Genomic DNA, 1,105,933 nt, shown 5'->3' on the forward strand with positions numbered 1-1,105,933 from the left:
CAGTGATGGGATGAAGAGCAGTGGCTGCAGAACTTTTGAATGCACTTTCCAGGAACTGTATGAAGCGCTTTCCGCAGGCGTGAAGTGCAGCAATACTAAAATTAGAACTGCTCTGACAGTGGAGAAGCAAGTAGCAATAGCTCCGTGGAAGCTTGCAATGCCAGACTGCTACCGGTCAGTGGGGCATCAGTTTGGAGTGAATAAATCTACCGTGTGATCTGTTGTGATCTAAGTTCACAGGGCCATCAACAGAGTTCTGCTAAGAAGAGAAGTGACTCTGGGCAACGTGTAGGACATAGTGGATGGTTTTGCCATGATGGGGATCCCTAACTGCAATAGGGCAATAGACGGAATGCATTTTCCTATCTTGGCACCAGACCACCTTGCCAAAGAGTACACAAACCAAAAGGGGTACTTCTCAATGATATTTCAAGTGCTGGAGGATCACAGGAGTTGTTTCACTGAAATCAACATGAGATGGTTGGGAAAGGTGCATGACGCACACATCTTTAGGAACACAGGTCTGTTCAGAAAGCTGCAAGCAGGGACTTTCTTTCCAGAGTGCAAAATAACCATTGGTGATGTTGAGATGCCAAGCTTTATCCTGGGAGACCCAGCCTACCCCTTGCTCCCATGGCTCATGATGCCGTACACAGGCAGCCTGGACAGCAGTAGGGACCGGTTCAACCATAGGCTGAGCAAGTGAAGAATGGTGGTGGAATGTGCCTTTGGGCATCTAAAAGGTCACTGGCATTGTTTGCTTACTAGGTAAAACCTCAGTGAAACCAATATCCCCATTATTATTGCTGCCTGCTGTGTGCTTCATAATATCTGTGAAACAAAGGAAGAAAAGTTTCCACTGAGGTGGGAGGTTGAGGCAGATCACCTGGCAGCCAATTTTGAGCAGCCAAACACCAGGGCAGTAAGAAGAACACATTGATGGCCTTTGCGCCTCCGTAAGTCTTTGAAAACCAGTTTCAGCAACGAGCTAGAGCAATATGACACTTATCTGTGTTGTTCCTTACCAAACTGTCCCCTCCAGTGCATTTTCTCCTTTGTAAACTCCACCCCACCAACCACCGTGTGTTAAATGAATAAAGAGCCATTTCTCCTCGATCCATTAAGTTTTATTATGCAAACAAACACACAGAGACAGCAAAGAAAAGTAAGAAAAACTGGGGCAAAAGGGCTGATAACACTAGGGGGAGAGAAACAAGGAAAGCTTGCTTACCGATGTGCTGCAATAACAATCAATGGTGTGGGAATGGGCGCCTTCTGGTCCTTTTACCCTCCCCTGGTGTTGAGTGCAAGGGATACCAATCTCCCCCCCACACACCTCATAGGACGTTTGCGGGAGGACAATGTAGAACTGGGCGATGATGGCAGCAGGTTCAGCATAGGCTGCAGAGGGACTCTAGCCTCCAGCTTCCTTTCTTAAACCTCAACCAGGTGCCTCAACATGTCTGATTGCTCCCTCATAATCCACAGCATCTCTTCCTGAGTGGCATGCTCTTGTTCCCTGCATGCTCTCCTGTCCATGTCCAGGTTCTGCGGAAAGCTCTTCACACAGTTCCTGGGAAGTGGTCTTATGCATTCAAAAATTCTGGAGCCACTGCTCTTCATCCCATCGCTGCATAATGATGCAGTTCCACCAGTCAGTGCTTGTTTCCTGGGCTCAGAAATGGCACTCAACTGTGTCAAGGTGATGTGTGACTTTCACCATCAGATGCAAATTGCTCTGATCTAGGTCCTCAGTGAAATCCTCCTTGTTTTGAGCTCCATATTGTCACTCTCGGGGACACACATTAACTCATTGAACATGTCCTCCTGAACATGTCATCTTGTCCTGCCTTCTAATCTGGGAAAGTCTCTGTCCCGGTGTGGAGGATGCACCGATGGACAATGTTTCAGCTGCAAGGAATGCAAAGCACAGAGGTAGCATTGACAGTGCATACATTGTTTCTGGTGCAAGGTTAATTTTTTTTTATTAAAAAAACATCCCTCAATGCACTCCCCTGCAAGCCACAACGTAATTACAACTGCTGGCTACTGCAAGAGTCGGTTTGCTGCTCCAGCCATGGTAAGTAAGGCCACAAGGCATGGGCAAGAGGTCTTGTGCTGCTGCTTTTGTGAAGACATCCTTGGGATCACAGGTTGGAACTTGAGAAAAGCCCCCTTTCCCCTAGCAATCTGGATGGTGCTTGAGGACAGGCACCAGCATAAAGACCCCCCTGCAATAGTTTGTTGTTTAACAAAAGTGGCACCTGGTTGGGGGTGGGGGAGGGAAACAAACAAACAGGAAGCCACCACTGCCCCCCTTTTTTTTTCAGTGCTGCTTACAATACATGGTGATCCCTTCCAACCACAACCACGACACGTTTGGGAAAGCGTGGTTGTGTGACCCAGATTTCACCAAACAGGGGGCAGATTACTTGTTGAATTGTTTGTGGTTTAAGGGCTAGCATTGAAAACTTCACCTGTTTCCCCTAGGTGACCATATGTGATATCACTCTCCTGAGGGTAACACAGGCAGCAAGGGAGCAGATGCTGCAAGTGTCTAGGTACAGACCCAGTCCTTATGCTGCAATGCTGTGTGCTGCAGTGATGCCAGCAGAGTTAATACTGGAGTGGTGCGGGGAAAGTGTCCTAACGTGGTAGATGAAATAAGGCCGCTCTTCCCAGAATCCTTCTGCAAAGGATTGCAGAGTACCTCCATGCAAGCTTCCTAGAGATCTCCGTGGAGGATTCCTGGACCATCCTCGGGCACATAAATAGTCTTTTTCAGAGAGCACCTTCTGCATAGCTGGAGTGGCCACCGATACCCACTACACCTACTTTTTTGTTCAGATTAAACATAAAAAATAATAGCATGTAACTGCTACAGTTCAATTGGAAATGTGTACTCACCAGAGATGTTTTCCCCAGCATCATGCTCCGCCACCAACTGGTCCTGTGAAGGGATGGGTTCCAGGGTTAAAAACAGTTTTCGGCTGTCAGGGAGAATGGATCCTCCGCTTGCCTGCCTCACATTCTTCTCCTCCTCCTCTTCCTCATCAACAATGTCGTCCTCATTGTTGCTCGAGGTCGCCCAGGGCTCCTGGGAAGTATCCACAGAGCATTTTGGGGTAGTGGTGGGGTCGCCGCTGAGAATCGTATGCAGCTCCTCATAAAGGCAACATAAAGTCTGTGGGGCAGAACCAGAATGACTGTTTGCCTCCCTTCTCTTCTGGTATGCTTGCCAAAGCTCCTTTATTTTCATGTGGCACTGCTGCGTGTCCCTGGTGTAGCCTTTCTCCCCCATACCCCGCCCAATCTTGGCATAGATGTCAGCATTCCTTCTCCTGGATCGGAGCTCTGCCTGCAGAGACTCTTCTCCCCACACAGCCATAAGATCCATCACCTCCTGTGTACTCCATGCTGGAGCACATTTGCGGCCTTGAGTCTCCATGATCAGCTGTACTGGCGAGCTCTCCATGATGATCAAACAAGAAATGAAAATTCAAAAGTTCCCGGAGCTTTAGCAGGGGAATGGCTGTTTCCTGTGTACCTGGTTGAAGTGCAGTGGAGTTGAAAGCGCACCCCAGAACGGTCACAGCGGAGCGCTGTGGGACACCTCCTGGAGGCCAATTCATTTGAATTACACAACACAGTGTCTACACTATCCCCATGTTGATCTGTGGCTGTCAAATCAAGCACTACGCCTCTTACGGAGGTGGCATATAGACATTGATTTTGCAGGCCACTTAAATCAGCAGAAAGGACGAGGTAGTGATTAGATCAACTTAACATGGCTTATGTCGACCTAAATTTGTAGTGTAGACCAGGCCTTATTGTGTGTATGGAGCTTGGATTTTTCTTAACTATCTCAGTTCAATAAAAGTCCTCATTAACTAATATTCCAGCCATTACAGAACATCTTACAGATAAATTTTATAACAGCTGCTTTCAGTTTAAGTAGTTCACTGTAGCTAAAAGCTCTGACAGTCCAGAGACATTTTGCTATGAAGGTTTATCTCAACTTGTTAAAGTCTAGATAAGAAGTTGCCAGCTTTCCTGCTTCAAAAGAGACAAGAGTAATTGTAACTACAAACTCCCTATTTGTCATTAAAATGCACAGTTTTATAGGACCAATAGAAAGCATCTGAATCTCAGCAAAGATAAGGCATGCTTTATGCAGTTTTAAACTGAGACTGCTCAATACAGCAGATCACTGGAAAGAAGTTTACAGATGTTAGTGTGTATTCACTCATATCAGAATAAGAGAAAATAGCACATGCCTAGTCAGAAGGTTATTTGAAAGAATGTAGTAAGGACCTCATCCTGTAGGGTGCTCAAGAATCCTTGACTCTCTAAGTACTTCATAGCAAGCATGCAACACATCACATGATCATGAAACTTTATCCAATATTGTTTTTCCCACTTGATCCTTGGCATGAAGAGAATTTAATACCAGGCCTGTGCACTCATGAGATAGTTTATGAACACTGGAACATTGGCCTAGTATTCATTTATTACAATATTTTTAAATGATTTTGAAAGAAAAGGGCTATGAGAGTTTGGGAAGACTGATTAGTTTAGGAGACTGTTATTCTCATCAGTGGCCAATTTATCATGTGCCTACAGTACATTAACAAAAAATGAAGTTTATCTAATGCCTAAGTAGGTAGGATTCATGCAAAATTACCATGAGGACTGACCTGCTGGAATCTGCCCTTTCCAAAGAAAAACACTTTTCAAATAGCCCTGTGAAATCTATCGAAGAGAGAAACAGCCCTACAGAGAATTGGGTTTGTTCTTTATCACCAGAATATAAGACTACTAAGTTCAAACGAAGGTGTTTGCCAGAGGCTGAGCCCCGAAGTAGCTTTCAACATCCATTCTCTTGTGTTTAAAAAAATCCTGACCAGCATAATTAGCCTCCTTTAGTTCCCATTGGAACATCCAGTGGAAGGTTACCTGATAAGATACCATTAGTTTCCCAAGTACAAGATGCTGCAGTAATTCTTTCAAATGTCACCTTTTGTAACCACAGAAGAGGATTTGTGTTGACATATCATTTACCAGATAAAGGCCTTGGGCCTTATGGAGCTTGAATTGGTTGAATTTCAGGGCACAGTAAGCTTATCTGTTTTTGTGGAAAGGGTGGATTGAAGGATGTGTGACTAGCTTGCAGTAAGGAGTGTAATGGACCATGCAAGACTGAGTGAGTTGAAAAAAAATATTGTTGATATTGGGCCAATTGCTATGTTGGGATATATTTTTGTATATTGTTATTACATGGAAATGGACGTAATATGAATTTAAAGAAATAGATGACAAGGCTCTGAGTCCATTCCTACAATATTGTAACTAATCATATAAATAAGGGCTTCAGGAATTTAATCAGGCTGAAGTGTGAAATACTCAACATTGGGTTAGTCAATGTTTTACCATTTAATGGGAACTCTTAACATTTGAGAATCCCAAATAAAACCAATAGTCTGATTTGGAAATTGAATAGGGTTCGAAAGACAGTACCCAACATTATATGGAATGGATACCATTATTCAATTCTAGAGGCTTTTAAAGCAGCCTAGAATGCAATCGAAAATTATAGCTCTGCAACAGAATTCTGTAAGTGACAGTTAAAATTCCACAGAAAGGTTACAGGTGAAATTCCAGTTTTCCAGAAGGATGAGGTCAACCAATTTTGCCTAACAGGTGATTGTATTGAGTCTCTTTTGTTTGGCTTTGTCACTAAATGCTCTATATGGTTTAAATTTCTTTGCTGCCAGATCGGTTGCTAATATCCAAATATATTAGTCCCATAAATAGGGAAGGATTGAGATCTGTAAATGGTGGCCTTTCTCATCTGAATCTGAGCTTTAAATGAGCTCGCTAAGATTCCAACATTGCAAGCTAATAACATGCAGACAGACCTTTGCATCTCCTTGGAGTTCCATTGACTTAAATGGAGTCCCATTGACTCTGCATAGATACATTTGTCTGTCCGTATATCATAGAATCATGGAAATAGAGGGCTGGAAGATAATTTGAAGATTCAACAAATCCACCCCCCTATGCTGTGGCAGGACCAAGTAAACCTAGACCATCCCTGATGTGGGTTGTCCAACCTGTTTTTAAAAACCTCCAATGATAGGGATGCCACAATCTCACTTGTAAGTCTATTCCAGGCCTTAACTATCCTTATCGTTAAAAAGTTTTCCCTAATTTGTAACCTAAATCCTCCTTGATGCAGTGTCCCTTCTGGACTCTCTGCAGTTTGTCCACATCTTTCCTAAAGTGTGGTGCCCAGAATTGGACACAGTACTCCAGCTGGGGCCTCAGCAGTGTGGCATGGAGCATAGCTGTCACCTCCTGTGTCTTACATATGACACACTGGTTAATACACCCCACAATTATATTAGCCTTTTTTGCAGCTGCATCCCATTGAGCAGGACTACCACCTTGATAGTTATTCCCCATTTTGTAGTTGTTTATTTGTTGTTTCCTTCCTAAATGAAGTCCGTTACACTTATCTTTATTGATTTTCATCTTGTTAATTCAGACCAATTCCTCAATTTGTCAAAGTCAATTTGAATTCTAATCCTGTCCTCTGAAATGCTTGCAATCCCTCCCAGCTCGGTGTCATCCATACATTTTATAAACATACCCTCCACTCCACTATCCAAGTCATGAATAAAAATATTAAATATCACCAACCCTGCAGAACCCCTCTAGATACACCCTCCCAGTTTAAGAACTACTCCTTAGGGATGGTCTTGCACTCACTTGAGCACTCACTTTATAATAATTTCATCTAGTCCACATTTCCCTAATTTGTTTATGAGAGTGTCATGGGGGGGGGGAGAGTCAAAAACCTTTACTAAAATCAGGGTATTTCACATCTACTGCTTACCTCCTACCACTAGGTCAGTAACCCATCGAAGAAAGAAATTAGGTTGGTTTGGTTTGATTTGTTCTTGACAAATCTCTGCTGGCTCTTCCTTATAACCCTATTATCCTCCAGGTGCTTACAAACTGATTGTTTAGTGATTTGTTCCGGTATCTTTTCAGGTATCACCATTAGGCTGACTGGTCTATAATTCCCCAGCTCCTCTTTGTTCCCCTTTTAAAGGAGAGGTACAATGTTTCCCCTACATCAGTGTTCTGGGGCTTCACCCGTCCTCCAGAAGTTCTCAAAGATAATTGCTAATGGTTCCGAGATTGCTTCAGCTAGTTCCTCAACTATCCTATGATGAATTTCATCAACCCCTGCTAACTTGAATACATCTAAATATTCTTTATCCTCTTCTTTCTCTATTTTGACTTTCAATTCTTTACCCCTCGGCTTTCTTGATGACATCAGTTATTAGCTCTCCTTCCCAGCTAAGTAGAGGACCTACATTTTCTTTCTGTCTCTTGTGCCTAATATATTTAAAGAACCTCTTCTTGTTCTCTTTTCTATCCCATGATAGGTGCAACTCATTTAAAATTCTACTTTGTATTAGGTAGCGTAGGGTTTTGAACCTTAGCCTACTACATACCAAGTCAGTACCACAACCACCAAGCTGTGGAGCATGACATTGATGTAGGAATGCGCTTACAGGATAGGGGGCCGAGTGTGAAAAGTGCCTGTCTAATGACACAGGAAAATATCTATGTTGTATTAGACCACCTCTAAAAGCTGTTGCACAGCAGGATTGAACCCACTGAAAAACTCCTTTTAAGAGCTGGTGACCTTAAACTGTATTGACATATAATTTTCCAGCAAGAAATATACATATAAAAATAGATAAATAAACCAAGATACAATAGTCTATTATTCAGGAAAGATGTGGATAATTTGGAGAAAAGCCCAAAGGGAAGCAACAAACATGATTAGGTCTAGAAAACATGACCTACAAGGAAAGATTGAAAAATTTTGGTTTGTTTAGTCTGGAGAAGAAAAGACTGAGGGAGACACAATAACAGTCTTCAAGTACATAAAAGGTTGTTTCAGACAGGAGGGTGATAAATTGTTCTCCTTAACCACCGAGGAGAGGATAAGAAGTAATGGGCTTAAATTGCAGCATTGAAGATTTAGGGTAGACGTTGGTAAAAGCTTTTTCACTGTAAGGGTACTTAAGCAGTGGAACAAATTACCTAAGGAGATGGTGGAGTCTATGTCAATGGAGGTTTTTAAGAATCGGATAGACAACACGTCTCAGGGGTTGTCTAAATAATACTTAGTCCTGCCTTAGTGCAAGGGACTGGACTAGATGACCTATCAAGGTCCCGTCCAGTCCTACATGTCTATGATTCTGTTTAGTAATTTGTCACAATTTTTAATTATTTGTCATTTTATATCAATGAAATGTCATTTATATGAAACTGTCACAATGCCATGAGAAAAGAGCTCCTTCCCAGTTGCTTGTGTTAGGCTGCACTTACAAAATGGTGTCTTGGAACAAATTCCAACTTCAATTCATCCTGCCTTCCAACATTTCTCCTTCCAAGGGTATGCTTCACTTCCTGTCCCAAGCGTTTGTGTATAGTTGCCATGCTGTATGAAACAATTGTTTAATTTCACCTCAGTGGTGGATTAAGTGATCCCTGTGTATAATCAATATGTCAATATATAAATCGCTATGAAAAGCACTCTAATAAAAATACTAAACCTGTCAATGAATCACAGTTAACTCACATGACTAACTCAAAAAAATTAATCACAATTAATCGCACTGTTAAACAATAGAACACCAACTGAAATTTAGTAATCATTTTGAATGTTTTTCTATATTTTCAGATATAGTGATTTCAATTGCCATACAGAATACAAAGCATACAGTGATCTCTCTATATTATTTGTATCACAAATATTTGCACTGTAAAAAGGATAAAAGAAATGGTATTTTTCAGCTCACCTCATACAAGTACTATAGTGCAATATCTTTATCATGACAGTGTATCTTACAAATGTAGATTTTTATTTTGTTACATAACTGCACTCAAAAACAAAACAATGTACAACTTTAGAGCCTACAAGTCCACTCAGTCCTACTCCTTGTTCAGCCAATTGCTAAGACAAACAAGTTTGTTTACATTTATGGGAGATACCGCAGCCTGCTTCTTATTTACAATGTCACCTGAAAGTGAGAACAACCTTTCAAATAGCACATTTGTAGCCAGCTTTGCAGGATATTTATGTTCCATATATGTTAAACATTCGTACGCCCCTTCATGCTTTGTCCACCATTCCAGAGGACATGCTTCCATGCTGATGATGCTCGTTAAAAAAAATAATGCATTAATTAAATTTGTGACTGAACTCCTTGGGGGAGAATTGTATGTCTCCAGTTCTGTTTTACCCACATTCTGGCATATATTTCATGTTACAGCAGTCTTGGATGATGACCCAGCACATGTTCGTTTTAAGAACACTTTCACAGCAGATTTGACAAAACGCAAAAAAGGTACCAATGTGAGATTTCTAAAAATAGCTACAGCACTCAACCCAAGGTTTAAGAATCTGAAGTGCCATCCAAAATCTGAGAGGGATGAGGGGTGGAGCATGCTTTCAGAAGTCTTAAAAGAGCAACACTCCGATGCGGAAAACTACAGACCCGAAAAATCAAAAAAGAAAAATCAACCTTCTGCTGGTAGCATCTGACTCAGATGATGAAAATGACCATGTGTCGGTCCACTCTGCTACGGATCATTATTGAGCAGAACTTATCATCACCATGGACATATGTCCTCTGGAATGGTGCTGAAGCATGAAGGGACATATGAATCTTTAGTGCATCTGGCTCATAAATATCTTGTGACGCCAGCTACAACCATGCCATGAGAACGCCTGTTCTCAGTTTCAGGTGACATTGTAAGCAAGAAACAGGCAGCATTATCTCCTGCAAATTGTAACCAAATTTGTTTGTCTGAGTGATTGACTGAAGTAGGACTGAGTGGACTTGTACGCTCTAAAGTTTTACATTGTTTTATTTTTGAATGCACTTATTATTTTATACATAATTCTATATTTTTACATTCAACTTTCATGATAAAGAGATTGCACTACTGTACTTGTTATGGGGGAATTGAAAAATACTATTTCTTTTGTTCTTTTACAGTGCAAATTTTTGTAATAAAATAAATATAATGTGAGCACTGTACACTTTGTATTCTGTGTTGTAATCAAAATCAATATATTTGAAAAGTTAGAAAACATCCAAAAATATTTAAATAAATTGTATTCTGTTATTGTTTAGCAGAACGATTAATCACACGATTTTTTGCAATTAATTTTTTTAGTCACTTGATGGCCCTAAAATATTATTGGTTTCATAAAAGGCATACAATTGAATGAACTGATTGGGTCCATTACCTTCTAGACTTAAGTAATGGAGTTGTGTTCACCTTCATGAAAGAAAGGTAAGGATAGCTACATTTCTTTTTCTGATGGAAGATGTCAACATACTTGACAACTGGTTAGCTGGATAAATAGCATGTGCTCCATTTGTTCTGAACAACATACTAACCCACAGAGACCTTCCTACCAAGACTACAAAAAGAAGGATTCTGGATGGACTCCTCCTGAAGGTCGAAACAACAGACTGGACTTCTACACAGAGTGCTTCCGCCGATGTGCACGGGCTGAAATTGTGGAAAAGCAGCATCACTTGCCCCATAACCTCAGCCGTGCAGAACACAATGCCATCCACACTGGAGACAGGCCAGTCCTTGCTTACAGACAGCCCCCCAACCTGAAGCAAATACTCACCAGCAACCACACACCACACAACAGAACCACTAACCCAGGGAACCTATCCTTGCAAAAAAGCCCATTGCCAACTGTGTCCACATATCTATTCAGGGTACACCGTCATAGGGCCTAATCACATCAGCCACACTATCAGAGACTCGTTCACCTGCACATCTACCAATGTGATATATGGCATCATGTTTAAGCAATGCCCCTCTGCCATGTACATTGGTCAAACTGGACAGTCTCTACATAAAAGAATAAATGGACACACAAATCAGACGTCAAGAATTATAACATTCAAAAACCAATTGTAGAACACTTCAATCTCTTTGGTCACTTGATTACAGACTTAAAAGTGTCAATTCATCAGCAAAAAAGCTTCAAAAACAGACTCCAATGAAAGACTGCTGAATGGAATTAATTTGCAAACTGGATACAATTAACTTAGGCTTGAATAGAGACTGGGAGTGGATGGGTCATTACACAGTGTAAAACTATTTCCCTCATGTTTATCCGCCCCACCCCCCACTGTTCCTCAGACGTTCTTGTCAACTGCTGGAAATGGCCCACCTTGAGTATCACTACAAAAGGTTTCCCCGCCCCCCACCGCTCTCCTGCTGGTAATAGCTCACCTTAAGTGATCACTCTGTGTATGGTAACACCCATTGTTTCATGTTCTCTGCGTATATAAATCTCCCCACTGTATTTGCCACTGAATGCATCCAATGAAGTGAGCAGTAACTCATGCTCAAATAAATCTGTTAGTCTCTAAGGTGCCACAAGTACTCCTTTTTGCGAATACAGACTAACACGGCTGCTACTCTGAAACCGTCCATTTGTTCTATGTATCTGGAGTAACAATTCAGCTCAGGCATAGGAATTTGGTGGTGCACTGAACAGAAGTAGGGAAGGCAACTTGTGATGGTTTCATAAATGTTGGTGGCATTGTATCCTGCAGAGTAAAGTTACCCTGGGAATTGTATAAAATTAATAGAAAGATGAGGTGTACTGTGATTTGAGTAGACAATGGGAAGCTATTGTCCTGAATTCGAATCCTGTCTCTGAGATTGACTCCCTATGAATTACTCAGTCAAAACTAGCTGAATTTTATCAAAGCATTCTAATTCACAGGGTAAAGCTGTAACTCCAAATAGCGCAGTCATAGCTGTAGTTTAAGTGACAGCTTTGTGAATATCTCTTAAACACTGCACCTCTAGACCATAACAGGTTTCAAAAAGGAACTAGATAAATTCATGGAGGTTAGGTTCATCAATGGCTATTAGCGAGGATGGGCAGGGATGGTGTCCCTAGCTTCTGTTTGCCAGAAGTTGGGAATGAGCGACAAGGGATGGCTCACTTCATGATTCTCTGTTCTGTTCATTGCCTCTGGGGCACCTGGCACTGACCACTGTCAGAAAACAGGATACTGGGCTAGATTATCCTTTGGTCTGACCCTATAGGGCCATGCTTATGTTCTTATGTTCTATTTTTCCCTCTGTAAACAAACGATAATACCTGCTATCCTACATCCCAATAGTGTTGTGAGGACGAACTAGTTAATATCTGTCAAGCACTTTGAAGGTATAAAGTGCTTTATAATTGGTATGTAGTATATGTACAACATATTGTTATGGATTTATGAATTGGGCATTCTGTTGATTTTTAAAGGAATAATTAATAATTCATATTGCATGGAATGAGACGCCTCAAAACAAAGAAGTAAAGTAACTCTTCCATGTAACTCTTACTCTTGTCTTCAGCACTTGTTTTGGATCTTAAAAGCTATTCCATACTAATCGCCAACTGACTGCTCTAATTGTAGAGTTGCGGTTCGTACAATGGATTAGAATAATTTCTTTGACAAAACTCAGCTGGCTTGATCAAATAATCAGATGGCTTAGATTCTTGCAATGCAACTTTCCCTCTGGACAGTTGTGAGATTTTTATAAAACAATTTTTACCTTTGTTCTCTGATCCATTATTAGATACATAGAAGAAAATTTTAAGAGCCAACATTTGGGATTGACTATATTTTTTAATAAAAGAATAAAAGGATTCTGTCCCACAGATTACTTGACCACAGGATGCCGTTCCAGGAAGGACTGCTAAGCAGAGATGGGGTCCACCTATCGAGGAAAGGGAAGAGCATATTTGGATACAGACTGGCTAACCTAGTGAGGAGGGCTTTAAACTAGGTTCAAAGGGGGCAAGTGACCAAAGCCCACAGGTAAATCAAGAACATGGAGACCTGGGAGAAGATTTGGAATTTTGGGGGGAGCATGGGCTGATATAGCAGGGATAAAGGAAAGACAAGACAGAACGAGGGGGGTGGAAATCAAATCAGTATCTTAGATGTCTGTATACTAATGCAAGAAGTATGGGGAATAAGCAGGAAGAACTCGAAATGCTAGTAAATAAACACAACTATGGCATAGTTGGCATCACAGAGATGGGATAATACGCATGACTGGAATATTGGTATAGAAGGGTACAGCTTGCTCATGCAGGACCAGCAGGGGAAAAAGGGAGGAGGTATTGCCTTATATATTAAAAAAGTATACACATGGACTGAGATTGAGATGGAAATAGGAAACAGATGTGCTGAAAGTCTCTGGATAAGGATAAAAGGGGTAAAAAACAAGGGTGATGTCATGGTAGGGGTCCACTACAGACCATGGTAGGGGTCCACGTAACCAGGAAGAAGGGGTGAATAAGGCTTTTTTTAAAAATAGCTAACAAAATCATCCAAAGCACAGGACTTGGTGGTGATGGGGGACTTCCACTTCCCAGACATCTGTTGGGGAAAATAACAGAGTAGGGCACAGATTATCCAATAAATCCTTGGAACGTATTGGAGACAATTTTTTATTTCAGAAGTTGGAGACAGCTTCCAGGGGAGAAGCTGTTCGAGATTTAATTTTGACAAATAGGGAGGAACTGGTTGAGAATTTGAAAGTGGAAAGCAGCTTGGGTAAAAGTGATCATGAAATAATAGCGTTCATGATTCTAAGGAATGGTAGGAGGGAGAATACCAAAATAAAGACAATGGATTTCAAGAAGACAGACTTTAGCAAACTCAGGGAGCTGGTAGGTAAGATCCCATGGCAAGCAAGTCTAAGGGGAAAAACAATAGAAGACAACTGGTAGTTTTTCAAAGAGACGTTATTAAGGGCACAAGAGGAAATTATCCTGCTGCATAGGAAAAATGGGAAGTATGCCAAGAGACCACCCTGGCTTAACCAGGAGATCGTCAATGATCTAAAAATCAAAAAAGTGTCCTACAAAAAGTGGAAACTAGGTCAAATTACAAACGCTGATTATAAACATATAATACAAGTATGTTGGGACAAAATTAGAAAGGCCAAGGCACAAACTAGCTAGAGACATAAAGGGTAACAAGAAAACATTATACCAATGTATTAGAAGCAAGAGGAAGACCAAGGACAGGGTAGGCCCATTACTCAATGAAGGGGGAGAAATAATAACAGAAAATGTGGAAATGGCAGAGGTGCTTAATGACTTCTTTGTTTCGGTTTTCACCAAGAAGGTTGGTGGTGATTGGATGTCTAACGTAGTGAATGACAGTGGAAATGAGGTAGGATCAGAAGAGGTTAAAATAGGGAAAGAAGAAGATAAATGTTACTAAGGCTATGTCTACACTACCTACCGGATCGGCAGGCAGCGATCAATCCAGCGGGGGTCGATTTATCATGTCTAGTCTAGATGCCATAAATGGACCCCCGAGCGCTCTCCTGTAGACTCCTGTACTCCACCGCCACGAGAGGGACAGGCAGAGTCGATGGGAGAGCGGCAGCAGTCAGCTCACCGCGGTGAAGACACCATGGTACGTTGATCTAATTACGTCGACTTCAGCTATGTTATTCATGTAGCTGAAGTTGCGTAACTTAGATTGATATCCCCCCCCCCCACTGTAGACCAGGGCTAAAACAAATTAGATGTTTTCAAGTCACCAGGGCCTGATTAAATGCATCCTAGAATACTCAAGGAGCTGACTGAGGAGATATCTGAGCCATTAGTGATTATCTTTGAGAAGTCATGGAAGACTAGAGAGATTCCAGAAGACTGGAAAAGGGCAAATATAGTGCCCCTCTATAAAAAGGAAAATAAGGACAACCCAAAGAATTACAGACTAGTCAGCTTAACTTCCGTATCTGGAAATAGAACAAATAATTAAGCAATCAATTTGCAAACATCTAGAAGGTAATAAGATGATAAGTAACAGTCAGCATGGATTTGTCAAAAACAAATTATGTCAAAACAACCTGATAGTTTTCTTTGACAGGGTAACAAGCCTTGTGGATGGGGGGAAGTGGTAGACGTGGTATATCTTGACATTAGTAAAGCTTTTAATACTGTCTCACATGACCTGCTCATAAACAAACTAGGGAAATGCAACATAGATGGAGCTACTATAGGGTGCATGCAAAACTGGTTGGAAAACCATTCCCAGAAAGTAGTTATCAGTGGTTCACAGTCATGCTGGAAGGGCATCACGAATAGGGTCCTGCAGGGATTGCGGTTCTTTTCAATATCTTCATCAATGATTTAGATAATGGCATACAGAGTACACTTATAAAGTTTGCAGACTATACCAAGCTGGGAGGGGTTGCAAATGCTTTGGAGGACAGGATTAAAATTAAAAATGATCTGGACAAACTGGAGAAATGGTCTGAAATAACTCGGATGAAATTCAATAAGGACAAATACAAAGTACTCCGCTCAGGAAGGAACAATCTGCCTAGGAAGGACTAGCTACAGAGCTTGCTTATACATGCACCAGATGTGCTCATCATAAGATCCTTTAATGCTCTACCGGGCTAGGGCTGAGGGTCCTTTAAATAAGATATTTTATTCACAGTGCCATCTTGTGGCTGAATGGAATAATACAGTTTAACATTCCATTACCCCCTGTAAGGACAGGAGTACTTGTGGCACCTTAGAGACTAACCAATTTATTTGAGCATGAGCTTTCGTGAGCTACAGCTCACTTCATCAGATGCATACCGTGGAAACTGCAGCAGACTTTATATATACACAGAGAATATGAAACAATACCTCCTCCCACCCCACTGTCCTGCTGATAATAGCTTATCTAAAGTAATCATCAGGTTAGGCCATTTCCAGCACAAATCCAGGTTTTCTCACCCTCCACCCCCCCACACAAATTCACTCTCCTGCTGGTGATAGCCCATCCAAAGTGACAACTCTTTACACAATGTGCATGATAATCAAGTTAGGCCATTTCCTGCACAAATCCAGGTTCTCTCACTCCCTCACCCCCCTCCAAAAACCCACCCCCATACACACACAAACTCACTCTCCTGCTGGCAATAGCTCATCCAAACTGACCACTCTCCAAGTTTAAATCCAAGTTAAACCAGAACACTCGGGGGGGGGGGTAGGTTCGGCACTTAAAAGAGTGATTCATAGAAGAGCCAGTACGCTAAGCAGATTGCTGCCTGAACTAGCCACTGGGAGATGCTGAGGAGAATGGGTGCAGCCTAAGCCCCACCCCTCAAGGGGACTTAGATGCCTAAGTCTGGGCCAGAGGGAAGTGCATCTCGCTGCTTGGGATTCACAGCTATGAATCCTCGCCTCACCTAATTCACGTCAGCCCTTTTTTAAAGAAAAACTGAGGCGTAGGTGCTCCCCCCCCCCATAACTGTCAGCACACTGGTTAAAGTCCTCACCTGGGCTATGGGGCACATGGGTCATTCTCTCTATTTCTCTCTCTAGCCCAATGAATATTTAAATATTAGTAGATAGCGGAACAGCTTCCACAGGAGAGAGTCCGAGAGCAACCCACCCATAGCCCAGGGGTTAGAGATGGGAGATGGGAAATCCGAGTGCAAATCCCTGCTCCACAATAGATTGCGGGTAGAACTGAAGCCACAGCTCGAGCATCATGGGTGAGCAGTCTAACCACCAGTGTGGGGGGTGGGGCTAAAAAGTTATAAAGAGGCACCACCATTTTGTGTTGTGTGGGTTCAGGCATGCTCAGAACATGTCTACCAGACCAGGCCCACAGGCGAGGAACTCCTAGTTTGTGAATCCCACTGCGACTGTTTAAAAGACTCTAATAAGTATCTGCCAAGAAGTAAGCATTAAAGTAAGACGCCTTGGGTTTGATTAATCTGTATGCTTTGGCTGTTCTCTGGCCGTGCAAAGCAGCCATAAACCCAACTAACAGCTAAACCAGCTGTAGGGCTGCTTAGTGTCACTAGAGCCACAGAAAGCAGCCAGATTGTACCAAGCGAATCTGACATTTGGATTTTAAAGATATTTTTCTCACTCCCCAATTCCATTTATTTTCATTGGCATGGTGTGACAGACCATCATTTTTCTACCAACAAGTCAGAGTTCCCACATTTCCTGAGCACAGGTGCTATGAAATATCGTGACGGCTGACCTTCTGCTCCCTGCTTCACCAGGTGTTAACTGAAGTCACGTCTCCATTTCTCATAGTGTCATTTAATCTCAATGAATGAGGAAAGAAACAAGTGTTTGGGAAACTCTGGCATAAGTGCTTAACTCTTCTTCTGTTGCTTGCTGAGTGGGCTGTCCGGGGATGGGGGAATATATCTTCTCTTTCTCACTCTTTGTGACAGAATATGCAATTCCTTCTTCTACATCATTTACATCACAGGTTTCAGAGTAGGAGCCGTGTTAGTCTGTATTCGCAAAAAGAAAAGGAATACTTGTGGCACCTTAGAGACTAACAAATTTATTTGAGCATAAGCTTTCGTGCTTATGCTGAAAATATGCATCCGATGAAGTGAGCTGTAGCACTGAGCATCTCCATTGCTTTGAAGAGGCTGCAGGCAATGGGAGAATTTGAAACTTGATATGACGTGTTGTATGTTTAAAAATATTTTGGGGTTAGCTCTCCTGCTACTAGATCTCCACTGAGTTAAATGATGACTTTCCATCACAGCCAATATTTTTGCTTGCTTTGAGCATAAGTTTAACTTAATAACCATAATTAGGACAAGACTTTTGGAGGAGCCCAATATGTAATTTACCAAATACCCAAGCCTGTACTGTTGGAAAAAAGGGATGGTTTAGTTTGCCTCCTCCCCCCCCACCCAGCAGTCAAACAAATGACTAAATAGATTGCCCCTGGAGTTCTGTTTCTGCACATTGGCGGTGCATTGTAAAGGAATCCAGTCAGCTTTGATTTCCTGTCAGGTTTGTTAATGCTAGTGCCTGACTACACAGACACAGACCCGTGCTGTTGTCTGGCTTTTGTTTTTGTGGCTCTTGCTGTGCATGAATATGGGGTGTCAAAGGGCTAAATCCTCATAAGGATTTAGGGGTGGCAATGCTCTGCATTTCTCCTAGCACCCTGCCACCTGTTGGAAACCTCAGCCTCTCATTAGGTGCATATAAAAGGGATCATCAGAAGCCAGCAAACTGAGTTGTGAGCCATTTGTCTAGCTAGGAGTGAAATGCAAAGGAAGTGGGAGAAGCGTGGGGATGCTGCCTATAATCCTTTGATCTGTACCATGGGGGGTGCCTAGCTCTCACTGATCTGGGCCTTATTTGCACTTACTTGCACTCAAGACTTAGGCGCCTAATCCTTTCTGGTGATAAACCAGAGAGGAGAGAGAACTCCCCCCTTATTTCCCCATTATAACCATTAGCCCAGTGAATAAGGTACTCACCTAAAATACAAATGACCTGTTTTCAAATTCCTAATTTGGACTAGAGTCCAGGTCTCCCAAATCGCAGGTAAATGCCCTAGACCCTGTGCTATTGGGTATTCTGGAGCATATGCTCACTCTCCCCCCAACACCTGCTCACCACTCTGCTGTCTTTTGCACTGGGTAGGCATGCTCCGATCAGGTTAGGAGGCCACCTTATTTGAGAATCCTGCTGGGGCTTAAGCACGAGCAGAAGCTCCGAGCAGCTCTTTAGCTGCAGGTGGCATTGGAATTGACAGCTTTGCAAATGCTGACCCTCAGAAGTGTAGGCACCTAGGGGACTTACAGGGCAGCTTAGTGGTCTTGGGTAGCTAAAGAGGCAGCTTGGTTTCTTACACACCTTTGTGGATTGAGCCCTTAGTGTATATTGCACATTTGGACTGAACTCCTGTATCATTTACATTACATTTGTTTGACTCTGCATCTTGTACTTTTCCATTTTAAATGACTGTAAACCATGGGAAGGCAATAGGGAAAGGGTGGAGTACTAGTGGTCTAGGCCAGAAGTGGGAGCCAGGCATTCTTGAATTCTCCTCTCCATTTTGTGCTGGCTCTCTCCACCTAAAACTTATTGACCTACCTCAGCACGAGGACACACAAATTAATTAGTTCAGACCAATTTCTAGCTTCATTCAATGAATGCAGTTCCCATTGACTTCAATGGGCAGATTTTTGACCTTATGAGCTTCTTATGAGCTTTCAGGGAAGATCCTGGAGGAAGCTGGAAATGCCATGGGCTAAATCCTGACCTTAGGGATGACTATGGCAAAGATCAGATTGACTACATTGTAGCCAGGGTTTCCCCATGAGCTGAATCTCCCCTCCTGGGGCAGGGCTTTGGAGAGGGCATAGAAAGTTATGGAGCCTGGGCCCTGCAGAGGTGGTCTCTGGAGGAGCATGTAGCAGAGCTGCTGCTCTGCTCTGTGCACATTTGGGCGCATTTATGTCAGATTTTGCTCAGCTCGCCCAGGAGTGGCAAGTGTCCATTGCTGGCTCTGTCTGTAGCAGAATTTAAGTGTCCTGCAGTGTAAATACTCAGCATTATTTTTATATTCAAGCTGGAAAAATTGAAGGGAAAATGGGAAGAGAGTCAGGCCAGCAAAGCAGAAAGGGGAGCGCCTGAGGTCGTTCAATATTTCCACCCTGAAGATACTGTGGAAAGCACTTTCCCATAGGAGAAAGCAAAGCGAAGTGTCTTCACACAGCCAAGTGGACTTCCATGAAAGGAGTGAAGGGATAAGCTTATCAAGAAGCTGTCCTTAGTGGACCATAAATCTTACCCTGAGAACAGTGTGAAAAGTTAAATTGCATAAATGTTGCTGTTTCCCTGTTGGTTTCCCTTGTCAGCATTCAATGGAATAAGGTGTGCCAGGATAAAACATGGAAGGGAAGAGCATGAGGATTACTTGTAAAAAGAAAAGGAGTACTTGTGGCACCTTAGAGACTAACCAATTTATTTGAGCATAAGCTTTCATGAGCTACAGCTCACTTGTGCTACAGTACTGCCTCGAGGCCCAGACTGAGACTGGGGCCACATGTGCAAGGTGCGATACAAATATATTGTGAGAAACAGCGTGTGCCCCAAAGAGCTTACAATCAAAATAGCCAACAAGAAAGACAAAGGAAAGGAGGGGAAAAAGAGAGACACAGAGAAGCAATGTCATTTGCCCAAAGTGAGATAGTAGGTCAGGGCAGAACCAGGATGAGACAGCAGCTTGCTTGGTTTAGTGGCTTATGACATATTCACTAGACAAGTTGATGGCTTGGACCCAGAGCCTCAAAGGTACTTGAATGCCTCTTCAGGCACCCAAGTGCCCATGACAATGACACTGCCAGTCTAAAAACTGCTCAGCTGCTGTCAAGCCCTATAAACACCTAAGTTCCCACAGAGCCACCAACTGCCTGATGTCACTGCACAGCTAACAAGCAGCTTGGAGCCTGAGCTCAAGCAAAAGCCCCACAGGTCCCCTCCCCGCCTCACCAAGTGCAATTCTCAAACTAGGCAGGTACATATTATCGTGCCAGTGAAGACTTGTTCCTGGGGGCATGCGCTGAGCCTGTCTAACCTCTGATCTCTGTCAGACTGCACAATAGGAGGCCCGGATGCAAGTCACCAATAAGTAGGGGAGTACAGCACCAACACAAAAGGCAGCTGGGGAGGGGGCACAGTGAAATGGGATGAGTGTGAGAAAGCACCCTGGGAGCAGGGTGCCAGGGAGTCAGAGAGCCAGCTGGACAGGCAGTTGTGAGCAGCTCACTGTCAGGGAAAGTGAGCAGGGCTGTGAACCTGGGGAACCCAGGGGCCATGGCAGGCTGATGGGCAGCACATTGAAGCAGGTGGCTAGGCTGGCAGGAAACTAGCCAAGTTTCTGTCAGATACCTGATAGGAAAAAACAAAATAAACAAAAAACTTCTGTCCAAAAAGTTCCAGCCAGCTTTAATGGGAAGCATGTTAGAGGAAAGGTTGGAATGACCCTGCCTCCCACCCTAGCAAGTGTACAAAACTGCCAGGAAGTTATGAGTAAAGGAAAAGGCTCAGCCGAAAGTAAAAGAAACTAATACACATGGATTAGTGCTGGCATGTTAACAACTGCAGAGTCATTAGCTTTAAATGGGAACAGACGGGATTAAAGCATTAGATGTTTACAACTAAAGCAGGCCTTCGCTGTTAGGATAAAAGGGAAGGGAAGTCTGGAAAACCCAGCCTGTGTTTGAGAAGGACCGTTCATAATGAAAGCAGGTGAGATGGGAGCCCAGAAAGAACTTTAATGGGGCGCTTATTTCCTGCAGTGGAAGAGCTGTGGCTTCCCCATGGACGTCTGGCTACCTGTGGCTGTAACAGGTGACGCACGCGAAGAGTCAGCAAGCCAGATTCCTGTACATCTGTGCATGGAGGCACTCTCACAGCCGGCCTCAGCAGAGACGGGCGCAAGCAACTGGTGAACATTGCAGTGAAATGACGTGGCACAAAAGTGGAAAACAAGCATCCAGTCTTACAAGTGGCAGCATCCTCAACTGTTTAAGTCAATTGTTATGGTCTTGTGTGGTGCCGCAGACACAGCCTATAGGAGAAACAGCCTTGGCATCCCCATTCTCCATAAGCTCATTGGCTCAAATGCCACCCACTTCACTCAAAAAGCAAACATTTGCTCCTAAGCTACTTGGCTACATAGAGGCAATCCAAATAAGGCCCCCCCAAAATTAAGGTTTTAAAAAAGGGGTTTATAATTAAAAGCCTCTTTTTTTATTTATTGAGGTAGACTTCTCGCAGCGGATTGCGTACACTGAGCTGAGCTGCAGCCTTTCCAAGTTTTCCTTTAGCTGAAAAAAAAAGTAGAAGTGAAAGCATTTTAGCTACTCCATGGAGTAACGCCGTTGTGAAACTCGTGACTGTGCAGCAGATGGCACATTTACGCACCAGGCCTGATGAGCCCATGCTGACACAGTCTACATTACCAAAGCTTTACATTAAACCCCGTCCACCCCCGTGGTTGTATTACATGACCTCAATCCTCCAGGAAACAAAAACAGATGGGGAAATTTCCAGCTAATATAATCTAAACCATATTAGCTATTTAAAGTAAACTCTTATCACCAGTGACAAAAACCTCATCCCCAAATCACTGAAAAAATCTGTAGCGTTATTTTTTCTTTTTACTAGCCCCCATACAGTCCCTAACACTTCAAAGTTCATGTTTCCTAGCTTAACCACCCGCATATACGGCTTTATAAAACTTTCCTCCAGAAATGCACTGTCCTAAGCCACCCAACCAAACGCACTATAGGCTAGAAGAAATGCCCCATGCTGAGAAATACTAGCACCTCTTGACAGGTGTCCTTCATTTAGGCTGAAATGAAGGACTGCTCAACACCTAATAATTGTTCTCTTAATAAATGCAATTACTGGGGGGAGGGGAGGTGTAATTCCATCCAGAACAACTAATTTATTTGTGTGTAAGAAATGGAATTCAACTACATATAACATGCATATATACGGAAAAAGTGGTTGAACAGACAACAAATGAACAAATCCTGTTCATTTTACGCATTAGGGCCAATTCAGCAAAGCACTTCAACGGGGCTGAAGCATGTGCTTTGATGAATCAGGACCTAGAGTAATTCTACTGTAGTCAGTGGAAATAAATGCTCAGATGAACAAGGGGAGCAGACTTTGGGGTCTAACCGCTAGACTCAAATGGAGTTTGCCATTGATTTCCATGGGAGGAAGAGCAGGCCCTTGCCCTCTAAAGTGCAGTGTGCATTACAGTCTCTGTGTGCATCTGGAGAAGTCATTGCACTTCAAGTGTTTTGAAACAGTATGGATCATTTTTAAGCAAACCAAGGCTATTAGATTATGCTAGGGGAGCTTTTCACACCATATATCCCACATTATAAAAAGTGAGACCACATAAAAGATTTTATTTATTCATTTTAGAGCTTATTTGGTATTAATCTTTTTATGGTTTGCCATATTTGTTTCCAGATGTTTCCTTTCTTATTTATTGCGAAAGGCTTTTATTATAATGTAGCTGTCCAGAGACTGGCGCTTTTGAAGGCAGGGGTGATATACATCAGGGCATTGCTTAATGGCCTGCTGTGTTTACATGAGGATTGCAGAAAACAAACACTAAGCATTTATCTGGGCTTTCCTCCGGCATGTTCAGAGTGCACTACTCTTTGAACTCCCATAGATAACAAAGCACTAACCAGTGAATTTAATATGATGGCAATAACGCTTAGCAGGGCTTTACCTCTCCAAACTGCTATGCAAACATTAGCTAATTCTCACACTTCTGTGAGGTTACCTAAGCATTATCACCATTTTCACTGAGACAATATGGTAACAGTTCATTTTTGTATCATATCACTTGTATTCCTAATTTTTTAAAAGAGGCAAACCTGGATTTCTGAAGTTAGTGACAAAATTCTCATTAACTTCAGTAATCATGGATAATACACACTAATTCAAAATGTCACTTAGAAAACTTTTTTTTTAAACAGTGGATTCAAGATGCAAAATTCAAATCCAGATTTCAAACACCCCAAAATGTGAGCATTTTTGAACCAATTTTTGTGTTTTACCATTAATGAAGATGGGGCCTTTGGCCAAATTCAGATCTGGATTTGGATGTCAAAAAAACTCGACTAAGGTTTTGGTTTGCACCCACTTTGATTTTTAAAAACCAAGGACTAGACTTTTAACCCCAAACTGAAAATCAGTAGCAGCAGTACACACTTCTGTACAAGACTGAAGTGACATAGAGGACAATTGTTCTATATCCTAAACTACAATGAAGTAAACAAGATGAATTCTGAGGAATCCGGGTCGCTGCTATTCATTATGTGAGGTGCTATACATCTCCTCGTAAGTGTGGAATGCCCTCATGTGGAATGCTCAGTGTTAATTGCATGTTTCCTGTTAGTTCCTTTTTTTTTTTTTTTAAATACTTCCATCTTTTGGAACCCATGCCCTCATTCTGAGTTCAAAATTCTGATTGGGACGTCTGAGGTGGGTTGGTGGGATCCAATCCTGAATTGGGGGTCAATTCTTCCTTTTATATGCAAACAGTGTTACTGGTAGCATTGAATATGCATTAAGGGAAGAATGTCTATGTGACCCCAATCCTACCTCCTTTGCACATCCAAAACTCGGCCCCTGAAGTCAGAATTGGGCTTCTTGTTTTTTTCAAGGGCATTAGTGCCTCTGCCCAACAATACAATTTCCAAACCCCAAATAAGAAATCTGATGCTGATTTGGGTGGGTTTTTTTATAAAATATTTTATTAAGAATAATAAGGATAAAGGTTACAAAAATACCAACTTTGTTAACTAACAATAATGCCATTAATTACAGAATTTTTGTAATAGAAGTTATAACCACAGTGTTCCCTTTTTGATAGGCATTCAGCTAGTCTTATTCAATAGGCAACATTAATATGTTCCTATTTAAATACAAGAAAAAGAATCAAACCATCCACAGCTTTTCACTGACTGCTCCCTGAAGTCAGATTCCAAATTAGGAAATTCCACAGTCATATGTCCATGAGCCTATTTATAAGGAGACACTGTAAAGGTAGGGTGAAAAGCAATGTTAGTTCTTGTCAGCAGCCCCAACACTTGCGATACAGTATTATACCAGTGCATGTGAAAGAAGAAAATAATTGCTAAGAAAACATTTAATGACCAGTCCAACAGACTATACGCTGCCAAAACTCCCATTGACTTACAATGGGATCAGTTAGTTCATATTTAGACTTCTAAGGCGATATGATTTTTCATGCCTTTTGATATTTGGGGATTATGTAAATGGATGTGTGGTCATCTTAGACAAGCAACCTTCAAGCTCGGTGCTGCAGTCTTTTGGCAAAAAAATATCCACTGATTTCAATGGGCATTTTTGCCTGAGTGGATTGTGTCCCTCACAGAAAACTTCAGGTATTATTCTAAAAACCCTCAATTGTATGAGTAGCCCCATGAAATTCCATGGCACTACGTGCAGGAGTAAGGGTTTTCAGGATTTCCCTTGAAAGCTCTCATCTTAAACCCGCGGAAAGGATTTCAGCAGCATCAAGACCACTCAGACTTCTAATTCCCCGGGGAGTCATGCATTTGTTTTCGGATTAGGGTCAAGGGAAAAAAGTCTGGAGAGGAGGTTTGCAGTAACAAATGCAGATCCAGTGCTCAAAGAAAATCAATAATAAAGCTCCATTAACTTTAATGGGGCAGAACCAGCCCCTAAGTTTTTCGAAGTCCCATGTCAATTATGTATTACACTTTTGTCTGTTATCCCAGCCCTGGGACTAGTTATCCTTCTTGCCGGGATCAAAAATTTGAAAAACAAAGGCTGAATTTGGGTTAAGACAATGTCAGTGACTGAGGTTTTTTCCTAATTACTTGTTTCATACCCTTTATACCACTACCACCCAATTTTTCTCTTAAATATGGCCCTGGCCAGAACTGCATCCACAGAGCCCAGGCAAATGCCCATTTAAGTCAGTAAGAGGCTTTCCTGTTACTTCAATGAGCACTGGATCAGGCCCCTAGTTGTTTTAAAAAATATTGTTAAAACAATGAAAAAAGTCCCTTAACAGTGTCCTTTTGAAGGAGAATGCTGTAGCTATAACATTTGCCTGGTACAGTACCATTGGTACCAACAAGAAATATTCACAGGAATAAATGAAGTACAAATTAATTATCACGTCATTATTCTTCTCTTTCCTTGCTTTTCAGAGTGTCAAATTCCCTCCATACTGAGAGAGAGCGTGTGTACCTTATAAGCAAGTGCTTACAAATACATTAAGTTCTAGAGCATTGACTCTGCACAACTCATTTTACTGAGATGCTGCCCAGAACAAACAGGTAAAAATCCTTACACATTGTCTAACAAAAAAACAGTATATTTATCATATATATATATATATAATCATATTGTCCTCTGCACAGCAGAAGATTATAACTAAAATACTTTAGGATCCAATTTATTTTATTTTGTTGGTAGACATAACAAAATGCCTGCAAATATAATACAGTGAGCACATAACAAGTCTTACAATAGGAAAAGTAAATATGTCATTGTATACTTTATCCACGCTCTTCTCAATGGCACAAAATAAAAACTCACTCGGAGTTCCTCATCTCTCCTTAAAAGTTAATCCTTTTTGTTAAGATATAGTCAGCACATATTTAATGAGAATATACACTTTACATAAATGGCAACAATTTCTTGTAAGTGCTACAAGCTAAATCCTGCCCTCGTCTGCGCTGGAAAACAAGAGGAGCCAGAGGGAGAGTATGAAGCCTAATCCCCTTCACTAGCAGACCAAGTGGGAGGTACACCCAGCTAACATCCAGGCATACAAGTGATGAACCAGAACCTAGAAGCCCTTGTGAGTAGTCCTACTCATGTGAGTAGTCCCACTCATGTGAGTAGTCCCATTTTGGTCAGTGGGACTACTCACACAAGGAAGGATTTTCAGAAACATGCCTATTTATCTGCTTGCTGCAAGACCTCTTGCTTTGTGCCAGTAGATTGTTTTGGGTACTATTCAGCGAAGTATTTAACTATATAGCTAAGTCCCATTAAAGTCGAAATGCTTTGCTGATGAGGGACAGTTTGGGGAATCAGCACCTTCACAGCCTCCCAAGGCAGCTCCCTGCATAGTTATTTTTACCAAGGCAGGATTCAGCCCTATGTCACTTACATGTAATTAAGGTGAAATGTTCTTTACTTTTACACAGTGATGTCTGTTTAGGGGCTATGTAGTTAGATATGGTACATATTTTACAGTCTGCTATCTGAAACATATGCATTTACATAGTTCATGAATAAAGTAACAATGAAGTTCCTTATGCAATTTAATGTACAGTAGTAAGTACAATGGGATTATATAGTGTATCATTTTTTTCCAGCAGGTACATGGTAATTAGTGCCATCTAACATAAAATATTGCCATTTGCTAATTGTTTAGTACTTTCAGCTACACAATACATGTTCTAAAGGAGCACAAGGAAGCCTCATAGATGTTGACTATTTGTTCTCTTGCTCCATCTTTAGTATGGAAAATTATGGCCCTAGGTGTGCAAGTAGACATGTAACACAAGCAATTGCACTATTAGTGACATGTTGCATACTTTACAACAGGCCAGATTCATCTCTGCAATAATTCTATTGGCTTCAAAGGAGTTATACGAGAGATGTATTGTTTAACCACATGTTTAGGTTTTTCTTAAAGATAATAAAACACCTATAAATAAAACATATTTAATGTTACTGAAATCAAAAGATGTGTTCCATTTGATTTGAAATATTTGTTGTTTCAGTGGTTCTGTTTGTTACATACGAAGGGCTGAAATTATGCCTTCAGACTGAGTATGCAATTTCCAATGCCCTCAGGCATACCTGAGGGCACAATTTGGTTTTAAATGCATTAATGACAACAGTATTCTTTTTTTTCCCTGTTGATTCTATCAGCTCATGATCAGATTCTACTCTTACTTACCCTGCTGTAAATCCAGAGTTATTCCCTTGAGTTACTGAGAAATCTGGCACTAAAGTCTCTATTTCAATGCAATTAATTTTAATAGTAAAAATGGTCTGTCATTAGCTAATCAGGATACATTCCTGGGATCCTATGAAATACACGTTTAGGGGTGATTTTTAAATATGAGGGTTCATCTACACTGCAGCTGGAGGTGCAGTTTCCAGATTTGATTGAGCTAGCACACTAAAAATAGCAGGGTAGCCACGGCAGCATGGGCAGCTGCATGGGCTAGCCGCCTGATTGCAATCCCACCAGTGACTCTAGATAAGTACTCAGGAAGTTAGCCCATGCCATTGCCAGAACCACCACAGCTACACTACTATTTTTAACATGCTAGCTCAATCAAATCTAGCATGTATAGATTTGTGTACATCTACCTGAGCAGTGAATTACACCTCCAGCTGCAGAGTAGATGTACCCTGGGACGATTAAAAAAAGATTGATAAGTTGCTCATCAACCCGTTTCTCTGTCTTGTCCCTTATCCATAGGGTATATTGTAATATCCCTTAGGACAGAAGTACAGAGCCAGATCCTATAAATCCTATGTAAAAGGAGCTCCCATTGACTTCAGTGAGAGCTCTGCTCATGGAGGGCTTGCAGAATTGGGCCCACAATGAAATGAGCAAATAAAGAGATTATTTTTAACATATTTAAATTCTGCATATGGGGGAAGAGAATTAGGTCCATATAGGCTGTTCCTCATCAATGCACACAGCTCTCCGTAGAACTTTTGCCACAAACAGAGAGTGTATATGGTACATAGCAAGAGTAAGGGGTGTTAAAGAAAACAAGCTTTCTTTGTATCTCATGGACAAGCTGATCTGAAGAAGGAGCCTAAAGAGGCCACATGAGCTATTTCCACAAAACACTTCTACATTCAGCAATAGTATCTTTGCAATTTTGTTTACCCATTCAAGTATCTTCAGGAGATATGTCACCATACTTGCAGATACTGTAGCTCACTTCAACATCTATAAAACAACACTGATAGACAAAATCTTCAGAAAACACCCATAAATGATCAGGAAACTTGACTATCAAGTAGTTTTTTAAAAAAAATCATGGATCTTTACATTACACATTAATTTCATGCTCTCTGAGATCTTCATGTGAATGGAATTGGTGGTTTTGTGTGAAATATTCAGCTATAACTCAGATTTGTACGTCAACAAGATTTTGCGTATCCACTTGGAGTAATATGCCACTCTGACAAAAATCCCAGGACGATTTGGAATGGCACATCCACGGCCAGGAACGATAACACCCACTATTATTTTCATCCTGTTTTGTTCACAGACCAAGGGGCCACCATAATCCCTCTAGGAAAAGAGAAATAAAGAACATTAATTTGTGAACAGCTAAAAGACACAGTTCCCCCTTGTTTTCTGTGAGCTATTGGGTAGCACCCTACTCTAGGAACCTTCAGTAAGACTATCTAAGGAGTAGTATGATATCTTCATTTATGCAGAGCATCACAAACAGGGCCTATATCAACAAACAGCAGGGTTGGCCCTAGGTTTTGTCAGGCCTCTATGCAAAGAGCCAGGCAAGAGAGACCCCATCCAGATACTGATTGTAATTCTTCCAAACTTCTACATACCAACAATATTGCTTCTTTCTCTCAGCTACCTGGCAAGTGCAAAATATGTACAGTAGTCATAAAAGCCATCCAGCAAACAGGACAGGTGGTTGGAAAATCTCTGGTGCAATGCCAGGCTATTCATAGAAGGGTTCTGAGAGAGCCAGCAGTGCTATCCCTCTGTCACATGTTGGGCAGCAAGGCCCCTGGGTGCGTAGAGCTGCATGCGTTTGCACAGATGGCAAAGGCCACCGCCAAGAATGATTCAGAAATGAATTAGCCACAGCTATAAAAAGGAGAGGACTTCTTCTCTCCTCAATGAACCCCATAACTCATTATTTTTAATGGGTGGTACACACATGCATCAATCCAAGCGCTACATGTATGATGGGAATTTTACATGTGTGGACTAGCATGTCACGCACTAACTGGCCTGGGTGGAACCTGCTGGCACATAAAAATTCCCTAGTGCATGCTAATGTAGAGCCATTGTAAACAGCATCACGTTAGCATGTACTAGAGAACTTTTAGTGTGCCTCTGCAGGGTCCATACAGTCCAGTGCGCAACACACTAGCATAACTAGAATTTATATCCATCTGTTGCTCACTAATGCACCGTGTAGACAAGCCCTTAGTTAGCGATGACATTCTTTAAGATTTGATTAGCTAATGAACGATAAAATCGTGCAGTCTTCATTCACTGACGCCAGCGAGTAAGGAATGCAGGACTGGGCACTAAGAAGTGTTTGCATCAGATCTTGAAATACTGCCTTAAAACATAAAAGATAACAATCCTTGTATCCTCTCCAGATCACTTCAGAATTAACAGTGATTGACCTCTTCCAAATACAGCTGGTTTTCTTAGTTCTTGCTGATTGCAGGCTAATTCACAGACTATGCCTGTACTATTATAGCATCACCAAACCTGCTAGTGAAATATTTATTGTCTGCTGGGCTTTCACCTGCCATTCTGACTTAATTTCCCTTAATCTGATAGCTCTGTTTTTCTGTTTGTTCCATACTGATAGATGTTGTTCCAAGGGGAACACAGGAAGAGTGAAACCATCCACTAGTTATAATCATAATTAATATTGATGTGCTTCATTTCTTCTTACATGAAAAAATGAAGAGCTGGATTTCCTGAGGACTTCTATGCAGGTGTGTCATTTATATCTTAGAACCCTGAGAACTAATTGATAATGAACCAAATGTTTAATTTTGAGGAAAATACTTTGTTATTACAAAATGATCCCACTGAGGAGTCATATTAACATGCCGCTACCTAAACAGGACCTGCCTCCCGCAAGTTTTGGTGCTGTCCTTGGGTAGGAAAAAGTCCATTGTTTTATTTATATTGAACTACTTAAAATTTCCTTGTACCCATCTAAACCAAATGTGTACTCATACTAGTGACTGTTGCCTTCTCCACCCATCATCTCGGCTGGCAGACTGTCAGTCTAAAAATGATACATCACTACAATAAGAGGATTTTGTACCTTTTCCTCTACATCCTAACCAATTCCCACTCAAAGGGACTGATTCAAACCCAAATGAAGTCAGTGAAAAGACACTCCCTGACTCAACTGAGCTTTGGCTCAGGATGCAATTGAAAGATACCAACTTCTCTCACAAAGCTCCACTTTTCTATCTAGAAACAGAGCTACCATCTGCTGTGTCTTTTTTCCCCAGTAAGATCCCCACCACAATCAAGGATGAATGCCAATATATCCCAGAAGTATATATAACAACTAAAACTGCCCCAAATTCTGAATCTAATCTATTTCATAAAGCTGCAAACATTCTAAATCCCAGTAGTGGTTGCACAGATTGTGAGACATCTACCCTGAGAAGCTTGGAACTCTAAGGGCTTCCACTCTGTTCATAGCTCTCTCTTTCAACATCACAATGAGGTGACCTATTTTGTTAATTTCTTGGTCAACCCCCGACTTGGCTCAGCAGCTAACCTGATTGCAACCCTACTGGCAATTCAGATAAACTGCTGCTGCTGCTCACAGGGGGCGTGATGTTGCCACCTTTTTCGGACTGCATATACTTACTCCACAAACAGATCCCAGTCCACCAAAGCATGTGATTTAATCATGCTGAGTAAACTTAGCATGTGCTCAAGAGCTTTGTTGGATCGGGGTCATAGTCCCATTGATTTCAGAGGAACTAAGAATAAGGAACTATCCAATGTGAGTCAGGGTGGCAGAAAAGAGTCTTCCAGAGAGAGACCTTTGTTTGCAATGTGCATGGAAAGGAAATAGTATCCATGGTTTCTTTCCACTTACCAATTAAATGCAGAGAGAATAATTAGGCAAACACCAGGAACGTATTACTGGTAAAGGAAAAAAACAACCCCGGAGCAGATGTTTGTAGATTCTTGCACTCTGTCATACTATTTTACCTCACACGGTCCAGTGCCAATGCCCTCAGCCCCAGCGCAGATTTCTGACTCGTTCACAGTCATCTTCCCTTTGAGATATTGGTTGCACTTCTCATTTCCCATAATAAATAGGTTTGCTACTCGGAGCAGGCCATCAAAGTGAATCACTAGCATTGAAAACAAGAGCAACAGTCAATTGTGCACAAATTATATTACATTTTAATGAAAATGAACACTAAGTACTAATACCGTTTATGCTGATATATGCCACTTTATCAGCTGCACATTCTCCCAAACTCTCCAGTAATACACATGCATGTTTTAGATTTCTTACATTGTTACAGCTAAAAGACAGGTAAGAAAGTGTGTCTGGAGTGTGTGTAATATTTTTAGATTATAATACCTGGAGATGCGTGTTGTACTTGTAAGAGCAAAAGACTGGAATATGGATTTCTCGCTTCTATTCCCTAATCAACCAATGATTTGCTGTATGACTTTGGAAAAAAATCACTGAGGGTAAGATTGAGACTGTGGGTGCAAGTCTGACTCCACAAAAATCAATGGGAGTTATGTCATTGACTGCAACAGAGCCAGGATTTCACCTTTTGTCTTGCCCTGAATAAAGGGCAATATGCAGTTGTGCCACCCTCAGATCAGCATAGGGAAGGAACTATGACTTAGGGTATGTCTACGCTGGCCCATGCCAGCTGACTTGGGCTTGTGGGGCTTGGCCTAATGGGCTGTTTAATTGCAATGTAGATGCTCAGGCTTTGGCTGGAGCCCAGGCTCTGGCACCCTGTAAGGTGGGAGGGTCCCAGAGCTTAGGCTGAAGCCTGAAATTGAATATCTATACCACTATTAAACAGCCCCGCAGCTCAAGCTCCATGAGCCCAAGTCAGCTGGTATGGGCCAGCCATGGGTGTCTAACTGCAGTATAGACATGCCCTTACAAGCACAAATTCCTCCTCTCCCTTCACTGTTCAGCTACTCTGGATAGCACAGTATGGGTTGAAGTGCAGAACCCAGGCTCTGCTCACATTCCACTCATCTGTTTGAGGAAGAGGAAGTAGCAACCCACAGAGCTCGCTCTCCCTCCTTGTCTAGCAAGTCCTAGTGCCCCCCATCTCTAGTCCCTATCCTAGATTTCCCACACTTACAGTCCAAGTCTCCTTGCCTAGCCATTCCTGGTTCCCAGCCCAACCCTCTAGGCTCTTGGCCCCCAGTTTCCTTGCCCAGCCCATTCCAGTTCCCTCCTGGCTCCTCATCTGATCTGCCTCTGTCACATGCATCCCAAGACTCCAGCCACCTTCCTGATGTTCCCCATCCCCACTGGCTTCCCATCCAGGTCTCTTTGCCCAGCCTTGAAGTCTTTAAACCACAATTTGAGGACTTCAATAGCTCAGACATAGGTGAGAGGTTTTTCACATACACAAAATAATGCATTTTTCCCTAGCCTCATTCTCAGACACAGCTGAATCATTTTCGCTTAATTTTCCAATAATATTCAGCTTCATGAAGACATCGAGCAGGGAAAATTTCATCTGAAACAGTTAAAGTTTGGCAATGTTATAAGCAATGGAAAACAAGATCTTATAATGGGACATTTTAGGGAACTTCAATATTAGCTAGCGCTACTAGTCTTGCCTATAATATGTTGGGAATGGGAACTAAGCAGACTGTCAACATATATTGTTTCATTCAGTTTTAAAAACTAATATCTTACATCCTGTGTGTCCCCATCCGTAAACACTGCAGGTGGTCCTCTCTGGAATGGTACATCCAGAAATGGGCAATCTGATTAGATCCACAAAATTATTGAATACTGCAGCTCTGCAAAGAGAAAACAAAGAGTAGACATGATGGATCTTATACAGCATTTTAAACTGCTTTTTAAAAAAACAATATGATCTATGATATATCACAGTAATAATTAAAAATTGTGCCAAATATTCTGCTTTATTTTTCTTCTCATGAAAATCTGGGAGTTCCTTTTAAATATTTTTTGAATTGCAGATGTTACTTCTCAAGCAGCTTTCCTGTAGTGCTGTTACAGCTTGTATTCTGTTTAATTTGGGTTTTCTGTACGAAGATAAACAATGAAGGCATAAAGGGAATACCCTTAATTTGAATAAACATTTATGATAATATGACGGTACATATGAAGGGTCATATGTACAAAAGGAGCTCACTTACAATCTAGTGTTTATTCTATCCTATAAATTAAAACCACACGCCATTCTATTTAACTAGGCCTGATTATCAGGAAGAAAGATCCATGTAGGGCATGATTTTTCCGAAATGGCATTGGTTTTTGTTGGTGCAGAAGGTGAATGTGCATTTTTAACACATGTCCAAGAGTCTGGGCTCCATTCTGACGGAATGCGCATTACCTTGAGAATCAAACTACATGCGCAACCCAGACTCTCTGGTTGCTGCTGTTCCACACCAGTTATTGGGGCCACTGGATAGCATAAAAATAGATCTGTGAGCCCACTCTTGGTTAGGGAAACTAGATGTCCCGATTTTATAGGGACAGTTCCGATATTCAGGACTTTGTCTTATATAGGCTCCTATTACCCCCACTCCCCTGTCCTGATTTTTTACACTTGCTATCTGGTCACCCTACTCTTAGTTATCCCAACTGTGGCCTTTTATGCCAGACTTCATGGGACCAGTGTAGAAGCTGCTTCTTGAGTACATAGTAAGTGCACAGATACCACTTTTCAGCTGTTCTGCTAGCAGACACCAGCATAACCCCTAAATAGAGACTTTGTACCAGACACAAGAATGACAGGTCAATTCCACCAGCAATGAATTGTTGGTACAAATATAATCTAACTACTATCCTTTGCACCAGCAAAAACTCAGGATGGCTGAAAAATCAGGCATATACTGTGAAGAATATTAAGCCAATCCCCAAAACAAGAAAACAATGATTAGCAACTAATCACAAAGTTATAAATTATATCACTGTGAGTAGAGTTGGTCAACATTTTTGTCAATGTTTTTTAATGAAAAATGGATTTTCAACCACCAAAAAGAAAAAAATCCACAGTTTTGTTTTCATCAACATTTTTCCTTTTTTGAAGGGGGAAATTTTTTCTTTCTTTTTTTTTTTTCATTTTATTTGGATGGGGAAAATCCTACTCTTTTGCTCTATTACTTTAACACACCCTATTCCAGTGGGGTGGGAGAACTTAAATATTGTAAAGGTTTTGTTATTTCTCCTCCCAAAAGGATTATTTTTGTTTAAAATATATGAAAACTTTCAAACAAACTGAAAACGGTTTTTTTGAATTTTTTCATGATCTAGGCTTACTTTACCTTTTTATGACTAGCTGTAAGTGTGAGTTTAATCTATATGGACATAATCCGTATTGCTACTATCTAGGTCTGAGCCTACAGTACTTTCTTAGGCAAAACACTCATCAACTGGAGATCCTGGAGTTAGCAATATTAAGAACTAACCTGGCAAGTTTCAATAATACCAGATCAGACCCTTCAGGTCCATACACCAACTGGGAGATATTCAGAACTTGTTTATGTTTCTCTTCTCTTCCTTTGATATTATGAACTCCAAGCCAAGCTTCATAGTCTTTCAAATCTTTGTACCTGAATAAGACAAATTTAGTATGAGACATTGGCATTTTACTTGGTCTAGTCTCAACACAAACATTCTTTTTTGGTATGGTAACATTCACATATATATTGAAAGAGATTAACTGCCACTCTTTGGTAGAGATGGACACACACTGCCATTTCCAAGTCAAATCAGAACTTTTCCAAAAATTTCATTGCATTCAGATATAGGGTTTTGGTTTGGAAATAAAGGCAAGCCATAAAGTTCACATCCAGTTCCAAAGTTTTTCAAAATCCAAAGGCATTTTGGTTAGCGTCCATCTCCACTATTCCCGTATTCTCTCTCTCTCTCTTTTTTTTTTTTTTGGGTTTTGTACATTTTATATCAATTCCACCAACTGTAAGATTGTATTGTTTCACTTTGCAAGTACTGCAGCTTGAACGAGAATCTGTTTACTGGTTTTTAAAATTGTGACATCTAAGACAAGAACTACTGAAGTTTTATTTTTAAAAGTGGGAGTGATCTTGTAGCAGGTTACCCATCTTTTCTCCACTTCTATATTAGGATAAAAATATGCAGTTCATTTCCACATATATTCATGGCAGGCCTCTTAGTCTATACACTGGAAGATGCTAGGTCAATAAATTAGAACATGTTAGTAATTCAGCAGTGTATAGAGAGGGGAAAACAATATGGATAAAATAAGAACCAATAGAAACTTGCATCCAAAACTCAAACTGATCCTTTTGGAAGACCCAACAGGTCACACTTTTAAAAATTATTTAGTTTTTATTTGCACAATGAAACTGGACTTCCTGATTTCAGCCAGGACCTAAAGAGGATGAACTGAAAGTTTGTTCTGTTTGTATTTCCAAGGCAGAATAAGAAAACTCCAGAAATTTCATGATCTCTCAGAATTCTTGTGAATATTCAGATCTTATGGAGCAATGATGGCTAAGTAGTAAGGCCTGGATGCACAAAAGAAGTTAGGTGTGTAATGCTGAGCATTACAGCACCTAACTTTTAGATGTCTAGAAAATCCCTGCAATTCACTAAGCCTGAGTTAGGCACTTTGGCTCCTATACAATGAATGGGGAGAGATAGGCTCCTTAGACTGATTCACGGAAACCAGTATGCTAGACAGGGAACTGCTTAACTAGCCAATGGGAGATGCTGACCAATGGTGACATAGGCACCACCTCATAGACATAGGCATTTAAGTCCAGACTGCAGGGAAGCACCTATGTCTACTAGCAATTCTCATCTGTGAATCCTCTCTTAGAGATAGGCTCCTTATGCCATTGTAATAAGCTGCTGAAAGAGAGGGAGGGAAAAGAGGAGAAACTTACTCATAACTTTAGCCAACTCATAAGGATACTGACCTGGGAGGCTCCCAGTTGAAGTCTCCCTCCATCTGAGGGGGAGAAAAGATTTGAACTGAGATCTATCACTTCTCCAGTTCTAACCACGGAGCTATGTGACATTTGGATACAGACCTCCTTCAGTCTCTCCTGGTGAAGCTGTTGCACTTTGTATCAATAATTAGTCACAGGGGGAAGGGGGAAACTTGATTCTGGGACACTCATATCCTAGGTAATGCTCTAACCATCAGCCTATAAATTATTCTCATGCATGTTCTCTCTCTCCCAATGACTCAATGGGTTCAAACTCTGCCACACGAGTCTTTCCTCTTAACGTCTTGTTTCCATTCTTTTAAGGGTTTGGACGGATGAAATGTGCTTCTAACTGTAGTTTTTGTTTCCTAATAATATCCAAACTTTCAGATTCTCAGTGAACTGAACCTTTGAACTTTCCGAGATTTGCCCAGGTTTGTATTATACTCTAGCCAATTCCCAGCAGTAGCATGAAATTAAATCTTATAAAGAGGCAATTGTCTAATTATCACACTTGAAAGAGACAGTCGTACTTCATACTTTCTGTAAAATGTCCAGTGCTCTTTTGGAGCTATGATAATGATAATAAATGAATAGCAAGTTTCCATAAAGACATTCATTATCGAGAGAGAAGGACTGAAGATAGAGCAAGAGAGAAGACTGCAGGGTTTAAAGGGAAGATGCATTGTGCCACAGGCTTAAAAGAAAGAAAATACATTTCAACAATGCAAATCTACAAACTACTGTACCGAGAAGGGAAACATTGTCTTGCTGTTAGAACCCAGTTTTCCTTTACCAAAGTACCTCCACAGATATGTTTATTCCTAGGGGGGAAAAAAAAAACATAGGAAAAAAAATTGTACTATTTGGTTTTTATCAAGCCAAAACTTCTAACAGCACTTCTAAGGCCACCACTCAGTTACACAATCATATTATTTAAATAAATTTAGTGCCATTAAAAGGTATATTGACAGCCCCAGAAAATGAAGATCTCCCTCTACAGTGCAGGTGAATCATGGATAATACTGGAGCAATGTAGGCTTCCCTCAGACTGCCCCACCAACCTATCTCTAAAGATGAGAGGGAAGTTCATTTCTCTGTTCATTCATTTTTTGGCCTCAATGCTGAGACTAAAATAAGGGAGCCAAATGTAAAACTGTGATGTGGCTATCTGTCTAGTAGGAACTGGATTGAAATTACCAGCTCATTTCAGACAGGCCCCTAAACTGCCACCAGATGGTAACAACATTTGGTCATTACTTAGCTAGCTCGTATTCCAAGTATTGACCTAAAGGTGGAAAGTTCCTATTTGATTACCAATCCCTTGGGTTATCCAGTCCCAACGTACTTCAGTTGGAAACAATCTGCAATATGTGATGACCTGTGTGAGATTATAGAAACTGCGGCATACTATATCATGTAAAATTAAAAGGATTAAATATGACAGATATTCCAGGAATAAAGAAGAGAATTTGGAATGCAGATTAATTAGTTTGCTTCTTTCTACTTCCAAAATCATTATATTTATTTACTGCCGCTCTTTGGAAGGAGATACATCAGTGCTCTGGGCAAAGTTTAACTTCTCACATTTTATAAATTCAAATCATACAGATGTTCAAAGCTTTAGCAAGAACTACTGGAATGAGCCCAAATTCACTTATGCTTATTCTGTGTTGCAGTTCAAAGATAGCAGACTAACACAGATGTTTGCCTTCTACTTCTTTTTGGACTGTATTTCGGCTGGGGAACAAGTTGGGTTCTTTTTAAAAGAAAGATTCCTTGTCACTGCATCACAAGTAAGAGTACATATAAACTTTTTGTCAGTGTCACTTGGCCAGATTGGCATCATCTCATTTAGAAGTTGTGACTGGTACATACACAGTGGCACACAGAGGTCAAAAGTCTGCTTTAACAGTGGCACAAATTCAGAGTAACTTCTCTGCAGATGAAGTTACTCCAGATTTACTTAAGTGTAATCAGTAGCAGAATCTGGCCTAGATCTCAGGATGCTCAGGGTAATTAATTTTCTTTACATTTTAGAGATGGGCCTTAGCTGCAAAGTATGGTCCCAGATCTGGGTTTCAAGCACCCCAAAGTTTAAAGAGCTTCAACTCTGAGTTTGGTTTTGCCCATTTTAACACTTTGTAATGTTTTCAAAACTTGGATTAGGAGACTGATTTGATTTTAAAATTTCCTCCCTCCACCCCCCCCCCCCCAAATGTTCCAGAGTGATCTGAAGTTTTGGTTCAGACCTCTATTATAATTAGTGGGTTTGTTTCTAACAATACAACAGTTGAATAATAAAACCATACTCTTATTCACCAACAAAGTATTTTTCAATCATAATTTTGTTCCTTGTGAATTTTACTCACCCTCCCTACTACCAAACAAAAGAAAAGCTTTTCGGAATTCATCTTTCAGTAAAAGACCCCATAATCTTTTAAGTGTCTCTGGTCATTCCCCCCGCCACTGGTCATTCTGTCTCTCTTGAGGATATATTGTGGTATGGCCTGAGACACAGTGTCCAAAGACACATTCCAATTGGCCAGTGGCTGGGCTTTTTCACTTATGTCACCTGTGCAGCAACACCTGACAATGCACAGATGAAGCGTCATCATCAAAAAACTTCACAGAACAAAGCTGCTATGTCCATTATGGGTATGGGAGAGAGAAAAGTTAACAGAGGAAGGGGAACAAAGACAGTTAGGGCCGGAAGAGAGGTACTAGTGGCAGGTGGACAGAGGGAAGCACTGAGGGCAAATATATCAGAGATTTAGACAGCCTACTCTTCCAAAATGCCTTTTCTGCAGCAGTTTGTGGCCTGCAAGCTACTTTTAACCCACTTGCCAGAGTAAAAGCTAAACTGGGAGTTGCTTTTGGTGACCAAATATTAAAGGGGAGAATCAAGACACCTGCTATGGTAGGCAGATAGAAGATAGTTTTGGAAAGGTCAGAAATGTGTGTATATAATAGGGTTTGGGCAGCTGTGGGGTGAGAGAAAAGCCATGCCCACTCCTTCCTTTTCCTTTCCTCGGTCATATAACAAACCTCCTTTTCCTTCTTTACTTGCATGTGCTGAACACACTTGTCTGGTTCAACATAGCACAGGTGCACCTGCCCTGCTTTGTCAGTAGTCCAGCTGAAGTCAATGCTTCACATGTTAAGCATGCACTTAAGTGTTTTGCTCGATCACACCAGCCTTGTAGGATCAATCCCTCAGCCAGCTGATCAGCAGCTTATTCAAGAGGACAAAAACATTGTTTTTTGTCAAACCAACTGGGACGTTGAGACAGACCCTGGAAATATTATAAATGATAATTATTTGTATTTTGGTAGTGCCGAGGAACCCCAGTCATGGACCGGGACCTTATTGTGCTAAGTGCTGTACAAACGCAGAACAAAAAGTTGATGCAACATTCCTGTTATTCAGGGAACATGGTCACCATAGAACAGTTTGATCATCCAAAATTAGCTTTTCTAATAGAAAGTGAGTTGGAGATGGATGGGGGATGGGAGTACAAAGGGCTTAAATAGTCCATAGAGCTTTAAAGAAAGGCTAATATAGCTATCAAAATAGTACAGAAATATACATCAATTGGAAAAGGCAAACAAATGGGTTAAGAACTGCATTTGTGGAGGAGCAGAATAATGAGTTTAAGGAACATGCATTTTTTTATGTTGGGAGTTCTTCATATGGTACCAAACGGAGAACAATATGAGATAAACTATTTCCATAACTTTATCGAATAAGATCTTTCATAATGTAATATACATTTCCATCTGTGGACATTAGGATCTTGTTTTACAGGGAGAAAAGGGATTTCCTTATTGCCCATATTTATTTCTCATACGTATTGCATTTCAATTGCATGTAACGAGATGAACAGATAACCTTAAAATTTGACACTGGTTTAAATCCTGCATGTCATCTTAAATCTTAATGTACTGCTGTTAAACTGCAGAAGGCAACATGCAACTCAATTTTCTAACAAGAGTTACTGAAACAAACATTTTAAGGCTAGATGTGATGCCAATGATATAAATGGATCTACAGTAGCTAATCTGGAAAGCAGAAGATTATGCATGTTTTATAAAGAACAGTTCTTATACATAGGACAGAAATAATGAGCTTATAACCAGTTCATGGACAAGAAGAATACAGACTTGGATTCAACAGTTGTTCCAGCATATTTATACTTTGCTTATGCAGTGTTTAACCACAATGTACGTGTGTCTTTACTGAGGTTTATGTTTTAGTGTAACCTCAAACCTATTTTTTTTTAAAGTAGGGTCATCTTGATAAATGATAGTTACCTGTATGCCAAACTAACCATCCATCCTTCGTTAGTTTGCGTTGGGATTCCATTTACAACTCTCAAATGTTTTGTTGAGGCACAAGAAATGACAGTATCTGAAAGCAGGTCCAGAGATCACATTTTACTAAAAACAGCGGGAGGAAACCTGTACAGTTGCACATAAGGACCACAGAAAGGTCAATTTTTAAGAAACAGATTTTTTTTCTCTCAGAGCTACTAAAAGCATTCAAAATTACATCAGTTGGAGTGGCAGTAGGCCATCTAATATTTAAATAGGCTGCTGGCATGAAAACATTTAAATAGCTTTATTGTTGAAATTCATATAATTATATAGCTAATACTGAAAGCTAGCACCATACCTCACCAGTTGGAAGAGTAAGTTTAAAAATGTATATCACAGAACACCATAAAGGTATCAGCTTGCCAAGGAATTTTAAGTGTTTCTTTTGTAAATCTCATTTTCTTAAGCCTAGAAGTAATTTGCTTTCTTTAGCTGATATTGTGGCATGCCAATCAGAAAGGATTGGCTAGTTTTAAGGAACTTATTCCTTTACCTCATACATATACACAGAACACTCAAAGAAAGTGGAACTATCATAATGGGACATACAGTATATATGTAACAATTACTTACGATCTAAATTGGTTGTGGTAGGAGTTGTATCACCTTCACCTAGCAGACACACAAGACGTCCATAACAGTGAAAAATAAAAGAAAGTCTAAAATTAAGAGGAGTCATAACAGAAAAATAAATGCTATGTTATTGATTTTAATAGTTCACAAAGATTAAGGCTTAAATGAGCTTTGGAAAAGGCCACAAAGGCATAGAGGCAAGGAAGGGGGTAGAATTTAATTTCAGAAAAAATTTAGCAACATTTAGAAATGTTTATTTCACATTTTTCCTCTTGGCTTAATTTTGGATACATCTGAACTACACGGACATTTACCAATGCATGCATCTGGTTTCACATAAGCATCGGCCAATACTAATAAATAAGGCTGGTGTTATGAAAAGGAGTTACTTGTCCAAATCCAACTGACTTTCCAAGGAAGTTGGGTTCCTAACCCTAACCCTCTGGAAAATCTAAATCTTATTTATATATTGATATTAGGGAAAATTTATCTGAAGCCAAATTTGTTATCTGAAGATCAACTCATATCCAGTTATATTTTTTTGAACTGCTTAAGCTTTGTTCAAGTTAGGAGAACTTTCATCTGTAACTCTGGGGTTTGAATCCAGAAATAGCACTGCCAGTGGTGACCAAAAATAATTACCATTGCCACATAGCCCACTAGGGCTTGCTGTAAACCAGGAGTGGCTAACCTGAGCCTGAGAAGGAGCCAGAATTTATCAATGTACATTGCCAAAGAGCCACAGTAATATGTCAGCAGCCCCCCATCAGCTCCTCCACCCCACTCCTAGCGCCTCCTGCCCACCAGCAGCCCCACGATCAGCGCCTCCCTCTCCCTCCCCGTACCTCCTGATCAACTGTTTCGTGGCGTGCAGGAGGCTCTGAGGAGAGGGGGAGGAGTGAGAGCATGGTAGGCTCAGGGGAGGGGGTGGGAAGGGGTGGAGTGGGAGCAGGGCCTGTGACAGAGCGAGGGGTTGAGCAGTGAGCACCCCCTGGCCCACTGGAAAGTTGTCGCCTGTAGCTCCAGCCCCAGAGTCGGTGCCTATACAAGGAGCCGCATATTAACTTCTGAAGAGCCGCATGTGGCTCCGGAGCCACAGGTTGGCCACCCCTGCTGTAAACAATCCAAAAGTACTAATAATAAAATCAAAAGCTGAATAGATTTGACATTTGTTCGACTATTTCTTTTCCTCTACACTGACAAAACAAAAACAAAACACCTTTTACACAGTTTCTTTACTTTCAACAGATATAACAACACCTGAATCAGAGGATCTCCTTCTAAGGGCTGGTCTACACCTAAAACTTAGGTTGACCAAGCTGTATCACTTGGGGTGTAAAAAATTCACACCCTTGAGAGACCCAGTTGAGTCAACCTAAGCCCCAGTAGACACCACGAGCTCAATGGAAGAATTCTTCCATCAACCTAGCTACTGCCTCTCAAGGGGATGGATCTACTACAGCAAAGGGGAAACCCCTTCCTTTGCTGTAGCAAGTATCTACGCTGCAGCTGTGTGGCTGCAGCAATGCAGGCATACTGCTGTAGCACTTGTATTGTAGACAGAGCCTGAACATGGCTGCAGGGTTAGGGGCTGAAAAAATGCTGCCAGTTGCTCCTAGGAATTAGTGTGATTTTCTTCCTAACTCCTAGAGTGCATAGGGACACATTTCTGCCTTAACCAACAGCCTATTTTACTCTTGAAATGTTCTCCCAGGTTATGAAGCATTTCCAGTTTTAAGACACAAAATGAAGATAAACATCTTTCAAACTTAAATGCGAATTCCATAATTCGCATCGTGAACTTTTCCCCCCACTAACTCTCAATTAATTTTTCCAATCCCTTTTCTTTATGTTTATTTACACCATTTAATTTTAACATATGATCTGTCTGAAAATGACTTCCACAATATTTGCCAAGAGGGGGAACATTACATCATTCTCTAAAAGTTTAAAGGGAGTACCCCATACACATATCTGTGGTTTTATTCCATATATAATGTATACTGTGTTTTGAGATGTAAAAATTCACACAGAGAAAAACACACATGCATACACACACACACACAAATAAAAGGCAATGAGTTTGTACTTTCTTGCTTCATATTTAAGACTATCAACTATAGCAAATGAGTATAATGGTGAATAAACTCTTTGTAGACTGAAGCAAAGATTTCTTTAATATTTGTCTCCTTTGATCACTTGAGTTATTTAAGTAGTACTGTAGAAATTTGGGCAAATTATGCTATCCAGGTACTTATATGAACCCCACTTTCCCCCAGAATCTGAGCACCTCATGCTCATTTATGTATTTATCCTCCCAACACCCCTATGAGGTAGGCAAGTGTTGTTATCCTTTTACAGATGAGGAACTGAAGCACCAAGAAGCTAAGTGATTTGCCCAAGGTCACATGGGAAGTCTGTGGCAGACGGAAAAGGGAATTGAACCTGGGTCTCAGGAGTTCCAGGGTAACACCCTAGCCCCTGAATCATCATTCTTCCTCTCCTTGCTTGACTATCACTGGTAATCTTGCAGTGGGCAGGATTCTTTCATCTGCTACAGCCCCTTTGTCCTGCTGTGGCAGCATAAATGAGCCTTGGAGCCAGTCAAGGGAGAATCTCCCTGGCACAGGCTTTGCACAAGGCATTTTCTCCCCATTGCCCCCAACTAATGCACAAATTATTCATAAGAGTTTAAGTTTTGTGGTGCCACATGTAACAGCCAGAACAAAGACAAATGTACTTTAAAAACAAGATAGCCGACATTATACAGCTGACGGTAATTCCCAAGTTGCAAGGCATCTTCAGTGCTTACATCGAGAAACTGGGCAGTAGTCCCAGGGAATGAAAGGATTGCTTGTGTAGCACCAGGGACCATGAGCATCATCATCTGGATTGCGGCAGTAGTTTTTCTTCAATTTGCTAATATCTGGTTCCCTGAATACTGGTATGTGCCTACAGAAGAAAACATGCTACCAATAAGTATGTTGCTATGAACATTCATTCCTAATTTTAAATGATTTCACATGGACTATATTCAAGCATAAGAACTGCAGGGAGGGTTGCAGAGTTGCTTTCTAGTTGCTTCAAGGAGTGGCAGGAAAATTAATTTCCTCAGCTCGATATGAAGAAACCCAGCACAAAGCTCCGTATTCAGGCAGTGTGCTCAATGGGAGGCTTTGGGCCACATTAAAGAGCAAATCATATTTCCTTTCAATTAGGTGGGAGTGGCTGGTGAATCAGGATTCCACGTTCCACACCAGAGATCAGAAAGAGGTCTAAAAATCCACCCACACGCCTTAAAGATTCCGCTCGTAGTGTTTTCAGAGTATGCATGCACACACGCATACATGTGCATAACAACAGGACTTCTCTTCCATCTAAAACTGTAGAGATTTTCTACTTATGCTGATGAGAATGGGATGAGCCAATCAAATCAAACAGTTTACAGGTCCCAATTAGAACAGACATATTTGTACATGCAGATCATGACAAATCCCTTCAATATAATCGGTTAATAACAGCAGTCAACACAAGTGTATAGCAATTCACGTATTGTACAGTGAGAAATAACCAGACAGTGACTACACAAACTAAACACACAGCACAAATCAGAGAGCAGCGAATTGCATTACTGAGGTAGAATAGTTTAATTAGGGGCCAGTAGCTGCGTGGCATCCCTGCATGCTGAATGGCTGAAACAGTTCAATTTGTGATTAATCTTGTGAGGAGGGTGTTGTACCTTTAAGGCATCTGCACTTTTTGCTGTGGGAGTTATTTAGAGCCCCTTTCTGAGCAAACTGAATTGATGCTTAGAATACAATTGAGCTATGGACAGCCCGGAGAGCTCTTATTCTTGCTTTGAACCTTTCTTGGGTTGTTTATCCATTTTCATCTTAAAACCAACTTGAAACTATGCCTGTTAAACTGAGTTGCCTTTTTCACCACCAGTCATCTTGGCTTCCCATTGCAGTCCCTGAGGATGCTCAGCAGGGAGCACTCAGCAACTAGCAGTACTCATCCTTAGGAAGCAACTATGCTACATTCCCTACCCTCCTCGCCCACAACTTTAAAGGGCAGAGACGGGAAAATCCCAGGCATTGAATGTACTAGCTATGAGATCCCAAAGTCTGTAATTAGTGGCAAGCCTGAACAAAGACACATTGTACAATATACTTAAATGTTGATGGAAATTATGCTGGGAACTCCAGGGGATATTTTGAAGTTTTTGCATAAGACAGTGAGGTGCAAATTGGAGGTGATGTTTGTAGAGGACGCATTTATGTCTTGTAGCTACACACCTCCTTAAATCATCAATATTCTTGTCCCACATAGAGCATGTTAATCCAGATCTTGTTTTAGATAAATTCCCCATGTAATTCTTGCCATTCCCACGATAGCAATCTGGAAAAAGAATATTGAGAAAAAGAAATGTTGAAGGAACTTGTGCAATAATGAAAAGAAAGTTGTTCTTTTACAGCAAGCATCCACATAATTAAAGATAATCAAGTGCTATATTTAGCAGACACTATACAAGATAAAGCAAATATAACCAAAACCAGAAAACAAATTAATGAGGGAAAGTCAACCTTTCTGAAATTAGATGATATATCCCCTTCTTAAGGCCTAGGGTCTTAACTATAGTATGCAATAACTTACTTTTACTGTGTCTCTCTTAGATAAATTGGAAGCTTTTCAGTTTAAATATAATTTGCTTACAGTTAACTTAACAGGGTCACTGCAAATTATTCTACTTCTAAAAGCTGCCAGAATATGTTGTGCTCTTTTTAAAAAGTCCAGATGTCCTCAATAGAACTGAGAACAAAACTTCTGAACTCATTAAGGAGAGGTTCTGGATTTTGGCAGCAATAGATAAATTGGAGTTTTTCTGTTCTCTGGCATGGCCAAAGAGTAGTGCACCTTCAACTTAAATACAATTTAAAAACATGCCTTGATAATGAAGCATAAATTATGTTTATCGTACGATGTGCTGTCACCAAACATGTATGTGTAAAAATAATTTGAAATGGTCAATAACATAAGACTTTATGTATAAAATGATTGATTTAAATGGTCAATATTTTAATTCCAAACAGACTCCCCCCAACACACTTTTGTTTTTTGTTTTTTTACAAACACAAAAAAAAAGGAGGCAAAATTTAATCCTTGTTAATACAAAAAAATCCAAGCCCCTTATCCCACCAAAAATCTTAATGGAATGCTAGGATAAATGGAATAAATCTGAAATATTTTCTTATGAATTATTCTAAAATAGGGTCAAAGCCTGAGCATGCTCTACAAGATGCTGAATGCGGTCAACTCCCATTGATAACAATGCATCTTGCAGGATCAAGTTGACATATAGCAGAGATCTAATGGGAGAATATCTGTAGAAAATGTATGTAATGTTAAAGCTTCAGATTAGAATGCTTCCTGATTTTGTTTAAAATTCACACCTATCTGGGGTAGGTTGCATGTTATTGTCTACATTCATTTCCCGGTGGTCAGGAGTCCACATTAAAACAACCAACCAACCATACATCAGATCTGGTAGCCTTGTTGGCAATTTCAGCAGAGAGATCAAGACATAGCTAGGCCTGGAGAATGATCTAGAGATGGTCCCTCCATCTCAAGCAGAAAACACAATGGTCCAGATCTTCAATTGGTGTAAAATGGCACAGTTCCTTACTTTCAATGGAGCTGTACTGATTTATATCAGCAGAGGATTTGATACAATAGGGCGTCAGATGGGGGAACACTTTCACTGTTGCTTCCTTTGCCTGACTAGAGGGACTAGGCCAGATTCAGAACTCATTTATATGACTGTAAAACCAATGAAATTCAAATGAAGCCAGTGGAGTTGCTCTGAATTGCATAGGTGTAACGGAGATCAGAATCAAGGAAGTCAGTCTGGCATCTTGAACTTAAAATATTTTATCTCCTTTGTATCAGTTACCTTGTTCATTTGACACATCACACTTAGGTATTTGGGAGCAATAACCGATCCGAATGTTTGGGTCAGTAGTAAAACACCAAGGTGACTCCGATCCATCTGGATTTCGGCAGTAGTTCTCTCTTAAATCCCTATAAAAATAAATATGCTATTTTATATTAGGCATAACCTAAAACTGCTGTGTTCTATTGCTTTTTCTATTACAAGGTAACAATAATAGAGGCTCCTTGAGGTCTGTATGTTATTGATCAGTATTTAGTGCTGAGAGATTTAAGTGAGACAATAAGAAAGCAGGTACTAATAAAGTAAAGCAATTGTAACTGGAGTATGGTTAAAGGGGAATCATCTCCAGTAGATCTATGTTTTGACTAGCTATAGGATTTCACTTTAAGTACAATAATATTTTAAATGTAGTATATTGCCATATGGGAACTTCCACCATTTTTTTCAAAGCTTTCTCTGATTACAAAATTCTTGCATGGCATCAGATACACCTGAAACCTATTAAAAGTATTTAAAAAAATACAAACCATGCCATAGCATTAAAAATTCTCAGTACTTTGAATGGCTCTGTAGAATGTTCAGAAATGGTGTCCTGTAGTTTCTCGTTGATTTAATTAGGAAACTGAATCTTAATATATGAAAAAATTGTGTTGAAATCTTATACAGGTGTTACCTTTTGAATAGGAATCTAATCACAAGGGAGTCGCTCTTTAAAAATCTCTCACAGCTTGAATTAAATAATCAAACTTCTCAAATGTAAGTTTTATTCTCTTTTCTCCTGAAAGCTGTTCTCACTTTCTTTGCAATTTCACATTCCACAGTATTTTCCCATCTGCACCAGTCATTGATAACTGACGTTATAATAAATAGGCCTGATCCTGTAACCCTTATTCACATGGGTTTTCCTCAGTCACACAAGCAGTTCCATTGACTTCATGAGGGCTACTAGCATGATTAATAACTACTCATATGAGTAAGGCCTGCATATCAGCCCCATTATTGTTTTCAAGGTGAACTGTCACACGGCTACTTTTTTACAGGAGATTGTGAGAACAGTACATTAAGCCTAATCTTACAATAGTAGTGACTCAGGCAAAATGTCAAAGACTCAATTGTATTTTGGCTGAGAAAACACTTCAGGAACAGCTTCACCGATTGTCTTTCAGGTGGGCGCAGGAAGGTCCTGCTCAAACATCTATGAGATTTATACAGGAGATTCAGGACCAGTTCCAATTCTATTCCCTCACTGAAGTCAAAAGGAACGCAAAAGGTTAACATGTGAGTGATTTAAACCCAATATTCTTGCCCAAGGAGAGAATGCTTTTAGCTTTACGCCTATATCCAAGTGACTCCAATTATTGTTCATTTTACTGATAACTCTCTAAAGGATATAACACACATTAAACAACCCTGACAATGCCCCAGGTCAATGAAGGGATTGACGCAGCAAATACAAGTGTTTTGCCCAAAACTACAGAGCAAGTGCTTCTCAGAGCCAAGGTTAGAACTTGGGCTGGAATCTCTTCCACTCAAGTCTTGTGCTCGGGCCAAGGGATCAGTGTCATTAAATCTAGACAAGGTAATGAAAATACACGCTAGAAATGTAATCATTAATGAGGGGGAAATAGAACTGACAAGACAACAAAATAAAAAAAGTTAACTCCATAAAATATTATAAATGTCAAGTATCCACAGTGAGATTGTTTAGCTTAAAAAAGGGGGGGGGGGACACCAAGATTAAGTTACTTCTGAATATTAAAACTACAGATAAACCTTCTCCTTCTAAGAAACAGTGATGGTTTATTAATGGGATTTAGGCCACAGTATTGTAAACACACATGTACTTAACTTTGAAATCAGTCTACTCATGTGGTCAAAATTAAGCTCATGGGTGTTTTCAGGATAAGGGTCTTCAGTGTGTAAAAACAAAGACAGCCTTGAACCAATTCATCTGTGACCCATAATAACCCATAATTTTTGTTTTCAAAGAGTAAGAATTATTTATAGCACAGTCTTGCAATATTCGTGTAGTTTCCAATGTCAGAGGCAACAATGAACATGTCAGCATGCAGAGTAATGATGATGAAGATGACAATATTAAAAAAGTAGTAACCTTTCTTTGAATACCCATTGGCGACATGAATGTCTAAATTGCAGGAACTGATCTCTGCCCTGTAATCTATGACACCTGCACACGCTACTCACTTGCACTTGAAGTTTTCTGGAGTGATGTTGTGCTGGTGAGGAAACTGGGAGACCCAGTGCTGACACTGGACTCCACTCCATATGGTGTTCATGGTACCTCGGTAGCCCTCACCTTGCCCCTTGATGCACTCTGTCATTTCTACGGCAGCATCAGTGATGTTCACAATGGTCTGAGCTGTAAATGGAAAGAAAAAGAGTGGTTTCCTTTTCCTAAGAGTGAGTCTGGTGTTAGTGTACTGCAGTTCAGACTCTATAGCTATTCAAATCCAGGGCCTCTGATGACATTGTCAGTGATGGTCAAGTCTGGCAACTCTAAAACAATTAATTTCCTCTTTAAACTTTTACAAGACCAACGAGATTCTCTGTGGCCTCATGGACTCATGTTAACACATTTGCTTTCAGGATTAGGGCATAAAATGTCTGAAATATACAAGGGTTCCTATGTAAATCTTGCTGCACAGAGAGATACTAGGTTGTTTCTACAGCAGTCAGTGTCAGAGTCATATTCTTAGTTATTATAATCCCAATCCTGAAAGTATTTACACACATTCTTAATTTTACCCAATTGAGTAGCCCCAATGGGACCTTCCACGTGTTAAAGTGAAGCCTATGCATAAATGTTTGCAGGATTTAGACCCTAATGTAGGGAGCTTTTTTCCAACGCACCCAAAATATCAGTGATGGATTAGTGAACAGTACTTACCTAAAAAGCAATAAATCTTATTATTAGCTAATGTCCTAAAGCTCCTTTAAGCTACTCATTTTATGCTTCATAAAGTTAAGAAAAAGAAGTGCCCTAACTTCTGGAAATTTGAGATCAGAATTCTCTAGAGAAAGATAAATATTTTCAAGACCAACAAATGCATCAGATTCAAGATCTTTCACAGATGTCAATATGATCTGCATTAATCCTAGTCTGGGCTGTTTTGAACTAAATTCAGACAAACAGTGGCTTTTCAAATGAGTCATTTCAAATGCTTGAAAGCCTCTTTATATTTCCTGTAATTGAAAAGTTGATGGAAAAGATGTTGTAGCACAAAAATTATTAATAAATGCAAAACTAAACACACTACGGTAATGTCAGTGTCTTCCAAATGCCCCCCAAAAAACATGTTTGAATAATTATTCAAGAGTCATTTTGTAATTGTTGCTAATTGGTATTTGTTCATAGTCTGATGAGTAATTTTACAAGTTAATTTACCAGGTATAGTTTTCAACTGTAAATATGTTAATAAACAGTCTCTAAATTAATTTTTCTATGTTCCAGGAATTAGAATAATATAGATGTGTTCTATTGATAATGTCATTCATTCTTAGTGCATCAGTAATTCCAGCCAGATCTCCTAATTTGCAAAGGGAATGGATCTCAGGAAAACGAAATGTTATAACATAGGTTTCTGTATGACTTATTTTCAAATCCCTCATTTTAAAGATCATATTAACATCAGTCAATAACATCAAGATGCACAGTGGTACTATATATATCTCTGTGCTAGAACTCTAAATTTCTCTTTTATTCATCGTAGGATGCTTTTACCTCTGCTTCATAGTCAGATTAATTGCCTGTCTCCCCTTCCCAAGGCAGTCCATCTGCAAAAGTTGCCCCTCTGCACTGAGGTTATGATTTCCAAGCTCATTCCAAAGCCAAAAGGCCATTGTGAAGTCCCTTCTATGCCTAGGTTTCTGCAAGCTGGTAAATGCACCCTCTAGGGTAGATTCACTAAAGGGATTTGAAGCAGTAGCTGTTCTTTAGTTTTACATTTTTAAAAACATTTTTATTGATTTTATAAATAAAACCAGGGCAAAGGGAGAAGAACTGGCTCTTAGAGAAGCACCTAAGATAGAGCAGTAATGGGCAGGGTCAGCAGAGGCTTGGAGAGCTCTAGGCTGATGACTGTCAGACTGGGGCCCTGACACAAAGGGGCAGAGAAGGTGCTGGGGCTACAGGGAAGGGGCCCAGGGAAGTAGGCAGTGGAGGAGAATTGGAGGAGGGCAGTCAGTGGCTGCCACTACAAGCTCCCTGGGTCGGGGCCCAAAGTAGCGGGTGGTCCTGGGCCTCCACTTCCCCCCACCCCCTGCAATTGCCAGTGATGAGTGGCTAAGCCAGACTGCAGTTTGCCCTTGGAGGAAGTGGCTAGACTGAGGATTGCAGTGACCCACTGAGGCGAGTAATAGAAACAAAAGCTGCCAGTCTAATAGCCCCATCTCTGTCACTCATAAAATGTGTGGCTTTGGACAAGTCACTTCACCTCTCTGCATCTCAGTTTCACCCTTTACAATGTTATATAATAATATCACATGACAGGGCTGTTGTGAGGATTAATTAGCAGAGCTGCGTGAATTATTCACAATGAACAATTTATCCTCTGAATGTATCCTTTCCCCCTCTTTTAGAATAATTGCAAATAGATTGCAATTTCCTCAGACTTATTCATTCTTTGAACTAATTTAATGATATTATTCCTCAACATTTATTCTGTGTATTGATCATAAACTGAGCTGACTGTATTTGGAACTTGATCTTCATAAATTGAGCCGTGTCCTTTAGTTCCAATTAGTCAGGTAAGTCACAAAGTATTATTTCTGTTCCCTGATTGAAGGAGAAGCACTTCTGGCACCAATACTTAAGCCTCCAAATTTAAAATTTGGCTTCTGGAAATTCTCAAGAATGCAACTTTAAAATTCATTTTCCACGAACATTTGCAAAAGGCAAAACACAAAAGGCATATGAATATGGCTAAAAAAATCTAAATGATTATTTCTTGTCTTACACTATCCCATCCACCCAACTCTATCAGGTCCCAATCCTGCAAAAAGTCATGCATGGATTGCTTTTCAGGATCAGGTCTTAGTCCCTGATCCAGCAAGCCATTTATGCACATTTAAATTTAAACGCATGACTAATCTCATTGAGTTCCATAGGAACAGTCATGTGCTTAAAGTTACACATGCTTAAGTGTTTGGCAGGATCAGGGCCTTAATTAGTAAAAAGGTAGAACTGACTTCAAAGGGAGTGTGATTCTGTGTTATGTTTTTACATTTTTATAAAAAGTGCTATGGGTTATATATTAACGCTGTCCTGTGAAGTTTTGTAATCGTTAGCAGAAATAATTTTGTCACTTATCTATTTTTTGGAACTTGAATGAAACGATTTCTTACAATTTGAGGACCAAAAGGAACCCCACTAATTTTATCACTTTGATTGATTCAGAAAGCTGTGACAGATTCTCCCACATCCCTTCTACGCCTCTACACTTTCACCATCACACTCCTAACACAAAAATAAAAAAGTTTCAAAAATGCAAAAGTACCAATTTTTGATAAAATTGTCTCTCTTTTGATATCTTTATATGAACTACTTATTAAAGGAAGCCCTTGTGCAGAAAAAACAAAAACCATATGGAATTTTGGGAGAAAGGACAAGCGCACAACCTGGAGCTTTGCATGGCAAACTGAGGATGATCTTCTCGATCCTATTCCTCACAACAATGGTAAGGTAGGAAAAGAGCAGTCAACACTACCATTTGTTCCTTCCCTAGAGAATTCCACAGTAAAGAAATGAGTATAGAAGAGACTACCATTCTTAGAAACCAAGGAGAAATCCTGGCCACGTGGAAGTCAATGGCAAAACTCCCATTGACTTCCATGGCGGCAGGATTTCACCCCATGCTGGCATTTGTGGAAATTTGATATTAATGAAGGTGGAATTTTCTTTTAATGGTAACAGTAGCTAGGTTTACTAGAGAAAAATTAGGTGGATAATTCGCAATGAACCCATAGAGCCAAATTCTGTTCTCAGTGATACCAGTGCAACTTGTTCGAGTCAATAGGTTTACCAGGGTGTAAATGAGGGAAGAATTTGTCCCTGTTTTTAAAGACAAGCAGGTTTGTACCTAATACAGTAGAGGAACTGTTCTAAAACAACTCAGTCATAATAAAATGTGACCTGTGTAATGCTGCAGAGATCAGTGAGAAGCTGGGGTGATCTGTTGAGCAGGTACTGCTCATGCACAGTAAAGTTGCCCCAAAGGAGCCTTAATTCATGTCCTGTATTATTATTGAATTTGAAATTCTAGGCTATACCACAGCTTGGGTAACTTTCCTACCCTATATTTTGAACATTGGCTCTTCAACCCCTTCTATGTGCTTGGTAGCTTTATTATGATATACAGCACAGCAGAGGAAAAAATACCTGCTTTATAGCATTGGTGTGGAAGAACCATGTAGCGCCAATTTTAATCTACATTGCCTGAGGGATAACTAAAGAATATATTAGAGCTGAATCCAAAACAAAACACAGAGGGTCATATCTTGGCACAGCTGCAGCCTGAATGTTAACACCGACAATTAGCTTGTTCTGGAATCCAGATACACATTTCAGAGTTGTTCTTACCTCTATAATGGGCTGAAAATCTCTGAATCCAAAACCCCTTTATATTTAATGTGTTCAAAATCCAGATCTGGATCCAAATTTTGACCCTGAATCTCACCTCTAGATTAAACAGAACTCCTACTCAATCTCATATTGAAAAGTATGCTAGAAGTAGAGAGATGGAGTCTTTATAAAGAGAGAGAAAGTAATACATAGTTACACAGAATGAACACTGTATCAAGCCTCTGTTAGGCCCAATTGTAAAATTAAGTGGGAGGTAACTATCAAATTTTAAACACCAGTCTCTTCCCACTGACTCACTTCTATAAACATCTTTATGTTAAGTAAATATGAAGCTTGAGTTGCACTTTCTTTATTTGTGTAGTTTGTTTCAGCAAGACACTCTAAGGGCTTGCCTACATGTGGTCACTCAGGAAAGTCAAGACAAATTAAGTGAAGGTGCAGAAATTCAAGTGCACTAAACACCTGTGTGGGTGCTCTCATTCAGAAGTAAAGTGTCCTTGGTGCATTGTTGCTTAGGAGGATTAAACTACAACAAACTTTACTTCTGAATGAGAGTACCCACACAGAGGTTTTAATTTATGCACATTAACTTCACAGCTTTAGTTAATTCATTTAAACTCCCTTAATAGACAAGCCCTAAGGCACAGCTCAACATTCAAATCAGCAAAGGAATCTCTGCTTCTAAAAAATGTAGTTGGCAAAAATAGAGGCGGTCCATTTCTTTATCCTCCCAATCAGTGTTGACAACAGCACCCTCGTCCCTCTGACCCACGCTAGCAACCTTGTTATTTCTGACTCCTCTTTCTCCTTCTCCTATCACGTCCAGGTGCTCACTGAGTCCTGTTACCTCTTCAATATCTCCAAACATCATCCTTCCTCTCTGTCCCTTCTACTCTGATGTAGGCTTTCAATACTTCTCACACTGACTGACATCTGGAGTCTCCTCCTCTCTGTGCTCCCAACAAATGTCTCCTCTCCCCTTCCCCTGTAGGCCAACTAACTGTATCCTCTTTCTCTGTCACTCTAACCATGTTATTGTGTTCACCCCCCACCTCTGATTATTATAACAGGCATCCACTCTCCTTTCCCATTAATCCCAAATTCCTTGTCCTTATCTCCTCTTCACAATCCCTGTCCCTGCTTCCATCTCTGCTCTCATTTCCTCCTACACCCATTCTGCCTATTTTAATGCTCCTTTGTATCTTCTCTCCTAACTAGAAATTGGCCCAAGCCAAAACCACATCCACATATGTGAACAACTTCAAACCAACTCATGTGCTCAAAACCTCAATCCAGATCCAGCTTCTGCAGTTTGAATCCATCTCTAATCCTAATTGTTGCCATCATCTCCTTCTCACACTCTTGGCTTTATGTCTTCATTTTCATACTGTCTTCTGTGCTTGGAAGAGACTTCAGTTTCTGGTACACCAAGTCCCCTGACTTCTGTCCATTCAAATCCTTCCATAAACATACATTTATTTTATGAAGCCATCCGTACATTGATTTCATCACTAAAAATGTTGCGTTCTTGCATGTGAACTGTCTCATATACCATATTTCTGAATTAAATTGCAAACTACTTGGATTTATTTGTGTTTTGCAAAGTGTCATATATACTAATGCATGCTATGTACCAAATCCTGGGCTGCTGCTGAGAGCTGTACTCTGCGAAGCTTGGGTGGAGTGCGAGGGAGGGAGCACAAGGGCGACTGTAAGCCAAGAATTCACCTGTGCTGAGGAATCACATGGTAGCTGGTAAACCAGGTTTAAGGTTGTTTGTTCAAAGCTTCTCTAACACACAGTAAGTTCTGGGCCAACAATTAATAGTAATGATAGCAGCAGAAGGCAATTTCAGATTAATTTAGAGAAGATAATAATTGATTATCAATTTAGGGGTTTTTTTATTATGAGGTTTCATCGTCTACCTTTAATACTTATATGGCCCCTGTAGTAGGAAGAGAGCCAGAGGCATAAGCCCTTGTATCAGAGGCCTGGTATGAAGCAGAACCAGCTCACAGAATCTGGCAAGAATAAGGCTAATATTGCAAAAATACACATTCCTCAGAAGTGCTAAGCACAGAGTACTTAAGCAAACACATCCCAATATCAAGTGGTACCAGAACATCCCGATATCAAGGATGGTGCAAAAACATTCCCCAAGGATAACAGGAACACACTGACCCCTCCTAAAAGATAAAGTCAGGATGACAGTACGTAATAAAGATGTTTTGATCAAACCAACGTGTACAAGATAATAACTAGCCAAGTCAGGGGGCACTAAATAACTATGTTGGAGGCAGTACTAACTTGTTTGTATCAGGGTATAAAAAGTGATCTCAAAGGGAGTATTTTTGTCCAGCCGAGGGAGGAATGGAAAGTCCCGCCTTTCACTGAGCTGCGTCTGTTGTCACAGGTATACATCTCTTAGGCCTGGTCTACACTAGGGTGAGGGGGATTGATCTAAGTTACGCAACTTCAGCTATGTGAATAACGTAGCTGAAGTCAGAGTACTTAGATCTACTCACCGCATTGTCTTCACTGCAGTGAGTCGACTGCTGACGCTCCCCCATCGACTCTGCCTGCACCTCTCGCTCCGGTGGAGTACAGCAGTTGACGGGAGAGTGCTTGGGGGTCAATTTATCATGTCTAGACTCGATGCAATAAATCGACCCCTGCTGGATTGATAGCTGCCCGCCAACCTGGCGGGTAGTATAGACATACCCTCAGTATCCTCATAGAGTGCCAGGTGCTATTACCGTGCTTTGTCAACAATAAACCTGGTCTGGCGCCTTCGTACCTTAATAGATTTTGTGGTCATTGAGTGGTTCGCTCAAGGTCTGCTGTGCCGGCTGTCTGCACAGAGCTGGGACAGCACACAGGGAGAACACACACACGCAGCCAAACATCTAACCACAGCCCCCATTATGCTAGTATCTGAGCACCTTGCAATTTTTAATTTATTTATCCTCACAACATCCTTGTGAGGTAGGGAAGTGCTGTTATCCCCATTTTACTGATGGGGAACTGAGGTACTGAGAGACTAAGTGACTTGCCCAAGGTCACACAGGAAGTCTGTGGTTGAGCAAGGAATTGAACCCAGGACTTCCAAATCCTCGGCTAGTGTCCTAACCACTAAAAGAGTGGTTTGCAAACTATTTAGGCTGTGTATCCCTTTCCAAATAACATAGCTTATCACATATCATATCCCTATCTGAGATAGGCAGAGGCAATGTGTGGGGGTGGGGGGCGCATGCGTGGTCACGTGCCCCTTTAGTCTTCTGCCTTCTATTTAGAAACAACTCAAACTGTCTATTCAGAAACAACTCACCCCGCCCCCCGCCCCCTCCCGGACGGTGATTTAAGAACCAAAAAGCCTGACCTGTCCGGGAAACTACGGATGTATGTTCACCCTACCTAAAGTTCTTTTTTAAAAAGATGGGCCTGAACTAAAAATGAGCTCTGTTTCACATGTGTGGGTCCCTGCCACTCCCTGGGGGTGTGCTAGGGTGACCAGATGTCCCGATTTTATAGGGACAGTCCCGATTTTGGGGTCTTTTTCTTATATAGGCTCCTATTCCCACCCACCCCCGTCCTAATTTTTCACACTTGCTGTCTGGTCACTCTAGGGTGTGCACATGTGTGCGTCCCAGCTGCTCCCTGCCCCCCTCATTGAAGCAGGTGTGCAGGGTTACTGCCCTGGGAACTGCAGGGCACCAGTGGATGTGGGGCTAGCGGCAGACAGGGGCGTGGGGCAGGGTTAGCTGGAGGCAGGGGATGCAGGGCTGGCTGCGGGGCAGGGGCTGACTGGAGGTAGGGGCTGGCTGCAGGCAGGGCAGGGGGGTGCAGGGCTGGCTGGAGACAGGGGCTGGCTGCGGGCAGGGCAGGGGGTGCATGCGGCAGGGGCTGGCTGCAGGCAGGGTGTGCAGGGGTGGCTGGAGACGGGCTGGCTGCAGGCAGGGCAGGGGGTGCAAGGCTGGCTGGAGATAGGGGCTGGCTGCGGGCAGGGCAGGGGGTGCATGCGGCAGGGGCTGGCTGCAGGCAGTGTGTGCAGGGGTGGCTGGAGACGGCTGGCTGCAGGCAGGGCAGGGGGTGCAGGGCTGGCTGGAGACAGGGGCTGGCTGCGGGCAGGGCAGGGCAGGGGGTGGCTGGAGACAGGGGCTGGTGCGGGCAGGGCAGGAGGTGCATGCGGCAGGGGCTGGCTGCAGACAGGGCAGGGGGTGTGTGCGGCAGGGGCTGGTTGCGGGCGGGGGTGCAGGGGTGGCTGGAGACAGGGGCTGGCTGCAGACAGGGCAGGGGGTGTGTGCGGCAGGGGCTGGTTGCGGGCAGGGGTGGCTGGAGACAGGGGCTGGCTGCGGGCAGGGGGTGCTGGAGGTGCGGCAAGGGCTGGCTGCAGGGAGCGGGTGCGGGGGTGCTGGAGACAGGGGCTGGCTGCGGGCAGGGTGGTGGGTACTCACAGGGAGAGCAGCAGGACGCAGCCCAGGCCCAGCAGAGCAGCTGGGGACTCACCAGGCAGCAGCGGGAGCCCCAGGGCCAGGGGAGCAGCAGCAGCAACAGGGCTCGTGCCCAGGGCCAGGCGGCTGCCCACATGGCTCCCGCAGCACAGCGCCCCTGGTGGCCGGAGGAGGAATTACATCCTTTCCCGGCCGGAGCCCATCAAAGTCTCAGCGCCCCCTGCAGGGAAGCGGGTTAACAACCGGTTTTAAAACTGCTTCAAAATTTAACAACTGATTCACGCGAACTGGTGTGAACCGGCTCCAGCTCACCACTGGGCACACCCCACAGTTTGAAACCCCCTGATTCTGAGGTACACCAACGCTGCTGCAGTTTTAATTGAAAGGAGATTCAACTTGATTAGATTGCCAAGTCTTACTAAATACATGTGTTGTCGGCCATGATAGGATTTTTCTCATATCCCCTCTGATGAGAGCTCACATACCCCTAGGGGTACGTGTATCCCAGTTTGAAAACCACTGCACTAAAACGTCCATCATCATTTAATGGAAAAAACCTCATTTACCTGAGTTTTATTCAGGTTTTGAAGATTTTTAAAAAGTGGAGGGTTTTTTTCTGCTGTAAAATTAGAACACTACTTGATAGTATCATCATCATCACTATTGTCTGATTACTAATGTGAAACAGAATCAGGCAATTTATTGAAAGAACTTTTGTATGGTGGATATATCTTTTGCATATTCACCCTTACACAGAACACTATCATTTACTATAAAGAAAATTTAGTTTCGAGTGTGGAATTTCCCCTGATGTCAAATGAAGATCAAAAAGAAGACTGTGTACCCAATGAAGAGAGCCCAACTTCATCACAATATCAAGAGCAAAGTGCTCAGGATCATCAATGTAGGCCACTTATTTTTAGAAGGGCTGTACTGGGATTGCATTTCTTCAAGACTCTAACATAATCTTGACTGCTGGGGGAGTAGGAGCCATTACTAGAGTTTGGAAAAGATCCCCTAGCATATGTCTTTTGAAAAATTGGATCAGACTATGAATGTTAAGAGTCACATTGGTTGTTAAGCTTATGTAACCACCAACGCCAGATGTGAATCTTCAGAGCACTGACACATCAACTTGGGAAATGCCAAAGGATAAACATTTATAAAAGTTGCATTTGTAAAAACTGTCAGAAATTATAACTTAAACAAATTTTTTAGTAATAAAATCTCCACTACCGGAAAAAAGTATATGGATATGTTACAACAGAGACTGATCATGTGTATTTTATTGAATATTGAAAGTAGTTGTGGACAGAGCTGGATTAGGGGTTTGTGGGGCCCTGAGCCAGAGCACATGGGGGCCCCTCCTCACCCCTTCTGCCTGCCATCCCCTTCAAGCCCCCCCAGCACTCCTGCCAGAGAGCAGGGTTGGGGAGCAAGAGCTTGCCCTGCTCCATCCGCCTAGTGCTCCTGCCACGGTGTGGGGTCGGGGCGCAGGGGCTTGCCCTTCCCCACCCACCTGGTGCTCCCCCAATCTCTGGCAGGAGCACCGGGCGGGCGGAACAGGTTGGGGGCGCCCATTTTTCCAGGGGCACCCATGGCTAATCAGCAATGGTTGTGGGAAGAATTACCCAATAAAAAATAAAGATTAAAGAAACGAATAAGTAAATTGCTCTTCACAATCTTTAAACTAGGTGTATAGACTCAACTGTTTTATATTTGAGACAAAAACTACGTCCAAACTAGATGATGTCTTTGGCTTAATAACTTCCCAGTTGTTCTTAGAGGCCAAAGTCGGACGCTCGAGTAGCAAAAAGTCCAGATACCAATATATAGAAGAAGCTGCTTGTAGTTCACAGGGGAAGTTCACAGGAAATCTTTTGGCACAAGGTCACACGTGAACTGATGTATAGATTTTTGAAGCCACTATTTTTGATCACATAAGGCAGCAGGGTCACTTCTAAGTAAGTTGCCACTGCTCTGTACACTCCCTTTATAGACATCATACAGCATGGCAAATTGTCCTCTCCTTTACACCACTTTTACAGTGATGTAACTCCTCTGACTTTAATGGAATTATTCTAGACTGGTGCTGATATATGTGAAAGCAGAATTAGGCTCAAAGTGAGGTTCTACATCAAGGAGTAAATCAGGAGTAACATCACGGAAGTCAACAGAATTACACCAGCATAAATACAGGGTAATGAGAAGTGAGTCATGCGTAAAAAGGTTACAGTAACATAAAACCAGTACAAGTGACTATGGACTGTTCAGAAGTATTGATGGGCAAAATTTGAAAACATTGAGAAGTTTAAATTGGATAAGAACCCAAAAGGTAAGGAGATAAATTCTGCTTTTACACTGTGTGCAGCCTCTTGGACACTACACAAGGGTGCAAAGCAGAATGTGGCCCCAGATGTTTTATCCACACTTTGACCAGTGAGGGGCTAGAAAACTGGAAGAATATATTTTTCATACAATTTCCAGTTATCTCTCATTTTGGGCTAGTTGAAAATACCACAAGAGCGCCCCCCCCCTTCTGTTTCTGGTCTCAGTCAAAACCAAAATTGCAGAGGACTACAACAATTAAAATAAACAATCATAAAGGTTCACTCAACTATTTTTCTTTTCTTTTCTTTTCTTTTTTTAAATCCACAAATAAATAAATTCAGCTTCCGCATGGATAAAAGTTCTAATGGTGTGGGTTTTTAACAGCATCAGTTAACCTTTAAAACTAACTGTGCCAAATTCTGATATCATTTATAACCATGAAACCTTACCAAATCCACAATCTCTCTGAAGAATAGTACTGCACATAAAGAGCTCTCAAGACATAAGTCCATATATCCTTACACAGAAAAAAACTATGTTAAAAACGATGGTAAGATAGCAAAGTCCAGCTAAATGCCAGGAAATGCCAAAATTGAAGTTCCCTGTGTGACTTTAATTTCGTCGCTTGTGCATGTGCATTATGGCACAGCCCTTAACTATGTGATTCCGTTCCATTTTTTCCAAAGGACTCGTGTCTCATTCAGTGCACAGGATGGACCTGCTGTGGGGATGCCTCAGGGTTGTGTAGTGAAAGAGTGCTGTCTGCAGGATCCCTGCTTCATTTGCTGCTGAAGTTGAAAGGTGTGTAATGAAGGAGGCAGGGTTGCAAGAAGAGAAAGGATTGTCTCATGGTTTAAGCAGTTGAATGCTGCCCTGGACAGGGGGATTCCATCTCTGCATCTGCCACAGATTTCCTATGTGATGCTAGGCAAGTCACTTATATACACTTTTCACAAGTGGCCACTGATTATGTGTTCCTTATTCTCTGGGTGCCCAACTTGAGACACCTGATTTGCAGAAGTGCTGAGCACTCACGACTGCAACACAAGTCAGTGGGAGCTGTATTTTGAAAATATAAAGTGCTATATAATACTAAGGACACTAAAAATCAGCTCAAACTGGCACTCAGAATTAGTAGACACTTCATTTAAATCTCTCTGTGCCTCAGATCCCCATCAGTAAAATGGAGAATAATAGCACCCCTTAATTCACAAGTACATTGTGAAAATAAATTTATTCATGTTTATGAAGCACTCAGATACTATAGTGATGAATACTATAGAAATCCCATAAGGAAATGAATAATTCTGTCTTCAGTGGAGGGTTTGAATAGTGTCCAGTAAGCAAGCCAGGAGATTACATATTGAACAAGGATAAAAATATTGAATAGCTGCTCATTCAGTGAGCACTATCCATCCTGAACACTGAATGTGGCAGGAGACCTGTTTAGAAATGTGTATGATTATGTAATTGAAGTCTGTATCATAATACATACACCCAAAGGGGTGGAATTAAGATTGCATAGACAACCTTAATTTTGGCATTTCCTAATTACTCTGTGCTCGATTTTGAAACCTTAGTGTTCTTTTAATTTTGGTTTTTTTGTGAGCACAACCCAACAGACTGCCCTTGGTGTGACAACCTGTCGGCAGAGACAGAATTATGGGGACAACCCTTACCCACCAAACTTGATTCTTGTGGGTGGAGAATGGATGGACCTTATAACAAGATCCAAGATAAACACCCTTAGGGCAAGGAGGGGCAGAGGCCTAGTAGTACCTCTAGAAAAGGAGGGAAAGTGAGGAAGAAGATGTATCTTTCCACTGGAAAAAGGGAAGAGACATGCGACAGAGTCATGAGGTCTAGCACTTGAGCCAGCACTCTAGGCACCATTATTATTATTAATTAGATTCACCTGGAGAATGCCTAATTGGACAAGGTGTACCTGATTACCAGGCCAGATTGGGGCTAGTGAGTGAATGAGCCAACTAGCCCATTAGCAGGGAAGCTATATAAACGGACATACGAATGCATGCTCAAGGGGAAAAAAGGAGAGGAACAGAAAGCTAGGTGAGCTTGACCAAGGGGTCCCTCTGATTAGAGTCACCTTATTCCCCCTCCTCTATTTGGGAGAAGGGGTTAGAAAGTTTAAGATACAGTGTCAAGAGGTATGGAGACACTGCTATGGATTGGTGGAAGGATTAAAACACTGTAAATAAACTGCACAGTGGTGTTTACAAGGAAGACATCTTAGTGCAGTCTGTGTTTGTGGAAGAGACGGGAGTGTGGCATGCTGACGTGTATAATACAATAACTATAAAAAGTGCTAAATAATGCATTGCTGATTATGTCTTATGAAAAGAGATTAAAGAGATTGTAAGGGCTGTTCTTTGCTTACTCTGTTTTAAAATTGAGCAAAGCACAATGAATGAACAATAACAGTTATATTCCCCACCCACTTAGAACAGACTATTTGAGTCCAGATTTGGGAAAGGAAAAGGAAGCAATAAATTTTTGCTTTAACTCACCACACGTTTTAATTGCACAGAACTCCCACGGGGTATCAGGGTCAAGAGTGTAGCACCACGGTCTCGGCTTGCCATCGGGATTGCGGCAGTAATTATCATCAAAGCCCTTGTCAGGATATCTGCAAACCACACCAACAAATGTGTTCAGCACGTCTGGCTGGCAACACTATACAGGCATGCACAAGACGTGTCAAGAACCAATTCCAGCTGAGACAAGTTTGATACAGTGCCTGCTGGCTTGGGACCTGATCATGGGGGTTGGGGAATTCCCTCTACTCCCATAGAGGAAAATGAGGGTGAAACCTCCTAGGAAGCACTGAGCAGAATCAGGCCCTTGGACAGGGAGACTCAGCTGTGGTAACATGCAGGACACCAGATGGGGTAACTCAGCTAATCGCTTCACTCCACTGTAGAGCATGACCATCCCTTGACAGACACACAAGCCTCATTTTTTTTTTCCAAACAGCCAAATTAAGTGTGGATTATATAAACACTGCCTGGCATGCCAGACTCATTAAGAAAACAGGTTCTCTAGTGCAACAACCCTGGGTTCAAACTGGAAGCTATTTTCAATTGCTTTGTTACTAATGATAGCTCCATTTTGGTAACACAGCTTGTTCTAGGTCATGCCCTCATTTCCGGCACTGCAAAAAATATTTAAAACTTCCCTCTCCCTTTATCTTGTTAAGGTTTGAAACTGTTGTGTTATTTTAATTGTTTCCATGTTTGTCTCGCCTCTGTTAAACAGACAAGAGGGGGGAGCATAATAAGGAGACTTACTTTATCTAAATGGTCATAAGTAACAGCCACAAACTTCCGAATGTGGGGATAAAAGTAAAATGTACTTATTGCCAATAAATGCAAAATGCTTTCGTTCTTTGGTTTTGCAGGTTTTTTGCAGCATGTTTGAAAGAGAACAAAAAGTAGGCTTGCCCAAGGGACTACTGTGAAAACTTCATAGAATCATAGAATATCAGGGTTGGAAGGGACCTCAGGAGGTCATCTAGTCCAACCTCCTGATCAAAGCAGGACCGATCCCCAATTAAATCATCCCAGCCAGGGCTTTGTCAAGCCTGACCTTAAAAACTTCTAAGGAAGGAGATTCTACCACCTCCCTAGGCAACGCATTCCAGTCTTTCACCACCCTCCTAGTGAAAAAGTTTTTCCTAATATCCAACCTAAATCTCTCCCACTGCAACTTGAGACCATTACTCCTTGACCTGTCATCCGCTACCACTGAATAGTCTAGATCCTTCCTCTTTGGAACCACCTTTCAGGTAGTTGAAAGGAGCTATCAAATCTCCCCTCATTCTTCTCTTCTGTAGACTAAACAATCCCAGTTCCCTCAGCCTCTCCTCATAAGTCATGTGTTCCAGTCCCCTAATCATTTTTGTTGCCCTCCGCTGGACTCTCTCCAATTTTTCCACATCCTTCTTGTAGTGTGGGGCCCAAAACTGGACACAGTACTCCAGATGAGGCCTCAGCAATTAAACTTGAACTTATTTAAGGGGACAAAAATGTTAACTACCTATGAACCTGAGACCTTCCCACAACTGCAAGCAGATGTGCTTCTCATGAGCACATGATTTACATGTGATTTACAAAGGTGTGCCGATGGGGTTCTCTACCCACCATACACTCATCCCAAAGTCTGTTTGTACAATCCTGCCTTCCTTGGGACAAATCACACTCCCTCTGCTACAGCAGAGTTTGAAAGATGGGGTTGGGAGACAATTTGAAAGAGGGTTCAATCATTACTTTCATTGAACCCTGCAGAATGGGGCGAGGAGACAGGGCTATGGCAACATGAGAGCCCTTTATCCGCAGTAGCAACTGTGCTTGACAATACTCATTAATGCTTCAAGACAATTACTAAGTTCTAAACTGGGAGAGGGGATGAAGTTTAAAAGTACCCTGATATCTCCCAGAACCTTCCTCTAACCCCTACAACTGATCAGTCCCTGGGATGGGGACAGGATAAGGGGGTCAGATCATCAGAACCATTTCCCCTAAAGGCCATCATGTAACTGTACACTAAAGGCTCAATCCTGCAAGATGCTGAGCACTCTGGTCCCAATCCAGCAAGACACTTAGGCACAGACTTAACTTCAGTTGAATCATTTGAGCTTAACAGTCATCACCAGAGTGCTCAGCATCTTGCAGGATCATGCCATATGGACAGATAAACAGGGACGTTTCCAGCACTATCCACTGACTATTCTCAACGTCTATTATAGATAAATAGATATATAGATTCTTAGGGATCTGCTCCGTGCAAGGACTACAGATGACCTTGGTTGCAGGAGGATATTAGGGTACAAAGCTAGTCTGAGTATCGTGAATGGGGTGGGGCAGCAGGGAAAGAAGCCCTTTTTGACTTCCTCTAACCTTGGGGAACAGAAGAGCTCCAGTTTACCTCCCTCATTTGCTCATATACAGAGAGAGTGGGTAGGGAAAAAATTGTCCTGCCCAGTTACTGATTTTGCCTAGTGTTCTCAAATCTGCTTGCTTCTTTCCACATCTCTGGGAGTCAGCTAGTAGCTACTTTAGTCCCTACAGCAGAAGACCATTTAGTGTCCCTTCCCCCACAGGTAGCCACAACTAGCAGGGATAAACTGGATGATGGGGTTGCAATCTGGCCCACCCAATCTCAAATTTATGTCACTGAGAATTATGTAATGGCCCTGTAAGAGTTAGTCCAGTCTCCAGGTCTCTTTCCCCCAAACATACCCAGAGCCATAGTCTGCTGCTTGGATCAGAGGAGGATCCTAAGGGTTCCTGAGATCTTTCAGATCCCTGTTACACCTCCTTAGTGATTTTTGTTAGGTTTATTATTTGTTTTACCCCATCCTACCCCTGAAGCAGCAGTAGAAACCTTGACTTCAATGGCTAAGAAAGCAACAAGACACTTCTCCAATGTCAGAGACACGTCCACTTCTAGGTTTGAAAAGAGTTAGCCACTGAAGTTCTGAATATTACATATTTTTTTTCAAATAGACCAAGATTGCTCTTTAACACCAATGGACGATCATTATTTATTTATTCATGTTGAAATTTACATCCCAAATGCATCCCTGGCATGAGTATACTGTTGTAAATTAAATTACACCAGTGATTAATTTGGCCTTCTGATTTGTCACACTTAAAAAAAAATTGAATGGTGTTTTGTGGGGGCTAAAGCTTTTACTGTTCATAAATACGTTCAACGCCAAGCCACATCAACCTCAATGGGATTCCATGAAGGTGCAACAGTGTGTCTGTGCAGAGCACAATGCAGGATTCAAGCACCAGAATGAAATCCTATGAAATCAATAGGATTTCCACTGAAATCAATGACAAAATTTCCATGGACATCAGTGATGCCAAGATGTCACCCTTAGGGCAAGTCTACACTACAAAATTAAGTTGACCTCAGTTACATTGACATACAGCCACTACATTAAATAAATTGGTTTTGCATGTCCATGCTATGCTCCTTGTGTCAGCGGTGCTTATCCTCAACAGGAGCACTTGCACTGATTTAATTGCCAGCATGGGACACTGTGGGATGGCTTCTGAAAGGCAGCAACACTCAGTGTAAGCAATAGTGTCCACACTGACACTGCGTCAGTCTAATTACATAGACCTAAGTGGTACACCTCTTGTAGAGGTGGAGTTATGAAGTCAGTAAAGTGGGTGAGTTACATCGGTGGGAGCTACATTTAGTGCCTTACATCGAACTGACTGTAATGCAGAGCAGGTCTCAGACTTTTTTCCCCCGGGGTAGCTTTCGTTTATTCACACCCCGAGCAACATAAATTATGCTGACATAAGCTGTAGTGCAGACATAGCCTAAAGCTACCCATACCTTATTTTAAAGCATAATAAATATATTTCATTATTAATACTTTGTAGTTTATATGGACACATTCAGAGGAAGATCTCAGATATGTATTTTCAGATATGAATTAATCCCAACAACATTTTTGTGAGGTAGGTTAGCATTATTTTACCTATTTTATAAATGAGCTTAATTAAAATCAATTTTTTTCAGAAAAGCTTGTTTCAGTATAAGCCCATGCAAGATTCCCCCTCCCTAATGCAGTAAGGGTTCAAAGGCCTTTATGTGTGGCCTAAACCCACCCACACAGCCTCTCCAGAAGGGAGTGTAAATGTTGCAGATGGTTGTCTGCACTTTGGTGAATTTCACCCACTAGAATAAAACCTTTCTTGTCTGCAGTTTTTTAATGCTATTTCTAACTCATTTTTTTGGCATTATATCTATAGTTCATCAAGTTATTGTCCAAAACATAAATCTATTATCATAAAATGCTGAATTCAGCCACTCACAGTTGCTTTTCCAGGGTGAAAATCAGTGTTGATTTTTTTAACACCTTATGCAACATAAACTGGATAATTTAACACCTTATGCAACATAAGACTGATAATTGCATAGGGTCTAGCTATTCATTATTGAAGTAAATGGATCTATTGTAAATTATTAATGTTGAAAGCTAATTTCATCAGTATTTTTAAAGGGCTTTGAGATCTTTGGTAGGTGTAAAGTATTATTGCTACTAGTAATTATTATTATTATTTATTTTGTTGTTATGATATTAGGGTTTTTTCTAGTGATGTCACTTGCTCTGTGTATACAGACATACATATCTCCTCAGACCATGTAAATTCACATAGCATATCTCCATAAAGTTCAATGCAGCTGATTTAAACCAGCTGAGGTTAGGCCTAATGAGTACCAGAATATGTGTAATTTAAAAAAAAAACAGCGAAGTAGTATTTTACCTCTCTGGTCTGAATTTGTGCCTGTGTGGTCTCTGAAGGTCCCAGCGCTGGCATTCCTTGCCTGATTCAGTGTGATCCATTGGCCCTCTGTAACTTTCTCCATTGCAGGTCATGCATTCAACTGAAAACAAAAAATAGTGTATTAGTAGCTCATAACACTAGTAGAAAGAAATTGCTATCATAAACTCAAGCTGTCCTGCACAGAGAATTATAACATTATAAAAATAATACTTCCTAGATCATCAATTTCATACAGGTGTAAGAAATGCCCTTCAGAAAAACGTCTCACTGTGGGTTCCTTTTAAGATCTTGTCAGATGTTTAGATTTGGTGCCAGATTAGTTCACCATCAAGTTACTTTGGATGCATCTGGATGGAAGTATTTAAGGCATTTACATACCCAGCTTCTTTCTTGGGCCTTTATAGAAATTAGTCTGAGTGTTAAACAAAGATCTAGATCTAAAGCACACACCAAGCAGAAAATGTTACTATTGATTAAATAAGTGATACTTGTTTGTGTGCCAATTATATAAATATATATTTATAAATATATGTACACATGCACATTAGTTGTGATGAAACCTGGTTATGGATAGAGTTAAAACCTCATTGAGATTAACAGGTGTGAATGCACCCATTAATTAGCATAACAATAAGGATACATTAATCACAATCACCCACTTAAGGCACAAGGGTTATGTGAACTCAATCAGAAGTTTTGGATTGTGTGGAAGGGTTTGTACTGAGTATGTTTTGGTAAGTCTATGGGTGAGCCGGTAGAGGCAGAACACAGAACCAGGGAGAAACAGAGACAGCCTGAAGAAAACAAAGCTGAAATCTGTAAACACAGGGTGACCCTAAGAGAAATGTGGGAATGATCTGGGTCAGGCATGCCTGCTTAAAAGATGCCTGGGCCAGTAAGCTAAGAAACCACTCCTCATAGATTCATAGACTTTAAGGCTAGAAGGGACCATCATGACCATCTAGTCTAACCTCCTGCACATTGCAGCCCACAGAACCTCACCCACCCATTCCTGTAATAAACCCCTAACCTCTGGCTGAGTTACTGAAGTCCTCAAATCATGATTTTAAGACTTGATGTTACAGAGAATCCGCTATTTACACTAGTTTAAACCTGGCAAGTGGCCTATTCCCCATGCTGCCAAGGAAGGCATAAAAAACTCCCGGGTCTCTGACAAGCTGACCCAGGGGAAAATTCCTTCCTGACCCCCAATATGGCGATCAGTTAGACTCTGAGCACGTGGTCCTATTGCAGTTGGTTCCTCCTGCATTCAGAGAAGCAGGATGATGTACATTCCTTATAAATAAACAAGACTTCATCAAAGAATGTATCAGACTCCATCATCAATTTCTGCTCCCAACTGAAATATCCCCAGCGCCCTGAACTTTGGGTCACAAAGGGATAACTAATTTATATATACATTACTTTTACATATAAATATACGTTTACATTTAAATGTGAAAATCACTTAGGGCGTGTCTACCTCTAAAAACATTACAGTGGCATAGCTGCGCTGCTGCAGCTGAGCTGCTGTACTGCTTCCGTGTAGACACTACCTACGCTGAAAGGAGGGATTCTCCCATTGGCAAAGGTAATCCACCTCTCCAAGACGCAGTAGCTAGGTTGATGGAAGAATTCTTCTGTTAGCCTAGCACTGTATACTCGGGGACTTGGGTCAGTTTAACTATGCCACTCACCCTGGAAAATCCACATCCCTGATCACTGTAGCTAAATAAACCTAATTTTCTAGCGTAGACCAAGCCTTAGAAAATGATAATTTAGGCAGTTAGAGAATGAATTCTTCAGTCAAATCATAGAATATCAGGGTTGGAAGGGACCTCAGGAGGTCATCTAGTCCAACCAGGACCAATCCCCAATTTTTGCCCCAGATCCCCCTCAAGGATTGAACTGACAACCCTTGGTTTAACAAGCCAATGCTCAAACCACTGAGCTATCCCTCCCTCCATTATCAACCAGGAAGCCCTTGATCCTGCATTCAGCTGCAGGTCTAATCCCGGCTGGAGCGTAATTTAGATTCAGGCTGTAAATTTTGGTTCTTGGTCCAACAGAGCCTGGATTTGTTTGCCTTCCTAGCATACCGTAAAGCTTACTCCAAATGCCAGCGGTAAAAGAAGGGAATGGGCTGATTAGCAGTATAGAGGGGCTTGGATTTGAGGTAAATAAGGCAGTCATATTAATATATTCCTGAACTGTGGAACTGCTGAGCCCAACACTTAGAATCGATACATTGAATATCATTGACTGCATTTTGTGAAGTGCCGAAGGGAAGGCATGAGATTTAATACTATAAAAATCAAAACAAATAAATCACTACAAGAGGAAAGGAACAGCTTCCATATGAGGAGAGAATAAAAAGATTGGGACTGTCCATCTTAGAAAAGAGACGACTAATGGGGGATATGATAAAGGACTATAAAATAATGAATAGTGTGGGGAAAATGAATAGGGAAGCGTTATTTACCCCTTCACATAACACAAGAACTAGGAGTGACAGAATGAAGTTAATAGGCAGCAGGTTTACTGGAAGTATTTCTTCACACAACACACAGTCAACCTGTGGAACTTGCTCCAAGGGGATGTTGTGAAGGCCAAAAGTGTAACTGGGTTCATAAGAGAATTAGATAAGCTAATGGAGGACAGGTCCATCAATGGCTACTAGCCAAAATGGTCAGAAATGCAACACCACACTCAGGGTGTCCCTTCACCTCCAACTGATGGAAGCTGGGACTGGACAACAGGGGATGGATCACTCAAAATTTCCTTGTTCTGTTCATTCAGTGGCACAGGCCACTGTCAGAAGACAGGATGAATCATCAGTCTTACCCAGCATAGCTATTCTTATGTTCTTATTTATAAATATCAGTTTAAATTGGAAGGCACCCAATTAGAATGTTCTACAGCAATTACACTGACCAATGTTCCTTACAGATTGTCACATGAGCATCATTTGAAAGGTGAAACAAAAATTTATTTTCAGAATTCATCCTCAAATCCATTATCTAGCTACATATAAAGTGCTAAAGTCAACTTGACATTAACTATGGACCTGCAACGGGTGCTTTCATAATGTACTGAACACAACAGAAATTGTTAGCTGATCTGTAGTGGACTAGAGAGCTATTCAAATTACCTAATTTGTGTGATAAGCATATCACTACTCAAACATCTCTTGCTAAATGATTCTTACTAAGAATTGAGCCGTTCTTTGTTCAAAGCCAATATATAAATACTCTCTAATAACAGTTACACACTTGCTTCCAGGGCAGAAGAGACTCTTCTATGGTATCAACTGTGTCATGTTACCTTCTGAACAGAGAGGAATGTCACAGACTTCATGGCGTATCTCTGGATTGCTTGTAAAACACCAAGGCCCTCCTTCTTCCCCTCGGGGATTCCGACAGTAGTTTTCCTGCAGGTCTTTACCCCGATAGCTCGAAGGCAAAAAGCTAGTTTTAAAATGACAATCATTACAGTATAAGAGCATGCAAACTTCATTGTGAATCTTATTGTATTCATGAACAGTTACAGCTTATCAAACTCTTGCTTGCTTTCCCCCCCACGCTACATATGCCTGCACACACATCCATATACCTCTACCTTAAACCATATACATTTTCTCATTTTAACAAATGACAAGACCAAAGCTAGATTCAGCCATCTTTATTCCTGTGGAGTAATACCTTACTCAGCAACTAACTCCACTGATTTCACCCCAGGGTCTCCTACATTTAAATGTGCTTGTCAAATAGTTGCAGAGTTAAAGTAATGTAATTCAGTTTATCACGTAAGTGAGGTCATTTAATAGTAATCTAATCCACTAAATTTCCATTGTGTTCAGTACATATAGACACAGATAGATCTATTTCTATGGGGTAACTTGTGTGATAAAGTGCTAAACAACCTGAATAAAGGTAGCAGAAACTGTCCCTTAGATTGTGTGTTCTCAGTCCAGGTGGATCACCTTTCTTTATGGATAGATGGGAGAGCTGTACTGAAACTTTCTTCTGTTGTAATATGGGTTTACAGTATGCAAACCTGTGTGTGACAACTACTGATCCAGACTCTTTACATATTATAAAAAAATCCTCCATTATATTTTACACTTGGGGTAACCATACCCAGGCATTGCATTCTGGAATGTGTTTCCATCCTGTTCCTATATAAACTTTGACATTCTGATGCTGCGTAAGGAGACCAAGTAGGAAATTAGCATCATGCTCCTGCACAGTTTTGGAACAACACCTCCAACCACCAAACTAAGTGAAGTATTTAAGACATTACTTTACCCACTTTGTCCCTCTCATATCCTGTAACCAACACGGCTACAACAACACAGCAAACAACAATGGAAGATATATTTTGCCATCTGACATGGAAACTCCACAACACGAAGAAGATGGAAGACAAACTTAACAGCAATGTCTACTTCCTGAGCAAATGCAAGAAACAAAACAACATCCCCAGAGAACTTCCATCTATAACCCTCTGACAACCACATTCAACTCTGAACAGCTCTGCAAAAGGATTTCAGAAAAACTGAGGTGCAATCTCCTGCACCTCACATGTTCTGGAAGGGACCACCTCAAACGAGAAATCATCACATGCTCCCATACAGTGGAAGGGAAAAGTCATGAAACCTACCTGGAGATCATTCAAGAAACCCAAAACAACTATCAAAAAAATCCTGGTGACGGCCATGCAACACCAAAACAAAAGTGGAACCATCTATAACAACAACAACGCCACAACCCACAGAACTTCACCTCTAGGATAAACCAGGGCACCAGGACCTACCACACAGATGCTACACAACACCCCAAAATCATCAACCTATCACAACTACCCTAACTGGAACTGAATTACCTGTATTCTCCAACAGATTGAACTTCTCTCCCACCACTGAAACTGATATCATACTGACATGTAGAGAACTGGAAGAATTCTTTCACTGACTCTGTCTCAAAGAATTACTTCACAACACAGTTGACATCAACCAGAAATACCATGTCCCCACCGACAGTCATAAGAAAAAAGTATTATCTGACTGGACACCCATCAGTGGAGGAAATGACACACTTGATCTTTACATCACAAAAGACTGTGGAATCCTGAAACATCATATCCACCACAATCTCTCCACGGCCAAGAGGTCCGCTATACAGCCCCTGAAATCCAGCCAACATACAGCGAGCAGAGCAGCAAACAAAGTGAATGCCCTCATAGTCCTCAGCCATGATGAGTAAATCAATGAGGCCAACTGACAAATCTCCAACACCACCCTCCTATAAGGAATTCAAAAAAGACCCCCATACCACAAAGGAATTTAAGGATATCATCAAATCTTTCCCCAGACAACTCCAAGAGAAACTCTACAACCTCCTCCCCCATGAATCTACCCCAGGGAACTTCTAAATGTTTCTCCAACATACACAAATTAGGGAAACCAGGCAGACCCATCATATCTGGCCACAGCATGCTTATGAATATGAGAACTCACAGAAATCATCCTCAAAACACTCACCACAAAAAGGGCAAGTTTTCTCCAAGACACAAGCAACTTCATCCAGAAACTTCACACATTAACAAACTCCCTCAGAACATCATACTTGCCACCATGGATGTCACCTCCCTATCTACCAACATCCCTCACCATGACGGCCTCTCTGCCTGCATCAGATATCTTCACAACAATGAACGACACTCAGATATCCACCCAAAACACATCGAAATCATCCATTTCATCCTCACCCTTAAGAACTTTACATTCAACAAGCACTTTTTTCCAAACCACGGGAACAGCCATGAATAGTAGGATGGTTCCCCAATATGCCAGCCTCTTCTAGGTCATGTCAAGGAAGAATTTCTGAAAACATGCACCACAAACCAAAGAAATACCTGATATACATCAATGATATTTTCATCATCTGGACAGATGACCTAAACTCCCTCAGAGATTTTCACCACAACTTCACCAACCACCACCCATCCTTCATTCTCTCTAGAACACTCCCATATAAGCATCAACTTCCAGGACACCATGATCAGCGTCTGCAATGGAAAGCTACAGAAAACTATACACAAGAAGCCCATAGATCACCAGACTTACCTCCAAAGATCCAGTAACCACCCCAGACACACCAAGAAATCTGTTATCTACAGCCAGGCAATCAGATACCACAGAATATGCTCCAAGTTGAAAGCCTGGGATACACACCTTAACACACTTAAAACAACCTTCACCAAACAAGGACACTCCACCAGAGAAGTAGATTGCCTCATGGAATAGGTTATATAAACACCTCAAGAGAACCTGCTTCAATACAGAAAAAAAACCTAAAACATTGACTGTATACTCTTAGCTGTCAATTACCACCCCACACTGGAACTCTCATGACGTATCATCAAATAATTACAACTCATACTTGATGGGGACCGTGTCCTGAAATAAATCTTTCCCGAACCCCCTCTTCTGGCCTTCAAACAACCACCAAAGCTCACCAAGCTCATAATCAGAAGGATGGTACCTATAGACCAGGACTTACCAACTCAGAGCAGCACCAGACCCTGCCAAAATAACAGATGCAAAACGTTCAGACATAGGTCCACTGCTGCAATGATCAACACGGCCCACAACACACCTTTCAAGATCCATAAGTCCTAAAATGTATACCACAACATGTCGTGTACCTCATCCAGTGCATCAAATATCCCATCCTTCAACTTGTCCCTGCTCAGATTTAAATCAAAACCTGTTCCAGTACAAGGATTTAAGGTAAAATGAAGCTCCAGAACCAATCTGTGAGCTTTGGGGCACTGGACAAATCCAACTAAGTTTGTAACACTGGGCCTGACGTAGCAGAGACAGTCATGTCCTGAGATAGATATCGGCAAAAACAGAGGGTTCGGTCAGAAATTAGGAAGAAGATGACATCCACCATGTCTGCAATGATTAAATTTAAGAAACTTAAGAAAAGGTTGGAGTTTGGGTTCTGGTTCTTTTTATGAACTGGAGTGATATTTCAATAATTTCTTAAGTTTCCAGAATCTGTTTGCCCATGTCTAATTCATGTTTTAGTCCCATTCTTGTTTTAGTTCCATTTGCAGTGAAAAAAGATGAGGCTTTGTGAAAAGTGAAAGAATAATTTTTGGAATCAAATCAGTGGAAAGTTTCTATCAATGTACCCTTACCCTGGGATTATCTGAATATAGTGAGGATATTTTGTAATATTATATATTTATAAATTTTAAAGGAAGACTATATAGCTCATAAGACTAGCAATGAGAATCAGAGCCATTCACCTCTTGGTCACTGATTTACAGCCGTCTCAGCCAAGCTGTTAATGAGCAATGCCAGGATATGTCTTTGGTAGTATACGGAATAGTTGGTGTTCTTAGTACAGTAGTTAATGGATGTGTCTCTATACTGCAAAAACAAAAACACCCTTTGGTTAGTACTAATTGTCACCCTTGTTGGCAGTCTTATCAGAGAGACCAGACTGAGCGGGCATGGAGTCTAAATGTTAGTCTACCCTCCAGATGAGAACACAGTTGAGGCACAATGAGTCAGCACATGAAGAAGCTTGATGTGTTCCTGCCAGATATCTACTCTATGAATAACCAAAAGACCATATCCATGGTTCTCAGTCTTGCACTTTTCACAGCATTATATTGACTCATTTCTTTAAAAAGCTAATACAACTGCTTTTCTACACACTCTTGTAGTAAAAAGGTTTATACAGAGAGAGAAACAAAGGCATAAGATGTGATTCCACAGGTCATTGCAGTCAGTAGAAAGATTCCCATTGATTTCAATGGATTTTGGATCATTCCCATAGGGAGGTAGGACTGCAGTAAAGTAAAAAATATATTTCCTGTGTTTAGTGATGAACCCTTTGGAGCGAGTACTTCAGTCTGTATCTTAGGACTTGTCTAGACTAGGGATTTGCTCTAATTACAGCCACTGATGTAGCAGGACTGGTGAAACTCCCAGTGTAGACAGGAAAAGACACTATTTGCACTAGTAGAGCTTACCCCTGCTTGAAACTGGGGTAAATTCTCCAGAGCTAATTAGCTACTCTGCTTGTCTCTGAAGGGGGTTACAGTAGTGCTATGACTGTCATCAGTGCAAATCCCCAATTTAGAAGAGACTACACTAGCATCTTACTCTTTAAACTGAATTAACCAGTTGTTGCACTCATACAGCAGAACTGATCCAACTGAGACAAGAAGTACAAGAACAGCTTACAGTTGCTGCCTTAATTGGATAACTGCATGGTATGAATGAATAACAAAAGGGGGAAAAAAGGAAAATCCCTGCCCATTCCCACACCACCAAAAATGTATTTTGTGTCTTTTTTTAACCTTTGGTTAATTAAGTCTTGGAACAGATTGAGGTGGAAAATACCCCTGTTACTCACATCCTGGTTGCAATCAGCACAATGTTGTAACATAATTTAATGGGAGTTTTTCCTTTTCTTGGTCCTTGGAGAGAATCATTTTCCTCATTTTACCATATTTAATTTATTATTTTACCATCAGAGAGTCTCTCAGCTCAAAAATAACCATTACAAAAGCCTGGCAACAGTCAATCCAAATTACCCTAGGATCAGGATCAAAACCATTTCTGAAATCATTCATACTGTACAGCATTACGTAAAGACCCAAGCTGGCAGAAGAAGATGCACAAGCAGCATCAGCAGGTACTACAGCACCATGGTGGGAAGAGAGAAAGATGAGAACTAGCCAGGGCTAGCCCTCTTCAGACACAGAACTGTTCACTAGGACCCATGTAGCACAACCTCTCCCCAAGTCATGCGAGCTCAGAAAAGAAAGAATCTTCAGGAAAACAAGCCAGAAACACAAGCCAGCAGGAGTAGCTAAAGAAGCAATTTCAGCCACTGATGAAGTCATTCTGGAATGAACAAGAAGCCTGCAAACCATCACTCCATTCATTTTGCTCCTGTATCTCTTTGAACCTGCCCGTGTCTGCCTTGTCTATTTAATTTGTAATCTCTTCAGAGCAAGAAATGTCATTGTTCTATATTTGTACAGTGCCTAGAACAATGGGGCCTAGGGTTGCCAACCCTCCAGGTTTTGCCGGGAGTCTCCCAGAATCAGGCCCTATCTGCCAGAGGCTACTGAAGCCAATACGGGAGATTTTAGGGTGCTAAAAGTTCGGCTGCACAATGGGATTAAGGTAGGCTCTCTACCTGCCCTGGCCCCGTGCCACTCCCAGAAGTGGGTGGCACATTCCTGCAGCCCCTGGGGGCGGGACAGACAGGGGGTCTCTGCACGCTGCCCCAAGCACCGACTCCGCAGCTCCCATTGGCCAGGAACTGTGACCAATGGGATCTGTGGGGGCAGCACCTGCAAGCAGGGGCAGCGCATGGAGCCCCTTGCCTACCCCAGGGGCCACAGGAGTGTGCAAGCCACTTCCGGGAGTGGTATGAGGCCAGAGCAAGCAGGGAGCCTGCCTTAGCCCCACTGTGCTGCTGACTGGGAGCCACCGCCCAGCCTGAGCCCGCACCTTCTCCTGCACCCCAATCCTCTGACCCAGCCCTGAGCCCCTTCCTGCACCCAAACTACCTCTCAGAGCCCACACCCCCTCCTGCACCATAACTCCCTGCCCCAGACCGGAGCCCCCTCCTGCACTCAAATTCCCTCCCAGAGCTTGCACTCCACACCCACTCCTGTACCCCAACCCCCTGCCCCAAGCTCAGCCCAGAACCCCTCCCTCACTCCAAACCCCTTGGCCCCAGCCCAGAGCCTGCACTCCGTCCTGCTACCCAGCCTCCTGTCTCAGCCGGGTGAAAGTGAGTGAGGGTGCGGGAGAGTGAGTGACGGAGGGAGGGGGGATGGAGTGAGCAGGCTGGGGCCTCAGAGAAGGGGTGAGGCAGGGGTGTTTGGGTTTCTGTGATTAGACAGCTGGCAACCCTAATGGGGCCCCAGGTTTGGTTGGGGCCTCTAGGCACAACTGGCATATAGAGTAATAACCATAACAATAGCATAATCATTTTACCATCAAAGCACAACCTTCCAGAGTCTGGAGTAAGTACAAGTTTTGAGGAAAAACTTATGCAAAATTAGTAAACCTATTTTTTTTCCATCACAAGTGCCACCTTGTGATAACCAGATGTTGTGACCTAATAACTCCCACCGTACATGTTAGTAAATTCCAAACACTCCACTCTTTGCTTCTGTCCCATCTCACTCAAGCCTCCAATGATGACATTTTTTGATGTTGAGAAACAAAATTAGCATGCGACCACCTTGTTTATCGTGACCTTTTCAAACAAAATCTATTGCGTAAGGCGGGAGGAAGTCAGCTTCACAGCATGCTTCTCAGATGAGTGGCCATCCAAATTCATTACTACAATGCAAAAGTAAAACTGCTAAAGATATTAACCAAATACATTTACAGTAAACCGAGTACCTGTATCCTGCTACCACTAACGTCAATGGGAGTTTTTCCACTGACGCCGAAGAAAGTAGTATCTGAGAATAATTCTGAAAGGTGCTGAGTGCTGAAGTCTCAGGTGCTGTGTGAGCTAAGGACTCTGAGTTCCTTTCAGGATCAGGCCCTAAGTTCAAGAATTAAGTCCCATAGCTACTGTACCATTCTCCAATTATTGCTGTGTTATTATTTAATTTTATATATTAGATATGTAATCCTAAATCTGAAAGGAAATATAAACCAAAACAATTCTGTGTGCATTTATTATGACTAGTTCTAAAAACGATAGCCAGTACCCTCAAATCCTCTACAAATTGCATGTAACTCTGCTTTAAGGCCAACTTCCTCTTGAGAACCTCTCTCATGAGTGAGGTTAGTTTCTAAACCATTCTTAAAAGGTCAGAGTGGTAATGCTCCTCTGGAAATGAATGGGAAGTTATTCATTGGTTTGTTTATTGATTTCAAATATGTATCCTAGGCTCATGGTGCTTTAACAACGCTTACAATCCACAAGATTTGCAACATGAACCAAACTATAAAAACAATTGTAAGCACCTAAAACTGATAAGCTAACATCTCCAAACCTGTCACTCTATATTTGTAAAACTATCCCTTTCCCAAAGGCCTGGGGGTGGGGAAGTCAAAAGATTGGCTTTGCAACATTTTACAGTGCCCTGCAAATTTAAGGGACAAATTCTGTCCTCAATTACTGTTCACTAATGTAAATCTGGAGTAACTTCACTTCTCAGTGTAAATGAGGACAGAACTTAGCTCTTGCATCTTTAACATCAGATTATAGATCTCTAATGTCTAGAAGGGATATCTAATGGATCATCTCATCCATAACATGTATAGATAGCTGTAAACATATGATACACTGACATTAAAATATATAGAGACTTTGATGGTTCCCAGGGTTGGTATTATGACTCCAGTGTGATTAACTCCCATTTAAAAAAGAAATAGCCTAATTGGTTAGATGTATTGGTTGGATTTGAATGCTAGGGCCATCAGCAGAAAGAAAGGAAAAGACTGCTCTATAATCCTCCTGAGCAGCCCTAATACAGCTCCTTGCTCCCACCCTCTGTTCACCTCTCATCATTTGTCCTCTCTTCACTGCCCTCAGCTGTAAGACTCAGCTGGCTGGACACACGTTTAATCAGCACCTTCCTTCAGAGCTAAGTGTGGTGCAGGTTAGAAATCCTACACTCATCACCCACCACGCTTCCACTCAGTGCATTCCAGAAGCAGCATCCTCCACTGAGTAATCTTCGTGCAGCAGCACTTACCTCCACCCAACCCCCAGTAGCAATTTCCTTCCAGAAATACACCCCAACTCTCTCCACCCAGCCCAGCATCTACCCAGCAGCAGCCAGAAGCACAAAAAAGCACTCTGTAGCCCCACCCCCGCCCACCCCCTGCATTTCTGAAATATACACCATCATGCTATCTTGGGGCATTTATGATTGTTAAAAGTAATCTCAATATTTAAAATTTGCATCTATAAAAGATAATTAACTTGGGGTCCTGGCAAAAGAGAATATGACTGTTTTGGATCACGGGCAGAGAAAGTTTGTAGATCCTCAGACTTCTTTAATTGTTTGATCTGGTATATGAATTAGGCCATAACTAGGTTACAGAATTCAATGGAGCAATTCAGCTACTCAATGGCATAACTGAATTCAGAATCTGGTCTACCATCTATCCCAAAAATCCTTCATTTTAAATATAGGTTGGTAACTGGAAAGGTCATTTCAGAGACTGAGGGGGTGAAATGCCTGAAGTTCTGGAAGAGGAGTAGGGTCAAAGACCCAATACTCATTTGTAAAATTAAAAATGAATCAGGAGCTACACCCCACCATACATGTTTGTATTCCATGTTCTTTAACTTTAATGTACAGAATACCAGCAGAGTTCCAAGAGAGTCTGCCCTTCTTATGTTCAGACTATGCTTACCTGTGCTCGTGGGGTATCATAGAATTCCATGCCTGACACTGGATGCCACTTTTGGTAAAAGATATTGTTCCCTTGTAGTTTGCGCCTTTACCAATGATACAGTTTCTAATGTAGTCTGTTGGAAGAAAACAGAGGAAAAAATAAGAACCTAGTGGAAAGTCTTGTTTACTTGTTGAAAATTAGAGCTGGTAAACATTTTTCAAACTAAAAAGATTTTTGTTGAAAAAGTAGCCTTTTTTTTCCAGAAAAGTTTTATGTTTTGTTTTTTTTTCTAGAAAGGCATGCAGCTTTTTGTGCAAAAGCAAAAAATCAATTATAATGTCATGTCATAATTTTTAGTGTTTCCACAAAGAAGTGCCTTTTTTTTCAAAATACTTAATCCTAAACACTATCAAAAATGCTACTGAAAAGGTAATTATGATTTTTCATTTACCAAAAGCACATTCTGAGCACTTTCAACGCACACTGACATCAGTGACCCAAACAGGAACAGCACCCAATCCTATGGCAATAACCCACTGGATTAGGCCCTTAAGTAGTAAAGTAAGCGGCAGTGCAATCCAGCACATAATATGATACATAAGTACCAAAGGTCACACAACTCAGGCTCTTAAATGTACAGTCCATCACTGTGCTGTGCATCTCAGCAAAGATAAAGGGCATCTTGTAAACAGAGAGTTTTAAGGTACAACACATCAACTCCTCGAATGCACAAACCATCCTTTCTTCAGGCAAGACACACAGTCTTAAAGGTCACTTGCTGACTCCCTTCTCTGTGCTTGGAGAATAAATCAGTTACCTTTCTTTTCATATAGATCAAATGCGTGGTCTTGCTTTTTCCTCACTCCATTCGTCATGCTATTGAAAGAGAACCAATGGCATCGTTTTGTAGCTCTGTCAAAAGCAAAGGCCCTGAAACGAAAATCTCGATAAGGAAAGGAATCCTACATGGTTTACAGCAATGATAGATGGCATATCAATGAATATACTATGACAATACATCTATTTTTACTGGGAAATGTACAGAAGCAGCCCAAATTGGTATTTAACCCACAATTGTGCTGACAAGCATTCAGAAACAAAGAAATTAAGTGGTTGTGGTTGTAGCACTAAATACCAGTTTTGCTGCTTGCACTAATCTCAGATTGCACTTGTCATTAAAAATCTCTATTTTAAAAGTAAGACTAATGTGGCTGAGGCAGTACATGAAGCCTCAGTTGTGCTCTTTTCTAAAAAAGACATTCCCTTCTGCTACAAGAGGTGTGGAAAGAAAGAGGGGGATATACTGCATTGAACCCCACAGGCCAAATTCATTCCTCATGTCATTAGATGCAACTTAGTTGACTTCAATTCTGTGGATTTACACTGGATATGAATGTGGCTGATTAACTTGAAAATAATGACAATACTGTGTACCTATACAAAATCTTCCACCCCAGGATCTCAAAACTTTAATTGAAACTTGCTTGCCTCACAGGGATGTAGTAAGTATTTCACTCATGTTGCTTAAAGATAAATGGAAGCTCAAAGTGGAGTCAGGAATATTATTGTTAATAATTTCAATTATGATAATCCCCTTTCCTCCCATCCTTGTCCTTTGCTGTTGTTTCGTTCCACTCCACTGCTGACTTCTTTGCCCCTTCTCTCCCACCACAAAGTATATCCCTCTAATCTCAGCCCTTTTCTTCTCCAATATCTGCTTTCTTCACTCTGCTCTGGTGCTACTCAGCCCTATTGTAGAATATCTCATGACCAACCAGACTTCCTTCGCTACAGGTTTGTCCACTCCTCCTTCAGTTCTGCTTTATTCCTTCCCAGAATAGCACCATTTCTCCAGCTCTACTGACTCCCACTATTTCTGCAGCCTTATTAATAGACTTTTTAAATCTTTGACTCCTTCCTAAAATACCCCATTTCGTAGTGCCCCAAACCACTGTCTCTTTGCAAGATTTCATTGCCTTTTTCAAAGAAAAAATATTACAAGATAAGATGCAATCTCCCTCCCCTTCATCTTCTCCCCTGTCACCACCAACAACATTTCTCATCCCTTCTCTAACTACCTGTTCTTTGGACTCCAACCCCTCCAAATTGCTAACCTTCATCCCTCTGCCCCTTCCTCAGCCTCTCTTCTGCCCAGTTCTCCTAAATATGTCATACCTGATCTCCTCTTTTCTCACAAAAATTCAACTATTGATCCCCATCTGCCTCTCCAAATATATTTTCATTTCCCTTCTTCTCTTCACTTCTAAACTCACTGAATGCATCATTTACAGCCATTTCCTTGAGTTCCTCCTCCAGCTCCATCTTGGATATCTTCTAGTCTAGCTTTTGCCCTCTCCACACAAAGGATTCTAACAATCTTTTCCTGATCACATTCTCCGGGCTGTTACACTCCCCAAAATTATTTTTATTATTAATTATTATTATTATTATTATTGGAACTGACATTGAACCAAAACGTAAATTAGTCTCACAGCTTGACCGGACAGTTTTATCTTATGTACACAGTCAGTTTCATTTTCTGACTGTCACACTCTAGCACAATGCTGAGGATTGGGCTCCCAACTCTAAAGGGGAAAGTTATAATTATATTTATTTCTAAATATTTATTTTTCACTGGCATTAAAGAAATCATGTCGCCCTCTGTGCACTTTATATCAATGCTTAGGGCCAAATGCTATATCAATTGACTTAGGGCCAAAACCAAGACATACCAATTGAGGGCCCTGGATACATAAAATCAGTCCAGTTAATGCTGGATGAGAGGGCTGGTTTCTGGGAGCCGAGGCAAGAACCGTGCATTTTCCGACAGTGCATAGAGCTGTGCATAATGGAAATCTCCGTCTGACACTGTGGAGGGGGAGTTTGGTGGCAGCCTAGGGAAGCAGTAGATGCAGGGCCTGTGGATCCATGATTAGGCAGATCTGCGATTCATTCTAGCTCATGAAGCAAGCAAACATCAGAAGCAGGACAGTGCTGCCACTCTGCCAGCTGGACGCAGGATTCCTCCCATCCCCCACTCCTCCCAAGCCCTTGTATATCTCCCCAGTATGCAGCCTTTTTACTCATGCTGTGCACAGAGCAAAGGATTTGCCTCTGAATGAACGCAACAGCCACAGTCGTGATGGAAAATCCTTCACAAATGAGAAAGTAATGAAAAAATATGAGCAGTTCTAGATTAATTTTCATAATGGATTAAAATAACACACATGTATTAACCTACTTTCAGGACACAACAGCCAGAGCAGCCACAACTCATGAATGCTTGAAGCAATTTTCCTGAGCAGATGTAGGAATTTAGCATTGTTCAAAGTCTGGCAGAGTTCAGAAATAATTTTTATATTATGAAACCTAAGTAATTTTATTGTGGGCCCCATATCTGCACTCCTTCAGCTCAGCTCAATGGGCAGGATCCCATGCTGTTTTGAATCTTATGTATGATCTGATCCAGTTCCCACTGAAGACAATGGGAGTTATGACTCTTACTTCAGTGGGAACAGAATTAAGCCCAAAGTCATTTACACCATGTGAAAAGTGAGTGTCAGTTGGGTGCAACATGCCACCTACCATTCTCATCAGGAAGCATTTTACACCCCCTGGCATTCATTTCTCACAGGTGTACACAAGGGGCAAGAACACATGACTTATGAGGAGAGGCTGAGGGAGCTGGGATTGTTTAGCCTGCAGAAGAGAAGAATGAGGGGGGATTTGATAGCTGCTTTCAACTACCTGAAAGGGGGTTCCAAAGAGGATGGCTCTAGACTGTTCTCAATGGTAGCAGATGACAGAACGAGGAGTAATGGTCTCAAGTTGCAGTGGGGGAGGTTTAGATTGGATATTAGGAAAAAACTTTTTCACTATGAGGGTGGTGAAACACTGGAATGCGTTACCTAGGGAGGTGGTAGAATCTCCTTCCTTAGAGGTTTTTAAGGTCAGGCTTGACAAAGCCCTGGCTGGGATGATTTAACTGGGAATTGGTCCTGCTTCGAGCAGGGGGTTGGACTAGATGACCTTCAGGGGTCCCTTCCAACCCTGATATTCTATGATTCTATGATTCTATGACAGTGGGGTGGGGGAAAGGATCAGACCTAATGAACTTAGGGGCCAGAACTTGCACCACTGTTGATGACTTTCGTGGGAGAAGGACCAGGCTCTATATGAGCTTCTGAAGAAGTGTGTTTTTTACCCATGAAAGTTTATGCCCAAATAAATCTGTTAGTCTTTAAGGTGCCACCAGACTCTTTGTTGTTTCTGCAAGGGAGTTCTCTAAATAAAGCATCTGATCCTGGTCCCATTTGTAGTCAATAGTAAAACTTCCACTGCCATCAGTGTTGGTGGATCCCATTTTCCAGCACAGGAGTTATCTGCATCTCTCCTCTGCAATCATTTTCTTTCATTTGTAGTCACAGCCATAGATTAACACAGGCCAGAGGGAAAATTCAGGTCCAGTGCATAGTGGGCAAAATAGTGTGTTTTATTCCAAAAGAGAGTATAGATCAAGCATTACAATAGGCAGGGAAGCAATCAGCAGCATGATGTGTTGAAAAAAAGACAGCAGGCACCTCAGGATATTTATCACTTAGAGTTTTCCATTGTAATTATTATGGAGCCCAAAATGTTTGATCCCATTGTACCAGAGATTCTATGTATATGCCAATGAACTTCAGCCATGCACTTAACTGTGTTCCATGTGTGGAATTACCATTGAAGTCAACATGAGTAACATGTAAAGAATGAAGGCAGAATATGGCTTAAAGTGGTGCTGCAGCTGTAATAACCATTTTATAAGCAATGGAGAAACTGAGAAAACTCAGACACTCATCTTTAACAAAAACAAATCTAAAACAAGCCATCCACATCTTAATTTGAGCACATTTCTTCAGATCTAGTGTGCAAAAAAAAAAAAAAATTACAGATTGCACTGGTAAAGAAATCAGAACAACTCTCCAATTTCACGTTAAGGGTTTGAGAAGACCAGAGAATCTCTGACCATGAAGAGCAAGATCACAGCTGTCAAAACACAAACTTCAGGATATACACTCTATCCAAGATGGCAGTCCCACTGATGTCAATGTAAGTGATGTGCATGGCTAGAGGTCACTTTAATAATGAAACAAAAATATCAAAGATGTAATAACTTACTTGCAAGGGAACGGAAAACCTTTATTCCTGCTGCATCTCTTGGCACATTGTTCTGTCGTGTTTAACAGCTTGGTTTTTCCCACTAGTGATAGGTCTGATTTAATTAGCATAGTCTCGCCTGTCTTTTTGAAGTCATGAAGAGCATTTCTCCTTTTCCCTTTGCCCTCTGTGGAAGAACCCAAGAAAAGAAAAGAAAAGAAAAGAAAAGAAAAGAAAAGAAAAGAAAAGAAAAGAAAAGAAAAGAAAAGACAGACCTTTAAGGAGATCAGCCAAGATAATGATTTTACTTGACAATATATAAAGTTTATTAAGAAACCAAACCCACATCAGCCCCCGTAGCATGGAGGGGGAAATATCACTTGCAGTCATTGATCTGCATTCGTTCAAACATAGAGATCTTTTAAAAATACAGCAGATAATTTCAGATAAACAATTGTATAAGATATTAGTCTACAAAACCAGAAAAGAGTTGGTGCCAGGAGTACATCACCTTATATTTCATGCTTTACTTTCTTATTTCTCCTTTTGTACTTTTTTTCTCTCCTCTCTACAAGTTGAAGCAATGCATGTTACAAAAGATGCTCAGCAGCAATTAGATTACAAAAGAGGTTCTCTAGAGCCTGTTAATTTTTGCAAATATAGGCCTGATTCATCATTACCTTGCACCATGTGTAGGTTATTTGTGCCAGTGCAAGGTGAGTTTAAAATACTACTGGGTCAGGATGGTAGCGTTTTACATTCATTGTGCAATGGTGTAAATGACTACACAAGAGGCAGGACAGCAGAGAATCAGGCCCCATGTCTCAGAACAGACTTCCACCAACTACAGGAGGGTTCCCAGGAGCCCCTGATTAAAAGTCCACCATCCCATTATATGGAAGGCTATGATGAGTTCACTCCTTCACTGGATGCTGCTCAGTCAACCATCCAAGAGACGAATTACCTCTTGGGCGCCTCAAAATAGTTTGAAAAGGGTTGGGTTGGTTTGTTTTTGCATTTAGATCAGATTTCACCAAGCTTCAGGTATTAAAAACAGAATTCTCAGAGAGAGGGCAACCCTCCTGCAACAAATCCCTCCAGAACCTTCACACTGCCATCTCCCTCTCATTTCAAACTGCACAAGTTGAACAATGGACTATAGCTACATATATAATATATTCATTTATTTTTCAGGGAGAAATTACAATCATTGCCAGGAATGGGCAGGTTAATATAGACTTCTTTTACCAATGGTGCTGATTACACTCCTGGGTTGTTGTTATTATGTGAAAAAGCTTTTGTTTAAAATGAAAATATTAATAGATTCCCTAGTTCCACACTTCTTTTTCTGTAGCTCCTGTATTCAAAGGGCACAGAATTAATCACATGCTAAGGGGTAAAATTTATGGAGAGCCCCTTGTTAAAATATCCACAGTGCATCACTGGTACCTATTTTCCCTTTATTGTGTAAAATCAGGCAGCTGAAATGAAGTTGCCTTTTCCACAATACTGATTCTAAAGTCAGTGCGCTGCAACACACATTTCAGTCTCATGAGCCAGAACTACCACAGGAAAGTGATCCTTTTAAACAAAAGGTGGTAAAATGTTGAAAACGCATATCTTATAAGATTTCTTTATTATTGCTGAATTAGTTAAATAGCGCCTGAGCCAACATCTCTATGACAAATGAAGGTGAGAATCCATTCAGTAATATCAAAGTATTTCTTTCTGGTTTCTGCTGATAACATTTCCCATCCACCGATAAGTGTCATAATCATAAATCCATATGATAATGGATTCTTAAACTGTCACTAGCTAGCATGAGAGAGCTAGATAAAAAAGTGAAGTAGCTTAGCTCAGCCTAAAAGTAATGGAACATTGTTTTGTTTTGTTTTCTAAATGAACAGTTGTCCAAAGAGGATTAAGAGTTTGATCCAGCAATTTCAAACAACCTGATTTACTTTAGATCTGAAACAACTACACTCTGTGGCCCTGATTGCAATCCAAGAGGAAAGGATCAAATAAATCCTTTGTGTAACTCCATTACAGCTAACAGAGCTATACCAGAGATGAATTTTAACCATGAATGCTTATAATTCTAGTAATAAAAAAAAACAGAAATAGTTAAATGAGAGCATGAACTTTTACTTTAAAAATAATAAAACAGAGTCATTGCATAATCTTAAACAATTCTCAAGAAATGTTCTCTACGAGATTAGGGCCTCTCAAATGTTGGGCTGTAATCAGTAAATGATGTACGGCATGTAGGATGGCCACTGTTGCATCTCCAGAAAACAGGACATCCCCTCAGTTGCCCCACCTGCCAGCATGATTTCGCACACACTGTGTGTGCAAGCCACACCAGAGAGGACAGAGTGTCATGCTCTATAAAATGGTATCTTCTGTGTGTGATAGCAGATAAAACCACTTCCAGTTTTATGTCAGTACTCGATGTGGACAAACCATACAAAAACAGGACTGTCCATCTTAAAACTGAATGAATGGCTTGCCTAGCCACATGTAATTACAATTCATCCCTACTCTCTAAACTCTGAGTAACCTAAACTCCTGGTTAACTGAGAACGGCTTATTTTCCTGTATTGCCTTTACTGAAGAATGTTTTTTATTGAGCAAGTCAAAAATTTATAACGTGAGTAGCACTGAAGATCCACAACTCTGAAGGTGAATTTTGTAGGAGCAGTGCTACGTAGCTCAGCAGAAATCTAACCATGCAGAGCTTAGATACCTCATAAGTAAGGCCCTACTTGAATTGAGGGATGATTGTTAAAAAATTGCAGCTGAGTTGCGGACAAGTCATGCAAAATTATGGAAAAGTAATAATTTATTATTTGCAGTAATAAAGTCCATTATTACTTTCCCGTGATTTTCTCGTCAACCACCCAGAGCTGAGAGCGGAGGCTTCTGCTGTCGGCCAGCAGGGGCTGAAAGCGAGGAGTTTCTGCTCTCAGCCCTGGGGTGGCCAGGGCTCCCACTGTCAGTCCCGTACATGGCGAGGCTCCTGTTGTCAAAATTGCAGTAGAAGCGTAATATTGCGGAATGCTCAAATTCCGCAATATCGTAAGTTAAGTAGGCAGCTTCAGTCTTCTACAGTTTACCTTCACTAGCAAACAAGATGTTGGGTTTTGGTCTGGTTTTGATTTTTTGTTTGTTTATTTAAACAAGATAACTATCTCCTGTCAGTCCTCTTCTTGTACAATCCAGGTGTAAACAAGGCAACCTCAACAAAATGGTAGTTTTACTTCAATGTAGCTTATGGAGGTAAACCCAGGGGGCAGAGAAGGACCTATGGATTACCTTGACCATCTACAGAAACACAAAGCTACCTTGTCTACATTAGGATTTTACAATAAAATATCTCTCTCTTTGTAAAAAAATTTTAAAAACATCTTTTTTTTCTACTGTAGACACAGCCATACAGTACACAGCCACAGAGTAACTTCAGACTGTAGAGCAGAACTGAAGCTCTCCAGCAACCTCCATTTAGTCAAATCTCCAGTTTTTACTGAGTTTTCATATATCCTCCAAGGTTTCTATAAAATGAGGGTTCATAATTTTACTTGGGAATGTTGCCAATGCTTACGACTTTATTTCTTCCAAGTTGTAATGAAGAGATACTGCAGAGGATAAAATCCTCCACACTGCTACATGTGCCAAGGCGATAGATACTGGAGATCTACAACACATTTCCACCAATAGCAAACTAGACCAAGTCATTCAAAAATGTCAAGAATATTTTGATCCACACAAGAATGTCACTTGGGAAAGGCACATTCTCACTACAAGACACCAGCTGCCGGGTGAGATCATTGATCATTATGTGAATGATAACGATCACAGACACAAGTAATCAAACTAAGTTACCTGACTTTGAACAGTTAACAGATGGACTAATTAGAGAGTAAATTATTTGTGGTATTACTGATAACCAGTTCAAAGTAGGATTAAGAAAAGAACTTACCTTTGCAAAGAACAGTAATTAAATGGCTAATGTAAACTATGCTTCCCAAATGAATTGAGAAGCAACCAATGAAAGGACAGAACTACATCTAATTAAAATGTTCACTGAGGCACAGAGGCAGAATAAACAAATGGCAAAGATTATATTTGTTTGGAATAAATGTGAAAACAACCAGAGTATATGATGCAAATTGTCCAACAAAAGAGCAACCATTCTGCAAGAGAATGCCACAAATTGCAAAAGAAATACAAAGGCAAAATACGTTAACAAATATACAGCTGAAGGAGAAAGCCGTATGGTGATGATGTAGAAACAGAGTTTCCTGATTAGGTCTCAATAACATATACAGTGCAAGTGTAATCCACACACCTCCTGGTGTGGTGTTCTGTCCCATCTAGTGGCACCAAGACCACTTAGAGAGAGAGATTAATGAGTTTGCTCGAGCCTCAGCTAACAGGCAGCTGGCTTTTAGCTCTTGTGGTAGAGGCTCATGAACTAAGCTCCAGAGGTTCCCAGTTTGATCCCGCCGACGCAAGATTTTGTATAATCTTGTTGGTGTTATGCAAAAGACCAGTTTCTGACAAAAGAAATAGATGACCAAACATAGATTTCAAAATAGGCACTGGAGCTGAGTGCAGTATATACAGTGATAGCACTCTGTTAAAATAAAAAGCATGTTTGATAATGCACACAAAATGAGCCAATGTGGCAGAGCCACACTGGCCTGTTTATATAAGAAGAGATAGCAGTCAGTAGAGTTTGAAACTATGCAACACAAATACCAGATTTGCGCTGAAGAACAGTCTGCAAATACAGATGATCAAATGAGTAGTCTACTAGTCTACAAAACAAGATGCAAAATATATTCTTAAAGAATTCAATGAGGTTTTTAAAGGGACTAGAATCTACTAGGATATACATCCTGAGTATATCATATATTGATACAGGCTCCAGCCTGCCACCACAAATACATATAGAAAGTAAAAGCTAAATTTGACCAGACAGCAAAATTAGACATTATTGAAAGAATTCTGACAACAACCGATTGGGTTAACAACATAGTCATAATAAAATCAAACATGTTAAAGATTTGTGCAGAGTCAAAAATTTTTAACAGTGTCATCAAACATGGTTTGAGAAGGTCATTCCTTGACTACTAAATTCAGGACTGTTCAGTTTTGGATGTAAGCCACAGTTTTTGGCAGACCCAGATCAATGGAGAAAGTATAATAATTAGCCTTTTCTACATCCCTTTTGGTAGATATGTTTAAGTGACTTCCCTTTAGAATTGCTTCAGCACTAGAGACGTCCCAGAGCTTTGAGTATATGGATGAAATGAATAATTGCCCATGAATGCTGGTTTGGGTCAAAAATGATCAGCACAAAGAGAAGTTGCATAATGTTCTGCAATGTGCCAAAGAAAAAAAATTTAAATCAAATATGAAAAAATGCCAGATTGGGTTCAGTGACATTAGTTATGTAAGACACCAGCTTGGTGAAAAAAGCATTTGCCCAGACCCAAGAAAATGGAGACAATTGTACAAGGAGGCCATACAGAGATTCATCCCTAGCTTGTCTTAATGTCTACACTACGAAATTAGGTCGATTTTATAGAAGTCGATTTTTAGAATTTGATTTTATACAGTCGATTGCGTATGTCCACACTAAGCGCATTAAGTCGGCAGAGTGCATCCTCACTACCATGGCTAGGATCAACTTACGGACTGGTGCACTGTAGGTAGCTATCCCACAGTTCCCAGAGTCTCCACCACCCATTGGAATTCTGGGTTAAGCTCCCAATGCCTGATGGGGCAAAAACATTGTCGCGGGTGGTTTTGGGTACATGTCGTCAGTCGTCCCTCCCTCTGTGAAAGCAACAGCAGACAATCGTTTCGTGCCTTTTTTCCTGGGTTACCGGTGCAGACGCCATACCACGGCAAGCATGGAGCCCGCTCAGCTCACTGTCACCGCTTCTGTTGTGGTCAAGTCTACTGTGGGGGCTGCTGTGATCCAAGAAGCCAATGCAATCATTGACGTTCTGTTATAAAGTGTAGTGGCTCTGGGAAATGTGCGGGCCTTTTTAGATTTTAGGTATATCATATTGCTGTCCTTTGTCACTCATGACGAAGTCTTGCAGCCGTACATTCCAGTCCGGTCAGTGCTGTAACACCCCATAGCACTTCTGTGCTTGACACATGTAACAGCTCCAGGGCTCTTGCTCTTTTCCCTTGGCTGAGGTACCTTGCCCTACCAGGACCTCCAAGCATTCGACAAAGAAGCATCTGCAGCAGCTGGCATTGCTACACAGCAGCAGCTCCTGGGTGCCTTCGCAGCAGACGGTGCAGTAGGACTGCTAGCCGTCCTCATCCATGGTGTATGGCTCCACCGCTTCCACTGCAACTCTGCTCTCCTGCGAGCTAGAAGCTTCTGCCTCAGGCTGCTCTCCCAGCCGGCAGCACCGCGTGGTTGCACCTACCCCAGCCTACCCTTGCTCCCATGGCTCATGAAACCTGGACAGTAGTAAGGAGCAGTTCAACCATAGGCTGCGCAAGAGTGCAGAATGGTGATAGCATGTGCCTCTTTGGATGTTTAAAAGCTCACTGGTGCTGTTGGTCAGACCTCAGCTCAACCAACATTCCCATTGTTATTGCTGCTTGCTGTGTGCTCCATAGTATCTGTGAGAGTAAGGGGGAGATGTTTATGGCGGGGTGGGAGGTTGAGGCAAATTGCCTGGCGTCCAGTTTTGAGCAGCCAGACACCAGGGCGATTAGAAAATCACAGCAAGGTGCTCTGCACATCAGAGAGGCTTTGAAAACTAGTTTCATGACTGGCCAGGCTTCAGTGTGACAGTTGTGTGTGTTTGTCCTTGATGCAAACCCACCCCCATTGTTGATTTGAATTCTCTGTAAGCCAAACACCCTCCCCACTTTGAAATAAAGTAACTGTTGTTTTGAAATCATGCATTCTTTCTTTATTAATTAAAAAAAATGAGATAACGGACAAGGTAGCCCGGGTGGGGTGGAGGAGGAGGGAAGGACAAGGCCACATTACTTATTGTAGCCACACTAAAAATCAAACTGTTTGAATGACAGCCTTCTGTTGCTTGGGCCGTCCTCTGGAGTGGAATGTCTGAGTACTGGAGCCTCCCCCACCCCACGTTCTTGGGCATCTGGATGAGGAAGCTATAGAACATGGGGAGGAGGATAGGCGGTTATACAGTGGATGCAGCGGAGGTCTGTGCTCTTGTTGGCTTTCCTGCAGCTCCAACAGATGCTTCGTTATGTCCGTTTGCTCCCCCAACAGATGCTTCATCGTGTCCGTTTGCTCCCCCGTTAGCCTCAGCATCGTGTCCTGCGTCCGCTCTTTGAGCTCACTTAATTCTTTACTGGCCTCTGCCACTGAATGCCTCCACGCATTAAGCTGTGCCCTATCAATGCGGGAGGACTCCATGAGCTCGGAAAACATGTAATCGCAAGTGTGTTTTTTTCACCTTCTAATCTGCGATAACCTCAGGGACGGAGATGATGGGGGAGTGTAGAAACATTCTACGTCTACAATTCTGGGGGGACTGCATGGTCACCTGTGCTGCTGAGTTCACCATGCTGATCAAACAGGAAATGAAATTCAAAAGTTCCTGGGGCTTTTCCTGTGTACCTGGCTAGTTCATTGGAGTTCAAAGCGCTGTCCAAAGTGGTCACAATGGAGCACTCTGGGATAGCTCCCAGAGGCCAATACCATTGATTTCGTCTGCACTATGCCAAATTCGACCCAGCAAGGTTGATTTTAGTGCTACTCCCCTCGTCGGGAACGAGTACAGAAGTCGATTTTAAGAGCCCTTTAGATCGACAGAACGGGGTCGTTTGTGTGGACAAACTCATTTTTAAATCGACCTAATGCGGCTAAATTCGACCTAACCCCATAGTGTAGACCAGGCCATAGTTAAGTGCTTCCCACAGAATGCTGCTTGAAGACAATACAGAATGGCACTGGAATAATTTTAATTTCCAAAGTTTTCTCTTGGCAAAAAAAGGTGCTGACAAAGCATAGGTGCTTCTGTAACAACAATCTGGAAAAAACAAACATATATGTTTTTTCCTTATTTTTGTGCTTTACAGTTGCTTTCGAGACGGAGGGAGAAAGGAGGGAGATTGTTTTTTGTTTATTGTTCATTACTATTTTTTTATTTTACCAGTGACTCCTTCCTACAACAGGTATCTCAATAGCAGGCACCAGGATTAACCTTTTATTAGAAACCTGACTTTCAAATTCATTAAGCCCCGTCTTCACAACTCATATGTACACAGTACCAAAGTCCATTAGACTGAAAATAATGGTAACAGCCAATAATGTGTTCTAAAGTCAGATGGTATATACATAGAAGGGCTGTCCTTAGCCTCGCACTGTAAAATGAGTCTTTTCTTTTGAGATCTGTCAAGGTTCCTCCCCCACTCTGAACTCTAGGGTACAGATGTGGGGACCTGTATGAAAAACCTCCTAAGCTTATCTTTACCAGCTTAGGTCAAAACTTCCCCAAGGTACAAAGTATTCCACCCGTGGTCCTTGGAATGGCCGCTACCACCACCAAACTAATACTGGTTACTGGGGAAGAGCTGTTTGGACGCGTCTTTCCCCCCAAAATACTTCCCAAAACCCTGCACCCCACTTCCTGGACAAGGTTTGGTAAAAAGCCTCACCAATTTGCCTAGGTGACTACAGACCCAGACCCTTGGATCTTAAGAACAATGAACAATCCTCCCAACACTTGCACCCCCCCTTTCCTGGGAAATGTTGGATAAAAAGCCTCACCAATTTGCATAGGTGACCACAGACCCAAACCCTTGGATCTGAGAACAATGAAAAAACATTCAGTTTTTTACAAGAAGACTTTTAATAGAAAATAGAAGTAAATAGAAATAAAGAAATCCCCCCTGTAAAATCAGGATGGTAGATATCTTACAGGGTAATTAGATTAAAAAACATAGAGAACCCCTCTAGGCAAAACCTTAAGTTACAAAAAAGATACACAGACAGAAATAGTTATTCTATTCAGCACAATTCTTTTCTCAGCCATTTAAAGAAATCATAATCTAACACATACCTAGCTAGATTACTTACTAAAAGTTCTAAGACTCCATTCCTGGTCTATCCCTGGCCAAGCACAGCATACAGCCAGACACAGACCCTTTGTTTCTCTCCCTCCTCCCAGCTTTTGAAAGTATCTTGTCCCCTCATTGGTCATTTTGGTCAGGTGCCAGCGAGGTTACCTTTAGCTTCTTAACCCTTTACAGGTGAGAGGAGCTTTCCCCTGGCCAGGAGGGATTTCAAAGGGGTTTACCCTTCCCTTTATATTTATGACACGCCCCCCAAATCTCAGCTAGGGTGAAACACTGGCTGGGATTTCTTCCTGGAGCTCTAGGAAAACAGAGTTAATAAGACACATGCATCTCTAAATATACTACCAAGTACATAAAGACTAACAATATTTTCCACATCTCAAGGACGATTTTAACCAGTTGACTCTGGGAAACTTTCACGGGAGAGTGCATCAGCCACTTTGTTAGAAGCTCCTGAGATGTGTTGGATGTCGAAATCAAAATCTTGGAGAGCTAAACTCCACCGAAGAAGTTTTTTGTTAGTTTCCTTGACGGTGTGAAGCCACTTCAGTGCAGCATGGTCGGTTTGCAGGTGGAAACGCCGTCCCCAAACATATGGGCGTAGCTTTTCCAGAGCGTAGACAATGGCATAACATTCTTTTTCAGTGACTGACCAGTTGCTTTCCCTCTCAGACAGTTTTTTGCTGAGAAACACTACAGGGTGGAATTCTTGATCAGATCCTTTCTGCATTAAAACTGCTCCCACACCACGCTCGGATGCATCTGTGGTTACTAGGAACGGTTTGTCAAAGTCTGGGGCCCTTAGTACAGGGTCAGACATGAGTGTCGCTTTAAGCTTGTTAAAGGCCTTCTGACACTTTCCGGTCCACTGAACAGCATTTGGCTGTTTCTTTTTGGTTAGGTCTGTCAGTGGGGCAGCGATTTGGCTGTAGTGCGGTACAAATCGTCTGTAATAACCGGCCAAGCCTAAGGATTGAACCTGTTTCTTTGACTTTGGGACAGGCCACTTTTGGATAGCATCCACTTTGGCCTGTAGGGGGCTGATAGTTCCTTGACCCACCTGGTGTCCAAGGTAAGTCACTCTGTTTAGGCCTATTTGACACTTCTTAGCCTTAACAGTTAGTCCTGCCTCCCTTATGCGCTCAAGGACTTTTTGTAGATGTTCCAGGTGGTCTGCCCAGGAATCCGAAAATATGGCCACATCGTCAAGGTAGGCGACTGCATATTCTCCTAATCCCGCTAGGAGACCATCTACAAGTCTTTGGAAAGTGGCGGGTGCATTTCGCAGCCCGAAAGGGAGTACATTAAATTCATACAGCCCGAGATGTGTGATGAAGGCTGACCTTTCCTTGGCAGATTCATCTAGCGGTACCTGCCAGTACCCCTTTGTTAAGTCCAAGGTAGAGATGAACTGGGCCCGTCCCAGTTTCTCTAACAGTTCATCTGTGCGTGGCATTGGATAGTTGTCTGGGCGAGTTACAGCATTTAGCTTACGGTAGTCCACGCAAAAACGTACTTCCCCATCTGGTTTGGGAACTAGAACCACTGGAGATGCCCATGCACTTTCAGAGGGGCGGATTACACCCATCTGTAACATATCCTGGATCTCCCGTTCTATAGCAGTTTTAGCTTGAGGAGACACCCGGTAAGGTTGGACCCTAATTGGGTGAGCATTACCTGTGTCAATGGAGTGGTATGCCCGTTCAGTCAGTCCTGGGGTGGCTGAGAACGTTGGCGCGTAGCTAGTGCACAGCTCCTGGATCTGCTGTCGCTGCATACGCCCAAGGGTCATGGAGAGGTTCACCTCTTCCACACCACCAGCACATTTCCCTTCGTAGTAGACACCTTCAGGCCACTCAGCATCATCTTCTCCCTGGGCTGTAAACTGACAAACCTTTAATTCTCTGGAATAAAAGGGCTTTAGAGAATTAATATGGTACACCTTAGGCTTTCGGTTGGAGGTGGGGAATGCTATGAGATAATTAACAGCTCCCAGGCACTCCTGGACCATGAATGGCCCTTCCCACGATGCTTCCATTTTATGGGCCTGGAGCGCCCTTAAGACCATGACCTGGTCTCCTACGTTGAAGGAACGCTCTCTGGCATGTTTATCATACCAGGCTTTTTGCTCTTTTTGAGCATCCTGTAAGTTTTCTTTAGCAAGGGCTAAAGAGGTTCGGAGGGTGTTTTGTAGGTTGGTTACAAAGTCCAGAATATTAGTTCCTGGAGAAGGTGTAAATCCCTCCCATTGCTGCTTCACCAACTGCAATGGCCCCTTAACCTCACGGCCATATACAAGTTCAAATGGGGAAAACCCTAAACTGGGATGTGGTACAGCTCTGTAGGCAAAGAGCAACTGCTGCAACACTAGGTCCCAATCATTGGAGTGCTCATTTACGAATTTACGTATCATGGCCCCCAAAGTTCCATTAAACTTCTCCACCATGCCATTTGTTTGATGGTGGTAAGGAGTGGCAACCAAGTGATTTACCCCATGAGCTTCCCAAAGGTTTTTCATAGTTCCTGCCAGGAAATTAGTCCCTGCATCTGTGAGGATGTCGGAGGGCCAACCTACCCTGGCAAAAATGTCTGCTAGTGCCTGGCATACACTTTTAGCCCTGGTGTTGCTTAGAGCTACTGCTTCCGGCCATCGGGTGGCAAAATCCATGAAAGTCAGTATGTACTGCTTTCCTCTGGCTGTCTTTTTCGGAAAAGGACCCAGAATATCCACAGCTATTCGCTGAAATGGAACTTCAATGATGGGGAGTGGCTGGAGAGGGGCTTTGACCTGGTCTTGGGGTTTTCCCACTCTTTGGCACACCTCACAAGACTGGACATAGGTAGAAACATCCTTGCCCATTCCCTCCCAGTGGAATGACCCCCCCAAACGGTCTTTGGTCCTGTTCACCCCAGCATGGCCACTAGGGTGATCATGGGCTAAGCTCAAGAGCTTGGCCCGGTATTTAGTTGGAACTACCAACTGTCTCTGAGGATGCCAGTCTTCCTGGTGTCCACCAGAAAGAGTTTCCTTGTATAAAAGTCCTCTTTCTACAACAAACCTGGATCGATTAGAAGAGCTGAGAGGCGGTGGGTTGCTCCGTGCCGCCGTCCAAGCTCTCTGGAGGCTTTCATCTGCTTCCTGTTCGGTCTGGAACTGTTCCCTTGATGCTGGGGACATCAGTTCCTCATTGGATTGTGGACCTAGGCTTGGTCCCTCTGGAAGCGATATAGGGGATGGAGCTGTTTCTGTTGACTGTGCACCGCTCTCCGCTGGTGCACTATGTTGGGACTCAGGCTCCGGCTGAGCCTCTTGTGTAGGGTTATCGGCTGCTGCCAGTTCAGGTTCAGTGGGGCCCTCTGGTGTTGAGGTTGCAAGTACTGGATTCAGTGCTGGCACGGGGTCTGGTGTTGGTTGTTCGGCTGGTTCCGGTTCTGGGACTGGTTCCGTCTGGGTCTCTGGGACTGGATCCACTACTGCTGTTGCAGACATTGGCCTGGGGTTCGGGTCCATCACCTCTGACTGGGTCCTGATAGAAGTTTCCGGAACAGAGCTAGGCCTCACGGCTTGTTTAGCCTGGCTGCGGGTGACCATTCCCACCCTCTTGGCCTGCTTCACATGATTGGCCAAGTCTTCCCCCAACAGCATGGGGATGGGATAATCATCATAGACTGCAAAAGTCCACATTCCTGACCAGCCCTTGTACTGGACAGGCAACTTGGCTGTAGGCAAATTGAAAGAGTTGGACTTGAAGGGTTGAATCGTCACTTGGATCTCTGGGTTGATTAAATTGGGGTCCACTAAGGAAGCATGGATAGCTGACACTTGTGCTCCGGTGTCCCTCCACGCGGTGACCTTCTTCCCGCCCACACTCACAGTTTCCCTCCGCTCCAAGGGTATCTGGGAGGTATCTGGGCCTGTGGACCTCTGGTGTGATTCCGGTGCAATGAACTGTAATCTGTTGGGGTTCTTGGGGCAGTTGGCCTTTACATGCCCCAGCTCGTTACATTTAAAACATCGTCCAGCTGACGGGTCACTGGGGCGAGGAGGGTTGCTGGAGAACGGGGTGGCAGGACGATAAGGGGTCTGGAGGGTTCTTTGGGAGGTAGGTGGGGCCTTGGGCGGCCCCCGGTAATAGGGTGTGGTCTGGGGTGGTCCCTTCTGGTCTCCGCTCCAACTGCGACCAGTTTTCTTCTTCTCTGCCACCTCCACCCATCTGGCTCCAATCTCTCCTGCCTCGATTACAGTTTTGGGTTTCCCATCTAGGATGTATCTTTCTATTTCCTCAGGAACACCCTCTAAGAATTGTTCCATTTGCATTAGGAAGGGCAAATTTACTGGAGATTCAACACTTGCTCCTGATATCCAGGCATCCCAATGTTTCACAATGTGGTAGGCATGTCGGGTAAATGACATGTCTGGTTTCCACCTTAGGGCTCTGAACCTCCGACGAGACTGCTCGGGTGTTATCCCCATTCTGACTCTCGCCTTGGATTTAAACAGTTCATACTTGTTCATGTGTTCTTTAGGCATTTCAGCTGCCACCTCAGCTAAGGGTCCACTGAGCTGCGGCCTCAGCTCTACCATGTATTGGTCAGTAGAGATGTTGTACCCAAGGCAGGCCCTTTCGAAGTTTTCTAGGAAGGCCTCAGTATCATCGCCTGCCTTGTAGGTGGGGAACTTTCTGGGATGGGAAGTGGTACTTGGAGAAGGATTACTAGGGTTTGTTGGGATATTCTGCTGAGCCTTTATCTTCTCCATCTCCTCCACATACTTCCTCTCTTTTTCCTTCTCCTCCAGTTCTTTGTCCCTCGCTTCCATAGCTCTCCTGTGAGCAGCCGCTTGGTGTTGTTCTGCTTCTCTCGCTGCCTCCCTTTCTTGTTCCTTCTTCAGCCGCATGAGTTCTATCTGTCTTTCATGTTCCCTTTGTCTTTCCTCAGCCTGAAATTTGGCTAATTCCAGCTGTAGTCGAGCCGCGGATTTTGCCATCCTAACCTCTCTGTTTTTAACTAACTTTACACCCGAGGTTTAGAAATAAACAAACAAAACTTGGCTGTAAAATTTTGCTGTGCTGGAATAGAATACCTATTCTCTGATAGTGATTGTCAGCCTACAGAAAAAGACAATTCCCTTGTCTCTGCTCTGGGCCCAAATTAAAGCAAAAAACCTCCAACTACTTGGAAACCTGCTTACCCAGCCCAAAGAAAAAAAAATTCCCTTTCAAACCTGTGCTCCTTGTAAAACAAAAAAAATCAAAATCCTAAAAAAAACACCCTGCCACTTTTGTCTCCAGGCAAATGGGTAGAGCACACCCCCCCTATTTACTTTTTGGAAGAAAAGAAAAAAAAAAAAAAAAAAAAAACTCTGGGTTGGAAGACTGTGAATTTCCCTGCAGGAGTTAAGTACCCTGCCTCCAGGCAAAGAAAACCTGCAATTCACAAAGATAATCCCCTTTTGTCTCTGCTTGGCCACAAAGCAGGGAAAACCCAAGCTGCTTTCAGTTTCAAAGCTGCTTCAAAGCCACAGGAAAAAAAAATTCCTTTTTAAAATCTGTATTTCTAGTTCAAAAAATCTCAACTGGATCTCAAAATGATTTCAGGTTAATCCCACCACTATGCCACCATGTCAAGGTTCCTCCCCCACTCTGAACTCTAGGGTACAGATGTGGGGACCTGCATGAAAAACCTCCTAAGCTTATCTTTACCAGCTTAGGTCAAAACTTCCCCAAGGTACAAAGTATTCCACCCGTGGTCCTTGGAATGGCCGCTACCACCACCAAACTAATACTGGTTACTGGGGAAGAGCTGTTTGGACGCGTCTTTCCCCCCAAAATACTTCCCAAAACCCTGCACCCCACTTCCTGGACAAGGTTTGGTAAAAAGCCTCACCAATTTGCCTAGGTGACTACAGACCCAGACCCTTGGATCTTAAGAACAATGAACAATCCTCCCAACACTTGCACCCCCCCTTTCCTGGGAAATGTTGGATAAAAAGCCTCACCAATTTGCATAGGTGACCACAGACCCAAACCCTTGGATCTGAGAACAATGAAAAAACATTCAGTTTTTTACAAGAAGACTTTTAATAGAAAATAGAAGTAAATAGAAATAAAGAAATCCCCCCTGTAAAATCAGGATGGTAGATATCTTACAGGGTAATTAGATTAAAAAACATAGAGAACCCCTCTAGGCAAAACCTTAAGTTACAAAAAAGATACACAGACAGAAATAGTTATTCTATTCAGCACAATTCTTTTCTCAGCCATTTAAAGAAATCATAATCTAACACATACCTAGCTAGATTACTTACTAAAAGTTCTAAGACTCCATTCCTGGTCTATCCCTGGCCAAGCACAGCATACAGCCAGACACAGACCCTTTGTTTCTCTCCCTCCTCCCAGCTTTTGAAAGTATCTTGTCCCCTCATTGGTCATTTTGGTCAGGTGCCAGCGAGGTTACCTTTAGCTTCTTAACCCTTTACAGGTGAGAGGAGCTTTCCCCTGGCCAGGAGGGATTTCAAAGGGGTTTACCCTTCCCTTTATATTTATGACAAGATCTGTAGCCCTTCAAAGCACTGTATTTACCACAGAAATAAATCCCCCCCATGTCACACTACCGTCCACAGTGAAAGCCACCATCTTTACAAGCATTTGGTGTCTCTTTCACCTCCAGCAATGTGTTGTGTACATCCTTCTGGAAGAGGAGCTTGGTGGTTGCTGGGTATGCAAGGCAATGGCAAAGGGTGCAAGGAAGCCCACCTCCCCCATTCTAGAATCCCTGCATACTGGGCAGCCACGGAGTGGTTGGGGAGCAGAGCCACTGTTCCATGCTAGCACTGGCCTCCCCAAGATGAGGTGGGGGTGAAAACAGGGAACGTGACCCACCCCTTTTCATGCTTTCTAGAAGACTTGCTCAGTGAGCGCAGACAGTGTGTGCTGCTTCCATTTAGAAGATGGCAAAGCTGTCGCTGTAATGTGTTCTTCCTGAGTGATCCAGGAGGAATTCCAGCTATGTCGGTCCTCTGGATGTTGCTACTGCAGGGTAGCCCCCAACGTGAATGCTGGGGGAGAAGTACAAGTCTCTAAACCCACCCTTACAAACAGAATTGTAAAACTCCTCTGCAGGGTCCAGGGAGAATGCCATTAAGTTGACTGCTCTCCAACTATGGTAGGACAGGCCCTTGCCTCCTGACTTCCAATCCTGTATCGTCCCTGCAAAGCCATCCTTCCTCTCCTTCACAAGGTTTAGAAGGATATAAATTGCATGTAATACTCAGAAAAAAAAAAGACTCGGAGGAAAGATGTCATCCTCTGGAGAGAGAATGCACATTTCCCTCCCAACTCTGGCCTCAGTTAAAGTATTATCTTAATAAGAGATAAGCTTCTCCACTAAGAGGCTTTTCTTTCTTTGACTTCAGAGCACATTTTTCCAGTTTGTATGCAACATCCTAATCTCAAGTCTTTTTATTCTATTTTTCTCTGGTTATGTTGCTCACAAAAATGGCATTAATGGAAACAAAAAATCTGTTAAGTAGGGTAAATGCATGAGAGCAAAACAAGAAGCCATTGGCATACTGTGCCAAATGGATTCCATTAACCAGAAGGAATACAGTCTTCAAACTGGCAGAGTTTTGCATTGCTGATGGCATATTATATAATGATTATTCACAAGTAGGGAGTGAAAAGAATAAATTACATTAGATTTGTAAAATACATGCAGTTATGCAAGCCACAGGAACACACAACACTCCTATGGCTACCAATATTTGTATAAAGCATTTTTAATTAAAAAAACAAAATGTTCTCCCACATCTTGCATTACACCTGCACCTCATATTCTTTTAATCTCATGTGACCTACAGAAAATGCTGTAAAATTTGGTGTTAAGAAAAATACTAGATTAAAGACCTCTTCATGGGAAAATCTGATGCATTTTTATAAATCTTTCATTCCCAATTTTACATGTACTAATTTGTGTTCCATAAAAATGGGGGTCATTTTAGTTCAACAGCTTTTATTGAGCTAAGCAGTCTGTTTTTTAACAGAGTAAAAGACGTACTGACTGGGAATACTGGGATGTTATTAAGAATATCTAAATAGGCTGAATATCAGAGAGGAAAAAGGTTCCTCAGGAAAGTTATTAGCTTATAGACTAGTCTCTCAGTGTAAATGATAGATACCTACAGAATACTGCCAACGGAGAACAGCTGGCTAGTAAGAACTTTACATATTTATCTCATTCATCTGTTCTTATCTTATTATTTATATATTTAAAAAAAATCAGACCTCTCATAATGGACATAGCTGGCTCACATCAACACATTCTCAGTATTGTATTCTTCACTCTCTCTCTCTTTCCCACTGACATATCCTGACTTCTGAGTCCTGCAAGTCAGAGACTCTTGTGTTCATACAGAACCTAGTATGTTGGACCGCCAAGGTTTAATTTGGGCTTATAGGTACCACCATAATACAAATAATACATAATACAAATAAACCTTATAGCTTGACACATTTCACATCAACAGAATAGGGACATTCATATATTAGCAGGGAGGTTGATCTGAAGATATAAGAAGTCTCCTCTATCTCTAAGTTCTAATACACAAATCAAAAAGAAACTCTTCAGAAATGAAGCTAACGCATTTAATATTTTTTTCAGAGTGTACAGGGCCTCTTAAAAATCTCCAGTAAAATAAAAACCTCAATGGAGAAATTATTCAAGGAGAAGTCTTAGTATATGAAAAAAACAATATATTTTAAAAAAATTAATGGCACAATTTTCCCTCATGTATCTTGTTCTCACAGGAATTTAAAGTTTGGCTTTTTTGATGGAACTCATGCTCTTCTTGAAAATAGGAATTAAAAAAGCAAAACAAACAGAATCAAGGCTCCGAGCTGTCCAATAGTGGTGAGTGGCAAGACTCATCTTCTTTGTCCAATAGGATGGATACAACATTAAAGTGAGGGCAGAGGGGGTTGGAAGGGGGGTGAAAACGGAGAGATGTTGCTGAGACATGGAAAGGTCACCATTTTTCAAAGAGGGTGCAACTCAATGGAATGGAAACTATGAGGCACATGCAGAAGGGAAATAGTACAAAGAAGTGTACTAACATGGGCCTATAACCAGAATACCTGCTGAGCAAGCCTCACAACACTGAAATCAATGGAAGTAGAGGGCACACAACACTTCTCGTGAAATGTTCAGCACCTTGCAGAATTAGGCTCTTATCTTAGAAGAATATGACAGGATCAATTGAAGGTGATACCAACAGCGTATTTGTGACTTGCACATTCAAAACACAAAATAATCAATTATTTGTGCAATTCATTATCACTTTTTCGTTTTTAAGAAGGCATTGGATCCCTCCTGGAGATATATCGGAGGATCACAGAATCGAGCCCCAGGTCTGGGCAGCCAGCGAGTTCTTGAGATTATCTATATTTAGAGGGGGTTCACTGTGTAAACTCTGCTTACCAACTACAAGCTTTTGGGAAAGTGCAGCTGCTTCCTCCAAGACACCACAGTGCAACTGCAATCTACAAAGCAGCTATCTGTTCATTATGCCTTCAGAACCTGTCCCACAACTCCACGCTCTCTATGTGTGTCTTTGCTGGACCTCTTCATTGTTTATCTGCCCTTCTGCTCTCTGCAGATATATTGCCCACTTTGCTGGCAGATCTTCTCCCTGAGTTGCATGTTAGCTTTTCTTTCTGTCTGTCTAGCAGAGTAGCAGTCTGTCTTTTACTGCTTTGGGGAAGGAAGGAAGGAAGGAAGGAAAGGTTTGTGGAAATCTTTGTAAAACATTATTCCTCAAGTGCCTCACCGAAGAGCCAATAGGAATGCAAAGCCAGTCCCTCCGCTATCAAAAGGAGCACTTCAGGAAATAAATTCAACTAGACAGCTTCCAAGAATTGATTGCTTATTATTGTTCACTTCTAGCACCTTCCACACCCCCAGTTTAATCAGGAACTGAATTGAGATACTAATGAAATTAGAATTAATTCACGCTTAGAAATATTCCTGAATGTGCAGGAAGACATGCCTGCTATTTGGACAAAAAGAAAAGGAGTACTTGTGGCACCTTAGAGACTAACCAATTTATTTGAGCATGAGCTTTCGTGAGCTACAGCTCAAGTGAGCTGTAGCTCACGAAAGCTCATGCTCAAATAAATTGGTTAGTCTCTAAGGTGCCACAAGTACTCCTTTTCTTTTTGCGAATACAGACTAACACGGCTGTTACTCTGAAACCTGCTATTTGGACAGTGACTCCAAACCACATACTATCATATGTTTTGGATGTTCGTTATCTCACAGTTATTTAATCTATTACTGTGCAATAAAGTACAGATGTTTCTTCTTGCCCTGATAACAGCTGAGAGTTCCAAGAAGCAATCATGAAATATTCTCTACCATTTTTAGTTCATCCAGCTCCCTGTCTGTCCTGAGACACCCCTAAATGTGGGGAAGAATGAGAAGGTAATGGTAGCTCAGAAGCCCAGAGCTAAACCGCACATACAGGCTGTTCCTGCAAAGAATATACACAGAAATACACAAACACAATGAAAAATCATTGGCACAGATAGTATAATATTTCATACACTACTGCCTTTCACACAAAAGATCCCTAGTGCTCAGAAACTATTCTCCAGGAGAAAGGATAAGATCCATCCGTCCTCCTTCAGTGCAATGTGCCTGCAGCTTTAAACTTGCCAAAGCAGAAGGCTTGTTCCACTAGAAGTGACACTTGGTTTACAACTCACCATTTCTGTTCTGCAGCCATCCGGGAAGGAGTAGGTAGGTGTGTTTGTTTTACTGAGGTAAGGATGGTGGGGGTGGAGATTTTTCGCCTTTCTCTGTATCATTTCCCAAAGGTTTGTAAATAGTGCACATTTCCACCCACCATAATAAATGGGAAAAGGAAAGAAAAGGACGCAGAAAAGAGAGATCGCTGGCAAAAAGTGAGACAAAAAACTAACCTGCCAAAGGGATGGTGATGGGAAGCAGCAGCAGCAGATAGAGCAGCAGGACCGGCAGGAGTTTGTTGGCCCACATGCTGCCGCTGGGCTGCCCCAGCAGCTCGCAGGGAGGAGGAGAGGAGATGGCTCGTGGAAGGACCCCTGTGCACAGTCGGTTACTAGAGGAGGCTGAGTGAGCCGCGCTGCTTTTTATTGCGATGATCTAAGTTTGTTGTGTGATTAACTGGAAAGATCTGAGTCCCAACTCCCTCTTACGGTAAGAGATTGTTTAACAACATCCCCTCTGCCTCCTCTCCCCCTCCCCTGCACCCAGCCGCAGCTGCCTCCTTCCCTCCCCCCAGGCAGCCAGCAGGCAGCTCCTGCGGCAGAGGGGTGCAGGGCGCCCAGGCGAGCTGCATCGCCCGGTGCAGGGGGGCTGGCAGGGCGCACACCCGGGGCGGGGAGCCCGAGGGCAGCGCCGCGCTCCAGGGTCCTGACCCGGCTCGACTCACTGGGAGCTTTGCCTGGTCTCCAGCGGCCCGGGTCCCAGGACCGGCCTGGAGCGCGCGGCAAAGGCCGGACTGGGGCCCGCGGAGTGTTACATGGGAACCTAGGTCTGCCCCAAAGCGGTGTGTGGGCAGCGTGGGCAGCAGCCGGCCTCCCCTGCCGCCACGCTTCACCCGGACCCTCCCCACATAACCCCTGCCTCACCTGCGACCAGACCCCCCCCTCACACCAACAGCCGGACCCCCCCCGCTTCCCATCTCACCTGCAGCCAGACCCCCCCCCGTATCCCCTGCCTCACCTGCGACCAGACCCCCCCTCGCACCAACAGCCGGACCCCCCCCGCTTCCCATCTCACCTGCAGCCAGACCCCCCACCCCGTATCCCCTGCCTCACCTGCGACCAGACCCCCCCCCCTCGCACCAACAGCCGGACCCCCCCCCGCTTCCCATCTCACCTGCAGCCAGACCCCCCCCCCGTATCCCCTGCCTCACCTGCGACCAGACCCCCCCTTCTCGCACCAACAGCCGGACCCCCCCCCGCTTCCCATCTCACCTGCAGCCAGACCCCCCACCCCGTATCCCCTGCCTCACCTGCGACCAGACCCCCCCTTCTCGCACCAACAGCCGGACCCCCCCCGCTTCCCATCTCACCTGCAGCCAGACCCCCCACCCCGTATCCTCTGCCTCACCTGCGACCAGACCCCCCCTTCTCGCACCAACAGCCGGACCCCCCCGCTTCCCATCTCACCTGCAGCCAGACCCCCCACCCCGTATCCCCTGCCTCACCTGCGACCAGACCCCCCCCTCGCACCAACAGCCGGACCCCCCCGCTTCCCATCTCACCTGCAGCCAGACCCCCCCCGTATCCCCTGCCTCACCTGCGACCAGACCCCCCCCTTCTCGCACCAACAGCCGGACCCCCCCCGCTTCCCATCTCACCTGCAGCCAGACCCCCCCCCCGTATCCCCTGCCTCACCTAGGACCAGACCACTCCCCCCTCCCTTCTCGCACCAACAGCCGACCCTCCCCCCATCCCATCTCACCTGCAGCCAGACCCTCCCCCCCCCATCCCCTGCCTCACCTGCGACCAGACCACTCCCCCCTCCCTTCTCGCACCAACAGCCGGAACCTCCCCATGTCCCATCTCACCTGCAGCCAGACCCCCCCAGACACATCCCCTGCCTCACCTGTGACCAGACCCCTCCCCCTTCCCCTGTCGCACCAACAGCCGGACCCACCCCTCCCCACCCCCACCCCCCACCCCCCGCTTCCCATCTCAGCTGCAGCCAGGCCCTCCACACACACATCCCCTGTCTCACCTGTGACCAGACCCCTTTCCCCGTCCCGTCGCTCCAACAGCCGTACCCCCTCCCCCCCGCTTTTCCCATCTCACCTAAAGCCAGACCCCTGCCGCACCTGTGGTCAGAACCCCCTGTCCCAGTCTCACCAACAGCCGGACCCAGACCCCTCCCTCCTGCCTCACCTGGGGCCAGACGCCTTCCCTCTCTCACCAACAGCTGGACCCCACCCCCACCCCCAGCCTCACCTGCGGCCAGACCCCTATCCCCGTCTCACCAGCAGCCGGACCCTCCCCCTGTCCCATCTCACCTGCAGCCAGACCACCACCACCACCCATCCCCTGCCTCACCTGCGGCCAGACTCCCGTCCCCTGTATCACCAACAGCCAGACCCTCTTCCCCCCATCTGTCCTCTGCCTCACCTGCAGCCAGACCCACCCAGTCCTGTGCCTAAGAAAAATCATGGAGCAGGTCCTCAAAGAATCAATCCTGAAGCACTTACATGAGAGGAAAGTGATCAGGAACAGTCAGCATGGATTCACCAAGGGAAGGTCATGCCTGACTAATCTAATCGCCTTCTATGGTGAGATTACTGGTTCTGTGGATGAAGGGAAAGCAATGGATGTATTGTATCTTGACTTTAGCAAAGCTTTTGACACTGTCTCCCACAGTATTCTTGTCAGCAAGTTAAAGAAGTACGGGCTGGATGAATGCACTATAAGGTGGATAGAAAGTTGGCTAGATTGTCGGGCTCAACGGGTAATGATCAATGGCTCCATGTCTAGTTGGCAGCCGGTGTCAAGTGGAGTGCCCCAGGGGTCGGTCCTGGGGCCGGTTTTGTTCAATATCTTCATAAATGATCTGGAGGATAGTGTGGATTGCACTCTCAGCAAATTTGCGGATGATACTAAACTGGGAGGAGTGGTAGATACGCTGGAGGGCAGGGATAGGATACAGAGGGACCTAGACAAATTGGAGGATTGGGCCAAAAGAAATCTGATGAGGTTCAATAAGGATAAGTGCAGGGTCCTGCACTTAGGACGGAAGAACCCAATGCACAGCTACAGACTAGGGACCAAATGGCTAGGCAGCAGTTCTGCGGAAAAGGACCTAGGGGTGACAGTGGACGAGAAGCTTGATATGAGTCAGCAGTGTGCCCTTGTTGCCAAGAAGGCCAATGGCATTTTGGGATGTATAAGTAGGGGCATAGCGAGCAGATCGAGGGACGTGATCGTCCCCCTCTTTTTGACATTGGTGAGGCCTCATCTGGAGTACTGTGTCCAGTTTTGGGTCCCACACTACCAAGAAGGATGTGGATAAATTGGAAAGAGTCCAGCGAAGGGCAACAAAAATTATTAGGGGTCTGGAACACATGACTTATGAGGAGAGGCTGAGGGAACTGGGATTGTTTAGTCTGCGGAAGAGAAGAATGAGGGAGGATTTGATAGCTGCTTTCAACTACCTGAGAGGTGGTTCCAGAGAGGATGGATCTAGACTGTTCTCAGTGGTGGAAGAGGACAGGACAAAGAGTAATGGTCTCAAGTTGCAGTGGGGGAGGTTTAGGTTGGATATTAGGAAAAACTTTTTCACTAGGAGGGTGGTGAAACACTGGAATGCGTTGCCTAGGGAGGTGGTGGAATCTCCTTCCTTAGAAGTTTTTAAGGTCAGGCTTGACAAAGCCCTGGCTGGGATGATTTAATTGGGGATGGGTCCTGCTTTTGAGCAGGGGGTTGGACTAGATGACCTCCTGAGGTCCCTTCCAACCCTGATATTCTATGATTCTATGATTCTAAGCTCCAGCCAGATGCTCTTATCCAGATCTCCCCCACCTCACCTATGGCCAGACCCCCCATCCCCTACCTCACCTGGGGCCAGACCTCCTCAGCCAGAAGCCTTCCTCCTGCCTCACCTACAGCCAGACCCCCTCACCTGTAGTTAGACCCTCCTTCCTCTCCTACAGCCAGCCCCCTCCCCCATTCTGCAGCCAGATCACCCCTGGTCTTTCCATCATCTTCAGCCAGACCTCTGACCTGAACCGTCCCCCTTCACCTGCAGATTGACCTTCCCCCCCCCTCCAGGCTGCAGCCAGACACCCCTGGGCTCCCTCCCTCATCTGCAGCCAGATCACCCCTCCTCCATTCTCTTTCCCTCACCTTCAGCTAAACTCCCAGTTCCCTTCCATGACAAGCAGTCATATCACTTATTTCAATCAAATTCTCCCACTGTCCCCAGCTCCTGTGACAGCAGCAAGGCAGATATAAACCCTTCCTCAACTCCCCCCGACCCAACAGTTACCCCAATTTCTTCTTCCACACCACACCCCCACTCTTCCCATGCCATGCAGCCTGACCTCACCATCACCACCCTCACTCCACCAGCCAAGTTCCAGTTCCCTAAAATTATAGGAACTCAAAAGGGCAAATAAAAAAAGGCAAACACAAGCTGGTTGGGTGCAATTAGAAGAAACAAACAGCAGAATCCAAAGGTGCATTTATCTTCACATCTTTCATAGGCAAATGTCAACTATGTTTTTTCTATCAAACTTTAGTGTTACTTATGCTTATGTTACTTATGCTTATGCTCAAATACATTTGTTAGTCTCTAAGGTGCCACAAATACTCCTTTTCTTTTTACACTGAAGCAGTGTCATTAATGCTCAATTTAGGTTGTATATCAATTTATCAAATAAAATTATAGAGTTCAGAATAAAGGGAATTCTCTGTTCAGACTCCTGGCTGACCTTAACTCTGCCGTCTTATCCCAGGAATCCACCCTCTGTCTCACAGGGCCATTTTGGCTAATATGTGTGGGGCACAGATAACACAAGCAGGCAGGAAACCATAATTCCCTTCATTTTCCACAAACCATCCAGAAACCTCCACATGTTGCCATGCCAACCTTAACAGCAGCCATATTCAGTCTCCTTGTATTATTCAGAGACACCCTCTCCCTCCCCTTTGCCCACTCCTACTATCTGCATTAATACTGCTCATCACTTTTTACCCTTATGTTTGCCACACTTACCAAATGCAAGCAAAAAGGGTGAGTTGAGGTCATATTAGCATGTAACAAAAAAAAACAAAACAGTCTAATGCATATTTTGGGGGTTTAGTGTGCAGGTGCTGGGTGGTGTTGGTGGCCTTTGATATACAGGAGGTGAGACTTGATGTGTCTTCTGGCCTTAAACCCTATGACTCTGTGACTCTGTTCAAAAAATGGCCTTTTTTCTTAAACAGAATATTTTTGGAGAAAAATAAATTTCCATTTTTGAATCCCCAAACATTCAGTGTTTTCTTCCTCCTTTCATTTTATTTTTTGCAATGGAAAAAGCAGTCGGCAGAGAGGAGATAAGTGAAGTGAAAGAAGAAAGGGGGCAAAGAGGTCTGTGCAGCTAAAAAAAATGTAAAATGAATATTTTTGCAAACAATTTAAAATAAAAAAAATGTCCTTTTCAAAACTTTCAAAATGAAAGTCATTTCTAAATTTTTCACAAAAACAACAGTTTTTCAACCAGGTTTAATCCCTACTCAAGCCTGGAAGCATCAGGAACCATCACCACACATTCTCCCCCTATGAGCCTGACACCCCTCTGACCACCACCAAACTTCCTACCATATCTTGATTTGGGTTAAAACCTCTGTAATCTCATCCACCCTCCCAACATGAGCTAGACACTCCACCTTTCCCACACGTACCATCTCAGTAAGAGCTACAAACCCCTATCTTTGTCCCACCTACCAAATGCAGGCAAGAAGGGTGAGTTAAGGTCATATTACCATGTAACAAAAAAGCATTCTAATGCATAATACATGTTGTCTTGGAACAGCTATACTATAATAAGTAATAATTGATTTCTGGTCCCCCTCTCCAATAAATAGGTGACAGTGGAAAAAACAAAACCTCAAACCACTCATCTGCTAAGAGTCACCACTTCGTTGCATTCTGTTCCCCATCCTTGATTGTCCATTTAGGGCCTGATTTTTAATACCCACTTTCTCTGTTTTGTGCCTTGCAGATGCAAATCATGGCATGTAAACATCTACTTACTGGATTAACCAATTAGGCAAGCTTCTTAGGGCATGAATCGTGTCTTAACATTCATTTGGAAAGAGCTTGGCATACTTCTGATGCTATATAAACAATTACTAATATATTTTTCTTCCTCCTGCAAACTGACAAAAACATCAATATAATCTTGATGGATAGTTAACATAGTGTGGTGGGCAGGCAGAGGTATGGGACAGAGTTGAGGATGGTGTTGGAACCTTGACTGAGAATTTACTCACTCTTCTTTAAATTCTATTGTTTTGTTTTATTCAGACTGGGATTTTCCAAAGGCCCTAAGGGTGCCAGCCACCAAACTCACCGTGACTTTCCGTGGGATTTGGATACTTAAACTCTCTTAGCATCTTTTGAAAATTCCTGCCTTCAGTATTTTTTCAGTCTACAACAAAAGTCTTGGTTTTGCTAAATAGTTTTCAAATATTGTTTAAAGAAAAAAAAATCAAGAAGCAAGACCAGATATTTATTTAACTTGGGTAAAATTTTGAAAATGGACATAGGAACCGAAGTCCCATTTTCAAGAATGACTTAGGCACCTGAGTACTGTTGAGGATCTGTGCCTAGGGAGCCTCATTCCCACTGATTTTAATGAGACTTAAGCTCTAAAGCTAAAATCCTCAAATATATTTAAGTGCCTATCTGACTCTTTGAGTACTTAGGTCCACCATTTAGGCACCACTGACATTTTCAAATTGACATTTTCACTCAGATGCCACCTAATCATCCTGCGGGTGACTAAGTCTCATAGATGTCTACATTTCCTGCAGTCAGCATTTTCATTTGCAAAGCACCTAAACCCTGACATCACGCCACAGCTAATGAGCAGCTCAGAGCCCTGGATTAAACTGAAGTCCCAGAGGCCCCAGAGCAGGATTCTTAAACTAGGTGGGGGAAATGCATGGCCCAATCTTGTAGGCATGCTTTGAGTACATGCAAGACCTGATACCTGTCAGACCCCACAATCCACAATAGGCAGGCCAGAGGAAAGTCACTAATAACTAGAGGGGGTGTATTATTATTAATAATTATTTGTATTGTGGTAGTGCTTGTGAGCCCAAGTCATGGACTAGGACCCCATTGTGCTAGGTGCTGTACATACACAGAACAAAAGATGGTCCTTGCCCCAAAGAGTTCACAATTTAAGCATATTTTCCTTCAAATTAATCAAATTTCATCTTAAAGTGCAGTTATTCCCTGAAAGGGAGTCTGTAAAAATGCTTATAATGCTTATATTGTCTCAGTGATTTCCAGAATAAATTTGATCTTACAGCTAGAAAGAGGAATAAAGATTTAAATATGCTGTAGCTTAACTAGAAGTTATGGGTTTGATGCAGGAATAGCTAGGTGAAAATCTATGGACTCTGCTATGCAAGAGATTAAACTAGATGACCATAATGCTCACTTTTGGCCTTCAAATCTAAAAGTCTCTCTCTCTCTCTCTTCCCTCCCTTCCCGCACCCCACAACTGCCAGTCTTTCAAATTCACCCTGATAACCCTGTTCCCATGACATTGCCAGGGTGAAAGATGGTGTATTTGGAAATTAGCATAACAATCTTGTACAGGATGTCCAAGGAGACGAGAATCTTGTTCATTTTACCCTAGATGTATTGACTCTGAGCTGTTAACAGGAGTAAATAGTTTCAAAAGTTTATTTTGCTTGGTAAAGTAAGCAGACATGAGCAAAGAGCTAGATGAGCAAATGTATAGAAGTTGCTATATTTACACAATCCCTTTTCTGACCATAACCACACTTTAATCTGTTTTTCAGATACAGCATCTTGTGCAGAAATCTCAAATATTCACAATTTTGGCCTTGACAAAAGATACTGAGTCCAAATTAAGTTTAAAGGGAAGCATTTTTAGTCACATGAATCACCTAATGAGTTCAAAGTAAATCTTTAAAAAAAAAATTCTTGGCTTACATATCGTATTAAGTATATGAATGGTTTGTGTATCACTGTGAGCCATGCATTGTATGCACTCCATGGGGAGAAGGTTGCAACAGCTCCTCCAGGAAGTGAAAACAGTAGGCGATGACTAAGGCAAATCACTCAGGTTATAACACTTCTAGAGAAGTCACATATTATGGTTCAAAATGATAAACTGGAGAAGATGGCGATTAATATGAGAATTGGAAAACAGATAAGGAACTGGTTAAAGGGGAGACTACAACAGGTCATACTGAAAAGTGACCTGTCAGGCTGGATCGAGGTTAGTAGTGGAGTTCCTCAGGGATCTGTCTTGGAACTAATCTTATTCAAATTTTTTATTAATTTCTTTGGCACAAAAAGTAAATAAAATAAAATTTGCAGATGACACAAAGTTGGGAAGTATTGCCAATAGAGAGGAGGACCTGAATATCATACAATAAGAATATCATACATGACCTTGAAAACTGGAATAATAGAAATGGGATGAAATTTTATAGTGCAAAGTGCAAAGTCATGCACTTAGGGATTAACAACAAGAATTTTTGCTATAAACTGGAGTCTTATTGGTTGGAAGCAATGGAAGAGGAGAAAGACCTGGGTATATTGGTTGATCACAGGATGACTATGAGCCGCCAATGAGATGCAGCTGTGAAAAAGGCTAATGCAATCCTAGGATACATCAGTCAAGGTATTTCCAGTAGAAATAGGGAATCATACAAGGCACTAGTACAAACTCATCTGGAATACTATGTGCAGTTCTGGTCTTCCACGTTTAAGAAAGTTGAATTCAAACTAGAACAGGTGCAGAGAAGAGCTTTTAGGATGATCAGAGGAACAGAGAACCTACTGTATGAGAGGAGACTCATAGAGATTGGCTTGCTTAGGCTAATCAAAAGAAGGCTGAGGGGAAATATGATTGCTGTCTATATTTACATCAGAGAGATAAATATCAGGGAGGGAGAGGAGTTATTTCAGTTAAGCATCAATGTTGACACAAGAACAAATGGATATAAACTGGCCATCAGCGAGTTGATTGACAGAAGCAGGGAGTGGATGACAGGAGATGGACCATTCAATAATTACCTGTTCTGTTTATTCCCTCTGGGGCACCTGGCATTGGCCACTGTCAGAAGACAGGATACTAGGCTAGATGAACCATTGGTCTGACACAGTGTGGACATTCTTATGTTCTAAGTTTAGGTTTGAAATTAGATGAAGGTTTCTGGAACAGCCTTCCAAGGGGAATAGTGGGGGCAAAAAAACTAACTAGCTTCAAAACTGAGCTTGGTAAGTTTATGGAGGGGATGAGACTGCCTATAATGGCATGTAGCCAATCTGCAACTGCCAGTAATGAATATCCCCAATGGCTGAGGATGCAAGATGGGTAGGGCTCTGAGTTACTACAAAGAATTCTTTCCCAGGTATCTGGCTGTTGGGTTTTGCCAAAATGCTCAGGGTCTATCTGATCACTATATTTGGGGTTGGGAAGGAATTTCTCCCCAGGTCAGATTGGCAGAGACCCTGGAGGGTTTTCGCCTTCATCTGCAGCATGGGACACAGGTCACTTTCAGGTTTAAACTAGAGTAAATGGTGTATTCTCTGTAACTTGAAGCCTTTAAATCATGGTTTAAGGACTTCAGTAACTCAGCCAGATTTATGGGTCTATTACAGGAGCAGGTTGGTGAGGTTCTGTGGCCTACAATGTACAGGAGGTCAGACAAGATGATTATGATGGTCCTTCTCACCTTAAAATCCATGAGTCTATTTTTACTGTCTTTTTAAAAACAGGACAACATATGACAGGGGAAAGAAAAGTCCAGCGCATAGATTGGGATAACTACATGCCACAAAATCTCATTTAGATATACTGGAGTCTACCAAGATCAAATACAACTCTAATTATTTACAAACTTTCTTACTTCTTCATCCCTATATTTTTGCAAGAAATTCCATATATTCTTTTTCAAGAAGACACTGGAGCATAGGCTCTGTTTTAATGGCTCAACTCTTTGGTAGATATAGGACCTGACACTGTTCCCACTGAAGTCAATTGTAAGGGAGGGGGGGTTAAGTGGGCTATGTATGCATACTTATGTATGTATCTATGTATGAATTTATTTAGATTATTTAAGTATCTGTCCTATATTCTATTTTGTAACAATTTAATTAAAAAACTTAAAACAGTCAATTAAGTTTGTCTTGTCATTGTGTTAACAAAATAAAAACCTACCCCCTCCCACATTTAATTACAGCACCCTCCACCCGTATACTGATTCCCCATCCCATTGACCCACTTCCACACCACATCCTGAAAAGAGAAAATGGGATGTATTTTCTTGTGATTGTTAATTTTTCTTTTCATTATTAATTTACAGTATTAATTATTTTTATTATTATTAATTATTATTAAGGCATAATGCAAATATGGTTACTTCCATAGAGGATTTCCAATAAAGTTAATGGGGCTCCATGCAGGAGTACTATATTTACAGGATTAAATGTTTACAGGATCAGGTCCTTAAAGTTCAGGCCTGCTCTGAAAAAAATGGTTATGTAAAAATTGCATCACTGATCTAATTCAGCAGATCTACTCCTTGCGCATATTCAGAATCTATATCTGCTGACTTAGGAGTTAAAAATAGTACTTTTGTTTTGTTTTGTTTCTATTTCATTCACTCCTTTTAGCCCTGCAGTGCCAACACAGCCAAGAGAGGGTAAACATCAGCAGCAGAATTGTGAACTAAATGCTAATCAATGACATCTGTGTTACCCGTCTCTAACTTGATCTACAGAACCTTTCTACTGATTCTGATGTGTAAGAATGAAAAGACCCCACTTGACTCTTAGATCCAAGGATCAATTTGTGAGGCTGGCAGTTAGAAAAACAAACATAATTTTAACTTCCAAAGTGAGTATCTATGATATTGATTAATCTGATATGAGGGAATAAGCATGGAACCCCATAACTCCATAGTTACTAAGGTCTTGTCTATAATTATAGTGCTCCAGCAGTATGGCTGCACCAATGCAGCTGCGCCGCTGTAGCGTGTAGTGAAGAGGCTACCTACGCCGATGAGAGAGCTTCTCCCGTCAGCATAGGTACTCCACTTCCCTGAGAGGCGGTAGCTCTGTCGATGGACGAAGCCCTCCCATCAACACAACACTGTCTACACCAGGAGTTCAGTCAGTATACCTGCACCACTAAGTGACACAGTTACACCAACATAAGTCTGTCATGTAGACCAAGCCGAAGTTAGTTTTTAGAGGATAGTCACATTGCACATTTTTAAACATTCCTATATTCAACCATTTATCAGTTAACCTTCATTTATTATTATGTATGTGTGTATGGTTAGGTGTTAGCAAAAATTATTTATCCAAAATCAATGTATTATTAAGGGCTTTACACTTATGCTACCTGAGTCACACGTCCAGCATACTTTGTGCTGGAAATATGTTTAAAACTGTGTGTAAGCTTTTATTCTTGGCCTATGGAGAAATCATCAAGGACAAGACAGTGTTTTGCAGAGCTTTGCTAAAGTAATAAACTCTTATAATTGTTGCAAGATTGTTAAAACTAACATTGTACAGATATCCAAAAGTCTTGGGTAGTAGATACAAAATGTACGGGAAAGGAAAATTAGGGTACATCGTGTCATAAAAAAATTTGTGGAGTTTCCTGTGTCTGGTAACAGACTAAGGTACACATATGGTTAATAGCAAGTTAATATTTTTTGGAGCAGACTACACTGTGACTGCAACCCCTGATTAGGTCACCTTAACCTTTGCCTGACTGTATGTATTGTTATATGTTTGATTAAGCAAAGTTATCTGATGACTTATAATAAATGAACCATAACATAGTCAACCTTAATATACTGGTCACTACTGCTCCTTCTTTAATACATGGGTTTTAGCACATAGCCCAGAGTTTTGTCACACCTACTGAATGTGTATTGTTTTTCTTTGAAATGTAGTCTAAAAGCAATAGTCTACCTGGCCTCTTCTCTCTGTGTTTATTGCCCACTGCCTCTGGAAACTTGTCTTTTTCCAGAGTGATTTAATTTTTTTAGTTAAAATAATTCAAGTGTAGTAATGTTTATGCATGAATTCTGAAGATTATTTATTACCAGAGAATCCCATCTTCCATTTTAAATAAAAAAAAAATTAGCCTCTATAGTTGTGGAGGAAAACTTGAAAATGTGAATCTTAAATGATCCAACACCAATAGTCAAATAAAAAGAATCTAAAATGTGGTCCTGACTCATGATTTTTGAACTCCTGAGGTTGACAATACTGCTACCCTTACTCTGAGGCTACATTAGGTGCAAATAGTATTGTCATTGGCATAAAGAAGAAAGGCATTAAAAGCCAGAGAAAAAATATTTAAAAATAACACACAGACTTGGCCCAGCAGCTATCAGAGAGCCAAGGGACCTCTTCTTCCCATCTGACTCCTTCATAAGAGAAACATCAGTCTGAAAATAATGAGAAAACCTCACCAAAAAAATGATGCTGGAAGAAAAGTTGCAGATGTTACACCATAGAGACATTCATAACAAAGGTTCATGCAATGGATACTAAACTAGAGGAATACATTGGCTGTGCTCAAAGAATGTCTCTTCCCTTTTACAAAGATTCTGCCAGTTTGAGACAGACTTCCTATACATAAAGACCAGGATTAAAAAGTCCATATATTTTTTTAATTGACTTCATTGGCCTTGGATCAGGTTCAAGATGCAAAATTCTGCCTTTACTGTTGATATCTCTCAGATAGAAACTTTTGAAGTGTGCTCACTTTTTGATAAGAGAATGAATTAAATGCACAGAGAAGAGTGAGGTTTAAAAGTTGATGGATTATGGGATGAGTGGAGTTACTTGAAAATCCAGAGACACATAAAAACATTAGACCTGGAAATTCCAAAGGATGAAGACTTCCAGGGTCAGCTTGTCAAGAGTAAAATATCTAGGCTTTGATATCAAAGAAGATCCTTTGTATCTAGAGTGCTGTCACACTGTTCAACAAAAAAACAAGATGGGGATGTAGTAGTTGTCATCCAATCCCTCAGACCTGAAGGAATATTAATAGCAGCACTGAAAAAAACAAAAACAAAAGAGGAACTCACAACTGAGGGCCCGAAAGTGCTGATATTTCCTGATTTATACCTGGCAATCCAAGGGCTACAAGCTCACAAAGACATCAGAAAAAGATGTTATCAGTGAAGGAGTCTCAGACTGAATTCTTTTCAAGAACAGGTCATCCGGTACTTCAGTTGAATCAAAGACTCCTGGTTTGCCACATGATCTTTGCAATGCAGCTACTGGAAATTAGTCAGGGAGGAAAAGAGACATTTGGCTGTGGAATCAGGACAGGAACTCTCAGAAGAAGACTAAAGAACACTTAAATTTCCTAACTATTTGTGCTCTCTATACTAAATAAGAAATATTTCCATACATTGTTTATCAGTTAAAATGCTTAACCACAATTACTGAACAATAATAAACATGGTGTAACCTTGGCTACACTTGTTATGCAACTATTGCTTTGCAACTATTGCAAAGTCTGTTGCTTTTCTGTTCCATTCAGTTTCTTATGCTGCACCCATCACCAGGGTATCCAAGTGCCTACTGTCACAGTGCCCATCCACATAGCTCACAGGGGCAGGCCCATGGCCTCCAAGACTGGGCTTTTGGCACCAGCATCCCCGTCTCTCGCCATGGCTTTCTACAGCAAATCCAGTCAACCCAGACTCCTGTAGGAGGCTTGTACTGTAGCCTTTCAGGGCGCAATGTTCTCAGTGAGTATTTACAGTGACACAGGAAGCCTTTTCAAAACAGGATAACCATTTATTAGTCACCTGGCACACAGAATCAGGAAGTCCTTAGGTTAGCACAGAGAAAAGAAGGTTAAAACATATTCTGGTTAGCCAGAGCCCCAGCCAAACTGTAATTAACCTCATTATTCAGGCTCTGTGTCTTTCTCTGACTGATCTCCTTCATCAGATCCCTGGACAGGCCTGACTCCTTCCAGCAGCCAACTTTTATCATAGAATCATAGAATATCAGGGTTGGAAGGGACCTCAGGAGGTCATCTAGTCCAACCCCCTACTCAAAGCAGGACCAATCCCCAATTAAATCATCCCAGCCAGGGCTTTGTCAAGCCTGATCTTAAAAACTTCAAAGGAAGGTGTCAAGGTTCCTCCCCCACTCTGAACTCTAGGGTACAGATGTGGGGATCTGCATGAAAAACCTCCTAAGCTTATCTTTACCAGCTTAGGTCAAAACTTCCCCAAGGTACAAAATATTCCACCCGTTGTCCTTGGACTGGCCGCTACCACCACCAAACTAATACTGGTTACTGGGGAAGAGCTGTTTGGACGCGTCCTTCCCCCCAAAATACTTCCCAAAACCTTGCACCCCACTTCCTGGACAAGGTTTGGTAAAAAGCCTCACCAATTTGCCTAGGTGACTACAGACCCAGACCCTTGGATCTTAAGAACAATGAACAATCCTCCCAACACTTGCACCCCCCCTTTCCTGGGAAATGTTGGATAAAAAGCCTCACCAATTTGCATAGGTGACCACAGACCCAAACCCTTGGATCTGAGAACAATGAAAAAGCATTCAGTTTCTTACAAGAAGACTTTTAATAAAAATAGAAGTAAATAGAAATGAAGAAATCCCCCCTGTAAAATCAGTATGGTAGATATCTTACAGAGTAATTAGATTCAAAAACATAGAGAACCCCTCTAGGCAAAACCTTAAGTTACAACAAAGATACACAGACAGAAATAGTTATTCTATTCAGCACAATTCTTTTCTCAGCCATTTAAAGAAATCATAATCTAACACATATCTAGCTAGATTACTTACTAAAAGTTCTAAGACTCCATTCCTGGTCTATCCCCGACAAAGACCAGCATATAGACAGACACAGACCCCTTGTTTCTCTCCCTCCTCCCAGCTTTTGAAAGTATCTTGTCTCCTCATTGGTCATTTTGGTCAGGTGCCAGCGAGGTTACCTTTAGCTTCTTAACCCTTTACAGGTGAGAGGAGCTTTCCCCTGGCCAGGAGGGATTTCAAAGGGGTTTACCCTTCCCTTTATTTTTATGACAGAAGGAGATTCCACCACCTCCCTAGGTAACGCATTCCAGTGCTTCACCACCCTCCTACTGAAAAAATTTTTCCTAATATCCAACCTAAACCTCCCCCACTGCAACTTGAGACCATTACTCCTCGTTTTGTCATCTGCTACCACTGAGAACAGTCTAGTCCATCCTCTTTGGAACCCCCTTTCAGGTAGTTGAAAGCAGCTATCAAATCCTCCCTCATTCTTCTCTTCTGCAGACTAAACAATCCCAGTTCCCTCAGCCTCTCCTCATAAGTCATGTGTTCTAGTCCCCTAATCATTTTTGTTGCCCTCCGCTGGACGCTTTCCAATTTTTCCACATCCTTCTTGTAGTGTGGGGCCCAAAACTGGACACAGTACTCCAGATGAGGCCTCACCAATGTTGAATAGAGGGGAACGATCACGTCCCTCGATCTGCTGGCAATGCCCCTATTTATACATCCCAAAATGCCATTGGCCTTCTTGGCAACAACGGCACAGTGTTGACTCATATCCAGCTTCTCATCCACTGTAACACCTAGGTCCTTTTCTGCTGAACTGCTGCCTAGCCATTCGGTCCCTAGTCTGTAGCGGTGCATGGGATTTTTCCATCCTAAGTGCAGGACTCTGCACTTGTCCTTGTTGAACTTCATCAGATTTCTTTTGGCCCAATCCTCTAATTTGTCTAGGGCCCTCTGTATCCTATCCCTACCCTCCAGCATATCTATCTCTCCTCCCAGTTTAGTGTCATCTGCAAACTTGTGAGGGTGCAATCCACGCCATCCTCCAGATCATTTATGAAGATATTGAACAAAACCGGCCCCAGGACCAACTTCTGGGACACTCCACTTGATACCGGCTGCCAACTAGACATGAAGCCATTGCTCACTACCTGTTGAGCCTGACAATCTAGCCAACTTTCTATCCACCTTATAGTGCATTCATCCAGCCCATACTTCTTTAACTTGCTGACAAGAATACTGTGGGAGACCGTGTCAAAAGCTTTACTAAAGTCAAGGAACAACACGTCCACTGCTTTCCCCTCATCCACAGAGCCAGTTATCTCATCATAGAAGGCAATTAGATTAGTCATGCATGACTTGCCCTTGGTGAATCCATGCTGACTGTTCCTGATCACCTTCCTCTCCTCTAAATGCTTCAGAATTGATTCCTTGAGGACCTGCTCCATGATTTTTCCAGGGACTGAGATGAGGCTGGCTGGCCTGTAGTTTCCCGGATCCGCCTTCTTCTCTTTTTTAAAGGTGGGCACTACATTAGCCTTTTTCCAGTCGTCCGGGACCTCCCCCGATTGCCATGAGTTTTCAAAGATAATGGCCAATGGCTCTGCAATCACATTAGCCAACCCCTTTAGCACTCTCGAATGCAGGGCATCCGGCCCCATGGACTTGTGCTCGTCCAGCTTTTCTAAATAGTTCTGAACCACTTCTTTCTCCACAGAGGGCTGGTCACCTCCTCCCCATGCTGTGCTGGCTGGTGCAGTTGTCTGGGAACTGACCTTGTTCGTGAAGACAGAGGCAAAAAAAGCATTGAGTACATTAGCTTTTTCCACATCCTCTGTCACTAGGTTGCCTCCCTCATTCAGTAAGGGACCCACACTTTCCTTGACTTTCTTCTTGTTGCCAACATACCTGAAGAAACCCTTCTTGTTACTCTTAACATCTCTTGCTAGCTGCAACTCCAAGTGTGATTTGGCCTTCCTGATTTCACTCCTGCATGCCTGAGCAATATTTTTATACTCCTCCCTGGTCATTTGTCCAATCTTCCACTTCTTGTAAGCTTCTTTTTTGTGTTTAAGATCAGCAAGGATTTCACTGTTAAGCCAATCTGGTCGCCTGCCATATTTACTATTCTTTCTACACATCGGGATGGTTTGTCTCTGTAACTTCAATAAGGATTCTTTAAAATACAGCCAGCTCTCCTGGACTCCTTTCCCCCTGCCCCTTCCCCCCACCCATGTTATTCTCCCAGGGGATCCTGCCCATCAGTTCCCTGAGGGAGTCAAAGGAAAAAGAATATGGGATTTAAGTTGAATTTATCCCCCTACCACACACCTTTCCAGCCCTTTTGTTCTTGAGCTGGGGGATGTTGCTCGGCTTCCCCGTTGAGAGATAGGGAAATCCATCTCCCTCTGGGCCATTGGTTACTGGGAGTCAATGTCCTAGTGACTGAATTTGCCATTGTCTTTTTGGATTCTCCACTGAGGTGGGGCAGATTATCTGATATTTTTGTTTAGTTTTCAAAGTTACTTGGAAGACTTTCTAGGAAACAGCATCTTCTGAACCAATATCCATCCTATATTTATCTTCCCCAAATAAACTATAAATTCTGTTACACAGGAGAATGGCAATTTTTGTAGTTTCTGTTGGTCTCAAATTAATCTATTTTGATGTCCACAAGATTGTTCATCGCTTCAACTCTCTCTTTTGCCATCTAAAGTGATTTCCACTCTAAACACAATTTAACAAAATGAATAATGGGCTAAATATTTGAAATAGAAGTGGGCAGTCCAATTCCAAATACTACAAGGCTTCTGTGGGTTGTTTTGGAGGGCAATACGTTTCATCTGTGCAAAATATGTTCTTGGTACAGTGAACTGACAAACTATTCGTTTTCACCAGTTTTGAGACAGCAAATGTGCAGTGGTTCAATTTAACTACATTTCATTAGTAAAGAAAACAATTTAAAACCCTGTTCTTTAGTTTATTCTTACCAATCAGGTTATACAACTTCATTTATGAATAAAATAATCACCTTCCCACAAACACTTGAATTTCCATGCACTGGTGTGATTAGCTACATCTTAATACAACATTCCAATGTACTTCTTCACTGCAAATCAAGCACAGAAATCCTTCTTCATTTGTTATGGATCAATAAAGTCTTCTCATGGTCCTGTAAGATTATTTTATGCACAGAGCCTTCAGTTATGGAACCATTACAAATAACCCAGTGATAAATGTGAATTAAAGCCCCTGTTAGAATTGGAAGACAAATAAGCTGGGTCCTCCAGCTTGTGAAAAACTACATCTAGACCTTTTTTTTCAATAGTGCCCTTTGGAGGATACATCTGGTATTTATTCTCCAGGACTAAAATAGCTAGTAGGCTACCTGCAATTAAGCTGTTCCATGTCCCAAGGATGTCTGATATGTGGTCCCATTGGAAGAATTGGTATGGAAAGCTGACTCTAAATCTGGAAATAAATTACAATGATTAACAGAAACATGCAATTAACTGATACAATGAATGTTGTATGTCACAATTTAAAAAAAATCTAAGCACTGATTACATAGGTAAACCACTTCTATGCAGGGTTTCTATAAGCTAAATGGTAAAGAATATGGGATTTAAGTTGAATTTTTTTAAATGAATTATATAGGAAAAATCAATATTACATGACAGTAACGTCTTCCAGTCTTTTAGTGATTTTTAAAAAACCTTTCTTTTGGATCATAATAGAGAATTTTTTTTAATTAGTTGTGACACTGGGAGCAAATCCTAGTCTGTACAAGCAAAACTAATAGGCATTTTAGGTGGAGTAAGGAGTTTTATTAGGTTATTAAGAGGGATATCACTATGCCAAAGCCTGTGTTAGCCCTGTGAGCATTCCCCGTGTAAGATAGCTAATTCAAAGAACTATGTAACTCCAGAATAATTTACAAAATCATCAAGTGAGGTACAGATTACTATGGGAATAGACATTTGTAGAACCAACTGAGTTAATTAATTGCAAATCTGGATTCTGGACAAACCAGTCTATAACGAGTAGCTAGTCTTTGTGACATTATCTTAAAAAGTGAAGGCAGGACAAAAAAAATAACATTCCAAATGGGAATGAAAGGTCATCTGACAGGCAAAAATTCCTGTGCACTAGATGTGGCTGAAAACATACAGCAAGAAACTGCCCAACATTTGCTCAAATATGCCGTAAATGCAGTAGCGCGGAAAAAACACTATTCAAAAAGTATGTCGTACAGTTAATGCCAAGAGTGACCACATGCTTAAAAAACAACAAAGCAATGACATAGCTTTCTGAGTACAGAGCAAACTGCTTCAGAATGGCAAATGCAGTGTTCGTGGCAGTGTTGTATTGTTTTAAACTGAATACAAGAGCACAAATGAACTGTTATTCTAAAGAAAATACATATTACTGTAGCTAAGGAAATGGTACAGTAATCTAAAGCCATATTCTGGATTTAAAAGTGTGAAAGGACCAGTAAGAGTTACAACTTGTTGTGAAAACCAGTATCACTTAACATGGCAAGGGTAAGTGCAGATGTACCTCCTGTGTTAGAAATGGAAATCTGTATTGCTGTGAAGTTAGTGAAAAGAGGATTTGTTGTAAATGCCACAGAATCACAAATACAAACAGGGAACACAGGAGAAGTCTTAGATGTCTTCCAGGATGTCTGGATGAATACTACAATAAGAACTACAAATCACTAACTACAGTGATCCAAGCACCCAGAAAAATTCCACTTGCCCGGATAGATGTATGAGAAAACTTGAACTCTATAATGTAGAAAATCTGTGAATTATTGGAAAACCTAATAAAGTCAGTGTACGCGTCAATTCACACAATTAAAAACAAAGTAATGAAATGTGAACGTTGTCTGATGAAAAGAAGTGGCAGAAAAGCTCCCAGAAGTAAAAACAGTTTTAGTTCTAGGTCCAAGACAAATGTTCTGGGAAATAAAGTTAGATAAGTCCAGTTCTAAGCTAGTGACTTTCCATATAAACATTATGGATGGGAACTTCAGCTGGTGTGAACTTTCGTGGCTCCATTGAAGCCAATGGAGTGATGATAATTTACACCCTCTGAGGAGCTGCCCCTGTAACTTTAAGCAAATAACATGTGGTATTAGTTCTGTTCCCAAGGCATCTCACAGTAATTGCACAGAACTTTGAGCAATTACAAGGTGTTGAAGTTATAACAGATGATGTTCAAATTTGGATTTGGGACCTTAAAAATACAATGCAAGATTTAGGCAAGTTTTACACAGAGCAAGAGAAAGCCATGTAACAATGAACTTGCAAAATTTAAAAGTGGGGGTGGGTGCTAGAAGAAGTTCTCTATCTTGGACATAAGTTGAGCAAAGATGACTTAATTGCTGATTCAGATAAAATAAAGGCAATGATTGAAATATACACTCCACAATGTAAAGCAGATCAACAGATATTTATGGAGATGATAAACTCTTTGATAGAATCCATTCTGATCTGTGATCAATAAACCATTTGGGGAACTGCAGAAATTGGGAAAACAGGAATAAATAGGCACCTGGGCAATTAAAAACACTGATTACCAGTCTGACAGTTTTAAAATCTAGTGATTTAACTATGCCAATTGCATTAATAAATGCATCTTCCAAAGGACTTAACACAAGCCTTATATAGAAAGGGCAGTCAGAGGTATTTGAACTGAGATCTCTAAACAAGGGAGAAAGAATTTTATCTTAGACTGAGAAGAAGATGCTGGCCATTGTGTTTGATGTCTTAAATTCCCACCACTACGTAAACGGGAGAGACAAGATACACAAAGAAACTGGTTGAGGTGTTTTGTAAAGTGAACTTAAGTAACCTTTAGCACCACTTAGAATTCACTGTGTGATGTCAAGTCTACCAATATAGGATCCCCATGTAGAATTGTGACGCAATGTACCTGACCTTCATGGCCCCTTTCTGGAGGCCCCACTGCTCTGCTACACCACAGCTCAGGAAAGAACTTTCTGAGAGGAAAAGAGCAGTACGTAGAGAAGCATACGAGAAACAGTTGTTTTTGGGAACCATTGAGATCCAACAACTAGAAGAGCTGGGGATCAACAACAGCCAATCAAGGCCACAATTGGTAACAGGTATTCAGGAGGAACCTTGCTGATATAAATCGGGAGAGGGAATTAAGTCCCAGAAGGGTAGGAACAAGGAACTACTTCTATTTGAGTTTGTTGTACGCCAGGAGAGGGTTGCAATGTGTGACCTGACTGGAGGGCTGAGTCACAGAAGACGCACAGAGGCAGTCTGGCAACCTGCAGAGGATACTGGAAGCTGAAGAGACGTTAGCCCTGATTTTCTGAGAAGCTGAGTACCTACATCTTCTATTAATTTTAACTAGAAATGTGTGTGCTCAGCACTTCTGAAAATCAGAGCTAGCGTGGCTACCCTTACTAAAGTAGTAAAAGTGAAAGTGATATTGATAAATATGACATTTGTATAGTAAGCAGTATCCACCTGCCCATTGAATTCCACAAGTTCTTATCAGAACTGATCAGGAACTTTCTAACAAATTTTTTTTTCACTGGAAAAATGTCAGTTAATGAACAACGAAATGATTTGTGGGAAAGGATTAGTTCCGACATCTCTCCGGATTCAAAACATTTTTGAGAAAAAAAGTTTTGAAATTGTTCAAAACATCCTGTTATGATGTTTTCAAAACAAAAAGTTGTGTTTTCTGTTTCAAGACTGTAGTTCATTTGTAGTTAAAAAGAAGTTTAAAATATTAAAAACATTAAATGAAATAGAAATTATCAAAATGTTTTGCTTGAACCAATCTGATTTTTTTTTCAGATTATCAGATCACAAACATATTTAAGATTTTGACATTTCACCCCAATTTGGGATGGGAAAAATTTCAAAATCTCAAAACTGTCACGGAATGGGAAAATCATTTCCCACCCAGCTCTAGTTATGATTAAACAATCCCAGTTCTTAGGAGTTCACTAAGAACAGTTCCCTATCCAAGAAGATAATACACCTACCCAGGGGAGCTGTATTACAGTTGCAGAGGAAACCATAATTTAGCCTTCCCTAACTTTTATGTATTTGAAATCTCATTGATCTAGTGTAGCTTGCATTACACACACATGTATGCGTATGTGAGCATGTGTACATGGGTCTAATGCATGGCTAGGGTAGGGCCCTATGAATGCAGACATCCTGATTATATTCTTAAAACAGCCATGACCAAGTTACTTAATCTCACTGTGTCTTTACCTTTATCTTAACGTTTGCAAAATAGTTATAATTATTTTTATCCACATCATTCATACGGTCTTACGAGGCTTCATTCATACATTAAATGTCTGAAAACTGTTTTGAGATCTTTGATGAAAGCTGGTGGAGGTGTATAATTATTAATTACATATATTTTAAATTATAAACCCTTCAGGGCACGGGATTGTCTCTTTATGTTTGTGCAGTGTGGGACCTTTGGGCACTACCAAAATATCAATTTTTAATAATAATTAGAAGTGGAACTCTTACTTTAATTGACATGGCATCCAACACATGTAAAACACGTGGCGAATACAGTGGGTGAAATCCTGGCTCTACTGTAGTCTTTGACATATTCTGTGCAAGTTGAACGATTTCTTCACTTTTTTTGTGGTCTATAGTTTTCTTCCAGGTATTTTTACAAGATTCTTTCTTGAGTCTTCCACAGATGAAGTAGATACTTCTTGAAGAAAATTCAAAAGAATACTGGATATGAAAATAAATATATCCCAAGGGAATAGTCCTCAGTAAACCAGCAAACTCCTTTCTTAAACAGTCAGATATATGACTGGAGTATTGGTCTCCACAGATTGTACATGAAAATCAGATGGGCATGGGGAAAATGATCCAATTTTGCCAGTTGTAAGTTTGACACATGTGGTACACAGCTGTTCTTTACATGAACAAATTCTTGAGAAGCTAATTTGCTGGAAGCAAAGTATGTTTCTTGAAACCTATGGTAACTATATCACAGTGCTTTAGCAGTTTTTATTTGCCCCTGTTACCGTTGATAATATACAACATTTCATGACATAAGATATTGGTTTGTCTCTTTTAAGATGGTACTGGAAAGCTCAGAGAAGTGATAATATGCAACATGTGTTTTGGGGGATTGCCTTTGCTGAACAGTGCAGCAAATGGGAATGTAACTACTAACAACCACAGAAAACTAGCACAGAATGCCTAAGAGATGTGTGATAATCCCTAATATATGGCCAAGAGACTGTTCTGGAGGAGTTTCTTCTTGTTTTAGGTTGGTATTTTCAAGAGCGCTCAGCACTGGCCTAATTCTGCTTCCACTGAAGTTCCTGGTTATAAACTCTATTGGTTATAAACTTAAGCAATGTTAGGTGATTGCTGAGTGCTTTTGAAAATCCCAGCCTTAATAATTTACTATACAAATATGAGATAGGAGCATTACTGTTTGAGTGACTCTGCCCATACTTTGTTTCTACCTGTCCAATCCCTTACTCTTAGAGTCCACAACCCACAATTCAGTAAAGCACTTAAGCATGTGAATTAGAGCCCACGTGGGCCAGGTCCCCAGGCTGGTATAGATTGGTATCACTCCATTGAAGTCTACAGAGAACGCTGATTTACACCAGCTGAGGATTTGATTCCTTCTTAATCTTATTCTCCATCCTTTCTCTCTGCTTTTGATGATATTAGTGTGTGGTCCAGCCTCTCTCCAAAACCCAAGAGCAGTTTCTGCCTTCAGCTCCATCAGGATACTGAGTTGACGTGGGGTTTTCATGTCAGGTGTGTATAATGCACTCTTGGAACATCTATAATGGGAAATCCCCAGACGGTGTGAGACCACCAAGCTATGGGGAGACAAGAAGGAAAAAGAGGAAGGGTGAGGCAAAAGCATTGCTGCAAGGCCACAGAGGGGGATTGCTTGTCTATCTTAGCGTGGGCTTAATAAAGGTTTGAAGAAATGTCAGCGGTCCTACTCTTCTCCAACCAGTTCAGTCATCACCAGTGGGCATGTTTTGAAGTTTATTTTCTTAGCTGGTGTATTTTTGCTATGAAGGCCAAGGTGCTAAATGTATTACTTATTTTAGTGTCCATGTTTGCCAAGGGCACGTCGGGCTCAGGATAGGCACCTTTTTAATAGTTTGTACTAATCTAAATTGATGAATGAATTAGCCACCCAAATATCTTGCTCTGTTTTCATTCTTCAGCCCCTTTGCAGCTCTTGACGAAAGATGCTGGGAGATTAATTTCAAATCTTACTTCAAATTGCAATTTTTTAGAGTCTTAAATTCAGAATGTTTTCTGACATTCTATTAGTGCATGTAAATTTTGTCCATCGTGAAAGGGTTTTCTTCCTCTTTTTTCCGCTTCTGTTTTCTTAATCATATTTTATTTCCCTGTGATATTTTACATTCTCAATCCCTTTCCTTTGCATTTGTAACTGCTCAGTGACATTCATAAATGATTAATGACTTGATGGCATGTGCTGCTTTATAGCAGGAAAGCCATTGATATACCTTTCCCTTGGGGTCAATTATCCTATGGCACAATATCCTTTACCTGCTGCATCAAGGTTCTGAAGCTTGGCTGTAAAAGCTGGAGTTGCAGTACTTGAAGAAATCCAGAATACCTGACTTTGAACTACGGGATTCTTTCTGCCTTAGTTTCTATTTCCTAGAAATAACTTCATTTCAGTTGCAGTTCTGCTTCAAAAGGTAAAAGGAAACAGTACCAATTATTGTTATATAAAGATTTGTTTGTTGTAGCATAGTTTACTGAAAACAATTGGGCGGGAGACGTGCCTCCATGATGTTTTATGTGTAATTTGGTTCAGTTATAGTCTATTTAATGCATATTATAAAAGCCCCATATGTTTTTAAAACTGTGTAATTAAGTGCTCAGAAGGAAAATGTAGAATTAAGCAGCATGTATATTATGAATTTCTTGTTGGACTATGACCATAAGATTGTAAAAGAGTGCAAGGGACAATAGGAGCTGTAAATAGTAATTAGACAGCAAATAAAATGTTAAACCCACAAGTCTTGAGTACTTTGGCTATATTTTGAGGATATTGTATACTTATATAGGATCTCAATCTGCTTTACAAACATTAGTTTAGCTTAAAACCCCCTGTGAGTTAGGTATTTTGGCTCCCATTTTATAGATAAGGAAACTGAGCACAGATGGCTTAAGAGCCTGACAGCTGAGGGCATTCATCTCAGCACCTCACAATACCCCAGTACCATGAGTTAGTCCAACTGACTTCAGTGGAATTACTCATAATTGTAAGGACTCCTCTCATGAGGATGTGGCCCAGGAGATTTGGCCAAGATCACACAATTCATTTGTTCCAGAGATGGGAACAGAATCCAGGTCAGCCTTCTGGGAGATTAATCACGTTCCTCTCAACCTTGAACTCTGCAAATGTGTGAAACAAGTTATCAAAAATTTACCACAATGTGGAACATTTGGGTTTTGTTGCATGACGATCCATAAACAAGAGATTATAGTATTTTTTTTAATAGAAAGTTCTCGGAGAAGTTCTCCTACTTTGTTGATCAATTAAATCAGTAATCTTTTGAAGATGGTAAAGGGTCACTACCCAGGCTCCTGGAGGACTGGGGAGAGGATGTGGGGTGGAGAGGATCCCTGTACTAGCTTTTTGGAGAGGAGGGGTTTGGGAGGAAGGGTTGACTCCAAGTTGACCCCAGTTCAGACAATGCATTCCCAAATGGTCCTCCAACATTAGCAGAAGGCACCGTTCCCCCAATTTGTGCAACACTCCCTCTATGCCCCCCCAGTGTAATTAGTGCAGGCTGTCCCTACTTGCAGGCTGCTATGTCTGCCTGGCCCAAGAAGGCCCACACCTGCCCCTTCTCTTCTGGCAGTTCTGAGCCCTTCATCTCCATGGTTCAAGGCTTGTGAATGAAGAATCAATCAGGAGCTGAATAGGCAGTGTTTGGATCAGAGACAACCTATGTCTGCTGATACTGGAGGGGCACAATGCAAAGGCTGAACCACGTGACTGCCCCATGTGTCTCCTCAGGGAGGAACCTTCCAGCCCCACCTCCCTGTGGGGACTGGGGCCACAGGAATGGGGAGCATGTGCCTCTGGGCCAGCCAGACAGCCCCGGCCCGGCCCCGGCCCCAGCCCCAGCCCAGGGAGACTCACAGCACAAGTGTCTCCCTCGAGCTCTGGCACCCTCACGGACACCTCAGCGTGGGGAGGGGTCGAGGGCAATGCCCCATCTGCAGCTGAGCAGGGGGACTCTGTTCCCAGAACCTTCCCCAGTGCCATCCCCACCAATCCTTCGCCTGGCCCAGGGCCACCATGCTGTCCCCACCAGACTTATTTGAGGGGGGCTCTGTCCTTCTCCTTCTGCACCTCCTTTCAGCACATTTCCAGCTCACTCAGTCGCACTACCTGGCATCTGGGCCTGGGCAGGGAGTGGAGGGGATGGAAAGAGCCACTTCTCAAACCACCTGAGGGTGGCCACTCTTCTGTGCAGCACGGTGGCTGCCTGAGAGAGATCCTAGCTGGGGAGGCAGCAACAGCCCCACTGCTTCCATTCCCTGCTCCGGCCAAACTGCCAGGGACAGAGGCCAAGCAAGCTAGAAATACGCAGAGGATGGGGAGGCTCCGGCTTGCTCGGCCCCTGCTGCCCTCCCGCCACGAGCCTGCTGCCCTGTCGCTGGAACCCTGCCATCCCCCCGTATGCTGGAACACTGCCACCCCCTCCCCAGCCCTGCATCCCCTCCTGCACATTCCTCTGCACCCCACTTTTTTGGCAAACGTGGGCATTTGAGTTGGCAAGAGCAAATGGGACAAATGCACACACACACACACACACAAAGCCAGGATGGCCGCAACAGGGTTTAAAAAAGGGACCGTCCTGACCAAAACAGGACATATGGTCACCCCAGATAGAACCCAGCTGCTCAGACCCAGTCCTGCTGCCTTTCTTTCCCACTTTCCTCTTGTAAAAATTATGTCAGCCCAACCTGATTGCAGAAACCTCTGATAAGACATCATTGCTCTGTCCCAAGAAGCAGCTGTCTTGGTCTCTGTTTCACACACATCCAGCCACTTACAGTCTCTGTTCCTTCACCTCCTCAGCTCCTCCCATTTAAACCTGGGAAACCCTAGCCCAAGGCTCTTCTCTGACCATATGGCCTGGAAAAGTGATCTGGCCATTAGCCCTTCTATTCTGCAGCTGTTCTGCACCACAAAGGAAGCATAGATCTAATGGCCCAAACAAGGAAGAGTTCTTTAACCCACACAATACCCCTATAATGACTCTCTAGGGGCATTTACTGCAGGGGATCTTTTAACTTGTTCTATGGAGACCGGGTGCTAATACATCAGTGGCCCCTAATATGCTTGTCATGAGCACCTTCTTCAAGAACAAAATTTTTATCTTCCATTCTCTCTGGCTTAGCGTTTAGCATAATTATTTATTTCTAATTAGATACATTGGGGAATTCTTTTAGCATACTTACCTTGAGCTTGTTATGAATTTATCCTTGTAGAAATGGTGCACTGCTTTATGGATCAAAGTAAAATTACGCTTACAAAATATAAGGAAAAGGCCAAATTTCTGCCGCAATAAATCAGTGCATCTTCATTAGCTTCAACTAGCAGTCATTCTTTTAGGTGCAATTACTGCCTACTCCTCTGCAGTCTGAGGGTTTCTGACTATAAAATTAGTATGGTTCAGTTGTGCAATGGGAGAAAAGGTCAGCATATGGGATGGCATGTTGCAAGGGAACACAAATTGCTCCTCCCCAACTCAAGTGCACTCAAGTGCACCTCCACTCCCACCTCTTCCAGTGTGCTCAACATACCCCTTAATGATAGCATGTTGAGAGACTCCTGCCACAACAAGGGCCTAGCTGACCTCTCGAGCCAACCCTATATTTCTATAATTCTGTATTTAGTACCAGACTTGAAATCAGGTGCTTTCTGTAGAGTAAAAGGGCCTGCTCCAGTTGCAATGTCAGTAAAGATGTTCTAAGCGGAGAAGAATCTTCTGGGATTCAACAGTTGCCAGAACCATAGGACACTTTAGCAGAGTGGTGAGAAGAGGAGCAGCGGTGGGCAGTATGCGAAGCATCATACTGAAAATGCCAGTGTGTTTAAATAAAACATTAAAAAATTAGAACAGAATTTACCTGTTCACTGGGGTGGGGGGCACACTGCATTCTGTCTGTATCCCCTCCCCACTTATGTCATCTGCATTCACCCTTGCCTTGCTCCTCCATGCCAGCTTCCTATATCGTGAGCAGTAGCATGGAGAAGAGCAGCTTCTGTGGTACCACTATAGTCCCTCTCCCCGACACTTGACAGTAGGACGAGACACCAAATAAGCAGTGGCTATGTCCCTGCCCTTCAATATGCCAGACTGCACAGCTGTGCCACTGTGCCATGGGCTATATTCTGTGACAGCTATAGGGTTGGTGCAGGATACTTCTCCAGACCAGGAGGACACCAGGAAACAGATTATGAGTCTCTAGGATACAGTTTGGTTCCCAATCTGTTCATGGCCCCAGACATGGGGCCTGTGGGGGAAGGCCACTGTCCAGCCCTGAGATAACATTAATTAATTTAGACCTTCATGCCACTCTAAATAATTGTCTGCCTTTATAGGGTTTTTACACACTTCAGACACTTGCAGATGCTTTTGTCCCCACTTCACTGATTGCTTAGTCAGGCTGCCGATATTTAGTTCTTTTCCTTTCCTAATTATTTAATAGTTTTTTTTTTATCATCTCTGAATTCCCTTCACCTTGTTAGCGTTCTTCTGCTACTGAGAGTGCCCAGACTGAATTCCCTATTATTCAGTTTCCAGTAATGCTTCATGTTAACATGGAACACAGATTAACAGAGCCATGAACTTGTCTTTTCCTAGGATTTATGGTGCTGAAATAAATGTTAAATTACCTTTCGATAGGCACTTCTACGGTTAGCGGGTGGGGAGGTTACCTCTCTCTGCTCCTTCTAAAAAATCCACTGTTCACTTTGGAATAGTTTATCTAAATGCAGAGGATTTTTTATATAAGGAATCCAACTAATGAATGATAATGAAAAGGATTCCTTTCTTCTCTCTGGAGAAGGAGAGGTCTGGATTAAGAGGCAGTGGAAGGATTTCCTTTATGTAATTAATTTGAAATGCCCAAGGGTTCACAAAATCTGAGAGAGCAAAAAAGGGACAGGTCTGGTAGGATTTAATGAACATCAGCCTCAGAGAGAGTTTGTGTTGTTGCAGCTCAGGCTCTGGTCATCTTTCAGCCAATTTATAGGAGAATGAGCCCAGAAAGGTAATGTTCACCACGGTTTGCAAACTGATTTATACCAGTCAAGTCAAAATGTGAGCGTTTCTGTTGACATTGTGTTTAATTGGGCACGGTAATGACTAAAGGCTTTTAAAGGTCACTCTGTCCAGATGTTCAGCTATTAGTCACCATCACCCAACCAACTTTCTACAGTAAATACAGATAAAATAAGGAAACATTGCAACCTTCAACAAGATTAGTCCTCGGGGCTGGAGGGATCATGCATTTCTGCTTTTTTGCCCTCCTAAATGTAACTTTTCCACAGCAGAGAATCTTATTGGAAGTTAAACTTATTTTACAAAGAAATAGGACGAGTTCTTGCTTTTCTCAAGCAACTAGTTCTCACTTCCATGAGTAGTTCCATTGTAGAATTTGGCTCATAGGTAGCATATCTATTTTATTCTTTCTAAAGCCTTTATTGGAGTGCTAGCTCAGCTACAAATTCTCCCAAAGCTGTGGCATGTCCAGATCATTTGGTCCCATCCCTCCTATAGACCTTTAGCATTAGTACATTGTACTAATTTTACACCAGTATGTAGTATTCATCTTTACTGTTGTTCCAATATGCTTTTAGTAACATTTTAAAGTAGGGCTGTCGATTAATTGCAGTTAATTCATGCTATTAACTCAAAAATTGATTGTGATTTAAAAAATTAATCACGATTAATCACACGGTTAAAGAATAGAATACCAACTGTCATTTATTAAATATTTTGGATGTTTTTCTACATTTTCAAATATACCAATTTCTATTGCAACACAGAATACAAAGTGTACAGTGCTAACTTTATATTATTTTTATTACAAATATTTGCACTGTATAAATGACAAACACAATAAATAGTATTTTTAAATTCACCTCATACAAGTACTGTAGTGCAATCTCTTTATCATGAAAGTGCAACTTACAAATGTAGTTTTTTTGGTTACATAACTGCACTCAAAACAAAACAATGTAAAACTTTAGAGCCTACAAGTCCAAACGGTCCTACTCCTTGTTCAGCCAATTACTAAGAGAAACAAGTTTGTTTACATTTACGGGAGATAATGCTGCCCGCTTTTTAATTACAATGTCACCTGAAAGTGAGAACAGGCATTCGCATAGCACTGTTGTAACTGGCATCACAAGAAATTTACATGCCAGATGCACTTAAGATTCATACGCCTCTTCATGTTTCGGCCATCGTTCCAGAGGACACACTTCCATGCTGATGATGCTCATTAAAAAAATCTGTTAATTAAATTTGTTACTGAATTCCTGGGGGGGAGCATTGTATGCTTCCCGCTCTGTTTTACCTGCATTCTGCCATATATTTCATGTTATAGCAGTCTCAGATGATGACCCAGCATATGTTGTTTATTTTAAGAACACTTTCACCGCAAATTTGACAAAATGCAAAGAAGATACCAGTGTGAAATTTCTAGAGATAGCTACAACACCTGACCCAAGATTTAAGAATCTGAAGTGCCTTCCAAAATCTGAGAGGAATGAGGTGTGGAGCATGCTTTCAGAAGTCTTAAAAGAGCAACACTCTGACGCGGAAACTATAGAACCCAAACCACCAGAAAAGAAAATCAACCTTGTGCTGGTGGCATCTGACTCAAAGGATGAAAATAAACATGCGTCGGTTCGCTCTGATTTGGATTGTTATTGAGCAGAACTCATCATCAGCATGGATGTATGTCCTCTTGAATGGTGTTGAAGCATGAAGGGACATACAAATCTTTAGCGCATCTGGCATGTAAATATCTTGTGACGCTGGCTACAACCGTGCCATGCGAATGCCTGTTCTCACATTGTAAACTAGAATTGGGTAGCATTATCTCCTGCAAATTGTAACCAAACTCGTTTGTCTGAGTGATTGGCTGAAGTAGGACTGGGTGGACTTGTAGGCTCTAAAGTTTTACATGGTTTTATTTTTGAATACAGTTATTATTTTGTACATAATTCTATATTTTTACGTTCAACTTTCATGATAAAGAAATTACACTACAGTACTTGTTATGGGGGAATTGAAAAATACTATTTCTTTTGTTTTTTTACAGTGCAAATTATAATAAAAAGTAAATATAAAGTGAGCACTGAACACTTTGTATTCTATGTTGTAATTGAAATCAAGATATTTGAAAATGTAGAAAACATCAAAAATATTTAAATAAATGGTATTCTATTATTGTTTAACAGTGTGATTAATCATGTGATTAATCCCAGTTAATTTTTTTAATCACTTGACATCCCTATTTTGAACATTTATATTACACATGCCACATCGTATAGTAAAAACTCAGTAATTTGCACTTTGGTAAACTACACAATTATAATTAGTGTACACACAAATATCCATCTCTCCCCTTGTCTCAAAGATTTAATAGTCAAGTCCTGCACTGAGCTACCATATTACTGACATTTCTTAGTCATTACAAAGCACGCTACAGTGCCTTTAAGGCACACGATAGAATATTATCGCAAATAATTCAAACTAAACTAGTTATCAAAAACAAATGCAACAAGTACATTTTAATGTAGTATTTTGCGGGTTTTCTTGCATATGTTCACATATGGCCCAATCCTGAGGGATCTAATTTAATTTAATGTAAACTGAGAGAGTTCAGCACCTCCTAGAAGGTGCTTAGCAGCTTGTAGGATTTAATCAAATATGTTATTTATGAAGTAGGTGAAATGGAGTGTACTGGAGGAGCAATCGAAATTTTAGTGATTGTGAGCCAGGTTTTGGGGTTTTTTTTTTAAAGCTCTAGTTATTTCATAGAACATACAGGTCTTATAGAAGTTTTCCATCGTGTCAAACTTTTTTACATTATTTTTTCCCTCTCCCACTTTCAGGCAAAACATGGATCTCAAAAAGCTCTGAAATTACATTAATTATGACATTGAGGATTCTTCTGCTTTATAGACTTGTTCATAATTCATCATAACTAAAAGCACATAGTCTATTGAGAACTGTTGTGATAGCCAGAGTGAATACATCTGATGGCATTGTACCAGGCATCATAGAGTCAAGTTCCCAGATCTGGCTCAATTTTGCAACTTCATAAACCTGTGAGGTAGCCCCACAGGTGATGGCAGGTAGGGTCAAGGTGTGCACCCCTTCCTGCATCGATGGAGTGTTTGAGAGCACAGTGTGCTGGGATGTTTGTGTCCATCCTGGTGAACTGGCCAAAGACTATGCAATGCTGCTTTTGAACAAAGTAAGTGATTGGAGGAAGGCCAGATCTCTGGGAGATTATAGCATTCCACACAAAGTCCAATCACTTTATGGTCAGGGTTTTGTGCTAACACAACATATGGAATGCCTCTAGCTCCTCCAAGTCTGTCTGTAAGAGATCCAGGTTTCTGACCTATATAACAGTACACAGGTTTGATATATGCTGAGCTTTGTCTCAGGGCAGAGATGTTATTGCATTTGTAGGCAAGAAATGGACTTCATGCAGGAGGTGGCAAGACAGAATCATTGCAATACACCCAGTTTAGAACTGGCATTCATAATCTTGCAGTTAAACAATTCAAGAGCCAACCTTGCTCCCACTAAAAGTCAATGGCAAAACTCCCATTGACTTTAATGGAATCAAAACTGAGCCCTTTAATTGCAACTTCTCATGCTATTCTCTGATTTAGTCTTTGAAAAACTACAAAGAAATTCTTACCACTTAACTGGCGGCTGCAGGCATTGGACCCAAATATCTTAGAAAACCAAAGACATTACTCTTAGGCTGTTTATAATTTATTTTTAGAGGGGGTCTGAATTAAATGAATCAACTATACCACTACAATTTGTACCTCAAACCCTCTTCTTTTAGACATAAATTAGTTACATTTAGTTGCTCAAAGTGAATGCTTTCCAGCAGAATTGTAATTAGTAACTTAAGATACAGCAGTGCAGTTGTTTGTCATTAAAATCTGTACAATTGCTTCTTTGCAAGTAATTAACATTACCATAGTATAGGGAATACTGGTAACACCACAGTCATGTTAATTAAGCAAAGTAATTGCACAGATATAGCTAACTACTCTACACTCACAAAAGTGGTAAGAGAAATCTATTATTTTCAGGAGGCTATCTACAGTATAACACTTTCTGTTCGCCAAAGGAAAATGATTCTACTGAATCTTCTTGTCTACCCATCTTTGTGATGGTTCAGTCATGCCCCTCATTATTCAGTGCTAAGGTTCCCAAATGAGATAAACAGCATTCTTTAAAAGATATATTGCCAATCTTTACAGTAGAATTCATTTGCTGGAGTATAAATCTAGAAGCGAGCTCCGTGATGCCTGAATACAGTCCCATTTAGTCTGGGAACATTGTCACAATTTACGTAATGTGCTGCTCTAAAGGTTAACAAGAAAACGTCCAACCTCTTTTTTCAAATGTCAGCCAAATACTTTATAGATTTCTCCGCATCCCCTTCTGTAGCCCATTTAGTCAAATTAGTGCAGCTGTCTGAAAGATCAGATTTAAGGCCTTTGAATGTTCCCTGGAGCTGAGAACAGATGCCTCAGGAGGCTTGCCAGACAAAAGGTAAGGTGGATTAGCGCAACGTGTTTTCCAAGCACATTGTTTAGACAGAAGTGACAGGTGGAAAGGTAAAGGTCCAGTCTGTCGATTGAGAGATCTCAAATGCCTGGAAACAAATTTACCAATTGCCAACAGGCTACAACACAAAGAGCAACACTCCCTTTATTTATAGGCACTGCAGGTAGTGGACCAGGTCGGGCTACATGTTGGTTTCCAAAGTGATATAAATGGAGTGTGGCAGCTTGACTCAGAATTACCAATGATACTGCACTGCAAGGAGCACGCTTTGCAAAAGAGCAGCGTGAGCCTCTAGCCAACTCATGCTGAAGATGACAACATGACTGCTAACCAGAGGGGCAATCGTTCCATGCCCTCTTGAGGTTTTAGGTTGCTAGCGAGTTCAGGGCAGCTTCCCTTGCACTCCCTTGAGATCCAAACTGGAATCCTGTCCTGTTCCTTGGGCACAGTGGTTGGAGGCTCCATTTCCCCTCCTCCACCACTAGCAGAGCCATTCAACATGGATGAGTCTTCCTCTAAACTGTCTATAAAGCAGTCAAGAAGCATTGCAGGAGAGATCATAGGATGTTTCTTCTGCCCCTTGCTTGCCCTCCACCATTGCTTATCTCATTAGTAGTCCCTGTGAGAAGAATTCCTCCCTCAGAGAGCAAATCACCTGAAAGGGGGCGGGCTCTCACACTAGCCCTCACAATGGGGTCAGTGCACCAGGGAGGAGTGATGTTCCTCTTCCCTCACTAACTGAAGTACCGATATGGCTTCCATCATCATGAGCACCTCACCGTGTATTTTCCCTCACAATGCCCCTGTGAGGTAGGGATGTAGTACTATCCACTTTTTACAGATGGGTAGCTCATGTACATAGACTAAGGGCCAGCTTTTTTTTTCCTTTTTAAGATATTTAGATGCCTAAAGATGCAGACAGGCAACTAGGAGCTTTTGAAAATCCAACTAGATGTCTATCTGTAGGCACATAGGGCCAGATTTTTAAAGGTATTAAGTGGTCACAGTCAGACAGAAAGGAGCTGGGAATTGAACCCTGCTCTCTTGAGCCCTCAACTCATGCCTTAATCAAAGGGCTCAAGAGAGCCCTCTTAGATACAACAAGCAGCTCTAGAGGTACAATCCTGAGAGACAACATGTGTGGTGCAAGCCCCTATGTGCAAATCACACACACCAGCTCATTGTAAATTCCTAAAGGTGCTTACTAACCACTGCAACTGAAGAAAATGGCAATGTGGTGAGGATGTTGAGAAAGATCTGAGTCCCACCAGTACACAAACCTTCGCGGTGTATCTGTAGGGTCCTGTAGGGATACAACTAACTGAGATCCAGCTTTCTTACAAATGCTGGTCCATTCTCTCATTGATGCTCATGCATGAAACCCATTAACATTATGGGAAATAGTGATGTGTCGAAGATAGAATATGCCCTATTATGAGGCCAATCCTGCAACCCTGGTGCTGGCTTGTCTCCACTGGCTATTATGGATGTATAAAAGACTGAAGATAAAATTTTCAAAAGTGCTTAAATGACCTAGGAGCCAAAGTCCCACTGAAAGCCGATGAGATTTAGACTCCTAAGAAAAATAGGCACTTTTGAAAATTTTACCCTGAATGATTTATATAATTATTAGTGTTTAATGAGCAACTGTTTATTACAATATGAAGATCAAGATACAGTAGCCACCATCAAAAAGTGAACAATTATGTCTAGTTACTGCACTATATCAGAGATACCATAGTTTCTAACTATAGCTAGAACACTGCATGGTAGTCCCTACCACAATGATTCATTATATATCATTAAAAAATGGCAAGACAGATCAGGTATATCTATATGACGAATTGCATTGATCACTCCTCACCTTCACTCTGCCCACCAATCTCTCTACCAAGTCTAATTCTAACACTCCAAACACTGGAAGAAGTGTGGATGCTTGGGGCAGGTGTGTGTGTGTGTATATATATGAATGCACATACACACCTTTCCGAATTCAGGGAATAGAAAAACTGCAGAAGTGTTACAGCCATAGATCTGAAACATATTTTAAACCTATGGTAGGTTTAAGTGGATTTAAAGTTTACTTAAAACACCTATAACAACTTTCTCTAGTTCATTTTCTGCTAACTAGTTTGCTTTAGGGACCAATATATAAGACAGATATTTTATTAAATTAAAACAGAAAGAGCCTATCTTTGTGTATATATTGGCAAGTTGGTTCTTGGCCTAAATCCTTCCTTGAATTCCCTATTTACATTCAGTAAAAATAATCTAAATTATGTTTAGAATGTGGTCAATTATAGGCATAAAGGTAGATTTATGTACATGCCAAAAAGACATTTATGAATAGAAAATGGTTATTTTTAAGCTACCACAAGAAGAATAGGATCATAATTTAGCACAGTTATATTTTGCAGACATAATCACCTTAAACTACTTTACAAGTTATCTTTTTAAAATATAAAGTTTTTCTTCAAATTCCAGATTAGCAAAATAAATCACAGCTATGGCTTACTATAGGTTCTGACCTACTATGGGCTCCCTTTTGCAAATTTCTAAATTCAGCTAACCTAATTTACTAGAATTTTTCATCAGTTTCTCATTTGTGCTGTAAAATTATCAACTACAGTATTATTGGGAGAAGGGGGGAAGCAAATTCAGTGGTTTTTAAGATTTACTGAACTTTACAAATGGGGCTTTCAAGCACTTGTGGTTTCATAAGCATTGTGAAATCTCCCACCACCCCATAATTAAACTAGTAATTGTTTTTATGGAATTTAAATTAAAAACATGTTTTTCCAACCTAAAGGAATGCCTGAGTCAAGCAAACAGAAATCTTAAAAGACAAAATTGTATGATGTTACTTCTCCTTTTAATACTTTAGGCCACAATGGGAGTTTTGCACTTGACTTCAGTGGGGTGAGGCTTTCTCTACAAGGAATTAGGCCAAACTTTCTAAAAGTAGCATTGATTTTGAGTGGCCTCTTGTCTTGGGGCACCCCACATGAGATACTTTGGGTCTGATTCTTCAGAGATACTGAGTTTTCAAAACCCTAGAAATCAAATAGAGTTACAGGTGCTCAGCACCTCTCTAAAACATGCCCGAGCTGTCTCACGCTGGATACCCACATTATTGCAATACCAAAAATCAACAGCCACTTTTGGAAATTTTGGCATCATTTCTTAAAATAGAGATTGAAAGAATTTGCTGTGTATATAGAAAGTGTCATTATTGTTGTTAAAATTAGCTGCGTGGAATACATTGAGAGCAGAAGTGAAATTTGGCAAGCAAGGGGATCATGAAAAATAGCAGTTCTTTGCATTGTCTAAACCTGGCTTCTGTAACTCGTGATCCCTAATGTATGGGCATTTGGAAAAGGGAAGCCAGGCAAGCGGGATACTTAGTTTCCATCAAAGAAATATTAAGAGTCTAAAACTCTAGACAACAGAAGTGACACATTTATAACAATTGTGGAGGAGAGGTAGGAAGAATGAATGTGTTTAAAGGGCACGGTTAAATTTAGATTGACAGTTTCATTCTGTTTAAACAATTTCCTCATCACAAACTGTAATTTTTTTCTGAGCTCAAGTACTTACCACATTGCCATCAATCATCAGCAAGAAAAGTCTATATGAAGATCTTCTGGAGATGTCAATAAAAAGCCAATCCTTATGCAATGAGTACTCGATCCAAGAAAGTGTTAATTGCAAGGTGCGGAATCACTGCTACTTCTGCTGACTGCAGTGGATGCTAAGTAATTTGCAGAATTGACCCTTGAGTTGCCATTTACATTCCTGGGGCCGATTTGCCAACCTTCTGTGGAGAAACTTGTAGGAAATTGGGGAGGGGAGGGATAGCTCAGTGGTTTGAGCATTGGCCTGCTAAACCCAGGGTTCTGAGTTCAATCCTTGAGGAGGCTGTTGAGGGATCTGGGGCAAAAATTGGGGACTGGCCCTGCTTTGAGCAGGGGGTTGGACTAGATGACCTCCTGAGGTCCCTTCCAACCCTGATATTCTATGATTCTAAGAAAGAGGCAAAGGAGAAGGAAAAGTCTGAGGTTGAATTCAAGGAGTTCGCTATAAACTGTCCCCTCAGGGGAGTGGAATGAAGTCTTCAGATCTCACAGAAACAGAGGGAAGAGCACCCCGGTATTCACTGGGAGCTGTCCATGCTGCTGCACTGTGGCTCTCTCCCATTGGGAGCATGGAATATAAAACATGGCAAGTAGCTAATCCAGCTCCTGGCCATATTGTCACCTTCCCAGAGTTCCACATGGAAATTTGAGTTGTCCAAACAGGTGCTGCAGCCTCCTGCCCTCTTTTGCTTCCAGCCTCATCTTCTCCCCACCAAATTCAGAGGAAGGCTGTATGCAGCAAGCAAGCAGGGGTGACTGGACGGTGAAGCAGAAATATAACTCCTGCCTCTGGGGGAGATTTGTGCATTGAATGCTCCCTCCCAATATGGTTCCTCAAGGGGTGATCTGGACCAGACAGACACTGATCTAACACGTAGGATAAAGAGGCAACAGTACATAGCAACTTTAGATAATACAAAGCCAGGCTAATGCAAAGGGATAGAATTATGGGTGCTTTGTCTCTTTTATTGTCCTGAATATATTTCTGCAGGAATTCTTTTATGAAAACCTTATTCCCAGCTGGTCATAACTTAGTGAAATTCTCGCTCAATTTTCCAAGCTTGGTCTCTGCTCAAAAGTAAGTTTTTCTGGATTGTTTGAGTAAAACTTGAGCAGTTCTTGGGTGAGAATGTAAAATAATAGTTTTGGGTTTTTGGGGGAGTTTTTTTGTTCATTATTCAAAGAAAAAAAATACCCTAAACTTGAGATTTTTTTAAAATAAAAGCCCAAGAGAATAGCTGAGGTTTCAATGTGGCATGGAAATAGCCTTCACTGTGGTGCAATGGACAGTTTTGTTCCAGACAAAACCAGTTATGCTCATTTGGAAAAATCACATGCGAAACCTTCATAGGAAAGGGGTGTTTTGTTTTTGGTTTTGCTTAACTTGTTAAAGGCCTGATTCAGCTTCAACTGTATTTTATACAACCTTCAATACACTTGTGGAGGATTTAGGAGAATGGTGTATTAGCTATTCTCTGTATATCAGCCCATGGAAAGTACCCATCAAGGCAAACGAATGCCTCATTTGCAACACGTAACAATGTCAAGTAATAATTTAGAATTAAATTACAACATTAACTCTTTAAATTACCATCTCGTTATGAGCAGTGCTTCAGTCACACATTTTACTGTAAATAAACTGTTTCTATTTAATACAGCTAGATATTTTGTACCTGAAAACACAAGGTTTTTATGCCATCTCACTGAAAAATTCAGTTTTAAACTTATTTATACTTGTCAGCTTTTGAGGTTTAGTGATAATTATGAAATCTAATGTGTGGAACTATAAATTTTGTCTCTGGAAAAAACATTTTTAAAACAGTTCTTGAAAAATATTTTAATATTCAATACTCAGAGAAAGTATAAGCTGAATTTTTAAAGTCACTTGAGAGCAGATCACAGGAAAAATACAAATCAGTTTGACTTATCTCTTCTATAGATATACTGTACATCAAGAAATATTTTGAAAAAGGCACTATTAAGAGTGTATTTATTTTACTTTGAGTGAAATACTACTATAATAAAAGTGCATATATCTTCAAAGGGAAAGAATCCTGTTAAATGTATAGTACATTGATCCTAAGAATATTAGAATCATAGAATATCAGGGTTGGAAAGGACCTCAGGAGGTCATCTAGTCCAATCCCCTGCTCAAAGCAGGACCAATCCCCAATTTTTTCCCCCATCCCTAAATGACCCCCTCAAGGACTGAACTCACAACCCTGCATTTAGCAGGCCAATGCTCAAACCACTGAGCTATCCCTCCCCCTAATAGGATACAGAGTAGAGAGATAGGAACTTATATGAAAAGAAAATCACTCAATATATATTAGACTGTGATGCAGATAAAATTAGCGTAAGCAGGCAACAATTAATACATATTACAAGGTGCTACACATGTTTATCTAAGATTCTAGTGGGAAAGCATGATATTATATTGTATCTGAGAATTATGTGGTCATCTGCTAGACTGTAATATTGTACAAATGGGCAGAGATAAGGTTGTGAGCACAACCCTAATTTTGGCAATTCCTATGTAATTATGCAAGATTTATGTTCTATTGTGCGTTACATATAAATAACTATAACTATGCATTTGTGTGTGCGTATGCCTTCAGGCTGGGTGTTTCAAAGATACCAAAGGAAGTTAGGTGGTGGCACACAACCCCCACTGAATTTCCCTTTGGCTCCTTCAAAAATCCGAGAGGAAAACTGAAAAAGACTGTCCCTCTAATAAGTCTTCTTGAAGACAGATAGGCATGTTGTCCCATAAGGCTATCGTAAGATGTCATACCTGTTACTATTGTCACACTATCAGAAATTGATCCTTTGACTCAGTTACCGCCCTGGCAACACAAACAATTAAAACATACCACCAATTCTGAGATACAAAAGACACAATGTCGTAGTTGGAATTATTTCAAGCAAAATAAAATGAAACCATACAGTGGACCAAAGGCTTGAGTGGTTGGACCTGATTCTGATCTCAGTTCTACTGCTGTAAATCAAGAGTAACTCCAGTGAAGCTAATGGAATAACTTCACTCCACAAGAGAGTCTCCAACAGATACCAAAAAAGAAGTACACACCTCTGTGACACAGCAGCCCATGGGTGGTTCAGCAGTTCCTATCAGGCCTGACAAACTCACTACACCATAGTCTTTATCTATAAAGAGTGTCTTGCAAGATATCAAATAAAAGCCAACAACACATTGATCATTAATATCATTGTGACATGTTTGAATTAACACTATGAGGAATTATGGATACTTACTGTTTTCTTCCAGACAGGAGGGAAGGTAGTTATTAATGTAAATTAGGCATTGTGAAATAAATACAAAGGAAGCCACATTTGCATGTAAGTCACATTTGCGGAAAAGTTGAGTGGGGGATATTAAATCAGCATGGGAAGACACTGGAATCTGAATGCCTTCCTGACCCTGGAAATAAAGACCACAAACTATGAGAAATATAAGGAAAACCAAAAGGACATTTCATTGTCCATCTTTGAGAGAGCAAAAAGGACAGTGCTTTTTGTATCCATGAAAGCTGGCTTCTAGCCAAGGGATCTGCAGATGCTGGGAGGCTGCTTGAGGTGAGAAACTTAAATATTTTAGCTTGCTAAAGTTGTCTAACTTATGTCTAGTGTCGCCTAGAAGCATGTTATGCTTTTATTTGTAACCATATCTGTTTCTACTGCCCTTACTCAGTGTAATTTGAATCTCTGTTGATAACATTCCCCTTTGTTTTATCATGTGTGAATTCTGAGTTGAATCACATAAACTGATGAGCACACTCTCTTTGGAAGCAGTGGACTTGGTAATTATTGTGAGCATCCAGTGACAGGGGCTGGATTCCACAGGAGAACACTCTTCAAAGGGGCTCAGAGTCCTGAGATGTTTGTCTGGGGTGGGCTTACAGACCGGGGTGACAGGGAGCTGTCACCCAGTTTAGCTCCAGCAAGTCTCTCTTTTGCTAAGGCAAAGGGATAAAAATGTCACCCAATAGTTCCAGGAAAGTGTCACAACTTCAGCTTCATCTAACTCATGCTCAACCTTAATGGTGATGTTAAGACGGACTAACTTTCCAAATGAACAGACGATGTGGCGGTAAGAATGTGGATACAAGAGAGCGGGGGGGGGGGGGGGGATCCACCATTAAGGTTTTGGATATTCAGCGAGTTGGATGAAGCTGGGATGTGTGTTGCTTTTCAGTATCTCTTGGCCATGGAAGTGAATGTCTTATGGAATGTCAGAGTATATTAGTGACAGTGTTTTAGGTGATGCAAAGGTGGGCAAGAATGCTGGCAGCTTTTCTCTTAACTTATTTCCTTGCTTTTAAGGGCTTGTTGAGGGTCGGTATGTCTTGTTGAAACCTTAACTGTCACAAAACAAGGCTTTTTTGTTAATAATAATAACATTTCATGCCAAGAATCATTGAATGAGGAGATTGCAATTTTACCTTGATTTGCGTCTTCACCATTACAAGTGAAAATCCGTCCCCAATGATCAATGTCAAAACCCCATTGACTTGAACGGGCCAGGATTTTAGCGTAAAAATATAGTTAAATTATTTGGAGTATTAAGACTGTAGATTTCTTTTTTTCTGATTTCAGAACTGTAACGGTGACATAGGATAACATTTGAGCCATATCTGGGATAGATGCCAATAACATAAGAGGACAAATCTTGCAGGCCTTTACTCATGTGAGCTGTCCTAATGAAATGATCTGTAAGGGAAGCAGGACTTGACCCAAGATTAAGAGGTCATTAAAAAACAGAAGTAGCCTTTAGCTCATAAACAAAATACTCCGTGCATGTTCAAGGAAAATATTGGAACCATTTCCAAAATTAGACTGGTCTGGGGACAGGTACTCAGCATATGCTCTGTTGTGTACACAGTCATGTTGTGCTTCAATAAAGTAGGTGCCTTTTCACTCTGAGATCTGAATAGCAATAGCAGTAATTCTGTTTAACTGTAGACAGACGAGTGCCAGCACAGTTACCCTGAACTCCACAGAAATATATATTTTGCTTGGAGAACGAACCAATCTAAGCAAAAAGTGCACACGCTGCTCCTCTTTCTATAGCAAGGTTTATACTATGGCTCCCAGACTAAAAATCCCTTCTCACGTTGGTCAGGGAAACACAGCTGGGCCATGTTAGCAACAAGTTTGTTTAAACACATTTGTTGTTTGCCCAGTTTTGTTTCCCATGACTAGGAGTGCAACCAACATATGAATCTGTATGCAGGATAGGCATTATCAGCTTTGCATTATTAATAATTGTAAAGTTGGCCCTTGCCACACTATAGCAGTGTGCTCCAGTGTTCTAGCAAGGGTATGGCTGTAATGTTCAGGTTGGAAACTGATGTTTTTAGTTTCTCTGTTCTTTTTTTCTTTTTTCCCATTTAGGTGATTATGGCATTCCTCTACTGTTAAAAAAAAAGACATGCTGAGTAAAAACAAATAGAGAGCTAATGAAAGAGATGAGTTTGAGGCCACGCATTTAAAAAATAATCATCAGAGTAATAAAAGTAATAGAATTTAGACTGGCACCTTCCCTTTTAATTTTCCCCATGACAGGGTACTTTATGAGTCATCTCTCAAAGGGTCAGTGCTGCTGGCAGGCCCGATTGATCAGCCACTTTACTTCTCCTGAGGGCCACAGAAAACAGGATCATGCTTTGTTTTTGTTTTTACTATTGGAGAGCAGAACATGTAGCAGATGCAAACAATAGGAGGAAAGGCGCAAAGCACACCATGACTCCAACTATGCCTTTTTTTATGGGAAAAAACACCAGTCTAGGAAAGTAGAGGATCAGAATTCTAATTTCCGTTTTTTCTCCTCTCTCTCCTTTTAATATATATTGCAAGATCTATGATTCATGCAAGTGAATTTTATTAACGAGGTTTCCTGCTTGGTGGGTTAGCACCACAAAAATGATTTTAATAAGGTCTTGATCCAGCATGGTCCGATCATATATGTCTAACTTTAAGCATGTGCGTAGTCCCAGCAAAGTCAGTGGGACTACTCCTGCTCAAACTTGGGCATGTGCTTAAGTACCTTACCGGAACTTAAACTTTACATGGAAGCCTCCTAGATAGCCAAAATGAACCTATATTGCCTTATAATGTGTCACATTATTAGCATTGAGTATCACCTTCAGGCATCAGCCAAAATCGGGATGCCATTGTGCTAGGCAGTGTACAAACACAGTGAAAGACAGTCCCTGTTCTAAAGAGCTACAGGAGCGGAAACAGAGTCATTGAGATTTGCTCAAAACTGCACAGTTGGTAGTGACAGAGCCTGGACTCTCACTACCTCTGAACCCCAGTGTAGTGTCCAATCCACTAGTCCACACCATCTCTCATACAAAGTAAAGTTACACTGTGTCTTGGCTGCACGTTTCTTTTTACATATTAAAGCAGCTGGACTCAAGGACTTTTCAATAACATGCTATAACTAATAATGTTTAACACTTACCTCATGTTTGACGTCTTCAGAGTCCTATATAAACACTGATGCAATAATTAATAATCCTCACATTGATAATAGCAATTACTACAAGTTCTTTATCACTAATCATCCGATTGCTCAGAACCATCAAGAAAAAGTACCGATGTCTATTGAAGATGAGTAGAGCTACTAAATTTGGATTGATTTATCGATTCTTGATTTTGTGTTTATTTTAAAATTCCGTTTCTTGTTCCTGTTTCTTAGTTTTTATTAGTCAGGGGAGGTAGTAGTTTTCTTGGAATTCAGGCTGTACTTCAAGAAATGTTTTGTTTCTAAAAGAAAGGAATGCGTTCAGCAATCCAAGTCTATGCTAAATCTATACCTTTAGGGTATGTCTACACAGCAAAGAATAACCCATGGATGGCCCATGACAGCTGACTCGGACTCGCGGGGCCTGGGCTGCAGGGCTGTTTCACTGCTATGTAGACTTCCGGGCTCAGGAGGGAGCCCAGATTCTATGACCCTGCAAGGAGGGAGGGTCCCAGAGCCGAGGCTCCAGCCCAGCTCAGCTTCCACAGTAATGAAACAGCCCAGCAGTACAAGCCCTTGCAGGCCCGAGTCACCTGGCATGGGCCAGCTGCAGGTTTTTCTTTGCTGTGTAGACATACCCTTTGAGGCCTGATCCAAAGCCCAGTGAAGTTAATGTTAAGACTCACATTGACTTAATATAATTTGGATCAGGCCATTGGTATATTGTGGACCTGATTTTTTATCCCTATATTAATATCAGACCTTCCTTTCTGAGCCTACAAGTCTGAGAGTCCAAAGAATTATGGACACCATTTTAGACCTGCAATCATCAAAGAGGTGCAGGTTAAGTCGTCTAGATATCTAAGCAGCTGATTTGCAGGTACAAATATGGGCAGAGACACCTGCAGATAGAGGCCAATGTTTTGTTTTGTTTTTTAAATTGATCCCTCTATGAGTAATTTATCACCCTACAAAAACTTAGCTCAGATTCAACATACAGTTTTCAGTTGGGTTCTCTTTGTTTTTAACCTAGTTTTACAATAGGGTTTTCAGGGCTTGGCATTTTAAAATATTATCTGGGGCATTGTGGCGTTCCCATATCTTTCCCCCTCAAGTATCTCTTTCTTTTACTCAGTTACATGAAACATATAAGCAGCAATTTGACAATTCTCATCTACAACACCATTCTAGTCTCACTGCGCTCATTAATTGAGTGAGAGGGAGTCTAAAAAACAAATGCTAAGAAATATAGAAAGGCAGATGTTCAGTGGGAATTGGGTGCATATCACTAATGCCCCTGGCTCGATGGTTCCTGAATGACACAGCTCTGTGGTAGGAGCCTGCAGCAGGGGCTCCCATTGCAGCAAGAGCCTCTTGGAAGAATTCTGGCTGACTCAGAACCCCTCCTGTGACTTTGGGTAGTCTGTGTTGCAATGAGACTCCTGCAACCATTGACAAGGTTATAGTATGTACTTCTCTGCTTTGCTCTGTATGGAAGGGGAGTGACAAGATTATGGCCAAGTCCCTTTGGTGGGGTTAGCACTGAAAGCAGTTCTAGCTTTTGCTTAGGGCCATCTCTCTCCAGCTACACTGTGGCCTGGGGATCAGGGGCTGGAGTCCTGTGCCAGTGCCTCATCTTTTGCACACATAGAAATTCAGCCAAAATCTGACCCTAGGGATAAAATCCTGGACCTGCTGAAGTAAATGGGAGTTTTGCCATTGACTTTCATGCGGGCCAAGATTTCACTCTGTGTGCACCAGGTCTGACTTTTTTCCTCCCTCACTTTTCCATCTTTTTGTCTTATTTTTTTTCCTATTTTAGCCTCAGAACCTACCCCATTTACACTGATGTTTGCTATGGTAGTTGTCCAATCACTGCTAACTTTTTGGTGAAAACGGAAACAAAAAATGCATTTAATGCTTCAACCATGTATTTTCTGTTATTGTCTTTCCTTCCTCGTTGGATATGGGCCTATCCTGTCCTTGGTCTTTCCTTTGCTTCTCATGTATTTGTAAAAGTCTTTCTTGTTACCTTTATTATCCTGAGGTACTTTTATCTTATTGTGGCCTTTCTAATTTTGTCCCTACATACTTGTGGGGTTTATATATATATTCATCCTTTGTAATTTGACCTAGTTTCTGCTTTTTTGTAGAACTCTTTTTTGAGTTTCAGGTCATTGAAGATCTCCTGGTTAAGCCAGAGTGTTCTCTTACCCTACTCCCTATCTTTCCTACTCCTTGGGATAGTTTGTTCTTGGGCCCTTACTAATGTCTCTTTAAAAAACTGCCAACTCTCCTGAACACTTTTTTCCCTAAGACTTGCTCCCATGGAATCTTACCTACCAGTTCTCTGACTTTGCTAATTGTCTTTATTCAGCTGCTTTCACTCCTACCATTCCTTAGTTATCAACTCTGTCATTTCATGATCACTTTCACCCAACCTGCCTTCCACCTTCAAATTCTAAATTAGTTCCTCCCTGTTTGTCAGAATCAAATCCAGAATAGCTTCTCCCTAGTCATTTTCTCCACCTCCTGTAATAAAAAGTGGTCTCCAATGCATTCCAAGAACTTCTTGGATAATCTGCTCCCTGTTGTATTATTTTCCCAACAGATGTCAGGGTAGTTGAAGTGCTCCATCACCACCAAGTCCTGTATTCTGGGTGGTTTCGTTAGCAGTTTTTAAAAACAACCTCATCCACCTCTTCTTCCTGATTAGGTGGTCTATACCAGACACCTACCATGACATCATCCTTGTTTTTATCCCTTTTATCCTTACCCAGAGACTTTCAACAGGTGTGCCTTTTACTACTATCTGAATCTCAGTGCAGATGTATACATCTTTGATGTACAAGGCAAAACCTCCTCTTTTTCCCCACCTGTCCTTCCTGAACAAGCTGTACCCTTCTATATTAATATTCCAGTGGTGTGAATTATCCCACCAAGTTTGTCATAATTATGTCATAATTGTGATTATTCACTAGTATTTCTAGTTCTCCTGTTTATTCCCCATATTTCTTGGATTAGTACACAGACATCTAAGATGTTTATTAGATTTCCCCCACTATATTCCCTCGTGTTTCTCCTTTGCTGAAAACCACAGAGTAGGACAGTAGAACAATGCAGGGTTAGAACTTTGGACTCTCCTACTTCTTCAGAAGTTTTCAGTTACCCAGCTTCCATATGGTCGCGCTTGAAAAAAATGTGATATATTGGCTTGACATTTGGATACAACCCATTGACTGTCATTCATCATCCAGCTCGCTCCAAGAAAAATGGAAAACCATAAAGCAAGATATGAGAAATGGTTATAGTTTATGCTCTCTCTGTATCCACTGGCTTGCTGTTGGCATCACTCAGTTTAAAAGATCAAGGTTCAAGAGTCTATTTTTAAATTGCAGTTAGTTATTCTTTATTTCATTCAGGAGCATTGGGCTTATCATTGCTTTTGAGATTTACAACTGTTCCTTTCATTGTCAGCTTGCTAATAGGCAGTAGTGAAACTCGTGGGACCCGGTGTAGGAAATTTGAGCAGTAAGTAATTGTTACAGCTGGATTCATGTTCCACTTCAGAAGCTTCTTAACAGCATTTTCAGATGTGGGACTAATCCATTAGCAACCCAAGGGAATTGCTCACTGGCCACAAATGTTACCTTCATGAGATGATGCTACCCAGCCCCCTGCCCATGCATATTGTGATAAGAAACCATGGACTAGAGAGTGGCTGTAGACCAAAGCAATGGTGCACAGGAAAGAAAAAGAAAACTATTAAGCAGATATTAAAGAAGTATGATCACAAATCTGTTACAATCTGATGAGTGTTTGCTGCTCTGTATGAAGTATGTTTGGTGGGTTCTGTCCTATCTTCCTTCCCCACTCCCCAGGTCACTGACTGGACTGTTTACAACTGCTGGATTAACTTCCTCACCGCAGCCTTGCTGCTGGATCAGCTGTGCCCCAGCTTCCAGACTTATCCCTAGAGGTTCCATCTTGTTTCTCTTGCTGCCTCTGATATCTCTTTTTTGGATGGTTCAACATCACTCCAAGCTTAACACAGCCAAGACTAAACCAATCATCAATCCTCCTTCAAACTCCCTCCACTATCTCCATTATCAGTTAGGACTAACAATGCCACCATCCTCCCTGGCAGCCAGGCCTGTAGCCTAGGAGATCTTTAACTCCTCTCCTTGTCCTTCCACATCCAGGCTGTAGCCAAATCTTGCTGTTTTTTCCTCCACAACATTTCCAAACTCTGTCCCCTTCCTTTTTGTCCCAAAGGACAAATCTCTCACCTCAGCTATCACAGTGGTCTTGTCAATATTAACCGAGCTCCTTTCCAGTTAAATGCCTCCAAAATACTGCTGCAAAAATCATACCTCATGCCTGGTGCTTTAGCCATGTCTCGCTAGCATGAAATTCCAACTTCTTGTTATTACAGTTTGTTGGGGGGCAGGTACACCTTGTCATCCTTTGGGGGCAAGGGAGAGGGGCATCACATCCCTGTGGCCCCGTAACCCCAGAGTCAACAGTTCGTCTCTTACTTTCAGGGCAGTGTGGCCTAGCGGCCAGGGTAAATAGTGCAGCCCCTGCGATCAGGGCAGTGCAGCCTAGCGGCCAGGGTCAATAGTTCAGCCCCTGCGATCAGGGCAGTGCAGCCTAGCGGCCAGGGTCAATAGTTCAGCCCCTGCGATCAGGGCAGTGTGGCCTAGCGCCCAGGGTCAATAGCACAGCTCCTGCGATCAGGGCAGTGTGCAGGGTCAATAGCTCAGCCCTTGCTATCAGGGCAGTGCAGCCTAGCGCCCAGGGTCAGTAGCACAGCCCTGCAATCAGGGCACTGTGGCCTAGCGCCCAGGGTAAATAGTGCAGCCCCTGCGATCAGGGCAGTGCAGCCTAGCGGCCAGGGTCAATAGTTCAGCCCCTGCGATCAGGGCAGTGTGGCCTAGCGCCCAGGGTCAATAGCACAGCTCCTGCGATCAGGGCAGTGTGCAGGGTTAATAGCTCAGCCCTTGCTATCAGGGCAGTGCAGCCTAGCGCCCAGGGTCAGTAGCACAGCCCTGCAATCAGGGCACTGTGGCCTAGCGCCCAGGGTAAATAGTGCAGCCCCTGCGATCAGGGCAGTGCAGCCTAGCAGCCAGAGTCAATAGTTCAGCCCTTGCTATTAGGGCAGTGAGGCCTAGTGGCCAGAGTCAGTAGTACTGGTGAGTTGGGCCACCATCCTGGAGAGGGTGGTGGCCGGGGTTGGGGGACCCAGGCCGTCCGTCTTCATTGGGTCCCAACCCAGGGCCCTGTCAGTGGCGGAGTAGCACACCACCACCTCAGCGGAGCTCCTACCAAAACACACCAAGCTGGTCTCTGGCTCCACAACCAATTCTCAGCAAAGTTTCCCTGGGTCACTTCCTACCCAATTCCCCAATTCTCTGCAGTTTGACATCTCTGGGTCCCCACAGTGCCTCCACTCTCTGTGGTGTCTTGAGCCTAGGGTTCGGGGTTCACCTCTGGCTGGCTGGTCTCTGCATCCTGGAGTACAGGAAGTCTTCCCACAGGAGCCAGCAGCACACCTCCTTCCTTGCCAGTGGTCAGCCCAGAGTGAGTAGCTCTGCTGCCTTTTATACCATCTCCAACTGGAGCATGCCCAGCAGAACCGAGGAGGTGTGGCTCTTCAGCCCAAAGAGAAGGATTAACCCCTGCTACACCAGTGCAGGACTGTTACACCCTGTCACATAGTCCTTATATGACACATCCCCTGCCAACATCTCTGACCTCGCCTCCTTTCCTGTTCCTTCCCTGTCATTCATATCAGCCTCCGTTTTCTTTTAATCTCCTACTTCCACCATTGTCTCTGCGCTTTCTTCTACCAGTATGTTGCCACCTCACCACATTCAAATATCTCCTAGAAACTTACTGCTACCATCTCACCTACAAAAAGTGAGTGAAGACTAAGGAGAGGTAACTTTAAAAAAATGAAAGAGAAAAGGCATGGGAGAAGTTATAGAATCATTCCAATATGCTGAGTAACTGTGTGATCTCATTGTCATGAGGTTTGTTGGCAATCTTTGCAGAGAGCATAGGAACTGAATAGGCAATGGAGAGTGAAGTACCCTCTCCTCCTTACAAGTGCATTGTGACACACTGTCAGAACAGCGTGAGTGAACCTACCTCCCCCATTGCTGGTCCAATAGATAAATGGAGGCATCCAATCTCCAGGGCTCTGCCCAACACCTTTCACCAATTCTTCAGTCAACTTTCAGTCACACTGAACAAAAATCAACTCATCATAAAAAAAATCACAGACACGGACAAGTAATTTCATGCCACTTGATCTTATCTGGTTGTTTATCTGAATGTCTGGAGTTCCTTAGATTGCATTTTCACTTCCTGCTCACTCCAGCAAGGACAGAATAGACTCTGCTGTTGATGAGTCAACACCACCTCCAGAAATGAAAACTATTGTTCTCTGAGACTTTCAGTTCCTGTTCTCTCTCTCTCTCTCTTACACTTACACACACACACACACACTTTACCCCTTTTCTGATTCCCAGATTTACATGTAATATTGCATTCCAAACAATAGCTAAAAAATAAAACAAGAAATCTCTGCAATCTGAAATGGAACCAAATACCACTGTCTAACCAAAATGACTGATTTTTTGGGGGGTGCACTTACTTTGCCATCTACTGATGAAAAACACTATATATATGTGAGATATTATTATTATTATTAGATACATTTTGATTGCTGTTTATCTTGTAATCAGCAATTGCATGCAAACATTTCAGAGAGCGCTTCATTTCTTTCAATTGGTTTTGATGTGATAAATCATTATTTTATTATTATTTGCTTTGTCCCAAAAGTGTGTGAGGTGCTTCATGAATAAATAAGAATACAAGGCTTTTGCCCTAAAAAACTTACAATTATTATTATGTATTATTGCTGTTGTGGGTTCCACTGTGCTAGGTGTTTCATAGACATATGTACAGAGGATGGTCCCTGCAACAAAGATGTTATAATCTAGGTAGACAAGATACAAGCAATGGAAGTGGCAACATTGCCCCAAAAAGCGAATGACTGAGCGATGAAGTGATTAATGCCAAAATCTGACCTAGGATCTCTTTCCTGAATTCTGCCCCAAATTCATAAAATGTCATAAATATAAAGGGAAGGGTAACCACTTTTCTGTATACAGAACTATAAAATCCCTCCTGGCCAGAGGCAAAACCCTTTCACTGAAAAGGGTTAAGAAGCTAAGATAACCTTGCTGGCACCTGACAAAAATGACCAATGAGGAGACAAGATACTTTCAAAGCTGGACAGGGGAGGGGGGGACGGACAAAGGGTTTGTCTGTCTGTGTGATGCTTTTGCCGGGAACAGGTCAGGGATGCTCTTCAGAACTTCTGCTAAGTTAGTAAGTAATCTAGCTAGAAATGCATTAGATTTCCTTTTGTTTAAATGGCTGGTAAATAAGCTATGCTGAATGGAATGTATATTCCTGTTTTTGTGTCTTTTTGTAACTTAATGTTTTACCGAGAGGGATTCTCTATGTTTTGAATGTGATTACCCTGTAAAGTATTTACCATCCGGATATTACAGAGATGATTCTTTTACTTTTTCTTTAATTAAAAGTCTTCTTTTAAGATCCTGATTGCTTTTTCATTGTCCTTAAGATCCAATGGTTTGGGTCTGTGTTCACCTATGCAAACTGGTGAGGATTTTTATGAAGCCCTCCCCAGGAAAGGGGGTGTAGGGCTTGGGGGGATATTTTCGGGGGAAGACGTCTCCAAGTGGGCTCTTTCCCTGTTCTTTGTTTAACATGCTTGGTGGTGGCAGCATAGGGTTCAAGGACAAGGCAAAGCTTGTACCTTGAGGCAGTTTTTAACCTAAGCTGGTAAGAATAAGCTTAGGGGGTCTTTCATGCAGGTCCCCACATCTGTACCCTAGAGTTCAGAGTGGGGAAGGAACCTTGACAAAGTGAATAATCAAAACTCCTGACAATTCTGTCAGAAGATGTAACCATGGTGACCTAAAGCCAATGTGATGTATTCAGCCCCAAACCACATATACACCTATGACTTAACAGCCAGATCACCATCCTTCAATCCTCTATCCATAGTCCCAATCAGATCCTGCATTAGTGGAGTGGGGCAGAGACTGGATTCCTTTACTGCCCTGCCATGATAGAAAGCTGCACTTTTCACCATCTGGTTTCTCAGCATATGTAGGGGGTCACACAGACCCCTGGAACATCACACCCAGGGTCACTGGGACCTGAGAAGCACCATGAGGCGTAAGGAAAGAGGAACACTTGTGTATGTTCAAAGCCAGGGTGGATCTAGCTAGGTATTTATTTCACACTCAGCACTGTGGTATCTGTCCATGTGAGGATGGAACCAAAGCTGGAGTGCCATGATTATGTTGCCATGTAGGAACATAGCTACAAGTAGGGAAGGAATTACATGGGCTCCAAGTTTTACACTGCATGCAGCTCTGCAGAAGTTAGAGCTAACTCTGAGACGCGAAACAAATAGCTTACACCAGGTGAAGACACTTGGTTTTCTTTGCAGAACCTGTAACACACTTTCTTGTGGTTGCTCTTATTAGAAAACTGTCATTGATGTTAGCTTGCCAAGATCTGGCTCTGGGCTACAGCAAACTTTCTTCATGTGATACTTTAAGACTTGTAGATGAAGAGGGTCACTCCCAAAGAAGCTTTATAACTAATCCTCACACTGTTTCTTGAAATGGCTTTTACAACTGATTTTTTTTAAATTACTTCTACTCTTAAACCCTGAAAGGTCTAGCATGTTATGTTTTAGCCTCCCGTGTACATGCTATGCCTTTCTGACACCCAGAAGTATTAGTAATTTTATGTAGACTTACTGTGAGTTAAAGATGCAGTACATCACACTGCTTTTCCTGGTACAGTATGTCTCTCTCTCTCTCTCTCTCTCTCTCTCTCTCTCTCACACACACACACACACACAGAATGTTAAATACATTTGAAAGGCCCTTTTTTTGGCCACATTTTGTTTCATTCAACCTAGTCAAAGCACTGGAACTAGAGATGGCTTCCTGCACCCAGATTGGGGCAGACTGCCCATACCGTGTGAACTGGCCAAAAGAGTGATGTTGGCTTCAGTTGCAAAAGGAAGCCTCTAAACTGCCCCTCCTGGCTGGAGGAAGACATTGAGCACTAGCCATGTGCGGGAAGAAGCGAGGTGAAGGGGGGGAGTGAATTTCTGATAAATAACACCACAAGGCAGCCCACCCTGTCTGATGTTTGTGCAAAAAAGTGTCTGGAGTTAATTGAGAAACAGCTTCCTGCTGAAGAGATCTTTTGTGCAGCTCCTCTTGATTGATTTCCTATTTTATTTCCTGAAAACATGAATTATAGGAAGCTGTATCTTTGACGTGCTCATTTTTGATACCAAAGCTTCATTTCCATAAGTACTTGCTTACACAAACCCCTACCCCTGCCACACACAAATTAAACTAATTTAAACAAGCATGTCAATGAAGAACAGATAGGCCATTTTCTTTGGCTGATGGTGAATCAGTTTAAAAAATGACTCGCTTGACACATGGCTAATAGGTATTGGATGTTACGCAGACAACCCCACTCAGTTCTATCCAGGCAATGGAAAAGGGACAAATAGTTCCTCTCTCTTATCTCAGACTGTCTTGTGAATGCCTAACACAATACAGATGTTTTATATTAATAAACATTCATCATTCTGCTTGCAATGCAAAACATTCAGTTATATTAAGAGACTCAAAGATGCAGGTACTTCTGAAAACCCTCTGAAAACAGATAGTTGGCTATTTGTCACCAGGGCAGACATTTATTAAAAGCTCATACCTAAAATTACAGCCTTAAATGAGTGGTCCACTACTGAAAACCTAGCCACTTCAGTGCCTAATTGTGACTCAAGATGTCTAACTCTAGCCATCTGGTTTTGGAAAAATTGGTCCAGAATTTTCTTCTTGATTGGTTGGTACCTAAATCAACTCATTGCCCTCTTTGAGCATATTGTACAGTTTTTGAAGTGTAACGCTTAGGTTTTCAAAACCGCCTAGGTAATTGGACAACTAATTCCCACTGAAATGAATGGGAGTTGGGTATCCAAATCTTTTAGGTAGGTTTGAAATTTCAGTCCAGATGCATGTGGCCAGGTCCTGCCCCAAGTCACATGGAGGGAGCCTCCTGATTATAGCTGGTCAGGATATTTTAAATTTTGAAATTTTGCCATGGAAAAAGGGAGACGTTGTAAAAGTTGTCATGAAAATGTATCCTATGTTTGGATTAGATGTATGACCAGCAGCAGCATCACTCTCAACTCCAGTAGGGCCTGGCTGACTGGCTAAAGGTCAGGATCTCACTCAACTAGCACGTAAACTGCTACTGAATGCCTGATGCTTCATATTGCATCTCCTATATTTGTAAGTGAAGAGAACAGTGAATCAGTAGACAGGAATATGACCATGGTTTCTAGTTCTATGTTCCTGGAGAAAATCTGAGACCTATTTTTTGAATAATTCATACGTTATGAGGGAAGGCTGCATTTAAAATTATAAGGGGATTTTCAATGAGTTATTCTGTGTTCAATTACTAAGCACTATGTCAAAGCCACTTTATCTAATTCTTGTGTATTGACTAAGAGAGAATTTTGTAGTACTTATGCAATTCAACAGTAATTGTGGTTATTTCCTAAGAACTGCAAACCTTCGGAATGTTTCAGATATGGGTTAAGCTAGAATGAAAGCCCTTCAACCTTCGTGTGTGCAAGATGCTTTCATAACTTCAAAAATTAAAGGTTTGCTATTCAGAATCTTTTTTATCCATGTGCAATTTACAGCACACATGCTTTCTGTGCAGTATCACCACTACAGATGTGTAGATTTTTCAGACAGAGAGTTTGTTCACCAGAGAATGCAGTTTTGGTCAACCTGAAAGCTTTTGCAAATTTGATACAAATTCTAATTTGTTCAACACAAAATGGACATTTTCAATTCATCCAAGTTTTTCAAAGTTTTTGGATTTGGTTCAGCCCAAATCAATTTTTCAGAACTGCCCGCAAAATGAAAAATCAATTATTTTTCCAGCTCTAATCACCATGATGCATGGTTGGTGGAGTTCAATGCTACCAATGGTAATGGGTTCTCAATTTGCAAATTCCAAAATCTGCGACTGCAGGTGCCGGAATCTTCTGTATGTTAGTGCATAGGAAGGTTGTGTGCAAGAGTGAAAGCTGGATGGCAGAATCATTGCAGATCAGGCCCTTGATGTTTCACTGTGGTGATTATGTATAAAAGACATTTTTGTTTTTAACCACATTTCTGCCACACAGTCTTTTTATACACCCCAGTTACAGGAGATGGGCATCTTATCCAGTCCCTAAATTACAGCAAGAAATGCGAGTGTGGGCATTCAGTATTCTGCAACTCACCACATTAGAATGAGGGAAAACTGTATGATGAACAGATGAAATCAGAAGTACATTAGAGAAATCAAAACAGAAACATGGGTAGTGCTGACCAACAGCGTCATAACTAAGCATTTTAGCGCCTGGGGCGAGCAATCGTATTTGTGCACCCTGGAGGTGACGTGGCTGCAGGGGTAGGCACGCAGGGTCTCGTTCTCCCCCTCCCCCTGCACACTTCTGCCTCCCATTTAGCACAGAGGATTTCAAACTGTGAGGCATGCCTCCCTAGGGGGATGGACCTGGCTGCCATGAGATGCTCCCCAAGGTGCTCCCTGCAGTACTCATCCCCTTGGGCACCTGCTTTTCAGCAGCCTGTTCACACTCTGCTCGCTGCCCAGGTATCTGACATTGCAGCCGGGTCACTTTTCCCCCCACACCTTGTGCACACAGTGGAACCACCCCTTGCTCTTCTGAGCTGCCCTACTCCAGCCCCATAGCTTCCAGGCTCACGGTCACACAGCCCGAGCTCTGAGCTCGGCCCAGTGAACCCGGTACTCGGGGCAGATAGCTGCTGGCAGGGTGGATTTGCTCCCACCAGCTCCAGAAACCAAGACTGAGAGAACGGAGCGACCCCTATGGTTACTATATTTCAAGTTCCCAAATAGAGGACGCTACCAGGGACAGGGGGAGGAGGAACTGGATAAGTATTTGGGAGGTTCTGAAGGGGGTATATGGAGGGCACTGGAAGAGGTACCTGCGACAGGGCTACCCACTAGAAGTGGGCTGCCAGTGCTGAGGCGGGATGGGCCAGCTTACGGGGGAGCCCCAGCTGCTGCTGCTGCTGAGGGGATGCGGCATGAGGGGCTCCTGCTTCCCCCTCCATTTCCCATCCCCTTCTCATCCTCCTCCCCCCCACTTCCACATTCCCCTCCCCTTGTCCTAGACCATCCCCCTTCCTGCCCCACTGCTTCTTCCCCCAACTTCCCCCCTTTTCCCCCATTTCCCCCCCCCCCATGGGCACTCACCCTTGTACAGAAAACAGGATGCATTCAGGCCATGCAGAGCGCCCAGCACAGATAGAAGGGGAAGCCGACCAGCACTAGGTGGCATGCAGCTGCAGAGGCACCATGGGCAGGAGAAGTAGCTCCATACTCCCCCTGCTCTGGGCCCAGGCCTCTGTTGGGAGGGGGGCAATGCCCCCTCCCCAGCCGCCCACCTAAGTATAGCCTGGCTGGTTCTACATTGCACTAGTACCAATATCTCCAAACACAGGTATGAATAGCCAGCCATGAGTAGATCTGGGGCTTTACTTCTGCCTCTGCCCTGTTGGAAACGTTTGGGGTGGGGGAGGTAATTGTGGAAGTAATAAACCAGCAACAAGGTGGCAGTATCCAACAGGGCAGAGGCAGAAGTAATGGCATACTGAGGTCATTCCTGGAAATTTGGTACCTCGTCTTTCAAGGACGGATTCTGCCACCTTTATTGATATTGAAATCAATGAGACTACTTTCTGAGTCAGATAATCAAGTGGCAGACACGGACTGTACTTTCAGAAGTGATATCAAGGGAGTGTAGACAATTATTCTGTAGCATTCTGTAATCAAAACAGCAGTTGCTTCTTTAGTGCTAGTCATCTTTATGATTCTTTGCAAAACAAACAATCTCCTTCATTTCAGATTCCATTTGACTAGGCAAGGTATTTTGAGAGTGGATACAAGAATTGTACTGGGTATTTCAGTCACAGGCCACCTCTGACACCTATAAATAACTTTAGGCATTAACACCAAACTAAGTGACATAATTTAACCCACCTTAATAAATATTTCACTGTGGTTCTGGACAGCTTTCAGCATCATGAAGGGATAAGAAGGAGTGAAAAATGCCAGTAAAGATGTATTTAAAAAATATGCAGTAGTCTTGCTAGAGAGGATGTGAAATAATATAACCACTACCTACCAGTACCTAAAAAGTCATAACGCTTACAGTTTCTATAAGGGAAGTTCAAGGAATTTAATACATTGGTAACTGGGTGAAATTCTATGGCTTGTGTTATAAAAAAGATCAGACGAGATGACTTAATGGTCTGTTCTGGCCTCAAAGTCTATGACTGTAGGATGATGATACATACTACTTTAGTGAGCTGTGCTAAGCAGTGATATCACTAACTAGGCAGAAGAAAGCAGCTGTCTCAAAGGTTTAAGTCAGTAAAATGGCTTCTCTAACTCAGCACTCCTTGCTCTGGAGACCACAGATGTGCCAATAAGGGCTTGTAGCCAATGGTGTCAACAGCAGCTGAGAAATGTAAGGGGCTCAACATAAACGTTTGATCTTCATCCATGATCATGTTCAAGTATATTAAAATAGGACTAGAGTTTTCCAGACTGTTGGACCTGTCTGTACTCTCTGCTTGACCGTATACTGAGATCAATGGTTCCCAAATTGTAATCCATGGAACACTTGATGGTGAGCTACAAAGACCTGCCTGGTTACATTGTGCAGGCTTTATTTTGTATTTCCAGCCGCTAAGTCACATTTAAAGAAGCTAAAAACACATTACATGTTTTCTTAATCTTAATTCTCCATGTTGCCCATTGCTGTAGCTTCTCTGGGCATGTTATGCAGTTATGAATTGAAGGGAGGCGGTCTGTATGTTAATCAAACAGAAGAATTAGCTGTTACAAGATGTTCACTTTCAAGATGTGCTTCACCCTATGAAAGAGACTGAGAACTCCTGATTTAGGTCAATGACAAACTCTTTTAGAAGGTGGGGTGAAAGTAAGGCGGTATGGGCCAGTACGGTGTACTGCTAAAAAGTAGCCACCAGTACCGGCCCGTACCGCTGCCTTTAAAGCACTTTTAACGTCGCTTCCCCTTTTGTCCCCCCGCCCCGGAGGTCCCTACCAGCAGAACCGCCGATGGGTGGGGGAGCAAAAGGGGCAGCAACGTTAAAACGCTGCTGCGGCAAAGGACCCTGCAGTGCTTTAATGTCGTTGCCCCTTTTCCCCCACCCCGGGCTACCAATGGGGTGGGGGAGGGGGCAAAAGAAGTAGCTTCCCCGGGCCCTTTAATCACCACTGGAGCCCCAGGTGGCGTGGGCCAGGCAGCGCAGATGGGCTGGCTGGGGGACGCTGACCCCAGCCCCGCCCTTTCCACCCAAGGCTCCGCCTCTTCCAGGGGGGCCAGAGCCAGCCCCATACCGGTAAGAGCTCAATTTTACTTTCACCCCTGTTGGAAGGGAATTCTATGGTCAGGGAAGTCAAATACCTACAGTTTGTCCTTCCAAAAATATAGACACATCTTTTTTCTTCCTCTAAATATTAGTTGCCATTTTCTCCTAATTTCCAGTGATACCCTCACACATTTAGGGCCCAATTTTCAAGAGAGTTCAGGGCCAGATTTCTAGCACTCAACATTCACAACCAGGGCCAGGTTGAGACTCCAGTTCCTAGTTAGACATTTAGGATTGTCAAAAGTGCTCAGTACTCAACACCCAGCCCAGCATTGCACTCATATCTGGATTTGCCAAAGAGATCACTCTCCAACATGCTGAATGTGCTTGAAAATCTGGCCACTTATTTGGGAGCTAAGCACTTCTGAAAATCTGTCCATTAGTGCCATTACCTAGAATGCAGAAAAAGCATAAAAAGCACAATATGCTGGGGTCAGTTATCACATAGATAAAAACTGTGAGGAAATGTACAGGAAACATTTTTTTGTTGTTTGTGGTTACATTGTTGACGTCAATTCAGTCATCCTGTAAGTATCCCGAGAACAGATGTCACTTTTCAAATGTTTTGTACTATAAATAAATTGGCTTCTGACCTGTGTAACAAGATAGCTGCATTATAACTCTAAACATAATCACTTGCGCCTAAATAGCAGCCGAGTTAAGACTTGTTTATAAATCTGAAAACTGTTAATTTACAAAAAGGCATTGATCACGCTGCATAAGATAAACATGGAGGGGAATACCCTTTTTTGGGCACAATGACTTTTATGCCATTTATCTTTAATGTGAAGTGGGTCTGACATATTGGGCAGTGTTTAAGAATATTAACTGGGATTGAATAAAGTCTTAGTCATTTTATATTTCATTAGTGAGCTCCTCTATGGATTTAGCACTAGGCTATACAACACAGAAATGATGAAATGCAATGGTCTAATCCAGAGAGACCGGGCTTTAAGCAAAGGAACACCACTCTGTCTTCTCTGCTAAAACCAGAGGAAGGGCTCCCCTCCTCTCATTGACTTGGGTTTGTTTCTCTTTCCTCCATGGACCTGAAAAGAAGCTTTCACCAGGCAGAGGAAACTGCAGCTGGAGCAGGAGGAGGAGCTGCTGGTGCCTGGCTGAAGAGTTTCCAAGACTTGCAGCATCTTTCACCAGTCGATGGAGCCTTTGAGATCACTGGAGATGAGGACTGATGTCCAAGGGAAATTAGGAGCCTAAATACCTGTGTAGATCTGGGCCTGAATGCTTGAATTTGACCTGGTATTCATTGGGGAGCCATGCAGAGGCAGAGACAAGAGTAGTGGAATGATGTACTCTCAATGCCTCTGCTGCTGAACCAACAGGCTACTTAAATACTACCCTCTCCTCTCAATATGTTAACTATAATTATTATCCAGCCACACTATTCCGAACCAGTTGTAGCTTTTGGAAAGTTGTTGGTTACAGACCTACAAACAGTACAGACAATTACTGAGATGGAAAAGGGCATTTGTCACAGCAGTATCTACTTGGTATCCAGAGACAATGAGGAGTCCAGGCAGACACTGAGGCTGCAGACTGACTCAGGGATCTGAGGCCTCCAGTGAAAGTTTATGTTAGAGATGATGAGTCCTTAGGAGTCAAGGCAAAATAATAATTACTAAGGGCCAGTCGGAGAGCACCTCACCAGATTGTATAGGACTTTGCCCTCAAGACTTATTTACTAGGGATGAACATTTTACATTTTTTCAACAATGCACTGCACAATAGAAATTACTTGGTAGTAGTTACTGGAGCTACTCAAAGACCTCGCATGGGGAAAAAATCCTACTGAAAATGATTATTTATATAGACGTTTCCATTGGCAATGTCCATTTTAATTAAATTTTCCAGGTTTCCCTCAAAAAAAAAACCCAAACAGAATCTTCAGAAAATAGCCACTGAAAATTGGAACATTTCAGCATATACTTCAATTTTCTCTTAAACCAAATCTTTTTTCCCAAGTGGGCAATTTTTGCTCAGACATTTTTGATTTTGCCCCAAAATTTTTTTTAGTGTTGACGAAACTGTTCATTTTCATCAGTCCTTTTCATTTAGAAAAAAATTACTTCCCCATACCAGCAGTAGTAGTTACTTCAAGATAGTGTTCCATTATGTATTTCACAGACCCCGACTTACAGTGGCTGCTACTAAGAAAAGTAGAAGGATGGCCCAGCAGCGAGGATGCTCATTTACAAGTTGGGAGACACAGCTTCAATTCCCTCCTCTGACCCAGGCCACTTGTGTGCTCTTGGGCAAGTCAATTAGTCTCCCTCTGCCTCAGTTCCCCATCTGTAAATCAGGAGTCTTAGTACTTCCCTACATCACAGGAGAGTTGTTAGGCTAAATCAGGGTCGACAACCTTCGACACGTGGGCTGCCGGAACATGGGCTGCCGCTTCCCACAGCTTCCGTTGGCCAGGAACGGCGAACCGCAGCCACTGGGAGTGCGGGGGGCCGTGCCTGCGGACAGTCAATGTAAACAAAATGTCTCACGGCCCACCAATGGATTACCCTCATGGGCCGTGTGCTGAAGGTTGCCGACCCCTAGGCTAAATACATAAAAAGAATGTGAGCTGCTACAGTAATGGGGGACATAAGTATGTAAAATCAATAGAAAAGCCTTTGCCAATGTCTACTAATTATTAGGTAACTGAGATACCACATATTTTCCCTTCACTTATGGTAACAGTTGTGGTAACTATGTGGTATTTACAGGGAGATGCATTAATGGTAATGGATACAACTGGATTGCATGAAAATGACACTCAGAAATTAGATTTATTTATTTTTTAGCTTGGTTGTTGCCAGGAAAGATGTAATCCCATCTCCACCGCCTCTGCCAAAAAGAATCAAGAACCTTAAAGAAAAATGTGTATTGGATAGTTATACATTTAGAATGCAAACAGGGCTAAATTTCTGTGGAAGTTATATCCATGTTAAATATAGAAAGACACACTTATAATAGTACAAAATGTATATTATCCCCTTTTCAAATCACTGCCTGCCCTATGCAGAACAGCCAGAATTCACTTCAATGTTTTATTAAAGGGGAGATCCCAAATATGTTCTGATCCTGTTCTAAGTTACCCAGGCACTGGCAAAAACTTACTTCAAACACACCAGAAATCATTAACAAACCAATCAACCTTGTCCCAAACTCAGTATGGTGTATTTGGAAGTAGAAGAAGAATAAAATAAATGTCTATCAGCAAAACTTTGTGGACAGTGATTTATCGCTGGCTAAGAAAAGAATTGCTGATCTCTAGAAAACAGAAAGTCTCCCTATTTCATCCTTATGTATTCAAACTCTCTAAGAAATGACCCCTCCCGGAAAAACATGTTACAACTCCAGAGGGCAGCACTCTGACTTTGATCTAATCTGGTCTTCCTGTGTGGATTATCTTCAAGGAATTTAATAACTCATATTGCACAAGTGTTTCTTCAGTTCCAGTGCTGAAAGATAGGGATCCTTAAGAGATCTGCCCCGAGATAGGGCTAAAACTATTTACCATATAATGACCAAGTCAGTGGAAAGTTGGGCTTTTTTATCAGGCATACGACCCTCTACACTGGCCTAAAATGGACTGGCATATGTTTATATCAGACTAGAAACTCCACTTTGTTTTGTGAATGCCATTTTGAGCGTAAACTTCATGGTACTTTCATTGCTGTCTATTAAACTTCATTGTGGTTTGGGATTAAGAACATAAGAATGGCCATACCAGGTCAGAACAAAGGTCCATCAAGCCCAGTATTCTCTCTTCTGACAGTGCCAATGCCAGGTGCCCCAGAGGGAATGAACAGAAAAGGTAATCAGCAAGTGATCCATTCCTTGTCACCCATTCCCAGCTTCGGGCAAACAGAGGTTAGGGACATCATTCCTGTCCATCCTGACTAATAGCCATTGATGGACCGATCCTTCATGAATTTATCTAGTTCTTTTTTGAACCCTATTATAGTCTTAGCCTTCACAACATCCTCCGGCAAGGAGTTCCACAGGTTGACCGTGTGTTGTGTGAAAAATTACTTCCTTTTGTTTGTTTTAAACCTGCTGCCGATTAATTTCATTTGGTGACTCCTAGTTCTTGTATTCTGAGAAGGAGTAAATAACACTTCCTTATTTACTTTCTCCACACCAGTCATTATTTTATAGACCTCAATCTTATCCCCCCCCTTAGTCATCTCTTTTCCAAGCTGAAAAGTCCCAGTCTTATTAATGAATCCTCATATGGCAGCCGTTCCATACCTGTAATCATTTTTGTTGCCCTTTTCTGAACCTTTTCCAATTCCAACATATCTTTTTTGAGACACGGTGACCATATCTGCACGTAGTATTCAAGATGTGGGTGTACCATGGATTTATATAGAGGCAATATGATATTTTCTGTCTTATTATCTCTCCCTTTCTTAATGATTCCCAACATTCTGTTCGCTTTTTTTGACTGCCGCTGCACAGTGAGTGGACGTTTTCAGAGAACTATCCACAATGACTCCAAGATCTCTTTCTTGAGTGGTAACAGCTAATTGAGACCCCATCATATTATATGTATAGTTGGGATTGTTTTCCAACATGCATTACTTTGCATTTATCACCATTGAATTTCATCTGCCATTTTGTTGCCCAGTCACCCAGTTTTGAGAGATCCTTTTGTAGCTCTTAGCAGTCTGCCTGGGACCTATCTTGAGTAGTTTTGTATCATCTGCAAATTTGGCAACCTGACTGTTTACCCCTTTTTCCAGATCATTTATGAATATGTTAAATAAGACTGGGCCCAAGACAGACCTCTGGGGCACACCACTATTTACCTCTCTCCATTCTGAAAATTGACCATTTATTCCTACCCTTTGTTTCCTATCTTTTAACCAGTTACCAATCCATGAGAGGACCTTGTCTCTTATTCCATGACAGCTTACTTTGCTTAAGAGTCTTTGGTGAGGGACCTTGTCAAAGGCTTTCTGAAAATCTAAATACACTATATCCACTCAATTCCCCTTGTCCACATGCTTGTTGACCCCCTCAAAGAATTCTAATAGATTGGTGTGACATGAGTTCCCTTCACAAAAACCGTGTTGATTCTTCCCCCAACAAATTACATTCATCTGTGTGTCTGACAGTTTTGTTCTTTACTATAGTTTCAACCAATTTGCCCGGTACTGAAGTCAGGCTTACCAGCCTATAATTGCCAGGGTCACCTCTGGATCCCTTTTAAAAATTGGCATCACATTAGCTATCCTCCAGTCATTTGATACTAAAGCTGATTTAAATGATAGGTTACAGACTACAGTTAGTAGTCCTGCAATTTCACATATGAGTTTCTTCAGAACTCTTGGGTGAATACCATCTAGTCCTGGTGACTTATTACTGTTTAGTTTATCAATTTGTCCTGGTTGCTGGAGGTGTTAGTAGACAGCTAACCATGGAAAGCAATCAGCTATCATTAACCTGAATGATCTTCCATTCAAATGGAAGCACCTTAGATCAATGAGCTAGCTACTGCCCAGAGGAATCAGTTCTCAAAGTGGGCTTGTAACCAAGCAATAGATCACCTGATGAGGGACTTGAGGCCACTCAGTAGAGTCACCTGACAGAGGGGACTGAATCTTTACAAAAAAGACTCTCTCCAACAAGGAGGAGAAGACCAGAGCTAGAAGGCATCAAGAACCCTGGGTTCCGTGGAACACTGACTAAAACCGAAAGGGTTCTCTGAATGATCAGGAATTTGTGTGCAAGTTTTGTTATTTTTTCATACATATGCATATTTCTTGTGCTTTGTCTAAGAGTAAAGGTTGATTGCTTTAGAAAGTCTGTGTGTTACTAGATTTAAGGGTCACGGAGTCTCAGAAGAGGAAAAACCATAAACCAGAGGGTCTGCAGCTTTGGTGAAACTCTGGTCAGTGTGTTATGGCTACTGGTGAGGCTTGGGAGACCTGGCATTGGTTACAGGGACTAGGTAGTTGGACTGCCCATCTCTTCAGACGGGGAGCTAGACACAGGATCTGTGCCCTGAGTCCATGTCTGCAGGCCCAGAGACACTGCTGAGACTGTGTCCAGACACAGAAGCTTAAGAGCATGTGGTTGGATCCAATGGTTAGAGCCAAAACCAGCAATAAGACTATAATCTGCCAGGGGGAGCTCACACAGGGTTGTGACAGCCTTATCTACAGCAGAGAGATTTACTGTGCTAATAAATGGATGCATGTTACACTATCCATACACCAAAATGCTTGCAGTGGTGTATCTACGGGTGTGGCACTGGGCTTAGATTTGCTTCCAGCAAAGCTAACTACCATGTACCCTGAGGACAGAGATCCCTAACGTAATTTCAATAGCACAAATATGCCACCCACAGCTATCGCACTGTGCACTGGTTGCTGTCTGATGCACTCCACTGCCCACCCATCATGCTGACCAGAAGTCGCTTGCTTGTGCTGTTACTGCAGTGGTGTAGAACAGTGAGAATCTGGACCTGGAACCTGCCCCAGTCTTTAACCTGTATCAGCAAGCTACTACCAGCATATACATGCACCTTTGGAGTTTAACCCCATGCAGTCCCAGTGGTTCAACTGGGAATGGTTAATTTCTTTAGTGCAGACCCAGCCTCTGGTTCACTTGCCCTTTCTTGCGTAAACAGGTCAGGTTAGCCTTGAAAAGTGGGTATTACATTTGGTAGTGGCATCACTATCTACATGTTCAGAATATTTTGTAGGCCATCAGAAATTGCTTGCATTAATGCTGTCCAGGGACATACCATTTCTGCTTTTTAATGCCAGTTCCAGGATCAAGAAGACACTGCATGTATACCTCCTCCCACCCCCCCGCTATCAGATATAATTATTTGCTCTCACAAAACTGCTATTGATTTGTTTTTGCCATCCACCATCTCTTTTTCTCTCATGTTCTGTCATCATATGGGGAGCTTAAAACAGAGTAGACATCTTTGGACCCCGGGCTGGCGGAGTTAGGGTTTGTAACCTAGTCATGGCACTCACTTTCTGCTGGAATGATATTGGCAGTGACATTCTGGAGCCCCCCTTAATAGCTGATTTCACAGAGCAGGAGTGTTATTACCTACAACAGCTTCACGTTTATATTCCCAATATGAGGGACTTAGTTATGATGATGGTTGGCAGCAAGAGAAAAGGAACTAAAACAAATCACATAAAAAAAACCAAAACCCTACCATATCATCAGTTCTCATTGCTGTGTGGAAATTATTCTGACATAGGTGCTGTTATTTTCCTGGAGAGAAGACCCAGCAGGTCAAACTCAGTGTCCTGTGTATGTAAATAATGAGGGCCAAATCCTGCCATCTGTACATTTAAGTAGCATTCCCATTTCACAGACTGTCCACTCATGGCAAGTTATTAATTGAGCATGAGGAAAGGTGAACCCGAGAGAGCAGTTTGTCTGCTTGGAGATGTCCTACTCCACCTTAGTCCTGAGAAAATGCCTCTTCTGAAGCATTTTGACAGTAGCTTCAGGAGACTGCAATATCATACTCAACCAGTTTTGCTTTTTCAGGTGGAGGCTCCTCAATGAGTCTAGGATTTGGGGTGCACATGTTTACGAGTGGATACCCTATTGGTTCTCTTTAGGGAGGGAAGAAACATGTAGCCATCACGCCAGGCCCACACTCCTTCTTTTGTTGCCAGAGTCTTCCACAACTTTTTTCCTTAAACAATCCTCTGTCCTTCGGCAATCCTGATTCTAGTTTGACAAATTCATTGAACTCATGCAGGACTCATGGATCTACATGGTGCATTTGTCTGCACTAGAGGGGAGTAAATTCTAGTCTACACTAGAGTGTAGTGCATTAACTGGCCCGTGTGGACCCTGCTGACATGCACTACAAGTTTCCTAGTGTGCATTAATGAAGTCCCCTTTCAAGCAACACTATATTAACACACCGTAGGGGACTTCTAGCGTGCACCAGCAGGGGCCACATGGGCCAGCTAGTTGGCAACATGCTAGAGCACACTAGAATTTACAGCACTCTGGTGCAGATTAATGCACCAGGTTGACAAACCACAAGTGTCAAGGTTCTCAGTGTTCTTGCTTTCCCTGCGCTTTACATTAAAGCAGCAAACCCTGCAGTCCTCCCTTAGGCAAAATTGATGTGAATAATGACTGCAGAGAACTGGCCTTCAAGCTGTGATCTGCAAACATATGTGCATGTGAGTAGTCCTACTGAAGTCAATAGGATTAATCATGGGCACAGAGTTAATCATGGCAGAACTGGGGGGTCCTTAGGTGGTCCTTGAATTAGGTAGTGAATGCGTTTATGTGAGAGAGAATAAGAATTAATATAAAAGCTCTCCACAACATTTATAAGATTTTTTTGTGGGGAGGGTTTAAAGTGAATTTTTAGCAGGAACTTGAACTGCAAATTTGCTGTCATGAAAGACAAACCAACCTTAAACCTCACTCAATGCAAAGCAAACCAAACCCACAGTTTGACTCTCAAAAATGTTTGGCTAACTTTTTCCTTTGTTTTTCTGCACATCTGCATTTCCTGGTTTGGGCCAGAGACAAAAATGCCAAAATACCTTGACAGAGATTATCCTTGTGAAATATCCAGGTCAGCAGAAAGCAAAAACCTTGGCTTTCTGCCACACACAGTTATGGCTAAACATCAGTCTACATGCCATACTCAGATTCATACCATGCAGCATAGAAGTGTTTTAAATTAGAAGCCACTATAAAAACCAGGCTGTGTGTATCTGAAAAGATCATTTAAGCACTGAATTATTGAATTTCAGTTTTAAGAGCCTATAGTGGGAAGCCTGTTAGATATTTATTTTTGTTCAAATTATGCAGTAGGGAAATTAATTTCTCCATGTAATTTTTTCCTTCATTCTAGTCATGGGCTAATACAGAAAGCCACACACAGGAAAATCAAAGACAAAGAACTAAAACAAAGAACATTTTTTGAAAACGGACTGAGCGTTACTAATGGTTTTATATGCAAGTGGTTTATTTATACATGATGCAACATAAAGAATATTCAGATATTTCTTCCACATCAAATATACACCTGCAAGCTCATTAACTAATATAAAACCACTTACATATAGGTCCATCCACTTCAATGGAGCTATGCTGATGATTTGGCCCTTCAAAATATATACTGTAAAACTTTTTTTTCCCTCAGAGAAGGACAGTGCCAAACAGGAGCATTTAAAACATAATCAAAGCCTCTTCTTTCCGTGCCCTCACATTTCTGTGTCTATGGCATGGCTATGTACTCCCAATTTTCCTTGCCTTCAGGGAAAGATTTTTTTACAAGGGGTTCTCTTGTCAGCAACTGAATCAGCAGCTCTTTGTACTGACACCAGCCAGTCAGTGTAGCCAGTTCCTGCAATTTTATCCTAAATCTCTTGATATTTAGGTTTTTTGTAAAGCCCCAACTCCTGCAGCTTAGAATTCCAGCTTTTTTTTAATTTTTAAGTAAGTTTTTTATGCATACTGGTGTGGAGAAAATAGAAACAAGTACACCCGAAAGGCCAGAAACCAAAAAGTCAAATCAAAGAACCCAGCCCCCGCCACACACACTTTCATTTTGTTTAAAAAATCTCATGATTTAAAACAATCTCCTGACCCGGGGAGGGACGAGGATGGGACCCTGACTTTGAAGCCTTGGGTTGGTGATGTTGTTTTTTAAAATCATGCGCCTATAGCTCAAAGCACTGAAAATGAAGTTGATCCTGAGGTACAATTGTGCATGGACATTTGCAATTGTGTATAGACAAATAAGGCCCTGACTGTGGGAACACTTGCTGCTGGGCATAGTGCTTGCTTCCTATAGTAATACCTCTGATGTCAATGCACTTCTGTGCCCCGTGCTGTGTGCGCATCCCTTTGGGCCTCTAAGGCTTGACACCATGAAATGTATTTCTTTGTTTATTATGTGTGTGTAGATCTTGTGTGCAGACATGATTACAGTCAGAGAGAGCTGAAAGCAGTGCCTCAATAGATGGCAGGATCAGGCCCAGAATATGAATACAAAACTCCATGGTTAACTAACATGAACTGTGCTGTAAATCCCGAAGATGTGGGGGTAAAGTGGGGTCAAGAATCATCGGTGGCAGACAGGGGAGGTTCCTGGAGCAACATGTTCTGTAGCTGTCCTTACTACTCCTCCTAAAAGGAACAGTATATGCCTCCTAGTGTCTCCTGCTCATACACACACAAGGAGGCTGAGAGGTGGGGATCTGGTCATTCCTGCAAAGTCAGTCAGCTGTGTCCCACTTTGGGTCCTGGTCAGACCTCTCAGCTGTCCTGGATTTCATGGTCCATTATGCATTTTGGAGCATTTGGGTTCCTTGTGTATGAGCCAGAGAAAACACTGCCCCACCAAATCTTCTTTGCTTTAGGGCTGGTGGTCAGAAAGCCACAGTTCACTTCTTCCACCATGACTGCTCCCATACTTCACCTCTTCCACCATGACTGCGGTTTAAATTTCTGTGCACCTCACAACCTTAACTCTCAAGCACTGTTGCATGAGATGAAATTTCTGTTTTGCCAGGGTTTTTTTTTTAAAATTAACTGGTTTATTTAATTCACACAGTGAGAAAATATCCTTAACAAACACACTTTCTAGTTAAACCATTAAGATCTGCCAATGAGGTTGCAATGTGCAACACAACCCAGGTGATTCCATGTTTCACTCATTTGTCACCCGGTTCAGTTGTTCGTGTCACACATCAGCAGGTTTGCAGGTGAAGGAGCATGGCCCTCACAGATGCATTACCCAAGCCCTGCTCTTAGTGCCAAAGAGAGCATTAAGAGTGGATCCTGCTTCGCTGCTGCTAGGATGCTCACAAGGGAAAGAAACTGGAATATCTTCTCCCCCACTTTGTGTAACCACACAAATTGGGATAGTGTTTTGCAATACCAGCGTTCTGCAATGTCTCTTTAATTTCAGAAATCATTCTTCAGCCTTCATCCAGGGACCAAGGCCAACATCTGTGCTTCCTACAAACTGAAATATATTACTCCTTAGTGGACATTCTAGATTGATGATTTGTTTTGGACGGTGTGGGAATTAACTAGAGGGGTTTTTTTGTGTTAATATGAATAGGGGTGTGGAACAGGTATAAAGAACCCCTTTGTAAAATGTTTGTAGGATTTTACCACACTTTAATATCTACTTCATTTGCATTTCTCTGTAAAGGTCTGATTTAACTAAAATGTATCAAGTGTCACGTCAGTTTTGGGATATCTTAACATTTTAAATAGCAGTTTACTCATGGATTTGCCACATGTTGAAACAACAAACCATACATTGTCAGAATTTTTTTTCCCATGGAAGAAAGCTGCTGTTTTCATTTCACTGCTTGAAATATTGACTCAAAATAATGGTGTATTTTTTTTTGTTTTAAAATCCCATGAGTGCATCTAACGTAAGTGCTAAATAAGCCAAATTAATTATGAATTTAAGAAGAATAGAGTAGTTTGAATAAAGCAAGGAGAGCTCTAAGTAATATAACCCACAATACAGACAATAGGATATTAACTAATAAAGCCCCGACTCAATTGAGCACTTAAGCAAATGCTTAAGTTCATCCCTATAAATACAGCAAAACCCTTAAGCAAATGCATAACCATGCGCTCAGCTTCTACAGTCTTTAGACTGTCAACCAAATGACTTCCTGCTAGATAAATACACTTGAACATGCCACATATTATAAACCTCAGAATGCTTTCCCATAAATAATGTTACAATTTTAAGGGCCAATTTCTCTGGACCATCTGAACTAGAACAAGCGGTGTCTTGAAAGATGGGACTCACCCCTTTGCCTTTGTATAAAGCTCCTGTTTCTAGCCCTAAAAAGGTAATGCTATAAACTATAGACTATAAACCTGTCACTGGTTGAAGACCTATTGCCCACTCTGCACCTCATCTCAATACAATTTTGGGGATAAGAAACAAAGAAGGCCAGGATGTTTTTCTTAATGGCAGCTGTTCAGAGTTGCTCTTTGGAATATCATAAGTCATTCTGCAGTGATAGGTTTGTGGGCAGGGTGCAAATGATGAGGCTAAAGGTCCATGATAAATGCAATTAACACACACAAATCTTCTCAGAGATATGTGTAAGTGTATAGATGTACAAATGAAATGGTATTGTGAGTAATAGAGTTCCTCTGAACTCATCCCATGGAAACCTAGATATTGCACCACACCATCACATATTATCTGTGTGTGCGGTTTCCGTTTAACGTTCTAGTGTGAAGTGCAGCCACCAAAATAGCTCATTAAATGTTTTAAAAAAAATCCCACCAACCTTAGGCAACGTATAGTAACTTCGGCCCAGATCCTCAAAGGTATTTAGGTACCTAACTCCCTTTCAAAAGGAGTTAGGCGCCAAAAAACCTTTGAGGATCTGGCCCTTAGCAAATGTGTCCGGAAGTACATAAATACAAGCAACAAAGTGTAATGCTCTTTTGAAAGGGACATTAGGCCAAATTCTGTGCACGTCTTGTGACCCCGGTTTTCTCTGCAGCACTACTGAGGGTGCCAGGTATAGCTTCAAGATATTTGCACAAAAGCCAAATAGTAAATAATAAGCACTGTTTGTGGGGAATTTAGCTTGTGTATCTGTTTTCATATTTACCCTTGGTTGTTAAATGAAATCTAGTGTCCAGAAGCAGAAACAGTTCAATGATTCAAGACTTTGGTAAAAAATGTGCACAAATAAGACACATTAGCCAGCAATGTGTGCTCTATTCCAGTCACTCACAATGTTTGAGACGATAGGGGAATCAATTATTATGTAACTGAATCAATAACAGGTTGACATAGCACAGCACAGCCCATGCAATGAAAAAAAGAACACTTCTCAACTTTGCTCTGCTGGGGATAGACCATCGGAAAAAAGAATGAGGAAATATCTCGCTTTTCCTCTCCAATATCTCGAGTTTTAATTTTTTATTAATTAAATATATAAATTCGTGTTGCAGCCAATTTTCCTGTCTTTTAAGGAGCTATCGTGTTTTCTTTAGTCGGGGTCACCAATAGGGGAACCAAAGATGAATCACCTTCAAAACATTAATCAGGCATCTTAAAACCAGGAGACATAACATCAGTGAAATCACTTTAAAGCTATTCAGAGCACTACAGCCTTTTCCCAGCAGCTGCATTTCCCTCAATTCCATAGCGACATAAGTTAGACGGCTATAACCTCTTTGCCTCTAAGGATTCTTTTCAAAGGTGGTCACGAAGTTTGACATTTTTAAATAATCTATTGAAGCAGCAAAATTAACCAAAAAAAAAAAGGTCAGGCCATCCTGTGTTTCCAAAAGGCCATCTGCCTACCTTGCCAAAGATTATATTACCCTCAGAATAACTATAACCAGACACCCTAGACATATACGATCATGTATTTCATTTGGGGGTCTTTGCTTTGGCCGATAGTGAAGAATACTGTCAGATACAGGGGATGAGGCTGATTCTGGCCCTTGCTTGCGTGTACAAGGGGATAGGTAAATGCAACCCTAATCTTGATCATCAAGCTCCAAGCAGATCCCATGACCCAGTGTTACTAACTGTCTCTTTCAATTGATTCACAATTGACTCAGCCACAGGTTTCTAATTTGGCTCCCTGATGTCAGGCACCCAAATCCATATTTATAAATAAAACTGGCCTCTTTTCCAGAAGCGTTGAACATCCCATGTTCCCATTCCAGCCTTGGGACCTGCTGGGAGCTACAGAGATGGACACATCTGACCATCAAGGCTGGATCCATGCATATACGAGCTTTGCTGGATTGGGTCCAGAATATTCAGCATCTCAAAGGATCAAGTCTCAGGTGCTTATAGATGGCTGTAGGGGCCTAACTTTAGGGACCACATTTAGAAAACTTTGGCAGAGTCAATTGATAGTCGCTTAGTAACTCTGTTTACTGGTGCCCACTCCAAGCTTAACAACAGAGAATAGTACTTCGGTTAACCACTAGGCCATATTATGCTGCTAGTCGTACTGTAAACACCACAAGCAATCACATTCAAACAACATTAATGGTCACAAAAGAAGAAAGCACTAAGCTTCAGGCGGAGACTTCATCTTTCACTAACCCCACTGCGGCTAGACACTGACTCAAGAACCTAGCTACACATGGGTGAAACACAAGGCCACCAAAATGTCACTGGCATGGTCCAATTTTGCTTTCGACTTTTGGGTTTATTCAAATTTGAAACTGAAAGTGTAATTCAGGAGCTATCAATCCCACTTTACCTGGAACCAAAATATAATTGCCAAATCACCTGCAAACTAAAACTGTAAATTCTTCACAGATCTAATAATAATAGGAAGTATAAGAGAATAGGCCATGTATGTGTATTCACCATAGTATTCATTCCATCTTATGAACTTGTGGAAAAATATAGTTAGCTAAGTATGTGACCTTTTTTTTTTTTAAATAGGGATTCATGGCACACATAAGCTTTGAGAACATTATGATAGGGATGTACATTAAAAATAGTATAGCCTTGCATCCACAGTAATTTTGAAGCACTTGGAGGAGAGGAACGTGATCAGGAACAGTCAACATGGATTCACCAAGGGCAAGTCATGGCTGACCAACCTGATTGCCTTCTGTGATGAGATAACTCGCTCTGTGGCTGTGGGGAAAGTGGTGAATGTGATATATTTTGAGCTTTTGATACGGTCTCCCACAGTATTCTTGCCGGCAAGTTAAAAAAGTATGGATTGGATTAACGGACTATAAAGTGGATAGAAGGCTGGCTAGATTGTTGGGCTCAACAGGTAATGATCAATGGCTCCACGTCTAGTTGGCAGCCGGTATCAAGTGGAGTGCCCCATGGGTTGGTCCCGGGGCCAGTTTTGTTCAACATTTTTATCAATGATCTGGATGATGGGATTAACTGCACCCTCAGCAAGTTCGCAGATGACACTAAGGTGGGGGGAGAGATAGATATGCTGGAGGGTAGGGATACAGTCCAGAGTGTCCTAGACAAATTGGAGGATTGGGCCAAAAGAAACCTGATGAGGTTCAACAAGGACAAGTGCAGAGTCCTGCACTTAGGAAGGAAGAATCCCATGCACTGCTACAGGCTGGGGACCGACTGGCTAAGCGGCAGTTCTGCAGAAGAGGACCTGGGGTTTACAGTGGACAAGAAGCTGGATATGAATCAGCAGTGTGCCCTCATTGCCAAGAAGGCCAACAGCATATTGGGCTGTATTAGTAGGAGCATTACCAGCAGATTGAGGGAAGTGATTATTCCCCTCTGTTCGGCACTGGTGAGGCCACACCTGGAGTATTGCGTCCAGTTCTGGTCCCCCCACTACGGAAGGGATGTGGACATATTGGAGAGAGTCCAATGGAGGGGAACAAAAATGATTAGGGGGCTGGGGCACATGACTTAAGAGGAGAGGCTGAGGGAACTGGGGTTATTTAGTTTGCACAAGAGAAGAATGAGGGGTGATTTGATAGCAGCCTTCAACTACCTAGAGGGGGGTTCCAAAGAGGATGAAGCTAGGCTGTTCTCAGTGGTGGCAGATGACAGTGTTAGGATATAGATATTCAGGCCTGTCTGTAAAGGCCTATACTCTAAGAATTTGGGTGTATCTTATCACTTGGCTAGTTATAGAGGTATAAAAGAAAGAATCAAAATCACTGTCTGCCCGTGTAAGAGCCTTCTCTTACTGTGACAGTCTGAGGCCCTGTTCTTAGGCTAAGGCCTTTGGCTAAGCAGCAGAGGCAGCCATAAGCTGGGAAGGGACTGGTCACATCCTCACATTCCAAACTAGTCACATTGAAATAAGGTGCTATTGGGCTGTTAGGAATATAGTCCTGTCCTGATAATGCCTATTGCCTCCAGAGAGAGGGAAGTGCCTAGAAGATGTAAAAGGAAACTTACTTTGATAGCATCCTGTCTGGCAAGAACTCACTTATCAATAGCTGGGATGTGAAATCCTCACTTCTGTATTGTCTTGTCATTATAGTTCTCACTTTGCTATTGTTTGTCTGTATAATCTCGGTCTGGTTCTGTGATTGTTCCTGTCTGCTGTATAATTAATTTTGCTGGGTGTAAACTAATTAAGGTGGTGGGATATAATTGGTTACATAATCATGTTACAATATTGTTAGGATTGGTTAGTTAAATTTCAGGAAAATGATTGATTAAGGTATAGCTAAGCAGAACTCAAGTTTTACCATATAATCTGTAGTCAATGAGGAAGTGAGTGGGTGTGGGTGGGAGGGGGTGGGTGTGGGTGGGGGAGATGGGAACAGGGAATGGGGGTGAGGAAAATGGAATCATGTTTTGCTAAGGGCAGGAATGGGAACAGGGACACAGGTGTAAGGCTCTGTGGTGTCAGAGCTGGGAAGGAGGACACTAAGGAAGGAAACTGGAATCATGCTTGCTGGAAGTTCACCCCAATAAACATCGAATTGTTTGCACCTTTGGACTTCGGGTATTGTTGCTCTCTGTTCATGCGAGAAGGACCAGGGAAGGAAGCGGGTGAAGGAATAAGCCCCCTAACAGACAGAACAAGGAGCAATGGTCTCAAGTTGCAGTGGGGAGGTCTAGGTTGGATATGAGGAAACACTCTTTCACTAGGAGGGTGGTGAAGCACTGGAATGGGTTACCTAGGGAGGTGGTGGAATCTCCCATCCTTAGAGATTCCTTTTTAAGGCCTGGCTTGACAAAGCCCTGGCTGAGATGATTTAGTTGGTGTTGGTCCTGCTTTGAGCAGGGCATTGGACTAGATGACCTCCTGAGGTCTCTTCCAACCCTAATATTCTATGATTCTAAAGCAAACTTCCCAATGAAAAGTTACTCTGTGTGTATTAGTTGCTTTTAAAAACTTAATTTCTCAATCTTATAATCTCAATCTGAAATAAAAGAAATCCTCAAACATTACTTTGCAAATGCAGTTTGAAGCCTGATTCTGATTTCCCTTTCACTGTGTAAATCAGCTATATTTTAAGTTGCAGGACCACTGAAAACCTCAAATGTGGTGAAAAGAGTCAGCGCTCTCAATTACAGAAATGTGAATCCAGATTAACTATAAAACTTGGTTTTCTATTCAACTCTGTAATGTCAACTTCTCCTGGAAATAATGAAAGTATCTATGTAACTCCCAAACTAGATTTTCATTCAGATCTGAGCCAATTACCATGTAAAACAGCTAGCTCAAATGTAGATTTAAAAAAATCACATTGTGTGGAATCAGTACAATGGAGTTCTTACATGCAATTATTCTTCTAATGCTGCATGCCACACTGAACAGCACAGTAGGAGTCCAAACTTGTGAGACCAAACGCTGCAATGATAACTTGATAGGGGCCCATGATCTGCATCTAATTAAGATAGAAATATATACACATTCTCAAATAAAAAATGAACACCTACTTGAATCTTCCCTGATAGTCGAGGTGGAGGTTAAACTTCCAATTTTAGATCCAGATCTACATTTCAGTAGACACACATAAACAAAAGTCTGGTCAAGCATTTTGGTTTGCCCCATTACAGAAATAAAACCCAGATACAAAATTCAGATTTCAAAAATGACTTAGGCACCTGAAAGTCACCGGGCTTTAGATCTCAACTTGGAGTTCTAGGTAGATGTCAAGACACATATTTTATGACAATGCAGGATGCATCTGGCCTTTGGGATGCACCTTCTACATACCCTGGCATTATGTACGGATACTGTAATCCTTCATCCTAACTGTAGGTGGGCAGGATGGAGTGAGGGTGGGCTCAATTTACAAATCTGTAAAAAATAACCTTCTGAGACTGAGCCTATCTGTGCAAAGCTTTAGCTGCCTGCATTTTCTTTTCATAGCTATGCTAAAAAACACATGATGAAATTATAAGAAATCATATTGGAAATTCTGACTATGGTGAGTGTAAGTTGTTTGAACTATTGCTCAAACTACTAAACAATTCAAATAACGTATGTTAACCACACATACCATACCGTAGTGCTAACTATTAGTCAGCACCCTACAACACAATGTTGCTTCCTTCCCCAGACAAAATATAGATATAAAATTATACTCAAGGGCATTTGATTTTCAACAGTTAAACCACAAAATGTGGGCTGAGACCACAAGAACAGTCGGACTTAAATCCATACAAATTAAGACTGGAACTCTGCCATTCTACTCCTAGCACTGTATATTGTGCATGAACTAACCAATCCAGTGTACGGAAACTGCTTGATTGTCATTAGGGAGAGGAGAAAACCAACTCTCAAGCCCTCTACTTCACATTTCCTCTGCAAAACAGCTGCCAGAGGCAGCCATGACCAGCACCAAGAAAATGTAAAAGAATAGGTCATGAAAGCAATGGCAAAAGCAGCAAATGCAGCAAATTCATGAGATGAAAGGTTTCAGAGTAACAGCCGTGTTAGTCTGTATTCGCAAAAAGAAAAGGAGTACTTGTGGCACCTTAGAGACTAACCAATTTATTTGAGCATGAGCTTTCGTGAGCTACAGCTCACTTCATCGGATGCATCTGATGAAGTGAGCTGTAGCTCACGAAAGCTCATGCTCAAATAAGTTGGTTAGTCTCTAAGGTGCCACAAGTACTCCTTTTCTTTTTTCATGAGATGAAAGACATCTCTGATTTACTGGACAGTATGCTGAAGCAGCAATCGCAGCATCACCCATCAAAATCCACTGCAGGTTGAAGTATCTGTGATTCTTCTCTCTCAAGAATAAAAGTGTTGGTCTACATTAAGACTTCTCAAGTTGCAGTCAAGGAAATGAAATCACTATCCGTCCACACACAGGCTTGACAAAGCCCTGGCTGGGATGAGTTGGGATTGGTCCTGCTCTGGGCAGGGGGTTGGACTAGATGGCCTCCAGAGGTCCCTTCCAACTCTGTTATTCTATGATTCTATGCATCACTATCCAGCATCAGAGAGCCAGAGCACACAATAAATACAACCAACCAGAAGACACAGTTAGGACCTGCCTGCAGTCTTTTGTGTAGAGGGGACCTAAACAATGTTCCTTAACACGTTTAAGGTTTCAGTCGTCTTACAGAATACAGCTAAGGACCTTCCAACCTTGCAAGTCGCTATCCTCTGACAATTAGGACTCAATCAGTTGTGTTAGTTGCGTAGATGGAAGGAGTAAGGAGGCTGTTGATGCACATTAAATTGACTGGTCTTATTTATCTGCTTATTTACTAAATGTTCATCAATAAAGGAAGCTTTTTTAGAATGAATTTAGAATTCATTATTCATGTTGAACTAATTTCAAATTCTCTCCTAATGAAGTACGATAAGAGAAGTCTTCTCCCAAAGTCACCAGCAGGACACAAAATCATCAGAGTCCCTCTGAACGATAGGAAAGGGGCAGTATGAATGATTCAGTCAGAACTGAATTAGAACTTAAACACACTAGTGCTTGTGCTTCTGTGGCTTTCCCCAAAGCCCAGTGGGGCCTAATGGAAAGACTCCAATTTACTTCAGTGGGTTTTGGGTCAGGCCCCTCATTGGTTAAACTGATCAGGCAGAGCAAGTGGATTACCAATTACAGGAGTGCTTCTTGCTCAGTCAAGCATAGCGAGGGACACTGAACAAATATGGCACTGTGGGATTTTTACAGCTACCACGTAATTCTGATTTTCTCAGATTTTAGTAGCAAAGTTATGAACACAATGGAGTAAAGTCATCTCTCAAAATTATATGGAAGAACAGATGTAGTGCACTATCCCAGATTTGCTGTGCACTGGTGACCAGTATAAAATGTCTCACTGTGGCAGAGCCATTATTATCACACTAGACTCCAGGAGACAGATTTGTGTGCAGAACCTGGACACGGAATATTCTGTAGTCAATGTTCGATAGATGTACAATACTTCAGAAAGACTGCAGGAGGTAACACTACAATTTAAACTAAAAACCTGTGTCAGGAGCTCTGTGAAATTTAGGAACAGAATTTTGTTTTTTATTTGTACCTCATCCTCATGGCATTCAGCACAGCATGCCAAAGTTATTCTAGCAATACGATGATAATAGTACAGTTACACTGAAACGTTTGGTATGGTTGATGCTTGTAACTACGGATGCTAATGTGCAGTATCATGTGCTGCCCAGCAATCTTACATGCAGGGGGCCTGATACTCTGTAGTGTTCTATGGACTAGAGGACCTGTGTTTGAGTTCTTCCCAGTTTCGCTCACTCATAGTTCAAATATACAACGGCACTCTGCGACTGCAATTCTCTGAGATCTCATCAATGTCAGCCTGGGCAGAGTTAGCAGACAATCACAATTCTCAGCATGAGTGTTTCAGGCTCTTTGCAGACTCAGGCACAGAGCCTATAATGTTACATTTGGTTTAACTTTCTAAAGGTTTTGCAGGCAGAGACTTTTATTTTCACGAAAGCATGAAGTTAAGAGGGTGATTTCTGAAGGCACAACTGACATTAGCTGAACATCTCCTATTGACTCTTCATAGGAGTTAGGCTCCTAACCCTCAAAACCCTGTGGTTTTGAAAATCTCCTCCTAAGTTTCTGCAGAACAATTATGCAGCAAATTCAAAAAGACAGATAATTATTCAGAAATTTCTGGGGGCTCTACTTACATGTCATTGTTCAAGATGACAACAAATCCAGACTTGTTCTTGATTTTAAATGATAAACTTTTATTCTGAATATACTGTTTTTCCACAAGAATTAACACAACATTTTCTAGGATTATAAACTTTTTTTATAACATTATTGTACAAATTTTTACAAAATTTTATTTTATTTTTTCCAGCTTGTCAAGTTCCACAAAAGTGTCAAGAGAACACAATAAAAGGGAGAAAAGGCTTGTTTACCCAATCAGAGCAGTCAGGGGCCTTTTTCTGCAGGAACGCACAGTAAGCATCTCAATAAAAATATTCCAGAAAGCATGATCCAGACATTCCATATAACACAAGAAGAAAAGACAGCTCTGTCAGATCACAATCGCAAATTCATGGCATCTGAACAAGACAGTATCCCTTTAGCCTCAGTGAAATTATTTCTTCAGGATAATCCTTTTTTAAAAACAACCAACAGAAATGCTGGCAAGAGGGCAAAACCAACTTTTTAAAACTCCGGAATTATTTTCAGACACTTTGTTGTAGTTTTTTTTTACAGTAGTGTACATTGAATATTAACAATATTAACACTATGGTATGGAAAAAGAAACAAAAAAAAATATGGCCTTTGCCAAAGGTGTGGATGTCAGATGAAGGTTTAGGGTAAAGTTTGTACTCCAAAAGGGTTTACTGACATTGAGTCTTCGGTAGACTTTCTAAAAAACTTCACAGAGCTTTTTGCAGTGGCTTGCCAGCATTACTGGAATTCTGAATTACCAGCAGGGTTAGCATCTGAATTTGCAGAACTGGTGGGATTAATGCAGTGTTTTGAAATTAAGACATAATAATAATTAAGCTTTCTGAGCTTCAGTGTAAAGGAGAACAAAGAGTCTCAATGTCCTTTAAAAGATATCGAAAACTGTAAAACACAGCAAGTAACACTTGGGTTGCGAAGGTCACTTAAAAGGGATACTGCCTATTTGAACCCAGTAAGGCCAGTATTTAAAGTTAGTAAAAGGAATATTATAGGAAAACTTACAAATGGCAGCAACACTGTTTTTGTCAAGTTAAGCGATAAAGCCTCAAGCATTAGAAACATGAAAAAGATTATACTAAAGTCTTAAAGGTACAGGACCTAAAAATCTCTTCACTCAAACTTGCTAACTATGTCATGTAAAAAAACCTGTTAGAAATATGGACCACAGTCAGTGTTTTGGCAGTAATGCTGGTTGTTCAAATGAAAAATAAGAAAGAAACCATTCATGTTACCTTTTTGTTTGTTAGAACAGTGCTATAATGACTTGAACTGTGGTTAACTGTCAGATATACAATAGGCTGTGTAACTACGTGTGAACTAAAACAGTTCAAGCAGCTTGTCTAGATCCCGTAGTGCTGTTTAAAGGCTTTAAAACAAATATCAACACAACTTATTATTTGGTAATTAAAAAAATGCAAACCATTTTTACAAGGTATTATAACTTTAACATCTCTCAATTGTAAAGGCTAGGATTGAGGGTTTTTTTTTTTTTTCTAACAAACAAGTCTATTATGTGAGAGTTAGAATTTATGATGTAGATAATGTTGACAATGTCATGTTTGCTCTTCTGACAAAAAATCTATCTATATAGTGAATTTTTGAACCTTAAATAATTGGATGTCATTTGTATACAATCAGTAGTTCTCTGCAAACAGCAGCAAAAAATTCAATTTTTTAACCTTAAAAACATTAAGCCTTATGGAAAACAATAGTTGGGCCAAATCCTGTTTTCAATCTGTTACCACACAGGCAGAACTTCTGTGGAAGAAAAACTACTTGTACAGAATTGGATTTTCTAAAGCATCTATAGGACTTAGGAGCACAAGTCCTATTGACTTTCAGTGGGACTTGTGCTGTTAAATCATTAGGTGTTTTTTGATAATCCCACCCATAGCCAACTGGAGTTCCCTTTGGAAAGGCCTCTATGCAGACCTGTATTTGGAAGGTGGAACAAGTAGCCTGGCCGTGTGAGGGCCAGGAAGAACTCTAGTCCCTTTGAGGTGCCAGTGCTACTCCCTGCCTATTTCCCAGGGTTGTACGGCAGCCCAAAGGCGACAGGAAGGAGGCAGGGGCTGGTGGTACGCCTTCTGGGAGCAATGTGGTTCTGCATCGTCTGTTTCCATGGGCTATGCTGACCAGGCACAATCAAGGCCTCAGTAAGTAACATGGGATTTGACCCATCTCTGTTAGTAAACCTAGTATAGACACATACACTCCACATTATTCTGGAAGTGTAAGCATCATACTTTTCCATGAAGGCTTTTCTTCTGGGAAACTAAGTGGAAATATTTAAACAAATATTCTGATAACCTTTCAAGTAATTAAAAAAAGAAAAATACAAACTAATAGGTAGTCTTAGTAAGCTTAGTTTTAGAGTCATAAATGTAATAAATATTGCTCCCATCCAACAAACCCCTTCCTTTCAAGAGCATTCTCATTGGCAGCATGTAGCGGATTGTAGAATGGGGCTTCTGTGATCAACAAACTACAGCTGACAGTTTTCATTTGGGAAGCATGGCATGGAGAGCGTGAAAGGAACTCCAGCAACTAAGGCTGTCGATTAATCACAGTAAACTCATGCGATTAACTCCAAAAAATTAATCACAATTAAAATATTAATCACAGTTTTAATCACCCTGTTAAACAATAGAATAGCAGTTGAAATTTATTAAATATTTTGGATGTGTTTCTACATTTTCATATATATATTGTATTGTGTTGTAATTGAAATCAAAGTGTATATTATTTTTGATTATAAATATTTGCACTGTGAAATTATAAACAAAAGAAATAGTATTTTTCAATTCACCTCATACAAGCACTGTAGTGCAATCTTTTTGTTGTGAAAGTGCAACTTACAAATGTAGAAATTTTTTTGTTACATAACTGCACTCAAAATCAAAACAATGTAAAACTTCAGAGCCTACAAGTCCACTCAGTCCTAACTCTTGTTCAGTCAATCACTAAGACAAACAAGTTTGTTTACATTTACAGGAGATAATGCTGCCCTCTTCTTATTTACGTCACCTGAAAGTGAGAACAGGCATTTGCATGGCACTTTTGTAGCTGGCATTGTAAGGTATTTATGTGCTAGATATGCTAAACATAGCATTCGTATGCCCCTTCATGTTTCGGCCACCATTCCAGGGGACATGATTCCATGCTGATAACGCTTGTTAAAAAAAAGTGTTAATTAATTTTGTGATTGATCTCCTTGGGGCAGAATTGTATGTCCCTGCTCTGTTTTACCCGCATTCTGCCATCTATTTCATGTTATGGCAGTCTCAGATCATGATCCAGCACATGTTAATTTTAAGAACACTTTCACAGCAGATCTGACAAAATGCAAAGAAGGTACCAATGTGAGATTTCTAAAAATAGCTACAGCACTCGAACCAAGATTTAAGAATCTGAAGTGCCTTCCAAAATCTGAGAGGCATGAGGTGTGGAGCATGCTCCCGAAGTCTTAAAAGAGCAGCACTCTGGTGTGCAAATGACAGAACCCAAACAACCAAAAAAGAAAGCTGCCTTGGATTCTTATTGAGCAGAACCCATCATCAGCATGGACGTGTGTTCACTGGAATGGTGGTTGAAGAATGAAGGGACATATGTATCTTTAGCGCATTTGGCACATAAATATCTTGCGATGCCGGCTACAACTGTGCCATGCGAATGCCTATTCTCACTTTCAGGTGACACTGTGAACAAGAAGCGTGCAGCATTATCTCCTTCAAACGTAAACAAACTTTGTTTGTCTGAGCGATTGGCTGAATAAGAAGCAGGATTGAGTGGATTTGTAGGCTCTAAAATTTTACATTGTTTTGTTTCTGAATGCAGTTATTTTTTGTACATAATTTTACATTTGTAATTTCAATTTTCATGATAAAGAGATTGTACTACATTACTTGTATTAGGTGAACTGAAAAATGCTATTTCTTTTGTTTTTTACCATGCGAATATTGGTAATGAAAAATAAAGTGAGCACTGTACACTTTGTATTCTGTGTTGTAATTGAAAATGTAGAAAACATCCAAAATATTTAAATAAATCATATTCTATTATTGTTTAATGGTGAGATTAATCGTGATTAATTTTTTTCATCATTTGACAGCCCTACCAGGAACATTACTGGCGGAGAAAATTCCCCACTTATCCTCACCCCATGCTGCTGAAATCAGCTCCTCTTCGCTAAGGAAGAACTGGAGCCACCAAACTCAGTCAATTGTACTTTTAATTAGATGACTTTCCTAGAGATATTAAACAGTTAATTGTGATAATTAAACAATATAGTGTTTTTTAAAATTTTCCCCAGCACTGTAATCCTAAACATGGGAACATACACAGCTGGAACCAAGGGTAACGTGAAAAAAACAAACAACTAATCATAGGCACAGCTACACGTAGTCATTTCATCTTGTAAGCCATGCCATAGGTTTGAGTGGCTTCTTCAATTTTCATGGCATATTAATGCATGCCTAATAATTTCTGTAAGCTTTTGACCGTTCAAGATTATAGTAGTCATTTGCCAGCATATACATACCAACGCTTTGCATTTTCATTTTTTTAAAGAACAAATGTTTTGTGCCATGTAAATATTTGCATATTACAGCTGTTAGCAGAATTGCACAATGTCAGCAGAGTTGCACATTCATTGGTTTAGCTGTCTTGCAATACTGTTTAGTTCTGAAAACTAGAAAAAAGCGCAAATCATATTTTGCATGTACACTATTCTACAGTGTAATATTATAATTTACTGCACCAATTTGTATCACGAACAAGTTTGTATAAAACAATTGTTTTTATTGTTATTCACAATCAAGTATCAATGTGCATACATATAGATTCAAGGCTCCCCATTTGTTCTGATTTCGTTCTAATTTCAGCAGCCAGGAAATCTTGCTCTATTAAGCTTGCTATATTCAATATAAAATAGCAATAGTAGGAGTTTAAACATTAAGGAGTGCTACCATGCCATGAAAACAAAAGGGGAACCTGGCATGAATCTCAGAACAACATATACTCTTCAAAAATAAATGTGTCAAATCTGATTTGTATATACTTAAAATATCTGTACATAGGTTTTCATGTGAGTGCACTAATCTGTATAAAATCCACCTCATCCCTTTTGTCCAGCCAACTAAATTTACGCTACTTTCTTCGCTTTTTCATTGCACAGTATATTCAGAGCTTTGTTTAACAATATAATTTAAGATTATTTAATTGCATCACATTGCAATGTTCAGTTTCTCACACAACAAAAGAATCACTCAGTTACCTTTTCAATGGACTATACTCTACCATTCAAGAAAACAAACTTAAAAACAATAAAGTAGCAGCATCATCATGCAAAATACCCTTGGAAACCAACGTTCAATAATCACAAAGAAGACATTTTGTATTCACAAGCTTTTTCGTTTGAGCATTTTGAAGGATTTGGCTAGCGTTACATAACTGCACTGTGAAGAGAGCACTGATCATTACATGGAAATTAACAGCTTTCTGAAAGGGACATGACACTAAGTTCAGGAGGAAAATCACTTGGTTAGATAAAATATCAAACTCTCAAACACCTTTATATTTCAAAATTCAGTAGCTTCTTTCTTGCTTTTTTTTTGTTTTATTTTATTTTTAAAACCAACAGTTTATGAACCTACCAAAACTTAGCTAGCCACATGTTTTGATTAATTTTGGCAGAATAAACCACTCATTGTAAGGCATTTCAGTCATGGTGAAGTTCTGGAGAAGACTAGCCAATATTTTCAATTCACTAAGCTGTTTTGTACAAACTGAAGTCTGCCAACTATTTTATATTCTGGACACAACTGATGTTCAAAGCAGCTGTAATGGTATTGATACAATAAAAGAGGAAGGTTAATGTAAAAGTATACAGGGTCTGCAACAAATTCAATGCTAAGATAAAAATAAATGGAAATCATATCATACATAAGCTATTTTAAGGGGAGCCCTTTTACATGAAGTCAGCAACGATACAACAATGAACACAAAAATCTTAGATTCCTCAATAAAGCATATATAGAATTCTGTTCTGATGGCATAGATGATGCAGCATTCACACATGTTTAAGGATCTGACACTCCAACATGCAGCCACTGTGGGTGCCTTTATGAATCTTTCACATAGACTGATACCAAGTTATGGGCATTGCTGTTCTTCTGCTGTCTGAATTGCTGACCCTTTGACAATGAAACTGAGGGCTAACGTTTTGACAGGGTCTTGATTAGTTTTGCAGATTTTGGTTTCACAGGGTCATAACTGGCAATGTCTGCAGCCAGATAACAGCCAAAGCAGGACAAACTGGATTCCTATCATAGACCAGAGTGATGGGCTCAGTCCAGAGACCCCACCACAGTCTGACGAATCTTCCTGTTGGCAAGAAAACGAGATAGTTCAGCATTAATTGACATTAAATCTCCAATGAAATAATCTACATTTTAGCCTGTCACTTGAAATACACTACAGGATGGATTTTGGTCTCAAATACATAGTTTTCCCTAAAGTGCCATTAAAAATATTCTTGGAGGCAACAGTCTGAATTTTTAAAGAAAGTGCGATAGAAGGTATACCTAGAATACTCTTGTAAAAACAAAGACAAATACTCACAGACTCACTGTGGTCACTCACCATAAAAAATGCAGGATGCATGCGCATTCAGATGAGAAATAACTTGTGAAACTACTAATGAGCCCTAAATCACTCTGTTTATCTGGCCTAAAATTCACGGGTTTAATTCTTTGCATTGACAACACTGGTTTTTGGTTTTTTTTCAAACACCACTTTACTGCAAAGAGAGATAGAAGAGCAGTGGAATCTTTGTGGTAAGAGAAAGGAGCCTATTTCAAAAAATAGCCATGCCCAGTACTCTCTGTGGGCACGCCTTCAGAAGGAGTGTACTCTGCCAGACCAAATATCGCTATATTCAAGTGCTGGAACCAAATCTTGCATTGACTTACTGAATACCCTGTGAAAGCGCCAAAGTCTTGCTATTCAGGTCCGGCCAAGCTAGACACCACCGTTACGTTCTCTACTTCTCCCCCACCCCCCCCAAACAAAAAAAAAACATCAGGACTACCTGAAGATTTCCTCTTCTGCCTGAGAGATTCTCAGGGAGCTGGGTAAGTCAGCTTTACAGCCCTCTGCACCACCTCAGCAGACAAAGCTTTTATATTTTGCAGTGCTTTTATTCTGTATCTGGGTGAGAAGGAGCCATGCTCTCTTTATACTTGGTCTCTATCTACCTTCTGAAATATCTCATCACAGATGGAATAAATTATATCTGGTTCCTGCAAAATGAAGTGCTCAAAGTATACTGATTGGAAAGCTTATTATTCAGTGTTGGAAATGCACTGAAAGCCTGATCTGTGCTGTAGAAGACAAAGAAAGACACAGCCCCTGCCTCTAGATCTTAGAACTATATTTGCTGGGCCAAACTCACAGCTGATGTAATCTGGTTTAGCTCCATTGAAACAACTTTGATTTATACCACATGAGGATCTGGCCCATTGTATTATGTCCAGACTTATGGGGTTTGGCAACTCCAATAACACATAGCTAAAATAAACTTCAACTGAAGCTTCTGTCCTAAACTTGGCTCCTCCTAAGGTTCCCTACAAAGATTTCTGTATCCTTGACCCCAATTTTCTCTGCCCAAAGAGCTAATCGCTTACATCAAGGTGGAGTTAATGAGTCACACCTGCCACAGTCAGTCAGCAGCTATCAGCAACCATTTCCCTGCAGGGTTCTAAATCCTCTAGCCAGTGTAGGTAAACATGAAACTAGCCACCTGTATTACAAGAACCATCAAAAGCCCCGGCTTTGAAAAATCCTTAATCTGTATATGGAGTGTTTTAGCCATTATCTACCTAAAAAGTTGATTTGCAACAACACTTGTCAGACAGATTTTAAAACCTCTCTCTGGAAAATCAAAGAGTTATTTCGGAGGGGAATATGGGAGGTCCTGTGGTTTTTTCACTGCTCCGAGAGGTTAAACTGCCAAGACAAGACAGGCTAAGTGGACGACCAGAGATATTTTTTTATAAGTATTCAAATGCTTCTAAAATCTTTAGATCATTCTCTTGCAAAGAAAAAGCCTCGCGTTTGCTTCTGTTCTTTACCAGTAGCAGCAGACTTCTTTCATTGTCAGCTTCAGTTCTAGTAGCTTGAGGTTTTGTTTGTTAATTGTACCCTAGAAATTCAAAATTCTAAAGGTTGCTGGTCAACTAATAAGTCACAAGTGTACTCTGTTGCACAAGTTTCTTCCTTAGAGTGAGCATCATTAGAAAGGCCATTACCAGTGATGGTTTCTTCTGACCGGAGTTCATCAACAAACAATAGCCTATATCACATTTCTGATACCTAGTCTCATCACTGAAACTCTGCAAAGGAAGTATCTCCCAAGAAATGGTTTAAGCTATTGGTAAGTTTGAAAGTTTGAGATCTTCAAGTAAGGAATGGGTGTCTGCAGCTGAATATTGAAAGGAAGGGGCACAGCTCACTTCTTAAATAAAGCACACAGGAAAGCCAGGGGCTTAAAGCGAAACTGGGTATAATATGAAGAGGAAACTGTCAGATTAGTGAAAATAGCATCTGGTTAGGATACTGGTGAACTAGGTGGATGTCCACCTACAGGAGTTACTCAGTATTCAGTTTTTTCTTCACCTTTGTGTTAGAACAGATGACTGGGAAGATCACACTGACCACTGAACCCTTTCATAGTTAGATATCTTTGAAGTGTTGTAGCTTTCCATTGTCTATATGAGAATCATGAATAATATGCACTATTCTGGTACATTACATTAACGGTGCTGCACCTGCCAGATTGAAAAATACGGTACAGTATTTTGACTGCATGTCACTTCTGCTTCAGAGAGTCTTACTATCTGAGACGAGTGGAAGATGGCTCAGAAACTGTGGGGTAGAAGTGGCTTAACAAAATCTCAGACAGGAGAGAGTATATAAGACACCCTCACAATGCTTGGTTGAGTTCAGCAGTACAAGTCTAAAAACATATAAGATATATCTATTTTTTTAATGATTAGTGAGATTTTACTCTTTTGGGTTTTGCAGGTTGTTTCTGACTTAAATCATTTGGAGTTTCTGAGGCCTATGAACCAACTCATAGTGAAGCACGTATCTTCACAGTTTTGCTCATGACAATTCCTGAAGACATCTTCTGTGGGACTCAGTTTTTTCTGTCCTAATCAAAGGTGGATTATCCATGATAAGGAAGAAATCAGTGATACTGATTTAAATTATTTGTTTTTTCCCCCAACAATGTGTATTGTAATTGGCAAAGTTCCTATGTGCTATAACTGTGTAGATATGGGAAACAATGAAGGCTGAAGAAAGAGAGGTGGGAGGAGGAATGAGCGAGAGGCTGATTCTATTCTGATTTACATGTAAGGGGTGTCACCACTGAAACTAATGGAATCACACCAGTAAAAAAATGGCGTGAGAGCAGAATCAGTGGCCACCTCTGTTGATAGAAAGATGCTTCCATACTCCTTTTCCTGCTCCAGAACATGGCTGGATATCCTTTTCAAATAATTTAACTTCATGGAAGGCTGCCCAGAACTTCTCTTTCTTTCACATCATTCTGTTATTTACATAAGTTTCACTTACTTCTTCCCCTTCTGCCAGCACTGTCAGACACTGGACCTGTTCTTTTCCAATTCATAACACTACTCAGTCCTGAATCAGGATATTTTAACTGGGGCAATTTTTCTCTGTTACCTTATTATTAATCATTTGTAGCATGGATTTTCCCCTCAACACCAAGAAGCCTTTTTTGCCACTTTCTTTTCCTGCTAGCAGTATGAGCTTTCCTATAGTCAAAAATCACTTGCCAGTTCTCCTCAACATCAAGGTTTGAGAGGAAGGAGTGGGAAGAGAGACAAATCCAAACACTATTTCCCCCGGTTAGGCAGTCCTACCGAAATGATACACGATAAGCTTATTTTCTGACTATACAGTACCATCTTAATTTAGTATCTTCATGTTAGCAGTCAACATTTTTACATAGCCACACATTTACATCAAAGTAAATGTATCAAAATCTCCGGGGGGACAGCATGAGCTGTCAAAGAAATGTGTAAATACTTGCTTCCCTTTCAGATGCACATTATAACTAAAGATAAACGTGTGTTATAAAATATTAGTATTATTAATTAGTTGTATTGCAGTAGCACTGAGGAGCCCCAGTCATGGACCAGGACCCCATTGTGTTAGGTACTATATAAACACACACACACACAAAAGTTCCCTGCTCCAATGAGCTTACAATCTTGGCCTTTTAACATATATAGAAGACATTTTGAAAGCTGCATGTTGTAAGGAAAGCTCCTTGATTCAGCAAAAGACAATTGAGTTTGAGGTCCATTTTTGGTCATACATAAACGTTGGGCTATTTTCTGCCATCAGATGGAGCCATAATCCCTACGTGTACTGTTTTCAGATTGTCTTGATCAATAATTCCTGTATTAAAATGGGTAGACTATATGCCTTTTTTTGGAAAAGAAGTTGTGTTACCTCACTCACCCTAGCTATCAAAAGATTTTTTTGGTGCAATATTAATGATCTTTCTTGTGATGCCTGATGTGTTGATCATTTCACTGGTAGTCCATTTCACAACTGAAACATTCAATTTAGTCCAATCCAACAACATGTTAAGCAGTCTCACAGCACCCACTGACTTCAGCGGGAGTCAAGGGAGCTCAGTATCTTATAGGAGGTCCTCCTGTAAGAAACAACTTGCATGTTGTTTTCCTTGTTTATTATTATTTTTACTTTTTAAAGCGACCAGGTACAAGTACATAAGGGATACAGGCACTTTTGCTGTGCCCTCCCGAAAAGAAGACAAAAAGAAAGCTATAATTCATTAACCAGATTGTCAGCTGGTGTAACTCAGTTTTGGTTTCAGTGACTTCAACAGAACTATATAGATTTATACAGGATGAGAGCCTGACTCAAAGTCACAGAATTATTAAGGGCTGAACTGACGAACAAAAAGTTAACTTTGAATCTTGCCTAGTTTCCATCTACTGCTGCTGAGAATCCATCTGTTGAAGTTGTGTTATGAGGTTTTGCTTCCATGGGTGTTTTGGAATGACTTGCCGGACACAGAATTGGGTCCTTAGCAATTTTATTTATGGGCAGATTCTGCTAACCTTATGTATGATTAGTACCTTACTTGATTTTAATACAGCTACTTATAGAGCAAAGCACTACTCAACATGAGTAAAGATGTCAGAATCTGGTCTTCACATTTTACATGGGGCTGATGTTGGAGAGGAATTTTAATTCTTCCTCCCAATCTTGAACTGCACCTATTCAACTTCCTATGTTTGCTAGTCATGAGACTGTTTAATATATTATGTGAAGCTCAGAAAACAACAGCTATCAAACTGAGCGTGACTTTTTTTTATTGACATCCAAGTGATTTAGCTTTCTCCAACACTAAAGGCAGTAAAGAAGATGAACTCTTACAACTGATTTGTTTTAATTTTTTTACCTAGTTATAAATATCACCCTATAACCATAACTATATGTACTTAACCTTTCAAAAATATCTAAAACATTGCTGAAAATATTTTAGAACATTTAGAAACAAATATAATTTATCTAATGTATTTTAACATTAAAACTTAATTCTCATCATAATATAATGATTCTATTTGTTCTTTTCATTGTTAGCTTTACAATAATAGTCATGATAGCATCTCCCTCTAGTGGTCTGCTGAGAAGTTATATCAATACTGCTATCTATATACTGACACTCTTCCATTGTACAAGGAACATGCTTTATGATGTTACTCAGATCATCGATTCTTCGGTATATTAGCAATGGTGGTAGCACAGAGTTTCCAAACTAATAAACATAACATGGAGACAAAGATTGAACTTTCTTTATGAACCCTGATGTCTCCATACACTAGTGTTCTAGATTCATAGTGCTGAATCTTGTGTTCTGAAACACATATCAATATTTTTATTAGAAGCAAAAGTTCTCTTGTATCTTTATTAGCCAATGACACTGTGTTTTGCTGGATATTAGGTTAAAAAAGTCAACATGATTTTTTTGAATTCCTAATAACAAGCAAAGAGTCTTATTATTTTGATCATCAACCTCTGTATGGACTTGGCGACACTGTGAACTTCTAATATTCTCCACAGCAATGATTTTGGCAAACCCTAAAGACAGCATTCAGTTATGCTGTGACTTGTATAGTTTTAGATTTGCAGGAACTGTAGTCTCTTCCAACTACTTTGGACCTCTGTTTATTTCTATGTAGAAAGTTTGTCCTGGATGTCTTCTTTTTCTTCTTCCTCATTTTCATCTTTACCAGGAGCATGGAAAGCAATAAACATTTGGAAGGTCTAGCATAGAAGGTAATGACAGCGATATGAATAGAAGCTCAAATATTGGAGCCCTACAAAGCTGGCAGGTTCCTAACTCTATGGGGGAGATCCCCACAGTTCTGTTAATTCTGATTTACAAGTCTCTGGGCAGGGCTTTTTTAATTTTCCCTTAAATTGCTACAGGAATTTGTTCCAGATTGCTGTTTTTGGGACCCATTTCTTTCCATTTTCTTTCGTGGGCTTAGTTAGTAAAAAAGATTGTTACTCTTTTATGCAAAGAACAAAAACCAAACAAAACAAAAATTAGAGAAAGTAACTGACCATCCACACCATATGAAAAGTTGCAGAAAAATGAAGATAGGAGCGGACATCATGGCAGAGGCACGACTCGTTGTGCATATAGGCTGATCCTATTAATAACGGGCAAAGTAGCAAGTAGAGGAAAGGAAAGAAAACACAGAAAAAAAAGACATACAAGATGAGATTTCATGCAGTTTGCTGGCAGTTAGCAGAGTTAATGTGAAAGCATCCACTTAAGAGCAAGAGAATCATAGTGAGTATTGCAAATAAACTTAACCAAAATATTCCACTGTTACAGAGAATACATGACTTACACACCAATTAGCACATTAAGCTAGTGAGCAAGAGTTGTACTTTCACACATAATAACACCTGGATTGACATCTGTTGGAAAAGTTTGTACATTTAGGACTGTTTTTCAGTCCCCGTGGAAGCCAATTGTTTTGCATTTGCTGATCAAAAAGATTTTTTTTTTAACATAATACTTTGTTTGTGAACACAAGTGGGTTTGAAAGAAAATGTATTCACTCCCAAGGCTTAGGCTTGTGTAAGCATCATTAACATCTGAGACATTACGTCTCCTTGGATTTAGCTATATCAAGACTCAGCACACTGTAACAGCAGGATCAAACAGTGGTACTGGCAATTGCTTTCACAAAACCATTTGTCTGGTCCTCTTGGTTGAAAGTAAGCCCTCTAGATATCTGGCTACTAAATAAGGGAAGGACAGGTTTAGGAATGGAGAAAGGTATTCAACATCAAACAATGAATACTTCCAAAAAAAGTAAAAATTTACCACTAAATTGCCTTCTGCAAATTCTGTAAACCCTTCACAGCTATTAACTCATTTGGTGTAAAAGCAGCTTCTAAAAAAATTAAATCTACAGTTTTGGGGTCAAATGCTTCAAAATGCCAAGTACCCTCAATACCCACTGTCTTCACTGAAAGCTGGAGAGCTCTCTTCACCTTGCATGACTGGGCCCTGAGAGAAGACAGCATTATGGATAAGAAGGAGTGACCACTGAGATTTTCATTTTTAGATAATACAAAGTTCAACAACCTATCAGTTAGGATTTGACATAACATTTTTGATTGCTTTTCTCTATTTCATACAGTATTTAAAAATGAAAGAGAAAAGGCTAACAAATTATCCCTCTATTTTTAATTCCCTGCAGAACGGATTTGTATTCCTAAGAGGCATGACATCCTGAAATAGAATGCTTTAAGGTCCAGATTTTTAAAGGCATTTAGGTGCCTAGCTGCCTTTAAAAATCTGCCCCAAATATCTTTTCAGTATTCAGAAATACCAATGAACAAAGCTTATAGACTAGAGAAATAACCAGGATAACCATCTGAGTGCTTCCCAGAGCCATGAGGGAATTATCTTTGGCACCATCATGCGCAGAGCACTAGGTTTCTTGACTTATTACTATTGCCAGGAATCATATGTGAAAGTGCAGTGTTTACAAGACAGGCAGATAAGAAAGCAGCTGTTAATTTTATGTTAATCATGGAACATTTGAAATAAAGAGACTATGGTTCAGAGCAAACAGTATGTTTAATGAGAGATAGGTTATGTCATAAGATGTCAGGTACACTAAAACACAGGTTTTATTGTTGTTCTGAAACATCTCCTATAACTGCTTTTACCTGGAAAGACACTATCTGAGTCTTAACACCTGAAGAGTTCAACCTTACCCGGTCATCTTTATCAAAGCAGACATCAGGCCCCTTTCTGTATCTGGGTTGCTTCACCATTTCACAAGGATTTGGCCCTTCAGCTGATCTTCGGCTAAGGAATGTAACATTCTTTTCCCATGTACAACACATTAGCAGCAGCACCAGCGGTTTGGTTTTATTTTTACGATGACAAGCAGTGTAAGTGATGTCAAATACTTATGGCCTCCTCCGGGACACATACTTCGCCAGCTACGGCTTTGTGATGATGTTGCTTGCATCACATTAACCGCCCATTGTTACTGTTCTCTATTAAAGAAAACGGCATTAATAGAAACCAAATGTGCTTTGTTTTGACTTTAGCAAGGCTTTTGATACTGCGTCCCATGATCTTCTCATAAACAAACTAGGGAAATGCAACCTAGATGGAGCTACTATAAGGTGGGTGCATAATTGGCTAGAAAACTGTTCCCTGAGAGTCGTTATCAGTGACTCACAGTCAAGCTAGAAGGGCATAGCGAGTGGGGTCCCACAGGGATCAGTTCTGCGTCCAGTTCTGTTCAATAGCTTCATCAATCATTTAGATAATGGCATAGAGAGTACACTTTTAAAGTTTGTGGATGATACCAAGTTGGGAGAGGTTCAAGGAGGATTAGATTAAAATTCAAAATGAGCTGGACAAACTGGAGAAATGGTCTGAAGTAACTAGGATGAAATTCAATAAGGATAGATTCAATAGAATCTCCTTCCTTAGAAGTTTTTAAGGTCAGGCTTGACAAAGCCCTGGCTGGGATGATTTAATTGGGGATTGGTCCTGCTTTGAGCAGGGGGTTGGACTAGATGACCTCCTGAGGTCCCTTCCAACCCTGATATTCTATGATTCTAAGGAAAAATGCAAAGTACTCCACTTAGGAAGGAGCAATCATTTGCATTCGAAATGGGAAATGACTGCCTAGGAAGGAGTACTGTGGAATGGGATCTGGGGGTCATAGTGGATCATAAGGTAAATATGAGTGAACAGTGTAACACTGTTGCAAAAGAAAGAAACATCTTTTGGGGATGTATTAGCAGGAGTGTTGTAAGCAAGACACAAGAAGGAATTATACACTCTACTCCATGCTGATTAGGCTTCAACTGGAGTATTGTGTCCAGCTCTGGCCATTACATTTCAGAAAAGATGTGGACAAACTGGAGAAAGTCCAGAGAAGAGCAACAAAAATGATTAAAGGTCTAGAAAACATGATCTGTGAGGGAAGATTGAAAAAATTGGGTTTGTTTAGTCTGGAAAAGAGAAGAATGTCAGAGGACATGATAACAGTTTTCCAGTATATAAAAGGTTGTTTTAAGGAGGAGGGAGAAAAATTATTCTCCTGAACCTCTGAAGACAGGACAAGAAGCAATGGGCTTAAATTGCAGCAAAAGAGGTTTAGGTTGGACATTAGGAAAAACTTCTTAACTGTTGGAGTGGTTAAGCACTAGAATAAATTGCCTCGGGAGGTTGTGGAATCTTCATCATTGGAGATTTTTAAGAGCAGGTTAGACAAACACCTGTCAGGGATGGTCTAGATAATACTTAGTCCTGACATGAGTGCACTGGACTGGATTAGATGACCTCTTGAGGTCTTTTCCAGTACTACGATTCTATGACTTATAGGATAACCTTCCAGTGCTCCTAACCAAGATAATAAAGATACACACGGCAAGACTGTATGGGAAAAACAGCCAATCTAAAACCAGAATGCTTTACTACAGCTATAGGAGGGCTTCTCCCATCACTATAGTTAATCCATCTCTCCAAAAGGTGGTAGCTAGATCAACAGAAGAATTCTTGTCTCCGCAGTGGCTTAGGTTGGCTTAACTATGTCTCTCAAAGGTGTGGATTTTCAGATCCCTGAGAGACATAGCTATGGCAATGTAAATTTTCAGTGTAGACCAGCCCACAGTAAGGGACAAAGATTTTCTTAGGGTTTCAGCTTTAGAGTGCAAGGGCAAACAGATGAAATGGCATACTCAAGGTCACTCGTCAGATCAATGGCAGAAACAGGAATAGGACCCAGGTCTCCTGAAACCTGGGTATGCCCCATCCACTGAGTCATTCTGCCTCAATTCTGGGACAATTCTATACCCTGATGCAAGCCCCCTGGACACACCATGGATGAACTGGATCTTGAGGTTAATATTTCACTTTTGCGACTGTAACACTTGTGCATTAAGTTTCTCATAACTTTCTACAGTCTCTATCTGAAATTTTCCATCTAATCTAGAGGTTTTTTTAAAACAACTAATGCTTTACAACATTTTAGGGCTTTTACAGATTTTGTCTGAGCTAACTTGCACTCAGGGTATTCCATTTCCACAATTAAAGCAAATGTTACTGTCATCACATTCAAGTCAATCGCGCTGTCCCAATGCAAGGCACAATCCAGTTTACTATATTCAAGATGCAAAATGGCATGGGATTTGGTCCTAAGCCTAAAATGTTAAAAAATAAATAAATGAAAAGACAACATACGGTCAATTTCTTCCCTAATTTACATCTTAGCAGTATCCACCCATCCACTGATGCCATGGTAGTTTATATGTGATGAGTTTTATGTCATGCGAGAAAGGAGAGTTAGAAACAGGGATGATAACTTAAAAGGCCATCAACATTAGCATATCCCTACCAGACAGCAGGAAGCGGAACCTAATAAACACCTAGATGAACAGCACTCAAAGGTCATCCTTCCCATCTGTGTGTTGTCATGCTACATCTGCACTTCACAATGGGCCCTGGTTATGAAAAAGAAAGCTTGACTTACTGCAGCTCAGGTGAAGAATACATATAGCAATTCATTTAGTGAAAAATTAGCCTAGCCAGCTGGTCAAGCTTTCATCTACTGCCCCGAGCCCTGTGAAGTAAAATGCTCCATGGGAAATTCTTATCTGTTTCTTATTAAACTTGCTTTATTTTGTGCAGCAGGCCCTGTACATAACCTGTAGACAGTACCCGTAGTTAATCAAACTGACATGGAGCCAAGCCGGTCAGAGTAGCAGTCTACATTTACAGTGCCAGAGATGCTGCTTCCACTGATGTAACCTCCCTTTCACCTGAAGTGCAGACAGAATTCCTGTGTCGTAATTAATGTGATACTTAATGTATCGCTTTTGCCGAGGGATTTCCATCATCTCCACCATAAGCAGCTCTATCATCAGGTACAGGAGCAGCAGTGCTTTTCTAGGGATTTGCAAATCTCTCCTCATAGGTCTCCATGCATGTCAGGAATATGTATTTCTGGCCACACTATTTTTCTACTGTCGGGGTTAATCGGTCAGATTCTGGCCCCCTGCCTCAACACCTTAACGCCACTTCATAAGGGCATAAGGGCCAAAAAGAGCGTAAGGAGAATTACCCTGGCACAGTATATGCTGCCCTATGGTGCTCCTGTCGCTATGGCATACGGGATATGTTTACCAGAGATGGAGATGAGAAGGAGTAGCTAGAGTCCTGAGCAGCCCACAGACAGCAGGGGGAGAGCTGCCCTCATTTAGAACAATGTGCTGGAGGGAACTTGTGCAAAGCGCTCTATATTAGAGCCCTGCGTGGGACAATTTTTTAAATCTCATTCCCATCCCATCCCGCAATACCCAGTCCCAGCTGCTACTGCATTGCTTCTTTCATTTTTATCCTGCTCCCACCTGGAAAAAGCTTTAGATCCTGAAAATCCCGCAAGATAGACAGATTCTCCCTTGCTACTAAAAAACCAAACCAAACCAACAAAAAGACAATTGGTTAATATAATATATATGTATAAACGGAATTCAGACACAACTTTTACCATTAAAAGAATAAAACAAATCTTACTTAAAAGATATAAAAATAATTTAACTCCTGTTATAAGAGACATCAAATTTCTTTTCTATCCTTTGCTCAAACTTAAGTATTAAAACCTTTACTTAAAAAAAAAAAAAAAAAGAAAAAGTTGCTTTACATTGCTGAAATTCTATTCATGACATACCAATGAGAGATTTGGTGTTTTTCACAAATTACCGCAGTCTAGTATTTTTGCCCACCCTATCCTGCCACGAAGTACATTTTACCTGCTATTATGGAAGCTAGTCCTGCGGGAGTTGTGGGATCCCAGTCCCATCGCAGGGCTCTGCTCTGTATTCTGCTTGTATTTCCTGCTCTGTGGCCTCCTGCAGTCTATGAAGAAGTCCCCTGGGTGGCAAACAGAGGTACTGCAGCCTCCATGGCCAGAACAGCTCCAGCCCCAGCAGAAAGACCTATTGGCAGCAGGTGCTCCTGCGCCCTGCAGTATGTCAGCCACACTAGACAGATGTTACATTTATTGGTGGGGCCTGGTCCTATTACCCCTGTCTTGGGCTGTGCCTTTTGGCTTGTGCATCTCAGCAGAGGCATTTCTCTTTACCCTGTCAGCTCTACTCAGAATGGCTGCAGACCCCAGAGCACCCAATACACTTGAACAGGGGCTTTTCACTTTTTACTCTCTCGCTGTGGTGAGGGGAGGGAAACTAGCATGTGATTCATACTTAATAGTCTTCAGCCATGAGGGATAGCTCAGTGGTTTGAGCATTGGCCTGCTAAACCCAGGGTTGTGAGTTCAATCCTTGAGGAGGACCATTTAGGGCTCTGGGGCAAAAATTGGGGATTGGTCCTGGTTGGGCTAGATGACTTCCTGAGGTCCCTTCCAATCCTGATATTCTATGACCGAAGACAGCATGTAATTGTTAAGCTCTGGCCTCTCCCCTTCTATTTCTTCAGGTCAGTCACCAAGTTGTGTGACAAACTGAGGGGCTTGGGATGCACCTTCTGGTCCTCTGCAGAAGGGCCTGGTTCCTGCAAGTTCACCAATAGCAGGATACTATGACAACAGGCCATTATATACTTCAGTGATAGCTGCCCTGACCTACTGATAAGTCATTCCAGTGCACGGGCTTCAGGAGATTTTGCCTGGTAACATAGTCTGGGAACAGGTATTATGAGCAGCATATCAAATACATCTACATAAAAAATGATAAAAGAAAAGGAGTACTTGTGGCACCTTAGAGACTAACCAATTTATTTGAGCATGAGCTTTCGTGAGCTACAGCTCACTTCATCGGATGCATACCGTGGAAACTGCAGTAGACATTATATACACACAGAGACCATGAAACAATACCCCCTCCCACCCCACTGTCCTGCTGGTAATAGCTTATCTAAAGTGATCATCAAGTTGGGCCATTTCCAGCACAAATCCAGGTTTTCTCACCCTCCGCCCCCCCCCCCCCCAACTCACTCTCCTGCTGGTAATAGCCCATCCAAAGTGACTACTCTCTTCACAATGTATATGATAATCAAGGTGGGTCATTTCCAGCACAAATCCAAGTTCTCTCACTCCCTCACCCCCCTCCAAAAAACCACACACACAAACTCACTCTCCTGCTGGTAATAGCTTATCAAAAGTGACCACTCTCCCTACAATGTGCATGATAATCAAGGTGGGCCATTTCCAGCACAAATCCAGGTTTTCTCACCCCCCCACCCCCATACACACACAAACTCACTCTCCTGCTGGTAATAGCTTATCTAAAGTGATCATTAAGTTGGGCCATTTCCAGCACAAATCCAGGTTTTCTCACCCTCCGCCCGCCACACCCCCCCCACAACTCACTCTCCTGCTGGTAATAGCCCATCCAAAGTGACCACTCTCTTCACAGTGTGTATGATAATCAAGGTGGGCCATTTCCTGCACAAATCCAGGTTCTTTCACCCCCCCACCCCCCTCCAGAAACCACACACACAAACTCACTCTCCTGCTGGTAATAGCTCATCCAAAGTGACCACTCTCCCTACAATGTGCATGGTAATCAAGGTGGGTCATTTCCAGCACAGATCCCACTTTGAAATGATTCCTATTTAGTCCATGCTATGTTTTGTTGTATACAAAATGTATTTGATAACCATCTGCTGACTCAGATACTACAGTGATGTGTGTCACGGAAATGTATATAAATAGGCCACATTTCTCCAAATCTTGTTCTAATATTTGGCCAACAAACATCAGTTTATACCACTAGAAGTTCTGACTTTAAAGGATACCCGGCTTTTCTGCTTGCATCAATGGCTTTGGGTCACAGGAGTGGCACATCTTTTGGCTGTCACTAATTATAAATACTAGATTGGTGTGTGAAACTTTTTCTGCATGATAAAGTCTGAAAAAGAAACACAACTCTGGTTAAACAAAGCAAACAGTATATCTTCTGGGGCTTTTCACGTTCACTAATGAGATCACAGGTAACACAACTTTATAGATTGAACTAGACTGGTATACAAGGGACAGCTGGTCTTTTTTAACAATAGCAAGGACCATTCAAGGGGAAATTTTGTAATCTTTATTGACAGGACTGTTGTTCTGCATTAGAGCAGATGCTGTGATTAAAAAATGGAAAAAAAGGGCACAGGGTGATGTTACACCACTAAGCACTTATAAATCCACAAAGAGCCTTTTCAGTTAGAAAATAATGTATTTGAATATATCACATCTCTAGTCGATACAGTGTATCTTAGACACTATAGTTAAGAGTATTTATGCACTTTCATGGCTTATTTTCAGGTGTTTATACTGTATATTTAGACAGCTAGATAGATGGATAGATAGATGTAAATAACCATCCAAGTGAGCTGAGAAATAATGTAAAACTCATAAACAAAAAGAATATTTTCTAATTGCTGAAGAAAAGCTTTTGTGTTGTTCTTAAAGTAGACAGCTATTTATTTGTAACTGGCTTCCTGACCCATTTTTGCGCACATCTAACAAAACCAGACAAAATCTATCCTTTGGTATAAGTGGACAAAACTTCATTGACTTCAGTGGAGTTTATGCCAATGGCTAAATTTGACCCAACAGCTCCTTCAGGTCATCTGTAACTTTACAAATGACTCATTCACACTAGTTGGCCATTTTAGGGGCCCAAACATCTCTTCTGATTAAATCAGTGAAAGATAATCTCTGAGGATGGCTCTGTTTCTGCCCATAGCAGCACCATTCTACCCTTTATGGAATTCCGTTTTTGACCCTGTGCTGTGATTGTGTCCAATTCCTTGTGTGTACTTTGCTGGACTGAAATCCCCTATGAAACATTTTCTAGGTGTTCTTCAAGGCTTGGCCGTTTATAACGGTTCTGTTGTCTCCAACACTTTCAGGAATGTGCTATAACACATCCTAAATGTCCTCTCTTTTACCCATTTGTAGCTTAATGTTTGTTTAAGGATTTTAAACTGAATTATCACAAATCTGGCTACACAGAGATCTTCAAATGGCTCCTAGTTTTTTAGAACATGTTAATTTTATGGTCATTTCTAAAGTCTTTCACTTTAGAAAATCTATCAATCTAATAACTTAGTATGGAAGAAACTTTCAAGTCTCACAAAACTATATTGAGATTGTAACATCTTTAATGAAAGCAGCAGCAGCACTATTGGACAACTCAAGGCAAAATATGAAGAAGCTGATCAACCCTTTAACATTATCTGCATTTAAATTGATAATGGGATGCACAAAAAACCCCTCAGTTCTGAATATCTGCGATAGAACTCAAGAATTTCAATTAATAAATTAGAAAAAAATATAGTGAAAAATATACGAATAAAATATATTAAACACCAATTATCCTATTAAAATATACATGGAGACAGTCCCATAAAACAGAACAACACAACTTGGAGTAAAATAATTCTGCGTACTGTTATTACTGTTTCAGTGTACAGTATCATAGAATCATAGAATCATAGAATATCAGGGTTGGAAGGGACCCCTGAAGGTCATCTAGTCCAACCCCCTGCTCGAAGCAGGACCAATTCCCAGTTAAATCATCCCAGCCAGGGCTTTGTCAAGCCTGACCTTAAAAACTTCCAAGGAAGGAGATTCCACCACCTCCCTAGGCAACGCATTCCAGTGTTTCACCACCCTCTTAGTGAAAAAGTTTTTCCTAATATCCAATCTAAACCTCCCCCACTGCAACTTGAGGCCATTACTCCTCGTTCTGTCATCTGCTACCATTGAGAACAGTCTATAGCCATCCTCTTTGGAACCCCCTTTCAGGTAGTTGAAAGCAGCTATCAAATCCCCCCTCATTCTTCTCTTCTGCAGGCTAAACAATCCCAGCTCCCTCAGCCTCTCCTCATAAGTCATGTGTTCTAGACCCCTAATCATTTTTGTTGCCCTTCGCTGGACTCTCTCCAATTTATCCACATCCTTCTTGTAGTGTGGGGCCCAAAACTGGACACAGTACTCCAGATGAGGCCTCACCAATGTTGAATAGAGGGGGACGATCACGTCCCTCGATCTGCTCGCTATGCCCCTACGTATACATCCCAAAATGCCATTGGCCTTCTTGGCAACAAGGGCACACTGCTGACTCATATCCAGCTTCTCATCCACTGTCACCCCTAGGTCCTTTTCCGCAGAACTGCTGCCTAGCCATTCGGTCCCTAGTCTGTAGCGGTGCATTGGATTCTTCCGTCCTAAGTGCAGGACCCTGCACTTATCCTTATTGAACCTCATCAGATTTCTTTTGGCCCAATCCTCCAATTTGTCTAGGTCCTTCTGTATCCTATCCCTCCCCTCCAGCGTATCTACCACTCCTCCCAGTTTAGTATCGTCCGCAAATTTGCTGAGAGTGCAATCCACACCATCCTCCAGATCATTTATGAAGATATTGAACAAAACCGGCCCCAGGACCGACCCTTGGGGCACTCCACTTGACACCGGCTGCCAACTAGACATGGAGCCATTGATCACTACCCGTTGAGCGCGACAATCTAGCCAGCTTTCTACCCACCCTATAGTGCATTCATCCAGCCCATACTTCTTTAACTTGCTGACAAGAATACTGTAATACACACATATACATTCTGTCATGTATGTACTACACTACACACATGTATATCTTTATCCTTCTTACATACATGTGATAAGGTTCTGACACAGTATAGTTTATCCTTCATACAGTAATGTAATTACCTACTTCTAAGATAAATATGCACCAAAAAGGCTCCTCTTTACATTTTCTATTCAAAGTTGAAAATTTACCTGGAACAGTTTATACAGTCTACAATCCCACTGAAGGATTTATCGTCATTTTCAAAGAAATACTGAGTTTGCTCAGTAATGCAGCTCTGTTTGGATAGGGCAGCAGTGTAGTCATCATCATCTGCTTCCGCTGAGAAGAAAGAAAAAACAGAAATATTTTCAACTCATATAGTGGAGTGAGCAGAATTCGGCTGGTACCTGGATTCTTATCTTCTAGTTCATTCAAAGTTCACCCTTTAACAAACCTGAGTAGTGACTTACCTGCCTCAAGGAAACGTGGAAAAGTCAGGCCCAAAAATAGCTGTTGCAAGATAGACCTGAGCACAGAAAAAATAATTTTGTTAATGAAATAGTTATTTCCCTCTCCTTTAAACATAGCTTTGCTAATATGGGAGCCCTGATTATTTACAGGAGACCCTAAATACCACTGGGATAAAAATAATTGTTAATAAAAACAGCAACAACATAACTTAATTGCACTTATACCAACTAATATGAATGTGTTTCTTTAATATCTTACATTTTGTCAGTCACCCTCTTCTTCCCCTTCAGCTACTGTCCCACATTATCTTTTTACTTGACAATCAATATTCAGTGCCCCTCTTACCCATAATTCAGCTAGCAGAGATGCTGAAGACCAGTTTAACTGTTATCCTTTAAGACTCCACAGAATGAGAAACAGGAATCCTGAGATTACTCTCATATTTAAACCAACTAGGATGCCTTAAATGACAATAGCCACACGTAGCTCTAAGGGGCTTCTGGCACTTTCCACTGATTAAGCCTCACAACCCTCCTGTGAGGCAGATAAACGCTGGAGTATTCTAACCATTTCATACAAAAGACATCTCTGTGCCAGCAACTTGTATTTCTATCTCCACTTCTGAACTTCAGCCTATGCCTGTCATTTCTTCCTCGATGCTGTGAAAAAATTAAGCTTAACACAGATAACGTTAAGCTCTTATTTTTCTGTGTTGATGCCCACATCACTCCTATTTCAATTATTGCAACCTCCTTCTCTCTGGTTCATCTGTCATCCACAATGCCCAACCCCTCCTACTGGAACCATGACAATTAGATTCCTTCTCTCATCATTCCCTCTCTTTGAATCCCTCCCCCAGCTCCTTCTTCATTAACTTTAAACTTCTTGTCCTCACCTTGCAAGCCCTATTTCTGTCATCAGATCTGTCCTGGTCTATTATTGTGGGACCGTACTCCCCCATACGTTCTACTACTCATAAATGCCAGTCTTGATGAACCTTTAATCTACTTCCTCCACAGCCTCATATATTTTTTAGAAAATATATATGCCAATTATTTTCGTGGCTAGGGCTCTGCAATACTGCATCAAATACTGGGTTTGTTTACATAACATCAGGATTGGGATTGTTGCATGGGCTGTGTGCTCATCTGCAGGGATGAAGAGAAACCTCATGTTATTCAACAGTGACTCCGCTGGCTGACCAGGAAGGGAAGTCCCCATCAAGCCCTTTTTTTAGCTTGAAAGAAAGTGATAATGGAATTCACTGAGGATGAGAAAGAGAGAAAGCCTGAAAAAATGGGAAAGAGCCTCAACGTTCCCAGAGTGCAGAGGACAGAAGATATTTATTTAACTGGTTCCTCATGCTCCCCACATAAGCTTTGAAAATTGTCACTCATTATCCTATTCCAAATTTTTGCCCGAAATGTAACAGTTATCCCTAACCCAGCTTCTTCTATTTCTTTGCATTTGCTTTTACTAGTTGCCTTGCTGAAATGCACTCTGATCGGCCCTTTCTATTCCACTTCCCTAATGGCCCCTCAGCCTGCTTGTGGTCTAGATTCCATTTCAAAAATTTCCAATGAAAGCACTTTCTTGTGGGTGCTTTCAACTGAAACTCTGTGGAAAACAAGACCCATGTCTAAATTGAGTACAGACCTCTGAGATTGATTTGAACACTGATAGCCCAAATTTTTCTGTTTGAGCAGAGCTTAGGTTTCGTCCCTGGATCATTTCCCATCTCTGGTTTTTGAGCTTCATTTTTGTTCCAGAAAACAAAGATCTTAACTGTTCCTGTTAACTAAATGTAACCAATAATAAAAACAAATATCCAAAGCCTTCATAGTGCCATCTGTGAGAGAACTACTTTCTATATATTTGTTCAGCTGTGATATATTGCAATGCTTACCTCCAAATAGTGTAAATTACCTACTATTGTGCTACAGAATATGCACCACAAAACTTTATCATGAAGGACAGATATTTTCAGAGGGTAAAATTCACAGCAGTGCAGAAGGCCTGTCTGACGCCCACCATACCACTTAAGTCCCAATTAAATCTTTGCCGCATGGTTTTGGTATCACAGGGGTGCTTAATCTGTATAGGGCTGAATTTCATTATATATGCATTATGAAACTACCAAAACAACTTTTGTGGCTATTGCTAATTACTGCATGGATTTAAATCCAAAATGAGATAACTCTGTGGTGTGGAGTTTTAGAACAGTTTTGAGATTTATTTCTTATTGTGTTTAGCTAAAGACAGTAACCATTAAAACAGTTAAAAGGTGAAATCCTGACTCCACTGAAGTCAATCCCAAAATTCTCACTGAGTTCAACAGAACCAGGATTTCACCCAATAGTTCTAAAAGTTAAAATTGACTGCCATTCCCTCTTCCCTGTTCTATGACAGTTTCTAAGGTATATGTTGCTGGAACATTACCCAAAGTTCTTTTTGTTCTTGCAGATGAAGTATGGTTTTGTGGTTTAAACTGAGCAAAGGAAAAAAAATGGAAACAAGCTGTTATACTATATTGTTTTATGTGGCTTCTTCCTTGAAACAGTATCACTAGTTTATAGTATCTTTGATAAAAAGACAATGAACAAAACCAATTGACTTTTTCAATGAGCAACTTTCAGTGAGTTACACTACCAAACAATGCATTTTAATGGCATCTGGTGTTCTGAAATAGGACTTGCTTATGTTTTCAAATAGAAGCCCTTATGTGCCTAACAAAATGGTTCACTGACACCTCAAAAACTGACTCTTTCTCAACCTTCTTGCTTAAACATGCACTTGAAAAAGAACAATATAGTGCACTGAATTATGAATCGAACAAGTCCATCTGAAAGCTGCACGCCAGCAACCTAGATTAAAGGTGATTCAACACAAACCAATGCCTGCGTCTACGCATGTTCAATGTAGACCGAGAACAGAGAATTACAGAGTCTGAGAAGTCTCATTTTCATTGAAGATCAATAAAATGAACTTTCCAAAGAGTCTGGGAAGATTACTAAAAATGTTCACTGTATGAGGCTGGAGAAGTAATACCAGCCCTTAAGATTTCAGAACAGCTCCTAGGAATTCAAGAGTCTGTTATTATCATACATAGACACTACAGAAAGAAGATACTAACTGTTACCAAATACATTTTCTTTTTATTGAATTGTTAATTATGACGTTGGTATAAACATTACCAGCATATCTGAACTTACCAGGCAGCTGCAGAGGCCCACCATCCGACATGCAAAATATCCGCTACTGTAGGCTACAAAATGAAGTATAAAGATTGTACCATTAGTACAAGAGTCAGCACATAGGTAAGGGGGATGGCGGTAACTTGGCAAGAGGATACTGACCACGTATGCGGAACGAAGACCAGCTCCTTGCTTTGGTTCTTCTTCAGGATCACAAACAGACTGATAGTCGTAAGACTTGTTAAAGGCATATAAGGACATGTTAATGAGGTTTCGCATCAGGTCAGGGTCAATCTCACCAAAGAATCGTCCAATCTGGTGCAGAAAATTGTAAAAAAAAATGAGTTTAAACACTTCTAAACTGATGTCACGTGATAAATAATATACATGTAATTTACATATACTGAACAATGCTGTTTAATTCAAAGAAGGTATAAATCCTATTGTTCTTACTGTGGGATATATGGTGATAACGTGTAAAAGTCTTTCTTTTTATATTCATTTTGCATTTACTTTACATTCTATAAAATAATAAATTGTTTTCAGACCTACTCAGGCAAAACTCTAAACGACTTCAGGGGAAGTTTGGCCTGATTTACAGCTGCATGATTTGGTTCATTGTTATTATAAAACCCATAAGAGACTCATTTTTCAAAGGGGCATCAACTATTTCCATATCTACTATTTCCATATCTACTTTGAGTGTTTAGGTTTTTTCCCTATGAACCAATGACTGCACATGCAATATTTTAGGTGCAAATTCCAAGGCCATTTTTGAATGTTTGACTCTTGATGTGATTAGATGGTAACTTGTGTTTCCCCCTAATGTTTGTACTCATTCCACCAACAGTTACCCAAATCTGTTCACATGCTATCTCAGTATCTCCTATATGGTGCTTACCTCTTTTTTCTAGGTGGAAAAAGGCAGAACCAACCAAAAGATGCTTCTGTGGCATATTTACGACTTTACCATGTAATTCCTGAATTCTGTCTCTGAGGAGAAGTAGGCTGCTACACCCCACCACACAGGAGCCACCATCTTCTCCAGAGATCAGAATTTCCCATGCTCAGGCTTTCCAGCTGACCTGGGATCTTACCTTTCATTACATAACTGACTATAGTTGTCTCTCATCAAACAACAGCTATTGCACTGCAATGTTGCACTGTGATGTCTTAACACCAAGACACAAAGATGGTGATGATAATATGTTGAATTCTCATGAAATAGATTCTTTATACAATAATTCTTCAGTGTAACAATTAGATTTGATAGAAAATTTTTCATAGGAACTTTTTTTTTAATTAAAAATGGCTTTTTGATTAAATGGACATTTTTAACAACTGAAAACCAAAATATTTTTGTTGTTTTACCGAAGCTCTAAAAGATACTGGAAAAAATTTAATTTTTTCATAGAAAAATATAACATCTTCATGTTCTCATACATTAACACAGAATAATTCTGTGCTCCAGGCACTTACACTACATTATCCTTATGCTTCAAGCAGTCTGTCTCAGGGAAACAGTGCAAACTCTTCATCCCATTTCTTATGCACTCCCTTAAATCACTATAAGTAGAGCCACCTTAGTGCAGGCCTAGACATGTCAAGTCACTAGTAAGACAGTGATAAAAGATAGCAAATTATATGAAATTTGAGATTTGCAAATTTTCTTTGTGGTTCGGACATGAGGCTGTGATTCACCACCTCAAACTCTGATAACTGTGATTTAAATAAATGAAATGAGGTCAATGAACAGCCGCACTCTGTGTTTATGTAGTGAACTTAGGTTTTAATGATAAAACTCGCTCTATCTTAATGGAGAAGTGAGTCAATCTCATCTTTAAATGCATGAATTTAAAAACACATATACCTGTTTGGTATATTCCTCCTGATTCGACATCAAAAGAAATCCACCATCATCAAGAACAACACAATCCAGGTGCTACCACAAGGAAAAAAAAGTATATTTTTCAGGAAAGATACAGAAAATGGTTCTCTTTCCAAGCAGCCAGACACAATCCCTGAGAAAAGGTTGACGTTCAGCATTTCAGATACATCTTAGAATCAATACGACCAGGACTGGAGTGTCCCTTTTCAAAAGAAATCAGCTTGGCAACAAAGAATCTGCACGTTTAACATAGTTTCCAACTCTCAAGACCTAGAGGTTTCATGTAAAACATTAGTTTCCGGAGAACTTCACACACTCATTATTCTTTTGCTCTAGTAACTTGACCCTATTGTTTCACCCATTAACACCTGAGGAAGGTGTTTTCTGACTTCATACCTGGTATTTAGAAAGTATAAGTAGGGGAGATTATGTTCAGGACTCTAGGACATGAGGCCAATGGCCCTGCATCCATAAGTGTTGTAGAATTTGGAGCAAGGAACCCTCTTGTGGCTTAATTTTATATAACTTGTTCTTGTAAATTATTTGATCAGGATACTTAACTAGCCCTAAGAGTGCTACGTCCTTACAAAACCACTTCATACATGGATCAGAGCTCAGATAAAGGGACTGAAACTTTTGATTTGGTCTTAGCTCACGCTTAGAGACGATTTGATTTGTAGCTTTTAGTGGTAGGAGTCTTTTAAAACAGCAAACCTGGGCTTGCTGCCTATAATTATTTTCACATTATTTACTTTATTTTGCTCTGTTTTTTTTCACCCCCTTCAGGTGATGAACCCCTTCTTCTCCATCTAAGGCACCTGTTCCACATAGAGCTAAGAGCCCACTTTCTCTAGTGCTGTCCCAGTGCCATGGGTGGATTCCTGCAGGTGCCAGGTGCTGGGGGCAGAAAGGCCATTGATTAACTATAGAGCAGCATTTCTCAAACTGGGGTTTGCAGACCCCTGGGTGTCCCCAAGGGTACTGCAGGGGTCCGCAGGCCCTGCTGATCAACTCCTCCCCCTCTCCCTCAACTTCTCCTCCTCCCTCCAAGTGCCTCCTGCATGCTGGGGAACAGCTGTTCAGCGGTGTGCAGGAGACACTGGGAGGAAGGGGGAGGAGCCAGAAAGAGGTGGGGAAGAGGAGGGGCAAGGGTGGAGTGGCGGTGGGCAGAGGTGAGGTGGGGTGGGGCCTTGGGGGAAAGGGGGTGGAGTGGGGGCGAGACCTGGGGCTGAGCGGGGCGTTTGGGGGTCCTCGGGTTGCTAAAGTTTGAGAACCACTGCTGTGTAGAGCATACACTGATCTTCCTGTGGCCTGAGGATGCGGTGCTGCTGCCTTGGCTTGACAATTAGCCATAGGTCCCACACCCAACAGTCATTCTCCCAACCCCACAAAAGAACTCACAGAGGCCCTGATTGAGGAAGGTGCTTAAGCACAAAAGAGAATTAGGAGTTCCTGACAACATTAGGGCTCCTGAAGCTGTAAAATCATCACCCATCAGTGTTTCTAGGGCCATGTGCCCCCAAATCCTGGCTCAGCAAGGGATGGAGGGAAGAAAGGCAGGGGAAAGCTTAGTATCCCCACATGCTGGAGGGTGCTGTGTGCATTATGGTGGATTTAAGGTTATCATCTGTCTCTTTCCCTCAAATTATTTGATAATACAGAATCCAAACTAGGCAGCAATATTAATATAATATGAATGTGTAACAGCAACAGATCCCGGTCGCCAGGATTGAACCTGAGACCTCTGAAGTTTAGTGCATGAGCCTCTACTGCAGTGGTGGGCCCGCAAGGCTTCTCGCAGCTCCCATTGGCTGGGAACGGTGAACCGTGGCCACTGGGAGCTGCGGGCGGCTGTTCCTGTGGACAGGCAATGTAAACAAACTGTCTTGCGGCCCACCAGTGGATTAACTGTAACGGGCTGCTTGTGGCTCACAGACTGAAGGTTGCCCACCACTGCTCTACTGCAAGAGCTAAAAGCCACATGGCTCTTAGCTAAGGCTGTAGCAGACTCATTAATCTCTAAGTGGTCTTGGTGCCACTAGAGGGGACAGAGCACCACACCCAGGAGGTGTGTTGGTTACACATGTGCAACATAGGCTTCCCTGCCTTCCCGGCCATTAAAACATACAGGAGGTCTGTGAAAGAAATACAATAAGAAAGAGGAGAAACTAATTATGATCTAATATTCACTAGGTGAAACATTGTGCATCTGTTCTTGCTTTCCACCTTTTCACAGTCTCTCTCCTCAATTTCTCTTATCCCCCCCCCCTCTTTTTTGCTCCTTCTCCTTTCTCTTCACCTGTTTCTTTGAAAAGCTTCACCATCTTTTCTCTCACCTTGTTTTTCACGACTGCCCCATTTTCTACTGCTCGCTCCCATATTATGTTCTTTCTTCTTCTTTGTTCCCCTTTAGTTCTTATAGTCTCATTTCAATGATTCCCTTGCCTATCACTTCATTTCATTCTCTCACACTAGCATCTCCCTCAGAATCCTCACCTCTCTCTTCCTAGACACAAAAGATTGTCAACTCTCTGCTAACACTGCTTCTGTTTTTAACCTTCAGAAAGTAATTGGGTAGAACAGCGGTCTCAAGTTTTGATGGACCCAAAGAACAAAGGGGACCCTTCCCTCTCTTCCAGGTCTTTATTATTAGGTTTATTCTTACCATACTCCCTCTTTCACAGCCACAAAGTTCACTGTTGCACTGGAAAACAGAAGGATAATGATCTTTAGGGAATGGTTTCTTAGAAAGTCTGTACTATTACGTGATATTCATTAACTCATAAGTATAAACAGTTGGATTCAAGACAAACCCAGGTGTTTTTTATGTCCGTCTTTGTCTGTGTGCCTGGCTGTCTACTAAAGGGTTTTATACTGCTACCCATTACCACGATATCTGAGTGCATTGCACTTGTCTCTGGGGGGTCAAAACTCTGCTCAGGGTAGATTTATTTATTTATAGATTTTATTAATTCCCTCTTTGTTTCTTTTGGTTGGTAATGGTTCTATATATATAAGGGCTGCTGATTAATCACAGTTAACTCACGTGATTAACTCAAAAAAAGTAATCACGATTAATCGCACTGTAAAAACAATAGAATACCAATTGAAATTTATTAAATATTTTTGGATGTTTTTCTACATTTTCAAACATTTTGATTTCTATTACAACACAGAATACAAAGTGTAAAGTGCTCACTTTATATTATTATTTATATTACAAATTTGTACTGTAAAAATGCTAAAAGAAACAGTATTTTTCAATTCACCTCATAAAAGTACTGTAGTGCAATCTCTTTATAGTGAAAGTGTACATACAAACGTAGATTTTTTTGTTACATGACTGTACTGAAAAACAAAACAATGTAAAACTTTAGAGCTACAAGTCCACTCTGTCCTTCCTCTTGTTCAGCCAGTTGCTAAGGCAAACAAGTTTGTTTACATTTAAAGGAGACACTGCTGACTGCTTCTTATTTACAATGTCACCTGAAAGTGAGAACAGGCATTGCAAGGTATTTATGTGCCAGATATGCTAAACATTCCTATGCCCCTTCATGCTTCAGACACCATTCCAGAGGACATGCTTCCATGCTGATGATGCTTGTTAAAAAAAGAATGCATTAATTAAATTTATGACTGAACTCCTTGGGTGAGAATTGTTTGTCTCCTGTTCTGTTTTACCTGCATTTGACCATATATTTCATGTTATAGCAGTCTCAGATGATGACCCAACGCATGTTTGTTTTAAGAACACTTTCACAGCAGATTTGACAAAATGCAAAGAAGGTACCAATGTGAGATTTCTAAAAATAGCTACAGCACTCAACCCAAGGTTTAAGGATCTGAAGTGCCTTCAAAATCTAAGAGGGATGAGGTGTGGAGCATGCTTTCCGAAGTCTTAAAAGAACAATACTCAGATGCGGAAACTACAGAACCCGAACTACAGAAAAAGAAAATCAACCTTCTGCTGGTGACATCTGACTCAGATGCTGAAAATGAACATGCATCGGTCCACTTTGCTTTGGATTCAGAGTAGCAGCTGTGTTAGTCTGTATCTGCAAAAAGAAAAGGAGGACTTGTGGCACCTTAGAGACTAACATATTTATTTGAGCATAAGCTTTTGTGAGCTACAGCTCACTTCAGCTGTAGCTCATGAAAACTTATGCTCAAATAAATTTGTTAGTCTCTAAGGTGCCACAAGTCCTCCTTTTCTTTTTGCTTTGGATTTTTATCGAGCAGAACCCATCGTCAGCATAGAAGCGTGTCCTCTGGAATGGTAGTTGAAGCATGGAGGAACATATGAATCTTTAGCGCATCTGGCATGTAAATATCTTGAGATGCCGGCTACAACAGTGCCATGCGACCGCCTGCTCTCACAGTCAGGTGACATTGTAGACAAGAAGCGGCAGCATTATCTCTTGCAAATGTAAATGAACTTGTTTGTCTGAGCAATTGGCTAAAGTAGGACTGAGTGGACTTGTAGGCTCTAAAGTTTTACATTGTTTTATTTTAGAATGCAGTTATTTTTTGTACATAATTCTACATTTGTAAATTCAACTTTCATGATAAAGAGATTGCACTACAGTACTTGTATTAGGTGAACTGAAAAGTACTATTTCTTTTGTTTTTTACGGTGCAAATATTTATAATAAAAATAAAGTGAGCACTGTACACTTTGTATTCTGTGTTGTAATTGAAATCAATATATTTGAACATTTAGAAAACATTAAAAAATATTAAAATTTGGTATTCTATTATTGTTTGGTTATTGTATTCTATTATTGTTTGGTATTCTACTATTGTTATTTATAATATGGTATTCTGTTATTGTTTAACAGCGCGATTAATCATGATTAATTTTTTAATCACTTGACAGCCCTTGTGTGTGTATATGCACACACACACAATACATAATAGAAGGAAAAAAGTGTGTGTGTGTGTCTGAGAGAGAAAGAGAGAGAGAGAGAGATGGTGGGCACAGAAGCTACCAAAACTGAAGATTGGTGAACCTCCTTCATCTCTGAACAGAGTTAAAGTGAAAAACTGGTATGTTCCTATGTATTTTTTCCCAGATATATACAAAATACATAGGAACATGCCAGTTTTGTTCTGAGCCCACCTTCTTTCTCTCTCACAAACACACACACCCTTTCTTCCTTCTATTGTGTGTCGGGCTACTCTGCTCCCAGACGGCAGTGCAGCCTCTTTTGCATTCACTGACACCCACAAATCCACTTTCTCTCTTTTTCAGGCAAGCAGCTTCCTTCAGCTCATGGTGATGGACATGCAGCTGTTTCTTCAGACTCAGCTTACCAGTAGAGCTGCAGTTCTGACAGGAGTAGCACGCCAGACATGAGTCTGGGTTTCCACCAGCTTTGGCTCATTGAGCCTGTTTCCTCCTCTACTACTTCTTGTCCCTCCACTTCCCTGGTGTGCCAGATCCTCTCTTTACTTTTCCTTCTAGCTGCCACTAATTCTCTCCCCTTCTCATTCAACTCCTTTAAAAAATCCCATTCAACTCCTGCCAGGTGGAAGGGTTCCAGAGCTCGGCCTGAATGTCTATGCCACAATTAAACAGCCCTGGAGCCAGAGCTCTGTGATTCTGAGTCAGCTGGCAAGGGCCAGCCACGGGCATCCCTGCTTTTCTGAGAGTTTTGACTCATTGTAAAAACACAATACTGTCTCTAGTGGCTGACATATGACATTGTTGTGCATTTTCTTTTCTTCATTGTTACTATTGAATCTTGAGACATTCTAACCTCCAATGCAAGACATGTACAAGTGCATAACTGAAAAAATACAGCTGCTTTTTAATAGATGCATATTGTGTTTTGAAATGCTTTAAACACCACCATCAGTCAACAACTGTGGACCTTTGTGAAGTTGCAATACAGAGCTGCCTGCACGGAAGGGGGAAGCACCGGTTTGTGCTCATAGCTTAGAGAAAAAGCAAATGAAGTTCAACAGAAGTCACTCAATTCCTTACCAGGCTCTTGATTGTGGTTTTGGTGAAATTTTCCATCCATTGGTTTGCATCAATTTTTATTCCAACAACTGAAACAAACCAACAAACAAACAAAAAACCCTGGAAATTCTATTTAGCAAAATGAAAGGAAACAACAGCAACAACGAAAGGCAAGATCCTAAAACAGATGAAAAATTCACCATACAAGTCTAACTTTTGAAGCTGATAAACTAAAAGAAATCATATTTCTGATCAGTCATCTGTCCTCCAAGGCCCTTCATCATTCTAATCAACCAAATATCTTTACTAACACACTGTCAGATCTTTGGCTAGACTTTCACCAGCAAAATTTTAAAAAGCCTTGTGAAGAAGAATTTTAGAAGACTGAGACTGCTTTGTGATTTCAGTTATATTTCTTATGGGTGTTCGTGACGAGCAACAACAAAAGAACTTGTGTATTTAGAGCACCAGCACCATTCCATCTTACCTGCGGGTTTAAGAAGTTTTCCACCAATGGTTATTTCCACAGCCTTGCTCACCATAATGCCCGTTTCATAGCTACTGGCATCACTTTCTGAGAGTAAGGGAAAAAACAAAAGGTTAAAAAGAGTGATGTGATCTTTTCCTATTCTTGGCCCTAAATAAAGAAGTCCTACCCCTCAATGCAAGTTCAATCAAGAAATTAACCATTATTTAACTGGTAACCATCATCCCCAAACCCAAATCTCTATATGAAAATGTTATACTTACTAACTGTACTTAATAGTTACCCCAGCTATGCCTAGGATCACGAACAATCAGAACAGTTAGAGGAAAATATATTTTGCTCTTCTTTATTTACTTTGTACAGTTGAGAGCTCTGTGTGTACAGTCAGTTTCACTGTTCTGTGTAGTTAGTGTGACCCTGATTCTGCAAACACAGCCGTAATTAATTTTACACATGTGAGCAGCCCCATGAAATGCAGGATAAGGGCCATAGATTGTATGGTCATTAGAACAGAGCCCATGCAGTCTTCTAGTCACTGGACAGTGTGCAGCCCACTAACAACACTCAGTAAATAATGACTGGTACTTTGACAGGCTAACCTGCTGGCAGCACTGTTCAATATGGAAAATGAAGTAAAAAAAAATTCCTGAGAGTTTTCAAAGGAACAGGATTCCTATAAAGGTTTTGAAGCAGGCCATTTTACTACCTGGCTAGTATTTTTTGAAAATTGCAATAATAAATTTGTATATAAAATAATTGCAATAAAATACCACCTCTAAGAGGGAAGAGTATCTAATTCACAGCAGCATCTGCTTTCAGAGGAGCATTACAAGGTTAATGTGCATCAGTGATGCACCTCTTCTCATCAACCAGTTTATTATTGTGGATATTTAGGTTTTAAGTATTACAAAAGGTCACAGAAACCATTTCAGTGGAATAATATTGATCTGTAAAATAATCCAAACTCAATGGTCTGAAGCGTTAAATAAATCAGTGACACTGTCTGGGCTCCATGCAGAAGAAAAGCTCTCAGGACGACACAGTTCTGTGACTGCACTTATCCGAGCTCATTTTGGAAAAAATAAATAGTGTGGTGCTAAAGCAGTCATGAAACTTCAAGCCTTCCTTGCCACCTTGCACCTCCCTTTGGGCCTGGTTACCCCATGGATGGCTAGCTCTGACACTGATGCGATCTAGGGAACTCAGCTATATAAGGTTGCTCTTGGATCCCCTCTCCGATGTCAATATATGGAACTGAGACTCTTGCAGACAGTATGATACACTGTCACTGTAGTTTCCTTCACACAAGAAACTCTGCCTTTGAGAAATCTACAGAAACCTTTCAAGCCCAATTAACTAACAAAATATAGAACCAACATGCATTTTAGCCTGCTAGTCACTGAGAGAAACAATGCAGAGAAACATAGCTTTACTGGGATGGATGACTGATTGTGATGACAGTTTCCAAACCAGAGTGACATTTTTTTAGAGCTGCTTCCCCCAATGAACTGGCAAACTCTGTTGGAATGTCTGTTCTGAACTATGCATTCGATGAAGTGAGCTGTAGCTCATGAAAGCTTATGCTCAAATAAATTTGTTAGTCTCTAAGGTGCCATAAATACTCCTTTGCATTTTGCAGCTACAGACTAACACGGTTGCTACTCTGAAACCTGTTCTGAACTATGAACTATGCCACTTTAAATAGCTAACTCAACTGGTAAGACGGAAAACATCCATGAATGTTTATGTTGTGCCAGTCACCTCTGAAATGTCAAACTAGTGATGACTTACTGTTGTAGTATGGAGCTGTGAAGATATAGTTGTCATTATCCAAGCTCCGTTTATAGAAACTGACTTCATAAGTTTCAGGATTTTCTGTCCAATCCTCTCCTGCCCTATACATGGGGGGGAAAAGGTCATAAAAAATAAAGTCTGTCAGATTTTAATTTTAAGCTGCAAGGCAGAGGTATTTTTTCTCCCTTAATATAAATGTCTTGTTTGGGAAACTCATGAGCTCCTTTTATTACAATGTATTTGTGCCTATCCTTCACAAAAGTCTGAGCTTTCAGCAAGTTAAATTGCAAACTGCTATGACAAAAACAAAACCAAACAGACCAGAGAATGAAGAAAGGGTTCCTGAGAACAACATGGACCAGGTTCAGAATTTTTATATGGACATTTTTCTGATTATAAATCTATCACTGGGTTTGTTTAAAACAGAAAACCATAGAGTCATTTTGCATGACATCCTTTATTCAAAAATCACAGAAGCAGCTTAACAGACTTAATTAATAAGAGAGGGAGAGAGAAACTGAGAACTACAGGCATGGGAGGCAAATCTATTGGGAAACATACTCCATGAAATTTTTAATGGGTAATATATACAAGATAATCCCAGAAAAAAGATAAATCTGCTATGTAAATTCATATTAATATAATCCTCCCACACACCCAAATCACTGAAGATAAGAATTGCATGATATGGTATGAAATTTGATCACTTTTATGTGTCCTCTATACTATCTGTTAATGTTGCATCATTCCCCTTTACATCCTGGGAGTACTTGTGATTAGTACTTTAGAGTATTCATGATTTTCAAGCTTGTCAGCCAAATGAATGTTGAGCAATTAGGGGTTAAGTGGTCAGATGGTTTTCAGAAGGACATCACTTTACTGCTATACTGTGCTAAGAAGAAGCTTGGATTACTATGACCTGCTCCTGCTTAACGCTCAGTAGGAATTCAGTACAGACATGTTTCAAATGCAACATAGCTAAAATCTGCAGCTCAAAGAAAATCAAAGAAAATCAAGGCATGCATATGAGTGCATATTATTTCAGCAAGAAAAGTTGCTCTCAGATCAGCTGTCCGTCAGTCAGTGCATTGACATACTGACTAAAAGAAAGATCAGCTGACTTTTTTTTTCTTTTATTCACCCAAATTTTGGGCCTCCATTGTGGGCCTAAGTATGTGTGCGAAAGCATTGTGCCCACGTTATTCTCCAGTTTCCACCTGTCTTCCATGGGAGCATATCTCCTTCAGGAACTTTGCTCCTAAACCCATTTGATTCTCGGGAAGCTGCAAACTCAAAACAGGATTCAATTCAATACGGACAGGGTCAGCAGTATCTTACTGCAAGACTGTGGGGGAGGGAAATGCTTCATAAAACAGCACTTCCCTAGCTGTGTCCCCTTCCCCACACGCATGAAACCCCTCCCCCTACACACACACAAATCAATGGGGACCCAAACACAGTGGGTGTGCCTTGATGGGCAAAATGATGTTTCAATTGTGCTAGCTCAGTTGAGTTAGCTTAACATGATTGAAAAGGCCCATTAAGATGCAGGTTAACACATACAAAGCACTGTTAGCAGGCCATGTTTTAGCCTAGCTGGGAGCCTAGGCTGTAACACAGCCAGATAGCATGGTCAGAGAGAGATAAGGGCTTCCACAGAGTTGCAAGTGTGGGCTGGAGGGAGAGGGAAGGTACGTTATGTCTGCCGACAAAATATGAGCTATTTCAGTGGGTCTTCAGTTGTTTTCATCCCCTTAGTGGAGGGGATGACCTAACCCTATAACTTCATGGCAGAAGACTGAAGATGAATGATAAATGTGAAGATCTCAATGCAGGCAACAACATTTACATGGATAGCAAGAAGAACACAGATTCATATTAACAAACTCTAGTAAATTACTTTTTCTTTGTTCTCTTTGTTATTCTATTATCTACTATGAAAATTATTGCTGGAATTCCATCACCTAATGGATACAGAAAGATTATTTCAACTAGGTGTTAACTGTGCTTATATATGAATACAGGCCCATCTTATGAGAAGAAGGTCTCAGTATTTACTTCTAACAACAGTGCCTGGAGAGTAATTTTTAAGCACGAACATTGCAAACAGTGAATTGTGTCATAATCAGTTTGTTGAAAAGAAACAGAGAGGGTTTTTTTTTAAAACTTTTCCTACCCTTTCATCTAATGAGGATAAATACAGTACATGCCACCCTCATCATCTTAACTGACTTATGGCCACTTGGGACTTCACAGTTGTTAGATTGTGCTCACCACAGAGTGAACAGTGCTGGGACTTGATCTTACAAGATCCCTGTGTTCAGGTGGGCTATTGCAATCATATGGGGCCCTAATGAATTGGGACTACATATAGGCAAAGAGATCCATTTGGATGGTCAGTTTGTCTGTGAGGAGGTTGGAGGGGGAATCAGAGATTTAGTGAGAAGGTAACTCCATCAGGATAACTTAAAGCAATGTCTCATTTACAATGTAGACAGTGTCTATTTGCTAAGATTACCTCACCTAAAATATACAGGAAGGTGCAACTGAAAGACAACCTACATAGTAGCATTTCTTATTATGTATCCAAAGGGTACAAAATGTATCAGGAGGACAGAACAGGTCATGCTTGTGGGGGAGTGGTAGTATATGTGAAAGAAAGTGTAGAATCAAATAAGTAAAAATCTTAAATTAACCAAACTCTACCACAGAATCTCTATGGATAATAATTCCATGCTCTAATAATAAGAATATAGTGATAGGGATATACTACTGACCACCTGACCAGGATGGTGATAGTGACTGTGAAATGCTCAGGGAGATTAGAGGGGATATTAAAATACAAAACTCAATTATAATGGGGGATTTCAGCTATCCCCAAACTGACTGGGTACATGTCACCTCAGGACAGGATGCAAAGATAGAGCTCTTGACACCTTAAATGACTGCTTCTTGGAGCAGCTAGTCCTGGAACCCACAAGAGGAGAGGCAATTTTTGATATAGCCCTAAATGGAGCACAGGATCTGGTCCAAGAGGTGAATATAGTTGTACCTCTTGGTAATAGTGACCGTAATATAATTAAATTTAATATCCCTGTGGTGGGGAAAATACCACAGCAGCCCAACACTGTAGCATTTAATTTCAGAAAGGGGAACTACACAAAAATGAGGAGAAAAATAACTTAAAAGGTACAGCACCAAAAGTGAAATCCCTGCAAGCTGCCTGGAAACTTTTTAAAGACACCATAATAAAGGCTCAACTTAAATGTATATCCCAAATTTAAAAACATAGTAAGAGAATCAAAAAGTGCCACTGTGGCTAAACAACAAAGTAATAGAAGCAGTGAGAGGCAAAAAGACATTCTTTAAAAAGTGGAAGTTAAATCCTAGTGAGGAACATAAAAAGGAGCATAAACTCTAGCAAATGAAGTGTAAAAATAGAATTTGAAGAACAGCTAGCCAAGTCTCAAAAAGTAACAGCAAAAAAGAAGTTTTATGTACATCAGAAGCAGGAAGCCTGCTAAAAAAACAGTGGGCCCACTGGACAAATGAGATGCTAAAGGAGCACTCAAGGACGATAAGGTCATTTTTGAGACAATAACTGAATTCTTTGTATCGGTCTTCATGGCTGAGGATGTGAGGGAGATTCCCAAACCTGAACCATTCTTTTTAGGTGACAAATCTGAGGAACTGTCCCAGACTGATGTGTCATTAGAGGAAGTTTTGGAACAAACTGATAAACTAAAGAGTAATAAGTCATCAGGACCAGATGGTATTCACCCCAGAGTTCTGAAGGAACTCAAATGTGAAATTGCAGAACTACTAACTGTAGTCTGTAACCTATCATTTAAATCAGCTTCTGTACCAAATGACTGGAGGATAGTTAATGTGACATCAATTTTTAAAAAGGTCTCCACAGTTGATCCCGGCAATTACAGGTCGGTAAGCCTGACTTCATTACCAGGCAAACTGGTTGAAACTATAGTAAAGAACAAAACTGTCAGACACATAGATGACCATAATTTGTTGGGGAAGAGTCAACATGGTTTCTGTAGCGGGAAATCATGCCTCACCAATCCACTAGAATTCTTTGAGGGGGATCCAGTGGATATAGCGTATTTAGATTTTCAGAAAGCCTTTGACAAGGTCCCTCACCAAAGGCTCTTAAGCAAAGTAAGCTGCCATGGGATAAAAGGGAAGGTCCTCTCATGGATTCACAACTGTTTAAAAGATAGGAAACAAAGGGTAGCAATAAATGGTCAATTTTCAGAATGGAGAGAGGTAAATAGTGGTGTCTCCCAGAGGTCTGTACTGGGCCCAGTCCTATTCAACATATTCATAAATGATCTGGAAAAAGAGGCAAGCAGTGAGGTGGCCAAATTTGCAGAAAATACAAAACTACTCAAGATAATTAAGTCTCTGCTGAAGAACTACAAAAGGATCTCTCAAAACTGAATGACTGGGCAACAAAATGGCAGATGAAATTCAGTGTTGATAAATGCAAAGTAATGCACACTGGAAAACATAATCCCAACTATACATATAAAATTATGGGGTCTAAATTAGCTGTTACCACTCAAAAAAGAGATCTTGGAGTCATTGTGGAGAGTTCTCTGAAAACATCCACTCAATGTGCAGCGGCAGTCCAAAAGTTGAACAGAATGTTGGGAATCATTAAGAAAGGGATTGATAATAAGAGAGAAAATATCATATTGCCTCTATATAAATCCATGGTACACTCACATCTTGAATACTGTGTGCAGATGCGGTCTCAAAAAAGATATACTGGAATTGGAAAAGGTTCAGAAAAGGGCAACAAAAATGATTAGGGATATAGAACTGCTTTCGTATGAGGAAAGATTAATAAGATTGGGACTTTTCAGCTTGAAAAGAGGTGACTAAGGGGGGATATGATTGAGGTCTATAAAATCATGACTGATGTGGAGAAAGTAAATAAGGAAGGTCTCATAACACAAGAACAAGGGGGCACCAAATGAAATTTATAGGCAGCAGGTTTAAAGCAAACAAAAGGAAGTATTTCTTCACACAATGCAGTTAACCAGTGGAACTCTTTGCCAGAGGATGTTGTGAAGGCCAAGACTACAGCAGGGTTCAAAAAAGAACTAGAGAAATTCATGGAGGATTATCCATCAATGGTTATTTGTCAGGATGGGCAAGGATGGAGTCCCTCGCCTCTGTTTGCCAGAAGCTGGGAATGAGTGACAGGGAATGGATCACTTGATGATTATCTGTTCTGCTCATAGCCTCTGGGGCTCCTGGCATTGGCCTGTGTCGGAAGACAGGATACTGGGCTAGATGGACCTTTGGCCTGACCCATTATGACCATTCATGTGTTCTTATATATCCTTGGGGTTACAAAAGGAATTTCAGCTGTATGCATAACATCCATTACTTGGATATTCCATTGATATGGCTTACAGGAATTATTTTCACATTCTGATATTATTTGAAAATAAAATGACGACCCTTACCTTTTAGGGTAAACCCTAGTGATTCCACCATCCGTGACCACAAATTGTGCAACAACTCCATTGCTATGACAAAAAGAAGAAATTTAAATGAAAGCTAATCAGAACTATTACCAACTCCTCCCTCACAATAGCCACCATTTACGCATAGAATTTTGAAAAAAATATACATATTTTCTAATCAACATTAAATACTGAAATATACATATCACACATCTAGTTTTATTTTTGACTTTGATATCTAACCACAAATTTGAATTTACCAGGCCTTGGGTCCTGACATTCATAAACAATTTACAAATACCCCAATGACTACATAGTTAATAAAAAGATATGAAAATGATATGAAAAGATATGAAAAAAGAACACTCACAGAGATTGCTTACTCCAATAGTTCTGGACTAGTTCATTTGTAAATCCTGCATCCAGCAAAACTCTAATGACCATATCAGCATTACCTAGCAAGAGACAACATGAGTCACCTGAAAACACATGACTTTGAGATCTGTAAATCTGTTAAAGATGAAAGTCTGAATTGCTTGATTCCTGCTACTTATTAATAAAAAAACTGTGATTTTTCAAAATGTTGATTGATGCTGAGAAGAAAATATGCTAATTTAATCAAAACCTTTAAGCTAAAATTTTCAAACTCAAGCGGCTAAAGTTAGGGTTGGTCTCCATTATGGGGAGATCCACACTGCTGCAATTGATGCAGCAGGGATCGATTTAGTGGGTCTAATGAAGACCTGATAAATCAATGGCAGAGTGTTCTCCGGTCAATCCTGGTACTCCAACTTTCCGAGAAGAGTAAGGGAAGTTGACTGGAGAGTATCTCCCATCAACTTAGTGCAGTGAAGACACCGGGGTAAGTCAACTTAACATACACCGACTCCAGCCACATTATTCACATACCTGGAGTAGCATAACTTAGGTCAACTTCCATAGTGAAGACAAGCCCTTACACTACCAAATCAGAATACAGAAGACAACTTTTTCAAACTTGTCTTTTTAAAATTGGGCACCTACATCTATTTTTAGGCAGCTTACTTGACATGGCCCAAATTTCAGAGGTATGAATGCTCACAGCTTCCATTGAACACCCAGAACTCCCACTGTGGGCAACACCACTGAAAATCAGGTGCTTAAATATTGTGGTGTTAAGTTTGAACGGTTAGAGCCACTATTCAGGGTGACCACTGGGGGAACTTAGTAAGGAGGTAAGACTCAATGTAAACAAGAAATAAAGACAATCCTGCATTCACTGTGACCAATGTCCTGGATCTCTGTAATCTCCACATCTATAGCTTTAGGTGGCTTGGGCTAACTTTAGCTTTGCCTACATTACATTCTATAAAGCCACCCAGTCATTTAATGGGGAAAGATTCCAATTTTGTATCAAAGATGGAAGTTAACATACTGTGAAGAGCACATTTTCATTCAAATAGCTGACACCTCATCCTTCTCAGGACATACAATTAAGCCATTTTTGTTTTGTTTTATATCTTCTGCGTAGGAAACTTCTGCAGTACCTCTCCCAGACCCAAAGAAGACCTCTCTGTAGCTTGAAAGCTTGACTCTCTTACCAACAAAACTTGGTTCAATAAAAGACCTACCTTGTCTTGCATTACAAAGAAGAAATACAGTTCAACTACAGTATGAATCTGACAATTAAGACCTTTCTTTATTTTTATTTTTAAAATGCAACAAGCATTTCTTCGTCCCTTCCTGTAAAAGCTACAGTGATAATCATGTTTTAAACAATTAGATTAGATGGGCCATGTCTAAGACTATACCTTTGAAAAGCTATTCAGAGGTCAGTGCTTCTCAAGCTTTTCTGTTTTGGAGACCACTTTGTAACAGGAAGTTCTTTACAATACCCTAGTGATTTAGGTAAATATTATAGTACCCAATTTTACAGCTTTGTGAAATAAAACAATGGCTGACCCAAAGCCCAATGAAGTAAACAGAAAGACTCTCAGGCCACTCAGTGAGGCAGCAGTTGAATTGGGATTAGAACTAGGGAGTTCTGACTCCCAATTTGAATTGCGGCGAACTCTGAGGTTTCACTGCAGAGGATATCGCAAACTTTTTCTATGATATTGTTTCTTATGCCTTAAGTTTCATTCTTACCTTTGGAGTCAAATGAACTCAGAATGACCTGTCATCAAAACCACCCAAGTTTTTCTGCATTTCACATTGAATCTATTAATTCTCTACTACTCTTATGCAAAATCAAAAATCAGTTTGTGAACCTTTGCAAAAAAGCTTTCAGTAAATCCACTTTAAAATTTGAATTTGTAATGATCCTTTCTACAAACATGTCACACAATCAACTCCTAGGCCAGGCTCTAACCAGTAGATAGCACTGCTTCAATCCAATTTTAACAAATTACTTTAATTCTAATTAGACCATATTTACATTATCCTGCTAAAGCCAGCCTGTTTCGTTGCAATCCTGCACAACCTTATTCACGTAAGGGCTCCAATTATTTGGGACTCACAGAATTAAATTTACTGAGGTGATTGTTTGCAGAATCAGGGATGATAAGATTTGAGTCCTTTGGACAGAGCCATACTAAGGTACATAACCAGGACAGGGTACTTGTTTAAAAGTAACCTGTCCAGCTAAAAATAATGAGAACAGATCAGGGACTGTACTGAATATGACCAGGGCTAGTTCCTGCAGCCCATACTTGGTCCAAATTTCTACTGAAGTCAAATGGGAGTTCTAAATATGACCGATCTGTCCCTAAATGTTCAGTTATAAAAAGTAATGAAAATTAAAGCTATATCCTACATATGAATTAGATAACCTTATAGATGGTATTAGTTATTCCCTTTTAAAGACAATTTTTTGTTAAGGATAATCTCCAAGAAGGATTATTACACATTACTTTAGTCAACACTATTATCTTAATCATTCAGGAGAGTACTTGTTCAAGTTACAGTTATGAAAAAAATAAAACAATTAGGAAAATAAATTCAAATATCATTGTGATTTCAAAACTGAGAGGTGGCAGTAATTTGACAACGTGCTGTATGGTTTAATTACTCTCTAAGCCCTCGTGTGTACCATGCTGATACTAATGTGTCCTCAATACTTGATTATAAACTAATGTAGGCTATTAGCTTAGAGTTTTCATTTATTAAAATTTCTTTCTGGGTTAAGTCATTTGAGATGAATAATCTCATTTCTAAGACTGACTCAGGGGACACACTCAAAGTTACAGTCATACATTATACAGCCATAATACAGCATCTGATAAGACAAATGTGTGGACAATTAAGAAAATAGATTAGCCTTAAAGACAGTTACATTGTGAGAGGATTTCATATCTTGTTTCAGATTATTTCAGCTAGGTGGTCTAACAAAGTAAAGACATTTTTACTGCAGTTCCCTTTGGATGAAAACGACCCCATGGTAATGCTTAGAATCTGACATCTCATCGGCTTTCATGATAATTGATCCCATATCGTGACAGATCGCAAGAGGTATATTTTTCTCTCCATGTCTCTTTAAAACCTCTAGCAGTGCTAACAGGAGGTAAGTACTCAAATAAATGAATGTAGCCATTAAAATCTTCTGTGAAATTTTCTTGAAAAGTAATGTTTCACTGATGTCTTTAATAACATAAATATACAGTGGACACATTTAATAAGTTAATTCCATTTTCAGAACTATTATCATTTCCAAGAATATTTCTATATTTACAATGGGGAATACCACTGGTAACGCATCCCAAACTGGAACGAACTACTTAAAGTGCACCTATTGTAAGATTAAGCTTCTTATACTAAAGTATTGTTCATTCCACTCTGAAAAATCAGAATGTAAAAATGACATGCTTTTACTATTCAGAGATCTGTTTCCTTTTTATATTCAGAGTAGCATCTGTGAAAAAGCAACTTTTGTGCATTTACTGACAAACAAATGTTTTTCCTGCTTTCCCAGTTGAACAAACAAAGTTAAGGCTGAGATCTGAATTCTATTCCATCTTGTGCATCTAGACATTATTATTTTTTGTATTAAATTCCAGTCAGTCAGCAAACCCACTGAAGGCAATGTTTTTGCATGGGTGAAACTTAGTGCATGCCTTGAAAACAAAAGGATTTCCCAGGTATAACCCTAATTTGGCATACAGGATCTTTATTATTGGTGGTTATGCATGAGCTGGAAAGAATTAAGTTTGACTTCAAAAGTCCAGCTGAATTTGCAGAGGTGACAAAAAGAAAAATGTCTTTTTTACTTGTGAACTGACATAGTTGATATTGACAGACAATAAACATGGGACCAGGCAATGCCACTTGTACTTTCCAAAGAAGAACTGCACTTAGGCCTAATCCAGAAATACACATAAGCATGACAGTAGTCTACCTTGACTATCAGAACTACACATCATTTAAGTTAAGCACATTCTTGTGGGGTTTGCTGGATCAGGGCCTTAAAGAAGAACACAGAGTAAAAAATATTCATTCTATGATTGAACCTTCCTCTGTGTTTTCCAGCATGTTTGGTCTATTAAGCATGTAAGCTTCTCTGTCCTTGTATAGTATCAAGCACACAGCTGGCGCTTAACAAATAGTAAATAATAAATTATAATGGTAGATTAGATTAACCCAAGGAAAATGCTTAACAGACATTGACTAAAGGAACCCCATTTTGTAGGCAGCTAAGTTTAAACAGAGGCACAATCCTGCACCACTGAAATCCATGGAACATTTGTTGCCGACTCCATTGACAACAGGATCAGGTCTGCAGTGATTTGCCCAGTGGAAGTGACAGCAAGCCAATGGAAGGGTCAATCACAGAACCTAGGAGCCCATGCCCTCTCCTCTAATCAGTAGCCAATTTAATGTCAACTATTTTGCCTCCATGTAGAAAGTAACTGAGCAACCTCAATCCTATACAGTTAGGACTAGACTTTGATTGGCTCTTTATGGGAGAACTAGAGTGGAGAAGAGAAATAGAAAGCCCCTTCCTCCGCCCCAGTGAATTTACAAAGGAGGCATCCAAAACTGGTGTTCATAGTGTTGGGGTTACATCAGAGTCAAGGCCAGCCAGTGCTGCCAGAAGTGATCAAAGCCCTGGAGGTGGATTATTCGTGTAGGAGTGTGGCTAAGACTCCATCATCTTCCTCCCAGCATACTGGAAGTCACGAGCACGGCTGCACCATGGGGAGTGTAGGCTGCATTTTTTTTTTAAAACAGATGCAGTATATGCCTCTGCTCAGTGTGTTCTCTCCAGGGATCGGGATCATATGGCTTAAATGTATGTTATGCCTCCACCCACAGCGCTCAAGTGCTGGAGGTGCTGTTCTCCACTTCCTGTGCTTGTGCTTCCCTGGTTCACAAAAATCAAAGATTTAACGTCTTTGTAGCCAAATGACAATATGCTGCACTGACACAAGGAGAGGTATCTGAGAGAATTTTGACCAATGACAAAGGACACTGCACTCAAATTTTGGTTCGTTTGTTTTGTTTTTCTCTAAGGGTGGCTATGTGTGATGATGCACCAGGCATTAGGGACAGTGGGTGAGGCTGGTATTGTAAAAACCCAGTACGAAGAGATTGCAAGGTAGAAGGATTAATGTTGAATGAGGGGATGTAGGTGGCAGAATATAACCAAGCAGAGCCCCTTATGAGAGGCCTCAGTGCAAATGAGCAATTGCTCAATGCTGCCTTCTAGGTTCTCTCTGAATGACCTCCACCACACATTGTCTGGCTTGCTGGAAAACCTGTGTTCCCCTTTAAGAGCCAGAGAGCCAGGAAGTGATTTCCGCTGCAGCTCCAGACCAGATCAGCATGGGAAACACTGACCTATTCCCCGTCAGGTGACAGGAAGAGAGTGGGGACTATATAGGTCCATGCCAGTGCAGGAAAAGCCTTTTGTTACCTGGATCTGGCAGAGCAGCACCGACCTCCTGCCCAGGGAAGTGGTAAAATTCTGGGTTTTATCAGGATCCACTGTAGGCATTGCGCTATTTGCTCCTTTCGCGTGGGACTGGGAAGGAATTTTCCCCTCACTGCCAGACTAGCCAAGGCGCAGTTGGTTTTTTCCACCTTCCCCACAATGAGTTCGAGGTGGGAGGGGAGAGGGGGGAGTTAGCTGGGACAAACATGAAACGAGAGTTTGGCCATGATGTCGCTACTCATGTAAACATGGGGCAGGTGTCCAGTGTAGGTAATCCGTAAGGAATGCATGCAGGGATCAGATAAAATGGATTGATAAAGGATTTAAAGGAAGTATTCTTTAAAGGAGAGGAAACTGGGGGGAGTAGTTTGGGGCTCCTATGACTGGTACAGCCAGGAGCCAGCCCCCATCCTTTATAGCCCCCTCTTAACCCTTGTTCAAGAGGGGATGGATGGTGAGGTCCCAGCAGAGGGTTGGCTGGGGATGGGCTGAGAGAAGCCCCCAGGCATATAGCGAAAGGATCTTGGAATTACCTGCACTGTATACTTATGTGCTGGGTACTCCCAAACATTTAAGAATAAAATTCCTAATTAGACCACACCCATTATCTCCTGTCCTTCTTCCAGCATAGCTGGACAAAGAAAGGATTGGAGCAACTCAAGAGAGACGCCATATGCTCTTGGATCCATCAGAAGGTTTGTCAATGGCACCAAAAACAGCGGATGGGTCTTAATGAATATCACAGACACCTGATATACGTTCATCCGCAGGCAGACAGCATTAAACAACATAATCAGTGTATTCTCGCCATTCTCTGATGAGGCAAGAAAAAAACATAGTGGAGGTGTCAAGTAAACCCGAGGACTCCAGCTGCTGCCAGACCCATTCTGCCCCATCTTTCTGAGCAACTTTCCCTAGCAGAAGAAGATTTGCATTAGGGTGAGAATTGGAGAGATCATCCATGTCATGGGATGGTTTCTTGAGCTAGGATTAACAACTTGCCATCCTATGTCTTATCTATTTTACAGAAATACTGCATGTTCCATTTGTAAGCACCCTTTTTATGAACAAGTGTTGGAAATTAATTTAGTAATCACAAAAAATGGCCCTCTTAAATGTACAGTGAAAAGTCCTTTGCAGAGAAGCAGATGCACTGGTTCCAGTACCCAGACTTTAAAATTCAATGGAATCCGTGCACACGAAGGGTAATTATAAAGCAACACTACAAAAGGAATACATCTTTGCAGTGAAGAGGAATTGTTAGTATCTCTTTAAATAGTCGGTGAGCCCTTTAGTGGACCTCCCTGTCTTCTGCTGTAGAAGCCACCAGACCCTAACAATAATTGTGTCTTTACTCTCTATACAACATTCAGGATAGGAAGAATACACACAGACAAAGCTGGGTTCCAAGTAACCATGTTTACTAACGATAGCAAGCATAGAATGCTTAGCGCTCGCTAGCACACCGGCTCTGTTAGTTTCTGGTGTCTTCTGCAATAGAAGGCCCACTAGAGGGCTCACAAACTATTTGAAGGGATATGCTACAATCTTCAGAACAGATCTATCTGAAAGGCCTTTATACCCTTAGACCGGGGTTGAAACGGACTGTGGAAGTCAGTAAATATTAGATAGATCCATGAGGGAAGTTTGTAAGTTATTGAATACATTTTGCTTTATATTATTTAGGGAGATTTCTCGATGGCCACAGCAATCTGCAAAACAATCTTACAAGCGCTCTCTTGGACATAAATAAAACCTCTGATAAGTTCAATGCTCTGGCCTGTATGTAATTCCATTAAGCAAATAAACACAGAAAAAATCTTAAAACACTGGCATAGTGAAAGCTACCGTCTTGCAGCAGTTTTCATATTTTTATATCTCCCTGTGAAAATAATTTTAGTGACTGGAATAGAATACTTACATGAAGGGCTGTTTGGGGTATTTCGATCAATAAACTCATTGAAATTTAAAAGAAATTCAGTGTTGTTGTCTGATACTTTTACATCATTACAGTATTCTCTGAAAAACAACAAAACATCAGCCTTGTTAGATTTGTTTCAGATAAGAAGTGGCTCGCATTTCCTGGAAGCCAGGCAGAGCTTTGCAGGCCCTCAGATCAGTGCTAGTGTATTATAACAGACAATGGAACAGGATTCTGCAAAATTCCGTTGACCCTCTTTGTAGAATTCAATAGGAAGAGGCGAGTTTCCTAGCCATCTTCTAAAGTGCTTTAAGTGACCCAGCCAAGGGAGCAACCTAAATTATTGGTTAAGTAGAGGCAATCTTTAGCCAAAATATACTGGAAATCTTATTGTTTATATGACCTCTTAAGATTGGAGGTCCTTGACTGGAGATTGTACACTGTTAAAACTGAATTAGAGACTAACTACTCCCTCCCCCCAACAAAATCCACATGGGTAAAGTGGGTTTATTTATACAAATTTGGTATGACCACATACCTTGTGATATTCTCTGAAGCAGAGCCATAAGTAATATGCTAAAAATCAGTGTGCACTTCAAGGGGAAATATTAGCTAGCAACTGGGATTAAATGCATTAATTTCAAATTAAAATATGCACTAAATTTTCTATAGTAGAGTAAATGATAAAGAGAAGATAGGTGTTGAACAATTACCAGTGGTATAGGGAAGTAGCTCATTTTCAAAATATATTTTTATGCTATGCAAAGGGAAAAGTTGGGTCAAACATTTCTTTAGAAAGAACCCACCTTCCTGCCATTCACTTATTACACCATGGACTAAGAATAACTCAGGCAGAATTTAGACCCCAGTCCTACAGTCAGCAATTCAACAGGGCTCTGTGCCTGGTTCTGTGCCCATATAGATCAGTTGCAGGATCAAGTATCCTTTATCAATGCTACAATCCATTATCAATGCCTCCAACCCTCCAAGAAAATTAAATGCTTCTGATCGGTTTTAGATTGCTTTGAGTTTGGGGGTGGGGGAGGGGCACCAACAAAAAACCCACAACTACTTGCTTTACATGTGATTTCTTTCAGAATACATATATAGTGGGCTAAAAAATCTTGAGCTTTTTGAGCTAGAATGAGTTTGAATCATTCTAGACTGATTGTGTATAGATAATTTCTCCATTGTTTATCACCACTGTCATTTTAAGATACTCTTGCTTTAGTCAGTCTTTATATGTAGCATTTATACTAATATGTTTCAGTTGCACAAATGCAATGGACTAGGAAAGCACAATTCCTTGGGAAAACCCAGGAAACTAATGCCCTTACTGGATCAGATTCATCCCTGTTGTAACTCCACTGAAGTCAATGGAGTTACACACAATAATTGTTATTGTAGCTCTTATGGAAATACTCTTCATCGTTAAACCTCAAAAGAGATAAGTATTATTATACCGATTTTACAGATGGGGAACCTGAGGTATGGATAGGTTAAACCAGCTTGTCAAATATCATCTGGACCCAGGAATAGAATTAAGAACTCCTGAGTCCCAACACTGTATTCACTAGACCACATTACCTTTCAATAAATAAATAAATGAGGCTTTGTCTGAGGTAGCTATTTTTTTTAATTTTATCCTTCCAAATATTATTACACTGCAGAGTATGGAGTGCTCTATGATAAACTGTTAGATGAAGTAGCCTGAGAAGGTGTTATCCATATTCTTCCAATAAAAATGTTATCTAAACTTGGAAATCTGAGTTCAACCATTGCTCTTATACTTAACAATTTCCCCCAGCACATTTCTTGTGCAAAATTAAGTTTTATTGGGCAAGTCAATGCTTTATAAATGTAACTAACCTGATCAAGACTTCTTATTTACTGCTGTGTTTAATGCTTAGAACTGGGAAATTGACCAACCTTGGTGCTATAAAGGTATAGCCAGCTTCATCAAAGTGATCAATCTTTAGAGTTTCTGAATCTACAAAGATGAAGGTTGAATATCAGATAAATAAACAGGATTTTGTAAAACTACTTGGATAATTTCTGCATGCATCTGTGGATTTTAAAAAATGCGATCTACAAAGAACATTTTTCTAACTAATGTACTATACTATCATCAGTAGTCCACATTGTAGGAAGAAATGATCCGATTATTATACAGCAATACACCAAGCAATAACAGAACAACTGAAGCAAGTTAAGTCTGAGTCATTGTTTCATTATCATGACAATATGATAATCCAAAGTATATGTGACATATCCATTAGCATTGCAATGTGATAATTCAAAATACCCAGGATGTTTAGGATTGAGAACATCAAGAAAAACATTTATCTCTAATATTTTCATCAATAAAGTTATAAAGCATCACTTTTAGAATAAACCCCTTTCAATGTTATTGAAAAGAGTGGTCTTAAAAAAAGTAATGATATATCTGAGCATCAGCATGAACCAACAGGTGATAGGATCAGACATACAGGGATTAGAGATTAGCAACAAATTGAAATGTGCATGAAAACACAAAAGCATTTTAGAGATTCCCTCCGCCCCGGCTTTTGCTATGGTACCCAGTGGTCATGGGAGAAGTCCAGAAATGAAGAATACAAAGGAGAACATCCAGTAGGAATAGAAATATAAGTGGAAAATATCAACTGCAGTAAACAGAAGGAAATTGAGCAACAAGAATATACTTGCCCTCTTTGACTGTGAAAATCCATCAGAAAGAGAAAGCAGGGAAACAGAAAAAAACAGGGTAAAGCAAAAGGGGTCACAAACCAATATTTTATTCAACCACCCCTTGAATAAAAATATTGTGAGTAGATCATAGGTTCAATTTATGTACAGCTGTAGTCTGGGAAAAAGACAAACATCTTTGAAGACTGGAGCGTATGTCCTTGTCTATTATTTCTGAGGTAACCTCTATATACTGTGGCTATTTCAAGGGTCTATTTTGGAGGGTATATTGATGCCGCTCCGACATCAGTAGATCTAGTCCATAAACAGAACCATTTTTTACACTCATTAAAACTTTAATCACTAGTCCCTATTTGATAAAGTTAAGAAATAAATCATACAAAATGACTGGTTGGTAAAAGCTTATCATGTTGTTGTCTCCTACCCAGCATATGGTGATAGATGACATGGTTGTCAATGAAACCACTTCTAACCACGTCTTCTCTGAGCTAACAGGAGCTATGACTGACAAGGAGACTTGTAACAAGAGTGGAAAATGTTTTGTCCTTGTAAGTAAGTTTTTGCATACATATATTTCTAAATGCAAAAATGGAATTCATTCAGGTTTGGATTAACACTTGGATAAAGTTAAAAGGATATGATGGCTCATGCTTCATTTACTGGCTCAACTATGGTCAAACAAAGTAAACAAAACTTTAATGCTGGAAATATATCATACATATTATTTCCAGTCAGTTTTCTAGAATCTGGAAGTGGCTTGAAATGAGTGCCATCCAAATAAGATTCTATAGACATCCACTGAAACTATTTACAAAGTGCAACATAAAAGCTTAACTATAAGCCAAAACTAAATAGCCCCTAATCTTACTTTATTTATAAGAGCAGCATGAGAAATTGCTATATACAGCACTGTAATTACTGCAAACTATGAAAAGACGCTTTAGCCTATATATTAATTTTTAACAGGTGGAATATTTAAATGTCAGCTAGCAGACCCTTAAAACAACACCAACAGAGGATACACAAAGCAATGATTCTATAGGTACATAGCAAAAGGGAAGGAGCTGTAAGTGAAGTTGGGGTACCTGCACATATTCTAGCTATGTAGAATATTTCTTGTACCTTGAATGTTTACAATGGGTTAGAATCATTGCTGTAGATTTTGGGTACATTATGATAACATTAGGGAACTCCACAAAGTTTATGAATTTCAAAATTAAATTTTTAAAACGCCTGTGTGTCAGAAGTAGGTCAGAACCCAGAGAACCTTCCAAGTACTTACATCTGGCCTGAGTTATTGGTTCTTCTATTTTGGCTTTAATGTAGTAAAAGCTGTAGGATGGTAATACCAAGGCCAAACTGCAACAGAAATAACAAAGGCATAAACAAAGAAATAAAGACACATTTAGCTCACTGGAGAAAACTTAGAAGTTTTAAAGCAGTTTTCTCAAGTCAGCTTTGATGTGTCTTTGAAAACAATTAACAAGTTGGGGATGAAAATTATTGTGAGAAGAGATGATTTGATTATTATATGCAGTCCCACACTGCCATAGTGCTAACTTTAGGCACCTCAGTGGGGTTGAAATTAACTACATGTAAAAGGAGCATGAAGTAAAGTGGGAGGTATTCCAGGATCTGTACCCATCATAAAATTCATAGGCCAGTCACAATTTTTATGGATATATCACTGAAAGTTCTGCTTAAAGAACAGCTGAAAAAAAATCACAAATAATTCTGAACTGCTATGAAAAGAGTATGATAATGACCGAGTTCGCTTTTAGAATAAAACAGCTACTGATATTTAATGCAAAAACGTGTAGTACTTGAATTTACATTATCTCTAAGAGACAGAATATCTTCTTAAAGTAATGCAGTCACTTTTGGACAAAATAATTCTTTGAACTGTACTTTATAAGAGTGCCCTAAGATGTACAATATATTTCATAATGCACCTCCTTTGATTTCAATATTCATTGTTGTTTAGAAATGATTCTGTCTTTTGGTTTTGCCACTAAAAATCAATACATGCACCTGAGAGCAGAATTTTTAAAAAAGAATGTTAAAGGCAACGGGTATAAATCCCCATCAGAGACGTATCTACTTCATCACACATCCCTAATGTTTGCACGCAATTTTCATTAACACAAAAGTGCATTTTACCACTGGTTTCTAATGGATGGCTGCAGAAATTAACATTAAAACAAGTTGTACAACTGGGCTATAAGCAAGATGACCTTTAATAATGCATTTGCCATTTAAACATCACAGAAGTGAGATTGCTGATTATTTAGTGATAGCCTTCTACCAATTCCCCTTGAGGGAAATCAGGAGAGGTTTACCTGTCATTAACAGTTATTGCTAACAGAAACTACTAATTAAAATCTATAATTTTATGTTTAATGGGACTGCTGCAATGTGAACCCAGGAGATTAACTGCTTTCTCTCAGCCTATGAAAAACAACTATGAGAGGAATTTGGTAAGAACTGAGAACTCATATAAATCAAATACACGTGTACTGCATACTAGATAGCATGATAGGATGAAAAATACCTTGCTTTCCTTCAGAAAATAAAAATGCGGGTAACAACAGAAAAACAAGGTTCTGAATTGCATAGATCAAGCCAGCTCTTTGTTTTAATTCACAACAACTAGGTTTAGGGGGTTGGTATTTTTTTTCTGTTTTGTAAAATATTTTGGTCACAGACTGTCATTCACTATATATTTGTACGGTGCCTACTACCCCAACTTGGTTGATGTCTCTAGACAGCATAGTAATGCAAATATTCTTATTTTGGGTAAAACTCCCAATATTACATATTTTTGTTAAAATAAAATAATCCTTTCAATGTTGTTTCAAGTTTCACACTATGCACTGACAGTGATTCTGCTTTGTGACAATTTGTTCAGTCCTGAAAGGTACGGAGTGCCCTAACTTGGATATTCAGAACTTCATAGAATTTGGGCCCAATGTTGGTAATCTTAAGAAATATTCAGCTTTTAAACTAAAGTATGATAACTTTCTTGGACCAACTGCAGCCCAAATACTTTAAGAAGTGGATGTCAAGATGTCGCATCCCTTCCAGTGTCACAGCGATGTGTAGCTATAGTGTCTCAAATCATGCATTTCAGGACAATTGTGAGAGTGAGATACACCTTTTTCAAAAAGTGTTATTTTTCTCTGCTGTTATCTATGGCCATATAATTTTATATAAAAATAATGTAATTGTTATTTAACATTTGTATATGGCATCTTAAATGCAACTGCTCACTAGAGTGATAATGCCATAGTACTTGCCTGCCAAAATCTGACACGGTAGTTTAGGTATGACACGACAAAACAAATAATGAATATAAGACTGAGAAGGAGGTTTACAAAAAAAAAGGTTGCGATATTGCTTGTTTTGTAAAGGCATGAAACATTAGCTCTTCCTTTTTTATTTTATTTTTTAAATTTTACTTGCAAAGGCCAGTGTGGGAATGGAAATTATTGTTGGAGAGACTGCAAGAAAAGGTGGGATTAGAGGAGGATCTGAGGGAGAGGACCACAATCAAAGACACAATTACAAATCAAACACTACAATGATTTTAAGAGTCCTGCAGAATTTATGAGATCCCTGAAAAGATAAGGTCCACTTAAAATTGATACCATGAATCACACAATCTTCTTAGTAAGTATGTGGAAACTTTGCTAGTAGGTAAGTTGTTTAGAAAGCTCCACAAAAGATTGAAGGCTTGACTCTGTACACTTCCTTTGACAAAACAGTCATGGGCACTGGGAGTTTGTTTTTTTTTTAAAAGGCCTGCAGGACTGGGCCTTATGCCATTAGGTGGTGAGCAGAGGGAAATCCTCAAGGAAGATGAACTGCACCAATGTTTGTCTCTCCATTCTTTTGGGCAGAGAGAGTCAGTTCCTAGTCTTTTTAGTGTTATATCTAATAAGAATAAAATTATTCATCAAAACAAACAAACCAACCAACACTTTCCATTAAAAAAACAGATTAATTACCTGTAATCTGTGCCATTCACAGCAGTCCATGTATACGTTCTGTTTCCTTTGTCAATATATCTCTGGAAAGCAATTTTGATAAACAAGTATATCACTGCCCCTGGAGGCTCAGTAAATACTAGGTTTGGCTTTATTATTGAGGTGAAAGGAATGTAAAACTCAATAACAAACAAGCTGTTGGAATTCTTTTGCTCCTTTCCTTAAAATGTGACCTGCTTTGCAATTGCATTTCTTCAACAATTTCCAGATTTAGAACAGATGTTACAGAGTCATCTGCATTCTTTAAATCTAATAAAGAATTTTAGAAGTGCTGTGTCAAGTATAGTGAGCCATAAATTTGGCCTGTCCATTTACCCTTTGTGTCTGCTTGTCAGATTACTTATTTTTCTTGTTTATTGTTTATTTTAAATACAGGAAAGAGTCTTCCCCCATAGGAATGGCCCAGTGATCTTGTATCTAAACAAAAAACTAGTGACAGCAGCAAAACACTTATAAGCAACCCTATAATAACAAACCACTATGCCTGTACATACTTACATATACTAATGTCTGTGTCCGTGGGACATTATTTATCCCTGTATATACACTCTATGGCTCTGGTCTTACACCCACTTATGTATTTGCCCTTTAAAGTGAATAGGACAACTCATCTGTGTAAAGTTAAGCATGAGCATGAGCGCTTTCCTGAAGTATGAGATTAGTTAGTTTTTCAATTCACTTGCTTCTGGAATGAAAGATGGTACAACAGACAAGTTTAAAAGGTCCCCTGACTTCCCGTAGAAGATTTAATCATCATTAATGCACCCCGCTGGAGCAGTTTTACTCATTTTTCCACATTAAAAATTATAAGTATATGCCAGCTGTAGCATATTGCTGCTTTATAGTCAGAGACAAAGATTTATGAGGATGTCTGCAATAAAATCTGTGCAGCTGCTACATCACAACATTACTAATACTGTTCAAATGTGCTACAGTAGATGTTATTTCTGTCCCTGTGCAAAAATAAAAACACAAAAATTAACATGATTATGAAAAAAATGTGGTTTTGGTTCTATTCTGACGTTTATAAATTGAATAACTCTCTTCTCTTGTTATTTTTCAGCACAGCAGGGCAGGTGTAAGAAATCTAAGAGCTATTTTGCCACAAAGAAGATGCTTGGAATAATGTGCAATGCTTTGAGATATTTTTGACTTAAGACTTATAGATGGGTGAACTTATTCAGCACAGATCTTACCCATGTTTATTGACCTAGTACTATTGATTGTCACACTGCCCACCCACTAAAAAAAAAGCAGTAAACGCACCTTATCTTTCTATTGCATTTGTGACTTCATGACAGATTAAGGACACAAGGAATTTTCCTATGCCAAGATGACTATGAGTATGTAAGATTCTCACCATGTCCCTTGGAGAATGGGTAATGGAAATCATTCATTACTGGGTCTCTAGCTGTTACCTGGCCAAGGTCAGTAGTACTTCCAAGTCACTGTCATATAAGGGCTGTTCAATGAACTGTGTAAAATGAATTGGTCGTTTCAGTCTATTTTCTAGTGGAAAGTTGTCCAGATCATAAAAGTCACTATTATATACATTTGGCATCATGTGGGCTCCTTTGTTCAGGATATCAGCAGATAGCCAAGGATTAATTGGGCATGGAAACTGAACAACTTTCAACTACTTGAAGGGGGGTTCCAAAGAGGATGAAGCTAGGCTATTCTCAGTGGTGGCAGATAATAGAACAAGGAGCCATGGTCTCAAGTTGCAGTGGGGGAGGTCTAGGTTGGATATTAGGAAAAACTATTTCACTAGGAGGGTGGTGAAGCACTGGAATGGGTTACCTAGGGAGGTGGTAGAATTTCCATCCTTAGAGGTTTTTAAGGCCTGGCTTGACAAAGCCCTGGCTGGAATGATTTAGTTGGGGTTGGTCCTGCTATTAGCAGGAGGTTGGACCAGATGACCTCCTGAAGTCTCTTCCAACTCTAATGTTCTATGATTCCCCCTAGAAGTGAGCCATACAGGCTAGTATTCTGGCATATTGACAGAACAGTGTAGGAGAGTTTGCATTGCAGCTATGCACACTGCATATGTTCTGAAAATAGAGGACTTCCATTTCCAGGGATATAAATCCAGTATATTATGAAATGTAGGGTGGGAAAGAACCTCATGAGGTTCTGCCGACTTGAATACATTTATCTTAAAATTCTTTAACTTGTTCTTTCCCTATTTTGGCTTGCATGCCTTCCCCCTTGTTGCTAATATTATTTGTCTTAAGTATCTGTTCACAATTTATCTTTTTAGTAAAGATTGAAACTAAACAGACATTGCAAAAAGAAAAGGAGTACTTGTGGCACCTTAGAGACTAACCAATTTATTTGAGCATGAGCTTTTGTGAGCTACAGCTCACTTCATTGGATGCATACCGTGGAATGTATCCGATGAAGTGAGCTGTAGCTCACGAAAGCTCATGCTCAAATAAATTGGTTAGTCTCTAAGGTGCCACAAGTACTCCTTTTCTTTTTGCAAAGACAGACTAACATGGCTGTTACTCTGAAACCTGTCATTAAACAGACATTAAACACCTCAGCCTTCTTGATGTCATCCACTATTAGCTCTCCTTCTCCACTAAGTAGAAGTCAGGCACTTTCCTTCACCTTTCTCTTGCTCCTTGTTTTTAAAGGATGTATATATATATTTAAAGAATGTCTTTGTATTGTCTTTTATGTCCCTTGCTAGGTGTAATTAATTTTGTGCCTAAGCCTTTCTGGGTACCTCTACACTGGAATAAAAGACCCATGACACAGCCGCAGCTGGGCCAGATCAGTGGGCTCGAGCTGCGGGGCTAAAAATTGCTGTAGAGACATTCAGGCTCAGACTGAAGCCTGGGTTGTGGGACCTTCCACACTAACGGGGTCCCAGAGTTCAGGATCCAGTCTGAATACAAACATCTACACAGTAATTTTACAGCCCCACAACACAAGTCAGCTGACCCAGACCACCGTGGGTGTTTAATTGTTGTGTAGATGTACCTTCCGATTTTGTCCCTACATGCTTGTGCTATTCTTTCATCCAGGTTTCCATTTTTTGTAGGGTTTCTTTTTGATTTTAAGTTCATTAAAGAGCTCCTGATGGATCAGATCAGATTAGAACAGAGTTCTGCACTCTGCCAGGACTCTCACATGTTGTGGGATAGACAATGGGTACCTCAGACATTAATGGAGGGGGGGATTTTATTATTATAGTTGCCATGGATATGTGTGCAGGTAAAAGAGAACTTGGAAATATAAGACACATATGCTTAATGTTAAAGAAAAGTCTGGATTGTGCATAACATTCGAGATATTGTTGAAGATTAATTCATCATGTGTAAACATGACTCTCTTATCATGCCAAAGTAATAGAAGGAGTAAGTGCTGGTCCTACAAGGGAGACTGATTTAAATACAGGTCCTCAGGTTTTTCAGGTTTTCAAGAATTTACGGAAGGAAAACAAACACAACATGCCCATTTGCATCATTTTCTGTCTTTCCCTCATTTTATAAAATGGTCATCCTCATGAAAAAGTCTTGCAGGTGCTCATATTGCATTATTATTGCAGATTCCCCTTCCTTAGAAGTTTTTAAGGTCAGGCTTGACAAAGCCCTGGCTGGGATGATTTAGTTAGGATTGGTCCTGCTCTGGGCAGGGGGGACCTCCAGAGGTCCCTTCCAACCCTGATATTCTATGATTCTATGATTCTTTTATTAAAAATAAAATAATCTAAATGCGATGAGAGTGAGAATGCTATGATTAACAACATAATTTTATAGTGACATACATACTTCACAGGCAAATGAAATAAATGGGACCTACCTCTGACCTCACACCAGTTTAATTAGTGTTGTGAGGTGCCCAGTTTTCGACCAGAACACCCAGTCGAAAAGGGACACTGGCCGCTCCGGTCAGCACTGCTTATTGGGCTGTTAAAAGTCTGGTCGGCATCGCAGTGGGGCTAAGCCTGGCAGGCTCCCTGCGTACCCTGGCTCCGTGTGGCTCCCAGAAGCGGCGGCATATCCCTGTGGTTCCTGAGCGCACGGGCAGCCCGGAAGGCTCCACACACTGCCCCCAGCCCGAGCCTTGGCTCCGCAGCTCCCATTGGCCAGGAACCGTGGGCAATGGGAGCTGCGAGTGGGGCCTGTGGGCTTGGGCAGCACATAGATCCGCCTGGCCCCGCCTCCACCTAGGGGCTGCAGGGCATGCCAGCTGCTTCCGGGAGTCACCTAAGGTAAGTGCTGCCTGGAACCTACACCCAAACACCCTTCTATGCCCCAACCCTCTGCCCCAGCCCTGAGCCCCCTCCCGCACACTAACTCTCTCCCAGAGCCCACACCCCGTCCTGTACGCCGAACCCCTCGGTCCCACCCTCCAGCCGTGAACATCCCTCTGCACCGCAAAACCCTCATCCCCGGCCCCATCCCAGAGCTCACACCCCCAGCTGGCGCCGTCACCCTTCCTGCACCCAAACCCCCTGCCCCATCCCAGAACCTGCTCCCACACTCTGAACCCCCCACTTCTGTCCCCACCCCAGAGCCTGCACCCCGAGCCAGTGCCCTCACCCCCTTCCACAACCCAACCCCTTGCCCCAGCCCGGTGAAAATGAGCGAGTGAGTGAGGGTGGGGGGAGAATGAGGGGGGATGCAGTGAGCAGGGGTGGGGCTTTAGAGAAGGGGCAGGGCAGAGGCAGGGAAAGGGTGTTTAGTTTTCTGCAATCAGAAAGCTGGGAAGCGTAAGTTTAACTCAATTGACTTCAGCGGGGTCACTCCGGCATTACACCAATGTAAGAGTAGGCTCAGGCCCAAATTCTCTTACCCATTTCAGTACAGACACAACGCAAGAGTTGGAGACAGTCAAAATGTAGGCTGTTGGTGGGGGAAGGGCAACAAGCGTTACAACACAAGGGATGCTGCAATCCGTGATGCATACATATGAACAATTCCATTTGCTACTTTATGGTTTGTTTATATTTATAAGTATAAATTATGATTTATGTCCTTTTTTGTTTTTTTTTAAAGATATATATTTCCTATGCAATTTTTACATCTCCCCTCACCTCTGAGGCCACAATAGATCGATTCAAGCCTCTTCAAGCTGCTCCTACTCTTTACAATACAACCCCAAAGAGCTGTTGTGGCAGGTCGGAATCAACAAAGTGCCGCCCAATCTGGTTGTCACTCCTCCCCTTGATGTACACCCTGCCCCGGTGCCTTAAGGGATGTGGCACAGACATATGGCAGACCTACACCATCTATGGATTCCCCTATTACTGAGGGTTGCCAGCTCCTTCAGCTTTAAAGCAGCTTTGTGTTACTGCAAAAGCTTGTTAGGGTTGAGGACCAAACTTTCTAGGTCTAACTTCTTCGGAAAATAAAATTTAACAACCAAGACAGGATGTTTAGAAACCCACTTTATCCCATAAGCACACTAAGATCCAAAGCAAAATTTAATCTATACTATCACTGTAACTGTTTGGAAGATTCCTTTGCTTACTGTAATGAATCCTAATCTAGGAACTGTAAATTGTATAATCATTCCCCCCCCCCCGCCACGTTCTTCATATCGAACCAGAATATAATGCCTTACAAAGCAACACATTCCTATACCATTTAAGACTTTTGTTAAGGGATTCATGTAAAGAATTATGACAATGCTCTGCTAAATCCTTGACAACAGAATTCAGGGTCTTATTAACACTTGTATGATTATGAAGCACCAAAGAAAGAGAGAAACAAAACACCCTTGTTCTTAAGAAATGTGTGCTTTCCCTTAGTACAAGCCAGGAAGGTTGGCAACTCTGGGGAGGGGGGGGAAGGAAAATATTTGTACAGGAATAATCCAGGAGGCTATTATAGAACACTGGAAAAGTAGAATGTTAGCTTTTAAATATAAAAGACAGGACAAAATAGAGTTTCTTGTCATCATTTTGCAGTGTTCTGTTCTGAAAGTAGGACAGCCTGTGTTCCAGTCTTACCTCATCTTGAGACTTGACCAATGTTTTAAATGTTCTTTCCCCACTTTCTCCATCTATCATTTTTTTCCGAATCTATATACAAGAAGGTGAAGAAAAAACAAAACCAGAAAAAAACAAACAAAAAAATAAAAAAGCAAGAAGGAGGTAGGGGGAAGAGACAAAAGGAAAATCAAAATCTAGGCGTGACATACAACATGATTAATGTTTTCCAAGATCTTTTGCATCTTATGAGCAATCCTATCATATTGACACATTTGAAAATAACAGCCCGTACACGCCTACTTATCGCACCCCTACGAAAGAGAGCCCAACCTTGTAATTGATACTTTTGTGGAGCAATCTTATTGACACTAGTAAGACTCCTCATGATGGTAAGGACTCTACTTGTATGAGTAATGGTTGCATGACTAAGCTCAGTGAGCCATGAGTATTAATTCCTGCACTCTTTGCAAACCCAGAACTCCCAGTGAAGTCAATGGGGATTTTCGGTGCAGAACTAATGCAGATTGCCTAATAACTGTAGTTATTCTCATGATAGCTAATTGAAAGTCAGCTGTAGTGTGTCTTAAAATGGATATGTACAAACTTTTTGTTTCAGTCTGTGTGGATTAACCCTCCCCAAGTTTTACTTTGAGTTTTGGGTTCAATGCAGTACTCAATTGGAACCACCAACTTTCAGCTGGCATTATACTGAAACCTGAATTGCACTGTTTTGAATGGTTCTACCATTCATGATGCCACTTCCCATTATATAGAGAGAATAATGGGGAATCTTAATCTTAAAACTATAATCTTTCAAATGACAGGGTTTTTTTAAATGTGCCAGGTGTATAAGAGAAGAAAATACATAGATTCAAAATAAATTTCAGAAACTGTTCACTAAACCTGCATTTCTCTTCAGACAAAAATCATACTTTGTCAGAGCGATGAAAATCTGAAGTCCTCTGTCATTTAGAAGAACAAGAGGTTAAGGAAATTGGATGAATCTGCACCAGTTATTATATTTCAGCTATTACCCAGAACAGTGAAAAATATATACATCAAAGCAGGCACTACATTACTGGTGCATCTTACCTCAACTTTAATATCGTTTTCTAGCTCAGCATCCAGAAAATCCAGTGTAACAGGCTCCTGAGATTTAGGGTTCTGAAGCAGAAGATATTAAACAAATCAAATAACAAAGATCTCTCACTTGATGTTATGAATAGGTTACTGAAATCATTCAAACCCTCCCTGAGATCAAAAAAGACTGTTTAAATAGGATTACTTACCATTCTATCTTTTAATCAGATATAGCAATGTGGATTGCTAGCAGTGCTAGTTCACTTAAAATGGATTTTAAAAAGAGAGAGGTAATCAGGTGAGTGATAACTGGATTAACTCTAAAAACTAGTGCTTGCCTATGGTCCAGTCACACACAGTGTTAATGGCTGAAGGCTGCTTCCTCTGCTGTTGGTTAGTCACAAATTGTAAGCATGAGAACGGGGTGACCTGTCAGGAAGGAGTCATTCCTTAACTTTCCTACCACCAAAAAGAAAGGGGAGACAGGCAGTGAGAAAATTTTCTGGGCGACTAGTAATATCAACACCTGCACTCTTCTACAGAAGACTAGTGGCAATGGCATGAATCAGTTGTGGGTGGAGATGAAAGGGACAGCAAGTACAAGACAAAGGAATAAGATCCAATGAAAAGAATCTCTTATGGAAACGTGTTCATGGAACATATAGTTGCCTCAAACAAAAAGTCTGATATTATTTGTAATAAATGAAGCTTTGATAAAGCAAGGCAGTTAGGACATGTAAAACTTTAATCACACGATCAGTCCTACTGACTTCAATGTACTTCAGTACCTTGCTGAATCAGGATCTAAACAAGCAAAAAACTAAAACGGAAATTGTTGTGACCTGCAGAAACATGTCTTCCATATCTCATGTTCTGTATACCAGTGTTTTTCAAAGTTTGGGTCGTGACCAGGTACTGGGTCAAAGCACTGGGTCACCTTGCTCGGCGACCCAGCGGCTCTGGTCAGCACCGGCGACTGGGACGTTAAAAGTCACACTGGCAGTGCTGCCTGGCCAATGGGACCTGTGTGTGTGTGTGTGTGTGTGTGTGTGTGTGTGTGTGTGTGAGCTGCTTATGCACTTCCGCCTAGGAGCTGGACCTGCTGCTGGCCGCTGCCAGGGCACAGCAGCATGGTCTGCGGTGCCAGGACAGACGGGAAGCCTGCCTCTGCACCCTGGCTGCGCCGCTGACTGGGAGCTGCTGGAGGTAAGTCCATGCCCCAACTCTGCACCCCAATCCCCTGCCCCGGCCCTGAGCCCCCCCAAAACACAAAGCCCCCTCCTGCACCCCAAACCCCTCATCCCTGGCCCCACCCCAGAGCCTGCACCCCCAACCCAGAGCCGTGACCCCCTCCCACACTCCAACCCCCAGACCCAACCCTGAGCCCCCCCAAACCCAGAGCCCCTCATTCCCAGCCCCACCCTCCAGCCCTCACCCCCGCACACCAACCCTCTGCCCCAGCCCTGAGCCCCCCCACACCCCAAACCCCTCATCCCCAGCTCCGTTGGGTCGCGGGCATCAAGAATTTTCTTCAACTGGGTCCCCAGAAAAAAAGTTTCAAAACCACTGCTGTATTCTACTTCAATAGTGGTGCATAAGTGTCCTTTAAACAGAAGGTCACTGTGTTGTACTGAAACCCTTTGCTTCAGCAGCACTTAGCGAATTTTCCACTGGATTTTTTTTTTTTTTTTTTACACAGAATTGACACAATAAAGGGAATTGCTAAAGGGAGTTGTGAGTGCAGAGTGGATTCTGACAGAAAATCAGTCACGCTGCAGCCAATGTGCTTCACATATGTGATTCACAGATCACAAAGGTGACTTCATTCTAACTGAGGTTCAAGATCTTCTTTTTCCACCTCAGAATCTTGAATGCATTTATCCTCAAGACACCCCTCTGAGGTAGGGAAGTACTATTATCCCCATTCCACAGATGGAAACTGAGGCATAGAGAGATCAAGTAACTTTCCAAAGAGGAAGTCTTTGGAAAAATAGAGAATTAAAACCAGGTTTCTCAAGTCCCAGGCTACTATCCTAGCCACTGGACCATCCTTGATGCACATGTGTGAAGTTAAGTGTGACTATATATGTTTGCTGGATTAAGGCTCTATGTAGGATTGTTACTGTACCAAGTGGTTCAGTGGGCACGGGGGGCATTGGCTGAACAAATCACAAGCCCTTAACAGCTATAATTTTACAACCATCTGTTCCTAACTATCCCTAGTCCTGGAGTAAAAGCTCCCAGCAAAATCCTGGTTACTCAAAAGTTATGTAAGGCACACATGTAGTTTAGGCTTTTAAGTAAAAGGATTATGGGGTATATTTTTTAAACCCTGCGAACATGATACTATGGATTGATTTAGTACAGAAGAGGAACCAGGTCACCAATGTATTTTGTATTTATTCGCTGGAAGAAAATGTGCTTTGTGTAAATGGGACATTACATATAAAATGGGACTTCAAGGCCCAGCTTAGCTCAGTGGTTTGAGCATTGGCCTGCTAAACCCAGAGTTGTGAGTTTAATTCTTGAGGGGGCCATTTAGGGATCTGGGGCAAAAATTGGGGATTGGTCCTGCTTTGAGCAGGGGGTTGGACTAGATGATCTCCTGAGGTCCCTTCCAACCCTGAGATTCGATGACATCATTCCTTGTGATGTAATTAGCTAAGCAAAATTTATTATTGCTTGGTATATGCTAAGCTCTAATTTATTAGGGAGATAAATCAAAGGGACAGAGGCATCTTCTTCCAGGTGCCACAGGATCAACCGTGCTAATTTATTTTTATAATAAGTCTAAAATGTCTTCTTTCAAAGCAGCAAAGAGTCCTGTGGCACCTTATAGACTAACAGACGTATTGGAGCATAAGCTTTTGTGGGTGAATACCTACTTCGTCGGATGCATGGAGTGGAAATTTCCAGAGGCAGGTATAAATATGCGAGCAAGAATCAGGCTAGGGATAACAAGGATAATCAGGGATAACAAGGTTAGTTCAATCAGGGAGGATGAGGCCCTCTTCTAGCAACTGAGGTGTGAACACCAAGGGAGGAGAAACTGCTTTTGAGAATGCTTGGTGAAGATCTTGTAGGTGTTGGACTCTCTCTGAGGGGTTGGAGCAAACGTGGTTGTACCTCAGCGCTTGGCTGTATACAATGGATTGTGTGGTGTGTCCAGGATGGAAGCTGGAGGCGTGAAGGTAGGCATAGTGGTCGATGCGTTTTCGGTATAGGGTGGTGTTAACATGACCGTCACTTATTTGCACTGTGGTGACTAGGAAGTGGACCTGCCATGTAGATTGGTCCACGCTGCGGTTGATAGTGGGGTGGAAGCTATTGAAATCATGGTGGAATTCTTCCAGGGTTTCCTTCCTATGGGTCCAGATGATGAAGACGTTATCAATGTAGCGTAGGTAGAGAAGGAGTGTGATTGGCGAGAGCTGAGGAAGCGTTGTTCCAGGTCAGCCATAAAAATGTTGGCATATTGTGGGGCCATGCGGGTGCCCATAGCGATGCCACTGGTCTGGAGGTCTATATTGTCACCAAATTTGAAATAATTGTGCATGAGGATAAAGTCACAGAGCTCAGCAACCAGCTGTGTTGTGGCATCATCAGGGATACTGTTCCTGACAGCTTGTATTCCATCTGTGTGTGGGATGTTTGTGTAGAGAGCCACTACATCCATGGTGGCTAGGATGGTGTTTTCTGGAAGACCACCAATGCACTGTAGTTTTCTCAGGAAATCAGTGGTGTCACAGAGATAGCTGGGAGTGCTGATGGCATAAGGTCTGAGTAGAGAGTCCACATATCTGGACAGTCCTTCAGTGAGAGTGCCAATGCCCGAGGTGATGGAGCGTCCAGGATTTCCAGGTTTGTGGATCTTGGATAGTAGATAGAATAACCCCGGTCAGGGCTCTAAGGGTATGTTGATTTGTTCCTGTGTTAGTGTAGGGAGTGTCCTGAGTAGATGGTGCAGTTTCTTAGTGTATTCCTCAGTGGGATCTGAGGAAAGTGGCCTGTAGAATACTTTCAAGATAACACTGAACAGCACACTGATACACAGTTACCCTCGCACCAACAGCACAAGAAGAACTCCACATGGACTCCCCCTGAGGGTCGAAATGACAGTCTGGACCTATACATGGGAGGCTTCCACCAATGTGCACAAGCAGAAATTGTGGAAAAACAACATCACTTGTTTCATAAACTAAGTTGTGCAGAATGCAATGCCATCCACAGCCTCAGAAACAACCCTGACATTATAATCAAAGAGACTGATAAAGCAGGTGCTGTTGTCATCATGAACAGGTCTGACTACCAAAAGGAGGCTGCCAGACAATTCTCCAATACCAAATACTACAGGCCACTTTCCTCAGATCCCACTGAGGAATACACTAAGACCGCTATGCCTACCTTCATGCCTCCAGCTTCCATCCCGGATACACCACACAATCCATTGTCTACAGCCAAGCGCTGAGTTACAACCGCATTTGCTCCAACCCCTCAAAGAGAGTCCAACACTTACAAGATTTTCACAAAGCATTCTCAAAATTACGATACCCACACGAGGAAATAAGAAAACAGATCAACAGAGCCAGACGTGTACCCAGAATCCTCCTGCTGCAAGACAAACCCAAGAAAGAAACCAACAGAACTCCACTGGCCATCACATACAGTCCTCAGCTAAAACCTCTCCAACGCATCATCAGTGATCTACAACCCATCCTGGACAACGGTCCCTCACTTTCACAGGCCTTGGGAGGCAGGCCAGTCCTCGCCCACAGACAACCCGCCAACCTGAAGCATATTCTCACCAGCAACTACACACCGCACCATAGTAACTCTAACTCAGGAACCAATTCATGCAACAAACCTCGATGCCAACTCTGCCCACATATCTACACCAGAGTCACCATCACAGGACCTAACCAGATCAGCCACACCATCACCGGTTCATTCACCTGCACGTCCACCAATTTAATATACGCCGTCATGTGCCAGCAATGCCCCTCTGCTGTGTATATTGGCCAAATTGGACAGTCCCTATGTAAAAGGATAAATGGACACAAATCAGATATCAGGAATGGCAATATACAAAATCCTGTAGGAGAACACTTCAACCGCCCTGGACACACAATAGCAGATTTAAAGGTAGCCATCCTGCAGCAAAAAAACTTCAGGACCAGACTTCAAAGAGAAACTGCTGAGCTCCAGTTCATTTGCAAATTTGACACCATCAGCTCAGGATTAAACAAAGACTGTGAATGGCTAGCCAACTGCAAAAGCAGTTTCTCCTCCCTTGGTGTTCACACCTAAACTGCTAGAAGAGGGCCTCATCCTCCCTGATTGAACTAACCTCATTATCCCTAGCCTGATTCTTGCTTACATATTTACACCTGCCTCTGGAAATTTCCACTCCATGCATCCGACGAAGTGGGTATTCACCCACAAAAGCTTATGCTCCAATACGTCTGTTAATTTATAAGGTGCCACAGGACTCTTTGCTGCTTTTTCAGATCCAGACTAACACAGCTAACCCTCTGATACTTTCTTTCGGAGCGATGGTCATATCCTTTTTTTATCCTAACAACCAAAAGTTCTCAAGATGTAGCCCTCACATTTTGGCAGCAGCTAATTTATAGTAGCGGGACAAAAATTAGACTTTCTGCACATTTACATGGCCATTATACAGCATATGAATATTTTACTAAATAGTGCAGGTATGAATCTCCTCCTCCTGATGCCAGTTTCTCTCAATTGATTTCAATGTAGCTAGTCCCAATTTACATTGGTATGAGTGGAGAATCATGTCCTATATGTCTTGTTAGGAAATGTATTCATCTAAATTATTTTGGAGTACTGGGGGCCAATAGCCCAGCTCTCTGTCATACGAGTGCTATAGTTCAATGTAATTCACATGGATATAAAAGATTGTAAGATCAGTCCCTAACATTCTTGAGAAACAAAGGTGCAAGTTATTGGATGGATGGTGTTTTCATTCTTTCAGTAAGTAAAAGTTACTCTCTTGTAAGAGAAGAAGAAGAAATTTTATATTTCAAATGAAAGTATACGTTGGACACTTTTGAACAAAGGACTCTACGCTAAATACAGGCAATTAACCACTAAATGTGTATTTATAATTGCACAGGAATTGCCTGCTCTTATTCATCTAGAACATATACAATTAATCAGCTTTAATGCAGCATCAATAAAATACATATCACAATTCATTACAAGTTTATCTTTTGCTATTCATCAACTTTTTTCCAACAAAATCACACCCAACAACAAATAGCAAAAGGCTAAAATGTAAAAGCAAATAAAAAATATTTCCTTACATGCAATGGATAATGAATAGCACGATCAAACCCAAACAGCATGCATGGAGGCATTGCCATGGCAGAAGTGGCATTGTGAAGTTTGTATCCCATTCCAATACACAAAAGGACAGAGAAGAAAAGAAAATGGTAAAAAATAAAAAAAGCCATCACATCAAATTAACATCAGCTTTTTCTTTCAAATGATAACCTGAGCTAGTCTTAGTTAAGGAGGCCCAGAGGTTAGATGACTGATTTAAAACACAAACAAATAGTGAAATTCATGCAACAAAAATATGCATTAAATGCATCTTGCTGTTTGGTTTAGGGTCTCAAAGTATTTGACTCATTTGTACTTTATCTATCCGAGCATCCTTATGAAGTACATACTATTGTCCACATCGTACAGATGAGGAAACTGAAGTGAGTGAACATAGATCCTGAGACTTGCCAAAGGTCACAAAGGAAATCTGTAGCAGAGACTGAAATAGCAATATTAACTCGTAGTCCAATAGCTTAACTGTGGGGTTTTTTTTTCTGAAGAATGTGTTTTATTTCTCAGGTATTTGGGCTCCATAACTTTTCCCTTCCTCTAGGTTGTCATTTGCTTGGTTATTTTTTTGCGTACGTACGTGCGTGCGTGCGTGTGTGTGTGTGTGTGTGTGTGTGTGTGAAGAAGAAACAAACTTTCCATAAAGTTTGTTCTTCTATTTACCCATTCGGACATGCACACAAACAGACTAAATAAGCACAACTATACTAATATGACCATACAAGAGCACGACTTAACAAAACGAAACAGAAGTACATCACCAGAAGTGAAGCATGCAAACAAGATTAGTGCAAATCTACTTTCAGCCTGGGCAAAGAAGAGCAAGGATATGTTATTTTTGTGGAAGAAAGAAAGAAAGAAAGAAAGAAAGAAAGAAAGAAAGAAAGAAAGAAAGAAAGAAAGAACTGGTGCAGCAACATAAAAGTAAGTTCATTAAACTGTCATCATTGTGTGCTTTGAAAGGATTTTGAGAGCAGACCTATATCTTACATATTCTTAGAATATGGCATCTCTCTTCCTTACTTTGAATTACAAGAGTCTAGATTTTACCCTGTCCCTGAAAAGGTAAAACCTGAAGATGTGGACTGTCAGATTCTTTTATATTTATTAAGCTAATCCATGATCAGGCTAAATTTGGAATCATGGGTAAAATCATGGCCCTAATGAAGTAAATGGGAGTTATGTCACTGACTTGAATGAAGTCAGGATTTCACACTGTTTCAGTGCTAGTTAATTAATCTTTGTCTTCTTTACATAAGATGCTAACTTCATATACTAAATTATGTACACCCTAAGATGGACTCCCATATGCATAGGATATTAACATTATATACTGTATTTAATTTTTTGGATTGCTATTTATATCGTTAAACCATTTTTTTTTATATTTCACTGTTTTCAGTATGTGTTTTGTACACAAGGACTTTTATCATAATTCAAATTGCATGACCTGTCACTTATTTTCTTTCTGTGCTTAGTGAGATGGCTTCTAGCCATAGATGTAGTTATGCTGGTTGAGTGACAGAAAACATATGCACCACTTTTTGACTTCCACATAGAAAGCTACACAAATCACCAAGATGCCATGAGGGTGTTATGATACAGCACACACTGTACGATAACACATGGCAATAATTTCACAAAGAATGATGCAGAATCTTCCCCTGGCTTTCAGGTTTATGAAAACAAATCTAGCATAAGCAGTCTCCTTTTTCAAACTGCAAATTCATTTCCAAGTCAGAAGAATAATGTTTACAGCACAGCTCTAATTAGCAGCTATTAGTAATGCATCATAATTTAAAGGAACATATTCAGGTACCATCGTCAATAATCGTTTAACAAAGAAGGATGCAAACCCCATGCTTTGGAAGCTGTTTGTCAAAGTAAACAGTTCCCTAGTTAGGTCCCTCCTAATAAGCAGAGCAGAAGCTTTCTAAATCTAATCTCCAGCTCTATGCATTTTAATACACTAATGATCACCTCCGTCCACAGTTACCTGGGCATTGGGTCTCCTTTTTCTCACATTAACTTTTGGTATGCCCACACCAATATGCTGAAGTAACAGAAAAGCAGTAATTTATACCTTCATGCCATTAACACACAGTTAATTATTTATGGTCTATACTCTACCCTCAAGATCTACTCTTCTCCAGTGTGCATTTTCCTGGAATCACAAGACTAAGCTCATTTTGACAAAGTAGTTTCAGAGTTCTGAGTTCTCTGTTAGCGTCACATGTCTCAAGCTGGGCAAACAAACAACAAACAGTGGTAAAGCAGGTGAATTAAATTAATTGAGAGCTTTACATCTACATAACCAGCACATTCTACCAGAGTTTTAATAGATCACAGAAAAGCACATTCCTTCTCACTCATCACAACATTTGCTCCTAAAAAAAACCACCTACCCTTTTGTTTTTCTTTTAAAAAGAAAACCAACATATATATAGTATGAAGTGCATGAAGTACATAGGACCTTATTCAAAGTCTACTGAAGTCAATGGGAGTCTTATTCATAGAAAGGCTAGGATCAGGACCTTAATGAACAGTGGGGTAAAGTACGTTGATATCAACAGTAGAGCCAGGGGTTCATCCATTTTCTATTTCAGAATTTGTATCCTATTAAGACTGAACATGTTGAGAGAAGTTTATTCCAGTGTAACTCCACTGACTTCCCTGATTAGATCTATCCATTGGGATAACTGATTCTGGCTCATGACAATTAATATATATATATAAAATTGACATTGAAGTGTAAATTAATATTTATAAATTGATCATCCCTCATTTAAAAGTTCATGTAAATGAGATTAGAATTGAACTCGTATTTTGTTAAAAATATGATTTTGTCGATTGTGTAACATAAATGATGGTGTTTTCTCAAGAACATCAGAATAAAAACCTTACAAGTTCCTAGTAAATGGTGGGGTTGTTGATTTGTGAGTTGTTACTGTAAGGCAATATTACAAAATGTTAATTATGTTGAACCAGTTTTGATTTCAGTTTACAGATTGTAGGAAGGAAAGCAAAAGGCATTCAGAAGAAGGAACTAATGACACTCCAGCACACCCTCACCTCTTCAAAAGTAAATGAGTAGGTATGTTTTGGTATACATCTATTGAACAATTTCTGGCAAAGAGGGTTAAGACGTTGTTCGTTAGTATATTAAGTGCAATCAGAAAATTCAACTAAAAATTAATATAGTGTGTTAAGAGAAGATCAGGAGTTTTATAGCTGTCTTTGTAGTGTACCTTAGTGTGAGACGGCAGTTCTTGTATCAGTCTGAATTGCATGCACCACCCCAAACAAACTGGCAGTAATAAAGTCTAGTCTGTATAACTGTTAATAATAATAATAATATGTAAATGAAAGCATGCTTAATACTCAGTTCTTACATTCTGCAGAGGACATAAAAACACAATATATCATTTATGAAATAATACATTTTTAAGAACATTCTGAAACAGCCATTGGAGAAGTACTCGGGGGACATCTCTACTCATCTTCACTGGACTTCAGAACCCCCTTTAATTAAAAAAAAACCCATACTACTACTACTATGTGGTACTGAAGTACATTTTGAAAATAAATCCACATGTGAAAATAAATGAGGGTTTCCAAGAAAACCAATCTTAAAGTCATGAGATTAAGTGAGTTTTGGTGAATATGATATTATTTAAAAAGGCAGTACAAGAAATTACTCTTAAAGTGGTGGAATGGTAATAAAAATCTTGGTTATATAATACATCATGGTTCTTTGCTTTTTATACTTTTTAATTCCCTTCTTAAGAACAGTTTCTGTCACCCTATCGTTTCATCAGGATGCATTCATACATTTATGAGCCTAAACTCATAGGGAAAACCTGGAAGCCTGCATCCTAGCAAACACATGGTCTAATCCTGCTGGGTGCTGGCAGACATCAATGGAATATGAAATGAGTACTCAGTACCAAGCAAGACTGGCCCCCAAATCACAGTAATGCATCATTTTGTTTGACTCTTTAAAAAGGGGCTCATATCAGTTGCATAAAAGGCGAGGAACAACAATAGACACTTGCCCCAACCATTTTGTTCTTAGGAGACCTCTAATAACCTTTAATGAAAACAAAATCACCCAGTAATGGAGCAATTAATATAAGTCATCAGTGTAATTACTATTTCTCTGACAACTATTCAACACGTTAATTCATCAAGTGAAAGCTGACTAAGGGAGTCCTTTATACTTCATCAAAAGCCTAATGCACTTATCCATTAAACTGAAGTGCATGCAATTTATTAAACCAATAATCCAACTTTTCCTTTTCTTTCCTCTTTAAAGAAGAACTTTTACACTATTTCCAGTTTGAAAATGAAGAAAACATAGACAAAAAAGCAATAGTTTTATAAATCTATTTTATTTTATCAGACAATATTTCTATATCTTCCCCTTGCTATCATTAGAGATTATTATGTTTAAATTATGATCTTTCCTTCCAAGATCAATTTCCCTTTCTGTTAGACTTCATAAGTACTTCAAAATTTTGTGTTTATTACATCACATGGAAATTTCTCAGATGACAAATTTAGAGTGATGACTATACTGCAGGATAAAATGAACCACTAAAAACCACAGATAAAGTCACCACCCATCCTTGGTCCTTCTTCCCCCGTCCCCGGGCTAAGTAAAATAGCTGGAAAAGTTTAAAGGGGCTCTAAAAGCCATGGCTCTATCTGCAGCAGGATTCCACTGGTGCAGGAACTGAGGAAGACAGCTATAAGGAGGACTTCCAAGGATGACCTTGCAAGCCCTGCCATAGATGATGTCACAGGGGAGAAGTATATGGAGGGAAAGACTGCAGAGATTACAGGCAGTCCTGTAGCCTGTGGGCAGCTGGGGATGGTTCCCCAGGGCTAAGTTATGCAGGGAGCTGAGGAGCAGTACAGGATGAGAAGGCTGTAAAGGTGGCATAGAATCACTTTAGCCCCCACTTCCTGCTGCACGGAGAGTTCTGCATTAGCAGAATCATAAGCAGTGCTAATAATGTTAATAGCAACTTTTAATATTAATAGCTGAAAAATCTAAAATCTAATATGCTTTTCACTATTTATCTTGGTTGATTTTACCCCCTTTCCTTTCACACATTTCTCTGGACTGGTCATTTTTACATTTATTTCTTTAGTTTCTATTTAATTTGACTTGCAATTTCTTGCGCACTAGTACAATGCTGCAGTATTTGTGTTGCAGACACCCTGGGAGGAATGTTTATTGAAAAATGTTTCTAGTGAAAATAATACAAAACCCATTGAAATATTTCTATTGGATTAGGCCACCTGACCGTGTCTCTTAAAACAGATGAGAAGATGGACTAAGATGGGGCAAAACCATGTTGAAACACAAATTAAAGCTCTGATCCAACAAATAATTATACACTATATAATTTTACTAATGTGAAAAGTCTGATTAAGTCTATGATGCTACTTACATGAGTAAACCTTTGTAGTACGTAAATATTTGCAAGATTGGGGTCATAATTAGCAGAGATGAGCACAAACCAAAACCTTTGATTTGAACATCTCCAAACTTTGAGAAAGTTTCATCGGGATTAGAGTTAGATCTAAATCTAAACTCCACATAGCTGACTATCTCTCTATAGTGGGCCAAAACAAACCCTAGCAGTCAATAACCTTTGGACAAATTCTCAACCAGATCTCAACTCTAGTAATTAGGAAATGTGCAAGGAAAATATGAAAAAGCAAGCATAATGGTATTGCTATTTGTCTTTGATTTGCATGTTTGAAAGTTTTCCTCAGTACGAAAGTTCTTCTTTAAACTAAATCTACGGCAGCTAGGAAGAATAAATAAAATAAAATAAATATTTTCAAAAATAAACTCTTAAGGGTTCTTCTATTCCTGAGGTCACCTTGTAACAATCTTTCCCCGCCCCCCAAAAGAAGATACACTTCAGAATCAGTTTTAGTTGCTGTTATAACAAGCAATTCATTATTATTAAAATTATTATATTATTAATGTAACAAATGATATGCTTGACAATAATGATGTAAGAGTGGAATGTTTGATTTTCATTTTTCATCAAGGTCCAAATCCCAATAAGATCAGTGGGTGTCTATTGACTAAAGTGGGTTTTGGATCAACCCCCAAATCGGGATATTTACCGTTGCTGTATAGCACCTTAATCAGCACTTACAGTGCGCTTCTCTTATGTCTGATAAGAATCCCAGAGCTACAGTGATATAAAATAGAAGATTTTTCATACCTTTGGTTGAAGATCTGGATGAAGTAACACATAACCATTAGGGTCAATTGCAAAATAGTAACCATTTGGGCACAGCTGAAAAAAAAAAGAAACGATATGCACTGTTATTAGACTTAGTCTAATGAAAAAGATTTCGTTATGGCCTTCTAATAATATTCAGAATGTGGAAAATACATAGCTTAAGGCAAAGCTAAAGTATCTGGGGGGGGGGGGGAGTGTGCTAACCAGATATCAGCCTCGCCTACCATATAAGAAAGTTTTAAAAAAATCTTGTATTTATATGGGGTTTGTTTTCAACTATGACAAAAATGTTATAGAAATTAACTCTAAAATATCTCGCCCTACACACTGGATATAAATTATACCTGCAACATACAAACTGAAGAAAAGGTCACTAACTTCATAATGAAGGTACACTGTGTACAGTGTAATGAAAAGACTACATAGGTCAAACATCTGGATGACAACACTCTCTGTGGTCTCCCCAGGGGATCTAAGGTCAGCTACTTTCAATGCTGGTAGAAGACAGGCGTATTGTGCTAGTAAGCTGCATCCTGATGACCATTTTGTGGAGCAGCACTGATACTAGCTACAGAGGAAGCAATCACCCTCTAAAGCGGTCAGAGGAAAAGAAAGCATAGGTTATAGGAGGTTGTGGTGATCTTCTGACTCCCATCTAGCACATGGTTAGATGGTCTGTGAAAGTGTGTAAAAAGAATTCATACATAAAGGGAAATAGCTAATACCAACAGAAGAGGGCAACTTACTGTAAACCGTGGTGTCAGTTTTTTTATGTCCTCCAAAGAGACATCAACTCCCATAACTCCAAGAATCAGCTGGTTCTGGGGTAAGATTATAAAAAGTTAGTGGCAGTTTTAACATGTTGACAATACACATGCAAACATGTAGCAGCTGAATCTTAATTTTGCTTTCATCTTTTTTTTTTTGGTGATAGGTACTAGTTAAAACTTATTTTGGGTGATACATGCCTACAGAGAGAGAGAGAGTCAGCTGGTCTTTTAATGCAGAGCAGCGTAGTTATGTGAAGGTGCAGATCAACTACTGCACCCATATGAGCTTGATTAACTGACAGGAAGAAGAGAGCAGCTGCATGTATTTTAAGGACCTTATGCTACACTAGCCAATAAATGGAATAATATTAACACCAGCCTCAGAGTAAAATATTTCAGAAGGCTAATAAAAAGGGGATGTGGAGCTTGAAGTGAAAACAATATAAAAAAATGTACTTTCATGGATAAATGGGTAACAATTTCAAGAAGCAACAGAATAGCAGTATAAAAGGTATGATATATCTCCATTAAAGTCATTAACATAAATATGGCCCACAAAATTATGATGACTTAAATGACATAGTAACAACATATAAAGTCTTTATGAACTTTCCCTCATGTTTTGAAAATTTACAATTTATACTATTTATTAAATCTTATTTCAAGTTTCCCTTCTTTTTTAAGGAGGGTACAAGTAGAACATGCTCTTTGGTGTGTATATCATGTCTTCCTATGTGTCTATACAGGATACAGCATAATGGGGTCCCAGTCCTGATGAGGGCTTCTAGGTATTTCAGCCGAGATTTTGAAATCCTGCTTGTGATTTTGGGTACCCTGAAATCCCCTAAAGAGATCTGATTTTCAAAAAACTCCAGGCACAAACTACTAGGAGTCTCAGGCTGGACACTCAAAAATTGAATCATGCAAAATCAGTACATACTTTTGACTATAAGGTAACGATCAGTCAAACAACACAAAAGCCACTGTATTTAGCATGACAGGTTTCAGAGTAGCAGCCGTGTTAGTCTGTATCCGTAGAAAGAAAAGGAGTACTTGTGGCACCTTAGAGACTAACAAATTTATCAGAGAATAAGCTTTCGTGAGCTACATCCGATGAAGTGAGCTGTAGCTCACAAAAGCTTATGCTCTAATAAATTTGTTAGTCTCTAAGGTGCCACAAGTACTCCTTTTGTATTTAGCATAGTAACATCAAAGCCTGAATATGCTGTGTACCATACAGCGAACACAAGAACTTCCCGTGCAGTTCTCCTCTCTGGAAAAAGGAGTCATGCATCTCCATAATATAATTTCCTCCCATTCCAATTCCCATGGAGGGCACTCCAGGGGTTTGGAGTACATGTTGAGGGAGGCGGCAGAGACTGGGTACCTTTACCTTTAGAATGCACATTGTCCTCAAAAACCCTAAGGAGAATACCTAGGAAATGTAATAGAGTTTTACTTTCCCCAAAGAGCCCCACTGAGTTCAGGAACCTTTACTGAGTGAGTAGCACCTTACTTTACAAGCAGACCCAGTGAATTCAATGGAATCAGTGTGAGGTACGGCACTATTCCATGACTAAGAGTATAAGAACTTGATCCTGAATAGGAAAGGTTAAAGAGTTTATGATAAACTAGTTTGAGAAACATTATGGATCTAATACTTAATTTTTTTTCTGGGCCTATGTGGTCTCTGATAAATTTAAATCAAAAAGACTATTTTGGCTAAAATAAGCTTTTGCATACTTCAATCCACGAATGCATAAATGTAAACTGAAAACATGTCTGTTTTCTCATTTCTAACTCTGAATAAAATGTACATGATGACAGTTTAAGTGGCCCAGATTAACACTGAGGCTATGTCAAATATATATAATTTTTACATTCAACTTCAAAATACACTCTAGGTCTGATTCAGAAAAAAACAAAGCAGAGTCATGATATAGCAAAAAATATACATGGTTTCAACACTATACAGGGCCAAAGAATAGAATTATACCTATCTAATAATTAGATTTCATTCACTCTATCTATAAAATGCGTGTAAATTAAAATCTAATCTCTCTTTCTGTATGTTAATGTTTAAATTAGTCTCCTACAGTTCTGCTACACACTTCACAAAAATACACATAAAACAGGTCTAAGCCCTGAGGAGTTCATAGTCTACATAACAGCAGGTGAAGATACTCAAAGGTGAAAGACGAATATATATATCTGTATACAGACAAGTTTGGATGCTTCATTTTGCAGTTTAAATAGGGTTGTTTTGTTCTGTATATAATTTATTACACACAACCTGATGTGTCATCTCTGAGAAAAGCAGGAAGCGCTCTGTAAAGATAGAATCATTTTTATTATCTAATGGAAGGGAAAAAACAGATAGTCCTCTTCCATTCTAGAAAACCCACCCAATTTTGCTGGCAATGCCCTAGAAAACTGGCTGTTCATCTGAAGTCCAAGCATCATTATAAGTATTGCCTATTATCGTGAAATTTCATAGCTTCGATGGGTTTTATAAATGTCTCTAGGCTTCTCTCTTGGAAAGACCTATGAATTATTATCACCTATTTCCCATGTAACTATTCATCCCCAAATGCATTCTCATTACCACCAGGTCACGCAGATAGATCAAGTAATATCGTATGTTGAAACTCAGAACAAGCAATGTGATTTGCATTTCCTTGTTCCCAGGTGGTTATCAGATAACTCGATATGACCATTTGTTTCTGGTTGTACAAAACAGTTATACTGTAGATAGTTCTTTATAGAAATATCTATTTCCATAAGGATTGCTACATCAAGTTTTATTAACGTAACTGAAACGTACTTTTCAGCTTTAAGTAATAGCTTACCTTGTTCCCTTGTTGGTCTTCTGTTAGATTAAAGACAGGCAGAGTCCCGGTAATGACAAGGCCCAGTTCCTAGAAAACAATCATAAGGGAAGAAAAAAAATCTGTAATTAATAACAAAAATTAAACAAAAATAAATTAAGACAAAATCAGTGAGTACCTTTTTTAAACCGATGTTATAAATCTGGGCTTTCATTTTGCTAAAAAAATCCTGGAAAGCTATTAACTGAATAATTAATTCCAACGGTATTAAAGATCAATTGTATTTAATACATTGTGGAATACTTCTTTGAATGAACAATTTGAGAATACTTTTCCAGCTTCTTTTGCAGGGTAAAAAAATGTGTAAATATATTTACTGGTGTGTGTATATGAAGGCTCCCCCCCAGGTGATAACTCAATGTTTAAGAAGAGTGGTGTTCTACAGTTAGAATATAATATCTCAACTCAAGAGAACTGTAGGCTGATGAGACTTAATTGACACCTATACATTAGTTCTCTCTCACACATTCTCTAATTAGCAGTAGTTATGAAAAAAAAATCCAACTTCTTAAATCAAGGGGGTAGGAAAAAGGAAAGTAACAATTAAGTCAAATCAATACAGAAACATCAAACAGCAGGTTAAGTTACTTATGGCATCTCCTTTGTTTCCTAATGTCATTCCCAAAAGCAATACTTTTAAAAAGTGAGTATGTCTGGAATGATGTACACTAATCGCATTGTGAAAAAGCTGTCACATATAACCTTCTGGAAGGTGATAGTGCCAAGAATTTAGCCAGAGCACTTGTTACGTGAACATATTTTGGTTGTATCATCCAGGCATGAGCAGACTGTGGGTATATCTGGATGGCCTGAATCTAATCACTGTAATGCAGGCAGATGACTGATACTAGAGAACTATCTTGGAGAAAAGTCTTATGATTTACATAAAGTGCAGAGAACCATTAACAGTCAAAATGCATGGTAATGAGACACACTAACTTCTATGAAGAGTTTATTATGTAAAAGCCAGTTTTCTAGGGCATAGAGAAGACAAACTATGACAAGATAAGACACAGAATAAGGGTTCAGAAGGGTATGGAGAGATTATCGGCGGGACAGGAAGGTAAGAGCGATCCCTGGAAGAAATGTGTTTTAAAGAGGCATTTCAAGGAGGTGGGAGTGGATATTTAGTGAAGCAGAAGATGGAGCAAAGCAGAGTAGTAAAAAATTAAGGGAGCAGAGGGGTAGGCACTGAGCAAAAGGAGGAAATGAGAGCTGAGATCAAGGTGGGTACCAGAATATGTAGTGTAACAAGGCTCAGGATAAGGAGCCTGAATAGGATGAGTGATGTGATAATGCTGTGTAGAGATTCAAGAACGAGAGATGATTTGGTCTGAGAGAAGTAACAGAAAATTATACCTTAAACTGTTCCCCAGCTGCGTTCAGCCAAAACTGCTCCTCCTCAGATGTGCTCACTCAAAACCCTTTATCAGTTGTCCTTCCCCCAGGTGCTCACCCTGATCCATTCTTTACCTGAGATTACTTTTGGACAGACTGGTGGGGATGGATAATGAGATGAGGGGATCAGAAAACATAATAATGGTCAAAGGGATAAATTACAAGTATTGTAGTAGTCTGGATACCTTGGCACTGTGAGACAGAGCTAAGCCATATTAAAAAAGGAGAAGTGACAGTGACAGTCTTAGCAGGAGGCTAGATATGGGGAAAGCAGGAACTGAAATCACACTGCAGGAGTGAACCCAGGTGAAGGGAAAGACAGTGGAACTGTCATGGAATATAGAGAAGGAAGGTGGTGGAGAAGGATCTGGTGGAAAGATAAGGGGTTCTATTTGGAGAGGCTCCATTTACACGTACACAAAACCAAGCAGAAGGAGAAAAGTCAGGGATTAGAGAGGTTGATTTGGGAATTACCTATATAAAGAAGGTGCAGTCCACCTTCAGAGTGGATGAATTCATAAACAGACAGCGAATATAAACTCTAGAGGGAGGAGAGGACGGAACTCAAAACAGCCCTTTGATGGATGCCAAATGATGGATGTTAAATGATAGGGGTAAGAGGAGACAGAGGGCCACTGCCAGAAGCCATATTATGATAAACATATATAACAAGTGCCTTATTATTAGAGATGGGCCTGAACTAGACCCCTAAATGTGAACATCCCTAAGCACTGGTAGTGGGGTTTCAAAATCTGATCCTGAACCGAGAACTAGCTTTCATGAATGGAAACCCTCTGCAATGGGCTGAACGAAGACCCTCCAATTGAACAGGCTCAAACTATTAGAAGGTTTGAAATCTGGATCCCTGTCCTCAACCCAGCACATCCATACTTTATTAAACTTTGTGGGGATTTTCAGCGAGGCGTTAAGGGCATTCCCTAACACATAGTTTTCTGCCATGTTAGATCATGATTCCTACAGAGGGCAGCTTGTTTACTTACCAGATCAGCGGGTCAGGGGTTACCAGTGTGGTTAGATGTTCAGCACTTTATTTTCTAAGCACTGAGCCGCAGACACTAGCCTTGATCTGAATTTTGCAACTTGGGTCCATCTTTACTTAAGTATATTTATACAGAGAATGTTTGGCTTGTTTACATATATACACAAAGACATTAAGTAAAGGCTCAGAATGAAAGCTTTTTGTAACCCACTGATCACATAAACCAATGTAATGGTTATTTGCAGCTATCCCTGTTCTTTTTGTTTAATTAACCAGATCTCCTCCGACACCCATGTTACAAATTTAGCTTTGACTTTAGAACAGGATATGTACAGAACATATGAACTTTCCTCATAACATCCTTTATATTTCCAGTAAGTACCTCGACAGCAACCAAGAGAATGTGGTGAATGAACTTCTGGCTATTAAAACTGCAATGACACAAAATTGTTTCCTCTATGTCACACACTGTTCCATGATGGACTGATAAAAAAAATAGATTTTTAAGGAAATGCGGGCAGGAAGAAGTGGATTTTGACATGACTTTAGATGACCATGTGAACTTGAATAAATATGTGATTTCAGCTGATCATTTTACAGTAATTTCTGCATGATTAGAAGTATGTACAGCAAGTTTATCTACTTCAGCTGTCCTGACTGCTGCTAATAATACTTAGTTTTTCATAGTTTCCTGCATATGTTTGTTTTAAAAGACCCAAATGATAAACTAGCAGCGTGGAAAGTGCTGGATTATGCCCTTTTGGTTGTTTCCTCCATCACATACAATAGTCAGCTAAACAAGCAGTTGGCTGAGACAGTGGGCAATTGCAATAACCATGTACCTCTGGAGTCCAAATCCTGTTCACAAATCATGTGAAAATGAGGTGGCTGGTTTTCAGATTATTTTCCCACAGAACAAGGTCTCCAGACAATTTAGCACAAGTGATGGTCTCTGCTGAGCAGAGGCCCACAATTGGAAAACAATTTTTTTTTCAGTTATTTGTTTTATGTCAGCAGTGAGCTGCATTTAGAGATCAGTGTGTGGGAGGTATTTCTGGGATGAATCACATTTCTATCCATGTCATTATACTAGAAGAAAATGATAAAGATAGCAAGAACAGAAAATGTCCAGCTAAGATAGCAAGGACAGAAAATGTCCAGTAGTATAATAGCAGTTCAGAAAGCTGCTTTATGACAACTCAGAAATGCTACATTTTGGGATGTAGGAGTTTGAGTCTTCTGTAGATGGTGGACAGAAATTGGAGAACTCTTCATTTTATAAATGTTTTTCCATATATACAAAATACTCTGCTTTATCCACAATACAGTTCATAAAGTGTTGACTTAAATTATGCATTTCATCTGAGTACTGTAAGGTTCTTTCCTTAAGATTTAAAAGCAATGGATATATTAAACTCATAAGCATGTATACTTCAAAATGCTCTATACTAAACAGATATTTTTCTTTTTACTACATAAATATAGCTCATACCAGTGCATCCAAATACACATTGGTCCACTGGACTTGTTTTGCTTTATCTCCAGCTAAAACCATCGGTCTCCCCAGAACGTCCAAATATTCCTGTCAAAAAGAGCAAGAAGCCCATCAGAGACAAGACATTATCAATCAACATTCAAAATAGTGCCAGGAAGAAAACAAAACATATGACAAAAAATAAAGTGAATTCAGTACAAGGGCATGATTTCATCACCAGTAATATAATAGAAAAATACTTATATTCATTGCTCTCTGAAGTTATACATCAAAGCAGATCACACTTGGGTTTGTTCTACATACCACATTAGATTCAACAAGGGGTATTCTGATTCAGCAGCTCCACCTGAACATAAATCTATAAAAATGAATTTTAGGTTTAATAGTAATATGATGACAACATTGAAGAACCCTCAAGTGCATGAGGGAACAATGGGGTATGTAATTTGTTATGCTCTGTATAATCAGAGAGCAATTACCAATAAGCACCTTCTCCAAAGTTACTTGTCGGAATAGATCTCCGCTACTGAAAAGATCCAGTGATGTCTCTAAAATAATCAAAAACAGTAACGACATTAGATTTCAAATGAGAAGAAAGTCAAATAATGTGAACAACACCAATACAGATGAAGATGACACTCCAGCAGTTTGTGAGGGAACAGGCAAAAGGATCTACTTTTGCCTTTTCTCCTGAGCCCTGGAAATTTGCTAACACAGGAAATGTAAGAAAGATATACATGAGATAGTGAAGGAAAGATATATGTCAGCTTCTCTCACTAATGGATGTAGTAGACAATTCAGTGCTTCCTACTGTATTGTGCAGAAAACCAGTTGTTTGTTGTTCTGAGATGCTTCAAACAGAACTCTTTGAGAGAAATCCAATCCACTCTGTCTACTCAGAAACCACGGGAGATGGTGTATTGGAACTACTTATGATAGATAAATTAGACAGATATACTATATGTAGATCCAGACCTGCTTCCCATGGGTTCACTATGGAACACTACCAATAATTTTCCTTCCCAGCCTAATAAGTGACCACTGGGAACATCTTGTAGGGCACTGTCTACAGATCAAGCCTACAGGGCTTCCTGACACAGGAGGCTTGGTCCTAGACTTTCTTTGTTAGTTGATGTAAAATGTGGCAGCCTGTTTGTTAATTTGAAATAGGACTATCTTTTGAGAGACCAGATCTCTGAAGGTCCTCAGTGTTTTCAGGGGTGTCTTTATATCCATATAACTTATGTGCAAATGATATTCTTGGACAGGCCAAGTGCTTTTAATGTAACCCCCTCCCCTCCTTCTGTGAGCTACCTAATCCTACCTATGTCTACTACAATTTGAAGGAAGGAATTTGCAAGTCCTTTCCTAATTACAGACATTCACTGAACTTCCCCAAGTGAGCATGGCTTGGAGTCCATCCATCATCCAGGTTCAATTTGAAAGTCTTTGTGTAGCTTGACACCACTGGGATTTCAGGGTCCACTGAAGTTGTGTGATATATCAATTATAAATACCGTGGGTGCTCTCAGACCCAATATCTACAGCATGGTCTTTACTGATTCCAGCTGGCTTCTGAAAATATTTCCCATCAATTCTACAATATCCAAAATACAATCCTGGGGTGGAACTTTTCAATTCTAGCAGGACAGCCATGTATTCCAATAGCTTCTGAAGAAAAATCTGGGACTCTGGATACTTTATTTTCAACCCTAGTGTCTCCAGTGACCTGATGGTTCCAGGGACTGGTGCTTGAATCGCTTCCAATTTTTTGTCTTTGATTAAATAATTGTCCACATAGAAGAAAACATGTACTCCCATTCTGTGTGGGTTTGGGACTATGATTTCTAAGTACTTTGTTAACAAATGTAGCATGGATGCAAGTCCAAAAGGCAAGATTCAGAATGGTCCCTTGCATTCTCTGTGTCCAAGCAGCACTCTTGAATGTCTTCATCCATACTTATTCTTATAAGCTAATGTCAGTACTGGGGAGGCAGGATTAAGGCCATCCAAAAATGACCTGATACCCTATGGGATGTGATGGCATTAGTACTGACAACTGCACCAAGTGTACTAGAGGAGTAGAATGTGGACCTCATCTCAAACACATTTGGTGGTCCGGTAGAGCCAAGGATTCAAGGACACGTACTGGTGTCTAGAGTCTGTATGGATAAAATGCAGGAAACATGAATGAATGGTCAGATTGGTTGATATTTTCCACTGCCTTCAGGGGTTGAAGATCTGGTCTGTTGTTGCACCTGGAGTCATCAGTAGTCTTGACTGGATGCTGCTAGAAAACCAGGGTGAAATCATCTGCAGATAGTTGAGTGTGCTACTCTTGATGCAGGCCTGATTAGGCTCCTAAGAATAGGTGACACTGAGTATTGTTTCAAGACGAGTGGAGCTGAGCACCGGACTAGTTTCTTGAAGCATCAAAAGCATCAAAACTTTGACACACTGCAGTGAAACTGACACCACAACCTCCAAAATCTTTAAGACTGTTGAGGTGCAGTTTTGTGGACCATCTTGAAAAGACTGGGAAATGCAGATGGTGCTGACAGTTTTGACATGTAGGTGGTGTTCTCAACCCCGAACTGCCTGAGACTGAAGTCTCTTAAGCCTCGGGGGGACTTAAGGGAAGAGGGCAAGACAGTATTGAGGCATTTTATTTAGGACCTGACTGCTCACAGTAGCATCTGTAAGTAAGTCTCCACAATGTTCTGTTAAGGCCCTAGCAGTCATGTGCCTAAGCACGCACAGACAGGTTAACGGCATTTGTGTCACTTTTTTGGTGTCAGTGAGCTGTCTTCTCTCCATAGCTACAACAGAAAAAAAGCATGGGGGAAGTGGAACAAGAAAAATCCAGCACATTTTTCCAGCACAAAGTTTGAGAATCAAAAGATCTAAAGCTCTTTAACACTAAAGAAACTGTGGATGTGAGTCAATTGATCAAGATGGTGCTAACAACAGACAGAGCCAGTTCATAAGGATTTATGGCTGAAACTGTAAATACTGGGGTTGTAAACACTGGGGTTGAAACATCAGGTTAGCAATGATGTATGTCTTTCTACCATTGCAGGGTCTTGCTCAGGACACCACCTATTGGAAACAATAGCTTTAGAACTTAGAGGTGGCCTTTGCCTACCTTGAGCTGAGATGGGGATCTGATGAGGGGTAAATGTTCTGTAATGGTTTATGAGTGGACACCTTCAAATTTGTTTCACTCTGCAACTATATTCTTCTGGACAACATAGGAATATTCTCTCTCTATGGTTACTTTCAGGGATAGTTTAACATAGTCAGGTAAAACAAGAGCCCTGCAATCAAAACTTACCTTAAACCTAAGTTTATATATTTTGTGCCTACTACATCACGGCTGACCAAGGAAGCTGAAGTGCCAAAATGGCTGCTATTTTGTTATTTCTTGACAAACCAGATGCAGGAATTACCAAAAATGCCACAAGAAAGACTGTTCAAGTGAGCTTTTCATCTGAATATCATGGGTTTTCATCCAGATATCAAAAAATGAAAAGGATTTCAGTCTAGGACCTTTGTAGATTAATTTCTCCAATGTGAAAGAATGTCTTAACATTGTGAGAAATCACATGTATTTATCTGATATCAAGCTTTCCTCTGTTTATCTTAAAAAGATGTATTTCATTTTACTTATAAAGCAAACCAAAAGTAATTGTTGTAAATACTTTACTATCACTACATTTCTTTGACTTATGACTGTACTTGCAGTTTTCAAGCACCATCGACTTACCTGTGTGTTTATTCTGATCGCTCCAATGGAAGGAATTTCATAATAGTAACCTAAAATACATAATGGAAACAATAACATGCTGCTACATTATAATGCCATGCTCTTCATCTGAAATCACTTGAAAGAAAAAATCTATTTCCACATCTCATTAACTTACAATAATTGTGGAAAGTATCTTAAAAGCATTTGCACAAAAGAGCCTCTAAGCCATTCTTGTTTAATAAGACTTCATAGCAATGAATGGACATGTTAAGTTGTGCCATCACCATATGTGCTCCATGCTAGCTATTCCTGAGCAATGACGAGCTACTTTGTAACCTTTGTTTTTTCCCAGAGGAAGAAATGGAATTTTCATACATTTTCCCTCTCCATCTGCAGCTATTTTGAAGAACAATCATATTAAATAGGTATATTAATAGGCAGTGACAACAATACAATTATATGCTGGATAAATGTTTAAATCCAATTAAAATCTAGTTTGCCTTCACAATGAAGTGAACTCATCCACAGCATAAAAACACTGCTTATTGTGTGATAAGAATGAAAACATCCCTTTGACTTATCCTCTCACAAAATGTAAGTGGCATCCATCCATTTATCATTTGCATTTTTGTTATCTATTTGCATTATAACATTGTCAAAGGCCCCAATCATGATTGAGGGCCCACTGTACAGCTATAAGAAGTCACGATCCCTGCAGACTACAGACTATCAATCACAAGTAATAGGAAGTGCGGGGGATGGGGGAGAAAGGTAACAGCAATAAAGTTAAACAGTTACATGGTATAACACTGTTCACCACTTGATTATTCCCAATGATCTGATTTAAAAATAAATGTATAAAATCTCTGCCTGCTTCTTTGCATGTGCAATTTGATAAACCACATTATAAACTGAATAGAGCTATAACATGGTCACTCAGCACCTTAAGCTGGTTGGTCAATACTAGATGAATATCAAAAGGAATTAGACTGTCATAATGTACAGATATACACACTATAATATGCAGAGAGGTTTACAAATACCCTTACCCCAAAAAGTAAACATACACCTAGATCTCCTATAAATATAATATATAATTATGTTATATTGATCTACTGATCATTCATTGTCATAAACAGGTAATTGAGTGGGAAACAACTTGGAAAACAAGCGGGAAAATTGATATTCTTTTGCTATTAACACTAAGTGCAGCCAATCGCTCTGAAAATCAACAGTGGAAAAAAAACCCTCCTAATCATCTTTTCCTTTTACCCTCTGCCATTGGCAATGCCCACTGCTCTTGAGAAGTTTTACCTGCACATGATAGGTCAAATTCTGAGGGGTGCAGAGTGAGCACACTATTCACTAAAGTCAAATATAATGGATTTCTCTGCACCATATCTCTCGGTAATCTCCGAAAACACAAGTTCAACTATCAGCTCTATCCGGCTGACTCCCAGATCTACCTATCTCTCTCTCTCTCCTCCAGAGTGATCTATTTCTATCCAAACTAAAATCTCCACCTGTCTGACAACTCCTAAGAGAGCTCCTAATCTTCCTGCACAAACCCTCCCAACTGCCTCCTTTCTCCATCACTATGGACCACAGAATCAGCCTGCATGTCACTCAAGCCTGTATCACGGGCATCATTTCCAATTCTGACCCCTCTTTAGATCCTAACACACAAGCTCTCTGTAAATCTTGCAGTTTCTTTCTGCATGATCTCTCTCAAATACGGCATGTCCTATCCATCCAGCCAACTAAATCTCTCATCTCATGTCTCAATTACTACAATATCCTTTTTTCAGGCCTTAATACATGTAATCTTGCCGTGCTCATTTTCACTCAGAATGCTGAGGTAAAGGTCCTTCTGCTACCCCATCACTTTGCCCGTGTCACCGCTCGTTTTGAATGTCTCCACTTTCTCTACCACATCAAATATTAGCTGCCTTGTTTTCACTTTCAAGGCCTAAGATGCAAGCCTCTATCACCCACTGTTTAAATTTTTAAACAAGCATTTTCATGTCTGCCCCTGCTCTGTCCCACCTGCTTGGGACAAATTCCCCTTAAACATCTGCAAAACTGACTCACCCTCCTCCAAATCCCTCCTTGGCCATGATACCTACAAAAAACTTGAAAATGGTTAGGCCACCAGTGTGCTGAGACCACAGCCTGTCACGCTGACCAATATTATTTTACTGTTTCATTGTACTGTCCCACCAGTTTCTCTATATCCATCTGTTATCTCATCTTGTACTTAGATTGTAAGCTCCTTGGGCAGAAACTTTTTGTTCTGTGTTTATAAAGCGCTTAGCACAATGTGGTCTTGGAGCATAATTAGAGCACTTGGACCTATGATATTAAAGATAATAACTGTGCTCATTACCTCTCAGTATTTGGACCTAAACTGGCAACAAGAGAAAAATTGGGTGAGACTTTTACTTAAGTGGGAGAGTAGGAGACAGTCGGATGATAAACAAATTGCCAGCAACATAAAAATAACAAAGTATTTGTGGGAGGCAAAGGATAAGGGAGTCTAAAAGTTCAAGCATGTAAAGATTAATAGCTCTCTCACTAGGCAGAAGGTAACCTTATTTTGGATTCCGAGATCAGTTTATCCCAGTAGTTGTTGACTGTGGAATGTACCACCTGCAGTCTACTGTAAGTTTGGAACTAGAAATTCTATTATATTATTATCAAAGTACTATTATATTATTTCCTTGTTATCTCATTATGTGATTTATAATGTATCAGCTTGGTATCTACAACATCTTTCTTTCAATTAGCACTCAGGATTGTCTATGGTGGTAAGATAATTAAAAAGAAATGTTTTTGGACAAAATGATGGGTTTTGACGACAACATTTTCAGAAAAAAATGGATTGTCATACAAAAATCATTGGCTGATAAAATTTCAATCAAATCTTTAAAAAAATGGATTTTTTTTTGTTCAAAATCGTGGATGGAAATCTTACTCTTCTTTCTCTCTCTCTTACTCTCTCTCCCTCTCTCTCAAAAAAAGCAACAAAACTTTTCCCCCACCATTTTTCTAGGCAAAAGGGTGAAAGAAAATACCCCCCAACTTTAAAAAAAAATTCTCACTCCTTTTTTCTGAGAGAAAAGGGACCCCCCCATCAACACATTTTTAGAAATGATTTTTTTTGTTTGTTTTATTTCTTAAATCATTTTGATTTATTTGTGTGGAAATAAAAGGAAACACTGTGAAATAACTTTCAGACTGAAACTTTTGTTCATTTCATTCGACAACAAATGTTGACAAGCTCTACTCTTAGAAACATCTTTGCTTAATTTTCTAATCTGTTCTCAATATCAGCTTCTCATCTTCCTCCAAAACAAGAACTTTCCAAAACATATACGATTTATGCTACACTATTAATAGAGAAAAGTAAAAATTGTTGATCATAACATTTTCCTGACAAAATATGGTGTTCTATAAAATTTTGTGATTTTTACAAAAATGTTTGAAATGAAACAATTTGTTTCAAATCAGCATTTGATATAATGAACAGAAATAATTAGAAATTTTGAAAATGTCAGTATATCAAAGCAAAACACTTCATTTCAAATAATAATTTTGAAACAAAATATTTTGTTCTATCAAAACTGTCAAATTGTTCTCGATGTTTTCAAATTAAAAAAAATATTTAATATTTTGACTTTTCTTCCTTCTTGGGGATAAAAACAAATGTCACAAATTTTAGCATGCTCTCAACCAATACTTTAACAGATTTCAAGAAAAGTTTAACGTTATTGTGCTTTAAATTTGGTTTAATTTTTCTAAATATCTTAGTATTTCACATTCCAATGGACTAGGAAATCTCTTTTATGGAAATACAGCTGGCTGCTCTGTACTGGTGTCACTTCTTTAAATGGTTTTACAGAGTGGATTGATCAGTTAAAATTTCTGACAATTACATCAATATAAATGTAGTTTCTGTCTCAATGAGATCTTTTAGGGCAAGTTTTAACCTTTAATACCACAGGCACGAATTTATGATTATCTGGAATTGAAACATCTCTACCAGATTTGATGACTCTGCTAACGACTAGCTGGACATTCTGCCACATTTTCAGTGTGTCTTTGTTTGTTTAGAGGCTCAACTTGAGAAAATATCCCAAGGCAATCAGAAGACTGAGATAACTGTGCAAGGATTTTACCTCCAACTCAGTTTACCACAGTAGGAGTCTGTATAAATTCATGCTACTAATTGCTATGATCGGTACCAAAAATATATTCTCATTTTGTTGTCTATTATTCAACTCAATTCTTTAAATCTGTTGAAGGAAGCTTGGACCTGCACACATTTGGTAACACTTTAATACCTATTGGTAATTAACACTTCTCAGACCTGGATAAATGAGGGTGAGACTTCTCCCAAGAAAACATTACCACAGAAATCTCAAATCATGGCGGACAGAGGTCTGTTTTATTCAGTACTCTTATTTTATTAATAATAAACACCAAGGCTATTAATAATAATCCTATAATATCCATACTAATATTAGAACTGAATGGTCTACTAAAAAAGAAAAAACCACACTATTTGGAGCCCTGATTCAAAACATCAAAATGAATTTGTAAATCCGGCTAAAGTTTTTAAATCTGTAGTCCTGTGTAAAACCTACAGAATGGTTTAGATATTTTTTGGGTTAATCAAAACTTTATATAGGTATAAGCTCAGAGATATACACACGGTACCTTTATTTTGGCAGGCCATCCATTGTATGGGTCCTTTGTCATAATTATGTTGACCAACAGAAAATGTGAATACACGTACCTAAGCAAATTGAAAAGAAGATACACATCATTTTTCTCCATGTCATCAATCAGATGCCAATTTCAGTGCTACTTGGATGTCTAATTCATTTAAACAGTGTGATAACATTCTAAAATTCTAGCATTGCATCCCAAACCTTACAATAGTTGCATTGAGGTATGTTATATCTACACCTTGATATATATATGATATTTAAATAGTATAAAGACTAGTGGGAAGAACACTCATCCATACTCTCAGTACTCTGAGTCCAATAGACAAGGTTACTATTTACAAGAGATCTAAATACACTTGTTTTGGGGTGTGAATTATCATTTTTGAGCATTTTATTAAATTACCTCATGTAATCATTTTGAGTACTGTGTTGTCCCCAGGGAGATGTAGCATGCATATTTTAGGCAGCAGAAATCAGTGCAATGCAAAACAAGATTTTCCAAGATATTACAGAATTTTGATGAGGACCTTTACTCTGAAAGTGAAACTTGCAAATAATACACAGAGTAAAGTCTAATTAGACCCAGACCTGCAAAACTCCCACTCACTTCAGTGGGAGTTCCATGTGTAAGGACCTGTTCAATTAAGCTCTTAAAAACTCCTCACTAAAACATACTCTTTTGAGGATACAATTTTGTCTCGTTTCATAGGTACCGCCCCACTGACTTTTATATCTGTGTACTTGAGAGCAAAATTCGCTACAGAGATGGTCAAAAATTTTCTATCTATTTCTTTCTAAACAGAAAAACCCTATCCTGTTCATAAGACTGAAACCCTGGATTAGCAGATAAATCTGTTGCGCAATTATCTGCAGACTTTGTGACTGGTAATTCAGGCCAAGGCAGTAGTGCGGTGTGATCTCTGTAGCAGTTCTATAAGGAATTTGGAATGAAACCCCTTGACAATGAACAGAAGAGAAATATATTTGATCTACTGCTCCTCAGGGCTTGTCTTCACTACTGAAGTCAGTCGACCTAAGTTATGCTACTCCAGCTACTTGAGTAAGGTAGCTGGAGTCGACGTAGCTTAGGTCGACTTACCGCAGTCTTCACTGTGCTGCGTTGACGGGAGATGCTCTCCAGTCAACTTACCTTACTCTTCTCGGAGAGGTGGAGTTCTGGGGTCGACCAGAGAGTGCTCTGCCATCGATTTAGCGGGTCTTCACTAGACTCACTAAATCAACACCCGCTGCATTGATTGCAGCAGCGTCGATCTCCCTGGTAGTGAAGACAAGCCCTCAGATACTTCCTGGGGATCAACAGTAGTAAAGAACAACAATTAAAGCAACTGGGCATTTGTTAATTACAGTTTGACTTGGCAAACTGCTGGGGCATTAGAAAAATCATTCTCAGAATTTTCCTTTATCTATTGATTCATCCAGAACCAAGGAAAATGGTCACCTGAAAAGACGAGTTAGCAAGTCAAAGTAGAGGAGTAAGAATCAAAAATCTATACAAGATCCTGCCACCCTTGCTCATGCTGACTTACAATGGGACTACTCACAGCTTAAGGTACTACTAAAAACCAAGACTGGCCCTTAAAGTAGAAAACTAGAGACACATACTATGTTCAGCTCTAAGAGACCAGTCGGGAGTACCCTCCAAATTTTATTAAATGGAACAATCCTATTTTCAGGCAACTGAGTATACAGGTGTGTTGTACAGAGTTGCATACCTTGTTTTATCATATTTGAATCAGCTGTTAGTAATAATCAGCTAATTCTCAGTTTCGCAAACTCTGATGACATTAATTAATTAATTATTTTATTTAGCTGTGCATAGTGCTTTACTTTCTAGCATGTGGGAAGACAGGTCCTTGCCTCAAAAAGTTTATAATCTACATTAGATGGAGGACACAAGATTAAAAAAAAAAAAAACAACAAAAAAAACCCTCCTAGTCATAGTGGGGATATCAAGGACAGAAGAAAGACAATGGAGAGAAAGAAGGACAATTGTTGCTATAGGGAGAATGTGGTTTTCCAAGAATCAAAGTAATTTATTTTGTTTTGGATTTCCCTCCAATTGGACAGGTGTATGCAGCTCAAGGTAAAATGAAGGGTTCTGGCTAATACAGATATTAGAGATTTCAGGCACTCTAGAAGCTGTTATAAAGGCAGAGGTTAAGAGCCATTATTAAATGCAATAAAAGCAATGCTTTGGTTACAGATGTTAGGTTTTATCTATGTTTTTTTTCTCCAGTGTGCTATTGGAGTAAAGTAAAGCAAGAAATAATTATGTGCTTCCTCTAGTACATCATGTACTGTAAGTATAATGCAAAAGAAATGGGTTGATGTGGGTTATTCGAAAAAGTAGTTATATAACAACTGGAACATATTCAAATGCACTTTTAGTATAATAAACAAACAGGGCAAATTCTTTATTCACAGTTGATTTCAATGTGGCTGAATGGTTTGATGAGATCAAACTTTTGCTCAGTAGGTTTGCTTGCCTTAGTGTAGGTAGAAAACATCTACTCATACTGGACACAGACCAAAGACCATGGAAGTCAGTAGGAGTCATTCCACAGACTTCAACAGACTTTGTATCAGGCCTGTGTCACTGAGGACAAAGAACCAAAGATGTAAGCCTATATAGTGTTATAGACCAAAAGATGGCAAATTAAAGGGGAAATCAAGATCAGCGGGGTAAAGCATGTCCCAGGAAATTATTTTTCACTATTTAATGCGAACAAACAGACAGTGAGCTGTAGCTCACGAAAGCTTATGCTCAAATAAATTTGTTAGTCTCTAAGGTGCCATAAGTATTCCTTTTCTTTTTGCGAATACAGACTAACACGGCTGCTACTCTGAAATGGACATCTTGTTCACTTTAATTTCTGTTTATGGTTGTAGTTCTTCTATTGAAAGAAGGGAACAAATACACTAATTAAAATGGCCCACCTTGATTATCACTACAAAAGGTTTGTTTGTTTTTTTCTCTCCTGCTGGTAATAACTCACCTTAAGTGATCACTCTCTTTACAGTGTGTATGGTAACACCCATTGTTTCATGTTCCCTGTGTTTATAAATCTCCCCAATGTATTTTCCATTGAATGCATCCGATGAAGTGAGTTGTAGCTCACGAAAGCTTATGATCAAATAAATGTTAGTCTCTAAGGTGCCACAAGTACTCCTTTCCTTTTTGCGTATACAGACTAATACGGCTGCTACTCTGAAACGACTAATTAAACCCACTTTTCTAAATATAAATCTTAAGGCTGCTTTTTTTTCCATGCCATGATGCACAAGCCAGAAATGCTATACCCTTTTTAGGCTGCCCCAGTTAAAATTCTGAACAAATCTTTCCTTATTATTGCTTTATTCTGTGGGTATGCTTCATAACACATAAAACAGTGGATTATTGTGAAAAGGAATATGAAGTATGTTTTGATTTTGTTATGAACCAGATTTTGTTATGTCTTTCATTAAATCTCTATTTAGGTCAGTTAGGCTGCCATAGGGTGTTTATTGATAATTTTCTTCCCAAGTACTGTCTTAATTCATCATTGGGGCCCGATTCAGCAAAGTACTTGAGCATACGCCTAAGTTTAAGTGTGCAGGTAGCCCCATTGAAGTCAATGGAAGTACACATGTGCTTAATGTAAGGCACATGTTTAAGTGCACTGACGATTTAAAGCTGCTCTTCTTCCAATTTCTTCAAAATGAGCTGTTCCTACTTGTCCTTCTCAGCCTTCCATATATTTTTGCAATCAATACCTATCTCTAACTCCTCACACTCACCCCAATTTAACTTCAAACTGCAACACTGGCTGACAAATTAATTTACAATCTCATCTAGAACAGAACAACGGTTTAGTTGGAGATATCTTTAAAACTCCGTTCACAACAAAGGACCAGATTCTCAGCTGATCTAAATTGCTGTCACTCCGAAGCATATATTTTACGTGTTGCGAGGCTCCAGCGGATCATTGCTGATTTACACCTGCTCAGGATTTAGCCCTAAATTATTCTGTTACCTGTTCAGAAAATTTCATTCCAAAGCACTGGAAACACTGATCTAAGAACAACTTATTTTCTACCTATATATTTCAGTTCCCACTGAAAACTCAGAACAAAATTAGAGCCATTAAAGACACTAACATCTGGATATTGAGGCAAACGATCTCTGTCGTGTAACTGGGGCCTGATACACTGCCAGTCTTTCCAGTGACTTCAATAGGTTTTGGATCAGACCCTTGAGAATACTTCATTTGTGCCTAGACTTTTGTTTTAAATAAGACATAACTGGGTAAATTGACTGTTTTTTCCCCAAGATAACAATGGGGAAATAAAATAAAATAAAAATTACTCCTGAACTTTCCTGCAAGTGAGGTAATTTTATATCAGTTTTACAGATGGGAAACCTGAAACACAGAGAGAATATCTGGCTTGCTTGGTATTGCACAGATAGTAAATGAAATCAGCATTAGTGTGGAGATAGCATCTGAAAACTGAGAAGAAAGATACCATGGAGATTTTTACACATACACACACACACACAAACATGATTCACTTTGATGAGTATACTGAATCAGAATTAGTTATACATATTAAAATATAGTATTAAAATGCTAGTCTTGAATAAATCTTATGTACAGAAAGTGGCTGGAAGGCTAACATACTAACTTCACTGAAGTGCACAATAAAGTGTAGACTTTATGGACAGGTAAATTAACATCAGATTCTGATACTCTTAATTTCAGTGAGACTATGGCGGAGTAAGGAGCTACTCAACATGTGTAAAGGTATCAAAATCAGGCTATTGATGTCTCACAGAGTGTGGTCTTAGTTGCACCAGTTAGCACTTCCTACTGTCAAATCCACAGAGCAGTATGGGCAGAACGACACTGTGTTTGATGATGATTATTAATTGTAATTTATATTACAGTAGCACTAAGAGGTTCTGATTGACATCAGGGCCTCATGGTCCTTGATACTCCACATACACTTGGCAAGAGACAGTCCCTGGCCTGAAAAGCTTTTAGCCTAAACAGGAAAAGGACATGAGAGAGATAATAATCATCCCCATTTCACAGGTGGGGAGCTGAGCGGAATAGAAATTAAGTAACTTGTTCAAGAGCACACAGTGAGTTTGTAACACAGCCAAGAATTGAAAAGACTTCCGAGTCCCAGCTCGGGTGACCAGATGTCCCAATTTTATAGGGACAGTCCTGATATTTGGGGCTTTGTCTTATATAGGCACCTATTCCCCTCCCCCCCGCACCCCGCCACACACACACACTCTGTCCCGATTTTTCACACTTGCTCTCTGGTCACCAGCCCAGTGCTTTGACCACAAGATTATTATAAAAGGATGCTGCTTGGGGCTCAGCTCAGAAAAATTCAAGACAGCTTTCCAATTATAAGTCCTGATCATTAATTTCCTCTGGCTTGTTTCAGAATCTCAAAGCTTCTAAACAGTCAAATTATATTAATTAAGGTTTTTATCAGTAAAGAACAAAAATATTTTAATACATCCCTATTCAGTGAAGAGAAAATTGGCACAGGACCACTCAAATGTTTCTGGTCAAGAGGCAATAAGAAAGAATGCTACTACAATATTCATTGAAATGTGAAGGGGTTAATATTTGAAGTCTTCCACGTTATGCTAATTCACACATATCCCTAAGCTATGTCTTCACTGACAAAATCCTTCAAGTGACTTCCACTTCTAACCTCTAGGTGAAAAACTGTTTTTGTCTGTCTTTATCCTTCTGGACATTTTTTAAAAAAATCTGCATTCAATAGGAGATATTTTATTCTGCAAAGGCAGAAAATACCATTAAATTGTGACCTGAGGAGCAATCTCTATATTAATAATCCTTTACAAGTTTCAATAATACAGTTCCATATCTGATTGCTGCCACCTTGTGGAACAACTGGGGAACTAACATGAGCATACAGCTACCCATTTTTGAACCTGTCAATGGAAAGTGCATGACGTCTCTCTCTGTTTTGAAGTTGGTAGTCGTTTCGTGCCACTTTTTATTAATTAATTATTAATTATGATTATTATTATTATTTCAGAAGGGTACATAAGGAGGACAGCTTTTCTTATCAACTGAATCTTTACTGTTATTAGCATGCCACTGGATTTCTAAACATAAAAAAGCCGTCCCACCAAAGCCTTAGATGCTCTGTTTTCAGTCCTTCCACTTGTTGGAATGTTTCACAATATTATTTATAAGCTCAGCCATGTCCAGATCAAATGAAACTGGAAAAACTGAACATAGAAAAATTTGATGATGGTACTAAAAAGTGATATTCTCATACTCTATTATTAATCAAAGTAGTTTGTAATAAAGGTGGCAGTGAGCAGTCTCAGTGGTTGGTCAGGGCATCAACCTACACATCTGATCTATTTGAAGACATCCACTAAAATATATCACATTAATATAATGGTTTATGATTTTATCTTGCCTTGTTTCCACAAATTCCCCTTGCCATTTTTATGTGTGCCTTAATAAAGCTGGGCAAAATTTTTCAACCCAAACTTTTTTCAGTGAAACAGAGAGATTTGGCAACACAAAGTTTTTGCACATTCGTGTTAATTTCACTGAATTTGTTCTGGTAAAAAAGATATTGATTCTTTGATTCAAAATGATTTCTCATTTGATATTTCCTTTAATTTTATTTTAAAAACATTTAAAAATGCTCAAAATCAAAATGAAATGTTTCATGTAACCCAAAATGAAGTTTGTTTAAAAAACAAATGTTTTGATTCACCGAAAAATTTCAAAATGACTTTTTTCTGAACTGAAAAATCCATTATTAGCCTTGGCTATATGTGTGACAATTATTATTAAAGGACAAAATTCCCAGTTGATATAAATCAATATACCTCCACTGACTTCAATGGCGTTACACTGATATGAACAAGCTGAGGATCTAGCCCTTGATATCCTCACTCAGTTTGGACTCCACCCCAGATAAGGCCGAACTGCTGCTGAAGATAAATTAACAAATCTAGATTTGGCTCATTGATAATAACAATGTAATAAAATAGTATTGATAATAAGCACACCATGTCCTCTGTACGCCAGTCTCTCCTTGTATTTGATCCTTCAATCAGCTGGATTTGTCACCTCAAACATTTCCAACTGCAGGTCTAAAAAGAGGCTTATTTGATCAGGATTCACTGGAGAATCAAACTGAACAACAACATGGGATAGCAGGGGTAGTCAATTATTTTTTGTCAAGGTCCAAATGTCTTGGTCAAGGTATAGTCAAAGTTCAATCTCCAGAGAAAATACCATAAAACCCCCAACAATAATGATAATAATAAGTTCTTAAAAAGATTTTGGGGTCCATTCAAAAGCATCAGTGGTACGCATTTGTCCTGCGATCTTGTCTACCCTGGGATAGGGGCAGGGTAAAAATTCTGTGTACAATAGTAGGAATGGGAATTCCCAATGATGTACTGGAGGGGATTCTTGAGGGCTCTTGAGACACTCACATTATAATTCTTCCACCAAAACTATAGGTTGGGATGCTTTCCCTTCCTCTGAGGGAATATGGTCTCAGCAGCACCATATTTAACCCATCCTACCGGCCAACCACACAGTGGCAGTGATGGAATGACACAGCATTAAACAAGCACTCTTGAGCTGCCCATATGTTTCCTAAAGTGGAGTCTGAGCACTCCTTAGGACAGGATGGTCTTGTGGATAAGAAGCTGAACTCAGAAGACCAATTCAATCCCTGGTTTTGCCATTACTCTCTAAATACAGCTAAACTGTCTCACTCAGAGATAACTTACATCTGGATCTCTCAATATTTTGGAAGCGTAAAGTATTGGCCTGTAGATGGGATCAGATTTCAGAAGCTGCTCGTATCTTCCCTACAAACCCACCCTTATGTTCCCATCCCCACTTCAAATTACAGAAGCAAAACACTATTCTGTATTATCAGTATGTTTATCCAGGAACAATGCACAGACATTTTAAAAGTTAACTAATCTAATTTTGTTTACCCAAGGCCTCTTTCCTTGGTTATAATTATGATAAAACATTTATTTGTTTAAAGTGGAAAACAAATTAATAGCGTCCCCATGTCCCTCTCCTCTATATGAGCGCATGCTCTTTGATACTCGGGTTTGATCACAAACTAAAGGGTTTTTTTTTTTTTGGGAGCTCCTTGTTCTAAAGTGGGTGGGAATTCATAAAATTACTGAAAAAGTAGATGAATTTTCACATCCTCTGTTTTACTTTCTTCTCAGTGCAGCTGCTTATAACCATACTCAAGTAAAGCTTTCTCTACATCTAGATGGAGATCTCCCCATAGACTAAGAAAAGGGGCCACCATCCATGGCAATTCTGGAATAAATTCTGGAATTCTGGGACGATCTTATGAAATGTTTTGATAGACTAGAATTTGATGACAATGATATTGGAAATTCGCCAGCTTAGTTAAGGTGATTTTCGCTGTTCATACTACAACAGTAAGACTTTCCCCATTTTTTGACCTCATCAACCCTAGGGAAGAAACATTACCTATAAGACTGTCATTTTACACGGCTGAGGACAGTAGGATAATTTTAATATCCCATTGAATATTATTATTTTCTTGCTTGCTTCCATTGTGGTCCTTCTCCAGCTATTGTGGATAGATTTATTTATGAATGCCAATAGACTGCTCTCTGGAAATACCATACTGTTCTCTTTTGTATCGTTATTCTTTCAGCTTTCCACTCCCATTACTCTGGTTCTCTCGGCATGAAATGTTTGATTGCAATTAAATGTTTAAAATGCCAAAGGGTTGCATTAGAATCAGAGGGGGAAAAGGCCATAGGAAATTCTCATTTCCCAGCAGAGCCTATTTACAGGAAATCTTTGCCTCTGCAATTATCAGTTACACAAAGTTCAAGTCTAATTTCACAATGATCAACTCTCCAAAGATTAATGAAAATGTGACTCTGAGGAAAGGAAAAGCAGTGAGGGAAATTTAAAAGTAAATGCTTTGGTGATGTGGGCAAATGATTAAGATCCCACTAAATAGGCAAAAATCACATTTAAAGCTTCTTTTCTTGCTGATACCATATTGCCCAGGGATTGCAAAGGTTTCAGAACAGCATCCCATAGGTGAGGGTTCAGAATGAAATTGCAGCCTGAAGTTTGAATGTCCTTCCTTTGTTAGTTTAAATGAAACCCTCTCCATTTTCTTTATAGTATGTGGGATTAATGACAAACCTCAATTGTTCCATTCACACACACACAACAGTATTTCTTGCAACACCCCTACTCTTTTTTCCTCCCATTATCTAACATCCAACTAAGCTAATATTACACCCCAACCCACCAACCTTCCCAATCTAGTTCCCAGCATACTTCATTCTTGTCACCTTTTATTGACCTCAATGTGCTTTTACTTTCATTCCCTTAAGATGTGGCCCCAGGTGGTTGGCACTCTCTTTAATGGGTTTTCTTTTACAGAGCCCTGATATGAATCCAAGTGCTCAATTAACATGGAAAATCCAGATTACCAGCACATCTGCAGTTTCTGGTAGAGTTTTGAAAATGGACACTTTGGGAGGGGGATTGGGCAGAGGGGTTTGTATTACATTACCTGAAGTGCTTTGCTTTTCCTTCCTATGTTCTATACGAAAAACTTATGAACTTTAATAGTATTTCAATGTCATCATTTTCTAGTTAGGATTTTTCATTAGTATAAAAAGAGAAAATGAAAGTAAGTACTGTATATCACAGAAGTCTCAAACATGTTTTTTGAGATTGTGCTGAGCACAAATTGACTCTGTCTTCACTTACAGTTAAAACATTTCCAGTCTTGATACAAGTACATCCACTGCTCCTACCCACTGTCCGCAGTTGGTATATTTCCTAGTGTATCTGAACGATCGAGTTATAAATTCACACATGTAGTATGGAATGCTCTTTGCAATTTAAAATAAAGATAATACTATGCAGGCTAGCTAAACTTGCTTGTAAAACTGAATTTAGCCGTATGAAGTGGAAATCCATCAACTTCATGAAAAAACTCATGAAGGCAATTCACATCTTTTCATGTATTTATACCTGCTCCTGTATTTTCCACTCCATGCATCTGACAAAGTGGGTTCTAGCCCACGAAAGCCTATGCCCAACTAAATTCGTTAGTCTCTAAGGTGCCATAAGGACTCCTCATTGTTTTTGCTGATACAGACAAACATGGCTACCACTCTGAAACCTGTATTTTATTTGTCTGGAATAGGTCAAAGGACAGGAAAACTGCATCCAGAATCTCAAGATTCCTTCTATACATCCACTACAAGAACAGTTAAAGTTGTGGTATCACCATTACAGATTCAGAAATTTAGACCTCATCTGTAGTAGGAATGGTTTAGGATAATAAAATGAATCTTGCCACGGAACTCATGGGGACCATGTAATTCTCACTGTGAAGTCCTTTCCATCCTAAATGATGAATATTTTCAATTACTTTAAGAAAAAAATCTATCTATCTATATATATAGATAGATATCTTTTCATTTTCTGATAAAGAAGAAATTATACCTGATCCTGCAATCAAAACTCCAATTAACTTAATTATAAGTATTTCCTGAGGCCCAAATCCTGCAAATACTTTTGGACATGCTCAACTTTACAAGCATGCAAGCTAAGGATCAGTGCCTGATTAATGACAGCAGGGTAGGGATCTATATTTAAATCACATCTTAGCTGACAAAACATAAATCTTGTTTCAACATGATATGATGTGAAGTAGCGGAGGTTTTTTCCATCCCCCCAGTGATTCAGGGTTTTCTAATGAAAAAGCTGAAAATCCTGTTCAATCTTAACTACCAATAGATTATAGCTGATAACATCTCATTTAGCTCAGCTTTGAACTTTAATGGAAGAATTGTGTCTGCTCCTTTTTCAAGCAGTAATTAATGAGGACATTTACGATGGTTCCATCTATTTTATTTAAAAAATTACAATAAATATTTTGCAGAGTCTTAGATTGCAACGCAAATAACTGTTTTTTTTTTTTAATTTTTGCAAATATGCTTTTCACAAAACAGGGAACATACTCTGGGAAAATTGTGTTTGTTAACAAAATGCAGCACTGGTATGAAGCCAGAAGCATCACCAGCAAAGATGCAATTGCCACAAACACAGCAGTTAGCAAGCACAATATTTTGTTGTTTGCTGACGCTTAAAGGAACCTATAAAAATAAAAAAAGTAATTTTTGATAAAAGGTGTTTTCAGCACATATTCCAGATTAATTCTTTGTTCTATGTGGGTAAAATTCATGCCTGTGCAGGGACCCAGTGCAAGGACCATGAGCCACACACATCTCACTTAAGCCCTTGAAATAGGCTTAAAAACATGGATATATAATATTATGTAAATTTAGATACAAGGCTAATGTGAATATGAATTAAAGTAAAATAATTAACTTCAAAATGCTGAACAGAGAATTAGACATAATGGAGATACAGTGGGCCAGATCCAGAAGTAGCCCTATTGGTTTCACAGAGCTCTCTGATGATATATACCAGCTGAGGATATGGACCAGAAACTCCACATACATGTCCGTCCTTTCCAATTAATGCCAGCATTCTGTAGCTGATGCTAACCTTCATGAACAACAGATTTTCAGTTCATTCTAGTGGATTATTATTTGTTATATGCAGTGTTGTTGAAGCCATGTCGGTCCCTATATATTAGAGACACAAGATGGGTGAGGTAATGTATTTTATTGGACACTTGTCTCCCTCACTAACAGAAGTTGGTCCAATAAACAGATATTCCTCACCCACCTTGTCTCTCTATTATTTGTTAAACATAGAATGAAATCCTGGCTCCACTGAATTCAATGGGAATTTTGCCACTGATTTCAATGGGGTCAGGATTTCACTCATACAGCACACACGGAGTTTATAACACTAAATTTGATATGCAACTTGACCTTTCCTGCCATGTCTCCATTTCTTCTACAGACTTCTTTAAAAAGAAGATTTCAGCAGTGCATAGCACCTCCTGATGACTCACTAACATTAGTCTGCAGTGCAGGCAGCATTTCATCTTGTGAATATTGATTATAATAAAATGTCCTCATGCATTCTACTCTCATGGATTGTGCTTTACTAACTGCTGGTGAAAGGTTGTCATGGGTCAAACCTTAAATTATTTTCCTGATCAGTGGTTTGTAGCATTACTGCCAATATATTCCCTATTACTGAGTGGTTTTCTAATTTACTTTTAATTAGGACTTTGCCTAAAAACCTTGCAAGTGTGTCATCTGAATTGCATGTCTCTTATCTTTCCTTGTTCTATTACCCAAAACTATTCACATAATTTAGGATGATAACCTGGCTCTACCAAAGTCAATGGCAAATACCATTTCAATGGAACCAGGATTTCATCCTTAGAATTTTTATCACTTTCTAAAGTATTACTTTGTTTTTTTAAAATCAGGTAGCCATCTATCTACGTTACCCATTCTACATGCAAATTGGGTAGTCATCCATACACATGCTACCATCTGTGCTTGTAATTAATTATGGATGCAAAAATGAACACCGAGTTGAGACCTTTTTAATCCTGTGTCTTTCTATGGCAATTGTTTCCATTCTTTTTTTTTTTTTTTTAATGTTGAGGTAAACAAGTTTTTGCTTTTCAATACATAATCATCAAAATGTTTTAGGAGCCTCTTTTATTTTAGCATTTTACTCTCTTGTATAAGTTTCTCATTCTTCCCTTTGCTTTTCTTAATGTTTTACATCATTTTAATATCATTCTACGGCTTTTCTTTATGCTCCCCATTCAATCACATTAATGAGTGAAGAATTTATTTGTCTTGTTTTCTGATTTTTTTTTATCATCCTTACTTTCTTTGACCTCATCTACTTACAATACCACAGTTTAGTTCAGGTATAAGTTTGCACTCTTCACATGTTTTGATTTAGGTTAGGTTCCCTCCATCGTGTTGCTTCCTGTGATCAAGCATTTTACAGTAAAAGCCTCCGGAATTATTTTTTATTAATGATAATGATCCTTATTCTCAACTATATTTCTTACAGGAGAAAATGTTCTTGAATCAACCACATGCTCTCCTTCTCCTCAAAAACAACTCTTCCTAAACCCTTCCAAACAATCTAGGTCAGTGGTTTACAACCTTTTTTCATTTGTGAACCCCTAAAAATTTTCAGATGGAGGTGCAGACCCCTTTGGAAAACTTGGACATAGTCTGCAGACCCCCAAAGATCTGCTAACCAGAGTCTGAAAACTATTAATCTAGGTTACTCAACTATTTAAGCCTTATTTTTTGCCTCCCCCAGACTAAATTTAAGCCCCTGATGCACCGACTCTTATTGAACCTCTTATTTCCTTCCTCATGCTTCCTGAATATATAAATACGAACTTCATATTATCTGAATGGAATTTAACTCTGTTTCCTGATATTTTCCATTTTTACTTTATATTTAAACCTTTTATTATGTCACCTGTTTATCATACTACATATACCCCTCTTGTTTCACTGCCTGTTTGTTCTAGCTGTTCTTTCCTTCTCATGCTTATCACAGAGCCTCCCATATTCTCTTATCCCCTTTGGCTCTACTATGAAGTCCCTCACATGTTTCTATCTGGTCTCTCACCAGAACATTGGCAGCCCTTCAATTCAAAGATATCCCATCCCACCTCCATTGATTCCATCTGTTCCAAAAAGTGACTTCATGCCCAACACCTGCATATCAGTTATTCTGACATGCATTTTTGTGCTTAAATTCCCTTCCCAAAGTCTTATTATTTCTGAACAATTGCACTTGCAGTCATGTACTTCAGCTTGCTTTTTCATACCAGATCCTGTTGTACCTGGTTTTATCCAGTGTCCTCCTCAGTGGACTGAAATGAAAAATTCTATAGCTATTACCAGAAGCATTTCTACCAATGGTATAAATTCTCTTTTTTTGACATCCAAGAGTTGGTCAGTAATAAAAAACTTAGGACCATGATTATATATATTATGAATATTTTAAAGAAAAACATCTCCTTATCAGCATTATTACCACTTAAGTATTTTTTTTCTTAAGCCCAGTTCTGCTTCCCTTTACATAGAGAATTGCTGCTTCACTTCTTTAAGTGCTTCCATTCTGCTTGCTTTCTCACTCTAGGCTTTTAAGTGAAATGGAGGACTCAGCGGTATTCAAAAATTTCTCTGAATTTTTAGCCTTTTCTCTTTTGGACAACCTCTCTTGGCCATAATGTCTGAGGACTTTTTAACCTTCCCTGTCCCCAGACTACACTGACTGGATCTGACCATGATGGCTTCTTCGTTACACACGCATGAAACATCTTTCTCTTCAATGTAAGTGGACAGTCTTTTAGATGTCGTTATTCAAGCAATATGACATTTTGCATCGCTAGCAAATCGTAGGTTCATATTATTTGAATGTAAATGAAGACCGTAGAAACACAAGAGAAATATAATGGGACTTAATGTGATGATAGGATAGACAATCAATACTCCAACACTGTCCCCATATGATGCCTTCACAAAACTTAGAGCTAGATGGAGGCTATAATTTTCAAAAGCATCCAAATCCTATTTTCAAAAAAAATGATGTAGGCCTTTAGGAAACTACATTTCACTGAAAGTCAGTAGGACTCAGGCTCCTAAAAGCCTAAGACACTTTTGAAAATGGGACTTAGACTACTAAAAATGTAAATGCTTTTGAAAATTTTACCCCAAATAACTCACTCAATTAAAATAAACTATTTTATTTTATTCACTAGATTGATTTGAAAATGAAAGCCTAGTTTTCTGCAGTTCCTAAAGTTTCATACACCAATGGCTGCAAAGGACACCTGGAACAAAAATAAAATGGAACCACAGATTAGGAGAGAACATAATCAAACACAGAGCTGACTCTAAACACAAATGTACAAGAACTTGCAGTTGCGAGAAAAATGACACAGAACCTACCTTAACACCACTAACCATAGTGGTTCTGTTCTAAGGAGCAGTATGTTTGTTTAAATAAATGAAATATAATCTGACTTTCTTAATTTCGTTCCAACACAGACACAATGTCATTAAATTGTTTCCTATCCTCACAGCCTTGATTAATAAATTTACACCATCTACAGCATCAGCCTGATTGCAATACCGTGACTTACTCAGTATTAATATTGTAATCTGGACTGCAACATTCACAAAAATAAAAGCATCAAATAGCCTTGTCTGTGCCAAATGGAAGAAAAAAAACTATGCCATTTGGGTTTTATGTAACAGATACACATGATCCAAAAATGACTGAAAATATTACTTTTCAACAAAATTATATTAAAACCTTTATTAGCCATCTGTGGTTCACAACATCACTATGCTGATTTTATCTAGCACAGCAGATAACACTGCACATGAGAAAAATGTCACATGATGTTCTAGATAAGTTTATATTGATAATGAAATAGCTGCCTAAAAAAAAAGACACTGGCAAATATTGTGCCCTGTAGCTCCATGCATGGATGGGACCCACTGTGAGCAGATCTTCCTTATTCTACACAGTCTGGGCGCTCAGCTGGGCATTATCTGCCTCCCACATAATCTGCATTGGTCTGTCCCAGCAATCTGGGATCCACATGGCAGAAAGTGGGGTAGATTGTGCAGGCCAAAGGGAGGCATGGACAAGGAAGAGCTGGGGGACATATCCTCCTTCTTCTAACCTCACAGAAATTAGTCAGAAGCATTGATAGAGTATGGCGTTCTTCTTTCACTAGAGCCCTATGTGATCTGTGGGGCAGTCACACTTTGGGAGTGGCCCTGTCAGAATGGTTCCAATAGCAACATGTTGCCAAGGAGCCAGGCAGGTGAGGTGCAAATGTAGAGCCCCCAGGCCTCTGAAGAGAGGATCCCGGCTTCCCAGGGTTCTGCAGGCACCAGTTTTGAGGACAGACCCCATGGCCTTTTCCATGAGAGGACTCTGCTACCTAATGGAATCTCTGTAATGGGAATCTCTGTAAAAAGATCCTCATTGAGATCCCCTACTTTTGATATGTTTGTGCCATGGGAGAGGATGATCTGGGCCAGTGCTAGGTAATTAGGGCCCAAAATTTAGCTCTGTAAGAAAAACGTGTCCAGAATTATTAACATAAATATTTTTTTTTTGTTTGGATTTACACACTCTGGGCCCTGAACATTTTAGCTTTGTGCTAGTGGATCACGGGCAGGTTATTTTTGATTAATGGAGCACTGCAGGGTGGAGGCCTATTTGTGTGGAATGTTTAATTCAATAACTGGCTGCATTTAATCTATGTCATGAACCCAGATGCTATGACACTGGGTACACAACAAATCATTAATTAAATAAATGGTGCTCGAGAATCAGGTAGAGAATAGATATTTTCTCTTACCACTATTGTATTACTGCAGTGACAAGCTGAGCCTCAAACTAGAGGAGTTTTTAACCGATGTTCCACTTAAAAAGGTACAAACAATTAAATTGCAGAATTTCTGAGTGGCATCCCAACTTTTCTCCAAGTCCTTGCTAGCTCTCCCAGCTGTGAATGTCCCTGCACTGATAATAATTAAAAATAAAATCTGGGAGAGAACAGAAACCTTGCTGAAGTAGAAGTCATTAGAGAAAGAAAAAAGTCTCAGTCTTAAATAAACTGAATCAATTTTATAGATAACATGCAAACGATAAGAAATTAACAGTGAGGGACAATTTTTGAACAGGCTTGTCCTAAGCATTAAGCAGGGCTGATGTTCATTTTCATCCATTTCAATAACATTTACATGGGCTTTATTCTCTCTCCCTGTCTCTTCAAAATAAAGGAAAAGCTGTAGTCATCTCAAAAATCTTGTTACCTTTTAAGCAGAGCTTCATGACCTTTGATACTTGGTCCTACATTTCTGAGCATTTCTCAGCTTCAGTGGTTTGAGAAGGGCACAAGGTTGAGAGGACAGCCTCTGGGTTTTGATGGAACTCAGTAGGGCACTTTTGATTAAAAGAATTCACAGTACCTAAAACAACCTTGAAAAAACTAAGACGGTAGGCAAGTCTTATTAGAAAATGTTGAAGAGTTAAAAACATTAGAAACTCTCTAAAACAAGTAATACTAGATTTGGTTTGTAAGTGCGCTGACCTTGTAAACGGAGTGCTTAACTCAAGAGGATTCTGAAAGAAACATCCAAAAAGGGGATATTATACTATGGTAAATCCCCAAGCAGAGGAAGCATGGGGGTGGGGTGGGGTGTCCATGGCTGGAGGGGCACTGGGGAAGCTCACCCAATGCTAGAGGTGGCCATGCCCAAGTGGGATTCCGCTGAGCTGGGCTGGGCGGGGGACAGGGAGTCTGTCTGTGCTGGTGCCCCTGAGGCTACTGCTGTACTGAACAAGGGTTCAGGCTCTTCAGTACTCGTCTTAAAGAGACAGTGCACTGACATACTCAGGGACACAGTCACACACACACTTCCACCAACACTTGCTCACTCTCTCTTGCTACTTCCTGTCGAAATGCACAATGCACATATATTCTCTGTAATTTTATTCTTTCAAAGTTCAGTAAGGATTACAGTACTTTTATATTGTTTTTTTGACTAGTCTGTGCATTTCATACTTCTATTTCCCTCTTATGCTTAAATTTAATTCTTTGAGTATTGAGTTCTAAAATGCCTAAGCTGTCCTGGCTGGATTAAGTATCATTATTACTTTTATCACCATATTGTGCTTTGTCATTAATTATTTAAAATGGTACAATCAAATAATAGTAATCTTCTAGAATGTAAATTTAGCTTGTACTCACTTTAGCAGTGCCAGATTAAAAAAAAAAAGCTAAACCCATAACTTTAGATACTGTGCAGATGAAGCTCGCTTAGTTTCAAATTGTATTATTAATTATATCTGTAAAATGACTTCAAATTTGTACAAAAATAAATGTGGTTCCAAGTCTGATACTAATAGTAACGATGGAGTCAAATGTTAGTGAGTCACATACATGACTGTGATCAATAAACATAATTGCCAAAATAATTAGAAAAATAAATTCCCATTATTAATAAAAGAGAAGAAACATCTTAACCACATATGTTAAAATGAAGTAAATATGTTTTTAGTGGCATGAAAAACAATTGACTAAGATAGAGTAGATCATGACAGTAACCCAGAATGTGTATGTTACAGAAAGTAAGCAGATTCTATTTATTTTTAACTCTACTAAAGATAGTGTAGAAAGTATCAAAGTTGTGTTTCTGAGATCTGCGTTAAAGCTCCAAAACTGATCTCTCACAATTTGGGATTGGGAATATCTTGCTGTATTATCTCCTGATTGTTCTACATTTACATATACATTTAAAATATGGTTTTACCTGGTGTGTCTGTGTGTATATATATATATATATACACACACATGTGTTTTCTTTCTTTACATAGGAAATAGATACAGTGCTTCCCTCAACTAATTTCTAAGTAATTAGCTGCAAAAAAAGTTGCCTCTTACTTAAAACCATCTGAAATCGCAGCCCAGCGTCCTCCCTGCCGAGGCCCCAGCCCCAGCGGGCAGCTCCCTGCCCTGTGCCTGCTGTGCAGACTTCGGTGTTCAAACTGGCTGGGGCTCAGGAGCCCCACAGCCCCAGCGGGCCTCCCCCTTTCCACCCACTGCCCCCTCCAGCTGCTGCTAAGGATGGAGGACAGAGCAGAAGGCGTCCAGGTAACACCGCCTACCGCACTTGTATTCAGTTAACCTGCTCCAGCACTGAGGCCCCCTGCTCCAGAACGACGGTGGTTTGAGTTGTTGTGCTCTGGCTCCGAGTCTCCAACTCTTCCAAGTAGCCTACTTTGCTGCTTGCAAATGGCTAATTTTAATACATAATCTTCGATTTAAAGTAATTAGCTACTAGTATTATTTAACAAGTAATTTTCCCCCAGAAGTTTGAATATTATTATTAGTAGTAGTATTAGTTTATTTACTTATTTATTGACTTAGGTTTTTTTTCCTATTCATTTTCTGTGAATAAATGCTGGACCAGTGAGCTGCCACACATGAAGTTTAAAACTGATTTGTCTGTATATATTTTTATTCTCCTTTTGAGGACAACATAGATAAAATACACGTTTAAGTGCATATTGTGCGTGCCCACAAGATGTATAGCGCAGCCCCTGCAATTTTCTATCTAGCCCATCTCTGCCCCACCATCAGAACAAGGCGGGAGCCGCCCCTGTCCCCAAGCGATCCCTTCAAATTGCTCCCTCGGTAGTAGCCTGTTTAAGGGATGGATCCTCTAAGCCAGTGCTTCTCAAGCTATCTGACGTAGGGGACAGGCAATGTTTTTCCCCAATGTGCGCACAGACCGGCAGCCAATGGCTTGCGGACCGGCAGCGGTCCACGGACCACTACTTTGAGTAGCACTGCTTTAAGCTGTTCCGTGATGGTAGGCTCCTGTGCGGAGCCCCACTAAAGCCAATGGGGACACCCCCATGCACAGTATCTTGGACAATCAGAGCTTTGGAAAGTATATTATATTTGTTGATCATAATCAATACGAATCAGAAGTTCGAAATTCTAGAAAATTGATAAGGGAAGCGAAGGGACACAAGAAGAAATCTATGGCAAGCAGTATTAAGGACAATAAGGAGTTGTAAAATATATTAGGAACAATGGTATTGATACATTACTAGATGGAAATGGTAGAATTATCAATAATAATGCAGAAAAGGCAGAAGCATTCAGTAAATATTTTTGTTCTCTATTGGGGGAAAAACAAATGATATAATCTCATCATACAGTAATGATAACTCTCTTTCCATTCCACAAGTATCTCAGGAGGATGCAAAACAGAAGATAAGAATGTTAGACATTTTTAAATCAGCATGCCTAGATAACTTGCATCCAAGAGATTTAAAAAAGCTGGCAGAGGAGCTCATTGGACATTAATGTTGATTTGCAATAAATCTTGAAGCACTGGAAAGTTCTAGAAGACTGGAAGAAAGCTCATGTTGTGCCAATTTTTTAAAAGGGTAACTGGGATGAGCCAGGTAATTATAGGCCTGTCAGCATGACATCAATCCCAGGCAAGATAATGGAGTGGCTGATACGGGATTCGATTAATAAAGAATTGAAGCAGGGTGTTGGGGCAGCTGCCACCACTGGCTGACAAAAGGTTAATAGCAGCCCTTGAAGTGGCTGTGCAGAATCCAGCCAATCAGAGGAAGCTTAGAAGCAGCCATTCAAGGCCAGGCTGGGCCTTATGAGAAGGGCGGCAGGGCAGAGAGTAGCTCAGTCTCTCCCGGGATCTTGAGGGAGAAGGTCTGGCTGCCTGTAGAGAGAAGAACCTAGGACACAGCAGTGCTGGACAGGGTCAGGGGAACAAGTGGAGCTTCAACCTAGCTGGCTCCCAGACTGTGGCCTTGATACAGGGGCTGAGTAGATCCTGGGCTATGGGGAAATGGCCCAGGGAAAGCAGGTAATGGCAGAGGGGGAGGCAGTGAGCAGCTGCCAGCTATAGGGTCTCTGGATTGGGGCCCAGAGTAGTGGGCGGGCCTGGGCCTCCCCCGCTCTGCCCCACTGGCAACCAAAGGAAGTGGCCAGCCAAAGGACTGGTGGAGAGTGAGACACCACAAGAGGAGGGTGCCCTGCTGACGGACAGAGCTAATTCCTGGAGCAACCAGCAGTAGGCGCCCTGGTGGTGAGCACAACCCATTACACACTGTAATGTAAGTAGTGCAAATCAACATGTGTTTATGGAAAATAGATCCTAACTTGATATCTATTTTTGATGAGTTTACATGTCTGACTGATAAAGAAATAGTGTTGATGTAATATACTTAGACTTCTGTAAGGCATTTGACTTGGCACCATGTGACATTTTGACTAAAAGACTAGAACAATATAAAATTAACATGGCACACATTACATGGGTTAAAAATTGGTTAAATGGCTAACAGATAGGTATTTGTAAACAGGGAATTATCATAGAGAGGTGGTGTTTCCAGTGTGGACCTATGGGGATCAGTTGTTGGCCCCACTCTATTTAACGTTTTTGTCAATGATCTGGAAGAAAACATAAAAATCAACCCTGAAACAGTTTGCAGATGACAAAAAAATTGGGGTAAGGGTAAATATTGAAGAGGACAAGTCACTAATTCAGAGCAATCTGGATTGCTTGGTAAACTGGGCACAAACAATGTGTGTTTTCATATGGTCAACTATATACATGTATAGACCTAGGAACAAAGAATGCTGGCCATACTTACAGAATGGGGGACTTTATCCTGGGACCCAGTGATTGATAAGAAGATATGGGGGAGGGGTGGTGAAGAATCAGCTAAACATGAGTTCCCAGTGTGATGTTGTGGCCAAAAGAGCTAATGTGATCCTCAGATGCGTAAAGAGGTGAATCTCCAATAGGAGTAGAGGGGCTCTTTCACCTCTGTATTTGGCACTAGTGCAACTGCTACTGGAATACGGTGTCCAGTTCTGGTGCCCACAATTTAAGAAGGATGTTGATAAATTGGAGATGATTCAGAGAAGAGCCACAAGAATGGTTAAAGGTTTGGAAAACATGCCTTAGAACGATAATCTTAAGGAGCTTAATCTATTTAACTTGACAAAGAGAAGGTTAAGGGGTGACTTTATTACAGTCTATAAGTATCTACATGGGGAACAGATATGTAATAATGGGCTCTTCCATCTAGCAGTGAATGGTATAACATGATCCAATGACTGGAAATTGAAGCTGTACAAATTCAGATTGGAAGTAAAGTGTCAATATTTAATAGTGAGTGTAATTAACTATTGGAACATCTTGCCAAAGGTTGCAGTGTTTTCTCCATCACTGACAATTTTTAAATCAATATTGGATGGTTTCTAAAAAATATGCTCTAGGAATAATTTGGGGACATTCTAGGGCAGCGTTTCCCAAACTTGGGATGCCGCTTGTTCAGGGAAAGCCCCTGGCGAGCTGGGCCAGTTTGTTTACCTGACGCTTCTGCAGGTTCAGCCGATCGCGGCTCCCACTGGCTGCGTTTCACTGTGCCCAGCCAATGGGGGCTGTGGGAAGCAGCGTGGGCTGAGGGGACGTACTGGCCGCTGCTTCCCTCAGCCACCGTGGCTGGGCACAGCGAACTGCCGCCAGTGGGAGCCGCGATCGGCCGAATCTGCAGATGTGGCACGTAAACAAACCAGCCCGGCCCGCCAGGGGCTTTCCCTGAACAAGCGGTGTCCCAAGTTTGGGAAACACCATTCTATGGCATGTATTACGCAGGAGATCAGGCTAGATCACAGTGGTCCCTTCTGGCCATGACTATGAAGGATGAGAACAATACTTTCACCACACTCTGGCTGGAAAAGACTTTACTGAGCTGATAATCAGTTGACATAAAGCAGCTTTCCTTACACCAACAGTATTTCTTTTCCTTCTTAGTAGTAGAAGGCTAAGAGGAATAAGGGGCAAGCCACGTCTTTGATGGTAAGACTGTTGTAGTGTCACAAGGAGTTAAAGGTCTTTGGCCAACGACAGCTGAAGATGAAGCTAGGAAGAGACTGAAGGATATTGTCATCTCAAAGGCCAATGCTTGAAGCTTTGGCATGAGAGAGAGAGACCTGATAAAACCTGGTTGTTTTGCATCATCAAAAGAGAAGCATTTCCCGTATCTGCTTTCATTTTAAACCTCTGTATCTTCTGGGAGACAGACCTAACTAAACTGAGAGGAAAAGACCACCTCAGGAAGTTCTGGATAAAAGAGTGAGAGAATTGTATGAGGACAAATAGAACTAGGGCAACTAATAGGAGCCAAAAGAAAACTTGGGTTACCACTCAAAAAATTTGAAATTTCATTAATCAGTTCTGTGTGCTCAAGTGTGACATAAGCAATATTCCATCTAGCTGAAAACTGACAAATGGCATAAATGGTGAATAGTAAATAATTCATACATAATCTACATAATCAAGGTGCAGCCTATTAATAATATTAACAAAGGGAAGGAAATTGGAGGGAAGGTTCAGTTTTTAAGTTGCATGTTCCATTAAACACAGAAATAAAATATCAAGGGAGGAAGAAAAGTTTTTAGAGTGAATGGAATTAGGAGATCTGGGTTCTATTCCCAGCATTGGCAAAGATTTGCTTTGTGACCTGAGGCAAGTCATTTAATCTCTCTCTGTGCTTAATCCTAAACTCTGCAATGGGCTCTGCCCAGGTGCAAGATTTGGCCAACATAGTGCTCATTCCAGGACTGTAACCTTAGTTTGTTCATATTTTTTTAAAGGGGGATAGTATAGTTACGTAAACAACAGGGCTGTTGTGAATCTGTACTGTGCAATTCATCCATGTTCTGAAATACTTTGAGATGCAGGGCACAGTAGAATCTCAGAATATCTATGCTCTATAATTAAAACATATAATTAAAACATACAAAAAATGTTTCTTCTGATGCAGTGTTTTTATTTATCAGTTTCTCCAAAAAACTGATTCATTTCAATTTTTTAAAGTGTCTGAATGTCATCACAATATTATTAACAGATAACACTGGGGCATGGCCTCATATCACAAGGGACTAATGGAATATATTTCAAATTAGCTGTGACCAGTACAGTGCCCTGAGAAGATGCCATTTCTTGTAAAGTGAGCTGTAGCTCACGAAAGCTCATGCTCAAATAAATTGGTTAGTCTCTAAGGTGCCACAAGTACTCCTTTTCTTTTTGCGAATACAGACTAACACAACTGTTACTCTGAAACCTGTATAGTTACTGTGTCACTAGAGGAAAGTGAAGTAGCTGCATGTGATTAGCTGGTTCGTGGAGATTAGAAATGAAAGTGACCTACTAGATCTTCTTCCCTGGCCATTATAGGATTGCTCCCTCTAGTACTTTTGTTTCTAAATGTCTCCAAAGAGAGGTCTTCTACCAATTCTCTCGGGAAACCATTCTACAGTTCAATTGATCTCATAGTTAGAAAGGTATTCTAGAAATTGGCCAAGCTAGGTTGCTGTAAAGATGCGGGAACTAGAATCAGACTCTGTAGAACCTAGGATGGCTGACTTTCCCACAGTGCCACTGAGACGCCATGAAGAGCCCCAGCCAGGGAGGACTGTGGAGAAGGTGCCACAGGAAGTACCCAAGGGACCCAGATTGACAGTACCCTGAGGCTCTCTGATTGACCCTGGAGAGTGCCCCAGGGAGTTGTCTGGTCAACAACAAAGACTTTGGCCTGCTACGACTCCAGATCTCATCTCCTGATCTCTGGTCTCTGATCCCAATTTGACCCTGCCCCTGGTTCCTGCCTGGTACCACCGCTGGTCTCTGACTCCAGCCTAACTCTGAGCTGGATTCCTGCCTTTCGAGTCTAGCCTGGTACTATCTCTGGTCTATGACTCCAGCATGAATTTGACCCTGACTGTAGTGATTCCTCTGACTCGTGTTCATCGACTACTGTCCCCGACATGTGGACCATAGCCCAGCTGTGACCTCTAGGCCAGGACACCTATGCTCTGGTCCCTTACAGTTGCACTGTGCTAGTACCCAGTACAAAGTGGTAGTAAAGCCAGGCTAGCTGGCCAGTGGAGGATTCCTCCTGCCCAGTACCTTCTACACCACCACCCCTATTATAGTTCCCAGAGTAGAGGGCATGGCCTAGGCCAAGACAAAGTGTCATGGTAATCCCTATTTTCTGGGTCACCTTAGGAGTAGGTAAAAATTGATGTATAGTAGAGTAGTCCAGACACTAGCTTAGCATGCAGGAAGCGTAAAGTTAGCTTAAAACCTTTGTCCCTCTTTAGACTATGCCAGGCTTAGTTCAGACATAGCCCAGGGTCTGACCCATTCAATCTAAATCTTCCTTAGTTTCATTCAGTTAACATTATATTACGCCCCTTTAGTCCCATCACATGCATGTAAAACACACACACAAGAATCTCCACCTACTACTGAAATGCAGCCATCTCTGGGGCAGAATTTGACAGCTGTTAAATTACACTAAGAAATCAAGTCTTAAAGTGGAAAAATGCCAAATCTAATTCCAACTACAGGGGTAATTACAGAAAACAGAATATGTACAGACTGGAATTTGGCCAACACACTGCGGCTAGCACCCTATCATGAATAGCCACAAGTAGTCAGGGCTGTGGTTTTCAGAATTCTCTTTAAAAGATGTATGCTGCTGTCTAAGCTTATGGAAAATAGCTCTTCCTTTAGTTATGATGGCTTGTAATTTGTGTGATAATTACTGCTAACTGGTTCTGAACAGTAATCCCCAAGGGTTCCCTCCTGCAGTAATGGTATCAGAGAAATGCAATCCAGTTAAGGGCTTTGCTTCGCTTGGCCATTGTATCTAAATATACTGCTGTCTCCAGGGAACTTATCTGTAGTCTGGCTGCACACTCAAAATGAACATTTGCCACTGCGCATGTGGTATTTCCCGTGTTTAATGCGAGCACTGTGAATGCCACAGTAAAGGTAAACATGTCAATTGTTAAATAGCACCCTGTGAAGTTGTATTCTGCTACACTACGTATAGCTTTATAGAAGTGTCAGGGCATGATAAAGCAAGACTCAATGAATAATTTAAATTTCAAAGGCATTACTATTACTTTTAGTGCAGTAACACCTTTGGCATAGCCCAGGACCCATCGTGCAAACACAGAACAAAAAAGTTAGAATGTGTCCCCTCAAAATATTAATGGTTAAGTTGGTTTTATAACAATCTCTGCATTCACACACTAAGTGATTTAAAGAGACAGAAAGTGACTTGAAATATAGCCATATGCCAGCATAAACAGATGAAAATCACAGTTGCCAACTTTCACACAAGTAAATAAGCACCCCAACTTTCACAATAAGCCAAAAATCAAGCGAATCCCATTTCAAAACAAGGCCAAAACAAGCCAATCCCTAAGAACCCCAACTATTTATGTGACTAGATCCTCCTGGCGTGCAGTCTGGGACTGTGGTTGGCCGCCCCCTGTGCACCCTTGACTCTCTCCCCCCCTTGCCTCTGCTTGCCCCTTGCCCCTGCTTGCTGGGAGTCTATCAAAAAAAATAATAATGAAGCAACAAGCTACAAGCCAAAAACTAGCCAACAAGCAACTCACAAGCCAATTAAGCCAAAAACAAGCCCAATTTCTGTGTGTTTTTCGTGAGTTTGGCATGTCTGATGAAAATCAGTAATTCAATGGGACATTTTTCCTACCTCTATTTTCAAGGGTTGCTATTTTTGTTTTATAAAACTGTTTATTGTTTTCTTTGACTTGTCAGCTTGAAGGCTGAGCTAAAGTCAAGCTCCAGTAACAACTAAACAATGCAAAGAAGTGTAAATAGGCCATGTTGTGTGATTGGCAAAAAGGTGCTTAGCTCCCTTACATGCCAAAGAATGAAAAAGCGATTGACACCAAGAAGGAAATACTCTGAGAACTAAAGTGAGTTCAGCTTGGAGCGGAAGCAACAATATGGAGTAACGAGATCTGATTTGAGTAAAGGGGAAGATGGCATTTTTTGTACAATACACAGGCAATAAGTCTTCCACCATAAGGTATATATGACATTATAACTAATTCTATTCTCTTCATATAGGCATTCTTATACTGCAGTCATTAATATAGTATCTGAGCATTTTCCAGTAGTGCATTAAGCAACGTGATTAAAATCTATTGTCTGTTGTTTGTTCTCTCTCCTCTCCCCAGGGACAGAATTGTGCATAGTGTAGTGTCTTGGGGTTTTTTGTTTTTTTTAAATGTATATTTATGTTAGAGAAGACAAGGTTGAAGAAATGTGCCTTGCATTTGGAGTAGAAAGAGGAGAGGTTTGTGATGGCCCCTACTTCCTCAGGGAGTTCATTCCACAATCTCAGACTGGCAGCCAAAAAAGTTACATCTCCAAGGTAACAGTGATTCACTGTACTATGCTACAATAGTGAACAACATAAAGATTTTTCTTTTACAACCCTTTTGCTAAGCATAGGGAGAAATGCTCAAACGTGAATGCACATCATTCAAGAAAATATACCACTACTTGGTTCTGTCTTGTGTGCATGACATGGCTCAGCTGCATTTTCTTATTCTGTAATGCTATTACTGAAAAATACATAGAAGCAGATTCTGATAACCTAACATCTTGAATAATGGTGGAGTCTGTTTCTGAAGTTTTTTTGTTGAAGAATTGCCACTTTTAGGTCAGTTATTGAGTGACCAGAGAGACTGAAGTGTTCTCCGACTGGATTTTGAATGTTATCAACATAAAACCTTCAAAAACATACTCCAATGTGAAGCTGCAGAACTGGAATTAATTTGCAAACTGGATACCATCAGCTTAGGCCTGAATAGAGATTGGGAGTGGTTGGGTCATTACAAAACCTAAACTTAATTTCCCCAACACTAATTTCTCCCAACTGTTACTCACACCTTCTTGTCAACTGTCTGTAATGGGCCACTCTCTTACCACTTCATAAGTTATTTTTCCTCCCTTGGTATCCTGCTGTTAATTGATTTATCTTGTTAGACTGACCTCACTTTTGGTAAAGCAACCCACATCCTTTCATGTATTTATACCAGCTCCCGTATTTTCACTCCATGCATCTGATGAAGTGGGTTCTAACCCACGAAAGCTTATGCCCAAATAAATTTGTTAGTCTCTAAGGTGCCACAAGGACGCCTCGTTATTTTTGCTGATACAGACTAACACGGCTGAAACCTGTCATCTTGAATAGAATCTCTGTCTGAAACTTAGTCCCTATTAAGTTCAATGACTACTTGTGGCATAAGTAGATTGGAGTAAAAGTACTAGAATCTGGACCATAATCATAACCAGTGAGGAGTTTTATCATTTCTTGCATGAACACAGCTTACTGTATAGTCTTTAAAAGACTACATTATTCTCCGTGGCGATTTCTTTGCAAGACAAAATATTAATTTTCTAATCTTGGAATGCATGTGCCAGTGGCTTTACTTTTATCTTCTGCCAGTCTAAACTTTAATTATAGATGCTGAGAAAGAGAGACACAGATACGTATACACATTTAGCATTCCAGAAATAATGCTTATCCTTGACATCAGATAGACCATGAGCCCTTGAATTACTACTAATAACTTTTGCATTAAGATATTACTTTGAGAAACACCAGAACCTTGCTACAATAACATGGTTATTTGTATTATGATTTCACATAGATGAATTTGCCAATACAAATCATTGATTACCCTCATTCTATCTTTTGCTGTAATATATTTTTAAATGTCTTTAATTATATTTTGCAACCACTAATTCACCTTCAAGAATGTGAAGATGTTTACTTGATTGAAGAAGCATTTTCTTTTTTCTTGAATGAACCTTGTGCTTTTTACAAGGCACATATCAAAAACTGTGCTCCTTGTACTTTCAAAATTACTTTGGAGTAAAGCAAGAATACAGACATTTTTGCTAGTACATTATTAGATAAGGAAAAGGAATGTTGGCATTTACTGAAACTTAAAACAGCAGATTTATAAAATTAATCAGATATGAGTCGCTTGTATTACAATTAATATCAGAAAATGTGCTTAATTGTGACATATGTTTCAACAAAGTGGCCATTATCATCCACAAATCTTATTTAGTATGCAGTAACAAATTGTGTGATGGACAATACCCACACATTTCATTTCCCATGCATGGCTGAGGAATTTGTTGTCTTTCTTAAAGTTGAGTAGTTGGACACAATGCAGGATAGTGTGTGATTCATTTCTTAGCATTATAAAACTGTACCTGTCTTAGGACTGGACATTTTACCCTATTTCCAATCCTAAAACACAATTGCAAATGGAAAACACTAAGAAATGAATCACGCTTATTCATGCTTTTCACACAATGTTATCTAGTAACTTTTCCTTTGGTTTCGTTGTGTTATAATAAATGCTATCAGACACAGAAAAGAGATAGGACAGCATGAAATTTCCATGAGAAGGCTGCATAGTCAGTATGCCTTAGAATTGAGTGACTACAACTCCAGCTGTAAGTGCAACGTAGCTTATTGTTAATTACCAGTTTTTAAAAATACTTCGTACTTATGGACTGTCTTTCATTCAAAAGTCTTAAAGTACTACACAAAGATTAACTAAAGCTCGTAACACCACTGTAAGGGAGGCTATATATTCATACTGCAGATCAGGAGCTAGGCCGAAAACAAGTGAAGGAACTTTTTCAGGGTCACACAGTGAGTCATGGTCAGAGACTGAAACGGAGCCCTGGGTTCCTGGGCCCCAGTTCAGCAAGGTACATGCCCAACTTTGAGCACATGAATAGCCAAAGGGACTGTACATGTGCTCATGTGCTAAAGATAGCAAGCACCTTGCTGAGCTGGGGCCCTGATTCCCAGCTACTTGCACTATACTGACTACAGACCCATCAGGGGACATTGGGAGAGTTAATTATCTTAATTATGAAGAAACTTATATTGAAATATATTGGGTGAGGAGTCAGCATGACCTGAATAACATGACTCATAGAATCTGAGACAGTGATTTCTGCATTGTGTCCATAAGTCCTGGTTGAACTATAGCACATCTTTTAGAAAGACGTGTAATCTTGATTTAAAGAGTTCAGGTAACAGAGAATCTACCACATCCCTAGGTAACCTGTTCCAGTTTTTTACTGTTAAAAATATTCACCTTTTTTCTAGTCTGAATGTATGTAACTTCAGTTTCTAGCTATCCTATCTACTTAGGTCTATGTCTGCTAGATTAAAAAATATTAATTGCTATTACAAAGAAAATATCAGCTGTGGAGGTGTACATATCAACAGAGATAAACAAAACAGAGAAGAGTGGTGAAATGGCATTATTAGGAACTATTAGCCAGAGCTACAGCCCTGCAAACCTGTGATCCAGAAAGCTTTAGGTAAATACATGTTCATGTACAAAACTCCCTTAACTTTTCGTCTGTTTTGTATGGGTATTACATACAGTCAGGAAAACAAATGGCTCACTGCTTAACACAGGAATGCCAGTGGGGAAAAAGGGGAAAGAGTGTGCAAGTGTGTCTCTCCCCACATGCACAGAGGTGACTTGTGCAGCCTTCAGCAAGTCACTAAATTTCCCTGTATCTCACGTTCTTCATTTGTAGTACAGGGATAATAGCTACAGCACTGTGGTTACAAGAAAGCTTAATGCATTATGGTTTACAAAAAGTACTCCTGGGAGAATTCTGTGCCACTGCGCATGCACAGAATTCATGTATCCTGCAGATCTTTTTTCTCAGCAGAAAATACATTTTGCTGGAGAGGCTCTGCAGTTGTGCCTTTTGTCCACCACGGCCTGCTGTGGCACCAGAGCAGATGCAGCAGGCTCACCACTCACTGGCCATAGCAGTCAGCAGTCGATAGGGAGAGAACAGAGGCTGCGCATCTCACAGTGCCCTGCCTCCGGGGCAAGGTAAGGAGGCACAGGATATGGAAGTGGGGGGGAAACAGACAGAGTGGGCACATGGGGCTGCCTGGGGGGTCGTACAGACTGGAATTCAGAAGGGCTAGTGGGAGGACAGTCTGGCACAGGCTCTGAATGGGAGTGGAGGTGGAGGGACACTGGGAGGTCTGGATGGCTGAGTGGGGGTGCAGGGACACACGGAGACAGGGGCAGATGTGTCTGACTGATTGGGAGAGACTAGGGATCAGCCAAGGTCTGCATGGGGGAGTCTCCCCAACAGTCGCCTTCCCCCCAAAAAAAACCCCTGTTCCAATCTTCTCCCACCCACACCCAACATCCTCCAGGTTCACTCCCAGGTTCCTTCCCAGCAATTACTTCCCTCTCCCACAGCTCCTCTGTTACCCTGGGTTTCCCTAAGCCTGTGCACGGCTTCTGAGGGGTATGGGAAATACGTTTTTTATTGTAGTTTAAATTAATTATTACTCAAAGTTCTGTATGAATATGCCTAGTAAGGGAACTATTTGTCAAAAAAAACATTTCCTGAATCTTTTTTGTCTGTATTGTCACAAACTTGTTGATAGATGTTTTGAAATAAATGACAAAAATAATTGAAACTGGTGTGCTTATAATGTGTTATTTTGACAAATAAAACATGCAGAATTTTGCAGAATTTTAAAATACTTTGTGGGAGTGAACGTGGAGGGTTTTTAATTTTTTTGGTGCAGAATTTTTAATGTGTTGGGGCAGAATTTCCCCCAGGAGTAAAAGCTTTGAGATCCATGGGTGGTAGGCAGTGTAGAAATGCAAAATATTATTTAATAATTCCATCATATTTTCACTGTAAAATTTCTGATGGTGTATTATTCAACTTGCATCTCAAAGATATCAGTTATTTTGAACACTTATAAAACACAAGCTTTTTCTTCCAGAAACCACCTAACTGTCCCCATTAGGCATCGTCATACCTTCATACAAAAGCCACTTACGTTTTTGTCTTTGTTGTATTTGTGGAAAATCTCTTGTGCTCTTTCTTCACCACCATCAGTAAACAACATAATGATCTTATTGCAGTTAGCTCTAGAGACACTGTGCTGTAAGAGATTCAAAGAGAAGTATCCTTTTAGTTCTGGCTCTCACAAAAAAATGCAGAAGTGTAATATAGTTCCCAGAAACATAGTTCAGCTCTGAAGGGCAAGGAATGCCTCTTTTTTTATGCCTTGTGCAGAAGAAAGCACATTACTTAAGTACTAATGCGTTAAAACCTGACCTCACTGGGTATGTTTACACTGCAATAAAATGGCCTCCCTGGCTGTCCCTGGTCAGCTGACTGGGGCTCGTGGGTCTTGGGCTGAGGAGCTATAAAACAGGAGTGTAGACCTTCAGGCTTGGGCCGGAGGCTGGGCTCTAGGACCCAGCAATGGAGAATGGCAAAGCTCCTGCTGACCTCAATGAAGCTAGGATTTCACTCAATAAGTCTGCCTCCAACTCTAGTATTTCTAAGTCTATATCCTGCTTTTTGTCACCAAGATATTAGTATTATTAGTGCATCACTACTGACAGAGCCTTCCTTCACTCTTTAAGAGCCAAATTATGGTACACCTCAGATCTGACCAAAAGCAACATTGTGGTAATCAGGTATGTTCCACCGAAAGAAGCATAAGGGAGCTGCATGAATGGGGTTGTTTGGGGTGGAAGTAAATTGTATATATGTTAAAACAAAACATGCAGATCAAACCATGATCCCAAATTCTCTTCGCTGGATGCCTGAATGTGACTCAGGCAGTGGATATCTTGCATACGCAGTTCAAAAAAAAGGGCATTTTCACTCTACCCTTCAGGTTTATTTGACGTGACTCCCTCCTTCCTTCCACGCTCTGGAAATTTGAAGTGGCCATTGATGCTTCAACTCATGGGAGTCCAATGAGTGTCTCAAGTGCTGAGCCAATCAAACTCTCTGGCCACTAAATTAGTCCTTAACAAACCAAAAACCTAAGGTAAATTACCACTCAGCTCCCAGTGAACTTACCCTTACATTTAAGTCTTACAAACTCAGGACCATGTTTTGTTTTATTTTTTGTTACATTTCTTCAGAATCAGCTCAGTTTTCCTCTTTTATATCTGCTGACTTTTTTTTTCTTTTTTTTTTTTTTACACCAGAGCACACGTTTTGCCGGCTTACACAAAGTGGAGTAGGTTTTCACCAAGGTTACCTGGGTACTTGGGGGAACAAGAAAACCCCTGCTCCTCTGAGTCTCCTGTTCAATTGCAACACCAGTGGAGGGGAGGTGCTGCGCACCCCAGATTCCTCTCTGTAAGCAAGCAGGCTGGGAGGCGATGGGATTGGGAGGAGCCCTGGTTCAGATCCCTAATTCACTAGTCAATGGAGCTGGCAGAGCAACAGGGAGAAGCAAGCTGCTCATGAAAAAAGGTGACATAACTTTTTCTACAATGAAAACAAAGGAGAAGTGAGGAGAAATTCTGACCCTCTGCATCACAAGTCATCCAGCGGTATGCTCCTGGGGTGCTGAAGCTGTGCAATGTCCCTAACAGAGGAGAGACCATAATGTAATGATCTGGTCCTCACTAGTGCAGCTACTTAATTATATAATTCTATAGTACTCTCAACAAATTCTGGCATTAACAAATCAAAATTCTTTATTTGCTATTACTGCATTTTTACTAAATCTAATTCTGTATGGACCTTTTGACATCAGAAGCTCAGTTTTCAAGAGGCGCCTCTGTCTAATGAAGGACAGAACTGAGCCTTATGAATTTTCTTACCAGTAATGATGAATAAAGAAATTTGAAATCATTGCATTAATATCACTCCTGTCACCACTGTAAGTTTGATTTGGAAATAGAAAATGGAGGATCAATTTTGCTTGTAAAATACAATATACAATACATTGCTTTGGGCTGCTGCTTTTTTATATTAAAAAAGTAATAAAACTAGAACAGGTACTTTATAAATATTGAAAAACACCTACCTGCTTAATGACTTAATACATTCCAAAATAAATTCATAAGGGCACCACACAAATAATTGACTGGAGGCCCAAATCCTGGTCACCTTACTCTCACAAGGTGTTCCATTGATTTAAAAGGACAACCTACACGAGTAAGGTAAAACAGATTTGGTCTTTGTTCTACTGGGCCGAACTTTGTACTGACTTACTTGGTGGTTTAAGTTAGACATCTAGTGTGCATCTATATAACATCATAAGAGTGCAAAGTACTTTACTGTTGCTACCCCAAAAGAGCTTACTGTGGGACTATTAGCACATGTATTATGGTGCTTAGATAGAATTGATAGATGTAATGGAAACTTACATTTTTATTAGCCAATCAGGACTGGAGACCCAACAATATACAAATGTAGATTAAAAAATGGTCCCCTGCCATTGTCACATGCAATCTCATTAACAGAAATCTTGCCCAGATCAGGCTGTAAGGAGTGGTTGAAACTAAGGGGAGAAGGAGCGGGAAGGGAGGATGGTGATTATATTGGAATTGGGTGGTTGCTGTAGTTTGTCACATATGCATCTTGATGTACAGCGTTGGGTCTTTCACTAGGGCAAAGGAGGTCTAACTTCACTCTCTTGCTGAAAGGATGAGGGAAAAGGGGGTTCTGCCAGTAAAAATAAGCGTGTCCCGCACAGTGACTGCAGGACAGCCTACTATCTCCTAAAGTAAAGAAGTGGTATGAAACTGGTGCCTGTGTGTATTATTTAAATACTATATATATATTGAAAATGTATGCTTCATACCATAGCCATACTAAAGCATGATATTTTATAACAGATTTGTGTTTATATAATTGATATATAATAATGGGTTCATGTGTGTTGGGACAGGATCTCTCTTCACACTGCGATAAATGGCGTTTACTCTGCATTAACACCATTGCTACTTAGAGAAGAATTTTCTCCAGAATATATAATTAATTGCACACTTTATCAAATCTATTGCTATAAATACAAGAATCATATTATCCGTACATCCTGTTTCGTTTAAATATAACTAAATGTTCTATTTTATATTTAATTATACATTTTGCAATATTGGTGATATATTTTTCATATCTATATCTAGATAGCCAATATTGCAAAATATAATATATATTTGCTATGTATTAACAGTAGTCTCCTGCATTGTGATGTAGCGTTATTCTGTACTACCATACTTTCCCTGTTTCCCTAGAGTCCCTTTGTGGGGTAGTCTAAGCAACTACAAGAGGAGCTTTTCCTCTCTTTCCTGTTCCTTCTGGGTTTATCTTCATGAACCCTGTGTTAGTGAGCAGGTTTATGCAACATTCCTTACCTGTCAATTACATCAATCTATATTACAGCACAGCTAGGGTCGCCAACTTTCTAATCACACAAAACCGAACACCCCTGCTTCTTCTCTGAGGCCCCACTCATGTCCTCCCCTTCTCTGAGGCCCCACCCCCGCTCACTCCATCCTCACTCCCTTCGTCGCTCACTCTTCCCTACCCTCACTCACTTTCACTGGGCTGGGGCAGGGGTTTGGGGTGCGGGAGGGGGTATGGGCTCTGGGCTAGGGCCAGGGATGAGTGGTTTGGGGTACAGGAGGGGGGGGCTGGGCTGGGTGTGTGAGGGGCTGGGGATGAGGGGTTTGGGGTGCAGGAGGGGTCTCTGGGCTGGGCCAGGGGGCTGGGGTGCGGGGTCCTGGCAGCACTTACTGCAGCTCCAAGGAAGCGGCTGCCGGGTCCCCATGGCCTCTAGGTGCATGGGCGGCCAGGCAGTTCTGCGCGCTGCCTTCGTGCCCAGAGGTGCCACCGCCTGCAAGTCCCATTGGTCGTGGTTCCCAGCCAATGGGAGCTGCAGAGCCGGTACTCTGTGTGGAGGCAGTTTGCGGAGCCTCCCAGTTCCTGGCTGCCCCAGCACCTAGGGGCCACAGAGACTGGCATCCATTTCCAGGAACAGCACGGAGCCAGGGCAGTTAGGGAGCCTGCCTCAGCCCTGGGCCCCCACTGCACCGCTGACCGCACTTAAAGAGCCGCCAGAGTTCCTTTTCGACTGGGCATTCCGGTTGAAAACCGGATGCCTGGCAACCCTAAGCACAGCCCACTTAACCTCCCAGCAGCATAGGGAAAAAGAAGACTCTCCTCTGCCCGTGTGCAGATGCGTACACCTTGTGTCTGACTGAATATGTGTAAGGGGTGCTATTTCATTTCTGCTGTCCCTCCCCCCAATCTCTGAGTGGGAGGCTCCACTCTCACAAATGTATGGGCCTGCACAAGGGGTGGGGGAATCTTTTATGGATTCCCTTCAAAACAGGCATATTTCCATTCCCTCTCCTACCTCAAGGAGCCAGCAGGGAAGGCACAGATTCCCTTACATGGCCTGGGCTGGTTGTAAAATTCACAGTCCAGCCCATTGTGATGGTTTGGCCACCCACCATGTTAGAGACTTATAACTAAGTTAAAACATCATTATCTTACACGTGAGTTTAATTTATACCTTTTCTGCATTTTCACTGTAGGATTTGATTCATCTTGTCAGAGATTCGTCTATTAAAGAATTCATACTACCCTCTGACAAGACGAAATATCGTGTCTCAGATGAAGATGAAAATGTGCTAAAATACATCAGAAACCTGAATGATTTTCTTGATGCTACATAATGACAGGATGTCTCTGTATTTTAAAAAAAACTTTCTGACCCCCCTCTTAGGATGCTAACTGGGTCTTCCATTCTTTATTTTATTTTATATTTTTAAACTTCAACTAAGCAAGCAAATAGGTAGCCATCTTTTTTTCTCTTTTTTTTTTTCTTTAATGAATGTGCTACTATGTTCATTTTGTGGATAAAATTGCTTTACTTTGAAATAATTATCACACCCTTAAAAATTGAGTTCCCTTACCTTTATTTCTGGAATATAGCTTGATGCATGAAACTCTATGAATGCATCTTGCACAATGAGTTTTCATGTAATTGGGGAAGAAAAAACTGAAGCAATGCAAAAACCTCCTACTTGGAATCACAATAGACCACAAAGTGATTTACAGAAAAATTCCTTCTATAGTATTCATTACAATAGGGTAAAAATTAATTGTACCACCAAATCTAAAGAACATTGAGTAAAGATTCCTTTGCAAATATAATGTAGAAGAACAGTAGATAACACCGACTCACAAATCAGCACATCAGTGTTACTAATGGCGTGCCTTAATTTATTTAAAAGATTATATTAAAATATTTATTTCCATCCAGCAATATTTCTAGAAAGGAATTTTCCTTTAGGCACAAAGAAGGCAACACTTGTTTAAGCGTGAAACTGAGTTCAAGTGGTTGTCATCCACAGCCTACGTAATTATAATAAGACCTTGACCTTTTAAAATATTTAGCATCCTTTGAACTTATTACTAAGTTGACCTGTTTGAAATCATGAACATAAAATAAAAATAACCATATTCATAATCATGTTATCTTTATAAATCTTCATTATCTGATCCCATGTAATTTTATATGCTTGTCTCTAGAGTCTATAGCCGACTCCATCAACAGCTCTTTATTTCTCCAGTCAGTTGTATCTGCCAGAATTTGGAGTGGACAACTGCAATTCGTTAACCTCACTAATCTCTTAAATTCCCCAAATATACATGTCCACCACATCCATCCATCATTCACATGCTTACAGAACATTCTGTGGGCCTCAAAATACCCATAATCTCAGCAACAACTAATACACGTTCTTCCAATAACAACCATCGACCCATCTTCTTCTAGTATTTTATTTCTCTTTACCTTTCCATTTAGCTTTAAGAACAAGTGCATCTTATGACTTTGCTGTATTCATTACTTTCAAATTAGAACTTCTATTACTACTTCCTAGTGATTATTTGTTAAGTGCTAAGAATATACTCTGTTCCCTATCAAACATAACCCACAGAGTGTCTCTGCTCTGAGGAACATACAGCTCTAAACAAAACTCTTTGTGTCCTCTTAGCTTTCTTCTGTTATTGCTCTAACATGCCCACAGTCAGAGAGGGACAGAAGTGATATCAGTCTCAAGTTCGACTAAACGATTTAAATAGCCATTTTAACCTTCCACTTAAAGTTTCATATAATCAGCAGCAGAGGGCATTGAATCCTTTATCCCGTCCACACTGAGTTGGTCTGAAAATATTCTTGCAAATATTATACTGATTTTTTCCATCAAAATTTAAGTTGGATGGAAATTTTCCAACCAGCTCTGTTCCCATGGCAAGATACAGAGTGACAGGAGAGGTGCCTAGGACCAGCAGGTAGCTGATGAGTGGAGAAAGAGACGGAGGCCTCTATTGAAGGAGATCATTAGAGTCAAAAATGTTTCATCAGGAATGAATTCAGCCCATTCTGTTTAGTAGGCCAGATAATAAGCTGGTGTTAACTGGCATAGCTCCATTTACATCATCTGAAGAGCTGACCCATAGTTGTTTTCTGAATATTCAGAACTATACAAGTATTTTGATTAAGTACATTAAATATTTTTAAAAGAAACAATAGTAAATAAACTGTTTATGGCAAGTTGGGAATATTATTTCACTACACTACTAATTAGACAGATACTGTGTGGGTGCAATATGGGAATAGGTAACAGAACCAAAAGATGGAGCCAATGCATTTCCCCCCAGGTGAGATTGATTCCTTTCTCCCTTCCATGTTTTAAATAGTTTGGAACAGTCTCTTTCCACTACCTAATATCCCTTTGCTAGCTAATACTTCTTTGCAACCAGACAAGCATGCACTAGGTATAAAATAAATTAAATCAGGAAAGGTGGATGCATTAAACATGACTGAGGGACACTCTAAACCAGGGTTTAATTGAAATATTAATCTGAGATGTAATAACATACTTTCTTCTTTGAAAACTGGCAGCAATGCAGCCAGTACTGAAGCCATGTGGCAAGTGGGAGAAAAGCCCATTTGAAAAAAGAAGCCCAAAGTGAAACAAAAACAGTACATCACAGTGACAAACCAGTTTCCCCTTCACAAATCTTAACAAATCAAGCTGAGTGGAGCTCTACTAAGGGAAAGCATGCTGATGGGATACATTTGCTTGCTAAGTAATTGCATCATAAAATATATCACACTGTTTACTACTTGTGGAGCATTCAAAGTGACCATCTGGACATTAAAGTTCTATTATCACAGATCAATAGTATAACAGCACAGAGGGAAAACTTTGTAATACTTACATTTAGCAACTGTTCAAAAGCATAGCTAAAGCCTTTCTTGTAGTCAGTGATTCCTTTAGCTGAGATTTTGTAGACTGCCTCTTTCAGCTTCTTCTTGTTCCTCACATTAGCTTGGACAAGATGATTAAAGCAACTGACGTTCTGAGCGTTATTGTTAAACTGAAAAAGAAGTAATAAAGAACATTAAAGCCAAGAATGTTGGCTTAATTTCCTTTTTTGCTCCATATTTCTAAGTGCTGAGGGCCAGATGCTGCCTTCAGTCCATACATGAGACTCCTAGAAATGGGTGACCCTGAAAAGATTCAGATGATGCAATAACTCACACAAACATTTGGATACTTATCACAACTTTATCCAGAACATCAAAGTCTCTTGAAACTTCAAATTTGGACAGCAAATGTTATGACTCTCCAATTTGTCCACTAAAGTGTAGTGCCCAGCTGAGGCCTGTACTGTTCTACTTGGCCCTGGTGAGGACTCAGCTGGAGTTACTGAGTCCAATTCTGGGCACTATGCTTAAGGAAAGATGTGGACAAACTGGAGAGAGTCCAGAGGAGAGAGACAAAAATGATAAAAAGTTTAGAAAACCAGACCTATGAGGAAAAGTTAAAAAAACTGAGGAAGTTTAGTCATCAGAAAAGATTACTGTGGGTGGAGGGGATCTGATAACAGTCTTCAAATATGTTAAGGCTGTTTTAAAGAGGATATTGATCAATTTTTCTTCTTTGGTACAGACCTTACCAGTCGAACAGAAGTAGGAAGTTCAGAGGCATAGAAAAAATGCAATAAAATTAAAAAAAAATGGGGAAAAAAGGTTGAAAGTTCCTTGAAACTTTTACTCCTTGGAAAAGGTGTGAGTCAAGTTTTAGGTTGCTTCTTATTTTATCCAAACCCAGCTGGCCCATCCCGAAACCTATCATCACACAACGGGTGCTGCAAATCAAGATCAATTGCTATATATGGCCCACAAAAAACAAAACACTCTTGGCAAAAATGAGCACATCACGGAATAGATATACATAACAAGGCAATTTTTAAACCAGGTTTCCATTTGTGTATTATGCACATGCTTTTATTTTTCAGTGCTATCACTCATGATAGATGGGAGATCCTAGCACTTGATAACTTCTAGCACTCATGTGACATTGCTCAAATATATACATGCAAATTGTTTGTATGGAAAAGTTTTGCCTGCTCGAGTGGAGGTCATTTTGTGACCTCTTTGAAATTTGGTCTTGTATGTGGTGATCTATCGTGTATTGCGGTAGCACCTATGAGCCACAGATATGCTCTTGGACACCACTGTGCTAGGTGTGGTACAAACGCTGTCCTATATTGCCTGAACATCTCTTTTACATTCAAAAACAAGTACAGTTGACAGACATTATCAAAAAAATGTTTTCCTGCCCAAAGAAATTTTAATTGGTTTGACTGAACATAAATACTAGGCACAACAGATACTTGCCATTTTATATGCTTCAAAATGCTCACTAAAGCTGTTTCCTACCACTCTATAAGTGTATGGGGCCTTAAAGAGAATGCCAATCATGTAAAGTCACCTTTGCATAACTCAGCATCAAGCCCCGGGAGTTTAATTCTGTCCTTACATCCTGAACACCTCTATTTAAGCCACTTGTGTTGCACTCAGGGTGAGTAAATAAGAGGAGATTTTGACCATTGATTTTACATATTTTGTTGGGATGCTGAAACCATTTCTATTTTCTTATGGTATGGTAAATTCAAAATTAAAAACACCAAAAACTGATTTTTCTGACACAACAGGTTTGATTTAAACCAAAGAAGTAAAGAAATTCAGAGTGCCAGTTTATAAACACACCTCATTTTATCCAGGTGCTAACAGAGCACATATATAATGGGTAAATACTAAAGATGTGCAAAAATGTAACACACACACACACACACACACACACTCAACTCCCAAACAGGACAAAACACCTGATGCTAGTACAAACCCAGAGTTTGAGTGGATGTTAGGATAAAGATATTCAGGCTTGTCTGCAAAGGCCTGTACTTTAAGAATTTAGGGGTATTCTTATCACTTGGCTAGTTCTAGAGGTATAAAAGAAAGAATCAGAATCACTGTCTGCTGGTGTAAGGGCCTTCTCTTACTGTGACAGTCTGAGGCCCTGTTCTTAGGCTAAGGCCTTTGGCTAAGCAGCAGAGGCAGCCATAAGCTGGGAAGCAAACGGTCACATCCTCACATTCCAAACTAGTCACATTGAAATAAGGTGCTATTGGGCTGTTAGGCACTATCAGGAAAGGATTGTATTCCTATCACCTCCAGGGAAAGGGAAGTGCCTAGAAAATGTAAAAGGAAACTTAGTTTGATAGCATCCTGTCTGGCAAGAACTCACTTATCAATAGCTGGGATGTGAAATCCTCACTTCTGTATTGTCTTGTCATTATAGTTCCCACTTTGCTATTGTTTGTCTGTATAATCTCTGTCTGGTTCTGTGATTGTTCCTGTCTGCTGTATAATTAATTTTGCTGGGTGTAAACTAATTAAGGTGGTGGGATATAATTGGGTTACATAATCATGTTAAAATATGTTAGGATTGGTTAGTTAAATTTCAGGAAAATGATTGGTTAAGGTATAGCTAAGCAGAACTCAAGTTTTACTATATAATCTGTAGTCAATGAGGAAGTGGGTGGGTGGGTGGAGGTGGGCGTGGGCATGGGCATGTGGGTAAAGGAAGATGGGAACAGGGAATGGGGGTAAGAAAATTGGAATCATGTTTTGCTAAAGGGGGAAATGGGAACAGGGAATGGGAGTAAGGAAATTGGAATCATGTTTGGCTAAGGGTAGGAATGGGAACAGGGACACAGGTGTAAGGCTCTGTGGTGTCAGAGCTGGGAAGGAGGATACTAAGGAAGGAAACTGGAATCATGCTTGCTGGAAGTTCACCCCAATAAACATCAAATTGTTTGCACCTTTGGACTTCGGGTATTGTTGCTCTCTGTTCATGCGAGAAGGACCAGGGAAGTAAGTGGGTGAAGGAATAAGCCCCCTAACAGTGGAATTCTGAGCAAACCTGCCAAGTTGTTATATTTGGTGTAAACATTATAAAACTCATTGGCTATAAAGTGTTTCAACCCCAGATCAGGAATTTCTAGTTTTAATGGTTCACTTGTACCTGAGATCAAAGCAAAATTCAGGGGTGCAAAATCCAAGCAGACCCAAACCAAAAAGAGATTCCTACAACCTCACAGGAATTTGGTGACACCCCACAAAAAAAGGTTTTTCTCTGCTGCTCCTTTATCCATGTATAATATACCAACCTAGAGTATAGAATTTTATGAGAGTCTCCTTCTAGTAGTGAGATGCAGTGACTACACCAGCTTCCTCTTTTTTCACAACTAAGAGTGCGCCTGTTGCTCACAGAAGCCTCTGGTTTTAGTGGTGGTGATCTGAAGATTGAGTCCCCATTGGCAGGTATGGTGTTTGCACATTACAATTAAGGATATAGCATTAACTTTAGTTACTCATCTTAACTTTGAGTTTTTTGTTTGTGTTGTCAGCTCCTTTCAGTATCGCAATCTTTTTATGACTGAAAGTCAGATTCTAAAGTTTATCCTTGAACTATCAAGTCCTTTTCTTATATCAGACAGTGGAGACTGATAAATAAAAGCATAAAACTAAAGAGAAAGAACCTCTGGAAGAAAAATACAAACATCACTCAGGACTGTACATGGATGGACAGCATATTTCACTTTGTGTGTATCAGTGACTGCAAACATTCACCTGTATTTGAAACAAGATAAATAGATACAGAGATAACCTAACAGCACAAACAGTTTGAATGCCACTCAGATGTTATTTCTGATGTGTTGGAGGAATATATCATAGCCAGTCAGCTATTTGTCTAATTGTTCAAATACATACAACACAATGTATTCATTTGACATTTGTGTCCTATTATTTTTGAATATATATGTATACACAATGCTAGCAGGAGATGCACATTATTAATTATAGTTCTAAGCATGGAAGAAATATTGGCACATAATCATTAGGATGCCAAGCTCTGTTATCATTCTCAAAAGTGACAATATTTTGTGTTTTATATATTTAGTATGTGGTATAAAAAACATCCTTTGTGCTCTGATCAGAGCAAATTTTTTTATCGTACATTTCAGGATTGACTTGCATGAAGAATCCCAACACCACACACGGAGGAGATAGCACTTTCTCTAATTATTTTATAGGTCTAATTACTTTAGCTGTCTGTAGTTACCATTTTCCTACCAACAATGAATTTAGGCAAATTTGAATTTATAATCAGGACAAAGCTACTGTAGACATCTGTTCAGGGAGTGAGTCAGGTTATTAATATTTGCAAATATCGAATTCTTGAAAAATCTGTTCACTCATTTGCATTACATGGAAGACAAAATATGTGCTTACATTGTGTGATCATACTGTACTATTCTTTCAACTACATTAAATATTGTAGAAACATGTTGATTCACAGTGTATATAGGTAGTGTGAGTGTGTGTGCAATGAAGAGGATGACATTTGCCTCCAACAGTCTATACTTTACAACTATGGAATCATTTTCTAATATTCTTGTTTTCCTTTATTTAATTTTATTATGCCTTTAATAGTTTAGCTCTGGATTTCATTTGCTGTGAAGCAATTGTTTATACTACGGGTGTATGTGTTAGCTACCATAGGCAGGGCTGGCGGCAGTGCCATCTGGTATTATTATCCGACTCTTCGCATTATAAAGCCCTGTTTTCAGTTACTTAGAACTTTGCCAGATTTTAACTGTTCAGGCTTAAATTTTATATGCTGGGTGTCAGCCTTAGGCTGCTTTTAAAATAAAGTTTCAGGCAAGACATTTCAGCCATTTTGAAAAACAAGACTAGTGAAAAATATATCCCTCACCAGGTCCCTCATGCAAGGCTCTTAAGCAAATTAAGCAATCCTGGGATTCGGGGGAACATCCTCTCATGGATCAATAACTGGTTAAAAAATAGAACACAAAAGGTAGGAATAAATGGTCAGTTTTCACAATGTAGAGATGTAAGTAGCGGGGTCCCTCAAGGATCTGTAATGGACCATTGCTGTTCAACACATTCATAAATGATCTGGAAAAAGGGTTGAATAGTGAGGTGGCAAAATTTGCAGATGATACAAAATTACACACGATAGTTAAGTCCAAAGCTGACTGAGAAGAGTTACAAAGGGATCTCACTGAAATGTGTGACTGGATGACAAAATGGCAGATAAAATTCAGTGTTGATCATTATAAAATAACCCCAACGATACATACCAAATGGATTGGTCTAAATTAGCTATTAGATTCTTGGAGTCATTGTGGAGAGTTCCTTGAAGACAACCACTCAATGTGTGGCAGCAGTCAAAAAATGTTAGGAACCACTAGGAAAGGGATAATGTCACTATATATAAATCCATGGCATGCCCAGACCCTGAATACTGTGTGCAGTTCTTGTCAACTCATGTCAAAAAAGATATATTAGAACTGGAAAAGGTGCAGAGAAAGGCAACAAAAATGATGAGGGATATGGAACAACTTCCATACAAGAAGAAATCAAATGACTGGGACTGTTCAGCTTCGAAAAGAAACAACTAAAGGGGAAATATGATAGAGGTCTATAAAATCATGAATGGGATGGAGAAAGTGAATAAGGAAGTGTTATTTATTCCTTCGCATAATACAAGAACTAGGGGTCATCCGATTAAATTAATAGGCAGCAGGTTTAAAACAAACAGAAGGAAGTACTTCTTCACACAATACACAGTAAATCCGTGGAACTTGTTGCCAAGGACATTGTGAAGGCCACAAGTATAATTGGGTTTACAAAAGAATTAGTTAAGTTCATGGTCCATCAATGGCTATTAGCCAAGATGATCAGGGACACAACCCCATGCTCTGGGTGTCCCTAAACTTCCAACTCCCAGAAGCTGGGAGTGGATGAATCACTCTATAATTTTCCTGTTCTCCTTCTTCCTGAAACATCTGGCACTGGGCAATGTCAGAGACAGGATACTGGGCTAAATGGACCATTAGTCTGACCTAGTATAACAATTCTTATGTTGTTGCGCCATATTAATTCTGGTGATCTCTTCTTTGAGGAGCTCTAGTGTCCCCAGACTTTGGAACAGGGACTTGACATTTGGCAGGAATGGCTTTTGTGTCAAGGATGTGTTTTTTACTGTCCCTGTGAAACTCTTCTCAAATTTGACCAAGTTATAAGCCTTTGAAAAATCAGTTCACAGTTGCTAAGTGGAGACTTCTTAGAGTTTAGCAGGTAAAAATCTCTAAACAGTCTGTCCTCAATGAGCATGCTCCAGCACCTCACAGTTCCTGCAGGTAACCGGACTACACATGCGCCCTCACCACAGAATGACTGTTCCAGGCCAGGGTTACAGGGGAGAACCTGAAACTGAGAGCTGGGTGCTACTCTCTCCTGAGCTGTCAATAACCCCTCTCTTGGTGCACAGGCAATGTGGAGGAGGAAGCTGCCGGACACAAAGAGCTGGACTGAGATAGAAAGGAGTAGATTGGGACAAGGAGCCTGGTGAGACTGGGACTGGAGGTTGCAGGGAGTCTGTGAGTTCGTGGTGGGTGTCCAGGAAAGGCTGGGCACAGAGAACGGAACTGAGGGCCAGAGGCATAGGGGAGGCTGGGAGTGGTTGTGCAGGGAGACTGAGTGCTGGGGAGGGAAATGGAGGAGGTGAGCTGAGATCAGACGAGAAGGCAAGATGCAGGGGGAGAACTGGGATTGGCTGGGCAAAGAGACTGGGACCAAGAGCCAGAGAGAGGGGATATTAGGACAAGGTACCAGGAAATGGTTGGGGTAGGGGACAGATTGGTTGAGGAAGCCAGGGAGGTAGACTAGGACTGGGAGCCAGTGGTGATGGTGAAACAGGAGTTTGTGTGGTGGGGGGCAACTGAAGGCAAGCAAGGTAAGATGAGGAGGGGGAACTGAAACTGGCTGGGCAAGGAGACAATCAATGGGTTGAAGAAAACTGGGACTCAGAGCAAGAGAGAGAGAGAGAGAGAGTCTGGAGGAGAGACAAGGAATGGCTGGGCAAAAACAAATGGAACTAGGATAAGAAGCTAGGGGAAGTGAAGAAATAGAACTGGGACAGTGATAGGATGGATAGGTCAGAGCAGAAGGGGTCCCCCTCAGGGGGAATGTGCAGAAGAGTCTCTGACTACTACAGCACATTCCTCCCAGAGCCTTGAATGGATCACAAGTTTCCTGTGGCTCACCATTCTTCCTTTGTCAGCAAACATCTGTGAAACCCACGGGCATCCCCCTCTCTGTACATGTAGCTACATGCCAAAGTGAAAAGGCAGGCTGCGTCCACACTGTGGTGTGTAGTTACACGAAACACTGAAAAGCTCTGGTGGGGAGAGGCAGAGGGGACTCCAGCAGCAAGGAGTTGGCAGAGTCTTTCCCTGCTGCCAGAGCCTAGCTACACACAGCTTGCTCCTCAGTGCAGGTGAAGCCTCTGGTGGGAAGGAGACAGCAGGGAAAGATACCAGCAGCCAGTTGCCATAGCCTTTCCCTTCTGCCTCCCCTGTGTCAGAGCCTTCACTACCACGTGTACTTATACACAGGATAGACACAGCCCACTCCCCACTGCAGGGAAAGACTCCACCAGGGGAGGCAGCAGGCAAAGGCTCCAGCAGTGAGGAGTAGCCAGAGCCTTTCCCCACCCCGCCTCTCCCCTGCCTGAGCTTTTCCCTGTTGCCAGAGCTTTCCCTTGTGGCAGGGAAAGGCCCCAGGAGCAGGTATGACAAACCCACGAAAACATGCAGATATTGGGCTTGTTTTTGGCTTAATTGGCTTGTAAGTTGCTTGTTGGCTAGTTTTTGGCTTGTAGCTTGTTGCAGCTTTTTTTTTGTTTGATCGGTTCCTGGAAAGCAGGGGCAAGGAGAGGCAAGGAAAGGAAAGGGGCAAGCAGGGGCAAAGTAGGGAGAGAGTCAGGGGTGGACAGCAGGCTCCCCACAGTCCCAGACTGCATGCTGGAGGGATCTAGTCATATAGAGTGTTAGGTTCCTAGGGATTGGCTTGTTTTGGCCTTGTTTTGAAATGGGATTAGCTTGATTTTTGGCTTATTGTGAATGTCGGGGTGCTTATTTACCGTGTGAAAGTTGGCAACTGTGCCCAGCAGCTGGACACTCCCTTGCTTAAAAATTGCAGTGTAGATGTTGGAAACATTCCTTGGGTATGTAGAGCGCCACGTAGCATCTATAACCTACGGTTCGGGTGTGTCTTTACTCACCTAGGCAGTGCCTCATCACCTACACTGGTATGTATACCAGTGCAAGGGTGGCATGCACCGCACACACTGCCATAAGTATAGACGTAGCGATAGAGAAAGACAACACATTACTGCTGTCAGTTACTTTGTTAGCTCTAATGGCCAAGGTCTGTGTGGTGGAGCTAAAGGTTCCCACCTAAGATCCCTCTAAACTGCGTGGCCTTGCAGCCACAGGGGCCTGGAGAGGAGAGAGGCAGGGCGTAGGTGGGGACTGAGAAGGAAGCAAGTTGGGGTGTGCAGGGCTGCTGCGGGCCCCTTCCCCGGAGCTCTGTGCTGCTGGCAGGGAGAAAGGGGAGGGGCCCCTTCCCCGGAGCTTGCTGCTGCTGCAGCCAGGGAGAGGGGTTGGGGGAGTCTTCTGGCCCCTGTCCGGGGGGAGTCTTCTGGCCCTGGGGCAGTCTGCACCCCAAACTCCTCATCCCTGGCCCCACCCCACAGCCCGCACCCCAGCCCTCGGCCCCAGCCCAGAGCTCCCTCCATCACCCTGAAGCCCTCATCCTTGGCCCCACCCCAGAGCCCGCACTCCTACCCCCAGCCCAGAGCCCACTCCTGCACCCCAAACCCCTCATCCCCAGCCCAACTGCAGAGCCTTCACCCCCAGACACAGCCCTCACCCCCCACACCCAGCCTGAGCCTCCTCCCACACCACAAACCCCTCATGCCCGGTCCCACCCCATGACCCCAGAGCCAACACCCCCAGCCAGAGCCTGCACCCCAACCCTCTGCCCCAGCCCTGAGCCCCCTCCCACACTCTGAAGCCCTCAGCCCCATCCCCACCATACATAACCTCCATATTGGTGCACATAACAAAATTCATTCCGCCCATGCACCTAAAAAATTAGAGGGAACACTGGATCCTGGCAGATGACCCATGTAGGTTTTAAAAGATGCCACATGATACAATTTCTAATGTCTAATTTGCTTTTTAAAAAAAAACCTAGGAAACTACACTCACAAAAACTATGTTGAAAGAATATTAGGATTGCCAAGTCAAGCACTCAATAGTTAGGAAATGTCTGAATTAAGGTTTCCTATACTATCTTACTTTGATTTCCTTGTGCATATGCATTATGATACTGTTTTTAAATACATGCTTACATACTAATTCTTACACAGCCCCCTGGCTCATTAAGTATACAGGCTAGATCTGCACAGGGGAAAAATCAGAACTGGCTGTTGTTTGTAGGACCTTCACCTTCTTAGCTGCAGACTTCGGAAGGTGTTGGAAAATAAGAAGGAATTGCAGGAAGAGAAAGGATGGTCTCATGGTTAAGGCAGTGAAATGCTGCCCTGGAGAACCAGATTCTATCCCTGACTCTGCCATTGGCTTCCTATGTGATACTTGAAATGTCACTTAAACCAAACTGTATACAGATGATCACTAATTGTGTGAGTTCCTCATTATCTGGTGCCATACCTGAGACCTTCAGGTCTGATTTACAGAAGTTCTGAACACTCACAGCTGCAACTGAAATCAATGGGAGCTGTACTTTGAATACACAAAGGAGTATATAATGCTAAGTATTCTAAATAATTAGATCCTAAACATCTCAAATTAGGTACTCAAAATTAATGGATGCTTTTGTCCTTCATCTCTCTGTGCCTCAGCTCCCCAATTATAAAATGGGGATAATAATTTCTTCATCTCATGTGAAGATAAATTAATCAATTGATTGTGAAGTACTGAAATACTATAATTATGAGCACCATAGAAAACCCCATGAGGAAATTAATAATTCTGTTTTCTGAACAATGAGGATAAATAGCTGCTCATAAAGTATGCTCATCCATTCTGTGCATAGACTGAGGCAGTGGTGCCCTGGAAAAAATAGCATGTGATCATGTAATTAAATACGGTATCACAACACATACAGACCTGGTTGATGAATTGTACAGGCAACCTTAAGTGTGGCATTTGCTAACTTTTTTTTTTTTTTTTTTTGTAATTCTTGGCTTTACAACCTTAACGTTCTTCTAACATAGTTTTTTTGGGTCCAACATGCACGCGCACACACAATTTTCCAGTAAATTAATTATTACCTCTGAATCTTAGATGTAGTTAAAATATATATGTTAATTATAGGGTTTGTCAAATTTACAATATATGTCAAAGCAATATGACAACAGATAATTACAGACGAGGACCAATTTCTTCACTAGTATTTAAGAAAAATGTGTAGCAACCTCCTGTGTTTAAAGCAAGCATCTCAGGCCTGTGATACCATAAGCAGTTATGGAATGATACCAAAGGAAACAATGCATAAGGTGGTTTCCAGGAGGCAGAGCGTAAGCGGATAAGGTGATCTCTATTTAAAGAATTCCTGACCATACACATACGTTCTATATTGTCACTCAATACATGCTCTTAGGTTACTTAGGAAGTACTTTAGTTTTCAATGTCCTGAAATCACGTATGTGTGGATGTGTACTGCAGAACTGGCAACTACCATATCAACACCAATTGTAGAAGACATATGAAATACTAGTAGGTATTAGCAATGCTCTGATCATGCACCATTTTAAATCAATGGGAGTTTTTCCATTGACTCAGTAGGAACAGGTCCAAGGCCATAAAGAAAGACATGATTTTGGATAATGAAAATAGATAAGTTGAAAGGAAAAACTCTTGAGGTATTACCACCACTTGCAACTGGTACTTCAGTTTTATTTTAGGTTTGGTATTAAAAAATACTGCTGATTGTATTTCTGTTGTTCTCATACACAGTCATGGCTCTGGGAACTTGAATGATGATCAGGCCTTAAAACTGATGAAAAGATCCTTCCCCCACCCTCCTGCTTTTTAGTACAGAATCGTTCCTCCAGACAAGGCCTGGAGCTGATATTTTAACAAAAGACTAAGTAAAGCCAGAGAAGGTTTTAGCTTGGTAGGGATTCTGAATGACATCACAGGCACTGATCACGATGATTCTGGTTATTAAATAATCTATAGTTTGGAATATTTTACAATGGAGATGAGAGAAAACATCTTAAAGTAAACAGTTGCTCATCAGACCCCAAAATATAATAAGCATCAAGTACTAAGTCATGCTATACCAGACTAGACTGCCAAGCACAAATTGAAGGGAAAGTTTTTTTTTTTTTTTTTTTTGGGGGGTGGGGGTTAGAATTGCTTCTTTTTTAATATTTGTTAAAGATACATTAAAATATGCATTTCAACTGGCAAAAATGGCAATTTCTGAGAATGGGAGTCTTCCTCTTTTATCTGAGTTTGGAGTTCATTTTTAGTCACACTTTGGGGCTTTTAGATGTTAATTATATCAGTGTTATAATAATGCTGTTCTGTAGTATCCTGTTCATTTCATGGTAACTTTATGTTAGAGAACAGTTATTTTTCATCCACAACTCAATGATATCCAGTATACTTATCAATAAACCAAACAATAAAATGAGTTGTCTAATATATACATATTGATTTTTTAGTGTTAATCAAAAGTGTTTGTTCAATAATTATTAATTGGTTAAAATTCAGTGGTTGATCTTTAGCAACAATGTGAGAATCAAGGAGACGGGGGGAGAAAGTACAAGTGAGAACAGGGAGAAAGGCAAAAACGAGGAGAAGTGGAAGTGACTGATAACAGGGATCAACAGTCCCACAAACAAGTAGCTGTCCTCTACATTTAATCTGCTCAACAGTGATATAGCCATAGGCGGCTTGGTTCTTCACAGCCATACACCTAGTGCCAAGTAATTGTAAAACGCTACCCGATCAGAATGGTAGCATATTAATACTTACTTTGCATAGGTGTAAATGATGCAAAGTGGCAGCAGAAAATCAGGCCCATAGTGGGAAGAATAGCACAGCTGGTAGACATCATTTACAGGATTTTCCCTGCCTGAGTTGTAGCTGGGGGAAAAGTATTTGCTTCATTGTCTGGGAACAGATTTTAATTATAGGAATAAAGAAGGCCTTGCTTTATTGTGAAGGGCATCTTATGTACGTCAGCAGCTAGCCACTGAGTGCAGTGCGGCTGAAAACTCTCACTAATAATGTTGAAGTTTCTGGGGCAGTAGCTCTGTGCTTGGGGAATATTTACTGAGCCTCGTAACATGTTTTAACTCTGGCCAGAAATCTAGGTGCAGGGTTAGGACCTAAGTAGAAAGAGACCTACGGTGAAATACTGGCTCTGTTGAAATAAATAGGAGTTTTTCCATTGACTTCAATGGGGCCAGGATTTCACCCCAAGACACCCACCTTCTCTCTTTCTATCACTCACTCAACACCTAAATATCATGGTGATTGGGTGCATTCAAAAGATAAACAGATAAATCCTTTAAGTGTAAAAGTTTTATGAATTTATTTTGTAGGGAAGGTGCTATCATTTACTGGCACTCCAAGGCCCACCAAAGCCCATGTAAACTAAGTCAGAATGAGAAAAAAAATCAAATCTGTTTCAAACCTGTCTTGCAAATGTGCATGCAGCTCCATCTTGCTCCTTGCTGTGTGTGAATAAATTCAGTTGACATTATGATGGTAGGGTTTGCTATACTATATATTCTTAGGCCTCCATGTACAATTGCACATGTAATTTTTTGTTGTTATAAAACACAAGTTTCAAAGTGCCACATTAACTAGAGAGTATAAGAAATGTATTTGTTGTTTTCCAACATCACTGTTGTTTCATAAGCCATCCTTGAATTAATGTAAAAACTAGGGCTGTCGAGTGATGAAAAAAACATTACATCGTGAAATGCAAAAAAAATTACATCACGCGATGAAAAAAATGGAAGTGAGAACATACGAATGTTTAGCATATCTGGCACGTAAATACCTTGCAATGCCGACTACGAAAGTGCCATTCAAATGCCTGTTTTCACTTTCAGGTGACATTGTCAATAAGAAGCTGGCAGCATTATCTCCTGTAAATGTAAACAAACTTGTTTGTCTTAGCGATTGTCTGAACAAGAAGTAGGACTGAGTGGACTTGTAGGCTCTAAAGTTTTACATTGTTTTGTTTTTGGGTGCAGTTATGTAACAAAAAAACCTAAATTGGTAGGTTGGACTTTCACGATAAAGAGATTGCATCACAGTACTTGTTTGAGGTGAACTTAAAAATACTTTTTTTTGTTTATCATGTTTACAGTGCAAATATTTGTAATCAAAATAATATACAGTTTGTATTATTTGCTGAAAGTGAAATATATATGAAAATGTAGAAAAACATCCAAAATATTTAATACTTTTCAATTGGTATTCTATTGTTTAACAGTGCAATCAAAACTGCAATTAATCACTATTAATGTTTTACATCACAATTAATTTTTGAGTTAATCGCATGAGTTAACTGCAATTAATCAATAGCCCTAGTAAAAACCAAACAAGTAAACAAAACTCCTCTATTTTTATTTTGAATATGGTATATTTTAGCACTAATCTAATACTTTCTCATCTGCACGTTGCATCAGCTTTGCCAGGCAGCTGATTTTGTTCATCCCTTGCCCCAGTTAGTGCTGCCCTTCAATGGTTTATCGATACGGTTTCCTAGTACATACTCTGTTTTCCCAAGGCATCTCTCCCCACCTACTTCCCTAAAATTGTTGATAACTGTTGGTATGAGGGTGTATGTGACGTGAGAAATAGCTAACAAAACCATCTATATGTTTTCTTCTGCATCAATAGGGGAACAGGAAACTATTATTCTGTCTTCTCATTTATATGGCCCTGATCTAAAGGCCATTAAAGTTAATGGGAATCTTTCCAGTGTTAAGGGAATTAGATCTGGTGTTATGTTTATCATCATTAGCCTCTGAGGAGCCTGGTCTGACTTTCCTGTTTTGTCAGTAGATAGCACCTTACGCTCCAGAAGCAACACACACTCTGCAACATATGAGAAGATTGATCGAACATAAGCAGTGCAGACCTTAAACATGAATGACCATGAGAGAATGCTCTATTTAATCAGATATTCTGCATTCTCTGGACCTGTTATGTCACCATTTGAGATGGGTAGAGTAGGCTGCATTTTGTTAAACTTGGTTGATTGGAGCTTTAGTTTTCAGAAAAGTACAAGTAGGCATGTTTTGGACCAAGGAGAAAATAAGGGTGGTGAGAAATATAATGATGCCCAATTCTCACCCATCTTTAGCCATAAAGCAAACTCTTTATGGTTATCTCCCTTGCCTGAAAAAAAAAAAAACATAGGTGAATTCAATTCAGAGTTTTGATGTTCACTATTCCTTTGAGTCATCTGCTATAGTATGCAGTGGAAGAATAATATCAAGCTAGAAGTGTAGATCTAGACCTCGTATTCGAACTGAGGATTCCTACCTAGAAAACATTCACACAATTAATAATTGTAAAGTTCGCTCCTTTTCTAAAGGTTTCTCCCCAGCCTCTGTGCAGATTATGTATAGTCTTTTTCCCCACAGAAATGCTTGTTTGTGGTGATTCTGATTTAGCAGCAGTACAATGTGCTTTGCCCACACAGCAAAACCACAAGTGTATACTGCACTGTTAAAATAGGCTTTGAAGTTATAAACTGACACACTCAAATGCGGTTTCTTATAATAGTAAATGATGACTCACCACATAATTATTAGGTGCACATAGGATGTGAGAGCACAAAACATTTTTGTGCTAAAAGAAGTCTTTCAATTTGCCTTGACCTAATTTTGAAACTGGGAAGGGCAGTATTACATGAGGCAAAGTAATTTTTTAAAGAAAATATTCTAATGGACAATCAAGTACTGAGAGGACATTACAGTACAAATGTTTGCACGTGGAGAGAGAAAAAAAAGGAACACTATCTGATATTCAGCTCTGCCCTTCAAAATCCATTTCTTTTTTGTAAGAGAAAAGTGGAAACATTAAATAGTCTCAGTCTGATTAATCAAGTTTCACAGAAATCTAAGAACCAAATTCTGTTGCAATACATTGAGCAACTATAGCCATACCATGGTGGAGACGAGGGAGCTGAGACCCAAAGAGAGCTATTCCTCCCACCTCAACACTCTGGACCCGGAATCATGCAGACCAGACCCGCTCTTTACTGACACCATGGCACATATGGCTTCAGCTCTACCCCCTTCCCCACCCCACCCCCTGCCATGTGACCTCAAAGAAGAACATCTGCAGGGAGAAGCTGGCCCAGAAACTCAGCCAGCAGCAGAAAGATGCAGCTATAGCAGGGACCTTTGGGGATTGTTCATATCATCAGTGGCAGACTGCTTTATTTCTGGTTTTTAGTATTCTTTCCACTCTGCAGACTAGCTGTTTGCTGCAATTCCTGTTGTCACAGTTTCTTCACTTAAGCCTCATTCCACCAGCCCTCCATGCTCACTTTCTTCCCCATCTCCCTTCAATGTACCTCTCTCCCTTCATCTGACCTCTTAGCCACTGCCCTCCCAAAAATCTACCTCACTACTCTCGCAAAAAAACCCAACCAAACAAAAAAACCCAAAACCACAGACACCATGGAACTAACCCAATGTTTACTTGGTTTGTATGTTTCATCCTCTTCCCACCAATCCAGAGGTGCCATGTTTTGTTCCACTCCATCTATGTTATCTTATGTAAATTTAATGAACTAATTTCCATAAACTTGAGCTTATGGTCAATATACCCTCACCCTGCTTTGGGCAGTGGTGGGGTAGATAGATGCATGCTCAAGGGAGTATGTAAGTGGGTGGCTGCTAGGAAGTAGACTGGTTGCTGAGACATTGAAGGACGAGGGGAGAGTTCCCGGGGTGGAGGACGCTGAGGCTACTGGGGGCAGAGGGCTCCATGGGGGTTCTAGGGAGTAGTAGATGCTGGGACTATTTGGATATCTAAGGAGAGACTGGCTGAGGAGCAGGGCAGGGAGTCTGGAGGTGGTATGAGTCCCCTGACTGTGCGGCTGCTGCCCCCGGTGCTTTCTCTAGCGACTGCTGTCACCGACTTCTGGCTGCACATTCCAGGCCTTGATCTAACAGCAAAACAGCGACCTCTAATGGATAAAAGGTGACACTACATGCAAAACACCTGCAGTGTTGCTGCCTCTCAGTTGGATATGTGCGAATCCAGCTAAGATATGGGAACGTGTGACAGGGCTGAGAGATGTGTGATATCTTGCCTACTTAGACTGTAAGCTCTTCTGTCTCTTACTTGTACAATATCTATCTCAATGGGGCCCTGAGTTTGGGGTCCACAGCTGCTATGCTAATATTAATATAATATTCATAATACATAAATACCCAAGAGTCAGGATATACACTTGCTGCAAAAGCAACATTAATGTTATCTATATTCTGGCCAGCAATAGCCACCTGCAGGATAATCCAGTACAAGAGGGTGTGAGGGGAACCATTTCTAGGAAAGGTGTACATGCACAAAAACATGTGAGAACAGAGTGTCTTTGGACCTACTTCTACATGGGAGGGACAAGGATTTGGGCAGATGACATCTATCCCATGTCTCCAAATTTGAAGGGTGTGTCTTTCATAAGAGATCTGATCATTCAGAAAGCAAACTTTCACCCTTAATTTGGGTTAATTCTAAATTAGCTCCATAACATCACTTTTATTAAATGCAGAGTCCAAAGGGTTCACTTGTTAATAGTGCTTCACAAGATATCAAATATAATTTTTAAATGGATGCAATGCACCTAGCATCTGGGATAGTTACTTATGCATTTAAAATGATAAATTACCTTAGAAATTTATGGCAGCTATGGATCTGACTCTGCATGTATCTTGCAGAAAAAAATTGCATTGAGCAACACTGGCACAAAATGTTAATTGAACAAAGAAAAAGACACAGGTCAAAATGTCTACTTTTACTGAGGGAAGAAAGTTATAACGAAGAGAGAAGTTGCACATTTGTAAGACAGAGTGTTAGACCAGGAAAACAAGAGTCTGCAAATGTAGACTATAATTAGAGGCCGGCAGGCTGAAGTAAGGAAACAAAGTAGACAAGACTAGTTTTCTATTAGATAAAACAATCAGTTTAGGTAAAATCCTCCACAGTGGACATCAACCTCTTCTTCAGGAGAGGAGACCAAGAGTCTGAAGGTCAAAGAATGATTGACAAAAACAGCTGTAGGGAGGGACAAAATTCAGGGTTATATTTAATTAATCTGAGCTACAATAAACTAAAGAACCGAACTAATTGAAGTACTTCATGTGTAAAAGCCTCCAGACTGCCCTTAGAACTGGTTAGTCCTTCCTTTTGCACAATACTAAAATAGTTCAATGCTCTAGCCAGCTGACAATGTGACAAATACCAGACTCATCCAGGACCATTTGGAACCTCAGACATGTTAAGAAATATCCTATCTGGCCAGTTTTCTGTTATGTTTGTCTCAAATATGCCAGCACTAATTCAATCATTTATCTTTCAATCATGTAGCTATTATAAGCAAAAATATCTGCATACCATATTTGACAACTGCCATCCATATCGCTTATCTAAGAATAGAAATCAAACAATTTGGTTCTCCTGTAGCATTTGGTGATATTATAAACAAGTAAAACAGTAATAGTGCAGGGAAGTACATTCCTTACACTACCTTTAGATGTTTGTGAGAATATATACTTCACACTTATACAGTGGCTTTTACATACCATGAAACTGAAAAACTGACCTGCTCAGCGTGACACTGGAAGTCTATGGCACAGCCTAGAATAGAGACCAGTTCACTTGACTCTGAGTCCTATTACTAATCCTTACACCAAGCTTCCTTTCACTCTTCAACAGAGGAAAATCACCTGACCTTGTACCATGGTCTTTGTGACTAACTGGACAAAATAACTTTCACCTAATTTGTTTCAAAAAGTATGTGCCATTTTTTTTAAAGTCCACATATATTAATCCTATGATAACAATTATGTCCTATTAATGATTTAAGATCTGAATGATTTAATCCATATTTTATTCAAGAATCATTTTCAACTCATCCATAATAAATGCATGTTGACTGGGCATTCGACACACTGATATTTCCCCCTCACTGATCACATTAAAAGTAATCATACTGAAATCAAGATATTATTGTGATGAAAATAAATTAAGATGGATTTTGGTACTGTGCTGTGGGCTGAAGGAGCCATCTTTGAAAGAATACAGTAACTGACATTTGCAAGTAACACTCAATTGTTACAACTAGAAGACATGTGTTTACTATGCAAGTCACTTTACAAACATGAATGAAGTTTCCCAGTTCCCAAGTGAAATAGTCATGTATTATTCTTGTTTAATTTGCATGTAAACTGTAGCAAAAGGGGTCTTGTCCAGGTCACATGTGAGTGAGCATCTAAGAGACTAGAAGCTAAGAAGCTTGACTCTCAGTTCCATTCATACCACACAGACTATGCTGACAGCTTGTGCCACACGCTCTCAAAGAAACTGAGGAACCACCTGATCAACATCCTCTACAGCAAACAGGGAAAGATTAAGAATGAGCTCTCAAAACTGGATACTCTCATCAAAAACCAACCTTCCACACAAACCTCCTTGTGGCTGGACTTTACAAAAACTGGACAAACCATTTACAGCACACACTTTGCTTCTCTACAAAAGAAAAAGGACACTAAACTATCTAAACTACTACATGCCACAAGGGGCTACAACAGTGGTTCCCTTAACCCACCCAGCAATATTGTTAATCTATCCAACTATACTCTTAGCCCAGCAGAAGAATTGGTCCTATCTCAGGGCCTCTCCTTCTGTCCCTCCACCCCCACGAACATGATACAGTTCTGTGGTGACCTAGAATCCTATTTTCGACTCCTCTGACTCAAGGAATATTTCCAACACACCTCTGAACAACATACTAACCCGCAAAGAGCTTTCTACCAACACTACAAAAAGAAGGATTCTGTGTGGACTCCTCCTGAAGGTTGAAACAACAGACAGGACTTCTACAAAGAATGCTTCCGCCGATGTGCATGGGCTGAAATTGTGGAAAAGCAGCATCACTTGCCTCACAACCTCAGCCGTGCAGAACACAATGCCATCCACAGCCTCAGAAACAACTCTGACATCATAATCAAAAAGGCTGACAAAGGAGGTGCTGTTGTCATCATGAATAGGTCGGAATATGAACAAGAGGCTGCTCGGCTGCTCTCCAAAACCACTTTCTACAAGCCATTTCCCTCTGATCCCACTGAGGGTTACCAAAAGAAACTACAGCATTTGCTCATGAAACTCCCTGAAAAAGCACAAGAACAAATCCACACAGACACACCCCTGGAACCCCGACTTGGGGTATTCTATCTGCTACCCAAGATCTATAAACCTGGAAATCCTGGACACCCCATCATCTCAGGCATTGGCACCCTGACAGCAGGACTGTCTGGCTATGTAGACTCCCTCCTCAGGCCCTACGCTACCAGCACTCCCAGCTATCTTCGAGATACCACTGACTTCCTGAGGAAACTACAATCCATCGGTGATCTTCCTGAAAACACCATCCTGGCCACTATGGATGTCGAAGCCCTTTACACCAACATTCCACACAAAGATAGACTACAAGCCGTCAGGAACAGTATCCCCGATAATGTCACGGCAAACCTGGTGCCTGAACTTTGTGACTTTGTCCTCACCTGTAACTATTTCACATTTGGGGACAATGTATACCTTCAAATCAGCGGCACTGCTATGGGTACCCGCATGACCCCACAGTATGTCAACATTTTTATGGCTGACTTAGAACAATGCTTCCTCAGCTCTCGTCCTCTAATGCCCCTACTCTACTTGCACTATACTGGTGAAATCTTCATCATCTGGACCCATGGAAAAGAAGTCCTTGAGGAATTCCACCATGATTTCAACAATTTCCATCCCACCATCAACCTCAGCCTGGACCAGTCCACACAAGAGATCCACTTCCTGGACACTACGGTGCTAATAAGCGTGGTCACATAAACACCACCCTATACCGGAAACCTACTGACTGCTATGCCTACCTATATGCCTCCAGCTTTCATCCAGACCACACCACACGATCCATTGTCTACACCCAAGCTCTACAATACAACCGCATTTGCTCCAACCCCTCAGTCAGAGACAAACACCTACAAGATCTCTATCAAGCATTCTTACAACTACAATACTCACCTGCTGAAGTGAAGAAACAGATCGACAGAGCCAGAAGAGTACCTAGAAGTCACCTACCACAGGACAGGCCCAACAAGGAAAATAACAGAACGCCACTAGCCATCACCTTCAACCCCCAACTAAAACCTCTCCAACGCATCATCAATGATCTACAACCTATCCTGAAGGATGACCCATCACTATCACAGATCTTGGGAGTCAGGGCAGTCCTTGCTTACAGACAGCCCCCCAACCTGAAGCAAATACTCACCAGCAACCACACACCACACAACAGAACCACTAACCCTGGAACCTAGCCTTGCAACAAAGCCCATTGCCAACGGTGTCCACATATCTATTCAGGGGACACCATCATAGGGCCTAATCACATCAGCACACTATCAGAGGCTCGTTCACCTGCACATCTACCAATGTGATATATGCCATCATGTGCCAGCAATGCCCCTCTGCCACATACATTGGTCAAACTGGACAGTCTCTACGTAAAAGAATAAATGGACACAAATCAGACATCAAGAATTATAACATTCAAAAACCAGTTGGAGAACACTTCAGTCTCTCTGGTCACTTGATTACAGTCATAAAAGTGGCAATACTTCAACAAAAAAACTTCAAAAACAAACTCCAATGAGAGACTGCTGAATTGGAATTAACTTGCAAACTGGAAACAATTAACTTAGGCTTGAATAGAGACTGGGAGTGGATGGGTCAGTACACAAAGTAAAACTATTTCCCCATGTTTATTCCCCCCCACACACACACACACACCGTTCCTCAGACATTCTTGTCAACTGCTGGAAATGGCCCAACTTGATTATCACTACAAAAGGTCCTCTTCCCTCCCCCGCTCTCCTGCTGGTAATAGCTCACCTTAAGTGATCACTCTGGTTACAGTGTGTATGGTAACACCCATTGTTTCGTGTTCTCTATGTATATAACTCTCCCCACTGTATTTTCCACTGAATGCATCCGATGAAGTGGTAGCTCACACAAGCTTATGCTCAAATAAATTTGTTAGTCTCTAAGGTGCCACAAGTACTCCTTTTCTTTTTGTGAATACAGACTAACACAGATGCTACTCTGAAACCAGTTCCATAGTGTCTCTCTCTCTGCCACATGCACCCAATTCCCCAGTCCTCAAATTTGTCCTTGAACTTGATCCTTGATATCCTAGTCTATCCTATTTTAACCACAAGGGCAAACAGGACACAATCCTTAAAGCATACATTCTTATGAGTCTCCTATAACCAAGTTTTATTCAGAAAGTATACACTGCTAATGAAATTCATTCTGAATAATACAGCACTGCCAGAGAAAAATCTTTGGTTTCACAGATGATGTATAAATTGATGTACATTTGAAATTCTCTCTTTATATATACAGATCCAGAGGGGTAACGAGGATTTCAATCTGCAGTTCAATGTTACTTTCTTTTGGGGAGCATGGCAGGCAATTTAAATACAAATGAAATATTTAAATTGACTTTCCTCCTTTTATTACATGGATATCCAAAGTGTCCCCTTCATCCCATTGCCTGGAGTGAATATTACTTGCATTGCGAGTAAAACACGCAGGCAGCATCCACGAGGGCATCAGAAATGGCAGCATTAAGACTAGAGCATGCAAAGAGCATCATCTTGGGACTTGGAGGTAATTCTACCATTCATTTATCATTAGTACAAATGACTTATTATATTAATCTGCGGATCTTTACGGGAAAGCACTGTATGTACGTTGTATCCAATATGTTCATATATATGCTTCTATATAGCCAAAATAGATGTTTCCCATTTATCACAAGGGACTCTCCCTTTTTATGTATTTGTTCAGACCCAACCTCTCAATCAGTATGTATCTATGCTGTTTCTGGTGTAGGTGGGAGCAGAATATACTCATGTTGAGCCATACTGAAAATCAGCCAATAGGAGAGTGATTAGCACGTATGAACACAAGTCTTCATAAACAAAGCCTTGGCCCAGTGGTGCTATTCAACTCATTTTCACAAAAGATAAAATATTTGGGAAATCATCTCAATGGTGAAAACACAACATTACATATGAGTCAGATCTAACACAAAGTAATGACAGGTTTCAGAGTAGCAACCGTGTTAGTCTGTATCCACAAAAAGAAAAGGAGGACTTGTGGCACCTTAGAGACTAACAAATTTAGCATCCGATAAAGTGAACTGTAGCTCACGAAAGCTTACGCGCAAATAAATTTGTTAGTCTCTAAGGTGCCACAAGTCCTGCTTTTCTTTTTACAAATTAATGAGACATCTTACAACATACTTTGCAGGCTTCAACCACTAGGTGGCAATATAGTAAAAAGCTTTGCCTGACCTGGACTTACAGAGACCAGCATTTTACTTTTACACAGAAGGTTTTACACTTTGTCCTCCCCCGCCCCCCAGTATAGCAATTAAAATCACAACTTTTTGTGAATGCTGTAAATTGCTTGTTAAACAGACTCATTATTACTTTCTGTTGTGCACCAGATGGGCTGAAGGAACAGGCCCATTAAAATATAAATATTACAGAAGCCTCCATGTCTTGAACACAGGAGTGTTCATTGTGATAGAGAGGACAGAAAACCTCGTCTATTCAGCTGCAAAGTGCACACACGTTATAAACACAAGTCGATTAATTTCAAATGAATACTTCGGAAGTGTTTGCAATACTTGCTGATTACAGCCATAGGCTGAAATTTTACACAGTTGACGTGCTGCCTAAATGTCTTCCTGACCTTCCAAGGACTGTATGATAGATGATATTCGCAGTGCTTGCCTATATCTAAGTCATACTTAAATCTTAGCTCAGATTACACTCTCAGACCTCCTTCCTTGTCGCTCCCTTAGTCACATCCCCTGTTGGTTTACTTACAGTTATTGTAGAATGCAGCCAGTCTAATCGGAATCCCTTTAAATGACAATTCACTGACTAAAAATGAATATTAAGCAAGAGTCAGATTTTTGATGTGTATGAAAGATTAAATGCGCTTGCACCAATAAGTAATTCTTATCTCTGGGCCTGCTACAGGGACAAATCCTATCTATTTAAAATACTGCAATGGGGATATCTGAATCAATCAAAATATTCCTCTGGGAATACTGAAAATTGAAAAAAATACAGTCAGCATGTTGCAGATCTAATATGATATTACTGCTGCTGATTTTTCAGTCTACTGAGGGTTGTTGCTATGCTACTCCTACCTCATGGCTAAAGCAGCTTGGTGACCCAGTTGTATCTATACATATTAAATGAGCAGGAGTGAAACAGATCTGATCCTATAAGGCTTTCCCCTTGTAACTAAATCCAGCTTTGCTGCTTTCTGTTTTGTGTGTGTTTACATGCTGTCGGCTCCGTAACAGGATTTTAGGTTAATCCAAAGAATACCTGAACCAGAATAAGGGCAATTTTCTGAACTACAACCTATATTTTAGAAGATATTACTAATATTTATCACAGGCCATTGCGAGAATAAGAAGACACCATAGAGCACTTGCAAGTGTTAATCATGAGTAGATTTCAGAGAACTGGAAAATCTGAGCGAATTCAGCAAACAGTGGAGGTTTGCCTTGCAGTCCTGACATCATAGAGAATAACAGAGAATAGAATAATAATTTCATGTTAAAGTTTAGGGTTCATATCATGTTATGGAAAAATAATGTTTTTCTGTTATGTTTGCATGCAATTCAGAATAAAATCTTCAAGAGATGCTTCACATGCACAATACACATGCTGTATCGTGACCTATAAAAACCTCATTCTTTCAGGAGCATCATATTTAAAATAATTCTGCACATTCAGCTACCTTAAACAGGAATATATGTTGAATGATGTAAACTTGTAATACTGTATCTCCTGATATTTGGCAATATAATGCTTAGTTCTTCCTTTTCATGCTAAACATGCTTTGAAACGTTTTTTATTTAGAGAAGGCACATACATTACAGAAACATTTAACACGGTCTGGCATAAACATTTATTACAGAAGATACAATGAGAGATACCTATTGTACAATATATCAGTTACCATAATGAACTCTCTCTCTGTTACATAGTTATTCAAGCAAAGACTACATGAAATATTTAGGATTAATTCTGGGCCAAACTCAGTATGAATTTACACTGGTCTACTGATAATTTCCAAAAGTACAAAATCTGGATTGCACAGAAATCAATGCAAAACTACCACCTGACAAAGGGACCAACAGTTGGAATAAAGGGTAAGATTCTGTGCAGTGCCTCTTGGAATTTTTGCACAGAACTTACATCCCAGGGGCACAAGGGGATAATGTGGCTTTAAGTCATTTTTGTGCCTTTTTGATCCTCCGCTGTTTGTGAAAGCTGGTGTAATTTAGACAGCCATGGGCACCTGTCTAAGTTATGGCAGACTCCCCAGCCTGCTTTCTACAACCTGTCCCTCCTTTCCTAGTCCCTCTAGATTTATACCAGCATACATGGCAGTACAACAATCTGGCCAACTGTTTCAAAAACATCAAGAAACTACCAAAGAAAGAACTTGTTCTTCTTTTAGAAAACTGTAACTAATAAGAGAACAATCAACTCCTTGCATCAAAGTAGTGGTCCTTTCTCTACTGGAAATAATTATTAACGTTAAGACTAAATGAAGTAGCAGTAATAAAATCTGGGAATTAAAAGTAGATGAACCTGGCAATGAACTTGAGAACTCCATACCAAATGCCCAGTCTCTTCTGACCTCCAAAACAAAGAATGCGTCAGTTGCGCCTGGAGCTTGCTTGTCAGTGCACCTACAGCAAATGTGATGACTGTCACTTTTTACACAGAGAACAAAAATCAGACAAGCCTGTACTCATAGACAAGTTAACTTTGAAATGTAGTTTAGTTCCAGTATCCTATTGAGGAAGAAGATGTCCAAAAAATGCATGAGATCGACACTAAGATAATATGGACAACAGCTAGGAGGCCTCTGACTGGCAAGACTTCTACATTTAAAGTAGTTATGGAACTGGAAACAACAAATGGATTCACTAGGCAGTGGAAGCAAAAGGTAGACATACAGTTCCATTTTTGCTGCCCTTTTCCTTCATTTTTTGTTAATAAAAAGAAAAAAATATTAAACAACATAAAACAACAGTAAACCTTAGCCAAGATATTCAAAACTAAGAGCCCACAGTTAAATTTCTAAACCTACACTTAGGCATCTGCCTCATTTTCAGCGCTCTGAGCTTCCATTGCAGTCCACTACACAGGCATTGAGGTCAGTGGAAGCTGTTGAATACTCAGCATTCTTGAAAAATCAGGCAGGTGCCTAAATGTGCCTCAAAGTTAAACTCTTGGTTCTTTAACAATGTGGACCCTATCACTGCTCGCAACTTGGAATTCCAGCTTTCAAGTGACATGGAAACTTCTGGCTAAATCTTCAGAAAAGAGCCTTCTCTTTTCGGGGACCATTTTGATTTGTGCTCAGAATTCGCTTTGTGGGCACAAAGTTAGGAGCAAATTTTAAAGTCACCAGTCATTCCTATGAAAAAAGGGGGAGCTAGTACTTATTCCAGACAAAAAAGTAGCCCGTAATATCTAGCTCTAGGGAATAGAGAGGAAGCTGCTAGAGTGTACAAGAAATAACAAAATGGGAAGCAGAGTTACATGATTTTAAGGCACCACTCACATGCTAAAGCTAAAACCAAATTGGTAGGCCTGTACTAATGCTTCAGGTCCAGTAAATATTTCCAACCACTGGTCCTGGACCACTGATCACTAAGGAAAGAAACTGCAAACTCTGCACTCATTTTCTGTGTGACTCATTTTCTGAGTTCTGAAAAAAAAAATACTGTACTGGGGCAATCAGAATGTTTAAACTTAGCAGGCTTTATTAGTTTTTTTAAACACAGCATGCAAGATGCAAAACCAGTAATAACTTAATCCCCAAATGCTTCATAATATAATTTCTAGTTATTCAGGGTTCAATTTAAATGGCATGCTAGGACCGAGCTTTTAAAACATACACTTATGTTCATTGAGGTTTTTTCTTGGCTTTATGCAGTAGCATCTTAGTGGTCTGAAATCAACGTCTACAATATTTTTTAAAGTACTTTCTTCTCTGTGCCGCACACAGCTCCCATTAACATAAATTGATATTATGTGCATATATCAACAGGGAAAGTGAGCCCAGGGCCTCATTCTTTCTTCCCAGATTGTATGTTCCAGGCAAGACAGTAACAATAAGAGTATTAAATAAGCTTTTCCAAGGTATTAATGTTTTGTGTACTGGGAGATTATTTTAAGTTAAATGTTGATTCTGTCTGTCCATGAAATGCCCGTCACTCTGACAGCACAGTGATAGTCAAAGTTCAGCTCTGTTTTGTGTTTCATTCAGTACACCTCCATGTCGATGGACTACTTTGTTGGTTTATGCTACAATACATGAACGCAGTACATTATAGGAGAGTATTGCTCAAAGGGCTAAGGAAAATGAGGAGTTTAAATAAATATATTCGGACAAAAAGAAATCCTACCAATGGTATAGATGGAAATGGTAAAATTGTTAAAAAATGCTGCAGCAAAGATAGAAGCGTTCCATAAATATTTCTGTTCTTTATTGGGAAAGAAGCAGGATGATGTACTCGTATCCTATGAGGATGATGAGGTACTTTCCAGTCCATGAATAACTAAAAGAGAACATTAAACAACATCTACTAGAGATAAGCATTGTTAGATTAGCAGGTCCAGATAACTTGCACCCAAAAGTCCTAAAAAAGCTGACTGAGGAGATCTGTGACTTGCTGATGTTAATTTTAAATTTAGAATAAAGAAGAACTGTGAGAAGACTGGATGAGTGCTAATGTTGTGCCTATTTTCAAAAAGGGCAAGCAGGATGAGCAGGGTAACTATAGTCTGGGTTAGCCTGACATCAGTCTCATGTGAAATAATGGAAAAGCTGATACAGGATTAAATTAATAAAGAAGTAAAGTGTAGGAATATATTTAATGCCAGTAAACATAGTTTTATGGAAAATAGGTCTCCAATAAATCTGCTGTCATTCATTGATGAGATTACAAATTTGCTTCATAAAGGTAATTGTGCAGATGCAAAATATGTAGACTTTTATAAGGCATTTGAACCAATACCGCACAATATTCTGATTACAAAATTAGCACAACACAATAACAATAAAGCACAAGTTAAATGGATTAAAATCTGGATAACTGACAGATATCAAAAAGTAGTCATCCACGGGAATCATCATTGAAGGGGGTGTTATTTGTGGAATTCTGCAGGGATCAGCACTAGGCGTTGACACTATTCAACATTTTAATCAATGATCAGGAAGTAAAGGTAAAATCACTGCTGATAAAATCTGTGCATTGCACAAAGATTTGTGAAGTGGTAAATTTTGATGAGAACAGGGCAATCATACAGATCAATCTGGAACACTTGGTAAGCAGTGTCCTTTAAAACAACACATTTTACTGCAGGCCAATACAAAGTTATACATCTAAGGAGGAGGAATACAGGCCATACCTACAGAATGAGAGATTATCCTGGAAAGCAGTGACTCTGAAAAAGATTCAGAGCCCATAAAGGATAAGCAACTCAACATGATTTCCCAGTATGGTGCTGTGGAAAAAAAGGGCCAGGGTGATCCTTGGATGTATAAAAAGGGAGTAGGAATAGGGAGGAGATTGTATTTCTGTATACTGGATCTGCAAACCTATTGAAATTATATTTAAAAGTTTAGATGTTTGTTTAAAACGTTTACAGCAATATTTTGAAAAAACATTTTTTTTCAAAGACAATCCCTCCCAATGCAAACAAAAATTGCTTATTTAATTAAGAGTGGTGTATATCTTGTCTTAAACATAAGGGCTCCAATCCAGCACCTATTAAAGTAAATGGAAGGGGTTTCACTGATTTCAGCAAATTGGAAAAGTCGTTTCCCACCGAGCAGTCTTAGGGTTAAATCCACACCTGGAATCAGAGGGCTACAGCTCAACTGATATCATTGGAGTACCATCCAGGTACTTATGGTCTGAATTTGACCAACTGACTTTCAAACTTCTTGCACAGATGAAGGCTCTTAGAATTGTCTTTCCATGGCCCAATTTAAACCTCTGTTTCAGGACCACCCTCATGCTCTCGCTTAAAAAAACAACAAAAACACCCCACCAATTTTTCCTCACTCTCTGCTTCTCTCCAGGACGTAATTCCTCTCTTCCCTTTTTACTCTGAGGACCATCTCTTTGCTTTTCCAAATCAGTGACTTCTAACTGCTTCCTACTTTCTCACCTGTCAGACCTCTCCCATTCAGCTGCCCAGTCTTATCCCCCTGCTGCCAAGCCTCCCTCTCTCAGTCCATTTCATTCTTACCACTCGACCACCTTCTGCTACTTCTTGACCTCAGTGATCCACCTCAATATCTTCAGTAACGCTCCACCTCCTCTCAGACAGCCTTGTTATTTAGAATGTTACAACATCATGGAAACTTGGGTGATTCTCTAGCAGCTCCATGGGACCACTACTGCCTAAGTAACTATGCTAAGATTTTCCAAGACGCCTCAGAGAATTAGGAGACAAACGCTTATTAAAATTCAATGGGAGGTAGATGTCTATCTCCTTTGAAGATTTCAGCCTACAATTTGATTGACTGTATGAGAGGGCTGGGAGGTGTATTGTTTTAAAACAATTCTGCCCCCAACCTCCCTCTCACACATTTCCAAACCACAGCATAATAGCTAGAGATGAGCTTTCAAAGCATGATTCTATTATCCCTAGCATGCTCATAATATTTCATTTCCAGTACCTAAACAGTAAATATTTGGTTGTATTTTTATAAAGGGTAAGTGATTCTAAGCAGCCCTACAGCTTCTGACCTTTAACATGTCTGTTGTTACAAGTTAGTGTTTTCCTTGGTGCATATTTTTACCCTCTGCAGGCTTGAAGTTGAAATACATTTCTCCAGAAATCACAGCCTACCCACAATCATAAACAAATTACACTCTCTGTGTCAACATTTGCAACCAAGTCTCTAAATCACAGCGTGCTGGGATTGAATTGCTACCCCTATCATCTGCCACTTACTGCTATCAAAGCATATAACCGGATTAGTGGGAAAACAGCTGTATTACTCATACATTTAAGCTCTTTCTAACAGCAGGTTTCCTTTCTGCAACAAAGCACAGCTCTTCAGATAGCAGAAATGCAAATCCCAGAGGAAATTATGACATATTAACCCTTGACAGTCTTTACATGACTTAAATAGTTCAGGCAGCCCTTTCTCCCTGGAAATAAATGCAAGGACTACATTAAATACGTAGAACTAAAGTGTTTAGCACATGCAGTTTTAAGCTTGTTGCTCTCCAGAATTTCTACATAAACCTAGAACGACTGATTAAATCACAATGTGCCACTTCCTAGAGCTGACTGACATGACCCTAAATCCCAGTCTCTCAGGTGTGGGCATGAAGAGCTACATGAGGGTTTTGTGGGGCAACATCTTGGCATAGTTTAGCTGCAGAACAGAGATCTGGATAATTTAACATCTCATTGCTAAATAATCACTGCTGTGATTATTAAATTTATCAAGCTGTAAAATATTGTTACTTTCTTGGCCAAAAGATATAGAAGGAAAAAAGTGTAACTGCCGATAAAGGGAAGTCACGCTTCGTAACTGTAATTCTTCAAGATCTACAGTCCCTACCTGTATTTCACCATGGTTACGCATGTAGTCCATGCACCTGAGACCAGAGATTAGTGGTGGTCCCCAAGGCATTGGGTACCTTTGATGCCAAATGCGGGGTGGTACCCCTTTGGATGGACAAGGCTGGAAGTAGGAGGTTCTCAAGTCTCTGTCTAGACAGAACTCTCTAGGTGAGGAAAAGATGGTTCCACCAAAATGTCCCAACTCTCCAGAAGATTTGATCCAGTTCTATTGGTAGTGCCATTGGTACCAGTATCAGAAAACAACAGTTAGCAGATGGAATGGGAGATGAGCTGGTGTTAGAATCTCCCTGGTGAGGGTTGGCCACTTGGGGGTGGAAGTGGGGAACGTTAGTCCAGGAGAAGCAACTATCCTCTGGTGTGGTGTCGTACATTGGAGCCTTAGAAAGGCTGAGTCTTGTTGCCCTGCACCACTGGAGACAGCGTGAAGGAACTCTCAGTAGTCAGTGGTTCCTCCTGAGGCGGTGGTGGTACTAGTGATGAAGACTCCAACTGCATGGTTAACATCAGTACTGATGGTTTGTGGGCCTGCAGCTCTCAGTACTTTGCTTTAGTCAGTACCAAGGTTTGTGTTGATGATGATGGGCGGGAGTGGTGCTGAAGTAGCCTTGCTCCTGTGCCCTTTTTGATCATGGCCTTGAGGCTTAAGAGGACCTACGTCCTTGTGTCCTGGGCAGAAAGACTTGCCCAACTTGGATGGAGAAGGATCCCTTCTCTTATAAGGTCCAGGAGGAGATCTATTTTTACGTTTATGAGAGTCACTCTTATTCTTGTGAGAAGGCCACTATGAAGGGTCCTTCACGCTAGTCGTTCCCACTCCTGAGTCAGACATCAAGCTATGATGAGCACACTTGATGTCTCAGGCCAATGTACAGGGACTGGATCTGACTGAGGGCTTGTGGCATGTTCCATTAGATGCTTCTGAAGCCAGAGCTCTTGCTCCTGCCACACTTGGTTGGGAAAGAAGAGGCAAATACTGTCCTTAGCAGAGATATGAGCTTCTCTGAGGCAGAAAAGGCAGCACTGGTGGCCATCGCTGACTGAAAAGGGGTGGAAGACAATTTTTAAAGCCTGGGCACCTGGGCATAATCTAAATCCTGTGCCTGGGGATTGGAGGATTCCCTGGGGTGGGGATTGTGATAGGGTTTCTACCCCACACAAGGCCTGAAGGGGTTAAGGTGGCCATCTGGGCCAATTAACTGCCCAGGATGCACCTGCAGGAGGATCCAGGGAGTAGGGGTTAATTGGATGAGGCTTATCTGGATGGGAACAAGAAGGGCCTGTATAAAGCCCGGAAGCATCCTGCTCGGCTGCTGCAGGGAAGTAGTCTGGGAAGTAGTCACACTCTGGGAGAAGGGAGATGTTTTTGGCGCTATAGAGGCAAGTAGCCTACAGTTACTCCCTGGGAGGAGGGAGTTTGCGGCTGGTGAGCCCAGAGAAGGAGGGAGAGCCAGAAGGTAAGGAAAGGCTCAGGGGAAAGTCAGCAAGATTCAAGATGGTGCAGAATTTGGCTGCTCATTAGAAGGTCCTGATGGAACCCTGTGCAGAAGGCAGGTTCCTCTACCAGCCACTGGGTGAAGTGGCTCCATGGGGCAGTGAACAGGAAGGCTGCCTAAGAGTGCTGGTGAGGAAAGACTGATACCCCAGAATGGGGAAGAACGGATAATGACCTAGCCAAAGGGCTGAGTCATGAAAAGGGAACACGCTGAGTGAGAGAGAGAGAGAGCGCGAGCGAGCGCGCGGCAGTAGGGCACACAGCGAGCAGCAAAAAGGGGCCTCAGGCCTGGAAAGAGCTGATTCACCAGAGTGGCTAGGTGGAGGTGCCAGCTGCCGTGAGTGGACCCCATGATAGGGAAACTATGAAAACTGCTAACAATAACTACCAATATAAGTTTTCAAATATCAAGAGAAAAGAATGTCAAAGAAGATCAATTCCAGGAACTGGAGGATTTCAACTTATGCCATGAGGCAATAAGAAAGAAGTGAAGACCTTTGGTTCCCATTGCTGCTTATACCTTCAGTATGGAGTATAAGGAGAGCAACTGTGCAGGCACAGACCATGGGACACCACTTGCTAGAAATTGCCAGTCTCAGAAACATGGAGCATATGTGTATCTACAGTAAAATACAGATAGGGACCAGCACATGAAGAAGAACCTACAATTCTTGCTAAGGTTAATATAAGCCAGCCAACTAATACTCGTACCAGTTACCACCCAGATTTTTATTCATTAGCTATAAACGTTGTTAACCAATAATATGGGCCCGCTGAATAAAGTTACAGTTTTTTCACGTGAATAAAGAGCTTTGTTTTGTTTCAGGGGGAATCAATTTGGAATCGTTAACATGATTATTCCTATTATTATGAACATGACCTTTCATGAAGGTAACACCATTCATCCAAATGATCCTCAGATCATTTTATGAAGTATAGATGGGAAGAATTAGATTACATTGGGCTTAGAAAAACAATCACTGACCCCACTACTCTTTAACTGCATAAACCATCAGATTTTTCTGTAAAAAGGAGAAGAAAAGCAAGCGAACAAAAAATGTTTAAAATGGAAGAATCCCATATTCAATTAAAAGTGAAGCTGAGGCAGCACATCCTGCTAAGAGTCTGCTGTGTGCTGAAGTTATATATGTAATTTAAAACAATCTAGTTTTATTTATCTCCATTTTTGTAGTTTGTTTATTTTTTGTGTTTCACTCTGGTAAGCTATTAGATAGTGGTAACCAGTTTAAGTGAAACAAAAAGTAAACAAACTATTACAATCAATAATCACCACAGCAATTAATGTCAAGTTTGTGTTGGGTGAATGCCACCTAAATTTAAGTTATATAAAAAAATCCTTAAAGTGAACTATTTTATTCTCATTGTCATCATTTATATATATTTAGTGCCATGCTGTCAGTGTTTGACTTGGCTTTGAGTTTTTGGCTGGGCTGTGGAAAAATTAAAGAAAGCAAAAATAATATAAAAAAATAAAAACATCATTAAAAACAAAATATGACTGAACCAAAGTTGTTCTATTTTTACTTCCCTTGCCTGAAGAAAACCTTGTGGCAGTAAAATCATTTCAAACTTGCTTTCCTATTTGTGGCATACACATCCCATTTTCTTGTCACAGAAAGCAAAATGTCATAGTTGAAATTCAATCTTGTTTTACAACTGCAATCCAAAATAGGGTTTTAGACACTTAAAAATATAGGTTATAAAAACTGAATTGTGATACTCAAAAGATATAGCCTATATTTAAATGGTATACATACACAACACCACCACCACTTTCCAAACTGCAGTGTAGAAAAATATTTAAAAGATGTCATATTCTGTTATGCACAGATCTGTGGGCCTTGACTTCCCATGAGTATAAATGCCCTAAAACAAAACTATCCTTGACTTCCACAATGAAGTCTCTAAACACTAGCACACACCACAAAAAGCATCACAAATGTTCACTGGATTAGAAAATATATTGATATTCTGCAGGGGTTATAATTCAACTGCTGAGGTTACTGCGAAAGCATTCAAATGGTATTTAACTCCTTTGATGTGATGAATCCTTATTTTCATACAGTACCGGATCTTGCTTGCCTAACTCACTTGAGTAAAGCGAGGAGGATTTCCCAAGTATTCAAAAGGATATATGAGCAACAGAAAAAAAAAACAACAGTTGCTCCACATTAAAAAAAAGGTCAAAAAAAAAAAAAAAGAGCATAAGTTCCCCTATGTACGTGACTGTGCATGTATGTTCATGTACACATATTTCAGCAGGCACTTTGGTCATGCTGGATATAGTTAAAGTTTGGTCATGCCTAGGGCTGGGAATGGTATTCATAGTGAACAATGTTCTTCATTCCAAATTATTCAACTAATACTTCACGCTAAGAACATTTCCATCTATGAACTCCTCATGAGTTTCCCATGTGTATTTGCTATTCATTATTAGTTGTGCATGGTTGGAGCATAGGCTACAGAGATCCTGGATCAAGGCAGGACCTGAAGTAGGTTCTCCGTTGTGGTCAGGCAGGAAGCCTGGGAAACAGGCCAGAGGGGCTGAGGGGGAAAGTCTGGAGAGGCCTTAAGCAGAGATTGGGAAGAGCGTGATTGTGGGGGTCACCACCACAGCCGACCCACTAAATGGCAGGTACTTATATCCCTTCTAGGTCCTTTCCCCTGGTAATGACATGATAGATTGTAAACGCATGAGATAATGCAACCATCTCAATTTGTCCATTCATTTCCACCTAAAACCACTCAGCCTAACACAAGCTGAATAATTAAGGAAACTCAAGCTTTGAAGTCTGCCAGACATAACCAACCGAGGATAACCTAAAGGTACAATAACTTAGTAATTTTGAACACTTAGGTTGGTAAGACTATAAAGTTCTTGTCTAAAGCAGCAGGAAAAAATGAACTTGGGACTAGATCCTCAGCTGCCAAAAACTGGAATAGCTCCATGGAACGCAATAAACCATGCTAATTTACACCAGCTGAGGATCTGGCCCTTTTCTCTTAAACCGGAGAAGATCCAGAAGGACCAAACAATGAGATTTCAATTCATTTTGGCAGCCATCACCATTTACATTAGTGAAAAGGTTTTTCTGCTTTAATAAACAACTGAGCATGAGGTATTTTCCACTGCAGTTCAAACCAAAGAAAACCTTCTAATTCACTATTAAGAACTTTAAGGCAGAAAATGTCACTTCCATAAAACTTCCTTCCATACTACTAGAAGAGAGGGCTAACTAGACTGAGAGATAAAAAATGAAGCAGTAAATCGTGTTCAAAGAGATTTTGAAAGTGTTATTTCAGGACTGGTTATAATTTATCAATAGAAGTTGAAAATTATCTCCAAAATCATTACATAGTTACTCACCACACATGCAGTCTCTTGGCTTTAAGGGTCTGTCAGTGCTTCCATTATAAATTCCTATATTCAGAGTTGTATAGTTCAGTCATAAAAAAATAAAAATAAAAAATGCTCCAGGCTAAGCCATGGTATTCTACGGTTCCCCACTTTTTAAAAACAAACTACACCAAAATAATCTATTTTCCCATCACACAGGTTTGATGTTCAGGACTTGGCATATTCAATCCCAGGCAAGAGCTTGAAAAGCAATGCTAGTCCAAGAGACTGTTTTAAATTACAATATTTCTTGAATCTACAGATTTAGGAAGAAAAGTTAAAGAAATCACAGTAACTGTAATTTTTTGAGTTTACTGCCTCTGCCCAGGCATACATTTTGGAGATATACCTCCTCTGCAAGCCTGAACTTTATTATCCTTCCAGAAAACTAGGTTCATGCCAGGCCTCCAGTTACAGATACACATGGATGCAAGGAAACCTGAAGAAAACAGGAATTACTACCAATCACATGGCAAATGATCCTGGTGCTGTACACAGGCTGAAGAGTGAGACTTTGTATGGGTAGCAACTGTTGCCTACATAGAAATAAAGGCCCTCTTGTGTGCCAGTTTGATTGCAATGTGAAAATAAGCAACTTTCAAGCCAGAAGTCCAGAACAAGTATTAAGAGGCAAGAGCAGGAATGATGGAATGTTGAACATTAACTTCCTGGTGTAATAGGTCAATTTCTGAAGATTCATAATGGAGCAAAAGCCATCTTTGGTTTTCAGCATGAAGAAATTCCTTGAATAGAAGTCTCTCCCTTCTGTAGCACTGAGGCAATTTCATAGATTCTAAGGCCAGAAGGGTCCACGGTGATCATCTGGTCTGACTTCCTGTCCTACACAGGCCATAGAACTTCTGTAGCCCCATTCTTAGGACAAAATCCACCTTTGCACTGAGATTCATCTGATGAGAGGGATACTTGCCAAGGAATTAGGAAGGAGAATTCAGATATAGCATGAGGTGGAATTTGATCAGGTAACTGAACTGAACAATCTATAGCAATCAATAATTCACAGCAATTCCACTCCCTTCTGCAATGAAACAGAGCAGATGGTCTGCAAAAGGAGGAAGGGAGAGTCAGGAAAGCCACATGCAAGCTGGTTCTAGGCTTTCAAGTAATACTTTAACACTCAAGGCTAGCAAGTGAAACAGATGTATGGGCAGCTGACATTGCAGCTGCCTCTGTCTGGCATGTTTCTCTTTACCTAGTCTTCTGTTGTCAAGAGTGGGGTTTCTGGACATAAAAACACAAACCATCAAGTGAAAGGTGTTGTGTCTGATAACCAAACGAAGACGACGTAATGCTTCCTTTGCTCAGGCTGTATGAATCCTCCCTCCACTGACCTTGCAATGGACCTGGTTTACTTTATGTCTTATTTGCTCAAGGGTCCTCTTCACTATACTAAAGAACCCCCCCCCCCACACACACACTCTCTAATGAGTAGATGTATAACTCAGCTCTTTGCCTCAATTAAGTGAGAGCGTGGAGAACTTAATCCAAAAGTAAAGACGACAGATGATGTCTGTCGTAACTGCCCTAACAGAAGTGTCAGAGCATAGGATTCTTGCTTGACTCTACATCTCCCTAAGACAGCCTCTACTTATGCTCCACTGGCAAATGATCTAAGCAGTGGAAGCATCTGATACCAAAGCTGAAAGAGCTATCCTGGCCTGGTAGCTGTCCATATAGATCTGCAATTCCAGAAGAACAAACCTTCCTTCCTTAAAAAGTTATTCTTCTTTGGCACTTTACCAGACAGGAAGGAACAACCTGGTTAGAAGCTGTCATAAATATAAAGGGAAGGGTAAACCCCTTTGAAATCCCTCCTGGCCAGGGGAAAGCTCCTCTCACCTGTAAAGGGTTAAGAAGCTAAAGGTAACCTCGCTGGCACCTGACCAAAATGACCAATGAGGAGACAAGATACTTTCAAAAGCTGGGAGGAGGGAGAGAAACAAAGGGTCTCCGTCTGTCTATATGCGGCTTCTGCTGGGGATAGACCAGGAATGGAGTCTTAGAACTTTTAGTAAGTAATCTAGCTAGGTATGTGTTAGATTATGATTTCTTTAAATGGCTGAGAAAAGAATTGTGCTGAATAGAATAACTATTTCTGTCTGTGTATCTTTTTTGTAACTTAAGGTTTTGCCTAGAGGGGTTCTCTATGTTTTGAATCTAATTACCCTGTAAGGTATCTACCATCCTGATTTTACAGAGGTGATTTCTTTCCTTCTATTTACTTCTATTTCTATTAAAAGTCTTCTTGTAAGAAAACTGAATGTTTTTTCATTGTTCTCAGATCCAAGGGTTTGGGTCTGTAGTCACCTATGCAAATTGGTGAGGCTTTTTATCTAACATTTCCCAGGAAAGTGGGGGTGCAAGTGTTGGGAGGATTGTTCATTGTTCTTAAGATCCAAGGGTCTGGGTCTGTAGTCACCTAGGCAAACTGGTGAGGCTTTTTACCAAACCTTGTCCAGGAAGTGGGGTGCAAGGTTTTGCTAAGTATTTTGGGGGGAAAGACGTTTCCAAACAGCTCTTCCCCAGTAACCAGTATTTGTTTGGTGGTGGTAGCGGCCAATCCAAGGACAAAGGGTGGAATATTTTGTACCTTGGGGAAGTTTTGACCTAAGCTGGTAAAGATAAGCTTAGGAGGTTTTTCATGCAGGTCCCCACATCTGTACCCTAGAGTTCAGAGTGGGGGAGGAACCTTGACAGAAGCCCTGCATCATCTTTCTGGCTGCTAAGACTACCAAGGTGTAAAAGTGGTTGAAGAAATTCTGGAGTCCTTGCCAAGCTATGGGAGATAGGCAATCAGCTTTCCTTGGTGCTGCAGGAGCTAATCCTAGTGTCAGCCATATGTCAACAGCATGTCCAGTTATTTAATCAGAAGAATATTTTCCCTTAAGTATTCCTGGGGGAATTCTGCGCCACTGTGCACGTGCAGAATTCATGTCCCCTTCAGATTTTTTCTCTCTGGAAAATACATTCTGCCAGAGAAGAGCTGCAGTTACACCTTTCTCCCACCCAGTGGTGCCAGAACAGAGAGCAGCCAGTTAACTGGTAATAGAAGTCAGCAGCCAGCTGTGGTACTCACAGTGCCCTGCCCATGGAGCCAGGTTAGGATGCATGGGATATGGGGAAGAGGGAACAGTCAAAGCAGGGGACATGGAGCTAATGGGGGGTTACAGACTAGGATTCAGAAGGGCTAGTGGGGGGGGGCAGACTAGGGTGGGGTGGAATGGGGGTGCAGGGCCACATAGGAATAGGGAACAAGGGATGCAGGGCTACATGGGGACAGTGGAGGGGTGGCTGAATGGGGATGCAGAGTCACATGGGGACAGAGGCACATGTGCCTGAATGAGAGACTAAGGGTCAGCCAGAATCTGCATGGGGGAGACTCCCCAACTCCTCAACAATCCCTCCCACTTCCCAGAAAAACCTTGTTCTATACTTCTCCCACCAACCCCCAACAACCCTCCAGGTTCACTCCCAGGTTCATTCCCAGAAATTACTTCCCTCTCCCTCAGCTCCTCCGTTACTCCTGACTCCCCCAGTCTGGGATTTCATGCGACCACCCCACCTAGGCCATTCATATGGAGATCGTTGCATATCGGCTTCCAGCTTTTCAGTCCTGTCAGCACTGTGTAGGAAACTCATTCCATGAGTCTTTTGGTGAAGGGTTGGTGAATGATGATGGTGAGATACTGGGGTGGTGAAAACTACTGATACCAGTAGACTGTCCACGCAAAATAGTTTAATGTTTAACCTGTGGCGCATAGTAGCAGGATGCACACTCTGGAATGTCACAACCTTTATCCAACAGAGAGCCGAGGCTCGATGGCCATGTCTGTGTCTGCCCTGCAGAGCCTGCTAACTCGGCTATGTGGTTCTTGCCATTGTCCAAAGAGGGTCCTCCACCAGGCATTTGAGGCTTGATAGTCATTGATCCATATTATGATTCTTTCAGCCATTTAAGCTCTGACCGTTCACCCAGACCATTAATTTCTATATTAAACAATACACTCTTAACCATTTGTCATGATGTTCCATGAACTGCACTAAATTACACCAGCTGAGAATTTAGTCTGTTATACACAGGTATAAATGAGTAAACAAGTTGAAAGTCAGTGGAGAATCAACTCCTTACCCTCATCTTATTATTCTATCTCAAATAAGCAGCTCTCATATTTTCCACTACTGAGGCTGGGAAGCATATGATGATCTCAGTAGAAATTGCACATGCAGAACAAATGAATAATGTTCAATAGAGAGCAACAATGTGGATTAAAAAAGAGAATTTTGCTCTAATAAACCAAAATTTTCTTAAAATTAAGCTTTCTTGCATCATGGTAAAAAGCAAACTTTGCCTTGAAGAGTCGTGGATCAGCCAATCACTTCTAATTTCAAATCCATATGTCTCAAAGTTTCAGTGCCTTTCATTATATTTAATAAAATGTTTGCATCACATATTTCAGCTTGGAAGCACTGTGTGTCCAGTTTAAGACACAACCAAGTACTCAACTCTGGCCCAGAAAAGAGCCTCCTTGTATCACTGCTGCCACTACCAGTTACTGAAAGAATTGATACTCACTGAAACTACATTCACAAAATCATCATCTGACAAGGTTTCTAGCATCTCAATGACGGAGGTTCGGATCAACTTCAGTGTCAGTCCACTAACGCTCCCACTCCTGCATAACAGAGAAAATTTAAAAAATGGATTGAAGGAGTTCAGTTGAAAACATACAGTGGAACTAGATTTTATAAACTGGCTCCCATATTTTCATACTCAAGATTGCTCCAGAAGTGCTTACTCAGCCCCAAGTCTCACCTTTAAGAGTTGCTCTGCAATGGCAATACTTGTTACAGAAAATAAAAAGTTCCAGAGTTAGTCTCCAAGCCATAACTTTGTGGTTCAGAAGAATAGTTTTGTCACCTGACCCATGACCCACAGTGACATATCTTTTCCTCATTTTCAATTCATGATTGACATGAGAATTTATCACATACAAATTGTGTGTTCCCTAAAAATTCTTCTTCTCTCTTCTATTCAGTCAAGGCGTTATATTTTCAGGGATCTAAATTACAGCATGTTTGTTTCAGGGCAAAGCTCAAACCTTGGGAGGGAGGAAGGGGTGGAATTGCAAATGCTGATAAAACACACCTCTGCAATACAGCAGTATTTGACTGCATTTAAAAACATCAAATGCAATCTCTCCCAGTGAGGCAAAGAACCAATGAATAGATTTTTTTTCAGTATAAAGCAATCTGGAGACACTTCAAGCCTGATGATTCCCCCAGACTCTTGACATTGGCTTAACAAAGGAAATCTTGACAAGGGGAAGAAAGGAGAGCAGCAGAATATGGACGCTGGACTTCAGAAAAGCAGACTTTGACCACCTCAGGGAACTGATGGGAAGGATCACCTGGGAGAATAACATGAGGGGGAAAGGAGTCCAGGAGAGCTGGCTGTATTTTAAAGAATCCTTATTGAGGTTACAGGCACAAACCATCCTGATCTGTAGAAAGAATAGTAAATATGGCAGGCGACCAGCTTGGCTTAACAGTGAAATCCTTGCTGATCTTAAACACAAAAAAGAAGCTTACAAGAAGTGGAAGCCTGGACAAATGACCAGGGAAGAGTATAAAAATATTGCTCGGGCATGCAGGAGTGAAATCAGGAAGGCCAAATCACACCTGGAGTTGCAGCTAGCAAGAGATGTTAAGAGTAACAAGAAGGATTTCTTCAGGTATATTAGCAACAAGAAGAAAGTCAAGGAAAGTGTGGGCCCCTTACTGAATGAGGGAGGCAACCTAGTGACAGAGGATGTGGAAAAAGCTAATGTACTCAATGCTTTTTTTGCCTCTGTCTTCACGAACAAGGTCAGCTCCCAGACTGCTGCACTGGGCAGCACAGCATGGGGAGGAGGTGACCAGCCCTCTGTGGAGAATGAAGTGGTTTGGGACCATTTAGAAAAGCTGGACGAGCACAAGTCCATGGGGCCAGATGCGCTACATCCGAGAGTGCTAAAGGAGTTGGCTGATGTGATTGCAGAGCCATTGGCCATTATCTTTGAAAACTCATGGCAATCGGGGGAGGTCCCGGACGACTGGAAAAAGGCTAATGTAGTGCCCATCTTTAAAAAAGGGAAGAAGGAGGATCCTGGGAACTATAGGCCAGTCAGCCTCATCTCAGTCCCTGGAAAAATCATGGAGCAGGTCCTCAAGGAATCAATTCTGAAGCACTTAGAGAAGAGGAAAGTGATCAGGAACAGTCAGCATGGATTCACCAAGGGCAAGTCATGCCTGACTAATCTAATTGCCTTCTATGACGAGATAACTGGCTCTGTGGATGAGGGGAAAGCAGTGGACATGTTGTTCCTTGATTTTAGCAAAGCTTTTGACACGGTTTCCAACAGTATTCTTGCCAGCAAGTTAAAGAAATATGGGCTGGATGAATGGACTATAAGATGGATAGAAAGCTGGCTAGATTGTCGGGCTCAATGGGTAGTGATCAATGGCTCCATGTCTAGTTGGCAGCCGTTATCAAGTGGAGTGTCCCAAGGGTCGGTCCTGGGGCCGATTTTGTTCAATATCTTCATAAATGATCTGGAGGATGGTGTGGATTGCACCTCAGCAAGTTTGCAGATGCTGGAGGGTAGGGATAGGATACAGAGGGACCTAGACAAATTAGAGGATTGGGCCAAAAGAAATCGGATGAGGTTCAATACGGACAAGTGCAGAGTCCTGCACTTCGGACGGAAGAATCCCATGCACCGCTACAGACTAGGGACCGAATGACTAGGCAGCAGTTCTGCAGAAAAGGACCTAGGGGTTACAGTGGACAAAAAGCTGCATATGAGTCAACAGTGTGCCCTTGTTGCGAAGAAGACCAATGACATTTTGGGATGTATAAGTAGGGGCATTACCAGCAGATTGAGGGACATAATCGTTCCCCTCTATTCAACATTGGTGAGGCCTCATCTGGAGTACTGTGTCCAGTATTGGGCCCCACACTACAAGAAAGATGTGGAAAAATTGGAAAGCGTCCAGCGGAGGGCAACAAAAATGATTAGAGGACTGGAATAAATGACTTAGGAGGAGAGGCTGAGGGAACTGGGCTTGTTTAGTCTGGAGAAGAGAAGAATGAGGGGGGATTTGAGAGCAGCCTCCAACTACCTGAAAGGGGGTTCCAAAGAGGATGGATCTAGACTGTTCTCAGTGGTAGCAGATGACAGAACGAGGAGTAATGGTCTCAAGTTGCAGTGGAGGAGGCTTAGGTTGGATATTAGGCAAAACTTTTTCACTAGGAGGGTGGTGAAACACTGGAATGCATTATCTAGGGAGGTGGAATCTCCTTCCTTAGAAGTTTTTAAGGTCAGGCTTGACAAAGCCCTGGCTGGGATGATTTAGTTGGGGATTGGTCATGCTTTGAGTAGGGTGTTGGACTAGATGACCTCCTGAGGTCTCTTCCAACCCTGATATTCTATGATTCTATGATTCTAGGGGTACAGAGAAATGTTTTTATGAATTTCTTCCCTTAGTCTTCACACAGCATGGAATGAATCTCTGAATATAAATACCAAACCAGAGGCAGATTTATTTATACAATGGGAAATGGCACTGTAAATTTGTCATAGAATTTTATAACATTATCTTCATTAATGTTATTGTAATGTAGAACAACCCCATTTGAATAATGGAGCAAATCAATGCAGCTAAAGTCCTTAAAATATGCCATTTTACCCTCTACGTTCATTCCCCTGTATTTAATTTTGGCTTTACATTCAAAACTGTCGTTTTTTTAAAAAATCAGAGTATTCTCACATTTACGTATTTATTTTTACTGTTTGGGGATTAATGTTTTGAGAGCTCTGAAGGGGTTGGACTTTAGGCTTTTGAACAGCTTAAGATAAACTGTGGAGAGCTAGAATACAATACATTAAGCATACATGAATTCTCATCCTTTTGGTCACCAAACCATGCAAATTAATTCTCAGACAAATCCAGCTCTTTGCTTCTAGTACTTTCTTTTGTGTTTCACAACAAGCTCTGGCATTCACCTGAGATATTTTCTATTGGTTATTTCAGTAATTGAGATGTTTATGTCCAACATCAGATGGACATAAAGCGGTGGTTCCCAAACTTGTTCCCCAGCTTGTGCAGGGAAAGCCCCTGCCAGGCCAGGCCACTTTGTTTACCTGCCGTGTCCGCAGGTTCGGCTGATTGTGGCTCCCAGTGGCCACGGTACGCTGCTCCAGGCCAATGGGAGCTGCTGGAAGTGGCGGTCAGTATGTCCCTTGGCCCGCGCCGCTTCCAGCAGCTCCCATTGGCCTGGAGCAGCGAACCGCGGCCACTGGGAGCCACAATAGGCTGAACCTGTGGTTGTGGCAGTTAAACAAACCAGCCTGGCCTGCCAGGGGCTTTCCCTGCACAAGCGGCGGAACAAGTTTGGGAACCACTGACATAAAGACATCCTAATATCAAGGCCGTTTTTTTCAACAATTCAAATGTCTTATTTTTAACCTCATCTCTTCTTCAACTTGCAATAGTTTGTTCAAAAGGTGCCAAATAGCTTTTCATCTCTCCAGTATTAATATCCAGTCTTTAAACACTTACGCATCAACTAAAATAAGCATGTCTTTTGGAGATGCAGCTCCTTGGATGTACCTGAAATAAACAAATGAAAAGATATGAAAGATAAAAACTTGAAAACACCACTCTACATTTGATCCAAAGACCCTCTGATCTCTAAAATCAAGTCTAGCTGAACCAAAGGAACTCCCCAGTTGCATTTCAGTAGGAAATTCATGCACTGTCACTTTTTCTCATTGCTTCTCCTTCTAGGTAAACCAAGGTTCAAGTAACAACAGTGAGACCTGGAGGTAGTACATAGGAATTCACTGTTCTTGTACGTTGACAACAGAGAGGGGTGAATAGGATTTGAGAGCTAAATATATCTCAATGACAAGTTAGCAGGTGAATTATTACAGCTGCCCAACTCAGGGAAAGATGTTTTTCTAATGAGAGTACAGTAAAATGTGGCAAGAGCGACCACTCATGGGAATTAGTAAATGTGGTTGCTTGTAATATGCCGTCTCTCTTCAAAGTAATGGCATTGACACCTTTACTTTTGAATTGCTGCTGGCAGGGGCACTGCCTTCAGAGCTGGGAGGCCAGATAGCAGTTTCTTCCCAGTGAAATTATAGGGGGAAAATGTTCTGTGGCCTCTGCAAGTAGTTGCTTGTGACAGATGGTCTCTCTTCAGAGGTGATCACTTAGGCAGGTTTGACTGTATACTTAACCAATACAAATAAAAATGAGCAAAATACAAATGAGAAAATACAGCGAGGAAAAAATGGAATGGTATTCTGATGGAAAAAATGCTAAAAGTCAGTACTGAAAAAGAGCATTTTCAGAGAATGTCTACTGCTCTGGTGACTGTAGTACTAGCCTAACCTCTAGGACCATGTTTGTAAATCATTCTGGAAATGGTTCATTTTGATCATCCTAATTTGGTTTGGTTTGCTGCCTTCAATCCAAGTGTTTAATGGTCTTATCGTCATGCCACCTGGGTATTTGTCTTTATCATGAAAATTCCTTCTGTATAGCAATATGGTATAGCATATATGTCACCTACCGAAAAAGCTGAACTGAGTTTACAAAGTGAAAATATTTTAAAATTTGAACTTTAAGTCCTCAAAAATTATCAGAAGAGGGTTTAGTGTAGTATTTAGCCCATATTTACTATTTATTTTGTCTTTTATCAGAATATGTACTATGTTGACAATTTCATGTGCTTCAGTCCTCCAAAGAAAGCTTACCATGGTCTTCTGCGAACATCATATAGATCTATCTTGTTTGGAGTTCGGCTTTTATCTACCCATGGGGAGGCTAAAAATGAAAGAAGATATACTGTATTCATTTCAGTATATTGCACATTATTTGAAGAAAATAACATAATGCTAAAGACTTTTAGAGAACATTAAAAATCCTTTAATATGTGGTATATCAATATTTCACACTATTAGCACTATATAAATAATAACATGTGGTAGGATGTTAGGATGTTCTTTATCTTCTTACACTTTACTAAAAATATTGTTTTTATTAAAACATTTCAAAGGGAAGTATTGCCATTGACTTCAATGGTCCCAAGATTTCACCCAAAGTATTTTTGGGATGGGAGATAACCTTTTAGGACACACAGATACTTTATAAAACAAACTTTTAAAAATATTCTGGTCTATGGAAATGCAAGCCTGATGCAAAGCTCATTGAAGTTTACAGGAGTCTTTCCACTGATTTAAATGGGCTTTGGCTGAAATCCTTATTTAGGAAACAGATATGGCATAAAAGTATCCTGAAAATGACATGCAACTAAAGTATCTATGTCTGTAAAACTCCAGAAGAGGGAAATCTGAAGAATTCAGGAAGATTCTTAATCTTTGTAATACACATCAGCTCCATTGTCCTCTACACAAAAAGATCAAAGCAAGCTATGTCCAGAGGATAGAGATATTAATAATTACTCGTTCTGCACTTTTGGAATCTAGAGAGCCTTCAAATTCTTAAGCAAAGCAATAAAGATACTTGGGACAAATGCTGATGTTGGGTACACCAGTGTAAATTCAGAATAACTAGTTACCAACAACCCATGACCAAATGTACCATCAACATTATCACTATTTATTATTGAATACCAATTATAGGACCAATCTCTGAGTCAAGCTGGGGATGATGATCTTCATGTGATGGACAAAGGAGTTCTGTCCCTCCTGATGACATTATATTTTATGCTTGTGACAATCTCCCTTTCCAGCATTTCAAATCTCTACCTTCTTTCACATCTCTCTAGTCATATCGACTTCCACTAAGTCTTTCTAAAATGACCACTATCGTTTCTAACATAGGCCATATATTATTTTTGTCTGAACTGAAATGTAACCTCCTTGGGGCACGGAACACATATTGTTGTTTGCGCAGCACCAATTGCATTGTTGGTGTTGAATAAATAATTATAAAGAACTTTAAAACTATGACCACACATACAAGATTAGGTGAATCTGATCCAAGAATTCAGTTTTAAACATTTTTTGAACTTTAGGTAAATTCATATCCAATTGAGTTTTGTAGGTTGGGCTCATCTCTACACAAAAGGTAAATATAAAGCAGTTATATACCAATGTATATAGAGAACCCGGATACGAGTTACTGTGCATTCAATTCATAAAGGAGTATAATGATTCTATATTGTTAATGACCATTGTCTGCATTGGCATTTGACTATTCAAATACAAACACTTGCACAAGGTGCAACCCACAAAACATAAAAACAAAAATATATACCACTTTGATTCATGGAGAAAACACATAGCACAGTCTTCTGCACCACAAGAGCTGCAAAGCACTTCATATTCTCTACGTGAAATTTCCAGGTCTGAGAGAATATCATTTTTAAGAATGACTGCATTTCAAATTTCTGAGCAAGTTTAGCAGCATTTACTGAGATATGCAAAGACTTAACACACAGGACAACAGCAATTCATTAATTTTGATGCCCTGGATGGAACAAGAATTTGTGTTTGATTAGGGTTGATTATATCTAGTTTTATTTTTGTGATCCACACGGACTAATTCATTTATTAAAATTGATCTGAAGATTCTTGCTTGAAATACTCCCTCTGGGAGTTGAGAGATTTGTATTTAATTTATTCATTTAGGTTTATTTAAATTGGGTAGTCTAGGCACACATACAAAATGTAATTCAAAATACAAACAAAATCAAACTGTACTGATGCCCACAATTACAGACCTTGACCACAGAATACAAAATTATTCCTCACCAAGCCCTCCCACCCAATCAATGTCTCCTTGCGAAAGACTGGGAGCAGACAGTTCAGTGAGGTCCATTAATATCAACCCAAAGCATCTTTTAAAATATTTTGGTTACATCATTAAAATTATAATAATCCTGAGCCATTTGTTGTGATAATTGAATTGTAAAAATGCTTGGATTTTCTTGAGTGGTCAGTTTTATTTCAGATAAAAAAATAGGTCTGACTCCTTAATTGCTATCTTCAATCTTATATTATGATTAATGGTAATTCAGATAGAAGATGAAAGATTGTCCTACACGGGAGTGTTTCTAACCTCAGTCTTTTGTGCTATGAATGTAGAGATTTGGGCTTTTATTTAAGATGGAATCAATCTTTTGAAGGGGTATAGATTAATAGATCAGATCCTAGCTCATCGACTCATAGACTTTAAGGCCAGAAGGAACCATAACGATAATCTAGTCTGATTTCCTGCACATTGCAGGCCACAGAACCTCACCCACCCCGTTCTGTAACAGACTCATAAGCTTTGGCTGAGTTACTGAAGTCCTCAAATCATGACTTCAAGTTACAAATAATCCATCATTTACTCTAGTTTAAACCTTCAAGTTACCCATGCCTCCAGGGTCTCTGCCAACCTGACCTGTGGAAAATTCCTTCCTGACCCCAAACATAGTGATCAGCAGAACCCTGAGCATGTTGGCAAGACCCAGCAGCCAGATACCTGGGAAAGATTTCTCTGTAGTAACACATAGCCCTCCCCATCTCATATCCCATAGCAGCCATTAAGGATTTTTGCTACTAGCAATCACAGATGGACGCCATGCCATTGTAGGCAGTCTCATTATACCATCCCCACCATAAACTTATCAAGCTCAGTTTTTAAGCTAGTTAGGTTTTTTGCCCCCACTGCTCCCCTTGGGAGGCTCTTACAGAATTTCACTCCTCTGATGGTTAGAAATCTTTGTCTAATTTCAAGCCTAAACTTGTTGATGGCCAGTTTATATCCATTTGTTCTTGTGTCAACATTGATGCTAAACTTAAATAACTCCTCTCCCTCCCTGGTATTTATCCCTCTGATGTATTTATTAAGAGCAATCGTATCTCCCCTCAGCCTTTGTTTTGTTAGGTTAAAAAAGCCAAGCTCCTTGAGTCTCCTCTCACAAGGTACATTTTCCTTTCCTCTGATCATCCCAGTAGCCCTTCTCTGCATCTGTTCCAGTTTGAATTAATCTTTCTTAAACATGGAAGACAATAATTGTACACAATATTCTGAAAGAAGTCTTGCCTTGTATAATGGCAATAACATTTCCCTATCTTGACTGGAAATACCTTGCTTGATGCTTCCTAGATTGCGTTAGCCTTTTTCACAGCAGCATCACATTGGTGACTCATAGTCATCCTGTGATCAACCGGTACACCCAGGTCTTTCTTCTTCTCTGTCGCTTCCAACTGATATGGCCCCAGTTTACAGCAAAAAAAAATTGTTGTTAGTCTCTAAGTGCATGACCTTGCACTCTGCACTATTAAATGTCATCCCATTTTTATTACTCAGTTTTCAAGGTCCTCCAGATCTTCTAGTATGATATTCCAGTCTTCCTCTGTACTGGTAAGGCCTCCCAACTTTGTGTCAACCGCAAATTTTATTAGCACACTCCCACTTTTTGTGCCAAGGTCATGAATAAAAATGTTAAATAAGATTGGTCCCAGGACAGATTCCTGCGGAACTCCACTAGTAACCTTCCTCCACCCTGACAGTTTACCTTTCAGTATGACCCAGTGTAGTCTCCCCTTTAACCAGCTGCTTATCTACCTTCAATTCTCGTATTAATCCCCATCTTCTCCAATTTAACAAAAAAATTCCCATGTGGAACTGTATCAAATGCCTTACTGAAATCCAAGTGTATTAGATCTACTGCATTTCCTTTGTCTAAAAAATCAGCTATCTTCTCAAAGAAAGAGATCAGGTTGGTCTAGCACAATCTACCTTTTGTAAAACCATGTTGTATTTTTTTTTCAGATGCTGTTTATCTCTATGTCTTTAACTACTTTCTCTTTCAGAATTTGTTCCAAGACTTTGAATACAGTTGAAGACAAACCAATGGTCCTGTAATTTCCCGGATCACATTTTCCCCCTTTCTTAAAAATAGGTACTATATTAGCAATTCTCCAGTCATAGGGTATGATCCCTGTTTTTACAGATTCAGCTGGTGCAAAATGGCATAACTCTACTGAAGCCCGTAACACTATGCTGATTTAAACTACCCGAGGATCTCGCCCAGATATAGCTAAATGTTTCATTTCATGAAAATGATCATATCATTTAAAGTGACAAATATTTCCTTTTTAAACCAAATATTCTGGATGCTCCAGAGGAATAGACAGTGAAATTTGTTGATGGCATTTCACCTGCATTGATCTGAATTTGATTGAGCTCGATCTATATTTTATCAATATTTAAAGCTTGTAAATGCTGTCTATGACAAGATAAGTAATTATAGATTAATATTATATAGAAACTTCATTAGAAGGGGTGTTCTTCTCTAAGGGCTGCATGCTGACTTGGATCTGCATGCAGAACACCCACTATTGCTAATAAGAAGAACTGCATTTTGGCTAGCCAAGTCTACACTGCAATGAAAGACCTGTGGAATGGCCATGGCCTGCCTGGGTCAGCTGACCGAGGCTTGTGGGGCTCAGGCTGCAGGGCTAAAAAATGTAGTGTGTATACCTTTGGGTTCAAGCATGAGTCCGGATGTCTACACTGTAGTTTTTAGCCCCACAGCCCAAGTGTGGCAAGCCTGAGTCAACTGACCAGGGCTCAGAGACTCAGTGGTGTGGGTTTTTTACTGCAGTGTAGATCATAGAATCATAGAATATCAGGGTTGGAAGGGACCTCAGGAGGTCATCTAGTCCAACCCCCTGCTCAAAGCAGGACCAATCCCCAATTAAATCATCCCAGCCAGGGCTTTGTCAAGCCTGACCTTAAAAACTTCTAAGGAAGGAGATTCTACCACCTCCCTAGGTAATGCATCCCAGTGTTTCACCACCCTCCTAGTGAAAAAGTTTTGCCAAATATCCAACCTAAACCTCCCCCACTGCAACTTGAGACCATTACTCTTTGTCCTGTCCTCTTCTACCACTGAGAATAGTCTAGATCCATCCTCTCTGGAACCACCTGTCAGGTAGTTGAAAGCAGCTATCAAATCCCCCCTCATTCTTCTCTTCTGCAGACTAAACAATCCCAGTTCCCTCAGCCTCTCCTCATAAGTCATGTGTTCCAGTCCCCTAATCATTTTTGTTGCCCTCCGCTGGACTCTTTCCAATTTTTCCACATCCTTCTTGTAGTGTGGGGCCCAAAATTGGACACAGTACTCCAGATGAGGCCTCACCAATGTCGAATAGAGGGGAACGATCACGACCCTCGATCTGCTCGCTATGCCCCTACTTATACATCCCAAAATGCCATTGGCCTTCTTGGCAACAAGGGCACACTGCTGGCTCATATCCAGCTTCTCGTCCACTGTCACCCCTAGGTGCTTTTCCGCAGAACTACTGCCTAGCCATTCAGTCCCTAGTCTGTAGCTGTGCATTGGGTTCTTCCGTCCTAAGTGCAGGACTCTGCACTTGTCCTTGTTGAACCTCATCAGATTTCTTTTGGCCCAATCCTCCAATTTGTCTAGGTCCCTCTGTATCCTATCCCTGCCCTCCAGTGTATCTACCACTCCTCCTAGTTTAGTATCATCCGCAAATTTGCTGAGAGTGCAATCCACACCATCCTCCAGATCATTTATGAAGATATTGAACAAAACCGGCCCCAGGACCGACCCCTGGGGCACTCCACTTGACACCGGCTGCCAACTAGACATGGAGCCATTGATCACTACCCGTTGAGCCCGACAATCTAGATGTACCCTATATGGCTCCAAGTCTGTTGAATATAAAAGTACATTATTTGACAAGGTATTAGATAATTCTTCTAAAAGCCCTATTAACATTCAAGATTTCATTTAGTTTCATTTCTAAAATCTATTGCTTTAAATTCCCATTTTAATCAGATACGCTAGAACCTGACTTGTAGAGTGCATCAGAGACCCACACCTTTATGTTTCATTGTAGTATACTGTTACCCTTGAACTATGTCAGCACTGCAGGGTTCTTTGTTGCATACAGTATATTTTAGTTATGCTCTTGTTTTATGCTGTTCTTCTCTGGCATATGGTTAGATTTCATATCATATTAATTTGATATCCCTTCTTTGTCTAATCTTTGCATTATGGAGATAAAGGTTTGGATAGATTTCAAGCAAGATTTGTTTATGTTGTTTTGTTGTTTTCTAAGCTATACTGTATTTTAATGTATTTATTAGATCCTTGATGGCACCAAGTCTATTTTGCCACAAGCTTCTTAATAATTGTTGCCCAAATTATCTTTAATTTATTCTTTAAATTGTCTTTTCCCCAAAATGGAAAATTTTAGAAGGGTTAATAATTAGTGAGAATGTTGGCATCAATCGATGTTTTATTGAACATGGATCAGACAGCTATTACTTTAACGGAAATTTTACATTCTCTTAAGGAAACGTTCACTTTGGGACTAACATCATCGAGGAAAATATGCCTAGGCGACCCCACTGCCAGGTTAGATAAAACTGGCTTAGCAAGACAGGACATTTGAGGTAGACCTAGTAGCTGCCTATGCATTGCCACTATTCCCATTTTAACAGGAATTCTTATATCAACTGAAGACACTCAAACGAATTCAAGTTTGGAATGTGAGACTGCCTACACTAATGGTGAACTGTATTCAACAGCTATCTCCTAAGCTAATTACATTAAAATGAGTACCAACTTGGAGACAGCTGGTGCAACAGTGACTCAGCAGTATTATCCAGCTAGGTTTCAGTAATACATGCAAAATCAGGGGCCTTATCCATAATTAAAATCATAGATGACTGTCATTTTATTAGCCATTGCCCTTGCATTAATCATCATGAACCTGTATAGGTTCTCTGTACGCTGATGTAGATTCTGCACAAGACCCCACATAACACTAGTGCAACTGTTGTGACCTTAGTACCTAGTTATATCATGAAAAATAAGCTCTTCCTACCCAGTTTTTCCATGCCCATCACAGCAGAGATCAGACAGCCCACACCCTCACAGCTGATTGCCCCTTCTCCCCAGCTCCCCAAATATCCATGTCATGCAAGCGGCGTTCAATCCTTTTGGCTACTGAAAAGTGGTCAAAGGGAGATAATCTGTTGCTGCTGAGCGAATGACCTACAACAACCAACTGTAGAGGAGGAAAACTCAAAATGAATGTTACAAGATGAGGTGAAATGGTCACCCAGCAGTGAGGAGTCCATCCCAGGCTGAACTGGGGGACAGAGTGGGAAAGGAGGTAATTTAAAAGACAGTCCTCTTGCTGACACAGATGGCACTGCTGCCAATTAGCAGGGTTACGGAGAAGAGACATGGGGATTGCCCTGACCAAGCAGATGGTGCCGCCAGTGGTGAAGAGTTGAATCTGTAGAGAAGAGATGGTAGAAGGGACTCCATCCAGTTCTCTGAGGGAAATATTTAAGATAACTATACAGTATTCACAACAAAATACCTTCTCACTCACACACAGCTGAAAAGTCTCTGTCTGTGAGTATCAGAGAGAACACTTCTCCACGGTTCTTTATTTTTAGCAAATGACATTGTCCAAACAATTGGACAAAGGAAAGAGATCACAGACTGCAGCAACACAAGCAATGTTTATGCTACAGTGGGCAATCCCACGGCTAAACTAGTTTACATGGGCAAAGGCTTTTTAATTTTTTTTTCCAAGTGAAAGTCTCCCTGGCAAAGACTGTCTCGTGCGAAGCCTTCCCTACCACTTAACCCTGAGCAGATGAAAGAGAGTGTAAGCAGTGTGACGACACATTCCTTAGCACCTCATGCCTGTCTGGGTGTGGACTGATAGGCTCAACTTCAGCCTCAAACGGCCTGGCAATTTGGCTTGCATTTGGGAAGGCTTCCATTAGGCCAGGGGTGACTGAATCCATGATTCCACAGGCCCAGTCTTCTTAACACCCCAAGGAGGGAGGGGGAGGGTCTGTGGTTGTGGGCCGTGTGCTGCAGCCCTGGATCTTGCCTTGGGCTGGGAATGTATTTAGCCACCACCTCCCGCCAGATCATGGGCATGGAACCCAATACTTCTGTCTTTATATGGTCAAAGTGAATTTCATCCCTCACATGCACCTGTAGCTGAGGTTATTTGTATCTGTGAACTAAATACAACGCTGAATGGGGTAAGAATACACATAGGTTTGGAGGTTGTAAAGTACTTCAACAATGAGCCTAACATTTCTGAATGTCACCAGTGAAGATGACATCTTTCTTGGCATTTGTTTTTTCTTAAATATTAACTGCAGAAGTTTCTATTTAAATGATAAATGCACTGCGGCAGTGTTACCTTCCACATAATATATGGGTACTGGCCATGGTGTGAACATTTTGTTACCAGAACTAAAATGCTTTCACATGATTGACTTGGCTTGCTTGCATAACTGCGGGCATTCAACATGATAGCTTTAGAAATATGAGACCCAATTAAGTGAATCGTTAAAGCGTCTGTATCATGAACATTGTAAGAGCAACAAACATTGTAGTCCTTGGCCTTTCTTTCCAGACATTAAAAAAATAGAAAGTGAATAATGATCAGATGGAGACTCATTCTGTATGTGATGAAGCCGTTCTGACTAGAACATTAATTGCACAGATAATTTACAAGCTGAAACACTTGGAACATTCATGTTCCTCTCTCTAAGTTCTCCTTTATATTTTCAGTTGTAAAAGGGGAAATGTCAGCTACACAAAGATGTATGAAAAAGTCCACAAAGTTCTCCCTTAAACTTTCTTTTTGCAAGGCTTCAGATTCATTTTGTATGGATTTTTCACACATTCTAGTCTCCTATTATCTGCTACAGTAATGACTTTCTTTGGAGAGTTCAATATCATGGCAAAACTATTACTCAGCATTAATGGTTAACATAAGAGCAGCTGTGCACAGCAAGTCCTTCATTTAGAGAGATACCATTTTATTTGATTAGAAATTGATTTTAAAGCTGTTCCATTATTAATTTGCCTTAGCAGGGAAAGTTTCAGCAGTTGAGAAAGACAGGCTTCCATTCACTTCCGGAGAGATTTTCAAAATAATTTTTTTCCTCAATGTTTTAAAAATTTAAGACTCCCTCTTATCTAGTTATGTTTAAGCAGAGAGTTTCAGAGCACTTTACACACATTAAGGGGAAACGTATCCTTCCAGATACTCATCTTCAGCTCTCTATTTTCCTTACTTATATGGTTCTCCCATTAAAATCTATGGACCATCTAGTTCCATAAGGAGAGCGCAGTATACCAAAGGAGTTACCGTAAGGACTTGAGAGAGAATTTTAATCTATTTAATAAAATTTCTCATTATCATTGGGAGATTGGTAAATATTTATATCTGTTTTAACATAAGTAAACTGAGGTAATGATGCTAAAAATCTGTGTGGTCAGTGTGAACCAGTGGTAGAGATCAGAAGGGACCCAGAAATCCTGATTCCCATTCCCCTACCCTAAGGCTGCACAGATCCTGCAAAGTCTTTTGCACATACTTATTTTTAAATATGTAATATGAATGGATAGAGCACTGGACTGAGATTCAAGAGACTTGGTTTCTATTCCTAGCTCAGTGACCTCAGGCAAGTCACTTTACTATGTGTAAAATATGCCTCAGTTTTACCATCTGTAAAATGGGGATAGTTATACTTCCCACCCTTGTAAAGCTCTTGGACATCTACTGATGAAAATGCCATATAAGAGCCTGGTATTATTACTGAATGGGGCTACACCAGAAAGTAAAATTAAGCAAAGATGTCAGCCTTGGCAAGATCGGGAGGGCAGGGGGACAGCTAAATTATAACTAGGCAGCTGGTCACCAAGGACTGGTGACATTTTTGTCTTAAAAAAAAACAACTTCTTCTCAGCAACGCTGTGCAGCCAACCTTTCTTAAACTGTATCCTGTAACATGAGCACAAACACCTGTATATCATATTTAACTACACAGAAATGCTTCCCTCTGGTTTATTTGACTGAAGTCCAAAACATAACAAATTCCATTATTGAAGGTCTTATCCTTTGAGCGACAACATAAACAAAAGGAAAGGTGAGGGAATGACTAATAAGGCATTCAGCAAAGGCCATATAAAGACAAACTAATTCTTCAGTTTAATTACTAATTAGTAAAGCAAAAATAATGTGCTTCCCATAGCATCATTATACTGATCCACTGATTAACAATTATAATCCCAATTACATCTATAATTAAGAAGGATTTCAAAGACATTACAAGGGAAATAGATGGTCTGCATCTATAGTTCCATTAAATCTACCAAGAATTCTATAGTTAATTGTTCTTTTGGGCATTTGCTTTTTACAGCCCAGAAGTGAAATTAGATAGCAGGATAGACGTCAAACAAAATGTGAACAACCTAGTATCTGTCATCTATTCTGTCAACGTGGACCTTTCTGTCTGCAAGAAATCCAACTAAGGTCAGTGAAGCTCTACGTGAGTTCAGCCCACATGGAACTAATTGCAGGATCAACTGAATAACTGAAACCCTCCCAAAGGTCAGTGGCAGACAATCCCTCTTTCCTCCCACCCAACATCGAATCCCTAGTTAGTAAAATCAAAGGAAAATCAGGATAAAGGCTCTCAATGAACTCCAAGACGTAATTTTCCCATTCTAGATGTGTTACTTTAGCAAAAAGAGGAAAAATAAGGGACATTGAACATTTTAAAGGCTTTCAGATGAAAGCATAAAGCTAATGAAAGGTAAATAGCGTGTTTTGCTTGTTGACCAGTGTCAATACTGAAAGATACTTATCATCCGCACATATACCATTCCTATGAAGACTGCACTAGGCACGAGCCTGAGAAACAAGCAGCCTTAAATCATATTAGGAAAGCCAACAGACTCTAGTGCTGGATAAATGGGGAAAGTGAATTTCAGCAAAAGGCCTTCCATTCAGAAAGCTCAGATGTTAAAATCTAGGGACTGGTAGAAAAATTATGTCAGCTGCCATCGTGGCACATGGGGAGAGAGTTGGCCTCTCAGCTTATCCAGGACTCTCATTATGTAGGCCTTTATATGTCAGAATAAAAATCATGAAATGGACCTGGAAGTAAATTGGAAACTTGTGCAGTCTTGGTGTAATATATTTCCTGTTGCTTAAACTGGTAAGGAAGTGGGTAATTTCCTTCTGGACTTTCTGTAGCTTTTGATTGGTGTTCAAGACATGTCTCAGAAAGAGTGTGTTGCAATAATCTAGTCTGGAGGCCACAAAGATATGGATAACTGTGAGAAAGCAGATAATGCAAAATGGGTAAAACCACTTATAAGCACTGAATTCTCCCCTACTTCTATCCCGAGCCGAAGAATTTAAAACCACACAAAAAAACACTCCTGAGGTCTGTGCTGTTTCAGCCCTGCAACAGCAGGGAAGAAAGGCAGTCAGGAGAGAGCCTCTTGTGGCCTTAGAGAAGGTAGCGGAGATGTCTCAAATGTATGAGTATCTGCCCTCTCTCAGCCCCCCATATAGCAAATGTGAAAAATCAGCAGGGAGTGGGGGTTGGGGGGGTAATAGATGCCTATATAAGGCAAAGCCCCAAATATCAGGACTGTCCATATAAAAATTGGGACATATGGTTGCAGTGCTCATTTGATGCACCTCCTAGCCAAAGACTTCAGTGTTCCAGAAATAAAGGCTAATGTTGTTGAAATTGAAAAATACTTCCATAACAACCACTTTGCAGCAGCTGCTCTGAAAAAAGTGGAAGGAACCAAGCTAACTCTTCAACAAGACGTGCAATTGAACTCAATAGTGGACTGTTTTGAGCACTATATCGAGAACTGGCCTAATGTGATGACAGTTTGTGAACAAAATCGTGAAAAAATGGATGGCACTGTCACAGCCCAAGTTCTCAACATTGGGTTTAAGAGAAATGTTGAACACATGCTGAGTACCCTGAAGCCTATTTCCGTAGCCTTGAACAAAATGCAGGGAAATTGCTCTTTTATTGCTGACACTGTTGAAATTTGGAAGGAACGGAGTGAGATCTTAAAAACACAAATATGCAATGACAGAGTTAAATTACAATAATGAAAAAAACGAATGGGACAAGCACTGTCTCTTGCTCATTTTCTTGCAAATATTCTCTATATGCGGTATGAGGATCAAACCTTAACTGATGAAGAAGAGGAATTGGTTGTGACATGGGCATCCAGCAACCATCCCTCCATAATGCCAACTATAATAAACTTCAGAGCTAAGGGTGAACCATTCAAGAAATATATGTTTGCTGATGATGTTTTAAAGAAAGTCACATCAGTGAACTGGTGGAAGTCACTTAAGCACTTGGATTCAGAGACTGTTGAAGTGATAATCTCACTTTTAACAGCAGTAGCTTCTTCTGCCAGTATAGAAAGAATATTTTTTCCTTTGGACTAATTTGTTCAAAACTGAGATATTGCTTGGGGACCTGACAAAGCAGGAAAGCTTGTTTTCCAGATTATGAACAAACAGGAAAATGAAGGTGAAGATGACTGAGTTAGCTGCAGAAGCCAATATTTTAAGTTTCTCATTTTGACCTGGCTGACATAGTCGATTTAATTTTTTTTTAATCATGTAACTATTTTAGTTAAAAACAATTTTAACAAAAAAAACCCTGATTTTAAAAAACTTGAATGTTTAACTAAATTCAAAAATGCATATGCTTGTTTTGTTAAAATATTATGTTTGCTGTTGAAGAAAAAAATTCAGAATTCATAACATTGTTGTTTTACTTAAATAAAACAATTTAAATGTCTGTCTGGTGATGTTCTCCTCCTAATATAGCATGGCAAAAAAATCCTCAGAATATTAATGATTAACCTGTTGAATTGGAGATAGTTCACTTTCCAATGACTTCATAAATATCTGCTTCAATTATCTTTGGTAATCTTCTGATATAGCTATAAAACTAATCTGAAAAGTTTTCAGAATAAATCACTTTGAAAATGTGTAGTGTGTACCTTCTAAAAATGAAACCTACATCTATCTCTGAGTTGTGAAGAATATGTATTAAGGTTATAACAACCAACAAGAATGCACTTTTATGTAGAAATCCATGATTAAATCGAGTCTTCCTGACTAGTGATTTAAATCATGATTTAAATCAATTTGATTTAAATCAAATCTACCCTGGAAGGAACCCACGATATGCCCCAAACAGGGTCAACAAAGAAACTGAGACATCTTGATTAACTCAGTGGCTCAAGTGGTCACCAACAAGTTCTGTCTGCAAGCATGTTTCCCTGGACCATGGGTGGTAAACTTTACACTAGTGAAGGAGGGTCCCATGACTTCATGGCCTATGACTGTAGGTTTTACAGTATTGTTCACAAAAGGGTCTAATAACTAAGAGAACTCTACGTATAGTCACTGAATTCCTTCCATCTCTCTGTTTAACTTTTCCTTTCTCCCTTGCAGTCTCATCTACTGCTTGATAATGCATGGCTTGTCTGAGTCTCTCTCAGATTTAGATTACATTCTGTCGGACAGATGTTTGTAAATAAGCACTTTCTTGTCCGCTTTTGTTACCAGATCCCAATACAGCCTGAGTTCAACTAGACCTGATTTCACACATATTATTACAGAACCATATGATCATATAAACATTAAGCTGGAAGGAACCTCGAGAAGTCATCAAGTCCACCAAGTCTTAACTGATGCCAGTTAAGTCATAATTTAGCTTATGTACTAATACTTCCACTGCTTTCATATTTATTCCCCATACACCTTACGTTTGTGTACAGACATCTAAGGTTTTATCTATACTAGAACTTTTATCAGCAAAACTTTTGTCGGTTAGGGGTGTGAAAGAACACCACCTGCCCAACCGACCAAAGCACTGGTGTGGACAGTGCTATGTCCGTGGGAGATGCTCTCCCCCAGACATAGATATCGCCGCTCATTGTAGGTGGTTTAATTATGCCAGCAGGAGAGCTCTCTCCCCCTGGCATACAGCGACTACACAGGAGATCTTACAGTGGCACAATTGTGTCACTGTAAGGTCCATAGTGTAGACATGGTCTAAGATACTGAGGAGACTCCCCCACTGATTTCCCTCTTGTTGTTCCTATGGTCCTATTATAATTTCTTAACATCTAACCCTCTGTTAAAGTTTCCTTTTTTATACTTACCTGTGAGCTTTTATTATCTACCCCATTTTAACATAGTTTATGCTGTGCCTTCTTTCTATAGAAATTAAAGGTTGCTAACAAAGATTTTTTTTTGTTTGTTTGGGGTTTTTATCTCTTTGAAAGATGCTTCTATTTAATAGTACTCTGTTCTCAAGGGATGTTGTATATATGAGGTTTGTGACACTAGGTCTACAAGCAAGAATGGCTTTGATAAGGATACGTTTGTAACTAGAAGGCTGAGGAATTAAAATTGCCAGTGAAACTTAAAATGTTTTAGCTGTCTTACTTCACTAGCTGGAAACTTTTTCTAGTCAAACTTGTTAACTTCATGTCTCAGCTGCTGTTACAATTATTCCCTCATGTCAGAAAATTTGGAAGAGACACTCTAGAAAAATATGAGAGTTAGTACATTTCATTTTAAACTGGTAACATTTTACATTTTCCGTACATTACAACTAGATAAATTTTGGATCACTAGTAAAATGGTCAGCCATGGCTTGCAGCATTCACTTCCAGTCATAAATAATCATAAGAGGATTTAGAGGTCTCTGGATTCTTTACATCGAGTCCCACCATATTGCAAAGAGCAGCCACTGCTGATACAAGACTGTAGGGAGAGCAGGGACAGGGACTGGGTGGAGCCTCATTGTTTTCCCCATCCTATGTGCGAGCAAACACTGTTTAGTCACCATGGAGGGGGAAATTATAAGCTACTGCTTATGATCAGTAGTAAATGACTTCCCCGTTGGTGTTGAGTTAGAAAGTGAATTGTACTCCTACCCTGGTTTGCTCTGTGGTTAGTGGAGAAAGTAGAATCACAATCTAGCTGGTAAATATGAACTACTGAATGTATCTGGGCTTAAAGTCATCAGCTCTGAGGAAACTCCAACTTCTTCAACCTTGCCTTTGGTAATATAAACCCAGCAGCATGTACATATTTAAAAACAACCCAACCCAACTATACCAAAACAAAAAACTTTATACCCCCCCCCCCCCAAATAACAGAAGATGAGAGAAAGAATTGTCCCTTCATTACATCAGATACTATAATGATGAGGGTAGCATAAGAATAGAACAGAACAGAATAGAATGGCTGAAAGGGACCTCGAGAGGTCATCAAGTCCAGCCCCCGGGATGAGAAAGGACCAAGTAAACCTAGACCATGCTGATGGCTGTTTGTTCAACCTGTTCTGAAAAACGTCCAGTGATGGAAATTCCACAACGTTCCTTGGAAACTATTCCAAAATTTAACTATCCTTAAAGGTTTTCCTAATTTCTAACCTAAATCTCCCCCCATTGCTTCTTGTCTTACCATCAGTGAGAACAATGGAGGACAATTGATCACTTTCGTCTTTATAGCAGGTCTCAACATATTTGTTATCTGTTCCCTCCTCAATCTTCTTTTCTCAAGACTAGATGTGCACTTTTTTAACCTTATATCATAGGTCAGGTTTTCAAAATTTTTCATCTTTTCTTTGCTCTCCTCTGTACTCTCTCCAATGTATCCACATCTTTCCTGAAGTACGGTACCCAGAACTGGACACAGTACTTCAGCTGAGACCTCAACAATGCAGAGTACACTGGGACACTGTTGACTCATATTCAGTTTGTGGTCCACTACAAGCCCCAGATAGTTTTCAGCAATATTACCACCTAGTCAGTTATTCCACCACTTTGTAGTTGTGCATTTGATTTTTCCTCTGAGTGTAGTACTTTGCATTTGTTTTTATTGAATTTCATCTCATTGAATTCAGACCAATTCTCCAATTTGTCAAGATTGTTTTGAATACTAATCCTGTCCTCCAAAGTGTTTGCAACTCCTTCCAGCTTAGTGTCATCTGCAAATTTTACAAGCATAGTCTGCACTTTATTATCCAAGTCATTAATGAAAATATTCAATAGTATCAGACTTAGAACTCACCCCTGTGAGACCTTGACTGCAAACTGTTGATAACTATACTTAGAGTATGGTCTTTCAACCACTTGTGCAACCACCGTATAGTAATTTCATCTAGACCACGTTTCCTTGGTTTGTTTGTGTCAGTGTCATGTGGGCCTGTGTCAAAACCCTTACTACAATCAAGATATATCATATCTATTACTTCTTCCCTATCGACTAGGCCAGTAACCTAGAATAGAACCGCCATCTCATCACTCACAGAAGGAGGACATCATCATCTGAAAGCATCAATTGAATACCTCATCATGCCCTGATATTCAAGATATTGCCTACTAGCCAGATCTTTTCAGGTCATTCCCTTCATTTCATCCTCTCCAGTTCAAATTGCTCAAAGATAGACTGGCTCTATGGGAGATATTTACAGCTAGGGTTGGGTAGGCAAGTTGCAGCTAATAATTTGTTTGACAAGTTTCACATTTTTCTCTTTTTACAATTACAATTAGCTTGGTACTTTTTCAAAGATATTAATTATGGGTTAAATTCAAGCCTTTGCACAAGTCCTGCCTATAGCAGTTTGGAAAAGGCTGAACACCCAAAGGATAAGAACTACTGCAGCAGTTCATTTTACCTGAAGACCTTAAAGTGCTTTACATAAATTAATCTTCATAACATCCATGGAAGGTAGATAGATATTATTATGCCCATTTTACAGACTGATAAACTGAGACACAGAATTTAGGGCACACATAAAAAGATGAGAAATTGCACAAAAAACACCTGGGCTCAAATTTCCAAATCCCAAAGTGCTCATCAACTTAAACTGAGGGTAAAGAATGCACACACAATGTTTACACTAGTGACAATCTACTAATGACATGTGCAGGACTGGGAGTCAGGGAATTGTCCAGTTACAGATATACCAATCAGTCATATTTCCAACTTGCATGCACAGGGCTAAGCACAAGAACACTCACCTATGGTTCATTAGAGTATAATAGCTAGATGTAACAGCTGGGAGGATGCTGACTGTCTAATACCAGTAGTGTTTCCAGTTGCTCTCTAGAAGAAATCCTAAGGCAGTAGTGACTTTGCTCACTACAACTATTGTGTGATTTAGCTGCGTCTGACTCTGCAGGTCCCATTTCAGCACCTCAATGAAATGATAGATTTTTGTTGTCAAACATATTTCTGGAACATTTGCTTCTCTGTCAGCTCCAGGATGCTGATGTGTTGCCTATAAACTTTATGGTCTGTGTACTTGGAACTCTTGTATATCTTCCCTCTCTCTCATTTTCCTGTATATTAAAAGACTGAGCGCTTTCCTCTTTGGTTGAGGGTATTGTATTCTCATTTCCAAATTGGTCTGTGTGTCTTGTCTTAGGGATGTCCCTTTTCTGTCTAAGGCAATAAACATTTTTTGGAAACATATGGGGTGAAATCCTGGCTGCACTGAAAGCAATGGCAAAACTTCAGTCGACTTCAATGGGGCCAGGATTTCACTCACAGACATTATTTTTTTCAATATGATATGGGGTTCCGAATAGTATAATACTGATACTTTTGTATGATGTAAAACTACAATATATAGGTTTTAATGAAAGTGCAGGATTAACATCAATATAGTCATATGTTTTGTCAGTTATACTGATAATATATTGTCCCTATATACACCTGATGAAAGCAATAAATAAGATATTTTGAATTGACTTGATTTTACTAAATGCATACACTATTATAGCTCTTCATGGCCTGAGTCCTGCTTCTATTGTAGTCAATGGATGTTTTATCATCATTTAGTGGAAGCAAGCTCAAGCCCAGCAAAAATACATTAATACACAAATTATATATTGACTGCATCTGCTTTACATAGGAATAAAAGATTATTGCTATATTTTATGATATATGTGGCTATGCATCTACAAAACACATACATTCAGAATCTCCAATATATTATTCATATGACTATTCAAAGGACAAGTAATTTTTATACTAGTTAAATTGTAAGGATGGTTTAATGGTGTGTGTAATAACTTAAGACTGGAGAGACCCAGGTTCAATTCCCTGCTCTGTTGACAGACTCCCTCTGTGACCTTTGCCAACTCACCTAGTCTTGCTATGTCTCAGTTCCCACCTGTATAACAGAATTAACAGCACTTCCCTACAACACAGGGTGTTGGGAACATAAATACCTTATTAAAGATGTTACATCTGGCACTCAGATGTTATGGATGTAAGCACCTAAAATAGATAGCTAAACTAGATTTAATTGGTGGAAATGTATTTTCAATACACCTTTAAGGATATATTACAAATATGATTGTCATTTAAGAGTGCCAGCTGTTTCCAACAGTTATACAACAGTGGAATGTGAGAATTCACAGATATTTCCCTCTACTTGGAATACACCACTGCACATAAACTATTGATTTATTATGATCTTTTAATAGTGACCCCAAGGCACAGCACTAATGTACCACATAAGTATACTGACAGAGAACCTTGTAACAAGGGAAACATGAAAGTAGCCTTTTCATTAGTATTTACTCATTACCTCTCACTGTAGTTATTTCATCAACCAGCATGGTGACATCCACGGACTGAGGTACTATATATCTTTTTTCGCAACTACCCCGAGGGAGTTTAACAGCCATTTGTGCTAATCATACAACAACAGTATTAATGTAAACCTCCGGACCCTCAGAAATGCCAGTAATCCACCCTGAACAGAAGAGGAACACCCTAACATTTTTTCTTAACCAGTTACAGGTAAAGGAGATACACGATAATGTACATAAACTTCATGCTGTTTCTGGTTATAGTGTAATTTTAAAAAGAATGGACAACTTCAACAATAAAAGCACCAGTGTAGAGAACATGCCTAATATAAAACAAATCTTTGTAATAGATGATCCTTTTGGAACATATTCAATCAACAGACTAAAAGCCATTAAAATATACATCTTCTTACATTAATTACTGTGATATAATAAAAAGAAAAGGAGTACTTGTGGCACCTTAGAGACTAACCAATTTATTTGAGCATAAGCTTTCGTGAGCTACAGCTCACTGCATCCGATGAAGTGAGCTGTAGCTCACGAAAGCTTATGCTCAAATAAATTGGTTAGTCTCTAAGGTGCCACAAGTACTCCTTTTCTTTTTGCGAATACAGACTAACATGGCTGTTACTCTGAAACCTGTGATACAATAAGCTGACTATTTGACAGGTGGAATATAAGCAGGTTAAAAGAACTTCAGTTGTATTAATTAGTTTTAGGGTTAGTGGCATGGCCATAATTGTTGGAGGTTCTGAATCTGGCGAATAAATACATCATCATACAATTGTGCCTAATCTACAAGACTGCCAAGCTACTGAGTCAAGCATTCGTGAAACATGTAAGGTGCAAACCTCACCAGCAAATGTTCCAGCATTATTCTGTAGTTTCCTCTGCTGTCATATAGGGCATATTTACATTCTGAGCTGGGGGTGTGATTCTCACCTGAAGGACACATACCTGAGCAAGTTCTGATCAAGGTAACATGCTAAAACTAGAGGGTAGCCATGGTGGTGTGAGTAGCGGGAGCCGGGGCTAGCTGCCCTGAATACTTGCTTATGATCTCGGATGGTTATGACTTATAGCAAGCGAGCCTGTCCCACCACTCACTCTGCCACCCCTACACTCTATTTTTGGTCCTCTAGCTGGATGAAAGCTAGCAGGAGTATGTCTCCTAGAGCTGGGAATCACACTCCCAGCTTGAACTGTGGACATACTTTTAGAGAACTACATACGGAAACAATGCAGATGCACAATATTCCAAGCAACATTATACTCCTGAAACCCATCCCTTAGTGCAGAGTTACAGCTGATGAAATGTTCTGAACCCATTTTCCCCTCTCACACCAGTTTTACACCAAGACAGTTTCACTGAGTTAATAGAGTTGCTTCTAATTTGCAGTGGGGTAACTAAGAAGAGAACCAGGCCATCTATAATTTTGTTCTGAGAAAATTAAGTTACCTTTAATTGTCATAGGATTGCTTGGATAAATAAAGGGAAATGCCTTACTGGGATTTCTGGGAGACATGCTATTTGTTTATAAGCTGGCAATTACCTGGATAATACCTGGCGAGGCCAGTCGCACTACCAAAAACCTGCCACAACAAAGTTGGGTCTTCATCTCTGTTCTTTTTGAATACTTCATCCAATGCTCCAGTCCAGTTGAGTTCATTTAACACTATTGTAGCTGTAAAAGAGGAAACATATTTGGTATTACAAAGCTAAGTATTTACATAATTAGCAGCTAATATTCTTTACAGGAATTTTAAAAATTGTGAAAGATTTAACATGACAAATATGGTGCAGGAACTGAGTAAACTATTCTAACAACTATTCTAGAGAGTACATAATTTAAGTAATCAACAGAGTAAATTTGAGGAAATACAGTCCTACTCCTTGAAAGGATTAATATTCTTTAATTTTCCTGTACTGCTTTTTTTCCCAGTGATTCATCTGTATGCAAAGATTATTCTTATTTTTTGGATACTGAATTTCTTCTGTGAAATATGTTGTTTCTGATGGGCCATTCTATTCTTGATTCCAGGCTAATGACAAGTAAATTAGAGGATGTAACCACATAACCTATTTGATCACAGGACATAGCCATGAGACAAAGCAAGGTGATACCAACAAAAGATGTATAAGTCATAGGAAAATGTAACAAAGGTCTCTCTTTCAAGCTAAATGCGATTATTTAAGATGGATTCCATGGAAAAGAGAAAACAATGAATTAAACAACATTAGGATTGCAAAACCGAGCTGGGACTAGCAACTAAGGCAGTGCTCATTATTGCAAGTTAACAGGATTTCATGTTTATGGATGTGAACACTTGCAGAAAGATCAGTTCTGTGGACATTAATATTCATGAGCAGGGTCAGTTCCACAGTGAACTTGAGCTACAAGGAAATTCATATGCTTAAGCATGATCAGCACTAAACACTAAGTGGCCAGTGACATGGAAATTCATATTCACAAAGCTGCCCTGGACTGATGCTTGTGTTACTTTTGCAAATATTTATATTAGCATGTTCTATGCCTTAGTGGGAAAAAGATAGTAGGGGCTTTATGAACAATGCTCCACTACAGTACTAATCAACCGAACAAATAATGAAGTTGAATTATGGTACCGTGCTTTAATCAGTGGTAAATCCTATTAATTTCCAAAGATATCTCAATCACATTAGGCACCAGCTTGGCATTCAGATTCTTAGAACAGAGCAAGGTTTTAGTTGGTGGATGGGTCACTAATGCTTTCCTTTGTCTTGTCTGATGACATTATAAATAATGCTTCAAGACTGAAATACATAGGTTATAAAGATGACAGAGACACTCTCATTACCAACAGTGAACTCAAAAGGGGCGGGGAAAGGGGAGAAATATATCTGAAGTGACAAAATACGTGTAGAATATTGCTTTTCATCAGAATTCTCTATTGTATTTCTACAGAATTGTCTATAGGAAATTCAAGCTGGACTAAGTAAAGTGAGTGCATCTTTCAGACAGAAAAAAATGGATCATTCTGCAAAGCTTTATAGGCGAGGTGGAGGGAAGACAAAGAATAAAACTTGGTACAATATTTGAAGTTAATATCAGCTTCTAAATTGAGGTTTTTATAATTAAAGTAATAAAATGCTAACATTAAATTTCATATATTTGGTTTTTAAGGCTAACGGGACATTTGGTACACTTTATGTTCTGTGAAAGATTTATTTTTTCAGAGAAGTTTTAAAAGTGCTTTCTGTTCTCCTGAGATGCTGACTTTTTGAGAAATATAAAATTAAACCTCCTATTCTCCAGATCCCTTGTAACCAATAAATCTATATACCCAGTCTCTTTGTCAAATATCTAATTAAATATATATTTACTTGAGAAAGAGGAGCAATTCCCACAGTACAGTAACTACTTAACTATCATTATAAAAATGTTTATTGTACAATTATGTTCTTTAGAGCAGGTTTGCTCTATTGTATAATTATGTAATGAAGCACTGAAGTCTTTGTACAGTCCTTGTAACACTCTTTTTAATTTGTGCAGTGATTCTCTCCTGGACCTTACTTACATGACTAAATACCTAAAGTGGAATCCTGGCCCCAGTGAAGTCAATGCAAGTTTTGGCATGAGGTGCCTCTAAACTAAGAACATGGGGAAGATAAAAGGAGGGTTTTTGCATTAAGACACTGGACAGAGACTCAGGAGATAGAGGTGCTATCCTCACCTCTGCACAAACTTCCGTTATAACTTTGGGCAAGTCACTTAGACCACTGACGTCAATGGGATTTAGCATATGCTTAAGTGCTTTGCTAAACAGCGATGAACTTGAGCACAAGTGTAAAGCTAGATATGTGCTTAAGTGCCTTGCTGAATTAGGAAGGACTTATTTCTCCATGATTCAGTTTCCCATGCTTAAAATGGGGATAACGATATGCCCCTATAAATCTACTGAAGTATATGAGGTGCTCAAATACTACAATGATGAATATCCCAGAAAAGCCTATGCATAAATAATAATAATGGTTAACAAGGGGGAAAAAAGAGTGATCACACATATTATTGAAATACCTAGATACTACAGTGACAAGGACCTTACTGATATAATAGAGTAATTCACCTACTAATAAGAAAAGGAGTACTTGTGGCACCTTAGAGACTAACCAATTTATTTGAGCATGAGCTTTCGTGAGCTACAGCTCACTTCAAATCCTCTGATTTTTCTCCATGTTTTTTTATGGCAAAATCCCCTCCCTTCTTCTGATATTTGTGGAAAAAAGGTGCTAGACAGTTAACTTTAAACCTTGTCTTTATTTATAGGTTAATTCCCTACCACCCTGCATCCTACCCCCAGAATTTTAGAATACATACTATATTTTGCCTTAAAGTAATATTTTTGCACACGTGAAAGAGACTTTTTTCCTTATTTATGCATTTTAAGAATGATTTGTTAAAAATGAGGAAAAAAAAATAAAGTCCAGGAAAAAAACTGTTTCCTCTCAAGTCGGAATGCCTAAAAACAGGAGTTTATGAGTGGAGTTTAACTGGACCAGAAAAAGTAGCTCACTCCAGCACCAGTTATAGTAGTAAAAAAAGCAGGGAGAAAGCTAGTATTTATATGAGTAGCATTTCTACTGTCACATTTTCAAAAGCAAACCTTCCAGCACTCCAGAAATTAATACAGTGAATGCTCCAGTTTTAAATTACAGAAATAGCTCACAATTGTATGCTTCAATTTGCATCAACTTCCTTTTAATTCACTCTCTCACTGTGGCCGCAGCAACATGTCATGTGCTTGGAAGCAAAAGTACAGTGCAGTGGGGGAAGGCTGTTATTCAGATACCACAACATAAGGTCATTAAAAATTCCTGGAGGAGGTTTGGTATTTGTGTGCGTGCTATAAAACAACAAGCTTCTATCACAAACAGAATATCCATCCAAAGGGACAGGGAGTGAAGAAATAATTGTAAGGAATTATAGCTTTCACCATCACTTTCACGGCTAATACTGCTTTACAGTTGCTGATGGATATATCCTCACTTTAAATAAGCAAGCATGCCAAAATTTGCTGATAATGAGATCTACCACTTCTATGGATGCTAACAGGCAATTTCAAACTGGCACCTCTGATGAATAGTTGATTCTGGTTAAACTTCTAACAGCAATGCTTCTGAAGCTTTTCACCTTAAGAAAAGCCATCTTAAATAAACAAACAAAACAAACAAAAAAGAGCTATTCCTCAAACCACTCCCTCCTAAAATTTCAACTCATTTTGTACATAACTAAATCAGTCCAGAGATATTGAATTAAGCTGACCATGATCTAAACTGTAAGATTTGGATTTCTATTGGCTTCCCAAAAGTGTTTCTTATAGTAGCTATAGTATATATATTTTCATTTATTTTTGTTGTTTTGAAAAACTGGACCTTCCTAAAATGGACTTTTGATGAGTTGTAGTGGCCAGGTCAACCGAGAAATGACATTTGCTAGGATCACTTACCTTATCTTTTGAAGCATACCATTGTAAGATGATGGAGCTTTTGATGATAACTGGCTTACTCCTAAATCCTCTTAAAAAACAGGCCTTGGTCTTTGGAGATTGATTCTTCAGTGTACTTCTATTGCTACCTCCCACTTGACATGGGCAGGAAAGAATACTAAATTCATCATCATATGATAGGCAACATCATTCTTTCCTGCTAATTCCGTTGAAATACATCTGTCTTTTCTCTTCCCCACCCCTCCTTTTTGTTTATGAGATGGGATTCAGGAGCCTTGACAAGCCCTGGATTCAATCTGCCTCTGCAAATGCAATCAATAAAACACAACACTATTGCTCTCTTTTAAACAGAACTGGAAGAACTTAGTTTTGATGATTTATTTAATGTATAGGGCCTGGCCTGAATAGAAGGCAATGTATGACTTTATTTGAAAAGCCTGAGAGCTATTTACTATCTCTGAAAAGATGTCAGCTACTGTTCCCTAATGATGCAGCTATGCATACACTGGAGGGAACAGAAAGCACCTCCTCAGCAATTCATTTATAACATAAAAGTGATTGTCTTTTAGAGTGTTGGTGGCGGGCACTGGGTATCCATCTCCTATTTTAATGAAGTTGACTCATTGATTTAAAAAAATGCACACAACTTAGGCAGAATTATTGTGGTAAATGTTATATATTATTCCAGTCAAATACTGGAATATTGGAGGGAGGATATATTTACATGTATGTATTTATTAAGTGTTCACACTTGCGCTCAGCGCCCCTCCCCCCCACAACCCCAGTCAACAATGTCCATACACTGCGGAAATTCCACTGAAAATGTATTTTATGTTTCTGCCTCATACGTTTTATTACAAAACCAGTACACTTCATCTACATTTTCAGAGCTTAGACACTTTCTGGTGCATGTTAAAGGAAATAGTGCTAAATACGGTCACCAATCACAGAAAGTTTTTACAGCTATCACATTTTATGTGGGGCTGAGAATGAAAGTGTAATTTCCAGTAAGTTTCTAAACAAACTAGGTACTGAGAGTATTGTTATTACGTGCTTGGGTGGCTCATACATATAAATCTTTGGATGTATCCACAAATACTAAAGTCCTGAAAAGGCCATTTAAAAAAAAATAGAGCTTGGTGATTTTCAGAGCTTCAAATGAAGATACTGGGGTAATTCACCTCACAAGGTATAATCTGGTGAGGTACAATTTTTCCCATGATATAAAGCTCAACAGAAGCAAAACGTCTACCATACATTTAAGTAAGTTTTTCCCTATGTGTGCTCTTTCTATTAAGGCTGTGGTTATGTAGGTAGGAAGTTCTCTGAAGAACCTGTGGTCTCTATAGCGACTTTTTCCTCTGCTTTGAGACCATCTGTCTTCATATCATTAAGTCAGTCTGCAGCTATAAGGTCCTCTTGTTTTTAGATGCACAAATAGCCATGCTAGCAAAAAACAAGAACAAAACCAAAACCAAACAAAAAACCCCCACAACTTCCATCTGTGACTAGCCAGAAGAATTAACCCTGCCATACTGGTCACAGACCTGGCCACAGTGATGACCTCCAGATAACTGAAACAAATTATGTCAAAAAAGAAACTAGACACCCTGGAAAAAGCTCCAACTGAAGCAAAAAGCAATCTTTCAGCTTAACCACACAGTAAACACCTCACCAAAGTGCAACACCTCACTCTCTGTGCTTGCTCATCCCTCAATACAAGTTCAATGTCTGCATCCTATTATTCAAAGTGTTCTATGGGAATGGCCCTAGCTACCTAAGAGATCTCCTCTCCCTCTGCAAACATGACCTTACACAACAGCTGCATTCCACCAGAAGGATGATGCTGTCAATCAAAAGGGAAAGCTCATGGGTGCAAAAGACAGAAATTATAGAAGATAAGGGTTATCATGGAACTAACCTTTTTCAGAACTTAATATAGAATTTGTTTTTTAAACATGGCTTCTCCCCCACTAATGTGTTCTCTCTCACGTACTGACAAAGAAAAACAAACACAAATATTTATAAAATAATTAAGATATTCTTCTACAAGTCGAGAAGTGAGTGAGAGAGAGAGACAGAGACAGACAGACAGAGAGAGAGAGAGAATGAGAACAAGCACTATTGCAATTTCTTTTTTAAATATATAGGAAGAATTACAATATTAGGGTGTTGGGGTCAAATAAGTACCTACACAGATACTGGAACCCTGAAACTAACCCTCAAATTCTGTCAAAATAAAAGGCAGATAAGCAATGATTATTAATGCCACATTGAATAATTCTAAAAAATATAAATATTTACTCTTCACTCCTTTGAGTTGTGTAGGTAAATGAATTCTAAGATATTGCAAAATTCTTTCTTCCTTAATTTTTATATTGTGTTGAGCCAAAACATATTTGTAGCTAAAAGAAAGATTATTTATACATACACAATGAAAGAGATAAGAAGAATAATTGCGCAGTTGAACTACAATATGCTAAATTTTTCAAGATTACTGCAAACATTAGTAATTAACTGCATTTTCAGTTATTTAGATTCAAATCATGATCCTATTGATTTAATTCTAAATCACTAAAATAATACCTAGAGCAGCTACCTCACTGAATATACATTTTTAAAAAACCCACATATAAATGTATTGTGAACAAATTGGAGTCCAGCGGAGGGCATTGAAAATGATTAGGGGGCTGGGAAACATGACTTATGAGGAGAGGCTGAGGGAACTCTGCTTATTTAGTCTGCAGAAGAGACGAGTGAGGGAGGATTTGATAGCAGCCTTCAACTACCTGAAAGGAGGTTCCAAAGAGGATGGAGGTAGGCTGTTCTCAGTGGTGGCAGATGACAGAACCAGGAGCAGTGGTCTCAAGTTGCAGTGGGGGAGGTCTAGGTTGGATATTTGGAAAAACTATTTCACTAGGAGGGTGGTGAAGCACTGGAATAGGTTACCTAGGGAGATGGTGGCATCTCCATCCTTAGAGGTTAAGTCCCGGTTTGACAAAGCCCTGGCTGGGATGATTTAGTTGGGGTTGGTCCTGCTTTGAGCAGGGGGTTGGACTAGATGACTTCCTGAGGTCTCTTCCAACCCTAATATTCTATGATTCCATTATTCAAATGTTCTTAATTCATACTCTTATTTTTTAAATTGGTGAATGCAAAGAAATATAAACATCTGCAATAGAAATTATCATCATCAGTATGCTATATTCAAGTTATATACATTTTGTTTGTCTGCTTTATCAAAAATTAAACAGGAATCTCTGAAGAAACACAAAGTAACACTATCCCATTTATCATTTTGTCCGAGTACCAACTTGGCATTTAAAGGACAGAACTAACCAAAAAAATGGTTCTAAAATTGTTCTCTCTAATAGTTTCAAAAATAGTTCAGTGAGCAGGGAAGAAATTTTCAATGGGATATTTTAGTGCATGGTCTTTTAACTACAAACAAAGTGCAAAACCTTGGTTTGGAATTATCCTTAATCAGTAGTTCATCCCATAGTAAGATTCAGTTTTGCAGGACAATCAGAATTTTACAGGCAATAAGCATAAAAAACAGCATAGGAAATACAGAAAAAGTTACAAAAAGAATTGCAAGTTTCTGAAAAAGCAATTATATTGAATAATTTCAACGTCAGAAATTGCTGAAGAATAATGTTATAATATACATGTGACACTCTTAATTAGACATCCAAATTGTAAAATACCCTGTACTTTTTTTTTTTAAATGTATGAGTTCTCTATTCCCCATTACATAGCTGACGTTATGGATTAGATACTTCTATTAATGAATCACAAGAGAAGACACTGAAACCTAACATTCAGTTGTTTCTTATGTCAAATCAAGAAAATTAATTGACAATGCCATATGATGTAAGCTGACAGGTTTAGCGGCCACATGCTGATAGCAAGAATGGCACACTAAAAGCTCATAAAAAAGAGACATGCCCAGGAGAAGGAAATGAGCATAAAAATGTCAAGAACAGAGGATGAAATTAGGCTTGTGTTACATCTCAACAAGAGCAATTAATAAAATGTAAAGTAGGCATCAAAAGCTTCACCAGTACGAACTCACAGGGTTTAAATGAGTTATTCACCACTCTATATAAAACAAGAGAGAAACATTTTAAAATGTACCCTGGCCTATTGTCAGTTGCAGTGTACATTTCTCTCCTAACTAGGGATGGATGAATCTTATGATTGTAGAGGTTTTACTACTTGTGAATTCTTTTTTTAATTCACAGTGGTCTCAGAACTAAGTCAGTTGGCAAATCTTTTTCCTTTATAATTTAAACACATTTATTTTTCAAAATGGCTTCAGCTTGAAAATAAAAGCATTTTTTGTTGTTGTTTTTTATTTTGTAATTTAATGCATATACCATCTATTAAGGATAAAAAATTCTAAAACAGGGATCGGCAATCTTTGGCATGTGGTCCATCAAGGGAATCCGCTGGCGGGCCGGAATGGTTTGTTTATCTGCAGCATCCGCAGGTTCGGCCAAACACAGCTCCCACTGGCCGCAGTTCGCCGTTCCAGGCCAATGGGGGCTGCGGCGTGGGCCGAGGCATGTGCTGGCTGCTGCTTCCCGCAGCCCCCATTGGCCTGGAACGGTGAACTGGGGCCAGTGGGAGCTGCCATTGGCTGAACCTGCGGACGCTGCAGGTAAACAAACCGTCCCGACCTGCCAGCGGATTTTCCTGATGGGACGCATGCCAAAGGTTGCCGATCCCTGTTCCAAAAGCTAGGATGGCACAAGTGATACCCCTAGACATGCTATTGTCAATCTATTTTTGGAGGGATTGGACACTATTTTTGCTATTCCTTTTTTTGCAATCTTTTTATTCTGCCCACTTGTTGTTCTAATTTGCACCCTTTCCCCACTGCTGCTCCGGTCTCTTCCATGTCAAACACAAACGCAATAATATTAGTTGGTTCTGAACTTCCAGTTTTACAATTATAACAATCAGGGTTTAGACACCCCAAGGAGATAACAGGGGGTGTGAACCCCAAAGAATAAGCAACTGAATCAACTGGTGATACACAATGTTGTTGTATATAAATATATGTCAAGTAAGGTTTTCATGAAACCTTGTAATACTTTGAACTTGATGGCCATTAGGAGACATGTATATAGGTTATAGTTATGAATGTATACACGTGTATATACGTAGAAAATTGTAATTGTAACTGCAACTACACCACCACCACCTCACAACAGGGGATGAAGTAATCAGGCAAGGGGAGGCTAGTTGTTTACACAAGACCAACTTCAAATACCCTCCATTGTCCAGCCAGGAAGACACAATGGTGGACCATTAAAGTTAATGGAGAGACATTGAACTTGAAAAGAAAATCCCAGGCTTGGAGAACTAAGGCCTGGTCTACACCAGGAATTTTCTTCACTAAACAACAACTCTCAGGGGTGTGAAAAATCCAACCCCCTGAGAGCGATTGCTATGCCGACCTAACCACCAGTGTAGACTGTGCTAGGTTGATGGAAGAATTCTTCCATTGACCTAACTATTGCCTCTTGGGGAGGTGGAGTACTGACACCGATGGGAGAACCTTTCCCATGGGCATAGGTAGCGTCTATGACAAAGAACTACAGTGGCGCAGCTGAGCCGCTGCAGTGTTTTAAGTGTAGACATACCCTGGGACACAAGAGAGTTTCCCCCACTCTGAATAACCATGAGTCATCATGCCAGGAGAAACAGGGAAAAAAGAGAAGAAGAAAAAAATTAAAAAAACAGGCTTGGATTTGAAGGGTTTTAGATGCTGTCCCTAAATTTCTGGCTAAGTGGGGTGCTGTCTGTGAAACACTGGATCCCCTCTAGGATAGAGGGCACACTGGAAAACTGTTCCTCAACAATAGGTAACTTGTGTTAGAAAAGGAAATGTAGCTAATACGAAGTGTAAAGCCTGAGATTGTGTCTTTATGTTTATTTTCTGTGTAACCTGCATGTGTTGACTTTTCCTTATTATTTCATCTGTGAATCTACAATTTCTCTATTAAATAAACATTTGGTTTATCTTTGCCATCCTGCACTTAAGCAGGGAGGAGTTTGGCTGGCTGGCCGGGGGAAGAAGGTGGCAATGCTTTCTGGCTTGGGAGAGGAGGGAAGACATAAAGCTGCTGGAAAGAGCAGTCAGCGTGGTAAATGACTCACCACATAGGCATGTGATGTTTAAAAAAGATCAGTTGGGCCTGGCCCCTCCCTCCTTTACTCAGAACAGGCTGGGCAGCACCCACCCAGCCTCCCTAATTATGTCACAAATATGCCAGGTATTTAGCTGTATCTGCTGTGGGCATTATGCTAGCCGTCCCACTAAGGGGGGCTGGGAAGGAATTTTTCTCTTACCAACATATTGGCCAGGTGCACTGGGGGCTTTTTCACCTTCCTCATAGCAGGTTCAGGTAGGCTTGATGCATAGCATAGCATGATGGGCGGTAGGCTGTGTGTCACAACTCTTTATTTAAGTGTAGAGCAGATGTTCAGTGCAGCTACTCCATAAATTAAGGTACAAAAGAATGAAAAAATGGCTTGGAAAAGGAATAAAGGAGAGGTGCTTGGTAACTGAGCAAGCCGGGGGCAGTTGGGGATTCCTATGACTGGTACAGCAGGGAGCTAATCCCCACATCATTATAGTCCACCTTAACCCCCTCCTACGAGGGGGCGTGGTCGGTAAGGTCCTGGCAAGAGAATTGCTGGAGGGACCTGGATAAATGGGGGGGAGAGCTGTGGAAGCCCTCCCCCTGCCCCAGAATTGGCTGGAATTGGAAAGGTCCTGGCAGTGAATCTGCTGGAGGGACATAAATTTTGCACCTCCACTGCACACAATTTATCTGCTGGGTTAGTCCCAGACATCTGTCAATAATAAAGCTGCGCCCTGATTAAACCCATAGCTGATGTCTCCTGTCATTCTTTTGGCATAGCCAGACAATTACCCTAAGCAGGTCTCTGTTGCACAAACTGTATGGAGTGTATGTACCAAAGTGAACTGATAACTGGGAGCAGGTTTCATTCCTTTGTGGGTGACAAACCAGAGGGGGAAAATTCCAAGTTTCTAGTAGGTAAGAACTACGGGATTTGGGGAACTGAGGAGAGGAAGAGGCTGTTGAGGTCAACCTGCAAGGAGTAGCTAGGCTGGTGGAAGCCACAGTGGCTACTGATGTCAGAGCTCTGAGTTATAACAGCACAGCACCCAGGCACCCAAAATTACAAGGCAGTGGATATAGATTCCCTTACTGGTCTGGGTGATCCCCAAAATGTCAGAACAATGCTCAGAATTATGCTAAAGAAGTTTGGCCAACTCAAATCATAATTAAATACAAACACAACTGCTTTGTTTTACCACTGAAAGGGGATCCAGTGGCTTGACACAGAACAAAGAAAGGGCTAGATTTCATGAAAATAGCATTGAGAATTATTGCCTTTCTAACCTTCTTTCCCCACCCCCTAGTATTGCATTCATTCTGAAGTCTCATTTTATTAAGGGTGTTTTTTTTTTTCCCATTTGCCAATAGGTGGTGATTCTGTAAACTGTAAGTACTGCCTACTGGCATATAAGCATCAGTGAACTAACATGAACCAGCTACCGACCTCACAGAGGTATTGTAGTGTCCGGCTATATAATTTATCAAACATTTTGCAAATGTATTATTAAGGGGACTGGCTGGTAAAGGCTGAAACAGAATTCAGGAGGCAGGGCTTCTAAACCTGTTATCACTTATTTAGGATCTTCTCCACCATTACAGTAATTCAGGCTTCAAAAGCTCTTTTAAAAACTAGCACACTTAAAATCTGCTTTTGGCTTTGTCCACATAGGAAATCTGCCCTGATTACACTTAGCCACTGATGTACCTACATCAACACAAACCTCTAGTGTAGACAACTTCACTGTTGGCACCACTGAAGGTTACTCTACAAAAAATTAAGGTAAGATACACGAGTACAAGCCAGTGGTATAAGATTATAATGGCTCATTCTATTTGATCTATGGGTTTGCACTGGTGCAGTTACATTACTGGCTAGCCACCGATGGCTGAAATTGGGGAAAATTCAGGTCTTTGAATTAGCAAAATAAAATGAACAGAAAACCCGGCTGCATATGCACCAATATTTAAAACACAACTTCAAAACTAATACATCAATTTATTTCAAACCTGGGGTGTTCTTTGGACATCAAAGTATTCCAGGCTAGATGAGTCCTAAACTTTTAGTGAGGGGGGTGGAGGTGGGGAAAGGGGAATTACAAGAGAGAAAATCCTTTTTTTTAAAAAAAAGTATTTTTGTGTGCCTTTTTATAGCATAAGGAAGCCAAAACAGCACAAGCTTTTTTCCCCCTTTGCAGTTTGCTATAAACTGTTATGCTCACTACCACTACAATTTATATTATTTGTAGTCTGAGAATTCCTTGAAAGCAGAGATGTTATTACAAATTAATTTCATACCATTCACAGAGTACCAAATTGTCAAGACTTTCCTTATGACAAGTATACTGTCTAACAGCCTTCATTCCTTTTATTCTTACGCCAGTGCCTGTAAAGCCAGAAATATGTTTGATGTTTGTTACAAATAAATGAAAGGCAACTTTAACAGGCCAAGTTTGATAACCACAAACATTGCAGATTTTTTACAGTGGCTCTAATCAACAGAGAGGTAAAGCAGTCACTAATACACTTGTTCATTCAATTAAATATATGGAAATCTACTTTAAGGGATGCGACATTTTCATAAATATTTAAAAGGTACAGACCATTTCTGTGGATTTGGCTACTGGAAACTAATTTAATCCCCATGTAAATGGAAGATTAATGAGCAATGGGGAGATGGGCATACTGGTTTATTCTATCTAATCGTATCTCAGGCTATAGAAATCCAAGATATACTGAGTATGACAGGAATACAATGAACAAGCATACGTGAGAAAACTGACAATGAGATAAAGCCTGTTCCTTCAGTTTATGTAGTACAGATATGAAAGACTCTTGGTCTTTGTTGATACGCTAATATTCTCATGGATGACTTTTCCAGCCTAAATAATAGCAGAGTTTTCCTAACCTCTGTAATTTTTGCTTGGCCAAAAGGTTGCATCAGGGTTCTCTCTCTTTGGAGAAATCTGCTGATAAAAGAAAGGATTGGAGCGTGGCTGCTCTGGAGAAATTCATTAACATGAGATCTCCTCCCTCAAAGGAAATCAGTTGGAGGGATACAGAAACAACAGCCCACCATGCAACTGCATATGCCTTCTAGTAAGCCAAATAGTCAAATAATACAAATGAGGCAGAAAATCCTGTATCCAAAGCATGTTTGTGTCCTGGATGCTTATTTGAAGAGTTAATAAAGCTGTTCCCTCTTCAGAGGGCTATGGGATTTTGGAGGGGTTAGAGTTGACACTAGCAGCCTGTGCAGACAGTGATGCTGCTTATTTCCCCAAGGACTCTTGCCAAGATTTTTTTGCTATAAATACTCTTCCTGCATTTATACAAAAGGAACAGCTTGTACTATTCCAAGTGGAATAGGACGCAGACACACTCCTGTGCCTTGTTCTCCATGGTACCAAATTATATTCTACTCTCAGGGTGAAATCCTGGCATGATTGAAGTGAATGGCAAAATACTCACTGACTTCCATAAGGCCAGGATTTTACTCCCCTTCCCCTATGGTTTCATCAAAGAGCTTTTCCTGCATCTTTCATCTGCTGTGTTTATAGTCAATAGATTGGTAGAAAGGTCTAGAGAACTGAACACAGGAATGGGAGTCGGGAAGTCCCAAGTCTTATAATTTCTTTAGATCTAAAAACAAACAAAACTTTAGAAAGCATGTTTCTTAAAGTTCATGATGTCTTTGACATCAAAGATGCAAAGCACTTAAATAATACAAGTGCAGTATATTTTTTTCAATCCCAGAAAATGGGGGGGAAAACCCTTCTGCTAAGCCCTGCCACACAATACACCCCAAGCACCTACATTTCAGATTTATCATCTGCATATCACCTATTCTTTGGTTGTTCTATAAACAACTATCCCAGCCCACCATCTTACCTGGCCCCCATCATCACAGTACCTGAGGACCACACAATTTTTAATGGCTTTATCCTCACAGTACACCCGCAAGATAGGGAAGTGCTATTATCTCCATTTTACAAATGGAGAACTGAGGCACAGAATGTCTAAGTGATTTCACCAAGGTCATCCAGGAAGTCATTAGCAGAGCAGGGACTTAAAGTTATCCCAAACTCTAGGCTACTGCCTTAACCACTGGACCATACTGCTCAGGTGTTATAGGAAGTGGTAATTGTTAAGTGTTTGTTGGAGGTCTCCTATCCATGTATTGACTTACACTGACCCCATTTAGCTTGTGAAAGTCTACAGAATCCCAGCACAGGAGACACAGCTGCAGGAAAAGCTTTAAGCAACTGCAACATTAGTAAGGAAGAGACCAAATCATTTTTAAAACAAAGAACTATCTATTTGTTTTAATTTTTACAAAAATGTAGTTGCAAAAGCTTCAGGTATTTTAATCGTAAAAGCCATAACCCCACTCCTAATTAGTAACAATTATATAAAGAGAACTTTGGAATCCTAGAGACTGCTGAGAATGGATTCTTTTGAAGCTTAGATTTAATTCATTCCATAAAACAGGAAGGGGCCAGTGGTTAATTGTCTTTAAGAAAATAAAAACCATGTGTAGCAATTGCTGAACAGCGAAGAGAAGCATCTGGAACCAAAATGGTCAGGACTGTTTTTTTCCCTAACACCTGTCAAATAACAGAATAATTTAACTAGCTTTTCCAACACATGTCTTGCAACAAAAACTTATAGTATTGCAAATTCATAAGATAGAGACTATATTAAAATGGGAATCTGAGTTTAATGTAAGACACTTAACTTGGGGCCATGCTTCATAGTAAAATATAACAAACAGCCCCCAATCCTGCAAATATTTATGCACATTAAATTGTTCATATGGCACATGAAACATATGAGGACCTGTAAGACTGGGGATCAGATCCTCAGCAGGTGCATATTGTTCATAGCATCTTTGATTTCAGCTGAGAATATGATCTTACGGCACTGTTGTCCAAACGTACAAGGCCCTCCTTGCAGGACTGGTTTTAAAAAGGAAAAGACAAGAACAGTTGTTCTTTAAATCAATTAAAAATGAGTTTATAACTAAGCAACACTGAGCTCATCATAGTGAGATACCACTGCCTCCATTTGTGATTTCATTCACTGCATACAGCGGTTAGACAGCTCAGATATAATTCTGGTCTGGTGAACTAAGAGTGAAGGGTCAAATAAATTAAAGCAGATTAATAAAACATAGCTGACTGGGCTTGCCAGTGATAGAAGATATGCTGTCAACAGGCAATACACTGGTCTGTACTTAAATAAATGTGTCAGTCCATCTGGAATAAAGTGTTGCTCAGTGATTTTCAGCAGCAGATTTGAAATGCTCCAGCTATGGCCATATTAATCTGTTATAATTGACAGCAGATGCCACACAGTTTCAGCTAGCGGAACAGAGCCATACAAAGATAAAAGTACAGGGCATGACAAAAGATATCATCTCACGTTCAAAACAGATCGTTGAATGTAGTATAAGAAATACTATTTGCATCTGGTTTCTTCAGGTTCTCCATCTCTTGTCTAGAAACCAATTACTACCTATTCACTCTATACTGAGAGGCACATTCTTGGTGCAAATTGTTCCATTGGCTTCAACAGAAGCTAAACCAGTGGAGCTATGGTAATTTGCACCAGGTGAGGATCTGCCCTAGAATCGATGCGCCTACCGAGAACATCTGTCCTTTTCCATTAAAATGAAAGACCCACTAAGAAAAGCTGAGCAACTATGCCACTTAAAGGACGTGACAACACTCTAAACCAGTGTATTCCCCTGTATGTCCTATACACATGACACTAGTCCAGTAGGAAAACCAGCACCAGATCCCCATTAATCTCCATTAATAGGGCCATACCAAACTCAGGATTCACTTTGGTCAATTTCATGGCCAGGGGATCTTGAAATTGGTTAATTTCACGATTTCAGAAGTGAAATTTCACGGTGTTGTAGCCCTCGGGGTCCCTATCCAAAAGAGGCTTGTGGTGGGAAGGGTCCCAAAGCTGTTGTAGGGAGGTTGCAGTATTGCCATACTCACTTCTGTGCTGCCTTCAGAGCCCAGCTCTGAAGGCAGCGGCTGAGGGGTTTCCTGCAGCTGGAGGAGGCTCCCAGAGGTGGAGGTAGGTCCAATCTCCTCAGTGCTGCTGGGAGCACCCCTGCCGGGAGCACCCCAGCCAGGGGCTCCTAGCTGCTAGTCAGAGCTAGTGGTGGATTAATGCATGAGCCCATGGGACCCGTGCCCAGGGGCCCCAGCCAATTTGAAAAATAGGTGCCCCAGCCCTGGCAGGAGCCATGGGGTGGAAGCTGTGGGGGCTGAAGCCCTGAGCCTGGGCAGCCCAGAGACCAGGAGCCATGGGGGGCAGGAGCCCTGAGCCCTGGCACCCTGTACCTGGGCAGGAGCCAGGGGAGTGGGGAACGGAAACCCTAAGTGCTCGCTGGAGCCGCAAGGAGTGCCCCAAGCCTGGGGCAGCTGCAGTGCAGAAGTGACGATGTATCATCCTCACTTCTGCGCTGCCTGTGGGGGTGGGTCTGATCTCTCCCATAACAACCATGAAAGGGAAGGACAAGTCCTGTCCCTCCCCAGCCTGGTTGATTTCGGGGAGACCATATTTCACAGGGATGGACTTATTTCACGGTCTGACACATGTTTTTCACGGCCATGAAATTGGTAGGGCCCGATCCATGTGGTCTGAAAGTTTGGATTTAACACAGACTTCCTGAGCAACTTGGCACATCTCAATTATACTAAGCCTCACATTCCCCATCTGCAGAATGGGGACAATTGTATTTACCTACTTCTCAGTGCTGTTGTCAGGTCTAACTAAATATTAAATTCTAAGAGAATGATCATCTATTTTAATGTTTGTAAAGACATTTTAAATTGTTTCTTGATGCTGCACAGTGAGTCAAGCACCTAGAAGGAGGAGAAATTTTATATATTAGTTATAATGTAATGTACTTCTGGTGCTCTGAGGACTTTTTTTAAAACATGAGACTTCTCCACATGGCTAGATGTTAACTGAAGGAGAAGGAGCAAAGCATTCAGGAGATATTGTATCCTGTTGAGCTGAACATTAAGAATACAAATGACTAATATATCACACTATAAAATTGCTATTTGTATTCTTATTGTTGTTCAGCTCCAGGATCCAAAATCTGCTGAGTGCTTTGCTCCTGCTACTTCAATTAACAACATCTAACAGTACGGTAAAGTCTCATGCATGAAAAAAAATCACCTGTTGAGTTTTTTTCCTCAGAGCCCAAAATGGACCCATGAAGCCCCCGCCTATGTTTTTAGGGCTTATTGATCAAAGATGTCTTTCTTTTTGTGCCATTGAAGAGGTGTGGTTTACATAGCATTCAACAAAATAAACCAAATCTCTCATTTTAGCTGCAGGTAACTGATCTCTGACAATACTTTGAATATATTCTATTGTTCATAGTTATGGCATTAAAACAAGTTTCAAAATGATCATTTTTTTTGTGAATCTATTATGTTTTGACAGATACTGACACAGAAAAGTCTATCTTATTCTTTTCTCGATCAGCGGTATGTAACCAAAAAGTCAAACGTACAAACATTATTGATGTTTACAATGTTGCTGAAGCCATGTTGGTCCAAGGATATTAGAGAGACAAGATGGGTGAGTTAATATCTTTTAATCAGACCACCTCTGTTGGTGAAAGAGACAAGCTTTCAAGCTACACAGAGCTGTTCTTCAGGTCTTTTTTTATTATTATTACGGTTTATTATTGATGACAGGCTCCTCTCTGGGACCCAGAACACTGCCTGAGGTAAAAAAGCATGGACATCATTTAAGGAGGCATTACAGCCCCAGCCAGGGCTATAATCTGGTTTTCACAAAATTGGATTTCAGCTGCTAGCAGTCAAAAATTCTGGTCAGTAATCCACAGGTGCCCCATATATACTAGTAGACTTGTAAACAGAGGAAAACTGATTTTGCTCCTTCTTCAAGGCACCATATGCCACAGAAAAGTACAAGCCTAGATATCTTGAGCACAGGAAAATAATCAATATTCTTATGGTCACATAATATTGAAAAGAAAAGAAAGATAATGCATCCAGTGCATACCATCCAACAGCATATGATAAAAAGAGGAAGCAGATGAACGACTGTATATTCAGAAGCCACTAACTACTGAGGCACAGGGGTGAAAAGAGGAAGTGCTGTTATAAATCATTTGTCATTATTACTCAATCTTATTATTAATGTATTCTTTGTAACAAGGTCCCATTTTGCTAAGTGCTGTAGAAACACATAAGAAAGTACTTTCCATGGCCTGAAGATCTTAAAATCAAGATCTTAAAAACAAGTGAGTGAAACAAATAATAGCAGAGAATTGGGAGAGGAACCATAATCATCACCTAGATAAGAACTGGTAGTTTCATATAGTAGGTATGTGCACAAGTGACCCATTTAACCCCCCCCCACCTTGCTTTAAATGAATACCAGCAATTCTCCATGCCAGCTGCCATCTACCTCACCATTATTTATAGACATACTTGCTATAGGCATTTTGGTAGAAGTGAGAAATGATTTGAAGGTGGACAGGGAAGTGGCTATGCAAATGAGATTAAAGGACATTCTATGCAAAACAATACAAGGATATGCTTATGGGGGAAATGGACATTCAAGGCTCACATTGTTGGCAGAGCAGAGGGAAAGAGACAGAGGTACCAGAATGCAATAAAATGAAATAGCAGAAAAGTAGGAACAGGCCAGACAGGATAAGATGGAATGGGCAATTACTTTCAGTAAAGGGGAGAATGCTGACAACCCTCTACCAAGAAAAGTAAGGCAAGATTAATTCTTGTGAGATGTACGGAGACAATGTGAGTGACAACAGCTCAACCAGACATACTAATTATTCATGGGGGGGGAAAAGGGTAAAAGTAAAATGTGACCCTACCTACCCAACCAAAGCACAACCTGCAAAACAGCACAATGAAAGATTGTTGACAAAGTGTGTCTTTTGTGTAATTTAATTAAATATCAAGTTTTTTGTAAGTAAGTATTATATGGAAAAAAACAAAAAGCAAAAAAAATCCTTCACGTGTGAGATTTGGTCTGTTAACAAATACGTTACTGATCTTTGGCTTTCTCTGGCTCAAAAAGAAGCAGCAGTATGTTAAAGCAAAAACACATTAAAATATTTAAATCCCACAGGATACTGTATAGATACACTGTTTACAAAAAACAACAACAACAACAACAAAAAACACTTCAGCAGTTGTCCATTAAGAGACTTCTATTCAAGCTTGCAGCTTACTGTCAAAGTAATGCCTCAGTTGGATCGGTAGTTAACGCTTCTTGCTCACGTCAGAATGTAAAGGGACTTGTCAAGTAGCTTATAAGTCTAGATAGACATATAATGTTATTGCAGCTGTGTTGATCCCAGTATATTAGATACAAGGTGGGGGAAGTAATATCTTTTATTAGACCAACTTTTGTTGGTGAGAGAGAGACAAGCTTTCTAGATTACACAGAGCTTTGACCCAAAGCTGTCTTTCTCATCAACAGAAGTTGGTCCAATAAAAGATATTGCCACACCTATCTTCTCTCTCTCTCTCTCTCTCTACACACACACACACACTCAAATACTTTTTAAACACCAGCAAGAATTTAAATCAAAACAAATAATATACACTAATTTTAATATGCAATCTGTGCAGCAATACTCTATGCCTTGTGCTCTTTCTTCCATATCTTCAGTAATAGCTAATTCTATTCCCCGGCAACTCAGTGCTGCTGTGACAAAATTATTAACAATCCATCTACTTTCCTGTTATTTCTGCCTAAATCAAGTGATGTGAGGGATAAGAACCCAAATGGTGACATGTAATGTAGCCATATGTTTCATGTCTTGTGGTGTAAAAGATGGAGGATGAAACAATATTCCTACGATGGGAATAGGCTCAAAGTCAATGATAGATGCAACAGCCAAACTTATGACAACAAATAATTTCCCACCACTACCAATGTGTCATATAAAGGTGATTTAATATTTATCCAAGATCTAACTCATCCAGGTGTTCCTGGTCACCAATGAACCTTGAAAGAAGTAACAATAACCACTAGGCTCAAATTTGATGATTCAAAGATCAGATTTATAACCTAGCTATAGAATATGAACCTGGAGATAGAATGGGGAAGATAAGGACTTAGAAAGGAACAGAATGCAAACTGAAAAACAACATTTTGTTTTCAAAAATTCATGCAGTCTATTTCTTATTATAGAATAGGCAGAAGCGAAGATGAATGGTTATTCTGTTTTCCCCTCAGGATGCACAGTATAGTAGCTCTACACTATGCTTCTACGAGCCATTCCAGTGATTTGTAGTTTGCTGATGATCTTGCTCCATCCCTATGCCTGAAGCTGTCCACACATATCCAGAAACGTGCTATTACATATATGTAAGAGCTCATTTCTCTGTAAAACTGGCCACTCAGGGTACTTCTACACTGCAACAAAAGGCCTGCAGGACAGCCATAGATGACCCAGGTCAGGTGACTCAGGCTTACAGGGCTCAGGCTGCGAGGCTGTAATGTTGCAGGGTAGATGTTTGGGCTTAGTGGGGAGTCTGGGCTCTGGGACTCCATAGGGTCTCAGAACCCAGGCTCCAGCGCAAGCCTGAACATCTACTCTGCAGTTTTATAGCCCCAAAGCCAGAGCCCTACAAACCTAAGTCAGCTGATCCAAGCTAGCCACAATCTTTTATTGCAGTCTAGACATGCCCTCAGTAGGAGAGGTTAATTGGTTGTGAAGCTCCTTTACATCAACCAGACTCTGTAGTGTAGACCAAGTCTGACATTTGGTCCCTCATTGAAATTTCAACAGTGCCTACTACAGCATCATAAGATGCCATAAACCAGAGGTCGGCAACCTTCGGCAAGCGGCCCATCAGGGTAATCTGCTGGCGGGCTGTGAGACATTTTGTTTTCGTTGACCATCTGCAGGCATGGCCCCCCGCAGCTCCCAGTGGCCGCGGTTCACCACTGGGAGCTGCAGTGGGGCCATGCCTGTGGCCGGTCAATGTAAACAAAATGTCTTGCAGCCCGCCAGCAGATTACCAGTGGCTTACCCTGATGGGCCATGTGCCGAAGGCTGCTGGCCCCTGCCATAAACATATAGAACCTCCTCTTTTCCATTTCTCTAATTTACAGATAGTGACATTTTTGGAACTACTTTCCCAGTAGTCAGCACAAGTATTAGGAAGTCAGTCTAATCTTGAGTGAAGTGAGTTTGAAACATCAGTGGTAAATAAATTACAAATCAGTGCAAGAAACAAAACTGATACATGCATCAAAAAAGCGGTATCTTTCTTTAACTTCTTTTTTTATAAACTCTTAAAAAACACGCAGACTTATTTAAAAAACAATATCAGATATTGATTGAAACAACATTGAGTGTTTTCATCTTATTTAACTCCACTGAAAGCAAGATGCTTAGCAGACTGTAGATGCTATTTCTTGTTCTGCTTTGAAGAGTACCAAAAGATTCTCTTGTAACAGAAGAGATTGAATTATTTATAGCTAAGATCTCTTGAAGAGTATGGAGAAGACTGTAAGAGATTTTAGACTTAAAGTAAAAGTGAAGGTTCTTTGTGTGTAGTTATCATTGCACTAGACAGTGTTTTGCATTGCCAGAACATGACACACATATCCGCCCTCAAGCACTGTATATATTTGCTTAAACCTCACCAAGATTCAAAATATTCTTTTTAAAAAATAAATAGGCATGAGGGAAAGGATGGTCTGGTATTAATGTGTTTGCCGGGGACTCCAGTAGGCTTGGCAAACTGGTCTATTGACCAGTTAAATTATATCAATTGACTCCCTATTATTTGACCACTACCAAATATTCCAGTAAGAATGCGCTGATGTAGGTAGCATCCTGCCTTTTTGATTGCATCATGGTGCCATCTGTTAGCAAGCCTACTTAAGTGTCTTGATCACTCATTTTACCATATGCTAATATCACCGGCTGTGGGGAAAGTGAACTACAGTTATTACGGCCATATAAATGCATAAGAGAAAGAGCAATACATCTTCCTGTCATCAGTTAGTCATTTGTAAAAATAAATAGTGTACTCGTGTAATTAACATATTGTTGAAAATGGATTAGAAGTAAATCTGAGCCAATAACAGATTTTTTTGGTTTGGAGCTGTGATAAAGTGCAAATTTTTTGTAATATTTTTATGACTCCTTTGTGTGCCTCCGTTTCCCCCTATACTTTGGACTGCTACCCAACGGGAGAAAAAAATATAATTTAGTTTGCTCTCAAGGCAGACTAAGAGGTGCATGTCAGCCTGCGGTCTAGGTGGAATGAACAGAGTCATTAAGAAAATGGTTGAAATCGACCTAAATCAACAAGGGGTCCAGAGAGACAATGCAAGCTCCAGTGACTCATAGATTGACATTCAACAGTGGGAAGCTCTGACGAGGCGGGTTGAGAACTCAGCATGGCCTGGCCTGGAGAACACAGGACGACAGACAAGTCCAGCAGGGAATAAAATGTGGGCTTCTGGATCTGCAGGGGCTAGCTCTCTTCTGGGACTGACAAAGGAAGCCAGAGAGAGGGACAGCTGAAAATGGAGTTCACTACAGCTTAGCTGTGAATTTTGGTTTGATCAAAGAGGACGAGGCCTTAACCTTTATTTCTCTATGCTACCCTAAAGACTTCCAGTGCTGTGTTCCACTTGACTAATAAATCCTCCTATGCTTTGAAAATGCACTTTGGGGTGGCACTGCAAATACTTGCCGATGTGCATTAGTCCCTGAAGAGTCCACGTCTCTCCCAGGAGTTTACCTCAGTTGGACTCGCTGAGCTGAGCTCATGGTGTGAAGCGGAAGTGCTGGAAGCCCAGTAGCCCAGCCTAGGAGGTGGTGAGGCTGAGTGACAGAAGAGTGGCACCCCTTGGGGACCTGGCACACTAAAGGGGCTCCTCTCAGAGACTGTTTAAAAGCTGGGGCATAGGACAGATCCTGTGGATCCGTGGCAGTGGGCAAACTGAAATGTAAAAAGTTTTGTTTCAGGTCAACCCAAATGTTTCAATCAATCCAGCATGAAATGATTAGCTTTGATTTTGAGAGCTTTTAATAAACATTTCATTTAGTTTTTAAATGAAATTTAGGGAAATGCCAAAATGAAAGGTCTTTCCAAAATGAAAAATCCTGCACCAACAATCACTTTTCTTAGCATTAAATAAAAAATATGGAGGAGGAAAAACAGACTGATGGCTTTCCTCTTTCAAGTCAGCCTGAATGGGGCGAGGTAGTTCTCCTTTCAAAGGAAATGAGCTGGAAGACAATGAGGGAAAAAAATTAATTATTTCCCTTTTTTCTTGCTTTGATATCTTCTGCGTGAGTCTTTTCTGAGTCTGTGTTGTGGAGTGCCTACTTCTGGAATGATTTAATTTGAAAAATGATTTTGTGAAGTCATCGACCTGGGCTCTTGGGGAATTAGAAATTGGGGGTTAACCATTTAAGAGTAGACAAGAGGAGCAACCATTTCCTGAGGAGTGTCCATCTGTGGTAGAGGAGACCTAAGGCAGAGGAAGTGCTAGAACATGCACCCACACTAAATGAACACAATAGCCACTTCATTACCTCCTGAGGAAATCCTGGTGGTGAAGGTGAAGTGCGGAGGGGAGCACCAGGTCAGACTGATGGGGCTTTACTTCACTCACCCCTGTGTCCAGTGGGGGATCCCAGGGATGCAATTGGGATCCCAGGACTCAGTCACGCACCTCTGCATGAACGCCAACCCTCCCTCCTAGCGGGGTCAGAGCTAACACCTGGAACAAGCACCACACCTAACAGCACGACACTTATCTAACCCAGGCAAAGCTAGGAGCAGATCCAGCTCAGGACTTCTAGCAGGGGTCACACACAGACTCTCTCACCATGCCACAGCAAAACAGCTCTACACCTCTCTCCCAGCTAGACATACACACAGACTCTCTCTCCCATGACACTGCAATCCCTTCCCTCCCCTTGGGTCAGCCCAACCTGTCCATGCACTCTGGTCTGGTGCTGGCATGTGATGTGAGCTCAGGATGGTGTGTTGGTTATGTAGGCACAGCTCCTGTTAGCTCCAGGCTATGGGTTTTTAAGAATGCCCTTTTACCAGCAGCTGGATCTCCTCCAAGCAGTTCTCTCTCTCTCTCTCTCTCTCTCTCTCTGCTTAAGGCTCCAGCCTCCTGCACCTGCTGCTTCCTATGTCTCCTTTTCCAATCTTCCCAGGCTTATTCCCCCCGTCTGCTCATTGGTTCAAACCCTCCCCGGGCTCAGGCTGAACAGTGTGTGTTTGAGTCGTATCTCCCCACACCCAGCCAATCAGATTTGTGCAGAGAATCAGAGAAGGTGGGGTGGGGGAGAGAAAGGAGAAAGAAAGCAAGCTCCACACTTGCTTATCAAAGGTGGCCTCATGTGCTAGACTGGATGCTGCAATGGGCAGACAACACTGAACCCACTTTGCATTGAAGTTCAGTCGGGTGAGATGGCACCTTTTGCTGTTGCTGCTCCTGCTGTTGCCAGATTCCCACTGGTGGATTGGAGGGCATCACTACAACCATATCACCACAAGACCTGCATGATGGTCGGGGCAGATCGTTCTTCTCCCTGGTTACTGTGGACCTTGTTTCACCCATACCTCAGGACAATCGTCTGCCGTTTCTTTGTACCCCAGTATGTCAGACACTACACTTTTATTGGCCTATTTGCAAGAGGGAAAAGCAGTACAGGTATTTTTCCCCTTTTGCTTCCTTTTTTGTGGTCTCTGTCTGCCATTATTCTGAGATGAAAGGCGGAAGAGAATGCGATGTCCCAAAAGTCAACCCTGGAAGTGTGGGAGGGCAAAGGGAAAAGGATGTACTCCAGCCAAATTGGAAACTGGAAGATTTAACTTTAGGAAGTCAAGTCCTGAAGAAAAAAATGAGGGGAAAAGCGAATAAAAATGTTACAGGAATGCTCTGCTTCAAATGGAGAATGGAGACAGAGAACTCTGGAAGTTCAGTTTGGGAGAAGATCTTAAACTGCTGCAGAGATCCACCCCCATGAGCTATAGAGAAGAGAATGCCCCAGCCACTTTAAAGACTGACAGATATAGAGGGTGAAGAGAATATGTATTCTTAAAATTGCTATATCAGATAAATATAACAAAATATAAATATTCAATTGAACTTTTCCCCTCATGTGCAACAATTTTCAAAAGCTTAATTAAAAAATAATAATTAGGGAAACACTATTGCCACAGGTGCAATTATTTCCAGAGTGACTAATTGAAAAGAAGCACATTAGTAAGAGTAGTATGCTATCAGAGTAAAACAATATCCATCTTCCCAATCTTTTCAGTATTGTATATATTTTCATATTAATCTTATTCTTGTAACAACCCTCCACTTACTTGTCAGTTTGCATTGCGTCTGTTTTTATATCGATCTCATGCAAGCAACGATCTTTCACTTCACTTGTCAGTTTATATTGCTTCCCATTTTTCATTCATCTTATTCAAGCAAAGAGCTTTCACTTCCCTTGTCAGCTTCTATTGAATCTCCTTTTATATTGATCTTATTCAAGTTTTCTACTTTCTTATCATTTTCATATATAGCACATTCGCTTTTATATTGCCATGTTTATATCATTACATTGCTTCATTGCCTTCCCCCAATTTCATCTTTTCTACAATTACAAGTATTTTTCTGACATTGTTTATTAATTATTAATATTATTATTATTTATTGTTCAGATGGACAATAATAATTAAGGTTGATTTTGTTCTAAAGTTCTAGATTTATATCACTATAGACCATATTCTGTTACCCTTACTTACACTGAGTAGTGTCTTACTCCTCAGGCTGGCCTCTTGATTTCAGTGGGACTGCTTGGGGAGTAAGGTGGTAACATTTGGCTTAAGAAAGAATGTCAGACTATGGCTCTAAACAAATTAAAATTCCACAGCTCAAGAATAAGTGCTTCTTTTCTTGAGTACATCAGAAGGATATAATTGACTGTTAAACTTGAAACACTACTCAAACTCTGCTACCAATAGTCTATCATTTCAGCCTACATTTATGGTCTGTTACTATGGTCTTTACCCAGGTAAGACTCCCATTGAGGTCGGGGTAGTTTTGTCTCATGTAAGAACTGAAAAATTAATCCTTTTAGGCCCTGCATCCTGCAAACATATATAAATGTGAGCAACTTTATACATGACCATTGCGCTCAACAGAACTTTCCCACCTCTTATCTGTCTGGAGGCTCACTGCTTCCCATCAGTTTCAGAGAACTGACCATCAAAACAGGCTCTTTGCCCAGTTGGTGTTGGTGGGCCCTGATGTAAGATCAAAATGTGGATTTACCAGAAGTGAGTGGAGCTTCTTCCAAACCACCTATCTGTGACCCAGACTTGTGCTGGGCAGAACTGACTAAGAAAAAGCTGCCAAGCTAGCCATGCTGCAGGTATCATGGCAGGAGGGGGTAGTAAACTGCTATTAAACCTGGCTAAATCCCAGAATTTTGGTGGAACTCTTCTTAGTACAACCCTTATGTACATATTAGTAAAAGAAAATATCAAGTAAAGAACAATAATTATGGAACAAAACCTATTCTAGTCCCAGGCTCAACACATTTTGTTGCCTTTAAAAACTCGAGAGTACGGAAAATAATACATGGCTTCTATAGACAAATGCTGTGTGGACGACTGAGCAGTCTGCACTCCATTTGTCACTTTTTAGACATTCCACATCTTTTTGTTGTAGCATCTGATTATACAAGCATGCATTTTAAAATAAGTCAAAGCCAGAACTTTTGAATTTGCTGTAAGGAAAGAGGTCAGCCTTCCACAAAAATTACCAAACAATTTCAGAGTAAGAGATTCTCTCATAAATTCACTTTTATCTTGCATATTGTAGCTACATGTATCAGTCATCAATAATGCTACCAGGCATTGGTAGCATTGAGTTAATTGGGTTTCTTTTATTTGTCCATGTATAAATTTACTGATCTTGTAGGTAACGCCTGTCTGAGCTCAGCTTAAGACATCACTTGATGATAATATTTGGAGGATTGAACTATGGGATGGAAAGACTTTGAGAATATTTGGAATATAAAAGGAACAGGCAGACAATGCTTTTACTTTTGTTGAATCCTAGAAACACAATACAAATATTAGGGCATGCTTCTGCTTTTCTTCATTACAAGAGGACAGTGAGGAGTAAAATTATATGAAACTCATTTGCAGACCAGTTCTAACCTACCCTGCAAACCAAACAGTGTCTTGCTGATGGCCAAGTAAGCCGTTGGGTAACCAGAAGGTCTCTATGCAAATTAAACAAAAAATAAAAACTTGCTAGTTGAATGTACCAAACTTTCCCCTAGTCAAAATTTACTTAAAAAGAAACCAGAATTTACTGTACAATGGCGTTGGGAGGATAAATTCAAACTGAAGACTAAGTTTTCACAAAGGTTTTCAAGAAAGTAACCCAAGAACGTCTTGCTTTCTGTAACTATGCTGTGTATGCACACACTCCAGAGGAAGTGACGCTCATTGCCTAAGTGGTCAATTAATAGCACAAAGATAAAATCCACGTGTCCAGTGAGTCCTAGGAGTCCTTAATATCAAGCCAGCTATCATCGTTGGTGATACATACCTAAGTATTTTTATCTTGATTCCTTATCTACTAATTATATTATAAAATGCATTCAGACAATCACACTGCTTTCAAAAGAGTGAAAAAATGAGTCTATATCCTCTCATTGAGTGACATTTTATCACCAGCTTTTCATGGAAAAAGACAGCAAAACCCAAACATCCGAAAGCAACATGGAATTATGCTCAAATAATCAGATATAGGCTCAAGGGTTACTCTTATCACTGCCAGCCCCCAGCAGACAAAAGAGGAGAGAAGGGATAACGTCAGTTGTGTCAATGATATTGCCAATACTGTCAAAAATAAATTTATACAGACTCCTGATAGTATATCATACATCAATGCAACTTCAGCACACAAATATGAGGATACATTATAATGATCTTATGATCAAAGCACAAGACCTGGACTCAGAAGAGCTAGATTCTGTTCTTGGATATGTAACTGACTTCTTCTGGAAGTGTGCAGTGTTGTTGTCGCTGTGTCAGGATATTGGAGGGAAAAGGTGGGTGAGATAATATCTTTTATTGGACCAACTTCTGTTGGTGAGAGAGACAAGCTTTCAAGCTTACAGAGAGCTCTTCCTCAGGCCTGGGAAATGTATTTGGAGTGTCACAGCTAAATACAAGGTGGAAAAGATTGTTTAGCATAATTAGTTAGCACATATTCTAAAAAGAAAAGGAGTACTTGTGGCACCTTAGAGATCAACAAATTTATTTGAGCATAAGTACTCCTTTTCTTTTTGTGGATACAGACTAACATGGCTGCTACTCTGAAACCACATATTCTAAGTTTCAGAGTAGCAGCCGTGTTAGTCTGTATCCGCAAAAAGAAAAGGAGTACTTGTGGCACCTTAGAGACTAACAAATTTATTTGAGCATAAGCTTTCGTGAGCTACAGTTCACTTCATCAGATGCATACAGTGGAAAATACAGTGGGGAGATTTTATATACACAGAGAACATGAAACAATGGGTGTTACCATACACACTGTAACCAGAGTGATCAGGTAAGGTGAGCTATTACCAGCAGGAGAGCTGGGGGAGCGGGGAATTCTTTTGTAGTGATAATCAAGGTTGGCCATTTCCAGCAGTTGACAAGAGCATGTGAGGAACAGTGGCGGGGGGGGGGGGGGGAAATAAACCTGGGGAAATAGTTTTACTTTGTGTAATGACACATCCACTCCCAGTCTTTATTCAAGCCTAAAGTTAATTGTATCCAATTTGCAAATTAATTCCAATTCAGCAGTCTTCAAGTTTTTGAAGTTTTTTTGTTGAAGAATTGACACTTTTAGGTCTGTAATCGAGTGACCAAAGAGATTGATGTGTTCTCCGACTGATTTTTGAATGTTATAATTCTTGACGTCTGATTTGTGTCCATTTATTCTTTTACGTAGAGACTGTCCAGTTTGGCTAATGTACATGGCAGAGGGGCATTGTTGGCACATAATGGCATATATCACATTGGTAGATGTGCAGGTGAACCCTATCAGAGGCTAACTATTTCCCCATGTTTATTCCCCCACACTGAAGGGACCATTCAAGGTGAAGTGGCCTGTTAACACCCCTGCAGTCACGGGTGTTGTTATTACAACAATCTATAACAATAACTATTTGGTTTGCAGGGTAGGTTAGAACTGGTCTATAAATGAGAGTTTCAGATAATTTTACTCCTCACTGTCCTCTTGTAATGAAGAGAAGCAGAAGCATGCCCTAATATTTGTATTGTGTTTCTAGGATTCAACAAAAGTGAAAGCATTGTCTGTCTGTTCCTTTTATATTCAAATATTCTCAAAAAGTCTTTCTATCCAATAGTTCAACCCTTGTATTTAGCGGTGAGACTCAGATGATGTTTCCCAGGCCTGAAGACAAGTTCTGTGTAGCTCAAAAGCTTCTTTCTCTCACCAACAGAAGTTGGTCCAATAACAGATATCACCTCACCCACCTTTCCTCTGGAAGCTCATTTACCTCTCTATGCCCTAGTTCCCTGTCCGCAAAGCAGGAGACAGTAATACTTCTCTACTGCACAGCGGCATTGGGAGGATAAATTAACCGATGTTTGCCAGGTCCTCAGACACTGCCGTGATGACCACCATAGAAAAGCCCCAAAGTAAAAGTAATAAGTAAACTGGGACATGACTGTGTCTCTCTGAATTCCACTGGATGACCAAGTCTTACTGACACCTAACAGAACAACCTCTCCCATGAAAAAGTTACCCTATAAATAAAATTCAGCTTCTTTTATTCAAACAGAGAACTCTATTAATCTTGTTTGCAGGTGTACTTCACAGATCTGACATATTAGTAAATGCTCTGTATGGTTCATCGGAGCCATCTGCAGTAGTAACTGAAAGTATTAATTTCTCCACTGAAGCCAGCACCAGGAGGCTATTTGGCTGATTTTTCTGCTTAGTCCCATAAAACAGAATGCACACAAATTGTGTTAGCTTTTATTACTATTTGGCTGCTATCGCCATTACATATGCAGTAAAGAATAGAGAGCCACTGCTCTGCTTCTTTGACTAGCAGTGGTTCCAAATCACCTTCTTCTCATGTTGTTTTATTAAATGGTATTTTACTTCCCTCTTCATAAACTATTAATGTACCTGGAGTGCAAATAACAGCATGGAACTAACACTTGAAACAGCTGCACACACTACACTGACTGGCAAACAGTTACAGAAAAAGAACACTGTAGAATCCAGTAAAAGAATTAAAAAGGCAATAAATCATATCTCTGGTCAAATTATTGCTGCATTTTTAAAATAAAAATATACTATATACCAACTTTAAGAACTTACCTTAAAAACCAAAGGAGGTAATTTGAAACCGAATACACACTAGGTCATACCAGTGTCACTATGGCTTCCTCTCTCATCTTACTATCACCTATACAAAGCTGTTTAATATCCCAAATTGTGCTTTGTTTTATTCATTGTTATGACTATCGTGTCAGATGACCATCCTTTTAGTAATGAAAAAGTCAGTAAATCCCAAAGATTGCATCAATTTTACCATGAATGTTTATTCATCTGACAATTCAATGCAGAAGTGTGTTATCCAATTCACAAACACCCCATTTTTTGAAATGTCGGAATTTCCTGCCAAACAGAAGTTCTGATTCCCAACCAGCTTTAATATATGAATCCATGAAAATAAGACATACACACAGATGCACGATGTACAAACAAGAACACTTCCATTGCTATTAGACACCTGCAATTTCCTGACAAAACATGTTCGCCATATGGAGAAAAAAATAAAAACGTATTTCCATTTTTGTTTCCACATGTTAATACTGTGTTTTCCTCCTGTTTGTGCTCTACTGATATTAACAGAAGCCATAAAAGCCTTTTGAACTTCTTCAATAGCCATTAAAAATAAAAGTAAAAATAAAAAATACTGAAAAGTAGATTAGCATAGGGGGTCCCGTGTATTTACTATTTCAGGCCCTGCCCATCTTCACACACCACTATGGCTGTACTGCATGTACATACCTGCTTCTATTTGTCTTCCTAGAGTGCCAACTGAAATCAAAAGGCATAGGTCTTCATTAACAGCTTGTTTTTTTTGTTCAGAAAAGACTGAGGCACTTTAGCAGAGTGACTTAAGTGATCAATATTATTGATTCAATCACAATGGAAAAATTAGATTGATTGTGATGTAGAAACAACTAATAGGAACAAATTTATCAATCCAAGTAGGTAGACATACACTGTTTAAACATTCATTTCAAATGAGACTGTTCTGCAATGTAGTTATCTGCTTTATGAACCAAACCAATGACAATTACTATAAATGGAGAGTGAATTATGCTTCCCTCAGGGAATTTCAAGTATTTTTGCTTTTGTTTTAATTGTAGAAAAGCTGCATTCACCCAAGTGGAACATGAGAAATATTAATACATTTCAACATAGAAACCTTTATAGCATATACCTTCATTTTAGAATACTGTTTTCCCTCAGCAAAAAGCCATATCTCAAAGCAAAAACTAGATGTTTACACAACACCACCAGATGTGCATACTAATGTAATTCATGAAAGACACTTCCACTCCCTGAGGGGAGAGAGAAATGTACACTGTCTCCTGAAGAGACTCAACAAGCGCAATCACAAGAAGTTGTCCACCTTGGAGCAGTAAACCTTTTGATTCAAATGCTCCAGTAAGTGGCTCACAGTTTGATCCCAGGTATTATTGTCTTGTAAAAAGCTTCATACCTGACAGCTGATCCTGCAGCAACATCCAAATGCCCAATCACATTTATAGAAATTTAATTTAAAAATCTGCAAAACAAGAATATCAGTGGTGGCTAAGGTACTGTGATTATGCTGTGGGCTAAGGTACAGAGAGCAACAAGAACAAAGCCACCTGCAGAACTGCTGGTGTTGTGAGTTTGCAGGAATTTAAAGTAATACTCCAGTTTTCATATACTGATATAAACCTAACCTTGTACTCTGCGGTTGGGCAAATGATTTTATGATTTAAGACAGTACTTAATTCACAAATACAAATCTAATTCTCTCATTTGCTGTCGCAGACCATATGTCTTAATACAGTTACTCAGGGTAGGCACTGGAGAGATGACTTTGGTTTATGTGCATTACCTCAGAAGCCACAAATTAAACTTATAGTCGATATATTACATCTAAGGCTTTTCCTCCTTCCAATAATTGTCTAGGTCTATCACAGACTGTTCTTTGTATATCCTGGAGGCACCATCACAGTTTCATTGACTTAAATGGAGCTACGACAATTTATACCAGCTGAGGATCTGATCACTGATGTTTACTGATCATGGTTTCTTTATTCCAGGCTCATTCACACTGTAACTAGAGGCATATTAGCTCCCTAGAGCTAGAGATTGCAACCATCTTTTTGATTACCATTATTACATTGCAAAGTCATAATTTTGGATCCACTACCACTCGTCAGTCTCTTTTTCATACTGCATTCTAGGTTAATAATTTACAAATATCTGAAGGGTTGAAACACCAAGGAAGGATAGGAATTATGAATTATTACTAATGGAATAAAAGAGTATTGCTAAAACAGATTAAATTATGAAAGGGAAAACAAAACGTCCTGACAGTGAGATCGGTTAAGCTACAAAATAAAGATGGAGTGATAATCAAATAGTTATTCTCCATCTCAGATCCATATAATGACAGGAAATGAAGAATGCTGTATCCAACAGGATTTTCTCATGGAGACAGGTAATTTATACAGGAAGAACATTCAATCACAAGATACTGGTACTTGGGCAGCATGCCAAGTTTGAACCACTACTCATCTGAATAGTGCAATCTTTTAATAATCACACATGACCATGACTTCAGCCCCCTCATACAATACTGGAGAACTGGAACAAGACTAACTCAGAGGGTAACAATCACCTTAGATTCTAAGGCCAGAAGGCACAAGTGTGATCATCTAATCCAAACTCATAAATAACGGGTCATAGAAATAATTCCTGTTTGAACAAGTGCACATCTTTTAGAAAAGCATCCAATCTTCATTTACAAATTATCCATGATGGAGAATCTAGCACATCCCCTCGTAAATTGTTCCAAATGTTTAATTAGCCTCATTGTTTAAAAAAAATACACCTTATTTCCAGTATGAATTTGTCTAGCTTCAACTTCCACCCACTGGATCTTGTTAAACTCTTGTCTGCTAAATGAAGAGCCTATTATTAAATATTTGTTCCCTAGAAGGGAATGTATGGACTGTGATCAAGTAACCCCTTAATCTTTTCTTTGTCAAGCTAAATAGACTGAGCTCCTCAAGTCCATCACTATGAGGCATGCTTTCCAATCTTTTAATCATCCTCATGGCTCTTCTCTAAACCCTCTCTAATTTAGCAACATCTTTCCTGAATTGTGGACACCAGAACTAGACACAGAATTCCAGCAGCAGCTACAGCAGTACCCAAGTACAGAGATAATATAACTTCCATACTCCTGCTTAAGATTCCCTTGTTTATGCATCTAAGGTATGCATTAGCCCTTTTGGCCAAAAAAATGCACCGGGAGCTCATGTTCAACTTATTAAACACATGACCTCCAAGTATTTTGGACAGTTACTGCCTTCCAGGATAGAGTCTGTAAAAATGGCATTTATTCTTTGTTCCTGGATGTATATATTTCTATTTGATTGTACTAAAATGAATATGATTTGCTTGTACCCAGTTTACCAAGTGTTCCAGATCCCTCAGTGACCTGTCCTCTTCATTATTTAGCCCTCCTCCAATCTTTGTGTCATCTGCATACTTTGTAAGTGATTATTTTATGTTTTCATCCAGGTCATGGAAAAAAATGTTAAATTGCATAGGACTAAGAATGGAGAAACGTACCTTCTCGATAACGATTCCTGTTTAGAATTACATTTTGAGACCTGCTAGTTAGCCAGTTTTAAAATAATTTCATGTGTGCCATGTTAATTGTACAGCGACAAGATGAGCGAGGTAATATCTTTTATTGGACGCACTTCTTCTGGTGAAAGAGACAAGCTTTGGACTGACACAGAGTTCTTCTTCAGTTCCTTGTGTAGCTCGAAAGCTTGTCTCGTTCACCAACAGAAGTTGTTCCAATAAGAGATATTACCCATCTTCTCTTTGTAATATCCTATGACCAACAACACTGCAAATAATGCTAATTTTATACCGTTTGATTTTTTTAATCAAAATGTCGTGCAGTAACAAGTCAAATGACTTACAGAATTCTAAGTGTACTGCATAAACACTTTTACCTTTATCAACCAAACTTGTAATCTCACCAAAACCAAAACAATTTAGTTTGAGAGGATCTGTTTTCCATAAAATTATGTTAATTGGCATTAGTAGGAGCATTGCCAGCAGATCGAGTGAAGTGATTATTCCCCTCTATTCAGCACTCATGAGGCCACATCTGGAGTATTACGTCCAGTTTTGGACCCCCCACTACAGAAAGGATGTGGACAAATTGGAGACAGTCCAGCAGAGGGCAACAAAAATGATCAGGGGGCTGGAGCACATGACTTACGAGGAGAGGCTGAGGGAACTGGGCTTGTTTAGTCTGCAGAACAGAAGAATGAGGGGGGATTTGAGAGCAGCCTCCAACCACCTGAAGGGGGGTTCCAAAGAGGATGGAGGTAGGCTGTTTTCCGTGGTGGTAGATGACAGAACTAGGAGCAATGGTCTCAAGATGCACTGGGGGAGGTCTAGGTTGGATATTAGGAAACACTATTTCACTAGTAGGGTGGTGAAGCACTGGAATGGGTTACCTAGGGAGGTGGTGGAATCTCCATCCTTACAGGTTTTTAAGGCAGGTCTGGCTTGACAAAGCCTTGTTTTAGTTGGTGTTGGTCCTGCTTTGAGGAGGGGGTTGGACTAGCTGACCTCCTGAGGTCTCTTCCAACCCTAATCATCTATAATTCTAATTATTTTACCTTGCTTTAATTCTTTATTAATTGAGTCATTATCAGTCGCTCTATACATCCTACAAAACGCTGTATCTTATTAGGACTCCTTTCAAACACTTGTTTCAGAGTAACAGCCGTGTTAGTCTGTATTCGCAAAAAGAAATGGAGTACTTGTGGCACCTTAGAGACTAACCAATTTATTTGAGCATGAGCTTTCGTGAGCTACAGCTCACTTCATCAGATGCATACTGTGGAAACTGCAGCAGACTTTATATATACACAGAGAATATGAAACAATACCTCCTCCCACCCCACTGTCCTGCTGGTAATAGCTTATCTAAAGTAATCGTCAGGTTAGGCCATTTCCAGCACAAATCCAGGTTTTCTCACCCTCCACCCCCCCACACAAATTCACTCTCCTGCTGGTGATAGCCCATCCAAAGTGACAACTCTTTACACAATGTGCATGATAATGAAGTTAGGCCATTTCCTGCACAAATCCAGGTTCTCTCACTCCCTCACCCCCCTCCAAAAACCCACCCCCATACACACACAGACTCACTCTCCTGCTGGTAATAGCTCGTCCAAACTGACCACTCTCCAAGTTTAAATCCAAGTTAAACCAGAACATCTGGGGGGGGGGTAGGAAAAAACAAGAGGAAATAGGCTACCTTGCATAATGACTTAGCCACTCCCAGTCTCTATTTAAGCCTAAATTAATAGTATCCAATTTGCAAATGAATTCCAATTCAGCAGTTTCTCGCTGGAGTCTGGATTTGAAGTTTTTTTGTTTTAAGATAGCGACCTTCATGTCTGTGATTGCGTGACCAGAGAGATTGAAGTGTTCTCCGACTGGTTTATGAATGTTATAATTCTTGACATCTGATTTGTGTCCATTTATTCTTTTACGTAGAGACTGTCCAGTTTGACCAATGTACATGGCAGAGGGGCATTGCTGGCACATGATGGCATAAATCACATTGGTGGATGTGCAGGTGAACGAGCCTCTGATAGTGTGGCTGATGTTATTAGGCCCTGTGATGGTGTCCCCTGAATAGATATGTGGGCACAATTGGCAACGGGCTTTGTTGCAAGGATAAGTTCCTGGGTTAGTGGTTCTGTTGTGTGGTATGTGGTTGTTGGTGAGTATTTGCTTTAGGTTGCGGGGCTGTCTGTAGGCAAGGACTGGCCTGTCTCCCAAGATTTGTGAGAGTGTTGGGTCATCCTTTAGGATAGGTTGTAGATCCTTAATAATGCGTTGGAGGGGTTTTAGTTGGGGGCTGAAGGTTATGGCTAGTGGCGTTCTGTTATTTTCTTTGTTAGGCCTGTCCTGTAGTAGGTAACTTCTGGGAACTCTTCTGGCTCTATCAATCTGTTTCTTTACTTCCGCAGGTGGGTACTGTAGTTGTAAGAAAGCTTGACAGAGATCTTGTAGGTGTTTGTCTCTGTCTGAGGGGTTGGAGCAAATGCGGTTGTATCGCAGAGCTTGGCTGTAGACGATGGATCGTGTGGTGTGGTCAGGGGGAAAGCTGGAGGCATGCAGGTAGGAATAGCGGTCAGTAGGTTTCCGGTATAGGGTGGTGTTTATGTGACCATTGTTTATTAGCACTGTAGTGTCCAGGAAGTGGATCTCTTGTGTGGACTGGACCAGGCTGAGGTTGATGGTGGGATGGAAATTGTTGAAATCATGGTGGAATTCCTCAAGGGCTTCTTTTCCATGGGTCCAGATGATGAAGATGTCATCAATATAGCGCAAGTAGAGTAGGGGCTTTAGGGGACGAGAGCTGAGAAAGCGTTGTTCTAAATCAGCCATAAAAATGTTGGCATACTGTGGGGCCATGCGGGTACCCATAGCAGTGCCGCTGATCTGAAGGTATACATTGTCCCCAAATGTGAAATAGTTATGGGTAAGGACAAAGTCACAAAGTTCAGCCACCAGGTTAGCCGTGACATTATCGGGGATAGTGTTCCTGACGGCTTGTAGTCCATCTTTGTGTGGAATGCTGGTGTAGAGGGCTTCTACATCCATAGTGGCCAGGATGGTGTTATCAGGAAGATCACCGATGGATTGAAGTTTCCTCAGGAAGTCAGTGGTGTCTCGAAGGTAGCTGGGAGTGCTGGTAGCGTAGGGCCTGAGGAGGGAGTCTACATAGCCAGACAATCCTGCTGTCAGGGTGCCAATGCCTGAAATGATGGGGCGCCCAGGAGTTCCAGGTTTATGGATCTTGGGTAGTAGATAGAATATCCCAGGTCGGGGTTCCAGGGGTGTGTCTGTGCGGATTTGATCTTGTGCTTTTTCAGGAAGTTTCCTGAGCATATGCTGTAGTTGCTTTTGGTAACCTTCAGTGGGATCATAGGGTAATGGCTTGTAGAAACTCGTGTTGGAGAGCTGCCGAGCAGCCTCTTGTTCATATTCCGACCTATTCATGATGACAATAGCATCTCCTTTGTCAGCCTTTTTGATTATGATGTCAGAGTTGTTTCTGAGGCTGTGGATGGCATTGCGTTCCGCATGGCTGAGGTTATGGGGCAAGTGATGCTGCTTTTCCACAATTTCAGCCCGTGCACGTCGGCGGAAGCACTCTATGTAGAAGTCCAGTCTGCTGTTTCGACCTTCAGGAGGAGTCCACCTAGAATCCTTCTTTCTGTAGTGTTGGTAGGGAGACCTCTGTGGATTAGTATGTTGTTCAGAGGTATTTTGGAAATATTCCTTGAGTCGGAGACGTCGAAAATAGGATTCTAGGTCACCACAGAACTGTATCATGTTCATGGGGGTGGAGGGGCAGAAGGAGAGGCCCCGAGATAGAACAGCTGCTTCTGCTGGGCTGAGAGTATAGTTGGATAGGTTAACAATATTGCTAGGTGGGTTGAGGGAACCATTGCTGTGGCCCCTTGTAGCATGTAGTAGTTTAGAAAGTTTAGTGTCCTTTTTCTTTTGTAGAGAAGCAAAGTGTGCGTTGTAAATGGCTTGTCTAGTTTTAGTAAAATCCAGCCACGAGGAAGTTTGTGTGGAAGGTTGGTTTTTTATGAGAGTATCCATTTTTGAGAGCTCATTCTTAATCTTTCCCTGTTTGCTGTAGAGGATGTTGATCAGGTGATTCCGCAGTTTCTTTGAGAGCGTGTGGCACAAGCTGTCAGCATAGTCTGTGTGGTATGTAGATTGTAATGGATTTTTTACCTTCAGTCCTTTTGGTACGATGTCCATCTGTTTGCATTTGGAAAGGAAGATGATGTCTGTCTGTATCTGTGCAAGTTTTTTCATGCAGTTGATAGATTTCCACTCCATACGGCTAAATGCAGTGCCTTGCATAATGACAGGTTTCAGAGTAACAGCCGTGTTAGTCTGTATTCGCAAAAAGAAATGGAGTACTTGTGGCACCTTAGAGACTAACCAATTTATTTGAGCATGAGCTTTCGTGAGCTACAGCTCACTTCATCAGATGCATACTGTGGAAACTGCAGCAGACTTTATATATACACAGAGAATATGAAACAATACCTCCTCCCACCCCACTGTCCTGCTGGTAATAGCTTATCTAAAGTAATCGTCAGGTTAGGCCATTTCCAGCACAAATCCAGGTTTTCTCACCCTCCACCCCCCCACACAAATTCACTCTCCTGCTGGTGATAGCCCATCCAAAGTGACAACTCTTTACACAATGTGCATGATAATGAAGTTAGGCCATTTCCTGCACAAATCCAGGTTCTCTCACTCCCTCACCCCCCTCCAAAAACCCACCCCCATACACACACAGACTCACTCTCCTGCTGGTAATAGCTCGTCCAAACTGACCACTCTCCAAGTTTAAATCCAAGTTAAACCAGAACATCTGGGGGGGGGGGGTAGGAAAAAACAAGAGGAAATAGGCTACACACTGCTTCTGCTTAGCTTGCAATATCTGATGGTACAGCACGGCAACATGGCAAGTCACTGTTAGTCACTTGACTGTGTACCCATCATATGCAGCCTTCTAGGATCTGCATGTTCAGAAGTCTATCTATATTTGCTTCTGCATAAATCTTTTAAATACTAGTCTGATCAAACAATTAAAATGCAAAATAATGAATGCATATTCAAAATGAAGAATCCTAATAAAAGAGGCTATTGCATCAGAACATTTTGCTGTATATAACCCCAGAATCTGCTGCTAGTCTAAACTAACACAGTTCATTTTTGCACAATATTGACTATTGCTTCTGCCAGTCAATAAGCTTTCTGCTCTCTTGATTTCCACATAATTACTGAGAATAAATCAGGCTGCTTCTTGTACTGCCAACTGGGTCTTTTTGCTATCTTACATTAAGATCTTGGACACCTATTTCCCTTGAAATACTTGTACCCACAATTTAAATAATTTCATTCATGTTTACCTATTAATTATAGTTTAACTGGACAATGTATTAAGCTACCCCTCAACAGATGATGTTGGTTTCTGCAATTTACCAGCTATGTTGACACTGCAGCCCCACCAGCTCAATATGCGAACAGTTCCTGTTTTTTTTTTCCCTCCAGTATCAATGGTAGGGGCCATTTCCTAATACAAAGGATAATATAATAAATCCTTGCTTATTGAAAGCAAAACCAACGAGGATACAGACTAACACGGCTACCATTCTGAAGCTTGTTGAAAGTGCATCCATATATATATTTCTGAAAAAATTATTCCATGGTGGCCAGAAGACTCACAAGAGACCCTATGGAAGCACCCACATTTTGAATCTCTTTCTCTAGACTTGACCAGAAAAAGGATAAACACATCCAGTTATCACAAGTGGACATAAATATATCTTACTTGAAACTGCACATCAACAAAACAAAAAATCCTTAAATCAGGAAAGACAGGGCCAATATATACATAACATTTCATTGTGAGACTAAAACATAGAAAAGATTATGTAATCTAAGTGGAATGTGGCTCCAATGGGGAAAAAAAGAAAGAGAGAGAGAGAGAGAGAGAAAGAACGAACATAAACACCACCACCTTACTGGGTCAGCTCTGCTTTTCACAGCTACAGTATTAGCACTGCATAGCCAAATCAGCTGAGAGAATGTGAGATGGATTCTATTCTTTCTTGTGTATTACCAATACATTTGATTTTTAAGGCCAAGATAAGGTAAAAACAACAATAACAAACAAACAAACAAGATGTTGGGATACATAAGGAACAGAATGGAGAATAATGTGACAAAAAATATCATTCTATTGTATCAGTCAATGGCGTGTCCTCATCTGAAATATTGTGCACACTATCAGTCACCCCATCTCCAAAAGAATATTGAAGAATTAGAAGGGGAAGAGCAATGAGAATGACTAGGGACATGGAAAAAAAAAACATATGAAAGAAACTGAAAAGATTTGGGATTGTTTACATTTAAAGGGGAAAATCAAGAGGTCATGATAAAAGTACATACAATAATGAAATGTATGAAAGAGGTAGATTGGGAGCATTCATTCATGTTATGTTCTAACACAGAATTGGGAAGCAAATCCAGATCTCCTGAGTTCCAGTCCAGTCCCCTAACCACAAGGTAAGCCTTCTGTTTCAGTAGCCTTAATAGGATATAAGACAAATGACACTGCTGCCTAGTTTCCAGCACAATTAATTACTCTTGCTTGCTTGTGCTAATGGTATAAGCTGCTTTTGTGGGGAGGAGAGTTGTCTCAACAACAAATAGCAAATTACTGGATAAACAAGTACTATAGGGCATTTACTAAATACACAACACAGCTTTGGTCTCCATGTTGTTAGAAACAGATTTTTTTTGTGGCTTGATCAATCTAAAAATCTTCTCAAACGGCCCAAGAATTAAGTCTTTAAGACCAATCTGGCTTTCACTGAAATTTTCATTCAGTTTCTAGCTGAAGAATTGGAAACATGATAGAAAACAACAACTAATTTTGATAATTAAGCTTTACTAATAAGCTGAAACTGCACCAATTAGGTCTAACATCTTACGTCACTTTACGAAACCACAGACCCAGTAGCACTTAATGTAAAACTTGCTTTTTCACTAACAGAATACACTGGCCAGTAATTGACAAGAGAATGAAACTGAACAAATATATATTCTGTAATCACCACCCACAAGGGGAACAAGTGGTACACATGATTAAATTCACACAGCCACCCACCGGACACATATGCACACAAAAAGAGCAAATCCACAAATCTCTATTAGACTGGGGGATGGGAAGAGGAAGTATGTGCATAAATTGGTCTGGTGAGACCTAAAGATGTTCAAAATGAACTATTTTGCATGAAGCAGTACTGCATATTCATTATAACTGTATGGGGCATAGTTTAGTTTGTTTAATTGGAAGTCAGGTCAAAGCAGATTTCCTGGAGTTTGGCCTCAGATGAAATGCTGCTTTCTATCACAGCATATTTTACATTTTATTTTAATATGTTTATTGCTTGGGGAAACTTACAGATCCTTCCCACAAGTTTGCTATCCTCTTAAATAGATTGTTCAGGTATTATTTCAATGTTTAATGACTGCTTAAGGTATTTCAAAAGAATGCCTAGAAACAGCCCATTTTTAGAAGTACAATCCTTTTATGAATCACATGAAAGGGCTATGAATAGTTAAATTAACAGTTAATCAAGCTTTCTGAGACAATTTGACTAATGCATTTAAAATTAACATGGAAAACATGTTCCCATAAATCAAGAGAATTTCTCCTTTTGTCTTTTAAAATAGGATTCTGGTGAATACTCAGTATTCATCAAAGCAAATGGTTGATAGAATGGTCTAGAGTCTATCATAACATGGGGAGAAACTTTGCATGCTTCCTTCCATAGTACTTGGAAGGCACAACAATCCTCTGCTTTTTCTGAGAAGAAACTCCCCATTTGCACCAATTTAATTAAGTGGATTTATGTTATTAACAAGTATATGCCAAGAATTACACGGAAATTTACCAATCAATTCAGTTACAACCTAAAAATGATTATTTTACAGGCGTACAGAAGTTATAGGCCAATGCATTATGCCTCACTAACCCAATCACTGAAAGATACTTTTACGGACAAAATGAAGTAAGCATTGTCTTTGTCTTCCCTCTTACTTGTTTTGCAAATTACTGGATCTCAGCTCTTGCCATGCCTTTCACAGGGATCTCTATGAAACACAAGCATCTCCTATACAGGTAAGTATCTGAGTTAAATCAAAGGAGTTTCGCCAGGCCTGGCCTCAAAAAATCATTAAGAATTAAATCCTTAAGAATCTGTCAAACACAGAAAATGAACAAGCTTCTAATACTTCAAATCACATTACTAATTTACAAAGTGCAGACAAATCCATACTCTATGAAGTTCGTTTGAAGAATGCTTTCTGATGCATTTCAAATTGACCGGGAGATCGATTTTGCAAGACACAATCACCACATTTGTTTTCATATACAGATATATAAATGCGCACACACAAACACACCCTTTCAACCTCTCTGATATCACAGTAGCCTTCAGCACTTCCTGTCTTCCTGAGAAGCACTTTGTTCAAAAGAAATGTGTGTGCTTTATGCTCTTAAAATAAGATCCCAACTTAAGTCATAGACAGAGCACTCAATATTTCCATTTTACTCATGAAAATGCAGCTCAAATAATTAAGAATCCCATGTAGATTAATTTAAATATATAATGTTGTAATGTAAAATATTCCAGAAATCTGCATAGTGTAAATAAATTAGCTATTTACCAAGGATACTACCTAGAATCACATACCACACCACCTATAATTTAAATAAGAATTGCATGATTATCATCATTTATAGAGCTCCTTGGAACTTCATGGAGCTTCAGAGAAGACAGGTTATTTGCCCGAACAAATTTATAATCCATGGTCCTGATCCTGCTACTGATTCTGCACTAGTAGATCCCTGTGTCTGCACGGAGTCCCAGTTAACTCAAGAGAGCTCTGTATGAGGATAGGGTCTGTTTGCATTGAGTCAATTGCAGAAATGGGGCCTAGAGTAAAGCCATAAGAGACAAGGAGAAATGAGTAAAGGGTTGGGCAAAAGTGAGATAATAAGATGATGTAGCCACATGAAAGGCTAATATGTTTGCATTTGTGGTGACAGCATTCATATTTTATTTCTTTCAAATATTAATTGAATTAACATTATTAGAGAGAGTGTATGGAAAAGTACAAAGATATGGGCTTTAATGAAAGACTTAAAGGATTTATGAGTCAATAGTATGCCCTTGTTGCCAAGAAGGCCAATGACATTTTGGGATGTATAAGTAGGGGCATTGCCAGCAGATCGAGGGACGTGATCGTTCCCCTCTATTCGACATTGGTGAGGCCTCATCTGGAGTACTGTGTCCAGTTTTGGGCCCCACACTACAAGAAGGATGTGGAAAAATTGGAAAACATCCAGTGGAGAGCAACAAAAATGATTAGGGGACTGGAACACATGACTTATGAGGAGAGGCTGAGGGAACTGGGATTGTTTAGTCTGCAGAAGAGAAGAATGAGGGGGGATTTGAAAGCTGCTTTCAACTACCTGAAAGGGGGTTCCAAAGAGGATGGATCTAGATTGTTCTCAGTGGTAGCAGATGACAGAACAAGGAGTAATGGTCTCAAGTTGCAGTGGGGGAGGTTTAGTTGGATATTAGGAAAAACTTTCACTAGGAGGGTGGTGAAGCACTGAAATGAGTTACCTAGGGAAGTGGTGGAATCTCCTTCCTTAGACGTTTTTAAGGTCAGGCTTGATAAAGCCCTGGCCTGGATGATTTAGTTGGGGATTGGCCCTGCTTGAGTGGGGGGTTGGACTAGATGACCTCCTGAGGTCCCTTCCAACCCTAATATTCTATGATTCTATGATTCCATTAATTCAACTTTAGAACAAAGTACAGTGCCTCCCACATATTAACTGAGGCATAATTAAATGTTAAAAATAATATGTTTTAAAGTGGAAGAAGTGTAGCTGATGAAAAAAGCAGAATATAAACCAATAACGGATGTGTATCATCAAATATCAAGAACAGAGCAAGATTCAAAGATGGACTGGATGTCTATATATATTACAAGAACATCCAGAGTTATAGTATAGTTAATGCGAAAAAGAGTATTGGAAGGGATCTAAAACCTCATTCCTCAGGGGTTAAACACATCTCTAATTAGTATTCATTAAGACAAGACTTTCATGGGGGAAATTACCATCTCACAGCTGCTTTATGCACGTTTTCTATGGAATCACGTGATGCCACTCAGTGTCAAAGACAGAATATTGGATTAGATAGACCATGAATCAGATCCAGTACAGCAAATAACTTGTCATGGAACTGGTCAAACCATTCATTAAGAGTATTTTTTGTCACAAGTTTAGTCTATTTCTGACTGGCCAATCATTAGGAAACCAATCCTGACTCTTTGGAATGTACTGGGAATTTGTTGGATAGTTTTGATATAATTTTCAGTCTTTTGGTTGTTTGCAAAAGGTTTGCTTAAAATAGTCACTATTATTATGTATTGCTATTGTTTCTACTTCCTGGTTGGGTGATAGGATATTAATCAATGACAAATAAAGAATAACTGATATTTGGCCGAATAATTATTTCTGCTAAAATTTGTGAAATTGTAGGGGTTTGTTGTGACCTGAATACTTGTGAATAATAAATATTGCACGACAAAGCATAGTGAACCAAACTCAGCATGTTTATTTGCAAAACTATATGTTAATTAGTTTACCACATGACAAAATTTGATATATAAAACAATTTTTTTGAAAAATCCACCGTATCATCCTCCCTCAACTATTTATGCTCAAATATGGAATATTAAAATAAAATGTTTACAAAGAAACAGAACAGTCACATTTTAAACTTAGATCAAAACATCCTTTTTAAATCAGTAGGAAGAGTTGCAGCAGGTTTTCAACATTAAGGAATGTGCTGCATGATAGGTGTACTCTGTGAAAGTTAACTGTGCCCAGCTACCAAACAGTCTCCTAGCTCATTCACTGTTAACCCGGGTAAATGGAAATGCAGCCTTCTTGAACAGAGTCTAATATTATTCTAAAATAGCCAGCTAAATATCACTGCCTGTTGATTTTGTTCATGTGTCTTTGAGGGATGCGGAGGAGGATCTCTCCAATAGGGACAAAAACGACAAGTTAATGAAAATGTATAATTTCCTGTCAAGAAACCACTTTCTTTGAAGAATACTATACATTTGTTTTATTACTCTTGCTATACAGAGTAACAGGTCTGCATTCACTAAGAGTCAAACCTGATACTGGATGTCTATCAGCATATAGAAGTTAGAGTTAAGATGTCATGCCACACACAACAGCTGCAATTTATTTCACTTCAGCGTGCTGTTGCCATCTCAGTCCCATTAGTGGATCTTTTGGGCTCATATTTCCTGACAGAGCTGATAATTTCAAATTCTTTGCTGTTCTGGACAAATCAAAATGCAGTAGGTATTCAAATAAGATACAAACAGTTTTACGACTCGATGCTGCTTCCACTGAAGTCATTAGGAAAACTCCCATTGACTTCTGTAGTGCAGGATCAGAGCCTAAGTGAAAGAAGGCCGGGAGCCACCTTAAAAAATGGAGAAAGGTGTCCTTTCATGTAACCTAAAAATAAACAGCACAGGTTAGCTACAAAACAAAATCATTACTGATACCAGACAGACATTCATTGCAAGCCAGAGTCAAGGTGTATTGGAAAAGATATAAAGAATGCTAACACACTGGCCCTTCCATCACTTCCTGGGCACTGCATTGACCCAACATCTTAAAGAAAAACCAACTTGGTTCTTGTTCACATAAAACACTCAACAAGTCTCTTGTCTGAATAAAAAAGACCGCAGCTATATGGAAATGCTACAGTATGTAACTGTCTTTCTAAAATGAACCAAAATCCTTTGGAGGGAAGGAGAATAACAACAGCTAGCTCAATCATTTGCAGGAACAGAATGCTGTTACCGATTCAGTGCCTCCAGTTTAGAAAGTAAACGTTTCCATTTCACCTTAGCATTTAAGCTAGTGGCAAGAGATTTTCTATAACAGTGACATTATCTCCAGCATCTATATACAGCAATACCTGCCTACAAGACTAAACATTGCCTGACAATCTTACCCTTTGAAAACCAGAGTTAAAGGATTTTGTGCAAGAGATGAAGGAATCCTCCCCACTATCCCAAACCTAGCAGCCTCGTAATGTATAAGTAATGCTATACCCAAAGCATTTTGAGGAAAGGAGTGATACTTTCTGCATAGTGCAAGTTTTAAAGGAAATAAAATGAATGTGTGAAATACCAAATCTGGTAATGAATGGTACTTAGTTCTTATCATGGCAAGGCAATTTCCTGCAATATCCTTTAAAATCTTTACTGAATTAAGTTAAATTTCTTTGGAGTCCATTGTTTTAAATGCAAAGTTTGTGTATTATTGTGGGATTGTGTGTAATTGTATTCACTGATCTCAAAGCACTTTAAAAATATCCTCAATTTAATAGAAATGGGGAAGTGGAAATGCAGAGACATGAGGTGACTTCACAAAATCAGTAACACAGCTGGGAATACAACCCAGGTCTTCTGACTCTCTTTCCTGTTCTCTTTCCACTGGATCACACAAAATCTCGGTTTGTTCAGATTTGGAATTCTCAAACACAGGTTGCTTCTATTGTTTCATGAGATCACAACTTTGAGCACTGTCCTACCAACAGAATTCGACATCAGGGAAAATCAGGATGTAAAGTATCCATTTTAAGAGGGAACAGTAGCGGTTTGCCTGCCAAATGGCTGACATCCTTCATTTTACAGCAATAGTCTGACAAAGAGGAAAAGCGATGGTGACCAAAGGCTAAGGCCCTCAGGTTGACTACTAGATAACAATGCTTTAAGGAATATTTTTTTCTTTGGCATCCCGTTGCAATCTAAAGGACAGATGGACGGTGCCAGAAGAAAGAGAATAGCTATAAACCAGTTTCAGTTGTTTTAAGAACTTGTTACATTAAGCCTCAAAAACGAAATCTCTTTATTTAGTAAAATGTTAACGATTCTGTCAATCAATCCTTGGAGAAAAGAGCTATTGTGTAATGACAGAGGCATTATTTTTGAATGTAAAACATCAAATTTATTTGATAGGAATGCACTGAAATCTATATGAAACTGGTGTAAATAAACCGGATCATGATTCCAGAGATAACACATGATGATTCCACATTGACCGCACTGCACTTTTAAGCAGGGGGAGAAGGGGTATTTGGCTGGCTGGCCAATGAAGGGAAGAGTGCTTTACAGCTAGGCCAGGGAAATGAAAACTGCTGCAAAAGGGGCAGCGTGGTTGCTGACTCATCCCCTAGGAATGTAGGGTTTAAAAGGGGAAACTCTGTGCCTGCAGCCTCCTTTTTACATGGAGCAGGCTGAGACAGGACTCGCTCTCCCTCCTCTTTTGTCAAGACCTGCTGTGGGCATTACGCTAGCTGTCCCTTTTTTAGGGGGTCTGGGAAGGAATTTTTCCCTTACCACCATATTGGCTTGGGTGCAGTTGGGGTTTTTTCGCCTTCCCCATAGTGGGTTCAGAAAGGGCTTTGTTTATCCATGAGATGAAGGGCAGTAGGTTATATGTTTCAACTCATTATTTAAGTGTAGCGTGGACATCCAGGGCAGGTACTCCATAGGAAAGGTATACAGTGACCTGATAAATGGCTTGGAAAATGTCTTTAAAAAAAGAGGTGTTCATTAAAGGAATGAATGGGGGGTGGTTGGGGACTCCTCTGATGGGTACGGCAGGCAGCCAACCCCCCATTCTTAATGCCCACCTTAACACTTCTATGAGGGGGGTGGATGGTAAGATCCTGGCAATGGATTTACTGGAGGGACCTCAATGGAAAAAGAGGGGGAGCTGGGGGAAGCCCCCCAGGTATAGTAAGGTCCCGGCAATGGATTTGCTGGAGGGACTTGGATGGAGCTGGTAAAAGCCCCCTGGGTAATTACAGAATAAACATGGGGTTAACCTGTGCTCTACACTTTTATCTGCCGGGTAGTCCCAGACATCTAATAATAAAGTTATGGCCTGATTAAACCCATGTCAAATGTCACCTGTGCTTCTTTTGGTATAGCCAGACAATGACTCTACACCTGTTATTACCTATCAGCATCTGATAAAAGGAAGAAATGGAAAGAAGAATTTCAAGGAAATTTGAGTAACCAAATTCTGTCTTTGTGCACAGTAGTTGCATTTCTACTGCCTCTTGTACCATGTTGAATTTGGCCAAGGTTATACCAGATGAATCAGAAGAGATTTTGGATAAACTTGATTAGGGTCATCTATTGAAGCAGCCTTGCGAAGTTCTATTTCCTTGAATGAGTATTTGGTTTTCAAGAAGTAGCATTGCAAACTCTTGTGATTTCATCTCAAGTCTCTTGATATTTGATGTTTTACTAAAGTCCGAGTTCATAGAATCATAGAATCATAGAATATCAGGGTTGGAAGGGACCTCAGGAGGTCATCTAGTCCAACCCCCTGCTCAAAATCAGGACCCATCCCCAATTAAATCATCCCAGCCAGGGCTTTGTCAAGCCTGACCTTAAAAACTTCTAAGGAAGGAGATTCCACCACCTCCCTAGGCAATGCATTCCAGTGTTTCACCACCCTCCTAGTGAAAAAGATTTTCCTAATATCCAACCTAAACCTCCCCCACTGCAACTTGAGACCATTACTCCTTGTCCTGTCCTCTTGCACCACTGAGAATAGTCTAGAACCATCCTCTCTGGAACTACCTCTCAGGTAGTTGAAAGCAGCTATCAAATCCCCCCTCATTCTTCTCTTCCGCAGACTAAACAATCCCAGTTCCCTCAGCCTCTCCTCATAACTCATGTGTTCCAGACCCCTAATCATTTTTGTTGCCCTTCACTGGACTCTCTCCAATTTATCCACATCCTTCTTGTAGTGTGGGGCCCAAAACTGGACACAGTACTCCAGATGAGGCCTCACCAATGTCGAATAGAGGGGGACGATCACGTCCCTCGATCTGCTCGCTATGCCCCTACTTATACATCCCAAAATGCCATTGGCCTTCTTGGCAACAAGGGCACACTGCTGACTCATATCCAGCTTCTCGTCCACTGTCACCCCTAGGTCCTTTTCCGCAGAACTGCTGCCTAGCCATTCGGTCCCTAGTCTGTAGCTGTGCATTGGGTTCTTCCGTCCTAAGTGCAGGACCCTGTACTTATCCTTATTGAACCTCATCAGATTTCTTTTGGCCCAATCCTCCAATTTGTCTAGGTCCCTCTGTATCCTATCCCTGCCCTCCAGCGTATCTACCACTCCTCCCAGTTTAGTATCATCCGCAAATTTGCGGAGAGTGCAATCCACACCATCCTCCAGATCATTAATAAAGATATTGAACAAAACCGGCCCCAGGACCGACCCCTGGGGCACTCCACTTGACACCGGCTGCCAACTAGACATGGAGCCATTGATCACTACCCGTTGAGCCCGACAATCTAGCCAACTTTCTACCCACCTTATAGTGCATTCATCCAGCCCACACTTCCTTAACTTGCTGACAAGAATACTGTGGGAGACCGTGTCAAAAGCTTTGCTAAAGTCAAGATACAATACATCCACTGTTTTCCCTTCATCCACAGAACCAGTAATCTCATCATAGAAGGCGATTAGATTAGTCAGGCATGACCTTCCCTCGGTGAATCCATGCTGACTGTTCCTGATCACTTTCCTCTCATGTAAGTGCTTCAGGATTGATTCTTTGAGGTCCTGCTCCATGATTTTTCCGGGGACTGAAGTGAGGCTCACTGGCCTGTAGTTCCCAGGATCCTCCTTCTTCCCTTTTTTAAAGATTGGCACTACATTAGCCTTTTTCCAGTCATCCGGGACTTCCCCCGTTCGCCACGAGTTTTCAAAGATAATGGCCAATGGCTCTGCAATCACAGCCGCCAGTTCCTTTAGCACTCTCGGATGCAACTCGTCCGGCCCCATGGACTTGTGCACGTCCAGCTTTTTTAAATAGTCCCTAACCACCTCTTTCTCCACAGAGGGCTGGCCATCTATTCCCCATGTTGTGATGCCCAGCACAGCAGTCTGGGAGCTGACCTTGTTCGTGAAGACAGAGGCAAAAAAAGCATTGAGTACATTAGCTTTTTCCACATCCTCTGTCACTAGGTTGCCTCCCTCATTCAGTAAGGGGCCCACACTTTCCTTGGCTTTCTTCTTGTTGCCAACATACCTGAAGAAACCCTTCTTGTTACTCTTAACATCTCTCGCTAGCTGCAGCTCCAGGTGCGATTTGGCCCTCCTAATTTCATTCCTACATGCCCAAGCTATATTTTTATACTCTTCCCTGGTCATATGTCCAACCTTCCACTTCTTGTAAGCTTCTTTTTTATGCTTAAGATCCGCTAGGATTTCACCGTTAAGCCAAGCTGGTCGCCTGCCATATTTACTATTCTTTCGACACATCGGGATGGTTTGTCCCTGTAATCTCAACAGGGATTCCTTGAAATACAGCCAGCTCTCCTGGACTCCTTTCCCCTTCAAGTTAGTCCCCCAGGGGATCCTACCCATCCATTCCCTGAGGGACTCGAAGTCTGCTTTCCTGAAGTCCAGGGTCCGTATCCTGCTGCTTACCTTTCTTCCCTGTGTCAGGATCCTGAACTCAACCAACTCATGGTAACTGCCTCTCAGATTCCTATCCACTTTTGCTTCCCCTACTAATTCTTCCCGGTTTGTGAGCAGCAGGTCAAGAAAAGCTCCCCCCCTAGTTGGCTCCTCTAGCACTTGCACCAGGAAATTGTCCCCTACGCTTTCCAAAAACTTCCTGGATTGTCTATGCACCGCTGTATTGCTCTCCCAGCAGATATCAGGAAAATTAAAGTCACCAATGAGAACCAGGGCATGCGATCTAGTAGCTTCCGCGAGCTGCCGGAAGAAAGCCTCATCCACCTCATCCCCCTGGTCCGGTGGTCTATAGCAGACTCCCACCACTACATCACTCCTGTTGCTCACACTTCTAAACTTAATCCAGAGACACTCAGGTTTTTCTGCAGTTTCGTACCGGAGCTCTGAGCAGTCGTACTGCTCCCTTACATACAGTGCTACTCCCCCACCTTTTCTGCCCTGCCTGTCCTTCCTGAACAGTTTATAACCATCCATGACAGTACTCCAGTCATGTGAGTTATCCCACCAAGTCTCTGTTATTCCAATCACGTCATAATTCCTTGACATCACCAGGACCTCCAGTTCTCCCTGCTTGTTTCCAAGGCTTTGTGCATTCGTATATAAGCACTTGAGATAACCTGCAGATTGCCCCTCATTCTCAGTATGAGGCAGGAGCCCTCCCCTCAGAGACATTCCTGCCTGTGCTTCCTCCCGGTATCCTGCTTTCCCACTTACCTCAGGGCTTTGGTCTCCTTCCCCCGATGAACCTAGTTTAAAGCCCTCCTCACTAGGTTAGCCAGCCTGCTCGCAAAGATGCTCTTCCCTCTCTTCGTAAGGTGGAGCCCGTCTCTGCCCAGCACTCCTCCTTCATGGAACACCATCCCATGGTCAAAGAATCCAAAGCCTTCTCTCCGACACCACCTGTGTAGCCATTCGTTGACTTCCACTATTCGACGGTCCCTACCCAGGCCTTTTCCTTCCACGGGGAGGATGGACGAGAACACCACTTGCGCCTCAAACTCCTTTATCCTTCTTCCCAGAGCCACGTAGTCCGCAGTGATCTGCTCAAGGTCATTCTTGGCAGTATCATTGGTGCCCATGTGGAGAAGCAGGAAGGTGTAGCGATCCGAGGGCTTGATGAGTCTCGGCAGTCTCTCCGTCACATCGCGAATCTTAGCCCCCGGCAAGCAGCAGACTTCTCGGTTTTCCCGGTCAGGGCGGCAGATAGATGACTCAGTCCCCCGGAGTTGATGGATTCTTGTGATTAAATGGGAATCTCAGCTTTCATTTAACAACAACAAAATCCAGAGAAAAAGTGTAAACACATGACAAGAGCACCAGAAAACCAATTAAATGTGCCCAATATGTATTAGTTTTTACATCTATCACAATATTTAGGACAATCTCATGAATCTGTAATGTCTGACTCATGCTTTTTGAATTTTGGGGGTTGGCAAGAGAGACGAGTTTTCAAATCATCATCACCATGGAAAAGTATCTTTTTGTCTATCCTGTTAAATTTTCAGGGCTCTAAATAGGATAATATGACCAGACTGTGTACAACCTAAAAACAGCTTTGTCTCATAAGTAATGAGCACCTTTTTTGTGTCCCCTTTTTCTAATTGAATTTCCTTTGTGGTTAAAGCAATAGAAAAATGAATTTTAGCTTGACACCATGTAGCATTGTGGAGTCCAGCTTCTTCGCAATCTTCGGGCAAAACATACAGTTCCCCATGCACTTTTAAAGGGAAATTTTAGTTTGCAGATATTGTGTGAATAGACATAGGGGTTTATAGAAGTCTTGATCAATAATCCAAACTAACATGTTTGACTGTACTGGGGGGAAAAAAAAGACAAATACAAACCAATCACCCGCACAATTAAATTTTACAAAACGTCACTGCTGAGTTACAGATAGGAAAACTAAAAATCTATGTTTAAAACCAGTACATTTTTTTAAAAGGTCAGGATAGCAAAAATGATATAATGATTGGGGGTGGGGGAGAATCATTAGAACCATGGATGTCAAATGGATGTCAAATCTGTGGATGTCAAATGTAAACATGGAACAAGTTTTATGGTTAAATGATAAAAAGGTATAAGTGGCTTGGGGAAAAAAGATTGAAATGTGACGGACAGAAACATTAGTACATTTTGACAATAGCAGGGTAAACTGTACCTCTAAAGTATTTTGGCATTAAAAATTGCTGTGCCAGTCTGGAGAGGCTACATAGAACTATCAGAATTTATTAACACTGCTCAGTCTATGATTGAGTATGTGCTGTCAGTCATCACTGTTAGTCCTTGCCAAAGGAATATTTAAAAGCAACTGTTTGATCTATTATGTACATATACAAAGAAATTTCAAATGCTTTCCCTCTGGTCCTTTTAGATATCTGCAGGAGATGGTGGGTCAGGGATTATAAAGCCTGCATGATGTCCCTATGACTGACACATTCTTACATTGGCAGGAAGATAGATTGATAAAAGTCACCACTCTATATCTCCACAGGGACTGAAGAAGGCAGGAGGCATAGCACAAGACATCATCTTTTTGTAAAACCTGAGAGTTAGGGGGTAGGAAAGCTTTACTTTTGTAAGGAACACTTTTCTCTATAATAGAGCCCGTCTATGCTTGTTCATAATTACGCCAGCTGCAATCAGTACCAGCCATACAAAACACCTTTCAATGTTCATATTATAGCAATCTTGGGTTTATCTTTTCATAATGAAACAGAAAACCTTACTTTAAACTAATTTAACCTAAAGTCTCCTTACTTTGCAATGACTTCATATTACATTATGATCCAGAGAATATTTGCATTTTGTTCACAAATCCCACATTGTTTTCTCTATAACTAACCAATATAATTATATTAAACTTGCTCAGGCTAGAGAAATATTTCCACTCAATTTCTCTGTGAGCTAAGACAAATAGTTAGTTAGCTCTGGCCCATATCATCCTCTACAGATCCACATGCAGAACAGACCTTTAAAAGAGCCAAATCCTAGTTTCTGTAGGCAATTATTCCTAGTGATGACAAGTTTTATAGAGGATCCTCAGTGGAAGGTTATAGTCAAACAGTTTGTTGTATGCTTAAAATGGAGCTCACCACAAGCACTTTATCCTCCAAACCTCTACACTCTGGTTTATTATAAACTGCCAACATCTAATCCACATGGGATCAGGACTCTTTCCTCCATTAGAAGACCCCCTGACAAAAATCCAGAAGTTATATAGCTCACTTCTTAGGCTCCGATACTCCAAATACTTGCCTGTGCTTAACTGACACACTGCAAGCAGTCTCATTAGAGTCAATGGAACTACTCAGTGCATAGTTAAGCATGTTCATAGAGTCACTGCAGGAGAAGGCCTTGGACTCCATATACAGGCCAGAGACAAAATTGTTGCCACAAACACCGTCCTCATTAGAGGCCAAGACGACACTGTGGATCTTCCTTTTCTGCTGTAGAAGGCAAAAAAACTACACAGCACCCCAGAACTCTTCCCAACACAGAGGAAATACCTTCCAGATCTAAGTGTGCACTATCTACTCTACACACAGATGTCTCATAATAGTTATTGCGTATAACAGAATTTATAACCATGCTCATAATGATATTCACGAAAAGGAAGATTTGCTTTCCTTTTTTCTTCACATGAAATGACTAACTGGTATAATTTGTGTACTGAACTGGGCAGATTAATTTCATGTGGTAAATAGTAATAATATTGGGGAACACATGGAACGTGGATTGGGAAACAACTGAGTTAAGTTTGGTAGAGCCACCTTAGTATACAATTTTCTTATATCTGACTGTTAATACATCTTTAACTGTTACAAATTTTAAAGATATTCTGGGGCTGTCTTTTTGTTGTGTGTGTATTGTACCTAGCACAATGAGACCTTGATCTATTGTTAGATGGACCACACAAATTATTAATTATTAAAAGTATTATGTATACAATTAAATTATTAGCTTTATTGTCTATTGACGAAGTATTTTGTCTGGATTCTTGGGAAATGATTTTTTTGTTGGTTAGCAATTATAGCATTATATTTGTTCTTTCAGAAGAAAAAAATCCACACCGGCGTAAATAAAACCATTTAAATAAACCAAACATACAATCTATAGTTGATGAGCCAGTGGAGCGAGTCTGCATGTCAAAACACAGTTTCTACTTTGCAAAGCAAGTGGGATTTTGATGGTTAGCAAATGTAAATTTCTCATGCTGGTGAGAGCTACAGGAAATGAAATTTAAAGATAATAAAGGAATAATTTAACAGCTACACTATATACCTCTCCACAGATCAACTCTAAATATAAAGCAGGTATCCTGTAATGAAGTTTCTTATTTATTCACTGTCCAAACTATTACACTCAAGTTGGAACTAATGGACTTTTCAGGACACAATTCCACCTCATTTGTAAGTTGTCAACAGGAAGTTATTTGGTTTCCCTATTACTTTGCTCGCATGCAAGAACCAATTGCAATATGGTGGTTTTAATATTACAGTAAGATTTTTCAATCCTTTCCAGTTATATTTCAGTATTTGAGCATCTCAGATATTTGACAGTCCTAAAGTGAGCTGTAGAAAGTATGTTCATAAGAAAAGTAGGAAACTTGTTTTAGGTTGAAAATGGCAATATCAATTTTTCTTGGAGTGAAATCCTGACCCCACTGAAGTCAATAGAAGTATTCAGTGCAGCCGAGATTTCACCTGGTGCTTTATTTAAAGGGTAATGAATAACTCACATACTCCCATTGACTGCAGTGAGAGTTCTGATGTGTGTAACTGAGGACAGAATTTAACTCACTGAATAATTCCATGCCTACTCCTGGGCACCTAACTCCATTAGGCTCTTTTGCAAATCCAAGCTTAGATTTATAACTATCAAATTGGAGGACACAAGACTGTCTACACTCTATAAAAACTCAGACCACTATTCATTCTGCCTGCAATTATTACTGGGCACAATACTGTAAACATTAATTGGAGGCCCTTGTCAAAAACCGGCCCATTTATTCCCAACCTGCACGTGAAGGACTGCTTCTGCAACCTGAAGCATCCAACACAATTCTGCGTCAGTTTCTGTAGTCAGTTGTTCCAATGTTAAAACTGAACTAGAGTGCTATATAATTAACCAAAAGAAATCTATTCAAATAATGCTGAAGAAAGTAACTTAAATTAAACAGGTTTCAGTGTATTTTCCACTGAATGCATCCGAAGAAGTGAGCTGCAGCTCATGAAAGCTTATGCTCAAATAAATTGGTTAGTCTCTAAGGTGCCACAAGTACTCCTTTTTTTAAATTAAACAAAGATTCAAGAATATTGCAGTGATGGAAGCAAGACTGTGCCATTACACTGATGGAGGCAATACCTAGATTGTGCCATATAGGCATTTCGAAAGGAAGGTGAGGGGACACGTGACCTGAACAGGAGCATTGGGAAGCATTCTACAGAAGCACAGTGCCTTCCAGAGCTCCCAATTAGCAGACAGGCTTGTCTCTCCCTTAAACTGAAAATACTTATATAATAATTACTGAGCAGGGTTAGCAGAACATTGACTATAGTTTTGAACAAGGGCATAGACTCTATTTCAGATAAAAATCTACCAATTTTTAAAACAATTAATCCATCCACATTTCCCCTACCCTGATTTCAGGTATATGTGAATTTTAAATCTGTATCTGAACTGTATGCTATTTGTGAACAGACTAACAGAAGTCACATAGCTAGTGATTTTTTTTTCAAATATGCAGATTCTTATCCAAAACCCAAATTCTTCAAAATCCAACCTTTTACTCATAATTTGGAAATTATAGTACTTAAAAATAAGTAATAATTATTTTCTACTTATGAAGGCATAAAGTAATATATTTATATGCTTTAATACGACTTGACCCACACCTTAATCATCACATCACATTTGCAGGTCAGCTGATTCGGGGTGCTATGTATTACTCCTGAAAGCCTAAAAAAGGAAAGATTCACAATGCCCTCTTATACTCAGCTCCTGTCTACAACACTTTAGCAGCAAAGACAATGATAATTATTTCTATTTCACTGCATTTCTATTAAATAATGAAAAAAACAGGAGTTAGAAATAAATCCCTCAAAAATCTTTGAATACAGAGTTGATACCAGGATTTTATACTATGGGATTTGCATTTTTACAACTATTTGCTCTTTCTCTAAGAAACAATCCATGGTGCAATTTAGGAAAGTTTGCTGGAATCTCATAGAGCACATTTCAATTTTGTTTTAAACTAGAAATAGTTCCAATTGAGTGAATCTCAATTTCATTATTGCGGCTGCTCTTTATAATGGACTGCACTGGAACTCCTAAATCCATCATCCTCAAACTTTAAGTGAGATTTTAAAAATTTAGACCCAGACCTGGATCTGAATTGTTCACCTCAAGTCCAAGTTTAGTTCAAATACTTCGTATAGCTTCAGTTTTGGAACAACTGCAGGGGTGAAAGTAAGCCGGGACGGCGTACTGATAAGAAGCCGGTACTGGCCCATAAGCAGTCGACGTACAGCGCTTTAACGTCCCTGCACCTTTTGCCTCCCCCATTGGCGGCTCTGCCAGTAGGAACCCTACCGGCAGGGCTGCCGACGGGAGTGTGTGGCAAAAGAGGCAGCTACCTCGGTGCCAGCAATTTAAAAGGGCTCGGGGCTCCTGGCCACTGCCGCCACTACTAGCAGCAGCCAGAGCCCCGGGTTCTTTCAAATCGCCACCGGAGCCCCGGGCAGCATGGGCCAGGCAACACGGATGGGCTGGCGGGAGGAGGCTGAGCCCAGCCCCGCCCCTTCCACCCAAGGCCCCGCCCCTTCCGGGGTCCCGGAGCCAGCCCCTGTACCAGAGACTAATATTACTTTCACCCCTGAACAACTGCATTAATCTACTCCAGTGGTAAGGTAGCATGAATGAATATTTCAGCATGAGACAGTTTTGGCTAAAACACAATCAGCGATTCATAGAATTCGACCTCAAACCAATCTACAATGAAGACTGCAATCAAATGGTTTTATTGTTCTAAATCTGGAGGGGGAAAAAAATCAGTCAATGGAATTATTCCAGAAAACTCCATCTACATCAGCAGAATTATTTTGGATAGCATCCGAACAACAGAGATCAGAATCCTTCATCAAACGCTACTGTATACTAGAAACAGTTTTCCATACTTTTTTTTGTTATTTACCAACTCACAACTTAATCATACATGAATTCCTTTCAGTACCTAATAACTCAATCACATATAATAATGTTGCTCGTCGGAGACAAAACAAGACCTTCACAACCAGATTTGCTGGGATCACATTGTACAATCAACAATGGGTAGACACTTGAAATCATGAGCAAGAGTTTCAAAAGCTTTAACAAGATGGACCGCTAAAGCCTATTTTCTCACTCAGTAGTGGAATTGCTATGTTGGATTTTGTTCAGTGGTTTACTGGTTATTCAGAGTTCTAATCTACCTTTACAGTAATGGTACTGAATCTGTTCACTCACTGAATCCTTACACCATGCCAAAACTCAGGTGAATACCTTGAGACTCTTCCATTCATATCAAAGTCATTAACCATCCACAGATAAAGACAGGATTTGGCCCACTTTTTTAAAAGCTTTTTGGGGTGCTTTAAATTGAAAGGCACTGTATACATGCAAAGTGCTAAACTCTATCAGCAGGACAATTGCTAGTTATTCTTCACTTAAAAAACAAAAGCCCATCAGTTTTCTAATAAAATACTAATTTATTGAAAAATCCTATATATTTTTTACCAAATCCAATCCAGTTAAAATTACATATTTTAGACCAAGAATCATGTGAGGGGGATAATATTTTTTTGTTGGTGTTTTTTAAGATAGCAGAAGTAATCCATTCTTTCAAGGCACAGAAGCAGCTGGCTCTCTGTGTAGGAGCGTTAGATGTTCTTGGCCCTCAAAAATAAGCCCAATTTGACCCTCAATAAATAAGGTATTACTCAACATAAACAAGGGAGGAAGAATCTGCCTTCATACAGTAGTCAGCTCTAAAGACCCTGAGGTTGAAATCTTGGCTCCCATTGACTTAAATAGAGCCAGGATTTCACCTTGAGCGTTTGACAAAGTTTAGGGGTTAAATTATGTTAACTAAGAAACAAAACAACTGAGTTCTGTGAACCAAAAATGGATTATCACATGCACGTTTTTGTTAGCAACTCAGTTAGCTGCATTCCTAGAGTGATCTTTCTGAGTGCAATTCCTGCCCCCACCTCCACGTGCACACTTTGCATGTACAAACATGAGTGTTCAATATTCAAACCCATGTGTGATGGACTCAAATTAAAAAGATAAAAGTACATGAAAGCAAAACAACAAGCCCTTGAAGTGTGCATGTGATCTCCAAAGGGAAAGGAGAGAAACTGCCACCACATTTAAACTAGATGAGATCTAGTCTGTCACATTCTACTTTTATTTTTCAATGAACACCTGAACAACTAAAAACGTTTCGACTTAGTTTTTAATTTTAACTAAATCAAAATTCAATAATTTAAAAATAATATATTCCCACTGCGACCACAAAAAAGTTCTTAAAAGACTGTAAAAATGCCACATCCACCTAGTACAGAAGCATTTTGTGGGCTTGTAATGGTAAAGGTTGACCCCTCCCCCCATCCCCCACCCCAAAAAAGTGTCTAAGTTTAGAACTAGGTGAAGTTTTTCAGATAGTTAATTTGCCAAAAAATAACCTTGTTGTTTTTGTGGATACAGACTAACATGGCTACCCCGTAGTATTTGCCAAAAAATGCAGATTTGTGTTGTCCAAAAGTATTCATGAATTTGTGTCAAGTCCGCCAAATAGTTTTGACTGAATCAAAAGTCAAAATATCATGGTAAAGTCAAAATAAAATGTTTTGATTCTACATGAAACACTTGGCTTTGATTTCAGGCATTTTGACAAAAGCACAGGAAAGGATTCACAGAGCAGGAGGAGATGGTGCCTCCTCCTTTATAAACTTTAATCCGGGGGCTAGGGCTCTCATCTGGGAAGTGGGAGGCCTAAATTCATGACTGTAAGAACGAAGGGATTGGAGCCTGGGCCATAGCAGTGCAAACAACAGGCTGTGCAAAGCTGCAGCCAGAGAGTACTGTGGAGAATAAGCACTACAGGAAGTACCACCCAAGGGAGCCAGAGTGACAGGCTAACCACCCTAGTTAACCCTGGAGTATCTCAGGGAGTTGTCTGTGCAACAAAACAGACCTGCTGCAACTCCAAACCTCACCTCACCTCCTGATCTCTGGCCTCTGATTCCGGATTGATTCTGACCTTGACTCCTGTCTCCCAATTCCAGCCTGGTACTACCTCTGATCTCCTGTCTCCGAACCTGGCTTGACTTTGACCCCATCTCTTGCTTATTGAACCCAGCTCTAGTGATTCCTCCAACACCTGCTCACTGACCACCATCCCTGACATATGGACTCCAGCCCAGCTGTGACCGCAAGATACTCATTGGGTTAGAGCAGTGGTTCCCAAACTTGTTCCGCCGCTTGTGCGGCGAAAGCCCCTGTCATAAATATAAAGGGAAGGGTAAACCCCTTTAAAATCCCTCCTGGCCAGAGAAAAAAAAAATCCTCTCACCTGTAAAGGGTTAAGAAGCTAAAGGTAACCTCACTGGCACCTGACCAAAATGACCAATGAGGAGACAAGATACTTTCAAAAGCTGGGAGGAGGGAGAGAAACAAAGGGTCTGTGTGTCTGTCTATATGCTTTTTCTGCCGGGGATAGACCAGGAATGGAGTCTTAGAACTTTTAGTAAATAATCTAGCTAGGTACGTGTTAGATTATGATTTCTTTAAATGACTGAGTAAAGAATTGTGCTGAATAGGATAACTATTTCTGTCTATCTTTTTTGTAACTTAAGTTTTTGCCTAGAGGGATTCTCTATGTTTTGAATCTAATTACCCTGTAAGGTATCTACCATCCTGATTTTACAGAGGTGATTTCTTTCCTTCTATTTCTATTAAAAGTCTTCTTGTAAGAAAACTGAATGCTTTTTCATTGTTCTCAGATCCAAGGGTTTGGGTCTGTGGTCATCTATGCAAATTGGTGAGGCTTTTTATCCAACATTTCCCAGGAAATGGGGGGTGCAAGTGTTGGGAGGATTGTTCATTGTTCTTAAGATCCAAGGGTCTGGGTCTGTAGTCACCTAGGCAAATTGGTGAGGCTTTTTACCAAACAGCCAAATATGAATTTCAGACTGAAACAGGTTGTCAGTGTTCTTATATCCGTCACCTCTGATGAATCAAGAAATTATGCTGTACTCACCTAGGCAAATTGGTGAGGCTTTTTACCAAACCTTGTCCAGGAAGTGGGGTGCAAGGTTTTGGGAAGTATTTTGGGGGGAAAGATGTTTCCAAACAGCTCTTCCCTGGTAACCAGTATTTGTTTGGTGGTGGTAGCGGCCAATCCAAGGACAAAGGGTGGAATATTTTGTACCTTGGGGAAGTTTTGACCTAAGCTGGTAAAGATAAGCTTAGGAGGTTTTTCATGCAGATCCCCACATCTGTACCTTAGCGTTCAGAGTGGGGAAGGAACCTTAACAGCCCCTGACGGGACGGGACAGTTTGTTTACCTGCCGTGTCGGCAGGTTCGACCGATTGTGGCTCCCAGTGGCTGCGGTTCGCTGCTCCAGGCCAACAGGAGCTGCTGGAAGCAGCCACTTCCAGCAGCCCCATTGGCCTGGAGCAGCAAACCACAGCCACTGGGAGCCGCAATCGGCCGAACCTGCGGACGCGGCAGGTAAACAACCCGGCCCAGCCTGGCAGGGGCTTTCCCTGCACAAGCAATGGAACAAGTTTGGGAACCACCGGGTTAGAGAAAGAGTGTGAGAATTGCTCTACAGCCATGTAATTAAGTTACTCACCTAGGATATGGGAGACTTAAGTCTGTGCTCCAATGACTAATTTTTTGTAAAAGTGGAACAGCTTCAGGAGGAGAGACTGCCATAGCTCAGCAGTTAGGGCACTCTCCTGCAATATGAGAGGGGCCCACATTCATAGAATCATAGACTAACAGAGTTGGAAGGGACCTCTGGAGGCCATCTAGTTCAACCCCCTGTAAAGAAGATTCAAATATCTTCTTTACACCAGGGAGAGGGGAGAACTGAGCCCCAGGTCTCCCACGTCCCAGGTGAGCTTGCAAACGGTAATAAGGGAGGCAGCAGCACCACCATCTCCTCCTCTTGCCATTCTGCAAATCCTTTGCTGTGTCAGAATATCTAAAATCTAAACAAAAATGTTTCATCATTACCAAAACGTTTGTGATCTGCTGAAAAATTCCAAAAAAGTGTCATTTTCCATTTGATACAACACATTTTGTTTGGTTTTTCAGAATTGACAGCGAACCAAAAAATCCATTATTCACTCAGCTCTACCTATGGTACAGTTTGGATAAGATCCAAATATTTGATGCTTATCCAAACTGCTCTATCTTTGAATGCATAAACCTATATTGGAAACCTAACTGTAGCAGGTTCAGTTATCAGATTTCAGGTATTTCCCACTTCCAATAAAGCCAGAAGAATAAACGGCCAAAGAAAGAAAGAAAGAAAGAAAGTTAATCAAACTTCTTTTCATCCCCATTCTCCCCCCTCAACCAAAAAAAAAAGTAATAAAACAAAAAAGGTTAAAGCTCTGACAAAATATTTCTGGTCACGTCTTGTTTTATTCAAACCCATTCACCCATTTCTAAACAGTCACTGGAGTATTATCCTCACATAAAGAATCAAAGGAAGATAAATAATTCCAAAACATCTGAGCCAAATGCATAATTCAGTTAAAAAATCTGTTTTATATTGCAAAAGAGAAGCTACCAAATGATACTTTAGTCCCTTTGGACCTTTCACATAAACAACAGGAATGCTGGTAACTCTTCTTCAAAACTCGCCTCCAACTCTCTGATAACACATTTGTGCAAGAATTTATCATGAAATAAATTTCCAGGCTTTAAAAATTCACTTGTCTTCTTACATTCCCAATCCTTATTCCCTCCCTCACAGCCCCCGATAGCCAACCACTGTATAACTTTTTTTAATTTGCTTTGAGCAGTTCTGTCAGCCTGTTTTGGAGGCTATTCTAATTTAAGATTTCATTATCTTTTTTCCTTGAGTCTCTGAATGGTCTGTCACTTGCTATAGCCATCACACTCAGCTACTCAAGCGCGCCTTTGATTTTCAACCACCAACTGAGAGGAACAAGGTCTCGGTTTTATAACTTCCTCCTCGCATGCTCTCTTCCTGTGGTCAGCCACTATTTATTATTTTCCCATTATAAAGGTGTACCAAAAAGTAAGGACCTGGCCCTATATGGTGCTGAGTGCCCTCAAATCCTACTGAATTAAACGGGCATTCAGAACTTCACATGTCTGGGTCTTAAAGCAGCACATTTGATTAACTTTATCAATAAATAAAAAAAGTCCTTTCAAATTTAATAGGAATAGAGCCAAGAAAGTTGTACCAAAAGATAACATTTTATAGACATTACTTTAAAATGCATAAAATAATACACTTTAAATGAATATTTTGAACCACTCTGTGTGTGTGTATGTATATCACAATTCTAAAAGCTGACTTTCAGTGACACGTAGATTTCTATGTGCTTAAGTCACTTTTGAATATGAGAATTAAACTCCTTTGAAAATTTTATCCTGGAACTTTGGCATAAGGGTATTGTCACCATTCTTTTTTACACTAGTGTCCTATTATTGACACCACAGTCACCCTTGTGCCAAACGGCAGCAGGATTCTGGGGCCTTGCAAGTCGGCTTCCTAGAATCACTGACACAGAGTCTAGATATAATCTAAGTATAAATGGCTATATTTATACATATATTTCAGGCCTGGAACCGAGGTTGGCACAAATAGGAAGCAGACAATATCCTCTTTCAGAAATCTAAACTCATACACCAATGTCTGATTCCCAGGAAGCTACTGTGTCCTGATAATTGGCTCTAATTAGAGAGATTAAGGCTGAGAGTGAAATCTGCTGCAGCTCACTCCAGCTTCTTTCAAAAGATCCTCCCACAACAAAAATCAATAAAGCCTTTTTTCAAAGACTAAAAAATTGCTTGCTCGCAAAGAAAAAAAATCTGTAAGATTATGTGTAACGGTATCATCCAGTTACTCCTGCCATAATTATTATTTATTTGTATTGCAGTCATTCCTAGGAACCCCAGTCATGACCTCATTGTGCTAGGTACTGTAAAATGTCGAACAAAAATATGGCTCCTGTCCGAGGAGCTTACTACAGAATTATAAAACAGGAGACAACAGATGAATATAGACACATACATGGGGAAGCATAAGGAGACAATGAGACAATACTGGTTGGTAGAATAGGCAGCAGTTACAGATTACCACTGGTTTAACCATTGTCAAATTTTCTTTAAGCTTAACTACAAAAGAACACTTTAAGGACAGATGAAAGGACAATAAGGATGCAGATGCTTTACAGATGTTTACAGGAAGCTCCTCCCAAGCATGAGGGGCAGCAAGGAATGGAGCACAAAGGCACTTGTTTGGTAATTTAAAAAGTGGGTGATGAAGGCTAGCATCATTGGCTGATCAGCGGCAGAGTCAAAATCTTTATAGTGTGGCAAATAGGATTAGGACAAGAAGATAACAGTATTATCCTTATATTACAGATAGGAAAACACGGGCAAAAAGATTAAGGGTGCAATTTTCAAAAGCATTCAATGCTGGTCTAACTCTGCTCCCATTAAGGTCAATGAGAGTTTTGCCATCAACTTCAGTAGGATCAAAATTAGATGAACAGACTATAAAGAGAGTTAGGCAGTGGATAGGTCACCTTGGGAGACTGTGGAAATCCTGTCATTGGAGGGGTTTATGGGCAGGTTAGACAAATGGCTTTCAGGGATGATTTAGGTATACTTGGTCCTGCCTCACAGTTGGCTCTTCCAGCCCTACATTTCTATGATTCTACCACTAGATATAGTAATTATTTTTTCATACATTTGCATAGATGTTGCAACCTTGCATGGGAACAAGAGTCATATGAGGTGAGGGACTTAAAAGAAGAAGAATAAATTTTGGCTTTTTGGGGGGTGGTTGTTTTTAGGAAATATGCTGAATGTCCTTAGCCATGTAAATGGTGGCATACATCATACAGTGAGAAGGTTTTTGGTACTCACATTCAGTACTCCTTTAAAAAAAAAAAGATCCTCTAGAACAGTGGTTCTCAAAATTTAACAACCCGCAGACCCCCATTTTGCTTTAAAATTTTTAGCAGACCCCCAAACTCCCTGCTCAGCCTCAGGCCCCACCCCCACTCCACCCCTTCCCACAAGACCCCACCTCTGCTCCACCCCTGCCCCTCCTCTTCCCTGCTTCTTTCCGCCCCCTATTTCAAGCATGCCCTGTCCCTGCTACTCTCCCTCCCTCCCAGCACCTCCTGCACGCCACTGAACAGCTGTTCCCCGGTGTGCAGGCAGCACTAGGAGGGAGGGAGAGAGAGAGAGAGAAGAGTTGTGGGAGGGAGGGGAAGGAGTTAGTCAGTAGGGCCTGCAGACCCCCTGGAGTACCCTCATGGGCCCCCAAGGGTCCGTGGATCCCAGTTTGAGAAATGCTGCTCTAGAATATTATAGAAAATGAAAACTTTCCCATTCCATCCTATAAAATGTGACAAAACTATATACCCATTAGATTATGTAAAATGGTTCAAAAATCTATAGAAGGATATCAATCTGTATTATAGTATATAGGGTTTTTTAAGAGTAATTTCTTTAAGAATCCTACTGGTTTTATCCCTACAAATTACATTCTATAAGACTTGTACAGGTAGGTTCATTTTGGAATTTTGTGTTCAGGTCTAAATCACTAATCGTTTTGGGTTCCTCAATTTATTGGGTACCTAACTTGCCACATTTTAAAGGAGATTAATTTTCAACAGGGAGGGTCTCAATGTTTTCTGAAAATGTTTTTGTCTCAGTAGACCCCCAAAACTGAGGCACCCATTAGTCACTTGTAGAAATTTAGTCCTTTATAATTGCAGTTCAATTCTTTGTTTTGGCAATATGCATTTGCAGACTGGCTGTTGTATATTGCATTGGGTACAATACGTAACAAATATACATATACACAAACACACACTATTCAAAATAGCCTAAATTTCATTAGGATGGGCACATAGTCCTCCATAAGTTGCTATTTGCCTGGCTTACTTGGATAAGTACCTGGAGAAACAAAAGTTCATCTGTTGACAACTATGTGAATGGCAATTAGTTCAATTATTCTCCCGCAGACAGTAAGTGTCACAAGTGCCCCCTCCCGCACTACACTATACATTTATCTACATATATCACACTGGCTCAATGCCATCTAAAATATAGATAGATAGATAGATAGATAGATAGATAGATAGATAGATAGATAGATATACACACACACACACAAAAGGCAGCAAATTAGATTGTAACTTGTGACACACACAAATGGTTTCAGAGTAACAGCCGTGTTAGTCTGTATTCGCAAAAAGAAAAGGAGGACTTGTGGCACCTTAGAGACTAACCAATTTATTTGAGCATGAGCTTTCGTGAGCTACAGCTCACTTCATCAATACTTTTGAGATGTATCTAGCTGCTTGGTGTTTGTCTACACTTTCAGTGCTGTAACACTTGGTGAAGACGCTAACTACACCAACAGAAGAGCTTCTCCCATCAACATAGCGCTGTCTACCCTGTCAGTTAGGTCAGTATAACTGCGTCTCTCAGGACTGTGGATTTTCCACACCCTGAGTGATGTAGTTATACCAACATAAGTTTGTAGTATAGACCAGGGCTTAGCATGGGAAAAATTCAGCTACCTTTGCTCATGCTGAATATTATCTTATACAGCAGCTTCTGTGGAACTACTCACAGAGTAAGTTATTACTCAGTGTGAGTAAGAATGGCAAAAGAAGGCTCACCATATAGCTGTTGAATTCAGGACTAATTAATGTATCTACAGGATATGCAAAAGACTACAATACATAACAGATGTAGTTTATGTGCATGAATATTTTTAATACTGTGGTCAATACAAAATAATGACTGAATAAAATGATTTTACAGCTTTTTGTTTAAAAAAATCAAACAATCAAAAAACTAAATTTCAAATTACTTTGTTCAGAGGGTCCCTATTTCACATAGTGTATTGAACAGCCAAAGACATTAGGCAGAAGGAATATGGGATTGATGGTTTGTCATGGCAGCACCCTGCTATTAAATTACAAATAAGTGCCTTCTAATAGTCAGAAAATGACCACATAGGACATGCAGAGTAAACTAGAGCCAGCTGATCAGTTAAACTGGTAATAATAAAGAATAATATTGATAAAATAGTCTACATGGGGTTAAGAGCTCCAGGAACTGTGAATCTGAGGGATACAGATAGTATTCACACAGAAAGAAATGTCATTCAACAAAGCACAAATTTACACACAAACACATACTGTTCTTCTTGTTGATCTCTCCCCTCTTCCATCTACTTTCTTCCCCCTCTGCATGTTACATCTTCAATATCATCACTTGCAAAGATGACTCAGCATTTAAGAACTGCTATACAAAAATTGTGTGCTGGATTCTACGATAAGATAGATGCTATCATTCTAGTAGATACTATTTATTTTAGCCAATTTTATACAGCCTTGATGATCCAGGCAGCTTCTTAGTAAACATCCCAAAAGCACAGACCAGATGACTATCTCAACAGGGAAATTTTAAACAGTTCCCATAGGTATGATGTTTCCTTTTTAATATTTCATCCTACATATGTTTAGTCTTTTTCAGCATTAAGCGCTCTGAATCTTAACTTTTATCTTCTGCACATCTGTAATTTAACAAAGTTTCATTCAGTTCACTCTGAAAGTCCAAATGAATGAAATGTCCTTAGAGGGCAGGATTATTAGGACATGTTGTAAATCTTTTAAATCCAATAACCCAAAGATATAATTTCTAGTTAAGTATTGCGGGGAGGAGAGGGGAGTCATAACTGACAGCCATGTTGGTATCATGCACTACAATTTCTTAGCTATGAGATCATAGCCTTGAAATAAGAGATTTTTGAAGCATGAGGACAAGTATTAATAATAGATTTTCCTGGTTTTAAGTACCTCCCCCGTTTGCCCCGGTATTTCAATAACTCGAAAGCAGCTTTCCCTTTCGAAAGAAAACCTTGCAGGCATTTTGTTCACAATTTATGTACTTATTCCTTTTGATATTAAAAATAAAGAAATAAACTACCTAGTCACTTCTGAAAACCCATCACTGTGCAGAGAGTAAATTTATAAGCGGTATTTCATATTCCTAGGATGTAAAAGTAACTAATTTGATATTATTGACCGTTTAAAGACAATGTCTGCTTTGCTTATAGTTTCTGTGTTCCAGGTAAGAGGCAGGAGCACATTTTTCCCCTCCTCGCCTCCCTATATCTTAGCAATATATGGCAGTTATAAATAACTACTACATATTGCCATGCTGCAAAAATCAAGGAAATGTCTTTTCCTCACCTTCTTAAAGGCCCTTCACAATTCTATACCTTGGCCTGCTCTGCATCTAGGATCTCATTTCTGAGTTGGTCCACATTTGCCTGGGGAAGGCAAATACTCCATACCCTCTTTGGTTTTTCACTCAATCCCATCTGTAGGCTAGGTTGGACTATGAGGGGGAAGGGACCAGTACAGCCATGTTAATTCTTCCACGACCATGGCTTTGGACAAGAGGAGGGGTGGGGTGTGGGAAGGCAGTGGCTCTTTAGTTCCTCCTGACTGTTAGAAGTGAGTTAACAGCACAGAGAGGGATGGTGCCAAGGCTCTGCCCTCTGTCTCAACACACTGGCCAACAGAGCTAGCTGGTGGAAGACAGAGATTATACTGCACCCTGAAAGGAGCCATAGCAAAGTACTTCATGCCTGAGAGTAAAAAGGGAGTGGGGAAGGAATAGTATCTCTCTAGGAGAAGTTTAATGGTACCATCAAGAAGTGCATATGGTGAACCTAATTAACCAAATAATATTATCTCACGTCTGAAGTTAGATAAGCTTTTTGCGACAGAACATGTCTTATTTCTTCTGTAAAGTGCTTTGTACAAATTTGTTCTTGTACAAAACAAACAATACACCATTTCCTCTCACTTGCACCATCATATTTGCTTTTGAAATAGAGAATAAAGTATGTGCAAACAGCTGGTCTAAGTTCCAACCTTGCAAAATGGACAAACATTCCCCCAGCCCACCCTAATATCCCTTCCCCAAACCTCTCTGGACATTGTTAAGACTGAGTGATTATAAAACCAGAGTTGCCCATTTATCCTATATACTGGATCCGATTTTGATCCCATTTACACTTGAGTAAATCTGGAGTAACTTCATTTAATTCAGTGGAGTTATGTTGGATTTTCACTGGTGCAACAGCAGATTTTGGACCACCACCATCTCATACTATGCCTACAGAAGCCCAGCTGACTTGAAGCATCCAAATGATGCTGTTGACTTAAAGGTATAATTGGTGATATTGCCCCTGTGCAGAGGGCCAGCCCAAGACTTATGAATCACCTAAATCCTACTTAAACTGATCTTAAAGGTTTAAGTGGTGAATAGTCTGCCTGCTGGCTTTTGCACAGGATTTTCACACAATAAGAGCAGACAATATAAACTTCAGACATCATTAGCTGCCTGGAATCTTATTAGAAATTGGTCACTTTCTCTTCAGGATTTTTGTTTAAACTGGTATGTCATTTCTCACAGCTCCTCCTGATTAAAGATGCATTAATGGTCATAGATACGTTTTGCTGGTTTAAAATATAAATAGCACTGTTAGATGATGTTATCAGAAGAGTCTGGCCTAACTGTCTTGCAGAACTAAATTTCATCCACTGACACATGAGGATTCAATACCCATTGATAGTTTAAAATCTATCAATATAAGAGAACCTGATAATATGGAAGTGTTAGGGATTAGCAAGGCCTTAAAACTAAAACAGAACCTCAAAATGCAAAAGACAAAATTACTGACAAGCAGCGGTGGATTAGCCACTGGGCCAATGGGACCTGTGCCCAGGGGCCAAGACCAATTGGGGAGCCCCAGAAAAATGGATGCTCCCGGGCCCCGACTCACTGTGCCTGCCCAGCTCTCCTGCCAGGGGGTGGGGGGATGACTGCAGGCAGAAGGGGTAGAGAGGGGCCCCCACTTGCTGTGGCCCAGGGCGCCATAAAACTGTAATCTGCCTCTGCCGACAAGGCTTTTTAATAATTTTCAAGCATGATGCTAGAATTTTGAGCAAAAGTCTCCTGAAAACTCATGTTTGGAGAAGATAAGAAACATTGACATTTAGGGTCATGGTGTTTCCCATAATTCTCCTGCTCAAGCAAAGGTGAATGAATAATTTAAGATGGTATACATGATAGACATGTACTGAATTATGATACTGAAATGTAAAGATGAAGAATTGTTAAAGAGTAGAAATAAGGATTTTGTTAGTTTAATACAATAGTTTATAATTAAGGATAATGAATGACTCTGGGCAGCGTAAATATTTAGCAAGGCTTTGGCCTAACTCTTCCCTGGCATGAGTGTTCTCTTGCCAATCTCTTTCTTTTACATAGACTTGTTTAGATAATGTTTACAGCTTATAGGACAAAGGTGATTTTGATTTTTTTTTTTTGTATTGGAGGATTGAGATAAGAGGATGAAAATTTGTATACTAAATACACAAAATGCCATGCTAAAAGTCCCTGTGTTGCAGACATGTCAACTCATTTGGTGTGAGACTCACTCATTAGCATGCTATCTCACTCTCACACACATTACTTAGGTTATCTCACTTATTTTGAGTAAATACTGTATATAAAGATGTAAAATATTTTTGCTCAGGCGCTGAAAGAGACAACAATACGTCCGGGGCCTCAGGCATGAAGCTTAGAGTTGGAATGCCACTTTCTAAGCCTGTGTCCTGTAGTACCCATAGAGACCACAGGCCCATATTCTATATGCATGCAAAAGGAGAGAGGAAGATACATGGGGCGTTGGGTGTGAATACTTGACAGTCAAAAAATAGGAGTTCACCCCAAAAATGAGCAGGACTTGACCAAAAGTTTGCAGGTTCTTCAAAATACAGTTTTCAGGTTCTTCAAAATTTAAACCATATTGGACAAATTCATGGCCCTTTGTTGTCCTGGTAGCAGGCAAGCCTTTTTTTTTAAATGTACTTCTTTTTTTATATGTGGTCTTCTCAAGTTCCCATTACTGTCCAGAGTTGCCAGGCTTGACTGAGTTTTACCCCACTCAAATGCAGGAGAAGAGACAGTATCCAGTCTTGTTTGAAAGAATAAGACACTATTCAGACCAAACCTTGGACTAGATGGGACACTGTCCTCTATTATCCAAGTGAAGCTAGCAAATCCTGAGCATGTTTCAAATTTGAGCCACCCAAAGAAGTTATGAAAAAAGCAAATGGGGCCACATGTCAATTTAACAAACCACATGAATAAAATATGAAACCAAATTAGATATTAAAAGGAATGCAAACTCTGAATCCTTTATTTACTGTTTATTAGCTTCAAATTAATTATATTAAATTTAATTATTTTATTTTACATTCATTTAATGTACTGTTTGGCTGTGTTTTATTTTAATTCTTTAATTTTACTTTATTTTGCATTTATTTTGGAATCTGATTACTTTATTTTAAATGTAAATGTAATATGAGCAATAAGATACAAACCAAATAATATTTGTACTGTAAAGTGTTTTTCAAATGGATGATCACTATGACAAGGTGACATGCAAAAATAAACATATTGTATTGTATTGTTATTGTATATACAATAAACATATTGTTATTGTTGATAACACAGTTTTCCTTTTTGTTAGGTTTATAGAAAACAGTTTGTTTTTGAGCATTTTTCTTGTTCTGTCCACTGCCTGCATGCCTAAATCAGAGGTTAACAATTCTGGTCCTCAGGGATCTCCAACCATGCAGGATTTTGTTCCTGCACATAATTTTCTTTTTTAAATCCACTGGTTTATACTGCATATAGAATTCTCACATACCCTAGACGTTAGTATGAAGTAGCACATATAAGTGTTTCATATGCAATATTAAAAGCAATGCACATTTTAAAAATGGATTAAAAACCTGGACTATTGGATGGTTTCAGAGTAACAGCCCTGTTAGTCTGTATTCGCAAAAAGAAAAGGAGTACTTGTGGCACCTTAGAGACTAACCAATTTATTTGAGCATGAGCTTTCGTGAGCTACAGCTCACTTCATCAGATGCATACCGTGGAAACTGCAGCAGACTTTATATATACACAGAGAATATGAAACAATACCTCCTCCCACCCCACTGTCCTGCTGGTAATAGCTTATCTATTGGATGTCGCCAAAGACCAGAGATGAGAGTCGCTGTTTTAAGCAATGACCTAATGCACCACATTGGAAAGTCTCACTTTTTGGCCTTCAATCTCACCTTGCAAATCTCACTCTTATGGACAGCCAACCCTTGGCATCTCTGGCGTGGGGAAACACGAGTAAAGAGACTTGAAGACATAACACCACATGCATATTGTATAGGTTACATAAAACACAAGGCTTAACTTTGATTGCTGGAAAGCTAATGAATATGTAACATTAAAAAGGTATAAGAAACAGACTGCACAAGGGCCCAAGTCAGAAAAAGTACCAGACCAGAAACTCAAGGAATAAGACTGAAGAATTAGATCAGAGGCCAGAGAATGAAATGAGGTGACCATCATGAAGTGCAGGTGAGCTTCCCAGTACCCTGGAACAAAGTGACTTGGGCCCTTACCTGTTCTGTCGTAACTGTTTATTGCTTGTCTGTCATAAATGTATGATCAGAAACCAAAAGTGACAATAATTCCATCTGAAAATGGATAAAGATGAAAATTGATTAAGCCTACTTTGGGTGGACTTGTGAATCAGTTTCCCAACCTGACAGAAGCAATGGGTAAGAGATGTCTGAGGAGGGACTGTGAAAATTTGGTCTCCAGATTGGTACTGTCTACAGATTAAACATTAATTACTCAATCAATTTGGATACAGTATAGTAGCAACCCTAGAATCTCCAGGCTTACTAAAATTTGTAAGAAAATTTGGGAGGCATGCCAGACCCAATGTATCAATATGTACTCAATACAAAGAGGTCTCACTGGATCAAAATCTGCATTTAATTCACCAGAAGATGATTTTTCACTTACATTTTACTGCATGCTTGGTATCCCAACCAGACATTCAAGCTACAGAAAAGGAGGTGGAATGTGCAAATACCCCATTCCTGTTCTGCCTAATCTATTGAGCTACCCAAAATGAGGAGCTTTGCAAAGAATTACCTTACTATTACGGACTTCTCTTTCCTTGCATAGAGAATTGTAATTTCTGTTCATTTATAGTGTGGTTCCCACCTGTCACTAGTATGTGTAAGTGATTTATTAAATAGCAGACCATATACTTGAATGATTAAGGGAAAATATGTCATATCAATAATCCATACATACTAATTCCTGGTTTTAAGAACAGGAGTGACAAAACGCAGAAAGCTCAGCAGCTTTCAGATAGTTTCCATAGAGTTCATTGCTACAACTGCATGCCAGTCACTCATGGGAAATTCGACCCTAATTACTCATGGTACAAGCATGTTGTTGTATTGAAGAAAAAAACCCACTAAAGGTTTCAATCTGCCTTTTTCACAGCAACCAAATGAAAATAAAATCCAACTGCTTCCTTGATTTAATGGAAAGAAAGTTTCTCTCTCAATACAATTTTAAAAAATCAGGGTGAACATATGTTAAACTTTATAATGACAAAATTATGAGAAATAAAGGTAGTTATTTATTAGAACTTTTATTTTAAATTTAAACCACAGATCAGTGAAAGCCCAAATCTGTGAATGAAATAAAAGACAAAAGATGATGGAAGCAATCTCACCATTAGATCAAACAAAACAGGGTATTTGTTGTACCAAGTACAGGGAAGATAGTACAGGCATACCATAAAGCAATGTAAAATATGGAGCATAAAACATTATATATGAAAAAAAAAACTATTCAACTGAAGATCTCTAAGTACTTTAAAAGAAGAGATGGGGAAAACTGCAGAGTTGAGTTAAAATGTCTCTGTTTAAGTCATGTCACTAAAGGTTTTCTGTTTTTTGGGTTTTTTTTTAAACTTTACACTGCTTTATGATATAGCTAGACTACAGCTAGCTAGCTAGCAAAAAAATCAAAATAAATGGGAAAAATTAAAATCTATAAGATTAAGAAATTCTCCCAGTTCCTCATTCTTCCTCCTTACAAAAACAAGGATGCCACTACATGAAGTTTAACAAAAGCTGAAGAGAGAAACATTTTTGCGACGCCTTTGTAAAAATACTGGCAACATATTGCTGATTAAAAGAGATAGAGAGATATATTTAAAGTAATTAGAGATTTTCAGATGATTTCATACTTGATTTTTTCATATTCATATACACACACACAGAGTGTATACACCCCCCATCCCACGCACACACTACATATGAAAAAAATCAAATATGTAACCTGAAAATCTCCAAATAATTTAATTATAGATATTTATCTCTTTAACCAGCAGTATGTTGCCAATATTTTCAGAAAGGGTTTGTTAAACCTAATGTACTGGCATCCATCATCTTTGTGAGGAAGACGAATGAGGAACTGGGGGACTCTGATAAACTCTTATAGATTTTAAATCCAATAGGGACTACTCTGATCATACAATCTGACCAATTGCTTGAAATAGGCCACAGAATTTAACTTAGTATTTTCTGCATTAAACCCAATAATTTATGGTAGACCTAACAGCATATCTTTTAGAGACTTCCCAACTTGATTTCAAGATTTCAAGTGACGGAGAATCCATATATCAAACAAGCATGCTGTCAATCATAACCAAGAGAGGAGACAAGAGCTCTGGGCACAACCACCATATAACAAATGGTTTTCAGAAAAAGCTGCAAGTTATATTGATTAGTATAGCACAGCGTTCAGTGGGTGTAAACTGAAGTGGGTGAGCCTGAAGGCAATCCAGGAGCTTCCTTAGGATTTTTCTTTTTAATACCTGCCATTTGATGCAGCCTATCCTTTCTATAAACTAAAATACATGTTTTTCCAAATAATTTTGGTGAATCAGAGAGGTTAGCCATTTTTGGCAGGGATGAAGTAGACATATCCATAGACTGGGGTGAACTTCAGAGGCAAATAAAACATCAGAGCCTCCCCTTTGATTTGGTGAGTTTTGACAAGTGAATCCTCTGAGCTCTCTTCAGTACAATCATGCTTTGGACTCTTTCTTTATGTTTTAAATAATACAAAGCTTAACCACTCGGATTCAATACTTACTTTTTAAAAATTCTGCATAGTGCAGAGTTAAGGCTTTCATATTAAAACATAAAAGTTCTATTGACTCTCAAAAATCTTGGTATCTCTTTTACTGCATAGCTTCCCCTACCCCCTTTACCTCCTTGCCTTATGATGGATATCTAGTACAAATACATACATACTATGGTTATAATACTAAGTAACCAGACTTTTGGGGAGGTTCTTCAAAGTAAAACATGCAGATTATTTCATCCCTTTATACACACAAATGTACAAACTCATTATGATGCTGCCTGGGCCATTCATTTCATTCCTGGTGCTTTACCCAGTGCTTAATTTGTGCTGGACTTGCTAGGGCTGAGCCTCGGCACCTCTTGGCTTGCTGCATCAATTATGAAAGTAAATCATTGCTTGAGCCCCTGCACTTCTTTATTACAAATTAAACACTGGCTTCACCCCAATACGATCAATAGCAGAAGATAGGGGTCAGGGAAGGAGAGAGGAGGAGAGAAAGAACCTGAGATACTCATTCCCAAAGTGCTTGTAGCCTGCCTTTCAAAAATTATTATTATTTTTATTATTATTATTATTATTGCGCCACATGAGTGGCAAACACCAGCTGGGAGAGTAACCAAGAGATAGGGAATTTTTTTTGTCCTATGAAAAGAAAGACAAAGCTAGGAAGGTACAAAATATTCCACCCTTTGTCCTTGGATTGGCCGCTACCACCACCAAACTAATACTGGTTACTGGGGAAGAGCTGTTTGGACGCATCTTTCCCCCCAAAATACTTCCCAAAACCTTGCACCCCACTTCCTGGACAAGGTTTGGTAAAAAGCCTCACCAATTTGCCTAGGTGACTACAGCATAATTTCTTGATTCATCAGAGGTGACGGATATAAGAACACTGACAACCTGTTTCAGTCTGAAATTCATATTTGGCTGTTTAAACCAACATTTAGAAGGAAGGAATGTCTGTGGACAATTGTTGTGCTAGTCTGTCTACTGCATTTCTGTAACCAGCTATTCCCATAATTTTTAAGGCTTCCCTCATTTTTAATGCCTGTCTGCTTTTGTGTATAACAGAAACTCAGTGACTATGGAACCATCCATTTAGTTTCTTGCAGATTTTCTATACTACTGTACCTCCACTGACTCATCTGTCTCCCCTACTTCGTCTGGTAGAATCATGATTCATTTCTTCTTCTAACTGTATGAAAAAAAATCAATAAAAGGCTTTGAATCACTCACACAGTAATTATTTTTGAAATGCCCTTACTTACTGAATTCAAATGATCAGATTACCATGAGGAAAAATACAACCAGATTATCTACACTACTTAATTAACAACTACATTTCAGAAACCATGTCAGCAGTTTCTTAAAGGATACATTTGTGCTGCAGAAGTACTTGCGGCCTGAGCTAATCAATATGGCGTAATATATGACAGAAAGGAAAAATGTATAATTTACTGCCTCCAACTTCAGGCAAATAACAAAAACTATTGGAAATAAAAGCTATCCAAGATGTTTCATGCACAAGCTAGTATTAAAAATCTTCTATCCTTCTCTGCATTACTGAACACGACCATTTTGTTTAAAGTAATGCAATAAAAACAATGACTATTTGATGTTCCTTGAAAAATACTGGTGAGCTGTGTTAAGAAATCTCAAAGGATTTTGCCTCACCAAAAAACCCTGCTTTCCCCAAAAATTATTAAAATTAGCAATGGGTGATTTTCAAAAGGTTTAGTCTGGGTTCATTTCAAGAAAGTACAATTCCGTTTTCTACTTTTTGTATTTTCTGGAGTCCAGCCTAAAACCTTATTGCTGTATTTACAGCTGCTGTTTCTACTTGCTTTGAATTAATATGGAAAGATTCCCAGACAAGGAGGCCGTACAGAGACTTGAGGGATTGCAAACAAGTAGCTGCTCTTTCAGCATACCAGAGGGAGTGCAGAAAGTTGTTAACCAGGCTAAGAAGCAGTTTTGCAGCCGGTGCAGAAAGTTTCACTGAAGGTAGACATTCCTGAATGTGCACATACACACTTTACTTTGAAGCTCTGACCAGTCAGAAGTGAATTCTGTCAGGGGTACAAATTGGCAGCGATTTGATCAGCAGTGAGATCCAGTCCAGCCCCAAAGGGAGAACATATCACTGCCAGAGGTAACCCAGACTGAATCTGTGGGGTGGACCTCAATGCAGTTTCTTGTAATTCTATAGGTTAGCTGGACTTTATTGGTCTGCAGCAGTTATATGTTAAGGCATCTATACAGTCCTTAGTCCCAAGAAGGAAAATAAGTATTTGTTTATATAGCAAATGGGTTGTAGTGAAGGTCACAGGGAAGTTTGCTACTTGCCTAAAGGGCTACTGCTGCCTTAATCTTGTTATTCTAAGAAGCAAGCTTAGAATTAAATAAGTAGGGAAGATGTATTTGAGACTATATATATTGTTGAGACACAAGGCATGGCCCTGTGCCCTGACTAGTAGAGCACTAGTCAGATCCAGCCCAGCTCTGCAGGGAGAAGATAGCGCTGCCATGGATAACCCAGTCTATGGGGTGGATCTCAATGCAGTTTCCTGTAATTTTACAGCACTCAGTGGGAATGAGACTGGGAAAACACCATAAAGGAGGAATCACAGATTGGAGGCCAAATATCTTTGTGAGCTGTATAACATCACTGAACCAGAGACCCCATGTGAGCCTAACAGCTCACATTTTTTTGAGTTTTACTTATTTGAAGTTGTGTTTATGCTCAATATTGTGGATGCTGAAACAACTGTTTTTGTGTTACAACTAAGTGTTTTATCAAGTTGTCAATATAATACCAAGGGTGACCTCCTCTGAAAGCAAAAGATCTCAGATTTTCAGAAGTCCCAATCCCTATATTTATTTTGCAATATAATTAATTTTAGGCCCAGTGTTATATTTTTTATTTTAAAGGAAAATAACAAATTTCTAGTTAGTGATATCTTTGGAGAGTTATTCAGTAAAAAGAAATTTGAAACTGCTAATGTGTGTGTGTGTGTGTGAGCGAGAGAAAGAGAGACGGAGAGTAAAAAACGGTCTTGTGGTAAAGACTGGTACTAGATTCGTAAGAAGATAAAAAGTGAATCCTATTATAATGTCCACTTGTCGTACTTAAAGGTTCCTACAGAAAATCCAGCTTTGTTTGGCTACGCAAGAAGGACAGGAGACACTGGATATGGTTTAATTACGCCACAGACTGCAACAACTATTGAGGGATATCTTTGCTCAGCGTGGTCAGCATGGTACTTGCAAGGGTCCTACTGAAAAGACTCAAAGTCGTCCAAGTGCTTGCTGAGAAAATCTACCCTAAGAGCCAGTGTGGGTTCAAATCTATATGCGTCATGACTGACAGGTCCTTCACATTGCGCTTGCAAGAAAAAAGCCATGAACAACAAGAACCTCTCTATGGAGCATTCATTGACCTACAAAAGGCCTTTGACATGGTAAGCAGGAATGGCATCTGTAAGATCCTGTTGAAAATTGGCTGTCCAGAAAAGGTGCTCTCCCTATTCAAGGAGTTCCATGAGGGAATTATGGCAACCATCCACTATGAAAATTAATCATCATTCAAGTTTAGTATGGAAACTGGTATGAAGAACCCACCAGCTTTGGCATCTTCTTCTCGATTCTTCTTTCTGGAAACGATCAGTCTGGTACACTAACTGAACCAAGGATGGATGGCTTGTTTACCATCAGACGATTCCAGAGCAGAATGCATGCCACCCAGCTTACTATTCGGTACTGCTTTTCACAGATGACACTGCATTCATCTCTAATTCATCTGATTCATTTCAGGTAATCATGAACAAGTTCTCTGGTACATGTACCAAGTTTATCATGGTAATCAGTATCAAGAAAACAGTTGTCATGTCACAAGGTACTACATTCCACCTAAAATCTATGTCAGTAATGAAGCTCTGGATAATGTAGATCACTTCTTCTATCAGTTCAATTCTTAGCAGCTCACTTAACCTTGACAGGGAACTTGATGATAGAATTGGCAAAGCTTCTGTCGCTTTTGGCAAACTTACATCACGTACTTGGAACAACAAGTTGCTAACCGGGAACAGAACAAAGTGTCCATCTCTCAGGCTTGTATCCTTAGTACCCTCTGTGATGGGTTCCCCCCAGGGTGCCACTTGGAATGAGTTACCACTGAGCCCTCTGAATCACCAACCTGGGCTCCCTCTCATACTGTGCTGCTGCGACAAACTCTGGACTGCTCCCAATCCTACACTCCCACCAGCATTTATACAGGCTAGAACACACCGCGCTGCAGTTATATGCAGGCTGGCCAGCCACTGCATGAATCAATAGAGAGGCTACAATCAGAATAACTCCCAGCTTTCAACCTAGGACCCCCAGAGCTGTATCATCCTGTCCTGGTTGAAATCCAACCAGTATTAATTTACTACCCGGTTTGCTCCTCCCTCAATGTGGAGAGGGATATGCACAATTTGCTTGTGTTAACCAAGCTGAGATTTTTTCCCAGACACTTCACTTAAAGGCACACTGGTTTAGATTAAAACATAAAACAAGTTCATTAACTACAAAAAGCTAGATTTTAAGTGATTATAAGTGATAGCAAACAGATCAAAGCAGATTACCCAGCAAATAAACAAAAGTGTAAACGAAGCCTAAACTACCAGATTGCTAATTCATATCCAGCCTCTCTCTCACCCTAGCTGATGATACAAGCAGTTCACCAGGTTTCCATACACAGGTTAGAAATCCTTTTAGCCTGGGACCAACACTTCCCCCAGTCCAGTCTTTGTTCCTCAGGTGTTTCCAGGAGTTCTCTTGTGTGGGGAGTGAGGCCCCTTGATGATGTCACACCCATCCTTATATAGCTTTAACATATGGTGGGAACCCTTTGTTCCAAAACCAGTTCCGAGCCCAGTTTGTGGAAAACTACAGGTACCCAAAATGGAGATCAGTGTCATGTGGTCTGGTCACATGCCCTGTTATGCGTCATAGCAGCCATTACTTACAGGCCATCAGGGGTGTTCTCAGGAAGGCTCATCCACTGGGGGATAAACTTCTCCTAAGGCCTGATGTTTTTCCTAATGCCTGATTACCCTGAATCGGCCCTTCCCAATCTATATTTAGACTGGAAGCATCTTGCCTAGTGGGTGTCGCCCAGGTGTAACTACATTTGAAATACAGATACATATTCATAACTTTAGATACAACAATAATACATGCATACAAATAGAATAATCATATTCAGCAAATCATGCTTTTCTAATGACACCTTACATGACCCATCTTGTATAAAATGCATCATAATTATGCCATAATCATATCATAATAATATTACTATGATATGATAGGATGATATGGGGTGTAGTGTCATACCCTCCTTTATGGTTACACACTCTAAACAAGAGCAAAGATTCAACAGTTCCCACCTCCGCAGTCTTAGAAAAAAAATAGAAGCCGCAATCTCACATAAAGTCTATGGGACATAGACTCCTAAGCACCTAAATCGTACTAAAATGGGATTTGGGCTCTTAAGTCATGTAGGATACTTCTCCAAACTATCTTTAACCTCTTGGGCCTGGAAAACATGGATGGGAATAACGCAAAAGTAAGTCTCCTTGTAAGATTTCCAGCATTTTTTTTTCAAAAGAAACTTCAATTCCATTTTTCAACATGCAACCAGTATTGTATGGACAGCCAATGGAAGGGAAAGCATATCCAATCCAAATCTTTGGATCCAGAACATACTATTTTAACATTCTCATTGCATCACTATTAGCACAGGTTAATAGTGATCACAAGCTGTTAGCATTTGATGGGTTTTTGGTATTTATACAACAAAAAATTGACAGTGTCAGTCCAATATTGCACTGAGAAGTGTCCACATCACACCAAAAAAAAGAAAAAAACACACATGTGATAGACACTGTCTTGGCCAACATAGGAGGGATCTCCACAGTTTAAAGCATGAGATGCTACAGCTTGAGCTGAGCAGCCAACGCTTTCTAGCTGGTACTGTAACAAATTTGAATTCTCTGAGGATTGGCAACAAGGGGGACATGTGTACCAGAAGGTTACACTTACACATACCCCCCCCCACACACACACCCCCCACAGGCCTTGATAGGCCAGGATCAAGTAGGAACAGTGAATCAATCCGTACAGGCTTTTGTTCTCTCCAGGTAAGAGTCAACACACGTTTTTATGGGCACACATGGGGAAGCTTGCATTGTCTGTATTTTAATATTTCTACAGATAGAGATAGTCTGTATTTGGTGCTGGTAACTGGAAGCTTTGCAGAAGTGCCAGAAAATACTGGAAAACTTAAAAAAATCAGAATTATACTACTAACAGACTCAGAGAAAATCTACATCAGAACGGCTAAGCAGAGATAACTTTCAACTTTCAGTGATCTCCTTTAATGGCATTCATGTTTCATGATAAAAAGAAACATTGGGTAGGAAGAAAGACTCAGGGAAACCTGTTTGATATTGCCATGGCAATATCACAGAGTTGTCTTATCATGTTGGAGGTATGCATATGTGTGTTTTACTTTAAAATAATCCATAACATTGAACTTTGATTATAGACAAGAATGAAAGTGGTGGTATAAAGTCTTTGCTATCCTATGCAATGATGAATCTATCTAGAACATGATGGGCAAATAATCTTCAACAATTAAAGTAATATAATAAATAATAAGAATGACAGAGTACTGGAATTACAATATAAGAACAGCCATACTGGGTCAGCCAAAGGTCATAGCCCATCTAGCCCAGTATCCTGCCTTCTGACAGTGGCCAATGCCAGGTGCCCCAGAGGGAAGGAACAGAACAGGTAAACATCAAGTGATCCATGCTCTGTAGCCCATTCCCAGCTTCTGGCAAACAGAGGCTAGAGACACCAGCCCTGCCCATCCTGGCTACTAGTCATTGAGGGACCTATCCTCCACTAATTTTTTAACTCTGTTATAGTCATATATTTTATTCATTACTTTGCTGTTTAATAGTCCTATGTCAGACTTATCAACTGTTCCTCAAAACAGTATAATATATACAGATAAATAAAGCTTGGTTACCAGGTCTTTCTTCACAGTATCTCATCCTTCATGTTTTCTTAAACCATGATAACTTAGGCAGAAGGCGAAGCAGAAGTGACATAAGGCAAATATGCTACACTAACCAATAAAATTAATGTGACCTAATGAGGAAACAAATAAAATTGTTTTGCTTTCTGAATTCTGACAGCAATAATATTTTTTCAGAAAAGAACATTTAGTTCCTAAAATAGTAGCTTTAAAATAGTAATAAGCATGGCGGCAGCTCACTCACTTGAGTTATTTCTCCTGCTTTTTATGACACTTAAAAGTCATCTGACTCTCACTCTGAGAATTTTAGTAAGCTACCCACACAAACATAATAATAAATCAAGATTTTCAGAACATTAAAAGCAATCATGACCCTGAACTTCTGTGCCGGGGTTCATGCTTCAATAACTTCCTTCTAGGTTTAATATTGGTTCCTGCCAGGCGGGCTGGGAGTGCATGAAGGCTTGGTGAAACTAACATTTGCTTTAATCTGACCTCAAGCCATAGGGTTTGGTATTTGGAATATGCTGACATAGTGAATTCATTTAAAGATCCACTTCACTGATTATATTTTTTTCCCAAATTGCTTGGTAATTAAATCATAGTAAACATGCAGAAAAATTAGAACAGTGTAATATGCTACATGGAACTAAATAATGATACACTGCTTTTACAGCTAAGGCAATGAGTCAATTCTCAATTTCAAAGACTTGGACATGAAGAAATATTCAGAGGTTTAAAATTTTCTTGTTTGTCAATTTCAGCTGTAGTAGAACAAGTAGCCCCTGTGTTTACTTTTCAGAATATAGGACGAGACCTCACTATTAATAAAGTATTGTAATTTTTAGGTCATTAAACTTATCTTTTACAGAAGCTTAGGGGATATTTATTTTTTGTTACATATGCATGCTTCTTGGGGGGAAAGAGTACCTCATTTGCATATATTTTTGTTTATTTAATAACAGGAGGCTTCTGCTCTTAGTCACCCTGGAAACAGGCAAATGTCAGGAAGACAAACATGGTTTTACGGCTAAGGAGGGGTTATCCCCTCTAAGAGTGTTTATGCCAATTCAGAAAAGCTACGTTGTGACATTTATCTTGCTTTACTCTCTATGCCAATTTCTTTTATATTATGTTTTGAAAATTGGATGTAAACTTGGTGATTGAGATTGGTGCTTTGGATAGAATGTTTGATAGGAGTTTTAATTGTAAAGACTGCACTGGCAAACACAATTTGGTGAAAAGGATTTCAAAGACAAGTAACACTGAAGATTCTTATCAAATCATAAAACATAGGGGTAAATGAACCCTGCCCTCCCCCTCTTGTATAAAATACCAGTTTGGTTCAAATATAAAACTTATCCTAAGAAAACAAGGCATGTAAAACATTCATGTTTTAGGAAAAGACCTATGAAAATGAATGTAGGGTTGTGTTATCAGAGCAATTCATCAAGGTGTAATGTGGGTTTTTTTACCCTTCCAAGGAAAACGTCTAAGTAAACACACACAAAGAATTATACTTTAACAATATTCTTGTTAAAGTAACTTTTATAAATACTCTAAAAACTTTATTGAGAAAGCCTTTAGGAAAAACATGTATAGTAAGAAATGTTTTAAACCTTTGATTGTTTCTTACATGTTGAAATGGAAAATTGTTTTGGATGGCTTATTTATAAGTATTTTATCAAAATGAGCATTTAATATAATTCCCTAATATCACCGCTATGTAAATGGAAAAAATGCTTTATTCACCAAACTCAAATGTAATGACCTTGCTAAACTGATTACTAATACAAGAAGCCATTTGAGTATAGAATAATTAATGGTGAATTAATTAGTTACTGACTGTGCTCGAGCAAATCCCTCACTCATCTCAGGAAGACAACAATATCCTCTTTCCAAAAAATTATCATGAAGAATTAACTTCTTTAATAACGATTAATGCTAAAATCTCTCTTTAAGAATTATTTAATTTTAAAAGACTGTTTTGAGAACTGAGAATTTATATAGAGAACTAAAGTGTTTGGACTTTTGAAGGCAGAATTTCATTCCCTGTTGAACTCCAATAAAAGTGAAGGAACATCTCAAAAAATGGACTGAATAGAAAAGAAAGAGTTAAAACCCTAAACCTAAAGATGTTCTGATAATCTCTTGCAATAAAGGAAGAAGAAAATATAATTTGTAAAGAATTACAACCCTAATGCATATATGCATTAAGAAACTACAAATTCATAAGATGAAGAGGCATGTATGGAAAACCCAGGAAGGTGCTGAGCCAATGAAAAGATAGCAACCAATTTTGCTCTAAACAAGCCTGAAATAGGCGTTTCCCTACAGTTTCATGCAAATGGGAAGCAGAATGCTATAAAACTCTGAACTGGGCAGACCATACTCTCACACCCTTTGCTCCTCTGCATAAACACCAAGCACTCCACAACTCATCGTGCCCATCTCTACAGTAAAGCTAGTACAGACTGTTAAGATGAACAGAGAAGACTCAAGAAAACCAACTCAAGGAAAAGTTCCTGAAGACTTCAACATGGATTAGTAAGAGAAAGTTAACAAGACACAACAAAGGGATTAGATTTAAAACTCTTGCAAGGCTTTTATTGGGATACTGGTGAGACACACAAACTGTCAAACTACGGAGTCCTTCAGATCTGGAAAGGTACTCACAGTGTCAAAGCTAAATAGTATATCCAACAGGTAGTTTAGCACAAGTAGTTAGAGCATATTTTAAGGGACCATTCAAGGTGAAGTGGCCAATTAACACCCCTGGAGTCATAGGACAAAAAGGGGGTTAGTGGGTTACAGATTGTTGCAATAAGCCATGAATCCAGTGCCTTTATTAAAGACCATGATTTTTATTGTCTAGCTAACTTACGAATTAAAGCTCCCAGGCTCATCTTTTGAAAGTGTTGTGCAGTTTCCTTTGAGGATGAGAACTGAAAGGTCAAATATAGAGTGATCATTTTGTGAAAAAATGTTCACCCACAAATGATATGGGGTTTTTATCATTTTTCTGTGTCAGTTCATTCAAGAGCATAGCTATTATCTGGTTTCACCCACATAGTTGTTATTGGGGCATTTAGTGCACTGGATGATGTATACCACATAATGTGATGGGCATGTGCAGGACCCATGGATCTTGAAAGGCATGTTGTAGGGGGCATTGATTATTGTAGCAGTGGAGATAAGGCTGCAGGTTTTGCATCTCTTGTTCTGGCAGCGTCTGGTGCTGCTTTGAGTTGGTGTTTCCTGGTCCGGGGGGGAGCTTGCATCTGAGGATGAGCTTAGAGAGATACCAACTTAACTCTCTTACCAACATAAGTTGATCCAATAAAAGATATTACCTCAGACACCTTGTATCTCGAATATCCTGGGACCCACATGGCTACAACAATGGTGCATATTTTGATTTTGGCTTTCCCTGATTTGGCAGTAAAAGAAACAAGTAGTAAGAGCTGGCCTACCATTTCTTGTTTCTATGGACAGTAATTTTTAAAATAAACAACAATTTTAAATTACCCTTTTCTACCCCACAAAAGGTGAACACTGGAATACTAATATCCCTATTAAGTTATCACCACAATTTGAGTTTGATAGCACAAATCTTTATCACTTTCATAGACACAACAAAATAATTCTAGAAAGAAAATTGTCTTGCCTCGAAGAAAAAACACCTTATATTGTATGCATTTATTACCTCTTTAAAATATTTACAATGAGGCACAGGAAAATTTTAATACTCACTTGATCTTCTCTAAAATCCTTAAGATGTAGCATTCCAACCTATTTATAAAACCCTTCCTTAACAGACCCTTCGTGAAATAAATCTTTCTTACTACCCATATATGGATATTATGAGAATAAAAACCAAAGTAGTTTTTCCAGTCTTTTGGTATTCTTGTTGACAGGGGAATCTATCCTACATATGGACTATGTTACATATACATTTAGGACCTTCCCTAATGGCCTTAAAGTTTCTTTCTAAGGAATAATTTTTCTAACAAACTTGTAACTTGGAATATTCCAGGCATCTAACCACGTAAGGAGCATGTACAAATTCTATTTTTTTAAGGATATGGATATCATAATTGCTTAGGCCTCAAAATGATAGTTTTCAGATTGTTCTTAAACACTTACTCTTTTCAAGGCCAAAAATGCAGTAAATCTTACCAATATATTACTTTATAAAGTCACATCAGTAGTTGACATTTCATGACAGCAACAAATACCACTGGAATTACTATCAGAAGATCTCCATCAGAAAATAATAAATATTTATTATTTATTAATTATTATTATAACAACATGCTTGAGCTCATTGGCATATTCCATTATAGGTAAGAATTGAAATGTAAAAAACCCAACAACCCCAGTTATATATATTTTCATTCTGCGGGGGAAATCTGTGGGTAAAGTTAATGGGAGTTTTTCCAATAACTTCAATGGGGCCAGGTCTTCACCTTCACTCTTTAAAAGAGACAGGAGAATTTAGATTGCCATACCAATAAAAAGAGTACACCTTAAAATACCAAATTCATTCAGGATAAAAAAAATACACAGAAAATATTTCACTGAACGAATTCAATCATCTGAAAACGCATAACTATTTATCATTGCTCTCAAACATTTGGGAGGAGATTCTCTACTAGGTTATCAGAAGCTGCCTAGACTTATTTAAAGTGATGTCAGTATCTTGAAAAGCACTTTGTTGCTTTTGTATGTAAGCAGTGTTGATTTGTAACTTTCATCAACTCTTTGGAACTAATTAGATAATGAAGTGATGGCAGTCCTGATTGCTGAAAATTTGTAAATCTTTAACTTAGAGTGAACATTTATAAAAACAAGAAAAGGAGTACTTGTGGCACCTTAGACACTAACCAATTTATTTGAGCATAAGCTTTCGTGAGCTACAGATCACTGCATCCGATGAAGTGAGCTGTAGCTCACGAAAGCTCATGCTCAAATAAATTGGTTAGTCTCTAAGGTGCCACAAGTACTCTTTTTCTTTTTGCGAATACAGACTAACACGGCTGTTACTCTGAAACCTGTCATTTATAACAACTGAAGCAGGAAAGACTACAAAAAGTATTGCAAAAAGAAAAGGAGGACTTGTGGCACCTTAGAGACTAACAAATTTATTTTTGAGCATAAGCTTTCGTGACCTACAGCTCACTTCATTGGATGCATTCAGTGGAAAATACAGTGGGGAAACTTATATACATAGAGAACATGAAACAATGGGTTTTACCATACACACTGTAAGGAGAGTGATCACTTAAGGTGAGATATTACCAGCAGGAGAGCGGGGGCGGGGGAGGGGGAAGGCGAACCTTTTGTAGTGATAATCAAGGTGGGCCATTTCCAACAGTTGACAAGAACGTCTGAGGAACAGTGGGGGTTGGGGGGTGAAATAAACATGGGGAAATAGTATTTTCCACTGAATGCGTCCAATGAAGTGAGCTGTAGCTCACGAAAGCTTATGCTCACATAAATTGGTTAGTCTCTAAGGTGCCACAAGTCCTCCTTTTCTTTTTGCGAATACAGACTAACACGGCTGCTACTCTGAACCCTATAAAAAGTATCTGCATTGGTACCTCATCGAGCACCTTTTCCAAAGTCTGTAGTGACACCAGTACAGATGTTTAACTGGAGCTACCATTGACTCACACAATTTGCCATTTGCTGCAAACTGTGAGAGCAACTGACCTTCCTTGCCTTATGCTGAAGTTTGTCTCTGTTTTGGCTTGCAGTTGCTTAGAGAGGAGAAGAGTAAAGTTCCAGTGCCTTGTATAAAGAATTAGACATGAAAAGTATGTAATTGTTAACAGGAGACGCATGTCAATTTCCCAAACCCTGTAACAGAAAATTGATTCCAGGGCCCTTTTCGTTTTGAACAGAATTTTGATTTTATCTTGAGACCTAAGATTATAGGCCTGGCTTGTGTCAGTTTTAGCCAGGCTGACCCAAGACCTCCCTTTTGGCAAGACTGCCAGTCCATACTCTGCCATGCAGGCAAGAAATGGAGATTAAGGCTCCCCTTATGTTCCTGCTTGACCCCATTCAGACTGTGATTCCCGGTGCAGGTACAAGAGCACAGACCACTTGCCTTTTATTCCCTTCTACAAGCATGTGTGCAGGGAAGGGATGTAGAATGGCAAGCAGTGACCAGGAGACCTGGATGTGCCCCACATCACATAGCAAGGAGTAAGCTTTTCCACAAAAAGAGATGGCATAAAACTTACTCCCTCTCCACACCAACAGGAGTGAATTGTAATTCTTGGCAGTCACAAATTTGTTCTCCAGTCTGCTCCTGGGGAGATGCAGTTATGTATCACCCCGATGCAGGGCTGATTGTAAAACGAGGAAGCCAATATAATATCAGTGGTGAGGAATCTGTGATTTTAAAGCCCACATTTTAGGCATCAAGAAAGGAACTGAAGATAGGTGAAGCTGTGGTCAAAAGACGTCAGTGAATATTCAGTCCCATAAGGAGAAATGTACCTGGCCCTCAATACCATTGTTTCTAGCTTGTGATGCCAAGTGCAGGGTATGTCAAGAGACGAGATCTGCACAGGCAAATCTCAATTGAGAGTAGAGCATTCAAGGGAGTTATCCTCAAGATTGTTCTGTGAGATCTAAAATTCCAATTCTATATCTCCCACCCCCACACCCCCCGGATATATAAGAAAAAATAAAACATTAAAAAAAACATAACCCTGTTTTCCAAGCTATAATTCATTTACAAAAAATATTTGATCTCAGACTCTAAAGCTTGTAAATTATGTCACACCCACTGTTTTTCAGAAGTATTCACTGAAATAGTGCCTTTAGACAGCCCACAGCAGTCTAGTGTGGTCAAGGAGCTGCCAATCAAACTGTTCTCAAACTGTACGACTATTCGTTATGTACTGGGGACCAAAAGCTGAGTCAGTATGTTGAAAAGCACTGTTCAGCAAGATGATGAATTAACATCAGTTTGAAAATACGTTATCACTCTCCGTTGGGTTATGGACAAAAAAGAAAATGTTCTTGTTGTTGAAGAAATTTGCTTTTGATAAAGAATTAGGTCCTAGTGTAAAAACAGTATTTGTTGATACATGACTATCCAAACTTGTTTGCTAGATTCCAGATGTTACTGTCTTTTGCCACAAAAAAATAAATCTGGTGCTGTTTTCCGTGCTCATTAATATGTAATCTGTAACTTGCAAGAGTTATAATTTTTTTACAAGTTGGGGCCCAAAGATAATTTGTAACTTTATAAGTCAAAGTTGAAAGTTATTACCCTGTAGCGAGTTATTACCCTGTAGCGAGTGTGTGTGTGGGCGGGGGGAGGGGCGGGAAGGGGGGGAGACGACAGAGAAATCTAACAGATTTGAAGACTTTCTCTTCTCTGAATCTAAATCAAAAGTCATATCACCAGGCAGTTTATTCTGGCACTTAATGTGATGGTCAACGTCAAAAAATAATGAATTTCTTATGAACCACATCTACCACAAGTTATGAAACAGTCCTCTCTTATAAAGTGTTTACATTTTAATCTTTTAGATCCATTTAATTAAGTACCTGAAAGAAAGTTGTACCTGTGCTATGGAAGTGACAAGTTTTTCACTTTAGATTAAACAGACAATTTGCTAGTAAAATTACTTTAGAAATATTTCTATGGGATATACTTGTCTTTTACAAATCCTGCCTAGAACCTTAACACAAATCCAGACCCTTTAAATATTCCTATGGCCTTGAATCACATCTCAATTCATAGACCATTAAAAAAATTAGCCTCCCAGTTATGGGAACCATATGATTTCTCATAAGATTTTAGCAGCTAAATGTAAGAAGCTCTGAAAATAAGGAAAGGAAATGGCTGTTGTTTTCACTTTAATCCTTCAATTAAAATGAACATCAGCCTTTATTAAAGTCAGAATCCCAGAATAATCCTCTAAATCTGTGTAGTTCCGACAACCATATGAGGAATACCAGTCACTATGATTCCCCCCTCCCCAATCCTGTTGACATTGTCATTTTCACTCCTTTGTCATTTAGAGATGCAGACACACAATGATGTCTTTGAATTTTAAAGAAATACAGGTCAGATTAGAGTCTCATCCCTGTTGATGACATTTTGGCAGACTAGAAAAGTCTGCAGAATAAAAATGAGTAGTGCTAACTACAGAACTAAAAGAGACATCCCTCCTCTCATAATTTTTCAGGCATTTCTATGTGCGTGTAGCATCTCTTGTCTGTCTTCCTACTTCATATTGTACCTTTTTATGAAGTTTCAGACAAGAAAATATTTCTATTTTGAGAGACAATTTAATACTGAATATTGGGTTGCTGTGATTACTTACTTGGAAACTTGAGCGCTATTGTTTCCTGTACTGGCTCAGTTTGAAGAGAACTCATTCAATGCTCTCTGCTAAAAGTCTGGTCCACCAAAAAGTGCTTCATATAAGCTACACGCAGTGTAAGTACTACCATCTTGAACAGCATGCAATTTCAGTGAACTGTATATGCTTTTGAAATACTTCAGATGTTTTCAGTGCTCATCTCTGCCTGAGGCTGAAACCATCTAAGGAAGAGCTGTCGAGAATAGTTTGGATTAAATGAGAAAACAGCACAAAGACTGAATGGATGAGAAAATTAGGACATTCACAAGAATTTACAGGTTTCAGAGTAGCAGCCATTTTAGTCTGTATCCGCAAAAAGAAAAGGAGGACTTGTGGCACCTTAGAGACTAACTAATTTATTTGAGCATAAGTTTCGTGAGCTACAGCTTATGCTCAAATAAATTTGTTAGTCTCCTTTTCTTTTTACAGAATTTACTTTCACAGTTCCTGCTCCCTGATCTGTTTCACAAATTCAGATCTTCTCTCAGCAGATCTTTACCTCTCGCTGATAGTTGATAGTCTAACTAAATAAGGCTTTTTCTAGCTTGTAATATGAATATCATGCCTAATGTACCATATATGAAGCTCTTTAAAAGAAAAGCATTCAGAGAGATATAAACACAAATGAAAAATAGGCACACTTATCTATTTGCTTTTATGAATGGGGTGCACATAAGACACTTATTATAATTATAAAACCATGTGTTCACATGCTACTTACAGCCTTCATAAATATCTGTTGGTATGTGGACTGCTGTATGCTGGTAAGATATTTGTCGCCCAAAAACAGCATCTTCTTCAAACACTGGTCTGATTCTCTGGCTTCCAGTTTCAGTCTCATTCTTTTCAGACTTTAAAGGAAAGACATTCAAAGGACAAAATATTAAAATGTATGTTAAGAACAATTTTATTCATATTTGCCTCTTGGCACAGAATAGACTCAAACTTTCTCTAATAGCTAGATGTGCGTATATGTCTCTCTCTCTCTCACACACACACACACACACACACACATTATCACACACGCATTATCCTCCCTTACACTGATTTTAACCAAGAGATCCCCCATTAAACTCAGTAGAATTAAAACTGACATAAGGAAAAGGTGAAACCAGCACTATACTCCCAGATGCATATTTAATATATACAAGTAAAACACATACACAAAAACAATGCAACGCAAGAGCATTTAATTTTATTGCATGGCACTTATTCATAATCAGAGCTACAAGCTCATTCTAAAGCTGTAGGTGGAAAAGTGTAAATACGATTTATTTCCATATTCCTATTATGAAATTATCTTGCAGATTGCAAATCCTAAATTGCTACAACAATGTACATTTCTTTCATAAGTAGACTTTACATAAATGGCTTGTTTGGCCTATAACAAGAGACAAAACGGAAAGGAAAATGATATAAATATTCACAGGATTTTTGTTTAACTTACCATAACAGTTAACTACTTGGAACAGCAATAATAAATATAAAAATAAACTGTCACTATATTATTATTTTGAGTATTATACACAAAGACACTGATTTTGCAATGTCTTTAAGAATAATAAAGATCTTAACCAGTCAAACATAACTGTCTAGATTATTAGTGATGCATTTCTGTCCACTCTATCACTAAACTGGGAAGAGAGGTAGATACGCTGAAGGGTAGGGATAGGATACGGAGGGACCTAGACAAATTGGAGGATGGGACCAAAAGAAATCTGATGAGGTTCAACAAGGACAAGTGCAGAGTCCTGCACTTAGGACGGAAGAATCCCATGCACCGCTACAGACTAGGGACCGAATGGCTAGGCAGCAGTTCTGTAGAAAAGGACCTAGGGGTTACAAGTGGACGAGAAGCTGGATATGAGTCAACAGTGTACCCTTGTTGCCAAGAAGACTAATGGCATTTTGGGATGTATAAGTAGGGGCATTGCCAGCAGATCGAGGGACGTGATCGTTCCCCTCTGTTTGACATTGGTGAGGCCTCATCTGGAGTACTGTGTCCAGTTTGGGGCCCCACACTACAAGGAGGATGTGGAAAAATTGGAAAGCATCCAGCGGAGGGCAACAAAAATGATTAGGGGACTGGAACACATGACTTACGAGGAGAGGCTGAGGGAACTGGGATTGTTTAGTCTGCAGAAGAGAAGAATGAGGGGAGATTTGACAGCTACTTTCAGCTACCTGAAAGGGGGTTCCAAAGAGGATGGTTCTAGACTATTCTCAGTGGTAGCAGATGACAGAACAAGGAATAATGGTCTCAAGTTGCAGTGGTGGAGGTTTTAGGTTGGATATTAGGAAAAACTTTTTCACTAGGAGGGTGTTGAAGCACTGGAATGTGTTACCTAGGGAGGTGGTGGAATCATACTCAACCAAATATCAAGGCAACCATAGTCTCAGTAAGAAGTTCTTGGTGTTATATCTTGATTTTAAATGATCATACTAGATTTAAAAAACAGTGATTTTTTTATAGATGTCTGTATTTGTGTATGATTCAAAATGATGGAACATTAACATTGCTCTAGACACAATGTAATTTGGCCCAATTAATGTTTTACCATAATTCTTGCTTTTCAATTCAATTACAGGGCAGTGTAAGTGTTTCCATGTCTGAAATGCCACCTAATATTCAGCAAATTTTGGTGTGGTGCTCATAAGTTATTTTCTGGCCTCATGCTGTCCAACTAATGAGCTAGACTAATGCTGTAAATGAGATCCCAACAACAGGTTGTGGATGTAAGAAAATTTCTCTCATGCCTGCAAACCATTCAATTAAACAAATCACCAAAAATACCTAGCACTGTCATTTATTTTGGAGATTAGCACTAACAGTCTCAAACTCTATGTTGACATGCTCAGAAAAGAATGCTGGGGGCCGTCAAGCCACATTACCACTACAAAATTCCAGAACCATGTAGTGTTTCCTCTCTATTTCTCAACAAAGATTATTTGTTTTGAGTTTGCGGGATTTATTTATTTCAAAGCTTCACTATAGTCTGTTTTCCATAAAAGTAGTGCTCCCAAGAGCGAGCTTTCATATTTGACTGGAAGGATTATGAAAACTCCGTATTCGTCTGAACATGAATCTCTGCAATCTCTTTTCTGCAAGGATTCAGTTCAGTTCTGGTAAGATATATTAGAATATTTGATTGCAAATACAGGCTCAGATGATTGCCTCTTGCCAAGAAGGGAAAGGCACATATCCCAGAGGGCTCTCTAGGCGAGGTAATCTCTCTTTGTTCCTCCTATTATTCTTTTGGGAAAGAGGGGGTGTTAGCTTGCCCACACCCCACCCGCCTGGCATGGAGAAGAGGTTGCAGGTCCATCCCCACGTTGAGCTATCACACAGAGGCCTTATGCTTTCACACAAACTCTAGCCCCAAAGACCCTCTGAAACTCTCCCAGCACTCCTTCCCCAGATGAGAATTCTTGCTGTAGAGATCATCAAGTCAGGGTGTCTGATTTTTTCTGTCTATGCTCCATGGACCCAAAGGGAGAACTATGTAGATCTGAGAGTTCATCCACTCACTTAGATTCCCTCCCCACATGCATGGCTGTGATCATGTCTCTGTGGCCCCCTGATGCAAGGGACTGGGCCCAAAGGTTTCATATAAAATGCACCAGCAGCCTGCCTTCAAGTGCCTACTTTTGACCTTTTCTGGGCTGGCATAGAGAGCCACTGTGATGACAATGGGTACAACCCATTCTCAACACATTTGCCTATATCCCCTCCACAATCTACAGGCACCAAGTGGTTTAAATGGTGCCTGGGTCCTTCCAAACTGGGTGAATTTCACTCCTTGCCACTAATTGACAAAATCCAGTTGTCATAACGGTTTCTCAGTAATTAATAGGAATTTACCAGTTCCCCCTGAAAAATATATCTGAATTAGAATAACCTAGACTCAGAGTAACACTGTCCAAGACTGAAAAAAACCCAGTGTATTCCCATTAACATATTAATCACACAATAACAATGAGAAAACTAAGAATTATGTTTCTATCAATAGACTAAAACGTATTGGGTACATTTTTAATATCCAGACCAACTTTGTTTTCACAAACATACCACAAAGCACATATATTGTGAAGGAAAGTAATCCAATGTAGCTTGTGAATACAATTAAAATCTAACTCCAACCAATTTCTCTCCTGAGGCAGGAGCCTGAAATGCAATCAATAATGGCACAGGAAAATCCCACAGGAGACAGAAGCTGAAGATTAATTTTCCATCTATTTGAACTCGGCCTACACTTATTGAATTACATTCTTACTACCACTGACATTCAGCAAAATCTCTCACTTATTTCTCGGAAATAAATCTCCAGACCAATTTCTCCCTGCCCTGTTTAGCAGATACCATCCATTTCTCCTTTCAATTCATATTTGTACCAGTTTAGGACATTAACTTTAAGAAATACATTTTTCCCCATGCACGCACAGTTCAGAAGCAGAATAGAGGACAGTGGATGTTGTGACTAACGCATTTAGTTAGGATTCAGGAAATGTGGATTCTGCCATAATCCTTCTTTGTGACCTTGGCCAAGTTGCTTACTGCTTGATCTGAAGTAAACTGGGGACTTCATCCCTACCTCCCCATTCCACCCCACCAAACAATCAGGCCCTTGAACTCTATGACCTGGAACCACAAAGACACATATATTGATTACAACACCTAACTTTTAGGCACTTTGAAAAATCACTGGAATCCACAAACCCTGGGTTAGGTGCCTACCTCCCCATGCAATGCATGGGGAGAGATAGGTGCTTAAGAATGGTATCCACAAAAAACAGCATGTTAGGCAGGGAGATACCTAAGCTAAGCAATGGGAAATGCCAATGAGAGGGGAGCAGCCTAAGCTAACCAATGGGAGATACCAATGAGAATGGTGTATCCTAAATCCCACTCTTCCCAAGAAGTTAGGTGTCTAAGACTGTGCTGTAGGTAGGTGTCTGTCTCTGCTTGTGATCCACACCTGGGAATCCCTCTCAGTATGAGGCACACTTGGGTGTCTCAGCTGTTCTTGCAAGAAATGCTGGAGGAAGAAACAGTGGTGTTTCCCTTATAACTTTCAGCCCAGTGGTTAAAACACTCTTGGAAGGTAGGAGACCTGGATTCATTTCCCCTCCTCTGCCTGATGAGAAGAAAGATTCCTATTCAAATCCTATCACCTCTGAGGCAAGTGCCCTAACCAGTGGGCTATGGGATATTCTGATATGGCTCTACCTCAGTCTCTCCTGTTGAAACTATTACACTTTGGAAACATAACTAAATGGTCATAGGAGTAAGAGGACTGGCCCCTTGTCTCTCACCACCCAGGTAAATGCCCTGACCACCTGGCAACAGAGTCATTCTCACTCATCTTGAACCTAATGACTGTTTAATTATTTTTCCACAGTGGAACAGCTTCAACAGAAGAGAATGTGGGAACCCTCATCAGAATCTCTCATAGCTCAGTGGTTAGGGTGCTTGCCAGAGAGGCAGGAGACTGTATTGAAATCCTTCTCTCCTTATCAGGTCAACGGGGACTAGAACCTGGTTTCCCACACCCTGAGTGAGTGCTCTAACCAGTGGTTAAAGATTATAAGAAAGACACCACAAACTTCTCCAGCTGAATTTTGAATGGACCACAATCTGCAGGTGAGATAGGTGGGAGAACACCTACCTTTCTCTGGTTTGAAAATTATGCTGGGTCTTAGGCTTCCAGATGCCTAGAGTGAGAGATTGCATGTATGCCCAGAGACAGAAATGTAAGCATATAAAGACTTTTACAGTGAAAATGTAGGGGCTTAGTGAGTTTAGGCAGGGTTAAGCAGCATTCAAATGGGGGTTTTGTGGATTGCAGTGGCACCTAAATCTGGGGTTTAGGCACCTAAGTCCCTGTGTGGATCTGGGCCTATGTGACTCAGTAACCCATATGTAAACTAGAGATACTATCTTCCCAGCTTCACCCAGGTTGTCGTGAATGCAAATTCATTCAGGCACAAAAGGTGCTCAGATATTATGGTAATGGGTGGCACTGAGAGACATATATAGAAAACAAACCTACAGACTACAGATATAGACAAACACCTTCAGAAAACTTTTTCCCACTCCTCTGTGGAGAGCGGGTTGAGGTTTTGATTACTTTTAAGTTTAATTTTTTTTGGATAGAGAAGTAAAATATAATTTGCTCTTTCATCATGATAGTAACAGGAAGGCGAGTAGATTTTTTCCCCCCTCTGCTATAAAATTTTCTTATAATGTTAAGATCTCTGTTCATGCTGTATTCCAGCAAAAATCCAGTAGACTGCCTTAAGAGGGTGATAAGCCAAGAATTCCTTCCATAAATACATTAAAATATTTTTGATTCCTGCTTCTTGTAGCTGTTAGCAACAGATGGCCTGAAAAATAGAACTGTAGTTTGAAAAATACCATATAACTGAAACAAACAAAAAAATTACTCTTGAATTGTTTTCTTTTGGCAGATTATTTAGAGCTGCACACCCAGAAAGTTACTCTTGAAGTATCATAAAAGATTTAACACAGGTGCCAAATGGCACAGGGTAGATGTATGCTATGAAAGCTAGAATTAGCTTTATTAGCTGCTAAACAGATGCAAATTCAAACCAAAGACAAATTATAGTTGCAGAAACCTGTTGTGCTTGTGTGGCATGGACAGGGATTGACATACCTAATACTGTCACATGTTTCTGCTGCCTAGAGAATATGTTTTGTATGGCTGCAAAACTTCCTTATTTATGAGTAACATCACAGACTGGATGTAGGAGAAAGAATTCAATCATAAGAATGGTGTTATGAATTTAGAGGAGTAAATGGTGCTATTCTGTGTCACTCTCTTCTTTGTCTCTTCCCATAGAAGTCTTCATGCCTTGCACAAATTTTCCATCTTCACTTTCAAGTTCCTGCCTCACTTAATTCTTACCAACATCTTTCTTTATTTCAGTGGCTTTCAACCTGTGGTCTACGGACACCCCAGGGGTCCACAGACTGTCTATGGGGTCCACGAAAGGTTGTCATTACCACAGAACAGTGGCGTTCAACCTGTGAGCCGTGGTCCTCTGGGGATCTGCAGACTATGCCTAAGATTCCCAAAGGGGTCCGCACCTACATGCAAAATTGTTTAGAGGTCCATAAATGACAAAAGGTTGAAAACCACTGCTTTATTTTGTCCTCATCTCACTGCTATGCTCCTTCCACCACAGCCTCCTATATGCTCATTTTGCATTTCTGATCCACTCATCTTGATGGCTTCTACCATGCTAACAGATACAGCTTGGAATTCCTTGCTTCCCCTTCTTCATCAGGCCATTCATTCATAACCACGTTTTCAAGGAAGTTTTTCCAGTGATAATCCAGTAGATACAGATACGCTCATACAGATGTCAGAGTAACAGCCGTGTTAGTCTGTCTTTGCAAAAAGAAAAGGAGTACTTGTGGCACCTTAGAGACTAACCAATTTATTTGAGCATGAGCTTTCGTGAGCTACAGCTCACTTCATCGGATATGGCCTGAATTATATGGTTTGTCTGAAATTGGGCCAGTTCTGCAAATCTTTTTCATGCATGTTTTGCTTACTCAGGAGAAATGTGCCATTGACTTCCTAGGCCCTGATCTTGCAATTTACCTTGCCCTGTTTGATTTCAATGGGGCCTGTGCAGGTATGTCTGCGTCCCGATCAATTGCAGGATTAAGGCCTATGACTGGAAATTATTTCAGGTCCTTTCTTCATAGGTGTTAGTACAAAGCTTAGTACAGTGGGACCAAAACCTGACTTGGCTTTCTTGGCACAGTCACAATACGAATAATATATTACAACAACAATAAATATCGGGAGCAAGAGTTTGCAAGATCCAGTCCTTACACCCTAATTCAGCAAGACACTTCAGCATGTCCCTGACTTTAAGCATATGAGTAAACCACAGTGACTTCTATGTAGTCTGACAAAAGCTAGCTACGTAGATATTTAATACATTCTGAGTGCTCACATACCACAGAGACAGGCAACCTTATACCAAGAGACAGGTAGAATCTGTATACTTTTACTACAAATCATGCAACATGCTGCATCAGAAAAGGAAATTCTAAAGGCTACCTTGTAATCGTTTAAAATACAGCTTAAACATATATATTTACAGTCTGTTCTGGAAATAAAATGATTTTTAGAGGCTATTGATAGGTACACCTCCAATTGTTTGGTAGTTTGAGTGATCCAAATCATGTGTGAAACAAAAAAGAAGTTTTCTGAACTTCTGTGGTCACAAGACAAAAACTGGAAATTTTGAAAGCAAAGAACTGAGAAATTTCCAGAGCCCTGGCTCCATTTGATGCCTCAAGAGTTGTTTTTATCCTCACATATCCATACGCTGCTAGAGCCAAGAAATACAAAGCTTATGAAATGAATAAACAAATAAACTTTTTTCAATACAATTTGAGTTCAGATTGAATGTAGAGTTTAGAATTCTCAGTGGTTCTCGTTTTAGCCAAAATGGCTTACCCCTCATTATTATAAGTCCACAAACATGGAGATAATAAATAGCACTACTTTAGAATTCCTAATGCACTTATTCATATAATATATTGATGTGTCTATTATTTAGTTTTTAAATCTGAAATATGTTTTATTAATTAAATAAAAAGAAACATAAGATCATATCCAAATCTTTTGCTTGGGAATGGCATGTGTGGTAATTTTCACAGTATCCTTTAATTGACACATTTATGCATTAACGAAAAATATTATTAGAATAAGCCATTATGTAATATCACCACCATTAAAGTGTCTTCTCCTTTTAAATGAAATAAGTATCAAGGCAAATTTTATGTGCCCAGAATTTTCAGAGTTACCTGCTGTTAAATCGCAGGGTTGGGTTTTTTTCGTTGCTGTTGTTGGGGGTTTTTTTGTTTGTTTGTTTTGGCTTTTTAAAATAGATTTGCCACACAAATGTTATTCTCAGATAGGGCTTCAAGTTTTATGATTATTACGTGCAATCCTCTACCCCTCAAATCCGCCCCTGAAAACAATTAACACCCAATTATATGAGCTGGGTTTAGAGTGAGAAACATTTTCAAAATTTATGGAAATTCAAATAAGATTTAGGTTTGACCATGTGTGATGGGGTGTACTAGGCCCAGAGGCACCATGCTGAGGTGAGTCCTCCAGGTGGCCTACAGAGGAGCTGTAGGGGAGCAGCAAATCAGGGACCAGCAGACTCATATAAAAGGGGCTGCAGGGCTAGAGAAGTTCAGTTACTGCCTGGAGCTGGAAGAGCAAGTATGGTGTTCCTGGCTGGCTGAAAGAGCCACAGTAGCAGGGACAGAGCAGTGCCTGGCAGGGACCGGGGGAGCAAGAAGGAGCTCCTGGCTAGCTGCTGGGACTCAAAAAAAGATTGCCCTTAGGTAAGGGTGAAGGTGAAGGGTCCACATGGGAAGCGGCCCAGGGAACAGTCGCAACAACAGCAGCAGACTTACAGAAAAGCAGCAGATGGCTGCTATTTATAGGGTCCCTGGGTTGGGGCATGGAGTAGTGGGTGGGCCTGGGTCCCCCCACCAGCCACAGGCTCCCTGAGGAGGAAGTTGAACTAGTTTCAGAGAAGGGACTGAATACCCTGAAGAGGGTCAACAATACTGAACTTTGATATACCCCGGAGGGAGATCTAATGAACTAATATTGGGTAGTGGCTCAGCTGGAGGGCTGGGATCAAAGGAGACGGCTCCATAAGAGAGAGGAGATATGGTTTTGAAAGGCAGTTCAGAAGGGGCTGAAATTAAAGGACTGACTGAGCACGGAGCCCAGAGATAGGGCTACATATAAGGACAGGACAGAGGCCATTGAGACAGGCCCTGTTACCCTGGACGGGGTCTAATATGTTTGGATACCCATGAACTGCGTGTGACTGGGCCAGAGGGCTGAGACACAGAAACCCACCTGAGAAACAGCCAACAGGGGTCACCATAAGCTGAGAGAATTGCAGACACACACACCCAGCCAGGGGGTGATTGCATGAGGTGAGTGCATCCAGTTACACCATGATTGTAATCTTTTTTGGTCTGAGTTCTCATGAACACTTCTACACGCAAAGTTTTGTTCTCATGTACATTCTAAGAAAAGTGAATTTCAAACCTGGAGCCACGATCCAGTCAATCAAAAAACTAAATTCATTTCATGGTACAATATTGCTAGATTCAGGTGGGTTCAAAAAATAAATAATGGATAGGCCAGCCAACCAAGGACCTGTAAGAATGCCACTTGACTTTAGATGAATAATGAATATCAAATAATGTGTGAATATCTAATAATCTGCAAACTATCTGTAGGGTGAAATTTGCTTGCATAGATAGTTCACTGTACAACTCAGTATAATGAACAAATTTATACAAATCGGGATCTCTTCAAGAGCAATACACAACAGAAATCAAGGACTAAAAGACACATAAGTAGTTTATAATAAATTATTTGACCAGCCCTAATAATTATTCAAATAAACATTATCCTATTAAGACTTTTTAAAAATTTGATAGCATGCTGCAGTTTTATATTAAATCGAGATACTACAAATCAAGAAAAAAAACCCTCTGCAAAACAATTACCTAAATGTAAAAGCTTGATTCACTGTTTTTAATAATCTACTCTCTTTTTGGCATGCAATAGTTAATTTAAACAAATATTTAAGATGAATAGAACAACATTAAAAGCACTGAAAATAATTCAATATATATTTTAAAATAATGAAGTGCTCATGGAATATGACAGATTGACCATTCTGCAGATGGAAAGACCATCTTCCCACCTCCTGAGGCAAGTGGTCCGCCAACCATATTCTTAGGTTTAACTTTTTGTCACATTCTAGGCTGCAATACAGACCGTACAGGGATGCTTAGGGTCAGACTTGTCTACATTGTCTAACAAATTGTTTTAATAAATATCAGTGATTAAATTCAGAGCAGAATGTGTTTTTTAGTTTATGTGATCATTCTTTTTGCCAGAGCTTTATCAAGAGGTCGCAGTAGACAGAAGCATGTGATTTTATTCAGAATTTTACTGTAGCTGAATAAAGGCATATAGTCCCACACTCACGTGAACACACACACACACACACACAGAGTAAAACCATTTACACGTTTGTAATGTATTTAGCAATTTTCTAGCAGCTGAAAAATTGCATTACATAAAATGTCAATGAAGAATTGTTAATATACAATACATATATTTAGCAGTCATAAAGCTATGCAAGTACTAGGGCTGTTTAAAAGTATATTGCAGCTGCTTACTTACAGCAGGTTAGATTATGGTTAGCCCTTAAATAGTCATAGGAGGGAGCAATGATCTATTTCTACTTTCACGGCTCAAATAAGGCCTAGGGTAACCTTTACAATAAGCACCTTAAGTCCCATTTCCAAAAAGGACTTAGGCACTCAGATTCTAAGCCTTGGATGCATTTAGGCACCTAAATCTGCTATTTAGGCACCTAAATCTGCTATTTAGGCACCAATGACAGTCTCAAAATTGCTGCTCAGCTGCTGCCAAAGCCTATAAAAGTGCCTAAGTTTCTGCCAGTCATTAATCACAAGGCCACCTCAGCCCTGACACTGCCCCAAAGTTAACAAGCACCTCGGCACCCTCGCTCAAGCCAAAGTCCCAGAGGTCTTGAAACTAGGCCTAACTTGACAGTGGGACCCAATCTTGAAGCACGGCTAAGGCCTGATTGATACCCTTCAGACTTTGCAGCAGGATGGCGGGAGGCAGGATGCCCATTATGTGTAGGGGCAGCACAGAACCTGCACAAAGCAGCTGGGGGCATATGTAAACAGAGTGAGCATGAGAGAGGTATTGCACATGAACGGGAGACAGAGTGAGATGCAGAGAGACACAATTTCAGCTGGTAGGATATGGGCTACCTAAGCGGCTGGCTTGACTTAGATAAGTTTGCAAGCAGACAACTCCCCACTGTGCTCCTCAGCATTTCACTCCTGGCTAGCTTAGGTGGCACGCCCTCAGCTAGCTGGCTTTGAGGATCACTTTCTTAGGCATCCTACTCTCTCTGTGAATATTACAGGGTGTCCGGGCACCTAATTTGGACCTGAAGATTCCACTAGGCTGCAAGGCTGAGTGGAGCAAGGCCTACATACCTTTATGGATCTGGGGCTCAAAAGCCTAAGTCTCATGAGATGTGTCGTTCCCATAACTAATGGGTTACATGGGAATTGGGCTCTGAAGTGTCTGCGTCACTTTTGGAAATAAGATGTGGGCTCCTAAGTCATTTAAGTGGTTTTTGAACATTTTGCTCTTGATCACAGTTGCAGACTTAGTGCTAAAGTGACATTCTAGCTCTTTTTTTATGTGTTGAAGAGTACCACAATAACAGAAAAGAGAGAACTCAATGTTAAATAGGCCTGGGCAAGAAACAGTTTTCCCCACCCATGAGATTTTGACATTTTTTCTCATCCCATATTGGGACAAAGTTGAAATCTAAAAAAAAAATTGGAAAACAACCACCAAAAAACCCCTGAACTATTTTATTTGGATAATTTCTGTTTTTATTTTGACCTCTTTCTTTTTTAAAAAGCCTTTTTTAGTATAAATTAATTTCTAAATTAAAGTCACTTCAAAATGAAAACCCACAATTTTTAGCTTAAAAAACGTTGACATGCGATGTTTCAACCATTTCAATTTTTTCCATATTTTCCAGTTGAGAAACTCAAGATGACCCTTTCAATTTTTACAAAAAGGGCATTTTCTGTCTGAATGTTTCCTGATGTAAAATCCCCAAACAGGTCCAATGAAAGCTCCTTATGAGCTAGGCATCATTACCAGTTGGCCAATAGGTAAACCTAAGGCAGAAAGGCATTTGGTGCAAGTACTTAAAAGTTGATTGTCTAAAGTTTAATTTTAATTTTGAGAACGTTGCCCTAAGTAGCTTGCTTAAGATCACAAAGTGAGTCACTGGCAAAACTCTGGCAGTCCTCTGAATAGAACCAAATATTCCAGTCTACACCTAAACCTAGGTGGCTCTTCATAACAACGGATGTATTACTTGTATCAAAAAATAGAATGTCATTCCCACGCCTAGTTTATTATTAGCCACAAATTATTTTATTTGGTAGTGATACTCAAGGAAATATTTTGAGGGCTAAGAAATCATTTAGTAATACACTATTGAAAAACTACATATTTTTTTCTTTTTTGTTAAAAATAGAAATTGATAGGGATACAGCAATTAGCAATAAATCAGAATAGCAACTGTTTTTTTCCTGGAACAATTTCAAATATGTCAGCATTTTATAATCTGTAGCTGTCAAGGAAAGTTTGATGCTAAACTCACGGACAAGTGGTTTATTTATTTATATACATTTCCATGGTATTCGTAAGTGCAATATGTGGCCCTGAAAAATATTAATGAAGTAAAACTCACAACACTATTTTACAGATGGAAAAATAGAGGCAGAGAAGTTTAAGGAAACAAGTTTCAAAAGAATGGAAAAAAAATCAATGGTCACTTTAGAAAGTTTGTATGTAATTTGATGAAGATTATGTAGGAAATCTGTGGCAAAACACAGTTTAGTGAAGTCCCAGTTTAAAAGATGAAACTATCCCTAGATCATTGATGTCCTGCTAGAAATGTCTGAAACCTGAGATTTTGTATGCACAGAGTCACTTTGCTCATGTGAATTGTCCCACTGAGTTCGGTGGGTCCACATGTCTGTTTAAAATTACTCACATACATATTTGTAGGAATGGGCCTGAAATAAGTCATACAATATGGTCATTGCTATCACTAATGCTTAGGAACAGACTGTATTCCAATAATGTATATAAAATAGGGCTGTCAAGCAATTAAAAAATTAATCATGATTAATCACACTGTTAAACAATAGAATACCATTTATTTAAATATTTTTGGATGTTTTCTACATTTTCAAATATACTGATTTCAGTTACAACACAGAATACAAAGTGTAAGGTGCTCACTTTGTATTTATTTTTGATAAGTATTTGCACTGTAAAAAAACAAAAGAAATAATACTTTTCTGTTCACCTAACACAAGTACTGTAGTGCAAACTCTTTATCATGAAAGTTGAACTTAGAAATGTAGAATTATGTACAAAAAAGTGCATTCAAAAATAAATACAAAGTAAAATTTTAGAGAGTTCAAGTCCACTCAGTCCTACTTCTTGTTCAGGCAATCGCTCAGACAAAACAAGTTTGTTTATATTTGCAGGAATTAATACTATCTGCTTCTTGTTTACAATGTTCCCTGAAAACTTGTTTTGTCTGAGCGATTGGCTGAACATTATTTTGCTTTTGAGTGCAGTTATGTAACAAAAAAAATCTACATTGGTAAATTGCACTTTCACAACAGAGATTGCACTACAGTACTTCTATAAGGTGAACTGAAAAATACTATTTCTATTTTTTTTATCATTTTTGCAGTGCAAATATATGTAATAAAAATAATATACACTTTGATTTTAATTACAACACAGAATACAATATATATGAAAATGTAGAAAACATCCAAAATAATTAATAAATTTCAATTGGTATTCTATTGTTTACAAGTGTGATTAAAACTGCGATTATTCGTGATTAATGTTTTTAATCTACGATTAGTTTTTTTTTTACTTAATTGCGTAAGTTAACTGCAGTTATTCAACAGCTCTAACATAAAAGCATTGAAAATTTAGGGCTTATCAGAAACAATTCTTTTCAAGGTTTAAAATTGGATATTGAAGTCATCCAGGTAGAAATTCAGGATTTAATCTATTTATTTTTCAAGAGACACATGCAATGTCCTTATCTTTCCCAACAATCAAAGTGGCACTTTAGCTAGCTGAATTTACTGTACATGTTGAAAACCTTGATTTTAAAAATAGAAACTAACTAAAACATGCCATCTTCCAAAGCAAACCACATAAAGAGTACAATAAAAATGTTGATCTATTAGGTTGTATTTTTCCTCTCCCAACAGTATAGTAAATAATATGTTTGCAAGCAAGAATCTTTTTGTTAATTTTAAATGGTGCATCAAAAGCTAGGAGTGTGCTTACTTAAATAACAAAAGATTAAGCACGGTTTTCCTAACAGCCAGTGGAAATGTAGTCTGAGTGCAGGAGACTAAAATTCATAGGCGTGATTTCCACAGCTGAAAAACAGGACAGCTGATGTTGAGCAATGACTTTGAGGAATGAGATCATTTTCAAGCAAATTAAAACTATATAGCAGCAATCAAAGGAGAGCTGATATGAAAGTACTAAATCGCAGCAGCAATTATACCTGACTAGACAGCAGCTTATCAGCAATTCAGACTACACTGGGAAAAGGTGCTAGAGCTAGACATTTACACAGTAACTGTAGGAGTTCTAAGACAGGCAAGTGCAGACGGAGCACAAACTGCCTCCTTTGTAAAGATGAATGTAGAGGAATGTACATAGAGGAATTTCAAGAGCAGGTAAACAAGGATGCTATGTTCCTTTGATGTGTAAGATTATCCTGGTGTTTGGACAAAATGGACTTGAGAGAGAGAGAAATGAGAACTTTTGAAAGGTGTTAATTATTGGTGAAACTACCCCAGGTGTGAAGACCAAGATGCATGGCCCTTATTCTCAGAAATGGTGAAGCAGAGGTGCAGTAGTTGGCACATCTAAACATTTACGCCACTGAGAGGGAGTTTTATGCTGATCCCATATAGGTCAATATGGAGGGGCTACCGGTCCAAAACTTATATGGATCCGGTAGAAACAACCCCATGCATAGTGGCGCACACTCACCACCTGCAGGCCGTTTTTCAATTTGTAGCCTGGAACAGCAGCTACAAAGGTCTCCGGTGAAGCTCAGCAGCCACCTGGATTGTTGGATCCCATTGTCCAAAACAAAAACAGCATTCCCTGCACAAAGCCTAATGATGTACACACTTGTGTGAGACAATTTCCCCTTTGAAGTCCATTGTTAAAAACTTTCTCAGGCAAAACTCAATAGCAAGTTTAGATCTTGATTCTATAGTGTCATTCAAAGGCTCAACATTTTACATTATGGAGAGACTACAGACCCACTCTAACCAGCCACACTCTGTCGTCCCTTTATTCTAGCTAACTGTAGAGCAGTTCACCTCAGGATAAATACACCATAGCCATAGAAGAATCACCATCTCATCTCTGAGAGTCACAGTTTACTCTCATACAGCTCAACTTAACCAACCATACTACGCAAATCACAACATGTTTTCCCAACCACACAGGACAGTATATCCACTAAAGTGCAAGATAATTCTCTGAAGATCTGAGTTGGGACAGTCATGACGTAACTAGGAAGATTGATGAAGATCTCTTCATGATACATTTTACATAATTAAAACCAATTCCTATGCACTGGAGATAAAAGCATTGCCTGCTTCACTGGCAATATCTTTTATGCTGGCACTGCCTGTCCTGGCAGCCAGCTATCTTCCTCCTGGCTCTCACTCACAGGTCTACTCATTCCCTTTCTCACCAAGTCCAGAGTGCTTTACATTTTCCAGGCCAGATTGTGTAAGCCAGTTGGGCACACTGACAACAGCATGGTGCACCATAAGGAGACAGAAAAGTAAAGGCTGTGGGTCACCATTCTGTACCCTTACTATATTCAGCTCAAGATGCCCTGACATCATTATTTATCATATACTTAATAGTAGCAAGCAAATTCCAGTCAGGATTTGCTGAGCTAACTGGTTTGTTGGTGAGGCAGAGTCAAAGCTCCAGCCATTCCCAGCCTCTGCACGCACACTCATGGAGTTTGCTCTCCTCACCACAATATAACCCAAAACACAGAGGGCCTGCTGAGGGAAGTAAGAGGTCACATGGGATGGGGGTACATCATCTTGTCCTGTATGGTTCTCACTCCAAGATTCTGGGCCAAATATGACCATAAAGTAGCACCATCAGTAATTTTTTCTGCCTACCCCTGAAATATGACTTTTTGAATGTGACTACCTGTTTCAGCACTAAATACATCTTGTGTTCATCAAATTTTAACTGTTTTTAATTCTATGAAATCTTTATGTGAAGAGTCCCATTGCTCAACTCCTTCAACAATTTGAAACGAGACTTCAACTGACTTTTCCAGAAAGTTTCTGTGTCTCTTTCTAACATTTGCATGAGCTTTGGAACATTTTGTGGTTGACCCTTCTGTCTTTCTTTTTCTGCCTCTCTGCTCATGCCTAATATTTTGCTAAAGTGTCTTTGGCTTTGGTAGTGGGGTGATTGATAGTCTATACCACGAGTGGATGACTTGGTCTGAATAAAATAAATTGTTACTTAATCTAAAACCAAATTTAAACTTTTTTGGAAATTCAGAAAAGATCCATTAGATTATTTTTATTATAAAACAAAACAAAAACACAATTCCCTGTCTTCCTTGGAACTGGTTGTACTGAGGTATTCAACCAGATGTAATGCAATCTGAAAAAAGTTTGCCCAGTTTTGCTGAACATCTACTGAGAATGTCTGATCTTGTGAGGTTTCCAGCCCAAAGCATTTCGGATAAATTAGGATATGCAACAGATACGTGTCAAACCAAAGCTCCAGTCTAGAGCCCAATCCTGCTTCTACTGAAAAAAAAGGCAGAACTCCCTTTTTTTTTCCCTATGATTCATGGACCAGATCCCTAGCAAATACAAACTGCTAAATTCTCAAAAAGCGGCAAAGAGTCCCGTGGCACCTTATAGACTAACAGACGTATTGGAGCATAAGCTTTCATGGGTGAATACCCACTTCGTCGGATGCATCGACGAAGTGTGTATTCACCCACAGATGCATCCAGTGAAGTGGGTATTCACCCACGAAAGCTTATGCTCCAATACGTCTGTTAGTCTATAAGGTACCACAAAACTCTTTGCCGCTTTTACAGATCCAGACTAACACGGCTACCCCTCCGATACTTAAATTCTCAAAGTACTTCACTGGTATTTAGCTATAAAAACAACATGAAAGCCAATTCAATTTGGATAGTTATGAATTTGAGTTCTTTAACTGATCCTCATGTCTTTGTCATGCACCATATACAGCCTTCACCTGAATTCTGATTCCATCTCATAATGCATTGCTGTCTTCAGCTGTTCCTAGTCCGATTCTAGTACTGTTTGCAGCATTCTCCTGGCTGTTGCCCTATCCCCTCCTCAATTTTACAGCCTTCAGTGTTGTTAATAGTAATATTTAGTACCCTAGATGTTTAACACTCTGTAGAAACTTTAACTCATCATTTCATGCTGATGTTAATTGTTGCTTTATACTCTGACTGTTTGCACTGAAATACACAGACAAACAGAAAACCAGTAGATATACCAAACCAAATACAAATCCCACAAGTTACACATGGAACACAGAATCATAGGACTGGAAGGGACCTTGAGAGGTCATCTAGTCCAGTCCCCTAAACTCATGGCAGGAATAAGTATTATCTAGAGCAGGGGTCGGCAACTGATGGCACGCGTGCCAAAGAAGGCACGCGAGCTGATTTTTAATGGCACGCTGCTGCCTGCCGGGTCCCAGCCGCAAGCCCCGCTCAGCCCGCTGCCAAACCCACGCTGGGACCCCGGCAGGCAGCAGCATGCCATTAAAAATCCTGCCCGTCCCGGCCCGCTCTTCTCCACCCCCCTCCCCTTCCCCTGGGCAGGGTGAAGAAGCTTGGTCCTGCCAGCAGCTGCTGCAGAGTAGGCAAGGGCCCCCTGCCTCTTCCCCCAGCGTGCTGGGTTCCTGCCCCTCCTCCTCTCCCTCCCTGCTGCTGATCAGCTGATGGCCCTTGCTAGTGAGAGGGAGAAGCAGAGCCGCAACGCACTTGCTGCTCTGGGGAGGAGGCGGAGAAGAGGTGGGGACAGGGCCGTGGGACGGAATCAGGGCATATCCCTTCCAGCCCCCTGCCTTGAGCTGCTCAGGGCAGGGGGCTGGGAGCACCCCCACGACCCCAGCCCACACCCACAGCCCTCTGGCCTGACCCCTGCACCTCCCCACACACTCTCCCAGCCCTCTGCCCTGACCCCTGCACACCCCAGCCCTCTGCCCTGACCCCTGCACCCTCACACACCCCAGCCCTCTGCCCTGACCCCTGTACCCCACACACACCCCAGCCTCCTGCCCTGACCCCTGCACCCCCCACGACCCGAGCTCTGACTCCAGCACCCCCACACACATACCCAGCTCCCCCACAGCTCTTGCCCTGACTCCTGCACCCCCTCACACCTCCCAACCCCCTGCCCTGACTACTGCATCCCCCACACACATACCCAGTCCCCCCACACCTCATGTCCTGACTCTTGCAACCCCCACATTCCCACCTCCACCCCTCACACCAAATGGGAGCTGCCCAGGTAAGCACTCTACTCCCAGACCTCCTGCCCGAACCCTCATTTTACCTCCTGGCCAGAACCTACACCCCAACCCCCAGCCCAGTGCTCAGTGCACTCCCACCTTCAGCTCAGTGCAGAGAGAGAGGAAGAGAATGGGCTAGAACCAGGGAGAAGGTAGGTAAACACTCTATGTGGGCAGGGCCAGGATCCCAGACTGGCAGCGGGCTGAGTGGGGCCGGCAGCCGGGACCCTGTCTGGAAGGAGCCTGCGGACTGAATCCCAGACCGGCAGCGGGCTGAGCCACTCAGCCCGCTGCCAGTCTGGTGTTCTGGCTGCCGACTCCTTGCCAGCCAGGGCCCCGCTCAGCCCGTTGCCAGTCTGGGATTCAGGCTGCCGGCCCCTTGCCAGCCAGGGCCCTGCTCAGCCTGCTGCCGGCCGAGGTGAATGGAACCCCAGGCTGGCAGCGGGCTGAGTGGGCCAGTGGCATAAGATCAGTATTTTAATTTAATTTTAAATGAAGCTTCTTAAACATTTTGAAAACCTTGTTTAGTTTACATACAACAACAGTTTAGTTAGATAATATATAGACTTATAGAGAGAGACCTTCTAAAAAATGTTAAAATGCATTACTGGCACACAAAACCTTAAATTAAAGTGAATAAATGAAGACCACTTCTGAAAGGCTGCCGACCCGTGATCTAGACCATTCCTGAGAGGTGTTTGTCTAACCTGCTCTTAAAAATCTCCAGTGATGGAGATTCCACAACCTCCCTAGGCGATTTATTCCAGTGCAAAACCACCCTAACAGTTAGGACGTTTTTCTTAATGTCCAACCTAAACCTCCCTTGCTGCAATTTAAGCCCATTGCATTTTGTCCAGTCCTCACAGGTTAAGAAAAACTATTTTCCTCCTTCCTCCTTGTAACAACCTTTTATGTACTTGAAAACTGTTATCATGGCCCCTCAGTCTTCTCTTCTCCAGACTAAACAAACCCAATTTTTTCAATCTTCCCTCACAGCTCAGGTTTTCTAGACCTTTAATAATTTTTGTCGCTCTTCTCTGGACTCTCTCTAATTTGTCCACATCTTTCCTGAAAAGTGGTGCCCAGAACTGGACACAATACTCCAGTTGAGGCCTAATCAGAGTAGAGCGGAAGAATTACTTCTCGCTTATGACACTCCTGCTAATACATCCCAGAACGATGTTCACTTTTTTTGCAACAGGCAAACTGCGGCCACTGGGAGCTGCAGGGGGCCGTGCCTGCAGATGGTCAATGCCAGCACAATATCTCACAGCCTGCAATCAAATTACCCTGATGGGCTTCATGCGGCCCACAGATTGCCCACCACTGCTCTATGCTGTTATCTAAATCAGAGGTGCGCAAACTACGGGCCGCGGGCCACATCCAGCCCACGGGACCCTCCTGCCTGGCCCCTGAGCTCCTGGCCCAGGAGGCTAGTCCCTGGCCCCTCGCCCGGAGCCTCAGCTCACTGCGCCGCCGGCGCAATGCTCTGGGTGGTGGGGTTGCGAGCTCCTAGGGCAGTGCAGCTGCAGAGCCCGGCCTGAACCGCTGGCGTGGCTGGCTTCAGCTGGGTGGTGCTCCAGGCAGTGCAGGTGTGGGGGTGGGGGTGTGAATAGGGTCGGGGTAGTCAGAGGATGGGGAATGGGGGGGGTTGAAGGGGGCAGGGTCCCGGTGGGGCAGTCAGGAAGGAGGGGGGCGTTGGATGGGGTGGCAGGAGGCAGTCAGGGGCAGGGGTACCGGGGGCAGTCAGGGGACAGGGAGTGGGGGGGGCAGGGGTCCAGGGGGGCCCATCAGGGAATGGGGGGGGGTTGAATGGGGCAGGAGTCCCGGTGGAGGGCTGTCAGAGGGCGAGAAGCAGGTGGGGGCGGAGATAGGAGGCAGGGGCCGGGCCACATCTGGCTGTTTGGGGAGGCACAGCCTAACCGGCCCTCCATACAATTTCCAAAACCCGGTGCGGCCCTCAGGCCAAAAAGTTTGCCCGCCCCGATCTAAATCAGTGATGAAGATATTGAACCAGACCCAGAACTGATCCCTACGGGACCCCACTCATTACGTCCTTCCGGCATGACTGTGAACCACTGATAATGACTCTCTGGGAATGGTTTTCCCAACAGTTTTGCACCCACCTTATAGTAGCTCCATCTAGGGTGCATTTTCCCAGTTTGTTTATGAGAAGGTCACGCGAGACAGTATGAAAAGCCTTACTTAAGTCAAGATCTACCATGTCTACTACTTTCCCACTATCCACAAAGCTTGTTACCCTGTCAAAGAAAGCTATTGGGTTTGTTTGACATGATTTGTTCCTGACAAATCCATGCTGACTGTTACTTATCAGCTTATTATCTTCTAGATGTTTGCAAATTCATTGCTGAATTATTTGCTCCATTATCTTTCTGGGTACAGAAGTTAAGCTGACTGGTCTGCAATTCCCTGGGTTGTCCTTATTTCCCTTTTTATAGATGGGCACTATATTTGCCCTCTTCCAGTCTTCTGGAATCTCTCCCGTCTTCCATTACTTTTCAAAGTATGTATAGATTTATTCCCCCCCCCACCACCACCACCCACAAGTAAAAATGTCCATATCGTAGATTCTGAATAATCGGATAGTTCACTATGTGAGCAACTGTAGAGTTAAAAAAAGTTTGGTATGAAGTAAGTCTAAGAAAGTAAAAGTTAGAAGAAAGAAGTTCACTAAAACACTTTAGCAAAATATTAGGCATGAGCAGAGAAGCACAAAAAAGACAGAAGGGTCAACCTCAATATGTTGCCAAAGCTCATGCAAATGTTTGAAAAAGATACAGGACATACTTAAGGAACTTTCTGGAAAAGTCATCTGAAGTCTAATTTGAAATTATTTAAGGAGTTGAGCATAACTCCTTAAATAATCAGCAATGGGTCTCTTCACACAAAAATTTCACAGAATTAAAAACAGCTAAAAGTAATGAACAGAGTAAAAGACAGAGCTGTAGGATTAGTTAAGAGACAGATACCTTTTCTTGGACCATCGTTAAGGGAGCTGAAAGGGTAGGAACCTGCTGAAAGAACACAGGAACAGTTGAAGAAGCAGAAATGTAGTTGACCTTTCACAGTCACACTGGGCAAGAATTATTTCTGCAGCTAAACCAGAGATTGCTTACTATTCAGCACATGTCTGGAAAGACATGACTTGGATGCAGGAGTACTGTCTGAAAGGCGTTACATAAAGGATTGTTTGAAGTCTGATGCCTTGTCTGTAGTTGACAGCTTTATTTATGGAAAGTATAGGAAACAGTAGATTATAGTATTAATGCTCGCAGAAATGGAGATGAGGACAGCACTGGAATGAATAAGATAGCAGACATAACCATCTGCAAATAGATACGGTCTGCATTGGACTCTATCTTCTTAAGACTAGTTCCACTTACCTTCTGTTCTTAACTGGATTAGAGAGAATAGGATCCTCTGTCAAACTACTATAGGGGGGCTACCTGGATGTTGCGGGGGGTGGGGGGGGGAGGCTTCCAAGGGAGAAGAAGAGCCAATAGCCTTCTTACACACACACACACAGGAAGTAGGGGAGGAACTGTTACTCTACTAATCCTGGAGCAGTGCAATTTACACATCCCTCCTCGCTCAAGACTGTACCCAAAGTCATAATGTAGACTTTAAAATATATCCAAGGTAACTTTAAGGTAGTGTGACATTCTGCCTTGAATAAAAGTAATACTTCAAAACTGCAGTGGAAAACAAAATTACTTATTAACCCAACACTTTGCTACAAGTTTTGGTACATTTTCCATGGCTAAGACATCATTTGGATTGTTGTTTCAGTTGTCTCATTTATAATTGGACTATTTTAACTGATTTTGTAACATTGTCATACATTAGTTACCAGTGTTAGTTTCTTATCAAATCCACAGTGCACTATGTAAGATTATATTTGGCAATTTCTTTCATTAGATACAATAAGTAATATGAGTTTGAACACACGTTTAGGGGGTAAAGTGATTTGTACTTTCTTGTGCCAAACTCACCAATATGGACACAGTTTATTTAGATACTAATCTATGTGAGGTCTTCATTTTTGAACCTATTAATAAAAGAATCTTTAAAAGACCTACGTGACAGGCTCCCCCTGAGGTGACACCTGGAACTGGGGTACCTCTGAGCCCTCTGACTCAGTTTGGGCTCCCTCTCAGCACTGTGCTGTTGTGACTATAGGCTATAGACAGGTCCCGGTCTGACACTCCCACCAGCATTCACACAGGCTGGGACAAACCCAGCTACAATTGCATGCAGGTTTTAGCGAACCATTGCATGAACCAACAAGAGAGAGGCTGCAGCCAAATTAATCCCCAGCTCAAGACCCCAGAGTTGTACCGTCCTGCCCTGGTCAAAACCCCGACCAGTATGAATTTATTACTCAGTTCACCTCTCCCTCAATGTGAGAGGAATATCCACAATACAAGCTGAGATAGATTTTCCCCAGACACTACAGTCAAGGGCCACTGGTTGAGATTAAAACATAAAACAAGTTTAACAACTACAAATGATAGATTATAAATGATAGCAAACAGATCAAAGCAGATTACTTAATAAATAAATAAAACCACAAACTAAATCTAAAATACTATAAAGTTTGAATATGAATTAATAATTTCTTTACCCTGACTGATGATACAAACAGGCTTGCAGATTCCCAAGGCACAAGCTGCACTTGCTTTGCAGCTTGGGCTCCCCACCCCCATTTCAAGTCCTTTTCTTTCGGAGCTTCTTTCAGGTGTTCAGTTGTGGGGGGGTGAAGAACAACTCTGCCTTATATAGCTTTTCCATAGGGCAGGAACCCTTTGTTTCAAACTTGGTTCCCAGACCAGTTTGTGAAAAAATACAGGTACCCAAAATGGAGATCAGTGTCATGTGGTCTGGTCATATGCCCTTGCATACCTTGTTGAGTCATAGCAGCCATTACTTACAAGTTATCTAGACTGGAAGCATCTAGCCTACAGATGATGTCATGCAGGTGTAACTACATTTGAAACACAGATACATAGGCAATATTCATAACTTACGTACAAAAATGATACATGTACACAAATAAGATAATCACATTCCGCAAATCATACATTTTCCAATGACACCTTACATGACTCATCTTGCACAAATTGCATCATATTTCATAATCATACAACCATGAAAAATATGGGTTGAAGTGCCACACCCTATTCAACCTTTCTTGGAAAAAACTGCAATTTTCAAATCTGGTTTCACCCTCAGATCAACCACCTAACAATTTATGTCAGATTTAGTTAATCATTTAGTTTTATGCCATGTAACAAAACTCAGTGTGACTGATGCAATTCAAAGTGACATATCACAACATTCCTTCCGCTAACATTTTCATCTAGAATCGGGGAACACATAACTGTCTGAAAATACTGTTTCAATGAGAGTCCTACCACTAAGTTCAATCAGGATTGACTATTTACCCCCCAAAAACACAAAAAACAATTATTACATTTATTTTTGTTATTATCACTCATGTTTCTGATAAAACTAAGATCTCAAAGAAAGTAACATTCCATTAAAATGATGAATCACTAGCTTTAGGGTTGAATTGTGATCTTTCATGTGGCATAAACTTTTGCCTCCTTTGGGAGACTTCCAGTGTTGTTCTGATGCACGTCTGCCTTGAAGATAGGATTCTTTGCATTATGAACACCCTCATCATCTTATGATATTGACTATAGCAGCACTCTTGTCATTATTATTTCATAACACTGTTTCCCAGGTAGGAGATAGCTCTGGGCATAGTCATATCTCATTATAATGTATTTTTCATGCAGCCTCAAATGTATATTCATACATTGGGTGCAAGGGAGAGGGGAGGGAAGAAAAAATACTTGCACCATTGGTAATGGGATATGAGCATGGTGTCTGATTTCTCCCGCAAATTCAAAGAGAGTGTAAGAAGAACTTCAGGCATTAAGATAATTTATGATTCCAATGACAGCATCAAAGGTAGCCCATTTCCCAAGCACTGTTTAGAATCGAACTGTCCTGTAATAAACTTGACATGGAAAGACTTGACATGTCTCCCAGCGACAACATTCGCTAGGTGTAGAAGGAGCTCATTTTCAGTGAGAAACTTGATAAAGCCTTGGTATCTAACTAGCCAACGTCAGTCATCTACTCACTGTCAGTTCAAATGTTTATCTTCCCAAGGAATGGCATTAATTTACACTGGCATTCAAAGCATACTGTTATTGATATTAGATTTCAGACATAAAGTGAAAGTGCACAGTAAAATCATGGAGTGTGCATTTTGCTAAAAGAGACGGAAGCAACATCACCAGGGAACTACTGGAGACTGGAAGGATGGTGGGTGAGTGTGCTCATATATGTAAAAAGGAGAAGGGCATACAGTGGGGCAAAAGAACCACGGAAAATTTGATTCATTTGTTAATTTGTCTTCTACAAGACACTGGCCACATCCTGTGCTGTTTTAGGGCAAGGCACATTTTCCTTATCTGCACTCAGATGAGAATTATTATTTATTATTTGTATTACCTAGGACTCCTAGTTATGGATCAGGACCCCACTGTGCTGCAGAAGGGATGGCCTTTTAGCTGTAGAACTCAACATCATACCTCTCAATCTATCTGCCAATAATCAAATTACAGTGTGTGACAAAGACTCAAAGTGAGGGACAAAAGGAAACTTCAAACGCTGTTGGAATCATTCCTTTAGGATACACAATGTTTCCTATAAGCTTGGTTTCATGAGTCTTTATTTATGAATCAAATAAGTTTCACTGTAAATGTGAGGAGATATCAAATAGGTGTAGAACATAAGTAACTTCGGGATTAAACTGAGTGACACTCTAAAAATTAGATACATTTGAGGTGTATGCTCACCACAGTTCTCTCTGCTTCCACTGAAGAACATGGGGCTACGTGCTCAACACGAGTTGGAAACATAAGTTAGGGCACAATGCAGTTGTCCCGTTATTGAGTAGCGCATCATACAAGGAACATGTTGCATTGTGCTCCACAGCATGAACTGTCTTTCCAATTAGAAAGGATAGAAAAGAACTCAATATGTGATTGTGATCTATAAAAGCATACGGGATTTGGAACCTGGCTGGCTGAGATACTGCTTTTATCACTGTGTGATCCCACCACAGTTGTGACTGGCAAGCTAACACCTCCTAGAGCATTCTACTACAGAGTGTCAAAGTGAAATTGGCATGATACCTGCAGCATTGTCTGAGTATCATTTTCATTTTGTTGCTCCTCACAAACATGAAGCAGAGTGTAGCAACTGAATGTAGAATAGCAGAGGAAATACAATAAAGAATACAAGATTTGGAAGGGAACCAAGAGTTAAAAATTATGGTATCCCAAAAATAGATTTGGGGAAAGAGGGAAGCAAGCAGGAGACAATCACGTGACATTCCATATCATTTTATTTCAAAAGCTTTTCTCCTCCTACCACCTAATAAAATTTTAAGTGTCAGAATCTAGCTATTTATTCAAGGTATTTCTAAAGTGCTTGCCACCTTGGTACCCAAAATAGAGGTTTATAAGCAAAATATCTTCTCAAGCAACATAGTAATGTTGCTAGCACATCAATGGAGTCCTGTTCTAGTGAAACCTGTCTTGGAAGGAAGTGGAGCGGATGTCCCGGATTGCTTGAGTACTCATAATTCAACTTTCATGGCGAAGGTTCAATCTATTTACAGAAAAGTATCACTGTGCCATCGGCTGCACTGATCCCCTTGGAATCCCAGCATCACAGGTAGATGGGAGATTTTCATTTGCCATTCTACTCTGTTTACCCTGAGGAGAATACTAAGCCGATCAGGTAGCAGAGGGGAGAGAAGTAGACAACATGTTTTTGGGATCCCCGGCTTCCTGTTCTGCTGCAGGCACCCCAAGTGGATGGTGAAGAGAAGCCTGGTCAATTTTAAAATAGCTGCTCCATACTGAAGCTCAGAAACAAATAATCACTTTCTAGAGGCTCCTCCCACAGCTATAGCAGCTCCCTTGGGGGAAATAGTGGGTAACAAAAATAATTTTCTGACTTTACTATTGAATGACAAGATTACACCCAAGATTATATGCAAGTCATATTGTATTGCTCGTCCTAACAAACAACCCTGCAAGTCCAAAATATTGGCCAAGCACTTACGCCAAAAGGGACAACAGTGAAAAAGATAGTGACTATTGTGAATTTATGAAGACTTAAAATGGAAAAAAAAATTAAAGAAATATGTAACTCTTAAAGGTGGAAGGAAATATACGTTTATGAATTGAAAGGTAAGTGCAAACTAACATATTGTCAGGATTCTGCAGTGGTGTTTAGCCAGCATTTTCCTGGTTTTTGTTTTTCTTTTCTGTTGATCTGCATTTTTCTACTTTTATCCCAGAAGGAGCCAAGCGCTGTAGAAGTTCAGTAAAGAAAAAAAAAAAGTTCAAACTTTCATATCCCCTAAAAAGGATTAAAATGTGGGCTGGTTCTGATTTTGTCTCCATTGATTTAATCATCTCCACACTTGAAGTAAAAGTAACTGAAGAAAGAATAACTGAAAACTATACTGAGCAGTCCACATTTAAAGCTGTGTGAAATTTCCATTACAAAAACACCAGAACAAATATAGCTAACATGGTTTCAGCACAAAACTGAAATGTATTCCAGGTCAGAAATCTTAGGATCAGCCAGGTAATGGAGATCAATTTGGAGTGAACCTGGACTCAGTTTCCAGTAAACCTGGGCTAATTGATTCTCATGGCTTATTTTTAATGAGTTAACCTGAAATGTAAATAAAACAAAATTCAGATGTATTAAATCTCACGAATTAACACCGAAGAAAAAACTGACACTAACCCCTGCAAACCAAAACCAGTGAGTTTCACACAGCGTTAACAATGTGTCTCTGAAAAACCGTGGTAACAGGTACCTAGGAAAAGAGGCATTAAAGTGTCTGCTTCCCAGATAATAATTCTGTTCTCAAAAGAGACACATTCCCATGGCTTAGACTCATTTTGAAAAAAAACACAAAGAAACTTCTGTCTTCTAACATAATGCACGTAAACAACAAACAAAGAAAAGTACAGTGAATAATAATTCACTATTTAAAAAGGAAGGGTTGGAGAATTTAAGAAACATGTGTTATGTGTCTTGTTTGGCAAATGCAATTACCTTGCTTCTCTGCTCTATATTTTAAGAGGAGAGGAGGGAGGCAGAGAGAGAAAGAAAGATGAATTGAGGACTTATTTTATATTATATATGCAAATATTTAAAACAATAAACAGGGATATGGGGTGCCCAACTTGGCACACCAAAGGTACACACTTGTCAGAGGGTGGGCTTCATCACTTCCTGAAAATCAGTCGATGAAGTGAGCTGTAGCTCATGAAAGCTTATGCTCAAATAAATTGGTTAGTCTCTAAGGTGCCACAAGTACTCCTTTTCTTTTTGCGAATACAGACAAACATGGCTGCTACTCTGAAACCAGTCCTTGTATGGCATCTCAAGTTCGGCACCCAAAAATTGTGGCATTCATAATCTACTAGTCAGTTTTGAAAGATCACACCCCTATACCCACACAAAAGCCCTCCCCTCCAACCCTGCCTCCTCCTTCTTGGTTTATCTAGTGATTTTAAGCTGAACATATGCTTCCCTGTTGCCTGCATTTGCAAAGAGGTATAGAGCTGCATTTATGCCACCGCTTTATATCTTTCACTGAGTCTGTATTTCAGGTATTATCCCCAGAGCAGTCACTAAATGCCATGTATCTCCTGCAGTAGAGCTCAAACAATTTAAAACAGATTATGCAAAACTTTATAAAAGTGGCAGTGTTTCATATTTAAAAAATAATTAGCTATAGGCATGACCTTGTTTGATACAAAACAGGGATGCTTCCCTGTAGCTAAAACTCACATTTTAGCCTTAGTCAAAGCATTAGTTCCTAGTTTGTTCAGTCTCTTGTGGAGTTTCCATTCTTAGACCTCCCGCTTTGAGTTTAGTAAGAAAATGAATAAAAAGTGCTGCTGCCGCTTTAACTATTAGTAAATGATTAGCATCTGCACAAGCGGTACTGCTCCATCAGTCATGGCTGCTTTCCAGTATGGGGCTGATGAAGGAAATCCTCTTCTCTCATAAATCACTTGTGTCAATTAGGGATGCATCCCTTGCCGGGAGATGCAATTGAATGTTCCCAATTAAGGCCTAATGAATAAGAGTAAGCTTCCAGCCAGGCATGACTGTTCTGGTTTGAGGTTAAACTAAATGTTAAATAAAAAGAGCAACATAGGTAAAAAGAACAAGACTCAGTCCTTTGAGTTAATTAGCTAAGTCACTGCAATGCTGTACTCTCTTTTCCCTTAGGGTATTACGTTCTTTTTGTGGAAAGGATTATAAAAAGTATGATTAGAATAAAAGGGGAAAAAGTAGATTTGTTCAAGACTCATGCTATTACCTGCATTATAAATTAAACAACATGGTATTGATAGCGCAGGTTATCACTGCCCTAACTTATCATTTCGCTGGCAGCACAGCAACTGATAACTAACTTATATTACCACTATCTAAAACAAGGGAGGGAGCAGTAGACTGTGAATAATGAAGACCTTAATGGCCAGTTCTGGAATGATTCCACACATCACTATGATTTTCCTAGTTTATTCTGAAATCTCCAATTACAAATTAGTAAGCAGATCTACCCTGTGGTATATTTATACCATTATAGTTTACAGTGGCAATTTGGTAGGTAAACCTGCTACATGTTTAGTGTTAAAAATGGAACATGAACAAAATAATTTCAAGAGCTATCACACAGAAGACACCAGAAAACACTGAATTTTAAACTCTGAAAATTAATGTGTGGTTTAGGTTCTGCTACTGCAGGAGCTGGTATAGTTATTTAAGATACAAAGAAGGCTACTGCATATACATTTGCCATTACATAATGGAAACACAAACCATGCACTGTCTGTACAGTATTAGAAGTGTCCTGGTTACTGCAATTTGCCACAGGGAAGAAGTGACCAATATTAAAAAAAAAAAGAAAAAAAAAAAAAGCAAATAGGAAAAGAACCCGAAGAATGAAAACAGGGAGATGGAGCAATTAAGGACTTCCTAGAGGGATGGATTATATGAGCAAATACAGAGAGAGAAATTAGATTTGGAAAAGATCTGTGAAGAAAAAGGTGATGATTTGAAATAAAGCCAGGCCAATGCAACACAAGAAGAGAGGACTGAAGGGTGAGTCAGAAGAGACTATAAATAGAGAAGAATGGAAAGAGCAAGGAGACAAAATGGAAAAAGCAGAGAAAGAGTAATTAAAATGTGTGGAAAAGGACAGACTAACAGTGCTGTTCAGCTGTCACATAAAAGCATTGTATCTTTCATACACCTGTACTCTACACCTTCAAATAAAAATCAATTGCATAGACTACAACCTGCCAAACAAGACGGCTAGGAAATATTTTCTGGTGAACGGAAACCTACTGGTTTAGTCGGTTATCTGCTGTGACCTTGGCAAGTCACTTAGAACATAAGAACACTTAATCTACCCTGTGCCTCATGTCCCTATGTGAAGATAAAATACATTAATGATTATGAGGTGCTCACATACCATTGCACCGAGGGGCATATAAATAATTAGATAAACTAGCAGCATCTGTTTGATGTTGCAGAACACCAGAGACTCGTTACTGATTGGAAGACCAAGGGTTACAATTTGATTGTTTTATTTGTTGTATTAGAGAAATCAAAGGTCAACGAATGACTAGTCTTCAAGTGGTTTAAAAAAAATCCAGGTGAAGAAAACAATTACCCCCCCCCTCAAATATTCTAGATGGTGGAAAGAGTGAGAGAGGTGTCTCTTCAGAGCATTGTATAAATAGGAAGGAGAAAGCAAACTGGACTGAAGAACAGAAAAAGACACCAGAAAAATAGAATGGAGTAAATTAACAGGAGGTATTTCAGGTTAAGAAGGAAAAGAGAGAAATCTTGAACTAGATTCCTAAATGGTTAGTTTAGCAGTAAATATTTCTGAGGATGGGAGCTACACATCTTCCAGGTATGGAAAAGGACATAAGCCCATATTCTTGACAAACTGAAGTCTCAGGAGTTGGGCCTTGGCACATATAAAGCATGAGCTTACCACAGAGGAAATGAAAGAAATTGAAGAAGAATGGCTGAGAGATTGTCGCAGGGGGCGATGTTTCAGAGATGAAGCTAGGCAAATTTATATAGATAGGAGATATGACCCCCAGGTCACTTACTCATTCATACACAACCTCATCCTAAGCTTTTTAGTACTAGAGTTGCTGTGAAATTTGAGTTGAGGAGAAACCTGGAGAAGGTGGAGTTTTGTTTCAAGGTGCACTGATTACAAATTAGTAGAAGCAGAAAATGAGGAAAGACTGAAACAGTAGGGGGGTGGAATCAGAGTTGGATATCAGCAGCATAAAATAGTTACACAAGAATAAAATCTGATAGGAAGTATGCCAAGGGGATGTGAGCAACAAAGAACTTTGTGACACGATGGCAGGGAGGTTCAGTGGTAAAGTGTTTTCCATTGCCAAGCACAGAGGAAGAGGAGTTGAATATGTAGAACCAAAACAACAGAAGCAAAGTGGCTGTAATTGAAAAGATCACTGTCCACACACAGAAGGGTAGTTTCAGTACTGTAGAAAGGGTAGCTGATAGAACACATATTTGTGAAGGTTGTTTCAGAAAGTGATATTAGCTGGGTGTGACATGTCCAACATCAGGACCCTGTTATACTGCCCATCGTACATACATGTTAAGAAAGTGTCCCCATCCTCAGGAGTTTACAACCTAAATAGGCAAGACAGGCAAAGGGTAAAAGAAAGCAATACATCGTATAAGCAGAACATTGGAATCAAAAGCACAGAGCTTATGCAACTTGCTCAAGCTCACACACAAAGTCTGTGGCAGAATCTGCAATTATTATTAGTTATTTGCATTACTGTATAGGCCTCAACTGAGATCAGGGCCCCATTATGCTAGGCATTGCAAACATATAATAAAAGACAGTCCTCTTCCCATAGCCCTTACAATGTAAACAGATGAGGGAGATGAAGGGTGGTGAGAAGGAAGTATTAGAATCCACATTTTATAGATGGAGAGTGAGGTATTGTGGATAAATAATTTTCCTAGGTAAAAAAAAGTCTGTAGCACACCAAGGACTTGATCTGTTTGAATCTCCTGTCAGTACCTTACCTACAAAGCCGTTCTTCCTTCCCGATCATATCTTCTTTTCAATAAGGCATCAGAGAAGAATTTGCTCCAGGAAACTTCTTAATATTTTTTAGGCTCGAGGAACATAGGCAGATAGATTGGCAGACGCATAACTACGTTATTTTCAGGAGCATGTAATGTAATGATCTATTAAGACTTACATATGGCTCTAATACAAATCCACTGAGCAAAAGGAGTACTGATTTTCAAAAAATTATATACAGCAGTATCTAAATGTAGTATTTTCCAGCAGTGTTTATGTATTGTCTCTACAACTATTGTGGTATAAACTAACACAGATGAAACAGCCAGAGAGCAGACACAACTGTCATTTATTGCATTTTTTCTTCTTTTCCTGGCTGGCCCTAAATAATGACTGCAATTTGCACTGAAAAGCAATTGCAACTAGACTTAACTTCAACTTCAGATTGTCTGTAAAGCATCTAGCATGCTGTCAATGCACACTATATATAATGCATTATATAAACAAACAATATAATATAAACAATTAATCATACTAAGTAAAGATGTTGGGATTTTTTGGATTCAGGTGTGTGTATGGGCAGATGGAATCTAATATGAACTAAAACGAAATATACTCCTAGATAGCAACCGTGAAAAAACAGAACAGGGATTGAGGGGGTAATAGGTACCTATATAAGAAAAAGTCCCCCAAAACGGGACTGTCCCTTTAAAAACGGGACATCTGGTAGTGGTCACCCTATCCTGGACTAGATTATTTTGCACTAATTTAAAGGACTTTGCAACAGTGTATACATTTCAGACTTGGAGCTTGCAAAGATTAGGATGAACTAATATTCAATCACCAGTAGCATAGAACAAGATGATCACAAGCAAACAAGTAAAGGACAGAAAAGGCAAACAGGCTGTGGGAGTAAAATAATCAGGAATATGTGCTGGAATACAGAGCTTTTCATGTCTAGGTCACTGGGTAAAGTCTGATCTAGGTTAGTAGCAAACAACTGATGGATATTAAGTGGCCTCTGTGAAATGAGTTGGTCTTATTCCAGTTCCTAGTATACATGTGTTCACATCACAAACTCAATACGTCTATAATTGACATCCTTACTGACATCAGCTGATAGGCCAAAAAACTACATTCACAGAGAAACTGAATAACCCTTAGTGGTCCCAGTTCAGTGTTAGGACACATTGGTAGGACCTTCTAGGAAGGCTTTCACTGCTGTCAGCTGAGCTGTGGCTGAACAACTGAGAATGACCGTTCAGTCTTGTTAATTCAGTAACTTTCACAGATGTGATGTTGTTGGGGAGGGTTAGGCAGGTAGAGGCAAGAATCAAATTAGGTTAAAAGGGCTTACAAGAAAAGGTGATAGTATTAAGACTCATTTATCGGAGATTGAAAAGTCAGGATATATAAACTTGAGTATCTGTAGAACAGTGATAGTTTAGTTGAGAGCAAAGAAAAAAACAACATTGAATCTTGCAGCACATTATGTGGAACAAAAACTGTCCTGAATTAATATAATTTATGGAGACCAGTATAAAATGATTTCTCTGGAAAAACCAACAGTTTTAAGTGAAGGGTCTGAGCAGGCTGACCAGAATATTCAAGACAGTCTGGTTGTACAAGATCAAGAGAATGCTCTACTGGAGGGTAAGGGTCAGTTGAATTGAAGACCAGAGTAAACAAGTTTCCCCTTGCTTCAAGAATAATAGATGGATCTAGGAATTAGGCAAATCAAGTGAACTAAAGACCACAGGAGTTACCAGAGTAAGCAAGGTTTCAGAGTAACAGCCGTGTTAGTCTGTATTCGCAAAAAGAAAATGAGTACTTGTGGCACCTTAGAGACTAACCAATTTATTTGAGCATAAGCTTTCGTGATCTACAGCTCACTTCATCATCTCTAAGGTGCCACAAATACTCCTTTTCTTTTTCAGAGTAAGCAGGTTTCAGACAGGCTTCAAGCAGGGACATGTGCTATAGATCTAAGAATTTAGTTCATCAAGGCTGGTAATGATGCACTTCTTCACTGTGACGCCTTTCTGCTTGCTCTGAGAAAAAGTTTCTAAGCTTCACAAAGTCCCAGTGCTTGATGAGATTTTTTTCTTTCTTTCAACAGATACACACATTCCTTTACTCTAGGAGCAGTGTCTTGCACTCCATTTTAATTCCAAACTACTGGAAGGCTAACTGAGTGCACTGCAATAGCGCCATCTTAATGTCAGGTACCCACAAAATGTGAAAAGGTAGGAAAAATGGAGCTGGGCAGGGGGTGATAGGGCAGGGTTACAATACATCCGTATTTTCCCGGACATGTCCGGCTTTTTGGTTCTTAAATTGCCATCCGGGAGGAATTTTTAAATATCTAAAAACGTCCGGTATTTTGCCATTATTATTTTTCGCCAAAGAAGAGTTGATCATTCAAGAAAGAGAGTGAATGTTGATCATTTGAGAAAGAAAGTGACTGTTTCGCGCAGCTGGAAAGGAGGGGAGAGAAGGGGGAACGCAGCGCACTCAGGGGAGGAGGCGGGACCGGGGCAGGGATCTGGGGAAGGGGTCCAGTGGGGCAGGGAGGGGGCGGAGTTGGGGCAGGGACTTTGGGGAAGGAGTTAGAATGGGGGTGGGGAAAGGGTGGAGTTGGGGCAGGACCGGGGGGCAGAGCAAATACCCCATGGAGTGTCCTCTTTTTTGAATGTTCAAATATGGTAACCCTAGGGTAGGGGGATACTATTCTACAGTAAGAGGTCTGGAGGAGAGGAGTCAGCTGAAGTAGGACCTCAACACAGTGAGTTTGCACATTAGAATTTAACTAGAAATCAGTGAGACAGAAATTGAAGAAAGGTCTCTTGAGCTTTTTTTGAGTGTACATATTTCAGATGAAGATGACAGCAAATCTGTTCAACTAGATATCTTGATAACCAGATTTCTGGTCAATCTTATGTTCATCATTTGTTCTTTTAAGGTAGTTAGGCAGTTTTTTTGAGAATTTGTAATAGTATTTTATATATATAAACTTTTCACATTCAAAGTACTCTGCAATAAATGATTCATCCATCCATATAACCCCGTGAGATAAATTTTATCCCCATTTTACAGATTAAAATGGTTATGCAACTAGTTCAAGGCCACACAGTCAGAGCCAGTGCTGGGATTAACAACTCAGAAGATCCCTGGTCCCTAAACCCTGCACTCATTCCAGTAGATCACACAACCCTAGATAAAGGAGAAGATCTAAATGTACTGCATTTAAAAAATTATATATTTAGGCCAAGATTTTCAAAAGTGACTAGTAATTGTGTGTGCCCAACTTGAGACTCCTTAAAGGGGCCAGATATGCAGAGGATGGGTGCTCAGCACTTTCTGAAAAATCAGGCCCTTTTAAGGTATCTCAAGTCGGGCACACAAAATCATTAGCTACTCTCAGAAACAGTGGCCTTTTCGGTATTACGTTTGCTGCCTATGTTTTCTTTTCACGTATATGCTAATGAAAATAAGTCTTCTACTGTTTGTTTATAACCAGTGAGTGCACTGCTGCTTTAAAGGTGATAAAGGTTAGTGTTAACATGAAAGCTTCACCTTTGATGAATGCTGCAGAAAGAAAGGCATTACAGGAATTTATCCAGGAAGAGCGTGTCCAGCACTTAGTAGATAGGCATCATGGCAATGAAATGTGAAGATGACCTAAATTGTCGGGGCCTAACCAGGACTCATGGGGGATGTCATTAATGGCACCTGCGGAGTCAGAACACTAGTTTCAGGCAGCCAAGCAGCTTCTGATCATGCCAGTTACAAAGACTGATCTAGCAGAGAAAAAGCACGTTTCTCAAAGCAACCAGAGACTTTAAAATCCAACGGCTTCTTGAAGTTTAATTCTTTGTTCATTCACACTGTTTTCTTAAATTTGAAAAAAAAAATACCTTAAAGAGAAAAAAAAAATCCCACAGATAAAATATCCCTGCTTTCTGTCACTTTGTATTTTCTTCGGTGTCAAAGGCTGTAGAGCTCCAGAAAGGAAAGGAGTATAAATCAATGCAAACAAGCTGGAAGGAGGAAGGATAAAATGATGTTTCTGGAAAAGCCTACAGGAGTTCCGAATGGAGAAAGACATAAATTGCTGAGTGGTGTTTGTGTTGCAGCTGTGCCTAACCTATTTTGACCGTTGCTATAAAAAAAAGATGCCTCAAAGAACCTCTCAATACTATTTTTATTTAGCCGAATTAAAGCATGAGCTTCTATTTTATGCCAAAACCGCTCACACTTGGATGCACACATTTTAGTATCCTAAATGCATAATTAGGCACTTTAAGAGAAGTGGCCCGTTTTCAGAAATGCAGAACACCTGAAAATTGCATTCAATTCAACAGGCTAGGTATTCAGCATCTTTCAAACTCACATCACTTTTACTTAGGTGCTTAAGTATAGATTTATCTTCAGGCACTCACGTCTGAAGATTTCATTCTGTAGGTTTTGGTTCCTTGTGCACAAACTTTCTGTGCCTGCATCCCAGCTGAGTACCCATATCTGACGTAAGCAACTCAAGTAGTTTTGTTTGACATGATCTATATATCTTATTTAATTACCTTATAGCAATAGCATCAAATTCTATAGTGACGCCATCAAACTTTTAGCAATACTTGATTACAGAGTGCGAATTAACCATGTTGATCCATCTGATTAATACATTCCAATACCTTTGCCCTTCCTTTATACATTAAATCTATAATAAAAAAGGCAGCTGTATTATCTCAAGTGAAGGAGACAATAATGTCCCTTCCTCCCAAGAGACAACAAGATGTTTAAGATTTAAAGTCGTGGTGGGAAAACTCATATAATTTACTCTTCTTGGGCCAGATTCTCCATTGCCCTGCACCTTTCAGTCATTTGCATCAATGCAAAATAGGTGCAAATTGTTACTGTTTGTAAATTATATCCGTTTTCATCCATTTTCCACTCACTTTCCACTGCTGTAAATGACTACACAGGGTGCAATGATGCAATGGAGAATCTGACCACTTAAATCTGCAAAATTGGGCTAGAGATCTCATAAGAACCAGCTTTTTCATGGTCTTTTCCTGCTGTAGTTTTGTTCCCAGCCAGAAAGAAATATTGGAAACAAAATAAGAAAACAGTTCTGGAGTTCTTGAATTTTGTGTTCTTGATTCTATAGTATTGTAATTCAGATTTTACAGTTTGATTCTATACATAGGCAATGCTGTGGTGAGAGGGTTATTTTCCCAAGCACACTTCCTCATTAATAACTCAGAAGGCCTAACGAGGGAAAATGTAACCCTAACAAACAAACACAAAAGGCAGCCTAGCAGTCTACTAAACTTGGTGTGTATGTCCAGAAATCCAAAATATTTCCCACAAGTAGCTGAAAATGTCAGTTTAACACCTTTAGAATCTTTAATACCCTTTCAATTTTCTGAGAATTTAAGCAGCCTACAGTTTACAGGTAAAACAAGAAGATAATATATTACTTACATCGTTCTGATCATCTTTTGCATTGTAATAGATGATATCATTATTCTGTGGGAAAAAAAGAAAAGAAAAATCATTCCATTAATTGAAAAGTGATGATGAATACAGAGGTCCATGGGCTAAAGTAAACCTGAATATATACACTTAAGGGTTGATCCTGAATTTTGTGAACACCCCTGTTAATTTCCCAGCCCTTAGTTAGTTCTGTCTTCTTTGAGAACCAACAGATATGACAGAGAAATGTCATTTATTTAGCACTTCTTTCCTGAAAATGTATAAAAGGTATATCAACAACAACTGGAAGAGCATAAGCTATGGTGGGGGGAAGCCTACTAATGGAAGACTTATGAGAGCTATTTGTTTTAAAGATATATGAAGATAATACATGCAACAAAACAACCTATCAGGCAACAGACATGATAACTCACTAACTTTACAAATGTAAGTGGGTTATTAAGTCTTTCTTGCACATATTTCATTCTTCATGTTGGGTAGTAAAAATAAGCCCTGGGACTATGCATCAGAAGGACAATCTAATTGTTGTGGCATACAACAGAATGTAATGCTCCAGTGGATGAATGGTAACATTCTAAACCTGACAGAGCCGTGAACGAGCAGAACATGAGCTACTGCTGGAATATCATTCTGCATCTTGATTTTCTGATTTCTCAAGAGGGTTAAAAATTGGGAAATTTTCCCATGAAAAATCAGTCACTTTTGTTGTATATCTATCAATCCTGCGGAATTCTGTAATGTGGACATTGCTCACCAATACACTGAGTCTGCTTTCCAATAAATATCACTTTTGTAACATATAACCCTTTGCACTTATTTACACCCTTCTGCTCAAGGATCGCAAGTGTGCTATGCTAAGGCCCTAAGCCAGTAAAGCACTTAAGTATGTGCTTAAACTTAAGCACATGCTTAAGTATTTTGCCTGTATAGGAGCCTAAATCACAAGGCAATCATTATTGCCTGAGGTCAACCTCCAAAATCATTGTCATTTGTACTTTTAATCCTGTTTATATTAAATAATCAATTTTACAAGGATATATTTGAACTCTTACTCTTTCTGTAGGTTTCTATCATGCAATAATTGATAACTAAATGAAACATTAGCCCAAAACTGGGCTCACAAAACTGGGTGACTGAGCAACAAAATGGCAGATAAAATTCAATGTTGCTAAATACAAAATAATGCACACTGGAAAACATAATCCCTACTATACATGTAAAATTATGGGGTCTAAATTAGCCTGTTACCACTTAAGAAAGTTCTGGGAGTCACTGTGGTTAGTTCTCTGATAACAGCCACTCAGTGTGCAGCGGCAGTCAAAAAAGCTTACAATGTTGGGAATCATTAGGAAAAGGATAGATAATAAGACAGAAAATATCATATTGCCTCTATATAAATACATGGTATGCCCACAACTTGAATACTGCATGCCGATGTGGTTGCCACATCTTAAAAAAGATATACTGAAACTGGAAAAGGTTCAGAAAAGGGCAACAAAATGATTAGGGTTGTGGAACAGCTTTCATATGAGGAGAGATTAATAAGAATGGGACTTTTCAGCTTAGAAAAGAGACAACTAAGGGGGGATATGATTGAGGTCTATAAAATCATGGTTGATGTGGAGAAAGTAAATAAGGAAGTGTTATTTACTCCCTCTCATAACACAAGAACTAGGGGTCACCAAATGAATTTAATAAGCAGCAGGTTTAAAACAAACACAAGGAAGTATTTCTTCACACAATGCACAGTGAACCTGTGGAACTCCTTGCCAGAGGATGTTGTGAAAGCAAAAACTATAACAGTGTTCCAAAAAGAACTAGGTAAGTTCACAGAGGATATGTCCATAAATTGCTGTTAGCCAAGATGGGCAGGGATTCAAAACCATGCTCTGAAGCAGCCCTCGCCTCTGATTGCCAGAATCTGGGAATGGGCGACATGGGATGGATCACTTGATGATTACCTCTTCTGTTCATTCCCTCTGAAGCATCTGGCATTAGCCACTGTTGGAGGACAGAATACAGGGCTAGATGGATCAATTGGTCTGACCCACTATGGCCGTTATGTTCTTATGTAAACCAAGTACATTTCTGCATCAATTTCTACATCTTTTACAGAAATGTATTCTATATATTAAAAGTTTATAAAAAGAACCAAAAATGCAAACCCTTATTCACATGCATACATCTCACTCATATGAGTAACCCAGGCTACTCACATGAGTGAAAATTTGTAGGACCTGGACTCTAAAAGGAAGAAAGACACACCTTTTCCCTCATATACATATAAACATGTGAGACTCATTTGAAGAGTACTAACTATGAGTACAGCAATTCTGAAGTTCCAGGCTAAACACAATTAATTTTTGATAATAATAAAGCCACCATGCTGCGTGATATTGGATGACATCATTTCACTTTGCTTTCCTCATCTCTCCAATAGAAATAATGATGCCAAACAAATTAGGGAAATGCAACATAGATGGAGCTATTATAAGGCGGGTACAAAACTCACAGCTCATCACATGCACAGACACATGAGGAAATTCCTTTTAGCACTAGAGATCAAAGCTAACTGTGAGTACATTGATCTTTTTCTGGCTATGCTACAACAAGGACAGGAGACACTGGATGTGGTTTAATTAGGCCGTAACGTTATTTCTAAATCTCTGGGAGTACCTGGCAGATAAAATTCTAGAGTGCAGGCTATTGCATAATCATCTATGTCATTGATACAAAGACCTTAATGGTTCATGAGCCAAATTAGTATCAACATTACCTCAAAGAGCCACAGTAGTGTGAATCCATTGTTTTATTTACTTCCACCCCCCCTCTAAAATTATTCTTACAGCAAAATGACTGACCAAGTATTATTATTTTATCAACTACAATTGTTTAACAACATAGTAAAAGCATCCTGATTGGTTAATAACCTAGACGGGTTAATAATTAAGTCAGACAGTGTTTTAATTATCATGTGCTGCAAAGAGCCACAGGAGAAACATTAAAGAGCCACTTGCAGCTCGCAAGCCTCAGTCTGAGTATCTCTGGTTTTTATATATCCCAGTTATAGGGTATAGACTGTCAGCCCTCCCTCAGCCACCTTTCCCTTGGCCAACCCACTGCTGGGACCTCACCACTTCCTCCCACCCTCAAATGCAGGAGGGTTAAGGGGGCGTATAAAGGAGCAGAAGGTTGACTTCTTGTACCAGCCATAGAAGCCCCAACCCCCCATTTCTGCTCCGTTAGAGAACACTTCCTTGAAATCCTTTACCAATCCATTCTGTCTGATCACTGTATCCCTTCCCAATGGAGTACCTGTGCCGGACATCCAACCCACACTTACATAATGAGTTGGGACATCATAGCCTAACCCGCATTTTACCATTCATCCCAACTAAGTCCCCAACCTGCTGCGGGGAAAGAGAACAATCTGGCAGTGAGGGAAGTAATTTCTTCCCAGCCCACTGCAAAAGGACTGATGACGTGTAATGCTCACACTCGATCATGACAAACTCCCATGGGCGGGATGTGGGTGCTGCTCAGCCTGCTCCAGGTAAAAGAGCGCTTTTCCTGCACCAGTGTGGACTTCAACAGTGTTCACTCTCTTCCGGTCACCTGGTGAGGGATGGATCAGCATCCCCACACTGACCTGGGCTGAAGCCACAACAAGTCGCTCTCTAGCCCTTAATGGGGAACAGGTTTTCCAACAAGCTAGACAACAGCCTCCACCACTTAATGTGCTGTGAGGTCAGTCTCATAACCTGATAGTTCCAAAGGAGGTACTTTAGCATGTGGTTTGTGAAGAGAGTTGAAAGAACCAAAAGTTTCAGTTTCCTTCCATCCTGTTATTTCATACACCGTTGTGTACAGACACACTTGGGAAAAATGAAACTGTCTGTTTAATTAACATTTGCTGAAGCTCTAAGCCTGCAAGATGCGGACTGCATCATATGTGAATTAGTCCATTGCTACTTCTGTTTGATCCAAATAAATAGGAGTATTAAAAATGACCTTTAAGCAAATGAAGCTCTCAGAAACATAAGGACAAGTTTAACCAAGATAAGCGCATAAGGAAGAAATTAAATCCTTGTTTTGTGATATATTACATTTTGTGCTCCTTGTAGATAGCACCTACACAAAACATAAACCAATAAGGACATTTTATCTGTTTCACTACACTTTATACAGAAAGCATGACCTACACTGTATTATGATACATTGAAGCCAACACAAGCTCACAGATTAGATTTCTGGATCAGTCAAAACTTGAGGCCTATTTTTCAAATTTAACCACCACTGGATGACAAGAACAAATTGTTTTGATTCTGATTTTCCACCAAATAGCTATTTATTAACTCCTGGGCACAGGGAATTTGAATCCACCCAATGATATATGCCAGTACACTGTCCTGTCATTAGGGAAGTTACAGATGGTTTCCAGCAGGTCTAAAATGGAGGGTTTCCCTCCTACCCCACACCACCATCACTACCACCTTCTTCCGGTAATAATTTGGAGATTAAAATTAAACAAAGGAGGAAGTCATCATTCCCATTTGTGAGCACAGGGTTCACTTGCAAACACAGGTCTTGTTGTATAGTCCTGAATCATGTTTATGGGAGAAATGACCTCAGGTTATTCTACATTTAAATGAGAAATTTGTACATGACCACAATGGTTTTACATATTAGTGAGACTTTCCCAGGGGTGAAACTATGATAATTCACAGCCATGAATTCCTGTTGTATAGCAAGCAATTTAAGTATCTGACAATATCAAAAACAAATGATGATTAGATTTAGGACCAATTTAGTAATGTCACTTTTCTGGCTGTACAGGTTATCCTTATCCTGCCATGCTTTCATTGACCCTATTGTCTTCTCAAGTCACATTGATTTTGTGTTATCATTTCTGCCATTTCGTTGCTAGTTTTGGATATGAAGTAATTCCTATGGGCATTAACGGTTGTATACATTACAAATTGAGTTATGTTAGTAACTCCCCAAGATACATCCATTCAACATACTGAAATCCAATGCCTCTGATTTCCAGGTCTGTACAGAGATTTGGGCAAACACACAGATAAATTAAACATGAATATAAGCATGAGAAAACATCCACTTTCAAAATATTTGCAAATGGAATCAGTACACACATCACAGTCACTAACTTAAAAGAGGCACACCATTTTGTCTCTTACAAAACAATTTGAGAGAGGCAATCCATTGACTCCACTGGTTGTAATCTCAGTTCACAACTAAGTGAATGTAAACTGAAGGCAAGCTTCAGGAAGCTTCCTCTCAGGAAGCACTTAACACTTTACAGGATCAAGATCTTTCAGTAAGGGGGTAAAGGGAGTAAATTTCAGAGAGAATCCTGTTTTACAGCACATTAATTATTATTTTGTGTTAAACAGTGCCAACTTACTTCTGTAAACCCACTAATACAGCATATTATGCATCCATCTTTAATAGACAGCCTGAAGAGAACAGCAGCCAGAGAGTAAAACATCTTACTGTTACTGCCAATTAATGAAGTTACTCCTTTGGATTACATGGTAGAGGTGTATGATCTAAAGATCCTTGGTTCAAATCCCAGCAATGACCCATGAAGAGTCCTTATTAGTCCTGATCGAAACTGTTTATTGGTGGAAAAACATTTTCTTGACAAAGAGCTTCCCTGCCACCACTGAAAAAAATATTGCTTTCCACAGAAAAATGTTGACTTTTTGAAAAAAATGTACACCCCAAACCCTAAAATTTTCAGCTTAAACAAATTTAAAATTTTGATTCAGATATTACCCAGGATGCTCAAGGGATTTGTAATTATGTGCTGTGTACATTCCTCCCTGACTCTTTTTCACTCTGGGTGGCTCCCAAGACAGACTAGGTAGTCCAGCAAGAGGGGAGACTGCAGTGTTTCACATAGGAGAATGGAGACATGAGGAACCCAAACTACAACAGCACCATGGCAGCATTTCCAAACAAAAAAAAATCAGGTTTAGGCCAAAAAATACATATTTTCTTTTCAGAACTTCATATAATATAGGAAAACAAAGTGTTATCAGTATGGTTTTTTTAAAAAAAAAAACAGTCACCAGGCACAACAGAAAGAGTACTAAAGTAGCAGTTCTCAAATCCATACAGAGCTAAACTTGTGCTGGCTCTCCTCATCACTGTATTTGCCAAAGAGATGTTATGAGATCATGAATGGGAAAGGAGACATCCATAGCAAAAATCACCATTAAGAAGTGTCCTATACTATGAAAATATTTGAGAATCCTTGCTTTATAGAAAAAACAACAAGGAGTTCTTGTGGCAGCAGAGGGGAAAAAGTAACATTCAAAAACCAGTAGGAGAACACTTCAATCTCCCTGGACACTCAATAACAGACTTAAAAGTGGCAACCCTTCAACAAAAAAACTTCAAAAACAGACTCCAACGAGACACTGCAGAACTGCAATTAATTTGCAAACTGGACACCATCAAATTAGGCCTGAAAAAAGACTGGGAGTGGATGGATCACTACAAAAAGTAATTTTCCCCTCTGCTGATACTCAGACCTTCTTGTCAACTGTTGGAAATGGACGATGTCCACATTGATTACACTGACCTTGTTAGCACTACAAAAGTAATTTCCCTCCTTTGATATTCATCCCTTCTTGTCAACTGTTGAGAATAGGCCACTTCCACCTTAATTGAATTAGCCTCGTTAGCACTGACCTCCCACTCGGTAAGACAACTCCCATCTTTTCATGTGCTGTAATATTTATACTGCTTTCTGCATTTTTCACTCCATGCATGTGATGAAGTGGTTTTTAGCCCACGAAAGTTTATGCCCAAATAAATTTGTTAGTCTCTAATGTGCCAAAAGGACTCCTTGTTGTTTTTGCTGACACAGACTAACACGGCTACCACTCTGAAACCTTGCTTTATAGAGTCACCCTATACAGCACTGGAATCAATTACTGCACAAGTTATACTGTAGTAGGATACTGTATGAATAAATTAACATAGAAAATAAATTAAGTGTTTTAAAATATTACATTAAATTCATATTTATCTGTTTATATATTCGACATCGCTGCCTTCACATCATCTTTTTCTACATCTTCTGTTCTATTTTACATAAAATGCTGCCAAAGCAACCTAGAAGAGGTGAAGTATAACATCATTGTTGACCGCAGTAATCCTGACAGTAATGAAAAACACCAGGAAATATGTGGATATGTAAGAAACGGGGGAAACACACACACACACACACACACACACACCCAAACAAATGTCTGGTTTCCTTCCTCTTGCTGCTATATATCACATCAACCTTGTTTTGAACACAAAGATTAGAGGTGGGCACAGTTTTTCAGACAATTTTTTTTTCAGTGAAAAATGGAGATTCATTTAATTAATTCATGCACATTTTGCCAAATTGCTTTGGTTGAAAAAAGCTACTTCTAAAAATGTTTCATTTTGACATTTTCAGAATAAATTGTTTCTGGTTTTCAGTTCAAAGGGATTTTTTTCTTTCAAAGTTTCCTTTAGTTTTAGAAACATTTTAAAATAATCAAAATCTAAATGTTTAGCTTTACCAAGGGTTCATAAATGCAGGTACAATTCGCAACTCTGATCCTACAATGTACAATGCAGGGTAACAGTCATTGTGCCTGCACTGGACCCCATGGACTTCTCTCAACAGGAAGCACGGAGACCACAACAGTTGCTTAATACCTTTAGTCAGGTTCCATGGTATTAGCTTGTCTCCTTCAAGCAAAGCGATGTACAGTCATCTTTTTTCTTGACTGCACAGTTTAATCATTTAACTGCTTTAAGACTATGTCCACCTCATTTTATGTCACAAATCAGTCCCAAATATTTAGCAAATAAACAGTACACGTATGCAAGTTTTGGGAACCATATACTTTAGTACCAAGTAAAAATGTTACTGAATTATACTGTTTTGGCTCTCTTCACATGGACATATCAAAATGGTTGAGCAAGAAAAGCTGAAATGGTCTGTTAAATGTTTAGGAAATGCCAGTCAATACTTCCCTTATTAAGTGTTGGAAAAACACATCTGGTTTATTTGCTGCCACCCTGTGCAGATAAAGAACTATTCTTTCTGTTTCCTTTAGGATCATTATGATTCAACACCAACCTAATGGGCCCTAAGAGAAATAAGCTATCTAGCCTCAGTTCAATACCTGTCTTTGTCTGACATATACTTGTCAGGCACAGTTACACTTGGCACAAAAGAAAGCTAGATGTGACCTACAATAAAGACCAAATTCCTCCATCTGTATCTCATGGTGTCTCTAAACAAAGTATTGCTGGGTAAAAAAGGTTCTCTATCTCATAAATAAAAAACAGAGCCAACCATTACAATTAATTAGTTTTCTAATAATGCTTTAAAAGTCTTGTTTAGGTTAAATTTCAGACAGGCAAAATAAATAAGAAAAAAAGAATATCAGCTAATAACATTTTCCCCTTAATCTTTGAGTTAAAACACTGATTTGCTTCCTGTTTCTATAGCCAACTTGCAAAAGCACAATAATTTAATAAAATAAAAATGGCTAAATATACAGGAAATAACTTAAAAATATTCAGTTTCTAAGAAACAGGAGAAAATCAGGTTGATCTTGTTTTAAAAAACAGGAACCTTAAGAAGAAAAAAACAGCTATTTTTAATGTGATTACTGGGCAAATAATAAAATCATAGAACCGGAAGGGACCTGGAGAGATCATCTAGTCCAGTCAAGGCAGGACTAAGTATTATCTAGACCATCCCTGACAGGTGTTTGTCCAACCTGCTCTTAAAGTCCCCAATGATGGAGATTCCACAACCTCCCTAGTCAATTTATTCCAGTGCCTAACCACTCTGACAGTTAGGAATTTTTTCCTAATGTCCAACCTAAACTGTCCTCACTGCAATTTAAGCCCATTGCTTCTTGTCCGGTCCTCAGAGGTTAAGAACAACAATTTCTCTCCCTCCTCCTTGTAACAACCTTTTATGTACTTGAAAACTGGTATCATATCCCCTCTCAGTCTTCTCTTCTCCAGACTAAACAAACCCATTTTTTTCAATATTCCCTCATAGGTCATGTTTTCTAGACCTTTAAACATTTGTTGCTCTTCTCTGGACTTTCTCCAATTTGTCCACATCTTTCCTGAAATGTGGAGCCCAGAACTGGACACAATACTCCAGTTGAAGCCTAATCAGCGGCTTAGTAGAGCATAAGTAGAGTAGAGCGGAAGAATTACTTCTCGTGTCTTGCTTACAACACTCCTGCTAATACAGCCGAGAATGATGTTTGCTTTTTTTGCAACAGTGTTACACTGTTGACTCATATTTAGCTTGTGATCATATTTAGCTTGTGTCAAAACAGTGCAATAAATTCCCTGTCAAGAGATGATCTCCAGGGGTTGTGTGGGATGTAGTCACTATTGGGTTTACCTAAGGGATATGACATACTACAGAGGAAGGATCAGTATTTCTAATGTTACATTTCGTACAATAATTTACGAAGTATTCAGTTGTTCTAGTTCTGATCCACAGCTTGTGTGAGGACCATTCTGACTATTTTGTGCACCAGGATTGTCTCTAGATCTTATTGAGACCAATACAGGGAATGGACAATGCTCCTGTTATAATGCAGACACTGGAAAATATAATGATGGAGGATTAAAGATGCTGCATATTTCTCATTACATCCATCTCAATAACCACTGCTTTTAAAATAGGAGAATTGGCCCTGTTTTTCCTGTAGGATGTATCTTTAAATTGTTTCTCTGCTCAGATTAATAATGAGGTTACCAAGTTGCAGCAAGTGCAGTGGTGTTTTTTTGTGATGTGAACACCTGCCTACTGTGAAACGAACTGAGATCATTGACTAATGGTACCAGACACAGGGTGACTGGTTCACTAGAAGGCTTTATGTCAGATTGTCATCATTCCCAAGACCCGTAGGCCTGATCTTTCATACACATCAAACTGTTTATGAGGTGATAGTGGTCATTGTGCCGCTCAGAAACCTTGGTAATGAGCACATATAAATACCTAGACAAGACAGATATGCACCCCACAAAAATCTTATTTTGAAGACTTTGAACCCAATGCTTATTATAAAGTAAGGAACCTGGGGAATGCATCCGATGAAGTGAGCTGTAGCTCACGAAAGCTTATGCTCAAATAGATTTGTTAGTCTTTAAGGTGCTACAAGTACTCCTTTTCTTTTTAATTAATTAATTTAATTAAAGGTTTCGGTTTCCAAATCAGACAATACTGGGAAGGCTGCTTCCTGTCAGATGATGGTGCATCCTCCATTTCAGTATATGATGATCAATGACAGGCTCAGAATTGTGTCTTATATACAGAGCATAAATATGCACTACCTAGTAAATCAGACATCAGGAAATTAACACCACTGTATTGATAAGTTTGTTGCTGACACCTCCTCTAGTGCATGCCATAAGAATGGTCATTGTTACAGGGTTCCTAGACTAAAATGTTTCCTACTTGAAAAGATCTTTCCAGAGCATACACATACACTTTAAAATGTGTACTTTATTTTAATTTGCATTGCACTGCTGCCAAAGTAGAGGTAATATTTAAAAAAAAAAACAGGCTGATTTTGTAAGCTGTTATATCACAAAAGTATCTTAGTTGCTAAAGTCAGAGGAAAACTGTTGATGATCTCAGATACCACAGTGTGGTAACTCTTGAAAAAATATGCTTTTTTTTACGCTGATCATAATAATATGCCAAGCTATTTATGTAGCCAGAAAATCAGAAATAGAAAAGAGTGACTATTTTCATCAGCCACACTGATTTAGGAACCTTAATAGGTTCCTGTACATTCTGATTTTGCATTAAACTGAGCAACAGTTACCTCATGTTAGTATCAGGTTTTGCTGTAATTTAAGTCACAAGCCAGGTAGATAAAAATACATTTTTAAAGAAAAATTTAAAAATCCAGATTTTTTAAAAAAAATACATTAATACAGATTTTAAAAAATAAACAGATATAAAATTAAATTTATAATCTATGTTAAGGCCTAAATTTACTATAATCTATTAAAATTATTTAAATTAAACACAAGAAATAATATTAAGAATCACACATTTGCTGCCAAGTTAAAGAAAGTCAAAGCACTGAACTGCTGGATATCCCTCTAAGCATCTGGAACCAGACTTGGTTGAACTGCTAAACCAGCATTTGACAGCAGTAGCAGATGCAGAGAGAATATTCTCTTCATGTCCATTGATTCAAACCGTTCAGTTCAATGTCTCATTCATTCAAAGTTCATAAAGCAATTGTGAGCTGAAAAAGTAAGAAAGCTTGTTTTTCTCTTCCAGTCTATGAATTAAAATTAGGTCAGAGGGTGCAATCTAGTAGTTCTAAAATCTTGCATGACACGGTGACCAGAAAAAAAAAAATCTGTTAAATTAATTAATTACATACAACACTTACTTTGTTTAATAAATCAGTTAGTTTTAAATGCAAAACATATTTTGATACACATTTTTTCTTATATATCCAGCACTTTTAAGGTAATTTTATGAAATAACAAAACCTGAAGATGCTGTTTGTACATTTTAACTTAATTTGAATTTCTATCCAAACAGAGTTTGACACAAATCACACACACACACAAAATATAATAAATATGAAATGTATCATTCTCCATTTTCTAATACAAAAAGGGTAAAACTTTAGAATATGAATAAATGTAAGTTAACCTAAGCTATTCTAGGTAAATCTTAAATGTGTATAGTGTATAAAGTGTATCTTCCAGGTTAGCAACAACAAGCACCAAATTTTGTGTAAAAGCTACATTTAATTGCAACATGTTTTCATGGCTACCAACCAATGAGAATCAACCTTTCTTTAGAAAGGTAACTTAAAAAGTACAAATGCAAAACAAAATTAAAGTCAATTATTTAAATCAATTTAAAATTGCTGAGTTAAATCATGAATAAAAACAGTGATTTAAATCACTTTGATTTATATCAATCCACCCTGGTCACAAACACAGCCCTGTAAAGAACTGTAAAATACACTAACATGATTGTTATTCTGTTCAAACTTTCTCTCTGGAAATGACAATGGAAAGTGGAAATGCATTAGAAAAGAGTCAGGAAAACCCTTCAGTGACACCAAACTATGGAGTTAAGTCTTCAGATAATTTCCCCCATTAGAACTGTTATAAGAACTAGTCTTTTGACAACCCTGTCAGGATGATTCTTAATTTCCTACTGTATAAGCTTCCACTGAAAAAATGAAGCATTTACTTTAGATATTACTTACAATTAGGCAATAGGATAAAACACAAAAGCAGATTAATGTGGTAAAATAAAAGTACTAACTACCGTCCCCAAGCCCACAAGGAACAGCTGCCACAACTGAACAAATATCTTCATAATGTTAAAACGTACACTTCAATCAGATTCTTCAGTGAAGCTTCTCTACATAATTGTTGTCTATTCTGACATATTATAATACTTTTTAATAGCCTGGGCATCTTCACACCAAGATTTCTTATTGTCCAATGTCTATGATCAAAAGCTAATCTCTGTTGAACATAAAAATAATTGTCATTACAATGAGGAAAGCTTGTTAACATTTTAGGATTTTTTTTCCTTATTGCAACTGAAAAATTACACCCAGAACTCATTGCTACCAAGCGAAGTAATTTTTATGTAAAATCCCAAAGTCCAAATATAACAATCATGTAGGGATGAAGACTCCACTACTTCAAAAACCTTACTGCCAATAACCTTTGCCACATCTGATTACGGCATCAAGATCGTCACTGTAGCAGTTATCTGAGGCGAAAATGTGTCTTCAGGTGTAAGACTCTGATTTGTGACAAGCCACAAGTGCTACAGTTAGCGCTCTGGGTCTGTCACAGAGGTTGCGGAAGTCACGGATTCTGTGACTTTCCGCGACCTCCGTGACTTCTGCAGGGGCCAGTGTGGTAAACTCTGGGACGGCCACACCAGCTGCTGCTCTGGTAGCCCCCAGGGCAGGCAGAGCCACCGTGGTCAATGGCCCCAAGAAGTGGTCCCCAGGCGGTCGCCCAGAGCCCCTGGCAACTGTGCCCAGGCAGCTGGCCGGAGCAGCTGCTGTCTGCTGGCCCCAGCAGCTGGTGCCTGTGGTCCCGAGCATCCCCCAACAATGCCCCCCCACACCCGTCACAGCAACCCTCCACAAGATTTAATTTTAGTCTAAAAAAGGTATTTTTAGTACAAGTCATGGACAGGTCACAGGCCGTGAATTTTTGTTTTTTGCCCGTGACCTATCCATGACTTTTACTAAAAATATCAGTGAATAAATCGTAGCCTTAGCTATAGTGTATAGCTGTATCTATACTTTAATTATATACTATGGTATGATTACAATACAATGCTCCTGCCAGGGTATATGAAGACAACTGCCAAAACCATAATTTTGCATCATAAACCTTTTAAAATTCTGCTGACACAACTAGAATACAATGTTTTGCTCTTGCTATATTCATAAATAAATTTAATATTGATACAACACCACCTGGTAAGTGGGGAACTCATGTGTTTCTGACTGCAAAATGAAAGGATATGTACTACCAAACTGACAATCATTATCTGTGCACACCTCTCGTCTACAGGTCTCACAGGGTTCATCCAAATGGCAGCTTTTCTTTCTTCCTGAAGATGAGATTAAACTGAGTGCATTAAGAGTGATGTCTGTTTTCAATTGTAAGCAGTAGTCCTGTTCACATGAGAAAATATATTACTCTATTGGCAAAACAAGATGGTGCAACAAGCTCCCACAGGAACAAAGGGCCATCACCCACCACACTAATTTCGGCGAGGTACTGTTATTTTATCTTGCCTTCTCTAACAAATATAAGCAACACGTGTGGCTGGCTGGATGAACAGATGTTGCTATATGTTTATATATTTTAAAAAATCCAATCCAAAACACTACTGCACACACCTCTAAAGAACAAACACGTGACAGATGTTAGTTCACATTGCTTAATACGCTTAAAGGTGCTCAGATACTACAGAGATGAGCATGTTGTAAGAATCGGCATATAGATTGTGGTATATAGAAGAGAATAATTGGTAAAATCCTATGTATTCAGCAACCATTTATATGTATATGGAATTAATACTTCAAGGACGCTGCAATATTTAAACAGCAAAGATTCTGATCTCAGCTACACAGGTGTAAATGCAGAATTCTCCCCAAAATGTTACTTGAGACTTAGTGATGTAATTAGCACCAGAACATGAATAATTTTAAAGAAACAACATCAACTTGATTTTAAAAATGATTCATATCGAATACCTACATTTTCTAAAGCTTCACCCTTTCAATAAGATAAACCAAGATTTAAAAATTCTATATTAAAATATTTTACACCAATTTTTCTACCTCCTCCCTCCCCCGCTTTTTTAAAACAAGGTCTTTTCAGCACAGAACCGTGAGCAAACTTCAGCATTACTACAATTAATGTGCTCAGCCCCTGACTCCTCTCATCTGTCCACACACTGCACTTCAGATCTCTTTTGTCTCAGTGGCTTCACCATATCATGTTTCAGAATAACAGCCGTGTTAGTCTGTATTCGCAAAAAGAAAAGGAGTACTTGTGGCACCTTAGAGACTAACCAATTTATTTGAGCATAAGCTTTCGTGAGCTACAGCTCACTTCATTGGATGCATCCGATGAAGTGAGCTGTAGCTCACGAAAGCTTATGCTCAAATAAATTGGTTAGTCTCTAAGGTGCCACAAGTACTCCTTTTCTTTTCACCATATCATGTAACTTTTAATGGGTCTGATAGCAAGCTCACTGAAGTTATTGGAATGGCTTCAAAGGGCTTTGGAACAGGCCCTGTGTGTACATACAATAAGTATTTGTTATGACCTGGAGGTCACAAGTTACAGTATAGTAATGTCCAATATTTTTAAGCTCCAACTTTCTACAGCCAGCCCCTCCCGGACTAGATAGGCAGCCAGGAAACCCTAGCACCTCTCTCTCCTGACGTTGCACCTAGGAAGGTATCACATCAGTGCATCCTCGCTGCCCCACTACACCTCCCAGCCAGGCCTCAGTGTTCTTGGCTCCACTGTAAAGAAACAGAAAAGCTTTTCATCTTACAAACTCTTATCTTAGTAAAAAATACCTTTAGAAGAAGACTCACAAATGCAAAATGACAGGCATAAAGTAGATTTTCTATGAGAAGCAGTGGTTTTAATAAAATGTTTCCAAGTAAAGTGAGTTACAGCTCACTCACTCTCTGGAGTCACTACTACAATCCCATAAACTAAGCACATGGCAAAATGTGAGGGGATGGACTCGGTGTGAGGGGATGTGAGGGGATGTGAGGGGAGACACATCTGAGGGGATGGACTCTCTTAATCTGTTTTATTCAGACACTGTAATTCCCCAAACTAGCTCCCCAAACTGCTAATATTTTGATCACAGTGACAGAGCATAACCAACCTGGTGTGAGTTTTCTGTTTCTTGTTTTTTAATATGACAAAATGCAATTGATTGCAAAGAAGATTTCCAGGTGGGAAAAAAATGAAACTAATGTATTAACAGCTAATTAACCTCTATCATACAATACTATCTGCTTAATTAAAGTACTAATGTATGTTTACCCTAATTTACAGTCTACTAAATCCATATTTAATTATAGATATCAATATACTAAACAGAGAGAAAAGCAAATTGCATGCTGATTTCATCTGCATTTTAAGTACAGGTGCCCCATACAGATCACAATTTTATTTCCATAGCTTGGATGTGAAGGCTAAACCAGGTTTGCCAGTCAAAAGTAGCTCAGCACTGCCACCCAGAACTCAGCCTCAGGAGTATGTCAATACACAATGAACTAGACTATTTCAATAACACTGCCCTATCATAACTGTATGTAGAAAATGGTATTCTGATTCTAATTGCCAAGCTCACAGATAGCTGTGACAAGCTCACATGGAGAAAGCTTTTAAGAAATAATGGACGATGCTCTAAAACCATTTATCTTTATGAAAATTAATGCATGTGTCTGCTACTGCTCTGCTAACAAGCAGCAAGCGCTGGAGCAAGACGGTGAAATCCTGCTGTATTAGTCAATCGATGAACAGATTTGAATTAGAAAATAAACAGATGACTGTATCCTCTCTTCTCTTACCTTCAATGGTGCTCCAGCCTATACAATAAGGGTGCATTCTTAAGTGGACTTCAGACTGTTCAATATAAAATGCCCTCACTGAATTAAATAGTAGGGTCCTTTGTCTGACTTGATGAAGGTGAGTTTCCCCCCTCTCCTCTTTAATAGCAAGGGAGCCTTTGAGGAGGCTTGTAGAAAGGGGGCCATTTCCCCTTTAAGACACTCACCCCAGGGTTATCTGCTCCATATAAGAAGCAGGAAACAGCCAGGGTCAGCTGGACCAGGTTATGGAGAAATACAGGTTTTGTCATAACCCAGTGTAGCTCCTTGATCAATCTGTCAGTGAGGGGAAAAGAAATTCCCTCCCAGCCCTTCAGGCAAGACAAGATGGGTTTTTTGCTTTACCCACAGTGGGTTTGGGACCTAGGAAAGTAGGAAGGCAGGAGTGAGGATAGGCGACCACAGTGGTCACCAACCGGCAGATCGCGATTACTGAGACTGAGATCGTCAGAGACTCCATGATCAACCAGGCGATCAACGGTCCGGAGGCACAGGCTCCCTGCCTGCCTTGGCCCTGCACTGCTCCCAAGCGGCTAGAATGTCCGGCAGCGGCTCCTTGGCAGGGGTGTCTCCGTGCCCTTCCCTCATCTGCAGGCCCCACCCCTGTAGCTCCCATTGGCCGGGAGCTGTGGGGGTGGTGCTTCCGGATAGGGGCAGCACGCGGAGCCACCTGCCCTTCCCTACCCAGGAGACGCTGCTGGACTTGCCAGCCATGTCCGGGAGCAGCATGGGGCCACGGCAGGCAGGGAGCCTGCCTAGCCCCACTGCACCGCCCCCTGGGAGCTGCCTGAGGTAAGCTGCACCCGGCCAGAGCCTGCACACCAAACCTCTCCTGTACCCCAACCCCATGCCCCAGCCCTGCATCCCCCTGCACCCAAACTCCTTCCCAGAGTCTGCACCCCACACACCCTCCTGCTCTCCAACCTCCAGCCCGAGCCCTGAGCCCCCTCCTGCACCCCGCACTCCCTCCTGCACTCCAACCCTCTCCCAGAGCCAACACCCCCAGCCCTCCTGCACCACAAACCCCTGCCCCAGGCTCAGCCCAGAGCCCCTCACAGACTCCGAACCCCTATCCCAGTCCAGTGAAAGTGAGTGAGGGTACGGGAGAGTGAGCGATGGAGGGAGGGGGGATGGAGTGAGCGGGGCAGGGCCTCAGGGAAGGGACGGGGCAAGACAAGGGTGTTTGGGTTTGTGTGATTACTGTTATTTCTACATTTTCTTTGAGGTAGACCCTGGGTTGCACCTAAGTTCAAAGAGTGATCAAGTTCTTAAAAAGTTTGGAGACCACTGGGCTGGCATGTCACAACTCATTATCTAAGCTGGTGGTGGATGTCCAGTACAAATACCACATGGGGAATGGATACAGTAATCAGATAAAATGGATTAGCAAAGGATTTAAAGGAAGCATTTTTTAAAGGAGCAGAGAAAAGGGGTTTGGGGCTCTTACAACTGATACAGCAGGGAGTCAACCCCCCAGTCTTTTATAGCCCTCCTTATCCCTCATATTGGGTTGGCAGGCCCCAGCAGTGGGTTGGCTGGGACCAGGATGGATAAGGGGAAGGGCTGAGGGCAGCCCCCCAAGTATTTGGAAAGGATTATGGAATTACCTGCACTGAACAATTTTATATGCTGGGTATTCCCAGATATTTAAAGAATAAAATTGCAGCTTAATTAAAATCACATCTAGTGCCTCCTGTCTTTCTTCAACATTGCCTGAAAGTAGCATTTACAGCTGGTTATTGATCATCGGGTTTATTCCTACCCTTCTGTTTCCCAAAATCAACAGCAACAGTGCACCAAATCTGCCAAATTTAGTGGCAACAATAAATGGTGATCTCAGTTGATTAGAAAGGGTTGCCAGGTATCTGGTTTTCGACCGGAACACCCGGCTGAAAAGGGACCCTGGCGGTTCCTGTCCATACCGCTGACTGGACCATTAAAAGTCCAGTTGGCAAAGAGTTGCCAGGCTCCCTACCTGGCTCTGCATGGCTCCAGCAGTCAGAGTCTTGCCTCTGCCCCAGGCACCGGCTCCAGAGCTCCCACTGGCCAGAAACCACAGCAAATGGGAGCTGCGGTGGCGGCACCTACGGGCAGAGGCAGCATGCAAAGCCACCTGGCGTCTCTGCCTCGGAGACAAGGGACATGTCGCCGCTTGTAGAGAGCCGCTGAGGTGAGCGATGCCCGGAGCCGGAACCCCTCACTTCCTCCTGCACCCCAACCCCCTGCCCCAGCCCGGAGCCCCCTCCCACATCCAAACTTCCTCCCAGGGCTTGCACTCTGCACCCCTTTCTGATGCCCCTCCCACATCCAAACTCCCTCCTGGAGCCCACACCCCATACCTCTCATTTCTAGCCCCACCCTGGAGCCCGCACCCTCAGCCAGAGCTCTCACCCCCTCCTGCACCCCAACCCCCTGCCCCAGCCCAGTTAAAACGAGCAAGGGAGTGATAGTGGCAGAGAGCGACAGAGGGAGGGGTGACGGAGTGAGCAGGGGTGGGGCCTCGGAGAAGGGGCAGGGATGGGGCATAGGGAAGAGGCGGGGCAAGGGTGTTCAGTTTTGTGAAGTTAGAAAGTTGGCAACCCTATTCAACTCCCATTGCAGTCAATGGAAGTCTCTTGGATCAGACCCAAAATGAGCGCAAGAAGGCCTCCCAGGCAGATCTCTGGCCTTGAACTTATTCAGCTTTCTGTCACATTTCATCTAAATGTTTCACAGGACTGTGTCAATTTCAGCAATATTTTTGATGATTAAAAGTTGAAAATAATAGTTTTGGCTGTCTCATTTCGATAATGTAAAACATTTTCTTTTGATAAGGTAAATGTTTCCCTTCAACTTCAACATTCCGATTCCTTTTGTTTCAATTGTTATATTCTAATAATTTATTAATATATATTGGCTGTCAATTAATCACAGTTAACTCAAGTAATTAACTAAAAACAAATTAACTTGATTAAACATTAATCATGATTAATCACAGTTTTAATCATACAGTTAAATGAATAGCATACCAATTTAAATTTATTATAAATATTTTGGATGTTTTTCTCCATTTTCAAATATATTGATTTCAATTACAACACAGAATATAAAGGGTAAAGTGCTCACTCTATTATTTTTATTACAAATATTTGCACTGTAAAAAAGATAAAAGAAATAGTATTTACCAATTCACCTCATACAAGTACAACTTACAAATGTGCACTTGTAGGCTCTAAAGTTTTACATTGTTGTATTTCTGAGTGCAGTTATGTAAAAAAATAATTCTGCATTTGTAAATTGCACTTTCTTTTTACAATGCAAAAATTTTTAATAAAAATAACATAAAGTGAGCACTGTACACTTTGTATTCTGTGTTGTAATTGAAATCAAAATATTTGAAAATGTAGAAAAAACATCCAAAATATTTAAATAAATGGTATTCTGTTATTAACAGTTTGATGAAAACAGTGATTATTCACATTTTTTGGTAATCTCGCGTTTAATAGTGATTTTTTTTAATTGTTTGATTGCCCTAATATAAAGCTAAATATGATACATATAAATATATTAACATAAATTGTTAATAGAATATCAAAATTAATCAACACACTAAAGTTAAAATGAAATGTTTTATCTTAACTAATGACATATTATCAAAATTAGATGTTTCAGCATCATTGAGAGATAGTTGAGAGTATGATAGTTCCAATTTTTCAGAATTTTTCTTTGACAGGAAATTTCAAAATTGTAGCTCTTTGTTCTGATTCACTTTTGTTTAAAAAAAGTCAGAATTTCCCACTGAACGCAGTTTCTGACCAGCTCTGCTAATCTTTCTTTGTAAATTGCTTTGGTATCTGAAGATGAAAAGCACTACAAAAGTCCTAGGAGAGAGAGAGAGAGAGTATATTATACTCAACAGTTTAAATGAAACATCTTGGAGACAATACCCTAATAAAAAACAAAGGATGGGAGAGATGAAAATAGAGTAATTTTTTTCTCAGTTATTTGCACCTCCACACTGTACAAAAGCCTATAGCAAGTAATCTGTTACACGATGACAATATAAGACCAAAAAAATTGCAAAAATTATACCATTCACTTTTACTAGTCTTCTTGTATTTCTTTCCATGTTAGTTCTCTTGCATGAACAAGTGGAGAATCTGTACGTGCGTGCGTGCGTGTGTGTGCACGGACATACACATGCACCCACTCTCACACGAGGAGAAAGAACACGCTGCATTTCTGCAGGTACATGAAACTCACAGGGCCCCACTCTCCTCCGAGTTATAATATTTCAACCGTGTGTAACAGAACAGAATTTGGCCTTCATATACCAATCACAGGCCTGAGGCAAAGGCCATTTAAATCAGTGGAAGGACTCCTTAGGCCTTCCATTGAGCTCTGGATGAGGCCCAACGTGCCTAACATTCATTCAGAAATCGTTCTCTTTTTTCTGGAAAGATTTAAAGTTGTATTCTGGTTTATACCTCCGCCTAAAGTCTATCCACTGAGTTATTTCCAGAGGTAAAAATGTTACACTGCAGCTGGAGCTGACGTACTGCTAGCACTGTAGCTCGCTAAATTTGAAGGAAGATTAGAGAGAAGCTATCAAATCTCTCCATTGCCTCTAAAGCATGCCAAAAAGGTAATGAAATTCAGGCCATTTCAGACCACATATGCTTTTCCAACTGTTTGTCTCACCCACATACAAATGTAACTGGCACCATCACTTAATTATTGTAATGGGGCTCTCACGAGATAAATCTTACCCTCTTCGTAGGGTTGATTTGAATGATTTCTCTAAATCTCTAAGATGTGGCACAATGACAACTAGTACAGGTGGGCAGATGCCAGGTTTAAGGAATATCCAAAACTCACCCAGTTAATAAGGAACAAAACCAATCATACTCTAATTATTCAGCTTTGACATCTATTATGTGTATACCCTGTCTACAATCACTGGAATAAAACAACATTTAATGGAATGTACAGTATTTCAGCACCACAAGGTAACTACTGAGTGCGTATAAGTACAACCGATTTTATTACTTGTTTAATACAAAAATGAAGTTAAAGATGACTCTTTTTGGTTAGTCTAATGAATTAAGCCAGGGAAACTGAGAGATGTTAAGTAACAAAGGTCTGTATCATTAAACATATATTAATGATAGTTATATTTTTTGTCCAGATTAACAATTTAATTGTACTGGTACAAAATTGGCACCAATCACTTATTACATTTGTAGGTCTGTTTTTAGGTTTCCAAAATAGTTATATTTTATATGTAAACTTAAATTTAAAATTTTTATTCTTATAACTTTCCTTTCTTTAGACCTAATAGAAGTTCTTCCCTGCAACTCAGTTTTGGAAAAAAAAAAAAAAAGAGTGGAAAGATACTAAAACCCACAGATTCTCCAATACTAAGATATAATAAAACTAATGACGGCAGAGATTTTCTTTTAATTTTTCCCGTTCTGCAACAAAACAAAACCCCACAAACAAAACTACTGAACACTTTATCTTTGGAAGTGGAAAAGAGTAAGGCCTGGTCTACACTATGAGTTTATGTCGGATTTAGTAGTGTTAAATCCGAATTAACCCTGCACCCATCCACACAATGAAGCCATTTTTTCAACATAAAGGGCTCTTAAAACCGATTTCTGTACTCCTCCCCAACGAGGGAATTAGCGCTGAAATCGACATCGGCATTTCGAATTAGGGTTAGTGTGGACACAATTCAAAGGTATTAGCCTCTGGGAGCTATCCCACAGTGCACCATTGTGACCGCTCTAGACAGCACTCTGAACTTGGATGCACTGGCCAGATGTACAGGAAAAGCCCTGGGAACTTTTGAATCTCATTTCCTGTTTGGCCAGGCGAGCTCATCAGCACAGGTGACCATGCAGTCCCAGAATCGAAAAAGAGCTCCAGCATGGACCGAATGGGAGATACTGGATCTGATCACTGTATGGGGAGAGGAATCCATGCTATCAGAACTACGTTCCAAAAGACGAAATACCAAAACATTTCAAAAAACCTCAGAGGCCATGACGGACAGAGGCTACATCAGGGATGCAACACAATGCCACGTGAAACTTAAGGAGCTCAGACAAGCGTACCAGAAAACCAAAGAATCAAACGGATGCTCTGGGACAGAGCCCCAGACATGAAGCTTCTACGCTGAGCTGCATGCAATTCTAAGGGGGGCTGCCACCACTACCCCACCCCTGTCCGTGGACTCCGAGGATGCGGTACTCTCCGCCATGGCTGAGGATTTTGCAGATGGGGAAGATGAGGAGGAGGAGAACGAGCTTGGGGAGAGCACACAGTACACCGTTCTCCCGGACAGCCAGGATCTTTTTATCACCCTGACTGAAATACCCTCCCAACCCAACGAAGCCGGACAAGGGACCTCTGGTGAGTGAACCTTTTTAAATATAATACATGTTATAAAAGCAAGCATTTTTTAAGATTAAGTAGCCCGGAGGAGTTGGGATGCATTCGTGGCCAGTACTGCTACTGGAAAAGTCTGTTAACGCGTCTGGGGATGGAATGGAAATCCTCCAGGGACATCTCCATGAAGCTCTCCTGGAGGTACTCTAAAAGCCTTTGCAGAAGGTTTCTGGAGAGAGCAGCCTTATTCCATCCTCCATGGTAGGACACTTTACCACGCCATGCTAGTAGCAAGTAATCTGGTATCATTGCATGACAAAGCGTGGCAGTATATGGTCCTGGAGTTTGCTGGCATTCAAGCAACATCCGTTCTTTATCTCTCTGTGTTATCCTCAGGAGAGTGATATCATTCATGGTAACCTGGTTGAAATAGAGGAATTTGATTAGGGGATATTCAGAGGTGCCCTGGGCTGTTTTCCTGTGGCTGAAAAGAAATCCTCCCCGCTGTTAGCTAGGGGGAGGATTTCTTTTCAGCCACAGGAAAACAGGGGGGCCCATTGGTGCTGAGCCATTCACATCTGGCTAGCAGGGATCTTCCCTGATACCAGACAGGCGGTGGGGGGAGGGGAAAAGCAATCATCCCAGAGAATTGGATGGGGGGAGGGGGTTAGTGTGGTTTCTGCTGCTGCACGTTAACAGGAAAAATGCAGCACTAAATGACCAACTCAACGGGCTTTGCTTGGTATGGGAAAGGAGGGGACTGCTGTTATGAAGGTTGCAAAAGCCAAAAAACTATGGCTTACCATGGCCACCTGCAAGCCAAATTCTGTTGCCCGGCACTGCGTGTGTGATCTCTAACACCAAAGCCACAGGCACTCAATATAAGATGCAAAATGCGACCTTGTACCAAAATCACATGTGCTATGTAATGTGAATAGCATTGTTCACCGTGAAAGAGTATAGCCATTGCTCTGTAAAATGTATCTTTTTAAATACTTCACTCCCTTTTTTTCCTCCAGCAGCTGCAAATGTTTCAAGCCTCCCTCCTCCATCCCAGAGGCTATCTCAGATAAGGCGACAAAAAAAAAACGCACGCGCAATGACATGTTCTCTGAGCTCATGCAGTCATCCAGCACTGACAGAGCTGTGTGGAGGGACACAATAGCGGAGTACAGGATGGTGGCCAATGAACATGAGGCGAGGTGGCAGCAGGAAGATCAGAGGAAGCATGAGGAAACACTGGGGCTACTGCGGGATCAAATGGACATGCTCCGGTGTCTGGTGGAGGTTCATGAACAGCAGCAGGATCACAGACTGCCGCTGCAGCCCCTGCTTAACCGCCCTCCTTCCTTCCCAAGTGTCATAGCCTCCCCACCCAGACGCCCAAGAACGCAGGGTGGGAGGCTCCAGGCACCCAACCACTCCACCCCAGTGGACAGCCCAAGCAACAGAAGGCCGGCATTCAACAAGTTTTAAAGTGGCCTTTTCCTTCCCTCCTCCCCTCCTCCCACACCCCACCTGGGCTACCTTGTGAGTTATCTCCCTATTTTTATAATCAGTTAATAAAGAATACATTTTTTTTAAATGATAGTGATTTTATTTCCTTTGCAAGCAAGCTGTGATAGAAGGGGGGAGGGCGGGTGGCTTACAGGAAATTTAGAGGCAACCAAGGGAGTGAGTTTTCATCAAGGAGAAACAAACAGAAGTGTCACACAGTACCCTGGCCAGTCATGAAACTGGTTTTCAAAGCTTCTCTGATGCGCAGTGCTTCCTGCTGTGCTCTTCTAACGGCCCTGGTGTCTTGCTGCGCCTATTCAGTGGCCAGGCAATTTGCATCAACCTCCTACCCCGCCATAAACATCTCCCCCTTACTCTCACAGAGATTGTGGAGCACACAGCAAGCAGCAATAACAATGGGAATATTGGTTTCGCTGAGGTCTGAGCGAGCTAGTAAACTGCGCCAGTGACCCTTTGAACGTCCAAATGCACACTCTACCACCATTCTGCACTTGCTCAGCCTATAGTTGAACAGCTCCTGACTACTGTCAGGGTGCCTGTGTATGGATTCATGAGGCATGGCATTAAGGGGTAGGCTGGGTCCCCAAGGATAACTATAGGCATTTCAACATCCCCAACAGTTATTTTCTGGTCTGGGAAGTAAATCCCTTCCTGCAGCCGTTTAAACAGACCAGAGTTCCTGAAGACATGAGCGTCATGAACCTTTCCCGGCCATCCCATGTTGATGTTGGTGAAATTTCCCTTGTGATCCACCAGTGCTTGCAGCACCATTGAAAAGTACCCCTTGCGGTTTATGTACTGGCTGCCCTGGTGGTCCAGTCCCAAGATAGGGCTATGCGTTCCGTCTATAGCCCCACCACAGTTAGGGAATCCCATTGCAGCAAAGCCATCTAGTATGACCTGCACATTTCCCAGAGTCACTACCTTTGATAGCAGCAGCTCAATGATTGCGTTGGCTACTTGGATCACAGCGACCCCCACAGTAGTTTTGCCCACTCCAAATTGATTCCCAACTGACCAGTAGCTGTCTGGCGTTGCAAGCTTCCACAGGGCTATTGCCACTCGCTTGTGAACTGTGAGGGCTGCTTTCATCTTGGTATTCTTGCGCTTCTGGGCAGGGGAAAGCAAGTCACAAAGTTCCATGAAAGTGCCCTTACGCATGTGAAAGTTTCGGAGCCACTGGGAATCATCCCAGACCTGCAACATTATGCGGTCCCACCACTCTGTGCTTGTTTCCCGGGCCCAGAATTGGTGTTCCATGGCATGAGCCTGCCCCATTAACACCATGATCTCCAAATTGCAGGGGAACGCGGTTTTAGAGAAAAGTGTTCATGTCCTCATCACCGCGCTGCCGTTGCCTCCTCACCTGGTTTTTCAGGTGCTGGTTCTGCATACACTGTACGATAATGCACAAGGTGTTTACAATGGTCATAACTGCTGCGGTGAGCTGAACGGGCTCCATGCTTGCTGTGCTATTGTGTCTGCTCCTGCTCGGGCAATCCAGGGAAAAGGGTGCGAAACGATTGTTTGCCACTGTTCTGACGGAGGGAGGGGCGACTGACAACATGGCTTACAGGGTTGGCTTACAGGGAATTAAAATCAACAAAGGGAGTGGCTTTGCGAGAAACAGAATGGCCCCCTCAAGGATAGAACTCAAAACCTCAAGGATAGAACTCAAAACTGGGTTTAGCAGGCCATAGATTTCACGGAGAGAGGGGGGAGAAAATGAATACAAAACAAATCTGGTCTATTTCTTGTTTTGATCCACTTCATCTATCTTTATACATCTTGCTAGCAGCCGACTGTGCAGTACGACTGCTAGCCATCGTCATCTCCTGGGTGCTCGGCAGAAGACGGTGCAGTATGACTGCTGGCCATCATCTTCTCCTGGCTGCTGATTAAAAGACAGTGCACTGCCGGTAGGACTGAATCGCCATGAGACGAAACTTAAAAGGGAAATGACCTGGCTGGGTCACTCCCAGGTTTCCCCAGGTGCCCTTGACCTCATCGAAGTTGGTTAAAAGAGCACCCTGGACTACGTCGATGACAGCTACCAGTCATACTGCACTGTCTGCTGCCAAAAGGCAATAAACTGCTGCTTTGTAGCAATGCAGTACCACGTCTGCCAGCTCCCAGGAGACATACGGTGACGATTAGCTGAGCGGGCTCCATACTTGCTGTGGTATGGTGTCTGCACGGGTAACTCAAGAAAAAAGGCGCAAAATGATTGTCTGCCCTTGCTTTCACAGAAGGAGGGAGGGAAGGGGGGCCAGAACCACCCGCGACAATGTTTTAGCCCCATCGGGCATTGGGATTTCTACCCAGAATTCAAATGGGTGGCGGAGACTGCAGGAATTGTGGCATAGCTCCCGACAGTGCAATGCTCCGGAAGTCGATGGTTGCCTCGGTACTGTGGATACACTCCGCCGACTACATGCACTTAGAACATTTGTGTGGGAACACACACAATCGACTGTATAAAAACGCTTTCTACAAAACCGACTTCTATAAATTCGATCTAATTTCGTAGTGTAGACAAGCCCTAAGAAAGAATCACACAGGGCAGTTGTGAGTAACATAATTCAGTGCACTCCTGGAAGGTGCTCAGATACTGAAGTGATGAGGACCAAATAACAAAGCTGAACAGAATAGAATAGAACCACTCATTTCCAACCAGATGAGATGAACTATATGTCTCGTCTCTCAGCCCCTCAACAGCTAGAAGTGTCTACTTTAACCCAATCTGTAATTTCAGTCAGTGGAGATATGACATAGTATTTTTTAATAAAAAATGATGCAAAAAAGTGAACTTGAAAATAAATAACCCATGCATTTTTACGTAAGCTTATTGCAAAAGGACAGGGGGAAAATATTTAGTAGATTAATGTTTTGATTAATGGAATTCAGTGCGGCTTGCTGCAGAACTAAAACAGAACTCAAAACACAATGCCTTTAAATGGATTTAAAAAAATCTTTCTAATTCCCAAATAAAACTTTTCATTTGAATAAACAACAGTTTACTATTTAGACTTAGAACTATTAGCCTATAAATATTGACTTTTAATAATTGGGCCTCACCATTTGCAGCGCATACACTCAACTTCATCCTTTTCTCCTTTTTTTTTTAAAACTTTTGAATACTTCCTTGTCTTCTGAAACATATTCTGATTCAGATTTTTGTTTTCTTCCCAGTTTAGTGTCAGATCTTTAAAGCATTATCTGTTAACAGCTTGAAATGTGTACCTGGTGGGCGTAAATTTCATCAGTTCATTCAGGTGTGCATGCACTTCAGAGCTTGCCTTGAATTTAGCCGTATGAAGTGGAAATTCCTACTGTATTTTCCACTACATGCATCAGATGAAGTGGGTTTTAGCCCACAAAAGGTTATGCCCAAATAAATTTGTTAGTCTCTAAGATGCCATAAGTACTCCTCGTTTTGTTCTGTTTGTTTTTTTTTTTGCTGATACAGACTAACACAGCTACCACTCTGAAATTTGTTTATTGTGTGTATCTTCTAGACTAATACATAGCCTTACTTCAACAGGCAGCTTTGCATATACACACAGACTAATGTTTCATCATAATACATATATCTCATGAAATGTATTGTATTTTTCTGATATAATGAGTTATTTTTTATATATTTGAATGATTCAAAAGTAGGGTGAAAAATCAGAAAAAAACCTATATAAGCACCCCGACTTTCACAATAAGCTAAAAATCAAGCTAATCCCATTTCAAAACCAGGCCAAAACAAGCCAATCCCTAAGAACCGCAACACTCTACGTGACCAGATCCCCCCGGGCTGCAGTCTGGGACTGTGGTGGGCCCGTTGTGCACCCCTGACTCCGTCCCCTGCTTGCCCCTTGCCCCTGCTTGCCCTCCCTTGTCCCACGATCAGAAAAAAGAAGCAAAAAACTAGCCAACAAGCAACTCATGAGCCAATTAAGCCACAAACAAGCACTATTTCTGTGTTCTGGGTTTGGCATGTCTGCTAATAATACTTTTTGTAAAACCCAGGATTTTTCTGGTAAAAATAGGTTTAAGCTGAAAACAAAGAGGCTTAGGTATATACCCTAAGATACTGGTGTAGCTGTACTCTGTTTGCTTCACCATCTACACTGCTATTTATACCCATGCTAGCTGAGCATGTAGTGTGTATAGTCTACACACCACACTAAGTGTCAATTTACCCTAACATTTGTTTGGGAAGCAGCTTGGTCTAACGGAAGACTGTGCATAGAAACAGAAGGCAGGAACTCCTACTTCTCAGTCTTGGCTTTGCCAATTTCTATGTGGCTTTGGACAAATCCCTTAACTTCTGTGTCTTGATTGCTCCTTCTGTAAAATTGGGGAGAGTCAATCCTATGATCTGCCTTATACGGAATCCACCATCCAAAGTCAACATTTGCTCACAGCTATTACACAGCAATGCCACTACATTTCCCTACATTTCAAATAGGAATCAACTACAACAGGTCATACAACTCTTTTTGGTAATTACTGTAATTTTTAGGTTTTAAATGTCCCTCTTTTTGTTCAGGTGACTCTCATTTCAAGAAATATCACTCATTTTTGTCCCAAAGCTGTCAGTGCTCCACACAAACGTAGCTTCGGCACACTTTTATCGCTGAAAATTATTTACATCAGAAATAAAGAACCACGACAACACGTTTATAGATAATTTTTCACCCACAATAAATTAATCTTACATTATTTTAAGTTTCCTGAAGGAACATCTGTGTGTACCTTGGGTCTGTCACACACTGTGTTGCATACTTAAGCTTTGTCATGTTGACCACTGCAGATGTGTTGCGAGCAGAAATTGGTGCATATTTATTTAGCAATATGTGCCAAATAATAATGGTAATGGTCATCAGAGGAAATCCTCATTCAGATTCATTAAATTTCATTTGGAGTCCACCAACTACCACTGACATCAATGAATGTTGAATCAGACTATAATCCCTATCTGGAATATGTTGTTTTTCAAGAAGTATAAATTAAATAAAAAAAGTCACGTCTCATTATAGAATAAGCATGTCTGCATGGGAAGATATAATAGTATAACTATGCTAGGAAGTTTCCCTGTGTAGACAAGCAATTCATTTTTTGTGTGTTTTTCCCTTGTCTTGTGGTTTCCTACTATTGTCAGTTTTCCTTCTGTTTCTTCTTTGACCACATAACGTGCACATTTCTATTATTTTTAAGCGAGTAATGTTATCACATACAAAATGTTGTTCTGTGCCCTCCTATCATTTTATCTGAAGGCCATCCTGCTCTAACACTATATTCCCTTGCATTGCCCTGCATGAATGTCAAGTACTATGGGCACTTCTCATACAGAAGAGAAGAAAGTCTTCCTAGAAGCAAAGCACTTGCCTTAAAATAGAACTTCCCCCCTTATAGAAACATTAGATTTCATAAGAGAAAAATGTGGCATCAAGCAGCTTGATACATCTTTTCTTTTCTCTTTATTTTTGTTCTTTATTACAGAATGGACTCCTTTATTTTGTTAGCTCAGGTCAGCTTTGATTGCTTTTAATCAGTACACTGTGTACATAGCAGTCTTGGGTCGACTCCAGCTGCTCCCCCCTTTTTCATTCGTATGACATTTTGTAATATTAGTGCCAATGCCATTTTCAGATTGAAGTAATCACTTAAAAGGAAGGTCACCTTCATTGTACAATCCCAGTAATAAAGGCACAGTCATTTTTGCAAAATATCACCTATTCATTACTATTAGTATTTACAGTTATTTAAATATTGGTTTAGTATATGTCTAATGGCCAAGTGTTCCCCAACTGTGGGAAAAAGAAGAAAAGGAGGAAAAAAATTCCAATAAAATCTCAAACAAAGTTCTTCTTTTGAGTTTCCTCTGCATCCTCCCCTCTAAGAGGAGGAGTCTGTAGCCTTGTGCAGTGGAAGATACCTGAAAAACAGGAAGCAAACATACAGATTCAGGTCCTTCTGTGACAATTTTAGGAGTATCATGCCTCTATGCACCTCCTAAAGACTGCAGAGGGATGAGCTCAATTTAGATTAATTATTTGGATTATTCGAGTTCTAAATGTGAGGAGGGTCCATTTTCGTTAACGTACGAAAGATTTTTTTAAAAAATAATTTCATATTTACCATTAAAAATTAAATATGATTTATGAACAAGTCATCAAATGGAAAATGCATAATAATTTGAATGTATAACACACACACACACACACCACAGCTAGAGCCAGTTCCTCAATTAGATGGCACAGCTTTATACTTGTGGATTTATACCCAAATGGATGGCACAGATTTATGCCTGTGTATCTAAATGCAAGATTGTATTTAGCTATGACATTCTGAGTACCTTTCCCAGACCTGAAGAAGAGCTCTGTGTAGCTCAAAAGTCTCTCTCTCCCTCTTACCATCAGAAATTGGTCCAATAAAAGATATTACCTCAACCACCTTGTCTCACAGAAAAGTGTGTCATTCCTTCAGTGGCACAATATCACTTTCACAAAAGTCACAGAAAAGAGCCACAATCTTACCTCACTTGTTTAACTTCCATGAAAGTCAGAGGCACAGCATAAAAGGCATAGAAGCATACGAACCAAACCTCCAATGTAAAATGTTTTTGTTAACAGTGGGTATCCAGTAGATCTTCTGTTTATAGTTTTAAGTGCATTTTAAAGTCATGCCTGAGTGGGAATACCATTTACTTTTGGATTGTGTATCTTACTTGAGATTACTGGAGAGATATGAAATACTTGCCATCTTTAGCGGTGATATGAGCCGATAGCCTTGGAACATCAGCTCTTGACATTCCTTATGTGTACATACTGTGGTAAAAAAGGCATTTTTCATTTCTTGGGTCATTAGATTTTCAGATTATTGCCATATTTTGCATTATAGTATCTCCATCAAGGGCTTCAAACTTTAAAATATTAAACCTCACAACTACCCTACTATACAGATTCCATCAATATTACAATCTTCTTTTCTCTCTCTACACAGAGGAAAGTGAGGCACAGACAGGTTAAATATTTGTCTTAGGCCACACAAAAAGTCTGTGACATATGGAGAAAAATGTGAGCCTCTACAATGTAGGGCTGGAATGGACCTCAAGAAGGCATCAAATCCAGCTCCCTGTGCTGAGGCAGGACCAAGTATGGGAACTTTTAAGTTGCAGCCAACATTAGGCCTGCACTGCCCTGCAATCTAGAGAGAGAAGATGAAAACAAACATTTGATTGGGAAAAAAACCTCATCAATTCTACTGCCCTCAAAATCTCAAAGCAAATCTATTTCCAGTTTCAAATAAATTTGGTTATTTCCCTCTTCTATCCTCCCCCTCCATCCCCAATTATTCCGCAGTTCTGGGCACTTCTGGGCAGATTCCAGGCTTCTTGAAACAGAATTGCCAAATTGAAAAAATGTTTATGGGGGAGGAGATTGTTGGGTTTTTCTTTTTTGGGCGGTGGTTGCTTGGTTGCTTGTTTTTAAAATATTGCATGAGTTGGGAAGGAGAAAATATTGAAATTCTCACAAAAAAATCATATCCTTTAAAGATTTTTCAACTCAGTTTGCAGATCCAGGAGGTAATTCATAGTTTGGATACTTCTCAAATATCCAAGCTATTCAAACTGAACTGAATCTCCAAACCTTTTAAAGTGTGCTTCCATTCTCAAAAGTATCTATGTCAAAATGTCAACTTGTTACTTAACTGACTGGTTCCTTGTGTATATTTAGAGATATATGTGTTTATTCTAGAGAAGACAAAAGTATGTTGTTACTGCTTTTCTCCTATTAGCAGTGCAAAAGCACTGCAGCTGAGTGAACTAATTTTCTCCCTTCTCACACAGCAACAGCTTTGTTAACTAAATTCCAAATGAAGATAATGGGGTTGAACGGATGTAACTGGTAGTCTCATTTGACCTGCAGGACCTTCTTTAGTAACGGTGATGCACAAAAATAAAAAGAAATCCATCTTGATGCTGGATCACACTAGCATGGCTTGCATTAATGGGAAAAAATATTTATTTTTAAAGTAACATTTGATTTGGAAATTGAGAAACAATACAAATGGAATCCCACAATGCCATTTTAGAGTTACTTTGGGTACTAAAACTGCACTTTAAGAATCACTTATCACGAACTTAAAGTAGCTACTAAATCTGTCATTGGAATGTCGTATGGACAAAAAAAATAATTAGTCATATAATGGTGTTACCAAGTCATTGAAGACTCTTGGAAAAATAGTACTAAGAAGGCAGCAACTGCCGGAAGCATCTCTTACCAGTACAGTAGGTTCTTTAAACTAAGCTAGAAAACCTGCAAGGTGCTAATAAATTGGGTACAACAGTACCTTTTGCTTTTAATTAGATGTTTGTTCAGAAACCACATTAAACAATCATATCCAAAGAAGGTGATAATGCACATGTGTTTTCTCCAGTGATGTCTAAAAGATGAGAAGATTTAAATTACACTGAGCCCAGCCATCTCCCACCCCTATCAGAAACAGCACAAATTTTAATTAGCTGCATGATCAATATGTATAGATGGTATGTGATGTCTGTCCACACTTTAATTTTTTCAGATAAAGTGAGGTGTTCGAAAGATAAAATGACTATCTCCTCACCCTAAAAGCTTTCCTGGCACCATCCTTACCAGAGAATTTTCTCTTTTGGATGGATATAATTTTTAAAGTGATTTATATTAAAATGTTAAACTTCCACAATGAAGTTAAGCATGTAAAGAGGCACCAAAATACAAAGACTCAAGAGGTATATTAGAAAATGGGATATGTCAGATTCACCACTTCTCAAAGGTATTTTTAGGGACCATAAACTCTTCTTTTCCCACCTGAAGCAATGCAGAGTTTGTTGAGGAGCCTCCTACAGTACTAGCAACTCTCAAAGAGTATACCTGAAGAGCACTGAGGTCAAAATTACAGGACTAAATCTTCATCTATCACAGTCCCATTGAGCCACTGAAATCAATGGAAATACCACAATTTGCACCAGCTGATAATCTTATACCAGGGGTCTCAAACACGTGGCCCACAGGCCGAGTTATTTCCTGCAGCTCGCCACAGCTCCCCTCACCCCCACCCCCTCGCCTCCGTGCCCCCCGAGCATGCCAAATCTCTGCTCCCCAACCTACCTCCCAGCACTTCCTTTGGCAGCAGTTAGGACTTTCCAGGAGGGAGGAGGGAGGAGTGGGGATGTGGCGTGCTCAGGGGAGAAGGCAGAGAAGAGGCGGGGTCAGGGCCGGGATTTGGGTAAGGGGTTGGAATAGGGGCGGGGGGGCAGAGACTTTGGGGAAGGGGTTGGAATGGGAACAGGAAGGGGTGGGAAGAGGCGGGACCTCACGGAAGGGGTGGAGTGGGGGCAGGAACGAGGGCAGGTGGGGCTTTTGTGTCTTTGTATGAAAAGGTGTCAGTGATGCGGCCCTCAGGCCAATGTACTAGTCCTCATGTGGCCCTCGTGGTGATTTGAGTTTGAGATCCCTGTCTTATGCTGTATTTTTCTACACTAAGAAAAATGCCATTTAACAAACATGCACAAGACATCAAGGAGACTTTGTTTTAGTGTGAATGGACAAATGGTAACAGAGTAAGAGCTCTAACATTGAATGGGGAGTTGCATTGATGCTAGGTTGTCTATTGTTTGGGTATAAGAGCTGAATTTCCAAGTTAGGGGGCTCATACATTATAGCACCTTGAAACCATAGTTTACCAGTGGTAATACTGATGAATGATCCAAAGCAGTCAATAGATTTTTGATTAGCTTTAGGATTTTATTATGTGTATTTGTGGTCTCAGTGTTCTAGTAGCCACATCAAAAATCCACCACTCAGACCCCATTGAGAGGTCCAGTACTTAAGTACATGTGCTTAAGTATCTTTATTCTGATCTTACACTAGTATTGATCAGGAGTACCCATTTTGAAGTGAACCACCTTGAATGGTAAAAGCAGTATAAATTAGATCAGATAGTGCAAGAACTTCTGAGAATACTGAACAAAGCACTGGAGGATAAACCATAAGGAGTAGTTGCCATTCTCAGGAAGATAGAAATTAAAGAGAAAAAAGACTGTAAGTGATCTAGCGTAGAATTCTAGTATTTACTTTTCCAGGGATATAAGCAGGCTTTATTCTCTTCTTTCTTACACCAGTCAAGAGCAATTCCACTAGAGTTCAGAGTTATTCTGGATTGACACCAATCTAACAGTTCAAAATCTGGCCAAACGGATTCACATATTTCTAAGTGAAAAAAATAGTGTAAGGAGAACCAAGCCCTTAGTATTTATCTCTCATGGCACATTTCTCTAGGCCAAATTTCAGTCTTGTCACATTCTCATAAAACATCTAAATTAAGAGCTCTATCTCCTTGCCAGTTGTTGCCATCCTACATAAAGGATGGTGAAACAGGTTCAAATACACTAGCAACTGAATTAAAACTGATTGTTTTTTTTTTTTTTAATTTGGAAGACATTTCAGTTAACTTAAGGGGAAAGAACAACAACTTAAGCTCAGTCCAGGTACTGACAGAAAGAGTGTAATTGAGATATTTTCTACCCAATTTAAAGCAAGCAGTACTGGAAACCTTCTTCCTGCAACACTTTGAGCCCATTTGCACAGACCCGAAAGGTTAGAACGATTCGGATAAGCATCAGAGAAACATCAGAACAATCTAAATGACTGCCTCATTTCAGCATGTTATGCTCCATTTTTATTTCTTCTCACCATCTCCATTATATGAGGCACAATTCCCGGAGTGGGAAGACCCCAAAGTGCACACACAGCTGACAGCAGAATTCCATTTTCCCATTATCGCAGTGAGATGTATGGCATGTCTCATTTAAATTATGCACAAATCAAAGATGTTTCACATAAGTGAAGGTAGCACAGGGCCCTTCAGAAGAAAACAAATTCTTTCTCCCTAAGACCATGACCATCTGTCTGTCAATTTAGATTAATCACACTGAGTTATCATCTCAATCACAAATATCTCAGAAGCACAGGGCCTGATCCAAAAACCACTGAAATCAACGGAAGTCTTCCCATTGATTTCAATAGGCTTTGGATCAGACCCTGGTGTGAAGACCTAGAAAAGACTGATACATAACAGCATGGGCCTGATTCTCCATTGCCTTGAACCATTTATGTTTTTAATCAGATTTCTCAACTCACCCCAGTGACAGAGTTTTCCACCTACTTTCCACCTGCAGTCACTGGGCTTAGTTCTCTATTCCCCTGCAGCTTGTGTAGCCATTTATACCAGTGAAAGTGGGCAGGAAATGGTACCAAATTGGAATCGTAGCATTTCCCACCTACTTTGCACTGGTGCAATCGACTATGCAAGATACTGAGCAACAGAGAAGCTGAACCACTTTGTATAAACACGAATGGCTACATGAGGTACAAATCAGCGAAGAACTGCACCCCATCTCTGTCTCTGATGTCTGATTTCTTTCCGCCATCTCAGAAGTTGAAAGATCAGGTTTGGCAACCTGCCTCTTTTAAGGCAGGCAATTAACAATACAATTGGTAGGATTTTCAGATGGGGTATTTTTAAGATACAACTTTTTTGGAGCTGACTCAGTGTTCATGAAAGATAACAGACAGCCCTGGAGACTGAAGTCTTCAATCCCTAGGAGAGGTCAAGCAAGGCAAGCTCTCGCTACTGCTCCCCTCTAATATGCATCTACCCTGACCTAAAAGGATCACCTCTCATGGTAGGAGAATAGATTAATCTCAATGATCATTTCCATCCTTTGCCTCTCTGCTGAGCAACTTTTCATTACAGTTTTATGCAGCCAACCTTCTCTCTTTAAGAAAACTAAAAAGGTATGAAAATATATGATCCACAATAACATTTTTCAGAGTAGCAGCCGTGTTAGTCTGTATTCGCAAAAAGAAAAGGAGTACTTGTGGCACCTTAGAGACTAACCAATTTATTTGAGCATGAGCTTTCGTGAGCTACAGCTCACTTCATCGGATGTAGCTCACGAAAGCTCATGCTCAAATAAATTGGTTAGTCTCTAAGGTGCCACAAGTACTACTTTTCTTTTTGCGAATAACATTTTTGTGACCTTTTCTCTGTGCTTCAAACATAAGCTCAACTGATACTCAAACTCTGACCTATTTTTAAATCATACCAAATATTATATCTGAAATATTAAGATACAGGGAATTAAGATGGTCCCTAAAGAGTCCAGAACAATACCATTGTTTAAAAGATAACACACACTGAAAGGAATTTTTAAGAGCCTCTTTTTACATGATAATTATTTCCTATAAGTCTTCATTGCAGTCTTGTGATATATAAGTGGATGCTAATAAGCAATGCAGAAAGACTCTGCTTGTTAAAATATAAAAGAGATATTCCTTATGTTTATACATGTGTAAATACAATTAATATTATGGGCCCGACTGGAAACAAAATTGCTTTAGCTAACAAACCATTGCAGTGCAATCAAATGTGATACCAAATGTAATTGTAAGAGATCCATTTGGGGAATCAAGCAATTATTTCAACACAGAACATGTCCACTCCACACACGCTTTTCCTTCTTTTTTAAAAAGCCTCTGAAATCCAGAAGAATAATTGGACTATTGTAAGTGACAAAAAATATCTTCTTTTCAGTCTTCAAAATCTCAAGAAATTCGGAGTAGCAACTGATGAGGTTTGGTCGATTTGATGGCTGCATTAATCTGAACTAATTTATAAGTACATTTTTTGTTTCTCCAACTCTATATTCAACTAGGGAATTGTATGCTGCCCGGAGTAAAGGAAATGGAGAAGGGCAGTGAATTAAGTGGGCTTTTTTTCTTTTTTCTCGTTATGTTCCTGCTGTTCAATATTTTGGATTCTTCTTTATAGTGTTCACATAGGTCTCAAGAGACCTAACCCTTTCATAAGAGGCACATTGTATTTTATGGCCTTAAAGGTAACTGCAAATCAGATATATTTTAATTGGCATTGTGTTTAATCAGAAAAATGATATTTTACAAACCAATATGTAATTAAAGCTGCCCTCCTTTACTCCAGAAAATATCCAGGATCTCTAATATTCCTTTGAAATGTTAAGGTACTTTTTCAGTAATTATTCCTACTGCCTCAATGTTAAATTATTGATGCAAGGCATTAAGAAGTTATTAGACTCTTTACAATAGTTAAAACTCTAAAGCATTCATGTTAAAATGGATTTTTAAAAGAAATTCTGTAAAAAATCATTTGGTTTCTATTATATTTATGATTTCTAAACATTCCTGTGTTATAAAGGTTTATTGGCAAAGCTCCTGCATCTTAATAAAATTCTACTTACATACAGAAAAATTCACTTCATAGAATCATAGAATCATAGAATATCAGGGTTGGAAGGGACCCCTGAAGGTCATCTAGTCCAACCCCCTGCTCGAAGCAGGACCAATTCCCAGTTAAATCATCCCAGCCAGGGCTTTGTCAAGCCTGACCTTAAAAACCTCTAAGGAAGGAGATTCTACCACCTCCCTAGGTAACGCATTCCAGTGTTTCACCACCCTCTTAGTGAAAAAGTTTTTCCTAATATCCAATCTAAACCTCCCCCACTGCAACTTAAGACCATTACTCCTCGTTCTGTCATCTGCTGCCATTGAGAACAGTCTAGAGCCATCCTCTTTGGAACCCCCTTTCAGGTAGTTGAAAGCAGCTATCAAATCCCCCCTCATTCTTCTCTTCTGCAGGCTAAACAATCCCAGCTCCCTCAGCCTCTCCTCATAAGTCATGTGTTCTAGACCCCTAATCATTTTTGTTGTCCTTCGCTGGACTCTCTCCAATTTATCCACATCCTTCTTGTAGTGTGGGGCCCAAAACTGGACACAGTACTCCAGATGAGGCCTCACCAATGTCGAATAGAGGGGAACGATCACGTCCCTCGATCTGCTCGCTATGCCCCTACTCATACATCCCAAAATGCCATTGGCCTTCTTGGCAACAAGGGCACACTGCTGACTTCACATAAACCCAGAGTGTTTCGGCTCTATAGTTCTGATCCATTGCCCACTGAAGCCAGTAGAAATATCCATTGGCTTCAGTTGGCTTTGGATCAGTCTCTATGAAGGCTGAATCCCAGATGGGGAGATCCACTTTCAGACACAAGATGCTGGGCTTGTCATGCAGCCCCTCCATCTGCTATTCCAGGCCATGGGCTGGAACAGTGACCACAGCCCCTCTGTGCTGGTAACTCAGAGCATCGGGGGCAACTGGATCTATGTAAGGGCCCAGTCCATATGCACATTCTTAACTTTAATCACATAAGAAGTCCACTGAATTCAGCATGCCAGCCCTCTGCCACGGATGTGAAGTTCATCCATAATACATATCCACAATTAATTTATATTCAGTGCATTATGTTTCATTCATCATTTTCTAAATTTTAACTCTTTTATTAGGCTGTGCTCACCTCACCAAGTCACTAGAAAATGTTGCAGATTTCAGTTTGTGTTTATGGTGCTATATAAAATACATTTATTAAATACTAAATAGCTACCCAGTGTATTTATTTAAGGAAAATTCCAAAGTGATGAGAATGTCACGAGAATACATTGTGTAGTGTTGACATAGACTCATTACAGCTTCCAGGAGATTACTGAACCTGAAATGCTTTGCAGTCTGTATGTATGGTCTCATCCTTGCACATCGTAACCCCACAATCAGTTCAGTGGAAGTGGGTCTTGCCCACATGCTCAAAGTCTAACTGATAGCCATATTTGAGGTCGGGAAGGAATTTTCCCTGGGGTCAGATTGGCAAAGATCCTGGGGTTGAGGGGGGGGGTTGCCTTCCTCTGGATCATGGGGCATGGGTCACTTGCAGGTTTAAACTAGTGTAAATGGTGGATTCTCTGTAACTTGAAGTCTTTAAATCATGATTTGAGGACTTCAATAACTCAGCCAGAGGCTAAGGGTCTATTACAGGAGTGGATGGGTGAGGTTCTGTGGCTAGAAATGTGCAGGAGACAGACTAGATGATCATGATGGTCCCTTCTGGCCTTGAACTCTATGAATCTATGAGTTAGATTAACACAGGATGCAGGTTTGGGCCTTTAGGGCCTGACTGAAAGACCACTGACATCAGTGAAAAGACCCGCCCTGAATTCAGTGGGCAATGGATTGGGTCTTAAGGTTGTGGCAGAATTGGGTTGTGGCAGAATTGGGTTCCCTCTAAAATACCAAACTTAACCCTCTGCTTCAAGTTGCTCTTTTCTAACTCTACCTTGCTAACTCGGGGTTGAAAACATAACCCTACCCCTTTGTTTACACAGTTCACTGAGAAAATGTTAGTTCTTTACCAGCTCTAGGCCACATCACCCTCTACTTGCTCCATAGTCTCCATTTTCTTAAACAGTGTGACAAATCCAGTGTATACCACCATGCAATCCCAGCAAAGTCTGTCTCTTCTGTCAGAAGCTTCCCTTTCTGAAGTAGGTTAGCTCTTATACTTGCCGTATCCCTAAATAGTCACTTTTGTGTAGTTTGTTTGAACACCAAACACTTGAATCATAACTTTCCAGATGCCAGGTAGGTTTGTTATTGATACATCCCCTGACTTTGGGGGTGAGGGATGGAAGGAGAGGACTATCTCTCAAAGCAGTTCAAGTAAAATAAATATTGATCTGATGCTCTACTAAAATGTCCCAAACTCTGAGCTTTTGAGCACTGAAAAAAGTGAAGTTCATTTACTTTTTGCTTGCAGTTCTTGTGTAATAGTTCTCAATTTCAGCTGGAAAATAAAGCTAGAAACTAGAAATATTACAAGAAAGTCTTCTCTCATGGAACTAGAGATCATTAAAAATGAGGACTTTTTCATAAAGAAGAGTCTCTTTGTTTTCATCCAAATTTGAATTTCATCTACATTCTTCCTAACTATCCCCACCCTCAAAAAGTCAGAGAATTTTTACTAGCTCTACATGAAACTATCAGCAGAATTAACCAGAAAGTTTTGGGTAAGTCTGGATAAACTTTGCATTTTTAGAGTCTTATCTGAACTGAACCTTTGGAAATTTACCCCACACCAATTATTTTAGCATCATCTAATTAGCCAAGGATACTAGATCTCTGTCCCAGTTCAACTCTAGCTTACAGACAAAATCTTTGAACCTTAGTATATTTTGAACACTTTTGTTATGTAATTGTGCACAAATATTTACATTCAGAACCAGCTGTTACAACAGATGCTCTGACACTTTTTCTACTGGCACACTTCTCATACCTCTACACAGACCTCAGAACTTATGTCATGTCTTTTACCCTCGCTCCCCTCGGTTTCTTCCACTGAAATCAGCCAATATAGTCACTCTGTAAGAGTGAGCCTCCCGTGTAAATATTGTGGGGTTTTTTTTGCTTGTTTTGTTTCTTCCCCCCTCCAAAACCCCGCAGGCTATCGTGCTACAATATGGCTGTCAAGATCATTGCGGATCATGAGCTAATTAAAATCAGCAATAGACTGTTTCCAAAAAAGCTTGTTTCTCTTGTGATTCATATGCATGGTGCTGAAGGGGCTTTAATAACCCAAAAGAAATAACTCCATCCAACAAGACACTATGAAACCACAAATACAATAAGAAGCAGAGTCCATTGAAAACCTTCTACAGTACAGCTTCTGCTTCCAAAACAGTCATTAGGAGAATGAATCTTGCAGTGAAACATAAGTTTATCAAAAAGATCTGTGTGCAAGCTAATTTGATCAGGCAGTTTCTAAAAAGTAGGCCAGAAGAGAAGAAAGATTACTTCTGGCTAAAATGGAACAAATTAAATTATAAGATGCTTAATACATTTATTCTCAATTTAATTGCATAACCTAATGTCAAGGTTATTATATTCTGCACAGTGTTCTCATCCTAACTCAAAACAGTAAAGCACAAGCTTGGTTTGCAGCTAATTTATTACAAATCCAACTGCAGACTCTTTTGGCCTATAAGATATGCACAGATTGTGATTGCTTTAACTCTATAACTCCAGCCACTGCCTGAACTGTGTACATTAATATAAAATTACACTTAAAAAATTACTTTGCGATCTCTCCCGGGTGATGAATTCTGATGAGACCTGAAGGGAGTATGACAATCTGCATCTCTCCCATTGAAGGTGAAGGGCAAAAGAAAAAAAGAAAAGCCTAGAGACAGTGCAAGCCAGGTGGCACAAGTGCATAGTGTAGCAGTAAAAGAGTGTATGATCAAACATAGTATCTAAAACTATCCACCCCCTTGTGCACTGAGACCACCAAAACTGCAGACTCTTGCCCATTAGTGATCCAGGCTCTTCTGAGCTAGTTACAGGATCTGAATTTGGCCAGAACCTAAGTCATATTTTTAACTGTGTGTGTATAAGTAGGGCCCTACCTAATTCATGGCCATGAAATCACGTCACAGACCATGAAATCTGGTTTCCCCCTGTGAAATTTGGTCTTTTGTGTGCCTGTACACTATACTATACAGATTTCACGGGGGAGACCAGTGTTCCTCAAACTGGGGGTCCTGACCCAAAAGCGGGTTGCAGGGAGATTGCAAGGTTATTTTAGGGGGGTTGCGGTATTGCCACCCTTACTTCTGAGCTGCCTTCAGAGCTGGGTGGCCAAAGAGCAGCAGCTGTCGGCCGGGTGCCCAGCTCTGAAGGCAGCGCCCCAGCAGCAGCAGCACAGAAGCAAGGGTGGCAACGTCATACCCTGCCACCCTTACTTCTGCGCTGCTGCCTTCAGAGCTGGGCATCCAGAGAGTGGCGGCTGCTGACTGAGGGCCCAGCTCTGAAGGCAGCAGCACAGAAGTAAGGGTGGCAATACCGCACCATGCCCATGTGATGTAAGTTTGTGTTTGGGACAAAGGCTGTTCAAGTCACATGGTAGAGGATATAAAAAGGCAACTGCATCATCTCCATTTGGTCTTCAGTCCTGCTTCTCACCCCTAAAGTAACTTCTCTACAAACAGAAGCTTAGAACAAAGGACTGATAGACTCATCCAAGCTTTGTATGTGTTCCAAAGGGACTTTAGAAGCTAGAAAAATCACCAGTGCTGCTAAACCCTGATACATAGAACTTCAGAGTCCATATATGTATCTGATTGTTTTGACCATTTAACAACTCTCTTCTTGTTCTTTTCTTTTATAATAAACCTTTAGATTTAAATTCCAAAGGATTGGCTGGCAGTGTGGCATTTTGGGTAAGATCCAAATTAATATTTATCTAGTAATGTGGCTGGTCCTTTGGGAATCAGAAGAACATTTAGTATAGTGAATAGAGTTTTAAGTAACTTCTCTCTTTACTGGACCTATTTGCTGATTGGGAGCCAGAGACTGGAATGCAATAAAGGGGGGCTCTGTGATTTCTTTTTTCTAGCTTCTTTAGAACCAGTTTAGGGGATCAAGAGCACAGTTTTGTGGCTGGTCGGTGAGTCTAACTACAATGTTAACCATCAGTTTTGGGAGAATCTGCTTTCCTTTTTGCAGCCTGCCCTGCCCTTGGAATTTTCAATATGGGCTACCCTAGGCACCTTCAGTCACACTACTGTCCTACAGAAACTGATTTAACTCAAATGTATTCATTGTTCACTGCAAAGCAAATTAGCAGATGTAAAGCATAGATTTTTTTCCATCAGGCCCCATCCATGTTTTCAAGGGAACAGATCCCTGCTGACACAGCTGTAGTGACAAGTTAAATTTGCAAGAATAGAGTGACAATTGTAAAGTGGGAAATTTTTGAAAAGGTAGATGAGGGGAAAAGTGAAAACTTACCCCAAACTCATCCCTCCACTGATGCGATTTTTGAAATGTCTCTGCTTTTGTTGCAAGGTTCTGAGGAAAAAGAAAAAGACATCAATTTGGTGTTTTCAATACTTGTCTTAATATAATGATGCTTGTAAACAATGGTCATTATAGGAATGCCTATTTTTCTAACCCACATAACAGCTAGCTGCATAACCATATTAATATGACACTGAGGTGTAACAGGTGGTAGGCCAGTTTCAGTTTATAGTTTCTCAAATTTCTTATTTATTTATTTTTTGTGGGGACACTAAACTTATGAACAAATATGAGAGATCACTGTGAAGACTTTTAAAGATGCCCGTCTACAAGTGGGATGTACTCAATATATTGGACCCTCTGCTGCACATCCAGTTGAATCCACAGGGTGAAGACCAGGACACCTGTATAAAGCCCAAGAAATAATGCTTTACTCAGGTTGTTCACCTGCAGTGGTGTGTGAGAAACAGATAATGTGCAGTTTCTCCAGCCTGCGGGAATGACACTGGGCTTCAGAAAAGAGGCATTGCCATACTGGATATTAATGATCTTCCACCTCATCTCTTCTAGGCTGCTAGCTCAGCCTGTAGACTTGAACAGCAACTGCTATTTCAGTGAGGTTTCCAAGTCATTTTCATCTGCCTAATACCAATTACTATTACAAGCATTTATTTGTAACCCATCACGGTGGTGACATAGATATCACAAGACAGTCTGAGCTATTAGAGATCATGACATGATTAAGTTGCCTCCTTCATAGGCCCCACTTTGTGTTTCATCTCCTTTCCTGCCTAGTCACTGTAAAGCTTGTCTGTCTCACCAACAGAAGTTGGTCCAATAAAAGATATTACCTCTCCCACCCTGTGTCTCTAATATCCTGGGACCAACACAGCCATCACAACCCTGCATATTCACTGTAAAGTAATTTGCATGTGAATTGCCCCTTTCTAAATCAAAGAATTCTTTCACCCAAAATTTCAGAAATCCAACACTGGTGGTAAAGCTCTCATCAACCCCATCTCTCTTTGGTGCTCAACTCACATATATTTACCTAACGGGTAAAGCTGAATTCCTAATCAAATCCATCAGGAAACACAACACGGGAGCCACAGTACTAGAGCAAGCCTCTGACCCTATCTCGTTTGTTGTCCTCCCTGTGGCCGTAACCAGTCCCTGATAAATCAGCAGGCTAGGACAATAAACTATTTATACAAACATAATGACCTTAGCCAATGTAATCAATGTATGACCACTGGGGCAGATCATTCTCTGTAGCATGAAGATTGACATCCCGTGTTACTTTTTAACCGAGACACTGTAGTTGTAACTGTTTTTTCCTCATACATGTAAATATATTATTTTTTTATCTCATTAAGTTATTTACTTCTTTCTTCTCCTTACTAAGTGATATTTCTATAGGTGGATATACACTCTCTTTATATATATTTAATGTATTTATTTAAATGTGTTGCCTTTCAATTTCATTATGCAGTAAGGGTCATGGTGAAGGAAGAATGTCTGTCCCTTCTGATTCTTCTTGTGTCAAAACATTATAATCCTTTTCATTTATTTTTCATTTTAAAAACCTCCTCATACATAATTCCCAAGCCTTTTCTGGTTCCCCTCTCTAGACATTTCCCTTTTTTCGGCTATACTCTGAGATGACAGGTTTCAGAGTAACAGCCGTGTTAGTCTGTATTCGCAAAAAGAAAAGGAGTACTTGTGGCACCTTAGAGACTAACGAATTTATTTGAGCATGAGCTTTCGTGAGCTACAGCTCACTTCATCAGATGCATACCGTGGAAACTGCAGCAGACTCTATATATACACAGAGAATATGAAACAATACCTCCTCCCACCCCACTGTCCTGCTGGTAATAGCTTATCTAAAAGCCATTTCCAGCACAAATCCAACCTGGTTGGATTTGTGCTGGAAATGGCTTTTAGATAAGCTATTACCAGCAGGACAGTGGGGTGGGAGGAGGTATTGTTTCATATTCTCTGTGTATATATAGAGTCTGCTGCAGTTTCCACGGTATGCATCTGATGAAGTGAGCTGTAGCTCACGAAAGCTCATGCTCAAATAAATTCGTTAGTCTCTAAGGTGCCACAAGTACTCCTTTTCTTTTCACTCTGAGATGAGTAACTACAAAATTAATACTCAATTGAATAAAAGCACGCCATATATTTTAAAAATGCCATTATATTTTCTGCTGTTCCTTTTGCTCACCCACACATGGTAATCACTAGATAGACTGCCCTGAGCACATGCTGACCATAACTACTACAACTTTTTCTTGAGAGGTTCTAGCTAATTCATAATCAGTGTTTCTGAAAAAGTTTCTTTCCCTAACATGCATTCCCTTGCACTTATCACCATCAATTTAATCTGCCATTATGTTACCCAATCACTAAGATTTATTAGATCCTGGAAATAATGTGTTGGCGAGCATATGTGTCTGCATAAATTTTACCACCTAAATACTTACCTCACATTATAGGTGGGGCTAATAGCACCACCTATTAATGTTGCCAGACACATCCCACTATAAGGCCACGGTTTCAGTTGTTTATCATCTAAACAGCCATTTAACAGCCAGATTTTAACTGTTTGGGCTAAAAGTTTCCATGCCCAGGTTCCTGTCTCAGGCAGATATTTTCTTTTAAAGAATATGTCACCCAAAATGCTAAAGCCATTTCCAAGAATAAGCATAACTAGTTTTGCCCATATTAAAAAATTCTAGTGACCTTTGCTTTGAAAAGCTCTAATGTTCCCACGCTCAGAAATCTGACAGAAGAGTGGCCTTTTCCCAACCCTATGAAAATCTGTCAATATATGGCCAAGTTACAAGCCTCTAGGAGGGAAGGGGGGGGGCAGTGTGGAGAAACAGTTCACACATGCTCAATAAAGACTGGCTAGAGCTGTGCGGCTAATACATTCTGATGATTCCATCTGCACCCAGCATGCTCCAGGCCAGGGCTAAGCAGGAAATTATCTGCAATTACAGCTCTAGGCTGCTACAAGCTGGGTGGGGACAGGCTGGCACCAGAACTAAAAGCAGCGAGATTTTCTTTCCGGTGCTCTCAATCTCCCCATGCTGGTGTCCAGGCAGCAGGGAGTAGTAAGCTTCCTGATTGGAATGCACAGGTACCTACTGACATTTCCTACGTTTTGAGGACTCGACTTTGCAGCCTTAATAGCGTTCTTTTAATGTAACTTTGGTTTGGGTTTTTTGTGTGTATTTGTTTGGGGTTGGGGTGAGGGTGAGACAGAGATATAGATATATATGTCTCATGAAATTCCTCGCACAATCTGTGGAGAACTCCCACTACGAACTGCTTTAGCACCCTCTCTTTAAATTCATCTTCAGACTTTGTAATGAAAGTCAGATGTCAGGGAAACAGCAAAGGAAGCACACAAGGATATCAACAAACACATTTCCGTATGTTTATTGCACAGAACACACCTTTCTAACAGGCCTTTGTTACAAGGAAAAGGTAATTCAAAGACCTATCCTTCATTTTAATATCCAACTCAGGCAAAACAGTGTAAAGGAGGTATGTTATTAGAGATATGTTGTTAGAGGGAAGAAATGGGGCTAGATGGCTCAGGGGATTGATAACAGGATTCTAAACCTCTCTGATTTTAGTAATCTATTTGAATCTAGTTAAAATCAATAGTGAATAAAATTAATTACCCTCTGATGACATCTTGGTCACTATGGGACAGATCCAAAGTCAGTTAAAGTCAATAGAAAGATCCCCATTGACTACAATAGGCTTTGGATCAAATCTTATGTGAAATGAATTGGTAGTGTCCATTTTATTGCCAGTTGACCGATAACAACAATAGTTTTATAATATGTAAATCGTCGCTTTTGTTTGCAGTCTCAGCCAAGAGGCTGAGACCTGAATGATCACCATCCTGCTGGTGGTGCCTTTAGAAACGAGTTTGGCCACAGCGGTTGGTGGGAGGCTAAGGGCTTGGCTGCACATATGAGTTAGAGCACATTAAAGGAGCCCCGGGCGCACTAGCTCACTACCTGTCCACACTGGCAAGGCACGCAGAGAGCTCTGACTCCGTGGCTAGAGCGCTCCTGGTACTCTACCTCGGCAAGTGGAATAACATTTGGTGTGCCCCTGCTGGGGCACCGTGATGCCAGTGTGGATGCCCAGTCTGTTAGTACACTCTAATCGGCCTCCAGAAGTGTCCCATAATGCCTGTTCTAGCCACTTTGGTCATCATTTTGAACTCTACTGCCCTGCCGTCAGGTGACCAACCGTCAGACCAGCCCTTTAAATTCTCTGGGAATTTTGACAATCCCCTTCCTGTTTGCTCAGCCAGGCGTGGAGTGCTCTCAGTGAATCTTTCCAGGTGACCATGCCTCCATGTACCAGGCGTTCCCCAGTATGGAGCAATGGCGAGGTGCTGGACGTCATCAGTATTTCGGGGAGGAAGCTGTCCAGTCCCAGCTGTGCTCCAGCCGTAGGAATTACAATACCTTTGTGCAGAAATCAAGGGACATGATGGAAAGGGACCATGACTGGGACACACTGCAGTACAGGATTAAAGTGAAGGAGCTGCAGAATGCCTACCACAAAGCCTGTGAGGCAAACTGCTGCTCCGGTGCTGCCTCTGAGACCTGCCATTTCTACAAAGAGCTGGACACAATACTTGGGGGCGACCCCACCTCCATTCCGAGGACCACCATGGACACTTCAGAGCCCAGTGTAACAAGGCAGGAGGCGGAGGAGCAAAGCGGGAGCGAGGGTGCTGAGGCGGAGGAAGACACCCCGGAATCCCTAGATGCATGCAGCCAGGAGCTGTTCTCAAGCCAGGAGTAAGGTAGCCAGTTGCGGCGGCCAGTGCTTGGGGAAGGACAAACACCAGAGGAGGTTCCCGGTAAGTGGCTTTTATTTTGGGAAGGAAGCTATACTGTGCAGGCTCTTGGGGCTAGGAAGGTTAGGGTTGCATGCATGCCTAGATGCAGAATAGGGCGTTGATGTGCTTTCTCACATCATGGTAATCGGCCTCAGTGATCTCTTCAAAGGTCTCATCCAGAATTTAGGCAATCCACTTGCACAGGTTTCTCGGGAGAGCACTGTGATCCTTGTCAAGGCTAACTTGTCTGCGACACTGTGCAGTGAGGGGTGGGGGGACCCTTGCTGCACACAGGCAAGCTGCATATGGGCTGGGGCGGAAGCCACATTGCAGTAGAAGACCCTCCCTTGTTTCCCAGGTCACCCTCAGCAGCGAGATATCTTCCAGAACAAACTCCTGTGGAAAATGTGGGGACAGTGTTCAGTATAGGAGTCCCCTGCTGCTGTTGGCTCTCCCCAAGGCACAGAAACTCAGAGGACAGTATAGCCGTGAAACAATCAGTCATGCTTGACCCTGTGCTTACTCACCATTTTGGGGCTCCCATGGGTTATGTGCGCTCGCTTTGGGTTGGGCAAATTACGCTCTTGTGTAGACTGTGCTTGCCTTTAAGAATGGGAGAATCATTGCTCTGTCTGGTGTGAACAATGCTGCCTCTGTTAAGTGTTTCATTTTGCCTTTACAGATGCAACCTTGAGATCTCAGCCGTCCGTGTTATCACTGGCTGAAAGACTCCAAAGAATCAGAAAGAGGCCACGTAGAAGCAAGGAAGACATGTTGCATGAAGTAATGCAGCATTCAAGTCATGAAAATCAAAAAGTGCAGGAGTGGCAGGACAGTGAAAGGAGGATCCACCAGCAGAACGAGGAGCGCCGGCACAAGAATGCAGTGCTCCGGCAGCAAAGCATGCATCAGCTGATAAACATAATGGAGCGTCAAGCGGACTCAATCCAGGAACTCGTAGCCATACAGGTGGAGCACTACCGTGCCCGACCACCCCTGCAGCCATTGTCCCAAAACTCTTTCCCTTGTGCCCCCATGTCACCTCCAACCCACTTTCCCCAACATTCAGGTTCTTACTGCCACCAGCTGCCTCCAAAATCTGTAGTGTCACCACCCAGCCCTGAAGACTACGACCCTTACCATCTGCACTCAACCCTCATCACCATGCAGTATAGCCATCCTGAAGTGCAGCACTCATTGCACAGCACTCCAGAGAGGAAGGTTGAGTATGATAACAGGACATATGCAAATCTGTGATTATACTGTTCCCCACCCCACCTCCTTGCCCTTTCTGTTTCCCAAGCAGTTGTGTTTCTTTTCAATAAATGAATGTTCTTTTCAATAAATGGATTTTTTGGCTTTGAAAACATTCTGTATTATTGCATAAAGTAAAAGATACCTTAGCCCAGGAAAGCAACAGGCACCGCAAGTCAGCGTAGCAAACACAGAATCCTACTAACATTGGAATCACTGCACTTCACTCCCGTGCAGGGCACCAGACATTACTGGTGGCTTTCAGCCTCAAATTGCTCCCTCAAGGCATCCCTAACCCATGCAGCCCTGAGCAGGGCCCCTCTAATAGCCCTTCTCTCTGGCTGTTCAAATTCAGCCTCCAGGTGTTGAACCTCCGAGTTCCATGCCTGAGTGAATCATTCATCCTTTGCTTCACACATGTTATGGAGGGTACAGCACGCAGATATAACTGTGGGGATGCTGTCATCAGCCAGGCCCAGCTTCCCATACAGAGAGCGCCAGCGGCCCTTGAAACAGCCAAAAACACACTCCACAGTCATTCTGCACCAGCTCAGCCTGTTGTTGAACCGCTCCTTGCTGCTGTCAATGGTCCCTGTGTAGGGTTTCATGAGACATGGCATTAAAAGATAAGCAGGGTCTCCAAGGATCACAATGGGCATTTTGACTTCCCCTAAGGTGATCTTCTGGTCTGGGAAAAAAGTCCCTGCTTGCAGCTTCCTGAACAGGAAAGTGTTCCAAAAGACGCATGCGTCTTGCACCTTTCCAGGACAGCCTGTGTTAATGTCAATGAAACGCTCACGGTGATCCACTGTAGAGAAATATCCCTTCCGATTAACATACTCCGAGGCTAGGTGGGCTGGTGCCAGAATTGGAATATGCATTCCATCTATCGCCCCTCTGCAGTTAGGGAAACCCATTTGTGTAAAGCCATCCACAATGTCATGGACATTATCCAGATTCATGGTTCTTCTGAGCAGGATGTGATTAATGGCCCTGCAAACTTGCATCAACACAATTCCAACGGTCGACTTTCCCACTCCAAACCGGTTAGCGACCGATTGTTAGCTGTCTGGAGTTGCCAGCTTCCAGATTGCAAGAGCCATCTGCTTCTCCACTGTCAGGGCAGCTCTCAATCTCGTGTCCTTGTGCCACAGGGTGCGGGCGAGCTCATCACACAGTCCCATGGAAGTGACTTTTCTCATCCGAAAGTTCTGCAGCCACTGCTCATCATCCCAGACTTGCATGACGATGTGATCCCACCACTCAGTGCTTGTTTCCCGAGCCCAAAAGCCGTGTTCCACGGTGGCGAGCATGCCCGTGAATGCCACAAGCAAATTCGTATCATATGCGTTACTCGAGTCAATATCGTCGGAGCCCTCACTGTCACTTTGGATCATAAGGAATAACTCGACTGCCAAACGTGACGTGCTGGTGAGACTCGTCAGCATACTCCTCAGCTGTTCGGGCTCCATTCCCGCAGACCGAGAGGGAAGACAGAGCGCGCAGTAGAAAAAAAGTTGAAAGATGGCGCCAAATGTGGACGGAAGCACAGGGATCGCTGGGATGCGAACTGATGCATCAAGGGGCGTTGGGACAGGACCCAGAATGCCCCGCACCTCCCGCCCCTTCCCACAAGCCACAGCGCCAGAATGGGAAGAGGTGCTCTGTGGGATAGCTGCCCATAATGCACCACTCCCAATGCTGCTGCAAGTGCCGCAAATGTGGCCACGCCAGTGCGCTTGCAGCTGTCACTGTGGACAGACTGCAGCGCTTTCCCTACTGCGCTCTACGAAGGCGGGTTTAACTCAAAGCGCTCTACATCCGCAAGTGTAACTATGTCCTAATAAGACGCTTCCATTGGTGCTGTCAGTGTTGGACTAGCACTGAGGAGAAAGGAAGTCAAACTCCAGGACTGGCAGGCTGGCACGCTTCACAAGCACTGCATTCATTTTATCTCATTATTATTATTTACTTGCAATCATCCTATAAACAATGTCAGAGCCTAGCCTGTTCCACTGCCAAAGAAGAGCTGTGCCCACTCTACTGTGTTAGGCAATTCAAACTATTCATAGCTAATAGGAAATTACTGATGTCTTATCAGCATTTCCACCCACAATTACCTTCCAACTGGCCAACTTCCATGTTTGCAAAACAAAAACAATTCCATTATAACATGATGCATTATGCTGGGACAAAGCATGGCCTGCCCCCATACAACTCATTAGATTAATTCATTACCTCAAATACCTCAGTGTGATAATGCACTGGCATAATGCAATGGGATGGGGATTTATAAATCCCCATTTCTTTACTTGATACAGCCAGTTCTGCAACAAATTGTAGAGGATGTGCTCTAATGAGCGATAGCTGGTTAAGCCATGTTTCATAATAATATTGCAAAGCGGGACATAGTGTGACATCACTGCACAAAACTATACAACACAGATATTTATTTGTATTGGGCTCCTTACACATGCCTCAATATATCCTTGAAGGACAGCTCTGATCTGCTTCTTGTTTATAGAGAGACAAGAGGAACCCAAACTGGTAAATGGGTTACAATGGAGGAACATCTGTTTGCATTGCCCCTGCTAAGGATTTCAGAGAAGGAAAGGAGCAACCAGACATGAACCTCTCTTTGAAATCTGTAGAGACTCTTATTTAACAAGTTGTTCATTTTTTGTGCTCAACTGTACTTCACAGTGGAACTGCCCAAAGCCAGTAAGAAAGTTAATTCTCACATCCAGTATTTCTATTGAGTGGACGAATTAATAACGCAAAATCATAAAAGCTCCTGTTCTCTTGAATTTCCAAGCCCAGCTTTGCAGCCATGAGTTTCAAGTAGTTTGGATAACCATCCATATTTGTGTGTGTATTCCAAATAAAAACAATCAACCCTAAATAATAAAGCTACTTAGCACTTCTGTAGCATTTTATAAATGTAGATCTCAAAACACCTTAAAAATGTCTACCCACCTTTACACCTACATTTTGAATTTTGAGAAACTGAGCCACAGAGAGGTAAAGCCCCACATTTACAAAAGTGGCATTTAATCCCAGCTGCCTAATATTAGACAGCTGGGGCCCAATTTTCTAAGATGTTCCCACATCTCCAATTGCAAATGTTCAACACCTCTGGAAATCAGGCCCTAGTTGTGCAAAGCTGGGCATGCAAACTCACGGCCCCTTTAGAAAACTTAGGTTGAAGCTACTTGCCAAAAGTCACATGGGAGACCTGAATGCCAAGGTCGGTAAGGACAACACAAACAATTACAGAGCAATGGGAAGACATGGGTGTGGCACCATGATTGAAAATGAAGGGAGCCTTGTTGATCTCTGCAATATGAACGACCTAGTCATTGGCTGAACCCTATTTCAACATCATGAAATTGACAAGCTGACATAATGTTCTCCAAATGGCAGAGATAAGAAGCAGATTGACCAAACAATGATCAATGGCAAACGGTGACACTCGCTGACAGATGTGAAAGTGAAAAGAGGAGCAGATGTTGGCAGCGACCATCACCTTGTGACAGCCTCCATCAATCTAAAACTGAGAAGTGGGGGTCCACCAAACAAGGAACATAGATATCACAACATTGACAAACTAAAGTCCCCTGAAATACAAAAAGCTTTTGTTCTGCAGTTAAAGAACAGTTTCCGACACTTGCAGACCTTGGTGAAAAGGAGGGGAATGCAGATGAGGAGATCAACAAGATGTGGGACAAAGTAACAGCAATCTATAAACTGAGCAGTGAAGCCTGTCTAGGCTAGAGGCAGAAGAGAAGGAAGGAGTGGATTACATCCAGCACTTGGAACGCCATAGAAACCAGATGAGCCCTGAAGAAAAAAGTTTTAGACACAAAATCCCATAAGCTAAAGGACAAATATCACAAGCACTAGAGCAAGGCACACCGGAAGGTCAAATGCCTTGTGAGAGCAGACAAACAACATTATACTGCTAATCTGGCAACATAAGTAAAGGACACAGCTGCTCGTGGTGAACAAGGAACTGTTTACAAAATGACGTGGCTTATCAGTGGTAAATGGCAGACAACAACAAACACTCATCAGGGACAAACAAAGCCACATACTGACAACAGAAAAAGAACATGAAATGCCCTGGACAGAGCATTTCAAAGAATTCCTGAACAGGAAACCACCTAAAGAGGAAGCAAACATCTAGGAGTCAGAAGAAGATCTTGATATCAACCACCCCAACTAAGCACACCCTTGACACCCCAACTAAGGAAGAGATCATTCAAGCCATCAAATCCTTAAAAAATGGGAAAAATCCTGGCAAGGATAACTTGAATGCAGAATTGTTCAAAGTAAATCCTGAGTTAGCAGCATTTATCCTGGCCCCTCTATTTGCATCAGTTTGGGAAAGGGAAAAATTGCCAGATGAGTGGACCAATGGGGTAATAGTGAAGATACCAAAGAAAGGAATTCTCAGTGATTGTAATAACTGGTGTGGTATCACACTTTTATCTGTGCCAAGCAAGGTATCGTGTAAGATCATAGTCCAGCACATATCTGAGGCAGTTGATAGCGTTCTTAGAAAAGAGCAAGCCGGTTTTCAGAAAGGGCATGGATCCACAGACCAGATCTTCACGCTATGAAACATAATAGAACAGTGCTTAGAATGGCAATGGAAACTCTATATAAACTTCATAGACTTTGAGAAGGCTTTTGATAGCATTCACAGGACCAGCCTATGGTGCATTCTGTGGGCATATGGAATCCCTCTCTGTGTAATCAACATCATCAAAAGCTTCTATTCCAACTTTACATGCAGTGTTGATCACAGTGAGCTCAGTTTTGAAGTCAAAACAGTAGTACATCAGGGGTGTGTCATATCTGCAACATTGCCACCAACTGGATAATGAGGCATTCAACAAAAGACATGTCAAGAGGCATTAAATGGACACCCTTCTCATCCCTTGAAGACCTGGAGTTCACAGATGATCTCACTCTCCTATCATATACTCAACACCATATAAAAGAAAACCAACTCCACTCAACACATTCAGCCAGCAAATAGGACAGAAAATCAATCTCAATAAGACAGCTATCATGACCTTTAATATTGCCTCACCATCACTAGTACAGATAGAGGATCATGTTCTCATCAATGTAGAAAAATTCATATACTTGGGCAGCACTATCAGCCATGATGGTGGAACAAGCCAGCACATCCAGAACAGAATCCATAAAGCCAGGAACAACGTCAGGAGCTTAAATACAGTCTGGAAATCATCAAAATACAACACCTAAACCAAACTCAAGATTTATCAGAGCCGCGTACATTCAACTCTACTTTATAGTGCAGAATGCTGGGGAATGAGAAAGTCTGATGTGGCCAAACTGTCTTCATTCCATACAACCTGCCTCAGAAAAGTCTGCCGTATCTTTTGGTCCAGAACAATCTCAAACCAAGACCTATTCACACAGTACTGCCAAAAAGATCTGAGCACCATCATTACCAGGAGACACTGGAGACGGATTGGCCATGTGCTTCGGGTAGAAACTGATTCCACCACCAGAATAGCACTAAGATGGACACCGGAAGGCGAGAAAAAATGAGGACACCCAAAAACAACATGTTGAAGAACTGTGGAAGCTGAGCTGAAAAACCTGGGGCACAGCTGGGGAACCACTGAAAATCTTGCCAGAAACAGACAGGAGTGGAGGTGCTTCACTTCTGCCCTAAACGCCAGAGGCATACTGGGAACATGATGACGATGGTTCTAGTCCCAACTATTGTCATACAAGGTGCCATTTTTAATGGTTAGTGTAGGGATAGTCAAGCAGAACTGCAAGGATCTAAGGTTTTGCAACTAACTTACAAGTGTGATCACGAACAAGTCACTTACCCTTCTTTGTAAAGTTGGATCTCTTTGGACAAAAAGCAACGGAAGAACGTCTAGAACAGTATTTTTTAAAAGCACAATTAATATTTGACTCCGTATTTTGTAAAGTTAAGATGTTCTCATGCACAGCTGCTGTGCCTATTGTTCCAAACAGGGAAGACACTCTACCGCTATTGTTGTAGGAGCATGTAGTCTAGAAAGGGAATGCTCTGTGAAAAGTATAATTAGAAGCCAGGGTCATACACAGATGGACTGTGCAGCAAATTAGGAGTTGTTTGTGCCCTTTCTCATTCCTTGGTGATGTACAAAGATAATCTCAACTTTTCTCACCCTCACCACCAAATAATTTCTGCTTTTTAATCACAGAAATCTCAGGTCTTGCCTTCATTCTTTCCTGGGAATATTCTCTGGAGACCATGAGTTGGACAGTGATGCAACAATAGGCTGAAACTTGAAAAAAGGCTCAACACTGCCACCCCTATCAGAGGAGGACTCAGTAAGCTAAAGTTTAGCTTTGAACCTACTATGATGCTATTAACCTACTGCAGATCCCCACAGGATTCTCCAGCAAAAACTGGGACACCAAGAGCTGATATTTTAAAGTTTAAAAAGAAGAGAGAAAGGTCCCTAAACAAACTTTTTTTTTGCAAATTCATTTTGATCGTTTACATCTCTATGTGCCTCAGTTTACCCATCTATAAAGGTGTTGTGAAGAAGAAAGTTTATAAAGTGTTTGGAGAACCATGACTGAATGGAGCTACAGAAACACTAAGTAGTATTGTTATTATCCTTTTGAGTACATATACCGTGATATAAAGAACATTATTAAGGCCAGCATTTAGACATTATTTTAGGTCCCCATAGATGATGGGGAAAAATCTACTGTTTTACAAGGAGAAATAATTGGGCTAATACTTGCCAGTGCTCTTACCTACAATTATTTTTATTTGTTATTTTTTAAAGAATCAGATCTGCTGTCCATTGTTTTCTTGATATGTGCTGTTCAACTATGCATTACCTTCAATAACCTTCAATTCAATGAGGCGACGATTATTAATATGAAAACAACTAGCCTTTGAAACACTGTCTCTGCTCACAAGCAGGTATTCTCATCCACACACTGAAAAATAATGTTGCTTATTGTTACATTTCTTTTAATCTTTCCAACAGAGCTGCTACCCTTAAAGTAAAATATCCATTGTGGAAGACTAAGAAAATGCAAACGGATCCAAGGTTTATGTTTATTTCAACTTTTCTGTAACTTTTAAAGGGGTTACAAAAACCCACATAAATCGTACTAACTGTCAATATAAGAACTGCCTGTTTTAAAGGTCTAGTCCCCATGTCCCAGAAAAGCCTTTGATGTACCATAGTCTGCAGGAACAAGACCAGAAGAAGCTTTATCTGATCCGTTGAAAGAGCAACTCCCTAAAAGGCCCATTCATCTTCCAACGTTCCCTTTTCTTGTCTGTCATATCTTTATCTCCCCCTAGCCAGCACAGACCTCTGTCAGTTCATGGCTCTATTACAATTATATTCAGTAGAATGAAATCAATCTTCTTATGCTTCCCACCTCCTCCCCTCAAGTATTTCATCTTGAAATAATATTTGACTACCCCTTGGTACATTAAGCCATTAAAAAATGTGTAATCCGAGAGCTATTAGACCTCAATAGTCTGACAAAAGCTTTCTAAAACGCTGAATTCCATGGAATATTTTTTTTAGGTCATTTAAAAAGAGATGTGCCCAGGGAGAATGCAGCAGCATCACAGCTGGCTTCGAACAATTTAGAAATATAGAATGAACTTCAAATGCTGCTTTGGAGATTTAATTCAAATACTCCATCCTGTTATGTATGAATAATACAGAAGACATCACTGTACAGTATGTGCAGCTTATATATATAAATAAAAGAACATATACTGTCACACAAATATTAGGTTTCAGAGTAACAGCCATGTTAGTCTGTATTCGCAAAAAGAAAAGGAGTACTTGTGGCACCTTAGAGACTAACCAATTTATTTGAGCATAAGCTTTTGTGAGCTACAGCTCACTTCACAAAAGCTTATGCGCAAATAAATTGGTTAATCTCTAAGGTGCCACAAGTACTCCTTTTCTTTTTACACAAATATTAGTTTCCTTTAATTATAAACACCACACCATACCACACAGGGAAAGAAATGGGTTGGGATAGGGGTGAGGTATGCAGTTCCTGGCAAAAAGAAGCAATAATGCAAGAATATTAAGAGAATGCTATTTTAAAAATGTTTTAATAAAATCTGATGATGCATTGCAAGCTAGAAGAATTATTTATTTGTTCATAATGCTGCTACTTTCTCTTTATTAAGCTGAACTTAATTAAACCACTCACATAGAACTAGATTCTGCTACCCTTACTCATGTATGGTACCTAACTCTGTAGTAATCAATTCTAGTAAACAGGACTATTTATAGAGCACTCATTGTAAGTAAATGTGGTTAAATGATCCTAAATCAGTGATACTCAGACTGAGGCTCTCGAGCGGCAAATGGCTCTTTAACGTATCTCCTGTGGCTTTTTGCAGCACACAATATTAAAACTCTGTGATTTAATTATTAACCCAATCAGGATGTTTTACTATGTTATTAACTAATTGTAGTTGATGAAATAATACTTGGTCAGTCATTCTGCTGTGAGAATAATTATATATATACACATATATATAAATATAAAACTACATATTTCCCCCATCATACTGTTTAAATATGAATATATAGTACTATAGTAAATGAAACAATGAATTCACACTACTGTGGCTCTTTTGGGTAATTTTGATCATTAATTTGGCTCCTGAACCACTGAGGTCTGAGTATCACTGCCCTAAGTGATCATTCTTCCCATATTCCAAATTTGTCATGAATTTTCTGTGGGTAACTGCTATGAAGATAATTCATAGATTCCAAGGCCAAGATCATTGTGATACAGGAGGTCAGACTAGATGATAACACAGATCACAGAATTTCCCCAAATACCTCCTACAGCAGATCTTTTAGAAAAACCTCCCATCTTGAATTAAAATTGTCAGTGATGGAGAATCCACAATGACCCTTAGTAAACTGTTCCCATGGTTAATTACTATCACAGTTAAAAATGTATGCCTTATTTCCAGTCTGAATTTTTCTAGCTTCAGCTTCCACCTTTGGATCCTGTTATACCTTTCTGTGTTAAATTTAGGAGCCAATTATTAAATATTTGTTCCCTGTGTAGTACTTATAGACTGTAATTAAGTCACTCCTTAACCTTCTCTTTGTTAAGCTAAAAAAAATGAACTCCTTGGTTCTATCACTATAAGGCATGTATTCTAATCCTTGAAACATTCACTTGGCTCTTTTCTGAACCATCTCTAATATATCAACATCCTTCTTGAACTATGGATACCAGAACTGGACATAATATTCTAGCGGTGGTCGCACCAGCACCAAATATAGAGGTAAATCAACCTCTCTACTCCTACTCGAGACTCCTCTATTTATGCATCCCAGGATCACATTAGCTCTTTTGGCCACAGCATCACGCTGGAAGCTCATGTTCAGCTTCATGTTCACCATGACCCTAAAATCTTTTTTCAGAGTCACTGCTTCCCAGGATACAGTTCCACATCCCTGTAAGTATGGCCTACATTTTTTGTTCCTAGAGACAAAGATTTACATTTAGCCATATTAAAACACATATTGTTTGCTTGCGCCCAATTTACCTGGTGATCCAGTTTACTCTGAACCAGGGACCTGTCCTCTTCATTATTTACCACTCCCTCAATTGGTGTGTCATCTGCAAACCTTTATCAGTGATGATTTTATGTGTTCTTCCAGGTCATTGATAAAAATGTTGAATAGTGTAGTAGGACAAAGAAGCAGAACCCCACTGGAAACACTGGAATATTTGTTATGTGGCCTTCCCATCTACTCAGAACTTTGGTCTGTGTAGCTATTCTGCACCACATCATAATTCAAAATTGATTTTAGCAAGTGGTGCCCCCATCTGAAAAGAGATCTTTGAGGGATGACCCTTACACCCACTTCGAATCGCACTGACTTCAGCTGGACTCCAGGAGGGCATAAGAGTCCTCTGTGCAGGATTCTGGACCTAGTTACTATATATTGTTTAGATTCCAACAAATTACATAATGTTTATGTACAGTGGTTGGCAACTAGGGTTGCCAGGCATCCGGTTTTTGACTGGAACGCCCGGTTGAGAAAGGATCCTGGTGGCTCCGTCAGCACCACTGATCAGGCCACTAAAAGTCTGGTCAGCGGTGCAGTGGGGCTAAGGCAGGCTCCCTGGTGCAAGGGTGGCCACGGGGGCTCCGTGCACTGCCCCCGCCCCAAGTGCTGTCTACGGAGCTCCGTTGGCCAGGAACTATGGCCTATGGGAGCTGTGGGAGTGGCACCTGTAGCTGTGGGCAGTGCGCACAGCCCCCTGGCCCTGCTGCCTAGGAGCTGGACATGCTAGCCGCTTCCAGGAGCCATGTGGAGCCGGGTAGGCAGGGAGCCTGCCTTAGCCCTGCTGCGCTGCAGACCAGGAGCCGCCTGAGGTAAGTGCCGTCCAGCTGGAGCCCACAACCCAACCCCCTGCCTAAGGTCAGAACCCCTTCTGCACCCAAACTGCCTCCCAGAGTGCACACCCCACATACCCCGTCCCAGCCCTGAGCCCCCTCTTACACCCCAAACTGCTCAGCCCCAGCCCGGAGCCCCCTCCTGCACCTCAAATCCCTCATCCCCAGCTCCACCCCAGAGCCTGCACCCCCAGCCGGAGCTCTCACCCCCTCCCGCACCCTAGCCCGGTGAAAGCAAGTGAGGGTAGGGAAGAGCAAGCGATGGAGGGCAGGGGGATGGAGTAAGCAGGGACGGGGCCTGGGAGAAGGGGCAGGGAAGAGGGCAAGGCAAGGGTGTTTGATTTTGTGTGATTAGAAAGTTGGCAATCCTACTGAAAACTAAAAGCCAAACATTATCAATACTTATCACATACAGGTGTCTGAGGCATCACATGCTTATTTGTACTTGGAATAAGAAACAGTTATAATGATAACTCATATGCCATTGTGCTATGAGTAAATGCTACTTTTATTCATGGTGATCACTGTAGCTTTAACTACTTGAATTGTAACGCATGCACTAATCATTAAACCATAAACCTCAACTCCCAGTTTAGGCATTTCCTTCTGGAATTATGGATATAAAGCAGGGATCAAAGGACGGATTGCAATCATGAAAAAAGTTCAGACATAGCTCAGACTAATGAAAGGGACTCATTTGATTATTTTCAAATGAATTCGTAACAGAAGTTACATTTTTCACCTATTCAGTTACATTTAACACCTAACAATTTTTGATTAATAGTGCCAGAGAAATTTTGATTAATAGTGCCAGTGTTAGGCCAAGAGCAGAAGCAGTAAGCTACTGATGAACATACATTACAGTGTACTCCTGATATCCACAGAGGATATCAAGGCTGTAACAGCCCCAGCTAGCCAGCCTACATTCTTTAGTTCAAGTTCAACTATCTCCAGCTTTTAGCTCTGCAGGACCTCAGTATCAACCAAGATGGCAACTGTCACACTGAGGAACACAGTGGCACTGGTTAAGAAACAATAGGAGACAAAGTACAATGGGAAGGCAATTGTGGTGACTACTTGAAATTTAGTATTGAGACCAAAGGTGAAAATTTCTGATCTGATGGCCTTCTCCTGTATAACAGTCTATGTGCATAGCCTTCCCTCTGTGTATGGAAAATTTAGTTTGATCATGAAAGATAACTGGCCATCTGATTATATTTTTCGTAGTATAGCCATAAAATTGCCACATGTTTTCTGCCTATGGTTCCTCGCCTAAACTATCATTAGGCATTTTATTTGTATTACAATAAAGCCTAGGAGCCCCAGGCATGGGCCAGCACCCCACTGTGCTCGGTCCTGTACAAACCAAGAATAAAAAGATGGCCCCTGTTCCCAAACAGCTTACAATCTAACAATAAGACAAAAAACAATGCACATAGACAGACAGATGGGTGAGCACAAGTAAACACCATTGATCAGCATGATAGAGCAGGAAGGTTGTGAAATAAATTCACCTGCACTCCATAGGTGCTCAGATGGCAAAAAATTCCATTGACTTCAATAGCATCCGGATTTCACCCACTACTAATGAGCACCGTGAATAATCCAAGCCTAAATAGCTGCCATCAAAATTCACAATTAAAGAAACTAATGAGTGTGTATGCTGCCAAGTCCTCAACTGATGTATGCTGATTTAACACTATTGAAAAATCACTGGAGCTATGCTAATTTACACAAGCTGATGATGTTATGGCCCACAGAATGACTGCATTACTCAATTACAGTGTTTTACAAAACATCCCGTCACTTCTCTGATCAGCTCTGAATAATAATAGTAACGTTGCTTCCTGATACTTTCTAGTGTTTTCCATCTGCCCCAAACTCTGTACAAATATTAACCAGCTAGTATTAAAATAGCTTAAGTATAATTCATTGTCTTAAATACATAGCGCATACATTTGATTATGTGCGCTATAGCTATATGCTGATCACCTTTGTACATAGAAAGAAGACTTTAAGGCCAGAGATGGGTGTAGGAGTAAAAATGGTATGGGAGAAGAGAACTATTACTTCTATAATTACATAGTAGACTCACTGGTTTGGTACAGTATAGAGTACAGACATACTGAGGACAGTTCATCTTAAGGGCTGAATCCTGCCCTCTGACATCCCGGCAAGCAGCAATGGGTATTATGAGGAAAAAAGTCATGATGCACTTGCCATGAAGAATGACTGATTTTTAAGGAGAAGCAGCTATGAAGGCATAATTAAAGGAGAGGACTGAACCCTTACGCACCAAGGTGTTTCATGCACAAAGTCTCTTGAAAGGAGATTCAAATTGTTTTGATAGCATGGAAACCTTAAATTGAAGAAAATAACATACTACAACATAAATGATGGTTGAGACCATGTTTTCTAGACTCTCATTTCATGGCGCATGGGGTTAAAATCATAAAATGTTTTCACTCTATACAGCACGTGACCCACCACATTAGGCCCGAAAGCCATTTGGCTAAAAAGATTTGCTAAAGTAATCTTGTTGCTAAAGTAATTGCTTGTTTGCCAAAGTAATCTTTTCTGATAGAGAAACTAGAATTGAACAGGACTCATGCTGTGTGTGTTACTAATCATTTTTTACATTAATTTGTGGAAGACCAAAAATACATATTTGGACCATGACCAATTTGCTCTTTTTTCTTCTTCTTTTTAAATATCCTACCATAACATAATTTTTAGTTTGATACACTTCCATTTATACAAGCAAAATGTACATAAATTACAGAGCTACAAATGTATATATGAATCTAATGTAATCTAATAATAAACTCTTAAAAATAATACAAGTCTGACATTAATATACTGTGGGCATCCAGTTCCTCCTGGCTTAACCACCGTATGAGGATTCCCCAGCACAGTTTAGTCTATGAGTAGCACAGAACCAGTATAGCCCTAGGCCAGTGGTTCTCAAACTAGGGCCACCGCTTGTTCAGGGAAAGCCCCTGGCAGGCCGGGCCAATTTGTTTACCTGCCGTGTCCGCAGGTTTGGCCAATCGCGGCTCCCACTGGCCCGGTTCGCCGCTCCAGGCCAATGGGGGCTGCCGGAAGGGCGGCCAGCAAATCCCTCGGGCTTTCCCTGAACAAGCAGTGGCCTTAGTTTGAGAACCACTGCTCTAGGCCACACCCTCCCAGGCACTTGGGTTTAGAGGGCATGCTTGGCAAGAGGGAGCGGTTGATGGTGAAGGGACCAAGTCTAGAGCCCCATGTGCTTTACAAACCCTTAGTTGTACAACAGCCCCTTTGGGGCTGGCAGAAGTTAGAGCAGATTTGAGGATGTTCTAACTTGCATCCCTATAACTGAGAAGAGAGGTATGAAGATAGCATAACATCGCCAGTGCTCATCCCCCCACATTGCCTTTCACTGATCACAGCTTGGCTGAGACAGATGATCAGGCCCCTTATATTCTCCTTTCCCCACCCTTCTTTTATTTGTTGTAAGTGAATAGATTTCCTGGGAAAGGTGTCAAACTATCACTGGAAACCCAGCATTGCTTAATCATCTCATGGATGGGTGCCACACGGGTAGCAGCAATTCCAGATTCCCCACATTGCCCTGCCAACATGTCTCAATACGCATCTAGATGGACCACCCTGAGTATTACAGTATAATTGACATCCATCAGTCCTTACCTTTTTTCATGAGACTGTCGAAAGTGAGTAATTGCCAGTAGTAACAGTGGCTTCTGAAGTGGGGACACCTGTATACTAGGAATGGGACTTCTATTATAAACTAATTTGAACTTGTAACTCAAACTCTATCCCCATTTACCAACCGTCTAAATTATCCAGATCCCCCTCATACTACATGCTGAAAAATGTGTTCCTTGCCAAAGCACTGGAGACTAGAAGAGTTCAAACTCAACCTTAGTGTACCAATTAACTAAATACTATTTTACACATTTTATATCTTTGCCTAATGCTTTCCAAGCTCATCTCCTTTTATCACATGAATAATAACTATATTTTCGGACTTTCTTAATCAGTTTTTCTAACAAGATGACCTCATTTCTAACATGAGACAATCACATTAGCTAATAAAATCTAATGGAGAAATCTGATTATCTTCCATAAATTTAGAAGACTAGATGAAAGGATTTCTGTTCAATGTCAGTTACACAAATGTAATGGGGATCTTCCTCCTTTATGATTCAAACCAAACTTTATTAGTATGGATTAAAATGGACAAAGTGAGAGTCAGACTGATTTCGAGTCAGACTGATTTCCACTGAAAACTCTTCTCCCCACTCCCAAGAGGATTTGCCATTCCAAACAAGTAGACCTGGAAACTTTTACTCTGTGTATGTCCCATTGATTTGATAAGGCTACTCATGGAGTTACAGGACATCCATGGTGACTTAAGAACATCTGAGTCTCACCTCTGGCCCTCAGTGCTTGAGTTAAAGATGTGTCTGAGCACGTTTAATGTTATACTCCATGTCACCAGTCAGAAATTAATGGCCCTCCATTAATTTCTCACACCCTAGTCCCAATGTGCTGCGCAGATTCAACTCCAAACATCTGACAAGCTAATGCACACACACTGCACAAGCGCACTACATTCAGAGAATTATGCACTGGCTTAGTAGCAAATCAGGGACGTTTTGATATGATGGAGGCTGTGGCCGACTTCCTCAGTTTGATGTTTCAAATATGGTTCAGGTATTCATTCATTTTACTGGGTATTTACCCAAACTAAACTAAACTCCCACATATTTTAAGGTTCAGCCATCCCTAGCAAAAGCTTCCCTGTTGCTAAACTCTAAACTGTTCAGGTGAAGAATGTGTTTAAGATCTGAGCAATTTCTTTACATGGTCAAGAGAGAGAATTTCCTCTGAAACCCCTACACAAGCACACATTGATCAAATGCTACCCAGACACTGGGCTTAAAGCATGTGAAATGTTCTCCCTTTTAAATCTGTAGGATTACTCACTGGACCCTAAGGCCACAGGAAATAAAAATCATCATGCTAGGGCATAGGTGAACCTACTTTAAAGTAGGGCCCTTAAGCATGCAATAGGAAATAGAACTGGTTGATGTTGTTACCCTTTCTCTTGATACATACATATTAGCATTTAACTGTAAATATCTGAGTTATTTCAGAGAAGGTATAAGCAAAAAATGACAAAAAGTCTATCATTCCTCATAAAAAAAAATGCTGAGTTAAAATTTTATATACTTCCTAGTAATATTTAACGTAATTCAGCACAACCCAGTTCTTTTTGACAGAATATCATAATAGCCTCACATTTGACTCCCTTCTCAGATGTATGGAATAGGCAATCTCTGAATACAAATAGTGCCTTTCATAATGGAAACTTTTATGATGAAGAGAAGTCTGCATCTCTAGTGCATAACAAGATGCTGAAATCACACTAAATATCACATTCTCCTCTTTACTGGATGCAAGACAAATAAGAAAAGCGAAGTAACATGGCTTCAGAATGGTGGTGATTGTACGTTTGGGTCTGGATGAGCTGTGCAATGTAACTGAAGGAGAGGCCTGTTGAAATCAATCCCAGAACATGAAAATAACTTCATCTCTAACTCCCCAAACAGATATAAATTGCCTTACCATTAAAACAGGCAAATCTAGGGACACAGTAGCCTGAATTCAATAAGGATTTTTTGACCTGGTCAAAAGAAAACAACAAAACAAAAACAGACCCAGACTATAACAGTGTCTCTACTTCTAACTCTTCAATGCTGCTCTGTTCCAAATGATTAACAATCAGAAGCCTAGTCAGAGGAACTGCTGCCGGACAAGAGGAAGGCTATTATTGATGAATTTTGAAAAGAAATTAAATTTAAAGCAGGGTTATTTTATTTACTCTTCTGGTCCAAGCTTCTTTCCAATGCAAGGTTATTGTTCTTCATGGCCTCTCCTAGAGCTCTTTTGACACAGAGTGCACAGAGCGTATTGCAAACATTAATGAAGCCTCACATGTCCCTGTGAAGTAGGTACTATCATACCCATTTAACTGATGGGTAACCCGATAAGCACAGGCTTGCAGAAGGTCACAAAAGCAATAAGTGGCAAAGCTGGGGAAAAAAACACCAAGAGTTTGGGGTCTTAGTCCCCTCTATTCCTGTGCAAGTTGGGCAATTTAAAAAAAGCCCATTAGGTGCCTATCTGCACATTTAGATGCCTAAATACCTTTAAAAATCTGACCCTCCGTCCACACTTCAGGGAAGACGGTGCCCAGCCCTTCACACATACCCACAGAAGGTGGAAGAGGGGAAAGAAGGGCAAAAGCAGATGCTGCATCCCCATGCAAGACCTGTACATGGGATCCTTTGAGGAAAGTGTGGGGCTAGCAACACTGTCAGTGCTAGCCTCTTCAGAGTGGGCAGGTGGAGCCATGGCTCTGCTAAGCACAGAGGTGAGTAGATGCCTTTAAAGACAGCAGAGCAGCTACATCTCTCCTGTGTCCTAGGAGCGCCTGATTTGGCACAACTGGAGTGAATCACGTCCAATGAGTCCCAAAGCTCACGTTGGGATGGCATGGCCCCAGCCCCATCCCAGCGCTGTGCCTTAAATTCTCAAACCAAGCCCCTTAATAGGACAAATATTAAGGACACAAGACTAATTACCTGCTTCTCAATAATTTTCTTGTTCAAATAGTGTTCTCCCTGAGTTTTCTGCAAACACATTTCTATTTAAACAACTAGAGAAACCCTATTGATTTTTCCTTCCTCCCATTTAAAGCATCAACCATTTCCCCTTCAATTCTCACAAATCCAACCCAGAGGCAACTGAAGGAACTCTGGATATCATCTCCCTGTTAAAAAGGCATTTATTTGTCTCAAGCAGCAGTCATTAGTAAAATGGCATGAGGGTAGTGGCAGTTTGACTCTCTCTGTGTGGGCAACTCAAGCTTGTTCAGATTTTAAACATAATTCACCTGAGTTTAATTGTAGTGTGGATGCAAGACAGTCATGTTTGAGATAGTTTTAGGAGTTAAATGGAATGTATGTATATAACTGAAAAGGTTTGCATCAAATATATCAAAGACAATTTAGCTAGATATCATGCTATTTATGCAGATCATTTTCAATCTGACATCATTTGTATTATATTATTTCATTTTCATTTACTTTTGAATTTTTGTTATTACAGTGAGTGGCATTCGATATATGTTAACAAAAATAATGAATAAAATGTGTGCTTGTCTGGCATGGGTCCATTTTAATTGGTCTATATTTGAAAATAATAAGAATGGGCCCTCTGTTTAGAGAAACATGATAAAGTAAGTCAAGTAAGTATTTTAAGTTAGGTCTCTTAATCACAAAGGAAATTGAGGGTACTTCAACAGCCAGGGAATTTTGTTATCCTCAACAAGGATAGTCGTGGGAGCTCCGAGGAAGAGCTTTAGGTCTGCATCACCTAACACCATGTAGATGCATGGTGTTATGTGACTTTCACATAATGGGTATACTGAAATATGGACTTGATGAGTTAGCCTTCTGACACATCCTCATCATGAATTGAAACCATGACATGTCATTAAGACAACTCTCCACTTGTCTGGACTATATTCTGTCTGCATTCATAGAATCATAGAAGATTAGGGTTGGAAGAGACCTCAGGAGATCATCTAGTCCAACCCCCTGCTCAAAGAAGGACCAACCATCCCAGCCAGGGCTTTGTCAAGCTGGGCCTTAAAAACCTCTAAGAATGGAGATCCCACCACCTCCTTAGGTAACCGCTTCCAGTGCTTCACTACCCTCCTAATGAAATAGTTTCTCCTAATATCCAACCTAGACCTCCCCCACTGCAACTTGAGACCGTTGCTTCTGCCACCACTGAGAACAGCCTAGCTCCATCCTCTTTGGAACCCCCCTTCAGGTAGTTGAAGGCTGCTATCAAATCCCCCCTCACTCTTCTCTTCTGCAGACTAAATAAGGCCAGTTCACTCACCCTCTCCTCATAAGTCATGTGCCCCAGCCCCCTAATCATTTCTGTTGCCCTCCGCTGGACTCTCTCCTATTTGTTCACATCCTTTCTGTATTGGAGGGCCATAGAGGAAGTTCAGATCTCTGGCTTTCATTTTAGAAGCACCTATGGTCATGAGCATTGTACAGGGAAACTGGCAAAAAGTAAGATGTTTCTAATGTTTTCATTTTAAAGCAGAAGTATTGAAATGCACAGTATTGAAATGAAGGTTATTCAGACAATCTTAATACCACCCTGAGAATAGCCACAAATTCTCAGATAACTTTATCCATCCTATTAGTGACCAGAAAAGAAAACATTAAGAGTGGGTCATTTATTTAAACTTCACGGAAAAAAATAGTAGTTTTTGTGCAAGCCATAAAATCGGCATTTAGGGATGCAGGCAAGGGAGCTAGTTCCTAATTTGAAACGTTGTAGGTTCCTAGTCAGTTTGGCATCTGGGTTTTACCTGTGTAAGAGCATCATATATGCAGATGGATGAATGAACTAAGAGAGTAATCTGAAGACCTGTAAGTGGATGAATGTCCTTTTGCCATCTGCAGGAATGGGAAAAGTTTGTAACAAGACTGCTGCTGTATGACCACTTCTTGCACGACAAGAATCAAAATTAGGGGGCAGTGGGTATCACTGGAGATTCAGTAGAAGGAGGCAGCTAAATTAAAGAAAAAAGTCACAAATGACACCTGTCTGATCATCAGGAAGAAGGACAAAACATACTCATCTGCATGGAAGATAGACCAGAAAAATGTCTTTTCCCAGTGACATCATGTATTAGTGCAATACACTATGGAGAAATATTAATAATAAACAAATATATAATAGCTCACAATATGATTCTGTGCATGTTTTTTCTGTAAAAAAAGTGTTAAATAGCAGCAACATGTTTATGACATTCACACACTGGCAGAGTAGTTAATTCTATAGTTTACACACCTACTAGGTTCTTCTTTTTGGGAGTGAGGCAGTGAAAATGGGGGGGGCTTTGAAAACCTGCGCAATGCACTAACAGCCTGATAGTGCCAGAATATGTCTCTGCCAAGGAGAGGATAAGATACAGAGAGCTATAGATAATGGCATGAAGAAAAATGAGCAGAAAGGGAAAATAAGAAATAGTCTGTCAAATCTGTCTTGACATCTAGCAGTGAAATCTTACTAGAATAGTTTATCCAATCAGTAAAAGGCCATTTCTTTTAACATACAATTTATCCTTCTCATTTCCAGTGTTTTCAAACCCTTAGAGTGTTTCTTATTAGATTTGAACTGTCATAATTCATATGCTTTAAAAGCAAGCCATATTATTGTTATATTTTTTACAAAAACATGCTTAAGGTGAGGGACAAATGCTGGAATCATTAGCCTGAACTTGCCAAATGATCTGACAAATCACAAATTGCAGAACACCAGCAGCTACTATTCACTGCCTACTTCAGTAACATCCCCTGCCCCCACCTCCAAAAAAACCCCAAAGCTCAGCAACTGAGCTAGTAACTTTGCAGCCATAACCAACAAGATGCACAGCAAAGTGACATGTACGCTAATTAAGTGTGCCTTGTTACCTTTCTTTTTCATTTACAGCATCTGTGCAGTGTTAAACGCCATAAGAAAAAAACAGGAGAACACAAAATTCTTCTAAAAATCCATCTAGTACCACTCCTTTACACAGGCTTTCTAAGATTCCAAGGGCCCGATTCACCTCTCTCTACACAGGTGTATCTTAATTGAGCTCATTCAAATTACTCATTATTATTAAGGCTCTGCTCCAGCAAAGCACTTAATCACATGTTTAGCTGTAAGTATCCACTGGAGTTCGTGGATCTGGATCCAAACACCCATTGAAGTCAATAGGAATCTTTCACTGCTCTCAGTGGGCACTGATCAGGCCAAATGGGACTACTCGTGGGCTTAATGTTAAGCACCTACTTAACTTCAGGACCTTACCCCAAGCCCCAAACCCTTGCCCCAGCCCTGAACCCCCCCAAACCTTGAGCTCCCTCCTCCACCCCAAACCCCCCATCCTCAGCCCCATCCCAGAGCCTGCACCCCCAGCCCAGAGCCCTCACCCTCCCACACACACCCCAACACCCTGCTCCAGCCCAGAGCCCCCTCCCACACACTGAACCCCACATCCCCAGCCCCACGCCAGAGCCAGCACCCCCAGCCCAGAGCCCTCATCCTCTCCCCCAGCCCAGAGAAAGTGAATGAGGGTGTGGGAGAGCGAGCCACTGAGGGAGGAAGGGGATGTAGTAAGTGGGGGTAGGGACTCAGCGAAGGGGGCGGGGCTAGGGTGTTTGTTTTTTTGCAATTCGAAAGTTGGCAACCCTAGTTCAGATTCAGCTCCTAATTGGCCTTAGCTGTTATCAAAATGCTATGCCATTACACAAACTGTGTGCTGACATCATATTTAAAGGATATCTCCCCCTCTCAGGTAACAGGTTTCAGTGACAGCCATGTTAGTCTGTATCAGCAAAAAAAACCGAGGAGTCCTTGTGGCACCTTAGAGACTAACAAATTTATCTGGACATGAGTTTTCGTGGGCAAGAACCCACTTCATCAGATGTATGAAGTAAAAGCTACAGGAGCTGGTATAAATACATGAAAGGATGTGGGTTGTTTTACTAAGTGTTAGGTCAGTCTAACGAGATAAATCAATTAACAGCAGGATACCAAGGAAGGAGAAATAACTTTTAAAGTGGTAAGAGAGTGGCCCATTACAGACAGTTGACAAGAAGGTGTGAGTAACAGTAGGGAGAAATTAGTACTGTGGAAATTAAGTTTATGTTTTGTAACAACCCAACCGCTCCCAGTTTTTATTCAGGCCTAAGCTGATGGTATCTAGTTTCCAAATTAATTCCAGTTCTGCAGCTTCATGTTGGAGTCTGTTTTTGAAGTTTTTTTGTTGAAGAATTGCAACTTTTAGGTCTGTAATCGAGTGACCAAAGAGATTGAAGTGTTCTCCAACTGGTTTTTGAATGGTATAATTCTTAACGTCTGATTTGCGTCCATTTATTCTTTTACATAGAGACTGTCCGGTTTGGCCAATGTACATGGCAGAGGGGCATTGCTGGCACATGATGGTATATATCACATTGGTAGATGAGCAGGTGAACGAGCCTCTGATAGTGTGGCTGATGTGATTAGGCCCTATGATGGTGTCCCTTGAATAGATATGTGGACAGAGATGGCACCAGAGTTTGTAGCAGGGTTTGGTCCCTGGGTTGGTGTTTTTGTTGTGTGGTGTGTAGTTGCTGGTGAGTATCTGCTTCAGGTTGGAGGGCTGTCTGTAAGCAAGGACTGGCCTGTCTCCCAAGGTCTGTGAGAGTGAGGGGCCGTCCTTCAGGATAGGTTGTAGATCTTTGATGATGCGCTGGAGAGGTTTTAGCTGGGGGCTGTAGGTGACGGCTAGTGGCGTTCTGTTACTTTCTTTGTTGGGCCTGTCTTGTAGTAGGTGACTTCTCGGCACCCATGGGGTATTCTGGAGCACATCTTTCTGTCTCTTCTGTTAGAGCTGTTTCACTGTGTATAAATATGCAATGGAGAACCTTGGTCTCCCATAGCCTAGGTGAGTGGCCTAACCACTTCACTATAGAGTCTGTTGCTTATTCTCTATCAGAATGACTATTTAAGTTATAAAACAGTTTAAACAGGAGAGATTGAGAGTGCCCTACCCTAGAATATACCACAGCCCAGTGGTAAGGGCCCTCTCTTGAGACACAGGGGACCAAAGGTCAAATCTTTTCTCTCCATCAGGCAGAGGTGGGGAATTGAAACTGAGTCTCCTACATCCTGGGTGACTGCCCTAACCACTTGGCTAAAAGTTACAAATGGGCGTGCTACCTCCTCCAGCTTTTCATGCAAATAATGATTTAGACATTTAACACCCTTTCACAGGCCACACCTCTCTCTTCATCATTTCCTTCTGGCTAGTTTAGGCAGTTCCCCACTCAGTGTGCTTGCTGGCTTTTGTGAATCCCACTCTTAGTTGCTTAATTCTGCCCATGCATTGCATAGGGAGTCTGGTCCCCCAACTTGGGGCTCTGGATTCCACGGGGTGGGAAGGTGCCTAAGAAAGTTATGCACTAAGTTCTTTTGTGGATCTTGTCTTATAGCTGTAAACCGTTAGACATAACTGCGTTGTGTAGCAGCAGCAGATTGATGCTCTGGTACATAGCTGCACACAGACTATGCAGCTATCTCGTATACCTACAGCTTCTTCCTTCCGTCATCCAAAAATAGCTTTAACTTATTTTACAATTATAAACATTTAAAAAAATAAAAACTAAATTCTGAAATTCCCCAAATGACAAAAATCAATAAAACGCAGGTGCAGTGCTCCAGCTAAAGGATACCAGTACGACCAATTGGTTTCAATAGCACAACAGAGTCCAAAATAATTAAATGTTTATAATCAAACTGAGATGACATCATGGTATACATTAAAGTTTCAACAACAGGCCTACAGAACATATGCCTTTTTCTTAATAAAATCCAAAGGTCAAAGGAAGGCACAGTAATATGAGCTTCAAAAAACATTAAACCATTCTGTTTCAGATGCTCAGCTGGTGCAAATTGCATAGCTCTGTTGACTTCAATGGATTAATGCTGAGTCACACTAGCAGAGGATCCTATGTTTAAAAGTGAATTAACTCCTCCATAGGAAAAAAAAAATTAAAAAATATAGCAGTAATCTCAGCCGCCTTCAGACAATGTGGATATTGACTTTAACCAGACAGAAAATTGACAGCATCAGTGATAACTGAGCCCATGCCCTCCATATAGCATATTAACAGCTTTGCATGTCAAGGAAGAAAGAGAGCAGGTGGTAGGAGGTAGCTGCTGAATAATCAATTTAACCTCTTCAATAGTGAGAAAGAGTCAAAGAAACATGTTTCCAATGGCAACAGCAAAAACAAAAAGTACACTGAAACTGAATGCTACTGTCAGACAGCACTGCTGTGATGGAAGAAGCTTTTAGTCACCAGAAAGACAAAGAAGTTTAAACTCATCATCATATAGCAATATGTTGGCGGGGGTGGGGCATGAAGGGAGTGCGTGTTCATCTTAAGAAGTAAATACATAATTTGTGAAGGGACAATGTGCCATAATAATCAAACTGGAAAAAAAAAAATCACAAACGGCCTGAATCTCCTCTCACGCTGGTTTTGCATTGATTTCAATGCAGTTACTCCTGGTTTACATTAGGGTACATGAGAGCAGAATCTGTGACTAAGGGAAGTTAGCCAGCCAAATCAAATAGTGCATTGACCATTCTGGTGTTGTCCAGCCATCCTTATCCCACAAAGGATAGGACCTGATTCAGAAAAGCATCCATATCCAGGAAAGCATTTAAACTCCTACATCATGGAGTACATGCTTCTATGGGACTTACTGATGTGCATAAAGTTAAAACACATCCTTGAGTACTTTCCTGAATCAGGGCTATGTTTTGTTAATGACCAAACTGACCTTCCTCATTTTCAGGAATGTGCCACTCCAAACAAATCAAAACTCCACCCCCTCCTTTGCTCCCTCCCCCATTTCTTGTCAATGACACACAACAGGCTGATCTTTACATTTTGACAGGATGCTGACTGGCAGGACCTGTCAGAGAAAGGTTTCTTTAACTCCAGCAAGGGCCCTTATTAACTTAAACAACTGTAACTATGTCAATCTGCTTGACTTTTAATATGATCTGACAATATTTGAACAATTCCAAAGCTCTTTTGCTTCACAGATGTGCCAACAGCTTTATTAGGAACTATATTGATCAGACATCACCTCAAGCACATTATGGGCACACACAGACAACTTGCCTCCTACCTAAGCGGAGGTACTCAAGCACTGTAAGTACCTGTCATTATGGTATATGGATGGTACAATTATCATGCTTTTTTTTTAATGGAGTGGCTACTTAACACACGCACAAATACATGGATGCATATTATCCATCCATCTGGTGCTGTCAATCATTTTGTATCAGCCAACTATTGCACAAACTCCTATGCTCAAAAAGATTCCACTCCTTATGGGACAAGGAGCTGCAAGATCTATTTTTGTCCACCAGATTTCACTCATCTTCCTAAACATTAAAGCCCATTTGAGGTTTAGTGTAATCAGAATATTTCATCTATTTAGTCTCAAAGACGATAAGGTCAGAAGGACTATCATGATCATCTAGTCTGACCTTCTGCACATTGCAGGCCACAGAACCTCACCCACCCACTCCTGTAACTTGTTGCTGAGATATGGAAGTCCTCAGATGATTCAAAGACTTCCAAGTTATGGAGAATTCACCATTTACATTAGTTTAAATCTGCAAGTAACTCATGCCCCAGGCTGCAGAGGAAGGCAAAAAAAACACCCCACGGTTTCTGCCAATCTGACCCAAGGGAAAATTTCTTCCCGACCCCAAATATGGCAATCAGTTAGACTCTGGGCAACCAGTTAGACTGTGGTCCCCATCACATCCTCCCCATCTAGTATCCCATCACCAGCCATTGGTGATATCTCCTGCTAGCAGTTGCAGATTGGCTATATGCATGGTAGGCAGTCGCATCATACCATAAACTTATCAAGCTCAGTCTTGAAGCCAGTTTGGCTTTTTGCCCCCACTGCTGCCCTTGGGAGGCCGTTCCAGAACTTCACTCCACTGATGGTTAGAAACCTTCGTCTAATTTCAAGCCGAAACATGTGGATACAAACTGGCCATCAACAGGTTTAGTTATGAGAGTGGTATTTATTTTTTCTGACGACTCTGGTGTCTGGATGACACAGGGGCACTGCAGGATGCACAGCTACACTAAAATTCTAAACCAGGAAAGAAATTATGCTAAATTCAGGCAGACTAGTCTTAATTGAGTTCTATCGCAGCACAGATTCATGGATTCATATGGCTGGATTTTACAGGTATTTAGGTGCCTACTGGGATTTGTAAAAGCATCTAGGCACACAGATGCTTTTAAAAATTCCATCAGATGCCTAAATATCTTTAACAATTTGACCCACAGGTTCTAAAGCCAGAAGTGCCTACTGTGATCATCTAGTCTGACCTCCAGCATAACATGGACCATAAAAGACTTCCCTGAATTAACTCCTGTTTGAACTAGAGCAGTTCTCTTAGAAAAACATGTAGCCTTGGATTTTAAAATGGCCAGTGATGGAAAATCGGCCACAACTTTTGGTAATTACTGTTAAAAATTTGCACCTTATTTCCAGTCTGAATTTGTCAAGCTTCCCATTGTTAAAGATGCTGAACTAATTACAGATGTAGTGCTACGAGGTGTCATGAACAATATTTGAACACAAAGGAAGTTGAAAGTTCCACAGCTGGCCAATTATAGTCCACTTTTCATATCCCGCTTAATTTACTTGATGAAAAGTAAACAATACCTTATGCCTCATCTCTGAAACAAGATTTTAATGCTATCACTACATACAAATAAAACATCCGTTTACCAATTAGTTCTCCTGAATGGGGACCAATGTTTCATTGCACACCCTATGAATACATTGTTTCAGTACAAAACAGCTAGTCTGTGGCACAAAGGAGATTAATTACTAAAAGATAATAGTAATTATTTGGCAATCAATCACATATGCAGTAAAGTGAGGCATTCTAATGAGGATAAAACTTCATTAAGGGCTTTCCCTAAATCTCATTTGAAATACTGCATAAAACAGCAGTGAGTAGTTTTAAAACTCTTCAGCACCCCCAAAGATAAATGGAATGAATGTAGAATAAATTTACAATATTTTTTACAGTTTTCCCCTGCCCATTTTTCCAAGTTCTTGTTATGCTGCAGCTACAGACACTGGAAACATTCAGCTAAAAGCCACCAGTTCAAAAGAAGAAAATTCTGGTGATGGGCTGTTTTCCATGAGGAATGTAGAATGTTCTACAAAGGGGCAGAGATTTGCTGACTTTTAGAGTGTATTGCACACCTCTAGCTTTTGTTACCAGTGTAGGTGGAGGGATTTGAGATGGTGACACATGGGAAGTTATTATTTACTGTGCAAGTCCTATTTTATTTGCCTGTGTTGGCTTGCATGGACAGTACATTGCCTATTTAAGGATTTTTATTTTTTTTTTTGTACATTTAAGGTTCTGTAAGAAGTGCCTATGGCTATTATGGCTAGATATTTAAGAGAGCTAAATAAATCACTTTGTACTCAAGTTAATTTTGGGCTGGATTTGCAAAAACCTCCACTTAAAATGCTGGAGACAGATTAATTAGATTCATGGTAACCACAAACAAGCCACATTTCCTGCATGCACAATTGATGTCATCCTCTCTTGCTTCTAACTTCCCTCAACCTCTCATTCTCACTAGGCATCTTTGCCTCTCACTACAAAAATGTTTTGGTCTCCCCTACCCTAAAAAACCACCTTCAGCCCTACAGTCCTCTTAAATCATCATCCAATCTCCGAACACATTGAACATGTCATCTGTAACCATGGTCTGGAGTGTCTTTCCTCCATTTCAGTTCTTTACTCTCTCTAATCTGGTTTCCACCCTCTTCCTCAAGTGAAACTACTCTCATTAAATTCTCTAATAACCTCTTCTTGACCAGGTTTCAAGCCCTGAACTTCAATCTTATTCTCTTTGACCTCTAAGCATCTTTTGACACTGATGACCATTCTCTATTATAATGTTTGCCCTCCGCTAGTTTTTGTGGTTCTGTCTTCCCATTATTCTCTCTGAACTACCTCTTTAATCATGCATCCGATGAAGTGAGCTGTAGCTCACGAAAGTTTATGCTCAAATAAATTGGTTAGTCTCTGGAATGCATCCGATGAAGTGAGCTGTAGCTCACGAAAGCTTATGCTCAAATAAATTGGTTAGTCTCTAAGGTGCCACAAGTACTCCTTTTCTTTTTACCTCTCTAAACTCTCTTTCAATATCTCATTCGGTGGGTTATCCTCCTTCCCTCTCCCTCATCTGTGAGTATCTGTCAAAGCTGATCTTTACGTCCATCTTTGACTCAGTCCTCTCTTTGGACCTACATATTCAGAAAGACAAGGTGGGGTGAAATAATATCTTTTACTGGACCAGCTTATGTTGGCGAAAGAAACAAACTTTTGAGCTACACAAGCTTTTCTTCAGAAACACTCCAAATCATGGTTGTAAATGATGTGTTCAATGTTCTTCTCTCTCACCAACAGAAGTTGGTCCAGTAAAAGATATTACCTCACCACCTTGTCTCTCAGCATGTCTACAACACTACTGCAAACTACATAGTCAGGTCATTTTTACAGTTTGCTACTTTTCTTACAAAACAGCTCTAAAATCTGGCCTCTCCTCCACCCACACAGCCAAAATACTTGTTCAGTCCCTCATCATATCACCTTGACTATTGCAAACTCCTCTTTTCTAGGCTTGAATATTGCTACCTTACTTCCCTCAAGTCTATTCAGAATGCTGCTACTAAAATCACTTCCTTGGCTTACTGACCTAAGCACATCAACCCTCCAGTAGCTTCCTGTTCACCTCCACATCAAACACAAGCTTCCTCTTTATCTTCATGACCCTTCAAAACAGAGTCCCAGTCTACTTAGTTCATCTAGTAACCTATTAACATGTTGACCCCACCCCACCTTTGTTCTGACAGATACCTGCCAATCTGTTAATCTCTTAAACATCCCTGTGCTTTCTCCCATGCTGCCTCTTAGCTATAGGGAACACTCCCTGATAAATTCCTAACTATCACTACCTTATCCTTCTCTGCCATGATGATGCTTACAGAACCCAACCTACTGGTCTTGGCTAAACAGATGACAATATGTGACTACTCCAGCTACCCCTTATTTCCTTTACCTACTCCCTACCACTATGTTAAATTAAAAGCAAAACAAAAAAAACCTACAATCCATGTAACAAACAAATCTGGGCCAAGCCTTCACCATTCTTATTTCCTTCTATGTTGTGGCCCCATTCCCTGCCCTTTGTCATTTTGTGTCTAGATTGTAAACCCTTTAGGGCAGGGATCATCTTTTTCTACATTTGTACAATGAGGCCCAAGTCTGATTGAGACCTTTGAGTGTTACCAAGTTCACTAACAACAATTAATCACAACTAAAGGTGTTTTCCTTTAGCTGATGTAGGAGAAGGGTGCTGTCCTGGGGTAAAATCCAGACCCTTTTGAAATCAATGGAAAATTTCTCACTGAATTCATCGAAGCAAGGATTTCACCCCTACAATCTAAGGTGTTGTGTCTGATCCATACTTACAATGTTGGCACCTGTATGTATGCATATATAGTTTTTTATGCATCATTTTCTTATGGTCAGATGTTTTCTAAAAAAGAGACAGTGCATGGACTGTGTAGCATATTTTAAAATGACCTAGAAAAACTCACTGGTTCCAGTATTTGTGTGTATTTATCTGAATATATCCTTCAGCATCGGAAGTCCTCCCCTCCCCCCAAGTTCAGTATCCTTGCTTTGCTTACGACCCAACACCCCAGTTCTCAGCAGCATCTCTTTGGGATCTACACATCCTTTCAGACCACATTCTACCTTTTTGCTCTGGGTTTTTATTCTGCTTTCTTTTGGGCAATGTTTAGACACCACAGTGATGGGTATGTTATAAGAAACTTAGCCTAGATCATTGTCATTTTTTTCCAGTCAGAAATCTAGCTGAGAGATACCATGCCTGTATACGTTAAGGAAGAGTCACAGTCTACCATTCTGTAGTACAAAACATACAAGTTGGCTTTATGTTAAAAAAAAAAAGAAAAAAAAGCTTAAAAGTGTAGGGCACAATGTAGTAATAATACGGAAACCCCTATATAAGAGTGCACATTTTCATAGACTATGCAAACATTAAACAATCCTTACAAGAACCTTGTGAGATAAATTTTATTAATCTTATTTTACAAATGGGAAAAATGAGTCAGAGAGGTTAAATGATTTGCCCAAAGTCACATAACAAATACATGGCAGAGCTGGGATTAGAACTCAGTTTCATCTGGCATCCAGCCTCAAGCTTAGTTCACTGCACACAGTACTGTTCAAGTGAACATGTGCTTGGCTGTACCTTAATATTCCTTCCAGGAACCATACAATTTTAGAAAATCAAAATCTACTATACACTGGCTCTAGTTTTGCTTAACACATAAATTATCTTTGTGAAAGATGGCACAAATTGTAACTTACACACTTGATTCAAAGCTCAAATTACAATTTCCCTCCAATATGGAAAAAAGTCTTCTGAAAAGCTATTTCTGAAAGGCTTGTGTAGCATTAGCCTCGTGGGTAAAAGAGCTACCACAAGCAATCTGGATTTATCAATGATGATTTCCAGCAAAAGGTGTTTAATTAGGATGTCTCACACATCTCTACATATGAAAATCTAATCACCACCTTGTACCTCAAAGAACACCATCAAGTAGCATTATCCCATCTCAAAAACACCTTTGCTCCCCCCTCATATTTCTTTCACATCTCGTATTACTTTGTTTTGTTAGTCTTTCATGCCTCTTATCTATAAAGGGAAAAAATGCATAAAACACACAAGCATAGCATGATCTATGAACTTTCATTTATTTTTATTCCAAATGAAGCTACTTAATATGAGTTATCTTCAGAATCTGGTTGTGAACAGAAAAAAGCAACACAAAAAACAAAAAAGAAAGGAAAGTGAGATTATGCTAAAAGAAAGAGCATACAGAAGACACATGAGTGTGTGATGAATGCCCTAGTACAAATATATTTTGCAGTTAACACACCAATCACTTTTCCACACCAGTTCAGTTCACTGGTCCATCTTGTCCAGTATCCTGTCCCTGACAGTGGCCAATGCAGGCTCTTCAGGGAAGGGTGCAAGAAACCTCTCCTGGAAGGACTTAGTTCATAACCTGCTGTGACAGTTCTCATGACTGAGAGTCACCTTGTTACCTTCTTGCTGGAGACAGGAGGTGTCTTCCTTGTGTTAGCTACCTGTCACTGCAGTCCTTCAGCTATTCAAGCACTCCCCTCTGGGCTCATGCCAGCCCTTCCTCAACCTTGCAGGTTAACAACAGGTGCACCCCAGTCCCCAAATGCCTTTGAAACATTCCTCTGTGATATCCAGCCTGACACTGCATACTCTCAGAAATTCCAGATCCCCTGCACCCAGTTTTACCTTAAACCACCGCTTCGTAACTATATAGCACTTGTGAGCACTTATAATAAAACAAAATTAGGTTTACTTATGAATGAGTAGAGATAACTAGAAATGAGAGAGTGCTGAAAACAAGTAGCTACAATTATAAACACACAAACCTGGGTCTACACTTCTCAATAGTTACAAGTAGATTTCCCGACAACATGCTATCAAAACTCGAGTGGGAGGGACTCAGGGCTCCAACTGCTGGTGTGGAGTGCTGGGTGGGGGGCAGGGAGCCTTGGGCATAGGCAGAGTTTTATGTCTATATTCGGGGGTGAGGGGACGGCAGGGCCCAGTGGTGCTCGGGCCAGCTCTGCATAGCGGGGCCTCGGGAGGGAGCAGCACCTCTGCCTCCCCACTCACCTCAACAGGCCTCCCAGCCTGTCTGGGTTGGGTGGGGGTACACAACCAAAAATTATAACTCAAAGGGCAGGGGCTCAGCTCAAAAAGTTTGAAAACTGTTCAGGGTGTAGGCAGGGGGTCGCTAAGGGCTGTGTGCGCTGATGGGTGTAGCTCAGGGTGTGAGGAGGAGGTAGCTAGGGGCTGTGCGCAGTGAGGGGTGCAGCTCAGGGTGCAGGGAGGGGGTAACTAAGGGTTGCAGGGAGTGCAATAGCTGGGGGCTGTGTGCCAGGAGCGGGAGAGCACACTACCCCGGGCACTGCTCCCTGAGGGCTCTACCGGCCCTGGAGCTGGGTCCACCTGTGGGGGCGGCTCTTACTGGCTGCACAAGCAGTCAAAGGGGGCAGGGAGCGGAGGACCATGATTTCTTCCTGTGTTAATTTATTTGTTTTTTAATACACAGAGTTTATCATTTGAGTATTAGCAGTGGTGCTGGAAAAATTTTTATAGTGGGGGTGCTGAAGGCAGAAACCATGTGTTTGGGTTATTATTACTACGTCAAGCCAGTGGGTGTGGCAGCACCCCCAGCACCCATAATTCTAGCACCTATGGTTATTAGACTGGGTGGATGTGACTGTATGAAGACAGAAGTCATTGACAGTTGCAAAGTTAAGCTCTGGGCTATGAGAAATGCTAAACAGAAAGAAAAAGGCAGATACTGGATCATGAAGAGGATGCTCTCTCCCGTTTTACCTTAACATAACATGACTTTATTTGGAGATCTGGGTTGGGTCTGATAAGGTCATCCCAGGATGACGAAACTGTGGACAAAATTTATGCCATGCAGGCATAGTTAATTATTTGAACCAAAAATAGAAAAATAAAAGTTATTTAAAGTTTTAAAAAGTCATTTTTTTAAAAACTGGCTTTCCAAGAGCTTCCCTTTTCCACTAGCTTGACTATCAGGGTTGTAAACTCTTGCAGTTTTGTCATCAGTCTCATGAAATACCGGTGGGCGTTTTTTTGAGACCCCCCAGCTTAGGTGGCCAAGTTGTTGTAAATCATGTGAGTATTTCAGCTTTCCTTTTTTAAAAAAAAATATACATATATTTTTAGCACTGAGAGTTGCAGAGAAAACCTAAGAAATGTGACCTGAGTGCATCGTAATGCCTCAGAAACCAGGAAGCAAAGAAAAAATTTAACATTTCTTCCTTAAAATCTCAAAATTTTTAAGACCATCTCCTAAGTTTTAGGATCCGACTCATGATTTTTTGGGGGTTGGCAATATTGCCAACTACAAACAAGTTGGAGAAGATCCCACGCCAAATAATCACTTAAGCCTGATCTACTCTACAGAGTGAGGTCAACGTTAAGCTGCCTTACATCGATCTAATGCTGTAAGCATCTACACTACAATGTTGCTCCCACCAATGTAAGTTGCCCACTACCCCGATCTAATAATTCCACCTTCACGAGAAGCATAGTGCTTAGGTCAATGTAGTTAGGGCGACACACTGTCCAGGTAGACACTGTGTTACTTACATGGCCTGATAGCTGTTAGCTCGGCCTGAGTCTCACAGCTGGAGCCCCCCTGGCCCAGGGCTCACAACTTCCACACTGCCCCACTTAAGTCAACACAAGCGCTCCTGGTGAGGATGTGCACCACCGGCAGAAGAAGGGTAGTGTGGACATGAAGAACCGCATTAATTAACGCGGTGGCTGTACGTCAACCTAACTTAGGTTGACTTAATTTTGTGGTGTAGACAAGGGCTAATACACTGTGGTGCCAAAGCACCATTTCAGACAAGAATCTAAAATTGCTTCAGATCTCCCCTCTTGGTTAGGTGATATAACCACGTTACAGACGGCATAGAGGAACAGAGAGTATGAGCTAGCCTTTGAATGCTAAATTACAGCCCCAAATAGAGGAGGGGCAGAAGGGCTTGGCAGTAGTTGGCTTCTGCAGGAGGAACTGTGACCATCTCAGAATTCTTTGGGATCACACACTGCTGAAATAGCCAATCTGCCATTCTTTAAGCGACAGCTTGTATTCCTTTATCGTGAGCTAGTTCAGCACCAGTCCTATGCAGGCCGTCCCCAGTTCTCTGCTCCTGTCCAGGTAACCCCCAGCACATGTAGACAGTCCCCAGTTCTCTGCCCTGGTCCTTGGAGGTTGTACCCAGCTCCCATACAGGAGGGCAACAAGATTCGTTTTAGCCACTCTCCCATCAGTTTTCCTTCAGTGCAATCAAGTGAACGAGCCAGTTAAATGCACCGCTAATTTGAGCCCCAATCCTTTAAGCATTTGTTCAACTTTATTCATGTGTGCAGTCCCATGGAAGTCAATGAGGCTAGTTGCATGAATACACTTAAATAAGTACTGAAGTGTTTGCAAGATCACACCCTTGGCTAGCCTACACATGGCCAGAGAATGTCACTTTTGCCCTGTGAAATATCTTAATACGCAGCCTGTTGTATAAGTGAGTGAAACCGACCATTCTTGACATAGTAAAATTCTCAAGGACTCGGTGTATGCTAGACCAAGTGTACTGCAGTCTGTAAGGTTGTAGAAAACAAAATGTGCAATATCATGTTGTATATTTAAATAGTTATATAATCAGTAAGACTATCACAGTACATGTGCCCAATTTATTTATGACATTTCAATTGTTATTTAAAGCATGCATCTGTTGCTCTGGCGCTTTCACAACAGTTAGGATATACAGAATCAGTAATAAAACCAGCATTTATTATATTATATTATATATTATTATTATTATATATAAAATAAACTGATGGGTCTTGCCTTTTGAGTGTAATCATTTAATCCCAGTGTTCTATGCAGGTAGCTATTTTGTATACAATGGCCAAAAGGATTTTTTGTTTGGTTTTAAGAAAAGAGATGGAAGGAGAAACAAAAATAAACAAAAGAGACTCACTTTCCTGTTTGGCACTAGTACAAGTAACTCTTCTGGATCTCAGACTGTCTGGCACTGATCATGTAATGGCCACCGTTTTCACTGACACAGAAGGGGGCCTCCCGAGCTAAAAGCATGAGCTAACATTCCCTAGCTGTGTCTAGAACAGAGACATCTTCTGTGCATCAGACACAAGTGCCCCTCTGTAACACACTCACCAGCGGGTTCCAGCTATGACAGTGACTCTCTCCACTAGGGTTGCCAACTTTATAATTGCATAAAACCGAACACCCTTGCCCCTACCCTGAGGACCCACCCCTCACTGACTCCATCCCCCCTCCCCCTCCCCAACCCTCACTCACTTTCACCAGGCTTGGGCAGGGGGTTGGGGTGCACGAGGGGGTGAGGCTCTGCTTGGGGATGCAGGCTCCGGGTTTGGGCCAGAAATGAGGAGTTCAGGACATGGAAGGGCACTCCGGCAGGGGTAGGGGTGCAGGACGGCATGAGGGCTCCGGCTGGGGGTGTGAGCTCTGGGATGGGGCCGGGGATGAGGGATTTGGGGTGCAAATAAGGAGGCTCCAGGCTTGGGCCGAGGGGTTCGGAACGCAGAAGGGGGCTCAGGGCTGGGGCAGGGGATTGGGAGGGGATGCGGTCTCTGGGCTGGGACTGGGGATGAAGGGTTTGGAGTACGGGAGGGGGCTCAGGGCTGGGGCAGGGGCTTGGGGTGAAGGTTCTGGGAGGGAGTTTGGGCACAGGATGGGGCTCAGGGCTGGGGCAGGGTGTTGGGTTGCGGTTCTCAATCTAGGAGGGTTAGCAACCCTACTCTCCACTATGCGCCTGTCATAAATATAAAGGGAAGGGTAAACACCTTTAAAATCCCTCCTGGCCAGAGGAAAAACCCTTTCACCTGTAAAGCGTTAAGAAGCTAGGATAACCTCGCTGGCACCTGACAAAAATGACCAATGAGGAGACAAGATACTTTCAAAAGCTGGGGGAGGGAGAAACAAAGCCTCTCTCTCTCTCTGTGTGATGCTTTTGCTGGGGACAGAACAGGAATGGAGTCTTAGAACTTAGTAAGTAATCTAGCTAGATATGCGTTAGATATGATTCCTTTAAATGGCTGAATGGAATGTAGATATCTGTTTTTGTGTCTTTTTGTAACTTAAGGTTTTGCCTAGAGGGATTCTCTATGTTTTGAATCTAATTACCCTGTAAGGTATTTACCATCCTGATTTTACAGAGGTGATTCTTTTTACTTTTTCTTCAATTAAAATTCTTCTTTTAAGAACCTGATTGCTTCTTCGTTGTTCTTAAGATCCAAGGGTTTGGGTCTGTGTTCAGCTATGCAAATTGGTGTGGATTTTTATCAAGTCTTCCCCAGGAAAGGGGGTGTAAGGGTTGGGAGGATTTTTGGGGGAAAGACGTTTCCAAACGGACTCTTTCCCAGTAATATACCGGTTAGACGTTTGGTGGTGGCAGCGATAAAGTCCAAGGGCAAAAGGTAAAATAGTTTGTACCTTGGGGAAGTTTTAACCTAAGCTGGTAAAAGTAAGCTTAGGAGGTTTTCATGCAGCTCCCTACATCTGTACCCTAGAGTTCAGAGTGGGGAAGGAACCTTGACAACTATTTTCAGCCTTATGTAATAATTATCTGTCTATTGCATGGGTATGAAATTGACTATGAAAGAAACTACAAGGGAAGAATGACTAATGATTCAGGAGATTAAAAGATACTGCTTTCTTAAGGGCCTTCTACAAATATGAAGGTCTCTGAAGACAGTAGGATCAGTTTGAGCAGCCTACAAAGTTCTTCACTTGGGAAAAAAGTTTTTGATGTAATTAGCACAATAGCTGCTATAATCAATCCCCTGAAATAGTGAGTATTTCCAGATATCCGTTTTGCTCCTAAAGTATTTAAATAGAACAAAAGCTCTGTTACACTGAATGAAGCCCCAGGTTGGTAGAACAATCACTTAGCAATTAAGATTATTTCAGTGGAGGCATCTCTAACTGAGTCATTTCTGCCTCTCATTTATTACATATGCAAAGAGAGCAGAATCAATGACTTTATTGACGTGTGTATGTTTTTAATGTAAGAGCCCATTTCGGCTTTCCTTAAGCATTAAAACGCACTGTTTTAATGGAGGAATTGGGCCATGAATGTGTATGTTCAATATTAAAATCCCTCATGTCTCAGACTAAGCCTAGTCAAACAGCTCAGTCATAAAATGACTTAAAACAGACTACCAAGTGTGGCAAGGCAGTTCCTTCCTCTCACCTGATCAAACATTTCCCCCCTCTGGCAATGGCATAAATGGGGTAAATCAGCCCAAGCCCATACTGGTTAGCATTTGTCCTCCCCCCTTCTGTGCTGCTTTGGTCGTATTTCCTGGGTAGGCCTATGGGGTGATCCTCCACCAAACAAAAGGGGAACAGTCCCATAAACACAAAAACAAAGGGTGATACCTTCCCCTGCCTCCTTGTTGGGGCTAGGTGTCACCCTGTAGCCTGCCTCGGAGTGTCCTTTCCCTAGAAGGCACTTAGGCTTGCCTGCTTTCCCTATGGGGAGGGGCAAAGCCTCCACTCCTGGAGAAGCTTACTTCCCTGCTGCCACTAGGCTGGTAACCATTTGTTTCTCTCTCCCTCCTGGTTTTAAAAGGTCTCAGGCAGCCCTTAACTGGATCCAGGTGTTCCTAACTGACCTGAGGTAACCCCTTCTTGGCTTACAGGGAAGAGGGCCTTTAACATTCTAGGGCTAACATATCTGCCTTTCTAGCAGAGCCCCAGTAGCTCACTGTGATCACATAGCGGTTAGTACTCTGCGTTCTGGCTGCAGCAACCTGGGCTCACGTCCGAGTCACGGCATTGCTTTGACAGCAATATCACACCCTCTTGCAGCCATCCAGCCTGACTTTGCTGCACAAGTACCTTTGGAACACTTTTTACTTTGCTTAACCGCATTAGACATACACACTAGACAGAAGGAGAATTGGTCTCTCCAGATGTAGTACGTTTGCTGGTGTCATTCTCACTCTTAATAATTGTCACTCTGAATGCAAGTTTCCATCCATAAACACTGGATCAAATTCTGCTGCCTGTTAGGTTGGCATAGATCCAGTGTAACTCTACTGACTTCACTAATCTATATCTGATCTACCCCAATAGAAGAGTACATTATGGCCCATTTTATTGCTTCCAAACATACCCCCTTCATAGATTTCGATTTCACTGGAAACTGAGATAACTACAAAAATGTGGATGCTCCAAGCCACAGAGAGAAGCACCAGTAATTCTACTAAGCCAGGAGGACTTTTATATGTAAGCTTATTCCTCAGCTGAAACCCAATAATTAAGACCCATTACACAAAAAAATGCTAGTTATTAAAACAGAAACTTGACAACCAGATTTTGAGGCTAAACTATGGCTCTGAGCACTGGTGAAGCCATGGGAGAAGGTATGGTAACAGGGAGAAAGCTGCTGACTACCCAGTTGCTGCTGGAGGGAGGCATTATGCCTACACAAGATATAACTTCTGCAAGAGTATGGGAAGGAGGAATGAGCTCAGCAGCAGCACCTTACCTTATACACAAGCACTGTTGTTTGCCTACCTAGGTACAGCTGGCATGCAGAGGGCAAGGCCTGGGTTCACTGACTGCAAGGCAGTTGCTCTGGATTTAAACCAACTTAACTGACATCAGAATCTGGCACCAATATTGCTTCAAAATGCTACATATCTATGGAACTCTTCAGTGAGATAGCAGTGTAATGCAACATCTCTCATAGGTACTGATATGGCCCCACTACTGCAGTATTGAAGCACCTCAAAGTCTTTAATGTATTTATCCTCCTATTACTTGTGTGAGGAAGGGAGGTGCTATTCTGATTGTAAGTCTGTCAGGACAGGAACTTGTCACTTTGTTCTATGCAGTGGAGCCCTTGACCATCATTAAGGGTCCCAGCGGTCTGGTAATACAAATATCCTAATTTTACAGATGGGCAAGTGAGGCAGATAGAGTTAAAGTACTTCTCAGGGTCAGACAGGAGGTCTGTGGCAGGGCAGTGAACTGAACCTACATTTGTAGAGTCCCAGAGCAGCACGTGAACCTCTAGACAACCCTCCCTCTTATTTACCTAACATCAAAATTATATTATGTGTTTATATTACTGTCCCTGAAATGATATTGGAACTCTAAGCATAGTGGAAATTTTGGCTGAGGCAAAACAAGGAAAATTTCAGCTATATAGATAGGTCAGCTGCTTAGCTGGTATACATGTCTATAATACACTAATTTCAATGGAAATATGCTGATTTTCACCACTTGAGGATGTGGCCTGATACACAGAAGCTTAACATGTAAAGACAAGAGGACAAGGAAGTCTCAGTGCAAACTCACCCATTGTATTTGCTTTGTCCTGGTTACCCCCTTTGTCAGCCTTATTCCAAATTCTACATTTACAGGCTTACCATCAGTAGTTATTTATGGACTTTCACAAAGGTAAGTAAATAAACCCTATGTCTGTGCCTATATAACAACATGTCTTTAATCAAGATGTGTCTGCTAAAGCATCAATTTATGACACTTAAGCCACATAGTATAATTTAAGATTTGGAATCTCACTCCTACCCAAATTGAAATATAATTTCCCTTTTCTTTGTCTAGTTTTATGGTTACACTGCAGGGATCTTTCCTTACCAATAAATAATTCATGCCATAAACATTCTCTGCTACTGTTACTATGCTTCTTGATACCGGCGTGGAATCCATTATTTGCTACTTCAGTAGATCTGCTTGCTCTCCACTCATATGAAACACAGGACCTGATCCTGTATATATTACATACACAGAACTTCTAAGAGATTTGTATGCACAGGGACTGCAGGACTACAAAACAAAATCTGTCTATACAAATGATGCCTCAAGCTAGCTAGAACGTAACTGCTGAAATCCCTATAGAATCAAAATGCTCAAATTCAATGATGTAGCATGTCTTGAATTGTAGTTTACATAATAGCACAAACTGAGCTGAATTGATTTTCTACAGCTATTTAAATCTAATTATATATGCCCTATTTAATTCTCTCTCCATTTAGATTGATATGAAACATTAAAAGTTCCTGTAAATAATTTAGTGTGAAAAAACACAAGCTAATTAAAAGCCACAGGTCCAAACCCAAACACATTATAAATGTACTTCTAAGAAAACAACTTTTCTATTAAGGTTTGAAGTACTGTTCTGTGTTAGGAAAGATGCTGTATCTTAATGGTATCTTTTAAAATAAATATGTGCTAGTGAAAGTGTTTAAGATTCAGTTCCTCTGATTTTGTTCTACCATGAGGGTGCATTTGTTTAATTACAGCTTGAATTACTATTAAGTGGCTAAGACCTAAATCTTGTATTCTCAACTGCACAATGCAATTTTTCACAATCAGGAATTAAAAGAAATGTTATCAGGGTTATTAATAACCCTAACTAATTCTAAAACTTAGCTCTTACGTAGCACCTTACATCTTCAAAGCACTGTACCACTTAATGTCCTGCTCCTGAAATCAGATTCTGTGCCCAATGATGAAGCTCTATGCAGGTCAAGAGTCCCCTCGTGTGAATCTAAATATTGGAATGGGGCCCATGAGCTTGATCAATACTGCTGTGCAGTATTAATGATGAGTTCCGTCTCCCCCCATTGTCTCAAAATTGTGACAGTACTACTGTGCCCTTTAGTTTCACACTTAACAAATCTCAGAATAGATACTTGTCTGCAGCAAGCCACACACAATCATCAGCATTAACTACTGCTAGGGCTGGCTGAAGTAAAATCAAACTTTCTGTTAAATAAACATTTTCATGGAAAGTGTGTGCTTTCCTTGACTTTTTTTTTTTTATTTCTCATTGGAAAACCAAAAACCTTCAGACAAAATTGTGTGTTTTTAGCCAAAATTTGTCTGGTATTTAGTAGCTTTCAGCAGGAAATTTCTCAGTTGTTGGTAGTTTTCAATTTTTCAACCTCATTTTTAACCAGCTCTACTGTTAGGTCTAGAAGGTACCAAACTAGAACGAGGGAAATGATTGTATATTTCTCACCTCATCCACCAAAGCATATCCTTTTCTTCTCCCCTCAAGTTAAATTTATATCACTATTTCTACCTGTCTTGAATACAGTTTTTCTACACCATCCTGATCACGAGTACACATTAAGACAAATGTCTCCTCTTGCACACAAATTCTATGAAATGCTCAGGAAATTATTTTTTTTCCTGTTCTTTAATTTTATACAGGTTTGCCCTCCCTCCGTCCCTTCCCATGTGTTAAAGAACAAAAGCAAGTCACAGTTTCTGGAGGAGAAAATAAAACTAAGATTATTACTGCAAAGTGTACCTAGGACCTGGTCTACACTATAAAGTTAAGTTGACATTGGTCACCTTGCGTCGACTTAGTTGTGCACGTGGTAGGGTTGCCAACTTTCTACTCGCACAAAACCAAACACCGTTTGACCCCTGCCCTGCCCCTCATCTGAGGCCCCGCCCATACCCCGCTCCTTCTCTGAGGTCCCGCCCCTGCTCTCTTCATCTTCCCCTGCGTCGCTTTCTCTCCCTACCCTCACTCACTTGCTCATTTTCATTGGCCTTGCTCAGGGGGCTGGGGTGCAGGAGGGGATGAGGGCTCCAGTTGTGGGTGCAGGCTCCAGGGTGGGGCCACAAATGAGGAGTTCAGAGTGTGGGAGGGGGATCAGGGCTGGGGCAGGGGGTTGTGGTGTGGGGGCCAGTGAGGGCTCTGGCTGAGGGTGCGGGCTCTAGGGTGTGGCTGAGAGATTTGGGGTACAGGAAGGTGCTCCTGGCTGGGATTGAGGGGTTCGGAGAGTGGGAGGGAGAGTGGGGCTGGAGCAAGGGGTTGGGGTGCAGGAGGGGGTCAGGAGGTGCAGGCTCCATGTGGTGCTTACCTCAAGCAGCTCCCAGAAGCAGTGGCATGTCCCCCCTCTGGCTCCATCTGCAGGTGCCGTTCCCGGCCAAGGGAGCTGTGGGAGTGGCACTTAGGGCAGGGGCAGTGTGTGGAGCCCCATGGCTGCTCCTGTGTGTAGGAACCAGAGGGGGGACATGCCATCTGCTCTCTGGGAGCCTGCTAGCCACACTGCACAGCGCCACCAACTGGACAGTCAATGGCCCACTCAACGGTGCTGACCGGAGCTGCCAGGATCCCTTTTCAACCGTTGAAAATGGGATGCCTGGTCACCCTAGCACATGACAAAGCTTAAAGTTGTCTCCCAACGATGTAAGACCCCCTTTACAGCCACACAGAAACACCAGCTCCCCGAGCAGCGTTGAGCCATGATCAATGTACTGAGGTTGATGCAGAGCGAATGTAGACAATGCATTACTTATGTTCACCCTGATACTGCTCCAGCAGCTCTCCCACTATGCCTGACACTGAATGCTCTGGTCATGACTGTACACTCCGCTGCCTAGGGGGTCACAGAAGGTGGAAGACCCCGCTCCCCTTTAAAGCCCCATGAATTTCTGAAATGCCTTTCCCTGATTGTCCAGCTTGGCGAGCACATCTAGTAGCTCTCCGCTGTCATGTGCAACTGCACAGCTGACCATACCAGCTAAACACTCCAGATGCGCTCCGGCCTGGAGTAGACAGGACATATTGGATCTCCTGGGCTTGTGGGGAGAAGAGACTGTCCAAACAAAGCCATAGACTAGCCACAGAATGTGGACATCTACACGCAGATTGCACAGGAGATGCAGGAGAAGGGGTATGACAGGAAGCAGTAGCAGTGCCACATGGAAGCGAAGGAATTGTGTCAGTCATACGACGAGGCCAACAGTCAATCCGGTGCCAAGCCATGGACCTCCTACTTTCACAAAGAGCTGCATGGCATATTTGGCAGAGATCCCACCACCACGCCCCACAGCACTGTGGATACTTCCAAGGAGACTGAGTCACAGGCCCCGGCATGAACAGCAAGGAAGAGGAGGAAGGTGGGGGACATGTGAACAGGGGGTCCAGCAATTCTTCAACAAAAAAACTTCAAAAACAGACTCCAACGAGAGACTGCTGAATTGGAATTAATTTGCAAACTGGATACAATTAACTTGGGCTTGAATAAAGACTGGGAGTGGATGTGTCATTACACAAAGTAAAATATTTCCCCATGTTTATTCCTCCCTCCCCCTCCGTTCTTCACACGTTCTTGTCAATTGCTGGAAATGGCCCACCTTGATTATCACTACAAAATGCCCCCCTCACCCCCCCACACTCCCGCTGGTAATAGCTCACTTTACCAGATCACTCTCCTTACAGTGTGTATGGTAACACCCATTGTTTCATGTTCTCTGTGTATATAAATCTCCCCACTGTATTTTTCACTGAATGCATCCGATGAAGTGAGCTGTCGCTCACGAAAGCTTATGCTCAAATAAATGTGCTAGTCTCTAAGGTGCCACAAGTCCTCCTTTTCTTTTTGCAGATCCAGGAATGTGATTTTGCGCATCTGAAAGTTCTGCAGCCATTGATTGATGTGATCTCACCCAGTCAGTGCTTGTCTCTTGGGCCCAGAAGCAGCATTCCATCCTCTACATCTGCTCTGTGAAACCAACAACAACCTTGAATTGGTTCTCCCTATGTCCCACAGCACTCAGTCCCTGCTGATTGAGTTCTTTTTATGGCTCTGCAAATACTGGAGGATCATGCATCCTGTGCTTGCAATGCTCATGGCAATAGTGCAGAGCCATGGAGGCTCTATGCTTCCATGTCCAAGCTCTAGAGATGGTGGAGAGTGAGGAGGGCCACGCAGGTTAGTGGGATTTTTTAAAAAGGTCTGAAGATTATGGGCTGTAGATGCCATTATGAGATGGGGACAGTTGCACACAGGGAAGTTAACCCCTTGCTACTAGTCACCCCTGCTCAACTCATTTCTGCCCCACCATGCATTGCCAAAACTTCCAGTGTACCAGACGATGGAAGTTTACACACTGGGATACTACCCATAGTGCACTGCACTGTGCATCAACACAGACACTCATGGTGAGTACACACAGTACTGGTGCAAAGAGCAAGTATGTACTTGCACAAGCGATACACTAATCGCAGTGGCTTTATGCCGACATAACTTGTGTTGACCAAAGTTTGTCATGTAGACATGGCCTAAGCATGATGCAGCTATTTAAACAGCAGTGCGACCAATGTAGCTATCCTTACTTAGCTTCCGAACAAGCAAGAGCACAACGGTGGAGACAAAGCTCTTTTTCCCCCCATTACCAATGCCAATTTATTATCCAGCCCACCTCCCCACACACATGAATATACCAACCTCAGAACACAACATCTTCTACAGCTGTCTAAGCTATAATGGCAAACAGTGTAGTGCTGGATGACATCTTGACTTTACATTGTCAACTTGAGCCTCAGATCTGAAATGTGAGAAGAGACACCTAGCACTTTTCATTTGGAGAAAAATTGCTTTGTAGCTTAATTAAGGTGGTGGCTGACAGTTCAGAAGAAAAGAACTTGCTTCTTCTGCAAGGTTTGACAGTATCCATGGTTTAAATGAGATAATGTAGCTTATGCAAGAAATACTGAAATGTGACATTAAACCCTAGGCTTTAACTTAACAGAATTCAGACTTGAACAGCCTGACAATTCTTTTTAAATCAGCCAATTTATTTAAAAGAAATATGTGCAAGTCTCGTTAATAAATGTATTTATCTAGAATCTGTTAATTGAAACTGTAATATCTCTTTCAAATGATGCCGGTAGTAAAGCTTTGAAACTGGTACTACACACCAAGAGACTGGCAATGATACCATAATATGTAGCACTTCAGACCTATTTTAGGGCTGCTGTGAATATTTGGCATCAAACCTGACCTTTGGTAAATGCCATCTCACTAATGGAGAATTAAAATGAATGTTTTGTTGCTGACTAGCTACCTGAGCTACTACCAAAAATAAATAAATAAAGCACAGAATATTGTGAGGCAAACTGATCAAATGACATGACTGATGCCTTACATAGGGCTAGTCGATTTTTTTTTTGTCAACACCATTTTAAATGGAAAATTAGGGGATTTTTAATACATTAATTCTTCCCTAAGAAGTGTCTGCTTTCCATGGAAAATTTCACTATAGCATCAATAATCCAAACCTCAAAATATTTAATCCAAAACCTAAAAAAAATTAATTCAAATTGAGATCTCAGTTCCTCATGGGAGTCTTGTGTTCCCATTCCCCTCTCTAGCTGAATTACTTCTCTTATGATGCACCACAGCCAGATACTCTTGTGATGTACTCCCTCACCTCACCAAGAGGGAAGAAAATGGCGTATCATGGGAGATATAGTTTAGCCAGAGAGCCCAGCCCTCACTGGAAGATGGGAGAACAAGGCACTCAAACTACAACTCCCATGAGGCATTGCAGTGACAGTTTGAATCTAGTTTTTTTGGCTGAAATTTTTCACTAAAAAAAAAAAATCTAGATTTTTGCATGTGGAAAATATCCCTTATTTTTCAACTAGGTCTAGCCTTAGGCCATTGACAAATTTCACACACTGAGGAAGTGTTGCCTTGGAGTAGTTGGCAATGTGCTTGGACATTTCTGAGACTTCAGCCTTTTTCAGATACATGGCTTGGTCCCACCTACACTGTTAGACAGAATTATGCAATGAACATAATGGGTAGCTGGAATGTAACAGGTCCCTCAATACAGATGAAGTAGTAGAATTGCAGGACCTAAAAGTTCCCTGGTACCTACAATAGAAGGGGAAAGGAAAGGCATGCTGGGAAATGTACTCCTAAACTGAAATCTACAGGAAAGAGGAAGGGGGAATTCAGACAGAAGGACTCAGTGGGAATATTAGGAAATAGACCATCTCTAAATGTGGCAGGTTCTTCCCAATCCGATTATCCTTTCCTGCCTGCTAAATGAAGCAGCTGTCTCCATGGTCAGAAGTGGTCCTATATGAATGTTGTATTTTCTTCTGTTAATTCTGAAGTAATGTATTTTTGTAATAAAAATTGACTTAATTTACCCACCTTAATTTACAGTCTTTCCCTATGAAGAATGAACCTGCAAAAAAATTCCTTAGGCCAGCACAAATATAGCTAAGGGGTCCTAATGCTCTGGGGTAGATTGGCATGTATCTACAACCTATCAAAAGTGGTGATGTGAAACCACACTACCCCTGAGGAAGCACAATTTGTGATCTCCTTAAATGGCTGCAGCAAACCCTTCTCACATGCTCCACTGCCTCTCTGGGCTGCAGTTGTGGGGTGAATAGGGGTTGAGCCATGTCTGAAACCAATCCATTTCCCTCCCCACTACCTTCAGGAAGTATCTTGGTGACAGATCCTGTGCTTCAATTCTGGCTAGCCTTTGACAGGCAACACAAGATTCCTCACTCCCTCCTGCCCTAGCCAGGCCTTGCTACATGAGGGCCACAGTCTAGCCTTATTGAAAGGGTTAAACACCTTGCTCACTCTCTCTCCCTCTCTCTCACACACAAACACACACACACATGATTTTATACTTTTACCTTATGTTTGACTAGTGACTGCCAGCTGTACTAAATACACACACAGCTTTCAATGGAATATGAATTAAAATGCGACTGAGTTTTCTTGCTATAAAGTTCTTTCTTCTCTAAAGACGGAGGAAGAATCTGGTGTGAGTCTAAACTACAAACAACAATTCTCTGTAACTGTTCTCCGAAACTTACATACTTTGTTTATAAAGCAAGAAACTGGGGATAAAATTATGACTTCCCCATCCCTGCTATAGATGACATCTCAGTGGAAGAGCATCCAGTGACAGTAAAATGGGAGATGGAAGCTGTCAAGGATGCTTAGGGCACTCCCTCTTGCTTCTTTTCTATCAGGTAACAGCTGTCAAAAATCCACATCCTCTGATCTACTTAGATTTAGCATAGGATCCTGTTGATTATTTATTCCAGAGAGTTCTGTCCGACTGGGATTAAGATGTCCTAAAATTCCCAAGAGGGCAATTCATCATAACACAACATAGAGTCTGAATAATGGACATCCACAATAGGCTCAGCTGACACAGTGGAAGTGAATGATAGGTGAATTGAGGTCATAGTCTTGATGTGAAGACATTGGACAATGTAGACCAGAGCTGTCAATCAAGCCATTACAAGGAGAAACTACATGAATATGAAACAGGGAACACTCAGATTGGTTTTTGTTTTCCTGTTTCTAACGGCTAAAAGAAAGTAGCTTCTAGAGCTAATGAACACTGCTTGCTGTGTGTGCCAATGTAATTCTAACTGTAGCTGTTAACTGCTTAGAGCCAAAGAAAAAATATCCAGTAAGAGCTTCAGTTATGCGCTAATGAAGCCTAGTGCATTTTCTACTATTGCTGAAGTGGCCTATTTCTCCTTTTTTCCCACTCCCCACACGCTTACTGGAAAACAATTTAAGATTTCAGTAACAATGAAAGACTTTAACAATATTGATTGTATTGCTTTTGGTCTTATTATCTAAAAATAACTTCAACTATATTTAGAAGGCATAGACACACCTTTAAACAGGATTAAAAAATAAAATTAGAGGTAGTCAAAAATGTCAGAGAATGCAGTTCGATCGAAGCCTAAGTCCTTTGTGAAATCGTGTAAATTTCACCTCTGAAAAAATGAGGGTGGGAAAAGATCTGAATGTCTGATTTTTTGTTTTGAAATTACTTTTGGGATTTAATAGAACGAAAAAATCAAGAAGGGTGACAATAAATTTCAATCAATCCAAAACTTTTTTTTCAGAATTTTCTTTCATAGAGAAATTAATAAATTTTGGGGTTTTCATTCCTAATCAGAACTACTCTTGCAGAACGCCTGTTGAAATCTCAAAATCCATTGCAAAACGGAATTTGTCCTCCGCACAGCTCTAATTAAAACCATACCCATATATAAAAACAAAACCAGTGCATTTAATACAATATTTACCAAAGGAATTTACAAATGGTTGCAAAGTTAGCACAGGATCAATCCTGAAAGGAGCTAAGCACTCTACCTTTTATATAGTTTAAACATTCGCCTAACTTTAAACACGAGAGTAGTCTCATCAAAAACAATGGACTATGTATGTACTTAAAGTTAAGCATGCCTTTCAGTGCTTTAGTGCATTGGGGCCAGAGCTCCATCAGCGTGCAGGATTGAGCCCCCAGGGAATAATTTCCTCAGCTACAATCACCTTTCAGAGTAACAGCCGTGTTAGTCTGTATTCGCAAAAAGAAAAGGAGTACTTGTGGCACCTTAGAGACTAACCAATTTATTTGAGCATAAGCTTTCGTGAGCTACAGCTCAAATAAATTGGTTAGTCTCTAAGGTGCCACAAGTACTCCTTTTCTTTTTGCAATCACCTTTCACTATTTCCTGAGCCAAAGGAAAGAAAGTCCCCCCTCCCCCCAGCATTCCCATTCAAATACATTTCCCCATCTCAGCACCCTCAAATCATCATGTCAGTGTCATCGTATACACATTTAGATATTAACGTTACCAGTCACTAGTATCTAAAATAGATTACTGTTAGAAGGGAGGAAGCTGAATGCTATGTATTTTCATGAGTGGGATCTAAGTCCAAACAAAGTCAATGAAAAGACACTGAGTTCAATGACCCCTTATTCAGTAACATCCCCACTCTCTAGATTAAATAACTGGGAAAACTTTTATATGAAATTTTAACAATTCAAAATTTATTTTAAAATAAAAATGTCACTAAACAGGGAGCCAGAATTTCAAAGGTATTTAGGCACCAAAATATGTAAATAGGAGCTTACGAATATTCCATTAGGGACCTAAGAAGGTCAGGCATCTAAGCTGCTTTGCAAATCCCATCTGCATCTTTAGGTGCCTAAACACCTGTGAAAATCTGGGTCATGATCTGGTATTAACACAGAGAGCAGATCTGCAGCTGTAAACTTTACCCTTGAGTTAGAGATGCTGTAAATATTTAGAACCAATCCAAACTTTAATGAGTGCAGCAATTGCACTAAGTGGAGAATTAACATTCATGTGCCAGGTACCTAGCTGCTATAAATAAGTGTCGCCCCACTGCAGTCTATTGACTGAGGCTGAGGGTCTGGCCCTATGGCTGCCTGCCTTGTGATTACAGAAATCTCAAATCACTGCACACAGGCTGCAGTCTTCTTGTGGTTCAAACAGCTCAGTTTACATCCTAGTTTGATGCCTGAGCTCCAATGACAAATGAGATTTCACAAGAATCATTTTAGGATCCTTAACACTCTGGATCCAGTTTTACTCTTACATGGTTGTCTTCATTAAATGTGTTCATCTATTCTTGTGGGAGCCTTGTCTAGGCTCTTCTTTAGCTTGTTGCTTCTTTTCCATAAGACACAAACAGGAGTTCAAAATCATAGTGAGTTCAGTACGTGGAGGGACTGCAGCACCAATCCACTGCTAGGCCCCAATCAATGTTTATCATCCTCTTTTTCTTTATAATGTTTTATAAGTATACTATGTATCTACTATCAAATCAAAATAACCTTGGATTACACTGCAGTGCAATCGGGTCGCCTCCATCGGGACTGGACTCTGACCCTGCCTCAGTTTCCCCACTCTCGTGTAAGCCAGTGGGACAACTCACCAGCCAGCTGCATCAATGAAGCCTCCTCCATTGTCAGCCTTGTCCCCCCTTTTCTCAGGGCTGTATTTATTGTTCAGACACAAACATAGCTTGACATCAATCAAAGAAGGTAAACCAGGTCCTGCTGTCTGACCCCTTCCTCTTGAGACCTGTGCCTTTGGGGGCTTATGCTGCTGCCCACAGAGCAACCCAGCCACGTAGCTGGTGGGGCAAGCTCCTGTCCTGTCCTGTCTCTTGACCCAGAGCCTCTAGAAGGAATCTCCCTATAGTGGCAGCTGAGTCCCCAATCGCCCTACCAGCTCACCCTGAACTAGGCATACGTACGCCCACTTCACTAAAGGACCACTGGATCAAACAGAAATAAAGGAAATCTTAAGGAAAAATGTCAAGTGTCTTCATAATCCTGAGTAGTGGGGTGACAACTACAGTGCTTAAAAGTTTACAGTTATGCATACTACACCCTTAACATCCTTCTCTCTCATGACTTCATTTCAGTTTTACATAGGGGGAAAGATTTTGTTTTCAGTCTTTCAGAGATCACAGAAATTTAAACAGAGGCTTTACATTATAAAAATGTCCACTGTGTCATTTTATGCTGAATTCCTGCTTCAATGGAGTTTTAAAACTAACAACTGTAGTGAACAGTGTGCTTCTGAATCACTTTCAGAGTTTAATCTCACCAGCAGCTCATAATGGGATTCTTGCTTGGAGTTATATCATTATTATTATTACATTAAAAACAAAATGCCGTACGTTACAAGAACATTGTTTAGATTGCAAAGTCAAGCATCCAAAAGTTAGGAAATGTCAGAATCAAGGCTGCCTATGAAACTTTAATTCTGTCCCCTTGTATGTCCATCCAATGCACTGGGTGAGATTCTTTGCTGCTGTGACTGCTGGTTTCATGGCAGCATTAGCTCGGCCCTAGAATGTTTATATTCGTTGTTATTGTCCTAGCTTTGCAGGAATAAAGACTAGATACAATGGATGCAGTTTAATTAGGCCACAACTGTACTCACTTAACAGATGTGGGAATACCCAGCAATAAATCATACATGTAGGTCATTATCTCCATAATTATTCCTTCCTATATGAGAAGGCTGCTGTCAGTGCTCCCTCTTCCCAACCTGGTACCAGCCCCTTCCTGCACCCCCCATATGAAGATCAAGGGGGGCTGAAAAAAAGGGGAATTGTCTCCCTGTAGCACCAGATGTTAGGAGTCCCAACTCTCTTTTTCCAGTTTCCATAGGGGTTGCTTCCCCCAAAATCCACTTTCAAATCCTGTTTATCAGGGAACCATATTTCTTCTGTAACGAGGACCCGCACTGGACACTAAGTTGAGACATCTTGACCTAACCTCCCACCCTGTCTTACTGGCTCCCTGACCTGCTGTAGGGAAGGCAAAAATAAAAAATAAAAATCCACTCCACCTCAGCCAATCTGGCAGAGAGGAGGAAATTCCTTCCCAGCCCTAAAAGAAAAAAAGGTGGTTAGTGCAATGCCCACAGCAGATCATGAAAAATCCTGGTCCTGCTTTGAGTCCACTAAACAGAATTGCATGGGATACCCAAGAAACACGGAATTCTAACAGAAGAATCGGAGCATATACATTTTGCGTCCATAATGAATATGGGGAATATAGTGCTACTGGGCTAACCAGAAATTCATAGAAATTCCTTGATGTGTACTGTGATGACCATGAAGGCGGCCATAGAGTGGCACAACCACTCTCAGCCCAATTCAACCCTTATGTTGAGTAGTACCTTACTCCACAAGGAATTATGCAGATTTTGATGGGACTACTTTCAGAGTAGGGCACTACTTTTAGAACTCCTGAAAATGTAAATCAATAACAACTGAAAACAATTCTTAAAAAAACTAACATTGATATCTGTCAAAATTATAAAAATCAATCTAATTCTGCCAAACCTAGGAGTAGTATCGTACTGTAAACCAAGAATAATTTTAAAGGATGCTGATATCTCCGTCCAATATTTATAATCGTTTTTATTATGTTACATTATTTGTCACTTAATGCATACAGACACTTTTATCCAGTTTTTTTTTAATAAAGATAACTTTTATTTCATCCATTCATGTAAGTAAGGTAAGTATTATTCACATTTCATAAGTTGGTACTGTATTCCAAAGGGTTCAAGTAACTCAATCAAGGTTGCACATTCAGCTCCTGATTCAGTGTGTGCCTAACTTAAAGCATAGGAGAAGTCCCCTTGGCTTCAGTGGAACTACTTACTTAAGCACATGCCTACCTACAAATACCTTGCGGAACAGTATCTAAGGCAGCAAGAGTCAGGAATAGAACTCATGACTGGAGCTGAACAAATACGTTATTTTTTGGTTTGGTGGCTGAAACAAAAAAAAAAAACATAAACAAATTGGAGAACATTTGGTTAGTTTTGAACAGAAACTGTATGTTTTTCATTTTTTCCTTGCCAAAACAAACAAAACAAAACAAAAACCCCAATAATTTTGTCCCGGTCAAACAAAAGGTTTGAAAATGTCTTTTCGAACAACATTTCATTTTTTAAAAGTTGATTTTGAAACACAATGTCAAAACTGTTATTTTTGGCAATCTTGAAATGAAACATATCAACATTCCAAAACTATTTTTCCCCAGCCAAAACTATTTACCAAATGCAGCCTGAATTTACGAACAGTTTCAGTGCCTCAAAAAAAATGCTTTCTTCAGCCAATTTATTATCTGCCAAACAAATTTCATCCAGCTCTATTTTTGACTCAGGTCTGTTTGGTTAATGCTCCTTAGTACGATGGACTGACTTTTCAAGAAGTGGTGACTCGTTCTCACTTTTGTGCATGTAACACAGAAAAGTGTAAGCACTCACAAATCATGTAATTATCCATGCTAATTTTCATATGCATCTGAATTCCCTAGATTTCTGCACATAGATGGAAGTAGTGAAATCAACCAGGTTTCAGAGTAACAGCCGTGTTAGTCTGTCTTTGCAAAAAGAAAAGGAGAAGATTATTCAGACACTATTGCAGACCCAGTGAAAACCCCGAAGCACTGGAATATGTATACAAAATCTGTTTGCACCAGATTCTCAGTCTCTTTTCCACCTCCCCAAGATCTTTGAATACATTTGGAAAAGCTTCAGAAAACTACCCAGATCAAACAATCTGCTAAATATTTTGAGAGAGAAAGAATGTTCTTGTTGTTAAGGCACGTCAGGGAACCAGAAAACATGAGTTCCATGCTTGTCTTTCTCAGGCTTTATAAGAGAGGTATAAGTGTTCAGGGAATAGAAAGAAATTTCCCCTATGGACATAACTGTCCACTATAGAGTTATCTTCCCCTGAATCACTTCATTAATTAACAATTTTAAAAATTCATATTACACACTCTAAAGATATGAACTCACAAAATATATATTTTATACACATAACAATAAAAGCACAGTTTCCATATTCATGACACACTGCTGAAAATATTCATAATATTAATCTTCAGAAAAATGTAAATTCTTCCTATAACATCACATAACATTTTCTAAAGTAGGAAATGTAAAGGCTTTCCCCTAAGTGACACTTTGCTCATCTACCCTGTCTCATCTAGGCAATCAGAGCCTCTTTTTTCCATTTGCTGTTTCAGGCTCTTTCACCACTTAAGTTTTGTTCTCACTCTTATGTATATAACTGTTGACTGGCAGTAGTAGCTTTTCAAGCAGATCCTCAGTAAAGTTATTTGAAACAGTTAATGACAGTAAACTGCTCAGAAGTGAGTGTTACCTAATAACTGACCTCATGTGTATGTTAAGCACTTTCTTCTTTGCCTTGGGACTCCAAACTGCCCAGCACATTCAATTATCTCATCAAAACGATGCTTAACTATTAATATGTTAAAGTTTCTGGCACTTTAAGAGGAAAGTGCTTAAACAAATTACTCCCTTTAATGTGCTAATTTTCACACTCACACAGGGCACCCACAAGCACATTCACTCTGAATTTATTCTCAGAGCTAGAAACCAATCTATAGAATTCAGCATAGCTTGAAGAGACCTGGATTCTACTCCTAACTCTGCCCTGACTTGCTGTGACCTTGTGCACACCGAAACATCAACTGTGTTTCAGTTACCCCATCTGTAAAACAGAAATCATGTGGCCTTCTCTTTCCTAAAGGTGCTCAGTTTCAATAGGAACTAGATTTGATAATGGGAACTGCAGGTGCAACCTGATTGAAAATCAGGCCAATGATGCTTACACACCTACATAAGGTGCTTTGGTGATTTACGGATTTAAAGTGCTGCTTATTATGAGACATCTGCCTTGCTATAAAGTAGCTTCCCAGGTTTATATGAAAGACGATACTTTGGGACAAATTCCATTTTCAGATGCACATGTCCAAATCCCACTGGCTTCAGCAACAGTTGTGGCAGGTACTTCGTGGCAGAATTTAGCCTTTGGCCGATCACAGTATAAGTTGGTACTGGCCACTGACATGGTTTCTGACAGTGGCCAGCTGGTACTGGCCACTGTCAGAAACATGGTAATGGCAACTTCTATATTCCTCTCCAAACTGATTTTCTTCCTGGCACATTTACAGTGCCCCACTTCCAGCTTTGAGGTCACAGAAAATGGCCCAATTTTATTTAACAGATATAAGCTAATTTCTAGATGAGGTACTAAATTCTATGTATGGCAGAAATAACATCCTTCTTCCCTGAGCCACTACATATATTATCTATTTTCTTATTACCATCAGCCTGTTTTTTAGTTGTTGTCGTTTGTTAAGTTCCTCTTTCATAGGCCAGCACGGCTGCTGTAGCTGCAAGTTAGAGGCTTAATTAATTATGTCTGTCTCTCTCTCTTGAGAGACAGCAATAACATGCAAAATGGAAATGTCAGTGCATCACCCAGAGCTCTTTAAACCCAATCACAGGCTTGTCAGACCTAGATGCAAGCTGCTCCTAATCACAGATCCCGAGTCCAGAAGGGACCATTGCAATCGCCTAGTCTGACCTCCTGTATAACACAGGCCAGAGAACTGCCCCAAAATAATTCCTAGAGAATATCTTTTAGAAAAACATCCAATCTTTATTCAGAAGTTGCCAGTGATTGAGAATCCACCACAAGTCTTGGAAATTGTTCCAATGGTTAATTACTCTCACGGTTTAAAAATGTATACCTTATTTCCAGCCTGAATTTGTCTGGCTTCAGTTTCCACCATTGGATCATGTTATACCTTTCTCTGCTAGACTAAAGAGCCCATTATTAAATATTTGTTCCCCACGTAGGTACTGACAGATTGTAATCAAGTCACCCCTTAAACTTCTTTGTAAAGCTAATTAGATTGAGCTCTTTGAGTCTATCATTATAAGGCATGTTTTCCTGTCCCTTAATTATTCTAATTTTTCTCTGAATCCTCTCCCATTTATCAGCATCCTTCTTAAAATTTGGACACCAAAACTGGACAAATTCCAGCAGTGGTTGCATCAGTGCCAACTACAGTGGTAATATAACCTTTCCTCTTACTCGATACCTCTTTATGTATCCAAGGATTACATTCACCCTTTTGGCCACAGCGTTGCACTGGGAGCTCATGTTCAGCTGATTATCTAACATAACCCCCAAATCTTTTTCAGAGTTACTGCTTCTCAGTTTCAACCTTTCCAATTCCAATGAGCCTCATCAGCACAAACAGATGTTACCCACACAAATTACAGCCTTTAAATACAAAAAGGTCTTGGTTCCAAGGAAGACCAAGAGATTGTGAACTCTTCTGCACGTTGTTGCATTCGTTAACCTTTTCAAGCTTGGCATTCATGAACGATAAAAATCAGCCAGTGCTGAGATGTACCTAGAAGCTGTGGTTCCTCCTTTCTAAATCATAGCAAATATTTTAAAAAGAGGAATTCCAGCCCAGGAATATTTGTGCCACCAATTTTGCCCACATTCCTAGGATATCCCAATATGTGGCTCCTTCCACCCAGAATGAATGGTACCAAGTGAGTCCATTAACACAAGTGTCTGAAACTTGTCTGAAACCCATCTCATTGTCAGCATCTGAAACCCATCTCATTACAATTCCTTCCCATTGGAAATCAAAAGAGAAGATGTGGGACAAAGATGAACAATGTCATTGAAAAACAAACCCTTGTTTCTACTCTACAGTACGTTGGGATCAGAAATTTCTCAAATGGTTGTTTCTAGCCACCTTGCACCTGATTTTGGAGAGGAGAAATTGCTTGTCTTTTTAAACAGAATCTATACCTAAGGCTAAAATTGTGTCAAAGAGGTCATGGAATCCATGACTTCCAGAGACCACTGTGATATTTTCTGCTTCAGCCCCAGGGCAGTGGGGGACCCTGCAGTTCCAAGCCATCATGGGCGAGGGAGGAACCCTGGAGCCACAGCAGGGGTAGGTGCTGTCCCCGCCCTACCCATTTTGTCATGGTTATTTTTAGTAAAAGTTTGGGATAGGTCACGGGCTTGTGTGAATTTTTGTTTATTGCCCATGACCTATCCGTGACTTTTACTAAAAATAATCATGACAAAATCTTTGCCTTGACTATAACTGAAAACGAGATGAGAAGGATATTGACATAGGTGGCAGGTCATGTACCAAAGCTTGGAACAAATGTTAAACAAGAGAGGGATGGTTTTCCCTTCATTTACAAAACAAAAGTGATTCATTTTCAGAACTATATATGCTCCAAATTTATCATTCCAAAGTCCAATACACAACATTCCTAGCATCATCCTTGATTACTCGCTTTCACACCACTTAAGAGTACCATTTTCAGACTTCATCTAGTATACCAAGGTGTGGGGTATATTAAACAATATTCAGAGAGAATTATGAAACAACATTGTCTTTGTATTTTCTTGCTAATCCTTTGTTTTAAGTCAAGTAGTCCAGCTCTCCATCTGGGTCTATTATTGTCAAATCAGACTATTGTAGTCATAAAGGTCTATTTTGGATGCCAATAAAATGTCAGACATTGCTTGAAAAATTAAGACAAAGTTAGCTAATTAAAAATATAAAAGTAAGTGGCAACAACATGAATATTTATTTCCATGTGAATGGTGCATAGTTATTTTATAGGATGAACAAGTGAGCTTTGCAAAGTGTCCTTATACAATATTGTGAGGGAATAAGAAATTATGGATGCTATACAGCTATCCAAGATGCTCATATGACCTCCCTTATCACAATCTTTAATGTATTTATCCTCAGATGAGGTAGAGAAGCACTATTATCCCTATTTTACAGATAGGAAACTAAGGCATAAATAGGTTAAATGACTTGCCCATGGTCATATGAGAAGTCTGTGACAGACCAGGGAACTGAACGTGGGTCTTCCAGATCCCAGGCTTGGGCCTCTAACCATTGGACCATCCTTCCCCATTCTGGCCTATTCTTCCTATGTGTTTATTGTATTACCTCCTCTAGGTTTCCCATCACATCTCACCTTCTATGTATTTGTCTTCCAGATTTCAATATCTCTTGTGCAGGAATTGTTATTTATTATTTGTATTACAGTGGCACCTTCAGAGGCCAAAATCATGATCAGGGCCCCTTTGTGCAAGACGCTGTACAAAGATATATGAAATAGTCCATGCCCTGAAAAACATACAGCTTAAATTAACCAAGGTCAACACAATGTGTTAGGAACAGGAATACAGCATACAAACCAAGTCATCAGGATGATGGCTGACAAGTATTATGTTACTTCCATGATTTTTAATGTTGTCTTGAATGGCATCAAACATTGTGTTTAAAATAAACGATATTTCCTGATCAAGAGAATCACAGTATGGAATGGTCAATGTAATACTTGGTAAACATTCCCCCCAACACACACAACAACATTAGTTCTTGATTCAGGGCCTGAACTTGCAACCTTGACCTATGCCAAATGCTCACCTGAGCCAACTAGAATCTTGCCTTGATGGCAGGACATAGCAGTGCTCACAATCCTCATAATACTGTACAGTGTAACATGCACAGAGATCACATCACTCCCACCAGTAGAACACAATCTCTAGAACTTTATGACCGTTCTGCACCAGCAACATGAAACACTTGAATTTTGAACCTGGACCATCCTTGCTTAAATGATGAGATTACAGACTGCAGTGTTTTCCAAAACATAGGGTATTAGACTTGGGGTCAGGAGAAATCCAAAAAAATGATTTTGTTCAATTTAAACCAAAACCGTTTTTTTCTTCAAATTTTGTTGTTGAATTAAAAAAAACATACCTCAACAATAACCACTTAGAGTCAACCCCAACATTTTAATTAGTTTGAATTCACCCCCACTTCCAAGTTTTTCATTTCCATTTGCCTGTTTTGGCATGTGTTTCATCCTTTGTCTGTGTGTGTGCGGGGGGAGGGGGGGTTAGCTTAGCCAAATTTGAATTTGAAACGCTGTTTTGAAACAGGAAACATCTCAAAGTATTCACAATGCAACATCGTGAAAGTTCTTCGTTTTGACTTTCAATTTTCCTTTGCTTGTTTTTTCTCAGCTGAAATTATTCACTGGATTTGACTTAAATTTGTGGATAGTTTTGTAGCAGGTGATAAATGCATTTTTTGGGGAGGTGGATGGGGGAAATCTATTCATTAATAAAAAAGTCAGGAGATCATGAATCAGGAGACCAAAGGTTGTATTCCTGGGTCTGCTCCTGACCTGCTGTGTGATCTTGAGGAAGTCACTTCACCTCTCTGTCTACCTTTCCCATCCCAACTTTCGTCTGTACTGTCTATTTCTATCATGACCTCTTCAGGCTATGCACTATATTACTACACTGCCTTGCACAATAGATCCTCAATCTCAGTTGGATCTTCAACTGTAATACAAACAATAATCATCTATTAAATAAACCATTTGAGCTGTACTAAGTTTCCAATATTTAAAAGTATCTTTTTTTAACTGAGTAGACTTCTAAATCGAGTTCTAACCTGTTTATTCTTTCAGAGCATATTGAATCTACAACTTTTGGCAATAACCTGGAAAATAGCCATTAAAATTTATGGCACTTTGGCTAGGCTAGATAATGAATCAGTGTCTTGACAAGGGCTTCGTATGTATATCACGGCAAAAAGCAGCTGCAGATTACTGAGAGAGACTGCCAACATGTCCAGCAGTTATTTTAGATCAGGCTGCTATGATAACTCATTGGATTGAAGTGGGCTTAATCTCTGCCAAGCCAATCTCAGGCTATTTCTCTTTGTGTTGAGAAAGCTTTGCTCAGCAGTGAGGAATGTCATTGAATTTAGTCACTCGTTGCTCTCTCTCTCTCTCTCTCTCTCTCTCTCTGAAAATAAAAGAGAACAAAACTGCACACCCCAACTGGTGAAATGTGTCTAAAAAGGAAGAAAACCAACCTAACTGTCTTTCCTTAGCCTTAGGGCTGGTTTACACTACAGACCTGTATTGATAATAACAACGTCGCTCAGGGGTGTGAAAAATCCACACCCTGAGTGACGCAGTTATACCGACCTAACCCACAGTGAAGACAGTGCTACAGTGGCAGGAGAGCTTCTCCAGTTGACATAGCCACCGCCTCTTGGGAGGTGGATTAACTATGCCAACAGGAGAACTTCGGCATAGAGGGTCTTCATTGAAGTGCTACGGGGTAATAGCTTTGCCGATGCAGCATTTTAAGTGTACACCTGCCCTTAGAATCCAACTAAATTCCAGTATAAAGCAAGATGACAGAGCACCCTCGGATCTCAATGGGCTTTCTGTGGGAATGTGATATAGTTAGCACCTTACAAGATTGTTCTCTCATTTTATATTTCAATCTAGGAAATCCTTTACTAAGAGCTTTTAAGCCTGTGTTTAAATCCATACTTATTCAGCAAAATATTTAAGCGTGTGCTGAGATATCATGCAATCAATGGGACTTAAGCACACAATAACAACCATGTGCTTGAATGCAATGGTAAATGGGGCCCTTTGCTGAAGTTAGAGCATATGTCAGTAGGGGATAATAGTTTATCAATGAAAGGGCTGTTTTTTTGTTCTGTGTTTGTACTGCATCAAGCACAATGGGGTCCTGGTATATGACTAGGACTTCTACGTGCTATGTTAATAATAATAATCCTCCTACATGTGTGTATTGAGCCTGGGATAGGTCTTTGTCCCATTGTATTCAATATAAATAACTCGTACAGATCCCCTTATGCCTGCCAGTGATCTAATCTATTATATCATTCACTTCTTATTTGGTCCTATTGGCATTATTGCTACTTTCTGTCCCTTTGGGGTAAGGAAATGGTTTTGTGGTTTAGCTGCAAATTCATGTCAGAGTAATGTATCACTTGCATTACACTTGCTGAATAATATAATCCTGGTAAGAGATTGCTGCATCTCACGGATCTCAGAACAAAACAAAACAAAACAAAAAAAAAGAGGTTAAAAACTACCACTGAAATAGGAAATTGTGATGTGATTTTTCCTATTACAAAATGGCAGGAAAATTAGCAAAGCTTCTTTTGTGAGTAAAGTATGGCCCGTCAATCCTTAGTAATCTTTTATTCACAGCAGGTACTGAGTATAAAGCATCCAATTTGAAGCATCTGTCTATACCTCAGGCTGCAAGAAAGCTGTTTCTATTTACTGGCTAGGCCTGGTTCTAAGAGTTCCCTAGGGAAACTCAAATATTACAGGCTGGTGTTTAAAAAAGAAACTGCTACTGGAACAAATAAATTTTTGCTTGGCTGCGATATTAAAAAGTGATGCCTGACCAACAATTAAATAAGCTGACAGATAATATAAAATGTGTTGGTTTAGCTAATGTATGAAGATGTCACTACAGAGAGTGATCTAGGAAACAAAATAGGAAACAAAGCACCAGCTCAACAAATTAACCTTTATGGGTGAAGCAGACTGTGAGCTATGAACACTAATTAGATTTTTAAAATTCAGTCACAGGAAGTTCTCACTTCTTGCAACATACAAATGGGCTGAACTTGGGCCTGGCAATGAGTTTTCTCATAGTTCCCTTGCCGCACAGACAATGATGGCCACCTTGCAGCCAGGTTGGCTGCCTCCCGTGTGCCCCCTTGTGGCCTAGGGTCATCCTACAGGCAGCCTGCCTCAAGTTTCAAATAAAACTTCACTTCAAGCCTTTTCTTGGTCAAAAAATACTCCGTCTAGGGGACTGGCTTTATCAATATAAAATAAATTGTAAATAAAACTCATTTCCCCACCCCCCCCAATAAAGTCCATTCAGAAGTCCACACAACCCTGTTTTCTCTCTCTCCTACGCCTTCCTGCCTGGGGCCTTTGCAGTCCCTCCTCTGCTTGGTCAGGGTCTCCGCCAGGCCTCCCTGCCTGGAGAACTTTCTTCACTCCCTGAATACTCCGCCACAGCTTCCTGAGCTTTCCCCGCTGCATTGCAGCTTCCTGCTCCTTTTATAATCGGAATCACCTGATTCCTCTCAGGTGGGGCTCATCTTGTAATCAGGGCTGGCTCACCCTAGGCTCTCCAGCCCACTGTCGGTGTAAATTCCAGCTCCAGAAGATATGCCCACACTAGCTCTGCTCAAGCTAGAGTGCTAAACTAGAAAAGTGTAGCTATGGTAGTACAAACAGTGGAAGGGGCAAGCCATCCTGAGTACGAACCCACTGAAATCATAAAACTCAGGGTAGCTAGCCCCTCCCAGCACTGTCGCGGCCACACTTCTATCAATCAGAACTAGCATGGGTATTTCTTCTCAAGCTGGAATTTACACCTTCCAGTACTAATGTAGACATACCCCAGTTTGACATCATTTTAACATAACTGGACATCCTTTTTTAAAACAGCATTTCCCAAATGTTTGAAAGCCGAGCTGTCTTTCAGGAAGATAAAACCAAATGTGTCTGCCTTTAACAACACATAGATGGCATTAATGGCTTACCCAAAATGAACAGTCACTCACAGTACACAGGGTAGAGCTTCATAATATGAGAATTAATCTTCTTTTTTACCCTGCATTGATGGGCAATGAAAGAGTTAATGTCATGTTTTTTTTTTTTTAAGTGTCATCACTGGCAAATGAGTTAGCACCCATAAAATGAACAGGGTAGTCCACACCTCAGAGCTATTGCTGAAGGCTCTGCAAATTCAGGCAGCCATTGCATTGCTTTCGGTCAGGTCATGTTTTCAAGGTTTCCTTTGCAAACGTAACAGCTAGAAACTTACTTCTGTTTTTGTTTTTTGTTTTTAATGAAAGCTGAGACAGTACAGACCAATAAAGGAGTCTACCCAAGTTCCCCTGGCTAATGGTTCATGCCTCAAACTTTGGGAAACACTACTCTAAAGATAAATGATGAAGGCTTTTAAGAAAGTTGGGGGTGAGTGAGAGAACAGCCGACACCCACCACGTGTGTCATCTATAGAGTGTCTTTGTAACAGATTTACAGTGCTCACTCTGGAGCCATGCCAATTTTGCCTCAGATATAGTTACTTTGCTATTTCCTACACTTCCATATACTTACTATTAGAGTAAAAATACTTCGCTTTCTGAGGTAGGAACGGCACCTACCCGTACGTTTGTACAGTGCTTAGTACAACAGAGCCCTGATCTTGATTAGATTACCACCACCATACACGGGGGATTGCCTTATCCACATAGATTAAAGGTCCATGTAGGCAATTAGTTTATCTCTAACAGTAGCTGGATGCTTTACAGCAGGGGTTCTCAAACTGGGGTCGGGACCCCTCAGGGTGTCACGAGGTTATTACATGTGGGGGTCGCGAGCTGTCTCCACCCCAAACCCCGCTTTGCCTCTGGCATTTATAACTGTATTAAATATATTTAAAAGTGTTTTTAATTTTTAAGGGGAGTCGCACTCCGAGGCTTGCTGTGTGAAAGGGGTCACCAGTACAAAAGTTTGAGAACCACTGAGAACCACTGAGAACCAGGAAACTACAGTATCTGCACCCATAGTGGACCTAGTAATTTTGCCGTAGGACACCATGGAATATTTTATCCAGATACCAGTTGATGATCTTACATGCTAACACATGTGGACTGATAGCCCTTATAATTTTATAGTGAAAGCTTAACCCTTTTGTCTGTGCAAATGTTCTAATTTTTTAGCATGTACATCTCACTAAGCTGTTTGCGTTAATATGATTCTGAAGCAGTGAATTCACGAGGTTAATTATACATTGCATGCATAACAATAGTTCATAAAAATAAGATACATAAAAAAGACTTAGGCACTTAAAAAAATTAGACAGGACTTTTGAACCAATATATCATTACAATCTGTCTTTCAACCATTCTTAGTTCATGCATTATCTACCTGAAAAACTGTAGTGACAGCAATGGAGAAATAATGGTCTGTTCTGTACCATCAGCTGCCATCCATGCAAACTAGGTTGCATGCTAAACAGATCATGAAACAACCATGATTTTTTCAGTTGAAGAAATCCACTTCACATGTGCAATACCTAATTTTTAAGCCTCAATATTTTGGTTATTTCCGGCAACGCCCTTCCACTCAACCCACCAGAGACTCAATGATAGAGCAGATGGTTTTCTCTGCTGTTTTGTCTTGACTGGGGTCTCATACTTCGTTGTGGATTTTCAGCATGAACCCAGGTGTGGTGGATGGCTGCTGATTTGCCCAAGAAGATGAAATTACTGCTGGTGTGTCCTGACTGACGAAGGGAAATGCTCTATGAATGAAAAATCCAGGAAGAAATATAGACTTCCCAGCTTACATGGGGAATAACACAATTTTAGTCCTGCCTTATCAGTCACCTCTTAAATGATACCAAGCCATCAGACTCCACCATCACTCAGCCTTATTATCCATCATTCCAATTTTCCCTCAACCACTTTCAGACTTTCTTCCATGCCACATGGTTCCTTGTGGAATTTATCACACCACACAACTTCAGCAGAATGGCACAACTTTGACATAGATCAGTAAGGTGAGATGTGTCACTATTCTAAATCTGCCAAACATGTTAAGGCATCAAAGGGATTGTTATTGCATATAGTCCACTCAGTCTGAGATCTAAAATTTGCCCCCAACTTAAAAAAAAAAAGCTTTATTGTTGGTTTTGTTTTTTCTAAATGAAAAACATCTGCTCATTGTGCAGTGGCAGTCAGAAAAGCTAACAGAATGTTAGGATCCACTATGGAAGGGATAGGTAATAAGACAGCAAATATCATAATGCCACTATATAAATACATGCTACACCCACATGTTGTACACTGTGTGAAGTTCTGGTTACCCCATCTCAAAAAAAAAAATCAGAAATGGAAAAGGTACAGAGAAAGGAAACAAAAATGAATAAGGATATGGAACAGCTTTCATATGAGAAGATATTCAAAAGACTGGGACTGTTCTGTTTGGAAAAAATATGACTAAGGGAGGGATATGATAAAGGTTTATAAATTCATGACCATGAGGTGGAGAAAGTGAATAAGGAAGTGTTATTTACCCTTTTGCAAAATGCAAGAACCGCTCACCCAATGAGATTAATATGCAAAAAGTTTAAAACAAACAAAAGGAAGTACTTTTTCTGCACAGTCTACCTGTGGAACTCATTGCCAGGAGATGTTGTGAAGGCCAAAACTATAACTAGGTTCAAAAAAGAACTAGGTAAGTTCATGGAGGATAGATCCATCTATGGCTATTAACACAGATGGTCAGGGACGCAACTCCATGATCTTGGAGACCCCTGAGCCTCTGACTCTCAGAAGCTAGGACTGAATGACAGGGTATAGATCACTTGATAATTGCCCTGTTCTGTTCATTCCCATTGAAGTATCTGGAATTAGCAACTATTAGAAGTCAGGATACTGGACTAGATGGACCATTGGTCTGACCCAGTATGGCCACTTTTATGTTCAAATGAATACAAAAATGTACATGCCATCTTTTACCTTGGTAGCCCTAATATCATTCTTACCTTAATAATCTTGACCATGATATATATAATTGTCTAAAGTAACTGCCTGTTTTCCCCCCTTGTACTGAAGTTGAATACAGATTAAATTTATACTTTATTATTTCTCATATGTTGGTCTCCTCATCAATAATATTGTGCACCTAAAATGTTGCTCCATGCTTGTATTGAGTCAGACTGTAAGAGTTTTGAGCAAACAGCATGCCTTAGTCTGGGTTTTGTAAAGTACTTCAGACATTTATGGTGCTGCAAGAATAAAAACAATTATTAGTCAATGTTTAACCCTATATGAAGAATGACCACAGATACCGGTTTTGTATAACTTACGGTAACAAAATCATATCTATCAGATGAACATAATTTCTAGGTGAGCTAGTCCAGTGCTCATACTATATTCAGCATTAAGAAAGGTCTCCTCATAACAGTGCCACAAACAGAAGAGGACCTTATTATTCCTATCTACCTGAATGTTAAAAGTGTCATACAGATCCTCTGAAAACCTGAGGCGGATTAAGCTCTCCTGGGGCCTGGGGCCTTGGGCCAGAGCTAGTAGGGGGGCCTCAGCACTGGAACCGTGACCCAACCCCACCCCTTCTGCCTGCAACCAGACATGCCAAACCCATGGAAAAAATGCAGAAATGGGGCTTGTTTTTGGCTTAATTGGTTTGTGAGTTGCTTGTTGGCTACTTTTTGGCTTGTATCTTGTTGCTTGTTGTACCTTGTTGCTTCTTTTTTCTGATGAGCTCCCTGCAAGCAGGAACAAGGGGGGAAGTAGGGGCGAGGGACTAGCAGGGGCAATGTGGGGAGAAAGTCAAGGGTGCACAGCAGGCCCACCACAGTGCCAGACTGCACACCGGGGAGATCTAGTCACATAGAGTGTTGGGGTACTTCAGGATTGGCTTGTTTTGGCCTTGTTTTGAAATGGGATTAGCTTGATTTTTGGCTTATTGTAAAAGTCGGGGTGCTTATTTACTGCAGGAAAGTTGGCAACTGTGCAGCTGTGACCACTCCACGGCCCCAGCCTGTTCCGCCTCTTCCCCCACAGCCCGGCTCCCGTTCCACCCACAGCCCCACCCCAATCCACCCCTACCCCTTCCTCCCTACCTACCTCCCCATTGCTCTTCCCCCTTCCCTCCCATGGCCCTGAGACTGGAGAAGCTCTGTGCCCCAGGGCCGCAGTGGAGGGAGATTTTTCCAGACACCCCAAATTGGCCAGCGTCCCAGAGCACGGACTCCGTTGTCCCACGCGGTAATCCACCACCGCTGAAAACATTCTGATTTCATTTTGTAAGGTCTGAGGCTTTTTTCTGCAGTAAGCAGCAGCAGCCACATTGAGACAGCAGCAGCCATGAGCTAAGAAGGAGAGAGGCACATCCTCACATTCCATCTAAATTGCATCAAAACAATGTAACATCGAGAGTTCCTGTCCTAATAGTACACACCATCATTAGCTAAAGAAACAGACCTTAAGATGTTAAAAGAAAACTTTGTTTGATAACATTCTGTCTGGCAAGGAACCACTTATCAATAGTTGTGATTGAGAAATCTATATGTCTATTGTTTTGCCTTTATGGTCCCTAATTCTCTATTGTTTATCTGTATGGCCTCTGTCTGGTTCTTTAATTGTTTCTGTCTGTTGCACAACTAATTTTGCAAGATTTAAATCATTTAAGGTGGCGGGGTCTGATTGGTTAAATAATGGTTTTGTAATAGGCTAGGATTGGTGAATGGGCTAGAATACTGTTTTGTAGGACTTTAGTTTAAAATGATTGGTTCAGGTACAACTAAACAGGACTATATAATCTGGGGTCCAAAAGGAAGTTCTTTGGAACTTAACTCCAGGACACAGCCCAAGATCAGAGTGCCAGACCTCAGCACCCTGCCAATCATACTGTGCAGAAGCTAGAGCCCTGAATGGCTCTAATTTTGACTGGCCACCAAGAAAAGTTCTTCTGCCTTATTGGGAGTGGGGAGCATTTCATGCTTAACAAGTCTATTCTGTTTTGGTAACTGTTAATAAATAGAGGTTAAGGATATTACTGTGTAAGGCTCTTCCACTGGTAAAAGGCCCCACAAACCCACAGAAGATTATAACCTGAGCCCTATGAACTGGGTAAGGATGGGTACTTAAATTAACCAGGTTATGTCCAAAGCCCCAGGAACTGGGTAAGGGTAGGTGTCCTTCATCCCACGCACCAGGAACTGCAAAACAGTGGGGAGGGGGTGCCTAAATTAACTGGGTTGCGCCTTGAACCCATGGAAGGGTAATGTCGGGGTGCCCTAGAGTGTGTGGGTAACAATTTGGCCCTAAACATCTCATTTAACCGTCAGACAGAATTTCCAAAGTTGCTTTCTCAGAAGTGCTATTATAATATACTCTTAAACGAGCTGTCATTGTCTAATAAGGCCAAACACATTATAAATGCAAGTGAATGCTCTCCTAGGGGAACGCCTTAGAAACTGAATTATCCTGAAATTCTCCAAGCCAAAGTCTTTGTTGGAAGGAATTCATTGATCAAGGTACAAGTGCAGATGCTCTAGATTGTACAAGCCTTAGTCACATTGATTAGCATCCCTTATTCTGAGAGAAGTCTCATTGGATTAGATGAAAACTTATGGTATGGCTCTCTACAAGGAGCAGCCTACAGTCATGTCACCACAAGAGGAACCCAAGGTAGGAATGGTGAATGATAGGCAGGATACCTTCCCTATTCCAGAATAAAGTAACTTACTGAAACCCGTTACCAGGAGCAGGTTCAGTTCTACAGGCTGTCATACAGGGAATGGGATGCTCCATCCACCTGATGGGTGGAATAACTGAACATGCAGCTCCTGCTGTCCCCATTATGTTCCAACCATGAGAAGGGGAACATTAATGGGGCTGTGCAGAGGGATGGAAAGGAGGTTTATTTTCCATTACTCCACTATGTGACCACATTAGAGTCAGTACCTATGTAGTCCATTTAAATTAGCGGGTCTACTGAGGGAATAAGATTCTACTCAAGAACAGTAAATGTATCAGTCAGGCAGAGAGGTTTTCTGAAATCCCCAATTTCCATTTTACAGAACTAATGAAATTCCACATACACCCCCCCCCCTTGGATAATGAAATTTAGGTCACTTGTGTAAAGTGGTGCATGATAGTGGCATTTTGTACAGAAAAAAAGAATTTGTTTTAGACACTGGGGATGATATAACTATTTGTGTACCAGCTGTTTGTTAAGCACCCAGCATCGGAGTATCCAGAGACCTATTATAACTAGGCTTAGCAGAATTCAAGGTTTGTAACCATTTCAATAGATATTAATGTTTATTTTCAAGCATTTTTTTTCATTTTTGTTGATTTAAAGTTTTTCACGGTTATGGGAAATTGGGGGAAGAGGTCAGACAAACATTTAATGGCGTAGATGCTGACATTCTAAAAGTTAAAGCTTTATAACTGTTGCGGCTTGAGAAGTTACTATTTTGCATATCCATGGATTGTGATTATTACCAATGGAAATATTTTTCCATCGGTGTGTAACTGATGTTTACCTACACCCACCAATAAAAATCTAATATTTCCAAGCCTAATTATAACACTGTGCTGTGCATGTAGCCCTATACATGTGTGTGACACTTCACAGAGCAAGTAAGGACAAGATCCCTGCCCTGAACAGCTCACCTGGTAAGTGGATCACAAGAAAACAGGACTCTGGATAAAATAGCAAGCTAGGGAAATGGGAAGGAGGCAGAAAACCATAGAATAAGGGTTGGGTGATACCGCACACTAAGCATTGGGGGGTGGGGTTGGTTGTTCTCTACATATCACGTAAAGAGACTAAGAGAATTGGTTTGGGGGAGAGTTGAGGGACCACAAGAAAAGTTGAGTTGAGGAGGGATATGAAGGATGAGAGAGAAGTTTAGTGTCATACAGAATCATTCCACGCACAGGAAGCATCTAGTGGGAGGGAGGTGGAGTGGGTGATCTAGTAAAAAGAGTGGTGTAAGAACAGTGATGAGATGTAGTGAGGGCAGAGTTGTGCAGGGCCTTGAATGTGAGGATGAGGAACTTGAAAGTAATGTGAACCAGAGATGAGACTCTAATGTTACAAAGGGTGATGAGGTCAGAGCTATGGATAAAGATGTCTGTCTTGTCATCTGCAGTATTGTTATAGCCACAATGGTCCCAAGATATGAGAGAGACAAAATGAGTGAGGTAATATTTTTTACTGGACCAACTTCTGTTGCCAGAAGAGACAAGCTTTAGCGCTTCACAGAGCTCTTCTTCAGGTCCGGGAAAGGTAACCAGAGTGTCACAGCTAAATGCAAGGTGGAACAGATTGGTAAACATAGGGGGTTAACACCTGTTGCAAGAAACCACTTGAAATGGGCAATTAAGACCTCTGCAATCAGGACAAAAGAGGGTTAAGTAGGTTAAAAATTGTTGAAATGAGCTATAAATTGGTCCGGCTTTGAGCAAGGGATTGGACTAGATGACCTCCTGAGGTCCCTTCCAACCTTGATATTCTATGATTCTATTCTATGATTCATAAAACCAGTGTCTTTGAGGCCATGATTTTTAGCATCAAGCAGTTATAAATTTAAGCCCCCAGACTCGTCTTTTCAAGGTGTAGTGCAGATTTCCTTTGAGGAAGAGGATCTTTAGGACCTTGCCTGTGGTGGTGAGCTTTTGGCCTTGTCTGAAGGCCAGAAGAGGGGGTTCAGGAGAGATTTCTTTCAGGTTGTGGTCCCTTGTAAGTATGGGATTGTAATAGTTTGAGGATACTCTGTATGAGTACCAGTGTGGCATGGCAGATATTAGCATTTTGGGCAGACTGCAGGGCATCCAAGTGGATGTTGGGAATAAAGTTCCATCAGTCCAAGCCAATGTTTTGAGAGAAGCCATGGAAAGGAAGAGACGGATTTTGAATAGGTTGCAAAGGAAGCAGCAGGATTTAACAACAGCCTGAATATGAGGGGAAAAGGGAAGGAGGAAAAATGCTATCCATATTGTTGGCCTAGGAAACAGGAATCACTGAGGAATTGGCAGATATGAAGGAGAAGAGAGGGACTAAGGAGAGATGGGGGTTTCAGTTTCTCCTATACTGAAGGGACTCAGCACCTGGACTCTGCCAGAGTGGAAATAATAAAGAGGTACAGCTGTGAGTAAAGGGTGGTTCAAATAGGACACCTTTCTGAGATTGTCCCTGTTGGTACAAGTGATGGGGCAGAGAAGGGGAGGGGACAGATGAAGATAAAAGTTGACAATGAAAGAAGCATGAACAGAGCCCCAGAGTTATCAGATTTTAAAAAAATTCACATCTTTAAAGAGAGAGAGAGAGAGAGAGAGAGAACCAAGATGAACAAAGTTACTATACTCTCACAGAGAACTGAAATTAATGGCAGATGATGGAAATATTTTTTCATTGGTGTGTAATTAACATTTACCTACATCTACCAATACATCTACCTACATCTACCAATAAAATAGAATCTTCCCAAGCCATTGTTTTATGCCAGTGTTATATTCCTTTATTTTAATATGTTTACACTTGAATTATCAAAATAAGAAAATGTATCATCCAAATTGTGGTGTTAATCAGTTCTTTATTGACTGGCTGAAACAAAATTAACTCCCAATTGTTTCACGTAATTGCTGTTGAAAATTATAGATTTTTATTAGTACAAAGCTGTAAAGAGGCTTATGTTTTCGGTGGATTCATTCATCAGCACATTGTAGCAGAGGACCTGCTTTTTATCTTCCAAAACTTATTCTCTGAATGTAGCTTTTTCACACTCTGATTTTTTTTCTTCAGACTGGGCCTTCTGTTGGAAATTATTTTCACAGATTTCAGAGTAGCAACCGTGTTAGTCTGTATCTGCAAAAAGAATAGGAGGACTTGTGGCACCTTAGAAACTAACAAATTTATTTGAGCATAAGCTTTCATGAGCTACAGTTCACTTCATCGGATGCATTCAGTGGAAAATACAGTGGGGAGATTTATATACACAGAGAACATGAAACAATGGGTGTTACCATACACACTGTAAGGAGAGTGATCAGGTAAGGTGAGCTATTACCAGCAGGAGAGCGGGGGGGACGGACCTTTTGTAGCAATAATCAAGGTGGGCCATTTCCAGCAGTTGACAGGAATGTCTGAGGATCTTGTCAACTGCTGGAAATGGACCACTTTGATTATCACTACGAAAGGTTCCCCCCACCCCCCGCTCTCCTGCTGGTAATAGCTCACCTTACCTGATCAGTCTCCTTACAGTGTGTATGGTAACACCCATTGTTTCATGTTCTCTGTGTATATGAATCTCCCCACTGTATTTTCCACTGCATGCATCTGATGAAGTGAGCTGTAGCTCACAAAAGCTTATGCTCAAATAAATTTGTTAGTCTCTAAGATGCCACAAGTACTCCTTTTCTATTTTCACAGAGTATCAAGTTTTTTTCATCTCAAGAAAAGGAAAAGGTATCATCAGAACTTTGATCTGAAGCACAATGTATTGGAAAGATGATTAAAGCACAGACAAAATGACAGCATGATAAACAGGGATCAATAGAACTGCAGCGTCACACAGAAAAAAAGGCCTGATAAGTGCTATAAGTCCCCTTTCTCTTTCTCTCTTTAGTCATCCCAATAAGAAATTCTCTCATCTTCCCTTTAAAGCCAGTTTATATTATAACACCTTTCCTTTGAAATGATGTTTGATGTAATGTCTGATATTACAGAAAGCTCAAAGGGTTATAATATATTTGACTTCTATTCTTCCTTTCCATCAAGAATCTCCAACCATGTTACACATAATGAGGACCCAGTTCTCATTTACATTAAGGTCCCATTACAAAATTCTGGTAGTATAAAGGAGCCTTAAGTGGGTATGAAGGTTTATATCCACATTAATACCCCTTTACATTGTCAGAGTGGTATAAGTGTGGCTTAGTGTGAGAATAGAGGCTGATTCACATTGAACCCATGGGAATTAGATATTTTTATATCAATTTCACATGAAATAAAAGGAGGCACTGAAAGGTGATGTGCACAAGATCACAAAAATAGGTCTGTGGCAGAGTGGGGAATAGAACCCACAACTCCCAAGCTCCTTACGTCATCCAGAACTCTGAAAGTCTTAGCCCTTAATTAAAAAGGTCAGTTATTACTGGCAAGAGTGCTTTTGCCACGCTCTGGTGAGAAGTGTACTGTACTGTTAACAGGCCCGATTTACGGGCAGGCAATCCAGGTGACCACCTGGGGTGCCGGGCTCGGGGTACTGATTTTGTTGTTAATATAAAAGGGAAAATAGAATGTTTGAAGTAACATTTTTCACGTATTGCATATATGGATTCATTTTTCACTAACCTCCTAGAATGTTCTGGACCATTGTAGAATCTCTGGGAACCTTCCAGAATGAGAACTACATTTTCCTCAAACCTCCTAGACTGCTGTCAGCCATGCCCTTGTGGGTATATAAAGGACAGAGCATCACCAGCCATTCAGTGAGATATAAAAACGAACTAAAGTGAAGTGAGAGCTCTTGTTTTATTGTGTAATTGTGAAAGTGTACTTTTGTTTTATGACTTGAAGAGCTTAAGTAGTGACTAATAAAGGACATATTTCATGAGACACCGAAGATACCTATTGAATCCCTATCTACTCAACAATATAAAGAAATACTGTTATGTCGTTTGCCATGCTTAACGCATAATATTTGAAAGTTGTGAGTGGTGAGCGCAGATTTTCAAAGCTCAGCCTCATTAAAAGATATCTTCGATTGACGGTGTCTGAAGAGAGACTGACATTGCTTGCTATTTTATCTCTTGAAAATGCCATTGGCCAGTCTTTGGATCTCTCTGATGCGGAGCTTTAGTTCGCAATGGCAAAGGTGAGAAAAGCGACTTTTTGAACGAAAGGACTAGGGTTAACATTCTAAGGCTGTCACCTACTGTAGCACTATTCAATACTGGTCCACCCAGTGTTGGTGCACACTTCAATTTCTTGATGTTAGTATATTTCAGTTAGTCTTAAAATAAAAGTTTCTATAAGTTTAAAGGAAACAATTTTTTTATTTGCTTATATATGGCATGAATACACACAGATTTACATATCCAAATGTGCAAGTTTACCTTCTTATATGATAGGGATAAATCATGCATAAGAATGATGCATCAAAGTCGTAAAATGAACTACAAATGCAGTAAAATATAAGGTATTCAAAAGTTTTACAAATGGAGGTGGAAAGGAGGAGAGAGAAGAAGCTCCTTGCCTTGGGAGCCATGTGGTCTAGGGCTGACTATTAAACTTCAGTGTCTCCAGTAACTTTAGTACCTGAGGTCTAGCCCTGACTATTAAACTTCAGTGTCTCCAGTAACTTTAGTACCTGAGAAGAGATCCAAGCATTTGTTGTCTGATTGATTCTGCAAGAAAGATTGAAAGTGAATAAATGAGAGAACTTCATTATTTTAGTTCTGATTCAAATCAATGGGAGAGTTGTAGGTATAAAGAGAAATTGACCGTCTGTAGCTCCTGTATTCAAATACCAATTAGCAGTGCATGTAAAAAAAATGAGCTGCCCATGCACTCCAGATCTTTTTTTGTGTTTTCTTTTAATTAATAAGCATCCTTGAACAAGACGAACAAGGCAGAGGTCTGACAGCAAACTCATAGAGCAGATTTACTAGTTCAGTGTTAAAGGACTGGAACACAATAAGCACATGTAAATTCACTGGGTCTGATCTTCAACTGGTGTAAATCAGCATGGCTCCACTGACTTCACTTGGGAGACAGGAGCCTTGCATTTATTGAACTCAAGGGAGCTGTACCAATTTGCATCAGCTGAGGATCTTATCCAATGTGTGTAATTACAAGGGCCTGATTCTGTTCTAACTCAGTGTTTACCCTACTATAACTTCAGTGACTTACACTGCTGTAGCTAAGAGCAAAATCAGACCCACATTGTTTCGAATACACGATGCATAAGCAAAAAATTTAGAGCTGAAGACAAGTATCAATGCCTGCTGCTCTTAATCCTCTTGCAGCTTCCCAAAGGCTACCCCTCCTCAAACTGATAATAAATATATCCCCTCAATTGCCCACCCCAAACCTCTTCTCCCACCTGCCTCTCTCCTCTGAAATCCTTAGGGTGTCTCCAAACAATCTATTTCCCTGTTCTTGATCATTCCCACCCATTCCTTCCAATAGAAGTGCCTTTATCAAAAAATTCAGCCTGAGGCAGACACCTGGCATGGAAAGTTTCAACCCAGTTGGTTACAGTTTGGCAAAGCTTCATCAAATTAAAATCAGGTTCTTATAATAGGAAGTGTCAAGCAATGTTAATAATAGACATCACTACCAGCCCGGCCTATAATATACAGATACAGTTTTTTAATGCAACTGTCACAAACGGTCACACTGACAGAACTGCGACTGTATTCCGGAAGGCAGTGACTGAAAAGGAAATTGTAGGTACCCAACTCAACATGCACTTCCAGTGCAATTATGATTATTAATTATTTGTATTATAGCACCCAGGAGTCCCAAAGAATTATAAAATAAGTAATGCTGGGGCAAAACAGGCTAACACAATACTTGACTATATGAACAGAGAAATATGGAACGGGAGTATAAAGCACTGGTGAGATCACTGGTGGAATACTGCATGCACCGTTTAAAAAGGATGCTGAAAAACTGGAGAAGGTCCAGAGAAAAGCTATAGGATGTGTCTCATCTACAGGAGCACAACCTTTTGGCTTATAGAAGAAAATATTGTCACATTTTAACCAGCCACCTACACATGCCATTTGAGCCCCGTAAAAAAAGGAGTGCCAATTAATCTAACATGTATTGTGATCACCTGTGTAAAATGCGGTGTTCCTTTGCATAGTACGTTTGCAAAAAGCAGTTTCATTCATTCTAACACGTGGGAGCAGTGGAGCAATGAAACAGAGCCTGCAGCTATACCAGGTCCACACTTAGTAGTTCACACAGGTCTGAATTTGTCCTCTCTATCCCAAGAGCAATCTGTGTGAACTGCTTATCCATCATGCTGTTGCTGTCTACTTATCTCAAGGCTATCTGCCTTGCTCCCCTACACCTTGTCCTCAGTGTGACAGAACAAGCTAAGATGCACAATGACAGATGAGGCCCAATTTTGAAGCTGGTGGGGAGATTCAAATGAAAATGTAGATTTCCCAACGGACACAGCAGGGATGAAGAGCTTTCTGATTATATCAATGTGGCATCCAATCACAAAGGTTAGCAAAATGCAGATGGATAGCAAGGGATTAGCTATGAGACACTTTTACTGCAAAGCAACCATCAGAGACTGTGCCCACTGCGGGCTCAATTCTGCAAGCTGCTGAGCACTCTGGCCCTGATCCAGAAAAGCATGGAAGCACATGTTAAAGCACAGAATTAATCCCATTGAAGTGAATGGGGCTGCTCATATGCTTAAAGTTAAGAATGGGCTTAAGAACTTTGCTTGATTAGGGCCAGGGTTCTCAGCACATTGCAAAATTGAGTACTAAGCAAGCTTCTCAAATAATACAGAAAGTCACCCACAATTATGTGCAGATTAAAGTGGCAAATATGGTTTGTGGTTACTTGTGGGGTCACATTTGTAGTTTTGGGAAGACCCATGGGTACCTGAAAAATTTAGGAATTTCCAAAATACAGCAAAATCATTTTTATTACCCTAGGGTGACCAGATGTTCCGATTTTATAGGGACAGTCCCGATTTTTGAGTCTTTTTCTTATATTAGGCTCCTATTAGCCCCACCCCGTCCCGATTTTTCATACTTGCTGTTTGGTCACCCTATATTACCCTGAAAGTACATTTTCATTTGCTATTCTTTATCCTCCTCCTTATCCTCCATTTAAAATCCAATCAGTTAGGAACCACAGACAATATCATGTGACCTAGGTGACCAATCACAACCACAATTAACGAACAGACGTAATCATTTTGTGAATAACCCAATCTGAAATTTGTTTGTCTGAAGTGTTTGGTGAGTACTTATAGTGAACACATTCACAGATATTGGAATTAGTCTGTGACAGATTTGTGAACAGAAATAAATGGTAAATGTAGAACAAACATCCTCAATGAAAAGTTCAACCAACCATATTCAATAACTAAAGCTTTTCTTCTATTAGCATTCTGTGAATCATAGTTACAAGCCACAGAGAGGACAAAGAATTACAAAGGATATGAAATTTTATTAATCATTTCTCTTAGGCAATTCTAAGACGTCTGTGAGATAAGGGGGACAGCTGGAGATTTTAATATGGAAACCTGATTAGTCTGATACTGTAAATGGTGGGGAAATGATGTGTTCACTAAATACTGTAGGATTTTTCACTTAACCATTACTATTGCACACAGTAGCAGGTCAATTACTGAGCAACACAAGTCCATACCTTGCAGAGGGCCACTCAAACATGCAACCAAGTTTTGTGTGTGTGTGTGTGTGTGTGTGTGTGTGTGTGTGTATGAGTGTGAGAGAGAGAGCGAGAGAGAGAGAGAATGTGACACGTGGCATACAGAAAACTGCATTAATAGATATTGAGATTGTAAAGTCGAGCACTCAAAAGTTAGGAAATTCCATTATTAAGGATTCCTGAACAATTTTAATTCAGCCCTCCCTTGTGCATAAGCATTAATGATCGTCTTTAATTATATGCTCCCATTTTTTTTCCATAAGACTCCCACTTTATTGAGTGCACAGGATGGACAGCTCTAACGGAATGATCAGCTATTCAGAATTTCATTTTATCCTTCAGCGTTCAACGTGTGACCCCATGCCTTGTCTACTACACAGCATGCAAATGCCGTACTGCATACAGAATCTGTCTATTCTAGTTATGTAACTCAGTACAAGTCTTTTAATCATTTCTCTGTTGGACATAGCACGGAAACCCTGACTAGCAGTTTGCAGACTCTATCTTTAGCTTAAAGTGCCAGGTCTTTATGGCTGACACATACAGGACCAATAAATACAATAATATGCCCAATCTTCCTGCATTCTCAAGAGCCCAGCCAAAAAAAAAAAAATCACTTGACACAAATGTATTTATATATGTAAGCAATTCTTATCCTGCTGTATTCTCTTTCTATTCTCTGTATTCTCTTTCTCGTCCTGAAACAGTTGTTGAAAATTGCAACTATTATGCAAAATTGATCTGCCACAGAAGACAAATTTACTGTAACTAGCCAGGTACAGAAAGGAGATTAGTGTAATCTGTTCATTGATTTCTACACCCATCAACCTCCAGGGAATTGTGCATATCCACAGAACATCTTTAATGGCATTTTTTGGTTGTTGTTTTTTTAACATCTGGGGCTTTTATAACGCTGAATGATGTGTAAAAAAATCAATTAGCCCAAAAGCTCACTATTGGCAGCACAATAGAAGAGACTTAAGAATAGACTCCAAGGAAGTTGTAAAATAAAAACTGGGTCTAATAAAATGATCCCTCCAGATTCACTTGTTTCAGAGAGTACCATGCACAGATTGTGTATATTCTGCTAAAACTTCCTATTTTGAAGCCATGCTACTTTCCTTCATAGCAATCTACTATCTGAAATCTGGCAGCAATTTCTCTCCTGTACTCAGCTATATACATACCCTGAATTCTTCCTCTACTTCATAAATATCTAACTGGATAAGACACAAGGGGGTAAGCATCCTGAGATGCTCTAGACAAAGTTCAGAAAAGGGCTCAGGTGTGTTGCTCATTTGATAGGTAGGTGAAGGGTGACCGAGGTGGCAATATGATAATGTCCAAGCATGTCTGTTTCACTCAAGCACTATCCAACACGTGAACCCTGTGGATTAAGCTTGGCGAGCAGCAAGGACCCATATAAATTTTAACCTCATTTTAAGCTGCTGCATTTATTATTTCAGTAGCTCTTATATTTATTTATAGACTGGCCGAAGTTTCAAGGAATGTAAAGAAAAGGAACTCTCACACGGGTGCACTACTAGAGTCTTCCATTTTAGCAAACCTACAGTTCTGAACAATGTCAACTGCAGGTCTTAAAGTTCCAATGCTTTCAGTCTGACTTCTTAATCATTGCCTAACATACCATGATGAAATGTTGGTGATCTAAAGAAAACAAAACTATTGCTAACGATGTAAACAGACCACTTATACACAAAGATGTACTGAATGATCAGTAATACAAACAATTTTAAATATGCATACGTGTGGGTTGAAAAGGATTAACTGATAAATTATAGAAGATAATAAAACAACCTCTTTCTTATTATATTAGCTTCCAAACATGTAGCTTCACAATGTTGCCCTTGGACTTAATTTTCTAATGCATTATTTAAGCAACGAGAGCTCTCTGGTAACTATAAAACTATTAATATATTTGCTGCAAATGATTTGCATTAATCATTGCTTATTACAAAATAAAATTATCCACCATATTCCTCATTATAACACAATCAGGAAAGCAACTCATAACAACCAAACAGTGGGAAAATATTTTGAGATCACAGTTATTATGGTCTTACTAAATTGCTACTAATTTTAAAACTATCTGTATAGTAATTTTCCAACCAAATGTACCACAGGGAATATTAAGTCAAAATGTTCATTCTCTTTTTAGAGGTTTATCCAAGATTTAAGAAAACCTGAAACTTATAAGGACAGAGTTGAGAGAAGCAATCATGCAAAGTACTTTGGCTGATTGTTGTAATTACATTTTTATTAGAATAATCCACGTTGATATGTTAATTCGATAATTATGGTGATAAAGTCTTCAAAAATAGGTAGAGATGAAAAGACAGATAGCTTGAGCTCTCCCTTTCAAACTACTTCCCCTTTTCAAAATCTCTCCTCAAAACCTTCACTTTCACCTTAGGCCTGGTCTACAGTACGTGGTTATTTCAGAATTGGCCGAGTTACCTCAAAATAAAACTGATTCCGTCCACACGACCAAACCAGTTTTTTTTATTTAAAGGGCTCTTTACTCCGATTTCTGTACTCCACCTCGGCAAGTGGAGTAGCGTTAAAATCGAGATCGCAGTTCTGGGTTACAGGTACTGAGGACGCAACTCATCGATATGGGCCTCCGGAAGTTATCCCAGAATGCCCCCTTGTGACTGCTCTGGACAACACTCTGAACTCCTATGCACTAGCCAGGTAGGCAGTAAAAGCCCCGGGAACTTTTGAATTTCCTGTTTGGTCACCATCAGCACAGGTGACCATCAGCACAGTCCACCATCACAGGCAACCATGTAGAGTCCACCATCTCAAGAGACCACGCAGTCCCGGATTCGCAGATGAGCTCCATGGTCCGAACGGGAGGTACTGGATCTCACTGCACATTGGGGAGACGAATCTGTTATGGCAGAACTATGTTCCAAAAAGAAACGCACATACGTACGCTAAAGTCTCCAGGGCCATGCCCAAAAGAGACTACTCCAGGGACACAGAACAGTGTCGTACAAAAATCAAGGAGCTCAGGCAAGCATACCAAAAAGCCAGGGAGTCGAACAGGAGCTCTGGGTCTCAGCCCCATACATGCCGCTTCTACTGTGAGCTGCATGAAATTATGGGGGGTGACGACACCACTATCCCACCACTGTCCGTGGACACCTGCAAGGGGGAAATAGCACGGAGCAAGGAGGATGAGTTTTTGGAGGACGAGGAGGAGGACAGTGCACAGGTGGCAAGTGGGGAATCTGTTTTTCCCCCTAGCCAGGAACTATTCTTAACGCTGGAGCCAATAGCCTCCCCTGACTCCCAAGGCATGCTCCCGGACCATGACCCTGGAGAAGGCACTTCTGGTGAGTGAGAGCTTGATCGGAGCCACATGGTGGGGGGGTGGGGGGAAACCCAGCCATGCTGGGCTGTTCACATTTAGTTTAAGGGCTCATCCCTGCTCAGAGACTCATCGGAGCCCCGCGGTGTGTGTGTGTGGGGTGGGGGGTGGTGTGTGAAGCGATCATCCCAGAAAGCCCGCAGGCTGCCTGCAAGCTGAATTCTGTTGCCTGACTGCTACCTGCAAGCTGAATTCTATTGCCTGACCGCATGTGATGGCTTACTCACACCAAAGTGGCAGGCATTTCAGTATAAGAGGCAAAATGAGACCTTGTACAGAAAGAATATGTGCTGTGTACTATGAATTTCCTGTTTTCACTGAGAAACAGTGTCCCCTTTGTTCTCTAAAATGTATATTTTAAAATACTACCCTCCCTTTTTCTCCTCCTGCAGCAGGTGCAAATGTTTCAACGCGGCCCCTGTCTACTCTGTCCCAGAGGCTAGTCCAGATTAGAAGGCGGAAAAAACGAACTCGGGAAGACACATTTGCTGAGCTCATGCAGTCCTCCCACACTGATAGGGGAATGCGGAATCGCGTAAAGCGGTACATGAATACGAAGAGAGGAGGGACGTGCGCGATGAGAGCAGGCAGGATGCTATGGTCAAGCTCATGGGGGAGCAAACTGACATACTCCGCTGTATGGTGGATCTAATGCAGGAAAGGCAGCAAGACCACAGACTGCAGCTGCAGCCCCTGAATAACCGCCCTCCCTCCTCCCCAAGTTCCATAGCCGCCTCACCCAGATGCCCAAGAACACGGGTGGAGGGGAGGCTACGGGGACCTACGCAGGCAACCCCAGAGGATTCCACAAGCAGCAGAAAGCTGGCATATCCTAAATTTTGATTTGGTTTCTGGACTTGTCCTTCCCTCCTCCTCCACCTGCCTAACCCAATACCCCCCTCCCCTGTCTAGCTTCTGATTTCTCTCAATGTTTTGTACAACAAATAATAAAGAACGTTTTTTAAACAATTGTGATTTTATTTCCTTTCTCATATATATATATATATAGGGCAGGTAACTTTGAGAGAAACAAACACACATCTCACACTGTACCCTGGCCAGTCATGAAACTGGCTTTCAACACTTCTCTGATGCGCAGCGCGCCCTGCTGCGCTCTTCTAATCGCCCTGTTGTCTGGCTGTGTGAAACTGGCTGCCAGGCGATTTGCCTCAACCTCCGACCCTGCCATAAATGTCTCCCCCTTACTCTCACAGATATTGTGGAGCACTCAACAAGCAGCAATTACAATTGGAATATTGGTTGTACTGAGATCTAAATGAGTCAGTAAACTATGCCAGCGCACTTTCAAACGTCCAAACGCACATTCTACCACCATTCTGCACTTGCTCAGCCTATAGTTGAACTGCTCCTTACTACTGTCCAGGGTGCCTGTGTACGGCTTCATGAGCCACGGCATTAAGGGGTAGGCTGGGTCCCCGAGGATAACTATAGGCATTTCACCCCGTCATAAATATAAAGGGAAGGGTAAACCCCTTTGAAATCCCTCCTGGCCAGGGGAAAGCTCCTCTGACCTGTAAAGGGTTAAGAAGCTAAAAGTAACCTCGCTGGCACCTGACCAAAAGGACCAATGAGGAGACAAGATACTTTCAAAAGCTGGGAGGAGGGAGAGAAACAAAGGGTCTGTGTGTCTGTCTATATGCTGGTTTCTGCTGGGGATAGACCAGGAATGGAGTCTTAGAACTTTTAGTAAGTAATCTAGCTAGGTATGTGTTAGATTATGATTTCTTTAAATGGCTGAGAAAAGAATTGTGCTGAATAGAATAACTATTTCTGTCTGTGTATCTTTTTTGTAACTTAAGGTTTTGCCTAGAGGGGTTCTCTATGTTTTTGAATCTAATTACCCTGTAAGATATCTACCATCCTGATTTTACAGGGGGGATTTCTTTATTTCTATTTACTTCTATTTTTATTAAAAGTCTTCTTGTAAGAAAACTGAATGCTTTTTCATTGTTCTCAGATCCAAGGGTTTGGGTCTGTGGTCACCTATGCAAATTGGTGAGGCTTTTTATTCAACATTTCCCAGAAAAGGGGGGGGGTGCAAATGTTGGGAGGATTGTTCATTGTTCTTAAGATCCAAGGGTCTGGGTCTGTAGTCACCTAGGCAAATTGTTGAGGCTTTTTACCAAACCTTGTCCAGGAAGTGGGGTGCAAGGTTTTGGGAAGTATTTTGGGGGGAAAGACGCGTCCAAACAGCTCTTCCCCAGTAACCAGTATTAGTTTGGTGGTGGTAGCGGCCAGTCCAAGGACAACGGGTGGAATATTTTGTACCTTGGGGAAGTTTTGACCTAAGCTGGTAAAGATAAGCTTAGGAGGTTTTTCATGCAGGTCCCCACATCTGTACCCTAGAGTTCAGAGTGGGGGAGGAACCTTGACAACCCCCAACAGTACTTTTCTGGTCTGGGAAGTAAGTTCCTTCCTGCAGCTGTTCTAACGGACCAGAGTTCCTGAAGATGCGAACGTCATATACCTTTCCCAGCCATCCCATGCTGATGTCGGTGAAACGTCCCTTGTGATCCACCAGTGCTTGCAGCACCATGGAAAAGTACCCCTTGTGGTCTATGTACTGGCTGCCCCGCTGTTCTGGGGCCAAGATAGGGATATGTGTTCCGTCTATTGCCCCCCCCCCCCCCCCCCCCCCCGCAGTTAGGGAACCCCAGCACATTAAAGCCATCCACAATGGTCTACACATTTCCCAAAGTCACTACCCTTGATAGCAGCTGGTCAATGATTGCGTTGGCTACTTGCAGCACAGCAGGCCCCACAGTAGATTTCCCCACTCCAAACTGATTCCTGACTGACTGGTAGCTGTCGGGCGTTGCAAGCGTCCACAGGACTATGGCCACTCACTTCTCAACTGTGAGCGCTGCTCTCATTTTGGTGTCTTTGCACTTCAGGGCAGGGGACAGCAAGTCACAAAGTTCCATGAAAGTGGCCCTATGCATATGAAAGTTTCTCAGCCACTGGGAATCATGCCATACCTGCAACACTATTTAGTCCCACAAGTCTGTGCTTGTTTCCCGGGCCCAGAATCGGCATTCAATGGCATGAGCCTGCTCCATTCACACCATGATCTCCCAATCGCCACATGCCGTGCTTCTCGGAACACCTGTGCCCATGTCCTCATCAGTATAGTAATCGCACTGTCATCGCTTCCTCGCCTGGTTTTGCAGGTACTGCACATTCTGCTGGATAATGCGCGAGGTATTTACAATGGTCAAAACTGCAGCGGAGATCTGATCAGACTCCATGGTTATGGCGCCTGCATGGGTAATCCTGGAAAAACGGCGCAAAACTTAGGAGAGCAGAGTGGCAGCAGAAGCTGTGTTGTTCAGTTCACAGTAGCCGAACAACGGCGGAAAATAATTGTCTTCTGTGGCTTTCCCGGAGGTGGGAGCCCAGAACAGACAACATGGAGAAGCTCGAAGGGTGGCAATAGTGGGAGAGCAGAGTTAGCGGTGGAAGCTGTGCCGCTCGGTTCACGATGGCCGAGCAGAGTTGGCAGCTGAAGCGTTTGATGAGGAAGAGAAAGAGTAGATAGTAGAGATTACATAGGAAGATGAGAGGAAACGAGAAGTGGATTCTTAGTAGCAGGAGAGCAGTGGTGCACCATCTGCTGAAAGTAGTATGGTGTCTGCACACCAAAAAGGCGCAAAATGATTGTCTGCCATAGTTTTCTGACGACACACACCCAGAAATACCCGCGAGAATGTTTTTGCCCCATCATGCACTGGGAGCTTAACCCAGAATTCCAATGGGTGGCGGGGACTGCGTGAACTGCGGGGTAGCTGCCCACAGTGCACTGCTCCCATATTCGATGCTAGCCTTGGTACTGTGGACGCAATCCGCCGAATTCACACGCTTTAGTGGGGACAGAGAATACCGAATGTATAAAACAGCTTCCGAAAATTCAAATAGAATAATTTCAAAATAATTTTGTACGGTAGACGTACCCTAAGTTTACAAGTAACTCTCAGTGCGAAGCATTCTGGCATACTTTGCATAACCTGCTGTAAGAATGAGGAAAGAAATTAGCCATGACACACACAAAACTGTTATGAACCCCATTGCCCCATTGCCAACTTTTACTCTGGGTCAAAAGGAACTATGCACAGAATATATATATTATAGGGGAAATATCACCAAAAAAAGTGAAGTGACTTTCAACTCTAAAGGTCTTTCATCTTTTGAATCCCTGTACTTCTTTTCCATCTTGGAACTCAAAGTCCTGCTACTCACGCTCACTTATGAGAGCTTACATAACCCCACTACTCCCACTTTCTGCTCTAAGCACTTCAAAAACACCAATGGGTTTATTATTCTTTGAAATCCTCTTTTTTGAGGCAGGAATGTTGAGCATTATCATCCCCAATTTACAGATGGGGAATGTGAATTACAAAAACCATACACTGAGTTACTGTCATATCTGGGATTAACAGGGCTCTCACTTCCCAGTCCTGTGTTCTTATCCTCCGACCAGACTCCCCTCCTCTAAATTAAGGCTAGAAGTACTTTGTTCTGCCATTTGAAACGTACCTTCAGTTCATCCATGTCTGGCAGCTGGTGTTGGAAGGCAGTTAACTGACATGAGCGACGACATGGGACAAACTAATGCCAAATGAAAGTAGTGCTGCCAAGCTTCACATTATGAGGACTGCCCAATGGCATAAGTGCCCACATATTTTCAGTTAACTATCCGAATTCATAAATTAAAAAGTGAACCACAGAAGAAAGTAAACACCCCTCCCCTCTATCAAAGAATGAGTACAAAATTAGGAAGAGTAGCTGCTGAGGAGTATGTGTAGATAAATGTCAGCAGGAAAACATCAAAAGAAAAAAAAGGCACAGACATTGCTGATGTGGTGGTGATAGATAGCCATGTGATAAATTGTGTCATACACTTTTGGCTGCCTCACTTGCATTATTAGAGAGACAAGGTGGTTGGCCCGAGCGGGCTACAACATCATTTGCACTATGTCCACTAAACTACTTCTAACATTCAAAGTCTTTGAGTAGCTTCAAACACTTGCCACTGGAAAATAAACATCTGCCAGACAATTTTCTCCTTTGCCTCATCAAATATTGAATTTCTACCCCTTGTGACAAAGTCAGACCGGACAGCTACCACAGAGTGGTGGAAAGCAAATATATCAGCTCTAGAATGGTAAAGGCTCTTTTCCCTATGAGCTGAAAGAGGTTACTTCAGGTCAACTAGGGACATCTGAGTCACACATTAAGGGCTCCCTGTGACTTTTAGAAACCCCTCTTCTGGTGACAGTGGGCAGGGAGAGGTATTCCCTTTCTGTGTTATGAACTTGTTACTTTTTGTGTGGCTGGAGAGTACTGCTTGGGCCTACCCTGAGGCCCACCATATAAATATTCAAAAATAAAACCTGAGTGAGGAATAAAAACTCTCCTGAATGGGACTTATTTACTCCAGGCCTCCACTGCCAGAGGGGGAAATGTGGAGCCTGGCAAGGCGAAAGAGATCCCTTGCCACATGGTGTGAGAATATTTAAATATTCATGGTAAATAGGCCCAATGGCCTGTGATGGGATATTAGATGGGGTGGGATCTGAGTTATCCAGGACAGAATTTTCTGTAGTATCTGGCTGGTGAATCTTGCCCATATGCTCAGGGTTTAGCTGATCACCATATTTGAGGTCGGGAAGGAATTTTCCTCCAGGGCAGATTGGAAGAGGCCCTGGAGGTTTTTCGTCTTCCTCTGTAGCATGGGGCACGGGTCACTTGCTGGAGGATTCTCTGCTCCTTGAAGTCTTTAAATCACGATTTGAGAACTTCAATAGCTCAGACATAGGTGAGAGGTTTTTCGCAGGAGTGGGTGGGTAAAATTCTGTGGCCTGCGTTGTGCAGGAGGTCAGACTAGATGATCATAATGGTCCCTTCTGACCTTAGTATCTATGAATCTATGAGACCTGTAATGAGCAATATTCCATCCTGCAAGTTTAAGGATTGATTTTCTTCTATATGCCAGGGCTAGAAATTGATGATTTATAACAGAGAGCTTGCAATCCTTCCACCTCCCACATTTCTAATAGCTAGGGGCTTTTATTTCTACTCTGGTACATCATGAAGTATCAAACTCTAAAACTGCAACATTATTATGGATGGAAAAGCTACTCCAGGTGATTTCTAGGTTTCTAATATTTCTGTCCTTGCAAGGCATGATACCAAGGTGGAGTAGCTTTACAAACAGAGGAAGAATAAAATGGTGAAAGAAAACTAGAACAATTAAACACATTTCTAAAGCGTATGTTTTAACCATAAGAATACATGATAGTTTGCAAAAAAGCATACTGGGAATGTAAATATATCTATAATATGGTCACCCTAAACTCATGTCATTCAAAACTTTATACAACGTAATACCTTTGATTTTAGCAACAGCTAATTCTATTTACCTGTGGGGATAAAAAAAGTTAATACAACCTTAAAATCCCACCTGTCCTCCACAGTAAATTCCATGCAGTGCCATTTATTTCTGGTAAAGAAGTCATGACTTTTCTGCAGGGTTCTAGATCAAATTCCACCCAAAGAAGCAGTATCCTCTCTTCCAGCCTGCCGCTAGTGAGTAATGCCAATCTCTCTATTAAACTGGGCTCTAACAACAAGTTCTATACTCAGTGCTGTGCATGAGCTCTTGCCAAGAACATAATGGCTGCTGTGTTTGCCTACATACACCCTATATTACCAGAATCTAACCTATTTCTAGATGTAGGGTGCTGTATGAAACCAAATTCTTTGCTTTTTCTTCTGTGTTCAGCACTCTTATTAGCATCTACAATTATTTTGCATTTCTCATATGGGAAGGAAATATGGGGATAGAAAACATACAGTGCGTTCATTATGAATGAATATGACTCTGACATACAAAATATTTTAATTAGTCAGCTAGTCAAATCCAGGTCTTGCCAATACAAGGGAGGATAATTATGGAAGTGAAATTAAATCAGGCAATATGCAAGTACCAATTGAACGTATGGTGTAGTTTATGATGTACAAAAAAACCCCAAATTGAGATACTAGGGGAGGACATAAGCCAAGATAATTGTTCCAAATCCCATGGAGCCTGGAGACAAAAATGGCTTTCAGCATAAACCATTTTTTATCCATTTTAAGGCTTTCGAATGCATTTCTTTCTACTTTATATATGGCTAGGTTTGGTGAAAACTCGCCCAATTTTAAAACAGTAAAATGGTTGGTTTAACAAAAAGTTTAGCAATAACATTAATCTTTTAGAAATTGTTTCCCAATGACTGTGGATGGGAGAGCAAATGGGGATATCATGTGAAATGAGCAGCAGGAAGAATTCTGTGGATGCCCTAGTCAGTTTTACAAGTGTCTAGATGGGACAAAATGTGAGGACTGTGTGAAAGAAGAAATAGTAGTATTGAGGCTAATATGTCAAACTTCCCTGCTTTACGTTCTTCCCTTCTTTTTAAGCTATAGTGTTCATGCTGGATTCCTTGGAGACAGAAGTCTCCCATACATCTACAGATACAGCGTTGTCAGAAGCAGTGCAGTTTTCCTGCCTCAAGTTCTTCCCTAGAGAAGACTATTCAGGACCCTTAAAGTAAACAGAATGAAGTAAATAGGATGAAATTCAATAAGGACAAATGCAAAGTACTCCACTTAGGAAGGAACAATCAGTTGCACACATAAAATGGAAAATGACTGCCAACAAAGGAGTACAGTAGAAAGGGATCAGAGGTGACAGTGGATCACAAGATAAATATGAGTCAACAGTGTAACACTGTTGCAAAAAAGCAAACATCATTCTATTAGTTGGAGTGTTATAAGCAAGACACAAGAAGTAATTCTTCCACTCTACTCTATTCTGATTAGGCCTCAACTGGAGTACTGTGTCCAGTTGTGGACGCCGCATTTCAGGAAAGATGTGGACAAACTAGAGAAAGTTCAGAGAAAAGCAGCAAAAAAATGATTAAAGGTCTAGAAAACATGACCTACAAGGGAAGATTGAAAAAAATTGGGGCTGTTTAGTCTGGAGAAGAGAAGACTAAGGGGGGGCCATAGCAGTTTTCAAGTGAATAAAAGATTGTTACAAGGAGGAGGGAGAAAAAAAATGTTTTCTTTAACCTCTAAGGATAGGACAAGAAGCAATGGGCTTAAATTGCAGCAAGGGCAGTTAAAGTTGGACATTACGAAAAAAATCCTAATTCTCAGGATGGTTAAGCACTTGGAATAAATTGCCTAGAGAGGTTGTGGAATCTCTGTCAATGAAGATTTTTAAGAGCAGGTTAGACAAACACATGTCAGGGATGCTCTAGATCAGGGATCAATAACTTTAGGCACGCTTCAGGGTAATCTGCTGGCAGGCCGCAAGACATTTTGTTTACATTGACTGTCCTCAGGGACAGCCCCCTGCAGCTCCCAGTGGCCGTGGTTCATTATTCCTGGCCAATGGGAGCTGCAGAAAGAGGAGGCCATCACGTCCTCTTGAGGTCCCTTCCAGTCCTGCAATTCAATTATTTGTCTCTTTCTCTCTGCTGAGACTGCCATCACAATTATGCCAATTAATAGCAACTGTGATAGAGAGTTTCTTTCGCTGTACTGGGTTTTTGTTTTGTGTGCAGTGTGGTTTCCTACCTACCCACAAGAAACTGGACTCAGAGCACCAACTTATTTCATGTGAAATAAGTAGTCATTAGGTTGATCATTAACATCCTGGGCTAAATTCAAACTGGGATTTATTGCCCTCACATTATCACCCCTCCCCAATCATCTAATCTCTTTTGTCTCCCCACACCCTAACAATTATCATCTAAGTCACTTTCCGAAGAGAGTTGAAATAAGTGAATCACTGAGAGAACTGTTTTGTGAGTGTTGGACAATGCAAGGAGGGAAAACTCTTTTCTTCTGTCCTACTAAGGAAGGATCTCTTCTACTAAACCCATCTTGGTCCCTTGGGATATGAGGGAGTAGGGGAAGAGGTCAAAGACTTCAAGTTTCATTTTTTTCCTTTGGGAGGAAGGACAGCCCTGAGGTCAGCACAATAGACTGGTTCTTAGGAGATCTGATTTCAATTCCCAACTCTGATAAACACTTCCCATATGACCCTAGGCAAGTCACTTATCCTTCCAGGACTATAAAATGAGAACAGCAGTACTTCCCCTACCTCACAGGGTGTTTTAATGACTACAAGGCACTCAGTTACTATGGTAATCAGGCTCATAAAAGTCCTTAGGTATTTTTAATAATACTGGGGACTACAAGAAAAGGAGTACTTGTGGCACCTTAGAGACTAACAAATTTATTTGAGCATAAGCTTTTTGGGGCTACAGCTTACTTCATCGGATGCATGCATGGGGCTACCAAAACATTCTACTAGTGCAACTCCTGACAACAAAAATAAACCACACAAACATGTATTAAATAGGGGGACAAAAACATCACATTCTTCTCTTGACTCTCTAACACTGAGCAAGTCAATTAAGCTCTCTGTGCCTCCATTTTCCCATCAGTAAAATAGTACAAAGCTAGGGCACTTTTTGATACATACAGATTAGTAAGAATAATAGTGGCAATCATCCATCTCGAAAGACAATGGTGTAAGCACCAAAGCAGTTCAGTTACTGTATGTTGTACAGCAGCATAACCACACACAGCTAAGTCCAATTCTCGAACAACCATCCTTCCTACAGATAATGCAGGTGGAACACGCAAGGTCACAGGATGAAGCTGGCACACTACTAATGCTTGAGGCCTGCTGCACTTTCCTCTTTGCTTCCCTCTCTTTCAACCACCCCTCTTCAACCTCCTCATGCAGCACAGCTCTCCAGTGTGGCCTGTTGCTAGATGCATCTTCCTAGCTTGCAGTGTCAAAGTTTGTATGTCCCTCTTGCAAACGTCTTTGAATCTGAGCTTAGGTTGCTCGGCCCAGTGGCCTTGGCACATCTGCAAGTTCTCCATACAGGAGATCCTTTGGAATGTGCCCGTTGTCCATCTAGTGATGATGACCAAGCCAGTGGAGACAGAGAGAGTGTGATGCTGTATGATTAGAGATTCATACCACTGTTACACAGTTTCCATAAGTCTTGTGCAATGTAGGCCATGTAAGGTATCAATGGAAAAGTTATGATTTTGTAAGTATGCTTATCCTGATTAAATCTATGTACCGTATTTGTATCTAAATTTATGAATACTGTCAATATACTGGTATGTAAAACACGTATTGTATTCCTGGGTGACACCCACTCCGAATTTCAGAAGGGCTAGACAGCTATGTGTTGATGGTCTATCAAGGATATTCCATTCTCACAATGGGCCATTGAAGAAACTCATCCCATCCAGACAGCTCTTCCTGAGGATGCTTCAGACAGCAAGAAGCCAATGGCCACCTACTGTGATTCAGCAAACCATGTAAGGACATGTGATATGCTCATAGGAGCCTGGACTTCATCTTGGAGCAGTAACTTTCTATTCACCGGGGACAGTAAATTTCCATGCACATGGCAGAGGATATATAAAGACACCTGAAACATCTCCATGTTGCCTCTTTTCTGCTCTAATTCTCTGGACTGTTGATTTATACCTAAAAGGAGTATCTTGAACTACGGACTGAGGAGATTCCAATCTTTTAGAAGTTACCAGAGAGAGACTTTACAAGCCCACAGTCTATTCCATCACGCTACAAACCTGATAAAGGACTTTGCAATCATTTATATGTATATGATCTATTAAATATTTATAACTGTCTTTTCTTTTATTATTAAATCTTTAGTTAGCTACTAAGGATTGGGTGACAGCATGATATTTGGTAAGATCTGATATTCATATTGACTTGGGGATGTGTGTCTGATCCTTTGGGATTAGAAAGAACCTTACATATGGTGAAATGGGTGTTCAATAACCTCTCACTATATTAGATTGGGTCACCTGGATGGGAGCCAAGGGCTGGAATACCTAAAGGGGATTGTGTTTGGCTTCTGGTTAACCAGTGTCGTACTACAGAAGTTATTTTGTTACTGCTTTGGTGATTCTAATTATAGAGTAAACTACCAGCTCTAGGGATTGTCTGCCCTATTTCTTGCAGTCTGCCCTGAATGTGGCATTGTCAGTGTGGTCTATCCCAGGCACTCAGTCACAGACACCCGGTCAACAGGGATGAGTATTTCAGGGGAAGGGCATTCCAAAGTCATGTTCTCTCAAGAGAACAAGCCCTGCTTATTGTCCTCCCAAAGTTATATTATAGGAGTACCAGAACTTCCAGTACTACCAACATCATTGCCACAAAGAGATAAGCTAATTATTTTCTGTGGAGTGGAGTTAATTTTTGTTAGCAGGAAATGGGCTAGTAACATATGACAGTTTGTCATAACATGAGCAAAGATCCTTTATGACAGCATACGTACTTTATTTGGTGAGGAGCTCATATCAACCTCTGAATCTTTATCTTGAGTTTATTTTTATGCCATGCTCAGGTGCCTCTGGGATAGTCTGCTTAAAAATTATTTTATCCACTCAACCTCACGTAGAGCAAGGAACCTCATGGTGAATGAGGACCATTGTGACAATACCCTCAATTCAGGGGCAGAAGTGATACTGCAGATGTGTTAGGCAACCAAATGAAAGCCTCATTCAACTTTATATACCCAGACACAAAACAATGTGGTGCTGTGACCTAGGAACTAATTATATCACCACAGGACTCATTTAGTCATCATGAAAACAGATATACAGTTTGCCCTTGGGAACTCCATATACAGAAAGGAAGATGTGTTGCTCCCTTTTTGAAAAAGTAACCTTCCCTGGTCCACATTTTGTCTTCAGGCTATTATATTCCCTTTATTGTCCTTTAAAAAAAATCCCATGTCCTTTCTAGTCTGCTAAGCACCTTCCTCAGGCCCTGGATGCTCTTCCATACACAGTCATCATATGATATATTGGTTATCAGCTTCCCTTCACAAATACAAAAGGAATCCTATTTTCCGTTGTTATACCTCCTTGATGAAGGTGGTGTATGGATATAGGAAATATATATACTGTAAGATATCACTGGCTCCTACAAGTTGAAAGAAAACCTGGCTTCATATTCCAAAAATGACATTTTTATTTAAAAGGGCATTAAGCTTGACTCTCTCCCCTTTGATCTTGTACAACTGCTCCTGTAGCAAGTCAGGAAGGCAGGTCAGTGTTCTGGAGCTGCAAGTCCTTCATTCACATTTAGTTCCTCTCAATGACCTCAGTCTTTTTTGGCACTGGTCAAATGCTAGTTCACTTGACCAATGCTCTTCAGAAACTCAACAACGCCAGCATCTAAATTAAGAATACTCATAGCAGAAAGCATTCACCCACTAAGTCTGAAAGTAAATGAGACATCTCTTGTGACTAATTTAATACTTATATTTTGACACTGAAACACAGCCTGAAAGGCAAGAAAATGACAAGTCATGGGACACTTCTTAAATGAACCTGAATACCCACTCAAGATATTTCTCCAAATAGTGACAGACTCCACATCTTCACACCTAACTTCCTTCCACTTCCAACAGATAAGAAAACACACTATATAGGACACATTTTAACCTCTCACCATATAATGTAGAACCTAAATTACAGCCTCATCAACAGCAACATTAGAGAGGCAGCCTGGTCTCACAGATGGGGGTTGGGATTTCTCAGTTCTATTCCCGGTTCTGACATCGGCCATGGCACTTCTCTGCTTCTATTTCTCCCTCTGCCCTGTTTCTGCCTTGTCTAGTTAGTTTTTAAACTGTTGGGGGCTAGCTCTTGCTGGTTGTTTGTATAGTGCTTAGTAAAATGAGGGCCCAGTCTCAGCTTGGGCTTCTCGATCGACCTTATAACTAAGACTGCGCATTTGTCACGAAGGTCACGGATTATGTGACTTTCCATGACGTCCATGACTTCTTCAGCAGCCGGTGCACCTGGCTCTGTGCGCTGCCTTCGCCTGCAAGCACCCCCTGAAGCTCCCATTGGTCACAGTTCCCAGCCAATGGAAGCTGCGAAGCCAGCACTCTGGGCTGAGGCAGCCCGCAGAGCTGCCTGGCCATGCCTCCGCCTAGCAGCTGAGTGAGGGGGATGTCTTATCTGCTTGCCCAGAGGATTTTGAATTTATCCATTATTTGCTGTGTTACTCAGACAAATGCAAGAACATCAAACTACTGCAAATGAAGAACGAAGAATCTTCAAATCCACTGCTAGTTAGCTGGTTATTAATATTATCCCTGTTTTACACATGAAAAAAATAAAGACATAAAATAGCAAAGGGACTTCCCAAGATCCCAAAGTAAGTCCATGGTAGAACCAGAAATAGTTCACTATAAGCTACTGACTTCAGTGGGCCCATGTAACCTGTATCTATGAACTTGCTGAACAAAAGGGCTTAATGAATCTATACCATCACTTCAGATAAAATTTATCTGTAAAATAATGCTACAAAATTATCTTTCCACAAAATAAATAAATCACGGATGCCCCACGATACTTCCAGAAGCATTACTTGGGCAACTGGAAAAGCCAGTCCTGACTTTTAGCAGGCAAACCACCACTGGGGTTTAAAGCTTTCTGACGACCAGGGGAGGCAGTTTTGGCTACAATCAGCATGTAGTTCTGTTGACATACCACAGATAAAAATATAAACAATTCCTTCCCAGCAGGAATCAACATATCTCTGTGGGCAATCAACCTGGACTAGTGCTATGAAAACAAGAAATAATTATATCAACTTCCAAATAAAATGTTTTTGTTTCCTTGCCACTGTTTTAAAGAAATAATGAATGTATAACTTTGCCATTCATAAATGATTGCTACATGCACGGTGACTTGTCTGAAGAGAAAAAAAAAGCTGAGTACATATATTCACAAAAATAAAAATCCTCCAGCTTAAATTATTTAATGGTTGTAATGCAGATCAACAAAAGAAGAGAAATTCAAGGCTGATGAAAAGGAACAATGGAATGTTCTCGGGATTGGAGGATTCAGTCTGAATGCTGCAGTTTATCGTTTGTCTCAGTTCATGTCCCAGCTTTCACTTTTTTGCCATCCTCAAACATAGTTTTTGTACTTCATTTCCTTGTTATTTTGGGGATTTTTAACAGCTGTTCCGAAAACAAAATAAATGATAAATAAAGCCAGACTCTATTGTACAACTGTATAAGTGCTGACATGATATACAGAGACGGTTATTTTGGGACCATCACAAGCCTCCATTTACATATCGCCTTTCTTCCAAATCCATCCCTAAGCATTTTACAGGCATAACTGCTCATTCTAACTGGAAGCACTTTGACCTCTACTAAAGTGCAGCCACCTCTGGGGTAAAACACAGCAATTGTTTATCCTAAATGACAGTTTAGGACAATGAAGTGAATTTAGGTGAATAAGAGAACAGAAGACTTGCTACCTTCTGCTTTGGGAGCAAATGATACCAAAGCTCAGGTCTCCAAACTGATGTTGCAGGGAGAGTAGTAGCTCTAGTGAATGCTTGTCTCTGGCCTCCCACATCCCACAGAACCCTTTCCACAGTGACTGGGCTCTCATGGGTCTCAGTGAAGGTGGTCAGTGTCTTAAATCAGAATGCTGGTGTTAACATCTCCACTCTTCTAAGAAATGCCATACAATTTTTAATGATTATAGTAGTCAAAGTTGACCATCCATATTGGAGCCATTATTGTAATTCAATAAATAGGTATTTCAATATTGTAATAACACCCCAGTGTCTTAGTGGCCACGGCATTTGGAAATTCATAAAGGGAAATAATCTGCATGACATAGCCCTGCACTCCACATGCTCAATGTTCTGCATTGTATACTAGGTGGTCTAAGAAACCTGAGGGCTGAAAAAAAATGCATTTGTTAAATTCTTTGCTTGGATTCTTGTATTTTGCTGTGGTTTATGGCTCCCTGCCAAGGGTTGGTGTGACCAAACATTATTACCCTCTAACAAAAGGGGCTGCTGTGATCTGTCAAATTCAGATGCTATACACTATCACTGACATTTTAACAGTCTTCCTAAATAAAGATTTGCCTCAAATGTCAACAACTCTCTGGTAATTACGAGGAATTTCATAAACTTCCATGGAAGGTTTCATAAGTTGTTGTTTTTATAAAGAGTGGGTTTATTTAAGGATGATGGATGTCCGTTATATCTTTCAATTTCCTGTCATTTCCCAATGTGCAGCCCTAAGTCATTTAATTAACCTGCTTCTTTGTGTGGTCTGGTCATTGATGCAGCACAGATTACTAGAGGTCTGATTCTCTACTGCCTTGTACTATATACCATCATTTACACTGGGGTTAAGTGGATGTGAAATGCTACCATATCAGAATGCCTTATATCCACAATGTCCAGGTGTAACTGGCTACACAAGGAGCTGGTAAACATTGAATCAGGCTCATAGTATTTTCCATACACTTGGCAGAGATGTCAATAACTAAGCAAGGTACAAGGCTGTCATAAATATAAAAGGAAGGGTACCCACCTTTCTGTATACAGAACTATAAAATCCCTCCTGGCCAGAGGCAAAACCCTTTCACCTGTAAAGGGTTAAGAAGCTAGGATAACCTTGCTGGCACCTGACCAAAATGACCAATGAGGAGACAAGATACTTTCAAAGGTGGAAGGGGTGGGGAAACAAAGGGTCTGTCTGTCTGTCTGATGCTTTTGCCGGGAACAGAACAGGAATGGAGTATTAGAACTTGTTTGTAAGCAATCTAGCTAGAAATGAGTTAGATTTCCTTTTGTTTAAATGGCTGGTAAATAAGCTGTGCTGAATGGAATGTATATTCCTGTTTTTGTGTCTTTTTGTAACGTAAGGTTTTGCTGAGAGAGATTCTCTATGTTTTGAATCTGATTACCCTGTAAGGTATTTACCATCCTGATTTTACAGAGTTGATTCTTTTACCTTTTCTTTAATTAAAATTCTTCTTTTAAGATCCTGATTGCTTTTTTATTGTTCTTAAGATCCAAAGGTTTGGGTCTGTGTTCACCTATGCAAATTGGTGAGGATTTTTATCAAGCCTTCCCCAGGAAAGGGGGTGTAGGGCTTGGGGGGATATTTTGGGGCGAAGACGTCTCAAAGTGGGCTCTTTCCCTGTTCTTTGTTTAACACGCTTGGTGGTGGCAGCATAGGGTTCAAGGACAAGGAAAAGTTTGTACCTTGAGGAAGTTTTTAACCTAAGCTGGTAAGAATAAGCTTAGGGGGTCTTTCATGCAGGTCCCCACATATACCATCATTTACACTGGGGTTAAGTGGATGTGAAACGCTACCATATCAGAATGCCTTACATCCACAATGTCCAGGTGTAACTGGCTACACAAGGAGCTGGTAAACATTGAATCAGGCCCATAGTATTTTCCATACACTTGGCAGAGATGTCAATAACTAAGCAAGGTACAAGGCAATAGAGGTTTTGGCCCTATGGCTCTCTTTACAAATTAATACAGGCATATCCAGTTCTCCCATCTCAACATTAGCAATATTAGGGGAGGAGCCGGTGTTCGTGGTAAATGTAGGTACCATTGACATAGGAAGGATAGGAGAGAGGTCCTGGAGGCCAAATTTAGGCTGCTAGGTAAGGATTGAAGTCCAGAACCTCCATGGTAGCCTTCTCTGAATTGCTTCTAGTTTAACACACAGGACCAGTTAGACAGGCAGAACTGCAGGGTCTCAATGCATGGATGAGATGATGGTGTAGGGAGTAGGGGTTTAGATTTATTAGGAACTGGGGAAACTTTTGGGAAAGGGGGAGCCTGTACAGGAAGGATGGGCTCCACCTAAACCAAAATGGAACCAGATTATTGGCACTTAAAATTAAAAAGGGCGTAGAGCAGTTTTTAAATTAAGGGCTGGGGGAAAGCTGACAGGTATGGAGGAGCACGTGGTTCAGACAGAGACATCCCTTACAGGAGGGTCTACTAATGGAGATTCTCTGTGTCCTGGTAAGGAGGAGAGTATGGAAGATGATAAAATACAGGTAGGATCTGATGAGAAACAGTCAAATGAAAAAAGTCTCATTCAATTACATCATGTAATGGGAGACAGCGAAAAAGTGACAAGTTTTTATAGTGCTTATATACCAATGCTAGAAGCCTAAATAATAAGATAGGTGAACTAGAGTGCCTCATATTAAATGAGGATTTTGATATAATAGGGATCACAGACACTTGGTGGAATGAGGATCATCAATGGGACACAGTAATACCAGGGTACAAAATGTATCAGAAGGACAAAACAGGTCGTGCTGGTGGGGGAGTGGCACTATATGTGAAAGGAAGCACAAAATCAAATAAAGTAAAAATCTTAAATGAACCAAACTCTACCACAGAATCTCTATGGGTAGTAATTCCATGTTTGAATAATAAGAATATAGCAGTAGGGATATATTACCAACCACCTGACCAGGATGGTGATAGTGACTGTGAAATGCTCAGGGAGATTAGAGAGGCTATTAAAATAAAAAACTCAATAATAATGGAGGATTTCATCTATCCCCATTACATATCACATGGGTATATATCACTTCAGGAAGGGATGCAGAAATAAGGTTTCTTGACTGCTTCTTGGGGCAGCTAGTCCTGGAACCCACAAGAGGAGAGGCAAATCTTGAGTTTGTCTTAAGTGCGGCATAGGATCAGGTCCAAGAGGTAATATAGCTGGACTGCTTCGTAATAGTGACCCTAATATAATTAAATTTAATGTCCCTGTGGTGGAAAACACCACAGCTGCCCAACACTGTAGCATTTAATTTCAGAAAGGGGAATGACACAGAAATGAGGAGGTTAGTTAAACAGAAATGAAAAGGTATAGCACTAAAAGTAAAATTCCTGCAAGCTGCATGGAAACTTTGTTAAGACACCATACTAGAGGCTCAACTTAAATATATATCTCAAATTAAAAAAACATAGTAAGAAAACCAAACAAGAGCCACCGTGGCTAAACAACAAAGTAAAAGAAGCAGTGAGAGGCAAAAAGGCATCCTTTAAAAAGTGGAAGTTAAATCCTAGTGAGGAAAATAGAAAGGAGCATAAACTCTGGCAAATTAAGTGTAAAATATAACTAGGAAGGCCAAAATAGAATTTGAAGAAAAGCTAGCCAAAGACTCAAAAATTAATAGCAATTTTTTAAGTGCATCAGAAGCAGGAAGGCTGCTAAACAACCAGTGGGGCCACTGGATGATCGAAATGCTAAAGGAGCACTCAAGGACGATAAGAACATAAGAATGGCCATACTGGGTCAGACCAAGGATCCATCCAGCCCAGTATCCTGTCTACCAACAGTGGCCAATGACAGGTTCACTCCCTCTCGGGCAGCTAACAGGTAACAGTCAAGTGATCTCTCTCCTGCCATCCATCTCCACCCTCTGACAAACAGAGGCTAGGAACACTGTTCCTTGCCCATCCTGGCTAATAGCCATTAATGGACTTAACCTCCATGAATTTATCCAGTTCTCTTTTAAACCCTGTTATAGTCCTAGCCTTCACAACCTCCTCAGGCAAGGAGTTCCACAGGTTGACTGTGCGCTGAGTGAAGAAGAACTTCCTTTTATTTGTTTTAAACCTGCTACCCATTAATTTCATTTGGTGGCCCCTAGTTCTTATATAATGGGAACAAGTAAATAACTTTTCCTCATTCACTTTCTCCCCATCACTCATGATTTTAAATACCTCTATCATATCCCCCCTTACTCTCCTCTTTTCCAAGCTGAAAAGTCCTAGCCTCTTTAATCTCTCCTCATATGGGACCCGTTCCAAACCCCTAATCATTTAAGTTGCCCTCTTCTGAACCCTTTCTAATGTCAGTATATCTTTTTTGAGATAAGGGGACCACATCTGTACGCAGTATTCAAGATGTAGGCCTACCATGGATTTATATAAGGGCAATAAAATATTCTCCATCTTATTCTCTATCCCATTTTTAATGATTCCTAACATCCCGTTTGCTTTTTTGACTGCCGCTGCACACTGCGTGGACGTCTTCAGAGAACTATCCACGATGACTCCAAGATCTTTCTCCTGATTAGTTGTAGCTAAATTAGACCCCATCATATTGTATGTACAGTTGGGGTTATTTTTTCCAATGTGCATTACTTTGCATTTATCAACACTGAATTTAATCTGCCATTTTGTTGCCCAGTCACCCAGTTTTGAGAGATCCTTTTGTAGCTCTTTGCAGTCTGCCTGTGACTTAACTAAGAGCTACAAAAGGATCTCTCAAAACTGGGTGACTGGGCAACAAAATGGCAGACGAAATTCAATGGTGATAAATGCAAAATAATGCACATTGGAAAACGTAATCCTAACTATACATATAAAATGGTGGAATCTAAATTAGCTGTTACCACTCAGGAAAGAGATTTTGGAGTCATTGTGGATAATTCTCTGAAAACATCCACTCAATGTGTAGCTGCAGTCAAAAAACCAAACAGAATGTTGGGAATCATCAAGAAAGGGATAGATAATAAGACAGAAAATATCATGTTGTCTCTATATAAATCCTTGGTACGCCCGCATCTTGAACACTGTGGACAGATATGGTTGCCCCATCTCAAAAAGAGATATCCTGAAACTGGAAAAAGATTCAGAAAAGGGCAAGAAAAATGATTAGGGGTACGGAACGGCTGCCGTATGAGGAGAGATTAGTAAGACCAGGATTTTTCAGGTTGGAAAAGAGACACTGGGGCTGTCAGCCCAAGGCAGCTGGAGCCAGCAGACCCTCTGCGCCACTTTCAGACCCTCCCTGGCTGGGAGGGGTCGTGCTGTTTTCACCTCAGTTCCTCCCTCCAGCCGGGAGGGGGACGCATTCTTTTCTCTCTCTCTCTCTCTCTCTCTCACACACACACACACACAGAGAGAGAGAAAGAGAGCTGGGAGGGGGACAAGCTTACACGCTTAGTCCAACGGAGGAAAAGATGCTGCCTGTAAGGAAGCTGTCAGTGCTGAGTAGGGAATTCAGCTGCTGCTGAAGCCTGGCCTGGAGTGTCAGCTGCTGGATCTACAGCCTGAACTCTGCTTTGTTCAGAGTTATAAACATTTCAAAGTTATGGACGACCTCCATTCCCAATGTGTCCGTAACTCTGAGGTTCTACTGTAGTTAGTTTGGAATGTGCCCAGCACATGGTCAGTGCCCCTGTGATAAGGCAAGTTTTCTTGCCAGACTGGGAAATTAGCAGTTATTCCTTAGCCCTTGGGTCTAGGCTCTATTCATTGTCCAAATGACCGCAAACTCACAAAAGAAAAGGAAAACAAAACTTCCAGCTGGAACTTTCTACCCAGACAACTCCCAGGGCTTCCCAACTGGAGTCGTCCTTCCTCAGGGTCCACTGCAGGAGCCTCTCCCTTCCTGCAGCTTCATTTACAGTTCCTCCCACTTAACTGAGACACTTGCTGGCTGTTATAACCACTTACTCCCATTCCAGCTGGGTGTTGAGGACCAGGATTTTGGAGGTCTGGCCTAGTGGTCAGAGCAGGTCTAGTGGGTGGAGCAGGTGTCCAAGTCAGGGAACGAAGTCAAGGTTCAGAACCAATCAAATGCCGATTACCAGAGCCAGGAGTTGAGTCAGAGTCAAAGCCAGGAATCAAAGCTGAGGGTTGGAGCTGTAGTGAGACACCAAATGCCAGGGCCAGAGCCCAGAGCCAGGACTGGCTGGAAGTGAGGCATAAGGGCAGGAACCGGAGAGAGGCAAGGATCAGTCATGGAGCAGGAACGTGGAACCAGGCAGGAGTGAGAAAGGAGTCAGGAGTGAGAATCAGGAACAAGGTTGAGTTCAGGGTGTAGAACGCAGGAAGCAAGCACAAGCAGGGTCCAATGCACCAGCAACAGAGAATCACCTAATTGCTCAGACAACTTTTTGTGCCTCCTTCTGGCTAAAACAGCATGGCTGGACCAATCAGTGGAGACAGCTGATCATCCAATCAGGGCTCCCATGGGTGGTGCCTTGGCTTAGGCTGTAGTCCTACTAGCTCATTGGCCCACCAGGTTTCAGACAACAGTGGGTGAAGGCCAGGTTGCAATGGCTGCCTGGGAACTCTAAGGCCTGGGTTTGAGATTGGGGTCTTCGCATCAGGTCTGATCATTGGCCAGACCTGGCATTAAAGTGGCAGGCCACCCTATTACAGCACCTTTTTAACAGACACTAGGATGCAAATGCATGGTACTGGCGCTACCTATACGAAGCTTCAAACAAATATAACAGCTTAATTAGCCTAGCTTATGTGTATGCAGTACAGTTACTGTATTGTATAGTTGAGTAGCATAATTAGGGATAGGATATTTGTGACTGATAACTGTTGAAATAAAATCAATTCAATATTAACAGTCAGGCCAGTGGTATTTCTGGCTTAATTTCTACATTGGTCTGAGCAAAAGGGAACAAGCTGTAGCATCCTGTTTGTCAAAAGGTTCCCTTGAACACATGTTCCAACTAGACTCCTGTTGTAGTCACAGAGGCCTCCTTCTCTCCCTTCCTCCCACCAATCCAATCACCACAAAAACAAAATATCCTACAATCTTGTTCGGAGTGTCAGTTTGCTGGTATTATGTGAGTCACATACTCAGAGACCTACCTTTATGAATAATGAGGGCCTTGTGCTACTTTGTGCATTTTCATTACATCTATTTACTGCTTGTTTCAAGGCATATACAGGGATCTTGAATTCTTAAGCAGCTGAATGAATTCTGAACCTTAAACCCTAAAATTCTGAACCTTAAAATATTTCAAACGCAAACACTGTATAATTTCAAAATTCATAGCTTCCCCTAACTCCTACTCCCTTCCATCAAATTAGTCTCTCCAGAACTACTTTGTGTGATGGGTCCAACCTGCAAAATGTATAGCTATACCTAGACTGAGGGAGGGACTGGGTCCTGTGGCAAAGATAGATAAGGCATAGCTGGACTGACAGCCTTTGTAAAGCTTGTCTCTCAGAAACAGGGAGGCATGGCCTCATGACAGGACTCGCTTCTAACCTGCCTGACTCCCAGCTCCACAAAGTCCTGGCAATAGACCAATCACCAGGATCAGCCCCCTAGAAAACAGCCAGTTTCCTGCATCCCCTCTAACTCAGTTTCAGCATTTATAATGGTGTTTCCTTTCAGCATCTTCCAGGGGCATTGGCTTTGAGAGGATCCATTAGTAAGTGACTATTAGTTGTGGTTGGAAGATAAAAAGCACCACAAACTGTAGGTGCTAAGTATGGTTGCTCCCTAAACATGGGTTGAATAGACCTTCCCCAAACCAGCTTCTGCCCCTTGAACTTTTCTGAGAACTGCTCTCACCAAGGTTTCTAATGACATGTTCCAAGCCAATGCTCAGAACCAGTTCTCCATGCTCATCTTCTTTGACCAAGATGTCATCTCCCACCGCCAAGCAGCCAATGGTGTCAGAATGCATCATTCATTATCCTCTTTAAAAAACCTCTTTTTTAAAGTTCTCCTTTGCCGTGATGCTTACAAAAAACATGACAGTTGCACTTTAGGTTCACTGACACCACTGTTTTTCATGCTGGCCAATATTGTCTCACTGTTTCCTTGTACAACCCCATCCATCTGTATCCACCTGTTAGATCATTGCAAGTTTTTGGGGGCAGGGACCATCTTTCTGTTGTGCTTGTACAGTGTCTAGTACAATGGAGTCCTGATACATAACTAGGGCTCCTAGGTGCTACAGCAATAATAAAATAAAATAAAATAAAATAAAATAAAATAAAATAAAATAATGGGGGGGCTCTCAAAACATTGGGGGGTTGGGGCTAGTTCATACAGTTTCCATGCACACCCGCACATACAACACACAATTGTTTGTGAATGAGTTTTCAGAGCTAAGGCACAACTAAACAGAGCTTCACCCTTCTAAAAAAATACTTAACTGTTATTTCTAAGCTTACATTCTGATGGCTGGTAGCAGCTATTTACATTAGGGATGGACAGTCAAGTCCACTTCAGAAACAATAAGAGATGGCCAGAAGCTGAGCATAAAGTTGGAAATTTTTTAGAGATTTAAAAAAAAATGCTGTTTTGAGTGCATTTAAGACAAGTTTTTGTAAAAAATAGATAGGAGACTTATCCTGTGCTGTAGATAACACTCTTTAGCATAACCTACTGTTCATGCACAAGAGCTCACGATTTCCTGGGGTACTTGTGTTACTCAGTACTTCAGTGGACCATGAGCAGGTTTGGCATACGTAGCCACATGACAAATGAAATTTCCAAAGCCTTTAGTTTGCTGACTTTGCAAAGTTTCACTGAGACAGAAAGGCCAAGTAAGAGTCAAAAATAGGAACTAATTTTAAAGAGTGAGAACATTCTGAACTGAAGGTTTCTGAACGTTCAACCACCACATCACCTAAACAATGGTCATTTGATGCACATAACAAAAATCCCACAATTCCTTTGTACAAAGTAGAGAAGCAATGAAGATTGTGGGTTCTACTGCTGCCTTTTGCTTCCATACTTTACAGAACCAGTTGCTCTCCCAAAGAAGCTGAAAACAATTTTATGTTCAGAAAGGCTTAAGGGAGTTCAGCACTACCTACAAGACCCATCCTCAAAGACTATCATTTCAATGCTGTGTAAAAGTTGGGCTGAAATTGTTCATGTTTAACCACTAGAGGGCCAAAAGTATCTTTTTTTAGATGTGGAGTAGAAAAAGCAGATGTGCACTTTACAACAAACAAGACTAGAAAAAAACAAAAAGATAAGAACAAGAAAAGTATTAATTCAATTTGCTTAAGTTAAACAATTATCTCCAAGAAGAAAGAGCTTGATAGCAATATCAATGAAGTATACTGAGTCATATTATGACCATTCATATCTGGACTGCTAGATAAAAAATGAAAAAGAAAATTACACATATTGCCATGCTATAATTTAAAAAGATGTTTATTAAAAACAGTTTAATTAGATTATATCAGTTAGAATCATTCCACCAGATATAATGATGTGGATGTAATGCATAGCACCTTCAAAAGAAAAATGTTACAATATTTAATTAATAAATTGAGGATATAATTATAATTAACAGTGGTAGAAAAGGTATCTTTATTCCATTAAATTTAAAATATAAAATCGTAAAATACGGAAACAGTGACGAGTGGGTAGAGAGGCAGACTAATACCTTATCTTTGTGTGTCTCCCCGCCCCCCGTGACCACTTTTACTATTTGGGAATGTTTATGTTCTTCAGGAGGCTACATTATTACCAGAGTCTCATTACAGATTGTATCTGAAGCTAAAGTACTCAAACATTTATACCGGATTTCTCTATAGTTGGTGGGGGAGGGGAGGAATCACTGCTCTCTGGAGTATGAATAAGCGGCACTATAAGTGTTCTGTGTTTATCTTCTTTAGTCACAATCATACATTGGTGACAGCTGAAACAGACTACAACTTAACTAGTCATCCCTTTCATTACCCTACAGTAATTGTGGCATTCATTTATAGCACTCACTTAAAACTCAACATCCACTACACCCACCAAAAATCAAGAAGTCCCAATGGGAGTTAACAGCCTACTAAGAACATTGAGCATCATTAATGCATTATCATTCAAACAGCAAGTCAGTGTCAGTGACTACATATACAGTGTTTTTAATCACTGCACCTAGTACAGAATAAAGTGCTAGTTTTAAGCAGCAGCACAAGGAACTTCAAAAGCTTAACATTATACTACTAGGTTCAAGGATTTATAGATTCTAAGGCCAGAAGCAGGGCCGGCTCTAGGTTTTTTGCAGCCTCAAACAAAAATTTACTGCCCCAAGCTCCGACAGCACAACTGCCCAAGCAAAAAAAAAAAAAAAAAAGGAGGGGGGGGGCGCTGGCCAGAATGCCACCCTGGAATTGTGCCGCCCCAAGCACATGCTTGCTTTCATAGAATCATAGAATCATAGAATATCAGGGTTGGAAGGGACCTCAGGAGGTCATCTAGTCCAACCCCCTGCTCAAAAGCAGGACCAATCCCCAATTAAATCATCCCAGCCAGAGCTTTGTCAAGCCTGACCTTAAAAACTTCCAAGGAAGGAGATTCTACCACCTCCCTAGGTAACGCATTCCAGTGTTTCACCACCCTCCTAGTGAAAAAGTTTTTCCTAATATCCAACCTAAACCTCCCCCACTGCAACTTGAGACCATTACTCCTTGTCCTGTCCTCTTCTACCACTGAGAATAGTCTAGAACCATCCTCTTTGGAACCACCTCTCAGGTAGTTGAAAGCAGCTATCAAATCCCCCCTCATTCTTCTCTTCTGCAGACTAAACAATCCCAGTCCCCTCAGCCTCTCCTCATAAGTCATGTGTTCCAGACCCCTAATCATTTTTGTTGCCCTCCGCTGGACTCTTTCCAATTTATCCACATCCTTCTTGTAGTGTGGGGCCCAAAACTGGACACAGTACTCCAGATGAGGCCTCACCAATGTCGAATAGAGGGGGACGATCACGTCCCTCGATCTGCTCGCTATGCCCCTACTTATACATCCCAAAATGCCATTGGCCTTCTTGGCAACAAGGGCACACTGTTGACTCATATCCAGCTTCTCGTCCACTGTCACCCCTAGGTCCTTTTCCGCAGAACTGCTGCCTAGCCATTCGGTCCCTAGTCTGTAGCTGTGCATTGGGTTCTTCCATCCTAAGTGCAGGACCCTGCACTTATCCTTATTGAACCTCATCAGATTTCTTTTGGCCCAATCCTCCAATTTGTCTAGGTCCCTCTGTATCCTATCCCTGCCCTCCAGTGTATCTACCACTCCTCCCAGTTTAGCTTTGCTGGTGCCCAGAGCCGGTCCTGGCCAGAAGGGACCATTGTGATCATCTAGTCTGACCTCCTGTATAACACAGGCCACAAAACTTTCCCCCAAATAATTCTTAGGGCACATCTTTCAGAAAAACTTCTAATCTTCATTTAAAAATTTATTCCTTACTTCCAATCAGAATTTGTCTAGCTTCAACTTCCAGACATCAGATTGGGTTATAACTTTCTTATTTAAACTGGAGAGCCATTTAGTAAATATTAGGGTTTCCAGGCATCCAGTTTTTTACTGGAATGCCCAGCTGAAAAGGGACCCTGGCACCTCTGATCAGCAGTGCTGACCAGGCCACTAAAAGTCCAGTCGGAGGCGCAGCAGGGCTAACCAGGCTCCCTGCCTGCCCTGGCTGCACACAGTTCCCAGAAGTGGTGACGTGTCTGGCTCCTAGGTGGAGGGACTGGGGGCGGGGAGGCCTGTGCACTGCACCTGCCCCAAGCACTGGCTCCACAGCTCCCACAGGCCACGAACCGTGGCCAATGGAAGCTGCGGGGGCGGTGCCTGCAGGCACAGGCAGCACACAGAACCCCCACTGGCCCCTCCGCCAGATATGTCACTGCTTCCAGGAACTGTGCGGAGCCAGGGCAGGCAGGGAGCCTACCTTAGCCCCGCTGCACCGCTGACCAGGAGTCGCCTGAGGTAAGTGCAGCCTGGCCAGAGTCCACACCCCAAACCCCCTCCCGTATCCCAACCCTCTGCCTCAGGTCGGAACCCCCTCCCGTTAACTCCCCAAAGAGCCCATAACCCTCACCTGCTCCTGCACCTCAGCCCCCTACCCCAGCCCTGAACCCCTCCCACACACAAACTCCCTCCCTGAGCCCACACCACACCCCCCCTCCCGCACCTCAACCCCCTGCCCCAGCCCTGAGCCCCCTCCTGCCTCCAAAACCCCTCATCCCCGGTCCCACTCCACAGCCCACACCCCTAGCCAGACTCCACACCCCCTCCCACACCCCAACCCCCTGCCCCAACTCTGAGCCCACTCCCATACTCTGAACCCCTCAGCCCCAGCCCAGAGCCCCCTCCCACACCCTTAACCCCTCATTTCTGGCCCCACCCCGGAGCCCACACCCCCAGCCAGAGTCCTCACCCCCTCCTGCATCCCAACCCTCTGTCCAAATCCGGTGAAAGTGAGTGAGGGTGGGGGAGAGTGAGCGATGGAGGGGGTGTGTGGAGTGAGTGGGGGCGGGGCCTTTGAGAAGGGGTGGGGGTGTTCGGTTTTGTGCAATTAGAAAGTTGGCAACCCTATTAAATATTTTTCCCCATGTAGATACTTATAGACTGTAATCAAATCACCCCTTAACCTTCTCTTTGTTCAGCTAAATAGCTGGAGTTCCTCGAGTCTATCATTATAAGGCATCTTTTCTAATCCTTTCGTCATTCTTGTGACTCTTCTCTGAACCCTCTCCAATTTATCAACATAGTACTCCAGCAGCAGTCACACCAGTACCAACTACAGTGGTAAAATAAACTTTCTACTCCTACTGAAGACTCCTCTGTTTATGCATCACAGAATCTGATGAGGTTCAATAAGGATAAGTGCAGGGTCCTGCACTTAGGATGGAAGAATCCAATGCACCGCTACAGACTAGGGACCGAATGGCTAGGCAGCAGTTCTGCGGAAAAGGACCTAGGGGTGACAGTGGACGAGAAGCTGGATATGAGTCAGCAGTGTGCCCTTGTTGCCAAGAAGGCCAATGGCATTTTGGGATGTATAAGTAGGGGCATAGCGAGCAGATCGAGGGACGTGATCGTTCCCCTCTATTCGACATTGGTGAGGCCTCATCTGGAGTATTGTGTCCAGTTTTGGGCCCCACACTACAAGAAGGATGTGGATAAATTGGAGAGAGTCCAGCGAAGGGCAACAAAAATGATTAGGGGTCTGGAACACATGACTTATGAGGAGAGGCTGAGGGAGCTGGGATTGTTTAGCCTGCAGAAGAGAAGAATGAGGGGGGATTTGATAGCTGCTTTCAACTACCTGAAAGGGGGTTCCAAAGAGGATGGCTCTAGACTTTTCTCAATGGTAGCAGATGACAGAACGAGGAGTAATGGTCTCAAGTTGCAGTGGGGGAGGTTTAGATTGGATATTAGGAAAAACTTTTTCACTAAGAGGGTGGTGAAACACTGGAATGCGTTACCTAGGGAGGTGGTAGAATCTCCTTCCTTAGAGGTTTTTAAGGTCAGGCTTGACAAAGCCCTGGCTGGGATGATTTAACTGGGAATTGGTCCTGCTTCGAGCAGGGGGTTGGACTAGATGACCTTCAGGGGTCCCTTCCAACCCTGATATTCTATGATTCTATGATTCTATGAATCACATTACCTCTTTTGGCCACTGAGTCACATGTTTAGCTCACTATCCACCACAATACACAGATCTTTTTCACAACCACTGTCTCTCAGGACACAGTCCCCCTTCCTTGTTCCTAGATGTATACATTATTTACATTTAGCTGTATTACAACACATACTGTTAGCTTATGCAATCACTTTGAATCAGTGACTTGTCTTCTTCATTATTTATCACTCCCCCAATTTGCATGTCAAATGCAAACTATATGAGTGATGATTCTGTGTATTCTTCCACATCATTGATAAAAATGTTAAATACCGCAGGGCCAAAAACTGATCAGCACCCTAATGGAAACACACGTACTCAATACTTCTCCATTTACACCATTTTTCTTTGGTATTTGGATCACAGAGTCACATGGAATAATAATGAAAATATTGTATTTATACAGGGCTTTCCATCCGAGTGTCTCAACATGCTTCTTAAACAAATTAATTTGGACCCTGAAGCCCTCTGCAAGGTAGGTATTATTATCAACATTATACATATGAGGAAATTGAGTTACAAATAGATTAAGTGACTTGCCCAAGATCACACAGGAATTCTGGCAAAAACAGAATTACATCTCCTGAGTCCTTTGTTTCAACCAAGAGGCAACATATCCTAAATGTCAGGAAGGTTCAGATGCTATTATTAATTATAACTATGTTTGTGGAAGCCCCCATAGGGTCCAATCATGTACCCCCTTCTATTTGGCATTGTACGAAGTAACAGTTCAACCCAAAATATCTATCATACAAAGAGCAAGAGGTGTGCTTAATTGAGACAGTGATTTATTAAATTTCCCATTTCCTCTCTGTCCCTCTCCATGGTGAGTTCCCAAGTTCGTCCTACCACATCTTGTACCACCTTTCCAGATTAATAAAGATGCAATATGACGCAACATTTAAAAAAATACAGAAGTTGTATGGATTTCAGCAGGAGGAAAACCCTTTGTCTTTTAAATCAATGTTCGTCTTGAAAGATAATTTTAGCAATAAATCTCAAATTGTTAGATGTTAAGCAATCTCTGTCATACACAAAGGGGCAAATTCAGCTTGCAGTCATACCAGAATAAATCTGAAAGCCTATGGAATTGCAACAGATTAAAAAGGATAAAGAACAGAATTTGGCCTAAAATATTCAGATGCCCAGCATTCTGCACCCCATCACATTTGAAACCACCTCTGTTATTGCTTTCATGGTGTGAAAAACCTGTCATATTGCTATTGTTCTTGTTTTATAATGAACTCCAGAAATGAATGTGGATATTGTACTTTAACTTAGAGCCTAAACTGCTGCCCATTTTTCCTCCCCTTCAGTTGCTTAGCTTTGGGTTCAGTCCCAAGCAAAAACTGTACCATATCTTTCATGCACAATATTTTATAGCACCTTTCATCCAAGAGGGATTCCTGAAGTGCATTACAAACTGTACAAATACAGGAACCCCTTTCACCTATCACTGAACATGACAGCTGTTTAACAGCTCATAGCAACACCACTCACCAATTTAGCACCTTGTCTCATCTGGAGGAAGGATAATTGTGTCCTTGGCATCTGGTACATTGACACAGGAGTCAATGTACCAGACATTGACAAGCAGTGTAGACATAAGAACATAAGAATTAAGAACAGCCATGGTGGGTCAGACCAATGGTCCATCTAGCCTAGTATCCCATCTTCTGACAGTGGCCAATGCCAGGTGCCCCAGAGGGAATAAACAGAATAGACTGAGTGTTCCATCCCCTGTCTTTCACTCCCAGCTTCTGGCAATCAGAGACTAAGGACATTCAGAGCCTAGGGTTGCATCGCTGACCATCTTGGCTAATAGCCATTGATGGACCTATCCTCCATAAACTTGTCTGGTTCTTTTTTGAACCCTGTTATACTTTTGGCCTTCACAGCATCCTTTGGTAATGAGTTCCACAGATTGACTGTGCATTGTGTGAAGAAATACTTCCTTTTCTTTGTTTTAAATCTGCTGCCTATTAATTTCATCAGGTGACCCCTTGTTCTTGTGTTACGTGAAGAAGTAAATAACACTTCCTTATTCACCTTCTCCACACCATTCACGATTTTATAGACCTCTATCATATCCCCTCTTAGACATTTCTTTTCCAAACTGAAAAGTCCCCATATTTTTAATCTTTCCTTATAGAGAAGCTGTTCCATAACTTAATCATTTTTGTTGCCCTTCTGTGTACCTTTTCCAATTCGAATATATCTTTTTAAAGAGGGGGCTACCAGAACTATGCATAGTATTCAAAGTGTGGGGGGGTTCATGGATTTAGATAGAAATGATATGATATTTTCTATCTTATTATCTATCCCTTTCCTAATGGTTCCCAACATTCTGTTAGCTTTTTTGACTATCGCTGAACATTAAGCAAATGTTTTCAGAGAACTATCAACAATGATTCCAAGATCTCTTGCTTGACTGGTATCAGCTAATTTAGTCCCCATTATTTCGTATGTATAGTTGGTACGTATTACTTTGCATTTATCAAGATGGAATTTCATCTACCATTTTGTTGCCCAGTCACCCAGTTTTGTGAGATCCCTTTGTAACTCTTTGCAGTCTGCTTTGGACTTAACTATCTTGCACATTTTGCCACTTCACGGTTTACCCCTTTTTCTAGATCATTTATGAACATGTAGTACAGCACTCGTCCCAGTCCAGATCCTGAGGGACATGACTATTTATTTCTATCCTCTCTGCAGTCTGAAAATTGATCATTTAATCCTACCCTTTGTTTTCTGTCTTTTAACTAGTTATTGATCCATCAGAGGACCTTCCCTTTTATCCCATGACTGTTTACTTTGCGTAAAAGCCTTTGGTGAGGGAATTTGTCAAAGGTTTTCTGAAAGTATGCTTTATCCACTGGATCACTCTTGTCCCATGTTTGTTGACCCCCTCAAAGAATTCTAATAGATTGGTGAGGTATGATTGCCCTTTACAAAAGCCATGTTGACTCTTCCCCAACAAATCGTTTTCATCTGTGTCTGATAATTCTGTTCTTTACTATAGTTTCAACCAATCTGCCTGGTACTGAAGTTAGGCTTACTGGCCTGTAATTGCCGGGATCACCTCTGGAGCCTTTAAAACAAATTGGCGTCACATTAGCTATCCTCCAATCATCTGATTTAAACGTTTTACATATCACAGTGGATCTGCAATTTTATATTGGAGTTCCTTCAGAACTCTTGGGTGAATTCCACTTGGTTCTGGTGACTTATTATTGTTTAATTTATCAATTTGTTCCAAAACCTCATCTATTGACACCTCAATCTGGGACAGTTCTTCAGATCTGTCACCTAAAAAGAATGGCTCAGGTGTGGAAACCTCCCTCACATCCTCTAGAGTGAAGACTGACAAAAAGAATTTGTTAGCTTATCCGCAATGGCCTTATCTTCCTTTAGCACCTTGATCGTCCAGTGGCCCTACTGATTTTTTGGCAAGCTTCTTGCTTCTGATGTACTTAATTTGTTTTGCTGTTAGTTTTTGAGTCTTTGGCTAGTTGCTCTTCAGATTCTTTTTTGGCCTGCCTAATTATACGTTTACATTTTACTTGCCAGAGTTTACGCTCCTTTTTATTTTTATCAATTTGATTTAACTTCTCATTTTTAAAGGAAGCCTCTAACCCCTTCTTTGCTTTGTTGGTTAGCTATGGTGGCACTTTTTTGGTCATCTTACAAAATGGGGTATATATTTAATTTAAGCCTCTATTATGGCGTTTTTAGAAAGTTTCCATGCAGCTTGCAGGCATTTCACTTTTGTGACTGTTCCTTTTCATTTCCGTTAAACTAGCTTCCTCATTTTTGTGTAGTTCCCCTTTGTGAAGTTAAATGCTACTGTGGAAGGCGTCTTTGGTTTTTCCCTCTCAGAAGGATATTAAATTTAATTATATCATGGTTGCTATTACCCAGTGATTCAGCTATATCACTGGGTAATAGTTTGTCCATTCAGCTTGGACCAGATCCTGTCTCCATTTAAAACAAATCAAGAATTGCCTCTCCTCTTGTAGGTTTCAGAAAGTAGCTGCTCCAAGAAACAGTTGTTTAGTGTGTCAAGAAACTTTATCTCTCCATCCTGTCCTGAGGTGATATGTACCTAGTCAACATAAGGATAGTTGAAATCCCCCATTATTAATTATTATTATTATTACTGAGTTTTCTATTTGTACAGCCTATCTCCTGAAGCATTTCACAGTCACCATCACTCTCCAGTAATATAACCCTACTGCTATATTCTTATTATTCAAGTATGAAATTTCTATCCATAGACAGTTTATGGTTCAGACAGGGGAGACAATGCTTGGGTGTGCAGAGAGCTTGTGTTGAGTATCTATTCTGTGAGTTCCAGTGTGCAGGGCACTCTATTTGCCTAAGCCATATCTCACCATCTACACTGCTATTTATACCTGTGTTAGCTAGGCCATAAGTAAGCGTAGACCTGTCTTAGACTGCCAGCCCTTGGGGGCAGGGACTATGACCTCCTGTATTCCAGTGCCTAGACAATGTGGTGCGAGCAGTACATAAGTGAGGTAGGAGGGTTGGAAGGATAGAAAGGAACACAGAGGGCAGGGAGAGTGAAGCCATTCGTGGAAGGGCAGTGAGTCAGAGGGCCCGAGGGAGGAGGGCAAACAAACAACCAGCAGGCTGAAAATAATGTCTGCAGTTCAGAGTGGCAACAGTAGACCTGTGTCCAACAGCTGTGAAGTGGGGGAGGCAGCCCCAGCTTGGCTACTCCCAGACCTGTTCCTAGATGTTGCTGTGAAGGTCGGTGTAGTTTTGGCTGCTCCTGGGGGCTGGCTACGCAAAGTGGGAGCTCCTGCTCTGCCTCCCTCACTCCATGTGGTTGGAAGAGGGGAGGCCAGGTCAGATTAGGGCCACTGGAGCCAGGGACCCCTAATGGAGAGGGTTCTCCTTGCCCCAGTTTCTAGCTGTTGCTGGGGAAGTCTCAGCTGTTCCCAGAAGCTCTCTCCAATCACAGGACTTGGGGGGGGGGAGGCGGATGGACAGGAATGGCACTGAGGCCTGTAGCCTGTAGAAGAATGTGCCCACATCGGAAAGGTGCTCCTAATTCTATAAAGGTGCAGCCAAGTGGTGTCAGGTGGGCATCTCAGTGGCCTGCTGCCAGTGAAGTAACAAATAATATCAACCCTAGCCCCATCTTAGCTATAATAGTTCATATCAAGAGCAGATTGCTAACTACTAACACATTTAGAGCCTTGGGTTAAAATACCTAAATATACTGGCACCGTGGGACTAAAAATATAATAATATGTGTGAGATGGATTACTATATTGATAAATGCCCTTAATTCAGCAGTATGAGGTTTAAATTATAGATTCCTGCTGTGCTTGTATGGCTATAATGTTCCTTTCTTATAGTTATACAAGTGATTGTTAGTGACAAAGATTAATCTGATGACTGGCTTCTTGAGTGTTAGGGTGGAGAAGCTATGGGAGATCTATGGAGTGTTTAATGATGCGTGTGTACGCTAGAGAAAATGTGTAATTTGCTGGGAGAGATGATAAAGGAAAGAAAGCCCTAATGATGTCTTTCTGTTCTTTTTTCAGGGACAGAAGGGGGAGTAAGATGCTCTTAATTCATTCCCCCTGCCCTTGTTCCTTTCCCTCCTTCCTACGAGCCATTTTCAAAATGCTTTCTTAAGTAGGAATGCTATTGTAGCTATATTTGCATTTACTGGAACTTGTGTTTCAATCATGGGAGCCGAACACTTAAAAATCTGGCTCTGAGCCTTTTTTTAATATCTGGGCCCACCAGTCTAAGACTCAGGCATGGTTTACTGTGATCAGTGCTAATGTATGGAACACTATTGGTAATAATGTTTGCAAGCAATGCATGAGAGTTCAACTGTACCTATTTCAGTATCATCATAATGCAATTAATACTATACATGTAAATATGTTTTACTTTCATTGGGGTGCAGTTAGAGATGGGCTTGGCACACTCCAAATTATTCATGTACTTCTAAACACTGTGGATGAAATTCACAAGAGGCACTTTGGCACCCTGCCACCCAGTGGAATCCACAATCCTGTTAAGCACCCAAGATCCCTATACAATGCCTGGGGACAGTGAGGTGCCTAAAAAAGCAATTCACAAAAGCCTGCAAGCTGTGTGGGGAGTTTTCTAAGCTAGCCAGTAGGAAGAGGAGTGTGACCTAAGCCCCACTTTTCAAAGGGAATTAAATGTAGGCTAGAAGGAGATGCCAATCTTCACTCAGGATTCACAGCTGTGAACCTTCCCCTGGAATTAGACATCTGAGCCAGGTCAGTCATTTTTCAAGAAAAGCTGAGGAGAAAAACTAACTTTTAGCTCAGTAGTCAGGGCACTCACCCAGGGCACAAGAAACCTGGGTTCAATTTCCCTCCCCCATCCAAGAGAATGGGCCACGTCCCTGGATAATGCTCTAACCACTCAGCTATGGGGTACTTCCACGCCAAGTCTCTCTCAATCTTTTCCTGATGAAGCTGTTCAACTTTATAAAAATAATTAAATATTCACTTGAGCAAAGGGACCAGAATCTGGGTCTCCCACATGAGTACCTTAACAACCACAGGAATATAGAGTCATTCTCACTTTCTCTTTGGCCCATTGACTATTTAATTATTTACATACAGTTCCTTAGGGGCTTCAGGCACATTTTGTATCTCCCCCATGCCCAAGATATTATATTTTTGAGAAATGTCAGGTGAATATACATTTAAGACAGGTTTCAGAGCAGCAGCTGTGTTAGTCTGTATTCGCAAAAAGAAAAGGAGTACTTGTGGCACCTTAGAGACTAACCAATTTATTTGAGCATAAGCTTTCGTGAGCATCCGATGAAGTGAGCTGTAGCTCACGAAAGCTTATGCTCAAATAAATTGGTTAGTCTCTAAGGTGCCACAAGTACTCCTTTTCTTTTTGCGAATATATTTAAGAGAGACTAAAGAGAAATATTTAAAAGGACTCACTTTAGAATGAAGACTGCTTCTGCCATTCCAGCAGTAGTAGGCGAAAAAGCTAATAAATTAATGATGTGGCATAGTTAATTATGTTATGATGTTCAATAGCTCTCTTTGTTTATAATATATTTTATTTCTCTCTTGATTCATAATTGATGCACAGACCTCCTTTTCTGATAGCCTTAATAAAGTTTTTGAATATTTTTCCTTCCATGTCCGTTCTCAACATTGCTATTGGTTCACCTCAGACATATGGAGTGACGGATGGACTATCTATTTTAAAGAGTTCACTGTTGTGTGATAGTAAACTTCACTATGAACCCAAAGCTTAGACTGTGCTAAAAGGCTTGTTATTACAGCTACCATAATAATAAAATGACTACTCATATGTATGAACAGTGAAACTTTTTGAACAAAGTAATAGTGCTAATAATAATCCATTCACTTCAATGGCATCTTTTATATATTCATAGAGTTTAAGGCCAGAAGAAGCCATTTCATCATCTAGTGTGACCTCTTATGCAACACAGGCCATTAAACTTCAGCCAGTTACCCCTCTAAAAATGAACTTGTATTTGATTAAAGCCTATTTTCCAGAATTGCATCCAGTCCTGATTTTAAGATATCATCATCAGAGAGAAAATCCACCACTTCCCTTGGTAGTTTGTTCAAATGGTTAATCACTCTCACTGTTAAAAATGATGCACACTGTTAAAAATGTGTGTTTTAATATCCAGTTTGAATCCGTCTGGCTTCAGCCTTTCTTTGCTATATATAAAAAAAGCCTTTTAGTACCCGTATTTTTCTCCATGCAGGTAATTCACTGTAATTAAGTCACTTCTCAGTGGTGACTTTCTGATAAGCCCCCACCTTCAAATCTTTTCTGTGACTCTTTTCTAGCCCCTCCCCAATTTTTCCAACATATTTTTTAAAATGTGGACACCATAACTATATACAGTCATTCAATATCAGTCTCACAAATGCTATATACCAAAGTAAAATCACCTACATACTTCCTTTCATCTACTACGTTCTGTCTGAGGATCTCAAAGGACTTGGCATATATTAATGAAATAAGCCTCATAACATCCCTGCACAGTAGGTAAGTAGTACTACCACACTGGAACACTGAGGTACAAAGGGGTTTAGTGAGTCACCCAAGGAGATACCTAAGATTGAAGCAATGTTGGGAAAATTACTCAGAATTTTGAGTGCCCAGGTCCCTGCACTGAAATGAACTTTTTGTGAATTTCCATTATGTTCCAGTTAAATTTTTTGGTATACCTCAGCACTTCCATATTTGGCAAGGCCCAAAATTGTTACTAACTTTTATTTATATGGTGCCATACATTCATAGAGTCCTAAGATCAGAAGGCATCATGAAGATCATCTGGTCTATCTCCTGCAAAACACAAACTATTAAATTCCAACCTGTGATTCCTCCATCTAGAAAACAACAACTTGGGGTTGAATGAGTATGTAGGTTTTAGATAGAGATGGAATCTTGATTTAAAGATTCCAAGTTATGCAAAATTTGCCACATTCTTTGCTAATCTAGTCCAGTGGTTAATAACCCTTATTGTTTAATTAAAAAAAGGTTGTTTTATGTACAGCAAGGTTTCCAATAAAAGGTTCAGGGCAAACAGACAAACCCTAATACTTTCCCCAATTATTTGCATTACAGCGTTGGCTAGAGTCCTCAACAGGATAGGGTCTATGACCCCAAGAGCATCCCTATACCAGACGACAGGGGCTTCCTGGTATCTAGGAGTGAGTTTCAGCTGGCCTGACCAGCTCAATATAACCCAACTCACTGTTGTCATAATCTATACCTAAAAGGAGTCATGCAAGGTAACAAATGTGAACTGGTAACATACTGGTCATTACTATTACTGTGTGGTCTATACATGGGGGATGCATGAAAAATTACAAATGTGTGCTGAAACTTATGTCCTTAAAACATGCAGCAGGCAGAGTTACCCTGCCCTAGACAAAGCAATGTGGTTCAGCCACTTGAGCATGTCTCCCATCAAGCCAATTGTGGCCAAAAAGACAACGGGCATCGGAGATTGCTTGAAGATCATTTGCCCTGCAAAAATCACCATGGGGGGGGGGAGGTTGCAGCAGAATCTACACTAGATAGCATAGCACCTATACCCAGCATGGGAAAGGAACTTTATCTTGGGATAAACTTCAGAAGAATCCATTTCTTTATAGTCTAGTAAACCTCTGAGAGGGGGAAAGTTATCCTTCACCTGAGAAGTCAAAGAAACCAAGCGCTTTGAGCTGTGTGTGTCCAGTCCTGGCTGAGAATTACTGTGGTGAGAAAAACGTCTTTGAAGAAAAGATTCTAGTTTGTTGAGTTTTAGTCTCAGAAGAATATTTTTACTTTTGTTTCTCTCTAACCATTTCTATCCTTATTCCTTATACTTGGGAACACTTAAGGCTATGTCCTTTTGTTAATAAACTTGTTTTGCTTTTACCATAAACCACCTCAGTGCTTTGATTGAAGTGGAGGGTTTGTCAACCCAAGTTAATAAGATACTAGGTTCTGAATCTTTAAAGGAGCAGCAGATTTAGTAAGGTTTTGTGGGAGTCTCAGTAGGAGGGACTGAGCACTGCAGAGAAAGATGTCTCTGAGGCACTCGGGCATTAGGGTTCACTGATTGTTACCTGCAAGGCAAGGTTTGGGCTGGCGAGGCAGGCAAGCTGGTGTGTCCTGGAGCTTAGCAGTGGCAAAATTCTCAGTTGCGGAGGCTAAGAAGTGTGACACAGCGGATCACAGTTCTGGAAAGCCCCAGCAAATTGTCACAGGATCCCACTGTGCTAACCATGTACAGTCCCATAGTAAGGCAACAGAGCCTCCCCTGACAAGCTTTTGATCTCAGTACAGGTGGGAGAAAGGAATTCTTAATCTCTCTATGGTTTGGTAAAATTGGGTTAAGTGAATTCTTCAAAGTCACACAGGAAGTCTGACAGAGCCAGCAACTGAACCCTAACTTCCTGAGATCTTCACCAGAAGACCATCCTTCTTTCATGAATCCTTATCCTTATCCATCCTTACCTACGAAGCAGGTCCATGTCATATTAACTACATAACTAGCATCTCACTCTGGTTGGCAGAGGGGCTAAGTATTAAGACAAGCACTGTGAATCAATCATATTGTATAAACTGAGATGATCCCGTCTATGGGTGTGACACATTATTGACTCTCACAGTCACTGACCTGTTCCGCAGACAAAGCTCTCGGCAGTTGTCATTCCCATACCTCTCACACACGCTAATTACAATGATTTTAAGTGCAATTGGGAAAGGTTCAAACAATTTTCCAGTCTTCTCAAGACTCTTATAATGAAAAAGAATAAATGTATTAAGTAACCTGGAGGATAATGAATAATAGCTGCTGCTTTGATCACTGCCAAGTTATTATCCAAGCTAACCAAAGGAGGAATTTTATCTTAGGCTGTCATTGCTCCTTCCCAGATACATTTGCAACTGAAAACTTAAAAGAAAAATTAATTAAACTGAAATCAGCAGACGAATTAGAAAGACTCAGTGAATGCACTGGATCAGTTGACAAGGCTAGTTCTCAATTAAGCATCCAACACAAGATGAAGAAATCTATTTCTCCCAAAGATCTTCACTTTAAGACTCCTGTGACACAGAAAAGAAACACAAATTGGTGTTTTCCTAAGCATTTATGCCTAATTTCAACAGGATATATAAAAAAATAGGTGCATCTTGCCAGAGAGTTCTATGAAGGAGCAGTTTCTCAAAATACAGAGCAAACCTGGATATGGCAAGAGCTTACCCCGGGCAAAGTGGTCCTTCAACATAGTCTGTGTTTTGTAAAGAGTTAATTCATTGAAAGAAAGCCAACAGTAAAGTCAACAGGACACCTATACAAGCACTGTATTAATGTTCAGCGGTTGAAACAAAACTTGTACCTTCTGTGCTGAAGTAACAAGTATGAGCAACCTTGACTTCTGCTCCCTCCCACCCCTTTTTCCCCCACACAACACACCTACTACCATCCCAAACACTGCTCCCTCCTTGTTTCCAGCTCAAGAAGTTTCCTCCTAGCTCTTCAACCCCTGCCCTGTATCCATAAAACCCACACTATGAGAAAGAAACACCAGTGGGCCAATTTCCTCCTGTTCCCTGCTTGCTTTCCATGGCTGCTGCCTGTTTACCCATTACTCTGCTATGTTCCTAGCTCCATTTGGGTTCCCACTCCAGTCTGCCTGTTTCCTGGCTGAAGAGAACCACTGCTGGGAAGGTGGGTTGGGCCAGAAGCACAGACCAACAGCAAGGAGGGAATTTCTGGCAACAGGGAAGAGGCTTATGGGGTTAGAATCCGAAGCAGATCTGAGCAGCCAGAAAACTTTGTAGAAAAATCAAATAGAATAAGGACCTAACCCAAGCAGGATACATTTTGGTCTAAATTGAAATATGAAAATGAAGAGAGAAAGAGTGGTTATGGTACTAGGCTGTGATTTCGGATACTCAAGTTTAATTCTCTGCTCTGCCACAAACTGTGTGACCTTGGTCAAGTCACTTAGCTTCTCTGTTCCCCGTCAGTAAAATAGGGATTTCCCTATCTTACAGGAGTGTTGGGAGGATAAATACATTAAAATTGTGAGGTACATCCTAATTTCATTCCTTTACAACTAATCCCCACCCCACACATGCACACACACCACCCTGCAAAATTTTACAACCTCCTTGCTGTTTACACCTTCAAAATCTGCATACTGCTATTGTTTCCTCCATCTTTACCCTTCCTTTAATTTATCATTTAATTCAGCTAATGTGTACATATTAACACTTAGTCTTTCCTATTAAATCAGTTCTTTCAATCCCTAATTCACTTTAATTGGTATTTCCTTGAATTCCTTCCAGTCTCTCAATGTTTGGGCAAGCAAGTGCCCAGAAGTGTACACAAGATGTATGTGTATAAGAGGGTATTAACTGGCCAACCATAACCAGCAGGCAGCAAGGCAAGAGGGCTTAGCCCCTCTCAAACCTCTCTCTGCACAGGGGTGTTGTGTTGTTGAAGTGGTCCAGAGAATTGCTCCAGCACTTGAAATGCAGGACAGAGCTATGCTCCAGCTCTTCAGAAATAGTCACAGCATTCTCCCCGCCTGCCAGCCCCACTCTGCTCCCAGCATTCCCATGCACACACACTCACCCACTGACACAGCTTAGGACATGTAGCCTCCGCCCAGCTGGCTCCAAGTGCTATGCACTGCAGCTCCCACAAGGCTAGGAGGAAGGCCAGGGCTACACACAGAGGAAGCAGCGGAGTGTGCAAGCTGGGTTGGCTTTGTCAGTGTCAGCAGCACCTGCCAGGGCAGATTCTAGGGGTTAGAGCACTCGCCTGAACCTGGATTCAGTTCTCTGTGCTACCATAGGCCCTTTTTTTCTCCTTTGGTGAACCTTGAGCAAGCCACTTAGTCTCTATGTTACCCATCTGTAAAATGGTAGTAATAGTACTTCCCTAACTCATGACTGCAGGGTGAATACATGAAAGACCATGAGGCACTCAAATACTTTGGCAAGGGGGCCACACACTTCTATCTACTTCTCTTACTTATCATAGGTAACTCAGTTCAAGTCAACAGGGTTGCTCCTGCTTGACATAGATTTGACTGAGATCAGGATCTAGCCCTATAGATTTTGGGTGGCCATTGTAGGGATGCTATGTGGGGTAGGGGAAACATAACCACGAACAATTAACAACCTGGATTTCTACAGAAAACAATCTTGCCAAACAAACTTGATTGCTTTTTTGGGGGTAGATTTACATAATGAGTAGGCAAAAGGGATGCAGTGGCTGTAATATATTTGCATCTTAATAAAGCATCTGATACTGTAGTTGAAAAATTAATTAAAATTGGCTTGGCTTGGAACACTGTCATGTCATTGTAAACTGGCTGAATGGCCACAAACAAAGGCTAAGGGCCAACCTGACTGCAAGTTTAGATGGGTACAACTCTGGCAAAGTCAATGGAATAAGTGCCCACCTACATCAGTGGTCCAGTGTGTTAAACTGTGGGGAAATGTCTAATGAGGTACCACAGAGTAGGTGTTAGGTTCTGTCCTGCTTAATATTTATTTATGATCTGGAAGAAGTGGGTAAGCAGTATGTTCATGAAATTTGTGTGTGATGCAATGTGGGATCCACACACTAGTGAGGACAGAAAAATACAAAGGGACAGAGAGATTAGCAACTTGAACAGACCAAAGTAGCTTCAACCTGGCAAAATGCAAACTGATGAATTTGGGAACCAATACTCTGAAGTACACAAATTTAGTGGGAGGGAGGGACCTGGAAAATAGTAATGTTGAAAGAGACATAGGGGGATCAGTGGAGAGCAGACTGGGCACACATTTACAACACATCATTGGAGTAAACAGGTCCTCCCCATACGGGGTCTAGAATAATCCATAGGTGGCTGATGAAAATATTATTTATTTTAATAAATAAAAAGATTCGGGGTCAGTTCAAAAGCATCTGGTGCAGTCCACCTCTTGACTTCCCTTGGTCTGGTCCATCACTAAGTATCTTAAGACTTATGATGTGCTTAGTATAAAGGAAAGGATGTTCTTCCAAAAAAAGTGGATTTCTCATCTTACGTCACAAAGGTCTATAGGTTTCCTGAATATATCACTAGAATTGCAGCTCTGTTTAAATAATCTCCTTGCCATCTCTCTAAAGCAGATATGGGCAAACTATGGCCTGCGGGCCACATACGGCCCGTGGGACCCTCCTGCCCGGCCCCTGAGCTCCTGGCCCAGGAGGCTAAACCCTGCTCTTCTCCCTCCCCCGCAGCTTCAGCTCACTGCTCCACCAGGGCAATGCTCTGGGCGGTGGTGCTGCGAGCTCTTGCTGGGCAGTGCAGCTGCAGAGCCGCGGCCTGACCTGGTGGTCTGGGCTGCGCGCTGGTGTGGCTGGCTCCAGCCAGCCACGCCGCCAGCCACCGGTGCTCCAGGCAGCGCGGTAAGGGGGCAGGGAGCAGTAGGGGGTGGAGAGAGGGCAGGGGAGTTCGGGTGGTAGTGGTGGTCAGGGGCCAGGGGTTTGGATAGGGGTCAGGGCCGCCAGAGGGCAGGGAACAGGGGAGTTTAATGGGGGCAGGGGTCCCGGGGGAGCAGTCAGGAAGGAGTGGGGGTTGGATGGGGCGGCAGAGAGCAGCCAGGGGCAGGGGTTCCAGGGGCGGTTAGGGAGAAGGGGTGGTTGGATGGGGCAGGGATTCCGGGGGGGGGGGGGGGGCAGTCAGGAATGAGAGGAGGGCTTGGGTGGGGTGGCGGGGGGCAGCCAGGGGTGGGGGGTCCAGGGGTGGTCAAGGAGGGGTGGATGGGGTAGGGGTTCTGGGGGGGGCATCAGGAAACATGGGGTCAGATGGGGCAGGAGTCCCGTGGGTGCTGTCAAGGTAGAGAAGTGGGGGCGTCGGACAGGGGGCAGAGGCACAGCCTCCCCAAACCGGCCCACCATACAATTTCAGAAACCCGATGTGGCCCTCAGACCAAAAAGTTTGCCTGCCGCTGCTCTAGAATCATAGAAGAGAATCATAGAATATCAGGGTCGGAAGGGACCTCAGGAGGTCATCTAGTCCAACCCCCTGCTCAAAGCAGGACCAATCTCCAACTAAATCATTCCAGCCAGGACTTTATCAAGCCTGACCTTAAACACCTCAACGGAAGGAGATTCCACCACCTCCCTAGGTAACCCATTCCAGTGCTTCACCACCCTCCTAGTGAAATAGTGTTTCCTAATATCCAACCTAGACGTCTCCCACTGCAACTTGAGACCACTGCTTGTTCTGTCATCTGCCACCACTGAGAACAGCCGAGCTCCATCCTCTTAGGAACCCCCCTGAAGGTAGTTGAAGGCTGCTATCAAATCCCCCCTCACTCTTCTCTTCTGCAGACTAAATAACCCCAGTTCCCTCAGCCTCTCCTCGTAAGTCATGTGCCCCAGCTCCCTAATCATTTTTGTTGCCCTCCACTGGACTCTCTCAAATATGTCCACATCCCTTCTGTAGTGGGGGGGGACCAAAACTGGACACAGTACTCCAGATGAGGCCTCACCAATGTCGAATAGAGGGAAACAATCACGTCCCTCAATCTGCTGGCAATGACCCTACATATACAGCCCAAAATGCCATTGGCCTTCTTGGCAACAATGGCACACTGTTGACTCATATCCAGCTTCTCATCCACTATAACCCCTAGGTCCTTTTCTGCAGAACTGCTTCCGAGCCATTTGGTCACTAGTCTGTAGAGGTGCATGAGATTCTTCCATCCTAAGTGCAGGACTCTGCACTTGTCCTTGTTGAACCTCAACAGATTTCTTTTGGCCCAATCCTCTAATTTGTCTAGGTCCCTCTGTATCCTATCCCTACCCTCCAGCATATCTACCTCTCCTCCCAGTTTAGAGTCATCTGCAACCTTGCTGAGGGTGCACTCCACACCATCCTCCAGATCATTAATGAAGATATTGAACAAAACCGGCCCCAGGACCAACCCTTGGGGCACTCCGCTTCATAGTGGCTGCCACTAGACATGGAGCCATTGATCACTACCCACTGAGCTCGACAATCTAGCCAGCTTTCTATCCACCTTAGTCCATTCATCCAGCCCATACTTCTTTAACTTGCTGGCAAGAATACTGTGGGAGACCGTGTCAAAAGCTTTGCTAAAGTCAAGGAACAACACGTCCATTGCTTTCCTCTCATCCACAGAGCCAGTTATCTCGTCACAGAAGGCAATTAGATTAGTCAGGCTTGACTTGCCCTTGGTGAATCCATGCTGACTGTTCCTGATCACTTTACTCTCCTCTAAGTGCTTCAGAATTGATTCCTTGAGGACCTGCTCCATGATTTTTCCAGGGACTGAGGTGAGACTGACTGGCCTGTAGTTCCCAGGATCCTCCTTCTTTCCTTTTTTAAAGATGGGCACTACATAGCCTTTTTCCAGTCATCCGGGACCTCCCCCGATCGCCATGAGTTTTCAAAGATAATGGCCAATGGCTCTGCAATCACATCCACCAACTCCTTTAGCACCCTCGGATGCAGCACATCTGGCCCCGTGGACTTGTGCCCGTCTAGCTTTTCTAAATAGTCCTGAACCACTTCTTTCTCCACAGAGGGCTGGTCACCTCCTCCCCATGCTGTGCTGCCCAGTGCAATAGTCTGGGAGCTGACCTTGTTCGTGAAGACAGAGGCAAAAAAAGCACTGAGTGCATTAGCTTTTTCCACATCCTCTGTCACTAGGTTGCCTCCATCATTCAGTAAGGGGTCCACACTTTTCTTGACTTTCTTCTTGTTGCTAACATACCTGAAGAAACCCTTCTTGTTGCTATTAACATCTCTTGCTAGCTGCAACTCCAAGTGTGATTTGGCCTTCCTGATTTCACTCCTGCATGCCTAAGATCAGCGACGATTTCACTGTTAAGCCAAGCTGGTCGCCTGCCATATTTACTATTCTTTTCTACACATTGGGATGGTTTGTTCCTGTAACCTCAATAAGGGTTCTTTAAAATACAGCCAACTCTCCTGGACTCCTTTCCCCCTCATGTTATTCTCCCAGGTGATCCTGCCCATCAGTTCCTTGAGGGAGTCAAAGTCTGCTTTTCTGAAGTCCAGGGTCCGTATTCTGCTGCTCTCCTTTCCTCCTTGTGTCAGGATCCTGAACGCGACCATCTCATGGTCACTGCCTCCCAGGTTCCCATCCGCTTTTGCTTCCCCTACTAATTCTTCCCAATTTGTGAGCAGCAGGTCAAGAAGAGCTCTGCCCCTAGTTGGTTCCTCCAGCATTCACACCAGAAAACTGTCCCCTACACTTTCCAATCACATCATAATTCCTTGACTGTGCCAAGACTTCCAGTTCTCCCTGCTTGTTTCCCAGGCTCCCCTCTTGTGCTCGCCTGCTTGTGCTTCCTCCCGGTATCCCACTTCCCCACTTACCTCAGGGGTTCGGTCGCCTTCCCCCAGTGAACCTACTTTAAAGCCCTCCTCACTAGGTTAGCCAGAAAGGTACCTAGTTTCAGTAATTTATTTTTGTGCAACCATTTAATGAAACAGTTTCACACATAGTGTAACCCACACATCTCCTTGGTGTATTCTGTCCCCTCTAGTGTGTGGGTTACAATAGTTTCACTGTTCCAAGCCTCTGATTTTGCGAAAAGGTTATTAGCTTGGCCTGCAGTACAAGATTCCCTATAATACCCTGACAGTGCCTCAACCCAGACTGAGAGCCACTATATATAAAGAGGTAGAATACAAACAGCAGGAGGCAGCCTCCTGTGGCTATACAGAGAGAATTTGTATTTAATGAATGCAGGTTTTGTCTCTAAAACCTTAGCCTGTGTTTTGAGGCATTCGGCTAAAGTACCAATTAGTGATAACTGGAACCAGTGTTGTTTTTGTGACATGGAGACCTATCCGCTACTAGAAACAAACTAGAATGCATGCATTTATTCTCATAGGCCACTCATAGCTATCAGGTTTTTTTTAAACTCCAAACATGTCCATATAAAGATTATTTGAAATCTAAATAGTTGGGGGGAAATTAAGGGTCAAAGATATATCTAAATCTATATCTATTCTAATTCGCTGTTTACCACTTAGACCCCAAACCTGCAGCTAAATCTGAAGAAACAAATCCTTGCACTCATTGATTTCCACATGTACATATGGGTCCAGTGATCTGGTTAAATCTAATTGCCAAATTGAGGGCTTATTTTTGTGCATCTACATTGGGCTTGGAGAAAAACTACACCAGCTTGTCTGTAGACAGTTTCACTTTCTGGTTCTCCTGCATGCTGCTGCAGCATTTGAGCTACAAACACTTCAGGGAAATATCAAAATCAAAAGAAGAGGGAGAAAAAGAGCCTTTTATTAATATTTTCATAAGGTCCATTACAAAGTTACTATTTGACATTAAAAAAGCTGAACACAAAACCTAAGTTTTAGGCCTTATAGCATTTACTGCACTTGCAAGTCATACAAGGAGTGGAGCAAGTAATGAGGCAGGCCTCCAAGACCTCATATAGGTTTAAATAAAGTATAGCCAGTCATCTTTTATCAAGGAATTTTAAAAGCTGTTTTAAAAAGAGGCACCTCTAGTTCAGTGGAGCTGGGGCTGTCAGTATGTTTTCAGATGTTTCTCTCCCAAGTTAAAGTGACACTTTCTATTTAAATTCTAAATCAGGAGGCCTTTAATATCCTGCTATAGTTTTCTTTTCTTTCAGAAAAGCATAGAAGTTTTAATAGGATGCCTGAGTTGAACCAGATTTTCAAACTTTACCACTGTTCTGATTCAAAGACAACATTTTTCTGCCTTTAACCGGAAGAACTATTAGCACAGGACATTAAATATTTGTGTAAAAATAAACATCCACAAAAGATATGAAGGAGTTTGGGCTGGTTTTCTCATCTCAAGTCTTTTGCAATACGACAAGCATATTCTGCTCCCAAAAACATATAACATACCATATGCAGCATCACTTTCAGAAAATGTTCTTCATCTTTTTTTAACTGCTACCACACAAACATATAAAGGTATTTGATAAATGTCAAGATATTATCATTATGAGATATAATTATAATTTGTTTGGAGGTGCATGTTTTACCATTTTTTTCCAAGTGGCTAATGGATATTTTTTTTCTGGTAGCTTGAAAGTTTGGACACTCAAGGTAGCATTTTCAAAACTGTAGGATGGTTGGACAAAAAAAAAAATGCATGTACAGGTATTTCCACATGCAAGTCCCACTCTTGCAGGTCAAAAGCAGTTCAGGGAGGCTCTGATTCAGCATGATACTCATGCTCATGCCTAACTGTAAACTTGTGGGTAGTCCTATTCAAGTCAATGGAGTCTACTTCCCTCCACAGGCAAATGGGCATGAGTGAGAAATGGGTGGAGCCTGGACTGCATCCCAAAATGCAGCAGCTTGCACAGTAGAGCTGGTGCTTGGTGCAAAGGGGGAAGTAAACTGGTGTTGGTATAGTCGAGTTGCAGATTACTCATTCCCTGGAGCAATGGGAGAGGTAGAAAGAGAGTTCTGGTACTAAAAGTCACAATTTTCTTCCTGCTCTGCTTCTGGGCAGCACAGTTATGTGCTGCCCCCTATTGAAGGCAGATTACAAAACGACACTTTAACCTGATTTGTATAGCTGGGCTAGGCAATTTACTGAAAGGTAATGAAGACAAGGCCCCTACCCTACAGAATTTATAAATTAAACAGATAAACATACACAATGCCATAAAAGCAATGTGTTTGCACGGCAATCCCATGATTTATGTTTGGATTTTATTTTAACTATCTAGTTTGTTCATCCTTCCCAGTGGAGTGAATTAAGGGATCAAGTTAAAATCAGGACTGACAAATTCTCATTAATGAAAGCTGTTTGAAATGTCCTTTCCCGGATGCAAAAAAGGCCTGATTCTCCTCACACCCTTAAAACTACTGAAGTCAATGAAGTTAAACCAGCGTAAAAGGTGAGGAGAATCGCATTCAGCATGTTTCATCTTTTGGTTTACATAGTTCTTGGTTTTCAGTCTTGTATTTCTTTTACCTTGTTAATCTTAAGTTTAAAATATATAAATTTTAGGTTATATGTTCAGGTTAAACTGTTTTTCCCTTTCCCTCCCCTTACCCTATGCCTACTGTTCATGATTCTAAGAAAAAGAAATTAAGTAGATTTATGTCCAGCTCACAAAATACACTACTTAACAGCCATGAGGCTTCAATCAGATAACCCTGAATGTTATAATCACAATAGTAAGTTTAGTTTGGTGAGAAGCAGAATCCATTTTCTTAATTTACGCTTCATGCATAAGGGTCTGAAAGAGACAGAAATGGCAGCACAATTTTTGCACAATGAACTATTTCTCATAGCAGAAAAATACGTAGGGGAAAATTATTTTTTTAGTAAAAGATAGTTTAAAAATTCTTATTTAAATGGAGAGAGACCTGATTCTTATAACAATAAAAAAAATATCTGGGGTATGCATTTTTGTCCATTAACAGATGCTGTACCTTTAATTGCTGAAGGCATTTATCCATGCACAATGCACCCAGATTGTACATCAATGGACCAATAACATATTTCCCAGAGAGTTCCAAAGCTATGTTTTCCAATGCAAACTCTTTAAATCTTCCCCTCTTCATTCATTCTGCAAGTCTCTCTTTAACGTGGCTATTTTATTTTAAACACTGTTTAACTAATACTGTGATAAATCCTCACCACGTCTAAAAATGTCAAAACAACCCCATTGTTTAGGAGAGGGACAATTAGAATTATAGTCATCTTCCCTTTTTTTTCATTCGTGCAGGTTATTTGCCATCTATCTTCAAATCCTATTTAAATATATATATTATACATGGTGAAGCGGGGAAGGAATCTTTGATCATAACTTCCTTTCACAGGCAGGAAAAGGCATAATAAAATATGAAACAGCAACAATTCAGAAGTGTTTTTTCACTGGATTATAAAGCAGTCACCAGCATTCGCATTGGAAGGGCAGTAGGATTAGGCACTGCTAGAACCAAATGCTATGAAGTAACATCACTAATCACGGCAGACTTCATATCACGTTCGTATCAGATGGTGACCATCTGCAACTTGAAAACTGACATTGCTTTGCTTATTTATTACCTTTGTTTACTGTATTATTGTCATCCGTTCTCACATATGCAATATTCACCTGCAGGTAAGGCAACATTTTTGCATTCCCCTTGGGCTTCCAGCTTGTTCAGTTCTGCACAGAAGCATAATTTCATTTCACCATGAAACAAAGTCCTTGATAATTCACTAGTCTTAAGAAGACCCTGCTGTACAACTGAAATTCACCAATAATATATTCCAGCAATAATAGTCCTCTACATTCTGTTCCTCCAGGGATGCACAGAGAACTCTAGTGCCTGAATAATAGAATGCAGCTCCCAGTAACAAAAAGTAAGTTAGAATGGACACTTTAATAAAGCACATAAAATATGTTTGCTCTGTCCATGAGGATAAATATTTTCTCCAAAGCTGCTAATATGTAGTATGAATTTGGGTTCACAAATGGCTCATCTTAATAGTTTTGGTTTGTTGCCCATATATAAGCCTTGGTTTCATTCAAATAGTTTATGACAGGAGCTGAGAATGGAAGACAGGGGATGGGTCACTTGAAATTGCCCTGTTCAGTTCATTCTCTCTGAAGCATTTGGCACTGGCCACTGTCAGAGACAGGATCCGGGGCTAGATGGACCATTGGTCTGACCTAGTATGGCCACTCTTATGTTCTTATATATGCTGCAGGGAATCTTGGAAAACCAGAATTGTTCATCTCCTAGGCAACAGCTCTATAAAGATGAAATGCTCAGTGAAAGGCAATAACATCTTACTTTTATATAGCAATCTTATCCTGAAGGATCATAAATGCTATATAAAATATCGAATGGGGGGAACAGATAATGCAACATTAAGGTTGCATAGTTAAGCACTCAAAAGTCATGAAATGTCAAAAGTTGTGTTAATGTGTTACTTTACTGCTGCTCCCTCTACTGCACATCTGATATTGTAAAATAAATTATTTTGCACACAACAAACACTGAGCCGGTGTATCACTGAGGCTAAGAGCTCCACAGGATTCATGAAAGGAATTGGACATTTATATTTATCTAGGTATTTATAAGCTTCCACCACATCAGCATAAGTGCTTCACAGTCTTTAGCAGATATCATTCTCAAAACAACCCTCTTATGTAGGGAAATAATAGCCCCATTTTATGCATAGAAAGTTGAGGCACAGAGAGATGAAGTGACTTGCCCAAAGTTACACAGGACATTTCAGGCAGAGCTGTGAATTAAAGCCAGATCTCCTGAGTTCCAGTCATGTGCCTTAAACACAAAATTATCCTTCTTCCATATGTTTATATGGATAATTAAAAAAAAATCCAGAGTAAAAAAAATACAAACATAATAGTAAATACTAAAACAAACAAACAAACCAAACAAGAGTTTTGGAAGGACTATAAACTCGCATTCTGCAGGGTTTGAGCCAAACGCTAACTAATGGGAGAAACTTCCCCTAACTGCCTACTGCCGGGTTTCTTGCACCAATATTTGAAGCAACTGGTATTGGCCAGACTGCCAGTGAAATGACAGTGGATTACTTAGAGCACTGGTCTGATCCAGTCTGGCAATTCCTATTAAACGGGCCCCAGACATACCAGTGTCTTATGTAGGTGCTGTCCATGTGAAACATATGAATGGTCCCTTGAGCCCCCAAGCAGCCACACTTACTTTACAGGGACTCTAGCTTGTGGCCTTAAATCCTGAACCCACAATGGGTGGACTCTTGTATCTGCAGAGATTTCACTATGAAATCAAGGAGGGGTTCTGCCACACTGAGCTCATTAGGGCCTTAATTTGCACTCCGGCAAATTATACAGATTTTCATGACTATTACAATATCTAATCAGAAATGCTTGCTACATCAACCTTACCATGCCATGGTCTTTATGTTACCTCTGAGCTACTGTTTAAAACAGATTGTTAAGCAGTGTATATTACTTTTTACTTTTATACGTCTAAGAAGAAAATTCTTGATTTACAAGATGAGAAGATATTTATCATGTCAGTGCTCATTAAACTTTTATTGTTATTCTCCAAATACAGATTTTAGTTGAGAGACGGGTAAAAAAAAAGATGATGGGTTGCTTTTTACATATTGATTTATTCAATAATTTATGTCACACTGGTCTTTACAATAACTGGGCATGTTTAAAAGTCTACTATCAACAACTGTCCACAGAGCAGACCAATCCTTGTCGAGACCTAACTGCCGGGGGGGACGGGGGACGACACTCTCATAGTTACTGATAAAGCAAAATCAATGAGCCAGAGCAAACAGATGTAATTCACATTACACCCTGACTGACATCAAACTTTGGCAGCAGTAAGTAAGATACTTGTACTCACTACTGGCACTTCTCTGGTGCAGGTAACAGTTTGGGAAGAGTTTAAGATGCCACTTTAAACAGATTAGAGGTAACTGAAGATATTAAAAAACGGAAATGAATGGCCCAGAATGATGCAAAGTTCAGGGTGCTCACAAATAAATGTGAATGCACCTGCAAGTCTTAGGACCTTGTTTGATAAAAGAAATAGGCAGTGGAACACTTTATGGGGCACTCTGGAGGACAGTAAATGGGCTTCACTAAAATAAAATGCTTTGGTTCATATTTGTGACTGTGGTTTCATCAGGCATGCATTTAAAATCATGTACTTTAGTCTACTAAGGCCATTATTTACACAGTGACAGTTAAATTGCATAGCATTTCCTGGTAATAAATGATTGAGGAGGAGGAGAGGTGTTGACTCCAGCTGATCATTAATACCCAGGAAATATCCTCTATGCTGTTGTCATTATTTTAAGGTGAAAATGGATTATGTGAGTGTATTCCATCTTAGAATACATAACAACCACAGTATAGAGGCTACATCCCTGGTATGACTATAGATGAATGGATTTTTTTTATCTGTGATCCGGTTTCTGTTGTTATACAGAGCACATTTATAGAGACTAAATGTCCCTGTCAGTTTGCTTGCCTTATCTTTCAAAATTCTGTTAATTTTATCATTTGCCATATTCCTGCTCAAATGTGGAGTTACTTCCTAGTCCAGATCTACTAAATACTGCCAACTTGCTACCATTTAGCAACAGCCTAGTAGAACAGAACAGTAGTATTACCTACACTTGATAACCCAATACTGTTCTCTATTTCCTCCCTCAGAGACTGCCCCCTTCCTATATCTCTCACAACAGTTGTTCTCCCATGGAATGTCTTGGTCTGTCTGTCTCCATGGTTCATCTTCTGGAAGTGGACTATAAGGACACTCATTCTCAGAAGTTCCCTGCAGCTGAACTTCTTGCCAGACAGGAGTCAGGTAGAAAGAAAAGAGCTGTTGCTGTCTACTCAGATTGCACCCAGAATGGCAGTCTTTTTCTGGTAAATGATCACTAGTGAAATGGTAGATTACAGAGCTGGTTGAAACCTAAAAACCTATTTTTCACAGAAATTTTGAAGTGGGTTGTGTGTCAAAGTTGAACTATTTTTCATTTTTAGAAAATGTCCCCTTTTCTGCACTCTTCTGCAGGGTCAGAGCAGGGGCAAACCTGAGGCTAGGAGTAGCAGAGGAGTACCTAGGTTCCAGGCCACTGTCGATACCAAGGGTCAAAATCAGCGTCAAGCAATAAGGAGCAGGAACGATCATGGCAGCTACAGAAGATCCACACATTGCCAGAACGCTTCCTGAACACCCCCTTTAGGTTTATATAGGGCAAGGAACCAATTAGGAGCCATGAGAATTACTGCCTGTCAGACCCCTTGAGAGGAGACAGCCCATGGTCTGTGCCCACAACAGCATATGGAGCATAAATTGCTGGCAGCATAGACCTGTCAGCTACCTAGCAACTCCAGTGATCTAAGTTCTAGACCCGTGGGGTCTTAGATGAGAGCTCTTGAAGTAGATGTCTGTATTACACATTGCCCTTACCAAATAATGGCTACACCATAAGAGGTGCTTGGCATCTGAAACGTCCATTAATTTTAATCCCCATTAACTTTCATGTGAGTTTCAGGAACAAAGTTTCTCTAAAGAATTTGCCAGACCATTTCAATTAGAAATGGAATCTTTATATTTTCCTTTTCATACATTTACATAAAGGAACCACAGGAGGTATACTCCAATCTGAATCCAAAGATCATTATGAAAATGGATTACTGCGTGTAAAGAAATGGGTGACCCTAGGTTTCTTTCTGTGTGTGCTGGCTCATAATGCCAAGCTCTAATGAGAAGAGTTGTTGAGAAATATCTAATAAAGACAGCAAACAACACCCATTCCAACCCACAATTTTTATTTTTATGTACTTTCTTGTTGCAGTCTATCATAATCTTCAGGTTCTGCAAAGCAAAAGTAGTGCTGTTGCAGAGATAGGAGCAGTTAAGGAGCTTCAAAATCCAGATTTGCTAGATCGTAAAACCTTTATAAACTAAACACCATAATCCAATACATAATATTGGATTTTTATGATTGGATTAATATTGGACTGCATATTATTCCAGTGAGCAGCTGCTCCTCGGCCCCCCATTCAAACACACAATGAGGGATTACAGAATCTGTGCTGTTGCTCACTGCTTATTTCTCTTCCCTTTCTGGTGGATTACATTGGATCATGGGGGGGGGGGGGGGGGGGATCCTTGGCTTCTAACTTTTCATCCCAGAGTCAAATCCTTGACTAAGTAAATCAGTCAAAAAACCCTATTGTTTTTAGATGAATGACAATTCTCACTCTAACATTTTTTTATTATTATTTTTTGCTTTTGTGGCCATAACCTTCTGCCATTCCTTACCACTGTATAGCAGCCTGCCATCTTACAGTATGGCTATCATATGTGAAAATGTAACAAAGCCCTTAGATATATGTAACCATACAAGTACTTTGGCATTCTTATAGTCTGTGTTCCATTAAGTTTATCATAGATACCCAGAGTGAGAAACTGAGTTCCTCATGTCACAGAACAAGGAAAAATAGACCTGGATAAGACCTGTTAGGCCAGAAAGTCCATTTCCTCTTAAAGTACTGTTAACAATATAGTCTCCATTGTTTTGTTAACTCCTGTTTTCAAAGACTAAAATGATGGGACTTCTGAAATTCCCCTTGGAAGACTATTTCATAGTGGAATAACTATTTTGCTGATAGCCTAATATTTTCCCTTCATCTCATCCCATTACTGCTATCTATAGCTCTTTGGAAAACTCATGCTCAAACCCAGTAGTACTTTAATACATTTGCTGCTGTACTAATTGCAATGGAAAACGCCATAGAGCATAAGTGAGAGTATCATAATCCCCTTTACCTAGTTATCCCTTCCTTTCCCCTTTGTTGTTGCTGCTGCTCTTTAACTTTTTATTTTTGAAGTACTTGTAAAGTAACTTTTCTTTTGTACTGAATGTATCTCTAGTCTTTTGTACAGTAGTGGCCTCAGCATTTTGGTGGGTGAAGAACTATACTTGAATATTGTTAGTACCAAATGGCAAAAGGCACTATGAGAGAAACAAGGTGGGTGAGGTCATATCTTGTATTGGACCACCTTCTCTTGGTGAGAGAAAAAACAGAAGTTGGTCCAATACAAGATATGACCTCACCCACCTTGTCTAATATTCTGGGATAGACATGGCTATGACAACACTGCGTACAAATAGCACTATTGAAAACACAAGAAAACACTATTGAAATAAGTTATTACGTATTGTGCTATTCTACACGTCAGGAGACCAAACACAAGGTTTTCTCTCTGCATCGTCTGTTTCACAGTCTATACATACTATTCCAATAGATCAGAAAGAGCTAGATCATAACTTTACAACCTGTCCTAAACCAGGGGTGGCACTGCCCCAGCACCAGTCCAGAGAATGAATTGTTACTCAGAGTCACAGTTCATCCTCTGCTTCCGCTTTCCTCGGGGAAGTAGTGAAGTACTTCACCACTTTTCGTGGAGCAACTTACTCCCCCTGTGTGTTGGGCCATCCACTCTCTGAAGCAAGCAGGGGAATGGAGCTAGGGTTGCTTCCCCTCTCCTCCTCTTCCCTGCATACTTGAGAAAGCAGTGTTAGACCCCATAGCCAGAGCCACGATCTGAGCAGGGACTAAGGGTATGTCCACCCAGGGATTAAAAAACCTGCCGCTGGCCTGAGCCAACTGCTTCAGGCTCCAGTCTCCAACTGAAGAATTGCTGTGTAGATGTTCGGGCCTGGGTTGGAGCCCGAACATCTACACAGCAACTTTTAGCCACACAGCCTGAGCCCTGCGAGCCCAAGACGGCCGTAGCTGTGCCATAGGGCTTTTATCCGGTGTAAAGATACCGTAAGAGAGACCTTACTCCCATAGCATGGCCAACTCAGGACTGTGGCCATCTAGTCCAAAGGGAAGATGAAAATACAATAGCATCTCACCTGGCCTAGGTCGAGATCGATTTTCATGTCAAATTGAAATACAGCTAACGTGTACAAAGGATATTTTGTGTCACCCCATTTGGTGTCTTATTGCTGTAGTTTCAACTGTGGAAATTTGCAGCTGAACTAAAGAACATATTAGGTTCCCAGCAAGGTTTGGCACTGCGCATAAGACAGCATGCTGGCACGGAGCCGGCAGCAGACTATGTTTTACAACTAATGATATATATTACCATAGCCTTGACACTAAAAACACAGACCCAGTGCCAGTCATTCTGTTGCAGTCTAAATGCATATATATCTCAAGATAGTTTCCATTTATGCTGGCAGCCAAAACGTAGTGAATAAGGATGCTCCACTCTGAAGATAAATAAAAGCAAAATGTAGGATATACCTAAAAGGATTTGACAGACTGTGGCATATATTTTAAAATATAAGAGTACAACATAGAAATGTTGGCATTATTCAAAATGAGGACAAGATATTTACCAATTATATGCTATTTGCTAGGCCAGACAAGCAGGAGATGGGGGGCACCAAAAACCTTCAATTCCCCTTAGTTTGCAAAAAATAAAGAATGTATAATCTCATACTTTGAATTCATTCTGTGCTTTTTCCTCTGAAGATCTAAAGCACTCTTTACAAATGGGGTATGACTTTATAGATGAATCACAGAGAGGTGAAGTGACTTGTCCTGAGTCATACAAAACAATAACAGAACTAGGAACAGACATTTGGGGCCACATCCTCAGCCGGTCTCCTGACTCCCAGTCTGATGACCCATCCACTGGAAGACACCACCTTCCCTGACATCCATCCATTTACTTAGATGTTGTCACCATGGTATCAGAGAACCTAGATGAACATGAAAAGGGGAAGGAAAACTACAAAACTCATTGTTTATTTATATATTTTTGTTTCTTTGTTGGGAACAATAGGGAAAGAAACAAACCCAAAAAGATTAGTTTGCCCAATGTATACCATTCCCACAGCTTAAAAACAGGTGTCAGCCCTCAGAACTACACCTGTAGATAGAAAACTACAGAGGATGATATATCAGCAATGGAGAAAATATTAACCTTGAAGTTAAAAGGGAAAACCATAGAAACGTCCCTCTGATATAGCGTCTGCATTTTTATGACATCATGAGAAAGTGCACAGGCAATCAGGCTGAACAATAATTGTCTTGTTGTTTGCTTGTGCTCCCGTTTGTATCCATCTGTTGACTTTTGTCTTATACCTAGATTATAAACTCTTTGTTTTAGGGGCCTTCTTTTTGTTTTTGAAAAAAGGCTAGCAAATGGGGTCCTCATCCATGAAGGTGCTAGGTGCTACTCCAGTACAAATAAATAAATAAATAAATAAATAGAAAACAAACTTGATAGCTACAATCTCAAAGTGTTGCATGAAGTTTATTACACAATAACTACAAAGCAAGAGACGCCTCTTTAAACGCTCATTTAAACAAAAAAGGGGCAAGGGGAAATTTATCAAGAAAGTAAAATAAAATGTTTCTCAGAACAAAGGATATAAAAATAGAAGGCAAAGCTCTAAAGAATCAATGAAAAATAACTAGCAATGGTTACCGCACTTTGAGCCAAACACCTTCTTCAGCTTTTTCACAAAACTCCCACTAACATGAAAGAAAGTCCTAGGCACAGACTGAGTACAATTCAGCTTTTTTTCTTTCATTAGAGTTTATTTATTTTCATTGGGTTCAGCTACGTTTTTCTTGAGAAAGTATCTTATAAGTCACTATAGAACCAAAGGCTTAGGGAAAAAATATATCTACAAAGATCAAAGACAAACACACTCCCTGCTTCCAGTGTGACAGAATAGGCATGGTAAAAGAAAGAGTATAATTGCTTTCACACTTAGCAATAATGGGATGTTGTTTAGGAGTATAATACTGTTGATAATGGCAGATAATTCTTAGCTAATATTCTAGAAAAGGAGGATCATTTTATGTTACTTAAATGTTATCTATCCACAGCAAGTGTCTGGGCGGCAGACACAGAACTGTCAGAACAAAACTAAGAATGTCCTAACCCAAAGGGGAATCTTTACCATCCTGATAAGAGAATGCTAAGTGACGGTCTCATGCTTGGAAACTGTTGTGATGGTTTGTGCTTTAAGAATGACGTATTAAAGGGCTGATCTCTGAAGATAATTGAAGGAGATTAAAAGCTTTACTTGGCTTTTCTCCACAACCCTATAAATCAGGGAGTAGGCTGAGGACCTAAGTACAGTGTCTAAAATCTTCAAGAGTGATCGGTCATTTTGAGTGCCTCAATTTTTGGGTGTCCAACTTGAGACACCTTAAAGAGCCCTGATTTTCAGGGAGTGGGTGCTCAGCACTTTCTGAAAATTAAGCCCATTTAAGGTGTTTCACACTGGGCAGCTTGAAATTGATGGTATCACCGTTGAAAATCCTGGTCAGTATGTGCATATACAGTATCACACAACAGCAGTGCAACTCTACATAATACACCTATGTAGAAATTGCTGGATGAAGCAAAGGGTGGCAGACTGTAACTAGCAAACTTAGGCTGGGGAACGCATAGAGAACCTGCCATGATCCTGACTTCAGCTGGGTTTGCTAATCACCTGTTTTCATAAACCACATAAACTCCAAATTCAGTAATGAGTTAATCATTTTAAAAAAAAGGAGGGGGCTTTAAGAATTCACTATGGCAATTACTCATTAATATTGAACAGAACTATAATTACCATGGGAACATCCAGCATAACTTGTGGATGTGTAAGTGAAGGCAGCTTCGAGCAGTTTCAGTTCTGCATACTAAGCTTCAGTTCCAGCCAATTCATATTAATTAATATGTCTGTATTCTTACTTTGCAAAATAATGCCAACTCTCATCAGACATGGGTTTTAAAGGTGCTATGTTTTTGCCTGGATGAATGAATGCTCATTCAGTTTAGCCACTCAGAGCAACAAAAGGTCTGTGTTAGAATCTCATTTGAATCAGGTAACAGAATAATATTCCATCTGTCATGAACAAAGGAGGAACAAACAAAAAAGAAATTTAATGATGGGGGGGGGAATTATGATGGGACTCTGCACCTTCCCCCAGCCTGCATGAGCACACATATACACATGAAGAAAAAGAAGAAATACTCTTGTCTTATTGTGTTATTCACACTAAAAGCAACGTCTACATTGTATGAACAATGCGTGCTGAAGAGATGATGTGCATGTTTCATTTTCAAATTGGCTCTTCGCATACGGCTTGTAGGCATGTTTACACTATAATTCTAATGTTATTCAAAAGGGACATGCTACACAGGATTACCAAACTGGATAATACTTCATGAAAGCTCCATCTCACAATTAAAGCAGTCTTTATGATGAGACCATCGCACACATACAGAAACACACCACAGTATTTATCATTAAATAGACCTTCGACAAGCCGCATTTGCATAATTTAATAAGCCACTATCAAATACACAAAAAGGTACTTTTTTCTGGGGGGGGGGAGGCAGAGGAATAGCCCCACACACACACACCCAACCAGAACCCTTACCACTGCACTCCCAATGCCACTAACAAGTTTACCGTTAAATCTAGGGACTGCTTGCTTCAGCAGTTCAGATGACCTGAAATGCCATGATAGGTTATGGTGAGAAAAGTGATCTTTCAGACAGTTAGGGTCTAGCCATGGAGGGACCAAAGTCAGGACCTTGAATTGCACTTGAAAGTGAATGGGAAGCCAGCAGAGCAGGCTGACTTTCACAGTACAATTACTGCCTATTTCTCATGTTGCCTTCCTATAAGAAAGTTTTGTCAAGGCAAAAGTAGGACTGCAGCTTAAAGGCTTCACTTGTCTTGGAGCTCATTTATTAGAGTCCCACTTATAAATGTGCCCTTATTACCAGAGAAATAGCATATAAATAAAGGCCTTTTTCTGTTATTTTTAGATAGGCTCCCTACCGTATTGGTAGAATACTATATACCTTAATGGTATTCAATGAGCTTCCGCTGTTCTCAGAAACTTCATTAAGCTCATAAACTCCTCAAGTGGATGGAGAAACTAGTGCCTTATGTCTCCTAATTTCCAAAGCTGTGCAATGAGTCATGCTCCATGCCCTTCCCTTTGTCCTCTCAATACCCCGCTTTGCCAGCAGATCTCCATCTGTAGTTCTGTCTCCCCTATAGATCTCATCACACAACATTCATCTTTTTTTTTTTAATCCAAACCTCAAAACACATTAGCTTGGTTTCCAGGCAGTCAGTTGAGACATCATTTACCGTGCGTGAGAGAGGCAGAGGAGAACGTAGCTTCATGTCACACTTCTGCTGTCTTTGACTAATCTGCAAGCCGCCCACTTTAATGTCTCTTCATAAATAATTCAATTTTTAATTATGCTACAAGTCCCCTGACCTGAACTGAAAGAGAGAGACAGGAGGGGGCCATAGAGGAAAAAGTGCATTAGTTGGCTCTAACAGTGCCTGCAGCAGATGAGTTGTTCTCACTAAGTGCCTTTCCCTATGCAAGATGCACCTGCTTCCTCAACTTGGAATTGTTTTTCTAATAAATTTGACAGGATTACCTGTGGGCTTAGAGATAGGGACATTAATTCTAGAGTCAATTTCTTTTCCATCTCTCCCTCTCCATACTAGAGGCCATGTGTGTCTATGAGACATGTTATTGTTGGGGGTATCACATTTATGCACCCCATCCCTACCTAAAGTGGTCACCCAATGTTCACTTTCTGCCTGACCACAATTAAAGCATAACCTAGTCATGGGAGATCCTGTGGGTATCACTTTCCTTCCCTCTTGGACTGCGGCTTTTCCACTTGGCACTTATCAAGAGAAGTTCAAAGTCTCCTTGAAGGTCATTGCCTGAAAGGGTGAGATATCCACAGGAAGGCAAGGAGTGGCAGTGGCTAACATTCATGCTGCTTCAGCAGCAAGCCGTTAGCCCCATGCTGAAACACCTGAGCTCTACCAGAGAAAAAGTTCTGAGCTTCCCTTTGAGCCTGGGTCTCATTTTCTGCTGCATGCAGTGCTGTTGCTAAGTCAGCCGCCAGCTATGGAGACCTTGGTGTTTTTTTTTTTAAATCTAACTGCATCTGTCACACAAAAAGCTGGTCAAGGTAGATCTGACAGTGCATACACAGTTGAGTGATTTTCTCCCACCTACAACTATTTTTTAATTGCAATGAGGTCTCTCAATACACAGCAGAGCAGCTGCTCATTAGCACTAACGCACAATCTCTGCAACTGCCGCTTCCCCCGCCATCTCCCATTCCAATCTCTTTACAATTACTCCTAAAGCGCTGAAAATTAGAAAACCTGCCCGGCCTTTGGGGTTAGATTTGTATTGTGAATACAGCCTTTAAAAAAAAAAAAAAAAAGGCAAACAAACCAGATTGATTATGGCTCTGATTCAGGAAACTGCAGAGACGCATTTTGAATGGCAGCTATTGGGTCTGTCTTGATTCCTTGCTGAAATGATATTATTACATATTGATTTTAGACACAAAGCTCATGTTTTCAATTTGCTTAACTTAGAATTGTCTTATGTAGCCTATATTGTTATATAGGCCAAAGCTCATACCATTGTCTGAGATCATCTACAGATTATGACAAAAATGGGACAAAGACATTTTATATACTATAATTAAAAAAATAAAATAATTCCAGCATATAATTAGTCATCAGAAAGGAGTAGGAGGATTTCTTTCTCTTCTTAAAGAAATAGTACTAGTTTTAAGCCAAACAACTGGATTTTGTTGAGTTGTTTTATTTCATTTTGCATTTTATCTAGATATTCCTCTGCAGTGTTGTGAACCAAAACAACACTATTTTAGTAAATAAGAACCAGAATCATAATTGACACATGTAATTCAATCTGTTGTATTAGGTGTTTATACACTCCCCAACACCACAGTATCTGAGCACCTTGCAATCTTGAATGTATTTATCCTCACAACACTCATGAAAGGTAGGAACTGTTTTTATACCCATTTTATAGATGGGAAACTGAGGCAGAGAGCAGCTAAGGCCAGGTCTACACTAGGAGCGCTTTCCTAGCTTAGCTATACACCACCATATTACACTGCCAAAATGCTTCTAGCGTGGATGTAGCTTTCGCTGGTATATTTTATTCCAGCCTCATTGCGTAAAATAAGATACACCAGCAAAAGTGCAATTTTGCTGTTATAACTGCATCTACATTAGGAGCTGTTGGCAGCACAGCTACGGCAATCAGGGATCACACCTCTGACCAACACAACTATGCCAGCAGAAATTTGTATGGCAGATCTGCTGTAAGTGACATGTCCAAGGTCATACAAAAAGTATGAGGCAGAACAGAGACTTGAACCCAGATCCTAGATTAGGATCCTAACTACTGACCATCTTTCCCTCTTTGAGTGGCCAATATCCCAGTCCTATAAATCACTTTGCACACGTGAGTTGCCTCATTGACTTCGCTGGAACTATTCACATACACAAAGGTAGACCCACACTGGCACAGCTGCATCTGGTGAAGACACTTTATGCCAAAGGGAGCACTCTCTCCCCTTGGCATACTTACTCCATCTCCACGACAAGCAGCAGCTACGTCAGCATGAGACCATCTGCCACCGACATAGCGCTGGTGTAGACAGCACTGAGGTTGCTATAACTTGCATCACTCAGCGGGTGTCTTTTTCACACCCCTGAGCAACGCAAGTTAGATGGACTTAGGCAGTAGCGTAGACCTACTCTCAGTAACTCTAGCATTACCAGCACTGTACAAATCAGAGGAAGAAATTGGGCCCTGTTATCCAATGAAGAATGCAAGTAAACTGCCTCTCAAGTTAAAGGGAATTATTGTGTCTTTGCTAGGGAAAGAACCAGGGCAACTGTTTCTGCACAACAAGGAGTTTGAAATTTAGTACTCTATATGCCGTTACTTTAATACAGAGTATGTACATTATTCCTGTGATGGCGCACCCCATAAGACTTTATGGAAGTGTGCTTATGAATATATACATGACATAACTGGAATATGTTTTATGCCAAATATGCCATGTAACATATCTCTGTAAAGGTTATGATCTACTGAATCTATTCATCCTATTTGTATGCATGTGTCATTGTTGTATTCGAAGTTATGAATATTGGCTGCATACTTGTTTGATTTTAAATAGCCTTGGTAAGGTATTTGGTTAGCTTCTTAGAAAGGAATTTGCAAGTGCTCCCAATCAAGAAGCACTTAACTCACAATGGATCTTGGAAGGCTCCAATCCACATAAGAAATCTACATGAGGACGTTCAAGGTAGCATGTGGACAATGGCTGCTGACTGTAGAAACTGAGTCATGCATGGACATGTGACTTGCCCATGTGACTCCAAAACTCCGTCTTGGAACTGGACTTTGCATAGGAGAGAGGAGAGGGTCTCCACCCATAAGAGAAAGTCTATTTAACTCCCTGGGAGACCCCTCCATTTTGTCTTCAGCTGGCTAAAGAGATAGCCTCTCCACCCCCAAGGATACCTGAAAGAAACTGGAACAAAGGACAGTAACTACAGGGGGTGTGAGTGATTGCTGGACCCAGACAAGAAGGAGACTAGTCTGTAAAAGGAAGCTTACTGGAATTCCTCTGAGGGTGAGGATTTTATCTGCATTCAGTTTTCTTACTGTATTAGACATAAACTTGCATGTTCTATTTTATTTTGCTTGGTAATTCACTTTGTTCTGTCTGCTATTACTTGGAACCACTTAAATCCTACTTTCTGTATTTAATAAAAGCACTTTTTACTTATTAACCCAGAGTATATATTAATACCTGGGGGGGCAAACAGCTGTGCATATCTCTCTGTCAGTTTTACAGAGGGTGAACAATGCATGAGTTTAACCTGTATAAACTTTATACAGGGTAAAATGGATTTAGTTGGGGTTTGGACCCCATTCGGAGATGGGCATCTAAGTGTTAAAGACAGGAACACTTCTTAAGCTGCTTTCAGTTTAAGCCTACAGCTGTTAGGGGTTGTAGTTCAGACCTGGGTCTGGGTTTGCAGCAGGCTAGCAGGTCTGGCTCAAACCAGGCAGGACACTGAAGTCCCAAGCTGGGAGGGCAGGGAAAGAAGGGGCAGAAGTAGTCTTGGCACATCAACTGGCAGCCCCAAGAGGGTTTCTGTGATCCAACCTGTCACAATACCAACATACAAAAAGTAACTAGGGTCAAATCCTGAAGTGTCTTCCCAGGCCAATTTCCCCAACGGAGTCAATGTGAGATTTGATAGATTAAGGACTTCTACACTGGGTGCAACAAGTAGGAAGGTGGTGTGAACGTACTCTTTGCTCTTCCCACACATAATATTACACATTTGAAACTTGGCCGTAGAATTCCAGTCTGAGTTAAAATCTGTGATAGGAAAGGAGTCTGGAATTTTACTCAGTGCCTTGTATTTTTACAGTGCTGCTCCAGTTAAGATTAAAACCAGCTTTCTCTTGAAAGCTCGACTCTTTTAAATGCTCTAAAAGCTATATTGTTGCTTGGATTTCTTTGAAATTTGAACTGGGGCGTGAGGTTCTGATAGTAATCCAGATTTGGTGTCATTTCAGCAGCTAGGAATATAGTAGCTAGGAAAAAACAAAAACAAAGCACAGCTTTTCTTAAAGTTGCCAGATTTTGGCAACCTATTTTTTGTGCACAGAGGTAAAACCAGGGCTCATATCATAACATCCCTGTCATGATCTGGGCCCGCCCCCAGCCCATCTACAGGAGTGTGATGCCCCCTTTCCCTACCCCAAGCCCATGTGAGCCAGGATCTGGGGAAGATTTACCCCTCTGGGTGGAAAGCTTAAAATTGGAATGCTCAGTACATGCACTAAGAACACACTGCTGAGACTGGGGTGAGGTGCTGAGAACAGGTATGTCTCACACATGGAAACTCTCCACCTGTCATGCAGTGATTCAGAATCTCAGAACTATTGTTCAGGCTCCATTGGGTATTCTCTTTCATGAAAACAGCTCATTGAGATGAAAGAGCCACTTCGCACCTCTGAACCTACAGCTTTGAAGTTTGAAACCCATCCTGTGCAGAAATCTGAATATGAACAGAGAATAAAACATTTGCGAAAAATCTGTCTCTGTCCAGGGTTGAGCTTTTGTTTTGTTTCGTTAATTTGCTTTGGGGAAATTTAATCTGAGTACAGCAGAATATTGCGGAGGCACTGAAACTAGTTTTGAAAAGAAGAATAAATTACACACGTGAATGCTCACGGGGAGGGGAGGACTGATTAGGGGATTAGGTAATAGGGGAAGAGGGGTTTGGGTCCGAAGTAAGGGGTGGGGGTATTATGGGAGGGGGATAAATGGGAATGGGTGATAGGGGAAGGAAGAGGAGTTGGGTGCTCAGGCAAGGGGAGGGAGCTGGAGAATATGAGGGGAGCAGAGGAAGTTGGAGGTTCAGGGGTGGGGTGGATTTATCAGCCCTACTTACTCCTATTCCATGTGTGGATCTAAGGGAGCTCTACCCTTCTCTCTCTACCCACTGTGGGTTCTGGGGGACTCTGCTCCTCTTGGGCTGTCTGAGTCCCTCTCCCTACCCCTCTATGTGAGCTGACATCTGTAGCTGGGAAATTGAAGCTAACACAAATTTAAATATCTGAAATCCCGCAAATAAATAGTTAAGATACACATCACCCCTATGGTGGGAGGAGTCCAAGTTTGAAGGACAGTCAGACTGGATGGACCTGGGGCATGGTTGGGGAAGCCTGGCTGAAACAGGGGTAGGAGTCCAAGCTGGAGGTTGGTGGTGAGAGTGAGAGGCCCATCTCAGCATGTAGCTCAGGCTACACAACAAAGGTAGTGTGAGGCCCTCCAGTAAGCTGCTGCCTGTGATATGCATATGCAGCAGCATAGGGCAGGACACAGCAAGAAGCAAATTACATATTTGTCAAGGTTCCTCCCCCACTCTGAACTCTAGGGTACAGATGTGGGGACCTGCATGAAAAACCTCCTAAGCTTATCTTTACCAGCTTAGGTCAAAAACTTCCCCAAGGTACAAAATATTCCCCCCGTTGTCCTTGGACTGGCCGCTATCACCACCAAACTAATACTGGTTACTGGGGAAGAGCTGTTTGGACGCGTCCTTCCCCCCAAAATACTTCCCAAAACCTTGCACCCCACTTCCTGGACAAGGTTTGGTAAAAAGCCTCAACAATTTGCCTAGGTGACTACAGACCCAGACCCTTGGATCTTAAGAACAATGAACAATCCTCCCAACACTTGCACCCCCCCTTTCCTGGGAAATGTTGGATAAAAAGCCTCACCAATTTGCATAGGTGACCACAGACCCAAACCCTTGGATCTGAGAACAATGAAAAAGCATTCAGTTTTTTTACAAGAAGACTTTTAATAAAAAATAGAAGTAAATAGAAATAAAGAAATCCCCCCTGTAAAATCAGGATGGTAGATATCTTACAGGGTAATTAGATTCAAAAACATAGAGAACCCCTCTAGGCAAAACCTTAAGTTACAAAAAAGATACACAGACAGAAATAGTTATTCTATTCAGCACAATTCTTTTCTCAGCCATTTAAAGAAATCATAATCTAACACATACCTAGCTAGATTACTTACTAAAAGTTCTAAGACTCCATTCCTGGTCTATCCCTGGCAAAGACCAGCATACAGACAGACACAGACCCTTTGTTTCTCTCCCTCCTCCCAGCTTTTGAAAGTATCTTGTCTCCTCATTGGTCATTTTGGTCAGGTACCAGCGAGGTTACCTTTAGCTTCTTAACCCTTTACAGGTGAGAGGAGCTTTCCCCTGGCCAGGAGGGATTTCAAAGGGGTTTACCCTTCCCTTTATATTTATGACAATATTAATGACTTTTACAGAGCTAACTAATAGTTTAACGGGGTAGGAAGGGGGGGGCTGGAAATGTTGGTGGATGGAGCTACATGTTGCAGGGAACGGTGAATCAGGGGCTGGAGAAGGAGAGAGACAAACCAGTCTTCCCTCACACACTTTAAGTTACTGTAACAACTATATAATAAAACTATCAAGGTTTGGGGACACCCACAGATCACAAATGAGATTTTTCTTACCGGCCCTCTGAGCAACTACACATTAGAAAGCATGACCATTATCCACTATATCAAAATATACAGGAGGGGGAGGAGGATTGACAAAATAACAGCAACCATGTGGAAAAGCCACTGGACAAGGACTATTTCTAGCTCCACCACTGGTCTGCTGGGTGACCTTGGGCAAGGTCTTCACCACTCTCTGCCTCAGTTTTTCATCTGTAAAATGCGGTTAATGTTGTAAAGTTATATGAGATCCACTGATGAAAAGCATTATATACAAGCTAGGTCCTTTGCTTATTACATAGCCATAGCAGGCAGTTGTAGTTCTCATCTGCTGAGTGACCATTAACTCCTACCAAAAAAAAGTTCTCTCTTTAAAAAACTAAGAAATTAAATAGCAAAAAGCTTCATCAACACAGAGTTAAGGTTGCCTGGTGATAGCTCTATCACCTACCAGAATGTCAAGTTCAGCAAAATTCAAACTTCTGAAAACCAGGAAATTCAGAGTTAAGGTAAACACCCACACAACCCTATCTCTGACCACTTTGAGTAATGCCCCAATATGCCCATAACACACACCATTCTTGCCTTTTCACTGCAATGGACAGACACAAACTGCACTTGCCCTACTCTCAAACGCTGAATGTACTCCCCGTCAGATCACCATACTTGTAAAATTTAACCACTTCATACCCATTTACAACCCCTTCACACAGGACACCACTGAAACCTATATTTCCTCTACATTAGTAAATCCAGACTGTTCTCATATCTTACCTTACTACTGACAATACCCATGGCAAGAAGACCTCAGTGCCCTGCCACTGTCATAACCTACACAATTCTGTATTGAAATCATACAGACTGGAATCTCAAGGTACATATGCAGTCTGGGTGGGTAAGGATTCAGACCCAGATCGCCTCATATCCCAATCACAGCTCTTCCAATATGCTCTAGCTTATTCCTCCACCATTCAATAAAGCTCCACCTAATAGCGAATGGACGTGGAGCATGTGCAGACAATTCCCAGCGGCTATTGCTATCTCAGGGGTGTGGAGGGGGCAGAGTTAAGGTGTTGTGGAAGTTTACCTCAACTCAGTATTTCCTGATTTTCAGAAGAGAGTTTTGCTGAACTCAATGTTCTGGAAGCACACAATATAATATAAAATAAGGGCCAGGTTATGGCCCAACATGGTTACCCATACAGGCGAGTAATAGGGCATGTAGTACCCTAGATTCACCTGTATCAGCTGGCTATACCTTTAGTAATAGCACAGAAGGAAACAGCCTGCAAGGGCTCACTATGTCTCCACCCGTTGCACCTGTGGCCAGAGAGTTGGTTGAGCCTTGGCTCTGCACCTCCCCTTGCACCAGGCAGTACAGCTGTGTGCTAAGTGTGCTAAGGGTAGCATGCTGCACCAGGTATAAGGCTGGCAGAATATGTTCCACCCCTTGTCCAGGGTGAGAGAAACCAGGAGGCAAATTGTAACTTTATTACAATCTGGTTCCTGGTCTGTTCCTGGAGTAACACAGCTATGTGCTGCCTCAAGCAAAGGGTTTAAGGCAAAGCCACAATTGACCCCTGAGCCATTTGCCTGAAGTTTATTTAGCCATCCTCAAAGGGACATTGAAATGGGAGCCCAATATTCAGGTTCTGTGCTTTTAGAATAAAATAACTAAGAAATCCAACTGTGGTTGTGTTATTGGTTACGAATTTAAACACTGTCCTGCAGTGTTTGCAATCCAAACATTGCAGCATGGTGCTTGCTAATAAATGCACGAGAAGCCAGTGAAATTGACCAGAAACAAAAGACAAATGTAAAATTGTATTTTTAATAAGCATATTTCCCTTATCTAAAATAAAGGAAGTGCCAAGTGTAAATAAACCAAACAAATGCAGAAAAGCCATGGATTTTGTTTGCTTGCTTTTAAATCAGCTTGAAAAATATAGGCGCAATAGGGTGGGAGGCTGATTTCTTACATGAATGATTTTTAACTTGAAAAGTGGCCTTTGAAGTTAATTTTTGAATGAAAAATTTTCTAATGAAATAGGTTTCTTTGCACTTTTATAATTAAGTAAAGGCTTTGATTGAATAAGTGAAGTTTGGCAAGAATTTAGCCCATTGGCCAAAAACACAACATAGTGGCACCAAAACGGAGACTGAAACTAAAGGATACAGTTCAAGTTAAATTTTTATCATAAGTTCATATTTTGTCTGTACTTGTAGAAGAGTGTTTGTATGGCAGATGGACTGACAGAGTAGCACCTGTGAAAGCCAACTGGATTAATAACCAACTGAATTAAAATGAACTTCTGTAACAGACCTTAATGGACCTGAGTATTAGCCACAAAAAGGCTCCCCATCCCATAGCCCTTACTCCAGCAAAACTCCCTCTGATGTCAAGAGGCTTTTGCCCGAGTAAAGATGGTAGGATCTGGCCCCCAACTTTTTAAAAAGTTTATCAGCTAGATTGACAGAATAAGCCATGTTGACTCAGAAGGATCTGATAAAGCATATAGGTAAATAACATATTTTCAAGGTAATATGCATACCAAAAAGTGTGTTTACCAAATCATGTGGACTCACTGAGAAGCTATTATAGTTCATTGGGAAAATATTAATTCACAAATGCATTCAGTGTGCCTAAGCCAGAAAATTCATTAGAGAGAGTAAACACCACACTTTCTCTAAAACAAACAAATGAAATAATACAGCTGAAATCTATGACTGCATGCCTGGCCTGGGTAAAACTCTACACCCATATACAACCTGCCTGTTGCAGGACTGCTGGAAGTCAAACTGTTGAAGAAAAATAGATTTCTAAAAGCACCTCTTGGCATGCTAATGCCCAGAATTCTTCTTCACCAGACAGTTACTCACAACTATGCCAGGGTCCAAGCAGTTCTGGGAACACAGCATATGGTTAGGTCAGGCTTGTAGGAACATTAAGTACATTACTGTATGAGCTAGGATAGTGAAAGGCCTTCCCCACTTTTTGGCCTACATACGTTTAAGCACCAATCTTGTAAGTAGACCCCTGTGCTCACACGAAGATCCCTTTTGACTTCAATTGCAGGGCCCTCGGTGTGTTTTGGAAAAGCGTGTATTTTTTTCATTTTAAACTTTTATATATCAATTCTTGAAGGTGAAAATATAAATCTGTGTTGAATAACGATGTGACAATGTGGAAAGGCAGGTTAATGGTGATTATCTTTAAAATAGTTAGAAATAAACTCAAACTTAAACATGACAGGAATCCAGCTTCCTCATTTAATCTAAACTTACCCTCAAAAAAGTTTCAGCTTGATTCTTATCCTGTTTGAGCTGTGTGTTTAATCCTGCAACCAGACAGCAATTGAGAAGAGGAACACGGTGCTGGTTACCTTTCTAAAAGATTCTTTCTAGCTCAACCAGAAGTCATGGGCTTGATTTGAAAATAACTGGGCGAAATTTCATATCCTCTGTTATACAGGGGTCAGACTAGATGGCTACAACAGTCCCTTCTGGTCCTAAAAAAACCCCGAAACTAAAAAAAGGCCCCAAACCTATGAACTTACGAGATTTGTCCATCAGTGAAACTGAATGCAAGATCTATTAACCTGTGCTCTTAATTGCAGCCTACAAGAGAACATAAATTCACCTCTGTAGCAGGAGAAAAAAAAGGAAGACTGGGCTGAGTTCACATATAAAGGTCTAGTAATTAAATACTGAATTATTTTCAGCACTATATAATGTGGCTTTCAAAAAAAAAAAACAGACTCGATAGCTCTTATGCTGCAACGACAGAAAGGCTCTCCAGTCAAGTGTGAGAGAACTGCTTGCTTGTTAACTGGATATCTAGCACAGCCATCCATTAACAATCTTAGCAAAGTACACTGTATCTTTCATTTTAGGCTACAGGCAGGCATTTTCACAATGACAGCCTGGGAATAGTATATGGGAGTGTCTTACCTCTGTAGCTCAAAACTGCTTTTGCATTCTCACGTTGAACAAAATGCTTTATCAATAATTCAAATAACAGAGCCTGCTGAGCATTCATTTACAACCTGAACACTGAACAAGGACTGGAGTTTGGCACAATGGATTTACACTACATTAGCAACAGGATCACGTTTTAGTGAATTACAGTCACTTTATTTTAATCATAAGATATCTTCATAGTCTCTGATCAGGTGAACTTAAGGACCTAGGTAGGCAGCTATTCTAAAATGTAGAGCTGAACTGATATGAGAAGGGCTGTGACAGCTGAGCAATATAGGGTGGTCCTGTAACAAGCAGAATGGTGACAATTTTCCCATCCATCCTTCCTTAGAGCAAAATAAAGTACAAAGAATTGTCATAAGTTGCTCTCCAGCATGAGCAGTCTTGCACAGCAGCAATTTTCCTGAATGCTTGAGAAACCTGGCACATTGAATGGCTTTAGTTTATTAACATAGCTAAAATGCATGACATATTCAACACGTCCCACAAATCAGAATCAAAAAGAGTGAAAGTTTTGGTGATAGCATAAGGACATAGAGGAAAAAATGAAGAGAAATGAGTCCATCTGTGGTAAGCAAAGAAAGAGAAATTCTGAAAGCTAAAGATCGGAACTAAGATAAAAAGTGAAAAATAATTCTGGTATGGGCATAAGAAGGTTGACACTATTCTAGCCACCTTTGGCCAAGTATACTCTAAGCCAGTGGCTATCAAACAGGGGCTCGAGGCCCCCTGGGGTACCGTGAGCAGGTTTCAGGGGGGGCGCCAAGCAGGACTAGTGTTAGACTTGCTGGGGCCCAGGGCAGAACGCTGAAGCTTCATCGCCTGGGATTGAATCCCAGGGCTCTGAGTCCCACCACCCAGGACTGAAGCCGAAGCCTGCACAGTGTAGCTGGGGCCTCTGTGGCATGGGGTCCTGGGCAATTGCCCTGCTTGCAACCCCATAATGCCGGCCCTGGCTTTTATATGCAGAAAAGCAATTATTGTGGCACAGGTGGGCCATGGAGTTTTTAATAGCATGTTGCTGGGAGCCTCAGAAAGAAAGGTTGAGAACCCCTGCTCTAAGTTGGACTCAATGTTCCCATCAGAGGTTGCAAATTGAGGAAACCAGTTAAAAGAAACTATAAAGATGGGGTTGTAAATATAGCAGTCTTAAAGATAAAAAAGGAACAACTTTCTTCATGAGCTGTCAGAACATCTCCATTCGGATCTGGGCTGTTTTGAGCCCTGGAATATTTTTTAATATTTTTCTGGCAAAAGATAGACAAAAGTGCAGCAAAACATCATTTTACCACTAATTGTGTGTGGTACAGAATTTCAAGCAGAAGTGAAAGTGAACTGGAGGCCATCTTTGAATTTTTTCTTTAATAAAAAATAGTAAGCCTGGATGCATACAGGGCACCTACAAAGAGTATATGCACTGGCTCTTCTCAAGACTAGTTTAAGAACTCTGATTCATCCCCAGAGCAGGTCCCTCATGCACCAAATGAGATGGCGGTCCTGTGGAAAAAATAGTATGTGATTGTATAAAGACAGTATCATACGTACATGGGGGCTGAATTAAGATTGTACAGACAACCTTAATTCTAGCATTTCCTAACTTTTGAGTGCTTGAATTTGCACCATTACTGTTCTTTTAAATGTAGTTTTATTTCTGTTACACACAGCCACACACACTTTTATTATATACGTTTGGGATTCTTTTATCCTCCCTGCTTTATTTTATGAGCACAGACAAAAACTTTGTTTGATTGGGCACTTAATGTTACATCAGTACACTCTCCACCCATATAAAATTCTGCATACAGGGCACCTACAAAGAGTATATGCACTGGCTCTTCTCAAGACTAGTTTAAGAACTCTGATTCATCCCCAAAGCAAAAAAAGCAAAAAAAGAGAGTTACCTTTTCCGTAACTGGTGTTCATCGAGATGTGTTGCTCTTGTCCACGCGGGCGCCACTCCGGGAGGGCGCCAGAGCCAGTCACCTATGGATACTGCTAAGGGAAAAACTTCCAGCGCCGGTGCATGTGACGAGCACACACACCTAATACGGAATGGACATGAGCAAGCACTCAAAGAAGAATATGAAGTTACTGGTAAAATCTCCAGCATTCCTTGCCATTGCCTTCTCTGACGTCCCTAACACACTCCACCACACCCATAAAGGATTCATTTCCACCTCCAAAAGATACTGAAAAGTAATATGCATTCCACCTTCATGGAACAACATTCTAATGCAAAACCTTAATAGCAATCCCATGTTCTCTTTTTTACCTGACACATCTGACTGTCTCACTGTCCATTTGTTTGCATCTGACTGTCTCACTGTCCATGATCGAACTAATCAGATTGCCTGTGATTCTGCTGCCATCTGACATATTCTCACAGAGGGGACTTCTTATCTGTTTCTATGGAAGTGGAAGTCCTTTTGCCAGCACTAACGCAAGTACTGTTATTCTGCCTTAACGGTACTGTGGTTGCCATTAAGGATTTATGACTGAAAAAGCCCCATAAATGCACATGGAGAATTTCCACTCTAAACTGCAGATATTAAAAAAGAATTGCTTTGCTTAAGTATCAGTTATATACATTTCCAAACCCTAATGTAGAATTAAACACTACTGTGGATTGCTAAATTACTGCTTTCTAAATTAATTGGTCAGACTCTTTGAGTAAATTTATCAGAAATATAGTTGATTTCTGTTATTAAAAGTGTTCTTTCAGGGAAGGCTGGAGGTCCAAACAGTTTTCCTATTGAGTGCTCTGCCAACATGATTGCCCCACTATTGATTCAAATCTCTAATAAAATTTCAGTGATAAGAATAGACACTCCAATCAATTGATTAGGCTGACATTGTTTCCTATTCAAGGGAAGACTGACTTCTAGACTAGTTTAGCAATTATACAGAAGTATCTTCAGTAAATGTAGATTTTAAAAGGTATGTCTACACTGGAGCTGGAGGTGTAATTTCTAGCTCGGGTAGGCATACACATCCTAGCTCTGAACAAGCAGCGTGCTAAAAATAGCAGTGTAGACACCGCAGAAGGAGGAGGGATGGATAGCTGCTTCCAATTACACACCTGGGGTTTCAGATGGGATTGTACTTGGGGCAGATAGGCCATCCCTTCACCCGTGCAGTCATGGCTAAACTACTATTTTTGAGCCAGTGCGGCTACTTCTACCCAGGCTGAAATTACGCCTTCAGTGTAGGCATACCCAGAATGTTGGATCTGAGATTAAGAGTAAAATATTCAAAAGTGCCTTAGTGATTTAGCATTGCAGCGTAAGTCCCATTTTTCAAAAGTGATTTAAGAGCCTATGTCTCATACAAAGTCAACGAGACTTAGGCTCTGAAGTCACTCGAAAAATAGGGCTTAAGCACTACTGAAAATTCTACTCTAGGGAAAAAATGTGTGTCTGCTCTTTTGAGTTATGTGGTGGTGATGTACCAGATTCTCAGGAGAGGTGCCAGCACTGGACATTGTCGTGCCGGATTTCTGCTTTGTTCCTCCCCCTTCCTCCCTCCCTTTGTTTCCCCCCCCCCCCGACCTTTTGTTAACCTCATCCACTGATCGGGCTACAATCTATAATGCAAGTTGGCATTTCCTCTTCTGTCATTCACCTTTGTGGTTTTATCCACAGACCACACTGTTTTTGGGAGAGCATCATACTACCCTCTGTGACCACAAGCTCTGGTAAGGTGGTGGGAAAATACCACAGTTTGCCCAAAAGGAAGATGTCAGAGCCAGCAAACGTTGAAGTGAAGATTTAATAAGGGATGGTCTGAAAATTTACAGATAATTCACATTTAGTTCTAATTGTTTTAAGTTTTTAAAAGGTTATTCAGTTATTCTAGCTGTTCCCTACTTATATGGTGCTGCCTCACTGCCAACAATCACTGCCAACACATATTTCATTCAATAAGTAGCTAACAATTGCAGCTATGCAAAGCCAGATCCACATTCAGTCTGGTGGTTCAAAACCAAATCAGGGCTAAGGCTTGGGTTCCAATTCAAGATCAATGAAATCCTGCTGCACTCTCACGATTTCAACCCAAAATGACAGAAATCACACACGATCAGCTGTTCTCACAAAATCTCTGCTAACTTGGGCACTCATCTTGCAAGAACAGCTGTTCTCATGAAATTTGGGCTGAGTCCAAATGGAAAAACAGGCCCATAAACCCCTTCAAGTTTTGGATCCAACTCAAAGCTTGAGCTACAGGGACAGGTTCTGAGATCCAGGAATTCAAATATGAATTCCATCAATATTCTAAGGTTTTTAGATTCTAGGTTCTGGTTTAGTCGCTATTTAGTATGGATTAAACTGGCATCTACTCACGTTTCGAATATGAAATTCCACTGCAGAAATAGTGCAGTTAGTATTGTCTGGCTCCAAGCACTGCCACTCTCCAGTTCTCCCTGGTTAAACACACACACACACCCTGAAGTAGTGTTAACAACCTGTCTGTGACAAACAAAAAGTCAACTCGCAAACATTCCAAGAGAGGTTGTAGACCCTTGCTAAGCAATATTGCAAAGGCTTATGTTGGGGCTTTTTGTTTCTTGGTATTTTTGTTTTGGTTTAGTTTTTTGTGCACTTCTGCATGGAAATATTTTAAGAGTATTTTCTCCAAAATCAAAAAGAACGTCCATGCATTTAATCAAAAAATAACCTTTAAAATAAAATTTAAAAAGCTATGTGCCTTCTTGTAAGATACAGTATGTAGCACAAAGGCCTTTGCACCTGTTGTTTGCACCTGTTGTTTGCACCTGTTGCCTATTTTCTTGGGCCCTCCAAAGTCTTGTACACAAGAACCAGAGGTGCTGTCAGCAGCAGCATATTATTATCTCATTTTGTGTTTGTTCCAGGGCAGGTTGGCATGTGACAGGGAACTTTTATTACCTCACTTAGGGACTATAAAGGGAACATCTGTCTTCCATGCACAAAAACCATCAATGTTCTCTGCCTGAACCAGAGAGCCTGTGAAAATTGACAACTTGTCGAACTAATCGGATTGCCTGTGATTCTGTTGCCATCTGATGTATTCTCACAGAGGGGACTTCTTATCTGTTTCTATGGAAGTGAAAGCCTTTTTGCCAGCACTAACACAAGTACCGTGCAACCCTCTCTTTGGAAGAATGGCTGTTCGATTCCGTTTCTTAGCATAGTCTCTCTCTCCCCCCTTTAAATTTCAAGTAAATATATTGTTAAAAAAAGGTTTCTGGATTGACAGACCTGAAGTCCTCTGTTTGTGCACACATATATTCTGATTATTAAGGTGGGTTTCCCAAATCGTAATTATGACCAAAGGAAAACTTTGCTCTGTTCATTTATGTTTTCTAAAAACAAGCAGTACCAGTAAGCGGTTAATGTATCTGTACAGCAGTCTTTGTCTGACACACAGCAGCCTTGATTTCAGTGGAATGTGAAGCAAGAAACCTGGGCACCTCCAAAATGAGGTAGCTTCTCGAATGCCCCAGATTGCTAGTTTCTTCAACAATAGCCTCTTAACACTACTACATGTCCCCCCGTGATGTACTTTACTAAATCCCCACAAATATATAACTAGCATATAAAACACAGCAGCCTGCTCATCTCAAAAAGGGAACATGTACACAGGTCTTTGACTCAATAACCTAATTCCTAACCCCATGGAAGGAGGCAGCACTGAACACAAAACCACATTTATGCTGCCAGCTGTTTTACAGACGTAAGTCAGCCACATATGACCTTTTATGCATACATTTTATAGGCCACATCATCAGCTGGTATAAATCAGCCTAGCTGCATTGATTTAATTGGAGCTACACTGATTTACGTTAGTTGAAGATCGGTCACAGTTATATACCCGTAGAGCCTGATTGCATGCAGACAACAATTCAAGCTTTACTTAAGACATATGGCTCAGAAACACAAGCTGTACTTGCTGCTTCAGCTACCAAGCAGCCATCTCTCATTGGTGCTGCCAATGAGACTGCAGCGTAAACCTTGTTACTTTAATTAAATACCAGAACTGACAGGACTTCCAGCAAGATAGCTGCTCTCACAGAGACAAGTTTTTGAAAAAGTACTGGAGAACACAATATCTTTGGAGACTTCCCAGAAGATCTGTATGTCAATAATTCCCCTTTTTACCAGAGTTATTTTGAATGCAAAGACTCTGCACTGAAGGAGGATTCAGCACAGTTTGTCTGTTGTTTTAACATTTCCTTCTTAATTTCGCTGCTTCTCTTGAATGGATATCACACAAGGTAAAGCAGCACTTCCCCCGTTAGGTTGCTACCCAATTCCCTCATTCCCGCAAGGAGCTGTATCATTATCTGAGGAAGGGGCCCTTCTGCAGAGAACCCATGCCTTGCCTAGGCTGTTTGTACTCTCCCCAGTGTGACAAGTGCCATCCAGCAGACTAACTCTGCCATTTTCATTGAGAACCTGTAATTACTTTCTACAAGCAACACTTGAACCTGTTTAACTGATTAAAGGCCAAATACTCTAGATTGCACAAATCACAGAGAGAGCTCAGGAAATACCTTGTCAGGGTCAACGCACACTGGGAGAGACACTAGGTTAAAGGCATTTGCATTGTCAGCACAGCGTAATGTGTTTCTGCAATTCATACTGGATGACTCTGAACAGTGATTTCAATCATTTAATCAGTGCTATTCTATTCTATCCTACAACGCACAGATTAATGTTCTCAGCTGATTTAGATGGTTTTTTTTTAAACTTCAGGTCCACAAACTGCCTTGGAACCATTATACAATTCTTACTAATATCAGCGAGGTGTGTGAGAGAAGTGAAGACAGTATAGGAACCGTGGAATTTACAAAGGCTGGCTTCATTATCCTGTACAATATCTGGCTATAACCGAGGCACTGCAGTACTAATCAATAACTATTGTATGTAGTTCCTTGTCTTATAATGGGGTGGGGATGAATCCAATATGTTTATGTGCCCTTTTCCTATGAAACCAAGCATACAAGGAATCAATTGACCAGCTACTGATATGCAGCTATTTCTGCAGTTGAACAAAGCAAAATTTCTGAACAGTGCATCACAATGCTGCAGAACTATTTAGGACAGGAAGATAAGAAAAAAATATGGTTATTCATTCAAAACTGCAAGAAGCATTAACAGTAGGTAAGCAGAATCCAATTTCCTAAATTGGAATTTGACCGTCTGAGTTGATTAATTCAGGTTACTAGAGTTAAAAAAAACTCGGACTTGCAACCCTGGGATCTTTAATCAGAAGGAAAGATGGCACCTCCAATACACCGCTCTCCCTCCCTCTCTACAATGGTGCCACAGAATTGGTTCAATAGTGATGCAGAAGGACAAACATCATACCCGTACACTGGGATTTCCTTGGATGACCCCCATTCAAATACAAGACCAAAAAACAGGCCCAGCCACATAAGCTTGAGGGATCTGACATGCTCACCTCCTATAGCGATGCACTTGCAGGCAACCAACCAGCACTAAATGTTTATCAGTGTTGTGCTGCCACAAAACGTTCAAGAGCCTTTCCTCCAGCTCTGCAGATATCAGAGAACTAAGGAGTTAGGATTGCCCCATAAACTGGGCTGACTCCAGAAATTACAGGAACAGCCAGCAATGGTTGATATCCCAAGCAAATCTTTTTAACCAGCAGTCAAGACAACTTTTCATAAGCCAAAGCAACCTCGAAGGCTGCATTTCAACCCAGTCCTCAAAGCCCAGGTAAAGTACGTGATCACTTTACACTCTCTCTGACTCACCACAAGCCATTCTGATAGCCTTCCCAGGGCAGAGAGAAGGGAAGCCAGAGTTAACTCCTTGCCTACTCGGGACATAGTATTGTGCTTCTATTCCATCACACCTCTCTAAAGTGGAATGTTTTCCTTCGCCACCTCTCCCTTCTCTTTGGCTTACAGAGTCAGTTCACAAGTCTAGTTATGAAAAGATTCAGTAGTATGGTGGTTCTCAAGCTTTGTACTTTATCAAGGCTAATGAGCTCAAGCTTCACATATGCTCGAGACACAAAGGTATCCACCAGGAATCAAGTATGAGATTCCTAATACGTACACTACTGTAACAGCCTTTACCTTAATATACTTCAGTGAGATGGATGGGAGCTTATTTCTGTTCCTAGAGCTTATCTAGTTGTGAAAATTATGGTCCCATTCTGAAAGTGGTGAGCGCCTCAAAGAAAAAGAGGTTCATGGAGGACCAGAGTCCAAATTGTTCCCTCAGTGCTGTTCCCCCTTGAGCTCCTGTGCCCTTCATCTGCTCCCTCAACTCCATTCAGGCAAGACCCTGAGGCACTCAGCTGCTATCTTCTCCTCCCTCAGTGGTTCCACACTGACTGGGCACCAGCAGCACTGAATGCAACAAATGAGAGACACAGTGTCTTACCATTGGTACTAGCACCACTGTGGCTTCCAGCAGCCAGAAGGAATCACTGCTAGTGAAACGCTGTTGAGTCCCTGCAGCCATACTGGGCTGCATTGGAAAGACTTTAGCAAAAGCTGGAACAAGCATAGAGGGAAACTAAGGCAAATGCCCAAAGCATCATTTTGTGTTTTCAGGGTTGTAAATAAGCAGGTAAGGCAGGAGTTTAAGGCCTCACGAAGATACTGCCCAAGTCCTGCAGTTTGGGAAACCAGTAGCCAGATCAGGCACTGGACTGATACACAAGATAGTAGGGATGGAGCTGCCTCCACAACACAGTATATGTCCCATGACCACTTGTGGGAGGAAGCAGTAGATAGATCCTCATTCTCAGTCATTCTTTGGCTTACTCCCACCCAACCCTTCATGCTGCCATGCGGAATCCCCAGAGGAGTCGTGTTCAAAACCTGTGAGCCATGTTGAAAATCTGTGTTCCAAGTTCTAACACAATTTTGCCACATCAGCATTTGCTGAAGGGGCCAGTACAGTAAGGACCATGGTCTGTTCTCCAGTCTCTGGTAGGCCTCTTATAAATAACTAAATGATGGATAGATGCTAATGGAAAATTCCAAAGATCATTAATAGCTCCTCCTTGTCTCCATGCATGTGAAGATGAGCTCCAGCTGTACAGAAGAGAAAAATGAAATGTGTGCTGCAGGCCCTCAACCCCAGTTAAAGAATGGGTCACCCAGCTAGCCAGCTGTAAAGAACTCACAATCTATGTCTCCAGTCCTGATGATGGAGTTGGTACTAGGTCAGACTCCAGTGAAAAAAGCTTTATTTAACCTTTAGAAAGAGTCTGAATGTTGTGAAAGCTGTCCTGTAAAACAAACATCTTCAATAAGCAAGCTAGTGTGGCATTTGAAGTGATTATTTCTTTCCTTGAACTTCAGAAAACCTGAAAGTAATTCATTATTTAAGCACTGAAAGTAAACCAGGCATCAGCTTCAAGTGGAGTTGTGATTCCCATATTAGTGAGATTTGTGTCTCCAGAACATTTCAAATATCTTTAAATTTTCACAAGTATCTTAACTTAAGCTCTGAACTGAGCAAGACCTTTTGTTTCCTGCATTCAGGAAAAAACACATTACAGGAAGCAAGCCCCTGTAATTATGTTTTGTCCACATTACAGTTTCCCTTGAGGATACCAATATACCTGACATTATGAAACATCAAGCCATAATAATATTTCACTGGAGGAACTGAAGGCTTACAATATCGATCTTTATTTGTCTGCGCCCCAGTACTCAATATATTATTGCCTTTTCTGATTACTGATTTTCAATTGCTTCTTTCCCAACCGTTGTGCTCCAATGAAAAACAAGATGGAAGGGGTTTTGAGAAGCGACTTCAGAATTTCAACCTCAGGTGGTATTGTCAACACATTGTTGGGTCTGGGGGAGCAATTAGTTGAAGACAAATCTTGAAATGTACAGTTCTAACCGAAAACATGGAAGAACAGATCAGACCCAATGGGCCCCCAAAGAAGGCAACATACAAGATAGGGAGTTCTGCTGTAATGCTTGACATTGCTTCGTGGACTCGTATGGGAACAAAATACAACATATTTAAAAGTATTGCAGGGGGCCTGCTGCAGTGCAGGATGGGAAGGACATATAACATTAACCTTTAACATGAGGACAAGGTGTGTGTTTCTGTAGTTCCTGGTGTAAAGCGGGATTTTTTTCAAAAGCTCCTCGGTGACTTCGGAGCACAGGCCAAAATATTCAAAATTGATTTTGAGTGCCTCCATTTTTGGTTGTCCAACATGAGATGCTTTAGAGGGACCTGATTTTCAGAAGCTGGGTGCTCAGCACTTTCTGAAAGCCATACATCTTTAGGTGTCAAGTTGGGTACCCAAAAATGGAGGCACACGAAACCACTAATCTCTTTTTGAAAATCTTGGCCATAAATCCCATTACAATAAGTCATCCAAGCACTTATGAAAATCCCACATTTAATGTTTAATTTAGTTTAAAAACTTTTTTTAAATTAAAATATCTACATGAAAAAATTCTCTCCATTTATAACTAGGCACTCTGACCACTAATGTAAAGAAATTCACATTCTTGATCAATGATAAAGTCAGTTATGCCAAAATCTACTGTAACCTCTCTCAATATCACAACAGAGGTTACCAAAGAACTGGAAACCCTTTATTTCCCCATGATATATGAACACAGATATTGTTTTCTTATCTCCTCATAAATAAAAGGACAAAGCAAATTTAGTGATTAGCTTTTTTAATTTGTATTTGACTAAGGGCATTATCCATCTCCTATAGGGAAGGCATAAATTCAGCTTTTCTCCCCACGCTCCAGGTGAACAGCACTAGGACAAAGGGCTTCTCTGCCAAACACAAAGCAAAGAATTTCATGGCACATGCATTCTCAGATTGGAGGATGTGCAAATGTAAAAAACAGTTACTAACCTTCCGTAACTGGTGTTCTTCGAGACATGCGGCTCATGTCCATTAAATGTTAGGTGTGTGCGTACCACATGCACTGTTGCTGGAGATTTTTCCCTTAATGGTATCCGTTGGGCCAGCTCCATTGCCCTCTGGAGCCACGCATGTAGGCACTGGTATAAGGAGCACTGCCAGCCCTGTGCACTTTCTCAGTTCCTTCTTGCCAATAACTCTGATGGAGGGGTAGGAGGGTGGGTCATGGAAGGGACAAGAGCAACACACCTCAAAGAACAACAGTTGGGGAAGGTTAATAACCATTTTTTCTTCTTCGAGTGTTTGCTCATGTCCATTCCATGCTCGGTGACTCAAAAGCAGTATCCCTTGAGATGGGCTCAGAGTTCATGAATGTGCTAACCGCAACACTGCTCTCTCGAAACTAGCATCGTCTTGGGTCTGCTAGCTCATGGTGTCGTGGTATGAACCAATAACCAGGTTGCAGCTCTGCAGATGTCCTGGATTGGTACCTGTGCAAGGAATGCTGCTGACAAAGCCTGGGCTCTCATAGAATGAGAGGTCATGATGGATGGAGCCTGTTTGTAACAAGCTAGAATACAGGCAGTTATCCAGGACAAGATGCTTTGCGTCAGCACAGGTAGCCCTCTCATCCGCTATTGCCACAAAGAGTTGTAAGGAATTGCAGAAAGGCTTAGTTCTCTCAATATAAAAAGTGAGGGCCCACCTAATGTCCAACATATGAAGCAGCAGTCCTCGGAGCTTCTATGAGGTTTTGGGAAGAAGATAGGTCAAAAAAATGTCCTGGTTGTTGTGGAATTCTGACATCACCTTTGGCCTCCAGACACTGGAGCAGGTAGGTGCCCCAGAGGAGCTGGAGGGACCAGAAAAGAGAGAAGGTCCCTAGCTGCCTGAAATACCTTCGAGGTCAATGGCACCATCTGTCCTCTGGTACCACGGTAGCACCCACACCGGACGCAACACCATTGTCAGAGTTGACAGTGCAGATGTGGGGCCAGCAGTAGAAGAGTGGCCTGGCCCAGGTCTCAATCCCTCTCCCCGCTTATCTCTCTTCTGTGCTGGCCAGCACCCTCTCTTGGTGTGCTGCTTTTTGTACTTCTTCCTTGGCACTGGGGATGGAGAATAGTGCTGATGGAGCACTTTGCACTGATGCCGAAGTACTCAGCAATGAATCGGAGCAGCTCGACTCTGCGACAGGTTCCCAGACCTTCTTAGTGCAGGGTCTGAAGTCCCGACAGATTTTGCACTTGTTCTTTAGGTAAGTTTCTCCCAAGCCCTTTAAGCAACTCGAGTGCAGGTCACTCACAAGCCCAGGGCTGCCACAAGAGGCACAAGGCTAGAAACATGGGACCAGGGCATGCCGGGCCCCTGAGGTGAACAGTCCTTCGATGATAAGAGCTATATACACTATCACAACTTGCAAAAACTTGATACACTAAACTATTAACGCGATGAATGAAGCAAGCATCTGAAACCACCGGGAAGAAACCTTGCCAGAGCAAGAAAGGGTCATTCCACCAGCTGTCACAGGCGGTAAGAAGGAACTGAGGGAATGTGGGGCCAGGAGGGCCAGCAGCGCCCCTTATAACAATGCATACGTGCACGGCTCCAGAGCGCGCTAGAGCCGGCCCAACAGATACCGCTAAGGGAAAAATCTCCAACAACAGTGCATGGGGCTAGCATGGAATGGACGGGAACAAGCACTTGAAGAAGAACCCACTGACGAAGGTGCATTGTGGTCCCCCTCTGAGTGCAGTCTTCCAAGGATCTGAGTCTGTTACAGTCCCAGTTAGAGTGCTGTCTCCTTAGCTCAAGCTGTAGAAGTTCACGTTTTTTTAGCTATTGAGGTCTCCAGTTCAATTCCCAGGGTATCAGACAAGGCTTCAGCTGTCACACAAGCCATCAGCCCCTATGCCAGTGCAGGGAAGAATTGTCCCGGAATGTCTCAGAGCCATCTTTACTCTTTTGGTTCAAGAATTCTCTAGTATTTATTTACTCAAGCCCTGAACCTGCTTTCACTGTAAAGCAAAAACTCCCAATTCAAGTCAGGAAAGTTTTATACTTGTAATGAAATGTTAAGGAGTCAGTTTACTGATCAAATATAAGACAGAACTGGACGGGGCAAGAGAGGACTCATCATCATCACAGCTCTAGTAAGATACTAGCAAGATACCAGGTATTTTGAAAAACAATTAGATTTCTTCATATATATCATTAATTAGCAGGCACTATCTTTAAGGTCTGGTCTAGAAATAGTGTCTTTCGGAGGAAACAGTTGTGAAGATAAACCTACCATCAAGTCATTTCATATCCTAAGCAGTGGAAGGAATGGTGCACCAAAATAATTATTTTCCTCTCTTTTCCGTCAGCTTTTTAGTTAGTCGATTTCCAATCCACTCCTGCATTCCTTGCCCACCCAAAGCTCCCATTGCTAATCACTAGCAGCCATGGGTGTACAGCGACGACAGAATCAGTCCCTCCAGCTTTTCCCCTCTTTTTTCCCCCCATTATCTTAAAACTGCATTTTTTTGGCACTCTCTTTCGCCCCTTCTCCATTTTACTGTGTCAGGTCCTGATGCAAATACCTACCATTGTAAGGAGAGTGGTCACTTTAGATAAGCTATTACCAGCAGGAGAGTGGGGTGGGAGGAGGTATTTTTTTCATGCTTTGTGTGTATATAATAAGATCTTCTAAACTTTCCACAGTATGCATCCGATGAAGTGAGCTGTAGCTCACAAAAGCTTATGCTCAAATAAATTGGTTAGTCTCTAAGGTGCCACAAGTACTCCTTTTCTTTTTGTGAATACAGACTAACACGGCTGTTACTCTGAAACCTACCTATGTCAGAAAGTCACATTTACGCACGTGGTTAAATCTCCATTGATTTCAATGGTAACTATCCTTTTCACTACAATTACTCCTGCACACAATTTTTTACAGGATTTGGGGCTGTGTCATTTTGCCAGAACTTCCTTTGCTTATAGAGTTGATATCACTTCAAGATATCCCTGAAAACTGTATATTAAATCCTTTCTCTCTCATTCACATATAAGCTCTTTGCACCAAAAAGTCATCTCTGGCATTACTCTGACTTCAATGGAGTCATTCCAAGGATGAAGTTCCCCTTTGCCTGTACACTGGAAGGACACAGTACAATGATTTTTTGTTCAGCTCCCTTAATCATTTATCTTACAGTAGTGTTAGCTGTCTGAACATATTTCATCATTTCTAATGACTATGCTGTTTACTGGATTCCAGTGGACTGAAGGCAAATGAAATTACATCAAGGTCCCTGGTATCATTACAGAGGCCTTCCCTTTCTCAGCGCTGGCGATATTTCTGCACTTTCCTCCCACATACAGCTTCAATAACGCAACAGCCAAAGTTCTACCTTCCATTCGAGACTGTTAAAAGTAAACAGGTTTTGTTGTAATGACTGGGGTTTAGGTTTTTAATCAGCTAGCAGCTTCCAGCCTTAGGAGCTTTCAGAAACCACAAAGAGCATCTGATGCCATTTTCATAGGCACTCAAGCGGCCTCTTCCCATGCACACTGTGGCATTTGATAGAGCGTACCAAACACACACGGAAAATACTACACATTCGCATTTAGGGAAACGTGGCATTTCTCCCCGCTGTACCCAACAATCAAGAAAATCATCCACATGATGATATTAACTTCCATCTCCTATGGACCCATTTGGTACTGAGAGCACCCCGTTTTGAATATTCAGAAAAATGCAAATTGTGGAGGATAGCAACACACGACTGGAAAACATGTTGCATGTGGATGGTAGAGGAAGAAAACATGACAGAAATAAAAGGAATAGGAAAAAATAGACTAGAAATATTTGCTTTTCATGTGCTTTATTTTGTCCCTTTTTCTACCTTGAGCTTAATTCACACCCATTCCCACCACAAAGTACCAAGATGAAATATCCGCCAGACAAGCCTGACCTACCTAGAGGGGACAGAGCACAGCAGGACCGGGTCACAAGAAAGGACAGACAGGTGGTGCATCCTCCCATGGCTAGGAGCAGACCGATGAAAAGATCATACTCACAGTTCATTTACTATACATTAGGTCTGGCTTTTGAACACTCCTTTTTATTATCACCTTCAAGCCAGGGCAGTGAAAATTCGCATGGCGATTTTTTGTTTGTTTGTTTCCGGAATATTGCCTCAAGAGCAAGTCCTGCCACACAAATCCATTAGTGTACTGTGGTTCAGACCCTTCCTTTCTGCTGTAACTATATAACCCTTAGCATATTGAGAGAGCTTGATTTCCTGTTAGCTAAATTCCTTCCATGCAGGCAGATTGAGAAACAACTTGCATTTCTTTGCCTAGATGTAGCTGCTGCTATGGTTCCGTTTAGGCTCAGGCCCCATGTGTTCTAATCTTTTTCTATTCCGATGACTCAACCCGGCAGATTCCCGTGCGTGTGTCTGTGTGTGCATTTTGTTGTCTGTTTCCTTTCTAAGTCCACAACATCTGTCTAATATGCTTCACTGCACTGACTTTACAGTGAAGGAAACAAATCTCAAAGATTGACTGAAAAAAAATCAAATTCAGATCCATCCTCAGGACCTGACCCAAATGCTAAAATAAAAACCAAAAAGTGCAGTATCTAGCACCAGCAGCTGAAAATGCATCCTGATGGCTCAGTAACCACTCAACTATATGCATTTTGCAAAGTGCCACAACATCATTAATACTTCTGATCTGGGAATGAATTTTGCCTGCTTTGGGGACAGTACTGCTCAGCAGCTAAGACCACATTTACAGAGGTATTTAGGTGTCTTATCATAATTCTGGTCCCTAGCCTCATTAACTTCAGTGGGGCTGACTGTGAAAGGGCTAGTCATGGAAGTAAACATTTGCAGTGGAAATGGAACCAAAATAAATATTGACTTCATAAAACACCCCCATTCCTGAACTTTGGTGCTTTGGAATCTCCATCCTTAGAGGTTTTTAAGGCCCAGCTTGACAAAGCTCTGGCTGGGATGATTTATTTGGTGTTGGTCCTGCTCTGAGTAGGGTATTGGACTAGATGACCTCCTGAGGTCTCTTCCAACCCTGATCTTCTATGATTCTCTGAGTCCAATAAAAGAGGAACAAGTCACAGCCACCTTCTATTTGCTTTTGCAAAAAACAAAAACTAGTGTCCTAACTCTACCTATAATTCTTAATTGTACATAGAACATTTTTAAAAAAGCATAAGAAAGTCAAGCAGGGGATGTGGGGACTGAAAAGCTGATCAATCAAAAGTCACTGGGCCAGATCCTTAGGTGATGTAAAATGGCAAAGCTCCATTGATTTCAAAGGAGCTGCATCAACTTCCCTTCTGAAAGCCTGGTCCAGCAGAGATTGCTGCATTACATTTTCAGTCCATGGGGCAGAGGGAAGGAAGGGAATGCAATGCTTTGTATTGCTTTCTAGTGACCATCTCTGGAGGATGAATGGAGAGAATATGGAAGGAGATTAGTCTAGCTTTCCTTTTTCAGAAAAGGGTTGTTAAGATATGGGCCCTTAGAAGAAAAAGGAGGACAAAGAAGAGGGAACTGGGGATGGTTAGGAGTCCAGGGAATAGAAATCTAAAACAACATTTAACCTTGGGTGAAATCTTGTCTGCACTGAATCAATGGCAAGACTCCCACTGACCTCCCATGGGACAAAGAGTTCAACTAGTGTCCTCGACTGATGTGGAAAAGTATAATTCTATAAAACATATTGAGCTTCATAGGGTTGCATGGGTATAAATGAAGACAGAATGTGTCCTATTGGATGTAAAGAGATCAATGAAATCATAGAATCATAGAATATCAGGGTTGGAAGGGACCTCAGGAGGTCATCTAGTCCAACCCCCTGCTCAAAAGCAGGACCCATCCCCAATTAAATCATCCCAGCCAGGGCTTTGTCAAGCCTGACCTTAAAAATCTACTACAGTACTTTATGGCATGGTCAGACTGAAGTCTATTCTCTCCTACTCCAGGTTAGAGTGGCTGTCAGTCTTCGAAAATATTTAAGCATGTAAGTAAACTAATGTTTTTACACTTCTGAACTGGATGGAATTTTGAAACAAAACTGAGGATTCTTGGTTAAAAAAAAAAAAGCACAAGGGAAAAAAAAAGTTCTGATCCACATGCCAAACCTCATACCACACTCTGGGGCTGAAAAAGTACAAGATAGCTTCTGGGAGAATCAGCCAAACAGGTGATGGAGGCAGTCATCACTGCCAGGAAGGAAGTGGGGGGCGAGAAATGATGCAAGAAGATAAATTTGCTTTTACATAAAGAAGGACTACATTGCGAAGGGCTTTAAAAAGGAAAGGATCAGAAGCTTCTGTTTGTTGTGGTGTACAAGACAGTGGAGGGACCAAACAGGTGTGATACATGACATAACAAAGAAGCTGATCTTAGCAGCAGTGTTTTGAGTAGACCTCTGAGAAACTAGGAAGGTGTCAGAAGGCTAAAGATGAGGAGATTGTAGTAGACAAAATGAGAAAGGAGGTGGTCCTGGAAGAGAGCTTTAGCACTGTCAGAGACAAAGGGACAGATTTTAAGATGTTATCGAAGAAGCAGCAGCAAGAATAACTTTGAGAATGAATATTCAGCTCTGTTTAGATTGTAACCTCCTTAGGGTAGAGACCACTTCTGTTTCTCAGTGTCATGCATATTGTCAACATTCAACAAACAACAACATGAAGTGTTTTACAGTACAGTTTGGATAAAGACATGTCACTTGGTTCAAGGAATGGAACTTTCTTGCCTGAAGCTGCAAAAGTCATTGTAGAGTCAATACGTGGGTCACACAGTCTCTTTGGGCTCCAGAACAAATAACCAAGTTTTGGCATGAGTCCTGAGCAAGAATGTTGTGATCCAGCCAGCACATCGTTCAGTTTTTAGATTTCTGAAAACTTGAAAATGATCCTTAATCACTTTCCCCTGCCTCACTCTCCTACCCTAATATGCTGTGGATTGCTGTGAAAATTATTTTCCTCAAAATTACTAGAGAGACTGAAAGAAATTGTTGCAGACACTTTTTAACTAGTAACCAAGCCACTACTTGTGTAGCTTATTTACTGTTTACAAAGTTTCCCCTTGGATTTTTGGTATAAAGTGTTGCTGTTTTATAACAGCCATTAAAATTGCTTGTAAAGATCTGTTTGCTTACAAAAATATCAGAACCTAGATACTTATTTCATGTTAATGTTTTAGAAGTTAGATTCTGCAGAAATGTACCTTGTGCTAGAAAAAGTCTAACTGAAATGGCTTTTTTTTTTTATTTTAACCTTTATGTTTCTCTGTGTGTTATAACTTAGAGAGCACCATTATTTATTTTCTGTATTATGGGACTTTGGAGGTGGGATGGATTACTGATAAATTCTAGGTTCATAATTTGGGAGGGTCCCTTGCATTTTCAGAAGCAGTACTAGTGCACACTGATGGAAACATCACTCGGATTTCTCTGGCAGAATGTTCCCATTTACAGGATCTAATGCAAAAATTGGCTCCACCAACACTCCCAGCCTTTCCCACTCATCAATTGTCTTCTTCCTTAAACACCTCTGGGCTTTCTCCCGAACTGTCCCATGTGCCTGGCAAAACTTCTCTCATTCAATTCATACAGATACTACCTTTTCATTTTTTCAAATCCCTCCTTAGGATTCTACCACAATGGCCAAAAAAGCCAGCCTACTGATTGTGGTTAGGTAACCAACAAGCTGTGATTAATCCCTTTTCCGAAGCCCTTCTTCCACCCCCAACACCACGACCAATTAAAAAAGTTATGCTAATTCTTCATCATACTCATTTCCGTGTATGTTACAGCCTCATCCCCTACTCTTTTTACTATGTGTGTCTTTAGGACTACTGTGCGCTACTGGGCCAATGCAGATCGCAAAGCCCAAGTTAAAATACAGCAGGGTTGGGGACAAAGCAGTCTCAGCTGAGAGGATTGGGCTATGGAACACATTTGCAGGATATTAGGTGAACCTGAGGTCTGATGGTCTTTAGGAAATGCGGCAAAAACTAACTCTTTGGAAAGGTCTTCTCATTGCAGGAATTCACAACACGGTCACCTCCTTCTACCCAATGAACCCCAGAGAACAACAAAAAACAAAACAAAAACAAAGACTCTGAATCAAATCAGCCTAAATAAAAAGTAAGTTCACAAAATCTAAAATCTCCTAACCAAGAACCCTGCCCCATGCAGAATGTTTACCCTGAAAATGGAGACCTGCCAAAGACTCAGTGAAGTCCACTGGGGACTTCGCTATTGCTATCAATTTTACATGGAAGGCTCTCAGATATTAGGGTGATTGGTGTAAATATAAAACACTAAAAGATGACTGTAAACCCTTTGGGGTAAACTCTCTTTTCTGTTTGCACAATGAGACCCCAAACCTAAGAGGTGTCTCTGAGCAACGCTACAATATAAATACTATTTTTAAAAGCTCTTTGCTTATTTTGAGACCACAGCCAGGGCATCATATCAAAATTCTGGACACCTCAGCACTGTAAAGTTAGTGATGAACAGGACAGAGTGCAGAGGAAACCAACTGAAATGATTACAAGCGGTGGGAGGGATCTCGCGTATGAGGAAATATATAAAGATCTGTATAGATATAGGGTGGCCAAGTGACAACTGGGGTGGTGCACAGAGGAATTATTTTGGGTGACACAAGGGAGCGTAAGTAGGAAATTTAAAACTGGTAAAAAGGAAGCTGAACATGATAAGGAAAATGTCTTGACGGGGCATTTACTACATAGTGGAAAGTCTCCAAAGGTAACTGTTGGAAGCCCAATCACTTAGAAAATTGAAAAACAGACTAGACAAAAGACTAGAGGGCAGTCTAGGAAAAAAAATCCTTCCTTAGCTGGGTGAAGAACTAGATCTCCCAGCAGCTGAAGATAACCCGTGTTGAAAAGCCCTTCTAGAGTGCTACAACGCTCATCATTCTCTTATTTGTATCTGTTTCCCTGAAACTGTGTTTTTAACCTGTTTTCTTGAAACCTAAAACAGAAATGAGTGTTTGTATCATTCCAAAAATCCTAACTGGCAAAAGAAATGGCTTTGTTTAGTGCAGACACAGGTAAGTCACACCCTGAATGGTATGACATGAGCATTTCAGAACACTGTGCTCCTTTCTCTTTGTTTTAAGTTATTAGATGCTGACTGTGTAAGGTACAGAAGACATCACACACCTTTAAAAAATGGACACAATCTGAAAAGATGGTAATTTACCCATTGGTGACACCATACCTATAGGAAAGCTGCTAATTAAGTATGCCTGTTACTGGTAGTAGTTTTAATTCAGTGCCAAAACTCTGAAGCAATCTAATTTCCCAGCTGACAAATGGTAGTCAGTGCAATAGCAGCCTCTGGTTGTATGCTTACTTGAATGTGCTGAGAATTAAAGAGGAAATAAACCTAGTAATAACTAGTTTTCTGTTGGCACTGATGAAGTTATGAGAATAAATTCTGCAGAAGGTGTGCAGAAAATGCAAGCAATCACGAATGATGTCCAAGCCACTGAATAATGGTAACTTGACATACACAGATCTCAATGGAACTGCAGGAAGAAAAGCTCCCCTGCTAAACTGAACACAGCACACAGCTAAATAATAAATCAGAGCCATGTAGCCAAGCATCTTGAAAAAGCAAAACCACATTTCATTCACTCACCTCTCCCACCACATGCTCCTAACACACACACACACGGAGCGAATATCTAACCCAGCTACTGCTGCATTCTGAGACCGAAACTAAGAGAAGTCTCAGTAAATCCATCTACCTGTTCATCTATATAGAATCTAGCAAAAATGATATTATTAATTCATGACAATATCCAGAGCACAATTTTCAGATTTGTACTGACCCACAAAAATGTCACTAGAAGGCAAAGAGATACACAAATATGGTGTCTTGTGGATATTGTTAAGGATAGGAGAAAAAGCAAAACATAACTGATGGGAAATGATACTAAACATAACATGCTTTAATAGACTGTATGGAGTACGTTGAGTGTGTGTTTTTGATTATGCAATGCAATTCTGATCCATCAGAAGAGTCAGCCTGAAGCTGCTGGCGTTTTTTAATGGCTGGAGGCACTCTTCTTGAATAACATTCATATATTTATATGGGGATTTTCACACAAAAGTTTTCAAAAGACCTTCTGCCTTCCCACCTGCTCCCAAGACACAGATCACTGGGTCTGGAAAACTGGAATATCAAGATCACACTGGAGTTTCCCATATGTGCTATGAGGAGCCAGTGGAATAGCTCAAATACAGTTTAATAATCATAGCGGAAAAAATGAGCTATTATATACACACACACACGCATGCATGCACAAGAGCACAACAATTGTACAGCAGAACATGCATTACAATATTAAATGATTTCACCTACTGCACATCCCCCTTTACCAGATTATTTCCCCCCTAACACTAGTAGCTGGGGATGTTTGGTGCTGTAGTTGATTGTATTGGGAGAGGGTAGTTTAGTAAGGGGATATTTGCAACAGAGGGGTTCAAGGGGGTGATGGAAGGTGGTAGAGCTGCAGTTGTGGTGTGAGGTCTACACAGAAACTACATAGAAAACTCAAAGGGTATACAAACTAGTCCACTGTGAAATGTTACACCAAGTGGACACTTACTTTTAGAGGGGGGAGACAGCCCAATTAAACCCATTTTGGGACACAACCCTAATTGTGGAGGCGCCAAGTGGTGACTCCATAATATCCACACGTAACATTTTGGGAGTCTGAATATATGTAAGAAAACTGGAATACACGTGGATATGATCTCCTCTTTGTGTATAAGGAGTTGAAGCTCATGCGTCATGTCATTTGATTGGGTAATTTTCCCTAGTTTTGTGACATGATCACCTTTGACCTCCATCTCATGACAACACAAACATTTTTACATTGCCCGTTGTTCCTCAGTTGGCTACTTCCACGAGCACATTTGCCTGTACAGTATGTTTAGGGTGGAATAGTGCATGATGGTGTGGGCTTCCCCCGCAGATGTATTAACCTAATAAAAATAATAGCTGGTAATAACAGTAATGCAACTGAAGGAGAGAGCTCTCTGGAGAAGCTGAATGACATTTTGTAAGGTGCACATGGTCTACAGAAGTCAGTACAGCACATATGTTTCTAATGACTGATCCTCTTTGAAAACTGCCTGCAAATAATTAGCCCCTGGGATTTCCACCTGAGCTGCCTTTATCACCTTCCAGACAGGTAAACATGCTACTCTAGCACTTTCAGTCCATTAACTTTTAAAAAAAAACAAACACAAACCACAACAGAAATAGATCCTGTCAAATAATGCAAATCCTTTAAAGAGCTAAAAGAAAACAAATGTCAAAGGGTAAAGCTCACTGTATGCTCAGCAACCAGAGCCCTAGGGCCACCCACTCCCGTGACATCATCCCCAATATATCCAGCAAGTGAAATCATTGCTCTACAGTGGTCTGACTCAGACAGTCTACTTGGGGAATAGCTACTGAATTTAGCAGCAGAGGCTGTCTGTTTAGTACTTTACGCTGGACTGAGCATTAATGAGTCACTGCCGCTGTGACACAGAACAACTCTGTGACAGCATGAAGAGCTAGGGAAAAGGAGCCTGTCTGTAGCTGGTGTGCAAGCAAAAATTGAAACGGAAGGGTTATGTAAGGTTTCTTTGCAGAGAAGGATAGGTCCTAAAGTACCATCGCTGCTATTCTTTAGATCTGAGGTAGTGTGCCCCCTGCTTGCTTCCTGAAAAATTCCTTTGGGAATGAAACTGTTTTCTGAAGAGAGCTGTAATGGGTCACACAGGCTCATCATAGAAGGGAAACAGGCAAGCATAAGGTTACAAAATGTTGCAATTAGGGCAAGTCTGAAATGTTCAGGCCTGTGTAATTACAATTAAAAGGAGAATTGCATGTGTTTGACTAGAAGCACTGTTTTTCTCCATTTCCCAATTTAATAGCATCTGGGGCTACAGCAATATCTCTGTGGCACTCTGAAGTTATTTTGTAGGATGTGGTTCAGTCATCAAATTGGAGGGGAAAATAAAACTTAAAAAAAATGAGAAAGAATGGGGGGGGGCAGTTTTCAAATTAATTACTTGTTCACTCACCTTTATACCCAACCTTATCACTGCATGAAAAATAGCAATACATGAACAATTAGGTTTGCCATAATTATGCCTGTCATATTTACATGGAACAAAATTTATTGCCTAGGGGTGGTTTTAATTACAATCAAGTGAGAAGTGACTGAAGTTTTAATAACATATCCTGAATTTAAAATACATTAAAACCAAAAAGCATAATGAAAAAAAACCCCTCACTAATGAGCAATGACTGCTCAGGGTATTCTGCACCTGAAGATCAGCAGCAACTTGTATTATTGTTATAAAATAGGAGAATTATGTCACCATGAACTAAAATATGGTAAAATATTGTTACCTGGCTCACACAGTGACTCACCAGCTTTAGAGAGATGTCTTAGCTTCCAGGGATGAAGGAATCAATGGGAGGTTGAGGTTCCAACAAATTTTTAAAAACTTTTCTCAGAAAACTTCTTGTGTGCTGCTAGAAAAACTATTCATAATAAACCAAAGCCATATTTTCCTAGACTTCACACCACCACCACCTCTTCCTCCCTGCTCAACCCTACAACCTCTAAAAAAAATCTGCTACTGGTGGTTATTTCTTATATGTCACGTACCTTGTTCATTGCACTGGAGAGGAAACTGAGTCTTCTTATGCCACAAGTACTCCTTTTCTTTTTATGTCAGAGAATGAGTATTAGCACAGAGTTTTATGAAGGAGGGGGGGCATATTGGTTGTATGATTTCAGAAACTTCACTGGAGCTATATTAGCTGATGATTTGGCCCATTATGGATAGACTGGAAGGACAGCCAACAGGACAAAGACAGGGATCACTGTATTCTATACCTGTGGTTCTCAACCGGGGGTCCACAGGCCCTTTCAGGGGGGCCGTGGGGCCAAAACCTCGAGTCCTGGTGCTCCACATGGGGCTGAAGCCAGGGGCGGCACGGGGCTGAAACCTCAAGCGCCCTTTTCCCCCACCTCCCTGAAGCTGGGAGCAGCGCAGGGCTGAAGCCAGGGGTGGCACGGCATGAGGCTGAAACCCAGAGCTCCCCCTCCCCCGCTGAAGGTGGGAGCAGCACGGGGTTGAAACCCTGAGCTCTCCCCCCCCCCGGCAAAAGTCAGAGCGCGGCAGTCCCGGGGGCAGCTCTACCCCCCCACCTCCTCCTCTCCCTCAGCCCCCTTCAGGGCCCACCATCTGACTAGGTCCTAGGTGGGAAGCCAGCTCCTCTGGCTGGTGGCGTGGAGTGGACAACTGTGGAATTCCCCCATCTGCTGCTGGTGCCCGGGGTTTCAGCTGCTCCTCAGCTCCCAGCCCCCTTTGACTGCTCACGCAGCTGGTCAGAGATACCCAGGCAGGGACTCGGCTCCAGGGCTGGCAGAGATCTCGGGCAACAGCCACCGGCACACAGTCCCAGACAGGTGGGTGGCCTGCTGAGGTGAGTCGGGGGTGGAGGTGGCGCTCCCTCCCTGGACCCTGCTGTGCGTAGCTGGCCCGAGCCCTACTAGCCCTTGCCCCCCAAAAATAGATGTCAAACTACACCTATGCCCAAGGGTCCCACCCTCCCCCCCACTGGGCCCTGGAGTTTTTATAGCATGGTGAGGAGGGCCTCAGAAAGAAAAAGGATGAGAACCCCTGGCCTATACAACTGATGTAGATTACTCTGAATTTAACCAATACACTATTCTGTTCTATAACGTTATTTTCTGCTGAAAAATATAACTTCACTTACTGATTATTTTTATGTCTCTTCATGCTTTTGGTGTGATGCCTTCTAAAACACAGAACTTGCTTTTCCTTTGACATCTGTCTCAATCATCACTTGTCTACATGGTCCCGCAATGCAATCTCTAGGGGTATGACTTGCAGCGTGCACTGAAGTGATGAGCTGTAACTCTCCCATGTAGACCCTGCTAGCCTGAACTAAAAGGAATCTAGTTCACATTAACTTAGTCCTACATGACCCATAGTCTGCACTGCGGAACCATGTAGACAAGCCAATAGTCCACACTTCACCATTTAAAAATAATTTCATCCCGTCTTTTAAAATTTCTTTGTATGACGACGTTTCCCCTTTTTTAATCCTTTCTACCTTCTGCCTTCGTAGTTTATTCCTACTCCAGCTATCAGGAGGCAGCATGGCCTAATAAACTGAGCAATGGACTGGGATTCAAGAGACATGGCTTCTATTCCCAGCTCTGCCAGTGGCCTGCTGAGTGATTTGGGCAACTCTCCACACTTCCCGTGCCTCAGTTTTCCCTCTATAAATGGGGATAATGCTATTGACCTCTTTGACATCTACTGATGAAGAGTGCTACATAAAGAGCTAGCTATTATTGCCAGCTTGATTTGGTTGAATTTTTAGAATGAGATTTTACTGTAGGGCTGGCATGTAGCTTTTAAATCAAACTTCTGAGTATGTGTCCTGCAGATCAGTACCACCCAAGAGGAGCACAAGTCAGATTGTGTTTGACTTTGAAACTCACAAAAGTTTCACACTTTCACACTTCACAAAAGTGTCACAAAGGATCACTGAGGTCAATGCACAATTCAGAAACTAATTAGACATTTATATGGCTCCTAAGAAAATCCAGAGTTATACTCGTAAATATTAAAAAAACAAGACTTTTGGAAAGCATATAAACCTTCATGATTCAGCGTTTAAGCCAAGCTCTAACGAATGGAGATTAGGAAGGAAGCTTTCCCTGGAGACATGTTCGCCTATAACTACTTATTGCAGGGTTTCTTGTACTTTCCTCTGTAGCAGCTGGTACTAGTCACTGTCAGTGACAGAAATCAGACCAGATGGACCACTGGTCAGATCCAGTGTGGCAATTCCTATCTCCGCGCTGTTGCTACATGTGTACATGGCATAGGATGGGAGAGGTTGAGCAATGTTTTCCATCCTCCTCCCCTATTTCCTTTTCAGAGTCACTGGTGGGGAGCAGAAGTGAACAGTTCCTGTACTCCCTAGAACACAAACTGCTGTTGGTGCAGCCCATAAGCAGTTGTGCAAGGGGGGGGGGGAGGAGCTTCTCATGTACCACTTCTTGCCTTGACCTCTGATACATCTAGAATGTTATCATGACAGTCGTACATCATCACTGACCCCTTGTGTGCAGATTTATCTGAAGCTACACCATCCATGAGAGACTCCGCTTCATTTTATAAAGGGGTTAACATTAAAGCAGTTGAAAGTGGATCACTCACTTCTGACTAATGTAGGCTTTTAGAGGTGAAGTTTCTATTTGTTTGTGGGCAAATTAACAGTTGGATCTGAGAGAGTCAGAATAAAATACAATCTGTACCTTCAGGAAATTGCACAAGGTAGTTTATTATGCTGCCTTCCTACCGACATATTCTGCCTTCTGAGCCTTTCTATAGACACTTCCGTATGGTGTGGAGAGAGGGCTGGGTTCCTAGGGAATTTTGCCTTCTGTACTAACAAGTACATCAAAGGTCACTGTTGCATAGAAAGCTGACAGAAGCTGCCCTTGAGGAATATTTTAACATGGAAATTCAACTAGAAAGCCCAAAAGGCACAATAAAGGTAGGAAGTAGGCACCTTAATACTGACAGGGAAGGGAAACCTATCAAAGAAAGATGCCAGATGAATCTGCTATTCAAATCTGCTTTGTCCTTTCCTGGAGAGAGAGATCTGGTGTTGCTTCTTAACTAGCTGTGCAGCAAACTGTTTCCTGGAGATTCAAACACTGATGATCCAATTTTCCTTCAAAGCTTACTCAGAAAAGCCCCAGATGTACCCACTTTTTTCCCCTAGGCTTACAATTAACAGCATGCCTGAAATACTGGCACAAATTGTGCCACCAAGATGCTGTAGAAAAATCTCAAACTGTTCCAAGAAATAATTTTCTACACCACTGAACCCCCATAGTATCATGCACTTCTAGAACACCTTTCATCTGCGGATACTAAGGCTCTCTATAAGGATTAGAGCCATTTTACAGCTGGCTAAAGTAACATTCAGGACAACAATTCCTGGACTAAATGACAAGAGAGGGACGGTTGAGTCAACGGAAAGACTATTCAGGAATATCCCATTTATTACTATAAATTATCATCTTGATTGCAGTGAGACTCTGAATGTTCTAGGATTTCTTCAAAAATATAAGAAAAGTCAGTCCCTGCTCCAAAGAGCTTACAATCTTGAGGTCAAATTCAGATACATTTACTCCAATTTTATAGCATCTTTTTGCAAGAGTAGTTACACCGAAGTTAAGACCTCTACTCGTGCAGTAAGGTACTATTTCATATTGAGAAAGGATATCCTAATTTGGCATTAAAATAATTAATTCATATGGGGGGATGAGAAAAAGTATACAACATACCAGTAAATGGCTTGATTCTGCCCCCCTCTGACAAAGAAATGTGAGTATCTTTCTCTGCGAATAGTCCCCATTGAATAAAAGGGGGTGTAACAGGGGCCACTAATCTCTTGAGAATGTCTTGCTGTTGCATGTGGTTTGCAGGCCTTTTCCTGCTTCTGGTGCCCCCTGTAGGCTGTCGACCTTACTTTGCAGGTCTTCAGAGGCTCAGCTCTCTGGCTGGGTCCAACAGTCAAAAATTTATCCCTTCCAGGGCAGCAGAGAGTCCAATAAAAACTGTCTGTCTGCCATCACCAGGGTCTTCAGCCCTGGCTCTGGGCCCTTTAAACTCAGCCCTTCGCTCAGGCTTCAGGCCACTTTGCAAGTGGGGGAACCCCCAGTTCCAACCCAGGGACCCTATAAACAGCAGCCATGTTCTGCTTCCCTCAGTTCATTGCTGCTGCATGCCTGGGCCTCTTCCTACCTGGCCCCTTTATCTTTACCCCATACCTCAGGGTTAAAGTTCTCAGTTCCTCTCTCCCCCAGTTCAAGCAAATGCCACCAGTTGCACTCCCACAGCCAAACAGAGCACCTTCCCTTGCCCCTCTGGTCCCATCCAGGCACTGACTTACTAAGCCTCTGCAGCTCCTTATAGCGGAGCCTGCTGGACTCTGATTGGCTGCTTCGATGGAGCTTCTCTCTAGGCAGGCCTGGAGGACCTCCTTTGCTGCTCCTTTCCTGGGGTTGGGTTTGATAGGACCACAGGACCTCCAGCCGGGGGTCACAAAGGCCTAGTACGCCCTTTCACTGGGGACTACTCAACCAGCAAGGTGCTAATTACTGTAAGGCAGGCAGGCAGATTAAAAATAAACAATCCCCAACTGTTCATAAATGTCACAAAACTCAAATCCCACTAATGTAATTTGAATGGCCTTGAGATCATAATACAGGCATTGGAGAGAAGGGATCTAGGTTCTGTTGCCACAGGCTTCTACTGAAACCTCAGAGAAGTCACTTAAAATCTTATTGTTACAGATAAGTCCCAAGAATGCCCATTTGAGGATCTGCAGCTATGCATACAATTATTGCCTTTGGGCATGGAGTGTAGAGACTTCTGAATGTACACTAATATGTGCAGCATTTCATTGATATGAACATGGAAACAATGAGGCACAGACACCATAAAATGTCTAAAAGCAGAGGCCACAACTTACTTTGTAAGTATCACCTAACAGGGGTAATAAGCCCAAACTACCCAGCAGCCATGTTGGAGTGTAGATTTCAGCTGGCACCAAGTCCCTGGTATCCTATAAACATGAGAGTGAGTGTGAGGGCAATGTCCTCTCAACATCCTCAAGCCTCCCAAAGGACCCTCACTGAAAGCCAGAGTCCAAACTTTCTCTCCTCCTCCACACTGGAGGTGGGAGAGATAACACAAAGGAAGCCACAAGCTGCATGTGAGCCAGAAGCATGCTCCTTCACCATGCGTTGCCATGCCCAGGACCAAAGCCCAGGCAGACCACCGAGTTACAGGGACTTCAAATAGACACCTTCCTACCTGCAACTGCATCCAAACCCAACATAGTTGCAGCAGTTGCAATCTAACCTCAGACCTCCTACATGCCGCATCCCAGTTATCAGGGTGAATATTTGCATGCAAATACAGGAACTGCACGCATCAACCGCAGGACCCAAAGACACAGAATTGTTCATACAGACATCAGGCCTCTACCTTTAACCTCTACTGCCTTTTGATTTCTCTGCAAGTCAGTTTATCTATCTGGACGCATGGTGCATGCATACAACCCTCAGTGGAATACAATAGGGACCATCACTCAAAGAAGACCTTTCCAAGGTTCTTGTGTAGAAAAGGCAGCCATTATTGTAACTAGTTTCCATACAGGGAACATTTTATTTGAAGATCTGCAATAAGTCTGCAAACTACAGTTCTTGTCATGTAGGCAGTCCATTCTATTTAAAAATGTGCTTAGTGTATTTACACTTTCTATCCATTATAATAAACATTTGACATTTTGGCCAGTGGCCTTGTCACAAAGTTGACCTTTAAGATTGTTGGTAGTATACAAAGAAAAATTCTCTAGGAGCTAGCAGTCTCTACCTAAGGAAATCTACAGAAAGACTGTGTGCCAGTGGGACTGCAGTATGAAAAATTCTTTGTAGTACCTCTTTGTATTTTATTCTTATTCTAGCTGTGGCCTACAATAACTCTAAAGTTACTACATTTGTACCTAAACAAAGGTAAACATTTACAGCTGTTCATGTCTAAATAATGTTTAATCTTTTACAAAAGGTGGCACATTAGCACAAGTTGACAAAACCACCTGTTCGCCACTTACCTGACTTAACAAATAAGTGACGCTTTCCAGAACAGATGTAAATAAGACATCACCTAGGAACCTAGTAGGTAACCAGGCTGGGTTACATTTCCCGAAGTGATTAGTGATTTTTGTGTGCTTTAGCTTTTGGATGCTCAATCCAAGACCTCTAACTGACAAATTATATTAAACACCCAGCCCCTTAAAATCAACCTGAAACAAATTATGCTTTCGTTGACACTAGTTTAAAATTCAGAGTATCTCCCATAAATCACTGTAAAACAAAATCAGAGTCTAGCCTGGAGCATCTATTTGTTTATTAGTTCAATGAGTACTAATATAGAGGGCTACTGATCTTATGGAAAGTAGTACCTATTTGTTACATTACAACTTTATAAAGAGAAAAAGAAGGCTAAGATCTTGCCTAGGAGTGCCAGAAACAGCAAATTATGTTTAGTGCTCCGAACAACCACTATCCCAAATTCACTCAGAAAGCTGAACTGAAAAGCTATGCTGCTGCCAAGCCAAAAATTCAAGGTTTTCGACATCACTTGGGAAGATGGACAGTCAAAGAAAATGTGAAGTGGTTCTTTAATCTGTTGGAGATAGCCGTGACAAGAACCAATGACTGGAAGACGAATCCAGACAAATTCAAACAGAAATCAGGCACAGATTTTTAAAATAAGGGTTGGTTAACCATAACACAAGAGAAGGGAAGTGGTGGATTCTCCATCTCTTGAGGTCCTCAAATCAAGACTGGACGCCTTTCTGGAAGGCGTGCTTTAGCCAAACTTAAGTTACTGGACTTAATGCAGGAGTAAGTGGGTGAAAGTTAATGGCCTGTGATGTACAGGAGGTCAGACTAGATCGGTAGTTCTCAACCTTTTTTCATTTGTGGACCTCTAAAAATTTCAAAACAGAGATGTGGACCCCTTTGGAAATCTTAGACATAGTCTACAGACCCCTAGGGAACCACAGATTGAAAACCACTGTTCTACGGAAACGACAACCTTTCACCGACCCTTTAGAGATAGTCTGCAGACCTGAGTACCACAGATTGAGAACCACTGGAATAGATGATGTAGTAGTCCCATCTGACTTTAAACACTACTGTCAAGGTTCTTCCCCCACTCTGAACTCTAGGGTACAGATGTGGGGACCTGCATGAAAAACCTCCTAAGCTTATCTTTACCAGCTTAGGTCAAAACTTCCCCAAGGTACAAAATATTCCACCCGTCGTCCTTGGATTGGCCGCTACCACCACCAAACTAATACTGGTTACTGGGGAAGAGCTGTTTGGACGCGTCTTTCCCCCCAAAATACTTCCCAAAACCTTGCACCCCACTTCCTGGACAAGGTTTGGTAAAAAGCCTCACCAATTTGCCTAGGTGACTACAGACCCAGACCCTTGGATCTTAAGAACAATGAACAATCCTCCCAACACTTGCACCCCCCCTTTAATGGGAAATGTTGGATAAAAAGCCTCACCAATTTGCATAGGTGACCACAGACCCAAACCCTTGGATCTGAGATCAATGAAAAAGCATTCAGTTTTCTTACAAGAAGACTTTTAATAAAAATAGAAGTAAATAGAAATAAAGAAATCCCCCCTGTAAAATCAGGATGGTACATATCTTACAGGGTAATTAGATTCAAAAACATAGAGAACCCCTCTAGGCAAAACCTTAAGTTACAAAAAAGATACACAGACAGAAATAGTTATTCTATTCAGCACAATTCTTTTCTCAGCCATTTAAAGAAATCATAATCTAACGCATACCTAGCTAGATTACTTACTAAAAGTTCTAAGACTCCATTCCTGGTCTATCCCCGACAAAGACAGACTATAGACAGACACACAGACCCTTTGTTTCTCTCCCTCCTCCCAGCCTTTGAAAGTATCTTGTCTCCTCATTGGTCATTTTGGTCAGGTGCCAGCGAGGTTACCTTTAGCTTCTTAACCCTTTACAGGTGAGAGGAGCTTTCCCCTGGCCAGGAGGGATTTCAAAGGGGTTTACCCTTCCCTTTATATTTATGACAACTACACATCTATAAAGCTTCCTGCCGTTACATCTACAGAGCATGCCACTTGCGCTGCCATGTAGGGTATATGTAGCTATGTGCTGCAGTGAAAAGCTGGCTGCATCTACACTGCAATGTATAGCTATGCATGTCAGTGAAAGGCTCTAGCAGCGGGAAACAGTAGGGAAAGGCTCAGCAGTGGGGAGCTGTTCGAACATTTCCCCACTGCCTCTCTAGTCAGAGCTTTTTCTCGCTGCTGGAGCCTTTCCTTGTCACAAGAAGTTGCCAGCTTCCCCTGTGGGGAAGGCTCTGGCAGCTACAGTAAACTACACTGCATCTTAATCACATCCTTTTCAGGGTCACAGCTGTCCAAAGTGAAAGTCCCAAATCTCTCTTTCACACAAACAAAAATCCTTCCCCTGCCCCACCCCCAGACTCCTCTTACGTCTGTCTTCCTCTCATCCTCTAGCAGGGCCGGCTCTTATTTTTTTGCCACCCCAAGCAAAACATTTTTTGGACACCCCCACTTTTTGGCCGGAATGCTGCCGCTGGAAATGTGCCGCCCCTGGAAATGTGCCCTTAGGCGCCGACTCCATGGGTGCTTCGGGGCTGGAGCACCCCCCGGGGAAAAATTAGTGGGTGCTCTGCTCCCACCGGCAGCTCCCCCCGCCCCGCCCCAGCACACCTCCACTCCGCCTCCACGTCCTCCTCTGAGCACGCCGCCGCTGCTCCGCTTCTCCCCCATTCCTCCCTCCCTCCCAGGCTTGCCGCGAAACACCTGTTTCGCGCAGCAAGTCTGGGAGGGAGGGGGAGAAGTGGATCGGCAGCACGCTCAGGGTGAAAGGCAGAAAAGAGGTGAGCTGGGGCGGGGAGCGGTTCCTCTGTCCCCCGCAAAGGGTTACTTTCTGAAGCCCTCCCTGTGCCCCCCCGCCCCAGCTCACCTCTGTTCCGCCTCTAGCCCTGAGCACCCCGCCACTCCACTTCTCCCCCCTCCCTCCCAGGCTTGGTGGCAAGCCTGGGAGGGAGGGGAGAGAAGTGGAGTGGCGGGGTGCTCAGGGGAGGAGGCGGGGCCGGGGATTTGGGAAAGGGGTTGGAATGGGGGCGGGGAAGGGGCAGGGTTAGGGCCGGGCCGGGAGGGCGCGAGCACCCACTGGCGCCTATGAATGTGCTGCCCTGGAAATGTGCCGCCCCGAGCACGTGCTTGCTTTGCTAGTGCCTAGAGCCGGTCCTGTCCTCTAGCCCCTTGGTGGGCTCAATAATCTTTGTGGTGGGCTTCTATGCCCCCTTTCTTGGGACCCGTAGGGGAACGCAGGGCCACCCACCACTCTGGGTTCTGGTCTAGGTCTACACTATCTGCTCCTTTCCTTAAGCTGCAGTATTCTCTGGGCAACTTCTTATCCAGGCTCTTAAGTTTGCCTGGATCCCTCTATCTCTTCCCTGCTTAATCAGGGTCTCTCACAGGTCCCCCTGCCTGAAGAGCTTTTCCCAGTCTCTTCTCTGATCTAGTCAGGGTCTTTCCCAGACTTCCCTGTCTGGAGAGCTTTCCTACCTCTCCCTAATTTATTTCAGCCACCTTCCGTTCTTTACAGGAATTGCCTGCTTTCTCTCAGGTAGGGCTCATTCTGTAATCAAGTTGGCTTAATCCCAGACTCTCCAGCCCGCGTGGCACGCCACCCTGTTACAGGAGCCTAAGTTTCATTTTCAGACGTGCCTTGGGAGCTTAGCTCAGCTATGTGTTGCAATGCTAAGCAGAGAAATCCAGGCATAAATTAATAAAGAAAAGCCCTGAGCAATGGGACCGGACCAGTGTGGATGTTTGGAGCAGTACTTCGCCTTCCCCAGCTGGTGGTTCAGCCCACTAATTTACAGTGAATATGCCAATAATGAGGATAGGGGAACATGCCCGTAGAAGAGAATCACAATCTTCCAACTGGGGGAAAAGAAGTAAAAAGTAATGCACAAACCCAGAATGTAGTGTTCTGAACCCAAGCCATGGAAATATCGGAAGGGAATTTGTTGCAAAGAAAACAAACATTCAAAAGGGGCATATCTGGATAGAAAATACTAACCTGGGGGACCTATGGCTCCTTTAGTCCCAGTGTTCCTACTTTCTTTTCATACTAAATGCTGCCAGAATGGTGCAATGGAAACAAAAAAAACATACTTGTTTCATAGTTGTAGCAGCAGTGGTCAATTTTGTGAGTGGAATGAAAGGGAAAGCTAAATGGTGATGCTGATCATTTAAAAATATTTCCCTCAAGCCAGTCTCAGCCTATGTCATCTCAGTCACATGTGTAAGCAGTCCATATATAGTACTGTTGCTGCAATACTCTGTGCCAGGAGGCCAGAGGTTCAGCAGAGGAACTAAATACCATCCCAGCACCTCTGTGGACTTACGCTACATACCATCAAGAGGATGAGTCATGATTGTCTGTGTAGATGAGAGGGAAATGGCCCCCTTTTCACCTGTCAGCGGGGATATAAAATCCACAGCAAACCATAGGAAAAACAACAGGGAAAGACTACAATCATGGATTTTCACTGCAAGCCCTTATGGTTTACTTTCCTGAACCTCTAATGCTTTGCAAGGTATGTGAATTTTTTGAGTCATCACTTTCAGGCATGCTGTGCTACTTTACACTATGCTGCACCCGTACAACCTGCATCCAACTTAATAAAATAAGACTCAAGACAAGGCAAGTGAAAACAAATTCAAACAACTGATATGTGAACAAGTTGACAAATGCTTGACTACATAAGTGTCACATCTCACTAGCTGTCATTCCAAAACACATCTGCTTCAGCCACGGCTAGTGACTTTCAAGAATAGGCTACATTTGCATCTGAAGATTTAAGTGAAGTTCATACATGCTAACTGACACAGTATTACAACTTAAAGAGCAAAACCGTGCTTGTCTCACCACCCAGAATCTTCTTCCTAGTTTTATAATCTGTCAGTGCAAGCCATTATTTTTAGAGAAGTGCAACATTGCTCTCTGACATATGGGCTATGCTTTATATAGTATCCGAGCCAGTTATTATTACTATTTATTATTTGTATTACCATAGTTCCTAGCAGCCCTAGTCAGGGACCACAAGCCCATTGTGCTAGATGCTGCACAGTTGGCAAGTCTCTTGTCAAGAATGACAACATTAAGCACCCAATGATAAAGTCTGCAAATTTTGCACCCCCCCAGTGAATTGCTCATTAAAGGATTTTACTGCACTGCTGGAGAAAGGCAATTAATACACAGAAATTAGAACACTAAGAGTCCCAATACTATAGCACATGATGGAAAAATTGGCTGAAGAATCAAGACACACATTGCTGCATAAAGATATACACTAGGCATGATCTTGCAATACTCACACAGATAAAATCACCCTTTAACTTTATGTTAGTAAAATACATTTTAAACATTTGTGTACTAAATTTGTCAAGCTCTAGGAATTTCCAGCTATCTTTTCATAACCCAAGAGTTAAGAGCAACATTTAAAACTTATTTTTTTATAAAAGTTCAGTCTAGTATAAAAATAAAAAGGAGTTTCCTAGCCCCCCTATTTCAGAAAGAAGTTTGATATGTTAAAGAGGTCGATATATAACAGATAATATTTGTAGATGTGTGTGTGCGCATATATAATACACACATGTATGTACAAATGCAACAAAACATATTTGCTTTGGGTACCAATAATTTATTCCATGTATCTTCCACTTCTTCCTCCATTTACAGCATTTTCCCCTCTTAACTGTGTCTCTGAACTGAGAAGCATGAAATTGCTGTTGTCTTACAATCCAGCAGATAAAGTCCACTGCTAGCTACCCTTACGATGGACAATCTACTTAAGTGACAATAAAACACTAGCAAAGTATGGGGAAGGTTCCCTTGTGAGCTGTTTTCTGAAAGGAAAAGTACATCCTGCCTTGACTGCTGTCAGCCCTTCAAGCTGTCCTCCCTACCAACGTTTCTCCAGTGTGAGCTCTTCCAGTGATGCTGGGTGATGTGTCAATTAAAAAAAAAGAAAAAAGTGGGAAACAGATGAAATTCTTAGAGCTAAACTTAAAACAGAGACTTCATCCAGACAATCATGCTGCTGCTGCTGCTTTACCTACTGATACAGCTTCTGAAACTGACAGGGCTGAATGGTGCGTAGTATCAGCAAAGGACAAGACGAAGAAAGACTACAATTCACTGAAAAGAAACCTGATCTTGATGAATGCCATGGAATCACAGCAATTCTTAACAAGCCCTACTTTAACTGGCTTAAAGGCCAGGCATGGGATCAATGAAATAACTGCCAAGCTGATAAATACCTCTGCTCCCTTCCATAAAACTGACTTGCTTGCATTCAGCAAAGATTACCCAAACTGGCACAGGTAGGTGCACCAGCTGACACAAACAAAGCCTCAACAAAGATTCAGCACAAGGGAATGGAGAAGATAGGATCGTTGCCTGCCCTTCTTTGTGAGATACTACTGAGTTTTAGGGCTTGTCTACACAGAAAGTTATTGTGCGGCAAGCCAGGGCATGAATCTTACTTGCCGTGCACTAGCTGGCCACGTGGACCCTGCTACTGTGCACTAAAAGTTCTGTAGTGCACTGTTGATGTACAACAGCAGCATGTCAAAATACACGATGGAATTTCAGTGCACAGTAGCAGGGTCCACATATTTGGTATACGGACTTGCAGCTTCTGTGCCTACTGCTGTTTCCCACAATTCCAGCTCAAGGTGGGAGGGAAGGATTGTAATTACCTTCTGTTCCTCTTCTCTCAGAAATCCCTTCATCTGCTCCTCTCTTCAAAGGAGTGAAACCACCAAACTCTGCCTCTTCTGCATCCGTCTCATCACCAGTTTTATTTTGGGAGTGAAAATTTTGGACAAGTCTACCTGGGTTGAAGTTTCTCTCTCTAGATCAAGTCTGAACTCAGGGTCTCCTGTATCACGACTAGCACCATTACACAATTGGGTTGGCGTCTATTTAATGACATTTTAAAAATAAAATAAAGAATACTTTTACTGGAACTGAAATAGGAAGTTTATCAATGAGATTACATAGTGCAGTCTATTAGAACTGCTGAAATTAAGTCTTATGTTAGTTTGAAATAGGCTAAGCAAAGCTTACACACACACACACACACACTCGCATACACACTCAAAGTGGAGGCTTACATGGCCCGTATTCTGTACCAGTACATAAGGACAGGCACTGTGAAACTTCTCCAAGCACATGCTAGGGTTAAGCAACCTAGCAGTGATAAAACTGGAAGCATTTCATTGGAGAGCTGAAATACCTGGGATGTTACAGCTCAGAACTAAGATGCATTGGTATAGCTGCTTGGGGCATGTGCCCAGTACTTGCCTACACCACTCCAGTGCTTGGCAAGTACAAGAGACAGAAAGAGAGATCATCAGTGTAAGCCAGACAAAAAACTATTTCCCAACACTACCTCTCCCTTTTTTCTTAACATTACAATGGACATTTGATCCTTTGACTGTATGTTCAAAGGCTGAAATTTGTTCAGTTTTGGATCAATCCATTCACCTTTCATAAACCGTGCTCCTCCTGTGATTACATCATCTATATATCATTTATGCCAGGGGTTAGCAACCTGCGAGCTGATTTTTAGTGGCACTCTGCTGCCAACTGGGATCCCGGCTGCTGGCCCCGCTCAGCCCGCTGCCGGCCTGGATGGACGAACCCCATCTGAGCGGGGCCAGCAGCCGGAACCCCACCTGGCAGGAGCTGGCGGACAAAACCCCAGACCGGCAGCAGGCTGAGCTGCTCAGTCCGCTGCCGGTCTGGGGTTCCATCTGCCACGCCGCTGCCAGTCTGGGGTTCCGTCCGCTGGCCCCTGTAAATGTAAAATGTATTACTGGCACGCAAACCCTTAAAATTACAGTAAATAAACGAAGACTTGGCACACCACTTCTCAAAGGTTGCTGACCCCTGAATTATGCCATTCCCGTGCCTGAGTTTAGTTAATCACATCACTACATTGCTGCTCACAAATATCATGTCATGAAACACCAGGTCCACAAGGACTCTCTCCCCCAGAAAGCCTCTTGTTTTTTCCTTAGGAGGTAGTTGAGAAATTATATGGCAACTGAATGCACAGATCAGAAAGTCAGTTCCCTGAACCCTCTCAGTTTTCATTCAAAACACTGAATGAGCCCAGAATTTCTGCTGAAAACAGTGGTTGGACCTAATGAGTTAATTAATCAGGGGGAGGGACCAGTTATGCCAACTGCAGTTATGCTGGTGATAGGGCTGTAAGACGCCCCTGCGGCAGGGGTAAAACGCCACCTGGCTTTCCTATCTAACTGGGTCTTGCTGAGCTGACATCAGCTACCATCAGCACGGGCACCCAGTGACAGTGCAGCATTTCAGCACTTTGCCAGTCACTGTGAGCATCACTGGCTGATCTGACAGACGTTCTGGCATCTGTGAGACAGGCTGATAATCTTTTCTTGTCTTTGGGAGGCATCTGTTAGCACCACCCAGCCTGTTATTGCTCTACCCGTTATTTTTGCACAGACTCCATTGAACGCTGGACTGGTAACAGCCTAGAGAGTAGCTGGTCATTTTTTTTGTTTTTGTTTTACTTAATACGGTAGGTTATGGCATGTTAAGGTGATATTCTGCAGTCCTTTCTCATGCAGAATTCTGATAGACTTCAATGCCCAAATAGCAGCCAACATCCCTTCCTTTTATCTATACCAGGCAAGATGACTGAGCCTGTTTATTTTGCATACCAACTGCCCCACAGTCCTTCTTGCCTTTGCCAGATCAGCACTAGACTACTGTAATATATGTTACCTGGTGCTAGATGATGAGACTATCTAGAAACTGAAGCTAGTGTAGAAACCATGTATTAAGCAGAGTGTTATACTAGGAATGCATTGCAATAGTGATTGGTTGATTGCAGGGTGGAGTTCAAGGTGCTGGCTTTAATCTATGAAGCCAAAACACCCTGGGACTTGGGTTATCTGATAAATCACCACCTTCCCCATTCAATCATACAGCCGTTGCAATCAGCAGAGGCATTAGAAATGGAATGTGATGGCCAGCTGGCCATGTTCCATGAAGAGACGCCGGAATTTGCTTGTATCCTTGGTTCACCAAAGCTTGCATTTGTTAATTTTCCAGACATATTGTAAAGCTCATGTTGTATTATTATTATGATTAGGCATGGAGGGTGAGAGAGTTTAGGATAGTAAGATGTCAGGACGAAAGATTAATCCAGTTGTCACATGTAACCAACAGTCTGCAGCAGCACTCCGATAACTGCATTGGTTGTTGGGGCACCATCACTGATGAGCAATCAATCAACTGTCTCCACCCCTTATGGTTGTGTGTCAGAGCTTGAGTCTCCGCGAAGTCCATTCCTGTCCACTCTTTTATGTTGTCCATCCACCTCTTCTTCTGTCTACCCCCTCTTCTCTTCCCCTGTACTGTCCCTTGGAGGATGATCTTGGATAGGCCAAATGATCTTGTTACATGGCGGTACCACTTCAGCTTGTGCTTCTTCACGGTTGTCAGGAGGTCTTCATATGACCCAGCATGTTGGGTGATGATGTTGTGAACCTCTTCATTAATAATGTGGTCGAAGTAGGAGATGCCCAGGATTTTACAAAAGTATCTAATCTCTACTACCTGTATTTTCCATTCAAGTTCTGCTGTAACGGTCCATGTCTCGTACGCATACAGAAAAATGGAGATGACCAGTACGTGCAGCAGTTTCAGTTTGGATTCCAGAGAGATGTTCTTGTTCCTCCAAATTGGCTTTCGCTTTGCCACTGTTGCTGTTGTTTGTGCAGTTCTTGCCAAAATTTCTGCCTTTGATCCTTCATCAGTGATGATTGCCACCAAATACTTGAACTGTTTCACTGTCTCCAGCTCTTGTGGGCATCCTAAAAAAGTTCATTCTGGTTTTAGAGATATACCAGGTTGCAGAAATATTCCATCCTGCGCTGAGAATGGGGAATATCACTAGAAGAGGTAGCAGCTCCAAAATCTAAGTGATCTTTTCAAGTACTCCAAGTATATATTGTATGAAGTTGTGGATAGTCCAGAATACATAACATTGTGGTTTATTTTATTTGTGATTCGTGTGCAGCAATAGCACCCAGAGCAATATCTTTCAGTATAAACCCACTTTCACACAATAGAATACGAGAGATGAAAGATGGCTGGACAATTAAGGCAGACGGCTAGAAATGGAGGTTATTTACCAGTAACTGGAAGTTCTTTGAGATGTGTGACCAGCTGTGTCCATTGGCTCACCCATGCTCAGTAGTTCTCCTCACGCTCCAGACTGATGGCATAACAAGACAGTGCGGGTTGATGCCTCTCCAGTTCCTCTTCTTACTATAAATCCAGTAGTAAGCGGAAGCAGAGTGATGGAGGATGGGTAGAGGCCTACAGATAGGGACCACATATCTCAAAGAACTTCTAGGTATAGATAAATAACCTCCCTTTTGTCTTCAAATGCTGGTCCCTGTGTGTATTCCACATGTGGGTGATTGAGAAGCAAGATTCAGACTGGAGACGGGAGTGAGGATTCCAGCAGGAAAGATGCTTGAAGTACTTCAGTTCCCACTGCTCCATCCAGGGCAGAGGCCTGAACTAGTGATTAATGTTTTGTGAATGTGTCAATGGAATTCCAGGTAGCCACTCTGCATGCATGCAGTATCGGTACTTCCTGCAGCGTGCCCTTACCCCATCAGGCGAAGGGATATGTCCAAACAGGTAACATGTGATGATGCACTGAGAAATCCATTTAGAGATTCTTTGAGAGGATATAGCCAGTCTTTGCGACCCTTCCGCTATGGCAAGAAATGGCCTAGGTGATTGTTCTGGTAGGTTTGGTCCTCTGCAGGTAGAATGCTAAGGCACATCTTACACCGAGGGAATGAACTCTCCTCTCCTTAGCAGAGGCGTGGGGTTTTGGGAAGAAAAACATGTAAGTGGATCGTTTAGTTGACATGGGATTCAGAAATAACCTCGAGTGGAATTTTGGATGTAGGCAAAGGGAGACTTTTTCTTTGTAAAAAAAAAATATTTGGGGGGTCTGCCATGATGGGTGGGTCTGCTCTCAACCAGAAGGAAAACACAACTCTTGAACCCTGAGACTCTAGGAACAGTCCCGGACAATATGGGGAAAAGAACTAGCTATACTATACTATAAAACTCTAACTATACTAATATAAAAACTGTAGAACTATTTACACAATTTATTTACAGACTATCAAGGAGAAATTCTGGAGAAATCTGTGGGCACAGGGATTCTGACTCAGGACATGTGGCAGCAACAAGGAACTGGAGAGGTGTCGGCCTGTACTGCCTCTTCTTCCCTCAGTCTGGAGCACAAAGAGAACCACTGCACATGTGCTGGCCAACAGACACTGCTTGTTAGAATTTCCAGATTCAGGCATATGGAATACACATAGGGACCAGCATTTGGAGGAGCAGTCAGGGTGTACGAGCTAGAAATGCCAGATACAGATTGGGGTACTATTCCTGGCTCTGTCACAAAGGCTATGACCATAAGCAAGTAACAACCTTATTCTGCCTCCATTTGTTATCTGTAAATGGAATTAATAACAATAATACTAACCTACTGCCCCCCCCCCCCGAAGCTATGTTAATTGCAAAGCACTTTGAGATCCTTAGCCTGAAGGAGATCTTGAAGGAGATACCATAGCCATTACAGGCCACCTTCTCCATAATTCAGCTATTAACAACCTAGAGAAAGGCAAACAGCTACAACATATTTTGTTTTTTAAACATGTTTTTGCTAAAATTCGTTCTGTAAGTAACAGCGATAAAACACTACTATCTACAGTGTAGGGCTCCAAGAATAAATTTAACAGTAGCCTCAGTCTCAGAGGATTCAGCTAGGTCAGGCATTGCTTTCATTTTAATTATGTTAACACTGAAAAACAGAAAATTGCCACAGCGGGGGCATGGCGTGCTGGGGGGCTTGTAGAGTATGTGTAGAGTCTCCAGTCATGGGACAGCTGGATTACAGTTCCAGAGCTACCAATCTATAAAGGAAGAGACTGTAGCTGTGGTCAGATGGGGTTTCCTCTGCATTGCCAGGAGATTGAAAATGTTTTGATAATATGAGGCCCAGACCTCAAGAAAGATACCACAGTATTTTACAGCAAACGCCGCAGTTATAGCCACGGTAAGGGATAGAGTTTAGAGCTACTACTGTAGAGTGGTGCAGTGCCTTTTTTAACAAAGTATAAACTTGCATTATCAATAGTTAAAATGTTCAAAAGCTCTTAAGTGGCATAGGAACCTTTTTTCACTAACTAATTATTTAATAAAGGCCTCATTGTGCTAGGTCCTGAACAGCTATAGTTCCTGACCTGAAGAGCTCACAAACTAAGATCATAAGAAAGACAAAGAGTGAGAGAACTGGAGGATTATCATCCCTATTTTACAACAGGGAACTAAAACAGAGATACTAAGCGTCACACAGAAAATCTCTGGCAGGGCCAGGAATTGAACCCATATCATCCGGCTGTCTATCCAGTGCCTTAATCTTCCTGTAACACCGGAAGTATTGTGTCTGGAGGTAGCAATAGCTCTTGCGGTGCTCATCAGCATGGCAACCATGTAGTGTGGGTTAGCAAACGGGAAAAGAGACCAGAAAAATACATGTTTAGGTACCAAAAATAATATTTTGGACACTTGAGCAGTTCTTTTAAAAAATAAACAGTCCTAGCTAACTGAGACACGGAATTATTTTTGATTGAAGCAAACCTGTTGTAGGCTGTATAGAATACAGAGGAGAAAATGGAGAGAAAAATAAAAGATATTCAGATAGCTGTACTTATATTTTTTTCTCTTCTTGATATGCATATTTAACTCTCACAGATGACAATGGAATAGTTCTTAGCAACTAAATTCAGATTTTCAACAGTACAGCTGGTTTATGCAAAGAGGAAATTAAAGGAGAAGCTGTGAAAGTACAAACATTCCCATTTTTGTCTTCACCCAAAACAGCAATAAATAAGTAAGCTGCCATACCAAATCTGCAGCCAAAGCAAATATTCCAGTAGCACTATACATTTGTGTAGTGTCTCTGACTCATGGATCTCAAAGTCCATGGATCTTACCACAATTTCTTACTTAAACTTCACAACATACTAGTGAGGTATTGTTAGAACCCATTTTACAAATGGGCAAAGAGAGGTTATACAATCTGCGCAAAGTTGCATTGTGGTCTAGTAACTAAGAACCCAGGTATTTTGGCTTCCATTGCAAGAGTGAATATTCCCTGAAATCATTCTAAGCCACCTGTGGGCAGGGCTTAAAAAAATTATAGAAAAAAGAGAAAAAGTAAGCAAAAATTGATAGTAACAAGTGAAAATGTAGCAGAAATATAAAGCCCTCTCAGTGTTTGATGTCTTGTACTTCTTAGTTGGAATTTCTGTGTATTTTTATCTGTGAACATAAATTATCAAGATGCGCCCATGGAGAGTGGGCAGCAAATGGGACAGGAGGTTAGTTATAAATGTACACCCTGCCACAGATGGTTTTTAAAGGGTCAGCTCCACTTTTTAGACTAGTACAGAAGGAAGTTTCATCACGTATGTAATCTGAGCTATTAAGCCAAAAGAAAGAAATACCCTAAGCATCCAGTCAAGTGGAGACACTTAACTTCCCTGCCAAGAGCAACCAGTTTGTGAAAGTGAGACTGTATTAAAAATACAGGTAAAGATAGAGATACTTGGTTATTACATGCCATTCTTTCAAAGAAGTATCAATCCAACCTCCATATAATTGTGTGAAATCTAGGGTTGCCAACCTTCTGACTGGAGAAATACAAACACCCTTGCCACGTCCCTGCCCGAGGCCCCATCCCCCGCTCACTCCACCCCCCCCTTCCCTGCCTCGCTCACTGTCCCCTTGCTCCTTTTCACTAGGCTGGGTCAGGCGGTTGGGGTGCAGGAGGGGAGTCTGGACTTGGGGATGGGGCTGAGGGTTTCAGAGTGTGGGAGGGGGCTCCCACACTGGGGCTGGGGCAAGGGATTGGGGTGTGGAAGAGGGTGATGGCTCCAGCTAGGGGGGTGTGCTCCAGGGTGGGGCCAGAAATTAGGGGTCCGGAGTTTTGGAGAGGACTCCGGGCTGGGACACGGGGTTGGGATGTGGAAGGGGGTGAGGGCTCTGGCTGGGGGGCGGACTCTGGTGTGAAGCCGAGGATGGGGGTTCGTAGTGCGGGAGGGGACTCAGGGCTGGGGCAGGCAGTTGGGGTGCGGGAGGGGATGCGGGATGCAGGCTCCAGGAGAAGTTTGGGTGCAAAAGGGGGTGAGGAATGCGGGCTCTGGGTGGCATTTATCTCAGGCGGCTCCCAGAAGCGGACGGCATGTCCATCTCCTAGGTGTAGGCATGGCCAGGCGGCTCTTCATGCTGCCCCCGTCCGCACACACCACCCCCGCAGCTCCCAGTGGCCGCGGTTCCCACTGGCCACGGTTCCTGGCCAATGGAAGCTGCGGAGCCAGTGCTCAGGGCGGCTCTGTGCCTAGGAGCTGAACATGGCAGCCGCTTCCAGGAGCTGCGCAGAGCCAGGGCAGACAAGGAGCCTTAGTTGTGCCACCAGACTTTTAACAGCCTGGTCAGCAGTGCTGACTGGAGCTGCCAGGGTCTCTTTTTGACCAGGCATTCTGGTCAAAAACCAGATACCTGGCAACCCTAGTGCAATCATTGATGTGTGCAGTCTTTGTATACTATCATGTGAGGCCATACACCTGCAGAACTCATTTTCGTTCGCGTTGATTAAATTTTCAGATGTAACTTCTCTCATGTACGCACATTATGCCAGATCCCACTTCTGTTGAAGTCACTTACATTGAGTGATGGGTTAGGCCAACAAGCAATATTACACAAAAATTATGTGCGCGGGAGCTCATATGCACAGAGGCTTTGTTTTGTTCAGCTGAACAATATAGATTGCATTTCAAAATTGTTGGGTAAAAGCCCATCACCTGCCTACATCACACTACTGCCTACACTAAATATACCCTTGTCCTTTGCAGCACATTTCTGAAAAATTCATCAGTGTTGTTGCCAACATGTCTTTTCTTTTAACTGTTAGTGTTACTGGCAATTTTTAAATCAGGATTGGATTATTTAATAAAAGATACACTCAACAGAAATTATTTGGGGTATGTTTTATGGCCTGTGTTACATAGAAGGTCAGATGAGATGATCATAATGGTCTCTTTCTGGCCTTGCAATTATTGGCAAAAGACAATATTGCTGCACTCAGAACTTAAAGGGAAGCCTTCAATCACGCAAATATTAAGGAGACTGTAATGCCCTTTTTCACACATTTTATTCTGCTACAACAAGGCTTTTAATCGGCTGCATGGTTGAGCAGGTATCCATTCAGAGGTAGTATTAATAAAACCATGCTTAATCTCAGAGGTCCTATCTTCACTGGCAAAAATGTGCATTTTTCAATTGAGCTAAGCTACCTCAATTGAACCACATACACACACACCCTTAACATCTGAGTAGACAGCTTAATACCAGAGCTGAGCAATGAACGGAATTTGTCCCATGGGAAATTCTGATACTTCAACATTCCCAAATCACAACAAAAACGTTGAAATATCAAAAATATTTTGTTGATTTGGAAATGTCAAAGCATTTCATTTTGAGTCAGTTCAACATTAAACTACAGCTGCCTACGATGTTCCTGTGCCTCACGGTTGTTGTTCAGGTAACTCAGGCCCTCATTCTCCCCTATGGCTCAGCTCCCTGGCTGGAAGACATCTCCCATGATGCACCCGCAGTCAGAGGGGAGACCACACTGCATCATAGGAGACGTCATCCGGCCAGGGAGCCCAGCCAATGGAAGAGAATGTGGGCATCAGGCATCCAAAATACTACTCCAAATCAGGTAACATAGAACTGTAGTTTAATGTTGTGTTGCCTTGAAACAAAGTGGAAAATCAAAAAATTTCTGCAAAATTGAAGTTTTCCTATCAAAAATTCCAATTTTGCAGAAACTGAATTTTTCATTCAAAATTGTTGTGACAGAAAATTCCAGACAAGCTCTATTTAATACCTTTAATATTAATTTGAGCTAGTCATGTTGTAGCTACCTATTTTAAATGTGTTAAACAGGACCTATATAGGCATTACAGGGAGTTTTGAACTGAGTTAGCTCATTCAAATTAGCTTAACTCATTTGAAGAACACAACTTTTTGCCTACACAGACTTGGCCAGATGGACTCATACATCTTAAATATCTCTCATTTTGAGGAAAATCATTCATTTCAGTTCCAAGAATACTTAAATTCTATACAAGGATGGTACCTATAACTTTTCTTGCAGAAAAATTATTTCCAAAGAAATAAAAAATCATGGTGCCATGGTTACAGACACAGTTATCTAATACTAGAAGAAAAAAACTCCGTGGCATTTCCTGCACAACTCTAATATTTGTATGCCTCTCATTTGGAATTTTGTGACACTTTGTGTCCCATATTTGAGCCTTGGCAGATTATAGGGGGGTGGACAGGCTTACTTTCTGGGAACAGTAAATATATGAACCTAACTAAGATTAACTAAACGTAATTTCTCTCCTTGCTAGAAAAGCACCTGCTATCTTCGTCCATTTTTTCATAATAATCTCTCCATATAAATGTCATACTATTTTCTTAATATATGCAGACCAGAAATAGAATAATAAATCCCCTCTGAGTTATCTCCAATGCTTGATGGAGTGACACTTTCATATATCACGTACAAAACCATCAGATAATGCTGTCCAAAAATCTTCATCATAGAGGTTTAGCACAGGGGTGTATTACACCACTGCAGATTTTGTTACAGAAGGGTGAATTTTCATTTATAGTCATGCTGGCAACCTGGGGGAAACCAGTATATTATTGGGAAAGTCAACACCAATATTGCTTATTATAACCTTGCCCCAACTTTGTTTCTGCTACATGCCTAGGGAACATCATTTACCCAGTGGAGCCCCTTAGCAATGCCAGTGTATGAACAATGAGAAGGCTGATGTCATTCACTGGTATCTCCCTTCGGGCATCGCTAAAAGATCTATTGTCCTCTTGCATCATACTCGCTCTCAATTTAACACTTTGATACACTTTAGTCCCATTGGTAAAAACCCACTGTGGTGATTAGTAACAGCTATGCCTGACTTCATTTCTGCTCTCAGTCAAAGTTGAAGCTGTAGGTATAAATGTACCTACATTTCAGATCAACTTTGTGCAGCACAGATGATCTGTTTACAAAATCAGTAAAGCGTATGGGGAAGCTACTGTATGGCACAGAAATGTGCATGGTAGATGAAGAAGAACTGCTAGTAGAAGGCAACAGGTTAAGATTCAGAAGATAACAAGGGAGTATCACAACTGTGTAAAAATGACCTGGAGGACGGCATAAACTCAGAAGTCACAGTGTGCACTGATGACAAAAACAGGAAGCTGTGAACAGAAAAATCAATGCAAAATATCTCAACCATTAACGTTTATGGCAAGATGAATGAAGCAGGTAATGTTTAACCTAAGGTAATGGAATGGAAGACTCTAAATCGCAGAGACTAATCTCAGACTGATAATTAATAGAGAACACAAGCCAGAAACAAAATTGAAGTTGGTAACAGTATTACCAAACCTCACGTTTCTATTGGGAGTCTTGCACTATTTTGGCATATTTCTGAAAGACTCAGCTCCTGGAGTCTTGTGAATACATGAGAATCTCAGCTTTCATTTTAAAAACATTTCTAGCCCAAGTGGCTGTGGAGAAAATGTGAATGTACCCAATGGATCAGACCTAGAAAGTTAAAAAAAAAACCCAACACCCCGATTTTTTTTCAATAATTTAAAAAAAATAATTTTTTATTTTTAAAATAATTTTTAAATTTTTTTAATCGTATTAAGCCAGTCGTATGATTTGGGAATACATTACTAATAATTATTGAATACTTGAGATTGGCAATAGTGCGGTAATATACGCTAAACTTGTATGCACAACATTTGTTAGTAGTTATAAAAAGAAAATGAAGTCTTTTGCAGACAAATTCCTCCCTAGACTATTCCCAGGTAACCCTTCTGAAGTTTCACAGCTGCACCAGAGGGGAAATTATGACTTTTGAAGGGTATGTAGGTATTTAATATAATGGCAGACAATATTCTGAAAGGAACTGATTAGGATTTAAATATACAGTTTTCCAGCATGCACAAAAGTGTATATGTACATATATGTATATACACACACACACTTTTATGCCTATATACATATAAAGGTATAAAAAAGTGTGTGTATATACACACATGGCATTAAAAAGCTAAACAAAGATTGGGAGAACGTTTCATAGGAATAGAGGTAAACACTTGAATACTGGGAGTCTGCAGAAGTCCAACGCAATGCGTTGCCAACTGGAGCAGATGAATATGCAATTGTGGTAGGCTGGATGAGGGTTATATATATCCAAAGTATGCTCACCCAAGGAGGGGCTGATGCATCTGTTGTATTTGTTTAATTAATGTTTGTAAATCATAGAAATCCTCAGATGATTAAAAACACCTCATGAAGGCCAGCTAAAAATGGTAATTTCTGAGCTGTTTCAGCCCCAAAGAGGGAGCATTAGGACGAGCAAAATTCACATCTGTGCAGAGGGTTTAAGTGATGCTTAGGAACTCGGAATATTGGTTGATCATAGGATGACTATGAGCCACCAATGAGATATGGCCGTGAAAAAAGCTAATGCGGTCTTGGGATGCATCAGGTGAGGTATTTCCAGTGGAGATAAGGAGTTTAGACTTGAAATTAGAGAAAAGTTTCTAACCATCAGAGGAGTGAAGTTCTGGAACAGCCTTCCAAGGGGAGCAATGGAGGAAAAAGACATATCTGGCTTCAAGACTAAGGGTATGTGTTCACTACCCGCCGGATCAGTGGGTAGTGATCGATCTATCGGGGATTGATTTATCATCTAGACGCGATAAATTGATCCCCGAATTGATGCCTATACTCCACCCCGGCAGGAGGAGTAAGCGGAGTTGACGGGGGAGCTGCCACGGTTGACTCGCTGCCGTGAGATGGCCAGGAAGTCAAAGTATCTTAGTTCGACTTACAGCTACATGAAGAGCGTAGCTGAAGTTGCGTATCTTAGTTCGAACCCCCCCGCCCAGTGTAGCCCAGGCCTAAGCTTGATAAGTTTATAGAGGGGATGGTATGATGGGATAGCCTAATTTTGGCAATTAATTGATCTTTGACTATTAGCGGTAAATATGCCCATTGGCCTGTGATGGGATGTTAGATGCGGTGGGATCTGAGTTACTACAGAGAATTCTTTCCTGGGTATCTGGCTGGCGAATCTTGTCCACATGCTCAGGGTTTAGCTGATCACCATATTTGGGATCAGGAAGGAATTTTCCTCCAGGGCAGACTGGAAGAAGCCCTGGGGGTTTTTCGCCTTCCTCTGCAGCATGTGGCACGGGTCACTTGCTGGAGGATTCTCTGCTCCTTGAAGTCTTTAAACCACAATTTGAGGACTTCAATAGCTCAGACATAGGTTAGGGGTTTGTTACAAGAGTTGGTGGGTGAGATTCTGTGGCCTGCGTTGTGCTGGAGGTCAGACTAGATGATCATAATGGTCCCTTCTGACCTTAAAGTCTATGATTCTATAATTCTGGCCCTCTACACAGGGTGAATTTCTTTTGATGGATAAAGTGGCAAGGTAAGTACAATGCCAGGAGTCTGAGTCTCCCATGTTTCAACAGGAGTTCTTCATATGCATCAGGAGACTACAGCCACACAGGTATAAATAACAAGCCCTGTAATAGGTGCCTATTGTTAGTGGCATTACCAACCCTAAGCATTGAAAAATCATCAATTAGGCCCCAAACGTTCATGAAAGTGGCTAAAAATGAAGAGGTTTTTAAAAGAATAATTTGGGAGTTCTTCTTATTTGCCTTCTTGGTTTTGAGCCTTTACTGTGCATTCACTTAATTTTTCAAGATTTTCTCAGCAACCATGGGGGCTAGAAACTTACTTTTTTCAGATGAAAACTGAGATTCTCACATATTCCTCTTGATTTCAGCAGCTGAGATTTTAAGAAAAACAATACAACTTGTGGGACTAACAATAAAATTGCAAAAACTGGCAACACTGCCTTATGTGTACATGTGTACTAAGATGAACACTAAACCAGCCTCAGAACACCCAGTGACACATTGTAGGTGAACAGCATGACATCCTTTTTATACTTGGGTAAGCTAAATCACAGAGAAGTTAAAAGATCATGTATTAAAGATATAGCCCTGCATTAAGAATGGGGAAAGCTAAGAGATCTGGAAGAGTAATCAGGAATTCCTCCTGGCGAAGCACGAAAAGCAATGGCAGATCCACAATCCTTTAAATGGGTACAGCATATGGTGACCCCCTGGTCCAGACTACTATACTGGCAGATGCAAGTGCATGTCTTTCCTCACCACCTGTAAGGAGGCTAGTACGGAAGGCTAATACAGAGCAGTGGTTTCACTCCCCAGCCAGCCACTGGCACTCAAATCAGGTACAACTGGAGTGGGATGAAGGCTGCTTGTGCTCTCTCCCCTCACTCCTAGATGGCCAATCACAATCTGGCTTTAACTGACTTGTCCCACGCTACACTAAGAGTCAGTGTGAAGATGAGAGAACCCAAGTGACCCATCTCCCAGTCCACTGTTCCATCCTTCAGACCCCACTTCAAGGTATGCCTGTTTCTAGATTTAACACTAGGAAAGGCAAGGGAGTCAACACACTTCGGGCTTGTCTTCACTACTGGGGTATGTCGACCTAAGTTACGCTACTCCAGCCACATGAACAACATAGCTGGATTCAAGATAGCCTAGGTTGACTTACCCCAGTGTCTTACCGCACTGCATTGATGGGAGATGCTCTCGGAGAACTGGAATACCGGGGTCAACTGGAGAGCAGCAGCATAAATCTCCCCGGTAGTGAAGACAAGCCCTTGGAGTGCTCCATGCAAATCTGGTCAGCATCTCTTAGGAAGGGCATTGTTGAGATTGAAAACGGCAACAGAAGGCTACTCTGAAATGAATCAGGGTTTTGTGGGTATGAGTTACAAGAAGCAATTAGCCAGACTTGGCCTATTTAGAACACAGAACAGGAAAGGAAAAGGAAAAGATCACTGCCAATGAGCAGTTTGAAATAGCAACTACTTGCAATTCAAAACATAAGGGATCATGGGATTAGAACAGAGGGCTGACTTCTTATAAGAAGTTCAAGGTGAATTTCATTTACACTGAAGGTGGTTGAAATATGGAATAAAATGGCCAGTCAGCAGTAGAATAAACACACTGTGAAGCTTCAGCAGACACATGAACACACTGTTGGCAGAGGAAAATCAGGGGCTACCATCACAGAAGACATGAGAGTTAAAAAGATGAGACGATAAAGGCTAAGTGATTTACTTAGAGATACATCTTTTATGACCCAACTTTCATGGGGTGTCTGTCTCAAAACACATCTTCCCAATGGATGATGTACAAATATTATAACAAAATAAGTTACCTTAGAGGATCCAGTATTCAGTCAGTGTTTCAAGATTACTAATGACTGTAGAGTACTATCATCTTCATGTCATGAACAGTCATGTGCACTTAGAGGAATATTTTCCAACCTATTTATCTTTTGATTTGCCATTTGGCCCAGGTCCCTAATGTGTCAATCAATACTATAAACATCTTCCCTATGCCAACTAACTAATGAGTTGATTTTCTATCATGAAGTCACCAGCCCTCATTCAGCATATGTCAAATCCTGTACATATCAGGCTGACACTGCCCCTACATTTATAAGCAGCAAAAACAACAACAGTAAAAACATGCATCAGTAAAACATGAAGACTCAAAAAGAATGATAAATAAGTAGAAGAGAGAGATCCAATTAGTACTCACCACCAGGGCTTTCGATCTATTACTCAGTAGTTTTTCAATATCTGTGGCCGCCATTTCCACCAATTTACGTGCATTGTTGGCTTCCACTGTATACAGATTGTTGTGTTTCGTATAAATCTGCATGAGAAAAGGAAATCATTCAGAACTGGCACATGGGCCTCTTTATTTACATTGTAATAACAGCACAGTAGCCTAGTGGATTGAATACAGGACTGTGAGACAGGAACTCTTCAGTTATTATCCATTTCTCAAAAAAACTACGTTAAGCTGGGCAAGCCACAGCCTCTCTGCTTGAAAATTGTGTCCCCATTGATTTGGGGATCTGAGGGCATAATGTAGGGCTGAATTTATTATCATTACTGTTAATATTAACACTCAGCACTCCTGGGGCTATTATGGTAATTATTACTAATTATTTGCATTGCAATAAAGCCTAAAGGATCAAAGATCAGAGCCACACTGTGCTAGTCACTGTGCACACATATAATGAACAGACGGTTCCTACCCCAGGGAGCTTTGGATTTCTAAGTTTCAGTTTCCCTGTCTCTAGAAAGGATATTGTAGTTACCTCACTACTAACCATCTCACAAGGATGGCTGAAGGATTAGTGGCTCTGTTAGTCTTTGGTGATCTAAAGTACTATGGGATCAATTCTGCAAGGAGATGAGCAGATCAAAATCAGCAGTATTTAACAGTCCTCCACATCTGCAAGCAATGCTCTGCTCCTTTCAGGATTGAGCCTGAAAAATGATGGCTCTCATTTTCAAAAATGGTTAAATGGTTCTGGGTGCCTCCAGTTTTTTGTTTTGTTTTGTTTGGGGGTGGGGGGGTAAGATACTTGACCTGAGATCTTAAAGGGCCCTGACTTTCACAAAGTGCTGAGCATCCCCTATCTGAAAATCAAATGCCTATAAAAGTACCTGAAGTTGAGCCCAGAAATCACTGATGTATTGTATTCTTCCTAAAAGATTAAGAGACAGATACTCAAGGTGAATCAGTGTACCACTACTGAAGTAAACATATTTATGCTGATTTCCACCTCCTGATAATCTAGACACTTATTTACCTTTATTTTAGTAAGGTATATCGTTCACCTAGGGGTTTGTTTGTTGTTTTAATATTGTCCTTACTTCCATGATTTAAAATTCACCGTGTTGAGGGAGTACCTAGTTCTATTATTCTGTGGTGTTTCTAAGGGGGATAACTACCAAAAAACAGAGAGGAGTGGGGTTTGCTTCTGTTTTTTAAAGGACACCCCCTTCTTCCTACACAACATCCTTAAAGGGGGAGAAAAACCCTAACAATAATCTGGAAAAAGAAAGAGTATGTACCTTATGGCTAGATAGTGAATGGGGAAAACTAATTTATGCAACCAACAGATGGTCTGAGGTCACACAAGTGCTTTGCCTCTCTGAAACATTGCCTGATAGGGGTTATAATGTCTTGTGGGAAGTAATTCTAGGCGCACACACACAGGAACAGGTCCAACACTAATTCACTGGCTGAGCTCCAGCAGAAAGAGCTCAGAAACTATCCAGCAGACAAATTCTACCAGCTGTGCCAGGGTTCTCAGGGTATAGTTGTATGGTGGCTTTAAAGGGACACACCAATATAGGGATCTGCCGCTTGCAGCTGGTGGATTTTGAATAGTGCCAGGTCTGACATCATTCTCATGAATGAAACCAGTCATGTCTGATAATTCATGTGAATGACAGAACTGACAAGACTTATCATTAGTTTCAATCAGTTCTGATTTCCAGAACACTGGATTATATACTTTTTTTTTTAATCATAAACATTTTCTCCCTCAAAACTGATTTAAAAAGAAAAGTGTTTTAATTCTTGCTTTTGGGAAGATATCCCCCAAACACCTATAGAAAATCCACCACTGAAGCCTAGGATTACATAAGATCTCACAAGCAAATATAAGTCCACTGTGCTGCAAAAAGCGGTGATTCAGTCATGGATGCTTCTTGCTCAAATGATAGGCAGCCAATGCTCCAGTGAGGGGCAAGAGGAGCACACTGAAGATCTCATGACTCATTTTGCAAATCTTAGTGTCTTGGTCGAATTCCAGCATGGCTAATTATCTCATGCCTTCCTAAAGTTCCTACTGCAAGTCCAAAACCAAATTAGACATCATGGACAAGATAGTCAGATGGCAAAGCATGTACAATTAGAGACAGATTTTATAAGTTGCTCAGGTCCTACTTAGTCATCTAAATAAAGGCTGGATTTTCAAAGCTACTCATCAACCAAAAGAGACATCATCCAGCCAATGTCTTCTGAAAATCTGGCCGTATTTTTGTAATGAGAAATGTATATTTAGTTACATTAGACAGAATTACAAAACCATAGAAGGGATATATGCTTCAGGGCATAAACCAACTATTAATTGATCGGGGTTAGATAGAACATGTTAAAAAATATAGAATTTAGATAAGTTAGATGCATTCAAGTTGGCAAGGACTGATGAAATTCACACTAGGGTACTTAAGGAACTAGCTGAAGCAATCTCAGAACCATCAGTAATTATCTTTGAGAACTCAAGGAAGGGAAGGGCAGGTCCCAGAGGACTGGAAAAGGGGCAAACATCGTACCTAGCCTTAAAAAGGGGAACAAAGAGGACCTGGGCAATTATAGACCAGTCAGCCTAACTTCAATAACTGGAGAGATACTGGAACGAATTATTAAACAATCAGTTTGCCAGCACTGAGAGGGTAAGAGGATTATATTATAAGCAATAGCCAACATGGATTTGTCAAGAAAAAATCATGCCAAACCAACCTAATTTCCTTCTTTGAAAGGAAAAGGAGTACTTGTGGCACCTTAGAGACTAACAAATTTATTTGAGCTTTCGAACAAACTTTCGTGAGTTACAGCTCACTTCATCGGATGCATTCAGTGGAAAATACAGTGCGGAGATTTATATACATAGAGAACATGAAACAATGGGTGTTACCATACACACTGTAACCAGAGTGATCACTTAAGGTGAGCTATTACGGGGGGGGAAGGACCTTTTGTAGTGATAATCAAGGTGGGCCATTTCCAGCAGTTGACAAGAACGTCTGAGGAACAGTGGTGGGGGGGGAATAAACATGGGGAAATAATTTTACTTTGTGTAATGACCCATCCACTCCCAGTCTCTATTCAAGCCTAAATTAATTGTATCCCGTTTGAAAATTAATTCCAATTCAGCAGTCTCTCGTGGGTTACTTGCCTAGTGGATAGGAGAAAGCAGATCTGATATGCCTCTATTTTTTTGGGAAGGCTTTTGACAGAGTCCTCCATAACATTTTCATAAGTATCAGAGAGGTAGCCGTGTTTGTCTGTATCCACAAACACATCTGATGCATCTGAAGAAGTGGGTTTTTTACCCATGAAAGCTTATGCCCAAATAAAAATGTTAGTCTTTAAGATACCACCGGAATCCTCGTTATTTTCACAAGCAAACTCGGGAAATGTGGCCTCAATGAAATTACTGTAAGGTGCACAACTAGTTGAAAGACCATACTCAAAGAGTAATTAACAATGCTTCACTGTCAAACTGTGTGTGGCGGGGGAGGGGGAAGGGAGATGTATCTAGCGGGGTCCTTCAGTGGTCTGTCCTGGAGTTTGGTTCTATTCAATATTTTCTTTAATGACTTGGATAATGGAGTAGAGAATATGTTTATAAAAATTGTGGATGATACCAAACTGGAAGGAGTTGCAAGCACTTTAGAGGACAGGATTAGAATTCAAAAGGACCATAATAAATTGGACAACTGGACAATCAACAAGATGGAACTCAGTAAAGACAAGTACAAAGTATTGCACGTAGGAAGGAAAAAATCAAATATAAAATGTGGAATAACTGGCGAGGCAGTCATACTGCAGAAAAACCTCTAAGGGTTATAGTGGATCACAAATTGAATGAGAGCCAATAATATGATGTAGTTGCAAAAAAAAAAACGCTAGTATCATTCTGGGGTGTATTAACAGGAGTGTCATATGTAAGACATGGAGGTAACTGTTCCACTCTATTCGGCACTAGTGAGACCTCAGCAGGCGTATAGTGTCCACTTTTAGGAGCCACACTTTAAGAAAGATGTGAACAAACAGGAAAGAGTCCAGAGGAGAGCAACAAAAATGATATAAGGTTTAGAAATTTGACCTATGGGAGAAGTTTAAAAAAACCTCTAGGCATGTTTATTTTTGAGAAAAGAAGACGGTCTTCAAATACGTTAAAGGCTGTTATAAAGAGGAGGGTGATCAATTGTTCTCCATGTCCACTGAATGTAAGTTAATAAGTAACAAGCTTAATCTGCAACAAAGGAGATTTAGCAAAAAGAAAAGGAGTACTGTGGCACCTTAGAGACTAACCAATTTATTTGAGCATAAGCTTTTGTGAGCTACAGCTCACTTCATCGGATGCATACTGTGGAAAACACAGAAGATGTTTGTTTTTATACACAGAAATCATGAAAAAATGGGTGTTTATTACTACAAAAGGTTTTCTTTCCCCCCACCCCCTCTCCTGCTGGTAATAGCTTATGTAAAGTGATCATTCTCCTTACAATGTGTATGATAATCAAGGCGGGCCATTTCCAGCACAAATCCAGGTTTTCTCCCCCCTCCCCCCCCCACCCACAACAAACCCACTCTCCTGTTGGTAATAGCTTATCTAAAGTGATCACTCTCCTTACAATGTGTATGATAATCAAGGTGGGCCATTTCCAGCACAAATCCAGGGTTTAACAAGAACGTCTGGGGTGGGGGGGGGTTAGGAAAACAAGGGGAAATAGGTTATCCTGCATAATGACTTAGCCACTCCCAGTCTCTATTCAAGCCTAAGTTAATTATATCCAATTTGCAAATTAATTCCAATTCAGCAGTCTCTCCCTGGAGTCTGGATTTGAAGTTTTTCTGTTGTAATATTGCAACTTTCATGTCTGTAATCACGTGACCAGAGAGATTGAAGTGGTCTCCGACTGGTTTATGAATGTTATAATTCTTGACATCTGATTTGTGTCCATTTATTTTTTTATGTAGAGATTTAGGTTATATATTAGGGAAAACTAAAAGGATAGTCAACCACTGGAATAGGTTACCAAGGAAGGTTGTGGTATCCCCATCATTGGAGGTTTTTAAGTACAGGTTGGACAAACACCTGTCAAGGATGGTCTAGGTTTATTTAATCCAGCCTCTCAGCAAGGGGTGGGTGGAGTAGATGAACTCTAGAGGTCCCTTCCAGCCCTATGTTTCTATGATTCCATGTGCGTTTTATCCCATAATTGACCACTACAGAGTTTCTTGTACCTTGCTCTGAGGCATCTAGTGCTGGCCATTGTCAGAGATAGGATACTAAATTAGATACTGGTCTGATCCAGTCTGGTAATACATATATCTACATTTCTAGCCAAGTCATCATCATGGCCAAGAGCCTGGTACATTGGGGAGAAGGGACATAAAAACTGTTTCACAGGACTGCCAAAAAGACCAAATCTGAGCTCAGTTTTGTAATCTCAAGAGGTCTGGATTTAAACAAACTGCACCAAACCTACCAGGATCTTCTATCAACAGTCAATACCCACCTTGACCACTTAAGAGACAACCATGGTAATCTTAGTGATCCTCATATATGCAAAGCCTCTGATTTTGAAGCCGAATGCAGTACCATAGACACTAAGATGGGCAGAGCCATTACTGATTATGGATTTTTACGGTTTGATAACTGTGCAACAAATATGATTAAAATGTTAATGAGATTTTACAAAGAAATTAAATCAATTGGAAATAATTTTTACTCTTCCAGGGTGTCAAAAGAACCATTTTTCATTTATTTGAAATTTTTCATTAAAATTTTGCTTTTGAAAATTTCCAGTTTTTTCATTTTACCCATGCCTTTCCCCCACTTTTGTTCTTTTTCTTTCCAGAGGGAGGCAAGAAAAAAATCCCAAACAAACAGAAAAAAAACTTTTTTTTTCATTTTTGGGTTTCACTGGCGGTCAGGGAGGGGGGGAATGTTTTGCAAAAATTTCCATTTGAAAGAAAAATAAAAATAAAAAAGGCTATTTTTGATTACAGGAAATATTTAATTCCAAACAATTGAATCAGCTCTGCTGTATTAAAATAAACCACCACCCAATAATACTGCAGACATATAAATATATGCAAACCATCTTTCTGCACATATGGGCTTGAGGGTGGTGTATGCAGGTCGTGAGCTTTTGATGTAATAAGTGCTAGGGGTGATAAGGGAAATTAATTTTTTTCCCCAACTCACCAGTTGTAAGTGTCCTAGCACTGAGTGTTCAATTGCAGAGTCCTAAGAGAGGGACAATGTATGATGCTATCACATGTGCCTGCAAAATGCAGGATGTTGCCCACAGAACAAAGCACAGCACTAGAACCTCACCAGGTCTTTTAGCCTTTCAATTCACTGCAATATTTAAATACCCTTTATTGGTGGGGATTTGTGGGAAGTTGCAGGTAACTGAATAGCACTTTAGCCAAAATGCTGGGTACCACTTTCAGGAACAAGGAAACATTTTCATCTCCCTTCCCCTGCTCCTACTCCAAGAATAATCCACATAATTATAGTGAAAAAAGAAAAGGAGTACTTGTGGCACCTTAGAGACTAACAAATTTATTTGAGCATCAGCTTTCGTGAGCTACAGCTCACTGAATTGCACTGAAGTGAGCTGTAGCTCACGAAAGCTGATGCTCAAATAAATTGGTTAGTCTCTAAGGTGCCACAAGTACTCCTTTTCTTTTCGCGGATACAGACTAACACGGCTGCTACTCTGAAACCTATAATTATAGTGGAGATCCAACAATGCCAAACTGGAATCCTTTACCCTGTTCAGTGAAAAGTCTTCACTGCAGACACTGTGGGTCCTGCAGATGAGAAGGGCTCACTCTACTGACGTTCACATTATTTCCAGAGACGCTGCCTCTTTGTCAGGAATTTAAAGTTGCCAGGTGACCTAACCTGGAAACTGGTCAGGCAGGGATAAACATTTGTAGGATGCTATAGTATTTCATAGAGCACACTGTGCTTCTTACCCGCCACTAACTCCAGCGAGAGATATACCCCACTATTTATTGAACACAAACCTGTTCCAGTTTTTCAGAGCTTTCGTGAGCTACAGCTCACTTCATCAGATGCAACTGCAGTGGAAAATACATGCATCCGATGAAGTGAGCTGTAGCTCACGAAAGCTTATGCTCAAATAAATTTGTTAGTCTCTAAGGTGCCACAAGTCCTCCTTTTCTAATTACTCAAGAGTTGCTTATATAATTTATTTGTTTGCTCCTCTTCTCCTTGAATTCAGCTTTGATGCTGCAGAAAATTAGCGCAGCAAGGGGAGGTTTCATTATCAGCCACGCAGCAACAAACTTTTCATTCTCAAAGCCTTCCACCTAGCCGTCAAACACAATTAGCAAAAGCTCATCTCTAATAGTCATAAAGGTCCTTATCAGCTAAGGTGTGTTTATTCACCTTTCAAAATGCAATTTGGCTATCTATGGGGCTTATTCTAAACAGCTGATTTGAATACATTTTATTATATTGCTTTCACCAAGTGAATGCAAGTTTTCATTAGATTTTACATCTAACTTCATTTTCAGTACTTTAATCACTAGTGTTTTACTAAAAGCTCTTCAAATTGACAGTAAAATATGCCATTTTTTTATGGAACAAAACCTCATTGCATGGATATGTGAAATCCGTCAGGTCACAGCAAGAAAAATACACTCATTTCTCTCTGAAGTCGTCATGTACTTTTCCCTTCAAGAGAGAATGTATTAAAATTGTTTTCTAAATACTGGATATTTATTCAAAGATAATGAACCATAGTTGTAAAAAAACAAAACAACACTGCAGCATGAAACCACACAAGAACAAGAACAATAGTCTAATATGCTGAAGATTAGAAGAACTGCCAAATACCCCTACAGAACAGTACCCCTCTCCACTCTGGCTTCAAGGGCATATTTACAAATCCCTTACAAAAAAGACATTCTCCCTGCTTGCTGCAGGGAGGCTAAGGAAAGCCAAACATTTTTATACAGATCGAGAGTGAATTAAAGATGCACACTCATTGAGGGCCCTTACTATATTGTGTCTTGCATATGGGGCATGCTATAACTGAAATTCCATTGAAATGACTTTAATATATTATAATCACTCAGAAAATTTGGTTCCTCCCACAAGTTTCCAAGAGCACTGAATGTGCTCCCCTTCCAATGGCCAGCATCCTCTGCATTGTTTGCACAGATTGCCCAGTAGCACATAATAATAAAGGCGCACTGAATCATTCCAAACTACAGTTGAATTTCTCTGAATGTTTTCATAGGAAGGCTGAATTGTTTATTCTGTTTTGCAACTACTTCTATTTGTCTCTGTGTACCTTGTGCAATGCAAATTTAAGAAACAAAGGGTCCTTTTCTTCGGAAGGATGGCAATGTGGTTAAGGCACTGGACAGCGATTTGGGAGATGTGAGTTCTCTTTGTAGATTTGCCACTGGACTTCCTGTATGAATTTGGGCAAGGCTAGATTTTCAAAAGAGCTCAAGTGTGAAGCACCCACAACTGATCTCTGTCTACCTCAGATACCTTTCTGTAAAATAGGGAGTATAGTACTTGTCTACATCAACACGATGTTGTGAGGATAAATCTATTGATGTTTGTGAGACACTCAAATAGTGCAGCAATGGAGGCCACACAAGTACCCAGATACTTGTCTCACTCCAGTCTTGCACTGGTGCGACAGTACTGGCAAAATTATTGGACTACTACTGATTTTTATCTGTGATGCATTATATTGTTCAAAATTACCATCCACAGCATATCATGCTGACCAAGAACATCTTGTTGTTTAGTTATACTGCCCTCTCTGTTGGTATCCATTTGTTCTTCCTGTCAGTGACTGTGAGTCTTGAACCCTAGTCTACAGGCTGCTTAAGAGCTAGGCAATCCCAACCTGCCACCCAGCAACACATGAAGAAGGCCTAGAACAGCAGCTGAACTCTAACAGAGGGCTCCAGTCCTGGAATCTGATTGGGGGGAACCTTGAAGGGGCCCCAGCCCCTATTTAATCCAAGCACAGGAACAGGAAATTGTCCTTGCAACAGGGTTCTCCGGGCTCAAGACTGCTTTCCCTGTAATACCTGCTCCTACAGCCTGCTGCTTCTCTCCTAGTAAACTAATGCTACCTCTTTCCTGACACTGGACCCCCAGTTTGTCTTCTGGCCTGTCTTGGACTCTGATCTCCTGGTAACCTGCTCCAACCTGACTCCTGCTCTGACCACTAGGTCAGATTGCCCAGTCATGACAGATACTTAGAGTGTAAGCTTCTTGCGGCAAGGAGTGTTTGTACAGCACCCAGCACTATGTGGTCCAGGGCAATGACTAGGGCTCCTTGGTGCTATAGTAATACAAATAATAAAGAATAAGAATCATAAGAGTACAACACAATTCCTGCGACTGACATGAAGAACAAAGAAAAGGATAATTCCTATCTTTAATGGTCACACAAATAAAATTCCTTATCTGGGTTCCTAGCACTACTTTAGAATGTTAAAATGAAAATTTATCTAATTGGCTAGTCACCACTTATGTGACCTCTTTAAATTATAAGTTTATTTCATCTTGTACCAAATTGTACACGATCTGTGTGATCTGTGTGGTTTAATGAAATGGTGCAGTGCTTATGTGAGGAAGGGGTATGGGAGACCTGAGTTGGAGTCCCTGCTCTACCACAAGCTTCCTGTATGACCTTGGGCAAATCATTTAGTCTCTCAGTGCCTCGGTTCCCCATCTGTAAAATGGGGACAAACAATACCTTCCTAATTTGCCAGGAGGATTAATGTATTAAGATTGTGAGTATCGCGGTCTACAGCAGAGCCGGTCTGCAGCAGAGCCAGTCTTCAGGCAACCTAATGAGCAGAGCTGCCCTGTAGTAGACTGTCTGAGTGGCTACCGTACCTGGCTGATGGCAGGAGTCAGCAGACCAGCTTTTCAGTCAGCAGCAGTTCAGTAATTGCTCACAGCACTCACCCACTGCAGTGACAGCACCTGCCCCTCCCTTGAACCCAGCCAGGCCCTGGCCTGCCTCATGCCCAATAATCTGGCTCTGATCCTCAGCTCCAATTTCTGACTTTGGCTTTAACTCTGGCTCTGGCCTCTTGACCCTGGCTCCTATTCCTGGCTATTGACTCCTGCTCCAACTATTAGGCACAACTGCCCACATCCCAGTCTCTGACAGTGAGGTACGACGAAACGGGGGGTGGGGGAGGGGTACAAGTTTCCAGGACTGCAGAATATTTTGTTTAATTCATAACATTGTTTCTGTACAGATTGGGTTTCTTACACCTCTCAAAATAAAAGGCTCCATCCTGCTGCCAATGAAGATAATAAAGAATTTTGTCATTGATTTCAGTAGAAACAGGAAAACTCCAAGAATAGACACATTCACCCTAACCTATTCTAGAGTGTCCCCTTATTATTATTTCTGATTTGCCATTATACTGCACACTTTCCTTGAATCTAGTTTGTAGGTAGCTCCAAGCACTAAAGTAAATAATTCCTGACCTCCTACTGCCCATAACAAATTCCTGAAGCAATACGAATACTTTCTCTATTTAAGTCCATGGCCTGAGGCTTTTACTTATGACTACCTAACTTGTTTGCAACTAACTGATTTATTATAGAGCATAAACTGCAAACTGTAGCCACAAATCTTCACCAAATTTTTAAAAATGTTCATGCCAAGAAAATCAGAGAGATCATGTTGAACATGGCTTCCTTTTTTTTTTGTCAGATACAAAGTCTAAATAAAATTACAGTAGTTTCCTAGCAACCCACAGATGTCTTTGTTCTTGAAATTCTTATCACCACCACAAAGGAAGAAAATGCCCCAATATTTTACATTATTCGTTGCTTTTTCACAATACTAGTCATAGAGTGCTGTGGTGATCCAAGCAGACATGACAGGGCAGACAATTTCTATATCCAGGATATCTCATTAGTCGTGATGGATGTACTAGGAAGTTCTAGAACTATGACAAGAGAGAGCCCACTCCTAACTGATACATTCACCAATTCTCAGGCAGACAGCAGGGGCTTGATCCTGCAAAGTACTGAGCAATCTGTCCTGATCCAGCAAAGCTCTTAAGCATCTGCTTCTCTCTAAGCACATGGGTAGTCCCAAAGTCACAAGACTACTCATCCGCTTATAGTTAAGAAGGGGCTCAAGGGCCACTTTGCAGGATTGAGACCTTGCACAGCTTTATACTTGTCTGCCCAGGTACTCAGCCTGGAAGTCTGTAAAGGCAAGAAATTATTTCCATGAGCTCGATTTCATATGTATCTAATATTTCAAAATAGACATTCAATTCTTCACCTACCACACAACAAAAATAAGGGGGAGGAAATGTTCCCTTCAATAAAAAAAAAGATTTTTCAGAATATCTCATTGGATGTCATACTGATAACAACAAACAATACTGTAATATTCAACATGTACATAGCACTTTTCAACTTCTAGTCAACTTCATACTTTTATGAATACCTTGCAAGCAAGGATTTTACAAAATTAAGCCGTATAGTCTCCCTGGGAGGTACATATTGTCCCTGTTTCACAAATGTAAAAACTGAAGACCAGAAAGATTTAGTGGCTTCTCCAGCATAAAACCATAAATTTGGTGGCAGAGTCAAGAAGAGAACCCAGGAGTCCGTACTCCTCAACCCATGCTGATAATAGATGCTCACAACTAAATGTGGGAGAATATCAGGATCAGGACAATAGAAAACTTGAGCACCCATAGCAAAGTACTTCAATAATCCTTCACTACTGACATATTTTGGCCAAAGAACATTTACTGATTTCATTTAAACACAGTGATACACAGGACAAAACCTATCACAGTGCAGGGGGCCAGCACAAGCTGAAGCCCCTTGCCAACCCTCTACATGGGGGGTGGGCGGAATTTCACTCACAGAAAACTAGATTCCCTTTCCAGCATCTGACTGACCAGTACAAGCTTTTGGAACAAGGAAATCCATCCCCTGCTGCTATGAGAGCAAGTAGAAAGCAAGCGTCATAGGAAGCTGGAATAGGATGGTTTGCCACTTATACTTGCAGGCATAATTACAAACAAAAACAAAAAACCCTCCATATGCCAGGAATAGTAACATGCTCAATAATTTCCCAGCTCATCATGTAGAAATAATTGAAAGTATGGTAATGCCAAGTCACCCCTTCCCCTTGAGTCTGAATGAACTTTGTTAATTCAGCCACCTATGCTTAGACTCTTATAACCGACTTCACAAGCTTGAAGAAGGAGCACTTCAAAATGCCAGTTTATTGCAAAGGGAGCTGAGGGAGAGTAGCATGTGCAAGTTATAAATGAGGCACCCAGTGTTTTGACAATCCCTTAATTTCCATTCGGATAATAAGGATAGCATGCAGATGTGTCTTCAAATTTCCCAGCCTGCATTTCTAAAAGTGATTTAATTTCACTGACATCTTGACATCAGTTAGCAACATGTAAGCTCGACAGAACTTAATTTGGAGGATGATCTTAATAATTCTCACTCCTTTGGTATTTGGTTTCACATAAAACTATATAGCAGTGGCAGGGATGTCTCTTTGGAGCACAATATTGTTAAAACACTGCTTTCATGTTTTGGAGACCACTAGTTACCCTATCCTATCTTGTCTGCCTCAAACGCTACCCATCAGGCTCTGTAATTCACCTCAGTGAATGCGTGAAATGCCTATTTTTGGTGCTTGTGTTCATTGCCCTACCACAAAAATCCCTTAATAATAATGCTCATCAATGATAAGGCTTTATATGTTTAAAAGAGCCATGCAATCCTCAACCACTTAACCTCCACAGCATCCTTAGGGTAGCTAAGTATTATCCCCTTGTTTACAGATGAATTAAGAAAGACACAGACTGTGAGTGGCATAAGGCCACAAAACAAGTTGGTGATACATCCAGGATTAGGACTCAAGAGATCTTGAGTGCCAGCTCTATATTATATCAACTCAACCACACTGACTCTCCAGTAATGAGTCCTGCTGTATTATTACTCCTGAGGGAATTCTATGCCACTGCCCTTGCACAGAATTCATGTCTCCCACAGATTTCTTTGCTTCCCTCACAGTGACTTCTGATGGGGAAGCAAAGGGAAGTGCGGGCACATTGTTTTGGGTACCCAGAGCAGCCGGCATAGAGGTAAATCACTGCAGGCGAAGGGCGGGGAGGGCTGGGGACTCCCTGGCTGGTGGCACCTACCTTGCGCCAGGTTCTCCTGCTAGTCCCAGCTGGGCTGGGGGGGGGGGGTGGGAGAGAACAGAACTTCCTCTTTCCCTGCAAGGAGCAGCTGGGTCTGGGTCAGAAACCTCCCCCGGCTGCAGAAAGCTCCGCGCTTCCTGCCCCCATCGCTCTTCAGCGATGGGGGGAGAGGTCACTGTACAGGGAGTTGCTCCTCCGTCCACTCAACCCCCATGCAGACAGATGCCTCCCCATATATGCATACCCACCTGCCAAGCCACATCGCCCGTACCCAGAACCCCGCCGCCAAGCCCTTCCAGACCCCCATCCCTGCAACCAGACAATCCCCGACACTTGAACCCCCAGCCTGACAAGCCCCACCCCTGAGCACCTGGACCACCTCGACTCCCTGTACCTGGCCCCCCACCCCACCGAGCCCCAACCAGCTGCACTCAGACCCCCACCCCAGCACCTCCACTCTCGCTGCTGAGTCCCCCTCACCCAGACCCCCTCACTGAGCCCCATTCCCTCCACACCCAGACCCCTGCCACTGAGCTGCAACCATCTTCACCTTGACCCCCCTGCAAAGTCCCATTCCCCCTGCATCCGGAACTCCACAATGAGCCCATGTGCATCCAGATCTCCTCGCATATCCCACTAAGCCACCCACACCCAGACTGCCCAACACTGAACCATGTTACCCCACACCTGGATGCCTCAACACTCATCCCCTCCACACTTGAATCCTGCTGGGCTGAGCCTGACTGCCGCACACCTGTATCGGGGGCCAGGGCTGGGAATACATGTGAGATTCTGCCCCTCTTTTGGTGCGCCTGGTGTGGAGGGGCAGGGGTGTGTTTCTGGGGCAGGCCTAGCCCTTATACTACGTCAGGGTCAGGTACAGTCTCACCATCGAATCTGTGTCCGGAGGGGAGGGGAGGCTGCAGGGTGATCTCCCACCTCCGTGAAGCCAGTGGCCTGTGCTCCCCGCTCCCATGCTGAAGCTTGACAAATAAAATATGCAAATAAAATATATCCTTCCCATAATTTCTCCAAATCAATCATTTCCATCCCTAATATTATTTTCCCCCATGAGCAAATGATTTTTACTTTAAAAATATCTGAACCAAAATAAAATTCAAAGGTAGAAAACATCAACTGGTAATGTTCACTATAATACACATGGGTAGGAATAAAGAACAGAACTGGTTGAAAATAAATGGAAATTTCAAATAATTTTTGAGGTTGAAATTTGGAAATTTGGAAATTTGGAAATTTGGTTGTTTTTTTTTTTTTTTAATTTTAAAGAAAAATTTCCTCCCATTTTTGAACAGCTCTAATAAAGAACAAGTTTAACAAGTTTCTCTGAGACTCCTGGGACTTTAATAACAGCATGCCTCATGAATATCATGCATGACTCACTATTGCTACTATACATCAAAAGGGAAACTTTCAGAAACTAGCTCTCCTTGGAACAGTATCTCTAAACTGCTGTTGTGTTCAATTAGCCTGTTGCTTGAAAAGGTTACACAGTGTAAAATGTTATGTATTGCCATTGCATTTTACGGTACAGCTCCTGTGTATTTGTCATGTCAAAACTTCTAACACACAACCACATTTTTACTTTGATATTTACGTAATATATGCTCCTTGTCAAACAGTTTGAAACGGACAAGCTAGTGCATTGCTACGGGTCAACTTGCCCACTCTGAGAATTCGATTTCTGAGTTTTGTAAGGGTCCCTCCTTTTCTTTCTATCCCCTTCTGCTAGAGGTATATTAGCAACTAATGTGGGGAATTAGAAGCACACTTGTCACCGTTTATTAAATTATAAAAAGTGTCAATTAGCTTAGTCATGGGTCTATGCTGTGAAAGGTCTATTTAAAATGGAAGCTATACACACATTTAAAAAACAATAATTATTTGTGTACTTAGCTCTACAATTCAAACCATTCTCCACTCACTCTTGAGCAATGTGGCCCTGGTTGTCCAGGACTAACACACATGGGTTTGCACCTTTTCTGAATAAACATTTTTTGTTCCCACTGAAGAAAACGACTGAAGACAATGGGATCACCTGGGTGCTCAGCACTTCTGAGAAACAGGCCCCTTATTTTGGTACTTCATTATGGATTTAGGAACCTATCTATAGGCACTCATTTTTTTAAAATATATATCTATATATTTCCCAGAAAACTTAAAAATACTACTTGCTCACTATGGCCTGCATATCATTTACACTAGGGTTGATTTACACTGACTTCTTAAAGTGAACAGCAATTACCCTTACATCATGTGAACACCACCTGTACGCTGCCAGAGCAGTTTAAAGAAGCCTTGGTGTAAATAAGAATCTGGCCCCTAATATTTTTCTTTTTTTAAGACCAACAACAAGGGTTACCAACTTTGAGACGCAAAAAACAAAAAAACCCGGCAGCACTCCCACAAGGCAAGACCGCCTTAACCCCAACCACAAGACAATTCCGCAACCCCGCCTTCCGTAGCCACTCTAACAAGAGAAGTAACACATACATATAATATTGATAACATCGCATCTCGCATGACTCAAACCCTCTCTCAGACATTTGTATGGCGCGCTTACATGTTGGTGGGAAGACAGCTGCTGTATTTTCAACAGTTTTGATCGATCACTTAAACTGCAAAATTGGGAACACTACAGCGTCTTTAGCTGGACACAGAAACTTTTAACATTAGATATCCCAGTGTATTGTCATAATAATGCAAATCTTTAGACACACATTTAAAAAAATCCAGCAGATTAAATTATTTTTCTGGCAACTGGCAAATCCATTAAAAATAAAAAGCCAGAGCAGTCAAATACCGGTCAAGGGTAACCCTACCTACAACAATTGCACTGTTTCATGTAACACAACAGTAGAGGACATGATGTTTCTAAAACTAGACTGGCCCTTTATTAAGAGAACTATTTACAGAGGCGCTGTAACTGAAGCAAGCATTCAAGCCATATGCACACAGACTGACTGCTGGTGCCTCCTCCAAACTCTCCCCTCCTGCAACCTGTGGTTCTCCCCTCCAAGTGCCAGGGAGGTTGCTACATGTGCAAAATCTTGTAACTCTAGATCATCCTGCATGTTGTGCTTCACTGTGAGTTCTTTCCCATTGTTATTTTAGTAAGAAACATGTACTGAATCAGAAACTGGACAGTATCAGGATGTGAGATTGGTAATGAAACCCACAGTGCTCTTTTCAAATGGGAAACTGAACGGGCAAAAAGTGATCGTGTTTGTGTCCTTTATTTCTCATGTATGATGTATAAAAGTGGCTCAATATTTTTTTTCCAAATAAGGTTTGCAGGATTGGTTTTTAAATTAGAGATATCAGACCAGAACCTCAGCTGGTATAAATCCATGTTACTCCATTTACTTCAGTGCAGCTACTCTGATTTACAGCAGTTGAGAATTTGGCCTATCAACCCAAGACTTCCCCTCCTTGCCGAGGTAACCTTTGGAGGACTGGAACTGAGATGAGGACACCACAGTTGGTAGAAAATCTGTGTTGTCACTTTCCCAGTTCTCAAGCTAAGCCCCCTAATTAATGTCTAGGAAAACTGCACTGAAAAATGCAGATTAAAAACTATTTTTGGAAAACCACTTTGAAGCCATTCCCAGACAGCATAAATAAGCAGCAAAGGGCACAAAGATGAACTACAAGAGGAAGCATAAATATTAAGCACAGTCCCTCTTAAGGGTAATAATAACTGTAGTGAATTAATAGTCGTGCTATTGCTTATTCCTACAGCTAATCAATAATTCATAAACTGTTTAGATGAAGGATGCTTTGTTGTTAAAGCACTGGACTGGGATTCAGGAGATCCAGGATCTATTCTTGGCTCTGTCACAGACTTCCTGTGTGACCTTGGGCAAGTCAATCTCTTTGTGCTCAAGCTCCCCATCCATAAAATAAAGGATAACAGTGGTTCCTCTCCCTGCACACACACATATTTTGGCTGTCTTGTCGATTTAGATTGTACTTTCTTCTGAGCAGGGGTTTCACTATCTATATGCACTGCACATACCATAACGGGGACTCAACCTTGTTTGCCAGCTATAGGTGCTATACTAATTAGCTACAGGTGCAATACTAATTAATAATAATATTCAATACATTTCTGCGGGCCAATTGTCCACAAGCAGCAACAATTTTCTCAAATGTATTCACTATTCAAAGTTATTCACCAAATCATTTCTATGCATTATTCTTGGTCTTTTATAAGTCTTAGAGTGTTCATAAGCAGTTTATTGCAAGTATTTAATATTAAGCTGCAGCACAAAGAATCATGGGATATGTCCTCAGAAGTCCTAGTGACACAAAATGGGTGAGTGTAGCACTGGGAAGGACGCAGTAAATCCCACTGAACTCAGCGGTTGTCCTTCCACTGACTTTAGTGGGAGGTGCATCAGGCCCTAAAATTATTAAAAATCTATTATATGCGCTAGCTGTGATTTTCAAACCCTTATCGCATGGCCAAATCAGAATGGATTTTTCTCTAGAACACAGACACTTATTCTTCCTAAAGCCTATTTCCTGGCCAATTTACAGCTATCTACTCCCCTATTCCCCCCGCCCCTCCCCACACACTCTGGCGCTACAGCTGCTCACAAAAGTGTATTATTTTTAAAATCTCATCATTCTCGCCTCCAAAAAAAGAAAAAAAAAAAGAAAAAAAAAGACAACTATTTTCGTCTCAAAGTTTCCCAAAAGTGTGGAGACTAGAGGGCTGATTTAAAGCCCTTTGAAGTCAACAGAAGTATTTTCATTCACTTAAGTGGGGTTTGGGTCAGACTCTAGCCCTGTAAATTTAGCCTAAAAGCTGCATGTTTCAAAAAGCTATGAGCAATGAAAAGTAGGTTCTTTGAATAAAAGTGATAGTGGACCCTACCTGCAGAATTCACAAGCGCTTTATCTTTAATATATGTTAATCTCTGATACAACAAGACTGGGGTTGTGATACATGAAGGGGGAAGGGGGAATAGCTCCCTTTGATGGACATCCAGCCAGCCAGCTAGTTGTAAATCCCTCTTGGTGTCTGTTCTCTGCTTGGGAGAAGGGTTAACAAAGCCCACAGGTAAAAGAAAAGGAGTGGGCACCTGACCAAAAGAGCCAATAGGCAGGTAAAAAGAACAGAACAGGAGTACCTGGGGCACCCTAGAGACTAACAAATTTATTAGAGCATGAGCTTTCGTGAGCTACAGCTCACTTCATCGGATGCATAGAATGGAACATATAGTAAGAAGATTATATATGTGTGTGTGTGTGTGTATATATATATATATTATATACATACAGAGAAGGTGGAAGTTGCCATAGAACTTTTTAAAATTGGGAAAGAAACTTTCTTTTTGTCTGTTGCTCTCTGGGCTGCAGCAATGCTATGTAAGGCTTGAACCAGATATGAAAATTCATTTTCCACACTAGAAGAAATTATTTGGACAGGGAATGTTTAGTTAGACACAATCAGGTTTATTTTTTATTTTGGCTTTGTGCTAACTCCGATGCTTTTGTTTGCTTGTAACCTTTAAGCTGACCCCCCAAAAAAAGCTAGTTGGGTGCTTAATTTTTGGAATTGTTTCTTTTAAGGTCAAGCAAAAAGCCTAACTTCCAGATGTAATTTTTTCCTCTTTGTTTTTAATACAATTTACCTTTCTTAAGAACAGGATTGGATTTTTGGTGTCCTAAGAGCTTTGTGCATGTTGTTTGATTAGCTGGTAGCCAAAGCTAATTTCCTTTGTTTTCTTTCTCAGCTCTTCCCTGGAGGGGGGTGAAAGGGTTTGAGGGTACCCCACGGGGAGGAATTCCCAAGTGCTCCTTCCTGGGCTCAAAGGAGTTTGTTTTTTTTGCATTTGGGTGGTGGCAGCACTTACCAAGCCAAGGTCAGAGAAAAGCTGTAACCTTGGGAGTGTAATAGAAGCCTGGAGCGGCAAGTATTAATTTTTAAAATCCTTGCAGGCCCCCACTTTTGCACTCGGAGTGACAGAGTGGGGATTCAGCTTTGACAGGGGTTCATTTCAGAAGAGATGTAATTAAGCACTAATGGAACCATAATAGTGAAATATGGAGTCTCATTTTAAAAATCAGAAAGTGGAAGTGTAAATAAGAGAAAAGAGAGTGATTCCATAGGTCACTCCTTACAGGGTCTTACATTCCCACTTACAAAGAAAGGCAATTAAAGTCTGTGGATACAGAAAAAAAAACATACTGCAGTATAGATCTTTCCTGAATGATATTAATATGAAGTGGTATTTTATATGGAAACATACTGCATTAATGCTTCTTATTCTGGAATCATACACATGCACACAAGCCAGTCGGCATACCCACTGAAACAGCACTTTGATTTGTATTAAGTGTGCTACACATTCTGGCTTTCAAAAGGGATTAGATACTATGTTCAGAGATTAACATTTTCTTCAGTTTTCATGTAATTGTGGTATACTCTAGGCAGGGCTGATAGCACTGTATATTATTAAGGTTGCCCAACATTTCCCATTATAAGAACCTGTTTTCAATTGGTTCAAGTATGGCCAAGTTATATGCATTTGGGCTGAAATTTTCCATTCCTGGTGTCTGCCTCAGGCTGATTTTTTTTCTTTTTTAAATTTTAACCAAAAGGGTTCAGCAATTTCCAAGAAAGAAATATGCATAAATATGTGGTTTGCCCATGTTAAAATATTCTAGACACTTTTTCTTTTAAAAGCTCTAACACCTCCATGCTTTGGAGTAGAGTCTTGAAATTTTGCAGCGGGCAACCTTTGTTTCACAGATGTGACTTTTGTTGTCCCTTGGAAACTCCATCCTAATTTGTCCAAATTCTAATCCTTGAAGAACTGCAGATCAAACATGCTCAGTAGAGGGTTCTTAGATTTTAGCTGTTTTCTCAAAGATTCTCTGTGCACTGGTCATGTTCCAAGCCACAGCTGAACAGGGTTTTGTCTGCAATTGCAGTTCAGGGCTGCTATGGGCTGTTCTTAGTCCAGGCATCTAAACAGAGAGACTTTCTTTCCTGTGCTTTCCATGACCCCCTATCTGCCACTAGGCCCAGGCTGCACGGAGGAGGAATCCATCTAACTCTCATGCAGAGGGAATGGAAAGGAACACATTGGGACAAGAAGCTTGGGGGTAGGGAACTAGGACTGTGAATTAAGGTGAAAGGGGAGACTGTGGAGGGTTTGGAAAAGACACTGGGAGAAGGGTGGGAAATGTGGGAGACTGAAATCAGATGAGGAGTCAGGCAGTAGACTCACACTGGCTGGCTATGATGACTAGGACCAATGCGTAGGGGGGAGGAGGTGATGAAGGAGAGGAGAGAGATCTGGCTGGAAGCCAGGATGAGGGGAGAGAACTGAGAGGGGACACTGAGATTGGACAAAAAGCCTGGAAGGAAGATTGGCACTGGGAACATGGGAGCTAAGAGGGGTGTGACTGGAGGCCAGGGTGAGGATGAGAGAGACTGGAAGAGACGCCAGGAGAGGACAACTTGGACTGGCTGGGTAAGGAGATGGGGGTTAGGAGGAGGGATGAACTAGGAATAGATACACAAGAAAACTGGGAGTTGGGGACAGACTAATAAGGGGATCAGAAGTCCACAGGGGTAAAACTAGCACTACCTGAGCAAGGAAACCAGGATTGGGATGAGCAGCCTGAGGAGTGGAGACTGGAACTGGGTAGTTGAGAAGTATGGAACTGGACAAGGAGGCCGGGATGGGTAAGAGACAGGACTGGGACAAGTCTGAGGGGATGGGGCAGAATGTGTCACACTTGGGGCACGTGCACAGAAGAGTCTGTACCTGCTAGAGCACACTCCCTCCAACAGAAAGGAACCTATAATTTCCGAGTCTCACCATCCTCTGCCGTGAATATCTCTGAAACCACTAGCAAAGGGTCTCCTCCCCCCTTGGAGTTGGTCCACACAGAGGATAACAATCCATTATTGCTATCAGTTATTCCATTAGCTCATGCGTCAGAGGTCTATGCAGTGGGTCTAAGGGTTCCTTTCCTGTTGATGAACCATGTGAGAGTGTCAATATGATCCCACACGATGGTATTTCAGGGTGTGTGGTTTTTTCCGTTTCCATTTTAAAAAACCTAGGAAATTACACACAAAAACAAGATTAAAAGAATATTATTAAGGCTGCAAAGTCAAGCACTAAAAAATTAGGAATTCCAAATTAAGGATGCCTGTGGAACCTTAATTCGGCTGCCGGGGGCATTACAATAAAGTCTCTAACTCTCACACACTATTTTTTCATAGGACCTTTGCCTCATTCAGTGCACAGAATGGACAGTGTTCACTTAATGAGGAGATTTTTTTTCACCTCATTGTTCAGTGTGTGCCCTCTTTACTGCAAAACAAAACAATCTAAACCCTCCTCTGAAACAGAATTATTAGTTTCCTCCTGAGTTTCAATGGCGAATATTAATTAAATAATTTTCACAATACACTTGTGAGATGAGTTGGGGGCATTATCCCTCTTTTACAGATGGAGTAATGAGGCCCGGGAAGATTAAGATCAAAAGTGTTCACTAACTTTAGGTTCCAAATTTCAGTGGCCTAAGACCTCCTTTTATAGGAGTTCTTACCATTATATCGTGTTAGGGGGCTTATTCCTTCACCCACTTACTTCCCTGGTCCTTCTCGCATGAACAGAGAACAACAATACCCGAAGTCCAATGGTGTAAACAATTCAATGTTTATTGGTGTGAACTTCCAGCAAGTGTGATTCCAGTTTCCTTCCTTAGTGTCCCCCTTCCCAGCTCTGACACCACAGAGCCTTACCTGTGGCCCTGTTCTCATTTCTGCCCTTAGCTAAACATGATTCCAATTTCCCCACCCCCATTCCCTGTTCCCATTTCCCCCCCACACACACACTTCCTGATTGACTGCAGACTATATAGTAAAACTTGAGTTCTGCTTAGCTATACCTTAACCAATCATTTTACTGAAATTTAACTAACCAATCCTAACATATTGTAACATGATTATTTAACCAATTATATCCCACCACCTTAATTAGTTTACACTCAGCAAAATTAATTACACAGCAGACAGGAACAATCACAGAACCAGACAGAGATTATACAGACAAACAATAGCAAAGTGGGAACTATAATGACAAAACAATACAGAAGTGAGGATTTCACATCCCAGCTATTGATAAGTGAGTTCTTGCCAGACAGGATGCTATCAAAGTTTCCTTTTACATCTTCTAGGCACTTCCCTCTCTCTGGAGGCAATAGGCATTATCATGACAGGACTATATTCCTAACAGCCCAATAGCACCTTATTTCAATGTGACTAGTTTGGAATGTGAGGATGTGACCAGTCGCTTCCCAGCTTATGGCTGCCTCTGCTGCTTAGCCAAAAGCCTTAGCCTAAGAACAGGGCCTCAGAGTGTCACAGTAAGAGAAGGCTCTTACACGGGCAGACAGTGATTTTGATTCTTTCTTTTATACCTCTATAACTAGCCAAGTGATAAGAATACACCCAAATTCTTGGAGTATAGGCCTTTACAGACAGGCCTGAATATCTATATCCTAACATATGGCATTTTATATGACCAAAGCACATGTCCCACTGACTTCATTTATAGCTGAGAGTATTCAGCACTCCTGCAAATTAAATCCCAGAGTCTCAACTCAGGCACCCAGAAAATATAGAACACACTAAATTTGGTATAAGTGACTTGCTCAGCATCACATAAGAACTTTATGGCAAAGACAGGGACAGAATTTAATTCCCAAGGATAGTATTCAACTGCTTTAACCATGAGACCATCCTTTCTCTTCCTGCGTTCTCCTGTCTCATGCACTATACACCTTCCAAATTCTGCTACAAATGATGTAGGTACCTTCAAACAACTGTCCCCTTCCCTGCATAACCTTGATTCATATTCAGAGCATGTCTATTCTGTGAACCGACTGGGGCAGAGGTCCTATGGAAAAAATAGTGTGTGACCACAAAATTAAAGACTATATCACAGTGCATACTCACCAGGGGGCTGAATTAAGGTTGCACAGGTAACCTTAATTCTGTCATTTCTTAACTTTTGAGTGCTTGACTTCTCAATCTTAATAATGTTCTTTTAATTTTTTTTTGTATGTTCGATAATAGTATGTGTTGTAACATCGATACCTCTTCTCCATAATAAAAAGTAATAATAATTTGTTCCTGTTGTAAAATATACTCTGGATTAAAGTAGTATAGCTAAGAATATTAGATAGTTATCATTCTCCTCCACAGAAATCTAGCCAACAGAGACTTCTTAAATTCAGAGAAATTGTATGTCAGAAAACTGGTCTTCTCTTTCAAAACAGAGTGCTTTCCATGAACTTTCCTTGAATAGTTGCTTCCTGGATACCATATTGGACAAATACACAATGTAAAAGGAGCTGTGCTATTGTGTATGGGAGTTGTAATAATCATAAACCTTATGCCTGGTACTGCAAAGCTGATTAAATATTAGCTTCAACATAAAGAGAGTGAATTAATGGATGTCTCCATTATTCATTTCCTTCTAAGTAAACAGTAGAGAAAAGGGATACTATCGGCTTTCATTCCAAAAGAAATCGTTGTGAGGATGGGATGATTACTTGTTTCCCCTACATCATGAGCACCATCCATTTTTGACTGTTCTAGTTGTCACAGACAGAGGGTCTACTCATTTAGACTCACCTTGGCAAGCTCGTCCACCCCACTTGCACTTCTTGCCAACGTTACAAGATCCTCTTGCATTTTCTCCACCCATGACTTTATTCTACAGAAATAAAAAGAGAGAAAGAGACGTCCCATCAGATCAATGGCAAATAGTTACGACTATCACAAACACAAATGCAGGCCGACAGGTTATCCTCCAGGAGGCAGATTGATGCCGAAGTTCCCTTGATATTGCCGTGAATCTGCTTTAGACATTCATTCCCTCTCTTTCTCTCATAGAAGCTGTCTGCCGTACAAAAGCCCAACACGGTGAGGAAGCTGTATACAATGACTGATCATCAAAAAAAGAGCAAAAAGTCAGGACACATGAAAATAGTAGTTTAGAGGGCACAAGAGCCTTTCCCCTTGATTGTTGAAAAAGTAACCTGCTTGCTTTTTTGGAATATGCCACCAATACTGAGACATAAGTTAATGTGAATCTCTTTTGTTAGCTCAAATCTAGCCTGGTCTTACACCAACCAATTTTGTTACCATCTGTAGACTGCATGGTGGTCCCCGCATATCCTAGACAAGAGTTCCTGTCACAAAACCCATCACCACAATTAACAGTAACTGACAGCTGCAGCAGATAGGTTAGAGACTAAATGGTATAGAGACTGACTAGCCTCCCAGTTGTATTTTGATTCTAAGCCTTCAAGTGCCAGGTGAACATTTCTGCAGTTGTACCTCTCATAGGGTTGTCTATAGTGGCCAGACCACCAGCTAGCTGAACAATCAAGCATACTGTCAGCACTTATTATTACTATCTATGGTACGGTACCCATGACCCTAGTATACGAGCACATTCTAATCTTTAATGTATTTATTCTCACAAGACTCCTGTGACTTCAGAAAAGCAGACTTTGACTCCCTCAGGGAACTGATGGGCAGGATCCCCTGGGAGGTTAATATGAGGGTGAAAGGAGTCCAGAAGAGCTGGCTGTATTTTAAAGAAGCCTTACTGAGAGCACAAGAACAAACCCTCCCAATGTGCAGAAAGAATAGCAAATATGGCAGATGACCAGCTTGGCTTAACAGAGAAATCTTTGGTGAGCTTAAACACAAAAGGGAAGCTTACAAGAAGTGGAAACTTGGACAGATGACTAGGGAGGAGTATAAAAATATTGCTTGAGCATGCAGGGGTGAAATCAGAAAGGCCAAAGCACAATTGGAGTTACAGCTAGCAAGGGATGTGAAGGGTAACAGGAAGGTTTCTACAGGTATGTTAGCAACAAGAAGGTGGTCAGGGAAAGTGTGGGGCCCTTACTGAATGCGGGAGGCAACCTAGTGATGCATGATGTGACGTACTCAGTGCTTTTTTTGCCTTGGTCTTCACAGATAAGGTCAGCTCCCAGACTGCTACACTGGGCAGCACAGTATGGGGAGGAGGTGAGCAGCCCTCTGTGGCGAAAGAACAGGTTAAGGACTACTTAGAAAAGATGGACAAACACAAGTCCAAGGGGCCAGATGCAATCCATCCGAGGGTGCTTAGGGAGTTAGCTGATGTGACTGCAGAGCCATTGGCCATTATCTTTGAAAACTCGTGGCAATCCAGGGTGGTCCATGATGATTGGAAAAAGACAAACATAGTGCCCATATTTTAAAAGGGAAGAAGGAGAATCCTGGGAACTACAGACCAGTCAGCCTCACCTCAGTCCCCAGAAAAATCATGGAGCAGATCCTCAAGGAATCCATTTTGAAGCACTTGGAAGAGAGGAAGGTGATCAGGACCAGTCAACATGGATTCACCAAGGGCAAGTCATGCCTGACTTACCTTCTATGACAACATAACTGGCTCTGTGGATATGGGGAAAGTGGTGGACATGATATACGTTGACTTTAGGAAAGCTTTTGATATGGTCTCCCACAGTATTCTTGCCAGCAAGTTAAATAAGTATGGATTAGATGAATGGACTATAAGGTGGATAGAAATCTGGATAGATTGTTGGATAGATCACTCAACAGGTAGTGATCCACAGCTCAATGTCTAGTGGGCAGCTGGTATCAAGTGGAGTGCCCCAGGGGTTGGTCCTGGGGTCGGTTTTGTTCAACATCTTCATTAAGTTAGCGGATGACACTAAGCTGAGGGGAGAGGTAGATATGCTGGAGGGTAGGGATAGGGTCCAGAGTGACCTAGACAAATTGGAGGATTGGGCCAAAAGAAATCTAATGAGGTTCAACAAGGACAACTGCAGAGTCCTGCACTCAGGATGGAAGAATCCCATGCACTGCTACAGGCTGGGGACCGACTGGCTAAGCAGCAATTCTGCAGAAAAGGACCTGGGATTACAGTGGACGAGAAGCTGGATATGAGTCAACAGTGTGCCCTTGTTGCCAAGAAGGTTAACAGCATATTGGGCTGCATTAGTAGGAGCATTGCCAGCAGATCGAGGAAAGTGATTATTCCCCTCTATTTGGCACTGGTGAGGCCATATGTGGAGTATTGTGTCCAGTTTTGGGCCCCCCACTACAGAAAGGATGTGGACAATGTGGAGAGAGTCCAGCAGAAGGCAACGAAAATTATTAGGGGGCTGGGGCACATGACTTATGAGGAGAGGCTGAGGGAACTGGCCTTATTTAGTCTGCAGAAGAGAAGAGTGATGGGGGATTTGATAGCAGCCTTCGACTACCTGAAGGGGGGTTCCAAAGAAGATGGAGCAGCCCTAGCTCCAGCAGCCTAGTTCTCAGTGGTAGCAGATGACAGAACAAGAAGCAATTGTCTCAAGTGTGTGGGTGGGGGGGTCGTGTAGGTTGGATATTAGGAAAAACTATTTCACTAGGAGGGTGCTGAAGCACTGGAATGGGTTACCTAGGCAGGTGGTGGCATCTCCATCCTTAGAGGTTTTTAAGGCCCGGCTTGACAAAGTCCTGGCTGGGATGATTTAGTTGGGATTGGTCCTGCTTTGAGCAGGGGGTTGGACTAGATGACCTCCTGAGCTCCCAACCTTAATCTTCTATGATTCAATGATTCAAAGGCTGAGTGTCACAGTGCCCCACTTTTAGGTGCCTAGAAAGTCACAGGAAAAACTCTATGATCCACAAAGCTGAGTTATGTGCCCTGGCGCCGTATACAATGAACGGGGAAAGAGAGTCGCCTTAGAATGTGATCCAGGATGGAGTAGCAGGGACCATGAAACAGCCCTTCACCCTCCTGCCAGGTTGCCAGAATGGATTTCACCTCCCCAGTTGCTATGCAGAACCCAAACACAGGCACAAGGCAGCTAGTGAGGATCTGACCCAGAGAGATTCTCTCAGCCTTGGTCACAACAGCAGATGCAGAGTAACAACACTGTTGGATGGCTTTGATTCAGCTGAAGCTTCAGCTCTGATCACTAAACAAGAGCTAAGCGAGAAGAGATGTAAATCACTCTGCATAGCAGCTGCACACAGAACACATGCTTTGGATTTCACTTCAATGCCATGTGAACAAGGTCAAGCTCCTAGGAATATAGATCACAGTCCTTTATCGAACTGGCACAAGGTCATTTTCCCTCCATGTAAGCCAGGGCATTTGTCCCTGTAAGTAGATGTTTTTGTTTCAAATAGGTAGCACTGACAGGCCGGAGAATGCAGCAGTTAAAGTTCCAGAATCGTTGGGGATTATTCTCATTGTACTATTATGTACATGAATATTAGGCACATGAATAGGCTGTCTCATTCATATTTTATTTTATCATAAACCTTCTCTGTACATGAGCCGTCACCCCACTTGTAACACTACTATCACATCCTGGGGTGCAATATGGGATGAGGAGTTGTATCACCTCTTACCCTGTAAACCTTATGTGCATTAAAAGCTTTGTTACTGTAACTCCCTGCCTGGGATGTTCACAGTCAGCGACTAGCATGCCCTGAGTGGCTGTGTACAACTGCAGCCTTAGTCCAGCAACTCTGAACCCAGCAGCCTGCCAGCAATACACCAGTCACATTCCCTGTTTTCTACCAGCTTTGGTTACCACTTGGAGGGTGACTCAACACAACCTCAGTTCTGAGGTATTACAGTTCATTTGCTTCTTTAAAGAACCAAAAGCACATTACAGCTTATTAAGGGCTTGTCTACACTTACTAGAGGATTGATGCCATGGTGATCGATGCATCAGGAGTAGATTTAATGGGTCTAGTGAAGACCCACTAAATTGACCGCTGATCACTCTCCCGTTGACTCCTGTACTCCACCTGATCAAGAAGAGTAAGGGGAGTCGACAGGAGAGCATCTCCGATCAACGTCACGTAGTGTAGACCCTGTGGTAAGCAGACCTAAGCTATGTTGATTTGAGTTATGGTATTCATGTAACTCAAATTGTGTAGTTTAGATCGACTTTTCCCTTTAATGTAGACAAGGCTAACTTAACTGGGGTAAATACACTCTTCCCTTGAAGCAGAGCACTGAGTTGGTTTATAGTAAAAATAAAACAAGTTTATTAACAAAAGGACAGAGTTAAGTGACACCAAGTAGGAGGTTAGAAAGGGCTACAAGCACACAAACAAGCAAAAATGCGCTTTCTAATGGCTAAGACTAGATCAGAATTCCCCTGGCATGGCCCATACACCACCATCCCACCTGGCATCAGTGCAGTGGGATGTGCAGAGGTGTCCAATGGGCACCAAGCATCCCCTCAGCCAGCAAATGTTCCCGTGGGGAACAATACCAGCTGGTGTAATTGCTGCAGCCCCCACGCAACTCTAATCTATGCTGTGGCCAGAGGCATGGCCAGCACAGATAATTAAGAAGTGGTAACAGCCTCCCTGATGGGTCTTCCTCTGCTGAATGAAGCAGAAACTCTGTGCAGCAAAGAATCTGGGCTGAGATCTTTAAATCAGGAACCCTCCCCACTGCAGTAGTGATGGGAAAGGCAATTTCCTACGGTCAGATGAGATCACAGGTCATCTTTAATTTCTATCGGGTCACCTAACCGATCTCCCTGACAGTGCAGGCTTGGCTCCTCTTTGTCCATTTTCTAGAGCTTTGGCTAGTCTACTTTTCAATGGATTTGCCAAAATTTTCCTTGGAAGACAATGCCACCATCTAATCCCACTGGAAATTCTCTTTCTGAATTTCATCCTGTTAATCCTATTTACCATCCTAAATAATTCTTCTCCCGCTTTTATTTCTAGTCTTCATCATTCATCTAGCTATATATGCATACCTATGTTTTTCCCTGCCATAGAAAAACCAACAGAAGGGGAAAAAAGTCATCTGAACACAAAAAGAACTTCAGTGTATAGCAAACTCATCCGATTCTTCCCTCTAGAGGATGAGGAGAGAGCATGGACTGCAAACTCTGCAGATTTTAGAGATCCACAGGGAAATCTGGTCCTTACTCCACTGATCTCAGAGCACTCGCAAGAAATGCCTGTCCCTAAGAGCATTCATCCCTTGATGACCACGTCTGCATATTCCTGCAATTAGGAGCCATGCTGCCTTTGGCTCGCCTTTTATGCCTTTGTGCTTTCATTCTGCTCTCTTTGGTACCTCTCAGGAGGGTAGAAATCCTGGAAGTTAATTGTGCTTTCAGCAGTTAAAGTCTGTTATTCTGGAAATATTAATGTTGTAAAATCGTTCAATATTAAAAAGAAATTGGCCATTTCTCATATTTGATACGGTCTCTTCCAGATTTGCAGTTATTTTAGATTCAGTTGCAAAGCAGATGTGCTGTATCTAATCCAAGAAAGAAATGCCTTTGTTAAAGGGGGAAAAAAATAACCCAAGAATGAGTTGCATCTCATTACAGTGCATCCCATAGTGTTCCATCAATTTGGAACATGACACTAATTATACAGCACAATGCGATGGGAATGTAACAAAGCTTACATTTACAATGCAACACAATCTAGTGCCTCCAAAATTTGAAGGGGACAGTGTCCACATTTGGATTGGATAGCTGCACTCTCTTTCAAAAACAAAGGTTTGCTTTGAATTTTTGGCAGTAACTATAATACTCAGAGGTTCCCAGTGGGTGCCAAAAGAGGCTTCACTGATAATTCCAGTCTACAGATAATACCAGCTTGTTAGGTCCCTCAGTAGTAACGGGTCATATTGTGGGGAAAGCTACAGGAGTGTATGCTAGGGGAGAAGGGATAGGAATGTGCATGAAAATCTTAATGAAATTTCTGGAGATTCCCCGACAGCATCTGTCCAGGGAGATGGAGTTTGCCTCCCCTTAGAGCCTGCCACCTACCCAGGTCCCCATGGACCCTGAGGGACTCATAGGAGGCTAGGCAATCCATGGAGAGGCCATGTACCCCTACAGTAGCTCTGGTTCCTAGTACCCTGCCCCAACTCCATTTGACTCATCTGATAGAGTTCTATAGCAGAGCTATAATGCTCCATTATATTCTGTAAGGTTATTCAAAAAAGAGCCTAGAGAAAGGCCCCCCATTTTCTATGAGAATACATAGGATGTTTTCGTAGCAGTTCAAAGCCTGCATTCACCCACTTAGACTCGGCAGCCCTCCCTACACTAGAATTTTTCTTTAACATTTCTCACCGTCATGCTAACACCAGTGGGAGTGCTAGCCAGGGCTTACGCAACCCAATGGTTGAACAGCCAGTGTACCAGTCTATCCCAGTACTCTCATGTTGCTAGCACTGGTGTAGCTGGACTGGCAGTAATGCAAGGGCGGGAAATTTTAAAACAAATGCTAGCACAGAGACAGCAGGTGAAATCTTGGCTCCACTAAAGTCAATGTTCTTGTTCTCTTTCCCCCACATCTCTCCCTTGTTTACACTGTAAATTCCTACTCCCCTCACTGGAACACTGCTTTTTCCACTTGCTGTCCCACTTGTGACAATTTGCTAACAGCCTCCCAGCCAACAAATAAGCAGCTCCCTTCAGGGGTAGTATTAATGCTCTGCCATAGATCAGATTATAAGGGATGGTTTGCTCCCCAGAGGTACAGTGTGTGCTTTGCTTTTCCTCTTCAGCATCATATCAACAACAGTTCACCCCCATCAGCTCCCTTCTTTGTTCATTCTCATCTTGAGACTCCCACATGGAAAAACAACATGCTGATGATGTGTCTCTGGGCTTATTGATTGATTACATTATCACTGACTACTGTAATTAATTCAAACATTATTCTGAAGCTTTTCCATATTATTTACCATGTTTCATTTTCAGAAGCATTACATATATATTATATTAAAGGTCCTAATTCAAATCTTCTCTGCATTTTACATCAAGTAAACATTTAATCTAATATTTTCTATTCTACAAAATTGCTTGTAACTGTGGATTCTTTATGGTGCATTTTGTGTGCCCTGCAGCTGTGATCTACTAAGCCTACCATCTGCTTTAGTGAAAGGGACACCAATTTGAAATCTAGTCACTTAAACAGAACAAGAGACAGAGAGAGAGAGAGAGTTAGTAGGTAGTAGTATCAGGAACTACAGCTGCCCCTGAGATAATCTGCCAATTTCTGTAGCATCACATTTTCCTATTTTTGCTTTTTTAAAAAGTCTCTGTTCCCCCTAGTTGTTGTGTGAAACACCCACACAAACGAAACACTGAAATAGTGACATCCATAATTCAAAAAGTGTTTTCCGGTGCACAAAATAAAGGAAACTGAAGAGAAAAAAAAACCCTGAGAATTTTTTTCTCTGATCTATTCTAGTTACAAAAAGATTTTAGGTCTTATTTGTAACAATAATTGATAAAATCAGACAGGATTGATTTTTAAGTTGACAGTTTCCATTTACCACAGTTGTGCTCTCTGCAGTTAATTTTTTAATGGTAATTGTCAGCTACTCAATTAGATCTGAGATGGTACAAAAACCTAGTTTTGTTAAAATTACTTAAACATTCTTAAACTTTTTGAGTTTTGAAGGAAATTACTCCTAAAAAATGAGCATCAATCTCTTTCACGGTGGGAAACTGCTGTAATGCAAACTGATGCCCTCCTTAATGTGGAAAAATATGCTCAGCTTTTCTATTAATATTAAATTGTATATTAAATAAAAAGATCCCAGGCCTGCTTCTGATCTCACTTAGGCTCAATCTTGCAACTGGCTCCACACATTTAGATGGGATAACAACAATGAAACTAATAAGCTAAAAATAACAAATGACTATCTCCCTCCCCACTCTAGCTTTGTTTAAAATAATTTTGTACCTTCAAATATTGATTTATAGTTTATATCCATGACAGAATATTATGAGGTTTCTGTGACATGGACTCTCTTGGTATTATTTGTTTCTATAGTGGCTAATACAATAGGGTACTGTATAATAAAGAATAATAATTCAGATCCTTCCCCCAATACTAATATTAAAAGTACCACATTGTAAATTACTGTTCTAAAATTCCTACAAAGATTAATGCTATTATCTTCCATTCCCATAAGCATCTAAGTAACGCCAGCAATATTTACTTAAATTGTCTAATGTTTATAATTGTGAATGGTAATCCTCCACCTCACTACCAGTTATAAGTGGCTTGGTTGCATACAGTTTAGACATTCCAAACTTCTATTAGATGTTGTTTCTGAACTGGACACATTATCAGTACTAAACTTGCAGGGGAAATTCTGCACAACACTTGTAGACTGTAATCCCAAACCAAAATGGCAATTTCTATTAAACACATCCAAATGTATCATATCATCTCATCGTCTTTTTTTTTTTTTTTGTAAAAAAGTAATGTGTCAAATTAAAAAAAGAAAAGAAAAGAAAAGAAATGAGAGCTTCAGGGCACTGAAATGCTTGTCTGTTGCTTCTTTACACTGAAGCCTACGGTGTAATATCTGTCTGACAGTTGCTCATGGTCAGAGTTTATTTAACAATTGGAAAGCTGTCACAGCAAACATGAGGCCTTGTGACTTGAAGAGGCAGCAATCTTTTTTCCTCATAAGGCCAGCAACAGACCCTTGATGCTGAAGATGCTTTCTGTTTAATAGAGCATTAAAGTTGCAATGAGGACTTTTAAACAGAAAATCAGAATATATTTAAGCTCAAAAGAGACAGTAATACAATTGCTCTGAACACTTGTTTTTGTCATCTCAGGCACTGAGAATTATTGCAGAGTAAAAAAGTTACTGAGGTTAGATTTCCTTTGAGATGGATTGCAATATGCTATATATTCCACATAGCGAAGATTCCCTCACTTGCATATATGTTGTTCTCAAAGGTAAAGACAATAACCAAGAAAAATGCAGTTTTGCCTAGTGGATTGGGACTCATGAGTCCTGGGTTCTGTTCTTTGCTCCATCACTGGTTTGCTGGCTGATCTTGGGCAAGTCATTTCCCCATGCCTCAGTTTCCTCACCTACAAAATGGGAATAATGAGACTTACCGCCTTTGTTAAAGGGCTTTGAGATCTATGGATGAAAAGCTCTACGTAAAAAAATTACATATATATGTTCCACACATGTGCAGCTCCTACTGACTTCAATGGGAACCTCATCTGAGTGTTCAAAAGCAGAATGTGGCCTGATATTTCAGACACAGGGCCACAGCATGCCATGTGTTTTTAAGCGGAACACCTCAGTAAGTTCAGTGGGATACTCTACTCAAGGGCTGACAGTCAGATGTGGTCTATAAAGATCAATTTGACAGTCAGTACAACAAACAGTCTTCCATGATACCAATTTACAATCCCCAGAGTCACAGGGTTTAGCCCTGGCCATCTAAACATAAAGCTGGTTGAAAATCAGCGTCAAAGATCTCTGCCTGTAAAAAAAGTAGAATGCTAGTGGATTTCAAAAATTAAAGAAACGAGGGCAGTTAATCCAGACAGTGTTACATCTGTTTTGTCAGACGCCAATGAGAACAGAATCAGGCTTTGAGGCAATGTGTACTGAGGTAAGGCCCAACCCTGCTGTGTTTGGCCCTGATGTTATGGGCAGACTGCTACGCACACCCTCATGGAGCCCCCGTGATTTCAGTGTAATTCTAGAAGGATGTTTACACAGCCAATGGCAATGAGACTCTGAGCCCAGGCTGACAGACACAGGCTTGCGGGGCTCATGCCAGCAGGTTAAAAACAGCTGTGTGGACAGCACTTTTAAGTTGCAGGTCAGGTTTCAGAGCCTGAGGTCCAATCCAAGCTGCAACAGCAACACAGCTATTTTTAGCTCAGTCGCACGATCTCCGTGAACCCAAGTCTGCCAACCGAAGCAGCAGGCTATGTAGACATACTCTAGCTGGCCACTGCAGTCAGTCAACGCAGATCACAGTGAGGTGCAGGACCTTAGCTGTAAATTCCTCAGGACCGGGGCACATCTTGTCTGTGATTCTGAATGGTGTCCAGCACACCTTTGAATACCTCACAAACAACCATTAAAATAATGAAAATTGTGGATGGCAAGAAAGTGAATTGTTTACAAACTGGTTCAATATTTCTCAGCATATCAACCCCCAAAAAATGCAGACCACATGCTCTTAATTCAATAGAAAAGCAATGTTTGAAAAATGAAGATAAAGGAGGTTTGACTCAGAAATAATGAAAGAGCAAGCACTGCTATATTTATCCAATCTACACTTACTCTTTGTTTTCCCTCTCAGAATAACCTTCACTTTCAGAATCAGATGCTTCTGGAAGAAGATTTACTATCCATGAAAGGAGGGGGAAAGGGAGCACAAAGAAAAAATCCTGCTACAAAATTATCATAAATACAGCATTGTCAGCCACGATTTTTCTTTCAGACAAAACTGAAGGGCAAGTAGAAACTGCTTGTTATTACAATTTCTAGATGACATGTGAAAGGAGAACACACATTACAATGGAATTACTAACTTTCTATACGGAAATCACCAGTTTTGCTAGTGTTTATGACTCCTAGAGAGAATTTTAATAATAATATATATTCTAATGACCTATCAAGCGGACAGTACTTGTATTTCACATGTGCAGGTGGATGGATGGATGGGCTTTGAAAAAAGCAACGAGAGGCAGATCCTGAGAGATACTGACCAAACTGCCTTGAAATGGGCTGATTGCCCTTAGCTCCCGTTTATTCCAAGTCAAAAGGCAGAGGAGGGTGCTCAGCATTTCAGAAGACTGAACACACAAGACCTGAACCAATGATCATTGAAGTGAATGCAAAGAGTCCCACAGACTTCAATAATGGGCATTAGATCAATCCCTTAGCGAAGTGGCATTACCCTGAATCACACCAATAGTATCTAAAGATGGATAAAACTGTCACCTCAATTGTAAAGCCCACGTGTATCATGGAAGCCACATAAAAGATAAGCAGTTAGTATCCCAGGAAGTGAATGTCACATCTCTAATTGAAGAAAAGGAGTACTTGTGGCACCTTAGAGACTAACAAATTTATTAGAGCATAAGCTTTTGTGAGCTACAGCTCACTTCATCAGATGCATACGGTGGAAAATATAGTGGGGAGATTTTATATACACAGAGAACATGAAACAATGGGTGTTACCATACAGACTGTAACAAGAGTGATCAGGAAAGGTGAGCTATTACCAGCAGGAGAGTGGAGGGTAGGCACAAAGGGCGGGGAACCTTTTATAGTGATAATCAATAATATCACTGAATAATCAATAATAGTGATAGTGATAATCAATAATATCAGTTAATATCAATAATATACCATCATGAGCCAGCAATGCCCTTCTGCCATATACATTGGTCAAACTGGACAGTCTCTACGTAAAAGAATAAATGGACACAAATCAGACATCAAGAATTATAACATTCAAAAACCAGTTGGAGAACACTTCAACCTCCCTGGTCACTCGATTACAGACCTATAGAATTCTTCAACAAAAAAACTTCAAAAACAAACTCCAACGAGAGACTGCTGAATTGGAATTAATTTGCAAACTGGATACAATTAACTTAGGCTTGAATAAAGACTGGGAGTGGATGGGTCATTACACAAAGTAAAACTATTTCCCCTTGTTTTTTCCCCCTCCTACTATTCTTGTAAAGTGCTGGAAATGGCCCACCTTGATTATCACTACAAAAGGTTCCCCCCCACCCCCGCTTTTCTTCTGGTAATAGTTCACCGTTCCTGATCACTCTTGTTACAGTCTGTATGGTAACACCCATTGTTTCATGTTCTCTGTGTATATAAAATCTCCCCATTATATTTTCCACCGTATGCATCTGATGAAGTGAGCTGTAGCTCACGAAAGCTTATGCTCTAATAAATTTGTTAGTCTCTAAGGTGCCACAAGTCCTCCTTTTCTTTTTATGGCTACAGACTAACACAGCTGCTACTCTGAATCTCTGATTGACTTATACGTTAGTACAGGACACTTAACGATTCATTCAGATGCCTCACCATGAAGGATCTTTACAACCACAATAACAGACATGCCCAAAGGTTATGCAATTAGTTCAGCATGTCTGAACCTGGACCCATGGTTTTTCAGATACTTTGGTATAATCTATTTGCTGCTGATGGATTGAAGGCATGTAAAATTCCATTAGTACTGAACAAGGGTGTATACAAAGGATTATGTCCTTCAGCTCAAGTGATAGGGGCTTGTGCTGTGAGTGCTGAAGATCCCAGTGCTATCCCCTGATGACAGTGGGGTCTGTGTGCATCTGCACTACCAGAGATTCATTGCAAAATTGTATATCACATAGGACTAATTCTTGGAGATGACTGGAACAAGGCTTTGTCTAAATAAGGGTTAGACTATGGCCTCTAGCTACTGCACTAGTGAGAAGTGGCTGGGAGCCATGCTGTCCATGAAGGAACTCTCTAGTGTGCGGATGGAGGGTACACATTGCAGCATCCATTATACTGCAAGAATGGGGATACTACTTTCTTTCTTCCCCACTCCTCTTTACCCATCTTGTCAATCTTCCTAAGGGTAAGACACTGCTGCCTATACAGCACGTGAGTGCCTTTCACATAAAATAGAGTACCAATAGTCAAGCCCCTAGGGTACTCCAGGGTGTCTCCAGGTCTTCTCTCTTTGCAGGGTATAAACACTTTGCTTGAAGTAGGGTTATTTATTTGGTTGGTTTATTTGTTTGTCAGTATGGTGGGAGGTGTGGGCCTCTGTACAGTGACAGTCATTCTTGTTCCAGTGGAAAGGTTTCCTTTAGTGTCTATTCAGGCTGCAAACTCATCATGGTAGGAATTATTTACTCTATGTTTGTCTAGTGTCTAGCTCAGTGATTAGTCGCAGCCTCTTGGCACTGATGAAATACCAATAAATACCACCTTATTTCCCCCCGCCCCTTTAAATTAATAAACTTCTACATCAAACTTTCATGCAGTCCTCATGAAACTTGCTGCCTGCAATACATTTTAATATTAATAAAATAATATTAAATAATATCATATGATAATAATAAATAATAATATAGTGCTTTTCATCCTCCCACCGTCACTGGTATAAGTCTGGAGTAACTGCATTCAAATGAATGGGTTCAATTTTGATCTCATTTACACAAGTGTAAATCCACTGAAGTCAGTGGAGTGACTCCTGATTTATATTGTTGTAACTGAGGTCAGAATTGGGCCCAATGGAATTATGCCCGATTGACACCCATGCAAATGAAATACTGTTAATTCTCTAATCTGTATATTTAGGTCCTCCTGAATCTGAAAGCACTGTACATGGGTTAGAATCACAATCCCACTGTTACAGAAGTAGAAACCGAGGCACAGAGTTTATGTGATTGCCACCGAAAAGTTACCAGATCGTAATGATTAGGAGCCACTCCCTATCTGCACCAGATTTGATCCAGTGAGCTAGATATATGAATCTCTATATTCTTGAATGCCATGTCACCTTAGAGATCCAGGTTTTCTGGTGAGGAGAGGAGGAGAGAGGTTAGCCCTCTCTCACATCTAACCCCCCTCTTCTCCTGGAGGAGGCTTTAACATTTCCATGCTAAGCAGAAAGGCTTTAGAAGGCAAATACTCAGAATTTACTCATCATGAGTGAAATCCACATCTAGGCTTCTTTAGGTGGGTTAGGGAGGCAAAATCCACCTCCAAAACCAGGTCCAAAGCTGAAGTAGCAGCTGCATCCCCTCCACATCCTTGACTAGGGCATCCTGGTAACTGGATCTCCAAAAATAGGTCTCTTTAGGTCCCTCCCCATTGCAGCATGTGCTACAGGCCTATGCAGGCTTGGTTCACAAACATCCATGACTGATCCACCAGCTGCTCCAGCAAACAGCCCCAAAGTGAGGCTTATGTGATGCAGAGAGCCTGTCATGGTCTCTCTGCACCTCAGCTAAACACCACAGTGTGAGCCCAACACAGTAATCTTTACACCAGTGAAAGTTAGCAGAAGGTTAGTGGTTAACACACTAGTCTAGGACTTCAGAGATCTGGGAGTAAGCCCCTGCTCAGGACTTATTGTGTGACCTTCAAGTCACATCGGTACTATGTGCCTCAGTTCTCGATCTGGAAGATAGGGACATAGGTGCAGGAACTAGGGGTGCAGGGGATGCTGCAGCACCCCCAGGTTTTATGCGAGGCTCTGCTCCTGGCCCCGCACCTGGAGTCCCAGCTGCCAGTCCCGCAATCCTGGGTGCTGGCCCTAGCCCCGCAGTCCCAGCCCCCGCACCCAGGCTCCTGGCTGCTGCCCCCTTGCCCAGGCTCTCAGCTGCCGGCCCCAAGGTCCTCCCACCCCCGGAGCCATGGCCCTGCTCACAGATCCAGCTCTAGCGGGGCATGGACAGGGGCAAGGGGGAGTGCAGCTCCCCCACTCTAAAAAGTATTCCAGTGCCACTGGACGGGGACAACATTCCTCCCTACCTCACAGGAGTGTTGTAAACATAAATAGATTTAAGACCAAGAGGTGCTGAGAATCTGCAGTAATGGTGGCCACATCTCCCTTGGATAGATTCCAGACTTCAACAGAAGTTCTGCTGCCTGCATTAAGACAGCAGGATCAGTCCTCAATTGTGTTGCTACTTTTTATAAGCAAACTCTGTATAAATCAAGTGACAGACAGGTGTTTAGCAGAGCAAGCCCATAATTACAGCTGCTGCTCCACAAATATTTCTCTTGTTTTTTGCCAAAAGAGTCTCCTTTTACAATCTGCAGCTTTCCAGTAAACAACATGAAAAATGTTCCCTAATGGAAATTACTATTACACAGAGAATCATTTATTATTTTAAACACAACACACTTCCTTTTTCTTAATGTTTAACCCAAGATACTGACGCCTGACACAAACTGATTCAGACCCAAAATTAACATATATCCTAAACAGAAGCCCTTTAAAAAATTATTAAAGTTTAACCACCTCCAGTTAAATGAGAGGAATCTCATATAAAGAGATAAGACTTAATGAAGTTACAGCTCATTGATTGCCATTGTTTCCTTGATGTGTTTCATTACAGGCTCTTACAATTGGATATCTATCAAGAAGGTTTATTGCTCATAAGAAGAAAATTAATCAAATACTCAAAATCTACTTAACACTGCTATAGCCCAAAAACTAGAATTGCATCATGCATAATAATGAGCTTGTTTTTAAATCTACAGCAGATGGAGCTTTATATATCTTTTTTAAATAATGAGGAAATCTAGTTCGGTTAATGTAGCACAGGAATAGAAGACCCAGGTTTCTTTCCTAACTCTTTATTTGGAATATTTCTGCATGTATTTAATTGTGTTTTAATCCATGTTGACACACAACTGCAACTTCTAGTGTAATTTAGAGAGTGTTTCTTGCTGTGTCATGCAAAAATCCATTGTGCCGTCTCTACATGAGAAGTTATATTCACGATTGTTAACACACAATACATGAAACTAAAAAGCCAGCTGCAGTACAGGAAGACACTGGCAATTCACATAGACTCAGACTCTGTTTCCACTTCTCTAAAATTGGGTTAATGATACTAACCTATGTAAAGTGCTTTGAAATTCAGGGTGTCCAGAGCGTAGGATGATCGGAACCTAATAAACAGATTAGATAATTAACAGTATTTTCCTTTGAACTGGTGTCAATCAGGAATAATTCCACTGGGCCCAATCCTGACCTCAGTTACGACAGTGAGAATTAGGAATAACTCCACTGACTTCTGTGGATTTACACTTGCGTAAATGAGATGAGAACTGAACCCATTCATCAGAATGCAGTTCCTCCAGATTTACACCAATGGAACTGGGATTAGAATCTGATCCCCATGGATGAAAAGCACTATGTAAGTGCTTCTGAGTATTATTTTATTATATAGTAGCTCTGTCCTTGGGCCTAGCACTGCTCACTAGAAGAAAAAAAATTGTCATCAAAACCCTGATTGAAAAATACATTTAATAGAATCATAGAATCTCAGGGTTGGAAGGGACCTCAGGAGGTCATCTAGCTCAACCCCCTGCTCAAAGCAGGGCCAATCCCCAACTAAATCATCCCTGTAATGGGATTTTATAAAGTGCTTAAAATGCACAGTTTTGCTAAGGAGTTTTATGCATTGAACAGTTTTATCAATTGCATTTAACATATCAGGTTCACAAGTCAGCTGTCATTTATACTGAAATGATTTTTTTTCTCCGAAACTAATAAGCATTACATTTTAATCTTAGTCAAAAGCATAAAGAAATTAAAATATGGCAGATTGAATACTAGTAAAGAAGTGATTAAAGGTTAACAAGGAAAGAGGCTTATACAAATGAGGATCAACATACGTAGTTCGACAAATATATACACTCCCTGGGCAATTCTGAGAATTCCATCTGGGTCACATACGTTGTGTCTTTACACGGTAGCACAGGCTTGTCTTCATGCAGCTAGAATGCAACAGTTAGGCACTGTACTTTTTGGCTGAATTAGCTACACAAGCCTTTGTACAATAATACATATAAAGTTGTCATAATTAGAGACAACAATTACCACACACCAGTATCTGAGGCACTGCAGTTAATTTCCTATTATAGAGTACACAGAAAAGTGGTGGTATCTCACATGTGTTTGTGTGGTAAAAAAGTGTGTAAATGTTGCCTGCCCAATGTAGCGGAAAGAAATCACTTGGCTGGTGCTAGAAAGTTGGTAAGATCACCCTGCCAGGTCAGGGTCCGCTCCTGCACTCAAAGCCCTGCAGTAGAGGTTTTGCCTGGGAAAGGACTATAGGATCAGATCACAAACCAAAAAAGCAACCAAAGAGATCATTTTAAAAGTATATTGTCACATTCATCGTTGTATTTATTGTTCTGTAGCTATTTCTAAGACCATTCGTCACTGAAGCTGCGTGTTTGCCAGCAGTGCATGTATACATCTGCTCAGAATATATCAGTCACACCCAAATTCTCTCTTGATTTAGGCCCCTCAGTTCTGCTCCCATTGAAGTCAATATCAAAGCTTCCATTGACTTCAGTGGTGCAGCAGCAAGCCCTTCCAACTGTGCAGCCTGACCGATGTTAGTGGCATTGCATGAGATGTAAATCAGGGCACCATGTAGCCTATGGTAAGCACAGTCCTCATTCTATTTGTGCTCCATGTATACAGAGAAAAATAAATTAAGATACACCAGTCTTATATTGGCTAGCTCATAGGGTGACCAGAGAGCCTAATTTTATAGGGACAGTCCTGATATTCGGGGCTGAGGAGGGGGGGACACGTATTCCAGTTCTTGCATCAATTAATATTTAATCTCCAAATGAAAAACACCAAATATTATTAAAATAGACTTGTTTTTATACCATGCATTTCATAGTCTAGGTAACTTCCATAATGATTTAAATACGGCTAATATAGCAAATGTGTAAGCAAACATGGTGGCTACTATGCAATCAAGAACAGTTCACTACCAAGACTTGATCCTTAGAGACTGCTTGGAAAGACAATGTTCTGTGCAGTTGATTCCTCTTGTTTAATCATTACAAGGAGTCATCAATAAAACATCTATTATCAGAAGGCAACATGTTGATATATGATAAAGCCACATAGTCAAAGAAACACAAATCTTTGACTCCAACTCACCTTACCTCATCATCCTACAGTTACCGCTGCTCTCATCTACAAAAGTAGTTTATCAAAGTGTTATACACAGTGCCATCTCTTTGTTGTAGAATATCCTCCAGACTAATAATCTATTTCATTTGCAAATATCTTCAAGCCTTCAAAGGCTGACTTCCAATGTGTAAAAGCTGTCACCTCTGTAACATACCACAACTGTCAAAGCATAACGAGACTTTGCGCTGCAGAGATGTAAATAGACTCCATCTTCTAAAGGTAGGATTTATCTGCATTCAATGCTGACATTTAAAAAAAAAAGAAAGGAAAGGAAATTGGAAAATAAAAGCAATTGTCAAGTCAAAAGGGTATTGAACTGATTGTTAAGCACCCACAACAGTAGCAATAGAGTGTATAAAATCCTGGTATCTTCAAATGCTCATGTCCTGTAAGGTCAATTCCACTGAAATTGCAATAAGTTCCTGTTTAAAAAAAAAAAGTGGGAGCCAGTGCAATGTTATAGTATAGTTCCTGGACTGCAAATGCATATTAATGGCGGTCATGATCCTTGTCGGGAAAACTTCTCTAAAGGAAATAATCAATATTCTGTACTCCTTAAGTAAAGGGTTAATCTAGTCCACAGTGCAGTTTGCTGTACTAAGAAACAATCTTAAACAGAGGGCTAAAAATTGTTTATGCAAAAGATCAGGCCCAGATCAGCAAACTCCAACTCATCTGAGTAGCCTCTTGACTTCAATGGGACTACTCACATGAGTGACCACCACTTGCTTGTGTAATAGCCATAGGATCATGGTCAGGGCCATGCCGGCCAGTGTGGATAGGCCACATCTGTGTTAAAGCCATGTGTGACTAACCTTCTCCAGCTTTTTATATCACAAATCTTTAACACACTTACCGCCAGGCCTCACAGGCCAACTCAGCCACGTGCAGCATTGCCAGCTCCTGCGATTTTATTACAAGTCTTTCAATACTGATATTTCTCATTTTTCTTAAAGCCTTGGCTCCTGGACTCATGTGATTACAGAAGAATCTCAGCTTTATTTAAAAAATAGGTAAGTTTCTAGCTCTCATGGTTGTAGGTGGAAAAAACAGCATGAAAATGTGACAATTAATACTCAAAAGCCAGCAGGCAAATAAAAACAACCCTTTAAAAAAAACTCATGATTTTAAACTAACGTTAGTAATTTTAGGAAGGGTCTGACATGATTTTTGAATGCCTGGGGTTGGCAACAAAGCCTGTGTTCTGAAACAGGATTTAAAGCCAAGGCTTAGGAATGTTTTCTGAGCATGTAGACGGGGCCAAAGGTCAGCAAGGGTCACTTCACAGTAAAGCTGGATAACGATGCCATTAAGTGTAATTCAGCTTTAGAACAACTCCTTCTCAAAGAGGCTTTGCCCTCCTTTCTCAGGCTAGGGTACATGCCCTATGGTCAGAAGGCTACAATGCCTGTCAGTGCATTCAATGCATCTTACAAAGACAGACTATTGAGGAAGTGTGTCTGACATTTACACAGGAGCCATCCCTCCCCCTTTCTTCTCCTCCCCTGCCCCATCTAGACACATTCCCTAATTAAGCATCAATACAAAGCAATGTAATTGAACAGATGTAGTAGTCATTAACAGGAATTACCCATTCTCCTATCAAATCAGAGTGTACAGAGAGGGCTCTGTTTGTAATGGGTGAACTTAATTGCCCGATGGTCCCCAAGAGTAATGTACAAACAGATCAAGACATCACACACGCATAAATGATCTCAGTTCTGACACAAGCTTTTTGTCACTCACTCATCCTTCGTTGTTTACCAGGGTTAATAGTGGCTGGAATCGGAACTGGGCGATTTAATAAATAAGAGTACTGGATGTGTTTCAAATGAAACATACCAGAACGCAGGTCTTAGTGACATGTTGATTAAAGGTCCATACATAGCACAGGCTTTTTTAATGAGGCAGCTGCTTAAAACACAATCTATTTGAGTAAAAAGAGAGCAGAGTAGCTGGTCTCCTTTGGCAATTTACTGTGAAACATTTGTTGGCTTCACAAGGACCTGATTCACAATCACTGCACTTGCATGGTTTTTTGATTAAATCAGTTTCTCTAGCAATCATTGGAGTGAGCAAAGGGAGGGGGAAGCCAATTGGTAAAGCAATTCTTCTCTCTGAGTTATGCAAAACAGATACATCACAACAGTAACCTGATAAAGCATTCCTCTTCCCTTCTAGGCACCTTCCCCTCTATTTCCATTGTCTCAGCATAAGACATTTCTGTATACGAGTTCGAGTAACAGAAGTGTTTCATCAGAAATTATGCTAAGCCTCGGCCAGTGAGGGCGGTCGCTCTGAGCAGACTGCGCTACCCAAAAGGTAACCTAAGTTTGGAAACCAGACACAGCTTTTCACTCACTCATGTTGGGCCAGGAAAGGATTGATTCCCCTGAAAAGAGTGCAAAAGCAAACCAAGGACTCTGAATTGAACCACAATGGTACCCTGAGTCCAAGCACAGACAGAATGCACATAGCACCAGCCACAGAAGAAGCAGCCCTCTCCCTTGAAAGGAAAGGTGCTGCAACACTTCCCTGCTGTGGCAACTGGAGGTAGGATCCTTGGTTCTGAGCCTGACTATCTGCAAGAGGCAGCCTCAGTCCTGGGGGGACTAACAAAAAGATCAAGGATTCCACAGCAGGGCACTGACAGGGTATGGATCTGAAGTGTCTGGAAATCCATGGAGAGGGGACTGAGAAAAAAAAAGCCCATTGGCAAGTTTGGCGAGGGAAGAGACTTTTTCTGGCCTGAGAGGCAGAGGGCCTTATTTAGCCTCGATCCACCCCTGAGCGAGTGGCAGTGAGTAAGAAAATAGCACTGGGCTACAGATGGCTGAAACTGTGCAAGTGTGGGAGGCACCTACATTGCAACAGGGAGGGAGACAAACTGAGTAAATAATGAATGGAGTTTTCTACTTTGTACCAGAGCCAATGGCTGACAGCTGGTTTTCTTTTTTAAAAGTATTTTTTAGACTGGCAGTCTCAGGCAGTCCTTGAGCAGCTCAGTAAAATGGCTACCATTCTCGCTAGAGAAATAAAGAGCGGTTCTGTAGACTGAATTTTACTTGATTGTCAAATCCATAATCAAACAGCTGGGCACCTTGCCGTGACAGCACACAGCGTTCAAAGGCTATGTTAATCACCGCAACATCTCTGAATGTCTAACGCTCTCCCCGTGGAAGGGAAGTCTAACTGTGAAACACCTTGGCACAGCTGGATTGTCTTTTTCACCGAAGGGACAGTACTGAAGCAGCAGGTCCATTCCCTTATCAGACATCCCACTCACTAAGGGCAATCATCTCTCCACTTATCTTCTGTGCAAGGAACATGATTTACTTCAGAGGTAAATATCTCTGTGCCCCGTCATGTTGCAACCTCTCAGAAAAGGCATAGTGCTAAGCCCATAAATGTGTCTGATATTTACACTTTGGATTCAACCCCCCCCCCGCCCCCACTGTTAGAGCACACTTTGCTCCTAGCCTCCTCGATGATAGAAACATCCAATACCCTGGCTTTCAGTGGTGCTGCTGGGTGCAGTAAGTCTGCTGATGACTCAGGGCATGTTGTCTACAACTACAGCTATACTGATGTAATGTAGTCCCTACAGTTGTAGAAAGTTTTTTTCCCCCTAAGTCACTGTAGTAAATCCACACCTTTGAGAGGCGGCTGAAGAATTTTTCCATCAACCTTGCTGCATCTACAGTGCGGGTTGGTCAACCTAACTACCTCATGCAGGGCATGCCGTTTTTCACAGCCCTGAGCAATGTGGTTAGGTTGACCTAAATTTTAGGCATGGACTAGGTCTGAGTGCGTGTAAAGATGACTTTCCAGGCTACACATCACCAAAAGCCAATGCTGCTTTAGACTCAAATGGCAAAAGAAGTGAGTTAGTAACGCACTTCTATGTTAAGATTTCTCCCCTTCCCCTGGCAGGCATGCTGAGATAATTGTATACACACAGCACTGTACAGAACATGCTGTTTGCTTGCTTCAAACTATCCTCTAATATTGGGGCATCTCTATTTAAGTACTATTGACTGAACCATCTTATGCAGCATGTTAAAGTCACATAGCATTAATTAATTTCGATCAGCACTGATCCATTATCCAAATTTTGTCGAATTGATTCTCAACGGATCATGCAGGACAAGTGCCAGATTCTACTCCTCATAAAAATTGATTCCCTACACGAGCGTCACACAGCCTGCTTTAAACCCCATGCCTGTCCCACTGCCAAGCTCTTGCATTCCCATTATTGATTAAAGTTTCAGAAGTGCTTTGGAAGGTACTAGATTTGCTTTTCTCTTTGGATTAGGAATGTTATATTACATCAGTACAGTGGATGGGATGCATATTGGGCCAGGTTCTCCATTGCAATATAAATGGCTGCACCTCTGCTGAAGTCAGCAGAGTCACTTCCATTTGCACCAGCTGAGAATAAGGCCCACTGGGGTCTATGTTGCGTGGAGGGAAAAAAAAGTTGTCTCCCCTGCCTTTGTCTCTCTACTAATTTCTCGTGGACAGGGGAGGTGCCCAACAACTCCATTAATGTCAATCCATTCAAAAAATCATAGGTCTCCCGAAGTCATGAGATTGGCTTAAATATCATGAGACTTTAAACAATTATTTGTGGGGCTTAACTTGCCATCTGCCTTTTGAGACATTAGGGCTCACATTTCCAAGCTTTCCTCGGCAAATCTGAGGGCTAAAAACTTACTTACAAAAATGAAATCTGATATTCTCATAGGATCACGTGACTCCAGGAGCTGGTGCTTTAAGACTGCCACCAAAAGTGGTGAAATCTGACAGCGCTGCAGCACCCACTTATTCGAACCCAGGCTTCAGGTTGTATTAAAAGTAGCAGGCTCATTCACAGACTGTGTTTGCATATAAGTCAAACAGCACTTGATTTAGGCAAGTGGCACTACACTGTGTGCACAGCCAGTCTATGTTTGTTGGGAAACATGTTTGTTGTCTTGTAAACTCACCCTTAGCACTACCAGCTTGATTCATCCATCACTTGCATCTCGTTATAAACCTACACTGTAAACTCTTTAGGCAGGGACTGTGTCTTTAGTATGTCTTTGTATGGCACTTAGCTCAATAGGACCCTAATCCCTGTGTGGGGCCTCTAGTTGCCTCTCTAATAATAATAAGGCTGATATTTTTAAAGGTGCCAAAAGTATTTGCATGCCCAATTCCCATTATATTAATGGCAACAGGCTGTTAAAATCCCCTAGGTGGTTTTTTTTGTTTAAAAAAAAAATCTTTGCTTGAAAATTTAGGGCACCTCTATTAACAAAACTTCTGTTTATGGGCAACTCTGTTACACAGACACACACACACACACAAACAGGCATTTGAGTGCAAGCCAATCAGGTTTTTTTAAACCTACACGACTGGGTAGGTTCATACAAGATTCTGTACAAGCAGACGGAGATGTTTAACCTCTCTTTACCCACCTGCAGAACGAATATGCTGCTTACCTGTCTCTGACAGGTGCTATGATTCTTAGTTACCATTTGCAAAGCATCCTGAGATCCTCTGATTAAAAAGGCCCTAACAGCTCAAAGTATTATTAAAACCTGATTTATCTATTTGTAGCCTCTTTCTAAGGCTGTCCTTGAAACGTAATCCCTTTTTCATCCACCGTATAAGCAGGCTCTGCTATGTGGGATCTGTGCATGCCCTGGAACAGATTACACTGTGATAAGAATAATGAAGATGAGATGGCTTTATGTCTTGTACAGGTAACAGACGGGATTAATTAATGAAGATCTAGAGTCTATGTCTAATATTTAATCAACTTTGACTTACCCAGGCTACTATATACCTTCAGAGAGAGAAATGGAGAGCACTTTCAAGGAAAGGTATTGGTGAAAAAGTGTATGTTGACGTTTCTACTCAAGTTAAACTCCCAGTTGTACACAAAGCTGATACACTTCTATTCTCCTGCGCAGATTACTTTCACTTTACAAAGACTAAAAGAGAGATTCCCAAACTGTGGTCTGTGATGAATGCTCTGGCCACACAGTGCTGGTTTCTATTCATCTCCAGCTACTAACATACATTAAAAGCCAACTAAAAGTATCAAATGCTTTCCTACTGTTACTTTTCTGCACAAGCAATTGTTACAGATGCCAAAGGGATCATCAATGGGAGGGGAACTGTTCCAAGACAATCCCTGTATTAAGACATGACCTGCACTATAAAAAGTTTGAAAATCTCTGGACTAAATAACCGATTCCTCTCTCAGGGTGAATTCTACCCTCGATGCAGATTGGAGGAAAATGCATGATTTTTATGGTTATTCTGAAGCAGACTGACCACTCTGATTCCATCAATACATGACCTGCTTTCCTCCAACACTGTGCAGAATTCACGTTACAAGGTGCTGCAAGATAGTCCAAAGGGGCAAAGCTTGGAGAGTGAAGAAAGCATTTATACCAAATTCATTACTTAAAGAAATGCGAACTTAAATGTAAACTGGTGACCATTTTTTGCTGCCCAAGTTATAGCTGACATTGCAAGGAGTAAGCTCACGATTTCTCCAGTAACATTGAGAGATGGTTGGTAGTCTATGAAAAGGAAGACAGGGCCACACATATCTTATACAAATAGCAAGAACAGGGATGCTTACTAGTTTCCTAAGGAGTTATGAATGGGTCTTCTGTCATGAGGTGTATAAGCATTACCTTGATCCTCACCTGACTGCCTCTGTCTTTATGCAAAACCTTAGGTTGCTGGATATTTAAAGAGGGGCTTGCAGCATTCAGTGTTATGTGGCATGCATGCTACTGAAACAAAAAGTGGCACAGGTTTGCTTATTGACTAGAGGGTGCTATTCCATAATACAGCACAATCTAGGAAGCATGTACAAACAAAAGGCAGATGTGGGACAAGGCTTTTACTAACAGGCATGTGACAACACATAGAAATTCACATTTTCTAAACTTATATAATCTTTCTGTGAGGTAGATAAGTACATCTCTCATTACGGTAGGAGAAACTGAGGCAAAACAGTGATATGCTATGCCAGAGGTGAGAGAGGTAGTTAGTGACAGAGCTGGGATGAGATCACAGAAATTCCTGATCGACAATCCTCAAATCTACTTTGTTTTGGCTTTGTTTACAAATACAGCCTATTTCTGTCAATATTTGTGATGCAAGAGAATATGAATTGCTTTGTTTTCCTGGACAAAAATGAATGACCTTCAGATTCAGATAGTCCCAATTAGACTATTCTGGACAACTATTGGTTTCAGAGAAATTAAGAAGCTTGTTTCAAGTTTGGTGACTAGAGAATAGTAACGTGAACTTATCAAGCATTGAACAATGTGCCTCTAGTAACTTTCCCACAATCCTTGCCCAGTGGCAGATGTGAATGGATGTTTCAGAAGAGGTATAATGTAGGAGGAGCTCATATCAGACAAAAAGAAAAGGAGTACTTGTGGCACCTTAGAGACTAACAAATTTATTAGAGCATGAGCTTTTGTGGGCTACAGCTCACTTCATCAGATGCATAGAATGGAACATATAGTAAGAAGATGTAAGAAGATAGATAGATCTATCTTCTTACTATATGCTCCATTCTATGCATCCGATGAAGTGGGCTGTAGCCCACGAAAGTTCATGCTCTAATAAATTTGTTAGCCTCAAAGGTGCCACAAGTACTCCTGTTCTCTATATATGTATACATACATATATATACACATACAGAGAACATGAAAAAAGTAGAGTAAGAGGCTAATTAATTAAGATGAGCGATTATCAGCAAGAGAAAAACAAACTTTTGTAGTGATAAGCAAGATGGCCCATTTAAACAGTTGACAAGAAGGTGTGAGGATACTTAACATGGGGAAACAGATTCAATATGTGTAATGACCCAGCCTCTCCCAGTCTCTATTCAAACCCAAAAAGAAAAGGAGTACTTGTGGCACCTTAGAGACTAACCAATTTATTTGAGCATAAGCTTTCGTGAGCTACAGCTCACTTCATCGGATGCATACTGTGGAAACTGTAGAAGACATTATATACACAGAGACCATGAAACAATACCTCCTCCCACCCCACTCTCCTGCTGGTAATAGCCCATCCAAAGTGACCACTCTTTTTACAATGTGTATGATAATCAAGGTGGGCCATTTCCAGCACAAATCCAGGTTTTCTCACCCCCCCCCTTGTTTTTGGAAAACACAGCTGTTACTCTGAAACCTATTCAAACCCAAGTTAATGGTATCTAGTTTGCATATTAATTCAAGCTCAGCAGTTTCTCATTGGAGTCTGTCTTTGAAGCTTTTCTGTTGCAAAATTGCCACCTTTAAATCTATTACTGAGTGGCCAGAGAGGCTGAAGTTTTCTCCTACCAGAGGACATATCACACAGTAATTTGACACTGAGAAATTTGCTCCTGTGCATCTTTCTTGCTGTAGAACTGATCCCGGGGGTAGTAGATTAAGCATATATGCTCCCTAATGGCTTTCTGGAGTTAAAACTCTTTCTCTTGGGGGGTGGCTGCTACTATATTTTTTCAACTTTTGGTTCTAACTCTAAAGAACCACAGAGTTGATGAGAATTCCTTCCTCTCCATGTGTGACCGGAAACTTCCAGATTGGCCCTGGCTCTCTCTAAAATGGTCTTTCCATCAGCAAATCTCCATCACATTTACTTCTGACCTTTACTGTTCCTTTTTAAGTGCTACATCTATTATGGATCAGGTACCCCTGTTAAACAGAAGCCATGCTGGCCCATTCACAGAATCCATTCATCCCAGTCTTGGGGAAGGGCAGTACGCAAAACATCAGTGCTCCTTGGACAAAGAGGCAAGTGTCCTACCTGATACAAATCTGACCTTTTTTTTGTGATCAGCCATCTAGACCAGTGTAAGGGACTACCTCCCTTTGCAATGCTCTTTGTGATACTGTCAGTGTTACATCCTCCAAAATGGTAAATAACTTGCCAGAAGACACAGAGGAAGCTAATGTCAGAGCCAGGAAAGGAACCCTCACTTCTGCCATTTACCCACAAGAACCTTACGACAGGGAAGGGCAAGCAAAATTCAGCTCATCTACAGCTGCAATTCTCAACAGGATTCCTCAAATTCACAAAGAACAGATGACTAAACAATTGTCATAATTTAAAGATGTTTACAACTCCCCACTTCCATCCAAACTCTCAGCAGACCACTTGCTGCAGTAAACGTAGGAACCTGAATATCCATGACTTTACATCAACTATATGCTATTGTAACTTCATTAGTTTTCATGGAGTCACACCCACGATGGAAAAAATCAAGCCCTAGAATGCTATATATTTTTGAGAAAAAGAGACATTTTCCAACACAATGTGTTAAAGACAGGCTGAGTTGCTCGGCATATACTGGTAATTAAACGAAAAAGGCTCTAGAAATTACACTGCAGGGAATAACTCCTTCTGATAAAGGGGTGACTAGTGAGATAATATGGCTTGTCTGACTAATTTCTATGTGCCAAATCCTGCAGTCCTTACTCAAGCAAAACACTCATTGTAGACAAGTTAATTGTTTAAGGACCATTGTATTCAGTGACTTCAATGGAGCCCATTTAAACAGGCAGAAGTAAATCACTCGTGGATCTTTGAAAAACTATCTAATTTCACTTCGCAAATTTTCACTTGTGAAAAACAATTTTCAGAAGCAAACTAATGCACATGTGCCAGGCAAAAATCGACAATTCACACACAATAAAAATCTCTCTTTTTAGGAAGTGGAAGGGGGAAAGAAATAAGAACAAATTTGGAAGGAAGAAAGAAGTCACAAATATTTTGCTGTTTGCAAATTCGAGGAAGGTGTGAAGTTTTGCACGCAGTGTGAAATTTTACCCTACAGGGCTCTGAAAATGAAGGGCCTGATCCTGAACTAAAAGTCAGATACGCTTCACTAAAGAGATAAAACAAGTAAAAAACATTCTATGCTGACAACAAGAGTACTTACGAATTTTAACAATACTATCTTGACTTCAGATTGATCTATTTGTTCCACTGCCTTCTGCTAAAAAGCTATTGAATGTATGTTTCAGGCTCGTGCTAGCATTTGTCTAGTCTTGAGTAGAAACAAGACACATTTTTGAAAGGGAGAATAATTAACCATTGGAACAATTTACTAAGGGTCATGGTGGATTCTCCATCAATGACAATTTTAAATTCAAGAATGGATTTTTTTCCCCCTAAAAGATCTGCTCTAGAAATTATTTATGAGGAAGTCCTCTGGCTTGAGTTGCACAGGAGGTCAGACTAGATCAGCAGTTCTCAAACTGTGGGTTGGGACCTCAAAGTGGGTTGCAACTCCGTTTTAATAGGGTTGCAGGGTTGGTGTTAGACTGCTGGGGCCTGGGGCCAAAGTCCAAGCCCAAGCCAGCCCTTGGCAGTGAGGCTCAGGTTACAGGCCCCCCACCCAGGGCTGAATTCCTTGGGCTTCTGCTTTGGCCCCCCACCTGGGGCAGTGGGGCTCGGGTGGGCTCAGGCTTCGGTTTCCCACCTCGGGGTCATGTAGTAATTTTTGTTGTTAGAAAGGAGTCGCGGGGCAATGAAGTTTGAGAACCACTGGACTAGACGATCACAATGGTCCCTTCTGGCCTTGGAATCTATGAATGATCATTAAGCCTCCAACTCAGCAAAGCAGTTAAGCACATGTTGAATAGGGATGGATTGCTAATCAAGTCCCCATTCAACAGTGCTTGTACCCCGATTCACTAAAGCATTTAACCATGTGTTTAAAGTTTAAATGCATGCTCAAATCCAAGCATTTAAGCATGTGCGCAACTTTAAGCTACATTCTTAAGTCTCATTGAAGTCCATAGGACTTAATCATGTTTTTACTTTTAAGCACATCCTTAAGTGCTTTGGTGAAATGGGGCCTCAAACTGGCTAAACAGTGAGTAGAAATCAACATGGTTAGCATTAGTGGATACAAAATAATTGTACTCACTTAGCTTTAGTGATCTTTCACAGTCTCCATAATCGAGATTATTTCTATGGCTTTCTGTGGTCAACTAATTCTTGATAAGAAAGCAACTTACATCATAATAAGAACCGATTAAAGTCATGCCACTTAAGAAAACAGGTGAGGAAAATCAATGAATACTTAAAAGGTTCAAAGTCTTCTTATGAATGGCAGCATTAAACAGTCACAGTTTCTAGAGACAGAATACAAACTATGCAACACAAGAGCAATGTCATATGAAAATAAGGAGCATGGCCATTTGGAAGGACGTGAACAGCAATAATTACAATTTCTGCTTGGGATTCATTGGGGCAAGAATTTGATTAGCTCTTATTTCACTCTGGTGATGAAAAATGGCTACTCAAAGAATGGACAGGGACAATAAAAATGCAATAGAAGAACAGATTAACGTTAAGGAAACAAATGATGGGGAGTTGCTTTGCTTAATATTTCTTTATTTGGCTTACAATGGATTTGATCCCAATAAGCACTGTGCGTCTCCTAGGAAATGCTGAGTGCGCTCACATCCCAGTGGCACTCTGCACCTTGCACAGTTGAATCAAGCTTATAAAACATAGGGGGTGAAATCCTGCCACCACTGACATCAATGACAAGACTTCTATTGTCTTAATTGTGGTTGGACAATCAACCAGCAAGCCATATCCAGCTCCTGAAGTTAATGGTAATCTTGTCAATTACTTCATTGGGAACAGACAAACTCCAGACTCACTTAACTTGTAAAATTATCACTATGTTCGCTTCCGCACTCCACGAGAGAATAGATTTTGGTAATGGCTGAGGAAGGAGAGTTTCATACACTAAATCTTATTACGGAAGAGAGGTTTACTTTGTCATCTTTCATCCATTTTATTAGTTTAAATGCAATACTTTTAACAACTGCAGTTACTGAGAGGTATGTAAAACGGTTCACAGCATAGAGAACCTATTCTTACAGGCATTTTATTCCTTTATCATTCATTCTTATAACTATGGCCTTCATCATAATTACTCCAACAAATCTTAACACTAACAAAATAAATCAAAATGTGTTCCTTTATTGTAAAGAAAGCGAGCATACTATAAAAGTCCTTTATCAAAAGCACCGGCAATTTCCATACAGAGTTGTGCTGTAGTTGTGGTCAGGGACTCCCTGTTGTTACAAAGTTTTGTTTCAGATGCTTCTAGTTTTGAAAATTAACCTCCAGCCTGAAATTTATCATGCTTCTTATCAGGACAAGGGGAGGGAGAGAGAGAGAGAGAGAGGGAGTGTGCGTGCGCATAAATCTAGGTCTAATTACATTCAGACATTTTTATTAGGATAATCATAGAGGGGAGGCTATTTTACAATCAGGTTGAGTTTTTTGGACTCTGGTAAGTGTTGCACATTAATCTGTAAACGTCAATCTTGTTACTATGGAATAACACCCTGGTACTGTAACATGGAGCATTCAGGTAGCCCACTGTGCCTCCATGAAGCCTGAGTCTTCACAGAAATCCAGCAGCAGTCCAGCTCTGTGCTACATATTACAGGATTAGGGCTGAAGTCCTCATTCTAGACATGTCCAAAGAAATTTCATTTGGAAATAAAGTTACAAATGTTTAAAAGTCATAGGCTGCACAATTCTTTGCAAGACCACCTAAAACAGAGAGATGCGTACAGCTCAGTACGATCAATCACTCAAAAATCATGAGACCATCCCAAAAATTATGAGGCGATCTTAAAAATCAAAAGGAGTACTTGTGGCACCTTAGAGACTAACCAATTTATTTGAGCATAAACTTTCGTGAGCTACAGCGAAGTGAGCTGTAGCTCACGAAAGCTTATGCTCAAATAAACTGGTTAGTCTCTAAGGTGCCACAAGTACTCCTTTTCTTTTTGCGAATACAGATTAAGACGGCTGTTACTCTGAAACCTTAAAAATCAAGAGTTTGTTTTTTTTAAATGAATCAATTTGGGGTTCTTTTTATTTCTCTTTTGGTTTTCAAGCCTTTAGAATCAATTTGGGGTTCTTTTTATTTCTCTTTTGGTTTTCAAGCCTTTAGGTTTCACATTTTCAAGCGCCACCTCACCCCCATAATCATGAGCTGGAAATTCACTTTTTTAAAAAAATGAAAGCTGCAATTCTCATGAAATCACTTGACTCCATTAGTTGGAAATTCAAGAACACTTCATGATAAAAATCACAAAAGTTAGCAATGGACAGCTGCAATCCGATGTATGCATAAACATGAATAAAGTCCTCCAGGTCTTCAGCGGGCATAAACTGGCATCATTCCATTTTATATCTGAGATGCACACTTTGGAGCACAGTGTAAACGGACTAGACTCTGTACCCATCTCAGACTGGCCAGCCATCCCCTCCTCTTAGTCCCCTATGTTATCAATGTCTGAACAACGAATCAGCCCTTTAATTCAGATTTCCATACTCTGAAATTATACAGCCACGGATGCAGTACTATAGCCTTGTGTCTGTACAAAGCACAAAAGTTGGAAATGGAGGCTGGGGATGGTCTGGGTAGGGTTCGTGGACGTGCATTACCCTCTGATGCCCCCTTTATGAAGCCAGGGACCAATCATTCTAGATCACAAATTCCTTCCAACATGCACTTAACTGTGCATACCACCACCTATTTTTGATTTGATACACTAAAATCACATCCATAGGGTGTTTTTCAGTACGTGATATTTTTTAAAAAAATTACATGCAGTAGGAAATTAAATGCAAAAAAAAAAAAAATACCCTACCTTCACAGAAAGTTTACATCCTCAATCATTAAAACAAAAAAATGAAGTTATGATTCCTACAGCAAGCATATCTAGGTCAACACTGCACGTAACTGTTTATATGAATAAAATTCATTATACATCCATATATTTATACAATATAAATTCCTTCAGTGAAGTTAGAGATCATCTTTAAAAAAAACAGAACAGGAGATTTACATTTGTTTTGATTTATGGTGCCCTTTTGTTTATGTATTTAAAATTATACATTTTTTATACACACACTCTCTCACACAAACACACACTATTATATATACACTGCAAAATCTTCCCAAGCAAATTAAAGCCTGCATTATTTTTAAAACTGTGGACATGATTTTACTCTCACAAAATGCCCCAGCAGAATGTGCAAGTGGGGAATTTCTCACAGATATATCTTTGTGTAATGCTGACAGGGACCCCGGTCGGCAGGATCAAACCTGGGGCCTCTGGAGCTTACTGCATGAACCTCTACTGCATGAGTTAAAAGCCACATGGCTATCTGCTGAGGCTGTAGTGGCCTCAAGTGGTCTTGGTGCCACTCCATGGGACAGAGCACCACACCCAGGAGTATTGTGCACAAATACAACCTTAAAAGATTTTATCAGAATTTGCAGAGTTTATTAAACCCAATTTTTTTTTTTTTTTTTTTTACAGTGATCAAATCCCATTCTGATATGTTGCCTGGTGGAACCTGCAAGCTGTTCTGCAAGGACCCACACTGATGGAAATAAATTCATTTACACACACCCATGTAGAGCGGATTGCAACATTGCTGATTTACTCTGCAACTCTACAAACAACAAAGCAACAAAGGCAGCATTAGACTTTCTGCGCACACCACCGACCATGGCCAAAATTCTTCCCTCGCACCTGCAATGCGTATCTCCCACCCACAGTTCAGTTCACTAATGAATATTCTTCACTCATCTCACACACACAGCTTCCACTCATGTTAACGGGATTCTAGCACATAGAAGGAAACATAGCATAGATTAGGGATACACAATGCATATTGGATAAAATAGTTTTGCCCTTGTTTTAGGCTGCATTTTCTTACACTAATTAGAATAATTTGAATTCAGGATAGTGTCATCTCAGAACATAGGCTGAGCTGTGATATACAAGCTTAGCAGGAAAAAAAGGAAAGATTTTATAGTACACATTAATGGACTAGATGTATAAAGGTGTTGAAACACACAGTGAATAGCTTGAGCTATAAAAAAGTGCTAATGCAGGCTTTCACACTGGCATCACATTTATACGTATGTAGGAAATTAGACTCGTGCCTCCAAATGGGGTTTAGCTGATTTGTGCTTTAATTTATAACTAATAATGGTATGCCAGATTAATGATGGCTTTAGCCACTGATAGTGAAGATCCCAAGGAACATTAAATAAATGAGTCCTCAAAGACAGATGCGTACTTTAGCTCACTGTAGAAACTTATGTCCTATCTGCACCTACTCTCCTTACAGGAATGTTACGGGGAAGGGAAAGACTGGGCAGATTTTCCTTCATGCTGAGAGACCAGAATAGCCAAAAGCCTAGTAGTAAGGGCACTCAGCTGGGATGGAGGACCCACACTCACAAACATGCTCAAAAGAACTTCATTTATATGAAGTGGAACAGCTCCAAAACAGGAGCAATTGAGAACAACCCATCCGAGAACAGTCGACAGCCTGGTGGCTAGGACACCCACGTGGATGTGGAAAGATGGCAGACCAAGGCCATGAACCAGAGCTGCCACGTCCCAGCATGAATGCCCTAATCACCAGGCTACCCTTCTTCCTCTATCATTGATGGCAAAAGACTTCCTCATTTTCATCTCCCAAGATAATGGAATGAAAAAATGAGATTTTTTTTAATCTCAAAAAGTTTCATCAGATGGGAAAAGTACTTCCTACCCAGTTCTATTGGACAGTGACCCACTTATAAATGGTAAATGGCGGTTCCTATGGGTTAGGAGCCTGTAGCCTGCCACAGGACTAGGAGCTGGATTTTGAAGTTCACACATTATTATTAATTACATGTATTGCACTGGAACCTAGAAGTCCAGTCATGTACCAGGAGCCCATTGTGCTAGGCACTGCACAAACACAGAACAAAAAAGACAGCCCTTGCCCCAAAGAGCCAGCAATCTGAGTAATACAGCTCTCTCCTGCTTGCACAAAAATCTCAGTCACCTTTGGAAACACAGGATTGCTATGTGCGCACATGCAACCCAATATTGATGGGTAGTCCTTTCAGAGGTGACATATATGCAGCTCTGTTGCTACATAATTGCCCGGCATAGCTTCTCCATGACAGCAGGAGAACAACAATACGACTCTTGCCTTCTAAAATGAAAGGAAAAATATGTCCAAACGCTCACAATTCTTATCTCTTCTGAAAATAAGGCAGATGTGAATACTTAGAATAAAAATGAATACCAGGGACTAAACTCTGATTAAAGTCAACAGGGTTGCATGGGGCAGAATCTGGCCTTCAGTTTTGAAGCTTTCAAGCACTATCAACGTTAAGAAATGATGGTTGGATTTGCTGAGGTTATATTAGCCAATGGTGTGCTCTTAGGACTAGGCAAAGACTCAGATTTTTCATTAGCATTAAGCCATAGCGCATATAGAAAAAAGTCTATGCATCATGCCAGAAACCTGTATCTTCAAGCAAGATAACAGTGCCATTAACAAATGACTCCATTGGAATCTTACCATATGTTGTTTGCTCTGTACTTGTCAATACAGGCAGCCACAGAGTTGACTTGCAGGATCCAAAACACTGCATAGAAGGTGCAAAGCTTTTTTACAAATATTATCTCAGACTCTGAACCTGCAAACAGATGAGCTAGCACATACTCCACATGCAAATGGGAGCCACTGACTTCTACTTGCATCACTGGGGCATAAGATTGCAATAGGAACAGGATATTAATTATAAAACTTATCAAACATAAATGAACTCTTCCTTCACTACAGTATAGTTCTTGGAAAACAAGCCCTGAGTCCTATGTTCAGTGTGTTACCTGCAACAGTAAGCACCAAAAACACCTCTCTACACTCCTGTAGTTCTGTCTGTATGAATTTAGCACTATGGAAGGTGGTGGATTGGCAGACCCAGAGAATGAAGGCCTCCATTAATTTATCGCTGAAGCCTCGCATGGAAAGCAATATTGCAAATCTCCCACACAATGAACCACTAATATGTCAGAAGAACCATTAGATAGCAGGACAATTTCTGCTGGAGAGAGGACATTTTAGTCATAAATGGGCATTATTTTTTGGCCTGTACTGAGAGAGCTGACAACTGGCACCAATTTCACTGGTGGCTACTCTAGTGCAGACTCTCTGATCTGGACAGAGTCCATTAATTTCACACAGAATAATGAATAACCAGCAGATGGCAATGCTTTTCAGTAACCACTGAGCTGGGTTAGAGTACTCTGCTCTCTATTGTACACATTGGAATGATCTACCCCAGTAGAGTTGAGAGTAGTAGGGATATGAGAGTTGCACAATGAGCAAACCTTTAAGGGGCTGTGGAAAACAAATGAGAGAGTAAAGCACAATCATTTACTGAGAGATTTAGATTTCTCCATGCATGACAATTCAATCTACTTCCAGAAAAATGACACCAAAATAGACTGCTGCCTCAGAGGAACCACACATAGTCTGGAAATTGCCTTGAATTTTAAGAAAATGGATTTCCTGAGTCATTGCAGCAAGAAAGTTCTGCCAATACTACTTAGGTTTGTACATCTTCGATGCTTTTTATAAACATATACTAATTAATCTTCAGTATACTACTGGGAGGTATACAAGTATGATCCCGTGTTAGAGATAGGAATTCTGAGGCTGGGAGATTAAATGGTTTGCTCCAGGCCACAGAGAGAAAATGCCAGAGCTCAGTTCAGAACTCGGGAGCATCGGCTATTTAGACATATGCTCAGACTTCTCTGTTTTATCAGCATTTCCTAATTTTCCAACATTACATGAACGTTGGTCCTTGTGGGAAAAGTTACTGGGTTTATGTCAAAAAAAAAAAAAGAGAAAAAACTCCTTCCCTGAAACCCTGTATTTGTGAAGCTAACAAAAATTCTCAAAAACGATAGCTAAGTTCCATGTGACACAAAAGAAACCGATTTTATGTGCCATACCTTTGAGCATCTTGATATAATCTTTCTGTATGTATTTTTACAGAATGATTACTTTTTATTTATAATTTGCACTGATATAGACTATCAGTGGTTCCCAAACTTGTTCTGCCGCTTGTGCAGGGAAAGCCCCTGCGGGCCGGTTTGTTTACCTGCCACATCTGCAGCCAGTACGTCCCTCGGCCCGAGCCGCTTCCAGCGGCTCCCATGGGCCTGGAGCAGTGAACCGCGGCCACTGGGAGCCGCGATCGGCCGAACATGCGGACGCAGCAGGCAAACAAACCGGCCCGGCCCGCCAGGGGCTTTCCCTGCACAAGCAGTGGAACAAGTTTGGGAACCACTGCTCTATATTATAAAATATTAGAATAAAATATCATAGTTATTAAATATGGTCAAAATTGTTCGTTTGGAAAGTATTTGATGAAAAATGGCGCTTTTTTTTTTGTACACAGCATTGTTCAGTTTTGTTACATAATGTTTCTTGGATCGTGGACCAGAGAGCACCCAGTGCTCTATAGAACTCATTATCATAAGGAAAAAACAGGAACAGTCTGTGGCCAGGGTGTTTCCAGGCTATAAGGCAGACACAGGAAGACATTCAGAATCCCTGGTCAAACCAGAGGAGGACAAACTCCCCTCCTCCCCCATCTCTTCTTAATGTGGGCTTTATCGAAGGAATTGTAGGAGGGCTCTAAATGAGGAGAGGGTGTGGATTTGGAAAATTGGGAAGGTATTTAATTACTAAAGAGCAGCATGGGCAATAGGAAAAGGAAATGAATGGGGTGATTAGGCCAGCCCCATGGACCCTTCCTGATAACCTGCAGAATGAAACTTTTTAAGAATCAAACAGTAGGTTTGGGCATGTACATGGATTCATGAGGTCTCTGGTAAAGTGGTTCAAAGAATGAAGTTTCACCAATGCAATGCAAATTGGAACTGACACACATGCTTAAGAAAAGCCAGGAGAGATATTGCAAGAACTGCAATTGGACTGCCTGGACATCGCTGACTGCATTTTACAAATATTTAGTGACATTTTAATGCTTTAAAGAACCTCCCCTCACCCCTCCAGTAAAGTGTAACATGCAGTATAACACACAAAGCCAGAAGGTTTGTTTGCCATGGGGACAAAACCTATTTATATACAGAGTGTCAGAGAGGACAGATGAGCACCATTGTGCGAATGGAGGACCAAATGATTTGAGTGCAAGGCATCACCACACTGCTTGGGAAAGAGTCAAAGAGAGCCAAAGAGAAAGTCAATTATATACTGTAATATAGCCTCTGGAGCAAACAATGGCTATTTGTGGCTATACTGAAGGAGCATGTGATATCTTTGGCAGGGGTCCTTAACCTGCTCAGGAGATGGCATTTCTGCTTTATGCACTTACAGAAGCAGAAAATTTTGCAAGGAGGCTTTCTCAGGTTCTAATAAACCCTGCAGAATATTTAAGATTACAGCAAATTCATAGCTAGTGTGTGATTTTTCTCTGCTCTTCAGTAACTTTCACCACCACCCTCTACTCTTCTCTTTTGCAAGACTAATGTCTTACCTATTTCTTGCACACGTGTAATGAGGGTCCTCTGGCATTTGGCAGTCTATTCCATTGGCTATTTGCTCTTGCTATTCAAAAGGGTTGGTTGTTTTTTTTTTCAAATACCTAGCTTAAACTTTTTCTCTCTTAGCCTCAAGCCATTGCTATTTGTCTACCTACTTCCAATACCGGGTAATTCCATTATTTCATTTATACCATTTCCTTGAAGGTATTTATAGACCATGACCATGTCCCCAGTCTTCTTTTCTGAGCCATTTAAGTTTAGCTACTTTAACCTCCTCAAATGACTTATCCTCCAATTTCTGTATCTTTTTTTAAACTCCCTGGTATTTTCTCTAGTTTTGCTCTCAATCACTCATTGTTTTCCCTAAACTGTCCCCTAATTTATTTCTATACTATTTAATCTCATCTTTCTTGTGATTTTTTTTAAATCCATCACAATGAATCTCAGCTCACAGTATTCAACTGTTCCAAAGTCTCCAGGTCACTTAGCAATTGGACTAGATATTTGTGTTTGCCACTCCTCTGAATGTTTGTGCCATCGATGTATTTGATCAGAATTAAAGTTACACCTCCCTATAGGTCATAAATGAAAACAGGTCATTGCTGGGAAATCAACTATTCACCTTTGCTCCTGTTCATCAACCAATTTTTAATCCATGCTATGATGCTTTATCATTAGTTTTTATCCATTTTCTTTATCAATTTATGACACACCATTATATAACACTCTATGACGTGCCTGTATTTCCTTTGTCTACTTGATCAGTAGTTATGATGATGAATATGTATTTTGTTAATGCTTTTTTTTGTCAGTTGGACGCTTCTATCCAAAATATTTTATGACGACTCCCAGCTATGTTTGAATACTTTGCCCAGAACAGAGACTAATTGGCTGATAGCTTCCTAAGTTATCTTTCTTCTTGCTAAATGCCTTTTCCTGTCCTCAAGTACCTCCCTTGACACACATGATTTATAGCAGATCATTTTCAGAAGTTCTGAGGCTCCTTTAGAGCTCTCAGAGGCATTTTGTTCAGTCCCGCCTGCACATTTACAAACAGTATCCTGGTTAACTGAAGCTTGGTTATGCGTCCCTGGGGGTGAGGGGTTTGATAGCTACATGGCCAGCACAGGGATCTTTAACATATCCTTGGCGTGTGTACAGGGCTCTTGGCCCATGAAAGCTGGCTATTCAGCTTTCCCATTCATCCTCCACCACACAGAGGAAACTTGAAACATTAAGATATATGATACTGTACTATGTATTTAATTTACTGAGAGAGTCTTTCACCATCTCTTTGTTCATCTCTTGTTTCGGGAATCAGACCATTGCTGCTAATATTGTCCTTGCTCTTTGATTCGTTTGTTTTTATCCTTCTTACTGAAAGATGAACAAAGATGGTTAAAAGTTTTGCCATTGTACAATCATGACTTACCAGTTCCCCTTGCTCCTTTATTAGCAGCCCTGTTTTACCCCTAACTTGAATTTTTCTGAGTGAACTTAGATAATCCTTTTATATACTCCTTTTTTATGATATCATTTTGCTGCCATATCTTCTTTAATTTAGATCAGGGAGTTGGGTGCAGGAGGGGGTCAGGGGTGCAGACTCTGGGCGGCGCTTACCTCAAGCAGCTCCCAAAAGCAGCAACATGTCCCCACTATGGCTTCTACATGGAGGCATAGCCAGGCGGCTCTGCGTGCCACCCTGTCTGCAAGTGCCACCCCTGTAGCTCCCATGGGCTATGGTTCCCGGACAATGGGAGCTGCGGGGGCAGCGTGCAGAGCCCTTTGGCTGCCCCTACATGTAGGAGCCAGAGGGGGGACATGCCACTGCTTCTGGGAGCTGTGCAGAGCAGGGCAAGCCCCGGACCCCACTCCCCAGCGGGAGCTTGAGGGCCAGGTTAAAACATCCAGAGGGCCAGATGTGGCCCCCAGGCCGTAGTTTTCCCACCCCTGATTTAGATCTACTTTCTTTCCAATCTCACTTCTTTTCCATTCTTTTGTACAATCTGTTCATCCACCCACCTTTCAGTCTTTCACATGGCTCTTTAATCTACGTATTTCAAAATATGACTTGCATTTTATCCCTTGGGATGCTTGTACTGTGTTCAAGCCGTCCTATCCACAAAGAAGTAAATTAAAAAAGCAGATCACATCACGGCTTGTTCAGCCAGAGAAAGATGTTTTGGAATGTATGGGGATAATACTTAGCACTATGCAGGGTTCCTTGTATTCTGGGTAGAGAAGTTTGCTGTAGAATTCACACTCTATTGTAGAACTATGCTCCAGAATCTAAGCCACAGCCTCTGAAAGAAGGAATCCTGCCTCCCACATTGGAATCTTCAAGCACCCTATTGAGGTATTCAGAGGATTTTAACCTGACAGGGGACACTATTATATTTCACATACTAGATTCTGTTTCTGAAGAGGAGTTTGATGATCCATAAAATAAACTATTATAGCCAGGCACAGAGTACCAACATAATCTGTTCCACAGTGTTGCCAGCACTCATAATTTTAATCACAAATCTCACAATATTTGGTAGATTTTGTTAAAGTCCAGCTCCTGGACTCTGATTTGGAGTTTGTTGACATGCATCTCCTATGAACCACCAGGAGTGGCCATGAATTCAGCAACTGCAGCACAGTCTGGAAAGAACCGCTTAGACCACCGCTCTCCCAGAGGCAGATGCTGAGATCTGAGTGAATGAAATCAGAGGCAGGTACCAGAACACGAGTTTTATAGACAACTGTCCTATGACCTCATTGGCCCAGAATGTTTTTCACTTTCTTATCTAGCTGACTAAATCAGGTGCTTAATCTTTCAGATGATCTCTATGAGAGGCCTTAAACTCTGTGAGGTGTCAAGAAATATGAATGGGTTCCAGAGTGAATGTGGCACCTTAGATATGAATTCCTTCACATTTTGCACCTGCAGAATTAGCTTGTTATTGGAAAAGCAATTAGCTTCCCCCTCTGAGTCTCCAGGCACAGACTGCTGCAGTCACATTACAGTACTTAGTGGAAAATCCTTTGCTTTTTTTGTTTAGATTATAACAGTTTTATTTTTTTAAAAAATGTTGTTTTGATGTTACAGCCTAGGGTACTTACATATCCTAAGCCCACAGTTTCTGAGCACCTCACAATCTTTAATGTACTTATCCTTCCTATGAGGGCTATGGAAGCTCTATTATTCCCCCATTTTACAGATGGTGAACTAAGGTGACCAGCATGAGTGACTTTTCCAAAAACTCACACAGGAAGCCTTTGGCAGAGCATGGTCTCACAAATCCCAGGTTTCTGCCCTTACCTCTGGACCATCCATCCTTACAGCCATGGAAGAGGATTTTGAATGGAAACTGCTAACACAATGCTAACACATTGTGATGGACTTGAACTTGCAATCCACTCTGAGTGAGGGATGGCTTGCTGTCAAATTGCCGCAGGAGCAGAGCAGGAAGTGAACTGTGACGCAGAAACACAATTTGATCTCTGCTTTTCTGTTTTTCCTTGGGGAACAGCACCCAGCCCCTTTCCTGGCATGGCCTACTTCCTCTTACGCATTGGCTCAATTGTGCTGGATACTGCATTGGGAGTAGAGCTAAGACTCTTCCCACTCCCCACCACTGCCCACCCACTCCCCATAGATCATTTGTGGCTGCTCCTTCCCCAAGCACACAATACTAGTAGCCTTTACAGGGTGAAATAATGCTCCTTTGCCTCCTTCCTCCTCTGTATGGGAACATAGGCAGGGTCACAGTCTGGTTCAATGTGGTTAGATCACATCATAGGAAGTTACAGAAGAAGTGGTCACTCCCCTCCTCCAGTGAGTATTCTGGAATGTCCCTGGATAGCATTCAAACACGCCCACGTGTGTTTAAACAAAAACTACAGCTCCAGGACCAAGGTCAAGTTGGGTTTCCTCTCAGACATCACTAAAAATGTGTATTCAAGACCCTGATGGTGGAAGAATCAGCAGAGATACCAAGGATTAAATGGGGCTAGAGACACAATGTCTCATCCCTACAGGTCGCATGTTGGTGGGATGCACTGAGGAAGTTTGCACAATTGTTGCCTATGCTCTTGTTCTTTGGTGTAAATTCCAATCATTATGGTGGTGAGGCTGGAAGTCAGACAAGCACTAAATTCATCCTGATGAAAAAACATTGGGTTATGGTTTGTAAAGTGCTAGATTTTGGCATTTAGCTCTGAACCACAGTGTGGATCTGCACTGCTCCAGGAGACATCTCCCTGGGGTTCCTTGTTAGTGCTGAGGGAAAAAAACCCCAATCTGTGACACCCCTTTAAGACATTGAACATACAGTGCCCTGGCCAGCATGCAGGAGGGTGATAGACTCATGACTCTCCCTACCCGCCGTTTTCAGCCATGTTGCTCTCAACAGGAAGAAGCCTCTTGCTAGCAGCCCCTGCACTGCTTGCAAATGCAGAGGCTGCAATTCTAGTTGGTCCCCATGCAGCCCACTAAAGCAGGGGGAAACACCTTCCTCTGTCCTGCTGCATCCTGTGGCCATGTAAGGGATGGCAACAATCTAGCCCAAATAAGATATGAAAAAATGAGCTGTATGCTCTAGGCCAGCGGTTCTCGAACTAGGGCCACCGCTTGTTCAGGGAAAGCCCCTGGCGGACCGGGCTGGTTTGTTTACCTGCTGCGTCCGCAGGTTTGGCCAATCGCGGCTCCCACTGGCTGCGGTTCGCCACTCCAGGCCAATGGGGGCTGCAGGAAGGGTGGCCAGCACATCCCTCGGCCCGCACCACTTCTCACAGCCCCCCATTGGCCTGGAGCAGCGAATCGCGGCCAGTGGGAGCTGTGATCAGCTGAATCTGTGGACATAGCAGGTAAACAAACCAGCCCAGCCTGCCAGGGGCTTTTCCAGATCAAGCAGTGGCCCTAGTTTGAGAACCACTGCATTAGGCAACTGTGTGATGATTATTATTAAAGGAAGAGCACAGCAAATATCATAGAAGATATATGCAAGTTATTTACATTTTTATCTTATTTAGAGTCCTGGCAAGTCTAAGATATGTAGATTCTGTTCCTTAATTAAACAGAAAGACCCATGATTAGTTTGAGCTAGACTGTTTGAAAAGAGCTTACAAAACTCTATTTGCAAGAACTAATTGCAAAATTAGAACCATTAAAATGTAAAACACTGCCAGGTGGCAACATTCCTCTTATCAGGAAATTTAATTCACCCCCACCCCAGTTCCTTAGGAAATGTAGTGCCCACTAAGAAGTATAAGACTGAGCCATATTTATTTGGACAAACTGCAGGAGGGCCCTACTGGCAATCTCTCAATAAGAGCCCCTCTAAGAATTTAGACTAGTGCCATAAATCTGACATATCGACTTTTCCCTTAAGAGGGGTGTGCTAGTTGAGGATTTACAATGCTTCTTATTCTGTAGCCACCAGAAGACTAATTGTTCAACCAGAATTTGATTGAGTGCAGTCAAGAAGGTTTACATGGCATTTACACAAATGGGGTGGTTTGAGATGCACAGAAAGTCGACGGCATCATTTACTATCTTGGGTCTCCTTTCCACTTGCAGAAACAGAGTCCATAAAATGGGTAGTATACACACACACACACACAGACCCCAATTTGTGCTGTGCTTCTATCCATATACTGCTGTTAACGTTAATTTACAACTGCTCTGGTTCATGTCCTGTCAGGCTTGTTATACCCTAGACAACGGAAATTGTAACACAAACTACATGCTAGATTCAACCAAGCAAAAACAGAGAAGCATCAATTACATCCTTAGGCTGGGATCTTTAACAAGCTTTTAACCCAGAGGATGGTAAGCAGAATGGCCTTTCCTGTAAGATTACCATTTGGGATTCCACAAGAGACATGGTAGTGGAAGCTGCTGACAGGATGCTGTGAATCAACACAATCCCCCAGCTATGTTGAGACGGTGCTGGCAATGCCAGCATAAATGCTTGGTTAGTTCTTGGCCCATGACCAGAAGTTCACATTGTCACACTGTCTGGAATGACTCTCAACTCTGAATGCTAACCTAAGGGCAGACTGATAAAAAGCAGGGCAGAAATGCCAAACTTATTGTATATTCTATAATTAGATTTCACCAATCCACTAACAAGAATAAACTCCTAAAGCACTATCCCAGTTTTACCATGAAGTCACAGACAGTCCCTTTGGGCATTCCAATCTGTCTTGCCAGCCAGGCAACCTGGACTATGTGATAGATGGTCACTTTACACCAAAAATTACCACAGCATTCAGGTTACTCTCAGTCCCAAAGAACCAGTCACTGCTGCAGCAAATTTGTCCTGACATCTCAAACCAAACCAGTTAGTGATAAACTAACTAAAGATTTATTAACTAAGAAAATAAATGAGAGTTATTTACACAGTTTAAACAGGAAACATACACACATACACACGAGTAACAGTCTTAGATTTAAAAAGGTAATAGAAGCATATTTAATAAGCAGTTCTATATGTTCTTTGGGGCTGGCCCATGACAAGCAGCATGGGAATCTCTTACTGATGTTTAGCAAATTTTGCCCTGCAGAGTCCAGACAGCATAAAGATCCAGTTTCTCATTGTCAGAGATTTTTATCCCCTTCACCCCAGAATCCAAGCTGATGGGATGAATTCATGGGTAGTTCTTCCCTTCCTGGAGAGAGTGAGGAATGCAATGAACAAGGTCTTTGTCCTTTGATGCTATAAATGCCTCGTTTGCCTTCAGTTGGCCACCTTGTGTGCAGCATGAGCACTTTACCTTAACTAATGTTTCTTTTCATGTTTGGTGAGTTACACAATTAGAGAGCTTTACAATTCAAACACTCAGTATAACGTTATACTGTGGGATTCAGATATTAAAAGGTAGGATTAATGCATGCAGCATCCTACAAGTGTTCCATAAAGTCTAAACACTAAACACAATCTTATAACACTAATATCTATTTTAACTATTCTAACCCACAGGTAAGCCAGAGTGGTTTCAAGTTGTGCATTTGTCAGTGGTCAGTGAGGCCCTGGGCCTTGGCAAGAGCTAGCACCTGATCTGACAGCGTCTCACATATGATGAAAGGTGCACCTGCAGACAGATATGTGAACACTTTGTGATCTGTGCTGGCTGTTAGTTTTCACCCATTTAGCACTATATGACTTGCTTACCTGAGAACCATCCTCTCTCTCTGTGCCATAGTCCCACAACTGTGCTTAGCAATGGCACCCATGTTTCAGCCTGGAACAGGCCCTATTTTTATGTAGTAGTATTCTATTTTGAAATAACAGAAAGAAAGAGAACTGCATTTTTAACTATAGGACAGGAATTAATGTTTTAAATCTAGAAATGCAACTCAAATCTAGAATGCAACTCAAATCTAGAAAACTAACTTTAGTTAGTTAGTTATTTCTAACTTTCAAACATCTAGAAACATTTTCAAGCTTATACCTTAAAAAATGTTTCAATTCTGTTGCAGGAAAGAAGAACAGAAGCCGTTGGGCTGACCCGCAGGTTCTGGAGCTTTTAAACCCTGCATCAGGAATGGCAGAAGAGATGTTACAGTGTAATTATCATAGCCTAAGGGTACATTCAAACAAGAAGATTGCAGTTTTTCCTTGCTTCTTGAAACTGACATCCAGCCCATCTGTTTTCTGAGCCTTTTACTTTGACAAAACGGAGTCTGGCGTCTTGTATGTGACTAACTGTGAGGAATCCTCTCATACAGGATATGGAACCAAAATGTCAATTCATTTTAAAACACAGGGTGAGAACTCCTCACACATAAAAGGATTCTGTTTACTGCTACTTCTAAAAGCCTTAGACAAGAACCCAACAGCAAGGACACACATTTCACTCTCCTTCTGAATGGTAAAATGCTCTAGCCAAGTGTTCTTTCATGAGGTCTCAAATCCAACAACATACAAAACCTAGGAATGGAAGCACCTTACATGGAGAGTAAGTTTTTGCAACTTATACAGTTACTTCAAAATCAGATCATCTATTTGATCAAGTGACTGCCAGTCCATCCCAAGTGAACTTCTTTGTAACATGTAACTACTAAAAGATGCTATCTGTTCTAGTGGTGGCAGGCCATGCCTTTGCGTTACACAGCATAGGCTACATTGTGGCATTTAGCCATAGGCCGGCACTGCCCTAGAGGAAAATGAGGAGGGACTGTGCCTTTAAAAGGTGAAATTCCTCTTCAAGATGCACAGTATGAAGGAGGATTGTGCAGGTTTAGGATGCTACCGCCTGCCTCTCTATTCATACCCAGCAAGCTCCATGACCCCACTCCCTTTCTGCCCCAGAGCAGATGATACCACAGGGAGGGAGCAGCCCTTGTGCAGCACAGGATACCTTGTACCTTCCCTTTCACACATGCCTGGAGGGTTATGAATAAGCTGGTCTTATAGTTGCCAGGATAAGAGATGGCAGAGTCCATGGCCTCAAGACCACTGATACCAGTGTCAGCAATTTTCACACTCAGACTGATGCAGAATCATATACGCAGCAAATCCCCAACATTTCTTTTAGGTCAACATCACCCAGATACATGCCAAACACATAATATCTCCAGGAGGTCTATTTTTATTAAGGCAATCTTTGGTCTTTATGCTCATGTACACAATTAGTGTGTATCCTCTTATTAACCTTCTAACATCCTTAATCTTACATCCTTATCCTTTAACCCTTTTATCTTTTTACATGGATGAATTGGGGAGGTTGTTTCCTGTTTAACACAATGTAATGCCAAAGTGTAGTCATTAATCCCACTACATTATTGCCCATATTCACTTTTTACTAGGATCTATTCTAGAACTCATTTTCCTACCTGAATGATATTTCTGCTTCATGCAATTTTATCCTGGGGTAAAACAAACTAACAGAATTACTTCCAAATAATGCAGACTAAGGGCCTGATCCAAAGCCCATTGAACTTTATGAAATGACTCCCATTCAGTAGACTTTGGGTCTGGCCTGGATGTTTATTCTAGTTAGCAAAATATATCTTCTACCTAGACAAATGGTGAGGATGGGGGAAGGATGGATAGATTCTGACCAGGAAGAGTTATATAGATGATGGTGAAACAGATGGGCTCTCTCCCCAGTGCACTCTGCAAAGGGGAGAGTGGGAAAAGAAAGAAATCCATCCAAAGCCCAGGCCAAGCAGACAGGAGGGTGTTGGAAGACCAGGAACCATCCACTGCAGGAGTGAGACTGGCAGAGATGGTGGTGGGAGGAAGGAATGAACCCAACGTTGTTACTCATTAGTACATGCATTTTTAAAAAAATGCTTTGATTTAAGTTCTTGGCTACGTAGAGACAGACGATAGCTTTAGGTGAAAGGTCAGTGTTCTCAGCTGTCATTACAGATTGAGCCCATCTGTTCACAAGCAGCTACAGCTGTGCAAAAAAGGCAGCAGTTTCAGGTCACACAAGTTCTATTTTGCTCCTTTAGAAATCAGGTTCAGCTCTCTTGAGTTTGTGCCCCTTGGAGTTTCAGATTCATTTGAGCCTAGACACTCAAAGGGACACTCAGCCAAAACTGCCACATTTCAGCAGACTTTGCCTCTGAACTGCAAAGAGCCAGTGAGTTTACACGGACGGTTTCACGGTCCACACCTGAGAACATGTTTCAGAGTAGCAGCCGTGTTAGTCTGTATTCGCAAAAAGAAAAGGAGTACTTGTGGCACCTTAGAGACTAACCAATTTATTTGAGCATAAGGTTTCGTGAGCTACAGCTCACTTCATCGGATGAATTCAGTGGAAACATAAATCCCAGCCTGGTACCCTGTTCAGCTGGCTGCAGCAGGGGGAGGGAGAATTATTTCAGCACCTCTCAATCACAAGGGAACAGGGACAGAAACCACTCCTGCTCCTCGAAGCATCTTCTCAAGCAAGAGTCGTGCTGCTCTTGGCACATTGCCCTTTTACTTCACTCCATGGCTAAAATCAATGGAATGAACAATGCTAGCAGATAATCCCAGACCTGGCAAGCAGCCAGTAGTGGAAGGAGGAGGAGGAGTGTCAAGGTTCCTCCCCCACTCTGAACGCTGGGGTACAGATGTGGGGACCTGCATGAAAACCTCCTAAGCTTATCTTTACCAGCTTAGGTCAAAAACTTCCCCAAGGTACAAAATATTCCACCCTTTGTCCTTGGATTGGCCACTACCACCACCAAACAAATACTGGTTACTGGGGAAGAGCTGTTTGGAAACGTCTTTCCCCCCAAAATACTTCCCAAAACCTTGCACCCCACTTCCTGGACAAGGTTTGGTAAAAAGCCTCACCAATTTGCCTAGGTGACTACAGACCCAGAACCTTCAATCTGAGAACAATGAAAAAGCATTCAGTTTTCTTACAAGAAGACTTTTAATAGAAATAGGAGTAAATAGAAGTAAAGAAATCCCCTCTGTAAAATCAGGATGGTAGATACCTTACAGGGTAATTAGATTCAAAACATAGAGAATCCCTCTAGGCAAAACCTTAAGTTACAAAAAAGATACACAGACAGAAATAGTTATTCTATTCAGCACAATTCTTTTCTCAGCCATTTAAAGAAATCATAATCTAACGCATACCTAGCTAGATTACTTACTAAAAGTTCTAAGACTCCATTCCTGGTCTATCCCCAAAAAAAGCAGCATACAGACAGACAGAGACCCTTTGTTTCTCTCCCTCCTCCCAGCTTTTGAAAGTATCTTGTCTCCTCATTGGTCATTTTGGTCAGGTGCCAGCGAGGTTATCTTTAGCTTCTTAACCCTTTACAGGTGAGAGGAGTTTTCCTCTGGCCAGGAGGGATTTTAAAGGGGTTTACCCTTCCCTTTATATTTATGACACGCCCCCCAAATCTCAGCTAGGGTGAAACACTGGCTGGGATTTCTTCCTGGAGCTCTAGGAAAAACAGAGTTAATAAGATACATGCATATCTAAATATACTACCAAGTACATAAAGACTAACAATATTTTCCACATCTCAAGGATGATTTTAACCAGTTGATTCTGGGAAACTTTCACGGCAGAGTGCATCAGCCACTTTGTTAGAAGCTCCTGAGATGTGTTGGATGTCGAAATCAAAATCTTGGAGAGCTAAACTCCACCGAAGAAGTTTTTTGTTAGTTTCTTTGACGGTGTGAAGCCACTTCAGTGCAGCATGGTCGGTTTGCAGGTGGAAATGCCGTCCCCAAACATAGGGGCGTAGCTTTTCCAAAGCGTAGACAATGGCGTAACATTCTTTCTCACCGACTGACCAGTTGCTTTCCCTCTCAGACAGTTTTTTGCTGAGAAACACTACAGCGTGGAATTCTTGATCAGGTCCTTTCTGCATTAAAACTGCTCCCACACCACGCTCGGATGCATCTATGGTTACTAGGAACAGTTTGTCAAAGTCTGGGGCCCTTAGTACAGGGTCAGACATGAGTGTCGCTTTAAGCTTGTTAAAGGCCTTCTGACACTTTTCGGTCCACTGAACAGCATTTGGCTGTTTCTTTTTGGTTAGGTCTGTCAGTGGGGCGGCGATTTGGCTGTATTGCGGTACAAATCGTCTGTAATAACCGACCAAGCCTAAGAAGGATTGAACCTGTTTCTTTGACTTTGGGACAGGCCACTTTTGGATAGCATCCACTTTGGCCTGTAGGGGGCTGATAGTTCCTTGACCCACCTGGTGTCCAAGGTAAGTCACTCTGTTTAGGCCTATTTGACACTTCTTAGCCTTAACAGTTAGTCCTGCCTCCCTTATGTGCTCAAGGACTTTTTGTAGATGTTCCAGGTGGTCTGCCCAGGAATCCGAAAATATGGCCACATCGACAAGGTAGGCGACTGCATATTCTCCTAATCACGCTAGGAGACCATCTACAAGTCTTTGGAAGGTGGCAGGTGCATTTCGCAGCCCGAAAGGGAGTACATTAAATTCATACAGCCCGAGATGTGTGGTGAAGGCTGACCTTTCCTTGGTAGATTCATCTAGCGGTACCTGCCAGTACCCCTTGGTTAAGTCCAAGGTAGAGATGAACTGGGCCCGTCCCAGTTTCTCTAATAGTTCATCTGTGCGTGGCATTGGATAGTTGTATGGGCGAGTTATAGCATTTAGCTTACGGTAATCCAAGCAAAAACATATTTCCCCATCTGGTTTGGGAACTAAAACCACTGGAGATGCCCATGCACTTCCAGAGGGGTGGATTACACTCATCTGTAACATATCCTGGATCTCCCGTTCTATAGCAGTTTTAGCTTGAGGAGACACCCGGTAAGGTTGGACTCTAATTGGGTGACCATTACCTGTGTCAATGGAGTGGTATGCCCGTTCAGTCAGTCCTGGGGTGGCTGAGAATGTTGGCGCGTACCTAGTGCACAGCTCCTGGATCTGCTGTCGCTGCATACGCCCAAGGGTCATGGAGAGGTTCACCTCTTCCACGCCACCAGCACTTTTCCCTTCGTAGTAGACACCTTCAGGCCACTCAGTGTCGTCTCCTCCCTGGGCTGTAAACTGACAAACCTTTAATTCTCTGGAATAAAAGGGCTTTAGAAAATTAATATGGTACACCTTAGACTTTCGGTTGGAGGTGGGGAATGCTATGAGATAATTAACAGCTCCCAGGCGCTCTTGGACCGTGAATGGCCCTTCCCACGATGCTTCCATTTTATGGGCCTGGAGCGCCTTTAAGACCATGACCTGGTCCCCTACTTTGAAGGAACACTCTCTGGCATGTTTATCATACCAGGCTTTTTGCTCTTTTTGAGCATCCTGTAAGTTTTCTCTAGCAAGGGCTAAAGAGGTTCGGAGGGTGTTTTGTAGGTTGGTTACAAAGTCCAGAATGTTAGTTCCTAGAGAAGGTGTAAATCCCTCCCATTGCTGCTTCACCAACTGTAATGGCCCCTTAACCTCACAGCCATATACAAGTTCAAATGGGGAAAACCCTAAACTGGGGTGTGGTACAGCTCTGTAGGCAAAGAGCAATTGCTGCAACACTAGGTCCCAATCATTGGAGTGCTCATTTATGAATTTACGTATCATGGCCCCCAAAGTTCCATTAAACTTCTCCACCATGCCATTTGTTTGATGGTGGTAAGGAGTGGCAACCAAGTGATTTACCCCATGAGCTTCCCAAAGGTTTTCCATAGTTCCTGCCAGGAAATTAGTCCCTGCATCTGTGAGGATGTCGGAGGGCCAACCTACCCGGGCAAAAATGTCTGCTAGTGCCTGGCACACACTTTTAGCCCTGGTGTTGCTTAGAGCTACTGCTTCCGGCCATCGGGTGGCAAAATCCATGAAAGTCAGTATGTACTGCTTTCCTCTGGGTGTATTTTTCGGAAAAAGACCCAGAATATCCACAGCTACTCGCTGAAATGGAACCTCAATGACGGGGAGTGGCTGAAGTGGGGCTTTGACCTGTTCTTGGGGTTTCCCCACTCTTTGGCATACCTCACAAGACTGGACATAGGTAGAAACATCCTTGCCCATTCCCTCCCAGTGGAATGACCCCCCCAAACGGTCTTTGGTCCTGTTCACCCCAGCATGGCCACTAGGGTGATCGTGGGCTAAGCTCAAGAGCTTGGCCCGGTATTTAGTTGGAACTACCAACTGTCTCTGAGGATGCCAGTCTTCCTGGTGTCCACCAGAAAGAGTTTCCTTGTATAAAAGTCCTCTTTCTACAACAAATCTGGATCGATTAGAAGAGCTGAGAGGCGGTGGGTTGCTCCGTGCCGCCGTCCAAGCTCTCTGGAGGCTTTCATCTGCTTCCTGTTCGGTCTGGAACTGTTTCCTTGATGCTGGAGACATCAGTTCCTCATTGGATTGTGGACCTATGCTTGGTCCCTCTGGAAGCGATGTAGGGGATGGGGCTGTTTCCGTTGACTGTGAACCGCTCTCCGCTGGTGCACTATGTTGGGATTCAGGCTCCGGCTGAGCCTCTTGTGTAGGGTTATCGGCTGCTGCCATTTCAGGTTCGGTGGGGCCCTCTGGTGCTGAGGTTGCAAGTACTGGATTCAGTGCTGGCAATGGGTCTGGTGTTGGTTGTTCGGCTGGTTCCGGTTCTGGGACTGGTTCCGTCTGGGTCTCTGGGACTGGATCCACTACTGCTGTTGCAGACATTGGCCTGGGGTCCGGGTCCATCACCTCTGACCAGGTCCTGATAGAAGTTTCCGGAACAGAGCTAGGCCTTACGGCTTGTTTAGCCTGGCTATGGGTGACTATTCTCACCCTCTTGGCCCGCTTCACATGATTGGCCAAGTCTTCCTCCAACAGCATGGGGATGGGATAATCATCATAGACTGCAAAAGTCCACGTTCCTGACCAGCCCTGGTACTGGACAGGCAACTTGGCTGTAGGCAAACTGAAAGAGTTGGACTTGAAGGGTTGAATCGTCACTTGGATCTCTGGGTTGATTAAATTGGGGTCCACTAAGGAAGCATGGATAGCTGACACTTGTGCTCCGGTATCCCTCCATGCGGTGACCTTCTTCCCGCCCACACTCACAGTTTCCCTCCGCTCCAAGGGTATCTGGGAGGTATCTGGGCCTGCGGACCTCTGGTGTGATCCCGGTGCAATGAACTGTAATCTGTTGGGGTTCTTGGGGCAGTTGGCCTTTACATGCCCCAGCTCGTTACATTTAAAACATCGTCCAGCTGACGGGTCACTGGGGCAAGGTGGGTTGCTGGAGAACGGGGTGGTGGGACGATAAGGGGTCTGGATGGTTCTTTGGGAGGTATGTGGGGCTTTGGGCAGCCCCCGGTGATAGGGTGCGGTCTGGGGTTGTCCCTTCTGGTCTCCGCTCCAACTGCGACCAGTTTTCTTCTTCTCGGCCACCTCCACCCATCTGGCTCTAATCTCTCCTGCCTCGATTACAGTTTTGGGCTTCCCATCTAGGATGTATCTTTCTATTTCCTCAGGAACACCCTCTAAGAATTGTTCCATTTGCATTAGGAAGGGCAAATTTACTGGAGATTCAGCACTTGCTCCTGAAGTCCAGGCATCCCAATGTTTCACAATGTGGTAGGCATGTCGGGTAAATGACACGTCTGGTTTCCACCTTAGGGCTCTGAACCTCCGACGAGATTGCTCGGGTGTTATCCCCATTCTGACTCTCGCCTTGGATTTAAACAGTTCATACTTGTTCATGTGTTCTTTAGGCATTTCAGCTGCCACCTCAGCTAAGGGTCCACTGAGCTGCGGCCTCAGCTCTACCATGTATTGGTCATTTTGTTCATTTTGTTGTACAAAAAGACAATTCCCTTGTCTCTGCTCTGGGCCCAAATCAAAGCAAAAAACCTCCAACTACTTGGAAAACTGCTTACCAGCAGCCTAAAGGAAAAAAAAAAATCCTTTTCAAACTTGTGCTCCTTGTAAAAAATCAAAATCCTAAAAAAAAAACAAAAAAACAAAAAAAAAAACCTGCCACTTTTGTCTCCAGGCAAATGGGTAGAACAACCCCCCCTGTTTACTTTTAGGGGGAAAAAAAACTCTGGGTTGGAAGACTGTGAATTTCCCTGCAGGAGTTAAGTACCCTGCCTCCAGGCAAAGAAAACCTGCAATTCACAAAGATAATCCCCTTTTGTCTCTGCTTGGCCACAAAGCAGAGAAAAAACAAGCTGCTTTCAGTTTCAGCTGCTTTCTGGACTTCCTTTCCAAAGGAAAAAAAAATCCTTTTTAAAATCTGTATTTCTAGTTCAAAAAATCTCAACTGGATCTCAAAATGATTTCAGGTTAATCCCACCACTCTGCTACCATGTCAAGGTTCCTCCCTCACTCTGAACGCTAGGGTACAGATGTTGGGACCTGCATGAAAACCTCCTAAGCTTATCCTTACCAGCTTAGGTCAAAAACTTCCCCAAGGTACAAAATATTCCACCCTTTGTCCTTGGATTGGCCGCTACCACCACCAAACAAATACTGGTTACTGCGGAAGAGCTGTTTGGAAATGTCTTTCCCTCCAAAATACTTCCCAAAACCTTGCACCCACTTCCTGGACAAGGTTTGGTAAAAAGCCTCACCAATTTGCATAGGTGACCACAGACCCAAACCGTTGGATCTGAGAACAATGAAAAAGCATTCAGTTTTCTATTAAAAGAAGACTTTTAATAGAAATAGGAGTAAATAGAAGTAAAGAAATCCCCTCTGTAAAATCAGGATGGTAGATACCTTACAGGGTAATTAGATTCAAAACATAGAGAATCCCTCTAGGCAAAACCTTAAGTTACAAAAAAGATACATAGACAGAAATAGTTATTCTATTCAGCACAATTCTTTTCTCAGCCATTTAAAGAAATTATAATCTAACGCATACCTAGCTAGATTACTTACTAAAAGTTCTAAGACTCCGTTCCTGGTCTATCCCCAACAAAAGTAGCATATAGACAGACAGAGACCCTTTGTTTCTCTCCCTCCTCCCAGCTTTTGAAAGCATCTTGTCTCCTCATTGGTCATTTTGGTCAGGTGCCAGCGAGGTTACCTTTAGCTTCTTAACCCTTTACAGGTGAGAGGAGTTTTCCTCTGGCCAGGAGGGAGTTTAAAGGGGTTTACCCTTCCCTTTATATTTATGACAAGGAGTATTTCCTGTTTCCCTGAAGAGGTTTCCAGATGAACTGGGATATTGGAGGACACAGCCCAGCTGGTTACCCCATGAAGACATCAGAAATAACGGTGGTGGTGGACTACTAACCTGTTCCACCCTAAAGTGATGACAGAAGGAGCGGGGAGAACTGAGGATGCAGGATAAGGGAGCTTTGCCATTGACAAAAGGCACTGAACCATGGCAAACAGGGAGGAAATTCTTGCAGCTAGACAGGCCACCTGTAACAGAGTTAATGAGGAAAATTATTACTGTGGACTTGATCCATTTAAAGAAGCTATCCTCAAGGTGGTCTGTGGTGTTACAGATTTGACATATACATTCCATAGACATGCGCAGTCATAGGGGCTGTAGAACATAAAGAATTACATCCTCCAGGCTAACAATTCAACACCACTCTCTATGTGCTGTGCGAAACTCCCACTGAAATTAATAGTGTACAGATATGTGAGAGACAGATGGGACCCCTTTAATTCCTGATGGCAATCTAAAAAGAAAAACTACCTGCTCCCTTAAATTTAAAATTGCATGTCTTTGGCAAATACCTTTATTGGAAACTGTTTCCAATAACAAATTAAGATTGGTCAATTAATGTTAAACATTGGTAATGCACTGACCTCAGCTAAGTCATTAATGACTGCAATTTATGAAATAAAGTTATCACACTTTATTTTATTTTTCTTTAAAATGTTTTCATGAAAATAACATAAAACATTCAGAGTCGAGAAAACTGCATTTCGCAACATGCACTGGAATTTCATTCTTGTTTCAGGATGCAACTGATTAACACCCCCACACACCCATTACACTGACTGTTACTCTATTTACCTTGGGAAATCCATGAAGAATATAAGTGCTAAAAATGCAGTCAACACCCAATACATGAAGAATATGCTTATTTATGTTTCCTGAATCTCTTCCTAATCAATGATCTAACATCTCGTTAAGTGGCTAAGATACAGGAACTGTTTAAAATGCATTTTCTGGCCCTTCCTGTTATACCGTTCCATCACTGCAGCTTAAGCAAACCATTCCTGACAACCTTCTATTGTTTCACGGACACGCCTACTTATGGCATAGCTCATACATACTACAACATATCCCGATTTTCGGATGGTCTTAAGAATACCTTGTAGTTTAATGTGTTTGTAGATTAAAAGAAACAACCCTATCATTTGGAACTTAGCAGGTTAAGAGAAATGCTAAATCAGTGCCTGCTGATTGCTGAAGCCAACTGATGGGTGGATTCTATATTTAGGATCCTCCTTACACCTGTCAAGAGACAGAGAGAGACAGCCAAAGAGCGAAAGAGAGAGAGAGTGCACAACAGAGCAAGCAATCCACAGCCCTGTCTCTTGTAGCAGAAAGCTAAAAATAAAAGCAACAAGAGCAATGAAGAAAACAGAGCAAATATCTTTATTAGTTATATTACCCTGTTGTTGTGTGACACGCTGTCAGTGAGTGCACTCCTAGCACAGTGCGGACTTCATCAGATATCAGCAATCCCAAAGGAAGGACAGACACTCAAGGCTGAATTCGGTCCAACTGTACCATACCTGGTCTCTTCAGGTGGAGCCAGTTCCCTGCTGCTCCTTAGCAGAACACACTATGTCCCTGCTGCAGGGTTTAAAATTCCAAACTGAACTTCAGTTACTAGTCAACCTTGCACTTAAAAACCACACTGCAGACTGGCATATTCCAATTTGATTGTCATCTGTCTGAATCCAAGCTGCTCTCAAAATGCAAATCAGACAGCACTTCTTTTTATACTGAAGACTCTGAGATACATATGCAAATGCCACAAGACAAAAATCACACAACCATCCTCTACAACAACATACAGTCAATTAATAAAACAACCCCACTATGGATTCCTTACTTCCTTTATCATCTTTAAATAAAACAAAATAATAAAGTTAAAATGTAACAATATCCAGCTATAGCAGCAGCTTTTGTTCAAATGGACATTTCTTTCTCACCATCCATTCTGTACCACTTCTTTAAGATTTCTGATTTCCTTCCAAGAGGCAGCAGAATCACATTATTTATCCCTAATACTGTATAATTCCAAAAATACTGAGATTGAGTTGGGAAACAGCAACAATATTTAGACTTGCATGCACATCCCTTCCTTTAGATAATCCCTGACAATTCCTAGATAAAGAACCCTGAAACTGACCACCCCTGTATCCCCTATTTCCACAACAACCAACAATAACCCAACACACATTCTTACATGTAAAAGATCTGCCACAAGAACTCTCCTACTCTCTTTCTGTGAGGGAAACCCAGTTGCCTTTCAGTGATCTCTAGAGGTCAATAAACTAGCTATTACAGACCAAAAGGTGGGAGTGATTCCAATGATGAGAGACCCTCACAAGAACATTCTGCCCTCTCTCTCATATATCTGGGGATCTCCAGCTTAGGTGCTAGCGATGACTACAACCATGACAGCATGTCATGAGGAGAGCAGTGGCCACTGATAAATCGTCCTTAGTCCATTTCTATAACTAGCCTACAACAAACAAAAGAGGAAATTTATTTTTCTATCCTAGGAGTAACGTATACCTACCTATGGTTTATTTGGTAAAGATACGTTCTCCCTGTCAGGATGCACAAGCGGGTCTGAGAGAGACTTTTTAATACTCGTGAAAGACAACTGCCATCCCTAGAAATGGGAGTGCTCGCCTTGTCCACAGAACAGGTACAGCAATAGCACAAGGGTCCCCATGCTGCCCACTCTACCCTGGACAAAAAGAAAAACCTTTTTTTTTTTGCTAGTCAGTGGCAGAGCTGGCAAAAAACAAAAGTGAATTAATGCTCTCTCAAGCAACATACACCTATCTAGATACAAACTTATTAACAGCTGCAACTGATAAAGATTTGAGAGGCAACTAGATGTAAAGACAGACACTAAGAAGAATATACGCTGCTTGGCACAAGAAGGCAGGGTAGGTGCAGGAAAATGTAGTTGTTCCATCTGCATCAGCATCACAGCAGCTATTTGAAAACCCTTAGGGCAAAATCCTGACCTCATGCAAGTTTTGCCAAAGACTTGAGTGGAGCCAGGATTTCATCCACAGTCTCATACGAGAAGCAAGCGGTTCAATACTTGCTGAAGATAAGACATGAAATGATCAGTCATTGAGCCTGGCCTGATGTAGAATGATGACATGCTCTTTGTAACCAATATTACAGACAGGGTAATTGAGGCAAAAAGTGACCAAATGACATGCCTAAGGTAACCTAGTTAAAAGCCAAAAACTCAATGCAGTAATGGAGCATATTTAATTATATTTTAATATCTACATTGATAAATTCTGATTCCCTACTCATGTGATAGTATGCAAATTTTTCATCTCATTAATATCTCTGCATTTAAAGAATCCATTAACAATAGTCACCATCTGCAGTTTAGCAAAGGATTAGTGTATTATTGTTCTGTAACACAAATAAAGGAGATAGCAGATAAATGGAAGTAAGGCAAAGGCACACCTTTCAACCTCTGATGCACACGTGCATACCCCACTGAAACCAATGGAGGCTGTATGTACAGGTGAAAAGGAAGTATTTGACTACCATGAAGATCAGTGATTCATATGAAGTGAGGCGGTGGTCTTAGGTCACTTCATAGTGGATAGATGTCATGGCACAAGACAGCCAAACACCACCATTGGTCATTATTATTATTATATATTATTTGTTATATTTATCGGCAATCGTAGGAAAGACACCAACATTTGAATGGGCATGAGGTGAACTCCTCTCTCCCTTCTAGGTGTCATGTCTCCAAAATGGCAATTTCCGTCTGTATTCACCTGTTGTCTCTTACCTTATACTTAGACTATCAGCAGCTCGGGGGGGAGGGGGGAGGCAGGGACCATCTTTTTGTTCTGTGTTTTTTGAGTGCTTAAGACAAGAGGGTCCTGATCTATTACTGAAGCTCCCAGGTGCAATGGCAATATAAATAACTGCAACAACAGAGGCGCTATGTAGGACGATGAGAGGACACGCCCACTGCTGCTGCCCCGCTCTGTGTGAGAGAGGAACTCATTCCCCAGGTCTGCCTATTTGGCACAATACACACTCACGACATTAAAACTGTAATGTCACTGACATCGAAGAATGCAACTGGCAGAGCAATGGCCTAAATGACCCAATTGATTCCCTTCTATCTGCAATTTCTATGACTCTGTGAACTTGCTTGTCACCAGAATATTCGGGGAGAAGGATTGCATAGCTATAGTATTTAACAATATCTTGCCACAAAGCGTGAATACTTGAATAAGCTACATTTTATTTCATTACAAGATAATGTGGACTGAGACCAGACAGAATATCAACGATTGTCGTGGCATTCCTCCAGCGAATGTTGGCAATAAAGAGGTTAGATACAGAGCCACACTGAATTGGGAAATCTCCTTAAAAGAATATCCCACAGATGTTTAATTCAGAGAAGCCTTAGAAAATCCACAGAGGAAAGCATGTTGAACCATGGATTTGTATAAACTCATTAATGCCAGGTTTCAGAGTCACAGCCGTGTCAGTCTGTATCCGCAAAAAGGACAGGAGGACTTGTGGCACCTAAGAGACGAACACATTTATTTGAGCGTAAGCTTTCGTGAGCTACAGCTCACTTCATCGGATGCATTTTCCACAGTATGCATCCGATGAAGTGAGCTGTAGCTCACGAAAGCTTACGCTCAAATAAATGTGTTTGTCTCTAAGGTGCCACAAGTCCTCCTTTTCTTTTTTCATTAATGCCAGTTCCTCTGGATGACTGGTAGTTGAAACAACACACAATTCAAAAATACATCTGATTGCATTACCAGACCCCGTATTGCATACCCCAAATCTTCCAGCTGGGTATGGAAAGTAAAATATATTTTCCTAGTGTACAAACAGGTTGCACAAGATAAGTGAGCAATAGAAACTAGTGAAGGATTGGGCTTTACATTATATTTCCACAACCTCTGCAGTAATATTTTAGAAGTCTCATAGACTGGAAACATCCACAAAACACTTTAAGGGACGATTCCACACTCCAAGGATTCTGTCTGTGGTTGCCAACCCTCCAGGATTGTCCTGGAGTCTCCAGGAATTAAAGATAATGTCCTGTGATGAAACCTCCAGGAATTCATCCAATCAAAGTTGGAAACGGTAGTCTGTCAGGACTTTTTTTCCTTGATACTTAGCCTAAATCTTCCTGATCTTAATTTGAGGCCCATAAATGAATGCCATGGCTGAAAACAGGAATACTGGTATACATTGTAGCTGTAACTGTATCGGTCCCAGGCTATTAAAGAGACTAGGCAAGTGAGGTAATATCTTGTCTCTCTCACCAACAGAAGTTGGACTTATAAAAGGTATTACCTCACCCACTTGTCTCTGTAACAGGAATACTTGTTAATCTCTGAAAATCATTCTAATAGGTTTTTGTACATAGTCTTTTCTTACCTTCTCAAATGTAACAGGCTTTAGCATTTTACGTTTTAAATTATCATCACTAGACCTCTGTGAGAGGCAAGTATTATTATCCCATTGTCACAGTGGAGAAAAATGAAGCAGAAACAATTAGCAACAATCTGATTCCAAAACTCCAAGCTCTGCTCTATAAGGCCTCCATATTAGAATGAGGCATCCTAGACACTAAGCACAATCCTCTTCCTGTGACTCACGTCAAGTGGACACATTCAGTCATATCTAGCTTTAGGCTGGAAGGTTTGAGGTGTTTTCTAAATCTACATTTTCCAACAACGGATGGGCTGTTTAACTTGCCTGGTGGTGTATGAATGCGAGCAAAGCATACCCAAAACCCTGGGGTGCTCTCCAGGGCTACGCCACAGCATTTGCCTCTTAAATGTCTCTCCTGGAAGTACTGTTCTCTGAGCCACCCCTACAATTCAGATTCTAACACAACGGAAGGTGACAACGGCTTTCAATTGAAAGCAAAATCAGATGGTCAGAAAAATACCTGATGTACTACCAGGCTTTTGAATATCCCTGTGTCCTAATGCACGGGCATCACTTCATCCCAGCCTATGTCACAGAGATTATATAAAATGTACATCCGTCCATGCATCCATCCCCCTCATTCCCCTGCGCACACACACACACCAGAATAATATGCTTCTGTAAATAAAGCCTATTTGTCTGATGATTTTCTGTTTAGATACAAAGACTGCATAACACTCAGTTGTAATTGCTCCCCTCTGAAAATACACAGCATTTTCAGCCAAGAAAACCTTCATTAGTTTATTATCCAATTTTCCCAGGTGAAACAAATGTCACACGCAGGGGTATGTGTCCATGTTAATTATAGAGTGCTAACAGGCCAACTTGGCAATGAACCAAATTACTGTTGAACGAGAAGTCTCATATACAAAAACAAAAAAAAAGTATATATACATTCACACACACACAAATATATATATACATACGCCTAGACTGTATACAGTCTATACTTGCATACATACATTGTGTAAACACACAGGATATATATATTTGATGGGCATGGACCAAAATCTTCTTATAAGCCTGCATGGAAAAATAAACAGGCCTATTTCAGCTACTGTAGAGTTGTTTCACTCTAACAGTTATAGAATCCCCAGTTATTAGTTTATCAAAGCAGCGTACCGTGACTTTTTAGAGGTATCTGATGGTAACTCAACTTCATACTTTCTCCCTAATCAGTTTCTCTTTTGCTGTTTTAACCAGACTTGGAATTAATTATTTTTTGGTTGATCTCCAATTTGTGGCTCACCTGATCTTTAAATAAGTATATGCTGGACTGGACTCCTGTAAGTGACATATGTTTGGATTGAGACTCTTACAGACTGTAACACTTAGTTGTCTCTGATAGGGAAAGCTACTGCCCTTATGGGACTACCCAGGAATTTGTCAGGTGCTACTTAAAACAGTTTTTGAAGTTTAGGTACAAGTCTTCACCCAGAATGCACCTGCGCCTACTAACTCCCGATGAACAGTATAATTAGCTACTTCCAGAAAGAGGCATGGATTTTTGTGGAAATATCCATATGTGATCATTTAATTAAAGACTGTATCATAATGCATATGCACAAGGGGGCTGAATCAAGATTGCACAGGCAACCTGAAAGCTGACATTTCCTAACTTTGGAGTATTTGACTTTGCAATATGAACAATGTTCTATAATTTAGCATTTTTGCATGTCATTTCCTTGTTTATTTTGTTCATAAAAAAGGAAAAAGCAAATTATTTTATACACAGCTGTGACAACCCTTCTCCCCATTGTTCATCATCACTGTATGCAGACTTTTACCACTTGGGCTACAGGACTAACTACATTACTTAGCGCACTATAGTGGGAATCAGGGGTCCAGGATTGCATTATGCCAATCTTCTTCTGTGCAGCTTTGGGCAAGTCCCTGCACCTCTCTGTGCTTGTTTCCCCTCCCACTCTGTCTTGGTTATGTAGACTATAAGCTTTTCAGAGCTCTTCTCTAACTACACACAGCACAATGGGGACCAGATCTCAACTGGGGCCTCTAGGCATTACAACTAATATATAATGATGATGATGATGATGATACCCAGCTGTGAAACACAATCCAGTAGAAACAACAAAGAGTCCTTGTGGCACCTTAGAGACTAACAAATTTATTTGGACATAAGCTTTCATGGGCTAGAACCCACTTCATCAGATGCATGGAGTGGAAACTACAGTAGCAGGTGTGTATATATACATAGTACATGAAAAGATGGGAGTTGTCTTACCAAGTGGGGGGGGTCAGTCTAATGAAACAATTCAATTAACAGTAGAATACCAAGGGAGGAAAAACTCACTTTTGTAGTGGTAATGAGGGTGGCCCATTTCAAACAATTGACAAGAAGGTGTGAGTAACAGTAGGGGGAAATTAGTAGGGTAAAATCCATTTTTGTAATGACCCATCCAATCCCAGTCTTTATTCAGGCCTAACTTGATGGTGTCCAGTTTACAAATTAATTCCAGTTCTGCAGTTTCACATTGGAGTCTGTTTTTGAAGGTTTTTTGTTGAAGAATTGCCACTTTTAAGTCTATTATTAACTGTTGTTAATCCAGTAGGTCAGTGCTAGAGCCAGGAACAGAATCCAGCTTCCTGACTCACATATTTTTTGTTTTGATTTTATAGAATGCACCTGCGCCTACTAACTCCCGATGAACAGTATGTTATGCCCTTCTTCTGCATGGTGCTATACAAGTAATGCCAACCAGGGAGTGGCTTTTCAATATAAATGATCTGGGTTAGGAGAGTTTTGTGATCCTTCAAAAAAAAAATTGGATGGATTTACCTCTTCTGAACAGGGACTCAACTCCACGGAGCCACTGGCCCCATTGTAAACCCAGCACAGGCAGAAGAATATAACCCAGGTATTCCTACACCCCATTCTCACCCCTAGACCAGTCTCCCCGTTAAACCCCATTGTATATTTCAACTCCTGGTGGAGAAGAGAGAAGGTAAATATTTTCCAATATATCTTTTGTGACAAAGATCAAGATTTTACTTTGCAAAACTCTGATGCTTTAGATTCTGTGAAGATTTAAAATATAAATACCTGGAAAAAAATCAAGATTTTGCACCAGATGGTGGACTAGGTAATCAGCTCTGCATAATGAGGGGTTAAAATAAATGACTTTGATCATTCTTACCCAAGCTGAAATGAAATGCTGAGCTCTACAACTAATTACTTCTAAAAAAAAAAAAGCAAAACGTGTGAAAGCCATTTACATTTTAGACTTCACAGTATTAGACAATATACAGTGTTTTAAACAGGGAAAATACTTCCTCTTTACAATCACATATGTATACAAAATAGCATTTGTTGCTAATCTGAAGGAACAATTTGCCATGGCTATAGTATGTTAAAAAGTCCTGTTTTCCATGGACACTTGCTCAGCAATGCATAGACAATGAAGTGATGTCAGAGCTGATAATTTAAGGGGAAGACAAATGACCACATCTGATATCATGCATGGTTTCCTTTGTGATATGTTACTATTTCCTTTTGCTAGCCTCATATGATATGTAATACATTTTATTTTATACAATCTGCACAATCAGGCCTTGACAGTGATGACTTCATTCCATGAAGATTAAAACCTGCCTATGCACAATAAGAAATTATTTTATGCAGATTATCCTGAACCTTGGTTTTATATGGTATGGGCCTGATTCTCTTCTTGCATTTACCAATATAACTTCTATTCACTTCAGTAGAATTACTTCTGACTTATGCTGATCTGAGGGAGATCAGATTCAGGTCCCAAATTATATCTGTGGATGTTTATGCATGCACATTTACGCCAAATTCTTCCTTGGTGTAATTCCACTGAAGTCACACATGGATTAATTTAGCCAGATTCTGCCTTCAGATACAGAGCAGAATTTGGTCCCACATATTTGGCTTTATATAATCTCCTTAACACTTCATGCAGATCACCCACTCACTTGCAAATCTAGCATTTCTGCAAAAGCCAAATGCAACAAGATGCCACAGAAGAAAGTGATTTTGAAAGTAACAAATTAACACTGTAAGGATTATACAAATTTCCTTCTGCTGCGCATGTCAAAAATGATTACCACGGAGAGGCCTGTTACTCACATTTGAAAAAAACTTGCTACTTCAGTGGTTATCATTAGTTATTGCATCAATAAATAGTCTGTAATTAATCCGCCCCCAACTACACTGCCCCCCATACAACATGTGTGCGTGTCCTTGGAAGTAATTTCATTAAGTAGTTCTATTTATCTTAAGTACTTTCGTGGCCCCCATTCTCCCCTCTGTCTGTAATATATTTATTCACACAGCACCCCTGCAAGGTAGGATGGGTCCTAGGTTAGCATCCTAACCTCTGTATTAGCCTCCCTCTCTGTTTTCTTTAAAGAACACTTAAGATGTTTATGGCCCATTTTCAAATCAGCTGAGCACCCCCAGTTCCGACTGCCTTCAGTGGGAACTCCAGGAGCTCATTAATTCCAGAAATAATCCCCTCAGGTGTTCTCATTTGAGGAAATGATGGGGGTATAGCAAAATGAATGTAACTAACTGCTGGCACAAATCAGATATGCTGGTCTTTTTCACCGTGCTGTCTGTAAATTTTTGCTGACTCCTGCGTTAGTTTCTAAAAATGCTACTGAGCTTATGTTTTACAATCTGTGTACATCCCAGGAGTAAAGATTTGGGGGATTAACTCTCCTAACTCCCCAGGCCTTCAGCCACCAAAAAAAAGGGGGGGAGGGTTAGGTGTGACAGCAACTTTTCATTTGTTCTATAAAAAGCATCTGCCGGGGGAAGCAGATAAATCAGAATTACTATCCTGTCAGGAAAGATCATGTGTATGCAGCTTTCTGAGGCACAATGAGAGTATAAAAATAAAACCACTTTTCATTCATAAAGGGCTTTACAAACCTTAAGTAACAAATTAATCTAGACAGTCCTCTTTCTCTCCCCACCCCCCATATCTGGCTAGGTACTATGCCCCTCATCTGTAAAACTGGACATCTGTGAAGTAGGTAAGTATTACCCCCATTTAATAAATGAGGGAAACCGAGGCATAGAATTTAAGTGACTAGAACAAGCCTATAGAAAGGCTCAGTATGAAAAGACTGGACCAGTTTAACTATAATGTAATACATTTGCCCATGGGGTCATAAACCAGAAAAACAATACCCCTTTAGTCTCCTTTCTCGTTATTCTTCTGCAGAAAAAATACCATTGGCACTGCATCATCCACTCATGGGGATGGATTTAGCCCTGAGGAAGGGGGCACAGTTGGCAACACCAGCAAATTCACCAGTAAATGGATGTGGACCTGTGCATACTTCCTACCACTGTAGAAAGCCAACCCTTTTTATGCAGTACTTCAATGTTCTATCCCACCCAATCGCAGATACTCTCCCCAGCAGCACAGCTCCCTTTAGAACTCTGGCCCCCACACCTCCACCTTTATCCCTCTTGAAGAGGGGTTATAGATACAGAATGGTATTATTGCTCCCGGCTAGAGAAGTGCTACAAAATGTAATAAAGGTGAAACCAACAGGGTTCTGCAGTCATTTAACAAGGTTCTATAGAAAGTCTTTTAAATACCTTGAGTTTAATAATTCATAGAGGCATAGATTCCAAGGCCAGAAGGACCCCGTGATCATCTAGTCTGACCTCCTATAACACACAGGCTATAAAACTTTTCCAAAAATAATTCCTAGAGAATATAGTTTAGAAAAACATCCAATCTTGATTTAACAATTTCCAGAGATAAAGAGCTCACCACAACCCTTGGTAAATTGTTCCAACAGTTAATTACTCTCACAGTTAAATATTTATTCCTCATTTCCAGTCTGAATTTGTCTAGCTTCTACATCCGGTCATTGGATCTTGTTCTACCTCTCTGTGCTAGACTGAAGAGCCCAATATTAAATATTTGTTTCTCACATCAGTAATTACAGACAGTGATTAAGCCATCCCTAAACTTCTCCTTGTTAAGCTAAATAGATTGAGCTCCTCCAGTCTATCACTGTAAGGCATGTTTTCTAGTCCTTTAATCATTCTTGTGACTCTTCTGTGAACCCTCTCCAATTTATGAACATATTTCTTGAATTGCGGACATCAGAAATGGACACAGTATTGCAGCAACAGTTGCAGCAGTGCTGAATACAGTGGTAAAATTAGCCTCTCTGCTCCTAATTGAGATTCCCCTGTTCATGTATCCAAGAGACGCATTTGCCCTTTTGGCCACAGCATAACACTTGTATCATATGTTCAGCTGATTATCCACCATGACCCCCAAACCTTCTTCTGAATCACAGCTTCCCAGGATAGAGTCCCCCATCCTGTAAGTATGACCTACATTCTTTGTTCCTATATGTATACATTTAACCATATTAAATGCATAGTTTGCTTGTGCCCAACTTACACAGTGATTCAGATCACGCTGCATCAGTGACCTGTCCTCTTCATTATTTACCACTCCCCCGATTTTTCCGTCATCTGCAAACTTCATCAGTGCTGATTTTATGTTTCCTTCCAGGTCACTGAAAAGTATGTTAACTAGCACAGGGCCAAGAACTGATCCCTGAGGGACCCCATTAGAAATACACCCATTCAATGATGATTCACCATTTACAATTACATTTTGAGACCTATCAGTTAACCAGCTTTTAATCCATGTAAAGTGTGCCATGTTTTACATCATTCTAGTTTTTAATAAAAATATCATCCAGTACCAAGTCAAAACACCATACAAAAGTTTAAGTATATTACAGCAACATTATCTTTATCAGCCATACTTGATATCTTTTTTTGATGAGATTACAAATTAGTTTGATGGAATCTATTTTCCATAAACCCATATTGATTGGCATTAATTATATTACCTTCCTTTAATTCTTTATTAATCAAGTCCTGTATCAGATGCTCCATTATCTTACCAGAGATCCACAAACTCACAGGCCTATAAACTACCTATGGGTCATCCTGTTTATGCTTTTTTTAAATCTTGCCACAAAATTAGCTTTCTTCCGGTGTTCTGAAACTTCCCCAGTTTTCCAAGACTTATTATAAACAACAACAAATATTAATGGTCCAGCAAGCTCATCAGCCAGGTCTTTTAAAACTCTTAATGCAAGTTATCCAGACCTGCTGATTTTAAAATGTTTAACTGTAGTTGCTGCTGTTTAACATCCTCCTGAGATGCTAATGTAATGGAAAGTTAGTTATCATAACATCATCATCTGTTTTTTCCCCAAATACAGAACAAAAATATTTATTGAACAATTCTGGCTTTTCTGCATTTTCCTTAATATTTCCACCATTTCCATCTATTAATGGACCAATACCATTGTTAGGATTCTTTTTGTTCCTAACATACTTGAACTTATTATCCTATACTGCTGGCCATAAATTTCTCCTTGTGTTCCTTTACTTCCCAAAGGATTTTTTTTTTTATTTTATTTTATTTTTTTTACAATTCCTAGCTTCTGATTTATATTCCTTACTCTCATTCTTCCATTTGCTATATATTTTATAGCTGCCTTATAAACCAGGTTGTTTTTTTTAACCAAGACATCCTTCTTCCTTGGTTGTGGGATTGTGGCTTTTTGGCATCTAGTAAAATGTTCTTAAACAATTCCTAATTATCATTCACATTTTTCTCATTAAATTTTTCCTCTCAGCTGATCTAACTTGTAATTGTTTTCAGCTTTGTAAAACAGGCCCTTTTAAAGCATCAAGTATATTTATTACTTGTCTGGGCTTGAGTTTAAACTGAATTCTATAATATTTAGAAATTCCAAGGATGTTTTAGTACTAGCACATAATGCTTCCAGTGTATGTCACTCATATTGAAGTCCCCCATGATCACACAGCTTTTTTTTCCCTGCACATGCCGAATAGGTGAGTAAGGAGCTCATCACTCTGTTCCCTAGTGTGATCTGGTGCTCTGTAGCAGGCACCTACTAATACATGGTCTATTAGGACACTGATTCATAAGATTATTTAATTCCAAGTTATCAGCGACTCAGGATAATGTCATTTTTGACAGGTTGACAGAGACCCTAGTACAGAATGTTATTCTTTCTATAGAATTTTTAATAATGATGATGATGATAATAAAACACATTATAATGTATAAGGTTGTTTCTACCCATATCGCTTCCTGCATTGATATCTTCTGGGAAACTGGCAATGTGCAGAGGGGAACATGACGCATGGAATAGCTGCACTTCCAGAATAAACTCACAGTGCCCAACCCCCAATGATGTCATATGGAGGAGCTATCCTAAAGTAAAAATTGTTACCTCAGAAAATATGGCTGCACTAAGGCATCCAAAACAAAATTGACTTTCGGTAGCATGCCAAGGAAAACGATGACTGCAATCTTTATTTTACTCTATCTAGTCACATCAGAGCTTTTGCTAAACTTGAGCCAAATTTTGCTTGATGTATTCACACATGTAGCCCAGCTGAAGTTATGTGAGTCAAGTGAGTAAGGGCGGAAGGACTGGGCTCTGAACACACTGATCCAATTTCAGGTTCAAGGCCCCAAACCATTATTTGCAAAATCTGTATCTATCATAGCTGATCTGCATTCTTTCTCCTACTGAACTCTTAAAAAGCCGGGAAGGGGAGAGAGGCAGAGAAGGTAATTAAAGAGGGCAAAAAAATCCCATAGAAGCAAGGTTTATTATAACCAGAAATATTATAACCCCACATTCAGATGCTATGAGTATTTCAGGCACTGCCTCAAATAAAGACAGTCTGATTTTGAATTACTGTAATTAACTGCAAAAGCTTGCTGATTTGTTGATGCAATAGAATGTCAATCTTTTTCATAAACTTGTTAGAATCTTTGTAAATAAATAGCAAAAATCATACGATGAACAAAAATCCAGCTTCCTGCCTCTCTCTTCCACCACTGGCACATAGTGAAGAGTACTTCAGGGAGAAATGAGGGCGGGGGTGGGGGAATTTTGGGTCTGATCTTGCTCCCACTGAAGTAAATTAAAAACTATTGAACTGAATGGGAGCAAGACTGGACCCTTTATTTTTAGTTATTTAAAAACAAAAGAGAGCTATGGGCCTAATCTGCAAATCCTTACTCATATGATGAATTCTTGCCCATGCAAATAACCCCACTGACATGAATGGGGCTTCTCAAAGATTCATTGATTAGGGTCAGATTCTAACCCCAAACCAAGAATATAAAACATGGAGTTTGAGTTGGCAAAACTTGACTCAAATAAGAAGTCACTGCTCATGGAAGATATCCCATTGATGTAAGTAGGGTTACTGTATGGTAACAAATGTTCACACCTTTTAAGGAGTACAGATCAGACACATTTAGTACTGATTTTTGTCACCATGGAAATGTGCTCAGGAGTGAAACTGTATGGAACATAAGGATATTATCTTTCAAATATCCAGCCCATCATTACAGAATTCATTAATTTACTATTAATTCCCATTAAAGACAGTAGGTTGTAAACAAATGAAGCAGTCATGTACAAAGCCATAGTTGACATATTTCCCTTTGTAAATCATGTGTGTTCTCTGTGCTCTGGCACAACACTATATATTTAATGATGTTTCAACAAAAGCCCAGAAAAATAAAACAGCGGGGGAAACATCAAGGCTTTTGCAAGTTTGTTATATCAGCATAGTTGCTTTTATTTTTTCAAACAACATCAGGGCCAGGGCTGGCCTCCATGTGGAATGAGCCTTGGCACTTATGCAGATAGGATCTGTGCCCCCTGTAACTGATAACCCTGCTTCATAGGACAGCTGCTTTGGGGGGTCACACTTTGGACAATAATTCCACCCTCAACAAACATCAACCCCACCAACAAAGTATCACTTTTACGAGGGGGATCTTCGTGAGAGGGAGTGATGTGTATCATCCATGCTGCCTCAGTCCATTGTGGGATCACTCTCTTCCTGTGCCAGGCCTGTTGAGCCCAAGCCCCCTCACTGCATAAATCCAAGCTCTCAGGGCATGGGAAGATCGAGATGCTGCTGAGCACTCTGTTGATGGGGGCACAATCTGAACTAATCTCAGTTTCAAAAATGTGTAGTACTACACACCTGGGAAAGACCCAAGGCCACAATCAGCAGCCCCTTTGCAGGCAAAGCTGCCATGGGCTTTAGCTTGAGTAAGGTTTACGCAGTAAGTCCCCTAGATATACTCCTCTGATACAGACTGGGATTTTTAAAGGGGCTGATGTGATTTAGGAGCACAAGTCCAATTGATTTTCAATAAGGTATGTACAGGCTCTTAAGTCACTCAGGCTCTTTTGAAAATCCCACCCATGATCTACTGCAATATTGCATAATTAGCAGGCTAGATTTGACTGAATGTACTGGAACATTAGACCTATTGGGCCTGACTTTGTCCTCAGTTAAACTCAAACCAGCACATTAACGTCATCAAGGTGTTACAAATTCAACAGAGGGCAGGACTTTTAATATTATATTATATATTTGCTATTAATATTATATATTTTCAGTTTGTATTTAAACCATTTCTACGATCAGTATAGTGTTATATGGAGATAATTATGCTGTTGGAGCCAAAAAGCATATTCAAAATAACAGGTTTCAGAGTAACAGCCTTGTTAGTCTGTATTCGCAAAAAGAAAAGGAGTACTTGTGGCACCTTAGAGATTAACCAATAAATAAACTGGTTAGTCTCTAAGGTGCCACAAGTACTCCTTTTCTTTATTCAAAATAAGATACCCATATAAATGAGAAGAGAATTTCCCAGTATCAATCAGGAGTGATGAGAAACAAGCGCATAACGTGTAATAGCAGCATTCCGTTCATTATTATTTACAATACCCTTTGTGACTACAAAATCCAGCTTTGGCCCCAATCCTGCAAATCATAGGAGTAGTCCAAGGGGACAGTGGTATCACTGATGTGAGAGAACTATATGAATGAGAAAGGTGTTGTAGGATCGGGTCCTTTAGTCAGTACAAAAGGAAAAATTGGGGCCGCATTCTCGGTCATATAGAATTTAAATATTCAATGATATCCATCATTTAATGACAGCAGACAGAGTTAAATGCTCATACTGGAGAGCTTTGACAGTAATCAGAGCACTGAGAATATGGATTGCCCAAGGGCGAACAATGAGGAATATGTTTTTAGGGTTCTTGGGGTTTTTTTTGTTAATTAGTAACCTTTGCATTTTTTCAAGCTGCTAGAGAGTCACTAATTGTTTAAATCCAGAAAATAAATTTGTATCATTTCTGTAAATAAGCCTGATTCAGTATTTACTAGAGACAAAAATAAAGCACAGCATTTGACTTTAGCAAATTACAGTTGGGGTCCAAGTAACAATTCGATTCCCAGCATTATAGATTGGTGAAGTTTCTTCTTCCTAAGCAGAGGACAGGGTTTTATTCCAGGTCCACAATTCTGGCATTAGTCACAAAGATCTTTATAAACTCGCTAAACAAAATGCATATATAGGCATACAGGGATGCGAAACTCTAGTTCATCTGTGAAAATACAAGGGAGTTTGGGGCCCAATCCTGCTTCCATTAAAACTGGTAGGAGTAGGATTGGTCTATTTTCTTCTTTCTGTTATACTACCCAGTACTGCAACCCTAAAATCTTTTCATAGTTCATTGGTTTAAATGAGATTACTTGCTTTGGTAAGAGCTGCTCACATGAGTAAGGTATGGAGGATCACGGCATTAAAAGGTCTAACCTCAGTTATCAGTGGATTTGTGTAACCCAGTTTGCTGTTTATCGTTTGCAAAAGGTTAAACTAAAATTTTACCATTTTCTTCCCCCAAATTAAAATGTTCAGCTAAATTAATATTGTTTTTAAAAAAATCTACACCAAAGGCCTTCTATTTAAGTGAACACATATAAAACTAACATACTGCCAGGCTCCCTCCCTCTCTTTCTAGCAGCTGAATTCTTGGATAAAATCGTTTTGTAGGGTATGAGCAATGCAGTTCTGAAAATAGCATCACTGTAAGATTAAAGATGGCAAGAACCCTAAAACGCTGATTTATTTCAATGAAAATCTCTTTCTCATCAGTGACTATGCTGCAAGTTTTCAGTTTAGATTTTCATACCTAATAAAATGTAACAGCTGTAGGTTTGAAAACCTCAGAAGAAATAACCACAGGGGTGGGGGCCAAGGGAGAGATCAAAACACTAATAAGAGGGAAAGAAATAAAACCAAAATACCAAGAAACTCCCATTCACTGATAATAAATATAGTAAAAAATGGAATTGTTCTGTGAATCCAGATAACTTTCATTTATCACCATCACACACATCGATATACATACACACACACTAAAAGAAAACAACCCTGGTCACCAAGCTGTTTTGCACTCTGTTTTAAATTTATTTTCTACTAGACATACATTCATAAGATTGTGTTTTAAGCACCTGTGGTTTTATACATCTTGTGTAGTGTTTGGCACTCAGACACATGATGCTGAGAACACACCAAGAGGTGATACTTCCCTTCCCTGTTTCTAAGTACATTACATCTTTTGGCTCCCTCTCTCTGTTCCATTTACATGAAGGTTCACATCAGTAGGGTATTTTTTATGGCAGAGTATTTCTGGATATATGAAAACAATGCTATTTTCAAAAGGGCTAGTACTTGATATATTACAACTAGCTTCAAAGCTAAATAGGATATTTTGCTATCAAAAAAAATTTTTATAAAAAGGATCAAATAATCGTTATACTGGAAGTGTTAGAATGAAGTTTATCAGCACATTTAAAATACACACTGTGCATGACTTCTGTCTACCCTTTGTCAGTAATCATTTAATACAGAAAGTGATACAGAGTATCAAGTCTAGCCTTTAGAGTTATTAATGGTACGATTACACTTGGTAGGATCATGTGCAAAAACCAAAAGATAAAGATCCCAGTCCTTTCATGTGTGTCATCCTTACTTCAATGAGTAATCCTAATGACATAAAAGAGAATAAGGGTGATTCATATGAGTAAGTGTTTGCAGGATTAGACCTTTATTTACTAAATGTTTGCTTGTCTATAAGTATATGCACGATTTCCTTGTTATTCTCACACATTTTACATATTCTGAATAATATTAATAAATCTTTCAGAGTGGTAGCTGTGTTAGTTTGTATCAGCAAAAACAACGAAAAGTCCTTGTGGCACCTTAGAGACTAACTAATTTATTTGGGCATAAGCTTTTGTGGGCTAAAACCCACTTCATCAGATGCACAGAGTGAAAAATATAGTAGGCAGTATATATATTGCAGCACATTAGGCCTGAATAAAGACTGGGAGTGGATGGGTCACTACAAAAAGCAATTTTCCCTCTGTTGATACTCACACCTTCTTGTCAACTGTTGGGAATGGGCCACTTCCACGATGACTGAATTGGCCTCACTAGCACTGACCCCCCACTTGGTATGGCAATGCCCACCTTTTCATGTGCTGTAATCTATATACTACTTACTGTATTTTTCACTCCATGCATCTGATGAAGTGGGTTTTAAGCCACGAAAGCTTATGCCCAAATAATTTTGTTAGTATCTAAGGTGCCACAAGGACTTCTCGTTGTTTTTTATTAATAAATCTTGTAATTCATTTGAAGAGACAAAGTCTGTCTCAGTTATGTCATGAACTTATACTTCCTATTTTAAAAACCAAACATTAGGAGAGAGTCATTTTCATAAAAAGAGAGAACTAAGGAAAGAAAATTTTAAAAAGGATTTGACAGAACCAAACTATGAGACCAGTCCTGCAAACACATACACAAAAGCAGTCCGATTGAATTTAATAGGATCCAACCCTAAATTTGTCAAACACTTAACTGTTACGTTTTAAATTATTTAACAAAATATCCAAGTTAGTCCTCTCAATGCATGGAGTACATATTTACATTTTATGTTAATCAGTGTTATTGTAAATATCAACAATACTGTAATCACTGCTTTTTAGTTGATATAAAAAGTATGACTGTTTAAAAAAAAATCAGAAATTAAAATGGCTTATTTTGTTTCTATTACTGTTATTTTATTCATGTAGCACCAATGGTGTGCTATGCTATCCTTATATATAAAGTTAAAAAATACATTAAAATATTGTATTTAGATACATATAGTCATTAAATGTACATACATGACAAGAAAGAAAGAAATGCATTGTGTACTTTTACCAGCAGTTCAGTTAAAGTATAATAGGTCTTCCATACAAAAAAAATATTCTCATACAAGTGCAAAAATGTATGCAATGTTGCACATATGACTGAATTACTGGAAATCGAAACATAAGAGACCACTGTATATTTTAGTGCACAGTATAATTCCTTAATATTCTGACACAGTGAAAATGATATATTTAACGAAATGTGCAATATATATTGATCAGTTGTCAAATCTTATATCAAAAGATCAAGTTATATCTATCAATATGCCTACATTTCCCAATACAGAAACTCCTCAATCTGTTTAAAATATTCTAACATTGGCTGTTTGCAGCACTATGTGACTATACCATATTTTCTGATTTTGAATGAACAGCTCCGGTTTCTATTTCATTCAGTATAGATGTTTCTAATAAGCTGACTCCCCCTATTTTGCTGGGTAAACATATCAAAGCCAAAGTAGTGAAATTGATCAAATGCCTGAGATTCTATCTCAGAGGCACTAGTGACAGCTTTTTGGTTTTCCTTTACCAAAAAAAATAACATTTTTATATCACTGTATTGATTACATGAGTTCTTTGAGTTCTGCAGGAAAGATACATCTCATAAGAATGGCATTAACTGATGCAAAATTCACAGAGTAATGGGGTGGGAAACAATTGTTGATGAAATCTACAACTATGTAGCCTTGGATATGTTATTTTTTTTATTTACAATACACCCAACCAAGCAATATTCAAATGCCGCCTAACACCAACTTTTCAAATAAATGATAAAAGAGAGGGGTGCATATCAAAAATATTGGGAAAATACTTGTAGATGAATGTGAATATCAGGCATTAAACTGCCTTTGGTTTTAAACTATTAGTATCCCTTTCTTTTCTTTCCACCCCCTCAGTCATTTTTTCTATTTGGTACTACTAGTATTTACATCTAAAATGATTTACACTCACGGACATTTTCACTTGTGTCATTTTCACTTTGTTCTTCCCCATTTACACTATACACTGGTGAGCAAAACATCATTACAGTAGCAGTTGTTAAAAGCAGTATCCTAGCATTGTTTTCGGCTTCACCTGTTACATCATTACTTTTGCAAAACAAGCCCTCCTACCAGCCTGCTGAACTGTCTCCTAAATGGAATGAGACTTATTTGCTCTTTGATTTCATTTAAGAGAGGAAATACATTATTATGAAGGATAGGCAGACACTGTAGATTCTTTCTACAATATTTTAATGGCTTGATTTAAAAAAAACCAAAAAACAGTAAGTAGATATGGGAGAACATATAAATGCTGTTAACCAAGAGAAAAGATATTTCTTATTGTGCACTCCTTATCATTAAAGTTCTTTGCTTAACTAATACCTTATTCTGCTGATGTTTGCTCTTATCATCATGAATAGTAAGAGTAACTGTGAAGTTAAGAAGCAAATATGAACTGAGTGGACTACTAAGATTTAAAAACAAAGTATCTCACAGTAAAAAGAGATCCATAATTCTACTTGGAAATTATAAAAAAGGAAAAGGAGTACTTGTGGCACCTTAGAGACTACCCAATTTATTTGAGCATAAGCTTTCATGAGCTTTATAGTATCTGCTTTCCATCATGTTGGTTTCCATATTTCTTTACCTTTTATAAATTAGATAAATTTAAGAAGATCAATTGTGAATAATTGTGTATAACATGATCTATCAATTCACTAAGAGATAGTGTTTTGATCTCGGATGTTGAAGTCTAAGAGTAGCAAGGATTTAAAAGATGGGTATCCTAGCATTATTTTTTAGTTAACTCTTCTTGTTTTACACAGCACATCTTTGTAAGTAACTCTTTCAGTGCAAGAAAATAAAAGTAAATGAAAATGAAAAGTCAAGGCATCGTTTATATAGTCTAAAAGATATTAAGTGGTTACACAGTTATCTTTCTTAATCCCTTTCTTTCTTGTACCATTATGTGCATCCTTTTAGCATTGCTCCAATACATAATGGAACCAACACAGAAAACTGAAACCAATCCTAACACACCAGCTGCACTAATTGGTGAAAAAGCACTACTTGTAATCACAGAAATCTCCTGTACAGAATGAGTTCGGACAGTAAATTCTGCTCAGCATCAAACACCACAGAAGACTACCCTTAGCTTTGTTTTTCTTATGTAAAATGCATTAAAGTGAGCCATCCACATAAAGTTATCTAATGACAGGTTTTAACCCAGGAACTAAAGTAAGTAATTCTAAAAAGAAAATGTGGTCATTAGTCCACATTGTTTCTTGTCCTGTGTCTGGCTGAAACTAAAAACATAACATAGTGGGCTGTTTTTCTCAGGTGATCCTTGCTTTGCTCAGAGAAACACTTGCACAGTTATTAACATGAAACGCTTTACAATTTTCTATTACATCCATGCAAAACAGTGCAACATAAAACCGCTATTATTAAGAATATTTCTCTTAAAGGTGTAAAGGTGAATCCCCTTAAGTAATTATTGTGAAGGCTACCCTTTGAGAGTCTGCATGAAAACACTGCTACTTTACTCATGTTGCAAAAAAGTCTGCTTTTGCACATGCATGCACACACAAAACCATATGAACAAAACAAACCCTGGAACTGTCAAAATATTCATGTTGTGAACTGGAGGAGATCCAAGTAGAAAGAAGCACATAATACATTTAAAATTTTCATCCAAAAAGTAAAATAACATTGTCTTGGAAACATGCATGGGAAAGGCAGGGACACGGATTTCATGCATCTTTTATTTAAAAGAAAAATTTGATACAGTATTTTTAAAAAATAGAAAGTGTTAAAATTCCAGACAAACAAATAACCACTGAAGTTGGTGGGGGCGGGGAGAGGGGAATGTGTGTAACTAGAAACTTTCCTCTTAGCACAGCTAAACTGCTGGGGGTATATTTAGAGACTGGGATCTGCTCTTGAGTGTTGCTCTCATGCCAATCCCTTGACTCAAAAGTACAGTACTTGGCTCTCCCTGGTCTTCCTCTCTCTCTCTCTTCTCGGTGACCATCTATTGGAGAGCCTGGATCTTTAAAAGAAAAGCAGCCAAAATCCTGCAGTGTACCCCAATTACCACTTTATTATCAGGGCTCCCCCAACCCCCAGGAAGAACTCTCCTGCAAATTACAGTCGTCACCCTCTCCCAAACACACAAACACTTTCCCAGTGAAACGCTTTCCTTCCCCACCACCCAATTTTTATATCTATATATAGATATATATAGATATATATATATCAGTCCAGACCGAAACTCAGGTGGGACTTACGTTGAGGCAGAAGGGAACGGTCCTTCCGAGGACAGGTTCATCACCAGGGACTGGAAAAGTGTCAGACTGAAGACTAGCAGCCAGCCAGCAGCCATCTTCCTGATCGAAGATCGATCCCCCAGTCACGGAGACGGAACAAATAATAAAATTAAATGAGTGGGGGGTTGTTTTTTTAAAGTGCCCCCCCCCTTCTCCGAGCGATGGGCACAGCAGCAGGGAGCGGAGCGGAGGGTGGGGAGGAGACCGACTGAGATCTGTGGGTGGAGCGGGGGATCCAGGGGGCTCTCCGCTACTCCAGCAGCAGCTCCGGCTCCATCCGATCCGCCGCCATCAGGGCTACTTTTGGAACAGATCTCCGCTCGCTCTGGCGTGCCTGGGTCTCTCCTCCTCTGATTTATTCCCGATTGCGGAGGAGGGGAGGGGAGGGAGGAGGCGGAGGCGGCGGGCGTGGGGGCTGCTGGAGCGGGTGAGTTGTGGGAAGCAGCAGAGGCTGGGAGATTTCTCCTTTGCTTCCCTGCTACGAGCAAGAAGAAAAGGGAAGCTGGGGAAAGTCACAGCGGGGGAAGGTGTCAGATGAGTCTCGGCGAGCCCTATGGGGAGCCGCTTTCCATACAAGGAATAGGAGGAACTCCCAAAGTCAGCATCTGATCTCCCGAGCTCGGGGGGCGGGAGGGAGAGAGATGGTGCCTGGCCCCAGCCAGCCACATGCCAGAAAGCCCTGCACAAGGCAGCCTCGCAGGCCAGGCTCCGAGCCGGCCCTGGTTTGCTCCGCAACGCACTTTCTGCTTTGTTTTATTGACTGGCCCTGGGCTGGAGCCCAGGCAGCCTGGGAACTGCAGCGCAGAATCAGGTGAGACTCCTGCTCGCCCCCTGTTCGCAAGCCTCGCCGGGCTTGTCGCTAGCGGCACCCTGGGCGTGTGCGGCTGGGTCTCGGCACCTCCCGGGCGGCTCCCTGGGCGTGTGCGGCTGGGTCTCGGCACCTCCCGGGGGGCTGCCTGGCTCTGATTCTCGCTGGCAGCCCTTGCGAGGGTGTTTCCCCCCTTCAGAGAACCCTGCAAGTTCGGCTACTACTAGGCAAACTGCCCCCCTTCCTCAGTAGCTTCCATTTAGGCTCCCCATGGAAGTTGGCCTGATTTTTAGAAGTGCTGGGCTCAGCCTTCACCAGCTCCCCTGGGGGGCTCTTTTGAAAATCGGTTTCCAATTATGGGTGGTAAGCGCGGCACTTTTGATAACCTGGCCCCTTCCACCTATTTCCTTCCCAGGACAAGACCAGATTTGATCAGTGTGTTTGCCACATTTTAAGCGTGCAGTGTTGTAAGCTTGTGGGTCCCAGGATATTAGAGACACAAAGTGGGTGAGGTAATATCTTTTCTTAGACCAGCTTCTGTTAGCGACAGAGACAAGATTGCCAGCTACACAGAACCCAGACCTGAAGAAGAGCGCAGTGTAAGCTCAAAAGCTTGTCTCTCTTACCAACAGAAGTTGATCCAATAAAAGATAATACCCCATGCACCTTGCCTCACAACATTTGAACTCAGAAATCATCTTAGAGTCAAGGATATAGGCAACTGGGAGCTAGGAAGGGGCTTTATCCCTGCTAAAAATTTCAGGATTTAGTTATTAAATGAAGAAAACTTAGTTTGGAATAGAAGCTTGTTTATTTTGCTGTATTACAAGCGGACAAATTTAGTCATAATAAAATATTACTAATTAAAGTGAGATTCAACAGTTATTTTATATGTTAACTCTACCCACCCGCAAAAAAGTTGTCTATGCTCCAGTAGGAGCCACCACCTCTTCCATTCACAGTCCTGCAAAGCAGCCTCTCCCACTACCCTATTCATCATCAGTAACATCCCCATGGAAACTACAATTATTTTACAAGGTAAAGGAACAGTGGGGAAATGTGTCATGGATATTTAATAGAACAGGTAGAAGAACAATGACAATTATTTTTAATTTCATCAAACTTTAAAATAAACCAAAAAAAAAACACAAAACAATCCAACACATAGAACTGAGGAGGCAGGAGGTATTGTTTCATGGTCTCTGTGTATATAATGTCTTCTGCAGTTTCCACGGTATGCATCCGATGAAGTGAGCTGTAGCTCACGAAAGCTCATGCTCAAATAAATTGGTTAGTCTCTAAGGTGCCACAAGTACTCCTTTTCTTAGTGCTAGCAACATCTATCTTCAGTATTTATATGGCTCCCTTTACCCTCGTATCTGAGCACCTCAGAATCTGTTTAGCCCACTATACCCCTGTGAAGTTCGGCAGTGCTGTTATGTCCATTTTACAGTTGGGAAACTGAGGCACAGAAAGACTAAACAGCATGCCCAAGATCACACCGGAAATCTGTGACAAATCACGGAATTAAACCCAGGTGTCCCAAATCACAGCCCTGTGCTCTAACCACCAGACCATCCTTCTACTCATTTGATCAGCCAGCTCTCTAAAACAACTCGCAGCAAATACTCCACAGACCACACTTTGAGAATTTCTGCCTTACTGTGCATTTGTAGTGCTATTTGCCTTGTCTATATGTATCATGCATCGGTTTGATACCTGAGAGTTTTGTCCAGTCTCATTTTAATTATTCTAAACTAATGCAGCTTAGTTCCACCTATTCTTTGCTTCTGTTGAACATAGTCACTGTTAACTCATTGGATTTGCTATATTAGAACATCCCCACCTCTGAGACTTCCCTCCTATCTAGCTAGGACTCTTTTCCATTTAGCACTATGGAAAGAGCAGGGTGGTCATAACCCCTTGGTCATAAAAAAGACTGTTTCAGACCCACCTTAGCACTGAAGTAAAACTTTCAGCCATCTTCAGTTTTGTTGAGTCTCATATTCCGTGTTTTTCTCAAGAACCCAACTCCTGGGGTCATGTGACTATGTAAGCATCTCAGCTTCCACTTTAAAAAAAAGTTAAGTTTTTAGTCCTGATAATTGCAGAGAAAAGCTTGAAAATGTGACCCCCAGGAGGCTCAAACATTAGAAGAATTAAAAAACCCATCAAAATTACATTTATAATACGGTGATTTTTAAGCCAATCTCCTGATTTTGGTGCCTCAACTTGTGATTTTTGAACACTTGGGGTTGGCAATGCTGACGTGAAAGAGACAAATGAGCAACTAAGGCAAAAGGGGGAATGATAGAGCAAACAAAGCCAGATGCACAAAGTGACATGGGATTAATTTCTTCCACATAAACATCATATTCTTAAGCTTTCTAACACAGCATTTGTCATCTGTGCAGCTCATTAGGGCAGCAACGGTAAAAATAAGTAATTATAGTAATGGTAATACAAATAACTTCCAGGATCAGACCCTGACCCCACTATAATAATGTAATTTGTTTTAAAAGGAGTACTTGTGGCACCTTAGAGACTTAACAAATTTATTAGAGCATCAGCTTTCGTGAGCTACAGCTCACTTCATCGGATGCATCTGATGAAGTGAGCTGTAGCTCACGAAAGCTGATGCTCTAATAAATTTGTTAGTCTCTAAGGTGCCACAAAGTACTCCTTTTCTTTTTACGGATAGAGACTAACATGGCTGCTACTCTGAAACTTGTAATTTGTTCTGTACTTGTACAGGGCCTAGCACACTGGTCCATGACCAGAGCTCCTAGGTGCTATTGCAATATAAATAAATAATAATCAAAGTAGTGAACAACTGGAAAGAATACAAGTAGAAGTATTATTGCTCCTTCTAATACAGTAATACCCCAAAGGCACCAATCAGCATCCAGATCCATTCTAAGCCCCGTACAAACACATAGCAAGACACTCACCCTGAAGAGATTACAAGCTAAGGCCCTCTTCTGCAATGAATTCCATACAGGCAGCAAGGTCTGCATAAAGCTCATTGCAGGCTGGAGGCCAAAGATAGACTAAAGCCCCTATCCGATAACTGACTGCACTCATGTACAGATCAGGACAGAAGGATTAGGGTGATGACCGGAATATGTCCTATTAGCTCCCTGATTATACACAGATATCAAATTGGGGTGGGGGAGGGTGTTTCTTTCCTTTTATTTATAGAAGATTCTTTTATTTTCTTTTTGGCTTGCCAAGGTATGGGAAGAGATGGGAATGGCAGGGATGGGATGAGTTAGCCGGGGTGAATTGAAAGGAGGGGAGGTGAAGGGAAGAGAAGCATGGTGTCCATTGACATCGGGTAGCAGAGGGAGTCTTTGGAAGCCCTGCACAATCAGGAGCTGAGCAGATGCCATTAGGCTGAAGTGGAGGCACATAGGGCTTTAGTATTTATCTCACTGTTTCAATGGAAGAGGGAAGAGAGGGGGATGCCACTTCTGGATCAGGAAGTGGGTGCTGCTCCCAGACTGTATGGGTCTCTCTAAGAGATGCAGGAGTCTATGTGGAGAAGCAGTGCATCTGTGTCAGCTCTGGGGGGTCTCTGCTCCCCCACTCCTGCTCCAGGCACTGTAGCTCTATTAACACTCTGAGGCTGGGTGTTTTGTCATGCTCCTCCATGTTGTAGAAAACGAGTAGGCAGCAGCAGCTGAGGGCAGCTCCGGAAGAGTAGAATTACTCAAGTGAACTCTTAGCTGTGTTAATCAGGGGAACCAAGGCTGTGCTTATTTTCCACTCTCCTGCTCCAGGGGAAGTAAACACGAATGTAGCACCATCTTATTTCTCTGCCCCCAGACTTAAAGCCTGGCTAGCCCATGCAAGGGTCCAGGCCTGGGGCTGGTGGTTTAAATCACAATCTAGATTCAAAGCTGGTTATGTCTGAGGCCTTCCAACTTTGGCTGTGTCACTATAAGGGCAGGTTTCTATTATAACCTGATTATAAATATGTACTCCGTGGTGAAATTCGTTGAAGGTTAGAACTAGACAGAGCTGCGTATGGTGCCAACAAAACAGGAACAGCTTGGTGAGCTTGAGGTTTCATTACAAACTTGAACCCCACAATTGCAACAAGCTCCATATAGGCAGACCGCTGTGCCTGTGCATAGCCCCATTTGAGGGGCATGGGGTGCAGGGATCCACCCACATGGACCTCACCATAAGGATCAGAGCCATGGTATTCCAGATTCAGCCTGAAAACATTGCAACATTTACAACCATTCTTGGTACTGAGCCCGGTGTTGGAGAAACCTGAAGTTGAGTCATGGTTTTGCTTCAAAACCAAGTGAAGCTTGGTGGTATATTTTGAATTCTTGCATTTTTCTGAATCTGAAAATCAAGATGCAAGATCCACCCTGACTCAGAGTGAATGATGCGTTTGCACAAACTCCAGGAGTGTTTGATATTTAAAACCTTCCAACTATTTATTTCATTTGTTTTATTAAATAAATAACTGTTTGTGCTACAGATTATGAGGATGTAAAATGCTTACCAATTTGGGGCCTGATCTTGAAACACTTATGCACATGAGTAATTCTACTCAGGTGAGTTCCCACTGAGTTTGATGGGAAGGCTTGGGGGCCTTAAGTTGCTTGCCCACATAAGTTTTTGCAGGATTGAAGTCTTAGATATTTCTTCATGCTCTTGCAATCTAAACAAAAGGTTTTGTTTTTAGCATGGACTTTTCAAGTCAGATGGTTTCTGTATGCATTCCTGTGTCAAGTAATGTTTTATTGTTTCAAAGATCCTAAAAAAATCTTACCTTACGTAAGTCTTCACACTGCAAGCCAAGCAAGTTGGAGAAAGCATAAACAAGGATCATATTAAAAGTAATAATTGATCCATGTCAATTGACCCATTTAAACCTTTTGTTTGGGTTTTGGGGGGTTGAGCTGATAGCAGTAGCTGGAAATGGAGTAGGTGGGTCAACAAGGAGGGAGAAGGACTGAGGTGGAGAAATTATAGCGAGAAGATGGGATTCTGAACTGAGAGCTGTTGTACTGTCGAGTGGTCACTGAGCAGGAGGGGAATGAGGTGGAAGTATTTGTGTATTACAGAAAGTGGAACTCAAACTGAGGTGGATATAGGTTGAGATGAGAGCAGCTTGTCTCAGGGAAAGTCTTGATAAGTGAGCTTGATAAGTTTATGGTGGGGATGGTATGATGGGTCATATGCCATTGTAGGCAGTCCCATCAGTGACTTTCAGTAGCAAAAATCCCAAATGGCCTTAAACAGGACACTAGATGGGGAAGGCTCTGAGTTACTACAGAGAATTCTTTCCCAGGTATCTGCCTGGTGGGTCTTGCCCACATGCTCAGGGTCTAACTGATCGCCATATTTGATCAGGAAGAAATTTTCCCTCTGGTCAGATTGGCAGAGAGCTTGTGGGTGTTTCGCCCTCCTCTGCAGCATGGGGTGCAGGTCACTTGCAGGTTTAAACTAGTGTAAATGGTGGATTCTCTGTAACTGTGAGTCTTTAAACCATGATTTGAGGACTTCAGTAACTCAGCCAGAGGTTGGGGGTCTATTCCAGGAATATGTAGGTGAGGCTCTGTGGCCTGCAATATGCAGGAGGCCAGACAGACTAGATGATCACGATGGTTCTTTCTGACCTAAAAGTCTATAAGTTCTAGAAAACAAGAGGATTGGGCCAGGGGAGTTATATGTGTGCCCGCAGGAGAAATCTAAAGAACTGAGAAAGATAGGGACCAAGGAGAAGGGTAATGAATGTTACGGCACTCTGATCTATCAATATACTCACTATAATGCATATGGCAGGGACGGGAGATTAGCTACTCCTGATTTACACCAGTGGAAGCAAGAGGAGAATCAGGCCCTATATATATTTTAGGCAATGCACCATATTCTGTCTATCTTATCTATCCTTGATATTTACATGACCTCCATTACCATATTATTTGAGTGCCTCACAATCTTTAATGTATATATTCTTGCACTACCCATAGATTACCATCATTACAGATAGGGAACAGAGACACAGAAGAGGCCCAAGGTCATTCAGGAAATCTGTGGCAGAAAACGGATTTACAGAAATTCTACTCTTATTTACACTTGTGTAAGGGAGTTGGTGAGTTTACACCTGTGTAAATGGGAGCATAGTTTGGCCCAATGGGCTCATTTAAGTCAATAGAAGTTTTATCATTGACTTTTGTGAGAGCAGGATCAGGTCTAATACATCCTGACTTCATAACCCCAATTAGAGATGGGAAGATGGACCACTGAATTTTACTACTACTATTATTACTGCCTTCATACACTTTCCAGATGCATACATCAGGAGTAACTCCCCTGAAGTGAAGGGAGTCACATGGGTGTCCAGCCTATGGGAGTGGAGAATCAGGGCCTTACAATGCTTTTTAAGCAGAGAAATCCCAGTTATAGGACTTAAGACAGAAAACACAACATCAAGAGAGAAGTCAGAGTACTGGACTGAAGCATAATTTTAAATAATATGTAGAGCTGCTTTGGTTTTAAAGTCAAGAGCAATCCCATGTAAGTACATAGAATATAGCGCAGCCCCTTGATATATCTTATTAATGTCAGAGGTATGCTCAAAATGGCAGAGCCACCTTTACTCATGCTCTACGGCCATTGCTTTTTGAAAGGAAGTAATAAGAATCAGGGTAGTCTTGTTCCTCGTTCCCAGTGTAAGATACAGTCAAACATACTTTGACACAGAATGGCTGTTTTGTTTGCAAATAATTATGAATAGAGATGGTTTCTTAGAGCCAGACTGTCTGCAAAAAGCTTGTACACTCCACTCTGGAGAAGTGTGCCATCCCTGGCTCTTCCACGCTGCTGCAACGGGCTCTCTTAAACTGCAGGTTTTGAGAGAGTATCCTAGGTCTATGGACATGGGGCCAGAGCCTCAGCTGGTATAGACTGGAGAAGCTCCATAATTAAGTTTTGAAACAGTCTGGCATTTGCTGGAATGTCCAGACAAAACGTGTAGAGCAACAGCAAGTCATCAGGGATGAAATACCAGCACATTTCTCGATTCTGCCTTGCCTTGTAGGAGTGCTCAGGTGGTAGGGTACAAAGATCTTCCTTCTGTTTCCATTAAGCCTCTGTGCAGGGACCAGGACTCTGCCTAGCCTTTGTGCTCCTACAGCCTCATACAAAGCCCACTGAAATTAATGGGGGATTCCCACTTTGGATCAGGCTCCTGGTGCATAAGAACTTCAGAAAACTGGTAGTGACAGCTGTACTAGACGCCCACTTCATTCACACTTGCACTCACAACCATATACACAATGACACAAAAACAGGGGAAGCTGCGGAGCAAGGCCTGAGCCATGACCCTGCTGCCCTCTACCATCACACCTGGGCCACTGAGAGGAGAGTGCCACACTTGGTAAAAGCTACTGCATACATTTTCCCGGTACTCCCGGAGGGTCTGGACTTAGATCATGCACAATACCAGTCAGAAGCTGGCAAGGCACAGGTGTTCTCAAACCCACCATCCCCACCCAACCCGAATTAAATCCACAGTCTTGACCTTATGTTTTATGGGTGGGGCTTTGAAAAGGAGCACAAAGTCACTCAGATGCTTATGAAACTCCTAGACAAAGTTCATTTAATCAGAAAACTAACTATTATTATTAATTGGTTAAAAAAAAAAACAAAAGAAAACCTCTTCACTCAAAGAAGCTCCTAGCAGACTCAGTGATCTGCAGAGCCAAAATACAGCAAATTTACCCCAGAAAAGGAGATACCTGGATGCAGCTCTTCCCACTGTACTGTGATTCAGTGTGCAGCCCTTTAAAAAAGCAGCTTATGGATACCACTCTGCATTGGAGACTCTCTGAGGACAGTTTGATCCCACTGTTGTGGTTTAGGAGAAATGGTGGAGAATTTTGAAATTGTTTCTGAGGTTTTGCACAATTTCTATAGAACCCACATAAAATACAGAGAAATTGGGATCATTTGGAACATTCGGCAGGCCAAAGAAAAAGATGAGTTTAAACTAGCAAAATACAAAAAGGACAGTGCAATGGTTAAGGTGCTACCCCAGGATCCTGGGTTCAGTTCCCTGCTCTATGGTAGACTTCCTGTACAAGCTTGGGCAAATCACTGTGTTTCTGAGCCTTACCTCTGCATCTGTAAAATGCATGTAAGAGCATTTCCCTATCTCACAGGGGTGTTGTGAGGATAAGTACATTGATAGTACAGTAATAGGGGACATTTAAGTACCCGAGATAAAAGATAACATTCCTGAGAAAAAACAAAGCCCCATCTACAGGTCAAGTAGGGATCTATTATTTAGAAACCTCTTTCAATGAGATAAATCAACAACATCGTTCCCAAAATCTAACATGGTGTAGTGCCTAGAAGTCTTTACCATGTCAGGGCTCCATTCCATTAGGCACATCAGAGGAAGACGGAAGATGAGTACACAGTGTAATGCCATTGTGAAGAAGGCCAATTCTATTTTAAAATGAGTATGCAGCATGCGATATAAAAGGGTCTCTTTAAGGGGTGGAATAAATTCCAGGTGAGATGGACTACCGGGACTACCAAGATGCATGGTAACATCATGTTACACATTTTATGTCCTAGACATCACCTCCACTTACAAACTGTGTGTATGTGTTGTGATGCTGGGCAGCTCATGCCAAGGCCCTTAGGCCTCACTGGCCACTGACAAACACATAGCTGGAAACCAGTCTGGCTCACTTGTGGGTTAGTCTTAATAAAGTAGGTATTAAATTTATAAAAATGTATTTAGTGTTTTGACTCTTGTGAGTTGTTGCATGCATAAATCTCACTTAAACTATCTATATCCCATGTAATATTTAAGGGTTTGCCCTATAACTATAAACATTAGGAGAAAACAGCTTCCCGCAATCCCATTGGCTGGGAACGGCGAACCGCCGCCACTGGGAGCTGCGGGGGGCCTTGCCTGCGGACGGTTAACGTAAACAAAATGTCTCAGGGCCCGCCAGCGGATTACCCTGATAGGCTGCATGCCGAAGGTTGGCGCCCCCTGAGCTAGTCTGACCATCTGTATATCACAGCCCATAGAACTTCCCAAAAATAATTCCAAGAGCATATTTTTGAGAAAAATATCCGATCTTGATTTTAAAATTGTCAGTGCTGAAGAATCCACCATGCCATTTGTAAATTGTGCCAATGGCTAATTACCCTATTCAAAAATGTATGTCTTATTTCCAGATCAGGCCTTTACTCTAGTCACCACTGGACTGCTGAACAAATGGAAAAATTGACGTGCTTAGCCTCTCAAGCCCCGTGTTTTGGAACTGCATAAGGAAGATATTGCATGCCAGGAGTAATATGGTATTTTTGTGATCAGTGCATCATTTGATGAGGAACTTGGCTGTAGTTTTTAATATATAATATTGCACCAGACAGCCTCTTGCTGTAATTAATAGGAGTCTTTGGGACAGCTCTGCCAGGGTTGGTCACCTTGCCAGAGTGGGAGTTCAGGGTGCTCAGCACCTCTCAGAATCAGGGTCCTGTAAGAATAATGGAGAACTCCTGCTGCTGTTGCTGTATCACATCACACAAAGTAAGAGTGAAACTTGGTCCACGGATGAGCCTCATACAAGTTTTAAAACCATTTACATTAATTTTTAATAGCCTGATGCACCACTGCTTTTCCTGAAGTCAGTGAGAAGAAATGCTGGATCAGTTCAATAGTAGCTTTCTTTGGGCCTGATTCAAAGATCATTGAAATCAGTGAACAGCTCCTAGTGAGTTCAATAAGCATTGAGAATGTTAATCCCGTTCATTGTATGTAGGTGTTGCAGAACTTCTACTTCTCAAGAATGGGAATGATATATGTGAGCTACAGTCACTGAAGCATGAGGTAAGCCCCAGCCCCAGACCTGCCCCCTACTGCGGGCCAAGCCTCAGCCCCTTTGTCCTGTTCCCCACACCCCAGGGAGTCATGGCCCCGCTCCCAGCTCTGGCTCCAGGGGAGCGGGGAAGCATAGACAGGGGTAAGGAGGGGTGCGACCCTCAAAAGTTTGGAGACCACCACTGATATAAATCCATTTATAAGAATGTTTTTAAAAAAGAGGAACTATTATTAGAACCATAATAGGTCTTTGGCCATCATTACACAGATGATTTTACAAAGTTTACCATGGTTCTGTGGCCTACGGCCATAGAGTTCACGGCTGAACACTGGTAGTGCTCAGCTGCTTCTTTTTTACTCCTCCTTCACTCCACCTCACCCCTTGAACTTTGATTCTGCTTTCAGGACATTGAAGTATGTTAATGAGCATTCACCAAAGGGGAAAAGGTGATATGGAAGAGAGAGATGAAAAAGAGTGGATGAAGAGTGGGATGCAGCAGAGGATGAATAGAAGTGAGACAAGAAGAAAAGTAAGAGTTAAAGGGGAAGCAAGAATGTAGGAAGAAAAAGAGAGAGTGACGAGGAAATGGTGGAAGTAAATAGGAGCTCAGAGTAGATAGCAAAGGGGAGGGAGAGAAAGGTGGAGACAGGTGCGTGCCTGGCCTACACATGCTAGTACTGCTTTAACTAAAAAGTGTTTGTTAAACTGGTGTTAAGTTTGTGCATGTGTGACCTACATGGTTTATACTATAGCATTTATTTATTTTTAGTGCAAAGAAAGGGGGAGAAGCAATGGGGAAGAGAGATGGATCATAGTTGAAATATTGTGTCTCTGCAAAGATGGAGAGAGAGTAGGATGGGCAACTCAGTTAGAACAGTCCTGGAACATCCAGAACTAGGGTGCGGTGATTACTAACATGCTAAGTAGCATTTCCAAATGTGTATAAGAAGTCTTTATTGTGAGCAAGGAATGTTGTGAAACTTTTATTGTGAGCAAGGAATACATTCACCATTTGAGGACTGAGCCAAACAAAACAGCGTGTGGGCAGGGGGAGAATGGTTATAAGCATAGGAGCTAAAGACAACCCTGTGGCTGAAGCAGCTGATTGATCAGGACTAAGATGTGTCTGCTGTGTGGGTCCCATCTACCGCTTTGGATACAGGCTCCAGATTTCCATTTCATCAGCAAAATGAAGACTAGTCACCTATTATCCCAAGGGTTGGAATGCTTAACTGTGGAGATCCCCAAAGCTTTGTGTGCTGACAGGATTCTGAAGCGTTTGAAAGGACTGAGATGCTGCCATTCTTCTCAAACGCCGAAGAGTCCAGGTGACACATTCTGGTCACACTATAAAGACTGAGAAGCCATCTTTGGAATAACATCAGAGGGTAGTGTGTTTTCTTGTGTGTGCTACAATATAGAAGTCCAATGTTATGTTGGAACCTTATATTTAAATATATGCAACAGCAACAAAGGGGAAGTCTGTAAAAGGAACACATTTACCATCTAATAATTTTGGGGAAAGCTGTAGTATTCCAAACCCTATTTATAATACTTTATTCTGTTTACAATGTTGGTTTACTAATAAACTGTAGGGTACTCTCACTTTGAAGTAGACTGGGAACTATTAACACCTACTGGTCAGGATTGTCCATACAATAGTCCTGAGGTTTAACTCTGTAATACTTTCTGAAAAGACAGAAGTCTGACCTGTGCTTCAGCAAAGAGGTAAACAGGAAGAAGTGGAGTGTGATAGATTTACACATAATATTGCCTCAACCCCATTACAAAGAGACACACTTATTTTGGGTTAAGAATGGCATATTTCCGTTTAGCCTAACCTGGTATATAAATGGATTAAGCTAAACCAAAATAATAATCTGAAATAAGAGTGCTCACACAGGATTTTGCACTAATTTGAATACTAATTTAAGTTAAAGGGGTATAACTTCTGTTCATAGACAAGGCCTGGTAGGGGGAGGAGCAGCAAAGGGACCAATAAGACAAAACAAACAAAATACATTTAAGAGATAATAAACGTTCCTTCTCTGAGGAAGCCCATGGCAAGCAGGCTCTCTCAGCCTTTTTGAGTTTTATTTAAAATCTTTATTTTAAAAGCTTCTTGGTAATCTTAAAAATTGCCAATTAAAGAATCAAAGATAAAAACAGCTGCAGATAAATGTGTGTCTCTGACCAGCCCTGATATCTATCATTAAAATGAAGGAATGAATTTAAAAGTCACATTTCAAGCTGACAGTGCAGTAGGAAGACAATTTTTTATGCTTGCTGCAAGTGTACAGCACATCCTTAATGTGCACCCATAATACATATCAAGTCCAACCCCTGGCCTGATTCACACCCCACTCAACCCTCTAATAATGTCATTAATTCATTTACATTAATTAATCCCCCCCACAACTATTTCAAAAATCATGATATAGAATGCTAAGGCCCCCATCTTGGAATAAATTGTGCCCAGTCAGACCCTGGGACGCCAGCTACACAAAGCCCACTGTGGCTTCGGGGCCTAATTATATACATTGACTTTACCCTGCACTTGCAGACATCACTAATTATTGCCACTCCCAACTCCAGTGTTGTTTCCATAGTAACTAACATACTTAAAAGAAATTGGGGAAGCAACTGAAATATGTGTAAAGGGGAATGAAGATATGCACACCAAAAAATGACATACAAAAATAATTTAACATGCAAGATAATCAAAATGCAACATGTGATGATGTAGAGGGCTATGAAATTTTTTATTGGGATTTTCAGAAGTGCCCAAGGGAGTTATGCACCCAACTAATTCAGTGGGAGTTGGGCTTTAGATTCCTTTAATTTAGCAGTTATTTCAATTTGTTTCACACAACGTGCCTAACTCCTTCATGAGAAACAGCCACCTTGAACTCATGGCCATAAAAAGCTATCACTCTGTAGCCTCACTGGTTCTCTCAACATACACACTGAAGTGATTCTACAGACACACAGGACTTTGTGGTTCCAGCAAGGCTACAAACCCAAGAACTTAAGTTCCACAAACACAGGCTTGTATCAGTTATGAAATAATCTGTTAATTGTAGAAGTAGTAGGAACTATGCTCTCTGTGAGCTGGTCATCAAAAGTTACCAAATGGTTGCATGTCCCAGAATCCAAATACATCTTTTAAAATCAGCTATGCTGACTTTAAGTGCAAAAGATAAACAGCAAAATGAATCAAGCTAACACAGTAAATCCTTCTATAATCTGCAACCATTTCACTCCATCTCAAGGTCTGTTCTCCAACCAAACTCCAGATGCTGCTAACTGAGAAGTCTTCCAAACTCTGACAGGTAGAATATTTCAGACCAGAGCTGTCTGGCACTTCCATCCCACAAGAAATAGTCATGTTCTGAGATTTGTTTTCAACCTGAATCAGTACAAAAGGTGAAAATGCTGAGATTTTTTGCAGAACAAAAAGCTCCATAAAATACTAATTGGACAACACGGAAATGAAAAATTTCAACATTTCCAATCAAAATATAACCTTTTGACATTTTGATATGAAATGTCAATTTGAAACAAGACATTTACTTTCAAATTGACATTTCTAAATTTGCTTCTGAAAAAGAAATTTAAAAAAAATTAATCAAAGTTGACATTTGCCTGTGGAACATTTTGATTTCAAGGAGAACAACTTATTGTTGAAAAACTTGTGACCAGTACTGTTTCAGACCTGGTAGGTACAGTAACTACACACAGCCAGCACAATTCTTGATTTATACACACTTGTTTTATATATACACACACACGCACTTGAGTAGGCCTCTTATGCTGTCCAGAGAGCTGTGGTACACAGACACCAAAAAGAAATTATGGCAATATTAGATGTACCGATTCCCTCCACAGAAGTGATAGGAAATCTTCCTTAGAGTTTTCATTCTCCTTCCACACAGTTCCATATGCCTCTTTCTCCAGGCTCCAAAGGGAGGTGTGACAAAGTTCCTCCTCTGCCTTGGTGGGTCCTGCACTTATTGGTAGATTTTCTCGCCTCAGAGGTTCACGGCAGCCCTCAGTTTGGCCACTTTCGTGGCTCAAATCTGCCATTCACTCAGTTAGCCTCATCACTGGCCAGCATGGGGAAAGGAAGAAGAACAATCCCCACAGTCTCTGCTGATCCACCTAGTAGATTGGGGAACAGGCCAGAGACCTTCCCCTCTGGTGGAACCCACAGTCCAGTTCAACTTCTCCAGTATCATGTAGGGAGTTGGGGGGATGGAGGGATGGGGGGAACCCGGGCCCGCCCTCTACTCTGGGTTCCAGCTCAGGGCCCTGTGGATTGCAGCTGTCTACAGTGGCTCCTGTAACAGCTGCATGACAGCTACAACTCCCTGGGCTACTTCCCCATGGCCTCCGCCAAACACCTTCTTTATTCTCACCACAGGACCTTCCTCCTGATGTCTGATAATGCTTGTACTTCTCGGGCTTCCAGTAGTATGCCTTCTCACTCTCAGCTTCTTGCGCCTCTTGCTCCCAGTTCCTCGCACTCCCACAAACTGAAGTGAGCTCCTTTCTAAACCCAGATGCCCTGATTAGCCTGCCTTAATTGATTCTAGCAGCTTGTTGATTGGCTGCAGGTGTTCTAATCAGACTCTCTGCCTTAATTGTTTCCAGAAAGTTTCTGATTGTTCTGAAACCTTCCCTGTTACCTTACCAGGGAAAAGGGACCTACTTAACCTGGGACTAATATATCTGCCTTCTTTCACTCTCCTGTAGCCATCTGGCCCGACCTTGTCACACAGGATAGTTTCAGGAATTAAAGTTTCCTTAGTCTACATGTTTTCCTCTGGAACAAGCTCCATTGGTCCTACTGCAGGAAACCTACAGCACGGCCTGGACCATTCCCATGGACCATACTCCATGAGTGAACTTCACCCTGGTGCAGAGATCCACACTTGGCCTATACATTGCTTAATGTAAGTGATGTATAGTCATTGTGCTGGTGTTCGGCAGAGGGGTGAATTTCACCTCAAATGCATATGCACACCCCAGGCTGGTATTTAAAAGTGTCATCAGAACATTAGGTTAAGACTCTTAGCCAAAAAATAATTAAAAGTTCAAAGCATAACAATTAAATGTACAAAAATAAAGAGATTCTTAATACATCTTGTTTTTAAATGGAGTAAATTTGATCTGGCAGTTTTCCTCTAAACTTAAGAGTCATTTGTTTGCATTCTTTCTCAGGGAAGGGGTTTGCACTGATGTATCTATCAGCATCTGCTCGATGGGCTGGTATGCTTCACAGAACCTAAGGCCGAGATCTTCAGAGGTATTTAGGCACCTAGCTCTCATTGAGTTGAATGGGAGCTAAGTGCCTCAATATCTTTCAGGATCTGGGCTTAAGAGGCAGAGATCCTGTTGTTGCAGGCAGTTCACAGAGGATACCTCTGCTAGGTGCTGCTCCCTCCTGGAGTCAGGGAGAATAGGGGGAGCTACTCCTCTGCTTTTAGCTGTGCTTTCCTTGCTTGAACCTGAATCTCGCCCTGCATCTGCCTACAAAGCTCCCATGGTCCCATCTTTAAGGTTAGGAAGGGAAGAGGATCAAGGGAGAGTTTTTGGAAGGAAGGTGAGGGAAAGCCTGAGGAAAAGGGGAAGCTAGGAAGTGGGTAACCTTGAGAGAGTACATGGGGCAGGAGAGAGAGTACATGATTCCAGGAAAGAAAAACAAAGGGGAGGCTGTGAGGATTAACCAATTTATGTTCACAGAGTTTTGAAGTGCCAAGTATTTCTCTTTGTAATAAAGCTCCATTGGGGAAAAAAAAAATCAATGGGAATTTGCATATCAATGTTGCAGTAGCATGGTGCTATAATAGAGAGAGAGAGAGAGAGAGAGATTGGGCAAATAAAGGTTAGGGCCAAATATTGCTGGTTTTTAACCTCCATATCTATTTAAAATAAAAATTGAAAAATGTCACAGTGTATGTTTGTCCTTGATTTCCTTCCAACAGAATGTTAATTGATATGTTCACATGTTTTGATGTATGATTTACAATCTCTAACTCAAGGGGCAATTGCGACCAGGCTGGTAATCGGAATGCTGAGCCTCACTACAATGGGATGTCAACTGTCCTGAATATTGTACTCTAAAAATTATGGCTTTCTAAATGTGTGGGTGAAAATATTAGGCAGCGATAATCAACAGTACAGCTGATGGGGGAGGGGGTGGCGGGGAAATGGCATTCTGAAAATAGCTAGTGCATCTGCTTGGTAACTATTTTTTCTTCCAACTGGAAATATTCTCCAGTGTTTCCAAGGAAAAATATAGAAAAAAAAAACAAAAACAGAAGTGTACCAGTCTTCACAAAGAACTCACTGTCTAGAATTTTTAAAAATCTGTTTTTAGGTGGTACCTAGAAAAGAGAATGAATATCCGCAACCAGGTTTTTGTTTTTTTTAATCTATTTCTTCTCATAAGTACTTTAAAAATTGCTTTGCAAAACTATAAATGGCCTGAAAACTTGTAAATTATAGTTTCGTCCCAATACAACGTACAGTGGCTCACTTATGACCTCTGAAATCTGAGGTTATAATGAAAACCAGTAAAAGCCCCTAAACTACTGCAGCACTATCCTGTGCTACTGGACTATCACCTGCCCACTTTGTTTGATCTAGTTTTCCACTGTGATTTCATTTTGTGCGAGAGATACTTAACCGGGAATATTTTTAGAAATAAAAATTGTTCTATTTTTCATGTGCACAGGCTTCTATGCTGTTAAATGCAGTGCTGTAAAGGGCTGTGTGTGAGAGAGAAAAATAATCATGAGCTTCTGCTATTACCTTCTATTTCTGTTTATAGAGGCTGATTTGATCAGTAGATTTCAGAGTCTGCTATCGATCATTTGTATTCACTCCAAGAGGGGTTCAGAAGAAATTAATGAGAAGCTGGAGTTACTGTTGGTGTGCAAACTTTTGAAAAAAGTGAGTAGAGCAGATAACCACAACTTTCTAATGAAGAAATCTGGTGGGTGCTGACACAGCAGCTGTATAGCTATTTTTTGTTAAGCTTTAATTAATTTTGATAACAAGATGCTGCAAGAATGCATACCTGAGTTATCTTTTTAATGTGGAACAAATACATATGTTTGTCTCATAAGCACGAATGTATAGGCTCTCGTCCTATATTATGTAGCATTCAGGCAGTTCTCCACAGAGCCCCAATTATTTCAGTGAGACTCTGTGCAAGTTCAGCACTCCACTCACACATTACAGTTCAGGATTGGGGCCATACATCTTGCCCAGGGGGGAATTTTGGGCCAGATTTTCAGAGGTACTGAGTGCCTAAAGATTGAGATGCCTTAGGAGTCAGGCGCCTGACTCCTATTGGCTTCCATAGGAGTTTGGCACCTAACCTGCTTAGGCACTTCAGAAAATCCCCTTAGGTGCCTACCTGCATCTATAGGTGTTTAAATAGCTTTGGAAATCTGACCCATCCCAATTAACATCTTTTGCTGATGATGACACTGCTGAAGTCAAGTCCCATCCTCAAACAGCCAATAAGAGAGTTTCTACCCATGGGAGACAAAACAAATGATACCAGTTGCCCCCTATCCAATTTCCACAGGTCTGCTTCCCATCTCCCCTTTTCTCATTTGCAGAAAAACACAGGTGCTTGGTTTTTAAAGGGACACAGGGCTAGATTACCCAAGGAACTCTGACTTGGTGAGTGTTGCCACACCTAACTTCTAGGCGCCTAGAGGGAAGAAAACCACTGGGATTCACAAAGTTTGATTAGGTGCCTAGGCCCCTTGTGAACAAGTGGGGAGAGAGGGGTACCTCAGAATGGGATCCAGAAAAGCCAGCATTCTAGGCAGCTCCTCACCTAAGCTAGCCAAAGCAAGAGGTGTGTCCTAAGCCCCCGCGCCCCTCAGGGAGCCGGGTGCCTACATCAAAACTGCAGGGAGGTGCCTCTCTCTTGCTTGGGGTTCTCAGCTGCAAACCTTCTCTTAGGGTTAGGCGCCTATCTGTGCTGTTTTTTGTATTGGAGCCAGGGCACTGGATGTTTCTCACCAGCTGGCTATAGAGTCATCCTCATGATTGCACTTGGTCTCTCTGGCCCAATGACTCTTTCGTTATTTATCTACAGTGGAACACTTTCAACAGGAGAGACTGAGGGACCCCACATGAGAATATTCTCTAACCTAGTGATAAGGGTACTCATCTGAGAGGTGGTGGCTGGACCTATGGCAGCCTGATCTAGTAGGTGAATTATGAGCATGCTTGTCAGATTGGGCTGTGCAGGAGAGTTAGGTGGAGGAACATCTATCTTCCCCCCTATTTGTGAATTGCCTGGGTTTGTGTGTACAGACTCCTGGCATGGGGCTGCAGTGTCTATGTGCACAGGCAGAATCCTAGGCTTCTAGGGAATTTTTACTGCAAAAAAGAGTTGCTGAGTGAGTTTAGGCACCTACAGTATTACTGAGCAGGGATTTTGTAAATCCCATTGGGGCCTAATTATGGGACGTAGGTGCCTAACTGCCACTTGAGGTATTTAAGCCCTTTTGTGAATCTAGCCCACAGTCCCTTAAAAAAAAAAAAAGAACACTTCTTTCTGAAAACGTATTACCTACTGTTGTTGAAAGTGACATTAAGATTATTACCAAAGCAACAGAGGAAACATATTTCTTTTTTCCAGTTTACATTGTGCGTTTGATAGCGTTTTATATATGATCAGGTTCTCCATTTCCCCTTATGGTCAGTCACTTTCCTTTATTGTTTGTTTAAATCTTTTATACAGCTACAAAGGGGGGGGGATAACATTTTCCTGTGTATTGTGAAACCAGAAAAATAGGCTGGGGCAGGGGCAGGTGTGACTTGAAACCCAGATCTGTGTTTAACTCTTCAACTGAGATTTCTAACTTCACAGTATTTCTTAAAGAGCTCAGTGAAGAATCTCTAGGGGAGAGGGTATAATGGCTTTATTAACACAGTATTGCCCATATTTGCCCTCAGCTATTTTTCTTTCCTTCATTTCTCGTTTTATGTGTTCCTTTACTCTTATATTTCTCCCTTGCTTCCTTCAATACCATTTTGTTAATTTTTACATTTCTTCAGCTCATCCCCTTCCCTTGGTACCGACCTCTCTTCTCTTTACAGAAGCAATAAAAACAGATGCACAGCAAATGGATACATGATACTTGAAAGACCCCAGGACCAATGAAGAAACACCATGCTGACTATTCAGCTCCCCCTTTGCAGTCCCCGTTATTGGTAATGGGCATAGGTAAAGGGTCTGTGAGGATCTGTACATGTGTACTGTTTCTTAAAATATTTGGTGGAAGCCCGGTAGGGTGGCCCTAGGGGAAGGATGTGGGCAGAAGCTCTCCACCATGGCAGAATATTTTTAAGGATAACTGCTTTCTGTTATTCTAATAAAGTTCCTTCTTTGATGCTAGAAGAACTCTTTTTCTGATTCTCTACCACTGTCATGTGACAGGCAGCCTTAAAATTTACAGACATAGGACATGAAAAAATGAGAAATAAAAGATGTTACATCGTGTGTAAGTGTGAGAGTAAATTACTCAGGCTTCATTCTGCCCGGTACACAATTAACATAAATGTTTACCACCCCCCCCCAAAAAGAAGTTCAACACTGAGAGCCTTTCACTTACACACTCAAACAGCACCTTGTGAAAGGGTCAGCTTGCTCAGAGTAAGCCAATCAGAGGGTAGCTCCCTCCTTAGATCTGCTACAGGGACAACCAGCTCCTGGTTTGTTTCAACAATCCTCTCCCAGCTGCTTACTCTCTCTATTCTCTCCCTGCAGAGATAAATTCATCTTCAGCAGAATACAGATTGCAGAGCCACAGCACCAGTGATCACCTTGTTTCTCCTTTCCCCTGTTTAATGATAGGGCTTGTGCTACCACAGTAGACAGCTATTTTTTTCTGTCCTGCCCTCTTCCAATAAACCTTTTAACCATGCTGGTTTTAAATCCAAATCTAAATCAGGAAATAATTTTGGGCAATAGACAGACATTCGATTAAAAAAAAATGAACATTAACTTGGCTCCTGGGCTGTGGGAGGAAGGCAAATAAAAGCAATACTCTCAGCATGAAGTCAGACTATTGAATTCACTGCCATCAGATAGGAGTAGTATTGACTAGTTTTAGGACCAGTGATATCTATGGTTATACAAGCAGACATAACAGTGATCAGATTGCCAAGCTTCGGGGGAGGGGGGCAAAGCTGGTCAGGGAAGAACTGACTGCATATTACATTGTATTCCACAACTGACTAGGTGCACCAGGAGTTTTCAGAGGTGTTATCAACTGGCCCCTGCCAGAGGCAGTCTACTGCTCTCAATTAGAGCCACATAGAAGCAGAAATTCCTGTTCACTGAGAATTTTGAGATTTCATCATTTATCTTTGTTCCAACTGAAAACAAAACCCATTTTTTCAGTGAAATGAAATTTCAGTGAGATCAATATGATTTTACAAAGTGTTTCAACTTCCATGGACCTGCATTCTCTGACAAAAAGTGGTTCTGTCAACATTTTTCCAGCCATTTCTACTCTCAATTTACTGTCATCTGATCCAATAAAGCAAATCCAATGATTTTCAGAGTGGCAGGCAGCCCTTCATCTCTTAATGCTCATCTGGCTAGAGAAATGGCATAAAAATGTCTATCATGGTTTTTTTTTTAAATGTCTGTCTGTATCAATAGGTAAGGGCTTTGCTTTTATAATTACTATTAATGATGACAGAGGAATATCAGACAGCCTCTAGGAACTTGATAGCTGAGAGCTAACTCCCAGACTTCAGTCCAAAACTTGTTAACTGTGGAACGTTCATAGAGAGGGGAGGGAGGGACCTTGATCTTTTTGACGTAAAGACAGATGTTTGTTTTCAGTAACCCAAATCAATGCAGTCTGGCTGGAATTTGCAAAACATATTACGGGGTGCTGTAGGCAGGAGCAGGGAGCATAGCTGCAACCAGTGACTTTGTAAGGGAAAGAATGTCACCCTGGCTGTGCTGTTTCACAGGAAAGCTAGGGCGGCACAAGGAATCCCATTACTCTCCTGTGTGGACTACCTGCATTGCAGGTGCAGAGGAAGAGTTGCCTCTATGCGGCTGCTCCTGCCACCGCTTGGCAGTGGGAAATCGGTGGAGCTTGTGCAGTGAGGGAGTTATCTAGGGTGACCACCTTTTCAATAGGCAAAAGCGGAACAGATGCAGGAGCCCCACCTCTCTGTGGCCCTGCCCCTCCTCTTCTCCCAAAGCCCCAGCCCCTGGCCAGTCCAGAAGCTGGAGCAGGGCTGTGGTAAGAGCTTCCCAGGGAGCCTGGGAAGCCCTGGACCCTCCAGCTGCCCTGGGTGCCCAAGAGGAGCCCCCGGCCTATGTCCCTGCCCTCCTCAGCCCCCGAAGCGGGAAGCGGCTGGCACCACCGCACTTCTTGGGCAGGCTCAGAATGGTGCTGCTGGGAATCCAGGACAAATGCTGTCCCAGAGTAACTGAGTCTGGGACTGGGACTTGAACTCTGCATTTCAGGCCTGTCAAGCCCAATTCGGGATGGGTGGTCACCCTAGTCCAGTATAGGGCTGGAGCATCTTATCTCCTCATTCGGGACTGGAGGGAAGCAGAGTCTACAGTTTTCAGAGTAGCAGGCGTATTAGTCTGTATTCGCAAAAAGAAAAGGAGGACTAGTGGCACCTTAGAGACTAACCAATTTATTTGAGAATGAGCTTTCGTGAGCTACAGCTCATTTCATCGGATGCATTGTGTGTCTGAGTCAACATCTGGTCACTAGTCTGCTCCTAGGAAAGCACAGCTACAGGCTGTTCCTTACTTGGGGCTTGCAGCAAAGCCACGGTTGAGCCCTGAGTAATAACTGAAAGTGACGCAGATAGCCTGTACTACTTCAGAGTGCAGTAAGACCTGCCGTATTAGCCCTTTAGGTGCTTTCCAGCACATCTTCCCATTGGTAATACTGGACAGCTAACAAACTTTAGTGGATGGCAAGCTAGGCTTCCTGAACCTCGCCAACTATTGGGAGGATTCTTCTGCCCCCATCAGCCAGTTCTGTACTATGACTCCCTTCCTTGACTTCAGGCTTAGGCCTTCTCTTTGCCCTTCAGTTAAGTGCCCTTCCTCCTCTTTGACTTTAGACCTTAACCCTTTTCCTCTGTCTTTGACTTTCTTTTCCTGACTTTCCAAATTCTCTAGCTCAGTGCTAATTTACAAGGAAATGTTTCATGACTGTGCACTTACGTAGCACCTTACATTTGCAAGTATTAGCTATTTAAGCCTCAGGACAGTAGTGTGAGATAGGTTAAGACTGCTCTTATGTGATGGGTGACATGTGGCAAAGTTTTGCAAGAGGTCACACTTCCAGTCTGCCTGAGCCTGAAAGATGAATCACGTTAATAGACATCTCTTGAGAGAGAAGGAAATTAGTTATCCCCCCCGTGCCAAAAGAAACCAAAAACACACTTAAAAATTCTCCCTCTGGCCAAATGTATTTACGATATTATTTTGTATGGTTTGTATTGCTGTTCTGTCTGTAATCTCCTTTCTGCTGTGAGATCTTCAGGGCAGGGTAGGTGTGTTTGTGCTGGAGTTGCTACAAGCCCAGTGTGTAGACAGACTGGAAAGAATGCAGATGGGAGTGCAACGCATGCCCTCAAAAGGACCCAGAGAGCAAGGCTATTGAAGGTCTCTCCTGGTGTGTTACTCTCTCCTCCTGTTGAGGGGCACTGCACTTCTAGAAGTGATTTTAGTTCTTTGGCTTCTTTCTGCTAATCACTTATGTATTCCTCTGTCCCAGGGCAGGGCTTCTTTGCAGCTTCCAAGCAGTCACTGCCATGCCCTGTCTCTTTTAAGAAGGTTCATTCTCTTAGTGCAGGCGAGTAAAGCAACAGAAAACAGTCTTAACTCACTCCTTTCTTTTAGGCTTCAGGGTCACCCCACCCAGCAGTGTCTGGGGCTCTCAAAGAAGCTCCTGGAAGCTACCTAGTTCTATTCAGCTCTTCTCCCTTCCAAGAGCAGTAGCCCCAGAGCTGTATTCCTAAGCACCTGGTCCCTTGCTCCAAGGACCCACTGCAGGAGTTATTAGCACAAGGGCTTCCCTTCTTCAGGTATTGCCTTTCCCAATCACTCCTTTCCACCATTTATTTCCTGGCTATGGCAGCCCTTTATAGGCCCAGTGTAGCTCAGCCCCCTTTAATTGGCTGCACCTGCTCGGACACTGGGGAGCTGGGCCCAGTTCTATTCACAGGGATTGGCTACCTTGTGACATACCCGTTTTTTTGAGGGGAAAAAAAAGAAGCCTGCAAAAGAAGGATTGTCTCTACCAATGGAACTCCACAAGGGAGCATTATCAGCCTTCCGTTGTTTTCCATTATGATAAATGACCTTCCACATAGTGTGCAAATGACAATAGGTATTTCCTTCTTTTTTTTTTTTTTTTTGGCAGATGACCGTACTATATGGACTAAATATGAAAGACAATGTAGCCATGGAAAAGAAATGAGGCACTTGATAGAATTTCCAAGGAGGAAAGTGATTGGGGATTTAAATTCACACTTACAAAGGGAATGCTTTTCACCAGGAAGAAAGTTAGCCAAGAACAGGACATTTCTTTATAGTGAAAAAATTCAGATAAAAAATCTGTGCTTGTAGAAGTAGTGTTTGATATTTAATTAGCTTGGAAAGGTCACAGCATACAAAGGTAGGATGAACTTACTTAAAAGTATAGCTGGAAACAAAGGGGGTGCAGACAAGAAAGTAATGATGATTATGTATAGAGCATTGAGAAGACCAGTTTTAGACTGTGGATGCCAAGCTTTTGGTTAACCCTCAAAAACAACTCTTAGAAACCTGAAATTGCTCCAGGCCCAAGCTCTGCAATGGGCATGTGGCGCAATGATAAAAGTACCAATTTGTGTGCTGCAAATAGCCACTGGAGAAGCACCTATGAATAAGAATGAAACGGTTAGATCTAAGCTCTTGGGCAAAGGTAAAAGGGAAATAATGAAATAGAAGTGTGTAGATTTATGAGGATTGCTGGGAGTTTAGTAGACAAAATTATATGATTGTAACAGACTTCCTCATCCTATCAGGGTCAGAAAATGGGTAAAAATGATGTCAGAGAAAAACTGAAAGAACTTTTAGAAAGAATTTGTAGTAATAGAAAGCAAAGAGAAGGACAGTAATTCTCCTCCACTTCTTTAAAAAAAAAATATTCCAAATCTACAAGGGAAGCAAACTACACATTATGACCAAACAATGTCTGAATTTATATATGAAAAAATGGGGCCAGCTTTGCCTAATCTGCACAGATGGATCAAACGATGACAACATGGGTAGAGTGTGAACAGCCTTCTGTGTTCCTAGTCTTGGAATCCAGAACTCTAAAAGGCTATTGAGTTATGTGACCATTCTGACAGCTGAACTAATGGGGATAATGTTGGCACTAACCTGGATCAGAGATGCGTGACCAGCTGCAGCTGTAATTTTATCTGATTACTTGTCACACATAATGACAATCAGAGCAAGGAGTTTGGAAAGCAGAAGTGACAGAATAAGTGAAATAATGTTCCTAACTATGGAAATAATGCAAGCAGATCTCTGTAACAACAGCATGGATTCCAGCACATATTGGAATACCTGGAAGTGAGATGGCTGACAAAGCAGCAAAATGTGGTCTAAAAATGAGGAGATGGATATTAGGATACCCTTAATTAGACAAGAATTTGAAGTGTGATCATGAAGGAACTTGCGAAGGATTGGCAAAAAACCATGGAGTAAGGAAACAAAAAGGCTAAATAAATCAAAGATAATACTTTACAGTCATGATAGACAAAGTGAAGTAGTCATTTTTAGAGTGTTAATTGGTCAATGTGCCTTGATGATGATATGGTAAGATTATTAAAAAGACAAAGACAGGCGGTGTAATATGTACAAAACCAAAGAAACAGTTGATCGTTTTATGTGGAATTGTGGGAAATATGCTATGGAAAGAGGGGTTTTTTAAAATAAAAAATTGAGTCAGCTTGGAATCAAAAGGACTACTGAGAATATCAGGGATATTCAATAGTATATAAAAAAAAGCATTGTTGCATTTCCTTAATGATACTAGACTGAGTGAAAGGATATTAAAAAACGTGGCTGAAAATGAATGAGAAAAGTGGCTCTTATAGGCTCGTATGAGGAGGTGCTGCACCAAAAACAAAGACAAAGGTGTGGTCTCCACATTGAACTGCTAGGCTGAGGAGAAAAAGAGCATTGGGGAAGGTGGGCAAATGTAATCCTTACCTCTATACTGAGAAGTGGCCTGATTACTCCTAGTTTGCCTGTGCCTTCTACTTCATGTAGAGTGGAATAACACAATTTCTCACTCATGTGAGCAATGTTCTTTTCATAAGTTGACTACAGCATGCCCTTCCTGGCACTCATAACACTGCCTCCTGCTGGTGGGAAAGGAGACTGAATGATATTGGGTTGCATTTGTCAAAGGGTAAACACTGATATTTTGTTTATATACACATACACACACACGGCATTCCCATTTTTTGAAATTATAAAAAAGCCTTGTTTAGAGTGGGGGGTTATTTTATCTGTTGGTATCTGTTTATTTTATGCTGGGAAAGGGAATTATATTTAAAATTTTTGTTATAAAATTTTATAAATTACACCAGGATGCTCAGATAATTTAGTTTAACAATTAAACTGTGAAAGAGAATCAGAGAAATGTAGGACCTCCAGAGGTCATCTAGTCCATGTTTCCATGCTGAAACAGGATTATGCATACATCCACCATCCCCGGCAGGTGTTTGTCCAACCTGTTTCGATGGGGATTCCCCAAACTCCCTTGGTAATCTATTTCAGTACTTAACTATCCTTATAGCTAGAAAGTTTTTCCTAATTCTAACCTAAATCATCCTTTCTGCAAACTAAGCCAATTACTTCTTGTCCTTCTTTCAGTGGAAAGTGAGAACAATTGATCACTGTCCTCTTTATAACAACCCTTAACACATTTGAAGACTTATCACATCCCCCCCTCAGCCTTCTCTTCTCTAGGCTAAACATGGCCAACTCTTTCAACCTTTCTAAACTGCTTAGCATTTTTATTGCTCTGCTCTGGACTGTCTCCCTCACCTTAACGTGCGTGCCAAAAACTGGACACTATACTCCAGCTGAGGCCTCAGTAGTGCTGAGCAGAGAGGAACAATTATCTCCCACTTCCTACAGTCACCTTTCCTGTTAATATATCCCAGAATGACATTGACTAGGACATGGATTGAAGACACTGTTGATTTCTATTAATTTTGTGATCCACTATAACCCCCCAGATATATTGGCAGTACTGCTGCCTGGCCAGTTATTCCCCCTTCTGTATTTGTGCATTTGATTTTTCCTTCCTAAGTGTAGTACTTTGACCTTGTCTTTATTGACTTTAATCTTTGGGGCTATTTATGCTTTGAATAAAAAACACCAAGTTGTTCTGGCACTACTTTACTTAGAAGTAGATAAGTTCATGGAGGATAGGTCCATCAATGGCTATTAGCCAGGATGGGCAGCGATGGTGTCCCTAGACTCCATTTTACAGAAGTTGGGAATGGGCGACAGGGGATGGATCACTTGATGATTACCTGTTCTGTTATTTCCCTCTGGGGCACCTGGCACTGGCCACTATTGAAAGACAGGATACTGGGCTAGATGGACCTTTGGTGTGACCAAGTATGGGCATTCTTATGTTCTTATTGTAAGCTCTTTGGGGCAGAGACAATGTTTTTGTTCTGTGTTTGTACAGCATCTAGCACAATGCGGTCCTGGTCCCTAACTGGGGCTGCTAGGCACTACTACCGTACAGAATAAGAGCAGGGACTACCAGATGTTAGTAGGTATTGAAAAACAGAAAAAAATGTTATAGAAAACCAGCACATATGGGGATAACAGCACAAGTCTATTTACAGAAGGACAGTTTTCTATAAATAGGGAATTTTGTTCATAGTGCTGACAGTGTTATCTGATTTCACTTTTACAAAAGTAAGGGCCTAATTTCTGAAGTCTTTACTGAGGCAAAACTCCAACTGAAGTCAAGGGCAAGGCAACTCACACAGTTGCCTAAGCAACGGCTGAGGCCCTGATTCTGGCCTCTAGCCTGCTCTGGTGGCACAAAGCAGGAAAACAGCCAGTTTAACCAGCTATCCCAGAGCACGCCTGTGTAGCAAGTACATCAGAACCTTTGTAGAAGTGGGACAGGGGGAAAGGCCAAAGTGCCCCCTCCCTCTCTCGGCTGGCTGCTCTGGCGGTGAGCCAGCTGCCCTCTCTTCTGGTGCCACAGCAGCCCCTGGTTGATGAACGGTGTATTAGCAGCACTTCCCCAGCAGAATCTATCATTCTGCGGGGTGAAAAAAAAATCTGCAGGCAACATTAATTCTGAATTTGGTTCTTTTGTTGGGTGTGGGGGGCGGAGAAGGGAGCTGGTTCTGGTGCCAGTGCTGTGAGGGGCAGTTCCCAGGGGATGCAGACCAGGCATGTTTCATCTATAGCATCCCCCCTCTTGGCTATCAGCCCAAGGAATGGGTGGCTTTTCCTCACAGGGAGTGGTGCTTGTTTTGCACAGGTGGGAAGCTTTGACCAGTATTCCTGTGTGATAGGAGGAAAGTCACTTAAACCAAAACTTTTCAGAGATGGTCATTAATTGTGTGTCCCTCCTATTTTTGGTGCCTGACTTGAGACTCTGGGGTCTGATTTGCAGAAGGGCTGAGTACTCATAGCTGACAAAAATCAATGGGCGCCACGGTTTGACCATAAAGTGCTATGTAACATGAAATACACCAGAAAGTCAGGTTGTAAGCAACTTAGATTGGGCACCCAACATTAGTGGACATGATTTCTCTGTGCCTCAGTTCCCAATCTGCAAAACAGGGTTAATACCTCTCCCTCACCTCTTAGGAGTGTCATGAAGATAAATTAATACCTGTGAAGAACTCATAAAATTTATAATTCTGTCCTGAGAGCAAGATCTGAACAGAGTGCAATTGATAAGACATGGAGCCACATTTTGAACAAGGAGAATAAGACAATATTGAAGAGATGCTCATTAAGCGAGCACTGTCCATTCTGTGCACGAATTAAGCAGGTTCTATAGAGAAAGTTATATGAATGCATCTGATGAAGTGAGCTGTAGCTCACAATAGCTTATGCTCAGATAACTTGTTTTTTCTCTAAGGTGCCACAAGTATTCCTTTTCTTTATATGGGATCATGTAATTAAAGACTGCCAATGCATACACACAAGGAGCTGAATTAAGGTTACACAGACAGATTTAAGTCTGGCATTTCTTAACTTCCAAGTGCTTGATTCTGCAACCTTAATAATGTTATTTTAATATAGTTTGTGTGTGCAGAATAAATTTAGTTTCCCAGGATAGCTGTATTTGGCATGAACTCCATCACCTGTGTTAAAGGAAGCAGTTCAATAGGTCCCTGACCTAGACCTGGCTTGTGTTGCTGTCTCTCTTTAAGGTGACCTGTGCTACTCTCAGTCTTCACAGTTGATGACAAGATGAGGAAAGAGCTTGTCCTCTTACTTCTTGTCAGCCTAATTGCTCACTTTGTCATGTTGAACTTGAAAGATGTCCCCTACCCTGTTTCACTATTTCCCAGTAATTTTGTTTGTAGACTGTCACCATTAACTTTGTGGCATAGGAAAAGTACCTTATTGGCTGTTGCTGCTGGATTTGCCTAGGCTCGTTCATTCCCTCTACAGCTGCCTCTATTGCGGGAGATAGAAATAGCATAAGATGGAGACAACTGTGAACTGCACCCTTTTACCTGAAGCCACTCCTTTTCTCTTCCCACTCCTAGATCTTGCAGCCACATTTGGCTATGTGCCAAACTAAAATTCATAGAGAACTAATCTCTGAAGCGTTAGATACATGTTGATGCATTAGGATCCTTTAACTGTAAAGTCAGGCAATACATTGCTTAAGTATAGAATATCTCCAAAAGTCCCCTGCAAGGTCCTTCATCAGTGCATCCAAAATCCTGAAGCAATGCACTTGTGTCAAAGCTTCCCTATCCATTATAATATCAGCCCAGAACATGGTGTTGTGAGTTTATTGGCTTACATGTCCTGAGAGTGCAGCAGCAGTGGTTTAAACAAACATGACTCTTCTTACACAGTCCTGTGGGCCATTTTTTGACAGTAGATTAAAAAAAACCAACAACAACCCACACCTTCACATTCTTCTCCACATCTCTGATAATCCTTACAACTCTCTAAACTCTGTTCACATAGCCATAGAATGCTATCTTAAATCTGAAGTGCATTGTTACACCTGTTGAAATAAAGTACTCTACTGCTTATCTGACATAACCTTGTTACAAGCATTTAAAGTGATCTCAGCAGCACCCACCTCCCCCTTGTGGCTCATCAGGGCACAACTCACTCTTCTGGCATCTGCTGGTCAGGTGTCATCCCTCAAAGATCCAGTGCTGTGGTGCTTGAGCTCTTCAGCTACGGCACACTTGAGTCCTGCCCCTTCTGGGGTGATAGAGTCCAAAACAAAAGGAAACTGGTAAACTGAAAACAGAGTCACCCCCAGATTAATTGGTGGGATCCCATCTTTCTGCTCCAGGCTAGTCATCACACAGCTAGTCCCTTTACATCAGCCTTTTTGTGCCCAGTCACCCCAGCCACCAAATGGCTCATTCACACAGTGAGCTTCTTCAGGCTCTTGACTGGAACCAGTCTTCCCTCCTCAAGGACATAATAGAGCTCTGCTTTACTTCCTTGGTCAGCACCAAACTGGGTAAGGTCTCCTTTTAATTCTCCTCTCCATGTCTGACATTGGCTGCAGGTGTAGCAGGGCAAGGTCAGGTGGTCCCATAGGCTCTTCTTAACACTCTTCTTGCCATTGTGTAGCCTACTGCCTCATTAATCCCCATCTCACCAGTGGGTGGCCTATCTATCCCATTTCAAGGCTATGTGACTTAATTAGAAAAATGCAGCCAAATTATATCTAGATCACTGGCATCCTGTGTTACACTAAGTTGCTTAATGCAGAAGGGGAAATATCATTAAACATAAACCCTCTTCACAAATGTTGTCCGGTCATCAATGATTTCATGCAATATCACCTTCCTCTCTTTTTTATTTCTATATATCTACTGATTGGGCATTGTTGTTTATACTACTTTGTGTTGACTTATTTCTCCGCCATATGTTTCTTTAATTGTTCTAGATTTGAATATAGCATGTCTTTTGTACCTACACTTTTCATTCTTCTTGAGATTCAGCTATTTGGAGTTCAGAAAAATCAGGATTTCCCTGTGTCTGTTTGTATTTCTTTACATAAAAGCTACAGACTGTTATATAAAAGGAGGGGGGAAATGGCCTCCTCCAATAAAAGTGTTATTAAAACAGTATTAAGGTATACAACTAAAGTGTCTGTGTGTGTCGTGGGGGGGAGGAGGTGAGAGAAATTTCTGTCAAATGCCCTTCTCAATCTCCAAAGAATCTGAGATTCCTTTTGAAGCTCTCCCTGCCAACTGACAGTTGTTATACATTTTCAGAAGAAATTCAAATAAATGAACTGCAGATGTCCATAGCAGGAGGAAAAATAATTGCCTGACAGATCTGCACATATTTATTTCTGAAAAGATGCTTTTCTCTGAAAAGTAACATCACTCTTGCAATGATTACAGATGCTGCCATAATTTCTGTATGATGGTAGTTTCTTTGAAACCGTGGAGTGTTCCCTAGTATTAGCACTTCAAGTGTGATGGGCCAGCTACCTACTGCAATGGCTGAAGGGTCTTTTGTGCCCTGAAAATGTGTAACTGATTATCACTGGTGTTTTTCCATCATCCACTTCCACACGTTTGCTGCATTTTGCAGAGTGACGCACCAGAAAGAGTCATGGTTCGGCACAAACGGGTGCTCTTAACCGTATTCATCTTCTGTCATACAAAAGTCTTTTCACTGACGTCTGTTTCAGGAGCACATAAATCCTGCCCCTTGGCAGATTAATGCACTGGGCAAATTGTATTTGACCCTTGCTGGGGTCCATGGGAGGAAGGAAGATGAAACTAAGGAAAAGGAAGGGCTCCTTTCTCCCTGCACTGTTGCAGAGCAGCTGACGCATTGTAAGGGGAAGGCCACGCTTTCTTAAAGAATGGTGCAAACTGCACATCTTCTTGTGCAAGAGGGAGCTTAGAGAGAATTAATGCAATGTTTCATGAGATACAATCCCCCACCGAGTCCATCCCCCAACATCAGTGCGGTACAATCTAGTCTACTTTGTACAGCTTTCTCTAATGTGGAATTTGTGGGGAACTGGTTGTCAGGAAAGGGATTTACATAGATCTGTTCTTGGGGTGAAAACACCTATGGTTTTTATAGCTTCTAGCACAGATTATGTAGCTCTCTTATGTTTTAAGCCATAGAACAGAACCCATTGTCTTGATTCTTAGTCCCTTGTTCTAGACACTGAGCAGTCTGAATAATGCATGTTAGGAGTACAGAATAATCTGTCTATAGGGAATCTGGATAGAGTGAAATTCCATCTGTGGTCAAGAAGGGTGCAGTTTAATGGACCTTCATTTCTCTTATCATGAAGCTAGACTCCAGTGTAAGCAGGGTCCTCTTGGATAATCCCCATGATTTTTTCACCTCTCTGGTAGGTGAGAAGTGCTGCATGCCAAGTGAATTATCTTCTCCCTGCCCTCTTTCATTTGACCATATCAGAGGGAGAGGAAGAGCAGGTGCTGCTGTATTTATGCACAAAGACCTGGTGGGAATCCACCTAACAAAGTAAATGGAGCCAGTAACAGAGGAGGCAATAGGGAGCCAAAAGGGGCAGTCGCCCCCCCCCCCATGTTGGCCCTTTAGGTTTATGTATGGTGCCTTTTCAAGCATATTTTTCAACCCTCATCCCCCTATTACTTCACTATCCTACTGGTGCTCCTCGCAAAGTGACTGCAGAAGCCAGGCATCCTAAACTCCGGGTCCCCAGTTGATATGTTTGTGTAACTCACCTCAACACTATGGTGGCTCTTTGTCTCCCTCTAGGGGCTAGGCCACATAGAAAGGTGTAAGACTGTGCTGCTGCCTCTGAGCTCAGTAGAGCTAGTCCTTTAGGTCAGGCAGTAGATGCTTATATTTTTATACCCAGAGACCCTGAATTCAGTCCGCACAGATAACCCAACCAGAACCACCGCTGCCTATACATATTTTACCTGTCATGGTTGCTGGTGATCCACAAGCTGGGGGAACCATAGAGAGGGTCAGTGTCCCAAGTTAGCAAAGAAGGAAGTGGGAGGTGGGTGCATCTGGATATAGGAAGTCTGCATTTATAATGTCTCAGTATAGGTGGTTTCCACTGTATATGTGTAATATTAACAAAGAGGATGAAAACCTCAAAGCCCTGAAGATGGGGGGAAAACCAAGAGAAACTAAGTGTCAGGACCTCCAAGGACATAATTAAACTACAGGAGGATGTGTTCACTCCTTATTGAGTTACCTCATGACCATTTTACCTCTCTTCTGTTCTGTCTCTTCCCCCCACTTCTGTCTGCCTGACCCTCAGCAATTGCATGTTGTTGAATTTAGATTAATTACTTAGGGGCAAAGGCACATGGGTCAAATTCATTAGTGGATGCACTCTGCTAGTGTAAAGGGACCATGAAGGCCATTTGTGAATTCTTTCAACACAGGTGGGAATTGTTGCCTGGCACTGAATCCACACTGCCAGCCCTACACCACCCCCTGATGAGAGTAAAGGTATGCATCAATGATGTTACTGGGGCGGGGGACATGGTTGGGATATTCTATGAGAATAGCTCACAGGGAGCATTCCAGTCAAGCACAAGTTAGGGCAGCCCTGGTGGCTGCTCTAACCTGCATTTGGAGCCAGGCTGCCTCAGGATAGGGGAAGCAGAAAGCCACCTTTTGTCTATACTCCACTCCCTAGTCCCTACACTGAGCTCATCTTATGTGCAGAGATAAACAAGTCCCATACTTCGCACATTGTGGGGCCCTCAAAAATAAATTCGGAGAAGTAGAATTTCAATAAGGCTATAGCCACCATTACACTTTGTCTGACCTTTTTAATTTAAACTTATGTGAACTGGTTTGCTTCTTTATTATATTTTTATTTTTATTGTAGCACTTAAAAGGCACAGGACTCCCCTGTGCACGAACCCAGAACAAAAAGACAGACCCTGCCTCAAAGAAATCCCACTTTTAGTTGCAAAAAGCAGCTATGAGTATAAACTCCATGCAGGCAAGAGGCCCCAATATTTATAAAGATGTGATCGCTGTTTGGAAAATTACAGGGGAATAAAAGATTTAAAGCCTCTTCTTGGCTACCAAATAGAAACAACTGCTTATGACATTTTGCTTCTGAGTAGACTCCTGGCCTCAGATCTTCATTGTGCCCCCTTGTGGTTTGCACGCCTGTATTGCTTTAGCAAGAGCATTATAATTAAGGCCCTACTTGAATTGTGGGATGATTGTCAAAAAAATTCAGCTGAGTTGCGGACTAGCCATGGAAGATTGCAGAAAAGTAATACTGGACCTTATTATTTACAGTAATAAAGTCCATTATTACTTTCCCAGTTTTCCATGGGAGCACCCCCTTGTCTACTGTCTGGAGCTGAGAGCAGGGGCTCCTAGTGTTGGCCACCTGGGGCTGACAGTGGCAGCTCAGGGCTGACAGTGAAGGCTCCCTGTGGGATGGCCGGGGCTCCCATTGTCAGCCCTGTGCACGGTGGGGCTCCCACTGTCAAAATTGCAATGGAAGCCTAATAGTGCAGAATCCACAATTTCTGCAATATTGCAAGTTAAATAAAGCCTTAATTATAATACACAATAGGGCTCTGATCTGGTAAACTCTTGAGTTGAACAGAACTATGCACATCCATGGAGTTATTCAGGTGTGTACATGTTTGCAGGATAATAGCTGCTAATATTGCTGCATGCATATTTCATCATCTTTAACTCTTGCAGGAAGGTAAGCTATTTTTAGCCGGAAATTGTGACATTTATGTAAAACAGAGAAGAAAGACATGAGAAGGGATAGAGTGGAAGCTTGTTAAGTGGAAGAAGACCCAAAGCAGAAATCCAGATCTACAATGCACTTGGACTCCATAGATGGATAGTAAAGGCTGGATTCTCTTGTGTCAGGATTGGGGTTGGGTGGGGGCCATGAGGAATAGCCTGTGGGTTGGTCTGTCCTAGTCTTGCTCTCAGTAAAAGTTAGAGCAGCCCAGGGATTATAGTTGAGAACTGGCAGAGCTGTGCTTTTTCCCAACCCATCCCTAATGCCAGCGTGGTGTGGGGTGGTTGGCAAACAAGCTCACTTTATGCCAGTGGAGAGATCACCCAACCAGGCAGACACTTAGCTAGCCAGCTATGGCCATATTAGAGAAGAGAATCGGGTCTTAAGTCTGCAATGGGCTGATCCAAAACTCGGGAGCAGTATCCTCACAGGCTTGGGGAAAGTTTGGATCCAGATTTGAAGTTTACCTCTAATTTTAAGTAGGGCTTTTGTTTGGCTGTTTTTTATGTAATCAGCGTATGGCTCACAGGAATATTGCAAAGCAACTTCCAATATGATTAACAGGAGTCGTTTAGCTAGCTCTTTATGTCCTGAGCTAAAAACATGTCCCTAAGAGGAGGTAATGTATGGAGTCTCCATTCCACATATCAACAGTGTGAAGGGGTCAGGCCTCTGCCCCCAGAGCCCTGGTTGGATAGGAAGCTGGCAGGAAATCCCACCCCTACTTCCATCTGCTATTTCTTCTCCACTTGTAGGGGAGCCTGGAGAAGATTTGGGTATGTTTTGTGTTCATATTATTTAGGTATGAGATATGTGGAAGGTAAAATATGTGGGTGGAAGTGAGATAGTGGTTTGAAACCTAAGAACTACATGAGGGTTCATAGGGTTGCTAGCAGCCCCCCAAAAATATTTATTCAAAACAATGCAATGGAAGGAGGGAGTGTGGAGACTTGAGAGCTGGGGGTGGTTTGATCCAGGCTTGCTGAAGATGCCCAGAAAGGTCTTGCTGGACTCCAGAGACAAGAGAGGGTAGAGGCTTGGGCTGCCAGAGTGGTACTGAGAACAGACATGGAGAACTTAAGTCTCCATGGCTTATGAAAAGGAAGCCTGCACTGGGATGTGAAATAAGACTTTCCAAGGGTTGAAAAGGACAGTAGGCTCTTCCAGCTGATCAGTACCCAAATCCATTCAGAGGTTTTAACTGTAAATAATAAATTAGAAGTTCATTAGTTCAGTCTGGAGTGGCTTTGTGGGTTTCTGCAGCAGAATTTGAAGAACACCTACCATGCCTACTAGGTGACTCCCTCTCATACCTACCAGGTGACTCCCTCTTTTGAATACTGTGTACAGATGTGGTCCCCTCATCTCAAAAAAGATATACTGGCATTAGAAAAGGTTCAGAAAAGGGCAACTAAAATGATTAGGGGTTTGGAACGGGTCCCATATGAGGAGAGATTAAAGACGCTAGGACTTTTCATCTTGAAAAAGAGGAGACTGAGGGGGGATATGATAGAGGTATATAAAATCATGAGTGGTGTGGAGAAAGTGAATAAAGAAAAGTTATTTACTTGTTCCCATAATATAAGAACTAGGGGCCACCAAATGAAATTAATGGGTAGCAGGTTTAAAACAAATAAAAGGAAGTTCTTCACTCAGCGCACAGTCAACCTGTGGAACTCCTTGCCTGAGGAGGTTGTGAAGGCTAGGACTATAACAGAGTTTAAAAGAGAACTGGATAAATTCATGGAGGTTAAGTCCATTAATGGCTATTAGCCAGGATGGGCAAGGAACGGTGTCCCTAGGCTCTGTTTGTCAGAGGGTAGAGATGGATGGCAGGAGAGAGATCACTTGATCATTACCTGTTAGGTTCATTCCCTCTGGGGCACCTGGCATTGGCTACTGTCAGTAGACAGGATACTGGGCTGGATGGACTTTTGGTCTGACCCAGTATGGCCATTCTTATGGGGATAGGGTCCTTTTTAGAAGGGAGCAGATGTCTGGCTTAAACGTTCCAAGTGAGAATTGGGTTGTAGGTAATGTGGGGTCATGACAGAGGGGAATGCCTTTTGAGAAGGGATGGTGCAGGCTGTATGCATTATTGCAGGAACACACCAGCCCAAGAATCTGAGCTTAGGGCTGAGAGACAGGTCCATTTGAGGGGCCACCCTGGATATGCCTACACTGCAGTTAAAACACCTGCAGCTGGCCCGGACTCTCAGAACTCAGGCTGTGGGGCTATTTAATTGCAGTGTAGATGTTTGGGTTCAGGTTGAAGCCTGGCCTCTGGGACCTGCCCTCCTCACAGAGTCCTAGAACCCAGGGTCCAGCCCGAGGCGGAATGACTTCACTGAAAGTAAACAGCCCTGAAGCTCAAGCCAAACTTAGCTGACATGGACAAGCCCTGGGTATTTAATTGCAGTGTAAACATACCCTATGAGCCCCCCCAGCACATGAGAAGCAGCCAGAGCCCAAAGGGAAGGAGGCCTCCTGATCAGTGACTGAGGGGCAGGGGCTGTTTGTTTGCTGATAAAGGTATTGGGATGATTTCTGGGGGGAATTCCTCCTTCCCTAAAGACAACAGTAGGGTTCTTCATCCCAAAGGAAGAGAGGGTAGTTTGGAGCCAGCTACCAGAGAGGAGAGGAGAGTCCCCCCCCACTCCCTCAATACATGGATGCTGCTGAAATGTTCCTAAAACAACCCCCACACAATGAATTAATACTTGCAGTGCTCCCACTTTTGTTTTGTCACTATTGCAGGTTTTTCTCTTTTCTTCATTGACTTTGTCTAAGCTCATTGCAGTAGGTTTTGGCAGCTTTTGTAAAATAATAATATGATAGTGCTTGGATAATTTAGCCATATTTTTTTCTTCTTCCCAGAAGTAATATAACAAACATTGCTACAGATCTGTTTGTCCCCTGAACAGATAACAAGTTCGCCCTTCAGTTATTTGGAGCAGCCATAATGGCTTTTGCCTATAAGAAACAAATATTGCCAGATGCAAGGCACCTCCATGTAGTTGCAAAGAGCCTGATTAACGAAGTGGGTGATGATGCATTAGACACATAATCAATAGAGCATGGAGGAGGGAGGTCATTTTTATTTCCTAAAATTATCCTGTTCATTTATAGGAGAGACAGTCATAGCATTTAAATGTTTCCTGGCATTTAAAACACTGTTGATGCTCCCCTATTTCCATGAGTCTTTGACAGTCCATTGAATGTAATATACTACAGTGAATGTGCTTGATTTTAACCAATTCACTGCAGTAGTGAAAAAGTATTATTTCTTTTGGTGAGAACTGAACATCCAAGTGAGACGGGGTTGGGAATCACCACCACAGCGCCTCCCACTAGCGCATCTGGAAATTAGCTCTGTCCTCTGCAGGGCACCCTCTGCTGGTGGTGTCCCATCTGTCATCTGCTCCGCTGTTGATATCCTGACCTGCGTTGCTCCCTGCTTGCGACGTCCGCTTCTGGTCATTGCCCTCTGGCAGTGCCCCTTAGTCTGTCCTCACCCCCTTCTGGGGCGGGGGGGGGGGGGGGAGAGACACTTCTGGTTAACCGCAACTCAACATCTAGCCCCTCACATCTGGGGCACATTGCAGTCTGACATGGCCGCTCTTCATTGGCCAGGTGCAATGTGAGGGGAGGTGGGGGACCCAGGCCTGCCCGCTACTCTGGATCCCTGCTCAGGGACCCTCTAGCAGCAGCCTCCCTGCCCTCCTTCTCATCTCTCATTCATCTATCCTCCCTGGGCCAATTCCCCTCTGGCCCCTCACACCCTCTAGGCCCTTCCAGTCAGGGCCTGCAGCCTGGCAAGTATTGGGCTGGAGCTCTCCTCAGCTCCCTCAAGCCTGCCCTGCCCTGCCCTGCCCTGCCCTGCGTGCTGGTCTCCTTCCCTCAGGAGACAGACCTCCCTTGAAGCTCTGGGAGAGACTGCACTGCTGGTCAGCCTTTATATATGGCTGAGCGTGGCCCTGATTGGCCGCCTCCTGTTCAGCCCTGATTGGCTCTCCCACAGGCCCTCCCTGATTGGCTGCCAGTCCACACAACCACTCTTTCCTGCCCTAGCCCTGTCTCACATGGGGGTGGGGCAGTCACCCCACCATACCAAGGATTCAGAGTTTGGTTAGTATTGATAAAAGCCCAAACAATTGGAATATGTGGCACTTGAGGCAAAATTTGATCCTCAACCAGAACTCCAGCCGTACTCTCTTGGAAGTTCATATGCTGTTATTTGTATTATGGTAGTGTCTAGGGGCCTGTTGTGCTAGTGATATACACACACACATGGTAAGCAACAGTACCTGCTACAAATAACTTACAAACTAAATAGACAAGATAGACCAAGAGTGGGAGAAATGCCCATTTTAAAGGTGGGAAACTGAGACACAGGGAGATTGTGACTTGCCCAAGATCACATAGGAAGTCTGATCTCTGAATTCCAGCTCACGGCTTTAAGTGTTAGACCGTCCTTTCTGCTGATCTGAATTTGCTGCTGGACCCAATCTCTAGCATAAGTGGAAGTAAAATCATGGATAGAAAGACTCCTCCTGCCCCCCAAACTTTGGATTTGGATTCATTCTTTGTTGTTTAGGCCTTATCTCTAACTGATCCTTGTGAGTCAGCAACACTGGGCTGACTCCCACATCAGAAACAGAATAGAGATGCCGTTGTGATGGGTACATTAGGATGGGATGCACAAGATTCTCATGAAGTGAGAAGCTTCTAGCCATTTTAGTGGCCAGTCTCTCCTGTTACATCAGAACTTTGGATTCAGGTGCTCACTGGAAGTGGGAATTTCAACTGTAGCTGAACACTCCCAAAGCTTGGGTCAAACTCAGGGAGTGAGAAATGACTATTGGCTCTGCCAAGTAGGGCATTTATTTGATCTGATATCACTGCCCCATAATTAGGATCAGATTGTGTGTAGCCTTTTAGTGGAGGTGCAGAAGAGGAGGGCAGGGCGCAAAAAACTCCCTCAACTTAACACCAACTGTGCAAGGACCATAGATAATAGCAATAGTATAAGCACCTCCTGGAGCTCCCCGATTCACAGGGGACTATACAGACTGCACCCTCTCTTGAGAAGGTGCAGCATGTACCCTCTCACCAGCTGGCCACTTCCATAGGCCAATAAGGGGAGTGGTGCCAGGGCATTGTCTCCTCTCACCCATCTTGCCCCCTCTTCAGGGACTTATGCTCCCAGGGGCACGGTATCTATGCTCTGAATGTGGGCACTGTGGTTATACTTGGAAGAGGTGTACTCCTTAGGCCCTCCCTTTCCTGCGCCCGGCACAAAGCCTAGAAACTCGTGGGAGGGATAGCTCAGTGGTTTGAGCATTGGTCTGCTAAATCCATGGTTGTGAGTTCAATCCTTGAGGGGGCCATTTAGGGATCTGGGGCAAAAATTGCGGATTGGTCCTGCTTTGAGCAGGGGGTTGGATTAGATGACCTCCTGAGGTTCCTTCTCAACCCTGATATTCTATGAAACAAGCTGGCCTTCAGAAATAAGGATGGAATTTTCAAAGGGGCCCATAGGAGTAGGCCACATAACTCTTGTGGGCCCCACTGAAATTACCAGCATAAAAATAAATACTATATAGAGATGATAAAAACAGCACTAGAAGGTTTTAAAATAAGGTCCATAAAATGGATGGAGAAATCAGTAATTCCTGACTCCAATAAGCAAATGCCATCTTGTATTTATTCCAGCTACATTAGTTGGATTTAGTTGTTTCCTAAGGCACAGATGTTGTCTGCCTTGACTGGTTTCTTCAGGTATTGAGCTCCCCATGCCAATATAGGACTTTCCATCATCCTTCTTAGTCTTATATGAAATAGCTATTACCTTTTTCTCACTAGTGAGCAGGTCGCCAGACGGCCTGAGGGGCTAACCATCTGACATCCATATTTTGTTCTCAAAAGGTCTGTGACTCATGCTTTCAGGGGAATACAGCGGTGGGTTGGTTCTACTTCCTCTTGTGCTGATGATGGATGTTGTTTCATTTTATACCTCAGCTGGACAGCCAGCATGGCTGTTTCTTTTTAAAGACATCGCAAACAAATCCATTTAGTTGCACCATTTACTGTACTGATAACACATGGTCATGAAATGCTTCACAAATAATATCTCCTTAGTGTTTTAAAATGAGATCAACTACTTATAACCAGTTTAATTCAGAGATAAGAAAAAATTATGTAAGAGGGCTTCTGTGTAATCGCAGTTTTGAATGGTGTGACATAACACCTTTGGGATAAAACACCTAGCCAGAGAGCCAGACACATTATTGTTTGTACTGCAGTCGTGTCCAGAGGCCCCAGCAAAGACTGGGACCACTTTGTGCCAGGTGCTGTACAAACTCACTGAGGAAGACCATCCCTTCCATGGTGAGTTTACAGTCTTAATTAACAAGACAGGCAATGGGAAACAGAAACAGACAGGCACAGAGAGGTGAAATGACTTGCCTATAGTCACCCAGCCAGACAGTAGCAGAGCCAGGAATAGAATGCAAGTCTCCTCACTCCCAGTTGAGTGCCTTAGCCACTCACCCATAGTGATGCCCAAAAAAGTTCTTCTAAAAATAAATAAAGTCCATAGAAAAAGCACCAGACACAAATAATTAAGCCTCATTTCTTTCACACCACCTCCTAGGACTGAAAGCCCCTCCTACTTCTTTTTTAAGTGATCCCCTCTTTCTGCTCCATATTCTTTCTTAAAACTCACCTTGGCCATTAAACCATCCAGTGTCAGGCTCCTCCTCCCCCACGATGTCTCAGTACTCCCGCCTTTCTCCATTCTTGTCCTGTGTTTCATCTGGACTCCAACGTACTGTATAACTCCTCAGAGAAGGGATTCATTGCTCCGAAATGCAACAGGTACACCTAAGGCCAAATCCTGCATTCGTATGTGCTCCATGTAATCCTATGGGGTAGGGCTAAATTGAACCCTTTAATATACCTTGCACAATCCTAGAAAGCTTCCTAGGTTGCTTGCTATATAAATTAGAGATGAGAGTCGATTAAACTAGAATCTTTTGCCTCACCTCCTACTATGCCAAACTCCAGATGCTCAAGTTGAATGAACCCAGATCTGAGCCATCCCCAGTTTGGGGGTTGCAAATTAAAGCCTGAATGATAAGGTGCAGCAAATCCAACACCAAAGCAGACTCTCAGGCTCATCTCTGATCTAAATACGTGCATAATTAAGGCATCATTAAATTGCTGTTAATAATGTGATACGTCAAGGCATTGTCAAGTCCATTAGCTTTTTGTTGTTGTTTTAAATCTTTGCTAATTAGCAAACCTAAGGAAGGCTTAATGATGGCTTCTATTTTAGAACAGGACCCTATTCTCGTGTCCACCCTGCTTCTCAAACTCTCCCACTGTGTCAGAAGCAGGAGTGCACATATGTCAAAGTGGCATATCTAGAAAAATATCCATTTCCCTTCCCTCCTCCAATCCTACGTGCACATTCCCACTCAGAGTGATCGTTCTGAGCATCAGCAAAGCATATACTTAGAAAACAAGTACTTCACTCTCTCTGCTACCTCCTTTCAGGTGCAAACTTTCATTCTCAAGCCCCTGTTTTGAGTCATGATTAATACATGTTTAAAAATATTGTGTGCCTCTCTCTTCACCCAGCCAGCTGTAATTCCCCACCTCTCTCCTTTGCTTTGAACTCTGCTTTTAGATGGAGTGGACACAGTATTTCATGAAGCTCTGGAATCCAAACCTGAAAGCAAGTGCAGCACTTCCTTCTACTGCTCAATAAAAGTCTGGTGTTCAAAAAAACAGCCCAATTTTTAAATGCAACTTCAGGTTTCTTTACAAAAAAGGAAAACATGCCAGTGACAAGGTATGAGAGCACAATGGTCTACTTTTTAAAGTTAATTGAGCATTAAATAACTCTTATATAGAGTATTTCCTAGCTATTAATGACTGGCTAGGAGAGCTGATGACCCTCAGGCAAAGCTACAGACTATTAACCTGGTTACTTTTGGCTGTCCACAGGGCAGCTCTCAAAGGGCCTGATCCAAAGCCCATTGAAATCAATGGAAACATCCACTGACTTCAGTGTGCTTTGGCTCAAACCCAAGGTGAACTGGGTCTCCCCGAAGAAGAGCCCCAACACATTCCGGTAAGTAATACCAAAACAAGCTCTTTAAAAGGCAGAAAATAATGCAGTGATTGAAAGAAAGAAACAGAAAAAGGAATGTAAAATGTAGATAGAACGAGATAGCCATCTATTCATGGATCTAGCCCCACATTCTGCAGTGCTTTCCTCTAATTTACCATAATCCCCTCTAAAAGAAAATGAGTACTTGTGGCACCTTAGAGACTAACCAATTTATTTGAGCATAAGCTTTCATGAGCTACAGCTCACTTCATGGGATGCATTCAGTGGAAAATACAGTGAGGAGATTTATATACACACAGAACATGAAAAAATGGGTGTCATCATACACACTGTAAGGAGAGTGATCACTTAAGGTGAGCTACCACCAGCAGGAGAGCAGGACGGTGGGGCGGGGAACTTTTGTAGTGATAATCAAGGTGGGCCATTTCCAGCAGTTGACAAGAACATCTGAGGAACAGTGGTGGTGGGGGGGAATAAACATGGGGAAATAGTTTTACTTTGTGTAATGACTCATCCACTCCCAGTCTCTATTCAAGTTAATTGTATTCAGTTTGCAAATTAATTCCAATTCAGCAGTCTCTTGTTGTATTCTGTTTTTGAAGTCTTTTTGTTGTAATATTGCGACTTTTAGGTCAGAGATCTAGTGACCAGAGAGATTGAAGTGTTCTCCGACTGGTTTATGAATGTTATAATTCTTTACATCTGATTTGTGTCCATTTATTCTTTTACGTAGAGACTGTCCAGTTTGGCCTATGTACATGGCAGAGGGGCATTGCTGACACATGATGGTATATATCACATTGGTAGATGTGCAGGTGAACGAGCCTCTGATAGTGTGGCTGATGTGATTAGGCCCTATGATGGTGTCCCCTGAATAGATATGTGGACACAGTTGGCAACGGGCTTTGTTGCAAGGATAGATTCCTGGGTTAGTGGTTCTGTGGTGTGGTGTGTGGTTGCTGGTGAGTATTTGCTTCAAGTTGGGGGGCTGTCTGTAGGCAAGAACTGGCCTGTCTCTCAAGATCTGTGAGAGTGATGGGTCGTCCTTCAGGACAGGTTGTAAATCCTTGATGATGCATTGGAGAGGTTGGGGGCTGAAGGTGATGGCTAGTGGCTTTCTGTTATTTTCTTTGTTGGGCCTGTCCTGTAGTAGGTGACTTCTGGGTACTCTTCTGGCTCTGTCAATCTGTTTCTTCACTTCAGCAGGTGGGTATTGTAGTTGTAAGAATGCTTGATACAAATAATCCCCTCTATTCATAGTTTCATGGATTCCAAGGCCAGAAGAGACCACTGTGATCATCTAGTCTGACCTCCTGCATAGCACAGGCCAGAGAACTTCCCCAAATAATTCCTAGAAGAGATCTTTGAAAAAAACATCCAATCTGGATTTAAAAATTGTCAGTGAGGGAGACTTCACCATGACCCTTGGTAAATTTTGCCAATAGTTAATTATTTGCATAGTTGAAAAATTACACCTTCTTTCTTGTCTGAATGTGTCCAGCTTCACCTTCCAACCATTGGATCATATTATACCTCTCTCTGCTAGACTGAAGAGCTCATCATCAAATATTGGTTCCTCATGTTGGTACTTACAGGCTAATCAAATTACCACTTAACCTTCTCCTTGTTAAGCTAAATAGACTGAGCTCCTTGAGTCTTATTTGGCCTTATCTACGCCAATGGACTTTACAGCCACAATTCACCAAAGATGACACTCCCTCAGTGGTATCAAGAGTGCAATCAGCAGCAGAGATGAGGCTGAAATCTAGGCTTGACTGAATGGTAAGAATGCTGGAGGCTTGTCTAAACTACATCTTCCTATTGGTGGTGAAATATGTAATGTCACTGCAGCCTTCACTTACCTCTTGCTTCAGTGTATTCAACAGGCTGCCTACATAAAAGAGACCAAATGCTGGAGGTCCTTATTGAGTTTTTTCTTGCTCAGGAAACCCCTTCTCCAGGATTGTAGTTAATGGAAATTTGCTGGATTGAGGACAAAAGACCTCAGGATTTAGCTCTATGTGACGTATTTTAGACTTTTTCCTTGCTGTTAAATTATTTTGAGGGATCTGTCATTCTCTGATTATGGTACAGCATTAAAGGGAGGGACCAATGAATTTTGACTATGTCTTTTATCACTCTGAACACTTCATCTATGATGAAGATACTAAATGCTGCCAACATATAAGGTACTTTACCTAGCTGCATTTGGATTTTTTTGATGAAAGTTTTTTTATTTTCCCAGCAGCTCTTATTATTTATACTCTTTATATCATGTAAAGTAGCTCAGCTGTTGAAGGGAATACATGAGTCTCAAATAGCCCCAGAAATAAATAAAAATGAAAACAAAAGCAGCAGCTGTAAGCTCTGGTCTCTCGGTTGCTGGGAACTCCTCTAAGCTTGAAATGTACAAGTGCCAAAAAATAAATAAATTCAAAAAATATAGAAAAGACCAAAACCCTCTAAGTCAGTTTGCTAGCTAATGTGTACATTGCATTTCTAGGAGGGATTCAGGGAGTTGAGTTGAAGCTGGGACTTGTTACCATGTTAGGCATCCAACTGATCCAAGCTTAGACATTCTATAGTAATGAGGAAGAATTGGATGTTCATTCTAGATGCCATCTTTTGTACTGGCTGCCTTCCTCAAACCTCCATGGCAACTGGAAGAAAGGAATCCAGGGTGTACAGAAAGAACCGGACTAGCTTCCAGCGTAGATAAGGGAACTAAGGGTCCTACACAGGGTGGGATCCCATCACTTTGATTGCTAAATGCAATACATTGGTGTAGTTTGTTGAGTGGCTAGCCACAGAGGTGATGAAAGCCTGTTACTTATTCACAGTTAAAAGAACTGTTTCAAGTGAAGCAATAGTAACTATGTTTTGGGGCTGAGGTTCCTAGGTTGACCTAACTGAGAGCCATCATGCCATCTTTATGTGGTTCATTATTGTGATGACAACCCTCGTTGGGGTGTCTGAAGGGACTGTATCCTGCATAGGGCCTCTGAGGGGATGTCTACACTGCAAAAAATAACAACAACAAAAAACAAAACAAAAAACCCAAACCAAACCAAAAACAAAATACCCAAAAACCCACCACGGCAGCATATCTCAGGGAGTAAGTCTACAGACTCAGGTTCGCACCATGGTGCTAAAAATAGGATAGATGTTCCTGCTTGGGCTCTGAAACCCAATCCCCTAGCTTTCAGACATTCCTGCTTGGGCTCTTCAAGGCTATTTTCCACACTATAGCATGAGCCTGAGTCTGTAGACCCAGGTACTGAGATTCACTGCCCAGGGTGTTTTTTTGAAGTGTAGTCATAGGCTTAGATTCAGGCTATGTGCCTCTACTGCTGAAACTAATGAACCAATCTATTATTTCAGAGACAAGTGAAGATTACATGTGGTCCAGTTACTAGAAGGGGACAAAGAACTGTATTAGCATGGGTTAAATTATATAACCACAATCCAGTTTACTGAGACAGGATAATGTGACATTCATTTCAGGACAGATACATCAGGCAAGTATTATAGCTTTTAATAAACATTCAGAGGAAATGCCAACAGTGCAGATACAAATATACCCTGGTGTTCAAATATATGATTTAGGAAGCTAGACATCTCCTGCCACAGCTTATCCAGTTCACACTTGTGGGACCCCATACTGAAATTAATTCTTCCAGTAGTCGTGCACAGAACATTTTTTCTGTTTCTTTGCCAAGCAGATAATGGTTCTTTTACCTCCTTTGTTCCTTGCTGGGATGTTTTACACTCATGTTAGTGTTGACAGACTGGTGGATTCATAGGTTACCACCATCCCAGCCCCAAATAAATACTCTTGATTGTCAACAACAAAGCACTTCACATTTTCTGTATAAATGCATATACCAAAGCAACAGTGATAAGGCTCTCCACAAACTATCATTTATCTTTCCTGTAAAGACCAGAAATGTGCCTTTTTTTACTTAGGTTCCAAGTGAAAACTTTCAACTGTCTCCTACTGGTTTCTATTTGGCCAACTAAATTGTGGAACAGAGAAACAGATCTATTGATCTAGTCTTTCCTTGGATTACTCTTTCTCCAACTGAAGATAACAGAAACCAGTGCAAGCCAACAGTGACCAACACAGAGCAATTGAGAACAGGTGAATGCTGGTAGTAGTGTCTTCTGGAATTCCCACAAGGGTAAACAGCGTTATATATCATACAGGGGGCTTTAAATTTTGGGGCAGTGCCAAGCAGGCAGACCACACCTAATGGGTGGTGGTGTGGTGCCCAACCATCACTTGGGGCCTTCTTAATAGAAATGTCAGAGTTGGCCAATTCAAGCTCCCAAGCGTATTTCTTTCTGCTCCACCCCCGATGTCTTATATACCCTGCCTGGTTTCTATTTACTGGTTGCATGGAGGTGTCAATTTCCTTGTTCTTATGTTTGTACGGTGTTGGGTTCTCATGGGGTTTCCTGGATAGGTCATCTATTTGTGGGGTACATGTGACTTTGAAGCAATTGCACAGTTTCACATTCAGTAAGCATGATTTACTTGTTGAATAAGCTCTTGATTCATAGTTCACTGAATTAATTGTTTCATAGGATTGCAACTTTGGAATTATGTCAGACTTTGGTTATTTACAAGAGTATTCATTGTCATGTAATACAAAGTCATCTGGGTATGTCTGACCATCAGGTGTCGGGCATTGTTCCTTCAACATACCCTGAGAGAAATGTTTACTAACCTTGCAAATGTAACCACAGGCTAACTGTCATACAGAAACATACAGAAAACACAGTATTGATCGCACCCCAAGATTTATATAGCAAGTACAATTCATATCACACTAAGAGGGCACAAAATGTCTCATTTCCAGTCTCCTCAGCTGTCGAATCCCCTTGACAGACAACATCACTCACTTGTACAGCCACCATTGCAGTTGTTCTAAATCACGAACATGAATGCACTTCCATCTCTTAAATAAATGAATTCCCGCATTATACACAGTAATTTTAAAACTCGTCACTTTTAGACAATGTTACCTCAGTATCTGCCCCGTCATTCTCTATACTTACTACAGGGGACAGTGATGTAATGTTATTCACTTAAGGCAAGGCGTTTTTTCAAGTGTGCCTATGGTCAGTGCTTAATTTGTAATGAAAGAAGTGCCAGGGCTCAAGCAGTTTTTTTTTACTTTCACAGTGGACGTGGTAAGCCCAGAGATGCCAGGGCTATGAACTACCAACCCTTGAGGTGCTGGGGCTCAGTGCTGGCAAGCACCATCACAAATTAAGCACTGCTGCCAGTATGAGATTTGATTAATAATTAGATTCCAGGGGAAGACATACCGAGGGAGGAATTGATGGTATTTACATCAGCAGCAGCTGCCCCGCTCCTAGGGGAAAGGGTTAAAGGTAGCTGAGGTAGACTTGGGGGAGGCAGCCACAGCTGTGGCCACACCCAATCAGGCCACAGCTGGCCCTGATATAAAGGCTAAGGGAGGAGCTGGCTTTGTCTCACTCCAGCCTTGGAGTGGGAAGAACCTAGCTGCCTGGGAGCCAAGGGCAAGGGCAAGGGCAAGGGCAAGGGCAAGGGCAAGGGCAAGGGCAAGGGCAAGGGCAAGGGCAAGGGCAAGGGCAAGGGCAAGGGCAAGCAGAGCTGGGGAGCTCCAGCCTGGCAACTCCCCAGGCTGAGGCCTTGTTAAAGGCCTAAGGAGATACTGGGGGAGCAGAGGTGCAGCCTGGGGATAGGCAGAGGCAGCTGGTCCTACCCCCTTGCCAATGATGAGTGCCCATTACAGACTTCAGTTTGCTCCACTGAGAGGGGGCTAGATGATGGCTGGCAGTAGCCACTGAGGGAAGGTGGGCATGGGGGAGGGAGTTCTCCTGGGAGGGGAGGCCTAGAGTGTAGGGGCATTGCCATGGGGCAGCACCTCAAGGTAAGGGGCACTGGTGTCCAGGAGGGACACTGGCCAGCAGGAGGCAGTCCGAATGCTGGAATTGAGCTTATTCCCGAGGCAATCAGCAGGAGGCGCCAGCGCAGTGAGTGCTCGATCCGCTACACACTAGCGAAGGTTTACTACATACCCATCCTAAGCAGTATTGTTACCTGTCTTAGAATTACTTGTTGCTATTAAGTAATACAATCTATTAAAACAAAGCATGTTAGCAAATATTAGTTTCCTAAGGGCTGGATTGTAAAGTTACAATTCAGTCCAAATAAGAGCAAAGACTCCGGCTGTGACTCTGAGGGTATCTCTACACTGCAATTAAAAAAAACCACAGCACCAAGTATCAGAGCCTGGGTCAGCTACCTAGGGCTCAGGCTATGGGATATAAAATTGTAGTGTACATGTTCAGGTTTGGGCTGGATCCTGGGCTAAGAAATCCCACAATGCGGGAGGGTCTCAGGGCCTGAGCATCTGTACTGCTATTTTATAGCCCCACAGCCCGACCCCTCACAGCCTGAATTAGCTACAGCTTTTGTGTATTTGAGGCTATATCTGCACCCCAATAAAAGTCACAATCTGGTTTCTGCTCAACCCTTGCTCCAGGGAAAACAATCTATAGTAGCCCTCTTGCTGCCACAGATTACTAACTCCTGCTGTCTATCCACTCCTTGCCCACCTGTGTGGGAGGGGAAGTAGCAGCCTGGTGACATCTGCTTTCTCTCTGTACAGACTCTCATGATATGGGTAGCCTGGGGGGAGTGGAGGAAGGCTATGAGAGGGCTTCTTATATCGGTAGAGGAATGTAACGAGGCATGCAGCATGATCAAAGTGCCCTAAATTTGTTATAATAATAGTTAATGAAGTCATAAGGAATGACTATGGCCAATTATCTATAAACTGGAAGTCCAGATAAATAATAGGAATTTAAATACCTATGACTGGTTCAGTAATGCCAACAATGAGCTAGGCACCATGCAAATATGAAGGGACAGATTCTGATATCCTCAGTCCCACTGAGTAGGTAGCACCTTTCTCCACAGATAGTTGTATAGACTTAATTGGGACTGTCCTTGGCATAAGGTATTATTCAGCACGCATAGGAGTATTGTAATCTGGTCCAAAGGAGGCCATGCTATCTGACCTGAAGAGCTCCCTGTCTGCAAAAGCAAAATAGACAGACAGAAAAAAAAAAAAAACTGGGAAGGGGTACAGAGGACAAGTAAAGTGGCCAGGCACTGATTAGCCACATCCTGATAAAGCAATGTTTTAATAAGCCAGAGATTCTTTAATATTATATAAAAAAGTCTATTCCAAATACCCCACAAACTTGCAAGTCTGGCAGTTAATTTCTTGTAAGCATCATATTAGAAGTGGGTCTTCAGGATGGGATTTGACTGGAGAGATTATATGGTACCATTCCACCTGGGTCTGGTGTACCTGCCTAGCCCTGTGCGATGGTGTTTAGTGACACATTTCTACTGATGATTCTTAAGGCATATGAAACAAAGTACAAAAGAAAATAATGCAAGATTCTTGGCGGTCCTTCATTGTCCAGGACTAATTTCCTCTTTCAGCTCAATACAGCTGTATTCCCATAGCTGAAAGTCATTAGTGGAGTATGACCATACTTTGAATTCCTGCCTCCTGTCCTCGAAAGGAAATCATAGGGTAGAGAGAAATGTCTTGGTATTTTGAAACTGCAGTGCAGTTGTGTTCTCCTACCTGACTATATTTCTGCAAGTATCAAACTCCTGACATAAAGGTAAGAGTGAGAGAGACTGCAGATTTTACAAGACCCCTGTGTCTTAAGTCCTAATGAACCATTTCTTAAAGTGGCTATTCAATAAAATTACTTAGGATTTTCTTATGTTGAGAAATCATTGGACATAGCAGCACATACCTGATTTGGATAATTGTTTGTTTTGACATCAAAATTTGTAAAGATGACAACTCAAATGCATGCATGCTTACACCCACATTTAATACACATGCTGTTACTGTCTGTTATGTTCACATAGACTTCCATTCCTTTTTAAATTATAAAATGTAAAATACATTGTAGATCATACTGAAAAGACTATTCAAAAAGCCTTGTATTAATTCTTAGCGAGGGGAGATATAGGAGAGAGGGGAGCTAAAAGCATTTTATCTCCTCTGTAAAGCTGATATTACTTGAGATAATGCCAAAACACTTCTAACCAATTCAGGTAGAAGCTGCCAGTTGGCACCTCTTGATTGTGTCTACAGGGAAATTGTATCTTCACATTGTAAGATAATGTGGCCCTAATTTATTCCTGTAGAAACTTCAGAAGAAGTGGATTCAGAATCTTCTATCTGCTAAAGATTTTCATTTTACTAGGGTCAGAAATTGGGATAAGGGCAAGCATACTTAGTAATTAGAGACAGGCCAGATGCCAGAGACAAGGGTCAGCATCAGAGGTCAGGAATCAGAACCTAGGGTCAGAGCTGTGTTACCTGGGGTGGGACAAGCCAGGAATAAGGCTGGGAACAAGCTAGCACAGGAGTTATTGCAGCCCTGGGCGAATGCTTTGAACAGCTAGCAAAATTCTTCATGTGGTTTGTGGTAAAGTAGACTCACTTGCTGACTGGACACCATAGATAATTCAAGAATTAAAGCCTTTCATCTTTCCATGTATTTGTAAAGAAATGCAATATTGCTTTTTTTTTTTAATAGGGCCACATTTTCCTGATACTCTTACTAGGTGTTACAATTTGTGGCGCTTTAAGGCCTCTAAGTTTTTCATATAATCATCCCCCTTTCCAGAGTACACACTTTGTACTCCCAAGGGAGGCAATCAGCCACATCTTCCCTCCAATCAGGCAGCTTGTTAGAGGTCAGCTGCACTCATTAGGTTGCCTGGAGACTGGTTCTGCTGCAGGCCCTGCTTCCTGACAACTAGTATTTGAAGATGGAAAAAAAAAATACAATGGTTCAGAAAAAAAGGAAAAGTGTTTGATTCATTTGCTAACTTTACTGATCAACACAATTTAATGTGCATATCAATATGTGATTAACTTACAAGTCTTGATCACTCTTCTTTCTGGCTTAGAGTAATAAAGATATCTTTCCGTACAAAGAGGTTTGAATACAACACAGGAGGGGTTGAGAGGGAATGGGGTTAGAGGTAAGAATTGTGGTGCACAGCAGTTGAGGAAGAAACAAACATAGGACCAGTGTGCATGTCTGCAGGGTTTGGGGGATGAACAGACTACTGCCAAAAAGTTATGGGCCAGGGTCATTGTAAACCATCCTGATGTGTAGAAAGAATAGTAAATATGGCAGGCGACCAGCTTGGCTTAACAGTGAAATCCTTGCTGATCTTAAACACAAAAAAGAAGCTTAAAAGAAGTGGAAGATTGGACAAATGACCAGAGAAGAGTATACAAATATTGCTCAGGTATGCAGGAGTGAAATCAGGAAGGCCAAATCACACCTGGAGTTGCAGCTAGCAAGAGATGTTAAGAGTAACAAGAAAGATTTCTTCGGGTATGTTGGCAACAAGAAGAAAGTCAAGGAAAGTGTGGGCCCCTTACTGAATGAGGGAGGCAACCTAGTGACAGAGGATGTGGAAAAAGCTAATGTACTCAATGCTTTTTTTGCCTCTGTCTTCACGAACAAGGTCAGCTCCCAGACTACTGCACTGGGCAGCACAGCATGGGGAGGAGGTGACCAGCCCTCTGTGGAGAATGAAGTGGTTTGAGACTATTTAGAAAAGCTGGATGAGCACAAGTCCATGGGGCCAGATGCGCTGCAACCGAGAGTGCTAAAGGAGTTGGCGGATGTGATTGCAGAGCCATTGGCCATTATCTTTGAAAACTCATGGCGATCGGGGGAGGTCCCGGATGACTGGAAAAAGGCTAATGTAGTGCCCATCTTTAAAAAAGGGAAGAAGGAGGCGGATTCTGGGAACTACAGGCAAGTCAGCCTCACCTCAGTCCCTGGAAAAATCATGGAGCAGGTCCTCAAGGAATCAATTCTGAAGCACTTAGAGGAGAGGAAAGTGATCGGGAACAGTCAGCATGGATTCACCAAGGGCAAGTCATGCCTGACTAATCTAATTGCCTTCTATGATGAGATTACTGGTTCTGTGGATGAAGGGAAAGCAGTGGATGTGTTATTCCTTGACTTCAGCAAAGCTTTTGACACGGTCTCCCACAGTATTCTTGCCAGCAAGTTAAAGAAATATGGGCTGGATGAATGGACTATAAGGTGGATAGAAAGCTGGCTAGATTGTCGGGCTCAACGGGTAGTGATCAATGGCTCCATGTCTAGTTGGCAGCTGGTATCAAGCGGAGTGCCCCAAGGGTCAGTCCTTGGGCCGGTTTTGTTCAATATCTTCATTAATGATCTGGAGGATGGCGTGGACTGCACCCTGAGCAAGTTTGCAGATGACTCTAAACTGGGAGGAGTGGTAGATATGCTGGAGGGTAGGGATAGGATACAGAGGGACCTAGATGAATTAGAGGATTGGGCCAAAATAAATCTGATGAGGTTCAACAAGTACAAATGCAGAGTCCTGCACTTAGGACGGAAGAATCCCATGCACCGCTATAGGCTAGGGACTGAATGGCTAGGCATCAGTTCTGTAGAAAAGGACCTAGGGGTTACAGTGGATGAGAAGCTGGATATGAGTCAACAGTGTGCCCTTGTTGCCAAGAAAGCCAATGACATTTTGGGATGTATAAGCAGGGGCATTGCCAGCAGATTGAGGGATGTGATCATTCCCCTCTATCCGACATTGGTGAGGCCTCGTCTGCAGTACTATGTCCAGTTTTGGGCCCCACACTACAAGAAGAATGTGAAAAAATTGGAAAACGTCCAGCGGAGGGCAACAAAAATGATTAGGGGACTGGAACACATGACTTATGAGGAGAGGCTGAGTGAGCTGGGATTGTTTAGTCTGTGGAAGAGAAGAATGAGGGGGGATTTGATAGCTGCTTTCAACTACTTGAAAGGGGGTTCCAAAGAGGATGGATTTAGACTGTTCTCAGTGGTAGCAGATGACAGAACAAGGAGTAATGGTCTCAAGTTACAGTGGGGGAGGTTTAGGTTGGAGATTAGGAAAAACTTTTTCACTAGGAAGGTGCTGAAACACTGGAATGCGTTACCTAGGGAGGTGGTGGGATCTGCTTCCTTAGACGTTTTTAAGGTCAGGCTTGACAAAGCCCTGGCTGGGATAATTTAGTTGGGGATTGGTCTTGCTTTGAGCAGGGGTTGGACTAGATGACCTCCTGAGGTCCCTTCCAACCCTGATATTCTATGATTCTATGATTCTAAAACATTTTTAGAATGGCAAAAGAGGTGGTAAAGGGAGAAACAAAATGCCATGCCTCCTCTTGAAGGCTCTCAAACTGCCGTGACTGAGAATAAGGATCTGGCCCTGGGCTCCTAAGAGGTGGTGGTGACTCTCAGTAGTCTGAGTTAGAGGCTGGGAGTGGGTGGCAGGGGATGGATCACATGATGATTACCTGTTCTGTTCATTCCCCCTGGGGCACCTGGCATTGGCCGCTGTCAGAAGGGGGGACACTGGGCTAGATGGACCTTTGGTCTGATCCAGTCTGGCTGTCTTATGTTCTTAAGGGTTTTGATAGATATATGCATGGATATAGATACAGTGATCACTATTTTAAAAAGTCAAAATTCACCACACTGTGGCATATGAAATATTGCAGTTATTCTGTACTCTAATGCCAGGAAACACTGCAGTAATTTTGATACCATTGTGTGGTAGCAACCGGTGAATGCTGCCATTTTAAATGATGACAACTTAGTGCTGGCAGAGATAAAGCACCTATAGAAATATGACTTGGTCATCTGTCTCAAGGGGAAATTATAGGAGGGGCCTGTGGTTTCATTTCTGTCATCTGTTATTCTGTCAGGGTAGGTTGGTTATAGATTTTAAAGCCAGAAAGGAACATTAGATTTAGTCTGACCTCCTGCATATCGCAAGCCATTAAATTTCACCTGGCTACAGCTGCATTGAGTCCAATGACCTGTGTTTAACTTGTGTTGTGCTAAAGAATACCTTCCAAAAAATGTTGATCTCTCCCCATCCATGGGATAGGCTGTAGGGCCAACCCTGTAATTCTATAGATCAGAAGGAGACCAGGGTTGTTGCCTTGGAGACCATGTGCCTCAACAGCCTTCAACTGCCATGCTCTCTAGCAATACAGATGTCAGACCCACCAGCAGGGCTTCTGTATCCAGAGATTGCCCAGTGGAAAGATGACATTTGGAAATACGTTATAGTTCTACTCTAATAGCTACAGTGCTGCTGTGCTATAGTGATATCACAAGGACAAGGAAGTTTGTCAGCCTACGGTTATTTTGGGTCAGCAACAACAATAGTGCAATGCTTGCCTAGGCAAATAACTAGAATTTAATCTGTTTACTGCTTTTAGTGTATGTATAAAATATACCCATACGCAGGCAGGAGTCCCCAGAATTATCTCAACTTGTTTTTCATGCTGAATAAATAGTCCTGGAAATAGAAGTCTTATTCCTGAGACTGGAAAAAAAGAAGATCTAGGGAACAGGAAAAAAGAAGGACCTATAGCACTAGGCATGGTTGAGACATTCCTATCACCCAGGGTGAAAAATCTGGCATTCAGCCTTTTTCATATTCACTGACATAGGACAAATAGCTAACAAAGTGGGAACAAATAGGAACAAAAAATAACTGCAGCAAAAAAGGGATTTTTGTGGTTAATGCCGCAAGCTGTTTGCCTGCCTGTTAGAGGCTACCTCCTCCAGCCATGAAGCCATTCTTTCATCACATCCCGGTGCAGTATAGAAAACACCTGAAGAAATGCTGCCAGTCTTCTAATGCAGCATTTTCCAAAGGGTGAGTCATGACTCCACTCGGGGGTCATAAAAGGGCACTCGGGGGATTGTGAGATGTTGAAAAGAGGGAGAAAAGAAAATGCAAGAAAGCCAGAATAAGTCCTGGCTGAAGTGGCTCCTGTCCTACTGGGCTGGTTGGGCTCAGCTTGCAGCTCTGGCTGCTGTGACTTGGCCCCTGGATTGCAGTGCCACTCACTCAAATTTTGGCCCAGCCAAACCTGAGCATCATTATGATGTGACCCCATATGCCAGGGCCAGGCTGCAATGTCCACAGTGGGAGTTGAGCCCAGCCAGACCACAGCACAGGAGCTGAAGGAGTCAGGGTTTTGGGGTGCATGCAGAGCAGATTCGCTCTGTACCTCGCTCCTCCACCCCCTGGAGGTAGGACCCATTTGTTATTTATTTTTAATTTAATTTTCAGCCCGTCACCAGTCAGATCCCTGGGCATCATGGTAAAAGAGGTGAGCCCAAAGTGTGTGCTTGCGGAGGTCACAGCATGAAAAATTTGGGAACTACCATTCTAAAGGGAACTAGTGGCAACAGCGACAAGCACAGCTCTAGTCTGTGTATGTCCCCCACCATGCTTAGTGCCCATTGCCCTCCTAGAGCAGACAATGAAGGGCAAAAAATATAAAAAAAAGAGTCCGATTCTTCCATCCTTACTTCCAGTGGGGTTAATCCCACTCTCCTCAAGTGAATGAAAGCTTTGGCATTGACTTCAACGGGTGCAGTGGGAGGCAGATTAAGTAGTACCTTACAGTGCACAATGGTCTCATTGATTTTCCTGGGGCTACTTAGAATCATAGAATCATAGAATATCAGGGTTGGAAGGGACCTCAGGAGGTCATCTAGTCCAACCCCCTGCTCAAAAGCAGGACCCATACCCAATTAAATCATCCCAGCCAGGGCTTTGTCAAGCCTGACCTTAAAAACTTCTAAGGAAGGAGATTCCACCACCTCCCTAGGCAACACATTCCAGTGTTTCACCACCCTCCTAGTGAAAAAGTTTTTCCTAATATCCAACCTAAACCTCCCCCACTGCAACTTGAGACCATTACTCCTTGTCCTGTCCTCTTCCACAACTGAGAATAGTCTAGAACCATCCTCTCTGGAACTACCTCTCAGGTAGTTGAAAGCAGCTATCAAATCTCCCCTCATTCTTCTCTTCTGCAGACTAAACAATCCCAGTTCCCTCAGCCTCTCCTCATAACTCATGTGTTCCAGACCCCTAATAATTTTTGTTGCCCTTTGCTGGACTCTCTCCTATTTATCCACATCCTTCTTGTAGTGTGGGGCCCAAAACTGGACACAGTACTCCAGATGAGGCCTCACCAATGTCGAATAGAGGGGGACGATCACGTCCCTCGATCTGCTCGCTATGCCCCTACTTATACATCCCAAAATGCCATTGGCCTTCTTGGCAACAAAGGCACACTGCTGGCTCATATCCAGCTTCTCGTCCACTGTCACCCCTAGGTCCTTTTCCGCAGAACTGCTGCCTAGCCATTCGGTCCCTAGTCTGTAGCTGTGCATTGGGTTCTTCCGTCCTAAGTGCAGGACCCTGCACTTATCCTTATTGAACCTCATCAGATTTCTTTTGGCCCAATCCTCCAATTTGTCTAGGTCCCTCTGTATCCTATCCCTGCCCTCCAGCGTATTTACCACTCCTCCCAGTTTAGTATCATCCGCAAATTTGCTGAGAGTGCAATCCACACCATCCTCCAGATCATTTATGAAGATATTGAACAAAACCGGCCCCAGGACCGACCCTTGGGGCACTCCACTTGACACCGGCTGCCAACTAGACATGGAGCCATTGATCACTACCCGTTGAGCCCGACAATCTAGCCAACTTTCTACCCACCTTATAGTGCATTCATCCAGCCCATACTTCCTTAACTTGCTGACAAGAATACTGTGGGAGACCGTGGCAAAAGCTTTGCTAAAGTCAAGATACAATACATCCACTGCTTTCCCTTCATCCACAGAACCAGTAATCTCATCATAGAAGGCGATTAGATTTGTCAGGCATGACCTTCCCTTGGTGAATCCATGCTGACTGTTCCTGATCACTTTCCTCTCATGTAAGTGCTTCAGGATTGATTCTTTGAGGACCTGCTCCATGATTTTTCTGGGGACTGAAGTGAGGCTTACTGGCTTGTAGTTCCCAGGATCCTCCTTCTTCACTTTTTTAAAGATTGGCACTACATTAGCCTTTTTCCAGTCATCCGGGACTTCCCCCGTTCGCCACGAGTTTTCAAAGATAATGGCCAATGGCTCTGCAATCACAGCCGCCAGTTTCTTTAGCACTCTCGGATGCAACTCATCCGGCCCCATGGACTTGTGCACGTCCAGTTTTTCTAAATAGTCCCTAACCACCTCTTTCTCCACAGAGGGCTGGCCATCTATTCCCCATGTTATGATACCCAGCACAGCAGTCTGGGAGCTGACCTTGTTTGTGAAGACAGAGGCAAAAAAAAGCATTGAGTACATTAGCTTTTTCCACATCCTCCGTCACTAGGTTGCCTCCCTCATTCATTAAGGGGCCCACACTTTCCTTGGCTTTCTTCTTGTTGCCAACATACCTGAAGAAACCCTTCTTGTTACTCTTAACATCTCTCGCTAGCTGCAACTCCAGGTGCGATTTGGCCCTCCTAATTTCATTCCTACATGCCCGGGCAATATTTTTATACTCTTCCCTGGTCATATGTCCAACCTTCCACTTCTTGTAAGCTTCTTTTTTATGCTTAAGATCTGCTAGGATTTCACCATTAAGCCAAGCTGGTCGCCTGCCATACTTACTATTCTTTCGACACATCGGGATGGTTTGTCCCTGTAACCTCAACAGGGATTCCTTGAAATACAGCCAGCTCTCCTGGACTCCTTTCCCCTTCATGTTAGTCCCCAAGGGGATCCTACCCATCCGTTCCCTGAGGGAGTCGAAGTCTGCTTTCCTGAAGTCCAGGGTCCGTATCCTGCTGCTTACCTTTCTTCCCTGTGTCAGGATTCTGAACTCAACCAACTCATGGTCACTGCCTCCCAGATTCCCATCCACTTTTGCTTCCCCTACTAATTCTTCCCGGTTTGTGAGCAGCAGGTCAAGAAAAGCTCCCCCCCTAGTTGGCTCCTCTAGCACTTGCACCAGGAAATTGTCCCCTAAGCTTTCCAAAAACTTCCTGGATTGTCTATGCACCGCTGTACTGCTCTCCCAGCAGATATCAGGAAAATTAAAGTCACCCATGAGAACCAGGGCATGCGATCTAGTAGCTTCCGCGAGCTGCCGGAAGAAAGCCTCATCCACCTCATCCCCCTGGTCCGGTGGTCTATAGCAGACTCCCACCACTACATCACTCCTGTTGCTCACACTTCTAAACTTAATCCAGAGACACTCAGGTTTTTCTTCAGTATCGTATCGGAGCTCTGAGCAGTCATACTGCTCCCTTACATACAGTGCTACTCCCCCACCTTTTCTGCCCTGCCTGTCCTTCCTGAACAGTTTATAATCATCCATGACAGTACTCCAGTCATGTGAGTTATCCCACCAAGTCTCTGTTATTCCAATCACGTCATAATTCCTTGACGTCACCAGGACCTCCAGTTCTCCCTGCTTGTTTCCAAGGCTTTGTGCATTCGTATATAAGCACTTGAGATAACCTGCTGATCGCCCCTCATTCTCAGTATGAGGCAGGAGCCCTCCCCTCACAGACATTCCTGCCTGTGCTTCCTCCCGGTATCCCGCTTTCCCACTTACCTCAGGGCTTTGGTCTCCTTCCCCCGGTGAACCTAGTTTAAAGCCCTCCTCACTAGGTTAGCCAGCCTGCTCGCAAAGATGTTCTTCCCTCTCTTCGTAAGGTGGAGCCCGTCTCTGCCCAGCACTCCTCCTTCATGGAACACCATCCCATGGTCAAAGAATCCAAAGCCTTCTCTCCGACACCACCTGCGTAGCCATTCGTTGACTTCCACTATTCGACGGTCCCTACTCAGGCCTTTTTCCTTCCACGGGGAGGATGGACGAGAACACCACCTGCGCCTCAAACTCCTTTATCCTTCTTCCCAGAGCCACGTAGTCCGCAGTGATCCGCTCAAGGTCATTCTTGGCAGTATCATTGGTGCCCACGTGGAGAAGCAGGAAGGGGTAGCGATCCGAGGGCTTGATGAGTCTTGGCAGTCTCTCCGTCACATCGCGAATCTTAGCCCCCGGCAAGCAGCAGACTTCTCGGTTTTCCCGGTCAGGGCGGCAGATAGATGACTCAGTCCCCCGGAGTAGAGAGTCCCCGACCACCACCACCCGCCTCCTTCTCTTGGGAGTGGTGGTCGTGGAACCCGCCATCTCAGGACAGCGCATCTCATGCCTTCCAACCAGCGGAGTCTCCTTCTGCTTTCTCCCCCCCAGACATATCATCTGGTCCACTCTCCGCAACGGTACCTGTGGAGAGAACATGAAAGCGGTTACTTACCTGTGTCCGTTTTGCTGGAACCCGGACATTCCCCCTTCTTCTTCTGGAGGTCACATGTTGCCAAGCTTCTTCACTGGCCTCTTGGCTCCGCTGTGCAACCTGCTCTAAATCTTTAGAGCTTTGTGCCCATAGAAGCATATCCTGACTTTTGTCCAGAAAATCCTCCGTTTCTCGTATGCAACGCAGGGTCGTTATCTGTTGCTCCAGACCTTCAATCTTCTCTTCCAGTTTGGAGACCAGCTTGCACTTTGTACACACAAAGTCGCTTCTGTCCTGTGGAAGAAAGACAAACATGGCACATCCAGTGCAGGTCACAATATCTGAACCCCTCCCTTCCATATCACCTTCTTACTATGAGCTTCCTCAGAGAAGTTGGCAAGATGTAAGCCTCACTGGGCTCACTCCAGGCGAACTCCCAGGCAAACTCCTGCTGTGTGCTGCTCTGCTGTCCCCCGCTGCTCAGCTGGTTCCCCGCCGCTCAGCTGGTTCGCGAAGCTCTGGCTATTTTTAAACAGCCAGGCTCCCCTGAAACAAACAAACAGACCGCCCCACTGCCCGCCCCCTGCAGCTTACAAAGCAAAGTGCTACTCTTTGTGAGTAACTGTGTCAGAATCAACTCTAAATAAAATAAAAAATCAATATTACTACCCGTCATGACCTGCAAAATGAAAACTTCTGTAGTGCTTCTATGCAGTGTTGTAGTAGCTGTGTTGGATCCAGGATATTAGACCGACAAGGTAGGTGAGGTAATCTCTTTTATTGACCCAGCTTTCTGTTTGTGACAGAGACAAGTTTTCAAGCTTACCCAGAGCTCTTCTTCAGGTCTGTATAAATTCGAAAGCTTGTCTCTGTCACAAACAGAATTTGGGTCAATAAAAATAAATATTACCTCACCCATGTTGTCTCTATAGTGCTTTTATGATTTTTGAATGGAGAAAAAGAAAACTCCAGCAAATATAGGAAACTGGATTTGCACTTGATCTCAGAATTTAGGAAATTAGCAACTTTGGTAGCATTTTGCCAGCACACAGGACCCTAATTGCAATTCCAGTAGATTACCTTAAAATGTTCCTATTTGCCTCTGTTTTCCATAAGAGGACCAGTGGCTCCAAAAATCACTAGTACTAGGGCCCAATAGTACACTAGACCTGTTGCTGTAGTCTAAAACATAGGACCATATCAGCTCTTCAGCTGGTATAAATCTGTGATCCAATGAAGTCAGACCACCAGTTGACAGTTTGAGCTCAACGTTTCCTTCCTCCTTTTTTAGCTTAGCTCAGCTGAAGTACTTGTTCAAATTGTCCAACAGCAGTATAGGACTCAAAAGAAAGAAAAAAAGTTGTCTCTAATGTCCCTGACAAATGACCTCCAAAATGTCTTTGTATGGCTAAGCCAAATATTACTTCATTAGCATTCAGCTCTATTGCAGTAGCACAAGAGTGAAAAACTACAGAAAAAATAGAGAGATTGAAAGCAGAACATTAGGGGAAAAATAATTTCTTAAGTGATCTAAAGAGAAGGAATAGGTGAAGGGAGGCCACTCTCTATAGGGACATCTTTTCATCAATCTCTGTCTGAGGTAAGAGTGAAGCTTCCAGTAAAATACTTTAATTCCAGCTTGAATGTAGGAAGTTACTGATAAGCAATTTTAGATAGGGTTCAAAATATGCACAGTAAGTGGGCATAGCTGCTGCCACCATATTAATTTATACACTGTAAGTTGGCAATACTGGCTCTTGCATAACATTTCCTAACTGTGCTATGAGCGGTTCTCTTTTTTTAAGTGAGGCTTTCTCCCAGATTAATTTAATTTAACAACTGGGAACACTCAGCCGGAATGAATCATTACTAGACTTGCAATCCGTTGTAACTGGGTAGAAGGGATTGGTAACTAATTAAATAAGCACCGGTTACCTGTGAAGTTCTAAAGATTTTCTAGGCAATACAAGAAGTCTTGATCTTTTGCCTGGGGGTTTAGGGTGGGAGTGGAGGAGAAGGTAAAAAAGTGAATCAGCACAGTAGACACCTGATAGTTTGGGACCAGCATGACCAATGTCCATAAGAGTGCATGGCACAAATACAGCTTGCATGTGAGGTGAGCTACTATCAATATTTTGAAAGTAGAAAATAGACTTGAAAGTATCTTCTGAGTTTAAAAATAAAGAGTCTACGCATGCAAGAAGGAGGATTAGACAAATGTGAAACTATCAAATACTACTGCACAAATTGTTCTTCATTACTCAAACAAAAAGCACACTAAAGTCAGTAGAGCTGTTTGGAAACTGGAGTTTACTTCCAATGGAACATTATGACATGTCTACATTTGTTTTCATCCTGATTTAGAATGAAAAAAGTCAAAATGTTGAAAATGTTTACAGATGAAACACACTGAGAAAAATGATGTGCAACCATTGAAGTGAAAAATGTTGATATTTTCAATGGAAACAAAATGTTTCGTCATATTAAAATGGAATAAAAATGTTAATTTGAAATGAAATTTGTTTAATTTCATTTGTTTAAATGAAATTTCAAATCAACATTTCAACTCACAAGGACATTTTTAATTTTAGATGTGAACTTGAAATAAAAACTTGTTTGCAATCAACATTTTGAAATGAAATAATTATTCCGTTAAAAATTGTTAATTCAGTGAATTTTTGTGTTTCAATTTCTTGACAGAAAATTGAAACATTTAGCTGAAATCAACCTATCCTGGGACAAATTTCAGTTTTAACTAAATCACATTTTCCAATGGGAAAAGTTTTCCACCAGCTTTAGAAGCCAGTAAGGACTGCAGGATTGGATTCCTAAATGTGTTAGGAAACATTAGTGTTGGACGCTTATGGATTTGAGAGAAAAAGACTAGAGGGTGTTTTCAATTATGTTTGTGCAACCTGTGTGCACCATTGGTTACTATGAGTTTCATTTTGCTGTGATTCCATGTTTTCCAATTTAATTCCCCAATGGCCTACTATGTGTACTGAACAATAGAAGGAAACTGAGCTCTTATGAATTCCCTTCCACAATTTCTCACAGTACATTGGTTGTAGATATTTATATATGACACATTTCTGCTTCCTTGATGTCATGCATTTCTACTTATTCCAATATGCACCATCCATTTATTAAGATGTGTACAAAGTATAATGGTGTGTATTACCTGATGAGCTGCCCTGTTAAGGAGTTGGGGCCTGCCTCACCTGTACCAGGTTTAGTCCACCTCTCCAGGGGAAGAGAATGAAACCAGAGGTTGCATGACAAGGGTGATAATGTGACAAGGTCCAGATTTGCTGGGAGATAAGGGCAGCCTGTATTCAGGCATGGGAGAGAGCTGGAGTAAGCAGGAAAGCCCTTGCAGGAGAACAAAAGTCAAAGGATGACCTGTAAAAGGGCTCTAAACACCAGTCAGATGAATAGGATAAGTAGAGTCCTTACCCTTAAAAGGGAGAGGATTTAGGAAATATCTGAGCCAAGGTGTTTTTTGGAAAGGAACCATTGAGCCCAGTGCGGGGCTGAAGATCTGTAGAGCTGGAGAAAAATGGGTCTTGATTTCAGTTCATATTTTAATAAAGCAGCCGCCAAGAAGGGATGTTATTTGATGCATAAGCACCTGTGTTCAGTTAGTTGGAAACCCGGGAAAGGGGAACTGAGGCAGAGACAGAGTCCCAAACTGGACTGGTTACAGTCCTGCTTACTGGATGCTTACCAGAGGCTCTAGGCACTATTGCCAGAAGTCACAAGAATAAGAAATAAAATTAAACAGCCAACAGAACACAAAATCTTCCCTCCTGGCCAAAGATCAAAGCCTTGTCCAAAAGCCCATTAAATCCCAACTTCTGTAGCATCAATAAAAATCAATAAAGTAGAGTTTTGGTGCAGGCGGAGTTTGCTCTCAAGGTGAAGCTTCCTCATGGAGATCTCTCTGACACCAGCCCCTTCTCTTTTAAAGACAGATGGCTCTAGCTCAAGCACTTCTGACCCCAGCTGTATAGCATAAGGAAAGAGGCACAGGGTGACTCTGCATCTTTAAGAGGCAACAGGACTGGTGCATATGTGTGCAGCAGCTGACCCAAGTGAGCTTTGAGAGACCTAGTGAGAGGGAGGCGGAGGGAGGCAAAGCTAGGAAGCAGGACTGCCAGTGTCCCCTCAAAGGCAAGGCAGTGAAAGCCAAAGGGTAAAGGGCAAAAATCCCCTGAGGATTGTAGTCCAGGAGCAGTTGAGAAGCTGTTACAATAAAACTGCCTAAGAGAGACTGTGGGTGTGGCTATATGTCTTTGGCAACTGGGGAGAAGCCCTGTGTTGTTACACAATCTCTCAGGTACAAATGTCTCAGCCATTTAGGGCTTTATAGGTTAAAACGAATACCTTAAATTCAGACCAAAAGCCAATAGACAGCCAGGGCAAAGCATAGAGAAGTAGTGTTATGTGTTGCCACTAAGAAGCACTGCTGACTAGGCAGGCCTCTGCGTTCTGCACCACTTTAAGAAAGTAAGAACGGCTATACTGGGTCAGACCAATGGTTCATCTAGCCCGTATCCTGTCTTCCGACAGTGGTCAATGCCAGGTGCTTCAGAGGGAATGAATAGAACAGGTAATCATCAAGTGATTCATCCCCTGTTGCCCATTCCCAGCTTCTGGCTAGGGACACTTCAGAGCATGGTTTTGCATCCCTGCCCATCCTGGTTAATAGCCATTGATGGACCTATTGTCCATGAACTTATCTAGTTCTTTTTTGAGCCCTGTTTTAGTTTTGGCCTTCACAACATCCTCTGGCAAGGAGTTCCACAGGTTGACTGCATGTTATATGAAGAAATACTTCCTTTTGTTTGTTTTAAACCTACTGTCTATTAAATTTCATTTGGTCTCTATTTTGAGAATAGACCATTTATTCCTACCCTTTGTTTCCTCTCTTTTAACCAGTTACTGATCCATGAGAGGACCTTCCTCTTATCCAATGACAGGTAGCTTACTTAGGTGTCTAGATTGATTAACAAATTCTCTCCATTCTTGGTGCTTAGCTTCTTGAAATCTTTGTAGATGCTTATCATGGATCTTCTTAGTTCTTTCTAAGACATGTTACACATGTTTAGCTTCTTAAAACGTTTTCCTTGTAAGTCACTCTCTGCGTGCTCCTGATCTCTGTTACTTCTCTGTGAACTCCCTCCAATTTGTTGTCTGGTAATGTGGTATCCATAATGGAATGCAATATTCTGATATGGCAACAGCGGTGTTTAGTGCCTCTTTCTGAGTAACATGGTTCTTTTGCACATACAGCCCCGCTCCACCCCCCCCCACCTCTGGCCCCAGCAATCACATTAGCCTTTTTGCTGCCTTATTACAATGCTGTCTAGTCCCCTATCATCACACATTGTATCTCAGTATTACTACTTCCAAGCCTGTATCTTCCCATTGCATACATGACCTTCAGATCACTTACCCCCAGATGGGCATTAATTTGTAGTTTGCCAAGTTGAATCTCATATTGCTATTTTATGCTCATGTTTTTAAGTTCTCTATATCTTCATATTTCTGTCCCGAGTAATGTTCACAGCTCCTATCAATGTAGTAGTATCTGTGAAATTAGCATGCTGCTCCTCCTCACTACCTCTTCCCAGGTGCAGTGATGTACCCAGTATAAATGCATAGATAGGCATACGAGGCATAGGACTACTCTACCCACTTCCCTTGATATGCCCTTTGTGCCATGGGTTAGGATGGGTGGCTCTACACAACTCAAGGGTTCCCCCCATGCAGTAAGAATCCTCACAGGCCAAGATGGCTGAATTTAGAGCCCTTTGTGTCTGTCCAGGAGTGCCGGAAAAAGCTGTGTAACTAAACAGAGTAACTTGAACCAGTGTATGATTGGAAAGAGATTATCAGAGTAATGGTAGCTTAGTAGTATGTGAAAGAGGGATTCTGCTATTCTAGAGAAGACAAGTTGGTAGACAAGTTTTTTAAGAAGTAGTGCTGAATGCATAGGATGGCGGGAAAATGAAAGAACCAACTTGCCCCAAACTAATTGAAAATAAGCAAACACTTTTCAGAGAGCCAGTTCAGTATATTTTTTTAATTTATTTCCAAAACTCTCCCCCACCTTCATGAACTTAGAAAGAATATCTTCTTATGACTAGGTCTTCCCCATTCCCACAGGAAAAGTTCAAGCTACATCATGCAGTTTCTCTTCTGGGACCAATTATATAAAGGACATGTACTGTAAATGTACAGTAGCTACACAGTTACATTGCCAAATTTACAGACATGCAGAAAGAACAAGGCTCTGTGCATGGATTTTGGGTTCATTTTCACTGCTCAAAAGCAGCACTAATTCAAATGAGGGCATTCTGTCTAACTGACAGGAACTTGGTGTTGGCAGAAAATTAGCTTCGATGTTCCTTGCAGATTAGTAGTAAGTCTGTATTAACAATATGCCTCTTGTGCCTCATGTGCGGTACATTGGCTTCACACCTATGAAACTGCTACACTAAGCCTTTTATCCGAACAAAGCATGTAATGTATGTCACATACCTGATGAGCTCTGACACCCAGAAATGGAACAGAGAAATACGAAGCAACATGAGAATGTGTGAGAAATATTATCCCTATGGAAGTCTGTGCTATTGCCATCATTGGAGTGAATATAACTGTTCTGCATCCTATGGAAAATAAGACTAGCATTTGGAAGAGAGCTGGCAATTATTTTTCAGCATATTATCTATATCACAGGAGGCTACTCTTTTTTGAAACTTTGTTAGATTCCTATATTAGCCTTTGAAAATACAAAGAAGCCACCATAATCACTAACTAAAAAAGTTGGTAAAGACATACTGATTATAACTTCTCAGTTGGTCTTCTGTGCTGCAAATGGTGACGCTTTCTCCTAAGGGGGTAAAGTTGTCATTAGCAGATCTCTACATTGTGTGATGTAGCTGGTGAGTAGAACACACATGCACTGTGCCCAGCTAATATTTGATCAGGTGATACTTATTTATCCAATGAGGAAATGGCTGGAAATTGAAGCTAAAAAAATTCAAACTGGAATTAAGGCACCATTTTTATTTTAACAGTGTTGGAAGTTAGCCATTAGAACAGCTTACCAATTGGTTTGATAGATTCTTCATCACCTGATATCTTTAAGAGTGAGTATTTATCTAAAAGATACTCTAGTTTAACCACAAGTTGTTGGACTAGATGCAAGAATCACTTGGTGAATTTCTATGGCTTGTGTTATGCAGGAAGTCAGACCACTGGATTCATAACAGTGCCTTCTGCCCTTAAAATCTGTGAAAGCACAGGCAAATGTAGGCTTATGTAACAGGGTAAGTGATACTATGAAGGTACTGAGAGTACAGCATGAAGCATACAACTGAAGGTAAAAAGTTTGCTTGCTCTGTAAAAGCTAAGGCCATATCCTCAGGTAGCATAAATGAGCACAGTTGCATCAAAGTCAATGGGGTTAAACTGATTCACACTAGCTGAGAATCTGGTACTTTTTTGCCTCAGCAGCAGCTGCTATATAATGCATATCCTTAAGTTACTCTGCAATATAAGTACAGGAAAATTAAATCTAATCTTTATATTCAGATTTCTGATTAATACTGTGCATATATAGATATATAGTCCTTCATGCCAGTTGTGATGAAGTGGGAATTATTTCTGTTTTTTTTTTTCAAATAAGGTGCATGTTTCTGTGTCTGATTATGATTGGTTACTTGCTATGGAGTTAGATCAAAAGAGGCTGTTTGGGAAGCCAAGCAGGAAAGACAACAAAATGGCCGAGGTAAGGAGCATCCCAGCAAACACTCAAACACAATAGCCAGGTCTACAGTGGTGAAGAGGCAACTCTTGGCTCCAACCCTGGTGACCTAGCTGTTTTTCTTAGGCTGAGAAGAGAGCTCAAAAGCAACATTCAGCCATTACAGGACGCTGGGCCTTTGAAATGGGAGGGGAGTTGGATGAGCTAAGGGAGGGTGCCTAGGGAGTCACAGAGCTGACATGCTGGCAAGGAAACAAAAAGAGGAGAGTGTGTGCTGTGAGCTGGGCAGTGTGCTTCTCCCAGCCAGATGGTGGTTATTTGGGTTGAGGGGACTTACAGATGCTTGCAACAGACACACTTATTGTTTTTAACCCTTCACTCTACATGCTTTGCATGTATTTGCTTTGGATGAATGAATAAATAATTCTTTGTTTTAAAGAAGCTGTTGAGTTGCTTTAATCCCCTCACTGGTCACAGGTTCCCGAATGAATGGGCTCAGTTGTCAAACTGAGTCGGGCCTGTCACATTAACATGTTTGGGAAACAGGGCCACCAGCTCTCTAAAACCCATCCCTGAGTGGTTGAACTGTGTGGCTCCGGTCAGAGGGAAGAGTAAGAAGTCAGGCCTCTCAAGAGCTGCACTGGAGAGGGACTGAATGGGTCCAAAGCCGTTTCCTTGTAACCATGATATTAGTATACCAAAGAGCAATTTAAACATTAATTAAGCTCCATAACCCTGAGAAGAAAGTCTATTTCAATGGGCTTTAAGCACCTAAGTCCTAAAAAGAGCCAGTAGGCACCTACGTGCATCTTTAGACATCTCAATACCTTTGGGAAAAGTAGCCCTTAGTGGCTTGCCCAAGCCAGGAAAGCGGTGTTAAGAACTTGGAACCAAACCCAAACACCCTGGCTCCTGCTGTAGCCATTTCCACAAGATACTTTGGGTGGAATCCTGGCCCCACCAAAGTCAGTGGGAGCATTGCCACAGAATGTAATAGGGCCAGGATTTCACCTCTTCCTTTGAAACAGAACTGTGGACCAGATTTTCAGCTAGGGTAAGTGCGTGGGGCTCCTTTTACTTCATAAAGTTGCAAAGCCTGAAGCATATATGTACGAGTGGGGTCTGTGTTTGTATCTTTAAAGAACAAGCCTCAATATATTAGGTTTCAGTTAGTGGTCCCTCTACTTTTTTTCATGGGACAGGGAGAAGGGGCATTTCAGTGAGGAGGAGAACCTCTGAAATTGGACGAAGGGTAAAATTTTCAAGAGTGCATAAGTGACTTTGGAGTCTAAGTTCAATTTTCAAAAGTGATTTGGTCATTCAGAGCTGCATCCAGAAATGGGACTGACATAGTATTGTAATGCCTACCTTTAGGCACCTTGCCGCCGAATGGAATTAGTGGCTATGAGTTAGGCACCCAGGCTCCCTCTACAGGTGGCTAAGATGGGATTCATATACACTAACATGTTCAGCTGGGAGCTGCCTATGTTAGCCAATAGCAAATACCAATGAAAGAGGCAGAGCCTAAACCCTGCCCCTTAAAAGGAGTTGTGCCTATGGGAAGCCATGAACCCTGTCCTGGAGTTAGGTGCCTAAGCTAGTTGAGTCCTCCCCCCACCCCCTCTCTCTCAAAAAAAGGGGAAGTGTCCCCAATAGCCCAGTGGTTAGAGCATTCCCTCAGGATGTGGACTGTAGAGTGAGTGAATTTGTCTCTAGCCCTAATATAGACACTTTTAAAGAGGCCTGATTTCAGAAGGTGGATTTGCAGCACTTTCTGAAAAATCAGGCATTCTAAAAGGGTCTCAGAGTAGGCACCCCAAATCACCAGTCACTTTGGAAATTCTTGTCTAAATATCTTTACCCATCACTTCCCAATAAAACTATTTCTAAATCAGCTAGTACATCTATAAACTGTTAAAATGATAAATGTAGTAAAGAAAATAATGAGGATTTTCCTTATTTTACTTTATCTTTGAGCATTTTGGTGTGGAGGTAAATGGAATATAACTAACAAGCCATGCATCTGTAGTGAGATGTGCACCATTTGCTGTCTTTATCAGATGATCTGATCTCACTCCTAATCCAAGCCAAAGGCCATATTGTCCTATTGATCATTAAGCCGAACTCCTCATTGATTTTTACTACGGAGTTCTTCTGGAAAAATCAATTGCACAATGTGCTCCAAGTTTGGCTTAAAAGCCCTCCTAGAGTACACCTACATTAAAAACAAACAGACCTACAACCCATGGCAGCAAGTCTCAGAGTCTGTATGAGCTGATTCAGGCTCACACTACAGGGCTAAAAATAGCTGTGTAGACATTTCTGCTCATGGGCACTGAGACTTCCCCCTTGCCAGATTTCAGATCCAAGCCACCAGCCTGAGCAGAAACATGTACTTGGCTATTTTCAGCTCCATAGCAGGAGACTGAGTCAGTTGACCCTGGCTCTGAGACTTGCTGCTGCAGGTGGTTGTCTTTAGTGCAGACATACCTTACAGACCAGTTTATTTAAAATGCAACAAACTATGTAGGGCAAACTCCATAGTGTTCTGTGTATAAGCATACTTCCTGTGCTTGCTTATTGTGAATTTACATGATGTGAAATTCATTAGTATTCAAGTATGGGAAGTAGTGGAACACACATGGGGGCCCAGTTCCCTTTTTTCTGCCCCTTATATAGTCACTTACACTTACTCACAGTGAGTGTGAAATTCCAGCAGTACCCACTTTCAGTGATGTAACTGACTATACAATCGCAAGGCAATAGTGAATCAGGCCAGTATGTTTAAAGTCTTATATTAGTTTTGTGTTTTCAAATATGACATTTGCTATATAACACACCCCTGCTGTATCATAATTTCAAACTTTGCTTGCTAGTTATTGGAACAAGAGATTGCTGCCAAAGATTCTGGCTCTTATCATGTGACCTTCAAGTCCCTTCTTAGGAACAGGCTCAGGCAGCCTTTCCATTTCCTGTCCAGCCAGTGACCCTTTCCCTGTGGCTGGTAGGTGAACCCAAGCCCACCGTCTAGTCCAGGCTCCAGCTCAGGGACTCTCTAATTAGCAGCCAAGGTGTATTCCCACCTGAACCTTGATGCCACTTTCCCTGAGCCTTTCCTACCTGGCTGGCTGGCTCCACCTCCTAACTCCCTCCTCCCAGGGAGTAGCTGTAGGCTACCTGCCTCTGTAACCTCCAAACATATATCCTATCCTATCCCCTCCCCTCCAGAAGTGACTGCATCCTACTTCCCAACAGCCCCTTTTTACTCCAAGCTCCTGGGCTTTATAAAGGCCTCTCCTCTTCTTTCACAGGTGAGCTTCCTCACAATTAGGTCCATCTACACAGCTTATATCTTCCTCAGTTGCTGATTGGACCCACTGACCTAATTCAGCCCTTTCAGAACCAGCCTGAAGAACATGCCCCATCACAGTGACACAGTACTTCTATCTCACTGTTGTTCACAATTAAGTGCATGATGCATGTATACATTACCCTTTTCCATATGCAGCTTGTTTTCATAGAACTATAGGGCTGAAAGAGACCTCGAGAGGTCATCAAGTGTAGCTTCCTACACTGAGGTAGTACCAAGGAAATCTCTAGACCATCCTTGACTGGTGTTCTTCCAACCTGTTTTCAAAACCCTGTAATGAAGGGGATTCCACAGCCTCCCTTGGAAGCCTATTCTAGATCTTAACTACCTGCATCATTAGAAAGTTTATCCTAATATCTAACTTAAATCTCCCTTGCCGTATATTAACCCCATTACTTCTTCTCCAAGCCAATGAAGGTAGGTTAACAATTGATTACCATTCTCTTTATAACAATCTTTAACATATTTGAAGACTGTTAACAAGTTCCCTTCCCCCACAGTCTTTGTAAGACTAAATATGCCCAGTTTGTTTTTAACCTTTCCTCATAGGTCAAGTTTTCTAAACCTTTTATCATTGTTTTGCCTTCTCCAGGACTCTCTCCAATTTATCCACATCTTTCTTAAAGTGTGGGTGCCTAGAACTAGACACTGTATTCCAGCTGGAGCTTCACCAGCGCTGAGTAGAGTGGGACAGTTATCTCCCATATCTTATATATGACACTGCTTTTAATATACCCCAGAATGATATTAATCTTTTTCACACTGCATCACATTGTTTCCTCATATTCAATTTGTGATCCACTATAACCCCAGATCCTTTTCAGCAGCACTACCACCTAGCCAGTTATTCCACATTTTGTACCTGTATTTTGTATTCTCCACGTTGCACTTGTAAGTATGGAATTTCATCTTGTTGCATTCAGACCAATTCTCCCATTTGTCAAGGTTATTTTGAATACAGATCCTGTCCTCCAAAGTGCTAGCAGCCCCTTTCAGTTTGGTGTCATATGAAAATTTTATAAGCATACTGTATAGTCCATTATCCAAGTCATTAATGAAAATATTGACTAGTACTGGTCCCAGGACCTGCCCCATGGGACTATACTAGATCTGCCCTCCCAGTTTGACAGGGAATCGCTGATAACTACTCTTTGAGTATGGTCTCTCAATAGGTTGTGCACCTACCGTAAAGTAATTTCATCTAGACCACAGTTCCCTAGCTTGCTTATAAAATGTCATGTGGGATTGTGTCAAAAGTCTTACTAAAATCAAGATATCACTTTTACTGCCCCTGTCAAGGTTCCTTCCTCACTCTGAACTCTAGGGTACAGATGTGGGGACCTGCATGAAAAACACCCTAAGTTTATTTTTACCAACTTAGGTTAAAACAAGGTACAAACTATTTTACCTTTTGCCCCTGGACTTTATTGCTGCCACCACCAAGCGTCTAACAAATATATAACAGGGAAAGAGCCCGCTTGGAAACGTCTTTCCCTCCCAAAATCCTCCCAAACCTTACACGCCCTTTCCTGGGGAAGGCTTGATAAAAATCCTCACCAATTTGCATAGGTGAACACAGACCCAAACCCTTGGATCTTAAGAACAATGAAAAAGCAATCAGGTTCTTAAAAGAAGAATTTTAATAGAAGAAAAAATAAAAGAATCACCTCTGTAAAATCAGGATGGTAAATACCTTACAGGGTAATCAGATTCAAAACACAGAGAATCCCTCTAGGCTAAACCTTAAGTTACAAAAAGACACAAAAACAGGAATATACATTCCATTCATCACAACTTATTTTATCAGCCATTTAAACAAAACAGAATCTAATGCATATCTAACTAGATTTCTTATTAGCCCTTTACAGGAGTTCTGACCTGCATTGCTGCTCTGATCCCGGCAAAAGCAACACACAGACCGAGAGAACCTTTGTTTCTCCCCACCTCCAGCTTTGAAAGTATCTTGTCTCCTCATTGGTCATTTTGGTCAGGTGCCAGCGAGGTTATCCTAGCTTCTTAACCCTTTACAGGTGAAAGGGGTTTTCCTCTGGCCAGGAGGGATTTAAAGGTGTTTACCCTTCCCTTTATATTTATGACAGCCCCCCTGTCCAGTAGGTCAGGAATCCTGTCATAAAAGAAAATTAGATTGATTTGGCATAATTTGTTCTTGACAAATCCATGCTGTCTATTCCTTATGACTCGATTATCGTCTAGGTGCATACAAACTGATTGTTTAATAATTTGTTCCAGTATCTTTCCAGGTATTGAGTTAGGCTGACTGCTCTGTACTTCCCTGGGTCCTCTTTGCCTTCCTTTTTAAGGACAGGTACTATGTCTGTCCTTCTCCAGCCTTCTGGGACCTCATCCGTCTTTCATGAGTTCTCCAGGATAATTGCTAATCTTGTTCCAAGATTCTTCAGGTAGTTCCTTAAGTATCGTAGGATGACTTTCATCAGGCCTTGCTGATTTGAATACATCTAACTTATCTGTTCTGTTCCTATTCTGGCGTAGTCCTGTCCCTTTGTTAGTATTATTTACGTTGAGTATCTGGTCACCATTTAACATTTTAGTGAAAGCTGAAGCAAAATAAGCAAAATTAAAAACCTCAGACTTCTTGCTGACTTCAGTTATTAGCTTTACTTTGCTGCTAAGTAGAAGACCTACTCTTTCCTTCATCTTCCTCTTCCTCCTAACGTAGTTAAAAGAACCTCTTCTTATTTCCTCTTATGTCCTTTGGTAGGTGAAACTCATTTTGTGCCTTAGCCTTTCTGATTTTGACCCTACATGCTTGTGCCTATTCTTTTGTACTCATTCTTAGCAATTAATCTATGTTTCCACTATTTGTAGGATTCCCTTTTGATTTTCAGGACATTAAAGAGCTCCTGATGGAGACATAATGCCCTCTTACTATGCTTCCTGTCTTTCCTTTACAGTGTGATAGTTTGCAGTTGTTCCTTTTAATATTGTCTCCTTGAGAAACTGCCAAGTCTCAAACTCCTTTGGCCCATGATGTAATACAAATTTAGTTATGCACTTTTATTGTACATCTCTGATGAATAAATGACTGTGTGTGATGTTGCCAATGGCTCAGCTACTGACAATTGCCAAGAGTTCCATTTTTGCCAGACAGTCCTGGTTTTATAATCCAGCCTGGGGCACTGCCCCAAGCACTGCTGTCTGACACTGGTGCTTACACTTTATTAAAAGAATGCCAGCCTCTTGCAACTAAATTGGAGAGGATACAGAGAAGAGCTATAAGAATGATTAAAGGATTAGAAAACCTGCCTTGCAGTGAAAGATTCAAGGAGCTCAATCTGTTTAACTTAATGAAGAGAAAATTAAGAGGTGGCTTGATTAGTGTATAAGTATCTACTGGGTGAACAAATATTTAACAAGGGGCTCTTCAGTCTAACAGAGAAAGGTATAACACCATCCAATGGTGGAAGCTGAAGCTAGACATATTCAGACTGAAAATAAAGTGTAAATTTTTATCAGCGAGAGGAATTAACCACTGGAACAACTTACCAAGGGTCTTGATGGATTTTTCCATCACCAACAATTTTAAAATCAAAATAGGATGTTCTTCAAAAAGACATGGTCTAGGAACTACTTTAGGGAAGTTTTATGGCCTGTGTTATATAGGAGGTCAGACTAGACAATCACAATGAACCATTCTGGCCTTGGAATCTATGAACTAGGAGGCACTGCACTGTGGAGGTGGAAGAGAGGCAAGCAACAGAATACCTGTCTTTTCCCTGTATCCTGGTGCTGTTCGAGGGCAGAGTGCAATGGAGAGGGCTGAGAGGCATAGTAGGGGCAGTTATGCCTCATACCTAAGTGAAAGGAGAGGAGAAGGCATTGGTTGATCTACCTCTTCCTACCCCACTCTTCTCAATAACCTCCAGATCCAGTATGGAGATGTCCAATAAATTACAGGAGACAGAACAGTAAGAGACTCACTGGTACTTATATGACCTTAATTACCCTATTACCTGAGCACCGCACAATCTTTAATGTATTTATCCTGATACGACCCCTGCAAAGGTAGGGCAGTGCTAGTATTCCACTCTACAGGTGGGAAACCGAGGTACAGAGAGGCTAAGTGACTTGCCTAATGTCACACAAGAAGCCTGTGGAAAAGCAGGTGCTTGAACCCCGGCTCCTGTGAGAGAAACAACTGAGGACAAAAATGAAGTTGAGATGAAAAGAAGGCCAGAGAATATGGGGACAGAAACAATGAAAGCTCAGAGAAATGGGGCCATTTCAGAAGAAAAAAAGAAAATGAAACTTGGAGGAAAGATTATAGGAGTTCCTATTATAACTGTTACATGCCAATCAGGTGGAGGAGGGGGTGGGAGAACCTCCATGTTCTCCATAGGTTGTGAAAGGGAGGGAAGCAGCCTCCTATCAGCTCCAGAAGAGGAAGGGGGGAGTTACCTGATGTAAGCCTTGTGGAGAGATGTGCACCTGTTATCTTCCTACTGAAAACATCAGGGGTATCAAGCCATTTTGTGGATATGTCCTGTGCATTCACCTTCATCCCCAAAAGTCAGCAACTGCGAACCAATCCTGTGGATATCATCAAATCCTGAGATGATTAGATTTACTCATTGTAGTAGATAAATAAGGTGATGCACAGTTCAGCTCTTTGATGCTACTAATTAATCAGTCAGTTATTTAAAAATTAGCCTCCAGCAAAAATATTTAAAATGTCTATTTTGATGCTGAAGGGTTCTTTAGATTCCGTCTCAGACAATGAATAAATAAGCTTAGCCTTAGGCTCTAAAAAGACAACATATTTTCCTTATATTGTAGTCACCACATCACAGTAATCTCATCTTGTGATCCTGAATGAGTAGAAAGTGTGGGTGGGCATAAACTCTGCCTCTTCTTTCTGGGCCAGTGATTTTATCATTTTGTTACCCTCCCACTATGCAAAACAGAGATGTCCATAAATGAAGGCTAACAGTCTAATTGTCCTCTCCCACCAGCATAACTCCATTAACTTTAGTGGAGTTACTTCTGATTTACACTGGCAAGACAGGAATATTAGGCTCCGAGTCTGCAATGGCATTCCAAAATGGGCACCTTGTGGTGCTGAAGAGCACTGCTTTCTTTGGCCTGAAGCCCTAGAGCAGTGGTTTTCAACATTTTTTCATTTGCAAACCCTTAAAAAATTTCAGATGGAGGTGTGGCCTTCTTTGGAAATCTTAGATGGTTGAAACCCACTGCCCTACAGCCTGCTATTGACACCTGTTAGTGAGCTGGGAGAGTACTAGACCAGAACTGCTTAAGAATTCCAGATGAGCAGTAGGTCCACAGGGGAGGGAGATCTCTGCCAGTGTAGCGTTACACCTGCTTTCATTGGTAAGAAAGGGGAAATGACTAAATAGGCCAAACCTCATTTGCATTTCTATTATATAACAGTCTGTAACATTTTGATCAAAATTCAGTTAAGTTTTAAGTTTGGTGGTAATAAAATGTGCATTTGTTACTCAACAGGAATAATAACACGAGAACCTAATGAAATGTACATGGGGTGAGGGGTCTCCCTAACCAAAACCAGTCTGCACAATTGGGTAGTGATCTCTAATGAGGCATCTTAACTATAGCTAGTATGTGTATTTTCCCTGGTGGGTATTTTTGACAAAACCAAAAAAAAAATAATAATAACTTTCACCCATACGTTTTCCCTTGAGATGTTTGTGTATTTGGCAAAAGCTCAAAACCCAAAAGAATTTGGTTGAAAAAAATGAAATTTTCCACAAAAAACAGGCAATTTTGGGGAAAAATTCATTTAGTCAAAAGCACAATTTCCCCCCTGAAAAACAGTTATGATGGAAATTTTTGACCACCCCTATTCCATCCTGTTTTCTGAATCACAGAGCCAGCTCATTTATTTCACATTGATCTTTTCAGTAAATTGCATGAAAATCCTGGGTCATTGGTGGAGCAAAAATTCTGTTAGTCATTTGTAGGGAAAATTCAGAAAGAAAATGGCAGCTAGTAAGCCATTATGTACACATTGATATAGATATGTACACCAGCCAGCTAGTTTTGTTTTTCCTTCCCATACTGACTTGCAAAGACTTTTGCTTGCAAAGGTCTGTACAACCCTGGACCCCTTTTAATATTAAGACATTTTAGGCACATAATTAATGCGGTGGCTGTAAGTTCACCTAACATAGGTTGACTTATCTTTGTAGTGTAGACATAGCCAAGATGAAAGGAGACCTCCCCCTAGTTTTGACAGCAAAATCCCAACATTGACAACATCTGCAGCTTTCTGTGGACCCTAATGTCAACTATGTCCTGTGCTGCCACGTTCTCTCATCTTTCCCCCAATTCAGTCCTGGTGAAGTCTGCTGCAACCTATACAGATGTTTCTCCGTTTTATTGCCATAGTTATTTTCAAATGTGTTCTTAGATCACTTGTTCCCTGGGGACTCTCCTTCCCTCTGCTAAGACAAAGCTGATTGCTTTGCTGCTGTCCTTTTGATTTAGAGAAAAAAAATCCCATGTCTGATGTACAACTTTGATTTGCTAGTAATTATATTTGCCATGTGAGAACTCAGCACTCCACCCAGCTGGGGTTGAAGGCTAGCTTTGGATCTCTTCCCCCTCTCCCCCATGTAAGGATTGAAGAGAAGCCTTTATTGTTTATTTATATAATACCCCAAAATTTTCTCGATGCTTTGCATGCCTACTGTCAGAAGACCAGCTCTGGGGACATGAATCATGTATAAAAAGCACCTAGCAAACATTTGGATGCTATCTGGATAATGGGTTTTTCTAGGTGTTCTTTAAAGTCTATTTTTCTGTCTTTTGAAAGGATTTGTCACGGTACTTTTCAGCACCATAAAGATCAATAGTAAACTTCCACTGCTTTTAGTTTTGGAGAAGGAAATCACATGGGCTAAATTCTCTCCTGCTCAGGTGACAATTTGTCTGGCAGTGAATCCTCCTGTGGGAGGGGATCTCTCTTAGGATAAGTGTGCAGGAGCCAGGTCTGGTGCCTGTGGCGTTCCCCCCCATGTGGGGTGGCAGTGCAGAGTTACACCAGGGCCACACCTCAGAGCATCCTAGCCTTTGATTGAAATCATATCAGGACTGTGGCCAAGAATCAGAAACTTTGGCAAAGGAGAGATGCTAGTCCAGAAGCTGTCCTTATAAGTTCAGAGGTATCACAGCTCTTGAACCTGGATCCATGGAACTACAGGTAGTCCTCAGACCTCAGTCACCATCCAGCAGCTTGCTACTCCCAGCATGAAGTATGGGCTGGTGGGCCCTAAGTCACCAGAGGCACCACCCACAAAGTTCCTGATTGAAGGAGATGGCCTCTCTGATTGGCTCAGACTAGCTATTTAAATCAGGAGGCGGCACAATAAGTTGTTTGAGCAATTAAGTGAATTTTTGGTTGTTAGCTACTTTGGACCTTGTTTTCTAACCTGGATCCTGATTCCTGCCTCGTTCCAGATCCCTGCGTGCATACCCCACATCTGGCCTCTGACTCCACTCTGACCCTTGGCTTGATTCCTGATTCCGACTCCGTTTCCAACCCTTGGCTTGACTAGTTTCCTAATTCTGACTCTGGCTCAGACCACTAGGCCTGACCACCCATGTCCCAATCCATGACCTAAGTATATTGTGTATACAAAGTATTCAATATTACATAGAGGACTGGAGGTGTACATGGCTGGAACCCAGCATAGCCCTTATTTAAGAGATTTGCATGCAGGGTGTGTATTATGCATATACTGCTTCTTAGCATATAGCAACCAGCTCACAATACTATAAGAAAGCAAAGAAAAGCACTGAAGGTTATTAATCGCTCAGTTTCCACAATGGCTCAGCACAAAGTTACTGAGCACAGCCACTTCTATTGTTTGACACATTGGGGAAAATTCACAGTGTCTGAATTGGCTTTCAAACTCCCACTTCCACCTATGTGGTTTGTTAATCTATCATTAGTAATTAGCCATTACTGTAAATGGCTTGATTTCAAGAATAAGAAGAAATTGGAATGGATGAAACTGATCACAATTTGAACTTATTTTTAATTCTGCTCTTGAATGAATGTTGAGTGACTAGATTTTGCTAAGAGATTTTCCAATTAGCTCATTTTATAGGATTTTTATATTGAATTTTTCCTAAACTGGTGACAAATGTTATTTTATGACCTTTCATCCAGCTAAAACCATGCCAGCTTCCTCAAAACTGGCCTCATAGATCTGGATTGTTGATATTTTTTGGGTCACAGACTTATAGTTACTGTGGTATACAACATATTGAATATTTTTTAAATTGCTGATTTAAGCAGGGCTTTTCCAAATTGATGCTCACTAAGGGTGATCTAATTCAAACATGATTGGATCACGCTGCACAGCTCCAAGGTAGGCCTCCCACCCTCTTTGGCCGGAGACCTTGGAGGGAGGCACAGCAAGGCTGAGGAAGCAAAGTCCTCAAACCATAAGAATCATGGTTAAGCCAGAGGAGCGCGGCCCTTTGGATCAATCAGCTACACATTCCATAATATTCAAGACTGGGCAGAAGAAGTCATGTGATCGACAAACAGGTCACTACAGCCTCAAACTAGTCTCTACGTGTTAGAAAGGAGGCCTGCTAGCAAGAAGCACTGTCCCTACAAAATATTGCCATCTGACTCCTTGTCTACAGTTCCAGCTCCTACTCTACAAGAGTCCAGAAGATTGCAAAAGCTGAAGATTTTGCAAGCCATGGGTTATGTTATGTATTTTCTATTTTCTGTCTTTTGTTTTTATTAATGGGGAGATGCCCTAGCCTTTTTATTTTTAATTGTGGCTGTGTGCATGCTTGTGAACACACCTACAAAATCCACACAGGGAATGCACCTGAAAGAAAAGATCCCCAGCTTGAAATAGCCCTAAATATTGTCTCATAAAGATACTCATTAATGCATGGTCTATGTTGAAAAGTCCTGAGAGACTTGCGATTGTCATCTGTAATTTTTGGTAAATAACAGTTGTTACACTTGTGCTTATCAAGAGTGTTTGGTGAAGTCTCTATTCGAATATCTCTGTTGTGGGGAGGAAATGTTAGCCACCATATAAGAACTGATCATATAAGAACATAAATCTCAGAGGGAAGCTTTATAATTGACTCTGAGATTCCGGTTTGGACATTATGTAATTTGTGTTTTTTCTGTTATAGATTTAACTGACTTGACAAAAATTCCATAGTTGGGGTTTATCACCAAATGGATAGCCTCTTTCTCAGAATTAAAGATTGATTTTTTTTTGTATTAATGTGATGATTTAACTCCAATCCAATATTGAAACTAACTTGTTGATTTGATTATGATTGGATAGTTATATTGCTTTATTTTCAGGTTATTTTAATATTCATAAACAGTTTTGATTATATGTTTTCTAGATTTTCTTTTTCTTTAAGTGTTTTAACAAATTTTATAAAACTGATACTGCATCACATTTCTTTCAGTAAGCAATCTGGGTCCAGAACCTGGGTGCATACTGTGGGGATTTTTTTTTTAGACTTGTTTTTCCTTTGCTTTTTAAGTACTTAGTTTGACTTCAGACTTTGTCACTCAGGTATTTTTATTTGGCATACAGCAACGCTACACTGAGTTGATTCAACTTAAATGCATGGTGTGGAAGTAGGGCACATCACAAATCCAAAGTTACACCAAAACCCTTTTTTAAATATACATTTACATATTGTATTACATTCACTACACATTGCATCACATCTTTTAGGGTTGGCTTGGTTACTTTGCAGGAACCAATTGTTGTATAGCATGCTTTGTTTACACACTGTCCATGGTGGACTTATGTTTTACCTCATTTTTACATTCCAGATTATTTTTTTTGTTGTTTTCGTTTTTGTAAATGGTTTCCTGGGTGTTCTGCTTTTTATCTTAGCTAGCTTGGACATTGTTTCTTAGTTTGCTGACCCACTTACTTATTTTAGTTAGCACAAACATTCTGTTTTCAGCCTGCTGATCTATTTACCTCCCTGATCCTGTCTTTCAAAAAATAAAACCTCCCCCCATGTTCAATTAGTAATTAGTCAGTCAAGCCAAGCCTGTAGATACAAACCTGTCAAACTAAAAACATTACCAGCCTCAGACCTTAGTCTTTGGTTCTCACATTATATAAAAAATAATATGTTGATGTAATACTTCATTAGTTGACTAGTTATAAATAATAAAGGGAGACCATATTTTAAGGCATAACTTCTGGTAGAGTTTTATCTACCTAAGCATTTCTGTTGAGATAATCACCAGATATCTAGACACCAGATGTAGAACTGGGGATCAGTCAAGGTCTTCAATGGATATAAATCCTCATCCAAAGAGACATTTGTCTATTGGACATACACACTGGTGAGTGAGGGACCAAGTCAATAGACTAGTATCGAAGTTACCATGTGGGGGTGGGAGTGCTGTGTTACTTATCATTCATATAGACATACTGTTGCTGTGTTTTCCAAGTTGATCCTGTGTTCCCTTTTCCCCCGAGTAAAGTTTCCCTTGTTTCATACGGACTCAATGCCTGCAAGTGGAAAAGTATTGCATATTAAGGGCACCCAGGGCAGGTATTTAGTGATCCTAGGAATTCTGGGTGGGGGCTTGAGCCAATGGTGCTTCTTAGTTTTAAGAGGACACTTAGCTATTTGAATATGGCCTTTGTTGCTGCTGATAACACCTGGCAAAAGGGTAATAGCTTGATTTTAGGTTTAACTGAAATCTACAAAACAAGCAAAGTTTGCAGAAAATTGGTCAGTAGCTTTAATTGGAACTGGGTAGGAATTTTCCAACAAAACATAATTTCTTCAGAAAATGCTGATTCATTGAAACTGTTTGCAGGAAAAGAGTCGGTTTTTGTGAAGCTCCCTATTCAAATTTTTGGAAAAAAAGTTGAAATTTTTGAAACAAACTTTCATTTTTCATTTCAAAATGTATGTTTTAGTAATTTTTTTTAAAAGGTACAAGTTAAAGTTGAAACATTAACAATGGATCAAACAAAATATTTTGTTTGACCTGATCCAAATAAAACATTTTCAGATTATTGGTTTGCAGATACTTTTGAGTTTTAGAATTTGCATCCTGCGTTTGGATGGGAAAAAGTTTTGAAATCTCAAACTATTGCAAGGCAGGAAAACCAGCTCTAGTTTTAATGTTATTTATGTTGAAATATATTTAAAATCAGCATTCTAGTTTGAGTGCTTTTCCCACAATGGGACATAAATTTTCCTTCATAACCTTGGTCTGCCAACAACGAAAAAAGGGTTCTTAATGGAATGAACAGAATTTGCCATTTTGGCCCCAATTTTCCTTACCTTTGTGTGCAAAAGTACTTGTGCACATTCTGCATACACAATTACTGTTGTATACATAAGCACAGAAATTATACACACACAAACACACAATTAGCTATCTGTGTACATGGTACCACATTCTCAACAATTGAATTATGTGTGCCTATTTATTAAAATCAGGGTCCATACTGTTAATTTTTGTTTAAGAAGTCAGTTCTTTTGTTCTGATGAAAGATGAAAGAATAATTCCAGCACTTTGGTGGGAAAATTCTACAGTTTTCACTTAATGTTTTCAAAACATTTGAATATATGAAGACGTACAGGTGGTGTGTGTGTGTGTGTATTTTATGTATATAATATATATATTTTACCCTGTTGCAAGGGAAGTTACTGCAAGTTCTAAAACAGAGCTTGTATGTTACTGGAGCCTCACTGCATTGTTGCATTACAAAGTCTTAGAAAAATTATGTTTAAAAAAAACTGATTGGTTAAGTCAGGTGATCAAAATGAAGATTGTCACACATTGCCAGTGGGCAAATTACTGCAACACGCAAGCTGGCAGAAGTCATATATTACTTATGCTGACTCATGGAAGTGAAATAAGAAAAGATCATTTATTAGCTAAGATTCAGCTGGCTGAGAAAGACAAAACTGACAGCTTGTCATATCGACACAAACCAATGAATGTATAGTTGAATGGATAAAGATTATAATGAGAGGAAGACTCAAAGTACAAAAAGTTATGGAGTAACAGGGAGGGTAATGAGTGCTAAAACAGCATGTGGGTTTAGAACTGATGTCCTCCATCTCCCATTTTACAATATCCTCACTCCTGACAAAGTTAATTTACTTTTTACTGAATTAATCTGTTCCTTTTTAATGTATTAAAAATGGATCAGTAACAATTATGAACTATTCTTAGTATAAGGGACAAAACTTTGTTTGCCATATCAGTGTTGCCAACTCTTGTGATATTTATCACAAGTCTCTATTGGTTTTTCTTAAAAAAAAAAAAGAAAATCCCAATAAATGAAACTAAAATGTTGTTGTTGCTGGCTGTTTCCATTCGATAAAAATGCATAAGGAGTTGTTTAATGGCTTTGCTTTGTTAAAGTCATTTTGTACTCATGCTTAATTAAATGTACAAGGACTTCCACTGAGAATCAGGAGGTTCTAAATAGTACAATAATAATTTGTGTAACCAGGTTACCGTAAAATAAAAGTGAAATATTCAATATGACCTGTCTGGCTTTGTATTCATAATTTAAAATCCCATTTAACTAATTCCTCAGGGTGCCATATTCAACAACAACAAAACCCCATGACCTTCTATATAGCATAAATGTGTAAAGGCTATGGTGGACCATTCATGGAGTTTGGTTCCAAACCTGGGCAACCTAGTCAGCAGAAAATCTGCAAGGCCATCATGATATATATACACGATTATTGTGGGCCATATCCTTAGCTGGTGTAAATAGGCATTGCTTCAGTGATGCTACATCAATTTATACTAGCTGAGGATCGTGCCCTGTTTGATTCACTGATTTATTTTTTGAAGCAGAAAAGAATTTTATTTGCATAACACTTACAAAGAATCACCAAAAAGGAAAAAAACAAAACTATGCAACAAAACAAAAGCAAACGCAAGGTATAACACAGCAGCCTTCAGGATAACACAGCAGCCTTCAGGAATTTGATTCACTGATGAAGAGCAGATTTATTTTGGGGTGGAAAAATCTCCTTCATTCACTGATTCTGTTGTATTTAGGACTTTTTCCAAAGCTCACTGAAGTCAGTGGGATCTTTCAATTGACTTCAATGAGTTTTGGATCAGCACAGTTTATTCCAGAAGGACATTAAGGGAAGCTGAGAACTTGTCATCTAAAGAGCATAATAACAAGTAATTCAAATCCAGGGTGATTTTTCTAAATCATTAGCGGTCAACAGGCACACATGCATACAGACACACACACACATAGTGAGAGAGAACTTTCCCAAAGTAAAGATTAATTTCTTCTGGTTTCTCCGTCAATTGTAAAGTCGTTTAATTGAAATGTTCTTGTTGGGAAGTGAATTATATGTTGTCTTGTTGGTTTTTGACTGTATTAGTGTGTTATGTGTATCCACTGTGCCTATCAACATACACAGCATTTTTTAAAATGCCAGTAAGCGTAAGAGATACATAAATGTGTATAAACCCAAAATCCAATGACACAACATCTGCTTCAGGTATCCAGGGCTAAACACTGCATCACTGAAGTCACAATTTTTGCAAATAACTTCAATGAGACTAGGCTTGGCCCACTTGTGGGCAACTTCAGCAATTGTACTGATTGTCCATTGTGGCCCGTTGCAAAGTGGACTGAAATTAATAGAAAAGGAGTACTTGTGGCACCTTAGAGACTAACAAATTTATTTGAGCATAAGCTCTCGTGAGCTACAGAGCGGATACAGACTAACATGGCTGCTACTCTGAAACCTGAAGGAGGTCTTTTTGCGATTACAGACTAACATGGCTGCTACTCTGAAACCTGAAGTTAACAGGAGTCTTTCCATTGACTTCAGTGGGCTGTGGATAAGGTTCTGGATGTGCTGCAAGGGACATAGAGGAAACAAGATGTTTTTCAGCACTTGAACAGCTAGGAGAAGGCTTTCTTGTTTGAACTTCATCTGCTTTATACACCGTTCGGAGAGGGAATGAGAACTACGTAGTTCCTATACCTATTTAAGAGAGCCAGCATGAAGGAGGCTATCTGTGGATAAGACTTACCAAATCTTTTACTTCTGGCTACATCCTTTTTGAGAGTATAGAAAAGGTGCAATTGCCAATCTGAAGTTTTTAAAGGTTTGCAGAATTTGGATGAAAAGCTGGAGAACAATGTCTGGAATATGTCAGCTTTATTCATCTGTTACTTTGTTATTTGTATTGCAGTAATGCCTAATGCCCCCATTGTGCTAGGCACTATACAGATACACAAAGTGGCTTTTGCTAACTTTATACACAAGTGAAATTGAGTCAGAATTTGCCCCCCCCCTTTGTAGACTGCCCCTTCAATATGCTTTTAACAGACCAAATTCAAATATCAACATTTCAACATGATTTGACGCAATTTCATTAACACAAGACTACATCTTTTACTACTCTCTGCCAATTAAGCAATCTGACTAGCTAAACATTCCTGCAACAATTCTCACTCTTGATTAGACCAAGCTCATTTGGGAGTGGAATGATGGAAATAATGAAACCTGCACTGCACTATAATCTGTTTCTATGGACTGAATACCAGTACGTGATCTCACGATGAGATTTCAAATACAAGGCAGACATTCATAAGGAGGAAACATCAGATGAAGGAGGTCAAGTTTCAGTAACAGATGTGTGTTTTATTGTTTACATATTCAGCCTCCTATGATAATAAAAGAATCAGCATTCTGCATGCAAAACATGTAATCCGCTCATGGGGCGAGTAGTTTGTTCCATTACATTAGACCCTATTTTCATGCTCAGTACAGGGCTGAGGCAATGAACAAAGCTGATTTCTGATTTCTGATTTCAAAAATGGAGTTTTCCAAAACTACTAAATCAAGAATCAGTGAATCATCCTTCCGGTGTTTAATACAGAATTTGTTTCCCCTAAGTTCTTCCTTCTCTATGGGCAGCTTTTGATTGATTGCTGTTGAGATTTTATACAAGTACTTACTTATATTTTAATAAAATGTGCTTATCTTACCCATATGCACATTACCAAATGATGAAGTATGACCCTAAGCACAAAAACATTTATAGGACTTAAAAAAGAGGAGACCTCACCGCCCTTTATCTTTTTCCCCATTGTATCTTCCTCTGCCTGCATCAACTACCTGCCATTCACCTCCTTCATTAATCTCTCCCCAGGTAAGGCCTGGCAAAACAGGTGGTCTTACAATATGTCCTATAAAGTAACAAATACTTTAAAAATTCTGGAATGCACCAATGTCTAAATTGTTTTTACAAAAGGTGACTTGTGTGACCTCTTCTTTTGCTCATTAGTGTTTGAATTGTAGAGTATCTTTAAATAAAATTAGAACAGAAAAGATCATTAGTCACTCTGATTTTGCCACACAACACTGTGAGTACTAGCTGGCCAACTCTCCTCAACCATAGATGATCTATGATTGAGTCTTCTTAATGGACAATCATACGTGCCAAGAGATAACTCATGTATGGACAAGTTGGAAGCACTCTCACTTGACAGGGTTCTTTCCATGGTCATTCTTCAACATACATTTGTCATATGGAGCTAGATCATGAGACTCCTGCTCATGTTGAGTAGTTTGTTACTCTTCAAATTGCTCCATTGGTGCAAAGTATTATTTACACTTGATATCACAATCTACCCCACAGTGGATGTGTTCACTTTTGGGGATGGCTAGCTTTCTATATAAGAATTTTCCAGGAAGGATGTTTGAAGACATTTGTCACAGCTGACCATGTCACCAATCACTAGTAAATTTAGTCATTGGGCTGGGGGAGTAAGTGTGGAAATATGCAGGCTAACCTTGTATATTATGGGGAAATGTGCACTATGCACCGTAAAATATGCTGCTTTTCAACAGTAAGTAAAATATACTTTGCAGTTCTATCCTTCCACACAGGGGTTTCCAATCACCACTGTGATGGGGTGTCTACCCACACTGGCCTGTTAGGCCTTAATGGAGCCCTAGGGAGGCTGCACAAAAAGCAGCCAATAGGAGAGGGGCTGTGAGGACTAGCCAATCTGGGCCTGACAGGCCCAAATAAGAAGAGCTGCAGGGCAGAGCAGGGTCAGTACCTGCCTGGAGCTTAAGGAAGGAAAATCAGGCTGCTAGCAAGAGGAAGGAGAGCCAGCACTCGGGACAGAGCAGTGCTACTATCAGGGACTGGGGAAGCTAGGGAGAGCTCCTGGCTGGCTGCTAAGACTGCCATGCTGAGGCCCTGAGGTAAGAGTGAAGAAAGTGCTGGGGTCACAGGAAAGTGGCCCAGGGAAATGTACAGGGCTGCAGGGGATGCAGCACATGGCTGCCATCTACAGGGTTTCTGGGCTGAGGCTCTGGGTAGTGGGTGGGCCCAGGTACCCCCCACTGAGGCAGTGGCTGGACAGTTGGACTATGGTACTGGCTCCTGGAAGGAGGGAGTGCAGAGTGCGGCACAGCCAGGAGGCTGTGTCATGAAGAGGATGCTGTTGTTCTTGGAGTGATATGGGTTCAGGAGTGATAGTGGGTGAGACATCACCAGGATTAGGTGTGCTGACTTGTGGAGCTGATCCCCAAGACAACCATCACAAGGTGCTAGCTTGGTCAGTGGAGCCCTCTCACAGTCACTTAACTAAGAGTTGCTCTGCTCTTGTGAGGTAGGTAAATCTTACTGTCCTCATTGTACAGATGGGGAAACTGAGGCACAGAGAGTGTAAAGTTCAAGGATGGCAGTAGCAAAGCCTGAATTAGAATCCTGACTAACTGCCTCCTAGTCTTCATTCTTGGACTACAAGACTTTTCTTCTTGTCTTTGATAATTTTTGTTGCAACAATCCACCAGGTTAAGTTTGCATTGCAATTCTCATCACAAAGTGTCTTTACTCATTTTAAAACACACACACATTCCAGGAAAAAGTGAGAGAATATCAGTGCTATTCAGAGAGCCTAAAAATACCAATTTGAATCAGGCTGCAGGCATGCTATGTAGGATAGAAGGTACTATTCAAAATCCTCCACAGGGGTTAGTTGATATACCTCAATCCACTGCTGTTCCAGTCTTTGGCTGGTCATGAACAGAGACTGCCAGTGGTGTTGATTTGCCAAAATTATGTGATAACTCTTATGACCCAACAAATGAAAAGTAGGGAACACAATAAGACCATCCAACTCTTTCTCACTTGTAAGGTAAGAGCAGCCTTTGAATGTGCAGAGTTCCTTTGGGGAAAGCAGTGAAGAAAAGGGGAATGTGGGGAAAAAAAACCAAGAAAGCAGAGTGGAGAAGGTTGAGCTGCAATGGAGGCTCAGAATAATGTTATTTGGGGCTCATGGCTATCACAAACCTTAGTGGGTTTCAGAGTCTATGGGTACAGGGATTGCAAGGAGCCACAAAGGGAGGCAGGGACAGGGATTGTTCACAATCTTATCCCTGCTGCCTTCTGTTCTCTGTTCAGCCTTCCCCCACCCCGGAGCCTCTCCTTTATCCTACACTCATCATCCTTGTATTAGCATGCAACATACATTTTTAATTATAAACATGGATGGGAAGAAATACACAGGAGAGGGTCCCACTTAAGGGGTGCTGAATCTACTCTAATCAGCCTAGGTGGGCACAGCTATAAGTATCAGTGTTCAGAACCAGAAGCACATTGATTTATGGCAGAAGTAGCACAGTGCTGCAGTCCAGGACATCTGCCTGTGTGTATGGAAGTACATAATCAAATCTGACCCCACTTGCTGTTCTCCATGAAGGTCACTTACTCCACTGCTTGTTACCTGCCTGCTTCCATTTTTGATTTCTAGAGCACTATATGGTTTCAGTTGTGGCTACCTTTAAACTAGCTGGGGTACTTGAGTTAATGGCACCAGGTTTCAACACCGTGGGCTGGAGTTAGGGCTTCTTCAGCAAAAGAGCCCTTAAATTGGGAATCCTTCCCTTTGCTGGTCCAACAGAACCCAAAGCTTTTTGGAATGTATTAGCTTTCTGCAAAATTGGCTGTCACACAGAAAGGACAAGGGACCTGATGTTACCAGCTGCTGAAGGACATCACTTTCATTCTAGTGATAGTGGACAATTTGTTCAGAGCTGAATGGTCAGGGTTCTAGTCCAGGCTCAATGTTTACGTGTTTTTTTTTTTTAAATAGTAATTGTGTTTGCAGAGTATGAGTTCTCATTACATGTGGACCTTCAGGAATTCTGTAAGATTCATCTAGTCACAGAAGCCTTTACTGAGTTCTCTTTTCTCTGAGAGCATGAAGATAGGCACAAAGATTTAGGTGAGGTTTCTGTTTCCTGGTTCCTTTTTTGCTGCAAGAGGGGGTTTGGTTCTCTGTTATAAAAGTTTTCTGCTCAGCATATTTTTTTGTGAAAACGATATAACACATAGAAATGAGTATATTATTTACTGAAGCACAGAGCTCACCAAATGCAAATCATTGTTGCCTGAGCATCTACAGTTTACAGTAATATTTTTCATTAGGAAATCAAAGTACTTTTAGAGAGTACCATACAATAACTCCTCCCACATTTCACAAGCCAGACAGATGTGGTTGTTAGGATATAGATATTCAGGCCTGTCTGCAAAGGCCTGTACTCTAAGAATTTAGGTGTATTCTTATCACTTGGCTAGTGATAGAGGTATAAAAGAAAGAATCAAAATCACTGTCTGCTGGTGTAAGGGCCTTCTCTTACTGTGACAGTCTGAGGCCCTGTTCTTAGGCTAAGGGCTTTGGCTACGCAGCAGAGGCAGCCATAAGCTGGGAAGCGAACAGTCACATCCTCACATTCCAAACTAGTCACACTGAAATAAGGTGCTATTCGGCTGTTAGGAATACAATCCTGTCCTGATAGTTCCTATCACCTCCAGAGAAAGGGAAGTGCCTAGAAAATGTAAAAGGAAACTTAGTTTGATAGCATCCTGTCTGGCAAGAACTCACTTATCAATAGCTGGGATGTGAAATCCTCGCTTCTGTGTTGTCTTGTCATTGTAGTTCCCACTTTGCTATTGTTTGTCTGTATAATCTCTGTCTGGTTCTGTGATTGTTCCTGTCTGCTGTATAATTAATTTTGCTGGGTGTAAACTAATTAAGGTGGTAGGATATAATTGGTTACATAATCATGTTACAATATGTTAGGATTGGTTAGTTAAATTTCAGGAAAATGATTGGTTAAGGTATAGTTAAGCAGAACTCAAGTTTTACTATATAATCTGTAGTCAATGAGGAAGTGACGGGGTGTGGGCGGGCATGGGTGTGGGCGAGGGAGATGGGAACAGGGAATGGGGGTAAGAAAATTGGAATCATGTTTTGCTAAAGGGGGAAATGGGAACAGGGAATGGGAGTAAGGAAGTTGGAATCATGTTTGGCTAAGGGTAGTAATGGGAACAGGGACACAGGTGTAAGGCTCTGTGGTGTCAGAGCTGGGAAGGAGGATACTAAGGAAGGAAACTGGAATCATGCTTGCTGGAAGTTCACCCCAATAAACATTGAATTGTTTGCACCTTTGGACTTCGGGTATTGTTGCTCTCTGTTCATGCGAGAAGGACCAAGGAAGTAAGTGGGTGAAGGAATAAGCTCCCTAACATCTTGGTGCCGTGACTCGGATGCATCGCATTGGATAGGTGAGTGGCAGCCTGTAAGTCCCCCTCCCCAACAGTCCGCGCAGCTGCTTGGAGGGGGTATCGCGAACTCTCGTGATGGTAGTTGCGGGTTCTGGCAAGCCAGGGTAAAGGATTTTTTGGATGAATGGACAAGGGAGGACCAGGGCCCATACCAGGTACAGGGGTCAACCTGGGATAAGATTAAAAAGGAAATGGAGGAAGTGTTAGGGGACCCAGAGGTATGGGGGGTGGCTGAGGAGCCCACCCTCCTTGGTATATGGGTAGGGGAAGAAGGTCCCTGCCCATGGGGACTGAATGCCTCCCAGGAAAAAGAGGCACTTCAGTCTGCTTGAGAGGTTTGAAGTAAGGGCAGCATTATGGGAAGCTGCCAGTAATCTTTCAAGTTTGGTGCTGCTTCAGCAAGGGCTGCTGAAGGGTTGTAAATTAGTTAGGGATAGTGAAAGATGATTTGGCACAAAAGGGTTTAAGGTCAAAAGCAGAGTTAACAGACCACCTTTAGAGACTGGATCTGAGACTTGGTCCTGGGGGAGTGGAGGAAAAAAAAAAATAAAAGTTTCAAAGTGCAACCTGCCTTTCCACACTCTTTTGTTTTTCTGAAGTTTTAATGGAGGGTACTTTGGATACTTATGTGAGATGTCAAGAAAGAAGTTTTTGTTTAATGATAAAACCCAGTTATATAAATGTAACTGTATGTGCAACTCTGTGCAGTCACATTGGATGGAAGCTTGGTAATTAAATTATCCAAGGGGGTCAGGTAAAGTGGCTACTATCACCACTACGCTTCTGTCCCCAGAAGCCTTTACAGCTATTCTGAGGGAAAATGGGCCCTTTTCCCACAGAAATGGTCTATAAGGGACTGCTGCAGGCAGCAGGCAGAGAGAGAATCTGAGCAAAATTATTTGACTATTGGGTAATGTAATCAAAATCACTAAAGGATGGAAGAGGTTTCTTTTGGAACTTAACTTGGCTGCCCCTAGTTGTGTCTAGTTGTACAAGATGGAAGTGTAATTGGGGTACAGTTGTGTAAAAAAAGAGTAATCACAGTGCAAGGGATGTTAGGCAAAACAGAATTTTGTGTGTGTGTGTGCACAGGTAAAAGAAAAGGAAAAGGGGAGGAATGATGGGAACACTGAGCCTTGGGATGGCTCTGGGGGATTAGATTGTTGCTTTGGTGGGTGTGCATGAAAACTCTGTAAGCATGGGGGAGGCAGTTATACCTTGTGTAAAATTAATTTGGCTAATATGATGTTATGGAGGTTAAACTATATGGAAGGAATTTGCATTTTCCCAGGACATGTGCAGTGTATATTGGAAAAGGAGTAAAAGAAATGCAAATAAAACATGGTACTTCATTAAAATCCTAATAGGGCTCCAAAAGGAGCCACAATAGGTTGTGCTTTCTTTTTCAGATCGCTGTGTTTTGGAGCAGGAGATGAAAGTGGAAAGTAATCAGAACTCTGGTGGAAGTAAAATGCTTCCCTTTTAAGACAGTGTCTGAGCTGCTAACAGCTTTGGATCCAAAAGCAAGCTAGTAAGCCTCTGTGTGTAAATGCAAATTACCTAGCTGATGGGCACAAAGGAGCTGCAAATAACTGAATACATCTGGTCAGCAAACAAGCTACTAGAAGACTCAGATTATGGCCCTTCAGGAAAGGGAGGTGAAAAAAACAAGTCAAGCCTGAAAATAAGGGGGACAGGTTAACCTTAAGGGGTGTGTGTGTGTACAGTGCTAAAATCTGAAGCTGTGTCTCAGCTATTACCTGAGAATAAACTTAAAGCTTGGTACAGCAGAGAAACTATTGCAAACTTGGTCTGTTGTACAAGAGGGGAAACTGAGGTACACCATCTCATGAATTTCATAAATGACCAGCGAGTGAGGTAATTCACTAGCCTGACTATAGAACAAAATAAGGACAGTCTGGAGGTAATTCTTCTGTTTTTCCTGCAAGTAGCAAGGACATTTGTAAAAGAAAGTGGTATTATTATTAAGCAATAATCTGTCCCCACCATGGGGAAGGAAATTGTTTCTTTTGTTTTTCAGACACTCTACAAGCAAGCTGGCGCCAGCGGGAAAAATAACCCAGAATACCATGGATCTATGTTTTGTGTTGTTTGTCTGTGGTGTTTGTCTTGTTGCTAGCATTGTTGTGTTTTAATGAACAGAAAACCTCATGATGTGGGTGGGGGATGGCTTCCAAAGGCTGGCCTTGGGGGGGAAGATGTGTATGGGAATGCAAATTCTCAACTAGGAAGCCAGCATCTGTGTAATAGCTACCGTGGTACCTGGAAATGGAATGGCAACTAAGGTGGCCCCCACAAGCCCTATGGAAATAATGAAAAGGGGAGGAGCTCACTGGGAATCAATGCAGGGGTGTGTAAAATAGTGTAAATCAATAGAAGATGTTTGGATGTGCCCCTCTCCTATGACTACAGAGGAGCAGGATCAATGGCCTATGCAAGGGGTGGACAACTGGGTGTACTGTGTATAAGGTGTTTTGCTGGGAATGTACATATTACTGGGGGCACAATTACACCAGCTCATAACCAAACTACACACATCTACATGCTGCTATATGGACTTTGGTGCACAAACGGATCTGTGAATCTTATTGCTGTAAATAAGCCAGTGCCTACTGCCTGATTCCATACCAAGTGGTCAAGTTGGTTTGGACAATATCCCATTTCTCTGTGAACATTCAATGGACTTATGATATGGACAAAAGCAAGCAAAACCTCCAGGGGCAGCTTGTTGCAACTGCCAGCAACTGGACACAAGATCGTGACCCCCCATCGAAGGAGGAGAGGCAGTGTTTTGGGGGTGTCTCGGATGTTGGACCATAATGCAGTGGTCAGGACTCGGTGTTGCTGTGGATTTTGTATTGTTAACTGTACTTGTGTTACGTTGCATAGGGAGATAACCTATAAGGAATGTAATAAGCCCTCCAAACCCTACAGTGTACTAGACAACCCGGACCCAACCTTCTCAGGCCCACTCTAATGGGAAGTCTGGAACACTAATTGGAATAGGTGTGGTATGCCCGTACGAGAGAAGGTGCAGGGCACTATACTACACAAGGGGCAGTGGGACAAATGGAATATCGACACCTTCCACCTTGATGCCTGGCCCTATCAGGAAATGTGTCGCCATATGTCCTATGCTTTTCCAGGGATACCTGGGCAGGAGGATCCCAAAAGAAAAAAAGGGGTGGAGTGTTAGGATATAGATATTCAGGCCTGTCTGCAAAGGCCTGTACTCTAAGAATTTAGGTGTATTCTTATCACTTGGCTAGTGATAGAGGTATAAAAGAAAGAATCAAAATCACTGTCTGCTGGTGTAAGGGCCTTCTCTTACTGTGACAGTCTGAGGCCCTGTTCTTAGGCTAAGGGCTTTGGCTACGCAGCAGAGGCAGCCATAAGCTGGGAAGCGAACAGTCACATCCTCACATTCCAAACTAGTCACACTGAAATAAGGTGCTATTCGGCTGTTAGGAATACAATCCTGTCCTGATAGTTCCTATTACCTCCAGAGAAAGGGAAGTGCCTAGAAAATGTAAAAGGAAACTTAGTTTGATAGCATCCTGTCTGGCAAGAACTCACTTATCAATAGCTGGGATGTGAAATCCTCGCTTCTGTGTTGTCTTGTCATTGTAGTTCCCACTTTGCTATTGTTTGTCTGTATAATCTCTGTCTGGTTCTGTGATTGTTCCTGTCTGCTGTATAATTAATTTTGCTGGGTGTAAACTAATTAAGGTGGTGGGATATAATTGGTTACATAATCATGTTACAATATGTTAGGATTGGTTAGTTAAATTTCAGGAAAATGATTGGTTAAGGTATAGTTAAGCAGAACTCAAGTTTTACTATATAATCTGTAGTCAATGAGGAAGTGACGGGGTGTGGGCGGGCATGGGTGTGGGCGAGGGAGATGGGAACAGGGAATGGGGGTAAGAAAATTGGAATCATGTTTTGCTAAAGGGGGAAATGGGAACAGGGAATGGGAGTAAGGAAGTTGGAATCATGTTTGGCTAAGGGTAGTAATGGGAACAGGGACACAGGTGTAAGGCTCTGTGGTGTCAGAGCTGGGAAGGAGGATACTAAGGAAGGAAACTGGAATCATGCTTGCTGGAAGTTCACCCCAATAAACATTGAATTGTTTGCACCTTTGGACTTCGGGTATTGTTGCTCTCTGTTCATGCGAGAAGGACCAGGGAAGTAAGTGGGTGAAGGAATAAGCTCCCTAACAGTGGTCATCGTAACAAATCGGATTGTTGACACTACATAGCCAGTCTGCTTTTCACTAGATCTTTGTTGGCATTTCAAGCAGAAACAAGTGATTTTTCTGCCTATCCCCCTGCTGCCATAGACACTAGATATATGTTAAATGGTATCCAGAGGTGAATTAACCCACTGTGCCATAAATTCCCTGGTGCCTTCTTTTGAAGTTCTTTGTCATTAAATTAGCTTAAGTGTTTAATTGTTCTCTTTGGGCCAAATTCTGCTCATTCTAGGTACAAGACTGTTCCCGGTGTGACTAATTGTGAGTAGATTCTCATGTAATTATGACTCCAGAAGCTGTGCATTAAGTAAAGAAATAATGTTACTAATGATGCATTGTTTTAACTGATGCATTGACATGCATTTTTCACATTTGGATTTTGTACTCTGTGGTTTCTTTTTAATAACATTCTTTTCACATCCTCCAGCTGTACCAATTTCTTGACCTTCCCTTTCCCAATTTTTTCAGAACTTTGTGTGGTTGACCTTCACTTTGCAAAAGTGTGAAGAAATTTGTTTCTAATCACAATTGCTAGCTGCATCCTGGCTGAGGTCTACAGATTGTTTGATGGGTTTATAAAAAGGAGGCAGAAAAATGTGGTGGTGGTAAATTTAAAAGGGCAGTGAGAGAATCCATTTTCATCTGCGGACCACAAGATCATCCTATTAGTGTGTGGCCCCAATGCAGTATTCATGGATGAAGTTGAAGTATAGCTTGTAGCTTCCCATTTTTTCTGTTTAAATGTGCAACTGATTACAGGTTTCAGCGTTAGTATGGAGAGAACAGAATTTTTTCAGATTGTAACATGGGAAAGTGAACTAAGTTCAGAGACTTGGCCAAGATCACACTAGAAGTCAGTGGCAGAACTAGGGATAGAACCTATGTCTACTGCCCTATGCCATGGACCACACAGCTATAGATGGTGTGACATCATGAATGAAGACTATTTCTTTCACTAATTCTTCTCTGAAATTTCATTCCATTTCAGGACATGTAGCTTTAAAAATAACATATCCAGGTTATACTCCTTCCCGAATGGAAGTACAGTGTGACATGTCATGATCTCTTGTAACATATCATTAAATTTATTCACATGTTCATTCAAATCGCTGGGATGTGGGCACCATGATATAGGAGCATAGCTAATGTTTGAATACAGTTCAAAAAGGAGTTCATCAGGGATCATAAAAGCCAGACTGCTGCTAGTGTCAACTTTGCTGATTGTTCTGTATAGCTGAGAAACAGATAAGAATCTGCTATAGTCTTTTTGTTAGTCATATACCATTTGACATAATCACATGATATGCAGTGTTACTATGTCACAGTATATTGGGACTAATGAAAGAAACAGGCTGCTTTTGAGCAAAGGACTCTGGTTTTCTTACTTACCTATCAGTAAAGATGAAAATCACCAGGAGAAGAGAACTTGAGTCATGGAGCATTGAAATGAAGGCAAAGCTAACGTAGATAATAACTATGGGAAATATGGAGCTAATAATAAGGAGGGTGAGAGCAGCACTGCGGAGGGAGTTCCAGGAGAACGAGTGTTCACAAGCAGCACTCAATCATAATGCAACAGGAGGGTCTATTTTGGAAGAGCTGCCCTTGATAACTGTAGAATTAGTGAACCCCAAGCTTGAACTAAGATTGGGACAGGGTAGCTTCCTCTTTCCTTTCCTAACCCAGAGTAATAACTCTACACCTTTCCTTGTCATGTATTTCTGACAGGTTTCCACACTTCCTGCCATGATATTGTACCGGATAGAATCCTACATTAGGCTGTATGCCCCTTTTGTCCTGTTCCTATGGAAGGGACTGCTTGCTGCAGGTGTGCCCCTTATATCTGGGTGTGGTTTAGTGGGTCTCCTTCTTTGTTGTGCCCCTGTCAAGAGTGGCTCTGGACCTGCAGTGGTCTGCCTCTTCTTGTGACTTGACCTTCCAGCCGGGTCACTTTAAGACCTGTCCCTTCAGGGGCAACCTGAGTCAATATCCTAATAACCTAGCAACATAATGCCAGAGGTTAGGCCAAACTTCAGGCTTTTGGGACCTGTCATCCCTTGGCTTCAGGGATTTTCATGCCCTGTCCTAGGTGGGCCAGAAGGGGAAGCCAGGCCTGACCTCTACTCTGCGTTCCAGCCTAGGAGATCTGTTTGTTCAGTTTAATTCATTTTGTCACAGTCCCTTTGTCAGCTGACTCCCAAAACAAAGGAAAGCCAAACTAGTTATAGGGAACAAAAGAAACAAAAAGGTTCTGCACCAGGTCTACATGCCCCAAGGACTCTTGGATGCTTAGGAGTCTCTAACCCCAGTTGGCCCTTCCTTCCCAGTGCCAGCTCAAGAGGTCTGGTCCCTCTCTATCAGTCACCACTGAGCTGGGCTTTTCCTCTCTTATCTTCTGATTCCAAGCTTGATCTCTGCATAGGTGTAATGAGATGGGGCTGATTGGGCCCGCTGGCTGTAATTCACTCCATCCTGGTCAGCATGGGGTCTGTATAGCCAGCACACACCCTCCCCCTCAAGACAGTACCCAGGGTACTAGGATTGGAAGAGAGATCCTTCACCCTCCTGAGGAAAAAAAGCACAGTTTGATGTGCTTTCCTTTTCGATTTTGGGCTTTAAAACATTAGGGATGGAAGGATGGTGTTCGTGTGCTTCATGGCATTTAATCACCTGAGGGGGACATGTCCATGACCAGTATGAATTGGTTCCTGAGCAGGTAATATCAGAGTGCATCTATTGCTCACGTCTAGGCTCTCTTTCTCAATGACAGCATAGACCTTTCCCCCTGAAAATAGCTTCTGGCTAATATACAGCACTGAATGATCCTATCCATCTATTTCTTGGGACCACATGGCCCCCAACCCTATTTCCAAAGCATCTGTCTGTAACATGAATTCCTTTGATAAATCTGGACCATAAATCTGGTGCCCTACATAGGCAATCCTTCAGTGTCTAGAAGGCCTTCTCACATTCCTCACACCAGTGGACTTTTCTCCGGCCATTATCTTTAAGCAGGTCAGTGAGTAGGCACAAATCTGCAATAATAACCCATGAGCCCTAGAAAGCTCTGAACTTGTCTCTTCATTATTGGGACAGGGCAGAATTTTAAGGCCTGGAGTTTGTCAGCCAGGGACTGGACCTGGTCCTACCCCAGCATACATCTCTGGTAAGTAGTTTCCTCCCTTCCAATTTTACATTTTTGCTGGGTTTGCTGTCAGCCCAGCCTCCTGTAAAGATCAGATGACCACAGCCATTTGTTCTAGATGGGACTCCCAATCCTGGCTAAATAGGCATCATTTTATGAACTGTGTGGATGGAGTCCATCAGCCGCAAAGATAGTGGAAGTTCTGGGGGGGGGCAAAAGGCCTGGTTTGAACTGGTATACCCCAAAGGCTGTGGAAAAAGGTCTCAGAACTCTGGCATGAGTGGGCCAGTACAGGTTTGTGAGGTCTAATGTGATGATATACTTGGCTCTGCCCAAGTGGTCTAGGGTTTCATGCAAAGGCATGGGATATACATCAAATGTGGAAATGGCACAGCTAAGAGCATAAGTACTGCACTAAAGACTCTTAGCTCTTAGCAGGAGCTTTGGCTTTCTATCAGTAGTTTAGCAGCAGCTCCGCTTGGATTGAGTGCCTCAAACAATCTGCAATCCCCCTGAAAAGAATCTCAGCTCCCCTCCAAGATGGAGCCCACCACATGGTCTCCTCACATGCCTTGGAAGGAGAAGTGTCTTTACAACTCCCTCGATGGGGAAGAGTCTCCAAAGTTGGATTGCAGCCCTAAGAATCTTTCCGATGTGATCACTCCCAATTAAGTCTGGAGGCCTCTCTAGTAGAGGGTGCCTACATATATATAACCATGAAATGGGGGTGGTCATTTCTTTGTGATATGGACACTTGTATACAAGAAACTGAATTGACACCAGCATCCCATTTCATATTAGCCACTTTAGAGGCAGGTTGGTTAGAGAAAAGGCATTATACTTTACTAACTGCATAACCCATAAGCTCTGACTGAGTCTCCTTGGGCTTTTGGAACCAATGTTTTACACGGGGCATGCTTGAAGAGAAAGAAAATCATTACCATAGCTACTCCCTATCAATCTGACTGCAACTCATTTGCATGATCACTCCCCTACTAGTAATATGTGGTGAAATCCTTGCCCCATTTAAGTCAATGGGAGTTTTGCCATTGATTTCAACGGGGCCAGTATTTCACCCTTGATGTCAACTAGGCTAGATTTATACCTGTGACTTATAGTTGAATAACTCATACCCTACTCCCTAATCATCTTTTTTCTATGATCTTCCCTTAAATGTGATTTAAAAGAGGCTACACTTTATACTGTGTATTTATGAGTACACATCTCTCATTTAACGCTGTGAATCTTAAAAGAAACCAATGTAGCAGATTCCCAGCAGTGGGCCCTCTCCTGCCTATGGCAGCCTGTGGGGGTGGTAGTACTCCCACTTATACCCAGTGCCCACTGGATGGACCATTCATTCGGAAGGCTGATAACCAGTTTCAAATCCCAAGTCAGTCTAAGATAGAACAGGGACTTGAACCCGGATCTCCCATGTCCTAGGCGAAAGGCCTAACCATGGGCTATGGGGCATTCAAGTTCCACTTTGTATAAAATACTTAAATATGCATTGCACCAGAGAGAGAGAATGACTCTGGAGCCTCCTGGAGAAATGGTGCCAGATGGAGAAAGACCCAATGGGAAAAGACTGAGAGACAAAAACATCAAAATTAATTGTTTTTATTTTTTTTTTTCAAAAATGAACAGTTTGGCAAAGCCAACATGAATTTGTGAAACGTTTTGTTGTTGCTGAATCTGGATATTTGCCCCCCAAAGGCTTAGATTAAACATTTTTGCCCAGCTCTGTTGCTGAGTTGGGAAGGATGATCATGCAAACTGTAAAACGGGAATGATCACAGATAAAAATATATTGTCATAATTGCAAATGTTTGTAATCCATGTTTTATGCATTATGGCACGTTGTCCCCCTCTAGTGGTTGGTATGCATAGAAGTTTAAGAATCTGTTACAGCCTTTTAGCAAACTGAGCAGGGAGGGGGTTGGGTTGTTTTTGGCTGTACCAGTAGAGGCTCATGGCTGTAGATGGAGAGCTCTGGAGTTCAATCCCCAACACTACCCATAGGCATCATATTGCATGCTATTTATATAGACTGGTTTAAATAAGATAACATACTGCCTGCACTACTACTTTCTATTACTTTAACCCAATAGTATGTGCCTATTAACTGATGCTGCACTAAAATATGTACAGCCAAATCATCGGCCACTATCATATTCACAAAAAGAAAAGGAGGACTTGTGGCATCTTAGAGACTAACCAATTTATTTGAGCATAAGCTTTCGTGAGCTACAGCTTTCGAAAGCTTATGCTCAAATTGGTTAGTCTCTAAGGTGCCACAAGTATTCCTTTTCTTTTTGCAAATACAGACTAACACGGCTGCTACTCTGAAACCTATCATATTCTTCTTCACTTTCTTTCTTATGACCAACCTTTATCATGATGGCCATGGTAAATTGCCGAATAAGAGTGCTTAAGCAGGTAGGTTGTTAGTGATTCATATGTATCTCTTGTCCACTTATCGTACTAAAAAAAAAATCTTTGAGGCCTTCAAATGGATACTCTACCTACAGTATAGATAAAGCTGTATTCCTATATGTAACATTCATTTTCCTCTTCTTTCCTCCACATTGTTTTACAGCTCCCCATTTGTGCCTTGTTCCTTTTTAGATTGCAAACATTTTGGAGAAGGGACTGTTTCGTATTTATGTTTGTACAGCTTCCAGCACAATGAGGCCATGATCTGATTGCTATTCTAATATGAATATATTCATCCAAACACTTCAGAGAAGCTACTATGGAAATATTAGTTACTCCTGTGTTTAAGTACCCAGCATACATCACCTTCCTGCTGGTACTGTATATCTACTCTGTAGTATATCCAGTAACAGACACAAGGCAACTATAACATTCATCATGGGTTTTTGAATTGCAGCTCATACTTTCACAGTGCATTGTCCATTGGCAGCTTTAGACCTTCCAGTAGTGACATTTTTGTCATGTCACTTTAATTCTGAAAAGCTTACATCATTAAGAGCAGCCACCACAAAACACATTCATCTTTCTGTTTTATCCACAATTACAAGTACACATTCCTTCATCACCAAATTCAAAGCTAACCTGAATTATTCCCATGACATCAGGAAGGGGAATAGAAAGTTTCTTTATTCAGAGCACAGAAAGGATCTCTTATTCATGAGATAAATTTTAAAATGTTTCACTCTCTACACTTAAAATGAGAGAGTTTTCTACATTGTGAGGCTAATTCCAATCTCACTGTGGTTTTAAACTGAAATAAGGTGTGAGTGAGATCACAGGCCCTTTGGCTTCAAAAGCAGCTCCTAAAATATCCTAACGTAGTTTTCATTCCCATCTCACAGTTTCATCCTAGAATACTCAACCTTTACTCTGGCAGGTTGTACTATTCCAGTGGAAAAACATGTATGTTTACATGTGCATAATGGCATACATTACTACTGGTGATTTCATGCATTCAGTCCTGTTTAAGCCTCATTCACAATCAAAATAGCACTTGTAGAAATTAGGAAAATGCACGGTTACATGAAATTCCACTTCGGAAGCCATGCCTAACAGATATTAAAAATAAATCTGTCATAGCATCATGAGTGGAGCTTTTTGCAAAGCATGTGTTTGATGTATAGTTACTCCCAAGAGAGAAGAAAATCCAAGAATGAGCCCTCTGTGAACGAGCACTGCTGGCACATGCTAGAATAATGTCAAAGCTTTGCTGTCTCCAGTTAGGAGTTTCAGTTTGCCAAGCTAGTGCCAATGCCTTCTGCTTGATACAATGGAGTCTTGGAGTAATTTGGAGATATATGAAAGGAATAAATCAGCACGATAGTAATAACAATGAACAGAAAACCATGTAGGATAAAGTATAAATGAGAGAGCGTATGCCATCATCATTATTTTCTTATCAATAAACCAAAGCAAATTTTCTCTACATATTTTCAGTTGTTCTCTACCAATATTAAATGACACTTCAGTCCCTTTTTGGAGGAAATCGTGTTATTATGGGTATTTGTCATGTGGTTGCAGGATTGCTGTGCCATGGGTGCTTTCATAATGGGAAGAGACAGTCCTGACAGCTTGCTTTCAACTCCTGCAATGCTCAAGAGGATCAGTCCATATTTTGCTCTGAGACTCTTTCCATGATGTCAATCAACATTGCAGTGTGGGAGATGTTTCCAGTGCATTGAAAACATACTGTGGGCAGATTGGTTAATGCAGTTGTAATCGATTGGGGCTGTTGATTTTCTAGCCAGCTCATTGTTCAGGGGCAGGAGTTTTAATTAAACAAACAGAGCTGGGGCTGCAGGCAGGTATGCCTGTGCAGGTGACCTGCTTGGGGATTTGGTTTTTCAGATGTTGCCTAGCAACACAACACAGACACCATCTCTGCACAACTGTGGCACGATGAATCTGCACACACTTCAGAGAAGGGCATCAGGAATAATATACTGCATGCACAGGAAGCACAGGGGGATGAATGGAGAAGGGAAAGTACAAATGTTACAGTGGGATTTAGCTATCATAATCTTGGGTATAGTGAAACTCCATTTGTGTGGATGTAGAATAGAAGTCCCACCTGGTTTCACTGCTTTAAAAAAATGTCCATTAATCCCTGCTATAAGGCTGATCCAGAGAGATGCTGAGAGCTGTCAACTCAACTGACATCTGTTACATGATGTATACCTCAATGGGAATGGATGGCCCTCAGCAGCTTGCAGAACAGAACCCACTGTGAATGTCTGCTAGGTGTTCTGTGAAAGGACTTCACCATAAAACACTTCCTCTGGTGTAACAGGGCAAAGTTTAAATAAAGTCCATGGAACTATGTCAATTTACACTGACTGAGGATCTGGTTCTATATGTGTATGTATTTAAGGGCTTATTAGTGCAACCATGGCCTCAACATGTAGGTATCATCAATCAATTAAAATCAAAGACTCAATTTGCCTAGATATACTGTAGGTCTTTACAAGATGACTGCTTCCTTCATACCCGTTGCAATGGTGATTCATTGGTCAATCACAGGTCCAGCTGAAAAAACAGGTGGAGTACAGCACAAGGAAGCTCATCAAATTTGGACTCTGGCCAAGGTTACAGAAACATGGACCGGCCACAGAGCACCTAGAAAGGTCAAACATCAGAACTAAAAGCCAAGTTACACTTTGCGTCAGAGCCATGAGACAGGATGTGGGAAGAAAGGTGGAATTTAGATAGATCTCAGTGCTGTTCACACCCCTGTGACCCCTGGCAATGCACTGTATACGTCAGCTTGGAAGTATTCTCTTTCTGCCATTAAAAAAAGAAGTATTGAATTCAGTAAAATACCTGAATTGGAATTTGACTGACACCTTTCTTGAGTACTGTAAATTGTCCTGAAAGGGATTTCATGTGGAAGGAAATTTTCAAGAGCATTTCTCACATCTGCACTTCCTCCAGAGTTTTTTACATGAGTGATTACCCATTTTATGTGCCTTGGTGTCTATTTGCTCATGCAAACATGATTTTGCACACTACTTTTTTGCAGCCATTTTTAATATAGGGCCCTGGCACTGTTATGTTCAATATAACTGTTTCTATGAAATTGCCCTATGAAGACAATATGCATGTTTTCACACTGGAATTGCATATTTACTAAAGTGAATAGGACACTGGAAAAAAAAAAAAGAATTAACCATAACATGAAACCAAAATAAGGTTTTCTGAACTGTGCAAAACAAAATTGCTCATTTCCACAATGACAAACTGTAGGTATCTCCTGTAGACTTCAAATGGATTAACTGTTGCTGAAGCATTACATGCTGTGGTGAAATGTTGTCTTTCCTTGATTAACTCTCTTGGAGCTTCATCTAAAGTCCACTGAAGTCAAGAGAATTTTCTGATGACTTCAGTGGGCCTTGGATTGGGCCTGTTATCCCGTTGTCATTTTTATTTGTTCTTTAACATTCTGAAAAGCAATAAGCATTATCTAACCAGATCACCCAGACTGAGCAGATGCTTAAATGTTATGCTCATGTTACCACTGTTGTTGTTTCTGTTAATTAGACCACCATGAAACCCACTGTCCTTTTAATAGGAGCAGTATGCAGTGATGCATCTGCTCTCAAGGGAAATGTCCATTTTGTATGCATGAACGAACTAGACAAAACATTGTCTAGAATGTGTCAAACACATTTGTCATGTCTATTAAAATTAAATTACAGGAGCTTGCATTATAAAAGTAAACAAAAAAAAAACGGTGTCTGTGGACTAACCTCTGTTTATAAAGGATCTGTTAAAAAGATGTATAATAAGATGTATCAGGTGTATAATAAAATTAATTATTGATCTTTAAATATTCATGGTAAATAGGCCCAATGGCCTGTGATGGGATGTTAGATGGGGTGGGATCTGAGTTACTACAGAGAATTCTTTCCTGGGTATTTGGCTGGTGAATCTTGCCCACATGCTCAGGGTTCAGCTGATCACCATATTTGGGGTCGGGAAGGAATTTTCCTCCAGGGCAGATTGGAAGAGGCCCTGGGGGTTTTTCGCCTTCCTCTGTAGCATGGGGCACGGGTCACGTGCTGGAGGATTCTCTGCTCCTTGAAGTCTTTAAACCACGATTTGAGGACTTCAATAGCTCAGACATAGGTGAGAGGTTTATCGCAGGAGTGAGTGGGTAAGATTCTGTGGCCTGCATTGTGCAGGAGGTCAGACTAGATGATCATAATGGTCCCTTCTGACCTTAATATCTATGAATCTATAATTATACATGTGAAAGGAAGGAAAATAGGACATTGTGTAAAATGGGAAGATGAATGATCAGTCTGAATTTTATTTAGATGAGATACCTGGTTAATAATAAAGTCTTTGGATTTCTTGCTCTCCCTAGCATAAGTTAAAATATTAATCAAATAGCTATTTCAATCTGCTTTCAACTTCAGTGCCCAATGCTGCAAAAATATATTCATGCAAGTAATGTAAAGTGGTTCATATGTGTAAGTGTTTGCTGGATGAGGCCCTTAGATTCCAGCATCTCATACTGTATTTTGGCTGAGAATGGCTTGAAAATATAGATATAGTCACCAGTTCTCCCTACTCTTTGAAAAAAATCATTGTGCCTTTAGCTAGATTGGAGTTTTTCATTTTCTTCAGTTGCAAGTTCCATTACCATCTTGTTATCCTATGGCATTTTCACTATATAACACTGTCCTTGCTAATGAATAAATCCCGGCACTCGCAAACTTAACACATTTCACTGCCACTTTAGAGTCTTAAGAGCAGAGCCTATTTGCCTTAATACTTGAACAGCATGCTGTTGTGCTGGATCGATTTGGATTAATGTCTGATGCTGTTTGGAAGAAAATAGATAAATGTTCCCAGTAAATTTAGATGGAGATTATAGTGCCATGGCATTAAATTCCTGTTCTCTTACATGGCTGAGATGTTAATGTATAAGAGTATGTGATTCTCAACTAATTTAATTCTGCCAAGGCTTGACAAAATATAGACACATGTAAGTTTGCAAAGTTGCAGGTACCACAGAGATTGTACTTTAATGTGGCTTTGGGGAATGGTTAACTATAAAAGACATGACACATTTGGATTTTCTACTAAAACCCTGATAGTTGGCCTGGGTATTTGCTAAATATGAACCTGGAATAGTGGGAGGCTTGCCTCGTTGGACTGCTCCAATGGAGGGGTGAAGGGAAGGAGTCTCTGGCTATGTGGAAATGGTTGCAGGAGGGATCAGGTAGAAGACGGTCTCTGGAGTGGGGAGAAAGGAAGTGGACAAGAAGAAAGAACTGAGGGAGGTAAGTCTTTCCACAGGGAGGGAAGCAGGTTAGTTGCAGTGACTAAGGACCAAAACTAATGATCACCGAAGTCCCTGAAAACATCCATTGACTTCAATGAGTGTCAGATCAGGTCTAGGGAATCTAGGCTTTGCATTATGTAGTGGATAATAGGGGACAGCCAGGCCATTGGGAGGAGTGTGGTAAATACTGGACTTGCAGTGTTAGAATAGGTGCCTATGTGGCACCCTGGTGCCTACAATCTGCCCACCCTTTAGCAGGAAAATGCCTATTTTGGGTGTTTCCATGTATGAGGCCTTGGAAGCTTACCAGAGAATAAGTTGACTGGGAGTCAGAGTTTTCCACATCTTGACCCATGGAAGATTTGATAACATGGATTGTGTGAGAGTACCACTTCACAAGCATTTAGAAGAGCTTCTTTCAGCCTACAGAAAATACCTGAGAATATAACTTTATATAGGCCTATGTAATAGTCACGTGAAAGGTTAAAGAAAACCCTGGTAGAGCTAGTTAAAAAATGGTGATGGGGGTTCTCCTCAGAAAATGTTCAGGGATTTTGATAACTAAACTGAACCTTCAAATGTTTGAAGTCCATGCTTATTTCCAGCAATCTCTTTATAGCTATGCTATTAATCCATTGTCATCGTCTTCTTGTACTGACATGCAAGTCAAGGCCATGAATCTTATACATGCTGTAGAAGGCTGCAGCCCTCAGCTCCAGCAATTATACGGAAGAAAAGTAGAGTGCACTTCAATTCATCAAAACCTGTTTATACAATGTTATACCCTTCCCGTTACATAACTGAGTAATGGCAGTATCTTTGTTTTCAGCCTTAAACTTTGGACACTTACCAGTTATATGACTGACAACATTGAATAGAAAGACTCAGATCACTAATGCATGTTCAATATTCACTTCTTTGGTAGATAGGCAAAGGTACAACACTTCACTGAAGTGGGTTTTTTGCTGTTGTAGTATAGAATCTAGCCCACATAAACGTAATGCAGGAAATAATAATATAATTGACAGCTACATAATCAAAGTGCATTTGGCTAAAGTGCATTTGCTTGGATAGGTCAAATTCCTTTGGGATTCCAAATGAGATTCTTTTGGCTGCAACACTAAATGTTTTCCTACTTTGCACCACAGAGTCTTACATCAACTTTTTACATGAAGAGAAAAATGACACCGGCTGGAGTCACCAATGCCCATCTGTGAAGCATCATTTAGATTTATATTTTTAATTAAATGCAAACCCACTGTGTTTAATGCAGCACTGGAGTCCTGAGCTTGCAAACACATATGTGCATGGTGTTGCTCACATGAAGTCTCCATGATTTCAGTGGGACTTCATGCAGGGATAAAGTTAATCGTGTGTGTAATTATTTTTTTTTGCTGGGTCAGGATGTAAATTTGCAGAGTCAAAATCACAAAGGTGCTTAGATGCTGATTGGAGCCATACAAATGCCTATAGGAACCTTCGCTCAGTCCACTTCTGTACCAGTGGGGCTTGGTGAGAACAGTCCAGACAGACCTATCCCCTACTTCCACTACCTGGGATCTAGACATCAGCAGAGAAGGATATCACATCCAGCAGGTCCCCTTCTCCAGCTATGTATGCTGAGGGAAAAGGAGCAGCCCCAGCTACTGCACTTGAGGTAGGGTTGAAAACAGCCCAGTATCTCAGCTCACAACATTGTTGAGCCAATGCTGTGATGTTACTCCTGCAAATTCTTCATGCCAGAGACAACATTAGTAGTAATGATGGGGGAAAAAAACAGTCTGTTATCTGGAGTGTCCTATGGTAGATAACATATACTATGTGGGTAGTACTCAGAGGCACCCTGCAGGCCAGAAATCACCATTTACTCTCTTTAAAATTGTTGTTAATTCACTGGCAGTTAAGTTTCAGCAGAAATATATCAAAACACTTGAGCTAAAGGGTGTGAGATGCTTGGAGAATGAAAAATGAGCATTCACATCCCCAGACATATCTGGCGTTCAGAAAAGCACTGCAAGATCTTTTTTCTTGTGTGTTCAGCACAGTAATAACCACAAAATACTGAGAGATCCTGCCCCAAACAGCTTACATTCTAAAGCAGACAAATATAGACTAGACAGAATGGACGGGCAAACTCTGAGCAGCTAGTTCATAGGATGTTTTAAATGAAAAATAATTGTTTATTACACTTCTTGAGGAAAGGAATATATATTCTATGATAATGAGTACATTTAATGAGCCCCAAGAATTCATATGAATAAGGAGGAGGCTATAAATATATACTTATTAAGAAGTCACAATATCAGAATGTCGTTGCCAAGTTGTTACATTTCTAATCTGTGTGAGTCTTTCAAAGTATGTACAATAGCTTTACTCTGTCAACCTTTGTCCCTTTCTTTAAGATTCTGCCGACATAACCTGACATAAAAGTCAAAGAAAATGCATCAGTTCCATAGTTTTACTATACATTAGAGCTATCATTGTGGTGGTCACGACCCACAGGGAGTCACAGATGGGTCCAGAGGGATCATGACCACCCTCTGTTCTGTCTAGGTGCCAGGGGATCCCCAAAACTATCAGGGTCCTGCAACTTTTTTCTGTTGTAACATGGAATCATGGTATGGAAAGCACTGAGAACCATGCCTTTAGTACTTCATTGCCAGATCCTCAGCTGGTGTTGACGGTTGGAGCATCACTGACTTTCATAGAACTTTGCCCATTAATACCAGCTGAGGATCTTGCCTCCAACAGGGTGACTGCCAGTGAGAGTTATGGGTGCTCATCACATCCAAAAATCTGGCCACTTCGGTTAGCTGCCTAAAGCTAGTCAATTTTGGGGGGCTGGTAATTAAAGGTTATTAAAAAAGATTCTATAAGATCACATTTTATTTAGTGTTGTGACCACACTGGGGAAAATATACAACACTAACCACCATTAGAGAGAATGCACATTCCTCTATGAATTGTTCTGCTCTGTAGAATCCATTCAAAATAACTCACTGCTGTGTCAGAGAGAGGCTTTTGGTGAGGACGAACTCGTCACATAACATTAGCTCCAGAACCAAATGATAAGAGGATAAAAACTTCGGACATAAATGAATGAAGTGTGTTTCCTCTCTTCCTTTCCTAGATAGTCTCTCCTTCGGCGAACAGCTAATATGCTGCACCATTCATCTGCCTGACAGGGCAGCTGATGTCTCTGGATGCCAGCTGGCCAAATGGTACTCATGCATATCTATGCCATGTTCCTCTGAGAGGGAATCAATCAGGCAACTAGCACCCATGACATTGGTGTCTGCTTAAAGTTTTCTCAGTCGGTGGTATTTAAACTGCACAGTAAGGAATAGTCAGGGAATCTACTTTTCTTTGGTGTAACAAGCCAGTTGAAGATCTGCCTTCTACTGCTACAGAAAAAGAAAAGTCAGTGCTGGTATGAGAAGGCTGAGTGCATGTTGACTCCTTCACTCTGTTGATTACCTTGGAACGAGGAGGAAATAAATGAGGGATGAGCCAATCTGGTTTTGAAAAAGGGATCAGAGACCCTCAGCTACTTGGAAACTAGCTTATAGAAGACATTATTGTCCATTATCACATTATCCCCACAAAGTACTGTGTCCTCAGTGAAGATACATTAGAACTTAGCAAAATATGTTCCTGGTTGCATCAGTCTATTGATGCCCACTTATGTTTTTTTCTTTTTTTAAAATGTAACACTCGTGTTAACAGGAAGGTTGGCAAATAGACACCACCCAAGGCTTATGGCTGAAGAGCTTGGCCACAGCTTTTATTACGCATTTAAACATCAGAAATCCTAATGCCTGTTATCTACCAGTCAAAAGTGTTCCCTGAAGTTAGCTCATCACAACACGATCACAACAGGCACAACAACCATCAAGGACCCTATGGTGGTGTATGCACACACCAGCCAGAAGGAGGGCTGCCTGGGGGTATGCAGACACTGCCGTTAGCCTGCTTGTCCGTCTCAGACCATGGGGTGGCAAGGTCAAAGGACCAGCATAAAGTTAATAGCCCTGGTGCCCAGAGCAGCGTGGCCTAACGGCCAGAGTCAATAACGCAGGCCTTTGGTGCAGGGCAGCCAGGCCCACCCGACTCCACCGGGCCTGACCAAGGGCCTGGCAGTGACAGAGCTGTCCATCACTAGCTCAGTGGGGAATCCCACCGAAACATGCTGAGCTTACCTGGGGGGGAGGTACCACTCTGTCACGCTCCCCGGGTCACTTCCTACCATTGCCTCTGATGTGGCAGTCCATGAAGCTTTGAGGCCTCCAGGCCCGCAACACCCATCACTTCCTGCGGCTCCATTGGTCTCAGGGGTCCAAGCTGACCCATGGGGCCTCCGGTTTCTGGAGGCAGGGGCTGTAGCTGGTCCTCAGCGGGAACTTCCAGCACAGGTCCTTCCTCTCCAGCATCCAGCCACGAATGATCTGGGCTTCCTACCTTTATACTACTGCAGTATCTGGAATATGCCTAATCCGGCCTAGGGGGTGGGACTTCTGCTGTCCATAATGCGAGTTTAACCCGGTCTTGGCTCATTTGTGGTATGCACACCCCATCACAGACCTCAGTAGTCCCTCTCAAAGGCTGTAGGTTGAAGCCAGAATCCACCACCCAGCCCTTTCCTCATTCAGTATGATGGGGTAAAGGGTTTTTCGTGTGATATCCTCATACTGAATGGCTAGAACATTTAGCTTCATGCAGCTTGCTAGGTAAATGTTGCTCCAGACAAACTCTAATAAAGGTAGAACCTATGTCAGACAAATGAATTCCGTTGCTCCTCCCCGTGCCTTATCACAGCACTATGAAGCCCACCTAGGAATTTGGTAATTCCACCATTCACTCTCTTTTTTCTCTGGTGGATTCCAGCCACTCTTGTAGTGATGCAGCACAGCCCTGTCTCAGCAGTAAACTAGACTGTTACTCATAACGAGCAGAGAAGATCCCACTAACTAGGAGACTCACTCCAGCATCTGAAATGAGCTCATTCTCTCTCAGATGCAGTGGTTGGCCCAGCGTGGACTTTATGAGTGGAAAGTTGGCAACAACTGGTCCCCTAGTATCACCTTAATGCCATGCCAGTGCAGGCTCAAGAGGCCACAAGGCCAGAGGTTTGCTCCCAAATAATTTGCAAAAGGGGGCAGTGGAACCTGGACTGATTTCCCTGTTTCTAAGTCTACTTCAAAAGTGGCAAGTTTTCAAGGGGAGGAGGAATCTCTTTCCTCACCCCTCCATCCCTGTTATTCAGGAACATACATAAGTGCATGATAAAGGTACTGGACTGGTGACATTGGAATAGATCCTGTGTTTATTCCCAGAGTAGGTTACAGCATGCTCAATAGAATGCACATTTTGTCATGGTCCATGCTTTCTTACACTGCCCTACCAATGTTCCTGAACCTTCCTTGAGCTAAACCTCTTGCAAAGGAAGGATGACCTTGTGGTTGTGTGACTCGAAAAATCAGGATTCCTGACCTTAAAATAGACTGCCTCTGAGACCTTGGACAAGTCACTTGCTCTCTTGCCACCAAGAATCTTTGAGCATGGTTCTGAACAGCACCTATCTTCCGAGCACCAACAAGAATTACCTCTAGATTATCATATAGTGATGGCACAGTATGCAGTAATGCTATTATCTGCTCAGATATATGTTGGGGTGCCCCTGATATCCTTCCACTTGGTTCCCCAAGAACTCTGTTAGACTCTGCTTTGGTCACTCAGCCTGTTTGGCATACAGCAAAGCTACGCTGGGTTGATCAGACTCAAGTGTAGGGGTGGGTATAGGGCATACAACAGATCCCAAAGTGATATAGCAAATCTTTTCTTTTATATATATTTACACATTGCATTGCATTTACTATACATTGCATCACACAGTTTGGGATTGGCTTGGTCACTTTGTAGGAACCAATCCCTGTACAGCATGCTCTGTCTATGCATTCTGCATGCACAACTTACTCTATATCTCATCTTATGTTCCAGGCTTATCTTATACATTGGTATTTTGTTCATGTAAATGGTTCCCTGGTAGTTCCCCCTTATCTTAGCTAGTACAGACATTCTGTTTCCAGCCTGCTGATCCATTTACCTCCCTAATCCTGTCTCCCAAGAAATGAGGCCTCACCCATGTTCAATTACTCATGTCAAGCCAGGCCTACATTCTGCTGCTTTAATTATTCTTTTTTATATTAGCATTTGTTTAATTTGCATTATATATTTGTTTTGTTGTGCTTTTTTTAAAGTTTACTACCCAGCAACACATTCCCAAGACCACAGTAGTTGTAATTGTTTGAACCACTATTAATACTAAGTTTAGTATTACTACAAACCAGGCTGTGCAAGCTCACTTCCTCTGATATAGTCCACTAGGATATAATTCTACATTATATGCTTGCTTTGCCTTTAGGGTTGCCAACTTTTTTTGGATGAATTCCTGGAGATTACATCCCATGGCATAATCTTTACTTAAAGATTAATCTTTAATTCCTGGCGACTCCAGGACAATCTGGGAGGGCTGGCAAACATTTTTGCCTTTGAAACATTCTTCTGTAATTTTAACTTTGCTTTTATTACATTACAAAACACCTGGTGAAACATATATATTTTTCCATTTATTACCAAGGAAATTTATGTGTGAAACAGAACATAGGCCAATTAAAATAACATTTTCTGGGTCCATACCAGAAGTTGTCCTCTTCAGCCACCACATAATACTTGTCATTATCAACACAGGCAGTTTTTACTTTACCAGCGTTCCAGTGTCTCAACGCTACTGAGCAATTTGGAGACTATTCCTCCATAGTGAATGCACATGCTGGCAACTCTGTTTAAGACATTACACCTGCAAATGTAAGTGTCCCTTAGGTACAAACAGCAGTACTTGTCTGAAAACAAGCTTTTCAGACCTTGAATTGTCTTGCAACAATATTTAAGGAGGAAAAACAAACTTCTTCCACACCGTATGAGTGGTTTCACATTTAACTTCCTGGTATTGGACCCTTGTTAATTTTCTTACCCTGCACCAGATGGTGTCACCATTCTTGTACCAAATCTTAAACTTTACTATGGTGATAAAAGAGGGAAAGTTTTCATGCTTCATATCACTTAAGGCTGCATTTAGTTTGTATAGCATGTATCCCCCACATACCACACATTATATTAGAACACATTGACTTAATGTTATGGTTTTAAAAAAGCAATTATAACGTGATGTACATCATATACAGTTAACAAAGCTTTAGTAATTAGTCTTTGGTTTTGCTTATTTAATGGATGCAGAACTTTTGCTGCTATCTTCTTTTAAACAGACTCTAGTCTTACCAGCCCTATTAAGTTTCTTCTGGTGTAGCTGCCCCCTACTATGGCAGTTTTATGCATTCTATAGTACACATTTTTATTCAGACAGTCCTTTCAACAGTTGTAAACTATATTTTACTTAATTTTGGTGGGCACAATTTTTTAGGTAACCTCAGATTGGTAAAAGGTAATAATTCTGAAACCTATATAGACTGAACATTTTTGTACAATATTTTTAATAGGTCTTAACTCTAAACTATATATGGTCCTGTGTTCAGTCTAGGATATTATATTTGTTTTTATTTAAAAAACCTCACCATATAGTTTTGGTTTTCACTCCCTTAGTAACACTTATTTTACACTTCAGTTAAACAGAATTTTTGGGTGGGATTTTAATAGTTGGAGGTTTTGTCATTTTTTGAATGGCACAATTATTTATAATTAATAATCTGTTAAAAGAAAACAATTTGGATGGCATTTTTAATAGCATTCTGGTGACTGGCCTTTACTTACATTTACTGTTTGTTTTTTTTCTTTTGCTGGGTGGTTTTTTGCTTTTAAAACATACAGTCATATGAAAAAGAAAACAACTTTTTGTGGCTCCTTTTTGGAACCCTTATTAGATTTTAATTAAGTAGCATGTTATGTTAACATTTTTTGCTTCTTTTACTGTATACACTGCATGTTTTGTAATTTAACTTACTTTATTTGCTGTATTAATTACATTATATATTATAATATATTTTATTATAATATTTATTTTATTTTTGCAGCTTTTTAGCTGTTTTAAACTTCTAAACTTGCTTGGCTTAACCTGTTAAGTTTTTGAACCTTCTTTTCTAAAATGGTTTTACACTCCCTTTGTAAATTGCAAGTGATGAGCAGATGACACACATTACTAAACTGCAATTTTTATTTTTATATTTAATAATACGTGAATACTTTTTTTACAGACAAGATAACTTTTTGGCCTGGGCTTTGATAATTTCTGAATTTTAGCAACATCTGTTTTGCTGACTTTTTTTACTTCTTTATTTTTCTTCTGCATTTTAGCTATCTCAGACTTTAGTAAGCATAGTATTACATTAATCTTTTTTTGATAAGCAGTGTCATAAATATAAAGGGAAGGGTAACCACCTTTATGTATACAGAACTATAAAATCCCTCCTGACCAGAGACAAAACCCTTTCACCTGTAAAGGGTTAAGAAGCTAAGATAACCTCCCTGGCACCTGACCAAAATGACCAATGAGGAGACAAGTTACTTTCAAAGCTGGAAGGGGAGGGGAATAAAGGGTCGGTCTGTCTGTCTGTATGATGCTTTTGCCGGTACCAGAGCAGGAATGCTCTTCAGAACTCCTGTACAAAGTTAGTAAGCAATCTAGCTAGAAATGCATTAGATTTTCTTTTGTTTAGTGGCTGGTAAAATAGCTGTGCTGAATGGAATGTATATTCCTGTTTTTGTGTCTTTTTGTAACTTAAGGTTTTGCCTAGAGGGATTCTCTATGTTTTGAATCTGATTACCCTGTAAGGTATTTACCATCCTGATTTTACAGAGGTGATTCTTTTCCTTTTTCTTTAATTAAAATTCTTCTTTTAAGAACCTGATTGTTTTTTCATTGTTCTTAAGATCCAAGCATTTGGGTCTCTATTCAGCTATGCAAATTGGTGAGGATTTTTATCAAGCCTTCCCCAGGAAAGGGGGTGTAGCGGTTGGGGGGATATTTTGGGGGGAAGACGTCTCCAAGTGGGCTCTTTCCCTGTTCTTTAACATACTTGGTGGTGGCAGCATAGAGTTCAAGGACAAGGCAAAGTTTGTACCTTGAGGAAGTTTTTAACCTAAGCTGGTAAGAATAAGCATGGGGGGTTTTTCATGCAGGTCCCCACATCTGTACCGTAGAGTTCAGAGTGGGGAAGGAATCTTGACAGGCAGTTTTAGCTGCTGTTTTGTTTATTTTTCTTTAACTTAACACTACAATTCATTACTTTTTCTTTTTGTGCCCAGGTTACCTCCTTACTAGAACATTTGGAAGCAGTTAAGCCTTATAGAAATTCCTGTCTCCTCTTGTGATTTCAAGTAAATCGTTTATAGTCAGACAATTTAAATCAGATTGTCTTTGTATTTGCTGCAGCCAGCACATTTGATTATTTACAGACACATTCATTGGGAAGAGCCCATTTTTTTCAGAATGGCTGTAAAGGCTCTTGGGGGCAAAAGCATAGCGGTGCTAGGTGTTACCACCTGACCTCCCCTGTGCATAATTTGTTTGATTACTAAGGATTTCACCAGGCATGACTGCACTGCATTATACTGCCATAACTGGGATTCATTCTTAAACCAAGAATTCTGTTTTTTTAAACACTTTAATGTCCTTTTTAAATACTTTATGACTGTCATTACCCCTGGCTATTTAGTCCCCTCTGAGCTCTGCAGTATTAATTGTGCAAAACCTCATTTTGCACATACTTTAGTTCTGTATTGTTTAATAAGACACTTTTTAAGGCCTTATTAGCTACTAAATTCTGGGACCATAACTCTTCTATCTTATTTCCTAGAGTAACACATATTTTAGCTGACTTTTCCTTGGTGGTTCTAAGCTTATGTTTTAATGTTTTTTGCACTTATTTCTTAACTTAGTGCCCTTTGCATGCAAACCTGTACTCACTAAATACAGTCCTTGAAGAATGGTTGCTTTTTACTGTGGATTTATGCAAATAGGTGACAGACATCATTTTCTTCCTGACTTTTCAGGAATCTTTTTCATTTAGTTTTTCTTTCCGTACAACTTTGATTTGCTCTGTGTGCTTTTTGCATTCATCCCTTGATGTGGCACATTTCATTTGTTAAGTTTTAGCCACCACAACTAATCCTTGTGAAACTGTTGCCTTGGTTTGGGCTGTTCCCCCCCATTTGGATTGAAAAAAATCACCCCACCCAGGTATTATTTTTTCCATGCTTGCCAAAGCATCTTATTTTTTTGAAACTTCTAGTGGCATTTAACAGACTTTTGGTGTGCTCTGCCAATAATTTATTTTTTATGGCACTTAGCAGACCTTTGCCATAAAGCTCTGGCAAGCATTCTCTCTTCCCCCCTCCCCCTGCCCCAATTTAATACCACTCTCTGGAGTTTCTTTTTCCCACAGTCCCAATCTCCCCTTAAAACTTCTCTGGAGAGTCCATAGGGTCTTCCCTCAGATTTAACCCACTTCTCTAGCCTGGTGCTAACTTCCTCATATTTAAACTTTTAAACCCTTCCAATGCCATTTCTCTTACTGTTAGGTAGTGACCCTCACAATAAGTGGTGTATACTTGACGTACTCCAGATGAGTGAATTTTGGGTTAACTCCAGGCTCATCACTAAGGCTACTTTACCTGCTCCAGACAAGTGGCTCCAGGGTTTGGGCACCAATGATGTTGGGATTCCCTCCAAGACCTTTTCCACTCAGCTTATTTGGAATGCTTTGTCCAAGGTGGGAGGACATTTTATTCAGTTCTTTGGAATCCAAGAAATCAGTTCAACTCCAGACTTGTCACTGAGGTTTCTTTATCAGCATACAATCAAACTACACTTGAGTTGATCAGACTCAAGCATGCGGGGAGGGGGAGGGGGAAAGGGAAGAGTATAGGGCATACCACACCTCCAAAGTTACACAGCAAACCTCTTCCTTTATATATATTTACACATTACATTGCATTTACTACACATTGCATCACACGTTTTAGGGTTGGCTTGGTCACTTTGTAGGAACCTGAACAGCATACTCAGTTCCCTGCACTATGCATGCATGATTGACTTTCTACCTCATCTTATGTTCAGGGCTTATCTTATCCATTGTCATCTTGTCCATTGTAAATGGTTCCCTGGTTGTTCTCCCTTATCGTAGCTAGAACAGACTTTCTGTTTCCAGCTTGCTGACCCATTTACCTTCCTAATCCTGTCTCCCAAGAAATGAGGCTGCAGCCATGTCCAATTACTCATATCAAGTCAGGATTACAACATTGACCTCTATATAACATGTAAAACCTATTGACCTTCTATGCGAAATGATTATACATATTTCTGTGGTCTTTCAGAAAATTGTAGCACTCCAGCAAACAGGAAAAACAAAAACAAACTTTAGTCTCTGGCAATTAGAGTATGTTGCTAAGGTTTATGATATTTATAGTTCTGGGCTAAATGTATCTAGGGAGGTGCATTTCTGAACAGACATAAGAGAAAATACAATCCAACAAACTCTTTATATTTGATTGGAATATATTCATCTGACTTTAAAACAGACTGGGCTTCCCAGACATAGCCTTCCCATTGCTTATCATTCAGTGAGAATATTTTGATCTGTTTCCCACTGATCACTCTGCTGGATAATTTAGGATCAATGTTAGCTTTGGCTTAGGCTGAAGATCTATAGTTTATTGACTACCGCATATGATCTCAAATGGGCTCAAATATATATTCTTGTCATCCTCTAGTTCTTGGGCTTACAAAAAGGGTGTAAGCTTAACCATTGCTAATATCAATGGTCCTTTAGTTCAGATACCATGGTAATGTGTGGGGCATAACAACCTATACAGAATACATTGAACTTGAAGCTCCTGAATTCAATTCTCTATACCCAAGACTTAAAAAAATATACCAGATACCTACTAATCACAGGACTAAACCTATTAATCAGAGGTAAAAGTTAGGGGGTAGGGAACACTAATAAAGTCCATAGAAAATACACTGCCTATTTTTCCTCAAAGTTTTCCCAAGCAGCAGCAACAATGATTCCGGACTATTTCATTGTTACCATCATGGTCTGAACAGCAGTGAAATTGAACATAGTCTTGTTAATTTCATTCTGCTGGTTCTTGGCAAAGCCATGAGCGGCAGCAGAGGCACTGGAGCTGCCTGCAGCCTCAGAAAAATGTTGTATTGGTTTATATTCAGTTAAAGTTTGGAACCATATGTGTTAAAATCAGCCATAAGCAAATAAACAGCAAAAATTAAATTCTGCAAAGAGGGATCCTGTCAGATCCATCACTTGCCAAGGCAAGCTTCCCACTCACCAGTGGGAGTAGGTGATGGTATTTCAAACCTTGTCTTTGCTGTATGAATGCAGTTTAACTGATGTCTATAATGTCTTTATGTAAACTGCCACAGATCTATTACAAAGAGAGAAATGGGTTGATCCTCTCCCTTATTGCAGTTTTGCCATGGACTTCAGGGAAAGCAGGATTGGGTCAGGAGTGCCTAGGGATACTTCTTTGAAATACTAGCATACACTTTAAGGGGCAGCATTTATCTGCTTGGTACATTGAACCAATGTCTTAAGTTAGAAAATGCTTTTTTTATTGTAAATATCAAAAGATAATGAGACTGTGGGAGTTTATATTTTTTGCTACATCTTCAAATGACTATTTCTAGCTGCCTAATATGTGAAATACTGGCATATTTCACAAGGTCTCTGCATGATCCTTCATCTCTGATATCCCCTCCTCCCCCTCCGTGATCTTCAAATTATTATTTCTAGCTGCCTATGCATAATCTACCAGGTTTACAAGACATCTGTGTTAACCATTCAGTGATGATTTTTGGCATTCTGAATAGAAGCAGGCCAGAACCAAAATCTCAAATCCAAACATCTTTAAACTTTGAGAAATTTTGGATCCACATGAGCATCTGAAATGTTGTGACTAACTGCTATCTCTAATTGTGAAGTGGAGGAAGACTGTATGGTTCTACAGTTTTCAATCTGGTGAAAAGTCATTTCTTTCCATACCTGGAATAGGTTAGTAATGAGTGAATTATCCTTTGAGTCCTTCTGGCATGGATTTGAATAGAGCAGACAGAGCACCAGGTTAGTGTCTGATCACTTTTTTTTGAGCCAACTTGTCTCTTATTTGGGGATCAACCAATTTAACTAGATCTCCAGTTGCTACCATGGCATTGCAAACTTCTAACCTGGGTCAGTAACTTATTTTTTTTAAATGGGTGAGTAGGTATTGTGTCTAGACTGGTAGATTTGACCATTGAAAAATGCCAGATTTTGTGTTATCTAGCAATGAGCATGCTGATGTTTTGTGTGAGTTTGGTAGGGTGAGGTGCGAAGGCAGCAATATTTAACAGTTAACGATACTTTAACACAGAATCTCTTGGTATATGATATCAAAGTTCTTTTGCAGTATTAATTGATTACACTTCACAACTTAATATATAGAAGTTAAGTTTGTTCTATCTGTTTTACAGATGGGAAAATGTGGCACAGTGAAATGAAGTGACTTGTTCAAGGTGATGCAGCAGAGATGGGATTAGAACCCAGGTTATAGAGCGCTATAGTCTAACCACTAGACAATGCTGCCACTTAAACCATCGGTTTCCTAATCAAGAATCCAAAGTACTGGCACAGCTAATGACCTTTTTCTTGTCTGGTCATGCCCTATATCTGATATTTCAAGAGTGCTGATAAACTGGAAAACATGCATACGCACCAAAAGAGAAAAAGAAAATGGAAAAAAGGAAGCAACAAAGCTTCTTTCCAACATCTTTGCTGTTAGTATGGTGCAATGAAAATGCTCAACCTGTACATCAGTGTCTCAGTGTGCCAAGATTAGATACCACATATTATTCGGGGACATTATTTTTTTATTCCAGACTTTGTCTTAAGGACTCCAGTGACTTCATGCAATTGCTGCAGCAAGCCATAAATTAAATGAGAAATTCCTAACCAGTGCATAGATAGGAAGAACAAGCAGTACTTTGCCATTATTGCTGTGCTTTCCTTTTCCTGTGATACAGAGCTTGAAAAAAGCTGCCTGGATTTTGTTACATCAGCTCTATTGGATCCTATTTGCACAAAGCATTAACTATCTGGATGGCCTTTAACATTTACTCCAGGCTCAGTCTTTGTGGTGAACTGGATGGCTATATTTAGCCCTGAACAGTGGCTGTACAAGGTGAATAACGAGGCTCGCTGTCTTTGAGCGGGCAGGTTGCTGCAGCCTGACAGTGAACAGAGCATTAATCTAACCGCTACTGTATCCTGTGCAGCTGAGATGTAGTCAGAAAACTCCACCAAGTGAAGACAAAACACCTCTATAAAAATATGTAGTTTAAAACAAATATGGGGGAAGCTTCTCCTTTGCACCTGAGCTATGCTTAGTACAGAACCAGAGATAGGGGCCGGAGCCATCTTTATGTTCCCTCCAATCCTGGGCCCACCTGGGAACTGAGCTAGTCCCTAACATATATTAGAGCAGCCACTGGACCAACTTTAATTTACTCCCACAAACCTCCGCAAAACATGCCACACCCCTTTTGTCCATGCCACACCCACTGTGCTGGAGATTGGTGTAGGAAATTATATCAGTTCTACACCACCTGGTGATTGTCCCACACTGAGAAACTCCTCTAAGGGGCGGCTTTGTGATTTTACTGCTTATTCATTTTAATCTTAGTTGTCAAGTATACATTTGTCTGTAAAGTGCTTTGTTCAGTTTGCTATCTAAGGATCAAAGGTCTTGCTTCTTTTAGAAGTGATCAGGACACTAGCCTGATTTCTGGACTGAGGACTAGGGAAACACTTTTAGGAGACTTTTTCATCTCCAGTGTAAAACATGCGAGGTGTCACAGGATGTACTAGAACTTTAAGATACGCAGGTCCTAGCCCTGACTTGTACCTGGTTCTCCTGCTTGCTCCGATCACATGACTGAGAGAAGAGGACATGCGGCCAGGCCAACTGGGAAACATATGATCCTATGGTAGCCTGCAGGGGGCGGGTATTGGGGCTGTCTGTTTGTTTGTTTCAGGGAAGCCTGGCTGTTTAAAAATAGCCAGAGCTCCGCGAACCAGCTGAGCGGCGGGGAACAGCGGAGCAGCACACAGCAGGAGTTTGCCTGGGATTGGTGAGTATCCGAGTGTGTGTTTGCTGGGAGGGCAGTTTGAAAGCCTGAGCGAGTGCCTGGTTGGGTGGTAGCCTGCAGGGGGTGGGTATTGGGGCTGTCTGTTTGTTTGTTTCAGGGAAGCCTGGCTGTTTAAAAGTAGCCAGAGCTCCGCGAACCAGCTGAGCGGCGGGGAACAGCGGAGCAGCACACAGCAGGAGTTTGCCTGGGAGTTCGCCTGGAGTGAGCCCAGTGAGGCTTACATCTTGCCAACTTCTCTGAGGAAGCTCATAGTAGGAAGGTGATATGTGGGGGGGTCAGCTATTGTGACCTGCACTGGATGTGCCATGTTTGTCTTTCTTCCACAGGACAGAAGCGACTTTGTCTGTACAAAGTACAAGCTAGTGTCAATATTGGAAGAGAAGATCGAAGGTCTGGAGCAGCAGATATCGACCCTGCGTTGCATACGAGAATCTGAGGATTTTCTGGATAAAAGTCAGGATATGCTTCTGCGGGCACAAAGCTCTAAAGATTTAGAGCAGGTTGCACAGCGGAGCCAAGAGGCCAGTGAGGAAGCTTGGCAACATGTGACCTCCAGAAGAAGAAGGGGGAATGTCTGCGTACCAGCAACACTGACACAGGTAAGTAACCGCTTTCATGTTCTCTCCACAGGTACCATTGCGGAGAGTGGACCAGATGATACGTCTGGGGGGAGAAAGCAGAAGGAGACTCCGCTGGTTGGAAGGCATGAGATGCGCTGTCCTGAGATTGGGGGTTCCACGACCACCACTTCCAAGGAAAGGAGGCGAGTGGTGGTGGTCGGGGACTCTCTCCTCAGGGGGACTGAGTCATCTATCTGCCACCCTGACCGGGAAAACAGAGAAGTCTGCTGCTTGCCAGAGGCTAAGATTCGCGATGTGACAGAGAGACTGCAGAGACTCATCAAGCCCTCGGATCACTACCCCTTCCTGCTTCTCCACGGGGCACCAATGATACTGCCAAGAATGACCTTGAGCGGATCACTGCAGACTACGTGGCTCTGGGAAGAAGGATAAAGGAGTTTGAGGCGCAAGTGGTGTTCTCGTCCATCCTCCCCGTGGAAGGAAAAGGCCAGGGTAGGGACCGTCGAATCATGGAAGTCAACGAATGGCTACGCAGGTGGTGTCGGAGAGAAGGCTTTGGATTCTTTGACCATGGGATGGTGTTCTATGAAGGAGGAGTGCTGGGCAGAGACGGGCTCCACCTAATGAAGAGAGGGAAAGCATCTTTGCGAGCAGGCTGGCTAACCTAGTGAGGAGGGCTTTAAACTAGGTTCACCGGGGGAAGGAGACCAAAGCCCTGAGGTAAGTGGGAAAGCGGGATACCGGGAGGAAGCACAGGCAGGAATGTCTGTGAGGGGAGGGCTCCTGCCTCATACTGAGAATGAGGGGCGATCAGCAGGTTAACTCAAGTGCCTATATACAAATGCACAAAGCCTTGGAAACAAGCAGGGAGAACTGGTGGTCCTGGCAATGTCAAGGAATTATGACGTGATTGGAATAACAGAGACTCGGTGGGATAACTCACATGACTGGAGTACTGTCATGGATGGTTATAAACTGTTCAGGAAGGACAGGCAGGGCAGAAAAGGTGGGGGAGTAGCAATGTATGTAATGGAGCAGTATGACTGCTCAGAGCTCCGGTATGAAACTGCAGAAAAACCTGTGTGTCTCTGGATTAAGTTTAGAAGAGTGAGCAACAAGGGTGATGTTGTGGTGGGAGTCTGCTATAGACCACCGGACCAGGGGGATGAGGTGGATGAGGCTTTCTTCCGGCAACTCGCAGAAGCTACTAGATCACACGCCCTGGTTCTCATGGACGACTTTAATCTTCCTGATATCTGCTGGGAGAGCAATACAGTGGTGCATAGACAATCCAGGAAGTTTTTGGAAAATGTAGGAGACAATTTCCTGGTGCAAGTGCCAGAGGAGCCAACTGCGGGGGAGATTTTATTGACCTGCTGCTCACAAACCCGGAAGAATTGGTGGGGGAAGGAAAAGTGGATGGGAACCTGGGAGGCAGTGACCATGAGTTGGTTGAGTTCAGGATCCTGACACAGGGAAGAAAGGTAAGCAGCAGAATACGGACCCTGAACTTCAGGAAAGCAGACTTCGACTCCCTCAGGGAACTGATGGGTAGGATCCCCTGGGGGACTAACATGAAGGGGAAAGGAGTCCAGGAGAGCTGGCTGTATTTCAAGAAATCCCTATTGAGGTTACAGGGACAAACCATCCCGATGTGTAGAAAGAACAGTAAATATGGCAGGCGACCAGCTTGGCTTAATGGTGAAATCCTTGCGGATCTTAAACATAAAAAAGAAGCTTACAAGAAGTAGAAGATTGGACAAATGACAAGGGAAGAGTATAAAAATATTGCTCGGGCATGTAGGAATGAAATCAGGAGGGCCAAATCACACCTGGAGCTGCAGCTAGCAAGAGATGTTAAGAGTAACAAGAAGGGTTTCTTCAGGTATGTTGGCAACAAGAAGAAAGCCAAAGAAAGTGTGGGCCCCTTACTGAATGAGGGAGGCAACCTAGTGACAGAGGATGTGGAAAAAGCTAATGTACTCAATGCTTTTTTTGCCTCTGTCTTCACAAACAAGGTCAGCTCCCAGACTGCTGCGCTGGGCATCACAACATGGGGAGTAGGTGGCCAGCCCTCAGTGGAGAAAGAGGTGGTTAGGGACTGTCAAGGTTCCTCCCCCACTCCCAGCATGAAGTATGGGCTGGTGGGCCCTAAGTCACCAGAGGCACCACCCACAAAGTTCCTGATTGAAGGAGATGGCCTCTCTGATTGGCTCAGACTAGCTATTTAAATCAGGAGGCGGCACAATAAGTTGTTTGAGCAATTAAGTGAATTTTTGGTTGTTAGCTACTGTCAAGGTTCCTCCCCCACTCTGAACTCTAGGGTACAGATGTGGGGACCTGCATGAAAAACCTCCTAAGCTTATCTTTACCAGCTTAGGTCAAAACTTCCCCAAGGTACAAAGTATTCCACCCGTTGTCCTTGGACTGGCCGCTACCACCACCAAACTAATACTGGTTACTGGGGAAGAGCTGTTTGGACGCGTCTTTCCCCCCAAAATACTTCCCAAAACCTTGCACCCCACTTCCTGGACAAGGTTTGGTAAAAGCCTCACCAATTTGCCTAGGTGACTACAGACCCAGACCCTTGGATCTTAAGAACAATGAACAATCCTCCCAACACTTGCACCCCCCCTTTCCTGGGAAATGTTGGATAAAAAGCCTCACCAATTTGCATAGGTGACCACAGACCCAAACCCTTGGATCTGAGAACAATGAAAAAGCATTCAGTTTTCTTACAAGAAGACTTTTAATAAAAATAGAAGTAAATAGAAATAAAGAAATCCCCCCTGTAAAATCAGGATGGTAGATATCTTACAGGGTAATTAGATTCAAAAACATAGAGAACCCCTCTAGGCAAAACCTTAAGTTACAAAAAAGATACACAGACAGAAATAGTTATTCTATTCAGCACAATCCTTTTCTCAGCCATTTAAAGAAATCATAATCTAACACATACCTAGCTAGATTACTTACTAAAAGTTCTAAGACTCCATTCCTGGTCTATCCCCGGCAGAAACCAGCATATAGACAGACTATAGACAGACACACAGACCCCTTTGTTTCTCTCCCTCCTCCCAGCTTTTGAAAGTATCTTGTCTCCTCATTGGTCATTTTGGTCAGGTGCCAGCGAGGTTACCTTTAGCTTCTTAACCCTTTACAGGTGAGAGGAGCTTTCCCCTGGCCAGGAGGGATTTCAAAGGGGTTTACCCTTCCCTTTATATTTATGACAGGGACTATTTAGAAAAGCTGGATGTGCACAAGTCCATGGGGCCGGACGTGTTGCATCCGAGAGTGCTAAAGGAATTGGCAGATGTGATTGCAGAGCCATTGGCCATTATCTTTGAAAACTCGTGGTGAATGGGGGAAGTCCCGGATGACTGGAAAAAGGCTAATGTAGTGCCAATCTTTAAAAAAGGGAAGAAGGAGGATCCTGGGAACTACAGACCAGTCAGCCTCACCTCAGTCCCCGGAAAAATCATGGAGCAGGTCCTCAAGGAATCAATCCTGAAGCACTTAGAGGAGAGGAAAGTGATCAGGAACAGTCAGCATGAATTCACCAAGGGAAGGTCATGCCTGACTAATCTAATCGCCTTCTATGATGAGATTACTGGTTCTGTGGATGAACCAGTGGATGTATTGGAAAGCAGTGGATGTATTGTTTCTTGACTTTAGCAAAGCTTTTGCCATGGTCTCCCACAGTATTCTTGTCAGCAAGTTAAAGAAGTATGGGCTGGATGAATGCACTATAAGGTGGGCAGAAAGTTGGCTGGATTGTCGGGCTTAACGGGTAGTGATCAATGGCTCCATGTCTAGTTGGCAGCCGGTATCAAGTGGAGTGCCCCAGGGGTCGGTCCTGGGGCCGGTTTTGTTCAATATCTTCATTAATGATCTGGAGGATGGGGTGGATTGCACTCTCAGCAAATTTGCAGATGATACTAAACTAGGAGGAGTGGTAGATACGCTGGAGGGCAGGGATAGGATACAGAGGGACCTAGACAAATTGGAGGATTGGGCCAAAAGAAATCTGATGAGGTTCAACAAGGATAAGTGCAGGGTCCTGCACTTAAGACACAAGAACCCAATGCACAGCTACAGACTAGGGACCGAATGGCTAGGCAGCAGTTCTGCGGAAAAGGACCTAGGGGTGACAGTGGACGAGAAGCTGGATATGAGTCAACAGTGTGCCCTCGTTGCCAAGAAGGCCAATGGCATTTTGGGATGTATAAGTAGGGGCATAGCCAGCAGATCGAGGGACGTGATCGTTCCCCTCTATTCGACATTGGTGGGGCCTCATCTGGAGTACTGTGTCCAGTTTTGGGCCCCGCACTACAAGAAGGATGTGGATAAATTGGAGAGAGTCCCAGCGAAGGGCAACAAAAATTATTAGGGGTCTGAAACACATGACTTATGAGGAGAGGCTGAGGGAACTGGGATTGTTTAGTCTGCAGAAGAGAAGAATGAGGGGGGATTTGATAGCTGCTTTCAACTACCTGAGAGGTGGTTCCAAAGAGGATGGTTCTAGACTATTCTCAGTGGTAGAAAAGGACAGGACAAGGAGTAATGGTCTCAAGTTGCAGTGGGGGAGGTTTAGGTTGGATATTAGGCAAAACTTTTTCACTAGGAGGGTGGTAAAACACTGGAATGCGTTACCTAGGGAGTTGGTAGAATCTCCTTCCTTAGAAGTTTTTAAGGTCAGGCTTGACAAAGGCCTGGCTGGGATGATTTAATTGTGGATTGGTCCTGCTTTGAGCAGGGGGTTGGACTAGATGATCTCCTGAGGTCCCTTCCAACCCTGATATTCTATGATTCTATGATTCTATGTTCTCATTGGTGGGGGTTGCAGGGATATTCTCCAGGAACAGGGGTCTAGAAAAGGGTTAGTGGTAGCTCTGGAGAAGGAGCTTGTGAAGGAACCTGGGAAGGGCTGTGTGGAAGAAGTTGGGAAAGGAGCTGAGGAGAGGCATTCAGCTGGACTACAGGAGGAACACTGTGTACCCAGAGAAGGACTGACCAGAAGCAGGCACCCTAAGAAATGGAGCAGGGCAGCCTTGGGCTTAGAGCTGAGCACTGACCACAATTTAGCATCCCAAGGCTGGGACATGGAGTAGAGGGAAGACATGCTCTCCCCCACACCAGAAGTGGGTGGAAACCCCCTTTACCATATGAAAGAGGGCCTATTTAGCCCAGGGATGGGGGATGAAGGGCCGTTTTTTTGTTTTTCATTTGGACTTTCTGGTACCTTAGAAATGGAAGACTTTTTGTGGCTTTCTGCTTTCAGGATCCCTTTAAATTCTACTTTGAGGCTTATATCTGATTAGTTATTTTTCCAGCTTCCTTCACAAACACCAGGAATGGAAGGTCTTGTTTCTCAAGATGCCCTGAAACAAAAGCCTCAATCTCTAAACAGCCCAAACCTGTAGGAAAGTTCAGATTCCAACTGCTGAACTGTCTGGTTTCGACCCATCTGTACTTATTTCTTTGTCAAAAAAAGTTCTTGGCAATCTTTTAATACAGTGGTGCTATTAGGGTGAGTTGAAAGTTTTCTATCAACATTTTTTGTGGGAAATCACATTTGATGAAGAAGAAAATTTTGTGGAAAGTGGTTTCCTCAAAAACTTCAATTTTTGTCAGACAACCCAAATCTGAATTTTGTATGGTTTTTCCATGTTTGGCTTAGAAGTTCAATGTTTCCAAGGAAAATTTTAATGAAAAACTTTTGTTTCATTGAAATTTTCCAGGTGAGGGACACATTTCCCAACCAGATCCAGTGGCCGTTCTAGAAGGAAATTTTACTTTGGTCTTTGAATCAGGCTCATAGACATCACTCGCTATTAGTGCTCTCATTGTTGAACAAACTTGCTATTCTTTTCTGAGTCTAAACTATTTTTTGTATTGACATCCCTGAGCCTGTGAATCCCTTTTTAAATTACCCTGGGAAGTACACTATCTCTATGACTTCAGCTTTTGCTTGTCTCCTACAGAGACGTCTGGTATTAAATCTCTTTTTTAGCATTGTCTTAGTAACATCCAAATTTTGACATTTACCATTCCAGCATTTATCTTTCTGAAAGTACAATCTTTGTTCACTTTTTCTTTCCAGATCAAATATTTATTGCAGCGTTCTTGGTATACTTATGGCTAATCCTGCCGATCTTCCCAACTACAGCAGCTAGATATTATTTTTAAAAAGCTTGTTCACCTAACACAAACAAGGATCCAGTGACACCAATACTTGCTGCCACTGGTGCTAGCTCATGGGAGTCCAGGTCACTCAGATTAATGCCTCTTTATAAGCAATAAACAAGAAGCAGCTGTCTCTGACAGCTCTAGACCATCTGGCAAATTAGACCACCTAGCTAGCACTTGATAAAGCTGCAGCGATGACAGCTTTAGTTCCTGGTCTCCAAATTGGTGTGCCCAAATTTGCATTCCACTTCAAAGTCAAGCCTACTTTGCAACTATCTGATTAAAGAAAACAACTGCATCCTTACACAAGAGACACTCTTACGGGGCACTGGTGCCCTCAGAGATCCTGGAAGTTGGAGCCAATACATGTGCACCTTTAACAGTAAAGACATATCAATGTAAGCAAGTCTTGCTGATGTATGGAGAATTTTTTTAGCTGGAGTATTCTGAAGGATGGGACACATCAAAGTTTCGATGAAATATTAATATTCTATCGCAGACACCACAGAAGATGTTAAAGCAAGTTAAATGGAGCCATGAATGAATCAAAGTGAGGCAATGATCAGTTAAGGGAGAAGGAAGCTTTCTGCTCTATAGCACTTAGGGACAGACATGGGCATGAACTGTTTGGCTCTGTGCAGGCACACAATCCCACATCACTTCATATCTGGGAATATCAAATACCATATTAACGCACATGGGCACAATGACTGAACTGATAAACTGCAGCAATGGGACCCTGCATGGAACCAGAGATGCAGGAATCCACACTACTGGTATCTTGATGCATAATAGGGGCTTTAATAGAGATGGGAACTCTGAACATGGTGGGTCAGCAGCCCCTCATCCCAGGCTGGTATTGTAGTCAGGTACTTAGGGCAATACTGAAGTGTAAGATTATGTTATTATGGCAGCCAACTGCAACTGGCCAGTTTACAAGAAATTGCATCCTGGGCATAAAAGCACAGAATCATAGAAACGTAGGGCTGGAAGGAAGCTCAAGAGGCCCTCATGTCCATGCATATTCCTTAAAAGAGCAAGCTGGAAGATCATTAAAAAATATCTCCCCCAAATACTATTTCTAGCAGCTATTGATCTACTTTCTAATTTTAACAGGGAGTGATTCTGGATATTTGTGTTTTTAAAAACTGTGGCCAGATCCTCAATGGTGTCAGTCAGGGATGCTCCATTGCAGTTAATCAAGAGACCCAGATTTATGTCAGCTGAGGATCTGGCCCACTAAATGTTGATCTTCATGAATATCTCAGTTTATTTTCTTTCCTGCTTAGAGATTGCAAGTCAGAAACTATCATACCAAACTTCCATATTAACATTCAGGAGCGGAATGGAGGACTGCATGGCTCAGGGATACAGAGCCTCTTCTCTATATGTCACCAATTAGATACTGACAGAGTATGGGGGTAGTTCCGAAAATCATAATCATCTGTGTGATGGCTCTTCCATAACCTATGCATTCTCACTCATGTTCAAAGGGAAGGTTAAAAATATAATTACCACTATAACTGGCAGTAATTGGTATCCTTATTGGCAGCCTCAGAATAAAAGCCAAGCGTTGAGTGAACTGTCCTTTTTCCCCTAGAGAGAATTCCTTTAAGTGAAAGGAGAGGACCCTTGGTGCTGTAGGATGAGGAAGATTGTACTGCAACTGGTTGCAGTCCCCATTTGGTAGAAGAACAGATAATTAAATTCTCTAAAGTTGCTTAAAAAATTCCAAACAAAATTATACCACCTTTCATGCATACCTACTGTATATATGTGTATGTGTATACACATATATGCACATGAGCAAACACACAATATTACTATTTATACATTATTACATTACACAAATAGTGATAGTGGACCTTTTCAACTCTCTGCATTCAAAAAGCTAAGAACTTGAAGATAAAGGAAGTCGGGCCTGATCTCAATCCCAGCACAACCAGTGTAAAGACTTCAACGGACTTTGGTTCATGTCCTGATAAAGGAAGCCCTGACAAGTCTTTGCCCATGATCTTACAGTTGCATCCTCATGGGTGGATCCTTGGCAGGTGGGCCAAATTTGAGTAAGAGGTGTTGAGACTTGATGCACAGAGTTACAGCACCACTCCGGTTTGGCACCAACCATCGAAAGTGTGGGGAGTGATTCACCCAGCTGGGTGGGCCCCAAAGGGAGGGCAGTGACCTCACAGGCCTGAGCCCTCTCTGATCCTCCATTCCCTCCCCTCTTCTAAAATGTGTTCATTTCCATGGTAATTTTTTTGGAAGGGTGGGGTACCTCAGCTTTGGATTTTGCCCTGGGTACCCGAATACATCTGTGTGGCCCTGTCTTCAGTCATCATCTAGTTCCCAGATTTTTCAGTATTAATATATAACAAGAATAGAATAAGACCTCTTAGCCTAGTGCCAAAGGACTTTAAGCTTTGACCACTGTGATCCAGTAAGCGTTGCAGTGAATAGAAATGGAAGCTGTAATCATTGTAACAGTCATTATCGATTTCAAGCCCCTCATATTTCAGGTAAGCTATAGTCTGTGACAACTATCATTCTTCTTCTTATAAAGGTGGAGAATGATCAAGCATGTGTATCAGTGTTGTCTTGTAGAGAATGTAGTGAAGGCAGGAATAGATTAGATTGCAACATACAATTAACCTAGGGCTTACCATAACAAGGGAAAATACAATGTAGTAAGGAACCCTTACTTCCCATTAACAAAAACCCAAGCTGATGGAGTCACTGCTTTAAATCAAATCTTAACCATTCTAGCCAATTATATCTCTGGCTATGATGTGTAGTAAATGGATAGGACATATTAAATCTTTCCACTGTAGCAGCAAGATACAAATTTGCTTTACTGTGTTCTCTTATCTTACAACTGTGTCTCATGACACTTCATATCTCACTGTGCAGCAAGATTTTAAGTAGGCATATGCTAAATGGTTTAACACAAATTCAGGTGCTGACAAATGGCCCTCCTCTGTTGAAGACACTTCCAGGCTTTGCAATGCTGCTGATCATATACAAAGTGATAGCTTTTATTTCCTGTGTCTATAAAAGACAGAGGCAGTGACAAGATGAGAATACATTTTTTAAAATTCCTTGTCTAGGTTGCTAAACCCATCTAAAATTGAAAATGGATGACCCCTTCATCATGTATGTGGATTGCTTACTTTCCCATTTAACTTAATTTGAAAACAAAGAGGTTTCACTTAGCAGTTTCACTTCCTGCTGCTCAGGTACTGGCCCAATGCTGTTGTGTGTTTGTCTTTCCTTCACCAGATGGGAACAATTATAACCAAACAAGGCTGAAAACATTTTAAATGTTAGTTCTTAAATGTGAGCAGCACTCTCTACTAACTGCTCTGAAAGCTCAAATCAGAACTGTTGCCATTCCCAAACCACTGCCTAGTAATTTCAAGTGATCAGTGTCACAGTGTATCAGAGATGTGTTTCAAATATGTTACAATATTTTAAAATAATTTTAAACTTCTTCAAACCATTGCTATTAAGACACCATCAGCTTAGTGTAGACACAAAATGTAGATTTTTGTTAAGTGCAGGGGAGAATGGAAGAGTTAAACTTAATGGGCCAAATTCCCAGCTGTATAAACTGATGCAATACCATTGGCTTCATGACCACTGAACTGCTCACTCCACACCCACTCTAGTTAGTTTAAGTTGTTATTTTAACCAGCAGCAGTGAAAGATAGATTAACTTTAGATCAGCAGATAGAGTTAAAGTGGTTTGATGCTTCTTTAAATGTACATTATAATTAAGTAGAATTTCCTGATGCAGTCAGAGTACAGGGCTGCTGTAGGTTACTTACCGATAACTGTACATTTACTTCTCAGTTACGCAGTTCTCAGCATTCCAACTGGTTGTGAATGAGTCTGATTTGCACAATGGATATATAGGTTATTTCCCAATAATATGTCAGGCAAATCTCTGCGTGCTTATTCACAGAGTCTGGCAATTCCACTGTACAGATTTCTCAATAGCGGGGGTGGGAAAACTTTTTGGCCCGAGGGCAACAGCTGGGTGGGGAAATTGTGTGCAGGGCCATGACGGTAAGGCTGGGGCAGGGGGTTGGGGTGCAGGAGGGGTGTGGGGTATAGTACGGGGCTCAAAGCAGGGGATTAGGGGGCTCAGGGCAGGGGGGTCGGGGTGCAGGCTCTGGCCCAGTGCTGCTTACCTCGAGTGGCTCCAGGGTGGCAGCAGCATGCAGCGGGGCTAAGGCAGGCTTCCTGCCTGCCCTGGCCCGCACCGCTCCCAGAAGTGGCCAGCATGTCCAGCAGTGTCTCCTGGGGGTGGGGTGGGGCAGGCAGCTCTGCTGCGCACTGCCCTTGCCTGTGGGTACCACCCCCAAAGCTCCCATTGGTTGTGATTCCCCATTCCTGGCCAATGGGAGCTGCGGGGAGTGGTGCCTGCAGGCGAGGGCAACACACAGAGCCCTCTGTCCCCCGCTTTCCCCCAGGGACTGCAGGGACGTGGTGCTGGCTGCTCCCGCAGCCCATAGTTTGCCCTCCCCTGCTCAATAGCCATATAATGATGATGGTGAATGACTGCTGAAAATTCCTCCACTCTGACTTTAGCATTTCCCATGGACATTCAGCCATCACGGTTTCCTTGACTTCAGCCCCATCACAGGCACACTTACTTATAGGTTGTTTAATGTTCATTTGGTAACAAACATATTCTGGCCTATGAAGCTCCTTCGCTTTGTTCTCAAAGCTTATTTTTTGGCCTCAGTTTCTTTGCTTAGGATTTGGCTATTGTCTTGTAAAGAGGACACACCCTTGAGTGATTTAAGTATCATATTTGTCACTGTGATCAGCACTGTGGTAAACGAGAGTGAATTAATTAAATGTATATTACATAGGCCTCTGTTGACTGTAAGGGAGTTTTATAGACTAGGATTTTACTGAATCTTGGGACTGGTGTCTTGGGGAGAGGAACTTTTGTCTGGAAACTTCAGAAGTTTTAAACTCTGAAAAGAACTCTCAGGACAGTTTTAAATATAGCACCTTGGTGCCCCTTAGTGGATGATCATATTATTACATTGGTAAACCCGCTGACAAGGTACCCACAGGATTTCATTAGCTATGATTATTGGTATCGGTCTGATGTTTATACACTTGGCAAAAACATATCATTTTGAAATTATACTTTTGCTGTTTCAGTATCTGTGTTGTCGCGTTATGTGCTACAAACCATCCAGCTAGTATTCCAGTGCAATGTAGCATTTTATTAAACTAAAATGCAGTTTAATGTTATGAGTCATTTCTCTACCTCTGAGGCAAAGCACAATAGAAATATTACAATGAGAAGATGTCATAACATGTGGAGACAGGCAGCTGGGTGACATAGGAAGAGCTGGTGGAAAGTGTAAGGGAAGAACTTAGGAACGTCTTCCAGGTGCATTTCATCCACATAAAAAAAAAGAAGCAGGGCACACGAGGAATGGTAAAGCCCTTGAATCACTTACTCTATTATCTCCCTCATATTGTGTATCAAAGCAACAAATAATATCATTGCAAATATATACATATGGCTAAACATGTCATAATCAATTATTATTTGCATTACAGTAGTAGCTAGAGTCCTGTTGTATTAATTTAGATGGAGTATATAGGCCTAAAGAGTCAAAGATATTAACATGACCCTGAAACTGCCCAACGTTAAAGACTTTAAGATTGCTTAATACCATGGCAAATGGTTATTAAAAATCCTTTTAAACCTTTCCTTAAAGATACAGAAAAGAAGAAAAAACAGTTAAGCATTTAAAGTATGAATTTAAAGAAATGTAAAGTATTAAGTAAGGCTGTAATTTTAACAGCATCCCTTGTTCCCTTTCCCTTTAGCGGTAGAAATTATTTAGAAGAAAATAAACCCTTGTTTGACAAGCTCTTAGATGGTGGTTGTGACACTGCAGTCCATATTCTTCATAGTTGTATGATTATGATGTAATTATGACATAATTATGATGCATTTTGTACAAGATGGGTCATAGCAGGTGTCATTGGAAAAGGTATTATTTGCTGAATATGATTATCCTAGTTGTATGCGTGTATCATTTTTGTATCTAAAGTTATGAATATTGACTATGTGTCTGTATTTCAAATGTAGTTACACCTGGGTAACACCCACTAGGCAAGATCCTTCTAGTCTAGATAGCTGGTTGTGAAGGGCCTATTCAAGGTAATGGGCCATCAGGGGAAACAATAGACCTTAGGAGAAGCTTATCCTCCACCTGGTGAGTCTTCCTGAGAACATTCCAGACAGCCTGTAAGTAATGGCTGCTATGACTCAGCAAGGGCATATGACCAGATCACATGACACTGAACCCCATTTTGATACCTGTATTTTTCCACAAACTGTCTGGGAACTGTTTTTGGAATGAAGGGTTCCTGCCATATGTTAAAGCTATATAAGGTGGGGTGTGACATCATCTAGGGGCCTCTGTCCCCACACAAGGACACCCCTGGAAACACCTGAGAAACAAGGACCAAACTGGGGGAAGTGCTGGTCCCAGGCTAAAGGGATTTCTAAACTCTGTATGGAAACCTGGTAGACTACTTGTATCATCAACCAGGGTAAAAAATTGCTAATTCATATTCAATCTTTCTAGTATTTTAGGCTTAGTTTGTGATTTTGTTTATTTACTAGGTAATCTTTGATCTGCTTTGATCTGTTTGCAATCACTTATAATCACTTAAATCTATCTTTTGTAGTTAATAAACTTGTTTTTTGCTTTATCTAAACCAGTGTGCCTTTAAGTGAAGTGTCTGAGAAAAATCTCAACTTGGTTAACACGAGTTTGTTTTATATTCCTCTCCACATTGAGGGAGGGGTGAACTATTTATGAGCTTACATTACACAGATCCCTGTGCAATGCAAGATGGTATCATTTTGGGTTTATTCTCCAGTGGGGGTGTGTGCCTGGGGAGCTGGGGGTTATCTTGGCTGTAGCCCCTCTATTGTTGGTTCATGCAGTGGCTGCCCGAAGCCTGCATGTAACTGCAGCTAGGTGTATCCCTACCTGTGTTAATGCTGGTGGAAGTGTAGGACTGCAAGTGGTTCACAGCAGCACAGTGCTGAGAGGGAGCCCAGGCTGGTGAGTCAAAGGGCTCAGTGATACCCCAGTTCCTGGGGGAAACCTGTCATAGTGGCAACTATCCTTTTTGAGGAAAAGAGAAAGTTAGTTGTGATGGGCTGAAACTACTGCTGTTGTTAACGTTTGATACTGTTTCCTAGACAAAGCGGAGGGAAAAGAGCAGCAAAGATAGAACATGAGGCTTCTGTCTTTGGTGTTGACTCTTACCTGCAACCTGACTGCTTGAAAAACGCTGGCACAACACTGGGTCTAATCAGCCATTCCAAGATCTTGGACTAGCATCGGTGCAGGCAAGTGTGACCGCCCCTCCTTGCTGTCATGCCCCTAAAATGGCGGTTGGTGAACAAAAATGCGGGAGTTGTCTCTGAAGTGCAGGCACCGCAGCAGCGTTGAGCACCCCGCAGTCTAAGGCTCAGGCCCTCAGGCAGAGAACCAAAGAGTCAAGGAGGCTCTGGCGGATGGCAGATCAATGCAGGCCTCCTGGCCTAAAGTGGAGGGAAGATGCCACCCCACAGGTGGGGTTGGCTGCAGGGGAGATAGGGAGACCTGAGCCCTCCCTACTGCACCAGGTCCCAGCCCAGGGCCTCACCAGTGGTGGAGTGTTCCGCCACTGGATCAGTGGGGATCCGGCTGCAACATGCTGACTTGGATTCAGGCAGAAATTCAGCTGGACTATAATTGGCTGGCTGTCCCTGGGCTTCTTCCTAGATTCCCCTTGGGTTGTACCTGGATCCCGGGGTTGTCCTCCATCTTCCCAGGATATATGGCCAATGATAGTCCCAGCAGCTCCTTGGTGTCTGGAGTGGCTAGCGGCTCTAGAAGCTCAGGTGAGTCCTCTGGGCAGCAGAGGTCCTCCTTGGTATCCCACTCCAGCAGCAGGGGAGAAGTGTCTATCTCCACTGGCAGTTCCAGCCCAAGTGAGCTTCATAGCCTGCCTCTTGTATTTCCTGTCCCGCCCCTCTGCTTCTGGTGTCATGGGCATGGCTTCTCCCACTAGGGTGAGTGTGATTGCCCCTCCCTGTCAATCTTGGAGAGTTGCCACGCCTCCTCTCTATAAAGGGGCTGTTTAGGGCATTGCTTTTAACTGCCTCTCTGGTCACAGGCTCACAGCAGTGTTGCAAAATGTGCTGTCTTGGCCAGCTAAGCCAGACACCTATTAAACCACAGGCAAAAGGAGAGGGATAGGAGACAGAAGAAATAAGGTAGAGAAGGATAAAAGGACACATGGCAGGGGAGAGACAAGGGACGGAGGACAAAATCTTACATCCCAGCTGGTGTTTGGGATTTAGTTAAAGCCTGTGAAAGTGGTGATGTCACCTGGGTCCCTCTCTCTGGCCCAGTCTCATCAGGACATCTCACCGGATCAGGACAAGCTAAGTAGAGTTGCTGTAGATCCCGGGGTCACAGGAGGCAGCCATGTTTGCTTCCCCTTCTTTCAGTCAGCAATTGTTGTGTTCAATTTCCCTCCTTATTGTGCCCCAAATGCTTTTTTCTTTTAAAAACCAAAAAGGGAGTGATGGGCTCAGTAGCCCATCCCCTCATTATTTTGTTCACCAATTAGGTTTAATTTCTGACACACCAATTTTCTTGTTTACCAGGCATAATTTTAACACAGTTCTTGAATTATATTAGTAGGCCTTTTTTATTTCTGCTAAATCAACTAGCGTGTCAATTTTGCTCCTTTTCCCATCAATATTTATTGTTATAAGTTATTGTGACATTTTATGAACTCTTACTTTTTACAGTTGAATTTACACTCAAGATAAATTTGTAGGTCCAGTTAGACTTTACAATCTAAATAGGCAAAGGAAGTATTATCCCAGATTTAGAAAAGGGCCGAGGCACAATAAAATTAAGCAACCTGTCCAAACTCACACAACAAGCATGTGGTATAGCTTAGAATTGACCCCAGCTCTACTGAGTCCCAATCTGATGCCTTACCCACATGACCACTCAAGCTTTGTGAAGAGCTGGCCAATCTAGGTATGTACCCCTGCCTTGTTCTAAATGAACTGTAACAGTGAGTTAATCTCTAAAAATTAAAAAAAGATTCTCCTTTATCTCAAGTGGGGGGTTCTTGTGCTTTTGCAGAGGGAGAATATAAGTTCTATAATATAATATAAATAAGTTCTATAATATAAGTGTGCCAATGGTAAAGTCTAGGGCTGGTTGAAAACATTTGAATGGAATATCTCATTGGAAAATGGGATTTTGTCTAAAAAATATTTTTCCACAGGAAATAAATTGATTTTTCTGGAATTTTATATTGGGAAAGCCAAGTAGATTTTTTTTTGTTTGATGTCTGTCACCTGGACGCTAATCTCTGCATCCACCTGAGTCATTGTGATATCTCATGGTAGTTGTAGTTCATTATCCCCCATGGGCCCAGCTTCCTGACCATATTGTTTCCCACGATTCATGTGGTTTCTCCTGTAGCTGACCCATTGCTGTGCATCATGGGCATCCTCATAGGAGCCACAGTGGCTCAGTCACAGAGAAAAACCTGGTGCATCTCCCCTCCCAGGCTCGCTGGCTGCTTGTCAGAGGTATGTGTCTGTCTCTGTTATTCTTCCACTTCCCCAACCTTGTTTTTGAGTCCTCTTACCTACAGAATAGCTCCAGTGCCCACTTCCGCTCCTCCTGCTAGCTTTCTTAAGCAGCAGCAGTTGTTTGAAACTGACTTAATTCTTGTCAGTTTGATTGCTACTCACTGCAGTAGAAAGAGAGAACACACTCAGACAACAACTGACTGCAGGTCCCAAATAGCAGTTTTCATCCTGCTGCAGCTTGGGCAAGCCTTGGGCAGCAGCAGAGACATTGACACTGTTGGCAGACTCAGGAAGCTAACACTGCACCACTTTATACTCCGTTCCAATTTTAAATGTTATTGTCACAACCATAAGCTTCTCTTTTGGTTTCGTTTGGTTTTGCCAAATAAAAGCTTAGATTCTGAGGACAATGATGGTATTTTTGTGGGGGAAGCTTCCTACAGGACACAGTTGAGAGGATGAGGGTATTTTTTCAAGTTCCTCAAGGGGTTAATGCATCGAGCATTGATTACACACTCTGAAAACAGTTGAATTTAACTCAGAGAACAAGCCTTTCTCCTTAGAGTCAGTGAGTTAAAGGTCCATCACATGCCTGTTAGATGCAAAGCTGCAAAAGTATGTGCGCTTCTATGGAGGGAATATTGACAATGAAGTTAGATAAAAAAGTCTGGCATAAACCATGTTTCCACTCAGCAAGAGAACTGCCCCTAAGTAGGTGATGCAACACCTACTAGTGACAACATCACCCTTCTTAAAGGATATACTATGCTCTGATCACAACCATTACATAGTAACTCCTCACTTAATGTTGTAGTTATGTTCCTGAAAAATGCAACTTTAAGTGAAACAATGTTAAACGGATGCAATTTTCCCATAAGATTTAATGTAAATGCGGGGGATTAGGTTCCAAGGAAATTTTTGGGGGCAGACAAAAGGCATTCTATACTGTACAGTACTGTACTGTGGTTGGAAAGTGCCCCTGGCTTACCCCACACAGGCACAGCCCACTGCAGGCAAGGACGCTGGGAAACACCTTCACAGCAGCAGTGGCAGCTTACCTGGAGAAGAACAGGCACCGACTTTGCTGGGGGATGCTCCAAGCCTGCCTCTTCCCATCCCCGCTCCACTCCAGGCCCACCTCTTCTCACCCCCACTCCACCTCCTCTCCGAAGCACACCACATCCCTGCTCCTTCCCCGCCCCCAGAAAGTCCTAAGCACTGCCAAACAGGACTTTCTGGGAGGGAGGGGGAGGAACAGAGACACAGTGCTTCCCTGCTCTTTCCCCTCCCTCCCAGCACTTCGCACTTAGGACTTTGCGGGAGGGAGGGGGAGGAACAGAGACACAGTGCTTCCCCGCTCTTCCCCCTCTCTCCCAGCACTTCACACTTAGGACTTTCTGGGAGGGAGGGGGAGGAACAGAGACAAGGTGCTTCCCCGCTCTTCCCCCTCCCTCCCAGGGTTTCCCTGCTGCCAAACAGCTGTTTGGAGGTGCTTAGGACTTTCTGGGAGGGAGGGGGAGGAGTGGACACACAGTGTCCCAGAAAGTCATAGAATCATAGAATATCTGTGCTGGAAGGGACCTCAGGAGGTCATCTAGTCCAATCCCTGCTCAAAGCACGACCAATCCCCAACTAAATCATCCCAGCCAGCGCTTTGTCAAGCCTGACCTTAAAAACTTCTAAGGAACGAGATTCCACCACCTCCCTAGGTAACGCATTCCAGTGTTTCAGCACCTTCCTAGTGAAAAAGTTTTTCCTAATATCCAACCTAAATCTCCCCCACTGCAACTTGAGACCATTACTCATTGTTCTGTCATCAGCTACCATTGAGAACAGTCTAGATCCATCCTGTTTGGAACCCCCTTTCAGGTAGCTGAAAGCAGATATCAAATTTCCCCTCATTCTTCTCTTCCGCAGACTACACCATCCCAGTTCCCTCAGCCTCTCCTCATAAGTCATGTGTTCCAATCCCCTAATAATTTTTGTTGCCCTCTACTGGATGTTTTCCAATTTTTCCACATCCTTCTTGTAGTGTGGGGCCCAAAACTACATACAGTACTCCAGATGAGGCCTCACCAATGTCGAAGAGAGGGGAACGATCACGTCCCTTGATCTGCTGGCAATGCCCCTACTTATACATCCCAAAATGCCATTGGCTTTCTTGGCAACAACGGCACACTGTTGACTCATATCCAGCTTCTCATCCACTGTCACCCCTAGGTCCTTTTCCGCAGAACTGCTGCCTAGCCATTCGGTCCCTAGTCTGTAACGGTGCATGGGATTCTTCCGTCCGAAGTGCAGGACTCTGCACTTGTCCTTGTTGAACCTCATCAGATTTCTTTTGGCCCAATCCTGTAATTTGTCCAGGTCCCTCTGTATCCTATCCCTACCCTCCAGCGTATCTACCTCTCCTCCCAGTTTAGTGTCCTCTGCAAACTTGCTGAGGGTGCAATCCACACCATCCTCCAGATCATTAATGAATACAAAGTCCCAAGCGTGAAGTGCTTGGAGGGAAAGGGAGGAGGTGGAGCAGAGGAACTTGTGCAATGCTCCTTTGTAAAGTAGCTGCTCTTCCACAAAATCTTACATGCAGTGTACAGAGCAGGCAGCCAAATGACGTTATAAAGGAGCATTGGACAACTTTAAAGGAGCATGTTTCCTAACTGAGCAGCGACATACAATGTTAAGCAGGAGGACGTAAAGTGAGGAGTTACTGTAATGCCATATTCTACATAAAAAAAACAACACAACCACCAGACCGTGCTTCTTTCTAATTTTTAAATCACCAGATGAGGACTTGGAAGACCTGTGTTCAGTTCTTTCCCTGTGAAATTAGGCAAGTTATATAATCTAATTTGTTCCTTAGTTCCACATCTTTAAAATAGGTATAACATTTCTGAACCTCACAGGAGTGTTTTGAGAGAAAGTCCATTAATAATCAGCTGCACTGATACCATAGTAATGAGGGGCTGTGACGGAATGCAACCCAGTATTCACACCTTACTATAATAATCTTTGTACAACAAGTGCCTTGTAAGGTATCACTTGAAAACGAATCACTTTTTTGTCAGTAATATTGTGGTGAAATGCATGTAGCAACATTATAAGCAAAGTTATGAACATAATCTGAAATGATGACTGAAATGTGTTTATCTAACAAGTTTGGGAAGTGGGTAAACCTGTTTCTCAAAAACAAAGAACCAGCAGATACCCCTAGCCAGGTATCCTCAAAGCTTATGGGCCATCACTTATCAAGTGGCCAATCTTTGGCATGGAATAGGGGGAAGGCAAGAGACACACAGCTCTGCATCTTAGCAAACAGAGGTGGAAAGCAAATAGCATAACACCTCTTCCCCACCCTATTCCATGTTTCCTTGCTCTCAGCTGGAAAGAACTTTAACTAGGAGTCACACTCAGGAAAATGATTTTCAAAGGGTGACTGAACTATAAACATGAAGCGCAAAATCACTCCAGGTTCTCTCTCCCTACCTATCTCTGTCTTTTCACCTAAGAATACAAAAGAAACAGCCATTGGACTTTTGGCTGAGAATTTGGTCCGTAATGTACTGAAAACATGTGGGAAGGGACTTCACTTAAAACCATGTCTAGTTTGTTAAGTTTAGAAACTGTTTTATCTTTATTTTTCTTGTAACCATTTCTGACTTTAATGCCTCATTACTTGTACTCACTTAAAAACTATCTCTGTATACTTAAATAAACTTTTTTTTTTGGTTCTTTAATTAACCCAGTGTTGTGACTGTGTGGGTAACTCCATTTAAGATGGCAAGTTGTTGTATATTGTTCCATCACTGTGACAATGGACCTAAAATATCTGAACTGTCCAGGAGAGGGCTAAACAGTACAGAACACACATTTTGGGGGTAGAATCTGGGTCTGGGAATGAGTTGGGGTCACCCTGCAAGTAATAACCAAGGCCGGTAGGAGCCAGAGTGTGGCTGATGTTTGCTGATAGGCTGCTGGGATCGGATTTACTGAACCAGGTCTATGGCCATACACAGACACACAGAGTGTGGCTTGCATGCTGGCAGGCTGTTTGTGAGCAGCCCATGTAGGAGCTACCGCAAAAAGGCATTGTGAGGCACCCAAGGCTGCACAGCCCCTTACTGGTCTGGATTACACCTTGAAATGCAATGGGGCCACAGAGACAGAATGGCAAAGCAGGAAATGTGCAAGTTAAATTTACGCTTGCAATCTTAATTCTTCCCCTTAATGCATCATAGTCTTTTATTACCTGATCACATACTATTTCCTAAACAAATGGTATAGAATATCATACAGTTTGTTTTCTACACCCTTTAGATGCTCATGTAAAAACATGAAACACAACCCAGAGTAGTTTGCTCACATATGGCTCTGTCACTGGATCCCTGTGTTCTTTGGGAAGGTCACTTCACCCCTTGTCTTCAATTTCCACATTAACTTCACTGGAGTTAAGCATTTAGCACACTATTTATTATCAAAGGCATTCATCCCCATAGTATCTGGTCACTAACATAATAACCAGATTCATTACTCCCCTTCTTAGTCTATACAACAAATATAACCATTAATAGTTCAGCCTGTGATGCAATATTATTAGTGAGAATCTGCTGTGGACCTACCCCATTGGCTGCAGTTGAATACACTGGGATTGCACTAGCCTAGCTGAGAGACAAATAAGGCTCTGCACATTTAAGTTACTGAGACCAATTCTAGTTGGGGAATCCGTAAAAAGTTTTTAACAGTGCTAACTCTTACAAATCCCTAAATGCTTAAAACTTAATCGTCGTAAGTAGCCTAGCGGAAGATTGAAGGATGCTTGTCGCTGGGATGTTTATCTGCCTGGATTGGATTAATTTCCTCAGCCTTTATTTGACACAAAAACAGATGTACCTCTGTCATTTCTCTGACCTCTATGGCAAGATGAAGAGCTAGACTGATAAATTTTATTGATCAGACAAAGAAACGCTCCATGGGAAATAAGCAATATATGCCTTGCTGTGAAATTGAGGATTTAACATCTGTCCCATACAGATGGTAATTAATCTGGAATCTGCAATGCCCTCACATGGTTAGTTGACAACATTACTTTCTTAATCTGGGAGCACAGATAAACAAACGTATTGCATTGCTCTGTGAGTAACATTTTACGATTGTGTTATAGTTACATATGCAGCCCATAAATCAGAGAAATATATCATCTATGTTATTATATGTGTCTATTATTAAAAATGTTTCTCATTTTGCTATTAACTAAATGGTTGATTTTCTACCTCCACAACCCTGCCTTCAGTGTAGGAATTAAAACTGAACACTTAAAGAGATGCCATCAATATTTTAGGGTCTAAAGTTTGCTCCACAGTAAAAGTCCTCTGGATTCTAAGTATCTGATAGGCGAATGTGCATCCATATGTATGTAATATTTAAACTAAAAAAATTATTTTATAGGACCTACCAAAACTAAATGTTTTGTGCTTTCTGGCTTATATGTTGCAGTTAAACTATTAATAACAATTTATGAAGCACCAGTAGTCCTGACATATCCCAAGGCTCTGTGCCTATCTGTTCTCTTTCTGCATTTTCATTGGGAATCCCTTAACCACAGAACCTGTATGAGGAGACTTGGCAAGCCAGTAGAGTGCCTGAAACCACTGATGCTAAAAGCAGCCAAGTCAGCAGGCCGTAAAGTGGCAATGCAGCAGGCTTAGCTTAACCAAGGCAGGAGGGGAGGGGGGTTTGGGTGCCACAGAAAGGGCAGCTCGACCCCGTGTTCTTCCTGATAAGAATTATGTTGAAGTTGCTGATACAAGGCTGCAAACTCTGGGAAAAAAACACACCTGGTTAATCAGTAATCAGAAGGAAACCTCTTGCTTGACCATTGAAACTGCTTGCTTAACAAGGTTTCTTTAAGTGACATATCATTATATTACTAATGTATAAATAAGGGGAAAAAGTTTGAGGACGGGACTCTCTCCATCCGAATACATCTTGTGTTCCCCACCAGCTCAAGAGCCATGCTCAGCTTCGGTAATTATTGAGGGTTGGGGGTGTTTTACTAACCTTTTGTGGATGTGTGTAAGTTCTTGAGACTAAGTAACGTTTAGCTTTAAGTGAAAGCACTCTTGTGTTGTCCTGCTTGTGCCAGCCATCTATCGGTCGGACAGCTGTGTCTCCCCTGATTTGTTTCCTGATACCACCTCGCACAGAGTAAAAGTTACCAAGAGCTTTGGCTTGAAAGAACCCTGGGTAACAGATCCTCTTAACATATTTAGAGTAGCAGCTATGTTAGTCTGTATCCAGAAAAAGAACAGGAGTACTTGTGGCACCTTAGAGACTAACACATTTATTAGAGCATAAGCTTTCATGGGCTACAGCCCGCTTCATTGGATGCATAGAATGGAGCATATAGTAAGAAGATATATATATACACATACAGAGAAGGTGGAAGTTGCCATACAAACTGTAAGAGGCTAATTAATTAAGATGAGCTATTATCAGCAAGAGAAAAAAACTTTTGTAGTGATAATCAAGATGGCCCATTTAGACAGTTGACAAGAAGGTGTGAGGATACTTAAGATAGGGAAATAGATTCAATATGTGTAATGACCCTGCCACTCCCAGTCTCTATTCAAACCCAAGTTAATGGTATCTGGTTTGCATATTAATTCAAGCTCATCAGTTTCTCCTTGGAGTCTGGTTTTGAAGCTTTTCTGTTGCAAAATTGCCACCCTTAGATCTTTTACTGAGTGGCCATAGAGGTTGAAGTGTTCTCCTACCGGTTTTTGAATGTTATGATTCCTGATGTCAGATTTGTGTCCATTTATTCTTTTGCATAGAGACTGTCCGGTGTGGCCAAGTTACATATGTTCTTCCTCTAAGGCTCTATGCATTGGAACCTATAGATCTATCGGCTTTTCTGGTTAGAGCAGTACAGAGTGCAGCTACTTACACAAAATGTAAAAGATGTCAGGCTGAGACTTGTTGGGCTACATCAACAAGTATGGGATGTTTGCAGAAGGGATGTCAAGACAAGGGATGTTTGCAGAAAGTAAAGGCATGGCTAAAGGAGTTTTCAGGCTTAGAGTGGGATTCTATCTCTGGACATGCTTGGGGAGGCTTAGCCTCAGAGGTTCAGGAAATATTTGTTCAAAATCAATCACCCTATAGATTAAGCTTGTAATGGTTCACTGTCCATTGGGAATCCAAATTGTCTATCTGCATCTTATCTAGAACTGATAGAAAGAGTGATTTTGCAAAACATTTCAAAGTTTCAATATTGCTTCCGTTTTACAGGGTCTGAAATGGTCCCATTTTCTGGTTTTTTTGCAACATTTTATGCAATAATTTTACTAAAATAATTTTTAGAATTTATTTTTTTAAAACTCTGGGTTTCAATAAGAAAAAAACCTATGTTTGATAAATGAAAGATGCTGACTTAAAATATGGTGAAAAATACCAAGGCAAGGGTTGTTTTGCAAAAAAATGTAAAGTTTTGATAAATGATTCTATCGAATCCTCCCGAACAAGCACATAATGTAGGTATTCTGGTGAGGTGATGCACAGTGGCTTGGTTAATGTTATAACCCAATTCTTTAGTGGTTATTGATTATTATTGATTTCCAAATAATTTTGATTTAAAGAGCTGGGGGATTGTAGGTTTCTAGTCCCAGAATCAGGCACAACAGAATTAACATTATTAAGTTCAATAACTGGTTGGGAAACCTGGTGTGCACAACAGAGACACTCACACTGAGGGCAAAGGAAAGCTTTCACCACTTTTATTAGCACAACTAGTAAAGATAGGAGAGCTCCAAAACACATAAAAAGATAGCAAAAACATAGTTAAGGTGATATCTTGTACAATTACTCACACTTATGCTTGTATACTCACACCCTTTCTTGGGGATCTAATGGTAAGGTCCAGCCCTGTCCCTGGCATGCCAAATGAGTCCAATGGTCCAGATCTCTCTCTTACATGGTGGTCTGGCCTATTATAGGGCTTAGGTTCTGTCATGAATATTCATTCAAATGCCTAGCCTCTCTTGTCCATATCTAACTTCTTCACCCTACTAATGTTGGGGTATCTTTATCTTATAGGTTAGTATATTAATAATGTCAACTATTTATCATATACATCAATTTGTTGCCAAGGCAGGTTCAAAAAACCTTTGCCAACATTTTATCCTAAAATATCCAAGCCCAGTATCAGCTCATTTTTGGGGGTTACCTGGTATTGTTACGCACAAAATCCTCCCTTGAGCATGCTATTCCCAGTTCCCCAAAGCTCAAGGTAACTGGTGGGCCATTTATCTATGCCAAAGGACATAGGCCTCAAAGCCTTATGCTAACTTATGCCATCTGCAAACTGCTTAAGCAAATATTTTACACCCTACAGGCATATAGATTCCCTGCATTACTCCTAAGTAAAATAAAATGCTGAAGCTAGCTCTATGGGTTGCAATGGGGAAAAAATGAGCTGGTGGGGAAAAAATGAAATTTTGACAAATTTTTCATGAATTTTTTTTCCCACAATTTTTCATCTAGCTGTAGGTAATGTCATATAACTGGTTAGAGATAAATTTTAATATTATCACCCATTAAAGTATATGGGGAAGTATACACTTCCTTGATGCTACGATTTCCATCTGTATTAGCAAGACAGAGAACATAAGAACATACAAACAACCATAAAGGGTCACACCAGAAGTCCATCTAGCCCAGTATCCTGTCTTCTGACAGTGGCGAATGCTGGATGCTTCAGAGAGAATGAACAGAAGAGGCAATCATCAAGTGATCCATCTCCTGCCTCCCATTCCCAGCTTCTGGCAAACAGAGGCTATGACATCATCCCTGCTTATCTTGGCTAATAGCCATTGATGGACCTATCCTCCATTAACTTATCTAGTTCTTTTTTGAACCCTGTGTCAAGGCTCCTCCCCCACTCTGAACGCTAGGGTACAGACGTGGGGACCTGCATGAAAACCTCCTAAGCTTATCTTTACCAGCTTAGGTCAAAACTTCCCCAAGGTACAAAATATTCCACCCTTTGTCCTTGGATTGGCCACTACCACCACCAAACAAATACTGGTTACTGGGGAAGAGCTGTTTGGAAACGTCTTTCCCCCCAAATACTTCCCAAAACCTTGCACCCCACTTCCTGGACAAGGTTTGGTAAAAAACCTCACCAATTTGCATAGGTGACCACAGACCCAAACCTTTGGATCTGAGAACAATGAAAAAGCATTCAGTTTTCTTACAAGAAGACTTTTAATAGAAATAGGAGTAAATAGAAGTAAAGAAATCCCCTCTGTAAAATCAGGATGGTAGATACCTTACAGGGTAATTAGATTCAAAACATAGAGAATCCTTCTAGGCAAAACCTTAAGTTACAAAAAAGATACACAGACAGAAATAGTTATTCTATTCAGCACAATTCTTTTCTCAGCCATTTAAAGAAATCATAATCTAACACATACCTAGCTAGATTACTTACTAAAAGTTCTAAGACTCCATTCCTGGTCTATCCCCGGCAAAAACAGCATATAGACAGACACACAGACCCTTTGTTTCTCTCCCTCCTCCCAGCTTTTGAAAGTATCTTGTCTCCTCATTGGTCATTTTGGTCAGGTGCCAGTGAGGTTACCTTCAGCTTCTTAACCCTTTACAGGTGAGAGGAGTTTTCCTCTGGCCAGGAGGGATTTTAAAGGGGTTTACCCTTCCCTTTATATTTATGATACCCTGTTATAGTCTTGGCCTTCACATCCTCTGGCAAAGAGTTCCGCAGATTGACTGTGCGTTACTTCCTTTTGTTTGTTTTAAACCTGCTGCCTATTAATTTCATTGGTGATTCCTAGTTCTTGTGTTATGAGAAGGAGTAAATAACACTTCCTTATTTATTTTATCCACACCACTCATGATTTTATAGACCTCTGTCAGATCCCCCTTAGTCGTCTCTTTTTCAAGTTGAAAAGTCCCAGTCTTATTAATCTCTCCTCATATAGAACCTGTTCCATACCCCTAATCATTTTGTTACCTTTTTCAATTGCAATGTGTCTTTTTTGAGTTGGGTGCAGTATTCAAGATGTGGCTGTACCCTGGATTTATATAGAAGCATTATGATATCTTCTGTCTTATTATCTATCCCTTTCCTAATGTTTCCCAACATTCTGTTAGCTTTTTTGACTGCTCCTGCACATTGACTGGATGTATCCACAATGACTCCAAAATCTCTTTCTTAAGTAGTAACAGCTAATTTAGACCCTATCATTTTATATTTATAGTTGGGATTATGTTTTCCAACGTGCATTACTTTGCATTTATCAACACTGAATTTCATCTGCCATTTTGTTGCCCAGTCACCAGTTTTGTGAAATCCTTTTGTAACTCTTCACAGTCAGAGGCACTTTTTTCTGCAGCATGAATACGACATTTGTTGCTCTTGAAATTTCAGATGGATTTAGCTAGTCGAACAATCTGGATTGAGCGTTGGGGAGACTGTAATCCCTTGTACATCTCCAGAGCAGACATAGCACTCCACTGGCAGTGCATACTTACCCACACTGCCCAGCCTATGTGCCTCAATAACATAGAGGAAGTGAATAAAGGTGAATAAGTAGTTTCCTCTTCAAATCCATGGATGGCCAATAAAAGTGCCATTCAGTTCCAGATGTTGTGATGAAGACAAATGGGGTGACACGCAGGTCCCATTGAAGTCAATGGCAAAATTCCTATAGACTTCAGTGGGGTCAGGATTTAACTCCTGGTCTCTCCACAGGTGCTTAAGCAAGAATAAATAGAGGAGTACAGCTCTCCGTGGCTCCCTCATTACATCTTTCTCCTGGGCTGGCACAGGGAGCTCTCTTCCCACCATTTCAATCTATTGTAACCACTGCCCCTCGGAACTACCTGGCACCCAAGACCAGCAACACATTCCATGCCGGCCTTTGGACAGATGCCAGATATTTATGATTTCGAAGCCTGATCCAAAACCCTTTGAAGTCAATGGAAAGACTCCCATTGACTTGAATGGGCTTTGGATCCAGCTCTCAGTCACTACCAACAAAGGATTGATTTAAACTAGCTACATGCTAATGACTTGGATAATAGAATAGAGAGTATGCTTATAAAAACTGCAGATGATAGCAAGCTGGGAGGGGGGTGCAAGAACTTTGGAGAACAGGTTTAAACTTCAAAATGACCATGACAAATTGGATAATTGTTCTGAATTCAACAAGGTAAACTTCAATAAAAAAAGTGCAAAGTGTTTCACTTACGAAGGAAAAATCAAATGCCTAACTACAAAATGGGGAATAACTGTCTAGGTGGTAGTACTGCTGAAAAGGATCTGGGGGGTTACAGCGGACCACAAATTGAATATGAGTCATTAACGTGAAGCAGCTACAAAAACTGATTCTGGGGTGTATTAACAAGAGTGTTGTATGTAAGAAACAGGAGGTAATTGTCCTGCTGTACTCGGCCCTGGTGAGGCCCCAGCTGGAGTACTGAGTCCATTCTGGGCACCACAGTTTATGAAAGATGTGGATAAATTGGACAGAGTCCAGAGGAAAGCAACAAAAATTATGAAAGGTTTAGAAAACCTGACCTATAGGGAAAGGTTAAAAAATCTGAGCACGTTTAGTCTTGAGAAAAGAAGACTGAGGGGGGGACCTGATAACAGTCTTTCATTATGTTAAGCGCTGTTATAAAGAGAATGGTGATCAATTGTTTTCCATGTCCACTGAAATAGAAGAAGTAGTAAGAGGCTTAATCTGCAGCAAGGGAGATTTAGGTTGGATATTAGGGAAAACTTTCTAACTATAAGGGTAGTTAAAATCTGGAATAGGCTTCCAAGGGAGGTCTTGGAATCACCATCATTGGAAGTTTTTTAAAAACAAGTTGGACAAACACCTGTCAGGGATGGTTAGGTTTACTTGGTCCTGCCACACCTCAGGGGCTGGACTTGATAAGTTCTCAAGGTCCCTTCCAGCCCTACATTTCTATGAGTATATGGAAGACCCTTTATATTGTTACCAATACTCTGAGCCAAACTATTCCCTCAAATGTTTGTTCTTTGGATTTTTCTTTTAAATGAAGATGCAAATCCTAGAGAAAAGTGTTAAATCTGGAGGATGACACTAAATGTTATATCCTTGGGACAACAAGATTTTATTACCAAGACAACCAAATACACAACACTAAACCCTCCGAATTCACATATCCTCTGTGCCTTCACTTTTGTATTATCTCTGCTTTAAAGGCTGAGTTATTGCTAGACCTTAGGAGCTGTAGGATTTTATTCTGAGAGTTTGGAGCCATAAAGACTATGGCTATATCCATTTGAACTTTTCTGAATTGATTCATCAATCTTTTGAGTGAATCTTGCTGTGAAGTCTGTGCTGGATTCTAATAGTGTAGGGCTGTAGAAATCTATATACCTGGTATACCAGTCATTCATTAAAGCCCAGCTGTAAGTCTTTCTAAACGATGCAATCGTTTTTCTTTTCTGGGAGCAGACAAAGTATCAGGGTGAATTTGGAAATTATATAGGCCTTGATGTACAAGGACCTTAAGTCTCATTTTGACCTATGACACAGGATTCTACAGTGTTCCTAGAGAGAGGTCATATTACTAGAGGAGAAATCCAAAACCACTGCAACTGGCAAGCCACTCTTAGTACAGTACACAAATATTATCAGGCTTGCATAAATATATTTGTTCTTCTGTCACTGGGACTAATCAATAGGGTCTCCAGTCCCATCACCTCCACAGTGTTACGTGGAATCTACATTAGACAGTGAGTGGCTTTGCATGAATTTAGAAGATGAGAGACCAGCTATATCTGTGAAATGTGGGTTTTTTAGTCTGGATCTTGGGTTTATCAAGAACAACAACTCTGTGCCTTTCTTCAACTGCCTCTCCTCGTAGTTGAAACAACTTTCCTTGCCATGAGTGCCATACAGCCTTTCTGTCCTGTTCCAAATTCATAACTCACTTGTTTTTGCTAGACTTCCATTGCTGATCTCTACTTTTGTTAAACTCCTCACTCTGAACCCAAATTTTGATACATAAAGTTTTTGTTTAAAGAGACGCAATAGCGCTGCTGAGGGAAAGGAATGTTTTTTTCAAGCTATGTTGCCTTAGTCACTTGTGTTACATGGCTCTTTTCATTCTTTTTCACTAATTGGATGAGTAGTTCTGGTGATTATACACATGAATTAAAACAATTCTTTCTGTGTTTATTGAGTATGCAAGCTTCAAACTCGTGCCTGTTAATACACATAATAAAAATTGACTTTCTGTGAGTCGTTCTGCCAGTAAAGCTTGTTTGCACGAAAGCCTGCAGAAGGCAAGCATGGAAAGGGGTGTGATTATGTTGAAAGTGAATTTGGTTCAATATTTGAATGAATATTTGGAGGAAACATACTGTGGTATTCACACAGCTCCGAGAAATGAAATGCCTGACTCTGCTCCCTTATACTCAACTTACAGCTCTGTAGATGCATGGGTTTCAGTGGAGGTATTTCAGAGAGGAGAACAGTAATGTCAATGTAGCATTTAGCATATCTCACTCACTGGGCTTTCACTGTTCCAACTTTCCTCTTGCCATCCTCCCATTCACTCTTTCTTTATTGACATCCCTTGCTTTTCATGGCTAATTTGGAAGCAAGCTCCACAGGGCAGAGACCTGCCTATTTTTGTTTGTCTGTAAAAATCATGGAAATCCTAAATCTGCCTCTGAGAGTTGCCAAAACATGCTATGTCAGATGAACGTTTGTTAGAAAACTGTGTAAGGAATAGTTAGTAAAACATATATACTAAATAATTTCAGAGAAATGAATATTGCACATAGTATTTGAAGAAAATATAAAGGAATGTTTGCTTTTTGTCTGTGTCTCTGCTGATGCAGCATTTCTGAAACAGCTTCAGGATTGTGTAAACCATGAAACCTGGTTTGTGTGTTTTATTTGTAAAACACTTAATCTGTGTAAATAGCAGAATGAAGCAGAGTGTCAAGTTCCAGGTGCACTCCCTCTCCCGTCCCAACAAGACAAGCTAACAAGTAAAAACCCAACCCCACAAAAACAGACCAGTAAGGAGAATAACAACTATTGTAAGATAAAAACTCGACAGAGCCAGTGGGGTTGACAGCAGAGAATAAATGACAGAAGTAGACAGATAAAAGTAAGTTTTAGCAGGATAAGCAAAAAACGTATTTGTTTGGGTGAGTTACTGTGATTTATGTATTAGAATATTTTAATTTGGGGTTAGAATAGGAAGGTAGGTACACAGGTGAGGTAATTTGGTAAACTGAGTCTGTACAAAGTTATGGAACAAGGGATAAAAACTAGGTAATTGACAAAAAAGAAAGTGGATAAGACACAGAGGAAGAACATAGAGACCAAGATACAAAAAAGAGTTATGTTCCCAGAAGAGGTGACTAGATCAAGTATCTTTCTTGCCTTATTTGTTTTTGCGTGTATATATAATTCATAGGTGACATTGTCTTAAAACATAAGACATTGTCTTAAAACATAAAATAAAGGCTACAAGAAACTGTTGAAGCCTAAATTTAAGTGCATTGCAGTTTTCACCCAACAAATTAAAGTCCTACGTGATGTACCTATTACTGAGATCCTAACCCTGTCATTTACTGCTCTAGAGTCTATCGCTCTACGGCAGCACAATGAATTCATACAAAAAGGAACAGATAAATAATTGGACAAAGCTACACTTAGACTTTACCTTTCCACACCCTCATGCAAAGCTCCAAAGTGACAGCCCTGCAGACTTAAGTCCTATCTTTATCTGCAGAACAAATACAACACACAGGAATAGAATAGCCTTCCCAATACCTCCTAATGTTGTGTCTGAATCTCAGATCTTGGGCTATATGGAGCATTCAGTCTCCTTGGCTTTGCTTGGAGTCTGTGAACAAGGTTGGTGCAGTGGTGACGGGTCCTGAATAGAGCTGAGGGAATAATTGATATTTCTGTTTGGTGGCCAAATGAAAAAATCTGGGGGAAAAATTGATTCATTTAAAACAAAAACTTTTTTGGCCCAGTATGTACAAAATCATTACAAACTTTTTTTTTCTATTGTAAATATTGTAAGAATATATGGGTACATGACATAGGCACTGACTTCTAGTTTGCCCCGGGGTTCCTTAGAACCCCACTCCCCCCGAGGGCTGGCCCCCCCACTCTGCCCCCTTCCCACTAGGCCCTGCTCTCACCCTGCCTCTTCCCACCCCCACTTCACTCCTTCACCCAGATCCCTGCCTGCCTACTGCTCTGCCTTCCCCCAGCTGCTTGGCGGTGGTGCAGCTGAACAGCTGTGGCTGGTGAGTGCTCACCTGAGCAACCACTATTTTTTTCCCTGTGGGGGCTTCAGCCACGGAGCACCCACATAGTGGGCACCTGTGGTACATGATGAATAACGTATCTAAATAATACCTAAATAATAACATCAAATGCATGTGAACCCATAGGCTGGGGGTAAATCAGTGTGATTTATTCTGAAATAATTGACTGTTTCTCATTTCCTTTCAAGCTAGTTTGAGATCTGTGGTGGTAGTGTTGCGGCTTGCTCCATTATAAGGTTTACTCTGAGAGGGTGAGTCACTTGGAGATCCTGCTGGGATTGACAATGCCACTAGAATGACTTTTTTTGACCAGTGTTAACCATAGTGGCAGAGTGCTTAATACCTTGTGTGGAGCCTTAACATTTTCCAATTATTGTATTTTAGGAACAACCTCCCCCCCAAAAAATCCCTAGCTATTATATAGCCCATTTCCTTGGTAGAGCTCAAGCTGCTTTGCAAAGAAGATCAGTGTCATTATCCCCATTTTAATGATGGGGAAACTGACTCACGGGAGGTGAAGTAATTTGCCCAAGGTCACACAGTGGCAGACCCAGGAGCAGAATCCAGGTCTCATGAGGCCCAGTCCAGTGTTCTATACACAACCATCTCCCATGATGTCCTTTATTATGTATGGTACTTCGACCCCAAAAGTGTAAGTGAGCTGACATGACCATATTATGTAAAAATAGGAGGCTGCTTGTAATTTACATTTATTTGCAAATTTCTTTTCTGCATATTCTGTAATATAACCCCGGAGAAATAAAATTCCTAGGGATTATAAAGATCTGGGCTTGTATTACTGTATTATTACTGGAACATACCATTGTTTCACGTCAATCAGCTGAAATGAACCATATATTTTATTTAACAAAATCAAGGCTTTGTTTGATGGTATTTCACCTGCAAATGGGTGTTTAGAAGCTGAAAAAATAAACCTTTTAAATCTCATGTATATATCAGCAGTTTCTGCAATTCTTCTTTGGGCTCTTCTTGACTATGTTCTAGCAATAACCTTTCATACTGTCATTCTTCTTAAGCACTCATATATAAAAGGGTCACCAGATTACGGTGAGTAATGTAACAATGTCACTAAAGTCTTACAAACGTAATTTCCTTTACACAACAATATGTGCACTTCTACATGATGTCTCAAACCAACCGGACTGTTTCATAATGAACCCCGCTGAAGAAAGATTTCTAGCCCCCACCATTGAAGGATTCTTGCTGACCTTGATGTGCAGAACAGGGTCGCTCCTATTCCCGAAGTGAAAGGAAACATAACACTTCCCTGTCAACAGATATGAGGCAACTGGGTTGAGATGGCTGCTCAGAAGGAAAGCTGATGTGCTGTAATGAGCACTATTCCAGGGCATCTTTCCATGCACTCACAATAATTTTAAATGCAGATTTTCAAATGAAGCACCAAAGGCAGCATGATCTGCAATAAATTAGCATGTGACGTTTTGCCAATTGAAATTGTTTGTTATTGGAAGATCAGATGAGAATCAGTTCTGTATTACCAACTGCTTGGAATAGTAATATAAGACAATGTGATATAATAATAGAATACTAATAAGTCTTAAGCATATTTACAAGGGTTGGATAACTGTGCACACAATTGTGGCAATTGCAGCTTGGTCACTAAAAAGTTACCAAGATGAGATCTGAAGCTGGCCAGTGCACAGGCTATATTTCAAGAAACAAATGTGCAGGAAGCATGAAGCTCTTCGTGGCAGAGTACTGAACAGGGCTTGACCAGAAGCAATAGAAATGCTTGGTGGAACTGATTCTATAGGGGAAGCAGTTCCATGACATGACAGCCTGACATTACCAATACATCAGAAGCTCTGCAGAAATACAGGGCCTTGCCTTGGCAGATATACTAGGTTATCTAGTTGAGAAGTGCTTCTGTGTACCGGAGAGTGTAAATTAAACAACAAAGCTTGTTCCATTGCATTAATAAACAACTCACTGCCAATGTCGAAGAATTACATGTTGCTCTTGCAATGTGCATTTAAGCTGCTTCATAGGGTCTTTTTTATCACCTATCAAAAGACTGTCTATAAACATCCGTCAAACTATAGCCACTTTAAATCTGCTATCTCCATATAGTAAGTCCACAAGGATGAAGAGATAGTTGGGGTTTTTGGTCCACATTTTTAAGACAACAGTATTATTTTGGTAAAAATTACTGGCCATGAAAGCTGCTGGGTTTATAAGCAATGGGTACTGAATCTTGCTGCTTATTCACAGAAGTGCAGCTGTGGGACTAGATGGCGCCAGAAATGGAATGTAGAATGCTTCACAGCTGCTTTGACTTCATTCTACATCAGTGGTGATCAAAACTGATTATTTTATTGCTGTTCAGAGGCCTATGGAGAAAAATACTAGTGTGTATAAGTCCTGTTCTTAACCTCTGCATATGGGATCAGTGAGACTGGTTTTGGAATTCTGCATCCAATTTGGGTGATGTCAGGGTTCCTTCCCCACTCTGGACTCTAGGGTACAGATGTGGGGACCTGCATGGAAGACCCCCTAAGCTTATTCTTACCAGCTTAGGTTAAAAACTTCCCCAAGGTACAAACTTTGCCGGGGCCTTGAACAGTATGCTGCCACCACCAAACATTTTAAACAAAGAACAGGGAAAGAGACCACTTGGAGACGTCTTTCTCCAAAATACCCCCCCAAGCCCGACACCCCCTTTCCTGGGGAAGGCTTGTTAATAGTCCTCACCAATTTGTACAGGTGAACACAGACCCAAACCCTTGGATCTTAAGAACAATGAAAAATCAATCAGGTTCTTAAAAGAAGAATTTTAATTAAAGAAAAGGTAAAAAAATCACCTCTGTAACATCAGGATGGAAAATACTTTACAGGGTATTCAGATTCAAAACACAGAGGATCTCCCTCTGGGCAAAACCTTAAAGTTACAGAAAACAGGAATTAACCTCCCTCTTAACACAGGGAAAATTCACATAAAACAAAAAATAAACTAATCCGCTTTGCCTGGCTTACTTATACTGGTTGCAATATTGGAGACTTGGATTAGGATGGGTTGGAGAAGATGGATTTCTGTCTGGCCTCTCTCAGTCCAAGGAGAGAATAAAAATGTAAACAAAGAGCACAAACAAAAGCCTTTTCCCATACCCCCAAGATTTGAAAGTATCTTGTTCCCTTATTGGTCCTTTGGGTCATGTGCCAGTAAGGTTAGCTGAGCTTCTTAACCCTTTACAGGTAACAGGATGTTGCCTCTGGCCAGGAGGGGTTTATAGCACTGTATACAGAACGGTGGTTACCCTTCCCTTTATATTTATGACAGATGTCCACATTCTAAAAAGGATTATAAAAAATTGGAGTGGGTGCAGAAAAGAGCCACAAAATTATTTGAGGGATGAAGGAAAAAGCCTTACAATGAGAGACTTAAAAAGCTTAATCTGTTTAATTTATCAAAAAGTAAATTGAGAGGTGACTTGATTACAGTGTATAAATACCTTCATGGGGAGAAATTACTGGGTACCTAAATTACTGGGTACCTAAGAGCTCTTTAATCTAGTGAAAGATATGCTTTAGTCTAACTCAATTTATTGGGCTTAATACAGGGGTAATTGGGTGAAATTTAATAGCTGGTGATATTCAGGATGTCAGACTAAATGATCTAGTGGTCCCTTTTGTCCTTAAACTCTATAAATCTGTGGACAGGTGATAAACAACAATTGTTACTCTATGCATAATTAAACGTTGGGGTGGATTGTGATTTGGACTTCATGGCTGCAGATGTAGTGAGTAAGGAGAGGAAGTAAGAATTCCCCTTGCACTCCTGGGTGGACTATCCCAGTCTAGAATCTGGGTGTGTAGTATTAAGTAGGCACATTAGAATCAAAGGACTGGAAGGAACCTCGAGAGGTCTTCTAGTCCAGACCCCTGTACTCATGGCAGAACTTAGTATTATATAGACCATCCCTGACAGGTGTTGGTCTAACCTGCTCTTAAAAATCTCCAGTGCTGGAGATTCCACAAGCGCCCTAGGCAATTTATTTCAGTGCTTAACCACCCTGACAGTTGAGAATGTCCAACTTAAACCTCCCTGTAATTTAAGCCCATTGCTTCTTGTCCTATCCTCAGAGGTTAAGAAGGATAATTTTTCTCCCTCCTCCTTCTAACAACCTTTTATGTACTTGAAAATGGTTATCATGTCCCCTCTCAGTCTTCTCTTTTCCAGACTAAACAAACCCAATTATTTCAAACAACCCCCATAGGTCATGTTTTCTAGACCTTTAATCGTTTTTGTTGCTCTTCTCTGGACTTTCTCCAATTTGTCCACATCTTTCCTGAAATGTGGCACCCAGAACTGGACACAATACTCCAGTCGCGGCCTAATCAGTGTGGAATAGAGCTGAAAAATTACTTCTCATGCCTTGCTTACAACACTCCTGCTAATACATCCCAGGATGATGTTCACCTTTTTTGCAACAGTGTTACACTGTTGAATCATATTTAGCTTGTAGTCCACTATGACCCCCAGATCCCTTTCCTTAGTACTCCTTCCTAGGCAGTCATTTCCCATATTGTATGTGTGCAACTGATTTTTCCTTCCTAAGTGGAGTACTTTGCATTTGTCCTTATTGAATTTCATCCTGTTTACTTCAGACCATTTCTCCAGTTTGTCCAGATCATTCTGAATTATAATCCTATCCTCCAAAACACTTCCAATCCCTCCCAGCTTGGTATCATTTGCAAACTCTGTAAGTGTACTCTTTGTCCCATTGTCTAAATCATTGATGAAGATATTGAACAGAACCGAACCCAGAACTGATCCCTGCGGGACCCCACTTGTTATGCCCTTCCAGCATGACTGTAAACCACTTATAACTACTCTCCAGGAACAGTTTTCCAACCAGTTTTGCACCCACCTTAGAGTAGCTCCATCTAGCTTGCATTTCCCTAGTTTGTTTATGAGACAGTCATGCGAGACAGTTTGAAAATCTTTACTAAGGTCAATATATATCACATCTACCGCTTCCCCCTATCCACAAGGCTTGTTACATAAGAACATAAGAATGGCCATACTGGGTTAGACCAAAGGTCCATCCAGCCCAGTATCCTCTCTACCGACAGTGGCCAATGCCAGGTGCCCCAGCGGGAGTGAACCTAACAGGTAATGATCAAGTGATCTTTCTCCTGCCATCCATCTCCACCCTCTGACAAACAGAGGCTAGGGACACCATTTTTTACCCTTACCATTGTTGTCCTGTCAAAGAAAGCTGTCAAGAACAAAACATGTCAAACCAACCTGATAAGTCCATGCTGACTGTTACTTATCACCTTATTATCTTGTAGATGTTTGCAAATTGATTGTTTAATTATTTGCTTCATTATCTTTCCGGGTACAGAAGTTAAGCTGACTCTCCTGTAATTCCCTGAGTTGTCCTTATTTCCTTTTTTATAGATGGGCACTATATTTGCCCTTTTCCAGTCTTCTGGAATCTCTCCCATCTTCCATGACTTTTCAAAGATAATCGCTAATGGTTCAGATATCTCCTCAGTCAGCTCCCTGAGTATGCATTTCATCAGGCCCTTGTGACTTGAAGACATCTAATTTGTTTAAGTAATTTTTAACTTCTTCTTTTTCAATTTTAGCCTCTTCTGATCCAACTCATTTCCACTGTCATTCATTATGTTAGACATCCAATCACCACCAACCGTCTTTGTGAAAACCGAAACAAAGAAGTTATTAAGCACCTCTGCCATTTCCAGATTTTCTGTTATTGTTTTTCCCGCTTCATTGAGTAAACTCAAGGATCTGGCTGCAGGGCAGGGCTGAGGCACATTTGGAGCAGGCGAGAGTGCCTGATGGGCTGATATCACATTTTCTGATGTGAAGGAGTTTGTAGATAGCCGGCTGGAGTATATCAGATCCAATTAAATATAATCAGAGGATGCTCATAGATTCTTGGCCGGCTAGTGGATCATGACATCAGGTCCATGACACTGCAGCGCTGAGGACTGAGGCTGCCTCTGCAGCAGAAATATTGGCCATACAAGGGGTAATTAAATTTTACATTCCATACACTTTGTACATTTTCAATAACATTAATTTAAAGCAGATCTATCACTAGAGAAGGAACTTGCTTACAGTACTTTCAGAAGCAGATTTTTAAAGTATGACAAATGTCCCTTCCCTCTGGACTCTCCCTCACAGCTTGGACACTAAAAAGCTTAACTCAGCACTATTTGGCGTAATGTAAAAGTCTAGCAATTTAAACACTGAGAGCCTAATCCACAGCTCATTGAAGTCAATGGAAAGATTCCCAATTACTGCAGTAAGGCAGGGTCTGAATCTCATCTGCTATTTTTTGATGAATTGGGGGAAAAGATCTCAGGAGCAGACCGTATTTGCATAGACACATTTATTTTGTCTAGGTGATCAGCAGACAGAGCTGCTTTGCCAAAGAGATCAATTTTGGCTGTTTTGGGTTAAAATTCACTTTGTCTTGGACGCAGGGGTAATTAAATGTTATCCTTATTGTATGACATAAGTACAGTTCAGCTTCCCTTTATATGCCCTAATTGAGAGGGGTCACCCTAACATCAACCTCACCTGCTCAGCAGGGGGCAGTGATGCCAAATCTAAGTGAAAGTCAGAGTGGGTGGGGAAGATTTCTTTAAAGGGTCCTAAAATACCATTTGACCCCCTTCCTCCAGTGTTTAAAGACAGAACTGACTAGACTCAGTTGATAGCCATGGTTTCTTCTCAGTGATCACTAGAGCTGAAAACATCAATACACTGTGACTGAGCCTTACACCTGCTGGTGTGGACAGTGTTGTGGCAAAAGACAATGCAGAGAGGGCAGCAGGAGTGAGGTTCCTCACTACCCACCGATATCACTAGGAACTGAAATCCCTGAAGATTGGGTTAGGTGGAGGAGCCTCAGAACATGGCATCGTGGCTGAAGACGGAGGAACAGCAGCAGCAAGACAAGGAACTAAGCAACAGTAGAGGTGGCAGCGACAATGTCGAAAGGAGGTGGCGGCATCAGTGACACCCCCTGCCTTCTCTCCCCAGGGGCACCCGAACGCACCACTGGTCTCTGGGCTTTGCTGACCTCAAACAACAAACCATGAGCAGGGGAGTAGTGCAGGGAAAAGGAGAGTGGTATGTTAAAGAGACCTTCATCTGTTGGACTTTCACACCACAAAGGTAGGCAACTGAGGCAAAGGACTATGGCCCAAGATGGGGTGGTGGTGGTAACAGGCGCTTTACTTACGGTTTACATACTTTTGAGTCATTGCAGTGTTTTCCCAAATCAATGCTGTGTTTCCTTCTCCTCTTAATAAAAGTTTTCTTTTGTCATATACAGACTCAGTGCCGGTGAGTGAGGAAGCATTGTCTCTTAGAGGTGCCCTAGAGTGGTGGTCATTTTTTTTCCAGATTTCTGGGGAGGCTTGAGCCAGTTTCGTTTTGTAATGCTATGAGGTACCCTAGCTATTGAACCTGGTCTTTGTTGCTGTCAACATCACCTGTCTTACACTACAATGGGCTTTGGGTCAGGCCCTAAAGCTTTTGAAGAGCCCATAGTCACAGGATAGGGGTCTCCTCCTATACCAGGAAGGCATACCAGGGAGCTGGCTACCCTACCTACTACCTTCCTTATATCTTCTGTGATCACAAGAAGAGGAACCCCCTTAATTAGGAAAGGGTCCTTGTGGTTCCACGTCTACCCCCATACTCTGCATGGGGCCACTCTGGGCCCATGACAGTTGTTTGCTACCCTCAGGATGTCTTCCTGATCCATGTCATTTCCCTGAGTTTGGGAATCAGTAGAAGAAAGTGATGGTGAATGAGCATTGGGTAGCTCCTGTCAGGAGGCAGGCTAGGGCAGGGGCTCCTGCCAGGGGATCAAGTGGGGATTTACAGCAGGTCCAGCAACACTTTTCCTCCAAATATTCAAATCCTTTACATCTCTCCCATTGTGGCACCCCAGTAGCTCCCTTTGGGAAATTTGCCAAGTTTCTGACTGATAGCCACCTGGGGATCAACTAGTTTCCAAATGATTAGGAAAATAGACTTTTACTTGAAGGGGGAGTGGGGGGAAGATTCAAATTGTGTGTTAATTCCACTTCAAAGAAGTGTCACCAAAGAACATGGCACAAAGTGGCTGGTAATCCAGTGGAGATAGCCAGCTGGGAACTACCCCTTGAAAGGGAGGATTCCGGGGTGGGACAGAGCTGGTATTGTGGCTCTGCACCACACCTCTGGCCCTGCTCGAGCACATGGGAAGTATATCTGGGGAAAAGGAGGCATGGCTTGATGGATTTCTACATAGCAGTAATTACTAGCTGCCAGAACAGTTCCTTGGGAATATAAACAGCATACCTGAGGCTGGTCTAACTTACTTTGGTGGCTGGACTGGTCCCAAGCTGGACCCAGAACTTGGAAGCAGCAAAGGTGGAGGAAAGTCACTTTTGGATCCTGAGCACAACACAGTATGGCCAAATCTAGCAGAGGTGCCTTGAACTTGAATAGTCAAATTCTATTTTTTATTTTAAGTTTGAATCTAAAAGTTTTTCCAACTTTGTGTTTTTGCCAGGTACACACTGTACAGATTGTTACAATGCACTCCATACTGGATGGAGTACTTTTAGAATCAAATAATTTCATTTTGTTTTTACTTCTGAAGGCAATTAAAATGAGTACTTCCTGGTCTCCTGCCAATGTATTATACCTAATGAATTAAAAGATTAGCATTTCCTGCGTATAAACCAAGAGTTTCATTCTCATCTTCATGTGTGCCTGATCAAGGGAAAATGAGACCAGGACATCTTAAAGGTACCCTACTGTGTGGTGTTTAGGCCAAAAAAAAAAAAAAGGATTAGCAAACAAATGTTCTCTCAAAACTAAATAGTTTCATTATTATTTTAAAAAATTAAGTTGAAAACATTCCATCTGATTCTAGCAAGTTAAAATATTTCCCAGCTGTGGCCTAGCAGCATGACGACAGGCGAAGTCCTGTAGTCATGTTGCTGGGCCATTGTATGTACATTGAGCTCACCATACCATGTGGTATAATTCTGTGGTGGCTGGCTACTTGACTTCCACTTTCTTAGTTAAAGGAAACTTGCAATGAGGAGGAGATAAGAGGGTAAAGTTTGCTCTCATGCTCCCAGGGTCGTCTGCCTGCCTTTTGCCAGCAAGCAGTGATGGAGCTACTAGTACTTAGTCCTAGTTCTATATATTGGACCGCATTTGAATGGGGAGAAAAAGTCCAGTGTGATGTTATTGACATAAACTGTGACCGGATAGATCATTGTTGCAACCAGGGTCCTATGGTTGCACCCATTCATATACAGAGGAGGCCAAGTGGAGTGTCTGTGGGAAGGTTGTAGTTTGCTGGTTATAATTATGCTGTCTGTATGTGTGTATCATTTTTGTATTTGAAGTTATGAATATTGGCTATGTATGTGTTTGATTCTAAGTAGCCTCAGTGAAGCATTTGGTCAGCTTCTTCAGAAAGGACTATTCTCAGTCAGTGCCCAATCAAGAAACACTTAACTGACAATGGACTTTGGGAGATGCCACATCTGAGCTTTCCTGGGAACATTCAAACTAGCATGTAAACAATGGTGTCGGCCTGCAAAAAGCTGAATCATTCATAGACATGTGAGTTGGCAGCCATCACACCCCCACAGGAGAATGAGGGGCATCACAAATGCCACAGCCATGAATATGTTGCTTATCAAATGGAGGAGGGATAAGGGATTGGTCCTCTCCAGGCAGGTTCTAAAGCAGACCACTCTGGATTTCCTGAGTTCCGCAGTTATTCCAATTCACCACTGTGAAAAAGTCCAGCAGAAGGCAGATGCACCACTTTGGTTCTTAAAATAAAACCCAGGTGGTGCATAGGCCATATGCTGGCCCTCAGTAGGAGGGTGAATGTAACTGTTAAAGTAAAGTCTATATTATTGCAATGATTTAAAACACCTTGTCTTTCCATAGGTCTCAGAAACACTCTTACCAGAGTGCATTTCTCAATGCTTTCACTTGTGCATTTAGTATATGCTCTTTAGATTTTTATTGTGCCCATCACCATGGCACCCGAGAGCCTGCAATATTTGCTTGGAACCATCTCCCTTTTCCTGTGGGCCAATCAGATTCCCTGTGCTCCTTCAAATCTCTTCAAAAAACACTCTTTTGGGAAGCTGGGACATTATCTATACCTTGGTCTGAGCTCTTTCAACTGTGCTGTTTCCTGAAGAATGAAACACAGTTTCTAGGACTTAAATGCTGCTACTTTCCCCTGCTCCATTTTAAAATTAACTTTCAAAAACTGCTGGCCAAGAATATATTGGCAGAACTTTGGAATATTTTAGCTCTTTTTGCATCAAGTAATATATTGGTTTTAATAAATTTTTTATTTACTGCTGGAGGTCTCTGTAAAAAAATAACTTGCAGACTTGCCTGCATTCTACAGAATACATTAATGTTTGTCACTTTGTGTGTGTCCATTAAAATTTTATAGAATGGCTGGTGCAAAGAGTGCTGTTAAATCATTGCAAGCTGTAGCCTGGTTTATTGTATGTCAATATGTTAAATATAATTGTAGTGAAGGAACTGTGCAACTCATGCTTGAATATTTAAAACAAAGTAGGAGACATAAAACAACCTTCTTTGACTGGGACAGTAGCGACCAAACTATCGGAGTCTTTTCCAGTCCTAATGTTTAAATATGAATAATTATGCACTGATGTATTTACGTAGGAGCTGGCTGGACTGGGCTGTCTACAGTGACAGTAAACAGGAGATGTCATACAATGACCAAAAAAGACAGGAGGAAGGCACACAGGTGATTTTTGGTTAGCTTGCAGAGGCATATGTTATGTCACAGTCTGCTTGTTGGCTCTCCAACCAAGGGGACCTATTTCTCTGCCTGTTTCTTCTAAGGTGTCTCTCATGGGCCTGATCCAAAGCCCAGTGAAGTCAATGGAAAGCCTTTCCTGGGCTTTGCACCAGGTCTCTCTCATTCCCAATGTACAAATTGTTTTGTTTGCACTTTTTGCCACTTGCTTTCTACTTTCTCATCTCCAGTCTGCTGGTTGGTCCTGGGAAGATATCAGTGCTGGGAAAAGGCCTGATCAAGGAAGTGGAAAAGCCTCTCAGCTCTTGACTTCCTCTCATCACAAAGCTTCCCTATGTCTTCATTCCCTGCCATGCTGGATGTGTTGCGCCATGCTTTATTTCTGCTTCCTTATAGAGGGAACCTTTTCTTCTGTGGTGTTGTTTTGTCCTGGGGGCCTGTGCAGAGAGATCCCCCTCCTGATTTGGAAGGGGTGAATCAGCTGCTTCCATGGCATCCTCTCCCCAACCTTTATTCAGATTCTGCCACTGGCCTTTGTTAATGGGATGGGGTGTTCTAGGAACAGGAAAGAGTCAGAAGAGGCAGGCTTGGGCTTGATCAATCCATCATGCCCCCCACATCACCCAGGAGTAATGCCTTTCCTGCAGAGCCACTCTCCTCCTCCCCTCTGGTAAACATTCTCATAGGGGTGTCTTGGTGTACACATTGGTGCAGGAGTCACTGGTGGCATAGCTCCAGTGGACTAGAGGTGGGCAGAGCTAAAGGGGACACACAGAAGATGTGGAAGAACATGGTTTCCTGATGTCAGGAAGGGTTTTTCAGGGGCTAGTGAGCCAGACCCCAACTTTCTTCTATATGGCAGCAAATGCTTCCCCCTCCTCCCGCCCCGCCCCCGGTGGAGAAATCCTGAAGAAATTCTATGAAGGGAAAGAAACTTGCAGTGTTTCCTGGCTGATACATGGGTGCTGATAGGAAAGGGCATGACTTTACTCAGTGTTATTTGAAAGTGGAAAGGTCAAGCGAAGTTCTCCTATCAAGCCCCAGGCGACATAAATCAGTAATTCCTAACCAACAAGTTAATCATGTGTAGCCCTTGGATAATGACTGGGGAAAATCTCCTCATGAGAGTCCTTGACACATGCTTTTCACTTTTGTTAGGAATGTGGATTGCAATTTTTCTAAACCCTTTTTAATGCAGAAGGCTGTTAATTCTCACATTGCAAATTTTCTCCGTTCAAGCCTTGCATGCTGCTTTAATCTGGGAACATAAACTCAGATATCTCATCTACAAGTTTAATATTCTGTTGCTCCCAAAAAGGGCTTGCTATTTATGTCCCTCTTTTCAGCACAGACAGAACACCCCTAGAGACTAGAGAATTCTGCAAGCAGAAAGGTTCTCCCGCTCCCCTTTCCTCCTTGTAATACTTTCTTTAGCAACATTAGCTGTGCTCCCTGGTTGGCATGGTGGAAAAATTCTCGCTGGTTGGCATGGTGGACTTGGCCACAGAGTAATCGGTTTCCTACAAAGTGCTCATTTCCATGCCTTCACTAATTGGCATTTGAGGGCAGCTCAAACAACAATGCAGTTGTTTCTCTCTCTCAAAGACTTAATGTGTCACCTCTGTACTGCACCTGAGGCCAGGAACTGAGAATCCTGTCATTTTGCCTGCACCCAGATCCTCTCTTGGCATCTTGTTGCTGCAACATCAGGGTAATGCTTCTCATGTAAACAGTCTCCAGGAAAATTAGAGAGTGTGGATGAAATCCTGGTCCCATTTAGATCAAGGGCAACCCCAGCACCTACCCTCCATCGCTTTCAGTGAGACAGAAGTATATCCCATGATTGCAAAAACAGTTCAGCACCTTTATTCTAATCAGTCCCTTCAAGATTTCTCTTCTAAGAAACATAGTTATCTCTCACTTGCCAGCTGCAGGGTTTCTTATACCGTCCTCTAAAGCAGCTGGTGCTGGCTACTGTCAGTTAGGGCTAGATGGATCTGTCCAGGTCTGGTCCAGTATGGCAATTCCTGAGTTTTAGTTCCTGTAAAATGAGCAGGTGGATATATTTCCTATTGTTCCCATTCAACCATATCTGATTAATTGTACTGTAGAGATGAGACTGAACAGCACAGTTCAGCTCCAGATCCAAACTGCCCCACAGTTCTGTGGATGTTTGACTCCAGGTATTTGCTTCAGCACAATAAAGCAAAAAAGTCCGTTACAACATTTAGAACAGGCTCTGAACTTCACCAAAGTTCTTTGTTGTTCAGATCCAAATGATTAGTTTGGAGCCATCTTTAATGTAGGTTCCTTCCTTTAAGAAGGAAAATCTGAGCTGCGCAGCCAAGGACAGGAATAGATCAGCAATACGAGTGAAGAACTTCTTCCTGTTTATTTGTATTATAATAAGAAACTGTATCTGTCCATCATGATAATGAATTCCATCAAAACATGAAAATGCTGAGAAATATGTATGCAGTGTATTTCCTATGTGAATTCTCTGGAGAAAGAAAAATAACTGCCAAAAACCCTCTTGAGAACTGTAATTTCCTTTCCCAAACAAACAAAACCTCAGCATGGTTCATTTTCTTTGCATTTCCCAATGATATTTTGTTCTGTTGTTGGGTGCATATTCCTCTCTTTTTGTACCCCATTGATTGATTGCAGGATTTTTAGAAAATATCAGAACTTAGTTTAGCCCTGAAAAGAAAGAGTGGTGTTGCCTGGGGCCTATAACCAGGGTCTCAAAAGGGATATAATGACCAAGCCCTTGTCAGTGACATATCAAAGAGAATGACACACATACTGAAAATACAATAGAATAACCAGTGGTCAAAAGGAACCAGTAAAGAAGGATTTCCACTGCCTCTGATGGAGTCATTTCCTCTCTGGTACTGCTAACTGTGTATGTTAGAGATGGACCTGAACTAAAGTTCCAGATCCAAGTATACTCAAATATTGGGGAACTTTAGATTTGAACTCCTCAACTGGCCTCTGCCCCCTTGGATGTTGAGGAAGCTCAGAAGTGGGTCCTTATTAGGATCCAGACCCAATCTTTGATGCTCAGGCCCATCTTTATAGTATATGTTCATTATTCTGTAAGATACTTAAGCATGTGCCTAACTTTAAGCTTGTGTGTAGTCTCATGGTTAAGATATGTCAGCTAAGTCGTTACATTGGAGCTTATATTACTGCATGGTCAGATCCTGATCTCACACCATTGTGAATCAGAAGCAATTTCCCATAAATCAGTGGAAATAGTGGTGTAAATTGATCCCACATGTCTAAAGGTTCAAAATGCCTCTTTGATTTGCCAGTGCTAAGGGGGTAATTCCCTGCCTCCTAAATAAAACTGCCACAGAAACATTCTCCCACATTTAAGGGTCACTAATTAGCTGAATGGAAATGAAAGACAGGAAAAAACACTAATCCACATTCACTGCGAAATCCAAACTAGTGTTACGGTTATCAGAAAGGACTAGCACAGAATCTAGAGATGGAAAATCTTTCTTCTGTCTCTTACTGTGATTAATAAGTATCTGTAAGGCCAGAGCTAGGAGAATACAGCCAAAAAACGTATTCTCTTGCCTCAGTAATGATTAAGCTAACATTGAGCAAGGAATTCAGGATTTGGCCCACTGTGAGAGAAACAAATTTTCAAACATAGGTGCCTTCACAGAATGTCTCTCCAATCAGGGTTTAGGTCCATGAAAAAAGACAGAAATATCTCTAAATGCCAATGTGAGTATCCGAATGCAGGGTTTTGAACTCTCATTAAGGTAACACTTGTAAATTAGGATCTGAATCTTATGAACCTAAACACTGATGGGAGGGAGGGTTTCAAAGTGTTCTCTGGGAAGTAGGGAGTTTGTACAATCTAATAAACTATTCCAAGAATGATAGAGTGTAGTGTTAGGAATAATGAAAATCAAAACAATTCCATTCTGAGTAAGTTGTTCATTAGTTATACAGCACTTGGATAGGGACCAGTATTTGAAATGGGCCATCATTTAAGTACCATCATTTTAGCCAGCTGCTGCGTGAAAAGAAATGGTATCACGACATTATCTGAGTAACAGTTTGAATCTGACCGACTAGTTTTTCATTCCATTCCCCATCAAAATATGTGATCCTGTTTGACCTAAAAACATCCTCTTCACCCTGCTGTCTGCTCTTGGGCTGTTGGGGCTTTTTTGGGTCGATATTGTGTAGAGTCACTTTTACCAGTTTGACAAACCCTTCAGTGTTACATGGGTTTTCACATGCAGGTCGCACCATTTCATAAAAGTGACTGTTCATCGCTGAAGTACTGAAAGCCACCTGGGAAATACAGGAAAGAATAACTTGCCTTCACAATGACAGCCTTGATGTGTCTCAAGGCTGTAGCTTAATAACTTCTCCTTTCATTTAAAATAGAAAAGAAAAGCGGAAAAAAGGGGAGGTATGAAAACATTTAATGCAGCTGCTGAGACCCTTCTCTTGATTAAAAGAGGTAGCTAGAAAAGCAGATGTGATCTGTTATGATCAAAACAACAGTTCAGAGAAGTATCAGAGGGGTAGCTGTGTTAGTCTGGATCTGTAAAAGCAGCAGAGTCCTGTGGCACCTTGTAGACTAACAGATGTATTGGAGCATAAGCTTTTGTGGGTGAATATCCACTTCGTCAGATGCATGTAGTGGCAATTTCCAGAGGCAGGTATAAATATGCAAGCAAGAATCAGGCTAGGGATAACGAGGTTAGTTCAATCAGGAAGGATGAGGCCCTCTTCTAGCAGTTGAGGTGTGCATCCCAAGGGAGGAGAAACTGCTTTTGCAGTTGGCTAGCCATTCACAGTCTTTGTTTAATCCTGAGCTGATGGTGTCAAATTTGCAAATGAACTGAAGCTCAGCAATTTCTCTTTGAAGTCTGGTCCTGAAGTTTTTTTGCTGCAGGATGGCTACTTTTAAACCTGCTACTGTGTGTCCAGGGAGGTTGAAGGATTCTCCTACAGGTTTTTGTATATTGCCATACTTAATACCTGATTTGTGTCCATTTATCCTTTTATGTAGGGACTGTCCAGTTTAGCCGATGTACATAGCAGAAGGGAATTGCTGGCACATGATGGCATATATTACATTGGTGGACCTGCAGGTGACTGAACCAGCTGATCTGGTTAGGTCCTCTGATGGTGTCTCTGGTGTAGATATGTGGGCAGAGTTGGCATCGAGGTTTGTTGCATGGATTGGTTCCTGAGTTAGAGTTACTATGGTGCGGTGTGTTGTTGCTGGTGAGAATATGCTTCAGGTTGGCAGGTTGTCTGTGGGCGAGGACTGGCCTGCCTCCCAAAGCGTGTGTTAGTTAAGAGAAGGTTTTGCACTAGGTAGGCAATCAACATATGTTTTGCAACAGACTAACAGCTACATAAAGTTAAAGACATTAGCAACCTTCTTGTAATCCTGGTAGGTATACCAAATACAATGTGAGTTTTTCAAGTAAGCATGGTAAATGAAAGAGTTCTTTGTAATTCTAGGGTGATATAATATAGTTGTTTCTCTTTCAATTGTAATTGTTAAATTAACTAATATTAGAAGTCTGTTCTACCTAGGTAGGTGGTCACTAGGGACTCCTATTATTTATCCCTTATAATGTAAAAAACAACAGAAACATCATCTAGCTATACACATAGCTTCCCTGCGTTGACACGTTTTCATTGCTGTTCTCACCACAGAGTTGCCAGGCATAAAGCATCTAGTGAATTTGGCACCTCCGTTGTGACTCCTTACTTCCCAGCGGATTCTCATGCTTCATGCTAGGCTGCAGTGATTGGCCATTGGTAGCTGGCTAGCAGGAAAGCAAAACTTGTAGGGCTGAGAACCGTTGAGTAAGAGGGTGACTGGCACTGGCTGCTACTGTATCTGTCATGGCAGGCAAGTTGCAGCTGGAGAATGGAGGAGCATAATTGAGAATACTTAGTTGGGGGAGGAGGAATTGGCGCACAATAAGAGATATGGGTAGGTAGTGGAGCCACTAATTTGCTGGTGTCTGCCTGGGTGGCTGTTGGGGCAAACACAGGATAGAAGAGGGGGATTGGGGACAGTATAATTTTTCCCCCAGGGAAGCATTCCCTTCCCCTTTTCTAGCCTCTGAACTTCTTAAATGCCACAAATGTGACAAATGTCATTTGAGGAGCTCCTCAAAACTTGATATTTATGCCCAGTCCTCCCTTTGTTGCTTCTTCCTACTGTGTGCTATGCCCCCTACTGCATCTTGCCTGAGACCGTACATTCTTTGGGATAGGGACTGTGCTGCTACCCTGTGTTTATATCGTGCCTAGCGCCTGAGCCTATTCGATTTTATTCAGGTACTGTCCTCGTCCCTGTAGTATCTGAACACCTTCTAGCATAATTCATATGTTGTTCTCTCTTTTATTTCCCATGGGTGAAATTATGTGAGTTTATCTATACAATATATATTTAGTGTCTGTTGTGCTACAGAACATCTAGGAGCTACTGTAATAAAATAATAAATAAATAATACTCATAACTGATCATCATCATAATTGATTTACCTGAGTTTGACAAATCCACCAAAACAGCATTGGCCTGAGTTTGGGTTTCAGTGATGGTTTGGGATTCAGGGGCTCTTTTTTAAAAAAAATCTCCTATATGCTTGGGTTTTTTAACAAACGTTACCCCTCTGCATTCCTCTTTAAGCTTCTATGGGTGGCAAATTTTTAATGTCAATAATTAATGAGTTAATTAATTACCTTATTAATGGAATCACAGCAGCAGCTGCTGAGTAATTTCTGCAGCACTTTTCAGCAGCTGTTGAATGGAGGAGAAAGGAAAACCTCTTAGCTCCTGTCAACCTGCATATGCTGGGAGGAAAGATCCTGCTCAGTCTTGGGTAATGCAGCGGAGGGAGGTGAGCACCAGCAGAATGCTTTAAAAAGAGAAGTATTCCTTCTATTGAGCGTTTACACTACATATTTGAGATGTGCATTGATGTGTGATGTCAAACAGTAATCCCTCTCCTGTTCCATTTTAGCTCTGGTTGAATGCAGTTTGTCTATTATGTGGGTAGGGCCAAATGACGTTTGGCAGTCAGGACCTAACACAGAAAGTTTGGTTGATCTTATTAGGACAAGGAGCTGATCATGCTTTTTTTCTGTTGGACACGATTTGACTACAAGGCCAATTGAGTGATTGAACAGGCTGTGTTTGCTACCAGGTGTCAAACAAAGAATAGCTCCTTAGATGGCCTTGCTTAACTGTGATAGATAACATGTATGTAGCCTCAAGACGCTTGGTTTTCCAGTTTAACAACTCATTAGCTGGAGGGCATAAGTGGTGAGTTCCCGTTCACGCTTTGCTACTGTTACTGTGTTTACTATCAGAAGACAAATGTTTGAGCAAGTTGGGTGAACAGCACATCCATAATCTATTTCCCTATGGAACAGCGCAACAGCATATCCAACTATTCATGCTTCCCCCAACTTTTTGAATATTGAGGTACTGAAGTAAAACACAACAACTGAGTTGATTACCCAACTAACTCCAGTGCTGTCCCCCACTGCATTCCCAAATCCTGTGAGCCTGGGGGGTTAAGTCCCATTTTCTTAAAGTAATTTAAGTGCTTAATTCCCACTGAAATCAATGACTTTGGGAAGGTCACCTTAGCTTTCTCTACATAAATGGACCACACCACTGTAGCACCTGAGACTAATCTGTGCCTTGGTTTACCCATCTATGTAATGAGTATAATAATACCTATCTAGGCATATAATGGATGTAAATGGCTTTGAGCCTGTCTGATGAAAGGCACTATGTATATGTCAGGTATCCTAATAATTTTCTCATTGTCTGCACTTGCATTCATTGTTACATAAAAGTCTGAAGTTACATTCCAAGTGGAGAATAACTTTTCAGGGGAATAATATTTGCTCTCTTCTTCATCCAACACAATGTAAAAAATAGAAAAGTTTATTCCAATATTCATCCAGATCTAGGACCTCTACTGATCTATAAGCAGATTCTGTTATGATGTGATACTGGAAGATGTATCATTCCAAACACCCTTCCCAGATCACTCTTTCAGCACCACATCAGCAGTCATGTGAACATATTGAGCCTGTTTCTCCTCTCAGTTACATGACGATATAAATTAAGAATAATAACCAGGGCTGTCAAATGATTGAAAATAATCACAATTAATCGCCAGATTAAAAAAGAAAGTCACAATTAATCACAGTTTTAATCTCACACTGTTAAACAATAATAGAATACCAGTTTAAATTTATAAATATTTTGAATGGTTTTCTAAATTTTCAAATATATTGATTTCAATTACAACACAGAATACAAAGTGTACAGTGCTCACTTTATATTTTTATTACAAATACAGGGGGTATTTGCACTGTAATAAAAATAAACAAAAGAAATAGTATTTTCCAATTCACCTCATACAAGTGCTGTAGTGCAATCTCTATCACGACAGTGCAATTTACAAAAGTAGAATTATTACTATTTTTGTTACATAACTGCACTGAAAAACAAAACAATGCAAAACTTTAGAGCCTACAAGTCGAAGCATGAAGGGACATACGAATATTGAAACAATGAAAAAGCATTCAGTTTTCTTACAAGAAGACTTTTAATAAAAATAGAAGTAAATAGAAATAAAGAAATCCCCCCTGTAAAATCAGGATGGTACATATCTTACAGGGTAATTAGATTCAAAAACATAGAGAACCCCTCTAGGCAAAACCTTAAATTACAAAAAAGATATACAGACAGAAATAGTTATTCTATTCAGCACAATTCTTTTCTCAGCCATTTAAAGAAATCATAATCTAACACATACCTAGCTAGATTACTTACTAAAAGTTCTAAGACTCCATTCCTGGTCTATCCCCGGCCAAGACAGACTATAGACAGACACACAGACCCTTTGTTTCTCTCCCTCCTCCCAGCTTTTGAAAGTATCTTGTCTCCTCATTGGTCATTTTGGTCAGGTGCCAGTGAGGTTACCTTTAGCTTCTTAACCCTTTACAGGTGAGAGGAGCTTTCCCCTGGCCAGGAGGGATTTCAAAGGGGTTTACCCTTCCCTTTATATTTATGACAGTCTTAGTGATTGGCTTAACAAGAAGTAGGACTCAGTGGATGTCTGAGGTGAATTGAAAAAGGCTATTTCTTCTGTTTATCTTTTTACAGTGCAAATATTTGTAATAAAAAATATAAAGTGAGTACTGTACACTCTATATTCTGTGTTGTAATTGAAATCAATATATATGAAAATGTAATAAAACATCCACAAATATTTATAATAAATTTAAATTGATATTCTATTATTGTTTAACAGTGAAATTACAACTGCGATTAATTGTGACTATTTTTAAATTTAGTTAATTTGTTTTGTGTTAATTGCATGCATTAATTAGGATTAATTGACAGCCCTAATAATAACCCAGTTGTATTCAATGGAGTTAGTCAATGGTGAAGTTGGTGTGAGAGGGAAATACTATCCTAAAGCCAAATGTATCCCTGATGTAACTCCAGTAACATCAAGACAGTCACATCAAGGATGTTCTTTGATCAATGGAGTAAATTCTGCCCTGACTTACACCCTGAATAGCCCTTTTGACTTCAAGAGTCTGACCCATTTTGTCAGAATGATCTGCTACTCCATCTTTTTGCCTACAATTTTATATTAGATACTTTATTGTGCATATAGAAGAAGCCTTCCTGAAACCCATTCTTCCTCCTTCTCCTCCTCTTCCTCCTCCTCCGATTTCTCATTTTCCTTTGCCTTCCTTGATGGTTCTTTGGTCTATGTCAAACTACTAATTCATGAGCAGACTCTGAGTTATCTCTGGTCTGTTGATTTATTATTGATCAATTCTGAAATAAGCCTCTCTATTTTGCATTTTCATCTTTGTGAATGACAACTAACCGTCTACTCTAATATAGAGTTTCTCATTTTACTGGAAGTCTACAGGCCACAATTATTCTTAGCAAAACTTTCATAAATGTATAAATGTATGCAAGTTATCACATATTGTTCTCAAAAATAATAAACCAAATCTCATTGTTACATTTTCTTAACAACAACAAACCAACTGAGAGATGAGAGTTAAATTTAGACCCAAACTACTTATGATCATTAAAAGATCCCATGACACTTTTGCAAAAGTAATGGTTTTAGTACTAGTGTCCTAGCTAAAGTACAACTTGGTAATTTCATTCTGCCTATATAAAATTCTTTTGACAGATGTAATATAGATATAATATATTTCTGTCCTCCCACTCACCTTCATTCAGCAAAGCACTTAAGCACATACTTAACTTAAAGTGTGTGCTTAAATCTCATTTAAGTGAATGGGACTTAATTTAAGCACATGCTTAAAGTTAGTCATATGTGTCATGCTCTCTGGAGTGGCTCACAACTGTGCGTGCCTATCTCAGGGGAGACAGTCAGAAAACAAGGGCAGGTACCCCAAACTGGTGGTGTGTTCCATAATTGGATTTCACCAAGCCAGTAACAAATGTGAACTCCTGGATCACTATACCAGTCTGATCATGGAGTCACAGACAGTCCCTTAGACTCTCCAGTCTTTCTTGCCACCCAGTCAAGCTGAACTTTGTGATAATGGTCACTTAAACCAAAAATCACACCACATCAGGTTTCTTCCCGTCCCCAGTCACTTACCCAGACCAATTGGTACTCCAGATCTTGTGCCAAAGACAATGCTGGCAGCGAATTCTATAGTAAACAATTCTATCGTAAACTAAGAAAAGATTTATTAGCTAAGAAAAAAGAATGAGAGTTATTGAGAGGTTAAAGCAGATTAAATATATCTACAGGTGAATCAGTTTGTAAGTCCAAATAGTGGCAGTGATGTAATAAACTGCAAGTTCCCAAAAGTCTTTCAAGTTACCCAAATTATTGCTGGGGATCTCTGCTTTGCATCTGGTAAACTTCCCTGTAAGAGTCCAAACAGTCCAGAGATAAAGGATCTTTCTTTGAATCCACAGTTATAGTATCTTCACACAGAAAGCAAGCTGTACCCACATGGGCTTTTCCTTTGATGATGATGAGTGAGGAATGCATTTAACCATTTGACCTCTGACCATCTCCTAAAGGCCACTTGCTTTGAAATTAGCATTTTCTGTTAAAGTCTTTAAGTCCTTCATTAGCATTTCAAAACATTTCTTTGATGGGTTATTTAGTTACATGGGTATACACAATGTAAATGTTTGCTATTACATTATAACAGGAATAGATAAGTGAAAACAAGACAAGTCACATTCCAGGAGTTTTCAGGAAGTTTAAACATCTGAATACACACTTATAGATTACTCACTTTGATCTATACTAATACACAAGCAAATTGGCCTGTGGCCCTCATCTGACCTGGTCTGCCAGCGTCAAAATATTTTTGGATGTTTTCTACATTTTCAAATATATTCATTTCAATTAAAACACAGAATACAAAGTGTACAGTGCTCACTTCATATTTATTTTTATTACAAATATTTGTACTATAATAAACAAAAGAAATAGTATTTTTAAATTCACCTAATACAAGCACCAAAGTGCAATCTCTTTATCATGAAAGTTGAACTTACAGATGTAGAATTATGTACAAAAGAACCCCTGCATTCACAAACAAAACAATGTAAAACTTCAGAGCCTACAAGTCCTCTCAGTCCTCCTCCTTGTTCAGCCAATTGCTTGGACAAACACGTTTGTTTACATTTGCAGAAGATAATGCTGCACGCTTCTAATTACAATGTCACCTGAAAGTGAGAATAGGTGTTCACATGGCACTCTTGTAGCTGGCGCGGCAAGATATTTATGTGCCAGATGCACTTAATATTCATATGCCTTTTCAGGCTTCAGCCGTCATTTCAGAGGACATGCTTCCATGCTGATGATGCTCGTCTAAAAAAAATATGTTAGTTCAATTTGTGACACAATTCTCCCCCAAGGAGTTCAATGTCTCCTGCTCTATTTTACTCGCATTCTGCCATATATTTCATTTTATAGCAGTCTTGGATGATGACCCAGCTCATGTTCGTTTTAAGAACACTTTCACTGTAAATTTGACAAAATGCAGAGAAGATACCAATGTGAAATTTTGAAAGATGGCTACTGCACTCGACCCAAGATTTAAGAATCTGAAGTGCCTTCCAAAATCTGAGAGGGATGAGGTGTGGAGCATGCTTTCAGAAGTCTTAAAAGATCAACACTCTGATGTGGAAACTACAGAACCTGAACCACCAAAAAATAAAATGATGAAAATGAACATGCATCAGTCCACACTGCTTTGGATCATTATCGAACAGAACCCATCATCAGCATAGATGCATGTCCTCTGGAATGGTGGTTGAAGCATCAAGGGTCATATGAACATTTAGTGCATCTGGCATGTAAATATCTTGTGATGCAGCTACAACAGTGCCATGCGAATGCCTGTTCTGACTTTCAGGTGACATTGTAAACAAGAAGCGGGCATTATCTTCTGCAAATGTAAACAAACGTGTTTGTCCAAGCGATTGGCTGAACAAGAAGTAGGACTGAGTGGACTTGTAGGTGCTAAAGTTTTACATTGTTTTGTTTTTGAGTGCAGTTATGTAACCAAAAATCCCTACATTTGTAAATTACACTTTCATTATAAAGACATTGCACTACAGTACTTGTATGAGGTGAATTGAAAAATACTTTCAAGAAGCTTTCTGAGCTTTGTGACTTTGTCCTCACCCACAACCATTTCGGATTTGGGGACAACTTATATCTTCAAGTCAGTGGCACTGCTATAGGTACCTGCATGGCCCCACAGAATGCCAACATTTTTATGGCTGACTTAGAACAACGCTTCCTCAGCTCTCGTCCTCTAGCGCCCCTCCTCTACTTGCACTACATTGATGACATCTTCATCATATGGACCCATAGCAAGGAGGCCCTTGAAGAATTCAACCTGGATTTCAACAATTTCCACCCCACCATCAACCTCAGCCAGGACCAGTACACACAAGAGATCCACTTCCTGGACACTACAGTGCTAATAAGCGATGGTCACATAAACACCACCCTATACCGGAAACCTACTGACCACTATACTTACCTACATGCATCCAGCTTCCATCCAGGACACATCACATGATCCATTGTCTACAGCCAAGCCCTAAGAAACAGCCAAATTTGTTTCAATCCCTCAGACAGAGACTAACACCTACAAGATCTTTATCAAGCATTCTTAAAACTACAATACTCACCTGGGGAAGTGAGGAAACAGATTGACAGAGCAAGATGGGTTCCCAGAAATCACCTACTACAGGACAGGCCCAAAAAGGAACACCAGTGGCCATCACGTACAGCCCCCAGCTAAAACCTCTCTAGCACATTATCAACAATCTACAACCTATCCTGGAAAATGATCCCTCACTCTCACAGACCTTGGGAGGGAGGTCAGTCCTCGCTTACAGACAGCCTCCCAGCCTGAAGCAAATACTCACCAGCAACTACACACCACACCACAGAAACACTAACCCAGGAACCAATCCATGTAGCAAACCTCGTTGCCTACTCTGTCCCCATATCTACTCTAGTGACACCATCACAGGACCCAACCACATCAGCCACACCATCAGAGGCTCATTCACCTGCACGTCTGCTAATATTGTATATGCCATCATGTGCCAGCAATGCCCCTCTGCCATGTACATTGGCCAAACGGGACAGTCCCTACATAAAAGAATAAATGGACACAAATCGGACATCAGGAACGGTAACATACAAAAGCCAGTAAGAGAACACTCCAATCTCCCTGGACATTCTATAAAAGATTTAAAAGTAGCCATACTTGCACAAAAAAACTTCAGAAACAGACTTCAAAGAGAAACAGCAGAACTAAAATTAATTTGCAAATATAATACCATTAATTTGGGCTTGAATAGGGACTGGGAGTGGCTGGCTCATTACAAAAGCAGCTTTGCCTCTCCTGGAATTGACACTCCTCATCTATTATTGGGAGTGGACAACATCCACCCTGATCAAATTGGCCCTGTCAACACTGGTTCTCCACTTATGAGGTAACTCCCTTCTCTTCATGTGTCATTATATAATGCCTGCATCTGTAATTTTCACTCCATGCATCTGAAGAAGTGGTTTTTTACCCATGAACGGTTATGCCCAAATAAATCTGTTAGTCTTTAAGGTGCCACCGGACTCCTCCTTGTTGTTTTTGTGGATACAGACTATCATGGCTACCCCCCGATACTTAAAAAATACTATTTCTATAAATACTATACTTTTTACAGTGCAAATATTTGTAATCAAAAATATCAAGTGAGCATTGTACACTTTGTATTCTGTGTTGTAATTAAAATTGATATATTTGAAAATGTAGAAAAACATCCAAAATATTTAATAAATTTAAATTGGTATTCTATTGTTTAACAGTGTGATTAATCACGATTAATTAATAAGAATGTATACCAGTTTATTAGCACTTCCCTTCTTCAAAAGATTGATTCAATGTTTGTTTATATGATCTTCTTTCCTGTCATTCAGTGTCTCCCAAAGCTAAATGACATAGTTAACAGTATGACACACAAAATGTCATCATTAGCATCTGAGTTAGAAATGATTTGAAGTGACTGGGACAGTTCACACCTCTGAGCCATTGGTGCAGGTATGCTACAAACTCAGGCAAATGTCTCTGCATGAGTTACACTCAGGTTGCATTTTGGAGGTTTCCTGTGCAGGCATAAGAACTAGATATGGGACACTGATATGGGACACTGCTGTCCCTCCTGCTTGTTTCCCTGCCCACCTTGCTCGTGCCACAGAACTGGATGGGGGAAGGGAAGGGAAGATAAGGGAAGAAATTTCCAGCAAAGGAAAGGTTCTTTGTTTAGCTGGGTGTTTACTCCTCTTTAGTATCCCTTCTCTAGCTGTCACCTAACACTCTGCTCCTCACCAGAAGAGACAATTCCCTTCCATGTTTCCTTTTTCCTTGCAGTTATTTGATACTTTTATTTCTTGCTGTTTTCCTCTAATTAACTCTTAAAATCTCTGACCCTTTGTCTCCTCAGTTTTAGGGTTCTGTAGGTTTGTCTTCTCAGTGGCTTCTTTAACTCAGTGCTGGTTATGTTACTGCAGTATCTTTGAACTACAGAATTAACAGAGAATCTTTCTTCTTCATGTAGTTTCTTGCTAGAAATAAGACCAAATTCAGATTAGTTGACTAATGCCAAATACCATATCAACTCTACTGTCCATATTTCTAATTTAATACATTAGGAATGATTTCTGTTTTTATGCCTAAATTTTAACTGTAAATTACTAAAGAAATGGATCCATAAAGAAGTGTGGTACTCTATCAGCATATGTGTCATTCCCATTGGCTTTATGGATTTACATACATTCAGAGAAGAGAGAATAATTTCTCAATCTCTTTTTCTGTTTTTTGCTGAAGTTACAGTTCCCCATTCTGGGAGTGATGCTAGTTATTGTGCTATAATGAGCGGCTTAGCCTACAATGGGCCTGATTCTGATATCATGCTGGTTTTAAACTGGTGTAACTGTAACTTCAATTAATACTAGTATAAGATCAGAACTGAGCCCATTGCCAATATTGCTATGCAGATCTACAAACATATGTAATATTTTACAAGACAGGAACATCTGATTCCTGCAACAAAGAGTTTACAAGTAAACACAGACAATGGAAAACAAAGGAATAAGCAAAGAAAAACACAGGCCAACAATTTCTGTCTTTTCTTTGAATTAGGAGGTGCTAGATCCAGCATGAGTCACTATAACCCTTTGCTACAGTCATTTTTGGATAGTCTGCAAGATTTATGCATTGACAAGTGGGGAGGCCAGAGAGAGATGAACATTAGAGCCATCAAGATGAAAGATGAGCAAGATGTGGACAATGGTTTCAGCTGTATCCATGGAGGGAAAAGGATGAATTTTTTCATAGGTTATATGGGGGCAGGGAGCAGGATTTAGGGAGAGCCTGAAGGGATGGGTTGGGGAGTAGAAGCAGAGTGAAGAATGGATATGGCACAGAGCCTGACAGCCTCTGAATTGGTATAGATAATGAAGTTATCAACAGGGACAAAAGCAGAGAAGAAGGGGAGAAAGATTGGGAGGAACAAGAGAAGTTCAATTTTCAAAAGACTAAGTTTGAGCTGGTGGTGAGATGCATAGAGAGGGGAGGCCAGGGGTCAGAGTACAGATGGGTTTGACTCACAGGTAGGTATAATCTGTACACTTTGACGTGGTGAAAATCCTTGTGGGATTCCACCTATTTATACTATACATAATAATCCTGTGGAGCTCATTGCCACAAGATTGAGTCCAAGGAGTTGGTAGGATTGAAAATGAAGTAGAGAGTTATATGGATAATGAAAACTTCCACAGTATCATTAGATAGGATTAAGTAGATATATATTAGAAATCATATACAATCTCATCATTCGGAGTATACATCAATCTCTAAGAATAGGAATTAAAAACTGGACTGAAAATGGAAATACTTGCAATGATTTCAGCAGGCTATGGATTGGGCCCTTAGGGCACTCATTATCTTGAAGAACCAAACCCAGTCTCCAGTGAATCACAGAACCGTCTTCTGAATTACAATTGAACAAGAGCAGAACTTATGTGGATTTAGTCAGGAGGAACCTGTTATGATTCTGGGAAGTTATTGAAATGCTTTTCTACATTAAGCCTTCTCAGTCTGGATTCAATTGCTGTTTTGGTTCCCCTTTCCTTTTTGTGTCCTCTGCCCCCCAGTACCACCTCTACTGCTGCAGGGGGAAAAAGGAAAATAGAGATTAAAACACTGTTCCCTTTTGAAAGCCTTCAGTTTGTCAGCAGAACTCCTAACAGGAGTATAACTGCTGTTTAATCTGCTGGTGGATTTATACCCTAATTTGATGTAATTGTAAGAAGTTTATAAATACGATAAATAATAAGCAACAGTAAAAACAGCTGCTTATGTTTATTTCAAGCAGTACTTCTGATCGTACGGGTCAGTGGGACAGAACAAGACAGCTGGCTCAGATTGCATCTGCCAGTGTAGCTGTTTACAGATCATTAATATATTTTTGAAACTGCACTAGCAACTTTATCAACATAAATTTTCCTCTGCAAACTCATACTTTTTAAACTAATTAGATTTTTATGAAAGAAATAGTCATTTTCCACAGGAAGTTGGTAATCGTAAATCAGTGGAGCAGCATATTAAGCATCAATTCTTCCCACTTGCTCAGCCACCATATGGCACGGCACACTGTGCAGAAAGATAATCACTTTATTGTTGGCTGGGTTTTTAATCAGATACATCTCGTGGTGCTTTGTTAAACATTGCCCTGAAGGGGAAAAAAAATGCTTTGGAAATCTGGAAGGCATTTTCCTTTTGCAAAATAACTAAATAAAAGCTTTGCAAAACACAGGAGCTCTTAGTCAAAGCTGAATCCCCAGAATTAGTAAGGTGGTCAGTGTGAAAGAAGGTAAATGGTTGTTTAGGGGATTCAAAGACACAGCCCAAGTAAATAGGGTGGGGGCTGTGGATGTCACTGAGCCAGATACCTAGCTGCAGGCTGCAGTACACTTGACATCTGTTGTGTTCTGTGGCTTCCAGACTGTGTTCTGTAGTATCCCTAGCACCTAGTGTGGTGCAGTGGTTCCCCTACCCTGGAAGGGAGCATGGCCTTTAGGTCTGTGTAATCAGGGATCCTGCAGCTCTCTCCTGCCTTGTCCCTAAAAACTCTTAAGGAAGGAAACACCTATGGAGCTGTGCGCTATGGCACTCGGGGGTGCCTCAAGTGTGTGCCTCATTCTAGTCCCAGTCTCCCCTGCCCAGCTCCTCATCCCAGTCGCTTGCTCTCCCATCCCACTCTAGCTTTTCATCTCAGCCCCATCCCTTCTCGACAATTTGTCTTCCTCCTCACCCCTCCCTCCCACATTGTTTATACCTGAGACAGTCTCCTGGCATGGAAAATGTCAGCCCAAATGGTTAACACCTAGAAAAGTTATAAGCAACTGAAAACAGCCTCTTATAATTGGAAGTGTCAGGCAAGCTTAACTAGGTTGCTACCTGTGCCACTTATATTAAGGGTAGTCAGAACTTGTGGGAACTATACCAGGAGAGATGTGGCTCTGGGAAAGCTCAGGAAACTAGAGGAAGAATACAGTGGGAATGGAGAATGTTCACTTGAATGCCCTAGCTTCCTGTTCCTTTTCTCTATGCCCCAGACTTGTATATAGGGCTGGATCCATTGAAAGTTTGGGAAATCATACAATCATAGAATCATAGAATATCAGGGTTGGAAGGGACCTCAGGAGGTCATCTAGTCCAACCCCCTGCTCAAAGCAGGACCAATCCCCAATTAAATCATCCCAGCCAGGGCTTTGTCAAGCCTGACCTTAAAAACTTCTAAGGAAGGAGATTCTACCACCTCCCTAGGTAACGCATTCCAGTGTTTCACCACCCACTTAGTGAAAAAGTTTTTCCTTTTTCAGAATCCCCCCATTGCCCCCATTGCCTTTGGATCTGGCCTATCCTGTCCAGTGGGGGTGGACATTGTAGATAGTTATACTAGTGATGGGCAGCAAAAATGTCAGGGTTAGAAGGCATAAAGGAATGGTAGTCTCTGCTTCCTTCACTGGAGAAAAGGCAGTTTCGACCAGCTTCATGCACATTAATTATAATGTTGTTTATGTATAATTATAATGTTGTTTATGTATAATTCCACCTACTCAGTGTTGTTTTGATTGGAATTTGTTGTGTGGTGTAAATGTGATGATAGATTATCATCCTCACTCTACTCATGAAATAACACAACAGTTGGGCAGGATATTATGGTTCATGGACTTTGGTGGGGTACTGAAGCTCAGGCTCAGCAAAGAGGAGGAGGAACGGGCTCTCCCCTGGAGCTGAGTTCTGTCATAGGGATTTTGTCCAAGGGTCCTGTTTTGATCGGGCTTTCTCACTTGGAGATTCTGTGCCCTGTGTGGAAGATTTTGCCAGACTGGAGCAGGTGGACTTATGAGAGTGGCAGCAGAGCTGAATCTAAAGGAAGGATTGCATGGACCAGCAGCAGTTCAGATCCACAGTGAGATCTGCCTGGACCAGCATCAGAGCATAGTTGACTCCAAAGCTGGACTGGACCAGACTAATTTGGTGGCAGTAGCAGCAGTAGAGTTGTACTGATGTCACAGTGCCTTGGCCAGTAGAAACAGATCTGTAGTCCTGGGGCTGGACTGGGTAGCTGCACATTGGAGTGAGCTAGGGCAGAGCAGTTCTCTCTGGACTGGAGCAGACCAGTGAAGAGAGTCACCCCCAGATGTTCCTTGGCTATCACCGGGACTAACTCAACCATGAGTGGGGTTTTAGGTGGGTGGGGTTTGTGATGAGATGGCATCTAGATCCCATAAGTGGATATTTATCATTTGGGACTGGGGTAGGGGTGCCCAAACTCCTGGTTAGAGCTGGGCAGTACCCAGAATTCCCAGTTGATGGGACAGTCTGAAATTTCAGAATGTGTTTGTTTTGAATCAGAAGGAAAAACTGAAATTTTCTGCAGAAATTTCCTACAGGAAAAATCAATATATTTCATTTTGACCTTATCAAAATGTTTTTTTTTCCAGTTAGGGTTTATGGAAATGGAACCCAACATTTTGATAAATCTGATAATAGAAAAGCATTCAGTTAGAAAAAAGTTGACCATCTGTATTCTTGATATATTCTCTCTATAGTCTGTATATATACTGGGCTATCATGTTGCTATTGTCTGTTTTCTCCTTTCCCCCCCCCAAATAAAACAGACACATGGGGTTCTGTGTTCCCAAGGACTATGAGTGCTTATGAGTGGGCAAAACTGCTCCCAACGTTCACCAAAGTGTTTTTATTTCAATTTCCCAGAGCCAGAAGTAGGAAAGTAGTCATATGTCTCTGGGTGGGGATTTGAGCCATAGTTATATATATTTTGGAAAAGGACCCCTAGACAGACTGAACCCTTTGTTACTGCTATTGGCATCTGGCAGAGGGGTTATGAAGGTTTCACTGGTCTGTTCAAAAACTGCTAAAGATAATCCTGTCAGTGGTAGAGGCATGTGGTTTTGGAACAGAAGGTCCTGAGTTCCATTCATTCCACATGCCGTGCATGTGTGTGTTTATGTGTGGGATACAGCTGATGAGTGTGATGTTTGTTTTTATGTAGCCAGTGATGCATTACGATCTTTAATTAAAATGATCAGAGCAATGTGATTTCTTCATGCAAATTTGTTGCTTCTCAGGGAGTCCAGCAAACAAAGGAGGCATAAAAGAGTCTCTCTTTCTTTGAGGTAAACTATCAAAAGAAGCACGTGTCTCCACATGGTAATGCTGCCGTGCTTCCAGTAGACTCTTCCACCAAATATACCACCAAATATAAGATCCTTATCCTATCTCACTTTTACTGACCCTAAAAACAGCCTGACAATTCTGGAAGCTTTAATTAAACCAAACTCTATCCTCATTTGCACTCTTCAACCCTGCTACACCCAGGAGTGAAGTAATGGCAGAACTTTTCCTTAGATAGCCACACATGCATGTAACTAGGAGGCTGTTTTACTGTTGGCAGTTAACGCTATCTTGATGTACTGATTTAAATTATGGGTCTCTTTTTCATTGACAACCAAGGTCCTTTTACAGCAATGTAAAGGGCCATAAAGTTGATGGATACATTAACACCCATTCCAAAGCCCCTTTATGTGTAGTGTACTGGGCTACAGACTAAATGAGCATCATGTCTTTCCCTTTGTTTTTAACTATTGCAATTGCACCCAGAGTCTTATAGGTGAAGTAAATACCTAAAGGAAACAAATGTGTGCTCAGAAAAAGAATTTTAAATCCTTTGGAAAATAGACATATAAAAGTCTCAGAGTTGCAGGTGTTTGCGTAGGTTTTCAAAAACAAATAGTGATTTTTCAGTGCCTCGGTTTTTGGTTGCTTAATTTCAGGCACCATTAGAGGGCCCCATTTTCACAGGAGTAGATTCACTTCCTCAAAATTGGCCTCTTTCAGATGTCACAAATTGGACATCCCCAAATTAAGCCACCTAAAACCACTAGTCGCTTTTGAAAATGTTGACCTGCTTAAGGTCTGATTTTTTTCTTAGAGAGGGTCAGTGGCATGAACCTTCCACAAGCTTTGAGGGAGACAGAACTGAATTGGCCAACTTTCAGGTCATGTTCCTGTAGCTGGGTGCAGGTGTCCTCTGGATTGGAGACTGGCATTTGGCCATTTGAAGTGTGGACCAAAAATAGCAATATGCCGTTGTTCCTCCATGTGTGGGCCAGAGAGATAACCTTACCTATGTGGGGCAGTACCTCACTGCCCATGCAGTGCCATTGGCTCCAGAGGGACTATTCATGGAGTAAAGTACTATTCAGCATGAGTAAAGCAATCTCACTCTGCCCCTGTGTGTTTTCTGACACTCTGAGTAGCTGATCATAACTCCCACAGCTGCCCTGCATATTCAGCCTGCACAGTTTTAAATATTGATTCGCTGGAGTCATCCCACCTGACCTGACATACTTGTGTAATTTTAAAGTGAAAATCTGAGGCTTCCATTAGGCATGTGATTTAAATGCTGCTGCAGGCAAACAAGGCATCTTTCATCCCTCAGCATTTACTGTGCAATGAAAGTCAGTCCCAGTCGCCACGTTCTGTGCACCAGCAGTTAATAAATACACGTTCATCAATAATGCCCCACCAGGAATTTGAAGGGGTTTAAACAACTTCCACCCAACAACAGTACAGGAACTTGTGCAACTTAGATCTACATATACAGCAACAAAATGAGCCATTGTTTATAATATCTGGGGATAATTAACAAAAAAAATAATAGTTAGCTAAGGATCGTCTTTGCTATTGTAGGATTGTTTGGTTTGGAAGGGATTTCTACTGAATTACCCATGCACTGAATCATTTACCATTGTAGAATAATGTCAGCTCTAGCTGGAAATAGCCCCAGGAAAAGTCAATGGACAATTCCCCTTATCAGTTTGTTCCATTGCCTTAACTATTCTTAGAATGTCAACCACTACAACTGCAGTAGTTTCCCATACATAGTTTCCTCCAGATCCCCTTTCAGGGTTTACCTTCTGCAGAAGAAACAAGATTCAAAGAGGTGCAGGGACTTGTTCAAGGATTCACAGCAACTCAGTAGCACAGCCAGGATAGAAACTAAGGGCTGGTTTCCCAATGCCTTCAGCCCTGCATAGTCATTTACATCCATGCACAATGAGTGCAAAGTGGATGTACAGTACAGTACTAGACTTCAGATTTGGTTTGCACGGGTGGAAATAACTACACAAATGGCAAGACAGTAGAGAATTAATCTGTAGGTATCCTGATTCTCAGTCCAGAGTCCTAGCCATTGGACCACACTGCCTCTCACTAAGGGAATGAATGCTTAAACATTGTTCCAGAGGCAAGGAGGAGCAAGGGGGGGAAGGTTGGGGTTAGAGGGGTAACAGTGTGGAGAGACAGTGATATGTGAGCAAATGGATGGGGAGTCCTGAGGGTAGTAGCTAGCCAGAGCAGGGCAGGGGGTGGGGTGGGGGGCTGGTATCGTAGCCAGTGAGAACACAGCAATCAGTAGAGTGATAACCTGAGGGTATTCCCTTTTATCTCAGTATTAACCATAGAAACTCTTTGACCTTCAGCCTTTGAGTTCATTTAGCACAGGATACAGTTATCAGCTTGCAAACAGGAAGAATGCTCCAGTTACTGTTTAAAGGAACCAAAAAATACACATGGATATTTATGAATATTTATAACCAATTAATATAGAGGCCTGGTGATGGTAATTAGTGCTCAAAGACATGAAAACTCCTGCTTGAGATCCCTGTTGGACAGCAGTCAAAGAACTTGGGTTCCAAACTGACAAATATAATGTCCTTGAGATGTCATGCTGTTTAATAATGTCATGCTGGATCCTTACATGCATGCAATACACCCTATTAGTCTTTGGAAGGTGCTTTCAAAATTCCTGATCTTTTTTCACAAATTGTACTAGGCCAGATTCTCAGCTGCTGTAATTGGTGTCACTGCATTGAAATCAATGGAGCTACACTAATTTACACTAACTGTGGGTCAATAGTGTTGTGCAGGATTTAAAAGGTTATTCTTTGTCACCCGTAAGGACTGTGATTTCAAGAGATTTATATACATCCTATTTCATGCTATTGTGGAGTCAGTCGGTGGATACCAGTATTCAGCCTAGAGGAACATGTTTTTTAATAAATTGTGTTAACTCTGGGATCATTTTACAGAGCCCTGCAATGTTAGGTTTTTAGATAAAATGGGGCCAGTTCTGAACTACACAAACTTGCAAAACCATAACCCAATCAAAGAAGCTTGACAAAAGCATCCCTAGCAGGGCCGTCCCTAGCGGGGATGCGGGGCCTGGGGTGGAAGAGAAGGATTCATCTCTTCCGGGACTGACCGCACTGGCCAATCGCACCAGCCCAGGGGGCCCCCCCAAAGTGCAGGGCCCAGAGCGGTTGCTCCAATTTGCCCTACCCAAGGGTCGACTCTGACCCCTGGTTTGGTCCATTTTTAGAAATACTGTTTAAGAGATAGACCAGTTTGGATAATTCCTTAAGCCTTTTTTAAAGACATAAGCCCAAATTCAGAAGTGAAGCATTAGGTGGTGTAAATTACAGTCAGTGGGACTCCCATAGACCCAATTGCACCTGCTCTGCAAATTTGCACAATGTAGAGCAAAGAGAAACTGTAAGATGGTGTAAGTTAAAGAAGCCTCCCTCCCCCCGACTTTAATTTGCACGTCCTCATACTTTTTTTCCTGGTTCTTTGCATGTCAGGTTAGATTTACTCATATACCAGTAGAACGTGTGAGTAGATCTTAGGGTGCTAGTTGGAAATATGCTTTTAAAAATTTTGTAAAGTACTTTCATTGGATAAAGTCTCCAATGTCTCTGATAAAGTCTTAAAGATTCAGCTCCCTATAAACATGGGGATCCAGACAAGCCACATGCCTTTGTATTTTATTCTGCATGTAGACAAATTCTCTTTTAAAATATGAACAGTTTTTAATAGGACATTCTAGATTTGGATGTTCAAATTGGTACATGGTATGTAAATATCTAACTTAAGTGACTATATTTTGATCTATGCCTTCAAATATGAGACAAGAGACATCCTAGGACAGTGCCCATGTCTGAAACTTCTGATTCTAGAACGCTTGTTTGACCTGGTTCCTTCTAAAGTCCTTAAGCTCCTCAATAAGAGGCAGTGTGATCTAGTGGATAGGACAATGGAGTGGGCATTAGGAGACCTGTGTTCTTTTCCTGCTCTGCCATTAATATGCTGTGTCACCTTAGTCTAGTCCCTTCACTGCTCTGTCCCTCTGGTTCCCTTCCCATTTTTTGTCTGTATTGTCTGTTCAGACTAGAAGCTTTGTGTCTCTTACCATGTGTAGGTACAACACGTAGCACAACAGTGACCCAGTCTGAGCTGGGGCCTCTAGGCACTACCATAATATTAATAATAATAGATCGCTTTAATGCTTTTGAAACTGTGGATCTCTATTGACTTACTTACATCTGTTGTGTGTGTTATTTATTATGATTGGTTTTGCCACAATTCGTCTCAAAATCAGGATGAATTATTGTGGGGGGGTTTGTTAAACTGACAGGAACGTGCCTTTCTTTAAATATGGCTTTTTACCTTCCATCCCCCAAACTATTGCCTCAAGATGCTGACAAGCATGCTCAGAAATATCACATCCCCACAAGCACCAGGCCCAGAAGTGTCATCTTAGAGAAGCACTTCCTTTGAGCAAAACATGAAAGCATGGCAGTTGCCGAAGCAATAGGCGGTCGTCGGATGCAGTGGTAAGCAACAAGCGCTTCCTTGTGCCCTGTCTGTGCTGTTGCATAAGGAGGGGAGAGGATGATCCCCATGGGCATCTGTGCTGGAGGTAGACACGAAGTCCTGTGTCCATGAACAATGGGCCTGATCCTGTTAGCAATGAACTCAGTGGGACTGTTGTCACTTAACCTCAAAGATACGAACACCAGAGTTATGGACTGACCGGTCAACCGGACACCATGTGAAACCAGAAGTAACCAATCAGGCAGCAGCAGAGACAAAAAAAGAAGCAAATACTGTACTGTGCCTGTATTGCATCTTAAAGGTAAGCACATCTGGGCAGCCTGTCCCCACTCCACCCGCATCCCCACCCCAATGCACAGGGCAGTCACTTACTCCAAGATGCTGGGCAGCTAGAGCCAGCAGAGCAGAAGCAGTGATGGGGTCTGCACTGCTTTCACCCCTCCTCACCTGCCACCAGGAGGGGGACTTGCTGTTTTTCGCTCCTCCCCTGGTTGGGAGGGGGATACACTGTTTTTTTACCCCCACTCCTGTGGGAGGGAGACAAGCTTGCAAACTCAGGCCAGAGCTGAGTAGGGAGCTCAGCTGCTGCTGAAACCTGGCCTGGAGTGTTAGTTGGTGGATCTGGAGCCTGAACTGCACTTTGTTCAGAGTTACAAACATTTCAGAGTTACAGACAACACCTCAGAGTTACTCTGAGGTTCTACTGTACTTCAACAGAAGCAGGATCAGATGCCATGCCACTTACATGGCTAGGTGAGGCTCCCCAAAAGGGGCAGGACCACGGCCTTAAGTAGGATGGTCGAGAGGCCTCTCTATCCTTTCACAGGGTGCAGCAATCATAGGTGCTGGAACTAAGGGTGCTGCGGGCACTGCTGCGCCCCCTGGCTTGAAGTAGTAAACGCTATATATGATGGAAACAGTTTTTCAGTGGCTCTCAGCACCCCGGCTGTACAAATTGTTCAGCACCCCTGGCAGCAATGGTTGTGCTCTTCCTGTAGCACCAGAGGCTACATACCTGTCTGAGACACAGTAACTCCAGGTGCTTCTGCTTCTGCACTGCCCCCATCCCAAGCTGCACCTCATAGGCACAATGCATATTCAAGCATTATTATTTCACATCTTTGCTCTTGCTCCTTAAATAGTGAGTGCTTGTAAAAAGCTGTGCAATTGTTTTGGTGATCCATCAAGGGCTTTGATGGTGACGGCAAACTAGAGATAGAATATACTTTCAAGTCATTTATTTCACAACTCAGCCAATGCAGTGCTGACCCATAGGGAAGCCGGTGTTCCACGGGTCTGGTATGGATCCTTTCATTGTTTCCTACTGGAGACTATACCACAGTCTGTTAGTTCTCCCAGCTTCTCCATTCTGCACACACAGTGTTCTGTTACTTTTTCTTTGCTCATGAATGCTTAGCACTTGGCGGCATGGTTTTTGTTATGTGCTCAAGCACGTATTTGTTTGGGGGAAAGAACATATTAATGTTGGAAGAATCCAATGCACCGCTACAGACTAGGGACCGAATGGCTAGGCAGCAGTTCTGCGGAAAAGGACCTAGGGGTGACAGTGGACGAGAAGCTGGATATGAGTCAGCAGTGTGCCCTTGTTGCCAAGAAGGCCAATGGCATTTTGGGATGTATAAGTAGGGGCATAGCGAGCAGATCAAGGGACGTGATCGTTCCCCTCTATTCGACATTGGTGAGGCCTCATCTGGAGTACTGTGTCCAGTTTTGGGCCCCACACTACAAGAAGGATGTGGATAAATTGGAGAGAGTCCAGCGAAGGGCAACAAAAATGATTAGGGGTCTAGAACACATGACTTATGAGGAGAGGCTGAGGGAGCTGGGATTGTTTAGCCTGCAGAAGAGAAGAATGCGGGGGGATTTGATAGCTGCTTTCAACTACCTGAAAGGGGGTTCCAAAGAGGATGGCTCTAGACTGTTCTCAATGGTAGCAGATGAGAGAACGAGGAGTAATGGTCTCAAGTTGCAGTGGGGGAGGTTTAGATTGGATATTAGGAAAAACTTTTTCACTAAGAGGGTGGTGAAACACTGGAATGCGTTACCTAGGGAGGTGGTAGAATCTCCTTCCTTAGAGGTTTTTAAGGTCAGGCTTGACAAAGCCCTGGCTGGGATGATTTAACTGGGAATTGGTCCTGCTTCGAGCAGAGGGTTGGACTAGATGACCTTCAGGGGTCCCTTCCAACCCTGATATTCTATGATTCTATGATTCTATGATTCTAATAATGATGCGATTTCGCTTGTATAATAGATAGAGGAAAAAGGGCTAGGTCAGATTTAGGGTCTTGTTCCAAGCCTAATGAATCAATGGAAAGACTCCTAATGATTTCAGCAGCCTTGGGTGAGGCCCGGAGGCTTCTTAGGGTATGTCTAGGCAGCAAAAAAAGCGAGTGTTAGAGCTGGGTCAACTGAATCGGGCTTGCAGGACTCGTGCTGTGGGGCTAAAAATAGCTGTGTAGACCCTCCGCATTCTCCAGGTCTCAGGGCCCAGGCTCCAGCCTGAGCCTGAACATCAATGCTGCTAATTTTAGCCCTGCAGCACAAGTCTCAGTCAGTGGACCCAGGCTTTAAAACGTGCTGCTGTGGGTTTGTTTATTTTTTGACATATACTTAATCCTATTAACTTCAATGGGCTTTATGCACATGCTTAAATTTAAACAAACTCAGTGTCTATCAGCTGAGACAGTGTTCCTGGGACAATTAACACAAACTTACTTCTGGCCCTTCTGTCTATGAGATAAAACTTATCATTGAAGTGTTAAGCTCAGATTTTTCCCTTTCTGAAATATTACACTTGCCACTGGATATTTATAACTGTCAAGGATATTGAGTGCTTTTCATGAACAAAGAACATTTTAATGAGTTCTGAACTGTTGTGTTTGTGCTGTTATTTCTTTCCTCCTTTTTAATATCATGAGAAAAACCTCAGTCACTAGCAAACTGGCATTACCCTCCCAGGGGGATGTTTTGCTTGTAGCTTTGGGTAACATATACAGCATTAAAAGCTTTTAAAAATCCATAATTTGCCATCATTTTTAATTAAAAAAAATCACATCTGCTATTTTAGATTTAATGACGAGAAAATTTCATTTGTGAATGGAAATTAAGAATAAACTTTTTTGGTACACACATTATCAAGGGGGATTAAGTCAATGATTTATTCATTGTTTTTTCAAAGTGTTTCATTAGAATTCATATTCTTCCTAGAGAGACTGAAAGTTATTATGAGAAGGAGGCAAAGCTTTAAGTTTCAGGGCACAGATATAATGGAGGAACATGTGGCTTCATGGTGTAATGGCATAGTAATTATTACACTACATTTTTCAGTATATTACTCAGGGGCATTTCTATTCCTTTTATTTCCTATATCAGATTCAGGCTACTTCTATTGTCAAGGGACTAGAGGGATTGATTTACGAGTAAAAAGAGCAAAATCTATGGCCCTTATCCTGCAAAAACTCCATCTATCAATCTATCTTTTATGACCTATCCCCCTGTTCTGTCCCTCTATCTGTCATTATTGTGGTACCTCAGGCCCTGATGCTGCAAAGACTTAAGAATAAAGTTAGGCACAGGATCAGCACCTAAGTATGTATACCTTGGCCAAACACTTATTAAAGAGGATATGATATCCATGTACAAATATTTGGAGAGCGTAATCACAAAGGTACATGCTGGATGAAATTAAGCAAAGGAAAATACGGATTGAATACCTGAATAAAAATAAGTGATTTACCAAAGGCCACACAAGCACTCTATGGCAGAGTCAGTGATTTGGATCTAGGTTTTCTGAGTTCCATCCAGGGCTTTAACCACAAGACCTCCTTTGTGTCAAGACAGGTAGTGGGATTAGACTGACAGGCTGGACATTGGCTGTAAACTAGTTACTATGTTGTTGATGGGAAAGGTTTGTTGCTGTTTTGGGGAATGACATACTGAACAAAATTATAGTAACGCATGATGGTTCATCTCAAAGAATCTTCACCTGCATACCTGCACCTTACACTGTGTGCAGTAAGCCAAGCTTGTCAGTTGATTATTTTTTTCTTTCCTTTGTTGTTGGATTTTCTCATCTTACTCTCAAAAAACTTTTGTTTTTCTTCATGACAGAACTTAAACCCTCCATGGAGTAGAAGATCTAGCCAAACTTAAAAGCAGTTGTTTTCAATGTGCTTGTAAACATTGCCGGTTCCTTTGTGATTTCTCTGTTCGGTCTTTTGCATAATGTTTTTTGTTTTCTGTTTGCCAGTGTAGTTGGGAAGGAAATGCCTGAATTAAATCTGAGATAGATTAGTTGGTCATAGCAACCGTTAAAAACAGATTTTTGGCTGCCGTCAATAGGACTTATTGGTGGCTAGCTGTTATCCCAGTAAGTCCCTCAAGAACACCAGCCTGAGAGCAGAAATCTGAGATGTATATGAATGTGGCAGAACATCTTGCAGCTCAGATGCTCATAATCACTGAAGCCTAAAATATTTCACATTCACTATGGAAAGAGAGAATTATTACCTAACCTTCTTATAAACTTGGCAGAAGTCTGTAACAACAGAAGATTAATATATATGATAATTTCATAATCTTTCATGGTATGGCTCTTTCCTTGTCTTTTTTCCAAGAAAAATAAATAAATAAGTCATGAACACCTTTCAGATTTGAACAAAAAATGTGCCCCCATAATAAGCCCTTGAGGGAAAAATCCAATAAAAGGATACACATGCATCAGAAATTCATTGAATATTCTTGATTTCCCTTGATTCCTTTAGCTTTTCCTTCAAGCTTTAAACACATATGGCCAAATTCATCCCCAGTATAAACTGACTTTCTGCTGCAATGAAATAAAGCTGCAGGTGTGTTTGGCCCATAGTTTTTCAGAGGGAGCTGTGAACACTTGCAGAGGTATTCTGCATATAACCATCACACTGTAGTTTATCTTGAGCTGCTAAAAGAAGTCTGCCCCTTAGGTCCCTAAAGCACAGCATTGTATTTCAGGCTTAAAGGAAAATACAATAAAGTGGAAAATGATGAATACTCCTGAATGGATATTCAATGTCATGGGCAAATGGGATAGTTATTTATATTTTCTGTTCCGAGATGGCTGGGATTTTAATAAGCAACCAACCTTTGTATTGTGGGTCCCCAAAGTATCCAACAATAATTAATTAATATTGCTGAGCAAAACGCAGTGGTTTCAGTTCTGGTGTTTGTGCAAAACTTTTCTTTGCCTTCACTTCTGGGGGGGGGGTGGAGGGGGGTTTAAACAATGCCTAAGTTTATAGTTCAAGTGCATCTCACATTTAAAAGCATGAGCTCAAAGACGGGATAATTTAGTCCCTTGAGGTTTTTTCACCTTGATCACCATACTCTTTAATGTCCCCACCTCAGTCTTCTCTTCTCTAGACTCAACATGCCAAGTTCTTTGAACCTTTCCTCATAGGTCATGTTTTCTAAACCTCTTATCGCTTTCGTTGTTCTCCTCTGGACTCTCTCCACTTTGTCCACATCTTTCTTGAAGTGTGGTGCCCACAACTGAACAGAGTACTCCAGATAAGGTCTCACCAGTGCCAAATAGAGCAGAACAATTACCTCCTGGGTCTTACCTAATACATTTCTGTTAATATATCTCAGAATGATATTTGAATTTTTTGCAGCAGCATCACATTTTTGCCTGATATTTAGTTTGTGATCCACTTTAACTCCCCAGTTCCTGTTCTGCAGTACTACTGCTTAGCTGGTTTATTCCCCATTTTGTAGTTGTGCATTTGATCTTGCCTTCCTAAGTGTACACCATTGCACTTGTCTTTATTGACTTTCATTTTAATGATTTCAGAACAATTCTCCAATTCCTCAAGATCATTTTTAATTCTAATACTGTCCCCAAAAGTGCTCGCAACCCCTCCTAGTTTGGTGTCATCTGCAGTTTTTATAAATATACTCTGTATTCCATCATCTAGGTTATTAATGAAAATATTGAACAGTACCAGATCCAGGGCAGATCCTTGCAAGACCCAACTAGATACGCCCTCCCAGTTTGGCAATGAACCATTGATAACTACATTCTGATATCGTTTTTTCATCCAGTTGTGCACCCACCTTTTACTAATTTCATCAAGACCACATTTCTTGTCTTGCCCATGGTCACACGGGAAGTTTGTGGCAGAGCAAGAAATGGAACCTAGTTCTGCCGAGTCCTAGTCCAGTGCACTCTCAGCTAGATAAGGGTTTCTCAGCCTGTGGGTTGTGACCCAAAATGGAGTCACCAGAATGTGTTAAAGGGTCACAGAACTGGCTGGGCTCAGCTCCCTGCTCTGGGCATTGAGACTTGGTGCACTGGGTCTCAGCGCCACTCAGGTTTGGCCCAGGCCCCTGGGTTGGCCAGGCCAAATCTGAGTGAGTTACACCGTGACCTCATGCACCAGGTAGGAATGCCACTCCCACAAATCTGGCCCAGTTTCCCCTATCTCAGAGAGGCCAGGGCAAACCTAAGCAGCACTGTGACACCAGGGGTCATAACGCTCGGTGCGGGGAGCTGAGCCCAGCCAGCCCCATGGGCCAGGAGCCTGGAAGAAGTGGTTGATGTCACATTCTCTGGTAAGTACTGGCTCCCGATGTCCCTCCCAACCCTCAGCTGAGTGACATCCTTTCTTCATTTTCACCTATACTGCACCTCACCTAGACTTTGATTTTTGAACATCTAGGGTTGGCAATACTGTAATAGTAATAATAAAAATAACTTGGAAAAAGGATTTACGCTGTATTGGCTGATAACTGAATTTTGTTAGCTAATGACACTGCATTTCTGAAAGTTTTTCAGAAAAGATACTGTTATAAAATTATACCACCCCATAGAAATTTGGTTTGCTGTGCTCTTTTGTCTCAAAATAGCTTAAGCTTATTATATTTCTTATTGCAATTGTAATACTGGTGTATTGCAGTAATCAAATTGTCATGCTAAGTATTTAATGAGCCATTTTGCTTTGTTGTTAACTGCCTGCTTGTTTGCATTGTACTTTATAACTTTGTCATGTCTTTATAAATATGATTTAATACAATAATAACCATTTAAGTCAACTGCAGCGTCTCAGTGCTTTATTCCTTACCATGTTCTTGGAGTTTCAGTGGTTTGCCATTAGTGTTGGACTTAGGCTGAATGTAGAAATTGGTACAATTAAAGATTGGGGTTTTTTTGTTCTTGTTTTTTTATTCCTGTAAGAATTTAATCTGAAATATGAGGCATTTAATGGACTAAATGCTCAGGTACTGTGCTGATGGGCAGCAGTATAAAACCCTAATATACAAAAATCTAATTTAACTTTAAAATATAATTGTAAACATGTAGGCCAAGTTTTTTTTTTTTTTTTAAATAGATGTATACATTTAAGCAGATGTGTTCCTGATTTTCAGAAGTGCTAAATGATAGCACTGGCCAGAAAACAACAAAAATTTCATTTTGTGAAAAAAAAATGATTTTTTTGACATTTCTTTTTGTTCCAAAGAGGAATCGAAATAAGACCTTGGCAATTTTTCTTACAACAAAACAAAAACAAAAAATCCAGTGAGTCAGCAGAGAGCATATACCATAGCCAATAGGTTAGGGCATTTATGTGAAGTATAGAAGACCCTTGTTCTGAATAAGGCAGTGCAGGGAGTTAAACCAGGTTCTTCCACATCCCATATGCGTTCCTTAATCACAAGGATATTGGCTACTCTAGAGCGCTGCTGCCTCCTTTCCTCTGTCTGTCAAAACAGATATTTTCCGTGAAAAGATTTGGTTTTGCTGAAAAAATTCCCAACAAGCTATACTAAACATCCAGCAGTAAAGCTGACCCAATAACAGCTTTTCAGTTCATTGGCAAATTTCAAATATTGGGATTTGTGTTGGACCAAACCAAAAAATGTTGGAGAGTTTTGGTGAATTGTAAGACACACACACACCCCCACATACCCACCAACGTTTCAGGTCAACTGAACTGTTTTGTTTCTACAAAACTGAAATGTGCCACTTCAATTTTGGCCATTTTCAAATGTTTTTGAATATTAAAAATCCAATTAAAATACATTTTGAAGCAAAAAGTCATTTCAAACTGAAAAATTGAAATATTCCATTTCAAAAATATCAAAACAAAACAGTTTGATTCCCCCTCCCACAGTTTTCTTGCTTTTTGTATTTGTCCAAATGAACAATTCAGCAAAATCAATGGGAAGTTGCAAATGTTTCAGAGTTGCAGAATGTGTACTTTTTGCTGAAAAATTTTCAGCCAAAAAATTGCACCCAGCTCTGCCCAACAGCTGTCATTTACTTTGGGTCCTCAGAACTCTTGAAAATCAGACAGGTGGCTAAGAGCTTGTCTACGCATAAAATTTTTACCAATTACACTGTTATAGTTAATAATGGTACCACTTTGTTAAACCTCTCGTGTGGACAAAGTAATACTTGGGTGTTTATACCAGTAAGGTGTTTATACCACTATAGCTTATTCCCATAAAGGAACAGGGTTGATAAGAATAAGGAACCTTGTGACATTCCTGTTGCATTTGGAATTTGTTTTTGTAATGTTCCTGAATAAAACTCACTCTCTCTCTCTCTCTCTCTCTCTCACACACACACACACACACACACACACACACACATACACACACACATTTATGCACATATGCACACCCACCTTACTTCTGTGTCAAGTCTGAAGGAGGAAAATTCCTTTAATGGTGCTAATAAAAATTAGCCCTCACTTTGTTCCAAACTACAGGCTTCGATGGTTATGTTGCGTTGGATGTTCACATACATAAACCCCTTCATCTCTGTGACCACCATAAAGCATTCATTCAGCCTCCTTCTCCTCTTCCTTTGTTCCCTTACTATACACAATATTATTGCTAAAGGTGATTGAGAAATTAAAGGGGTAAGGGAAGGGGAATCTGCAGAAAAATTTGACAAAAACAAAATTATTTTCTTTTGAAACTTTCATTGGAAAACTTAAATCTTCTGGTGACAAACCAAATGCTGAATAACTGAAAAATGTTGGCTCAAAACTGCAGAAAACAAACAAAAATTGAGACATTTTCTGCACCATTTTTCATTTAATCAAAAACCTGTTCTTCCACTGCAAATCTATAGGGGGAATCTTTTCAACCATCTCTATCCATTGAAGAGCCCAGAAGGTTTGCAGGCTTCTACCTGGCCTGTGGGTCAGATTTTCTCAGCTATGTTGTGGGATGGAGAGATTCTGTCTCGGATGCTATTTCATTTTACTTGTTCTAACAGTACCCCAGCTATTTTCTGATGATAAACTTTGCAGTTGCTCCACCTGAACATTTATAAAGACTTAAGTGAATGTGCTCACTCATCTAGTGTAATCGTTTGTATCTCATTTATTATGCTTATTATGTCTGTCTGAATTCCAGTCAGATATTCAGTTTAGCAAAACATTCTTCTTTCCTTATAAATTAATCTTACTGTAGTTCCTCCCCTTTTTCATGCTTAGTGTCGATTCTTTCCCCAACTCCTGAATCTACTGAATCAATAACTTAAATGGTTTCATTTGTTGTTTATAAACGTTTTTGATGTTAAGTAAGTATTAAGTAAAGCATAAAGGTGATCCAATGACTGGAAGCTGAAGCAAGACAAATTCAGACTGGAAATAAGGTGCTACTTTTTAACAGGGAAGGTAACTAGCCAGTGGAATAAAACTACTTTGAGATGTGGTGGATTCTCTATAACTTGTAGTCTTTAAATCAAGACTGGATTATGTGTAAAATATGCTATAGCTCAAACAGAAGTGATAAGCTTGATGCAGGAATTATTGGGTGAGGTTTTATGGTCTGATTTATACTGGAAGGCAGACTAGATAATCATATTGGTCATTCTAGCCTTAAAAGCTATGAATTTTCCTCCTGCCCGGTTAGTATCTGCAGGAACTGTAAGTATAATATATTCAATTGTGGTCATCAATAGTGTTACAGATGTTAATTAATAACATGTCTTTAACTATTTTAGGCAAGAGATTAATAGTGTGCCTTTAAGAAAGAGCTGCCTAATGGAACTGACAATCAAAAGTATAATTTTGGATTGTCTAAAAGCCCCTAAAGATGATCTCTTGTACCTGGAGTGAATATTCTTGGACTCCACAGTAAGAAGCAAGTATTAAATAATGGTTTCTTTGTTGCAATAGAAGTGGTGTGAAATCTTTATCACTTTTTATAATATGCTAAAGCCCAAATATGCAATCACTCAAATACATTTCCACAAACATGCCTTACAGTGATAAACTCAAGGAGCTCAATCTATTTAGCTTAATAAAAAGAAGGCTAAGTGGTGACTTGATTACAGTCTATAAGTACCTAGATGGGGAATAAATATTTAATAATGGACTCTTCAGTCTACAAGAGAAAAGTATAACTCAATCCAATGGCTGGAAGTTGAAGCTACCCAAATTCAGACTGGAGCTAAGGTGTAAATTTTTAACACTGAAAGTAATTGACCATTGGAACAATTTACCAATGGTTATGTTGCCTTCTCCATCACTAACTAATTTTAAATAAAGATTGGATGTTTTTTTCTAAAAGCTATGTTCTAAGAATCATTTTGGGGAAGTTCTATAGCCTGTGATATACAGCAGGTCAGACTGAATGATCATATTGGTTCCCTCTGGTCTTAGAATCCATGACTTTAGGAATACTGTGTGTCTGTGGGTGGATACCGGAGTGATGTTTTTATACAGTATGTAGTGCAAGAATTCTTGTGAGGTTATCAAAGATTTATGACAATGGACTGCAATAGCTCCATTTCATTTGGTGGAACAAAATCAGTGTGTTACCATTACTGTGCAATGTCATTAAATGTATACATATTGTTCCCACTGTGATATGTCACTGTTCTATATAGCTGATATACTGTTCCCATATTTATGTAGTTATATGTTAACAAAGCAATAAAAAATTAAACTGCCAGCAGCCTAGCAAACAAACCGTAATAACAGAGAAAGGGAGATTGTCAACCCATAAACGGAGTGAACAAAATTGGTTTAAGTAATGAAATATTAGGAGGCCAGAACTAATATTAATACCTCTTCCCAAACGTATTCCACACATGGACAGAAAACATTGCACTTAGACCTATTAATTAACAATGAAACCACACAGGATTTGCTTGTAAAAAAACACATTGATTTACTCTCTTCCTGGACTAATTGTGTCATGGGATGGAAACTGCATCTATTGCCCCTCTTGCTGAGAGGCCTGTTCAGTTTCTCTGGTTAAGACACCAGAATATTATGTTGTTATGACTATCACAGGGACTTGCTGCTAGCAATTGCATCAGGTCATCATTGTAAATAGTACTTGGTTTGTATGAAAGTCTCTTCAGTGTCAACTTCATCCTGATGTCCTTGGTCTTATGTTACCAGGTGATGCAACTTCTCTTTAGGCTTTGCAGAAGTGTGCCACTTGATCCCCAGCCTGCACTTGTACCCTCCAGTAGGAAGGACACCAGACAGGAGTGGATATTCATTCTCCATCCCACCACGAAATCTTCCACAAAAAGTTGTAAGGCAGCGTGTAAGATTGGTTCATAATCAGTTCTGGAGGTGGTGAGGACAAGTATTACCAAAGGGATGTTAGCACTAAGCAAAGATCCTCTTGTTCAGCCCAAGTAATAGGTCTGGCCCTAGGAATCTCCACTGGGATAGGGGGAGGGAAAAATGCTCTCTCTCACATCCCAGCAGTCACAGAACATCAATAGATATATTCCTCAGCCACTATACCAGGCTCAGGGCCAGAGTAGCATCTTCATGACTTCCAACCCTGCTTCAAAAGGGTCAATAGCTAAAGGAGCTGTGCAGTGGCAAATTTACCATCCCCACCTCCAGGGAGCCTCCAGGGAGTTAGGTTCCATGGCATATACAAGGAGCACATATCCTGCCTAGTCTCACAAAACCCTGCATCCCACCCATATCATCCATATAATGGAATGGTAATCCATGCCCACTCAGTCTGGCATTCTACCCAGACATCTGTTGGAGAAGCAATACTGCAAAACACAAAATGTCCAGTAAGCTCTTGGAATGTGCCGGGGACAACTTTGTCATTTAGAAATTGGAGGACGCAACAAAGGAGACAACCATTTTAGACTAGATTCTAACTAACGGGAGGGCGGGGGGAGGGGCGAATTGGCTTCAAATCTGAAGGCAGAAGGCAATTTGGGTAAAAGTGATCATGAAAAGATAAAAGAAAAGGAGTACTTGTGGCACCTTAGAGACTAACCAATTTAGTCTCTAAGGTGCCACAAGTACTCCTTTTCTTTTTGCGAATACAGACTAACACGGCTGTTACTCTGAAACATGAAAAGATAGATTTCATGATTCTAAGGAAGGAAGGAGTGAGAGCAGCAGAATGAGGATACTGCACTTAAGAAAAGCAGATTTAACAAACTCAGAGAACTGGTAGGAAAGGTTGCATTGGAAGAGAATCTGAGGGGAAAAAGGCATTCAGGAGTGCTGACAGTTTCTCAAAGACACAATATTCAAAGGAACAACTGTAAACTATCCTGCTGCAAAGGAAAGATAGGAAGAGGCCAATATGGCTGTCAGAAGCTCCTTAATAAGGTGAAAATCAAAATGGAATCCTACAAAAAGTGGAAACATGGATGACTGCTATGGATGACTACAAAAGAACAGCACAGGCATGTTGGGATAAAATCAGAAAGGCTAAGGCACAAAATGTGTTATATCTAGCAAGAGACATAAAAGGCAGTAAGAAGAGGTTCTATAAATACTTTAGGAGCAAGAGAAAGATGATGGAAAGTGTAGGCTCTCTATTTAGGGGGGGGAAGGAGAACAAATAAAATGACATCAAGAAAGCTGAGGTGTTGAATGCATATTTTTCTTCATTCTTCATTAAAAAAGTAAATTGTGACCATATACTTAAAATTAATATTAACAACAAGGGGCAAAGAATGCAAGCCAAAATAGGGAAAGACCAAGTTAAAGAATATTTAGATCACTTAGAGGTATTCAAGATGGCAGAGCATGATGAAATTCATCCTAATGTACTTAAGAAACTAGCTGATGCAATCCCAGAATTTTTATTGATGATCTTTGAGAACACTTTGAAGATCATCAGGTCCCAAAGGACTGAAGAAGGGCAAATATAGTACCTGCGTTTAAAAAGGGAAACGAAGAGGACCCAGTGAATTATAGACCAGTCAACCTAACTTTGATAACTGGAAAGATACTGAAACAATCAATTTGTAAGCAGCTTGTGTATAACAAAGGTACAAGTAATAGCCAACATGGATTTACCAAGAACAGATCATGACAAACTAACCTTATGTCCTTCTTTAACAGGGTTACTGGTCTACTGGTTGGGAGGAAACTGTAGACATGATATATCTTAATTTTAATAAGGCTTTTGACACAGTTCCACATGATATTCTCATAAATAAATGAGGGACATGTGGTCTAGATGAAATTACTATAAGATGGGTGCACAACTGGTTGGAAGAGTGTATTCAAAGAGTTGTTATCAATCATTAGCTGTCAAACTGGGAACACATATCTAGTGAGGCCCCACAGGCATCAGTCCTGGGTTTGAAACCATTCAATATTTTCACTCATTACATGATAATTGAGGAGAGAATGTGCTTATAAAATTTGCAGCTGACACAAAAGTGGGAGGGTTACAAGCGCTTTGGAGGACAGAATTACACTTCAAAATGACCTTGACGAATTGGAGAATTGGTCTGAAATCAAGAAGATGAAATTGAATAAAGACAAGTGGAAAGTACGACATGTAGGAAGGAAAAATCAAACGCACACATACAAAAAAGGGCTAATATAATTTTGGGGTGTATTAACAACAGTGTCATATGTAAAATACATGCGGTAATTATCCCACTCTACCTGGCACTGGTGAAGCCTCAGCTGGAGTACTGTCTCCAGTTCTAGGTGCCAAACTTTAAGACTGTTGTGGACAAACTGGAGAGTCCAGAGGAGAGCAACAAAAATAATAGGTTTAGAAAACCTATCCAATGAGGAAAGATTTAAAAACCTGAGCTTGTTTAGTCTGGAGAAAAGAAGACTGAGAGGGGACCTGATAACAATCTTCAAATATATTAAGGGCTGTTATAAAGAGGGCGGTAATCAATTGTCCTCCATGTAACCTAAATGTAGGATAAGACCAGGGGCGAAAGTAATTTAAAGGACTTACCGGTACGCCGGAGTCTGATGAAGTGAGCTGTAGCTCACGAAAGCTTATGCTCAAATAAACTTGTTAGTCTCTAATGTGCCACAAGTACTCTTTTTCTTTCTGAGCAGGGGAGTGGCCTCAACCAGAAGAGGTGTGGCCTCAACCGGAAGAGGCGGAGCCTTTAAATCACCTCCGGAGCTCCAAGCTGCAGAGGTGGCTGGGAGCCCTGGGGCAATTTAAAGGGCCCGGGGCTCCAGCCACTGCTACTGCAGCGGGGCTTCGGGCCCTTTAAAGCACAGTCCGAGCCCCGCTGCCTGAGCCCCGGGATAGTGGTGGCGGGGCTACGGTGGTGATTTAAAGGACCCGGGGCTCCCTGCAGCAGCCACCAGGGGCTCGGGAGGCAATTTAAAGGGCCCAGAGCTCCAGCCACTACAGGGAGCCCTGGTCCCTTTAAATTGCCAGCCTGGGGAAGCCGGTCCTGTCCGGCACGGCATACTTTCACCTCTGGATAAGAGGTAATGAGCTTAATCTGCAGCAGGGCAGATTTTTAGTTAGGAAAAATTTTCTAACTATAAGGATGGTAAAGCACAGGAATAGGCTTCCCAAGGAGGTTGTGCAATCCCTGTCATTGGTGGTTGTTAAGTACAGATGAGACAAAAACCTGCCCCGGATTGTCTAGGTGTACATGGTCTACCTTAATGTGGGGGACTTGACTAGATGACTTCATGAAGTTCCATTTCTCTGTTTCAGTGATTCGCCAACTGTGGCTAAGAGACCAGGGCCTTTTTAACTAAGGCTTTTTAGTTCACGTTTTAAGAGTCAGTGGTCACAGGTTCAGTCCGTCCTGCCAGTCAGTATGGATTCACCAAGGGCAAGTCATGCCTGACTAATCTAATTGCCTTCTATGATGAGATAACTGGTTCTGTGGATGAAGGGAAAGCAGTGGATGTGTTGTTCCTTGACTTTAGCAAAGCTTTTGACACTGTCTCCCACAGTATTCTTGCCAGCAAGTTAAAGAAGTATGGGCTGGATGAATGGACTATAAGGTGGATAGAAAGCTGCCTAGATTGTTGGGTAGTGATCAATGGCTCCATGTCTAGTTGGCAGCCGGTATCAAGTGGAGTGCCCCAAGGGTCAGTCCTGGGGCCGGTTTTGTTTAATATCTTCATAAATGATCTGGAGGATGGTGTGGATTGCACCCTCAGCAAGTTTGCAGATGACACTAAACTGGGAGGAGAGGTAGATACACTGGAGGGTAGGGATAGGATACAGAGGGACCTAGACAAATTGGAGGATTGGGCCAAAAGAAATCTGATGAGGTTCAACAAGGAGAAGTGCAGAGTCCTGCACTTAGGACGGAAGAATCCCATGCACCGCTACAGACTAGGGACCGAATAGCTTGGCAGCATTTCTGCAGAAAAGGACCTAGGGGTTACAGTGGACGAGACGCTGGATATGAGTCAACAGTGTGCCCTTGTTGCGAAGAAGGCCAATGGCATTTTGGGATGTATAAGTAGGGACATTGCCAGCAGATCGAGGGACGTGATCGTTCCCCTCTATTCGACATTGGTGAGGCCTCATCTGGAGTACTGTGTCCAGTTTTGGGCCCAACACTACAAGAAGGATGTGGAAAAATTGGAAAGAGTCCAGTGGAGGGCAACAAAAATGATTAGGGGACTGGAACACACGACTTATGAGGAGAGGCTGAGGGAACTGGGGATGTTTAGTCTACAGAAGAGAAGAATGAGGGGGGATTTGATAGCTGCTTTCAACTACCTGAAAGGGGGTTCCAAAGAGGATGGCTCTAGACTGTTCTCAGTGGTAGCAGATGACAGAACAAGGAGTAATGGTCTCAAGTTGCAGTGGGGGAGATTTAGGTTGGATATTAGGAAAAACTTTTTCACTAGGAGGGTGGTGAAACACTGGAATGCGTTACCTAGGGAGGTGGTGGAATCTCCTTCCTTAGAAGTTTTTAAGGTCAGGCTTGACAAAGCCCTGGCTGGGATGATTTAATTGTGGATTGGTCCTGCTTTGCGCAGGGGGTTGGACTAGATGACCTCCTGAGGTCCCTTCCAACCCTGATATTCTATGATTCTATGCCGCTGACCAGGGGCATGGCTAAAAGGGGAGAAGGCAGGAAATGCTCTTGAGTGCTGTGTATACAATCACCCAGTCATATTTAAAGTTTAATTTTAGTTAGTAGGAAGTATCTGGAACAACAAAGTCAAACAATTCAAAGTAGTTCTTACCTACCTATCTATCTAATTTTCAGAATGCTCATTACTTTAGTATTGTTGATACTTGGCCTGAGCAGTTAGTCAATACCCAGGGCCTTGCTAGGTTGTTTCCATTAGGAGGAGAAATTGATGAGATGAGTTGGTATTTGTTTATTGCAATCCTGCATATTTGCAAAGGATTCACACAAAGTCCTGTTTTCCCGGATACAGATGGAACAAGGCAATTTCTTTGTTCAGAGATCCAAGTCTGCCTTCCCAGCGAGTTCTTTGCCTCAAAGAAATATCTCTCTTGGCTTCCTCCCATGGCTGCACTCACACTACGTCTCTGCTGACTTTCTATGCTCACACACAGATGGATACACGCAGCTGCCAACCAAGCAGTGCCCCAGCCCCTGCATGTGCAATCAGTCTCCAAGGAAACACATTGGGCCACATGACTCAGCATCTACTCAGGCTTTGCCAGGCTGGCTCATGCCTTGGGCTGTGGCTTCTATTGTTTGAACTATCACTGAACAAAGATGCATTTAACTGCCCCTTCAGTTTAGCCTGAATGGGAGGTAGCTAGCACGCTCATCTGATTTAAATAGAGCTGTGATTACACATAGATCAAAAGACAACTTGGTTGCAGTCAACAGTGCCCTTCAGCATAACCATATCCCCGGCCTCAGTCCTGCAAACACTTATCCACATGCTTACCTTTATACACAAGTAGCCCCATTGATTGAAATCAATGGAACTACTCACATGTATAAATTTAAGCATACATAAATGATGGCAGTATCTTGTGTTACTGTAGGACCCTTGTCTCTGCTAACAGTCCCCACTCCAAGGTTGCCCTCCTATAGGGAACTTTTATTTCCCCCAACCTGCTTTCCTGACCCTGTCCCCTTAAATTTGACAGAGCCAAGTAAGCACAACTGTAAAATGGCCATTTGGCAATGGTATATGTCCCTCTCTTCCAGCTGGTAGATATTCTTACTCCTGTGTTCCCCTTTCACCATTCCTGAGGAGAATGGTTTATAGAGCTTAGCTTAGCTCAGTCCTGCTGTCTGTATGTCAAAAGGGGATCCTGACCGCATTGGATGTTCACTCCCTGTCTGGATATTTAGCTGTAGAAAAGCTATTGCTTGTTAATTGGATATGAACAAGGTCTTTTCTCCAATTCATTCTGTTCCAGGCGCAACTTCAGATTTATCTGTTTCCATAATGCTTTTAGCAAGTTCTACAGTTGAAGCCCTCAAGGTAATGAGAAGCCGGGATATGAAATTATTTCACGGACTACCCTCATTCTCTTTTGCTGAGGCAAGATAGGTTTAGTAAGCAGTAGTCATGCAGTGCCATCTAATGGTGAACGGTGGCAGTGCATAAACAAAGATGACAGCAACAAAAGTCTGTCTGAGGAAAGCCCTAACGATTATGATTCCTAGCAAATAAATCACAAGAAAAGGCTACTATGGTTCTGAAGTGGAAATAATGAAATTACATTGACTCACTAAGAAATTAAATAAGAACAGATTGCAGGCAAGAAGGGGATGTTTATGGACACAGTGGGTATGTCTACACAACAAAATCTGTGTGTGGGCTAGCCTATGAGCTAGTGTGAATCCAGCTAGTGCAGGTAATTGTAGCAGAGACGACTGCAGGGCAGACTTCAGCACAAACTGGCAAGCCAGGAAAGTACCCCAAATCTGTGCCAGGCTTGGATTACCCCCTCTGAAGCCTGCACTGAGCCGTTAGTGCAGGTAACAATAGCAGCAATCTGGATTCAAGTTAGTTCGGGTAGGCTAGCCATGCACACAGCTTCTGCTGTGTAACCGTACCCCAGCATACTAGAAGGCTGCACACGTCATTGCTTCGGTAGGCTGAGCTTTTTGCGCATACCAGAGGCTCCTTGCATTCCTCCATTCTCCCCCACAAACTCCCTGTGGGGTCCCTCTCTTATTCCTCACTGTTTCAGGCACACATATAAATAGCAAAAAGAAAAGGAGTACTTGTGGCACCTTAGAGACTAACCAATTTATTTGAGCATGAGCTTTCGTGAGCTACAGCTCACTTCATCAGATGTAGCTCACGAAAGCTCATGCTCAAAGAAATTGGTGAGTCGCTAAGGTGCCACAAGTACTCCTTTTCTTTTTGCGAATACAGACTAACACGGCTGTTACTCTGAAACATATAAATAGATAAGCTTGTATCATTTATAATTTATTTATTTTCTTTCTGCCTGGGAGAGAAGTCATTCAGGGTGTCAGCATTTTAAAATCCATCTGGATGATGGGCAGAGCTCAATGGTGGTCACTGTTATGCTGGACTGATTCTTTGATCTACAGGCAATTACAGACCTGGTTGCAGCTGATGGATATGTTTTACCAGATGCCAGGGGCTCTGTGTGTCCTCCATTTCCTCCTTCTGTTTTCCTGATTTTCACCAAAATCAAGCAAGTAGGATCTATATTAAAAAAAAAACAAAGAGCTAATTTGTTTGCAGTTACAATACACAATTGCTGATGTAGCTGTATTATTGATTGCCATTAGTTTATCCACATGAGAGCATAACGGCTTGTGCTTCCCATGGATCTTAAAACATTAATACATTTTACACTGGAACCTTGCTAATTTGCACACCCCAATATTTGCATGCCATAAAGGGTGGTCTCACCCCACTTCTCAGCAAAGCTTTAGTAGCAGAAGGCTGTAGTGGGTCTCATACTGCTAAAGATTTGTTACTTTCAAAAATATACTATAGAGGATTCATTAATATACTATGAAGTATCATCAAAGAAGTGAAATGCATATTGTGATGCATTATCCTCCTTAAAGGGAAATAATAAATAACGAAAAAGACAGTTCACTGATGCAGTGTGATCTGGATCTTTTGGTAAGTTGGGTGCAAGCAAAGAAGATTCATACAGCCAAATGGAAGGTCATACATATAGGAACAAAGGATGTAGGCCAAACTTACAGGATGGGGGACGCTAACGTGGGAGCCAGTGACTGTTTAAAAGGACTAGAGGTTTATGGTGGGTAATCTGCTGAACATGAGCTTCCAATGAGATGCTACAGCCAAAAGGCTAATGATATCCTTGAATGTAAAAACAGGGGAACATTGAATAAGAATAAAAAGATTATATTACCTCTGTATTTGGCACTGGTGTGCCCACTACTGGAATAATGTGTCCAGTTCTGGTGTCCACAATTCAAATTGGAGAGGGTTCAGAGAAGAGTCACAAGAATGATTAAATGATTCGAAAACAGGCCTTACAGAGGTAGACTCAAGGAGTTCAATCTATTTAGCTGAACAAAGAGAAAGTTAAGGGGTGATTTGATCACAGTCTGTAAGTGCTCTTCAGTTTAGCAGACAAAGGTATAACAAGAGGCAGCAGGTTTAAAACAAACAAAAGGAAGTATATTTTCAACACAGCACACAGTTAACCTGTGGAACTCCTTGCCAGAGGATGTCATGAAGGCTAAGGCTACACAGAGTTCAAAAAAGAACTAGAAAAGTTCATGGAGGATAGGTCCATCAATGGCTGTTAGCCAAGATGAGCAGAGACAGTGTCCTTAGCCTCTGTTTGCCAGAAGCTGGGAATGCACGACAGGGGATGGATCACTTGATGATTACCTATTCTTTTAATTTCCTCTGGGGCATCTGGAAATGTGCACTGTTAGAAGACAGGACACTGGGCTAGATGGTCCTTTGGTCTGACCTAGTATGGCCGTTCTTATGAACAAATGGCTGGAAATTGAAGCTAGCCAAATTCAGACTAAAAATAAGGTGCAAGCTTTTAACAGGGTGGGTAATTAACCATTGGAAAAATTTGCCAAGGGTTGAGGTGGATTCTTTATAAATCAAGATTGGATGTTTTTTCTAAGACTACACCTGCACTACACACCATTAGTGACAGCATTTACTGTTTGTGTAGCTACACTCCATAGCAAAACGCAGGCTGTGTCCCCCCTGTGGTGTACAGCTACACATGTTAGTGAAATGCTCTGGTAGAAGGGCTCTTAGCAGAGCCTTTCCCTGGTGCCGGAGTCTTTCCCTGTGGCAGGGATGTGCTCCAGCCGTGGGGAGCTGACTTAGCTTTTCCACACTGGTGGTGCCTTCTGAGCTGCTGGAGACTTTCACTGCAGCAGGGCAAAGCTCCAGCAACGGACTCTACACAGCTAAAAATAGATAGGGATGCATGGCGTGTGCAAGTGGAAAGTTGTGTAGGGTGTGTACTCAGGTCCACACCCACATCCTTCAGGTGTGTCTTTACTCTCGTAAACTATGTCTCACTATCTACACTGCTATTTGTACCCAGGCAAGGGGGCTACACATGTATGCATGGTGTACGCCGCCGAAAGAACCAGGTACTGTATGCTCTAGTTCAAACAGGAATTAATTCAGAGACGTCGTACGGCCTATATTATACAGGAGGTTAGAATAGATGATAACAATAGTCTATTCTAGCTTAATAATCAATACATCTTAATAGGTGTGCCCATTTGTGAATTAGTTTGCAATGGGGTTGTTAGACAGTTATAAGTGTAATCTAACAAGATTTTATTGTAAATGTCTTTTCTGAAAATTGCCTTTCTGGGCCAGGTACTATGTATAAATGCATTCTCCTTGGATCTGATCTAGCGAAGCAGTTTAGCACATGGTTAAGTCTGCCTAACTCAGTCAAACACGTGGTTAACTTTAAAGTGGGACTTAAATATACACTTGAGTGCTTCGCTTAAGGTATCCAATCCAACCTTACCCAATTTTCTTTCCTAAGATCTGCACCATGCAACAAGAGTAATTCACATTCTGCATTGTTTTCTGTGTAGGTTTATGTTGAATGTGTTGTTCATAAAACAGTCACTAGATTTCATGTTAACCGAACTGTTTACTCTGAATCAGGTGTTCCACAAAGAGAATCCTCAGTTTGATCTCGGAACTGGGCAGCTGTAACACCTGTTTAATTGGGAAGCACGCAGGGAAGACCCACAAAGGGGCTTAGGCATCACAACACTCAGTGCTGCAGTGCCTAACTTCTAAGGGTATGTCTACAGAGCAATTAGACACCTGTGGCTGGCCCATGCCAGCTGACTAGGGCTCATGGGGCCCGGCTTGGGCTGAGGGGCTGTTTCATTGCTATGCAGACATCTGGGCGCAGCTGGATCTTGGGCTCTAGGATCCTGCCCAAGCCTGGAAGTCTATACTGCAATGAAACAGCCCCACAGCCTGAGTCAGATGGCATGGGCCAACTGTGAGCTTTTCTTTGCCCTGCCGCCAAATGGCATACAATGCCATGAGTTAGGCTCCCTATGTAATGCATGGGGAGAATTGGGCACAAAAAGGATCCTCAAAAAGAATCCAGTAAGATGAACCAGCTAGCAAGTAGGAAATGCCAAAGAGTTTTGACCCCAGCCCTTTCAGGGAGTTAGGCAACTAACTCTGGGCTGGAGGGAGGCACCTCCCTTCCATCAGGATTCACAGTCATGGACCCTCTTCCTGGAGTTAGGTGCCTAAGCATGGTCAGCCCATTCTCACGGGGGGTGGGGGGAATGCTTGTTTCAGAGCAGTGATTTGATTGCAGGCCTCTCACCATCAGTTGACTAGCCTAATCACCAGGCTAGAGAGAATGCTGGGTTTGGACTCTCTCAATCTCTGCTTCTGAAGCCATTCCACTCTGTATAAAATACATATTTATTGGGCCAGTGAGAGAGAATGACCCAGAGAATCCCCATGGTTAGAGCACTCACCTGGAACATGGGAGACCTGCTCCAAATCAGGAAGGGGGGCCTGGAACTTGGTTTTCCTGCATTGCAGGTGAGCACTTGAGCCACTGTGCTGTTAAATATGCTCCTCCCTGCTGTTCTTTGTGCAGATAAGACATGCTCTGTGTGCAGGTCCCTAATAAGGCTCAGCAGGAGAGATGTGCAGGAATCAACTGGTCTGTGAATGAAATGGTGTATTTATTGGGGGAAATCTAGGGCCTTCAGGCAGCTCCAGAGTTATGTGGTAGCTGAGTGGGGGTTGTGAGGATCTCAGTGGTGCCGAAATGTTGGGCCTGAAGTGGTAGTTAGATGCTGGAGTCCCTTTGTGGATCTAGCCCTCAGATATGGTAATGAGGAAGATTATATAATTACTTAGGTAGTCATTAGTTTGCTATGGCTAAATAATTTAATTAAACATGAGATATTCTCATAACAGAAAAGCTTATGGGTGATCTGAGACAGAGGGAGAGTAGTTTCACATCAGGCTACCATGTCTAGACTATGGAAAAGATAAGACAAAAGCAGCAGAGGCCTAAAATATAGAGATTTTATTTGACTGTAAAACACTGTTCTGCTAATATATGGAACTGATAGCTATTAAACTTTGCACCTGTGTCAGCTTCTAATCCAAAAATATTTACAGGGCAGTAATGCTATTTAAATGGAATAATGATTTTCCCCCTTCAAGGTCTGAGCCCTGGTCTACACTAGGACTTTAGGTCGAATTTAGCAGCATTAAATCAATGTAAACCTGCACCTGTCCAAACAATGAAGCCCTTTATTTCAACTTAAAGGGCTCTTAAAATCGATTTCCGTACTCCACCCCTGACAAGTGGATTACCGCTTAAATCGGCCTTGCCGGGTCGACTTTGGGGTACTGTGGGCACAATTCGATGGTATTGGCCTCCGGGAGCTATCCCAGAGTGCTCCATTGTGACCGCTCTGGACAGCACTCTCAACTCAGATGCAGTGGCCAAGTAGACAGGAAAAGAACTGCGAACTTATTAATCTCATTTCCTGTTTGGCCAGCGTGGCAAGCTGCAGGTGACCATGCAGAGCTCATCAGCAGAGGTGACCATGATGGAGTCCCAGAATTGCAAAAGAGCTCCAGCATGGACTGAATAGGAGGTATGGGATCTGATCGCTGTATGGGGAGAGGAATCTGTGCTATCAGAACTCCATTGCAGTTTTCGAAATGCCAAAACCTTTGTCAAAATCTCCCAGGGCATGAAGGACAGAGGCCATAACAGGGATCCGAAGCAGTGCCATGTGAAACTTAAGGAGCTGAGGAAAGCCTACCAGAAAACCAGAGGGGCAAAGGGCTGCTCCGGGTCAGAGCCCCAAACATGCTGCTTCTATGATGAGCTGCATGCCATTTTAGGGGGTTCAGCCACCACTACCCCAGCCGTGTTGTTTGACTCCTTCAATGGAGATGGAGGCAACACGGAAGCAGGTTTTGGGGATGAAGAAGATGATGATGATGATGATGAGGTTGTAGATAGCTCACAGCAAGCAAGCGGAGAAACCGGTTTTCCCGACAGCCAGGAACTGTTTCTCACCCTGGACCTGGAGCCAGTACCCCCCAAACCCACCCAAGGCTGCCTCCTGGACCCAGCAGGCAGAGAAGGGACCTCCGGTGAGTGTACCTTTTAAAATACTATACATGGTTTAAAAGCAAGCATGTGAAAGGATTAATTTGCCCTGGCATTCGCGGCTCTCCTGGATGTACTCCCAAAGCCTTTGCAAAAGGTTTCTGGGGAGGTCAGCCTTATTGCGTCCTTCATGGTAGGACACTTTACCACTCCAGGCCAGTAACACATACTCGGGAATCATTGTACAACAAAGCATTGCAGTGTATGTTTGCTGGCATTCAAACAACATCCGTTCTTTATCTCTCTGTGTTATCCTCAGGAGAGTGAGATATCATTCATGGTCACCTGGTTGAAATAGGGTGCTTTTCTTCAGGGGACACTCAGAGGAGCCCGTTCCTGCTGGGCTGTTTGCCTGCGGCTGAACAGAAATGTTCCCCACTGTTAGCCACGGGGAGGGGGGAGGGTTGGGGGGGTAGCCACGTGGTGGGGGGAGGCGAAATGCGACCTTGTAACGAAAGCACATGTGCTATGTATGTAATGTTAACAGCAAGGTTTACCCTGAAAAACTATAGCCACTGTTTTATAAAATGTGCCTTTTTAAATACCGCTGTCCCTTTTTTTTTCTCCACCAGCTGCATGTGTTTCAATGATCACAGGATCTTCTCCTTCCCAGAGGCTAGTGAAGATTAGAAAGAAAAAAAAACGCACTCATGATGAAATGTTCTCTGAGCTCATGCTGTCCTCCCACACTGACAGAGCAAAGACGAATGCGTGGAGGCAAATAATGTCAGAGTGCAGGAAAGCACAAAATGACCGGAAGGAGAGGTGGCGGGCTGAAGAGAGTAAGTGGCGGGCTAAAGAGAGTAAGTGGCGGGCTGAAGACAGGGCTGAAGCTCAAATGTGGCGGCAGCATGATGAGAGGAGGCAGGATTCAATGCTGAGGCTGCTGGAGGACCAAACCAGTATGCTCCAGTGTATGGTTGAGCTGCAGCAAAGGCAGCTGGAGCACAGAATGCCACTACAGCCCCTGTGTAACCAACCGCCCTCCTCCCCAAGTTCCATAGCCTCCACACCCAGACGCCCAAGAATGCGGTGGGGGGGGCCACCGGCCAACCAGCCACTTCACCACAGAGGATTGCCCAAAAAAAAGAAGGCTGGCATTCAATAAATTTTAAAGTTGTAAACTTTTAAAGTGCTGTGCTTAAAGTGCTGTGTGGCATTTTCCTTCCCTCCTCCACCACCTCTCCTGAGCTACCTTGGTAGTCATCCCCCTATTTGTGTGATGAATGAATAAAGAATGCATGAATGTGAAGCAACAATGACTTTATTGCCTCTGCAAGCGGTGATCGAAGGGAGGAGGGGAGGGTGGTTAGCTTAATACAGTGAACCAAGGGGCGGGGGGTTTCATCAAAAAGAAACAAACAGAACTTTCACACCGTAGCCTGGCCAGTCATGAAACTGGTTTTCAAAGCTTCTCTGATGCGTACCGCGCCCTCCTGTGCTCTTCTAACTGCCCTGGTGTCTGGCTGCGCATAACCAGCAGCCAGGCGATTTGCCTCAACCTCCCACCCCGCCATAAACGTCTCCCCCTTACTCTCACAGATATTGTGGAGCACACAGAAAGCAGTAATAACAGTGGGAATATTGGTTTCGCTGAGGTCTAAGCGAGTCAGTAAACTGCGCCAGCGCACCTTTAAATGTCCAAATGCACATTCCACCACCATTCTGCACTTGCTCAGCCTGTAGTTGAACAGCTCCTGACTACTGTCCAGGCTGCCTGTGTACGGCTTCATGAGCCATGGCATTAAGGGGTAGGCTGGGTCCCCAAGGATAACTATAGGCATTTCAACATCCCCAACAGTTATTTTCTGGTCTGGGAATAAAGTCCCTTCCTCAGCTTTTGAAACAGACCAGAGTTCCTGAAGATGCGAGCGTCATGTACCTTTCCCAGCCATCCCACGCTGATGTTGGTGAAATGTCCCTTGTGATCCACCAGAGCTTGCAGCACTATTGAAAAGTACCCCTTGCGGTTTATGTACTCACCGGCTTGGTGCTCCGGTGCCAAGATAGGGATATGAGTTCCGTCTATGGCCCCACCACAGTTAGGGAATCCCATTGCAGGAAAGCCATCCACTATGACCTGCACATTTCCCAGGGTCACTACCCTTGATATCAGCAGATCTTTGATTGCGTGGGCTACTTGCATCACAGCAGCCCCCACAGTAGATTTGCCCACTCCAAATTGATTTCCAACTGACCGGTAGCTGTCTGGCGTTGCAAGCTTCCACAGGGCTATCGCCATTCGCTTCTCAACTGTGAGGGCTGCTCTCATCTTGGTATTCATGCGCTTCAGGGCAGGGGAAAGCAAGTCACAAAGTTCCATGAAAGTGCCCTTATACATGCAAAAGTTTCGCAGCCACTGGGAATCGTCCCAGACCTGCAACACTATGTGGTCCCACCAGTCTGTGCTTGTTTCCCAAGCCCAGAATCAGCGTTCCACAGCATGAACCTGCCCCATTAGCACCATGATGCATGCACTGGCAGGGCCCATGCTTTCAGAGAAATCTTTGTCCATGTTCTGATTACTCACGCGACCGTGCTGACGTCGCCTACTTGCCCGGTATCGCTCTGCCAGGTTCTGGTGCTGCATATACTGCTGGATAATGTGTGTGGTGTTTAATGTGCTCCTAATTGCCAAAGTGAGCTGAGCGGCATCCATGCTTGCCTTGGTATGGCATCCGCTCAGAAAAAAGGCGCGGAACAATTGTCTGCCGTTGCTCTGACGGAGGGAGGGGCGACTGACCACACGGCTTACAGGGTTGGCTTCAGGGAGCTAAAATCAACAAAGGGGGTGGCTTTACATCAAGGAGTATTTCAGGCAGGACTTCACGGAGGGTTCCAATAAGAAATGGTGCACCTAAGTTATTGTTCTTATTGGAACAAGGAGGTTAGTCTGGCCTCTGATACGTGGCTAGATTTACCTCGCTGCACCTTCTCTGTGAGTGACTGCAGTGTGACCTAGAGGAATGAGTCCCCTAGATAGGGGAGGGGGGGAAGCAAATGAGTACAAAACAAATCTGGTCTATTTCTTGTTTTGATCCACTCCATCTATCTTTTACATCTTTGGCTGGCAGCAGACGGTGCAGAAGGACTGCATGCCATCCACATCTCATGGCTGCCCGGCAGAAGATGATGCAATAGGACTGCTAGCCATCCTCATCTCTTGCCTGCTCACCATAAGATTCATAGAAGGTTAGGGTTGGAAGGGACCTCAGGAGGTCATCTAGTCCAACCCCCTGCTTGAAGCAGGACCAATCCCCAATTTTTGCTCCAGATCCCTAAACGGCCCCCTAAAGGATTGAACTCACAACCCTGGGTTTAGCAGGCCAATGCTCAAACCACTGAGCTATCCCTCCCCCCCAAGATGGTTCAATAGGACTGACTACAGGACTAAACAGAATGACTTGATCAAGTCACTCCAAATTTAGTCCCTGTGTCCATGCTGTCCAGGCGCTCCCGGCCGCCGCGGCCAGGGCACCTCGGACATGACGATGATGGCTACCAGTCCTATTGCACCATCTGCTGCCACAAGGCAATGGGTTGCTGCTACTGTGTAGCAATGCAGTACCACGTCTGCCAGCACCCAGGAGACATACGGTGACGGTTACGTGAGTGGGCTCCATGCTTGCCGTGGTATGGCGTCTGCACAGGTAACTCAGGAAAAAAGGCACGAAACGATTGTCTGCCCTTGCTTTCACGGAGGGAGGGAGGGAACGGGGGCCTGACGATATGTACCCAGAACCACCCGCGGCAATGTTTTAGCCCCATCAGGCATTGGGATCTCAACCCAGAATTCCAATGGGCAGCGAAGACTGCGGGAACTGTGGGATAGCTACCCACAGTGCAACGCTCCGGAAGTCGACTCTAGCCTCGGTACTGTGGAAGCGCTCCGCCGAGTTAATGCTCTTAATGCACTTAGAGCATTTTCTGTGGGGACACACACACTCGAATATATAAAACCGATTTCTAAAAAACCGACTTCTATAAATTCAACCTAATTTCGTAGTGTAGACATACCCTGAAAAATGTAATCAAGCTGTTTAAAAAGAACACTTTAAAAATTTCATATGTTAGCATAAAATTGACTTCATATTGAAAGAGCCACAATTTCCACTCAGATGAAATGAGACATACCAGTGCCCGACACCTCTGGAAATCTGGTTATTTATTCTGGTGCATAAATATGTATTTAGGTACCTATCTTTAGACACCCATATTTACATTTTTTTTGGCTTGTGTATTTTATGAACACAGTGATCTAAAGTAGTAGGGGCCATTGATTGTTTGGATTAACTTTCTGGACAGATAAGACCCTTAAAATTTAAAATCAATACATAAAAATGAAAGAACTCAAAGTCCATCATAGTATCCTCAGATCAAGATGCTACTTCAAACACCTGGATTAGATTATGAAATTGAACTGCGATCACTTTTGTGAAACACTTTATAGACTTCTAAAAAGAGAAAAACTTCCTTTGTTTGTTTCTGCTTTTCCATTTTTTTCAACAGCTAGTAACTAAAGTATAATCTCTTTTCCTGGTGCTCTTCCACCATCTGCTGGTAGCATGTAGCATTTGCTCATTAAAACTACAAATAAGGGCCTAATTTGCTAGCCTCATCAGATTCCCCAAGTGGTGAGTGATTAAAAATAGATGCACATCTAGGAAATGTCAAACACTGTACATATTCAGTAATTGTGAAGGAGCCAAAATTTATACAACAAAGACATGTGTAGTTTTCAAAAGTGATCTGTGTCTACAAGTACCTCAAAGAAGGTTATCTCAGTGGTTTGAGCATTAGCCTGCTAAACCCAGGGTTGTAAGTTCAATCCTTGAGGGGGCCATTTGGGATCTGGGGCAAAAATTGGGGACTGGTCATGCTTTGAGCAGGGGGTTGGATCAGATGACCTCCTGAGGTCTCTTCCAACCTTGATATTCTGTGAACAAGGTTATAATAACTTGAACACTTATTGCAACACCTGGGGAATGGGTGGTCATGGCTAATGGTCAGACCAGGAGTCAGGCCTAATGGTCTGAGCAGAGGGTCAAAATCAAAGACATAGGTACCAAGCTGAAGATCAGCGCTGGAGATGGAGTCAGGTGCCAGGCCACGGGTCAGAGCCAGGGACAGCATTGCGGTAAGGCTGAGGAGCAGGGGCCTGGAAGTAGACAGGAGTCTGGGATGTGAGAACAGGAACCAGCAGCAGCAGTCAGGAATGCAGGGCTCAGGTTAGCGGACGGGATCTATAGCAGCAGACAACCAAGGCTTCCTCTAGTTGCTCCGATAACTTCCTGTTGTTACTTCCTGGCTTATACATCAGTGCTTAGTCAATTGTGGGGGAGATGTTCCCCCAATTGGGATCTTTGGGGTGGGGGCGCCCCTTAGCTAGCTAGCCCTTCCCTAATTATTTGGCGGTGGCCGTGGTTATGGCCTGACCTGAGTGCTGCCTGGGGACTTGTATGTGTGGGTTTGAAATCTGTACTCCCTCACACTTAGCTTCAAAAGGCTTTATAAATAATAGCTAATTAGGACTGGTCTTGCAGACCCTTACGCCTGTGGGACTAATTAGAGTTCAAAATTAATTCACGGCAGCAGTGGAGCAAGTAAATATTATTGACCTTTAATGAACAGGAAACTGAGACAGCAGTGTTAATCGGGTGATGTTTTTTAGTCAAAAGGCAGATGCCCATTCATAGACATGCAGTTGCAATTCTAATGTGTGTGCAAACTTCCATATATACTTGTAAAAATTGGGGATTTATGCGCACCTAAGACTGTGTAGGTTTCCAGCTATGTGAATGCACAAATGCAGTGCAAGTGATAAGTAGGTGTGCAAAATTATGCTGTGGAAATTCATTGTGACCAATGCAAATAAAGAGTACTGTCTTCTCCCCTCTTCCTCTTTCTTCCCCAGGTTTCTTACCCTTCACCTTACTATATATGTAAACCCAGAGATATCAGACCCTGGAAATTAGAATCACAGTGTTGTTGTGATGAAGTAGGGATTTTCCCTTGTTATGTTGTATGTGGGTTTTACTGTTGAGCCTATGTGAATTTTACTGTTTTGCGTTAATACTGTGTTTGCCTCAGCTTCCCTGTGTGCTGCACCAATAACTCGGTGGTGGGAATAGGGGCGTGTGACTTTGACTGAGACCTCTGGGGCAGGTGAAGCTGCTCAAGCTGCCTGCACATATGCTATGACCCTTGCCCTTCATAACTTGAAACCCAGGATGGGGATACAACCAGGTGACTCTTTGCCCAAGATGTGAGACAAAGCGAAGGAGAAGGAGGAGGGGCAGTGAGGGTGTCTGAGGTCGGGTCGCTGGAAGCAGGCAGTCTGCCTGGGGGGACTGGAAGAGGGGGAGTCCAGGCTGCCTGGCCCAGGACTCCCCAAGATGGCTTAGCTGAAAGTCACTGATATCTGTGCTAAAAAGTTCTGTTCTATGCTGTGTTCCTGTCAACTAATAAACCTTCCATTTTACACTGGCTGATAGTCTGACTGCGGAGTTGGGATGCAGGGCCCTCTGGCTTCCCCAGGAGCCCTGCCTGGGTGGACTCGCTGCGGGAAGCGCATGGTGTGGAAGGGGATGCTGAATGCTCCAAGGTCAGACCCAGGAAGGTCGACGCTGTGTAAGCTTCTTGCTCTGGAAACAAGAGCAATGCTCAGAGAGACGAGGCATGATCCCCCAGAGTCCTGGCTGGCTTCATACGGAGTAGTTCCAGAGCATCGCCCCGGTGACTCTATGACAGTTGTCAACTCTAAGAATTTTATCAGAAGTTTTACTATATTTGGAACTTTTGTTTAAGCTCCAGCTCTTGTGATTACATAAGAGTCCCAGTGTTCATTAAAAATTTTAAAAGTTAAGTTTTTCTCTCTCTTGGTTTCAGAGAAAAGCTTGGGGATTGGATTGGAGCACGAGTCGCCCTAGTCATTTTGGTGGGAATGGCAGAAAGTGTTTTGATTGCTCCCCCTCCCCCCTCATGCCCCCGAGTAACAAAGAAAAATACAAAGCCAAAAAAATCAAACCAACTACAGCTGACTTCTCATTGGAGCAAAAATGGTCAGCCAGAGTATGGAGGAGTGAAAAAAAGGCAAGCCAATCAACACAGTAAAACTGGCCAGCCAATCAAAGAATGAAGAAGGAAGGAACAAAAATGAAGCCCTGGAAAGTTGGCACCCAAGGTGACTGCCTTTTGAACTGGCCTGAGGGGGGAGGAAGAGCTCATTTCTGGAGGAGAGGAGAGAAAAGAGAAGGCAAATAACCCCACATGTGAATTCATTAATTTTGAAAATCTAATAATCGGGGGGAGGGGAGGAGTGCAGAGAAAGTGGGGGAGGTTTGATGCATGATTTTTGAAGGCTTGGGTTTGGCAATACTGCAAGCAAGTCAGTTGGCAAGGGCCTTTAAATTTATCTTCAGGACTGGTAAAATAGATTATGAAATCCTTTGCCCAAGGCATCTAGGGTGGAGTTGGATGAGAGGAACTGGTGACAATATACTTGGTCGAGCTGTATGCACGTATCTGGATGGTCCCAGCCATGTGCAGACTATTCTGAGCATTGAGGGTTGGCTGTAATGACAGCTGTGAGTCAAGCTCCTGGCTTAGTCTTCCCTCCACTATCTAGCCCCACTGGCAGCCTGGCTCTCAAGTGTATGAATTAGGCAGTCAGGTTCAGTTTAATTTTCCAGCTGCTGTTGGGAGCTGCTTCTCAAAACTGCCACCTGCCAAGACATAGACATGTATATTAAAAATGTACATATTTGATTGTATCACTCTCCTTTGACCCTGCATATTTTGTCTTACACTGTAAACTCTTCACAGAGAGAATCTTGTCTTCATACGAGATTTTACAGCACCTAGCAAAAAGGGGTCACAGCCTTCACTAAAGAGAAAAGGAGTACTTGTGGCACCTTAGAGACTAACCAATTTATTTGAGCATAAGCTTTCGTGAGCTACAGCTCACTTCATCGGATGCATACTGTGGAAAGTGTAGAAGATCTTTTTATACACATAAAGCATGAAAAACTACCTCCTCCCACCTCACTCTCCTGCTGGTAATAGCTTATCTAAAGTGATCACTCTCCTTACAATGTGTATGATAATCAAGTTGGGCCATTTCCAGCACAAATCCAGGTTTTCTCACCCCCCCACCCCCACACACAAACCCACTCTCCTGCTGGTAATAGCTTATCTAAAGTGACCACTCTCCTTACAAAGTGTATGATAATCAAGGTGGGCCATTTCCAGCACAAATCCAGGTTTTCTCACCCCCCCACCCCCACACACAAACCCACTCTCCTGCTGGTAATAGCTTATCTAAAGTGACCACTCTCCTTACAATGTGTATGATAATCAAGGTGGGCCATTTCCAGCACAAATCCAGGTTTTCTCACCCCCCCACCCCCACACACAAACCCACTCTCCTGCTGGTAATAGCTTATCTAAAGTGACCACTCTCCTTACAATGTGTATGATAATCAAGGTGGGCCATTTCCAGCACAAATCCAGGGTTTAACAAGAACGTCGGAGGGGGGTAGGAAAAAACAAGGGGAAATAGGTTACCTTGCATAATGACTTAGCCACTCCCAGTCTCTATTCAAGCCTAAGTTAATTGTATCCAATTTGCAAATGAATTCCAATTCAACAGTTTCTTGCTGGAGTCTGGATTGTAAGGAGAGTGATCACTTTAGATAAGCTATTACCAGCAGGAGAGTGGGGTGGGAGGAGGTATTTTTTCATGCTTTATGTGTATAAAAAGATATTCTACACTTTCCACAGTATGCATCCGATGAAGTGAGCTGTTGCTCACGAAAGCTCATGCTCAAATAAATTGGTTAGTCTCTAAGGTGCCACAAGTACTCCTTTTCTTTTTGCGAATACAGACTAACACGGCTGTTACTCTGAAGCCTTCACTATGACTCCCTGACTAATGCCTGTGTATAAGTGTATGTTATAGGCGGTGGAGGTAGCAATACCTGTTGTTAAAGTTACCCAACACCTTCCATTATAAGACATTGTTTTCAGTTGTTTATAATGTTGTCAAACTATGGAAAATACTGTGTAATCGTGTAATTAAACACTGTCTCAAAATGCACAAGGGGACCAAATGAAGGTTGCACAGGCAAGCATTTCCCAGGTTTTGAGTGCTTGGGAACAACTAGGTGACCTACTTGTATTAGGTCCATTGCATCTCTAATTTCTGGGAGTCTGTCATATATCCTAGTTGTACTAATAAATACGGCTGTGTGTGAATTCAAATGTGAGCCCAGGTAATGGGTGAACTCTATATTAAAACACAACTCCTGGAACAGGTGGTTATTTATGGCTAGAGACAGGATTGATATTGCATCTAAATGCAAATATGGTATCGTTAACTTGAGATGTGTGAGTCTGCTGAGAAAGCAGAATAGTTAACTAGTCCTGTATTTGGTGTCCTCCTACTTCATGGTATTGTTTGTTACATGATGTAATAGGAAAATTCTCTTCTTTTCAAAATGCTAAAAGCCTCTTCCATAATTAGGCCTTCATGAATATTTTAGTATATTAATACTGCCTCTGTACAGAAGATTCTAGGATGTTACTGGTATATTTATAAGCGAGTAGATGATTTCGATCAGTCCCCAGATTGGGGCATCGAAAACAAAGGCATATGCAGCAGCATGGCTGTTGCAGAGTTTCTTGTCACTGTAGTGGGCGGCCTTAAGTATTAGGGGTAGATGGTCACATCTTACACTTGCTGCCACTTTCCCTCCAATTCCTGCGCGAGCATTTAAATCTTCTTCCATAGCAGGCATCATGGTTTGTGAGCTTTTTGAGGAAGACAGCATCTCTTTGTTCTGTATTTGTACAGTACTTAGCATCGTGCGGACCGGGCCATGACTGAGGCTCCTGGGTGCTACCCGGATACGAATAATAAATACCACCAATGGTAAAGATTTTTAATAATAGAAGCTTTAATTTAGATTTCAAAATCTATATATTTAGGCACCTGTGGTATTGGGAGGCAGATAGGGTGACCAGTTGTTCTGAGTTTTGGGGCTTTGTCATATATAGGCTCCTATTGTGGCCTGCGTTGTGCAGGAGGTCAGACTAGATGATCATAATGGTCCCTTCTGACCCAAATATCTATGAATCTATGAATCTATTATTTCCCCCCACACACCCTGGTCCCAATTTTTCACACTTGGTATCTGGTCACCCAGGATGGGAAGGTGTGGGCAGGAAGAGAGAAATGGGGGTGCACACAGAGCCCCTGGCACTGGGGGAGAGAATATAGGACCTTGGTATGGATGGAAAGGGAAATGGGAGGCCCACACAGAGTCCCAGGAAAGAGGAAGGGGGTGCAGGGAGTTGCAAGGAGTCCCTAAAATAGAGGGGGCTGGGAGGGGGCTTGTGGAGTGGCATGAAGGAATTCAAGGAGCCCTGGTGTGAGCAATGAGCTCTGCCTACAGAAGCTCTGAAGTGTGTGACCCCTCCCCCGCACCAGTTAGCCATCTCATTGGTTTCCAAAAGTTCTCAGCACCCAAGAGCTGCACTGAGGTCAGTGCTGACAGAAAGTGTAATTGACATTCAAGCCACTGTTTCAGTCAGCAGTTGATGTGCCAAGAGAAGTAAAATTCACGAAGTACCTCTAGAGACTAAAATATTAGGCTCAAAAAATGTGTAGAAGAAGTGTGAGTGAGGGAAGTGGCTCTCCCCCTTTCTACTGGCTTTCAGCAGTCATTTCTCCTGCACTTGGTTTCTCAAGTCTTTTGTTTCTGAGTTGCATTCCCTTCAGCATCCAGTAGATGGGGCGGGTGTATTCCAATCATTTCATATTTACTCAGGAGGGAGGTGAAATTGCAGCTCTGGTGAAAAATAAACCTTTGAGCTCTATTATCCGCATTCAGTGAAAGAATTTTTAACCAGTTCTCTCTTTGAATTTGCTACAGCCCAAGTGGTTGTGTGTAGGTAACATGATCTTTTACAATGTCTTAGAAAGAACAGAAGTACTTGTGGCACCTTAGAGACTAACAAATTTATTAGAGCATAAGCTTTAAATACAGTCCATGTTTGCTTAAAAATATAGGGCCGGATCCTCAGCTGTGCTGTGATTACACTTGGTGCAGATGAGTGGGGAAGGGTGAGAAAGGGGGCTCTAAACCTGCTTTTTGCTCCCCTAATCCTGGGCCAGACAGGAGAGGACACATTTAGATGTATGCTAATCTACACCTCCCTCTCCCCTGGCCAGACATCCGCTATAACTATATGAAGAGAGGTGGGACTACTGAGTATTCACCTCTGGCAGGAGTGTCCTTGACTAGCCCCAGTATGGCTGCATGAGCCAGGACTGAGAATTTCAAAAGTACATTTAGCATGCCCTGCAGAAGGCAAAAGACCCAGAGAACATTAATAGGAAATTCATAGCATCATAGAATCATAGAATATCAGGGTTGGAAGGGACCCCAGAAGGTCATCTAGTCCAACCCCCTGCTCGAAGCAGGACCAATTCCCAGTTAAATCATCCCAGCCAGGGCTTTGTCAAGCCTGACCTTAAAAACCTCTAAGGAAGGAGATTCTACCACCTCCCTAGGTAACGCATTCCAGTGTTTCACCACCCTCATAGTGAAAAAGTTTTTCCTAATATCCAATCTAAACCTCCCCCACTGCAACTTGAGACCATTACTCCTCGTTCTGTCATCTGCTACCATTGAGAACAGTCTAGAGCCATCCTCTTTGGAATCCCCTTTCAGGTAGTTGAAAGCAGCTATCAAATCCCCCCTCATTCTTCTCTTCTGCAGACTAAACAATCCCAGCTCCCTCAGCCTCTCCTCATAAGTCATGTGTTCTAGACCCCTAATCATTTTTGTTACCCTTCGCTGGACTCTCTCCAATTTATCCACATCCTTCTTGTAGTGTGGGGCCCAAAACTGGACACAGTACTCCAGATGAGGCCTCACCAATGTCGAATAGAGGGGAACGATCACGTCCCTCGATCTGCTCGCTATGCCCCTACTTATATATCCCAAAATGCCATTGGCCTTCTTGGCAACAAGGGCACACTGCTGACTCATATCCAGCTTCTCGTCCACTGTCACCCCTAGGTCCTTTTCCGCAGAACTGCTGCCTAGCCATTCGGCCCCTAGTCTGTAGCGGTGCATTGGATTCTTCCGTCCTAAGTGCAGGACCCTGCACTTATCCTTATTGAACCTCATCAGATTTCTTTTGGCCCAATTGTTGGATCATATTAAAGAAGTTCTGTATTAAAATCACAAATGAATTTGATTCCCCAGAGTTTAAATTCCAGGGTATTACTAATTAAGAGGTCTCTTGGTTTTTGGTACTGTTTCTCTCCCTGTATGTGTGAAACTTGCAAGCTGCTAATTGTGTTAGTACATTCTAAGACAGAGTCTATTCTCAAAGCAATTCACAGAGAGAGAGACTCAAAGCAATACTCTAACAACAGAAACAGCACCCAGAGACTCCCCACCCTTTTGTTGTATTAACAATTGTGATTAAAATAGAGATAGAGGATGTATGTGGATGGATGCTTGGTGTGGATAATAACTGAATGATCAGGGAGGTGCCAGCCTAAGAATCCAGTGTCCATCGGCTGAAGAAGGCGTCAAGTGGAAATAACCAGAGGACCCCCCGGAGGGCAGACTGGAATCCACCCAACAGCCTCAAGAATGGGAGAACCAAAGAACAAGATAACATCTTGGAGCCGTCAGGAATGTGCTATCTGCTGATTGATTCAGCAACAGCAGGAAGCAGCAATTCCCATAGACTGGCATAGGAAGAAATTCCTATAAAAATAGACTCTAAAAAATGAGAACTTTGGGGGTCTGATTCTGCAAACCAACTTCCAGGAGCATCAGATGAGCATCTGACAAGGCCCTGCTCCCTCCTCATGTCCAGGCCACCTTGCCAGTGGCTTGACATGAGCAACTCTAAGGCTGGTAACTATGATAACAACCTTGCAGAACCTGTGTGTGTGTGTGTGTTTGTATGAATGAATGTGTGAATAAATATGAGATTGAATGGAATGTTATAACTATAACTAACTGCTTACTAGGATTCTTTCTGTATTCACAATAAATGTGGTATTTTGCCTTTTTCCCTTTAATAAGATCCTGCTGGTTTTTATTTTATTGGTATAACACAATCCTCCAATTTGTCTAAGTCCTTCTGTATCCTATCCCTCCCCTCCAGCGTATCTACCACTCCTCCCAGTTTAGTATCATCCGCAAATTTGCTGAGAGTGCAATCTACACCATCCTCCAGATCATTTATGAAGATATTGAACAAAACCGGCCCCAGGACCGACCCCTTAATTAATTTAAATGTCCATTAAATTAATGTCCTTGTAACAGTAATTTTTCTTTTGAATTTTCCAGGCTCACTTGCTTACAAACATTGAATTCAGAAGGTTGCCAGTGGCAGCTCAGCAAGCTTCTTGGTTATTTTTAGTTTATTATTTTTGCCTGAGGCAGTCAGGGAGCTCTTGTGCATTTCTCACATGCTTCCAGGGGCTGGGGCCCTGGCATGTGAATCTGTAGGGAACAGCTTGCTGCAGCACTATAGAACACCTTAAGACTATTGATTTGAATATTAAACACCAATACAGGACAAAAATGAGAGAGTAAGACATGACTTCATTTAGTGAATGCATTTTATTTATTCTAAATTATTGTCTCAAAATGCCTGCTCTCAAGATTTGTCTGTTAATGATTAGTAGAAAAGTAATAATTAAGACTCCATTTTTTTCTGAAAACTGATAATTATTGACAAACTAGTTTATAGCCATAAAAAATGAATAGATTGAAATATATCTTGAAATCTCTTGGGACAAGGATTTTTTTTTCTGTATGTGTTATGTCTATACAGTAGTTCATGTAACATGTGCTGGGTAATAACATGAGAGGGCTCCATTCTTATTAAACTATATTGGCTCTTTCATAGATCGATAGGTTCACAACACTAAACTAAACTGGTTCTTTATTAAAATAACTATTTACAGAGATGCTGCCACTGAAGCTTAGCCTTGTAGCCATGTGCCTGCAGACTAACTGATTAGTTCCTTCTCCAAACTCTTCCTTTTGGCAACCCATGTGCCTCATGTAGGGTTGCCAACTCTAACTGACGCGATTCCATGAGATTTTTTTCCCCAACATGATGTAATATCATTTTCTTAAAATATCCTATTAAAATCTCCTGGATTGCTTTCAATGGCTGCCAGGAGATTCCAGTTTCAGGAGACTCCAGGCCAATCCTGGAGGGTTGGCAACCATATCCTCCTGCCAAATCCCTATTACCAGAGAAAATTCTCCAGTCTCTCCTTTGTATTTCTGATCTCTATCCTGAATAAGTAAAAACTACTCCACTCTGAGATGGCCCTGTGGACCCTGAGCATGCTTAGTAAGAACCTAGGACAATTAAACATTTTTTTAAAACAGTGCCCTGGCAGAAAGCCCAGAATTTCCAAGATGGTGCCTTGGCAAAAAGTGTGTGTTGGGGTCGGTAGAGTCCTAATTTGAAGTAAACAATAACAGTGAGCATGTGCAAGAAAGGGAGAGATGACAGAGAGGCCAGTCAGCTAAGCCTCTAACTGGCCAGAACCCACTCATACTCGTTACAACTTGTTTTAAAGGTCAAACCTGCCAATCAGAAGTCTGAAGTAATGATCAAGACTGTGAGTGACTAGCCAAGAATAGGAAGCTATATAATGACAGGGATACCATGTAGCATCAAAGGCCAGCTGCCAGCAGCATTTTGGAGAGCCTGAAGGCTGCATCTGAGAAGGCAAGACCCGTACAGGAGAAGCTAACGTGCCAGAAAGAAAAGCCAAAGACAACTGCAGAGGGAGAGGGAAAAAAAGCTGAAACGAAACAGAATTGGCTGACCAGGAGCTGAACAGCAGCAGCAGTGATTTGATTTTTAAAGAGAAAACAGCAAAGGATTTATAGAATAAGCTTAATAGTCTTTAACTATAGCTTTAGTATTAGATTAGGATAGTTTTTATAGTACTTATGATGTGTATGCTTGAGGTGTGTGTGTGTGTTTTAACTGTATTTTATCTATGTGAACTTTAAAGCAATTTTAGATCTGCTGTCAGCAATTTGTTGCAAACTGGCCACTTGCAACAAACAACTTCACTTAGTATCATTTGAACTATATGCTATTGTAGTTTAAGTGCTCTTTAACTTGCAAAAAGGGATTTGTGTCTCAGGGATTTTTTGTGCTTTATTTAGGATTTTTAGAATACACTGTACTAGGGACTATTAGTTATTTTACTAAAAGGATACTTTGTTTTGGAAAGATTACTGCCTGTGTCACTTACTTTATCAGAAGGCTAGATCCCTGTCCTTTGAGTGTTTCCTTAGCAACCCCAAGAACTTTTACCCAGGAAGAGCATATTAAGGGGGCAACAGAAAGGTTACTGTGGCAGCACCCCAAAACTCATTTTTCGGGGTAGCATCTCAGGAAGGTTATTGTGACCAACCACAATGGGGTCATGATTACAGAGTGGGGCTGCTAAACACTACTTCTGTCTAAATAATAATAGTAGCTGTTCTACAAGAACAATGGTTGTCATTCTGAAGTCTCTTAGTGGTCTCTGAGATACCTGGTCTAAGTAGATGTAATACTATAATGGCTCAGGTATCACTCTGTAGTAATTATGAGTAAATTACAACTTTTGGGTTGATTGTTTTGATGGCCTGTTTAAAGCAGCAATTGCAAGTGACTTCAGCTAGGTTACACTGCCATTCTTGCTGTTTTCATTAGAACTGATTGGGAAAATATTGGTCAGTATTTCCTCAGAAAATTTTCAAAAAAAGAAAAAGGAAAAGTTTTTATATGTTTTAGGAAACTTTTCACAGAACTCTTCAATTTTTTTTAACCTGACACCAAAAATGAAAAGTTTTTGTGTTTAGTTTTCAGAAACTGAATTTTTCATTTGAAAAATTGCCCCCAAATTTTTCCCTTGAAAAAAAATGCAAAAAAAAAAAAAATAGGGGGCAATTTTTTGCAATTGTAAAACTGAAAATTTTTGAAAAAAACATTTTCATTGAACAATTTTCTTTAGAGAAAAAAGCCATTTTTTAATCTCAATTTTTTCCAACGGAAAAATTTCAAGCAGCTCTAGCATTCATATTATGTTTACATAAAATATTCTTCTATTTTATTATTCTTTTATTTAAAAACTAAATTCCTAGAGAGTAGAAATTAATGCTGTTGAGAAATTAATGCTGTTATTTATGGTGGGAACAGATACCATAACTTTGTGAAACTAAATCTTTTGGGGGTGAGCAGCTGGGTTCCAAGAATCTTGATCAAGTATACCATGATTCCAGTTTATGGAAGATATTCATTTTAAGTGACAAACATAAACAATGCTCTGGGTTTTTTTCAGGTAATTACAGTATTATTTCAGCCTTAACTGTGCTTTCTAAATAAACAATAGGTAACAGTGGTGTTTGTGAAAAATGGCATTTCCATATAATGCACATTAATGCTTTCTTTTACTATGTTAATTTTGCAAAAGCACCAAATTTATTTTTCTGCTGTCTTCCATCATAGTTGTAACCATATAATTTATTCTTATTGTCTTCCTCTGCAACAGTTCTCTTCCAGATGCTCTAGATTTATACAGGCTCTGTATTTGTTTTTCCTCAGGGAGATTACACGCTTTCTTTTTCATTCCTTGTTGTCATCTCTGTAGACCATTGCCTAGTCAGCTGCTCTTTAAATTCTTTTGAAGTTTGAATGAAGGAGGGCTTCCAAGTTTTATTGAACATATACTGTGGATCCAACATGATCATTAAAATATAATATTAAAAATTCAGAACCCCAGGGCCTCTTTGTAATAATTCATGACCTCTCTACAAATAAAATTTCCCCTTTAAAGGTTATTAATGTTGGCTTTCTGCTTAGCACAGAGTGAAATCGGCAATTTCTTCATTTTCACCAAGTTGACGACAACTGAAAAACTCAACTTCTCATTTTTTGTTAACTCAATTTCAACATCAACAAAAACATAACTTAGAGAAGGATTTTCAAAAGCTTGTGCTTCTGAGTCACTTAGGCACTTTTGCAAATCCCATCCTTGGAATGAAAGTGATTTTTGTCCCCAATAAGGCTATCTGAATATAAGTACGGGATGTCTATGCAAATATAATAAAATAATGACCACGTGGGAGTGAGTATGCTAATGCATATGTTAAAACCTCTGAGCATGCATCCTCGGAACTAGAAGTTCCAGAAGCCTGAGCAGACTTGATTTGAGTTTAATGTTTATGCCTTTAATAAAGTCTTTTATCTCCTCTCTTCACAAACCTGATTCCTAATGGAATATTTATTAAGCATTATTGACCAAATTCCTGTGCTGGAATAACTCTGTTAAAGTCAGTGGTGTTATGGCAGGAGTACATTTCTGGTCCTTTATGCCTCAAATGAATAATGGAAGATGCAGAACCATCCTACTAAGATGATTTTGTACGGTTTGCTACAATGTTATCAAATGGCATAGCAAATTTACTACATAGGGTGGTGTAAATAATTGATATAACTAATATATCTAGCTCTGTGTGGATGGCCCTGGGGGCAAGGAGCCTTTGTCCTAACCTGAGATCCTGCTCCAGGACCCTGTAGGAGTGTGGGATTCTAGGGTGAACAGTGGCACTAGAGTTCTCAAAGTAGGTAGATTTGAGAGGTAACTAGGCTGATGTGGGTATGGGGCCTGTATGTCACACTCCAGAAAAGTGTTAATAGGAACTATTCAGATCTGAATCTTATGTGAACATCTGGAGAGCATCACCTAGATTCTCAGTTTCACCCAGTTCCTGTTGGGTGCAGTTGAGGTGGGGGCCATAAAGCAGCCAGTTGCATTTCCCTGATATTAAGCCCAATTCTAAGCTGGTCTGACCTTGGCATGGAATCGAGCAGCCTCAAAGCTGCTCTAATCTATGCCCGTTGGCTATGACCTACAACAAGCATCACACCAGCTGAAGACTGCAGGAAGGCAATAAGGCTCCAGGCATGCCACCTGTGGCAGACTACCCTGGCTCTGTGCTTGCTGGTGAGTCCCACACACCAGGAGAATCCTTACCTAGGGAGATCTGATGGCTTTTCAGCCCCTTTCCAGAGTGGCACAAAGGGACTAGAAATAGCCTCATTGACATGCTCAACATGAGCAATAGCTTCACCTCCCACCCTTGCCCTGAAAATTTAAAGAAGCAGAATGAAACAGTCTGTCCTCAGTTGCACTATTGAAACACCATCCAAGAGGTAACTGAGGACACAATTTGTCCCTAGTTCTGTTATGCTGTCCACTAGCTCTGCTGCCCACTTGTTTGTATTATTGCTGTTGGGGTACATTGAGCACACTTCAGTGTGGTCAGTAAGGTGATCCATGACGTAATATAAAACACTGCACAGCACATACATCTGCATTCGTCATAAATGTATGTGGTATAGAACTCTGCTTTCTCTATTTTTTACTAGAATGAGTACAGCCTTGATAAACTGGGTAGTACTGAATATGTTGCTATACTCTCCTGTACATGGATAGCCCCCTCCCCTCTAGTTTTTAAATAATGTGGGCTAGGCTGGGCATTTGATTTCCCCCCCTTGTTTCTCCTTCATTTGAAAATATACCAGCCATTATAAATTGTGTAAAAAAAAAAAAAAGAAGTGCATCAAGTTATTTTTGTGCTATGTTAAGACTTATGTAAGAACCATTGCAAAGAAAAATAATAACACACATTTTTAAATATGCAACTTATTTTTACAGTAATTAAGCAGGTTTTATTTGGTAATACTACGTATAGTTCTATTTAGTGCCAGAATTGTCTCTAGGATGCTATATTTATATTTATAGTCATACATCATGTAACAGCCAATAAAATAACGATTAGAATATTTCATAATCAAAAAGATGTCTAAAATCACTTGGGGATTTGTAATTACTGATTAGATTGAATTTTGATGCTCTCATTGTCTTTTCTCTGCTGAAAATGAGGTCAAGAGCCACTGGGGAAAAATGATGCTGCTGAATGTTGCTGAAATGTGCAAATCCATGGCTGCAGGAGCATTTTTAAAAATTCCACACCAACAAGAAGTACTGGCACATTGTTTTCACACTTAGCGCTAGCATCCTGGAGGTGATATTTAATGCTTCTAATTGAAAGTATCAATTAATCTTTTTCACCCCTTGATGTTTTTTCTTTTTTTTTAATTCCCAAGTGCTGATTACATTTTTCCAGCAAGATGGAAAGATCCTCCTGAGTGCCTCTTCCTTCTACACATTCAGGATGCATGAGAGCAGGTTTGCCCTTTAAAATTGTTCAAGGTAACTCAATATCAAGAACTCTCTTTTCAGGTGCATTTTATTTTCTCCAGTGCCAAACTTCAGACCATCATCAGAGTTTGCCCTCATTAAGACTTCTGATGGGAATTTTTTTTACATTTCTCTCAGCTCCGTTGTCAAGTCACCTGCTGACAGCTGCTTTCCGAGTCAACTGAAGAGACTGTAGTGATTAAACCTTATCTGGGAGAGCTTTATTTTAATTTGCTTTAAGAGTTTCTGGATTTATTTTAATAAACAATACCTCCCTGGAGCATTTCTGTGTAGACAGACCCTTACCATATGAGATTATCCAAACTCTACTGAAGTTAATGGGACTTTCCACTGACTGAATAGACTTTGGATAAGGTCCAGTTCTGTTCCAGCACAGGTCAATGTTGAATGGGCATATGTTATTGTTATGGTCAGAGCCAGCAGATGGCAGTGTGGCATAGCTTTAAGCACCTGTATTTTCCATTGGTGATCTTCCAGAAAACACCATCCTGGCCACTATGGATGTAGAAGCCCTCTACACCAACACTCCACACAAAGATGGACTACAAGCCATCAGGAACAGTATCACCGATAATGTCATGGCAAACCTGGTGGCTGAACTTTGTGACTTTGTCCTCATCCATAACTATTTCACATTTGGGGACAATATATACCTTCAAGTCAGCAGCACTGCTATGGCTGCCCGCATGGCCCCACAATATGCCAACACTTTTATGGCTGACTTAGAACAACACTTCCTCAGCTCTCCTCCCCTAATGCCCCTACTCTATTTATGCTACATTGATGACATCTTCGTCATCTGGACCCATGGAAAAGAAGCCCTTGAGGAATTCCACCATGATTTCAACAATTTCCACCCCACCATCAACCTCAGCATGGACCAGTCCACACAAGAGATCCACTTCCTGGACACTACAGTGCTAATAAGCAATGGCCACATAAACACCACCCTATACCAGAAACCTACTGACTGCTATACTTACCTACATGCCTCCAGCTTTCATCCAGACCACATCACACAATCCATTGTCTACAGCCAAGCTCTAAGATACAACCGCATTTGCTCCAATCCCTCAGACAGAGACAAACACCTACAAGATTTCTATCAAGCATTCTTAAAACTACAATACCCACCTGCTGAAGTGAAGAAACAGATTGACAGAGCCAGAAGAATACCCAGAAGTCACCTACTCCAGGACAGGCCCAACAAAGAAAGTAACAGAACGACACTAGCCGTCACCTTCAGCCCCCAACTTAAAACTCTCCAGCACATCATCAAGGATCTACAACTTATCCTGAAGGACAATCCCTGATTCTCACAGATCTTGGGAGACAGGCCAGTCATCGCTTACAGACAGCCCCCCAACCTGAAGCAAATACTCACTAGCAACCACACACCACACAACAAAAACACTAACCCAGGAACCTATCCTTGCAACAAAGCCCATTGCCAACTCTGTCCACATATCTATTCAAGGTACACCATCATAGGACCTAATCACATCAGCCACACCATAAGAGGCTCGTTCACCTGCACATCTACCAATGTGATATATGCCATCATATGCCAACAATGCCCCTCTGCCATGTACATTGGCCAAACCGGACAATCGCTATGCAAAAGAATAAATGAACACAAATCAGACATCAAGAATTATAACATTCAAAAACCAGTCAGAGAACACTTCAACCTCCCTGGTCACTCAATTTCAGACCTGAAAGTCGCAGTTCTCCCACAAAAAAACTTCAAAAACAGACTCCAACGAGAAACTGCAGAATTGGAATTAATTTTCAAACTGGACACCATTAAATTAGGCTTGAATAAAGACTGGGAGTGGATGGGCCATTACGCAAAGTAAAAACTATTTCGCCATGCTAATTTTTCCCCTACTGTTACTCACACCTTCTTGTCAACTGTTTGAAATGGGCCATCCTGATTACCATTACAAAAGGGTTTTTTTCTCCTGCTGATAATAGCGCTTAATTAATTGGTCTCATTACAGTTGGTATGGGAACACCCATTTTTTCAAGTTCTCTGTGTATATATATCTTCCTACTGTATTTTCCACTCCATGCATCCAATGAAGTGGGTTTTAGGCCACGAAAGCTTATGCCCAAATAAATTTGTTAGTTTCTAAGGTGCCACAAGTCCTCCTCATTTCATTTTTTTTTTTTTTTTTTTTTTGCTGATACAAGATTAACACGGCTGCTACTCTGGAACCTTTATTTTTCTTGGCATGCGAGCACTATTCAGTCTTTGAAGAAATATTGCATTGTTATTAGTTTTGGAATGAAGCTTCTTTTTGGGGGAGCTGTTGTAGTCAGCAGGAGAATTTGCTCCTTAATCTTTCTATCTAGAGTTTATTCCAGTATTGTCAACCCCAACTGTTTAAAAATCATGAGTCAAGCCCCACAAAATCAGAAGATTTAAAAAATAAAATATTGGCGGTTCTTTTTATTTTTCATCTAGCTTTGGAGCCTTTAGGGTACAGTCAGTTCAGGCTCTTCTCCATGTCAAGAAGGCTAGAAGTTTACTTTAAAAAGTGAAAGCTGAAATTCTTACATAATCTCTGGCCTCTAGAAGCTTTAATTAAATCACCAAAAATCATTAGACTCACCATAAAAATCACAGGAACTGACAACACTGCAATTCTTGAGGTGGTGTTGCTGTTTGGGAGATTCCTGAATTAGGGGAATACCCATGTGCTATTTGACCACCTCTGTTCAAAGACCAGCACATATAATGTAAATAAAACAAGCTGCAATAAGAATAAGACTCTGGGCTACATTCACAAAGTGACTTAAATGCCTAACTGCCCTTTGGCCCTTACATTTCTACCTTTGGGCACACGTACTGCTGCCTCCTTCTAGCCCTCTGAACATCTATCTCCCTTCTAAACTCCAGAGCTAGCCAAAAAGCAGGGTAAAACAGATGGAGAAGCACCTATCTTGCCTGTGAGGCCCAACCTGGTAAATGTGCTCAGAGAATGGCTAACACCCAATACACGTCCTCCTCCAATGTGGGAGGGCTAGATGCAGGCCACAGTTGGGTGGAGGGGCATTTGAGTAGCCACAAGAAAATGCAGCCAGTGCCACAGGTCATCATAAGAAGAGCATGTGTATGTGTGTGAGAGAGAGAAAGAAAAAACCTGTTGGGAACCAGGATTTGGTGTGGAGAAAGTCAGAACTAGTGGCGGGAGCTGAGGAGCCAGGAAATAAAGACAGGGGTCAGAGCCAGTGTCAGGATCAAGAGCCAAAAGAGTTAAGCTGAGGGTCAAACCGGGCTGAGAATCGGAATCAAGATGAGGGTTAGAGAGAGACAGAGTCAGGAATCAGGCCTAGGGTCAATATCAGATATCAGAGTCCGTGTTGCGGTTCTGGGGGCTGATTGGCAGAAAGAATCCAAATCAGAACCAAGATCAATACCAAGAGTTCAGATGCAGGACAGTCATGGCTGCTAGCCAGGAATCCACATTGTTGCCTGGACACTTCTAGGTACACCCCATGAGCTTATCTAGGATCAAGGAGCCAGTCAGGGATAACTAAGCCCACTGTCAGCCAGATCACTCAAGGTGGAACTTTCTGTGGTGTTCAGTCTCTGCAGATTGAGTCACAGGGAGCAGCCAGGATATAGCTGCTGCTGGGTGGCAGCGTGGGGACGTTGGTTGCCTGGGAGCCCTCCAGGCCTGGGTTGAATTCCCATCAATCCTTACAGGTAGCTGATCAGGAATGAGGGACGGGTTATCTGTGCAGGGGGTTAGGTAGTAGGTCAAATTCAGGGGTGAAGGTGAGGAATATCTGGGGTAGCCAGATGGGGTGGGGCAGGGAAGGGGAACCTCAGTTCTGGAGAGAGAGAGAGTCTGGAGAGAAAGAGAGAGAGAGCGAGAGAGCTGGGACAGGTCTAGGGAGTGGGCTTGGATGCCTGGGGACAGAAGGGGGGAAGGGATCATGTGCTGGGAAGGCTGGAGAGTTGGATGTACTAATAATGATCAATAGCAGTGTAGTGCTGCAGCACAGGCCAGATCTCACCATATGCAAGGAAATATCTGCATCATCTGACCTCCCTGCAGTTTTATAGGGGTCTCAGACTGGGCCTGCATAGGGCACGACAACTTCAACCCAGACACTACGTACCACCTGTGTGACATCCTTCAGGAGGACCTAGCCACTGCTACCCACAGGAGTCATGCAGTCCCATTCCCATAAAGGTAAGCACTGCTGTTGCCTTAGTGGGGACTGGGTCACTGCCCAGATCACCGGAATCAGTGACTCAAGCACTTCAAGGGTACCTGATCACTTTCTGGTCACTTTCCTACAGTCAGCCATGCAGGTTAATACAATACACTCAGTTCCCTGCAGAGCCACCCGCCTGGAGGAGAACCATGACAGAATTCTACCAAAACACATACTTCCCTTCAGTTCAGAGCGGTCAATGACACATACGTGAACCTCAGGAAGCCACAACAGGGTGCCCAGGTGTGTATGAACAGACACAGGGATTATGAAATGAACATGATGGCAGCATGCAATGTCAGAATGGAATTTCTAGATGTCATAGCCAAATACCTTGCATGCTGTTCATTTGGTCTCAGGCACCAAGGAGAGTTTCCCTATGGGTGTCTGTTAGGTCTATGACACTGTCACTCTTTACAGAGCACGGTGTGTATGCCTTCGAGTTATCTGATGACTGCGGAGTCTGATGCATGTGTGACAGTTCCATCTACCCACACCCTAGCAATGCCCTGAATCCCAGCCATAGATTCTTTCCTCCTCTGACGCCGGTCACCACAAAGCTTGAGCCAGTTGGCCTCGCAACGCCTCGCTCCATCGACAAGCTGACCCTGCCAACCATCCACAGAGATTCCAAAGGATATTAAGTCATCCTTGCAGGAATTCCAAAATCTGTACTGTGGACTGTCTCTCTTTTTAGACCCTTTGTGAGCTTCAGAGTACCACGCACTCTTCACTATCTTGTAATCCAGCATCCGCTTGACATGTCCAAGCCAACTGAGACTTTTCTTACTAATCAATATTCCCATGAATGACATACCAGCACAATTTAAAACACTTCCATATTTGTCATTCTGTCATTTGTCATTCAAAATTATTTGAATAAGATGGCAAGATAATCTTATTAAAATAATTTTACGCAAGCATCTGACTTAAAATCTGTTTAGTCTTTTGGTATGTTAGCCATAAGTTGTCCATGTTTCTGAGCCATATAGCAGAGTGGATAAAACACATATAATAAATATGTTTTTTTCACTTTAGTTAACAATTTGTTATTGTTCCAAGCTCTGTCTTGCAAAAGACCAGAGTTCCTGGCTGCTTGGCCAATTCTACAGTCAAGTTAAGCATCAAGATCTACGTTGCTGGTAACAGTAGAGCCAAGGTAGCAAAAGTGGTCAACAACATCCAGACAAATGCCGTCAAAGGTGGTATCTTGAGCTGGTTCTGAAGAGCCTTGGTGCATGACAACAGTCCTCTTCAAGCTTATTGCTAGCCCAAAGATTTTGTATGAGTCAGATAACTTGGTCATAAGATGTTGTAAAGTGTTAACATTGTGAGCCACAAGGAGTGCATCATCTGTAAACAATAGGTCCCGTATGATGATCTCCTTCACCTTCACCTTAACTCTGAACCTTGCAATATCTTTAAACAAACCTCCATCATGTCTAGCGCTAAGACACATCCTCTCAAACATCGTGGAACACATGTTGAAGCAGGAATGAGAAATAAATATTAAACAATGTAGGAGCCAGTATCCAATCCTGCTTTACTCAATTGTTGATGTTAAATGAGTCAGACCCTTGGTTTTCCTATATTACAGTTGCCTTCATGCCATTTTGTAAGGATTTCACAAGGTTTAGCAATATAGGTGGACAACCAGGCTTCTTCAAAACAATGTAAAGTCCTGATGACTAACTCTATCAAAGGCTTTTATTAAATCTATAAAAGCCATGTACAGTGGAATACACTTCTCTCTGCACTTTTCTTGCAATCGTCTTACAGAGAAGACCCTGTCTATCGTGGACCTTCCTTAGAGAAAGCCACACTGGTAAGGTAAGACATGGGGAACTCACCTCCCCCACGCATCACCAATCACGCCACATGCATCAACCACACAAGCCCAATCCACAGCATGTTCTGGCTGCAATACTGGACTGCTCTACTGGACACTACCACCTTTACACACTGCCACCCTACCATGGGGACAGATGCCTTAATCCTAATGTATATGCGCCCCTGTTAGGAGGGCAGTGTGGCCCAATGACCAGAGTCAATACATTAGCCCCAGTTAGCAGGGAAGTAAGACCCAGCAGCCAAAGTCACTAGATTTACGTGATTCAGCAGGGCAGTAAGGCCTAACGGCCAAAGTCCATAGATTCGCCTCTGTTAGCGGGGTAGTAAGGCGTAGTGGCCAAAGTCAATACATCCACATCTGTTAGCAGGGCAGTAAGGCATAGTGGCCTCAGTTGGGGAAGGGGGCCGCCATGCACAAAATGGGGGTGGTAGCATCCCGGGGAGGCTCCAGCCCCTGATAGTGGCAAGAACGCATGCCACTGAGTCAGCGGGGAGGAGGGGTCTGACCGAAACACACTGACTCAAAGTTCTGGTTCACTAGCTGGGCTACGATCTAATTCCCTTGTGCTGCTTCCTACCATGGTTCACGCTGCTGCGGTCTGGGCATCTTCTCTGTCTCTGGGTTCCCTGGGCTGCACTGTCCCCAGCAACTCTGGACTCTGCAGGGCCTCTGTGGGTAACCTGACATCTGCATGGGTTGCGGCATCTCTGGTTCCCACGGCCTGATCCTTGGCTGGAGCCTGTAGCGTCCATCCTTCCTCTCCAGCGGTCAGCTCCCCCCACTAAGCTAAGCTGCTCCCTTTTATACTAGTGCATTTGGAGTATTCCCAGTAGAGTTGAGGGGGTGTGGCTGTCTCAGCCCACAATATAGGGTTAACCCTTCCCCATCCAATGCGGGGTGAGTGGACCCCATCACAGACCCTTAGAGGTGACAGAGGATCCCCCTTCCAGCCCTGGCGCCTCACCCATAGGAAACCCAACAACTGAGGCTTAAGAGCGATACAGTTGTGTCCACAAACACACTCAGTTAGTGATAGAGAGAACCTTTGGCATCTTGAAGATGCAGTGGAGGGATTTCCCTCTGTCCAGTGTGGGGCCACTAAAGTACAGCCCCATGAAGGTCATTAGGCTACTCCTAGTATGCTGTATCCTGCATGAAATAACCACTTTACCTGAGGGACTAGACATAGCTGGAAGGGGTGAGGAGGAGAGAAGGCTGAAGAGAAGGAAGCAGAGGAGGAGAGACGGTTGAAGAGACAGGAACTTCCAGGCGTCCATCCACTGTTGCACGGGGAAGGAGAATCCACAAATGACTTTGAGCAGGGGGTTGGACTAGACAACCTACTGAGGTCCCCTCCAACCCTGATATTCTATGATTCTAGGACTTCTTCAAAGGCATTCTAAAGCACAGCAGGTACCTGCTTACGTCAAGGGTGGTTAATGATGAAGGAAAATAGATTCCAAAGTATGTGCATATTACGATGTGTCGGAGGTAGGAAGAAAAAGAAAAGGTGCTCAAAATCAGTGCTGCCATAACATAATGGTTTGGCAAAAATAGAAAGTCAATGTATCAATTTGGAACTATTCTGCGGATTTTACGGTATTCCTGGCCCTGCTGCTGCTACACAGAGGAATTAGGTGGCTAACTGCCACTTTTGGTGCCTAAATTCAAATAGAGATTCTCAAAGCACCCATTCAGCTGCCACTTATCCCTGTGGGCACCCAAATTTCCTAGGCACGTAAGTGTGTTATGATAAAGTGACCTATGTGCCTACATGTCTTCTGCTTGGCATGGTCTGATTGATTGGGTATGGACTGGAAAGCAGACCCGAGCTCTGCCACTGGCTCTGTGTAACACACAATGAGACTGGAGGAAGTCACCTGATCTGCTTACTCACTTTGTTCCCACATGCAAGTCTATGAATGAAAAATGCTTGCTAAATATTATGATAAACTTCCTTGTGCTTTGGTAGCTCTTGAAAATTTAACAGGCTGCACTGACAGTAATTCTCTTGAATATTACTAGGATGCAGCCAGTTTTGTTCTTTCCCAGGCCATGCCTCCAAATTATCTGCTTTATTAGCTTCTCCTCAGTCCCTTCCGCCAACAGAATTTAGTTCAATAAAAGATAGTACCGCTCATATCAGGTCTCTTACATATCCTGGGGCCAGCATGGCTACTACAACACAGCACCTTATAAACATCATGACAGATTAAAGCCATAAGGTTTTCCGTTCCCTTGTACTTTGCCATTTCTGGATGCATTTATCTCAAAGCAGGTCTGGAAACTGCAGTTTGCAAAAATTTTCTGTAAAAAACATCTGAACAATTCATGTGGCTTGGAAAAGGAATTCTGTATTCCACACACTTCTTGCTGATTTATTCTTTTTATATGTCATAATTCATATAATCTTGATTCTCCTTTGTAGCAAATAATTTGTGTTCAATTCCCATTTCGAGCAGGATTTAAAATCTTTGTGTATTAACAGTGTATTTTGTCACTTTCTGATGCGGAGTGAGAATTGTGGATGTTATTACAGATTTAACTTTTTAGGATTAGCAGCCAATGTTTTTTCAAAATCCTCTGTGAATCCAGAAAATCCTCAGTTTAATTAATTTGTTCATGTTCTCGTAATGAATTTGATCATGGGATTCATTAAATCATGCTGCCACTACTTCTTTATTTCCAAACAGACTCAAGAGCTGAAAAATCAGAAATAATTTTAATAATTTATTATAATAGTTTTATAAATTGTAAGAATAGTTAATAGAGGCTTGCTATGGGGGTAGCACAATAGTCCAGGAACAGGGTACCAGAAGGGGAGTCCATTCTCCCTTTTTCTATTGGAGTTGGCCAGAATCCCATTGGAAGGTGGGGAGGGAATATTGTCTCTGTGTGTTCCTAGTGCTGTCATGGGTGATAGATCCCTAGTAGTGGATAGTACAGCACTAGGGCATGTCTCCATCTCATCTTTATACCAGAGTTAGCCAGGTGTGGAGGAGGCAATATGCTGCACGTGCTTCCAGGGTGCTGCTAGAATCACACTGAAGTGTGCTATCTGGGAGACGCCAGGAGGAATACAGGCAAGGCATCGAGATTCCTCTTGGGGAATGCGGGTGCTAATCTGTCTGAGGGACCCTAGGGCAAAGCAAGCCCTATTTAACACTGAAAATGTGGGAAAATGGCGGAATTGCAAACACCTTGGAAGGGGGTGCCCATGTAGGGTTCGGAATGGTAGCTTCACTAGGTAGGTGTTGGGTACAGCATCACAGCTGGGCTAAATTCAACCCTACTGTAAGCCCACTAAAGTCAATGTGGAGGATGAATTAAGGCCGGCAAAATTCCTATGTGTATAGATTTATGCATTCAATGGGGAAAAAAAAACCAAAGTGGATATTTTAAATATTTATTAGTCAGACTGGGGTAACAGCCTTTATACAGCACAATTTGCATAAGTTCTCAAGATACATCCTGTATACAACCACAAAACCATAACATGGATTTATACATAAAGTGGAAACCGAGACAGATTTACAAGCATTTTCTGTATACAGTTCTCATACTGCTTTTGTCTCAATTTATACAATTTTTAGAACAAGTTTGTTTTGTTTTGCTGAGAGAATTCAGAAGCAAAATAAATAAAACAAAACAAAAAAAAATTAACAAACCACCATCAATGCATGCAACATTCATTGAAGAAACATTACATTTCTCCAAGGACTACTCTTCTTGTTGTTTGTTTTTTTTTAAGGTATTTTTGTAGATTTTTTTTAAACATTGGATACGCTGTACACATAGTCTGCTAGCATGACAGCACACACGCTAGTCAGCTATTGCTGAGCACCTGAGCACGTCACTGAACATCTATACAAGATACAGTCAAATAATACTCACATTCACATGCTTGGACACCAGATGGAATTCATAATTCAAACTTGATTTGTTATACAAAAATGTATACTTATTTACAGGGTAACAAATTAAGAAAACTGCTTTCTCTCAAATCACGTAGTCTGAGTTATGGATATATATATATATATATAATATATATTATAATTTTGAGCTCATCAGTATATTTATTAATCTTCTTTTAAAAAAGGATAAACCAGAACATACGGAAAACATCAAAATGCATCTTATGATTTAAAGAGAGAGTATCCAGATTTTGCTTATTCTTTCTACTTTCTTACCAAAGGCAACTAGCAATTCAAAAAGAAGGCCCAATCCTTCAGCCCGGGTGCAACCAGGAATGCAGGATCGGGCCCCAAATGTGATGTAGGTGGATACTTACACTGAACTACCTCTCTGTTCCATTATTACTTCAAGTTTCAGTTACACAGATGCAATTTTTCTCTTATACATATATGTATGTACATATCTAGATAGATACTTAGTGGAATCTGGGATACAGACACTGTAGCAATGAAAATAAAGTACTTAAAAATATTGTCAGTTATGATTCAAATAATAAGATTAAAAAAATACTATTAACATCTTTATGATATTTCCATGAAACTAAATACTAATTAAATCATTTCTATAGGGTACACTAGCTTCTTCTTCCCCAGCAGTCCTCCTCCTCCTCATTCCTAGAGTCAGAATCAATATCAGCTGGTTACCAGCTACAGTATCCCCCACAATCTAACCATTGGAACACCTATGTATCCAGAAAATTAACTCTATCAATTCCTAGGTCTTGATCCAAAACCACACTGAAGTGAATGGAAAGATTACCATTGACTTCGATAGGCGTTGGATCAGGCCCTTATTACTTCCGCTGAGATATGATGTAAAAAACGTGGGTAATAATAAAGCAGCAGCACTCATATTTCCCCTGGATACTATCCCTTTAAAGTGTAATGATAATGTACTAGCTCAACAGTCATCATAGAAACTCTCACGTTTAGTGTGAACTAGGAAAAAAGAAAATGGTTTGTTGCTCATTGTATGCATAATAGTAATGACCACATTAGAAATCCCTGTTATTTGTAAACACATACACTGTGCTTTTTCTTGTAATTCAGCTTGTTTCCACTGTACAAGGCCTTGAACAAAGAAGCAACTTCAATCTCTGTTGACTCAGCAGACGTATGAATAAAACAAATTAAAATGCTTCTGCCATTGCCTAGCCACAATATGCATCTTCAAAGAAACGTGTGAATTCACTAATAATCAATCATTTAGAGAGGATAAGATCTGCTGCCACATCTAAGGACTTTCAGCCACTAGAAGAAACATAAAATGGGGGGGAGGGGTGAAAGAATATGTTGCAATATATACAAAAAAAGTAAAAAATACTAATAGTCCTTGTTTGGTGGGTTTTTTTTTTTTTTAATGTCACAAGAAGGGTTTTTTTTCCTGACTTCATTCACCCAAAAAAGAAAAATGCATTCAAACACGAAACAGTGTTGCATAGAATGATTCCAGTACAACCTAGAGATCTGATCAAAAAAGGAACTTGGCACACTTTGGAAGCATCTTGCGAACTCTGAATTGATGGTAATCTCACAAAAGGGAAAGTGTATGGACCCAGCTCTGTCACTATCTCTTTGCACAGGAGAACAACTATGAAATTAAAAGAGTCCTCTCACTACTGCTGTTGGTCAAGCCATTGCTAATAGTGACCAGTTTTCCTGACAGCCACTATCCTTTGTATTTCTCTGTGGGATTCCAACAGACAAGTCACACTTGAATTTCAATATATAAAGATGCATGAATTAAACCCATTTCAGAAAGCTAATTCCAAAGTAACTGTGGCTTTCCTGGACAACCCCAGCCACACCAAACAAGCAATCCCGTTTCATAAAAATACCAGAAACATTTGTGAATGCATGTAAGAGCAAAGTATGCCAGCCCACTTTCGTCAATTAAGAATAATGATTATAGGCTTCCTAGTAAGCCATCCAGTTAGTACTAGCGCCTACTGGAAATCTCCATAGCAACCATCAGCATGACTCGCGGCCTTCATAATAAATCTGAGCAAGAACAAAATTACCAGCAGTTTGCACAAAATTGAACGTCTCACTGCTTTTACTTCATGCAGTAATTGAAATTGGACATTTCAGAAAAGAAAGGACTTACTGTAGACATCAGGCATTTAAAATAACTCAACAAAGGAGCAATACTTACATGAAAGATTTTTTTTTTAAAAAAATCCCACTTAGGGATTTTTGGTTTGGTTGGGGATTTTGGTTTTTAAGAATCTTACTCTCCATATAAATCACAATATTTAGGATATTTTATATGATCACCAACAGACTGTGATTACATAAGATCGAAGTTGGGTAAAACACTGACAAAAGCACAACACTAAAAGTCAAAGCACACGCCATGCTGCCACTGACAGTGCTGTTGTGTCTTTATGATAACTTATGGCATTTTGGTAGGAATGCATTGTGTTGCAAGTAAAATGTGGTACACCAAAGCCTTAACTTGGACTTACTTGTCTTTCTTTGGTTTGTGTATCCCTAACATTTTCCCATTGCTCTATATTGCACTCATTTCCCATGGTGTTATTTTTAATTTTGAATAAATAAATGGAAAAAAATATGTAGAAAAGTGTCATCAAGTTAAACAACTGCAATAGCTCTTTCAGAGTCAATCTGGTTTCTCATCTATCCCTATTTTATTTAAAGCATATAATTCTTATCCCAAGGAATAATTTGAATTGACCATGTAAGTCATGTTTTTACCCTAGTAAAAAAAAACAACATGGGTACTTAAAATGGTGTATGAAAAGTTCCTGTTGGGTAAACACAGTAAACACTTGCCAGCATTTTACATTTGGTCACTTTCTTTTTAAATACAAAAAAGCAATGATCTTTCAGGGTAATCCCCTGCCAAATCGCTTCAAAATATGAAGGTATAAAATATGAAGCCATTTTTGAACAGTAAGGGAATTAATCCCATGCCAATTTATTTTAAATATTTCTACAATTTTAAGAATGATGAAAGTACTTGCCTTTTTCTTTTAATCTGAGTTAGAAGAAAATTATCACACCCAGTTTAAGATCCCCTATGCAAAGTTTCAGTCGAAAGGAAATTGTTACCGCTGAGTTATAAACACCTGAAAATAGAACTTTTATTTTGGAATCTCCGACACAACCTTAAGCTATAGTGTTGCCAGTGACCTTCATTTAATTACATATTTCATAACTGTCAAGCCACATTTGAATGGACTAGTTTCAGTCATTCACCTGAGATTCTCAAAGGAAATTCTTGACACGCATTAATGTTTCAATCCCCAGATGGTAAACATTTTGTTATTCCTTCTTGTTAGCTGTCAAGAAGGAGTGTGTGTGTTGCTGAGGTTGTTGTTGATCCAGAGCTCCACAAACAGCAGGGTAGCATTAGCACAATGGGTCTAATGTTTCAGAGTACATACTATATATTTTAAACTTTTACTGCCTTTAAACAGTCTAAGGGTAAGGCTGATGGTTGGAGACAAAAAGGGAATAGTTGAAATTATAGCATTGATCTCAGTGCTTAAACTGTAAAGAGACAAACCCATTTTTGTAAACCGCTGACCCAAAGGGAAGGATGAATTGCAGTTTCATTCGCACAGAAAACATTCTCTCCCACCCCCATCCTTATTTAGTGCAATTTCCATTTGATCCTTTCTCTTTCCAACCACCCTCCAAAAACAAAAAATAGCCACGGGTGTGCTTTTATTCTTTACATTCCAGGACCGAGACCTACACCCATTGTTAATGCATGGAAACAAAAATGAAATAATTTTGATCTGATTCTCTATATAGTGTATCTTCTTTACATAAAGGGAAAAAAAAACATGTAAAATAATGTTCCCACCACTACAAACAGCCTGCAGTTTGTGTCCTGTGGCATAATCTCACAACAACAAATTATCAGAGATTTTAAGGTGCAGAGGAACAAGTTTTACACTTCTGATAAGTGAGATTTGAAAAACCAGTCATCCTAGGTGCTTTTGCATAAAATGATCTCCTTCTGGTTGCACAGAAACGCAGATTGCTCTCTCAGACACATTACTTCCAGCCGCAGCCAAACTCTGCATTAACAGCTGCCTTCAAGCCTTCATTATTTCTTTCTGAGTTACTCTCCTGACAGCCACAAAGAGTCCAACGTCAAGGAGCCC

General features: G+C 41.2%; 2 protein-coding genes across 4 annotated transcripts; both read right to left on the minus strand.

The window, feature by feature from the left end:
* Positions 1-28,634: 28,634 nt before the first annotated feature.
* On the minus strand, positions 28,635-86,286 carry HGF (hepatocyte growth factor). The gene is made up of 18 exons (XM_077807082.1): positions 86,277-86,286; positions 85,618-85,783; positions 81,275-81,387; positions 80,476-80,590; positions 71,370-71,512; positions 68,025-68,145; positions 63,243-63,361; positions 49,537-49,711; positions 47,332-47,459; positions 45,677-45,779; positions 44,191-44,330; positions 41,379-41,417; positions 40,743-40,839; positions 37,178-37,252; positions 34,923-35,066; positions 33,178-33,284; positions 31,476-31,621; positions 28,635-28,808 (listed from the first exon to the last, which is right to left on the minus strand). The coding sequence occupies exons 1-18, from the start codon at positions 86,284-86,286 to the stop codon at positions 28,635-28,637; spliced, it is 2,115 nt and encodes a 704-aa protein (XP_077663208.1).
* Positions 86,287-190,839: 104,553 nt separating this feature from the next.
* CACNA2D1 (calcium voltage-gated channel auxiliary subunit alpha2delta 1) lies at positions 190,840-859,743 on the minus strand. Of its 3 annotated transcripts, none has more exons than XM_077807875.1 (38): positions 859,649-859,743; positions 782,775-782,856; positions 758,795-758,911; positions 552,642-552,701; positions 509,773-509,817; positions 472,436-472,565; positions 381,053-381,184; positions 360,754-360,823; positions 359,549-359,599; positions 355,521-355,620; positions 315,943-316,101; positions 308,726-308,830; positions 277,342-277,420; positions 272,641-272,690; positions 268,872-268,961; positions 264,943-265,011; positions 262,070-262,144; positions 261,303-261,377; positions 248,704-248,775; positions 247,630-247,701; positions 241,626-241,687; positions 238,901-238,977; positions 236,842-236,902; positions 234,913-235,010; positions 227,454-227,538; positions 227,084-227,146; positions 221,589-221,692; positions 219,798-219,884; positions 219,332-219,399; positions 216,011-216,049; positions 213,328-213,399; positions 211,620-211,772; positions 211,476-211,528; positions 208,263-208,318; positions 208,002-208,131; positions 205,010-205,122; positions 198,946-199,028; positions 190,840-190,956 (listed from the first exon to the last, which is right to left on the minus strand). In XM_077807875.1, exons 1-38 carry the CDS (start codon positions 859,741-859,743, stop codon positions 190,840-190,842), a joined length of 3,249 nt encoding a protein of 1,082 aa, XP_077664001.1. The 3 variants fall into 3 exon arrangements, with proteins under 3 accessions (XP_077664001.1, XP_077664000.1, XP_077664002.1); XM_077807874.1 differs by having other exon boundaries at positions 238,886-238,977; XM_077807876.1 differs by lacking the exon at positions 216,011-216,049 and having other exon boundaries at positions 238,886-238,977.
* Positions 859,744-1,105,933: the final 246,190 nt, after the last annotated feature.

Source organism: Eretmochelys imbricata, chromosome 1 (genome assembly GCF_965152235.1).
Source record: "Eretmochelys imbricata isolate rEreImb1 chromosome 1, rEreImb1.hap1, whole genome shotgun sequence".
In the NCBI taxonomy this organism is placed as follows: domain Eukaryota; kingdom Metazoa; phylum Chordata; order Testudines; family Cheloniidae; genus Eretmochelys; species Eretmochelys imbricata.

Excerpts from the sequence above, each read along its gene's own strand:
- HGF (XM_077807082.1), bottom strand. Across the intron at positions 81,388-85,617 it reads GGTTTTCCGTTCCCTTGCAA|GGCCTTTGCTTTTGACAGAG; the intron begins GTAAGTTATTAC and ends TTTTCGTTTCAG. Across the intron at positions 35,067-37,177 it reads AGACAATGTTTCCCTTCTCG|GTACAAAGATTTGAAAGACT; the intron begins GTACAGTAGTTT and ends TGTCTTATTCAG.
- CACNA2D1 (XM_077807874.1), bottom strand. The coding sequence starts at position 859,743 with ATGGCTGCTGGCTGGCTGCTAGTCTTCAGTCTGACACTTTTCCAGTCC. Across the intron at positions 381,185-472,435 it reads AACAGATATTTATGAAGGCT|CTACAATAGTGTTAAATGAA; the intron begins GTAAGTAGCATG and ends CCTCTTTTACAG. Across the intron at positions 211,773-213,327 it reads AGGAGGAATATACCAAACAG|ATTGGACGATTCTTTGGTGA; the intron begins GTATATGTGTTT and ends TTTCTGCACCAG.